Source organism: Chionomys nivalis, chromosome 14, assembly GCF_950005125.1.
Source record: "Chionomys nivalis chromosome 14, mChiNiv1.1, whole genome shotgun sequence".
Classification (NCBI taxonomy): Eukaryota; Metazoa; Chordata; class Mammalia; order Rodentia; family Cricetidae; genus Chionomys; species Chionomys nivalis.
The window spans coordinates 55,963,264-57,116,696 of NC_080099.1; the positions used below are offsets into that span (position 1 = coordinate 55,963,264).

General features: G+C 43.3%; 8 protein-coding genes and 2 pseudogenes across 18 annotated transcripts; 3 read left to right on the forward strand and 7 right to left on the reverse strand.

Moving 5' to 3' along the window:
• Window positions 1-16,721: 16,721 nt before the first annotated feature.
• On the reverse strand, window positions 16,722-282,605 carry Kiaa1328 (KIAA1328 ortholog). Of its 4 annotated transcripts, none has more exons than XM_057788713.1 (11): window positions 282,536-282,605; window positions 272,501-272,536; window positions 271,664-271,800; window positions 267,349-267,443; window positions 232,474-232,589; window positions 185,424-185,551; window positions 120,220-120,896; window positions 112,295-112,402; window positions 68,196-68,377; window positions 57,697-57,805; window positions 16,722-18,321 (listed from the first exon to the last, which is right to left on the reverse strand). In XM_057788713.1, the coding sequence occupies exons 1-11, from the start codon at window positions 282,588-282,590 to the stop codon at window positions 18,117-18,119; spliced, it is 1,848 nt and encodes a 615-aa protein (XP_057644696.1). In that variant the 5' UTR covers window positions 282,591-282,605; the 3' UTR covers window positions 16,722-18,116. The 4 variants fall into 4 exon arrangements, with proteins under 4 accessions (XP_057644696.1, XP_057644694.1, XP_057644695.1 ...); XM_057788711.1 differs by having other exon boundaries at window positions 68,196-68,299; window positions 282,536-282,598; XM_057788712.1 differs by lacking the exon at window positions 112,295-112,402 and having other exon boundaries at window positions 282,536-282,598.
• A 129-nt stretch (window positions 282,606-282,734) lies between these two features.
• On the forward strand, window positions 282,735-342,436 carry Tpgs2 (tubulin polyglutamylase complex subunit 2). The gene is made up of 7 exons (XM_057788714.1): window positions 282,735-283,083; window positions 313,988-314,067; window positions 321,623-321,710; window positions 324,147-324,272; window positions 337,388-337,501; window positions 339,211-339,371; window positions 340,635-342,436. The coding sequence occupies exons 1-7, from the start codon at window positions 282,987-282,989 to the stop codon at window positions 340,869-340,871; spliced, it is 903 nt and encodes a 300-aa protein (XP_057644697.1). The 5' UTR covers window positions 282,735-282,986; the 3' UTR covers window positions 340,872-342,436.
• An 8,810-nt stretch (window positions 342,437-351,246) lies between these two features.
• On the reverse strand, window positions 351,247-760,352 carry Fhod3 (formin homology 2 domain containing 3). Of its 5 annotated transcripts, XM_057788962.1 has the most exons (28): window positions 759,930-760,352; window positions 719,937-720,043; window positions 704,879-704,943; window positions 589,887-589,954; window positions 583,009-583,114; window positions 515,393-515,487; window positions 500,428-500,539; window positions 493,897-493,991; window positions 486,085-486,228; window positions 479,145-479,386; window positions 457,905-458,000; window positions 455,256-455,597; window positions 449,909-450,013; window positions 427,916-428,047; window positions 424,336-424,386; window positions 417,852-418,060; window positions 399,968-400,246; window positions 395,031-395,908; window positions 384,946-385,104; window positions 377,437-377,619; window positions 374,324-374,443; window positions 373,307-373,468; window positions 369,628-369,818; window positions 366,529-366,721; window positions 362,354-362,377; window positions 360,743-360,917; window positions 358,195-358,356; window positions 351,247-351,828 (listed from the first exon to the last, which is right to left on the reverse strand). In XM_057788962.1, the coding sequence occupies exons 1-28, from the start codon at window positions 760,092-760,094 to the stop codon at window positions 351,746-351,748; spliced, it is 4,743 nt and encodes a 1,580-aa protein (XP_057644945.1). In that variant the 5' UTR covers window positions 760,095-760,352; the 3' UTR covers window positions 351,247-351,745. The 5 variants fall into 5 exon arrangements, with proteins under 5 accessions (XP_057644945.1, XP_057644947.1, XP_057644946.1 ...); XM_057788964.1 differs by lacking the exon at window positions 455,256-455,597; XM_057788963.1 differs by lacking the exon at window positions 362,354-362,377.
• Window positions 760,353-772,337: 11,985 nt separating this feature from the next.
• On the reverse strand, window positions 772,338-822,725 carry Mocos (molybdenum cofactor sulfurase). The gene is made up of 15 exons (XM_057788865.1): window positions 822,513-822,725; window positions 814,099-814,188; window positions 811,361-811,427; window positions 808,333-808,974; window positions 804,548-804,624; window positions 801,835-802,034; window positions 799,575-799,691; window positions 796,734-797,159; window positions 793,113-793,275; window positions 790,709-790,787; window positions 787,080-787,204; window positions 782,819-782,924; window positions 779,561-779,699; window positions 773,668-773,772; window positions 772,338-772,508 (listed from the first exon to the last, which is right to left on the reverse strand). Exons 1-15 carry the CDS (start codon window positions 822,646-822,648, stop codon window positions 772,398-772,400), a joined length of 2,583 nt encoding a protein of 860 aa, XP_057644848.1. The 5' UTR covers window positions 822,649-822,725; the 3' UTR covers window positions 772,338-772,397.
• Window positions 822,726-838,188: 15,463 nt separating this feature from the next.
• On the reverse strand, window positions 838,189-873,966 carry Elp2 (elongator acetyltransferase complex subunit 2). The gene is made up of 22 exons (XM_057788664.1): window positions 873,790-873,966; window positions 870,214-870,292; window positions 868,207-868,277; window positions 863,242-863,395; window positions 862,785-862,862; window positions 861,123-861,187; window positions 860,849-860,915; window positions 860,103-860,246; window positions 858,786-858,881; window positions 856,438-856,538; window positions 856,118-856,249; window positions 852,864-853,010; window positions 852,538-852,726; window positions 850,276-850,345; window positions 849,750-849,845; window positions 849,540-849,597; window positions 848,914-848,986; window positions 845,783-845,975; window positions 843,797-843,918; window positions 841,809-841,942; window positions 841,139-841,246; window positions 838,189-839,221 (listed from the first exon to the last, which is right to left on the reverse strand). Exons 1-22 carry the CDS (start codon window positions 873,925-873,927, stop codon window positions 839,047-839,049), a joined length of 2,490 nt encoding a protein of 829 aa, XP_057644647.1. The 5' UTR covers window positions 873,928-873,966; the 3' UTR covers window positions 838,189-839,046.
• Window positions 848,482-848,581, reverse strand: LOC130887112 (small nucleolar RNA SNORA70; annotated as a pseudogene).
• Window positions 873,967-874,130: 164 nt separating the features above from the next.
• On the forward strand, window positions 874,131-898,274 carry Slc39a6 (solute carrier family 39 member 6). The gene is made up of 10 exons (XM_057789328.1): window positions 874,131-874,628; window positions 876,457-877,296; window positions 878,630-878,813; window positions 879,860-880,029; window positions 881,447-881,665; window positions 887,633-887,738; window positions 891,786-892,163; window positions 893,466-893,546; window positions 895,380-895,570; window positions 897,113-898,274. Exons 2-10 carry the CDS (start codon window positions 876,466-876,468, stop codon window positions 897,263-897,265), a joined length of 2,313 nt encoding a protein of 770 aa, XP_057645311.1. The 5' UTR covers window positions 874,131-874,628; window positions 876,457-876,465; the 3' UTR covers window positions 897,266-898,274.
• Window positions 898,275-913,131: 14,857 nt separating this feature from the next.
• On the reverse strand, window positions 913,132-913,222 carry LOC130887116 (small nucleolar RNA SNORA24; annotated as a pseudogene).
• A 16,750-nt stretch (window positions 913,223-929,972) lies between these two features.
• On the forward strand, window positions 929,973-989,230 carry Rprd1a (regulation of nuclear pre-mRNA domain containing 1A). 4 transcript variants are annotated; one of them, XM_057788426.1, is made up of 8 exons: window positions 929,973-930,193; window positions 952,703-952,832; window positions 956,308-956,414; window positions 956,493-956,590; window positions 958,043-958,169; window positions 958,269-958,444; window positions 976,586-976,781; window positions 989,183-989,230. In XM_057788426.1, exons 1-7 carry the CDS (start codon window positions 930,043-930,045, stop codon window positions 976,733-976,735), a joined length of 939 nt encoding a protein of 312 aa, XP_057644409.1. In that variant the 5' UTR covers window positions 929,973-930,042; the 3' UTR covers window positions 976,736-976,781; window positions 989,183-989,230. The 4 variants fall into 4 exon arrangements, with proteins under 4 accessions (XP_057644409.1, XP_057644407.1, XP_057644408.1 ...); XM_057788424.1 differs by lacking the exon at window positions 989,183-989,230 and adding an exon at window positions 977,081-979,991; XM_057788425.1 differs by lacking the exon at window positions 989,183-989,230 and adding an exon at window positions 979,294-979,991.
• Window positions 984,915-992,652, reverse strand: C14H18orf21 (chromosome 14 C18orf21 homolog). The gene is made up of 5 exons (XM_057788427.1): window positions 992,436-992,652; window positions 992,300-992,322; window positions 990,170-990,369; window positions 987,561-987,760; window positions 984,915-985,602 (listed from the first exon to the last, which is right to left on the reverse strand). The coding sequence occupies exons 1-5, from the start codon at window positions 992,510-992,512 to the stop codon at window positions 985,449-985,451; spliced, it is 654 nt and encodes a 217-aa protein (XP_057644410.1). The 5' UTR covers window positions 992,513-992,652; the 3' UTR covers window positions 984,915-985,448.
• Between the last annotated feature and the right edge of the window lie 160,781 nt (window positions 992,653-1,153,433).

The following is a 1,153,433-nucleotide window of genomic DNA, read 5'->3' on the forward strand; positions in this document are numbered from 1 at the left end:
TGGAGAAAAGGGGAGGGTGGATGCCCTTGGAGTCAATGTGCTGGAGAGAGTATAGGGAGAGGAACTGCAGTCCCACTCTGGGAAGCCTCTTTGGAGTGCTGTCTGTCCACACTTAGACGTGGCGTAGATGCCCATGCTGCGAATGTCTTAGATGTCTTGGGAAAAGGTGAATAAATGTTCTAAAGCAGGAGGACAAGAAAAAGGGTTTCCTGAAGTCCAGGAGTGGGACTCCTGAGTGACAGCTTGGACAGAAGAAATCCAGCCACATGTTTTTCCAGGTCCTCCATGAAAGATATTTGCTCAATACTCTCTCTCCTCCCTTTCCTTCTCAGCATTCAACCCTGGAATATCTGGTCTTGGGATGAACAGGATCCAGGAGTTCGTCACGATTCATAGCTAGGGGTAGGAGAGTTGTAAAGTTTAAGGTGTCTACAGGAGGGAAATTCAGCCTTCGGGAGCAAGAGGCCACCCATCATTTTTGGAGTGTGGGGCATCGCTTCACTCCGGCTTGGCTGCTCCAAAGGGGTGGTGAGGGCAGTGATGACAAAAGCTGCAGAGCAATCCCTAGCACGCATGGACCACACTCTTTCCCACTTCTTCTACGGTGCCAAGCATTCATCCCTGAAGTTTCAGCTAGGGCAAAGACTCCTGTGTATCAGCAAACATGGACAGGGCTCCAAAGCTGTGACTCCACTGTGGAATGGTTCCGAGAAAGAGTAGACAATTGCCTCTAAGTTAATTCCCACACCCTGGTCTTCCCAACAGGATCTGAACTCAAGGGGAAGCCAGCCCTGCCCATCCCAGGGAGCTGCATGTCTGAGGTTGTGATACCCTGTGGGGTATCTTCAAAATCATTTTCTGGGCAATGAGAGAGGATTTATTGTTTTTGAGACTTGAACTATGTTAAACTATGGTTTCTGTAGGATATTAAGAGCTGAAATACATCATACCAGCTAGAGAAAGCTAGCTTTCAGTTGCTGGTCATTCTCAGACCTAAGGGTCCTTACCACACCATCTGCTCCTTTGTATTTACCTCCCAATGTCACTCTTGTGTCGGGGACAATAGCCTGCCACAGAGGTACTCTGGTTTAGGGCTGCGGGGACCCTTGGAGCTTGCCCCCAGAGTAGGGCTGGCTGAGAAGCCTGTCAGCCTCTTCTGCTTCAACACATGGCTGATGGAGAGATGCCGTCACCAGAGCGTCATGAATGTGCCAGTTGTATAAAATAAACCCTGGATGGCAAGACTGTACACCAAGCAACTACTATGTGTTTAACTACAACAACATTTGTGTGCATATTGAGCACAAAATGCAATCTGTTAACCTCCTAGGCAAGGTACAGGGTCTTTGGAAGCTTGCTGAATGTTATGCTCCACAAGATATATACCAACATGGCTCACCCATCCTTCCTAACAAAGCACTTTTGGTATACAGGGTCAATATAGCCCAAGTCAAGTCTATACCAACTTCTGGTTTCTTTGTTTGTTTGTTTGTTTTTGTTTTTGTTTTTGTCCTCTCCCCTCCACTACTGATATCCCCCGTACAGTGCAGCATATCACTTTATAAAGCCCCTATTTGCAAGAGACGCTCTATTCATGACTATAAACCTATTTAGAGCATAACCCCAAAGAAAGGTAGTTGCATCAAGCACCTTGCATGCCCACCCCCTAGTTGCCTTACCTATCAGTTTATGAGTCAGTTTGACACAGGTGTCAGGTACAAGGAACTTCATTGCTGCATCCTTCACTTCTCCCTTCACCAAGTTTTACACCGCGCTGGGGTCTAACAGCTGGTGGGAAGCCGGCCCACATGATCTCTGGCCTCCTGCAGGGTGGGTCGGCCTTCAGGTGTGACCCTGGGTCTATCTCCAGCACCTTGTGTCTTTCAGCTATTTCTCTAGCCTTTAAAATCTTAACCTTTTCTGCATTCCCTTCTCAATGCTGCCGTTATGAAAATAACACTGAGACCTTTCGTTGACTTCTTTCCTGTCTCCTTCTGACTGTTCTAAAGAGCTGGCTTTTATCCCGTTCTTCCTTAGCCCTCCCATATTCAGAACATGGGTAAAATGGGACACAGACATGCCAGAGCCTCCCTCTGGCCAGTGCTGTGCTGTTGCCATTTCCTAGCGAGTGCTGTTAGTGTCTGGGGAACTCCTCTACAGATTCCTCTGCTATAGCGGTGGTAGGGCTGGTGTGTGAATCATACTGGATCTACTCTACCTGCCTGCATGCCTGGCATGGTGGATAAAGGAATATGTGGGCACTGAGCTCAGGGACCCGGCTCAGCTTAGCCCAGGGCAACAGCATCAGACTTGACCGTGAATGCCACTTGGCCATTTCCCAAAATAGAATCTCTCCTTAAACACACATTATTAGGTGCCGCTGATGTATCACCTTCAATAGACGGTTAACTTCTGGCAGTTAGATTTGTCATCACTGTGGAGTCGCTCTGCCTGCAAGGGCAAATTATAGATCGCTGGGGCTTGTTCCAAAGAGGTAGATGTTCTGAAATTGTCTCTTCAGTGGTGCTGGTGGCACGTGTGGAGTAAGTTGCATAGCCAAAGCACCCCTCTCATTGGATTGCTGGGCTTCCGTTCTTTGCTATAAACTCCTGTTCATCACCATAAGCCACCTACTCTTCTCCCTTCAAATTCTTGTCACTCTGGCTCCTGCCTCTGGTCCCCAACACTCTCAGCTGCCCCAGGCCTGGCTGGCTAGCTCCTGCTTCCCAGACCCCGGGCCCCTTCAACCCCGCATCCTTTCTCCTGGTAGTCTTTCTATGAATCTCTTCAAGTAATTCTGCGTGTCTTCACTTCTGCTGGTGGTGATGGTGGTCTAACCAGGAGTTGCACCATTAAGAGAAGGTGGAGAGGCCAGTGTCTGAGAGTGGAGAGTGTGAAGGCTGGGGCTGTGTGTGACTCACCAGGACTCCATTCCCAGTTCCCTCCAGTGCCTCTGTGCCACTTTGAAGAGTTAATGTTTGTGAGCCTCACTTTCCTTAAATGGGGATAATACCACCCCCAAATTACTGAGAAGTAAACACTACCCACTCCCCCCCCACACACACACACCCTCTAAAGGACGAATCTTTGACTGAATACATGCCCAGAATGAATGCAGTTTGGGCTTCAGTCATCTCCTCTTTCCTTCATTATATTCCACTGACTGCTGGCATCCCACCCAGAGCTTAAAACTGACACCATGCTATTTAGATCAGTTTTCATAAAGCTCAGGCAGCCCACACAACCCTAGGGTAATCCTTATCAGACTATGTGCACATTCGTCTGGCTCCCATTGCTCTTTCCAGAGTCCCGAGTTAGCTGCCATCTGATGCATCTGCATTCTCTGCTTGTCCCTTACTCCATGAGCATCCCAAAGCTGCTGTGATTGCTTCTGCCTGTTGCCACCTTCCTCCTGACTCAGATGACCTCAAGCTGCAAGCTAATTTGATTGGAGAAGGGCACAGTAAAGTCTTTAAGCCTGACACCTTCCCTTCACCGAGGAAGCCAGCATCACCAGTTTTTCCCGGTCCTATGGGTTTTTAGTCAGATGCCTGGTGTGCTGGTAGCGGTACCACAGCTCACTCTCCTCCCCCCACAGTCTCACCAAGTAGTTCAGGCTGGCCTTGAACTTGTCTCAGTCTTGTGGGATTACAAGCACATGCTGCCACACCATGTCTTGTTTCTAGAAGGGATAGCCCGAACTAGGCAGTGATTGATCTTGGCAGTGGAACATACAGGGATTAGATTAGCAGTCAGTTACTCTTGCTGTGTGGACTCCATTCTCTGAGGCATGAGTGTAACCCATTTATGGGGTGCTTGCTCTGGGCTAGATGTTGTGATAAGAGCTATTTAATCAGATTCTCATTTGTTCTCCACAATAATACTATGACAATAGTGTCATTATGCCCGGGGAAAAAAATGTAGCTAAATGAGGTAAGTCCCTTGATAAGGTTGCCTGGAGCTGAAGGGCTGTGGTTGTACCCCTTGTCTCCCTCTTGCTGTCAATCTCTCTTAGCGTATCCTTGGCACCCCTACACCCTTGCCCCATGTCTCCCATCCCTCCCTTCTCAAAACTCATTTCCTTCAGATCTCCATTCCGCTTAGAAATGACCACGTCTCTATTGAGATGGTAACCACTGTGCTTCTTTCTCATGATGGCTTCATGCAGCAGGGAAAAGAGGTGTGCCCGCACACGGCTAGTATGTGAATAGTGTGTGCATAGCTTTCTGTGGTAGCAACTAAAGGTGGCAGGGCCAGAGGGACAGTGTGGAAGGAAAGAGAAAAACATCCCAAAATCCAAGTTAACTTCCTTTTTTTATTAACAAAAGGAAATTAAAATAAATGTTATATTTACTGTCATTTTCTGCAGCTCCTGGAAATGTGAAAGTCTTTTATGTTATGTCAGCTGTTTCCCAGGATGCCGAGCTTGGGGAAACATTAAAAGGATTCTTAAGACTGAATATAGACAGATTCTCCATCACTAAGCACTACTGAAGACCCTTGCTTCTCCAGCTAAGGCTTGAGGGGCCCCTTGTCTTCAGGATCTTCATTGTGACTCATTTTTGTTGTGACTCTTCCCACCTCTTCCTGGGGCATGGGTTTTGTGGTGACAGGAGGCCTATGGGACCTGGAACAGGCTGTCACCTTAGTTTTCTACTCCCTGCTTTCCTCTTGAAGGTCAGAGAAAGTCCTTCGGAATGAAGTCATTTTTACCAGTGTAGGCAGGTAACATGAGGTTCCACCCGGCAGGCCCCACACTCTTGCCAAACTTCACACTGCTCCAGCCCTGCTCAGGACTTCAGGTCCAATCATTAGGCCATTCTCTTTGGGATAGACTTGATCTCTATAGCTCGACTTTCAGGTGACAATTACAGGGGGACAGCATTTTTTGCTTATGTGTTCAACCATTCAAAGTGCACATAGCACGGGGCTAAGGATTAGGGTGGAGAGGTCAGAGCAGTGGACAAACAGAACCTTCCAGTCCCTTACAGAGGTGCTAGTTTTCATCTGTAATCCTGGAGGTCCTTCTGGAAGGTGATGTCACTTTCCTTGATGGAAACAACCGGAAACCTGGACAAGGTAGGTAACTTGCCCCAAATCATACTGCAAGGAAGCAGTGGAGCCTGGACTCAATCAGCTACCCTTGTTCCTGCATTCCTAGACAACCAGAAGACAACTGCAGGGGCCAGGGAGGTTGAGGAGGGAACGCACGTAGCCTAGACTGGAGAGAAAGCACCACTGGCAGATGAGTGGGTGCTGAGTGGACCCATGGGTGGAAGGCATGGAAGAACAGAGGACGTCTGACCTGAAGAACTACAAAATACCCCGGAGAGGGGGTAGGGAATAGGGCCTTGTTTAGACCAGTACACTTCTCAGTCATGATGACACCACCCTCGTTATTCCCAGCACCCCTAACCTCACAATACAGGTAAGTTTCAGCGGAGTGTAGAGGTCTCAGATTGCATAGCAGAACTGGCGCTGAGCCCAGGGCTCCCAGCAGCAGCAGCAGATCTCTCTTCGTGTTGCCAGCATGCGGGACGGGTTTCCCTGTTCAGAGTGCACACACGACTCGAGGCTCAGGAGCCTCTTGGCTTGGTTATCAGATCTCAAAAGCACACATTCCAAAAGGCCAGAAGAATGGAACCAGGCTTCCCTAGAGAGGCGCAACTTTCTCCATAGCAGTTTCCTCTGAAGAGCAAATGCGTCTCTTGGGTCTCAAGGTTTGTCCCAACTCCAGTGCATCTGAAACTCCCTGCCAAGTGCTAGAAGGGGCAGTGGGCAGGAGCAAGAGCAGAGGCGGAGCACAGTGTGAGTGCTCACAGCCCATCCTTGCATCTGACATGCATTCCCAGAAAGAGAAGCTCATACAGTATTCCTCCCATCCCTTTCTTCTTCCCTCAGCTCTGGGAGAAGCTTGTTTGCTGGGCTGGAGAGAGCCACCCATTTAATGACTAACTACTTGAGCATTGATTGCAGGCCTGGCCCAGAGCAGGTACTCAGTAGCACTGACTGCCTGTGTAAGAAATGACAGGGTTGGAGGAGTCCTTCCATGGCCTCGTGCCCTGCCCTGCACACTCTGTGATGCCTCCCTGCTCCCCTGCCTCCATTCTGAATAGAGATCAGAAGTAGCTCCTGGGGTAATGGCTACTGTGTCAACATCCTACTGGGACCCTTCACGTTGGTTTATGGATACAGATCACCATGCTTTTCCAGATTCAAATTCTTCTTGTCCCTTAATGCAGAGTCTAGGGCCCATTTGCTTCAGAGGGCCTCCTGTTCCCCGCAGAGGAGAATCCCTGGGCTGGACCTGCCTGGCTTATACCCTGTTCTGCATTGCAGGGAGTTTGTAGCTCTCACCCCAGTAAGCACTGAGGACAAGAAACAAACAATCTACTCTCAGTCTCCTGGCACCGGGTGGTGAAAGACAATAAAAACCAAGTGGAAGACAGGTTTTTATTGGGAGGTGAGGAAATTTTGCTGGTTATGGAATCCATTGGTGAAAGGTTGAGCAACAACATGTACGTGGTCTCAAAAGACAGTGCTGAATGACAAAAGAGAAGTTCTTTACAGTGCAGAAACCCGGCCAACATCACCTTACCCAGCTGATCCAGACTCATCTCGTAGATTGTGATGAAGCTGTCAAGAGGCATCCTGAGGGCGTGGTGCCATTTTTTCTTGCAAAAATGCATCATCTGAATCAACTCCCCAGGAAACATCAGATGAGTGTATTAGATGAGTCCAAATTAGGGAACACGCTATTAATTAAATGGCTTATACTCCTCTACAGAAACATGACCACTAACCCCAATTCACGATTCTGGATTAGAACCTTGGCCAGCATGTGCCCAGGGGTTTGTTTTTTGTAAAGAATATTAGTGCAGCAGCTGCCCAGAGTCAAATGAGGTTCATGCATTATATTACATGATGGTGCACTGTCTTCATTTCCTGAATTTGAGCACCATGGTTCTGTAATAAGCTGCCCCTGTGTTTTGGAAGTGCACACAGAACTAACTACTTGTAGGAGACAAAGGTTACTGGACCTTCAGCTTACCCTCAAGCATGTTTGAAAATAATAATGGCATGGTTGTAGGCATGTCTGTGAGAACCAGGGAGTGGCCAAGCAATGAGCAACAAGTGAACTCTGAAACCCGAGGGTGAAAGATGTGCAGGCGTGCTTTGTATCATTTCTAAGACTTTTCTGTATTCTAAGCTTAACACAGAATAGCTGGGTAGCTCCTATTTAATCTTCAAATATTCAGCCCACATTGTACTGCATATAGATAACAGGCCATTAAAAGTAAAGAAAAATGTTGAAAACATAAAAGCCAACAATGACTGTGGCCAATGTGAACAATACTCACTGTCCATTCCCCCTTTCTTTGCTCAAGCAGCCTGACTGATGTCTTAGTTAGGTTTTACTATTGCTGTGAGGAGACACCATGACCACGGCAACTCTTATAAAGACAATATTTAATTGGGGGAGCTTGCTTACAATTCAGAGGTTCAGTCCATCATGGCAGGGAGCATGCTGCACTCAGGAAGTTATGGAGCTGGAGAATTAGCCGAGTGTCCTACATCTTCCAGGCAACAGGAAGCCGACTGACTGTCACACTGAGTGAAGCTTGAGAAAAAGACCTCAAAGTCCGCCCCACAGTGATACACTTTCAAAAGAAGGTGTGCCCTCCAGCCTCAAGGTCTGGATTAAAGGCATGTGTTATCCAGCCTCCTCCAATGAGACCACACTTCCTCCAACAAGGCTACACCTCCTAATAATGCCATTCCCTATGGGCTTATGGGAGCCAGATACATTCAAATTATCACAACTACCCAGGCAGAAAGCAATATCACCACTGAATGCATTGTGTGTGTGTCTCTGTGTGTGCATGCGTGTGTGTGTCTCTGTGTGTGCGTGCATGTGTGTGCCTGTGTGTGTGCACATGCTGCCTCAGGTATTCTGCAGGCACTGTTCACCTGTTAATGAGGTGGTTTCTCTCTCAATGGCCAGAAACTTGCCAAATAGGCTAATCTGAGTGGTTAGTAAACCCTTTGTTTCTGTCTCCCCAGTGCTAGAGTTACAAGTGTGCACCATAACACCTAGATTTTTTGGTCATGGGCTTTGGGGACTGAACTCTGGTCCTCATGGATACAAAGCAAGCAACCTTACTAAGCTACCTCCCCAGCTCTATTTATTCCATTCCGGATAGAGAGGACATCTGTGAAAAAATGGGCAGTGCACATGTGTGTGTGTGTATGTGTGTGTGTGTATGTATAGTGTGAGAAGGGGAGAAGGGAAAGACCCCGAGTCATTAACAGTACCCCAGTATATAAACACCCACACTCAGGCCAAGTTTACCTGAGATGAAGTCCACAAGAAACTGAATCAGGTCAGTCGGAGGGCCCACAGCAAAATTTAAGCTGTGGCAATTTTATGGAGAGCAATAAGACCTTGTATACATTTATCAGAAACAGAATATACAGATTATAGTAGCAATTGCCAGGATCAATACAGTTGTAGTTGCCAAGATACGACAGTTGCAAATTTTACAGGGTATACACGATTATTGTAGCAGCAGGCCGCTTGGCTGCTTCTTTATTTCCTGGCCACCCAGACCCCCCAAAATAATCACAGAAACTGTATTAATTAAATAACTGCTTGGCCCATTAGCTCTAGCTTATTGGCTAACTCTTACATATTAATTTAACCCATTTCTATTAATCTGTGTATTGCCCGTGGCAGTGGCTTACCGGCAAAGTTTTGGCATGTCTGACTCTGGCAGCGGCTCCATAGCATCTCTCTGACTCTGCCCTTCTTTCTCCCAGCATACAGCCTAGCTTTCCCTGCCTAGTTCTGTTCTTTCCTGCCATAGGCTCAAAGCAGTTCTTTATTCATTAACCAATAAAAATAACATATAGACAGAAGGAGCTCCTACACCATGATGTCTAAGACCAATTGTCCTGTCAAGCTTCCATGCTTCCTTGACTTCTGAGGGAACATACAGAGAAACACAAAGTGGCTTGAAAACTTCTCTACCTGAGGGAACACGTTGTGCCCTAGGAGTCATGGACTCTAACCTGAAAAACCTATGACATATTCCTCTCAAGGTAGCTAGGCTGGGCCAACTCCATGATTCCCTGCACAGCTCAGAAGTCCCAACCTTGAACCAGCTCTCAGCTTTGCCTGCTGCTGACATTCATCTAGGTTGAGGTCTGTAAAATCAAGTGTAGCCCTGAGTGGATAATAAAGTCCCAGACTGAAGAGAAAAACAGGGAAGCAGCACTCAAAACTGGGGTGGTAGGTTACTCTGCTGGGCCAGGAAGGAGCTGGAAGCTCTGCCTGAGGCAGGACATGCTGTGGGAGTTGGCAGGTCAGTTCCTGCGGTCAGTCTTCATGTTTCAGAGAAGCCTGCTGCCACCTGCTAACCTCCAGATAAATTGTGACAATACCTGCTGCGCATCCCAGTAGGCACGGGAACAACCTTTCATCGGAGCCCTAATTTGAACAAGGCAAAGGCAGGTGTGAATATGGATGTTGTCTACACTGTGCCGGCTGAAACACTCAGTTTGGGCTGGCATAGGGACTTGGATGTCACACAGATAGGAATCAAGCCTAGGTGCTAGTTGAGCACTAGGGAGACAATACACTGCTCCAGAGGGTTGGAACCTCACAAGTCTTTTCCCATGGGCCTTGCTTAGCACACACTGAGCGCCTAACGGAAGTCTGTAAGCTTGCTCCTGGTCTTAGTGTTTCTTCTGGTGCTGTGATAAAATACTCTTATATAGAGAAGTCAGAAGCTTGCAGCAGCTGCGTAGTAGAGAGATGGGTGTGCACTGTTGCTCAGCTCCCTCTAGACATTCCAGGATCCTTGCCAGGGAATGGTGTGACCCATAGTGAGGGAGTCTTCCTGAGAAAGATAATAGCCCCCACATGGAAGCCTCTCTCCCAGATGACTCATGATCCTCCCACGTTGACAGCACCAAACACCACATTTACCTTATCTCTCCAGTTTCCACATTTTTAAACACACCACTCCTTTGCAGGTGAGGATGGAAGACAAGGGAGAATGTTCTAGAAAGATGGGTGTCCTAATGCTTGAGACAAGAATTTGTCCTTATGAGGGGATGTGGGTTTTATTTCTACTCCAGTTTCACTCTGATGTCTGTCCCTGGACAGAACAAGATGTAAGGCCACTGGCATTCCTGATCCCATTTCTCTGCTCAGTGGGAATCTGGGGGGGGGGCGGTGAAATGCCAGGCAGAGCCACTCTGTGGCTGCTCCTTCCACCCCAGGAAGCAGCCTAATGGGACCAGAGTTCTTTTTGCTGTCACTGCTCCAAGCGGGTCTTTCTCACACTCAGCATCTCTCAACTTCTGCCACCCCTGTCACAGTAAATCTCCTCCTGTTATGGATGTAGTAAGCTGTCATTCTGAGAAGAAACACATAATGGGATATTAAAGGACTCATGGATCTCCTCATTCAAGCTCAAAAAATTATTACAATGTAACAAAGTCTGAATAGCATGAATTTATTACGATGATTTAACATTTCTAGCACGTGAGTTAAAAACGTCCCCTCCATAAATAACCATCCATGGAAAATACAGAAAATTTACACAGTTTACCATTGTCCAATGCTACATAAATCCAACTAGCTACAATCTCAGAGAAGAAGGTTTTGAAAAAGTGAGGGTTCACTTCATCTCACATGGTCTTCCTCATCTCAGCAACCTACTGGCCACCCCAAGACCTAAAGCTGGCAAGGGTGGAAAGAAGAGGAAGAAGGGGCAACACCAGAAAAAGCAAAGAGGAGGCATCCAGGTGGAAGTCCAGTGTGAACAATTGTTTGCGTGGTAGTGTTAGCCTGGGGCCAGCCAATCAGTTGATAGACTACAGAAAAGGGGAGGAATCAGTTCTCAAATGGTGCTAGTCTGGGCAGCCATCACTCATGCTTCTCTAATACCAACACAGCTCCCTGCTTGCAGTCCCTTTGCTTGCTTCATCTTCCAAAGAGACATGTCTCAATGCCCAACTCACGTTCTTGAGAACTTTGAGCTCATTCTGACTTTTCCCCTGGTCTCCATTCTAGGGCTAGGTCAGCAGAACAGGCATAAAACCTGTAGGTGGACTTCTCACCTTCATCTTTACAAGGAATTTCATGAACTTCTAAAGCTCAGAAGGTATCAATAACTCACCTGGATATCTATTTCACAAATGGTGAGGCTAGCTTTTCAAAAATAGCGTATGTTAGTTTGGAACTCTAATGAGATAACAGCATCCAGTAAGATACAGCATGATGAACTGGGCCATCACAACCTATTGATACTGCAACATGGTGATACGACTTATTATATACAGTGCTCATGTTTGAGAACTGCACAATTAAGTTACACGCACAAGTAGCAAAAAATTCAACAAAACTCAAAATGTCTTAGGTAAGTTTATATTTTGCATTGGACCACATTCACAGCTACCCTTGACCACACGTGGCCTATGGGCTATGGTTTGGATATGTCTGTAAGGCTTACTATAGCCAGGAGCACACAACGCCAGCAACATAAGGACAATGTCATCACAAAGTGGTGAGAACTTAGATAATTTCAGGTTATTTACTCAGAAGGACTTGGAAAGAGAAGTGCATCATTTGGTTTTCCCCTAGGTCCATGGTCTTAGGTTACTGGTCACTTGAGCAATATCAGGTATGGATTCCATCTCATAGAGGCCTTAAATTTGGTTACTCCCGTAACTGTTGTGCCACTAGTGTGTCAGCATGTCATATAGGCAGAACACCATTGTAGTTAAAAGGCCTTGAAGGTGAGTTGATATTTATTTTTCCCCTTTTGTATATTACAAAGTATGTTGCAATATTATGAACACTAGCCAATAGGGATAAAGAATCTAGATAGCTTAACTTCTCTGTGTTGGTGAGTTATGTAGGTGTTATCTTTAGCAATATGGCCTTACCATCAGTTTGTGGGGAGCAATCATATGCTTGACAACAGCCTGGTTTGTTTGGCAGTTTTCATGGTGCCCATTTAGCCAACTCAATTAAATATAATGCACTTCTGCCACTGGAGGTTTCATTTGGTGGTGAGAGATACAAAATTGGGGTTTCATCTCGCCCATATTTGGTGATCCCATTTAGATTTTGTGTGTGTGTGTGTGTGTGTGTGTGAAGAACCTTCTACTATAGGTTTGCATATGACCCCTCATATGTGAATTTTCAAATTAAGCACAGATGCAAGTGTGTTGGATGCACAGATATACCCACGAGAGAGTCCTTCCCTCTTCACACAACTAACCAAGGTTACCACAACTTGACACAGTGATTTCCAGTTCTGAGTGTAGAAGTGATGTTGTGGGAGGCCTGTAAAGCTTTCACCTGCTGAAATGTGGGGTGCTCTTTGCTGCTTCCCAAATAACAACAGCTTGTTGATGGAGAGAGAGTCCTTTGTTTGTCCCGGCCGCCCGGCTAGCTTAAACCCAAAATAACCACACAGAAACTGTATTAATTAAATTACTGCTTGACCCATTAGCTCTAGCCTCTTATTGGCTAACTCTCACATCTTGGTTTAACCCATTTCTATTAATCTGTATATCACCACAAGGTCGCGGCTTACCAGGAAAGATTCAGCATGTCTGACCTGGCGGCTCCATGAGGACTCTCTCTCTGCTTTCTTCCTCCCAGAATTTGGTTCTGTCTTCTCCACTTAACTAAATTCTGCCCTATCAGGTCAAGCAGTTTCTTTATTGATTAACCAATGAAAGCAACACATACACAGAAGGACCTCCTACACCAACAACTGTTCGTGGATTACCTTCTGCCTATGTGGATTTCAATGTAATGATGTCATACCATATGTGGTCTCTTATGACCACTTGTTTTCATTCAGCTTCATGTTTTCAAGTTGAATCTGTTTGGTAGTGTGTATTCATTTCCTTTCATTACCAAGTAATATTCTGGTATATGGAGATACCATAATTTGTTTACCTGTTAATTGGACAGTTGAGTTGTTTCTACATCTTTTCATTTCTCTTGGAAATATCCAAGTATGAACTTGCTGGGTCATTTTTGAACTGTTTGACATTTTCAACCTGCCAGGCAATTTTTCTCAAGTGAATGCACATTAATTTACATTCCCATCAGCAATGTATGAGGACTAATAAATACATCTTTGCCTCAGAAGTCCTTTCCTTCACTGTCCTTGACACTAATGGGGCCTACCACCTTGCTCACTCTCCTTGACATCCTTCTATGAGAGAGCTGGCCAGAGCAATTTCTGACCTGTCTCTACTTCTGATCTTTCTCTTGAAGGCCTTGTTATTCATCAGTCAGTGTTACTCCAGTTTCTTTTGGTATACATTCGTCTTCAGGAATTGAAGTCTTTCTATTTAGTCCCTAGCACATGAGTCAGTTGTCCTGTGGATGAGTTGCCACAAGATCCAGACTTAGGAAGACTTATTAGGAAACTTGATGATAGTAGTATATCAAATACTCTCTCTCCAGACTTGTAAGCACTAGAGGGACAAGGTGGCAGTAATGAAGTTCTAGTCTCTCTGTTGCCTGTGACAACATTGTGAAAACTGGTTTGGCAGACAAGAAGAAGTCTCAACAGGATACAGAACACGGATAGGGAATGGATAGCCTCAGTCCCAATTCACCTAGGAGCAGCACGAATTACCGGCTGAAATGCAACCTCCAACATCTCTAAGCAGTTGCTGTGTGGGTTAAGTGAGAACGCTACCTACAGGCCTCACTCAGTATTTAGCGGACACGGGACAGGTGTTATTTTACTTATCTTTCCAGACCTTGTCTCCTCGGAAAGAGAACGCCACTAATGCTAGAGGAATATTTAACAAGTAATCTCAAAGTATCTCAGGTTTTCCATTGAGTGAAGGTTAAAATACATTGTCTGATATTTAGCGTGCCCTTATTTGGGCCACCCTCCAATTCCACCCCAATGCTGGGATTACACCACCATACCTGGTTCTTCACAATAGATCTGTATCACGGTTTCATAGCTCATGCTGTTAACCACTTTCCCAGAGATGCAATAGTGCCTAATGTGTAAAGAGAGTATCTCTCAAGTGCCCAAGAACACTGATGAAGATCTGAGCACCAGTGTTAGGATTGGCAGCTCAGAACAAAGGAGCTGTGCCCCTTGGCAATGTAAGGGATGGATCATTCCTACTGATCTCCAAGGACCAACCAACTGGTTTCCTCCCTCTGCAACTCCTCATTTCCTTTTGGCCACTGTCCTTGAGAAGAAGTCTTTACTAGAGATATTATTTAGAGAAGCCATTCTGGAAATGCATGTTTGTTTCTCCCTAGGCATGTCATTTTGGATAGTTTTAGATAGCCTCCCGTGGCCTCCACTCTGCAGATGAGACGTCCACACAGTAGCATCAGTCCTTGAGGGCTACCAACTGACAATGACCCCAAGGAGGACATATATGGCTCACTCCTAAGAGACAGAAATGGAATGCTCACTTATAGATGGAATTCTTAAAAATGCTTTTCTTGGAAAACCCCACAAAGGCAGATACTGTGCTGTAGAGAGGATATGAACCTGGTAGCCAGATCTTTCACTGCCAGATGTGGGATCTCAGACAAGTTACTTAAAAACAAGCAAGCAAGCAAGCAAGCAAGCAAGCAAGCAAGCAAGCAAACTAACAACACTTTCTTCTGTAAAGCAAAAGGATGGATTAAACAGGCTCCTGGGTCCATCCTGGTCACAGAGGATATAATAATATAAGGGACTTATGGTGGTACAGACAGGAGAGGCTGCAGACTAGTTCTGGACTACATGTTCGGTTTGCATATGTCTACTTCAAAATTCAGGCATTGCTAATGTGACACTGTTAATGGGGGGGGGGTTAGGTGACAGACAACTTGGGCTACTTCGTTGATGGTCATAAGGCCCTTATAAAAGGTTTGCGTCAGCATTAGGGTAATCTACTAGTTAAGTCTTGAGCCATATAAGGACAAAGACACCTGCCCTCTGGATGATGCAGTACAGACAGACAGTACCTGCATCCTAGACCTAGCCTACAGAAATATAGAAACAAATTCCTGGCTTTTATAAATGACCAAGTTTCAGGCATTTTGCTGCAGCAGCATTGATGGGTTAGGAGAAGGAGCTTATCCAGTTCTTAGTGTGTTTGTGGTAAGGATGACAGGGAAGGAAAATATTTACAAAGCTGAAGCCCCACCCCCCACCAAGTGGAGCAGAAATGTCAAGAAGCCACGCAATGGGTCACTAATCTATGAAGCTAGTTCTCTAGCTGTCTGCTTATCTGTCCTCTTAGGATAAGGACCGTTTTACATATGCTCAGCTTTCTCCTCATACTCACAGGTATCTTTTTGACAATTGAGCAAACCGCTTACTTATTTCATTTCTGGTGTGAGAGAGGGCTGATTGATGATTCTGTTCCTCTATCTGAGCCTCTGAGGGGCAGCTGCTCAGAGTTCTTGTTCAGGTGGGGGTGACAGGCTGGTCTGAAGGAAGGGAGCAAGTCAGGGTCTTTGGCTGTTTTGGGAAACACAAGGGTGTGATTTGGAACTATGAATCTGTGCAAACCCTGGCTTGGATTCTTCAAGAACCTAACACCCACCAGGCAGGGCCACAAGTTCTATCTTGCTGAGGTGCTAAGGAGATGGACTCACAAGTGTGCTTAGATTGAACTGTTCGTTCCAGCAGCTACAGAACCTGTTGAGTCCTGATGTCCTGGTGATGGGAATGGGCACTGGGAACACCAGCTGAGATATGGCACACTATTTCCATTTTTTTTTTCAAATGGCCATGCACCCCTCTTGTCCCAACAAGTAACAAGGAAAGAATAGTACTTAGATAATTTGGGGTTCTGCTCTTGCTCTAAAGCTATGGTTATAGCTCTAGATAAGGTGCAAGGGGAGAATTCATTATCAAAACCACAAGAGGAAGATAGCCATATAGACTGTTTATCGACTTACCACAAACATTTGTCAATGTTAAAAATAATATACCTTTAGCCAACTGTAGTGACTTCTTTCAGGCCCTTTTCCTTCCCAGAAATCCTCTAAGATAAACCTTGTGCTGACATAGAGCCAGTAAAAAGTGATTCGACGGGAGGGAGACAGTCAGGTCAGGCCTTCTTTGGGACACCTAAAATGCTCTGGATGAGTCCCCACTGTGGGCCAGGTCTGAAGAGACACATGCGCCTCTTGGAAGGTGGAAGGGAGATGGGTACAAAAGGTATTCCTTGATTAATCTTGACTTTTTAAATCAAGCACTTGAACCTCACTTAGGGAGTCCAGTGGACACACTCCGATTCCATTTTACAACACTGATTAGTTTTCTCTCACAGGGTGGCTGTTTGCAAGGTGGGCAATACCTTAGCTGTGGCATTCACAGTGTGTGTGCAGCCTTGCTTTGAGGAAACACCTAGGAACTGGTCAAGAAGTCCCAGCCAGTCACATTATCAGGAGAGGTCACATGGCTCCTATTTTCTTCCCATTCTTCTGTGGGACAGGCTCAAATACTTTGCAACAACATATACATCTCGAAGTAAATTTAATAGAGATTAAAATGTTAACATATATCATTCAATTAATAACAAAGACACTAGGATATATACATATATATATATATATATATATATATATATATATATATATATTCCCTTCCTACCACCCTCGTACCAATGCCAAAAAAATAAAAAATAAAAAAAAAAAAGCTAGCAGGGAGTGTGAAGTATAGAAACTGTTAATTGATTTTTTTTTCCTTTTACAAACTTCTCATGTTGTTAAGGCACAGAAGCAATTAAATTCCATTCACTGGTATGGCACCCCCCAAAAACCTTTAACTTTTAGGCAAACAAGCTTCTTAAAGAGATCATATTCCATTTCTCATTCTTCTGGAGACACATGAGCAGATCACGGAGCAGCATGAACACCAATGCCCAGACAAGTGACTATGGCTATAGCAAGTCTAAGAAAATAGGTAAGCTGTCTGTGACACACAGGAACGAGAGAAATAGTTCTGGAAACCTACTGCCATTTCTGCCACTCCAAAGACGTATCCTAAAGGTATTTTGAAATAGAACAAGTTTATTTTAGTTACTTTCAGGGTGATTTTGAAAATTTGAATCTGCAGTGAACTGCCAACTTCCAGAAGGAATGACTACAGTAATTAGTCTTGCCCTTGTATTTGCCTCAGATGAAGAGAATGGAATTGAGAGTCTCGAAGGGTAAGGAAATGGGTAGAATCAACAGGACTGAGGAAAGATTTAGATCTAGGCCAATAAGGATGCTCAGCTGAGCTTTCCTAGACTTGGTGCACCCCGGGGCAGTCATCCTTAGGGAGTGAAGCAGGGGCAGAGGAAAACTGCCAACTGCAGCCATTGGGTACCATTCTTTCTGTAGTGCCATCTTCCTCTGACACACCTACGGAGGGAGTACACAAGGATACCCAGAATTGGAGTCAACAAGAAACATCCTCACGGGACACTGGAGGTTGTCTGGACACAGGTAGATTTCCCCAGACAGCCATTCCCACATGAGGTTTAATACCACAGTCTGGTTGGAAACTTCCCTCTAACCATTTAGCTTTTTAGTGTAAGGGGCAGCAATGGCCATGTTGATGACCACTATGACTCACATGTACTGGGTCCCAAGTAGTGGTGATACTAGGGTCACTAACTCCAATTTCAGAATGAACAGTCACTCTCAGTGAGGAGAGAAAGAATGAAGGAAGAACCCTTCTGAAGTGGATACTTTCCTAATGTAAGGACAGAGACAACATTTTGTAGCAGTAAATTGAAAACCCTCTTAAAATGAAACTAGATATCCATGGTATCTGGTATGCAGAAAATAGCCTAAATTTCTAATCTCTGTTTGGCATAGAAAAGATTCTATCCCTAAGCCCACCTCCTGTAGCCTGTTTTATTTATTAGTCAGACAAAAACCACCCTGATTTGTTAGGATGATTTCTGTATTCAACACTTAAGAGGATGCCAGTAAGATAGGTCCCTGTGAAAGGAGAGACTTGGCTGATTTGCAATTAAGTAATTTAACATCCTACATCAGCATATAAAGGAACCCAAATATTTCCTATGGAAATTCTGCAGCATGTTCTTCAGAGTCATATGAAAAATATGTCTTCCAGAATCTGATTCTCCTCCAGGTCTTCAGGGCTCCTGCGCGTCCCCACTTTCTTCCAGATAGATTTCTGAGGGCTAGGTCGGAAAGCACTCCACACTCCTGCTGCTCTGGAGGGATGGGGATGAGATTTGGGAGCAGAATTTGGGCTCAGAGACTGAACCAAATCCAGCAGAGATGCCTCATACCTGTAAGACAGCCCAGACAAAACACGATCAATTAGAACACGAGAAACCAAAAGCTCCTCAGAGGTACCCAGGGCAAGGGTTTGACCACAGATTCAATCATGGGGAAACTTGAGGGAGAAACTCCCCAGGAGGGTTTGAGAACAAGGCCCCTGCTACTGTCTGTAAGACCCCACCAGCCCTTTCTAACTGAGGAAGAGAGACTGCAGAGAGGAGGAGCAGTCTTGAGAACAGGGATGACATTGCTTATGTCAAACTAGGCTGAGGCAGGCAGGGGCTCCGTCACCCACAGTGTGCAAGTTTTTCTGTTGCATGACAGAGAAGCTGAAGAATTCTATATGTTCTTCATGACTTGGAAGTGATAAAGTACTTCTTGTATGGGACAGATTTGATCTCTAAGAGGAGCACTCATAATGTTTAACCACTGAGCAAAGGGGTCTTTGACATATTTGTACTAATTTTCCTATTTATGGGTAAGGAAACTGAGATCCAGAAAGATGAGTCAAGTGATTTGAACCAAGACCTGGTGTAGGAGGTCCTTCTGTCTTTGTGTTGATTTCATTGGTTAATAAAGAAACTGCTTTGGGCCTGTTGATAGGGCAGAACTTAGGTAGGCAGGGAAGACAGAACTGAATGCTGGGAGAAAGAAGGGCAGAGTCAGGGAGACGCCATGGAACTGCTGCCAGAGTGAGACATGCTGAATCTTTCCCAGTAAGCCACTGTCACGTGGCGATATACAGATTAATAGAAATGGGTTAAATCAAGATGTGAGAGTTAACCAATAAGAGGCTAGAGCTAATGGGCCAAGTAGTGATTTAATTAATACAATTTCTGTGTGGTTATTTTGGGGCTAAACCAGCTGGGCGGCCGGGATGAACAAGCGGGCCCTCCTCCTACAAAGGACCCTTTGACTTCCTAGAGTGATGTCTTCAGTTTTGCAATGGAGATCAACAAATACAACAGTGGCAAACATGTGCCTTTATCCTAGCCATGTGGGGCAGAGGCAGGTGAGCTTGAGACCTGGTCTACATAGTGAGATCACATTAAAAATAAATAATAATAATAAGACGGGTGGTAGCAGCCCATGTCTTTAACCCCAGCACTTGGAGGTAGAGGGAGGCAGATCTCTGTGAGTTTGAGGCCAGCCTGGTCTATAGAGCAAGTTCCAGGACGGACTCCAAAGCTACACAGAGAAACCCTTGCTCAGCCTAGATACAGCAGGGAGGAGGACCTTGGTCCTGCTTCTATGTGATGTGGCAGACTTTATTGACTCCTCATGGGAAGCCTTACCCTCTCTGAGGAATGGTTGGAGGCTGAGGTGGGGAAAGGATGGAGGAAGTGGGAGGAGGGAAAGGAGGGGGAAGTGGGATTGGTATGTAAAATAAAAAGATTGTTTTAAATTTTAAAAAAAGTAATTATAGGCCAGATGATGGTGGCATATGTTTTTAAACCCAACACTCCAGGGAGAGTCAAGAATACACAAAGAAACCGTGTACCACCACCACCACCACAATAACAATAAAAATTAATTACAAATAAAAACTCAAAACCAAAAGATGAATAATTAAGCAAAGACAGCAAAAGAGAAAGATTGTTGCCTAACTATATGTTAGTTTGTTGTAACGAGGCTATTAGCTAGCTGAAAGCATGCTATCTTTCCTCCAACAAATTAATCTAATCTAATGGACCAATATTCATCTTTATGGGTCTGCCATTGTTACAGAAATTCCGTTTCACTGAAAGAAACATGAAAACATGGATTGCACTATGGGAGATAAATCAGAAAATTTGGGGTGGGCAGGGAGCAAAGTGCTCCTCACAGCTAATTTCAATTGCACTTTTGCTATTATGAAAGTCCAAATAACCCGGCAAGTCAAAAAACAGCAAATGCCAAAGATCACTTTAAAGAGCAAACTTAAAGAAACACTCAGTTTTAGTCAAGAACTATATATGCCAAAAAGGAAATACAAATGAATTCCTATGTGATGTCATATCAGAAAAGAAGTGTCTTTATCAGCTCACATCATGTGAGCAGTGGTTCACTGTGTTGAAATAACATGATAGACTACAAAGTTATCAACTTGGTCTGTGACTGTTTGGTGTCTGAATAGTAATAGGACATATCAGTTACCCAGATTCACGAAACCATCCCTTGAAACATCTGGTTTGTCCGTGTTTTAGCAACAGACAAGAATTTCATTGCTTCTGAACCTCACAGAGCTATGAATCCCAAATTTCCTAGGTACACAGCTGACTTTAAGAGCTTCATGTGGCAGAGTGATGAGCAAAAAAGCTTGCTTGGTCTGCTCTGCCAGTCGCATGCTTGCCTGTGATGGTGGAGCACTAATTCTATTCCTTTAGAGCAAGACATAGAGCTAGAGTTAGAGCCTACTCCCTGTTTGTTTGCTCCTGAACTAGTAAAGTGCAGGCACAAAACTTGAGAGGTCACAGTCTATGCTGATTTGATTTGGCCCCATACTGCCAATTTAAGAGCCAATCTGACAGGGTGTGCTGGAATAGCCTGAAAACAAATTATTTCTGGGTTCATTTCATTGGCTGCTCTGGATGAGAAGAATCTCTCCATAGGCTACCTCCATGAGAAGCATCTCTCCTTAGATGTCCATGAAAGGGAAGCCCGCTGCCCCATGCTGCCCCAATGAGAAGCCCCTCTTCATTGGTTACCCATGATGAGAAACACTATTCCACAGGATGCCCCTAATGAAAAGCATCTCTCCATTTGCTACCCTAAACAAGAACCTCTCCATTGGCTGTTACAGACGAGACACTTACTATGACAGAGATTCCCTTCCTCTTTCTGATATTTTGTGATTTCATTAGACCACCCTGACTTCCATTCATATCACCAACCCTGCTCTTCTCCTGCCAGCATAGTCCTTAGCTCCCATCTTTCAGGTGATTTTATCATTCTCATGACCTTTGTTAGGATGTATACATCAATGACTACTAAAAACATGTATCAATATTGGCCTTAAGTTCCAGAATCACACAGTCAACTGATATCTGATACTTTTACTTAGATGTGCAATAGGAATTTCAAAATATCCAATAAAGAACTTGGCAGTTTTCTATACTCCTTTCCATCAATCTAGTTGTACAGTCTAAAAAATCTGCTATCCTATCCGTGTCAGAAAGATGGCTCAGCTGTTAAGAGCATACTACTCTTACAGAGGACCCGAGTTCAGTTCCTAGCACCCATGTGGATCAGCTCACAACCACCTGTGACTCCAGCTCCAGGGGAATCCAATGCTCCTGGGCTCTGCAGACACCTGCACTCATTTGCACTTACCCATATGCATACACACATATGCATAATTAAAAGTAGTAGACATGAATCTTTAAAAACCCTGTTATTTTTGATCCCTACCTGAGTCTGCATGTCTACTTAGGAGGTCCTTCTAGATCTTTCTGGCTCTTTCCATCCATGAATAGTTTTATTTACATATCCCCTCCTCAAAGCTGCCTTCCAAAACAACTATCATTTCATAGACACTTTGTTTTATAATACTTTATTTTTCTTAAATTAGTCAATAATATATAATTTACATAAGTTATAATTATCTGTATATGCATACACACATATATTTTTATTGTTTCTCTCCTTTAATAATATGTGATTCATATAGGTTTCGTTGTCATTGGAATAGATCACCACAGGCCAGTCTACATGTACATAACTGCTTTGCCTTATAGTTTTTAGTTAAATTTATTATGCAATATTATCAGATCCGTAGCAAAACTAATCCCCAAACTATTCAATGTTCTACAATAGTTATCAAAGGAGACTCTTCATCTTCAGGAAAAGTTCAGTGTCAGTTCTGAATTTACATAAAAATTACCCAAAAAACTTGAGCGCTGTTAAGCCTCTGAACTACTGTCATAGGCCAGAGTATTTATCCTTTACTTCTGATAAAAAATCATGGAACTGACGGCATTAAAATCTGTGAAAACAAGTGAGTTTTAAAACCAGAACTTTTGACTCAATAACACAAGTTAATTCAAATGCTTTCCCTTAAAGCAGCCACTGTTGAACAACACAATGAAAAGCCATGAACTAAATGCCTCATGTTTTCACATAAATTTGTCTAGGCAAGGTCCTTTCTTTTTCAGACAGTCACTATCAGTTGTAGCTCATCAGACTCTTTAAAAGTTGTACTGAATTAGTGCTATCTCAACTGTTTTCAAAATATTCTTGTCTTGGTTCCACACAAGCCATCCACAGAGGAAAGTATTTAGTCACTGTCACTATCACCAGTGGAACACTCTAACATTGGTCATGCCAACAAGACTAAAAGAAAAGCATCATAAATAATTTGCTTCTCTGATCATTGATGCCCCTCTCTTAACAGCTTTAAAGACTCAAAGGCTACCATAGCCCTTGCTTTAAACACATCACATCACAAAAGCAAACAAAACTCTCTTCTACTCAGCATGCTGCCTTGTGAATATTAGCCAGCTAGGTCTCCTCAGACTTAAGTCAGAGAATTTGGCTCCACTGAGGTCCTGAGCTGTGGTCCTGAAATATAATTGTAGGGTTAGCCTCATTTGTCTTCTGATGTGGGATTCCCCTCTGTATGCTGTGGATACTATTGGTTAATAAAGAACCTGTCTGGGGCCTGTGCAGAGCAGAATAGAGATAGGTGGGGAAAAATAAACTGAATGCTGATAGAAAGAAGGCAGAGTCGTGAGATACCATGTAGCCACCAGAGGGGAAAGATGCAAGCTGTCAGTTGGAATCTTGCCGGTTCTGAGGCCATGAACCTTGTGGTAAAATATAAAATAATGGAAATGGTTAAATTAAGATGTAAGAGCTATCCCACACGAAGCTAGAGCTAATAGGTCAAGCCGTGATTTAATTAATACAGACTCCGTGTGATTATTTTGGGAGTCTGGGTGGCTGGGAAATGAATAAGCAGCTTCCTACAACAAAATGGTGCCAACACGGATAATTACATCAACATAAAACCTGAGAGAGCTTGGGAAGTAATTCTAGACACTAAAGAACAGAGTTAAGCATGGCTTCTTGGTAGCAGCGTTTTCTTGGGTGCGATCTGTTTGCTAGAGGCAAGCATGTCTCCTTCAAGAGAAATTTCCTGACTCAGCTTTAGCTGCAAAAATCTTGCAGCTCTTTTAAGATGCCCCGCCACAAAATACTTAAATGATGTTGATGAATAGCCAGCAACATGATTTTTGGTGGTGGCAGGGACCTTGAAACTCCATAGAGCTGTGACAGTAAACATGGCTCCAGCCAGTACCTCCGCCACAAGGCTAGACTCACAGAAAGCTATGGAGTGGGGTAGATCCAGTGGTCAAAGTCATGGCTTTAATCCTAGCCATAAGACTCATGTGGTCAGAAAAAGAGAGATATACAGTAAAGATAGAGTCAGATTTAAAAAAACCCTCTAAACGGTATATAGTGTGTTTAAAAATGTATGCAGGATTGGGAGAGAAAAGAAAAAGGATAAAGTCCTTAAAAAAAAGAAAGAGAAAGAGAAAAGAGTAGTTGGGTATGGTGGCACACACCTTTAATCGCAACACTTGGGAGGCAGAGGCAGGCAGATCTCTGAGAGTTAAAGGACAGTCTGGTCAAAAATGCACAGAGAAACCCTGTCACAAAAAACAAAAATTAAAAATAAAAATAAAGGAAATAGAGTTTAAAATAAAGCCACGTAAAGATAGAAAATACACAGAGAATTTGGATACTGTATGCTATTGTGTTTTCTTTTAATTGTTTGAGGGTGAGGAAAGAGCAACAGTTGCTAAGAGACATTTGATTATAAATGTTGCTGAATTAATCCAACATATGTAATTTTGAAAATGCTTTGACTTCAAAATTTAAGTCAAAAGATATGTTACTTTGGAGAAGAGATTTTGCTTTTGTTTCCACAGGAAAAGAGAAGCTGTGGATTAATTTTGGGTTAAGAAAAGTCAAGTTTGGTTAAGGAAGACCCTCTGAAAAAAATCTCTGATAGGAGCAGATGGCCCAGATCATCCAAAGTTTCAGGGGATCCCTGTTGGAGTTTCTTCTTAGTTCTATATCCAGAACAGCCTCAAGACTGCTGGCTGATATGATCAAACCTCACAGAATATTCCAGTCAGGACTTGCCCATAATCCTAAATTTTATTTAGGTCCCCATAAGATTATCAGTGTCCTCAATCAGCAGGAAGTATCTAGAAAACTACACCCACATTTCCAAAAAAATGGATTATGGATGTTTTCCTTTGATTGGAATGTTGGTTACAAGTTGTCATGGATAATGGTCAGGAGAAAAAGTAAACAAAGGAGATTCGATTCAGAGTTCTTGTTTGAACAGCAGAAATGTCACCAAGTTATTCCTTCAGTGAGGTTCCCATGGCACACAACACGGGAGGGGAAGAGAAGAGCAGTAGAATGGTGGTCCCACCATGATGCCTAAGGGGAAAGGCAAGGCTTTTATGTAGAAACCAAGTTGAGCTCTTAGAAAAACAAAGGAAGCATGAAGCAAAAAAATAAGTTAAAAAGTTCTTGATTTCTCTTTCCATCAAAGAAATTAGAAAGGCTTTCAGAAACCCCCTTGAAAGAGAAAAGTGGAAAGCAATAACCTTCTGCACATGTTACTGACAATTATAAGCCATAGGTAACCCATTACTCTTTAGACAACTAAACCAGCAGCTTCTGATCTGCACCTTCTTTTCTCTCAGGCTACAGTGGAGAAGTTCTGACCCTTCCCATTGCCTTTGACCCTTGACACCCTAAGGATCCAAGGACTTCTGTCATTTGTCATCATCTCTGTCCTCCCCTCTCAACTGTACCATCACCTTCAGTGTCCACACATGTACTAGTAGCTTCCAGTATTTTAAAAACATTTTTCCATAAGTTTCTTAAATGCAAAGGAAACAATAAAAAAAAAAAAAAACGATCATTCTGTAACCCCAGGTCTAGTCAACAATCAGCAATGACCACTGCAAACAAGTGAAAAATTATAACAGATCAGGATGGCATTATAAGGCCATTGATCCATCTTAAAATCACCAGTGCCAATTTCTTTCCTGATATGTAACAAAAGAAGGTACATAGACAGCATGTCCTATGAAAGATCCTTCCTATGATAAACTTTAACTTAACCAAACCTCCAGACATACCTGTCAACTCACGTGGACTATCTAGTATAAAGAAAGACAAAAAGATGCCTCAAGTATATGATAAACTAAGAAGTAGAGTGTGTAAAATTTTATGACAAATGACTCAGTTGCGTAGACAAATAGAAAGGGAGGAAAGTGTAACAGATGTAAAGTGCTTAAAGGAGCCATCAGCCTCACGCGCTATGTGGTAGTCTGAGTACGAACGGTTCCCTGGGCCCTGTGGCTCACTTGGGCACACAGTAGAGTTGAGAGTTGACTCTGAAGGCAAGAGAGTGGGACAGCTGGTACCACCTTCCTCGTCTGCAGTGGTGATGTGTGCCAGAGAAAGATGCCCTCCCCCCACCCTGCCTCTAGCTGGCAAGGGAGTTGACCCTCCTGTTTACCAGTTGCAGTATTTTGGATGTCTCAAAGCATTTCGAACTTAATTTTCTCTAAAACAAAGTCCGCACATTACCCCACAACTTCCTGTTTACTCATAGCTAAATCTACTTCCATCTCCACTAATTTTTCCATTAAAACAAATGTGTATAAAGGCAAGCAGACAAGCAAACAAACGCATTTTCATCCATTCTACCACCAAAGTCCCAACCCATAGTGCCATCTTTCACACCTCCCTTTAAAGGCCTTGTTGGTTCCACGCCGCAAACACATTGTGGTACTGATTGCTCTTATACTATTTCAACTCTTGGGTCCTAATTATTATGGGCTATCATCTATGACCTACAGCCTCAAGAGTTTCCCATTTTCACTCCTGCTCTTCTCCATAACACAGTTTGCACACAAAACGGATTCTGCCAACTCCCTTCATTGGCATTCCTTTGCACTTGTAGTACAGAACAGCTAACAAGGGCAAGTGGATGGCTAATTTATGCGCCCACCTGGCTGAGAAATGGTGCCCAGTTTACCAAGCTCTGATGTAGTTGCTGTACATATATTATTTGGATATATTTAACATTTACAGTCAGTTGGATTTTAGTAAAGCAATGTTTCTCCATGATCCCAGTAAGTTAGAGACCTCAAGAGGAAAGACATCAGGAAACAAACCAAACCAAACTAGCAATTATCACAACCACCAAACTTTAAGAGAAGTCTACAGGAGGCAGAATGCTGCTTCAGATCACACCACAGCTCTTCCTCAGTCTCCAGCATGTTGACTGCTCTGTGGGCTTCAGACTTTTAGCCACCATGAATTGCTTAAGTTGATTCCTTCAAAATACATTGAATTTTATTTATTGTCTTTGTTTTTCTAAAGCACACTAATGAGTACAGGTGGTAAGACCCTGGCTTCTCCTCCTTTCACTCTTACAATCTATCTTTAGTTTCAGGAATGCCATTGCTTTCCCAATCTCTTCCCCAACTCTTTTTAAAAGAAAAGGACACACACTGTATCTATGTATAAAGTGTAAGAAGAATAGTGTAAGACAAACAGTTGGATTTTAATTATGCTCCCATTCTTCTCTTAGCTATTATTTATCCTGCTAGAGATGAACTAAAACTGTCAGAAAAGCCATCCTTAACTCCACAATCTAAGGTCAGATCACAAAGCTGACTTTTAGTTCATAATCCTCTGCTCTTTTCTTTCACAGCATTGGCCATAAGTTATAGGATTTAATTTGTATGGGTCTGTTTCCTCATCTGATTGGAGACGGTGAGGACAAGAACCAAATGGATTTCTTTGTCTTGCTACTGTATCCTTAATGACAAGCTCTCAGTAAACAATGTGTCAAATTACATTGTTCTGTTTTCTTAAACATTTTAATTGTTCAAACAAATGAGTCAGAACATGATGGCTCAGTCCTCTAATCCCAGCACTTGGGAGGCAGAGGTAGGAGTATTTCATGCCAGTCTAGTCTCTACAGAGTGAGTCTCAAGTCACTCAGGGCTATCACATGGCTACACAGTGAGATTCTGTTTTAAAGGTAAAGAAAGGATATGTTTACATTTATAAAAATTATAAAAAAGATAAAGAGATAAAGGGTAGCAATGTGATGAGGATGTAGGGATCTCTTCTTCACTGTCAGGGGAACTGCAAACTGGGGTAGCCACTATGGATATCGGTGTGGTAAATTCTTAAAAAGCTAAAAAATAGATCTACCATATGACAGCTATACGACTCTTTGGCCCAAAGGACTACGTTCTACAACAGAGATACTAGCTTGGACACCCAGCCATTGTGGTAGTTTGTATAGGAATGACTCCCATAGACTCATGTGCATGAATGTTTGGCCCATAGGGAATGGTACTATTAGTGGTGTGGCCTTGTTGGAGTGGGTGTGGTCTTGTTGGATGAAGTGTGTTACTGTGGAGGTGGGCTTTGAGGACTTATAAGCTCAAGTCTGGTCAATGTGACAGTTTTTCTTTCTGCTGCTTGAGGATCAAGATGTAGGACTCAGCTTCTTCTCCAGCACCATGTCTGTCTGAATGCTGCTATGTCCCAACAGGATGATAATGGACTAAGCCTCTGAACTGTAAGCCAGCCCCAATGAAATATTTTCCTTTACAAGAGTTGCCATGTGGCTAGTGGTGGCACATGCCTTTAATCCCAGTACAGAGGCAGAGGCAGGCGGACATATATGAGTTCAAGGCCAGCCTAGTCTACAGAGCACAGAGCACGTTCCAGGACAGGCTTCAGAGCTACACAGAAAAATCCTGTCTCAAAAACCAAAACATACAAACATATAAAAAACCCCAAACAAACAAACAAAACCCTGAAACAAACAAACAAACAAAAACGAACACACACACACACACAAAACAAGAGTTGCCATGGTCATGCTGTCTCTTTCAACAATAGAAACCTAAGAAAGACCGTCATGCTTATTGTTTCTATAGTCAAAATAGCTAGAAAATGGAAACAGTTTAAAGGTCCATAAATCAATGAATGGATAATAAAACTGTGGTACATGTACACAATGGAATACTATTCAGTTCTAAAGAAAAGTGAAATAATGAAAATTTCAGGTAAATAAATAGAGCTATAAAATATTACACCGAGTAAGGTAACCCAGACCTAGAAAGACAAACACTTAGCCAAGTTATGAATACATAACTTGGAGTAAGTGTGGAAGCTAGGAAAGTAGATTGGGACCACTGGAGGAGGGAGGAAGAAAGAGCTCTATGTGGGTGGATAACAGGACTCAGGAGGGTAAAGAGGTGGGAAGCCACAAATAACATTAAAACATTTGAAAAAGCCATAGGGAAACTATTATTTTACAAGCTTTCTAACACACTCACACACACACACACACACACACACACACACACACACACACACACAGAGAGAGAGAGAGAGAGAGAGAGAGAGAGAGAGAGAGAGAGAGAGCTTTAGTTGGAGTTACAATTCACAGAGGGATAATGATCTCTCCAGGGGCCATAAACTATCCAACAGAAATCATACTGCCAGGCAAGGGCTTTTCTAGTTGTTGGTTAGGGGTTCTAAAGGACCCCCAAAACAATATGGCCATTGCTCTTGGCTGCTTGCCATTACTTGAGGATAGGACCCTATTGCTGAAGACATTACATACTTTTGTCACAGGACTTGGAGAAACCAAGGTAGCACTGGCCTGGTAGCCTCCTCCCTGAGGACTAGCTCTCATGGTGTTATGCAGCTGCTGGAAGATAAAAGGTCCCAGAAAATATTCACACAACCCTGAGAAATGTTGGTGCAAAGTTGCTCTAAACCCCGCAGGAAGCACACCCAACAGAAGTCCTGCTGGGTATTTATTCCTAACAAAGGGGTTCTGTGCCTTATTCTCAGTGGTCAGAGGTTAGCCTTATGTTCTCATGCATGGTCAGCTAACTGAAAAAGGCACATCTATTAAGCAAATGTAACTTTTGAGAGTGGAATCGACCTTGTGCACATACTTTTGCCTTAGAAAACAGTGACTGGGGGAGAGATTTTGCCAGATGGTATCTTCATTAATTTATTTAAAGATGGAAATTTATTTGTTTCATTTAACTCCACGATAGAGAAGATTTTACGTTTTACTTATCTTTCCTACATTCTGGATCTGACAGAAATATTGTACCCCTGAACTAGCAACAATATGGTTGTCTGCACAAGGCCCACAATAAGCCATAATGGTTGATGTGCTAGCATGGATGGGGAAGCTTCACAAGTCCCCACTCCTACTTGAAGAGCCACAGGCAGTCCTACTTAGATAGAATTTGGGTTTTCTCCCCTCATGAAAAGCCCCTTGACAGCTTTCTCATGCCCATATAGTTATCCTTAAATCCATATACAGATGGGCATCACTACCAGAATCAGTAGGTTGCTTGTGTGTATGTGTGTGTGTTTAACAATAATAAATATAGAAGAAGAGGACATGAATTTGAGAGGGGCATATAAAGGACATGGTAGGAGTTAGAGAAATAAGAAGAAAAGGAAGGGGTGAATATGATATAAATACAGTGTACTCATATATGAAATTCTCAAATAATAGAAAAAGTATGTTTACATTACAAAAATTCAAATATATAAAATTATATAAAGAAAAGCCCTTTCAGTATCCAATTTCTCCACTCAAATGGCACTCCTATTCCCTGTATCAAAAGCCAGTGCTAACAGTCTAGTGCTTAAGATTCTATACACACCGACAGTGCTTAGCGCAGTGCCTGGCCTCTAGTTACTGCTCCATAGTAAAGCTATTTCTTTATTTGCTATTATGTTGTTTAATTGTTTTTATGAAGAAGTAGAAATTCAAAGAAAGGATATTTATAGGATCTGAAAAACAAAATGAAACACCCCAAACAACTCCAGTTAATAGAGACATTAAAGGCTACTATAACAAATTATTTCATGAATAAACAGAGAGAAAGGACCAGAGACGAAACACAAGTATACCTACTCAAGATACTGACTAATCATTTGTATGGGAGAATTTTCTGAATAGAAAAATCCTGATAAATACCCAAGTAAAAAGAAAGGCTGGGAAATAATGCAAGATATTACAAAAAATTATTTATAATAATAGATATCACAAAATGGACTACTTTCCTTCAAAGGAAAAAATACTTGCAAGGGAAAATGAAAAATATTAACAACTTGGTGCAAAAATGGGCAAAAGAGCCATTCTTTATAGAAAATAAAATTTCAAATCTGGAGATAAAGCTCAGTTGGCAGAGTGCTTGTGTGGGATGCATGAAGCGCTGACTTTGATTGCCACTGCTACAGCAGAACACATCTCTAATCCCAGCACTCTGGAAATGGAGACAGGATGATCACAAGTTCAAGATCATCACTGGCTATGTAAGAAGATGGAGGGCAGTTTGGGTTATATAACCCTGTTTCTAACTGAAGAATGCATAAGTGAATAAATAAAATAAATGATAATGATAATTACAAGATACTGTATTTGGTTACCTTTTTACTATTAAAACTCCATTCTTACAAATGAACTTACAAATGAAAAACATCATGCAATTAACCAGACTCAAAGTATTTTCATCTCAACCAACTTCTATATAGTTATAATAGCCATTCTAAAATCATGGAGCTTGTCATTGGATGTTACACTTTCACTGTCAAATATACTTTTATGCATTTATCCACCACCAAAAATTAAAACTCTATGACACAGTTAAAGCTAAAAATTCAGTTTCATGTCCTTGTTCATGAATAAAGTATCTATTACCTGCTTTTTAAAGAAATGACAAAATAGACACATTCAAATATTTCAGGTGGACATATACTCACTCTTGAAACAATTTGGTAATGTCTTTGGAATCCAGTGAGATCATCTGCCCTATAATGCCATCTCTAGGACTACCTACGGATATCCTCTCATATACATAAGCAATATGAATAAGAATAATCAATGAGCATTTTATCTAATCACAAGAGTGAAAATAACCCAAGTATCCATTCACTGCTTGACTGTCCAGCTGCATCATGGTTGTTGACTATGCTAGAACATTATAGAGCAATTCAAACAAATGAGACATGTCTACAGTTCATGTGTCTATACACATGCCCTAAAGCACCCACGGAAAATTTCTGAAAGGTCACAGAGGAAGCAGGTGATAGCCACCCCGATCTGTATCCAAAGCTGGCTGAGAGACTGGAGCTGAAGTAAAGAAGCCTCTTAAATAAACATCCTTACACATTTGCTCATCTGATGACAATAACTAAGAACAGTTGAGTTTTCTTCTGTGAACTGTAAGCATTTACTGTATTGGACACAAATGCCTTCAGAGGCTCCTTCTGTAACCCTGACAGCCTATTGAAACTTCTCTATAAGAACACAAAGAAAGAGGTAAAGGAAAGCAGAGATTTTTATGGGATTCTTGGACTGTGAACAGACACAATAAATAAAATGTCTAAGAGTGATTAAATTAGCTCTAATCTTCAGTTTTGAAATCTTAAAAGTACCGAGCACTCAATTTTTTTCACTGTTCAGTAACAACATTGATCCTTTACCCAAATCTGTGTGTCCACAAAAATCTGACTCAGAGGGATATAAAACATGCATTTTAAGAATAATTTGAAATATATCTGGCTCCAAGAGTTTTGAGAGACTAACCCTGGAGCACTATCATTTCTTTGAAAGACTTACATCTTTACTAGTTCACATCACACTAACAGAAAGAACCTTCTAAAAATAATGAAACCTTTGGCTAACTTCCACCAAGATTCACAAGATGCCCACTTGTGTATTTCTGAGTTCTTGTAAAAGAAAAAAAAGCTCACTGTAAATTGGGGTATTGGGGTGCTGCTTAGTGGTACAGTGATTCTGTATCACAACTGAGAAGGGAGGAGGGAATAAATATAGATGAGAATGAACATAGAAGGGAAAAATAAAGTATCATCACTCCCTACACAAAGCACTTGATCTCAGAGGTCTGAGCAAGTCTAATAAGCTGTGGAACATAAAAACTGAATTGATTCTTTTTGCTGTATCACAGAAGGCACTGCACATGGATTTTTAAAGCACATTGTCCCTGTCGTTTATGACTACTTTAAAGCACTAGAGAATGTAATATATCTAGCTTTTTAGCATCTTAATTGCTTTGGGAACTTATAAAATGACCATCCAATATAAAATACTTTCATTGCTATAGAATTATAATTTCCTGCTAATCATGAATTAAGACACAATTTAGAACAGCTGGAAAAGCTACAGAACAATTGAAATGTACAGGTATTTATTTCATTGTAGTGAAAGATTAGTATTGCTGAAACTGAAGCTTGAAACTGAGGAACATTATATGCTAGACTTCCAAAGGCAGAGAAAACTACAGAAGAACACAGTGCAGAAACCAAATCAAGAGAAGAGACTCTTGCCTCATAAACCTTGCTAGATCAAAGTGGAAAGAAATTATCCTGTTCATTAACATGCACTGTAGTACATTTAGGGCACACATAGGGAAGCATTCAAGGACTCCAGGAAATGTGAGAGCAAATGGATAGAACTAGAAAACAAATCATCCTGAGTGAGGTAACCCAGACTGAGAGACAAAATGGTACATACTGTAGTAAGAAGACGGGCAGCGTCCCGCCACCTGGCTAGCTTACACCCGAAATAATTACACAGAAACTGTATTCATTTAAACACTGCCTGGCCCATTAGTTCTAGCCTCTTCTTGGCTAACTCTCACATCTTGAGTCAACCCATTTCTAATAATCTGTGTGTCACCAAGAGGTCGTGGCTTACGGAGAAAGATTCAGCATATCTGACTTGGCAGCTTCATGGTGGGCAGCTCTCTGACTCTGCTCTTCTTCCCAGCATCCAGTTCTTTCTTCCCCGCCTACTTAAGGTTCTGCCCTATCAAAAGGCCAAGGCAGCTTCTTTATTTAACCAATGAAAGCAACACAAATACAGAAGGAACTCCTACACCAACAAACTCACTTATAAGTGGATATTAGCTGTAAAACAAAGAATAACCATGCTACAATCCATGGCCCCAGAAAACTAGATAACAGGAATGACACTGTGGTGAGGGGGACTATCAGGTCTTCCTGGGAAGGGGAAATAGAAGAGATTTGGTGAGTAGAGGGAGGGAGGGTGGTCAATGGAACATGAACAATTAGGTTGTTGGGACACAGAGGGAGAGAGTACTGAAAGAGACTACTGGGAAGGGAGGACATTTCCGGGTCAGGTAAAAAAGCCTGGCACAAGGGACTCTCCCAGGAAGACCTCAGCTTACAATCCTTGCAATAGCAGATGTGTAATATGATCAGATTGGTGCCCAGCCCAACTGTCATCAGAGAGATACCACCCAGCAACTGATGGAAACAGATGCAGACCCACAGTCAAACATTAGGTGAAGTTCAAGGAATCCTACAGGGGAGGGGGCAGGGGAAAAGGACTGTTGGAGCCAGAGGGATCAAGGACATCACAAGAAAACTCACAGAATTAACCAACCTCAGCTCACAGGGGCTCACGAGACTGACCTGACAACCATGGAGCCTGCATGGGACTGATCTAGGCACTTTGCATTTATGCTACAGTTGTGTAGCTTGGTCCTCTTGTGGGACACCTAACAGTGGGGGCAGGGGCTGTCTCCAACTCTTTTACTGGCCTGTGGGACCCTACTCCTCATACTGGGTCACCCTGCCCAGCCTTAATACATGGGGAGGTACTTAGTCTTACTGCAACATATATGACATGTTTTGCTGATACTCATGGGGATGGGACCTGCCCTTTTCTGATCAGAAACAGAGGAGAAAGAATGGATTGAGGTGGAAGAGCGGAAGGGATGAGAGGAGGAAGGGGAAACTGTCGCCAGGATGCAAAATAAATAAATAAATTTATTAAAAAACTTGTTTAGAGAAAAAAAACATTAGGCTGTCAGCAAGACTGTAGGGCATTTTCTTAATTAGTCATTGATTGTGGAAGGCCAAGACCATTGTAGAACCCCTCAAGGGCCTCTGCATCAGCTCCTGCCTTCAGGTTCCTGCCTTGTTTGAGTTCCTATCCTGATTTACTTCGATGATGAATAGTGATGTGGAAGTATAGGTCAAATAAACCCTTCCCTTCCCAAGTTGCTTTGGTTATGGTGTTCCATCACAGCAATAGTAACCCTAGTAAGACACAGGGTGTATGCTGGAGGCAGCACCACGACTCCCATACTAAATGTAAGAGGGAGCACTATGGCAATGCATCTACGGAGGTATGGATGCAGACCACAGGACTGGTCATGAGACAATACTCCCCTTGCAAATAAGCTTGACTCAGAACACCAGGAAAGATTTTCTTTGAGTTTACTGATAGTACTCTCCATTCTAATTGACAATTTGTTGCACCGACAATAGTATTTCAGTGTGCATGTGCCATAGGGAGGTTAAACACACATGCATAGTTCCCTAGGTGAAGGAAGAAAGAAAAGAAGGGAAGGAAGAGGAGGAAAGGAGAAAGGGAGAAATGCAAAAGAAGGGGAGAAAGAAGAAAAATAGTGAAGAAAATGGCATCGGATTTACTGTTAGTCTCCCACCATGAGGTTTTATTGAGTTAGGACAATGAGAAGAACTTGGCAGAAAGGGATGAAAAGAAAGGGGAAAGTACCTGTAGCCAAACAGATTGCTTGACTGTTGTTTGTCAAGGACAGGCTAAAGCAGATTCAGATAGGGGAGAAACCAGCTCTCTGGGGATTACTGTCAGACCTCAGGCCTGTGGGTACACCTTTTTAGCATTCTGGAAGAAAAATTTAAAAAAAAAGAAAAAAAAAAGCAACCCAGAAAGATTCCTTACCTGTTAAAGGTTGAAAGCATTCGAAAAATTGAATGATAAGAAAAAGCCCAATGAATCCATTATTGAAACATAAGAGCTGTCAATAAGAAAAAATTGACTCTGATGAAGATAGATGGAATGCCAGGGACTTCTGGCTCATTAGAGCCAGGACTGGGTCAGCATAGTAACTGAACCGGACAACCCTTGTTTGCGTCAAAATCAGTGATAAATGGGAGAAAAGAGAACAACGAGAAAGTAGATGTACCATGGTGAAAATTCAACATTATTTTGATGTCTTTCAAGAGCCCTGGGGGAAGAGAATAGAATCTTTTCCTAGTTTTGGTTCTGGCATACAGAAGCATGGCACAGTCAATCTTCCAACCCTACTTCAGCTTCTGCAAAAGGACAAAGCAGAACTGCACTGGCAACTGTGATGGGCACACAGGAAACACTGTGGTGCACTACCTGCCTGGAGGAGCCTATTCTACACAATCACCTTTTCTTTCCTTTCCTTTGTTTAAATAGAGAAGTTCACTCTTAAGGACTGTGGATGTAGCTCTGTTGGTAGAGTGCTTGTCTAGTATGAAAAAAGACTCAGTTCCATCTATGGTACCACATGAAGCTAGATGCAGTGTCGCAATCCTGAAATCCCATGTTTTGGGAGACAGGCAGTAGCAGCAGGAGATTAAGGTATTCTCACCTATATAGTGAACTCAAGACCAGTCTGGCCTACAAGAGGCCCTTTCTCAAAAACAAACAAGATGCTTCTAATTGCCTCTGCCTCCCGAGTGCTGGGATTAAAGGTGTGCGCCACCACCGCCTGGCTAATGTTTTTAATTTCTGTAAATGCTAGCTAAATATACTTATTAGTAGTGTTCAAAAGTTAGAGCTCTTGGTACAATTCTAATTCTGTGCTACCTTTGTTCTTAAACCTCTGGCAGGAAAAAACTTTACACACAGACAGTCTTTGTTAAGGTTTCTACTGCTGTGAAGAGACACCATGACCATAGCAACTCTTATAAAGGAAAATATTTAATTGGGGAGGCTAGCTTACAATTCAGAGATTTAGTCCATTATCATCATGGGGGAACATTGTGGCAACATGGTGGGACATGGAGGCATGCAGGCAGATATGGTGATGAAGAAGTAGCTGAGTGCCTTACATCTTACAGGCATCAGGAAGTGGTCTGAGACTGGGGGGTGTCTTGAGCATATATGAGATCTCAGAGCCTGCCTCCATGGAGACACACTTCCTCCTAATAGTGCCACTCCCTTCGGGGGCTATTTTCTTTCAAACCATCACACAGGCTTTGTTTCATTTTTTTTTAATTCACTTAAACAAAATATCCAATATCAATAATGTCTGGCTTTTCTCTACCATGCCTGTTATAGAACTGTCTAGACATTACTTACCTACACCGCTTTCTCTACTACGTTTCTTTCTTTCTTCTTACAATTCTTACAGCTGCAAGAAGATAGATTAAAATTTTCTCTCACATCAGCATTGTTTAGGTAAAAAATTATCTTGGCCACAGTATGAAGTTTTTGATCTTCCAATACTTTAGGAGTCTATGTTTCCCTTAAGAGTTCATGACCACAGTGCAGAGTGAGACAGCACTCACAATGGGAAGAGCTTTCTCCCTCTTGTGATCCTTAGAGCCCTACTCACCTAGATTAGTTGAAAAGAATTATTTTTGTTCTCAAACAATTTCTCTTTTTAGATCTGAAGTTGTCTGGGTACTTCAAATGGATCACCTGTACTTTCTTTTAATCTAAAAGAAATGTGAACCCAGTATATTCTCTGTATGAATAAACAGGAGCAGAGAGAACACATAAATCCATGAAATCTGCAGGCTGTGAAATTAAAATGTTCATATTGATACAAACAATAGCACTAAAGTAATGATGGCATGTTACAATCCTGCCATGAAATCTTGTCTGAGTCAAAGTCAACACCTTGTAGCCTACAGTGTGCATCTCAGTTGCTGTTCACCGAAATACTTTTATACAAGTGGAGAAGGAATGGATGGGGTCTGCTGTGGTACAGTACACAGTGGAGAAGGAATGGATGGGGTCTGCTGTGGTACACAATGGGGAAGGAATGGATGGGGTCTGCTGTGGTACAGCACACAGAGAAGAAGGAATGGATGGGGTCTGCTGTGGTACAGCACACAGTGGAGAAGGAATGGATGGGGTGTGCTGTGGTACAGTACACAGTGGGGAAGGAATAGATGGGGTCTGCTGTGGTACAGCACACAGTGGGGAAGGAATGGATGGGGTCTGCTGTGGTGCAGTACACAGTGGGGAAGGAATAGATGGGGTCTGCTGTGGTACAGCACACAGTGGAGAAGGTCAGTTCTGGGAAAGCTCTCAAGAGGAGCAAGGAAGGAAAACTACAGCCCAGGCTATGAGGTTCATCTCTGAGCATTACAGCAATGCCAGTGTCCCCTATCTCTCCAAAGAGGTTCAAGAGGTTTCAGAGGAGAATGTTAGTATGTGGACTAGAGACTGTCTTTGTGACATTTTGGCAAAGAATGAGTTTGCTTTTTGCCCTTGCTGGGGATGTGTACCTGAGGCTAAGGTGGAAAATACAGAATTAATTCTGTTGGCAGAGAAAAACCTCAAAACAGCCCAGTATAGACTCCGTTGTATGGTTGTTAGTGTTCACTCTTATGAAGATCTTATAATGAAAAATATCAAGTGGAGCTAGGAAAAATACAAAATGTACAGATTGAAGAGAAAAAGGACACCAAGAAGTGGTATAGAGCTAAATCCTGTGTTCAAGGGGATAAACAGATTAAGGAAACCCCTGAAGACAGAAAAATGTCAGTGGTGTCCCTGTATGGAGGCCTAGAGGCCATTGTGTGAAGCTGTGAAGGTGAAGCCTGGATTGCCTTGTAGACAGCAAAATTTAGTTGATGCCAGTCAAGGATACCTGTCAAGGAAAGCTGCTTATGAGAGAGTGGAACCAGCCCAAGAGAAAGAAGTGTGTTGCAGCCAACAAGGGGTTGGAGAGCACTTTGACATCAGACATATAGATGCAGAGTTTGGACTTTACACAGCTGGTTTTCGGTCTTGGTTTGGTCCAGTATTTCCTCACTATTCTCCCTTTCCTTCATTTTGGAACAGTAATATAGATCCTGTTTAATTATATGCTGGAACTAGATGACCTGATTTTTTTAATTTTGATTTTATAAGTGATTAAAGTTAAAATTGCACGAATCTTAGAAGAGACTTTGAACTTTGGGCTTCTAAACAAGTTTGAAACTGTTACTGACTATGGGGACTTTTGAAGCTGGACTGAATGCATTTCTGCATTATTTTATGGCTACGAGCCTATGGGGGTTAGGGAGTGGAATGTGGTGGTTTGAATAGGAATGGCCCTCATAGAATCATGTGATTGAATGCTTGGCCTATAGGGAGTGGCATTATTAGGTGTGGCCTTGTTGGAGGAAATGTGTCACCATGGAGGCTGGCTTTGAGGTTTTATATCCTCAAGCCAGGCCTAGTGTGGCAGTTTGCTTCTGCTGCCTGCAAATCAAGATGCAGAACTCTCAGCTCCTTCTCCAGCACCAGGTCTGCCTGCATGCTGCCATGCTTCCTGCCATAATAATGGACCAAATCTCTGAACTGTAAGCCTGCACTAATAAAATGTTTTCCTTTATGAGAGTTGCCATGGTCATGGTGTCTCTTCACAGCAACAGAAATCCAAACTAAGTCAGTATATCAAATGCAATTAGTACTGAGGTTTATAGTGCTGGTAGTCGTGATCTACAATCTGTGAGCTCTAGAGAAGATATATCTTAGATCATTTAGAAAATACAGCGTTAATATTTGGGCTTATAGTGCTTATATCCATACCCTTTGTGGTGAGGAATGCGGGAGAAGATCTTCAGTAGGTGCTGTGGTTTAAATAAACTTGGTGCTGGCACCTTGACTGTTATCTATGGTTCTGGAGCTACACAGCTTGTTGGAATTATCTCTCAGCTACATGAGGAAAGCTGTGATAGGATTGATACTTGTGGCATTGTAGATTACAATCATATAGTTGAAGGACATGGATACATCCTTTCCCTGCTCTTGGGGCAAGCTAGAGTGATACCAAAGCTTTTTGCACTAACATCTAGTTCCAAAGCCACCACAGAGGAAGGAATGCTGCCTTGATACTTCAGGGTAAATATAGGTGTTGGCAGGGGTTGAGACCTGAGGCAGCTACATTTCTGGAACTGTAGGACTCTTCTGGATGCTTCCAAATATAGGCGAGGGTGAAACAGATTTCACAAGAGTAGCTAGCCTCAAGATCATGCATTGAGGAAGAGACTTTCCCTAATTATTGCAGGGCAAGCATGGGTGGATTCAGCATTGTTGCTAAGGCAGTTGCTTGCCCTCATTGTAAGGATGCTGAGGGAGTTGGCCTATGTCCAATGAGTCAATGCCCAATGACACTGGAGTTTCTAACAGGGCAAGTGCTCAGCTTTGCTAACTAACCCTTGGCTGGCCACTGAGGCAATGGGACACTTAGCAGTGACTACTGTAGTTGTTTAACTTCTTGGGGGCTGGAGCAGTCCAAATGAGTTTCTTCTTGGAATAAGGAATCACTTAGTATAGCCAGTTTCTGGTTTTGGGGAACCTATTCCCTATGCTGGGATGTCTCATCCAGCCTTGATGTAGGGAGAGGAGCTTGGTCTTGTCTCAACTTGATATGCCATGCTTTGTTGACTTCCATGGGAGGCTTTACCCTTTCTGAAAAGTTGATGGGGGGAATAGAAAGGAGGTGAAGGAGGGAACATGAGGAAAGGAGGGAGGAGAAACTGTGATTGGTATGTAAAATAAAAAATAATTAAAAATGAACAAAAGATTATCTTTTTCTTTATGTATGACATGTGCAAGTGCCATGGCACACATGTGTAATCAGAGCACAACCTTGGGTGTTTACACTAGCCTTCTACCTTGCTTGATATAGCTTATTGGCTGTAGGTGTGTTCTCATGTCCTCCTACTTGTATGGGAAGTACTTTTACTAATGGTGACATCTCCCTATAATACCTGAAAAATCCTGCTAAGGCAGGTCATTTAAGATCGTCTTTAAACCACCTTTGCAGTGGTACTATTCATGCCATTTGATAGTAAGGCCAGTATCATGAACACACATTGTTCCAGGCTTCCTGAAAATTCTTGTTCCCCACAGCACAGAACAAAACTAAAATGGATTTTAGCATATTGGATGTGTCCAACATAGCTATCTTTATACTTCTGTTGCAAGGCCAAAATATAAACAAATCATATTTTGGGTATAGGTATTTGCCTGAAATTCTGGCACTTGAGAAGTTAAGGCAAGAAGATCAGAAGTCCTAAGCCAATCTGGGATACACAGGAAGACCCTCTTAGGAAAATCAACCCAAAGCCAAATGACAACAAAACAAAACAAATAAGTCAAATGCTCACCTCAGAGTTGAGCCTAAACATATTCCTAATGTTGTGCTAGGTTAAATCTTGAAATCACATCAGGTTTCTCAGGCTTATGGGCCTTGGGAAGTTCTATAATGGTAGTTACTCTGTGTAGAGCATTTAACATGGAACGGAATAGTGTGAAGTACTTTATATATACTATCTTGCTTAATCATCATGACATGTCTATAAGGGAGCTGTTATTATTCCCATTTTATAAATTAGATAAAATTATTTTTCGAAACTGCAACACTAGCATTGAAGCCCAGGCCTATAAACCCAGGTGTTACAGGGCTCTTAGGTGTCCTATAATTGCCTCTTGGAGGTTTATGTTTTCATGATTCTGAGGTGAATGTAACATATATAAAGCAATTTTCTACAAAGGAATTAAAGTTCCTAGAACAGTTAGAGGTACTCAAAAGAAGTTTCTTAAAAGTTGAAGTTAAGGGAATATGGTAATCTCAAACAGATGAAGAATTCCAAACTGCATTTCTTTCACGAGACTAAAAACTGTGAAATGATAGCAAGAGCTGCGATATGGAAAAGATGCCACTAATTACAGTTTTCAGAGGTGAGTTGACACACCACAGAAAGCACAACCCTCACCTATTTCTGGATTAACAAAGAGATGGAATGCTTATGTCACATAGGCCAAGGTACCCTTAGTTACTCTGCAACCGCTTGGGATTACAGAGTGTAAAATTCTGAAGTGTGCTTGCATCCTACAAATGTGCACCTTCTGCTTTCATTTTAAATATTTTTTTAAAGCTGTACGTGGAGATGCACACTTGAAATCTAAGCACCTGAGAGGCTGATGTAGGAGACTGCAAATCTGAGGCCAGCCTGTACCACAAAGCAAAGGCATGGCAACAAATAAGTAAGGAAACAAACAAAAATTTACAAAACATATTGGCAATGTATGATGGTTATAGAACATTTGGACGGCATAAAACTGTGAGGAATAAAATACTTAAGATCTTGTCTTCACTGTGCAGTCTGGACTTTGTAGCATGTCCTGTCACTAGTAAATATAAGCTGGGCATTATTCCCATGATAACAATGTCCTAATGAGGTTCCTTTAGTATTGATAATCAGCCGATTAGCTTCATTTTCTTACCTTATTCTATAAAGCAAGTATACAAAGAGATATGGGTGATCACAACATTTTATTTTTGAAATGGAGTTTGTGATGGCTAATTTCTCTTGCCAACTTTATTACATAAAGAAACACCTAGGGAATCATCAAGGCACACCTCTGAGTATGTTTATAAGGGTATTTCTAGGGAAATGTAATTGAGGTAGAAGATCCTGAATATGTCTGTCAGCAACATGGGCTGGGTCGCCAAATGAATAAGAAGGGAAAACAACTTCAACTGAGCATGTACACATCTGTCTCCTGACTGCCTCAATGCACACAAGTAGCTTCATGTTCCAGCTGCAACGACACTGAGCAAAAATAACCCACTCCCTCCCTCCTTAAGTTGATTCTTGTCAGGTATTTGCTCAAAATTATGAGAAAAGAAGCAATTTATTGTTCTTGCTATGTATCTCTATCTGGGCTCAAACTTAAAACCCTCCTGCCTCAGGCCATCTGAGTGCTCACATCCCATGTATGCACCACGACACTGAGGTACTAATGGGATTTACAAGTGAGAATTATTGCATCAGCATACCATGATCCAATCAAAACAGGAGCTGTCCATTTGCTGATGACTGCATAATGAAAATCAGATATATTTACCCAATAGCATTTTATTCAACTACTATGAAAAATGAAATCTGAAGGTAAATGAATGGAGCTAGAGACAATTATCCTGAGATAACCCAGACCTAAAGATAAATATCACATTTGCTTTTATATAAGGATGGTAGCTCTTAAGTTTTTGATATGTGTACTTAATTTTGAATAATCATAGAAGTTAGGTATCTATAATAAGGGACAGTTAATCCCAAAGATTCAAGGAGAAAGACCACTGACCCAAATCATCATGGCCAAATTAATTAAAGCAAGCTTTTAAAAAAAATGTGTAGTATGTAGCTGTCTCCCTAAAGGCAGGGTTCAAGAGATTGGCAATGGACAGGGGGAAGATTAGGGATTTTAAAGCTCAAGGCAAGGGGGTTTCAAAATGGGGGATTTGGTGGGAAAATAAGTAGGGCTACAGAAGCAGAATATAACAAGGTGATCATAACAAGGTAGTCATAACAACCTTTTGAAACAAAGGTATGGTTGCCATTCCTGGAACAGGCAGTACAGAACCATTTGTAGTTAAGGTTACAGGTGGGGCATGGCCCAATCCTTGAGAAACAGAGGGTCAACCATAAACAGGAATGAGCCTAGTCTGTCTTTACTATAAGATGGCCTTTAAGCCTAATATGGAGACAGGCTGGTTCATCATGACAAGGGGGATGAGGAAACCCAAAGAAGGGGACATAGAATATAGCGTTACAAAGAGACAAAGAGGAGCCCAGATTAGGAGGATGGGAGGGCAGAGTAGAGAGAAAGAATGGGGTGGGACAACTAACACTAAAACAGTGATTCTCAACCTTCCCAGTGCTGTGACCCTTTAATACAGCTCCTGATGCTGTGCTGACCTCAACCATAAAATGCTTTTGTTATTACTTCAAAACTGCAATTTTACTACTGTTATGAATTATAATGTAAGGATCTGATATGAAGGATATCTGATAATGCAACCCTCAAGGAGGTCATAACCCACAAGTTGAGAACCACTTCAATAAAAATAAAGCCTTTTGAAAAGCCATATGGGACTGGTAGAACTTTCATTTTACATATATATGAAAGGAATTTAGATGGATTTACCATATAACATGGAGACAGCACCCTAACTAGACATCTTATGTCACCAAGTAAAACCCCTAGTGCCAGGAAAGGGTTACATCTTATTGAGCCACTGGCCAAAAGAGTCCCACAGGAGCTGCTCCCCCCCACAAAAAATAGTACAAGACTATTGGTTACTCCACACAACTTGTTGGTAAGGCCCTATTGCTGAAGACACCACTTACTTATGCTATTAAACATGGAGAAATTGAGATGGTGCTGACCCCTACTGATTAATGTTTAAGGTGCTATAAGATACTCTTCTTGCTACCAGAGGAGAAAAGTAACCATCACTATCACCTTGCTACAAACTCTCTCTGGTGGTTTGAATTGGAATGGCCCCCATAGACTCATGTGTTTGAATGCTTAGTCTATAATGGCACTATTATGACGTGTGGCCTTGTTGGAGGAAGTGTGTCACTGTGGGGGCGGGCTTTGAGGTTTTTAATTTGAGGATATTTTACATTTACTCAAGCCATGTCCAGTGTAGGATACACTTCCTGTTGTATGCAGATCGAGATGCAGAACTCTTAGCTACTTCCCCAGTACCATGTCTGCCTGCATGCTGCTATGCTTCCTGCCATGCTGATGAAGGACTAAACCTCTGAACTGCAAACCAGTCCCAATGAAATAGTTTTCTTTGTAAGAGTTGTTGTGGTCATGATGTCTTTTCACAACAATAGAAGCCCAAACTAAGACATTCTCCAACTTACAACAATGCAAGATACCTGCCTGCAAGATACACCGGTACAATAACAGTTCAAACACTATGGGAATAACCAAACACTTTACGACTGGATTTAAGGCCCACTCCATGAGATAGAACCCATACCTGATACTGCTGAAGTGGTCAGGAATTTAAGACTAGACAGGTGACGAGATCTGGGGAAGAACCTACTGTTATTATTTTGCTGAAGGAACACTGATAAAATGACTCTTAATGACATATTGCTACATATAAGGTCAATACATCACTTATCAGAGAAGCTATTAACACACAGATCCACAACTGAACAATGTGTATAGAGTGAGAGACTTTAGAGTACTCAGTCCTAAATGGGGGTGTCAATCAATCCCCTCCCATCAAGGCTCACTGATCTTTGTAGAAGAGGAGGTGGAAAGACTGTAATGGTCAGAAGTGGTGGATGGCTCCAAGGAGAAAGCACCTTTCAGACAAAATTCCAGCACTGAGAGGGGGACACAAAGTCTCACCCCTAACCAAGAAGGTATTTGCACTTGATACCTGCTGGGCAGGGAAAGCCAGTTTTCTCCTATGAAGTGTCACTGGGTAAACCACACTCCAGAGCAGACGTCATGCCCATTAGTAGTTGACCAAGACAAAACTGACTCCATATTTGCTTGTTTGTTTTGATGGGCTTTTTGTTTTAGTATTTTTCATCTTATTGGTTTTTTGTTTGTTTTGATTTTTTTGTTTTTGTAAATGGGTAGGGAGAGGAAGAGCAAGAGGGAGAGAAATGAGAATAAACTTGGAGTGGTTATGGAAGAGAGGAGGATCTGGAAGGAGTTGAAGTTGGGTGGTTATGGAGGAGAGGAGGATCTGGAAGGAGTTGAAGTTGGGTGGTTATGGAGGAGAGGAGGATCTGGAAGGAGTTGAATACAATAAAAATATACAGTATGAAAACTTTAAATTGAAAAACAGTATCTTTTTATCAAACAAATAAAAATTTCCATGCATTTAACTGTTTTTGGGGTAATGCAGCTGCTGGCAGAGAATCCCAGGTACCAACTCAACTAAATGACAACCCCTTTGAATGGACCGACTTTCACCTTCCAGGTTAAACATGGGAAAAATGCACATTTATAACCTCACATTTACTTTATAAAGTCAACACACTCTTTTCATATTAGACCTTTGTACTGTCCTCAATTCATGCACATTCCTCTGATTACTTCTGTTTTCACTACAATGAATAAGACACGATGGAAACAGGGCTAATGCAATGTGACTATGTCACATACAAACTGTTACTCTATAGGCAGATACAATTAAGCTGAGTTCTTGGCCTCATTTTAAGAAAGTGATTTTGAAAAATCTGAAAATATTTCAAAATGTAATATTTTGAAGCTAAGTATCTTTAAAATCTTTATAATAATACATTTTTATAAACACACAAGTTAATATACCTGTATATGCCCACTATAATACTTGATATATATTAGCTATTCAATGAATAATAGGCAGTATAATTATATATCATATCTTCTACAATACAGAGGTAGTGAAGCTTGCCATTCATACTAACACAAGCCCAGGAGTGGTTGAGGATTTTCCATTTACCTCATCCCTGCCTTCCACTGGAAGAGCAGCATCATATCACTTCTGCTAGACTTGAAACAATCTGGTTGAATACTTAGGAATATAGATAATAAATAATGAGGTTCTGAGTAAAAATGCAAGGAAATACTGCAACTTTGAGGCTGTGCATAACTGAACTCTACCATATCTCTATCTTTATATCACTTCCTTCTAAAACAATATAACAGCAAATTTGGGCACTTAAGTTTATATAATTTTTACCCTGAGTTGGAATTTTTTCATTTCTGTTTTATTTATCAATGCCTATATTTTTTTTAACTATGTCTTAGTTTAAGACAGTGTAGAGCCGGGCGGTGGTGGCGCATGCCTTTAATCCAAGCACTCGGGAGGCAGAGGCAGGCGGATCTCTGGGAGTTCGAGGCCAGCCTGGTCTACAAGAGCTAGTTCCGGGACAGGCACCAAAGCTACAGAGAAACCCTGTCTCGAAAAAACTTAAAAAAAACAAAAAACAAAACACTGAAATTTGGGGTAATAGAGTCTGGAGAGTTAAGTCTCTAAGAGTGGTTATTACTGCTTTACAAAGGTTCAGGGTTCAGTTCTTGCACCCACATGATGGCTCATAACCTTTGTAACTCCTGTTCCTGGGTATCCAAAATCCTCTTCTGGCCTCCTGGGGAATTTTCATGCATGTGGTCCACATACAAATTCATGCAGGTACACACACATACACATAAACCAAGTTATAAAAGGTAGATTCAAGTCTTATTTCCTACCTCCTTAGTCTGTAATCCTAGCCAGTTATACTGTTAAATTAATTTCATGTCTTCACTAACAAATAAAAATGTACTATTACTTAACTCATAGGGTGTTGCTATACATTAAATGAAATCATGCAAACTGAAAATATTTTATTAGTTCTAAAATAATGTTAGTGATTCTCAATAATGATAATATTCATTATTATAATCTCTTGACTATTAATATAATTAAAATGTTTCTTGTTAAGGCTTTGAGTCCTCTATTAGCTGCTACTTGAGGATTTTGTTGAGACAAAATAGACTATTTTACAATCAGGAAGGAAACTGACATGATTTTTCCTTCTCCTAAATCTAAACAGTTACTTGCAACATGATACAGGAAATAAAATGGTGCAGAAACTGTCGATGGCCCAAAGCTTTGATGTAGTCCTCTGTGGTGGTTTGAATGAGAATGGTCCCCATAGGCTCATATATTTGAACGATTGTTCCCCAGCTGGTAGAACTGTAAAAGGATTCGGAGATGTTGGCCTTGTTTGAGGAGATGGCAGTGGAGGAGCTCTTTGAGGTTTCAAAAGTCCATGCCACTCCCAGTTATCTCTCTCTCTGGCTCATGCTTGTGGACTGAGACATAAACTCTTAATTCTTGCTCTAGTCCCATGCCTGCTGTTATGCCCCCACCCTTATGGTCATGAACTCTAACGCTCTGAAATTACAACCCTGATGTGGGAGTCCCCTCTGTGTGTTGCTTGTATTGGTTAATGAATAAAGAAACTGCCTTGGCCTAGTTGATAGGGCAGAACTTAGGTAGGCAGGGAAGACAGAACTGAATGCTGGGAGGAAGAGAGGTGGAGTAGGAGAGAGATACCATAGAGCCATCAGAGACAGACATGCTGAATCTTTCCTGGTAAGCCACTGCCACATGGCAGAATACACATGAATAGAAATGGGTTAAATCAAGATGTGAGAGTTAGCCAATAAGAGGCTAGAACTAATGGGTCAAGCAGTGCTTTAATTAATACAGTTTCTGTGTGGTTATTTTGGGGCTAAGCTAGCTGGGCAGCCGGGACGAACAAGCGGGCCCTCCTCCAACAATTGGTGCCCCAACGTGGTCAACTAAGTCCATATAAAACCTGAAAGGCACTTAAGGTCATGCTCAACTTCCTTAGCGATCAGGGAAATGCAAATCAAGACAACCTTAAGATACCATCTTACACCTGTCAGAATGGCTAAAATAAAAAACACCAATGACAGCCTTTGCTGGAGAGGTTGTGGAGTAAGGGGTACACTCATCCATTGCTGGTGGGAATGCAAACTTGTGCAACCACTTTGGAAAGCAGTGTGACAGTTTCTCAGGAAATTCGGGAACAACCTATCTCTGGACCCAACAATACCACTCTTGGGAATATACCCAAGAGATGCCTTACCATACAACAAAAGTATATGCTCAACTATGTTCATAGCAGCATTGTTTGTAATAGCCAGAACCTGGAAACAACCTAGATGCCCTTCAATGGAAGAATGAATGAAGAAAGTATGGAATATATACATATTAGAGTACTACTCAGCAGTAAAAAAACAATGACTTCTTGAATTTTGCATGCAAATGGACGGAAATAGAAAACACTATCCTGAGTGAGGTAAGCCAGAACCAAAAAGAGGAACATGGGATGTACTCACTCATATTTGGTTTCTAGCCATAAATAAAGGACATTGAGCCTATAATTTGTGATCCTAGAGAAGCTAAATAAGAAGGTGAACCCAAAGAAAAACATATAGGCATCCTCCTGAATATTAACCTTCATCAGGCGATGAAAGGAGACAGAGACAGAGACCCACATTGGAGCACCGGACTGAAATCTCAGGGTCCAAATCAGGAGCAGAAGGAGAGAGAGCACGAGCAAGGAACTCAGGACCGCGAGGGGTGCACCCACACACTGAGACAATGGGGATTTTCTATTGGGAACTCACCAAGGCCAGCTGGACTGGGTCTGAAAAAGCATGGGATAAAACCGGACTCGCTGAACATAGTGGACAATGAGGACTGCTGAGAACTCAAGAACAATGGCACTGGGTTTTTGATCCTACTGCACGTACTGGCTTTGTGGGAGCCTAGGCAGTTTTGATGCTCACCTTACTAGACAGGGATGGAGGTGGGTGGTCCTTGGACTTCCCACAGGGCAGGGAACCCTGATTGCTCTTAGGGCTGACAAGGGAGGGGGACTTGATTGGGGGAGGGGGAGGGAAATGGGAGGTGGTGGTGGGGAAGAGGCAGAAATCTTTAATAAATAAATAAATTAATTAATTAAAAAAAACCTGAGAGGTCTTGAAAAAAAAAATCTAGACCCGAAAAAAAAAATACAGTTTAAAGCAGCCTCTTGCTGTTTGCTGGCAGTTTGCCACAGCTCCTTTAAGAGAGATTTTCCTGACTCAGCCACAGCAGGAAAAAAGTGACAGTTTTAAAATGCTGGCTTTCTGGGAGCCAAAGGCGTGAGCTGTGACTCTTTCAGGCAGGAGGCCTGGCTCCCCTTACAACACAACCCCAAATTAATGTTTTCTTTTATATACTGTCCTGGTCATGGTCTTAATCATAGCAACTGAAAAGTAACTCAGACACCTTCCATTTGATCCCTTTCACAGCACAGTCAAGGTCAAACATGCTATCAGTTGTTCTAGCATTCTCAAGACTACATCATCATATCTGGAATCAAAAGTAACTGGATTTCTCCTGTGAAGTTACTTGAGGAAAAATAAAAATACTGTCTAAATAGTGTTTCTCAACCTGTGGGTTGTGACCCCTGGGGTAGAATGACTTTTTCACAGGGGTCATATATCAAATAGCCTTCATATCAGATATTTACATTACAATTCATAACAGTAGCATAGTTAGTTATGAAGTAGCAACAAAAATAATTTTATGGTTGGGGTCTACCATATGAGGAACTGTATTAAAGGATCATAGCACTAGGAAGATTGAGAACCAATGGTCTAAAAGATGGAGGGATTTATTACAGCATGAGCTTGGTGGAATGCGATCCCAGGTTCCCAAGACTTTTAGGCCTTGGCCAGCATCAATGAGAAAATGATCTCCAGGACTAGCTGTGTGCAACTGCTTGTAAGCAAAGCTAAGCAAGAAGTACACCTAAGAGCAAAACATTCAGAACACATTAAACTTGTAGACTTACTGCAAACAACCAAGATTTTAAATAAATAATTAACTAATTGTCTTAGGGTTTCACTACTGTGAAGAGACACCATAACCATGGCAATCTTCTTTTTTTTCTTTCGGAGACAGAGTTTTTCTGTGTAGTTGCCCTGGATGTTCTGGATCTTGCTTTTTAGAGCAGGTTGGCCTCAAACTCACACGGATTCACTTGCTTCTGCCTCTCGAGTAGAAAGAAAAACATTTAATTGGTGTCTGCTTATACTTTTTAGTCATTATCATCATGTGGGGAAACATGTTACCATGAACTTCATTCATATTCTGTACCTCGAAAACAAACAAAATAAAAAATCTTCCATGTTGTGGTTTAAAAAGAAAATCAATGGGCTTCTTATCCCAGCCCACAACTCCAGGCAGAAGACTCCCACTGTACTGGAGGTCAAGCAAGTACTAGGAACCCCAGGAAAGATACTCCCCACTGCCCAATAATACCCCTTCAGTCTGCCCATCAACCCCCAACAATATCCACTTCTCTGGGCTCCATATCCTAGCTCATAACCCCTGGCAGAAGACTCCTGCTCTGGAGGTCACACTGGTATTAGGAAATCCAGAAGACACCCATTCTACTGAAGGCCACTCCAGAAGATGCCTGTTCTATTGGAGGCCATGGTAGTATTAGGAACCCCAGGTACCTGGAACCCAGAGACCACTCTGATATCTAAAACTCCAGAGGTCATGCCAGTTCCCAGAAACCCAGAACCTCAGAAGCAAAGCAAGCACCCAAAACTCCAGAGGCCAAGTAGACTATCAATTTCAGCATAGACACATTACTGGACCTGAAGACTTGTTGGTCACCAGAACCACAGGCCACTCAGGTCAGAAAACCAGAGAGGAAACAGAAAACAAGGGGACAGGAAAACATTCAAGAAGCATCCAACTAACAAAGATAAACTCAGAAATTAGACCTTAAACTGATAATAACCCCAAACCGAGAGGCCACCATAAGAACACAATGAACAATACCCAGGTCAATATGGCATGACCAGAGTCCAGTTATCCTACTACAGTAAGTCCTGGCTAGTCCAACACAGTGGAGCACAAGAAAATGACCTTAAATCAAATCTTATGAAGATGCTAGAGGACCTTAAAGAGGAAATGACAAATCCCTTAAAGAAATCCAGAAAAACACAAACAAACAGCTGAAGAAAATTAATAAAACCATTCAAAACCAGAAAATAGAAATAGAAGCAATTCAAAAAAACACACAAACTGAGGTATTCCTGGAGATGGAAAGTATAGGTAAGCAAACAGGAACTACAGACATTAGTAATCACCAACAGAATACAAGAGATGGAAGATCATCTCAGGCGTAGAAGATATAAGAAATTGATACAGCAGCCAAAGAAAATGTTAAATCTAAAAAGTTCCTGACACAAAACATCCAGAAAACCTGGGACACTATGAAAAGACCAACCTAAGAATAACAGGAAAAGAAGAAAGAACAGAGTCCCAGATCAAAGGTCCAGAAAATCCCCCCACCACATAATAAAGCACTAAGCATATAGGACAAAGAAAAAATATTAAAAGCTGCAAGAGAGCTAAACAGTGGTGGTGCACATCTTTTTTTTGGGGGGGGGGGGTTTACAGGTTTCTCTGTAGCTTTGGACCATAGGACAGAATGGCAGCTTACAGAATGGGCAAAGTTCTTCACTCACCCCATATCTGAAAGAGGGCTAATATCCAAAATATATGAAGAACTCAAACTAGACATCAAAAACCCCAAATAATCCAATTAAAAATGGGGTACAGATCTAAACAGAGAATTCTCAACAGAAGAATCTTAAATGGCTGAGAAACACTTAAGGAAACATTCAACATCCTTAGCCATCATGGAAATACAAATCAAACAACTCTGAGATTTCATCTTATACCTGTCAGAATGGCTAAGATCAAAATCACGAGAGACAGCTCACATTGCAGAGGATGTGGAACAAGGGGAATACTCCTTCATTACTGGTGGGAGTGTTAACTTGTATTCATTAAGGAAATCAATAAGGCAGTTGCTCAGGAAATTGGGAATTGATCCACCTCAAGACCCAGCAATACCACTCTTGGGCATATACCCAAACGATGCTCAATCATACTACAAGGACACTTGCTCAACTATGTTCATAGCAGCATAATTCATAATAGCCAGAATCTGAAAACAACATATATGTCTGTCAACCAAAGAATGGATAAAGGAAATGTGGTACATTTGTACAATGGAGTATTACATTGTAAAAACGACATCATGAAATTTGTAGTCAAGTCGATGAAACTAGAAAAAAATCATCCTGAGTGAGGCAACGCAGATCAAGAAAGACAAACATGGTATGTAATCATTCACAAGTGGGTATTAGCTGTAAAGTATAGGATAACTAACCATGCTACAATCCACAGACCCTAAAAGGCTAGGTAACAAGGAGGGTCCAATGGGAGTGGAATGACACTTAGATTTCTCTGGGAAGGGGAAATACTAGATTTCTTGGACGGAACATGAGGAATCGTGCGGAGGTATAGAGGGTAAGAGTACTGAAAGAGATGGCTGAAAAAGGGGGGCACTGTAGGATGAGGTAGAAACCTGGTACAAGGGGACCTGCCAGGAATCTACAAGGGTGACCCCAGTTAAGACTCCTAGAAATAGGGGACACATAGCCTGAACTGGTCATCTCCTGTGGACAGACAAGACTTCTAGTGGAGGAATGAGACATCAACTCAGTCACACAGCCTTAGACCTACAGTCCGTACTGACTACGGGATATGCTGGGGTAAGAGTGGGGCAGAGATTGTGGAAGTGGCCAACCAACGACTGGTCCAGCCTCAGACCCATGCCATGAGAGTGCCCACCCCTGGTACTGCCTGGCGCACCATGACTAAAAGTCTGGATTGGTCAGAGACCTAGGATAGAACCAAACATGACTGGCAAAAAAAGTCAATGTAATGATGCCTAATGATACTCTGCTATACTCATAGATGGATGCCTAGTCCAATAGTCAAGTCATCAGAGAGGTTTCATCCAGCAACTGATGGAAACAGATAAAAAGACACAGTCAAACATGTGGAGCTTGGGGAATGTTGCTGGAGAGAGGGAGGAGGATTGTAGGGTCCAGAGGGGTCAACGACACCACAAGAAAACTCACAGAATCAACTGACCTGGGCTCATGGGGCTCAGAGACTGGACTGACAGCCAGGGAGCCTGCATGAGACTGACCTAGGCACTCTGCATATGTGTGACCGCTGTAGTTTAGTCTTCTTGTGGAACTGCTAACAGCGGGGGCAGGGCTGTCTCTGACTCTTTGGCTGACTTTTGGGACCCTATTCCTCCTATTGGGTCGCCTTGCCCACCCTTAATTCAAGGGGAGGTGTTTAGTCTTACTATAACTTGATATGCCATATTTTGCTGATATCCTTGGGAGGTCTGCCATTTTCTAAATAGAAAAGGAGGAGGAGTGGATGGGAGAGCAAAAGGGAGGTGTTGGGAGTGGTAGAAGAGGAGGGGGGTAAACTGCAGTAAGAATGTAAAAATATTAATAAATAAAAACTCATAATCTTCCTAAAAACAAATAAAATAAGTCAAAAGATATAAAGACAAACAGTACCTTTTAGAAACAGATAAATCTAACTCTATGTGTACACATTTTCTTGCTGTGCATGATGTACAGGGATTGCTTTGCTCTCTTTGTATGTCACAAGAAAACAGATATGCAAGAGCAAGTGCCCTGATATTTAATGAGTCACGGAGGAGCAGAGAAGAGGCCCAGTGACCTTACACTTCAGAGACCATGGATTAATCCTGCAGCCATGGGTCTGGAGTTAGTCTCTGTTTATCATCAGTGTGTTGTCACAGAACTGAGAAATAAAACTCCATCAGTATTTCAAAAAGTGACATTTCTGCTGCTCTGAAGGAGCACAGAAGGTACTTCCCTCATTTTAGTAGGAAATGCACCATATGACATGAAAGGACATACAGCTACATAATACCTTATTTCCTAGTATGGTTTAAGATAAAAGACTTGAAATTCAAAGCTACATTGCTCCAAGTATCTGCTTAATGGAAGTATACTTTGTGATTAAATTGGCATACATCAAGTATAATCAGAAAGGTTATTTACAGTGAGGAAACACAAAATTCTGCCCTTAATGGAGTGCACACAATTACAGCTGTTGGTTAAGAAATATAACTTCTTTGGTTTTTGTGCTCAGAAACTTATCTTTTCATTTATTGTTGACAGTGGACGTACCCAGTTTGGGAAGGTGCACAAGGACATATTTGTGGCATGTAAAAAGTAATATTTGTGTTCCTAATGATTTGTTTGAGAAGTAAAGGGTAAACTGCCCATCTCTGGCTTCATGATGGATAAAAGAGAATCAAATGATTCAGTTTCAGAGCAACGGGAACATCCCCAGTTTTTCTACAGAGCCATGGTGGCTCACATATCCACAAGAAGCTCACAATGAGAAGAAATGAAGCTCCTCCAGGTGGGTTGGTCTGTGCAGGATCTCTTGTTCTTACTAAGCAGAAGTGAACAGTATCATTTTGTTTGAGACCACAGCCTCTTGGACCAAGATAACCACTGTCCTTGCCATCTCTGAGAGCTTAGGGGTATGCAGCTAGCACTGGAGTCACACGTAAAATGGAGAGAAAGAAGCGCCATGGTTTTCAGCAGGGAAGGCTATAATGCTTTCTACTTGTGCTGTAAATTACATGTTTATTTTGTTAGCATGAGATAGATGAATATTTCTACATACAAACTTGCCCAGCTAAAATCAAGATAAATGATATTAATGTCCTATGGTCAGTATTATTGAACCTCAAAAGCAATAAACTTTATGAGTTGATAAATATTACATTTGCAACATAGTTAACATTCTTTTACTGTCTCAAGCACTTATTACACATTGTAACCGCAAGTCTACAATACATTATTCATATCTGGGGTGTCACCAAGTGATGGATTGCTGTAGGAGAGGCTGTCCTTTAAATAAATCAACAAATAAAAATGCAAATGTTAACATTTTCAGCCACAAACTTTTCCCATCTTAAATGGGGGAATGAAAATTTCACATTATATTGACAGCCAGCAGAAAACAATTAAAAACCTATACCATGAAGGGAAAGATGACTGCCATGACTGTTTTCTTTGCCTGTACATGGAATGATATGGATACTTTAGGTGTTTTCCAAGAACAAAGGAAAAACATCTCTCCCAGCACTGAAACATGCCATCATCTTTTGCAAGCCTTTCATAAACCTTAAACATTCTTGGAATTTAGGGTGTGTAAGGCTTAAAATGTATTCTTTTCAAAGGAAGAGTCAGAATTTGTATAAGGAAAAAGTCTATAAAAATGATTAGTGTACACTTTGAAATGTGAATGATGCAAATACTCTGGATTCTAAGGATGGAGAAGCACAAATGTGCTGTCCTGATACCCGATTTTCACAGGACTGAATCATCTTCAACTCTGCACTTTGTATAATACACTGATGATATGCCATTGTGCACTCCTCTAAAGATAAAATCGGGTGTGCTACATATTCTTTTAGTCAGTCAAGTGCTTATTATTTACAAAGCTCCTAAGAATCTCTATTTAGCTCATCAGCAGTATTAAGGACCAGTAGATGAATAATCCTTTTCTTAACATCTGTAAATATAAGAATTTGCAGCACTCTTAACCAGGGCTTGTAACAATCTACCATGCTGATCTTCAGAAAATTTATGCCGAGGATGTTTTATAAAATCTTCACAGGGAAACATTCTATCCCTACTTTTCATGCTTTCCTCTAAACTGAAATTCAGCCTTTACGCATACATTAAAGTTGTGTTAGAGAACACATCTTAGTGCTGTAGTGTAGCTTAGGGGTGGATTGTTTGCCTACCACGTACACAGTCTCGAGTATGAGGCCTAGTTCCAACTAACCAACCAAAAAAATACCATTTAAATATTAACAGTAAGAGAATTCACTGAGACTGAAAATTTAGACTATTAGCCGTTTCTAACTCAGCTAGGCCAGTCCAAATGGGGGTGGATGGAAAGCTTATGAGTACAAGCTTCCAAGCCCAATGTGAAGTGGTACAGAACAAAGGGAGTTCTCTCCACTCTTCAGAATCATAACTCATTTGTTTACTTAGCAAATCCCACAAATGCCAGCACTAAAAGAAAGAAAGAGGGTCAGCGGAGAAAAATGGGCAAACTAACTAATCACTGTGATTATGTCACCCTGCAGTGGGAGGGGGAGGGGAACTGGTGATGTTGGCCATTACACTACTTAAGTTAATGACTTTGGAGTCTGAAATGCTGGCCCTGTCTTTTATTAGCTAAGGGTCTGTGAAAGGGAGTAGCATCATTAGAAGGCATGCCTGTGTTGGAGGAAGTGTATCACTGTAGGGGTGAGCTTTGAAGTCTCTTTTGCTCAAGCTTCCCTCGGGAGATGTTCAGCTGACTTCCTGTTCCCTACAAGATGTAGCACTCTCAGCTCCAGCATTACATCTGAGTGTATGCCGCCATACTTCCTGTCATGAGGATAATGGTCTGAACCTCTGAAACTGTAAGTGAGCCACCCCAATTAAATATTTTCTTTATAAGAGTTGTCATGGTATCTCTTCACAGCAATGAAAACCCAAAGTAAGGAAGATCTTAGACATTCAATCTCTTTAACTCATGGTTTCCCAATTTTAAAATGGGGATAAATGTAGTCCTATCTCTACAGGGTGTGAAAACTAAATTAGATGACAAGTCAAGGAGCTTGGCACAGTTCTGGGTACACAGTACTCAAGACAGCAACCTAACTTACTATCCTCTGCAGCATTCACTTCCCAGTTGTTTTTTGTTTTTGGTGTTTATCTTTCTGCCTTCAGAAATTCATTGCATGCCAGTAAGAGCCATACTTAGAACAAATACTGCTTTTCAAGAATATGTAGGTTTGTCTTCTGTGTCACTGTACTTATATGAGACTTGGATAAAAGATAGCTCTATAGAGAACAAAGAGTTAAAACTCTTTCCTTTCTAAAACCATAAACCAAAGAATATATTTTAGAGTATACCTTTGAAATCACCAGCCTTGATACTAACAATTTAGGCAATTAAACTACAAATTAAGTCTTAAAATATATATTCATGTGATAATGAGGTATTTAAGTGCCCCAAACTAAACTTATCCCCAAGGAAACATAAACGAAGTCCTTTTGAAACGGATGCACGTGTGTGTATGTATAAAATACTTGTATAATATGTTAATATGTGAGTTGCTATATTGATGTAAGAAGTTTTAAATAATCTATTTCTTTCTCTACAGAAATGGCTGGCCAAATGATTAGCTCTTCTAAAGTCTCTGGTATAAATGAATGTAAATATACCTTTAGCAAATCGCAAATCCACTGTGATTTGCAGAATTTAATCAAAGTTGTTGCTGTGGGAGAATGCACTTGTATACTGTAAAGATTTGTCACTTGGTTTAATAAAATGCTGCTTGGCCAGTAGCCAGGCAAGAAGTACAGGCGGGGCAACCAGATTAGGAGAATTCTGGGAAGAAGAAAAGCAGAGTCAGTCACTAGCCAGCCACCAAGGAAACAAGGCATGTAGAAAATGAGGTAATGCCATGGCCATGTGGCAATACATAGAATGATAGAAATAGTTGAATTTAAGATGTAAGAGATAGCTAGAAATATGCCTGAGCCATTAGCCAAACAGTGTTGTAATTAATAGTTTCTATGTGATTATTTGAGTCTTGATGGCCGAAAGAAAAGCGCATTCTCCGTCTATAAGTTGCAGACCAAATACATTACCTTCCATGATCAGCTGAGAAGGACCTGCTGCTAAGCGGTTTCTGTGGACAGGAAACTTTGGGTTTCTATGGAAATCCTTGCCAACTGTCATGATCATTTCAGAAAGTGCAAATATGGAGAAAAGAACTATGCAATGAATTTGGCAAACCTATAGCTGTATAATGAGTGCCTCTAGAGTAAGAGCACTAAAACTGTCAACTTTTCTTCGGTCTCATAAACACTCTCCCAAGGAGAATACCAGTCAAGGGTCTCCCAGGCTCACCGTGAGGCAGTGTGCTGGGATGATGACGAGGCTGGGGTCATGGGGTCCTTAGGGCTTCTTGTTGCCATAGGAGATGTGGATGCATCTTTTCTAACTGCTGTCACTGTCTCTGTATAAACAATAAAGAAAATAATTTGAGTACTCAATAAAAGAAATAAAAAGTTCACTTCAAGTAACAAAGCAGACCATTTGGAGCACCCCAAAATCTCAACAGATAATTGTTTTTTCCTCCTGAAAAGGAACAGTGACAGATGAAAAATTCCTTGTGTTGTTTATTTTCATATATATCAGTGATTTACATTGCCTCACTTAAAAACAAACAAAACCCACTCATCTGTACAGTAACACAGAAGTTATTTTGTTTTTTGATATATTTGCCCATCATATTTTTCATGATTTAGCTTTACTGTGGAGATGTCTAAGAAGGTAAGCTGTTTTAATCTGTTCCCTTTAACATTATTAACAAAAACGTTATTTTTTTTTGCAAACAAAACAGAAAATTGTAGCACCTTGCATCTCTAGACCTTTCAAGTTGAAGGAGTCTCTTTAAAAGCATGTAAGATTAGACATAAATATCTCATTTCCTTTAAAGAAGTCTGATTTGGACTACAACAAGTATTATGTGAAAGACCTGAGTAACATATCTTCATTTAGGATCCTAGGATATTCCTAAGCAATAATGTATCTTTCTACAGATGGGCTGATCTGGCCTCCGTTCCCTTCTAAGAAGTTCTGATTCATTACTTTTCACTTCCTGATGTTAAATAAAATGATGATAGTACTGAAAGGAGGCATCTTTCATTTTGGTTCTACCTTCTACCTACTCTATCTATCTATCTATCTATCTATCTATCTATCTATCTATCCATCCATCCATCATCTATCTATCTACCTGTTTTATATTTCTGTTCTTAATATGTTCTGGCTGCAGTTTCCCCTCCCTTTATTCCTCCCATTTCTCCTTAACCCACCTCCCCTCTTCAGCAGATCCATTTCTCCTCCATTTCCCTTCATAAAAGCAGGTCTCCCAGGGATATCCAACGAACATGGCATAACAAGATGAGATAAGACTAGGCACAAGCCTCCAGAACAAGGCCACATGAGGCAACTCAGTAGGAGGAAAAGTGTCTCAAAAGCTCATGAAAGAGTCAGAGACACCTCCACTCCCACTGTTAGGGGGTCCCACAAAATATCAAGTTAACAACTATAACATATATGCATAGGACCTAACACAGACCCATGTAGATCCCATGATTGTCGCTTCAGTCTCTGTGGGCCTCTATGAGTCCTACTTAAGTTTTTCTTTTTGGTTTTATTTTATATTTATTACCTTTCAACAACATGAAATATCTTTGTCTTTATTTTGGAGAACTGTGAGAATTCTGTCATATTTTCTGTTGGTTTCTGGGAAACTGCTGCTCAATATTCATTAAAAGCTTATTTAGGGAAGATCTATTCTTTCTTGTAGGAAAGAATGATGTGGTGATTTGAAAGAAAATGGCTCCCAAAGGAAGAGGCACTATTAGGAGGTGTGGCCTTGTTAGTGTAAGTGTGTTACTGTGGGGGCGGGCTTTGAGGTCTCTTTTGCTCAAGCTTCCCACAGTGTGACAGTCAGTTGACTTCCTGCCAACTTCTGGTCAAGATGTAGCACTTTTAGCTCCAGCATTTCTGCCTGCATGTCACCATGCTCCCTTGTCATGATGATAATGGGATGAACCTCTGAACTATAAGGGAGTCACCCTGATTAAATGCTTTCTTTATAAGAGTTGCTGTGGTCATGGTGTCTTATCACAGCAATAAATATTTATTAAAAATGACTAAACCTTGATAATTTTCTAATAAGTATTTTAAGTTATTAGTTGTTTTAAGAGTCTCAGGTTCTTTTCTGTTCCCCATCTTACGGAACTGGAGGTGGAGATCAAGTGCATGCCCAGCACTGCACAGCTATTGAGGGTGACACTGGATTAAATGCACTCAGGTCTGCTAGACAGATATGTAGTCACCCTGTTAGATAGTTTGAAAAAGAAAACTAGCACCAACAACACTGTGCCTAACTGTTCTGGAGAGATGAACCTGGTGGTAGACTCAAGGACAGAAATAATAAAAGCTAGAGAATTTAATATTACAATTTAGGACAGACAGAATGGAGGCAGGGGATGAAGATAGGTAACAAGTAGAGACAACAAGTAGAGACAAAAAGAAGGGGTTTGTGGGTGAGCAGGGAGGGAAGAACACGTTTCTGGTAGGAAAAGATTACAATTATTCTTTAGTCACTATCTTGGAACACGACACTAGTCTTTTTGTTTTGATACTCCTGCTAAAGTCAGTTCTGACAAGTGATATCTAATGAAACTGAAGGAAGGGACTTTCAGAGGATCTAATAGAATGTACATCAGGTATGTATGGATTCCTTGGAAAAGCAGGCATAACAACTTGCATACATATGGGGAGAAGGACCACAGATTCCATCAAATTCTGAAGGGTATGGATCCCAAAAAGGCCAAGAATGTTGCCTCTCAGGTATAGGTCAAGTTTCTTCTTGTTTCTCTTTTAATTCTCAAAGCTTTTTAAAAGTTAAGTTTTCAAAAGCCACATGTTAGTTTTTAACTATATTTGTTCCTTTAATAAATTCTGATTTAATATTAAGTCACCTATAATTTTTGCTTATAAAGATGAATGGGGCCATTTCCTATTTATATGTAGCTGGGTTTATCTGCCTACCCATTAGTCAACTGCTGTGGATATTATTTTAACTAGGCAAAGATGTGTTGCATTTTTTTATCGTGCAGGATATTACTTTAACTGTGTAAAGGTGTGTTATGCTTGTGCTGCATTTGTTTCATGATGTAAGAATGTGTGTTTAATTATGAAAACATGTGCTGTATCTGTTTCAGCTTGCCTGCCTAAAGCACCTGATTTTTCTAATAAAAAGCTGAATGGCCAATAGCTAGGCAGAGAGACTGAGTAGGAGACATTTATGCTTGTGAGGAAGAAGAGAGGAGAGAATGAAGGAAACGCCCAGGGCCAGAAGCCATGCAGCCACAGAGATAGAAAGTAAGAGAAGGTAAAAAGCCCTGAGGCAAAAGGTAGATAAAGAGAAACAGGTTAATTAAAATAAAAAGAATTAGCTAGAAATGTGCCTAAGGTAGGCTGAGCATTCAAAACTAATAAGTGTCTGTTGTGATGTGTGAGCGGGATGGTGGCCCCAAAGAAAAAAAACCTAGTATAGTCAACATTTCTGATAATTTTTCATGGTGTTCAAAGATTAAGAACTTCTGCTTCTGGGCTCTTTGTGAAAAACAGCTGAATTGCATCATATGTTCAATTTAGGTTGAGGAACCCATTTCCCCCCCTCCCCCCCCACAAATGCTGGCATAACCTTTCCCCAGATCCAGTGACAGCACTGGTGGTTAGGACACCTCCTGTTTCTGTCCCCAGCCATGATGTCTTTGTTTCTCAGAGTCAAGCACTATTTTGATTATTGTTTCCTTTCTGTTCTCTACAGCTTTAATATGTATTCGGCTTAAAAATGTTAATTATATTCTGTCAATTATAAAAAAAAATGTTCTTTAGAATTGGTGCTCTTGATTCTTTAAAAACTAAATAAGTTCTTAAAGTTTATTTCTGTTGATTGTGTGTGTGCGGTTTGCTCACTTTGCTGCGTCCTCTTTTGTGCCATGCACTATTGCTGTGGGTAGATACTGAAGTGTTCTGGTTTGGAGTGATTATGAAAAATAGGACTATGGCAGAAGATACCAGTTATTTGCTGAAATGCACTGTTTCTTTCTTCCCAGCAGCAAGTCATACGACATTCCTCAGTTTCTTTATGCTTCAGTATGGTAAGGTTAAAAATACAGTACGTTACATGCACCAATCAGCGTGTCCTATAAAAATATTCCTCGTTTCTGTCCCACAGCCTATTTTACCTCTTTCTTATCTACACTGTGGTGGGGTCAACAAACATCTTAGGTTTTGTGGGCCAGACTACTAGTCACTATGCTCAATTCCACGATGGTAAAGAAAACCAGCCAAGGTAGTATGTAGACAAAAGGCACAGCTGCATTCCAACAAGGGTTAGAGTGCCCTGGAGTTCAAGTCCCTTGCCTTGTTTTCAAAATTGTGTGTGTGTGTGGGTCAATCTTACAGCTGAATATGATACTCTCTGTAGGTTTTATACATAAGTTCTTCTAATTGCTTAGGAAATCTCCCACAAAAAAAAAAAAAACCCTGTGTTAAATGTGTTTTCCCCGTCAACTGAAATGACCATGTGGGTTTGCCTTCATTCTGCTAATGTAGTGCATTACATTGACAGATTTTTCTGAATTGAATCACCGTTGCATTCCTGAGCTAAAGCTAAATCCCACTTGGTCATGATTTATCATCTTCTTAATATGCTGCTACATCCAGCTTGCTATTGTTTTGTTTAGGCTATTTCCATGCATATTTATAATAGATATTGGGCTACAGTTTGCTTTGTGGTTGCCTGGTTTCAGCACTGGGGACTCTTAAAGTAAGTTAAGATGTATACCTTCCTGTTCTATTTTATGGAAGGTGTGAGTAGCATTTGCCTTACTTTTTTTTTTTTTTTTTTTTTTTTTTTTTTTTTTTTTTTGAGGCAGGGTTTCTCTGTGTTACAGCCCTGGCTGTTCTGAAATTTGCTTTGTAGACCAGAATGTCCTCAAACTCACAGAGATCCGCCTACCTCTGCCTCCCGAGTGCTGGGATTAAAGGTGTGCCCATCACCGCCTAGCTTGCACCACCCAGCCATTTGCCTTACTTTTGAAAGATTTGGTGAAATTCTCTTGTGAAGCTATACGGTTCTAGCTTCTTCATGAAAGTTTAAAAAAAATAACAATAATTGCTAGATTCTGGTAATTTGTGTGTTCATCCAGGTCTTGTAGCTTCTTGGAGTTTACTGTGTATTTTTGTCTCATTATTACTTTCTTATCCTAGGAGGCAGCAGCATGTTCATTCGGCTTTCAAAGTTTTCACAGAATAACCTATGAAAGTTGAGCATTAGGAAAAGTACAAAGCAGAACCTGTGTCTTGAGACAAGTCAAAACAGTCTCCTGGCCCCAGGATTCTGCTTTCACAGAGATCAGGGTCTCATCTATGTTTGGGCTGACATCTCAGGACTGATGCCATCCTAGGATAGGGGTCATCAATGCTGAGAATCCACAAAGTTCTCCTATTGTGTTTCTGTAAAGCCTCCCTTTCTTCAGAGTTCTGATGAATTGGATTCTTTTTTGTTGTTGTTGTTTGAGATAGGGTTTCTCTGTAGCTCCAGGCTGGCCTCGAACTCACAGAGATCTGCCTGTCTCTGCCTCCCAAGTGCTGGTATTAAAGGTGTGCACCACCACTGCCCAGCTTGAAGTGGATTACTAATTGTGTGGTCTTCAGTGTTTCTGGGAGAGGGTGATTACCTAGGCTTATCTATACCACTGTTTTCATTGATATGCTATGATAAGCGAATCTGAACAATTATTACAACCACATAGACATTATATCTCAAATACCTCAGTTAGCAAATAATCAAATTAGTGAATGAAAAAAACATGATTATTATGGTTTGGTTAGGAAATGTTCCCCCAAATGCTCATGCATTGAAAGGTTGGTCTCTAGTTAGTGTTGCTACCTTTGGAGGTTCTAGAAACATTAGAAGGTGGGAACCAGCTAGAGAAAGAACATCATGGAGGTGGGAGAGATGCTTTCTACATCTCAAGTAATGAAGCAGTCTCCACAATGCTCCTCTCACCTTGATGTTCTACCCAAGGATGGTAGCCTACCGGGCTCTCTGACACTGTGGGCCAGAATAAAATCCCCCCTCTTTCAAACTGATTTTTTTTTAGGTATTTGGTCATAGTGATGCAATAACTAAAACAATTTTATCTCAACTGATGCAGAAAAAAATAGATTTGACAAAATCAAATACGAATTTATGAGAAAGATTCCCAACTATCTAGGAGGAACTTTTCCAACCTGATAAAAAACAATTACAAAAAGCACCAGTAAAATCATACTTAGTCGGTGCACGACTGTCTTCTCTGAGACCTGAACAGGTAAGCAAACAAATTTTTAACATTTATTTATTGGAATGGAACCCCTAGGTAGTCAACAACAACAAAAATAAAAGCCATAAATTATAGAAAGGAAGAAGTTGGTTATGGACTAGCTATATTCCAGTCCTAATCCCCAGTACTCTTTAAAACTTATTGTACTTGGAGACAAGGCTTTCAAAGAAGTCATCAAGGGCTAACGAAGTCACATGAGTGTTGGTATCTTTGGAAAGAGGAGAGATGCCTGGGAGGCGTATATACAGAAAGGACCATGAGAAGTCACAATGAGAAGAAAGTCCTCATAAGCCCAGGGAAGAGCCTAGGGAGGTAACTGATTAGCAGAGAGTATAGGGTACTTTGGTAATCAGGGAAATGTACTACATATGAACTGGTCATTACATGAGTGTAAAAGAATTGCGAGACTTATCAAGCTACATTTAAGACTTGTGCAACTGCATTATATATAATTAAACCTCAATTAGAATAAAAGGAAATGAAACAATGACCAAGGTTTTCTTGACTTCTCAGGCACTGCTATTTTAAGGTCTCACTATAGTCTTTCTCTTTGACATTAGCAATCAGTCATCATAAGGACTCTGAAGAGGTAAGCATATATTTTGCTTAAATCACTAAATCACTGCAGGTGCTGAGGTCAAAAGGTCTAACTGATTAGGTCCTTATTTTGAGAAAATGAAACAAGGGAAGAAATAGAAAAATCAATATTTAGTGTTATGTTAATTCAGTTGACACATATATAATGAGAACCTACCATATGTTGAGCTATGCTCTAAGATATAGAGGTGTGCATGTTATTGTTTAGTGACAGAAGATCTGAAACATAATAAAGTAGATGATATTTTCAGGAATTCTTTCAATTACAGAGGATGGCAAATGTAGATGCTCTGGTTTAAGTGACAGTATTCCATATTTACAGCAAGATTAACTCTTAAAGATAGGTTCTAAACTTGAATTCCTTTTTTAGGATGATTTACTCTTCTGTCTGGGTTTATTCATAGCACTCTATGCGTGTCTTTCGTGTGCTGTTGATAAAGACATCAGTGTTTACCATATCTTTTATTCACTTCTAGGAATCAGTTTATTTTCTTATGATTAAACATAAGATACAGATGACAGTTATAATAAAGGGAACATAAGTAAATGATCCCTAGAGGCTAGATGGAAACCACTTCCGTACTTTGATTCTTCCAACATACTTATTATTTTGTGTCCTGTGCTTATCCACCATGGGGCATCAAGCATCTTGCATCACTACAAGCACAGATTCACTTATAGCTCGAGGTTATTATTCACTTCAGTTAAGTAGAAAATAATCGTTTCCCAGAAAAAAAATGTGTTTGAGATCCTCTCAGAGAATTTAACTAGTGGTGATTAACCTATGTAAGGTTAGTCTAAAACATCACGATAGAAAAAAATAACAGTGCGTGTCCAACAGTATCAACTAAGCTGAAATTACTCTGGACTGAAGTTCTGCCACAAATATAAAGGGATCCAGGGATCTGTGACAGAGGAATGAGCAAAAGGTATCCCCAAATACAGCAGGGACCTTTGGAATGATGTTCAGGCAGAGTTAAAAAAGGAGAGTGCCAAGCTCCATGGTCTAATTCATTTTAATTCTGAAATTTGTGCATAGTGGATTCAGCCTTAGTTAGTTCATCAGTATTGCAGGGAAAATGCTCTGAGTTGCAAGGGCTTTTGTGACAGAGGATCAGTCATTTTTTCAGGTAGAAGCAGTTCTAGAATGTTTCCTCATGGGGAGAAGGAAGAGGCAGGAAGAGCATGTGTTCCCCCTGAGCATGCCTTCTTTTTTTTAAAAAAATACTTATTTATTTATTATGTATACAATATTCTGTCTGTGTGTATGTCTGCAGGCCAGAAGGGGGCACCAGACCTCATTACAGATGGTTGTGAGCCACCATGTGGTTGCCGGGAATTGAACTCAGGACCTCTGGAAGAGCAGGCAATACTCTTAACCACTGAGCCATTTCTCCAGCCCTGAGCATGCCTTCTAAAAGCACATGACCCAAGTTTAGATTATCTAAAGTAGCATTTCCTCATTCTATATAACTCAATGAAAACCAACTAAAATATAACATTCTAAGTGATGATGGAAGAGAAAACTTAACTATGTAGGCTAATTTGATAATAATGTACCCATTTTTGTTATTATAAGGTTGCTCTTTGAGTTGACTCTGTTTCTTTTATATGTTTAGCATCAATAAAGTTGGCTGAATGTTGAGGAGAACAGGAGAGGTGAAGGAGTGAGAGACTGGCAATAAAGATTAATGGCCCTGCAGTAAATATCCTGTATAACACTCCAGGATTAAATGATAGCAACAAAAGAAACCACAGATATAAAGAAGAAATGTATACCAAAAGATTCTGTCATGCTAACGAGCGGAAAGCAATTAAGGAGGTGCAACCAAGCAGTGTAACTTGGGCAGTTAGTGCTGGGTCACTGGCACTGTAATAATCAGGGCATCCAGACCCATGGTGCACACCTAGGAAAGTTAATTCTCCCATTAGGCTGGGTGCTGCAGCAAAGGCCAAGGCAATAACCCTGCCCCGTCTCTAGTCTGCATGCACCAGCTCTGCAGTGGCAGAGTGGCTCAAGGGGGCAACTTCATGTCTTCAGTGATCAGGCAGACCATAAAAGAAGAGAAGAATACAAGACAGTCTTTTCCATGAGTAGAAAAACTTCATGGTTCTTATATTTTAAAATGTTAAAACATTTCAAACTTTTAAACAGATGAGGTTTTTGATATTATTTTCACTACCATACTACATCCTCCTGCCCTTTAAAGAAAAAGGGAAAAGAGTGATGAGGGGAACTTCTGGAAAATAAAAGGTTGAATGACAGCGCTCCTGAAATCTCTGCAGATGTGTAACAGCTGCCTTCGAGTTAGCTCGATTGTCTAGCAGCACTACTGGGACTCACTGTGCGCAACACGAAGTGCTGCAAGGTCAGCACACAACACAGCACAAGTAATGGGTTCTGAACTGCTGGTAGTCAAAAATGGTTTTGTTTTAAATTAGAAATTGATTTCTTTGGTATAGCAGCCTTTTCCAGGCTTCTGGCTTCTGTAGCTGGGAACAGGGGAGGTTGGTTCCCGCACAGCCAGGCTGCTCTCTGACGTCGCAGCAGTCTCGATCAGATGCACATGCTCTTTATCCCTCTGCTCTTCTGCTATGCTATTTTAGCGCTGGCACACGGCATACATGTGTTGACACGTCAACAGAAGATTACATTAAGCCTTGCAGAGTAACCACTAGACCAGCTCTGACTGGAACCTCTCTCTGCAGCAATGGCGAGAATAAGGGGGAACTAAAGGTTTTCATTGCTGAAAGATGACTGCCAGAGAAAGTAAGAGGCTCGCTCGGATAGTAAGTCTCCTCAGTTTCATCTTTGTCTTGTGAGCAACACCTAAAAGGAAGCTTCAGTGTTGTCTGTCCTCAGTGGCACCCTGTAGAATATTTATTTGCCTTATGCTAAAGAGAAATTGTGGTGTTTCTCTTTTGAAGTTTGGAAAAATTGTCATCTTTCAGTTGCCTGGAAGAGGATAAAGCAATTTATTTTAGATTACTGGCAATTAACCCTCAGAAACAGCAAAGATGGCAGCAGGTGGGGAAAGCAGAGAAGGGTGTGTGTGAAATTTTCTCCCGGAGCACACCCATTCTCAAATAAATAAAGCAAACGTGAGAGTTGATGCAGAGATGATGAACAGTTGGCTGCTTAACATGGCAGGAGAGGAACTATGCTGGTAGAAGGAGGAGTATGAAAAAGATCATGAGCAGGGTGTGAGCAGAGGAGGCTGTTTCCCACTCATCTCTCCACGAGGAGGTTCATTCCCTTTCAAGTTTGTCCTTAAGGCTGTTGGCATAGACTGCACCAGGAGTCACACCAGGAGCTGCTGGGAAGCAAATAACTCTTTCATTCATCATTTCAGAGTTCCTTGTAGTATTATTAGCACTTCAAAGAAGGCAAAGCAATATTTTCTCAGACTTGGGTGATCATGTTTAGTTCCAATGTAAAGTTGCTCATGACCTCCCCACGTTACCAGTCAATTGAGGACTTACCATTATTACGAGACCTTACTTTTCCAGGAGAGATTTAGGTTCAACTCTTTATTCTGTTACTCATTTTGAGAATATCATTTAGAATCTATAACCTTACTGTTCAATTCAGATTTTAAAAAAAGGGGTCAAACTGAACAGAGTGTCTCCTATCAATACTCACAGAGAAATAAATGCAGATGTGATCTGAGCATCCAGTAGCTGTGCCACCCACAGTTTTGTAGGCATATGTTTATCTGAAATGCTACCTCCAGCTCGGCATAGTGGAAATAACCTGCTGTCCACTGGCTTGCAGGCACCATCCACCTTCCACCATCCTTCTCTTTCTGCTACTGCAGACACTACACTCACCTCTCTGGGGGCTGCATGTGTCTTTCTGTTGGCATATCCACTGGACGTCATCCTCCGCATGTGACTGAAACTCCACTGTCTTCTTCTCCCTTCTGTTTTGTCCACTGTTTGGAGAGTTTGAGCACGCATTAACGGATGACGAGGTTCCACGCAGCCACCCATCACATTTTGACTTTAATAAACTGAAAGAGGAAGCATGAATGGATTGTGGTGGGCACAGGGGAAGACACATATCACACGGACATATCTGAAATGGACAAGAGTTTCAATACAGTTCACAGCAATGAGAATCTTTTCCTTATTTTAATTGATAGATGATTTGAATATTTTTCTAGATGTATATTTTGTGTATTGCCACAACTGTTTTGGAGAACAGTTTAATGATGTTAATCCTCAAAATTTACAGAGTTACAGAAATAAGACTCAAGTCCATTAAACTGCAATAAAGGCAAAGAGTATGAGTAAGAATCAGAATGTCTACAGAATGAAAAAAAGCAGATTAAAGTGAGATTGCATATCTAACACGTTTTGTAAGTACTAAAGATGAACTTAAAATTAAATTAAAATGTCAGCATTTAATATCCAGGGATAGTGCAACAACTGGAGGCCAAAGGAGGTTAAGTAAGCTGGCAAGGAGGCATTTACGTTAACTTTATGGTCTGGGATAGTAGTAAAAAGAGAGTGAAGCAATGAGGAATCAAAGACTGGCAGGAAATCAAAAAGAAATGAAGTATTATTTATGTAAGATCAATCAAAAACAAAAGAAGATTAATGTGAAGATCTCTGGTGTGGTGAGGAATGTGAGGCAGCAGGCTGAAGAAAGACAAGCAGGAACACAAAGGCAGGGCACTAAGGCAATGCATTTGGGATGAAACTACAATAGGTGACAAGCTTGGTATATGCCAGTCACTCTAGAAAAGTGGAGAAATGAAGAACAAAATCACCTTGGCTACACCTGGAATGGACCAACCACGTGGCTATGAGAGGTTCACCAAAGGATCGTAGGGAGTGGAAACAGTGATTTTGATTGGCATGTCAATGTTCTACTGAGATAATGATAGAAAACAATTGGAGGATGGAACATAGTGGGGCACACTGAGATTCACATAGAGGCAGGTTTGTCAGAAAAATGCTGGCATGCTTGTCTGTTCTTATCAAACGGTACAGGAGAAAAGGCCTCTGTCACAAGTAGTGTTCTCAGATAAGATGCTGATTTTAGGCACTGGTTCATAGCCCGGTGGTGAGTTTAAATTATCTGGAAAGGTTTTAGTGAGAGGATGTCTGGAGTCTCACCCATTTTACTAAATAGACTGCCTGGGACCAGCCCCGCCCCCTCCATGCCTGTTTCCCTCTTGGTTGCTCTTCTTTTCAAAGGCTCCCAAGGGGCTTCTACAATCATGGCTGTTCCTTGGGAAGATGGCATCTCATTTTGCCCAGTATTCTGAACTCTAAAGAAAAGCCACACCTACTTGATTAAGATGCTAACTACTATCCATCTAGTTTGATGTTAACTGTTGGCTTGTATCAGAATCAATGCAATCCCCATCAAAATCCCAGTACAATTCTTCACAGACCTTGAAATGCTGTGGGACAATGGTCTTGTACCCTGTAAAGATTTGTCACTTATGGGTTAATGTAAGATAAAAAAATTAATAAGAAACCTGAGATAATAGGCCAACCAGTTTATAATTACTGTAGGCCTCTGTGTGTTTGTTTGGGACTGAACAGCTGTGGAATCTGGCAGGACAGAAACCTTTGTCAACACAGAAAAAACATTACTCAATTTCATATGGAAAAACAAAAAACCCAGGATAGCCAAAACAATCCTGTACAATAAAGGGAGTTCCAGAGAGATCACAATCCCTGACTTCAAATTTTACTACAGAGCTATAGTAATGAAAACATCTTGGTACTGGCACAAAAACAGACAGGTGGACCAATGGAATTGAATCAAAGACCCTTATATAAAGCCACATACCTACGAACACTTGATTTTTGACAAAGAAGCTAAAATTATACAACGGGAAAAAAGCCTCTTTAGCAAATGGTGCTGGCATAACTGGATGTCAATATGTAAAAAAGTAGCCAGGCAAGAACAGTTCTTTCCTCTTCCCAGAATTCTCCTATTCTGGTCACCCCACCTATACTTCCTACTTGGCTACTGGCCAATCAGCGTTTTATTAAAATAGTACAAGTGATAAATCTTTACAGGGTACAAGACCATTGTCCCACAGTACTGTAGGGGAGTGGGGAGAGGAGAAGGGGATCAGAGGATTAAGGAGAAGAACATGAAGGATCGGGAAGGTTGAGTTGGGTGACAGACAGAGAGGGAAAGCCAGGAAAGAGATACCTTGAAAGAGGGAGCCATGATGGGCTTAGGGAGAAACCAGGCACTAGGGAAATTCCCAGGAATCTACAAGAATGAACCAAGCTAAGAATCTAAGCAATAGTGGAGAGAGTACCTAAAATGCCCTTCCAATGTAATCAGATTGATGACTACCTTAATTGTCATCATAGAACCTTAACCAGTAACTGATGGAAGCAGATGCAGAGATCCACAGCTAAGCACTGGACCAAACTCCTGGAGTCCAGTCATAGAGAGGGAAGAGTGGTATTACAAGCAAAGATGACAGACCATGAAGGGAATACCCATAGAGACAGCTGACCTGAGGTAGTGGGAGCTCGGGGACTCCTGACTGATGGCTAGGAAATCTGCATAAGACTAAACTGGGCCCTCTGAATGTGGGTGACAGTTGTGTTGTTTGGGAAGTTTGTGGGGCCTAGCAGTGAAACCAGTATTAATCCCTAGTGCATGAACTCGCTTTTTGTAGTGTGTTCCATATGTAGGGATACCTTGCTCAACCTAGATACAGGGGAAAAGAGTCTTGGCCTTGCCTCAAGTGATGTGACAGACCTTGTTGACTGCCCATGGAGGTCTCACTTTCTCTGAGGAGTCGACAGGAGTGGGGTGAGAAGACTGGGGGAGCAGGAGGATGGGAGGGAGATGGAACTGGGATTGGTATGTAAAATGGGATTGTTTAAAGAATAAAAAAAATTTAAATAAAAAGGATGCTAACTGCTAAATAATCTCTTCTTCTCTATTCTTTTCTTCTCACCCCACCCCTCCCTTTGTCTCCTGCCCCCTCCTCTTGTTTTTTCCTTTAGACTAACAAACCCATGTCTATTGAGCTCCAAATTTCATCAGAATATATGATGGTCTTTCTTAGTCTTTTGTTCTATGTATCAAATAATACAAAACATATAAATTGATATGTGGCTTAACTTCCATAGACAGCTGTTGAAAGAACCGCAGGAGGCCCAAATCCACTCTAGTGTGCATCATAGAAACATAGGAGAGAAGATATACTCCCTGGATGAGTCTTCCTGTCCGCTGCATTCTTATCTACACATGAAGCCCCTTTTATATAGTTGAGTTTCTAAGATAATTGTTATGGGGAAATGAGAGCTTCACTTTTTTTAAACAAAGGTTTGGTTGTTGATGTGATTTCTTTTTTATTAACTCTTTTTAAATAATTTTTTTAAATGTTCATGATCAAAAGATCACAAGTCATGGCAGAGATTGGGGACAAAATTCTTGTGAAAAGTTTTTATTTTTCAAGGGGGAAAACTTTTAAAGTCCTGAAGGAAGAGATGGAATATAGAGAGGAATCCCTCTCCAAACATGGTGAACTCCTATATGGAGGAGAATGAAGAGGAAAGAAAAGCAGGGAAGTGTTCTCATGTCCCTTGCTGTTCTACAAAGAAAAGGGTATTTGTCCGTATTCTCTCTATTGTGGAGAATGAAAACTGACTACGGAAGATAACTTCAGACCTACAGAGGAGTCCATTATATATATACACACACACATATTTACTTAGGTAATATTATATCCATCTATGGTCTTTGATGGAGTTGAAGAACTGATAGTTATTGTTATAGTTTTCCTTAGTTACGATAAAAAGTATACATAATTGCTGTAACAGTAATTCTTGCTTGATACCTGTCTTGTTATATGTAATTTTACTATGTTAAAGTTAAAACCTTCCTTTTTTATTTAAACAGAAAAGGGGAAATGGTGTGGGAGGTCCTTCTGTATATGTGTTGCTTTTATTTGTTAATGAATAAAGAAGCTGTTTTGACCTGTGATAGGGCAGAATAGAGCTAGGTGGGGAAAATTAAACTGAATACTGGGAGAAAGAAGGTAGAGTTGCAAGAAGCCATGGAGTCACCGGAGGGGAAAGATGCGAGCTGCCAGCTGGAACCTTGCCAGTAGGCCAAGAGCCTCATGGTAAAATATAAAATAATAGAAATGGGTGGATACTAGATGTAAGAGCTAGCTAGCAATACACTTAAGTGATTGGCCAAGCAGTGATTTAAATAATATAATTTCTGTGTGATTATTTTGGGAGTCTGGGAAGCCAGGAAATGAACAAGCAGCTTCCAACAACAATTTATGTATATCCTCATGTCACTTCCAGTTTGCTTTCTCTGCTGCTTTCTTGTGGTTGAATATTTCATATCTTGGCTTCCTGACCTGGTTGCCTGCTGCCACGTCTCCCTAGTCATTATGGGCTCTCCCTAGGAACATTAAGCCAAAATAAACTAATCCATTTATTAAAAAAAATTTTTTTTAAATATTATATATGTATATAATAAAATAGGATCATATTTACTTTCTACTCCTTTCCCCTCCCTCTAACTCTCTTCATATTTTTCTAATAGTCCCACTTAAATGTATATGAGTATGTAGCCATCCATTGGAGCATAGGAAACCTACCAATGGCTCTATCTTCAATAAAGGATGATTCTCTTTCTCCCAGGAACTATTCACTGCCAATAGATCCTCAGTTTGGAATGGCATCTGGGGATCATCTTCTCATCTATGTTGGGATTCTGGCTGGATTGATCTTGAGTGTACCTTGAACAGGTGACCAGGTATGCTTTGAGTTCATTATTGTGATAGTCATGTCATCTCCAGAAGACACTATTTTTTTTTTTTTTTTTAGTTTTTCGAGACAGGGTTTCTCTGAGGTTTTGGAGCCTGTCCTGGAACTAGCTCTTGTAGACCAGGCTGGTCTTGAACTCATAGAGATCCGCCTGCCTCTGCCTCCCAAGTGCTGGGATTTTGGGATTAAAGGCGTGTGCCACCACCGCCCGGCCGACACTATTTTTTTTTAAACAGCACTCATCCCCATCTTTCAGCTCTTACATTCTTTCTTGCCTCTTATTTCAGAATATTCCCTGAGTGTTGGTGATGGTGGGGTTATCAATAAAGATGTCCCATTTATGGCTTAGCACTCGGCCTCTTAATCTCAGCACTTTGACTAGCTGGATATCTCTTCATTGCACAAAGAGGCTTTTCTGACCAAAGCTGAGAGCAGCCCAGGTCTTTTGGTGGTAGAAGCAGAGCTGAAATAGATTTTTGACTTAAGCTAATTTCAATTTAAGGTTGGTTTATCAGGCAATCAAGGAGTAGTTATATGATGGACATAAAACAAAATCTTAATGAATGAGCAGACAAGCAGCTTCAGGAGAGATATTTAGACTGTAATTAAAACTAGATGGAAATTTTAGAACTGAAAATTACAGTAGTTGATATAAAAATTGGAAAATGAAGATGAAAACATAAATGTTAAGTGAATTTTATAACAGAAGCAACAGAAATGACCTAATTTAAAAAATAGAAAAAAACACTTGAAGAAAAATAAGCAACTCTCCAGGACCTTAGGGGAAACCCAAAGCTATCCAAGAAGGCAAAACTGAACCTTTAAAGGAGAATTCACAAGATTGAGGCAGAAAATAATAAAGAAATGTGTCCTAAATGTAATGTAAGAATATTTTCTAGCCCTGATGAAAGCTAATAGTCCAATGGAGTAAAAGCAGAGATAAAGAGGACCCTTCAACTTGAGAAATGTTAGTGACACACAGAAGAGAGGAAGGCATGACATATGATGCTCTACTAGCATTACAATAGGATGGCCACAACATAAAAGGGATAGCGCCACAATGCTGAAAGTAAACAGACAAGCCTGTCACCTCAGAATGTAATTTCTCATAAAAAATTCCTCAAAAAAAGAAATGATATTTTTAAATTAAAAATGGAAATTTTGTTGCCAGAACACCTGCACTAAAAGAAATAACAGGATGTTTTTCAAATCATAGGAAAATTACACCATATGGAAATTTTGATCTATAAAGAGAAATGAGGAGCATTAGAATAGTACATGGTTAGATAAATATAAAAGGATGTTATTATTATTTTTTTCTTGAAAAGTATAGGAATTCTCAAAGCCAAAATGGTAACACTATGCTATCAGGCTTACATGTATTGAGATGTTATGTGTGTGTGTGTGTGTGTATACATACATATGAGATAGACTTATATATTATATATACAAATATATGTATATGATAACAGTAGCATAACGATCAGGGAAATAAATGTACTGATACAACTGAAAAGATCCCACTGTCTACACAAAGCAGCACAGCATTGCTGCTACACAGTCACACTCTAAGTTAGGGAAGCATTCTGAGCTGGTTACAGAAACTACCAAAAGGCACACCTGGGGAGTTAACAGAAAAAGTATATATTTTTTTCCTTTAAAGGCAAGAGGAAAAAGAAAAAGAAGGGGGCTTGTGGTCACGTCTGTAAAGCCAACACTTGGGAGGGTAAGGAAGGAGGGCTGCCAAGAGTTCTAGTCCAGTCTGTGTCACAGAGTAAGACCATGTCTCCAAACACAAAAGGAATGAGCTGGCCCTTCCTAATCTATATAAGCCTAACTTTAAATGAATTATGTACATTAGTTAGCTTCTGTCATCTGTTGTGTAGAAAGCTGTTTGATTACAAGGCTGGAGACCAAACCCAGAACACTGCACAGGTAGGTGAGCTCTCGACTCCATTACAAACTGTAACCGTTTGCAAAAGAAAGGTTAAATTTTTCCAACAGAGTCTCACTAGGTTTACAAACCACACTTCAGAGTCTCACTAGGTTTACAAACCACACTTAACGGCAGGCCCCATGCCCAGCAGTAGATAGCAACAGAAAATGAAGTTAATGATATTTTTGGAGGTATTTTTCTATCTCATAATGCTTTGTCTGGACATTTTTTTAACCTCATAGGTCTTCTGCTTAACATATTATCGTTTCCAATTTTATTTTTATGGGTTCTTTCTTTGTGTGAATGTAGCTCTGTATCCATGTTTCTAGTGCTTTTGTTTTAGCTCTTTTTTCTATTCATTTTTCTATTCATATATCAGAATATATTGTATGAAAACTATTTTTAATTAAAAATAGAATCTAAACTAAAAAATGTCAGAAGACACAAAAGTCATAGGGCACATGCATTCATCCAAGACAATGCATCAAAACAGATGTAGCAAAGCCTGTTAAGACTGAAGAGTGCATCCTGCATGAGATAATCCAGATTGAGAAGGACAAACGTGTTGTGTACTCACTCATAACTGGATATTGCCTGTAAAATAAAGGAGAACCATGCTACAATCCTGAGACCCAGAGAGCCTAGGTAACAAGGAGGGTTCAAGTGGGTGAATTCCAAGCTCTCCATAAAAGGGGAAATAGAAGAGGTTTTGTGAGCAGAATGTGGGCGGATGGGAATGGGAACATGAGCAATAAGGTGTGTGGGGGAGATGGATGGGAAGAGTACGAAAAGAGACTATTGAAAAAGGGGAGTGGCATTTGGGGATCAGGTAGAAACATGGTACAATGGAACCTCCCAGGAATCTGCAAGGATGACCCCAGTTAAGAATAGCAAAAGAGGATACACAGCCTGAGTTGGCCATCTCCTGTGGCCAGGCAAGACTTCAAGTAGAGTGACTGGGACACCAACCCAGCCATATAGCCTTCAACCTACAGTTTCTGCTGCCTATGGGATGTGCTAGGGTAAGGGTGGCCTAGAGATTGAGGGAATGATCAATCAATGACTGATCTAGCCTAAAACTGTGCCCTAATAAAACATGAATATTATATAGTCATAAATATTAGGAATTAGCAATTATATATCATTACAAAGTCTATAAACAGAAAAGAACATCAAAAGTGTATCACAAACAACTTTAACACCAATATAGCAAAATAAAATTAAATGAAAAATGCATATTTCTTGTTTGTTTTTACAAGAGAAAACCAAACAAGTTTATTAATGCATGCAGTACACATTGTACAGGACAAACCTTGATGTGGGATGCCCTTCTGTATGCTGTGAATATGTCTTGTTACCAAAGCAGCTGATTTGGCCAATAGCCAGGCAGAATATAGCTAGGCGGGAAATCCAAGCAGAGAGACAGAGGAGAGAAGGCAATGTCGGGGGAGATGCCAGCAGCTGCTGGAGAAGCAAGATGTGAAGTAGCAAGCCATAAGCCCCATGGTAAAATATAAAATAGTAGAAATGGGTTAATTAAGGCCTACTTAGTAATTAGCCTAAACTATCAGCCAAACTTTTATAGTTAATATAAGCCTCCGAGTGTTTATTTGGTAACTGGTAGGTGAGAGAGAAACCTCCATTTAAAAATAGCGCCAATGTGGTGCATGTACATCCATACAAAGCCTACAAAAGCTTTAAAAAAAAAAAAAGAGGGCTTCTAGACCCACAGACAGGTGTCAAGTGTGGCACATTTTTCAGATAGGCTCTCTTTGCTGGCAGTGAGCAGATGCACAGCTCCTTTAAGAGACAGCTTCCTGGTTCATGCTGGCAGCACTAACAGCTCTTCTAAGAGGTCCTACTATGAAGCACTTGAGTGGGGTTTGTGGGCAGTGTGCTACAAGCTGCTTCCCAGAATTGGGGCTTACAACGCACTTCCCCGTTACTTAGGTAACATTATATTCTTCTGGAGTATTTGATGAAGTTGAAGACTAAATAGTTATAATTACAGTTTTCCTTAGTTATGATAAAGGATAAATTAAATATGAAACTTTAGACTCAAAAAGGTTAGATGATAGACTATTTTCCTTAATTTTTAGTAATAAGCCTGAGCCATCAGCCATACTTTTATAATTAATATAAGCTTCTGAATGTTTATTTGGTAACTGGTGGGCGGGAGAAAAACCTCCATTTACAAACCCAACTGAAATGAACTCCAAACAGCTGCTTAGAGCCCTGGTCTACACAGTGTCTTCAACAGACAGCAACAGGGTTCTAGAGGTGTGATAACACTGACAGTGGGCTTGGCTTCTGGCATCCACCAGTGGGGAATTACGGAAGTGAATTTATGGGAATAAACTAATGAAGCAAGGCTTGTCAATTCTTCCAGTGCCGGCAAGTCTGAACTGGTAAGAGATGTCTTTAGTGATTAACTTCCATCCTTTGTAGTTATGGGAGTGGAGACACCTTCATACTTTTAGGCCTTGCTTTTAGGCAAATTAAGGGAGGACAGAGAGTTTTTCTGACTCTGCTTATGGTTAACTGTCTTCAAAGTGTTATGCTAAAAAGGCATATTTTATAATGATGCATTTTGGTTTCCTTCATACCATACAAAAATATCACAAAACACTAAAACACTACAGAGGAGCAAGACATAGGAATTCTTTTAGGATATATACACAATAACAAAGAACAACAAACGATTTCACACACTCTTTCTACATTATTATAAACTTCAGCAGTGCAAGTTTCCTCATATTGGCAAGAAGCACTGAGAAAATTGTCGGTCCCCCATGTTTTCTTGAAACTTTGCTAGGCACTCAAGCAATTGGACACTTCCCGTTCCCTTGCTTCATTTAGGCTCACGGAAAACATAAATGGGCTCTCAGGATGCTTAGGGTCAATACTAGAGGATATAAACTACAATTTATTATCATGAACCTTTCTAATAACTAGAGCAAGGCAATCTTTTATGCAAGTTGGCTGACTTCTGCAGCTTTTCATTATCTATGTTAGCAGTGAAAATGGCTTCCTTTCTTCCTAGAAAATTCCTCCTTCAGATGCTGGCTATTGGACATCAGTACTTTCAGCCCAGCTTTTTGCCCTTTACTTCAGCAATCATCTTTATCAGGGCTCTTTTCTTGAATGAGTGTATTTTCCTTACAGACCTGACTTTGATATTCTAGAAACATCTCAACTATCTGTTATTCTTCCTTTAATTTCAAAACCAGCTTTTCTGAAAGTGCTGTACTGGAGTCCTTGTAGGCATCTCTTAGCCACAGCACCCGACTAGGATCATCACTGAAACTGTTTCTGAAATTCTCCTAAATTTATTTATGCTTTTTAGAAGACTGCCAGCTTGTCTTTGCCATTGTGTAAGCTGCTGGGTGGCCTGGAGCTGCTCCCACCTTTGTCAGACCTTTGTTCCATAGCCATGCTGACTTCCTGTAACATGCATACTTCTTGAAAAAAACATCCCGACTGTCAAAAACTAAGAAGAAATAGAAAAATATAGTCTCAGGCCTAGAAAAACGGAACTCAAAAGTCAAAGATAATTTTACAAAAGAAACTGCCAAAATAGCTTCACTGGTAATTTTTATCATGTGTAAGAAATAAGCATTAGCAATCTTATACTAACCCTTTCAGAAACAAAAGAAAATATAGAATATTGTGTGATTATATCACACATGAATCTCATATTCATGTGATAAAAAGGGTATTACTAAGATATAACCCACATGAACATGGGACATAAGAATTCTCAACAAAATATTAGCAAACCAGATTCTAGAATACATACAGCGTAGCCCATAATGACTAAGTGTGTTCTTCTGCAAAAACACAATGTTAGCTGGACATTTCTAAATAAATCCTGATGTTGACCACATGAAAGAATTAAGAAAACAATCACGCAATTTTATCACTAAATACAACAGAATATTTGACAAAATGCTGATGAAAAATCAGCTAACATGGGCATGAGGTGAACATTCAATTTGCCAAGGGCTTGTTGAGGTTTGTTACCCAAGGTCCCTATGTCAGGACTGGTTTCTCCACTTAGTGATACTGGAAAAATTTCCCCCAACATAGTATTTTTATTAATTAGCTTGGAATTTCACACGATGCATCCTGATCAGACTCACTTTCCAGCCCTCCCAGGTCTGCGCTCTTCTTGTGCCCCCCTCCCCTAAAAACCCCACAAGTCTAATTTGTGTTGCCCATATACTCGCTGGAGCATGGCACACTCCCAGTAGCCAGCCCCTTAAAGAAAACTACCCTGGAAATTTTTAAGAGGTGAGAAATGTTTAGTTTGAGATCCTCAAAATGACCGAGTTTGTCCTTGGATGAATGACAGTGCCTCACTTCTTTGGCTTGCAGTGTGATTCTTTTCTCCTACAGGGACTCATATGCTACAGGCCTGGCCAGTCTCAATGCTGTGTTGTGCGGACTTTCAGTCTGTAGAACTGTGAGTTTAAAAAAAAATCTCCTTGTGCAGCATGCACAAGTACTTGTTACAGTAATGAAAAAATGGATTAAGAAAAGGCATCAATGAAAACCTATATTTAATGGACTTACTAGTGACATATTGAATGTCTTTTCCTTAATATTGGGAACAATGTAGGAATTTCTTCTCTAGCCACTTTTACTCCATATTGTATTGGAAGTTTAGACAAAAAAATGAAGCAAGAACAAGCAACAAAAGACATAAAGCTTGTAAAGGTATAAATGAACATTCAAACATAACAACTGTGAACTTGAATATGTTAAGAAATCTACAAAACAGAAAAATTGGCGAGTTATATGCACTAAGAAAATTGTGGTACACAAGTCAGATATTTATAAGCTAGTATTTTCCCCTAAATTCTACCATTAAATTCAATTAAAAATATATGCAAGGTCATTATAATGAAATTTATAAGGCATTACTGAATCAATTTGAAAAGATTTAAATAAATGTAGTAATAACATGATTTCATTGTCAATATTTTGAGTAAGTTAGTTATCCCCAATGGATCACATCAAAATCAAATTCAATTTTCTCAACAGAAATTGATAAACTAAGTGTAAGCAGTAAATACCTAGAATAGCCAAGAAAAATTTCACTAAGAAAAAAAAGGTAGAAGATTTTTTTCTGCTTGATTTACTTATTTACTAAAAAGTTGAAATAATGAACACTCCATATTATTGAATGGGCATAACAACACTGTCCTGTGAATATGCCCTTGGTATTCAGTTGACTTCTGACAACGTATTTCACAGTTTAATGAAAAAAAAATGAATAAATAATGCTTAAATAACTGGGTATCTGCATAAAGAAAGAATGAGAGCTGGGCCGTTGTGGTGCACACCTTTAATTCCAGCACTCAGAAGGCAGAGGCAGGTAGATCTCAGTGAGTGCTAGACCAGCCTGGTCTACAAAGCGAGTTACAGGACAGCCAGAGTCAAACAGTGAAACCCAGTCTTCAAAAACCAAGCCAAAGCAATCAGCCAACCAACCAACCAACCAAGCAACAAAAAAAAAAAAAAGGAAAAAGAATGAGTCTTGAGATTTATCTTGAAATTATCTGAATATCCATATAGGAAGTGAAAAATCAGTAGTAGTACAGACCTATACAGTGAATTGTTAGTATGAAATAAAAAACAATGGACTATTGAAACATACAATAAAGTATTTATATTACTCAAACCTTGTGGTTAATGAAAGACACCAGATATCTACATTTTATATGATTTTATTTATATGAATATTTAGACCATACAAAACAATTTGAAGTGATAACAGTCAGATAGCTGGCTGTTTGGGACAGGGACTATAAATATACTGAAAAATGAAACTAAGTGCTTTTGGGTGTGTGCATGCTTTATTAATTAAGGTGACAGTTACACAACATACATGTTAGTATCTTCTGGACTTGAGCATGAATTCAAGTGTCGGCTGTCTGCTCAAGACCTGCACAAAATCAAGCCGGTCAAAATTCCAGTATGGATGAGGGATGAGTTCATGTAGCCCCACTCTTAACTAAGGAGCAATTAGCATTGCTAGTTACTAGTGAAGGGAGAGTCAGTAGCTACTCATGGTCCAGGGGATGACTCTATATCCTTGCACATGCTGGAAGCACTACTGAACTCAGTGGATTAAAAATAGAGGATATCAAGAAGGAGGGAGACATAGCGAGGAAGTGCTGCTAGGAGGTGGAGGGCAGCAGGGGGTGCATATGAAGAAAACACGTTAAATATATACATGGAATTCTCAAAAAATAAATAAAAAGTACACTTGAAAAGAAATTAAGCAAATGTACAGATAGAAAATATGTCACCAAAGGAGTCTGAGATGTATAAAAGTCCATAACATATTGTTTCCCATAGACTAAACTGCATAAACAGGCACTGAACACATGCTCTGTACCATGAACCATAAAGTCAGCTAAGCAGTATTTCTTACTATTTTTACAGTCTGGATGAACCATGTATAGAATTCACTGAAGAGTTATGATGGACATCCCATATCAGTTAGAGATGGGCTAGAACTATTAGGGACAGTAGTTATTATTTAGCATTTATTGGAGCTAGTCAACTGATGGGAAAATGATCACACAAGATAGAAGATTAAAGCCATGATATTTAGAATTACTATCTTAGTCTCCTTCAAGGTACTAAGATTTTACTAAGTTATTGCTCACGTTTTAATATTACAAAATACTACTAAATGGGTAGCTAAGAAACTCTGTTTTGGAGTAGGCAGAGGTAAACCACTTTACTAAAGCATCCTGAAGTTTTCTTTCTCATTTGCCCATGTCTCATATTGCGATAGTCTGCTCTTGAATGGCAAATTTTAAATGTCATTCAGGACCAATTGAAAACCACTTGTATTTGCATTCCTTAAAAAGCAGAAAAACATTAACCTTTTGTTTTATTGAATTTAAATGCCAGGGAAATGCTGATGCAGTCTTGGGAGACTGAAATACTTTTATAAGGAAGAATAGCTGTCATTTATTAACACAAAGAACAATTACTTGATAGGATGCCTTCTGACAAAAAGCAGATTGGTATTCTCATCATAGAAAAGGCATTATAAAAAAATCTAGCCTAGACCTCTGAGACTTGAATAATTTAAAGCTGCATTTGGTGCAATTTGAATTTTTCTTTAGGGAGACAAAGTTAAATACCTTTAATTTGTTCTAATTATTTCAAATTTGCAAGTTAATTATGGCTGATCATTAAATAACAAAAAGGACTATCGTCTCCATAGAGTTTTACCTCCTACCCTCTGCATTACTTAAGCTAGATTTTAGTATGCATGAATTAACTTTCTAAATAATCACACGGTTTGACTAAATGGCTCAGTAAAATGAGCTCTGATCCTCAGAATAAGCATTAATGGACATTAGAAATGCTACTGGGACTCATGTTACTTACATTATAAGTATTTTTAATGGAGTCTTATTTACTAATCTTTATGTACTGCTCAAGTTAGAATGCAATATAGATACATTATTCTGCTTTACTGGAGGAAAAGTCCAATCTTGGAGACAATAAAAACAAATGTCCATTTAACACCAACTAAATTCATATTGAAATTTATGCAGGGATGTGATGATGGGATTTCACTTGTTCTTGATGTTCATCTCAATAAATCAATCTAGGCCAGACGGGTTGCTTATTCTATAAACAGAGTATTACTGATATATTATATGACTCAAACAGCAAAGGGGGGTTTAGTAACAACTCCAAGTGGAACATTTAAATTCCATCCACTGTTTTCAAAGACTTGGTGATGTTTTCTGCTTTCAGCTTCTGGGCACCATTTCTAAGCATATTGGCAAAAACAAAAACGAAGCCAGATGTCATATAACCATACGACTTAGAAATTTTTACTAAATATTCTAGATAAATCTTCACATCCTTAGAGACAGATTGAACAAAATATTTTGAGACCAAATAACCTTCAGAATAAGATTTAATAAATAAAATGTTCAACATACTCTTCTATTTGTTTTCCCATCTCAGAATCATGGATGGAAGTTTTATTTTCACATATCCAGTACACTGGACCAGAAGAGCCTACTATGTGTTGATTCTATATTTAGGCATGGAAGCACACAAAGGGATAACTGTCTTTGAATACTTATGGGTTAACAAGGAGAAATACATGAGCAAACTATATATATATATATATTAATGTATACACACACACACACACATATATATACACACACACATTATGGTGTGGTGTAACGATGGTAGCATAAGCAAAATATAGGAATGAAAAAACAATAGTAGGAAGCTTTAGAAAGGGGTAAAAGGGAAATGGAGACATGGAGGGAAGAGAAGTCATGTGTTGGAGTGGCACTTTACAATGCAAAGGAATGGAATGGCCCCTGGCTCCATAATGGAGCAATTCTATGAACAATTTGTGTCATGGGTTGGAGCAATAGCTCATCTGTGAGCACTTCCTATTTGCTGCTCTTTCAGAGAATGTAGTTTGATTCCCAGCATCCACATGGTAGATCAGTTCCAGGGTATCTGACATTCTCTTCTGATTTCCACAGGGGCCAGACACACATGTAGTATACAGTATGAAGACAAAACATCCATGCATATAAAAGTTACAAAAGAAAAGAATTTATTCCAGATCCCTTAGTTGTATTAGGTAGTCTGGACAACAGACTCTTTGGAAGTCCTATAGACTAAGCGAAACATGCTTTGTGTAGTGTAGGGAAGAAAGGAGCAAGACTTTAGGAGCACTTAGGGGAGTCTAGTAGTTGAGATGACTTGTTCTGGTGTCAGAGAAAACTGAGTAGATTTCAGCTATTTGTAAGTTCTGGCAGATGTGATTTCTTAACTTGTCTTGTCCTCATAGGCATCTCAACTAAAAAAAAGATTTTTATTATTAACTTCTGTCATCATTATTGTTATATTAGACAACATTTTAAAAGCTTAGAAAAATAGCTAGTTCATAGTAGATGCTCAATACATATTCACAGACTAGCAAAATAGATGAGTATTAATGATAATTGAGATTATAGAGGAAAGGTAAGTCATTTTTTCACGTACAGATTAAATGGATGAGTTATGGAGATGTTGAATTTGAGCGATCTGCAAATGACTCCTGAGAGACTATATTAGTATGCAGTTATAAAGACAGGATTAGACTTCAGGAAGGAAAGAGATGGGACCCAAGACAGAGACTGTGGCATAATTGGGATATAAATATGACCTAAAGTCATGAGAATGAGCTGAGAAGATGGAAGAGGATAGAAGTGTCAAAATAAAGACAGGCAGAGGAAAAGGAAGGAAAAGCCAACAGGGAGATAATCTCCAATGTGTAGATAAGCAAAGAAGGAAAGAATACTGCCAAGGAAACACAGACATAAAAAAGATATTTGGATACCAAATAAACCCACAATACCTGAAATAAATCCTGTTTGGCTATAGTACATAAACCATTCTATATGCTGGGTTTGGTCAATTAAGATTCTATTAAGAATTTTATATCTATAGTCACTAAACATAGAATTTTGTACCTTATTGGTTTATAAAATCAGGTATGCTGTGTTGCTATTGGAAAGTCATGTAAGATTAAACAGCTGGTAAGTGCTTGCTTTGTAATCACAGAGACCTGGGTTCAACCTCCAAAATCAATGTAAAATACAGGCATCATGGGACATATTTACAATGCCAGTATTGGGAGGTCGGGATGGATGGATCCCTGGAGATCACTGGGAACTTACTGCTTAGTGAATCTTAAAAACCACAACAACAACAACAACAAACATAGACAGCACTTGAGGAACTGAGAGGTTAAGATCATCGTCTGGTCTCCACATTCAAGTATGTGTTAGACACACATATGCACCATCAGACACCAACATGAACATGCATACACACACATAGCAAAGTGACTTGGGAGTTGGGAGAATAGTAATGACCATGGTTTCAGCTGAATGATACAGCAGGCTGCAAATGAATGGAGATGAAGAAGAGAAAAATGACCTGAGAGTTGAGTAGTAATGCGATACGAGATGAAATATGCCTCACTGTTGTTTTAAGAATATGGAGCTGCAACACGTAAGAAACATAACAATTACCAGCATGGCAAGATACTGTAAAGGTGCAGTAAGTGGCATTCACAAGTTGGTGGTGACCAACAGCTGTATAACTGGACTTAAGGCCCACTTAACAGGAGGGAAGTCATGCCTGGTACTGAGAACCTAGCCACCTTCCAGGGCTAGTAAAAAGAATCTACCATTGCGGTTTACAGTACCAGCATAATTCCTTACAGCATTCTAAATTTTTAAGAAGCTTCTCATTACAGCAGATGGAGACAATCAAGGAAAAGCATAACTGGATGCAATACAGAGATCAACAAATTGTTGGGAGTTCAGAGCCAACAGATACGTCTACATCACAGCTCCTGCGTCTAAAGCTCATGAAACATCACAGAAGTGGTGGAAAGATTACAAGAGCAAGAATTCTAGGAAGTCCACTATAAAACACTCTCTCTAAGAAGTGGCTGCATTAACCCAGACCCAGAAAGACAAATATAATATGTACTCACTCATAAGTGGCTTTTAGACATAAAGCAAAGAAAAACCAGCCTACAATTCAGAACCCCAGAGAATATAGACAAAAAAGAAGACCCTAAGAGAGACATACATGGATCTAATCTACATGGGAAGCAGAAAAAGACAAGATCTCTTGAGTAAATTAGAAGCGTGGGGATCATGGGAGAGGGTAGAAAGAGAGGAGACAGGAAGGGAGGAGAGCAGAAAAAAATGTAAAGCTCAATAAAAACAATTTTTTTAAAAAATAAGTGCTGCATCAACAAGACTAGAACAAAAATGCTAATGTAGAAGGGGAACTCACCATTGGATTGGGGGCCGACCACTAAGAACTACAAGTAACGAGTGCCTGCTTAGATTGGTTTACTAATTGGTTATGTAATGCAAAATAGTCGGCCTTGAAACCATATACACACAATACACAAAAACAACAACAGATTAAGTGGGTTGTATTAACATACACACATACACACATACACATATGTGTGTATATAACAAATAAAAAAAGAGACTATTAATTGGAGAGTAGGAGGCATGAGATAGATTGGAGGGAAGGCACCTAGGAGGGCCTGGAGGGAGGAAAGTGAAGGGGGAACATGATGGAATTCTATTTAATCAAAAATGTGTAAGAATAAACTTAAAAATTACCAAAAAGAATAAGCATTCTTGTACATGTTTGTAGGTAGATAAGATTCAGAGTACAGAGGAAGAACTGAGAGGCTCTTGTAAGAAGCAGTGATACAGTGAGAGAGTTGGAAAAGAGGAACCGATGTGAATGAGTCACTATAGCAGACACCTTTGGATGTGAGACCTCTGAGATATTCAAGCAGAAATTCCCAATTCAACTTTAAAATGTTCATCCAAAGAGAGGCTAGTGACCTCACATGCTATTACATATTAGGACAGGTCTCATTTTTAGTGAAGATATACTTTACACTTAGAGGTATCTTTAGATTTAAACTGGTTTCATTAATGTGAAATTCATTAATACATTCTTATTTTAAGTCTGTGCAGAAGCAGCAGGAACTAAGTGAGAGGTTTTTTGTTTTTTGCTTTTGCTTTTTAAGTGAATGATAATGATTATGTGCAAAATAAAACATGGATCCAGCAACCACCAAACTGTTAATTCAGAGTTCTCCTGTTCTATTCCAGATTCCATAATTCTATTAGGTTGTCAAGAAACAAAATAGCTCTTAAGTTAATGAATACATGATTTCACAAAGAAGTGATCCTACGTAACTTTTAAAAACATTAAAAACCGGTTAACAGATGTGAGGGTAACATACTTTTCACACAGGACTTGGAGGAGTCAAGCTAGATCTGACCTGGATGTGCGTCCTCTCTGAGGAGTACCTCTCATAGTATCTGAAAGTTCTACACAAGCTGCTAAGGGAAAAAAGAAATTAAAAAAGACCAGTAGAGAGGCCACATACATCAACAGAACTCCCAACCTACCTATAACTTCAGCAGAAGCCCCCTGTTCCCCAAGAGGTAAAGCTTGCTGCCAAAACTCCTGAAGCCACATCAGTTGCCAGAACCCTAGGCCACAATTCATATTGAAGAACACTGCTCCACCAGAGAGCATGTCCACTGCCAAAAGTCTAGTACCCAACTCAGGTGGAAAGCTGCTACTCAATCACAGGCCACCCTTCCCAGAAGACTAGAGAGGAAACAGAAACAAAGAAACGCAACACCCATCCAACAAAGACAAACTCAGAAATCAGCACCTAGACCTATAATCTCTCCAAATCTAAATGCGTAAGAACACAATCGACAACAGCAAAGGCAATATGTCATCCCCAGAAGCCAGATATCCTACTACAGCATGCCCTGAATATTCCAACACAGTCGAAACACAAGAAAACAACCTTAAAACCAACTTTATGAAGATGACTGTGGTCCTTAAGGAGGAAAAGAATAAAACCCTTCAGGAAATGCAGGAAAATAAAAACAATTGGAGGAAATGAATAAATACCTTAAAGGAGTCAAGAAACACAACAAACAGTTGAAGGAAACAAATAAAACTGAACCTTCAGGATCTGAAAATGGAAATAGAAGCAATAAAGAAAACACAAACTGACAGAATTCTGGAAATGGAAAAATCTAGATAAATGAACAGGAACTACAGAAAGAAGCATCACCAATACAATAGAAGAGATGGAAGAAAGACTCTTAGGCATTGAAGCTATAATAGAAGAAATAGATATACCAATTAAAGAAAAAGTTAAATCTAAAAAAATACTGATACAAAGTATATAGGACACTCTGAAAAGACCAAACTAAAAACAATAAGACTGGGGTGGGGGCAGGGCAGCCCAGCTCAAAGACCCAGAAAATATTTTTAACAACATCATAGAAGAAAATTTTACTAACTTAAAAAAAGGACAGGCCTATAAAGGTACAGAAGTTTACAGAACACCAAACAGATTAGATTAGAAAAGAAAACCCCTCACTACATAATCAAAACACTAAACATGTAAAACTACTAAAGAATACTAACAGTCACAAGAGAAAGAGGCCAAGTAACATAGAAAGGCAGACCTATTGCACTTATACCTGACTTCTCAATGAAAGAGGCCAAGTAACATAGAAAGGCAGACCTATTGCACTTATACCTGACTTCTCAATGAAGACTCTAAAAGCCAAAAATGTCTGGACAGATATCTTGCAGACTACAAGAGTTCACAGCTCGGATTATCACACCAAGCAAAATGTTCAATGACTATAGTTGGAGAAAACAAGATATTTCCAGACAGGGTTGAATTTAAACAATATCTACTCACAAATCCATCCCTATATAGGATACTAGAAGGAAAACTCCAACCCAAGGAAGGTAACTACACACAGGAAAACACAGGCAATAAATAATCTCACACCAGCAAAAGCAAGATAAGGGAAACACACACCACCACTACCACCACCACCACCACCACCACCACCACCACCACCACCACCACCACCACCACCACCAAAATAACAGGAATTAACAATCATTGATCATCAATATCTCTCAATATCAATGGACTCAATTCCCTAGTAAAAAAAAGTCACAGACTAATAGAATGGAAGGAAAAACAGGATCCATCCTTCTGTTGCACAGAGGAAACACACCTCAAAGACAGGCATTACCTCAGAGTAAAGGGAGAGAAAAAGATTTTCCAAGCAAATGGACCTAAGAAACAAACTGGTGCAGCTGTTCTAATATCTAATGAAAGACTTCAAATCAAAGTAAGTAAAAAGAAATGGGAAAGGACACTTCATACGCATCAAATGAAAATTCATAAAGATGATGTCTCAATTCTCATCATCTATGCCCAAACACAAGGGCACCCATATTTGTAAAAGAAATACCACTGAAGCTTAAGTCACATCTACCCTCACACATCGACGGTGGAAGACTTCAATACCCCACTTTCACCAATTAAAAGTTCATCCAGATAAAACTAAAAAGAAAAATACTGGAGCTAACAGATTTTATTAATCAAATGAACCTAACAGACTTCTACAGAATATTTCACCCAAAAACAAAAGAATACACCTTTTCAGCACCTCATGAAACCTTCTCTAAAACTTACCATATACTTGGTCACAAAATAAGACTCAACAGATATAAGAAAACTGAAATAACCCTTGCATCCTATCAGACCACCACAGATTAAGGTTGCATATCATCAAAACAGAAATAACAGAAAGCCTACAGAGTCCTGGAAACCAAACAGCTCTCTACTATATCAAGAAAGACATAAAGGAAGAAATTAGATATGTCTTAGGATCTAATGGAAATAAATGCACAACATACCCAAACTTATGGGACTCAATGAAAGTGGTGGTAAGCAGAGATAGTTCATAGCACTAGTTCCCTATATAAAGAAATAGGAAAGATCTAATACTAGCAACTTAATAACATACCTAAAAGCTCTAAAACAAAAAGAAGCAAGCACAGGAAATAATCAAATTGAGTGTTGGAATCAATAAAATAGAAACAAAGTGAACAATACAAAGAATCAATGAAATAAAGAGTTAGTGCTTTGAAAAAGTCAACAAGATAGATGAACCCTTATCAAAACTAACTAAAAGAGGGAGTGAGAGACAATCCAAATTAACAAAATCAGAAATGAAAATGGGGACATAACAAGATGCACCAAGGAAATCTGGAAAATCATTAGGTCACACTTTAAAAACTTGTACTTCAGCACTCGGGAGGCAGAGGCAGGAGATCTGTGTGAGTTTGAGGCCAGCCTGGTCTACCAGAGCTAGTGACAGGACAGTCACCAAAGCTACACAGAAAAAAAAAAAACCTGTCTCAAAAAACTAAAACCAAACCAACCAACCACCCAACCAAACACACACAAAAAAAAACCTCTGTACTTCACAAAATTGGAAAATTTAAAAGGATAAATTTCTTGATAGATACCACTATCAAAGTTAAATCCAGATCAGATAAACAATTTAAATAAATACATAAAATAGATGTTTAACACCCAAGGAAATAGAAGCAGTCAGTAAAGTCTTTTAATCAAAAAAAGCCCAGGGCCAAAGGGTTGCAGAACAGAATCCCATCACACTTTCAAAGAAGAGCAAATGCCAACAGTCCTTAAATTATTTCATAAGAAAGAAAAAGAAGGAACATTCATTTTATGAGAATGTAGTCACTCTGATACTCAAACCACACAAATGCTCAACTAAGAAAGAGAATTACATACCAATGTCTGTAATAAACACTGATGCCAAAATACTCAATAAAATACTCTTAAATCAAATTCAAGAACACATCCAAAGGATCATCCACCATGATCAAGTAGACTTCATTCAAGAGATTCAGGAATAGTTCAACAGATGAAAGTCAGTCAATAAAATCCATCATATAAACAAACAAAGAAAAAACCCTACATGATCATCTCACTAGATGAAGAAAAAGTCTTTGAAAGTTCAAAACTCCTTTGTGATAAAAGTCTTTGAGAAATTAGTGATAAAAAGGGATATACACAAACATAATAAAGGCAATACAGCAAGCTTATAGCCAACATCAAATTAAATTGCTGTGAAAGAAACTTAGAGCAATTCCACTAAAATCAGGAACAAAAACAAGCTATCTACTCTCTCTCTATTCAATATAGTATTTGAAGTTCTAGTTAGAGCAATAAGATAACTGAAGAAGATAAAGGAGATTAAAATTGGAAAGGAAGAAGTCAAAATATTTCTATTTGCAGATGATATAATAGTATACATAAGCAAACCCCCAAAATTCTAGCAGGGAACTCTTACAGCTTATATTCTCCTTTATCAAAGTGGCTGAATACAAGATTTATTTAAAAAAAAATCAGTAGCCCTCCTATATACAAAGGACAAATGGACTGAGAAATCAGGGAAATAATACTTTACAAAAGCCAAAAATAATATAAAAAATATTGAGGTAACTCTAACCAAATCAAGTGAAAGATCTGTATGATTAAAAACTTCAAGTCTTTGAAGAATGAAATTGAAGGAGATATCAGCACATGGAAAGATCTCTCATGCTCATGAATCGCTAGAATTAACATAGTAAAAATGGCCATCTTACCAAAAGCAATCTACAGATTCAATGCAATCCCCATTAAAATCTCAACATAATTCTTTTCAGACCTTAAAAGCAATTTTCAAAGTCATGTGGAAAAAGAAAACCCCACCCCAATAGCTAAAACAATACTGTATAATAAAAGAACTTCTGGAGCTATCACCATCCCTGATTTTAAGTTCTACTACAGAGCTATAGTAATAAAACAAGCATAGTACTGGCATAGAAATAGACAGTTTGATCAATGGAATTGAATAGAAGACATAGACATAAATCCACACACCTATTGACAACCTGATTTTATTTTCATAAAGAAGCCAGAAATACACAATGGGAAAAAGTATATTCAACAAATGGTGCTGGTCTAACCGGATGTCTGGATACAGAAAAACATATCTATTTCCCTGAACAAAACTCAAGTCCAAGTGGATCAAAGACCTCAACATAAAACAAGATACAATGAGTCTAACTGAAGAAAAAAAATGGGGACTAGCCTTGAAAGAATTGGCACAGGAGACAACTTGTTGTTGCCCTGAACTGAGACATTGATAGCATAGGCGCTAAGATCAAAAATCAAAATATAAGATCAATAGGATAAATTGGTAGCTTTTAGAAAAGATTTTCACCAACTTTACTTCTTACAAAAGGTTAATTTCCAAAATATATAAAGAACTCAAGAAACTAGACATCATCAAAACATAATCCAATCAAAAATGGGATGCAGATATAAACACAGGAATCTCAAATGACTGAAGAACATTTAAAGAAATGTTCAACATCCTTAGCCATCAGGGAAATGCAAATCAATATGACTTTGAGATTTCATCTTACACCTGTCAAAATGGCTAAGATCAAAAACACAAGTGACAGCTCATGCTGGTGAGGATGGGGAGGAGCAAAGGCAACACCCATCCATTGCTGGTGGGAGTCCAAACTTGTAGAGCTGCTTTGTAAATCAACATGGTGGTTCCTCAGGTAACTGGGAATTGATCTACCTCAAGAACAGCTATATCACTCTTGTACATATACCTAAAGGACACTCCTCCCTACCACAAGGACATTTGCTCAACTATGTTAATAACAGCTTTATTAATAATGGTCAGATACGGGAAACAATCTAGATGTCCCTCAACTGAAGAAAAGATAAAAATGTGGTGTATTTATACAATGGAATATTACTCAGCTATTAAAAACAATGACATCATGGAATTTTCAGGCAAATGGATGAAAAAAATTATCCTGATTGAGGTGATCCAGACCCAGGGAGACAAACATGGTATATACCCACTTATAACTGCACATTAGATGTTAAGTAAAGGATTATCATGCTACAATTCACAGGCCCAGAAAGGTTAAGTAAAGGGATACATAGATCTCTCTGGGAAGGGGAAATAGAATAGATTATGTGAGTGGACTAGGGGATGGGTAGGGATAGGAACAGGAGGGATTAGGTGCAGGGTGGTGGTTGTGGATGGAGAGTGTACTGGGAGAGACCACTGGAACTGGGGGACATTAGGGGAATGATACGGAAACCCAGTACAGTGGAAACTCCCTGGAATCTTCAAGTGACCCTAGCAAAGAGTCTTAGTAATGAGAGATAAAGAACCTGAACAGGCCATTTTCTATAACCAGGCAAGACCACCTGTCGAGGGACTGTGGCACCAATCCAGCCTCAAACTTCAATTTACAATCTGTTCTACCTCCAAGATGTGCTGGTGTAAAGATGGTGCAAAACTTGAGTGGCCAACCAATGACTGGTTCCAATTGAGGCCCATGTCACAAGAGGGAGCCCATGCCTGACAGTTCCTGGACATCAGAAACCAGAGGATGGAGAGTCCAGAGAACTAGGACAGAACCAAACATGACTTGGAAAAGCAAATTCAATGAAATGATTGCTAATGATAATCTGCTATACTCATAGATTGGTATCTAGCCCAATTGCCATCAGAGGAGCATCATCCAGAAACTGATGGGAACAGATGCAGAAACCCACAGCCAAATACCAAGCAGAGCCAGAGGTGGGAGGGGGTTGCAGTAACCAGAGGAGCCGAGGCCAACATGAGAACACAACCCACAAAATCAACTAAGCATGTCTTATAAGGTAACACAGAGAATGAAGTGGCAATCACAGACCCTGTATGGGTCTGAGTTCGGTCCTCTGCATATACATTATGGTTGTGTATGGATGTTCTTGTGGGACTCTAACAGTGTGAGTGGAGGCTGATGTCTCTGACGTTTTCCCTGATTTTGGGACCCTTTTCCTCTTACTGAGTTGCTTTATCCAGCCTTGATATGAGGGTTTATGACTAGTCTTACTGTAATTTGTTATGCCATGTCTAGTTGACACCCATGGGAGGCCTGCTTTTCTTTTGAAGGAAAAAAGAAGAGGCATAGATCTGGGGGAGAGAGGAGGTTGAGGGGGAGGATCAAGAAGAGTAGAGGGAAGGGAAATCATAGTCATGATGTAATGTATGAGAGAAGATTAAAAGAAAAAAGTCTGGGCCGGGCGGTGGTGGCGCACGCCTTTAATCCCAGCACTCGGGAGGCAGAGGCAGGCGGATCTCTGTGAGTTCGAGACCAGCCTGGTCTACAAGAGCTAGTTCCAGGACAGGCTCCAAAACCACAGAGAAACCCTGTCTCGAAAAAAAAAAAAAAGAAAAAAGTCTGTAAAGCCAATGAACCGTAATAATGATTGGCCTTGTAAGACATTTCCAGTGGTGTAATACTTGTATCTTTATTTTTGGGATAATAAATAGCTGTCTACTTGGATATAAGGCCCAGTTCAATAGGAAGGATCTGATACTGCAAAACTAGCCAACTACCCATGGCTAGAAAGATAATAGAACCTAGAGGAGAAATTACTACTACCACTTTCCTAAACAATATAATTTATAGCTGTACTCTAAATACACAGCCTTATACTTCCAGGTGATTGTAGTTCTCATCCCTTATCTTTTCACAACAGATGGAGATTATTATAGAGATCTACAAATGATCAAAGTACGAAAAATAGAGACCATGGGAATGCCCAGCCCCAACTAATATATTCACAATATCACCTCATAAAAGAGGTGGCAGAAAGATCGTAAGGGCCAGAGGAAGATGATGCCTTCTGTTTGATAGCACCTTCTAGATAACACAGGGAAGCTGTACTGTAGCCATGAAATCTCAACAATACGCTTGTCTAAACAATTTCATAATGATGCACTAGTTGATAAGTCCATGTGGATGTGGAAAACTTCACAAGACTGAAGCCCCAAATGAAGAGCTACAGGCAATCATTAACCGCTGAGTTTTCAGTTTTCTCCAGTGATCTTAACTGGCTGTCTTATCCCAAGTGGTCAGCCCTAAACACATGTATATATGAGCAACACTAAATAGACTCAGTTAGCTGGAGCATGCTCTCTCTCTCTCTCTCTCTCTCTCTCTCTCTCTCTCTCTCTCATGATTAAGTCACGAATTTGAGAGGAAGTTGGGGCATACAGGAAAAGTTGGAGGGATAGAAATAATATAAATTTATTACTCATGAATGAAATTCTAAAAATATATTTAAATAGAAATTAATTCAGCAAAAAGGAAACTTTATGTTTCCCTGCTGCACACTGACTTTCTAAGGCCAGAGGTCACAGCCTACTCTGAATTCTGAGCCCTGCCTCCCAGATGGATGGACAGAGGAGAGGAATGCTGAGTATTTACTGGGCGAACAGATGTACTTCAGACGCCACGCGTGGGACTAGGATGACAGCACTCAGTCTATTGTCACTCTTACTGTGACATGGATATTCACAGTCATCCGGACACTCATAAGCTACATTTTAAGCTGTCCAAGAATATACTTATGAAGCTTCAAAAATATTTTTTTTGGAATTTTCATATTTATTTATTTATTTTTATTATTTAATTAAAAATTTCCACTTCCTCCTCCCATTTCCCTCTCGCTCCCCCCATCCCCCTTCCCCCTCCCTCTCCAGTCCAAAGAGCAGTCAGGGTTCCCTGCCCTGTGGGAAGTCCAAGGTCCTCCCTGCTCCATCCAGGACTAGGAAGGTGAGCATCCAAACAGACTAGGCTCCCACAGTCATTACATGCAACAGGATCAAAACCCAGTGCCATTGTCCTTGGCTTCTCAGTCAGCCCTCCTTGTCAGCCACGTTCAGGGAGTCTGGTTTGATCACAAAAATCTTACACAAAGCTGGGCTGTGGTGGGCACGCCTTTAATCCTAGCACTCAGGGAGGCAGAGGCAAGCAGACGTTTCTGAGTTCGAGGCCAGCCTGGTCTACAAAGAGAGTTCCAGGACAGAGATACACAAAGAAACCTTGTCTCGAAAAACCAAAAGAAAAGGAATCTTACACAAGAAGAGAAGACACACTGACAGTGCACAAAACACCACCACCCTTACAGACTGACCATGAATACAGCACAAAATTCTAGAACCAAAGCAAACCCAATCTATAGTGCCAGAGGCTAGTAAATGTCAAGAAAGAAAGTCTTAATGGTATCAGGTGTGGGCTGTGACTGGCATCTCCTTAAAGAAGGCAAAGATATACTGGGTGAAATAACACAGCCGGTCTCACTGATGATCAAGGTGAGGACAAGCTTGTGTTTCTACTATCTCTAAAGCAGCGAGTAGTTCCTAGGTGTGGCATGAGGATGTGAGACCACTATAAAAGTACTAAAGTGTCATTCTTCTTTTTTACTTTTATTCTCTCCCAAGTGTACCACGAAACTCTTCAAGGCACATGACCTGAGAGAACAATAAACTGAACACAGAGCAGATGGAAAAAGTCAGACATTAGGGGAAATTTGTAAAAAAACAAATAGAAAGCACAACTTTCATAGATATGTATCACTTATGTTAACTTAAAAATGATTATTTTGTTTTAATTTCTATTACAGAAAATATTAATAGATATTACATTAAATAGTTATGACCTATTATCTTAATCTTCTATTGCTGTGTTAACACTATAACCAAGGAAGCTCATAATTGTTTAATTTATGCTTACAAACACTATTCTTTTATTCTCGATTCAAAATTTTGTGAAAGCTTTGAAAGTAAATAAAAAGAAGCTGAGGTAAGAGATTAGTTGAGACCAGGCATTTGAACAGTAAGATATTTTTTGAACTTTTGCTGTTTAGTAGGTCTTATTCATAGAAGCACCATTGGATGAAGGCTGCGAATGTAATAGAAATCTGGTTACAAAAAAAGTAGCATTTTAGAGGGATTCAAAGAAACATGTAAAAGGCCCCATAATCTGAACAGTCAGCTTCCAGCTACAAAGTCAAAGTCACGGTTACTTGCTATTTGTATGGGTCATGCGCTGGCACTCATGATTCAGAGTCATTCAACAGTATGAAAAGCCCCAGATCTAAAAAAGGACATGGTGAAAGCTTTTAATTGCCCTAGTGTGAAGAACCTAAGGGAAACCAATCATGCTTTTAAAAAATGTTTATTAATGTAACTTTTTATTGATTCTTTGTGAATTTCACATCATGCACCCCAATTCCACTCATTTTCCAGTCCCTCTGTATTCGCCCTTCACCCTTGTATGGTCCTGTGCAAAGGGTAAGCTTCAAAGCCTCTGGCTTCTGATACACCACCAATACTGGACCCTCACGGAAGTGCCTCTCTGATATCCTGCAGTTTCCCTGAGTCATGGAGATCCTGTGGCTATGATTTTATAGAACCAGTTCCTTCACAGGCTCTAGCAGGTCATAGACGGGGCAGATGTTGGGGATTGCCCACTCAAAGCCCTGGATGTGTGTCTTGGTGGTAGCTGGGGTGTTCTAATTGGGTCTCAGGAACCAGCCTCCTTAGGTAAGAGGTAGAGCCAGGTCTCCCATGCCCATGGTGAAGGGTGGGGCCAGTTTTCCCAACTGTATAGGGGACTGGGGCTCTATTAGGGGCAGAGTCAGCTTTCCCATGCTGGAGTCATGTCTCTACTGACAGGCGGGGCCAGTTCAGCACAGCCCTCATACTTCAACACATGGTTCACATGGGCCCCTGTGGAACATGGACAATAGACATAACACAGACCCCAGCTGCAGCAGGACTACGAACCCAGACATGACCAGCAACAGCAACTTGGGCTCAGACGTCACAATGGCCCCAGGTAGCAGCGCAGGTCTCTCAAATTAGCATGGGTTGGGCAGCATCGTGGTCTCTGGACTTCAGCATGGCTCCAGGTGGCAGCTCAGACCCTTGTCGGTTGCATGGCATTCAATAATAACAAGAGTCAAGGATCTTAACACGGTCCATGGCTACAGTAGGGTCAAAAACCTAAATATGGCCCCTGGCCACAACTTGGGCCAGATGTCAACATGGCCCCTGGATTGCAGCATGACCCTTGGGCACCAAGATGACCTTAGGTGTTAACCCAGACTCTGGGCATCTGTACTGCCTTGGGTGGTAACTAGAGGCATGTACACTGATACAGACCCTGCCTATGGACCCAGATATGGTCCTTGACAGCAGTTCAGGCCCAGATGACATCATGGCCACAGGTGGCAACACAAGACCACTCAGATTGGCATGGCCCCAGCAGCTGGCCCTGTCCCTTGGATCCAAACATGGCTACAAGTAGTGGCCAAGAAGCTGTGCATCCTTGTGGCCTTTGGTGGCAACAGGTGGCCATGGACATCAATACAGACCCCGGCTGCAGTAGGACCACAGACCTAGACATGGTCCTCAGCAGCACGCTGTCAATCATACTTCTTTAATGTTAGTAGTGACATGTAATTTACAGATAGAGTCATTAATATATTTCTATCACTTATTGTTTGTGATACTGGCTATATTGTACAGTTACCAAATGAACTTTGGTATTCTGGTACTTGAAATTGGGCTCTTGGATTGTGATCTTCCATAAAAAGCCTTCTGTGTGCATGCAGCAAGTGTGATTCATCAAAGTCCTCACTGTTAGGTACAATGCTTCATTGATTACTGCAGAGAAGTGACTAATAGGGGCAGAGCTGCTAAATATAGATACAAATAATCACTTAGTCATGGGAAACTATGACAGTGTATTTTGTGTACTCTTTCATACATCAGGGATATAAGTTCCTCTTACATTGTCCAAAGGTGCTGCAAACAAAATCTGAGGATCCTAGCCAGGTGGTGGTGGTGCATGCCTTTAATCCCGCACTTGGGTGGCAGAGGTAGGTGGATCTCTGTGAGCTTGAGGCCAGCCTGGTCTACAGAGTGAGTTCCAGGACAGGCTTCAGAGCTACACAGAGAAACCCTGTCTCTAAAAACTCTAAGAACAAAACAAACAAACAAACAAACAAACAAACAAGAAAACAAAACAAAACAGAGGATCTTAACTATGGCCCCTGAGGGTGGCTTTGCACATTTCCATCAGCCATATTTCCATGCTAGAAAGCATGTTAGAGTGACTTCAGAGCTACTTTAAATTTCCAATGAAATATGTTAAAGTTATTAGCTAAAAAATACTGACCAAGAATTACAATGAAATGTTACTTGATGTCAGTCACATTACAGTAGGACACCTGTCACACTGATTCACACAAGCACAACCAGTGTAGAGAGGACCCTGGCTAGCGCTTTCCCTACGAGACAGGATCAGAATCAGCCAGGGTTGGTGAGAGACAATTGTCTATATTCTGTCAATTATGTTTTAAATAAATGCTGATTGGCCAGTAGCCAGGCAGGAAGTATAGGCAGGACAACCAGACAGGAAGTAAAGGTGGGTCTAGGAGAACAGGAGAATTCTAGGAAGGAGGAAGCCCATTCCTCCCTAGTCCTGTCCAGACACCGAAGAAGGAAGATGTGATTGCCCCACTGAAAAAGGTACCGAGCCATGTGGCTAACATAGATAAGAATAATGGGTTAATATAAGTTATAAGAGTTAATAAGAAGCCTGAGCTAATGGGCTAATAGTTTATCATTAATATAGAACTCTGTGTGATTTCTTTGGGACCTAATGTTTGCGGGAACCGGGGGGACACAGAAACCTCAGTCAACCCAGGGTGCTTTTTCAACACACATTCCTGGGTCTTGTCCCTCAACACTATGATTTAGTAGGTGACTAAATGTCCTTGCAATCCCCTATAATTTGTTTTAAAACATAGATTTTAGTTTTCATAGCTCATAATTAAAGGGATTAGATTACACAGACTAATTTGAAGATTTGATGTGATGATGAAACACTATTGAAATTATTCGGGTAACTCAAACACTAAACTCTAAAAATATTACAAGTTAATTGTGGCGGCGCAAATGAATGCAGACAGATTATATAGATATATACAGCTTTAATAAGGAAATAAACTTACAGGACCACAGGTTCCCGCGGAGCACTGGAAAAGCGGAGCAAAAGAAAAGGGCTGCTGGGCTCACGCCCGGCAGATTTATCCGTAAACATTAGCCCGAGGCGAACACGCCCCCAATGGGTGGGGCTATGTCCCTACAGTTAATCTTGATTTTATAATGTATCATTTGGTATGTTTCTACTCCGTGTCATAGTATTAAAGTATTCAAATCATATGCATATATTATTTACTTTAAAAATGACTTATTAGAGTTATTAATAGAATCTTAATTCTCTAATTTGCCTTTTTTTCATCTTTACACATTTCATTTTCTTAAAAAAGGAAGATCATTTCAACGATATTTTGAGAAGGACTTCCTATTCTATATAGCCCAGGTCTTAAACTCACAGTCTTCCTACCTCAGTGCATGGGTTGTGGGGGAAATTTATTACCATGCCCTCCTAAGATTAAAGCTTTCACCTTAGAATAACTGCCAACATCTCATCATTTCCAAAGAAAATATAGGTAATTCCCATACCTCTTCAACCAGATTTCCCTAATGTAAACATCATATAAATCTACTGCACCAAGAAAGCAAACAATTAAGAAAACAGATTGGTACATAAATACTGACTATACTCTATAGACAGCTGGATTGCATCAGTCATTGCATGTCTTCTTTTGTGGTCATCTAGTAGATACCATGTTTAGGTATTATATCTCTTTAGTTTCCTCTAGCCTGCTATAGATGCTCAACCTTCCTTCTTCATTCATGATTTATATGACCAGTTTGCAGAAGTGCTTGCCAGACAACTAATGCCTCTCAATTTGTATACTTCTCTTGTTTTCTCACAGTTAGTGTTCTGAGCATTAAAAAATAAATTGAGAAGCAGACATGGTAGTGAATGTCTATAACCCAGCACTTGGGGGCTGAGGCAAACGGATCCCAAGTTTAAGTCCAGCCTAAGAGGTTTAAGGCCACCCTAGACTACACATCAAGATCCTGATACAACACAAAGCCCAAACCAAGAATATAGATGTGAAGTTCTTCATCATGCTAAAGCAGTTACATGATACCAACATGACTGAATTGCTGGTGAGAATAAGCAGAGCAGTTTGATTAGGTTAGTGTCTGCAAGATTTCCTGCTTTCCACATACCTTTCTGCTGTGAGAGTTGTTAACTGCTGCCTATGCTCAAGAGGAGTGAAAATTCACTTTGCTTTCCCCTGGGGATAAGAACTTAAGGACCTAATTAAGAATTTCCAGTGAAAATACATATTTTCTCTTATATTTATATATATTTTGAGTTTTAACTCGATGTCATACTAATAATTTTGCTCTTTAAGGTGATCAAACTTCCTTGCTCTCTGGTGTTACCTGTATCTTCATTATATTTTGTCATCCTGAGCATTAACTTTATTGAAAAAAGAAGTGTCTTTTATTAGAGATTTTAGGAACCAAAATTTGGATCCTAGAGAAATTTATTGCTACGGTATCACTGCTCCTAAGCAGCTTTTATAAATCTAGGCACACACACACACACACACACACACACACACACACACACGTGCACATGCATACAGACTCACAGTTAAGTTTTGGTAAACAGCTAATGTGATATCATATACACATACTATTGACTGAATTGTTTCCCCTTATATGTATAATGTCACCCCCAATCCATACAAGGACACATCGTGAAAGTAAACATGCATGCCAGTTAGAAAGTTCTATCTTCTAAACTTGAGAAAATAATATATAATATTTATGTCAAGGCTTCTAATTTGTCCTCTTAGGACTGGAGGGGGTGGAGGGAGGGAGTGGGGGGGAGTGGGAGGGAAGTGGGAGGAGGGGAGGAAGTGGGAATTTTGATTGGTATTATTTATAAAGTAATAAAAAATAAAAAAGAATTTTGAATAATACTAAAAACGTAACATGTTTTAAAGATGTTTTAGTTGCTTAAAGTGAGTTCAGGTCAGTACAATAGTCATCACAACCTAAGTTACATTATTATACACACCCCAAAGAAACAGGACATCCACGTGCAGCCATTCCACATTTTCCTTTCCCAAGTGGATCATCACTGACTTACAACTTTTATCTATGCAGCTGATTCCTCAGGACATTTTGTTCAACAATAACCATGCTTTACGTGTGTGCATCCGTAACTTGCTCCTCTCTACTGCCAATTATTCCATGGTAGAAAAGGACATTTTATTTACCATTTACTGGCCGTACATTTGCAGTGCCTCCACCATTCAGTGACTATAAGAAAACAGAGCTATGAGCATGCACAAGAAGTTTCCTATGTATATGTTATTTAGTGGGATAGATGGACAATTCAAGTATTCAATGATTAACTGATGATTATACAGCTATCAAAAAGGTACAGAAATTTTGAAAATTGTAATGTAAGACTAGGAAAAAGTACTGCAGAGAAAACAACCTTTAAAATAGCTCAAAACAATTTGAGAGATGAGAACAGGTCTCCAGAGCACTGCCTCCAGCATCTTGTAGCCATCATTCTATTAATAAGTTCTACAAGATCAGCTTTTATGTCACACATATGAATGGGGTCAACCAAGAAGACAGACAGACACCAAAGGAACAGAAGGTTGTACCCACAAATAGCTCCACACATCTATAGATAATTGATTTTTGACAAAAATAAAATAGCATATTGGAGAAAAGACAATCTTATCAATAAATGGTTCTGGGCAAATGGCATCCCAATCACTTACAAGACCTACAAAAATCTACATATAGGACTCATAACAGTGAAAAAGCTGTAGAAACATAGCCCTTAGGACAATGCTCTGTGTACTATTTTTTTTTTGACACATTGTAAGAGTACATGAAATTAAAAAAAAAAAAAAAAGGATGGCCAGGTGGTGGTGGCACACATCTTTAATCCCAGCATTCGGGAAGCAGAGGCAGATCTCTGTGAGTCAGAGGCCAGCCTGGTCTACAAGAGCTAGTTCCAGGAGAGGCTCCAAAGCTACAGAGAAACCCTGTCTCAAAAAACAAAGAAAAAAAGAGATAACTAAAACCTGTATAGCAAAGGAAACAAACATTACGGTGAAGAGTGAAAAACTATTTGTAAACTATGTATCTGAAAAGTATTAATATGCAGAATTATAAAAAACTAAAAAAAAAAAACAGCAAAAAATAAAAAACACAAGTAGCCTGGTATTTAAAATGGGAATTAACCAAGAGACATTTTCAAAATATATTACAAATGGCCAATAGGTAGATGGCAACTAAAAAAAAAAAAATAAGGAAGGAAAAAAGGAGAGAGAGAAGAAAGAAAGATAGGCAGCTGGGCTCAACGATCTCTGTCAACTTGTAACTTCTGACATAAACACCCCCCCTCCCTTTGTCCTTAGGATTCTCACATGTAGGTATTTCCTAAGGTTTCTCTCTCTCCTCTCTCTTTTTCTCTCTCTCTCCCTCCCCCCTCAACCCTTTTTTCAGAGATAAACATCCGTACTTTTAGGTCTAACGCTAACACACATGATTTCCAATTGAAATCCCTAACTTTGGTGTTTTTGAAGATATTTTGATCCATTTCCTAGTCATCTATTGGAGAGCTTAGCCTGAGAATCCTCCCTGCTGAACAGTCCAACTTCCAAGGTTGGGAAAAACTCCTTGTAAGTGTTCAGGGACACAGGGAGATTAGGGGGCACCACAGCATCTCTAAAGCTGCAGCTAATTAATAAATAGCAAACCCCAGCACCCGACTACACCGGTGATCTTCAAAATCAAATCAGTCAGCTCTTCACAAATCTCTTTTTCTGATGTCTTGCCCTCCATATCACTCAGGTTCCAAACTTGGAACCTGACACTTAAAACCTCTTAAATCTAACCTAATCTACCATTTGACTCTTCAGTGGACTTTCCCTTAATCTTCTAGTTGCAGTGAAACATTCCTGCCACTGTCCTCATACACAAGTGTCAACTTCTTACTTTCCCCAGAGTCTCCCACCTCCTTCCCACTGCAGAAGAGGATGTCCCTACTTCTGGACTGTCAAACTACTACCTTACCTTTCAGGACTCTGCTCAAATTGTATGTATAGATACCTTTTATTTCCTATGCTTCTTAAAGACTTAGATATTTGCCTTCTCTTTTTTTGAAAAAAAAATTATTACAAAACTTAATTACAACTAATAATTTAAAAAGTTCTTGTACTTTAAGAAACTATCTTATTAAAAAATTTATTATGAAAATCCTACAAATAAATAAAACTATTATTCACATACCCAAAACAACTCAATGCACTTATGTGCAGTAGGAACAGAAGCTGTGAAGCTTCACATTAAGTCCTACACTTTCAGCTCCGACTATATTTTATCTACCACCCCCTCCCCCAATGACAGAAATAGATCTAGAGAAAACACTTAGCCTTTCTTGTCATTCATGTCTGCACCACACTCAGTTCTTACTCTCCCTAGAACTCCTTAAGGTAATAGCTCCCCTATACTTTTGGCACACTCAGCAAAACTGACGTCTATTTATTTAGCTGCTGGGGATCCGACCCAGAATCTCAGCACACTGGACAAATGGTCTACTGTTGAGCTACATTCCCAGCCCCTACTTATTTTTAAAAAGTAAGTATTTAATAAACTGTTTGGTTGAATAAATGGGTAAGGGTAATAAAGTGTGGTTAATAAAGTGTCTAGCATTATATGAAAGCACAAAAATGGTGAGAAGTTTAGAAGTCTGCTTAATTAAAAAAGTAGCTACTTTATAAAAGTCATCTTTGTTCAGTAAATAAACAAACATCCAAGGAATTAAATAATAAAAAGGGTCTGTAAATAGTCAAAGATTCTGGTGAATTCAGTCAGTTCCATCTTTCTGTGATAATTACTTTCCAAGGGCTTGGCTCAGCTGTGCCCTATGATTTGATCATTTGTCATTAAGGCTTTGCATATTATTTATTTTCACTCTATAGCATTTATGCAGGAAGGCTGCAATGGAAGCTCCCTTGTCTGTGATTCTTCCCACAGATAATAGAAAATAAATTGCAATTAGATTTTGGTAATTGTATATAATTAACTCAAAATGAGCTGTTAATTATAAAAAAATATGTTTTTTAACTTTCTCATTATCTCATTTATTTTACTTCCAAATTCTTAATGCCTCACTTGAGTCAGTTTGATATTTTAAATACACAGAGTACTTTTAATACTCAGATAATTTAAATTTCCAAATAAACAAAATTTAGCTCATAATTAAATTTTATCTAGGGAGTTCTCCTATTAACATCAAAGAGCCTGTGAGGTAGAAAGAAGGTCATTCTTCTAATGGTTTGTGATTAGTCTTCTAAAACAGCAGGCATTCTAGCTGCAACAATGCAGGCTGCTCAAGGCAGTAGAGGACTCTTGACTGATCCACCTCTACCATTTCCGTTACCAACTGAGTCAGCGAGAATTTACTGTCCTTTCCTTTTTAAATTTCATTTTATATTTAAACAATTTAAGAGCTACTGGGTGAGAATTCTTGGCTTCCCAACAACTCTCACACTGTCAAAGCAATGACTAATGCTGCTTCCAATTCTTAGATAACAATATTTCCAAAGTCCATGTTTTCATCGTCACAGGCATACTAGGAAACAGTTTTCTGGAAGCAGTGTGTAATCTTATCATTCTCACAGTTTAAGGTTTAGAGCATACAAAGCATAATGCCTGGAAACCTTGTCAAAGCAGGCCCATCTCTTTACGGGAGCACCAATCTTCACAGTATTCTTCAAACACACCTGACCACCAGCCAGGAAGCTTTCTGAAATCCAAAACAGGAATCGGAACAGCTCCAAACTTCCAGGAGCGAATCAGCATGGCCGTACCAGTTATCTATGGCTATGATTGCAGTATCTGACAGAAACACCTTAAAGGACAAAGGTTTATTCTGCTCAGTCTCAGTTCAGTTCATGGATGCTGAAATGTGCGCAGGAGCTCATTCACATCACGGCAGACGCTACAGGAAGCAGAGGGTGGGTGTATCTTTCAGAGAGCCCCTACTTCTGATATGTGGCCCCATCTCTAAAGCCTACCGAAATAGTGCTGGGAGAACCAGGGTTCAAAGCACAAGTCTTTGGGTGGGGGTTCATTTCAGATTCAAACTGTAACAATCTGTCAAGTATAATTTACCATAATAAACTACTCAAAATATCTCGTAAAAATAACTTCCGGCCCACCAACTTTATTTTGGAGTAGTCTATCTTTTAAAAACATACCAGAATACTGAATTTGGAGACTGCTTTTGGTAAGATGGCATTTTTACTATATTAATTCTACTGATCCATGAGAGATCTTTCCATCTTCTGATATATTCCTCAATTTCTTTCTTCGATGTCTTAAAGTTTCACATCACTCAAGTCTCCCAGTTGCTTAGTTAGAGCTAACCCAAAGATATTTTCTATATATTTGAAGTTATTGTGAAAGGTGTTGTTTCCCTGATTCCTTTCTCGGTCTATTTGTCATTTGTATATAGGAAGGCTGTTGATTTTTGTGTGTTAATTTGTATATACCGACTTTGCTGAATGTGTTTATCAGATGTTGTAGTTTCCTGGTGGAATTTTAGGGTCATTTATGTATACTATTTTATCATCTGCAAAAAAAAAATATTTTGACTTCTTCCTTTCCTTTCTGTGTAACCAATATCTGATTTGATTTAAGGCCCACTCCATGAGATGGATGATACCAGACACCGCTAGGGTAGTCGAGAACCTGAGACTGGGAGGTTAGAGACCTGTGGGAAATATAGATAGTACTGTTCTGTTAAAGCAATGTAGCAACCAAATGATTCCTAATGACACTCTGCTATACCCATAGATGTGTGTCTTGCTCAGCCATCATCAGAGAAACTTCCTCCTCCAGCAGATGGGAACAAATAGGAGACCACAGACAGACAATTTGCAGTGAGTGAGACCTTGGACTACTCAACCCTGTAAGGAATATTTCCATCAACTCCCTCCCTTCAGGACTCAGGGAACTCATGAAAGAGGAGGCAGAAAGAGTTAAAAAGTCAGAAGGAATGAACATCAAGGTATCAAGGCCTTCTAGACACAAGAGAGCTGGCACACACATGAACTCACAGAGGGTGTGCACTGAACCAGGTCCCTAGAGCTGATAGGAAATATGGACACTCTATACATCCTTAACTCAGATGCTATCCCCAATTGATAGCCACTTGCATATGAAAAATTACTTTTCTCCAAGGGAGTGTCACTGGGAAAATAAACCACTCTTAAGGGTAGGCCTATGCCCAACAGTAGATGACCAACACAAAAGCAGCTTTAAAGGTTCTTTGTCTCATTTTATTAACTGAGGGTGTTTTTTCCTCTGTTTTGTTTTGTTTGTTTTTGCTTTCTACCTTACAGGTTCTTTTTTGGCTTCTTACGGCTTCCAGTTTGGGTTTTTATAGGATTCCTGAGTATGTAAACGCGTGTCTCTGCATTTATATTTATTTCTTGTGCTTTTACTTTAGCTGCATTTCTTGTTGGTTGTTTTGTCATATTCTGATTTTTAAATTTATCTTTATTTATTTTTTATTTACAAGAGACAGAAAAGGTATGGATCTGAATGGGAGGGGAGTTGGGAAGGAACTGGGATGAGTAGAGGTAGGGTAAACGATAATCAGAATATATTGTATGAAAACAAATCTATTTGTTTGAAAATTTGTATGAAAAACAAATTACCTGAACACAAGAACATATGTTCCATCATGCTTACTTTATCATTGTGTGCAATACTAAAGAACATGGAATAACTTGAATGCTTGGTGATAGAAACTTACTAGTTAAGCTACCTATATATACTATGGAATGTTATACACTTATAATAAATAATGAATCAGCATTTGCAGTAGTTTTCTATTTATTATTTAAGAACTTACCACAAATTAGTTGCATTAAATAAAATGAACTTATTACTTTATAGTTTTGTGACTCAGAAGTCTGATGGGCTCTCACTTGGATAGTCAGGTGTCAATCAGCAGGCAGTTCCCTTGTTCACTGAAGGTGCTACTTCCTTGCTGGTTAACAGATATCTGTTCTTATTCTTTTACCTGAATTTCTTAGCCTGTGTTCGCCTTCCTCCATCTTTAAAGCCAGGAAAGGATGGTGGAGTTACTTTCATATTTATAATCTCCATTTTCCTTCCCCCCACCCCCATGTCTGGACCAGCACATAAAGATTTTCCACGCTTAAGGGCTCCAGCATTTAGACTGGGCCCATTAAAAGAATCCAAAGTAAATGCCCTATGTCAGTGTTTAATCATACCTGCAAAGTCTCTTTGCCATGTGAAGCAACAGATTCAGGCATTCCACTGATCTTGAGCATGAACCTCTTTGGAGGAGAAGTATTTCTTTATGTTTGTTTATGTATTTATTTAATTAGAAAGAGTGTGCAGGCCACAGTGAGTACACAGAAGCTCAGCAATTGGTGCTATCCTTCCACCATGTAGATTCCCTGGGATAAAATTCAGTTAATTAATCTTGGCAGTGCACAGAGCCGTCTCACCAGCCCCCTATGGGGGAAGATTATTCGATTACTACAACTATCTATCTAAAAACTTGATAATCATTAAGTAGTATGTGGAGTGGGAAGGCTGATGTGTTCAGATTAACCTGAAGTATATACATGTGCTGTGTCTATAAGCATAATGAGAGGTTTAGGAACTTATATCAAGGTACCAACAATTAATTGAGTCAACCAAAATAGGATAGGGAATAAGATACAGAACAAAAGAAGACGGATATTTTTTAGATATGCCTCATTTTATTTTTTACAAGTGACTATCTTACTATTTGTAAGATAAAAGGGTATTCATTTTTAAATTTCAATGAAGGTTAAACTATTTGTAGATTATGATTTGAATGTTTTCTAGATTATGAAATGAATGTATTATTAAAAACATACTGATTTATCAGATGTAAAAATTACATATTACACCTATATGATGAGATTATAGGTGTATTTAATTTTCTTGCTTTGACTTGCTAGCATTTTTAATGTTTTTATGTCATATGTAAGTAAAGATATATTTATATGTACACACATATAAAATGGTATTAATAGAAAAAATATTTTATACTAAAAAGTAGCAAAAAGGCTGGACATGGTGGCTCACACCTTTAACCTCATTACTTAGGAGGCGTAACCAGGGATACTTCTGTGTGTCCAGGTCAGCCACAGTCAGTGAGTTTCAGATCAGCCAAGTCTACACAGTGAGACCCTGTGCCTCCCTCCAAAAAAAGGAATAAAATTTTTACATAGCAACTAAAAATGATAATGTCCCCACAATGAAAACTATCAGGGAATGAAAATTCTACAATGAAGAAATACAAAGTGCTAACAGATGAAAATTCTACAAAGAAGAAATACAAAGTACTAACAGATATATGTTCGTCTTATTTGAATATTGGAAAGCTATTAATTACATAGGATTCTGTTTATTAAATTTCCAAGTGTTGTTTAAATATTAAAATCAACATTAGAAAGCTAATTAACTCGATTGAAAACATAACTCTGTCCCTTTCTAAAGCTTCTCTGAAAGAACAGTAAAAGACTGAGAAGGATAGAAGCCCATCAAGCTGTAGAAATGTGACAATAGGCAAAAAATGTCACAAAGTTCAGCAGTCTGAAAAGCATATATGAGTTGAATTCAATTAGCAAATTAGAAAAACAAAATCAAAAACTGCTATGTGTGGGGAAAGAAAAGAGCTGAACCTTGCCAGAGAAGTCCTCAAAGCCTTAGGGCAGGCTGGAAAGCGGCAAAATCACAAGCAACCAACCCTACCTCCCCAGAAAATCAGCTGGCTCAATGAACCTCAATGCCAAGCTGCCCTTAGCTCTCTGTCTCCATCTAGTGGTGGAGACGGGACTGTGCCTTCAGAAAGGCGGGAAAGTGACTGCTGGTGGGGAGATGGCTCAGTGGGTAAAACGATTGCTGGGTTTGATCTTTAGCACCCAAAGTAAAAAACAAAAAGCATAAACAAACAAAGAAGCAAATAAAATACCCACATAGGTGTCAAACGCTTGTAATTCCAGCACTTGGGAAGCGGAGATAGGTGAGGCTCACTGACCACCCTATTTGTCAAGTTCCAGGCCAGAGAGATGCTTTCTCAAAAATCAAGGGGAATGGGAGATGGATCGGGAAGGTATTAGGGGGAGAAGTGGAGGGTGAATATGATTAAAATGCATTGCATGACATTCTCAAAGTGTTAATAAAAAAATTACATTAACAAGGTAGATGACACCTGAGGCATGATAAGCCCAAGGTGGTCCTCTGGCCTTCGCATGTACTCACATGAACACATGCACATGTATACATAAGAATGACCCTAGACTTGGGAGTCTGAAGCACAGTTAGGGTTAGAAAGACAAATAGTTTAAAGGGCCTCTTCTTCCTTCACAGAGCTCCTCGCATTGCCAGCTGGTATAATCCAGATCTTAAGTGTTCTGGGGGATTTTCTGGTTGCTGGTGGTACATTTAGATGAGCCATGAACACAATACTGTGGATACACTCTTTTTCTTTTCTTCTTAAATTTATTTATTTATTAAACCCCCCATCTTTTCTCATTTTACATACCAATCATGTTTCCCACTCCCTCCACCTCCCCGCCCCATCCCATGCTCACTCAGAGTGGGTAAGGCTGTTAGGAATATTTTTTAATATTAGCTTCCTGACGACACAAAAATTCCCAATCAAGCCAAATCAAAACAAGCCAAATTAAGAAATATCCAGGTTTAATGGGAGATCTGCGCTTTCGGGTGACCCCGAGGGGAAAACTGAGAAGCCACAGGAACGCGACCCCCGGGAGGAAGAAAGGGAGACCACGTGTTCTCTTAAGTACCCTGGGGATCACTTAAGTACCCTGGGGATCACTTAAGTACTCAGGGAGGGGTCAGGACCTGGCCTGCTGGGATTTGAAGTCCAGACCAGGCCTGGGGGCTGGGATAGATGCAAGGGACTGGGACCCAACCTAACAAAGGCTTCCCAGGGGGAGTCAAAAAGTCTAGCACATTGCTTTGAGGCAGGACCAAGACCCTCCCCATTATATCTATGCTGAGCAAGGTATCCCTCCAAAGTGAATGGGTTCCAAAAAGCCAGTACAAGCAGTAAGGATAAATTCTGGTCTCATTGCCAGTGGCCCTACAGTCTGCAAATGTCATACAACTGGGGACATACTCTTGAATGGGATAGGATTGCTGGCTCCTTTTCTGTTTCCTTGCTACCATGAGGTAAACAACGTTGTTCTTCCAAGTGTTCTCTACCGATACTCTGCCTCACCACAGACTCACAAACAATAGGCTAACTCATCACAGACTGAAATCTCTCAAATAAAAACATCTTTTCATCTTTTGAGTTTTTTAAAATGCATTTGTTATAGCAATGAAAACCTGACTAAGAGCAGCCTAGCTCATAAAATGGTCCCATCCAATTTTCCCAGCAAGTCATACAATTTATCCTTAGGAGAACTGACTACCTAAGAGAAAAAAGACTTATGGGCAGAAACAGGTAGAAGTCCTCATGGCTCTAACCTAACCATAGGGAACCCAGGAGTTGACAAACTTTGCTGACACACACCAAAACTTTTCATAGCTCTTTACCTCTTTTGCTTAGAAATAGCAGTGGCTTACTAGACTTCTGTGGACAAAACAAACTTGAACTTGTTAGAAACAGAATAAAGTACCAGGAACAGAAGCAGCTTCAAAACCTACTACAAAACATCTTCAGAGTTATGAGAAATATGACACACATAAAACAAGAATGGGCGAGTATTTTTTAAAGGCACATTTGAAGAACAGTGGTTCTTTGACATTAAAAATTACAGCAATAATAAAATTGAACAGAAACACTGAAAGATAAAATTCAGCAAGATTCTTATGGGCTAGAGGGAAAGATAAAGATGAATAGTAAAAATAGGAGAGGAGAAAAAAGAAGCAAGGAAAGATGCTCTAAGAGATTCATCATCTGAATTTCAATTCAAGTTCCAGGAAGAGACCACACAAGAATAGACTCAATAGACTGCAAAAAGTACATTTCTTTGGACTGAAGCAAGTTTCCCAACTGTAGGAGCACACTGCTCACTTGGTACAAAAATAGGTGTTTAAAAGGCTAACTCATATACAGTAGCACTAATGTTAAAATAATTCACAGAAAGACAAGGTCAAGATACTTTTCATAGAGAATGAATAACAAAAAGATCAGTATTCAAACTGCATCGATTTTAAAATGGCAGTAAATGTAGCACAGGTTGATAAAGAAATATTGAGGCACACAGTAGCTACACAATAAATATCTGCTGAATAAACTAACACAGTTTTACACAGTATTAAATGATTTCAGAAAAGGGCCAGGAAATAAAATTCTGTATAAGCATAATCTTTATTACTCAATATAGAATACAATAATTAGGAATAAAATGGCTTAAAGATTGTTTCTGAGAAGTAGGATTGTGAATGATTTTTATTCTTTTAAAACTTTAAAAAATTTCACAATGAGAATGTATTTATGCAGTTTTATGTGATCAAAAATAGTAATAAAAATCAAGCATGTAGCTCATAAACATGACCCGTACGTCTCAGTAGAGGTAGGAGGATCAAAAGTTCAAGGCCAATCTTGGTCAGATAATGAGTTCAAGACCAGCCTGAGCCGGTTGAGACTGTGCCTCAAAAATACCATAATTATCAACTGTTAAAAAAAAAAAAGAAAAAGAAAACAAGCTAATGATCAAGATAAAAGTAAAAACAATTTTCGGATTATCAAACACATTCTAAATATGTATATCCTTAGTATTTTCAACATCCCCCACCCTCAGGTTTACCTTGGTCCAGAGTCACTACCATTCACATCGAGATCAAGTTCTTGGGGTTTAGTAAACTCTTTATCAGCAACCAGTTCTCGAGACTTAAATAGAGCTTGAGTCCTTAACCTGTAAAAATAAATTTAAGAATGTCTAACCCCAAAGCACCTGACAGACTCAACACACACACACACACACACACACACACCCTAAATACACATTAAGTAGGCCCATTAGTTCACAAGACTTAGATTTTCCATATAGAAGCATGTGGGAAGACTGAGCTGGTGAGAACATGATTTTAAAATTCAAGACTGTAAATGAGTATTTTGCCCGTTGTGTTAGTTACTTTGCTCTTAGTTACTTTTCCAGTTGCTGTGATAAAACGTTAGACCAAAAAATCTAAGGGAGAAAAGGTTTACTTGGTTCCCAGTTTGATGATGCAGTCCATCACAATGGGGAGGACCTGAAAGTAAGAGGCTGAGGCAGCTGGTCACACTGCATTTGTGGTTAGGATGCAGAAGGAGATAAATGCTAGACTTCAGCTAGACTTCCCCTTTTCATGTAATCTAGGACCTGAGCTCAAACAACCATACACCCACAATTAGAGTGAGGTCTTCTTACCTTAACCAACCTAACCAGGATAGGCCTTTACAGGCAAGCCTGGAGGCTTGTTTTATGTGATTCTCGATCCTGTTAACTTAACAATCAACAGAACTATCACAATTTTCATTACTGTTACAAAATACACAAGTAAATAAGTTAATGGGGGAAAGATTTATTGGACTCATGGTTTGTATTTCTATTTCTATTTCTGTGGGTCTGCGGTGAGGCAGAACAGCATAGCAGACAAAAGCTGCTCACCTCTTGTCAACCTGGAAGCAGAGAGGGATGGGAAATACCCATCAAAGGCACATATTGGACAGGCCTGTCTTGTAGATTTTACCAAGTCATAATAATGCCAGAAATTGTGAATTATCAATAGCTTTAACAGAAAAGATCAACTCTTTGATGGGTTAATGGATTATTCCATTGGCTCAATTACTTGATTAGACCAGAGCCCTTATGAGCTAATCATATCCCTTAAGTTCCATCTCTGAACACTGGACTTTATGACTGAGCCTACACCATGTGGGCCTTTTGAGGAAACACTTTAAATAGAAGCCATTTAAGTCATCATGGTCTAAATAAAGACTTTTGTAATTCTCAAGTATTATTGACTCTGTAAAACATAAACTTAGGAGGTACCCAACTTCTCATGGTGACACTTCAAAGAGCTGGGAGATCAGTGACAATATATTTTCTTTAGGACACAGACAAAAATAGTACTAGGTGTCCTGGTTAATTTCATTTGTCAACTTGGCATAAGCTAGAGTCATTTGTGAAAAGGGAACCTATACTGAGAATGGCCCCAACCAGATTGGCCTGTGGGCACTTTCTTCATTAATGATTGATATGAAAAGGTTCAGTTCCCTTCAGTGCTGGTGGTCCTTGGTGCTGTGAGAAGGCTGAGCAAACCACAGGGAGAAAATGAGTTCCTCCATAGCTTCTGCTTTGGTTCCTTCCTTAATTCTTACCCTGACTTCCCTCAGTCATAGACTATTACCTGGAAATTAACTCTTTCCTCTCCAACTCGCATTTTTTCACAGTGTTTTACCACAATAGAAAACCTAAGACAGAATGCAAGGCATCTACTGAGATTAAGACCATACTCACATGTACTGAGAAGGGAAGGCTGTTGAAAATATCCGTACAAACCCTTTCTAGAATTTAGGGATCAATCACTGATAACAAACATGTGATGTTTAACATGCATCCCTTCAGCTTTTTGGAAAATGAGTTCTGATTACATGTACAAGTATATTCTTTAACTATGAAAAAAAATCGAGGAGGAGGTAGTGCACACCTTTAGAACCAGCATGTGGCAGGCATAGGCAAGTGGATCTCTAAGTGTTTGAGGCTAGCCTGGTCTACAAGACAAATTCCATGATAGCCAGAACTGTTACACAGAAAAATCCTATATTGAAAAAACCAAAGCAACCAACCAAACAAACAGAACAAAAAAACAAACAAAAGCTATTAAATAAAACTATGAAATGTTTTGTAAAAGAACCATGAACATGGTATTTTCACCATCACAAGACATTCTTTCAGTTGTACTATACATAGTGATAAACAAGGAATTTACAGTATTATTATTTTGTAGTGACACGCAAATGAACACAAGTGTCAAATGCTAAAATCAGGTAATTATGAGAAAAGAGTAAGAAAAACTGTAATAACAGCAGTCAGTAGCAATCACTTATGGAATATTTCTTACATATATTATTGTGTTCATCCTCATAAATACCCCAGAAGCAATAACTTTATTATATGTATTTACAGAGGAAAGAGGGGCAGGTCTAGGCACAAAATTTACCCAAGGTGGAACACTTTTAAGTGGTAAAGGTGGTACAGTTCTCATAGCTAGGTATACAGTATAAATGAGAAAGACAAAGACAATATTTATGAATAGCTTTGAGTTTATTCACTACAAATGCATTCTTACTCCCAAAGGAGTTTATGGTGGTTCTTGGCACTGCCATCAATTGTATTCTGGATAAATCTTTAACTAGTTTAGAAAGGACTCACAAAGGAAGACTTTCTGAAAGCACTGACTATGTATGTAATCTCAAGGTGGCAGAACCAATTATAAATCAGAATTAAGTAAGTGTTAACTGAAGGGACAAAACCAACTCTATTTTGTACTAGGCCCGAAGGTGGCTGTCAGCAGAACGTGAAGTTCTCTAGTCGGGAGTCCAGCTGCTGAAGGTGCTGTCAGCAGAGCGGGAAGTTCCCTAGACTGGAGCCCAGCTGCTCAAGATTGATATCAGCAGAGTGGAAACCCCCTGGACTGGAGCCAATCAGGGAGTCACCCGTACCCCTTATGCCCAAAACAATAGATTTGTGGGGTTTTTTTTCCCTTTATAAACCCTGCCTAAGAAGAGTGGCATGTGGGATACCTCCTCTGGCTCCCACTGCATTGGTGTGCAAGAAGAGGTCCAAATCACGATTTCCATAATTAAACCTTGCTTTTGCATTTTGATGAGTCTGTCTCTAGTGGTCTTTTTGGGGTCCCAGCGACTTGGGTACTACATTAATGTTTTCCCAAATTCACTTAAATGGGAAAGTCTCATCTCTGAGACTTTAAAGTAGTTCTCTGAACTACTTTAACTACTTTAATTATATGCCACTCATTTAGTATTCAATTATGGATTGTATTTCTATACATTTCCTAAATATCCTAAGCACCATAAATAATGCCATGTACATAGCCTGTATTAATTTATTACTAATTGAAGTGAGTTACCTGACCACTTAAATTACAAATTCAGTAAAGATATATAATTGTTCATATTATATATAAATTAGTATATGAGACTGCATAACACACTGAAAGAGGCCAGGTTTTAATCATCTAGGTATACCTTCCACATAGTTTTGGGCAGAAATAACAAATACTTTGCTAAAACAATGAAAACTGAGCTGAGTTATAGACTACAGTAGATAAAATATATTATGATTCTCCTTTGTATATATCCTAAAACCTAAAGAGCTAGGGACAAAGAAACTAGACCTAAAATTAAGTAAGGCATAGATAATTGGAAAAGGAAAGCAAACATTTAAACCATAGGAGAAAGCATAGCTTGAGAAAGAGCTATGAGTGGTGTATGTAAAGAGCTGCACTAAGACAAATTTTCAGAAAAAGCATTTCTTAGGAAAAATTGAGCAAATGGGTAGACAGGTGACTGCAAATCATAGCAAGTTTTGCAAACTTGAATGATTGGCAGCATCTAATCTAGAACTATTTTTTTAACCAGGTTTTAAAATACAGAATGGTAAAATAAAGGCACTGTTAGGAGGGTTCATTTGCCACAGAAATTTTTGGTTTACGTCACGATTGGGCAGACTTTCAGATAACTCCTAAGTGATAAAATTGCCTGACTCTAAAATGCAGGACAGAGAGTAGGCCAACTTTCAGTCTAGAAATGAGAATTCTGACACTGATTAAACCCAAGTCCTGACTTCTGGCCTAGCCTGGCCCAGCTGACCATGATCGATCAGATGATTTCCATAGCAGAAAAGCAGGAAGAGAGGACCTCCTCTAGTTAAAAGTGTCTGCAGGCAGGTGTGATGAAAACTAATCTTAGCACTTGGGAGGAGGCAGGAGAAAACACATGTTTGGGCTAGCTTGGGCCACAGAGGCAGAATCTGTCTCAGAAAGCTTCTATTCCAGTATCTTAAGTTTATCTGGGAACTTCATTAGAAGCTTCTAACTTCTTGACCTGGGGGAATTTTATTTTATGATCAGAGCTACAAACAACAAATGAAATGGCAGAATTGTGATGGCCAAGACTCACAGAACCACAAAGCCCTTTAAGAGATGCCTAAGGCACCAGAAACCAGCATGATCAGCTCGGAAGATGGACAGTACTGTGACTAGGCATGGTTTCGTGATTTGTATAGATTTACAAGTCCTGATCAACAAGACTGAAAACACCCTAGTGTAAAACACTGAGGACTTTCTAAGACATTTTGGAAGAAAAAATATATAAAGGTGGCAGCTGCTATTAGCCTTTAGAAAAAACACTTTCTGCCTTAGCAGACATCCTGGCATCCACTGTGTACAGAGGTACACTTTTAACAATTGTATCCTGCCTCCCAGCTTCCCAGCTAGGCAGGTACTGCAGACAAAGCTTAGCTTCTAACTATTGCCTCTATGGGATCCTCTGCTTGTATTTCCTTAATTTTTTACTGTTCCCTATGTGACTCTACTCTCTGCATTACATTCTTTCAGGGAGAATGAAAAGCAGCTGTGTCAGCCACAGGCTTTTGCAAACATCATAAGTTAACATCCTAATGTCCTATAACCAAAAGTTGTAAAACTTAAAATGTAATGTGACTTTAAGCTTGACCTCAAGGTTGCAAAAGTTCTTTGACCCACAGCTGGTGCTTGATCTTACTGTAAGAGAAGCCCAAACGAACACTCATCGCCACAATTCCAGAAGCTGATCTCTAGCTGTTGTCACAGCTACGCCGATGAGCTCTGTGTGCCCCATAGTGGTTTTTTTCTTTTTCTGTAATAAAGCTTGATTCTGGTTTAATAGACTTTGGTGGTCTATCTCCCCATCATTGCATAAACCTTGGACCCAATAGTTAGGATAAAAAGAAAATTAGGATAGAGAGAATGAGAGGGAGCGCAAACTATTTTTGTAGAATTTTCCAGAAGACAGAAGTTTTTAGAGTTTAAGAAATGAAAGGTGAGAAGCCATCTTTTGAGTTGTTAGTCAGGGCTGTCTAAAAGACTCCAAAAGCAGAGTCCACTGCTGTTGCCCTTGATTGACCCCTAGAAGCACAAGTTAAGTTCCTAATAGGGCCCAGAGGCCCTTGAGCTGGAGTTGACCTGAATGCCCCTTCCCTGAGAGCATTGATAGTATCAGAAAGTTCCAGCAGGCTTGAAAAGGGAAGAGGCAATCAACAGTACTGCTCAGTTATGATGCCTATGAACCTTGTTGCTGACTTTAAAGCAAACAATGACAGAAAGGTGGACAATTAGTAGGTTGGGTCCCAAGGAAGGATGCACTTTTCAATGACTTTGTTTTTGTCTGTACACTTAGAATACTGGTGGCCTAGAAACTTCAAAAGCATGGAAGGGGGTCAGCCATTTAGTCAAAGAAGTAGAAAGCTTTTAAACAGTAAACCTACTCTGTTCTACTCTAATCAACCCCAGTGGCACATGAGTGGCCTCACTTGCCCTGTTCCTACCAGTAGAAGCCAGACTTTCATTTTCTCTGGGCTTTCATGAGGCAGCCAAGCCCTCTGCCTCACCAATGTTAGAGAAGGGATACTACAGAAGAATATTTAAGCAACACCCAGTGACTAAGGTTACAAACCAAATACCCAGAACAAAGCTGAAAACCAGTTATGACATCAAGAATGAAAAAAAAGATGGCAGAAATACTTAATGAGAATAAAGAGCAAGCATTATAAAAATGCCTCGAAGAACACTTCTGAATATCCTTGAAGGAAACTGAATGACAGAAAATCTCTAAAAAGAAACAGAAGACATAAATAAAAACCAGACAGAAACTGTACTTTGGAAACATGCTCACCTGAGATAAGTAAAAGAATATCATCAGCAAAATGGAAAGAAAACAAACCTCACTAGATTAATGTCGATGATCAACTAAGAGGGCAGAAAGGAGAGCCGGACACTCAACTGAAGCACAAGAGAAACAACACAGTGCAAACAGAAGCAGCAGTAGCTCCCAGGATCAGATCCCAGGGACCTTAGCAACAACAACAAAAATCTAGATTTATGTCTATGAAATTTGAGAGAAGAACATGGGTGGCCTCAAAACATGCTAGCAGAAAATGTTTATCAACTCCGTAAATGCAGCAATCTTTGTAGTGACAAACAGCTCTGGCTTTTTATTGTGGTGGTGATATCAATAAAATGGCAGCAGATAATCATCTATACTGCACCGATGATAACTCACCAGTTTAGTTATGTAACATGTAGTCATTGGAGAAGCTCATATGAAATGTCTCTGTAATATTTTTAAAATGACTCATGAACCTATAATTGTTTCAAAATAAAGTTTAAAAGTAACTACAAATATGTGTAAAAATATCATTAAAAATATACATACAAATTTTCCTCAAAAATCCTATTTCTTAGGTCTTTTTTCTAAGCTAGAATTATAAAGAGATGAGTGCATCTATTAAGAATCTATAGATGGAGATGGCAACAAACAACAAGGCAGGAGACAGAAGCTTTTTCCTTGGAAAATCTGTAATTCATTGGTTTTCAAAGAATATAAATGACACATTTTAGGATTTTAAATAAACACTCTGATTTACTAAAGTAAATAAATACTGTTCTTACTTAATCTCAGCACTCGGGAGGCAGAGGCAGGCAGATCTCTGTGAGTTTGAGGCCAGCCTGGTCTACAAGAGCTAGTTCCAGGACAGGAACCAAAAAGCTATGGAGAAACCCTGTCTTGAAAATCAAAAAAAAAAACCCAAACTTTATGAATCTGAGTATAAAACCACACTGAATAGTAGATAACATCAAAATTGCAATCCAGCTTTTGAAACCATATTCTAAGGAGATAATTATTAAGGGAAGAACAATGGGGGTGAGGATATATCTCAATGGCAGAACACTAGCAAAGCATGAACAAGGTCTCGGGATTGAACCCCAGCTCCAATAAAAATAAATAATAAAAAGGAAGATACAAAGCAAATATGATCAACACACATGTACTTGTATAAATGTCCTTAACACATTACCACATGCTATAAAATATTTTATATGATGGCAGAAAGACATGATGATAACAAATCACACTGCTTTACAACCTGATTCTACACTCTAAAATAATAGGACTTAACTTAGAAATTAACTTTCCATACTGACAAATAGCAAAGCATATAACTTCGGAGATAGTTCAGTGGGTAAATAACTTGCTGTACAAGGAAGAGGACTTGAGTTCACATCCCTAGATAGGCATGATTACATATGCTTGTAACCCTAGCACTGGGGGTGGTTAGGCAGGTGGAGCCCAGAATTCAGTGGCTATCCAGCCTAGCAGAAATGGTGAGCTTCTGATTGAGTAGAGAGAGACTCTGTCTAAAGGAAGTAAGGTAGAGAATGACAGATGAAGACACCTGAAGTCCTCGTCTGGCCTCCACAAGTGTCCTTAAAGGCACAAGCACCATGTACATACTTGTATGCATACACTCTGTATAAAACAGCAATTTACTTGTAGTCATAGTTGGTGTGTACTCCAACAAGCCAAGATAATGAAGAAACCTCTGTGAACTGAGGTTCTTAAAAACCAAGTGTTTGAAACTGTATTCTCCAACCTACATACAGTGCAGAAAGAAGAGGTAGGACTCACCAGTTGTAATCTAGTCGGGACTGGTGCAGCTGCTGCTGTTTGAGGAGAAGCTTTGTCTCTTGTTGAGCCAGAAGATGCTGAAGGCGTTCCTTTTCAATTTCTAGTTCCATTTTCTGAAGCATCAATTGTTGCCTTCGATCTTCTGAGAGTTGCTTTTTTACATCAGTTTCACTGGGCTGCAATGCCACTCTACCATGCATGAGAGATGCCCAGGAAAGCCCACAATGACATGATTCCATATGTGTCTTACAATACTGAGGGGCCATGTTTGCAGGCTGATAGTTCTCATGAACATAGTCTTCACTTTCAGAGCATTTATGACCACAGTACTGACTCAATGGAGTACGTGAAAGGTGTGGATATTCCTTTATCTTCAACTCTTCTGAAGGTAGGACTTTCTCTATTGGGGCTGCATCTACTGGTTTCCTCCCTAGAGATTCAGAATTACCTATTCTGGTTTCTGATGACACCCTCTCTAAACCCTCTTTGTGATGATGAAGTGTTATTGGTTTAAAAGGATTATTTCTCAGTGCTGTAAGGGATTCTGAAACTGAGTCCTGGTTTGCTGACTTAGGCCTTGTCTTGGTCTGACAGTAGGTTTGTGGTTTGGCTACACTCAGGTAGGAACCATCCAGGTCCATCAATGAAGACTGGTGAGCACTTTGCCTGTTGGTTATCTAAAAAGAAACATGGAAAAAACAACTTCTGGTTTTTCTTTTTCAGTGATATATATTCACTAAAACAAAACTTGTATTTCTTTTTCTTAAATATTACGGTATCTACATTGCTAATATTCCACAAAGATACATCAATTTCAAACAACCTTTATTTCAGCAAATCTATAGGAAGATAAGAAAGATCCAGCATTATTCCATGTTGCTTTTGCAAATCTTTGGTGGTTTTAGGAGTTGCAAGTACTTAAGGTTACATAAAATCAACTTTAAGATGTCAACACATTAAACATTAATATCTAAAAATGTCTATCTTTGAATATTGAGCCAAGAAATTCATGCAGTCACCTTAAATATTCTTTGATTAGCCATTATACAGAACAAGATTTGGTATAAAACATTTCACATTATTCTGAATAGCTACTGTTAGATGAATTTTTATAAATATCTTTAGAGAACACAGATAAAACCAACTAATTTCAACATACATAATTCCAATAAAAAGCAATTATTTATATATTTTTAATTTCAGCTACAGACATATGTGATTTTTCAATTCAACCATTCAAGTGATTACAGTCTAACAGAACTCAGGCAGAGAGGGAGCAGTTGTAAATTTAAGCTGCCAGGTGAAGAGCAAGCTTTCCTAACATTTTAGCTGTAAACCTGTTCTAGTGGGAGAGTGAAACTTCATCTATATCAATTATTCTCAAACTTGAGTGGGCATGAGAATTTCCTGAAGGGCTTGTTTCAGCCACAAAGTTTCTAACTCTGTTCAGAGCAGTCAGCTCACCTGCATCTTTAGGAGGGTTTCAGGTGATGCTGAGCGAGCACTAGTTCAGCTCTGAACATCTTTGATTTACTATAAGTAAGTGGGTTTTCCTCTCAGTGCCTTTTAGAAACATGGTATATCCAAATTCTAGCCTGCCCAGATTAAAATAGTTTAGGTTCAAGCAAATGCTGAGTGTAGCAAAGATAAGCTGCTTGTTCGTAAAGTTGGATACTTGGGATTAACAAAATATTAATAAAATTAATGCAGAAGAATCTTAATAAATGAAATCAATAGGGAAGAGTATAATTCTGAAAATGAATCCAACAAAGTCTAGATTCTTCCAAGGACAGATAATCTATAGCCAAAACTTAGATATTAGGCATAACATATGAGAATCACCAAGTCCCAATTACTTAAGTACAAAGATGGGTTCTTCAAAGTGGTATCACTCCTAGCTGTGTAGATTCCTTTTGGGAAGCTAGAGTATAAGTTTTAGCACAAAGGCTGAAAGGCACATATCATCTACCTCTGGAAAAAACACAGTCGCCAACAGACTCCAATGAAAGATAAACCAAGAGAAGGCTAAGCAAATGAGAAAGAGGTTTGAAATATTCTTTATGGCATCCACTCGCACCTTCCTCTTCCCTTTGGCTTTCATTTACAAACTCTTTCTTTTACATAAACTCCTCTACTTTCTTGCCATTTCCTATCTGGATTCAAGAAAGTCCAGAAAGCCATTAATAGTACTGAACAGTACTATTAACCAAACAAGCAAAAGAATCTTAAATCATGTCTAGATTTCATTGTGTCTTGAGCAGCTGCTTTGTTACAAGTTACTCAAGGCTGGGTAAAAATACTGAGACGGAATAACTTGGCACCTTGTTCATAAATAATCGTCATCTGTCTTAACATCATAAAGCATAGACTTATTCATGCTTATTAAAAAATACCACCTTTAAGCTTATTGGACAGAACAAATCAATGAAAGCAGCAGCCTCAAATCTGAACATAGGAGAACTACCTGAGCCCACACCATGGCGCACCAACTTGGCACGTGTCATTGGCCACTGCTTAGGAGATTGCCAGATGATACACTTCCAACTGTGCCTTGACTTGGTTTAGCCTGATCCTACCGTCACTGACATCACCAACTTCAAAGTTGTCAAGTTCCCTCAGCCGAGCACCTGCCTACCTGAAATGGCTCTCTGATTGGTACCAATGTTGCATTTACTACCTGTTAGCTTCTATATACTCATTTTTAACTTTGGCACCTATATGTAATTGATTGAAGTGTGATGTATCATCCTAGTGCCAGATATTATCAGAATGGAATGGAATATTGCCATAGTTATGACTTCAAAGGAATGTATAAGTACTTGGTGAAGGTGACTCTCTTAACACTCAATATATTCTGACATTGTAGAAGGGCACAAAGGTGTCCATATGTTAATGACACAGCTTGCTAATAACATACCCACTAAAGTATTTTTTTTACTTTTCCTGGACAATTATCTGCAAACTAAGATTATTTGCTCAAGGTTGTTGAGAGAAATATCCCTCTTACAATAAATTAATAAACCACAATTACTACATTCATTTCTTATTGCCACTATAGTGAATTACTACAAATGTGGCAGTGTACGACAACACAAATGTCTTCTTCAAAGATTGTGGAGGTCAAAAATTAAAAATCTATCTCACTGGGCTCAAATCAAGGTTTTGGCAGGGCTTGTTCCTTTGGGAAGCCCTGAAGACAGAATCTATTTCCCTTTTGTTTCTTTAAAGCATCTAGTGACCATATATATTCCTTGGTTTGCCGTCTCTCCTCCATCTTCAAAGTGCATCACTCCTGCTTCAGCTTCCAACATCATAGTGTCCTGTGCTCTGACTTCTTTCTTACTCCTTTTGGTCTAGAGGGGACACCTATCCAGGTAATCCAGGATGACTTCTTCACCTTCAAAGCTTTAGTTTAATCACATATGCAAAGTCCTTTTGTTCATAAAGACCACTTAACCATATAAGTTGATATTTATGGTTTGCAGGATTTAGGGCATTGGTGTGTGTGTGTGTGTAGTATACATATCTTTTTAAATGACCTAATTCATGAACAGTTTAGATAGTTATCTAGACAGAATGAATGAGTTCTGAGATCTTTGGCAGCAGAAATAAACATCTCCCCAATTTACACGAGCTGAAAGATGATGGATATTCAACAACTTCTGACAGAAAGGGCTATGTATATATTTATGTATGGAACATTTGTGCTTACACATACTATATTCTCAATAAGCATGCTTTGATTGCATGCTTTGTTATTGGAAAAATTCAAGTTGAGTTATGGGCTAGCTATGAAAAAAAAAAGAATCCTAGGACTTGATGGGAAAAGAAGAACCACAAAGCCAGTCAGGGCTCTGTAGCAGGCTCCAGCCCAACCTGGTCTCCAGAGAGACTCCTCAAATCATATGTTACCAAGAGAAAGTGAGAAAAGACATAGAAAACGAACTTCCTAAATACAAACTTTCTAATATAAACTCAGCTACTTTATTAGCAGAACTGAAGATATCTATTGCCTTTGAGACCCATGCAAATAACAATAGACCCGAATGAAACAGATGTGTTTTTCTTTCTAGAGCTGCTCCATTAACAAACACACATTCACTTAACAAAGGCTTAAACTAACAAAAAGTTCTGAATTGTTTCTGCATTACATATTTCAGTGCATGTACATGCATGCATATAGTTGTGCACCAGCACAAAGCTACCATGATGCTCACAGAGAGATCAGAGGACAACTTGTGGGAGTTTGTCCTTTCCTTCAACCACCCAGGTCCTGAGGATCAAACCAAGGTTTTCAGGCTCAGTGCCAGCACCTTACCCCATGGATCATCTCTCTAGCCTGCATAAGGGTTTAATATGAAAATTTCACAATAACATATAACACAAACTTAGAAATATTTATTTTATTTCTAATAAAATGCACAGCTTAAGGGTATGGTTTAATAAAATTTCACAATTGTTTCCATGGGTGTAACTATCTTCCTGGTCAAGTTACAGAACATCTCTATCACCCATAAGCTTCCTTGTATGCTTTCTGGTCAACACCATTGCTCTATGCTCATCAGTTATACTTTTATTGATTTATACCTACAGTAAATGAACATTTTTTTCATCTCTACATGGTATTTTGTTGTATGACTAAGGCACAGTTATTTTTCTCTTGTTAATGGGGGGGGCAGACATTCAGAACTTCTTATAGAGCTGCTATTGTTCATACATAAGTGTTTTAAAAATATTTTTATTTTTTTTGAAATTTAAATATAATTACATCATTTCTTTCCCATTCCATCCCATTTCTTTCTTCACACACAAACCTTCCTAGCTCATTTAATGTTATCTATATGTGTGTGATTTTAGGCTGACCACTTGGCATTGAATAACCAATCTGGGGACTCTTCCCTGAGGAAGAATGTTTTCCCACTCTCAGCATTTCGTAGTATTATATCTAGGGCTTTATCTTATTTTTTTTCCTTCCATGTTAACATGTCTTTTGGTAACATCTTTGTTCAAGATTTGTTTAGAGCCTGATGGAGGTGGTTCTTGTATTTTATCTGTTGCTTTCACTGGTTAACTAATAAAGAAACTGCCTTAGCCCATTTGATAGGCCAAACCTTAGGTGGGTGGAGTAAACAGAAGAGAATGCTGGGAGAAAGAAGCCGAGTCAGGAGTCGCCATGATTCTCCCACTCCAGACAGACGCAGGTTAAGATCCTCCCTGGTAAGCCAGCTCGTGGGGCTACACAGAATATTAGAAATGGGTTAGATCAATATGTAAGAGCTAACCAATAAGAGACTAGAACTAATGGGCCAGGCCGTGTTCAAAAGAATACAGTTTCCGTGTAATTATTTCGGGGCATAAGCTAAGCCATGCGGGCGGCTGGGTGCCGGGGACGCAACCCCGCCGCTCCTATTACAACAGAGTGGCACCCAACGTGCTAATGAACTCCACGTAAAACCTGAGAGGGCTTAAAAAGGACACAGAGAGAATTTAAGACAGCTTTTTGCTGTTTGTGGATTGCTTGCCGCAAAGAAATTGTCCTGACTCAGCAACAAGAAAAAACTGGCTGTTTTAAAATGCCGGCTTTCTGGGCTGTGCCGCCATCGCGATCTCTGTCTGGCTCCTGCAGGAGACAGAGCTTTTGAATGGAGCATTTGGAATAAAGTGCTACGATTTGTTTGATGGCAACTAGACTCACTGTGTGCCTAAAAGGAAGTCATTTTTTGCTGCTGCTCAGAGGCACAAGCAGCTCCACCATGCTACTGGTACAATGTGCAAGAATCAGAGGCACGAGCGGCTCCGCCATGTTGGACTGGGCGGGGCAAGCAGGCAGTACCTGTTTTTGACCTAGGAATGTCACAGCTTAGATTCTTAAGCGCTTAGCGATTTAAAAGCACAAAACAAAGTGCTCCTGGATACTAAAAAAATTACAGATTCACAATAGAACTGATTCAGACACTGTTGGATGAATGTACGTAGGCTTGAGAGAGAGAAAAAAATATATAGAAAGAATAAAGTTAATGTCTTTAAAAAAAAAGGGTAAAGTCTTTAAAGAGACAGAGTACAGATAGTTATAGATTAAAAGAAATAAAGAAAAATAAGCCACGTAAAAATGGAAAATTCACAGAGAGTCTGGATTCTTTGTATTATTGTGTTTTCTTTAAAATTTTTGACTGTAAAGGAGCTAACTACAGAGAGACATTTCATTATATGGGCTGCCAAGCTAAACCAGAATGGATATAAGGGTATTATGATTTCAGAATATGGGTCTAAGGATATGATGCTTTGGAGAGGGTCTTCTTTTGTTTTCACAGAGGATGAGACCCTGTTAATTGCTTCTATCCCAATATGGTATGATAGACCACGCCCTCCTGAAAGGTTGCTGTGAACACCTTCAGAAAATTACTTCATTCAACTGCCGACTGAGATGACCCTGACACACAGGTTACACCATAAAAGATCTGAATAACAGCGCCCCCATTCAGCAGGAAGCAGTTTGGAGAGAAAAACTGCGCCCATGTTCCCAAATATGGTTTATAAATGTTCTTTTACATTTAAAGGGGGATATGATATAGATATAAATAATTTGCATTGGTGTGGATTTGAAGGTCAATTTTGTTATATGTATATGCATATTTCTAATCTTGATTAAGGTATTGTGATTGTATAGTTCATTTAAAAATGTAATGTATATAGGTTGTTAATGGATAATCATCGATAATTGTCAAGCTTTTAGTCATGTTACTTAGATTTTCTAGATGTGCATAGATATATTTCAGCTAGATAGGCATTCTTCATATCTTTCAAAGACTGCAGAATATGGCATTTAATGTTTTAATAACTTAGGGCTTTTCATGATAATGAGATACGTCTGCTCCTGGCAGCACCAATCTACTTCAAGAGGAAGATGGGCACCGAAGAGGCTCCTTAAGGAGTTTGATAGCCATTTGGGCAAGAAACTGCTCTTGCCTGGACTGTTACATAAACTGGACACAGAGAACCCGCAGAAAGAGAACTGCTGAACTTGCCTAAAGGTGAGATCGCTTTTCGGGGTTCCTGACTCCTAAAAGAGTCTGCGAGACATTCTGCAGGACACAGCAAAAAGTGACTGAACTGTCTTTGGAATTTCCTGCTTCATGAAAATGTGTCTGCTGGATACTATGGGCCTGTAGGCCGAAGATGGATGCCCCAACGGTACAAAAGAACTTTGGGTGACTGTCCAGGCAGCAAAATGTCTCTGTCATTTCTAGAGTTTGAAGTTTCTTATTTCTTGTTTACTTAGGTAATATTGTATCCTTCTGGAGTCTTTGATGGAGTTGAAGAATGGTTAGTTATAGTTATAGTTTTCCTTAGTTATGATAAAGGATAAAATAGATATAAATATTGTAACTGTAATTCTTGCTTGATAACTATTTTGTTATATGTAATCTTACTATGTTAAAGTGAAAGCCATTTTTTGTTTAAACAGAAAAAGGGGAAATGATGGAGGTGGTTCTTGTATTTTATCTGTTGCTTTCACTGGTTAACTAATAAAGAAACTGCCTTAGCCCATTTGATAGGCCAAACCTTAGGTGGGTGGAGTAAACAGAAGAGAATGCTGGGAGAAAGAAGCCGAGTCAGGAGTCGCCATGATTCTCCCACTCCAGACAGACGCAGGTTAAGATCCTCCCTGGTAAGCCAGCTCGTGGGGCTACACAGAATATTAGAAATGGGTTAGATCAATATGTAAGAGCTAACCAATAAGAGACTAGAACTAATGGGCCAGGCAGTGTTCAAAAGAATACAGTTTCCGTGTAATTATTTCGGGGCATAAGCTAAGCCATGCGGGCGGCTGGGTGCCGGGGACGCAACCCCGCCGCTCCTATTACAACAAGAGCCAAGTTGGTGAGATTCCTCTGACATTTCTAGGAGACGGAATCTTACAGAAAACCTCTGTTCTCTGGCTCTTGGAAATAAGTGTATTGTAGATGTATCCACGTGTTTTCTGTGTTTTGATAGGTTGTGGTTTTCTTTAATAGTCTCTGTCTGTAATTTTTTCCTGTAATTGAATAGTAGTCCATAGTGTATATTTACCACATGAAGGACACCGGGTTATTCCCATTTCCTAGTTACTGTGAGTAGTATGGTATATGCCCAAGAAGCAGACTAGCCGGGTCATATGGTAGATTATTCTCAGCTTTTTAAGGGCTCTCCACAGAGAGTCCAGATTGACGCAGCAGTTTCCTCATGACCCTTCAGCATTTGTCTTCAGTCACTCAGCTGATCTTTGCCATTCGGACTGGGGTAAGATGAAATCGTCGTTTTTTGAGGTGTTTCTTTGTCATTATTTCTTCTTTTGATAGCAATCTTTTCAGGTTCCTGGAATATATTTTGAATTGGTTGGGGTTTTTGTTTTGTTTTTAATCTCAGTTTTTGGAGTTCTTTATATATTCTGGATATTAATTCTCTGTCAGACATATAGTTGGCAAAGATTTTCTCCCATCCTATGAACTCCTTCTTTAAGTGCTATTTTAGCTGTGCAGAACTTTTTAGTTTGAATAGGTCTTCTCAATTATTGGCCAGTGGGGTCCTATTCAGAAAACCCTTTCCTACATCTGTATCATTAAGACACTACCTATATCTTTCCTAGCAGTTTCAGTGTCTACGGTTTCACATTTAGGTCTTTGATCCATTTGGAGTTAGTATGGTGCAAGGTGATAGATACCGGTCTAATTTCACTCTTCTGCATATGGACATTTGGTTTTCCCAGCACTGTAGGAAAATGTTTTCTTTTCTGTGGCTTACAATTTTGTCATCATTGTTAAATATTAGATGGCTGTAGTAATTCATACTCATGTTAGGATCTTCACTGTTGTTTCACTGGTCTACATCTGTCTTTTTATACAATTATATTAATTTTATTACTATAGCTCTGTAATATATATATATTGAATTTTGGAGACAGGGTTTCTCTGTATCTTTTGGTTCCTGTCCTGGAACTAGCTCTTGTAGACCAGGCTGGTCTCGAACTCACAGAGATCCGCCTGCCTCTGCCTCCTGAGTGCTGGGATTAAAGGCATACACCACCACCGCCTGACTTCTGTAATATATTTTGAGATTATGAATGATAATCCCTCCAGCATCCTCCCTAGGACTGTTTTGACCATTTAGGATATTTTTTGATTCCATATGAACTTGGACTTTTTCCAATTTCTATGAAGAATGACGTGAGGAATTTGATGGAATTGCTCTGAATCTGTTAAAGGCTTTTGGTAGAATAGTTATTTTCACAATATCAATGTCACCAATCCACATGCATGGGGTGGTTTTCCACTTTTCTAGTCTTTTATCTCTTTCTTTAGAAACTTAAAGTTTTCATTGCAGAGATCTTTCATCCCTTTAGTGAGGCTTAGTCCTAGGTATTTTATTTTCTCTATTAATATCTCTATGGTGGTGTAGGAGGGTCTTCTTTCTATGTGTTGCTTTCATTGGTCAAATAAAGAAACTGCCTAGGCCTTTTGATCGGGCAGAACTTAGGCGGGGAAGACAGGACTGGATGCTGGGAGGAAGAAGGCAGTGTGGCAGATGCCATGGCTCTCCTTTCTGAGACAGACACTGGTTAGACTCATGCCGGTAAGCCACAGTCAAGTGGCGATACATATTAATGGAGATGGGTTAAACAAATATGTAAGAGTTAGCCAATAAGAGGCTAGAACTAATGGGCCAGGCAGCAATTTAATTAATACAGATTTCCGGGTGGTTTATTTTGGGTGTACGCTAGCTGGGTGGGATGGAACAAGGAGCCCGTACCTCAATACAACACTATGGGTTATTGTGAATGTCCATGGTATCTTTTTCTTCAAGCTCATTGTTGGTGCATAAAAAGCTATTGATTTGTTCAGAGTTGATTCTGTATCCTGCCACATTGCTGAAATTGCAGGTAATTTCTAGTCTTTTTGTAAAACTTTTGGGATCTCTTATGTTTGACTTCTTTCCTACTTGTAGCCCTTTAACTTCCTTTGTTCGCCTTATTGTTCTGGGGTTAGTGCTTTGAGCACCATATTGAAAATGAATAGTGATATTGGGACAGCCCCATCTCACTCCTGACTTCAATGGGATTGCTTCATCTATTTCTCCATATGAGGTTACACTGGCTTCCACATGCAGGTTTCTCATAAATAGTTTTTATTATGTTGAGATACATTACTTTTAATTGTAGTCTAAGAATTTTTTTTTTTTTTAATTTTGAGACAGGGTTTCTCTGTAGCTTTGGAGCCTGTCCTGGAACTAGTTCTTGTAGACCAGGATGACCTTGAACTCACAGAGATTCACCTGTCTCTGCCTCCTGAGTGCTGGGATTAAAGGCATGTGCCACCACTGTCCAGCGTATTCTAAGACTTTTATCATGAAAATACATTGGATTTTGTCAAAGGCTTTTACTGTATCACTTGAGATAATCATGTGATATCTGTATTTAAGTTCACTTTTGTGGTTTATTACACTGATTTCCAGATGTTGAAGCATCTTTGTATTTGAGGAATGTTTTCTTCTACTGTGGCTCTCAGTACTCTGTCCTGTATACTTATTGTTTTAACTACAATATACCATGTGGCTATTCTTTTTGAGTCTTGTCTATTTGATGTTCTGTGTGCTGCTTATATTTTTATGATTGTGTCCTTCTTAGTCTGGGGAAGTTTTGTTCTATGACTTTGCTGAATATCTGGTCTATACCACTGACCTGGGATTCTTTCCTTTCATCTATTCCTTTAATTCAAAGGTTTGACATGTTTCATGGTATTCCACATTTCTTACACCTTTTCCCTGTATTTTCTTTAATTTTTCATATTCTTTGCTTATTTCATCTAGATCCTCCACTTTATCTTTGGATAATCCATTGATATTCACTGATAACCCATTCTGTTTTATTCATGCTACTTGTAAAGCTTTTGAGTTTTTTCACTAGGTTATTGGTTTTTTTTTTTTTTTATTACATCTCCATTTCAGCTTGAGTCCTCTTCAATGCTCCTATTTCCTTACTGAATTCCATTTTCAAAGCCTGGTCTTTCTTCACCATTCCCATCAGCCTTACATTTATGCTTTATTGAATATTATTCAGATGCTTATTCTCTTTATAGTCTCATTAAGTTCACTGAGATATTTGTGTGTGCTATCTTTAAAACTCCTTGAATTCTTTTAAACAAGTTTACAATTGTTCTTTTAAAAGCCCTAGAATTCATCTCAGTAATTGTCACTGGAGAACATGTCTACAGAACTGGTGGGTTTGGAGGGGGTGAGGAATGCTGTCTTGATCTCTCATATTCTTTGTATTGTTGCAACAAGATTGCAGCAACTTGAACTACTTTGTTGGTTCTGTGTCTGATATGGAGACATCAGGCTAGGGCTCATGTGAAGGCTGGGTCAGGCCTGAAGACAGGGTATGCTTTAGAAGGAATCAAGTCAGGTGTAGGGAGGGGGTTTGCCTGGCCTTCAGTATGAAGGTTCTGACCCAAACCTGTTGTTTTGGGGGTAGATCGGAGGATGGGAAGGTTTGTGGAGGAGAGGCTTGGGAGGACTTCCCTGATGAAGAATGTGCATGACCTTTATTAGAAACTAACATGGTCATTTTATTTTATATCCCATCAACAAAGTACAAAATCCTCAGTTGTTCCACATTCTCACTAATACTTTTTCTAGTCATTCTATCATGTAGAAAAGTCTCACAATATTTATTTTATGTTTCTATCATGTGAAATGGCACTAAACGAGTTTTTCTTATCAGCTGACCCATCTAGATAATTCTTACAGACATGCATGCCCAGAGACAAACCCAAACTAGATAGTCCTTCATAGGCATGTCAGGAGGCTGTCTCCCAGCTGACTCCAGATCCTGTTAAGTTGATGACCAATATAGTAACTTCTTTCCTTTTTTTTTTATAACAGCCCTGGCTGTCCTGGAACTAGCTCTTGTAGACCTGGCTGGTCTTGAACTCACAGAGATCCGCCTGCCTTTGTCTTCCAAATGCTGGAATTAAAGGCGTGCGCCACCACCACCTGGCAATGATAATTATTTCTAATGGGAAAACTTGGCTGTAAGTGATCATGTTCAGTGACCACTGAATAGTCACATACTCCCCAAACATCTGTCACTTAGGGTGTTATGAAACTTTTTTTGTGTGTGTGTGTGTGTCTGCGTGTGCGTGTACACACTGATGCACATGCATGCAACTGGTATCTGAACCAGTAGTGGTAGGCAAACACACTGCTAATGATCTATATCCTAACCCTCCCCACCCCCAATTCTTAACTCAGAACCTAGAATATACTATGTTAGCTGTCTTATATACATAACTCATAATATTATCTTAGTGTCAGCCCTACAGCACTACAAGACAGCTGTTTACTTTTGGAGACAGGGTTTCTCTATGTAGTACTGGCTGTCCTGGAGATTGTTATGTAGACCAGGCTGGCCTTAAACTCACAGAAATCCTGTCTCTGCCTCCCAAGGGCTGGGAAAGCTATTTTAATTAGCACTTTATGGATAAGAAAATGAGGTTTGATTAAACAATGTAATTTATCAAGTTCACATCAACATTTTGTATGAGACATGCCCTAGCTACCACACACTTTTGTTTTTACAACAGATATTTTAAGATTAATTTTCTTTTATTTATATGGATATTTTGCCTGCACATATATCTGGGTACCAAGTGTGTGGGTACTGAGAATCAAACCCACATCCACTAGAGCTGCCAGTAATCCTAACTTCTTTTCTTTGAACAATCTTATTTTACGTACAATCCCAGTTTCCTCTCCCTCCTATTCTCCCACTGCTCCCTTTCCACCCATCCACTCCTTGGAGCCACTCCACAGAGCCATTTCATGCACTAGGGATAAATAATGGCTCCATTGCTAGTGGTCCCGCCAACTGTCTACGCCACACAACTGTCACCCTCATTCAGAGGGCCTAGTTTGGTCTTATGCTGTTTCCTCAGCTGTCAGTCCAGGGTCAGTGAACTCCCACTAGTTCGAGTCAGCTGTTTCTGTGGGTATCCTCATCTTTGTCTTGATCCCTTTGCTCTTAATGCCATCCCTCCCTTTCTATGACTGAACTTAGGAGTTTGGCCCAGTGCTTAGCTGTGGATCTCTGCATCTGTTTCCATCAGTTACTGGATGAAGGTTCTATGATGACAATTAAGGTAGTCATCAATCTGATTATAGGGGAAGGGCAGTTTAGGCGCCCTCTCCACTACTGGATTCTTAGCTGGAGTCATCCTTGTGGTTTCCTGGAAGTTTCCCATCTCTCTAGCTCTAGCTTTTTCAACAATTCTTTAGAGTACAGTAACAATGGATAAATATACAAACTAATATTACCAGTAAATGATCATGAGAAAAATGCCTGGATGGTCATTGTCTTAAACACTGGAATTTAGATTGACATTTTTTTTCTTAAGTCTAAATGAAGTCATATGATTCATAATCTTCTGTATCTGGATTCCATGGTCTAATATTACATTTGTTAAGTGAACTCCATGGTGTTGCAAATAGCTGTAATTCTTTCATTTTTACACATAGATAGTGGTAATCTACAGGGCTTTTTTATTCTGTAAAAGGTCAGGCATTAAGTATTTTAGATTTTGCTATCTCACATCTACTTTTGTGGCACAAAACAAGAGATAATAATAAATGAATGTGCATAGCTGTGTTCCAGTTAACCTTATTTATGGACACTGAAAATTTAAATTTCATGACTTTTTTTTCTTTTCCCTGAAATATTCCTGTCCTCTTTATAACCATATAATAATATAAAAATATGCTTAGCTTACCAGTTCTATAAAACCATGTAGTTGTCCGTACTTTGCCTGCTGTTGTCAACTAAATTGATGATTACATCTTCCGTATAAAGAATTCTAATAGGGCTGAGGATGGAGCTCAGTTGTAGCGTATTTACACTGCACGTGGAATGCCCTGGGATTAATTTATAGTACTGCAAGAAAAAAAATTCTGGATGCTAAGATAAACACAAAACACAACAAGAAAAGAAAACAATGTAGTTGAGTGTAGTGGCTCAAGACTATAATCCAGCACTGACTCTCAAGAGACTGAGTAGAGATAATCCTGAATTCAAGGTCAGCCTGAGCTATGTAGCAAGCCTCGGTCCCAATAATAAGCAAAGCAAACAAAAATCTCAACCAATCAAAACCCCTAAACCAAGTGCCCTGTAGTGCTCTTCATATGCTTCCTAGGTGATAATAAATGGGATGAGACACTTATCAGAAGCCAGAACGATATTTAGCAGGAAAGCATGCCAACTAATATACATAATGCCAGAAAAAGAACTGCATTAAAAATTAGGAGGAAATGATTATCACTGATAAAAGTAATTGAGCACGTTAGGATTTTTCTTATATAAAGGATGCCACCACCACTGACCATGGGGAGTGGCTTCACCAATAAAATCCTTAGCATAGCATACTACAGCACAAAAAAAATATTGGCACTTCTGGTTTACAACAGAGTTGGAGAATGGTGCTCTTTAACCTTGGTAGACACAAACTAAATGAAAAAATACCATAGAAAAGGAAAAGATTTAAAATCAAGCATATGAGGGCTGGCAGATGGATTGGTGGGTAAAAGACTTGCTGCAGAAATCTGAGAAACTGAGTTTGATCCCCAGAACCTATGGAAAGTTAGGAATAAAGAAACACTACAAAGTTGTCTTCTGACCTCCACACATGAGCCATGGCATACCCAAACTCACATCAAACATACATCATGAACACCCATATTTACACAATAATAAGATAAAAAGGGTGTAAAATACTTAAGTTAGACAATATGAAGAATTTTCTTCAACTAAAATTTAGGAAACTAGTGGAATTGAAAATTTTACTTAAGTTTTAAGATACTTTTTAATATAATACCTTATATATAATATCTACATTATAAACATGTATGATATGGTATCTTATAGACATCTATGCAAGTGCATATATAAACAACACATTCCCTGTTTTTACATATTAAAATACCCTACATTACTACTTTGTATAATTATCCATATATAATTCTATAAATCACCACTATAGAGTTGGATAATCTGCTATAAAAGAACAAGTAGAGCATAAACTAAATAGCAGTAATATTTCCTTTATTAAGACATTTTGAGAACTTCATATTTGAGTACTGTATTTACTTCATTTCTACACCACCCTCTCAAATTCATACCTCTTCTTTATTATTGTTATACAGATGTGTGTGCACACAAACACGCACACTACAATCTGCGGAGTCTACTGAGTGTTGCTCATATGTGTATGTGTTTAGGGCTGATCACTTAGCATGATATAACATATCAGGGTAATGGAGAAGACTGTCTTTCCCTCTCTAAGCAATCACTAATTACCTGAAAGCTCTTCATTCGGGGCATGGACTTGATAAGATTTCCCCTGTCCTCTTTGGGAAAACAACTGGTGCTGCCATCACCACATCTTTGGATACTTAGGAACTGATTGCTTCCAATGTGCTCATGAGTTTTTATCCACAGGAATAGTTAATATTACCAGCAAGTCTTGAGGTATTTATGGGAAATAATTTTCTTACCTTGACAAGTGTTAACAATTCTATTTTTTCTCCTTATCAGTTTATGAAAAGATAATTATCAATTCTGAGCTTCAAAATTCCCTCTCCTTTTTTAAAAGGTCAGTAGCACTGTGTGTGGGGGTGGGGAGTGCAAGTTACTGTTACCTTGCAGGATATTTTGGAATTAATGTGGAAAAAAGCACAGAATGGCATGTTGCATATTAACATTATACGTGGACCAGTTGTCAAACTGACAGAAAATTCGCAATGCAACAGCTGCACTGTGTGGTTTGCCAATGTCTCAGCCCAAATAAATGTTCATTCTCCTCAGTGCAATTAACTCTCCCATACTGGCAGATTTTGCTAGAAGATCATCAAGGTAGATTACCTTCCAGCGTTATGAACTAAATACTTACAGGTGTTATATCATCAGTTATAACTTACAAACTTTTGCATTTAGCAAGACACTCAGGAAAATGAATCATCTAATTTATGAATAATTTATAAGAAATTCACAGCATGCTCCTGGCGTCATCCATGGCCTTTTCCAGGTCATATGACACCAATTAGAGCTGAATTTTAAATTATTCAATAACCTGAACTCTCTTGTCATTTAACATATAGATATCAATGCAGTAAACAAGTTAAATCTAATGGACCCTGGGGGTTTGAGCTCCTTCACAGCTCAGCAGCTGAGGCCTTAGGCTATGAACGGAACGGAAAATGACAGAACACAGCAGCCACACACATCTGCAAGGCTCTAATAACTTATTCTAGTTCCCAAAGGGACTGCAGCACACTTTAGGAATATTGAATCTAAAAGACATTAAAGTCACTAATTATAAGGTTTAAAAGAATGTAAGCAAGGGAAGACACAAAATGACATGTAAATGACAGAACAATGAACTAGATACCAAGTACCATACCAGGTTCTAGGAATACCACCATAGGTCTGCCAGTAAGTTTTTTTGCAGTTACTACCAGATGCAGTAAAGGGTTGAACTTTCTTTTATCGTTACTACACTTCCTGAAAGTCAGAATTTTGAATTGTTATAAAAACAGTTGTAATAACTGATAGTAAATTCAAGCTAAAGTCAAAAGACACTGATTAGAATTCCACTATGGTTACTTTGGCGTTCCGTTGCTTTAGGCATGTTACTTTGGCTCTCTGAAGTAGTTTAGTCATTTGTAAGGAGGGACTTAGACTTGATAATCTTTGTGGTGTTATGGTATCCTTAAGACTGGGGTTTTGTAACCCAGGAAAGGGGAGAAAAGAAAAAGGGCAACGAGTGAGTACTCAGTTACTACTCTCTGAGATTCACACATTAAGGAAAACTCACACATTATTTTATATATTTGCCCAAACAGATGACTGGATGGGATGAATGTATAGTTATGATAACAATTCTAAAAATTCGGATAGAATCTTTTAAAGGGACAATTATTTCATCAAAAGAAATGTAACTACAGTAATGACTCAGCTCATTGAGTCACAATGCGGAAAAAGGGAGCTTTAAATGTTTTAAATAGTTTCTAGAAGAAATAAACACACAGCTAGTTTTAACTACTTAAGATCAGAAAAAGGTTGTTTATTTTTTTTTTTTTTTGTGTGTGTGTGTGTATAAAAGCAGAGAAGGAGATTGACTTATGGTCACATTGGAAAAGGAACAAATAAAAGAGTTCCAGTGACTCACACATCAATCTTCTGGGTCTTAACATGAGATATGGGTTTAAACACAGAGCAAGAAGTATACATGGCTAAGCAATCGTGGTCATGATGAAATCCTGCCCATCACTGCCCATCCCTGTCTCATCTCACATCTGTCTTACAAGGTGATATGATAAATTGCCAGAATTGTGTTAATTATCTTCCCAAGAGACAACCCTCCTCTGGTAGGATGAATAGTCATTTTTATTATATTAATTCCACCAATTCGTTCACATGGGTAAGCTTTCCATCTTCTGATTTTCTCAATTTCTTTCTTTCCGTTTCTTTTAAGATGAAATATTTATTTATTTATTTATTTATTTATTTATTTATTTATTTAAGATTTCTGCTTCCTCCCTGCCACCGCCTCTCATTTCCCTCCCCCAATCAAGTCCCCCTCCCTTGTCAGCCCCAATAGTAGTCAGGGTTCCCTGCCCTGTGGGAAGTCCAAGGACCTCCCACCTCCTTCCAGGTCTAGCAAGGTGAGCATCCAAACTGCCTAGGCTCCCACAAAGCCAGTACGTGCAGTAGGATCAAAACCCAGTGCCATTGTTCTTGACTTCTCAGCAGCCCTCATTGTCCGCTATGTTCAGCGAGTCCAGTTTTATCCCATGCATTTTCAGACCCAGTCCAGCTGGCCTTGGTGAGTTCCCGATAGGACATCCCCATTGTCTCAGTGTGTGGGTGCACCCCTCGCGGTCCCGAGTTCCTTGCTCGTGCTCTCTCTCCTTCTGCTCCTGATTTGGACCTTGGGATTTCAGTCCGGTGCTCCAATGTGGGTCTCTGTCTCTGTCTCCTTTCATCGCCTGATGAAGGTTAATATCCAGGAGGATGTTTATATGTTTTTCTTTGGGTTCACCTTCTTATTTAGCTTCTCTAGGATCACGAATTATAGACTCAATGTCCTTTATTTATGGCTAGAAACCAATTATGAGTGAGTACATCCCATGTTCCTCTTTTTGGGTCTGGCTTACCTCACTCAGGATAGTGTTTTCTATTCAATTTCTTTCTTTAGTGTCCTAAAGTTTTTATTATACAAGTCCTTTACTTGTTCGGTTAGAGTTAGCCCAATAAATTTTAACTTTCTGGGGTAATTATGAAAGGCACGATTTTCTTGATTTCTTTCTCATCCTGTCATTTGTATATAAGATGGCTATTAATTTTGTGTGTTTATGTCCTGCTAATCTACTGAAAGTGTTTATCAGTGGGATATATATACATATATATCTGCAAATAAAGATATCGTGACTTCTTCCTTTCCTATTTCTATCCACTTGATATCCTTTAGTTGTCTTATTGCTCTAGCTCCGACTTCAAGTACTATATTGAATAAGTATGAAGAAGGTGGACATCCTTGTCTGGTTCCTGATTTTAGTGGAAATGCTTCAAGTCCCTTTCTCTTTAGCTTGATGTTTCATGTGGGTTTGCTGCAAATCATCTTTATTATGGTGAGGTATGCCACCTGTATCCCTAGACTCTCAAGGACTTTTATCATGAAAGGATGTTGGATTTTCTCAAAGGCCCTTTTTGCATCTAATAAGCTGATTCCCTCACCTGCCCAATGGCATTGTTCCTTTCTGAGGAACAACGAGCCCGTCATCTTCATGAAAAGTATCATTTAAATGCCTTTTCTCTAAAGTTTCATCCTGGCTGTTCTTTAGCCAAGGCTACTCAAATCACGTCCCAATGTCCAGCTTGTGCTCCATTTCATAATGCCCCCAATGAAGGTGTTAATCCTCAAGGCCTCCGTCCTAACCACCTTTGGCAGATGGATGTTACCCAAGCTGGCAGACTTAAATTTTTACATGTCTCTGTAGATACTTATTCCAAGGTAATTTATGCCTCCCTACATTCAGGGGAAAAGATTAAGGATGTTATTGCCCATTGTCTACAGGCTTTTGCCTATATGGGCATCCCAGACTTTCTCAAAACAGACAACGGACCAGCTTATATCAGCCAACAGTTTGCAAAATTTTGCCAAGAACAACAAATTACACATACCTTTGGAATTCCACATAATCCCACAGGACAGGCCATAGTGGAGCGCATGCATGCTACCGTTAAACAGTTCTTTTGTAAAATAAAGAAGGGGGAGTATATCACCTCCCCAAATACCCAATTATCTACAATTTTATACATTTTAAATTTTCTAACAGTAGCTAAACAAGGTCTATCAGCAATGGAAAGACATTGGCAGAAACCCTCCCAATCTCTGGGCTGGGTTATATGGAAGGATAGTATCACGGGACAATGGCAATCACCTACACCTATGCTGGCTAGGGTGAGGGGAGCCATTTGTGTCTTCCCTCCAGGAACCAAAAAACTCATCTGGGTGCCAGAGCGTAATGTTCGGCCGGTGGAGTCGGGCCTACTGGCCCTGATAATATGGGTTCAAGTGAAGAACATCGAGGGAGGCCTGAGATGGGCACTGGTGAGGAATCCACCCATACTGATGCCAGTAAGTAAAATAAGCTCTGTTTTTCCATCCTTTTACTCCACCAATTATATCTTGGGAGTTCCTGCAGCAAATACAGCATTAGAAAGATCCTCACTGGGTAATTTAACGTTTGATATATCCCATGCCCTCTGTTTCCGGAGGATTAACAATATTTCAGAGATGCCTAGTGTCTCCCTTTCTGGGCCATGTGTGGTCCTTAGTAATTATTCTCTGGGAGATTTTTCTTCTAATTCTTCTGGACATCCCTGTTTTGGATTGAGAGATATCTTTTACCCAATAAATTTTAAAAGAAATGTTTTTGGACTCCCTACCCCTCCGAGACCAGCTCCCTTATGTTGGAAGATGCCACAATCCTTCAAATTATATTTACCATTGCCTTGGGGAAATTGTGCTCCTAAGGAACCATGGAAATTGGAGGGAGATAAATATTTATGGTGGTTTGGTCACCGACCTGCCTTTAAAAACTCCTTGGGAGGGGCCTTTGATTATTCCTATAGAAATCCAAATATGGCAGGAGTTTCACCTACGTTTGCAGGCATGTTTCTCTGTGGCCCTCGTGCATATACAGATATTAGACCTTTAGCCCTTCAAAGGGGCTTGGCCTTCAATGCCACAGCCCGATGAAACACATCGGACATCTTTGAAATCTCCCTCCAGATTAATTATGCAGCGGAAATGAATTTCTCTATTGTCAGCCTAGCTTGTGTTCTACCTCCCTTTATGTTTGTCTCCTTTAATGGGCTGGTCGGGGAGGATGGTGTCCTTAATTGTTCTTCCAGCTCCTGCTTTTTGAGCAACTGCTGGTCCCCGATGGATGAGTCGGTGCTGATGGTGAGAATTCCTGCCCTGGTTCCCCTGGTGGTAGAAGACCCACAAGATGGACGAGAGCTTATCTTGTATAGAGAAAGGAGAGACTTTGGGATCACTGCCGCAGTCATTGCAGCTATTGCCATATCAGCCACAGCCGCCACCATTGCAGGAATCACTGTGTCCCAGAGTGCAGCTACTGCAGAGACTGTTAACACTCATGCTGCCCGTGTTACCCAGGCCTTAGAAACTCAAAATACCATTAACTCACATATTCAATTGGGGATGTTAAATTTAAATCAGCAAACGGCCTTATTACAGGAACAGATTAATGTGTTGTGGATGGTGCAACAAGCCTCTTGTTCTTATTTTTATCATTCTGCCTGTGTGACCCTTATGGAAGTAAAAAATATGTCCTTTGAGGTGCAACGCCTTAATGCTTACCTTAGGGGACCTTGGAATGATTCCTTTGTAAAAATTACCCACTCTTTGGTACATCAAATTATTGCAATTAATGAAACTCGTGTTAAACCTGTATCTGCTGAGGGATGGTGAAATACCATGGCCCAGATTGGGGGTTGGGCACAGCGATGGGGAGGTGCCTTATCCCTGGGGATCTTGGGACTAGTAGGGGTGGCAGTAGGCCTCTCCTCTTAAAACGAGTCTTAAACATCTTCACCCTGACTGAGCTTGCCCACCGTCAGGTGTTACTCAGTTTGGCGCATGACTCTCCAGGAAGTCATGAGGTGTGGCTACAGATGCTGAAAAAATGAGGGCTTCCAAGGATGGGCAACCTGTGGGGAGACCCCCCCACCTAAGACAGGGTATCGGGGGCCCTATGACCGGTAAGGGAAGGTACTTCTCTCACAGGACCTAAGACAGGACCCCTCATTATAAAATAAAGTAGGGGGAATTGTGGGAATTGCAGCCCCGAGTTGATATCCCTGCCCCCATTTGAGGTGCTTATCTGCAAAGGAAGCATAATAAATTCCCTCTGCTCCTGGAGCGGGGAAGGAAGGAATTTTGAGTGCTTGGTGACCGGTCCTTGATCCCTGCCAGGGTCAGGCTACAGTCCCTTCACAGCCCCCTCCTCATTTGGTGCCATGTTATAAAACCAGCCCAGCAGACAATAAAGGAAGCTGTTCCACCTCAACCTCCTGCTCTGTGTATTCATTCAACCTGGACACCCTCCGCCGAGACTCTTGGTTCCAGCCCGCGCTGGCGCGGCATTTCTATTTTATGAAGGAAAGTTTAAATTCTTATACCCCCTTCCCACCAAGTCTGAGACTTACTAGTATCCAATTAACAGTATCTGAAAGTGACCAACTAACTGCTCCTAAGACGGAGACCAGAAGTCACACTGTTATGTATGCCACTGGCTAGGAGAAAATAATTTGCATTAAACTTTAAGACTAACAACTAGACACAAAGTGTTCTGAAAACAAAAGGGGTATTTAAGAAGAACCATTAGGTGTAACCAACAGTAAGAGGTTTGGAAATCTTGAGTGTTATTAGATCAAGATTTGCCAAAGTAAATCACAGTCCTGTAACTAAAGACCAGAATTCTTCCTGAGCCTCTGTGTGAGCAGCTACAACCCAGGGATGCTGGCAAGCTTCCTAGGAAGAAGTAATTCTGAAGCAGAGCAAAGTATAAAACCAGGGAGTGAAGGTGCCTGCTTTTGGAGGATTGGCCCTGCCTTAAGATAAAAAGAACTGTTTGGAACTAAGTTCTTGGCATTGTGTCAACCTTTATTCTAAAAAATCTGGGACACTCTTACTTAGCTTAGGTTTAGGTTATTGTAAAAAGCCAAGAAATTTGGTTTAAAATAACAAAGAATAAATTGATTGAACTTCCTAGTGCCAAATACCCCAACTCACTTTTCTATTCCTAAGAGCCCTGGTTGGTGCCACTTCCTTTCATGTAGTTTTACCATTCCCTCAGCTCAAATGATTGTGCCTTCACAGCACCCCAAAAGCACATTACTCGTTTCTTTATTGCTGAACTTACTTCAACCTGCTCCTATACCGTTAAGTGTTAAAATTTCCTTGTGATGTTATTTATTTACACTTTTAAAAATAGAAACTCAATACTAGGTAAGCTGTGAAACTTCTGGGTGATCTCTTGTCTCTGCATCACACCTGCCTGTAAGAATGCTTGGATTATAGACGCATGCCAATGCATCTAACTTTTTAACATGGATTTTGGAGGTTGAACTCAGGCTTCCATAGCAAATGTTTTTTTACCTATTTACCATCTCACTAGCCCTTAGAGGATTTTTAATATAAGATCTGTGGAACGATATGAAAATTTGGAGTAAAAATTTCAATTGAAAGCAGAGACAATTACATTACTTTTGACAATGTTGTATAAAAAGAGCTTAAAACGAGAAATTGTAATGGAAAAAAACCCTGCAAAATACATGCTATTTCAGACTAAAGTTGGGATAGGCAAGCAAACAGTCTACAGAATACAAAATCTGAATAAAAGGCCACATTGGCTTTGGAGTCAAACTTGGATTAAAGAAATTACTCTATGCCACAAACAAGGACACTACATTTTGAAATACAACACGTTCAAAAGAGGAAGTTTGGAACAAGCAGAGATTCAAAAACATGAAGCAAATTGTGTTTTCTACAAGTAATTTCTAGTGCATGTCTTCCAATATAAAAGAAATTATTACCAAATAAATATGACGCTATAACTATTATAAATATCTGGAACCCAGAGTACCTACTTCCTTCTCCAGGGTCTAGCATGGTGAGTATCCTATAGAACTCAATACTTGTTTTTCCATATTCTTCCAGATCTAGCCTGTCATACATCCAAGTGCCCTGGCCTGTTATGCCCAGTATGGCCTTCCTGCTATTACAGCAGTGGAGCTCTTGGCTTGGGCTAGGATATCCTTTTACACCATTCCCTATGTTTCCACTCAGACCTATCTACCCTCACACTTCTGACTTGAAATAGGAAGCATATCCTGTTTCTAACCCAGTACCTTCTGTCCACCCAAGTCACTTCCAAGTTTTGGACCCCAAATGCCCCCAGATCTTCTCTTCATCCCTACCCTGCACTGTCTATAATGAACTCAGAACAAAGGAAGTCTACATACTGAGATCTCATCACAAGAGCACCAACAATATGAAAAAAAAAATCAATCCAGTATCTTCTCTCCGAAAGCAACAGTTCTGTGAAAATGCTTGCCAATGAGATACTGAAATTAAAACAACAAATATCAACTTCTTAAAAGAATGCAATGAGTAAATAAACAGCTCAATGAAATAAAGGAGAAAAAGACTGAAGAGAATAAATGCCCGAGCGATGCCTCAGAAAACACAAACACTGACAGAAATGATGAAGGCAATCCAATGGATTTCAATCAAAATGAAATTCAATCAGAAGATAGAAACGTTAAAGAGGAATCAAGATAACATGTAATTGGACTTGAAAAACCCAATAGCCCAACTAGAAAACTCAAAGAAAAGTCTTAGGAGTAAAATGAATAAAGCAGAAGATAGAATATTAGGTCTCAAGTATACAATACAGGATCTAGACTGAGTAATCAAAGAACATGAAACACAAAACAAAAAAGGAAAGGAACATATAGGAAATATGGGATACCATGAAAAAGAAGTCCTTCAGATTATAAGCATAGATGAGAAAGAAGAATCCCAATGCAATATCATAGAGCAGATCTTTACCAAGATCACGAAAGAAAACTTCCCCAAACAAATGTCCCTAAGGAAAGACACAGCCATACAAACACAAGAAGCATAAAACAGAATACCAAAAGACAAGGGCAGTAAATCCCCAAGGCTTTTGGTAAAAATAAAAACAAACAAAAAAAAGCCCCCACTTAAGTATACATAACAAAGAAAGTATTAAAAGTATAAGTCACATATAAGGGAAAAGCTATCAGAATAATAGTTGCTTTATTAATAGACACTTTGAAAGCTAGAGGGTCTTGGAGCAATGCATTCCAAGTTCTGCTTATGACAGCCAACCTGAAATAATACAGCCAGCAAAATTATCAATCATGACTGAAAGAAAAAAAATGACTATGACATAAGCAGTCTTAAACATTTTTATATCCAGTAATTTGCCTGCTTGCCCTAACTCTCACTGGCAAGTTCATTCCTTTCCTGGTATTAGAGCTTATGTCATGATTGCAGTGTACACTGAAGACCAGCTGAGACATTGAGTCTTGTAGTTGGAGTATGGATTGGATTATTGGGCTTTCCAGTGGGAGACAGCCATTGTTGGAATAGTCAGAAAACAGACTATAAGCCACTCTAATAAATCCCATATATATTGTAAAAAATTTTATAACCAACAGACCAAACTTAAGCATTAATTTTAGTGAAGACAAGAATGAGCATAGAAAAAAAAAACTGAAAAGAAATACAAAGCTATAATTACTAAAACACAAAATACTACTGAGAACACAATACTACCAAAACTCAACAACATGCTTACCACAACTAACACACACATTTCAACAGTAACTTTAAATGTCAATGACCTCAATTCGTCAATCAAAAGACATAAACAGAATACTGAATGGATCAAGAAAGAAAATCCATCTATAGCTATCTGCTTCCTACAAGAAACAAATCTCAGGGTTTTTTGTTATTCATTTAGTTGTTTATTTATTTAAAAAACTATCTTAAAACAAACAAAGGAAAAAAAACCCCTCTTTCTCATTTTACATACCAATCCCAGTTCCCACTCCTTCCCCTCCTCCCACTTCCTCCACCTTCTCCCCCATAACCCCCCCATTCACTCCAGAGAGGGTAAGGCTTCCCATGGGGAGTCAACAAAGTCTAGCACTGTGCTTTGAGGAAGAACCAAAGTCCTCCCCACTATATTTAGGCTGAGCAAGGTATCCCTCCAAAGACAATGGGTTCCAAAGAGCCAGTACAAGCAATATGGATAAATTCTGGTCTCAGTGCCAGTGGCCTGACATTTTGCCCCAGCCATACAACTGTCACCCACATTTGGTGGCCTACAAATCTCAGTTTTAAAAGAAAGGCACCACCTTAGAGTAAAAGAATGGACAGAAGTACTCGAAACAAATGGAACCGGGAAGCAAGCAGGCATAGCTATCCTAATATATGACAAAATAGATTTCAAACTAAAACTAATCAGAAGAGATAAAGAGGGACATTTTATTCTAATCAAGGAAACAGCTAACTAAAAAAAAAAATTAGTGTCCTAAACATATGTACAGCAAACTCAGAGGTGACTAGTTTCATAAAAAAAAAAAAAAAATCAACTACTGGAATAAATACACAAATTAGCACCAATCCATTAATAGTAGATGACCTCAACATCCTACTTCCTCTAATAGACAGATCATCTGGACAAAACATAAGCAGAAAAAACATCAGAATTCATGAATATCATATACCAAATTGACTGAACAGAAATCTACAGAATCTTCTATTCAAATACCAAAGAATAAACATTTAACTCATCAGCACAGGGAAGCTTTTTAAAAACAGACCACATCCTGAGACACGAAACAAATCTTTACAAATTCAAAAATATTAAATCACCCCTTGTATCCTATCTAATCACAATGCAATAAAACTTAAAACTGACAGAAAAAAAACCCTTTAGCAAATATGCAAACTTGTAGAGATTAACAAATTTATTACTAAATGCTGAATGGGTTAAAGACAGAAGAAAAAAATCCTGGAACTAAATGAAAATGAAAAAAAAAACAACATAACAAAATCTCTGTAACACTCTGAAAATAATCCTATAAGCAAAATGTATACCTCTAAGGGCCTAATTAAAAAAATCAGAAAGAAAACAACATATGACTAAATTATGCAACTCAAAATGTATGAAAAACAAGGAACAAACCAAATCCAAACCCAGTCAATGCTATGGGACAATGGTCTTTTATCCTGTCACTTGTATTATTTTTTAATAAAACACTGACTGGCCAGTAGGCAGGCAGGAAGTATAGGTGGAGTGATGAGAACAGGAAAATGCTGGGAAGAGGAATGGTTAGTCTACAGTCGTCACTCAGACACAGAGGAAGCCAGACACGGAGCAAGCAAGATGAGACTGTCTTGCTGAAAAAGGTACCAAGCTATGTGGCTAACACAGACAAAAATTATGGACCAATATGAGTTATAAAAGTTTATAAGAAGCCTGAGCTAATAGGCCAACAGTTTATAATTAATGTAGACCTCTGTGTGTTTCTATGGAACTGAACAACTGAAGGACTGGGTGGGACAGAAACCTCTGTCAACAAGTCAATGGTAAGAAGTAGTAAAAACTCAGAGCAGAAGTCAATAAAATAGAAGCAAAGAAAACAACACAAAGAATCAACAAATGTAAGCATCATTTCTTTGAGAAGCTAAACTGACAGACCCTTGACTCTACTAATCAGAGAGGACCTAGATAAACAGAATCACAGATGAACATAACATTATAGCAGATACCAAAAACCCTCAAAATATTATAAAGGGATATTTTAAAAAAATGTACTCCATCAAGTTGTAAAATCTAAAAGAAATAGATGATTCTCTAGATGCAGCCAAACCAAAAAAACTTACCCAAGAAGAAATCAACAACTTAAAAGAGGTCCATAACTAATGGGGAGGTTGAAATAGTAATAAAAATATTTCCAGCTTAAAAAACAAAAGTCTAGCCAGGCGGTGGTGGCGCATGCCTTTAATCCCAATCCCAGCACTCGGGAGGCAGAGGTAGGCGGATCTCTGGGAGTTCGAGGCCAGCCTGGTCTATAAGAGCTAGTTCCAGGACAGGCTCCAAAGCTACAGAGAAACCCTGTCTCGAAAAACCAAAAAAAAAAAAAAAAAGTCCAGGGCCAGATGGCATAGCATAATTTTACAGATATTCAAAGATCTACAGCCAGTATTGTTATCATTTTGCTGACCTTCCCTGTCACCTGGGTATCCTGTCCCTTTAAGAGACAAGCTCTGATGGCCCCTAATCACCCTCCCTCCTGCCAAGGCAAGCTGATCTTAACCTTCTCTCTATCCTTTCTTTCTCTGTCAGTCCCTCTGTACCTCTTCTGTAGAGGTAACTACTGCCTCCCCCTCCCATCCCTCTTCTTTCCTCTCTCTCTCCCTCCCTCTCTCTATGTCTGTCTATCTATCTATCTGAAGGTGATGTAAATGAAATTGCCAAATAATGAAAGAGACAGAACTGTAATTGGCCAACTCTTATCACCAAATAAGGTTTTAGTACAGGGATTAGGTTACATCTATTTGAGTTGTTGACCAAAAGGGTCCCAGAGGAAGCCACAAGCAATTCAGGCTGTTGTCAAGACTACAAACTGACGGCAAGGCCCCGTTGCTGAAAGGGGACCTTCATAACAATGACACAACTCATTTTAACACGGAGAAGCTGGGCCCTCCCCACTACCTGCCCAGTGTCTCTGGTATAGGAAGGTACTCCGAACAAAAGAAGAAGAGAAATGTAAACACCACTCTAGCCACAAACTCTTAGATTTACAATGGTGTCTTGCCTGCAAGAAATGCTAGAGCAATGGAGGCACAAAGCTTGCAGGAGTAGCCAACCACTGTGTGACCTGACACTTCATGAGATGGACCCACACCTGATACTACTCGGATGACCAAGAACCTGAGGTGAGACAGTCCAGGGACTTAGGGTAAAACCAATTATTACTGTTCTAAAAATAGAATAAAATGACTCCTAATGACAGTCTGCCCTCAAAAGCAAATATTACACAGAGCTATAAATAAAGTTAGGAAGTGAGCTGCTTGAAATGTCAGCCTATGACTAAAGAAATTACAGCTCTATACTATTAAATTTGATGTTTGACGTCTGATGTCATGGTATCTTTCTATTAACAAAAATTTTTGTTAGCCGGGCGGTGGTGGCGCATGCCTTTAATCCCAGCACTCTGGAGGCAGAGGCAGGCGGATCTCTGTGAGTTCGAGACCAGCCTGGTCTACAAGAGCTAGTTCCAGGACAGGCTCCAAAACCACAGAGAAACCCTGTCTTGAAAAACCGAAAAAAAAAAAAATTTGTTATGTGATACATACCATGGTAACCTTTGGAAACACACATTGCCATAAAGTAGAACTGATTGGTTGGACAAAGCAGCTGACTGACAACTGGCATTTTAACAGGGACACAGGTTTAATGAGATATACTGGTATCCTAAGAGGGATTCCTATATTTTTGTGGTCTGGAAGGCAGTATCCATGTTCAAGGTCATGTGTATACTCAGTAGAGATTAGAGGTGGGCCTACCTTTATATTTGATTGAATGTGATATCTTGCATACAGAGAAGATATGAGAAGGCATGATAGAAAATAAAGGTATTTTTCAACCTTTATTAAGCAAGAGTGAAACAGGTGGAAAACCTATTGTTAATAGCCATTTGCTAATATAGCTTCAAGGTGGTCCTCTATGAAGTATGACCTCAAATGACTAGAGATGCCAGGGGATACCTTGCAAGGTAACAGACTATAACTGCTTTCAAGAAAAGAAATAAGAAGTTGCAAGTACCACACCACAGGAAATGTCTACTTTTCAATAAAAAGTTACAAAGAATACAAATAAATAAGAGAAAGTAAATTATATTTAAAAACATCAATTGAAAAGAATAGAGGCCAAATATTATTAGATACTTTTAAAAGCACTTTAAAAAAATATCTTCAAAGAGCTGGGCAGTGGTGCACACTTTTAATTCCAGCACTCGAGAGGCAGAGGCAGGTGAATCTCTGTGAGTTCGAAGCCAGCCTGGTCTACAAGAGCTAGTTCCAGGACAGGCTCCAATGCTACAGAGAAACCTTGTCTCAAAAAAAAATCAGAAAGAAAAAAAGAAAAAAAAAAGCTTCAAAGTCTTAAACTGTTTAAAGAGTTAATTGCTGTGGGGTGATCATTCTGTATGCTATGGATATGTATTCTCTTAGTGGATAATAATGAAAGCTGTTTGACCAATAGCCAGGCAGGATAGGGTTAGGTGGAACAATCAAATTGAGAACTCAAATGGGGGAGGGGTAGAGCTGAGAGATGCCAGCCAGCTGCCAAACAAGCAGGACATGTAGAGAATGAAGTAACAAGCCATGAGCCATATGGCAAAACATAGATAGAAATATCGGTTAACTTAAATGTAAGAGTTAGCTAGTGATAAGGCTGAGCTATTGGTTGAGCATTAATAATTAATATAAGCCTCTGAGTGATTATTTAGAAGTGGCTGCGGGACTGTGCGGAACAGAGAGACCTCCATTTGCAATGAATGGAAAGTATGATAGTGAAAACAAATAGACAAATTCAATAAAGATGAATTTATGTGATACTAAAATCAAATCAAAACCAAAAAACCCAAAGTCAAAAGAGAAAAGTGGAAATACAAGAATTGAAAGTACAATAATGAAATGAGAAATCTATTAACTAATCTCAATAGGATATGTGAAATATTAGAAATTAGAAATATCAAGAGATTACAGATTATCCAATTTGAAGTGGAAAAAGCAAAAAGAATGATGAAATCCTAAGTCTCAGAAACCTGTGGGACACCTAGCCATCTAGACAGACAACACCCAATGCTGTTTCAATGATAGGCACAGGTAAAATGGCAATCCTATCAGACAACAAGCTGAAAATCTACCACCTAAAAGCCACAGCTGCTGTGACACACTGCTCATGTCTGAGGATGCTTCCTTAAACAACCCAATGTACTGGCAGTACTGGCAGTCATAAGAAAGCAGAAGACAAAGTTATACAGTAACTTAAGACCTGACAAATAGATGACTTGTTACTGTGTATTTGCTGCACTGTAATTTTGTCATTATTGGAGTATAATCTTTCCATTTATAAAATTTTTTCAGGAATATGCAAATTATATAGCAGTTGCATTATTATATATATCCCATTTTTACCATTCTTCTACTTATTTGTTTTTTTATGGCATATGTCATGTATAAGTGAATGTGCATGTATGAGAAGGCCAGAGAACAGTATCATGTGTTTTTTTATATCACTTTAAATCTCCTTTAAAAAATATTTTGATTATTGCTTTGAAAATTTTATAAAATGTGTTTTTTAAAGATTTATTTATTTTATGTGTATGACAGCTCTACTGACTTTATGTCAGAAGAGGATATCAAATATGAGTTTTGATAAAATTTACCCTTCCTCTCGCAACTATTCCAAGATCCACCTCCCTAACACTATCATCTCAATATCCTCCCTCCCCCACCTTAATCAATTAAGGCAAACTTGTGTTGCACAAATATTTTTGGTTATATGGCCATCCACTTAAATATCGTTGATCTACCAGAGGCTATATTCTTAAGAGAAAAAGAACTCCCCCCTCTCCTAGAAGCTAACAACTGCCAATAGCAACTCAACTAGGGGTGGGACTTTGTACCTAACTTCCCATTCCTTGCTACAATTTGGTATAGCTTTGGCTTGTAAAGGTCTTGTGCATGCTGCTACAACTACAAAGAGTTCACATGTGCAGTTGCCCTGCTGTGTCCAGAAGATACTGTTTCTTTGTAGTCATCCATTCCCCCTAGCTCAAACTCTTTCCAACCTCTCTTCTGAAACAATCTCTGAGCCTTGAGGGTTAAAATGGAGTGATCCTACAATGGTACAACAATGCTGCTACTAGACACCATAAGCCAACAAATAAAAAGCTCAGAGCCAGGACTAAGTTTCTTCCTTTAGAGTTGTTGACCAGTGAGTTCAAAAAGATCCTCTCAACATACAGGCTATTGCCACTGCTATTGTTTACCCTCTAAAACTTGGTAATAAGACCCTATTGCCAAAGTCATTGCATTCTTGTGTCAGAGAACATGTAGAAATTAAATTGGTTTGCTTAGTTGATGGGGAAAACCTTGTTAACCAATCATCTTTAAGAGGTGGACCCCAGGTAAGGTGTGGTTTTTCTGGGATGCAAGGAAAAACCTGTATACTGCTCAGGTGCTCTCTCTCTGTGCCATTCCTGCAGGACACTGCTGTGCTTGGATTTCTCGTTTCCTGTTTCGTGAGTTTTCCCCTTATAATAATTAAAAATATAATTGTATCCTTTAGCTAGCCTGGTTATTTTAACACTTGAAGCCCAACATATTTGGACACAGACTTCCCGGCTAAGCTATACAAGTATTAAATATTAGGTCAATAGTTGTTCATGTTTGTTATACATAGTCAGATTAATTAGGTTCTTTAGATACATAGAGATTGTATTCTGTCTAGATAGGTAATCTTTAACCACATCATGGATCTGCAGAACATGGAATTTAAATAACTTAGTGTTCTGTTGACATGAGATATAATTGCTCCTGACAGCACCAATCTATTCCTGAGAGAATGTTGAGCATCAAAGACACTCCACTTGGAGTTTGTTTTCTTCTTGGCACAATTGGCCTTTGGGCAAGGAACTCTGCACCATTCCCATGGGACACTGCTGTGCTTGGATTTCTTGTTTCCTGTTTTGTGAGTTTTCCCATTATAATAAATAAAACTATAATTGTTGTATCCTTTAGCTAGCCTGGATATTTCAATACTTGGTGACCTGGAAATGTCATCCTTACTGGCCACCTTTCATAGAACTCAAAGATACTATCTGTGTTACTGGAGGAGAAAGGTCACAATCAATCTTGCTCAGATGTGAACTCTGTGCGTTACAATGATGACTCACTTGTCAAGACCACTGGTATGACTGTGGCACGAATATCATGGTGACAACAACTTTTTCACTGGATTTATATCCTGCTCCATGAGATGAAAGCCCATACCTGGCACCACTACAAGACTAAGAACTACGGTGAGGTGGGTCACAGGCTCTAAGGGAGAACCTACTACTATCGTTCTGCTAAATGGACATAGTATAAATTGACTAATGAATTAAGATTTTTATGTTTATAAGACACATCTATAAAAATATTTGCCTGCAAATGGCTATCATTATTCATAGTAGTTAAAAACTGCAAAAACTCCAAATGTCTATTGATTGTTGAAGAGAAAAAAATGGTACATCTATAAAACAGAATATTATTTGATAAAAATAGAACAAACTATTGATAAATGGTATAAAGAGAATTCACCTAGAAATGATGCTAATCCAAAATTCAAATGTAAATGACTATTCTGTGATAATATTTACATCACACATTCAGATAATTCATAGATAGAGAAAACCGATTACTGACTGCCGAGATTCAAAGGGAAGAACCAGGAATGAATGCAAATGCAAATGACAAACATTTCTGATGTGAGGTTAGAAAACTGAAATATATCTCCATCCATCGCCAGATGAAGGTTCTATGGTAATATTCAAGATATTCATCAGTATGGCTATAGGATAGAGCCATTTCAGGTTCCCTCTCCTCAGTTGCCCAAGGAACTAACTTGGGACATCTCCCTGGACACCTACAAGTCCCTCTAGAGTCAAGTCTCTTGCCAACCCTAAGATGGCTCCCTTAATTAGGATATATATTTCCCTGCTCCCATATCCACCCTTCCTTTATCCCTACCATCCCATTCCCCCAAGCTCCCCCCATCCTCCCCTACTCACTTTCCTCTCCTCATTTCCCCTTACCCCCATCCCACTCCACCCCCAAGTTCCCAATTTTTGCCCGGCAATCTTGTCTACTTCCTGTATCTAGGAGGATGATTATATGTTTTTCTTTGGGTTCACCTTCTTATTTAGCTTCCCTAGGATTACAAATTATAGGTTCAATGTCCTTTATTTATGGCTAGAAACCAATTATGAGTGAGTACATCCCATGTTCATCTTTTTGGGTTTGGGTTACCTCACTCAGGATAGTGTTTTCTATTTCCATCCATTTGAATGCAAAATTCAAGATGTCATTGTTTTTTTACCGCTGAGTAGTACTCTAATACGTATATATTCCACACTTTCTTCATCCATTCTTCCATTGAAGGGCATCTAGGTTGTTTCCAGGTTCTGGCTATTACAAATAATGCTGCTATGAACATAGTTGAACAAATGCTTTTGTAATATGATAGGGCACCTCTTGGGTATATTCCCAAAAGTGGTATTGCTGGATCCTGGGGCAGGTTGATCCCGAATTTCCTGAGAAATCGCCATGAGTTCCCAAGGTCCCAATGAGGAGCAGAAGGAGGGAGAACATGAGCAAGGAAGTCAGGACCGTGAGCGGTGCACCCACCCACTGAGACAGTGGGGCTGATCTATTGGGAGCTCACCAAGACCAGCTGGACTGGGACTGAATAAGCATGGGACAAAACCGGACTCTCTGAACATGGCGGACAATGAGGGCTGATGAGAATCCAAGGACAATGGCCCTGGGTTTTGATCCTACTGCATGAACTGGTTTTATGGGAGCCTAGCCTGTTTGGATGCTCACCTTCCTGGACTTGGATGGAGGGGGGAGGACTTTGGACTTCCCACAGGGCAGGGAACCCTGTCTGCTCTTTAGATTGGAGAGGGAGGGGGAAAGGAGTTGGGGGAGGGGGAGAGGAGTGGAAGGAGGGGGAGGGAAATGGGAGGCGGGAAGGAGGTGGAAATTTTTTCAATGAAAAAAAAGAAAACTGAAATATACTATGATTACATAGATCTGTAAATTTATCAGAAGATCACCAATTCATATACTTGAAATGACTGAATTTTAAAATAAAACTACTAAAATGGACAATATTCATTAATTTACTTATCTGTCGATGTTTATCTAATGCACAAATGCAGGTACTTTTGAGAATGTGGATCCATCTGTGCAAAGAGTCTGCCTGCTTCTACTGAACTCCATTTTCTAGCTGAAAGAGACAACTAAATTTGATGGTCATACTGGCAGGAGGTAAAATGAGAGGGCTGCCTGACTGAGGGTGAAGTGAATGACAGAGCCTTTCTGAAACCCCTGTCTCGGGATTCTGCTGTCTTTGCAGGATCTCATCTGTTCAAGAAACAAGTCAAGAACATGGGTGGTCCAAGGTTCTCCTAGTTTGTGACAGATAGGCCTTTAATGTGTGTTGGCTGAAAAGCCAGAGATACAGCACTTGCTAGCATGCAAAAGCTCTAGGGTACCATTCTTAGCACTGAAGAAACAGGTTTACTGGATGAAAAGTTATTTGATCTGAGAAGTGACATATTACTGACATCCACATGTGGCAAGTCCATATTATGTATATGGCACTATATAGATAGTGAACAACTGTTTTTAGAAAACAGGTGGAAAGAAGAAAAGTTAATTTTAAGGACAAAAAGTCTTCAAAGACTGGGTTAGATATTGCTAAGAATGAATAATGATAAAAATTCAAATGAAAGATTACTGCTACAGTGTTTATGGCCTGTTTCTTTTTATCTTTGCGTTATTCATTGAGTACAGTCATGACTGACTTTTGCTGGCTTGTAGAATATCATGAACGTTGGTTGAACTTGTTTATTAGCTCTAACAGTCTGGTCTTTTTAAATGCTTAAAGATTTTCTACATACATTATCACGTTGTCTAACATTGTAATACTTACTTCAGAATCTGAATATCTTTCTGCTTGTTTTACCCTTAAACATTTTTAGATAAAAATTATAGTAATATAGTTTGATCATATTCTTTGCCCTCTATCATATAATCCTGCTTCCCACCTCCTTACTCACACAACTTGAGATCTTTATCTCTCTCTCAAAACAAACATCTTTCCCCCACCCCCGCCCCACACGCACACCAAAAGGAGAAAACCTCTTACTCTCTGTACACTGTTCAGTGGTGGGTCTCTGTGCTAATTGTCATTTCCTGCAAGAAGACTATTGTCTGATGAGTGCTGAGTGATGATGCAGTGATCGGGATCCCAGCCCAGTGTCCTAGAAATCATTGTGAAGTATCATATACTGCATAATTCATGGACACATTTTGGCTGAAGTCAAAATTACGGTGATTGTTGAAATTTCCTTATTGTCTGCCACAGACCACAACAAATAGGTCATTTACACTGAATGGAAGCCAGAAATTGGGGGACAACCTGCCCATACAGAGAGCATCAAACCACAGCCCTACTGCAGAGTGTGGATGTGCAACTAAAAGCTGAGCTCTTCTAGCACCTTTCTTGTGTGTGTGTGTGTGTGTGTATATATACATATACATATATATATATACATATATATATATATATATATATATATATATATATATATATATAGAGAGAGAGAGAGAGAGAGAGAGAGAGGACTTGGTCACTTAAATCAGAAAGATAGTCAATACAATAAATCGAAATAAAATAAGCAGGTGGCTATGAGCATAGACTAGGCATGTTGGCAAACAGTCTTCTTATTTTGTATGTATCAATAAGTATTGAGCAATTCAGATTGTATGAAATATATGCAGATGCCAAAAAGTCATTATCTGTTTAGCATAGGCCATCTGTCCTAATGAGCTGTATGTAAAGGGTTTCCACCAATCAGTCTCACCTAAGAAGACTGGCAGAGGTCCAGCAGGGTAGAGAGCATTCGGGGGTATCAGGCTTATTAGCTAAGTCCTAATTACCTAGTGACTCAGGTGACACCACTGCCAGCCTTGCTGTATTACTTGCATGAAACTGTCTCCACCAGTAAAAAGGGTAGGGTAGCGTGCACTTGAGCAGCACTTGCGTCTGAATGTCATAACAATTGGATTTTTCTGTGGTTTCCAGAAATGACTCAGACCATGTGTGGTTAAATGCTTATGCAAGAGAATGACCATTCACCAGGAAAAATGGAAGCAATAACTAAAACCTGCCCAAGGTTTTAAAACCCAAACCTGTTCCTAAACAAATACTCTTCTTTTTCCAAGCCATACTTTGAGATCAAGGCGAGGGAAAAGTTGAGGTGGTGTGGCAAAAGAGTGAGAGAAAAACCAAGAGGAACAGAGGAAAGGGAAGGAATAAGGAAAACTAAAAAAGAAGTTAAGCCAGGAAAAGGAATATTGAAAAACAAAAAGAGTCCCTTTTCAGTTATTGCAAATTAGGCTTAAAAACCATTTTAAACTTAAAAAACCCTGAAAATATCATATTTGATTATATCTCTATATATTAAAAACAGTTTAAACACTCTTATCAACACAGATTGAAATAAGAAATAAGATAAGGAAAGTATGTCACATGAAAATGGATAAAAGGGAGATGGTGAGAGAAAGACTATGAGCCTGGGATAGTTCTCTCTCAGACACTTATTCTTCCTAGCACATTTGTGACTAAATACACCCATTTCTTCTGCTAGAAAACACGTCTAATGAGATTACACTGTGAAGAGATTCACTAGCCATTTAAGAAATGAGATTTCTCTTTCACAGCATAGACATTTACAAACCTCAGTGTCTGTGAGAGTCACCTGAAGTGTCTGAGTTCCACCTCCCCCATTTCCACTTTAGTAGGTGTAGGTGGGCTTGAGAATCAAATTCCTTAGACTAGTGTTCAGCTGATAATGAAGCTGGTCTGGGGACGACATATCCAGGGCCATGCACTAACGAACATCACATGTGGACATCTTGCTATAAAAAGTCAGCATCCAGTTCAAGGCTTCTTATTTCCTGATTGTGCACAATGAACCCCACTTCCTTTCCTGCTCAGACACAGCATCATTCCCTATGCCTAGTGATCCTACTGCACGTACTGGCTTCGTGGGAGCCTAGGCAGTTTGGATGCTCACCTTACTAGACCTGGATGGAGGTGGGTGGTCCTTGGACTTCCCACAGGGCAGGGAACCTGGATTACTCTTAGGGATGATGAGGGAGGGGAACTTGATGGGGGAGGGGGAGGGAAATGGGAGGTGGTGGCAGGGAAAAGGCAGAAATCTTTAATAAATAAATAAATAAAAAATAAAGCTAAACTTCAATCACTGACTAACTTTTTGTGAATTATACTAGAGCACATTTTCTTTATGAAAGAAAGAATCCTGTCTATACGTTACTCATTGTGGAATATTAGTTGAAGATGTGCTATATTCCTTTATGCTGTGGAATATTTGTTTAATGATACAAAGATATGTTGCAGTCTTTTATGTTGCATTTGTTTAACTCTGTGAAGCTGTGTTACTCTACCTGTCGAAAACACATGATTGCTTTAATAAAAGAGCTGATAGTGAGCCACGACAAGGAGGCAGGCAGAAAGAATAAACAGAAGACAAAGAAGGAACAGGAAGTAGGAGTGAGAAAAAGAAGAGAGGAGGATGCCAGGTACCAGCTACAGCCAAACAGCCAGACACAGAATAAGAAAGAAAGAAAAGATATAACAGAAATAGAAAAAGGTAAAGGCCTTGAGGTAAAAGGTAAATGGAATAATTTAAGAAAAGCTGGCTAGAAAAAAGCCAAGCTAAGGTGGGTCATTCATAAGAAAGAATAAGTATCTGAGATTAATTGGGAGCTGGGTGATGGGCCCCTAAAGAGCAAAGAACAAAAACAAACAAACTACATTTTGGAATACCAACATGGGGCTCTCAAATATCCCTAGGGTCTAAGAAAGCTGAAACAAAAACAGATCCATCTCCTTTAAGACATACATAAAGAAACCCTGTCTTGAAAAAAAAAGAAAGAAAGAAAGAAAGAAAGAAAGAAAGAAAGACCGTGCCTTACAGCAGAGCATTTAACAGCCCTTTTCATGCTAAATAGAAACAGAAACATAAAAATGCTTATGTGCAGGGCACCCAACTACAAACCTGGGGGGTTGAATGCAGTTCCCGGCCAAGCACCTCCAACCAGGCTGGTCTTAGGTTATTTGTAGTAGGAGACTGCTCTTTTGTTTCCCAGCTGCCCAGACATGAATAATTACACAGAAACTATATTAATTACAACACTGTTGAGACTATTAGTTCAGGCTTATTATTAACTAACTCTCACAACTTAAATTAACCTATTTCTATTAATCTGTGTATCACCATGAGGCTGTGGCCTACCAGAAGGTTATGGTAGTGGCGTCTTTCTCCTTTGGCAACTACATGGTATTTCCTTGACTCTGCCTACTCTCTCTCTCTGTATCTTTTTCAGCCTGGCTATATTCTGCCTTCCACGCCAAAGCAGCTTTTAACATGATTAACAAATAAAAGCAATACATATACAGAAGGACATCACACAACAGGTTATAGATGTTTGTTAGCATTTAGAGGAATATATGAATGAATAAAAAGACAATGATTAATCTGAGATTAATAGTTTCTTTTTTGCATGGCATGGATTTTAGTATACTGATACAAATTTAAAGTTATTTTTGTTATGCAATATATATGTTTCTATTCTTGTTTGGGGTCTTGAGCTTACGAAGCACATTAAAAATGCAATGTATAATTAAAAAATGAGGTTAGTAGTTAATCAAACTTGTAGTCACATTAGGTATGTTTTGAAGGTTTAAATAGGAATATTTTAGATACACAGATGGTCTTCAAACACGTCAAAGACTATTACATAGATTATGGAATTTAAAGTGTTTTGTTAACATGGGACTTTTCATGATAGTGAGACATGTTTGCTCTTGGCAGCATCAATCTACTTTATAAAAGAATGATGGGCATTGAAAAAAGCAAACTCTTTATGGAGTTTGCTTTCATTGTGGCAAGGTTAGCCATTTGAACAAAAAATTGTGTTTGCCTTGACTGCTTGACAGTATGCTATACAGACAGTGCGGGACACAGGGAAAAGATGAACTTTGCCCAGATAAGGCAAGAAAGTCCTTTGAGATTCCTGCTTCACAGAAGAGGCTGTCATATATATCTGCAGGACACAGAAGAAACGACTGATAAACTTTGCTAATACAAGGTGGGATGGTCCTTCAAATTTTTTGCGTCACTGCAAAGTTTACCAGATATTCTAGGCCTGTAGGCTAAAGATGGATACCCCAACACTGCAGAAAACTTTGGGTGACTATCTAGGCAGCCAGTTGTTACATAATACATCTTTCTGGGGTCTTTGTTGGCATTAAAGACTAAATAGTTAAGAGTTACAGATTTCTTGTTATGATAGAAAGTAAATTAGGTATAAGACTTTGGAATCACCAAAATAAGATAGATAATGAAATGCTTTCTTTGAATTTGCTAAATACAAATGAACTTAATACTGTAAATGTAGTTCTTGATAACAGTTTTTATTTTATGTAGTTTTACTATGTTAAAACCTTTCATTTTTATTTAAACAAAACAGGAAAATATTGTGGAATATTAATTAAAGATGTGTTACATTTGTTAATGTTGTGGAATATTTGTTTAATAATGCAAAGTTGTGTTGCATTCTTTTATGTTGCATTTGTTTAACTCTGTGCATTTGTGTTACCTTGCCTGTCTGAAACACCTGATTGGTCTAATAAAAGGCCAATAGCAAGGCAGGAGAAGGATAGTTATGGCTTCCAGGCAGAGATAATGAATAGAGGGAGAAGAAACAGGACAAGGAATGAGAAAAAGAAGAGAGGAGGATGCCAGGTACCAGATATACAGCCATACAGCCATACACAGAATAAGAAATAACAGAAATAGGAAAAGATAAAGTTCAGAGGCAAAGGGTAGACTGGGTCATTTGTCTTAAGAAGAGATGGCTAGAAAAAAGTTAAGTTAATGTTGGTCATTCATAAGAAAGAATAAGTATCTCTGTGATTATCAGGGTGAAAGGTCCCCAAAGAGCAAAGAGTGGAAAAAGGGAAACAACTATAGTTACTTCTTCCTTCAAGGCCTCTGACTGTAAGTGTGTATTAAGCATGGCATTCCTTTGAATTCTTACTCATCTCACATTTTCTGTCAGAACTTTCATTGTATATCTCAGTCTGCATGGTACAAGGTTTTGTATTGTCTTGATGAACACACTATTCTAGAAATTCTCTCTTTTGTGGATTTCTTAGACTTTACACAAAAAATTACTCAATTGTCTTTCTGTATAGCACTGTATTCTCTCAGATTCTGGCCATCTTAACTCTTTTGGATTCTGATCTCAGTCAGTACAATAGAAAGAATAGATATATTTTATCTGGACTTCCCCATCTGTGCCACAGTCTGGAATTCTGATCTGACCGGGGATCCAGGCCTACAGTGTGGCCTCATTGTCTCCTTCTCCCAGGGTAAGACACTCACATTGCCTGGTGGATAATATTTGAAACCAATTTTTACAAATATTTTTGACAATTTTTCTGTGGTTTATAGTAGGTGAATAACTATATTCTCAGCTCAAAATAACATAAATTTTCAAAGAAACTGTTATTAAAATAAAATAGCTAGATTTAAGGATATAAATTTAGTGGTATTAGGAAAACAGACATTATAGAAAGTATGTATGTATCAAAAGTATAAGTTTGTTGTAAAAAAACTCATAGGGTATATAAAATTGAATGAATCTTTTTATATTTTATAGATATTGGGTATAACATAAAAGAAACTAATCTCATGGCAAAAATATTTAAGGGAAAGAAAGCTACATTTTAATGAGATTTATTGTAACTCATAATAAAAACATTCCAATTTGTTGTGCAAAAGAAAATTTGTCACTCTTTGGAGAGCCCAAAGTCATAAAAAGAGATAAAGATTTCAATGGGAACAATAGAAAGAGAAGAACTTCCCAAAGAAATAAAGGAATTCCCTAAGTCTTCTTGGCCTTTGGGTTGAGAACCATATTCTGCAGTTTTCCATGTAAGTTCAGTACCTAAGAACAAGTGTTGGCTCCATGGCATTTACTTCCTTCTAAAAATTAGATTCAGTCCTTCATGAAAATAACCCAAGTTCACCCGAAGACAAATGTCCTCATCAATTACATCTCCTTTGCCTTCTTTATGAAACGTTACTTAGGGGGAAATCTACTAGCTAACCTAAAGGACAAAAACACAATGGTTCTTAAAGTAATCCTCTGTATCCCACAACAAGCACTTTATCTAAGTGCATTTGGTCTAGACATAAAAGCTAGAGGGAAGTACTGTTTCTGAGTACCTCTGAACCAGCGAAGTGAAGACTTCATCTTAATAAGTAAAAAGGACATATAACTAACACTTTGAATAAAAGACCTCTACCTAACTCTATAGCCCAAGAAGCTCTCCCACACACAGAACAAATAAGCACTCACATATATACTACACAAAAATATATAAATACAAAGACATAATTTACAAAGTTTCAAAAATATAATGAAAGAGAAACAATAGCATCACAATACAAATAAAAGTAGAAATGCAAAATATGTGATATATGAATAGAATGCCACAATAAAAAACATTACATTGTATGCTAACTTTAAAAATTACAAAAGAAAAAGATAGAAATAATACAAATTTTAACAGTGGTGATGGGAGGGAAAAAATAAGCTGCTGAACCAGAATCATAAAAATTCCATTACAAATGGAAAGTGAAGCATATGTTAACAGAAACAAAAATGAAAGTACATCCAGAAAGACTATCATAACCATCAATAAACATCATTAAATATGATTAAAATAATACTAAATGGATCTGAATTTGGATCTAAGAATAGAAGAATGTGGATTGAAAGAAATGGAAACAAGCAATATTTTTATATTTAAAATCTATTCAAAAGAAAATTGACTTTTTAATTTAATGATAACAAAAATCTTTAGAGTTTATAACATACAGAAGTAAATCTACGGTGATAATAGGTTACAATAAAACTCATGGAAAGTGAAATGAAAGCAAGCTATTGCAGAGACATATACTGTATATTGTTTATGAGCTGTTGTTATTTGAATCTGAACTATACCCTCAAAGATATTATGCTGACAATCTTGTCCCTGGCTGGCATCATTACTGGAAAGAAATTCATAGGAGTAGGTTCCTGGTAGAATGTGTGCTTTGAAAGGCATCTTTTCTTAGGGTTCACCTTCATAATTAGCTTGTCTAGGATCACGCATAATAGGCTCAACGTCCCCTATTCATGGCTAGAAACCAAATATGAGTGAGTACGTCCCATGTTCCTCTTTTTGGGAGCACCGGACTGAAATCTCAAGGTCCAAATCAAGAGCAGGAGACAGAGCACGAGCAAGGAACTCAGGACCGCGAGGGGTGCACCCACACACTGAGACAATGGGGATGTTCTATCAGGAACTCACCAAGGCCAGCTGGCCTGGGTCTGAAAAAGCATGGGATAAAACTGGACTCGCAGAACATAGCGGACAATGAGGACTACTGAGAACTCAAGAACAATGGCAATGGGTTTTTGATCCTACTGCACGTACTGGCTTTGTGGGAGCCTAGGCAGTTTGGATGCTCACCTTACTAGACCTGGATGGAGGTGGGTGGTCCTTGGACTTCCCACAGGGCAGGGAACCCGGATTACTCTTAGAGATGATGAGGGAGGGGAACTTGTTGGGGGAGGGGGAGGGAAATGGGAGGTGGTGGCAGGGAGAAGGCAGAAATCTTTAATAAATAAATAAAAAAAAAAGAGAAAGGCATCTTTTCTCCATGCCCCTCTTTTATTGTTCTCTCTATTCTCTATAGTTTCCCTGCCTCAGTGAAGGAAGCAGTTTTGCTACACCATGAGCTCTTTACCATAATGTTCAGTCTAGCTTTATGCCCAGGCAACAGTGGGTTAATCTCTTTGAAACAACAAGCCAGAATAATCTTTTTATGATTCATTATGTATATATAAACTATGTTTAATCTATCAAAAATATTTTATCAAAATAAAAATGACTACAGTGGTAACAGAAATAATAAAATTATGTTTGTTTTGAGTCAGTGTCTCACTATGCTGCCCTGACTAGCCTGGAACACACTGAGAGCCCCCTGCTTCTGCCTCCCAAGTGCTGGGATTAAAAGCATTTACTATCACTGGCCTAAGTGATAAAGTATTTGAAAAAGACTTGTAAAGATGCCATCTGCAGACCCAAGAGCCCAAATGAGATATTATCAAGACTATATAATTAGTCAAAAAACAGTAGGAGAAACTAAAGAGAAAAGTTACTAACAACTAGAAAATAAATTACACGGTAACAGACATAAAACTCCACCATTTTGATAATTACATCAAATATAAATATCCCAATATTTCAGACTGGATACTAAGTCAATCTGACAATGGAGTGTCTATGAGAATCATGCTTCAATTATAGAAGACAAAGAAGCATCAAATTAGAAAAAAAAATGTTCTACAAATGCCAGCTATAAGGAAGCAGGAGTACTGATTTCAAAGAATGAACACTCTTAAATGTAAATGGATTTAATAAAGGAAATTCCAAATATGTGGTGATAACAAACCCATAACTAGACTTCAAAAACTTGAACTTCTGTCTTATTAATGAAAAGAAAAAGTAGATCCAAGTTCAATAAATGAAATGCTGAACAGTGAAATTTTAGATTACATAAACGTGCATATGTAGATTTGTATATATCTGTATATGTTTATAGAGAGTATATGCATACAATAATTAAAGATCAGATTATTTTTGTATGCAGGTAAAATATTTACCAGGATAACCCATAAGATAGGATATAAAAGAAGTCCCAATAATGTCAAGGAATGAAAATATTTAATGAAAATTAAATTAGGAACACATGACCAAAATCTGAGCAATTTGTAAATATTTAAAAACCTTATAGCCAGGCATGTTGGTGCATGCCTGTGACCCCACCATTCAGAAGGCAAAAGGAGGGAAAGTGCCAAAAATTCAAGTTAGCCTGGTTTGCACAGAATCTAGACTAGCTAGGACCACATGACAAGACCCAGTCTCCAGCAAAATAGTCTTATGGTTATGAACAATTTAAAGGGCAATAATTAGAAAATATGTTGAAAAATATTAACAAAAGTACAGGAAAACTTGTGTGATATAGCTACAATAATTTTCAAAGGAAAATCTGCAGTTTAAATGGTAATAGCCACTTACTGTTTAAACACAGAGATGTAGTTTGGTGGTTTTGTTTTTGCATAAATGTCAGAGTATATATACATAGGCTACCATTACTATGATGCCAATAGGCTTTGAGACTGTGGGCCCACTGTGTTTTAGATGTGGTGTGTTGTTCTGAGCCATTAAATGGTGTATTATCATAATAGAAAAGATGCTAAGGTCCACATCAAGGACTTAAATATCTATATCAGCAGCTTGAAAATTTGCAAATTAAATTGTGAAAAAGAGGAATTAAAAATGACCAAGAGAAGAAATAAGTGAAAAACAAAAGATGACAGAAAAAATGATACGAGGAAAAGATAATATAAATGAAAAGAGGGTGCATAAATACAGATATCATAGACATTATTAAGGTATTATAAAGGAAGCTACTTATGATATAAAAGTTTTTCCTTATAGTTTCCTTTTTAATTTTCTGAGATTATAGCATAATTAAATTTCTCCCTTATATATACTTCTCCATGTTCTCCTTCAAATTCACGGCCTCTTTTCTTGCATACATACACATTGCCCTAGTCAGTATTCTATTGCTGTGAACAGCCACCATTACCATGGCAAATTTATAAAATAAAGATTTAGTGGGACTTGCTTACAGTTTCATCAGCGTAGCCCATTGTCATGATGGGAGGAAGCATGGCAGCATGCAGATAGACAAGCTGCTAGAGAAGCAGCTTAGAGTTTTGTTTCTGGTTCATCAGGCAGCAGAAAAAGAGAAACGCCTGGGCCTGACTTGAGCTGAAACTCCAAAGCCCAATCCCAGTGACACACTTCTGTGGTGGAGCAATCTTTGTATGCTGTAAATATGGATTACTCTCATGATTTAACAAAGAGCCCATTGCCCTATAGCTGGACAGGAGGGGTTTGGGCAGGAGAGCCAGACTAGGAGGATGCCAAGAAGAAGGGCAGAGTCTGAGGAGATACAAATAGAGACATAGAGGAAGCAGGGGATGAGCATGCCATACTGAGAAAAGGTACCGCCGTGTGGCAGAGGGTAGCTAAGAAATATGGGCTAATTTAAGTTGGAAGAGTTAGTTAGTGGTCATGGAGAGATGGCTCAGTGATTAAGAGTACTGACTGCTCTTCCAGAGGATGTGGGTTCAATTCCCAGCACCCACATGGCACCTTATAACTGTCTGAAACTTCTGTTTCAGGGTCTCCAATGCCCTCATACAGACATACATAAAGGCAAAACTGTTGTAATAAGAACGGCGGGGCTAAGTCCCCGGCACCCAGCCGCCCGCATGGCTAACTTATGCCCCGAAATAATTACACGGAAACTGTATTCTTTTAAACACTGCCTGGCCCATTAGTTCCAGCCTCTTATTGGCTAGCTCTTACATATTGATCTAACCCATTTCTAATATTCTGTGTAGCACCACGAGCTGTCTTACCAGGAAAGATCTTAACCTGCATCTGTCTGGAGTGGGAGAATCATGGCGACTCACTGACTCGGCTTCTTTCTCCCAGCATTCTGTTCTGTTTACTCCACCCACCTAAGGGCTGGCCTATAAATGGGCCAAGGCAGTTTCTTTATTAAATGAAAGTAACTCCTCCATCACAAAACACCAAAATACATAAAATAAAAATAAACGGTTAGTTAAGAGTTAGTAACAAGCCTAAGTTAGAAAGTCTCTGTGTGGTTATTTGGGAGTCAGTGGTACTGATGAAAAACTCTGCCTAAAAACTTCTTCCAAAAACGCCACACCAAGCATTCAAATCAATGAGCCTATGGGGGCCATTCTTATTCAAACTACCACATATATAAATACATATTGCTAAATATAAATATAAATACATATTGCTAAAAATAGCCTGTTAGGTCTGTATAATGTTACTTGTATGTATGTCTTCAGAGCTGAGAGTTTGGTAATAGACAATATAAACCATTTTTAATGAAAGAGACAAATGTAATGAAAAGCAGAAACTGTCAAGCTGGCTAAAGGTAAATTAGAGAATATTATTAATAGTATTCCCATGTAAATTAAATTATCAAATTAAAAATATTTTAAGAGGAAAGCTGAGTTCCTGATGGCTTCAGTGATACTTATTCCAGTAATTTAAAAAAGTAGAAAATGAAGAAAATATTCCTGATTAATTTAATAAATACAGAATTACTTAAATACACAAGTCAAGCAAAACCATCACAAGAAAACTATAGCCTGATATCCTTTATAAAGACAGATAGTGTTAAAATGGGAATATAGATAATGGGATTGACTTTTTGCCACTCTGCTAAGCAGGGAAGAAAAAAGAGCCTATGGTTAAAAACTTCCAGTTGCTTAGAATGTTACAGTGAAAACAGACACGGCCATTATAAAGGAAGGGTAAAGGTTAAAATGGCAAAGCCTGAACCACTGAGAAAGAAGAGGGCTTGTGATTGTAATAACTGAGCAGATAAGAACAGGACAGGATTCTGAGAAATGATGGTGTACCATTTGGCCACCACCCCAAGTCCATACATTATTTATACATTATTGCTTATAATTCAGCTTATTTAAGAGATAATGAGCTCAGCCTATATCCACTTTCTGTGAAGGAAGACTCCACAAAATTTCCTCTACAAAGAGGTTCAAAGTAGGGGTTTTTTTGTTTATTTTTTATTTTGTTTTGTTTTTTCTCCTCTTTGGGGAGCTACTTTTGAGAGTTTTTCTCACTTTCCCTAATATCTCTTAATAAAGCTTGCTTCCATATTTCTTTCTTTCTTTTTTTTTTTTTTTTTTTTTGGTTTTTCGAGACAGGGTTTTTCTGTGGTTTTGGAGCCTGTCCTGGAACTAGCTCTTGTAGACCAGGCTGGTCTCGAACTCACAGAGATCCGCCTGTCTCTGCCTCCCGAGTGCTGGGATTAAAGGCGTGCGCCACCACCGCCCGGCCCATATTTCTTTATACCCATGAATACCCACGTCCTTATTCTTCAGTCATGAGACAAAGAACTGAGTGTCAGTCTCTGACGTTTGATGGCCATTGAGTGTAGTATTAATAATAAAACCCAGAGATAGATACTGAGGTTCAACCTGAAGATCAGAAAAGCAAAGCAGCCAGTCACTGGCTCATACCTCTACCTCTGACTGAAAATGGGAGATCCTGGCTCCACAAATCTTCAGATTGAGACAGAGAATGAGTCCTGTCTCCTCCCATTTTATATTCCTCTTTAGTGCTGAGATTAAAGGCATGCACCACCATAACGCAGCCTCTATGGCTAACTAGTATGGCTGCTGGGATTAAAGGTGTGTGCCACCACTGCCTCGCCTGTATGACTGACTAGTGTGGTTGCTTTGCACTGATCTTCAGGAAAGCTTTATTTATTAAAATACAAATAATATACCACTATAATCGAGTTTTCAGAATCTTGCGTCCCTAAATCAAGCACAACTGGGCCAAGGAAGGTCCCTCCCATTGCACTCAGAATTCCTGCATCACTGCCTAAAGACTCTACAGTCACAGCTGTAAAGAAAATCAACTTAGCATTTCACAGGTGTTCACTGATACTAATAACACAAAAAATGAATTGTCTTTTAGAAATGTAACTTCTAAAATCTTTGAAGTGGAACTAAGAAAGGCATAAACTAAAAGTTAGAATCAAATTTACTGCTATGCTAAACAATAAATGACACTAAAACTTGAAAGAAAATTTTAAGCAGTCTGCCAGTGGCATGAAAAAAAATGATCATTTGCATTTAAAATACAGAAAGAGCCTGTCTGTTACAAAATGCTAGCAGTGCTTTTCAATGAGCAGGAGCTCACTGTCTCTAATTAGAATTGTACAGCAATTGCTCAAGTTATTTGTCTAGACTATGGAAACTACCATAAGCCAAGAGTGTGTGCAATGGCTTGGACTTTCATAAATATATCTCCATCTTAACATAACCCTTACCTCCCCAAACGCTTAATGATTTAACAAGCACAAAGTCACAGCAATGCTGCATCTGTGTTTCTTACATCCAGCTTAGCAGTCTAAACAGGAGAAAGTAAGAGGATATATCTGGGGTTCTGACAAGCTTCCACATCTCTTAGCACTCCAGGGAACAAGATGACATGTCAAGAAAAGTAGCTTTATTTTTAAAGAGTTTTATTTATGTAATATAACAATCAAAGGTGTTCAATTTCCTGGTTGTGTTATTAGATACCTCCCTTCTTTAAAAGCACTTTCTATCATCACAGCAACAGAGCATCCCACTAGACTTTCTTTTCCAAAAATTATTGAAGACTGATCCTCTAAGGATCAACTACTATCTTGAGTCTTCAACCATTATTTACTTTGAAGTCATAATTCTAAGATATTGACCAGGTGATGGGAGTTTCAGTCAGGTTTCTGATCCCTGTGAATTTTTACACTATCTGAGCTTGGGAGCACTATACTCTATCTTCCTTACCTGAATAATAGTCATGCATAGGACTTCATCCAGTTAAAGGATTTAACCAGGGATTCTATCAGATAATAAGAGAAGTTGGCAATTCTCACACCCTGGAGTATGAACACTGGGTTTGGCTTTGGTCAAACCCTCCCTGATCTGAAATTCAATGAGGCACACATTTGGGTTCCAACCAGGCCAAGTTCCCTCTCAATCTTCAATGAAACAAAAAACCAGTTCAGGAACATTTATGCTTCCACTGCTTGGAGAAATCTTTCAAGAAACTTCCATAAGCATTAAACAAATACAAACATAATCTGCTAAGTATATTTTTAAAATTATAAAGTCCAACTCCAGAGTTAGAACTCAGAAACTGTGCTAAAGGCATTTTCCTTCATAGAAAAAGATTCTTATAGAACAGGGTTCATTACAGAAATGTATTGACTAAAATGATCTTCATTGCCACTAATGTTCTGCTTAATTTTAAAGATATTATAATACTGAACAGAACAATGGATTACATTACTAGCACTTTATTGAAAGAGTAAACTGATTTATTCCATTTATTTGTTCAGATACCATCCAGATCATTTGCCGAAAACCTTCTAGTGTCTAATAGGAGCCTAAGATGCAACTTTATAAAAATAAAAAGTTATCATTGAACATAATGAAAAATCCAATTTGAAAATTAAACTGTGCACAGTCCAGCTTCATGCATTTTTTATGCTCTGAAGTTTGCAATAAAGATGAATGAGCTGCTGTAGTTTACTTAAAATAGCTATTCTGAATTTTTTTTTTTGAGGAAAAACTATAAAAACAATTAAAATAGTTTAGGGAGGTGTGGTCATTAGATTCCAAGGCAATTCACTTGAATGCCAATACTTGTAATCCTTAAAATAAAACAGCTTTTAAATTTTAATTTAAAAATACTTCTAAAATTATTTTATGAGGGTGAGAGAGGCAGTACTTAGTATGACGACTTGTGCTCATCAGCTGAAATTCACCTCTTTGGAACTTCAGTTTGAAATGAACTGCCCTAAACTCATTTCTGTGTGGATGGACAATTACACAGACTGTTTGCAAACTAGTCCTAGCTGGCAGGATCAGGACACAAGACTACTCCTAAAGGAAATGCGAACTGTTGTGCACACAGCTAAGAGTTCAGAATACATTGTTCTAGATAACTACCATGAATTCTAAAGAAACTTTTCCTTACAGCTGATGTCCCCCATGTACAAAGTTCTTACAGACTTTCTTTACCTGTCATCTTGGAAAATTTTGTTTCTTTTTTAAATTTATATTTGACATTTTGAGTATTAAGAAATTTACTTTTTGCCAAAGACATCTGATTTAACTATTTTTAAGAAGTAATAATATCTTCAGCATAAATCTAACGGTGGTATTATAGAAACTACAATGGGAATACTAGCTTTGACACAGACTAGATTTAAGAACTTCACATTTAAAATAATCACTATCAACCTACACTCAATAACGTAATTCTGTGGTTTATGGAACACTCAACACCGGAACGAAAACTTCAGTTTCTGTATAACATACCATAATTTATTTAAACAGTCCCTTATTAATGGAAATTTAGATAGTATGCTGATGATGAAGGCTTGGCTTACTCCATCTTACCCTTCATTTAACTAGACCAAGTGGGATACTACAAATCACACTGCAGAGTCCCTTGCGGCCTGGTCACAGACTCACCAGGTCACAGACTCACCAGGCCCCTCCTAAGACTACGTTAAGCAGGAGCAACTGATAGAGAAGGTATCTTCACTGGAGCTAGTTGAATATTAGGCAGAGAGTTTCAGAAATGCAGTGTTTGTGAGTTGTCATCGATTTATCATCGAGTTACCCATGGTCCAATGGGTAATCTCCCAAAATTCACTAAGGTTGATTAGCAATTTCTTTTCAGGCTATTATTTTGGTAAACTATATGGGGTTGAATAAACTTTGTTAACATTTTCCCAGAAAAAGGTCACAAAACAGGCAACTTGATTATCACAAAATTTTTTCATGCTGGGTTTTCTAGTTTGTTTTCTCCCAGTTGCTGTCAAGTAGTTGTCTATGTTTTAGAACAGAACTCTAGATTTTCTCACAGTTCCTGAAAACTAATTGTGATATATAATTGATCAGTATTACCCAAGTTCGAAGGTGAGTAGCCTTCTTATTGCTCCCAAAATTAGTGAGGGATTTCAAAGCACCAACTTACTATTGTCTCTTACTCTTCCAGGTGTACGTATGACTTACCTTCTCCATTTTCCTTTTAATGGACCCACGACTATTGTTAATGGAGAGCTAAGCTGTCCATTAAGTCCCTGCATAATCTAAAATAACTGCAGATCTAGTGAATGCTTTAGTGACGAAATCTTAGCACCAAAATGGACATATTATTGCAGTTTCAAAATTAATAGTATAAGATATCACAAACAATGTAGAGGAAGAAGAACGCACTAGCTTAAACAAATTGTTCTGCCTTGCTTTAAGGTCCCTAAAAAAAACACAATCTTGGGTTCCTTTAGCCGTTCTCTAGGGTTTTCCACCTCTCAACTAAAATATGGAATCGCCAACCCATAGTGACAAAATGACAGCTTAGCCTCCAAGATGTAGTGTGTAGTCACTGTTCCCTAGAGCAGAGCTTCTGTCTTTTGTCTCCTGGCATTTGGTCAGGTGTGTCCATCCCTACCTGCTTGGTCCTGATGGTATTGAGCAGACCCATAAATTCCTAAACTGTTGTTCTCAATTGTATCCTTGAAAATATTCCTATAATTTTACAAAAGAAATTTTGCCCTCATTTATGTCTTATGAAGACTTTTTTAAGAAGTCACTTTCTGGAGGCTGAGGTTCCCCACCCCGCTTAGGAACTGACTATCCTTTCCTATTTTTTAAAGATACTGTCTTCCTTTGGCCACCAGTGACATAAAGGTTAGACATTTGGTATGCCAGTAGAGACCAAAGTCTCTAACTCATTTGTCTTCGAATGTTAGTTTACTGGGGACATACCCATGAAGAGAAAAGTACAAGTTATCTCAGGTGTTCTCCTTAGCTAACATGAAACTAATACAGATGCTAATCTTACAAATATCCCATGCCTTCTCAGTACGTACTTCGTGTATCTTTGATGACTGCAAACAAAAGATGAAAGAAAGAAGTGATGACTGGCTCAAGAAACTGAATTACGGCTACTATTGGTTAAATCGCCATGTGATTTTCCAGAGGAGACGCAATTTGAGGCCCCACTGTAAAGCAGTCAAGACAAAAAGGTATTTATATTTAAAGCAGATTGCTAGATCATTGCTCTGGAATAGGCATCCTTTCTTGAGGACGTTACAGCATTAGAGATGGAAGGTAATCTGCAGAACTGGAAAAGAGAGTCCCGTGAAGGAAGAGAAAGATGTGAAAATTCCAGCAATAGAGGCTGCTCTCTGGAATGTTTTGCAAATAGACAGCCATTACTAACTCAGCGTTTCTCACTGCTTCTCAGACACTAATCTCATGAATTTCGTCATGATCATATAAGAAAGAGCACAAGCAACAGCTGCTGTTGGTGACTGCTCACCATGAAGAAGGCCTGATATGCCTGAGCAAAGAAGAAAGACAAGTGAGTTTAAACCTTTCTATCTGAATGCCACTAAAATCCAAGACTTGTAAAATGAAGAAAAATTTACAGATTACCCTAAAATTAGAAAAAAATTGAAACTCAGCAAGATAATGTTTATATAATCTACTATTAACCAAGAACCTGTTTAAAATGTGGGGAGTACAGGAAAACTGGAGACATTTCAGAAAGTTTACATTCTTTTTTAATTTTTTTTGTTTGTTTTTTGTTTTTCAAGACAGGGTTTCTCTGTAACTTTGGAGTCTGTACTGGAACTAGCTCTTGTAGACCAGGCTGGCCTCGAACTCACAGAGATCTGCCTGCCTCTGCCTCCCGAGTGCTGGGATTAAAGGGGTGTGCCACCACTGCCTGGCTAGAAAGTTTATAATCTTTGAATACCTTTTATGAAAAAGGAAGTCAGTCAGTAAATACATTTCTAAATTGTAGGTGTTAAAATCATCAAAATACAAATGAATGACTCATAGCAATGTGTCTAAAATCCATTCTGGATGACAATGTGTTTTCTATTCTTTCTTTCGCTATTCTTTCCTAAAAAAAAAAAAAATGGGGATAAACTAATAAAATGCAAAGAGTTTAATACAAGAAAGTAAAGGCACAATGGTAGTACTCCAGAGCGGTTTTCCTGAACTTCAAAGTCTTGTGTTATCAAAAACAGACTGAAAGCAAAAGTTATGTGCATGTCAAGCTAGACACAAGAGTTCCAACAGGACCAAATATTTAACTCACACATAGAAATACTCTGTGAAAAACTTGCCGAAATAATGCCTGCTACCTTTTACCTGGTGATAACAGTGAAAACTAGATGAATATTGCCTTCCAGAACGGCAAAATAAAATGGATGCTTCAGAGAAATTTTTTTCTTTTCTTCATCTGGAGGTGTTCATGTAGGAAGACAAACATGACAATGAAGTTCCCTCTCTCCTCCTTCCCCATACCCTTTTGTTAGCTATTTCTTGTCTAGCAACAGAAACCTAAGCTGTCAGAGGATGTTTAGTGTTTCAATAACATCTCAGAGATTCAAAGAAAAGGAACCCAACCAGTTATTTACTGTTTGTTAAGTTTAAAGCCTTTGCAAAAAACGCAGCAAACAGCTAAGACAAATATAGACATTTTCATCTGCTCCAGTAACAACCTTGAACTCTGTTAGAATCTGGGTCCCACTCATTACAGCTGTAAGTAATTGACTCTGAGCAAGTTATTTTATCGCTTTGACCTCCATAGAAGAGGGTAATAATGGTGCCTATTTTATAAAGTTAAGGTGAGAATTAAACATGTCAATGTACACAAAGAACTTAAAATAGTATTTGATACAGAATAAATGCTGTGTAAGCACAAGCTGTCACTGTTATTGCTGTCATTATGAAAATAAGCAAGAGTCTAAGAAGGTAAAAAGTAGAAAAGAATAGGCTTTAGAATCAGAAGTTTTGAAAAGTATGCATAATATAAATGTATTGGACCAGTTATCTAACCTAACAAAAGCTATTTTACTAAGAAGAGGCAACAAAAGACAGCCATCTACCCCACCCCAATGCACTGTTCCCTATGAGCTCCATGGAGACCAATTCTTGGTGGACATAAGAGACATAAGAGTTGAAGGAAGAGATTGGAAGGCACCAATGCAAGAACTCCTCCAACATCCTAAAAAGAAATATGGTACCACCAGAACTCAGCAGACACACAACAGGAAGACTTGATCACCCTAACCCAGAAGATACAGAAGAAAACGACTTTAAACGTTACTTAATGAAAATGATGGAGACCTTTAAAGAGGAAGTGAAAAACTCCCTTAAAGAAATGGAGAAGAAGACAAACAAAAAGCTGAAAAAGATTAATAAATCCCTCAAAAAAAAAAACCCAGGAAAACCAAGAAAAAGCAATCAAACAGGTGAAGGAAACACTTCAAGATTTGAAGATTGAAATAGAGGTAATAAAGAAAACACAAACCGAGGGAATTCTGGATATCGAAAATCTGGGTGAATGAACAGGAACTTCAGAGACAAGTATAACCAACAGAATACAAGAAACAGAAGAAAGAATCTCAGACGCTGAAGATTCTAGAGTCATTAGTCAAAGAAAACAATAAATCCAACAAATTCTTAACACAAAACATTCAGGAAAATTGGGACACCATGAAAAGACCAAACCTGAGAATAACAGGGGTAGAAGAAGGAGAAGAATTTCAGCTCAAAGGCAAAGAAAATATATTCAACAAAATTATAGACGAAAACTTTCCCAACCTAAAGAAGGATATACCTATGAAGGTACAAGAAGCTTACAGAACACCAAACAGACTAAATAAAAAAAAAAACAAACAACCACCCCTGTAGAGAGCCGTGTGGAGTCACACCTGTTGGCTATGTGTAGAGAGCTGTGTGGAGTCGCACCTAATGGTGCTGGCTCCCGCCCTCCGCGATTCCGAAAGCAAGTGCTCTCTGTGATAATCAACTTCTAATATCAACTAGGTCTGACTTATGCTATTATCACGCAATGATTGTCAGCTGCTTGCATATGCGTGGACCTATGGGCAGTGCCCACCTGGCAATCTGGGGTTGGTTGCCCATGCCTACTTAAGGGCTGGGAGAGGTTTGCCCAGGGAGAGAGGAAAAGAGATAGAGGGAGAGAGTGAGAGTGAGTGAGAGAGGAGAGAGAGAGATTTTACAATTGTCAAAAGGTCCTGAATAAAACTGCAGTGAGAAGAACTCTGGTGGTCGCGTCATCCTTGCTGGACGAGGGGGGCCGCGACACACCCCCTCACCATATAGTAATCAAAACACAAAATATACAGAAAAAGAAAGAATATTAATAGCTGCAAAAGAAAAAGGTCAAGTAACATATAAAGGAAAACCTATCAGAATTACACCTGACTTCTCAATAGAAACCATGAAAGCCAGAAGGTCCTGGATAGATGTGCTGCAGACACAAAGAGGCCATGGATGCAAACCCAGATTACTGTACTCAGCAAAGCTTTAATTCACCATTGATGAAGAAAACAAGATATTTAATGACAAAAACAGATTTAAACAATATGTATCCACAAACCCAGACTTACAGAAAGTAATAGAAGGAAAGCCACAAACCAAGGAAGCTAACTATACCCACAATAACACAGGCATCTGATAACCCCCCACCAGCATAACCCAAAGAAGAAAAACACAGAAACACTACTACTGAAACATAACCAGAGCTAACAACCACTGTGATGTAGGAGGTCCTTCTGTTTATGTGTTGCTTTCATTGGTTGAATAAAGAAACTGCCTTGGCCTTTTGATAGGGAAGAACTTAGGTAGGCAGAGGAAGGCAGAACTGAATTCTGAGAAGAAGGGCAGACAGAGAGACGCCATGGAGCTCCTGCCTGAGACGGACACTGGATAGAATCTTGCTGGTAAGCCACAGTCTTATGGTGATACACATTAAGGGAGATGGGCTAAACTAATATATAAGAACTAGCCAATAATAAGTTAGAGCGAATGGGCCAGGCAGTGTTTAAATTAATACAGTTTCTGTGTGGTTATTTCGGGTGTTAGCTAGCTGGGCTGCCAGAACAAACAAAGGGCCCACTCTCCTTGTAACACCACTGGTCATTATTATCACTTAATATCAATGGTCTCAATTCTCCTATAAAAAGACAGAGGCTAAGAGAATGGATACATAAACAGGATCCAGCATCCTGCTGTTTACAAGAAACACACCTCAACTTCAAAAAAAGATACTACCTCAGAGTAAAGGGTTACTAATCAAATGGAACTAAAAAACAAGCAGGTGTGGCTATTCTAATATCTAACAAAATTGATTTCAAACTAAAATCAGTCAGAAGAGATGGAGAAGGACATTTTATACTTATAACAGGAACAATTCATCAAGATGAAGTCTTAATCCTGACTATCTATGCCTCTAATTCAAGAGCACACACATATATAAAAGAAACATTAATGAAACTTGAATCATACACCAAACCCCACACACTAATAGTAGGAAATTTCAACACTCCTCTCTGGACAATGGACAGGTTAACCAGACAGAAACTTGAGAGAAATAAGAGGACTAATGTATCAAATGGACTTAACAGACATCTACAGAACATTCCACCCAAACAAAAAAGAATATACCTTCTTCTCAGCACCTTATGGAACCTTCTCTAAAAATGATCATATGCTCGCTAGCAAAGCAAACACCCACAGATACAAAAAAATTGAAGTAATCCACTGTGCCTTATCAGATCACCATGAAGTAAAGTTAGAATTCAACAATATTACTCCCAGAAGGCCTACAAACTCATGGAAACTAAACAGTCAACTACTAAACCACTCCTGGATCAAAGAAGAAAGAAAGAAAGAAATTAAAATCTTCCTTGAATTCAATGAAAATTAAGGCACAACATATCCAAACCTATGGGACACTACGAAAGCATTGCTAAGAGGAAAGTTCATAGCATTAAGTGCCCACATAAGGAAAGTGGAAAAAACTCACATCAATGACCTAACAGTATGCCTGAAAGCTATAGAAAAAAAAAGCAGACTCACCCAAAAGAAGACAGGAAATAATCAAATTGAGGGCTGAAATCAACAAAATAGAAACAAAGAAAACCATACAAAGAATCAACAAAACAAAGAAATAGTTCTTTGAGAAAATCAACAAGATTGACAAACCCTTATCCAAACTAATCAAAAGGCAGAGAAAGAACATCCAAATTTACAAAATCAGAAATAAAAAGGGTGATATAACAGACACTTTTTGTCATGGTATTAATGGTTATATCGAGAACTAACTAATTCTAGAAATAGGCTTTAAATACCTTTCTGTAAATGATTTCTGGTTTGAGTCTCTATCAGTTTTCTGCAGTGAACCATGAGCATGCCTAACAGTGACCTATGCAGTCTCCAAAATAAGGATGGGGTCCCACAACGACAAACAAACCAAGTCTATGATAACACAACTAAGCTGAAAAATACCACCTAAAGTTTGGCTTTGGACTACAGACTGCTCAGAACAGTTTTTGAGGTGGTTACCTGAGATGATCCTACCTCACAAACTGCACTTTCCCATTACGCATAGACTGGACAATAAATGAAACAGCTAATTCTTCTAAGACTTGACAATTAACCCAAACTTTCCTTTTCAGGATCCCCTAAAGATCATTGCCCCCAGACAACTGGCAGTAAATTTAAAAACATGACACCCACATTCCCAAGGGTGGGTTGGGTTGTTTTTTCGGTCATTTACTGGATTATAGATATATGTCATTGTTTAAGGGGTTACAAGTTGTTATTGGTAATGGTCAGGAAAAAAGCTATACATAAAGGAGATTAGATTCAGGGTTCTTATTCTGAAAATAAAAAATGGAAATACAGACATTGTAGGATAAAAGGGTAGATTACTGAATATACTCTGAAAAAAAAAAGGGAGGATATACATGTGATAAGATAAAAAGGTAGATTATTGAATCTACTTTTAAAAATGAATACTAGTTTTAAATATTTTATAATGGATTGGACATTTGTATACTGTATACAAATTTTGTATAATGATATAAATTTGAGATTAATTTTGTTAGAATATACTGTACATACATTTCTACCCTTGTTCATGGTATTGCACTCATACATATCATTTAACAATGTAATGCAAATTTCTAGTTCTTGAAAGTTATTATTACCTACTATTTAGGATAATAAGAAAATGCAGGTTAGTAATTAGTAACCTGTTACAACTGATCTTGTAGTCATATTAGGAATGTCTTCAAGGTCAAACAGAGATATAGATTAGATAGGATGTCTTCAAATACTTCAGAGATCTACAGACTATGGCATTTAAGATGTTTTAATAACAGAGTTGTTTGTTTTTTTTTTTTAAATCATAATGAGACATTTTTGTTCCTGGCAGCACCAATATACTTTGGAGAAGATGATGGGCATCAAAGAAACTCCACAGTTTCCTTTTTTGGTGGCAAAAGTAAACAACTAGGAAACAAAGTGCTTTTGCCTCGATTGCTGATGGTATGCTGTCCACATTGGACAAGCGGGATGCAAAGAGAGTGACTACAAAACCTTGCCAAGACAAGGTGGAACAGTCCTTTAAAAACACTGCTTAATAGAAAAGTCTGTCGAATATTTTAAACCTGTAGGATGAAAATGGGTATTGCAGAGGAACCTTGGGTTAATGTCCAGGTAGCCAGCTGTTTTTGTCATTTCCCACATTTTTTGGAAGTTGCTTGGTCATACTTCCTGCTTACTCAGGTAATATTATTTCTTTCGTGGGTCTCTGACAAAGTAAGCGGAACACTCATCCTTTGCTGGTGGGAATGCAAACTTGTGCAACCACTTTGGAAATCAATGTGGTGGTTTCTCAGAAAATTGGGAGTCAACCTACCTCAGGATTCAGCAATATCACTCTTGGGAATATACCCAAAAGATGCCCAATCATACTACAAAAGCATTTGTTCAACTGTGCTCATAGCAGCATTATTTGTAATGGCCAGACCCTGGAAATAACCTAGATGCCCCTCAATGGAAGAATGGATAAAGAAAATGTGACACATCTACACATTAGAGTACTTACTCAGTGGTAAAAACAATGACATCTTGAATTTTGCATGCAAATGGATGGAATTAGAAAACACAATCCTGAGAGAGATAACCCAGATCCAAAAATATGAATATGGTATGTACTCAACCATTAGTGGATTCTAGCCATAAAAAAAAGAACATTGAGCCTATAGTTCATGATCCTAGAGAAGCTAAGCATTAAGGTGAACCCAAAGGAATATATATATATATATATTCCTGGAAATTGGAAGCAAACAAGATCGCCAGGCAAAAGTTGGAAGCATGGAGGTGGGGGGAGGGTAGAGGGAAGGGGAGAGAAGGAGAGAAAGGGGAGAAAAGGAGAGTTGGGGAGAGCTTGGGGGAGTGGAATGGTTGAGATTGAGGAAGGACGGATATGGGAGTAGGGAAGGAGCTATCTTAATTAAGGGAGCCATTTTGGGGTTGGAAAGAGGCTTGGCTCTGGAGGGATTCCCAGGAGTACAAGGGATGTCCCCATTTAGGACCCTGGGCAGTGGAGGAGTGGCCTTGTCCTGTAGTCACACTGATGACTATCTTGAATATCACCATAGAATCTTGGTCTGGTGATGGATGAAAACAGAGACAGAGACCCATACTGGAGTACTGTACTGAACTCCCCAGGTCCAGTTGAAGAGCAGGAGGGAGAATATGAGCAAAGAAGTCAGGACCACGAGGGGTTGGTTCACCCATTGAGACAGTGTGTTTGAGCTAATGGGAGCTCACCAAAGCCAGCTGGACTGGGACTGAATGAGCATGGGATCAAACTGGACCCTCTGAATGTGATTAACAATTGGGGCAGACTGAGGGGCCAATGATAATGGCACTGGGATTTGTCTCTACTGCATGTACTGGCTTTTGTGGATCCTATTCTCTTTGGATGCATACCTTCCTAAGCCTGGATGTAGGGGGGAGGGCCCTGGACTTTCCACATGGCAAAGTGCCTTGCCCTCTCTTAGGACTGACTGGAGGGGGTGGAGAGGAGGGTGTGTGGGGGAGCAGGAGGGAAGTTGGAGGAGGGGAGGAAGTGGGAATTTTGACTGGTATTATTTATAAAGTAATAAAAAAAGAGGAAAAAAAGAATAAAAAAATTCTAGAAGTAGGAAAAAAAACTAGATAGTTACAGTTTTCCTTGTTTACCAGACTCAGAAAGCAAACTCTTTAAAGAGGTGGGAAGTGTTAAAAGGTTGAAATATATCAAAAGAGAGTTTTGGATGATAATGTAAATTAGGATAGAAAATGAATTCGATATAAGATTTTGGACTCAGCAAGATAGAATAGATAGTATTTTCTCCGAATTTGTCAAATGACAATGGACTAGACATTGTTGATGTGTTTATTGCCTGCACATACAGTATATAGCTATTGCACTTGTATATAGTTTTTCTTAAACTAGTTAGAGATTTCTTTTTCATTTTAGAAAAAAGGAGAAACGTAGTGATATTTTGTTTGTGATCTAACAAATAAAGCTTGCATGAAGATCAGAGTGCAGAGCTAAGTCTCTAGTTAGCCATAGGGACCAGGCAGTAGTGGCAGTAGTGGCACAACAGTGATATGACTGGGCAGAGAGAGGATTAAAGCAGGAAACAGGAGGTCAGGATTCATAGAGACAGGATCACTACTTTGGTCTAATCATCGGTAGACGTAAGAACTCTCTAGTGGCTGGCTGCCATGCTTCTCTGATCCTTCAGTTTCACTCCTAATTGCTGACTCCAGGTTTTTATTATTAACAATTAAAATTTGTGTTACACCTTTTTTTGTGTTGTTGAATAAAAAAATCAAAGTCCTTTTGTTAGGGACTATAATTGTACAGTTCTGTAGGATATTGGAGACTACCTATTTCTCAGAAGTATAGGGGGCAAAAATTCTTTTCATACTTTGGGTCATCTCTTTACTTTATTGATAGTTTACTTTGCAGTGGAGAAGCAGCTTTTAAATTTCATAAATTCCACTTCCTAATTCCCGGGGTTAATTCCTGTGTTCCTGGAGTTCTTTAAAGAAAGTCTTGCCTATGTCTGTATCTTGACGTGTTTCTCTTTACTCCATGCCCCATGAGTGTGTGTGTGCAAAATATGGGTTCATTTTCCTAGCACCATTAGTTGAATAGTCTTTTCCAGTGTGTGTTTCTGATATCTCTGCAAGTTTTTAGGTGTGTCCCTTTTCTCTTTCTCTTGTCTGGATGTTCTGGAGAAGACTCGGAACACTCTATGTTGTTTTAGGAAAGAGTCTGAGTGTGCCAGGAGACAGTGAGCACTCCTGTCTACTACCAGATTTAAGATGAAATTGTTTCAGTTTTCTTTCCACTTACTATAATCATTTGGCTTATATGCTTGCTGTATAAAACATTTGCCACACTGTAATATGTTCTTGTATTCCTAGATTCCTCAGACTTTTAATCATAAAAGCATACTGAACTTTTTCAAATGCTTTTTCTCCATCTAACCAGATTATCCTGTGATTTCTGTTCTGATGTATAGCTATAGAACATATTAAATGTACTGATCTCTGTATGTTGAAGTAACTCTGTATCCCTAACATGAAGCCAACTTGGCTGTGATAATCTTTTTATGTGTTCTTAAATTTGATATTCAGAATTTTTGCATCTGTATTCATCAAGGGAATTGATCTAAACTTTTCTGTCTTGGCTGTATCACCAGCATGTTTTGGTATCAGAGAAATAATAGTTTTGTAGAATCAGTTGCAGAGCATTTCTCCCCTTTATGCTTTGTGAAATATTTTGAGAAGTATTGTTAGCAGGTCATTCTTAAAAGTTTGGTAGATCTCAACAGTCAATCTGTCTTACACTTTTCTTTGTGGGGAGATGTTTAATTATCACTTCTAACATAGCTTGTAATTGGATTAAAAAGTTGATATAATCTTCATTTAATTTTATTAGGCTACATATATCTAGGAATTGATTAATTTTGTCTACATTTTCCAATTTATTGGAATATAAGCTTTCCATGTATTCCCTAATGTTCCTCTGGAATTTATTAGGGTCTGCTGTGACAATTTCCATTTTATCTCTAATTTCTTGTTTTGGGTATTTTTTCACCTTTGGTTAGCTTGGCTAGAGGCTTCTCAACCATCTTTATCTTTCAAATTACCAGCTTTTTGAGTCTATATATTGTAATTGTATTCTTTATCTCATTATTTTGCCTTAATATTTATTATTTCTTGACATCTGCTGTATTTTTTTAGCTTTTTCTTCTTTTTTTATTAATTAATTTATTTAATTATTAAAGATTTCTGCCTCTTCCCCGCCACCACCTCCCATTCCCTCCCCCTCCCCCAATCAAGTCTTCCTCCCTCCTCAGCCCAAAGAGCAAGCAGGTTTCTCTGCCCTGTGGGCGGTCCAAGGACCACCCACCTCCATCCAGGTCTATTAAGGTGAGCATCCAAACTCCCTGGGCTCTCACAAAGCCATTACGTGCAATAGGATCAAGAACCCATTGCCATTGTTCTTCAGTTCTCAGTAGTCCTCATTGTTCGTTATGTTCAGCGAGACCGGTTTTGTCCCATGCTTTTTCAGACCCCGGCCAGCTGGCCTTGGTGAGTTCCCGATAGAACATCCCCTTTGCCTCAGTGTGTGGGTGCACTCCTCGCGGTCCTGCTGTATTTTTTTTGTCTTTTTATTTTTCTAGAACCCTGAAGTGGATCATTAGCTTACTTACTTGAGGTCACTCTGATCCTTATACCAGACTCAGAGCATAACACCACCTATGTAACAAGCAGTATGCCTGACTTTAGAACACTGTGCAAAGGAAGTGGATGAATAAACTAATTACAATAATATCACAGTGCTCTGCAAAGATGGGCACAGGCTAGTTGTGAATACATTAAGAGAACACTAGACTTCATGATGAGGAGAGGTGAGAAGAAGTCAGGCCAGTATGGTGCTCTTCCTATGGGAAAGCAGGAAAAGAAAAGAGGGGGCTTCCCAGTGATCAGCTTAGAGAAGCCTGTCACAAGGTATGAATCAGACAACAAAGGAAGTGACCCTTATTCTCCCTTAAAAAAAAGAGACATTTTCCCTTTTTAAGTCAAACAGCGAACCTCGAAGCTGCCTCTAATTCACAACTTCATTTTCACTGTTTATGAGGACATTTAGAACTTGATCATCAAGTACTTGAGGAAAACATAGTTTAACCTGGAGTGGTGGCTCAGGAGTCAGGAGCACTTGCTGCTCTTGCAGAGGACTGAGTGCAGTTCCCAACACCTTTGTGGAATAGCTTCTAAGCACCAGCTCCAGAGATATGACACCTCAGATATGTGCACACACCCACACAAACATATATACATAGACATCATTTAAACATATAGTTCAAAAAGTTCTCTGGATTAAGCAAAAAACAAGTGATACCTCTCTCTCCTCTGTCTCTGTCATGGGATTCCCCTCTGTATGATGTGAATACCATTAGTTAATAAAGGACTGTTTTGGACCTATAGCAGGGCAGAACTTAGTTAGGTGGGAAAGACTAAACTGAATGCTGGGAGAAGGAAGGCGGAGTAAGGAGAAGTCATGTTGCCCTGCCGGAGACAGATGCTGGAACTTTACCCTGTAAGCCACAGCCTCGTGGCAATACACAGATTAATAGACATTGGTTAAATTAATATGTAAGAGTTAGTCAATAAGAAGCTAGAGCTAATGGGTCAAGCAGTGTTTTAAATGATAGAGTTTCTGTGTGATTATTTAGGGGCTGAGCAGTCAGGAACAAACAAGAGGCTCTCTTTACAACATGTCTCTGTCTCTCTCTGAGTTGGAGATGAAACACAGGGCCTTACACATGCTATACAAGTGTTCTATCTACTCCACGTCACGCCCCAAGACTAGGTACCTCCTTTAGAGAGCATACTCTCTCCATATACTTGACCAACATTTTCATTCTAATATCTCTTTTAGTTATACCACCCAAGGTTTAGATTAAGTGTGGCAGTTTAACAATGATTATTCATACTTAGCTTACATAAAAACCAACAACAACTAAGGAAGTTTTATTTGTCCACAATTTCAGGTTGGGTCTCTTCCAGGTATTCTTAGAGTCTCCCTACCAACTATCAACTTTTCTTTTCCTCCATCCTGTTGGTTTTCTTTTTCTTCTTTTCTTTTACTTTAGTGATCATGTCTTGGCTCATAATCTATGCTCCTAAGATTATAAGACTCTAATACTGTTAAATGAAGGCTCTCCTGTCTCCCTGCTGCAGTTCCCTCTTAAATAAGTTGCCTTTGTTTTGTGCTGTCTCATTCAACTAGGTTATGCCAAGGGCATGAGCAGGAATGTGATGAGGAACATGAAACTGACCTTCACAAGCACTCTGGCCTAAAGGCACCTACAGGGCTGTCAACCTCCTTTTAGAGAGTGAAGGCATGCATAGAAATAACATAAGCCGCCACATCCCTCTGTGGTCATTGTACAATCTAGCTTTCTGAAAACGGAGTAAAAATGGTCTATGTTAAACAACTCAGCTAAACCACATAACATGGCATTAATATTGTTGGGATTTTTGTTTTCACCTTCCCATATATGCAAATTGTAGTTTTAAAATTAGGATTCCATTAGCTAAAACTCTTAACCCATGTAAGGTAGATGTCTCCTGTCTGAGCAGCAATGTTCTTAAGAAAGTTTGCAAGAAATCCTCACGTTTGACCTTTGAGTCTTGACACTACTTGGGAAATGGCAGTTAACACATTACCTGCATTTTCATGATATGAATTTTTTATGACACAGTTATTTTTATCTTAATATATAAAGATTATTTTTTGCTATTTGAAGATTTAAACTTATAAAAACAGAAGAAAGGCATCAAATATCAGTGTTAGAAGGCCAGAAATGTGGCTAAAGTATCTGATTTTACATCATAAAAGGCAAGGTTCTCTGAATACTCATCACTTAATGTCATATAGTTATTTATAAACACTTGTATATTTAAATGTACAAATTAACATATACAAGCTTATACAGTTCTAAATATTCATCAGTTGATGTTATGTGGTTACTTATAAATACTCATATTTAAATATTTAATACATGCAAACATACAGAAGCCACCAAATAGTTTTTTATTCAAGAACTAAAAACAGAAAAGGGTTTTCCAAAAGGAAACCAAATATCCACTGCTCTTTATTAAGTAACCATAAATGCATTTTCTTATCCCATCAACTGTCTCTCCAGTAACCCCCTCCTGCTTCAAGTTTCTGTTTCTGATCACTAAACTCCTAAAACAACAGGAGAGAAAAAGAAAAGAAGAGGGCCACAGTCAGGGAAGCCAAGAGATATTTGTATATTTTAAAACAGCATGCATATAATGTGATTTCCAACATAAAAAGAAAAGGAACCTTCTGGGTCAGAAGAGGTCACTTACCTGCTGCTCCTGTGCTCTAGCAGCACCAAGTTCTGAGAGTGACATGGTGAGCTTCTCTTGCTGTTCTGATAGGTACTTCTGGTAGAGACTTAGAAGTTCTTGGCATTCTCTATACTGTAGCTGAAGAGGTGAGATTGCAAATTAAGGAGAAAAAACTGGTTCATATACAGATTGCAATAAAGAAGACAAAAGCAGAAATACAACAACATTTGATCAGAGGCAGTGAGTATGGGGGTCATCAGATAAAAGCAGTTTATGTGTCCAGTCACAAAGCAATAATTTTAATAAATAAAGTAGCACTGAAGCCAGGTGGTGGTGACACATGCCTTTAATCCCAGCACTCAGGAGGTAGAGGATCTCTGTGAATTCTCCAAAATTACACAGGGAAATCCTGTCTCAAAAAACCAAAACCAAACAACAACAACAACAACAAAAAGAAAGTAGCATTGGCCATCCCGTGAAGAGACATTTCTCTTAGTTCTTTGCAGAGCTATGCAAAGGAATGCCTATCACATTGTGTAAACAAGCAAAATGAAGCAGAGCATAGACTGTATGACTGCAATCCCATGTGCCCAAGGATGGACTGGGCAAAAGAGTCAGACATAAAAAGAAAGAAAAGGGAAAAGGAAAAAAGAGGAGAAAGAAAAGGGAAGGTAAGAAAAGGGAAGAGAAGGAAAGGAAAAAGATAAGAAACCAATGATTTAAATTTAAGAGTTAAAATTATAACAGTCTCAGACCTGACACAGCAAACACCACAGGAACAGATATACGGGAAGGAACTGTTGAGCAAGTGAGCCAGAGCCAGAGACCACTGAGGGTCTGGACATGAATCTGGGACCTTCAAGAGAGTAGCCCTTAGCCAGGAACTCTGTGGGTCTGGGTGTGAGTCTAAGACCTCCAATGGAACTAGGCCTGAGCCAGGACCTCTGTCGGTCTGGGCACGAATCTGGGACCTTCAATGGCGTAGGCAAAAACAAGAGATCTCTAAGGGTCCAGGTATGAGTCTGGGAACTCAGAGGGAGTAGGCCTGAGCCAGGACCTCTGTGGGTTCAGGCGTTGGTCTGGGACATCAAAGGGAATAGGCAGGAACCAGAAACCTCTGTGGGTCTAAGCCTGAGTCTGGGACCTCAGAGGGAGTAGGCCTGAGCCAGGATCTCTGTGGGTCCAGGCGTTGGTCTGGGACATCAAAGGGAAAAGGCAAAAACCAGAAACCTCTGTGGGTCTAAGCCTGAGTCTGGGATCTCTGAGAGAGTAAGACTGAGCCAGGTCCTCTGCTGGTCTGGGCATACCCGAGCCTGGGAACTCTGAGTGAGTATAACAGAGTCAAAGACCTTTGCAGGACCAATTCCAAGCCAGGGACCTAGGAAGGAGTGGATCCAGACCAGGATTTACAGAAACAGATTAAAGCCAGTAACCTAGGCCAAAGTAGGGCTGAGGCAACTAACTCCACCTTGGGCTGGAGCAGGCCTGAGGCAACGAATTCCACAGGAGTGAGACTGAACCAGAGACCTAGGCCAGAGTAGACTTGAGAAAGCTAGTTCCATGGGAGCAGGAGTGAATCCAGTCCAGCGACGTTGGCGGACCAGAACTGAGCCAGCAACCTGGGACAGAACAGACCTGAGACAGCAAGCTCCACGGCAAATGCCCACCAAAATCCCAGCAAAATTCTTCACAGACCTTGAAAGAATGGTACTCAACTTCATATGAAAAAGCAAAAAACCCAGGATAGCCAAACCAATCCTGTGCAATAAAAGAACTTCTGGAGACATCACAATCCCTGACTTCAAATTCTACTATAGAGCTACAGTACTGAAAACAGCCTTGTTGTGGGAGCTGTGGGCTGTGTTCCTGCCGCCCCAGCTCCTGGTTGCCTGGCTAGCTTATGCCCCGAAATAACAACACACAAATTGTATTCTTTTAAACACTGCTTGGCCCATTAGCTCTAGCCCTTACTATCCTGATCAACCCATCTCTAATAATCTGTGTAGCACCAGTCTTACCGGGAAAGAGTCAGCATGTCTGACCTGGTGGCTGTCTGCATCGCGTCTGCTCTGGACTGGAGCAGCAGGGCGTCTGCCCGGGAGAGAGGAGCATTGCATCTAAGCTCACTTCCTCTTCCTCCCAGCATTCTGTTCTGATTACTCCACCTCTGAGGTGTTCTAACCTCTGAGGGCCAAGCAGTTTCTTTATTATTTAACCAATGACCTTCCTCCATCACAGCCTGGTATTGGCATAAAAACAGACAGGAGGACCAATGGAACCAAACTGAAGACTCAGATATTAATCCACACACCTTCGAACACCTGATTTTTGACAAAAAAAACAAAAAATATCAAATGGAAAAGAGAAAGCATATTTAACAAATGGTGCTAGCATAACTGGATATCAACATGTAGAAGAAAAAAAATAGGCCCATATCTATCAACATGCACAAAACTCAAGTCCAAATGGATCAAAGACCTCAACATAAAGCCTGCCACACTGAACCTCACAGAAGAGAAAGTGGGAAGTACACTTGAATGCATTGGCACAGGAGACCACTTCCTAAATACTACCCCAGCAGCACAGACACTGAAACAATTAATAAATGGTACCTCCTAAAACTGAAAAGCTTCTTTAAAGCAAAGGACACGGTCAATAAGACAAAACGTCAGCTTACAGAATGGAAAAAGATCTTCAGTAACCCCACATCAGACAGAGGTTTGATCTCCAAAATATACAAAGAACTCAAAAAAAAAAAAAAAACTAGTCATCAAAAGAACACATAATCCAATAAAAAAAAATGGATACAAACCTAAACAGAGAACTCTCAACAGAGGAATCTAAAATGGCTGAAAGACACTTAAGGAAATGTTCAACATCCTTAGTCATCAGAGAAATGCAAATCAAAGCAACTCTGAGATTCCATCTTACACCTGTAAGAATGGCCAACATCAAAAACACTGATGATAACTTATGCTGGAGAGGTTGTGGGGAAAAAGGAACACTTCTGCATTGCTGGTGGGAATGCAAGCTGGTACAGCCCCTTTGGATCAGTATGGTGATTTCTCTGAAATTTAGGAAACAACCTTCCTCAAGAAGACCCAGTAATACCACTTTTGGGTATATATTCAAAGGATGCTCAGTCGTGCCACATGGAAATGAGCTCAGCTATGTTCATAGCAGCATTGTTTGTCATAGCCAGAACCTGGAAACAACCTAAACGCCCCTTGACAAAAGAATGGATAAAGAAAATGTGGTACATTTACACAATGGAGTACTACATAGCAGAAAAAAATAACTACAAATGGATGGAGCTAGAAAACATCATTTTGAGGAAACCCAGACCCAGAAAGACAATTATCACATGTACTCACTTATAAGTGGTTTTTAAACATAAAGAAAACCAGTCCACAAATCACAATCCCAGCATACTTAAACAACAATGAGGACCCTAAGAATGACATACATAGATCTACATGGGAAGTAGAAAAAGACAAGATCTACTTCCCCTGTAGATCTATGTATGTCATTCTTAGCATGGGGACCTTGGAAGAGGGTTGAAGTGGAGGGGAAAGGCAAGGAGGGGAGCAGAGAAAAATCAATAAAAGAAAAAAACTATAACAATCTCAGAAGAAATCATACAAGTACTTCTTTGTGACCTTGAATTAAGTAACTGCAAAAACAAATGCCTCAAAATGAAATATGTTGATATCGTATATATGGTAAAGAGTTAATATTCAAAATATATAAACAGCTCCTATAATTAAACATAAATAATATTAATCTAATTTTAAAAACTATCATAAGCTGAGGCAATCTGCAAAAGGAAATACATAGATAGCCAAGAAGTAAAAGAAGCTAACCACAACTGGCTATCAGGGAGAAAGGTAAATCAAATGCGCTAGGAGAAAGGACTTTACATCCAGTAGGACAGCCTTTTTTTTTTTTTTTTTTTTTTTTTTTTTTTTTTTTTTTTGGTTTTTCGAGACAGGGTTTCTCTGTAGCTTTGGAGCCTGTCTTGGAACTCCCTTTGTAGACCAGGCTGGCCTCGAACTCACAGAGATCCGCCTGCCTCTGCCTCCCAAGTGCTCGGATTAAAGGCGTGCACCACCACCGCCTGGCTGAGTAGGACAGCCTTAATCAAAGACTCATAAAGGCAAGTCTAACAAGGACATGCTCAAGTGGAACCTTCCAGGCTATCTAACAGGCAAGTAAATGTACTGCTACTTTGGAAAAAAATGAGTAGTATTTTTAAGTGTGAATTTACTACATAATCCAATATATCTCATCATCCAAGAAAGAAATGTTAAAAAGCCTAAACAAAAACTCATACATGGCATCTTCAGAGCAGCCCTGCTTATAGTAGTTTCGAAACAACAAGAACCTTAATGTCCATCAATTTATCAACGGAGCACTATCTATAAAATAGAACATCTTTTGATCATAAGTAAATGAGGAATTGTTACATAACACAAACCTTGAAAATATTATGTCATGAAAAAGAGTACTTACACAAAGAGTAGATATCATAAGCATTTATTTTTATGAGAAGTCAAGAATAGGCAATTCAGACAAGGAAGTAGATTGGGGTTGTTAAGACTGGAGGAGAGGAACTTGGGCAATGGGTACAGGTTTGGAACTAGGTTTTGGAGTGAGATGGTGGCAGTGTTGTTCCTCGGGAAAATGTCATTTACTTGTACACTTGGAAATATCAGATTTTTATGTAAACATTATCTTAATGATTACTGCTTATTTTATACATTGAGTTCCTAACTTTATTAGGCATAAAGGGATTATACTTTAAATTTTTGTCTTGTTTTGCATATTAATAATCACATCACTAATACTGTTACCCAGGAATTTTCTGCTGTGCTCCTTTTTTCCCCCACAGCTCCTACCATGTGAAGAATGCTCAATGTAAACACACTAAGTCCAACTTCATAGGTCAGGCACCTCCCAGCTTCTTAATGTTCTCCCTTCTTAATTTTCTCCCTTTTCCTCAGATCATTTCTGAATCTCCCTCTCAGCATTTATTTAGGTATGCTGTTGGCACAAGAATTACTGTCCAATGGGATTACTCTATACATATACTTCTACACCAGATCATCATGATTAAGAACAGGGATAATATTTCTTAAATGTCAAAAATTGTAACTAGTTTCAATATTCCTTAACATTTTCATAACCTAATCATTGCTTCTGGGCAGATTCCTGTTCTAATAACTTTTGCCAATCATAACTGCATAAATAACCAACTGCTTCATTATTCTGGTTATTAACCTTTAACAAAAAGGAGCCCAAGATGGCTTATAGGAGAAGACTGGCTCACAGTGAAAGGCCAGGTCACTAAGCTTATAGAATACATTAATTCCAATAGCTTACTGAATACTTAGCATCTGAAACAATAGCAGAAATAACAGAGCAAGAACAGTGGTCTAAATAAGGTAATAGTTTCTAACGTCAATCTATGTTGGATTCCTGTGGTTTTACATTTCTGGTTTTGAATTTGCGTGTGTGTGTGTATGTGTGTGTGTGTGTGTGTGTGTGTGTGTGTGTGTGTGTAAACTCCAAGAGAGACAAATGATTTGTTTGGTCCCAAGGTGTTTGTGACAGCTATTATGAATACAAAATGTTTTATTCTAGCTGATACCATAGGCAATAATATTTATAATAGATGAATGTCTAGTCACAGAATACAAATTTTATTCTGGGAAAAAAGCAAGCACAATTACACAGACTATGGGTTAACATCAGCATTTGACATGAGATATAGACATTAAACACATGCCATGTGGCAGTGTGGGGTTTTGAATAAAAATGCCCCCACAGGCTTCTAGGGAATGGCACTATTAGGAGGTGTGGCCTTGTTGGAGTAGTGCCTTTGCTGGAAGAAGTGCATCATTAACAGGTGGGTTTTGAGGTCTCAAATGTCCAATCCAGGTCTAGTGTGACATTCACTGCCTGCTGCCTGCCAATTGGGATATAGAATTCTTAGCTCCTTCTGCAGCACCATGTCTACCTGCAGACTGCCATGCTTCCGTCACGTCTGAAATTGTCAGCCAGCCCCACTTGTATTTTGTAAGCAGCAGGATATAAAAATGTATAGTCTTACCTTTAGTTTTTAAATCTCTTTCTTGATTTTACAAGATTTGAGAATGACCCATATTTCCTTCTCCTAGCATAGTGAGACTTTAGCCCTGTACCTGGAGTGAGATCTTAGGAAAATCCAAGTAAAAGTTTTCTTCACTGAAGGGAGGACTTACTTACCTGAATCTTGGTTATGTAACTGAAAAGGATGTACTAGATATAGGAGATGAAACCTGAGAAAAAGGTGTACAACAAACCATGAAACAAACAGGCATGCTGCAGTATGGCTAACCACCATGTAGAAGTGAGAAAAGCAACCAGTTACCACAGTCTGTACTGAAGAAAGAGGTCCTCACAAATGACCTACATCAGTAGCAACTCGTATTGAGTAAGATCCCACTGAAATCTAAACAACCAAGCCCATCAGGTGAAGAGGCTACAGAGAATGATCTCTTCAGGCAGCACAAAGACTTAACATGAAAACAGACCACACAGGAAAGGAAAGTGAGGCCTCTGAGAGAATGAATATGGCGGCACATGAAACCGTAGAAACTCTGAGGTGGGGGCACTACAGACCAGACAGGATGGCCTAGTGGGCTGCCAAAATGAAAAGATATTGTAACTCGAACTCTCTCTTTGGTCCAGAAAAATCCACTGCCATCACCCACCTTAGCATCTACTCTGATGTTGGGAATACCACTTGATCTGGTACTGAGTATCTGCCTTCTGACAGATAAAGTCAAGAGAAAAGATTCATCATTAAAGGAGAAACCAGGCAGATAAAACAATAGCCAAGATTGTTTTATTTCTGCCAGACACCACAGAAAAAGATTGCAACTCCTCCGGGGACTTCAGGGAGCCCACGCACCACCCTCTTTCCCCAGGGGTGGTTCCACAGAAGAGGGAGTGAAGGCCAGGAATTGAATCCCCACTTTTACTCCCTCCTCTGAGCTTATGATCGTCACTGGAAGCTTCATGAGAAGAAAGAAGCTTCACTCCACTTAACATTAATAAGATATCCCTGTTTGCAAGAGTAGGATAGGAAGCTAATCAGAACTGAAGAAGTTTACTGTTCCAGCGGCAGAATGGAAGTCACCAGGAAAGCCTCTGCCTTTATCAGGTGGTAATGGTATCTACAGGTGATTAAGCTTCCATCCCCACACAGCAATAAAGAGGTGCTTATTCCCATGTGCCAAAAGAATGTACAGGAAGGACAATGCAGAACCTCTTCTTTCCCATTGGTATGATATCAGAAAGGTATACTAAAAAAGAGGATTTAAAGAGGACTATAAAACAATATTTCAATAGTTCATAACACAGTTATCATATGCCACACCAAGAGCCAAGAAAATATCAATTCAATGAGAAAAGAAAATCAACCGATATCTATACGGAAATAAGCCAGATGTTAGATAAGAATTTTATTGTTTACTGCAAAGGACTTTAAACTGGCCATCCTGAAATGTTTCAATGTGTATGCTTCAAACAAATGAAAAATTAGAATGCCTCAGAAAAGAAACAGCAAATACAGAAGAATTAAATTGAAAATTAGAAACTGAAAATTATAATAATCAAAATAAAATGCCCTCTGCACGGACTCAATAGAATAAAAGACATGGGAAAACTAATGAAGTTGAAAATACAATACACAATACACCTCCTGAACAGCAGAGAGAAAACAGATGAAAAAAGAAAATAAACATAGCCTACAGGAACTATGGCAACATAACAAAAGATTCACCTGAGTGCCACTCCAATACCAGAAAGAGAGCACAAGGGGATGAAAGAGCATTCAAAGATGTAACAGCTGAAAGTTGAGCAAACCCTGAACAGAATTAACTCCTAAAAATCCATGTCAAGAAACATCATTGTCAAATTCTGAACGCAAAAGACAAAAGTTTGGGGAAAGGATGTGGAGGAGGGGGAAAGAGAAATAATCTTGAGAGCAAGGCGGAAGTCATACCCAATAAAGGGAAAATGATAAATGACAAGGGTCTCATTATGAAACACAGATACTGGAAGACAGCAGCATGTTTTTTTCAGGTACTGAAAGGAAAGAACTGTCTGTCTAGATTTGGATATTCAGAAAATATATCCTTCTGACACGGATAAATCGAGGAATTCTCAAATGAAGGATACCTACAAGAATTCATTGTTATCTAGTATAAAGGACTAAAGAGGGCTCTAAGCAAAAAGGAAATGATAAAGGGCTGAATTTTAAAATATCATGGAGGAATGAAAAACAAAAACAACCCAACTCCAGACAGACAAAACTACTTGCTTTCTTGTCTTGTGTTTTGTAAATTATATGTGACATACAAAACATGTAAAACTTTAACACTGAGAGATGAAAGAAAACAACAAAAAACCTTAACAACCTTGGAGAGAAACAAACAAAAGCAACTTATTTTTAAGTACATCTTATTTTTATTAATAAGGCAGATGGCTTTTATGTACTTGAAGCTTTTTAAATCACATTTTATTCATTTACAACTGGGTGTGCACATGCATGTGTGTGTAAATACGTGTGTGTGCATGTGTGTGGGGGAGTGCCTGGGTGGAGATCAGAGAACAACTTGTAGGAGTGAGCTCACTATTTCCACTTTGTGTATCCTGGGAATTGAACTCAGATCGCCAGGGTTGGTAACAGGTCGCCTAGCCAGCTGAGCCAGCCAGCCAGCCCCAGTATATCTCAACACATTATTACCTCACATTGTGGTATCTGCTCAATGTTAAATAAGTGCATCAACAGGTGACTATCTGCTTATGTTCCTTTCTAGCTCAGGACACTTTCTTTAGATTAGGCCATCTTTCCCCTCCGTAACTTCTGGCTACTGGCCTACACATGCACTCTTAGCACAACCCTTTTCAAATAGTGCTTTCCGTTACATAGTCAATATGCTTCTCCTTTCTATTATCACTAAAATTCTGGAGAGATTAACACACATGCCTAATCTCTATTTCAGCATTTCCAATTGAACATGTGGCCAGCCTCAGTCTACTTAAACCATATCTTGAAAAGTATTCTCTAATTTAAAATGCATCAATTTGATTTCAATTTCTATCTTATTTGCTAATCACTGACTCCTTCTTCAAAGGACCTTTGCCTTCCTTTCTTAGTTGCTGACCATTCCTGCAGCTTCTGCTTACACTGTTCTGTTCTTAAATCTTGTTCATTGGCTTCCTTCCATGCGCACATCATCAAATGCAGAAAATCTCTCCTATAATTTAAACCTATTCAGTTAAATCAGTAAAAATGATCTTTCACTCTCCAGTAGTTTCAGACACAGTATACATGCCAGTGACTCCAAATATTATTTCTTAACTACCCAAGAAAGCAGAATGACAGAGGTGCCATGGTGGTAGGACTATGACCTAGTACTGTTTACAAACATACACGGCAAAATAGATTTTATAAAATGCAGTAAGACAATTCACTATTTGTTTCAACCTTCAATTTCTCTGATCAATTTCAAATTAAAATGTTGATTTTACCTTTAAATTAAAAATGTTGACGTTCAAAACGGTTACATATCCTGTTTAGAGAATCACCATATATTAAATTAACTGACTTCATAAAGACTAATAATAGTTTCATTGGAAAGAAATATAAATTCATTTTAGTGGAGAATGGTATCTCATGGTTAATTCCTGACTTGATTACTCTTTCATATAAACCTAAAATGATGTATGGTATAACACCAACAAGTAAGTTAGAGTATCTATATATAATAAAGAAAAATCATACCTAATAAAATTAAGGATAATATCAAAATTTAATTTTTCTTCTACCAACATAAAGATCAAAGTAATGTCTGCTTTTCTAACACCCAATGCCTAGTTCTCTAGTATAATACCATCGCAAAATTGCTTTAAAATGTCTTAAAAGCAGTAAGAAAATTATAAATGAGTCACTGCACTGATCAAAATAAAGCATATGGCCAATTCCTATGAACATAATAAAGAGTTTCAGCACTACATTATTTCAGTCAACACCACCAAAGATCAAGCAGCTCACCTGAACCTTTCCCATCAGTCTATGCTCTAGGATAGGAAAAACTTGCAGAGTGCTGGGCTAAGTTCTCAAGCTTTGGAACTTCCCACAAAATCGCTAGGTGTCATTGCTGAAGAAGTCACAGCAACAGCTAAGAGAAGCACTCTAATAAAAGCAGTTGTGCGCTTAAACACTGCAGTCACAAAGCAAATAATCTTCTCAACAAGGGCTAGGTGTTAATAACTAATACTCCCTTATAATACACCAGGCCTCAAAAAAATGGATACTGAATATCCTTGTGCTGGCACATGAAACTACATTTCAGTTTCATGGAAGGATGAGGGTGGATGCAGGTGGGGAGTAAGGCATCATTGCTGAGCTACTTCCTAGAGTAAAGAGTGGGAATCTTCTGTCTTCAAAAATTGAGAGAGAAGTTTTAAATGTATATGTTAGTTCAACTGCATGTTAAATCTTCTCTCTATTAAGTAGCAGGAGCCAGTAATAATTTAGGTAAAAACATGTATTTCCTAAAATATAGACAATCCCACAATTGAATGCCCAATGTTGACAATTCATAAGAGATCAACAAAAGAGAAGTGCAAGGCCTATTGTTGGCCTGGCACTAAGTGACAGAAAGGTTACTCTCCCGCTAAGAATTGTTCTGGGTTGTGTTTTCTTATTAAAAAAATATTTAGATTACAAAATTAAACAAATAAAAGCAAGACTGCATAATTTAGCTGTCATTCTCTACCAAATTACTTATAACTGTAGCCATAAAATGATAATAATTTGCCATATGTGCAGCTGCAAAGCTAAGAAAAGCACTGGTCAGTACAACACAAAATGTGAACCTACTACCCCCCCTACTGTCCATGAAACTGAATTGCAATAAAATAAAGTTTTATTTCTCCAATAAGACATGAAAAGAGTTCTGTTGTAAAATTGCTTTAGAATACACAAATTTGTTAAAGTGCATGTGACGAACTTGGGTGGATACATGCATAATGTGATTATCACTGTGACAGACACAAGGTACAGGTGGAAAACTACAACTTAATGCAAAATTGCTAAAATAAAAAACGTGTGTCCTGAGCCTCAAGTCTCACACGTCTGCCAGCTCCCACTGTCCACTTGTGTGTCAACACACACACACACACACACACACACACACACACTACAGCTTTCTACATAGTTTCATTAGCCTCCCTCTACGGTTACCTACATAAGTTTTGTGTAATCCTTTCAGTGTTTTCAAAATAGTGCTCTACAAGTAAAGCACCTTAGTTATTATAGCATTTAACATGACACAGAGGAAGAAAGATGAGAATGCCTCATTGAAGTACCAAGTCATGTGGCTAAACATAGATAAGAATTATGGGTTAATTTAAGTTGTAAGAGCTAGTTAATAATAAGCCTGAGCTAATAGGTCAACCAGTTTATAATTAATATAAGCCTCTGTGTGTTTTGTTGGGACTGAAAAGCTGCAGGTCTCGGCAGAACAGAAACTTCCATCTACAAATATGTGCAAAACTGCACTGCCAATTTTATTAAGCTTATTTTTTCACTTTTAAGAGGTTTTATTAGTAATTTTTGAGAGTTGGGGCCCTAAACTCACTTGCCCAAGTATCTTGTGTTGTCTTATCACACAATTTTGCATTATATAATGATTTTCAGAAATCCCTGTGTGTGCATATATATCTGTGTTTGTGCATGCTTATAGAAGAGCTGACTGTATAACCTGTATAACAATAAAATTTAATTACATCTATCCTATTGACATGTGGGACTAAAGCACTTATAAATATCAAAATCATATAAATTTTTGGATATAGTATCATTATATAGCCTATTTTAACCTTAAATTCTCAATCTTCCACCTTAAGACTCCCAAGTACTGAGATTCAGGTATGACTAGCCCAGTTAGCTTAAAATGTTTTATGTGTCTACTTCTTTTATCACCATTTCCCTATTGTCTCCATTTAAATAGGCTCTTTCCTAAGTTACAGATCTTCACAAGAATTTAGGAGTAAATATTTATCTATGTGCATAAACTACAATAAAACACAGTCAAGTTCCTTTTTTTTAAAAAAAAATGTTGTTTTTCCAATTCACTATTTCCCATTCAATATCCTATTGACTATGGCACAAGTCCTGTTCTAATTTTACTATGAAGACCTCTTCAGATGTGAAGTAAAGGTCTGAAATGAGGAAAAGTTTCTGCTAAATAAAAAATTTGGATCTTTTAAATTAAAATACCTGAAGTAAGTTTCTCTGGTATACCATCTACAATGGTATTAATAACTTCTATAATAGGCAGAGTTGAGGTAATCGGCTAGCATATTATATGGTAAGAGAAGAGATACTGTAGAGACAGGGTGAAATGACATGTATGATCTCACAAAATGAATATGAAGAATGGGCAATGTATTAGAATGAGGAAAGTATGGTTGTAAAGATCCTGAAAAAGGAGAGAGACCTGGGTGCGAATCCAGCTTCTTTTGACAGCTTCCATGTCACTGTGCTCACAATACCAAATCTTCTCAGTAATTTTTCTTAGAACCAAGGATAAAAGACCTGCTCTAGGGATGAGAAAATATAAAGTGGTTCCACTAAACCTATGTCATAAAGGAACTCAAATATTACCTGTGGTGATTTGATTGAAAATGGCTCACACAGACTCATAATTGAATAGTTTTGCACATGATGACTGTTTAGGAAGAATTAGGGGGTGTAGTTTTGGTGGGTGAGTGATGTGGGAAGTCCTTCTGTATGTGTTGCTTTTATTGGATAATGAATAAAGAAGCTTCCTTGGCCTGTGATAGGGCAGAGTAGAGCTGGGTGGGAAAACTAAACTGAATGCTGGGAGAAAGAAGGCAGAGTCAGTGAGAAGCCATGTAGTAGCTGCTGGAGACAGATGCACAGGAACCTTGCCAGTAAACCATAATAATAATAATCCATAAAATAATAGAAATGGGTTAATTTAAGAAATAAGAGCTAGCTAGCAATATTCTTAAGCTATTGGCCAAGCAGTGTTTTAAGTAATATAGTTTCTGTGTGATATTTTGGGAATGAACAAGCAGCTTCTGACAACAAAGGAGGTGTGTCTCAGAGGGTGGGTTTTGAGTTCTCAAAATTCTACACCACGTCTTATTTTTGACACCTTCTCTAACTTGCAGATAAGATGAAATAGCTCAGGTACTACTCCAGTGCCTGACTGCTGCTATGTTCCCCACCATGACAGTCCGTGACCCAGCCTTTAAAATTGTAAATGAGACCCTAATTAAATGCTTCCTTATATAAAAATAAAGAAATTTTCTTTGTCTTGTATATGTCATTCAAAATAAAAGACGAAAATGTATTATTAAAAGAGAAAATGGAGTTTAAAAGAAAATACAATCCAAACATGTTTTCACAAATAAAAAGTACAGTATCTCATAGGCTTTTCATTTTTCCTAAAAAGGAAAAAATTAGCCGGGTGGTGGTGGCGCACGCCTTTAATCCCAGCACTCGGGAGGCAAAGGCAGGCGGATCTCTGTGAGTTCGAGACCAGCCTGGTCTACAAGAGCTAGTTCCAGGACAGGCACCAAAGCTACAGAGAAACCCTGTCTCGAAAAACAAACAAACAAACAAACAAAAAAACAAAAAAAAAACAAAAAAAAAAGGAAAAAATTTCATTGAGGCAAAAGGGAATTCAAGTCAACCTTTCAGATCTGACAATACTTCATTTAGTTAACAGCTTTCTCACATGAATTCCTAACTAGTCAGCTTTCTCAACTGTCCATTTGCCTATCGACATCCACTTCAACATTAGTAATTTGCCTGCACTGGGTGACACTTCCATATTATCAACTTGCTGGAAAAAGAAAAACAAATTATTTTTCAGAAAGCAGAGAATCTAAAAGTGAATGGGTATCACTTAGTATTATGAAATCAAAAGATAGGGTCAGAGTATATTTTGGCAGCTGCTTTGAGAGGTCATTGGTATGTACACTAAGCTGTAGGAAGACTAGTGAGGGGCACCAGTTTAAACCACTATGGAACGCAACTTTATCATTGAATTCATAATTTTTATAGAGAATGAGACTGGAAAGCTTTTTTAAAAAAATTAGTTATATTTGGATAGTAAAGTGTAGTGATATTTTGTGTTTTAACAAAACTTGCATGAAGATCAGAGTACAGAGTTAAGCCATTTAAGGCCAGGCAGTGGTGGCACACACCTTTAATCCCAGGACTCAGAAGACAGAGGCAGAGGGATCTCTGTTAGTTTAAGGCCACCCTGGACTACACAAGATTGAATTTTCTAAAAGAGAAACAGAGCTCACACAAAGGTGATCTCAGTAGTTGGGATCCCATGCCTTTAACCCCAGCACGAGGTAGGTGGAGACAAGAGTTCTATGCCTGGGCAGAGAGAATACAAGGCGAGAGAAGACAAGAGCTCAGTGAAGTCTGGGGTTTGGTGGAGTTTCAGTCTGAACACTGGTGGAGGTGAAAGGTCTCTCTCATGGCTGGGTGCTCTGCTTCTCTGATCCTTCAGCTTTCACCCTCTGACTCCTGGGTTTATTTTTTAAGACCAATTAGAATTTGTGCAACAGTAAAGTATAAAAATGCTCAAATATTTCTTTTTCAAAAGATGTCTGGAGTAAATTAAATGTAGCTACATATTAATTTCTCAAAGAGCAATTTTCTTATGTATGTCTATATACAATAGAAGATAATTTCCACATACACAGGCAGACATTGGCATAGTATAAACCCAGTGATCAAATCAATAAATGCAGGAAAACATTTGATAAAATTCAATGTCTTTACAAACCCTTATCAATCCAGCAAAGAACAAACACACTCCAAGGTCATATATGGAAAGTCTATAGCCAACTCATATTTCACAGCAAAAGGCTGAAGGATTTTCCTCTAAGATCAGGACAAAGCAAGGATGCTTACTCTCAGTACTCTAACTATATAAGTTCTGTATAAGTTCCAGCCAAAGCAATTAGACAAGAAAAAAGGTTTAAAAAGGGAAAGAAGTAAAATTATCTCTGTTAACGGCATGGACTTATAGACATAACCTAAAGGCTCCACCTAACTAACCCATCAAAAGTCCGTTATTCTTGGGGAAAAAACTGCTAAAATTTGCATGGAACTAGAAAAGAACTCAAACAGCAAAAAGGAAACCTGTGCAAAAAATTAACAAAACTGGAGGCATTAATCTATACCACTTCAAAATTATTACCAAATTATAACCAGAACCAATTTAGCACTATCATACAAAGACTCACTGACTCCATCAACTCAAACTGGCTTGGAGATTTAAGTCTAAGACCCGAATCTATAAAACTAGATAAAAGTATCAGGAAATGTTCCATTGTATTGGTCCCAGCTGATTACCTGAACACAATTCCAAAAGCAGTTAGGAAAAGTTAAAATACACAAGTCAGACTGCATCAAATTAAAACCCTTATTCATAGTAAAGAAAACAATGAAGAAACCAAGACGATATCTGTGGACAACAATCTGATAAAAGGCTGATAGGCAAAATTCACAAGAGAGAAGACAAAGAGACGCTTCTCCATGGAGGATTCACAAATGACTAACAGGCATGAAAAAGTGTTTCATCACTGAGCATCAGAGAAATGCTAATTAAAACCACAATGAAGTACCCCCTGATATCTGTTAGAGTGGCTTCTACCCAAAAGAACAGACGAGGCAAGCATTTAATTCCAGCACAAGGGAGGCTGAGGGAGGAGGCCTGGTATTTGAGGACAGTTTGGCAAACACACTCAGTTCAAAGCTTGCCTAGGCTACATGGTGAAACCTTGTCTTAAAAATTAAAAAAAAAAAAAAGAATGAAAGATGTCAAGGACTGATGATGCTGTGTAGAAAAGGTAACCCCAAGAACTGCTCAGCAAACGTAAATTATTAATACAGTTATTAGAGCAAGAAGTATGGAAGTTCTTCAAAAAGCTAAAAAGGGGATTAATGTATTATCCAGAAATCCCATTTCTGTACATATAAAATGTCTTAAATCAGTATCTGTAAGAAATACAGACCTGCACTCTCATATTCAGCACTGAACCATTCACAGTACCTAAGATATGGAAGTCGTTCAATATCTGAAGAAAATGTAGTCTATATTGCGTAAGAGAATTCTAGTTAGCCTTAAGAAGAAAATTCTGATATTTGCATCATGGACAGACCTAGACACTACATAAAATAAGCAAGGTGCGCATATGTGTACACATGCGCACACTCACACACACATACAGTCACCTACCAAACTCACAGTAGAGACTAAAGAGAAGGTTACCATGGACTGGAGCAGAGGTTGTTGATCAGCAAAAGAAGAACTTTAGAGATGTAGCAAGAGAAGTAATACCACACTGTACTTCAGAGTTACTAAGAGATTTCAAATGCTTTAACCACAAAGGACACATACATAAGGAAATAGATTGTTTAATCAATGTGACATCTCATAGTGTAGACACATCAAAATGCTATGCTGTACCCAATATACAGATATACAATTCTTATTTGTCAATTAAAAAATTACAGAACAGAAATCCCAGAAACTCACACTTATGTGATATATTTCACTAGTTATTTAAACATTCAAAAAACCCTGAGAGCTAACATTTTCTTCCTCAATTACATGTAAATGTGCCAAACTCAGACTTTTGGTTATAATAAAGTAAAACACATAGAAAAAAGGTATAATGATGACATCTTCATAAGACTAATCTGAAACGACTATTTATCAAATTTTCTGGAAACAATTATACTTCTCATTAATGCATGCATATTATGATAAAATTTAAAATGCCAAGAACCCACAGTCTGTTGATAAGATGACCCCTGTGACCAAATTATGAGTGACACCGACTACAGACATAAAACATAGCACAGTACTTGAAGCACAAGGATGAATCCACATTCAGTACTTTTCCAGACCCATGAGAAAATGGCATTTGAAACTAGGTTTAGGACCCGGTGATGGTGTCACATGCCTTTAATCCCAGCACTCAGGAGGCAGAGGCAGGCGGATCTCTGTGTGTTCACAACCAGCCTGATCTATAAGACCTAGTTCCAGGCTCCAAAGCTACAGACAAACCATGTCTCAAAAAAAAAAAAAAAAAAAAAAAAAGGAAGGAAGGAAAGAAAGAAAGAAAGAAAGAAAGAAAGAAAGAAAAGAAAGAAAGAAAAACAAACAAACTAGGTTCAGCACTACTTTGTGGTTTTGTTTTTATCCAAGAGCAAATTCCTCAGGGGTACACACCCGCACTACTATTGATTTTTTTCCTTTCATGGTAATTATAGTAATTAGAAAAATACCTAAATAAGACTGTCTTTTCCAATGCAAAGTGAAGGATGGATTATTGGAAATGTTTATGGTCAATGGGTGACTAATGTAGTATGTTCCATAAAGGCAATAAGAATAGTATAAGTTCATTGTTAATAAAAACTTTCTTTCTTTCTTTCTTTTTTTTTTTTTTTTTTTGTGTGTGTGTGTGTGTGTGTGTTTTGAGACAGGGTTTCTCTGTACCTTTGGAGCCTGTCCTGGAACTAAGCTCTTGTAGACCAGGCTGGTCTCGAACTCACAGAGATCCACCTGACTCTGCCTCCCAAGTGCTGGGATTAAAGGCGTGTGTCACCATTGCCCGGCAAAACTTACTTCTTTTATTCACATTTTACATTTTCATTCTGCTCTCTTGAAAATATAAACTAATAAAAAATATGGAAAAGTTAATTTTGTATGGTTTAAACCAGTGGCTCTCAACCTCTGGGTTGTGACCCCTTTGGGGAGGTCACATATTAGATTTTAACATTATGATTCATAAAAGTAGCAAAGTTACAGTTATGACATAGCAAGGAAAAAGTTTTATGGTTTACCATAACATGAGTAACTGTATTAAAGAGTTGCAGCATTAAGGTTGAGAATTACTTGTTTAAACCTTTTATAACTAATTTTATGAAATTATATATTGTATTTTCTATGGACTATATTATGCAAAGTGGGATTCCAAGAGCAAAAATATTCCTTTAAGGAATATGAAAAAGTAAAATAAAACAGTAAATGTTAAAACATAACAACTTTTTAAATTGTTAAGCTTGGTAGTTTACAAAGATTTACACCTCAACATACATTCTTTCTGAAGTCCCAGGTCACTGTAAATTGATATATTACAGGTTACTTTTATTTCTGGTATAAAATAAAAGCCACAGAGAAGATTAATTTACACATATCTAAAGAGAAAAAAATGTCTTCAAATCCTGTAGTAAGTGACCTTAGAGGAAGGCAATCTAGAACCATATGTGTTCTCACTAACACAAAGAAATAAGCAGTCCCAGGACTGTCCACAAATTCAGGTCCTAAGGTGAGATGGAGCTCAGTGGTGGAGGGCTTGTCTAGCCAGTTCCATGTTCCATCATTATCACTATAACGCAATCAATACAAGGCAATTCTAGCCCAAAGACTTCTCTTTTGTTGGTGGTAGCCGCTGCTTATTTGTTTCCTTTTCATTAGACTAGTGTTGGATAAAAGCAGAAGACAGCATCAGGAACAGTTTTCGTGACCACCATGATCTTGGAATGCACACCATCAATGGAGCAACCTGCTAATGGCTCAACAGAAGCTGACAAACATATAGGTTCCTAAGCTTACAAAGATTTTTTTTTTAATTGTTCTAAGGATGGACCCAGTGTTTCATGAATGTTAGGCAGACACTCTACCACTGAGCTACAATTCCAGCCCTTAATATAATCACTGTCTACTGCTATCAAATTGTTATAGCAGCAACAATATGTAATATATTCAGATTTAGTGTGAATGCTATACTCTTCATTTATATTGAACAGAAGATTAATTAAGGCAAAAGATGAGAGGTTATTGCTTGTACCTGACTGATGGGTAGGGTAAAAAAGTAGATCCTGACACTAGATAAATGAGCATGGTGAGAGGCCCACTTTCCTGAACACTACAAAATCAAAGTATTGGTATGCACTCTTTTTAATGCATTTGCACTGCCTATTAAAAAGCATGCTCATATCCACTTATATATTAATATCCTTATTTGAAAAAATATTTTAAAACCCTGTTACTATACTCAAAATTTAAAGGGCAGTTCTGCACATAAAGCATTTCTTCTCTGCCTGACTTGTCTATAAAATACATGTCACTAGAGTGTGGGAGGGTTCACTCTGTGGAAATGTCAGAAGTCTCAGGAGACTGTTCCTTCCTCACCAAACATGACAAAGATCAAGACAATCTACAGTCTATGATTTTAGGGACCAACAGTAAAGCTGAGGTCACAGCTAATGAGCTGAAGTATTTGCAAGCCCTCTCAGGAGAGACTGAACCCAGAAGATTGGCCATAAAAGGAAGGTAAGAAAACAGCTGAAATTTGTAACAACTTTTAAAGCTTATCATGAAAGAGTGATATGTAGGCACTTGTGAGAAGAGCATATACACGCATGCACTAGATCTTCGTCATAATTCTCTAATAGGGGCTCCTACAGCAAGAGACCTGAGGGAGTCCTTCTCGTGGGTACCTACTGGAAGCTGCTAACAGTGTTGGGAAATATATCCTACCATCTGTCTTAGTTCAGACTCCTAAGGAGGGAGAGGCTCATGATCAAGCACTGATTCTGCACAGTTCTGGCGGCTGGATGTCTGAGCACAAAGGTACCTTGGTCAGGATCCTCTTCTGAGCTGAAGATTGTATGTTTACAAGGCAGAAAGAACCACAGTGCTTTGGGAAGTCTGCTTTATAAATTCACTAGTCCCATTCATAAGCACTCTACCTCTAGGCTACATCTCCACTCCTTCTTCTCACCTCTTAGCATTAGGGTTTCAAAATACAAATATTTAGAGGGGGGCATAGACTATCACTCTACAACACTTGCGAGAGACCAGAAACACTAAGAAAACGCTCTTAGTATCGAAGGACCCCTACGTTATGAGAAAGGTGGGTCAATGAGTTTGAATAAAAGTAAAGTATCACATCTTACAGAAAGTGAAAGGAAAAGATACCAGACATTATCTACTGAAGAACCGTATAGAAGTAGACTAACAGCACAGACATAGTCAATAAAGGGAGTGGTAAGAATACACAGAAGAACCTAAGAATTGTGAAAAAGGCTACCTCCCCAACTAAAGTCTTGACCTTGAACAAAAGACTCTCTGTTGTAATTCACTGAAAGTAAAAGCAATTAAGGATCATAAGGGGGAAACACAACTCCACTTTTGCAAGGTTCCATTAACAAGAAGTAGCACAATATGAACTCAAAGTATATTTTTATAATTGAAGAGCAGCTACTGAATATGCAAAGAAGTAAAACTAAAGTTTCAATAGCTACATCAAAAACAACACACTACACATCTGTTACTCCAAGAAGGGAGTAAAAGAGCCTAACAACAACAACAACAAAAAAAAGAAATGACATAAATAAACCAACAGAACAATAGAAGGCCAAAACTTAACTTTGTCAGTAACAGATTAGGAATCCACAATTAAAAGACGACTGGAGACATGGCTTGGTAGTTTAAGAGCACTGACTATTCTTCTATAGGTCCCAGGTTCAGTTCCCAGCACTCACATGGCCACTCACTGCCTCGTCTTAAACCCAACTTCTGATGATCTTAACATTGTCTTCAGGCTTCCACAGGTAATACACCCATGTATGCATACCCACACAGACAAATTAAGCAATATCAAATCTTTGGGAAAAGAAACAAGGGGCTGGAGAGATGATTCAGTGGAGAAGAGCACGAATGCCCTTCCAGAGGTCCTGAGTTCAATTCCCAGCAACCACATGGCCCAAATCATCTATAATATAATCTAATGGCCTCTTCTGACAAGCAGGCATATATGCAGAGAATTAATACATAAAATGTAAATAAATTTACAAAAAAGGAAACAAATAACTACATTTTAAAATAATGTGTTTAAAAGAAATAAAAATATCTTTAAATGCATTGTGATACAGTTTTTGGAACACAGTCAACAGACAACTTGAATAGGTATTTTTAGTTTTAGGTGTTTTTAAGAAATAATGCAAAATTAGGGAAAATGGTCTGCTTGAATCTCCAGGTTTTAGAAACAGAGGACAAACTAATTCCCATATAAGTGAAAGGAAGGAAAGAAATAATCATGAAAATTAATTAAAGCAATCAAAAAGGAAAATTAAGAAGGCCAAAGATGACTTTTTAGAAAAAACTAAAATTAATAAACCACAAAAAATGAAAAGGTACAAGGTGCAAAAGAAAAAATATTACAACGGGTGTAAAACAAAAAAACTCCAACTTCCTGTAATGTGAAGTAGTTTGTATTGAACCAACTCTTGAATAGATGACAACTTTAAGAACTCTGTGTGTGTGTGTCTGTGTGAGAGTATTTAGAAAATAAAGGGAGAAAACACTGAGTAAATTTCCATTTTCTACAGCTTTTTACCTGGAAGTACACCTAACTCTTGAACAAAACAAAGCTCACATAGGTCTTATTTGTTGTTAAAAACAAAAACTAGAAGAATAATAGCAGTGGGAACTGAGGAGGCATACTACAGGGAAGAAAAGGTAGTACACAATCCCACACATGAAATTGTCTAAGTCTTTGGCTGATGTGAATTACACACGCATAGAAAAGTCTCCAGGATGAAATGAATTGATTATAAATTCTAGTTATAGCCCAGTCTAAGAAAACAGATGTTGGTGTCTGGGTTTAGGTGAGAGAAAATAAAATTTAAAATTCTTTAGAGTAACACAATAGAAGGCAAATTGTATACAATGTATCATTCATAATATGGAAGAGAGATGTAAAATTCTAAAAAAAAATGTGGCCCATGGTGGCAATCAATGGAGCCCAACCCTAAAATAACTTTGATGCTGGGGCTGACACAAGAGAGATTTAAAACAGTCATTAAAACAATGTTCAATAATGAAAGAACAAGGAATTGAGCACAGAAGAAAAACTATAAAGTAAAATGTGTTATCAAACTTCATATTTAATTATTTTACTTGGCAAAGTAGTATTGTAAATGGTATTTTAAAATTTCATTTAAAAAAATCTTTTTACGGTATAGCAAACTGAACCCATATATAGCCTGTGTGAACTAGGCAAGCATTCTACCACTGAGATCACATCCCCAGCTCTCGTTCTACTTTTAAATTTTCCCTCTATTTTTATTGATATATATGTAATTTTTTACATAGGACTAGATTTTATAATGTCATTTCCCTATCAGAATATAGTATAATTGGGAGTATACTGTGTTCCATATTAGTTACTATTCTATTGCTAGGATAAAACACCATAATCAAGGCAACTTATAAAAGGAAGCACTTAACTGAGGGCATGCTTAAAATTTTAGAGGGTGTGGTGGTTTGAACAGTATGGCCTCCATAGACTTACGTATTTGAATGCTTGGCCCATAGGAATGGCACTATTAGGTGGCTGGCCTTGTTGGAGTAGGTGCAGCCTTGTTGGAGGAAATGTGTCTTTGTAAGGGCAGGCATTGAGATGTCACATACTCAAGCTACACCAAATGTACACAGTTCCCTTCTGCTGTTTGTGTATCAAGATGTAGAACTCTCGGCTACTTCAGCACTATGTCTACCTGTTTGTCATTGTTTCCCACCATGACAATAATTGACTATATCTTCGAACTGTAAGCCAGCCTCGATGAAATGTTTTCCTTCATAAGAGTTGCTGTGGTCATGGTGTCTCTTCACAAGAATAAAGTCCTAACTAAAACACAAATTGGTATATTGCTGTGATAGGACTGATCATGCTTTTGTTTGGAAGAATGGGGACTTTGAGAGTTTAGATTTAAAAAGCAGCTGAACCCTTCAAATGGAGCAATGGGCCATACTAGTAGGAGCATTGAAAACAGTGGTACAAAGAATGATTTAAACTGTGGGGACATGGCTCAAGAGGTTTCAAAAGAGAAAAAATTTATTATGTTGTCTAGGGATTGTTCTCGTGATATTTTAGCTAAGAATGTGCCAGCTTTTTGCCCTGTCCTAAAAGTCTGCCTGAGGCTTAAGTGAAGGTTTTTGGATTAATTACACTGGAAAAGGAAATCTCAGGGCAAATGACTATGGACTCTCTTGTGGGGTTACTAATATTCACACTTACAAAGATTTACAATGAAAAGAAAGAAGCTTAGCAAGTAAAAATACAAAATGTACACAATGAGAAGAAGAGGTGCACCAGAACATAGAATGAAGCTAAATCCTATGTTCAAGGAGATAAGTAGGATTTAAAGAAGAGCTGGATGTTGTTAAATGGAATAAAGGGAGTGGTGCCATCAAGGCAAGACCCTACCCATGTAAGCTTCTGACTTGTGAAAAGAAAAAGGAGGCACAGTGACTGCACTGAAAGGACCAAGAGATGAGTGACTGATCCTCCAGCTGGACAGCCCAGTCTCTAGGCTTTAGGCCCCCTCCCACCCATTTCAGCCATACTATACCAGTCAGTAGCCAAGGCCCCTGTGGGCAGGCTGCTCCACATCACCACCAGACCCTGTAATTTACAAGTCACACTCCAACCCCAAACTCACCCATCCCCCATGACCTCAGTGCTTCTCTGAGACATACATAGTGACTGCACCAAGAAGACCAAGAGATGAGTGACGAACCATTAGCTGGACAGCCCAGTCTCTAGTCCCTATGCCCTGGAGCAAAATCCTGGGCCCTCCCCCACCCATCTTAGCCACACTAGCAGGTCAGCAGGCAAGGCTCCTACAGGCAGGCTCCTTCCCCCCCTGCACTGGACTCTATAACTGACAAGTCTCACTATGCTCCCAAGCCCACCCATCCCCCAAAACATAAGCAACTCCCTGAGACACAGACAGGAACTTCACAGAACAGACCAAGAGAGGATCCCTGAGACACAGACACTAAATGCAATGATTGGACCAAGAGGCAAAAACTCTGTCTGCACCAACTGGAGGAAGAGATGGGTAGACACCAATGCAAGTATGTATTCAACAGCCTAAAAAGCAATATGGTACCACCAGAATCTAGTGGTCCGACAACAGGAAGACCTGAACATCCCAATGCAAAAGAAGCAGAAAAAAATGACCTTAAAAATAACCTCATGAAGATAATAGAAACACTTAAAGAGAAAATTAAAAATTAATTCCCTTAAAAAAATCAAGGAAAAGACAAAAAATAGAAGAAATAAATAAATCCCTTAAAGAAAGCAAAGAAAAAACAATCAAACAGATGAAGAAAACAGTTTAAGACTTGAAAATTTATAGAGGCAATAAAAAAAACACAACCAGAGGGAATTCTGGAAATTGAAAATCTGGGTAAACAAACAGGAACTATAGATATAAGCATAACCAACAGAATGCAAGAGATGGAAGAAAGAATTTCAGGCATTGAAGATATGATAGAGAAAATAAATATGTCAAAGGAAACATTAAAGCCAACAAATTCATAATTCAAAACATACAGGAAATCTGGGACACCATGTAAATATCAAACCTAAGAATAATAGGATAGGAGGAAAAATACCAGTTCAAATGCACACAAAATATATTCAACAAAATCATAGAAGAAAACTTTTCTAACCTAAAGAAGAAAATGCCTATGAAGATACAAGAAGCTTACAGAACACCAAATACACTGAACACCCCAAAAGAGTTCCTCAACACATAATCAAAACACAGATCATACATAATAAAGAAAGAATATTCAGAGCTGCAAAAAAAGCCAAGTAACATACAAAAGTATAACCATCAGAGTAGCACCCAACTTCTCAATGGAGACTCTGAAAGTCTGAAGGTCCTGAACAGATGTTCTGCAGATACTAAGAGACCAAGGACACCAACCCAGATACTATACCCAGAAAACTTTCAAACACCATATATGGAGAAAACAAGATATTCCATGACAAAACCAGATTTAAGCAATACCTATGCACAAATCTAGCCCTACAGAAAGCACAAGAAGGAAATCTCCAAATCAAGGAAGTTAGCTGTACCCACGAAAGCACATGCAATAAATAATTCCACACCAGCAAATTCTAAAGGGAAAAACAAAGACACAACCACCAAAATATAACAGGAATTAACAATCAATAGTGATTAATATCCCTTAATATCAATAGACTCAAGTCATCTAAAAAAGATACAGGCTAACAGAATGGATACAAAAACAGGACCCATCCTTTTGGTACACACAAGAAACACACTTCAACTTCAAAGACAGATATTACCCCAGAGTAAAGGGTTGGGAAAAGACTTTGTGATCAAATGGACCTAAGAAGCAAGCTATCCAAATATCTAACAAAATAGACTTCAAATTAAAGGTAATCAAAAGAGAGGAAGAACATTTCATATTCATCAAAGGAAAACACCATCAAGATGAAAACTCAATTCTGACCATTTATCCCCCAAATAAAAGAGCACCCATATTTGTAAAAGAAAAATTATTATAGCATAAATTGCACATCAATCCCCACTCACTAACAGTGGGAGACTTCAACACCCCACTTTCACCAATGGACAGGAATGCCAGACAAAATATTAATAAGAGAAATAAGGAAAATAACAGACATTATGACTCAAATGAGCTTAACAGGCATCTATAGAACATTCTACCCAAAGATAAAAAAATATATCTTCTTCTCAGAACCTCATGGAACCTTCTCTAAAACTGAACATATACTCAATGGGTCACAAATCTCCACAGATACAGAAAATTTGAAATAAACCCCTGTATCTCATTTGATCATCATGGCTTAAAGTTAAAATTCAACAACAACGCAAAATCCAGAAAACCTACAAACACATGGAAACTGAATAATAGTCAACTAAATCCACTAAGTCAAGGAAGATATAAAGAGATTAAAGACTTCCTAGAATTCAATGAAAAGGAATGTATTGAACAGTATGAAAGCAGTACTAAGAGGAAAGTTCAGAGCACTAAATGCCTGCATAAAAATGTTGGAGAAATCCCACACAAGCAAATTAGCAGAACACGTGAAAGCTCTAGAACAAAAACATGCAAACTCACCCAGGAGGAGAGGATGCCAGGAAATAATCAAATTAAAGGCTGAAATCGATAAAATAGTAAGAGAACAATAAAAAGAATCAATGCAATAAAGAGTTAGTTGATGGTGGAAGGTCATTGGTTAATAAAAAAACTGCTTGGCCCTCATAGGTTAGAACATAGGTGGGTGGAGTAAACAGAACAGAATGCTGGGAGGAAGAGGAAGTGAGCTCAGATGCAGGGCAGCTCCTCTCAGAGACAGACGCAATGCAGCTCATCGCCAGGGCAGACGTGATGAAGCTCCGACCCAGGATGGACGTAGGCTAGAATCTTCCCGGTAAGCTCACCTTGGGGTGCTACACACATTATTAGAAATGGGCTAGTCCCGATGCGAGAGTTAGCTGAGAAGAGGCTAAATATAATGGGCCAAGCAGTGTTTAAAAGAATACAATTTGTGTGTTGTTATTTCGGGGCATAAGCTAGTCAGGCGACCAGGAGCTGGGATGGCAGGAACACAGCCTGCAGCTCCTACTACAGAATGGCGCCCAATGTGGTAGCAGCAATTTCTTGGATCTGCTCTGCTTGCTAGAGGCAAGCAAGTGCTCTCATCTAAGAGAGGGTTCCTGACTCAGCTTTAGCTGCAAAACCCTGCAGCTCATTAAGAGATCCTGCCACGAAACACTTAAATGGTATTGATAAAAGCTGGCTGCATGCTTGTTTGTTTTCGGCCGTAGCAGGAAAAAAGCTGTGCTGTTTTAAAATTCTGACGTTCTGGTCTGTCCTGCTAGGGCAAACTCTGACACTTTCACGCAAGTGTTTCGTTTGGTTTGCAAGCACACGCTGCTGCAGCTTGCTTGCTGGCAGGGACTTTGAAACGCCATAGACTTGTGGCAATAAACATGGCTCCAGCAGTATCTCCACCATGAGGCTGAAAGCTAAGGAATGGGCTGGATATAGATGGCAAAGCCACGGCTTTAATCCTACCCATATTGCTCAGTAATTTAAAGGCTTGTGTGGTCAGAAAAAGAGAGATAGACAGTAAAGAGAGATTCAAAGACAAAGAAAACCTTTAAATGATTTACAGTGTATTAAAAATATATGCAGACTAAAAGTTAAAGTTTTTAAAGTAAAAAACAAAAAAAAAGGAAAAAAGAGAGTAGTTGGGTGTGGTAGTACACACCTTTAATTCCAATACTTGGGAGGCAGAGGTAGATTGACCTCGGAGTTGACCTCTGTGACTTCAAGGTGTGGTAGCACACACCTTTAATCCCAATGCCTGGGAGGCAGAGACAGAAGCATCTCTGAGAGTTCAAGGACAGCCTGGTCTACAGAGTTATTCCAGGACAAAAATAGACAGAGAACCTGTCTCAAAAAATAAAAGTAAAAATAAATGAAATAGAGGTTAAAATAAAGCCATACAAAGATGGAAAATACACAGAGAATCTTGATACTGTACGCTATTATGCTCTCTTTGAATTGTTTGAATGCTGAGGAAAGAGCAACAGCTGCTAAAAGATATTTGTTATAAATGCTGCTGAACTAATCCAACATAGATATTTTGAAAATACCTTGACTTCAGAATTTGGATCTAAGGATATGATACTTTGGAAAAGAGTCTCTTCTTTTGTTTTCACAGAGGATGAAACCCTGTGGATTGTTTCTATCCCAATATGGTATGATAGACCACGCCCTCCTGAAAGGTTGCTGTGAACACCTTCAAAAAAATTACTTCGCCCAACTGCCGACTGGCCTTCCCCTATAATCAGATTGGTGACTACCCCAACTACTATTATAGAGCCTTTATCTAGTAACTAATGGAACCAGATGGAGGGATCCACAACCAGGTCAAGCTTTGGGAAACCAGTTGAAGAGAGGAAGTGTAGTAGGAGGCCTCTTGTTTGTTCCTGGCTGCCCAGACTCCTGAAATAACCACACAGTAACTGTATTAATTAAATCCCTGCTTGGATTCTTTTTCTTTTTTTTTTTTTTTTTTTTTTTGATTTTTCGAGACAGGGTTTCTCCGTAGCTTTTTGGTTCCTGTCCTGGAACTAGCTCTTGTAGACCAGGCTGGGCTCGAACTCACAGAGATCCGCCTGCCTCTGCCTCCCAAGTGCTGGGATTAAAGGCGTGCGCCACCACCGCCTGGCTAGCTATAGATTCTTATTGGCTAGCTCTTACATCCCACTATTAATCTGTGTATTGCCACACCCGCAAGATTCCTGTGCATCTGTCTCTGGCAGGGCTACATGGCTTCTCCTTAACTCCGCCTTCTTTTTCCCAGCATTCAGATTAGTTTTCCCCACCTAGCTCTACTCTACCCTATTACAGGCCAAGAAAGTTTCTTTATTCACTAACCAATAAAAGCAATATATACACAGAAGAATTTCCCATACAATTTTCCCTTTTCTGTTTAAATAAAAAGGAAGGTTTTAATTTTAGCATAGTAACTACATATAATAAAAGAGGTATCAAGTAAGAATTACTATAATATTTATATCTACTTTATCTTTTATTATAACTAAGAAAAACTATAATTATAACTATCTATTCTTCAACTCCATCAAAAACTCCAGAAGGATATAATATTATCCAAATTAACAGGAAGTGCATTGTAAGCAAATTCCGAAACTCTAGAATTGACAGAGACATCTCGTTGCCTAGACAGTCACTCAAAGTTCTTCTGTATTGTTGGGGCACCCATCTTTTCAGCCTACTGGCCCATAGTATCCAGAAGACTTTTCCATGAAGCAGGAAATTTCAAAGTCAGTTCCACCTATCTTGGCAGTTTGTCAGTCACTTTTATCTGTGTCCTGCAGGATGTCTTGCAGATTCTTTCATGAAGCAGGAACTATGAAGGACAATCTCACCTTTCAGCAGTCATTTCTCTGTGGATCCTGCATGTCCAGTTCATCAAGCAGTCTAGGCAAGAGCAATTTCTTGCCCAAATGGCTAACAAACTCCATAAGGAGCCTCTTCGATGCCCATCATCCACTTGAAGTAGATTGGAGCTGCCAAGAGCAGGTATATCTCATTGTCATGAAAAGCCTTAAGTTATTAAAACATTTTAAATACCATTTTCTGAAGGTCTCTGAAAGATTTGAAGAATACCTATCTAACTAAAATATATCTCTATGTATCTACAAAACCTAACTAACATGACTAGAAGCTTGACTATTAAAGATAACTCTCTATTAACCTATATTTCAATTATACATTTTTAAATGAGCTGCACAAACATAATACCTTAATCAAGAGCAGAAGTATATATATAATAAAATTGACGTTAAATTTGTATCAATAAACCAAATCCATACCAATAAAAATCTCTATACCATTTACCCCTTTAAATATAAACACACATTTATAAACAATATTAGGGAATTTGGGTGTAGTTCTCTCCAAACTGCTTCCTGCTTTTTGTTGGGGAAAGTTATTCTTGGGGGTCTTAGTCCATCAAACCCCATTAGTTTGAAAATTAATCCACAGGTTCTCATCTTCTATTAGTTCTAGTTTTTATTTTTTTATTTTTTGAGGACCCTCTATAGAAATTTTTTATAGTGGCTAGACTTATTTTCATTCTGACAAGCAGTGTATAAGGTTTTTTATTTTTTCCTGCATACTTACCAGCACTATTTGATATGTTTTCTTAATGACTGTCATTCTAACTAGGGTGAAATAGAACTGCATGAGGCTTTAATTTGCATTTTTCTGATAGCTAGAACTTTTTTTCCTACGTTTATTGGCTATTTATATTTCACTTTTTTGTGGATGCATTTCATTAGCCCATTTATTGATCAGAGGTTTTTTTGATACCTTGCTTGTGATTTTGAGTCCTTTCTATATTTTATGTATTAATCCTCTTCCAGATAAGTAGCTAAAGAAGCTTTTTCTCCCACTGTGCAGGCTGAGTCCTCAAATGATTCGTGGTTTACTTTGTTATGAGGCTTATTGTTGTTGTTTTATTTTTTTTGTTTTAAGAAATCCCAGTTTTCAACTTGTTAACATCATTTCTTGAACAATTACAGTCCTTGACAGAAAGTTCTTGCATTTGCCAATATCTTAAAGAGTTTTCCCTACTTTATTTTCTAAAATATGAATGAAAGTGAGGATGGGCCAATTTCATTCATCCAGGTACTACAAATTCTCATAATATTATAATAAGAAAAAGAAAAGAAAGTATAGAGATTGTAGAAAAAAAGAAATCAATTTTTACTTTCAAAAAACATAACTGTCTATTTGAAAAGTGTAAAATTATCTAAAAAATTCAATTATAAGAAAATATTGTTAGAAGGTGGGTTTTGGTAAACATATTTAAGAACAAATCAATGCTTATGAATATACTATATAGAAAGTAAAGCATTAATTTTATCTCAAGATATTGAAGTTACCTTTAAAAACTTTAAAGCCTTTATGCTATTTTTAGTTTAGTTAAAGCTTTATTTATTCACTTCTTAAGGAAAACTTTTATATATATTTTAATATAAACATTGTTATTGTTATTACAAAATTTCAAAAACAATTTTAAAAGCTAACTTTAAAATGACAGCTCAGGAGACTGTATCTAAAACACAGAAAACATACTGCACCTTACATATCTAGGTTATAAACATAGGTAAACTACATTAATGGCTTATTTTCTTAACCAAAATTAAATTGTTAAAGTTCAAGTTATTATACTAGGCATCTTGAGTTTCGTTTTTATTAGAAAAAGCAACTACTTTATATTAGTGTTTATGAGATATCCAAAGTAGAATAAGGCATCTAGAACAGGATAAAGTTTGGCATTTGTGGTAGTTTGAATGAATAAGAATGCCCCTAATAGGCTCATATATTTGATACTTAGTCACTAGGAAGTGGAAGTGTTTGAAAAAATAGAAAGTTAGGAGGTGTGGCCTTGTTGGAGGAATTGTGTAGAAGTGGGTGGGCTTTGCGGTTTCAAAGGTCCAGGCTGAGACTCTCTATTAGCTTGTTGATCAGAATGTAGCTCTCAACCACTTCTCCAGCACTATGCCTGCCTGCCACCACACTCCCACCATGGTAATAATGGACAAAGTCTCTGAAACTGAAAGGAAGCCCTCAATTAAATGCCTTCTTTTGTAAGAGTTGCCTTGGTCAGTGTCTCTTCACAGCAATAGAAAACTGACTAAGACTGCCTTTTTGTCTTAATGACAGTGTCCTTTGCTTTACAGAAGCTTCTCAATTTCAGGAGGTCCCATTTATTCAATGTTGCCCTTAATGTCTGTGCTGCTGGGGTTATACATAGGAAGCGATCTCCTGTGCCCATATGTTGTAGGGTACTTCCCATTTTCTCTTCTATCAGGTTCAGTGTGTTCAGATTGATATTGAGGTCTTTGATCCATTTGGACTTGAGTTTTGTGCATGGTGATAGATATGGGTCTATTTTCATTCTTCTACAGGTTGACAACCAGTTGTGCCAGCACCATTTGTTGAAGATGCTTTCTTTCTTCCATTGTACACTTTTAGCTCCTTTATCGAAAATCAGTTGTTCATAGGTTTGTGGGTTAAAATCCGGGTCTTCTATACGATTCCATTGGTCGACTTCTCTGTTTTTATGCCAGTACCACGCTGTTTTCATTACTGTAGCTCTGTAATATAGTTTGAAGTCAGGGATGGTAATGCCTCCAGAAGTTCCTTTATTGTATAAGATTGTTTTGGCTATCCTGGGTTTTTTGTTTCTCCATATAAAGTTGATTATTGTCCTTTCAAGATCTGTGAAGAATTTTGATGGGATTTTAATGGGGATTGCATTGAATCTATAAATTGCCCTTGGTAGAATTGCCATTTTTACTATGTTGATTCTCCCAATCCAAGAGCAAGGGAGATCCTTCCATTTTCTGGTATCCTCTTCAATTTCTTTCTTCAATGCCTTAAAGTTTTTGTCAAATAGGGGAGGGGGAAGGAACTGAGATTGTTATATAAAATAAGATCGTTTTAAAAATAAAATAATAACATACATAAAAAAAGAAAACTGACTAAGACAGCATTTATGACTTTATATTTTTAAACTAAAACTAGAGATGCATAATTTTAAAAAAAATTTTATTATTATATAATGTATTAAGATATTCTGTAAACTCTAAGACGTCTGTGCAAGCCTTTGAGTAATTTTTAAAGAAAATTAAAAAAATATGTGGGATTTTTTCTTTCATAGGCCTAAGATCTTGCAAAACCTGCTCATTCATTTGTTTATTTTTGAAGACGTATGGTGGTACAAAGATAGATGATTGATAGATAGATAAATAATGTAAAATAAAATTATAATCCTACCAATCTTTTTGAGGGTAACAACAAGCTGATTCTAACTTAATATGAAGAGTAAGAATAGCCAAAACAATTCTGCAAAGGAAGAGGAAAGCTGAAAGATTAGTATTTTAGGATTCCAGTACTTGCCATATAGCCAGTTATCTAGTGGATTGGTGAAGAAATAGATACAAATTAACAGAACACAAAGCCTTAAAAACACATCCACACAAACACAGTAACATAATCCTGAACTGGCCAATGATAATACAATGATTTGCCTATGAGTTGACTATAAGAAATGCACTTTGAATATTAAGATATAACTATTTAGGAAAATATAGGATAGAAAAAGATTTACCATGCTAACACAATTCAAAGAAGCTAAAGTAGGTCAAAAGAATCTTAGAAAGCATAAATTCCAGTGCACGAAATATCACTGGGGATAAATAAGGCTGGTGCATCTCAACTCCTCTGCTCTGGAAGTAAGCATCATAGGCAAATCATCAGAGCAAACGTCATGGTCCTGCAATACTGAATGGGGAGATTAAATTTTTATTTTATTGGTAAGGTTTCCAGAAGGGGAAGTATGTATAGGAGGAATGAAAACAATGCTATGCTTTGGTGACAGGGATGTTTCTTCTCTTCTGTAGCAAACCGCCCTAACCATCAATAACAGTACCAACTTGGTGCTAAAGGGAACTTTGAAAGGAGTGAAAACACTTTCCTAGAAAAATAGTCTGAATTTCCAGACTAAACTTAAACTTCTAAACACTTTATTTGCTATTATTGTGGGGGAGCAGTGGAGTGTGCCACAGGGTGTAGAAGGAGCTCAGAGGGTAAGCTGGTAAAGTCAGTCATCTCTTTTCACCCTTACTGGGCTTCCAGAGAGTAACCTCAGTCAGCCAGGCTTGCAGTCACGTGCTTTTATCATCTCCTATCCTCTCCCGACACTCATATATGCTTGATGTGGCAGCAGATCTTCTGATGAGAAAGACAACTTTTCCCTTTCTGCCTGCCCAACATATTAAGTATAACTCAGATTTTGTAATTGTGAGAGCTACTAATTTCAGACTTATTTTAAGAGATCATATAGAAAATTCACGAAAAAACTGTAGTGAAAATGAGTGGACTGATACACATCTAGTACTTTCTGCACCATTCTTTCTTTATTCACAACTCCCCAAAGAATAGAAATCTTTGCAAAAATTTCAGTTGCCTCTTGACCTGTTAAGCCAAATCACATTCCTATCCAGACAATCCTTGTATGCTGGATCAGTTTTGGGCTAGAGCAATTCTGATTTATTTTTAGCAGGTAATTTGGGGCAAGAACTCTTCTCAAAGCTGCTTCTTGCTCTGTCTTATAAGACTGCCAACCCTGCGTTTTGTACTGTGCAGAGTCAGCTCCAGCACTGCAGGTCCACTAAGTGTCAACAATAGAATGCTGCCCTAGTTGTCAGAATACAGGAAAAGAAGAGGTGAGACCTACTGAAAAAGGTTAGTGGCTTCAATGACCATCCATCTCATGATAAAACCTCAAACAACTCAAAACAACCGTGTAATTGATAACTGCTATTTAAATATTCCAGCCACTCACAAAAGCATCCCCCACTGCAGGAGACACAGAAGCTGACTGTACACACATAACCAATGGGCAAGGAATGTGTCCACAAAGCAGCCTTCTGTATTCTGCTACTTCCCTTGACAGTCTTCCCTACCAAACAACTCACATTCTCACACTCAAGGCTTTGTAAATGCACCAGAGGCTAAGATGTCCAACAGCATTAACATAAAGCTTTCATTAGAAAGTTTACAACTCAGGTTAAGAGATTAAAGTAACAAAACCATAGAGAACACATTAAAAGCTAACACTGTGACCTGCAGTATTCAAAAGAATGGAAAAACCTACATCTCAAGATCAACATTTCAGAAGCAAAATATTATAAATATTCATAAGCCCCAAGATCTTTATTAAGACTTATCTCCTCATGCAAGACAACAGAACTAACCCAGTCAGGTAGATAGCTTTACAATAAAGCATTCTAAAGAAATAATCAGATTAGAACGCTTAACCCTAAAAGTTTTATTTCATAAACGTATTTATATAGAGATGGACTCTGTCAAAAAGTGCAGATTTTGAAAAATCTCTTCTGCAATTTGGGGGGATGGAAAAGCATGCCTGATTTGTATATTAAAGCACAAGCATCTGTCCTACTGATGATATTCTAGGGAAGCACATTAGCATAAAATTTAACGATGTCAAATAAGTGGATGTGAAATAGGGACTGCGTAAAGACACTATTTCCAAGGCTGACAGAAACATCACTGTTTAGAAATGCAAATGAAACCATTATGTTCAATAATTATATGAAAATATGAACAGTTCAGCATGTTTTCCAGCCCTGATGGCGGTTAATGGGATGTACGCTTATGTAAATAACTACTATTAAAGCTAATGCTGAAAAAAACTAATAAATTCATACTAAAGCAACTGATTTAGTATGCTTTTAAACCCCAGCAGTGCTCACTTATTAGAAAAGAGTGCGTTATTCTGTTTAGAACTCATTACTGCTACGAGTCACTGCAGCTCCATCAATTACCATGCATTAATGAAAATGGGACACATACAAAAAAATTATTGCCTCTCAGCAGTTTTCTTTAAAGACAAAATCTAGGGGTATTACCACCATGGGGCCTTCTATGGAACATATCCACATGATCATCTTTATTGCTAAAACAATACTCCTAACACTGTCATTCCAGGGCATTTTGTTGGAGGTGACAGAAGAACCCTTGCACAAAATTCTTAATATTTCACAAGGTTGACCATTTCAACATCAATGGGAGGATTTTAATATTTGAATTACATTTGTAAAACCTTTACTAATATATTTTTAACACATGACTCTGGTCCTTTTTTAAAGGGAGTCTAAGAAATAAGAATATATGTTGGCAATTTTAAGATGTGAACAATAGGTGGCTTCGTTCCAAGACACTGTCTGTTCTAACAGATAAATCCCACTTGGTTCTACATTATGATTCAGTGAATACTGTGCAGCCACAAGATTGGATTTTGAAGAATAAACCACCTTACACTTCATTCTTGCCAACAAGCTGGACTTTCTTAAAATACGTAAAATATTTAGCATAAGATAATAAGGAACTGGGAAATCCCTGGTCTTTAAAATTCTTGTTTAGCTGGAGCCTAACAGCAAGGAAATGCTGACAGAGTGAGATTGAAAACCAGAAATGTCTTTGCTCTCACTCTCCTGTCAACTACTGTACTTTATTATGTTTCTGTAAATATAATTTAACTGACCCTCCATCTTTTTCTAGCAGTTAGAAAAACAAAACCCTTCAGAAACTAATAAATGTAAAATACAGTTGCTAGATCTCAGACACACTGTTGCTATAAAAACTGAGTACGTGTTTACTTAAAAAGTATAGCTCTCACAAGAATTCGATTGTACTTTCAGCTCTTATGCTTATTGATTAGAGAAACTTTTATTGTAATTGATATTTATCAGTAGGTAACAGCAGAATGCTAGATTAGGTAGCCTTTGAGGTAAGATGTAAATTGCCATCAGAAATCATGTGTTCTCTAAGCAAGGAAAACTGTATCAGCAAATTATTCACATAACAGATATTACTAATGCCAGATACAGTCGATGTAGGCAACAGCACACAAGGCACAAACTATGTCTGAGGAAAATAGATAATAAGTATATTGTAGAGTGTTATGAATAATCAACATTGATTCACGGTTTTAAAAACAAATAATAAAACAAAAAACAGCAGATAAGTAATAAGGGAAAACTTTGAGAAACAAAAAGGTGGGTAAAAAGGTTGCTACCATTGACCAATGTCAAACTCAAGGAAGAATATGTATTCCTCGTGTGAAACAGAACAACACAAGGATGTTCTCTCAGATATATCTATTTAACATGTAACTGGAGATACTGCAGAAAGAAAAAGAAGTGGAAGACAGAAAAAATATCTACAATTGCTTTTATTTGCAGACTGACATCATTTTATATATAAAAGTACTAAAAGAACAAAGGATTTAGAAAGGTTAAAAGCTATAAAATTAATATATAAAAATCACTTGTGTTTCTAAATTTAACAATATAAAAAGTTAACTCCAAATTTAGATCAAACTTCAAAATGGGAAGGCTGTGCTACTGTTAGCGACAATGTACTCATGAGGCCTGAACACTAAATGCCAAGACAGAGAAGGTACGGTGGTTCCCTGACTCATGGAGTGATGACTCTAGAAGGCTGGTCCATCGGGGAAATTACTATTCCCAATCTCAGTCTCTCTAGTCCCTCCAACCCCAAATTTATTCATTAAATTCTGGAAATTCATGGACAACAATAGCTAATGACTCCCTACTTTCTGTGACTATTTGACAGAAGCACCCTTTCTTTCCTCGGCTCCACCCTGCACATACCTGAAGAGTCAAGAAAAACAAGGAGTTCAGTATCCAGCATTTCTTTAGGGACTAAAGAGTGCTAAGCCAACTCTGAAGCATTTCAAGCATGGCAGCCCTCTTGGAGAACTCCTTCAGGTTTTAAACTAGCCATGCAGAACTAACTGATGACCTGTGTAAATGGGCTACAATATGGAAATCTCAAAACTCTGAAAACTTTCTGCCTTCAAACACTTCTGATAATATTAATATCAACCAGTATCATAAAAAGATAATAAATGGGAGGAAAGTCATGACAGTTTTACCATTTTATCTGTAATGACACATAGTTCACATATTCTGTTAACCAACAATCACTTCGTAACTATACCATTATGATATTTAGACTTGTGAAAAACTAAAAAAACCTCTTAAATGCTGAATATTTGGTATAAGTTTTAAAAAACAGAAGTTACTGTGAAAGTCTGTAACTAAAGTAAAAGTACTACTGTCTGTATGGAGAAGGCCATTCTAAGGTTAAGAATATAAAGAAAAAGTTATTCTTGATTAAAAACACAGTTATTCATTATACTCTCCAAATTTAAAATCATTACAAACGGATATGACAAATGGACCACTGAAGAGGTATTTCAGAATAGTCCTTTATGGGAGATAAGCAACATGAAAGGCTAAAGAGAATAATGGACGTTATGAACAGTAAGTACTGTAAAACTGATTCACTGAAAGTCTGTTTAATCATGCAGGAATTGTTGGAACTTTCCTAAGTAATTTTATATAATCCTATATATATTTGATAAAACATAATCAGAACTATTATTTAAAAAGTATAGAGATTTTTACAAATATAGAACTATATATACTATAAATATATACTATATAATTACATATATGCGCTATTTATATGTTATATGTTATGTATTATATATATTACTTAATATACACACATGGGAAGTTTTGTTTTAAATTCACTTTACTGCATATGTGAACACTGAAAAGAAATAGCTATCCTAGCCAAGAGTGCCATATAAACTTTACAGCAATAGTACTAATAATAATTACTTGAATTTCAGTTTCTCTCACTGGAAAGCAAAAAAGAAACTGTTCTCTAGAGTCAAGTGCTAAGGACTCATATCTGGAGTTTTTCAAGAAAGCAAAACCAAGTCTATAAAAGGAAACTACTGATTTATTCTAAAATGAGTATGCCACAGATGTGAAAAGATCCCAGTCAATATCCAGAAAAATACCTAAAAAGTGTACCTAGAATAATACTAAGTATTTGTGAGCCCCTCCCCTGAGGATCTCCAACTGCCAGGTTCCACCCATAGAACACTCTAACTACTGAACCATGCCCCCACTCTACAGAGTAAAAAGCTTAATCTCCTGGACTTGAAATCCCACCAATATCCAATACCCTGGAAAGGTCCATCCCCCTCCCCAAGAAACTCTACTGTTTCTCACCAAAGCAGAGGCAGCTACCCTCTTGGGTTTTTCTCTCCAAATAAATCTCTTGTGTGAGATTTGTTGTGTGGTGTGACTCTGTGGTATTCCTTGGCTCCCGACTGCCAGGATACCTGTCCTTTTGAGTTGTAACGCTTACAGTAATAGTAAAAATTGATGTCCACAAATGTATTACTACCTAGTCAAGGGAGTAAAGATACAGACTATGACATAAAATGGCACCTGAAAGCACAATAAAGTTTACAAATACAATTTTTAACAAATGCATCAAATAGTTCTTTTACTTTATACTGAGGAAAAAACACCAGAGAATGGGGTACCTTTTAATACTTTCCTACTTCATTCAGACTTCCATAGCCAAGACTTGAAGATGAAGCATCTTAAGCATCAACTGATTTTCTCACAGTTCTGGATTCGACATTCCAGGATCCTGGTTAGGTTTCATATGTGCTGTCTTATGAGTTGCCTTGCGTCTGTGTCCTGTACATTGGTGGGAAGGCAAGCTGGGATCTCAAGCTCTACATGATCAGGGCACACCTACCACTGTGACCTCATTTAACCTTAAGATCTCCTAGAGACCCTATCCAGCTATGGTCACACCAGGGATTAAAACCTCAATGTACAAATATGGGACAGACACAGTTTGGTCTATACCAAAAGCTACAATAACAAATAATAAATCAACTTGGAACACTCAGAACTAAGGGTAAAAGGGTAAAATTAAAACAACCCAGAAATCACTCCTCCAAATAAATGTTACCCTTTAGCTAAAAACTGTCTCTTTCTTGAAGCCTTCACTTTTTCACTCTTACTCAAGCATAAAACTTGCATCCTTCCTAAAATGCCACTGTAATGCTCAACTGTTCCACGACTTCTTTAAAGTCATACTGGGAAAAAAAAAAAAAAGTCATACTGGTACAAAAAAGGCAAGATTTGACTCCAAATTTTCAATTCCGGGGGGATGGCTTAGGAAATAAAAATAAAAGGTTTGCTACCAAACTTGACCACCTGAGTTCCATCCCTGGGACCACATAATGAAAGGAGAGATCTTATCCTGCCAGTTGTCCTCAGACTTCCATATATGTGCTGTTGTGTACACACAGACAGACAGACACACACACACACATGCACACAAAAAAGTGTCATTTAAAAGATTAGAAAAAAAAATGAAGCAAGAACTATTCCAAGTATCCATAGCTATCTAGAGAATAGGAAGACATATAAATTAAGGCAGATAGTGTGTGTGAATTGCTTCAGATTCAAATACTGTATTTATTTCAATACAACAAATAAGTTATATTCAGACTGCAAATACCACTTATTAAGAATGATGTTTTAAAGACACCAGAATAAAGAAAACTGATAAAAGGACCAATGCTAAAGAAAAGAAAAAACTATAGTAAGTGGGAAAAAGCAAACACTCTTTCCTAGCTATTCTGTAGGAGCCATATAAGGGGTCATCCAAAGGAAGGTCACAAGTCATTTGACACTAGTAATTCACTGACTCGAATGTCAAAATCAGGACCTATTTGAAGCTGGGCCAAATAATCAACAGGCTGAGGCAGGTGGACTGCAAATTCAAAGTATGCCCGATTAGAGGCTGAGTGTAAAGTCTGTCTGGGAAATCTTAGCTAGACACTGTCTTAGAGTTGTTTTGAAAATGAGTCTGGGAATAAGGCTTAGTGGTCCAGTACTTGTCTAGTATATTTGAGGCTCTGGGTTTGATCACCAGTACTGAAGAAAAAAAAACCATTTGATCTTTTAAAGCTATAGAAAGGTATTAAAAGGCAAGTGATGTAATAACACTAGTATTTAAGAAAGTAATGGAACATTCTTAAAAGAACAGTTAGACAGTAGATACAAACACAAGAACACCACAACCATGCATGAATGCAGTGAGGGTCACTGAAAAGGACAATAGGCTCAGAATGTGTCACAGGGAGCACAGGAAAGACTGAAATCGAAACCCAAGAACCTGTACAACATGACCACCCATATGTAGTCTCTTACAAAAACATAGTTTTAAAAGCTTCAGATACAAAACAATATAGATACATATTAGACCTTTTTATAAAGTTATGCTTCAACAGAGGGTTATTAATATTGGACACGTCACCAGTGCTGAAAGAGTTTAGCATAATGGAGAGAGTGGTCAAAGTTCCCTTTTGGCTCTGCACCATGCTGTCCCAGTCACTGCTCCAGAGGCAGAGGTCTGCCTTCCCTTACTCATCAGGCTGTCACAAAGAAGGAAAAGTATGAGGACGTGCTCTGTTCATAACAGGAACTTGCAAACGTAAGATGTGTAGTGACAGAAGTACTAAAGAGAACAGAAGGCAACACACTGTTATGTTGATGCCTAAAATCATGAGACCTGTTACATAATCACTTCCTTTAAAACTAAAGTCTGCACATTTTATCTAGGTGATAAAGTTCAATACTATTGGCCATCTTCAGTTTTTATGTGCTTTTAAAAGTTTTCTTGTCACTGATTTTCTCAATTTCAATATTTTCGCTATAGTTCTATTTGCTACAAAGAATTTTTTGTTTCTAAACTGTGGTGGAATTAAATGTACAGATAGCAAGTGGTGAATTTATTATCCTCAAGAACCCTCTTATAGGGAAAGTATACACATAGGTGAGCAGGACACCCTAGAAGTGCTTTCTCTTATTTTCTCAATTAGTTTCAGAAAACCCGACTGTACAGATAGTCTGCTATCAAAAAGTAACTTAAATATGGGATGAACCAAAATGAAATTAAGCATACAGATAAGTTAATAGAATTATATTATTTTCTACAAATATTTGCTATCAATTCCTTCTACCCTGTAGTTACCATTAGTAGCTAAATACTTTTAAGAGAAAATAATCTTATTTATCTATTTGTGCTGGGAATTAAATCTAGGACCTTGTTTAACCAAGCAAGCACTCTGCCACTGAGCTATATGTCTAGCCCAACAAATAATCTTCCAGACAATGAATGGTTTAGAGGACAACAAAAGTAACCAGTAAAGATCAGTTTTCCCCCTGAAGTGAGATTGTTTCCCTACAACATTCATTAGCAGAAAAAATTACTGTCTGTTAATTTTGACTTACAATGACCTTCCGTGACAGCAAACAATAACATTATGGCCCCAAACCTACCAGATACACACAGCATTATGCAGTAAGCAAAATGGCCTCAAGCAACACTGTGCCTACAGTAATTTACTTTAAAGATTCATTTTGTATGTTTATATTTATATGTGTCTTTGCATGTATGTGTAGGGCCCATGGAGGCCAGAAGAGGGTGTCAAATTCCCTGAACCTGGAGTTACAGGTGGTTGTGAGCCACTTGATGTGGGTGCTCACAGCTGTTCAAATAACTAAAAATAAGTGACAGTGAGTTCTCAGCTACGGATCAACCCCCACACTCAAGATTCAGGGATCATAGTACAAAAGTGGGTGGGGTAAATATAAGACGGAGGGATAAAGAGGAATGCTCTGAAATACTGTTCCTTGGATGGGGCATGACTGCTGTGTAGACGAACACATAAGAGCCATGTGTAGCCTCACACAACCAGCAGAAGTTAGTTAAAAGTCCACCATGGAGAGGAAAGGACCCCACCAGGGAGTGGAGAGGAATCCCCACCCTTGAAGTTATTGATAACTCAAGACTACTGGGGCAGAGGCAGTTTTCTTCAGGGGTTGTCTATGTTTCTGTGGATAACCACACACCCATGTGTACAAAGCAGAACTAAACAGATTCTCTCTCTCTCTCTCTCTCTCTCTCTCTCTCTCTCTCTCTCTCTCTCTCTCACACACACACACACACACACACACAGCATCAAGTTAGAAGATGTATCCTGGGAGAATGGGGGAAATTGAAGGGAAGGAGGGAACATATATGAGCAAAATAAAATATATACACATATGAAATTTTAAGAGAATGAATTTTTAAAAGAGGGAAAAGTGCTTGGTTTCCAACAAAGCAATGCAAAAAGAAGCCCAAATAGACAAACAAACTCTGCCAAAACAAAAACACTAACAACAAAAAATTCTTGGTTTCCTTCAGAGAGTAACAAACAGATACAAGCTAAGTTTTCTTTCACAGAGCTTAGAAGCCACCCAAGAACTTATATAATATACTAAAAACCTTGCAAATACTAGTGAAAAAGGGGCACAGGAATGAAAACCAAAAGGAACAATCATCCCCTGTTCATGCTCACAAGAGAAGTGCCATCTTTTAGTCAGTGCCTACTACAGAACTTGGTAAGATTTTTTACAGATGTGTAAAAAAAACAAAAAGAAATTTTCAAATTCTAATAAGCCTGCCAAGCAGGCATTATAGATAAAAGGGAGTATTAGATGCAAAAGGAATCACTTTTCAGAGTGGAGATATTGCTCAGTAGTACAACATTTGCTGAAGTACTAAATTCAGTCTCCAATCCTATGATCAGTGGGGGTCAGGTGCTGTTCCCCAGCACTAGTTGGGAAAGTATTTAGTGAGCAGGCATCACAACCTGAGTTCAGCCGGGCGGTGGTGGCACACGCCTTTAATCCCAGCACTCGGGAGGCAGAGGCAGGCGGATCTCTGTGAGTTCGAGACCAGCCTGGTCTACAAGAGCTAGTTCTAGGACAGGCTCCAAAACCACAGAGAAATCCTGTCTCAAAAAAACAAACAACAACAAAAAAAAACCAATCTGAGTTCAGATCTCTAACATGCTTGTTAATAGCATGTACTACCATCCCAGTGGTGGGTAGGTGAAGAAAGACAGATTCCTGAGATCACTGGCCAGTTCATCCAGCCCAATCTAGCTCCAGATTCAATGAGAGACTGTTTCAAAAATGAGGTGGATTGTGACTAAGGAAAACACCTGATGTCCACCTATGGTGCCTTCAAATATATGAGCATATCTGCATGAACAAATGCACCAACACACACACACACACACACACACACACACGGGTCGGGAGAATGGTGACAGAAAGCCATTTAGTAGCCTTCTTATGTAGTCAATGAAAACAAGAAATGTTTTTACTCTAACATGCACTGTGTTTCAGACATTTGCCATCATGGTTCAGAACATAGTAATGCTACCAGACATCAGACCTCACTCTCCTTCTACAAGCTTTTACTAACACCATCAATCTGAGTCATTCTCAAGAAATACAAGTTCAAATATTAATTAACTTTACTAATGAATACACCCATTACAACTTAAAATATTCACATGCCTACATGTTTCAGAATTAGAGTTGTTGGTCAAATTTCTCTTTAGGTGTCTCTTAAAGATTCTCTCTTGTTTCACACACACTCAGGTAGGCAAAGTTCCACAAGGCTCAAGAGACCCATGTGGCAGTGAAAATGCCATATTTATTTATACTTCCAAGGTCTTAAAGCATAGTATTCCTTGTTTAAAGACTAAAAATTATAAGAACGTTTATGTTTTAATAATATATATATGCTATCACATGTCATATCCTTATGCAAACATGCAAAATAACTTTCTTTTCCACTAATGAATTAGTCTGTATTGTTAATACATTATTATCCCTTAAAAGAAAAACTAATTTGGTATAACATACCTTAAAAATGCCCCAAACTACAATTCGTTGGTATATTGCCATGGTGCCTCACACAGAAATGAACTTTAAAATGAACTGAGATTATCTGACTTCATGTAGATGAAAGAGTCTGAACCATTCATGTGTGATAGGTAAATGTATGTGTAGTTAAAATTATATTGTTTTAAATTACAAGCTTATTTTATATTTCAGAGTTTTATGGAGTTTTATGTACTGTAAAATCATCTGTATTAACCTCTGACAGGTTTATTCTATTAAGGAGATTTGTACCTGGGCAATATACTTGTAACAAAAATCCTGAGTATCATTGTTAGTATCATTTCTTTCTCCCCTTTTGACAATAAACTTCTATACACATGACCTACCATTTGTGATTTAAAATGCCTCAAGAGGGATTACGTCAACTAATCATTTTAATTGTTGCTAATACCCCAGCATTTACTTCAGTCCTCATTCACAATTCAAAATAAGTGCTGACACCAACTCCCTGCTTACTGTATATGAAACAGCTCTAAGTCTATAAGCTCATGTATATCCTTCCCTTTCTCTGAAGAGAGTTAAACAATGAGTATTTTAGGCTAAGCGAACCCTGGGGTCTTGAACGCAACTACCTGTGGAAGTTAGAGCACAGAAGTAGCCGCAGACATAAGGGACACAGCTAAATTTAATTGCTATCACTCTGGATTTAGGCTACAGAAATAATGTGTTTGTGTTGAGTCTTGAGCTAAGTCCTGGAGGAAACACTAAATATTGTGCCACTCCACTCCACTTGCGCTGTCTCAACACCCCACTTTCCAGAAGAAACCATTCATGGCCTTGATAAGTGTATACAGCTTAAGCACTGAAAACACCATTCTTCACAGAGCACTAATGTCACTGCCCACTGAAATGACATACTACCTTCTTAGAAAGCTATATAAGTATCTTAAGTATTAACACAACAAACAAGGATTTACTCTGGTTGCCCAGCCTTTCAAATATTCTAATACCAATCTCTCTTACTTTCTTTCCTCAACTTAATTCTGACGCCACTGGATGCAATACATCTTGTCCCAAGAAAGTCAAAATATTTCTTTGTTTCCATAGAAAAAGTAAGTTCTATATCCTCTACTTTTGCTAGCAGAGTAGAAGGCAACTTCAGGTTCCTTCTCACTCACTACTTGCGACACTATCCAAATCAGACAACTAACTGTCTGTGCTCAACCTTCTCAGCCTCTTTCATGTCAGAGCAACCCATGTGATATCAGTAATATCATACAGCACTATCACATGAGGGATGCGAGGACTCCCCGATAAAATTCCTTCATTTTCTTTTTACATGGAGAGGACTTACAGTTGCCCTTTCTTCCTGCCCTAATTTAAATGTAGTCCTTTGAACTCGAACAGACATTAGAAGCTACAACTGTAGAGCTGCCAACACTGATAACTTTAAACCCGCAAATCAATACTAGAGGTCATCTCTCTCCAGTTCTTAGGTGAAAACAGACCTTTAAATGGAAATGTCATTGGATTTCTAAACTACTATTTTGTGAAAGTGCTATCCAAAGTGTGTTCTGAATTTTCAGTAAACAGTATTTCTCTAACAAGGAGAAAAAAAAACAAAACAGCAGAACATGGTCTCTGTCCTGAGGGCTGACATTCTTGGAATAATGAAGTCAAAAAAAGCCATAAGAGGCCCAAGATGATGGACCCATGGAGGGATGGAAAGTCAGACAGACAGATAAATAGACAGAGTCAGAGAAAGAGAGACAGAGATAGAGACACAGAGAAAGATAGACAGAGAGATGTCAGAGAGAGAAGTCAGAATGAGACACACACAGAGAAAGAGAATGGGAAAAAACTTACTATCATGGTGTCATTAAACCTTATTAATGATCTACTCTACAAATTAAAAAGTAAAAATTCTAACTGTATTAATTTTCTATCATATGATTCTATTGTGTGAAAACAAGTTCAGAACTCATTTTTATAGTAACAGTTTTGTGATTTTTCAAGCTAGTTAATTTATCTTTATGATTAGATTTCTCTAATATTTTAAATACATTATTATTATCAATATAAGAGATTGTTTGTCGCCGGGCAATGGTGGTGCACACCTTTAATCCCAGCACTCGGGAGGCAGAGGCAGGAAGATCTCTGGGAGTTCGAGGCCAGCCTGGTCTACAAGAGCTAGTTCTGGGACAGGCACCAAAGCTACAGAGAAACCCTGTCTCGAAAAACCAAAAAAAAGATTGTTTGTCACTTGTGGAATCTTTGAAAAAATAACCATCAAGTTAGTAGTGACTCTGCCAATAAGGACAATGACTCTTTCAAGCATTCACACTGCTTTAGCTGAAAGATCCATCATTCTTTGTTTAAGGACAACTGCTTCTCTCTTTGATCTATGACATTATACAATTCTACCCAACCAAGAGAAAGTTCATAAGTATTGTTATTTTAATTCACATATCCCTCTAAGTAGAACTTCTTAATTTAAATATGTTTGTACTGGGGCTAGAGATATGATTCAGAGGTTAAGAATGCTTACTGCTCTTCCAAAGGTACTTAGCCAATACGGGGTGGCTAATAATCAATTGTTACTGCAGCTCCAGGGAATCCTTTCTCTGACCTCCATGGGCACATGCTCTCACAAACACAAAGCCCCCCACACATACAACATAATTTAAACAAAAAGTCAGTCTTAAATAATGTGTTTATTTTTGTACAAACCATGCACTACGTACATGGGTACATATACACACACATGCATTCTCAATACTTCTAAATTTAAATTGCAAAGTTTTCTGCTTCATGACATTGCTTGTTGGTTTTATACTATAGTGTAAGCATTTATCAACTACAACAGCTATATACACTATAAGCTGTTGTTCTGACTTCTAGATTTTTTTTCATTTCATGTTTATAACAGAACAGGATTCCTTTCAACAGTTTAAACTTTACCTAGGAAGAATTCTAAATATGAGGAAGCTAAGCCTCTATTATAGTAGTGGGGGGATTTAATGAAGATGCAACGTTTTGTGGTAAAGCCCAAATTTCTTATTGTCTGTTTTAGTTGATAAATGTGTTCTGCACGAGCAATAACAGCAGCAGAACAGCTGGATGGCCTTATCAAGCACAAAGGAAGCAACAGCACATGCTGCTAAGTGTCTTTCTGATTGCCCAGAAATGGCAGCACATGCAGATTTATAAATTAGAACAATTATTTCTCTGGAGTATACAATTTCTTCATACAAGAGTCAAACTTACTGTACATAAAAATGAAAGAAACTTTCAAAAGGATATCTTCCCTTTCTTTGATGATCAGTTCATTCTGTTCTTCCAACTGCCGGATCTTCTTCTCAAAGGATTCCTGCTCCGTTTTCAGTCGTTCCTCTGTCACTTCCTTTTCTTCACTTACTCTAAAAGAAATAACAAAAAAAAAAAAAAGAGGGAAAAATAAAAAGTTCACCAGAATAAAGACACATGTCTACAGCTTCAGCTCACCCAAACTACATTTCTGATTCAGGATGTAAGTGGAGACTGCTCATTCATTCCCTGGCTGCCCAGACCCGAATAATCACACATAAACTATATTAAGTACAACACTGTTTGGCCTATTAGCTCAGGCTTCTTATTGACTAACTCATACATTTGAAATTAACCCATTTCTACTAATCTATGTACCACCACAGACTATGGTCTACTGATAAGGTTCCAGATTTCTAACATCTTTCCCCTTCAACAGCTACATGGCATCTCCCTGACTCTACCTACTCTATATATCACTGTTTGTATTTCTCACCTGGCTTTATTCTGCCCTTCCATGTGCCAAAGTGGCTTCTTCATTAACCAATAGAAATAAAACATATATATATATATATATATATATATATATATATATATATATATATATATATCATACAGAGGGGAATCCCACATCATCTCCCCTTTCCTGTCTAAATAAAAAGGAATGTTTTTAGCTTTAACACAGTAAAATTACATATAACAAAACAGGTATCAAGCAGTAATTATAGTTACAATATTTCTTTGTGAGTCTGAAGTTTCATATCTAATTTGTCTTTTATCATCACTAAGGAAAACAATAACTATCTGTCTTCAACTCCATCAAGGACCCAAAAAGGATATATATTACCTAAGTACACAGAAAGTGCATTGTAAGCAACTTCCAAAACTCTAGAATTGACAGAGACATTTCACTGCCTAGACAGTCACCCAAATTTCTTCTGTAAAGTTGGGGCATCCATCTTTAGCCTACAGGCCCATAGTATCTGGCAGACTTTTCCATGAAGCAGAAAATGTGAAAGGTTGTATTTCCTATATTGGCAGTTTGTCAGTCACTTTCTTCTCTGTCCTGCAGAATGTCTGGCAGTTTCCTCTGTGAAGCAGGAATCCTGAAGGGCCATCCTGTCTTTTAGAAAGTTTAGAAGTCACTTTTCTGTGGGTCCTGCATGTCCAGTTCTCAAAGCATACCATCAAGCAGTCCAGGCAAGAGCAGTTTCTTGCACAAATGGCTAGCCTTCTCAATTGAAGGCAAATTCCATACCAAATGTCTTTGATGCCCATCAACCTTTTGAAAGTAATTGGTGCTGCCAGAAGCAGATATGTCCCATTGTCAAGAAAAGTCTAAGTTCTTAAAACAGTTTAAATGCCATATTCTGTAGGCTTTGAAGTGTTGAAGAGTGTCTAACTGATACATCTTTATATGTCTAGAAAACCTAACTTATATGACTAAAAATTTGACTATTATAAATAATTATTAATATGTAGTTTTTAATTATTCATTTTTAATGAATGTATAAACATAATGCCTTAAACAAAAGTAGAAAAATACAAATGACAAGATTGTCCTTAAATCTATATCAATAGACCAAGATCCAGACCAATGTAAATATTCATTTCTATATGATATTCCCCATTAAATGAAAACAAAATTTACAATCATTTTGGAAACTTGGGCATTGTTTTCTCTAAACTGCTTCTTGCTGTTTGAGGGGAGAAGTATTTTTAGGGGTTCAAGATCTTTCAGGGGGTCTTGTTCCATCAAACCACATTAGCCTGAAAGGCACCCACAGGTTCTCATCTCCTGTGGAAACAAAAGCAGATTGCTTTTCCAAAGTAATACGTCTTCAGACTCAAATTTTGAAGTCAAAACACCTTTAAAATATACATGTTGGTTTAGTTTAGCAACAACCCCCAGAACAAAATGTCTCTCTGCAGTTAGTTCATTAACAGTCAAAAAATATAAAGAAAACACACAGTATACATAATCCAGACTCTGTGTATTTTCCATCTTTGAGTGGCTTTTTTCTCTCAATTATTTTTTAATATTTACTACCTTTACTCCTTTAATCTATGACTGTCTGTTCTCATATTACTTTTACTGTCTCTTTTAAGACTTTGTTTTATTTTTTAAAAAATTATATTTTATAGTTCTCTATACTCTTTTTCCTCTTTCTCCCAAGCCTATACAAATTTTTTAAAATAATGTATCTCATCTAGAGGTTTTTTTTTTCATTTTTTTTATTCTTTTTTAATTAAAATTTCCAACTGCTCCCCGTTTCCCATTTCCCTCCCCCTCCTCTCACATATTGCCCCCTCCCCCCGCTCCCCTCCCCGTATACCCACTCCTATGTCTGAATTTGTCCTACTGTGTAATCGAAATCCCTTTCTGAAAAGGGATATTTTAAAATAGTAAGCAGTGTGGTCACAGCAACCCTGGATGCTGGCTCCGCCACTCTTGGGCTTTCAATATGGCAGAGGTTCATTTACTACCAGCTCTGCAAGCCAAGTTCACTGCCCCAGATCCAGGGATGCAGCAGGTTTATGTTGCTGCCATTAATCAACTTGCAGCACATTGCACATACACACCACAAAAAAAATGGTTCTTTGAGTAAAATCATTAAGCTTGATCAACCCTTAACAAAACAAAGTAAAAGATGATCTAAATTAATAATGTTAGAGACAAGACAGTCATGATATCAGACACCAAGGAAATCCAGAGAATCACAATGACATACTTTAAAAGTCTATACCCCTTGCATATAGAAAATTTAAAAGAAATGGATAATTTCCTTGATACATATCACTTACCAGAGTTAAATAAAGATCAGATGAGCAATTTAAATAAATCTATAACCCTAGTATAATAGAAGCAGTAATTAAATTAAATATTTCCCAACCAAAAACAGCACAGGGTCAGATGGATTTAGTACAGAATTCTACTCAATTTTCAAAAGAAAAATGAATGTCAGTACTCCTCAAATTATTCCACAAAATAGATCATGACATATTTTTTCTTCTTTTTTTTTTGTTTTTTTTTTTTGTTGTTGTTTTTCGAGACAGGGTTTCTCTGTAGCTTTGGAGCCTGTCCTGGAACTAGCTCTTGTAGACCAGGCTGGCCTCGAACTCCCAGAGATCCGCCTGCCTCTTCTTATGAGCTCACAATTACACAACAAAGGAAGTAAGTTACTGTCTATTTTCCCTTATGAACAGAAATGCAAAAACTCTCAAAATACTTGCAAACTGAATAAAAAATACATCACAAGATTATCTACCATGAGTAAGTAGACTTAATCTTAGAAATGCACAAATGGTTCAACTTACGTAAACTGATAAATGAAATACAACACACTAAACAGAATTGACAAAAACTACGTGGTCATCTCATTATCCAATATCCTTTCATGATAAAAGTCCAGGAGAGATGAAGGATACAGGGGACATACAGCAACATAATGAAAGTGATTTCCAACAAGTCCACAGACAACATCCCCAGCTCACACAATGTATTTTGCCAATTCTCTGTTCATATCAGACTTTGAACAAAGGAGTCCACATGCCCAAATTTCATTGCAAAAATATCAACAATATAAAAAGGATCAAGTCAGTATCTTCCCTTCAAAAATCTACTGGTCTTGAAAAAATAAGACAAACAACCCCCCCAAAAAAGATAGGCCAATAATAATTACAAAAATGAACCCTAGGACACAGAATTTAAAAGAACAATCAAACTTCATCAAGGAATTCAAGGAGTTTAAAGACAAAAAGAAAGAGTTAAGTGAAATTAAGAAGAATAAATTTAAGAAAAACAAATGCCTGGATGATGCCCAAGAAAACACAAACAAGGTTGACATAAATAATGAAGACCATACTGTTTGGTCAAAAGTGAGACCCCAGCCCTCTAACATCCCTAAATCCAAAGAGTCTGGAATGTAATATTGAGTTGAAAGAGTCACCCCAGCCCCTGGCCTGGGAATTGCTCTGGTCTAGACTTCAATTCCAGCCTGCCAAGTGCTTGGACTCAAACTCCCAACCTGCCAAATGCTGAGCCCTCCTTGGGGAGGGTCAGGAGCACTCACACTGGGTATTTAGTCTGGAGCCAGATAAAGGAACATGTGCTTATGTGCTTTCTTTCTGGTTTTGTGTATGCTCTCCCTCTGTCTTCCCCCTGCCATGCTCCCAGCCACCCGAGAGCGTGGCATTCATTAAACGTGGGCATTTTTGATTCAGTCTAATCTGATTTGATTGTAGTTTTCTGTGCCAGCAGAGAGGCTCAGTTACGAAATGTTTCTAACAAATATAAGACTTAATAATGGAATTTAATAAGGAGACAGAAACAAAGAAAAGAACTCAAGCTGAAATAAAGATGTAGTTGCTCTCTTCCGGCACGTAGGTCTACATGCAGGGCACTCATACATATAATTAAATAGTTCATTTTTTTTTTTAAAAAAAAGATGTAGTTGAAAAACACAACAGTCCAACTAAAAAACTCAAAGAAAAGCCTTACAAGTACAATAGATGAGGCAGAAGATAGAATTTCAGGACTTGAAGATAAAGTGAGAGAATCTAGGTCAAATAAAGAGTGTGAAAAAATAAAAAATAAACAAAACACAGAAAATGTGGAATAGTATGGAAAAAAACCATTCCTTTGAATTTAAAGGCATAGAAAACAGAGAAGAATCCTAAGTCAAAGACATAAACCAGATCTCCCACAAGACCATAGAAGTAAATTTCCCCAAACTAAGAGAAACATACAAATAAAAGCACACAGAACACCAAGTAGAATATAAATCCCCACATCTTATCATAGCTAAAACACTAAGTATACATAACATGTATTGAAAGCTGTAAAAGAAAAACAAAAACCACACATAAAGAAAAACCCATCAGAAGTAACAGCTTATTTCTTCATGGAAATTATGAAAGCCAGAGAGTCTACAGCAATAGATTCCAAGTATTAAAAGACCATGACAGCCATCATAGATTAATATGCTCAGTAAACTATTCACATAAGTGGGGAGAAAAGAAAAATTTCCCATGATATAAATAGTATATATATATATATATATACATATATATATATATATATATATCCAACAAACCAAACCTAAAGAAAATAGGAAGCAATGTTTTCAGCTAAAGGGAGAAATGTGCTCTGCAGTGATTCTGTGGAAAGAAAAGTGAAGCAAAAAATAAATAAAAAGTGCCACTGAGAACACAAACATCATCAAAAATCAACAACACAATGACCACAATTCACACACATACTTCAATAATAACTTTAAATATCAATGGCCTCTTTCTCCAAGCAAAAGATACAGACTGACTAATCACCACCAAAACAACAAACCAATGTCAAAGCAACCCTGGCATGACACATTTGGCTGACATATTTTAAGCCCATTCTGGCAAGAACTCTGTCTTTTTAAGGCTCATTTGCCCCACCATGTTGTAATAAGAGGAGGGGCAGGGCTGTATCCCCGGCACCCAGCCGCCCACATGGCTTTACCTAAAATAATTACATGGAAACTGTATTGTTTTAATCACTGCCTGGCCCATTAGTTCCAGCCTCTTATTGGCTAGCTCTTACATATTGATCTAACCCATTTCTAATATTCTGTGTAGTACCACGAGCTGGCTTACCAGGAAAGATCTTAACCTGTGTCTGTCTGGAGTGGGAGAATCATGGCGACTCCTGACTCGGCTTCTTTCTCCCAGCATTCTGTTCTGTCTACTCCACCTACCTAATTTTCTGTCCTATTAAAGGACTAAGGCAGTTTCTTTATTTAACCAATGAAATTACCTCCTCCATCACCACCATCCCCAAGAGCTGGAACTCTCAGATTTGGAAGTGTTCATTTTGAAAACTGTTTCTACTGAAGACTCTTACTTGTGTGTATAAAAGAACACTAGGAAGTGTGAGAGTCAAGGTTGCATTTTAAGTTTAATTACTATGCATAAGAGATCCATGAAATAAAAACACCTATGATCTGCAAGCCTCTTGCCCATGGACAGATAGTTCCTGACATGCTGGAGGCTGTTGTTTATGGGAGATAACAAATCACATGTTCTCACTCCCATAAACAAGTTTGTCTGACACATCTGCACTGGATGTGCTTCATCACATGTGGGCAGGAGGTAAATAAGCAGGAAATATGTCAGGATATATACTTGCCCCTGGTAGGACCTAATAGAAATGCAATGAATTATGGGCTTTCCTTTTTATGTCCTTGCCATACTTGATTCTGGGCCATTTCCCAGGAACCTGGGTATAGATCTGGCCAGGTTCCATCCACCTAGTCAGTATTTGATTAAAGTTTCTTCAAATTTGGCTTTAAACCGTGGTAGTGGCCTTATTCTCAATTGGTGGGATTAATAGGAGACAACCAACCTTACCATCCACAGAATTAGTACACCTCAGTCCTACTTGAGGAAAAAATCCAAGTCCAGTTGATGGCAAGAAATAATAAAAGTCAGAATGGAAATAAGTTAAATAGAAAAAAAAAAAAAAGAACACACATACACACCAATAAACTTAAGAGCTGGTTTTGCGACAGCTCGTGGCCCAAGATTCACAGACCCTTGGCCCAACTAGCCAAAAAAGTGAGAGAGAGAGAAGAGAGAGAGAGAGAGAGAGAGAGAGAGAGAGAGAGAGAGAGAGAGAGAGAACTAAACAAGAAAAATCGGAACAGACACCAAAGAAATTCAGAATATTACATAGAAATGTTTTAAAAATTTTTATTGCATTAAGCTGCTGGCTTAGGGTTTTATTGCTATGAAGAGACTCCATAACATGGCAACTTATTCCTCCAAACGAAAGCGGGGCCTGGGCTATCAGAACAATATTCCAGTCTCTGGTACCAATTTCCGTCTCAGTTAGGGTTTCCATTGTTGTGATGAGACGCCATGACCATAGCAATTTTTACATAGGAAAACATTTAAATGACTTACAGTTCAGAGGTTTAGTCCATTATATTCAGGACCAGAAGCATAGCAGCACATAGGCAGTCTTGATCCTGCAGAGGTAGCTGAAAGTTCTACTTCTGGATTCAAAGGCAGCAGGAAGAAGAGTGACATGTTCAAGTCCACCCTCAGTGACATATTTACTTCAACAAGGCCACACATACTCCAAAAAGGTCACACCTCCTAATAGAGCCACTCCCTATGGACCTATGTGGGCCATTTTCACTCAAAGTGCCACATATGTAAAACCTAAACAAAATGGATGAAATTATAGATTCAGAAAAACCAACAAAATCAAATCATAATGAACTCAATAACCTAAACAGACCCATAACAAAGGAGGACATTAAAATCATAATAAAGCATTCAGCTAAAAATAATAAATAAATAAAGCCCAGGACCAAATGGATTAATAGCATAATTCTACCAGACTTTCAAAGAAGACCCACAGACAATGCTATGTAAACTACTCGAGAAAGAAGAAGTAGAAAAAAGAAACATTATGAGCAGACCAAAATTCCTTCTACAAAAATAGTATCATTCTAGTGTCAAAACCAGATATAGATACAACAACAAAAAACTGCAAGTTGAAATCCCTGATGAACATAGACTCAAAAATATTCACTAAAATGTTTGTAAATAGTACATTGAGATATATCAAAAGATTATCCATCATGATAAAGTTGGTTTTATCCCTTATGTGCAGGAATGGTTCAATATTTGTGAATCAGTAAATGTAATAAAATACATAAATGGACTTAAAAAAATCACAAGATCATTTCGATACAGAAAAGCCCTTTGACCAAATCCAGCATGACTTAATGATAAAGTTCTAAAGAATGTAAAGCAAGAGGAAATATATGTCAACATAAGAGATATGAGAAGTCCGCAGCCAACATAATCCTAAATAGTAAAATCTTGAAGCAATCCCACTAAAGTCAGGAACAAGAGAAGGATATCTACTATCCATGCTGTTGTTGTTAGGCATGAGAGGGATCCTTGCCGTGGATCCCATGGAGGGTGGGTCTAAAGGTAGGTGAGCAATAGACAAATCCACCATAGAAACAGTTTGAGTGTGGAGTTTATTGAGATAAAGGGAATGGAGAAGGGAAGAGAGAACTGAAGAAAGAGACAGAAAGCGAGAGGGGGAGACTGGGGAAGTATTACCTGGAGCAATAAGACAAAAAGAGGAAATCAAATTAATAGAAACAGGGGAAAAATAAGTCAAACTATCTCTATTATAAGATAATATGATACTACATGTTAGAGACCCCAAGAATTCTATCAGAAAACTTTGAGGAAAACAATAAACTAATTCAATAATGTGACAAGAAAGAGTCAATTTGCACAACTTAATAATTTTTTCTATACACTCAACATATAGAGAAGTATTGTGGACACACTCCTATTTAAAATAGCCTAAAAAATACGAAAGAATATGCCTAACCAAGGGAGTAAAGGAACTTAACAATGAAAACTTTAAGCATCTTAAAAAATAAGTACAGAAAGACACTAGAAAATAAAAAGACATCCAGGCTCAATATTGTGGTAATCAACATTTTACTGAAATATGCTTACAGATTCAATGTAATCCCAATCAAAAATTTTCATCTCATTCTTCACAAAAATAAAAACATAAAATGCCACCCTAAAATTCACATGTAACCACAAAAGACCTCAGACAGCTAAAACAATCCTGAACAAAAAACCTGCTAGAGGGATATCCATTCCAGATCTAACACACAATATAGAGCCATACTAAATAAAAACCATTAAGTAGTGGCACAAAGATTGACATCAAGAGCAATGGAATAAAATAGAAGTTAGAAATGAGTACATATAACTTCAGACATATATTTGACAAAGACAACAAAACCATAAGCTGAAGAAAAAGCATCTTCAACAAATGATAATGTGAAAACTGGATGTCCACATTCAGAAGAAAGAGATTAGAACAGTACTATCACCTGGCATAAAAAACAACTTCAAATGGACCAAAGACCTAAATCTGAAGCCTGGAACACCAAAACTGCCAGAAGAAAACACAGGCAGAACTCTATGTGATATAAGTGTTGGAAAGAATTTCCTGAATAATTTCCCCAAGAATTAGGACTAACAATTGAAAAATGGGACTTCATGAAACTTAAAAGGTTCAGCAAAGCTAAAGAAACAATTAGACCCTGTGAAGAGGAAGCCCGCAGAATGGGAGAGAATCTTTGCCAGCTATACATTTGACAGAGTAATAATAATATCTAGGACACAGAAAGAACTAAAAGAAACCAGTCAAATAAACAAATGACCTATCTGAAAAACAGGCATGGGTCTTGAACAGTTCTTAAAATAAAACTTAAAAAAAAAAGGTTGCAAAATCTCACAAGAAAACCCATCATCATTCCTATCAATTAGGAAAATACAAATCAAAACAATTTGAGATTTCATCCTTATCCATGTCAGAATGTCAAAAATCAATGGAACAACTGACAACAAATGTTTGAAGGGAAAAGGGAAACCTCATTCAATTCACAGTTGTTGGGAATATAAACTGGTACTGGTATGGAAATTAATATGGAAAATTCTCAAAGCTGAAAATAAATCTGCAACATGACTATATCACTCCTTGGCATATGCCCAAAGCACTTGATATTATACTCCACAGTACTTGTTAAAGTTAAAACCTTCCTTTTTATTTAGACAGAAAAGGGGAGGTGATATGTGATTCCCCTCCTTATTCTGTGAATATGTTTTATTACCATTGGTTAATAAAAGAAGCTGCTTCAGTCTATAGCAGGGCAGAATATAGTCAGTCTAGAAGAGATATAGAGAGACAGCAGGTGGAGTCAGAGAGAAGACATGTAGCTGCTAAAGGAGAAAGATGCTCACTGGAACCCTGTGGAAATTTCCTGGTAGGCCATGACCTCATGGTGATGCACAGATTAAGAGAGATGGGTTAATTTAAGATGTAAGAGCTAGCTAGAAATATGCATAAGCTAGTAGGCCAAATGCTGTTTTAATTAACACAGTTGTGTGCCTATTTCAGGTCTGGGTGGCTGGGAAATGAATGAGCAGCCTCTGCCTACACTCCACACCTTGCAGTTGTTATATAATTACATCATTTCTCCCTCTGGAGAAAGAACAGTTTCATAGTATACTTCCCAAGAGAAAGGGACACATAGTTTGCAAACAAACACCATCATGGTTAAAAGAAAAATTAATGGATTTCAAAAGTAAAATGAAATGGTTTAATTTCCTCTTGACAACTTTTCAACACTGTGTAGAAATTTAAAATCACTGTCTAAAGGAATACAGTACTTTAGAAATGACAGATGAAGCAATGTTTGCAAAGATTTTAAGAACTACAAATACATATCTATTATGATATAGATTCAAAAATCCTTTTTTTTTTTTTTTTTTTGGTTTTTCGAGACAGGGTTTCTCTGTGGTTTTGGAGCCTGTCCTGGAACTAGCTCTGTAGACCAGGCTGGTCTCGAAAAATCCTTAGCAAGACACTAGCAAGTAGAATCTAGGTATATAAAAAAGTATGTCACGACCAGCTGAGATTTATCTCAGGAATGCAAAGTCGGTACAATATCTAAAACTTAACTCATGCAATGTACCATACATTAATAGAACCACAGACAAAAATATATGACTATCTATAGTAGATATATAAAAACATTTGAAAATAAAAAAATTATAATTTAAAAAATTCGATAAATAGAAAAAACCCACCAGATGATACCAACAAAATGCTAACATGGAAAGGGGAAATGTAATGGGACCCCATTTCTAGATAAACACTGGAGGCAATTAAGGAATGATGAAAGTGGGAGAACTAACCTTCCCAAAGTAAGAGGCCCCCAACTGGGTATCTAGTACAAATGGTTAGCCCTGAAACATATACATAAAAATAACAGTATACAGATTCAGCAGGTGATATTTATATACTAGGGAAAAATATATATGTAAGAAAACATTGAAAGAAAAAGAAGTCATGAACTTAAGAAAGGGAAAGGGCAGTATATGAGGATGGAAAGGGAATGGCAAAGTGATATATTTTTAAGTATATTTTAATTTTAAAAATAAAATCTATTAAAAATATTAAGAAAATTAAAAATGAGAGAAAAAGACCATCTATTATAAACCTATAAAATATATTACTTAATAGTGAAATACTAAAGTAATTCTGCTTATGTTCAGAAACCAGGAATTCAACACGGTATTAGCTTACAGCCAAGGCAATCAATCAATAGAGAGATTGGTATGCAGACTCTAAAGGAAGACTGAACCCATGTTACGTATACTATCATGTAACTTCATATACAAAACTAAGAAATTGTCTGTGACCATATCCCCTACTCTCATTTGATGCTGGACATTACACAGAGATGGGAAAAATTATAAAATTCACAAAAAAGTACTGTAATAAAGATCATACAAAATACAGGCTCCCACAGAAAATTGCAAAAGCCAGCTGTATGTTTATATTGTAGTAGTGAACAACTCAAATATAATTAGGGAAATAACTCCCCTTACATCACGAGAATAAAATGTAATCAGGTAAAATCCACATAAGGAATACAAGCCTTAATACCTGACAAGTGCAAACACTGCCAAGAGAAAGACTAAAACAAATGAAAACATGTGAACTACTGTAACACAATAATAGCTGGGTGGAGACGATTTGAGGATAAAGCCTGCCATTCACAAGCTTATAGGCCTTGAATTGGATCCCATAGCCCATGGATAGGCCTCTCAATTTCCAAACTTACAACTTCACTGAAGAAGAAGGTGTGATAAACCTATAGATTAATCAAACAAAACTGAGAGTTCAGACCATGTCTCATATTTTTTATTTACAATCAAAATTGATTTTTGACTGAAATTTGATTTCAAATGATTGATTTTCAGCACACTGATTTTCAGACACAGTACTAAGAATGAACTCAGACCCATACCCTGCACAAAAATCAACTTTAAATGGACCAAAGACTCCAGTATAAAATTTGAATTGTTGAAATTGTTGAAAGAAAATATAGAAAGTATCTATAAGATATAGGTTCGTAATAGCCAGGACCTGGAAACAACCTAGATGCCCTTCAATGGAAGAATGGATGAAGAAAGTATGGAATATATACATATTAGAGTACTACTCAGCAGTAAAAAACAATGATTCTTGAATTTTGCATGCAAATGGACGGAAATAGAAAACACTATCCTGAGTGAGGTAAGCCAGACCCAAAAAGAGGAACATGGGATGTACTCACTCATATTTGGTTTCTAGCCATTAATAAAGGACATTGAGCCTAGAATTCGTGATCCTAGAGAAGCTAAATAAGAAGGTGAACCCAAAGAAAAATATATAGGCATCCTCCTGAACAGTAACCTTCATCAGGCAATGAAAGGAGACAGATACAAAGACCCACATTGGAGCACCGGACTGAAATCTCAGGGTCCAAATCAGGAGCAGAAGGAGAGACAGCACGAGCAAGGAACTCAGGACCATGAGGGGGGCACCCACACACTGGGACAATGGGGATGTTCTATCGGGAACTCACCAAGGCCAGCTGGCCTGGGTCAGAAAAAGCATGGGATAAAACCGGACTCGCTGAACATAGCAGACAATGAGGACTACTGAGAACTCAAGAACAATGGCAATGGGTTTTTGATCCTACTGCACGTACTGGCTTTGTGGGAGCCTAAGCAGTTTGGATACTCCTCTTAATAGACCAGGATGGAGGTGGATGGTCTTTGGACTTCCCACAGGGAGGGAACCCTGATTGCTCTTAGGGCAGACGAGGGAGGGGGACTTGATTGGGGGAGGGAAATGGGAGGTGGTGGTGGGGAGGAGGCAGAAATCTTTAATAAATAAATAAATAAATAGGAAAAAAATAAATAAAATGTCAGATACTACATTGAATAAAAGCAATGGAAGTGCTGCCTTGTCTGCAAGGTCCTTAGCTGTGGAACAGTTTCCTGCCATTTCACTAAGGCTACCAACCCAGAGCAGTGAGTCCCTGACCAGAGGGCAGGCCTCAAGGTCCCCGCCAGGGAAAGCGGGCCCCTGCTGCTGGGGCTGCAGTCTCTGCTGTGATCTGCTGGACCTGCTCTGCCTGCGCCCTACTTCCCTTAGTCCCTGGCTCATTGGGGCATCCAGGAGTTCCTGTGTAGGTGCCGAGAAGTTTCATCGGGACGGGTGAGTGTGTGCTATCCTGGGGCGGACTGTCCAGGTAGAGAGCACAAACACCCCTCCCCCAGCTCCTGCTGCAGGGCTTGCTCTCCTACACACCCGCCCCCACCCCCACCCCCAAACCTGCCTTGTCTGCAAGGTCCTTAGCTGTGGAACAGTTTCCTGCCATTTCACTAAGGCTACCAACCCAGAGCAGTGAGTCCCTGACCAGAGGGCAGGCCTCAAGGTCCCTGCCAGGGAAAGCGGGCCCTTGCTGCTGGGGCTGCAGTCTCTGCTGTGATCTGCTGGACCTGCTCTGCCTGCGCCCTACTTCCCTTAGTCCCTGGCTCATTGGGGCATCCAGGAGTTCCTGTGTAGGTGCCGAGAAGTTTCATCGGGACGGGAGAGTGTGTGCTATCCTGGGGCAGACTGTCCAGGTAGAGAGCACAAACACCCCTCCCCCAGCTCCTGCTGCAGGGCTTGCTCTCCTACACACCCGCCCCCACCCCCACCCCCAAACCTGCCTTGTCTGCAAGGTCCTTAGCTGTGGAACAGTTTCCTGCCATTTCACTAAGGCTACCAACCCAGAGCAGTGAGTCCCTGACTAGAGGGCAGGCCTCAAGGTCCCCGCCAGGGAAAGCGGGCCCCTGCTGCTGGGGCTGCAGTCTCTGCTGTGATCTGCTGGACCTGCTCTGCCTGCGCCCTACTTCCATTAGTCCCTGGCTCATTGGGGCATCCAGGAGTTCCTGTGTAGGTGCCAAGAAGTTTCATCGGGACGGGTGAGTGTGTACTATCCTGGGGCGGACGGTCCCGGTAGAGAGCACAAACGCCCCTACACTAAGGCTACCCAACCAGAGCAGCGGGCAGGCCTCAGCAACCCCCGAAAGGGAGCGCAGGCACCTCCAGCTTGTACTGCAGTGTCGCCTGTGTTCTACTGGACCCCGCCCGACCCCTTGCATTCGGCCTTCTTTACGCGGGTCATTGGAATACCACGCATCCATGTTTTGGTGTTGAGGAGTTCACCTGGAAGGGAACGGTTCCTGCCCCTACACTGAGGAGATACACCTAGAGAGTTAGTCACAGCAAAGACTGGTCCAAGACATCAGGCCTCTCCTGGCTCCATTTGAAGGAAAAGATGGGCAGGCGCCAATGCAAGAATTCCCCCAACAACTTGAAAGGCAACGTGACATCACCAGGATCCAGGAATCCCGAAATGAGAAGTCTAAACCCTAATACAGAAGAATTAGAAGAATTCGACTCAAAAGTGAATTTTATGAAAATAATAGAGGACCTTAAACAGGAGGTGAAAAACTGCCACAACCAATTAGAGATTACAAACAAAAAGGTAGAGGAAATGAATAAATATCTCAAAGATACCCAAGAAAACCAAGAGAAACAAGAAAAAGTAATCAAACAGGTAAGGGAAACGGTTCAAGACTTGAAGAACGAAGTGGAAGTAATAAAGAAAACACAAACCGAGGGAAGGATGGAGATGGAAAATTTGAATAAACGAACAGGAACTACAGAGACAAGTACCACCAACAGATTACAAGAGATAGAAGAAAGAATCTCAGACACTGAAGATACCATAGAGAAAATAAACACTCTCATCAAAGAAAACAGCATAACCAACAAATTCTCATCACAAAACATTCAGGAAATCTGGGACACAATAAAAAGACCAAACCTAAGAATAATAGGGATAGAAGAAGGAGAAGAAGTACAGCTCAATGGTCCAGAAATTATATTTAATAAAATTATAGAAGAAAACTTTCCCAACCTTAAGAAAGATATTCCTTTGAAGGTCCAAGAAGCATACAGAACACCAAATCGACTGGATCAAAAAAAAACATCTCCTCGTCATATAATAATCAAAACACAAAACATACAGAATAAAGAAAGAATATTAAGAGCTGCAAAGGAAAAAGGTCAAGTTACCTATAAAGGTAAACCTATCAGACTTACACCTGATTTCTCTATGGAAACCATGAAAGCCAGAAGGTCCTGGATAGATATACTGCAGAAACTACGAGACCATGGATGCAAGCCCAGACTACTATACCCAGCCAAGCTTTCGTTCACTATAAATGGAGAAAACAAAGTTTTCCAGGATAAAAACAAATTTAAACAATACGTAGCCACAAATCCAGCCCTTCAGAAAGTAATTGAAGGAAAATCACAAGCCAAGGAGTCCAACAATGCCCACAATAACTCAGACATCTAAAGACCCTTCACCAGCACAACTTGAAGAAGGGAAACACACAAACTCTACTACCAAAGGAAAGAAAGAAAGAAAGGAAAAATGACCGGAGTTAACAACCACTGGTCATTAATATCACTTAATATCAATGGACTCAACTCACCTATAAAGAGGCACAGGCTAAGAGATTGGATACGAAAACAGGATCCAACATTCTGCTGCTTACAAGAAACACACCTCAACCACAAAGACAGACATCTACTCAGAGTAAAGGGCTGGGAAAAGGTTTATCAAGCAAACGGACCTAAGAAACAAGCAGGTGTGGCCATACTAATTTCTAAGAAAGTTGACTTCAAACTAAAATCAATCAAAAGAGATGGAGATGGACATTTTTTACTCATAACAGGAACAATTCACCAGGATGAAATCTCAATCCTGAATATATATGCCCCTAATATAAAAGCACCCACTTATGTAAAAGAAACGTTACTAAAACTCAAGGCAGTCATCAAACCACACACACTAATAGTAGGAGATTTCAACACTCCTCTCTCACCAATGGACAGGTCAATCAAACAGAAACCTAACAGAGAAATAAGAGGATTAAGGGAGGTAATGAATCAAATGGACTTAACAGACATCTATAGAACATTCCACCCAAATAGGAAAGAATATACCTTCTTCTCTGCAGCTCATGGAACCTTCTCGAAAATAGACCACATACTCGGTAACAAAGCAAACTTACACAGTTACAAAAAAATATCGGTAACCACCTGTGTCTTATCAGATCACCATGGATTAAAGTTAGAATTCAACAACAATGCTATCCCCAGAAAGCCTATGAACTCATGGAAACTGGACAGTCAACTACTGAACCACACCTGGATCAAGGAAGAAATAAAGAAAGAAATTAAAGTCTTTCTTGAATTCAATGAAAACGAAGACTCAACATACTCAAACCTATGGGACACTATGAAAGCAGTGCTAAGAGGAAAATTCATAGCATTAAGTGCCCACTTAAAGAAAACGGAGAAAGCACACATTGGAGACTTAATAGCCCACCTGAAAGCTTTAGAAAAAAAAGAAGCAGACTCACCTAGGAGAAGTAGAAGACTGGAAATAATCAAATTGAGGGCTGAAATCAACAAAATAGAAACACAGAAAACAATCCAAAGAATCAATGAAACAAAAAGCTGGTTCATGGAGAAAATCAATAAGATTGATAAACCCCTATCCAAACTAATCAAACGGCGGAGAGAGAATACGCAAATTAACAAAATCAGAAACGAAAAGGGAGACATAACCACAGACTCAGAGGAAATTCAGAGAATCATTAGATCTTACTACAAAAATCTGTATGCCACAAAATTGGAAAATGTTATAGAAATGGACACTTTTTTAGATAAGTACCATATACCAAAGTTAAACCAGGACCAGGTGAACAATCTAAATAGACCTGTTAGTCGCGAAGAATTAGAAGTTGTTATAAAAAACCTCCCCACCAAAAAAAGCCCAGGTCCAGATGGCTTCAATGCAGAATTCTACCAGAACTTCCAAGAAGACCTAATACCTATACTCCTTAATGTATTTCACAATATTGAAACAGAGAAGTCATTGCCAAATTCCTTTTATGAAGCTGAAGTTACTCTGATACCAAAACCACACAAAGACACAACCAAGAAAGAGAACTACAGGCCAATCTCACTCATGAACATCGACGCAAAAATACTCAATAAAATACTGGCAAACCGAATCCAAGAACACATCAGAAAAATTATCCATTATGATCAAGTAGGCTTCATCCCAGAGATGCAGGGCTGGTTCAACATACGAAAATCTATCAATGTAATCCATCATATAAATAAACTGAAAGAAAAAAACCATATGATCATTTCATTAGATGCTGAAAAAGCATTTGACAAAATTCAACATCCCTTTATGATAAAGGTCTTAGAGAGATTAGGAATACAAGGGTCGTTCCTAACTATAATAAAAGCTATTTATAGCAAGCCGTCAGCTAACATCAAATTAAATGGAGAGAAACTCAAAGCTATTCCACTAAAATCAGGAACACGACAAGGTTGTCCACTCTCTCCATACCTCTTTAATATAGTGCTTGAAATTCTAGCAATAGCAATAAGACAACATAAGGGGATCAAAGGGATTCAAATCGGAAAGGAAGAAGTTAAACTTTCATTATTTGCAGACGATATGATAGTGTACATAAGCGACCCCAAAAACTCCAGCAAAGAACTCCTTCAGCTGATAAACACCTTTAGTAGCGTTGCAGGATACAAGATCAATTCCAAAAAATCAGTTGCCCTCCTATACACAAAGGATAAGGAAGCAGAGAGAGAAATAAGAGAATCATCACCTTTCACGATAGCCACAAACAGCATAAAATATCTTGGGGTAACCCTAACCAAGGAAGTAAAGGATCTATTTGACAAGAACTTTAAGTCAATGAAGAAAGAAATTGAGGAGGATACCAGAAAATGGAAGGATCTCCCTTGCTCTTGGATAGGGAGGATCAACATAGTAAAAATGGCAATTCTACCAAGGGCAATTTATAGATTCAATGCAATCCCCATCAAAATCCCATCAAAATTCTTCACAGATCTTGAGAGGACAATAATCAACTTTATATGGAGAAACAAAAAACCCAGGATAGCCAAAACAATCTTATATAATAAAGGATCGTCTGGAGGCATTACCATCCCTGACCTCAAACTCTATTACAGAGCCTCAGTATTGAAAACAGTTTGGTATTGGCATAAAAACAGAGAAGTCGACCAATGGAACCGAGTAGAAGACCCTGATTTTAACCCACAAACTTATGAACACCTAATTTTTGATAAAGGAGCTAAAAGTATTCAATGGAAAAAAGAGAGCATCTTCAACAAATGGTGCTGGCAGAACTGGTTGTCAACGTGTAGAAGAATGAAAATAGATCCATATCTATCACCATGCACAAAACTCAAGTCCAAATGGATTAAAGACCTCAATATTAGCCTGAACACACTGAACCTGATAGAAGAAAAAGTTGGAAGTACTCTACAACATATGGGTACAGGAGATCACTTCTACGTTTATCCCCAGCAGCACAGACATTAAGGGCAACATTGAATAAATGGGACCTCCTGAAACTGAGTAGCTTCTGTAAAGCAAAGGACACTGTCACTAAGACAAAAAGGCAACCCACTGACTGGGAGAAGATCTTCACCAACCCTGCAACAGACAAAGGTCTGATCACCAAAATATATAAAGAACTCAAGAAACTAAACTTTAAAATGCTAATGAACCCAATAAAAAAATGGGGCACTGATCTGAACAGAGAATTCTCAACAGAAGAAATTCAAATGGCCAAAAGACACCTAAGGTCATGCTCAACCTCCTTAGCGATAAGGGAAATGCAAATTAAAACAACTTTGAGATACCATCTTACACCTGTCAGAATGGCTAAAATCAAGAACACCAATGATAGCCTTTGCTGGAGAGGTTGTGGAGAAAGAGGCACACTCATTCATTGCTGGTGGGAATGCAAACTTGTGCAACCACTTTGGAAATCAGTGTGGCGATTTCTCAGGAAATTTGGGATCAACCTACCCCAAGATCCAGTAATACCACTATTGGGAATATACCCAAGAGATGCCACATCAAATGACAAAAGTATCTGTTCAACTATGTTCATAGCAGCATTGTTTGTAATAGCCAAAACCTGGAAACAACCTAGATGCCCTTCAATGGAGGAATGGATGAAGAAAGTGTGGAATATATACATATTAGAGTACTACTCAGCAGTAAAAAACAATGACTTCTCGAATTTTGCGTGCAAATGGATGGAAATAGAAAACACTATCCTGAGTGAGGTATCCCAGACTCAAAAAGAGGAACATGGGATGTACTCACTCATAATCGGTTTCTAGCCATAAAATAAAAGACATTAAGCATATAATGTGTGATCCTATAGAAGCTAAATAAGAAAGTGAACCCAAAGAAAATCATATAGTCATCCGCATGGAGAGGGGGAAGTAGACAAGATTCCAGGGTAAAAACTGGGAACTTGCGGGTGAGGTGGCATGGGGCAAAGGGGAAATGGGATGAGAAATATGAGAAGGGGAGGATGGGAGGAGCTCGGAGGATTGGGATGGTTGGGATATAGGAAGGATGGATACGGGAGCAGCGAAGTATATATCCTATCTAAGGGAGCCATCTTAGGGTTGGCAAGAGACTTGACTCTTGAGGGGTTCGCAGGTGTCCAGGAATATGTCCCCAGCTGGTACCTTGGGCAACTAAGGAGAGGGAACCTGAAATGACCCTATCCTATACTGATGAATATCTTGCATATCACCTTAGAACCTTCATCTGGCGATGGATCGAGGTAGAGACAGAGTCTCAATTTGGAGCAACGGTCTGAGCTCTTAAGGTCCAAATGAGGAGCAGAAGGAGGGAGAACATGAGCAAAAAATCAGGACCACGAGGGATGCACCCACCCACTGTGACAGTGGAACTGATTTATTGGGAGCCCACCAAGGCCAGCTGGTCTGGGACTGAATAAGCATGGGTTGATTCCGGACTCTCTGAGCATGGCGGTCAATGAAGACTGATGAGAAGCCAAGGACAATGGCACTAGGTTTCGATCCTAATACATGAACTGGCTTTGTGGGAGCTTAGCCTGTTTGGACGCTCACCTTTCTGGACGTAGATAGAAGGACCTTGGTCTTCCCGCAGGGCAGGGAATTTGGACTGCTCTTCAGTATCGAGAGGGAGGGGGAATGGAGTGGGGGGAGGAGAAGAGGAGTGGGGATAGGGGGAGGGAAGTGGGGGGAGGGCAATATTTGGGAGGAGGGGAGGGAAATGGGAAATGGGGAGCAGGTGGAAATTTTAATTAAAAAAGAATAAAAATAAATAAATAAGTTAAAAAAAAAAAGCAATGGAAGTATAAAAAAAAAGATATAGGTATAAAAACAACTTTTTGAACAGGACTCAATTTTCCCAGGAATTAAAACCAACAACTGATAAACAGGACCTTACAAAACTAAAGATATTATTTCTATGTAGCAAAGTAATCAAAAAAATGAAAAGGCCCAGAAAGTGTGAAAGAATCTTTGCCAGCTATATATCTGACAGAGTTAATTTCCAGAATATAGAAAGAATGCAAAAAAACAGTCAAGAATACAAACAATCCAACTGAAAACTTGGCAAAGGATCTGAACACAGAGACTATTGATTTCTAAGTTTCCAACATCCAAGCAATTAAATAAATGCAAATTGAAAGTAATTTGAGAATTCATATTATACCAGTCAGAGTTGCTAAGACCAACAAATGCTGGCAAAATGTGGGGAAAGGGAAACTCTCATCCACTATTGGCGGATTGTAAACTGTTACAGCAATGATGAAGATCAGAGAATTCTCAAAATGCCAAAAGTAGATTTACCAAAGGACTTCACATCTTACTCCACAGATACTTGTTCAGCCATGTTTATTGCCACTCCATTCAAAATAGCTAGAAACCAGAAACAACCTCAATGTCCTGCAAATGATGACTAGATAAAGAAACTGTAGTACACATTTACAACAGTATTCAAATGTAAATAAAAATAAAGCCAAGACATTCCCAGTAAATGAAGAGAACTTGAAAATCTTATACTGAATAAGGTAACCCAGACCCAGAATGACAAATGCTGCATGTTCTTGCTTATTTGTGGATCCTAGACATAAATCTTTAGATGGAATAAATACAGAAACCAAGGAAGTATAACAAGGCCGTCCGTAGCAGTGGGAAAAATTGAGCGCTGGAAAGTATAGTAGGACACAGGTGCTTTGTAGGGGAATAATGAAAATAATCGGAGGGCACTTTAACTTGGGGAGGGGAGGAGGGCAATACGGAAATAAGGAAAAAGGATACATGACAATAAGGTTGCTTGAAAAATTCTTAAGGAAATATTAGTTTATGATTGATTACAATTACACATCTACTATATGCACACACACATATTAGTTTAAATTAATTTACACCAATTGGGGTGATAATACTCACCCCAAGAACCACAAACTATATAACAAGAACCCTGGGCCCAAAATTGGAAATCTTTTGAGTTGTTGATCAGGGGCATCCAAGAAATTCTCCAAATAATATAGGCTATCTCTGTTCCACTTGGTTGACTCCCAGACTTAACTGTTGCTGCAGAGATCACACACTTTAGACACAGGACTTGGAGGAATTCAGCTGAAACTGACCTAGAAGCCTCTTCCCAAGGGTTAGCTAGCATGATATAATATGGTGATGTGCAAGCTGCCAAGGGAGAAAAAGCAATCAATAGTCCTACCCAGTTGTAGAGCCTACAAACACAATAATAACCACTATAACAAAGTATCCCCAAAGATGTAGTAGTGGTACTTTATTATTGTGTGTAACCAACACACATTGAACTTAAGACCAGCTCAATGGTAGAGAATTCAGGACCATATGGTAGGTATCTAGGACCATAAATTCAGCAAACAACCTGTGGCTGAAAGGAAGATCATGCACCCTAAAAGAGAATCTACTACCACCACTTTCACCACTGCATTCTAAATATTTATCCTTACACTCACAGATAAAGTATGGTTTTCACCTGTCATTAGAGAAGTTTCTTTCTTAGCAGATGGAGACCATTACAGAAATAGAGAACAATTTACCGTGGGGTGCTCAACTGCAACTGATACTCTACAATACAATCTCTACAAAGAGGACTCAGGGAGGGAGCACTGAGAAAAAGGGAGGGGAAGACTGTGGGAGCCAGAGAACCAGGACAGCTGCAGCAAGATTTTGTCATCTAATATAACAGTGAAGCTGTACCCATGAAATCTCCACAAAATGGCTGCCTAACAAAACCTGAATACCACCACCAGTTGCCATGTCTACATGGATGGGGTAAACCTCACAAGGCCCAGCCCTAGAATGAATAGATACAGGCAATTAGTGGGTGCTGAGAGAGAATTACTCTTCTCCAATGAGGAGTCCCCTAATAGGTTCTCTGATCCTAAGTGGCCAGCCTTAAGCAAATATACATACAATCAACACTAAATGAACCCATATATATGTATGTATATATGTGTATACATATATATGTATGTATGTGTGTGTGTGTAAAACATCAATAAAGTTCAAAAATTTGAGAGAAAATGGGGGACAAAGAAAAAGTTGTAGGGGTGGAAATGATGAAATAACAGTATTCCTATATGAAATTATCAAAAATAGCTGAAAAACCAAAGATACATATTATGAAAAGAAAGTAAAAGTGTATTTATTCATACTTGTCATATTTATGGAGATCCTTTTTAAAAACTACAAATAAAAAGACAAGCCCTGTACAATAATAACAGCTGATAGAGAGATCAGCAGAAATTCTCAGCTATATAGTGACTTTCAGGCCAGTCTGAGCTACATGAGACCATCTATGTAAAAACAAAGATCTGGACAGAAGACTCAGCAGCTAGAAGTGCTTATTGCTCTTTCAGAAGACCCTACTTCAGTTCCTAGCTCACAACTGAAACCTAGATCAGTGGTTCTCAACTTGTGGGACACGATCCCTTTGGATTTCTAATATAAGCTATCCTGCATACCAGATATTGATATTATAGTTCATAACAGTATCAAAATTATAGTTATAATGTAGGAATGAATTAATTTTATGAATGGAAATCAACACCACATGAGGAACTATACCAGAGGGTTGCAGCATGAGGAAATTTGATAATCACTGCTGTAGATTCTGGAGATCCAATGACTCCCATCAGAACTTACACTCAGAAGGCACACATACATAGACACATGTGCAAAAATAAAAGTATAAAAAATTAATCCAGATAAACAAATATGAAATTTTATATGCCCATCTATAAGTATAGAAAAGGCAATTGTTAAAAACAATCTTCCATAATAAAAAAAATCTCATTAATTTGAGTACTAAAAGAACTATTCCTCCAATCTAATAAACATCATCTATGGGAAATTCCTTATAGTTATCAACTTAAAAGGTTGAACAAAAAGAAAAATTTGTTTCTGTCCTTGTACTTCTATAAGAAGGCAAGACTGTCAACTACAACTTTATTAGAAATGTCTGAAAGTCAATGCAAGAAAAGAAAATACATACAGACAAGAAAGAAACAAAGTTTTTATGTACAGGTGACATTGTTCTATAAGAAACATTTAGATAGCTACAGAAAATACATCAAAATAAGGTATTTTAAAAAACAATATTACTGATAAATTCAAAGCTGTAACTATAACCCTCTATCTTGGTATTCATTTCCTGTTGCTAAGGTTAGGGCTAACTCACAAATACCACATCTAAGATCAGGTCACAGAAGACACTGACGTCTGTTATGCTCACTATTGCTAATTCCAATGGAAGTCAAGAGTCAAGTAAATGCTGAAGGTGTTGCCCTGCTTCTTCTTGATGCTTATAGAAACTGGCTGAAGAAAAAGGAAACTGAACAAAGACCATTAAGCTACAATGAGCAAAACCTTAGTGATTTCAAAGATTTTTTACACACAATGCACACATTCTCCCCCTCCTCTCTCGGGGGAGGGGAGCAGGCTGAATTTTTAAAATATGCTTCTCAATGTATTTTAAATCCTGGATAACACCATGTAAAACGTGTCAGAGATAAAGGCAAAGTTGAAACTTTTGTTGAGGCATTAAAAAAATTAAAGTCTGTATCTCAATATAAACAGAAAAGACGTATTAAGAGATTAATGTTTGGGCTCAAAATTTCTTCAAACAGCAAAGCCTCCAAGAAGTTTACCAGTACTTTCAGCTGACATGTTTTCTTGTAATGCACTGGGCACCCATAGAGAACAAAGATTTTAAATGTGCTAATCAATGGCTTTAAATCCTCATCAGCTTGATCAGCAGTATGTGCATCCCAACTGCATCTGTCTCTATTGCTGTCTCTCAGATTTCTCTGCTTTCTCTGTGCCTCATGGTTTACTCATGTCTGAATATCTTGGGAAGCTCAACAAAGAAGATGAGTGTAATTCCATTGCTCAGAACTAAGCAAACCTTCCCATGGCTCATATTCTACTAATCTCGCTATGAATAAACTGCTCTGAGGTTTGCTGGCACTCTTGATCCTCAGTGCACTACAGGCATCATATTCCTCTAAGCAACACTTCCCCTCAGATAGGCCAGATGCTACTACTCAATGTCTTCCCCATCCTCAGCTTTATACTTTCCTAGTCTGGTGAATTTCTATATTTACTATACACGTGGTAGTCTGGACTTTGGTAGTTTACTTTTGGTTGATGTTGCTGTGATTATGCCCATACATATATTATGTCCCGCCTGGGTTTATGAAGTATTCTTGTACTTCTTCTATAATTTGGGGACCAGTATGTAACTCTTGCCTCCATTCAGTTTTGTGCCTCCTTCCCACAATGTTAGGTGGCTTTTTAAGAATCATACACTCTATTCCTGAAAATGTATTTTGTTTTACAGAGGAGGACAGAGAATATAGTAGGAGAGAGCCACTTGTTGGTCCCCAGCAGCTCAGCCCTGAAACAATCACACAGAAACTGTATTAATTAAATCACTATTTGGCCGATTAGCTCTAGCTTCTTATTGGCTAACTCTTACATATTAATTTAATTCATTTCTATTAATCTGTGTATTGCCATGTGGCTGTGGCTTACCAGCTAAAGTTTCAGCATGTCTGTCTCCAGCAGTGGCTCCATGGCTTCTCTCTGACTCTGCCTCCTTTCTCCCAGCATTCAGTTTAGTCTTCCCCGCCTAGCTCTGTTCTACCCTATCAGGCCAAGCCAGTTTCTTTATTCATTAACCAATAAAAGCAACACATAGACAGAAGGACTTCCCACACCAAGAGAACTTTCCTGTCATCCCTGTTTCCAACACCTTCACCAAGAGAAATCAGTTTTCTTGCCAAATACAGCCTATGAACAAACACTGTCAAAACAAGGTTTTTTTTTTTTTTTTTTGGTCCCAATGATGACCTCTCCCATAGACTTTAGCTGAAAATCCCATTTGTTTCCAGGTTGTCCAGGTATGTTAGTACTCACTGCTGCCTTTCCTGAGCAACACAGTTCTCCTTAGAACTTAGGCTAATTTGTTACTCTTCCATCTCAGCTCTATTTTAAAGTCCTGTGTTTTCAGTTTGTTCTACATCTTTATTATTGTAAGATAAGCAATAATATCCTTTAAGCCATTAGACTTAATTATATAATTACATATGTTTACCGACATGTTTTTGCACTTATTTTCCTCACAATTCCTTTTCCATTTCCTAAGCTGGAGCAAGTTTAATAATAAAACATTAATCAGCGTTAGATTACAGCCCACAGAATTACAATATGTACTATTTACAACATGGAAAAACCAAGTTCATAATGCAGAAACATGGAGCAGTAAGTCCCCACCTCACCCAGAGTCAGCAAAAAGCACACCACTTCTTTCCTACTCTTGTTATAAATGCAGTGCTTGAATCTTATTAAGAGAAAACAGACAAATCCATACTAAGGAAAATTCTCCACAACATATGACTACTACTCATTGAAAGTGACGAGGTCAAGAAGGAATAAAACACTGTCACAGACTGAATAATACTAAAAAAAAAAAAATTATAGATGGGACTTTTCTTCAACTTGTTCAATCCCACTGGACCAATTTTTCTCTGCCCATTGGGTCGCTGCAGTCACTTATGGAATAGTCACTCAGAGGCTAATATATATTATATATAATTGTTTGGAAAATGGCTTAGATTTTTTTACTGGCTAGCTATATCTATAAATTAATACCTTTTTACTGATCTGTGTTTTGCCACATGGCTATGGCATTACCTCTGTTCTAGTATATTTCCTCTTAGGTTGCTGCTGGCATCTCTCTTCTTTGGCAGCAACAAGGCGCCTCCTTGACCCTGCCTTTTTTTTTTCTCTCCCTATCTTTGTTTCGATTTCCCACCTAAGTATATTATGTCTGGCCATTGGCTGAAACAGCTTTACTTATCAATCAATAAGAAAAACACATAGTTACACCTTAGGAACGATAAGGATATCCCATATCATCTCCCATTTTCGGTCTAATTAAAAAGGAAGGTTTTAACTTACATTGTAAAATTATATAATAAAACAGTTATCAAGGGAGAACCATATTAAAAATATTTATTCCATTTGTATTTAGCAAAACTTAATAAAATATTCTATTAACTGGTCTATCTTTGTGAGTTCAAGCTATATATCTAATTTATCCTCTATCATAACTAAGGAAAACTATAAGTATCTAGTCTTCAACTACATAAAAGACCCAGAAGGATATAATATTACCTAAGTAAACAGGAGGTGTATTGTAAGCAACTTCCAAAACTCTAGAATTGACAGAGATATCGTGCTGCCTGAACTATCACCTAAAGTTCTTCTGGAACGTTAGAGCATCCATCTTTAGCTTACAGGTCCAGAGCATCTGGCAGACTTTTTAGTGAAGCAGGAAATTTGAAGATCTGTTCTGCCTTGGATTGGCGATGTTCGTCAGCTGTTTTCTTTTGCATCCTTCAGAATGTCTGGCGGTTTCCTCTGTGAAGCGGGAATCCTGAAGAACCATCTCATTTTATCTTGGCGAATTTAGAAGTCACTCTTCTATGGGTCTTGTATATCTAGCTCATACAGCATACCATCAAGCAGTCCAGGCAAGAGCAGTTTCTTGACCAAATGGCTAGCTTTGTTAAATTGAAAGGAAGTACTGACCAGTTTTTGGTATCAACTTGATAGAAGCAAAAGTCATCAGGGAGGAAGAAACCTCAGTTGAGGAAATGCCTCCATGAGATCCAGATGTAAGGCATTTTTTCAATTAGTGATCAATGGTGGAGAGCCCAGTTCATGTGGGTGGTGCCACCCCTGGGCTGGTGATCGTGGGCTCTATAAGAAATCAGGCTGAGTACAAATCACAATCCCAGAGAACCTAGACAACAATGAGGACCCTAAGAGAGACATACATAAATCTAATCTACCTGAGAAGTAGAAAAAGACAAGATCTCCTAAGTAAACTGGAAGCATGGGGACCATGGGAAAGGGTTGAAAGAGATGGGAGAGGCAAGGAGGGGAGCAGAGAAAAATGTTTAGCTCAATAAAATCAATTTTAAAAAAAGGGAATCAGGCTAAGCAAGCCAGGAGAAACAAGCCAGTAAGCAGCTCTCTTCTGCATCAGCTCCCGCCTCCAGGATCCTGACCCATTTGAGTTCAGTGCCTTATTTCATTCAGTGATCAACAGCAATGTAGAGGTGTAAGTCAAATAAATCCTTTCTTCCCCAACTTGCTTCTTGGTCATGGTGTTTCAAAATGAACTATGGCAGAGAATAATCATGGTCCATAAGCACATGGACAAATACATTAAACAGAAAACTGAGAAAAGACCAAATGCTATAAGATAGGGTATATATTGTATCAATGGACCTATAGTGATAGTCCATCAATCTTTCATAACCAAATGTGGGTCAAGCATGAGTCAGAAAAAAATCCACGCAAGTCAGCAAAGGTTGTTCAGACTCATAGGGCTGTGTGCGAATGTCACACAAAAGGGAAAAAGTGCTTCTAACAGAAAAATTAACTTCATATAGGTGGCACATTGTGGTCAGACTAGAAGAAAGACTGTTAAATGAGCATTAATTATTTAAAATATATTCTTTGAGTGACAGATTTCAGAATGGACTATCTAAAATGAAGTTTTGAAAACCAACTCTTCTGCACTATTAATGACTTTCTACCTACAGGAAGCTAAAACTCCATCTTTTCTTACAATTTCTATGTAAGTAATTATAAGGACTATTGTATGTCATCCCCTAACCCCAAATGATTAAAGTTTCAAAAAAGAAAGTAAAAACTCTTAAGTTACTGAAAAATCAAAGTCTAGTATTTCTATTGTAGAGTAATGTACATTTCATTCTTACCTAGAAGATAGAATAAATGTTTTTTTGAAAAAATAAAATAATGATCAACTTACTTAACAATGAGAAACTAACGGTGCATCTGGTTTGTTTGTTTTATTTTGTTTTTTGCATCTCAGAAATGTCAAGTAGAACTAGCAAAATGTCCTTTGGGAAACATCAGAGTATCTGGGCCTAAAAAGAATTTGTCCTCAAATAAGTTACTGCAAAAGCAGTCTCTTGGGAACAATGCATGAACTGACAGTAGAATCAAGACAGGAAACAGAAGGGTTTTTAGATTCCTCTAGAATAGTTCATCCCTATCTAGTTCTGCAACTGTGGCTAGAATTATTTTAAAATGTTGATCCTGAATTTAGTAGAATGGCTTTGAGTTTCTCTCCATTTAATTTGATATTAGCTGTTGGCTTGCTCTATATTTTTTTTATTATATTTAGGTACGATCCTTGTATCCCTAACCTCTCCAAAACCTTTATCATAAAGGGGTGTTGAATTTTGTCAAATGCTTTTTCCGCATCTAAAGAAATGATCATATGTTTTTTTTTCTTTCAGTTTATTTATATGATGGATTACATTGATAGATTTTCGTATGTTGAACCAGCCCTGCATCTCTGGGATGAAGCCTACTTGATTGTAATGGATAATTTTTTTAATGTGTTCTTGGATTCTGTTTGCCAGAATTTTAATGAGAATTTTTGCATTGATATTCATGAGTGAGATTGGTATGTAATTTTCTTTCTTGGTTGGGTCTTTGTGTGGTTTTGGAATCTGGGTGACTGTAGCTTGGTAAAAAGAGTTTGACAATGACTTTTCTGTTTCTATTATGTGAAACTCATTAAGGACGATAGGTATCAGCTCTTCTTGGAAGTTCTGATAAAATTTTGCATTAAAACCATCAGGTCCTGGGCTTTTTTTGGTTGGGAGGTTTTTTTATGACAGCTTCTATTTCCTCACGACTTATAGGTCTATTTAAATTGTTCACCTGGTCTTGATTTAATTTTGGTAAATGGTACTTATCTAAAAACAAGTCCATTTCTTTTACATTTTCCAACTTCGTGGCATATAAGCTTTTGCAGTAAGACCTAACGATTTTCTGAATTTCCTCCGTGTCTGTTGTTATGTCTCCCTTTTCATTTCTGATCTTGTTAATTTGCATGTTCTCTCTCTGCCTTTTGATTAGTTTGGATAAAGGTTTGTCAATCTTGTTGACTTTCTCAAAGAACCAGCTCTTTGTTTCATTGATTCTTTGGATTGTTTTCTGTGTTTCTATTTTGTTGATTTCAGCCCTCAGTTTGATTATTTCCAGTCTTCTACTCCTCCTGGGTGAGTCTGCTTCTTTTTTTTTCTAGAGCTGTCAGCTGTGTTGTTAAGTCTGCAATGTGAGCTTTCTCTGTTTTTTTAATGTGGGCATTAAGAGCTATGAACTTTCCTCTTAGCACCACTTTCATAGTGTCCCATAGGTTTGGGTACGTTGTGTCTTTATTTTTGTTGAATTTAAGGAAGAATTTAATTTCTTTCTTTATTTCTTTCCTGACCCAGGAGTGGTTCCGTAGTTGACTGTTAAGCTTCCATGAATTTGTAGGCTTTCTGGGGGTAGAATTATTGTTAAATTCTAACTTTATTTCATGGTGATCGGGTAAGACACAGGTGGTTACTAATATTTTTTTGTATCTGTGGAAGCTTGCTTTGTTACCGAGTATGTGATTAATTTTCAAAAAGGTTCTGTGAGATGCCGAGAAAAAGGTATATTCTTTCCTATTTGGGTGGAATGTTCTATAGATGTTCGTTAAGTCCATTTGATTCATTACCTCTATTAATTATCTTATTTCTCTGTCCTTTCTCATCACCGAATATCTCTTCCTTTCTTTCTGCTTTCTAACTATATACAAGATCCACAGTTACATTTGCACATATGTACATATTATAGGCTGGAATCTACATATGAGGAGAATATGTAGATTTTCTTTTTCTAAGGTTAGCTGACTTTGTTTACTATTATACATTCTAAGTTAATCCAATTTTCTTGAATATTGAGATTTTTATTTATTTATTTTTTTATTGAAAAAAAATTCCGCCTCCTCCCAGCCTTCCATTTCCCCTCCCCCTCCCCCCACTCCTCTCCCCTTCCCTCTCCAGTCCAAAGAGCTGTCAGGGTTCCCTGCCCTGTGGGAAGTCCAAGGTCCTCCCCCTTCCATCCAGGTCTAGTAAGGTGAGCATCCAAACTGGTTAGGCTCCCACAAAGCCAGTACATGCAGTAGGAGCAAAACCCATTGCAATTGTCCTTGGTTTCTCCTCAGCCCTCATTGTCTGCCATGTTCAGAGAGTCAATGCAATCCCCATCAAGGTTCCATCAAAATTCTTCACAGATCTTGAGAAGACAATAATCAACTTTATATGGAAAAACAAAAACCCAGGATAGCCAAAACAATCTTATACAATAAAGGAACTTCTGAAGGCATTACCATCCCTGACTTCAAACTCTATTACAGAGCTACAGTATTGAAAACAGCTTGGTACTGGCATAAAAACAGAGAAGTCGACTAATGAAATCGAAAAGAAGACCCAGATTTTAACCCTCAATCATATGAACACCTGATTTTCGATAAAGGAGCTAAAAGTATATAATGGAAGAAAGAAAGCATCTTCAACAAATGGTGCTGGCACAATTGGATGTCAACCTGTAGAAGAATGAAAATAGATCCATATCTATCACCATGTACACAACTCAAGTCCAAATGGATCAAAGACCTCAATATCAATCTGAACACACTGAACCTTATAGAAGAGAAAGTGGGAAGTACTCTACAACATATGGGCACAGGAGATCGCTTCCTATGTATAACCCCAGCAGCACAGACATTAAGGGCAACATTGAACAAATGGGACCTCCTGAATATTGAGATTTTATTTTTCTGTGGACCTGAGAGGTGTCTTTCTGAGCCCTTGTTCCATAGCATCAGTACAGATATTAAACAGGAGGTTCACATAAAGAGCCTGTATGAGGGCCTGTCCAAGATACAAATATGTTTTCCAACATCACATTACCAAACTCAAGACCATATTTCAAAAAAGGGAGAGATGCAGGGCTTGGGAATAGTTCTTATAAAGATGCTTTAGCATCAAAAGTAATAATTTTTTTTTTTTTTTTTTTTTTTGGTTTTTCAAGACAGGGTTTCTCTGTGGTTTTGGAGCCTGTCCTGGAACTAGCTCTGTAGACCAGGCTGGTCTTGAACTCACAGAGATCCGCCTGCCTCTGCCTCCCAAGTGCTGGGATTAAAGGCGTGCGCCACCACCGCCCGGCTCAAAAGTAATATTTGAAAAATAAGTAAACATTATGTATTTATATATTAATCTACAACTGAAAAAAGGACAAACAAATGACACTGCTTGTTCTGTAGGCTTGCTGAGAGCTACTGAATGCTAGATCCCTCTGAACACATTCTGCTGAAGGCCAGTGTAGCTGCCAACCAATCTCAGTGATGTGGCTCCTTAAACAATACCAATAGCTCTGCATCCAAGCCGAAGCTTAAGTAGGTGTATTTAAATATGTCACAGAAATATGTCATTTTCTTAATACTTTTGGCACTTTTCTCCATTTGATTTGACCTTATACAAGGTACAAGCAATCTCTTATGGCTATTTTTTTTCTAAAAAGATATGAATTAACATAACTTTTAAAACTACAGCCTAACGATTTCCTATTAAGACTTCAGCATTATTTTCTATTTAATCAAAATTGAGTCTATTCATTTTAAAAATGATATATTAGACATGGCAAGCTAAGCACAAAAGCAGCAGATTTTGTGGTGTAGGAAGATCTTCTTTCTATGTGTTGTTTTCATTGGTTGAATAAAGAAGCTGCCTTGGCCTTTTGATAGGTCAGCCCTTAGGTGGGTGGAGTAGACAGAACAGAATTCTGGGAAGAAGAGCAGAGTCAGGCAGACACCATGGCTCTCCTCTCTAAGACGGACACTGATTAGACTCATGCTAGTAAGCCATAGTCAAGTGGCAATACACATTAATGGAGATGGGTTAAACTAATATGTGAGAGTTAGCCACTAAGAGGTTATAACTAATGGGCCAGGCAGTGTTTAAATGAATATAGTTTCCATGTAATTATTTCAGGTAAAGCTAGCCGGGCGGCGGGAAGCGGTCCACTGCTCCTTTTACAACAATTTTGTATTATTTTATATGATGCGATTTGTAAAGCAAATTTTTCTCATAAATAAGCAACTACATTTAAACATCTTTTTTTAATAAAGAACACAATTTTTCTTTCTCTTCAGAATGAAATTTGAGCTTTCATTTCCTCTCTCTTCATTTTACTTTGTATTTTCTTCTTGAATACTGAGCAGGATTGGGGATAATCAGAATCTGAATATAATGATGACATCTGCACAGAGGAGTTGCTCAGAGCAGGGGACCAGAACCCAGGGATGTGTAAAAGAGTATCTATGCAGAAGTCTATTAGGAGGTAGAGACTCAGGCAGGTAAGAAGAGCATTGTGGGGAGAAAGCCAGTCACATATGCTATAATAGGACCTAAGTAAGGTGAAATGAACTAGGAGATAGTGGTGGTGTAGCATGGAGACTCAGATCCCAAGCATGATGGGAGATCTATGCAGTATTTGGAGGCAGTTGCTGACGAACATAGCCAATGAGGAATCAACACAGTATTGATATCAAATTAATCTTAAACAGGTTATCAAACTGTAAAAAGCTAAGAAGGACAAACACTCAGTGAGCAGCCCTGTATGGGGTATCAAAACCCAGGTAAAAGGAACAAAGTTATCATCCAGAAGGCATAAGGTATTATACAGTGACAGAGTGTGTGGTGAATTAAGAGGATACATACACCGAGGGATGCTCTGGCATGAAGTCAAGGCCCACGCGGAGGAAAGAGAACATTCAAATAGAAAGAAAAGGCCAACTTGAAGAAAACCAGAGGGGAGACAGGAAAACAAAGGCAGAGAGTAGCGGGGACTGATCTGTGAATAAACAGGGAAAAGAAGGTATACAGAGAAGGACTGGTGGGCTGAATAGCTTGTGTCTTAACCAGTTCTAGCAAGCTGAGGCAAGTTTGTCTTCAGTAAAGGAGTAACAACAAAATTTGGATGAAATGTTACATCCAAAAGGACTAACGAAAGACACCAAGAAAACAAAACAAAGAAAAAGAGGTCCTCACTGCAAACTAAAAGAGTTAAAATTACAGGTGTTTTTAAAGCCCTCTTGGACATTCATCAAGAACAACCACCTGTGACTGCAGGTCGAGGGAACCCAACATTCTTTTCCACCTTCCAAGTATACCTACATACACATGCACATAAGCCAAGATTTTTAAGAGCAATTAAAGTGGTACAGCACTTCCCTATGTGTACAAGGCCCTAGTCAATTCCCACCACCTCAAAACTCAAAACAAAACAAAACAATCCTTACAACAGAACTATTTAGAATTTTGACTATAGTGATTGTGGATAAATTTACAATGAAGACTGGTAGTACGTAAGAGACAAATTCTGTGAATGTCAGTTTTCTAGTTGTAATACTGTACTGTGGTTAATCAAAATATTACCATCCCTGGACACTGGGTAAAGGGTGGATAAATTCTCTACATATTTATAACAACTCCAATAAAATCTACAGTCATCTTAAAATAAAAAGTTATTCTTTTTTAAGAAATAAAAAGATCACCTTTCTACTTCATTTATTTCTGTGATTCCTAGAATTCTATATTATAATAAAATTCAAAGTTTATCAAGTCTGATACTAATAAGAAATTAAGTACTGACATAAATAGGGCAAGGAAAAACTCATTCTTCAATAAGAATTCTAATGTGATAATGAAGATAAAACCACTTTGGGAAATATAATGTAGCCATTAGAGTATCATGCAATATAGGATGGAGACACACTCCTTAGATGTACCTTACTGTAGTGGTGATAATTTCGGAGCAAAGGTACATTGAATAATTCCAGTGAATCTCCCCTACAATAACACAATGGTTGTAAGATTCTTTGTCCAAAGTTCCATATGTTAAAGATGTGGTCCCCAACTTACGTTACTAGTAGGAAGTGGCGGTAATTTTATAATGTGAGGCCTTTGTGAGGTGTTAGGTCATTGGGAGTAATCACTTGAAGGTGACTGTCTGGGCAATACAAAATCTTTTTTTTAAAGTCTATTTCCATAAGACAAATGGCAACAATGACACATTGTCTTAGTCAGTGCTCTACTGCTATGAAAAGAACCATGACCACAGGATCTCTTAAAAAGGAAAGCATTTAATTACTGGGGCTTGCTTATAGTTTCAGAGGTATAGTCCATTCTCAGCTGACAACACATGGGCAGACATGGTACTAGAGAAGGACCTGAGAGTTCTACATCCAGATCTGCAGGCAGGAGGAGAAGAGACAGCCTCCAGACCAGCTCCAGTGACACTCTTTCTCCAACAAGGCCACACCTCCTAATCCCTTCAAACAATATCACTCCCTGGTGACCAAGCATTTGAATCTATGATCTTATTCAAAACACCATAGACATCAAATGTATTAGCAATACTCTACTCTTAAAATGAGCTGTCTCATCTATAGATGCATCTAATATAAGGTTTTGTCTCACCTGGCCAGTTCTTTAATTAAGTTGGCAATGCGTCTTTTGTCTTCAAGACATAAATCTTTCAGTGATGCACTCTTCATTCCTTCCTTGCAGAAATTCTAGAATAAAACACTTCTTGTTAATTTTTTTTTTACTAAAAACAATTGTTAAGTACTTTTTGAGAAAGAATGCTCGGGTGACATTAGAAGACACTGAGAATATCTGACACTGTAGTCAAGACTGTTTTAAGACATGAAGGCATTCTAGGAGACAATAGTTGTAGATCTTTAAAAAATCAGAATTCAAAAGGGACAGATCTAAGAAGACTTGGAATTTACCTCTAGTGTTTATCAAATGCTAAGAATGTGATAAGTACTTTTTACCTGTTACTCCATATTATTTTCATAGCAGTGCAATTAGGCAGGCATTGTTTCAGTTCTTTAAGAGTATCCAGATTGGCCAAGGTTATAACAGCTACATAACAGAATGGGGTGCAAAGATGGGCTGCGGTCTTAAACATGATGTGGGAGGTCCTTCTGTCTATATGTTTCTTTTATTGGTTAATGAATTAAAAAATGGCTTGGCCTATAGAATGGGAGGAGGAGGATGGAGTTAGGGAGAAGCCATGGGTCCTCTGCCTGAGACAGATGCTGAAAACTTTAGCAGGTAAGTCACAGCCATTATTACATAATAACAGAAATGGGTTAGTTTAGTATATGATTTTATCCAGAAATATGCTTAAGCTATTGGCCAAACAGTATTGCAAATAATATGGTTTTCTGAATGGTTATTTTGTGGCTGGGCAGCTGGGAACCAACAAGCAATCCTCCATACAACAATGCTACTGTGTTTTTTGTAGTAGAGTGGGTTTTCTCCAGTACTGTAACAACTTCAGAGGGGTCTTTAAACCCATGAAATTCAAGGAGTCACTGGAGAACCCTAGTCAACACAGAATTCTTGGTGCTATACACAGTTACAGGTAGTCGTTATTCACCATGTGGTTACTGAGATTTGAAACTGGGACCTCTGAAATAGCAGCCAATGCTCTGAAACGCTGGCCATCTCTCCAGTTAAGTTTCTTGGTTAAAATGATTGAACAAGTGGTGACATGTTAGTAAAAGAAACTTTACATCAGTAAGAGAAGTTTAAAAGTTCCATATACAGCATCAAGAATTCTCACGAATAGAGTGAAAAGCAAAACACGTAATTCTATAATAGATACTGTATGGGTGTTTATATAAAGTTCCAAACATATAAAACCAAACATTGCTGAAAAATAAAAATACATTGCTTTATGTAGGACAGAGTTCTGAAAACTACACCTGAAAGACAAAATTAGCTTACTATATATGTTTGTAAATGAAAATTTATTTTAAAAACAACATAAAAACACTAAGTAAATCATTTACAGAGTCCTTAAGATTATTTTCATGCCACAGGGGTAAAGTTGCATAATTGAGATGGATTATTTTGGTCTGTAAGTCAAAGAGCCAAGTCAGTAAGTGGTATTCCTCTATAGACTCTGCTTGAAGTTCCTGCTTAACTTCCTGTTCTGTTTTCCCTTTTTTTGGACTATGACCTGGAAGTGTGTGCTAAATAAACCATTTCTTCCCCACGTTGCTTTTGGTCAGAGTGTTTAAACACAGCTACAGAATAAAATAGGAAACTATTCAAATGAAACAATAAGACAGCTGAAAGAAGCGTAACTAGCTAATGGCTTTCATTTATGCCTTTCTGGGTGCGCTGCAGTGCTCATACCAGCATCAACTAACAGCAGAAACACGGCAATGCACCATTTCTATTCCTAAAGCCATCTGAAAAGACGCATTGTTCACCACCAAATCCTGTTCACTGCCAGACAATCATTAGTAATACATACCAAAAATGTTTGCATGACATTAGGAGTTGTAAAACACTTTCTCCAACTAGTCTGACCATAAATGTTTGGGCTATTTTGGGCTTTGGGGGGCAATAGTCACTATAGCTACTCTGTGACTCTACAAAAGCAGTCATAGACAATACCTCAAAACATAAGCCTACCCAGGGGTTAAAAAAAATGTATTTATAGAACAAGCTGTTGTATAGCTGCCTCCTTCAAAATTAAGCCCTATTTTTGAGGGACTGAAGAAGTTTAAGTCTTGCAAGGCTCAGAAAGTGCACCTCACAAAGTCCTACTGCTCCCCAAATTCTAAGAGCAGGACACAGTACCTGAGGAGAGAGTTGCTGCCTACAAGTTGAGGAGAGACCTCCAGGGCATAACTGTTCTGAGTTGTCACCCATAGTGGGGTACATTTTGGTGATGTAGCTGCCTTGGAATTTTGCATGCTCTTGCAAGTCATCCCAGTAAACTCACTGATTCACCAAGCTAGACTGAGTCTGTTGTCCTTGTCTTATCTAGGATAGATAGCAGATTGATCAGTTTCCCCCCAGAAAATGTCACACACCATAAGAAGGAAGATTCTCTCTTTTTTTTTTTTTTTTTTTTTTGGTTTTTTTGAGACAGGGTTTCTCTGTGGCTTTAGAGCCTATCCTGGAACTAGCTCTTGTGTTCCGCCCATGAACCTGAGATTACAAACACTAATGTCAAACTTTGATTGAGGAAAGAAAATTTAACAATAGTTATAGCATTACAATAAAGTGAATTTCATTTGAAATGCAGCAGTTAAAACAAACGGAAAAAGACATATGCCAAAGGAATGTGCAGATACCATTATGAAGACAATGAAAAGGGCAAAACCAGTCAATGGCCTATAAAAAGCCAGAACTGTTGGCAGGGGAAGTAGTTCAGTGGACAAAGAATGTTAGCACTGTAAAAGTCAGGAGCCCCCAAGTCACATAAAACTAGGCAGGCAATGGTGGCCACCTCTATTCCCAGCAGTTGGGAAGCAAAGACAGAGGATCCCCTGAGAAAACTGGCTAGCTAGATTAGCCACATTTGGTTATATCTGGGTTCAACATAACATCCTGCCTCAAAAACAAAGTAGAGAGGAACTGAGGAAGAAACTTGATGTCAAGTTCAGGCCTTCATACACACAAATATGAATACATGGATAGGCACAACACATGTATATGCAAAAAAGATGACAAAAAAATAAAATAATAAAGAAAGATGAGCTGGAGAGATGGGTCAATGGTTAAGAATGCTTGGTGTTCTTGCAGAAGACCCGCCACACACAGGATGACTCACAACCATCTGTAACTCCAGTTCCAATGGATCCCATGTCCTCTTCTGGGCTCCTTTGGCACTAGTCAAACATATGTGCAGGCAAAACACTCACACACATAAAATAAATCTGTGATACATCTGGAGTTTTACTGCGATCCCAGTATTTGGGGGGACAGAGGCAAGGACATAATGAGCGCAAGGTCAGACTCAGTTACACAACAAATTCAAAGCCTAATTCATATATTTGAGACACTGGTTCAAAACAAAACAAAGCAAAAATGTTTAGTTTTGTTATTCTAAAATACAGAACAAAACAAACTCTAAAAAATTTTAATGACATTATTTTCTAAGTCAAAGTCATAAAAATGCAGACTGATTTTCCTAATATAAGCTTCATTCTAATATGAAAGTATCATCCATCAACTAATAAATTTTGAGAAATAAAAACATAAACAATACCTAACCATAAAAATAGTGAATTTGACTTACTCATGAATGCCAGAAAAGAGGAATATGGAAAATTTAAACCTTTTGAGACACAGTAAGACAATACATTTTCTTAGCTAAGACTTAGAGCACATCTATTACACATTTTAGAGCAAAACTCTCAAGAAGTCCAGATATTTTATGATGATACTTAGCACTATCAAGGGCCACAAAAGGTTTGTGTCTTCTACAGGCCATCTTTTAAAGGTCTTTGTGTCTTATTGAGCATTATGTATAAAAACCAACAAGCTCAGGAGACAGCTTAGTCAGTAAAGTGCCTGTATCTCAAGCATGAGCATCTGAGTTCAAATGAGGACAGAGTAGCACTTGCCTGTAACTTTGCAACTAGAGGGGGCTGTAAAGGATGGAGACTGACCAGGGCAAGCTCTGGGTTCAGTAAGAGACCTGTGTTAAAAACAAAGACAAGCCCATCCCACCCCACCTCACCCCACTCCACCCCCAAAAAACCAACAAAGTAGAGTGTTAGAGGGGTAGAGGATGAGGAGGATACCTAACTTTGGTTTCCACACATGCACACACATATGTACACATGTTCACACCCACCACTACCACCCACCCCAACTCATGCACACGTGTACGTACACACACACACACACACAGAGAGAGAGAGAGAGAGAGAGAGAGAGAGAGAGAGAGAGAGAAACAAATATAAAAAAGATTACTGACCTGTTCAGCTACCGAATCTCCAGCACCTTTTAAAGACTCCATGGAAGCATCAGTCACTCTGGAAGCCTTAACTTTAACATCAACTTTTGGATTTATCAACTTGAGTCTTGATCTTGTATTTCCTTCTGTGGATATTCCTAAGAATGTTCATTAAACAAGACTTCAGATTTGATCTTAATCTTTTCAGCTTCCCCACATTCCCCATTAACCCTCTCTTGGTATCATGTACTTTATGGGACCTGATGAGAAAAAATTTATAAATTTCAATTTAAAGCGCACGTGTGTGTGTGCTTGTGTGCACACAATCACAAAAAGGTTACTTATAGAAAATTCGGTAATGCAGTTAGGTACTGGAAGGATTTTTTGATTACATTAAAAGCAATAAGTTACAACATACTGAGATGACACGGGACATCAAGGAACTAGATGGTTTTTACACTGAGTACCTTCAATGATTCTGCTTGTTTACTCATCCAACTGAACAATCAGTAAGCATAAATATTTGTATTTAATCTGGATCAACTTTTCATATTTTCTTTTGAGATATGAGATGTAAATTTTCAAAAAGAATCTCTTTTCTTTAATAAATGACACATTGTATAAACCATAAATGCTGACTTGCCCAGCCAGATCCTAAGAAGAACCAATATTTCAAATCTTAAGAAGTTATAGTCAAATATTCACAAACATTTGTTTTTTAAATTTGTTTTTTAATTATATAGAAATGAATTGTTCCATATCCAATTGTACATACAAGGTTGTTGTCCCAATATTTAATTTTCTCCTAACAATTAAGAAACAAGGGAAGTTTCAAGAACTTTAATGTAGATGTCATACCTGGAACATAAACTACTGATTGTTCTTCATCAGAAACTAGGGAGGAGAACATGAAGGAAAATACTTTAAAACATCATGAAATATCCATGCATATCTGTAATAAATCTTCATCTATTTTGAACTGAGAAGTTATAACTTACTTAAAAAGAAAACTAGAAAAATAACGAGTATTTCGTAAAAGATCAACTTTATATAGTCATAACCGACACTGGAAGCCATGGTTCATGCATCTTTCCTTCACACCTATTCCCAAATAGGATACTTTTGGGATATATGTTTTGCTATTATGTTGTTTTCCTTTTATGAAAAAGGGAGTTAAGCACCATGGAGGAACTGACAGTTATTTTAGGCAGAAAGAATAAATAATTCCAAGACAGGCATTAGCTTTGAAGATCACACAATGTTTCAGGGCAAATCAATCATGCAAACACAAAGGCAGTATTTATTCTTCTGTAATACATTTGGGAAATGTCCCAAGAAGCCCTACTATAGAAGACATGGGAAAAATTTTAGAACAAAAAAAAGAACTATTTTGAATTTCAAAAGGTCTATAGCAAATATATATGTGTATATATACATATATAAACTTTTCTTCTGATAGTCTGTTTTCTGTTGCAAATATGTATATATATTGTATGAGTATATATTTTCATGTGCATGCAAATGTATATGCACATATATTTGCTACAGATGTGTATATACATATATGTATATATGTATATGTTTATAAATATATACATTTGCTAGAGAAAAAGAAACATCACAAAAAAGCTTTCTTTCTAGAGGATCCTATTAGGAACTCTGCCTAAATCCAGATACACCTATATAAACCTACAATTTGATGACATTCCAGGCAAGAAGCATATAAACAATTTTCCATCCAAACTATATAGGAAATTTCAAATTTTTTAGTTTATAAAATGTTTTTAAAGATTTCCAGACACCACAGTTATTAACCACAGTTGTGTGAAAAAATGATATAGCGGGTTCCATAACAAATCTATAAGGTCAACATGAAGGTTAGTTCCAAAGTCAGGTTCATACAGAAGGTCCAGATTAAGCTCTATGGGCTACTAAAAGAACCCAATCTACTGAACAGGGGAAATATATTTTATAGGGAGGAGGAGTTGGGGGCAGGAGAAGTGAGATGGAAATGGGAGAAGCACCAAAATACACGCTGTATATGTATAAAATTATAATTTAATAATAAAGTAAATAGATACATATTTTAGGTCAGCATCAATCCTAGCAAGGGAATCTTTTTCCAGGGAACACTATCAGAATTGCCTAACAATATAATAGGTTTGGTGATGCAAGCCTATAACTCCAGCTACTAGGGAGGCTAAGCAGGTAGAGACCAAGACCTGCCTGGACTACAAAATGAGTTTAAGAACAGTCTGAATTAAGACCCTGTCTCCAAGGAGGAGAGGGTGGGGATGTGAGCTGGGTGAGGACTGGGACTGTAGAAGGCTTACCTGGCATGAGCAAGGCCCTAAGTTCTATCATCCACAGTAACAGAAAAGCAGGAACTCTCAGATGCCACCCACCGCCTGAGCTACTGGGTGGTTTCTTCTGCAGCACAAGTACACGTGCTATCACAACTCTGAGATTTGGGTTGACTGGCTAGGTGGTGATGAAGAAGGCAGAAGATTAAGAGATCAAAGCCAGCCTCCACTATATGAAACCTTGTCTCAAATATAGAAATACCTACAAAAAGATGTTCACTGAATAATAAACACTCATAAATTTTCAATTTCATCAAGCAATGTGGATAGGTCTGACAGTATTAGAGAACTAGAATTACTACTATTCCAAAGAAGCCAACTTTGAACTTTGACTTCACCATAACCAATCTCAAATAGCTCTATGAAATGAAATGGTATGGTCTCCTGAGCAACAGAAATCATCTTTTTTTTTTTTTTTACTTTATATACTCTAAGATTAACACAGACTTTATATACAGTGGGCACTTGATAAATGTGTGATGTTTGAAATGTACTTGACAAAAACAAAAATAGGGGGAAAAATTCAAGACAATGTTACAAAACTTGCTCCATAGAGCAAGATAGATGCAGGGTGTTCTCCAAAGATGTCCTGGAAAACACATTATAATTTCTACATCATTCACAAAAAGCCTGCTCACAACTGGAAGACAAAAACCTGAGTCTAGAATTGGGAGCCTACTCAGTTTCAGAAGCTCAAACAAGCATTCCCCCTCTCTCCTCCTTCAATCCTGACACTTCTACCATTCTTACTCTCAGCTAATAGTGTTCCCTATGTCCTGAAGAGTACAAACTGTAAAGACCTTCCCAATTTTCCCTTCCTGCTACAGAAGAAGTGTTCATGCACTGATCTAAAGGCAATGGAGCCCTTACACACACACACACACACACACACATACACACAATTACTTTTTCCCTTTTCTCCCAAGGATATTGCTGCTGATGTTTTTGATCCTCCTTCTGTTTAAACTACCATATTTTTTTCTATTAAGTATTCCTATTAGTATCTAAAGATGTACTACTCTTTTAATTTTTTAAAAAAAGGAAAATAAACTCCTTAACCCTGCATCCCCTCCAACTACCGCACTGCATGCCCCTTCACAGCCAAACTCCTCAGAAGAGACACCCACAGTCTCCAAGTCCTCCCTCCTAATTAGTCATGAACCTATTCAATCAAGCTTTGATTCTACCAATCCAATAAAGCTAAACTAAAACCCATATTGGTAAACTTATCAATTAATTCATAAGCTTCTTTGGATTTGATCTATCAGTAGCATTTGATATAAATGACTACTCCTTAAAATTTGAATGTGAGACACCACACTCAGAAATTCCTCTGCTTTCCTAACAATTCCTGCTCCTTTCCTTCAACTCCTCCTAGACTAACCATTCCTCATCACTTTGAAGATCCCAGGGCCTCTAATTTAGAGGGCTTTTTCTTCCCTTATTTTACTGATGATCTTGATTCTCCTATCTTTAAGTACTATAAGTAAGTTGATTTCTACCAAATTAATTTTTAAATCAAGCATATCTGCTAAATTTAACACTGACAGATACATAAAAGATACCAGATTCAGTTAAGTCCACTATTGAAACTCTTACTTACATCTCAAAGGCCACCCCATCAGCTTTCCCATACTCCTAGCTGCCCAAAATGTGGAGTTATTCTTGACTTTTATTTCCCATCTCACATTTGGGAAATTCTGTTGTCTTAACCTTTAACATATACCTACAGCCCAACAACTTCTGCAAAACAATGGCACATAAATCTAAATCACCATTTCTCTCACCAGGATTATAGCCATTGCCTCCAAATTGCTCTCTCATTTCCAATCAGAACTCATCAACATTTTACTTTTTTGTTGTTGATGATGTTTTTTTGTGTGTGTTTTGTTTTGCTCTGTTTTGTTTTTTTCAAGACAGGGTTTCTTTGTGAAATAGTCCTACCTGTCCTGGAACTTACTTTGTAGACCACTCTGGCTGACCTTGAACTCACAGAGATCCACCTGCCTCTTCCTCCTGAGTGCTGAGATTAAAGATGTGAGCCAACACTGCCTGGCAACATTCTACTTTTTAAACAGAGGTCAGAATAAACATTTTAAAACTTTGTGTTGTTCCTATTTAGAATAAACATCCAAGTATGTACAAGGTCTACAATGCTCAAGAACTGATCCCTCCACCCTATCTCTCTCCTCATTTCTTGATACACTTACCATTCACTCCTAGCATCCATGAATCTGTTAATGACTACAAAAGCTCCTATGTTAGAGCTGGTGTACGTATGGTTTGACTACACAGCTTTTCCTCCAAGCCTTCATACTTACTCATTATCTTTAGGCCTTTGGCCATATATCACTTTTTGGCTGAGGCCTTCATTGCCTAACCACATAGGGGCTTAAACTGAACAATTCTCTCCAACTGTGATTCCTCTGCTCATCCTTGGCCTTTTCCTACTTATTTTTTTCTGAAGGATCTACTATTAGTAGATCATGCATTTCATTTATTCATAGCCTTATCTCATCTCTTTAAAATGTTAACACCAAAAAGATGATTGTCATGCTGCATATTCAATTTTGTATGCATTTGCAAACAAAAAGAATACCTAGTATTTAGTAAGCCATCTAAAAGGAATAAAATTGATACTTATTTTTGAGGCATGAGTCCAACAACTCTAAATATTAATTTCAACATTTTTAAAAATAGCATTGGAAGTTGTCTCTTCCAATAACATAAAACAACCTATTGTCTCATTAAGAACTCAAATATTTAACTTATATAAACTCTCCCAACAAAGCTATACTGTTTAGAAAGATCAAACAGACAAAGGGTATACCAAATATATATTGAAACTGCATGCCAGATTATTTATATATTTTGTTAGTTAGAAGTAATTAAACAAGAATTTCTTCAAGCTACAAAATATTCTTGATGATGATAACAATCTACCTATATCCCCAGAAGGAAAGTAGTCATTGGAAGCCAAGGCAGAAGTGGTATAGAGGAATAAGTATGTGAAATAAATAAGCTAAGTAGGGCTGGAAAAATGGCTCAGAGGTTAAGAGTACTGGCTGCTCTTCCAGAGGTCCTGAGTTCAATCCCCAGCAACCACATGGTGGCTCACAGCCATCTGTAATGAGATCTGGTGCCCTCTTCTGGCCAGCAAGCATACAGACAGACAGAACACTGTATATATAATAAATACATTTTTAAAAAATAAAATAAATAAGCTAAGTATTGCTTACTGTTCTCTAATGCTTTGAATAATATATCATTTGCCACCAACACAGGTATATGTAATTATTTTTTACTACAAAGGTTTTGAGATCAATTAGGCTTAAGTTAATGTAAAGTCTCAAACTATTTTTATTTGAAAATTCAATGACAGAGATGATAATTACTGCAATGTTTTGGGCCACTCCTTTGTAGTTTACTTTATTTATATTGTTATTAAGTCTGTTAATCCAGCAAGAGCACATTAGTAATTGAATTTAGATACTGAAGAAAGAGTATCCACTTCTAACACTACTATGAACTATGTGGATTACTAGGCGATGTCCTTCTGTGTCTGTATTGCTTTTATTCGCTAACGGATAAAGCTGTTTCAGCCAATGGCTTAGCAGAGTAAAGCCAGGTGGTAAATGTGAACAGAGATATAGAGAGAAAGTGGCAGAGTCAGAGAGATGCCACATAGCTGCTGAAAGAGACAGATGTCAGAATGCCAAAACCATACAGGTAGGTCACAGTCTAGTGGTGATGCACAGATTAATAGAAATGGGTTAATTTAAGAAAAAAAGAGTTAGCCAGGAATATGCAATTGTCCAAACATGTTATAATTAATATAGTTTCTGTGTGATTTTTTGGGTCTGAATGGCCAGGAATGAAAGAGCAGTCTCTGTTTACAAAATGGCACCCACCGCCTGAGGCATGAATCCCAAAAATGGGAATCAATTGCAGCCTCTTGGTAGTTGCAATTTTTTTTCCAGATAGGCTCTGTTTGCTGGTAACAAGCAAAGGCATGGTTCCATTGAAAGAAATCTTCCTAGCTCAGCATTAGCAAAAAAAAAAAAAAAAAAGAAAGAAAGAAGAAAAAAAACTGTGAGGCTCCTTTAAGAGCCGGCTTCCTGGTTTGGGCTGTAAGCCATGGATTGGCTTTCGGGAGGTCCTGCACTTAAATTGGGTTTGTGAGCAGCATGCTACAAATTGCTTAATGGTCACAAAGACCTACTGTGTCCCTGAAGCTGGGGTGATAAGCATGCCTCCATAATGTTGGACTGGGAAGAGCCAACAGACAAGGCCATGGAATTGGTCCTAGCCATGCCCAACAAGCACTTAAAAAAAAAAAAGGAAGGTACTTATGGTCAGAAAATTATTGCAGCTATGCAATAAAGACAGATTCAGACAAAAAAAGAGACTCCTAAATGGGTTACAGTGTAGGTTAATGTACATGGGCTTATGAGAGAGAAGAAAGAGTACAGAAAGTCATAGATTAAAGAAGTAATGATAATTAAATATTAAAAGGTAATAGAGTAAAACAAAATAAGTCATGTAAAGATGGAAAACACACAGAGTCTGGATTATGTATATTTATGTATATTATTGCATTTTATTTACATTTTTGACTGCAGAGAGACATTTGATTCTGGGGGCTGTTAAGTTAAATCAACATAAAGGTATCTTGACTTCAAAATTTGGGTCTAAGGATATGTTGCTTTGGAAAAGAGGTTCTGCTTTTGTTTCCACAGAACATGAGAACCTGTGGATTCCTTCCAGGCTTATGTGGTTTTATAGAACAATACCCCCAAAAGGTCTCTATGAACCATAAAAGCACTTTGCCCAACAAACAGCAGGAAGCAGTTTTGAGAAATCAATGCCCAAATTCACAAAATGATTATTTGTAAATGTTTGTTTTCATTTAAAGGGGGTTTATTATAAATGGCTAAGTACTCACAGTCAATCTCTTTCTTAAAAAAGCAGGGGGGGATACGATATAAAGTTGAATATTTAGCATTGGTATGGATCTTGGTTTATTGACACAGATTTAAGGTCGATTTATTATAGTGTGTGTATTTCTGCTCATTTAAAGTATTGTGTTTGTGAAACTCATTTAAAAATGTATAGTTAAGAAATAAAGATTAATGATGGTGATTTATAATAGTCAAACTTGTAGTCAAGTTAGTTAGGTTTTCTAGATATATAGAGATATATTTAAATTAGATAGGTAATCTTCAACACTTCAAAGACCTACAGAATATGGCATTTAAAATGTTTTAAGAACTTAAGACTTTTCTCAACAGTGAGACATGTCTGCTTCTGGCAGCATCAATTACTTCAAGAGAAAGATGAACATCGAAGAGTTTCCTTATGGACTTTGCTAGACATTTGGGTAAGAAACTGCTCTTGCTGGACTGCTTGATGTTATGCTGTATGAACTGGACATGCAGGACCCACAGAAATGACTGCTGAACTTGCCTAAAGGTATGACAGTCATTTAGGGTTCCTGCTTCATGAAAGAGTCTGCCATTTTGCAGGACAGAGGAGAAAGTGACTGACAAACTACCAATATAGGTGAAACAGTCTTTCAAATTTCCTGCTTCATCGACAAGTTTGCCAGATACTATGGCCTGTAGGCTGAAGATAGATTTCCCAACTTCACAGAACTTTGGGTGACTATCAAGGTATCAAGATGTCTCTGTCATTTCTAGAACTTTGGAAGTTGCTTACAATGAACTTCCTGTTTACTTAGGTAATATTATATCCTTCTGGGGTTTAAGAAGGGTTGAAGACATATAGTTATGGTTATAGTTTTCCTTAGTTATAATAAAAGATAAATTAGATATGAAACTTTAGATTCATAAAGAAATACTGTAACTACAATTGTTGCTTGATAATAGTTTTGCTATATGTAATTTTACTATGTTAAAGTTAAAACCTTCCTTTTAATTAGAAAAGAGAAGATGATGTGGAATGTCCTTCTGTATATGTGCTGCTTTTATTGGCTAATGAATAAAGCTTTTTTGGTCAATGGCTTAGCAGAGTAAAGCCAGATGGGAAATCTGAACAGCAATATAGAAAGAAAGTAGCACCATGTAGCTGCCAAAGGAGACAGATGCCAGAATGCTAAAACCATATAGGTAAGTCACAGCCTGGTGGTGATATACAGATTAATAGACACGGGTTAACTTGATGTAAGAGTTAGCCAGGAATATGCCTAAGTGATTGGCCAAGCAGTGTTGTAATTAATATAGTTTCTGTGTGATTATTTGGGTCTAGACGGCCAGGAACGAAAGAACAGTCTCCATTTACAGTAAAGAAATCCACAATCAGCTGGGTGGTGGTGGCATACTCTTTAATCCCAGTACTTGGGAGGCAGAGACAGGAGGATCTCTGTGAGTTTGAGGACAGCCTGGTGTGCAAGAGTAAAATTCACAACCAAAAAACCTGTGTTTTACCAGAAGATTTAACTCACAACTGCAATGTCACATCCTCACATTAGATGCCAATACCTTGTGTCAAATAGCACCACTGAATCATAATATGCAGTAGATACAAACAACTTTTTTGAAAGTGATGATCAATCACTAATTATCTGCTCTCTCATGATGAAAACTTCCAGGATTGAGAAATCTCTCAATTGCATTTATTTACTCATTTAAGTGAAGCACTGAGAATCTTTTATTCAGTAAAGCACAAAGAATACCAGATCATAGGTGCAAACCATTTGACTTTATCCTAGTGGGATTTTACTCTGGAGGGGTCTGGGGAATAATCATCAATGTGTCAGGAAGAAATCGAGATCCAAAGACCTAATGGTTCATATTTATCATTACATTTTCAGCAAATAGCAACAATGTACATTTAACACAGCTGTAGGCCTTTGGAAATTTAGAATGAAAATATCAGAAGCTGAGTGTTAATTGATTATTAGATGGAATAGGCTAAGGAAAAAAGCAATACCAATAACTCTGCAATTCCTTTCTTATATCTGAATTTCTATAGGACCCAGTTACCATCACACTTTCCCATACAACTTCAATTTCTCATCATTAGTGGATAGATCTGAATGTTTTACATTAACTATTCATCTCATGAGGAAATGTAAAAGGTAGGGAGTATGTTATTACCTCTATAACAAATGATGAGTGTTATGACTGCACAAATGAGTACAAGGCAGCTAACAACAAAAGCAAAGGTTTGGACCACACACTGCTCATTCTAGTCTCAGTGAAACAGACTGTCATCTCCTCTATTGTATATCAGAAAAATAACATTAGCTGTTATAAGGAAATAACTCTTTATGTTTCCTAAGGACAAGCCTGGTCCCAGTTTCCTGAGTTCCTAATTCAGCACAGCGGTCCTGATACACATATTTGCTTTTCAACTCTAATAAATGGAAAAATTGCTTTGAAAGTATACCGGTATGATTTCTTTTACATTACTTGAGGTAATTTTATTTGTTCCTCGCCCACCTATCAGAGACAAGCAGTAATTTTGTTTAGTCAGTGCACAGCACTAAACCCTTGGCAGCTCAGATGGCAAATGCATTCCTGCCTGCGCACGAAACTCTAACCCAAGTAACTCAATAAAGGAAACTGGTAATACAATTTTCTAAGTTTCACTGCGAGCTATGTCGAATAGAATGTTCAGAATGATTCTGCCAATGGTAACAGTAACGCCTAAAACAATGCCATTGCCACACCTAGCAAGCCAACTGGCCTCTTTTCGGGCACTCAGGAACACTGATTACATGATCACCCCACTAATGTCCCTCCAGCAAGGAAGTACATAACCAAGGCAAACGCTTAGGATGCAAGAGCTAATCTAATCCTAGAAATGAACTCCTGGAAATCTCATCAGTCATTGAACCGGGGATTCTAACTACTGGGCGACTAGAAAGCTCCAGTTTCCTGAGCAAAAACAATCCTCAAACTTCAATTTCCAACAAGGAATCTAGTAAGTCAACACTGCTTCCAGGCACTTCTAATGCATTCCCTAACTAGCAGCAGCGATCCAGCCCCGATGAAACCTACACCTCTCTTAAAGACGCAGGAGTAAACACAGCATCACTAAAGGGCCTTTCTTATTCCAAGAATCAAGCAAAATCATCTGATTTGCTCCCAGTGGCGCACACTAAGGCTAATTCCAAATCAAGAGAAAAAGACACCCCGCCCACCCAGCAAAGTGTGTCCACCCCCACTTGCCTTCCCTACCACACAAACTCATTCGCACCCTCCATCAGCCAGTGATTTCCCGGCAAGGGTTGGCAAAGGAGCTTCTCCAGTCCTGCCTGAGGCGTTCCCATTAAAGGCCATCTTTGCGGAACCCACAGCCAAGGAGGACGGATTTCTCACGAGCCAGAATTCCCACCTAGCGACACCTCGTCGCCAGGCAGGCGCGGGGACACCCAGCTCGGAGCGGAAAGGCCCGTCCCTGGCCCGGCGTGCGCGCCGCACTTCTCTGGCCCAGGAAAGCCTCGCGCCCCCACCCTCGCCACCCCGGACGGCGCGGCGCCCCCTAGCAGCGGGGCAAAGGATACAGTCGCGGCTCCAGAACGCCGAGCCCGGCAGGGAGGGGCCCGCCGCACCCGCCATCTTGAAACAACCGCCACTCGAGGCGTCGCGCCGGGGCCGCCACGCCCCAGCCTCCAGGCTCAGTCCCCATTGGCCGCTCGGCGCAGAGGCCCGCCCTCGCTTGCGCCTCCGGCCCTGGCGAGGGGAGAAGCTCCCGGTCGAGGCGAGGCGGGGTCGCGGAGATGTGAGCTGAGGCCCGGGCCAGGGTCGCGGGAACGAGCGCCCGGCGGAACTGCTGCTGCCAGGGTCGCCCGGGCCACCCATCCTCTCCTCGCCGAGCCGTCAGGCGCCGAAAACTACAACTCCCGGCATGCCGTGAGCCCGACGGCCGCAGAGCTGAGGCGGGGTCGGGCACGTCAGCCGGCCGGCCGGCTCTCCGCGGCGGCCCCGGTCACTGTGGCCGGCGCCGCGCGCGGAATGGGGACGCGTGCCATGGAGGAGACGCCGCCCCCACTGCAAGCCGGCAGCAAGCCGCACCTGGAGAAGCTGACCCTGGGCATCACTCGCATCCTAGGTGAGTGGACAAGGACAATGGCTGGGGAAGGACGAGGACGAAGGGCTGGGGCTGGGTGCGCTGCAGGGAGCTGGACCTGATTGCAGGGGTCATCGCTGTCGCGAATTCCGCAGAGGAGGAGGAGAAAAGGGGGTGTGTGACCGGGTCACTAAGTGTGTGCAGAGAGTTCGGGAGGGTAGCCTCACACCTGCAAGGGGGAGCAGAGACAGGGGCACCCGGCCTCTGGGGATGGGGGCTAGGGACAGTTGTCTCCCTGGAGGCTTCCTCAGCCCGGGTCGTAGCCCCGAAATGCAAGCCCTGCTGGTGGTCGCAGGGTGCACTGAGGTCATGGTGCTGCCCGTGTCCCAGAGCAACCGCTGGCCAGCGCTTCCCTGCAGAGCACCGAGCCCTGGAGAGGAGCTGACCACGCTGAAGGAGTTGAGAGTTGTTCTTTCGGTTGGACATTGGTGAACTAACCACCGCAAAGTGAGGGTGTCAGACAAACACACACAGTCACTTCCTAGCCGCCCAGAGCGAATCAGTAATGTTTCCCTGATTAATCGGAGGTAGCAGAGACTGAGAGGTACCTGGCCTTTCTGGGTCGCGGAGAATCGTTTCCCAGAGATGATTCTAGATTTTCTGAGATAAAGGGAGGGGTCAGGGTAAAGCTGCCTAAGCCGGTTGAAAAAAGTGTGCTGGAGATGCTTTCCTCACAACTGGAAAGGAATTGACATTTCTCTCTACGGTGACCCACAAGGCCCCTGTGTGATCTGTTTCCATCTTCTTCACTGCTTTGACCATCGTGGGATCTGCTGTTGAGGCTTTAAAGACACTAAACTTGTTCCTAGTTACCTCCGTTTGCAGTTAGCCCGGCCTTCCGCCTGGAATTGTCTCCCTTTCATCATTAAGATTTCTAATCAAATTAGTATTATTTCTGATAAATTTTACTCTTACTCCCCCCCCTTTTTCATTTTAGCAGCAACTCTTAGCACTGTGTTTAATTATGTGTTTATTTAGCCATTGTTTATAATATAAATCTGAGACCAGGCCTGATTTACCGTAGGAATGTGAGATGTGTTTAACATGTAAAAACTAATGTAATAGAATGTTAGTAGAATAAAGGGCAACACCTACATCTTCATTGACTGCCAAAATGGCACTTGAAAAAATCCAGCACCCTTTGACTGAAAAAAAAAACTTATAAATGGACTATTCCAGTAATATTGACACTCCTTTTCAATCCCGTCGCTGGGAAAGGAGTATAATGTTGATCATAAAGTCAGGCTGTGCTACTAATGAGATTTTTTTTCCCCCTCAAACTAAAACCAAAAAAAAAAAAAAAGAATTAAATAGAGAATTTTATCGTCTTGATAAAGTGCATCTGTGAAAAATCCCATAGCTAACATCATGTTGACAGACTACCTGCTTTACTCTTAAGATCAAGAACAACAACAAAATATGCTCAAAGTTTAGCAAAACTGGTTCAGGTTTGCTAATGCACTAGGCTCAGTTTGTTCCAGCAGAGAGAGATAAAGCAAAATCAACAAAGAAAAAAGTATAGGTATGGAGGATAAGGAACCCCTGTGGAAGTTTTCAAGAGTTCTCTAACTGAAACCACACAGGACATACTTCATTTCCCTAGCAACATGTTTATAACAGTGTGTCTGACATGTGGAGAGCGCTCTTAAACTGTAGAGTCCAAAATTTACTGGCAGTTATTGATTTGGACATCCTTTTTCTAGTATGTACCAAGTTCCAGTCTCCCAAAAAGAAAAGCTTTTATTCAACACACTTTAGCTGCATTAACAATTTGGAGATAGTGAGCCAGGTTCCTTTAACAATGATGGGAACAAATCTCATAGAAATCCAGCTTCTCAGATGCCGTCCAAGAGCCAAGCGTACAAAAAGGCCTTGTAAAGGATTGCAATCTTGGTGTACTATGCTTGATCTTTTCTTTTCTTTCTTTTTTTTTTTTTTTTCGTTTTTCGAGACAGGGTTTCTCTAGCTTTGGAGCCTGTCCTGGAACTCCCTTTGTAGCCCAGGCTGGCCTCGAACTCCCAGAGATCCTCCTGCCTCTGCCTCCCAAGTGCTGGGATTAAAGGCGTGTGCCACCACCGCCTGGCTCTATGCTTGATCTTTTCAATCTTAGCATTTCTACTCAGCATTGTACTGGAGATTTTGGTCAGTAAATAAAAATAAATTTTAAGGGGAGATGTAAAGATAACTCTGTTTGTGAATGATATGCCCTTACGTATTAACCCTAAGGAATTCACACATGTGCACACACACGTAGCAAAAGGCAATACAAAAATGAAGTCAGAAAAGCAGCTGTTTACAATCTTACCAAAGGAATAAACTAGAAAGATGTAAACAAAGAAGTCCATGACTTTTGCACTGAAATAGTAAATAAACAAAATGATTGAGAAGAATTGTCATCGTTATAGAAGACTAGCTTTTCCCCCAGGTCGATCAGCAAATTTAGGAACTGCGGTTGCTATCAAATCTCAACCGCCTCCATTGCAGAAGCAAACAAATTATGCAAAAGTTAATATCTAAATATAAGAGACTAGGAATAACCAAACAGTCTTGGAACAGAAGAACAAAGTTCCTCTTGCACATTATTTTCTCTTTCTCTCTGAAAATTTGCTATATTGATATTGAAGATGACTAAAAGTTTGAGAGATAGTAATACTAATGATTATAAACAATGTGAATAATTATGCTGATGGTGCGGGATAATTGTATTTATTAAAATGTCGGTTTTCTTCCCTCCCCCCTTTTTTTTTAAAGGGGGAAGTGGTGTGGGAGAATTGTCTGTATTCTGTCAATCATGTTATAAATAAACGCTGATTGGCCAGACAGGAAATATAGGCGGAAAAAACAGACAGAAAGTAAAAATGATATAATGAGAACAGGAAAATCCTAAAAAGAAGGAAGTTGATTCCTCCCACTCCTGCCCAGACCACCAAAGCAGCAGGATGTGATCTGCCCCACTGAAAAAAGGTACTGAGCCACATGGCTAACATAGATCAGAAAAATGGGTTTAATCAAGATGTGAGAGTTAGCCAGTGAGAGGCTAGAACTAATGGGCCAATCAGCTTATAATTTATGGAGACCTATGTGTGATTTTCTTTGGGGCTAAACAGTTGTGGGATATCAGGTGGGGGGACAAAAACCCCAACAAGCAGGCTCCCTTCATGTTACATGCTGATCTCTACACTTACATGTGATAAAAGGATAAATTTTATGTAACATATAGTTACTACATTGAAGATAATTTATTACAAAATTATAGTGATAGTTTTTAAAAGGATACTGGCATAAAGAAAAAAATACAGATCAATGGTATTGAAACTCGAAAACTAGCTGTCATGTTTAAGCTTTATTTTTTTTTTTTTTGGTTTTATTTTATTTTACTTTTTTCAAAAACCAAAACAAACTATCTTTTTTCATTTTATATACAATCCCAGTTCCCTTCCTTCCTCCTATTCCTTCCACATCCCCTCCACATTCCCCCTACACCCCCCCCCCACATCCCCCATCTACTCCTCAGAGAGGATAAGGCACATTGCTTTGAGGAAGGACCAAGGCCCTCCCTACTATATCTAGGCTGAGCAAGGTGTCCATTCCAAAGAGAATGGGTTCCAAAAAATAGTACAAGCAGTAGGGATAAATCCAGGCGCCACTGCCAATGACCCCTCAGTCTGCCCCAGCCATACAACTGCCACCCACATTCAGAGGGCCTAGTTTGGTCCTTTGTTGGTTCCTTCCCTGTTCAGCCGGAGTTAGTGAGCTCCCATTAGCTCAGGTAAGCTGTTAGTGGGTGTCCCCATCATGGTCTTCACCTCTTTACTCATATTCTCACCCTCCCACTCTTCTACTGGATTTTGGAAGCTCAGCCCAGTTCTCCCTTGTGGGTCTCTGCCACTGTTTCCATCAGTTGCTTGATGAAGGTTCTATAGTGACATTTAAGATAGTTTTCGATTTGACTCAGGACAAGGACAATTCAGGCACCCTCTTCACTATTGCTTAGGGTGTTAGCTGGAGTCATGCTTGTTTTTTCTCTAGTGCCAGGTTTCTTGCTAGCCCCATAATGGCTCTCTCAATCAAGATATCTCTTTCCTTGCTCTCCTCTGTCCTTCCCCCATCTCAACTATCCCTTTCCATCAAGTTCTCTTCTCCCCTCCCTTTTTCCCCTCCTCTCCTTCCTCTTTAACCCTCCCTTCTCGCCCCACTCCCATGTGAGGAGATCTTCTCTATTTCGCCTTCCCAGGGGGATCTATATATGTTTCTCTTAGGGTTCATCTTGTTACTTAGCTTCTCTAAGGTCATGGACTATGGTTCCTTATCCTTTTCTTTAAAGCTAGTATCCACTTATGAGTGAGTACATACCATGTTCATCTTTCTGGGTCTGGGTTACCTCACTCAGAATTTTTTTTTTCTAGTTCCATTCATTTGCATGCAAATTTCAAGATGTCGTTGTTTTATACTGCTGAGTAGTACTCCATTGTGTAAATGTGCCACGTTTTCTTTATCCATTCTTCAGTTGAGGGGCATCTAGGTTGTTTGAGAGTTCTGGCTATTAAGAATAATATCGCTATGAACATAGTTGAACAAATGTCCTTGTAGTATGATTGAGCATCCTTTGGGTATATGCCCAAGAGTGGTATTGCTGGGTCCTGAGGTAGGTTGATTCCCAGTTTTCTGAGAAACCACCATACTGATTTCCAAAGTGATTATACAAGTTTGCATTCCCACCAGCAATGGCTGAGTATTCCCCTTACTCCACATCCGCGCCAGCATAAGCTATCATTGGTGTTTTTGATCTTAGCCATTCTGATGTAAGGTGGTATCTCAGAGTTGTTTTGATTTGCATTTCCCTGATGGCTAAGGATGTTGAATATTTCCTTAAGTGTCTTTCTGCCACTTGAGATTCTTCTGTTTAGATCTGTACACCATTTTTTAACTGGATTATTCAGAATTTTGATGTCTAATTCCTTGAGTTTTTATATATTTTGGAGATCAGTCCTCTGTCTGATGTGGGATTGATGAGGATCTTTTCCCATTTAGTAGGCTGCTTTTTTTGTCTTATTGACTGTGTCCTTTGCTTTACAGAAACTTCTCAGTTTCAGGAGGTCCCATTTATTTATTTTTGTTCTCAGTGTCTGTGCTACTGGTGTTATATTTAGGAAATGGTTTCCTGTGCCCATGCATTGAAGGCTACTTTCTACTTTCTCTTCTGTCAGGTTCAGTGTGATTTGTATTGAAGTCTTTAATCCATTTGTTTCGTGTATTGGGATAGATATAGATTTATTTTCATTCTTCTGCATGTTGACATCTAGTTATGCCAGCACCATTTGTTGAAAATTCTTTCTTTTTTCCATTGTATAATTTTAGCTTCTTTGTCAAAAATCAGATGTTCATAGGCGTGTGGGTTAATATCTGGGTCTTTGATTCGATTCCATTGTCAACCTGTCTGATTTTATGCCAATACCTAGATGTTTTCATTACTATTGCTCTATAATAGAGCTTGATGTCAGGGATGGTGATGCCTCCAGAAGTTACTTTATTGTACAGGATTGTTTTGGCTATCCTGGGTTTTTTGTTTTTTCATATGAAGTTGATTATACTTCTCTTTATTTATCCATGAGAAAGAAAATCATTTACAACAAATATTTGTTTCCAGAATTGTTCTGAATATTATTGGTAGTAATGTAAATTTAAAACAACTGAAATATCCAGCTAATGAATGGATGTAAAAAATGTATAATCATACATTAGGAAATATTGTTTAATTGGAAATAGATTTTTTTTCTTACGTAATGTGTCCTGATTATAGTTTCTCCTTTCTCCACTCCTCTCAGTTCTTCCCCACCTCCATCTGATACAGATCCACTCCTTTTCTGTCTTTCATTAGAAAACAAACAGGCTTCTAAGGTATAATAACATACAACTAAAATATATAAGATAAAATAAAACTATCACATCATAATTGGACAAGACTAACAAACAGAAGGAAAGAGCCCAAGAGAAGACACAAGAATCAGACACCAATTGTTCACACACTCAAGAGTCCTATAAAAACACTAAACTGGGAGCCACAATATATACACAGAAGACCTGGTGTGAACGTTTGCAGGTTCTGTGCATACTGCCTCAGTCTCTGAGTTCCTGTGAACTTTAATCATAGTAATTTAGAAGGCTTTATTTTCTTGGTATCTTTCATCCCTTCTGGCTCTTATACTCTTTCTTCCTCCTCTTCAGCTGGGTTCTCTGAGCTCTGAGTGGAGGAATTTGATGTGGACATTCCATTTAGGGTTTAGTATTCCGAAGTCTCTCACTCTCTGTATAATGTCTGATTGTGGGTCTCTGTATTTGTTCCCATCTGCTGTAGGAGGAAGCTTCTCTGATGATTGCTAAGCAAGACATTGACTAATGAGTATAGCGGAATGTAATTAGGAGTTATTTTATTGCTAAGGTTTTTGGGTTGTTTTGTTTTGTTTTAGAAATGATTGTCTAAATATATAAAAGTATTTGGTTTTATCCTAGGTCCCCGGACCATCTAGTCTCAGGTTCTTGGTCTGCCAGCTAGTGTCAGGATGGGTTCTATTTTGTGGAACAGGCCTCAGATCAAATCAGATATTTGTTGGTTACTCCTACAAGCTCTGTGCCACCATTACCCTAGCATATCTTGCAGGCTGGACACCATTGTAGATCAAAGGGTTTGTGGATGGGTTGGTGTTTAGGTGTCTCTTCTGGTACCTTCCTGTACCAAATACACAATCACATAGAAGTGAAGGTTCTGTTCAGGCACCAGTTCGATTTCACTGTGTTCAGTGAGTGTTGATGTTGTCTTCAACAATGGAACCTTGACATCAGTTTCTAGAGAGCAGCTTATAGTCTTGGCAACTGCCTAGGTTCCCACGGGACCCCTTTGGCCAAGAACCCAAAGTTGTGATACAAATCTCAGTACTGGAAGCTTCACTGGATGCCAAGAGTTGGATGATTGGGGCTCTATCTCCTCCATTATTTGGCAGTTTAGTTTAGCTCAGCATATATGTGTATATTTTAGGAAGTTTCTACTCTGGGGTAAAAGGGCCAGCCAAAGAAACCCACCCTAACCCTGAAACCAGAGCCAGAAAAACACACACACACACACACACACACACACACACACACACACACCTTGGCCCTGGAACCAGAGCCAGTGAAAGAAACACACACTGGCCCTGAAACCAGAGCCAAATCTGCCCCTGACCAACTGAACACAAAACCAATGAATCCCTGAGCAGGAAAACCAACCAATCCCTGAGCAGAAAACTAACCAATCCCCAAGCAAAGAGTCTAGCCAATCTGATCTTGTCCAAGCTCCAAGGGATCGAAATCTGATCAATTCCCTCCCTGAAAATCTTCTCCCTGGAAAGACTCTACCCCTAAGAAGGCCTATATAAGCCCCTCTGCTGTTCATTTGGCAACTGTCCTTCTCCACCCTGGCAGAAGCAGCCACTCTCCTGGACTCCTCCTTCCCAAATAAATCTCCTGAAAAAAAAGTTTTGGGTAAAAAAATCTTTCACTGGAGCAGAGCAGAGTTTCTGCTGAGAAGCTCCCTTAGGGGAGCAGAGCAGAAGAAGAAATGGATACCTCTTTTAGGGAGCTCTCTTAAGAAAGCAGAACAGTAATAAGTAACCACTTCCACTTGACTCCAGCTTCAGGTATAGCCTGACTTTCTGTCAAGTCAGGATACTTTTCTCCTCACAGCGGTAGGTATCCAGGATACCTCCCGTCACAACTACAGGTATAGCCTGACTTCCCAACAAGTCAGGATACCTTTTCCTCTGGAGACTTAACACTTGTATTTTGGTGCCAAAACCCAGTATAGACTCCCTTGGTACCTGTGCTCTCCCCCTGTAGTCTGAGCCACACTGGACCCTATCCCTTATCTCTAGTCCATCTGCAATGGACTCACCTTCTGGCTCACTGATTGCTCAGCGTTCCATCCAACAGCATCGTTTAAGTGAGTTACCCCTTTGGTCATTGTAAACATTTCCCTGAGTCTGAGGAAGCGACCTTTTGAGTGTTCATCACCCCTCTAGTACTCTTAGACACGGACATACCACCTGTTACAGTATTTAAGGCTACGGCTGGCCGTCTTCACCTAACCACATTCCCCACCCTTGGAACTGTAATCAATCAGGCAGTGTCCTTAGGCCTGACTGGGTTATTGCATCCCTTCCTGTCCTCTCCTGCTGTCTTCCCCTGGAGCTGCCCATAATACCACAGCTCCTCTAGACCCTCATGGCTTTTGTGACTCCTGTCTCCAGCCCTTTCCTGTGGATGAGGCTCTCCCTCTAGAGCTTGGTTTTCTCTCTCTGCTGGTTTAGCCAGGTTAAGCTTGATCCCTGTTGAGTGTGGTGATGACCCTCTGAATGGCTTGGTACTTGTTTGGTCCTCCCTGAGTCCAGGGGATGCCTGCAACTACAGGTTGCAGTGACCTTTTTTTCACAAACCATTTTGACCATGCCTACAGTGTCATCAAGAAGAACATTGGGCTGCTGACTGTTCTCATACCCTTTGTGGCATGAGGAAATCAAGTCTGAATCACTCTCCAGCTAACTTTCTAGGTCTGGTCACGGATGACTGAGGGGCCCCAGGTTCCCTTGGCCTAACTATCGCCATCTCTGATGGGGAGTCTTGGGTAGTCACCACAGTGTCAGGACAATTCTTCTGTTGGGACACTAGACTTTTATGGTCCTGACGGAGTTTTGAGGACCCAGCTCTCTTTATCATTCCTCTGTTGTCAGAGCAGGGGGACAGCCTTACCAGCCTCAGCAAACCCTACCACTTAGCTGTATTTTTAGTGATACTGTCTTCTCTCCTCACCACCATCCCACCTTCTAACATAGAAGGGTCTCTAAACACTACTCCCTCCCTGAGTTCTCTCTCTTCAGGTAGCATTGGTAAAGGATGCCACACTTATCTTTCAGCCACGCCCGTGATTCAATACTTCATACTGACTCAAGTTGGTGATTTGATATCTAAACTTGCACTCTCCTCCTCTAGCCTTGTAGGCATAGAGTGCTCATTCATTTTCCAGTAGCCCAGACCTGAAATAATCACTCAGAAATTATATTATTTGTAACACTGCCTGGCCTATTAGTTTATGCATATTTCTAGCTAACTCTTACATCTTAAATCAACCCATATCTCTATTAATTTTTGCCTCACCTTGAGTTCATGGCCTACTAGCAAGGCTACAACATCTGCCTTCTCCGGCAGCTACATGGTATCTCTCTGACCCTGCCTTGTTTCTCCCAGCATTCAGTTGAGTTTCCCTGTCTAGCTCTATTCTGCCCAAGCAGCTTCTTTATTAGCCAATGATAATAAAACATATTCATAGCAAACAGAAGGGAATTCCACATCTCCACCTGTCAGAGGCAGCACTTACATATGGATGTTTAATGTCCAAGAGATCTCTGTCTCTAAGCAAAAGCCTGTCCTACTAGGGTTGAGAAACTGCTGTATATAAGTCTGTCAACGACTGATTCAGTCCCATACAACTCCATTATCCATCTTTCTTTGATCAGGGCTTACCCCCATGCCTGTTTTCTCTATGAACAAAAGGAAGATTACTGTAAAAGATGGTCAGAAACTTAAAGGAGGTATTGGTCCAGCAAATGTCCCTGGACAAATCTGTACAGTCCTAATTGCGTATCAACAACTAGATAACATTCTGGCCACTTTGAAGAGTGCTAGTTCTGTGTCCATCCCAAGTCAAGCTCATGACCACCATTCATAGTCTCACCCATTGAACTACTAGATTCTCCCCTTGCCTCTCATTAACTGCTCTGAGCCAAATATCACTAGTATTCCTTATCTCTCCATCCTCTCTCTCTGTGTGTTTGTCCCTTTCTCTTTCTCTTTCTCTGTCTCTCTCTACCCCCTCTTTTTTCCCTCCCCCCACTCAGGGATATATTTTATAAGCATACTGAATTTCTCAGACTGTAATAATCCTTTGACTTTGAGCACTGCCACCCAACCCTTATGTCCAAACACTCACAGCATCTTCATCCTCTGTGACATTCAAGTTTACTGCTGCCAACCTGCTAGGTGGTCTGGGACTTGTTCCCTGATGTTCCTTTTTCCAGAATTAGGAATGGTACCTATAGTAAAAAGAGCCACATAATAAACACCTGATTTGGCCCAAAACCAGGGCCATGGAAAAGCAGCCTGACCCTGACTTAACTCCAGGACCTGGACTTGAAATCCCACCAATCCCTGAGCTTGCCCTAGAGTTAGGCTGCAAAGTCCCACTAATCTAAGAACGTGGAATTCCATCAATCCTTGAGATCCCTGAGCACAAAGTCCCACCAGTCCCTGAGCTTGCCCCAGAGTCCAGCTGCAAAAACTCACCAGTTTTTGGGAAAGTTCTGCTTACACACACACACACACACACACACACACACACACACACACTGTATAAGCTTTGTACTCTGTTCAGTTTGCAGCTGCTTCTCACTCTTAGAAATAGCTACCCTCCTGTATTTTTCCTTCCCAGTAAAGTTCTTGAGTGAGGTTTGTTGTGTGGCGTGACACTTTTGCGGGAGCAGAGCCCAGCTCTAACAACTTTCATGGGAGCCAGAGCTGAGCAAAGTTGTTGCACTTCAGGAGAGCTGAGCAAAGCTGTAACACTTGGAAAGAGACAGAGTGGAGCAGAACTGATAACACTTTCTTGGGGAAACGCATGCCAGAGCAGAGTTGTTATACTTAGATTGGAGAAACCTTTCCCTGGAGCAGAGCTGTAAGCTGCTATGTGGTAGTCCTTGGCTCCTGACTGCCATAATACCTTTGCATTCAAGCTGCAATGCTTACAGTACCTGGTAAACAACCTTGCCAGTTCCCATCATGGGGTTTATATGTAGTGGCCTGGCATGACAAATGAGCAGCTCAGATCCACCATTTCTCACAGTCCTGGGTATAACTGCTGACACTGCTGCTGGAGCAGCAGGGCTGACTGCTGCCCTGGCTGTTTACCATCAGTTTTCATCTAAGTTAGTCTGTGATCTCAAATGGGTGGCACAGGCCATTGTTACCTTACTGAGCCAAATAGACTCACCTCAATTGGATTCCACTGATCAACATGATTACTCTGAGTTAATTTTGCATCTAACTACTTTGCTAAAAGTGTTTTTGTCAGATGTAGGAGTTTCCCAGTGGCGTTTTTTAGGATCCCTTGTATATACTATCCTATCATCTGCAAATGAAGATACTTTGATTTCTTCCTTTCCAATTTGTATCCCTTTGATCTTTATCAGTTGTTTTGTTGCTCTAGCTAAAACTTCAAATACTGTATTGAATGGGTGTGGAGAGAGTGGACAGCCTTGTCTTGTTCTTGATTTTAGTAGAATTGTTTTTGAGTTTCTTCCCATTTAAGTAGATTTGACTATAGACTTGCTATAAACTTCCTTTATTATGTTGAGATATGTCCCTTCTGTCTCTTATCTCTCTAGGACTTTTATCATGAAGGAGTGTTGGATTTTGTCAAAGGCCTTTTATGCATCTGTTGAGATAATCATGTGGTTTTTTTCTTTGAGTTTATTTATATGGTAGATTACATTTGTTGGATTTCATATATTGAACTATCCCTCCATCTCTGGGATGAAGTCTACTTGGTCATGGTAGATGATCTTTTTGATGTGTTTATGGATTTATTTTACAAGTACTTTATTGAGTATTTTGCATCTATGCACATGAAGGAAATTGGTCCGTAATCCTCTTTCTTTGTTGGGTGTGTATATGGCTTGGAGATTAGGATAACTGTGACTTCATAAAATGAATTGGGCAATGTTCCTTCTGTTTCTGTTTTGTGGAATTTGAGAAGTATTGGCATTAACTCTTCTTTGAATGTCTATTCGAATTCTGCACTAAAGCCATCTAGCCTTGAGCTTTTTTTTGGTTTGGAGACTTTTAATGATTTCTTCTATTTCACTAGGGGTGATAGTCTATTTAAATTGTTCATATGATCTTGATTTAACTTTGGTAAGGTATATCAAGAAAATTATCCTTTTATTTTAGGTTTTCCACTTTTGTGGATTATAGTCCTTATATTCTCTGAAATTTTTTGGTGTCTATTGTTCTCTCCCCCTTTTCATTTCTGATTTTGTTAATTTGGGAATTTTTCCTTTTAGTAAATTTGACTAAGGGTTTGTTGATCTTTCTGATTAATTTAAAAAAAAAAAACTCTGTTTCATTGATTCTTTTTTTTTTTTTTTGGTTTTTTGAGACAGGGTTTCTCTGTAGCTTTTGGTGCCTGTCCTGGAACAAGCTCTTATAGACCAGGCTGGCCTCGAACTCCCAGAGATCCGCCTGCCTCTGACTCCCGAGTGCTGGGATTAAAGGCGTGCGCCACCACCGCCCGGCTCATTGATTCTTTATACTATTTCTTTGTTTCTATTTTATTGATTTAAACCTGAATTTGACAATTTCTTCCTGTTTACTCTTTTGGGATTTTTTTTTGTTCGAGAACTTTCAGGTGTTGTATTGAGTTGCTAGTATAAAATCTCTTCAGTTTTTTCTTTCCTTTTTTATTTTTTATTTATTTATTTATTTATTATTATTATTATTATTATTATTATTATTATTATTATTATTGGTTTTTTTCAAGACAGGGTTTCTCTGTGGTTTTGGAGCCTGTCATGGAACTAGCTCTTGTAGACCAGGTTGGTCTCGAACTCACAGAGAACCGCCTGCCTCTGCCTCCCAAGTACTGGGATTAAGGCGTGCGCCCGCCCAGCCCTTTCCTTTTTTTTTAATGTGGGCACTTGGTGCTGTGAACTTGCCTCTTAGAAATTCCTTGATTGTGTCCCATAAGCTTGAGCTTGTTGTGTACTCATTTTCACTGAATTCTAGGAAATGTTTAATTTCTATCTTGACTCACTTTTCATTAGCAAGTTGTTCAGTTTCCAAGAGTTTATAAGCTTCCTGATTTGGTTTTGTTTTTTCTGATGTCATTGTTATACAACTTTAATCTGTATTGGTCTGATAGTATTCAGGGAGTTATTTCTATTTTCTCTCTTTTTTTTTTTTTTTTTTTTTTTTGAGGTTTGTTTTGTGTCCTACTTTGTGGTTAAATTTGGAGAAAGTTCATGAGGTGCAGAGAAGGTATAATCTTTTATGTTTGAAGGGAAATGTTCTGTTGTAATGTTGGAGTCCACAAGTATTATACGGTAAATATACAGCTGACAGATCTATTAGGCAAGTCCATGGGAGTGTGGACACTCCATATGGAGAACCCGACTTGCAAAGCTTCGGGAGCATTTACCTTTTGGATAGTCACTGTCAATTCTGTAGAATCTTATGAAATCATGATGTTTCTCTCTTCTATAATATCCCAGTATATAAATCATTCATTGAGATGACTTCTTCCTGTACAGGCAACTCCATACCTTTTTCACACCATGGAGCCCTGCTGTGAGAGCATTCACTAAGCCAAACCTTTGTTCTCATAGTCAAATCTACATAAAACTAGTCTCCCCCATCTACCCTATTAACAAGACTTCCACAAAGAAAGGAACCCTAAGCAGGAGGCACTGAGCAGAGAGACAGTACTTGTGAGTGGCCCTGAATTCTCTAGCAGCAGACTCAGGAAGGTGTAATCTGTTAGCCTTTTGCTCTACCCTAACAGGCTATTAATATTCTGTATTTACCCTTCACCTTGGTTTCAATTAACATAAGACCATAGCCCAAGAAATTAACTGTTTGTGCCTTTACCCCTAGAGATACAGGAAAAGGCTTGAGTCGCTAACCAGTAATATACTACCACTTGGATCTAATTGGCCATTCTTCCTAGGGTATAACTGTTCCTTGCCCCTTCAAATAAATGAGCTGTCCTCTGCCACAGCCTCCTGAGTGTTCTTTCCCATTACAATGGCAACCACTCAGGATCTACTCTGCTTCTTTTCTCTGAGTCAGGCTAGTGCATATTAGTTGATTATATCAGAATGAAGCAGGAAGAAGGATCTAGGTGCTGATATCTGGTCTTGTCTTTGTTTTGTTTTGTTTCTATTATGCCCAGATCACAGAGTCCCACCAAAACAAACTAGGAGACTGAGTCCTGTATGTAAAAGCAAAGAAACTTTTTTTTTTACACAAATTTGTAAACGCGGACTCTCCATGTGTCCAGTGTATTGGAGTGATCATAGAGTCCCACACTCAGTTGGGGTTGGGTATAGTTTCTAAGGTTCAGGACCTCTGATTGGCTGACATTTGTTTATAGGTGTCCTGGTGAAAAGCAATGGGTGTTGTCAGAGGCAGCTCGTTCATTTCCCAGCAGCCCAAAATAATCACTCAGAAACAATATTAATTACAACACTGCTTGACCTATTATCTTATACATATTTCTAGCTCACTCTTATGTCTCGAATTAACCCATTTCTATTATTTTATTTTATATTTTACCATGAGGCTTGTGGCCTACTGGCAGGCTTCCACCTAACACCTTGTGTCTTTCCCCTCTGGCAGCTCTATGGCTTCTCCGACTCTGCCTTCTTTCTCCCAGCATTCAGTTTAGTTTTCCCCACCTAGCTCTATTTGGCCTTATCACAGGCCAAAGCAGTTTCTTTATTCATTAATCAATAAAAGCAACACATATACAGAAGTACTTCCTTCTCACACCATTTTCCCTTTTCTGTCTAAATGGAAAAGAAGGTTTTAACTTTAACATAGTAAAATTACATATAACAAAACAGTTATCAAGCAAGAATTATAGTTACAATATTTGTATCTACTTTATCTTTTATCATTTTTAAGGAAAACTATAACTATTCTTCAACTCCATCAAAGATTCCAGAAGGATATAATATTACCTAAGAAAACAGGAAGTGTATTGTAAAGAACTTCCAAAGGTCTTGAATTGACAGAGACATCTCACTGCCTGGACAGTCAACCAAAGTTCTTCTGTATCACTCCATCTTCAGCCTTCTGGCCCATAGTATCTGGCAGACTTTCCCATGAAGCAAGAAATTTCAAAAACAGTTCCACCAATATTGGCAGTTTGTAATGTAAGAGCCTAAGTTACTCTTGGGAGAGATAAGAATATCTTCTATTTATTAGCAAACAGAAACTTTCTCCAAGCCTCTGGAGAATGAGAGTTTTTGTCTAAATGGTTGACCTTGGTTAAAAGATTTTCTTAGGATATCAGACATTCCATTATTGAATATTGAAGTTTTTTATATATGGCTTAGTTTATCAAAATAGCTAAAACTAGACAAATATTACTATGAACCAGAGTAGTGTTATGCCCAGATGACAGAGTCCCCCAAAGACCACCAAAGAGTCAGCATCTGTATGCAAAAGCAAAAAGCCTTTATTCAAACTTAAGCTTGGACCCTCTGTGTGTCCAATGCAGTGGTAAGAAATCAGAGAGCCTTGAACTCAATTGGGGTGGGGTTTTTATCATAGCAGAGGTTGGGGTTAGGGGGTTTCTAAGGTTCAAATTGATTGGCTGACATTTGTCTTGGGGTGTCTTGGTGAAAGGGGTTGGCTCTGTGCTGGGTTAAGGGACATCTGGCAATCCTATCTTCAATGGTTGAAACTTAGATATTTCCTTCGGAATGTTAGATATTTTCCACTTGGGTGCCAATTGGTCCATTCCTGAGTGGTCTCAGTTTGTGGGCTTTCCTAAAATCAGGTGCTGCTTTAGGGTAAACCGAAACTCAGGCCTACTTTTTGGCTGTTTTCTATTGAGCCTTTTGTGGCAACAGTATAACCAAGCTGCCCTGGGCCCTACAAGTAGACCTGGGGAATTTATAAATCTTGATTATCAAATATACCATATTTATCAAGCATATTTTACTTTCTAAATTTTCTAGAAACCTAGTATTCACTTGTATGGGAGTAGGCAGAGTTAGTTATGCTATATGGTTCCACAGTGGCAGGGATTTTTTCCAAAACATTATTTTGTTTAAACAGGATATCATTGTACATATTTTCATCCTTCCAACCCCACACAAAATTTCCCAGAGGGAAAGGCATAAGAGAACACCCATAACACATAGTTGTAGTGGGAGCTGTGAGCTGGCGTTCCTGCCACCCAGCTCCCAGCTCCCAGCCGCCTGGCTAGCTCATGCCCTAAAATAACGACACACAAACTGTATTCTATTAAACACTACCTGGCCCATTTCTATTCATGTGTGTAGCACCTTGAGGTGCGCTTACCAGGAAGATTCTAGCCTACGTCCATCCTGGGTCGGAGCTTCATTGCGTCTGTCCTGGCGATGAGCTGCATGGCGTCTGTCTCTGAGAGGAGCTGCCCTGCATCTGAGCTCACTTCCTCTTCCTCCCAGCATTCTGTTCTGTTTACTCCACCCACCTATGTTCTAACCTATGAGGGCCAAGCAGTTTTTTTATTAATTAACCAATGACCTTCCTCCATCACATAGTGAGAATTATTAAAAATTAAAATAAAAGGGTACTGGAGAATTGTGATCCCCAAAGTCAAAATGCTGCAACTTCCTCAAGCAGCAGTGGTTGCCATGCAGTCCATGCCAAGTAGGGGATTAGATTTGGAGGAGAAGGACAAATAGGTGAAGATTTGCAGTTAGTCTTCTTCCCTGGTCAGAGTAGCCTCTGGTTTTCCAGGGGTTGATTGCCTACTGGAGTTAGGGTTGGGGATAAAAGTTAGTAGGGGAGATTTGGTTGATCTACTGAAGATGGGGTTGGGGAGTAAGGGAGGATGCAGCAGGTGGTCAGGGATGAGATGGGGGGATTGGATTTGGGGGAGAGGACTGATAGGCAAAGATCTGCAGTTAACCTACTGGCTTCTCTGACTGGGGTCAATAGAAAAAATTTAAGTCATACAAAGCAATAGATAACTGATACATGCTATAATATGAATTCAGCTTGAAAACAAAATGAAAGATGTCAGGTGCAAAGTATTATATCATGGATGATTCTGTTTAATTGATGGATTCTATTTACATGAAGATGCCCAAAACAGGCAAAGCTGTAGAGTCTAAAGTAGATTAAGGGTTGCTAGAGCCTAATGAGAAAGGGTTCAGAGGCGTGACTGCTAATAGATATGATGTTACTTCTCGGTATAATGATGTACACAATTCCATTAAAACACCGGACTTACTAATTTTATGTGATCTAAAGGAGTAAACTTTATGGTATGGGAATTATGTCTTAATAATGCTAATTTTAAAAAGAAGAATTTTAAAAAAATAGCCATTACAAGAATTCTGACTCTGAACACCAATATTATGAAGCCTAGGAAATATAAACCTTTGATGTGTTAAAGGATAAAATGATAAAAGGGACCTTATTCAAGTAAGCTTAATTAAGCCAAAGATGCCCTTTAAAACAGGCTGCTAACAAAAGGGGATGCCAAAGAGATATGAAATATGGGATGGTTTGTAATGTTCTTGTCTGTTTAAAGATGTGCAGAACCACTTGACAGGAAGTAAAGGCCTTCACAGCAGTAACATTAGTCTTAATAGCAATTAAGAATATGGAAACTGTAGCCCTACTACAACTATAAAGAGCTGAGTTTTTTAAAAAACATAAATGAGCCAACAAGATGAGTCCATACTCCAAATAAAAGCATAATAGTTGACAACTGAGCAATCAATGAAACAATTGAGTGTAGAACCCAGTCATACCATGCCAGGCTTCTGGGCTACAGAATTGTGAGCTAATAGAGTGGTATTTAAAGCTGCAGATTCATGCTGATTGCTTACCAATGCAAAACCAATATATTCCCCAAATGTTTTAAGCAACAAACAAGCAAACAAACAAACATGATAGTCTGTAGGGATGGCTCTGCAGTTGATTACTAACTGCTCTTCCAGAGGACTTGGGTCTGCAGCACCCACATAGTGGCTCATAATAACCTATAACTCCAGTATTAGAGCATCCGATGCCCTCTTCTAGGCTCCACTGGCCCTGCATACATGCGGTGCACAGACATATATGCATACATACACCCATATAAATAAAAATGAACAATAAAGGGAGGCTGCATCCAGGATGTAAAATAAATAGATGAATTTAAAAATGAATAATAAAAATTATATGAATATATATGTACATATATATACATACACACATATATATATGGGGATGTGCTTGTGTGTGTGTATGTGTGTGTAGCATAAATGAATATTGACAAAAGACTTAAATCTAGGTCAAAACCCAGTTCAGCTCTTTGTAGTTTCCAAAAGTATACACAAAGCAGGCTGAATCAAAACTAATGAAAGATTTTTACATGTCTACATCAGCCATTGATGGGGACTCAAAGACAGTAGTACTCACACAGTATTTCTTATGTTATTAATCAGTAAAAAGAAAAGACATATCAAGTAGAGTTGAGTCAAGAGGAGTCTTGCACAAGCTTATGAAGTTTTTTCTGCAATGAGTGGTCACACAGAATATATTCCTTCCTTAACTAGTCAGATGCTACAGTATGTGTGTAGTATTTCTATGCAAGGAAGGCTACTTAAAAACCCAAAATTCTTGTCTGGATATGTAGTTTAATAACAAAGCACTAGTTTAGAAAACACAAAATTCTATATCCAGTCTCCAGTGTATGTACAAGTACACACACAGAAAGACAAAATTCCAGTGATGTAATGGGGTCTAGTCCTATAGGAAAAGCAATTGATCACATCTATCAAGATTTCAGATTCCCAAAAGAATAACATGTTAGTGATTCAGTGCCACATATGAGCATAGTAGCTTTATAAATATTGAGAAGTGTGTGTGGCGGGGATGGAGGAGTTCCCATTGACCAGACTCACAATCTGGTCTTCCTGTGATGTTACTAACTTTAGTTTGAGCTTTCTTTGTTAACTAATTTTCTATGTTGTCCAACCACCTCTACACCTGTACTGTCTGTCCCCATCCTCTAATGGGGACATTACTTTGTTCCTGGATTCAGATATACTCTTGCCTAACTCACTTTAGTTTATATAATGAACTGTTGACTTTTTTGATATTCTTGTCTAACTAAAGGTTGTCTTTATCTTCTTCCTCTGGCTCTTACAGACAGTGTTGTCATTTCTTGTATTCCAAAGCCTTCCAGAGTTGTTTGTTTGTTGGCCACAGTTCTTGTCGTTTAAATGACATCTTTCAGACCTGTATGTAGTGATGAGACGAGCAGGCCTGCTTTTCGTCCTGCCTGGCTTCCGCACAGCTAGCTTTACACTCAAAATAACAACATACAAATTGTATTCATTTAAACACTGCCTGGCCCGTTAGCTCTAGCCTCTTACTGGCGAATTCTCACATCTTGGTTAACCCATTTCTAATAATCTGTGTAGCACCACGAGATGGTGGCTTACCTGGAAGATTCTAACCTGCATTCATCTTGGGCCCAAGCTTCATGGCGACTGCCTCATTGCCTTCTTCCCAGCATTCTGTTCTGTCTACTCTGCCTATCTAAGCTGCTGTCCTAACAGAGGCCAAGGCAGTCTCTTTATTTGACCAATGAAAGTAACACATAGACAGAATGTAGCCCACCTACATCACCTGTAAGTATATCTCAGTTCTGAGCAAGTCACCTTTTCTGAGCCCTCAAACTATTAGTACTTTTTAAGATTCTTAATTGCAAATGATAGAATGTAGTGTAGCTAGATTAAAGCTAAAATTACAGTTTATTCAAGGATCAACTAAGGGACATGGACCTATGAAATCTTTAGGAAAAGTAAAGTGAAAAACCTACTGTTTAAAGGAGATATTGAATAGGAAATACCTATAATTAATGTAATGAAGCTGGCAGGAAAGAAATTATGTCACTCTTGCTACTGCTATCACCACTATAGTGACTCCTTGAAATCAAATTATGTTTCCAAGAAAACCAAGTTTTTCTATTTGCCTGCTGTCTCACCTACTAATTACTGTCCAGATTTTATAAGAGTAGGTTTCTATAGAGGAATTGACTTCACCTGGCGGACTTTAGTTTTATTGGATTCTGAAAATTGTAGTCATTAGCTGATCAGTCTCTAAAGCACAAGAATGCAAATTTGGAAGGAACAAAGTAGGCCTCCATTGAACCAAAATGCAAAAATTGCCACCTAATTCCACAAGATCCAGATCAACTGGACATTATTTTTGACATCTTTAATGTATTCAGTCTTCATAGACCTCCTGCCTCTAACTACTATGGTACTCAGGGTCATTTTTACCAAGTTTAACATAATTATGCATTATCTTGAAGCTTTCGTGGTTTTAAACATTTGTGTTGTGTATCTAACTAGCAGTTTTTCTTCAAACAGTGTTTCTTACCTAAATTTTTATTACTTAATAGTAATTTTCCCAAGTTGAGGCCATAGCAGATCCTCATTAAATCTTGAATCATTGACTGTTGAAGTGTATTCCACTTATCTATTGCTGATCTACTCCAAATACACAGTAGTTTGAAGCAAATTAGTGACTGCTCTTCTAGGTCCAGCAGTGACTGAGGTTTAACTGAGATACTTCTCAGTTGGGGTCTCTCAAATGTTTGCAATTAAATAGCAACTCTAATTACCTAATGGCATCTGCATTCACGTGACCGCTGTCCCACAATGTTCTTCATGGCTTCTGTTTCCAGAGACTAGCTTGGGTTTATTGTGTGTTGGCACCAGATTGAAAGAAAGAAAAAGGAAACTTTCTGTTGACTTAAAGTTTAAGTTCAAAACTGGCATGGTGTGTCATAATTGATTTTAATGGTTGAGACAGTTACAAAACAACCACAAATTCAAGGAGGTGGAAATAAGACTACCTTACAGTGGAGAAATGGTATTAGAAGAAAGGAACTAATACCACCCAATTTTAGAATGAGTGACTGCAGGGAGCTGAAACACAGGGTGATTGTATGTGTCCTCTTGTAGCCGTAGACACCAGACTAGCCCATTTCTGAAGTCAGCAAACATCGTTGGTGCAGGAGAATTGTCTGTATTCTGTCAATCATGTTATAAATAAATGCTGATTGGCCAGGCAGGAAATATAGGCAGGAAAACCAGACAGAAAGTAGAAATGATGTAATGAGAACAGGAGAATTCTGGGAAGGAGGAAGTTGATTCCTCCCACTCTTGCCCAGACCACTGAAGCAGCAGGATGTGAGCTGCCAGCTAAAAAAAAAGGTACTGAGCCACATGGCTAACATAGATCAGAAAAATGGGTTAATCAAGATGTGAGAGTCAGCCAGTGAGTGGCTAGAGCTAATGGGCCAATCAGCTTATAACTTATAGAGTTCTCTGTGTGATTTTCTCTGGGACTAAACAGCTGGGGATACCGGGCAGGACAGAAACCCCAACAAACAGGCCTGGCCCTCCATGTTATACATCGTTATCCAGCTCCCACTGAAGGAAGACAGCACCTTCCATCCCTGCATCCTGGGATGGAGAATGACTCACTCATGTTTTCTGTCTTTAGTACCATGCTTTCAGTATCTTAGAACATTGAGTAAAAATAGAAAATTTTATGCTTCTATAGTAAGGTTTCAGAAAGTGATCAAGGAAGACTATAGTCAACTTTGAGCTGCACATTCACATATATACCATACACACATATATGAGCAAATAAAAAACTCATTTTATTACTTTTTTTTTTTAAGAATCAATGTTTTATTTTATTTTTTAATATAAAAATCCATCTTTTGGGACAAACACAACCTTTACAAGAATATTTTTATCTCTTTTTTTTTTCCATTTTTTTTTATTCTTTTTTAATTAAAATTTCCAACTGCTCCCCGTTTCCCATTTCCCTCCCCTCCTCCCACACATTGCTCCCTCCCCCCACTCCCCTCCCCCATCCCCACTCCTCTTCTCCTCCCCCCAGTCCATTCCCCCTCCCTCTCGATACTGAAGAGCAGTCCAAATTCCCTGCCCTACAGGAAGACCAAGGTCCTCCCACTTCCATCCAGGCCCAGGAAGGTGAGCATCCAAACAGGCTAAGCTCCCACAAAGCCAGTTCATGTATTAGGATCGAAACCTAGTGCCATTGTCCTTGGCTTCTCATCAGCCTTCATTGTCCGCCATGTTCAGAGAGTCCAGTTTCAACCCATGCTTATTCAGTCCCAGTCCAGCTGGCCTTGAAGAGCTCCCAGTAGATCAGTTCCACTGTCACAGTGGGTGGGTGCACGCCTCGTGGTCCTGATTTCCTTGCTCATGTTCTCCCTCCTTCTGCTCCTCATTTGGACCTTAAGAGCTCAGACCGTTGCTCCAATTTGGGTCTCTGTCTCTCTCTCGATCTATCGCCAGTTGAAAGTTCCTGTGCCATTCTCCTTGGCCTCTCGTCAGCTCTCATTGTCCGCCACATTCCGAGAGTCCGGTTTTATCCCATGTTTTTTCAGTAGCAGTCCAGCTGACCTTGGTGAGCTCCCAATAGATCGGCCCCACTGTCTCAGTGGTTGGGTGCACCCCTCATGGTCCTGACTTCCTTGTTCATGTTCTCTCTCCTTCTGCTCCTCATTATAACCTTGGGAGCTCAGTCCGGTGCTCCAGTGTGGGTCTCTGGCTCTATCTCCACCCATCGCTAGATGAAGGTTCTATGGCGATATGCAAGATATTCATCAGTATGATTATAGGATAGGTTCATTTCAGGTTCCCTATCCTCAGGTGCCCCAATGAACTAACTGGGGACATTGCCCTGGGCATCTGGTAGCCATTCCAAGTTCAAGTCTCTTGCCACCCCTTAGGTGGCTCCCTTACCTAAGGTATGAGTTTCCCTGCTCCCCTATCCAACCTTCCTTTATCCCCAATCACCCCGATTCCCCCAGTTCCCCTCATCCTCTCCTTCACACTTTTCTCTCCCCATCACCCCTCATCCCCATCCCACCCCACCCCCAAGATTCCAATTTTTTGCCCATCAGTCATGTCTATTTCCCATAGCTGGGAGGATATCTATATGTTTTTCCTTGGGTTTACCCTCTTGTTTAGCTTCTTTAGGATCACAAATTATAGACTCAGTGGCCCTTATCCATGGCTAGAAACCAATTATGAGTGAGTACATCCCATGTTCTTCTTTTTGGGTCTGGGTTACCTCACTAAGGATCGTATTTTCTATTTCCATCCATTTGCATGCAAAATTCGAGAAGTCATTGTTTTTTACCGCAGAGTAGTACTCTAATGTGTATATATTCCACACTTTCTTCATCCATTCTTCCATTGAAGGGCATCTAGGTTGCTTCCAGGTTCTGGCTATTACAAATAATGCTGCTATGAACATAGTTGGACAAATGCTTTTGTCATATGATAGGGCATCTCTTGGGTATATTCCCAAGAGTGGTATTGCTGGGTCCAGGGATAGGTTGATCCCAATTTTTCTGAGAAACCACCACACTGATTTCCAAAGTGGTTGCACAAGTTTGCAGTCCCACCAGCAATGGATGAGGGTACCTCTTTCTCCACAACCTCTCCAGCAAAGGCTATCCTTGGTGTTTTTGATTTTAGCCATTCTGACAGGTGTAAGATGATATCTCAAAGTTGTTTTGATTTGCATTTCTCTGATCGCTAAGGAGGTTGAGCATGACCTTAAGTATCTTTTGGCCATTTTAACTTCTTCTGTTGAGAATTCTCTGTTCAGTTCAGTGCCCCATTTTTTAATTGGGTTAATTATCCTTTTAAAGTCTAGTTTCTTGAGTTCTTTATATATTTTGGAGATCAGACCTTTGTCTGTTGCGGGGTTGGTGAAGATCTTCTCCCAGTCAGTAGGCTGCCTTTTTGTCTTAATGACAGTGTCCTTTGCTTTACAGAAGCTTCTCAGTTTCAGGAGGTCCCATTTATTCAATGTTGCCCTTAATGTCTGTGCTGCTGGGGTTATACATAGGAAGCGATCTCCAGTGCCCATATGTTGTAGGGTACTTCCCATTTTCTCTTCTATCAGGTTCAGTGTGTTCAGATTGATATTGAGGTCTTTGATCCATTTGGACTTGAGTTTTGTGCATGGTGATAGATATGGGTCTATTTTCATTCTTCTACAGGTTGACATCCAATTGTGCCAGCACCATTTGTTGAAGATGCTTTCTTTCTTCCATTGTATACTTTTAGCTCCTTTATCGAAAATCAGTTGTTCATAGGTTTGTGGGTTAAAATCCGGGTCTTCTATACGATTCCATTGGTCGACTTCTCTGTTTTTATGCCAGTACCACGCTGTTTTCATTACTGTAGCTCTGTAATAGAGTTTGAAGTCAGGGATGGTAATGCCTCCAGAAGTTCCTTTATTGTATAAGATTGTTTTGGCTATCCTGGGTTTTTTGTTTCTCCATATAAAGTTGATTATTGTCCTTTCAAGATCTGTGAAGAATTTTGATGGGATTTTAATGGGGATTGCATTGAATCTATAAATTGCCCTTGGTAGAATTGCCATTTTTACTATGTTGATTCTCCCAATCCAAGAGCAAGGGAGATCCTTCCATTTTCTGGTATCCTCTTCAATTTCTTTCTTCAATGCCTTAAAGTTTTTGTCAAATAGATCTTTCACTTCCTTGGTTAGAGTTACCCCAAGATATTTTATGCTGTTTGTGGCTATCGTGAAAGGTGATGATTCTCTTATTTCTCTCTCTGCTTCCAGATCCTTTGTGTATAAGAGGGCGACTGATTTTTTGGAGTTGATCTTGTATCCTGCCACATTACTAAAGGCGTTTATCAGCTGTAGGAGTTCTTTGGAGGAGTTTTTGGGGTCGCTCATGTACACTATCATATCATCTGCAAATAATGCAAGTTTAACTTCTTCCTTTCCAATTTGAATCCCCTTTATCCCCTTATGTTGTCTTATTGCTATTGCTAAAACTTCGAGAACTATATTGAAGAGGTATGGAGAGAGTGGACAGCCTTGGCGTGTTCCTGATTTTAGTGGGATGGCTTTAAGTTTCTCTCCATTTAATTTGATATTAGCTGTCAGCTTGCTGTATATAGCTTTAATTATATTTAGGTATGACCCTTGTATCCCTAATCTCTCCAAGACTTTTATCATAAAGGGATGTTGAATTTTGTCAAATGCTTTTTCAGCATCTAATGAAATGATCATATGGTTTTTTTCTTTCAGTTTATTTATATGATGGATTACATTGATAGATTTGCGTATGTTAAACCAGCCCTGCATCTCTGGTATGAAGCCTACTTGATCATAATGGATAATTTTTCTAATGTGTTCTTGGATTCGGTTTGCCAGAATTTTGTTGAGGATTTTTGCGTCGATGTTCATGAGTGAGATTGGCCTGTAATTCTCTTTCTTGGTTGGGTCTTTGTGTGGTTTTGGTATCAGAGTTACTGTAGCTTCATAAAAGGAATTTGGCAATGACTCTTCTGTTTCTATATTGTGAAATACATTAAGGAGAATAGGTATTAGGTCTTCTTGGAAGTTCTGGTAGAATTCCGCATTGAAACCATCTGGTCCTGGACTTTTTTTGGAAGGGAGGTTTTTGATAACAGCTTCTAATTCTTCACGACTAACAGGTCTATTTAGGTTGTTCACCTGGTCCTGGTTTAACTTTGGTAAATGGTATTTATCTAAAAAAGCGTCCATTTCTTTTACATTTTCCAGTTTTGTGGCATACAGGCTTTTGTAGTAAGATCTAATGATTCTCTGAATTTCCTCTGTGTCTGTGGTTATGTCTCCCTTTTCATTTCTGATCTTATTAATTTGCAAATTCTCTCTCTGCCGTTTGATTAGTTTGGATAGGGGTTTATCAATCTTGTTGATTTTCTCCAGGAACCAGCTTTTTGATTCATTGATTCTTTCAATTGTTTTCTGTGTTTCTATTTTGTTGATTTCAGCCCTCAGTTTGATTATTTCCAGTCTTCTACCCCTTCTAGGTGAGTCTGCTTCTTTTTTTTTCTAGAGCTTTCAGGTGGGCTGTTAAGTCTCCAATGTGTGCTTTCTCTGTTTTCTTTAAGTGGGCAGTTAGTGCTATGAACTTTCCTCTCAGAACTGCTTTCATAGTGTCCCATAGGTTTGAGTATGTTGTTTCTTTATTTTCATTGTCTTCAAGGAAGAGTTTAATTTCTTTCTTTATTTCTTCCTTAATCCAGGTATGGTTCAGTAGTTGACTATTCAGTTTCCATGAGTTTGTAGGCTTTCTGGGGGTAGCATTGTTGCTGAATTCTAGCTTTAATCCATGGTGATCTGATAAGATACAGGTGGTTATTAATATTTTTTTGTAACTGTGGATGTTTGCTTTGTTACCGAGTATGTGGTCGATTTTTGAGAAGGTTCCATGAGCTGCAGAGAAGAAGGTATATTCTTTCCTATTTGGGTGGAATATTCTATAGATGTCTGTTAAGTCCATTTGATTCATTACCTCCATTAATTCTCTTATTTCTCTGTTAGGTTTCTGTCTACTTGACCTGTCCATTGGTGAGAGAGGAGTATTAAAGTCTCCTACTATTAATGTGTGCGGTTTGATGGCTGCCTTGAGTTTTAACAATATTTCTTTTACGTACGTGGGTGCTTTTATATTAGGGGCATAGATATTCAGGATTGAGACTTCATCCTGATGAATTGTTCCTGTTATGAGTAGAAAATGTCCCTCTCCATCTCTCCTGATTGATTTAAGTTTGAAGTCAACTTTGTTAGAAATTAGTATGGCCACCCCTGCTTGTTTCTTAGGTCCATTTACTTGATAAGCCTTATCCCAACCCTTTACTCTGAGTAGGTGCCTGTCTTTGTGGTTGAGGTGTGTTTCTTGTAAGCAGCAGAATGTTGGATCCTGTTTTCGTATCCAATCTCTTAGTCTGTGCCTTTTTATAGGAGAGTTGAGTCCATTGACATTAAGTGATATTAATGACCAGTGGTTGTTAACTCCGGTCATTTTTTAAGTTGTAAATTTTGTGTGTTCCCCTTCTTTGTGTTGTGCTGGTGAAGGGTCTCTAGTTGTCTGAGATATTGTGGTCATTGTTGGACTCCTTGGTTAGTGATTTTCCTTCTATTACTTTCTGTAAGGCTGGATTTGTGGCTACGTATTGTTTAAATTTGTTTTTATCCTGGAAAATTTTGTTTTCTCCATTTATAGTGAACGAAAGCTTGGCTGGGTATAGTAGTCTGGGCTTGCATCCATGGTCTCTTAGTTTCTGCAGTACATCTATCCAGGACCTTCTGGCTTTCATGGTTTCCATAGAGAAGTCAGGTGTAAGTCTGATAGGTTTACCTTTATAAGTAACTTGGCCTTTTTCCTTTGCTGCTCTTAGTATTCTTTCTTTATTCTGTATGCTTTGTGTTTTGATTATTATATGGCGAGAGGATGTTTTTTTTTGATCCAGCCTATTCGGTGTTCTGTATGCTTCTTGAACCTTCATAGGTATATCTTTCTTTAGGTTGGGAAAGTTTTCTTCTATAATTTTATTAAATATATTTTCTGGACCGTTGAGCTGCGCTTCTTCTCCTTCTTCTATTCCTATTATTCTTAGGTTTGGTCTTTTTATTGTGTCCCATATTTCCTGAATGTTTTGTGATGAGAATTTGTTGGCCTTGCTGTTTTCTTTGATCAGCGTGTTTATTTTCTCTATGGTATCTTCAGAATCTGAGATTCTTTCTTCTATCTCTTGTATTCTGTTGGTTATGCTTGCTTCTGTAGTCTCTATTCGTTTACCTAGATTTTCCCTGTCCAGCTGGCCTTCTGTTTGTGTTTTCTTCTTTGCCTCCATTTCAGTTTTTAAGTCTTGAACTGTTTCCATTATCTGTTTGATTGTTTTTCCTTGGTTTCCTAGGGTATCATTCACTGATTTACTCAATTCTTCAAACTTTCTGTTATACTTCTCATCCATTTCTATAAGGGCATTTTTTACATGTTGTTTAAGGGCGTCAATCACTTTCATAAAGTCAATTTTATCTACTTCTTCATGATTAAGGTGTTCATGTCCACCTGTTGGGAGGTCGCTGGGTTCTGGTGGTTTCATATAGTTTTTCAGATTGTTAGGTGAATTCTTGCATTGGCGCCTGCCCATCTCTTTCTCCGAATGCTCCCCTCTGGATCTTCTTTTACCGGATCAGGTCTCCTTGCCTACTGATGTACCTTCCCAGTGATGGCTCTCTGCAGTGCTAGCTCTCCTGGTGTTCTGGTGATGTCTCTCCTTGCTTGTTGCAGGCAGGCCAGTGAAACAAAGGAAGTCTCGCCTGCCTACTTGCCCTGAGGATTTGCCCCCAGCGCCAGACAGACTGAGCTGGATGGTGATATGTGCCCAAAGAGGAAAGGGGACAGAGGGAAGAAGGGTTCTGGATGCAAGCTGGGTGGGACAAGAAGAGAGAGGCAGTATGGGGGGGTAGAGCCCCTGCAGGGAGCCCGGGGAGTATAGGGAGGGGGATGAGGAACTTCAGAGTTCCCTGTCCAGGGCTGCTTCCGCCGCCGCTGGTCACAAACTCACCGCACTGCTGTCTCTCCTGGTGCCGAGATCAGATCTCCGTGCAGGTGGGTAGTTCGTAAACAAAGCGCCTACCTTGGTTGGTGCAGGCAGGCCAGTGAAACAAAGGAGGTCTCGCCTGCCTACTTGCCCTGAGGATTTGCCCCCAGCACCAGACAGACTGAGCTGGATGGTGTTATGTGCCCAAAGAGGAAAGGGGACAGAAGGAAGAAGGGTTCTGGATGCAAGCTGGGTGGGACAAGAAGAGAGAGGCAGTATGGGGGAGTAGAGCCCCTGCAGGGAGCCCGGGGAGTATAGGGAGGGGGATGAGGAACTTCAGAGTTCCCTGTCCAGGGCTGCTTCCGCCGCCGCTGGTCACAAACTCACCGCACTGCTGTCTCTCCTGGTGCCGAGATCAGATCTCCGTGCAGGTTGGGTAGTTCGTAAACAAAGCGCCTACCTTGGTTGGTGCAGGCGGGCCAGTGAGACAAAGGAGGTCTCGCCTGCCTACTTGCCCTGAGGATTTGCCCCCAGCGCCAGACAGACTGAGCTGGATGGTGTTATGTGCCCAAAGAGGAAAGGGGGCAGAAGGAAGAAGGGTTCTGGATGCAAGCTGGGTGGGACAAGAAGAGAGAGGCAGTATGCGGGGTATAGAGCCCCTGCAGGGAGCCCAGGGAGTATCTACATTTTTTGATATGATGCTTAGACTTCATATTAAAAAACATAGCTCAAAATAGTTTATATCTCAAAATATCATATCATTAAATATAAATATGTAGTATTTACCATACATAGTATGGGAAATTATATCAGGAGAATTAGAGATCAGTGCAAACCAGAGTAATCTAAAGTGGTTTTGTGGTGGAGGTAGAACATGAAATATATGTAAACAGAAGCGTGGACACACTTGTATATGTGTATCAGAAAGCAGCTACAACATAATTGAATATGAGTACAGATTTAGTTTGGGGGTGATTAGAGACATAGAGGCAACGAGAAAACTGATACTGGAGTAAAGGATTCGGACTATGAAAGATAAAATCAAACAAAAATATATTAAAACCCATATTTTGACAACCAAACTGTCGAACAAGATTTGTAGCATGCCAAGAAGAGATCAGAACAAGAAGAGGGTTTGTGCGTGTGATTTTTTATCATGGTTTGCAGTAGCCATGACTTAAGGGTGATGGCAGTGAGAATGATCACAGAAAGTAGGTAGACTTTCCATTAGTTACTAGGTCTGCCATAATAAGTACCATAGACTGAGTGGCTTTGAATGGTAGCTGTTTACTCTCTCAGAATTCTAGAAGCCTAGAGCCTGAAATTAAGGATGTTAACAGGGCACTGTGAAACCATTTCTTTTTATCGTCCTGATAGTTGGCTGGTAGTGGTCTTGTTCTTTATTTTATGAACGAGGATTCATATATCCTCTACATATGTGTAGGAGGAGATGCTTGTTTGTCCCAGCCACCCAGAACCGAAATAATCACACAGAAACTATTAATTAAATCACTGCTTGGTCCATTAGCTCTAACTTCTTATTGGCTAAGTCTTAGGTATTAATTTAACCCATCTCCATTAATCTGTGTATCACCACGCGGCTGCGGCTTACGGGCTAAAGTTCCAGCGTCTAACTCTGGAGGCAGCTCCATGGCTTCCATCTCCCTCTCCGCCTTCCTTCTCCCAGCATTCCATCCAGTTTTCCCCACCTAGCTCTGTTCCCCTATAGCTTTACTGTAGGCCCAAAGCAGTTTCTTTATTCATTAACCAATAAAAGCAACACATCATAGACTGAAGGACCTCCCACACCACACAGCTAAACTGCATAGCAGTTTTGCCCATGTGCCATCTCCCCAACCCCAGCTTTGAATTTGTTTGTTTGTTTAGGCATTATTTGCAGCTTGGGCTTACCTGAAACTCACTACTACAGTATAGCCTTGACTTCTGTTAGACCCAGCTCCCTCGTTCTGCCAAGTACTTAAATAAAGTTTAGTACCACCATGCCTAGCCTAGCCTATTCTAGCTTTTAAATTCTGAACTCCATCAAGTAGAATAACATGTCCAGTAGATAAATTTTATTTAGAAGAAAATTAGAAACCAAGTCCTTTTTTTTTAAATCAGGGTTGTCTTGGCTGTCTTGGAACTTGCTATATGTAGACCATATTGGCCTCAATCTCACAGATACCTGTCTGCTTGCCTCTGATTCCTAAGTGCTGGATTAAAGTACTGTATCACTGTGCCTGGATAAATTGTATTTCTTCTAGAAACTTAAAGAGGTGTTATTCCTTATTCCTTTTAACTGTGTATATACCAAGAGATGCAGTGTGAAATCACTGAAAGTTTAGAATCTCTGTATGTCATTCAACTAGATAAATGTAGATGGCAGAGACAATTTAGTTATGGTCTTCCTTTGGGGTATGCTGGGTCCTACAAAGTTATGGTACTGGGGCTCTGAGGGATCAGCCAGTCCTCTACTTTGCTCATAGGGGATGTAAATGCTCATCAGAAGGATTGGACAGTCATAGAGTAGTAATCAACACGTAACCAACCTAAAGTACAGAATGTGTGAGCAGGCCAACTACAACTTTATACCATATTTTTTCTTCTTCCAGAATCTTCCCCAGGTGTGACAGAAGTAAGCATAATAGAAAAGCTACCTGCTGAACGTCATATGATTTCTTCATGGGAACAAGTAAGTTTCTGTGTAGAATCTTCATCTTTCAACAAAGAGAGGTCAATTTAAATGCCCCTGGAAAGGAATGATTAGAGCAAGAAACTTATTATCATGTCAGATCACAACTTCTATTCCATTCCACTTTCCCAGCAAAGTGTTTTCTCAGACCCTGGGAATCTATGAAAGCAATGGATGTTTAGGTTGTATATATACACAACAAAACTACAAGTTCAGCTGTGGAAGAAAAAGGTGCTTATTAGTATGCATCATGCTAGACAGAAAATGGTTAAGTGTTGCAGAAACCACTAACAGATCTGTGGCTGATGCTCCCCAGCTTCCCTCTGGAAGTTTATCAGACCTAAATGCTTTCCATTATCTGGACTTTTCATGGTTTGTATACAATGAAAGAATCTGCCTTCGAATTTTCACAGCATCCCGGGGCCAGGAGAACCACAATATTATTAAGCATCTTGATTTTTCCTGTTTGTTTGTTTGTTTTATTCTTTGACTCTTTTCTCTTTTGGGAACCCGCCACCCAACTCCCTAATAAATCATGTGAAGACTTATTATTGCATATGAATGGCTGCCTTACCTTGGCTTATTTCTAGCCAAATTTCCTTAAATTATCTTGTCTACCTTTTGACCTTTCTCTATTTCTGTATATCTTTTCTTTCCATCTTTTCTAGCTCCTCAATCTCTCCCTATTTATTCTCTCTGCCTGTCAGTTCTGCCTTTCCTTTCTCCTGCCTTGCTATTGGCTGTTCAGCTCTTTATTGGAGCCATCAGTTGTTTTAGACAGGCAAAGAAACACAGCTTCACAGAGTTAGACCAATATAACATAAAAGAATGCAACACATCTTTGCAGCATTAAACAAATGTTACACTTCTTAAAATAATACTCCATAACAGTGTGCTGTTTGGTGAAGTAAGTTTCTAGCAGGCAATACATTATTGGGTTTGGAGTTTATGTCTTAGTTTGTTTGCTCCTCATTCAGCCAGTCTGTATCTTTTAATTCGGGAACTTTAATCCTTTACTTTTAAGGTTATTGCTGATGAAGACAGTACTGCCATTTTGTTATTTTTTTATTTAATCTGTTAATTTTCTAGAGCCTGCATACCTTTTTCCCTCTCCTACTGCCCTTTCTGTTATTCATTTTCTTTCATTCATTCTCTCTCTCTCTCTCGCTCTCTCGCTCTCTCTCTCGTATCTCTGCTCTGCCGTGGTTTTGTTTTCATTTTGTTTTTTTGTAATTTTGCTGTGTTTTCATGAAGGTGGCTATCAACTTTCCTAGTTTCCTACATGTTGACACCTCAGTTTCTATGTCATTTCTTCAGCAGTAATCAAAGTTGGTGATATCTGCAGGTAATTCCCTGATCTCTGCTGCAGTAGTTGCCAAATTCTCACAACACCTGAGATACAGGTCTTTTACATGCAACAGGTTTACTACAGCTCTGGACATGGTGCACCAAGCTAGGTGTGGGGTACCTGTCAGTTTTTATAGGTCACATTGTGTGGGGTACTATCACAGCATGCCCAGCAGTGGAATACACTGTTAGTATGAGAGATTCTTGTTCACTAGAACATCCACTGGGCTCAGACCAAATACTTGCCAGTGTCCAAGAGCTCCAGAGGTATTTTCTGCAGGTTATCTGGTGCCAACTTCTGCAGACAGGCTTCCCAGCTGTTTCCCAGGAACAAGGGTGATGAGCAGGGCGTCGCCTTTATTTTTCAAGGCATCAGCAGGCCAAGCTTCTAAGGTCGAGGTGTTCAGCTGCCTCTTGTCTGTTAAAAAATAACTGTGGTTTTTCCCTGGGCTTCACTGAGCCAAGCCACTCAAAGAATGCTGCTCAATCACTCCCTACCACCAGCCCTGAATTCCCAGATGAGTGGAACCACCTGTCTGCTTCCCAAGGCTTTTGTAGGTTGAACTTCTCAAGGTGGCTGCCAAGCTATTTTGGGAGCTAAGAGTCAACAATTAAAGTCTCCTAAGCTGCTGGGACAGCTTCCTAGCTATTTCCTGGTACCCTTGGTGGGAAAGGTCCCATGGTATTGCTATTCAGCAGGAGCCTAAATGGATGAGAGCAGAGTTTGTGCAGTACTCTTTCTCTGGGTATCGCTGTGATGAGATGGCATATGGTACTCGGGGAACTCTCCAAACTGAGTTTAGGAACTAAACTGTTTTAGCAGCAGATACCTTGGTGTCTGGGGTATGAGTAGGATTTACTGTGAGCCTCTTCTTACTACTCTGTTCTTATCCAATCAGTCAATTTAGGTTGATTTAGAGATGGAATGGTAGATGTGTTCTTAGTTTCCTCCAAGAAGGCCATCACATCCTCCTGAGCTCTTCAGCATCTCTACTCTTCCTCAGACACCCAGTGAGATAGCTGCTATTTCTTTGTTCATTTGTTTGTGTCTCCAGTTAGAAGGTAGTTTTCCAGGCCGATTTGCTACCCATAAATCTTTTGGATGCTATAGCGCCACTATCTTCTGACCTCCCCTCCTCCTCAGGACCCTTTCTGATTTTCTTTGTCCATCAAGGATCCACACATGTTGTTCATTTTTCTCTGTATAAAGCTAGCAATAGCTTAGACAAAGAGTATTGTTTTTATGTAAGAAGTCTTGTTTGAAGTAGTTTGAGTTGCTTCACCAGACAGTACTAAGCCACTGTTTCTGGAATTCTTGTGTTCTTTTCCTTTGTGCTAGCTAGATGACTGCTAGACTCACACCTGTCACCTAGAGCTCACGGCAGGAAGAAAAGCTTCCATATCTGTCACTTTTGACCAGAAAAGTGAAAAATTGCTCAAAAACCTCCTCTTTGAACTGTGTTTACATCAGTCTGCAGCCTGGATTGCAGAAGTCTTAAAAAGCAAGTGTTTAATAGGATACAGTGCTCTTTAGTTAAGAGAGTGTTCTGTCAAGGATGAAGAGGAAGGTGGGTTTGCATTAGCAGTCCATGTATAACCCAGCCTTCTCTTGGCTCATTCACAATTTCTAGTGCCCAACCTATAGTAATGTCATAATAGACACTTATTAAATGATGGATTAATGAATGAATTAGATAAAACAAGTCAGGAGACTATAAGACTATGACATTATAGCCTGGCTGTTTATGCAGAGTCCTAAAATAGAAGGTACCACACCCAAGAGCTCTGAAGCCAGGTTGCTGCCTTTGCAAAGACGTCCCTGACAATCCTGCTTCAGAATCTTAATTGAGTAAGCCTTAATTGGGCATTATTGACTTGAAGGTTATCTTAGCTGAGTTTATCTTAGCTGAGTTTTATCAGAACCTCAGCAATGCAAGTATTGACCCCTAGATAAGACAAATTTTAGGATTGTTTTTAATTGTGTACAGAAGAGTCTTCAGCGCTTTATCTTTGGCTCCAGACTCTTAGACCATACTCACCAAAAGATTTCAATAAACTACCTCCTCTGCCTTTTTATAGGAAGAACTTTGAAGATGCTTTTGAGAATTGTCCTAGGAATTTCATACCATCACGCCACTACCCAGGTTTTCCCTCCACTAGAGAGCGTCCTCTTGAAGAAAACTAAGTAGATAAATTTGTGCTCATTGCTTCAGAGTCCACTATTATTTTCATGTGCCTTCTTGGTGGGCTCCATGAGAAACCCTTTATTTGGCTGTATTTGCAACAGGAACTCAAGATTGTCAGCTTAGCAAAGACAAGTACCTGTTTCAAAATTAATACCCCTCCCTGCCCCTTTGTATCTTTTGTCCAATGCCCTTCCCAGATAAAGTACCTCAATGGTAGAGGGAGCAGTAGCATACAAGATTGTGTAGAAGTAGGCAGGTGAGCAAGAGACAGTGGGCAGCTCCTCCTCTTCCTTGAGGTATAGACAATTCTGATGAAGAGTTTCTAGAAATTCAGTTCCTAAAATGGATTGTGTAATTGTAGAGGTTTCTAGTGGGTTCCATTTTTAGTGTAGTTTAAAGAAATTTGTGGTTAGAGGAGAAAGCATTGAAAGTGGAGAGCTATGTTACAGAACCTTACCTTGTGCTGGAATACGTGATTTCCGTGTTGCTAGTCTGCAGGGTTATTCCTGACTTTCTCTTTAGCTCCTCACTCCAATCTTCATTATTTCCCCTTTTCATTCACGTCCTGTCCATTGTCTTCTTTCTTGTTCCTTCCCATCTTCTGCCACCAAAGGTGGGGAGCAAAAGGAAAGAGTGAGTGTGTATTTGTTGTAGGAAGATGCCCTCTGAAGTAGGTAGGCTGTTCTCCCCACCCCAGGAAAAGCCAACTTTATATTGGCTGAAAGAGAAAATAAAATATCAGCCAGTGAGTCATTGGCCAGGGCAGATAAACCACCTAAATATAGTACCCTGAAAACTTCACTAAATAGAGCTCGCTGTGACAGGAGGCCCTGTCAGGACCGTGGGTGCCTGGGACAGAAAGACCTGTAGCAAAGCTACCTTAAAGGCCAGGCAAGGACCCACTAGTCACTGTTAGAAGAATAGTGAAGACTTAGTGTGTTTCATGAAATTTGGTTTACTTTACAATTTATATGCTCAGGTTAGTACTTGAAATATTTTATTTTGATAGTTTACTCTGATTTGTGAATTTTGAATAATTCTTTAAAAAAATTTAGCTCATTCAGTAAAGTACTAACACAGCATCAGGGCCTATGTTTGATACTAGAACCCATGGGGATCAGGGGAGCCAAGTGTGGTGGATGCACTTGTAACCCTAATTCAGTGAGAGTCCTTGTATCAAAAAGCAAAAAGGTAGATAGCACCTGAAGAATGACACCCAAGGTTGGCTGGCCTCTAGCATCCATGGGCATATAGGTTTATACTATGCGTTCACACACACACACACACACACACACACACACACACACACTGCTTGTATAAAGTAATGTCATTCTTGGTGAGACAAATATATTACATCAGCAAATGAGTAATTAGTACTACTGGAATTCTACCAGCCCTTTCTGTAGGTATCGCATAAACTGTCTATTAAGAATAGCTGGAAGAGCTGAGCATAGTGGTGCACTCTGCAATCCCAGCGATTCTGAAACTATGCTCCTACCATTCTGGTTTTTCTGCTGGTCCAAAATAAAAAAGGCTAGAAGTCTCGAGTTTGTGTTTCTCTGTCAGTAGATGGCACCAGCAGTCAAAATCTGTAAGTAGGTCTTAGCCTCTTAGAACTACAGAAGTAATCTTTTTTTTTTATTGAAAAATTTCTTTTCACACAATAGATTTTGTTCATGTTTTTCTCCTTCCCCAACTCATCCCAGATTCTCCTTACCTATCTACCCACCCAACTTCACATTCTTTTCCTTTTTCTGCCTGTTTCAAAAAACAAAACAAAGTAAGAAGCAGAAACCGTACAGAAATGAAAATCAAAACAATCAAAAGACTGATAAGACAAAAAATGCCAAGGCAAAATGTAATGAAACAAAAAGTCTACAAAGATCCTATTGAGTTTGTTTTGTGTTGGCTAACTGCTCCTGTGCTCAGGGCCTACCCTAAAGATGTACCTCATGAGATTCCACTTGTGAACACTGATTTTCCCTTTGTTAGCCAGTATCAATTACAGATGGCTCCTTGGCTAGAAATGGGACCCTGTGTCTACTTTCCCTTCTGAGTGCCCAGACACTGTCTGGCTTGAATCTGAGCAGGTCTTATGTGTGCTACTACAGTCTCAATGAGTTCTTCAGTCCTATTGTATCTTGAAGACACTATTTCCTTGGAGTAATCCGTCACCTCTGGTTCATACAATTTTTTTGACTCCTATTCTTCATAGTTCTCTGAGCCTTGGATGGGGGTGGGAGGCTGATGAAGATATTCCCTCTAAGATTGAGTGCTGCAAAGTCTCTCATCTCTCCCTCTTTGCACATTGTCCAGTTGTGGTCTCTGATAATTCCCATCTACTGCAAGAGGAAGCTTCTCTGATATGGATTGAGCAAGGCACTAATCTATGGATATAGTTGTGTGCCATTAGGAGTCATATGCATACTATGTTCCTTTAGCAGAGTAAGTAGTGGGAATTCTCTTAGGTCCATAACCTGTCTAGTCTTGGGTTCTTGGTCATCTTAGCAACATGAGATACAGATTCCATCTCATTAAATCAAATCAAAAGGTTACTTCTGTAACATTTGTGCCACTATTATACCAGTATATCTTGCAGACAAGTCACTGTTTTGTAGGTCACAAGGGTTTGTAGCTCTGTGGTATTGATGATAACCTTTTTTTCTTCCAATAGCCTTTTTCTGCTGACTCTCTCAGAAGTTAGAATCTTAACAATTCATAACTGCAGGTGTCCTATTGAAAGTCCCAAGAATGAACAGAAGACACTAAAGTCAAGCCCTGCTCAAGCTAATATGCTAAGTAGGAAATAAAACATTAGAATCTCGTAAGTGTGATTGGGAAGTATTTGGTTTAAAAAATAAACACACACACATAACAAACAAGAAGAAACAAAAAGGAAATTTAGAAACTTAATTCACTTAAATGAAAACTGCTGTCCATTTTTATAACCGACAAATGCTGCTTAAAATCATCTGTAAGCCTAAGTTTTCACATAAAATTCTTGAAGATGTTACCATAACTTCTCAGTCCTCTCTTTTCCTATCAGGTTGTGCCTTCCCCACCTCAAGTGTTCTGTAGATTTCACCTTAGAGTGTATTCTTAAACCTAGATTAGCCATTTAAACGATAGTGCCCAAGGTCACTCAACTAATGGCTGAGATGGAAAATGAACCCAGATTGTCCTGCTGCAGAACACCACACTTAGTATTTAGGATTGACAGTATGACCCAAAGTGAAGGATGTACACAGTGGTCAGTATCATACCTTGTAAGAATCCACAAAGCCAGAAGCTTGAAGTTGCTACTGTATTGTCTTTTTGCCTCCATAACCATGTCAGAAATTACTGGAAAAGATTCCAGAAAGAACCTGAAGAACTTAACCTCTCTCTGCATTTCAGGGATTTGGGTTAAGTAGAGAAGACTAATCAGGCCTGTACATAGGTGTAAGTGAGTTAGATTTTAAGGCTTGCTCCTATTACTGCCTGAAAAAAACACTAAACTGTTCCTTTATTCTCCACACCTCCAGTTTGGGTGACGTTTTTTATCCATATGAAATACTTTTGTATATCCTATTGTAATCTTTGTGTTAAGAACTATCAAAATAGATTCATGTTAGTAATCTTTTAACACTTTTAAGGTGTTTTCCTGTCCAATAATTTGTCTCAAAATACATGTACATGGATCTGCAGTTTATGGCAGTCTGCCCTGATAATGTCACACTTTACTTGGAACATCCTCTTGCTACATCCCCTTGTCCCCTCTTAGCTTTTACTCCCTTTGAGCACCCTCTCAAGCTAACATATCATGGCAGAACAGAGACCTAATCTGCTTTATCCGGACACACACAGAAACACACTGGTAACTGTTTGCTAGGCCCAGTACCTATCTAGTAATTTTATAGGTAATATCCAACTTCCTACATGGAGGATAAAGAAGATGGTTAACATTGTATGCAGAACTCTGAGACATTGCCTTCATCTGCTCTCCAAGCCCTGGCCTAACACCAAGCAATTTCTGGTTCTAGAAAAACAACTGTGTAATGCCTGAAGATGTGAGAAACTTCTATTTGATGACCAATGGTTTTCATATGACATGGAGTGTGAAGCTAGATGGTAAGTCAACCTCCTTGATGTTGGAGAACACTCTCCTGTTTGAGGTTAGATGAGCAGCTCTGAAGGTCCTTAGAATTGTAAGATCTTTTCATCTATACTATTTTTGTGGGTCTCAAGTGTCAAATCCAGAAGCTGTGATCCCCTCCCCATCCAATGCTAACCAATGCTATCAGTGCTTTCCCTACTCTTACAGTATTTGAGCCTGAGTTGTCCTGATCTAGAAGCCCAGTTTAGAGACTTCTTGCTAGAGGAAATAATTAGTCACCACATAGAGAACCCAACCGACTCAAACATAAAGCATCTGAGAACTCTGTAGCTACAGCAGTACTTTCTACTTTCCTTCAAACAGCTGACCAAGCTCCAAATGTCATTCTTACCACTGTGCAACTTTAAGGCTCTAACCCTCAAACCAGGGCTTCTCTTTCTTTTTTTACATCAGTCACCTCAGCCTACATCACCAAACACCTATGTCCAGGCTTTTATCTAAGCCGTGTATCTATACCTAAACATTGGCATTGCAAATGTAGAAGCCCAGCTTGTTACATGCCAGAGATTTCACATAGTATGTAAAATGTGAAAGGTGGTAGACACTACATATGTATATGAAAATTCTTCAAAAGGTTCATAAGTTAGGAAGTCCTGAAGTACCCTTTGGGGCCCAGCACATGCCTGGCACAGTCTTACAGATGTGCCCTCAAAGGAGCCTTCATTTCTTTATACTCTAGCTACATCTCTACATGTTCTTGGGCTTAGGGAAGCACCTATAGCTTCCCACTGCTGTTGTTAAGGAGGAGTGACTTCTGTTACACAGAAAAGCCACACAACTGACTCCCTTCCATATCTTTGCCTCCTGCTAGCACATCTGAGTTGCCTTTTTTGATGATTTCTAAAACTTTTTATTTTGTACCTAGCCAGAGGTACTTTTTATAGATTATTAATGAATATATGATATTAGCTTTTACCAAAATCATTCTATTCAATGGACTAAAAACCTTGTTCATACTTCTAATATCTTCTTCTGTTACTTTATTTCTCAATCACCGTCTTTTTATCCCCATTACTAAATGGCTTAATGTAGTGACAGAAAAGGCAACAGAGCTGAAGAGATGACTGGGTGGTTAAGAGCATTTACTGCTCTTCCAGAGGGTCTGAGTTTGGTTCCTAAGCATCCATGTAACTCATAATCACCTGTAAATCCAGCTCTATGGGACCCAGTGACTCTTCTGGCCTCCATGAGCATCCATACATATGCCAGACACTCACATACACATAAAAGTTAATTAAAGGTAGCAGAGGTGGCCTTTAATATTTACTTTAGTGATCTTTCCTGGTATTCCATAATCTATATTCCTTTGCTCATTCTAGCCTTTTTAGATTTCTGAGTTTTTGTTTGCCACTCTTTATCCATCATCTTATATCAACAGGGTTCTATTATGGCTCAGTGGTTAAGAGCACTGCCTGCTCTTCCAAAAATCCCAAGTTCAATTCCTAGCAACTACATGGTAGCTCACAACCATTTGTCATGAGATCTGGTGCCCTCTTGAGGGAGAGACCTGGTCAGCAGTCCTCATCAATTAGACCATGAAACCCAATATGGACAAGTTCAACAGAACCACCATATATAGGCTGTCCATGTGTGCTTCAGCATTGCCAGGGCATAAATTTCATTTTCATTTCTATATAATAAAAGGCAATATGTAGTATGCTGTTTCTTAATTATACCCTGTTCATAAAAGACCAAACCCAACAAACAAGAAGGGTGCTAAGTTCTCTATATCAAGGGAAAATGACAAACGGAAGGAGAGCTATTTTCCATCATGAAGGTTTATAATTAAAGAAAAAAAAGTGTCTATTACATAAAGCCACGATTCCGTGGGAAACTTTAGTTCTTACCAGGCAATGGTGGCATGTGCTTTAATCCTAGTACTCAGGAGGCAGAAGCAGACGGATCTATGTGAGTTCAAGGCCACCTTGGTCTACAGAGTAAGTTCCAGGACCACCAAGAACATCTAAGGCTATGAAGAAACCCTGTCTCCCACAAAACAAAAACAAACAAACAAACAAAAAGAATAAAAGAAAGTAGTTCTGACTAATACAAGGGAATTAAGTGAGAATATGTTTTAAGTCATTTAGTCTTCAAACAGAGTTACTGAGTAAATTTTCTAGCCCTTGTGAATATCCCATTAAAAACTTTTCAACAGTGCCATAATAAACATGGTTAGAACTGCTCATCATCCTTGGAGCCCAGTTCCTCAGTTTGTTTGCATAAAAAGCTAGTGTTTGGGGCATATATAGTGAATGCTCCTCTTCTGTGACCCTCTCTCAGGCTCCTCAGCCATGGAGCCACTCTCAGTGGGTTTATTGGGTTAGCCAAGCAAAACCACTTATGGTCACCATTGTCTAACCTACCTCTTGTCATTCTTTTTGTTCCCATAGAACACATCATTCCACTGGGAAGCATGGTGATTAATGGTATTTCAAAACTGACTCAGCTCATCCAGTCTTCTCTGTATTCACTTCCTAATGCACCAACTCTGGCAGACCTAGAGGACGATGATGAAGGTACCTGGTTAGAACTTAGCCCTCTTGGCTCACTTTTATGATACAGAGAACTATAGGAACATGCTGTAGAATTGTCTTCCACTAAACTGCAACTCTTTTCATCCATAGCTTCTGGAAATAAGATAGAAACAGAAAAAACAAATATCAACAGACAAAAATTTCATGAAGGAAATTCTAGGGTCGTGTCTTTTATTTTTTTTTTCTTGTACCCATTTTAGTGCCAGTGATGTAGTAGTGGAGGCACTTAATAAGTAGTTACTGCAGGAATCAGTGTTATGGATTAAAATTCACTCAATTCAGATGCCAGCCATGGTAGCACAGCCTTATAATGTCAGTACTTGGGAGACTGTAGCAGGAGAATCATGCATTTGAATTCAGCCAACTACATAGTATGACCATTTCTAAAACAATAGGATTCAAGAAATAGGGAAGTCTAAATACAGCTACTTTTCTCCCCATTCCGAGCTCTAATCACTTTGCCACTTGAGAATGAGATGGCTTACAGACCGAATAACTAGAAGAGACTAAGAGCAGTGGTGGCACGTAAGGAGTCCTTTAGTCAGAACTGTGTTTAACTGCTATGACAGAGTCAGTTACACCGTCTTCTGAAGTAGAAATCCGAGACTAGACAGACCATTGTGGCCTGATTGAGAAATGCGGTCTCCAGGCTTCCTGCAGCACCAGCCTTTTGGGATATTGTGTTGTGTTTTGTTTGTCTTCGTGGTTCAGATATATATAGGCTCTACCTATGGGCTTCAAGTCTCTGCTCCTGGGAAAAGAAGAAAAGACAAGGTAGGGGAAAGGATCTTGGCAAAATCTACCATTTTCCCTTATCAGAACAACCATGTTCTCCAAAGCCATTGACCAGAGCATTGCTAAAGCAGGGGAATCCTGGGGGTATTTTGATTTGTAAAGAATTATTTCTTCCAGTGAATTGGGAATTAAGAAAAGGAAAACAGACAACTTGTTTCTAAGCCTTGAAGGTTTACCAAAGTCCTTGTAAGGGTAATAATGTAAGGCTTCACTCATAACCAGTTGATCAAGAAATAATAGTACCAGAGTGGTCAAGGGACAGACTGGTTAAGTCATGGGTACTGGAAAAAAAGAGACTGTTACTCAGAGAGCTATAGGATCACCAAGGATAGGGAGATTGGTTACATTGGCTTAAGACATGTATGATGTCTTCTCTAAAAGGCAAAGAAGTAGTTAAATAGACAGGCTAGGGTTACACTCTTCTTGAGATTAGAAGACATGAATCAGATTAGAGAAGATATTTTCACAAAAGACTTGAACAAGGAATAGGGAACACAGTATCTATATACCTATGGGTATAAAAAACACTCAGCCTTCTGGTTTCTCCTGGGTGTATGCATTTTACAGTAGTCTAGACTTCGGTATCACTATAGGATGTGAGAAAGAAACATGTTAAGTAAACACTAGTAAAAGAGAATGTTTTGCTGCTAGAGAAATGCCTTGGTGGTAGTTAAGAGTGCTCTTACAGAGAACTGAGGCTCCTAGCACCCACATCATCAGGAAGCTCACAGAAACATCTGTAATTTCAGGGATTCAGATGCTCTCTGCAAGCACATGCATGCAAGGGGTGCACATAAAATTATACAGTCATACACACAAGGGAAGTAAGTTGGTTTGGGGGCTAGGGAGATAGCCCAGCAGGTAAGAGCACTTTTTCTTGTAGGGGCCTGGGTTTGCTTCCCAGCAACCCACATGCTAGGCTCACAACCAACTTTAACTTCAGTTCTCAGGGTCCTAATGTCTTCTTCTGAACTCTGCAGAAACCAGGGCATGTGTATGGTACACAGACACACATTCAGGGAAAAATACTAATAAAAATAAACTAAACTCAATAAATTTGAGTTCTTTTTGATCTTTAGAAGAAAGTATCTACATATTTGAAAGGATTCATCCAAAATGGGGAGGGAGAGAAGGAGGGAGGGAAGGAAGGAAGGAAGAAGAAAAGAAAAGACATCTGTACACTCTGGTTACTGGGGAAGAGGGTGACAAGCTTTTATACTTGTGAAGAAATGATAATCATGTTAACACACTAATCGAGTTTCTTGTGTGTGGTAGTGGAAATTAGAAAATGGTGAGAAGCATTTAGTGGTTACTGGGGGGGAATAATGAAAATTGAAAGTCCTGTATATGCAAAGGAAATGTACCTTTTGGGTTATAAGAAGAAAGTCATAATTTCTAGGACTGTTGTGTATAACTTTTGAAGAAAATACAAGGAACATTTTTAAAACATTTATCCTGTTTTGGTTAAACCTAAAGTTATAAGAGAGGCTAAGTTAAAGTCTTGTAGGTTAATTTGTAGCCTATTCCCTGAAACAATATCAAGTCATAGATCCCAATTCTTCAGCATAACCTCCTTCTCAAGCTGCAGTTTGAATTGGCTAAAATGAGATCTTGCTGGAACAGGGCGAACGCTATAAAAAGAAGAAATTTGGAGACAGGCACATGTAAGAAGAGTGCCATTTAAAGATAAAGGCAAAGTTAGGGGTGATTTTTCTGCAAGCCAAGAGCATGTGTGTGCACACACACACTTGAGCAAGAAATGAAAAGCTAGAAGAGCAGCTGCAACAGATTCTTCCCCACAGCCCTCAGGTGGAGTGACTTCTAGGCACTTGGATTTCAAACTTGTGCCCACCAAGTCTATGAGACAAGAATACCGTTTAGGTCACTGAGTTGGTGGTACTTTATAACCGAAGCCCTCACAAACTAACAGTGGTTTTTGTTCCTCAGAGAGGAGAATGGAGACAAAGCTGGCAAAGCAAAAGGTTTCCTTTATTGTAGGAATGAAGTCTTACACCTTATCAGGGGCAACAGTGCCTTAATGTATCAGTTTTCTATGCCTAACAGATTACCACAAATTTAATGAATTGAAACTACACAAATCCATTGTTGGTTTTGTTTATCAACAGTTTCCATGAGTTAAGAATTCACCTACAAGGTAGCTGAGTTCTCTTCTTAGCTAAACGCCCTGGCACTTTTTGATTAAGGTAGTCATGTGGCTCTAATTATGTGAGAAAAAAATAAGTTAACTTTATTCATCTAAAGTAACAACAGAGAGAGTGACTCTTGAAAAAAAGTTTTCTGGGAATGAATAGAATTCCAGTCTGGCTTGTGGTTATAACAGAGCCACAGGTATGCTCAGAAGAATTCCAAGAAGGAGGGGCTTTGAAAGACAAAATGAAGTTCACATAAGTTGCCTTGAAACAGGTTGAAGGCCATTGCAGACTTGGTGTTAACCATTGATAGAGATAGCCATTGAAATTCTCTATTGAATTTTTGCAGTCTTAAAAAATTTATTTTTAGAAATTAATACAGAAAAATGTAATATACATAAAATGAAGGAAGTGTGCAAATAAAGCATGCATGAGATGCATGTAGATGGTATAAGAAGAACACCTTTGACTTTGAGGAAACCTTTTTAATAGTTTGTACCTCAGACACAAGCATAAGCTTCCCACTTCTTTATGACCTACCAACTCTAATTTGGGGTGGACAGTGACTTAAGTAACTTTGATACAGTAAAGGAATAAAACTCTGTATTGGCATCTCCAGTCTAAAAGGGGAGGAAAAGGAAGAAAACATAAAATGAGAAACATAATGGAATAAAATGAAATAGATCAATCATTGTAATAAGTAATACTAAATTGAATCTCCCTTTTGAAAAAATTCTATTAGACCAAAATAAAAAGCAGAACTTACCTGCATCCTACTTTTTAGGAGCACACTTAAACTGGTGAAGATACTTCCTCGTGAGGTAATGGCAAGTGAGTGATTGAGAACAGCCTTCCTGCTGAAGCTGCAAAGTGGGACAACATTTAAAACTCATCTTCCTAAAAACATCTAAGAGCTACCAACGTGATGAAGAAAAACATCAGAGCAACGTCCGGAAGAAGCTAGAGAATCTAGAGAACACTTACAGTGAAGACTGGCTTTGCCCAGAGTGCACTGTCCTTATTCACAAGAGACAGTATGCAACTGAGAAACTGAACATGTACCCATTACTGAGCCAAAGGAGAAGATGGATTCCAGGCTCTGTGAAAGATGGTCCCCATTAAAAACCACTCTACTCTTTGGGTTGGCACTGCAAAATGCTGTACCCAAGGAGGCAGCATGAGCTAGAAGAAACAGCTCTTCACATGGATTGAAGCTCAAGTGTGAGTCATCTGTATATTGAAGCAGCCAGAGAGTTCACAGAAAATGTTAAACCCCAAAATTATATTAAATTAATTCTAGTTTTTTCATTGAAATTAATGTTCTACTTAATATAATTGTATTTTACAACAGATTTGTAATTTCTAAAAAAAAAGTCACTTAATTCTACAATAAAAATTAACATTTCTGTTATCTAGAGTCATCTCTCTGATCAGGTGTCACATAAACATGATAAATGAGAAATGTGATTGTCAGCAAATGGGCCAACCTTTCTGTAGTTATTTTCTTTTTTGTTAACTTTTTTAATTAAAAATAGATTCTTCTCTCATACAATAATCCCAACTTCAGTTTCCACTCCTCCTGTTTTCCTCCCTTCTCCTTAGATCCATTCACCTTCTTTTTCCTCATCAGAAAGGAGCAGGTCTCCAGGAGATGATGGTGAGACAGGACAAGGTGAAAGCCCTTATACAGAGCTGGACAAGGCAACTCAATAGCAGAAAAAGAGTCCCAGAAGCAAGCAAAATAGTCAGAGATACACCCACCTCCATTGTGAGGTGTCTCACAGTAATACCAAACTAACAGCCATAACATAAACACAAGGGACCTGGTGCAAACCCATGTAGGCCCCGTGCTTGTCATGTTATTTAGTCTTTGTGAGCCCTGCTTAGTTGATTTGGTGAACTATGTTCTCCCAGTGTCCTCCATCCCTGCTGACTCCTCTTCTGCAGGGTTTCCCCATCTCCAAGGGGACAGACCTGATGGAGGCCTCCAATTTAGACACTCTCTGCCTCCTTATACTCTCCCCGCCATGTAATACCTGATGATGGATCTCTGCATGTGCTCCCATCTGCTACTGGAGGAAGCCTCTCTAATGACAACTGGACAAGGCACCAATCCTTGGTTTCTGGGCTATCCAGTCTCTGGTTCCTAGCTATCTAGGCAGTGTAGGGCATGTGTTCCCTCTCGTGGGGTGGGCCTCAAGTTAAAACAAACAATTGTTGGCTGCTCCCACATGTTCTGCGCCACCACCGCACCAGCACATCTTACAGGGAGGAGAGGTAGTAGATGGAGAGGTTTGTGGCTGGGTTGGTATCCAGGTTTCTCTTTGCACAGCCTAGACACTACCTTCTCACGCCAAAGACACTAGAATGTAGGGGTGAAGGCTCCAAGCCTACACCAGCTCCACCTCTCTGTGTTCAGTGAGCTGAGTGGAAGTGTCCTTGCCGATGCCCCCAACCCACTATCAGTTTTAGAGGGTGACTTCTGTCTCCACAGGACCTCCTCAGCCAACAACTCTAACAAATGGAAGCTTTGCCTGGCTATAAAATATGGCCAATTGAAATTCCATATCCTTGATTACTAGGTGTCTTCACTAAGATCAACCTCATAGGTTCCAGGAATTTTTTACTGCACTAGGTATCTCTACCACCCCCACAATGCCCTCAGTTCCAGCTGCCTCTCCCACACTCTCTCTCCCTCCATCCCCCAAACACACACACACACACACACACACACACACACAAGTGATTCCTCCATGCTCCCATTCCCACTCAGAATCTGTTCTATTATCCCTTCCCAGGGAGATTGATGATTTCCATATAGCTCTCCTCTCCAACCTGTTTGGGTCTATGGATTGTAGCTTAGTTATGATTGATTTACTTAACAAATAATATCCACTTATAAGTGGATACATGCCATTTTGTTTCTCTGATTCTGGGTTATCTCACTCAGGATGATCTTTTCTAGTTATATCCATTTGCCTATAAGTCTCATGGTGTCATTTTTTAACAAGTAATGCTCCATTGTGTAAATGTACTACAATCTCTTTATCCATTCTTTCATTAAGGGAAATGTAGGGAAATAATTCTGACTATTATGAATAAAGTTATAGTGAATATAGTTGATCAAGTGTGCTTGTGGTAGGATGGAGCATCTTTTGTATATATGCCCAGGAGTGGTATAGCTAGATCTTGAGGTGGGTTGATTCCCAATTTTCAGAGAAACCTCCACATTGATTTCCACAGTGGCTATACAAGTTTGCACTCCTACCTGCAACAGCATAAACTGTCACTTGGGCTATTGATCTTATCCATTCTAACAGGTGTGAGATGGAATCCTAAAGTAGTTTTGATTTACATTTCACTGATGGCTAAGGATGTTAAACATTCTTTAGATGCTTCTCAGCCATTTGAGATTTCTCTGTTGAGAATTCTCTGTTTAGATCTGTATCCCATTTTTAATTGGATTTTTTTAATATCTAGTTTCTTGAGGGTTTTCTTTTTTTATATTAGACCTCTATCAGATGTGGAACTGGTTAAATCTTTTCCCATTTCGTAGGTGCCTCTTTGTCCAATTGATGGTGTCCTTTGCCCTACATAAATTTTTCAGTATCATGAGGTCCTATTTATTAATTGCTTATCTCAGTGTCTGTGCTATCCGTGTTCTGTTCAGAAACTTGTCTCCTGTTCCAACATGTTCAAGGCTGCTGCTCCCCACATTCTTTTCTATCAGTTTCAGTGTATCTGGTTTTGTGTTGAGGTCTTTGATCCACTTGGACTTGAATTTGTACAGAGTGATAAATATGGACCTATTTGCATCTATCTACGTGCCAACATCCAATTAGACGAGCACCATTTGTTGAAGTTTTTTTTTCCAGTGTGTATTTCTGACTTCTTTATCAAATATCAGGTGTCTGTAGGTATGTGAACTTATTTCTGAGACTTCGATTCAGGCCCATTGATTAACATGTCTGTTTTTATGTCAATACCTTTAGAAAGTGTCCCTGTGTTAGAATGTAGTTTCTTTTATTATACAGAATTGTTTCAGATATCCTAGGTTTTTTGTTTTTCCATAAGAAGTTGAGAATTGTCCTTTCAAAGTCGGTAAAGACTTGGGTTGGAATTTTGATGGAGATTGCATTGAATCTGAAAATTGCTTTTGGTAGGATGGTCATTTTTTTTACTGTTAATCCTAACAATTCATGAGCATGGGAGATCTTTCCATTTTCTGATTTCTCCAATTTCTTTCTTTAGAGACTTGAAGTTTTTATCATATAAGTCTTTTACTTGTTTGGTTAGAGTTACACCAAGATATTTTATATTATTTGAGGCTGTTGTGAAGTGTGTTGTTTCCCTGTTTCTTCCTTAGTTCCTTTTGTTTGTCATTTGCATATAGGGGAGCTACTGATTTTTTTTTCCAGTTAATCTTCTATCTAAGCACTTTACTGAACATGTTTATCACCTATTTTAACAGGAGGGCCTGCTTAGTTGGGGTTTATGTCCTGTCCAGTTCCCACATATGATAAGCCCCCAAAGAAAAATCACACAGAGGTCTCCATAAGTTATAAACTGATTGGCCCATGAGCTCAGGCTTCTCTTTAGCTCTTGTAGCTTATATTAACCCATTATTCTTATCTATGTTAGCAACATGGCTCAGTACCTTTTTCAGAACACAACCTGCTTCTTCGGTGGTCTGGGCAGGACTGGGGGTAATGGGCTTTCTCCTTCCTAGAATTCTCTTGTTCTCATCGCCCTGCCTCTACTTCCTGTCTGGTTGACCCGCCTCTACTTCCTGCCTGGCCAATCAGCATTTATTTAAAACATGATTGACAGAATACAGACAATTCTCCTGCATCAACCTATAGGAGTTCCCTACAGAATTTTTAGGGTAATTTATGTATACTATCATATCATCTTAAAATAAAGGTATTTTGGCTTCTTCTTTTCCAGTTTATATCCCCTTAACATCCTTTAGTTGTCTTACTGCTCTAGATAAAATTTAAGTATAATATTGAATAGATATGGTGTAGACAGCCTTGTCTTGTTCCTGATTTTAGTGGAATTGCTTTAAGTTTCTCTCCATTTAATTTGATGTTGGTTATAGGTTTGCTGTAAATTGCCTTTATTATGTTTGGATATGTCCCTTGTATCCCTAATCTCTCCAAAACTTTATCATGAAGGGGTTTTGGATTTTGTCAAAGGCTTTTTCAGCATCTGATGAAATGATCATGTGGGTTTTTTTTTTCAGGTTATTTATCTGGTGGATTACATTTACTCATTTTCATATGTTGAGCCACCCCTGTGACTCTGTGATGAAGCCTGCTTGATCATGGTGGATGATCTTTTTGACATTTCCTTGGATTCAGTTTAATAAGTGTTTTGTTAAGTATTTTTGCATCTATATTCATAAAAGAAATGTTCTGTAATTCTCTTTGTTGAGTCTTTATGTGGCTTGGGTGTCAGGGTGACAGTGGACTCATAAAGTAAATTCTGTTCCTTCTGTTTCTATTTTGTTGAATAATTTGTATTGGCATTAACTCTTATTTGAAAGTCTGCTAGAATTCTGTTAAAACCAACTGAACCTGGGTTTTTGTTTTTCTTTTAACTTGGGAAACTTTTAATGACTTACTCTGTTTCACTAGGGTTTAGAGGCATGTTGAAGTTGTTTATCTGATTTTAACTTTGGTAAGTGGTACCTATCAAGAAAGTTATTTGTTTCTTTTAGATTTTCCAATTTAGAGAAGTATAGATTTTTTAAGTGTGTCCTTATGATTCTCCAGATTTCCTTAGTGTCTGTTATGTCCCCCTTTTCATTTCTGATTTTATTAATTTGGATATTCCGTCTTTTAGTTAGTTTGGATAAGGGTTTGTCTGTCCTGTGATTTTTCTCAAAAACAAACAAACAAACAAAAAAAAAACAGCTCTTTGTTTCATTGATTCTTTCAGCATTCTTTTTTTATAATTTCTTGACATCTGTTCATCTTGGGTGTGCTTACTTCTTTCTGTTCTAGAGCTTTCTGGTATGCTGTTAGGTTGCTAATATAAGAGCTTGTCAATCTTTTATTATGTAGCCATTTCGTGCCATGAGCTTTTAGTGCCACTTTTATACTCATAAATTTGTGTACGTTGTGTATTTATTTTCATTGAATTATAAGGTTTTTAATTTCTTTATTTCTGTCTTGAGCTATTTTTCATTGAGTGGGAGTTGTTCAGTTTCCATGAATTTGTAAGCTTTCTGTTGTTTCTGTTGTTATTCTTGCTCAGTTTTAATCCTTGGTGATTTTATAGTGATGGAGGAAGGTCATTGGTTAAAAAAAATAAACTGCTTTGCCCTCATAGGTTAGAACATAGGTGGGTGGAGTAAACAGAACAGAATGCTGGGAGGAAGAGGAAGTGAGCTCAGACGCCATGTTCCCCTCTCCTGGGCAGATGCGATGAAGCTCCAACCCAGGATGGACGTAGGTTAGAATCTTCCCGGTAAGCGCACCTTGGGGTGCTACACACATGAATAGAAATGGGCCAAGCAGTGTTTAAAAGAATACAGTTTGTGTGTTGTTATTTCGGGGCATAAGCTAGCCAGGCTACCAGGAGCTGGAGCAGCAGGAACACAGCCCACAGCTCCTACTACATTATAGAATACAGGGAATTATTTCTATATTCTTGTATCTGTTGAAGCTTTCTGGTCAATTTTGGGGAAAGTCCCATGAGATGCTGAGAAGAAGGTGTATTCTTTTGTGTTTGAGTAAAATGTTCTGTAGTTATGTTCATTTGCTTTATACTGTCAGTTAGCTGTAGCATTTTTTTCCATTTAGTTTTTGTCTAGATGACCTGTTCATTGATGAAAATGAAGTATTGCAGTCTCCCACTTTCAGTGTGTGAAGGTTAATATGTATTTAAGCTGTCATAGTTTTTCTTTTATAAAGGGGGGTACCCTTGTGTTTGGTGCATAGATAGTAAGAATTGAAATGTCATCTTGGTGAATTTTTCCTTTGATGAATATGTAGTGTCCTATTCTATCTCTTTTGATTGATTTGGTTTGAAATCCATTTTGTTAGATATTAAGATTGCTACACCAGCTTGCTTCTTAGGTCTGTTTGCTTGGAATAATATCTTTTCCAACCAATATTTTGAGGCATTGTTGATGCTGAGGTGTTTCTTGTATGTAACAAAAGAAAAGGTCCTGTTTTCATATCCATTCAGTTATTCTGTGTCATTTTATTGGGGAATTAAGGCCATTGATATTAAGGGATATCAATGAACAATGACTGTTAATTCCTGTTATTTTGTTGTTGTCTGTGGTGGTGGTCACAGTCTGACTGTCTGTCTGTCTGTCTGTCTGTCTGTCTCTCTCTCTCTCTCTCTGTGTGTGTGAGTGTGTGCATGCCTTCCTTCTTTTGGTTTTACTGATGTGAAATTATTTATTTCTTGCATTTTCATGTGGCAGTTAACCTCATTGGTTTGATTTTTTCCTTCTAGCACTTTGTGTAGGGCTGGGTGTGTAAATAGATATTGTTTAAATTTGACTTTATCATGGAATATCTTGTTTTCTCTATTTATGGTGATTGAACGTTTTCCTGGGTATAGTAACTTGGGTTGGTCTCCTAGAGTCTCCAGTACTATTGAGAAGTCAGGTGTATTTTTCTAATAGATCTGCCTTTATATGTTACTTGGTCTTTTTCACTTGTAGCTTTTAATATTCTTGCTTTGTTCTGAATAGTTAGTGTTTTGATTATTATGGGGTGAAGGTGATGTGGGATTCCCCTCTGTATACTGTGAATACCATTGGTTAATAAAGGAACTGTCCTGGGCCTGTGCAGGGAATAGAGGTGGGCAGGGAAAACTAAGCTGAATACACGGAGTCAGAGAGAAGCCATGTAGCCCCACCAGAGACAGACACTGGAACTTTACCCAGTAAGCCACAGCCTCATGGCTATACACAGATTACTAAAAATGGGTTAAATTAAGATATAAGGGTTAGCCAATAAAAAACTAGACTTAATAGGCCAAGCAGTGATCCAAATAATACAGTTTCTATGTGGTTATTTTGGTTCTGGGCAGCCGGGATGAACAAGTGGCCTCTTTACAACAGTGAGGGGACTTTTTTTCTGGTCCAATCTATCTGGTATTCTGTATGCTGTTTGTACCTTTATAGGCTTCCCCTTCTCTTGGTTAGGAAATTTTTTTTTCCTATGATTTTGTAGAAACTGTTTTCTGGGTCTTTGACTTCTCCTCTATTTCTATTAATTTGTAGGTTTGGTCTTTTCATAGTGTTCCAAATTTCCTGGATGTTTTGTGTCAGGAATTTTCTATTCTATCTTAAATACCTGATATTCTCTCTCTTCCTCCTCCTTTCTCTCTCTCTCTCTCTCTCTCTCTCTCTCTCTCTCTCATTGCAAGCAAGGAGAGGGGGCCCTTTGTCCCATCCACCTGGCTACCTTACACCTGAAATAACCACACAGAAACTGTATTAATTAAAACACTGCTTGGCCATTAACTCTAACTTCTTATTGGCTAACTCTTACATATTAGTTTAACCCATATCCATTAATCTGTGTATCACCACGTGGCAGTGGCTTACCATGGCATCTAGGCATCTGGGTTTTTGGGTGATTGGTTTGTCTCAGTTTGATGAGAATTTTGTTCCTTGTTGTCTGTTTCCTCTCTGGAAACAGTAAAACCGGCTGAGTGTTGCCTGTTTTACTGGCCTGCTCAGCTGGTGTATGCATGGGGGGTGGGAGGTCAGGAGGAGATGGTTTGAGGGATCCACAGGAAGCATCAATGGGGTTGTGGTGGGGGCTACCCCTGGTGTTCTGTTGCAGCTCTAGGGGCAATGCTGAGAATTGGTTCTGGGATAACAGAGAGTGGGGCGGGGGAGGGGATCTGTGTACTGCCTGCTAGGTCTTCTAGCAGGTGTTGCCTATAGCTGGCCACCCGGGTTGAGGGCTGGGACATAACAGTATGACAGGAAGGGAAGGACTGATCCTAGGTTTATGGTCTCAGTATCCTGGCAGATACAAACAAAAATTCACTCCAAAAAAAATGTAAAATTAATTACGATGATTATGGTGTAACTTTGTAAAATATTCTAAAAGCTATAAATTCTATATTTTGTATAAGTGGTATGGTAGATGAATTATAACCTAAATAAGCTTTCATATAAAAAGGAGGTGACATTACCCAATGCCTTGGATTTTTTTTTTATAAGTAAGTTTTCAGAAAGTAAATTTTAATAAAAACTATGTAGATACCTGAAGAAATTCAACCCCATGAACAAGAACCAACCTGAATTATAAATAGCATGATGAACACTGAGGTTTCTCCCCAGTGTTTCTTCAAGGGAGGAACACATGATTGAGAATGTAGACTTGGGACAGCATCCAAACACTAACCTTATGCTTGTGGTAACGGCAGAGGACAGTCTCACTGTTCCTAACTTCTTCATGTTTTCTCTTTTCTGGCAGGGTCTTGAACTTGTAAGTTATATAGCTGAGGTGACCCTGAACTCTTAATTTTCCTGCCTCCACCTCCCAAGTGCTAGTATTACAGGCTAAACCATCAGACCCAGCTTCTGCCTGAGAAATCCTAAAAGTAGGGCCAAAGTATTTGCTTCTAAGTAGTTTATCTGTGTCTAAGAACAAAGCTCAAGAATATTTATAGAAATAGAAAACATCTACCACTCAGTAATTTCTGGCATCTAATCATAGGTTACCAGTCAGGAAACTACAGTATTAATGGGGGAAATAGGTTAATTAGAACAAATCCAGAACTAACGCACATTTTGGAATCAGCACCAGAGGATAAGATGTATACAGATCACTGGAAGGTGGAATAAGTTATGATTCATCCACCCCCGTAGACCATGCATCCCATTCTTAACACAGTAAACCTAGGAAAGGGAAGAGGCTTTCTTCAGCACCCTAACATTCATATTGCTCTGCCTTAATGTGGCTCCATTCAGTGTTCTTTCCCCCAGACTGCCTGTCAGTTTCTATTGTTGATAAGAAGGCCTGATCCATCAGTGAATCTTATGGCATTTAGAGCATAGAATCTTTCACCATTTTTTCATCTTGCACAATTATATATAATGCTGTGTAGTATAGTGCTGTATCTGTGTTGAGTTTGTTTGAATATTACTATTGATTTCTGGGTTTACAGCCAATGAAGACCAGCCAGAGAAGCCTCACTTTGACGGTCGCAGTGCGATATTTGAACTGGATTCGTGCAATGGTAATGGGAAGGTTTGCCTCGTCTACAAACATGGGAAACCTGGTAAAGATCATTTCCAAAGCATGATTCTACAGTATGGGTGTGGTTTTCCCTGAACTTGCCTGTCAGCCATCAGTGAACAAAAAGCTCTCTGAGATGCTTTCATATCTCTTCTTTGTGCCAAGACTCAGCCCCTCTGGTTCCCTCTGAACATCTCCCACTAAGCTAATTTCTCTATTCCATCTCCTTGTGTGTGTCACTTTGAACAGTCCGTGGGACACATGAGAAAAGCTTCAGGAATGACTCATTCTGTTCATATGGTTATGCTTTTGATAAGCATTCAGGAAATGTGGTACCTTTTTTTAATACTTTTACATGTAGGCCAGTTAAGAGCAATAGAAACCTGAATTACTAGACCTCAAGTCCCCACATTGAAAACCAAGAGAAAGCAAGGCTAAATGATAGTTACTGAGAGACTATAAATACCTAAACAGAAACCACTGCCTGCTCCTACAGACTGAATCTAGAACTGATCACATTTAAGCGCTCTTCTTACCTCTTTCTGGTAGTGTGAAGAGGCATAAAGATTAGAAATTACCTCTGGGGAGAAGAGATTGTTTCCAGGTAAAGCTGCTGTAGCGAAAGACTTGGAGATGCATTGTAAACAATCATTGGAATTAGATATTAGGAAGGAGTGAAAGGGATAACAAAGCAGAGGGATGGATGGCTAGAAGGCATTATCATGGAAAAGTTCAACTGATTTGTGGGAATGACAGTTCTCTTTGAATGAGCTTAAGTGATTAGCCTGTGCTCATCTCATTCAAAAGAGATGCAGCCACTTCCTCTCATGCAGAGCTTGGAAGGCTTTCCTCTCTGAGCAAAAAGGTCTGGACAGTCTAGAAGACTAAAGAGTTGTTCAAGGCTGGTTAGGAGAGTGGCAAGGTTCAAATGAAAATGGTCAGGTAGTTTTGGAGAAGGAAGAGAGCAGGTGGGAAACACCTAGGGGAAGATGTTACAGCTTTCTAGAAAGCTAATGAGCCAGAATAGGCTAAAGGTGACAGAAATGGAAGGTCACAGGTGGATATAAGATAGGAGCTGGTATAATAGTGCCTGGGTTAGCTGACCTAGGATAGGATATCATATGAGCGGGATTGCAGGAGTGAGATGGTATAGACCAGTGCTTCTCAATCTGTGGGTCACAACCCCTTTGGTAGTCAAAAGACCTTCCACAGGGATCACCTCAGATAATCAGAAAACATAGATAGTTACATTATGATTCATAACAATAGCAACAAAAATAACTTTATGGCTGGGGCTCACCAACATGAGGAACTGTATTAAAGGGTAACAGCACTGGGAAAGTTGAGAACCACTAGTGTAGACTCTTTTACATTGGATTTTTGTTATTATTTGTTTTCAAAGCACTTTTGATTAGAGACCTCTTTTTTAAAAGATTGATCCTTACAGTTTCTTTCCATCAAAAAAGGAGGGAGTGCTGAGTCCACACAGAACAGAAGCATCTACTGAGATAGCCTTAATGAAATGCCTCATGGTCAAAGCCATTGTGTGATCATTCGGGAATCTATGCGTATCAGATTAATGAAAAAAAAAGCAGCCATGAAAGAGCAGAACTGGGGGGATAGAAGGAGAAAGAGTTTTATTTTGTGCTTTAAAACCTTTCTATTGTGAGTTTCCCTTAACTTTCAATGTATATTGACATTTTAGCTAAAAGGAAAAACATAAAGCTGTCCCTTTCTTCTTACACTGTTTAGGATTGGCTCATGACACTGAGATCTGGTTCCTGGACAGAGCATTATATTGGCATTTTCTCACAGATACCTTTACTGCCTATTACCGCCTGCTTATCACCCACCTGGGCCTGCCCCAGTGGCAATATGCCTTCACCAGCTATGGCATTAGCCCACAGGCCAAGGTAAGGAGAGACTACCACCAGCCCAAAATCTGTTGTGTATCAAGAATTTCCTGTGAGTGTTACATTCCAGAATCCACCTGCAGTAATAGATGAAAGGGTGGAACCCAGATTTTCAATAAGTAGTGATTCCATTGTTGGCTGATAGCTCACATGATTTGCATCTAATTAAGTAATCAGGATCAACTGGAGTGTTATTTTAATTAAATGTCATTGAGGGCTTGGGTCCAGATAACTGTTTTTTGATTGACAATACAAACACTTAGAAGGATTAACAAGTTCTACTTGCCCTCTGCTCCTGGTATACATCTTCACTGGCAGGCACAGTTGTCAGTATGTATGCCCTCCTTAAGAGACTCATTACATGTAAAGCATTAATGCATGGGGGTTTTTGTTGTTGTTGGTTTTGTTTGTTTATTTGTTTGTTTGGGGGGGTTGTATCTTTGTGCTAACACAAATGTGGCAATTCTGCACTTTTATCTTTTCACTTAGCATCCCATATGGGTACATATAGAACTATCTTCTGCATACAGACTGGGCATCATTTCAAACAGGGATGCCAGGCTTATACAGCCTGCCCTGAAAATACCAAGTGGTGGCTAGAATTTTTTAGTGGAATGGAACTGGTCTCGTCTAAAGAAAAATGATAGTGATTTCTTATAGGACTTAATTAGCAAAAAAATAGAGACTGCATTCCTCTGCGACTTGACTAGATACGGGCTCATTCTTCTATTTTCATAAGAACAGCTTCCATGTAATCAGTGCTGTGAAGTGTTTTGGTCAAATAGTGGCAGAAAAGAAAAAGAAAATGTGGCTGTCCTTTTTTCGATGGCTTTCTGAGCAACTCTAGGTATGGAAGTTCTGCACTCACCTCTACCACACCACCTGGAATTTCCATGGTGGGCACCGTCTGCTGTGATGGCTAGTGGAGGACGCTGTCCACTGGTGAGCTCAGTAGTTCTCATACTGCACTGGATATGCTTGACCAAGAGCTGAGGGGTCTTTCATCACTTACTGTTAGTTGTTAAGGCAGTTTTTCATAAAAAACATGTATAAAATGAGCATTACGTCACTGGATGTATAGACCCGAAGTGTATTAGATTTTATCGCTTTTTGAATTTTGAAATAATCACATATACTTTACCAACTGACAGTTAAAAAAAATGTGGGTTAGTGATGGTCAGTCTGTAATGTCTGTCCTATGTGCCCCTGCTCTCGGCCCATTTCCCCTTCAGGCTGTGACTCATTCTCACTTCTGCCTTACAGCAATGGTTCAGTATGTACAAACCCATCACCTACAACAACACAAGCCTGCTCACTGAAGAGACCGACTCCTTTGTGAATAAGCTGGACCCCAGCAAAGTATTCAAGAGCAAGAACAAGATCTTAATCCCCAAAAAGAAAGGGCCTGTGCAGCCTGCCAGTGGCCAGAAAGGACCCGGGCCCTTAGCTCCTCCTTCTGCTAAACCTTCCTCTGGCTCTGGAAACCCTGTCCGAAAATAAACATCCCATCAGCTTCACAGCAGTGATATCAACGCACAGATGCCCTGGGGTGGCCCCATCCGCGGCACTTTGTGACTGCAGGCGTTCTCCTGGGGACCAAAGCCTTAGCCACGAGTTGGGAAGACCACATAAATTCTCCCCAGGAGTCCTTTCCTCCACAGGTTGTGCCAACCCCATCTCCAAAACCAGCTAAGACTTTCAGGTGTGTCTGGAGATGTTTTGTTTTGTTTTTACATTTATACCCGATTCTTAATGTCTTAGCAGTAATTAGGTCCTCCCAAATAAACCCATGGCTCAACTCATCATCATCATCATCAGTAACAACTAGTCATGTGACCATCTCAGTTATGAAAATTTTATACCCTCAGTTTCATTAGCCACATTTCGATTTTGCACGTGATAGTAGATTCCATATGGGATAACACGGAGACGGGAAGCATTTCTGTCCTAGAAATGTTGCATGTGAACATTTTCATACTGTCAATGCATAATGTTAATACCTTAGCTTTATAGGCTGTATGTTTTGAGAAGACACTTTCAAAGACACAGTCTTGTGTTTTTTATGATCTGTACCACAAACACATCTCACTTAAGTCATTTCTTTTTTTTAATTTAATGTAAAAACCCATGTTCCTGATCATTTTCCTGTTTCCAGCTTCGTATGGATATTTCTACGTTTGCCAAAACCAACTTTTTAAGAGATTGACTCGTGTTGTATTTTATCTGTTAAAGCCAGTCTGTTCACAAGAACTTTTAGCTGTTCTGCTTATTCACAGCTGGGAACTGTCTCTCCCATCTACCTCTGTTCTAAGCAATACCCTGCCTGGAACAGTGTGGGTGCCAGGAGGCCTTTGTAAGCATGTCCTGTAATTCAGAAGAAACATGATGGTATTAGACACTGAGCCATCCCACAGGTTTATCTTCTGTTAAATATTAGGCGTATAGCAAAATTTCTATAAAGAAATTACTCTGATTTTCAGTTAAGAATATCTGTCCTTCCTCTGCAGTCCTGGCGTGGGCAACCCCAGTGTTCTTAATGGCTACAATTTTTGTACTGATATTCCAGAGGTAGAAAAATAAAGAGTTCTAAGAAAGGGGAGACTGCACACACCCTTTCCCATTGGCTAGCATATGTTTTCTTGATATTTTCTACCAGTGGTTGTCCATCCAGGCTTTGTGTGCTGCCTCTTCCAACTAGTCACACTAGGCTTCTCTTTTCTGTTGTGATGGGAGCTACAGGTCCCTGTCTCTCTCTCTCTACTAGTCACACTAGGCTTCTCTTTTCTGTTGTGATGGGAGCTACAGGTCCCTGTCTCTCTCTCTCTCTACCTGCACTCCTCTGACATCACTTTAAATATTTATGAACATTTCAAATTCTTGTTTGGGGGGCTGGAAAGATGGTTTAGCAGTTAAGGGCATGCACTGATAATGTAGAGAACCCAAATTCGTCTTTAGCACCCACATGAAGCAGCTCACAGCCACCTGTAACTCCAACTCCAGGGGACCCAAAATGCCCTCTGGCCTCCACAGGAACCTATGCACACACAAAGAATAAAAAGACTTGAAAAACGTATTTTTTGTTGTTGTTGTTCATTATAATGATACTCAGGAAGAGGATGGGGTCTTCAGTCTTTGTCTTACAATCTCTGTTGCTGTGAAGAGACATCATAACCATGGCAACTCTTTTAAGGAAACATTTCATTGAGATGGATCACTTCCACTTGAAGAGGTTCAGTCCATTATCATCATGGCAGGGAGCATGGCGGTGTGTAGGCAGACATGGTGCCGGCTTCCTCTTGATCAGAAGACAACAAAAAGTGGTTTGTGACACTGGGAGTAGCTTGAGCAAAGGAGACCTCAAATCCCACCCCTACAGTCACATACTTCCTCCAACAAGGCCACACCTCCTAATACTGCCACTCCCTATGCGCTTATGGGGCCAGTTACATTCAAACTACCACAGTCTTCCTCCTACCACTTCCATACCGCCAGGAAATCTAAGAATTAGTCATCAAGGACTGGCAGACTGCCTGGCTGCATCCACATTTTTTAATAGTTCAGATACTGAAAGGTAAGTGCTCCAGTGTATTATGGGAGCACACAGAGCTCCATGTTAGCAATGTATTCCAATGTTTTAAAACATGCTGATACATGATCCTAGTTTATGTTTCAAGACACGATCTGTCTCTATAACCTAGGCTGGCCTCAACTTTGCATCTGTCCTGCCTCCATTTTTCCAATGCTGGAATCAGGGCACGTACCACCATACCTGTCCACTTCCAATGGAAAAGTGTTTAAAACGACATCAATCTATCTTCTGAAGCAAAAGCAGCTTCAAAACCAATGGTATAACATTCAGTGTGGCAAAAAAAAAATTCTTTATGTGTAACTTAATGATGATATGACTGTTGTGACTGTGTCAGATTATCCATAACTTAGGAGATAACGTGAACCTTTTTAAATGATTTATTGCATTTGAACATTTAAAAATGTGTAACAGTTGCAAGGAAATCCAACAGTACCAGGCCGTCATTTGTCTGCTTTTGTGTTACAATTAGAAGCAGTCACATTCTCTCCATGCAGTAGGTATCCTTAGCTTGGTATTTGTGGAGCTCTTGAATTTGAAGCGCCAAAGGAGTGGTGAACAACACACGCATCTCTGCTCCTGTGTATTCTTATTTGTCTCAACAAGCTGCCCTTAAAGAACACACGAGGCCAGAATTAAGCAGAGCAGTAAATCAAGTGAAGCCCTGTATAGGTGGCCCAGGGCGAACACATAGGCTACTCACCCAGGGAACTGGCTCTTCGAAGAGAATAATGGGTACTTCTAGCAGAGTCTTAACATGGAAGATGAATGAGTTAAATGGGAGAAAACCCCCATGAGGCTGATGTTTTTAAAAATGCAGTTAAGTGGTGGTGGTGCATGGCTTTAATCCCAATACTTGGGAGACAGAGGCAGGCAGATTGCTCAGAGTACAAGGCCAGTCTGGTCTACAAATTGAGTTCCAGGACAGCCAAGGCTGTTATACAGAGGAACCCTGTCTCAAAAAAAAAAAAAAGAACTTTTTAAAAAGTGCAGGTAAAAGGTTAGTATACGCTATACAAGAAACTTAACTGCCCAGGAAAAAAATCCCTGTTTTAGAGTCACAAAATGAGAACAGAACTGAACACCTCATGCTGTGCTGATGTAACTAGTATCACATACCACACACAAAATGTCACGTCACCCTGCTTGTAGGGAGGCAGCCAGGCCAAAGACAAGGATGAAAGGGTCCAGCTAATATGCACACAATAGCCTCTAGAATCTAATGCTTAAAGCTGTGATCTCTAGACTTACAAATGTGCGCCAAAGGCACTGGTATCACATGGAAAATAAGATCCTTAGATCGCAGTTCAGATCTACAAAATCAGAATTGCCAAGGAAGATTCCAGGTATCACAATTGTCTTTCCTTTTTTTTAAGACAAGACCTCACCATGTATCTCAGACTGGCCTACAGCTATGTAGTCTCCTGCCTTACACATACAGACACCCCCTGCCACTAATGTTTTAATTACAGACGTACACCACTATGCCCACTATGGGATTTTACTCAATTTGACAGTAATACTGAGTCTAAAACATTCTGCTTAAGGTCTGAGATGTTTGGTTTTAATTTCATGAAATAAAAATATTTTTGTAATCCAGTAAAGCATATATAATACCTGAAATAGAGGGGCTGAAGATATGGCTTAAAGGTTAAGAGCTCCGGCTGCTCTTCCAGAGGACCCAGGTTCAGCTCCCAGCACCTACACAGCTCACAACTATCTATAACTCCAGTTTTAGGGGATCTGGTACCCTCACACAGATATGCAGGCAAAACACCAATACACATAAAATAAAAAATAAGTTTGAAAAATTTTTTTAAGAATAATGAATAGATTCAGGCGATGGTGGCACACACCTTTAATCCCAGCACTTGGGAGGCAGAGGCAGGCAGATCTCTGTGAGTTCGAGGCCAGCCTGGTCTACAAGAGCTAGTTCCAGGACAGGCTCCAAAGATATAGAGAAACCCTGTCTTGAAAAATGAAAAAAAAAGAATAATCACAGTTTTTCACTTTTGCATAATGTATTTTCCTAAAGTGTTGTGGAGACCATTAAACATTTACAGATATGAATACAACAGTGCCCATCACAGTTTCAATAGTTACTGTCTCATGGCTAAAGTTTTAGCTATACTCCGATTTCTCCAAATTTTTCTCTTAAATAATTACAACCTATTAGTTTTTAAGCCATATGTCTTTCTTAGGTTTTAGAGGTTGCTCTGGTAGTTATAATGCATGTTCCTTTCTCTGTTTAGAGCGGTAGTTCACACAGGGTCCCTGGTCGCACTATTTGTGCAATGTAATTCTGACCATTACAGCTGAATGGACTACAGGTAGGTAGCAAACCATGGCTGTGCTCTTAAATTTGGAATATGTAGATAGATCCCCTACTTGGCTTCAGTCAATCCCACTTTGTACCATATCCAAAAGCAATTTATAGAAGATAGTATTTTTGCCTTACAGTTCCAAAGGGAGAATCCATAATGGCAGGAGAGGCACTGTTGCAGGCAGCCAGAGCAGGAAACAGAGAGCATATATTCACCTGCAAACATGATGCAGAGAAACCAGGAGCAAGGCTATACTATAACTCTAAAAGCTCACCCACTTTCTCCAGCAAGGCCACACTTCCTAAATACTCTATGGCTTCCCCAAGCACCACCAATCAGGGACCCACTACTCAAATATGTCGACCTATGGAGAATACCAGCCAGGCATTTTCTTATAAACCCACACAGCCTCCATTTTGGAGTTGTGACTGCTAAATGAGTTCAGGCATAGAATCAGTACTCAGAAAAAGTAGTTGCTGCTTTTCCTGTTCTCCCTTTCTAATGTGTTCCCACTGTTTCTAGCTGTTGACTGTCTGCTAGCAGCTGTGCTCTCCTAAGCCATTCACTCTTTGTTCCAAGACACCAGTTTGGTTCTCCCCTGTGCCTGTTTACCTGCCGTTTCCTTCTGCAGCTCAGCTCGAGTGTGCCTCTATCCAGAGCTTGATGAAGCCCCAGCTCTCCTTTAAGGAGATTACCATTCAGTGAATTTTGGACATCTTACCTGACCTCTGTAGATTTTTGTGACCAGGGTTTTTTGTGCTACTTTGGAAAACCATCCTAATCATTATGAAGTCCCATGGACCATTAATATATAAAATTTAAGTTGGTTATACAACATTTTGCATTAAGTCAAATGTATCATATTTTAAAACAACTAAGAATTAATGAGAAAAAGCTATGAAATTACGTAGCTTTTTAAAAACTGAGAAAACAGTAACTGCCTTAGAGTCTGGATACTCTTAGTCTAGCTTACAGACTGTGTTTGTCAGAAAACCCTGTCATAATGAAATACATTACACATGAAGCCACGAGTGCCCCTCGTCTTTTTGCACCATGTATTTTCTACTCAGAAGCCTAGCTGACTGGGTATCCCACGAGCAGCTATCTTGATAAGACTCTTAAAGAACAAAAAAGTAACTTGTGAGACATGCTGGGATGTACCAGATCTTATCCTGTGTCTAGGAAATGTTCTTCAACAGCGTTGATGCTCCATTTCTTCGGATGTAAAATGAAAATTTATGGAAGGGCTGTAAAACTCTATTAAATAATGCAAATCAAGCACATGGAGATGGTTTCAATACGCAACAGCTTTTTAAATAGCATTCAGAAAGTCCATTTTCTCCCCATGAATTACCTAACCAACAGAACCGACTACTCTACCGGATGATATTTTGAGAAAATTGATGATCTATTTTAATACATATCTTCACTGTCTATTTCAAAGTCATTAGCTTTCTTTTAAAATTGAAAAGACATTTCATTTCTTAAGCAATTTGGTACTTTTGTGGTGTAGTTATCTCTCTGATAAAATGATTTCTAATCAAAACTAGAAATAGCTAAAGAATGGTAGATAACTGAAATTAATTCGATGACAGCCTCCCACGGCTTCTTTTATGCCTCCTAAGGAGAGGGATCATGGTTCTCCCTTTCCCAATTGATTGCCCAGCCCTGGCATGCAGTTACCTCCAGACCTGGCTCTCAGTGCAAATTTGTGTGGTTATACTATTTTTTTAAGGACTGCCATAACGAGTTACAACAAACTTGATGGCTTAATAGAACATAAATTTACTCTCATGTACTTCTGGAATCCAAAAGTTCAATATCAGTTTCATAGAGCCAAAATCCAGGTGTCACTAAAACTGTACTTGGGAGGTTGTCCTGGAGAGCCTGTCCTTGCCTCCTCCAGCAGATGTTTGATGGAGGAAGGTCATTGGTTAATTAATAAAGAAACTGCTTGGCCCTGGTAGGTTAGAACATAGGTGGGTGGAGTAAACAGTACAGAATGCTGGGAAGCAGGGAAGTGAGCTGAGACACCATAGCTCTGCTCCCCAGGGCAGACGCGATGAAGCTCCAATCCAGGATGGACATAGGCTAGAATCTTCCCGGTAAGAGCACCTCAAGGTGCTACACACATTAATAGAAATGGGCCAGACAGTGTTTAAAAGAATACAGTTTGTGTGTCGTAATTTTGGGGCATGAGCTAGCCAGGCGGCCGGGAGCTGGGTGGCAAGAACACCAGCCCGCAGCTCCCACAACAGATGTTACTTTGGGGGCACATCGATTCTTGCTGCTTCTGCTTCACCTTCTCTTCTGTGTTTCTCAAGTCTCTTCTGGCTGACCTCCATAAGGACTTGTGATTGGATATGAGGCACACCTGGACACTGCAGGATGCTCTGCCCGCACCTGTAAATGTCTTCTTTAGAAAGGAATGTTAGACTTCAGAGATTAGAACCTGAGGTCCCAGAGGTGCCATGAGTCAATGTGCCACAGTAGTGTTTGCTACTACACCGCTTCAAGGGACCATGAATGATGTAAATTTTTGTTTTGAGAGCCACAGATGATCTAGAAGCAACTTAAGAGCTGAGAAACTAAACTGCTACTTGTGCCCCTGCTCTTCACCCCTGCGTTGTGTTCAACAATGAACTTGGAAGAAGACAAAGACTAGATCTCCAGCCTTCCCAGACTCTATGCACAGTCTCCTTCATCCCCAATTCCCTTTAAGTTACTTTTAAACAGAAAATCCTTAAAGTTCTGGAAAAAAAATCAGTTATCTTCAACAAAATAACATTTACCTTTCACCACATTCCAGCATGTGACAATAGACACAGTAGGACCTATGATAATGACCTGAAAGATTAGCAATGACATCTTACACAGGTAAAGTAACAAGGTCTTATAGAGACATTTAGAATATAAAAATTGCTAATACAGGGTTCAGAGAGATGACTCTGGCTGCTCTTGCAGAAAACCAGAGTTCAGTTACTAGCACCTGTATCAGGCTGCTCACAACCATATAATACTCCTATTCCAAGGGATCTTATGCCTCTTCTGGATTTTACAAATGTATACACACACACACTTTAAAATTGCTAAATGGAGGGGGATAAATTATAAAGTGGCAACAAGGACAGGAAATAAAACCCTCCAGTTTCACTAAAAGATAATGTTACTAAGCTTAAAGGTACAAAATGGTTTTTTTCAAGGCTCTTTTGAGCTTTTTTAATGTATCTGTTTGATCGGTAGACTTGAACAATCCAAAAGCAAAAGAAATGGAAAACAATGTTCTAGAGCTATCCTGAAAGGTAGGCTTGGAAGACTTACTGGTATATTTTAACTACACTTTGACACTTCCCAACAAGGACCTCAGTTTACCTCCTGCAGCATCTCTATACTAATACTCCCTCAACAAGCATCTCTGGGTAAATAAAAGAGAATTCAAGAGCTGACCTCTTGCACCACAATCTTGTTTATTCCACATGACAGGACATGGAAAACTGGTGAGAACCTTGTGTCTTTTTTCTGGCTTTCAGGGCAGGAAAAGCCAAGCATAGTTCACTAGGCACATACTGTGAAGAAGGCTTTGCTCAAACATGTACTATTGATCAGTTCCTTTCTAGTGTGAGAGTTGCCAATACAAAAAAACCTTATTTGTATCTATTCCTAAATAAAATGAATCACAGGATGTACACACTCATGCACGCACATGCACACACGCCACAACTTCAGCTTGCTACCTATGCTACCTAGGTTGCACAAAGCCAACTAGCCCACAGAGATAGTAGGGAGTCATATGAAGACAGCTAGCCAATTGGGCAAGGATATTCACCTGACATTCTCCACTGCTAAGCTGATGTCACCCCCTAGAGTAAGCTCCTGCAATCTACACATTTAATTTGTCTAAAAACTTCCCTTTGCCTAGCCTCCATAGTCACCTAGCAATGTACCATAGTTCACCATAGCACATGCCATGCCCTGGATTGCAACATCCCTGCTAGTCCTGAACAAACAAACTCAGCCCCTTTTCTGCTTTTAGGTTGTCAGTGGTAACGAAAAAGTTCTGTTTGGGAAAATTGCATTTGGTTTTATCTAAGTCTCATATAAAGGAAGAAAAAATACCTTGTGGGACTGGTGCAATGGCTCGGTGAGTAAAATGCTTGCTATACAAACATGATGAGTTTGGATCCCTAGTATCTGCATAAAAGCCAGCCTTAACTGCTTACCAATGTGACCCAGCACTGGGGCAGGTTGGAGACAGGCAGGGTCTGGAGCTTACTGGCCAGCAAGTCTAGGTTCAATGAAAAATCTTCTAGATGATTAATAGTAATAATAATAACAACAACAATAGAGAGCCATGGAGGAAGATGCCTCACATCATCTACTATAGTGCATGTAGGAATATAACACACACACATACATACACACACACACACAAAATAAAATTCCTTGCAACTCAGTAGCTTTCAAAGTCATCTTCACATTAGAAATAGGGGGTAGAAATGAGATGATCTTTTAAATGTTCTCAAGTTCAGTCCACACTCTAAACCATCTCAATCACATCTTGAGGAGGGTAAGAGAGGAAGCTAAAGATACAAGTAGCTCTGAGTACACCGGGTGAGCTCCATCCACAGACTTTGATGGGCATCTCTGGCCTGCTGCACTGTCCCATACTGCAGTGAATATATTCAAATGAAGCTCTAAATAAAAGACTCTCCTTGCCTAGCAGCAGAGGAAGAAACTGGTTAACCTCACTTGCTTCTCAGAAGCATTTGATCCCTAAACTTAATGTTATATTCTCCCAGTCACTCTGATTGTGACCTATGCTAAAACAACAGAATTCAGCAGAACACTAGGGCCTCCCAAAGGGCACCAAAGTATCCATTCCGAGCAGCGTGATAACAACGCAGCTCCTGTGTTTATACATTCCTGTCCTGTGTGATAGACAGCCCATGCCTGAGTTCAGTGCTGGGGCAATAAGCCAGTGCCCTCAAAGCCAGTAAACCACTTGTTAAATGATTGACATACAGAAGGGAAATGACTATAATGTCCTATGTCTCCTTTCCAAGGGGCGATTAAATCAGTTCCCTGGTCTGTAATCTACAAACCCGCTGACACTCCCAGGTTCTCATGCAGTACTCACATCCATCAGGTAGCCTCTTCCAAATGCCTGCTTGAAAGAGTGCTCAACACAGGTTAGGGAGGGCACAGTCAAAGGGGCAGGTGTGAATACGTCATCTTTTTATAGCTAACATCTACTGCACCTTGTCTATAAATCACCGTTCCAGATAGGGGCGCACAAAGGTTTTGAAAGGTGGAATATTCATCCAGCTGCTGAAAGTAGCTCCTGTAAATGGTTTACCTTTTCCTGGTTTGGGAGATAAGCTTTTCATGGGGGAGACCTGGCCAGTCTCTTCCTAGGCACCTGGCAGCCCCAGTGTCACTCTGAAACCCCTAAGACCTCAGCACTAATGCTATTTTGAACACTGTAGGTCTTGATCACTTGTACCTGAGACAAGTGAATGTAAAACCCATAAGGTTTTCTGTAGGCAGCACTTTAAGTTCCACTTCATCAGGTGATCAGTAAAGTTTCTGAGAAAATGAATTTTTATAATAAAAGGCAAAATATGTTGTTTCCAGAATAGTTCAGAATAGTGTGGCAAGCTACCCTGGTCTCTGTTTTAGCTTCACACACATCAAGCGTCATGGAGAAGGGAGAGCATAACAAGGCTAACAACAGCTAACATTTCCTGCAACAAGTGGAGGATGCTAAAATGCTAAAGAATGTAAACTAAAAATAAAAGAATGTTAAAAAGCATGTTTTTGAGGCTACTCAGTCAACAAAACACATCCCAAAAGACCTGAAGAGCATGCCAATCAAGAGTCCTTGCTGATTAGGAAGGATGTGAACCTGCGTAGCTATTTAAGATCCTTCATCTATGAAATAAAAGTTTCTTGTGATGACATTAAACTCTGTTTATTTAGTAGTTGAAACATGGTGTACATGTATGAGCTTATATAAACATTTAGTACATCTAAAATCCACAACTGGTAAACAATCTGTGCTTGCTTTTGTGTACAACATTGGCATTTATATCTGGACGTTTTGTTGTTGAGGAGACCCAGGTTCCGAGTCTAATCACGTTGCCTCGTGTTATCATAACAACTGTGACAGAAGTGATATGTTCCTTACAAGGACTGCTGCTTCCTAGAAAAGGTGTCACACTGGGAACTAATAAACCAGGTATCAAGGAAACAAGAGAAACAGCTGACTTGATAAAGAAAGTACATGCAGGAGATTCCTGGGGATCCACGTCAATGCACCGTGGCAACACAAGCAGTGAACACCCAGAAATGAGCTCTCGGTTCTGAAACATCAGATGTTCGAGTCTCCTGCCCCTGCTGAGAAGGGGGGTGGGTTAGCCAGAGTGGGCACTCTGCTCGGCACACTTCCTGAGGGCCTACACACGTCACAGTTGCAGTTCAGACGTGCCAACCAGGCCCAGGGCTCTGGCTTCTTCTGGAGTCAGGCCACTCTTCAAGGTCCTTCGTACTGCAGTGGTCCCCACAGGTCACAAACAAAGAGACAAGAAGAGAAGGAAGTATTAGCCAGAGACATATGGCACTCAGTGCATCAATACCTACCTATCCAAAAAATCCAGGGTGGCCCAGGACTATTCTGCTCTTTCTGAATGAAGTACCCTGGAGAAACCATGGGAAGACAGGATTGCAAGGAGGAGAGGGATGTCCTCATAGGGTTTATAGAGAATGGTTGCAGACTGCAGAAAGTGTGGGTGGTTGTGGAAAGCTCACTGTCTCCCTAGAGTGGAATGTAGCAGAACTGTAAGAGTCGAAACATGGGAAACCTGCTTTTAATAATACAAGAGAGGGAAACTAAGCAGCACATAGAGAGGGGTCAGCAGTGCCCAGCTGCAAAGCTATGGGAGGAAACACGAACCTGGGAATGTAACCAGGCCCTATGCAACCAAGGGTTAAGCAGAGCCCAGGGCAAGGGCTGATGGTCACGAAGAGACTCTGAGTGACATGGGTCTCAGCCTCAACTTGACCAAGGACCTTTAGGGACAGTGACTAAAATAATCAGTGATTTTTCCTAAATAGACACCAAGGAGCAAACTATCCATCTTCTTAGAGAATTTAGTAGACGCTGCTTTCTATATAGCACACAAGTTTCAAGAAGGCCAATGTCCACACCACCTTCACTGGGGCATTGTTGGTCGCTGGAGGTTGCTCATATTTCACACGGAAAAGGCTCAGGTTTAGCTTGGCAATACATATGTCCTGTTGTTTGTTATCAGCAATCTTGATATGAAAATGAAGATTGCATAAGGGCGAAAGAAGTAGAAATTGTCTGTTTAAGAAACCCTGACATTTGAAAGGTTCATTACATTTCCCTGAAGTTATAAATTATATTTGGCCCACTATGGTTATTTGGAGGTCATAAAATAGGTATATTTATTCTGTTTTTAGAATGTTTAGATCTACCTCCTACCCTAATCACAAATTAACCAATTGTTCAGTTGATTAGAACAGTCTACTAATCATTGTAGAAAAAAAGTAAACTAATCCCTTGAATCTTTCCATTCCACATTCCAATCTACCCAAGTTCCATCAAACCTTCCCCAGAAAGGCAGGGCCCCATTTCAAGGCTCTGTTGGCAGTACCCTTTAATCTATGCCTCTATTCCCCGCCACTGACGCGCCAAAGCTCATTTATTAATATAGCAAAGGATTTGAAAGTTCCAGGCTGTTTTCATCACCATTCTCTCCCCTGGGTCACATGGATGTCTAGCACAAGAACAGCCGTGGTTGAGGAATGAGAAAGCCGGTGTTCTCTTTCTGGGTGCTGGCTTCCCATCTGGGGTGGTGGTAATTTATTAGTGTGAAACAAACAGGGCTATGCAGTGCAGCGGAGTGTTTCAGAGTCTCCCTGTAACCACCTCCCTGACCAAGGCTTCCAGCTGAACCCGGATTTCTTCCCATCATCATAATCTTAGCTTCTGCTGGTCCAGCCTTGCCCACTGAGAGGCAGTGACTGTCCACCTGGGCACACAGCTGAGGTAGGTACCCTCAGCTGTCTTTAGAAGAGAAGTTAGCCCATGAACTCTAAAAGTTCGACCAAAAAATTCTAGTCCTTTTTTTGTAACATCTGTTTTTCCCCCAAGAGCAGGAATTTAAAGCCTTAGGCTTAGTGTTAATTTGTTCTATATAAGAACATATATTTGGCTTAGAATAAGGAAAAATAATTTTTTTCTTAACGAGAGTCATTTAAAAAAACAGTATATTTCAAATACCATCTTGGAAAAGAAAAGCTAAATGAATTGTGTTGTACACTGGTTATGGTTCAGTGCTGTGTCTAATGTGTTGTGAGACAAGTCTACTCTTCTTTTAAAATAGATTGAAGAGTTCCTTTTTTTGTTTTGTTTTGTTTTGTTTTTCCAGACAGGGTTTCTCTGTGGCTTTGGAGCCTGTCCTGGAACTAGCTCTTGTAGACCAGGCTGGTCTCGAACTCACAGAGATCCACCTACCTCTGCCTCCCAAGTGCTGGGATTAAAGGTGTGCGCACCACCGCCCGGCTAGATTGAAGAGTTCTTAAGGTTAGGTAAAAATCATTTCTAGTATCTCACTTATCAGCTACCATAGTTATAATCCTCAGTAAACAACTGCGAAATGTGTCTCACAGTCTTCAAGATGTAGGAGGGAACGGGAATTAGGAAGATAATCAGAGACTGTAATCCTATCCCAGGTATCCTCAGAATCTTCCCAGTGAGCAACCATGACAAACCTTAAGTTGTCAACTGTTGTAGGTCATGCCAAAGTGACAGCATCTTTACAACAACAAGATCCCGACAGCATCTTTACAACAACAAGATCCCGACAGCATCTTTACAACAACAAGATCCCGACAGCATCTTTACAACAACAAGATCCCGACAGCATCTTTACAACAACAAGATCCTATCTTGAAAGGGAACTCAACAGTGAAAGTGTGAAACTCTCTCAATCATGGAAAGACTTGAGACAAGAAAAGGCTGACTATGTGTCCATGGTTTGTGGCTATGTTATCTGATAGGCAGAGTACATGGTATCAGGCATGCGATCACCAAGACAGACCCTTTCAATAAATGGGTTCAAGAGAAGAAAGAGCAAGGAGTGGGGTGATTCTCCCTAGCTGCCACAGCTATCCTGCATCAGTCTGGGTTGGGTCCCTCCAACACCACTGAGCTTCGACATCATCTAAACAAGGCCAACATAACATCTAGAAAGTCTGGCCTTACAATCATTCCTGGGACAATGTATGCAATCCGATATGAAAAAGCAAGAAACCAAAATATAAAAAAACTCAAGTGCCAAGAACACTGTCTCTGGGTCAGACCTGCCAAGCCGACTGTCGAGCCATGCCTAGAATTTGTGGGAGGGCTGGGGTGATACATCACAGGCTGGTAGTCTCTTGATGAGGTGCTAACTAGTAGTGTCAGAAAAGCGACAAAATGTGCTGTGGGAGCTTGTGGGTGTATTAAAAAGGCTTGGCACGTCTGAACTGACTGTAGTGTCTCACACCAGAAGGTAGGTCATGGACAGCGGCCTTGTACAAGCACCATGCGTGGAATCCGTCATTGGCTCTGGGGTCACGCAAGTGATCTTTATAGACAGGTCACAGATTTTTGGATTTTAGGATTCTGTTTTATTTCTCTAGAGGATGGACTTCATCTTTAGTCACGTGAACTATGTGTCCGAGACATCTTTATCATTCATATCTATTCACCTTACCACAATTATTAAGTAATTAAACACAGCACTGTTTCCTACTGAGGTCTATCTAATTCACTGAACTTCACAAAGATTTTTTTTTCCAAGTTGTTTTTTGTTTAGTTTTGTTTTGCCTTTACTCTTAAAAAGCTTGACACTATCTTCTCTTTAAAGTAGGACTCAAAGTCTTCTATCTCCCATCTTCAATTTCTGTTGCTAGCACCACCCAGTAGAGATACACACTGATATGCACAGGGCACTGCACACATTATAGTAACTGTGTCACAGAAAAACTCTGTTTGACTAAAGCAAAACAGAGTGTATGGCTGCTTTGCATAACACTGAAATAACTATACCACAGGAAATTATGACAACCACCAAAATAGGCACTCTCTGGACTGACTGAAGAGGAAAATTCATTGTTACTGTTATTGTTCCCAGTGACACTGTGGGTAGAAAAATCTGAACCATGTGTTGGGTCCAATGCAGACAAGCAACTTGTAGAATAACTTCCACCTCCAAGGAATGGAAAGCTAAGCCAATACCTTATATAGTCTTCCTGTTTTAAGTCCCTGGCTCAACCTTGCCATTCTCTGCCAGGGTACTCCCAGGTCTGACAACCTGTCGCCATCTCTCTCTAAGTGCACCATGATATCTTCTAGCCAAAATACTTGTCTTTTTGTTTGCTTGTTTGTATATTATTTTGTGGGGCAAGGGGTGGGGTTAAATCAGGGCTCTGCACATGCTAGGCAAGTGCTCTACCCCTGAACACACTCCCAAGCTCCCTATACTTCTTACACTGAGGCTGCCCATCCCAGAAAGACCAGCAGTTATCATGTGCAAGATGTCTTCTATTTGGCTACTAATCAGTGATTGACAGAAGGGCAACCAATAGCAACTACTGAAGATAATTTCCTGAAGATGTGAAAAAGGCCTTCAGAAATTTCATTTCAAAAGATCTCTTGTTATTATTTTTAAATATAGCACTCTTAAAAACTGTAAAAAAAAATGCAGAAAAGTTAAATCCAAAAAGAAGAAAGCTCCCTAAGAGGCCCACCCATCTTTCCTAGCACACAGGAAAAAGAAGTCCACAAAGAAGTACTATTGCATGGCCTTCACATAGTGTGACATGGGCCTTAACACTGGGATCTGGCCTATAGTCTTCAGCCAGTGTGGATCAGCATCACCCCTCTGAAGAACAGTTTGTCACCTGTGGCTAGCAATGCCACTCTGGTCATACCACCTACCCACCCACGGCCACCTAGTGCTGCTTCTCCTCGGTATGAATGTGAGTCCCAGCTGGTGTTGTTAAATGAGGGTTCTGAGTTGTTTGCCCCGAGATGGGACCCATGAATCCCCATTTGTAACTAAGCCTAACTCTGAGGAACACGTCTCTGACCAAGTTCTTAGACAGGTGCACCAGGAGACAAGATAAGGAGCCACAACCACATGGGGGAAAGAGCAAACTGCAACCAAACAAAATGTAAAGGGCTTCCCTGGGGCTTGAGAGCCACAAACCTAATGTATTCTGGAAGATGTAAAAATGACAGGACAAGTGACAATAGTCTTTCATTAAAACTTTGAGGGAAGCCAGGAATTATGGTGCATGCCCTTAACACAGCACTTGGGAAGCAGAGGCCAAAGGATATCTGTGAAATCAAAGATAGCTTAATCTACATAGTGAGTTCCAGGCCAGCCATTGCTGTCCCCCAGTGTACCTAATCCTCTAAGGGGCAGGGACTAAGAGGCCCTGAGTCATTGGTCTGGATAAGCAAAGATGCCTAGAATTTTCTTTTTTTTTTTTTTCTTTTTTTTTTGGTTTTTCAAGACAGGGTTTCTCTGTGGTTTTGGAGCCTGTCCTGGAACTAGCTCTTGTAGACCAGGCTGGTCTCGAACTCACAAAGATCCGCCTGCCTCTGCCTCCCAAGTGCTGGGATTAAAGGCGTGTGCCACCACCACCCGGCTAGAATTTTCGATCTTGGTGAAACACTGTAACATAATCCAAGGTAGAGAAACACAAGCTCCAGGGACTTTCTTGATACTCAAAATGAGTACCAAGGGCCAGCAGCAGCAGCAACAGCAGCACTTAGGAGCTTGCCATAAACCAACTCTTAGCCCATCCAACTTCAACAAAATTGCATCATTCACTCTGACCCCAATGTTATTTAGATTCCCAACAGACACTTAAGTAGATCATATGAAAAAGAAAGCAAGGTATGATAGGCTGAAGGAATTTGTTTTTTGCATTTATTATCCTGGAGGGAAAAAAAGCATGGTAGTGAGACATGCAGAACATGGCATCTCATACCTGAGTGACCCCTGTGTCAACCTCATGAACAGGATAAACTGGGGGTATCCTGGTTTTGCATTCCTACTAAGGTCTCTGCCACTGTAGCATGACTTTGCTTTATCCTGGGGACTCCTTTTCCTCTTTGCCATTCCTTATTCTCATAGTCAAAGCTAGTGGACACTCAAGCTGTCCCCTGAATGGCCCAGCAGCAGGCTGAAGCCTGGGAAATGTGCCTAAAACACTGTGGGCCACAGCTAATGCTGACAGATGCCAAGGATCCACAGGGATCCCATTTCTTCACAGAGAGGGTACCTCTAAGAATCAGTGCAGTGCAGAGAGAGGGGTCAAAAGCAGGCAGCAGGTACAGACCAGAAAAACAAAGCAATCACTTTGATTTAACTGAAGGCTGGTTGAAAGGAAAAGGGAGCCAGGAGAACATTAAATCATAAGTATTCTGCTTTTCATCAAATCACTTGCTACCCCTGCTTTTTATTGTTAACCTGCCAGAGACTACGGTAAGCCCTGGAGGAGCCAGCCTTTAGCTCAGCAAGTAGCCCCTGGTGCTGGGTGAAGAGCCTCTAGCAAAGCATTTGAGCCAGTACTTGGTAGTAAGCCTCACCTCCACATACCGGAGGCTTTCAGAGACCTTTGAGACCTTGCTAGTTAATACAGGGTATTAATTGGTACGGGCTAGGGCACATACAGCAAATACTTTTGACAAGTATAGCCGCCAGCCCTTCCTCCTTAATAGCAGACACTGATAGGAACTTCTTTCCTTATTGCTAAGGAACGCAGGTGGGCACTCTAATGGGCGCTTCCTTCTGAGTTCCCGGCTTTCCAGGTCAAACTGAAATGCACTCACGAGATTTGCGGTTTGCCCTGGAACGTTTTCTCTCCCGTGGCACCACTCGCTGACTGGGCACTTGGGTGGCCGATTTGACAATGCGGTCCATGATCTCATCAGCTGCATCATCGGTGACAGCAGGTGACTCATCAGTTCCCATATTCCACGAACTAGTGGATCCTGGAAGATGAGACAACCAGAGAACGCCACGTGCTCAGAGAAAAGACAAACAAAAGTAGCAAAATCTTATCAATTTTCTATGGAGCTGACATCCATTAGAGGTGGATTCCAGAAAAGGCCAGCGATAGCTTCAGAGTTAGTAACATGCATGGGATGCTGGTCTGTCTCTTCCTGTGTCTGCTATCCTGCCAGTGAAGTGGAAACCTGCATTGGGACATTTGTTTTGCATTTACCTACACTATAGCTATGTTTCTGTCTCTTGTATTATCTAGCTCTCTCCCCTTCTCCTGTATGTGCCATTGCTACCTGTAGGTCCTGTGATTATCTGAGGACAAATGACCTAAGCCAGATACTACATAGCACATCAGTGACACCCGTAAGGCACATCCAATAATGCATGGAGAGCCACCAAAGGGTTAATGAATCAGCTCTCCATCAGTAGCTATATGTGCCTAGTCATTGTCACTAATTGAACCCCCTCCTGTTAAAGAGAAACCAAGCAGGTCTGTGATAGATACTTTACATTGGAAACACCTCTAAAGCACTGGAAAGGAACTTCTCTGTTCAGTCCTCAGCAGAGAGTTTAACACAGTTTGTCTTTGAAATACCTGTCTGCTCCTTGACAAGAAAATGTGTTTTTTAAGTAATGACACATCAAGACAGTCCAAGTCTCCCTATAGACGGCTATTGACTATAGACAGGAAGAAAGTACAGGTTTCCAAACAATACAGGCTAGAAACCAATGGTAACTTAACATCTAGGACTATGACCTTTGTGATAGATTAATGCCCTTCTGGAAATTCTGGGAAGATGAGGAGCTTCTTCAAAAGGAAAGATACAGGGGCATCCCAAACTGCAAACTGTTCATCTCTATACCTTAAACTTCATTTTGTAGTAGATGTAAATTTCAAAAGCCTACAGGTTTAAGTTCCTAAATTCATAGCCACTGATAACCCAGCCTAAGTCCTAACTGAAACCAAATTCTGAGGGAAGGAAAGTGATTTTTTAAATTATTTTAAAATGTACATTAATATGTTAATAAATATGTATTCTACCTCTTCTTTCATACTGTTTTATTTAAAATTTTGAGATTCATAAGCATCTAGCTATTAATGATCTAGAATTTGATCAAACTATCTAGGAACAGTGGCTCACTGTTTAGTAAACTATGATAGTTATGGGTGCACACGAGGGAGTATGTTCGTCCATGTGCACGTGTGTGCTTGAAATCCTACTATAAACGTGAAAGAAGCTGAGGACAATGTCTCCAGGTGACAAGGGCTGTTGTAATTGTTGACACAGCTTGTAAAGTGTATTTTGCTTAGCTTTTTAGTGGCATACCTACAGTATCTGCATGTGCACAAAGACTAACTGTGCTTGCTGGTTATAGCTAAGGGGATTTGCTCCCACCAGAAGGCCACCTTTTCTTTCACCAACAAAAACCATCTTAAAAATGGGCGCTTCCCTGCAAATCACCTTTTAGAGTTGTTGCTGAGTTTCCATGTGTTCTCAGGAAGGTCTGGGGGCTGTGGTAGGTGGTAGAGGGCCCCGTGATTGGTCCAGCTCTCAGACTGGACCACATAGTCTCTATGACAATGGCTGTCTTCAGAGTAGAGCCATCAACAGCAAAACTGTCTATCATGTAGCAGGGCCCTGATTCCCTTTCACCTACTGGCTCACAATTAATTCTGTGTCTTATTTTGAACTGAACTGCCTTTCACAAACCTCACACAGCTCCCTCAATTCCATTTGGTCCTGATAGACTTTCAGAGCACTGGGCAGAAATGCAGGAATTTAGAGACCCTCCCCTCTGAGAATTACCAGCATCTCCCATCCACTCCTCCCCAGTGACCTCTTTTTAATGTAGCAGTCATAAGAAACCTAAGGTCACCTCTAGCGATTGGTCCAGCACTACTGGGCTATTCTGTGATGACTGTCATCTGATGACCTTGTTTTGGAATCGATTTCTGCTTTGCATCTTGGTCACTCTCTTTGCTACCTGGTAGAAAGATAAAAGCAACTCCACATGCACACAGTAATATTCCCTATCTTCTCTTCTCTTCTCTTCTCTTCTCTTCTCTTCTCTTCTCTTCTCTCTCTCTCTCTCCCTCTCTCTCTCTCTCTCACACACACACACACTAATAATAATAGTAAATACATTTGAAAAGCCTCAATACTGGAGTCCCTCTCCTGAGATGGTTTCCACTGTACCATTTTTACATGCAACCAGTTCAGCCTTCTGTAGAAGGAGGTATGGCTAAGAGTACTGGGGACTTGATGGCTCTTCACACACATTCTCTGGGCACAGTCACCTACAAATTGCAACGGGGACCATTTTTATGGCATGGCCTACTTGAGAAGACAAACCCCACCCACCAGAAGTTACCTCGGCTTGCCCGGCTGCGAGTGCGCACGCCAAGCACAGGGGTGGCATCCTCCACTGCTGGAGATGACGTTTTTAAAACAGCCTTCATGTTCTCATGTTCAGCTGCATCCTCGGCATAGCTCAGACCCTGTGGCTGGCTTGGTGTTGCTGGAGAACTGCCAGAGAACTTGCCAGACTGCAAAACCAAAGTGATGTTAAGATGTGAAGAACACTTTCCAAAGAGGCCGTCGAGCTTTGCTTTGAGGGAAACATTCTCTCCTCTGGTTTCTATGTTGGTGTGTACTCAGTATATTCTAGAGTTCTGTCAGTCATAGAGAACGCCAACAAACTGCAAATACATACAGGAAGACAAAACACCAGAAAGAGATGCAACAGGCCCCAGAAGGAACTTCACCTATCCATCCTGCACTGGAGTGGACACCATTTAGGGGAGACTGACATTAACTCCCTCCCGCAAGAGCTAAACATCAAATAAAACCCTGACAAGACCTGACATTTGACTTGTCCATCAAATGCCTTGAACTTCATTTTCTAAGCTAATGCTGAGGGTTCTTGTCGATCTAACCTCATCTCACCTTTAGCAGAAAGGAAACTGAAAGTCTCAAAGAATAAGCGGCTTTGCCAGAGGTCCCAGATGTGCTGAGTATCAGGTCACAGAACATGCCAGATAAATCCAAGCTGAAACTGAACTCAGCAATACCACTTCTAGTTTCATCGAAAATGCAGATGCTTGCTGTAACAAGCATTAAAAATGCAGGCTGATTTTCTCAAAAATGCACGCATATGGGTTTTCAGGAGGTGCTCTAGAACTCTATACCGAGTTCTATATGTACACAATGCTTACATCTGAGTGAAGAGCAAGATGATCCACAAGATGTTGAACATGGACCAAGATCAGCTCCAACTTTTCTCAGCCACTGTTACAAACCTGTGACAAATCTGTGCTTAGGTGTCTATGCTTCTCCTTTCTCTGTCCCCAGGGTCAACCCTCACTGCGCTCCTTCCTTCCTGACTGGAGGATGCTCTATATATTTACTTTGGTTTGTTTTTGCTTGTGATGCTGTGAATCAAACCCAGAGCCATGTACATTCACAGCAGGTGCTGTGCCAATGAGCTCCATCCCCAACCTGATTCTACTTTGCTTTGCTCTTTATTCTCTTGTTATGTCACTTAGTCTGGTCTGAAACTAACAATTCTCCTGCCTCAGCCTCTCAAGTGCTGGGGTTACAGCCATGCACCACTGTGCTCACCACATACACGGCTAAGCTAGAATTCCAGTTCTCATGTTTGGGTTGTAAAAAGCACAGAAAGGGGCTGGAAGGGAAAGTCTTTGTCCAGTTTTCCATGGCTGAACCTGCTCTTAGGGACAGGGCAATGATTAGTCCTTGCTCAGGGACACTGGAAAATGCAGTTAGCGCCTCACTCTCTGTCACAAACAGCATGACAAGAACTGATCAGATGGTTAGTGATCACATGAAAGCCAACCAGAAAATGTCCGTGCTTAGTTCCAAGTGCTAAACAGTGCCAACACTCCATGCTGACTACGTTAGGTTACTCTACAGCACACAGAAGGGCAAATACAGAATTCTTCACATTCACGAATTGTCATACCTCAATGTCATCCTCGTCATCAGTCTACCCGAAAGGACAGGACAGGACAAGATGGAAAAGACAGAAGGATTCTTAGAAGGCACAGAAGTCAACAAAGATGAGATAATCTCAACGACAAATCACATTCTAAAACCAGAAAGCAACCACTATCAGGGGGGCACACTGTCTTCAGTCAGAAGGTGCCAGGCTCTCTCCCCTGTTCTTACTGGGTGCTTGTTCTGTGTGGAGACTGAGAGGATGCAGAAAGTACCGGAAGGGCTTCAGGTGGTAGTCTCCCAAGGATACCCATGAAGTCAGTAATTGGCTTCCCTGACCACTACCAATCTACATCCTCCATGCAGCTAGCCGTGTCTGCTTGGGCTCACCACCACCTACTGGCTTCAGTAAGTGAACTAGCCTTCATTTACTTGTCTGTGCCTATCAGTAACATTTTCATTTTATCCTAAGTTCTGGGTTTTTCCCTGCCTAGCCTGCAGGGCCTAGACTACAGTGTACCCTTCTACACACAGGCCACACCGGCCACATGACAGTTCCCAAGCAAAACATACCATACTACCTTCTCCCCAGACACACAAAATTAAGCTCTTTGTAGAATTTTACCAGTCCTCAAGGTAGCCACCAGATGTGACACTGCTCTCACAATTACTTTATTAGTAGATGTGCCTTGAAGCCCCCTTCTCTAAATACAAAGTGAGTGTAAAAAATCATGCCAATGTCTTGCTTTAAATCCAGTACACTTTAAGTACTTCCACAGAGGTCAGAGGCCAGGCCAACAAACCAGGCATGACCTTTTGAGAACGGGTTATATTTTTAGAATGTAAGACAACAAGGTGCTTCACTCAGATGGCAAGAGAGACCACTCCTCTCTAACATCCTTCTTGTTGAGTGGATTATTAGACTGGCATTTTTTTTCACCAGGCATATGCAGATATGCAAGATGCTATGTTTTGACTCTCCAGCCTTCCCAAGCCCTCAAAGTGTCATTGGTTCCTTTCTATAGGAGAGGAAGTCAAGGTTGAAAGGTGAGAAGGGTCTCACACTAGGGTCTCTCTTCCCTCTGCAATTTACTTGACAATCTAAGTTCTCATAAACCATGGGGCTTATAAGGACTGTTGGGAGCACAGCATGAAGAAGCGTGCACTCACAGAGCTCCAGAGAAAGCAGGAATGGTTAAGCACACAGGATTGTCTTTCCAATGGGAAAGATGAAAAACCTGTTCTTCCACCCAGAAGACTGGCAATTGGAAGTGATTAGTAGCCTGGTGATCTGTGTCATCTGTTGGGCCAGGCCATATCAATCTCCTGCAGTCAGGACTAGAGTTGGCTAGTAATCTAAATGCTTCTTACCGCCAGGGGCTTCTCAAGCTCCCACAACCAGGAAGGGAGATACATAACAGTCTATGTATGTATAGACTATGTATGTATAGATAATAGGCCCTTATATTATCTGTATACCCAGAGGCTCCCTCTAGGGTGGCTAATAGCCCAAAAGACCTCTAAACTATCTGTATGCCCAAGACTAGGCCAAAACTTTCCCAAAGCCCTTAAGCTATTACAGGTGGCCTATGTCTAGAACCCATCTTCTTAGAGAAATGAGATGTACTCTGAGTGAGTTGCAATGTGATTATACTTCCCTGTGCACTGGAGATTATATTACACCAGGGAAACGTCTCCAAATTATATCAAGCTTAAATTTGTTGGGAGTAAACCGCCTGAAAGCAGAATCTCTGGAGTCTTGATCCGAGTTGACAAAGTCAATCTAAACTAAGCTTTCATTCTCTTCCTTTGCGGTTTGCTTCCCTGCCTGGACAACTTCAGGGTGCCCCTCCGATGGTCACTACTGATGTAGAACCAGGTTTGGATGGAAAGATCAAGTCCACACTGAGGCATTCACAGAAAGACCCCATGGGTTGTGGGATAGGGGAGCAGTGCAGGCTCAGGAGGCAGAAAGGTGGAGGAAGTTCAGCCTTACAGAGCAGGTAAGTCAGTCTCCAGAGCTCCTCCAGGCTTCTCGCTTGAAGCTGCCATGGCACCCCCTACTTATTTGGTATCTACATTAAAACTGACTGACTACGGAATTCTCTAAAATGTTCAGGGCTCCATGATTCGGTTTCTGCTGTGTGTATGTGACCTTGCCTCTCGCTGTCAGTCCAGGCACCCTAGAACAAGGCGTACAGTTCAATCTCAGAGCATGCTAATCTGAGACTATTTGGCTTTAGTAACAATATTCTAATATTCCAGAAGGTGGCAGGCTTTCCACGCAAATACAAATGACCTCTACTAGTAGGGACTACGTTGAAAGTTAACTTTGAAGTATTTAATAGAAATTTAAATACTTTTGAATCACACTCTAGATACTTCTAACTCTCTGAGAGCCAAATCTTCTCAAGGAAGGACAAATGTAAAACTTAGTAGTCTCTGCTAAAAAAAAAATTCTCAGGAATTTGGCAGGAAATTTTAACGTGTTTTCCTAACTATAAGCATATTGGGCTTGTGTTGTTTGCCTTACAATATGTTTAATTTCCACAAAAATAAGTGATTCCTTTTTTTATGACTTTTAAAAATAACACATTGGAACAAAATGTAGGTCATAGTTTGCCCAAGTGGGTCCAATCTGCTTTCTGAATACTCCAGAAGGCTCTAAGAGAACCAGATTTTAGGAGACAGAAAAGCCTGGCTGATGATACTAACGGTCAGAGCTGTGAAGAGTTGCAGAACAGGCTCCCTCTGGGGGAGAGTGGTCCTCTACCCCTAGGGCCGGGAAAGTCTGTGGGAAGAGGTCTGAGTAGAGGTGGGTGATACGGGGACTGGTTGTCTTTGGCTCTCCCTAGAATTGCCTTTTAAGTGCAAAGTGTCTTGTAGTCAGTGCATCTGGACAGCCACAGGAAGTGGGAGGCCTCAGGCATGCTTACTCTTAGCAGTAACCACATTCCCGGTTTTGCCTGCACCGTGAACACTCCCCTGGCCACAGATGGCAGCCTCCATAATGCCTTAATTGATTTCATTCTTCTGCAAAGACATCTGCCTGACTTGAGTCCAACTGAGGCTTAGAGCCCCAGAGTGATGGCGGTCCTGATGACTTAACCCTTTACTTCTTTCTTCCATCCCACGGATGCCAAGGACTTGCACAGGTGGGAAAAGTTCATGAGCACGAATATAAACAATGAAAAAAAATCACATTGAGATCTTCAATAGGTTCCAAATCTGGTCTAACAGTTCCAACTCCCTGTTCCCTCTGAGCCTATTCAAATACGAATAAGCAGTGAGGAAAGAAAGGAGGATTCCCTGAAAAGGAGAATTCCAAGAAAATGTCTTCATCTTTTTCTCAAATGAAACTTCCAGCTTACTAGTAACAACGTATGAGATACTAATCCTACCTGCATGCTTCACAGAGGCACATCAGAAAGGGACCGTGCCCTGGGCACCTTCGTCAGTCTACAGCAGCTTCCTGCCTCCTTTCTGCTCCACTCATGGAACACGTCACGGCATACAGCATCTGTAGCTAGTCTGTTTCTGTTTCTACTTCAAAATCCTTTCTTGGGCTATGGGATATTCTCCTGAGTCATAGGTAGGCTCAGGCTTGAGGTGGGAAATAGAGCCAGCAATAGGAGAGAAAGGTGTCAAGGACAACCCCAAATGCCATGGAGAAACTTCCGCTGGACTTATTGTCCTCTGGGATATCTTCCAACCCTAACATTGTGTGACTCAAATTATGTGACCATAATATATTATATCTTAGAGCAGTAACATCAGTTTGTCAATTCACATTCTCGAACTGAGTGGTTCAAGTGGCTGATATTGTTACAAGAATGAAATTCCTGAATTTACATCAAATACATATGCCTTCCTATGCTCCTGGCATCATCTGATACATGCCCCCAGCACTTCATCAAATGTGAATTGTCATCAGTTTCAAATAACACCTACAGGGCTACGACACACATTCTCCTCCAGGCACCCAGTCTCCAGGCACAGTGTCCTGCTGCTCCCGTACTACACAGCAGAACTCCACAGACACCGTGGAAGAGCAGTGTGAGAACACTTTGTAAAAGGGGAAACTTTGTCCACAATCGGGAAGAAGAAAATAACACACACCCCCAAATCGTGGACCTACTTATGATTTATCTCGGTTTCAAATGCCACGCGACATGAAGCAAGCGAGTGCGTGAAACTTACGTCGGTGATCATCTTCCCTCTGGTCTTATTCCTCTCTCTGTGATTGGCCCGCTTCTGTTTCTGCTGCAGAACCCTTTCCCTGGTCGTGCGATACTCTAATGCGAATTCGCTGATGATCCTGCAGAACTTGTTGATGTTCACCTCTCGAATTGCATAGGGGGGATGGCCCATAAAGAGCAAAAAGGAGTGAAACCTGCAGGCAAAAACAACAACAGCGATGGCAGTGACTTCACTTTTGAGGAACCAAAATTACTAGTGTAAAAGTTTTCTATAAGAAATCATTGCGCCCAGTGGGAGGGCACTGTTCAGTCCTGGGCCTCTGAAGTCAAGAGTCCTCTCGAGTAAAAACAGAAACAAAAGTCAAGGCCATTTCACTCTCTCTTCTGAATGGTCAGTCTAGGAGGTGAGAGTTTAGATTACTTCATTTGCTTTTACATTTGTACATGGATCTGTCAAGCTTTCCAGAAAAATGATGAAGTTGTGTCTTAAGGAAACAGGCACAATTTCTACATTATGTAATAACTGAGATGAGTTTTGAAATCCCCGAAATGGTTCTTGGAGTAACTGTGAATGTGTAGAGATAAAGTACTTCAAAAACGGGTTCTAAAGAGACGCCTACCAATCTTTCAAAGAATTCTGAAACGTTTTTCTTGTAATATTATATATGTAATCTTAATTTAACTAGGCTATGCCAAATTAGTTGAACAAAAATTTATTTCAGTTACTATGTTTATAAATTAAAAATTATTAAGATGAACATGGTGGCAGCTGCTTTCTCTCACGTGCCTTTCACAGTCACTGCTAACTGGTGAATCCGTAAGAACGGGTGAGTTTGCACATAATCCATGGGGCCAGTCAAGCTGTTAGGGCAGGAGGATAAAACGAAAGGCAAATGTGTGGGTGCCAGCAGCCCAAACAGGATTTTCTGGGAAGGCCAGAGGTTTTGAAAGCCAAGAATTGCTTGAAAGCAAAGTATTGCCTGGAGCAACAGTTGTGAAATTATATACAACTTTCTCATCTGAAACTTTTTATGTAGGTATTGATTACAAGGTAGAAGGCCCTAATTTAAAGTTCTTTTTTTGGTCTACTTCAGAGTACGTGGGTGAAAGATGACCCTAGTAGGTCTGGGCTATGCTTCTGGGCAGTGTTTAAGGATGTGAAGCAAGGCAGGAGGACTCAGTTATAGTCCACCCAGTTTAGCAATAAATTTCTGCTCTAATTCATCTTATAATCCTGGCTCCTACAAGACTTCATTTGAATCCAGAGTTCTAAAGGGTGGATGTTTATGATGCACACTACCTTGTACCCCCTGTCAGTCATGAAATCTTCAGTGCCAACCACAGCTATGATACATTTCTAATCCATCCTGGTCATCCCCAATGGGATGGCCAACAGTGAAGATCTATGAACGTGCGTCAATCAGGAGCAACTAACGTCCACATGACCAGCTTGAAAGGATCAATTCAAGCAAACACATGGTAAGGAATGGCTTTTTTAAACAAGTTTTTAATCTATCTTGGATAAAATGGTTAATAAAAGCGGGGACAACAGCTTTGCAAGATCCTCATGTTTTGCTCTAGTTTTACAAGACTCCAAATGGAAATTGTTTATTTTCATATTTTTTAAAGTTGATAATCACTTGCATAATAAAAAGAATAAACGGTCAAACCAGCCTGTATCCTCTGCTTCCCCTTTTATAACCATATCAAAAGCATAGTATAATTTGAGTGAGAAACTTGATAAAATATTTTATAAAATTCTCTTACACAAAAGCAATATAAGGTAATAGAAATGTAGATGTGATTGGATGAAGTGTAGTTAGGGGGGGTTATAGCTAAACAGCTTAATCCCAAAAGTTCTCATTAATGGCCAGACACCAACTTAAAATAATACTTTTTTCCCAAAATTGCTATCCTGTCCAGTACTTTACATCCCTCTCCCTCACTTTTCCTCACAAGTTACCATCAAGGCCAAAAAAGAGGGGCTGGTGGAGGGATCACTCAGTAGATAAAGAACTTGCTGTGCAACCTTAGGTGAGTTCAGAGTCCCAGAACCCACACAAAATGCTGGGCATGGAAGTGCAGATTGAACTGCCAGCCCTGGGGCAATAGACACAGAAGAATCTTGAGGCTTCCGGGTCAGTTCATCAAGTTCATTCAGTGAGCCCTAGGTTCAATGAGAGACTCAGAAAAAGAACTGAGGAAGACAACTGATGTTGAACTCTGACTTCCATATGAACATATATGCACATATGGACACACACCAACACTATGCATTGATATCACACAAGGCCTGAGAAAGTATGTTCATCAAAGTAGAAAATGGCACAAGAAGGGGTGGGCTATGGGGAGATAAGAGCTTCAGGTTTAGAAAGTCCTATGCGGGCTTAAGAATATTAGAAGAAAATATTGAATAAAGAAAAAAGAGAGGGATGCAGATGTTCCTATATCACTGTGATGAAGACCAAAAAAAGGTCATGGCACATCAAAGAGTGACCCATCCTTGCATGGGAGGTAGGCAGACCAGGACTCTGCCTGGATTAAAAGGAAGTGGCACAGATAGGTACCGAGCCATGCTAGACCCAATAGTATGCACCAGCCTCCTTGGAAATCAAGCATGACTCCTCCTGGATCCCGAGACTCTGAGGAAGGCTGGTGCGGAGGAGAGTCCCTGGGGTAAGGTCCAGACCTCACTCATGTATACATGCTGGAGAGTAGCTGGAGAGCACACTACCAGAGGGTTTTCAGGGGCTGAGTGTAGGTCAGATACAAGAAAGAACTTTCCTGAGAAGGAGAGCAGTCTCACAGAGGAGTAGGCTCTTTGTAGGCGGCATGACTCCAGCAGCTGCAGAGAAGTAGCCAGAGATCTTACAAAAGCATCTACTGGGTCAAGGGGGATTCTTTTCACTCACGTAACCCCAACATTCCTTCTAATTAGGATTAAATGGTACTGTTTTGCATACATAGATATCAAGACTTCAGTATCTTAGGAGTACCTTCTATGTACCTAGAATACACAGTAACATTTTTGTAAATTTAACTTTCTGATCTTTGGGTATAAGTTATTTTCAGTTTTCTGTAAGTTCTTCTGCGCACACACCTGTTAATTATCCTCCGGTGAACGATCTTTAAAATTATAATTCGCTCTGCACAGTCTTTTAGGAACTCTGACATCCGCTGCTTTAAAACTGGTTTCATTTCATGTTTTGCAATTGCCTTGAGGTGATCCCATGAAGCTTTGCATCTTCTCTCCATCTGACATAAATTATCCTGAAGTTGATCAAAGTCAACCTGAAAATCGGGGGGGGGGGGGGGAGAACACGGCAAATGCATGAAACAACTGGACACCAGCGGGAGCCGGGAGCCCAAAGCCCCTGGGAGGGAACACGAATAAAACCAAACTTACATGTTGAAATACAAACATATTTATGGCCTAAAAAATGATTCACATGTGTATTTTTCATTATCTCCACATCAATTTATTTAGTGATAAAACCGTTCTCCAAGTGAACCCAATACAGGAGTCACCTTTTCTTGCCTTGTTTGGGAAGAAGTGTCCTGAGAATTTTTGGGAACTGTAAATTCAAACATGAAATGAAGGAACCTAGTACACGATGAGCTGAGTAGACGTCTCATAAACCTTCTCAGGGTCCTCTTGTTCTCCAGGGCTAATATTTTACTAAAGACTAAGGAACTTCTCCCAGTCACAGAGGCCCTGCTGTGCGCAGCCATGGATGGCTCTGCTGTGCCCAGCCAGCAATGGACAGCTGACTTCTCTTCACCACAATTCACAATTTATACGAAAAATTGATTGGTTTCACCATCATTAATAAATTCATCCAACACTCATGGAATACCTAGTGCACAACACTCCCTATATCAGGTACTAAATGCACAGGGATCCCCATAAGTACACAGAGACAAGTGCAGTATGCAACTGAGTTCCTGTCATCAAGTAACTTTATCCCGTAGACTAAGCTCTGAGGGGTTTACAGTACCTTCAATGCTGTGTGTGTGGAGGTAGAGTGGCTTGAGAGTTAATGCAAGCTACATGCACACACACACACACACACACACACACACTTGAGACGGAGCATGATCAAGTATTCTGGGAAGTGCAAAGAGTCAGAAGGACAATAAGCCCCATCTGAGGCTCTCTGAGGTAATGCAGAGGGTTAGCCAGAAGAAATACACCTGAGCACCAGGTTTGGTAGAATGAGATGAGGAGTGGGCAGGACACTGAAAGGGACAGGAAAAGAACTAGATAAGCAAGTGGAAATGGGCTGTATGTAGGGGCCGAGGTGGACAAGAAGTGAACAGCAGTCGGAGGGGGTGAAAGTGAGACAGACGGTCTGAAAGAGCAGATCAAGGAGATGACCTTGATGGTCAAGACAGGGAGAGCAGTAGGGCTAGAAAGGAAGACCCACACAGGACTGGTAGGAATGACCTTGTACTTCCAGTCCTACCCACAGAAGACAAGGGAAGGGACATGTTGTGGAATATTATCTTAATATTAATACTATTTTAACTGGGCAAAGATGTGTTACATTTGTTTATGCTGCAGAATATTTAACTGTGTAAAAGTGTGTTACATTTGTTTATTCTGCGTTTGTCTAATTATGTAAACATGTATGCATCTGTTTCACCTTGCCTGCCTAAGGCACCTGATTGGGCTGATAAAAAGCTGAGTGGCCAATAGCTAGGCAGACAGAGGATACATGGGGCTGGAAGGGAGAGAGAACAAATAGGAGGAGAAATCTAGACTTAAAAGGAAGAACAAGAGGAGGAGGAAGAGAGAACAAGGGAGACACCTGGGGCCAGAAGCCATGTAGCAGCCAGTCAGTCAGATATGAGAAGCACTGAAAGTAAGATATACAGAAGGAAGAAAAGTAAAAAGACCCAAGACAACTGGTAGCTAAAGAGAAACAGGTAATGTAAGTTAAAAGAACTAGCCAGAAACGAGCTAAGCTTAGGCCGAGCATTCAAAACTAATAAGTCTCCATGTCATGATTGGGAGCTGGCTGATGGCCCAAAAGAAAAAGCCTGGTACAGAATCAAGGCAACAAAGGCAGCCTGAAGGAGGATCTGCCATAGGAGAAAGACTAGGAGGAAGAGGATTCCCGAGGCCAGGAAAGCAAGGCTTAGTGCTCCAAGCTACAAACGCTCCGTGAAGTCTGGGAAAGGGCAGCAGATAGCCACATGGCCTTCTGTTGGAAGACATGGATCTTGAACAGCCATCATCTAGTGTAACTATTGTGGGCAGTTTGGGCCAATGTGGTCAGGATGTAGGCAAGGTATATTATGCAGATACTATTTAAATGACAACGAAATGTCTAGTGGGCATTTGGGAAACGGCTGGTATTGATGTGGGCCCAGGACAGCCACAGATCTGGTCCGGTATCAGTAATTCTGTGTCAGGGTCACTTTGGTTGCTAACCAGCTCCAGCTGGGGAAGACCCTGGGCAGAACCAAATAGAACCCAGGTGTTCTGGGAGGCTCTGAAACAAGGCCAAGAGGAAGGGACGCCAGGCGAACTGGTTTTGGTTTTGAATTGCTATCAAAGCCTTCTGAGGAATGACTTGTGGAGGTGGTACAGTAGCAACTACAGGGCCATCTGAGGGGTTTTCTGGATTGCTTCGGGCACGCCATATGTGTAAAGACCACAGTCTAGTGCCCACTACAGAACAGAGGACTCCATTCTGAGAAGCCTTCTATGAGCTCTGTCAGGACTAAAAAAACCACTGGCTGGGCCTCTTTTTGCCTCAAGACAGGGACACTATGAATCCAACTGAGGGTTCCTGCTGGGTGTATTTGGTAACTGCCAGGCTGTAATTCCTGGGGCAGGTAAAGGAAGCCCTAGTTACCAGGTCACGTGCCAATCCAATGGTTGATGACTAAGAAGGGTGCTCCTTCAAGGAGACCTCTGTAACCCTGACTCTACCTCTTGGCCATGCCACTCTCCAGTCACACCTCATCCTCAAGTGCAGTGGATCCTAATACTTTCTACTCACACTTCCAAGCCTACTATATTTCCAGAAGTTTCCTCTACAGTGGACTGGCTTCCAGCGCTTCTATAGCCTTCAAAATTCTGTTGTGTTTGGGGTTCCCCTGGGTATTGTTCTTTCTCGATGGTCCCCCTATCTTGCAGGCAGCTAAGTGACCACATACTACAATGGTCTCTTCCCTAACCAGCCATGTGCTCAAAGATATTAAGTCTGTACTTTAAGAGCCTGCAGCTGAGGGTCCAAAGCCATATACTGTTTATAGCCCTGTAAAAATGTTCCCTGTGTGTAAGATCATTGGAATGGCCAATCTCTCAGCATTGGGGCCAGGCATACTTGGGTTTCTGGCTCCAGATCTCATGCTGGGTACTATGACATCTCAGGAGGAGTCAGATGGCATCTTTTTGATATATTTGCCTCTGATATGCTTACCTAAAGCAGGCTGAATATTTGCAACATTGGAGAGAATAGTCTGGAAACTAGCACTCTCTCTCTCGCCAGTGGACACTGGAGTGAGGCTTGCATGGCAAGCTTGCCCCGCATACCTCAGTAGGAAAGAATCTGACCAAGAACCAGAGATAGGAAAAAGATCTTAAAAGTTCATTAGAAATGGCATGAAATGAATCATAATTGTGAACTCCAGAGCAGGCAGTACAGGCTGCACCAAATGGCTTGTGAACAGAGGCCCTATGCCTCTGAGATGACGCAGAAGACCCAACAGTGAGGCCCAGGAGGCCAGCGCCTCCAAGGCTAGCGCCTCCAAGGCCAGGGACGTACCTTGGCTGACCTGGTGATGGCTCCGATCTCTGAGTACAGATCCGAGCTGTCTGGAAAGTTTTCCACCACCATGGTGCACACGTGATGGAGAAGTGACTGCTTGTGCACGGTATCTTTGACCTCTGGAACCTTCTCGAGGTAGCTTAACTCAAATGCTTTGGCCTGTTTGGTGACATCGAACAAAGACATGAGAAAAATAAGTATTACACGGGCTCTTTCAACAGGTTAGAATCAATGTCCTACAGTAGCCTGATGTTTAGTTTCTCCAAGACCAATGAGCCACACAATTCTTCCTCTGCTGCTCAAACTGGAACAGCCACACCCAGCACATCCCTGAGTCATCTCCCAGGGCTTTCACAGGTCGCTGACACCTGCGCACCAACAGTTTCTTTCTCCTCTGGCCATTACTGAAAGTCTGCTTTCTGACCAGACTCAGGTCAACAGCAGCAACCAATACATTTGCTTTTTAAAAAGAATATCAGGCCTGAAGAAAAGAATTATAACAGTTAAAGAGGGCATACTGCTTTTGCAGAGGACTGGTTGGATCATAGCACCTACATTGGAGGGTTTGCAACTTCACTGATAACTCTATCTCCAAGGCAGCCAAAGCCTCTAGCTTCCATGAATGTTTACACTCATGGATATGCACATACTCAATTAGAAATAAAATCAATCTTTAAAAGAATATAGGAATGTGGATAAGCTTAAATATTCGAGTGATAAGATTTGAGAAAAAAGAAACTTTCTGGATGAAAATGCCCTGATGTTAATTTTTTAGAGCAGTCATACCCTGTAAGGGCTATGTACTTATTTTTCAAGTTTTCTTATAGAAGGGTTCCTATTCAAATGAATGGGGCCTGATACTTCGAGGACAGAAAGCTTTGAATTTTAAGCAAAAAGACATAAAAGCAGCTTGTTCCACTGTCCTTCAGGGAATCGAAGGTACAGATCCATTGGTAAATGACTGCAAAGACTGTGACAAAGGAGGCCAGAGAGTAAGGGACTGGGGAATCTTACGTTGGTTCCATTTAGAAAGTTCCCAATGGCCAGGAGTGTGGACAGGATGAAGCCCAGAGTCTTATTGTTCTCCAACTGGTCTATTCCTTCCTTCAGGTCCAAAAGTGGTTCAGCCACTTCCTTTCAGATAAAAAGAAAGCAGGAGATGAGAAAGAATACACATCTTGGGTTCCTTTTTTTTTTCCCAGGTTTGTGTGGTCCACAGCAATAAGGCATCCAAGATATGGACAGTCCTGAACGGCAGTAGATAGGAGTCTACATGCAAAAACTACAATGAAGACCCTTGGTCCAATGCAACATCCAAGCTCCAGCAAGACCCTCAGGCCTCTCTCTCCACTCCCCCCCCCCAGCCACGGCTGCCTCCAGAGACCTTCTTCTTTGTGGCAGATGACTGTGCACGCTGTGTCCTCATAGTCTTTACATCACCACAGTCCCCTCCTTTCCTCTCTAGGCACCCCATGCCAGCCACCTCTTAGCCTAAGTTACTCACATAGATATGTCCAATATTTAGACACTGCGGCATGGCATTGTCATCTACAAAGTTGGCAGCTAAGAAGCACATAATTTAGTTACAAAAACCCAGATCCATGTTTTAAATACATTTAAGAATTTGTGTTGAAGGATATTCATAGCTATCCTAGGGTGCATAAAGCCTCTGGGCTTTGGATTGGGCATTCCTGAAAGCCATAGTTGTTGTTACTCTCACCCCTCAGACATTTGACCTGCCCTGCGCCTCAGTGGCCTCAACCTATGAAGTCCCCACATCAGGAGGTTCAAGTTTAGTCTTGCCAGCAGCCTTGCCTTGCCAGTGTAGTACTCAACCACAGCTAGTCACATACCCTTTCCTCCAGCGTCATCTTAGTTCGCTAAAGTCACCTAAGTGTGCCAAATGGTTTCACAATCGAGCTACATCAGTCACCCAGAAGTCCAAGCGGACTCATTCCTACTTGATTCCATGAGTTCGGATGTAGAATGGGTTAAAACCCCTTATTCAAAATCCATGGGACCCAGAAAGCGTTTCCTATTTTGAAATATGTGAATATTCATAAGAAGACACCTCAGAGACAGGATCCAGGTATGAGGATGAAACCTGCTTCTGTCATAACACACCCTTTACTTACAACACAGCCAGAAGGTAATTTCATACGAGATTTGAAAATACTGTGAATGTACTTTTGCTTCATCTATGACCTATCACATAAGGTAAAGTGTGAAATATTCACTGCAGCATCATTTTGACCCCAAAAAAGTTTTGGATTTTTGTTCATTCAGTCTTCATATTTTTGAGCTAGAAATGCTCACCCTGGTATAGCTGCTTTGAATTTCAGTATGGCGATTTCTCAGAAAATTTGGAAACAACCTACCTCAAGACTCAGCAATACTACTTTTGGTTATATACCCAAAGGATGTTCATTGTACCACAAGGACATGTGCTCAACTATGTTCATAGTAGCATTGTTTGTCATAGCCAGAACCTGGAAACAACCTAAATGCCCCTTGACCAAAGAACAGATAAGGAAAATGTGGTGCATTTACACAATGGAGTATTACACAGCAGAAAATATGACATCTTGAAATTTTCAGGCAAATAGATGGATCTAGAAAACACCATATCGAATGAGGTAACCCAGACCCAGAAAGACAAATATCATTTGTATTCACTCATAAGTGGCTTTTAGACATAAAGAAAAAAATACGGCTTACAATTCACAATCCCAGAGAACTAAGGCAACAAAGAGAACCCTAAGATAGGCATCCATGAATCTAATGTACACGGGAAGTAGAAAAAGACAAGATCTCCTGAGTAAACTGGGAGCATGGGGAGCATGGGAGAGGGTAGAAGGGGAGGAGAAAAATACATAGCTCAATAAAAACAATAACAAAATCAAAAAAAAAGAAAGGAGAAAGAAAGAAGGAAGGAAGAAAAGAAAGGAAAAAAGACAAAAGAAGGAAGGAAGGCAGGAAAAAGAAAGAACTTTAAAGTTTTAATTGATTCTAGAATTTTAAACTTATGTAAAATATCAAAGGACTTTTCCTTCAAAATGCCCAAAACCCATAAAAGAAAATCACACTGATATTTGAGAAATTACATTTTGCATTTTGCTGAAAAAAGAAATGCTCACCCTGTACTTTTCCCTCGAACCTCCCAAACTCACTGCTTATGGCTGTTCTCTAGAACAGCAGTGTGTTAACTCCTCTGGGCTCCAGTGTCCATCTTCTCTGGCACTAAGTCCACTGGCCCCTATTCAACTCACAAAAGCATTCCACTGACCTGTTGTTTAATGTCTCCTTCCAAATCAAAATCCCTAAGAGGGACTTAGGAAGTTACTAAAACTTACATGTCTCAGGAAATTCCTTAAACACAAGATTTATAAGGCCCCTCCCCAAGTTACATTAAGTCCTAACGACTTCTGGGGAAAGGGGTACTTTTCCAACTTTCTGTTTGTTAGTATTGGGCAGAGCAACCCAGGAATGCCCATGCAGGAATGGGCTTCATGGTGCTATAGCTTCCTTAGAGTTATCTATGTTCTTATAAGTAACCCTCATGTGAGTGACCCTGATGAACTCCGGTTCACTGAGTTAGTCTTGGGTGGAAGACTTCTTTGGTCTGCTCTTGTTGCTGTCTGGGGTAGACAGACACTTGTACACAGTTCCCTAGGGAAGTCACAAAGCACAGCCAGTGCAGGAAGGACGCTGATGTCTCTTCCACTGCTATTTTAGAAGGGTCTCAGTACCTTTGCCATCTAAGCCCATCCCAACCTGTGTGTGCATGTCTTTGTGTCTGGCACAGTTTAGGTTATTGTCATCAGGTGGAAGGATAATAGGTTTTTTTCCCACATTCTGCTTTTCTCTATTTTCTACAGTGAAAATACAGTCTGGTAACTTTTGATTGCTAAACATCATTTATTTGCCACCCACCATCAGCATCTGAGGCTGCGTCAAGAAGGCACGCATCACCTAGTACAGATGCAATTCACACCCTTCCCCCCCCCCCCCCCGCAGTGTGTGAGCTATGACTCAGTCACCTGAGTCTTGCCTAGGTTAATATTCACCAACTGTGAAAAACCCTGGCCTCCACACGGAGCTAGGGGATGCTCCTGTGGCCTGCCTACCTTTTCTGTGGTCTCATAGTCCATTTTGAATGCCCAGAGGTGGAGCCGAGCTGAAAGCTCACTGATGGAGGAGAGTGTGAGGAGGAACTGCTCGGCGCTGCCCAGGGGCACGTCAGGGTTGGCCAGCTGAGCTTCCTGGATCTTCTGCTTCTCTTCTTCAGTTGGAATCATGGTCAGAATTTTCTAGAAAGATAGGGTGATGTGATGATTCTTTGTTAGTAATGGACTCTGCTCCTGCAACGTTTTCAAATTTCTGTTAGAATTTTCCAAGCAGATAGCTAAAAGCACTCTGTTTTTATTAGTAGGCAGGTGTTATAATATGATAACCTGTAAACTTTGCGTATTCTGCTGCAGGCCTTCTAGGGCACAAAGGGCATCCAGGCAAGAACAGGGAATGATAAATGAGAGAAAAGAAAACAGAATATTGGAGAACATCTTTCTGCTCCTGAGGAGATACAGCAACATGTGTCAAGAATGTGTGCTTTATTGCACAACTCATGAACTATTATTTTAATAGATTACAAAAATGAAACACTCACAAAGAAGTTAGATTGATTTTTCCGTATTAATTATAAATTTTAACTAAAACTCATAGAGAAATAACATGTTAATATCAAACACAAATCTGAGGAAAAACATATATATATATATACATACATACATACATAGATATAAAGCAATACGTTCTCAATGATGAAAACAGTATTATCTAACAGTATTTTTGTTATATTAAAATTTATATATCATTTATTTTAAGAAAGAAAACAATCTTTCTTCATTTTACATACCAATCCCAGTTCCCACTCCCTCCCCTCATCCCTTTCCCTCTACCTAACCCTCCCATCCCAACTCCCATCCACTCCTCAGAGAGGGTAAGGCACATTGCTTTGGGGAAGATCCAATGCCTTCCCTACTGTATCTAGGCTGAGCAAGGTATCCATTCTAAAGAGTATAGATTCCAAAAAAGCCAGTACAAGCGGTAGGGATAAATCCTGGTCCCACTTCAGTGGCCCCACAGTCTGCCCCAGCCATACAACTGTCACCCACATTCTGAGGGACTAGTTTGGACTTAAGCTGTTTCCTTCCCTGACTGACTGGAGTTGCTGAGCTCCTATTAGCTCAGGTAAGCTGTTTCAGTGGGTGTCCCCATCATGGTCTTGACCTCTTTACTCATATACTCATTCCTCCCACTCTTCAACTGGACTTTGTTAGCTCAGTTCCAGTGCTCCGCTGCGGGTCTCTGCCTGTTCCATCAGCTACTGGATGAAGGCTCTATGGTGACATTTAAGACAGTCATCAGTCTGACTACAGGGCAAGGCCAGTCTGGGCACCCTCTCCTCTGTTGTTTAGGGTCTTAGCTGGGGTCATCCTCGTGGATTTCTGGAAATCTTTTTAGTGCCAGGTTTCTTGCTAGCCCCATAATGGCTCCCTCCATCAAGCTATCTCTTCCCTTGCTCTCATCTCTGTCTTTCACCATCTTGACTATCCCGTTCCCTCAAGTTCTCCTCCCCCTTCCCCTTCTTCCCTCACCTTCTCCTTCCACCGCCCCTACTCCCCTCTACCCCTATGCTCCCAATTTTGTCGGGTGATCTTGTCTATTTCCCTTTTTCCAGGTATTATCTTTCTACTTCTATTTGCTTTGGATAAAAGCCAATTGTGAAATACCAAGAGGATACAGGATGTTAGAATCCATTTGATTTTTACAGGTTCAAATGCTTAATTCTCACATTTTTGAAAGAGAAAAAAATTGTTATCCATCCTCATTATTCCTATTTTAGCGCTGTTTGGAAACCCTTTCTTCCCCTCCACAAATACACATGAGAAACATACAGATGAGAGAGACAGGAAAGAAAAAGGTAAAATTATCCATACTCACAGAGGCTATGATAGTCTATGTAAAGAATTATAAGCACCTACAAAAATGTTTCTAAAACACAGAAGTGAGTTTAACAATGTTTCATGATACATGGCTTACACACAAAACCTACTTTATTGTTACATAGTAATGAGTATATTTATGATGAAATATACAAGTGACAAATCTAATAAGTAATTTATAAACTCTACATGTTGGAAATATAAATGCTAATGAAAACAACCGTAGAAGATCTAAGTGATTGGAGTGGGATACTATGCTTATGGACTGAGATTTATAGTCAGGATGCTGTCTCCCCAGACAGATCTATAGGTTTAACTCAGTTCCAGCCAAAAGACCAACATGACTTTGTATAGACACAGACAAGCTGGTTCTAGATGCTATGTAGTAAGGAAAAAGAAATGGAACAATCATGGTGAAAGGTGACCTCAGAAGTATCACTCTGCCCAACTTGAAGAACTATAGAATCATAGTAATTAGGACAAATACTTGTATCAACAGGCAGAACAGCACAGACACGGGGCACAAATACAGTCTGTTAATTCTGACAAAGTGGAAGACTATCCAACAGAGAGAGGACAGAATTTCCCATGAGTGCTGTGGAAATAACTAGATTCCATATTTGAGAAAAATGAACCTCAGCTTAATTCTCTTATATACATAAGGAAACGCAACATGAGTCATGGGTTTAAAAGGAAAATGTAATACCATAAAAATTTTGGAAAGAAACAGGAGAAAATCTTTGTGATCCATGGTAGACAAAAAAAAAAAAAAAAAAAAAAAAAAAAAAAAAAAAATCCCCGATAAGGAGTTGATAAACTGTATCCTAGTTAAATTTTTTCACTGTAAAAAGAATGAAAACATAAGCTTTATTTTGTCAACATAGAGGACCCCATAACCTTGCCATTCTGTTCCTGGGCATGTACTCCAGAAATATGAAAACTGATATTCACAGGAAATTATCAAAATATTGGCAATTGCATTATTCATAACAGCCCAAGGTTGGGTCAAGCAAATTATTTTTAGTGGATAAACAGATAAACAATTGTGGTACATCCCCAAAGAGAATAGTCGTCTGTGGTAACATCAAGATGCTCTTGAGCCTATGATACTTTGATGACTCTCAAAGCTGTCGGTCATGCTGAGTGAAAGAAGATGATCTCTTCAGGTTCTACACGGTAGAGTCCATATGGCAGTCTCCAAAAGACAAAACCACAGTGATGGAAAATGTATCTCTGCCTGCCAGGGGCTGGGACTACAGAAGTGCAGCACGGGAGATGGGAGGGTTTCAAGCCAGATTGCAGGAATCCAGATACATAAACTTTATACTATATCGACTCCAAAATTTTTAAAATCACAACTATAAAATTAACTGCTGCTATTAAATATGCACATGCTAACGCAATGCATCTGGGTATATCTGAGTAGAAGCAACCTTGAGCTTGATGCATCGTAACAGGCAAGGGAGGACTGGCCTCAGCGCATCAGAAGCACAGCTATACTGAAGCTATATTCTAAACTGTAGAGCGAGGCTGCAGAAGGTGGCACCTGGCAAACACTCAGGCACATCTCCTGCCAAGTTGTCCTTCACTGCAGGCTCCAGGATGAGGCTATGTGTGCAGAATTTGAGTATAAGGAGAGATTTAGCCGAACTTCTCTAGGTCACACTGACCACAAATATAGTGTTTAAAAAACACTTATCCAAACAATTCAAACAGACAACACTGTTGGAAAACATCTATGGTTGGACCGTGACTAGTTTTTAAAGTATTTAGTAAAAAAGTGTACTTTAATTTTCATAATGCTTAAATTGTTCTAGGCACGGCAGTAATTTCAAAACAAAAGCTTGCCAACACCTTGTAAAGCCTTCAGGAGACAAGTTCCTGCAAGTTTTCTCCCTTTGTCCCTTTGAAGAAGGAACTGGTGGTGTTTCCTTTGTTTTTTACTTCTCTATTTCAAACCATTTCTTCATCACAGAGGATTCTGAGCTCACCAGATACCTGCTAGTCTATTTTCTCATTCCGTATATCACTGTCAATAAAGAGGCTTCAAGACAGCGAGCTGGTGGTCATTTTCTGCACCAGGATGATATAGATGAACACAAGGCAGGGTTGAAGTCAGACTCTTGCCACGTTCATAGTTTCTTTGATGCTATTCTGAATTATCACTTGGTTATGTAAGGAAAGGAACATCTAACAAAAGCAAAATGTAATAGCCCAAATGTTTGTTTGTTTGTTTACTTCTTTCTAGATCAATGGGTCTCAGCCTTCCTAATGCTGCAACACTTTAACACAGTTATGCTGTGGTAACCGCCCCTCCCCCATAAATCATGAAGATTTTTGTTGTTGTTGTTACCTCATAACTGTAATTTTGATACTGTTAGGAATCATAATGTAAATATTTTCGAATATGCAAGTTTGTCGATGGGGTCACAACCCACAGGTTGAGAATCATTGTTCTGTATTACTACAATAACTACACATGTTTTTATAGCAGAAGGTACCCTCCAAAGAAAAACAATGCAAACATATCCTTTATTGTGGACCTAAATGCTAGGCCATTACATTTACCTGCAAATGAGATTTCACTTGTTTTTGGCAGAATTCTTGCTATGGCAATGAAGAATATACTACAAGGGTTTGGGTGGAGCATCAGGGTCTCGGGAAAGTTTGGCTGGGGTTAGTTTGTTGACAGTCTGCATATTCTGAGAAAATGAGTTCTATCCCTGCACTCACTCTCCGAAAGCAACTTAAAAAGCAGCCCTGATGATATCTCCTTTTGTTCTCGTGAGCACTCTGGGGCAGCACGCTGGGGCAAGAGACTATTGTGCCCAGCAGAGATGGAACGATTCGCTGGAGATTAGGCTGAAGCTCTCCCAGGCAGAGCCAGGGAGCTGCTGGGGCTGCCGTCATGCCCTACAGGAGTTCCATCGTCCAGGGACACTCATCTGCAGGTGCAAACACTATGAACAGCTGGGTCCCATTGCCAACGCGTTCTGGTTCCCTGAGCTAGCTACGTAGCTCATGAGTCTTCACCTACGTCCAGCACCTATGAAGTCAGCTAAAGAAGGGCCTTAGGCCATATAAACTCCTTAGAATAACACTGTGGCCCAAACAGTTAAAGAAAATTTCTGCTGAATCTGACAGCCAAAGTGAGATACGTTAAATGCCATGAGAGACAACTGTATTGTCCTACCTTCTAAGTGGACTACTCCCTAAAACTCAGAAAAGCAGAGGAGGAAAAGAAAAGTAATGAAGCAATGTCTTCCCGCTTTTGTTTGTGATCATTCTCTGCATTTTACTTGAAAAAAAATATTACAGATGCTCTCTAGAGATGACCCTAAAATAACTTCCTACAGTTTAATACTCATCCGAAAGCCACTTCCTTAATGGAGCTAATTACTCAGGTTTGTATGACAAATCCAGATTCATACCATGAGTTGCTAGGCAATGGCCCAGGATGTCATTTAATACATCCTAATTGTGTTTTGGTACACAGAGCTTTCCAGTCGCCCTATGAAGCTGCGATGTCGTGACATAATGTGTGTGTCCAGGAAGCAGACGGTCTGGCTGAAGACCGGAGGGCATTAACTGCAAATCTTATTAGCAAAGGTCTGCAAGTTGACAACTGCTTTCTCTTCCCGGTCTCATTTTAACTCTTGAATGGCAAGAGTCCAGAACAAGCTTTGGGTCCTGCCTCATGCATGAGTGTAGATCTTCTATACCCCTCAGATGGCTGCCATCAGTGGTCATGAACAGGAGAGGACAGAGGCTCCTGCATTTCCCATTCTATAAGAGGCCTTATACCAAGGTCTTTGCAGCTCTGCCTGAGAACAGCTGAGGGATAGGCATAGTCATAGGATACAGAAGCAGCTCCAATGAGGGCTTCTTGGCTGGGATGCTTTCACTCCCCGAGGAGATAAGCAGTGTGTGGAGACATTTCTGGCTATGGGTCAGTGTGAAGGAGGGCAGGTACCACTAGCATCTGCTATACTGGTTGCATGTCCTATTGCTGGCAAAGTAACAGCGTTGTTCAAATCAAGTAGCTTAAAACAATGTAAATTTATTCTCTCATAATGTTCAAAATCAAGGTTATGGGAAGCCCACGGTTTCTCTTTGGAGGCTGGAGAGGAGAACGTTTCCTTGCTTCTTCTGATACTCAACACAACTCTTGGCATCCTTTGGTTTGTAAGCATGTCACTCTAACATCCTTCTCTGTCATCTCATGGACTTCCAGTCTGCGAATCTCCCTGTATGCTCTCTGATGCAAGTGGCGCTCCCACCTGTCTGGATCCACATGTCCCTCCTCTTTTTAAGAATACCAGTCAGAAGACTGGTGGCTCATCCTAATGGAACTGTTTTTCTAAGCAAGTCACCTCCTGGATGGTCATGAGCTTGGCAAGGATATTGTATGTTCAACCAAGTACTTGTTTCAGTGGATAGTTTTTCTTGTTATTATCTCTTCTTCCCTAAGTGGGAAGGTGTGCACGGCCTGCTGGGCTTCAAACCTTGCAGGTACTGTTTGCTCAGGGCCCTCTCCTTTACCCAGGACTGTAGATGAGTCTAACATCGTGGCTCAAGCCTTCCTCTCAGGGGACCTTCCTGCCAAAGGCTTGCACTCCGTCTGGAGTTAGGCTTCACTGGTTCCATCCACGTTGAAGTTTTCCAAACAAGACTGCATGAATAAACCTCAGATGTGAAGGCCTCTTACCAATAGATGGATCACCCGATACTACAAAGCAGTGTCCCCAGACGCCTTATCCGCACCCAGATGTCTCCAGGTTATATCACCCTTTGGCACAAATCTGTAGGGTGTCCAGTAGTTCCTTCCCTTTTCCATCATGAGGATAACAGGTTTCACCTGCTATAATCCGGCACCATCTCACAGAGGCAGGAGAACATAAGCACGTGCAAGGACAGGCATTGTGGCAGGTTAGGTGAAATATGCCCCACTGGGCTTTCTCCACCTTTAACATATCAGCAAGCATGAAGGCCTCAGTAGGCTTGCTCTGTTCTCCAGATGATCCAACAAAACGTGTCTGTTTATTTTTCCTTTTGACACAGGGTTTCACGGAACCCAAGCTGGCCTCAAACTCCCTGTGCAACTGAGGATGACCTTGTACTTTTCTGATCCCTCTGCCTGCACTTACCAAGCACGGAGACCACAGGCAGGTGCCATCACACCCACTCTGTGCAGTGCTAGGGATTAAACTGGGATTTGTATATGGTAAGGGAGCCACCTCCCTAGTCTCAAATCACATCTTTTATTAGATCAAAACAATGTCCTTTATGTGGGCTTCAGCACCACATGAAAGACTGTAATTCCTAACTGTTCCTAGACATATGGACATGACATGGAAGAGACTCAAGCATCCTCATATGGAGGATGTGATGATCTTTTTTCATTCTAAGGTAAGAAATGTTTGGTTAGAGCTGGGGTCCATAAGCGAGCCAAGATCTTTGAACTTCACAGGCAAAGGGGCTTATCTCCCCATCCCAGATAAACATCTAAGAATCATTAACATATTTCAGAGTTCAATTGAGTAAAAAAGATTACAAACCATCCAAAGTAATATTCAATGCATGTGATGCACATTTTGCAGCGCTAATGATGCTTCATAGAACCCGTCTTACCTCGATCCCTTCTTTGTTTAAGGCATACTCATCAAAGTTCAAAATGGCTATCTTGATTGTCCTGGGAGGGGGCAGCACTGTCAGACCGATGTTGATGGCGTTGCTCCTCTTGGAATCCAGAACGATGATCTCCTGCCTTTTACCGTCTGCAGCTGTTTTCTTGGTGATAAAACAAGGAAAGTCAAAAGATTAGTGTATCATCCTGGGTCCTTCCTGGGTTTCATTACTAAAAGCAGACTCACTCCTTATTTAAAAGAGAAAGCAAATGGCCCAGACTCGGCTCAGAGAAGATCTGGCTGCCACCCAGCATAGGAAGAGAATGGGGAAGAGGGAGATCAAGGCTCAGGCACTTAGTTGCCTCCAATGGAACTTTACAAGCCAGATACATTACAAAATAAAATTGATCTTCATTCAATAGGAAAAAAAAAATTGTGCAAGAACAAAACCTGTTTTCCCCCACCATTTTAGAGTTCCTTTCTTGTGTGCTTTGAAGCATTTGGATGCGTCTTGTTGGCTCAGTGTGTGCAGTATGCCCATAACAGTGAATAAACACACAGGCTGAGGGGACAGGGAGGACATCATCCCTATGTGGCTGCTTTGTCAGTTTAGTTCTTGGGTCCCTGGATCTACCCAGGGCCTCCTTTACTACCCAAATGTCCTGCACCCCTCACAGCAGAGTGTGCCCATCTTTCCTGCCCATGTGACCAAAATACAGCTATCCACTGGAGGGTGGAGAAGGAAAGAAAGGGCCTGTGCAGAAAAAGAGGTATGAGTGGTAAGTAGGAACAGGCCAAAGAGGACGACAGAGAAGCAGAGGTGTCCTAGCAGCCTTGTAAAACCCTGTGATAGGGCTTTTCTGATGGCATGGGTGATCCTCAGGGGCAGGAGCTGGGCCTACCTCAAGATGATGGCTAGCATAGGGCTGGAACTCTGTGTGCCTTTCAAACTCAATGTTTATATCCCTTCTCCAAATTCACATGTTGGCCCTGTGATAGCCAAAAAGTTAGAATCTAGTATCAGAGGTCGCAGCCTTGGGAGGGAATTAGGCTTAGGTAAGTGGTAAGAATGGAATCTTGACAATGGGATTGGTGTTCTTATGAGAACACAGCAAGAAGGAAGCCATCTGAAAGTCAGAAAGAAAGCCCTTGGCAGAATTAACCTGGCTTAGCATCTTGATCTTCAACTCCACAGTCTCAGGAACTGCGAGAAAGAAATTTCTGTTGTTTAAACCACTGAGTATATAGTATTTAAAATATTTTTACATTTATTTATTTTATGGGTATGAATGGTATACCTACATGTATGTATGTGTAGTGTGTGGAAGCCTGGTGCCTGTGGAGTTAAAAGGGTGTGATTCCTAGAACTGGAGTTACGATGGTTGTGAGCTACCATGTAGGTAGCTGGGAATTGAACTTGACTTATCTGGAAGAACAACAAAAGGAACCATCTCTCCAGCCTGGCATATGGTATTTTATTATGACTGTCCTGACAGATAATCATAGGCTATGACACAAGCTGTCTCCACTTTCCCCTTCAGCTGTCAGGAAGTCATATGTAGGTGGCATAAAGGGACGTGGGAGGGGACTGGTCCAACGAGCCCCGACAACTGCTCAGGTTCCCTTGGTGCAAAGGCATCTGGGAAGATGGGACCCTCTGAGGGTGGCAAAGATGAAGGTCGGGGGCTTCTCTTAAAGAAAACGCAGCCAGTGGTGGTGGGCGCTGCTCACTAAGCAAGGATTCCAGCGGCAGGGCAGCTGCCATGTCTAGAAAAGGCCAGGTCTACAAGCAGTGGCTCTCCAACTGCACCTTTACCAGTCTCTGGGGTTCTGCCAGGCTCCAGGGAGAAAGCAAGCAGAAAAGATGCCCTTGTGTTCAGGCTGAGAGCTGTCAGTGATGAGGCTAGATGAGACTATGTCCTGAAGGACCTCCCAGGACCTCCCAGGTCAGAGGAACTCTGCCCACACCTGCAGACAAGGGCCCTCTGGACTGCCCCTTTGAAGCTGCCTGAACCCAGGGGCAGATGAGCCACTCAACGGGTGACAACTGCAGAGCTGTGGTCTAAACAGAGAAGCAGATCATGGCTCTACAGACCCTCCCGGCTCCTCAAACTTAATTGCTACTTTAGGTCCTTAAATACGTGTTTGGGAATCAACACATGTAGATTTCCTCATGAAGTAAACAATTGAGACCATCCCAGCCTGGGGAAGAGGCAGTGGGAACATAGGTCATCTTATCAGTTCTGTGCTATTAGAGAACCCTAACTAATACACCCTCTCTCAAAGGAATAATCTATCAAAATTCTAGTAAGATTTGTTTTAAGATTTTAAAAATCCATTCTAAAGTTAATAAAAGCCCATATTCATTTCAAGCTCAACAATATACCTTACAATTCTTTTATATTTATCTGTCTGGCTATTTTGCCTGTGTGTATGCATTTTACCACATGTATACTTGGTGTCAGAGAAGGCACTGGATTCCCTGGAAGTGGAGTTACGGATAGTTGTGAGCTACCAAGTATGTGCTAGGAACTGAACCCAGGTCCTCTGAGAGAGCAGCAAGTGCTCGTAACTGCTGAGCCATCTCTCCAGCCACCAATATTCTTTTGTCAAGCACTAATAATCTCCTTCTGAATGGTCACGGAGCTTTATGCACTACTGAGCCAGTCAGCCGGTGTGCTAAGATAGCAGACTCAAAGAGCTCTGCGGTACAATGGTACGGGAAGGCTCGTACAGCACAGCCCCAATCATCTTCGCCAAGACTGAAATTCCTGAACCAAAACCTAACGTGAAAGAATGGCAGCTAGCCTGTAACCAAAACAAGAAACAAAGTCAGGTCGAACATGGCAAGTGAGCGGCATGACTGTGGAGGATCCACTGAGGTCTTCCTACTGAGGAAAAGGTCAAGGAGAAAGCAGGCACAGAGGCACAGTGAAAAAGATGAGGCCACACCTAAGGAGACCCTGCCTTCCTGCTATATGGCAGATGCCCATCTCTGCTGATGGCTGTCTCAAGACATCAGTGGACAGTGAGACCAATGCTTGAACGCAAACACGAGAGGTTTAGAGACCAGTCTAATTCCCCAACAGTCCGTTTTGTTTGTTCTGATTTAGTTTCACTGATAAGATTTCTCTAGGTAGTCTCAACTCACTCTGTAGCCCAAGCTGTTCTCTAACCCATGGCCCTTTTCTCTCAGTCAACCTCCTGGAATCTGGGATAACAGACTTTGGGCACTAAGAGTCTCTTTTCCAATTGGCTGCTTGCCTTTACAGATTTGCTTATTGTCCCTCTTTGCTATCTTGTTTCCTGAGCAGCTTTTGGGTGTCTAGTTCTCAAATGAGAACTCTTCTTGTCCAAGTGTGAAAAGAGCATTACTCCTCTCCCCAGAGGACCAGGAGGCCTCCAATGCTGCTCTGGGCCACAGGAAAGATGGTTTCAGCCTTGATCCTTCATTAAAGATGGAAGACAGCCAACCTCTACCCTCCTCTTCAGCAAGTGTCAAGAACGGTCAGGGTGGGAGAAATGCTGGAGCAGAAAGTCCCTGTTGCCCAGGCTCCATGCATAGAGGTCTCAACTACAGTGGCTAGATGTGAAAACAGGGCTATCTCTAGGGTGCATCTGCTTTCGCAGCCCTGTGAGGGAAACAGCCGCGGGGCAGTGTTGGAACACGCTACTTTCCCAAATGTGTCCACCAAAGGGTTCAAGGGAGAAGGCAGTTTGTTTATTTCAGAAAGGAGAGACCTTGAAAAGTCTCTAGGCTGTTTTAGCTCCAGAAAGCCTATTAAGGAAAGGTCCTCCCTTGAGAACCTCCATCTCCTCTTACCACCCCGCCCCCAGGACAGTCTCTGGAGACATGCCTCAGGCCTGGATGCCCTGCAAAGCTTGTTGTTCATTTGTTTTGCTCTTGACCAGGAATGCTGCAGGGAAAGGGGGAGATGTCAAACAGTCAAGATGGATGAGAGAGAATCAGAGGGTCCCCTGTATGTCCTGGGGAACAGAGACCTCAGAGAGAAGAGGCAGGAAGGAACACAGGAGGGCAGTACAGCCTTTTCTCTCAAGCTGTCCCAGAGGGGTGAGGGTCCAGTGTACAAGAAGACAGAGCTGAATGTCTTTAGGATGAGGTTTCAATAGACAGCACTCACGTACAAAGGAGTTATAGGACCTCTGGGAAGCAAAGGAGGCAGCCACCTGAGCAGCGAATGATCACTGCTGAGGCTCAGGGCACAGACCATGGGCCACAGGGCCACGGCTGTTCATTGCAGCCCCAAGGGTGGCTGGCTACCTGGGCTAGGGGTCCATCTCCTAGAGCCAGAGGCCTGCACATCTGCTTCCCAGAGAGTAAAAAGTCACATAAGGTAACGTAAATATTGACTGGAGTAGCTAAGCCATGCTAGGCTTAGCCGAAAAGGGCGCTCACTGCAGAGACAGACGGCTGATGCTTCCTGGGCTAGAGATGTAGAATCTGGGCTTAAGAGCAGGTCAGACCGTTATCCCTAAAAACCAATGTTTTGAAGCTGCAGATAACTTGACTCTGAACAGTTATAGGAGGCATGAGGCCACATGCATGTGTGATTGCACCCTAATTTCAGTCAACATTCCAGGGAAAGGAAAAGGCTCTAACTTCCCCCCTGAGTCATTCAGTTTTGGAAAACAGAAGGATGAAGATTCGGGTAGCAGGGAGAAAAGTCAGAAAGACATTTAAACAGTAAACAGCTTTCATTAAGCCTAAAGTTTGTTAACATGCTGACACGACAGGTCACTTCTTTGACTTTTCCCCCCTTGCTGGGGATAGAACCCAGGGCCTTGCATACATTAGGTAAGCACTGTACTACTGAGCTATGTCATGAGCTCACCCTCTTGAATTTTTAAAGAGTCATTTTATTAGGAACAGAGGATCAAAATGTTTAAAAAGTGAACGCTGAACACACTGAACTTGTCACCCCAGAGGTGTGATTGAAAATAGAAACCCGTCTAGGGACATGATGCATTTGGAGAACTCCCTGAGTCTTGAAGAATGTCTCTGGGTCTGAGAGCACTTCCATGAAAGGCAACTGGCCTCTGTGCGAGCAGCTTGGCAGCCCTGCCAGAGACCCCGGGTCTGGGTCTGGTTCAGCATGGCCATTCTAGAAATGGTAAATCATGCCTCCCGACTCCCTGCTCACCCGCCAAGAATGACACCACAACGTATTTTCAAAACTCTCCCTTGAGAAACTGACAGCTACAAGGTTACAAGGTGCAACGATACAGATGTCACAAGGAAGAGAATGCTAGAATTTTCCTAGACTTTCTGCAAGAATCATAAAGAAATACACAGCAAAGCTTTCCAGCAAAAATAAATAAAAATAAAAACAAATAAAAACCTAAGTCTACATTAAGGCAGAAAAAAAAACCCTCTTTAGTTAAGAATAAGATTTTTAGTTGGCATGGTGGTGCATGCCTTTAACCACAGTAGGTAGGAGGCTGAGGCAGGGCAATTGTTTTGAGTTTGAATCCAGTTAGGAATTATAATAAGACTGTCTTTTAAAAAAATGACAGGAGGGTGAAAGAAAAGAATTCTTTCCATTCCAGAACAGGGTTGCCTTATTATTATTATTATTTTGGTTTTTTCGAGACAGGGTTTCTCTGTAGCTTTGGTGCCTGTCCCGGAACTAGCTCTTATAGACCAGGCTGGCCTCAAACTCCCAGAGATCCGCCTGCCTCTGCCTCCCGAGTGCTGGGATTAAAGGAGTGCGCCACCACCGCCCGGCTGCTTGCCTTATTATTAAGGGGAAAATATTATTTTCCCAAACTTTGGAGCCTCCGATGGCTGAGGCCAATGGCTAAACAACAGGATAACCTGTGTTTGCCGAGCACTGAAAGCAGAGCACACAGACTCAGTTACTAACTGTGGTAGCACCACAGGAGTAAAACGTTGTGTTTCTAATCTCTAGGTAGAATTTGGGGTTCCTGTTGTTGACATTAAGAACATAATGAACTTCTTTGTATTCCAAATATGAAGCATGGAGACTTTTTTTTACTTCTTCCCTGGGAAGAGGCCAGATCGGGGCAGGAGGCCATGCTCACATGCCACATTAAAGCAGGGGTTTACAACTATGAGTCTACTCCATAATCTCTGAGGCAATTACAAATCATCCAGCCTAGGCCTGCCAGGTATCAGGACCTGTAATCCCAACATAAGCAGGAAGGTCAACTGCAAAGTTGAAGCCAGCCTGGTCTACACAGTAAATTCCAGGCCTGCCAGGACTACACGTGTGTGTGTGGGGGGGGGGGGACTACAAAACAAGCAGAATCACCCAGGCTGAGGCTTATACCTTGACCAATTAAATCTCTATCTCTCTATTTCTTTAAAAATTCTGATAGTAGTTTCTGATATACTAAGAAACTTCAGAGCAAACAGAGTGCGGTAGTTTCAATGTGAATGACAGGCATTTGAGTACTTGGTTCTGGTAGTGGTACTGCTTGGTTTCGTTTAGGGGGCGTGGCTTTCTAGAGGAGGCGTGTCACTGGGGCTAACCATTTCCAGCTTACTCTCTGCTTTGTGTTTGCAGCTCAAGCCCTCAGCTTTTTGTCCCTGCTTCCTTATCTTTGCTCTGCCATCATGGACTCTGACTCTCTGGAACTGGAAGCCCAAATAAATTCTCTATTCTATGGGTTGTTTTGATCATGGTGTCTTGATAGAAATGTACCTACTACACAGAACCAAGCAAACTTCTCTAGTTCCATCTGGAGAACCTGCCCCAAATAAACCCAAGAAACCATCGTGTCCTCAAAGGCAAAAACGGGTCCTCTCCTTGCCTCACTTTTGCTTTCTCCAAATTTGCCTTGGTATGGTAGTTAGTTGGGGTATGAAGAAGGTGTCCTTTGAGAGTATCCGGGGTCTTCCAGCCCCTGATTGGACAACAGAATTGGTAAGGACATTTCACAGGGTTCCTCATGTCAAGCCCAGACGCTTTGGGGACTCTACCTGACATAGTTCTTTGGAATCATTTGCACATCCATCACCACATCCCAGAGCAGCAGCAAGAATACGGCACGGTAAGGCTTCACCCAGGGCTTGTTGCAACACAACGGACACAACACAACGAGCAGCATGCTATGAAGAGTTCCGTGAACACATTTGCTGCCAAGTCAGCAAAGTGGGCTCTGTTCCACAAACTAGTAAAGAAACCAGGAAGGAAAGGCATCTTTCGCTCTTCTCGTGTTCATTAAGTGGTCCCCCCAGCACTGGCTCTCACGCGTAAATTGGGGGTGGGGGTGACTGGCTAATCACAGCCATGCCCTACTGCTTTGGTCTGGTGTCAGCTTTCCAACAGAAACTAAAACCACTTTCCTTTGTTTCGCGCTGTCTTGTGAAGTCGATTTCATTTTGCTGTAGACCATTGTTTTTAATGAAAAACTTCTCCTGCGCCAGGGTTCGGAAGTGCCTGTTTACAGCTGTGCTGCATGAAAATATCAGTCAGCGATCAAAACCAGACGTGGAATCCGGTTAGATTGGAATTAGCAACATATACAAACAGGACCCACCTCCCCAACGTGATGTCTAATATTAATTTGCTTTCTCATTTCTTGTAACATTTTGCAAATTAGCTCCTGCTCAGATTTCCTCTTCTTTTTAAAGATAATCAAATAAGCACTAACATACAAACACACACCCAAAGGTATATGCTCCTGAGTCTCATTGCAGAACATTCTGGAAGCAATTTAATAAATGTTTCAGTTTAGTTGTCCCTTGGTGTCCCTAAGGGATTCGTTACAGGACCACCAGAGAGTACAATAATTCTCAACTGCCTCACATGAAATGGATTTTTACATATTTTGTATATAACCCTTGAAACCCTCTAGAGTGCTCTAAATCATCTCTGGATTATTAATAGTACCTATCACTATGCAAATGCCACGTACTAGCTGTTGTATTGTTTTAGAAATAATGACGAGGAAACATTCTGTAAATGTTCAGCAAAGTTGCACATTTTTAAAAATGGGCTCCATCTGCAGCTCACGTGATCTTAAGATGTTGGACCCGCCAGTGTGAGTGACTATTTTCCTAGGTCCCCACTTTACCAAACTTAGACACATTTGGCCACTAGCAGGGCCTTTCCGTATTTTCAGAGGTGGTCCCTACTACATGTAAGAACAGACTCAGGGTTAGTGAAAGGACAGAAGCCGGCATCTTTTCACTGACCAGATCAGCCGCAGTGAAACCAAAAGAAGGAGGGAGATGGGTGAAGCAACAGGCTCATTGGAAGTCTTCTCATGGACACTTAATCTCACTGCAAGGGAAGGAAAACATGGCTTCCCTACCAACCTGCTGCCCTTTTCTTTCTCTGTCCTGAGACCACAGGCAGCCTCCGCACAACAACCTCCAGGGTATGAACAACCTTCAGGAAGCCAACAGCAGAGCTAGCCAAACGAGCACAGGAGGAGGAGGCCAGTTGGTTAGTGGATCCGGCACAGTGCATGAGGTGGGTCATAAGAATCCTTGACAACTGCAGGCTGCCAGCTAACTCTCAGCTGGCCTTCTCCACAAGGCCAGGTTGACTGTACGAAGTGGGAGAGGACATGTGGGCACTCAAGTGCTAAGTGACAGCTGCCTGAAGAGGTCAGGACATGGATACATTGAGAGTAGATGTTCAAGATATCATCCCCAAGTGACATGTTCTGGAAAGAACAAGGTCTGGGCCTGCTTAAACCAAAAGAACTGGATTGATGAGCTTACATTAAAGCTTAGGAATTGGCTTTTAAAGTAAAGAAGTTTAATTCTGACTTAAGGAGGCTTCTGAGGCAAGAAATAATTAAAAGTCACACCTTCTCCGAACCTGGGCAGAAACAGACATGGGGATGAACTCCAGTGGCAAAGGGTGGCAAGGAGTTCAAGAATCTCCACATGGATTTAAAAGAAGATTGACCAATGACTGCCCCCTGCTGGTCCCTCAGCATCACTCAACAGCCATGGCATCTCCGTAGAAACACATGCACACGCGCACACGCGCACACACACACACACACACACACACACACGCACGCACACATGCACGAAAACCCTGAGGTTGCTGCCTTGTCTTGTCTTCAGAACTGGTCCCTGACTCTTAAGCCTGAGAGGCCAACTCAGCTCACACTCACATGACGAATGGCTGAACTGACTTGGGACTACAACCGACTCACAGTGACAAGCTCTTTCATATCTTTTCCACTGCAGGTGTCCAACCTGTAGCTCAGAATAGCTATGAATCTGGCTCAGCATAAAATCCAAAATGTTACTTAAAACATTAAAAACTTTTGCGATTGTTCTGGTGACTCAGTTGCACAGTTCTTGGGCATGTGCTTTCTTGATGACACCATACTATGCCTGTCTACATTAGACTTTATAGAGTACTTTCTCATACCCCAAATTCTTAAGAGAAGGTAGCTTCTAGCCTGTTTTAAATGTTCACTATACCCTGACTCACACATTTTGTGGGCTGAGGTACAAAATGGAGGCATTATTGGAGCACTTCCCCATGGGAAATATGATCCATTGTGCAATTTCTATATCAGAATTTGCTGATCATGGTGTTATGTCCAATCATTTTATTATGTTCCCCATGTATAATTGTATATAAAACCTGCATTAACAACACTGCAATAGTGATGCCAGCAGGTTCTCACAAACTCATGGAAAATAAGTTTCAGTATGTCGGCTCGGAGAATTATCCAAAGAGACTAAATTATTGTCTCTAAAAATCACTGAGTGCCTACAGCTAAGTTTAAAGCGCTTCTACGATCCCTAACTTGAGGTGACATTATATGAGTACATTCGGTGCATCCGGTAAGCAAACAGGTTCAGTTCCTCAGGAGAGCATTGATATTGCTCCTGGGCTACAGCGCCATCCATAATTAGCCATTTTGCTTTTTTTTCATGGGTAATCTGGTGTGCTACTGTGCATTTTTGATGTAGCATAGATCTAAGGAATACTATCCAAAAAGATAGACTTCTTATCCCAATGGACTGCCTACCAAACAGCTAAAGCAGCGCAAACTAGCATGCTTCGTCAAGAACCAACCTGTCCAGCTCTTCTCTGCTAATCAAGAACATGCCAGGGCCCAGCCTACCTTGGTGACAGACAGCTCCTTAGACTTGGACTCAAACAGGTGCTCTAGTCTGGAAGTGTCCACCTTGATGGGTTCCAGTTTTGACCACAGGAATTCCCTGCATCGGCGATTGTTCTTATTCGGCCACTCAAAGGGCCGGACTTCATTCCAGAATAGCCGGATAGTCTTCTTTTTCTTGGTGAATGCCGGCTGACCCCTGGGTACCTGGGACCACCCTAAGCCCTGAGGAGTGCTGAACACAGGAGAAGCCAATAAATTACCGGGGACTGGTGGGGGAGGCACAGTGTCCAACAGCGGCGGAGGGGGTGGGGGTGGCAAGCCCAGAAAGGTGGGAGGGGGTGGAGGGGGTGGCCCTGGGGCTTCACGGGGGCCAAGGTCCACATCTAGAACATCGATGTCGTCTTCCTCCCCCAGATCAGTGAAATCCATGTCTTGGATTCTGAGCTCCCTCGGATTGGCCATCAGCTGGTCCCAGATGTAATCAGACTCAGTCTTCAGCTGTGTAGGGGTTGTGTCTGGGACCTTGTCCTGAGACTCTGCCTCAGGAGACATGGACCCTCTCCCCAGGTCCCCACTGTTGAATTTCTCAGCAAAGGCCTTTACACTGCCCCGGTTGTCCAAGCAGCCAATGTCCACTCTCTTGATGCTCTCCTCTGGGGCCTGAGAGTTGGCCTGCAGGGTGGATATCCTGGTGGCGAGACTGGCCACTGCCTCCACCTCCTGCACAGGCCTCCCGGGTTCGCCGTCACCCTTCTCCTCATCATCTGTGGACTTTCTGTTATGGGCATACAGCATGTCCAGCATGAACCTCTTGCTGGTAAGGATGTCGCCACACTGCCCATTCACACCCACATCCTGAAGGCTGGTGGACCATAGACCTGAAAGGACATGGGAAGGAAGAGATGAGAAAGAGGCACGGGGCCTCCGTTCCACAAGAAAACCAGTTATGCATGAAAACAGGTGGACACACAGGAGCAACTCCGAAGAAAACGAGAGAAAAACAAGGTAATCAAAGCAGATGTTCACAGCTGATGACTCACTTCAGGTCTCCAGACTCTTCCAAACGCATGCACTCCTGGTTCCCGCCTGCACTATGTAACTTCCTCCCTTTCTTCTGCTCGTGGGGGGGGGGGGGGGGGGGAGGGCGACACGACGATGGACGGACGGACAGAATCTATCCCACCATAGCTAAGGGACATCCGTCCTATCTAGACGAGGGAAGGCAGGAAGTACCTCCCTGGTCCAAGGCAACTAAGCACTAAAAGGACATCTCTTCCCCGGCTCTACACAAGGCCATCAGTTCAAGTTCACAGTCTCATCTCCAGAGGACTTAATGCTACTTCCTCCAAAATGCTCCCCCCGGCCCCTCTTTCCCTTCACTTGCCTGTACAGCTCATCCTCTGAGTTGTCTTGCTTCTATAATTTACCAGTTTAACAGATGAGGTCCGAAGGGGTCTGCCATTCAACCTCCAGCCTCCTACCTGCATGTGAACTCAGTCACAGCCTTTCTCTTGTGACGATCCACAACTGTCCCTTAGTAGGACTAGTCACTCTACGTGTGTATTAGGACAGCACTGAGGTAACTCTCTGCCCTGCTTCTTTCAGGACCTTCTCATCAGTGTTTCCTGCCCCTCCCACTAGGTCCTTTCTGCCCCTCCCACTAGGTCCTTTCTGCCCCTCCCACTAGGTCCTTTTTGCCCCTCCCACTAGGTCCTTTCTGCCCCTCTCACTAGGTCTTTTCTGCCCCTCCCACTAGGTCTTTTCTGCCCCTCCCACTAGGTCCTTTCTGCCCCTCCCACTAGCTGGTCTTTCCTGCCCCTCCCAATAGGTCCTATCTGCCCCTCCCAGGAGATCCTTTCTACTCCTCCCAGGAGGTCCTTTCTGCCCCTCCCACTAGGTCCTTTCCACCCCTCCCATCCCGTAGCATTTTGGCATTGATATTACTCGTGTATTTTCCCATCTCACAACCTCTCTTGACTCCTCTTACATCTCCACCTCACTCCAAACTTTTGATCCGTTCCTTTAAGATAATGTTGCTTCTAAAAACTGTTTTGCTCACTGCTCCATCTGCTTTGTGATCCTCTCCACGCACTGCATCCAGGTATCCTGCTGATAAACCTTCCTGCCACAGCCAGAAACTAGCCTTGCTCCCCATGCCCCTCTCTTGCTCAATCCCAGCTCAAGCCAGCATGGCTCTCCTTGCAAACAGGGATACTGCTTTGATAGCAGATAAGCCGGTCTTTCCCAAGAGATGGTCACATTCTTTCTCCATTGTTTGGGAAATGCTGGCTTTTCTTATTATGACAACAAGGTGGTTAGTTTTTAAAAAGTTGGTCTTCTTGCTTATTTCTTTACTCATTTAAGTCTTGTGTATATTTGGGGTGTGTGTGTGGGGGGGTGTATATGTGTGTCTTTCTTGTCGGCTTCTTTTTTTGGGGGGGTGAGTCTTTTGTTTGCTTGTTTCTTTTTTTAAAGAGAAAAAATGAGCAGGGAGTTGGTTAATTGAGGAGGTGGAGAAATCTAGGAGGAGTTGGGGGAGAGAAAAGCATGATCAGAGTATATTGTACACAAAATTTGCAATAAAAATGGTTTGTATAGGATGCATACAATAGGTGAATTTCTAAAAATCCACTGCTAATCTTTTAATGTAAACTAATGACTGAAATGTTAGGACTTAAATGTGTTGTTTTGTTTATTTATTCCTTTTTTCTTCCCTTGGTCTCCAGTCGGTTGCTTGAAGTGTTTTTTTTTTTTTAGTTCACCCTGTTTTAAATAGTGTTTTAAAGTAATGACTCTACATATTATTTTTAGTGGTTGTTCCATGTGTTACAATAAACACCCCTAAATTAGTCCAGTCTACTAGTACTAGTTTAACAATATAAGTTACTCCATCCACCTTGTGTGCTTTTAAAGTTTCTGGAGTATTTCATCTACAGAGAACGCTGTCAGATAGCATTGAGACTTTCATTTCGACCCTCAAGCTTCTTTCTCAGTAACCTCTGGGAAGATTGTGTTCTGAGCACACAGCTAGGAAATAAGGGTTCACAGTGAGCAGGACAGATATCCCCAGCTCTCATCCAGCTGATCATCAAGTATCATATAGCAAAATATAATAAATATGTTCGGAGCTGAACACACAAAACAAGAAGAAAGGTGCCTGAAATGAGTTGGATCTCTTCCAAGCTTTACTTTGGGTGACTACAAATTCACTTCTTAGTAACAGATACAATGGTGCTAAAAGTAGGATTTGGGGCATTTTAAATTGTCTCTAATTTTAATTGTCTTGGTGACTTTGAGGAACAGCAAAAGCTGTCATGACAGAGTGGCCTTGACTCGGCTGCTAAGGAGACTGTGAACACTGTGGAATTTCAGGAACAGTAAATTTCCACGGATGAACTAACCGTCTTCCCAACCCTGGAGGGATGCAGAGGAGTCTCCAGGAGCTCCAGTTTCTGCATCTATGCACTTGGATCTCACTTGCTCTTTGTGCAAAATTAATAGTCAGTCCCTGGGAGCTCAGAGGTTCCATTTTTGCAGTTTTCCCTTTTTTGGAAGAATGTTACATGCTCAGATCCAAGAAAGTTCTGTTCCCTGTTTTAGTCTTCCTAATCCAAATTGTTGATGTGTTTTAGGCTGCTGAGCCCAACTATGATGAATAACTCATAACGCTACTCATAATACAAAAAAATCAGTTAGTACTAAAGTGACCCAGAACTTATCTTACCCCCTGAACTGTGACTGTAATTCTGTTAAACTTGAGTAGCACATCTAGTGTTTAGAAATAACTATAATACTATTTTGAGGAAACTAAATAGTACTTCTCAGCACATATGTATTCAAATAAACAAGCTCTTTAGTGCAATACGTTCTAAGATATATACTAATAGTCTTTGAATCTTGTTACAGCGTAGTGATAAATCATTTGTAAAATCAAATTCAGTAGCATGTTCTAACTGGGAAAAACATAGGCAGTAACTAATAGACTAGGTCATTGATGGATCTGTTGGGAAAGAGAATAGTTTCATTCATTCACTAAATCTTCCGGGCTTCAGAGAGTATAGTATCAATTCCTGGCTCATGGCACGGAATGGCAAGGGGAACCTTGGGATTTGAGTGTGGGCTCTGATGTGTGGTTAAATGAAGGCCAGAGCATAGTCCATGCCTTCACTAGTAAGGGATGCTGTACTTTACCACAAGTCATGGATGAGGAAACCAAACCCAGTGCTGTCACTGATAGTACGAATTACCCTCTGAACCAAGTCTCTAAAGACCCAGTGAGGTCCTTCGTGGTCAGATACACAATCTAGCTTTCTACTTGGTCCCTGACTGTGAAGGTCTCAGTCATAAGTGAAAGGAATGGATTTCAGAGGTAACACCAAAAAGACAGAGTAATATAAGGAAAACACATAGGTTACATTAAAGAGTGTGTCTAAGTACAATGTGTAACACTACACCTAAAGCCTGTATGTGCTGGTCCCGTATGTCAAATTCTCCTCCATGCACTGTTAAGCATGCTGTTTGACAAGTACTCAATCAATTTCTTTGCTGTATCTATTTTGGTGGTAGTTTTAAACACTTCCCTCCAACAAGTCTTCTAAGGGAACAGACAACATGACATGTCTAAACCAATCGGGGACTGGAAGGGCCCACATTTGGAATCATCAGCCTTGAGACAGATCAAAGGAAACTAGTGGTTTCTTTTCCACATCTCAGTCCTCTGCACAGTTCTGACATATGGACCCCCTTCAGCACCTGTGGGAGTGAGAGATCCCACAGCACGGGAGGAGGTCGCAGAACCGGAACTCTGACTCGCTGCCACTCTGAGACAGGCAGCAGGTGAGGGAGTGAGCCTTTCCCACCGGTCACCTTGGAGGGTAGCCTGCGGCCAGGCTGTTGTCCAGCAGGACACCTGCACATGGAGAAGGGGTTTCATTTACCTGTCGTCCTGTCCTCAGACAGTTTGCCTTCCTTCTCTTCCCTCTCCAAGGTGCTACTGGAGGACGAGATGCTGGAGGCCGAGCAGTTGTCCCTCTCGTTCACCTCCTCATTCTGCCTCTCTTTTTCACTCAGCGAGGCTCTCTCTTCAGGCTCCAGCTCCAGCGCAGGCTCTTCTTGGCTCTCTGCTCCCTGGTGGGCAGCGGTTATGTCCCGGCTGGCTTCATCAGCACCCTGCCCAGCTTCTGCCTCCAGTTCAAGCTCGTGGTCCTTATCGCTCACTGATGAAGACAAGAGTAGAGATTATATCAACAACAGATTTCTTTGGGGGCCAGGAATCCCACAAGAATTGGGTTCGATTCCACTGGGCAAGGTCTAAGAGTAGCCCCAAGACTCCTGCTTGCGGTTACTGAGCTAATGTCTGCTTCTGTGACCAGGACTGTGCAGGTGGTGTGCAAGTCCACTCAGTGATCCTTAAAATGTGGAGGAGTCAGGGAAGCCAGCTCCAGCGAGGTGAGCCTCTGAAATTGGAGATGCCCAAACAGCAGCACAAAAGTACCAGCAGGCTTAGAAACCTGAGGACCCCACATGTGCCACCGGCATTCCAGATGAAACGGGCCATGTGGTAGGAATACAGGTGGCTTCCAGAAGCTGACAGGACACCCTGGCTGGCAGCCAACAATAAACAGGGACTTGGTCTACAAAGTCACACTGAGCAAGCCTGGAGGATGTCTTCCCAGGTCTCCTGGAGATCAAGGCCCAGCTGACCACAGGACCCCAGCTGAGCTGTATTGGGAAATTGCAAGATAATATGCAGGTACCATTTTCAATCAAACACAGAATGGAATGCACGGTCTTTGGGAGGGAAACAACAAAACCCTCAGTAAGTAACCAGCAGGCTGCAGCCCAAAGCTTTTTTGACAATTAGGTGCAGGGGCATTTCATTTGAATTTTAATAAATAAAACTTGCCTGAGGTTCAGAAAAGTCAAACAGTCACACTGGCCAGCCTTAATACAAGACCAAGCCATAATAACACACACCTTTAATCACGGTAGCCCTACTAGTTTGCCATAAAAACTGGGCAGTGCATGACTTTAATCCCAGAACTAGAGAGGACTATAAAACGGGAGGAGATAACTCTCAGTCACAGTCTTAGTCTGAGATTCTTGGAGACAGGATCACCATTTCAGACTGAGGTAGGTAAAAGCCAATGACAGTCTCTTTTGCTTTTCGGACCTTCAGGTTAATTTTATTTATTAAAATACAAGTGAAATGCCACTACATCTAAGGGTTAGCCCAGCAAGGCCAATCCCCCTTTGCTTACACGCTGCTTGCCCATGGTGTGAAGTTAGCCCTCAATTGCATTCAAGGACTCATTTGGTGTCTCACCCTTGAGAAGCCCATGCCTGCACTCTTGTCTACACAAATGTTCTTCTCATAGGTATCTTTCTTTCTTCTCCCTTCAAGCCTATGCTTAAATAGATTTCCCCTTTCTTAATAAGCTCCAACTCTGCTTATAAAAATACTTTAAGTATTGGGCTGGAAATATGACTTGATGGATAGGCACACTTGTTGCTTTTGTAGAGGACCTGGGTTCAAATTCCAGCACCCACATGGTGGCTCACGCCATCTGTAAACCCAGTTTAAGGAGATCCAAGAGGCATGCATGCGGTGCACAAACATACATGCAGGCTAAATATTCATACACATAAAATAAAATAACTTGTCTTTAAGAAAAGCACTGGGTATGGTGGCTTATGTAATCCTGGTACCACTGAGAATCTGTGGCTAGCAGGGCTACGCAGTGAGTTCCACACCAGCGTGGGCTTCACAGTGAGTCTCTGAAAACACAACAACAAAAACTACAATAAAAGGACCACTCATGGGCAGAGGCCACGTAGATCGATGAAGACTAGAAACGTGGTGCTAGTGCCAACGTAAAATGCCCCTGTTTCCAGCCACGTGCTGCTCCAGGGTGCAGGGAAATGGCTGCCTGCCTCACACCTGGTTTTGCTGAGCAGAGCTCTCAGCTCTGAGCTTTGGACAAGTAATAAAATGACTGAGAATACAAAAACCTCCAGGCAAACGCCATATGGATAGGCCAGATGAGGTCGGGTCCCTCCTGACAGCATCTCCCTTGGGCTGGATGAGGCTATAGTGCTAAAACTGCCAGTGCCTAGGGACACATGCACAGACAAACGGACACACGGACACACAGACACCCCCCCACACACACACACACACCACTCAAATTGATGAAGACCTTCAGGCAAGAACTGAAAGAAACCTCTTCCTCCTTCTCCCCTCCCCCACCCCCTCTTTGGAGCACACTGCTGCCTACAGGGTAGGGGAGAGGTAGCCACAGGGTATTTAGAGTTGGCCTCTCAGCCTGTGGGTGAGCCTAGCTCTGCCTTTACTACAGGAGGGAAAACGGCCTTCACTGGGCAGAGGCCCAACCATCATCAACTTCTTAGCAGGAAGCCATTGTGCCAGGAGTCACTGGGGACAGCACCCCATCCCTGTCTGGTACCTGTGTTCTTCTGGGATGGATCAGGGAGATGGATAGAGACAGGAAGGGCAAGGGAAGAACTGTGGCCTTTTCTTATCATTCTGGACACTTTCCAGCCACCAGAGAAACACCCTGTGTGGACCCCACCGTGGCCTTCAGGCATGAATTTGGGGTGGGATAGTGTGTTTCTTCCCCCTTCTTGACAGATGACCTGCCATGTGTTTATCCCTGGGGTCTCTCTCTTAGCACAGGAGCCTGCTTTGGAGCCCAGAGGCTGTCCCAGACAGCCAACTTTCCAAACAAAGATGCCAGGGCCGCTAGCAGCAGAAGGAAGCCAAAAGGCACAGCTCTTCGAGCTCACACACCTGAGAACAGGCATGCCTTGCACTGTCCTGCAAAGGCAAAAGCCAGGAATATCCTAAGAAAGACTCAGTATGGCCTCCCGAGAAGCCCGTTTGGGGGTGGAAGGATCTCGATGCTAATTCCTTCTTCATTTGGTGATCCAGTCTTTAGCAGAGAGAGACAAACCTCTGTGAGCTTTACAAGCCAGGCCAAAGGGGAGCATGAGCAATGGTGGTGTCATGATGGGGCTGACAGAAAGCACATGTGGACATGCACAGGCGCTTCAGAATACCCACATCAAATGAAAATGTGTCTGCAACAGCCTAGCATGTGGCCTGCACTTGGGCATTCATGGTGAAGCATGTGGGGGACCTGGACAAGGGTGTCTTCCAGTGACTCTGCCCCTGGCAGGGTGAACTAGAACAGCTCCCCAGCCCCTGGAGACCCCACAAAGCAGAGGGAATACGCATGGCTGCTGCTGCCCGACTGTAGCTGGCATGGACCACCTGTGCTGTCTCATCCCGCTTAACCCACAGAACTCAGACAGCAGCTCAGGCCCTGGTTGGCCAAGGGCTTGTCTGGACAGATGTGGTAACAGATGTGCTAGGTCTGGATGAGCCACACAATCCTGGGAAGAAACAACATAATGCTACCCCAGCATGCCAGAACCTAACTGCACGGAGGCTGGGCCGTTGATCTGTGATTCCAAACATTGGGGGGATTTCTTCTCATGAGTTGTAGGAAGGCCATCATCTTCAAAGTCACCTCCTGCCTAGAACACATGCCTCAGTGTCCATAGGGTCTGGCTAGAAAGCTGTGGCATGTGGGACTGTCCTGACTAATTTACGAGCTAATTAAATACTGCTCATACTTGTCCACATGAAACAAAACAAGCAACGAATTAAGACTCAAGTCAGCAAACAAGAATGGAGGTTTGTTCCTAGGAGCATGCAATGGAGCCGCCAGTGATATTCAACCTCGCCGCCCCTCTGCCTTCAAAAGTTTATTACTCAGTGACGACACTGGCTAGAGAGCCTTGTTTGGAGAAGTCAGGCTCGTGCATGTGTAGGAGGTCACTGGGCAAGATGACAGGCAGACCGGGAGGGAGCAGCAGGTCATGGTAGACCCCCCTCCTCTAGCCATCTTAAACCGAGCCACAGCTAGGGCAAAACATTCTTTAAGGACCACATCTTCTCTTCTTTCACCTGAGAAGCCCTATCTGGTGCAGGAACCAGCATTTCCTCACAAAGTTCCTGTCACTCCTGGTCAAGTACCTATGATGACCCCGAGACACAACACTAAATCCCACCGTATTCTTTGTCCTCTTTCTTACTCTCTTTAATCGGGGCTTCTCTTAGCAATGCCTCTCTTCATACACACAGCCATTGTTTTGGGGTTACTCTTCCTCTGAAGGGCCTCTTGCCTTGTGGATAAATAGGAGAAGTATCCTCTATCCCAGGGGCTTCAGGACATAGAGGAAGCATGGAGTCTGTAGTCTGCAGGAAACAAAGGTTTTCATCAATGCCTGGGATGAAAACAAATGTTTCTGCCTCCAGGCTACCCCAAGTTCATGTAGTTAACAAGCATTTCTCCAGTCCAACAGTACTGTTGGTGGTGACATGGACAGTGATGCCCAATCAGCTGCACTGTGACACCAATGATAGCTGCACAGGAAGAGAGAGAAGAGATCCTAAAGTTTTGCACGGCAAGGCACAAAAGTCCTATTGACCCATGAGAATGGCATGATGCCAGCCATTTAGTTCCTACTACACAATATAAAACATCTACCATCATGATGCATGTTCCAATATCAAGAGCACCATGCCCTGGGAAGTTAATGCCCCAGGAAAGGGTAGCAAGGCACTTTCGTGAAGACCAGAAGGGAACTATAAGTCCCCATGCCAAAAAGACATTTTAGCAGTCTCGGAGGATGAGGAGGAGTTAAAGGGGCAAACACTGTGGTGAGAAGGGAGAAGAGCGCACACAGAAGCCTGGAGTGCGTGCTATGTGCAAGCTGCTCAGCTGGCTCAGCTCAGTCAAGAGTTGGCCATCTATCTAGGGCTAGGACTACTGGCCTTGTGTGCTTAGAAAGGCACCTGAGAGTTTGCCCGAGGGGCAGTGACGGCTGCTTTAGGTAGAGAGCAGACATGTGTTGTGCTATCTACAAGCACCCCGTCTATGCCTGTCAGGTCGAGCGTGCTTCCTGTGGGAACAGCTAGTCTTGGACATAAGGGTGAAGCTCCAATCAGAATGGACTAGAGTCAGGTAGCAACCCTGCAAATGATGAGACTGGAAATGAAGACTAGAAAGAAGCAAATGCCAGTCAAAGAACCTCCACAGGGGAAGAATGCTCATAACCCAGAACTACCCGGGACAGGTGAAAAATTGAAGCTCTCCACAGGGGAAGACTTCTGATAACCCAGGACTACCTGGGACAGGTGAGAGACTCCCGATAACCCAGAACTATCCTGGACAGGTGAGAGATGGGCCCTGGACACTGGGATGGTTCCCTTCCAGGTATCAGCTAGAGGAAGGGCTATGCTGAGTTTGAGGGAGCAGGCACTGGCAGCACCCTCTGGGCCACATTTACTGAGTATTTTGTATAAAATGTTTGCTGAGATCTACCTGACCTCTCCACAGGGAACGCTCTGTGATAATCCTCAGAAGGTCAAGGCAAGGGGCTAGGGATGTGCACTTCAGTTGATAGAGTATTTACCTAGAATGCATAAAGGCATGGGTTCCATCCTTGGTACCACATTAAAACTTGATGTCATGATGCATACCTATAATCCTAGCAATCAAGAGGTAGAGGCCGCGAGGGGACGGGGAGGTAAGAAGTGATCCTGAACTACATAGTGAGTCAGAGGCTAGCCTGGACTATGTAAGAAAGACCCTGTTGAAAAGGGGGTGCCTCTGGTGGCTGGCTCAGACAGTAAAGAACATGAGGATCTGAGTTGATATCCTCAGCACCCACGTAAAAAGGCAGGCATAGCATTGCATCTGCAAACCAGCTCTGGGAAGACAGAGACAGGTAGATTTCTATAGCCATCTGCCTAATCAGCCAAGCTCAATCAGTGACCTTCAGGTTCCAGGAGAGGGTATGTCTCAAAAAGTAAGGTAGAAAAAACTGAGGAAGACACTTAGCAGCTGCACACATGCACACGCCACACACACACACACCTGCACACACACATCTTCACACATGCACATGCCACACACACACACACCTGCACACACACACCTTCACACATGCACATGCCACACACACCTACACACACACACACCTGCACACACACACCTGCGCACACGCACATGCACATGCCACACACATCTGCACACACACACACCCTGCACACACACCTCTGCACATACCACACACACCTGCACACATGCACATGCCACACACACACCTGCACACACACCTCTGCAAACACACACCTTCACACATGCACATGCCACACACACACACCTGCACACACGCATATGCCACACACACACCTGCACACACGCACATGCCACACACACACCTGCACACACACACCTGCACACATGCACATGCCACACACAGCCCTGAACACACACCCCTGCACACACGCACATGCCACACACACCTGCACACACACACCTGCACACATGCACATGCCACACACACACTTGCACATACACACCTGCACACACACACACCTGCACACATGCACATGCCACACACACACACACCTGCACACATGCACATGCCACACACACACCTGCACACATGCACATGCCACACACACACACCTGCACACATGCACATGCCACACACACACCTGCACACACACACCTGCACACATGCGCATGCCACACACACAGCCAGAACATCACAGTGGGACATTATGCCAAGGTGGCTGGGCAGAAGGGGCAGGGTGGGGTATGGTACCTCTTTAGCGTGTGTTCATCAGGATTCCACCTCTGCCCATGGGACCACCATGATGAAGCAGGTATCTGGGGTAGGGGCTGCCAGAATGCCATGCACTTGTCTTCACATCCTGGCTAGAAAGGGGACGTGCAGCTCTGCTTGTGTCTCAAGGACTGGCAGGGGGAGGGGACTGCAAGCAGTGCTAGCAGCCTCACTTTCTCCAGCAGGGGCCACTAGGCAGGATTGGAAGGAGAGCATTGCAGGGAGGGGCGGGTGACATTCAAGGGGCCCAGAGCTGAATGTGTGCTGCTGGACTGCAGCCTAGGGGAGCAGACGGCCACAGCTCAGCATCGCCAGGACTCACTTAGGACAGACTAGAAAAATGTGCTTGGCCAGAAGCAATCTGACCTGATTCTGAGGGTGGAAACCAGACTTCAAGGTTGGGAAGAAGGATAAGAGAGGAGGGATAAGAAACCTTAACCCAAGGAAAGGATGTGTCCATGTGTCATTTATGCAAAGAAGAAGAAGTAACGGGACAGGAGGGGTCCTGGACCCGCAAGACCAATGGGCTGCACTCGAAGGAGTGCTCTTTTGAGTTTTGTTTATTAATTGTGTAACATGTGCATGCATGTGAGTAGAGGTCAGAGGACAACTTTGTGGAGTCAGTGCTCTCCTTCCACCTTTAGACCTGGGTCCCGGGGATCAAACTCAGATCGTCCAGCTTGTTCAGCAAGCTTCTCTATCCACTGAGCCCGGTAACGAACCCTCCAAGGATCTCTTCGCACCAGAGAATCAAACATTACAGGAGCAAGAGAGGTTGGGAAGCCATGGAGGGACCCCACAGACATGAGAAGCCAGAGAAGCAAGGGAGCAACTGGCTCTTTATTCTCTGGATACAAAAGGCTACGCTGTCATGTACATCAGAGAACTAGACATCGGACAATAGCAGGAAAGACCTGAGCATGGTCACTAGCTCCTCGTGCATTCCAAAGGCAGCCAAGCAGAGAGTCCTCCCAAAGGCCAATACCACCTCCTCAGTGGCTCTCCAAAACCTCTGCTGGATGTTGGGCCCCACTTGGCCTTGAGTGAAGTGAAGACAGAAGTTACCATGTATTAAGTATCTTTTCCACCCATAGATTGTGTTAGGAAGCATATTAAAATGTTACCCTTTTCAGTTTTCTCATCTACACTGTAAAGACCCTTGTCCCCATGTAAGAAGTGAGGAAGCAGCTTCAGAGGGGGCGATCTACTTGCATCAGCACGGATGAAAACAGGACATTCACCATTGCCAGACTGTCCCCCGTACCTTCTGCAGCCAGCAAGACAGGAGAGACTGGTATGTCTATACCAGAGCACCATGGACCAGGAGCTGTTCAGTCTTGTGGCTTCTTCCCTTGCTTACGGCTCTCTCTGGATGCTGATCACTCACCACAGACCTTCAAGCCTAGCAGTGAGACCATTTCCTCCTTTCCTTAGCTGCTTCCTTAGGGTGCTTGAGCACCCTGACCTCCCCCACACCTCTGCAAGCAGCCTTTCACTAAACATCTTTGGGTCTAGAGCACCTGTCTTCCCACGGGCTCTCATGGTCAAGCAGAGTACATGGGATACTGCTGGACCTGCCTGAATGTCCTGTTAATAACAGATTCCACAGTGTGGAAGGTGATTGAGCCACAAAGGAGGAATATGTAATAGTCCTGAAAACATCCAGCAACAGAATTGTGCTAATAATGGCTGCTTTCTTCAATGTCCCCAAGAGTGGAGCCCGATGTTCACTTACAACATCTAGATTCAATCAATCTCTGGGTGGCTTTAATCAGTTTTAGTCTGTGGTAGTGTCCCAATGGCTCTGCCAGAGCTTGACTTCCAGGCAAGTATTATGAAACCTCAGGCTGGGCCAGGCTGTTCTAGAATAGCTGCTCAAACAGTGCATGTTCCAGGGACCTCCCCAGTTTAGAGCTAATAACCAACACCATCGACTTGAGACTCGAGGTTTAATGCATAAATCTGAGAACGGTCCCAGGAGAAAAGACTCACAGCTCTGAAAATTCTTCAGACTCTGCTTTGTTGTTGGGCCAATGCTTGCTGCGCTGGTCGCTAAGATTTATCTAAAGCAGGCGTTCTCATCCCTAATACTGTAGGCATTTAGGGCCAAACAATTCCTTGACATGGAAAGCAGTCCTGTGTGTTATAGGATTTGTAGCCCTCTGGTTTTTATGCACTAGGAACCCTTAACATTACACCCACAACCTTCCCATTACTGTGACAAACAAAGATGTCCCCAGACACTGTCAAATGTGCCCCCGAAGTGTAAAATCACCCCCAAGCAGAATCTCTGCTCACAGGAATACTTTCATTAGCAGAGTACAAACTCAATTATGCAAGTTTCACAAAAGTAGCATGTTGTGTTGCCAGGGATAGAGCAGCTCAGCAGTGAAGAGCACTGAGCACTCTCTTAGGACCAGGGTTTTGTTCCCAGTACCCACATGGTAGTTCACCAACTTCTGTAACTCTAGTTCCAGGGGACCCAAGTCATTTTCTGACTCCTGTGGACACTGCATGCATGCCATGCATATCAACTAATGTAAGTACACACAGAAACACATAAATATTTTCAATGTAACATGTTTTCACAATCAAAAACGTAATTTTACTGTTAATTTATAGGTCTTCGAAACTAAGGTCCCAGCCTTGCTTCAAAATTTAGAGCTAAATGCTCAAAGAAATTTCTATCTAAGATACACTAAGGTACCTTTAGAAAGTGTCACTTTATAGACCCGTAACTGAACCCCACAGTCCCAACCACCAAGATTTTTCTCATTTAGCAACGTGGAACTCAATATGAAGTTCCAGGCTTGTACTATAGGCTGCGCTATCACCCAACCCAAATTCTGACACTCTCAAATCACATCCAGTTTTACATATTAATCTTAATCCAAAGAGCACATGGGAATAAGGAAGAGGTGAAGAAATGACAATGACGGTCATCAGAGCAGACAGATCTAGGACCTTGATGCCAGGTGTATTCGACTGCTCTGTGCGCTTGGGCTCGAAGTTAGGCAAGATCACAAGTGCTTCAGGGATGGTAGTTTCTAGGCTGGACATGCAGCGGGGTGGTAGAGTACCTGCCTGTCTTGTGTGAGGTCTAGGTTCAAAATAAACAACAGCACATTTTTGCGCATGCTCTCTCTCTCTCTCTCTCTCTCTCACACACACACACACACACACACATACACACATGCATGCATATGCACACACACATGCACACACACACACAGCTGCAGAGATAGTTTAGTCTCTAAAGTACCTGTCATGTAGTCAATCATGAGGATCTGAATTCAGTACACAGAACTTACAGAGAAGCTGGGCCTTTCAGTACACGCTTGTAACCTATCACTAGGAAGGCAGAAACAGGCAGATCTCTGGGGATCTCAGGCCTGCCAGTCTAGCCTAATCTTTAAGCATTAAGCCAAGGGGAACCTATCTTAGCAAATGAGAGGATGGCAAACTGCAGAATGATGACTCATGTTGACATCTGACCTCCACATGCATGCATATGTGTTCCTGCATGCACACACACACGTACACACAATAAATGTTTTTATACACTATGTAACCTATCTTATATTGAAATATATATGTGTACACACATACACACACAATTTCTGTTCCTCTCTTCCTTCTAGGTGACACTTTTGACTTGAATTCAACACTGTAGTGTCAAAAAATAAAACAACAGCAGCCAGTTTCAGGTTCAGTTATTGTGCACCTGATAAAATACTGTAAATATTCTATTTCATATGATAAACAGAAAGTGGGATGCTGTCCCAGGTTCTTACATGGTTTACTGACATAGTTCTGATTTTGGAATCAGGTGATAGGACCATAAACACTAGGTTACAAAGACTTCTGAACTATGTAAATGTCTTTCCTAAAGCCAGACACACATAGGTACTGTTCGGGTTCCAACATGTGGAATGGGATAGGCTCTAGTCCTCACTCATCCTCAGATCAGCCTTTCTTTGAGAGTGGAGACACTCCAAAAATGGCAGAGCTTTCCAGTAGCCTCTCTGGCCCGAGTCAACCCTCAAAGAGAAGCACCAAGGAGCAACACAGCTCCGAGAAACACGAGATGAGGAGGAAACAGTGAGGCAAGGGGAGGACCCAAAAGGCAAACGGCACATTTCTTGCACATATTATCTTGAAGATGTAAAGGGATTCAAAGAGATTGCATCAAAAAAGCTACTAGAACCTTCTAATCAGTGGATCTATCAAACTGAGGCAGCTTTCTCAGAGAAGCTCCAACCTGGAGAGTCATAAAAGAAGCCTGTGTGTCTCAAACACACAAAATGTATTTGCAGGGTCCCTGAGTCCAGGGGAAGTCTTACAGAATCAGGATTTTAGGGCCTGTAAAGACAGCATGTGCTTCTCAGCTACACTGCAGCTTTTAGTTCACTGTGTATATGGGCAGGGAGAGGCGCTCAAGGAAAATAGAAGTCGTGGACATAACATGTGGTTACTAGGGTCCTGAGCCGGAGACAGATGCCAGCAAGGAGCTCAGACTGTCACTGATTGTTGCTTCCAAGGTTTTGGTCATTGGTTGGAAGACCAAAGATCCTCATTGTCCCAGCTCACAGAACTTCCCGACTACACCTGAAAGCATCAGTCGGAGGTTCCTGCCTTCAATGAAAGGCACACATGTCTCTCCTAGCCTCCCGATGTAAGCAGAACCTTGTCCTCCTCACACCCTCTTTATTAAATAGGAACAAGCAAATTCAATGCTATTCAAAGCATGATTTTTTTTTTTTTGCTTAACTTAACATTAGAATATAAAGTTGATGGCAAAGTTTGGTTAAAACCATTGTCCTTTAATGTTGGGTAACAACAGCCTATGGAATTCTTATGTGCCTGCAGCCTTGAGGAGGCACTGAGAGCCCTTCTTCTGGAATAGATCTCTAAGGATATGCATAAAGGCAGAAATGGGGGAGAAAAGAAATATGAACATGACCATGGGTGAGAGTATGCATTTCACTGTCCACCGTTTTGTGTGCCTCTAGGATGAAGGAAAAGCATACCTACACCCCCTAAGCTCAGAGCTCTTCTCTTCAGGTTTCTCCCAGTACATGTCTAGGCAACACTAGCCCATATTCGCATCACCATGGGAACCAGGGCTGGGGAAATGGCACATGTGGAGGTTCTCTGACCACCTCTGTTGCTAGAGGCATACAGTTCTTATCTCTGGCCCTGGAGTTCTATGCTGTCTACCAGCATCTCTAAAGTTCTTACAGCTTCTCAGCTTACATGTAGGGGAAAGTCCCAAGGCTTTCCCAGTTCTTAACACTAGTTTCTTTGAGATCATCACATTGAACAAAAAGTGACAGCTTCACCAGGTTTCTCAAAGTTGTTCAATGCTTTCTCTTCACTTGAGGTTTATACTTGACCTTCTTCAAAAGACTCAAATCTTCAGTATGCCAAAATATGGCATAAAAAGGGCTGGAGAGATAGCTTAGCAGTTAAGAGTATTGACTGCGCTTGTAGAAGACCCAGGTTCAACTGTCAGTACCCACTTGGTGCTTCACAACTGTCTTTAGCTCCAGTCCAGATAATCCACTACCCTCTTCTGACTAGTGTATGTACATGGTGTATATGCACACATTCATACAAAACATTCACAACACATAAAATTAAAATAAATAAACCGTAAAAAGAAAGACACATCACAAGAAAAACATTGCAGGCAACTATCAATCTCTCCACTTGGAACAGTTTCGCCTGTTCAGTGAACTGCTGGTGGGCACAATGACTTTCAGTGAGGATGTACAAGAGAGGAAACAGTGGCCTGGCCTCGGGTGGCGCTCCTGAAGGATTTGGTCAAAGGGACTGAATGGCATCAAGTGGCTTCGGGTGGGTGAGGAATGAGAAGGAGTATATAGCTCTGAGGCCCACCGCCACAGGAATCAGGTTTCTAGCCAATTAATAAAACACTGGACTAAAGATACCCAAAAGTTTCACGCTCACAGACCGGCAAGTATGAGACTGATGACTGACAGTGTTCCACAGCTGCTAGGCCAGGTGGAAACGGCACCAGATGGAAACAGGGCACCTCATGCCACAGAGATTAGGTCAATGAAGACAGTACCTGTAACCCGAAGGAGACTCAAACAGCACACAACAAAGCCGACCAAGACACCCAGTCAGCACTCCCAATGAGGACCACTGTCGAGACAACGGGTGGAGGCCTCTGTGAGAAACGATTATTCATTTAAATGACCTGAATATTCTATGACAGAACTGCATGTCTATTCTATATTTCCAGGTGCCAGGAAGTATACGCTGGAGAACCGTCTTACTTTAAGTTCCTGGATCTGAGAGAGACATAGCAGTAAGCCACCATCAATTGTTCCTGCGAATGCTTCCAGGTGCATATGTGATTGGATTAGCCTCATATCCCCGGCGTCAATGGGTCCTTTGGTAATACCTTAAGGTCCAATTAAAGACAGCAAAAGGAACTCTGCTAGTGAATATATTTTTCTTGATTTAAATTTTATGTAGTAGGCCCAAATTTTCAGATGTACCTCTAAAGTCTTTTCTCAATATGTGCATACAGGGAACAACACAGACAACCTGGCCTGTGTATGTTCCCCAGTAAGGCGTATGGACAAGAGGTGTAGCTTTCCTCCACTGAGAAAAGTAACTCCTCTCCATCTGGCCTCAGAAGGGTCCTGTATGTTTAAGGAAAGGAGCATGGTGGAAGCACAGCTCCCATTCCCCAGAGACATATTAGAGGGGATTTATCTAGCCGGAACACATCGCTGGGACCAGCGAGACAATAGCTGGCTTTCGGGCCGGTGGTTTAATTTACTCTGTTTCCATGAGATGAATCCCCTGGCTACGACTCATTTGGTGATAAGACTTTGTGTGACAGTTACTTGTCCCATTGCTCTGACAAATGTCTGACACAGCATCTTATTTTGGCCCAGATTTCGAGAGTTCAGTCCACTGTGTTAGCAAAGTCAAGGGGTGGGGCCTGAGGCAGCTGCCCACACATTGCATCCACAGTCAGATCACAGAGGGAAAGGAGCAGGTGGGCCCAGTTTCTGTTTCTCTTTTATTGCATTCTGGACCACAGGCTGTGGACGAGTGCCGCCCACAGAGACTGGGTCTTCCCACAGTAACTAAAATTGGTCTAATTCAGACCCCTCACAGCAATGCGGAGAGGCTTGTCCCACGGAAGATTCTAGATGCCATCAAGTTGACAACTGAGTTTAAGCACCACACTTGACTATACTGACTTCTTCTTACTCAAGAAGGAATTATTCCTTTTAATTCTTTGAAAAATTAAAAACAAATCATATCAAAGAATGTCATCTTAACTGGAACCCTTCACTTTGATCCATGAGAATAGCCTTGATGCCAGACTCATCTGTGGGTTTCGGCACAATAGGAATTAAACTTATCATATACTCTGATCCAAGTCCTCAGGTCTCAGTACAATGCCAGCCTACCAAAGCAATGGCTGGCGAGAGATGCTTTGCCATGCCCACTGACCGCTGGGGCTGCTTGCACTACTTACAGAGAGCACAGCGGAAGAAGAGCGCATGCCGATGTCAGCACCTCACTTGGTCTGCTAGCTTGACACAAAAGAAAACATACCCAGACCATGACAACCAAGACTAGGCAGTTAGGGACACACATCTGCTGTGAGCTGCAAAGGGACCAGATGGGAAAACAATTCCAGCACACACTGTCTTGCTGGTGGGGGCCAGTGGCATCACACAAAAGTTACAGCATACTTAGCTGAGACAGATTTGGAGGACTCGCTAGATGGTACACAGTGCCAGCAGTTTAGCCTTTGGGTCCTCCCTTCTCAAGTGGATTTTGTGAGGAGAATGAAAAGGAATTCCAATGTTTTCATATCTCTCTTGCTTTGTGTTTTTGAGACAGGGCCTGCCTTATGTAGCCCTCGGTCATGGTATATTGCCAAGACTCGTTTTGAACTCCTAATATTCCTGCCTCTACCTTTACTTGTGCTTAGAATTACAGGTCTGTGCCACAGAGCCTGGCTCTTATGATTTTAAAAGTCTTCCAGAGTTTGGGTAAATAATTGTAAGCTGGATGTGCCCATTAATGCCACAGATTCTTGAGGTGAACTCGGGAAGATCAGTAATTCAAAGCCATGATCTGCTACGTAGAGAGGCTTGAAGCCTACCACCATCACACGAGACCCTGTTTCAAAACGCTAAAAACAAACATAGCAAAAATCAGCCACAAAGTGACCGATCGTCTTGAGGCATACATAGGTTAAGAACAAATATTAGCTTTTCCTTTTCTGATCAATATGACTCTGCAATGCTGGCTTTGTGCAAACACTGGGGAGAGGGTAGGCAAAGGGATGGCAGGCATAAACTACAACCACAACACACGGCATGTGCCACTGTGACTCCTCAAATGCTAGGATGCAGCTCTACCCACAGATCCTTCTCCCAGCCTTGGCATAGCCCATAACAGTCCCATGAATCTCCCCTTACAGTTATCCTCAGGACACTGCAGATGATGCCATGCTACCCAAACACATGACCAAATATTCAACAGGAGCCTGGGAAGGAAGGGGCAGGGTACAAGAGAAGCATGAAGTGCACTGTGGTCATACGCTCCAGAAATGACCAAGAATGAAAAAGCACGCCAACCCTTGGCACATGGGGAACACAACAGTGTCAGGTGTTTGGTGCAGGACAAACATATGGATGTGTGGTTATATGTGTTATTCTTCCTCCAGATGTTGAACTATTGTAAACATTAGGGGTAAGCAAAAAGTTACTTGGGAAATTTGAAAATGAGACCTGATAGAAAGAAAAGGCTGGTGGTCAGAGGCTGTGGGGGTATTTTAAAGAACAACAACAAAGCAATAACAAAGCAGAAGGGCTAAACCCTGTCACCTCAGCTTTGTAGCTCTGTCAAAAAAAAAAAAATGCCCCAAATCGGCAGGAACTCCCAGCAGTTCTTGATCATCCTCTTCGGGAATTCTTTTTAGATTTATCATTCTTGATTTATCGTGTGTACTCATGTGTAGTGTTTGGGTGTAAATAGGTGTGTGTGGCAGAGGTGCTGGGTGTCTGCTTTGATCACTTTTCCATCTTAATTTCTGAAACAGGATCTCCCACTAAACATGGGGCTTACCATTTGGCTGGGCTGCCTGACTAGCAGGCTCCAAGGACTCCTCTGTCTCTCCTCTCCCCACCCCCTCCCCCACGCTGGAAATGTGGGTGTAACCACCACATCTGACTTATCTGATCCCAACTCACATCCCTTGTATTTGCACAGCAAACACTTTTCTGACAGAGTCGTCTCCCCAGACCCTCATCTCCAATACAAAACTCAACTACACATGAGGACAAGGAAGTAGGAATAGGTGGTGGTCCTGCTCATTCAGACTACAGTTAACGCAGGAGAGCCAGCCACCTGTGTCTTGAAAGACCCCCTGGTCTCCCCAAGGGAATTCAAACGATACCACAGAGGTTGTTTTATTGATGTCCAGGTGTGTAAATCCCAGCTTTGTATCGTGTTTCACATCGAAACCGCACCAGTGTGATTTTTCAGTCAAACATCCTCTCCGTCTCTACTGATCCTTTCACTGGAGACAGCAATGACATTTGCTATTTATCTCTCTGAAAGCTTACTGGAAAAAGTTCATGCTGATTAATATGTATGACTAACATAGCAAATATACATGTGTATAAGTCTAATATATGTGTGTGTTTATTTTATTTTCTGTGCTCTTTTGGGAGCTTAAAATATAGGTTTTTTTCTTAAATGGGATGACCTCAGGCACGACTCTAATTAGACCTAATCCTTGAGGAACTGTCTTCTGCAGCAAACATTGAATGGTTAAAAACTCTGAGGACAAACGAGATTTTAGAGGCACCGCCAATCCCCTCTCTGTTCAGGACTGCCCCCAATTTCACATTTAGACCAACGTTTTTCTCAACAGCTGGAGGTACACTTAGAGTGTAAAATTCCCAGATTCAGCACTGAACCACAGCTCTGCTAGAGGCAAATTTTTATACTGCCTGTGGAAATGCCAAACACAGAGAAGACAATAACCTGAAGGCGGTGTTTGGAAAGCTTACAGTTGCCACAGAACGGCTGCCTTCTCCGACTCAGGCTTGTATTTTCAGACTGAAATTACTCATCTGTGACTGAGCCATCTGCCTCGGACAGTCCTCCATGGGGTCAGGAACCACATACTGCAAAGACTGGAGGACAGTAGCCTGCTTCTGCCCAATGGACCCCAAGCCGGCAGAAAGTTGGATAGGCAATCTTTCCATAGCACCCAGTACTGTTGAGGTCATGGAGTCCTGCCTCGCCTGGAGGAAGCTGTGAGTGATAGCCAACCCTCCCAGAGTCGAAAGCTCTGTGTCTCAGCTGCCTTCAGTTGGCTATGTCTACATCAGGCTCAAAGCCACAGTGCTCGGTGAAGCCCAAAGAGCTGGCGCGGTGCAGTGAATACATTGTGCAAGCGCCTGCGCTGGCAGCTGTGCTTTGTATTATCATGAAAGAGAAAGTCCCCCAGAGCAATGCACAGAGCAAGCAGGAAGGCAGCTGTGGTTCAAGGCTGCAGTGAATGATATTGCTAACAAAATTTCTCCAGGGAAAACCTTCCTGTCTACACACAAGCTTGTGGACACACACACACACACGATACATATCAGCAAATTTCATTATTTTTCTTTTTTAGTATTTATCATCTATTATCACTATGTTCTAATTTTTTTGTTTGCTTTCATTTATTTTATTCCCATCAATTTAAAAAGACGATTCTTAGGATTGGAGGATTGCAAAGTTGTCACCTTGCAGGGCAAAGCTACGTATATCTAAATCAAGAAGTACTGAATGCCTGGTATTTAGGATGGTCAATATTGTATATTTTTATCTTTTAATGACCACAGGTGGGTGACTTCTGTTAATGAATTCGCTGTCATCTAAGTTGCTCTGGCAACCTCTAGTATGCCAGTGGCAGCACAGGCTGCAGCCACCCTGAAACTCACCTGTCCTGTTATCTTCATGTTAGCTTGCATGCTGGACTCCTGAGGGAGCCTGTTTGATGGTGATGGTCACGCTTCCCACTGCTTTCCCAGCACTCACCTTGGGGGTACTGAAGAGTGGGTGGGGAGGTGGGCACCGTGAGAGCCTCTTGTGAGTCAGTAGATGGACTCTGGCTTGATAGGGAGGAAGAGGCAGGGGCTGCTGGCAAGCCCAGGTCCAAGGAGAGGTCAGCTCTGCCCCGGCTCACGCTCCGGCTTCTCAGCTCCTTCTCCTGCGTCTCGGCTGCCAACTGCTCCAAGTATTTGTATCTGAAAGTTAAATTCCAAAGGGTTTCCGTAAAAAGAAAGAGGAGCCCGTGGCTGACGCTTGTTTATGGACGAAACACCTGCAGAGTGAGCTGGTTTCCTGATGCATTGAGCAGAGGGCAGGGCTGACTGGAGGGTCCGTCTGCCAAAAGCACACAGCAAAGCCAAGATGCTAGCGACTAAAAAGCCTGCATCACTCATAAGCAAGGAAGGGAGGACAAGTGGCCACATCACACAAAACCGGATCCTGGTTCACTGCTGCAGAGTCTCCATTCCCCTTTCAGGACACACTGACACAAATAATAACAACAACAATAAACTAGCAAATAATGATCCGCCAAAGGCTCTGGCAGTGACAGCTGAGAACTGAACCCCCGTGGAGTTCACAGCTGTGAAGTGGGAGGGTTTCTTGGTGTGGTAGAGAGAAACAGTGCCCCCAAATACCAAAAGGGGGCTGCTTGGACAGACGCCTCTTGGAATTCCTGAACCTGCTTCAACGCTCACAGCAACGCAAGTGGAATTCACTTTGTTCTCTCAGCATTAGCCCATGGAAACTTTTTTATATTCTAAAATATTTCTGAGCAGGACTCAGACATCCAATAGCTTGGACCTGACGTCACATACAGTTTATGCATCAAAGTCAGTTTAAAAGAACAAAGATACATCTGTTTTGCATTGCAGACAGGCAGAACCCACTAACTGTTTATTAAGAACAGCTACCAATCATCTTCCTCACAGTGCACTTTATAGATCAGACCAAAATAACTTTGCAATGTGTGCTTCTCCAGATGTCCACACAGAAATCATGCGTGAGTTAGGCTGGGGCGGGTTTCCATCTTCCCCAGTGGGCAGCATCACTCCATGCCTATGCCTTAGGGCACCTCACAAACGCCACCTCCAGCATGACAAAGGCAGAGAGCATAGTCTTTAAAGTAATTTAATTAAGAAGCAGGACTGCAGCTTGGGGACAGGATGTGTGTGTGTGTGTGTGTGTGTGTGTGTGTGTGTGTGTGTGTGTGTGTGAAGCTCAGTTGGTCAAATGTGTACCTTGCACGTATAAAGACCTGAGTTTGATCCTGGGATTCACATATAAAAGCCAGATATGGTGCCCTGTTCTTATAATTTTCATTCTGGGAAATGAGAGACAAGGAGATCTCTGAGGCTTACTGACCAATCAACCCAGCATACGGGGGCAGCTCAGGCCACACAGAGGCACTGTCTTCCAAAGCAACACAGACAACACTCAAGGAACATTTGATGTTGACCTCTGACCTGCCCACAAGCACATATGTGCACACACAGGAGTGTGCACTTCTAGTCTCACCCTCCAGGAGCGTGTGGCCTCCTCTGTCACCTTCATCCCTCTGCTCCCCTACAGAGGCAGACTGCCCTTCAGGCTATGCCAGTGTGTACTGCTTCCTCTGCAGAGCCAGCTCGGACCAGCACAGCTGCAAGCAATCTCAGTCTTGCCTCTGAACTCATGTCGGATATGTAGCCCATTCAGCGCGGATGGCATGTTACATTTACTGCCTGGCATAGTTAGTCAGCTCTTCCCATGTGTGCGCCTGTCTTCAACAAGCAGATAATGTGATTTGGGAGGGCAGGGAGCGCAGCCTCCTTGGTTCTTTCTGTCGGTGCCTCCCTGTGTCCACTAATGAGAAGCCAGCAAAACTGCCGAGGAGCCCTGACCTGCAGAGGCCCACCTGCAGTCAGGAGGCCTAGGGTGGCACGTGCCCCACCTCACTGGCCACTGGGTCTGTTTTCCAGGGAGGAGCAGTGACAGGATGCACATGCTAACACCCAAAACTTGGTGCAAAGTGCTGCCTCGGGGGTGGGGTGGGGAGACAGAGCTGTCCTCAGAAACGCTCTACTCTGTCTGCCCTGCTAATAGGGGTAGTCTAGGAGATGTGAACCCCAGAGCAGCAAAGTCAGCGTCCCAGGAATCACATTCTCACACGAAAGGCTTCAAGTCAGGAGGCCAACTCAACCATTAAAAACAAAACGAAACAAAACCAGCGGCTCCCTAGATGGCTACATCTTGTCTCACGCGTGATCCTATCAACCCATTCTGGCCTTTTATCTGGTCTATCCATAGTCTTGGTTCTCCACACCATATTCTGCGGGCAGCCTGGTTGGCAGGCAGGGGCTGCCAGCCAGTGGGTTCAGATCAGTTTCTGACAAGAATCCAAAGGGCTGCTCTTCCGAGAGATTGTTAGACATTCACAAAGACTACTCCTGAGTGTGCATAGGTGCATAAAGGCCATTGCCAAAAAATGTATGGGACAGAGAACGAGCCAAAAGACTTAACTAGAATTGCCCCCACCCCAAGGAACGAGAATATTTATTTATAGGGTAACAGGAGAGCAGGGCTGGGGAGAACAGCGTGGGTCAGCAGGGGTACAGCTTCCATTTACACAATGAGACTTATAGCTGTATAATTGTGAGACTATGCCTCACATTACTGGCCCATACATTTAAATGCCTAAAGCGGTCAAGTATTTGATAGGTGTATGTGGTACACATACACACTCTAACTTTTTTAGGTTTATTTACTTTATGTGTATGAGTGTTTGTCTATAGGTGTATGCGTGTGTCACACGTGTTCCTGGTGTCTGGGGAGGTCAGAAGAGGGAAGTCAGATCCCCTGAAACTGGAGTTACAGATGGTTGTGAGTTGCCGTGTGGATGCTGGAAACCGAACCTGTATCCTCTGTGAAAGCAACAAGCGCTCTAAAGCATTGAGCCGTCTTTGCAGCCCCAGCTCACGCGTCTTTAGTTTAACAGGGCTGCCCCGCTGCCCTGTACCATGCGGATCCAGAGCATTTACTCTCCTGGAAGAGCAGCGGCAGTGTTTGCCTGCAAGGATTGGAGAGATGAGGGTGGCGGGCTGGTCCACATCAAAGTCACAGCGCACAGTGAGGAATGTCATGTGACACACAGGAACTTCCAGCATCCCGGGCAGGAAGCTAGACCTATGGCATGACCTTTGCATCCACAGTGACTCTTAAAGCCATGCACTCAAGGGCTCGAACACATCGTCTTGGGAGTTACTAGATCATGAGGTGACTGTCCACATGTCCCTAACGCCTTGTGAAGCAACACCAACCATACAACTACGATGAAGCTGCAACCAAAAGCACCACCTATGATGTGCAGCTCAGGCCCACGACTCAACCGCTTACCTCTGCTCCTCCATCTACCCCCGCTCTGCTATGCCTGTCTCCTTTGTTTCTGCGATCATTTCTTCATTTGTCTAGTGAACGTTTGTTCAATGTGTCTGTTATGTATTCAGGACTGTAGTAGGTATTAAGGAATTAATAACAAACAAGAAATATATCCCACCCTCCTGCAGCTCACAGTACACTGGGAGAGGTAAATAAACGTTTGGAATGAACTCTGACACCCAGAAGGTACACCAGGGCAGGACCAGATCAGAAATTTTGCTTAGTCTCTTCACTGAGCAAAACGCACACCCTGTATGAGCCAGTCCTACTCACTATGACTTGCCCTACTGTCCTCCTACCCAGGTCTCCCTCCGGCATCTCTGGGCCTCCAGCAGTGCGCAGTGCCCTTTCTCATGGTTCCTGGACCATCATCATCGTCATGCACGTACCCCCCCATCTTCCATCTGCTTTTTTCCTGGGACCCCCTTGTTTCCTCAGATGAGTCAAACCAAAACAAGAAAAGGGGCTGGCTCAGACTGTGGGGATCTGCCTGGCTCTGTTTACTGAACCCTGTGTAAACTGAGAGGTAGGATGTGGGGGAGGGCTACAGTACAGCCATAGAGAGCTGCTCTTGCACCTGCTGAGGCGACCACATGCTGTGTAGAGGGGCATTCTGGGAGAAAAGAAGAGGAGATCAAGGGGGGAGCAGGAGTGGGAGAGGCGAGTGACAAGCTGGTGCAGACTGGGGGCGGGGCCACTAGGATTTATCACTACTGCTTGTACTGGCTGTTAGGGAACCTATTCTTTTTGGATGGATACCTTGCTTAGCCTAGATAGAGTAGGGAGGGCCTTGGACCTTCCTCAAAGCAGTGTGCCTTATACTCTCTGAGGAGTGGATGGGGGGTGGGTGGGGGTTAAGTGGCGGGAATGGGAGGAGGAGAGGGAGTGGGAACTGGGATTGGCATATAAAATGAAAAAAGATAGTTTGTTTTCTTAAATAAATAGCGAATATGCCAGGAATAAGCAAAAGCCTGAACAGGGAATAGTCAGAGAGCTCTGTGAAGTCAGCCCGAGCCCAGTTCTGACCTTGACTCTTGACTACACACTGGACATTCCCTGTAGAAGCCAGGGAACCTTGCTTGTGTGGACATAGATTGACATTCCCAGAAGAAGTCACCAAGCCACCCTTGCCTGTGTGGACATAACCTGACAGTCTATCTGTCAGAAGCTCCAAAGTACAGACTCTCTCCAAGAGAAACTAAACATAAAAACATTCAAAATTCCCTAACCCCAGGCAAAAAGTCAAGAGTCCTTCAGTAAGGGTATGTCTCCTCTTTCTCTGAAGCTCAGCAGACAAAGAGAAGTTCGTTGCTTTGTCTCCAGCACCTTTCTCTCTGGCTTTACTGGCCACCACTGGAGATTAGGATGACAGTAATCTAATAGAATGTAGGAAATAAACCAATGTTTTATTCATGAGGCTGACTTAAGCATCTAATTTTTTAATTGAGCACAGACAGTCTCCGCTGTTGCCTGACTCAGACTGTCTTGATCTATTTAGCTGATGGTGTCTAAAACATTAGCGCAATTCCACATCCCATTGGTACAGGCCAGAAATGGTGAGGCTCCCCCTAGGCTCCAGTACAAAAGGCATAAACTGAGTCTATCCCTCTCCACATACTATATCGCCATCTGGTGACAGAGTTAGTAACTGCAGGCTGTAGGGGGCAAGGGGTAAAAACCGGCCAGTCGACTTCCATGACCAGTGTCCCTTGTTTATCTCAAGTTATCATACACTTAATATGTGAACTTGACCGTTTCAAATGGAGTTAAATTAATGAACTGAGGCTGGGGAGATGATTCAGCCGTGAAGAGCACTGGCTGCTCTTCTAAAAGACCAATATTCTATCCTCAAACCCTATGTGGCAGCTTACAATAGTTTGTAACTATAGTCTCAGGGGATCTGACGTCCTTTTCTAGCCTCCAAGGGTACCAGGAATGCATATGGTGCACAGATATCCATGCAGCCAAAACACTCATACACATAAAAAATAAAATGGACTAAGTCTGCAGCCTGAAGACTTCAAATAAAGCTGCTAGGTTGTTAAGTCATTTGTTTATTTTTAAAACTACATTGTCCTCTCTCTCCCCTCCCCTCCCCCCTCCTTCTCTCCTCTCTCTCTCTCTCTCTCTCTCTCTCTCCCTCATGCATTAAATGCATATGCATATGGGGGAGGGGTCAAAGGAAAACTTGCAGAGTGCAGAAGTTGGTTCCCTCCATCATGTGGGTCCCAGAGATCAAACTCAGTTCGTCAGGCTTGGCAGCGAGTGCCATTACCCTCTGAGCCCTCCTGCAGGGTGTCATTTATTCATACATTCTATACTTTATTCCTCAGTGCCCACTGTGAGTACCAAATACTTCAGGGGCTGTTTGAGAATGGTTCCTTCCATGCAGGACGGAGAGTATTTCAGGAGGAAGGAAAGTGATCAGTTATAAAATTCAAGGGTATTCTGCACACTGGGGACAATATCTGGCATGGCACGTGTGCTCAATTATTGAATGAATATGGACCAAGTGACCTGGAACACATAGCAAGAATGCCTAAGCCATGCTCAGGGGTCTCCAGTGTGATTAATGGAGGCATCATGGTGTTTGGTCAGTTATGGATTACTTATGGAATGAGAGTCCGTGAGCAGTTAGTGCCTCGTTTTGGTGCTGCCATCTTTATTTGCTAGTGCTCACGAAGATATTCAGACAAGGACAAAAGTCATCCAGCCACAGAGTTTTCAGAACACATCTCCATTATTGTGACACATGACTGTAGCGATCATATGTCAAGATGGCGATGGTAATATGCTCATTTTGAGAAGGGTTTTGGAGCAAAAAATTTTGCCAAGATGGCTGTTCTAGGCCTCTTTCCATCTCTGATTTCTGTCAGTTGCCACATGTACCACAAATCCAGCTTTCTCAGCATATAAAGTAAGGAGGACAGGCGTTTGCAAGTACCAGCCGTGCAATGATAAGAGGAGGTTAATGCATCTCAGAGGGCTCTGCATGCTTGGTTAACAGTGCAAAGTCATGTGACACCTCATTACAAAGTGAAGAAAACGTACGCACCTTTCTTCTCTTGCTTGTCTTTGCTCCTCTCTTTTGTCTAGATATTCCCGGCTAGCGGAAATGTTCAGAACAAAGGAAAAGAGGAGAAAAATAGACTTAGATGTTCATAAGATTAAGGAGCAATTACTAAAACGATAATAATTGGATGTTAAAAGTCTAGAGGCTACTTCAAACATGCTAAACACAGTGGAATTTTTTTTTTTCAACAAAATGGCAAAGAAGTCAGAAGAACAGGAAAACATCAGGCTCACTCAGGGACTACCCAGCGTTCTGTTCTCACCCAAGGCTACTGGAAGGCCTGACTTGGTGTTTTTGCCTTTATTTACACCCATGATATGTCCAATAATGTTCAATTTTAATGTTTCATGTTTCTGGTCTTACTGGTGAATCTAAGTTTAGGTCTAGCTGGTCGCTTGCCTTTCAGCGGACTGTTTTCCTGGAGAGTCTGTTCAGCATCGTTGTCTACACTGGACATAAGGACGCAACATCAGGAAGACGAAAGGGGTGTAGAGTGGGGAGAATGCAGCCAGGATCAGATGTGCTGTGCAGAAGCAGCCAAGGTCATTGCCTTCCGAGCTAGAAACCCAGTATCTTCCAACCCAGAACTGTATCACTAAAGGACCTGAAGCCAGAGGGTGACTTTGAGGTGTGCAGAGGTTCCGAGGCACCTGAACACTTCACTCAGCAACTGAGAGGTGGGTGGACTGCCCGAGCAAGCATCAGCCCTGGGGAGCGGAGGCTCTCAGCTTTCTGTGCTTCCCTCTTGACTTCCCTTTCCATTCACAGTCTCAAATGTGGAGTCGTGGTCACTGTAACTGTCAGCCGCGGAGAGGTGACTAGCGTTCTTCGTGGAAAGGGGGTCACTTGACCTGGTTCTCTCTGCACTCTTAAATGACAAGTGATAATCACATGAACACCAAAGCAAAGGGTGACTGGTGGTAAACCATCTCTGAAGACAGGATATCGGGGCCAGTCCCCAGTCTGCATGCATGTAGATGTGTGTAGAACATGGGCTCGAATGTTAGGTGTTCTCAGCCCCTCTTCCTGCTTTACTGGGATCCAGTGACACAAATGTTAGGGATTCGGGTGCCATTCCAAGGGTTTCTAAGACTTCTTTCTCACACTTTGTTTCCAAACTGGCCTTCCTCCCTCATTTCAATTCTGCTGCCTGGCTCATCCAATGAATTCCTTATTTTTCCCATGTTTCAGTTATTTCAGTGTATTTCTAGCTGGCTCTTCTTCGGATCTTCACAAAGCCTTGTCTTTTCAGTTATTTCAAGCATACTTCTCGTACTCTTTTATTTTAAATCTTACTAGTAAAAGGCCTTACTCTATCATTCCACTGTAATATAACGGGAATGAATTCTAATATAGTTTGTCATATAGATCAATTATTTCCAAGGATAGCTTGTGGCAGAGATGTGTCTGCCCTTACTCTTGGAGCACATCCGCAATAGCCTCCTTTAAAATCGGCCTGATAACGATGCCATCCGAGTCCCTTCTGTAGTTATCAGCTTTTTATTCTTTCTTCTTCGTCTAAAATTTCCCTAGCTGTTTGTGACAGACTGTTTTGCATTGCATCTGTACATCTTCAATCTAGAACAAGATTCTGAGGACTAAAAATGATACTCATTTTTGTTTTGTCTTTGCAGCTAATCAAAGAGGTTGGGTTCCCCTGTGAGTTCTGAAGCAGCTTCTGATGTTGGTGCCAGTGTTAGCTCAGGTGTCAGGTGTTACTACTGTGTCCTATCAGGAACTGTGTGCCACCCAGCAGCCATTATGGGACCTCGGTGGTAGTCCTCTCTCTAGCTAGCTCTCGGAGCTGGGCTTGCTATTTATGCTAGGGGCTACACATGTTCAAATCAGAGATGGGTGGGTTGTGGCTCAGGAAGTTCCTTGTTCTTGTATTCCTTGTCTCTGTCTTTCTGTCTCTGTATGTGTCTGTCCCTGTCTCTTTCTCTACTGTGTTTTTGTGTGTATGAAAATCAGAGAGCAACTTTGGGTTCAGAAGTCACTATACACTTTATTTGTGTGTGTGTGTGTGTGTGTGTGTGTGTGTGTGTGAAGGTCAGAGAACAACCTTGGGTTATTCCTTGGAAATCACTCTGCACCTTATTTGGTTTTGTGTGCGTAAGGAATTTTCAATAAGACTTTTGATGTATAACTTAATCCCGGAATTTTCCACATATTTGAGGCAAATTCCCAGTTGCTAATTGGTGGTAAAATATGGGACTTCTCAGAGATCCATAAATCAAGAAGCATTTAACTTGTCCCAGGGGTTTTAAAAATTGGATCTTATAAACAACTTCTGGAACTGCCTCAGAAGAGGTGCAGACAGATTGGTGGAATTCTGGCAGCTCACAGTACACCGTACAAGTGTGCTAGAAAATGATGTTGGTTAACTTCATGCCACCTACTCAACCTCTCTCACCAAAGCCAGGCTCATCCTTCCACTGAGAGACTCTGGGTGTCTCCGCATGAACTAGGAAGCGGCCACGATGTGGCTTTACAATTCTGATCATCTTTGGATCATTTCTACAATGACATGTGTTCTTGGCCTCTGGGGAAAGCCAGAAGTCACTGAATCTGTAAGTTCTCACCGATCATGCCTTATGTCCTTTAATGATGGAACTAGCATCATCAACGGGAGACTTTGCCAAAGAAACTAAACTGATGAGATGGAAGGAGAGATGGGGAGACACAGGAAGAGAGGGGAACGTGTTGATGCTATGGGAGGGATAATGGAGGAGAAGGCGTAAGGTACAGGAGTGTTGTGGGGAAAGGTAGGGAAGGAGGGATGGAAAAACAGACAGAAAGAAGGGCGGGGGGAAATGTAAGGAGGGACTTGGGGTTGTGCACTCTGCACAGTGCAGCATGTGCAGCCCAGGAGGGGAGAGGGGAGAGCTGAGCCCAGAGAACAGCGGAGAGGTGAACCGCTAAAAGGGGGAGCAGAGGGACACTGGCTTCAATGGGAACAGAGAGGCTAAGACATGGAACCTTCAATGGGCCATGCCCAGGGAGACATCCATGGAGGAGCACAGAGAACACGGCATAGGTTGGGAGTAATTGGTACAAAAATTCCTCCCCAGGAAAAAGCAAAACATATTATATAAGATAAATGGTATTATTATTGTATTATATATGTTGTACTTTGTAATTATTGTAATATATTTTATATATAATACATCCACATATACGAATATAGGGAGCAAAGAACAAACCAGAGAGTTGGAAATAAAGATTTTCTTTCTACAGCTAACAGAATATGCATAAAACATGAGGACCTTCAGGGAGAAATGGCAAATTACATTGAGGCGGTTAGGCTCTGTGCCCTGGGTAAAGCCCCTTTAACTGATGGTGACCGAGGCTGCTCAACACTCTAATTGTATTTGGCTGTCTGTGCTTCCTGCCACATGGCTAGAGGAAGCCAGAAACACCACACCCGAGCGGTCTGCTACAGGTGAATCTTTCTCCTCATCAAAATATAGACAGAATTGGGAACACATGTGTCACTTCCCAACCCACTTAGGACACCTGTCAGTCTTACGTCTGAAGCACAGAAGTGTCTGGAGCCCCTTACTTGAATCTGTTTCGCTCTTCCCGCTCTATCCTCTGCAGCCTTTCTTCTCTCTCCTGTCGCCTCCGCTCTCTCTCTGCTGCCAGCGACTCCTGGTGCTGCCTAAAGGAGGATGTGAGAAGACCACTGGACGACCTGAGAACACAGCACATTATGTTTCAGTTGCTTTCCTTGTGGGTGGGATCATGGAGCAGGCCCTTGGGAGACGATTCAGTGGTTTTGTCCCATGGATGTGAGGACCAGAGCTCAAATGCCCAGAACCCATGTAAGTGATGAATTATTAGTTTGGTAGACTGCCTGTAAATTCCAGTCTGGGATGGTAGAGACAGGGGGTCCCCAGAGCAAGCTGGCTAGCAAGTGGGCCATAGCAGAAGCTTTGGCTTTGAGATCCCCTGCCTCAGTGAGTGAAAGGTAGAGGAGCCATAGGGGATGATTCCAACATCAGCTTAGGACTTCTACCAACATGCATGCACATATGTATATGTACTTCCCCAACACACATGATACATGTAGGAAAACAAGCATGTTCATATATGCATACTACACACATGCACGCACAGAGAGAGAGAGAGAGAGAGAGAGAGAGAGAGAGAGAGAGAGAGAGAGAGAGAGAGAGAGAAGGAAAAAAAGCGTAGAAGCAGGAATTAAGCTTCAGCTTGGTTTGAATGGAGGGTCTACCAGCACCCAGGTAGCCTTACACAATCAGTAGGCATCTGAAGCCCTTCAGGTTGAGAAGTCTCGTCTGTAGACAGTGATAAGCAAACTGCTTCCTAAAGTGGTAGGACTGAAGATGGCAATGTACATAAACACCAAGCAACATGCTTGGCCTGTAAGTGATCATCAGTCGTAGTCATGGGAACCAATATAAATATAGAAGTCCAGGCTGGGCCATTACATGTATGTACATATATTTATACAATAGATGGGTACCTTTATATTTAATTTAAATTTATATTAAATTTTAATTCATATTTAAAGTTCTATGTTGGAACTTTGACTACAATCAACTTTCAGCCTAATCCATTTACACATTAGTATACTAACTTCTCTGTACATCTCAAAATAATGGCATCATCTGAAAACCAGGAGCTTAGAAGACAGACAGAAAAAATATGAGAGAGGCTTAAGAAGTGAATCCAATTAAGGAATTTTCTTCAGTTTTAAGAATCATCCAAGGTCACTCTGTATGTCAAAGGCCAGCTCTTATTATTAGCCAGAGTTCATGTAAAAACTAGACCATTCTCAATTGAGTGGAAACCTCTATGGAGGTGGGGCAGCCTAGTATGGGAATCACAGTAATGTCAAGGAGAGAATGGGTGAGAGATGAGAAAACTGGAAACTCAGCAAAAATGTAAAAAGGGGATGAGCTGGGGAGTCAGCTGGGTCTCTGGGGAATAAAATACACCATGAACAGCTATTGCTTCTGCTTGTCAACAAAGTTTTCCAAATATAAGATCAAGCACCTTTGAAATATACTGTCTCTTTATCCAAGGATGCAGAGGGGGCAAAACATATGTAATTTCAGAGGCAATATATTTGCACAGTTGGGGACATGGAGCTCCTTAGTGCTGAGAAAGATGGGATCCCATGTCACACACACCCCAGTCATCTTCACTGGTAAATGTAAGTTACAAAATTGGTGGAGAAACAGAGGATTGCAATTCATTATCTTTATGACAAGTTCTGTACCCCAGGCTCACAGGGAAGGTCTTAATGAGCCCTGGACACATAGGCATAGAATTTATTTAGTTTTTACCCTAGGAAGTCCATACTATGCTGTATAGAGTCTATATTTTCTAAGCTGTTGTAATTTTACAATTTTATTTTTAAAATGCTATATGCAGATAAACCTAATGCACAAACAGTGTAAAGGGATTCCTTTAATCTCTTGCATAATGATTGATATTAAGGATATTAATATAATAATTTATATATAATATTATATAATAAATTTATATAATATATCAATCTGATGCCCCACAATAGAGAAAATATGCTCTTCTTACACACAAAGATTTAAAACCTGTCATTGGATCATAAGAACATGAACAGATAGATGACCAGTTCCCATGTCATATGAGCATGTCATGTGATCACAATGAAGTTAAGTTGAAAACAAACAGTAAGGAGATAAATCTGAAATAAAATCTGCATTAACTGTAAAATGTAACACAATTCTAAATTTTGCCTTCGTACACAAATATGTAAAATGAGGCCAAGAATTTGATTCTCTTAAGCTAATCCATATCTAAATCACCACCTCAAATGGGATTTTTAGGGAACTTTACAAATGAGTCTAAAATCTTTGCAGAGGATCTGAGACTATTGTTATTACTACTATTGTTATTATTAATTTGAATAAAACAAAGCAGAGCATTGTCTCATGAAATGCCAAAACCCATTCACAAACCACAGCGGCCAGGCGTGAATGTGTGATCTTGATTCATAAGTGAAATGGACATTCATGGAAGGAGGTCACTGCCTAGCACACACACACACACACACACACACACTAATAGTTCATACACGCACGTCAACACACATCAGCGGGGGCACTGATAGGCCCTGTACAAATGGTGTCAGTCATAGAATTCAGGGAGCCTTTCCTTATACCAAACTTGGGGAAAAAAATTCCAAACAGTTAAGCCAAAAATGAACCATATATGAAACCGACCTGTGCTATGTAGAGTGCTACAAAACATGCCTCCCTCTGGTAGTAGAAGCTGTGTGACCACACATTCCTCCCAGGGACACAGCATCTGCCGACTCATGCTTTGGTCTTCGCAGGAGTCCTCTGAGCTGAGGTAAATGCTGCCCTCACCATCGAGGCTACTGTCACTCACATTCCTGCTTGTCTGGGTGATGGTGTTTTCCTGAGCTTCACGCTTACTGAAGATCCCTGGAACGTTCCTCCTGGAACTTTGCACTATCACCAGGGACCCAGAAATCTCCCGCATGCTAATTAACAATAAGGAGTATCTTCCTCTGTCCTCTTTCTGATATTTGACCGCAGGGATTTGGTTTTGTTTGTTTGTTTGTTTGTTTGTTTTTGAGAGGAAAGAGAAACTTGAAGGACATTATTTTTCTCATAGGAATTGAACATTTTTTCAGTTACACTAATGTCAGCAATACAGGACTGGTTCCAGAAAGAAATGAAATAATAGACTTGAGAGTAAGAAAGAGTTTCTTTCTTTTTTTTCTTTTTTTTTTTTAGATTTATTTATTTATTATGTACACAGTGTTCAGCTTCCATGTATGCCTGCAGGCCAGAAGAGGGCACCAGATCTCAATACAGATGGTTGTGAGCAACCATGTGGTTGCTAGGAATTGAACTCAGGACCTCCGGAAGAGCAGTCAGTGCTCTTAACCTCTGAGCCATCTCTCCAGCCCCGAGAAAGATTTTCTTAGGTTTGGAAACGAGCAGGTCCTTTAGCTTCATTCACGCTGTGGAATTAGTCAGCCCTTCCTTCTTTTTCTAAGGCGTCCCTTCTTTCCCAGTAGAAAAGCATTCTGCCCAACAAGCTGAGACAACCAGTTCAATCATGACTTGAGTGGTTTGGATGCCTCTTAGCTCCTAGCGAAGAGACTTAGGACTGGGCTGAGTGAACACAACACAGATGATCTGACCTGAAGTGAAGATGGAGGGCTCTCTGTCATCAGTAATCTTTCCCTTTTGATGATGAATTGGCACCTTGTTCATCTAAGAATCTGCAGGCAGACTAAACATGAGATTGGAAGACTTTCTAAAGACAAAGCTGAGGCAAAGGGGAGAGATGAATGCTAGCTTCAGTTTTTAAAACAGTTGAGAATCATTCAAGACATCTCAGTCTGCCAGCTAGCCTGCAACTGCTGGGCCAAGCGATGGCTCTAAGCTCAGAAGCCAGCAGCTCAGTCTTGTTTGTTCGTTGCACAGTGAATTCGAATGGACACACAGCATCTTCTAGAGACAGACCTCAAGTGGTACAGCTTCTCCTCTCATAGCAGTGCTCAGCAGGGCACGCAGCACAGCTGGCAAAGTGACTTCCTTGCAAGTATGAGGACCTAAGTACGAGGACCCAGAACCCACATCAAAAACCAAAAACAAGCCAGGCATGGTGACATATTCTTCAAACGCCAGACCTCAAAAAGAAGAAAGAGGTAAATATACGGGGTTCTCTGGCCAGCCAGCCCACTCAACTTGCCGGCTCTAGGTCAATGAGAGACCCTGTTTCAAAAAGACAAAATGGACAGCTTCTGAGGCATGTCATTCAGGGCCACCTTCTGCTTTCTACACGTACTCTCACACATATGCACCTACACACCCACAGGCTGACAACTGACTCCCCCACCCTTGAATCCAGGATGATCACATGGCTTTTTTTGGTCAATGCAGCAACAGAACTACGACATAGAGGCCAAAGTCTTGGATGCTTCCATGGGCATGCTCACCCCTCTGCTGCCCTTGGAGCCCCCTCAAGCGCCACAGTGCTAGAAGGTCGGAGTGAGGTGGCTCTACCATCAGGCTTCAGCTGTGGTCTTTGCTAGGTTTAGATAACCAGCAAGCCCAATGTGACCAGCTGATCGCCAACACCTGAGTAAGGCAAGTTGGAACTGGATTATCTGTCAGAACGAGCATGGTCAGCATTACTAGGGAAGGAAACCAAGAGGTACCACATGGCTGCTATTTTCAACAATTAACTTTAGATGTCACTTAGATGCCTAGAGCTGACCCAAACAGAATGGGACAAGATAAGATTTTCTCTATTTCTGATCAGAAAATTCTGTCAATTTGTTTTTGTAGCCTCCAATAAAATCTAAATATAGGAACAATAAAATTCACTTCATAATCTTACCTACTCGGTAAACTCATCCATCACCACATCCAACAGTCTCCTGCCAAGCAAGTCATTCAAGACAGAGATTCAAGTGCTAAGAGGCGTCATGGCTCAGTCATGGAAAGATATTGTGCTGAGTACAGCTGGGGCTAACAGAGCTAAAAGTGTAATACACCTCAGAAAGGTGTATTACACAATAAACCCAAGAATAAAGGAATATTGTGTTCCCAAAAAGGCAAGATTTGTGATATACTGATTAAAAATGCCAATGCAGGAAAAGAAAGGACACACACACAAAGTCACCTGAATAGTCCTTGTAACTAAAGCTTATAGACCCAAGGAATCACACATAATAGGTGTAAGAGCCCAGTCAAAAGAGTAAATTGGCATTGCAGAAAACTAATTAGTGAACTTGAACAAACAATGACATCAATAAAAGCAACACACTAAAATCCCAAGGGAAAGAAGAATCCACAGAACACCAATAATGCTTGGAAAACCACCCAACATGTAACTGGAGTAATCATAAGAAATGAGAGATTAAATTTTTTGGGGGGGGAATAGACACTGAAAAGTTTCCCGAATATTGAGAACTATAAACCACTATGCATAGAAATTTCATCAATCCCCACATACAAGAAATATCAAGAAGACCATAGTAATTCATATCAAACTCAACTTGAAAAAAATCAATGACAAAAAGATAATCTTAAAAACAATCAGAGAAAGCAGATGCACTGCACAAAGAGCAACAGTAAACATGGCAAATTATTGTCAAAATTGATGGGAAAAAGATGAAATGCAAAGAAGAAATGTAGAAGAGAAGAGATGAAAAGCAAACAGAGAACTTGATCAATAATTCTTTTGGGGAACATGGAGGACAGTCATACTTTATTTAAACTAGAAAATGTATTTTGTTTAAATTGTACCAAGAATTATCTAGTTTACATGGGTTTGTAGAAGTAGCAAATTCCTTAGACTATGGAAACATGAGTTGAAATAGCTATCTGGAAATACATGCGATACACTAAAAAGAAAACCCCCCTTCCTCAGGAACTCTTTGTCCCAAATGTGCAGTTCTGAATCATCCTGAGGAAGTTACAAGGAGTTTGTAAAGGTCAAACACATTATTCTTTTCATAGCGGAACTCACAGAAGCCAGAGCCGCCACTGCAGTGTCTAACAGCCTGCAGATTTACGCAGTATTTCTGTTATTGTTTATAAAAATGTAAATATTTTGTAATTGACATCTTTTTTTTTTTTTTTTTTTTTTTTTTTTTTTTTTTTTTTTTTTTTTTTTTTTTTTTTGGTTTTTCGAGACAGGGTTTCTCTGTGGCTTTGTGGCTTTGGAGCCTGTCCTGGAACTAGCTCTTGTAGACCAGGCTGGTCTCGAACTCACAGAGATCCGCCTACCTCTGCCTCCCAAGTGCTGGGATTAAAGGCGTGCGCCACCACCGCCCGGCTGTAATTGACATCTTAAGTTGCCCTTTGGACTAATGTATTTTTCCTATACAGAGCTATACAACTATAAAACCAAATGTTTTATTTCTTCCTTTATTAGGCATTTCAGTCATTTTATTATATATTTAGATTGTTGAATATGTTTTTAGACATGGAAATGGCTAGCAATTTTTGGTATTTAATATGCCATGGATTTCTATAAATGCTTCTAAGACAAGATAAGGGGAGATGACATAATATATTTTACTGCCCTTTTAATCAAGCCTCTTGGTTACTAACTCACATTAGTTAAAATTGGAGAGATGTACAGCCAGTATTATCCTAAATGGAGAAAAACTCAAAGCAATCTTATTAAAGTCAGGAATGAGGCAGAGCTGTCCAGTACCTCCACTCCTTTTTTCAAAACAGTTCTGGAAACACTAACTGGAGAAATAAGGCAAGAGAAGGAAATGAAAGAGACAAAAAAAGAATAGACAAAGTCAATTTATCCTTATTTGCAGATGATATTATACAAAAATTTACAGAATATACAGAAAACTTTTAGAAACATTCAACAATTTCAGCAAAGGAGCAGGGTACAAAATCAACTTTAGAAATCAGTAGTCTTCTATACACCAACAAGCACACTAAGAAAGAGATCATGGAAGCACTCCTATTTACAATAGCACCGAAGACAATTAATTGTCTTGAAATAAACCTAACCAAGGATATGAAAGATCTCTATAACAAAAACTTCAAACATTTGAAGAGTGTTGGGGAATAATCTTTTTGTATACCATGAAGATGCGTCTTTGCCAAGGCACCTTCTCATCAGTTTAATTAAAAACTAAACAGTCATTAGTTAGGCAGGCGGTATAGGAGGGACAGTCAGATACAGAGAACTCTGGGAAGAAGAAAGGTGAGATTGCCAGGAGACACAGGGAGAACAAGACAGGTTGGAAGACAGATAAAGTGTTGAGTCATGTGGCAATACATAGATTGATAAAAATGGGTTAAGTTGTAAGAGTGATTTAGTAATAAGCCTAAGCTATGGTTAAGCTTTTACAATTAATAACAAGTCTCTGTGTCATTCATTTGGGAGCTTGCAAGCGGGACAGAAAATTCCACCTACAAAAGAGATAGACACTAGAAAATGGAAAGGCATCCCTGGTTCATGGATTTGTAGAAATAATATTGTGAAAATGACCATTCTACCAAAAGCAATTTATAGAATCGTGACAATGACCAACATGGCAAGACTTGGATAAAGGTACAATAAGTGGCACTCATATCAATCAACAGCTGTCTAATTGGTCTTGAGGCATACTCAACAGGAAGAAAGTCACACCGGATACTAGAAATCTAGCAGCTTCCTATGGAAGGTCAGGGACCTTAAAAAAGAATCTACTATTACCACTCTGCTAGACAAGCATAATCCCATCCTACATCCTAAATCTTCTCCTTATATCTACAGACAATATAAGGATATATAGTTACCTTCTCTTAGCAAAGAAGTCTGACAAATGGAGACCATCACAGAAAACTACAACTGGACACAATGCAGAGAGCAACGGATCTCAGAGAGTCCAGCCCAATTGGGCACCAGTTCCTGCATCTGTGGCTCAGGGAGCATCTCCAAAATGGGGATGGAAATGCTGTATGCACAAGAACACTGGGAAGTCGGCTGTGAACTAGTCTCTCTCAGAAATGGCCACATAAATAAAATGGGAACAATGGCAATATCAATAGTCACATAAACATGGGAAGAGGAAAGCTTGGGGGCCCCACCCCGGACAAAGAACTAGAGGCAGCTAATAACTACTTTCCCAGGGATGACCCCCCCTTACTGGTTGCCAAAGGCAACCAGCCTTGGAACTATATATACAGAAAAAAATGGACCCAGCAGGTTGTATTTATATGTAATTGTACATGCACACATACATATATATGTTACATATATGTATGCAATAATAATCAGAAGAATAAGAGGCTATCAACGTGAGAGCTGAGGAGAAGAATGGAAGAGTGGTTCAAGTGAGGATTGTTGGGAGGGGCTGTAGAGAGGAAGGAAATGGGAAAGTGATAATATTCTATTTCACTTTTTAAAAATTTAAAAATTTTAAGAAAACATAGAAATATTTTTGAGTTTGGTAAAATGTATAAGCCTCTAGCCAGAAAGATAATGAAAAAGGACATAAAACAATAGTACCAAGCACAGAGAGATGACATCACTGTAACACACATTGATATTGAAGGTGACATCACTGTAACACACATAGATATTGAAGATGACATCACTGTAACACACACAGATATTGAAGGAACAAGAGGCAACTATTGACAAGTGTGGGCAATTAACTTGATCAACTAAAAGCCCCTGAAAGACAAAGAAAAAGGAAAGGAGAACCTTAACAGTTCATGGTGGAGGAGCATCTGTTGAAGAAATGAAATGTACGGTTACAAGCTTTCCAAGAAGAAAAGTCCAGTTGTCTTCATGGGCAAAATCTAAAGACTATTTAGGGAAGAGTACTCTAGAGAGCTGAAGAAACCCACTTCACGACACTTGTGAATCTGGAATTACAGCAGTGTACAATCATTTCAGAAATAGTTGAGCGATTTCTTACAAAGCTAGGCATGCCCTACCATTTGGTTCAGTCATTCCACTATTTGTCATTTACCCAAGAGAAACAAAAGCATGCCCAGACCCACTGTCAAAATCACTAACAACCAAATGTCTATCAATGGTTAAGTCAACAGGCCGTGATGAAATACTACACAGCCATGAAAAGGGAAGGTATTAGTCAAATGAATGACTGCCAAGACAATTCTGCTAAATATAAGCAGCCTATCCCCCAGGAGAATATAACATCATGTTAACAGAAACCTCATATAAACATGCAACTGAATCCATGATGGTGGTTGCTTAGGGCATGGGAAAGACACCAGTAACTACAAAGAGGCATGAGAGTAGTACTTTATATTTTTGGTTGTGAGCCCAGTCTTTAACGGCTGAGCCATCTCTCCAGCCCGAGAGTAGTACTGAAGGTGATGGATGTGCCCATGTGCATTACCTTGGTGGTGCGAATGGTTTTGCTGGGACACATATGGCAGAATTCCTAGGGAATTTTTATTTGTCAATTTTACTGTGAAAATGATTGGGAAAAATATCCTCTTTTGGTTCAAGTGAAATAAAATCGTATTGGTAAAAAGAAGCAAATGTTTCCCACATAAAAATATAATCTCTAATTAAATATTAACAAAAAGCCAAGTGAGTCATCACTGCGTCTGATATTTCAAATTATCACTTAATTCACAAGGGGAAAATGCAATTTTTCCACAAAGATTTATATGATCACAAAACAGTAGAATGAGGACAATTACGCTGAACAGCCGGATGGCTCCCCCACCTGACTGTGAAACTGAGTGTCACATGACCTGGGGAATAAAGAAGGAAGTGGTAAGGGCAGTAACTCCTGCACAGGACTGTCCTAGCTCACAGTTGGGGCACTGTGCTCTCCAGCGCCCCAGTTCAGGTGGCAAGCCCAAACTGCTCACTTCACACAGCCAGGAAGAGAGAAGGGAAGGAGCTAGGAGATCCACAATCCTTCTAGAGGACATGTCCCCAATGACCGTAAGGCCTTTCTCTATGCTCCACCTCCTAAGGGCCCAACTCCCTCCCAGGAGCACTAAGCCATTAACACTTGATTCTTTGGTGGACACTCAGCAACCAAACTAGAGTACCCTAGATCAGGAAATGTAAACACCTTTCACATCTGGGCTGCAGCCAGGAAAACGGCTAGGAAACAAGTCCCTGAGCTAACGCCAAGAACATGCTGCTGCCCTCCACTGTCACCACCGCAGTGACCCCGAGGACACCCGCTGTCCAGAAGGCTGCCACTGTAGGCTGCTGCTGCCTCCTGCTCTTCTTCAGTAGGCTACACACTTGGTTTCCGTGCAGTTCCGAACTTCCAGGTCATGGGCAGGAATCAGAGGATTCAGGCAGGGAGCTAGGGAGGTTGGTCCCCCAAGGAGTCTCAGGTTACCTTACTGGCTCATGAGAAGGCACAGGGCCATTCCTTCAGGCTCTGCTGTCCTCAGGCTTCAGCCATCTGCTGGCTGCTGTTGCTGGCCCTGACCTTAGCACTGAGCAAGTCTTGCCTGTTTTCTCCTCCCTTTTGACTTTCCAGCCTTCTGTCCAAGAACCTGAGTTCTCCAGCACAAAAGGAGGCCGGTCCTCTCTTGTCATGGCTCCAGGTCCCCCTTGCACAGCTTCACAACTCCACTATTCTGGCAGCTTCCAGAAGCACTGACTGCCACCAGCTGTCTGGCAGGTTGGCTGACACACTGTCCACCCTGCCCATCCTGTCTCCCACTTGGGGCCAGTGCTGTCTCTGTTCTCTCATCTCTGAACACCAGATTCACTCCATGCCATCCCCAGTCTCACATCCTGTCCAGCTCTTCGAGACCATGGTTTAAAGAAAGGTATAGACTCATCCCATCTCCTCAGGTCCTCTTGACTGTCTGCCCCTTGCCTCCAACCCTCACCAGTAAAGCAATGAAAATTGTAATTTATCTTATGTTGGCAGCTAGCTCAATTTCCCATATTCCTTGAAGGGTATTCCTCTGAAAGAAGGCTATCCCTACTTGCATGGCCTATTCTCCCTCCCCCTCTCTTCCTTTCTCCCATCTCCCCTTTCTTTTTTGCATGTGTGTATATGTGTGTGTGTGTGTGTATAGGTATGCAAGCCCATATAATTTTAAGGTCAATGTTTTCTCTGTCTCTCTCTCTGTCTCTCTCTGTCTCTCTCTGTCTCTCTCTGTCTGTCTCTGTCTCTGTGTGTGTGTGTGTGTGTGTGTGTGTGTGTGTGTGTATTCAAAGCACTGGCAGTGAACCTAGGGCCTCATGCAGGTGAGGACAGCCCTCTACCATTAAGCTACAGCCCCAATCTCAGATGTCCCATCTTTTCCTAGCCCCTCTATGAAGGCTTGTTTTCTTCATAGTAGTTATGACAATGGAAACTACATTTGGTGACTCATTTTTCTGTCCATACATATGTAAGCCATAGGAAGCTAAGGACTGGGTGTGATTCCAGCAAAGCTGGATTAGCATGTCCAAGCACAGAGCACACACACAGCTGCTATATGCAAACCATGGGTCTGTAGGACTAGTGTCCCCTGTACACAGCATGTCCAAAAGCAAGCCAGAAGCACAGGAACCTCTATTACAAGACAACACTTAGTTACTTCTCATTGCTGGGCGTGGAGGGAATGGTGGGGAATGGAAGTGTACAAGTACTAAAGAACTGGGGGTGCACTTTCTCAGTAGGAAACTGTAATCTGTAATCTTTGCATGATGCCAGTGGAAAACAGGGACAACTGAGAATTATTTGTCCCACCACAAGAGCATACCAGACAGGGGTAGTGCACACAAGGCTTACACCAGAGCACTTGGTTGCGTCTCAGCCCTGTGGAGACCCGACTTCATCTGTAATTTCTCTGGTGAGAGATACTTGACCCTTCTAGTTGCCATCTTCACGTAAACTTCCATGTTATGTAAGACATGTTCTCATTTGCAAACAGCATTATAATACGGCTACTTAAGGTTACTGGGCACATCATCTATAGATGAGGGAGGAAAACTATGCACTGTCCACAGGAAGAAAACAGGAAGAGAGGTTACAAGCAGTCCATGTACTTGTTATTTGGCAAAAGTATAGGAAGAGGACAGTGAGCTGGTTGTTTGATGGGAAAGCACAGCGTGTGGGTAACGGTCACCTAGCAGGAAGGACATGAAATGGGCAGAAAGGAGACAGAAGACCAAGAACACTGGGCAGCAAGATACGCTCCCAGCAAGCACACACTAAAATGATCTTGAAAAGTCACATGAACACCAGGTTCTCTGGGCTACAGTCCTGCTTAATATTGTCTCCATGTCTTTAACAGTGAGCATCTTCACTGTATGGTTTTACAGGTCCAACATGCTTAGTCTTAGACCACAGGAGGTAAGTGAGTCCTGGTCTAGAAGACTGGGGATAAATGTGAAACTCTTAAATGCCAAAATCTGGAATAGAGGCAGAAGAGTATATATCCACAATATGTTCAATGTGAATAACTCCGGGGCATTATATGGGACAAATGTAATTTTCTTTGGTCTTGACATATAAGGAGAATCACATAAGGAGAGAGGAGAGAAGATACACTGAGTTTAAAAGAGGAGCCTCAGGACATCCTGGTTTGTTCTTTGGACAATTTCCTTGGGACTGAACTACAGTAAGGATGCACATACAAATAGCAACAAGATTGGAAGATCTGTGCAGAATTCAGATGGGAGAGCTCCCACCTGTAAACTCAATCACACAGCACCTGCCACTAGCCAGCAAGGGGGCAGTCAAGGTTTCCAAGAAGGAAAAGCTACCCACTCAGAGCTGTAGTTCATAAAGGAAAGGACATAGCCTACTGGAGTATCCAATTCCCAGCATGATTTGGTTCTTGAACTTGAGCAGTAATAGTGACGAGTCAGACCCCACACATGTGCAAGAACAAAAACCACTAGCATCAGCTGAAGACTGGCATTCTTGAGTAGTTCAGGGACTGGTGAAGAACCCCAGGACTCTAGAGCACACAGTCACTATGTGATGTCACCAGACCCTACATAAACATACTCCACCAATGGAACCTGCCTTCCTCCTCTTGTGCACTCTAGATGGAATGCAGTGGATTAATTAGGACCACATTTTGCTTTCCAGAGACTCTTATTGCTTGTAATGAGATTGCTATCAAGACCTAGTGGCATGCAGGCAGGAATCCCACAGCACAAAGAGCAGACAGCTTCTATAACTGAAGGGCAGAGCTTCCACTACATGGGTCCATTGACTTCTTTTTGTCAGGGTGACATAAGGTGTCATCATGAAGAAAGCTGATCGATCCTCTTTACACTGCACTCCATGCTACTTGAAGTTTTCCTCAGCAATGTTTAGTTTAGTGGGGGTTTTCTTTATCTAAGTTGATCAAACAATCTAATTTTTTTAAATGCTCCATTGGAGAGTGGAAATCTCAACTCTACTGACACAATTAAAAACAACAACAAAAAATTCTAAGCAGATCAAGTGATAGAACACAGCCAGCAAATATTTGGGTCCCAGACAATCTTAGAGATCACATCTCTTTTAAACGCTGAGACTTGAAACCCCAGGCAAGGAGGACATTGAGACACATGTTGATACTAGCAAGGTCAGCACAAGAAATCACCCTAAAGAAGACGGGGAGGGAAGACACCAGTAATGGGAACCACACAGAACAGATGTCCATCTGGAGAAGCCAGTAGGGTGAGGAAGACACCAGTGCCAGCGAGCTACACAGAGGACAAGACTCACAAGCATGGCTTTCAGGAGTGCACAGGGTGAGCAGCAGCAACTAGCACTGAAGGACGCACATCAAAGTAGAGACGGCCTCGAGGACAGGCGGTCACTGTCCAACTGGAGTGGGTGGGTTTTCAAGGGGGTCAATGGAAGCGAGAGTTCACTAAGGGGCTTGAGCTAGAAGCAGAAGCTACTACTTAGGCCAGCTTCCTGGTCCCCGTATCCCCAGATATTACTGTCCCCTTTATTTCAACGCTGCCAATCACCACTCCAAGCTTTCAAAACAATTCTGTATAGTCGTGTTTCAGTTACAAACACTGGCAGGAAGGGGAACCCCTGACAGCCTAGAGTGACTGCTTCCTGAAGATGGGAGTCATTCCTTAGGAAGGGGTCTGAACACATCAATGCATCAACAAACCTGCCGTCCTTCCTATTGGTTAAGACAAATCTGGTATTGGAACAAGGAGAAAAACATAAGATTCTTCCTCTGCCAGAGTAATTTCCAGGCAGGTAAAGTATTCAGATGTGAAAAATGTAGAGATAGCAATGTTACAAGGAACCACAAGAGAAAATGCTTTCTTCAATAGAAACACAAAGCACAGAAGACAGGAAGAATTGATGTCTATTACATTTACCTGGTAAGATTGAAATGTGTCTACCTGTTCGACTGTCAACTTGACAGAATCTAGAATCCTAGGAGATAAACCTACGGGCATGCCTGTGATGGAGTTTCTATGTTAGATTAATAAACACGAGGAGACCTACCCTAAGTGTGGAAGTAACCATCCCATGGCCTGGAGCCGTAGATTAAAAAAAAAAAAAAAAAAAAAAAAAAAAGGAGAAAATGAGCAGGTTAACTGCATTCACCACTCTCTGCTTCTTGATTACAGAAGCAGCATGGCTAGCTGCCTCTTGCATATGTAGCCAGGCTGCCTTGTAATGATGGACCGTCTTCTCCAATGGGGGAACCATAGTAAATAGTTCCTCCAACTAATACAACATCAACAACTCCATAAATAGAATATAAAGGATCCCACTGTCGCTTATGAAGTGCTTCTGCAACTCAACATGAAAAGAGCATGCTGATATGAGCCAAAAGTAGAAAAAGAAACAGAAAACATTCAATACAATGCAAGTAAGAGAAGTGCAAGTCACAGATTTACTTACATACAACTACACAGTCAGAGGGTTACTACCTCTTGACAAAGATATGGAAAACTAGGCTCTCACCACTATATTGAAAACCAAAATTGATGTGGTCTTTATGGATCATAGTGCCAAAAAAATATCATCAAAATTTAAAAACGATCACTTTTTTTTTGATACAGGATCTCATGTAGCCCAAGATGGCCTACAATTCACCATGTAGCTAAAGATGATCTTTAATTCAAAATCCTCCTGCCTCTACCTCCTGAAGTGCTGTGCATGCAGCACTATTTTGATTTACTAAACCCATTTGGGGGGAGTAGATTAGGATCCTTCAGATAATCGCATATATGACATATTCTAGGAAATACCCTCACTACATCACATGTATCAGCAACAAACTGGGTGTATTACTGTGGATGGGCTGGGATGAAGCAGCACACAGAGAAAAACAGTAAGGCAAGCTGTTAAAAAGAGTGTTTCAGCTCCAAGCACTGCTATGGAAAGAGAACCAAGACAGTATTACCAAGAGAAAAAGGAAGACAAGGGAAAGCTTGGGTTAATATCTGTCTAAACGATCTAGAACGTTGATGTCATTATAATAGATGCACGCTGGTCCCAGAAGTATACACACTGAGTCACTAGGATTGTCCCTTTTCAAAAACAGGAGGAAGTGCCACCACATCCTCCCTCCCTGTATACAACTTAACATTTTATACAGCACACATGTAAAGCCCATAAAACAATCAGTGAATTTAAAATAGCTTCTCCTGTGTTATACTCTCGTAGCTCCACTTCTGAGATCATATATTCAAGAGTTACTTAAAAATATATCTGCATGCCCATGCTCATCAGGGAATTGCAGACGCAGTTAACGTATGAATACAAGTCATATGTTCATCAACAGAGCAGTGGGTGAGGAAGTGCCATATGAAAACTTAATGGAAAAGCATTTAAAAACAAGAAAATATTGCTATCTATAATATACCTAGGTGGAGTTTTACTACGTTTATTAAGTCATCCATATTAAGACAACACACAAAATACCACATGACTCTTTTATCTGTCTGTCTGTCTGTCTGTCTGTCTGTCTGTCTGTCTGTCTATCTGTCATGCAGTACTAGAGATTGAGTCTAGGGCCTCTCACATGGTAGGTAGGCATTTTATTACTGAGCTATGTCCCCAAGCCTGCATAATGCCTCTTGTATGAGACATCTAAGACATCACAGATGTAGATAAAGACTAGAACAGGGGTTACAAGAACGGGGGAAAAGAGGATGAGAAATTACTGCTGAATGGGTGTACAGCGACAGCTATACAGGTAAGTAAGAGACACGCTATAACAGTTAAAATGCTACTACCTGGCAGGGTGGCTCTCACGTGGTCACCACAATGTACCATACCCCATGTACCTTACTACCCTTTCTAACTGCCTAGTGGATGCCATTACTGGTTTATCTTTCCCCAGGAAGAGGGAAAAGCTCGGCAGGGACAACCCTAGAAGCCAGGCCATTCTGAGCAAGGTTTCTGAACACTGTGCTAGAAGGCAGATAGGCAACTCCTGCTTACCGTAAGCAGTCAGCGGTACTTGCTCTAGCAGGAAGACAGAACTAGTGCTAACCGTACACAAGGGGCCTGGGTTCATCTCAGCCATGTCCACAGGAACTCCCTCCTGAAGTCTGGCCCCAAGGATCCTCCAAGCTCCTCCTCCTAGGCAGTTCTGCCCAGGCCTCACTAAAAGTGGACTCTCTAGTCTAAGCACAAGGACTGACCGTCTTAAGTTACCTTTAGCCCCTTGTGTCCACTCACTCAACTGGCTCCGTCTAATCGCTACCCAGCTGCCTTCTACCACCATTTCTGAAGAGGCCCGCAGGATGGAGCCAGCACCGCAGGGAAGGAATGGACGTGTGTTCTGCCTCTCTCCAGGCCGATGGCTCCAAACTTCCCTGTGCTGTAGTTAGCGCTCATTTGTCTCCTTGGAATACTTGAGATGAATGGTTCAAATATTCCTTTAATTTTGTTGTCTTTCAGAAAGAAAATATTTAGACCTTCTCTGCTCAAAAAGCACATTTTCCAAATTGGGGCTTTTTCAAAGCCTGATTTCATTACACACTTGCGTCCTAAAGCCTTGAGGATATTGTAAACAGTTCCAGCTTTCTCGTTTTGTTTTGGCACAATCTAAATTCCAATTTCATGAAAATTAGTGCTGTGCTCTCTGTTTCTAGAAGACTGCTTTAAACGACTTTGTCACTGAATGAGAGATGGAGTTACCTGAATATCCTTGTATTGGTTTGATTGTATAAAGTTTTCGTCAGAATTTCCTTCCTGGGTCAAAATATCTGTGATGGCTAATCTTGGTTGTCAAATTGACTAGATCTGGAACTAAAATATAAGTATGTGTGCACACCTGTGAGGAATTTTTCTAGAGTGGACTGTGAGGTGTGAAGATGCACCCTAAATCCAGACGATTCAAAGTGCTAAAATGCACCCCAAATCCAGATCATGAGATCAGAAGAGTCACTGTAACTCGGCCATACCTGGTGGCAGTCAACATAAAAGGACATGGCAGAAGATTTTTCTTTTGTCTGCTTGCCCTAACTCTTGTTGGCAAGTTCACCTATCCTGTTGCTAAGGCATTACATTACTGGTATTAGCATCTATTTCTTTTAGATTTCAGCACAGACTGGAAACAAGTCTCACGGATAATAACTAGACTCCTAGCCTTCTAGTCAGGAAGCAGCCTTTGTCCCACTAACCAGACCACAGCCTATAACCCATGCCCATAAAGCTCTTTTTAGTATATAAATTTATTCTATCAGTTGTGCTCCTCTAGAACCCTGATTAATACAAAGGAATGCCAAGTTTTATTGACATCCAACACATTAACAAGTCTGAGGAATGGAAAACTAAGTTCATGATGATGCCCATTTTTTCCTAGGACTTTGAAAATTCAATCTCATTTCCAAATCAAGACTATGAGAGTTCTAAAGCTACAGACTTGTGCAGGGTTCAGGCATTACGTTTACTAGTTGGGGTGTGGAGGTGATTGCTAACAAAAGGTACATGTCTCTCCTTGCAAAACCATGCCTATTGTTCATAAGAGTGGAGTGCATTTCCTGAGATGCCTCTTTTCACTGTAAGCATACATGTATATATTTCAGTAATAAATCTTAAAAATTACATTGAGTATGTATCTCAGTAAAAATAGCTATATGTCTCAATAGAGCAAAAAATAGTGATAGATGTTAAATTGCATTATAAATAAATATACAAAGAATTCAGCTTTCAAGCAATAAACTTCATAAAATATCCATTATTGTGAGTGCAATTGATGCAATACACTCTGGAAACAGCAGAAAAATGTGACTTGTGATCTAGGGCTCCAACGCATCCATCTGCCTTCTGTCTGTCTGTCTGTCTAGTTATCTAGCATCTATTTACATTTATCTACCTATTATCTAACTACCTGCCTATCATCCATCCATCCATCCATTCTACATTCCTATTATATATCCACCTACCTGTCATCTACCTATATATCTATTTCTACCTACCTATCTGCCTATCAGTTATCATCTTTTGGTTATTTATATCTATATAACATTCACCTGTCTTTCCATTTATCTATCATTTATTTTCTATAGCTTATGAGTCTATCAATCCATCTGTCATCTATTTCTCCATCATTACAGTCACAAAATAACAAGCTATCAAGGTTAGAACAAGTAGTAATCAGGCTCATGGATTCCTAGCACAATGAAACTGAGCTTTCGTTATTTCAAGGTATCATCACACAATTTTCAAATACTCACAGGAATGATATCCAGAAAGGATATGCAAATATAAAGAAAAGAATAAGCTCTAGAAAACTAGTCTAGACAGTGGACAGTGGCCAAGATGACCAAGTTTCTATGGCAATATTATGCCATGAAAGAGAACAGGAGCCTTGAAAGTGGAATGGGTTAATTTAAGATGCAAGAGTTAGTTAATAAGAAGCCTAAGTTATTGATTAAGGAGTGTTGTAATTGATACAGTTTCTGTGTGATTATTTGGGTCTGTGTCAATGGAATAAATGAGCAGCCAAGGTGACGCACAGGCTTTTACATCTGCATATACAGTACATGTGACCACACCCAAAGTGGGCTAGTATCTTAAGGGTTATTGGCTGAAGGCGTTCCCACAGCAATGAGCCGTGATTCGCTGGATTCTTCAGCCAGTGTTTACCCTGCTTCTATCATGGATAGACCCTGGTACTATGGAGGACATAATGGTAGAACCTGGTTTAGTCCCCAAAGGACTGCTTACCTAGTAGGGTAGTTTGAAAGAAAATGGCCCTCAAAAGGAAATGGCACTGTTAGGAGGTGTGGCCTTGTTGGAATAGGTCTGGCCTTGTTGGAGGAAGTATGTCACCATGGAGGCAGACTTTGAGGTCTCATGTATGCTCAAGCAACACCCAGTGAGATAGACCACTTTCTGTCTCCTGCCAGTCAAAATGTTAGAACCCTCAGCTCCTTCTCCAGTCTGTCTGCCTGCATGCTACCTCGCTTCCCACCATAATAATGGACTAAACCTCTGAAATGTGAGCAAGCCAGTAAGCAGCAACCCTCTATGACCTTTGCATCAGCTCCTGTCTCCAGAATACTGCCCTGTTTGAATTCCTGTCCTGACTTACTTCAGTGATGAACAGTAATGTGGAAGTACAAGCTAATTAAACGCTTTTCTACCCAGCTTGCTTTTTTGGTCATTGTGTTTCATCGTAGCAATAGAAACCCTAAGCTATCTAGCAAACATGAGACTTGTAATGCCAGGCATACTCCAACATTCCTCACTGTGCATCCTAACCCTGTATCTGGTATGACAAGGATCATCTCCATGGGAACAACCCCAAGTGACCTCACCTAATCCCAAGGGGACTGGAACCTATGCTAAAGACAGTATCCTTAACTGACTTCCCTATTACGAAGTCCTGACTTTGCTTAAGAATCTTGAATTCAGGGTCACTGTTGGCTGTGAAATCTGAGAGTTTAACATGGGTTCATTAGTTTTGTGTGCCAGGGGTATCTGATCCTTACTCTATTGGTGGAAGAATACATGCATTTATTTTGCATGACACTGTGATACAAGGTTGTCACCTATAAAATTCATATATAAGAAAAAGAATCAAGTTACAACACACCCACACATGCTCACATATCTCTCTCTGCACACACACACACACACACCACACACACACACACATATACACACACCTCTTAATCTATTAAATAAGTTTACAAATTTGCGTTGGGTTATATTCATGAGGCTTGAGTTGGATACCCCTGATAGGCCAACGTCACTGGACACCTCTTCTCCCTGTAACTATAAGATTGTGTTTGTTCCACACCCCAGTCAAACCTTGTGTGGTGATTTGAAAGAAAATGCCCCCCAAAGGGAATGGCATCATTAGGAGGTGTGGTCTTGCTGGGGAAAGCATGTCACTGTGCAGGCAGACTTTAAGGTCTCTTTTGCTCAAGCTTCCTTCAGGGTAACAGCCAGTGACTTCCTGCTGCCTGCAAGATGCAGAACTCTCAGTTTCAGCACCACGTCTGCCTGCATACCACTTCATGCCACCATGCTCCCTGTCATGAGGATAATGGACTGAACCTCTGAAACTGTAAGTGAGCCACCCCAATTAAATGTTTTCTTTTTTTATAAGAGTTGCCGTGGTCATGGAGTCTCTTCACAGCAATAAGAACCTTAACTAAGACACCTAGCTCCAGAGATGCTTCGTAAAACACTTCCACATATGCAAAAGAGACTAGGAATGTGAAATACTGGTCCTATTTAAAAACAATGGTTGAGGCAAGTGTCACTCATGTTTAGATTCCCAGTGATATGCCCCCATCCTTTCCCTACCCTCTCTGCTGCCTACAGACAATGGCTTCTTGCAGTATTCCTGTGTGGTCAATATTCTTTCCTCACCAAAATCACCCTTTAAGGGAAAGGGTTGGTGCAATCAGCATTTCACCCTCAGGGGGTGAGTAGCATCCTAGAGAGTGAGCTGGAAATCCAAAGGCCTTCTCTTCTCCAACTCCTGCACTCTTGCCATTAAGGGTAACTGTTTTTAATTGCTCTAAAATTACAGGTCTTACCTTTCCCTTGTAAACACATCCTTGCATAATCACTGGCTTCCAGGAGTAATAATCAGCAAGGAGTTCTGGTGGTCTAATGCACTTGCCAAGTTACATTCCTTCCATGCACCCATACAATTCTATTCTCTTTGGGTAGGTCTTAGACTAATTGCATAGCACCTCGGTGGGCCCACTTCCTTCTGATCTACATAGATTTACTCATTCAAAGATAAAACATTGTCTCTCAGACAAATTGCAGAGCTCACGTAATATTCAGAATCATCTTTAAAGGGCAAATCAAGACATCCATACTTAGATACTTTAGAAGAAATGTTTATACTTTTTTGTTTTTATTTTTTATGTGCATGAGTGTTTCGTCTGTGTGGATACATGTGTACCACATGCATGCTTGGTACCCACAGAGGACAGAGGATGGTGTTGGATCCCCTGGGCCTGGTATTACAAACAATTGTGAGTCACCATTTGGATGCTGGGAATCAAACCCAGGTCCTCTGGAAGAGAAGCCAGTGATCTCAATGGCTGAGCCATCTCTCCAGCCCCAGAAGAAATGTTTATAATATCTATGAGAAGTATATGGGAGCTAGCATAATAATAAGAACAAATCATCTTCTCAAATGAAATACTTGCTTAGTAAGTAGTGTGACTGTCAGAAAAACTGATCTTCTAAAGGAAAATTCTTCAGAATATACATTTTACTTACGTTTTTTAGACCTTTCTTTGTTTTCCTTTGTTTTTATATTTTATTCTTTATTCATTTGTTTTGGGGCTTTTGTTTGTTTGTTTTGAGAGAGGGTGGCTTCTCTGTGTAACCCTGGTTATCTTGGAACTTGCTCTATAGAGCAGGCTGGCTGCAAACAGAGATCAGCTGCTTCTGCCTCCAGAGTGCTGGGGTTAAAGGTGTGCATCACCACTCCTGGCTCTTTATTTTGTGATAGGGTTTCACATAGACCAGGCTGTCATCAAATTCACTATATAGCTGAGCATGACTTTGAATTCTGGATTTCTCCTGAACTAACCTACCAAGTGCTAGGATTACAGGCAGACATGAGCACCACTGGCCTCCTCTGACCGCTCAGGGTAACTGATTTTCACCATGCCCCAGACTCACCTGGCCTCCTGTGGGGACGAGAAGGATGATGCAGATGATGGGGACACACTTGGTCCAGATGAGGGGCTAGCGGAGTGGAAAGAGTTGTTGCTGAAGTTGCTGTATCTAAAAGCATAGAGGTTCAAATTGGAGACAAAAAAAAAAAAGAGGCAAAATAAGTGATTTTTTTTCTAAATATAAGATTTAGAAAACCATCTAGCTTTTTGCAAGAAAAATATTTCTGAAGATTCTACTGCAAAACATGATTATTTAAAGGTACAGAGATTTACTAAGTACTGCATTTTGATGAGTCCTCATTAAAAATGTTCCCCATACTCCAAAACCCACCGGGTAGGAGGATTCATAACAAAGGGTTTCAGAAGAACCAGCATGTCTCCTATTACTTTATAAATGCACATTAAAATTAATTGTGGACATAAATCAAGAACCCGAACTGTGTTCATCTGTACTATGGTAATCTTTCTCTCTACTTATGATGACACAATTAGAATAGCATTGAGGACCTGTGGAAACGTTTGCCTGACTAAAGAAACAGCTTATTACTGCACATTCTGCTGCAGGTCGTTTTGAATCTATCGCGTTCCTCTCCTTTCATCCCATGGCCAGTCTGTCGCCAGACCTTCTGGACTAGCCTCCTGCTGAGAGATGAAGGCATCCCATGCTTATCCCTATTGAAACCTGCAGTGGTTACAATAAAATGAACTTTGATCTTCTCCCAGCCATCTCTATTAAACAGACATCAGGAGTTGTAGAATCTGGGAGCTTCAGCAGTTTCTTCTTGTAGGTGTCGTCACTGAGGGTGGCTCCCAGGGAATAGATCACCACCTGAAGCCTCATATAGAGCTGGCATTCACGTAAGGCAGCATCTACCCCTACATGTCACAGGTGAGGCCAACTCATTCCTTAAATTGTTTAGGGACACTGCATTAGGACGTGTCACCATGATGAACATTCATAAAGGTCTTGGACATGAGAAGTACAGGCTGAATTCCTGTCAGTAGAGACTTGTGAGAAGCGACTGGACTTTAGAGATGCCCCATAAGATATTATCACCAGAAAAACCACTTTAGCATTTCTAATGTTTACATGAAAAAATAGCACATAGGAAAATGCTCAATGGTGCATTATTTAGCTCATGGTGATAGCTCAACCAGGTATGAGATAGAACAGCCAAGGAAGCATGGGTTCTTATTTGTTGACGCATCATTGATTCTGCAACCACAAAAGCTGACCAATTTTGTAACTGGCATCATAAGAAATGTTGATAAATGCGCTAGATGGAAACACCAAGACACAGTTTAGTTACATCGTGTAAAAATACTCTAAAACATAAAAATAAATTTTAAAAAAGTATGTTCATGCTCTATCTACTTCTAAAAAGAGGGAAATGGGTACAAAATTTCAAGTTTTAATAATAAATTGTGACAACAGAAAATATTCATATCCCCCCACTCTAATTCTAGGTTCCTAACTCTGGCAGCTTAGCCATTGCTTCATCAATCTGTGTGTTCACATGTCAGATGTGTACTCAGAAATGCACCCTCTCCACCAAGACTCAGACCACAAGGCTGGCCAGGGTCCTTTTCTGCTACTAGGTCGCTTTCATGGTCCTTGGTTCTGAGGACTTGATCCCCTTTCTCCAACCCCTCTCAGGTCACACTGAGATGGAACATGGGGCTTTACGGATGAATACTCTAACACAGAGCTGTATCCTTAGACCGCTTTTCATTTCTTTATGTTGAGACAAGATCTTCATATGTTTCCAAGGCTGACCTTGAACTCGTGTAGAGCCCAAACTGGCCTTGAACCTGTGATTCTCTGGAATAGCTGGGGTTGCAGGATTTTCTTTGTTCTTTAAAAATTATCATTCCATATGTCTAATATGTTAATTCATTCTCCAGATCAGCACTGGATTAATTTTTCAGAGGGAGTCACAAACCACAGGCTATGGAGAAGGCAGAGAAGCAAAGAATGAAGTTAATGATAGGACATTATTCGATGCCCCAGAAAGGGATGCAGAAAAGGATAACGAGAACCGAGTAGAGCCGGGTGCTGCCACAACATAGGCGCCCAGCTTGGCTGTCCTAGCTGCCTGGACACTGGCTTTCTACTCATGCCACTGAAACTCACCCTCAAACTGCTTGTGGACATCCTGCTGAATGTTTTCATGGGATCATGTTGCTGAAATTCTGTTTAAATGATGTTATGGAGATAGACCATGCACAGTGTGTTTTCCCCTCCTTTGGTTTTCCTAATGGCCAAGTAATTAATTCAAGTGCCTCAGAACCTGCCCAATTTTGGCTTCTCAATTTCAACCAAACTTACTGGATCATAATTCACTATTCAGCATTTTTGTGTGTGAGGAGGAGGGTTCATTATAATGACTAATGGGTTGGTCTCTATTACAACCTATTCAATTGCAGGAAGCTACTGAGTAGCCAGATCTGTGGCCGTACAGACCCACAAAAACCACAACAACTGGACATCCATCAGAAAGCCAACCCCCACCAACAATACTGAGAGTCTTCTCAGATGAAGAACCGGCTTCACTTAGTTAAACTATGGCAGTCTTCACTCAGCAGCGTGTGAATGGGTTTCACAACACTCAAACACAGACAGCTGGGTAATTTACAGGTTCTTGTTATTCTCAGTCCCAAGGACTACATGCACTAACGAAGCTTAGAAGAACCAAGGACCCAGAAAAGAGCCTTCAGGTGCTGACATCACTCCCAGGAAGTACAGAATCGCCACAACAGGCTGATCCCTTGCCAGGAAAGCTGAGGTTGCCAGTAATGTCTTCCAGGCCGACCCAGCTAGCTCATAACATGCATACAGATACTCTCTGGGAGGGTGGAAGGCTCATGCTGGACTCACTGGGCTAAAAACTGTGTGCAAGACACAACAATGTCAGGATTTGGGACTTGGGAGAGACCTAAAGGGAGCCCAGCATTCTGAGCAAGATGAACTAGGTCTTAAATGCGGCCTAAGTATGGCTTCTTCTTCAGCAGGCTCCACCTGAGCTGCTCTAAGGGCCCCTTTCTCCAGCAAGCCTCTCCTCCCACCATGGCCTCCCAATCTTAGAAAGGTGAAGAAACACCCTCCAGCAGGCTGAATCCATGTGTGCCTGGCAGTGGTGGTTTGAAAGAAAATGGCCCCCAAAGGGAGTGGCACTATTAGGAGGTGTGGCCTCGTTGGAGGAAGTGTGTCACTGTGGGGGTGGACGCTGAGGTCTCCTATGCTCAAATTATGCCCAATGTCACAGTTTACTTCCTGTTGTCTTTGGATCAAGATAGAAAACTCTCATCTCCGTCTCCAGCGTCATGTCTGCCTGCATGCCACCATGACAAACCATGATGATAATGGACTGAACCTCTGAAATGTAAGCCAGTCCAGTTAAATGTTTTCCTTTATAAGAGTTGCCATGGTCATGGTGCCTCACCACAGCAATAGAAGCCCTACGTAAGACACCGGCAAACCTTAAAGGTGCCAATGAAAGGGACATTTCAAGATTCTTTTAGACTGTATGTAACCCAGAGGGGTTACCAGTCATAAATTAATCCTTCAGTTATCAGATGGGAGGTCTGATTACCCTGGAAGGCTGGCCATTTCATGGTGGGAAGAGCTGCCTCTTTGTTAAGTTTTATAAGGTTCTATTTTGAACGAAGTTAAAATTCTTGCCAGTCCCTACATCTCAAGCTTTGGTAAACATTTCACCATTGTTGACAAGACTGTCTGAAAACTGACATGGGTGTTTCAAGCCCAGGAGAACATGGAGCCACAGGGGGACAACTTAGAGAAGAGAACCTGACTCTGGGACAGGCTTCCTAGTACTGTAACTACCTCTTGCTGCACACAGGTTGACTCAGGCCAAGTTACTAGGTCTCTCTGCCTCAGGTTCCTTACCATAAGCAAAGGCTAGTGACACAGTGATACAACCTCTCTCTCTTTCTTTCTTTCTTTCTTTCTTTCTTTCTTTCTTTCTTTCTTTCTTCCCTTTCTTTCTTTCTTCCCTTCCTTCCTTCCTTCCTTTCTTTCTTTTTTTCTGGTTTTTCAAGACAGGGTTTCTCTGTAGTTTTGGAGTCTGTCCTGGAACTAGCTCTTGAAGACCAGGCTGGCCTCAAACTCCCAGAGATCCACCTGCCTCTTCCTCCCGAGTGCTGGGATTAAAGGCATGTGCCACCAATACCCGGCTTATTACCTGTTTCTTAAGGATCAAGTGATACTTTGAAGTTCCAACTTCCTGGGAAATAGAGAACCTGGCCCTTAAGAAACGCATAGCTAAGTTTGCTTTCTTATTATTGTTCTAATATTCTAACCCAGCCAATGACAATACATACTGCAGAAATACAAGATTTTAGATATATTATGTTAAAAGAAGTATATTATTAGAATGGATTTTACCCATCTAGTTAACCACTTCAAAGGTGAGATGATTCAGTGGGTGAAGGCCCTTGCTGCCAAACCTGATGACCTGAGTCTGTTCTCCAGGACTCACAGGAAGGAGAGAACCGATGTTCACAACCTGCCCTCTGATCTTCCACAAATGCCCCACCCAACAAATAAATGCAATAAAAGAAAATTTAAAAATAACACACAGCCATTAGAAAAATGAAAATATGTACAAGTATCACCCACTCTGCACGTGAGCAGCACACCTGCCTGAAGCAGCAGTAAAGGCAGTGAGGTGTATGGCAGCAAACCACAGTTACACTTCCCCTGTGCAGTCTGGCTCTGCACACCTCCCTTCAACCTGCCACCACGACAGTTTCTTATTCCAATACTGGAGGGTTCATAAGTACATAAGGCGAGCATCTTAAGACTCCAGGAGTGGGTACAATCTACAATTCTATAGCATTAGCAGCCTTAGGAAACACAAACGCATATGCCAGAAAACAAAGCAGGAAGCGACAGGAAAGATAAAGAACAGATAGGGAAAGACCAGAAGTCAGGCTTTGCAGCAGCAGTCAGTGGGAGGGCTTGAGGGACATGTGGGAGACAAGAGCGGCACTCTGGCCATGCTACAGGAAGAGGGTGCAACACTTCCCTCACCTTGCAGGTCAGAAAGTTTGTGCCGAGTGATGGGGTGGACACAAGAGATCCTGACAGAGTGTAGTCTAAAAGCCATTATTAGTAGTCACACTAAAATCAGGTGCTTCTTAGTTCACACAGGTGACTTTCTCTTTTTCATCTCACTGTGCCCGTTAAGTCAGTGATCAGAGAGTTAGTTCAGCCCCAGTGCCTCTGTATCTGAGTGAATCCACACAAGACAAGCATGGGACACAGGCCCTCAGCTGTGTCTTCGTCCCTGGGTTAGTCACACACAGGCCTCAACTGCGGGCCAATCTACCTGTTTTCTGTCTGAGAGTCTCCTCCCTTGTCCTTGGTGAGGAGAGGTGAATCTTCAAAGTCATAGGAGAAGAGATGGAAGGGGCTGTGGGGCACGTAGGGCAGCTTGTCTCTGGGCGGTGACACCTTTAGTGTGCTGGAGGGCCGAGGAGCCAAGCCAGGGCTGGGAGGTGGCAGAAGAGCGAGCTGGCTGGCCTCAGACCCAGAGGCCCCTCCGGACATGGGGGTCCGCACTGCTGCGCTGGCTGAAGGGTGCCTCCCCTGTGAGGTGGTGGGGAGTGCAGAACTCTCTGCATCAGCATCCTTCCCAGGGGAGCTGTGCCTGGAGACAGAGCTGGCCTTGCTGTTGGCCCAGAAAGGCCAGGAGGAGAGAGCAAAAGAGATTGGAAAGAAAGCAAGCAAAGGTTAGGAAAAGGAGAAAGACTGGGGAAAGCTCACTGTGCGGCGGCCGCACGTGTCCAGTCGTGTGTTTCTTGAGACACAGGAAGCGTCCACCAGCAGAAACATTCACATGCCCAGTCACCCCTGAGCACGAGAGTGTGCCTCTGGGCAGACAAAGGCTCTAGCAGGCTCTTCTGTGCGCACTTTCTAATCCCCCCTGTTTCTCTTCCGGGTACACTAGCTGGCACCTGAAATTTCACAATTCAAACTTCATCTCTTGTCTTAGCCACAAAAGACGCATCCTCCTGCTGAGAAGTGTGTGCTTTAGTAGTGGCTTTCAGAGCTCTTTCCAGTCTAGACATAGACGTGAGAAAAAGGGAAGCCAGGAATATGCCACGCTAAAGAGAGGCAACAACATAAGGAAGACTAATCGTGCCCCTTTCTTTTTCCAGGGCCTAACACTAGACCTTCAGTAGCTGGGCTCCTCCAGTCAGGTCTACAGCTACAGTGGCGTGCTGCCATCCCCAAAGAGGACCATCACAGGGAATGGTATACACACTTAGTAACTTGGTTGTGTCGTGGTGCAAGACGTAGATATACAAAATTGTTATGTGGCTGCCTTAAGTATATTTAGTGTTTTTCAATGAAATCAATTTTAAATTTAAAAAATACATCCAGAGGACTGGAGTTAGACATTTGAAAATGTTAACACATTTATAATACGAGAACCTAAGTAAAATTGCACGTTTAAAAACCATAGTCTCTTCTCTCAGACAACCTGATTGGCAGCCATGCAGGTTTGGGAATAGAAGGTAAATTGCTTCCTTTCTGGGGTCAGACTCAGAGTTCTCTGCCTGTTTGCAACAGGGGCATCACCGAAGGGCATCTTTCCCAATGAGATTCCTCCCATCTACTCTGTAGATACCAAACCTTTGGGTTCAAGGTTTCTGGGACAGAGCATGCGCTGTTGAACACGTCCAAAGGCATTCCAGTGTGCTTGCAGAGTCTACATAATTCCCCGTGGCTCATTTTCATGCTAAGGTGGGACTGTCAAACTTATCCCATTCCCAGGTCCCCAACTGACCCATCACTACCCACAAGTCTAGCACATCGTAAGGCAGGGCTGTTTCCTGCTGATCCTCCTCCCTCTCTCATTTCAAAATGTGTGACTATTTCTCCATCATTGACTCTTTGTTTTCTTCTCCATGTGCTGGCTGGCTTCTCTGTAGGCCTTCCCAAAGGGGAAGGAAACCACTGTTTTGTCAATTTCCAAAGGATTCTACAATACTTAGGAACAGGAGGGCAACTTAGTATGAAATCAGGTCTTTTATGTGTATGGAGAACAAGACAGGTGAAGTGTCCTGCTAAGTATGCTGAACTATGAAGCTGGGAAGAGAAACATTTCACTCTAACTTAACAACACATTCCTGAGTAAAAATATCATTTTGTAGTGACAATCAATTAAGTGAAGAAAATTATTCAAGTCCAAAACCATTTTTGAATAGTGGAAGGTGTAGTTACTTGTGGACATTCTCACTTATAAAAAGATGATTTGAGATAAATACCCATAAAATCTAAGGCATCTGGGAGGGGCTTACTGTGCCCTGTGGGCTCTTCTGTGCCCCCTTTCTGCACCCTCCCTGTTTCTCTTCGGGGTACACTGAGCAGTGACAGAATGGGCTTTGCCAGGCGAGTGGATGACGGCAAGCTCTCTGGAAGCCTGTAGGCCTGTTAGGTGTCCTGGTTATAAACATGAACACTGGGTAAGTTTTCTGTACTATATAGAATGAAAACTATTCCCTTCCACTTGTATAAAATGATAATTGAATTAGTATAGCAAAGCAGTTCCCACAGATATTAGCTGTACTAGCAAAATTAGGAAAGGGGAAATGTGGAATTCTTACTGTGGTCCTTCCTGGAAAGATCCTAACCTCCGAAGAGGAAATAAGTCTTCTAATCACCATCAATCTGGTTGAGCAAATGCCTTGGTGATGGAGGGAGGGGTACTAATTGTGTGATTTTGTCCCCGCCCCCCTATAAATAATGGTCATGGTCTTACAGGGAGGATTTGGGTGAAGAGTGCAGGCCTCAGATGAAAGTGTGTTCAGCCATTTCTACAAAATTGCTCATTCTGCGGCTTGTGCGCAGGGATGTGAGCGCTTGCCCTTAGGAGCTCCTAAAGAACAGGAGATCATGAAGCAGCGGCCGCAAAGATCTAGAAGGAAGAACCCTCTGACTTTTGGTATGAGGTAGGTCCAGCCCTCAGTACCTGTCCTTGCCCTGACATTGGGCATCGTCCTCTCTCTCCTCCTCTGAATTGGGCTCCGTGATTGGCTCTTCTTCTTCCTCCTCCTCCTCCTCATCCCTGAGATAAGACCAGGAGAAAAGAAACACACAGAAACAAGATGGAAAAGCAAGATGGATAGCACGAACAAGACACCAAAGCACAGAAACACATTGGTGTGAAAACAGAAGGCCTCACAGTCCATTAGCATAGCCCATGTGGTTCTAAGGGACCTTCACTGTGGGGAGCAGATGATGCAACCCGTAAGAGGACTTTGTTGTCATCACAATTGAATGCCATTACCCTGAACCCTCTGCTACAATCCAGAGAAGCTTCCTGCCTCGGGAGGACCTTCCGTGTGGCTTCTCCCACTTCAGTGAGTTACCTGGTCAACGTTCCTCATGATGCAAGCTCCTGCTACAAACACAGTCGGCTTCACTGAGAGGCTGACCATCTGGTGTGGACTAGCCTCTATGGTGGTGCACCTTTCTAGAAGGATATGACCTCCAGTTCAGTGAGTGCTCTAGACTCATCCCCTATTTCAAAGATGTATTCAACACCACCTCTGGGATTTCTCCTAATCTCTTCAGGAATTGACTCGCTATGGGGATAGTTTGAGTCTGGAGCTGTCTGTAACTTCTGAGTTACAAGGAACAACCAATTGCTGGGCATGGGGGCACATACCTGTTATCCCAGCACTCAAGAGGCAGAGGCAAGTTCAAGGACAAGCTGGTTCATATAGTGAGTTTCCAGTCAGCCAGAGCTATATATTAAGACACTGACTCAAACAAAAGAACCCCATCAAAATGCACACAGAAGAGCTAAGGCAAGGAGAGAAGAAAGCAGTTCTCTGGTGACTTTGACACCTGTACCAAACAGCTCTCGCAGATGGAGAACGCTGTGGTTCTAAAAGGGGCCACACCAGTCCCATTTTGAACTCTTGCTCCCCATTTGATGGTGTATCTAGGGAATCCAGGCTTACTTAGTAGGTAGGTCAGGAGGGGTGGCTCTGGAAGGTGACTGTGGAGCCAAGGCCCTGGTTCCCGCCACCTTTCTATGTCCCCATTTGCAATGGTATGAAAAGCTCTCTTTTATTTTTGAATTTTTCCACACAATTTGGAATTATGATTATAAGTTCCTTTGACACTTATGTCTTGTTAACTCTCTGCTCTGCGTATTGATTTTGAATTTACTTTGTGCGTCTTTTTTTTTTTTTTTTTGAGCAAAATTCTTAGTAAGATCCAGTTCATCTTTGGTGGCTAGTGCTTTTTACATTTTATGTTTATGTTTTTTTTTCTTTTTCTCATAACAAACCTTCATTTTATTAAGTATTTTTCATTCACTTGTTAAGATGACCACATCATTTTCCTTTTTTTTTTTTCTGAAAATATTTAACAAACTACAAAGACTGATGCTTTAAAACCATCAAGCCAACCTTGCATACAATAAACTTGACTCTGTTGCCACGTGTTTGTGACTGGCCAGATATGGCAGGAAGAAAGATTGTGACACAGCCACATCATAGGCTGTGTCTCAGTGCCTGTTAGGTGCCTCTCTCACAAAGACAGAGACCAGCGGACAGTGGGGCAGCAGCCTTCCTGCAGTGCCAAAGGACCAGACAAGCACAGCCAGGGCTCACACTCTGCTGCTCACCACTGGTTCCTTTCTCTTTCCCATGATCCCACAGCACCATGCTCACCATCCACAATCACTAGCTGGAGGCCATCATCTCTCAGCTTGATGGAGAATTTGCCAGAGATGCGACTTCTGGTCTACCCTGAATTCCATCGGTCTCACTGATCTAATGGGCTTCTTCTTTGTAACAACGGAGCCTCCCCTCCAAAATTACCTGAGTCCATGTACACTCAGAGGTAGAGCCAGGGAGGTTCTGAAGCCAGGCTGCCTGCCTTTGCTCTCTCTACCCTGAACACTTCTGAGCAATGCCAACTGTGGGCTTCAATTTCCTTGTTCCTTTATGCAGTGATAGTGACCGCCTCCTAAGAGAGTCGTGTTGCCAATGAAAAATACATTGGAAAGTTTCGAGGACAATAAACAGGCTAGAACTACTTACCGTCATTACCACAGCAACACTGGCCAATCATCACCATCTTCGTCATCATCTCCTCTCCCTTCTCCTCCTCTTGTCCCCTATTCCTCCTGGTCCTCTGAGGAAAACTCTAACCTCCCTACTGATGCAGACTCAGAGCTGTGAGATTTGCAAAGAGAGGAAGCACAACACACTGCTAAGCATTCTCCCCTGTCACCAGCAGCAAGCTCCCGTCTCTGCTGGCTCTGCCCTTTGAGTCTTCTCTCCCCGGCATCTGAAGATGACTTTTCTGATATAAACGCCATGCTGCCTCCTTAAATCCCATTGCACAAGCAACCATCGCACAGCACGAGTGATGTAGCCTTGCATCACAATGGCAGGGCAGGACAAAAGGCAGGTGGCATATTGACACACTGGGAGGCCCTCCTCTATGCGAGAAGCACTGGCCTTGTCCCATGATGCCACAGGGTAGAGAAGGAAACATGTCTCCCATGACCTTAGACTACCTATGCTGATTTGATTTAGTTTCATTAAGTCTGTGATAAAATGGGCAAACCAAATGATTCCCATGCTAATAATGTTACTGCTGAAGAAATGGTCCAGATCACTTAGTTTTTTCCAAGCTGGCTTTTCTCCTAAAGCGTGACTGCTCATGGTTGATCCTATTTTGCTACAGAATTCTGGGTGTTTGGCCTCTAGCTTTCAAATGCTTCTTTTATTGGGTTTTGCTGTAAAACAAGGTGAGTCTTACCCTATATTCCATGATGGTCTTGAACTCATGACAATCATCCACCTTTAGCTTTTCAGGTACTATGTGAGTCTCCACACATAGCTTGATTTTACTTGGTTTCAATTGATGAGGAATTACTCACAGGCACAAGCTTACTATGAATTTGTCTGTATTTTCCTTTATACAAAAAATAACTCCAGATTTGTGTCCACCTCACCCCCACCCATGCTGGAAAAGCCAGAGACCCACAGCCTGTTCAGTTCTGCAGGACATAGTTTCCACCATAGTCAATTTAACTTTCCCAAATCTGCATCTCAGGGTAATGGCATGTCTCTTAGATTCCAAGCACAAACAGAGGATAATGAACGTTGCCAAGCTGTTTCAAAATCACAGTGCAAACTTTCAGAACAAAGGTGGACAAAAACAGACGAACTCACTTAGGAAGATACATACCCGGTGTGCATGTATGAAATGGCATGGTGAACCCTCATATCAGGTGTACATGTATGAAAATGGCATGGTGAACCCTTTTATCAGGTGTGCATGTATGAAAATGGCATGAGGAACCCTCTCGGAAAAGATACAGTAACTATACACCTAAAGGTACAAAGCACCACGATAAAGACGGGCAAGATTATCACCTCTGGTAAACTATAAAATTCTGTTTTAACCCCTAAGTTGGGGAGCTATATCAACATCATACTGAGACACCATTTCATTTGTGCCATGCAGCATTGTCTGACATACTACATGCAGAAGGGAGTATAGGCCACCTCCTTCCTCTGCATTGCTGCAGGAAGGTGAAGGGGTTAAGCACTTTAACACTGTTTCTAGAACTAGCCTATAAACACATTTATGTACTGACCAAGAGGTCACATTGCTGTACCCTCAGGAAGACATTCTGAACCAAGATGGCCCCTGCCAACCCAAAGGAGACTTTGTCCCACCTGTGTGACTGGGGAGATACTGGCATCTAGTGGGCAGAAATAAAGGAGTCCCCAACAAGGAACATTAGGTCCAAGGTGTCCACAATGCCCAAGGACCTCAGGGTCCTCAAATATTTGAACACAAGAAAGAACCCAATTAATATTCGCAGCAGCACTGTGTGTCACAGTCCAAAACTGGAAGTGATCAAAGTGTCCACGAAGAGAAACCCGAATGAATGGGCTATGACAAAGTCCACACATGAAAAGTAAACGAGGAGCAGCTTCCCACGATAACCAGAGCCCATCAGAAGCAGGATGTGCTCAGAGGAAAACAGGCACACAGTATGACATCTATTTTAATCAATTTAAAAAAGCAAATTTGAGTAATACACTGCTTAATTACACGTTTGTCATAATTTGTCCTAATTTAGGAAACAGAACAACCCAAAAGACAATGACAAAGGCTTAGCTAAGCCTGTCACCCCAGGCCTAGGAGTCTAGGGCAACAGGCACGCAGATAGAGGTCAGAGAGGAGTGGCACAGATGCCAGCATCAAGGGAGTCCACACGCAGGCTGAATGCAACCCACGGAGATAGGTACACGGCCCAGCCCACCTGCAGTTGACAATACCATGCCTCAATGTCAGTGGGCACCTCCGTCAGTTTTCCAGGGAGGTCACAGCTTTGCCAATGTTTTTTATGTTAATAAATACTATATAAAGTAAGCCAGACTGGAACCACAGGCCAGTGGTGACAGAGCCCTATGAAACAAGGATGACGACTCTTCTAGTTCCATACGATTAGGGCATCTTATATCACAATTAGATGAAAAACATTTCATTGAAATACTCTGCTGAGCTAAAGACAAAAGTGCCCCCTCGGGCTTGGTTCTCAAGGCTCTGCATTAGCAAATGCTTGACTTAAAGTTTCCACTCCGTCTCCGTGACTCATGCTTCCTGTTAGCATTAAGGTTGTTTCTAGGATACCCAGGGCCCAAGCCTGAAGAGTTCCAATTAGTGTTCTTAATCAGTTACGACAAATATCCGACCAAGTACCGTGGTGATGTCATTTAAAAACAGAGATTTGCCATCTGCCAAATGGAATTAAAGCTCCCTCAAAAGATCTACACCAGCCAAGTGAATGAGAGACAGCTGACAGAGTCCAGCTGCGGCTCCAATGTTTCCATGGTGACAACCCAAAGTTAGACAGGAAAGTATTTATTGTCCCTGCAACTTACACCACTCAGAAAGAGCATGGAGCACAGATCATGAATCCCAAATACATCCCCAGAAGCTGGCTGACTGGCTGGCATCTCAAGGCAAAAACCCTTAATTTTGCTATTTTGATGAGAGTCAAACACTAATGATTCCAGCACGTTCCTGTTGAAAAAATATGGTCTTGTAATAGGCTAAATTCAGTCTGCAGAGGGTAAACATCAACAGGAAGAAACACAATTGGTAGCTGGGGCTGCAGATCTGCTCGGGTGTGAATAGATAAACAGGTGTAAACAGTGAGAGTCACAGGCTAGGAGCTTCTTTCCTTTCTTCTGCACACACTTTATTTCATGCTTGTAAAAGATATTTCTCTTAGCCACAGTAGCTAGCTCATTGTTTCCAATGCTCTTGAAGGGTCTAAGAGACCAACCCAAAGGAGGTAGATTGCGGTTTTCCAAATGCTTCTAGAAGGCAGCAAGCAGAGTCCCAGGCTGCTAGCCTCAGAGGACCTGCCTCAGGTATGGCTTCAATCTATCTAAATCCTTGGTCCACCCAAGGCTCTCTCTTCTATCACACCTGAAAGAACACATCACAGCCAAATGGGAACCTCTATTTCTGGCCAGTGTCACGGAGGAAATGAAACACATGACCACAATGCTATTCTACCAATGACACATCTGACATGTACCTTCTCAGGACAGGCTTGCTTTTAAGCCAATCATAGGTTGAGCATCCCTCCTGAAAGTGAGAACTCTGAAACCCTCAAAACCTGAAACTTTCTGAGTACTGGCAGTTTATTCTAAGTGGAAACTTCAAATCTGATGTCATGTGATAGATTTCAGTCAGAACACAGGCACCAAGACTGTCTTCACATTAGGTGTATGCAGTAGACACAGAACTGAAGTGAGCTTCATGCTCAGACTTGGGTCAGGTGCTAAGGCAGCTCACCGTGTGTTCTCAAAGCATTATGGGTAAGGATAGATAACCACTCTAACGGCATTCTCCTGTGCTTTCTGCTTTCTCAGGTTTTCCACCAATGAGGAGTATAATTCAGGAGGCATGAACTTATCCTGTCTCTTAGATATGAACAAGACAGGATATTGTGTGTTTAGAAGCAGATATCAAGTGTAACTGCCAAGAAGCCCAAAGGTGCTTTGGAGCTTCAGTGTGAAGTAAGATCCGTTCGATGTGTGACCCTGTTTGATTCTACAGCTAATTGCCCTTACACATGCTTTGATTGAACATTCCACAATCAGCTTTTAATATGGTAATCATGTAGATTGGTGTGTAGAGATAAACCCCAAATCCTGCTTGGCAGCCAGGCTTCTTCCCAGCAACCTCATTTCTGTTTTCTGTCCCCAGTCATGCCCACTAAATTGCCAGCGGTAACCACTGGAGTTGTGTGGCTAGCAGTGGCTTTCTCAATTATTCTCCATCTGCTGGCGGAAACAGCCATGAGAAATGAATCGCCTATAAAGGAGGTAACAGCAAGACATCTAAAAAGCAAGAGCCAGAACTATCTACAAAGATTATCACCTATGATCTGAAGTTCCATAGGGGAAGGAGGGGGAGGGAGATGTGGAGAGGCTGAGAGGGCAAGAGGGGGAAGGGAAGGGGAAGGAGGAGGGGAGGAGGGAAGGGACACAGATAAAGAGAGGAGACAAAGAGACAGAAGCTACACCCATGTTAAAGACGGTACAAGGTCAAATGAGTGAACCTCAAGATTATGAAGAGGTAAGGTGTCACAGACCAGAGCAAAATTATCTTTAACTATTTTCAGCCCATTTGAAAGCTACGTACTATCCACCCCTGGGTCCTACCTAACACCCTTGTGGCCATCACAGCTATACAATGTATTCTTAGCAGACCAATAAAGATTTTACCAACCTCAAAGCTAATTTGTCATAAGATAGCATCTGAAACCCATAACAGAGTTTACCCTCTCCACCAATATAGCTAATGAAAGTTTTGAGTTATAACTTCCTAAATACTATAACTAATAAACTCTCCTGTGACTACTTTCATGGATGAACATAATATTTGGGGAGATCTAAAGCTATGTTCCTGGGCCATGATCATTCATATTTGGCTCCGGAATGACATATCATATTCCCTTTGCTATGAGAACTGTTTTTGTGTTGACATACCCAAGGACCACTTGATGCCTAATCTCAATTTTCAGCTTGATTAGAAAGAGAAATGCTTCAGAGACTGGTGAGGCTCACCTCTGGTTGTCTGTGTTGAGAGCCTTTCCTGAGAATTAGCTGGAAGGGAAGACCTATCCTGACCGTGGATGGAACCATTCTATAGGCTAGTGGCTCAGATGGAATAGAAAGTTGGGAAAGAGAAAGCCCACTAGTGAAGAAATTTTCTCTTTGCTTCCTGTTCATGCAGGAGGTGAGCTGCTCTGCTCAGCCATGAAGATCAGACCCTCTGGAACCATGGCCCAAATCTCTCCTTTCTTAAATGGTTTGGCTCAGATGTTTGGTTATAGCAATGAAACGCTAACAAAGAACTCAGTGCACATTGCTGAGTCTCACTGGGTCCCAGGGTTAGGCTCACTGTAGTCCTGAAGTAGCTCCTGGGAGATCAAGTGACAGGGTTATCAACTCTTTCCCCAACATATGCCTTTAAACCCCCAAGACTCTCCAGGAGCAATGGCCACCTCAGACTAGTGATTCACACCGTTGAGAGACGTTTGAAAACACAGAGGCTCAGGTCTTGCTTTTGCAAATCTTATCCAAGGGTTAGGCTTGAACGTGGACTATTAAAGGGTTCAGAAACATTGTCCTGGGTCCAAGATACCACTGTTTTCCAGAAGTTTTGTCTCAATAGCTCTTACCTGGGCCCCCATTGCTACTCTCCCTGACCTCCAACCCAATTCCTATCAGGAAGATGGGCATTGCTTCAAATATGCATGGCCAGCATGGCTGAACTCACATACCAAATAATTACCAGACGTCATGTTATGAATTCCAAGGCCTTGCATGTCTCAACCTGCTTACCACATGAGCTCATCTCCTGCCACTTCTGCCTCCCTCCACATTCTACAGTCTTGCCTTTTCAGCTGCCTAGAGGACACTAGGCACACCAAACCCTCTTCCCCATTTCCTACTGAACATGGTGTTCCCATGGCCAGAAGAGGTCTTCTCGTTCTTACCCATCAAGACTCATTGCTTCTTATCCTTTCTTGGACCACTACTATGCCACTCTTCTCTTTTCTAAAAGAATTTTTACATTAATATTTAATTCTAGGATTTGATAGTCTTTTTGAGAGTGTGTATTATTAGTATCAAAAGGTAAAGTCCTCTTTTATCAAAAATAAATGAATTTAATGAATAAATGTCTGGACTGAAAATATTGACGTTGAGCGTGGTGATGCACACTTGTTGCTCCAGGAGGGAACTGAGAGGCAGATGAAGATAAATCAAGAGTCAAGAATCACAAGGCCACTTTGGACTCCATGAGCCCTAGCTTCAAAGAAATACAAACCAAGGAAGCATAATGTACAAATGTTTGATACCTGATAACTAGCATGTGTGCTGGTCTTTCCAGTGTCAGGCATTTCTTACAGTGGCACCTACACCCATCATGCAACACTCCATGGCACACAGGTAGCGACAACAGTGGTTCTTTGCTGCCACCAATGATATTGCAATGCCTGCCCCTGCGCACTTCTTCAGGTTCTGCCCGAGAGCCCACGCTTGTTTCTGCCTTGCCCTCTTCCACACAGCTCATCGCTCCCCTTCCAAAGCCATGCATGTGTATTTGCTGTCATATTCATCTGCACATTGTCCTATGAAACTGCTTCCTTTGTAAAGGTCACAGCTTCAAATCCTAGACTATGTAGGCAGGAAAAAGTAGGAGTATAGTAATAAGTGCACATGATTTGGGCCTGTTGATAAAAGGCACTAATATTCCTAGCTCACCAAACTCGGTCAATCACGAAAGGCAAAGCTCAGAACGCGTGCTACTACCAAGTGTCCCTGCAAGGCTGCTCAGCCAAAGCAGGCAGTTTGGGCTTCTCTAGTGGAGGCTCCTTGCTCATCTGCTTGGTGACAAAAGCTCTCAGGTTGCAGACAAGTCCTAAAGCACAAACAATACCAGGTCAGGGACAATTGATAATTTTCTTCTTCTGATGTCATGATTCAAATTGTCCCCCCTCAACTGAGAAAGCAGATTTGCAAAAATGGTCCTAAATTTAAGAAGTGTAGGAAAAGAAAATGGCTTCTCAAGTCTCACAAGCATCTGTTTCCCTTTCAGGAGACTTGCCCGTAGCATGCAGCCATGCCACGCTGTCTGCTCCCCAACCTTGCCCTGTCCTGCCCATGGATCTGTGGGGGAGAAGTGCCAGCAAGCAGCAGGCCCGGACTAGCCACTTCCTCCAGAGGGCTCCTCTCTAGTCACCTTTAAATCCCATGTTTATAAAACCAAAACCGCATGGCAGGAGCAAAGAGCTCAGGAATGAATTGCTGTCTCGGGGCAATGTGGATTCTGTCACCAAGCCTTCCCAAAGTTCCTAGAATTGCCTCTGGCGCCTACTGAGACACTATGTCCTTAGGAAGCAGCTTTCTTAGGATAACAAAGTCAGTCACCTTCCAAAAGGTACCAGAGACCCCTGAGCTCTAAAGGCCATGGTCTGGGGTACAGGGGCAGGTCCTCTGCTCTGGGCTTGGTCCTACTGTGTGACCTCTCTGCAGCTGTTTACTGACTCTTCTAATTTAAGCTCTGAACTGGGTGCCTATGTAAGACAGTTCCCATAGTTCACCTCCCTCCCGGTCAGCCTCTGGAACAGGTTCTGTTAGTGCACTGAGAGGCCAAGGACAATCCCAGGGGCCTCTGGCACTAAACTGGGATTAAACCCAGGAGTCCAACCCTAGCATTATGTGCCTAACAGCTATGACATGCTACCTCTGCTTAGGACAAGCAGCTGGAGAAAATGCCTCTTTTCCTCACTAACTGGATGAAGTCACTTAGCCTCCCTGCCTTCTTCTCCCCCTGAATACTAGCTGCTCTTATGCCCGTACTCACATGCATGAGAAGCCCACCAGCTCACCTCTCCTGCCAATCACTTTCTTCCTCCATTCCACTATAATGCCCTGCATCTACCAGGAAGCAAAGACATGCAATGGATATCCGTGACACCATAAGCCACACCTGGACCACAGTTATGGCCCATGTCCATTCTGATATGTCTCTCATAATGATGACCTTATTTTGAAATAAAAAAAAACCTGTTTTTAGCATGAGAATGGTGTTTCTACAACTGATACCATCTTCTTGTGAATATGGAGTGACAGTGTGGCTGCAGGCCAGGTCTGTCCTCTTCAGTCTCCCAAGGGCCCTTGACTACTGTGTTCAGTAGTAACTTATCTTTGCTCTGACATTTGACCTCTTAGACTTTTATCTTCAGGCTCAATCTTCATTTGTCTAGAATTAACTCTAGACTTTCTCCATATAGGTCTTTCTTTGTCTGCCCCCCACCCACTTCCCAGCCCCATATCTCGTATAGTGTCTTGCTATGTAACCCCAGCTGGCTGACCCTAAACTCTCAGAGATCCTCCTGCCTCTGCTTCTCAAGTACTAGAAGAACATGCATGTGGTGTAGGAGGTCCTTCTGTCTGTGTGTTGCTTTTCTTGGTTAATGAATAAAGAAACTGCATTGGCCTGTTGATAGGGCAGAACTTAGGTAGGCTGGGGAATTAGAACTGAATGCTGGGAGAAAGAAGGGCAGAGTCAGGAAGCCACCATGGAGCCACTGCCAGACTAAGACATGTGGAATCTTTGCTGGTAAGCCACTGCCACGTGGCAATATACAGATTAACAGAAATGGGTTAAATTAATATGCAAGAGTTAGCCAATAAGACACTAGAGCTAATGGGCCAAGCAGTGATTTAATGAATATAGTTTCTGTGTGGTTATTTCGGGGCTAAGTTAGCCGGGCAGCCAGGATGAATAAGTGGCCTCCTTGCAACATATGCACCACCATGCCCAGCCTGACCATAGCACATTGGAAGCAAGACTGATAATTGTTCCTTCCATGACTGGATCTAATCAATCAACAACTCTTGGGAAAGTCTGACTCTGCTCCCAAAGACATGTTGAGAACCTCATGTCCCAGTGTCTACATCATCATGGACCACCTCAGAAATCCAAGCTCAGCAGTAAAGGTTGTGAGTGTGTGGATCCTGGAAGGAAAAGTGTGTTTAAAGGAAACATGGGGTCTGTACAGGTCAAAGGGAAGCAAGCTCAGCCCTTCACCAACCAAATCCAAGACTGAATCGGAACATCAGTCAGGCCTTTCCTCTAACTTACTCAAGAATAGCTGGTCTCCTTGTGAAGCCTCACACTATCAGAGCCGACTCACACCTGAAGATGAGCTCTTTAAAGGCTCCCTGACTGGGAAACTGTGACAGTCTCATTGGTAACATTTCAAAAGATGATGATCCAGCGCTTTCTTTGCCGGGGGTGGGGGGATGATTCATCATCATTTCTCCACCTCTTGCTTTATTTTTCCTGGGTTACAGTCCGGGCATCACGAATCAGCTGTACATATTTGGATCCCACAGGTGCCTGTCCAAATGGCTGGGATTTCCATTCATAGGTCCCTCAAACACACCACACCCAGAGTTTACTGAGTGAGCCAGCCCAGGATCCTGCATTACTGGCTGCTCGGGAATCAGCTGACATTGAATGAGACTGGATACAGTATCCTATAAACCATGCTTTCTTGTATCCCATGACATCTTCCCACCTTCCATCCTCCCCATCTTTCCACTTCTAGATACTCTGAGAGCATTTCTAGCTTTTCCCAACCTCCTCACCTGACCCAGCTCTGCCCCAATGCTTCCAGGACCCCCCAACACATACACACACCCGCTTTTCCATTTGAGACTCACTGTTGTCTCTGTATGGTTTTAAAGACCGAAGTCTACCAATTCACCCAGAATCTCTAAATATTCCCAAATATACCCAAGCAAAGACAAGTCCCGAGACATTGGCAATCTAATCATGGAAAGTTTTCCAACAGTCAGGAACTTTACAAGCTCACTTCCTCCTCCACCCCCAGTCTTCCCTCTTTACTGCTACCACCCCCCAAGCTCCTTCTTCCTTGATCCCATCTTTGTTTCTTCCAGCCCACCATTTGCTAGAAAATACTCAGGAAGAGCCTTGGACATCTCCACACTCCTGGCTGCCATCCAATAATACTTACTTCAGGAGGTCACAGGCCCCATCAGGGCTTCTCATTCATAACAAACCACTTTCCATCAGATAAACTTCCCCCAAGTAGCTACTTGCTGCCCGTGGTACCACTGGTTGTTAATCTGGTTGTTATGAAATCCTCTAGCAAGTTTATGCTGGAACATAAAATATTCTCTCCAGTTCGTGTCCATAACAATTACCTTAATTAATAGAACAACCTCTGGGGAGGCGTCAATATAACCCTCACCCGGCTATGCACTCATTTTTTTCTGTCTCTCCTAACTCTTCTCAAGCCAGGATCAAGCCTGAGGGTCGGACCTCTGCTCTTGACCACACATCTGTCCCTTACTGTACCTGGCCAAGCCTAGCTGTAGGAGCCAGCACTTCAACAGGTCACCTAAGCCAGCCACTTTCACAAGTTATCCTTGTATAACGCCTACGTGTCTCATCGTATGCTCTTCCCTTGTAAACAGGTTGCTTATTGCCAGCTCCTTCCCAGAGATAGGTCAGCTTCGTTACTCTGCTGCAGACTCTACGGGTAATCACTGAATGAATCCTGTAACCCTGGCAACAGAGCCCTGTGGGCAAGTCCTGTCCTAAAACTTAAGCAACCAAATATATCTCCTTCTCATCAAAATATAGGAAGCTGAGCTCATCGGTCCAGTGGGTTTCATAATTGGGCTCCCCATTTGCCCACTGCTTCCTGTGGCTGGCAGAGTGATGCCAATGCCCTTGCCCACTTTATAGAAGTACAGTGAACATCCCCCCATCTCTTCCCTGTACTGGCACCCACAGGCTCCCCCGAAGGCTTGGCTCCCCTCGTCCCACCACCCACTGGGTCACTAATTGGTGTGCACTGACTACGAGATGCTAAACTTGAGGATGACTTAGACCCTGCTCCTCCTCAGCACCCAATCATTGCAGCCCAGCTGAGGATTCTTCAGTGGGTGTCTGTTCTCTGCACCTTCCTTTATGATCTCTTCCAGGATGGCCAGTTAGTCACTGTACACTTGCTCCAGAATTATATCTTCAGAAGTCCTTTTCAGAAGCCATGTCAGTGCCCCATTCATGAGAAAAGCAAACTCAATGATAACTTCAATATCAAAGTCAATAAAATATACAACTCTTTTAAGATTATCATGCTCAAGTAATCAATTATTCTGATGACTTCTTTCTCAGGAATCTAATTCACCCCCCAAAGCTAAATCATCATCCTTCTCAAACACATTCAGGCCCATCAGACAGCCTTTCCAGTCCTGTTCAACTGGACATAAATTCTAAGCCATGACTGCCTGGGTTCCAAGCCAGAAGTGTCCCTGATCGGCAGACTGATCTAGGGCAAGCTCCTTGTCTCTCTGTGCTTCAGTTTCCTTGTCTCTTAAATAAACAGGATACTAAACCTTTCTCCACGGAATTCTCAACACATGAAATTTAGCACCACAGCCAGCACACAGTGGGTGCTTCCGAAGCGCTACTTCAGCCAGCACACAGTGAGTGCTTCCTAAGTGCTATCTCAATCAGCACACAGTGGATGCTTCCTAAGTGCTACCTCAGCCAGCACACAGTGGGTGCTCCCTAAGTGCTACCTCAGCCAGCACACAGTGGGTACTTCCTAAGTTTTACCTCAGCCAGCACACAGTGGGTGCTTCCTAAGTGCTTTCTCAGTCAGCACACAGTGGGTGCTCCCTAAGTGCTACTCCTGCTGTTACTTGTCTTAAGGGAAGGAAGAACAGCTCAGAGAGGCTGCAGCTCAGAGAACATACATTCCTGCGCAAGCATGGAATCAAATCCACACAGGAAACCACTCATGTATGGTCATGCTGACAGAGTGTTTTATGTAGAAAGTGAGAAATACCATGTTTTTTTAAAGATATCGGAGAGATGGGGATAAAATGTCCAAAGGCTAATATTTAAAACAAAGCAAGAGCAAGTATACTGTCTTTCCATGCAAACAATAAAGAATACCTATACATCAACACCAACAGACAGGATAAAAGAGTAGAGGATCTAAACAGGGGATGTACAGTCACAACCACAAAACCCCAGGTCATGTGACCTCATGGAATTAAAACAAAACAAAAAAACTCTAAAGAACTCCTAACATCAAGTGCAAGCAAGGAAGTGTGAAAACGCCCAGCTACAGGCTGATGGGAAAGCACAAAGTACAGCCTTTTAGGTGTGATGGTGATGCTGAAAATTTAAGTGTTCTTCACTCCAGAGTCCCACAGAATTGAAATGTACATCCTTTGCATCTAGATTTCCACTTCTAAGCATTTATCCCAGAAGAGTGCAGCTGCAAGCAAATGCACGGGAACGTGTGCACAGATGTTCACTACTGCAAACAGCACCAGGAAAAACCGAAGTAACCAAAGCAAAATGATTGGCAGTATGGCATGTGGTCCATCTACATAGTGGGACACTGGAAAATACTTTCCTGATGTGTGATACGTTGAATGTTTAAGTATGTGTGTAGGCATGCACATGCCACAGCACGTGTTGTGATCAGAAGACAACCTTGGGTGTCGGCACTCAGCACCCGTCTTTGCTGAGAAAGGGACTAACACAGGCATTGCTTCGCGCAGGAGATTAGATCTACAGAATCACAAAAACAAGTGCAGTCAGACAAAACAGTGAGCTCCTCAATCTGAAGCTGGACCCACAAAACTCTAAAACCAATCCCATCATACTAGCTGTCGGTCCTCAGGCAAGGAACTTCAACTCCACCTGCCTCCGCCTCTCCTGCTACCACATGGCAAATAAAAACAGTACTCACCCCAAGGGCAAAGACAAAACATCTCAGGTGTTCGGCAAATTGCCTTGTGGATGGGTATGCGCTCAATAAAGGCTTGTGGCTATTGTAGCTGCCACTACTGCTGCTGAGATGCTATTTGGTCCAATTATAAGGCAACGGCAATATGTTAACTGACATAAGGCTATAATAGTGGTACCAGGCTCTGAACCTTAATCTCCTATGCTCAGATATGTCTATCTGATGCTCAACTCCAAAGTGATTCTGAATGCCACCCAAATGGTGGTAGACTTGGGAAGATCAAGAACTCCTTAGGAGCCATGGTTTTGCTCAGTCAACAAGTCCAGATGGAGCTCCAGACATTAGCATCCCTCAAAAGCCCACAATACCCCCTGTTAAGCTCCTCCCTGCATCTCAGATGGACTAGGCCTCAGCCTTAGGATGACAGAGACAAGACCACATCTTCTCACAGTTGCTTGATACTTCTGGGTTCCTGGCTACAAGGTCAATGCCTATCAGCAACCGACCTCTGTGTAGATCTGTATTAGTGGAATGCTGTCCTTTTGACATGACAGGGTCATTAACTTTGTGATGACAAGCAGAAGACTTGCAGAAAGTTAGGCCCATTAATTTTTTCACTATGGGCAGGGAGGGGCTTACAAGGTTCTATCCCTGTCTGAGGTCCCATAGACAGTTAATAGTTTCTAGGAAGAGGTGCTCATGAAGACCCACCCGTCCCTTAAGGATTTATAAAGCTGATGATTGTAGGGAAAAGGGTTCACAAGGCCCCACCCGCCTAAGGGAGGTAGGAGTATCAGGTAGAGCCTGGATCCACTATTTCAGCTTCATAGCATCTTACACACAGCCACGGCTGCATCATGGGGATCAGAGAGCATCTCAGCGATACTGACAGCTGCAATACTTGGAAAGCTTTATTGAACGCACAACCATCCACCAGGCAGTAATAGGCACCTAATGGTTGCTGGGTGATTTTTTCCTTCAGTGGTGTAACCATCTGTAAGTTTCCCATGCTCCTAAAAGTTACACGAGTTAGACTCCCTGGCACTTTAAGCTATACTTGGGTGGAATTATTTGTTCCTGTCATTGGTGTGCTATCTGGGGCAGGGGGATGTTTGTTTTCATCGCCTCAACAAAAGCTCACACAACAACCTGTGTTTTTATCCTAGTGACTTTGCGATTTATTAGAACAAATACTTCTATTTCAAATGCAGCAGGCACATCCCTACCTTTATGAATCTTCTAACTTATGCTGGGACACAGCAACTCTTCTATTTACTCTTTTGCTTCTGGGTCAATGGTTGAACACATCAGCAGCTGAAGGAGACTTTGCGGAGCTGCCCCTCCATGCTGATCCCCAATTCCACCTGCACATCTCTGATTACATGAGCACACACATGACTGCGCGCACACACGGGATCACGGGCTCTGGCCTCAGATCGCACCACTCTGTTATATAAGTATACTGCTATCTTGCCAGTTTGTTTCACGCAGGTGTCATATTCCATGATGTCAAAGTTTTGGAATGTGATAGACTCAAAGCTGATTAGAACTGGCTGTGTTTCGTTACTGATTGATTCATTAGATTAAGTCAAGCCTGTCCTTAACTAAATTCAGTGCATTTGCTAAGAATTTGAAGACTAAGAATTTGCTAAACAGAGATAAAACCAACACTAGAAAAAGGATTCTGCTATAACCTATGCAGGCCAGAGAGACCGGGTAATAGGTAAAACATTCCATATCTCCATTCTTGCTAAAAAGTGCTGTCTCTGTGATGGTTGTAAAATGTCAATGAAATCTTTATACCAGGAATTTCATGTGCAGACTCTAATTTTAACTGATTCATGATAATTTCTGAATGAAGTTAATTTTGATCCAAAGTTTGGTATATGAACTTGAGGCAGGTACAGAATCCTGTGTTCTTATCAAAGAATTATCTTGTCCGACAGTTGTTCCCAACCCTGGAAGCCTCCCAAGAAGCAGGTGAAAATTCCAGCCAAATACTCAGCCTGCTAAGGTGCTGACCCAGATGCTGCACCAACACACTGCAGAGAAGCTAATTCTTCAGTGACGGGTGCCCTGTGCATGATGGGACAACATTCCTGAATTTGTCCTACCACATGCCCACTGCAACCGAGCACCAGTAGTGACAACCAAAAACATGCATGCCCAGGTGTCCCTTGGGTGGCAATGCCATCCCTGGTTGAGAACTACTTCCTTCTTCCCTAGGGGTTTCTAGAGCTAAGCTTATCTTGCTGTAACCTCCCTAACCTCCCCATTTTCCCTGCATGTGTCATTAGCCCTTTCTTCTTACCAAGCTCTGTCTACCCCCACCTCAACTTTTCATCCACCCATCTCCAGTTTCACCTACATCATAGGAATTTGTGATCAACAAGATCCTCATGATCTCTTCATGGAATTTTCCTCCCAAGATCTCATATATCCCAAGCTGCCCTCAGACTTGCTATGTAGCTGATGATGACCTTGAACTCTCAATCTTCCTGTCTACTATTTGAGTGCCAGAACTATAAGTATCTACCACCACATCTGGACTATAAGAATCTACCACCACATCTGGCTTATGTGATGCCAGGGATCAAGCCCAGGGTCTCTGCCACATCACACCTCCTTTTACTTTCTTGTTGTAGTGCAACTATAAGATCCCCGCAGTCCTCTCACATGGCATGGTGGGTTCCCCCTTCTTCCTCACATAATCCTCATTGGCAATTTCAGCCCATTTCCCCTCCCTTTCTCTAAAAATGTCTGTCTCCTCAGAACAGTAGTTGGTAAAATATAACCAGTGAGCTCAATCTGGCCTAAGATCTGTTTTGGAGAATCTGAACATTTAGTATATATTTTACATTTTTAGCAGTTGAAAAACATCAGGAGATTAGTATTTCATGACTTATGAAATTTACATGACAACCCGCCATTACCGCTCTTTGGTGTACATGGCATAAATCTCTATGTTCCATTCCCCAGCCAGATGTCACTGTGCACAATTCGCCAGCTCACTCTTCCGTGTCCTTCAAATGCACACATGACTGAGAGCTAGATGGTACCATGCAAGCATCAGCTGACTCAGTGAAGCTCAGAATTACCTCTGGAGAGTGGAATGCTGTGTGCAACTCAACGGGATGGAATTCAGAGTTGCACACTAGGTCCTGTGCAGTATTCATACCAGAAACACTGGAAGACAGGACAGATGGAGACTGGTTATGTGTTGAAAGCAAGCAGCTGGTTGAACAGGAGCATGTTTAGGGACGCAAATTAAGGTCAGAGACTTCCCTAACAAGCAGGAAATATGGGGTAGAATGGGATACTCATGAAGGAAAGAACCCCAGCCTGTATGTGAACTTCACTGGGTTCCTGCTTCAGGCTAGACAAACTTCAAGAACATTTTAGCCCTGGGAATGACAGCAATGTGAGTCAGATACACTGCTGGAGTTTGGGGGGGGGTTATTAATTTTTGCTAATTAGATGACCCCAAATAATTTTCTCAATAGTAAATAAAAAGGCTGTAATTTTTCTTCTTATAATCAAGTCTGCAAAAAGTAAGTGCAGAGATGAAATTCTTTATGGTTCACACATCATACAAAATTTTTTCAGGTGACAGATGATCAATAAACTCTACCTTATTTGGCCAAGGGCCAGTGTAGAAGCCATGGCCCAGTAATGTGCACTAACATCACTAAAATGTTAGTAACAATCTGGCAGGCTTACATGTGCAAGGAAGCATACATGTTCGTGGTATGTGACGTGGCGTCCTTTTCAATTCTTGAATATTTATATTTACCTCAGTAAAGATGATGTCCATATAGTATGCCAACCAATTCTCTTTCTTAAAAAGTCTGATGTTTAAGTCTTGTTCAGTGAATATGTTTAAAAGTGGGAAGGTGGGAAGTAATTTTGAGCACTGAGTCAAGATTTGAGCTTAACTCCTGGCTCAGCCCATCCCCTATTCCTGCTATTCACCACAAAGCCCACCCTACCTGCTGTCTGGCATCTATCCTGCCTTCCTGTACAAGAGGGTCTTTTCGAGAACTGAACTCAAATGAAATAAGGAAGGAGTTCCACGCACATTTCCAACACGACTTCCTTTCTGCCCTCTCACATTCTCCCATCTTTGCTAGAAGGTCGGTATGACTTGTATCACAGAAGGATAAAATACAGCCTCCGAGCCCTCCTATGTGGCACCTACAGGAACCTTGCTACAGACGAGCACCAAGTATGTCCAGGGAGTTCACAGGCTTTGCTTCCCAGGCCTCCAAGGAATGGGTCCTAACAGCTGCCTGAGTCTGAAGTATAGTTTAAGTCACAGATGTTGAGCAGGGGACACTGCTAAGCACACAATGACCATCCCCCCTTCTTTGCCATTCTTTCCCCCATTGCAGTCTTGTCTTGAGGAGACCTGCACCATGGTGATGCCACCCAGTCTCTCTCCAACAGGCTTTATGAACAAAATCATTTTAAAGTTACAAGGTTGTTGGATGTCTTCTCTTTTCAGGTTTATATTTTTAATTTACATTCATTTGCTTATTTTTGCAATGCTAAGGATCAAACTCAGGGCCTCACCATGTGTGCTAGGCAAGCACTCCATGCTGAGCTACATCCCAGCTCTCTGTAGTGTTTCCTATCTCTACAAACTTGAAAACACTTTCCCCAAACACTACAAAATTTACATTAAAGCAATAGCTTTGGCACAATGAAAATTGCATAGCGTTTGAAAAGAACAAAGCAAGCATTGTTTAGAGCAGCATCTCTCCATCTTCTCCCCACCCCAGATTGAATTCCTGTTGAGCCCAGAACTTGGAGACAATGAACTGTTCTCAGGACAGTCCCCCGAACTGCCGCCATTTTGCTAGTGTATCAGAAGATGCTGTTACTCAAGCACACAACATAAGGACCTTTTAAAAGCAGAATGAAGAGACCAGAAACAAGCACAACATGAATCAGGCAGTGAAGAACCAGTGGGGCCAACAAGGCTCACTGCACCCCTGCCTTCGGCATTTCCATTGGTTTTTAAACAGTATTCAATTACTGTGTACATTTTCCTTGACCTCCTCTGAGTCAATTCCTCAAGCCGCTAGCAAGGGGCTGTGTATTTTGTGACCCTGGATCTTGAAGAAACTCACCCAGGACTGAACCACAGTGCACCTGAAGCCTTCTCCCAACACAGCCCCTAGCTAGCAGCTTCCTTATTTTAATCTTTTCAGAAGTTAGGGGTTTTCACTAGAGTAGAGCTGGTCACACAAACTCAGAAACAGGACCATGTTTAGGGCCGTGACACAGAAAGGGACCATGCATGCTGCACATGACTCTCAAACCAGGACCCCTCCCGCTTCCTAGTTAACAGGCACATGAGCACCAGACTGCTTGAGCTATGCCTTGATGATGGAGATGGTGGGTTACTCTCTCTGCGATGGGGGCTGGGGAAACCCAAATATTCTTGATGATTGACTTTCTAAAAGTGGCCTGATGTATGCTGAGTTATTTTCTCCTTCACCAGGTAGCTAGGTAAGCTAAATTTGACTCCCAGAAATATTCCCAGGATGAGAGAGAATGGTGGAGCCACTGTTACTGATACTGATGTGAGCATGACTTGCATCCTACCGCACCACCATGAATGGGATGGTCAAGCTCTGTGGTCCATTATCCCAGAAACGAGGCAGCATCCCCCTGGATAGCTGTCTCAGGACTGTGAAGCCCAGCCATCCCTCTGCTGCACCTGTTTTCCCCAATCCTTCCAGGCCACCAGAGATAGAGTCAAACTTCTTATATTTCTTTTTTATCTACCTTATTCTCTTTCCCCAGATGAGATGTGAGGTTCATGAAGATAAAGATCATACTTTTGTTGTGTATGTGTCTTTATACCTTTGCATGGTCCTGACCTATATTGGACACTCAATAAAATGTTTACTGAGTGACTAAATAATCAAATGAGTAGGTGCTGCATAAAAACACATATCTTTAAATTTACATATGTATGTTCACATATCTAAAGCCAATCTGAGTAAGGCTACGTTAACTCAAGAACTCGCATTGCTGTGTGGTATGCCATTTATTTCTAGGCCATGGTTTTGTACTTTGGATTCTTTGCTATTTTATAAAATACGAAATGAGTTTGGCAAGTTCAAGTCTATGCTTGCCATCAAGAGCAGCTTGAGTGGGAAGTTCCCTGAGGGAGGAATGGTTTAGCGGTAGAGGAAAGGAAGGAAGCAAGGCCAGGACACCCTAACCATCTAGTGGGGAGGGAATCACGGTCAGTACATGTGACTCGCAGTCTCTCTTTCCCTCTCCCCAGTGGTATTGCCTCCCCAACACTTGGGTTGAGCTTACTTTTCACAGAGATCTCGAACTTGGCTGGGTTTGAAGGCAGGAACTGACTGGGAGCAAGGGCTGGTGGGAGCTGACAGTGGGCTCTTGATGTTCTGGATTGAGTGTCTACGGCTCCGTCTGCGGTCAAGGCCCTGGTGTTCGCCCACACTGCCACCAGAACACATGCTGGCTCTCCTCCGGTCTCGGTGCCCACTGGGGGGTGGCTCAGCTGTCTCATCACCATCCTCATGCCTGAGTGCCACCTGAAAAAGCAGAGTGTATCAGGCAAGCGAAACTCGAGAGCTTTTTTCCAGTCCGGATTGTGACTATATGTCACCTATAAATGGATTTAAAACTCCTTTTTTGTTGTTGCTGTTTTCCTTGTATTGAAGGCCTCTACTCAATCTCGAAGACCCCTACATGTGTCCAGAAGTCAATTCAATCTGTGATTGCACCGTGCCTGTCACTATGCATTCTATGGATCAAATGGATACAGAGAGACAGCTAAGTAAGAAAAATGTATTAAATTATCTGAAACCTAAATGTTTTAGTCAGATTCTTATCACTGTGACTAAATGCCTGAGAAAGTTGACTTTAACAGGTAAGATTTGTTTTGGCTCACCAAGTAGGATGGTTTGGGTGTGTTTACATCTACGGAAAGACAATGATATCACAGTGGAAGACCGTGGCGGAAGAAAACAGCTAACCCCCTTGTACCCAGGAAGCAAAAACCCACTCCATGGCTTTCAGGAAGCAAAGAACCAAGCTGCTTACTCCATGGTAGCCAGGAAGCAGAGAGCATCACAGAGAAGATGCTCTCTTAAAAGACCACCCTAGTGGCCTCCTCCTTCCACCTAGACACTGCCCTCTAGTTTCTACCTCTGGGCTTGGGTCAGAGGAGAGAGCCACATCCTGAGTACCATCTGCAGAGAAGCTCCCCTCCTTCGATATCCTCACAAATACAGCTATTATCAACAAGGGACCAGAGAGTGTGTGACTGGCTACAGGTCACATCTATCTCATTAGTGGCAGAGCTGACATGCGCACAAAGGTCTCCTTAACACCAGAGGAGGTGCTCTAGCTGTCTAGATTTACAGACAGTGCACATAAAAAACAAACCAGACGATGACAAGAAATGAAGACGAGCAAAGTCCATGGTGGGGAATAGTGACAGAAGCTCTTCTCTTACACAGACCCACTAGGTAGGCAGCCTTCAGGCCAGCTGGACCAGGCTCAACTAAGCTCTGAAGCCCGTCAGACTAAGCAACTATAGAGTCATGTGGTCCCAGGCACCCTTGAGTGTGTATGTTTCCTTGTTTTGAAGATGAGAGAATGGAGAAATAAAGAGAAGACAGAGAGTTGTGCATATTGTATGTTCCCCAGGACAGGAGAGGTGGCTTCCACAGAAGCAATCACCAGACATTTTCACACCTGTGTTCTTCCCCTGACAGGAAGACCAGTCCCCAAGACACACGGCTGATGGACAACAGGTCATCCACCTCCACCCTTCATTCCCTACTTCCTCCAGCCCCAGCACTTAGGTAAGATGGATTTGGTGTGACCTATCTAAGTGACAGATATTTGAAAATCTTTTGGTCATTTTATTCCCCCTAGAATTTATTCTCGAACACAGTGTTAAAGGCTTGAGGTGAGAACTGGCGAGTTCAACAAGGCTCATCTCTGCACAATCTCCCTGGAAATTCCCGTTCTCAAGAGCTCTGGAAGCACAAAGTGAAGTTCAATAATTAGCCAGTCATGGCTGCCATCAAAACTTTAAAACCCTAAGCAGTGCTGTGTGGGCACATTTGGGAATGAGAACACCTTCCTGGTAGCAGCACTTCTGAGACTGTCCAGTCTGTTTTCCCCTCCATTTCTGACAGAAGGCTCTTAGACCATCTGAATTTCCCCTGGCCTGAAGTGTTGACTCTTTCTTATTAAGCACACATTTGCAGTGATATGAGCAGGTCTAAATCACAGTTCAGATACTCCTAGCTCCTTGTCTAACCTCAGCGGTCCAAGGATCGAGTGACGTTCCACTCACAGTGCCTTCCCGAGAAGCAGTGTGCGGGGCGGGGTGGGGGAAAGTCACTTTCACTGCTCCATGTCAAGGAAAGGGGAGACTGGCCAGAAAGTTCTAGTGAAGAAAGGAATCAGAGGCAATGATCTAGGCATCACTGTGATATATAATTCATTTGGGAATATCACAGATTCAGATCCACAACAAAACACTTGCCAATGAGGAAGAGAAAGGGGAGGATGGAAGGGGAGGAGGAGGATGGGGGGGGGAACAGAGGGATTGGAGGATGAAGGAGGGGGAGGAGGGAACTGGAGGGGGAAGAGAAGGGCAGATGGGGAAAAGGGGTGCAGCCAGGTGTGGTGGTACAGCTTATAGTCCCAGCAGCTCAGGAACTGAGGCAGGAGTATTCCGAGGGCAAGGCCAGCCTGGACTGTGTAACAAACCTCTCTTTGTAAAGAAGACAAGAAGAGGAGCAATACCAAATTATGCTGCAATTATTACAAGATGCTGATATCTTTGATTCCTGTGCTTTTTAGTAAATATCCAGAGGTGGATGGTTTCATTATGATTTTTTTCACAGTATTTTAAACCTTTTTTACCGTAGAAATTTCAAACATACACAACAGACAGGGATGAGTAGAGATTGTGTGATGGTACATTACCCACAATCACCCATGGTCACCCACGGTCACCCACGGCCACCACAGGTCACCCACAGTCACCACAGTCACCCACAGTCACCCACAGCCACCCATGGTCACCCACAGTCACCCACGGCCATCCACAGCCACCACAGGTCACCCACAGACACCACAGTCACCCACAGTCACCCACAGCTACCCACAGTTACCCATGGTCACCCACAGTCATCAGTTACCCATAGTCACCCATGGTTAGTCACTCAGAGCCACCCACAGTCACCCACAATCACCCACAATCACCCACAGTCACCCACAGTCACCTACAGTCACCCACGGTCACCCACGGTCACCACAGGTCACCCACAGTCACCACAGTCACCTACAGTCATCCACAGTCACCCACGGCCACCACAGGTCACCCACGGTCATCTCACACTTGTTAGTTCAGAATCAATATTTGCTCATTTATATCTCACATTTTGCCCTCAACCCCAAGGTCAATTTTTCAATGAAATGTCTAAGATTATACCATTATCATCTGTAAATATTTTAACATATGTCCCTAAAAAGATTGCTAAAACCATAAGCACCCTATTATTGTCCTACTTAACATAATAAGATCTTAATATTATCAAATATTAAAATTTGGTGAGAGGCACTAAAGGGGAACTCTGGGCTTTGTGCATGCTAAGCACAAAGTGAGCTACACTGACGACTGTACAGTGTTAGGTCTCCAGGGACTTATACGCCACCCAGTGTCATCCTTGAGTCTAGACTTAGTTGTGTAACTTGCTCTGAACAATTTGAACATTTTTAATGGGGCTCAAAACCACTACCTCTGAATTTTTTCTGAGTTTTTATCATAATATGACTGTGACTCATGATGGACAGCCATCTTAGTAACGGAGGTGACTCTTCTCTACATGGCTGTCTCACACCCACACAGTTCAATTCAGCTCTTAGGTGAGGTGCATGTCAGGGTCACAACCTGTCCACCTGCTGTGTGGTAGCAGGTTGTGGCCACACATAGTGTTATAGACACTCGCACCACCTTGCTTCCTTACTCTGTGCCATCCCCTCCCACACAGAGGTTAGGTGTGACCATGCGATTGGCTTTCTTTGGCCAGTGAACATGGGTAAACACGACACCAAGCCTGGAAGTATTTGTCCTATGCTTTTCATAAATGCTGCCATCCCATGAAGAAGTGGGAGCTAGCTTGCTGATCACGCGTGGCCTCGACAAGAGCCCAAATCAAATTGAAAGTCAGGTGATCAAGGCTAAATGAGACCTTTCAGGCCCAGTAAGGCCACCAGGTAGCTGAACCACCTAAAAGCATCTTAGTTGAGTCAGGACAAAGTCCTGATTCCAAGAACCAAGATCAGTGAGGTTTTTTAGAGCAGTTGTTTATGGTGTGTTGGGGACACGGCAAAAGATAACTGATACACATTTTTAATCACCTATGAGATGGAAAGCTCTCAGGGAAGGGAAACCATTAGTAAACAAGTTCTAAAAGTAACAGTTATTTCTCAGTTGGAAGTCTCCAGCGGCAAGATGTCTTTCCCCATACAGAAAGAACATTTTTAGAACCAAAAGTTAACATATCTGACCTGACAAAAGATTTTTTTTATTTTGGCCATTTATGCATTTGAAAAATCACATGTGGCTAAGAAATTTCAACGAATTTAATTAAACATGGATCAAATCACCTTTCTGAAATGGAATTAAATTTCACAAAACAAGGCCTGTCCCAGAAAGCCCGAGACATATGGCCACCAGACATCCTGCCCCATGAGGAAGCACCCAAGAAGTCTACCCGAGCTTTCTGCAGGCACTTGAGAAGTTCAAAGTCATTTTGAGGAAAGTATTGGCTCTGCGTGTTGATTCTTCTAGCTCTCCTTGTGCATATTTAAAATTGGCTGCCTATGTCAGTAAATGTTTTCTAGAATGCATTAACTTTCAGACTGGAATGAGGATCCAGATTCCGTCTGCTACCTAAAGCATGGGGTTGTCACCCTGAGTTATTACTCGGGCATCAGAATAAACCATGCCTGGAGACACTAGTACCCACATGTGTGATGCTTGCAAGAGGGAGTCATCCAAGCCTTTAATCAACTCTAGGCAGCTGTGCTAGGCCCTGGCATTAGAAAGAGCCAGGGGGCATAGGACTTAGTGTAGCTCAAAGTGACAGGCAGACAGGGTTGTCGTGAGAACTGCTGGACAGAGATGTGGAGACATTCGCTTATGAGCAGTGGGGAATGGGGAGCAAGGCTTCATGGAGATGATACTTAAGGAGTTTGCCAACTGGAGAGTAGGGATAAAGAAACCCACATAAAGTGGAGAAGGTAAAGAAAGCTTCCTCAAATGACCCAATTTCCACATGCAAGAAACAGGGAAGTTGGGTGTAGCTGAACCACCAAAGACATCGGTGGAGACCGGTGCCATGTCAAGCCTAACTTAGGCAGACCGTGAAATGGGAGGCAGCAATACCCACCACTGAGCAACCCCGAGAGCTTTGCTTCCCTGAAGATGGACACAGAGAAGGGAGCTCTCGTGCATCCTTCCCTTCCCTGCTACTTTCCCAGATTAGCTAATCATGTATGACCGATCGATCGCACAGAACAACATGGAGACAGAGAGCTCAGGATTCCTTCCCTACCCATCCTTTAATTACTGACTGACTGGGAAGCTGGGGACAGAGTGCTGATAGGACCCTCACTTGCCCAGACACAAAAGAGAAATGGATGATTCTAATACTGTTTCCTCTGTCCTGGTATGACTAACCATGTTTGCAAACAGTAGCTTCCAAATAGGGGCCAGAAACTTTTGACAACTCTGCCTACAAAACACTGTCATATTTGTGTTTTAAATAATGTCACATGGTACAAAGACAAGCAGTGGAGTTTGATGTTCAATTTTGATTTTTCTTTCCTTGTGACATACTGGAGCAAAGAGAAAAGCACTCCAATAAGGCAAGAGAAAGCCCAGAAGAAAGCACATGCTGGGCAGAGTCATTAAAGCACTGTCTTCTTTTTTTTTTTTTTTTTTCCTGGGGAATGTGATATTTAAATATTAATTTTTTTATTGTTTATTTATTTATTAAAGATTTCTTTTTTTAGTTCTTTTTATTGTTTATTTATTTATTAAAGATTTCTGCCTTCTCCCCGCCACCACCTCCCATTTCCCTCCCCCTCCTCCACCAAGTCCCCCTCCCTCATCATCCCTAAGAGTAATCCGGGTTCCCTGCCCTGTGGGAAGTCCAAGGACCACCCTCCTCCATCCATCCAGGTCTAGTAAGGTGAGCATCCAAACTGCCTAGGCTCCCACAAAGCCAGTACGTGCAGTAGGATCAAAAACCCATTGCCATTGTTCTTGAGTTCTCAGTAGTCCTCATTGTCCATTATGTTCAGCAAGTCCGGTTTTATCCCATGCTTTTTCAGACCCAGGCCAGCTGGCCTTGGTGAGTTCCTGATAGAACATCCCCATTGTCTCAGTGTGTGGGTGCACCCCTCGCGGTCCTGAGTTCCTTGCTCGTGCTCTGTCTCCTGCTCTTGATTTGGACCTTGAGATTTCAGTCCGGTGCTCCAATGTGGGTCTTTGTCTCTGTCTCCTTTCATCGCCTAGATGTTTTTCTTTGGGTTCACCTTCTTAATTAGCTTCTAGGATTTCAGGCGCACGCCCCCATTCCTGGGATAGAAGACAGTGCTTTATGCGTGGTCCTAAAGCACTGTCTTCTGTCCCAGGAATGGGGGCATGTGCCTGCAATCCTAGCACTTGGGAAGTGAAGCCAGCAGGATTTGGTATTAAAGGTCACCCTGGCCCCATGTGGAGTCTGAGGCTAGCCTGGGCTACATGAGACTCTGTCTTTAACATGGGGGATGAGGTTTTTCTAAAAAAAAATACTCCATGAATTTCCACTTTGCACTGTACATTATACAGGGGAATAGCCCTCCCCCTTGCTCTCTCCTTCAGCTCCTCCCTTCCTCCCCTTCCTCCTCCCTGATCCTGCCTCTCCACCTGATTTCTCCTTGAGTAGAGGTCCTGACAACAGAGCACATGTTCTTCAAAACAGAATAGCTCTGAGTTTTCTCTGTGTCGAAGGTTCGTAAGCTTGAACACATACTGGGGTCTCCTGGAAGGCTTGTTGGGGCAAGATTTCTGGTCCCACTCTTGAGTTCCTGATTCAGGAGGACAGGGTAGGATCTGATGCCTTGCATTTCTAGAAAATGGGCCTGGAGGACATGTGACAGCACCCTTTGACCTTTGCTGATGCTGTGGATGACTTAGAAATGGCACATTTGTTACCTCATAGATATTAAACTGCTCCAGCAAGTCCAAGTCTGTCCCTTTCTTGTTCAAGTGTCTCTGGGACACAGCGGCAATGCCCAGCTCCTCCAAGCAGTCTACCACATCATAGAAGGTGTCTTGGTCGGGCAGTCCTGCCAATGTCTGCAAGAGAAGAAAAGGATACAGCCATATCTTAGGCGAATGTCACAAGGCAATAAAGACATGTTCATGTGGTCCAGTGGCCTCAGTTCTAACAACATACAACAGTGGAAGACACGTGACAAATTCATTCCATGAGGAAATCTCCTAGGAGCCAGTAGGGTGAACTTGGGACTCTTGCCCCTAGGGGCAACCTGCGACCTAGTGGGGGCTGGGAACTCCTGTGGATGAGTTGTGACACTCATTAGGCTAGCTAGGAAAAGGGATTTAGCAGGTGTTGTCAAGGTTCCAAATCATATAATCCTCCGTGGTAAGTGGGCAAACCCTTTCAAAGAAGGCGTAGGTCTCCCCTGAGCTCAGGCTGGTTTGGAAGAAAGAGCAAGACACAATGAGCTGAACAGCTGTATGGAAAGGAGCCCAGCAGACAGTCACAAAAGGCTGCCAGAGTCCATCCTGGCCAGATCTTGACTGTAGCCTCGGAAGACCCTGAGCAGACAACGCAGCAAGAACCTGTCTGAACGCCCGCCCCCTGGGAACTGTGAGAGGAGCAGGGTGCATTCATTGCTCCAAGCGACCTAGCATGTGGGATTTGTCACGTGCCAGTAGAAAGTTAGCGTGCTTCTAGGTTTGACGTTTCGGTTATAATCAATGGAACAGTGTGGGTTATAATTTGATGATTCTCTCCCTTTGAAGTTCAGCGGGGCCTCTCTTTGCTCTGTGAAACTTTGGGTAACCTAAGAAATTTCAAAGCAGCAACCAAGAGTCAATAAGACAGAGCAGGGTGGGGAGAAAGTAGCAGACTTTTCTAGGTTCTACCTCTCCTACCAGAGGATAATCTCAGCAGGGTCCTCTCAGAACAGAAGAAGCCTGGAGAGCTAGTGTGAGCCCCGCATCTTACATGCGAGGGAGATGAAGGCTCAGGGAGGGGAGGGATTTTGCAGGTGACCAGAAATTACTGTAGACTGTGGGGAAGCCCCTCTCATGGCCACCAGCCCAGCCTCCACACAGGTTATTCCAGCCTGGAATCCAGGCCCTGCTCTTTAGCCCCTATTTATTTCACTGCCTTTGGATTTCTAAGAAGACCACATGTATTTGAAATTTATTTTCACATGTTAGTTTGCTTCAGAAGACACTGACAGACACTTGCATAGGGATCACCTCATGGCCCCGATTTCTCTGACAACCTCTGTCAATGGTAGAAAGAGTGCCTTTATTTGTACACTAAACAACGGCTTTTAGCTTTTTATGCTGATCAAAGAGGATATATAACTCACAATGGCTGAGGTCAGAGACGTGATCATCTTCATCATTCAAGAGACCCATAAAAGGCACAAAACAGGAAGTCGTGACTTGGAAGCTACAAGAGATACTCATACACGTGGACAAGCACACACCTGTGTCTGCCACAGTGGTGGTCAACTGGACTTTACCTGAGAACGACCAATAACTAGGCCAAGGCCACCACCGCTGCCACCACCACCACCACCCTACGTGGCATGCACTCAGAGACTCTTATCGTCGCCACAAGCTCACCCCCTGGTTTCCAGGAAAACTGTAACATTTACTGAAGGACAAAAGAGGAGGGGTGGCAATGCTAGGCAGGAGCATAGAGGGTAATTGGATCCAACGTAATGACCATAGAGTAGGCAACTCAAGGAAGGCAGGCTAGTTGGCCTCCACTCTATCCCTCCACCCCCCCCACCCCCCCCCCCCACGTTCCATTCCCATATCTGGCATCAACAGGCAGTGGTGTGTGTGTGTGTGTGCGTGCATGTGTGTGTGTGTGCAGGTCAGAGGATATTTTGCCCCATTGTTTTCTTCAATGACTTTTGAACATAATATTTAAGATAGGGAGTCTCACTGAGGTAGAAACTCACTAGTTCAGCAAGGCTAGCTGACCAATGAATGAGCTTCAGGGATTCACCTAGCTCACACATACCAACCTGGGTGCTTGGCATGGATGCTAGGGATCTACACTCAGGTCCTTAAGTCCTCCTGTCCTTAAGGCAGTCACTTTACTGACTGAACCATCTCCCCAGCCCCATAGGTTCTTTTTCACTTAAAAATCCTGGGGACTAAGCTGAAATTCTATACCTAATTCCCTTGTTTAAAGAGCCAGATTTTAAATAATGGGACAGCCAGCTCTCTATAGTAAACAGTCACAGAGACCTTTGCCAAGTAGCAGAAACAGAACTGAAGTTGCAAGCAGCCTTTTTGACCCCACCATGAAAACTGTGAGTTAGAGTTGAACCTGTGGCCCTCCGGTATTCACGCAGGCTGCGATGGGACTGTGGCATTTTCCCCTGTGCAGGAAGGGCCCACATCCTAGACACAAAGTCACCTTTTCCAGGCTGCCACTCTCATTTGCTCAGCTACCCTCACCGCATTCCCACCTGGGCCTTTCCCAGTTCCCCTGCTTGATGACCGTTGGACACCTCCAGCTGGCAAAGACATGACCTTGCCAGAAAGTGCTGGAGGCATGAGTTTCCTGAGGCTGGGAACGCCCCACAGCTGCCTTACATCTGGCATTCCTGACCTCCGTTTCTTTCAGATTTTTGTCTTGCCAGGATCTGTCACTAACAATTCTTTACTGGCATTAATCAGAGACCAAACTCTGTCTTCAAAGAAATTTGTCTCTCCTTGGGTTTCAGAGGATTAAAACCTTCATATGGGATCAAACCAGTGTGGTAAAGCCCATGCTCCACACTCTCCCAGGTATCACCCGTGGAAGTCAAGAACTGTGACCTTCAACCTCTTTCACAAGCAAGTGGGTAAGTTAGAGAATGCTAGTCTCCCTCAAAGACACATGGGTGAATATACTGGTGTGTACCTGTGCAGCACAATCATATATACTCCCCAAAGGGAACGAGTCATTGACATACACAATAATAGACCCCAGTGAGTTTTATACAGACAGAAAAGCCAGCCTCAAAGGGTTACGTACTACAAGATTCCATTTGATCCTGAAATACATGATTGATAATTAGTGGTTGCCAAGGGTTATGGATGGGGGTTAAGAAAGATCCATTTCAATGTATAAAGAAATAAAATTAAATGTTTAAAAAAGTTATATACTTATCCTGAATCCCACATGATTAACTATCCTCAGGTCCTAATGAAGCAATGCCTCTTCTCAGAGCTCTCTGGGGTCCTACCATGACTTCCCCCATCTACCTCATCTTAGCCTATGAAATGACTCCTACATGAGACCCTATCCCAAGCAAGGGCTCTACCAGGAGGGTTTCGGCTATGGTACAGGAGGTTTCTGTCTCTTTTTGACATTTCTTTCCCTCAATTCTTTTCAAGACTTGGGTAGGGATGCAGAAAGGTAGAGGCTCTCTGCTTGATGTCTCTGGTAGACAACAACAACAACAACAAAAAGCCACTCTGACTCTGGTCTCAGAATCCAAGGCAGGCTAGGGTTTACTGCCTTTTTTAAATCATGAAAATGTCAGTTTTTAAATTCATGTTATTATACCATCATTTATTTTGCTAAGATTGATTCTGGTTAGAAACCTCCCAACTTGCAAAGAATTTCCCAGACTTTAGGATCTGGTGCTTTTTATTTTTGTTTTTGTTTATTACATACTTGCATTAACATTCCAGTTTGCTGCTCTGTTTGGTAGCTTGATGCATTTGACTCACTGGAGCCATAAACATGACTGCAATTCATAAAGCAAAATGAACCCTTGAGTGGGCTGTGGGCTTTTCAAGAAAGGGCTGTATCTGTCTGGAATGACCTCTCCAGAACCTTCTCCATGTGTAAGAACAGCCATTGTTCTAGTTGGCTTGTCTGTTGCTCTAATAAAACACTGACCAAAAGCAGCTTAGGGCTGGAAAGGACCCATTTGGTTTACACTTCCAGGTCATAGTCCGTCACTGAGGGAACCTGGGACAGGAATCCAGGTAGGAACTGAAGCAGAAACAGGAATTCTGCCTGGCAGCCTGTTCTCTCTCACACATTTGGCTTTCTTGATTCATAGCTTAAGCCCAATTGCCTGGGAATGGTGCTGCCCATAGCAGGCTGGGCCCTCTCACATCCATCATCAGTAGAAATAATTCCCTTACAGACATGGTCATAGGCCAATTTGATCAAGGAAATTCTTCATTTGAGTTTTTCTCTTTCCAGGTGACTCATATCAAATTGACAGTAAAAACTAATCAGGATGGGCATAGATGAGGCATTTCGACAAGAATTCCTAGGGGGAAAGCTGTGCCTGCATAGACAGGTGGCTTGCTCCAGCTGCAGTGATGTGGAAGGGTAGCTGTGCCTGCATAGACGGGTGGCTTGCTCCAGCTGCAGTGATGTGGAAGGGTAGCTGTGCCTGCATAGACGGGTGGCTTGCTCCAGCTGCAGTAATGTGGAAGGGTGGAAAGGTTGCAGGTCCAGAGGCCCATTACCTTATACTGGCTAGCTTTACTCCCCATAGCTGTCCCTTCCCCACCTCTTTCTCAGAAGTAATAAATAGACTAATAGACAAAAACTGACTAGTAGGCAAAACCCTTTTGAAATCTATTAACTTAACAACCCTCTAACTCCCACCAACTCAAAAGCTAAGGTTGCCATGAACTAGCATCTGCAGCCTGTAGAGAGCTTTCCCCATCCCGCTGGAACCACCTTCTGTGTGCCCACCGATATATTTTAAACTTGCCTTTATTAACGACTTTCTTTGTGTTAAAAACTATGAAGCTACGTCCACCTTGGGACATGGAATCTGAATTAGCCTACGTCTCTGTTTCCAGAGCTGTCACTCAAATCTGCGACTAGAATAAACTCGTATCCCTTCAAGGTGAGAACTGTCCTTTGTGGGCAGACAGCAGAAGGGCCAGAAAAGAAGAAACAAGCAAAGAGTCTCTGGTTTGTGCCACACCGTGTCCAGCAGAGGGTGAGTGTTGTCAGCGGCTGACTACAGAGTGCCCGTGTGATGATGCCATGGTAAGGAAAGTGACACCTTCTCTGTCAATGAGAAAGTTAAAACTACAGCGTACAACACTGAGCAAGGGGGAATGTTCTTTTTCACTGAATTCAGAGTTCTACAGAGCAAGGCCAGTGGCTGTGAATAACAGGAAAGAGAAGCTTCATCCTCAAAAACATGCTTCAAATCACACAGCAAAGAAAACTGATGAACAGACTTGAAAATAAGAGTTCTTACGATTATTCACCCAAAGTGTGGCTGTCTCCTGTCGTGAGAATGTAAGTTAGCTCTGCACTCAGCAGCAAATACTTCATTAATAAGTAAATACAGGGGTTGGGGAGACATCACACCATTAAGATCATTTCTAGAGAACCTGGGTTCAATTCCCGGCACTCATGTGGCCACTCACAAACATCTGTACCTCCAACTCCAGGAGCCAACCTTTCTACTCTCCCTGGGCAGCAGGCACACGCACGCTGCACAGACAGACAGACATGCAAACAAAACTCCCATATACACACAAAAGAAAAAAATCTTAAAATCAAAGAAACAAATGCAGGGGCCTGGAGAGATGGCCTCTGAGGGTACCTGCTCACACAAGGCGCACACCCTTAATCTTACCACTCAGGAAGCTCAGACAGAGGTGTGGTATCAGTATGAGTTCAAGGCCAGCCTGTTCTACACTTTACGTTCTAGCCAGGACTATATAGGGAGAAACTGCTGGAAATTTTTTCTTTTTTTCTTTTTTTTTTTTTAAGAAGCAGCAAGAACTGTGACTGTCATGGTAGAGGTAAGACTATCCTAAACGGGGACACCGTGTCCTTCCCTTTAGCCATCTGACAATGACACCCAAGAAATTTTAAACTCTACGGGAATCTTAAGCTTGAGAAAGAGAAAAGCTGAAGCCCAGGTGCCTTCAGAGACTTCCCATGGCGGTGATAGCTCGCAAGAGCCCTGACCATGATGCATCAGTGACCATACCCTGAGCAGCAATGAAGGGCTCTTACCCATGGTTTAAACCTTAACTTCATGTTACTAGCCCAGAATCGGCACTGACCTCTTCATTGGCTCCTCTTCCCAATGTGACCATATTAACTAACTTTTGCTTCTCTGCTTTTCACAGACTTGATTCTTGAGCTGGTATTTCAAGGACAGGTAGCCAAGCTTCACTTATCAGGGCTACAGGGCCCAGGCCTACCCCTGGTGGCAGTCATGTGGCCTGGGAGAATGTCTTTTTGTTTTACTGTGCATTCATGGTTGACTAAAAAAAGGACTTTCATTCTCCCCCCCCCTTATTTTTACTTTATTAATATATTCAGGATATTGGGGGGGTGGCCAATAGCTTTCTAGTTTGTCATCTGCCTATAGCTTTGAGATTTTAATTTTACAAACAAGACCCTTGATGATTTTATTCAGTAACATATTTAAATAGTTTCTTTGCAATCTTTTCCTGGCGCTATAATCAAAGTAAACTTGAAATAAAACAAAAAGTTGTCAATATCAAAATGGAGTCATTTATGTCCAATCCAAGACAAATGGATGGTCTGGGTCACACTGCAGAGTCACTTATGTAAGTATGCCCAGGTTAAGAATTATCCACAGAACTCCAGAGGGCTGTTTATGACATAACCCTTGTCTAAGGAGAGCTGCCTCCACCAATGAGCTAACACCAACTAAAGTCCCCTTACCAAGGGCCTTTGTTTCAAAGCGGCTTACATGTGGCTTCTTTTCCTCTAAAGGTGTCCCTACCTCAGCCTCTGAAAATGTGCCTTTGGTGTCTTCCCATCACATATCTATCCCACATTGCCACCCCTTGCTACTTCCAACTATTTCCAAATAAATTTGTTTAGGTGAGCCAGTCTCCCCACTGTTTGGATCTAGACCAAACTGTTGCCCAGGCCAGAGTTCCTGCAGCAGCCCCTCCCCTCTCACGGGCACAGACAAGCGCCGTTTGGAGAGCACTGCCTGTGGGTATCTGGCCATCAGATTTCTACAGATGACAGAGAGCCACACACTCTGCTCCCTACCTCTTCCCTGCTGTCTGCTAGTCTCAGAATCTGAATTCCACAGATAAGTCTTGCATCTTCCTGACTTCTTCTAGGTAACAGGGAAATGTCATTACAGGTGAGACTCGGCAGGAAACATCTTACAATTCTTGTTATTGCCTTCCAATAACCAAGCTGTGGCTCACAAGGAACCATTTAACATTTTCACGTGGTATTAGTTTTCTACAGCTGGTACAACTTGCTACCATGAGCTAGGTGTCTTAACATGCCAGAACTTCATGATCTGAAACCAAGGAGTTAGCAGGGCTATGTTCTTTGTAACAGTTCCATGGACTGATCCTTCCTTGACTATTTCTAGGTTGGTTGTCAGTCAACTTTGATACTACTTGGCTCACAGATGCACTGTCATAATCTCTGCCTCTGTCTTCACGTGGCTGTCTTCCCTGTACGTATTCATACTTTCTATTCCTCTCTCTCTCTCTCTCTCTCTCTCTCTCTCTCTCTCTCTCTCTCTCTCTCTGTGTGTGTGTGTGTCTGTCTGTCTGTCTGTCTCTCTCTGTGTGTCCCTGTCTCTCTCTGCCTCTTTCTCTCTCTCTTCTTCCTGTAAGGCCATCAGTCATATTTGGTTAGAGTTGTCCTAATAACTAAGTTATATCTGCAAAGACCCTCTTCATAGGTACTGGGGTTTAAGGCTTTCATACCTATTTTTGAAGGGGTAACAATTCAACCTAGAGCACACATCAACCAACCTTGTTTACCAGAGTCATTGCATAAACCAATAGCTCCGTGTCAACTCCATCTTTTTCTTCCAGGATTTCCATGATATTGGACCAGGGTTTGATGCCTACGAGTAAAGCAAAAAATCATTAGCAGCAGCAATTCAATGACACTCATTATCCAGTCCCACTGAAGTTTCACCAAGGAGTTCTCCTTTGGGGATGGCAATGTCTTTCCATCCCTGCATGTGTAAGGTGGACACTCTTTAAGCTGGACTTGTGCCTATCTTAATAAAATGTATTTCTTAGTAATCAATATACTTTCCTGTCTTATGCTCATTATCAGTATCCATAACTATTTGCTTGAGAAGTCTCCTTTATATTAAATATACAGTTTTTAAGTCTATTCATGTGCACATATTTGGGATGCAGACTAAAACCCTTTCTAAGTCATCACTGAAAATCTATCAGCAGACACTGAGCAAGGCATGAAGACCTTTATTTACTCGCAGTTCCAAGCAGTAACAGTGGCATCACTTTCTAGAAAACATCTAGAGCAAAAAAATGCTACTTCTAATCCAACACGGTACAGATATTGTCAGGGCATCAGCTAGGTACAGAGTCTGGTGGGTAACTTCCCTTGACGGGTTTAGAATCTAGTGACGTAGTTAGACAAAAAGCACAAACATAGATACAAGCACAGAGCCCCCATCTAAGAAGCAGTAGACATATTTAGTTAGGGCTATGATGCTGGCAAGGGAGATGCAGTAAAGATGGATATGGAAGGCTTAGGAAATGAGGTTCCTCTCGAGTGAGCCCCACTTCTGAAGGCACATGAGCTGCTCTCTCCGGCCTCTAGGATAAAGGTAGAAAACACGTCCCATTTTAGACCATCAAGTCAAGTGCAAGGCCATGAAGGAGAAATCAATCTTTTGGCATGGCTCCATGCCCGGGATAAATATTAGAAGTGACAGAAGCATTGGCTTGCCCTTGGGTTGGTGGGCTGGAATGTGACCCTCTTTCCTGTGTGATTCCTCTATAAATTATCTCAAAAGGATATCACTTATCTTTGTTTGATAAAGTAAACTTGTAAATAGCCTGAGCACAGCAGTTTCCAAATGCTGGTCCTTGGATGGTTTGTGACAGAGCTGATCCTGGCCTTGAGATAAATAAACATTTCCCAAAGGCAGAAATGGTATCGCTCTTGTTCATCTCCGCACTTTCAGCACAAGGCCTGCCATAGAGGACAAGGTCAATAAAATATCCGAGAACAGTAATGCTTTCTCAGAGGGCATCTGGTATGTGAAGATGGAACAGCTTTACAAGAATGAGAGGGAAGATACACACAGGAAGAAAAAAGACAGAGGGACTGAAAAGTAGGCACCTTCTAGGAGACATGACGCACACAGATTAATTCCACACACAAATACGTCAGCTCTTCCAGCAAATGAACCTGGTCTCAATCTTTAGCTGAGTTATCCAGCAAGCTAGACCCAAGCAATCTTCTGTATCTATTTTTAATTCTGAATGTGCAGACATGCTCTCCCTCCCAAGACCTACTGAATTGTATCTGGACATTTATTGTCAAACTTCTTTGCAGTTAGCACCAGGGTATAGTTATTCTTCAAGTGTCAACAGAGTGACCATTTCAGCTTTCAAGACAGCCAACCAAGGTAGCCAGTAGACCCTGGGCCTTGCTGTCCCTATGAGTTCAGGAAGCATCTGCTTGTGTTTCTAATGAGGCATCAATCTCAAGGACTAGAGCACTCCCAGCAGATGCTGGGTGAAGTGTCTGGGAGAAACACTGAATCTGTAGTTTCTAATTTTTATGGTGCTTCTGGACTCAGAATTACTTCCTCATTGTTGACTTTGAATCCAAAGTGCCCTGTGGGGGCTGGGGAAGAGAAAGCCAAGAAACAGAGGTAGGTGTCCCAGAGAGAGGGAGCTAGATCCCTGCCTCACTTTTACACACCCAATTTTAAGTTGGGGAATTAAGGCAGGTTGGAGACATATCTATAAGCTGAGAAGCAAGTGTTTGTCTTAAGAGATTACTGCAAAGTGTCCAGGAGACGAAGCATTTCTAGTTCCTTTCTTAGCATTGATGGGGTACATTGGAAGACAAGGTTGTCATTACCATCTATCTCCCTCAAGATCTACCCTAAACACTGCAATATAGGTTTCATAAGAGCCCGGTGCCTCCTGATGTTGGCAAGCACATAGTTGACTCAGACATTTGACTGAAGTGTGTGTGTGCACTGACTGACTGTTGCACCACAGACACCCAAACATCAGTAGGTGCCATTATCAAGGTCGTGGCTAGTGATGACACCAATACTTAAAACGCTCACTTTCCACAAGGCTCCAGACCAGTCCCTTGCCACGAAGGCACGGTGCTTCTTTCTTAACTAGGATTAAAGATATATACACAGAATACATGATTGAGACATTTCCCATTTATTCTCCTGATAGGTTCCTGTATTAAACTTCATCAGACATTTTACATGATGCCTTGTACTAATGGTCAAACACATGTTGGACAATCCTTCCAGCACATTCTGGATCTTTCCAGGTAATAGATCTATATAGTCTCCACAGACACTTTTGACATTGAACAGTCCGTTCAGTTCAAGTGTGTAACCTCTAGCATCCACCATACTTTGGACATCCTTCACCATTCAAGACACCCTCAAGCAGAGTCAGAGACAGGATTGCTTGCAGGGGTGATAGACTCTATCCCATGATCATCATGTATGATATGCATGTACAGAAATTAAGTCATATCTCATTACTTTATATTCAAATGAAAAATATAAGTTCAAAAGCTATGTTGGACCAAATCAATAGATCCCAAGATTTATGACAAAATGAGTAACCTGTCTATTCCCCAAGCTCTCCTTTGTGGGAGAGGCTAACTCCATGTCCAAGGGACTGTCTGTCACTCTATCTAGCTTCAAGATAACCCACCACAGGGCAAATCCTAGGAAAGAACTTGACAAGGTAGAATGACAACCCAACCATCTCCCAAAAGCTTCCATGAATTACCGTCTTTCTTCCCATCTGGCTGCATCCACCCAAAGAAAGTGACATAAAGACATAAGAGAGAGAGAGGGAGAGGGAGAGGGAGAGGGAGAGGGAGAGGGAGAGGGAGAGGGAGAGGGAGAGGGAGAGAGAGAGAGAGAGAGAGAGAGAGAGAGAGAGAGTTGGGGAAATGGTATAAAGTGCTTGATGTCCAGGCACAAGGTCCTGGGTTTGAGTCCCAGGACCCACATAATAAATCTAGACATGGCGGTGTGTGACATCCCTGTGCAAGGGAGTCAGAGACAAGCAGATTCCCGGGCTGCTCTGGCCAGTCGGTCAAATCAGTGATCTCGCTTCAGGTTCAGCCAGAGGCCGTGTGAAAACTAATCCAGAAAGTGATTAAAGAAGACAACCTAGGTCAGCCTCTGACCTACACATGAACGCACATACATTCACACACACGCACACAAACAAAGAGGTGAAGATGATCCAGAGGATCTGAAAAGTCAGTTGTGATTCACGACACATTCAGGGCTAATCAAACTCACTTCTTTATTATAGCCCCAAAGCTAAAGTATAGTGGAGTAGCCCAAATAAAGCATTTAAAATGTTCACATATTCATAAATATTAATTACCACCTACGATGTACCTTTCGGTTTGTTTGTTTTGCGGTAATGAGGACTGAACACAGACCCTCATGCATACCCAACAGGCACTCTTCCACTGAGCTATACTTCCGGGCTCCTTTGACGGACTTTGCTTTCTAGGCTGTCACACTCCTAATTAACTAATAGGTTTCCATGCATGGTGTTTATAAATCCACCAAGGGGATCTATTCTAGAATGACTTCAACTGCCTTAGGTGGTAATGACTTTTTGAGGACTTTTCGTTTATTTTCTTAGTTTTAGTTGCTGATTCCTCAAGTCAGAGTTTTCCTGTCCAATAAAAAAAAAATGGAAAGACAACTGTCCCACTTTCCCATGCCAATCCCTCCAGCCAAGGAATGAGTCTGGAGACTCTACGGAGCAGAATTTATGGACTGTTTGCACATGTGCCCACATGGACACGCTCAGTCCTCCTTCAGTCATCTCCGGCACACTGGGAACTGGAGACTGCTCTAAACCCTGCTGCTGGAAACACCTGGCATTCGTGCTGCTCTCTTCAGAATTCCTGGCACATTGGTATATTTAATTCCATCACAGAATCCCAGGACAATCTTACTAGCAGCAAACCAGGATGATGCTATATGTATGCATTTCAAAATCACAGCCAAGACCACACATGTCCATGAAGAAACGTGCTATTGAGCCACACATGATGAACTTTCTCTGAGATGTTTCATTTTCATTAGTGATGTTCCTTTGTCTGCAGCTCTTCATGTTTAGTGGCAGGCAGATGATAGCAGTTGCCAAAGGTTGAAGAAATTTTATAGGCAAAATCCACCAAGCTGAGAAAACAATCGATGGGTATTTTTTTTTTACTAATTGAAAAAAGATGGTCATCATTCTGTCTTGTTGGAGAGACTTAGGATAGTAGAGGCCTCAGGCTGAGACCGCAGGATGAAGCTTGCATGTGGGAAACAAAGCCCCAGGTTCATCTGAGGGTCATTCCCACTCTACAACATGCCCTTTATGCAGTAGGTACTCCAAAGAAAGATGCTAGGAGTTCCTACTCAGCAAGGCCAAAGGAGAACCTCAAAGCTATGAAAAGGATGTCCCTATATCATGGCCCAATGGCAAGTGTCCTTGATACCCACAACCCCACAATTTAAAAGAGGCTACCAAAACATCCAAGCATCATCCTAAAGGAACTCCAGAGTTGGGCGATGGAACCCACATCCTGCAAGGATGAACCAAGTGAATCGCCATTTTCCCAAATACCCACCTGGCTCTGCGGGAGCCAGACATGGTTTCTGAGCTGTGACTGTCCTTATTCAGGACTGTTAGTGGCACTATAACCTGTTCTTACTATAAGACATCTCCTGTCTGGTACCAGATGACATGTCGTTGTCGAGGGAAGGTGCTGTGGTCTGGGACCTGCCTTCCAGACTCCAGTCTCTGGCCTTTCCTGAGGCTCTGCCATCTTCACATACTCCCTCAGAGAGTTGCTTCTGGGCTAGACTGACCATGACAGAACTGGTATCTGCCTGAGCGTTCAGAGCAAAGATGTAGGTGCCCAGTTCATAGACCTGACTGGTATTGTTAACTCAGGCCTTCAAAGACACGAGGAAGCTGCTGTCTTTCACATTTTCATGTGCAGAAGGTATTCCTGAGCGAGGCTGAGTCAGACATAACTAGTTTGAATAAAGAGGATAACCTAGACTGCTCTTTTCCCCAACAAAGCACTGAGGTTGCTTTGTTTATAAGAGTCCATGACGTGGATGGGAATACATCAATGTGTTAGCACACCTGCCTGTTGATATCGAAAGTGATTTGGAATCATCTGTAGACCGAGTTTTCCATATTTTATAAGTATCACTATTACAATCATAAAGAGAAAAAATTATTCAAATTTTCTTCTTATTTATTTGAGTCTTTGTTGGGGTAGTGATAAGAACAATCAGCTCCTCTCCTAAAGAAAAGGAGCAAGAGATGAAGCAGGCACCCTAGCCTTTCAGCTGCAGGCTTTGCATCACTGTGAACCACAGTGTGGTTCACACCAATCCAGCCACAGCTCCTGCAGGCAACCTAGCCTTTCAGCTAAAGGCTTTACATCACTGTGGATTACAGTGTGGTTCACACCAATCCAGCCACAGCTCCTACTTTCTTCTCTCTTTTCTTTTCAAGTCAGGGTCTGTCTAGGTAGCCTAGGCTAACTTCAAACTTAGGATCCTCCTGCTTCAGCCTCCTCAGTGCTGAAGTTACATGTAGTACATGCCACCCCACTCTTTTCTACCTGTGCGTAGCACCCCTATCTGCTTGGGACAGCTGAGTGCTGGAACAGAGACGGTGCCCATGAGCAGGATGTACTCAGGCCAACAGGCAGGCAGTGATGACCGTATAACAGAGAGAAAGGTAGTTTGGGGGCTTTGGGAGCACAGAAGAAAGGGAGGCGTGTTACAGACCAGGAGGGAGATGGCAGAGCAGGCAGTCCGTTTCTCAGAAATGTTTGGGTGGCTTTTATGCTATAGGCACCAGCTTGGTTAGATGGAGTGATGAAGAATTTTCCAATTGTACTTCAGGGTGGTGGGTGACAAGAGAAAGGCCAGCCCCTGAGTAAGACACAGCATGGGATGAAGGGGATGGGGTAGAAGGCTCAAGGAACATCTATGGGTCAGTGTTACATAGGACAAGGGAGAGAAGGAAGGACCCACGGTGATCTAAACCGGATCAAAAGGACAGGTCCGCTGTCATGTCCTGGCTAAGTCCTCAAGTCCATTTTCTTCACTGTCATGTAACATCCCTACCCAAATCTCCACAGTCACCACCCTGGATCGCTTATGGCGATGTCTACACACAGAATGCTCCCAATAACTCAGCAGAAGACGGGAAGCCTCCCTATATGCAACACTGTGACCTTGATGGCCCCACGGCGGGGCTACTCACCTCTTTTGGTGTCGACAGCAGAAACGGCCTGAATGAGGAGCGGTGCATTGGACTCGGAGTACTCCACAAAGACGAGCAGAAGCTTCAGGGCTGTCTTCACCACCAGGCGGAACTGGAGAGAAGATGAAACCATCACAGAGAAGCAAAGGCAGCCCTGCCCACTTGAAGGCACTCTCCCCTCCCCCTCAGCCAGCACCCAGTGTCAGTCAACCTGGAGGCTCAGAGGTCATCTAGATTCCTTTATTGGTTCCTCACTCACCTCTTATCAGATACCTCAGCAGATAGGTATTAGTCCCCTGCCCCAACTGTGAAGACTGGAAAACTGAGGCAGAGTACGCTGTCCATGATCACACATCTAGTGAGCAATGGAACCAGGAATTCGAACCCAGGACATTTGACCCTGGGATTCATATCCGGCTTCCAACAAGTAAGACATGCATGCTGAACTGGGGACTTCATTTGATCCCAATGACAACAGGCACAGTTCATATTTTTCAGATGAGGAAGCAGGTACAGCAGGTCAAACACTTGGATTAGGGCACAAGTGCAAGCTTGGGTAAACAGGATCCTGAGCCAAGTACCCAGTACTTAAATCAGGCAAAACGGGCTGCCTGGGGACTTGGAACTCACAGACCCTGGATCCGAGGCTCAGCATTTGTGAGGTGCGACAGCCAGCTCAGAACCTTTCTTTCCCACAGAAGAACTTACCCTTGGAGAGACTCAGTCAGTGGAAGTTACCATGGCTTCCTCACTCCAGCTCCTTTTGTCCTGAGGGGTTCTGGGTAAGTTTCCCTACCCTCTCAGTTGCTCCTCCCTCTCTCCCTCAAAGCCTCCCTTCCCTTTATCCCATTTTCTTCCAAGAATCTCATCCTCAGTGACCTTACACACATACCTCCTGAGGATCGCACAAATGATACACCTGAGAACACCACGCCAACCTCGGGTTGTCCATCCATGCTCAAGCTGTTTGTTGCCCCCTTTCAATCCCACAGACCTCTTCTAAATGGAGGGGGGGTTGTTTATATGTTTTCCTCCAAGGCCAAGAACTACACATGACTCAGAGTGGGTTTAGGGGTGTCTTCTAGCTGCCCTGATCTGTCAGTCAATGGCCAGGTCAAACCATCAGTCCCATTTCGCCCATCACATTGTGGAAATCAGTTACAGCTTCTTCATTTGCCTTGCACCTAAAGGAAGACCCAGGGATTCCATGAGGCCTGAGCTCCCATCACAATGACAGGGAAGCAGACTTGACGGGGAAAGTGAGGGAACCTTAAGCAAAGAACCGCACTATACAGCTCAAAGGTGTGATGGTCAATCTTCATTGTCACCTTGACCGATCTGGTTTGGACTCACCTAGGAGCCTAAGGACCGCTGCTGGGCATGGCTGTGAGGGAGTTGCAGGGAGAATTAACTGGTGAGCAAAGGACTTAGCCTGAATGTGGACACCACCACCCCATGGGCTGGGGGCTTGAATGGAAGAAACGGGGGAAGGGAGAAAGCAAGCTGAGTGTGAGCACTTCCTCTCACTACTTCCTGATCCAAAAACCTGTCACCTGCTCCAACTCTTGGCTGCCCAGACCACGAAGGTCCTAGCTGCCATACTTGGATTGTATCCTCTTAAGCCAGGAATGAAAAAAATCAATCCTCCTTCCCCAAATTGCACCTGTTTGGTATTTATCACAGCAAGGAGAAAACACTAGTACAAGAGGGGACAAGCGGGGACAAGAGGGGACCGTTTAAAACAGCGCCTGCTCCAAGTCCTTTCTCCAAGGCCACTCCACAGCTCTGTTCCAGGCTCTTTCTCTACTGTCATACCTACCCAGGTAACTAATTCCCTGTCTTGTCCTTGGTCCCACTCTCTCCACTTGGTGCCTGCTCCTTTCTTCTCCTTGAGACCAAAAATGTTTCCAGAGTTCCTAAGGCCTGTATGGCTTCATTCCCCAGCTTGCCAGGAATCCCCTGTGATCATTAATCCTGATGCTTAACTTGACAGGATTTAGAATCTCTGCTGAAACAAACTGCCGGGCATATCTGTACAGGATTTTCTAGACTGGGTTAAAAGGGATGTGGAAAGTCTCTTAAGTATAGGCAGCACCATTCCATGAGCTGGAATCCCAGACTCAACCAAAAGCAGAAAGAGAGCTGAGCACAGCATTCCGTCTCCCTTTGCTTCCCGGCTGTGGATGCCACGTGACCAGCTGCCTCAGCTCCTGCCACCATCCCTGCCATCATGGACTATATCCTAAAAATACGAGACAAAAATCAACCATTCCTTCCTAAGTTCATTTTACTCAAGTATTTTTGTTCCACCAACTAGAAAAGCGACCAGATGCTCTCCAGCCCAACTTGATGGGAATTTAACTGTGTCTCCACTGCTCAGTTTAGGTATTCAGGTTCATGGTGGCCTGCATGTTGTCAAATCCAGCAGTTACCTCTTCATGGATTTCATTCAGTCTCGTAGCACGTGACACACTCAATTGCTCTCTCTCAGAAGAGGACAGCTAGTCTCCCACCTGATGGCGACTCCCTTGCTGCTGTTTCCAGGGTATTCAGGATGGCTCTGTGAAGACCTAAAGGTTTCTGCCTAAGCGTTCGTTCTTCTCACCACACACTCTCTGACAAGTTTATCCTACCCCTGGGTTTTAAAGCTCATCTAAGATCGAATGTTAAATCTCTGTTGCTTTCCAGGCCTGACCCAATTCCTGGGCTGGGTTGTCTTATAACTTCGATATCTCTCAGGTGCTATCCCGCACCTCAGATTCACTGTGACTAAAACTTGATTTCCATTCATTCTCACCACATGCCAACCGCCACTACCAGCCTGGCCCATGCATGCCACCCGCCACTACCAGCCTGGCCCGTGCATGCCACCCAACACTACCAGCCTGGCCCATGCATGCCACCCAACACTACCAGCCTGACTCATGCATGACACTCTCCACTACCAGCCTGGCCCAATCCACCCCCTACTACACCAGCCTGGCCCATGCATGCCACCCCCACTAGCATCACTACATGTGAAGGTGGCGTATCTTCACTGAGTTTCTCCTTCTAACCCATCACAGTGGCGTGGAACAGGTCACAGCCCCTAACCAAGCTAAGGCCCTTCACAATCAGGTGAAGGTCAAGAAGTCCTGGGTTTCCCCTTCCTTTTGTGTTCCCACCACAAAGGGAACTGTGTACTTGGGGGGGTGGGCTCTAAGCACTTTAGAGGTTTCCTACCCCTAACTCCAGTCCTACCATCTCCTTGCTCCTTCCTGTCTAGGAAGAGGTCAAATTCCACAGTATTTTCTCAACAGGTACAAGGCTTTTGGGGGTGGCAGTCCAGAAGAATAAACTGTGTTTTGTATGTTTAAAGCCAGAGAATTATCTTCAAGTAAACACAAACCCAGCATGCCCAGGCTTGGCAGCTTCCCCGGGAGGTAGAAATTCCTTTTGTGGTTCCTGAAAGGAACCTGGCAGCTGTGCAGTGTGCTCCCGTGAGGTAGGGCCCTTCTGAGTATCTGTGGGGTCACGGGCCTTGACTATCGTGGTGTGGTCCCTAGTACCTAGAATCCCAAGCCATGGCTGCTTCTGCTGGAGAACCTGCTTACCCACGGAAGCCTTTCTTTTCATGTCTTCTTCCCCTTTGCTGGAAAGGTTCTGTCGGGAGTTCTTCGGGCACTGCAATTTTAAAAATTTCTTAAACATGATTCCTATGATCAGGAGTTCTGTGACTTTAGCTTCTACTTAGTTTATGTTTGGTGCTTTCGAAAGCTTTACTACGCCAATGAATAGCAAGCACATTAGATAATTAAAGTGCTTTAGAGGCAAGAACATCGGAACGTTAATTTGGGGCAAATTCCTGGTACTAATTGAAAGCATGTCGCAGCTCATCTTCAGATGCATCCGGGGCTCCTACTCAGAAATTCCACATTAGCAATGTTGTGAAGGTTTGAAAGCAGGGAGAGGACACTGCTTCTAAATACTGCTATAGAATCCTGCACTTCTCTAGTAGTTGCTCTCTTTGATACCCTTCTGTATGGAGAATATAACCACACCCTCCGGAGCGTGAAGCAACCAGCACGGGGACCACACCCCCTCCTCAAAGACCAGCACATTGCCTTTTCCACAGTTCTTGAAAAATCTTTTCTTGGTGCCGAGGACTAGTTGGGCAGTAAAGTGCTTTTGTAGAATGCACAAGGCCCTTGCTTGACTCCCAGATTCATCTTAGGTGTATTTGCACATTTGAATAGGAACTGCTGTTAGGAGTCCTAGCCCATATTCACTGGGAAGAAGCAAACACGGGAAGCAGTGGTAGAGCAGGGGAGGTGGGCTTAAGGTGGCTGCAGGAAGGAGCATCCCCAAAAAAGGAGAGGTGGGAGTAAGCTGCAAAGCAGTCAGGGCATACACCATCACATGGCTTAGACACAGCATGATACTCCTCAGAGTATCATTTCAACCCCAAATGCCCAATTTTCAGCTTTGACCGAAGCCCCTTCCTATCCTAACAAGAACAGTGTCACGACAATGCATCCAACACCTGGCAATCTGTCTAGCCCTGGAAGAGCTGATCCAGTTCCCATGAAGCATGTGACACCATGCGCTGGTTCAGCTTCATGAAGCAGACAGGCTATATGGCAACAGGGAATCAGCCTCAGCGGCTCAAAACCAAGTGGGCTGAAGAGAAAGGCACATCCCCACAGGAGGTAAACACGGGTGGGGTAGACTGGCTGGCTGTGCTCGAGTCCCTTCCAATCCACACATCTTTGCTTCCGCTTCACAGGTACTACAGGCACTGGGCAAGCACTCCGCCAACTGAGCTACGTTCCCAGCCTGAGAAAATAGTGCTTTATGCTTTCCTAAAATATATAGCTAAGCAGGAATCTGCGCTAGTCCCTTTGTATGAAAAGAGTGCAGAGGTCAGGAACATGCCGCCACCATACTTCATGAAGATTTAATGCATTTTCAGGGTGGCTGGACTCTGCTACGCCTACTATTTTGGACTTTATGTTCCGAGTCAGCATAAAATATAGGCTGAAAGACCTTTATGAAGGCCAAAGTACCAGGTAAGTAACCAAGAAAGCAACCAAGGACAGCCTCCACATCCCCCACACTCTGGATCCAATGTCACGTTCATTTCAAAGAGGCTGAGGGTAGGGGAGTAGTATCACCATGGTGCTTGCCTAGGGTTTGGTTTTCCTGGTCATCTTGCAGGAAGCATCTAGGTTTTAGAATGCAGCGACCAGAGGCCTGGGGAAGGAATACAAGGCAGATTCTAAAGACGTTTAAGCTGGAACTTCACACGCAGCTCACTGGATTTAAGGAAGCAGGAGAAATCTAGCGAGTAGGTCAAATATGCTGCTCATAAAGTACAAATTCAAGTATCCAAAGCCTTCCAGTTGCCATTTCCTCTCTCCAAACAGTTCACAGTCTTAGGATTTAAGTTGCAATAGAGAGACACCTGTGATTTTGTTTCATGTCCCACTAAAGGTAGCATAGGCAGGTGCTGACCTTTAAACTAGCGTAGAAACTGTAAGACATCCTGATTTATAGATCTTTACTGTACTATTTATACATTTACCTATACTCTAGAACAAACTAGGTATTGGGGAAAAAAATCAAACCAGGCATGCTGACTCATGACTGTAATGCCAACAGTAGAAGCTGAGCAGGAGGAGGATCTCTGTTGAGTTTGCAGCCAGCCTGACCTATAAAGTCAATTCCAGATCAACCTGCTCCACAGAGTGAGACCCTGTCTCTTCTTCCATGAAAAAATTGCAGTCCCTAGTTATGCATCCTTAAGACTCCCTATTTAACTTTTTATTCTAATGTCATACTCTCAAGTTGTGACTTTCTAAGCCAGCAGTTCAAATTCAGGCTCAAGGGCCTTCATAATTATTAAATGGCTCAACAAAAATCTTAGGCTCCAGAATCTTTCCCTTCTCAACCTCTAACAGACTGTTTGAACATGGTGTGGGCGATTATCAGAAATAAAACAGAGATTCACACAGTGCCTCAAGCACAGAACTCTGGGCCTCGGCCTGCAAGGATTCGCGGGGAATAAAATGAGCAGGGTTGGCACATCAGCCAGGACAGGAAGTCACCTGCACCAATTCCCTGTGCTCTGGCTGAGTGACAGATGCATGCTTCTGACAGTGCAGTTCACAGAAAGGAGACCAATGCTATGAACAGTGAAATAACCTAGGGAAAGCTGGCTAGCCCTGAAGGTACTAACCAGTGAGTAAGACATTTTGTACAGTATAAAACAGAGCAAGCTGTCCAAAGATGATGGAAGATAAAAGAAAAACAAAAAGTTACAAATTATAACTTATTCAACTGGAGTTTAGCTGGAACTTTATTTAAATAGTAGTGTGCAAACATTAGAAAATATTCACATGGCTAAATTTTCCAGAGGATACCCAGGGTCATTGCAAAGAGTCATTTGAGGGCCCGAGAGATGGCTCAGCATGTTAAGGTGCTTGCTACCCAACATGATGACCTGAGTTTGACCCCTGGTACCCCGAGAGAGAGAGAGAACCAACACTTGCAAGTTGTTCTCTGACCTATACACATGTGCCATGATGTGCACACGCCTATGCATTCACAAACATAACAAATAAAATGTAATGTAAAAAAAAATGAAAAGGGTCAATTCGTAAAATGACATTAATTTGCTCCTTTACTATTGAGAAAGGGATAGCAAACCCTTGCACGAACACGCCAGCTAAGGGGCATCTTGTTACTGCTTGCAGAATGCAATATTGGTTGAAGGAAACCAACAAGCTTGGGTGCTTTTACAGGAAGCAGCAAGCCCCTTTGGGGGTACAAACCCCCACATTCTAGGAGGCTAAAATAACTTGCTTCACGGCCAATTTCTAAGTGAAAGCAAAGGAAAACAAGTCAGATTATTGCCCTTAGCCAGTGAAAAGCCCCATCTTTCCTATGTTTTGGCTCAAAATATATGTATTGTGGAAATAGGACAGATAATAGTTTCCAAGGAAAAGAACTTTCTTCTACAAACAACTAGTCCTGGAGGCATGCCAGCAGACAGCAGGTAAGCCTGGCATGGTGAATGTGCTGTCAGGAGAGCTTGGTTGCCAGGAGTCTCCATGAAGTGAGTGCATACGGGTGCCAGGCAGACAGAAACAAAGTCCAGGGGCTGGTGGTGGTGGGTGGAAGAGGGAGTGGGCAGGGGGTGGGGGGAGGCGAAGAGCATTGACAAATAGAAGCCAAGCCTGCAAGGCATCTCTTGAGATGACTCCCAGACCTCCTGCCTCTGTTGTCCTCCCTTCTTCTACTGCCCTAGAAGATGGAAACTATTTTCATTGGAGAAAGGGTATGCTGGCTGCTTGAGGTTTTGCAATCTTCCAGATGTGTTCCCAGGTTCGAATCAGCAGTTCCTACTCTTTTTCCTGCTGACAGAATTAGGCAGCTTTCTCTGGCCACAGGAGCAGAAGCGCCATAGTTCCACTCCCACTTGTATTTCTGGCTTTTATAGGGAAAAACCATTTGTGAGTGATGAAGCAGCAAGGCTTACTTACAGAGAAGCTTCTTGAGAGTGGAGAGGACCCAAATATGCTCCCTGAGGTTACACCACGGACTTAAGGAGAGATACTTCTGCCACGGGGAGCCTCTGCTGGCTATTCCCTTAAGACCTGGCCTCACCCTCAGGTCGCTCACTCCTAAAGCAAGTGCTTGTGAAACCTGATCTTACCTACTCCTCTCCCAGGGGAATGGTTTCCTACTGGGGCATCTAAGAAACCAAACATGATGTGACACTGGGGGACAGGCTCAGGTGGTAAAGTGTTTGCCCTGCAGGTATAAGGACCCGAGTTCAATCTCCAGAACCTATGCTACTAAAAGGAGAAGATGTAGCTTGCTTGTAATCCTAGTGCTGAAGAGGCAAGAGGGTCTCTGGGGCCCCACTGGCCAGCCAATCTAGCCTAGATGGGGAGAGACCCTGCCTGAAAGACACAAGGTGAACAGTGTCTACGTGTGACATCAGGGGCTGAGCTCTGGCCTCCAAACACCAGCACACATGTGAACCCACATGTGCAAAAGAAATGATACACATCGGAATTTGTGCTCTGGGTGTGCGTGCACAGGCAGAGGAGTGGGGTGGGGGTGATCTCTACAGGGGACATTGGCTCTGAAGCCACAGTGTCACCCTGCCAACAGCACATGAACACACTGGGGTAATGCAAGGAGTTTCAGAAATACTACTTAATGGGATGTTGACAAATACAAGTCAAAAGCAACTTCACTCACTAAAAAGGTTTGAATGATAGTAAAATATCTTCAAATATAGCGTCCAACCTGAAGCCACTTGACTGACAACATGAGAAACATGAAATGAACTCCCATGAGTCACAGCAGAGTCATGCAAGAGACTATTATACAGGCATCAAACAATATTTTAAATATTACAGTGACACAGAAAATATTTAGAATATGTTTAGGGCTTACTATATAAGAAAGAAACAAAGGAAAATAGAAAGGTTCCAAAGTTAATCATCATCCTTAATTTTGGCAGCATCTCCAGATAGTATTTTTTTGTTTGATTTTACTTTTTAAAATTTCTAGTTTTATATAAAGAGACCATTTTATTCTTACAATCACTGAAAAGCTTTAAATGTTAGTTTTTACAATGTTACCAAGTTGTTGAGATTATCCATCAGCTTGGGTTTTTTTCTTCAATCTGTTGTCATTAACTTCATTATGAAAATTAATATTAGCCCAACTTCTATTAATGGAACATATATTAATTCAAGTCATTTGAAGTATTAAATACAAGTTCCAAATCTAGTACCAAATATAGTACTGATTTAAGACAACAGCTACCATTTAAGAAATTGAGTAATGTGGTGGTAACTTCTTTGGCTAGGCCATACAGAATTCAATGGCTGAGCAGACTTCATGGTGTTAAATATGTTTACAGTGTGAGTTTAATATATGTATTAAATTTAATATATATAAATATATATTTTTCAGATATTTTCCTACTTAGCTACATAGAGCATCACTCTCACATTGGCAGCAAAAATATCTCCAAACAGAGGGCTGGGGAGGTGGCTCAGCAGGCAAAGTGTTTGCCACAGAAGCATGAAGACCAGACACTGGAGCATCACACCTATGGAGAGGCTGGGTGGGTGTGGTGATTCAGCTGTAATCCCAGACTGCAGGAGGCAGAGATAGGCCATCTTCAAAGAAAGCTGGCTAGCTAGACCAGCATAATTGGTGTGTTCTGTGTTCAAGTGGGATATTGACTCAATAATACAAGGTGGGGAGCAGGCAAGGAAGACATCCAACGCCATCCTCCCATCTCCACACTCATACACGCCCACATATGTGTGCACACCCATGTGCAAAAAAGAAAAAGCTGCATGATCATTAAACTTGCCACTGATATTGATCCTGCCATGGAACTAGGGATGCAGAGGAAAGCAAGAGGCTTGAAATGCAAGGAGAGGGACAATTTTCTTCACACGAGAGGAAAAGGTGTCTGCAATGGTCTAGCCGAGGACAAAGGGGAGGAAGGTGGAGCCACCCTGCCAAGCATCAAGAAATGCTCACGTGTGATGGAAGTCACATGTGGTATACCATCACAGCATGAAATCCCCAGAAACTACAGGCACAAAGGCCAGCTATAAGCTGCTCTCTAGGGACCTGCCTTGCACTCCTCTGGCAAGTAAGGGACAGGGTTAGGATGGACAGAAGCCACCCACAGCATAAAATCAGACAGAAAGCAACTACCAAAAAGGGATGCAAGCAGATGGACTCCCAAAATGACATCCTATAGTTTCCTGAACTTACCACTGATTCCTGAAAAATTAGCCCAGGAAATTTATGCTTAAGGTTGGGGAGAGATGGAGAGACAGGAAGGGGGAGGAAGAGGGACAAAGAGGAAGGGAGAGAGGGAAACACCATGCCCAATGGTCTCAGTTGAGAACATCTCTAAATTAGGATGTTGAGTGTGCTTCTGGGAAGAAGAGCCTTTAACAAATGATACAGGACACAGGGCCAGGAACGAAGAGTGCTCAGTTTACACACTCGTATCTACTCATCTTACAGACTGTCTCCATTTATAGATGTAAAGGCAACCCACGAGAAGGATGCACTGGACTCCAAAGCCCTAGCTTGTGCTGTGAGATGCAGTATGTCCTGATTTCAGAAAGATCTTGAGAAGGCATTGGGGACAATGAAGGAGTGACTTGATGGTCAGCTAGGCAGCTCCCGACTCACTTCACAGTGACCCTAAAACACTTTGGCTAATAAGCGTCATCACGCAGTTTGTCCTGGTTAATCCACACTCTCCCCCCCCCCCTCAGCATTCTGTCTATAATAAAAGGCATAACTTATTAAATTTATGTTATATAAGGCTGGCATTAACAGTTAAGATGATAAATGGCCAAGGCAGAATTCACAATTATCTTGAGGCTGGAACTGTGGTCTGATCAATGAGGAAAATTGCAATGCTTTGCATTTAGATACACAACCATCAGTCATGGACACGCAGAAAGAAGAGCTGGCAGGCATGATGTATGAGGAAAAGCCAGCGAAGTTTAATGGACTGCCAGGCTAGCTTCAGCCAGCACCCGGGGCTGCTGCTTAAAAGACCCACTAAAGAAAAGATGAAATTTGTGGGAGAAAATGTTCCCTCCCAGGAGGCTGCTGTACACCTTCTACCAGTTGCAAAAAGAAGGCGGTGGCCAGGAGAAAACGAAACTGGTTATTAGGTTCCTGTGACAGCTACAGTAAAGGATACATTGTAGCCTGGACAGACTCACAGGAGAGCCATCTTTACATGTGGATGGGTATGTGTGTTTATGTGCGCATGACTACACATGGAATCAAGAGGACAACCTCACATGCCACTGCTTAGGACCTATTCACCTTTATTTTCATCTATTTTGAAATGGGGTCTCTTATTGGCCTAAAACTGAGCAACCAGTCCAGGGTAGCTGTGCAGCCTCCCCAGTCCTGGGATTGTAAGCACACCTCCACACCCAACATGGTTTGTTTGTTTGTTGTTAAATGTGGGTCCCAGGAAGCAACCTAAGGTCCTTGTGCTTACACGCAAGCACTTTAATGACTGGGTTATGTGTGTGCATGTGCATATGTACACACGTATACATAGATATATCTATATATGTATATCCTCAGTCCATGACAGCCACCCTCAAATGCTCAGAGCAGGGCATAGGGAATTCGGCGTGACTGACATATACACAGTGTTTGGTAATGGTCTAGATGAAGGTGCTTCCCCCAGAAGAATGGCTTCCCATCAACTCCCATGTCCCACTAGTGTTGAGCTAGTTGATATTTTTCTAGAAATATCAGGATTGTAACTCATGATAACAAGAGCAACTTTAACATGACTCAGCGTTCGTCACAGCTAGGATTCTATAACTGTAGGTACTAAGGACATTCTTCATGCCTCAGCCTATATGTGGGTCACTTGAGTGTCACTTACCAGAGACACAATAGAGACTACAAAACCAAATGGCTACTCGCTCTCATCTCCTGAGCAACAAGCACAGTTTCCCGACACAGGGAGCACTGGGCACCTGGGATCACCTGCTCGGCTCTATGTGGGGACATTCCCTTCATTTCCAAAATATCCTTCCAAAATTTATATCAGCTTCCCTGCTCCTGCCAGAGGCACTGTCTCACTCTGAGATACAACTCACGTTTTCTAAATCCAGAAAGCTAGGCTTCGGACGCTGCTCCTCAAGATGTCCACACCTTTCTCACCTTGGCTGCTACCCTTCCCAGGCCCTATCGCTTCATAGTAACTGTCCCCGGCCCTCCCATCTTTTCTCCCTCCTCTAATCCTATGTCCTCCATGCCGTGTAGCTCAGATTGTGTTCATTCTACTGCCCTAATGAGGGCTCACAGAGAGAATGTAGAATGTGTGAGGAGAAGGCAGCATGGCCGCGGCTCTTTTCATCCCGCCCTACACTAGTTAGCAGGGTTACGTCAGAGCAGAACAATGTGCCCATCTTCACACAGATGCAGAGGAAGCCCACTGATGTCCGTCAGCTGCCTGACACACAGCTGGAAGAATGAGGTTCCGTGAGGTAGGCAGAAATAGACAGCAGGGTGAGCAAAGGTAGAAAGGAATAGAAAGGGTGGTTTCCATGGCAACATCAAGACCATCCCTGGTCAGGAGATGAGGGTCTTCCTCAGGGCCAGAATGGAAGACAGAGTGGCAGGCCACGCTGTACAAACAGAATCAGCTTACCCCAATTAATTAGAATTACAGGTCCGTGAAGAAAACAACTATACACCCTTAATAAGTCACTGCAGGGGCACCCACCTCTTCCCTCTGGCTGAGGAGTTTCGAGATGGGCCCATGTAAACAGAAAGACCTCAGAGAACACACTCTGCGCTTTCTCTTTTAAAGCCAAATGCATCCTTTTTTTTCTCTGGAGTTTCAAGTAACTGTGAATGTGCATTGCATAATGCCCCTCTGGCAGGCGGCAAATTCACATCTTGTTGCCTTTCATGGGAGGAAAATCAAGCGCTATGAAAACAGAATAACAGGAATTTTTTTCTAACCAGCACTTCCTTTATCAACATTGTGCCTGTATAAGGCAAAGCCAGCAGGCTGTCAAGGCAAACCTTTCAGGTTTAGAAGCCATGGCTCCGCCAACAGACAAGGCTCGAACACAGCTTCCCTGCCTTCTCCACCTGAGCTAGGGAAACCTACAGCAGCTGCATTGGTTAATCTGTGGGCTGAGGACAGAACTGAGGCATCATTTTCTAAACCTAAGGGTCCTGGTTAGGCTCAGGCACCTAGTCTTCTGGAACCTTCACTCCCCAGATGAAAGAGAGGGAAGGGGCGGCAGGTTTTGTAGAGAAGGGGACATCTCAGGAGGACTGTGCTGGAAAAACACTTGCCAATGGCTGCTTGCTTCTTGCATTCAGCTGCTGACCTGAACTGAGTATACCCGGTAGCCTGATTCAAGATCGTGTCTGACATCACAGTAAATGGGACAGCAGCTTCTGGTGTCAGCCTTTTTAGCATCACCATAGGCCCCAAGGTGCAAGCTCACTAAACTCTATTTGCCCAGCCTAACAATGCCTGGAAGTCATCAGGCACTAAAGACCAGCTTTTGGAAAAGTGAAAGGTGGAGACAAAACTCACATGTTCTAGACAGACAGTCTAGTGCTAATGAAGCCAGAGGGTAGGGAAAGAGATAACTGGTCAACCCCGGGCAGAGCCTGAGGAGGGACCCCAGAGCAAGCAAGAGCTCTAAGGGCCAGCAGGGAAGGCATGACTGCTCTGCCAATTTCTTCCTCTGGTTTAATGATTCTCGGTGTACTTCAAAATGCAATGTGGATTCCCCTTGTTCTCCTTTTCAGATACTTTACCCTGAAGAGTGATCCCAAAGCAGGGAGGGGGACGTCATGGGGACAGACACCACAGGCTGCAGCGATGCCACAGGCTAGTGGCTAAGAGATGAATTTGTTACCTCCTGCTCGTTCCGTCTCATTTCCTATTTTTCTTTTTCTTTTGGGGTTTTGAGCCAGGACCTTACACTATAACCTAGGCTGGTCTTGAACCCGCAGTAATCCTCTGCTTCACCCTTCCAAGCATTGAGGTTTTAGATATGAGCTACCATGTCTTTTTATCCCCTCCCCCACAGTTTCCAGTTCTTTGTAACCCTTCCTCGTCTCTGGAACTTTTTCCTATCTTACTCCATTAGTGTCATCACACAACACCTGAGACTACATGATTTATTTTTTAGAGAACAGAACTGCATTTTGCATAGATTGACAGGCAGGGACACACGCAAGATCTTCATAGCACATGCCAGAGAGGGCCAGCCTCCCCATCCAAGATGGGAACTGGTCACTGCAGATACCAGAAGGGACAGAGGCCATGTTCTGACATAAGAGAAAAGCAGAGAACAAGGCCTCTGCTACAACAGCAACAAACCACTACCAAGGGAAGAACCCTCATGGCCTGAGCTCCTCACAAAAGGCCACACCTTCCCACAGGGCTGCATGAGCTCCCAGCACAGGGGTTCAGGGAACATCCTTAGGCCACGGCACTCCCCTTCCCCTGCGCTTATTCGTGTTCTTCCCTGTTCCCATGCCACCACATCAGTCTTGTCAGGACCACAACAGAACTACGAAGATTTCTTAATTCATTTGTAACATGTATTAAAAGTCCCCTTTTTAATTAAAAAAGGCTCGCCCATCTCTCTAGATTTTAAGGTCATGGACATCAATCAGAGAACTGTGGAGGGAACTGCTTCCAGACAGACCAGTCAGCCAGGGAGGCCTCCAAGCAGATGCAAGGAAAACAGAAACCTCCACCACAGGAGAGCAGATACAAATCTCCCTCCAGCCTGGCTAAGTCAACCTGAGAGACCCAGCATTCCACTCCACATCCAAGACCACTCGCATTAGCATCAAAATAGAGTTGCTTCCATTTTCCATAGAAAACAAAGCTAAAAAGATAGAGGGGAAAAACATTTCAGTTGCCCAAGGGAAAATAGTTTATCCATTATGAAATGGGAGAGATTTTTTCACATCACAACACTGGGAAAGGAAATCCAAGGGCCAGTAAGGGCACCGGGGCTCTCTCGTCTGGTATCTATGACCTCACATAGATCCTACCATGGAGGTCACAAAATATAAGGCGTACATAGGTACTTTATCTATGGTATAACATTTTAATTAAGTATTAGAAGCCAAAAGTGCCAAAGGCATTTGATTACAGCTTAGGAGAAGAAAAAAGCAGAAGTGCATTAAAACGTTATAAAGCTATCTGTGATTGGCGTGGGCTTGAAAACCTACAAAGGATTAGTCATCGTTTATACCAAGACAGGACTTGAACAAAGCTGAGAGGACTTCTCTTTGTGAGAACATTTCAGAGAGGATTTAAACAAAAAGGCAATGATTTGCAAAATGAACAAGATGTTAAAAAAAAAAAAAAGAAAGAAAGAAAGAAAAAAAAAACTTGTCTTACCTTTGACCCAACAAGAGTGTAAAGCCACTGGATGGTCTCACTGTGGTTGATGACCCCATTCATCCCATCCACATACAGCATAATCTGCCCCAGTGCTGCAGACAGGGAAAAGAGACAAGGAGATGTTATGGGTTTATATACAAGTGCGATCTTCGATGATCAGGAGGCCAACTGAGGTTTTCATCAAGTTAAGGGCACCATCTATAGAGAACCAGCTCTGAAGGTAAGTGTGAGGATCCGAAATGGACTGAACCTTATTTCAGAACTAAAAGCGGTGTGGGCTAGCCATGACATCTGGAGGGTGTACCCAAGGCATTGGAATCCCTGATTGCTGGGTGTAAGCATCCTGGCATATAAACACATGCTCCCCCATTCTGATGCATATGCTGGACAAGACAGGACAAGGCTGTAAGAGATGGCATCTGAAACCAAGAGGGCACACGAAGCTTCCCAAAGCAACCAGTGCCCCAGGCTGCAGACAGCAGGCCCCATGTCTTTTAAAACCATCCTGCATGAATACAACTCTGTTCCTTTAGAGAAAAGACAACACTGCATTTTTAAGTGTCACTATGAATTTTCTTAAGTTCAAAGCTGATATGATGGAAAACGTCAGACTTGAAAAAATATCTTCTGACCAGTCTAGAGGTGCAGACCTGTGACGCCAGCTACTCTGGGAGCTGATGTAGGCAGAGTAGAAGTTCAAGGCCAGGGTGTCCACCTCAGAGAGACTATCTGAACATTTTGAACACTACAAAGAGGGCTGAGGTTGTAGCTCACCAACAGAGTGCTTCCCTAGTGCGTATGGCCCTGGAAACCCTCCAAATAACCTGCCACGCACCAAGTCTCAGTTTAAGAAAACATAATCACCCTATTATCATTCTCCAAGAAGAAAGTGCAATGTATTATCTTTAAACAGCTCCAGTAATATCAAAATAATTTTCTTCTGTAGACACTGCACAGATAGGTGGTGACTATCCAAATTAAGCAGGTTTCCTTAGCTCATATCTGCTATCCTAACCATTTTTCACTCATAAGTAGTTGGCATGGTATCAATAGTTTATTAAACTTCATTTTTAACAGAACATATCATTTTGAAAATTGGAAATTATAAAAAAGTAAACAAAATGATCCCTAATCCCATAATTTAAGGATAATCATTTTAATGTACTGACAGACTTTCTTTAATACAAAGCTAGCATGTAGGTTTTAGGAAACAATCTGCGTGAAATGGCATTGACTGAAAAAAGAACAACCAAAAATAGGGACATTTCAGGGATCAAGATAGGCAAGTGTGTGTGTGTGTGTGTGTTTTGTCAAAAACTCCAGCATTACCCACCAAACAAAGGACCAAACAGACAAACAAGGAAAGCTGCATCTGAATACTCAAAGCTTTAAAAAAAAAAAGGCATTTTGAGTGTACTCAAAACACAATAAACATTACACGACAGGTTCAGAGTCTAGCTAATATCTAAACACTGAATATACTCTTACTAAAAGCAGGGTTTAAACAGACAGGATGGCTCTCCTTCCGGGTGCCTGTGCTAAGACACTAAGTCCTCTTTACATGTTTCTTCACGTGGCTTGAAGAACCTGTCTTAATGAGGGGCCTCTACATTAAAAAAGAAAACAAAAACAAAAAATTCCCCGCATACATAAGAAAGTAAACATTTCCTCCAAAGTGCCATTTCTATGACAAGTAAAATATAACACCTGTCGCCAGCCAATAGAAGAGTAATTTATTACAAGTGGCATGTGGCTCAGTGGGCAGGGACTTGCTCAGATCTAAACTCTGTGTGGCGCTGCAGAGGGGAGGGAAGAAAGACCTGACGAGGTGCATGTTCTCTTCTCTTTCTCCATCTTCCTACTCTGCACATCACGACACTTTGGCAATAGAAAAGCAAGCAGCAAAGGTCAAAAACAAGGCAAATAAAGTATGTGTCTTGTAAGCTTATGAGCTTTCTACTGTCTGTCCCTTCCTCCTTCAGAAACGCCAGTCCTGATTTCCGCTAAGTCCACCCAAGGCCACAAGAGATGCTGATGGACCCTATAGTCCCCTGAAAAGTCAAGCCTGTAAGTCACCCTCCGCACACAAGACCCAAATTCTGGAATGATGGTTTACACCCAAACTGTTCAGGGGCCTCTGGACAACAGATGCGAGAAGCTGGGCCCTTCTACAAAAAAGGAGAAGCAGATGTAGATTTAAAACCTGGTTGATTCTACCAGCTTCTCACACTGAAGATGGCGCTTACCAGAATGCTCGTGTCTAATGACTTGGCCTAACACCTGAACAATCCAAACCCTACCCTCTAAAAATAGATGTTTAAAATGCTGTAGCTTTCTTCCTGCAATGCCCACTCTAGACACAAGATGGCAGTAACGAGACTCTACTGAGCTGAATCTGCAAAAGGAATCAATTGCAAAGACTCACCAACCAAAAACCTGAGGAAAAGAAATCACACGAGAAAAAAAAAAAAGGTGGATGTCATGGTAACGTACTTGTGTCTGGGTCACAAGAACCAGGTGTTTTTGTTTTGTTTTGTTTGTTTATTAGTGCTTCTTTGTTTGGTGGGTTTTTTTTCTTTGTGTGTGTGTGTGTGTGTGTGTGTGTGTGTGTGTGTGAGAGAGAGAGAGAGAGAGAGAGAGAGAGAGAGAGAGAGAGAGAGAGATCTGTGTTGTCAAGAATAGGCAGAACAGGGTGGTGGGAGACACCCTAGTCACAAAAGGAGGTCCCTTGGACACTTTGTTCCACCACAGCTGAAATGTACTGATTGCTTCCACATATCTAAAAACTGAGACAGTAGCAGCGAGAGGCCCATCTTGCATTGGTAGGCGCTGAGTAAGAATGCTGCCCAGACATCGTTGCCCATAATGTGTTCCGACATCAATCGTGCCCTGAACATCAGCCTCTCGAAGTCTGAACCCCTTACTGCTCACCTCTTCCAGGTGCAGGGGACGGGATTCCAGGGAGCAACTCCTGCCTGACCCAGAGTCTGCAAGTCTTTTTCTCTTAACACAACTGCTATGTTTTAGTTTTTATACTTGGCCATAAGATCCATTTTTGAGATTATACAAAGTTTAAAGTTCTTTTCTCTTCATTTAACCGTCCAATTGGCTTAAGGCCATTTGTTAAGAGACTTTATTATATTTCAATGCTTTTGCAAGGTAGCAAAAATCCATAGATTATGCCTGCGCATGCCGATTCCTCTCCATTGATCTATTTGCCTACATCACATTATCTCAGTTCCAGCTTTCTGTTAAGATTTTACATTTATGTATGCTGTTAATACCTTCTATGTCACTTTTCTCCCTCAGTACTATTTTGACCATTTATGTTCCTTTTCAAGTGAACTTTGTTTAAAATCCGGAAGCAGTTTGTCTATATTACTAAAAAGATTCCTGTGACAGGGCTAAGGAGATGGCTCAGGGGTTAAAGTGCTTGTCACACAACTGAGGACCAGAGTTCAGATCCCCGGATCTCACAGGAGTGCCTGGAGGTCCGCCTGTAATCCCAGCCCATGGACAAGCAAACAGTTAGCTAGACTAGCCATGAAAGCGAGCTCTGCGTTTGACTGAATGACTCTGCCAGAATGAAGATAGAACAATCTAGAAGATACCTGATATTAACGTCCAGCCCACACATATGGGCACAAGCTCTCTCTCTCTCTCTCTCTCTCTCTCTCTCTCTCTCTCTCTCTCACACACACACACACACACACACATACGTGCATGCATGCGTGTGCACAAATATACACATGCAGGTACAACCCACACACATGTGGAAAAGGAAAAGGACACAAACTCTGGAATGTTAAGGTTTATGGATAAATTTTGAGAGAACAGTTTTAGCAGATGACTTTCAATTCATAAATCTACTACATTCATTAATGTGGATTTCCTCTGATCACTTTCAACTATGTTTATCTTTCAGCTATAGATGTGGTATATGTTTTCTGGTTTTGTTTCCTAAATTTATATAAGTAGTCCCTGTCCTTTCAAGTTATTGTAGAAAGTTTTTGTTTGTTATTTTTCCATTCCCCGTTGCTTATTAGGAGACAGGAATAATGGCTTTGGTGTGTTGTTCTTGAATTTTACTTCATTAAATGTATTAATTCTAGGAGGCTTTAGTTTTTTGGTTTTGTTTCCGTAGATTTACTTGCACTGCTTACACAGGCAATAATATTATCTGTGAAAAAAAATGTTTTGGTTTCTTCCTCACCAAACCACACCTGAGCCTTCCTTCCTCTGCTAGTTAGGACTTTGTGTTAATAGTCAACAGGAGTGCAGAAAGTGGATACTTTTCCTGTTCCCAGTATCAAGAGGAAGTCTGTTTAGATCTTCACTGCTAACTGTAATGTCAGAGGCAGGTTTTTGTGAATCCTGGAAGGATCTGTGATCACAAGTGATGATGACTTGCGTTAGGTGCCCTTTTGACATTACCTGACGTGATTGTGGTTTTTCTTCAGACTGCTGACACAACTGGTTCATGCTGCCTGGATCTCAGCATCCGATGAGCCTTGCACCTCATTTGGTCATGGTGCATTAATCTTGTTACTTGCTGCTGGATCTGATTCGCTAACATCTTCTTAAGGAGTTTTGCATCTTTGCTTAGGATACCGACCTGTACCATCCTCTCTGTCTGGTTTTCACATCATGGAGACTGTGGCGTCATGACAAGAGTTGGGAAGTATTTCTCTTCCTTTTTTCTGGATGGGATTTTATAACATCGGTTTTGTTTTGTCTTGAATTGTTTGGTAGAACTTGCCAGGAAGCCATCTGGGCCTAGAGAGTCTTTTTTTCAAAGTTAACTGCAAGCTCTTTTCTTTTGAAGTCATCATTAGCCATAGTTATAAGGTCTCAGCTTATCTGTCTCCATCTAGGGTTTGGTAGTTTGTGGTCAGTAAGGAATGGGTCCATTTTTCTAAGCTGTTCATTTTTAACTTAGAGTTATTAGCAAGACTCTGAGGCTGAGCTTGTACTATGGTCTTATCTTTCTTTCCTAGTGTTGGCAACTCTGTCTTCTCCCATTATTCTTCATCAATTTTATTTTTCTTTTTTAAAAAAGGTTCTTTTCTCTTGATTTTTTCTAATGTTTCAATTTCAATATTTTCCATTACTATTTCCTTCTACCTTTCAGATCATTTTTATTCTTAGTCTTTTATTTTTTAAATTTGGGTATTTACATGGTTTTCTTTTTTTTCTAGTGTAAGTCTGTGGTGTTGCAATTTTCCCTCCTGTGTCATATCCCACAGCTTTTAGTACAGTGTCTGTTTATTTGGTACAAACTATTTTCTAATTTCCTTTGAGAATTTCTCTTTGACACATGGGTGATTCTGAAGCATGTTAATTTCAAGTGGTTGGACATATTCCTATTCTCTTTGTCACTGATTTAGTTTAATTCCATTACAACCAGAAAACACATCATCTGATTCTAATCTGTTAAGATTTGTCATGGTTTGTTTCGGGCTTTAGGATATGACCTATGCTGGTGACTGTTTTGCCTGTATGTTGTAAGGTACATGTTCTCCTGCAGCCAGGTGGAATGCTCTGGAGATGTCCCTTGGGGCCAGTTGGTTGGTGAAGCCATTCTGTTCCTCGATAGCCTTGCTGATTTTTATTCTACCATGTCTGCTGATCATCAAGTGGGAAAGTGAACTCTCCAAATGAAATGGGATTTTCTACTTCTTATTCCAATTTCCTCTTGGGTACCATATATGTTGAACTCTAGTTGTCTGAAGCACCACCCTTGTGTCATGGTGAAGTTCTTTTTAACACTTGCTTCTCTCAACTCTACCCAAGGTGGTGTGGCCACTTTTTTGCTTTATTTTGATTAATATTTACATTTTCTGCATTGTGATTAGATCTTTGCTCTTAAACCATGTATACTAAGATAAGTTTCATGTGACATTTATCTGGGTCTTCTTTTGTTTGTCTGTCTTGATAGGTCCTGCCTTTAAATGCAGTGACTAAGCTAGTCATATATCACACAATTATTGATGTGTTTGAATTTAGGTCTATCTGCTAATGAGACTATCTGCTAAGTTACTAATTCTATTTATTATATGACTCATCACGAAATCTTTCAGTTTACTTCTTTGAATGCACTTTCTCGTTTTCTATTTATCTTCTACCTGAAACACTTTTATAATGCTATTTTTAAGCCTTTCACAAATCCAATGTCTGCATCACCTTGGCACTGGGATGTACTGGTTTTTTCCTTCCCAAGAAGACGAAACTTTCCAAGCTTATTACATGACAAGTAACTTTGGCTTAGATCCTGGATAATTTGAAGGTTATGTCAAGAAACTTTGGCTTTTGTTTAAGGAGCACAGAGAACATTGTTTTATTTAAGCAGGCAGCTCACCTGACTCAGTTTGGGCCCTGAGTTCTAACCTTCCTTTCATTAGACTGTGGCTTCCCAAACCAGCAATTTTTCAAGCCTTTGTTGTGTGTCTGGACTGGCTCTTCAAAAGGATCAAAGGATCATATGGTGGCCAGAATGGGATCCGGGCTGAGGTTATTTTGTTTGGCTCTCTAAGTCTGGTCCTATGTGAGGATCACAGAATGGCCAGTGTGGACGTGGACTCTGTTTAACCTTGTTTAGATTTCTGAATCTCTGGTGAGTTCTTTAGGGCATGAATTCACTCAGATACAGTTTGTGATGAGCCTGGGATTCATATAAATCTGACATATACATGGACGCGCACGCGCGCGCGCGCACACACACACACACACACACACACACACCTTCTTCAGTATCTTGATCTCTCTAGGTCCTCTGAGCCACCCCTTCAGAAGGCTGGGCATACTTAACCTGCTCTGTGACTAGCCATCTGTAATAGTTTCTACACCAGACACCACCAGTCCCACCCTCTTGGGACTGATGTCTTCCTAAACAGACTATTAGGCATCCTCAGGCCCATGCCTTTCCCAAGGGTCCCCACAGCTAGTCTCGCCTAGGGATTACTCAGGGACAGCGGGGTTGGCAACACAGAGAAGAAAGAATACAGGCATGGAGTGTTTGATGAACACACCATCAGTTCAGTGCCCTTTCATGTTCTAGATTTCTTTCCCAGTTTGCTGTTCACATTTATTCTTGGGCCTTCAGATATTTGCCCATGTCTCTCCCCTCAACATAGCGGTTGCTGTGTGTTTGTGCTGTCTCATCGATGACCTGACTAACTCCTGTGCCGCAGCCTCTCCGTGGACAGTGAACCCTTGAGGGGGTCCACTCTGCATCTCGCCTCATCTTTTAAGCCTGTTATCTGCCATCCTTCCTTTCTTCGTCTTTCTCCTCCTTACCTCCTTTCTCTCTCCTTCCTTCCTCTTTTTCTTCCTGCAGCTTGAGACCCTTTCTTCCAAGTAAAAGTTGGTCCAGAGCATAGGTCACCCTAGGGGCTTTGCTGGAAGCAGTGCTGAGAGGCTCCAACTGTCCTCCATCCGACTCTATATCCTCCACAACCTGCCTCCTTCTGGGGTCCTCAGGGGTCCTGTTACAGCGCACAGTCCTCAACCACCCAGGCTCTAGCCGGAGCCCATTCCATACTTACACTTCCAGACAGTACTAATAAGTTGTGAAATCAATTCCATGAGTCTCAACCAACAATGCATTGTTTTTAGTAAATAAAACAGTGGGAAATGGAGCCTTGTGCTTAGGGGGAAAGGGGTTGTCTTTGTTTTCGCTGAATTTATATACATGGTTCTATCCACCGATAATGCTTGGAATTAGTTAACTATGCCAGACTCAATGTCTTTCCACACTCTTCACCTCTAGTGAGTTCCTTGCCTCCTTCCTCCATGCTGCCTCAAACACCCCAGTTCTCAACCTGTGGGCTGTGACCACTTTGGGGCCACATATCAGATATACTTCATATCAGATATTTACATTATAATTCCTAACAGTAACAAAACTACAGTTGTGAGGTATCAAAGGAAGTAATTCTATGGTGGGGGTCACCACAACATGGGGACTTCCTTCTAACACTGCCACGTCTCTTCCATGTTGCTGTCATTGTTACTACAGAAGTATGTCTAACCGCTTAGCACTTCTATAGATGTGGCCATTCTCAAAGTTCACTGTATAACTGAGCTACAAAATTCACACACACACACACACACACAGAGAGACAGAGAGACAGAGACAGAGAGAGATAGACAGACAGACACATATACACACACACACACAGAGAAAGAGAGAGAGAGAGGCAGAGAGAGACAGAGAGACAGAGAGAGACAGAGAGAGACAGACACACACACAGACAGAGAGAGAAAGAGAGACAGAGACAGAGAGAGACAGAGGGAGATAGACAGACAGACAGACAGACAGACACACACACACACACACACACAGAGAGAGAGAGAGAAAGAGCTCATAAGGTTTGAAAGAAGTTTACAGTTTCATGTTGGGCCATACTTGTGACTTGACTATCTGTGACTATTCCAGGTCACATGTGGCTCACAGGTCATGGGTTGGACACACTTTCTTTGTATGAAAGGAATTGCTGGTCTTGGCTAGTCTAACTCTGGCTTGTCACTCCCTTCCCAATACACACTAGATAGTGTGTTAAACATCTTAGTTGAAGCTGAACAAGACTCTGACTCACTGTGGACAAAGTCCAGAGTCTCTGGCTCCACACAGCCTTTATACCCACAACCTACTGTCCTTCCTTGCATCTTGTTCACACTACTTGGATCCCTGTCTCTGAGCCTTGGTCTATCATCTCAGGGTTTCAATTCCAGACCTGCTAATATTCAGCGAGATGAATACCTTATGGTCATGTAAAGTACTTAGAAAATGGACATTTACTCAACAGACTAGCTATAGACCTGATTTTCATTTGTTTTTCTTCACGAATGCATAAGTTCGCCTGCGTACACAGAGGCCAGCGGTCCATATCAAAGCATCTTCAATCACACTGCACCTCATATTATAGGATAGAATCCTTCACTAGACCTGGATCTCAACAATTAGGCTAGACTAACTGACCTGTGTTCCCCAGGAAACTCTCTGCTTCTGCTTCCACACCAAAATTACAGGCTCACATTTAGGTTTTTACTTAGGTTCTGAGGGGAAGTGAATTCAAGTTCTTATGTTTTTTGCAGCAAGCACTCTGCCCTTTGAGCCATTTCCCTAGCTTTAATGTTTCCTCTTTAATGTGTAGATTTTTGCAGTGGGGGCTATTAAAACAAGGGCCTTGCATATGCTAGCAAGCACTCTACCACTCAGCCACATTCTCAGTCCCAATTTGTTCTTTTAAGAAAGAATTTCTTACACATTGAACACACTGAAGGATACAATCCAAAATTAGCTGTTTGCCTGCTTGTTCATGCCCTTTGCTATAGCCAAAGATACCAAAAATGCCATGGCCCAGTGAGGAGGAAATCCCTTCTTGGCAGAGGCACCCAACTTTCTTGACAAATGCTCTTACATTTTCCTGCCTTGGGTCATCTTTTAATCAAGCTCTCTTCCATCCTTTCACTCTTTGGAAAAAAAAGATTTCTTTTTATTTTTTAATTTTCTGTATGTAATGTATGAATATCTGTGCACAGGTGAGTGCAGGCGCCCACGGAATCCAGGCGCCCATGGAATCCAGGAGGTGGCATTAGATTCTCTGGAGCTAAAGGCTGAGGTAGCTGAGAACCATCAGACACAGATGTTGGGGACCAAACTCAGGTTTGTTCTCTTGAGGGCTGAGCCACCTCTCTAGCTCCTCTTCTGTTCTTTATGGCATAGGCAATAACAGTGGTTGCCTCTGTTGCTTCTTAGAAACTTGGAGACAAATTTTGCTGATTTCAAATTGGCCAAAGCCCCTCAGCCTTCACTTGGGTTATGCAAGTGTCCACTGGGTAACTTTTGACATCAAAAGGACAAAGCTCTCCCCTTAAAATACACCAGCACTGGCATTTTTCTGAAGATCTATTCCATGAAAGGACATGAGATCTGCTCGCACACATGCACAGCACTGGCTCCTTTTTGATGCCAGGCATTTCCCAGGCACCAAATCACCCCCTTTTTTTTCCTATATTTAAAACATCTTTAGCCTATCCTAGGGGAGAAGGATTGAAACTTGGGGATCCCTCTTTCTTACATCTGACTACCTTACAAATAAACTCTTTTAATTTCTGGTATAATGTACAAAATGTGGGCCTGGATCAGTAACAGAATGTTCTAGAAAATTCTCCCTAAGACATGTTGTCATTTGACAATGTAGCTTGAACAACTCCTATTTATTTCTACTAAAATTACAAAAGAAAAGCAAAGTCTTTGAAAAAAGTTATTCCCTTACCACAAACATCATTCAGCTGCCAGGTAAGTGTGGGTGGGGACAAGGTGTAACTTGCCCATGGAGACAGGGATGCTGTCATGGGGTAGGACACAGACAGCACTAAAAGGCAGGCAGTATAAGCATGAGGACTGACGATGCTTTCTTCAACTAGAATAGACACCTGCTATGACTTTTCAAATTCAAGTTAGCCTCAGAGAACAATGTGTGTGCAAATGCACACACACACACACACACACATGCACTCATGCACACACATACATACACGCACACGATGACTCAATCCTGACTGACTTTGGGGAAGGTTTTCTAACCTGAAGACGGGATCCCAACCTACTTTAATGTGATCATTGAAACTCACTGTGAAGTCTGAAGTGGATTTGTTCATCTCCAATTTCCATTATTCACCAGCCCCTCCCCCTTAAATATTGGAAAAGGAGGCTGGTAATGTAACCATTTTTGGAACGAAGTGAAGACCTCGCAGTTTGCCTTATTATTATTTTCTTCCACTTAATTGTCTGGCCTAAATAACAGACCCATCCCAGTTCTCCCCAAGGGCAACTGTCAAAGAAATGCTCTTTCAACACCGATTACTCCATGAAAATTAAGTAGAATAAGCTGCCAATTCTGGGCTGGAGACAGGAATTTAATCAACATGAAGAGCGCCAATGAGGTGTCAAAGTTCTGGGCTCCTGGCTTGCACTTGAACAGAATTTCCAATGCAAATTTTCCAAATTTAGAAAAGAGAACTAACCTTTCTCCTCCCTAGAATGTTGTTCCCCCCCAATAAAAAAAGAAAAAAAACAAAACAAAAAAAAACTTCACCAAGATAAAACTGGAGGAAGCAAACAACAGGATGAAGGGCTTCTCTGAACACTCAGAAGCTAATTAGTAAGAATAGGAGGAGTCCTGTAAGGTTTCTCTCACGGGTCTTCCTGGTCGACCTTCCTTTTCTCAGGGTGTCATGGCACCAAGGGCTCAAGCGTTTCTTCCATTTTTAATGCCGCACAGAGGACTGACCTATGTCTGGCTTCTCTGCTCACCCCTCCACCAGTACAAAATATGGGCCTGGAAATCCCACACCCACCCTTACAGCTGGTCTCAAAGGCCCTTATCAGCCATCGGCACAGAAACGGCCTCATTATACAAAGCTGTGATGGTCTCGGTGACATCTATGTACCCCAGCCTCTCTCCATCTTTCCTAGTCCACATTTCCCATACGTTTTAGATAAGGACAACCCCAAAAAGACAAAACATGTAATAGATTAGTAGGTTTTGAGCCTCCAAATCCTTTTGGCAGATTCTTAGATCCTCTATGGAAAAAAAGAGTCATTTTAATTCTCTGTTTTGTAATGATTGCCAAGGACTTACAACCCATGAAATACCAGTGGGCACTCACTACATTGACTCAGTTAGAAAGGAAATAATAGAAAGACAAAGAGCAGAGCACTGGGGTCAGGATGATAGAGGGCCCCCTCCTGCGCCCAAGTTCATTATAGTTTTCCCCACATGGACCTGGGGCAGTGTCAGGAGCCATGTCCCCCCCCCCCAAATTATTATAGGGATCATTGCCCTGAGAAGTTTGCAGAGGGCTCCACTTCCCAATTGTATTGAGAATTGTTTTATTGACAAAGCCTATCCCACACCCAAATTGTCTGTTAATAGAGAGCTATCTGTTAGTGGAACCCGCCTCACACTCTAACTATCTAGAGAACTAGGTGTGTCAACTTGTGACTTCCTGACAAAGGAATCGTGACCTGACTGATCGTAACCTCCTGGTCAACGACCTTGTGACCGGCTTGGACCACATGGCAAGATCCCGTGCCCCAGCCCCCCAAGCTCCTCATCCAGGGGCTATATAAGCTGCAACCATGACTCTAATAAACGGAGGCTTCGACAAATCTGCCTAGCCTCCTTCCATTCACCAGCCCATGTCTTTCAGGTGGTACCTCTCCATGACCCTGGAATAACTGACCAGCCAGGCGGGTTACAGACCCTAGACAGAGTAACTCGCCAAGGCGGTCTACAGGGCAGCACTCTGGGTCAGTGACAAAGGCTTAACCAGTGAGTGACCCTGGGAAATGTGGCTTCTCGTACTGGAGAGAGTCCATGTAGGAAGTATATTTAGGGAAAGGAATGCTGTAGGAAGCCTTCTGTTTTTGTGTCACTTTCATTGGTTAATAAAGAAACTGCTTTGGGCCCTCCATAGGGCAGAACTTAGGTAGGCCGGGAAAACTAAACAGAATGCTGGGAGAAAGAAGAACAGAGTCAGAGAGACGCTATGGAGCCACCAGAGTCAGACATGCTTGAATCTTTCCCGGTAAGCCACTGCCACGTGGCAATATACAGATTATTAGAAATGGGTTAAATCAAGATGTGAGAGTTAGCCAATAAAAGGCTAGAGCTAATGGGCTGAGCAGTGATTTAATTAATTTCTGTGTGGTTATTTCAAAGCTAAGCTAGCCGAGAGGCCAGCACGAACAAGCAGCTCCTCCTTGCAACAAAGGATCAGTCCATGAATGGAATCCTGCCTCCTACTCACTTTCTAAAAGCAAGACACACGAAATACAGAGTATTAAGCCAAAGCAAGCAGGACAGGGGTCATAGTACCCCAGATTGTAGAAGCAAATGGCTATTGTGAGCCTGAGAAACCAGAGAAGGTTAGAGGAAGAGGCTGAGAGACACACCTGCCTGCACCGACACCTGTGGTTTGCAGACAATGGACCAGAGTCCCGGCTGTGATGACCAAAGAAGTATATGAATGTTCCTCTGGCTTCTATGTTCAGGGAAGGGCATCATCAAGGAAAACTCAAAGGACTCAGCCATGCCTTCCCAAAGAACAAGGACAGCATGGATTCCATCATGGAGCGAGGAGCAGTGTTTGAATCCAGCACAGCAGGCTGATGGTCAGGGTGTCTAATTCTCCTGAGGGTTCAAAGCTAACTAATGTCTGAGCTTCAGCTGTATCATCCGAGAGACAAGAGACTTCACCTGAACACCCCCCCAAAGCTTCCCAACTCCAAAATTCCACATTTACCTCCTTACTTTACTCTAGGTGCTTATAGGGCTGTAATGTGAAGTTTTGGGCACTAGGGAGCGCTCCTCTATTAGACATTACCACCTGTAAGTCACAGCTTCCCAAGTGGCACAAATCTGCTTTATTAATAAGCAACCGTATGTAGACAGAGCATCAAAAAAAAATCTGTAACACATTTTTGTGATTTTTTTTAAAACTTACAAAACATATCCCAACATATTTAATCCTGTATTTGTATTTAGAATTTCAACGTTGAAATTTAACTTTCTTGAAACCTTCAACCTAATACATGTATTAACTTATTAAAATTCCACTGATTTCTGTACATCTTCATCCCATGACACACCCTCTGGGGCACTTGCTGTGTATCCTATGAGAAGGCTGCGGGACCTGTGTCCCGTGATTTCCTTACAGCTAGCGTCCCCACCACTGCCATGACACAGCCCAGGCTCTGAGTTCCTAGGCTACTCACAGAGAACAGTCACCATGGTAGAAGTCTTGAGTCACAATGCTCCCACCCCTGGGGAGCCTAGCCTCCACTAGCTGAGTTATCTACACATGGGTGTGAGGCTGGTTTGGGGCTGTGATGCTCCATGCCTCATTCCACTGAAGGCCAGCATTCGGTAAGGACCCTCCTAACCAGGCTTTTCCAACGGGCTCAGTGCTATTCACCTGCTTCTAACCGAAACCAAACTGAAGAGAAGCATGGGGGAGATCAGAGTTCCAACATCCTGAAGACTGTCCTTCACATTCTCCAATGAGACAGACTGAGGACAGGGGCATGGTGGGTGGCACTGTTCCTTGTCCTCCCAGTCTGCAGTTTCTATGCTCCAGGTTGCTAGAACTAGTTTTCCCTGGCCACCAGTGTGTCGCTAGCTATACATAGAAGCACGCTGCACAGACAATTTCAAAAGCTCAATTCAAACATTATGTGACCATCCGCACATCATGCAGCACAGTGAAGGTTGACAACACAGGACAAAACTTTCATTTCCTCTTGGAATATTGACTGCACCGAACACCTCCAGAAGGGGGAACTTTAGAAAAATGCAGATTCAGTCCGGCCATCACTAGCCCAACCCCCGGGTTAAATCTAAACTTTGTGGCGTACATTTGCCTAATGTACTTTAATGATGTTATCTGATGCTCCAGAGCAGTGGTTCTCAACCTCCCTAATTCTGTGACTTTTAATATAGTTCCTCATGTTGTGACGATCCCCAACCATAAAATTACCTTTGTTGCTAGTTCATAATTGTAATTTTGCTACTTTTATGAATTGTAATATAAATATCTGACAGACAGAATATCCAATATGTGATCCTCAAGGAGTAGCACACAGGTTGAGAACCCAGATCTAGAACAATACCAAGACATACCAGAACAGGATGAACAGAAGCCCTCCTCCTGGCCCCATAATCACCTGCTAGACCAAATCTGTTGATGCTCAAAGGAGGAAAATAAAGATAATATTTCTTTTAAAAGATGAAAAATACACAGTGATTTAACCTCTAGTGATTATGTAAATACATTATTATCTGGCTTCCAAAGCTGAAATATATATGCATCAGTAATAGGTACAGATACATTTGCTCTGTGGGTACACTTCATTGTGAAAAATTGCCAGCTATGTGGCATAACATTGACAGACCTCGAAGAAAGACATTTTGATGAATGGAATGAGCCAGACACTAAAGGGCACACATGGAATGCCTGCACTCACATGAATGGCTAGAACAGCTAAGTTCAGAGAGACGGAAAGTGGGGGAGGCTAGAGTTGTGTCTAATGGAGGCAGACGTTGTTTAGGGGGATGCCAATATTAGAAGTAGTGGCAGTGATGACAGCACAGCATAGTGGTGACAAACATCAGTAGATGACACAACCTAAAATGACAAAAATGGGTTTACAATGTATGCATGTTTAAAATGCCATCACCACAGGAATGACAAAATCATCAGGATAACAATCCCATCAACAATCCCATCTACCTGGCTGAAAACCAAGACCTGATAGGAGAAAAATCTCAACAGTGAGAAATATGGTTGTGACCTCAGGTGTCCTGGCTTTCTGACCTGGCAGCGAGACCGTGTGTACTGATACAAATGAACCTTGCAGCCCTTGCATGGCGAGCGAGGCAGCAGACGCATGCGCCCCCACCCATCCTGCCTTCTTGGCCTGTATGGCAGATTCCATCTCTTTAATAGCTATTTCCCGGCAGCTGTAATCACACGCTCATTAGCAGGGGATTGTTTTGCCATCCTAAGAGTCAGGACTGGTTGCCGATGATTAGTATTTTGTTTTCATTTCTATAAATACACAAGCATTTCACATGTCATCACTACCGAAACTGAAGAAATGCTTCAGACCACAAATTCTCTACAGGAATGAGGAGTAAGGAAGTTGGGATGGGGAGCTGAGGTGGCTTACAGACCACAGTACCTTACGATCCTTCACAGGTACAGGGACATCAACAGGTGTCCAGGACATCGGTGACACCCAAACTTCACACAGTGGCGAGTACACAGGTGACTGAGACAAAAATGTACTCAAAGGCTCCTTAGGGGGATGAGCATAAAGGAGTTTACAACCAATGCTTTAAAGTTCTACAGTTAAATATGTCCCTTAATGCCACACACAAACCCCAGCTGTTCACACACACACAACTGTGAGAAGACGCTTCAGGTCAAAGTCCTCGCAGCCTTCTCCTGGGCTTCTCAGTCTGTTCAGCCCAATGGGAGCTGTCTGTGAGGAGAAGGACCCTCCATATTTCCCACACCTTTAGCCTTTCTGAGACTGGCATGCCCACCCGCTCACAAGAGGAGTCCCATGACTTGCTGAATGTCAGGATCCCTGCTAGCCCCCCTGGGCAACACCTCCTTGGCCAGACAGACAGAGCACCAGTTGGACCCCATGCCCCCTCAGAGTCTTAGAAAGGTTCAGCAGGCAGGTGAGGGCAGGATTTCAAGCCAAAGGAGCCATGCCTCTTCCTGAACGAGCACCTAAGCACCGAACACCAATGTCTGTGTGACTTGATCCCTGGTGCCTCAAATTTCTCTTCTGTGAGAAAAACAAACAAACAGAAGTGGTGGTGTTGCCTCAAGAGGGCCACAGTGAAAGCCAAATGAGAGATGGCCACATGTGCTAGTCTCTGGCAAGCTCAAGCATCTGCCAGTGATGCCAAGGGACAGAGAGGTAGAAGGCTCCCTGTCAGGAAGAGGCATCTACTTCCCTGCTCTCCATCAGTGGCCACTACATATGCCCACGCTCAGCAGTCCTGAATCCAGAGCCTGCTCTTAGATCTTCTTGAGCAAGACTTGGCCCCGGAGCAAGCTTTGGGCTTTTACAGGTAGACCAGCCTATAAAACTGGAGCAGCAGCAAGCAGACTGTGAGCGGGGCACAGTGCGAGCAGGCGCATCCTCTGTTTTAAGGCTAATTCATCAGCCAAGATGATGCAATGCACACTCTGGGTGCCCAAGACACGCTGGGATCGGTCGCTTCCCAAAATGTGGACTTGCAAGTTGGTGAAGAAGCTGGCTGTGCAGAGTGTGATTCCAGAGGTCCAGCAAGAACAGACTTTGAAAAGCACGGTTGCCTCTCCTTGCCTGGTATACATGTCATAAGGAGAGGCTGAGGCTCAAATGTGCATGGGCAGGCAATTAATACGCTGCAGTCCAGGCTACGGGACAGCATAATAACAGAGCTAACTCCTCCGAGTCACTCCCTCCTATGAGCCTTTCCCTAGACTCAGGCGGGCAAGGGCCTCAACAGAGTTCCCCTAGTCCTTTAATTTGTCAAAGGAAGGTTAAGCTGTGGTCTCAAGCCCTGCTGCTCTTGTTCTCTCTAGTTAGAGTAAGGCACCGAGGGGAACCACAACAGACGCATTCCCAGGCATACAGGCCACCCTCTGCAGTCACAGGCACACTGAGTTAGACTATGTTCTGAAAGGTGAGGTGCTTACTTCTACAGAAGGTCAAAGGGGAGGTGTAAGGATCAGCAGGGCTGCGAATGAATGGTACCTAATCAATGAACGCTAATCACACACCAGTGGTGGTCTGCTAACCAGAGAGCAGGTGAGGGCAAAGTTAGCTGGGCCAACTTGAGCAGCTTCCTTCTCAGGGAGGAAGGACGGATGTGGCAGGGACACCGCTGCTCCTCTGCGTTTAAGCTGGGAAACTCCATCTCTGGAGGGAAAACGGTGCTGCCGGACTGTAAGCTGGTGGGTGGTCTTGCATGCTGACCCAAGGCTTGAGGAGTTTGAAACCACATGACCCTTATCATTCTTTTTTTTTTAATTTTTTTCCTTTTTATTTATTTATTTATTAAAGATTTCTGCCTCCTCCCCACCACCACCTCCCATTTCCCTCCCCCTCCCCCAATCAAGTCCCCCTCCCTCGTCTGCCCTAAGAGCAATCAGGGTTCCCTGCCCTGTGGGAAGTCCAAAGACCATCCACCTCCATCCCGGTCTATTAAGAGGAGTATCCAAACTGCCTAGGCTCCCACAAAGCCAGTACGTGCAGTAGGATCAAAAACCCATTGCCATTGTTCTTGAGTTCTCAGTAGTCCTCATTGTCTGCTATGTTCAGCGAGTCCGGTTTTTGTGAGGTAAGCCAGACCCAAAAAGAGGAACATGGGATGTACTCACTCATATTTGGTTTCTAGCCATAAATAAAGGACATTGAGCCTGTAATTCGTGATCCTAGAGAAGCTAAATAAGAAGGTGAACCCAAAGAAAAACATATAGGCATCCTCCTGAATAACCTTCATCAGGCGATGAAAGGAGACAGATACAAAGACCCACATTGGAGCACCGGACTGAAATCTCAAGGTCCAAATCAGGAACAGAAGGAGAGCGAGCACGAGCAAGGAACTCAGGACCGCGAGGGGGGCACCCACACACTGAGACAATGGGGATGTTCTATCGGGAACTCACCAAGGCCAGCTGGCCTGGGTCAGAAGAAGCATGGGATAAAACCCTTATCATTCTTGAAAGCATGTACAAACCCCAGAAGAAAAATCTCACTTGAAGAAACCTTCAAGGTGCCGGGCGGTGGTGGCGCACACCTTTAATGCCAGCACTCGGGAGGCAGAGGCAGGCAGATCTCTGTGAGTTCGAGACCAGCCTGGTCTACAAGAGCTAGTTCCAGGACAGGCTCCAAAACCACAGAGAAACCCTGTCTCGAAAAACCAAAAAAAAAAAAAAAAAAAAAAGAAAGAAAGAAAGAAAGAAAGAAAGAAACCTTCAAGGAACAGTTGCCAGAGAGGACTGGCAGTGTCTGGTCAAGTCGGGAGGCAAAAACTGCAGTGCTAACATGGAGAACATGTTAAGGGTGGCTGAGTTGGTGACAGTTGGGTGATGTTGCCCATCCTATGGAAACATGGTGCCACCAGAAGGCAGGCATGGTAGTGAATTCAGCCAAAGGTGGACCCAATGGGCAAATTTCAAGAGTTTCATTAGACAGTGTGATACACAAGGAATCAGGTACAAGGGGGTGCACAGATTGACCTCAAATCCCAGAGAGATGGCCCGAGTACTAGGTAACTACAGCATAGCTATCTAGATAAATCAGGAAGATTCCAGATTATCATTTAAGTGTCAGAGCATCTGAACAACTACGTAGCTCATGGTGCTTTTTACTGATCCTATGGGGAAAATTTGAAAGTGAACCTGAAAGTATTTCCTCTAGAGAACAGTAAAGCCAGGAGTGTCCAACTCTAACTCCATGAAACATACTGGCTGACCCTACCACCTGGGCGTTTTCTCATATATTTTACCTTAGAGAAACACATACAGATGCGTGCAAAAGGAGATGAGCTTATCCTCCCTACAACAGTAAACCATAACGTAGCTCTCTATCAGGAGAGTGGATAATGGTCCTGGGGTACCCAGAAGTGCCACATAAAGAAAAGCCCAAAGGATTCCTGTCCAGTATGATGCTGAGTGATGACACCAAGCCACACAAAGACATACAGAACACTTCCCTAACAGCTGAGAGACAGAGAGGGTAGGACTCTAAATGCAGCTTGTCACCTCTGGAGAAGGAGCTCGGCAACAGCAGAAGGCTACACTGGAACCTTCAACTACATGGCTAACTGACTTCTTAAGGGCAAAGTGCACCCACACGTCTCTCTCTTATTCTCTACGCTTCTCTCCTAAGCTGTAGTGTTTCGTAATAGATGAGCGATTGTGAAAGTAACTCCAAAATGATAGTTTCTAAGGCAATAATGACTAAATATCCTTCAATTTTATTCATTGTGTGTGTGTGTGGCCAAGCACATCCCACAGCACACAGGCAGAGGGGGTCATCAGGTCTCTCTTTCCACCATGTGGTTCCCAGAGACTGAAGTCAGATCATCAGCCTTAGTGTCAAGCATCCTTACCCTGAGCCATCTTGCCAGCCTGATGCGAACATTGTTCGGTGAGTGACGGAAGTATTCAGATCTACTTCCCTGTGGCACTTTACAGTGAGGAGAGAATGCTTGATTTGGCTTCCTTGAGAAGTTACATCACTTGTGGACATTCATCCGTCAGTGTGGGCAGAGATCCATTCTAGGACTTCCTACAGGCATCAAGTCCCTTATGAAAAATGGCACAGCCTTTGAAAGTTACTATAGACACACCCTCCCTTATACTTCAAATCCTCCCCACGACTTATAATAGCTGATAAGTGCAGGTGGCTCCACTCTGTAGCTCAGGAGACAATGGCAAGCTCATATATGCACAGCACAGTGAAAAGTAATTAACATTTTCCCTCTACAGTTGGTTGTATCCATGGTGAGGAACCCATGGATATGGGGTATGAATTGTTTAAGTCTTAGTCCCTAGGAAAGTTTGTTTGTGTGATGCTCTAATTATCATATAATATATAATATGGAAGAGTTAATGTGTCTTTAATATTAAGGTTAATGACCTTGATATTAAATGCTAAGCTTTTTGAATATTGAAAATCTTAGAAAGTATCCTATAAATATGTGATATTTAGCTAGAAATGTAGGTCTTAATTTTAACTACTGTATTTTTGTTAAACAAATTCTTCCTAATTACTAACATAAATAATGCCATTCTGAGAATTTTTCTGCATGTAGCATGTTTTTTTTTTCCCTTTTAGAATTTTTTTTTTAAGATTCACTCTCAGAGGCAGAATTATTTGTTAGTCCAAACAGTTTAATCATCTTTTGTGAGTCACTGAACACTGTCAGTATATTTAAATACAGTGTTTACAAGCCTTCTGCTCTGGACAAGAGAGAACAAAGATCAAGTTTCCCTTTCTGCCAGAGACATTCAAAATCTAGACTAAATATTACAGCTCTTTTGAAGACACTGGGCTTCAAGCAATAGACCATGCTGTTCCAGAAAGCTGAAAATTGAAGAAATGAGCCTTCAAATAGCCCAGACTGCTGCCTTGAGAAGACTCCCATGCCATGATACAGGGCGGACAGAACCTGCCAGGCTCTGCAGACTGCTGGAGTCGAGACCTGGAAGAGCCAAGCAGAGGATTCACCAGACATAATGGAAGAGAGCTACCTCAAGGAAGAACTCAGGAGACTGGAGGGCCCTCCTTTAGAGTATTCGGGAGGACACTCATTGGCATATACGTACCTGAGGCCGGGAAAAGAACCATCCAAATGGAAGGGAAAGAAAATGACCAGGCGTGTAGGGTATCCCTACCACCTGGAGATAAAATGTCAGTTCACCAGGCAGTGGTAGAGGATGCAGGAGGACATTGTTTGGTTGTTGGGGATAACTGGCCCTTGTGATGGTTGCTCTTCATTGGCATCTTGATTAGATTTAGAACCACCTAGGAGACACACCTCTAGGTGTGTCTATGAAGGCATTTCAGAGAGGCTTAAACTGAGGAGGGAAGACCCACTCTAACACGGGACAAGGAGAAAGCCAGCTGAGTACCGACATTCCCTGCTCTTTACTTCCTGGCCTGCCTAGACTGAACAAGCAGCCTTGTGCTCCTGCGGCTACGTTGTCCCTAACATGATGGGCTGTACTCTCAAACTGTGAGCCAAAATAAATGCTGCCCCCATTAAGTTGCTTCCTGCCAGGGACTTAGGTATTTGGTCACAGAGAAAAGTGATTATTGGTAACACCACCCTAGACTAAATGTTTCCCTGGACCCGCCCCAACAACTTAAAAAGCAGCACGCAAAGACCTAAGCCATTTCCAAGTCGCTGTTCCAGAGCAAGCTTTACAACTACCTATAAGAACATGCAAATTCCCATGCAGCAAGGGACACGTTGTATACGGCATATGGTATTAGAGGTTTTTAAAATTATCAGGCATTCAAATAGGCAGGAGAATATGACCCAAATTTAGATGAAAGTAGATCGATTAAAACTGAGAATTATCGGACAAGGATGTAACAGCATTCTATGTATTCAGAATGCTAAGTGGGAATCCAAATGATACCTAAAGTGCCCACACTGAAGCCCCAGAAAAGAAACACAGTAAAGAAAATGACATTTACACTGGAGAAGACTAATGACACATTAGATACAGAAGAAGAAAAGATCTCTGAGACGGAAGACATAGCAAAGGAGATATTTAAATAAACAGATGAGAATTATTTAAAAACAAATGGAACACCAGTCATCTATGGAACTCACTGAGACCCTGAAAGGGTGAAGATGGAGGAGGTAACACAAAAGCACTCAAAGAAATGATGAGTGGATACAAATTTGATAAAAACAGAACCTACAAAGCAATGGATTTAAGATGCTCAACCTACAGCAAGCAGAAAGCATGAAAAGAAGCTGGCACCACAGGGCACAGTCAAAATGGTCAGACTGAGAAGGAGACACGGTGAGGGAGGAAACGGGCATGAGGAGCAAAGACAAGAGCTGACCTGTTGACAACGGCCACGAGAGGAAAACGGAACAGTGTGCTGACTATACCAGGAGAACAGCCTTGGGCTGGCTGGTAGCTCAGCGGATAACACACTTGCTGGTCAAGCCTGAGGACTGATGTTTGGATCGCTTGAAAAATGTAAAAGTTGGCAGGCATGGCAACCACCTGTACTCTTCAGAAGTAGAGACGGGGTCCCGGGGCAGGGCGGCTGTCTACACTAGCTGGAACTGCCAGCTGTGGGTTCAGCAGGAGACCTTACTTCACTAAGTAAAGCAGAGTCAAGAAAGACACCCAAAGTCAGCTTTGGGCCCACACATACAGACAGATGCACACATCTGCACGTGCCAAGGAACAAACAGTCAAGCAACCCGGAATCTTACAATTCTGTTTATACTTATTCTCGTGGGAAGAGGCAATCACGTGTGCCGTGGCATGCGTGGGGAGGTTAGAAGACAATTGTGGAATAGAGGCTTTCCTTCTGTCATGTGAGTCCCAGAGTCAAACCCAGGTCATCAGGCTTAGTGACAATCACCCGTCTCCTGAGCCATCTCGTCAGCCCATCGGCCCTGATTTTTATACCCAGTAGATATACTTGAAAAGAACAAGTGAAATTGGGACATTTTTGTCATACAGGATAAACTAATTCACCAGAGGCAGGCTTCACTGCAAGGGAATCCGTGAAGCCTGAGGAAAAGAGTGGCAGATAGTCAGAAGTCACAGAAAGGAGGAATGGAGACTACAGGAGAGGCAATTATGTGGGCCAGTATATAACGGTTTTTAAAATTAGTATTTAGATATTGTTCAAAAACAACTGGCTCCTTAAACACATACATCACAATGCGTGCAGTCCCAGGTATGTACCAGGCACAGAAGTGGGAGGGGAATGAAGTGCCTGAACGTCTTATAGTGGACAAGAAGTGCTTTAAAAACCACTCACAGTCTGTGGTAGGTTAAATAAAGATTTGCTCTAGAAACCAAAAAGCAACCAGAAGCAAAGCACTGTAGAAAAAAAGAGACAAAACAGAATCTTAAACATTCACGTAACTGACAAAGACAGAAAACGGGGAAATAAAGTACAGATGGGACACAGAGCAGTAAAATGACCGACCTCGGTCTCACTGCATCGTTAGTTACAGAAAACCCAAGATGCTAAGTTAGATTGGATCTAAAATGCAAGAGCCAGTGTAATTCTTACAAAAGCTCATATAAAGAGACAGAGCTAAAATTAAAAAAGAAGAAATTCCTTTCTAAAGCTTAAAAAATTATATGTATGTATACATGTATTATGTATGTATTGTGGAAGCAGGGTTACCGTGGCACACTTGGAAGGCACAGGACAGTTTGTGGGAGTCGCTTCTCTTCTTCTCCTGACAGCTTCCAGGGACTGAATTCATGTTGTCAGGCTTGAGCCTTCTCACCAGCCCTAGTGCTTCAAAAGAGGAACACACACATACACACGCACACACACACACTCACGCACGCACACATACACACACATGCACTAACACACACAAACACATACAGACGTGCACACAAACACACACACACTCATGCACACACACTAGAACTAACAGAGAAATAGCAAACCTTTCAATTATCAACACTTCTTTCACAATAACTATAGGACACATGGACAGAAACCTGGAAAATAGTTACAAGTGTCTGTCACCCTGACTAAATGACATTTTAGACGTTCACACAATAGAACATGCACTCAAAAATAGATCAGATCCTGACCCATCGAAAACACTCTCAGTAAATTTAAAGGATGCACACAGGAAGAATAGTGATGGGATGTTCCTACACTGTAGGCTACAAAAACAACAAAAAATCAAATCCCTGGCTAAAGCTCTCTTTCTAAGAACCTAGCATAGGGCTGGAGAGATGGCTCAATGGTTTAAGAGCACTAACTGCTAGAGGACCCAGGTTTTATTCCCAGCAATTACCTGGCAGCTCGCAACCATCTGTAACTCCAATTTCAGGGGGTGTGATACCTTCTTCTGGGACATGGCATGCATATGGGCAAAAATATACAAATAAGATACAGTCATAAAAATACAAAATGAAAATAAGTTTTAAAAATATCTAGGAAAAGAAAAGCAAGTTAAGTCTAGAGCAGTGGTTCCCAACCTGTTGGACGGGATCCCTTTGGGGGTCAAGCAAACCTTTCATGGGGGTCGCATATCAGATATTTACATTACGATTCATAGCAGTAGCAAAATTACAGTCATGAAGTAGCAATGAAATCATTTTATGGTCGGGTTTAGCACGACATGAGGGACTATATTCAAGGATGACAGCATTAGGGAGGTTAGGGACCACTGGTCTAGAGAACACAGGAAAACAGTGATCAAAAAGGAAAATGATTAAGAAACCCTGGTTATTTGACAGACATCTTTAGTCAGCCCAGGGGGGGGGGGAGCAAGAGGACAGGAAGTGTAGCTTAGGAAAGGGTGGGCAACAGTCAGAGGGGCAGGCGCTAGAAGAGAAGAAATATCTACTCCATGACTGCATACTGAGCCCCTCAGACAAAACCCCACAAACTCCATGGAAAGATGTAAAGTAATAAGACCTCACTGAAGCCTAAGTAGAGAGTCAGGATGGACCAATATTCACTAGAGAAACAAAACATCCAGCCAAGTGTTTTCTAAGAACTGAGTGCAAGGTCTAGGAAGCGGTCTGTACTGGTGAATCCACCAGACATTTGAAGATGAAAAAGATCAATTCTACACATATTTTCTCCTAGTTAATTAAAAGGGAAATATCATATTTCCCTAGTTACCCAACAAGATAAATGACTGCAATGAACCCAGGTGTTAGAGAAAGGAGGAAGCGCAAACTGGTGCCTCTCCTGACCGCAGGTGCAATAAACTTAAGGAAAGGGGGTAGGGACAAACCACGCCCACTGGCAGCTCTTCCCACCTGACGTGGCTTGTCAGGTATTTTGTCATAGCAGTAATAGGAGGAGCAACTCATGCAAGTTCTCAAAACTCAACAAGAACAATAATACAAAACACAAAACAATAAGTCTTGAAAGAAACACACGCTTCATTTTAAAAGTGGCAAAGTATATGAACAAGCATTTTACCCAAAGAAGACAGAGGGATGTCAAACAGAGGCACAAAGGGATGGCTCGAACTCATTTGTCACCAGGTAAATGTAAATGAGAACCCAAGGTTTTCATGGCTTCACTGCTCACCTGGCAGAATGACCAAAATCGGACTAACCACCTTATGTAGCGGAAGGATGCTATGGAGAAGTCACTGCAGAACTAACATACCACAACTACTGTGGAAATAAAAACAGAAAATGAAAATAGGGATGGCAGAGGCACAGCAGGGAAAACAGGGATGGTGAGGCACAGCAGGGCAAATAGGGATGGTGAGGCACAGCAGGGCAAATAGGGATGGGGAGAGGCACAGCAGGGCAAATAGGGATGGGGAGAGGCACAGCAGGGAAAGCAGGGATGGTGAGAGGCACAGCAGGGAAAACAGGGATGGCAGAGGCACAGCAGGGAAGACAGGGATGGCAGAGGCACAGCAGGGAAAACAGGGATGGCAGAGGCACAGCAGGGGAAGCAGGGATGGTGGGAGGCACAGCAGGGGAAGCAGGGATGGCAGAGGCACAGCAGGGGAAGGCAGCAGCTGTACAAGCCTGCTGACCTGGGTTCAATGCCCAGAGCCTGTGTAAATGGAAGGAGAGACCCATTCCACAAAGCTGCCCTGACCTTCGTGTACAGGATGATTCACATCCGCCCACACATGCGAGCCTGAGCACACACACAATAATAAAGATAAATAAACAAATAAATTTTAAAATAATATAGCCCTAATTCATGATTCAACCTTTCCCTCTTAGATATTTCCCACAGAGAAACTTGTCTTCACATAGGTACTTGTTACCAAATGCTCACAATAGCTTTATTCTGAAGAAGACAAAACTAGAAAGATAAAAATTCCATCAACATGTGAGCGGCTTAACCTTGGCATGTCTGCACAATGGGGGACTGCTCTTCTGTTGCTCAGCTTTATGGGACTCAACAAAACATCCGAGAAAGCCAACTTAACAGAAAGATTTGTTTTGTTGCTTACAGTTTTCAGTGTTTGCCTTACTTTGGGCTTGTGGCAACACCACGGACTGTGACACAGAAGTCCTGGTCACCTATGGTCACCAGAGACAGGAAGGGGCCATGATCCCAATATTCCCAGAATTTCCTCCTCCTAGGCCCCAATGTTTCTTCAGGCACTGCAGGCCTTAGTCATGAGTTTGACACATCGGCCTTTAGGAAGACTCCAGATGCAACACAGCAGCAGCATCAAACAATGAATGACTAATAACCCACATTGGTACTGAATTGTTTTTAAAGGTCTTTGAAAAAAAAGTCAGACTATAAAACATATCCTATATGATTGATTTATATTACAATTCTACACATACAAGCTAAGCTGTGGTGACAGAGATTTTCACGGTGTCTAGGGACAGAATGGAACATTGGGGACTAGTGTGACCATGAGGGTACATCATGCAATGTTTAGGGGTGAGCGGTATCTTCATTAATCTTAATTTTAGTGATGGTTTTGCCTGTTTCTGCTCTTATCATTAACGTTAAGTTGGCAAATCATTACCACCAATGCCTCCGAATATCAAGTTGCACATAACAAAAGGATTATGCCACCGAACCACCCACCATAACAAATATCTTCTCCCCAGCGAAGCAGTTCAAGGGCTTTTCCCAGAGGAAGAAGAGTGATTGAGAAATCGATTTAAGTTGAAGCTTGCTGAGTATGTAAACAAACTTGTTTTGTTTTAAACTCTCACCGAAGCAAATTGCACTCCTCCCCTTAATCACCTCCCTGTCCCAGGCCGAGCAGAGACTACAGACTACGGGCTCCAGGAGGGCACCGGCCAGGGACTTCAGCCTTTCCAGCACCAACAGTGACTGCGGTAAAGCCATAGGACACCATGGTTTCCTCCAGCTCTGCTACGCAGCTTCCCAAACTTCCCGAGGATCCCTCCTTCCTTTGTTCTTCCTCCCTTTTCCTCAGCATTTGAGGAAACAGATATCTAAAGTCCTTGCACTTGGTTCAAAATGAGATGTTTTAACTCGGTGATGAATGTGCCTCCCCCAAAGAGAAAGGAAGCCCTTTCTGATTTTGTAAGAGAAATCGCTCAGTCAGAAATGTTGGGAGATTTGAAATAATGGCCTCTAAATCTTAAGAGTGCAAGGGGAGGGGGGGAGCTTCAGGCTTTCTGGGCTCGTAAAGCCTTAGATTTTACCTAGAAACAGTCCAACCTGGCAACTACCCAAGCTTTAGTCTCTCTTCACCCAGGCCCTATGCTATCCTGTGTCTCCACAGAGATGTCACTACCCTCTGTGTTGCCACACAGCATGGGGGTTCAGCTACCAACCTGGCTCCTGCAAGTAAAACAGAGAGAGCCTTTCCATCACTCTCAGCTCAGAGAGGCAGGAAAAGCAGGCATTTTACCCAGAGTCTACACTGCATAAGCAATATCAACATTACAGCCATTTTTCCTTTTGGGTTCTACACCAATTTCCCCAGCAGCATCAAAGACCCAGTGAGAAGCAGAAAGAGCATTCCAGATCAGATGTTCTATGATAATATTTTGGGTCTGCTTATGTCACCTGGTAAATATTGTATCAAAGCACAGCATATGCACACAACGGGAACACCGATAAACAAGCAAACACTCCATCCACCTAAATGGACTTGTGATCCAAAAGTCCAATTTTAAATTAATCGTATTGCCTCATTTTGTAGCAAAAGTACTTGCGTGGCCATTCCACCACGCCATTAGAGTATCACTGCAGAATAGAATGCACTTCCCAGATCATCTTAAGAATGCCATTGTCTGGGGAGAAAACAATAGCCCAACATCTGCAAAACTGCTGTGCTCCTGGGATGCCCCACCTCTGAGAGTTTCTGAGGAGGTGGATGATCTCCACAGCTGTGCTCAAAACTGCTATGAGATGGCCCAGGTCAGTCTTACAAATGAAATATCAAAATTCTAAGTTGCAAATGGCAGAAATTACTGTCATGGACCAGGAAACTAAGAGTAAATCCAGACATAAGGTGATTATAGCCAAAGTCCCATGGAGCGCTGGGGTGGCAGGTGCTTCCCAGTGTGGGGAGCTGCCCCTGATGGTTACCAGTGAAGGTGAGCCGCAGCCTAAGGCTCCCTCACTTACCCCTCCATGAGGAAAGCCTCCCCAACATACTCACAGATTCAGCAGGAATTCCACTCAGTGTCTGAAAGATGCTCTAGGTTTGTGAGGCAGGTCCTCTCCAGCAAAGGGGTTTCCAGGGACACTCTCCATGGCTGCTCACAAGAGGCTAGCCTGACCTAGCTTTCCCTATGCCAGTAGGGACATTCACTTATCTTTAACCAAGTACTTTTAAAGATGAGATGTAAGGTTGTTACTCATTCCCACAAGGCAAAGAGGTAAGGATTCAACAATTCCTTTTCACGAAGACTTAGAGAAGACAGTTCAGACACCTTCTGCACTCTGCCTTCCTTGTCACCTAAACTGGGCAGAGCTGGGCTTCCAGGGGTCATAAGACAGAGAGGATTCAGAAGGGGAAGAGGGCGCTTTCCCAGTACACACATCAGAAACATGTATGTATACACAGGGAGGAAGACAGAATTTCTGGAAGTTAAAAATACTCCCTCAGAAGGGCAATCATTTGTGAGGAGGAAGAAGAGAAGAAAGGGGGGCTGTGGGGGGCTAATGAGGTAGTAAATATAGGCAAAGTATGAAAAATTACAGGTGTGGGGAGTAATTAAAGATAAGCATCTTTGAGCTAATGTGCTCTCAGTCTACAGGCTGCTGAGGGTCAGGAAAGATGTTTCTCCTCACCCCCCAGCCTGTCCAACATTTGGGATGGACCTTCAGCTCCAGCCCCTCCCTTTCTTTAGTAGATGCCATCTCTCAGAGAAACCTTCCTTGTCCACCATACAGAAAACGGCTTTGGCCCATCTCACCCCACCACCCTCCATCCCCACACTCGGCCTTCACGGCAGTCACACAACCTGCCATTATCCATGATATCCTTTATCAGTTCCTTGCCTCTCCTTAGGCCAACACGGAAAGTTCCACAAGGCAGAAGCATACCTGTCCTATTTGTATCTGAATGCCCAAGTTCTCCCGCTGGACACAAAACGAACTTTCGTTGACCAAAAGTTAAAGCCTGGGGGACTGGGGGAAGCAGAGGGAGGCGGCACAAAGAGGAGAGGAGACAGGGTGAGCACACGTAAACTGTGAATGCCGAGGCCTGAAGTCAACACATCAATGCCACAGTCTACTGACTACACAGACTCTGGTGTCACAAGCTATGGGCACCTTCCCATGGAGTCCTCGCCAACCGCCAGGTCTCAGACACGAGAAAGTGGTGTTGGAAGTTTAATGTATCAAAGATTTAATCTAATAAATCTCATTTGTTCACACTTGTACACATCACTTCGAAACCTCTCTATCTAAAAGCATCTGGATGGCGAGAAGCCATTGGTCTGCTCAGGCAAAATACTTGAGAAGGAGGAGGCGGACGGGAGAGATTCCACCAGGAAGGGAGCCCAGCGCATGGCAGCCAAGCCCCAGCTTGCCCACACACACTCACCTGCCTTTCAGGTTTCCATCAAAACACGCTGGCCGGTCTGCCACCCTTCGTGGGTCTCTTGGGCTCTTTCCAGCCTGTGGTCCCCTTCCCAGCTCACCCAAACTCCTGCCGAGTCCACGGGCACCAGGGATCTAGTTGCTGTGTTCTGCAACTGCTGGACTGGCCAGTGACTCAGGGGCCCAGCACCTCACACTGAAAGCCACCTAGAGACGCAGACTGATTCATCAGGTCCAGGGAATGCCGGGGCTTAGGCCCCAATCATAAAGCATTACCCACAGACCGGAGGCAATTAACCAGGACACAAACAAGAAGTAAAAGGAAAAGTTGACAGGCACTGAGCAAGTGGCTGAGCCAGTAGCGTCTGGGCCCCCTTGTTAACAGCGCCGGCCGTGGGCTGAAGGAAGGAGGCTCAGCCAGGGAGGCTCAGCTGTAAGAGGAGCTGGCCCGGACCTCCTAGCTAGCACGGCCTTTCCACCAGCATCCTTACAGTGTGCTCGTTATCCCCATCTTCAGCAACACCTGCACCACCTGTTCCCTAGGCAGAGATGCTGCTGAACAACCCAGGAATCTCATCTTTTGTAGGGCATGTTTAACAAACACCTACTGTGTGCCAGAAGCCTATAAAAGACTGGAAAGCCATTTTATATGTTTCGTTTGAAGACTTAACTTGCTGCGGTAATGTTCCATTTCCCTATCCACCCAACTCTAGGGGAGATTAATCAAGGTTTTAGACACACCGTACCCAACTTACATCACAGGAGAGAGATGCAAAGCATGATGTTTGCCCGTAAACACTTTTAAGATGTGAAGTTATTCCAAATGCTAATTCAAAAATATAGTGGACAAGTTTGGGGTTATGGAGTCCTTCATCACATTTTGTGTTGTGCCCTGGTACTCATAGGGACCTCACTTGAGTCAATATACTGTCTTCTATGACTCCAACACAGTTCCCTGAATAACCCCGGCTAGTAGGCTTCCAAACCTTTGTAGCATCTGACAACTTTAATTTTCTTTATGGAGATTCCTCCATCCTAATCCCCACACCCTCAGCAATAGTAAGTACGGGTTTCTCTTTTCCCACATCCTGGCCAGCATTTGATGTCCTTTGTTTTCCTGATGACCACCATTGTGACTGGTGCAAGGTGGAATCTCAATGCAGTTTTAATTTGCCTGATGGCTAAGAATGTTAGACACTTTAAATATTTAAACTAAAAATAGAAACACTTAATGATCTAGCTATATTACACTTTATTCTAGTTTTTTCCCCTTGAACTATGCAGCCTTGGCTGGCCTAGAACTCACAAAGATCTGTCTACCTCTGCCTCCCAAGAGCTGGGACAAAAGACGTGCAGCCACCATGCTCAGGGGCAGGATCCATGACTTTAAATCCCATCACAGAGACACCTGCACGCCATGTTAACTGTTGCTCTAGTCACAGCCTACAAGTCCATCAACTGATGGACACTAAGAACGAGGTGCCTCAACACAATGGAATTTTATTCTGGAGAATATATTAAGGTAAAAGGCATAGACTAATGTGGTATGCTTTCTCTCAGATTCAGGTCCTAGCTTCTCATTGTTATTTTTGTGGACATGAGTGTGGGCAAATGTCAGGAAATCAGGAAGTAGATCATGAGATGGGGAAAGAAGCTTAAGAAGGATAGAGAGGGTGGAAGAACACATGAAAGACAGAACGGAGAATACTGAGGGGCGGGAGTGGGGTGGGAGGCCAGGAAGGAAGGGGAGCAGAAGCAACCAAAACCAAGTATGTATGAAAATACACAAGAGAATCCTGCTACTTTGTATGGTAATCTAAAAATAAAAATCACACATGCATGCACACACATACACCTAACCTAAAATAGGCTTTTTTGTTCATTTTAGGGAGATTAAGATTTCTTCTTGGCTGTATAGGATCCAGTTAGGTTTGAAGGAAAACACCATTCGATTTAATTTTTTGGTCACAGAGTTCTCCACCAAAGAGCTACTCTAAAAATAAGAGTGTTAGCACTTTCTGAACCAGCAGTGAGGGTATATAAAGTACATATTTACTTGATATAAACTCTGTATAATATATATGTATTCATTAAGGAATTGGCTCATGCAATTATGAAAGCTTACATGTTCACCATCTGAAGGTTGAGCTGATGAGCTGGTGACCCAGGAAAGACTTTTGTGCCAGAGACTCAGAAAAAACTCTAACCTTAGCCGGGCGGTGGTGACGCACGCCTTTAATCCCAGCACTCGGGAGGCAGAGGCAGGCGGATCTCTGGGAGTTCGAGGCCAGCCTGGTCTACAAGAGCTAGTTCCAGGACAGGCACCAAAGCTACAGAGAAACCCTGTCTCGAAACCCCCAGCCCCCCCCCCCAAAAAAAAAAAACCTCTAACCTTCTTTTCCTAAGGGCTGTTCATTGCAAAACTCCTTCTTGCTCTGGAGAAACCAGTCTTGTGTTCGCCCCAGCCTCACCAACGAAGGAAGGCAATCTGTTGGCTGACAGTCCACCCTTGGAAAGTTAGTCTCATCAAGACAGCAGACTCATCTCTTCATGGTAACTCTCAGAAAAATGCTGAACCATGACTCTGAAAACATGGTCCAAACAAGTTGATGTGTAAAATTAACCATCATGTGACATGCACACACTCCTCTCTTACATTTGACTTCCACTTGTACTAATTGTGTTTTAAGTATACTATTGCGAGATGCTTTTTCTTGCGATACTGGTACCCCCTTACAATTCAGAAATCTGTAAAACCAGCTAACTGTTTTTATGGATTTGCTGCGGGTCCTGGAGCAGCTTGCTGCGGGGTCCTGGTGGCAGCAGGTCCACAAACCAAGGTGGCTGCAGCGGGTCCCAGCAGCTTGTTGAGGGATCCTGGCAGCGGCAGACAGTGGGTCATAACACTAACAGTTTACACTTTCATCCCTTGATGTACAGACTCTAAGTTTAGGAATTTATGGTCTAGATCCTGGAGAGATGGCTCATTGGGTCAAGTGTCTGATGCACAAGAATGCTGATGACCTGATTTCAGATCCCCAGCACCCATGTGAAAGCTGGGGATGAGAGCATGCGCCTGCAGCCCAACACTGGGGGCATGGAGACAGGCAGGTCAGCTGGGGATGGGAGCATGCATCTGCAGCCCATCGCTGGGGGCATGGAGACAGGCAGGTCAGCTGGGGATGGGAGCACGCATCTGCAGCCCATCGCTGGGGGCATGGAGACAGGCAGATCCCAGGGGCTCAAGGACCATCTAGAGCAGAAAGCTCCAGGTTTATTAAAACCCAGGTCTCAAAAAGAGAAGTGAAGAATGACAGAAGATGACATCCAACACCGACTCCCAATCTCCATACATGTGCACATGGATGAGTATACCCACACATACATATGTGCACACAATCAGTGGTTTAAATATATGATGGAGGTGGGTCTTGTATCTATCTGTTGCCTTCATTGGTTAATTAATAAAGAAACTGCTTGGCCTTTGATAGGACAAAAAATTAGGTAGGTGGAGTAGACAGAACAGAATGCTGGGAGAAAGAAACCGAGTCAGGCAGTCGCCATGATTCTCCCACTCCAGACAGACGCAGGTTAAGATCTTTCCTGGTAAGCCAGCTCGTGGTGCTACACAGAATATTAGAAATGGGTTAATCAAAGATGTGAGAGCTATAAAGTAAGAGGCTAGAGCTAATGGGCCAAGCAGTGTTTAAAAGAATACAGTTTGTGTGTAATTATTTTGGAGCATAAGCTAGCCGTGCAGGAGCCGGGCCCGCAGCTCCACATGGCAGGGAAGCGGCCTGCTGCTCCTCACTACAAATATACCAATTTCTTTTTTCTTGGAGGATGCAAGTGTCTAACTTTTGAAAGTAGAAACAGTAAAGCTTTCTTCCAACGTGACTCCTTTTTAGCAAGTTGATTCAGAAGCAGCATAAAAAAGTGAGCACCCAGAAAGCACTAAATATGTATATGTATACATATAATGTATACACATAAATAACATGACTGTATATGCAAATTATATATTACACAAAATATCTTGTTATGTATATATATGTGTGTGTGCGTTCATCCATGAAGTAAAAGATTAAAATACATAAAATCTGACGCAGATACCCAGTGAAATGACCTTCCATTTTATTGTATTTTTAGAAACCAATAGCATTCAAAGGCTATCATTTTTCTTGAAAATTACTAGATATAAAGCTAATTTCTTCACTGCTTATAGTGGAAATCTGAGTTTGTCTATGAGAGAGACACCTTTGCCTCTCTCTCCCTGGCATCTGGAAGATGAAGGACACTGAACCACGGAAACCCCTGTGAATTCTACTTCCTGTCTGACTCCAGGTCAGACCCAGCCCATTTCCACAGGACGTTTCTCTGTGAAAGACAAGGACAGTGCTCACTACAAAGAGGCATGGGAAACCCATTAGAGTCACCCTCATTATAAATAGCCTTACCACGGCCTGCTGGCCCTTTAATTCCAGTGTTACCCAATGGAATCCAAATTCCCATCTGCAAATGAGCTTTGATGTGGGGACCGGACTGGCAAGGGTGCATGCTTGCAGGGAGCCTTCAGATGCGGCCACAGCCCTTCTACCTCTCCCTCAGGACAAGACACTAGCAGAGGGCTCTTCCCTGGAGTGGAGCAGTAGCATCAGAAGATCTTGAACTACTTAAAAGAAGGGCATTAATTTTCAGGATTCCAAAGGCAGATAATCCAGAGATTTAGTTCAGTTCAATTCTAGACTTCAATTCCAATTCTGCCCCCACACAATGGCTGTAGGATTTAATTCCAACTTTTAAAAAGGTTAGACCTTAGACCTTAAAAGGCTTTAGGAAATCATTGATCTATAACCCCAACTTTGGAACAACTCCCCATAATCCTGGTGTCCTACAGACACGGCCCACGTTTGCCTGACCACTCATTCACTTCCCAATTCATTAAGGATGAGTAAACATGCATTTCTATTTTATTTCTGATTTTTGTCAGAAGCATTTCAAGTCCCCTCAAAAATGCATAGCAGTGACCCTTCACTCAGAGGAACAGAACGAGAGTGGAACCTAATGTACTTCCTGTTGCTGAGGGGTCGACATGGAGAGGAAGGGAGAGGCCTGCTGGGAATAAATGGATGAGCTTTGCTCTGAGGGCTGGACCAGGCATGTCAGTGGGTCAGCTATGGGCCGCCTCTTTAGCGCACCTTCCTTGGAATGCATCTTGCTTTTCCAGCTCCCCTTTCCCCTCCTGCCCCCTCCAGCCACTGTTGCCTGTGTCCGCTTCAGTCATCTGCACCCCTGAGGAAGGAGAAGACACTGATACCATGAGCAGGCGGAGAAGCAGTGGAATCAAATGACCTCACACATGCTGCCTTCCCTCCTTCAGCAAGTCCCATCCAAGCTGAGTTCCGAGGTGCCTTTCACACCCTGAACCCCTTCTCCCAAGGTACATCTCAATTCTATGAAAACTCCAGGTCCAATACCCCAACTGCAGGCCACAGTGACGCCCAATGTCTAAGCACCTAGCATTTGTCTGTGAGGCATTTATTCTACAAACTAGCCTATGTTCTCAGCTTGTTCGCCAGGCTACCCTGACTCCTGGCAAGTAAGCCGACATGGAAACATCCTGGGAACGGCCCTACAAACCTGCCTAATGCTCCTGCCCACGCCACCCCACGCCCACAGTCCTGACGTGTGTCATCAAGGAATCTGCTTTGATCTGCAGAAAGCGCATTTGCTGGAACAACATAACATAGTAATGAAAGGGGTTGTGATTTAAATGCAGGCAACCTGAAGGCCGAGGTGGCCGGGAAGCCACTGGATCCTCGGGGCCCTCCCAACTGTCCCAGGCCTCTCCTCTAGGGCCACATCAGAGCCTGGTCTCTCCCAGGACTCACCCACCATGCTCCAGCACTGCTTTCCGTTCTGAGAGACTTCACTATAACACCACCCTCAAATCCTCACGACTTACTCAACCCCCTGGACATGGTATTCTATGGTGCAAGTCATCTTGCCCAGTTTAAGTTTCTCTAAATAGCACAGAGGAAAAGGGATGACCCGTTTTGCGGTTTTGGTTAGGTCTGACCTACCTGGTAGTAGGTTTTTTTCATGCTGACCTAACCATCACCTTTGGTGTCTACCCTGGAAAGGTCCACTGGAATCCCCACTTTGGCCACTACAGTTACCCCACAACCCCAGCACCCCAACAGGTATCACCAGTCTCCACTCACTACTGCAGGCCCACATGAATCAGAGATAAATCATGCCTGTTTCCTCTCTGGACAGTGACAGGAATATGGAGTCAGGGTCACGGGTGTTAGTCTGGGTTCTTCCTACCCACCAGCCCTGGCTTTAACCTCTCAGCCTCTGTATAGATTCACTGTGTCATCAGTATCTGTCAACTGTTCGAGCACACTCATGACATTTCCTTATCGGTTTCCTCAGCTGGTTCGTCACCGTCTGGATCCCACTCATCTCTTATAGAACAATGCCAGAGCGCAGAGCTCACCAGAAGCCAACAGATCACTACCTGCCTGCATTTCACCCGGAAGATGTTTAGTGCGGTTCACACTAATAGTGGGGAGCTGATGCGGACCACAGAATAGATAGAACGCTAGGTAGAAGCTTAGTGGTCAGATAGATCTACTGGTTATCGAGACACATAGACAGTGACAAAGCAGTATGGTGAGACTGAGCTGGAGTCATGGCTCATCTGTCAGGAGCACTTGCTGCTGTTCTAGAAGGACCAGAGTTCGATTCCCTACATCCACATGGCAGCTCACAATTGTCTGTAACTCTAATTCTAAGGGGATCTGGTGCCATCTTCTGGCATTCACAGGTACCAGACATGCATGTGGTGCATGGACATACATGCAGATGAAACACCCACACATACAAAATTAATAGAAATGGCAAAAGTTTGACTTCTTCCTTTCCAGTTTGTATCCCCTTGATCTCCTTTTATTGCTTTATTGCTCTAGCCAGAACTTCAAGAACTATGTTGAATAGATATGAAGAGAGTGGACAACCTTGTCTTGTTCCTGATTTTAGTAGAATCATTTTGAGTTTCTCTCCACTTAATTTGATGTTGACTGTTGACTTGCTGAATATTGCTTTTATTATGTTTAGGTATGTTCCTTGTATCCCTGATTTCTCCAAGAACTTTATCATGAATTGATGTTGGATTTTGTCAAATGCTTTATCAGCATCTAATGAGATGATTATATGCTTTTTTCCTTTCAGTTTATTTATATGGTGGTTTACATTGATAGATTTTCGCATGTTGAATCATCTCTGCATCTCTGGGATAAAGCCGACTTGATCATAGTGGATAATTTTTTTTTGATGTGTTCTTAGATTCAGTTTGCCAGCATTTTACTGAGTATTTTTTCAGTTCATGAGTGAGACTGATCTGCAATTCTCTTTCTTGGTTGAGTCTTTGTGTGGTTTTGGTATCAGGGTAACTGTAGCCTCATAGAAAGAGTTTGGCAATGCTCCTTCCGTTTCTCTTCTCTGAACCACTTTGAGGGGTGTAGGTATTAGCTCTTCTTGGAAGTTCTGGTAGAATCCTGCACTAAGCCCAACTGGCCCTGGACTTTTTTTGGTTGGGAGGTTTTGGATGACACTTCTATTTCCTTGCAGATTATAGGTCTAGTTAAATTGTTCACCTGGGAGCATAGAGGTCAAGACCATGATGAGGACACCCACGGAAACAGTTTACCTGAGCTAATGGGAGCTCACTAACTACAGCTGGACAAGGAAGGAACCAGCATAGGTCCAAAAGAGTCCCTCTGAATGTGGGTGACAGTTGTGTGACTGGGGTAGAATAAAGGCCACTGAAAGTGGCACCAGGACTTATCCCTACCGCTTGTACTGGCTTTTGGGGAACCTATTCCCTTTGGATGGATACCTTGATCAACCTAGATATAGTAGGGAGGGCCTTGGACCTTCCCCAAAGCAATGTGTCTTATCCTCTCTGAGGAGTGGATGGGGGATGGGGGGTAGGTAGAAGGAATGGAAGGAGGGAAGTGAAAGGGAACTGAAATTGGTTTGTAAAATGAAAAAAAAAGATAGTTTGTTTTCTTTTAAACAATGAAATAAATTAAATAAAAATAAAATTAATATAAGTGAATAAATAAACTAAAAAGTGGTGCAGTGAGGGTTTGCATACTCTTCCCCACCTGCCCCACAAGGGGACATCTGACAAAGCTGCTGTAAAAAGTCAGACCATGGATTTAATACTGTTACAATATGCAATGCCTGCAGCATAGCATTTTATCATGTGCAGGTTAATGTCTCTGTTCTCCATGGTTAAGCTGGAGAGCCCATGGTTAAGAATATGCATCACTCTTAGAGACAACCAGAGTCAGGTTTCCAGCACTCACACAGACTGGCTCCTTACCACCTGTAACTCGAGTCCACTGAGATTCCATGCCCTCTTCTGGACCCCACAAGCACCTGCACTCCTCTACACAAACCTACACTCACGCACACATATGCACATAATTAAAAATAAAACATGTTATCCAGGTGTAATTGTGCATGCCTTTAATCTCGGTACTTGGGAAACAAACAGGTGGGTCTCTGAGCTTGAGGTCACTCTTGTATAGCAAGTTCCAAGCTAGTAGTCTCAAACAACAAGTGAACAAAACTAAAATATGGAGAATCATGACACATCACACAAAACCCACCTCATGTCACCCTCATCCACCACCTGCATGTATAACACCCGGCTCGCATCTGTACAATACTGTTCTTCCAAGGACATCATACAAATGGTCTCTTACAATGTATGAACTCTAGGCTTGACCTTTTACACCCAGAGAGCATCTGAGAGTCATCCAAGCTACAGATGCCAACAGTTCACTGCTTTTTACTGATGAATAGTAATGCATAGATAGATTTGCCACCATTTGCTTAAACATTCACCTGCTAAGGGACAAAGGGGTTGTTTTATTGAAGTCGTCAGACTTTATGAGTTTTTCATTGTATTGATTTTGCTAGTCATTTGATGTGTAAGGGGTGTATAGGGATAGCCCCTCTTTCCTGTCTGTCATTAGAAAGTCTCTCTTTCTCTGTATAATTCCTACCAGAACCTTTAACTGCTGATTTGGAACAGCCAAATCCCCATTTCACTGATTTTCTTTCTTGCCGTTGTTCTCATCGCCAATGACCCCGATTCTCAGCTTGGTTTTTCCTTCTGTTTATTTTAGATTCAGTTGGCTCATCTTTCTCCAGTTCCTGGACAAGGTAGCTGAGGCTATTCATTTCAAAATTTTCCTATTTTCTAAACGGCTCTCTGTTTCCTCACAGGGTCTGATTTTACTGCATGCCACAAGCTACTGTGGTATATTTTTCTTATATGCCTTTTTCTTTCCGTATTTTTTAACTGCCTCTTGAGAATGTCTTCAATCCATGAATCATATAGAAGAATACTGATTACTTTCCAAATGAACTGAGATGTTTTCCTGTTTCTTCCAGCTATTGGCTTCTTGTTTGAGCCACCGTGGTTGGAGATCATACACTCTGAAGAGTTTTAGTTTGGGGGTTTATTTTTATAGGCACTGTTTCATTATGTAGCCCAGGCTGGCTTGGAACTTACTATATAGTTCAGGCTGGCCTCAAACTCATGATCCTGCTGCCTTACACTTCCAAGTACTGGGATTACAGGCATGCACCAGTGCCGTACTAGTTCTTCTAAGCTCACTGAGTCTGCATTAACTAGTACTCAGTGTGCCTTGGTATGTTTTCTGAGCCTTAGAAGAGGATATGTATTCTGAATTCTTACACACTGCTGCTATGAATGTAAATTAATGCAGTCCATAGGGAAGTGAATATAGCAGAAAAAACAAAACTAAGTTACAAACACCTGGCAAACCAACTACCACATGGTCCAGTTATGTCACCCCTAGGTAGATCTCCTTGGGAATCTAACGGTCTATAACTCAGGTTTGTGTTTTCACGTTCATGGCAAAACAGCTCCCAATAGTCAAGACACAGACAGGCTCAGCTTACATGCATTCAATAGATGAATGGATAAAGAAACTGTGGTCTGTATACATGGACAATGGAGTTTGATTCTTTCATAAAAGAGAACAAAAATAAGTCGCTTGCAGGAAAATGGGCAAAACCATCATGGTGAGTGAAAGAAGCCAGCATCAGGGAGACAAATATCACACTGTCTCTTATATGGGAGATGCAGGGAGACAAATATCACACTGTCTCTCACATGGAAGATGCAGGGTTGAGGACTGTGGGGGCAGAGGGAAGCTAATTCAGGGCAGGGGAAGGTATAAGGGAGGGAAAGGGAAGAAGAGGTGGGGAACGGAGGAGGAGTAAGAACAAAGTATGATATGCAGGAGTGAGAAAGCTGTAATGAAGCCTTCTGTTCCGCACGCTGACTAAGCAGCCATCATAAGGAAGAGACGACTCGGATAAAGAGCATGCAACCTGCTGCTGTTGGGTGGCGTGTCCTACACGCGTGTTGGCTCCTGGATGAGGACATTAGTCACTTAGGTGGTGTTCTGGCCAGCTGTCCTGTCAGTTGTGAAGAGTAGGCTACTGACGCCTCCAGACATAACTGCTAACCTCTCTATCTCTCTCTTTGGTTCCAGCAGTTTGTGTCTGGTGGCTCTGTTGTTTAGTGCATGCGTGCTTACAACTGCTATGGCTTCTGAGTGGTCTATCTCATCATCGTACAGAATTGTCTGTCACCTTATTTCAGCTGTCGATAGTAAATGTTCCAGCAGTTCTCTGGTCTCCTCTGTTGCTATCTCAGCCAGAAGACAGAGATACACCAGGTACAGGTGAAAGGCTAGGTTCCCTGTGTGCTTTCTACTGACTCCTGGGTATACTAGGGGACACTGCGTATACAGTCAGGAATGAGATACTTATTGGAGTTTGTGAGGTCCAAAGTGGGTCTCCCAGATGGCAGTGCTAGGGACAATGCAGCCACCACTCCCCTCATCTTCCTCAGCTACCTCAGACAAGGGCATCGAGTTCCAGGTTAACTCGAATGGCCTGCCTCTTGCTCCAAGACCCCCCACTCTGCTGACTATCGTATAACATCTGCTTGCGTTCCTGCTGAGATGCTGTCCTCCATTCCCACAGGCAGCCTGGCTGCGCACTCATCCACCTAATAAACATCTCTTGCCATCCACGCAGTGGTGCAGTTTTGTGGTTTCCCTGGGCCCTCACTTACATTGGCCAGCATGGAAAACCATTTAGAGGTCGTCAAGTGTGGCAACAGAGAGACCCAGAGCAAGTGACAAGTGAAGGTATCAAAAACCTGGGAAACTTGGGATCCTTTCTCAGCAGCAAATGTCGACAGAGAAGATCCTGACAGCCTCACAGGGACTGAAGGCACAATGGCAGGAGCAGAGGCGTCTCCTCGGGAGTCAAGACGGGAGCCTCTGGAAAGGGCTGTATCCTAGACTATAGCCAAAACCCTAACCGCGCAGTAGCCAGGCAGTAAGCGGAAGCCAGGGTTGCAAACCAAAAGGAGAGAGGTGAGAGGTCTCACCTGGGAGACCACAGCTACCTCAGGTTAACTCAGATCCGGACATTTCCATCAAGCTGTACTCTGGAACTCCAAGTTTGCTTTTTTCCATTTTTGTTTTTCTTTCCTTTTTATTATTATTTCTAGAAAAGGTTCCACTTGAAAAATCATGGTATTTCAGCTGAACGAAGGGGAAAAGGGAATATTTATTGGGCATTTGTACTAGGGCCAATTTGCTGGCATAGTGTGTCCCAACTGCCTGTGCTCCTGCGGAGCAGAACCTGGGGGTCACCCCTCAGGCAATGCTGAAAGTGAAAGAACAGATGGGCCCTTCCTTCAGCCTTCTGTAATCCTAATGAGGACAGCAATCGGGCTTACTCAGGCTCTTAGGCCTCCAACAGAAACTTTCTGACCTCAGGGCAGCACAACAGTGACAAAGGCAGGGCATAGACAGGAAGCCCAAAGCTGGAGACCACAGGGAGAAGCACACAGTGGGACCCGCCAGTACGGTCCTCCACACATGCTTATTGAGAAACCACAGATCATGGCTACTTTGTTTATTTTGCCCATGGCAAGAAAGCATCAAGACGTTCTTCCACAATTACACAAACACACAGAGCAATGTCTTAAAGTCCACTTGCCACCAAGTTCATATGTAAGGGTGGCTACATTCCGATGAAACCCTATTTGCATGGGACCGCTACTAGTAAAAGTGAGAGAGGAACTTTCCTAGCCAAGTCCATATAAACTGGGGGCTGGCAAAGCAGAGTTCAGGTGCCAAACCTGGCTTACCACCTTAGTCTGCAAGCTAAGAGCAGTTTCCACAGATGAAGCACTGCAGGCAGTTTGACGGCAGGAAACAATTAATTCCAAATGAGTAAAATGTTATTGTCTCCAACTCGAATGCATGCATGTCATGACTAGACATGAGCTATGACAACACAGACTCAGGTATCATTTTTATATTTTGAGTTTGGTCAATAAAACCATTTGTGTGGATTCTCTCCTTCACTCTAGAAGTAACTACTCTAATTTCTGATTTGCCCCTTGGAATGTGGTGGCTCAAATGTTTATCTCGGGGCTTTCCACAGGCCAAGTCTGCCACCTTTGGCATAAATCTGCTAAAAAGAAGTGTTTGAAGTAGTAAATTTGCTAAAGCCATCATTCAAATAAAATATGATGATTTTAAATAACTAGTTATTAGAGTACAGTGAAATGACATTCAACTCTTCTTGTGGTAACTTTCTCACTTAAACATGACAGGCAGATTCATTTAAATTATGCTGTAACTTAGACTTCTCACTGTTGAGCAGACAGACACACACACACGTGTGCACAAACACACTCACACGTACACATGCATGCACTCACACACATTGTTTCCATGTTCTACTAAATAAGATAATAAGTAGAGATTGCTTTTTCCTTTCCTGGTTGCCCAGACCCAAATAATCACACAGAAACCATATTGATTAGAACACTGTTTGGCCAATAGCTTAGGCATATTCCTAGCTACCTCTTACATCTTAAATTAATCCATTACTATTAATCTGTGTATCACCATGAGGGTGAGTATGGACAGGCTATAGGCAGAAGGAGACAGGCAGGGGAGAAGCAGGAGGAAGGAGGTAGGGGGTAAAAGGCAGGGGGTAGGAGGCAGGAGACAGGAGACAAAAGGCAGGAGACAGGAGGCAGGAGGCGGACAGGCAATGAGCACACAGCAGGGGAAGAGGACAGAAACGAGTTAACACCGCAAAAAAGCACAGGGCTCAGAGATGGGATGCCGAGGAGTCAGGCTGGGCAGGGTGGCACAAAAGAAGGCTCCAAGAGGAGCTGGCCCTCGGGTAAACTAGACTGCGTGGAGGAAGCCTGATTCAGGACCCTGTCTGCAGATCAGAGGGGCAAGGGCTGCTCCACACTCCAGACATTCCCATTTGGGAGATGTTTCCTGACCTCCTCGTGGTCTGTAACCTGCCAATGCAAGTCCAGTCATTTCTGCATCCATCCCAGGTGCCCTTTGTGACTATCAGCAAGTGCCTCAGAGAGCAATGCAATCACAGCTGCTGGGGTGCCGCATGTGTCCCGGAGAGCAATGCGATCATGGTTGCTGGGGTGCCGCATGTGTCCCGGAGAGCACATCCTGTGGCGCTAGATACAGCCTTTTCAGGCCTGAGGCTACCTCAGTCTTGTTGTATTCTGAAAACACACATATCTGAGACAAACTCCCCTCAAGCCTCTTGTCTCTTTAGTTCCTCAATGAGGAAAAACATGAATTCTCCAACAGACCTTCCTGCTACAGAAATAAGTAACCTAAAGCAGATTACTCCCAAATCTTAATGCTCAGAAGAAGCCTGACTGCCCTACTGCCGTACAGGGCATGCCAACAGCGGGCAAGAAGCACCATGCAAACTCAATGGCAAGATTTTGAACCACCCGATAAGGACATTCTACTTAAACCCATCTATTTCTAGAGCGACCACAAAAGCTTGCAACAATGGACCATTCGCACACTGTTCCGCTCCATGCAGAGAAACAGCATGCAGAATCAGCACACGCATTGCCAATGGCTACCTATAAAACCCAGCAGCAAAAAGAGACCACGTGCTCTCTGGACACCCTTTTTAATGGCAAAAGTTAGTAATGTTCGTCTGAGGTCCCCCAGGGACACTGAGCTTTTAGCCAGCATTTATTCCATCCTGCCTAGCTAGGACCAATTCATCATCAGTGGGGTTGTATAAAGAAGTGAGATAGCCAGAATTCTGCCCAGCACACTGGCAGCAGGCAGGTTGCAGGGATAGGTGTGATAACGGACCCCAGCCAGATGCCTGAGGAGTACAGAAGTTGTAGCATGATGTCAACGTTTTCAGCACTCAAAACCCTCCAAGTATAATCTGATAAAACAGCCAAGTAAGAATTTTAATTGACAGAGAACTCATGGCATTTAATGGTGTGTGTAGGGTGCTGGCTGTGGAGAGCTCCTGAGCAGATGAGATCACTCTTTGCCCAGAGGACCACGCAGGAGGTCTTCCCATGTTATCTGAGGCTGAAAGAGAAGGGGGGAGGTGAGGCAAGACACCAGCCCAGACCCCCCGCAGGTGAGGGATGTGCAGCTCACAGCATGAGGGGTTTAGCCCGTTCCCCACTTGCTCTTTGGGTCTCGCAGCAGCCCTGTGCCCTTTGCACAGGAAAGAGAGTGAGCAGCAGGAAGGCTGACTCTATTCCCCAGATACCTGGGGCCTTATGATCAGGAACACAGAGCACTCTGTTCCTGGCAGTCCATTCCGAATGCCCAGAATCATACAATTATTTCAGTCTCCTGTGTGGCAGCCTGAAAGGGACAAGCCGAGAACACTAAGACACCATGGGCCTCCTCTTCACGTGTACAAACGTGGTGCTGCCTATGGTGTGCTCGTATCACGGGAGTCTGATTTGAAGGCTTCTCTGGCTTCACCTTGTACCAAGGTCTGTCCTCTTAATGACATCCCTGGACCACAGATCCTGGCGGATTCCTTCACTGAGAAGTCCACTGTATGCCGGGAACGAGATGAAGTTCTGCTCAGAATAGGGCATGGAGGGTCTGGACATAAATAAGAAAAGGGTGTGGTCCTCAGAGATGGAATCACCTTGTCGAGGAGACAAACAGTCATGGGGACGGTAGTGGCTAATCTTACCTGTCAGCCTAGCTAAAACCCAAGCAGCTGGGCACACCTATGAAGGATTTTCTTAATGGGATCAACTGAGGGGAGAAGACCCACCCTAAATCTGGATCGTCTGAGGTCAGAAGACACTGCCTAAATCTGTGGCACACCTTCCAGTGGCAGCCTGCCTGAAAGGATAAGGGGAAAGGAAGATTTTGTGTTCAGTCGGATTGCCTCACTCTACCTGGAGTTTATCTGTCCTGTTCTTGAGGCATTCCTTCACGAGTATTAGAACCTATTTCTTCAAGATTTCATGTAGACTGAAGACCAGAATTCCCTGGGACTTCAGCATCACATCAGGATCGTTGGGACATCCAATATCATGAACTTAACACCTACCAAATTTGGGGCCTTTCTGTTGAGGGAAATCCACTGTTGGACTAGCTGGGCCACAGCCTGTAAGCCTCTCTAATAAAATTTCTATATCCATTCTCATCTTCTCTCTCTCTCTCTCTCTCTCTCTCTCTCTCTCTCTCTCTCTCTCTCTGCCTCTCTGTCTCTCTCTGTCTCTCTCTGTCTCTGCCTCTCCCTCCCTCCCTCCCTCCCTCCCTCCCTCCCTCTCTCTCTCCCTTTTCCTTTCCCCCTCTCTCTCTAGCTCTGTTTCTTTTGGAGAACCCCGACAAACACAGATACCCTGTGAAATGGGAACAATCACACAGCACAAGGGCGTTCAGGAAGAGCTCTGCTAAAGAGACGACATAGGAAGGGTGGCACAGAGGGTAGAGAGATATCCTATAGTAAGCTAAGGCAGTGGGAGTCAGCACATAGAGCTAAAGACTGAGCATATGGGAGATCACAGAATGGCCATGCATCTCAGCCTCAGATGCAGCAAACACAGAGCCAGGAGGATGTCCTGCCACGGTGGTGGCATAAGTATCTTCTCGCTTCCACCACCACATGCCTAGTCAATACACATGTCCCACGAAGGCCTGCATGCTATAATTTGTCCTCATAGCAGGACCTTCAGGGGCCACCACTGCACACTAATGTCTCTGACCCAGAGAGGGACAGCACAATGGCTCATGAAGCTCCTCTATGGTCACTCTTGCCAGCAACCGAATAAGAAACACCGAGCCATTTCCCTCTGCAGTGTCCTGCAGCAGTGCAAGGCTGACTCTGGACCACAAAGCTGCAAAGACGAAAGCAAGCAGAGCCCCGGCTGTTTTAGCCAAGAAACCCATTAGGTTACAGGGCAGGTTTCGAGGACACATTCTCAAAGCCTGCTGCACAGTGGGTGATGGCCACAGGCACGGGAGTAGTGTCTTAATTCAATCCCTTGTTATTTAGCCCTTGTGCTAATTTCTCATGCATGACTTATCAGAATCTTAGGTGAATGTTTTAATGCTACCCTGGGAATTGTGGTTCATGTTGATTTTCAACTTGACAGGCTCTAAACTCATTGAAGAGACAGCCTCCGGCATGACTGTCAGGGTTCCATGAGGTGGGAAGACCCATCCTCAATGAGAGCAGCATAATCTGAAGGGTCGGGATTCTAGACGGAAGAAAGACGACGAAGTGTACTGAGTAGCAGCCGTGACTTTCTCCTTCTTGATGGCAAGTGAAATGGGACAGCTGTCTCTTGCTCTACCACCATGCTATCCTGGACTGCATTGCCTAGGACGGTGAACCTAAACAGAGCCTCCCTTCCTTCAGTTCCTTCAAACACTTCCGTCAGGTCACCAGGTGATTAGATATAGAGAACAGGCATACACCAATCATATGCAACAATAATGTCAATAATAATTAAAGAATTAAAAACAAAAAATAACTAAAACAATTCTTTGGTGTACATACTACTTTTGACATTTATTGAAGAATAAAGAAAATTTTAATACCAACGAGAGGGATGTGTTTATTTTTTTATGTAAAGAATTAACTATTGGCTGAATATTTTATTAAAAGAATTTCAGGAGATACAGCCCCTTCAATATTTTTCAGAGTTGATCAATATTTTGATTTTATCACTGTCAGTGCTGAAACACTGCTTCATATAAATGCATAGTACAAGATAGCAGAAGTGTGTTTGGGGTCATTTCAGAAATTGTTGGAGATTCTGTTCTGATTCCAAGACAAAATTAATTTAATGGTTTGAATGTTATGAAACTCAAGGCAGCATCTCAAATAGCAATTATTAAAATCAAATATTGAAACATAATACAATCCAAAGATAATTCATTTGATACTCATAAACTGAGGGATGATGGTGGGAAAATACTTAAAGTCTTTGTTTTCTATAATTAAACAATTGTGTTTCTATAAAAAGAAACAAAGAATAGGCATTTTTCTTTTAATTATATTTACTGTATGTAGGTGTATGGTGTGTGTGTGTGTGTGTGTGTGGTAAGAGAGTAAGTGGACATGAGCAGAGGAGCATGTATGCATGTGTGCTCACATCAGGGTCCATGTAGGTAGGTCAGAGGATAACTTTCGGAGTTGGTCTCTTTCTCCACTGTGGGATCTAGCGGCTAACCTTGGGTCATCACTCAGGCACAACAGTTCAATATCCACTGAACCATCTCCCTAGCCCAAGAGTAGAAACCTTTGAACAGTAAAAGCAGTGTAATTAATAACAAACAACAATCCCAGACTGAGCTGATGTGTTCCAGCATTCATGACACGATGACACATCTGTTCAGAACCAGGACTACAGTGAAATCATGTAATAGCATAGGTGCATCAATCAGAAACACCTCAGAGTAATTACATATTTAATTCTGAATTAACTTTTGGTTAGCACAGCTTCTGAAACCTTTAACTGTTGGCAAAGATCTTTATATGCAATTATGCCACCCCTTATGGGGGTCTGGCCACAGTTTAGGAAGCTAAGTCTTCCCTTTGGTCCACTACATGTCACAGGCCAACACTCACCTCAGCCACATTTCTGCAGAGAATGACCACAGGGGCTGTAGGTTGGAAGGCCTTCCCAGACCTCACCACCAGATACTGGACAAGCGGCCAGTCCGCCACTGTCTGCAGAGTCACGGCATCCAGATTCCAGTACCATATATCTGATTTCCAAGCAGAGTAGGGAGGGTCCGAGTTTCTCCCTAGCTGGGCAAGACTAGCAGCTCAGCCACGATGTACCAAAGGCTCCAAGCACCTTTCCCATAAGTTCATCAACTGATGCAAGTCAACGCTGTAATCTACATGGAACCCAGAAGCCAATTTCCTACCTATCTCCTAGCCCGAGAACCACTAGAAACCCATGTGCTATCGTTTGTCCACACAACAATGATATTTAGCTTGAGTACATTCCACATTTTATGAAATTCCCGAGAAATGTGATACACTAAGCTGATTCCTTTTTTAAGGAAATAAAAAATTAATTATGAAAAGCAAACATCTTAAAAGATCATGCAAAGAATAACAAAAAGTTGCTCTTGTGCCTTTGGAATGGATGGCATAGGGCTGAGCTATTGAAGATTTACTGACTACCTTTGGAAGCATAATAATGCTGATACTGGTGAAATTAAGAAAGGAAAGGAGGTTGTTGGGATTTTCATCCAAAACCTAACTCAATACAGTATTTTTTCGGTCTATCCATCCTTACTAGAAGGCTATCCTAAGCCTCTGCCAAGTTCCTTGTGGTCAAAGCCTCAGCCAGAACCCTCCTGTTTCCATTCCAGCTATATGCATTGGGTTTATATTGGGTGAGTGGAAGAGTTGAATGGGGGACACATGGAAACAAAGGAAGACCATGTCCAGAAGAGAGAGCTCTGAGGCATGTGTGTGCACACACATATGCACACATACATGCACACACTTAGATTCCACATATGAGAATGAACATGCACCATGTTTACCATAACTAGGCTAAGGAATCAACCTAGATGTTCACCAGCAGAAGAACAAATACAGAAAATGGGGTCCACACACACATAGAATTTTACTCAACTATAAAAAACAAAACGCTGCCACTTGCAGGAAAATGGATGGAGGAGTTGGAGATCATTACATTAAACAAGAGCCCTCTATCTGAACAGAGATAGACACGAGCAAAAGTCAAAACCTCCAATGAGCCTCTTGTGGGAGAGGATGCCAAGGCATGTAAGAGAAGGATGCAGGCAGTGCTGGGGACTTCAGCTTCAGTGGTTGGTCTACAGTTGCCCAAAAAGCCCAGGCTGCAAATCAAAGCTGCTGTCCTCATGAAACGGGCCCACTCCCTTTCCCTGAGACTGCTGTCTTTGAGGCTGTGCAGTGTTTTATAGCAATTTCAGCAAGTACAGACAGTTTAGGATCGCAGTCCTTTACACGGGGTGACATTCGCTTCCTAACTCTGCATAACAGATGGCCACAACTTCAGCAGCTTAAAACAACATGCATGTGTCACCTCACAGTTTCCATGAGGCAGGGGTCCATCCTCAGCCTGACCAGGACTCCTTCTCAGGGTCTCACTGGGCTATAATCAAGCCTATGGGGCTGTGGTCTCAGCTGAGGCTTGGGATGCTCGTCCAGATTCATGTGGTTGTTGGCAGATTTCATTTCCGCACAGCTGTGGAGCTCATGGTGGCTTGCTTCTTCAAGGTCAGTAGAGGGACTTTTGGATTTTGCTTTAAGAGTTTTATCTGTCTGGGTTCATCAGACCTAAGGGCATCTTCCGTTTGACTCAGAACCAACGAGTTGAGAAGTTTAACTACATCTGCCAAACCTGTTCCCCTTGACCTGATAATATAACCTCATCATGGATCTAGGACAATCACAGCTCCACCATTCTCATAGGGCTGAGCTGCACTTAAGAGGAGAGGATTGTACAGGCTGTGGATGAGGAGAGGCAACCTTCTGGGTTATCGCAGAGCCCTGTTACAGTTTCCTCCACTAAGCTGGGGGGTGGTGGCGCACGCCTTTAATCCCAGCACTTGGGAGGCAGAGGCAGGCGGATCTCTGTGAGTTCGAGACCAGCCTAGTCTACAAGAGCTAGTTCCAGGACAGGCTCCAAAACCACAGAGAAACCCTGTCTTGAAAAACCAAAAAAAAAAAAAAAAAAAAAAAAACAGTTTCCACTACCGTCTAAGTTCATGACCCTCAGCACCTGGATTAATTACTTTTCCCGTTGTTGTAGCAAGATTATCTGACAAAACTAACGTAGGAAAAGGACTTATTTCGACTTTCTACTTGAGGGTACAGTCCACCGTGGCAGAGGGGGTGTGGTGGGAGGAGCAGGAGGCAGGATCACAATATACCACAGCCAGGAAGCAGAGAAAACTGAATGTTGGCCATTAGCTTGCTTTTTCGTTTTCATTCCATCTGGGACCCCAGCCCATGGGATAGAGCCTGTTGGGACAGGGATGGCCTATGGGACATCCCCCTCAGTTAAACCTTTCGGGCAACACGCACACCTACATGCCCAGAGCTATGCTTTCACGGCGATTCTAATCCAGTGAGGTTGACAATGGGGATTAAACGCCATGGCACCTTATCCTTGGACTTGATGATACATCTTGTTATTTCATAGGGCGCCATGGTCTCTTCTTCCTGTATTCTACTTCAAAGTGACTGCATCTTGCAAAGATATCAAGTAAAACCCACTGGCAAGTGAATAAGTCAGAACATCTTTATCTAATAAGGATTTTAATCATAGAGCAATTGTGGAGAGCACAAATTGAAAAAAGTAATCAATGAATGTAGAATGTAGACGAGGTCAGTGTTATCGAAACCCTCTAGTTAAGATATGGAGGAGCTAAGGAAAGACAGAAAGAAAATCTACAAAGGCAGGTGAGGGTCTGTGCCAGGGCTCGTCTTATATAAATAGTCTTCATGCATAGGGTTGATGAAACATGCCTGTTGAGGATTGACATATGGGATCTAACTAGGAGATGAGGACCCATCCTGAGTGGACACAGCACCCTGCAAAGCATCTGCTGCCCGAATGAAAAGCGAAGGCACGTAAAGACAGCCTGGTAGCTTACAAGTCATTGATGTCCATGTCCCTGTTGCTGCCCATCGGCCTCAGGCTCTAGCTTCTCTGGTCTTTCAACATGAACTCAAACATCCAGCAATTCTCTAGGAAACCTCCAGGCGTTTGTGGGTATGCCTACCGAGGTAGCACACTCATGGGACTGGGCACCTGGATATCTACCTCTCCATTATGAAGGTGCTCACTGGTGGAATACCCGGTTCCCACTGTAAGAACCCCCTCTAATTTATATCTCTACATTTTGCCACTTCAATTGCTGTAAAGAATTCTGCTGGTTAGAGCCATTAAGCATACACTGGACAGAAACTCTTTGGGCAACGTTGGATCGTGGCTGGATACAAGTAAAGATAAGGAAGTTCCCACCTCTAGGATAGTCATGGCTGGATGCTCTCTTCATGGGTACCAACCTTTCTTTAGCCCAGTCTTGACTTAACCAATAAACCCAAGCCCTGGGGTGTTTCTGAGAAACCTCTTTGGTCTCAGCCCTTAGGTTCTGGAAGACAAGATGCCTACATACTGGCTCTCTGCTACTGACCTCACCAAATATGTATGGTTTCCCAAATAGAAACCACACTTACTTGGTCAACCGTTCAAGTTTCTGAATCCTCTAAAGAGATGCTGGACTAGCAACCATTGTGATGACAAAGGACCAAAGGGCGGTAGTCCATCTGCCTTGCCCATGCCTCTACATGTCACAAACACAGCTGGCTTTATTGGGAGCTGAGCTGTTTCTTCCTTTCAGCCTTTTATATTTTACTTAGAACTTTAGAGATCGAAAAGATGAACAAAAGTCAGTCAATGGCAGCCAGTCCTGAGTTTTGTAGACCCGATGGGTCAGCTGAAGCATTGCCAAAGCGAGGTAGTGAGTCTGTGACTAGGAAATTTTAATTGGCACACACCTGTTTGAAATCAACTCAGCAACCCTTCTGAAACTGCTTCCTAGCCTCTAATCTCTAAATTCGCAGCACGGCACTCCTGTGCCCTCCCTACCGGGAGCTGCTGACAGACATCACTAATCAGCCATGGCGCTCTTTCCTGCTGATGCCGGGTGTGGCTTCAGAATCCTCACAGACTGCTCCAGAATGGCACCACAGATAAGTTTGTGTTGGCAGGAGAAGGAAACTAATTTTCCAACTCTTGGAGCTCGTCTGCCGTCAAAAACCCACTTTCCTGTAACTTCTACTTATTGCTTCTAATCCATCTTTAAAAGCAAAAATAAAATAAAATAGTCCTTTCGTCCAAAAACAACCACTTACTTAGCTAACTGCATCTAAACTCATGCCCTGATTAAATCCTGCTAGGCTCAATGCCAGTTCCAAGGATGGGATTACCTGGGGACTAAAGGAGCAGATACATCACTGTAAAAGGGTCAGGGGCCCTAGAAGTGACAGAAGTGTCTCTGCAGCTGAGATGCACCAGAGCCTGTGTGAACTGTTTGCAGAGAGGGTGAGGGTGGCCTTGGTGGAGTCTCATTTTAAGATGATAAGGAGATGGTGTGGGAAGTCCTTCTGTCTGTGTGTTGCTTTTATTGGTTGATAAAGAAGCTGCTTTCGGCCAATGGCTTAGCAGATTAAAGCCAGGCTGAAAGAGATATAGAGAGAATAGGCAGAGATGAGGAGAAGCCATGCAGCCCTGCTGGAGAAAGATGCCGGATGCTGGACAAAACTTTACCCAGTAAGCCACAGCTACATGGCGAAACACAGATTAATGGATATGGGTTAGTAGAGGGTATAAGAGCCAGCTAGCAATACACTTAAGCTATTGACCAAACAGTGTTACAAATAACGTAGTTTCTGTGTGAGTATTTTGGTTCTGGGAAGCTAGGAACAAACGAGTGCAATCCCCCAACAGGGAGAGAAGTAGAGAAAGAAGAAAGCTACAGATAAAACACAGATACAAAAAATAAATAACTGAAATGAAAACCCTGCAAACCCTAAGGTAGCCCTGTAGCATACACCCAGCGTCCCAGTTTTCTACCTTCTGGCTGTGCACATGAAGTTCTTAGTAAAAGGTTTACACTTTGTTATAGTCACTCATGAACACTTGGACAAACCAAGATGGACCTTGAGTGTGGCTCATTCATTCAATGTTTTACCAACTGCCTATCAAACATCTATGTGACCCTTAGGAAGAGGCTAGCACTGGGGCTTCAAAGGCTGCTGCATGTCATTCTGTCACCAAAGAACTTGTCCCATATCAGAAGCAGGAAAATAACTGTCCCTCAAATAAAGCAGACTACAGAGTAAAGCCCATGGCCATGCATCTCACCTAGCAAAATCAGGACATACAAAAAGCAAGCTATGCACCATCCTATACTACTGATCCAGCAAATGTATCAGCAAGGACTTTTAATCATTTGGCACTTTCTGTTAAGGAACAAAAATAAATCAACTTGAACTCTGAGAAATGAGACCTGTAACTGCTGGGCCAACTTTTCATCTTAGGGAATTATGGGTCTCTCCAGCCCCTAATGCCAGTCAGCATCTTCCTCGAGAATAGTGATAGCATCCATCTTTGTCTTCATACAGTCAACTTTCACTGAGCCCTGAAAATGTGTCTCCCAGACAAGGATGGAAGCAGATACATTGTCAAGTCAGGTTCAGGGAATGGAATTAGCCTAGGGTCAGTGGTCCAGCACGTGCTCACTGAGTATTTGCCAGCAAGTGTCAAGATCAGGTTATATGCAGAACACCAAAATACTGAGGTCCAATATGGTGTTCTGGGGATATTTGTAAACCTGGGCCCCACTTGAAGGATGAGAAGAATAAGGTTGCTAATGTAACCCATAAAGAGGATGAACAAACCACTCACAAGGTGAAGCAGAAAACAGAACCCTCCCCAAAACAGCAGACATTCATCCATGATGGCCTAGACAGACTCACAGGGTATCACTCTGGTGGGCTCTTTCTGCATGGAGGAAAAGGGAAATTGAAGATAGGAGTGGGGGTCTGAGCAGAGCAATGATGCAGGAAATTAAGATTTGACACAGGGTGCAAGAGGGACCAAAGATGGATAGGACTGAAAACAGAGATCCATCAAGGAATGGCAGGAGGTGGGAGAATGGATTAGGAAGGAACAAATGGGGGTCTGAAATAAAGATAAGAATGAAGATGCAGGGTGATCTGAAAGGGCAGGAAACACAGACAAGCCTAGATTTGGTGGCTCATTGTTACAGATTAGCAGGAGAGTAGGTTTAGGAAGCCCCTCAGTTGGCTACGGGCTCACTGTTACAGGAGAGCGGGAGAGTAGGTGTAGCAGAGGGCCAACTGGCTATGACAATACCTGGTTCAGGTTTGGATATGGTATTCTGGAATTAGAGACCTGTCCTGAGCTATAGGACAACTACGGTGGGGAAAGACTCCATGTCAAGAACAGAGTAGTGTTGGGAAGCAGGCCTGTCTACTAAGAGCCCTGCAAACTCCAAGATAAAGGACTCTATGAACACACCAACTGCCTTACCAGCAAATCCCAGCCAAGAAAAAGGATGAAGTCTTGCTTCAGACATGCTGCTCAATCATAAGCCTGGGTTTGTGATCTAAGCTGAATAAAAAGAAGACTGCAGGCAAGATCAAGTAATAAACAGTCATGTGGGCAAGGGCAGTGCTTTGAGAGACACCTAGCCATCAGCTGCCGCAGAAAGCCCACTGACTGAGGAAAAGACCAGGTACTGACACATGACTTAAGTTTGTGTAAAAAGAAAAATTTCCTGGTGGATATGCTATAATGAGATTTGTCTGGGAATAATTCCATGCTTTGTATAAGAAGAAGCCAAATATCTATTTTTTCTCTTTCTTCTCATTCACAGTAGATAAAAGGATGAACGCAGAGCCTTCTAGTGGCCGTTCTTCAAGTAAAACGCTTAGGGGCTTGATAACATGGGGTTGTAAAGAATTTTATTTTATTTTTATGTGTTTATTCTTGTCCAAAAGCCAGCTTGAATTTCTGGAGAGATGGGAATGCTATAAACAGCCTACCTGGGAGGGTGAGGTGTAGCTCAAGGGTGGAGCACTAGTTGGGCATGTACCAGGCCTAGGTTTGACCCCCAGCACACACTCAAACAGGAATGTGGTGGACACAGAAAAGAGTTGTCAAATTAACCATAACTACATATTTTAATTACTTCTCTGTTGCGTTGATAAAACACATGCCTAGAAGCAGCTTAAGAAAGAGATAGTTTATTTTGGTTATGGCTCTAGAGGGATGGGTTCATCATGGTGGACCAGAGAGGTGGTGGCAAGTGGAAGGGATGACTTCAGGAGCAGGAAGCTGAGAAGTCACACCTCGACTGCAAGCATGAATCAGGGAGAACGAACTGGAAGGAAGGACAGGCCACTTCATCTCAAAGCCTGCCCCCCAGTGGCTTACATCTTCCCGCAAGGCTGCACCTCCTAAACCTCCCCAAACAGTGCTGCCAGCTGATAATCAAGGGGTCACATACCCACATGTATTCTCATTCAAGCCTGCACACAACAGCACCGAGCTAAGCATATAACTTTACCATTTCTGCAGTTTAAAAAGGGCCCAGAGTTAGCAGGTTCACACGAGTCTGCCTGGTGATGCTGTAAGTTGGAGGTAATGCTTCCAGTCCACCCAGCTGTGTATTTCTCTAGACCCTTAGATATTAGGCATCTGTTACCATTTAATGCTCGCCACTTCTAATGATAATGGTTTTTATTCATAAATTTAAATTTTACACATAGGCATTCTGTAATTATAGGATAAAAGGTACATGGAAAAAGAGGAGGAGGGAAAAGCAGCACTATCAGCAAAGCTGGCAACAAGAACCTGGAGTCCCCAATGAATGGGCACTGCGCACTCACCCGTGACCACCAAGGGACGGATGAGGTGGGGCTGCCCTCCGCAGAATACCCCAGCATGTACTCTGATCTCAGAGCAGAAGGAGCATAAAAAGCATTTTGTCACATCAAAGATAAGGACCTGTCTCTGTCCTTTCTTGCCCCCTCTGGCGGGAGCTCATTCACCCACCCGAGACCCAGCAGCCCTGCACACAGGTCTTTGTGGGACGGTTACGGCACAGACCACAGGCTGTGCTGACTCGAATCTCTCAGAATTTCCAAAAAAACAAAAGCAAACAAACAAAGCCCAGCAGCCTCCAGACCACCTCCTCTTCAGTTCAAACAGATGTCCTAGGACAGCGCAGGTGGGAAGAGCTCTGAAGCCTGTCGCCTGGAGACGACAGCTACCTCCAGCAAGCCCACCCAGACACATCAGGCGCTGCCACTGGCTTCAGAGGACATGGGGCAGCACTTGGCTTCTCGTTCTGGAAACAGACTCCTGCAGAAATTGAAGGAGCAGAGTTGGCTGGGGGCAGAGTGCTGTTAAGTCTGAAGAAGCCAGGAGAAAGATGGAACTGTTCCAACTTGAATCCATATTTTGCCCCTGTTCCCCAGGGAGGAAGGAGGGGCCACAGAGCAAACACTCTGAAGACAGAAAGCATCTGTCACCATGGACACCAAGTAGCCACCAGAGGGACTTCACATCTCTCTGTCCCCAGAAAGGGCAGACTGACTCTCTTGCTGTGACCAAACTTCTCAGCAGGTAGCTGATCACACCAAAAGGCCACATCCCCGACAGGTGCTAAACTGGACACCTGTGCCAATACATCTATTTTTATACAAAATCTGCTGGAAGTCATTTAGGTATTTTCTAAAGCAAAAGTGCCAGGGATGGAGCTGTCAGACACAGGGCATACACCCCTCCATATTGTTTTAGACTGAATAGTTTATTTGAGCCTAATGGTCTCATCAGTCTTTGTCATCCAGGTGATTTGGGTATAATTTTTTTTTTAACCAATGGATTTTAAAGTCATTAAAACTAGTTTTGAAGTTTTGGTTGTCGTGTATAGAATATGCTGGTTGATTTGTAAGGAATTTACATAATTACCTAAAGGTTTAAACTTTTGTCCTAAGATTATATACTGTAAGCATAGAATCTTAATCAGGAGAGAAAAGAACATCACTCCTATGTGTTGAGTTTTGCTAGGAGATAGGACATTTGCTGGCCTCAAAGACAACACTTACCACAGAGCAAACAAGGATTCCCTCAAATCTAGCTTGGTGAACCATTAAGGGGTATTGCTTCATTGCAGAGCAAGGTTCCTTACTTGCAAGCAAAGAGGTTACTTACAAGAGCATGGTTGACCCCCCAAAGCAACTACATCATCTCAAAAGCCTCACACCAGCATGGGTGGTACCTAGAGTGCTAACCAGAACCAGGAAATAAAGGGTTTATTTCATCTTGAGGCTAATAGTTCTTCAAGTTAGGGCAGGAACGCAAGGCAACAACCTCAAGGCAGGAACTGAAGCAGGAACCATGGAGAAACCCCACTTGCTAGTTTGCTCAGCCTGTTATTTCACCCAGGGCCACGTGCCACATCAATCATTGATTAAGAAAATGCCCTACACCTGCAATCTAATGGCGGCATTTTCTCAATTGAGGTTTCCCTTCCTAAATAACTCTAGCTGCTGTCAAATTGATAAAAAAAAAAAAAAAATACTAACCAGGACAGCCACATAGATGTAACCCTCTCTTCAGGTACCTTCCAAACTCTACATATTTTATCACCTCCAAAAACACTGAGACCATACACAGCTGGAACAGAATTACACACAACTGGAAGGAAGATACAGGAAGGAGTGACTGGAGTCTCCCCCACCCTCCTATGATGGAATATAAATAGGCCCTATCTCGAGGTCACTTAGTAGCCATGGCCACCTGATTAAGATTATATGCTTACAGTATAGTATCCCACAGCAGTGCATAAAAATTAGATGGACAACATATGATTGGAAAGTCTCAAGAAACAAAGGTCCACGGGGACAAAAGTTTAAACCTTTAGGTAACGAAGTAAATTCCTTACAAATCAACCAGCATATCCAATACATGACAACCAAAACATCAAAACTTGGTATAAGAGGTTCTTCTGTCTATGTGTTGCTTTCATTGGTTGAATAAAGAAACTGCCTTGTCCTTCTGATAGGGCAGCACTTAGGTAGGTGGAGGAGACAGAACTGAATGCTGAGAAGAAGGGCAGACAGAGAGCCACCATGGAGTTGCCAGGTCAGACATGCTGAATCTTTTTCAATAATCCATGCCAGATTATTAGAAATGGGTTGAATCAAGATGTGGGAGTTAGTGAATAAGAGGCTAGAACTAATGGGCTAGGCAGTGTTTAAATGAATACAGTTTCTGTGTGATTATTTTGGGGGTTAAGCTAGCCAGGTGGCCAAAACAAGGGGCCCTGCTCCCTACTACAGATTGACGCCACAACGTGGTGGACTAACTCCACGTAAAACCTGAGAGGGCTTGAAAAGAAATTCTAGACACACATAAAAAACAGAGTTTAACACAACTTTTTGCTGTTTGCTGGCAGGGTGCCTCAGAGAGAATTTCCTCACTCAGCAGCTGCAACAGTAAAATAGCCACGCAGTTTTAAAATGCCGGCTTTCTGGGCTATGCTCCTATGAGGACCTCCGTGTCTTGTGGGAGACAGAGCGTTTAGATGGGGTCTGTGAGTAAAGTGCAATGGTGTGCCTGGAAGGGGGGTATTGTGCACCCGCGGTTCAGGGGTATTGCGCGCTCGCGGTTCAGAGGCACAAGTGGCTCCACTATGTTGGACTGGGTGAGGTAAGCAGGCAGTACCTGTATTTGACCTGGGATTGTCACAGCTTAGATTCTTAAGAGTTCAGCATTTTAAAATGACTTTAAAATCCATTGGTTAAAAAAAAATTACAGCTAAATGACCTGGATGACAAAGACTGATGAGACCATTAGGCTCAAATAAACTATTCAGTCTAAAACAATATGGAGCGGTGTATGCCCTGTGTCTGACAGCTCCATCCCTGGCACTTTTGCCTTGGAAAATACCTAAATGACTTCCAGCAGATTTTGTGTAAAACCAATGTATTGGCACAGGTGTCCATAACCAATATTACAGCCTGGAAGGTTGAAGCAACAAAATCTCATCTCTTCAGAGTCTTTGCAGGCAGGAAGCCAAGCTCTCATCTGGGTTCAGCTCGCCTGGTATCTTCTGCGCCCTCTTCTCCTGGGCTTTTAGAAGATGCCCTTCCTTCCACACAGGTCTGTGGCCTCAGTTCCTCTTATCATAAGAATCACAGCCATATTGGGTTAATGTCTAATAATCTCATTTGCACTAAGCTACCTCTTCTAAGTCCCAGTTTCTAAGTATAGTCCCACGGTGGGGTGTGAGGTTACAATCTCAGCGTATCTCAGTGGATGCATTCAGCCCAAAACATGATCTCTACGATGACATCACTGATTAGCACTGACAATAAAGGTTAGAGCTGTCACTGGGTCCTTCAGATGAGCTTACTACATGCCCTTTAGTTGGCATAAGACCAGGCACTATCCTTTTCACATGATGGAACTAAAGTTCAAAGAAACAATTGTGCTACGTCTAAGAGATGGCACAATGCCATGACAACTGTCTTTGTGTCTCAGGTCCACTTTTTTAAACCACGCCCTTCCAGGAACAAGGCTGGCAATGAATGTAAAAGCACATCCATTTTTATAAAAGTCAGACATGAAGCAAGCAAGGGTGTGATAGAGCCCCTGCTTGGCTTTATATGATAGCTGTAGTTCAAAATATTCAGTTTCCACAGCTTATTTAGTGAAACAAAAAAGCCATCAAAGTTACTTATGTTTTTAAGAAAAACACATACATCATTCCATATTTTCGTGTCTGTCTTTTGTTTTTATAGGCAGTTTTTAAATTTTTAATATATTATTTAATTTATTCTTTATTTACTCTTAATTTACTATTGTATGTGATAGGGTATTTTTGCCTGCATCTGCGCCTTTGTATCACATATGTTCAGTGCCTATGAAGGCTAGAAGAGGGTATTAGCTTCCATGGAACTAGAGTTACAGACAGTTGTGAGCCATCATGTGGGTGCTGGGTACTGAATCCCTGTCCTCTGGAAGAGTAGCAAATGCTCTTAATGTCTGAACCATCTCTCCAGCCCTGTAGCGATCTTCTTAGATGTGGCTGTCTTGGGACAGCTTTATGTCACGGGCACACTTCTGACACTCTCATCTTAGACAAGACTTGATCAACAAGAAAAAATTGTGCGGGTTGGAGGGCAAAAGATTTAGAATTGAGATGAAAGCTCAGGCAACTCAGGCTCATCCAATATAGCCAGTGTCCAACCAGCACCTCCTGTCAATACACCCCGGTACCTCAAGGGCTCTCTGTCCTCTCTCCCTATTTCCCAAGCTGCACTCTTCTGACTGTAAACTACTGTTCTTTTTGAGTGACAGCCTTCTGCTCTTGCAGATTCATGGCAGGCCTTGGTGGGGAAGAGGCACATCAGAGTGCTGAGAAGGGGGGAAAAAAGCTGCACCCTGCACTTGAGAATCAAGTGCAAGAAGCAGAAATGACATCATAACTCCTGTAATAAAGCTGGGCTCGTCTACTTTAGACTGGAATTCTCACTTCACAGACTATGATGTCATTAGTCCGCGGTCTCAAATGTAAACACATGCGGGGCAAAGAGGCAGCAAAATGGAAGTGGACTAGCTCCAGGAGTGGCAGATCATTCAGAAGCCAGGGCAGAGGAGGCAAAGACACATGCCTGGGTTACAGAGAACAGCCATGTCTTTCTCTAACTGGCCATGCAGCACTGACGGCCCAACACCAACTTGAACTTAGTGTCTCATACCAAATCTAATTTATCAATGTTCACAATTTTTTTTAATTTAAAGATACTAGGCTAAATAGAAATGAGCTGCAGGCTCGACTTGCCCTCACAAACACTCAGTTTGTCTCCCTCCACACCACACCCACTCAGCAAGAAGAATGACATCAAGCAAGGAAGAAATCCATCTTGGACACCAGCCTCAGTTCACATGGGACAGATGGTACCACAGAGCACAAGTGTGCAGTATTATCATCCATACCAGGATGAGGATGCAGCCACTATGATGTCTCTGAAGTCTAGACCAGGTACGGAAATCACCTGCTTAGCAAGAGTAGAACCCAGCCCAGCAGAGTGATCTGGATGACCGCAGGAGAAGAGGAGGAGTCAAGCCCACTAGCCAATGGAAAATCAGAAATCACAACCTCACTGTGGCTCAGAAACTAAGAACCAATACACCCCTACTTCCATGTCTTCACCTGACAGCCACTTTGGTGCCCCTTCTCCCCACTCCTCTGACATCTGAACCCCACTTCCTGTTTGCCTTCTCTGATCTAAGCACTAAGATATAAGCTGAGGTATTCTTCTGGGCTAGAGGATGCTCATGTGGATATCAGTGTCTCTGCATGTAGCCGTCATTCCCATCACTGATCCTCTGTGCTCAGGGATTTCTGCTTCTGCTGCTGTAGATGCTGATAAAAATCCAGCCACATCTAATTCTGCAAGAGAATCCCCTCATGGGAATGCCACTTGGGATTTTTTTTCCTATGCTGGAATGTAGGTAAGGCTAGCTCCAGTTTTAAAAAAAAAAAAAAAAAAAAAAAAGCAAGCATGAACTTGGGTTTTTCTTTTGAATTAAAGTCTTAACACAAAACTTAAAATATTTTAACACAAACTAATGGGTTTCATCATGACATGTTCATGTCTGTCACTTACTTTGCTCATACTTATGACCTCTACTGTCCTCCCAACCCTTCCCCTCCTAAAACTACTTCCCCATCCTCCATCCCCTCCCAATCAGTCTCTTCCTTCCAGCCAAACAGCCCACATTATGCGTTCACATCTACAGTTACATCTGGGTTCTGCACTGAAAGAAGACATGCAGTACATTGTCTTTCTCCCCATTACTCTGTTTCTTTCTCTTACCTCCTCTTAGAACTCTTCCTCTCCCACTGTCTCCCTTCCATTCAATGCCATATACATAAATATATGCATGTTCACATGCACATACACACATGTATCCATATAAATCTAGATGCTATATGTGAGAAAAAGCACATGACATTTATCTGTGTCTTACTTGCATATAACAAAACAATCTTCAACTCCCATCTATTCTACTACAAACGACACCATTTTATTTTTCTTTATGTCTGAATCCATTGCATATATAAACCACATTTTTTAAAATTCAGCCATTGCCAAATCTTTGCATTTGGAAATGCTGACGGTGTGGACAACATTTCTTTAAACATACTCTGAGGGTAAAAATATCTGAATTTTTCATATAGAATGAAAGAACTGAACTACATCAGTCTATAACACAACTCTGATAAGGCCTCTGGTATGTGTGTTAGTGACCAATCAGATTTGCTTTCAGCAGAACAACCACATTACATTTCTTCCTATGAGCCAGGTGTGGGGCGGCATGCCTCTGCATCCGGCACTCAGGAAGCAAAGACAGGTGGAGCTCTGTCAGCGTGGGGTCAACCTCTGTGGAGAGTAAGTTCCAGACTCACCAGAGCTGCTCAGTGAGACCCCGCCTTGGGGGGAAAAAATCCTCTGCATGAAACCTGCCAGTCAAGGCGGATTCTCTTGGGGAGCTGCCAGATCAGACAGCTGGCCTGTGGCTTCACACATCTTCCTCTTTTTCTTCTGAAGGCTACCATGTATGTGAAATCTCTAAACATGGACTACAGTATCTAAAATGTGCTGGGCATCTGCTTTAGGGCAGGGTTCGATCTCGGCTTCATCCTCTCCGCCACGGGGTCTGGTGTGGCATGCGGCCCACGGCAAAGGCTGGGTAATGTTTGTGGAAAGTTGAAGTTCCCAGGAACATACCACTCTAGGTTCTCCTTCCATAAGCATAATTGTGAGGTATAAAATTCCATGGTACATTTATATTAAATACTGGCTATCCTGAAAAACTGTAGATCATTAGCTATAACCATCCAAGAATAACAACTCAGATAAATATTATTTCTCCGTGTTGCGCAGCTAAGACCCTCTTCTTCACAGCCTGCTCACATTTGTGGAGAGCGCTTGGCTGCCTGAATTCCAAACCTGTCTTTACCTCCCAGTCAATAGGCACTCAATGGAACGGAACCAATGTCTGGGCCTCTATGTAAAAACAACTCAGGCATGTGGCTAGAGAGATGGCTCAGCGGCTAAGGGCACTTGTTGTCCTTCTGGAGGACCCGGGCTCAATTCCCAGCACCCACATGGTGACTCACAACCATTTATCACTCCAGTTTCAGAGGCTTCAACACATTCTTCTGGCTTCTGAGGGCACTGGGTAGACATTTGGCACAGACACATGCAGGGAAAACATAAAAAGCTTAAACCGCATGCCCGTGTGTGCACATACATGCACACATGCACGCACACACACAACACCACCATCACCACCACCGGCCAACGGGGCTGAGTAGAAATGATCACCTCAAGTTCCTTCATGGGTAACTAGAGTGTTCTAGAAGCAATCCAGACAAGTGCTGCCTTCACATCTACTCCTTCAGGCCCACAGGGCAGCCAGGGGGGCCTCATCAAGCTGAGGTCTTGAGTGACTCCAGAGGAAACTTCACACAGAATACGCTGGTCTGGAGCCAACCTTACCGTCTGCAGTGTTGTTTCCTAAATGTTGTTAGGCCTGGTTTGGGAGCCTCCTAAAGTTCCCCTTTCTAAATGGCCTATCACCTTCAACCAGTCCTGTAACAGTGTCCCACGGCTGAAGTCACCCTGCACAAGCCCTGGTCATCCATGACAGGCCTCGAAGCCCGCTGGAATAACTGTAACTGTTGATGCCAATCTCACTGCAGCGACGGACACCTGGCAAAAGTGGCTGAGGAAAGAAAGGGTTTACTGTGGCTCACAGTTCGAGAACACAGCCCATTGTAGCAGGGACAGTGTAACACAGCAAGCGTGTCTCTGGTACAACAGCAGGAACGCGAGGCTCCTGGACACACTGCATCCAGTCAAGAAGCAGAAAGAAACACTGATGGGCAGCCTGCTTCCTTCTTCCGTCTAGGACCCCAGCCCGTAGGACAGTGCCATCCAGTCAGAGCGGGGTTTCTCTCCTCGGGGAAAGCTCCAGAGGCATGTTTCCTAGGTGATTCTAAACCCATTCACACTCTCAGTGAAGACTAACCACCACACCTACAGGCTTTCTTCTTTTACTTCATCTGTTCCCGCCCTCAGAACCACAGTGAAGACGCTTGACCACAGCCCCACCCACTGCTGTCAGACCAACCCCTGGTTGCTCTGAGTGCCCCCAGGTGGCCTGCTATGCTCTCACCAGAAAGCAATAACGGAACCACAGAACTCAAGCAGGCTTCTTTCTTTTGATCTCCATCTGCCCCTCTTCCATCCCCAGTCCAGCGTAAATAGGCTAAAACAGGGCTGGGCAAACAGAAGCAACTGGAAGGTTATTCTTGACTGTGAACGTCTGCTGACTGCTGGCAGCAGACTACCATGTCAAAACAAGTGTTCACAAGAACTTTGTTGAAGACACAGAGGAGTGACTCAACACGTGGGTTCGAAAAGCAATAGCTTCCTTGTATAAAAACGAAAAAGTCACACCCCAAGAAATCTGTCATTTCCATGCTCCCAGAAGGTACGGTTCCTGGCACAGGTTCCAGCCAGATGCATCACAGCGTGCTACTGGGTGAATACGGGGCCCTGCTGAGGGCAACTCTCTGAAGCCTCGCTGGACATGGGGCAGTCAAAGAAGACGCCCCCTTCTGTGGAAAACAGGACGCAGGGCAGTGACTTGAGTGTCATGGGAAACTACTCTTTTTCCAGGGAATGCATGGCAAGTCTCTGGTCTCCAATAAATGGACACCACTGGAAAGAAAAGCAGGAAGGACTGACGCTGGCGGTGGGGATGGAGTACTAGACCTCCTCATATCTCACAAGTGCGCCGACCGGAGGAACTTAACTGCTGGCATTTTCTACAAGACGGCGAAGCATCAGGTACCTTCCAGATCTGTCTGGGCCCTGAATGGACATTCTCACACGCTAACATGGGTCATAAGTGGGTATTCTCACATGCTAACATGGGTCATGAGTGGGCACTCTCACATGCTAACATGGGTCATGAGTGGGAATTCTCACACACTAACATGGGTCATGAATGGGCATTCTCTCACGTTAATGTGAATTGGAAGTAGGTATTACCACAGGCTGACATGGGTCATGAGTGAGAATTTTTACACATTAATGTGGGTCTTGAGTGGGCATTCTCACACACTAACATGGGTCATGAGTGGGAATTTTCACATGCTAACATGGGTCAAGAGTGGACATTCTCACACGTTAATGTGGGTCATGAATGGGAATTCTCACATGCTAACATGAGTCATGAGTGGTCATTTTCACACGCTACCATGGGTCATGAGTGGGCATTCTCACACGTTAAGGTGGGTTGAGAGTGGATATTCTCACATGCTAACATTCAGTACATTGCCCATAGCATCTTTCTGGTCCAGATAAGAACAATGTAAAATAGCAAACCACTCAGCGATTCAGGATGAAGTCAGCATGGCAGAGCCTATATGGAGCTCCTGATGTCAACACCATCTACCGTTGCCGGCGGGCAGAATTCGCCATCCTCCACACTGGGGTCCTGTGCTGCTACTGAGCTCCACTTGCTCTCTGTACAAAGATTCTCCGGGCAACCCCAAGGCTAGCTGTGGGGTGACACTCACTGCTGCTTCCTAGAGGGGCTCTTCTCAGTCACACCAAGTTTCCTCTTCCTAATGCCATCCACATGGCCATATCTAGCAGCCTTCAGGCCCAAAGCCAGACTTTCTCTCCAGCTCCTCCTCTGTTAAATCCACTTTCTCTGCCTCCCTTGCAGCAACAGGTGATGATGTGATCCATTTATTAGTGGGGTGTGGGTTTGATAAAATTGTTACCTGTTCTGATAAAGCGGCCTAACTATAGCTGAAAGCCATGTTCCTCACCCAAACTTGGATGACATGGGGATAAATGTTTACACATTAAGAATCACACATATATGCTCCCAGGAGAGGGACAGATGAATAAAAAACATATGAATGGCTATGTTAGTTCCACATAGCTTTCCTTATGCGTTAGGCTCTTTTTATTGTAATGATAAATGATAAATACTCGAAACAATAGCATCCATAGAGTCAGTTTGGACTCGTTATTCATAATGAGACATTTCGGTGTATATTCCCTGTGTCATCCAACTTCTAAGTTCCTAATTTACGAGCGGGGGAAGATAAGCCAGTAGAAGCACACTTGTTCCCACCCCATTTCTCTGCTGCCACCCAGCCTAAGTATGCACAGAGACACAAGAACGAGGACGCAGGCAGGACCTGACCCTTCCGACACACGGCTGCCCCCTTCGGCTACAATGCAGCATGAGTTTGCCATCTGTGTGTCTACACACACCATCACAATCTCCATGTAAATGATTTAATTATATGAAGGACAGAAATCACGCATCTTGACAGTCAGGCATCCTTCCTGACATCTGACTCAAATCTGTTACAAGCCCAAGGAAAGACGGAAGGTGACAGGAGCAACCTGTCCCCCACACAGACATAGTCATCAGCACACCACAGAGCAAAGAGTAAGGCTAAGGAAGGACCCTGTCTTACACACATGGCATTTATCAAGTAAACCCCAATGATGAACACTCAAAGTGTACCCATTGACCCAAGGGAGCTTTCCCTTGTGCCTTTGGTTGTTGCTTTTTTTTGTTTGTTTTTTTTTGTTTTGTTTTGTTTTGTTTTTTTGCACCAGACAAGGGAGGGAAGCTTGACTAGCATGAACTAGATGACAACATGGGACATAGGAGCATTTTCAGGACAAATGGCCCAGCTGCTGCCTCAGTCAGCTCTAACCACGGGCAGCTGATATTATCACACATCTCGTGTGCCTTTCCCTTCATACAAGGGAAAACTGAAAGATGTCTGTGGCTTTTTGTTTTTAATGAATGTCAGCATACAGTGTGCAGGATCACACTTACTCACATGGAAGGGGCAGGAAAACCCAGAACCATGCTGGCCTGGGCCAGTGCCTAGGCAGAGTCTCTGCTCGACCATGCTCAGGGAAAGTAACTTCCTTAAAAACAAGCACTGGGTTCTTTGAGTCTTAATTATTTTCAATTGTACTCAATTTATTTTCAATAAAATAAAACAAAAGCTTTACATTCAATGTCTCCTTGGAAGGTAAATATAATCATTTCTGCCCCACCTACTGGCACAGGTTTAGGAGAAAACAGATGTTTTAGCAGAGGGGCATAAATCACCACCATCATAAGAGACCATTAACTCTGAATAGCCACCCCTAGACCAGTTAGCACACGAAGTGATAGGGTAGTCATTAGAATCATTCCTTACAACGCCGGTTCCCAGGCCACCTGAGGCCTCTTCATCAGCAACAGAAAGGTGTAGCGAGGGATGTACACTGTGACAGAGGACAACTCATGTTTAAAGAAGAAACAAAACAGGAATGATTTCCTCCTAGAAATAAATCAGGTTTTAGTTTTGGGTAGCTTTGAGCTAAAATCAAGAATTCTATCTAAGCCCAAATAGTGTGTGTCCCTTCTTACCAAAGCAAGGGGTTTATTTTAAAAAGTGAATCGCCCATTCTTTTATCTTTAGCAACCTAGAAGATACTAAGTCAGCCCTAACACTAGCCACTCCTAGGAGCTGACAAACTGATGAAAAGGCCATGAGACTTTCCTGCCTTATCCCAGACTTCGTGCAAAGCTCCCTGCCTGTGAGCTCCAGAGGGAGGCCCTGGCCTCTGCACAGCAGGGCACCTATGGCTGCTTAGGACTCACCTCTCAGGATGTAGTTCTGATAGTTCTGGTCCGCCTCGGCTCCCACCTTGATCAAACATGTCAGACCTTCAGCCATGACAAATTCATGCACCAAATCCTTGTCATCCTGGCAGGAAGGAAGGAAAGAAATGAAAAGACCTTTTTTTTTTTTTTTTTTTTTTTATAAAAAAGCATTCAAATAGGAATAGGTCCCTGTCCACCCTATATCTAAGCTGCATTGTTCAAACTTTGGAGGAAATCTTTGAAATAAATGACCCATATGAGGAACTATTGCTCTATTCAAATGGCATATCTAACTCTTTAATTTTTTTATTTAATTTTTTTCAGACAATATATTTTGGTCCATTCACGCTCTCCCCCCCCCCCCCCCGCGACACCCGCCACCGCCGCCACTTTCCCATCTCCTCCCGACCTCTGGATTTCTGCCTGGCTTTGTTTTCAATTTTATTTTTGTAAGGTTTTCTTTCTTTCTTTTGAGAGAGAGAGGTGGGGAGGGAGAAATAGGGAGGGAGAGAGAGTGGGGGAGGGAGAGAAAGAAAGCTTGCACACATGAGTGAGCATCTAACTCTTGCCAAAGGAATTTTACAACTAGTCTTCACACTGGTATTTGCCAAAGACCAATTACTGCCTTCTGGGCAATCTAATAAAGCCACAGCAAATGAATCGCTTGTGTGCCCAGAAGCTTTACAGTGCTCTGCTTTCGTTCTTCGAGATCCCCAGGCCTCGCACGCCCACAGGACCCAGGGTGCTGGCCACAGGAAGCTTCCACGGCTTTTACTACAGGAAGCGTCCTGTGTAACCTGTCAAGAAAAACACACTCTTGTCCCAGCAGATAGCCTAGAGATGGCAGCTTCAACAAGAGGCTTGTGAACGTTCCCTGTCAACCTAAAGAAGACTCTCCTCTCCTCTCTTGCCTGGCATGGCTGGCGGCACAAGGAAGGAGGCAGAGTACAGAAGCAGCCGGTCACCTGCAGCTGCCGGCCATCCTTCCAAAGGGCCGCCTTGGCGAGCAGAGGACATCGAAGCAGATGACTGCTAAGTTAGTGGTGATCACAGAGAGCTGTCCAGACAGACTAGGCAAGGGACCCTTGGAAGTCCATCTGAGAGCCTCACAGGAACTTGCAAGATGAGCAAACTGCCTAGCTGTACCCCTAACTGGGGGAGAGGGAGCTGCAGTGGGCCGAGCTGGGACTGTGAGTATCAAAGTTTGCTTCCTTCCTTCCTTCCTTCCTTCCTTCCTTCCTTCCTTCCTTCCTTCCTTCCTTCCTTCCTCCTACCTGGTAAGATGGAGGTTCTAAGAAGTACCCACCCTCACCTTCACGTTAGGAGCACCTGGGGAGCTCTGGAGGACAAGGAAGCAGGACACTGTGCAGAAGCAGTGAATCTGAATTGCTAAAATGAGACCTAGGTTCTGCTTCAATTCCCAAATGGGCAGGCGGCTCAAGAAACACTATCTCATACAACACATAGTCTGGGACTCAAGAGGGCAGGAAGACAGGGAAACAAAACACACTTGGCCAGGACCACTGGACTATGTCTGGCCAGTCCTCAACCTGGGCGGTTGCTGTGAAACCCAATTCTGGGGAGCCCTGTGAAACAGATGTTTCCATTGCTGCTTTCTTCCACTGAGATGGGGGAGATCCCTAGGTTACCCAATGCCTATTCTCCAATGCAGGTAGGATACAGCTGGACCATCCATCCTTCATTATAACAATGGAGCAGAAACTTCACAAACAAACCCCAGCAATGGGAATACAGAAAAACAGCGCTGTGGTACAGGACGGCGGCAGTAGCAGCAACCGGAGTTTATCAGCAAGAGAGAAAATAGGTGAGTTGGCACGATTCTCCCGTCTCAACATGCAATCAGCCCCTTTCTTTATTATATGACATTTTTCAATTATAGGGATGGGAGTCTTGAGCTAAATGTGGGCAGACACAGTGCAGGTCCCTGGGAAGTGATGCGGTGAGAGGCAGGGTCAGCGCCAGCTAGGGGGCAGGGGGAGCAAGGCTGAACATAATGAAAGACAGCTGTGTGAACGCAGACTTTGAGATAATCATGGCTGGGGAAGAAAGAGAAAATGGGACAGTATCATGAGTCTTTGGAAAATTACTTTACACTGGTAGGTATAAAGGATATAAAAAAAAAGCCTTCTCCCTCCTCCGTCCGCTTTTCCAGCAGCTTATGTGAAAACTGGACATGCAGATGAGCTCATGTCTAGTCAGGAGGGTTTTCCAAGCATGTAACAAATGTTTATTGCTTTAACTAAAACTAGATTCACACATGACTTCATGGTGAAAAAGTGCGAACAAGCTCTCAAGAAACCACTCAAGCTAATCACTAATATTAATATACCAGAGAACCGAGCGTCTGGCAAAAGCACTCGGAAAAAAAAGCACTGGACAGGCGAGACGGCGTTCGTGAGAATAACTCAGACCCTTGGCGAAAACGCACGGACCCGTGCTGATAGAGCACCGAGGAAAAAGATGCTCGTGGGTAATAAATGCGGAGAAAGTCTTCCAAGTTGGCAGTGTCCTCGATTTTAAACACATATCCCGAAATACATAGGCACTAACGCGCGGTTCTTAAAGACACTGGCTTCGGGCTATTATGAAATTAAAATGTCCTCACTAGCTGATAAGAGAGTACTTCCACATTCCAGAATTTTCTATAGAAGCTATTCACTGACTTGTGATTTTTCTTAATTAAAATTTTTTTAACATTTCCTTTGTGTGTGTGTGTGTGTGTGTGTGTGTGTTCAAGTAGAAGCACGTGTTTGGGGGCATATGACACAACATGCAGGTGGAGGTCAGTGGGCAGCGTGCAACTCTCCCTGCTGTCACCTGAGTATTTGGGATCGAATTCAGAGTTTCAAGATTGGCAGCAGGTGCCCTTAAGCGCCCCCACCCCCACCCCCAGGGATCTTATCAGCCCTAGAATTTGGTTTGTCTTGGGTGTTATTGTTGTTATTGCTAACGCTTATTAGTCAAAGAATAATTAATTCAATACAAATAATCAATGTCTCTATTTTTTAAGCTCTTAAAGTCCGAGTTTCTAAAAGAAACTCCACGTTTAGAAAGCGCGAGAGATGATGAAGATGTGGACCCAAAATTATGCAAGGCATCTACCTAAGCCTTACCCAGCATGCTGCCTGTCAGATCCAGTTACCCAGACTTGAAACTCATGCTTGCCAGCACCGTCCTTGTCTCCACAGCACCGAACCATTTGTTCAAAACCATCATGAATCAATAGGAAAACCTCAAGGGATGCACGCCAAGAAATAAATTGGTTCAAAGACTATAGAGCAAGTCTAAAAATGTTTGTTTGGTTTTCTTTCTAACTTTCTAATTTAGGAGAATCCCGCTGTATGTAAACTAGTCTCTCATACACAGGTGTGAATGAACTCACAGCAACCTTGCTTTATCCATCATTCTCTCTTCTCCCGCTACATAACCTGAAACAATTCTCAGACTTCATATCAGCTAATACATTATTTCTGTGTAGCTTCCAACTCCAGAAACTTTAAGAATAGGTATTCGTAAGAAACAATTTTTCTTTTTTTTTTTTTCTTTTCTTTTTTAAGACAAGGTTTTGCTGTAGCTTTGGAGCCTGTCCTGGAACTAGCTCTTGTTGACTAGGCTGGCCTCGAACTCACAGAAATCCACCTGCCTCTGCCTCCCGAGTGCTGAGATTAAAGGTGTGTGCCACCACCACCCGGCATGAAGAAATATTTTAATATTAAAAAGACTATCAGACAAAAAAAAAAGACTATCAGACAACCAGTCAGTGTCCAAAATTACAAGTTTTTTCATCACTATTTATATACGATGTCTTGGTTAGGTATTGTCAGTTTGACACAACTTAGTGTTACCTGGAAAGAGGGAACCTCATTCAAGTAATTACCCAGATCAAACTGACCTGTGGCCATGTCTGTAACAGATGGCCTTGACTGGTGGGTGATATGGGAAGGCCCATTCACTGTGTGCAGCACGATCCCTAGGTAGCTATGTCCCAGTTATATAAGAAAGCTAGATGAACATTAACCAGAGATCAAGCCAGCAAACAGCATTCCTCCATGGTTCCCACCTAGGTTCCTGCCTTAAGTTCCAGCCCTGACTTCCTTCAGTGACCGACTGTGACCTGGAGGTGTAAGCTGAACAAACCCACTCCCTGCATAAGTTACTTCTGGTCAGAGTGTTTTATGACAACCACAGAGCTCAAACCAGGACAAGATCCAAGTAAGAGCCACAGATGGTAATTCATTTATATGAATCTAAAACTCAGAAACCTCTATTAACTAATCAATAAAAGATAATGTCCCTACCGTCATTAACTTACACGCTGAAGAAAGTCGTTCGTCTTTTAGAGTAGCCCACAGTCTGGATTTGGCAGATCGTTTACCTAAATTGATGTTCAATGTGTGCCTATGTCTTCAATTATTTGTTGTTGGATTCATGTCTGAATCCAGGGTTAATTTTTTTTTTTTTTGGCTTGACCACATCATACTTTATATTTCTATCAGGAGGTACCTAATGTCAGATGGTACCTTGTTTCTGTCATGTTAGCAACTTTTATTGTGTTATTAATTCATTAACGGATTCATTGGGGGGCACAAAACAGTGGTATTCTGTTGTTCCTTATTACCTAGAACCTTTCTACAAAGATTCCCTTTTTAAAAGGAGACTTCTCTTGACCTTAAAGTTTAGTATGAAAAGGCAAGAAGAATTTGAGGTTCTAAAAATTTGCCCTTTTTTCTGAGCAGCCAGTCCACCAGCATTCACTACCTATTCGTGTTCTGTCATCGTTAGTGTTTAGTGTTCTTGTGAATGTGTCCATCAGTTCAAACTTCCTCGGTGTGTCTGGATCCATTTCAGTTACCATCCTTGATGATGTGTATTGTCCTGACTCTGGACAACCACTGAGCAACCTTCAACTTACTTCTGAGAGCTCTGGGGAAGAACCTTAGCATTATCTGATAGTTCCCTGCTATCCTTCATGTGATAAGAGGATACAGGTTTATTATAACATGACAGAGAAACCATGCCTTGAACAGCAAACTCAGGCTATGGGAGAAAAGAGGACATGTCTTCAGAAATGCCCCCCAGGAAAGGGATCCCATTCCTGGAAGAAGCGAGAGCAGGATCCCATTCCAGAAAAAAAGCAAGTTTTAAAGAAGGTAAGAATGTGTGAGTGAGTTGGATTTTTTTTGCCCCACCTTTTTACCTAGTCCCTATTAACAAGAGAAACTCACTCTGGCTAAAATTATCTTCTACAAAGAAAATCTTTTAAAGAATAAAACAGGAACTGAAGGGAAGTGAAATCTATACATAAGTCTAAAATTATAAGGGGAAAATAGTGAACCTAGACAGAGACACTCCATACAAAGATGATCTTCACAAACCCACAGCCCTACTCTGCCCACTGCAGTCTCTCTGGGATCTGAAACCTGACCTAGTCCTCACTATGCTTTGATTTTCTCCGAATAGGGATGAAAGGAAGGCTTGGTACAGAGTGATAAGACGAAACCGGTGATGAGAGACTTGCGTGTCCACAAGGGAACATACTCCTAGTAGCAGACTTTACGATACCTAAACTGGAATTAAGGGAACCGTCCACCCAAAGAAGAATGAACCTTAAGTTCACTGTATAAATTACAACCCTAGCCAGATCTACAGTCACTCCTACACCAGTTCACTCTCCATAAATGAACCAAAGTAGGACATATGCAATGTGACAATATAAATATGAAGGTAATACTAAAGACTGCCATACACTGTGGGTACCTACCACTAGGGAGGAAACATGATGCACACAAGGAACATGAAAGGCAACTACTGGTGGAGAGGCGGCCTGGGTGTGAAAGCAGATACTGATTTGGGGGGAACAGAACACAGGTCTTTAATTATACTCAAACGGGTTTTCTTTTTAAAAACTGGAATATAGAAAAAACATTTGATTAAGCTGTCTTTACTTTTTATGCTTGAAATATTTGACATAAATATTCTTCTCTGGAATTCTGATCTAATTTCGTTGTGTGTGATGTGTATATGTATTTCCATGTGTGTAGACACATGTGCAGGCACATGTGGAGGCCAGAGGTTGACAGCAGCGGTCTTCCCCAATGCCTCTCCATCCTCTATATTAGGCAAGGTCTCTCACATGAATCCAGAGCCCACCAGTTCAGCTGGAGAGGTTATCCAGATTCTTCTAGAATCCTGTTTCTGACTGCCATCGTGCCCACCCAGCCTTTACCTGGTGTTGGAGATCCAAAGTGGCCCCAGTTCTTGCCTAACAAGTGCTTTCCCTATTATGGTTTAAGTAAAATGCTGTTGGTCCCCAAGGGGCAGTAGTGGGCAGCGGCCTTGAGACCATGCCGCAGGTCCCTGAGCAGTGGCAGGCAGTGGGCAGCGGGTCCCAAGACCACGGTGGGCCATGAGGTCAGTTGGGTCCCAGGCAGGGAGCCCCCAAGTGCCACGCATGTCATGACCAAGACGGGCAGGTACACCATGCAGAAGAAGTAGGTATTTATTTAGTGGGGTATGGAGGGGTTAAGGAAAAGGGGAGAAAGGGAGATGGGGGAATAGGAGGGGGAGGGGGGAAGTGGGTATAAGGAAGCTAGACAGAAGCTGCCTCTTTGGGAAACAGAGGGAAAAGGGAAGAAGCTCAGGCTGCCTGCCTAGGTATTAGAAGCGGGGGCAGGGTGAGGCCTGTCTTAAAGGGACAGGATAGACCATTACATTCCCTACCCTACCATCTTGTGATGTCATCTAAACAAACTTTCCTATTTGTAACAAACACAGGTGTAAGCTTGTATGTATCTAGCTCCCAAGCAAAGCAATAGCAGGACTGTAGTATTTTGGCTTTTGTTTTCCCTTTTTACCTGAAATATCTGCTTCAGCGAGAAAAGGGCCCTTCTTAGATCTCGGCCACTGGAGTTGTACAGTTTTTCTGAAATAAAGAATAGGACAATTAATTTAGTTGACTCAATGAATGGCATAAGCATAAGGAATTATGAAGGATGACATCTCCTACAAGGAAAATGACTACAATGCAGGCACTCAGGTCACCTCAGCAGTGTGAAAAATGACTCCTATACATGCCTGGTCTGTTACAGGTGCCAGGGAGAGGCTCTCTCACCCCATCTTCCTCCTCAGTACAAGCATGTTCCTAGGGTTTAACAGACTATTTTCTGGCTTGTAGATATTTCGACTCAGTGACCAACCACATTGAGAAAACCAACACAGCCTATACAATAGATTTCAAGTAAATAGTTTATTTAAAAATTTAAAATTGGGAACTTGTATGATAGAGTAGAGCATAAAATAATTTAGAAATTAGGAATCTGTGTGATAGAATAGAGTATAAGGTCACTTAGCACCTAACCCCTTGAACTGTGACTTTCAACCCCTCGTGGGATCAGGTAATGGATAAGCACACACGCACACACGCACACACACAAACCAAAAAAATGTTTCTGAATACACAATAACCAAAAGTTGATTCATAACCAAACAAGTAGTGAATCTCAAGGTGTGTCTGGCATCACTCGCCTCTGCTGCGTCACATGACGTCACTGCAGTCTGGACTCTGAACACATAGCATAAACTGTCTGCACTGTGCATAGTGTCATGTCACATAACACCAAAGGCCTTTCGAAATGCTTCAGCTCAGATTTGAGACAATTGTGTGTTATGAATTGCGGTGTTCTTACTGTAACATGTCTCCTCTTAGAGAAACACAGAGGTGTAATCGGTAACTAGAACTGTGGTCATTAGCGGGATGCACCTGCTATGTATGCTAACTCTGAAGGTGATGTGCCCTGGGAGACACGGAAGCAAGCGGTGTTAAGCTGCAGCATTTGCATCGAAATAGCAACTTAATTTATTCAATTCCTATTATAAAACGCTATACGGTATATAATTTCTTGAGTGAACTCTGGTAATTGATCTCTTTCAAGGACGTATCAGTTCATATAAACTGTTATAGTCTTATGGAAATGGAAATACTTGTAATATTCCTGGTCCCCCTTTTATTGACTTTATCAGTCTCTCTCTCTTGGCTTTGATATTGATCTTTTGTGTCTAATAACCTTTGATTTAACAGTCTGGGTAGAGCCATAGCGATCATGTTAGTCTTTTCCAAAGTCAGCTGTGGGCTCGTTGGTTTCCCCATTCTTTCTGCAGTTTGGCTCATTGATTATTGTCTTCTTTGTGTTTGCTTTCAGTTTCAATTGCTCTCTCTTTTTTCTAGTTTCTACTTTTAAAAATAATTGCTTGGAGTGAGAGCACGAGCAAGGAACTCAGGACCGCGAGGGGTGCACCCACACACTGAGGCGATGGGGATGTTCTATCGGGAACTCACCAAGGCCAGCTGGCCGGGGTCTGAAAAAGCATGGGACAAAACCGGTATCGCTGAACATAACGGACAATGAGGACTACTGAGAACTGAAGAACAATGGCAATGGGTTCTTGATCCTATTGCACGTAATGGCTTTGTGGGAGCCCAGGTAGTTTGGATGCTCACTTTAATAGACCTGGATGGAGGTGGGTGGTCCTTGGACCTCCCACAGGGCAGAGAAACCTGCTTGCTCTTTGGGCTGAGGAGGGAGGAAGACTTGATTGGGGGAGGGGGGGAATGGGAGGTGGTGGCGGGGAAGAGGCAGAAATCTTTAATAATTAAATAAATTAATTAATAAAAAAATAATTGCTTGCTGTAAAATAGGTAACTGGAACTTCTCCCCCTAGGGATTGAGCACAGGGCCTCCAGCATGCTAGACAGGCCCTCCACCACTGAGCTGTGGCCCCAGACCACCATTTTAGTGGGCAGGACATTCACTAACTAGTTTCGTACTTTATTTTGAAAAATCAGCAATGATTCTCCAGTTTCTTCTAAGCAATGCTGTAGCTGTTTCCTATACATTTTGACGTTTGTTTTCATTAAAATTTTATCAATAGTGAATATTTCAAATATTGAATTCAAATGTAAAGGGGTTGAAGAGATGGCTCAGCGGTTCAGAGCACATATTGCTCTTCTATAGGACCCAAGTTCAGTTGCCAGGACCCAAGTCAGGTGGCGCACAACCACCTGTTACTCCAGCCCCAGAGTTTTCTGAGCTACATGGACATCTGCATATACATGTGCACAGACAAACGTGTGCATACATGCATAAATGCAAAAAAACACATTAAAATATAAAATAAATCTTTAAAATCCAAGTAGAAATAACCTATTCCTATAACAGTTTTGACTTGTGGTTTACTAGAACTATATCACTTATTTCTAAATATACAGAATTTTTCAGATAATTATCAATTTCTCAACAGTCAGAAAATATAATTTTATAGCATTAGTGATTTTAGCTATATTAAGGTGTATTTTATGACCCAGAATATCTTGATGAATCATTCATGTATATAAAATGGCATGTATTCTCTCATAATTAGGAGAATTAGTCTATGAATATTCACAGGGTTAAGTTAAATGATAGTATGATAGTGTTCATAAACTCATGTTGTTTATTATATATAAATATATGTAAATACATACATATATATATATGTATGTATGTATGAGAGAGAGAGAGATGAGAAGGACTCACTATGTAGCCTTGGCTGGTCTGAATTCATTATGTAGACCAAGCTGCCTTTAAATTCACACATATCCACCTGCCTCTTGATCCCAAGCGCTAGGATTAAAGCCATGAGTTACCATGCCACTGAATTTAAACAAACTAAAATTCCTCTAGAGGGAACACTTGTCTAGTCCGACATCTTTAATTTCCACCGTCATCTGTTTCAACACTTTCTCTCCTAAATGAAGCAACACAAAACAGCATTCTTCCCTAAGAACGACTTTACTCACGCAAGAGAACTCACTTAGAAGATTCTAATTTTTAAAGATTTGTTTACTTTTATTGTATAGGTGTTTTGCCTCCTTTTTTTTTTTTTTTTTTTTTTGCATACCACATGTGTGCATTGCCCGCAGAGACCAGAAGATGGCATCAGTTCCCCCGGAACTGGAGCTACAGACAGTTGTGAGCTGCCATGTGGGTGCTGAGAATCGAACGCAAGCCCTCTGAGAGAGCAACACATGTTCTTAAGTACTGAGCAATCTCTCCAGGCCAGAGGGTCACAAAATTTTAATATAGTTTTTTTAGTATTAAATATCAAAAGAACAACTAAAATCCAAAATTTTAAATAAATGAATATATATGTGTGTGTGTCTTAAAGTATTTTCTCAGACATTCTGCTTTTTTTAAAAAAATATTTATTTATTTATTTATTTATTTATTATGTATACAATATTCTGTCTGTGTGTATGTCTGCAGGCCAGAAGAGGGCACCAGACCTCATTACAGATGGTTGTGACCCACCATGTGGTTGCTAAGAATTGAACTCAGGACCTTTGGAAGAGCAGGCAATGCTCTTAACCACTGAGCCATCTCTCCAGCCCCGACATTCTGCTTTTTAATTCCATATGCTATAGAGTGTAAGGCAGAATTTACACCAGAAATCCCATATGTAATCTCTGATAGACAGCTTTCTTTATCCTTCAGATATGACTGGTAGCTGTTTTATGTTTGGACACAGGGTCCCCTCTCCTCAAGTTCTCCAAATCTGTAGTCTTGCACAATCACATGTGAACAAATGTCACACACTGGCCCCTTTGTCACGGGAAAGCCAGAGTGGAGCCATCTTCAGTACATAGGAAATAGAAGTCCTATCTGCTAGTTACTGTTTAATGTTGTAAAGAGACACCAAGACCATGGCAACTCTTAAAATAGCCAGAACCTGGAAACAACCTAGATGCCCTTCAATGGAAGAATGGATGAAGAAAGTATGGAATATATACATATTAGAGTACTACTCAGCAGTAAAAAACAATGACTTCTTGAATTTTGCATGCAAATGGACAGAAATAGAAAACACTATCCTGAGTGAGGTGAGCCAGACCCAAAAAGAGGAACAGGGAATGTACTCACTCATATTTGGTTTCTAGTCATAAATAAAGGACATTGAGCCTAGAATTCGTGATCCTAGAGAAGCTAATTAAGAAGGTGAACCCAAAGAAAAACATATAGGCATCCTCCTGAATATTAACCTTCATCAGGCGATGAAAGGAGACAGAGACAGAGACCCACATTGGAGCACCGGACAGAAATCTCAAGGTCCAAATCAGGAACAGAAGGAGAGAGAGCACGAGCAAGGAACTCAGGACCGCGAGGGATGCACCCACACACTGAGACAATGGGGATGATCTATCAGGAACTCACCAAGGCCAGCTGGCCTGGGTCTGAAAAAGCATGGGACAAAACCGGTATCGCTGAACATAACGGACAATGAGGACTACTGAGAACTGAAGAACAATGGCAATGGGTTCTTGATCCTACTGCACGTACTGGCTTTGTGGGAGCCTAGGCAGTTTGGATGCTCACCTTACTAGACCTGGATGGAGGTGGGTGGTCCTTGGAATTCCCACAGGGCAGGGAACCCTGATTGCTCTTTGGGTTGACGAGGGAGGGGGACTTGATCAGGGGAGGGGGAGGGAAATGGGAGGCGGTGGCGGGGAGGAGGCAGAAATCTTTAATTAAAAACAACAACAAAAAAAGCAAACCTTTAATTCCGGTGGCTTGCTTATATTTCAGAGGGTTCAATTCATCATGGAAGGGAGCATGGTGGCGTGCAGGCAGGCATGGTGCTAGAAAAAGAGCCAGTGTTCTACATCCTGCACACAACAGGAAGTCGACTGACTTTCATACCAAGTGACGCTTGAGAAAAAGAAACCTCAAAGCCTATCCCAGAGACAGAGATTTGAGTTCAACCTGAAGGTCAGAAAAGCAAAACAGCCAGCCACTGGCTTTTACCTCTGCTTCCGTCTGAAATGACGATCCTGCCTCCAGGAATCTCAGAATGTATGAGAGCTGTCTCCTCCGTTTTACATTCCTCTCTAAGGCTGGGACTCAAAGTGTACACCACTACTGCCCAGTTTCTCCGGGAAACTAGTGTGGTTACTGGGATTACAGGTGTGTGTCACCACTGCCTGGTCTGTAGGTCTGATCCATGCAACTGTTTTTACTCTCTGAACTTCAGGCAAGGTTTATTTATTAAAATACAAATGAAATGCCACTACATGCCCCCACAGTGACACACTTCCAGAGGAAGCTGTGACAGAGATTGAAGGTGTGCCCTCCAGCCTCAAGGTGCAGATTAAGGGTGTGTGTCATCAGGCCTCTTCCTCCAACAAGGTCACACCTCCTAACAGTGTCACTCGCTATGAGCTTCTGGGGGGCAATTCCACTCAAACCACCACAGGTACTTCCTGGTTGCTGAGACAAAACATGCGACAGACTCAGATTCATTCTGCCCAGGACCCCGGGCCACAAACTGGTGTCACCTGCATTCAGGTTGGGTCTTTCCTCCTAATTTAAACCTCTCTAAAACAGCCCAACAGATACTCCTAAGGGCATTCTCGTAGGTGGCTCTAAATCCCATCAAATCGACAGTCAAAATTAACCATCATACTTGGTATTTCTGTAAATCATTTATCCCAGTATTTTTGTTTTGGTTTGGTCTGGTTTTGTTCGAGACAGGGTTTTCTGTATAACAGCAGTAGCCGTCCGGTACCTGTGCTCACCAGCCCATCAGCCTTCAGATGAAGAGGCTACACAGGAACAAGACCTTTCAACGTTTTAAGGTCTACATTATTATTACTATTATTGCTATTGAGAGAGAATATTAATGCATGTGTGATGGCCAGGGGTGCATGTGCCACATTATGCATATGTGGGTTATAGGATAATTTTGTAGAGTCAGTTTGTTACTTATGACTTCACATGGATCCCAGGGACTAAACTCAAGTCACCGGCTTTCTTACCAGGTGCCTTTTCATTCTCAGTTACCCACCAAGGTTTTTTGACTTGGTGGACTGAAAGATTGCCTGAGAAAACCTCATTCAAATCCAGATCCCCTTGGATCATAGTCCCACCTTACAAGATATTCCTAGAAATGCCTTTAAAACAATCCTTTATTGGTTGTCTACCAAGCAAATGCCATGTGGAGAGACTGAGGCTACCAATGAGCACAAAGACAGTGGTAACCATCAATGTCATATGAGAAAGCAATGACAATGTTTAGGGGCCCCAGAGGAAGGGGTAACAAACCTAGTGGTCCTGGGACTGGGACATAAAGATGATCCTGAATAAAATCAGCTAGTGTAGAGAGCTGTATGTAAGTATGTATGAATGAAAAGGCAGTAGGCATGAAGACAAGCAGAAGCAAAGCCATGTGGTCAAAGAGCACACCCATTTGTACACGGCTGGCACATGGGCAGGTGGGCACCCTGTTATCATCCAAACCAGGGAGAGACATGGGGAGAGCCAGCCCAGGGTGTAGTGATATTTTGTTTGTAATCTAACAAATACAATTTACCTGAAGATCAGAGTGCAGAGCTAAACCACTAGTTAGCCATAGAGGCCAGGCAGTGGTAGTCCACACCTTAATCCCAGCACTTGGGAGGCAGAGGCAGATGGATCTCTGTGAGTTCAAGGCCACCCTGGGCTACATAATATCAATCCAGTCAAAAAGAGGATTAGAGCCAGGCAGTGGTGACTCACACCTTTAATCCCACTATTTGGGAGTCATGTGCCTTTAATCCCAGCACTGGGGAGGTAGAGACAGGAAGGGAAACGGCTGGGTAGAGAGAGGAATAGAAGGTGGGAGGAGATACGAGCTCAGAGATATTCTGAGGATGTGTTCTGAGGATTCAGTCAGAACGTGCAGTTTGAGGACTCACAGAGACAGTCTGAGGATTTGGTAGAGGTAAAAGGTCTCTCTAGTGGCTGGCTGCACTGCTTCTCTGATCTATCAGTTTTCACTCCCTAATATCTGACTCCAAATTTTTACTATTAAGACCAATTAGAATATGGCTACAACAGGGAGAGCCTCATGGGCTGGGCTGAGTGATTTCAGCTATCTTCATAGAGGGCTCAAGAAAGCAAGCAGGGAGAGGATGGGGATCTAAGAGGATGGGACTCCATCAAGTTCACTGCCTGCATGGCTGCCCGGCACAGAAAAACTGAACAGGGGAGTAGCAAGAGCCAGACCAATTAAAAGGCCTTGGGAAAAGGGCACAGGAGGAACAGGGGCCATTGGACCTTCTCTTGAGATAGCGAAAGGCTCTCTGGAAGCCAATCTAGGGTCGGAAGCAGCCTCAGCCCTCAGATTTTATGGTCCAGAATGATTTCACGTTCAGGGAGGATCCATGGATCAGTTTCATAGGTCGATGCACACTGTGAGTGCCCAGAAGTGTGAGCGTGCAAAGAAGAGGGTACCACTTTAGCGCCCCAGGCACTCCCAGGCTCTTCTGTTTATCCCTAGATGGATAATTCTGATGCCTTTCTTTCCTTCAGGCACTAGCCACTTAATTCTATGACAAGAGATGTGCCAAAGGAGTGAAGAGACATGTAGTGATGCCAGGGAGACAGCTCAGTGAGTGAAGTGCTCGCCACACAACCACAAGGACCTGAGTTCAAATACCAAAGCCCATGTAAACCCAACACATCTACAGTCCAACCACCCCTGTGGTGAGATAGGAGGCAGACACAGGAGGACCCCTGGAGGCTCAGGGGCCAGCTAGCTTGGTGTCTACAGTTAAGCTTGAGACAGCAAAGAGACCATTTCAAACAAAGTGGAATGCACTTGTACATTGTGGTACACATGTCTGCACACTCACACACACACACACACACACACACACACACACCAAATACCCAGGGCACAATTCAATTCGCAGGATGATAACCTGTCAGCCAAGAAAATAGCTCAGTATTGCAAATACCAGACCTTAAGGAAATGCCAGAGGCAAGAATTAGTCCTTTGCTGTGAGAGAATGTTCTTGCACACTGTAAAGATTTGTCACTTGTATTTGTTTAATAAAACACCGATTAGTCAATAGCCAGGCAGGAATTATAGGTGGGGCAACTGGACTAGGAAAATTCTGGGAAGAGGAAAGGCAGAGACACAGTCATTAGCCAGAAGTAGAGGAAGCAAGATGAGAATGCCTCACTGAGTAAGGTACCAAGCCACAAGACTAAACATAAATAAGAATTATGAGTTAATTTAAGTTGTAAGAGCTATTTAATAATAAGTCTGAGCTAATAGACCAAACAGTTTATAATTAATATAAGCCTCTGTGTGTTTATTTGGGACTGAATGGCTGTGGGACCAGGCAGGACAGGAACTTCGGTCTACAGTCCTTCTAAGCATTGGAGGTGAATAGCATATAAGAAGCTGTTGGTAGAGGGGATACAGATGATATCCAGTTGTGCAGTGATGTGCATAGCTTATGGTCTGACGTTATTATATGCTGGGCCCAATCCAGGTCTTTACCCTTCAGATGGTTTCCTTGGAAACCACATCTCCATCCTCATCTTCACCAAAGAATGCAGCCCAGGAAAAGTTCTTCATATGTCTAGACTCAATCAGTTTGAGAATATACTTGTCCTTCAGAATGTGAAGAAGTGACTTGACCTTGGGAACCAATGAAATAGTTTCATCTCCGTCTTCAGAAACCATCCATGCTCAGAGGTAAAGGCAGAATCAGATAAGATAGAGTAGACTACTGGACAAGCTGACATGCCTGTCCCAGACATGCCTTTTTCATCCCCAGGATCAAAGAATAGTAGAGAAGAGGGTCTTCAGAGGTCCTTAGTTTTTCTGCCTCTCTTTATAGTCCAAAGAGAACCCTAGATATGTTCCCAAAGTGGCCAGTTGTTCACATTATCCTGAAACAAGCTGCTGGCCCCATGACATCATTTTATGTCATCTTGAGTGGCAGCCTAAGCCCTGAGGGACCCAGTGATGAGATTGAGTTGGGTGGTCTTGGCTTTCGTCTCCCTGTTTCTAGCTATTGCTCTCTTTCTCTTTGTTAACTGTCCTCCTGCTTTCTTCCTTTTTACACTTCATTTTTCTCTTCTCCATTAATTACCATCTGGAGAACTTCAGATACTTGTTTCATCATCGGCTTTCATACTGCCCAAAGACTTTAAAACTGATGTTAGGTGTCTTTCTCTATTAGAACTGTCTTAAAAACTAAACAATGTAGGAGGTCCAGCCCACTGTGGGCAGCACCATTCCTCAGGCAGGTAGTCTTGGGTTATACAAAAAAGCTGGCTAAGCCTGGGCAAGCCAGAAAGTAAACTTCCATAGACTCTGCCCTAGCCCTTGCCTTGAGTTCCTGACCTGACTCTTCCCTCAGGGATAAACTGTGACCTGGAAGTAGAATATTCAATAGATCCTTTTCCTTCTCAAGTTGCTTTTGGTCAGTTTTTGTTTTGTTTTGTTGCTTTTTATCCCAACAACAGGATAAAAATGGGAACATAATATCTTTAGAAATAGACCCAAGGTTCTGTGTACAGTGCGTGGGCGGATGGTCTCTTCCAGGCACAGCACTTGGGTTTGGGGAGTCACCTCTTGCCATCTGTCTGGTTTCCTGTATGCTAAAAAGACTGCCTAAGCTCAGAGCCTTCTGGGCTTTGGGAACCCTTAGCAAGGCACCATCACTGCCTTGGAGACAGAGCCTTTGTTTGCTGGGGTCAATAGATTTTGACAGGGAAAGGCTCTCCTTCCCTGCCCTGGACACTCTGAGAAAAAGGGGTAGCTGTTGGGTCTTGGAGAGAAGATAAGGATCATTAGCTGGGGTCAAAAGGGAACGGTCTGACATCAATCATGTGACCTAGCAGAGATGGTGAAGCTCGGGAGTGCACCTGCCCCACGCCAGGGGGCAGGCCTCTCCCTTTCAGTGTCCTTCAAGAGAGGAGCAGCCATTCATCCAGGGCAAATAGCGTAGCATACAAACAAAACGGAACCAGAGCAGAGACCCAGTTTTGAAAAGCACAGCTCTAAGAAAAGTTTATAAAAGCCAGTGGGGGTGGGAAGAACCAAAGACCCACGGGGAAAGAATATACGGCCATGTTTCTACGATTAAATATAGCAAAGTGAAATGGTGTTTGGTCCTGCAACCAATTCGCACCTAACTGCAGATTTAGACACCTGGAAGAAGGAGCTGCACATGTGTGGAGCCCACGTTCTCGCTACTTCCCTTCTGAGTGTATTTCAAGCGGTAGGGCCTGCATCTCCACCGCAGTGAGCAGAGACAACATGGTGGGCCCAAGCTCTCCTGTTCTGCCTGAACAGCTGCATGAGCCCAGCATGCTTGGAAAGTTCACAGGAGCACAACCTGGACGCAGTTTCAAATTCTGCTGGGCTTCAATTATAGAAAAGACCAAAGAGCGCCTAGAGCTAGGCTCGGCGTGTCCTAGCCTGTCATTAGCCCATACTCCCTGATGACACACAACTTTTACCTAAAGTCAGCTCGACTGAGTACCAGAAGAGCAGTAGGTCCTGTAAAAAGATGTCAGCATGAGACGATGAGCCATGTGCCAGGGTTCCTATAGGAGAAACTTGGCATTCTGTTCTAAGGGTGCCAGAGAGACTCTGGGTTCACCTGGGATACTTTAGTCTCAAGTAAGATAATTCAGCCTGAGAGATAATTCAGCCTGAGAGAGGCAGAAGGACAGCTGTCCCAAGTGTGTCCCAAGTTTAGCAGGAAAGCACCAGCCATGTTCCCAGGGGCGCACCAGCCAAGCTCTTGGGGGTGCACCACCTAAGCTCTCAGGGATGTGCCAATGCTCTCAAGGGTGGGGGTCTTACCACGAGCACAACCTTGACCCTCCTGTTGGCTTTTAGAAAATCTCTAGGTCTCCAGTTTTACATTTGCAAAAGAAAGTATTGGCACATTATACTCCTAGAGTGGCTTATAGTAAAAAAGACAGGCTCTGTCGTGGTATCAAGACCCCAGGGCAAATGGGCTCCATCTTCTGCTTGTGGGACGTGGCATGGAGCAACTGCATTGGAAAGCACGTTGATAGTTTCTTATAAACAGAAATAGACACCTGCCCTTGGGCCAAGCAGTTCCCCTCCTTGGCTGTTCCAAAGGAAAAATGAAAACTTACACACATAAAACTATTTCATGCAGATTTACAGTTGCCTTACTCACAATAGCAAAAGTCTCCCGGAAATAGTCCAATATCTGTCGGCTGGTGAGCAGGTAAACAAGCCGTGGGGCATTCGTACAAGCAGAGCTAATGGGCAATACAAACACTACTGACACATGCCACAACATGGCAGAGTTTCAACATCACACTAAGCGAAAGGAGCCAGACGCCAGGAGTGCGGACTGTACAACTGCATTTATACAAAGTTTTGGAAAAGACAAATCTGATCTTCAGGGACAGAAAGCAGATCAGTGCTTGTCTGGATTGGGGAGGGGGAAGGGTGCAAGAAAGATGCATGAAAGGACTTGAAGGGAAATGGTTTTCGTCTTGCTTGTAATGGTGCATGCAATTGTCAAAACTCATCAAATTGTGAATTTAAAATGTGTCGATCTTCTTGCACGTAAATTATTCCTCAGTAAAGTTAATGAAGAAAGAGAAGGTTGATCCTAGAGTCTATAATTCAGCTCACGTTCCAACTCTTCAGAGACACATTTAAGTAACTGTTTCTAAACCACAGCAGACATAAGGGGTCATGAGTGCCCACAAAGTGTTTGCCACAAAGCATCCATAGATAGAGAGCCGCGCATGCAGTACTACCTTGGGAGCACTCAGGAAAGCACAGAAGATGGCCTAGTGGAGAGGCACGCCTGCACGTGCTCATGCTGGATCTGGGGGAAGGAGATCCATAGCGAGCACCTTCAGCGGGAGCCAGGACTGCTGTCAGCAGCTGCGAGTCGTCATGGGGAAGACGAAGAAAGGAAGGAGTTGTGTTGCTCACTGCCAAGGGTTTGTGAGGAGGATAGTCTAATAAGATAGCCCAGAAAGATACACAAAGGACTCCAGGAAATGCCAACAGAGAGAGGCCTCTTAGTGGGGGCTTCAGAGGCCTACCTTTCCAGGAACCGAAGAGCCCCAGACAGATGTGGAGAAGTGAGCCTGTCCCTGGGGTCGGTGAAGCAGGTGCGGCTCTTCCAGCTGAAGAAAGTGCACACTAAGGAGACAGTCAGCCTGGGGCAGCTGGGCAGCAGTGGTGTCCCGGCACGGAGACGACTCCTGGAAGTCATCAATCATGTGCATGGCAGCTCAGCGAAGTCACATTTATGATGGTCACTCAACCACCGTGATGTCCATTATGTGCCCTGCTCTCGTGAGGCTTCAGGTTCACTGACTGCAGCTGGTGTCCTTTCACAGAGATGTCATTTGTCAGCAGATGAAAGAATTCCCATGGCTCTCTCCCCCTGCTCCTCAGCACACTTCTGGGACTCAGTTATCCAGCACTTCCTTTGCCCACCAGGGTCTCAATCCCAGGAGGACCAGCTCCGTATTGGCATCCAATGAACTCATGCAAGCAGGAATGGAAGGGGAAGCCCCTGGGGGAGCAGCAAGGAGGATTTTCCCGGAGTGGCGGAGAGCAAAGAACAGTTAAGAGACTGTTGAGGCATGTGAGGTCTTAGTGAACCTGGGTTTGGTTCACAGAACCCGTAGAAGGCGGGTGTGATGATACATGTCTGTGACCCCATTGCTGGAGGGGTGGAGGCAGCTTGACCTCTGCGGCTTCCTGGTCAGCCACCCACTTACTAAACTTTAGACAATGACACACATACACACACACACACAAGCACGCACACACACACACACACACACACACACACGCGCGCGCGCACACACACACACACACATGTCTGGCCCTTCGGGAAGCATCCAGGCTCATTTTCTAGCTCTCCACCCCTCCGCTCCTCCTCAGTGGTTTTACCATCAGTTCATGTTGTTATGTGAGGACAGAGACCATCTGAAAGACAGTTGTAACCACAAGCTCCTAACAGAATTAGACAGGCATGAGGACCCATGGTCAACACAATACAGTTCCCAAATCACTGTGAACAGGGGCCAGCTGGTTGAACTATTTCAGGTAAGGAAGCATGTGGGTGGGAAAAGGGAACTTTGAGCACATTTGCAAAAGATGGTATTCTCACTGGCTAGGTCACCCACATACCCCTGATGTCCACCCAGCATCTTCCATTACTCCCAAGGACAGACGGATCACGGGAGTAGAAGGACAGGCATGTGCTAACTAGGTGTGGAACTCCACTCCCTGTAAAGCACCATGCTGGTGGCATCTTGGAAGCAGAACTGGGGGAACGGATGGGGCACACAGTTACAATCCAGGAAATCGAGATGCAGAGAAAGCACGTTTTGCTGCCCCCCCCCCGGGGGGGTTCCCTTCAATTCCCCCCTCCTTTACAGAACGGAGCCACAAGCATGATAAATTCTCTCGGTAATTTTTGTGGTCCGACAGTAGGGCCCCAGACATCACCACACCCCCTAGGGAGCTGTTGCTCGTTCCTGCATCCCCACATGGCCCCAGGAAGAGACATGAATACCCATCATTATGCCACACTTAGAGGCTGCCTCAAACACTAACTGCAGATAAAGGTACCATTAGGCCAAATTCAGGCACCCAAACTGTTGCTAAGTTTGCAAGGGAGCTGAATTCTGTTTTGCTTCTCCTAGTCTGAAAATTACAAAAAACTTAGAATTTCATATTCTTATCAAAATCTAAGATGACTAGATATTTAGCCTCCTTGCATAAGTTAATAGACGTTTCTAGAGGACAGTGAGGCACGATCAGCCAGAAATTCCCTTCCAGGGGCATGAGTTAAAATAGAACTCTCAGGCTAACTCCTCTCATGGTCTGACATGTTGCATGTGACAGTCTCAGGAAGGACAAGTATATCTGACCTCAGATTACCAAAAACACTGTAACAGTTTAACCTCCACATGCCCTACGATGCATATTACAGGAACTAGACACATGGACAATAAATCATGTGAGGAAACCGGCAACAAAGAAGGGAGTTGGGGGTACTGAGAGGCAGGGATGGGAGGCCTCCTAGGAAGAACCCCCATGACTGTGGACAGCCCACAGCTAGGATGGTGACAGGGTACTTACTTACTGGGGAAGGGGTAAGCTACCTTTACTTTTCTCACACTTGAATGTGTGGCGGGAAGTCTTGGGGGGTATGCCAAGCGTAGGTCTGGGTTCAGCAGGCTGCAGAAGGTTTTGCACATCTCTCAGGCTCAGAAGCAGTAGCCCCAGGGATTGTGGGTGCTTCAAGGACACCATTCAGAGAGTCACTGGCCTTGGGATGTTGATGGATGTCTACAGTACTCAGGAGGGACAAACTCACCAGAGGTAGACATCGACACCCTCGTGAGTGCCTTGAATCTTCCTGTCTATATCTGCTCCAAGGGGGTCATCACCCATCATCAGAGGTGAGTAAACAAAGGTGACACACACGGAATGTTAGGATGTGTTATCAGCCAGAAAGACTAGGAGGATGCCACCACACTTAAGCCAAAACTCCATGCAATCTCTTCAACCGACAGTCTGTCCGGCTAAGGATGACACAGAGGTTGTGGGAGTGGCCAGACAATGATAGCGAGCCCACACCTGTCACTGCCTGGAGCACCAGGACCCAGAGGCTGGAGGGCCCAGAGACCTAGGATAGAACCAAACACAACTGGAGGGGCGAAATGTCAATGTAATGAAGCCTAATGGTATTCTGCTATATTCGCAGATTGGTGCCTAGCCCAATAGTCACCAGAGAGGCCTCCTCCAGCAACTGGTGAAAACAGATACAGAGACCAACAGTCAAACATTGGGCCTAGCAGGGAATCCTGCTGAACAGGGCAGGAAGGATTATAGGAGCCAGAAGGGTCAAGGACATCACAAGAAAACCCACAGAATCAACTAATCTGGATTTGTGGGTGCTCAGAGACTGAACTGATAACCAGGGAGCCTGCATGGGACTGACCAAGGCACTCTGTATATGTGTGACCGTTTTGTAACTTGCTCTTCTGGTGGCACTGTCTCTGACTCTTTTACTGGCTTTTGGGCCCCTATTCCTCATACTGGGGTGCCTGGCCCAGTCTTAATACAAGGCGAGGTGCTTAGTCTTACTGCAACTTGATATGCCATGTCTTGCCAATATCCATGGAGGCTGTCCTTTTCTGGATAGAAATGGAGGAGGAGTGGCTGGGGGCAGAGGGGAGGTGGTGGGGATTGACTGGGAGGAAAGGAGGAAAAGGAAACAGCAGTTGAGATGTAAAACAAAAAATTAAAAAAAAAAATACAGGAGTCAGGACACTTTATTGGTGATAAACTTTAGCACCATTCATTCTGACCTTTTCAGGTGGGCGTGAAACCCAGACACATGGTGCACTTAACAAACAGACTGATCTACAGACAACACCAGCGATGGCCGTCTAGAAAGAACAACAGACAGTGTTTTCTTCCCATGCCCACCAGTCTCCTGGAATCAGCCTGGACCACCTGACTGGGCCTGATGGTGTGTGTGAGGTCTGTGCTTCACGCTGTCTTCCGCCCCAACTCTCCATGAGCCACACTGGTTTGCTGGCTCCTCGTGGCTTCAGGACATGCTGTCTGCCTTACGTCATTTTCAGAATCTTTAGAGTAACTTGACTCCCAACACAAGAGTTCCCTTCTGAGTCTTCCTGTGCCACCACACCAAGACATAGCCCTACTGACCCAGAGGGAGGTGGAGGACCCTGGATTTCATGGGAAGAGATACTCCATATTCTTTCTGTGTCTGAGCCCACATATCTGTTTCTAGGCCATGAGTAGGTCTAATTGACTCAGAGAAGATACCATGGAAGCCTCTGGTTATCATTTTTACCTCAGATGAATCATGCATTGGCAACTGAACAGGTATTCTATAATGTTCTATGGATCTCAAGTGCTGATTCTGGAATAGAATCAATTCCATTCAAGCCAACAGACACATATTAAACTCCCTGTGATGGAAAGGCTAGAAAAAGAAATGAGAACAATTGCATAGTGCCATAACCCATAGTTCTAGCGTTTTAGGGACCACAGAAGAAGGACAACAGGGTCTGCATCAGATGTCAGGGCAGAATCATGGCCAGCTCTGTCATCACTCTGTTCTCCATCCCTAGTCCCATTTGCCAAGGTAGCCCACATCTAGTCCTTTCTAGCCACTGCCTGCTCCACACCCCTGTCCTAAGCCCTCATCTCCCACTGGGGTCCTGTGGTCTAAGCCATCATCTCCCACTGGGGTCCTGTGGTCTAAGCCCTCATCTCCCACTGGGGTCCTGTGGTCTAAGCCATCATCTCCCACTGGGGTCCTTGGTCTAAGTCATCATCAACCACTGGGGTCCTGTGGTCTAAGCCATCATCTCCCACTGGGGTCCTGTGGTCTAAGCCATCATCTCCCACTGGGGTCCTGTGGTCTAAGTCATCATCTCCCACTGGGGTCCTGTGGTCTAAGCCATCATCTCCCACTGGGGTCCTTGGTCTAAGTCATCATCAACCATTGGGGTCCCGTGGTCTAAGCCATCATCTCCCATTGGGGTCCTGTGGTCTAAGCCATCATCTCCCATTGGGGTCCTGTGGTCTAAGCCATCATCTCCCATTGGGGTCCTGTGGTCTAAGCCATCATCTCCCATTGGGGTCCTGTGGTCTAAGCCATCATCTCCCATTGGGGTCCTGTGGTCTAAGCCATCATCTCCCATTGGGGTCCTGTGGTCTAAGTCATCATCTCCCACTGGGGTCCTGTGGTCTCCTTCCAGGTCACTCTGCTTCTTCGCTTGCCCCTACATGGCTCAAGTCTCCAGGTCATTACCAAACACCTCTCCCTGAGGGAGACTTCTCTCATAGCTGGATTTAAATTCTTACCTACTCTTGTCTTCCAGAAGCACCTGGTTTCTCTGCTCGTGGTGGTTACCACTCTTCTGCCAGGTACTTTTCCCACTTCTCTGTATTTACTGTCTGCGTCCCTCCCACACACACAGAAATGCATGCTCCACAAGAGTGGGGCTTTTGTCTGCTCAAGGCGCAGCTCTGTCCAGGGGCCTTAACCAGTGACTGACACATAATAGGTATGAATTAGCTGGTGAAGTGAAGGAAAGAATCACCCCATCTCCTCTTCCCCTTATCTTGTGAATAAGGTTTTGAGTCTGCCACCGCCCCTTGCCCCTTCTTTTTTAAATTACTGAGAACTCAGAGTCATTTTCAGGATCTGTAAGGCAGATCAAGTGTCAGACACCCCTTCCTGACTAATTGCAGAAAACTCCAGTCCAGATTCTGACATAGACACTGCTCCCTTACACCACTCTTTGGAATGAAGGGAAAATTGATTGATTCATTCTCACGCCCAACTAAATTAATGTTTAGACTCAAACTGTCTCTAATTGGGTAATTCAGGACTTTTGCTTCAGTGGATAGGAGACAAACACCCTTAAAGATGTCAGTCATCACATAAATACCTTGTTTTTGTTACTTTGCATAAAAATTGTGTTTAACCTATTTACATCATGAATACTGATATTTAATTAGCTGGGGAAGTGAGCACCGATCAAACTCTAATCATGTGCATCCTACATTAATTTTCTGTAAGGTGCTGTTTCCAATAAGCCAGGGAAAGAAATGGCAGCTTGGAATCTGTCCATGGTACCAATGGCACTCCACCACACTCCACACCAATTTTCAGAACCTTATGAAAAAGCTCTGTATTGAATCTTATTCTGGTTGAGAGAGGAATTTAAAAAGAAAGGAGAAAAAAAATGAAAGAAGGTGGGGTATCATTGTAAAGAAAAATAAGAAAAAGCAGAGTTCTCTGGCCCTCAGGGCCTTTCCTCCCACCTTAAGAAAATGGGCCCTTGTGTCTAGAAGGACCCAGGCTAAGACCCTCAATTTCTTTGCAATATCTTCTCCCACCCTGCTGTCCCAGGGAGAGTTTTGGTTCACCTGAAGAGCTGGATCCCAAGGAAGCCTTTCTTCAAGGGAAAGATAATAGCTGACTTGAGAAATTCCTAAGGCCTTCGACTAAGAAAAAGAGGTGCAAAGAACACATAGAAAACAGCCCAGGCTTCCTGCTGCTTCCCTCCAGCATGGCTTTTATCCTCTGTGGAAGTAAAAAAGCTGAGGGAAATTTAGGTTCCTTTCCAACATGAGCTAGAAAATCTTTAAAAGGGGGTTTGTGCTCTACAAACGTACACCAAATGCCCTGCACACCCAGTCTGGCCCATGGCCAGCTGAATGAACTGGCTTTAGGTCTAAAGGACATAAAGGGGTGTGGACAGAAGATAGGATGCAGAGCCGACAAAGGCTGGAAGGCCCACCCGAGACAAACACGGCAGATAAACAGAGACCAGTCTTGATGCGGTGAGGAGCCTTTCATTTAGGTGTAACTGTGTGTTTCTGCTTCCTCATGCCCAATGCTCATATGTGTCACCAGGGGGTCTCTCTGCCCTGCTGTGCTGGTTTGCCACAAGGTAGGCATCAAGAGCCGAATACTCCTTGCCTGCTGCAATCTGGTCACTGGTGGCCAAGATGACTAAAGCTGTCACTTCATGTTTCCAGAGTCTGAAAGAAACTGTAACCCATGAAATTAAGCTGGGAATTGCAATTCAGGACCAGCGAGATGGCCATGTTGGTCAGGACCTAAGTTCGATCCCCGGCATTCACAGAAAAGAACCCGGTGCGGTGGCCTGCATGCCCAAACTTAAAACCTCATTGCTGGGAAGGCTGCTGGGAATTGTTGGCCGAGTAGCCCAGCTGGATCAACGAGAGACTGTGTCAAATAACAAAGCGGAGGCTGCCAGAGGAATGGCTCACGGAGTTGCCACTTGGCCCCCACACACAATACATAGGGGCCTGCACACGTGAGCACACATATGTACCCACACACATGACTGTTCTCACACATCTGCATACACACACAAATAAATTTTAAAAGCTGCAAATAAACGGAAAAGATCTTTTGATGGCCTACAAGACCAAGTGATACAAGTGATAATATCCTTGAAACCATAAAGCAGTGTTTCTCAACCTTCCTAATGCTGTAACCTTTTCATACGTTCCTCGTGTTGTGGTGACCCCCAAACCATAAAATTATTTCATTGCTACTCCATAACTGCAATTTTGCTACTGTTATGAACCATACTGTAAATATTTGTGTTTTCCAATGATCTTAGGCCACCCCACGACCCACAGGTTGAGAACCACTGCCGTAGAGTATCTTGGGCAGCATCTTTAGGCCAGAAGGACTGAAACTGGGCACACTTTCCTTCTTCTAGGCAAGCATTTAAGCTACTCCCCCTTCACGCTTCAGAATCTTGGGCAGACACAAAGCAAGGGCTATCTTCCTATACGTGTATAAATATTCCATTACAGGACTGAATCAAATTTTATTCTAACATGCCAGTGAGCAGCTGCCGAGACACCGTAACTGAGAAGCACTTCCCAGACCACACACAATCAGCACAGGAAGGCCTCGGGGTACTTGAGAGCAGGGCTGGGCTGCAGGAAGCATCGATCTGCTGAACCCCAGAGACAAACTGTCTTTCTCCAGGCCTTTGTGGAGCCCTGAGTGGGTCAAGAAACAGACAGCAGATTTGCTTGAACCCACTCTATAGAATGAAGCCGTCTCTCTTCCCTGCCTATGAGGCCTTGGTAATGAGGATGGACGGGGTGGTTTCATCAGCTCATTTTGTCTAGTTCTGGATGACCAGATTTTAGGAATGGTTCGTCTGCTCCTGGCCCAGCCCGCGGCAGCTGCAGCTGGAGAGAGCTGTGGGGGAAGTGGGGCTCAAGAAGAGGAAGTGGGGCTCAAGAAGAGGAAGTGGGGCTCAAGAAGAGGAAGCCCTGGCTTCAGGAAAACTCAGAGGCTGGAGCTCCAGCACCAGGCTTCCCTGGCAGGAACTTGGAAAAGGCACAGAAGGAGATGGCAGACCATCATTTTAGTATAAGAATACTTTGAAATTATAATATAATTATGTCACTCCCCTCTTCCTTTTCTTCCTTCCTCTTATTGCACTCTCTCAAATTTATGGCTTTGCTTTCTTTAATCATTGTTGTGTGTGTGTGTGTGCACATATATATGTATATAGAGAGGTGTATATATAGGGAGAGGTATATATACATATATGCACATATAAATATGCAGAGGTATATATATACGTATTTATATGTGCGCACATGCAGCCGCTCAGTCCATACAGAATCACTGTATGATCTCAGGGTTGATCATTTGGTGGTGGAAAATTAGTTGGGGATGGGATGCTACAGTCCATTTTACACACTAGGGTGTCTGCTCCTTTGGTAGTAGACATTCCCTCCTGACAGAACCCTTTGACAAGTAAAAAGCTACAGATAACAGACACACTAAACACAGTAAAGCTCTCAGGATTATATATTTGTAATGACTTCTAACTAGTCGATCATTGCATTAGATATAGTTCAGGTATGAGAGTTTACACCTGGAATCTCAATAGTCAGAAGGGGAAGGCAGAACTACTCAAATCTGAACCAGCCTGGGGTATACAGTAAGACCCTGTTTCATAAACATAGATATAAGTGTCAGAAACTGATATTAAATAAATACATTCCAAAAATGATACAGTCCTGAAATGGCTTTTGATGATTTCTGTGCATCCCCTAGAAATCTACCGTAAGTATAAATGCAAACCTACACATGCCCGGAATTTCCAAACCCTGGAAGCTCATGCCAGCACCAACATAAATAGCTACAAACTTCAGAAATAAAGAAGCCAGTCTGATAAGCTGATCTCTGGACAGGGGGGCAGAGTTCCATCACAGCGCAGCTCAGCTGGAGTCTGGGGCTTATGGTGGTGAGGCATGAACAGCTGAGTCATGAGAGCATCCAGGGTGCTCACACAAAACAGCCACAGGGAAGAAATCAACAGTGGCTGTCTGGCTTGGTTAGTGCTCTTGAAAGTGACACTATTTACACAGCTCATTCTCGCCTCTGAAAAATAACCCATGACATTCGTAATATGAAGGCACACAGAAGGACCACCGAAAGGGGTTCTTAGGAAAAGAGGAACGTGGACAAGGGAAGCCACTAGCGGTGGAATGGCACAAAAGAATTCAGGTGCTCATTACTAAGTCTGAACTCGGTATCTGAAGGTGATAAGAAGCGTCTCCTCTGGTCTTGCATATATAGTGCAGCTAAATTTAGAATCCCCTCTTTGCTATTCCAACTTTAGGGAGGGGCAACCAGAACTCCTCTTGAGTGCTCCTCCAGAGAGCCAGAATCACTGAGTCCTCAGAATTCTCGAGAGTGGATGGAGCAGTAGGAAGGGCAGAAGCAAGAATGGAGGTTTCTAGGAACAGTTCAACAGTAGCGACACTGCAAAGAACCTGGCTTCAAGTTCGTTGCTGTTTCCCAATCCTTCCCACCACAGCACCAGTCACCGAGCAAGTTTCTAAGTTAACTGTCTATTTTATTTTTTTTTTAAATATTTATTTATTTATTTATTATGTATACAATATTCTGTCTGTATGTCTGCAGGCCAAAAGAGGGCACCAGACGTCATTACAGATGGTTGTGAGGAGCCACCATGTGGTTGCTGGGAATTGAACTCAGGACCTTTGGAAAAGCAGGCAATGCTCTTAACCTCTGAGCCATCTCTCCAGCCCCCAACTGTCTATTTTAGATCATCACTCTTGCTCAGTTCTCTTTGGAAACTCTGGCTCTCTTTAGATCCGCCCTCTCTTTGTCTTAATTTAAGATACATTATGCCCAACTGGTTAGGCAGAAAGAGAAACAGATTGAAAAGGATAGAGTGAATTTGTGAATTACACTTCAAGATGACTTTGGAAACTAAGGGGGGGGGGATACCCATGCCGTAACCCTTAATATTTTTAATGTAAGCTACAGGAAATTTTAGAGTGAGCAAAAGTGGTTACAGAGCAGACATCCAGACATTTCTGGATCACTTCTTCGTAAAGCTATAACCCAACTTGAGTCTCCCAAAACATCTTTTTAAATCTGCCTGCTAAATAGCCTCTGAAAACCACCTGGATATGTACAGGGCTGGGTGCATTTTTTTCAATGCTTTTGTACCTTAGTTTTAAAACTGGGAGGAAGATGGGGAGGGACAAAAAGCGGGAGGATGGGGTGAAGGGGGAGGGGAGGAAGGAAAAGGGGAGGAATGCAAGCAGTCTTGCAATTTTAAGTAGAGATGTGAGTCCAAAGCCAGTGTACTGTCTCAGAACAACCCCTCTGTCTCCATTCAGCGTGGAGAACCAAGGTACTTGGTAACATTCAAGGGAAAATGAGGAAAAATTAGCAGGACTAAGACAGACGGACAAAGACGGGAACCCTGGAAGCCTTGAGATCCCTTTCAGAAACATCTATCTGCTCCAGTGGAGTGGCCCTGGCCCTACACACTGGCTTTCACTGGAGCAAAACATGGATTCTATCTCCTGGAATCTCCCAGAGTCCTCTGCTCTTTCAGTCTATGTGTCAGGCTCCAAGAAGTCAGCACAAGGAGCCAAAGCGTCTTAAAGATCCTTTGGCTCGCAGTCACTGTCGTCTCCTACCGGGCCATAGGCCCAAGGACTCTACCGTATGTGCTCTCACTTCCTGAGTTGAGACCCATCATCTGCCACATGAGTGGCATCTCGGAACAGCACTTATTGTGTAAGCACAAAGACCTGAGTTCAAATCCCCAGTATCCACGTAAAAACTGTGCATGGCCACACACACACACACACACACACACAAGGACGTGCGCGCGCACACACACACACACACACACACACACACGGACGCGCGCGCACACACATACACCTATAATACTAGGTGTATTCAAGGCACAGCGCCAGGCTGAGATGGGAAGCATGAAGGCACCATGTTCACCATGTTGCTACCTCTTATTAGGACTGCAAACAGAAGTGCTTTTAGCCGCAGGCTATCTCCCCAGTCCAGGCTACTCCTACCTTACAATTTGTCAGCACCTCTAATTCCTGACTACCAAGTTCACATGCCTATGTCCAGCGTTAAGGACCCACGTACATGGAAGCCCTCCACCCAGCCCCCTGCACCCATCTCCACCCAGCCCCCTGCACCCATCCCCACCCCTTCTGAGCCCCTCACACATATCCCACACTTCATTACCCTTCCTCCCCTCTTCCTGGAGTGCTAGCTCTCCCCCTCAGCTTCCCAGATCGCCCACCACTTAAGACCCTCTCCAAGGTCCAAGCTTACAGGCTCCTCCCACTACGGCAGCTCTTTCTCCTCCCCCGGATCTCACAGCCAATCAAATCATCTCCCCCAGTTCACCATACAATCATGACACATACAACAGTCTTACTGTGTGCATACGCTTGTAAGTATGCAGGTACCTGGGTCCTGGGGAACAAACTCAGAAGCACTTTACCCCACCGGAGTACCCTCCCCCACCGCACAGATCCCTCTGTGTGCAATTCTTCCTCAATTTATAGTTGGTATTTTTATGACGAAACCCCCATCACACTCTGCCAGAACACTGCATGAGGAAGGAAGTGATCAAGGGGGGTTCTGGTTAGCACACCTCCCGCCCCCGCCCCCGCCCCCACCCTGAGCTGACCACATCACTTGGATCTTCACACTAAGGAACAGATCTTGGAAGGAAAAAAGGTCAAGAGATTGTCTGCCTTTGATGTATAATTCAATTTGTTTCCTGATTCCTAATTTTCCCCACAGCATGCTTTGAAGTGGCTAATTGACATGAAATTACCGCCTTTGATCCTGAGCTGAGTGACTCAGTCTGGGTGAGAGTTCACTTGAGCGTAATGAGTGCCACGTATCTACAGCTCCTGCCCCAGAGACGTGGGGGGGGGGGGCAGAGACAAAGAACTTGGCGCACACCACTTACAGGGATGTGAGAGGAGATTCATTCGGGGTGATGACCCTAGCCTCCCACCTCACAAGATGGTCTGCCATCAGCAGATTCAGCTAGGAAGGGAGAATCTGCTCTGGAGCAGCAGTCCTGGCCTTTGTGGCCAACAGGATCGTTGGTGACTAGAGATGGAGATCCCAAACTGCTCTTTGTCCCAGAGGTGTGCCAGGCGATGCCTCTCAAGGCCCCCTTGACAGCCCAGGAGGCAGTTCCCCAAGAGTCCCCAGTGGGACTGACCTGTGGCAGTAATACTGAGTGAGCTCCTTGGGAGACGAGGCTCCACAGTCAGGGGACATGTTGGGTACTGTGACCGCCAGGTAAAGACCACAACAGTCCAAGACTAATGGGCTGATGCTAGGAAGAAATGAGTCATTAAATGAACGAATGAACAGCCTCATAAACTGAAACTCCCAGTAGCAGTGAATCGCTGGTGCTGCACTCCAATGGAGAAGGAACTTCATAGACACGTGGAGCCATCCCCAGCACTGAGTAAGCTAAGTACGGTGATACACGCCTATAATCTCAGCACTGGGGAGGGGAGGCAGCAAGATCAGTGGTTTGCAGTCATTCTCAGTGAGATGGCAAATCTGCTGTCAGCCTGAGCTACGCTAGACTATCTTTAAAAAAAAAAAAGTAGTAAAATGCTTTAAAAGTATTCTCCTGACCAAATTTTGGATTACATTTTCTCCAACATATTTAGTATTTAGTGACTGGCACATTCTAGAAAGACTCCCCCCCCCCCGCCAGTACCTAGGGGTTTTGAAATTACTTATTATTTAAATTAATCATAATTACATATTTCTTTAGGACACTTTCATGCATGTGCATCACTATGGACACCTTCATGCATGTGCATCACTATGGACACCTTCACGCATTACATCACCATGGACACTTTCATGCATGTGCATCACTATGGACACCTTCATGCATGTGCATCACTATGAACACCCTCATGCGTGTGCATCACTATGGACACCTTCATGCGTGTGCATCACTATGGACACTTTCATGCATGTGCATCACTATGGACACCTGCATGCATGTGCACCACTGTGCTTTGCTCATGCCCTGCCCCTTAAAACTTATTCCACATTCCCTAGGATACAGTTATTTTCTTAATATATACTTGTTCTAACTATAAAACTAATACTCCCCATTGAAACCATATGCAACAGCTTCCATTTAAAATTGCAACATCCCACAGTTATGTATCTCAGCATGAAGAAGCCCCTGTGGTCCTCACCCAGCAGAGCGTGATGGGCCCCCAACTTGCTCAATGGAGAGAACGGTCTCACAAAGACATCTGTACTACGAGCATGGACAAAAGCTGTGTCTAGTGGCTACACAGGACACTCTCCAAAGTTGCCTGGCTGGTCTTCCCTTTGATAGCAGAACCTTCTCATGAGAATTCTCAATTCTGGGTCCCTCCACTCCTCTCTGAGCTCCAGGCTACCTTGTCTACCTGGGCACAAAAGCCTCTTTAGCTATCATGAGAAGTAACAGCCAAGTCTCTCAACTTCCTATAGCTGGGGACTATTTAAGGACCACTGAGTGGCTGAGAATGCTAGCCACCTAAGTATTCAGTCCTGAAGGACACCATCCCTGGGTGTAACTCAGACCTAGGGAGACCACCAAGCTGAGAAAGACCCCAGGACACATGCGCTTGGATGTACATCAGAGCAAGCAAGGGCTACAGCAAAATCCGGGCTGAGCCTCTGCAGAAGGGGTGGGGTGGGCACTAGAGTGAAAGGCACCAACTCCACCCCCACACCCCCTCCGCCACACCTTTGCAAACCAGATCACTCTCTGCATTAAACAAGTAAATAAAGAATTTATGTAAAGAGGCACAAACTTTGGGAGAATTGTGTTCGTTCTAATGAGATATATTTCATATACCATAAAATTTATACTTTAAACTCTTTATTTTCTTTTTGTATATTCAGAAAGTCGGGAAACCTCTCCCTCTGACAGTGAACATTTTTATCATCCCACACCCCACACCAGTCTCCCAACCCAGCCCTCCTCTCAGGCCCCACTCACCTGCTTTCTATCTTAAGCATGTGTCCACTCCCGATAATTCATCTAAGAATGTAAAGGTGACCTTTTATGTTTGGTTTCCTTTACTTAATATACTGTTTTCATTGGTAGACCATGCAGTTCCGTGGTTTTTCAAGGCTATTGCTCTTCTGTGTGGATATCCCACACCATGTTTAACCGTTCAGTAGCTGATGGGCATTGGAGCTGGTGTGAACCATGTGGCTGTTCACACACAAGTCTTTGTGTGGGTGCATGTCTTCAGTTCTCTTTCAGTAGGACGAGCACCGAGTTTGAATAACCCTTGTTCATTGGGACTTCTCTTTCTCTGGGATGTATCCCAGGCTATTGCTCATCATATATATTTCTCATTGTGAGTGTCTGAGAACATTGAGACTCTAGCACTTCCAGAAACAGAAAGGACCTGAGATGCCCAGAGTCCCAGCCCCGTGAATAATCTGCTGCCAACGAGACCTTGGGACCCATCAGAAAACCAACCTCTTCCAAAGACCCTGAATACAGACTTGAACTCCCAACTACCTAGAAAATGGTCTGATCCCCAGACTGCCAGTGAAAACTACCACACTCTCCAAGTCCAGAGGGGCAACCCTGCAGGCAGGCCCACACCCAGGAAGGCAATCAAGGTCAAAGTTAAAAGTCAAAAAGGCCTCCTAGTGCTAAGTCCTTCCTGCCCCAGAGGCCTGCACTGAAGCCATGCTCAAGGCAGTAGTCCAGAGGGTGGGCATCCTGAGGTAGCTGAGCCAAACCCCACCAGCCAGAGCTCTGCCTGGGGCTACCTCACTCTGCCCTACTCTCCAGACACTGTTTCTGGACCTTTGCCTGCCTGCCTCTAAGTCTCTTGCAGTGAATCAGGGCCTTTGCCCTCTGATGGCAGCTGCTTCCTCCTCTAAAAACTCAAGCTCCTATGAAGAGCACAGCCCCCCAAACCAGGCCAGGCCACCCTGTCCTCTGCCATTACACAGTCCACCACAATTAGCATCTTTATTCCGTGGGGACATGTTCCTGTGAACATGGTAGAGATGACAGAGAGGTGATAAACAAGGCTTTGGGACAATAATTAGTCCTGTTTTACAAGACTGTCCCAAACTAAGATGGCTTTTGGGATCTCTAAGGTATTTTGCAAGGTATTTTTTTCATTATTCTATGATGTCTAGATATCAGAAGAAATAGCGTTTTCTAAATCGCAACTTTGCTACTGAGGGTCAATGAGTAGGAATGAGCAGAAGCCAGAGAAACAAATGGTTAGGGGATGTGGAGTCCACAGACTTGCGACCACGCCACGGAAGAAGGAGAGACTTGAGGGGAGCAAACTGGACTCACACACGTTTCCCAGAATGGACTCCAAGGATTACTAACACCCCAGAATACTAAAGGCTGTTTTGTGGAGCCAGTGAGATGGATCAGTGGAAAAAGAACTTCCCACGCAAAACCAGACAACCTGAGTTTAATATCACGAACCCATGTAAATAAATGTGGAAGGAGAGGGCCAACCCCACAAAGTGGTCCTCTGACCTTCACACACAACAACAACAACAATAACAAAATTTAAAGCTGCGTCTTATAGCAGAAAATTCTGTTATGGCATGTGAGAATGTAGTGTTTTGTGAGTGTGTGTGTGTGTGTGGTATTGCATGTGTGATGTTTACATGTATGTACAAATATGTGTGTCATATGTACTAATGGAAGCCAGAAGGGAATGTCAGGCGACCTTTTCTATCACAGGCCACCTCATTCCCGTGAGACAGTGCCTCTCCCTGAGCCTGGTGGCCAGCAAGCTTCAGTCATCCTCCTGTCTCTGGTCCCCACAGCAGTGAACTTAAAGGTGTATGTGGTCATGGCAGGTGTTTACATGGGTACATGTAAACACAGGATTTGAACTCGGGGACTCATACTTGCAAACCTCCTTTCACACTGAGCTGTGTCCTTAGCTTGAAGAACTTTTTACTAAGCACTTAGTGCTATAAAAAGAATTAAGAAAAAAGATTAGCCAGGTTGCAGTGGTGCACACCTTTAATCTCAGCACTCGGGAGGCAGAGGCAGGCAGATATCTTTGAGTTTGAGACCAGCCTGGTCTACAAATTGAACTGCAGGACAGCCAAGGCTACACAGAAAAACCCTGTCTCAAGAAAAAACAAACAAACAAAAAAAGAGTTCTGGGTAAATTTATCTCAATAAAGCTGGTTTTAAAAGTTCTTGTTTGGAAGAGAGAGAAATGGAGAGATGGCTCAGTGGGTAACAGCATTTGCTATGGCATGTAAGGACCAGAAACTACAACACCCACAAAAAACGCAGAGTGTGGGTGGATGTACCTGTAACCCCAGCATTATCAGTGGGGTGGACACAGGAAGATCACTGGAGCTTGCTAACTGCCGCCCAAGACCTAAATTCAATGAGAGACTCTGCCTCGCGAGAATAAGGTGTAGAGCCATAGAAGAGGAGACCCAACACACTCCTCTGGTAGCTACACACATATACGCATCCAAATAATAATAGTAATAATTGCTCCTTCACATGCTAAATATGTACTCTTTTAAAGTTATTAATATTCTTTCCTCACTCATAAGTAGTAGCTGATGTCACAGTAACCTGCCAGAGACTGTTGAAGACTGGCTGGCCTGGAAGCAACTCCAGAGGTACTGAGTTTCCTCTCAGTAAGCCTACAGAATCATTAGTAGGAAACACCAGCCCATCCTTGATGGCTGTTCAGAGCGCATCTCAGGAAAATCCCACACAGATCTGGACAAAGCTCGAGGGAAGCTAATACTCGACGTTAAACCAGAGACTTCCACTTTTCCAATGCTTCATCGAGTAAAGGATTTTTCTCTCTCACCCAGAATCGGTTCGCCTTTCAGGCACCTTGGGCCCTAAGATGGCTGGGGAAGACATCTGGTTCTCTACCTGTGCCTCTATCATCCTGTCTATATAAAAGACCCCAGGAGGAAAACAAAACTGCCCCCCACCCTGAAATAAACCTTCTCATGAGCCGCAAAGAAAACATCAATTACTCTGCGGCTAGGCAGTGGGTACCTCTGGAGAGTGGAAGCCGCCGACCTTTAACCAGGGTCACTTCACCACAGAGAAGTGCTCTTTGCTGCCTTTGCTTTGATGGGTCTAATTTTCTGCACCAAAACCTCAAGAAGAATGTTCCCAAAGTCAGGTCTGAACAAAAGGAGTCTTTTCTCATAGAAGGGCTAACCAGATCCGTGGTTTAAAACCTAACTGCACAGATGATCTTTGTTCTCCGTGAGCCAGGACCTCGGGAGAAGTTCAGGGGCCACTGGGGAAGGGCGGAGCTTGCTGTCAGCTCCTCACTGCGGACACAGTGTGGTCAACGAGAACAGAAGAAGTGGTTTCCACTCACAACCACTTGGAAGCCTTGGGGAAGCATGGTAGCCACAGGAAACCTCTAGGAAGACACAAGGCTGCTCAGGTGAGCTGAGTGGGGGAGAGCTGGGCTGTGGCACTTGGGGATGAAGGAAGAGGGAACCTGACTATGAGCAGCTTGTGATGCTTCAAACAGCATCCAAACAGCACGTGCGTGTGCTCCTGTGCTGCAGCCAAGTGCCAGGAGCAGCGCTTCCTCTTCCCAAATCCACTCTCTTGGAAAGCCTTCTCTTCTGCTCGTTTATTAATGCAGAAATGCTTAGCATTGTCTCTGCGTACTGCAGGGTCAGACCCCTACCACATGCTCCTGGGCATTGTAAGCCAGGGCCGAAAGCCCTCGGGTATCTGCTCTCAAGAGATCAAGCAGACTATCCACACAGATGTCATCACCTTCCCTGGTCACCAAAGGGCAAGGTGCCATCATGTGCTCTACCCTCCATCATGTACAGACTGCCCATTACTTCATTCCTAACCCCATGACCTTAGTCTCCTTATCCCTTACTGTATTAAGGACATCAGTGTCCAGGGACCATTCAGACCCTGCTTGGCTGGAACTCATCAGGAATCAAGGCCAAGCTCTGACTGACTCAGCTTTGTGTCTTCATAGACAAAGTGGCTAATCTTTTACATATCAAGGAACACCCAGTCACTGAGTGGACTATCTGTACATAGCACCAAGAACCACACTCCTTAAGACTAAGAAAAACGGTCTCCAAGAAACTGTGTGATCCAGATTTGAGCCATCATGGGACTTGAAGAAGTACCACTGGGCACATTCTACCCTGGTTGTGCAGCTCATCCCACGACGAATTTGTGTGCCAGAAACCTCTCCACAAAGCTCTTAACAGAGCGACAACTACAGTCCTTTCCCACCTGCATGATGACCTTTGCTCGTTACTATGATCAAATACTTGACAGGAGGTAGCGGAGGAATGGGGTTTTGGCTCACAGTTTGAGAGCACAGTCCTTCATTGCAGAGGTGTGGTGGCAGGGGGCTGAGATGCCTGCTCACATCTGAGTGGATTGGGAAAGCAGAGTGAGGGGAAGGCTAGGGCTCAGCTGTTTTTTCCTCAGTCAGGGACCAGCACTTCCTTCCGTTGGTAATCTCTGGAAATGCCCTCAAACACCCACCCAAAGGAGTTATCACTAACACCCTCAGCCAGAGATTCTCAGCCTCCCTACTGCTGTGACCCTTTAATCTAGTTCTTCATACTATGGTGATCCCAGACCTTAAATTATTTTCGTTGAATCTTCATAACTGTAATTCGGCTACTGTTATGAATCATAATATAAATATCTGTGTTTTCCAATCATCTTAGGGCACCCTTGTGAAAGGGTCATTAGACACCTCCAAAGGGGTCATGACCCACAGGTTGAGAAACCCTGCCCTAAGGTCTTCTTAATCCAATCAAGTTGATAGTCAAGATTAACCACCACCATACCACTTTGATGCTAATCCCATTCTTTCCCAAACACATGAGGAAATGAGACCAAGAGGCCAAGGGACTGCCAATTAGGATGGGGGATATAGAGAGTTATCGTCTATGGAGCAGGTACCCTGTTAGCTTTGAAGGGACAAGGTGAACAAAAAGAGGTGTCTTTCCCACTGGGTAACAGGAGAAGCCCAGCTGGGTCTCCTAACTTTCAAAGCACGCTCACCTCCCAGAGAGACTCCTGACTTTCTGGTCATCACCTGACTTTCCACAACCTGCAGAGCACAAAGTAGAACAGGCCAGCCCCGGGCGTCCACCCTCTCCCAGCAGCAGGAATCCCTGCCGGCCCTCCATGGTAATCTCCTCACAAGCCAGTTACCTAAACATGTCAGCCCCTGGACAAAGAGGAGGAATGACTTTTCCAAAGGCTCTTTCCCACGCATACGCATTCCACAATTACACAGATCAGGACACAGGGGGAAATATGCATGAAAATGGCTTGATTTGTGGAAATAATCACGCTTATCGTGGCTTGGCCACAGAGCACTGGAACGCTCCCACAAACCCACTGCCACCCCCTTAACCCTCTAACAGCTTCCCTCGGGGCTGGCTGAAGCCACAACTCTGGAACAACTTGAATGCCCCCAAGTCCTACTCCCAGCTCCAACTGGTTTCATATAAGATCCAACCACAGAAAATGAGGTTTTGAGACCCCTGTCAAGTCTGACACGCTGACAGTTTCTTTCAGGGCTGGCCTCAGCTGCCTCTTGACTGAGCGATGGTTGGGTTCACAGGGCTGCCTCTGTGGCCCTTGCAAAGCAGTCTTGGGCTCCTGTCCTAAGCATGCCATCCTGGAACTTTCACTATTTAAGGACAAGCTGGCAGATCCCAGAAGGAAGCTTAGCCAGCCTGCTCTGTGCAGGAGCAAGCAGGGGACAATATTCCCCAGACCCTGTTCTGCCTCCAATCACAGCCCCCGGGCAACACAGCTGTTCATCTCTCCCCTCAGCATGCCGACGGAGGCTGTGAACTAGATCCAGAGATTTCTAAATGTGGTTTTCATCTGACCTTCTATCTGCACCGCCATCTGTAGAGCCTAGCCCTGGGTGAGGAGCTGGAGAATCTCCTCACGTTCCACAGGAAGGAAGGAAAACAGTCAACGCCAGCCCCGAGGGGCTCCATACACCTTAAATGTGAAGTTCTGTGCCCAGTGAGCAACTAGGGCTTCAAGCTGGGGATGGCATGAAAGCCATGGGTATCCCAGGTAGAAAATCTGCCCTCAAGCCTCTGCAAGCCCCAGAGTAATCACATTACAGAGAATGACCTCGCATAGCAAGTCCAAAGTCCTAAGGCACGAACAGGCTGGAGCCCAGACTATTCAGTTCCTTTCTAGTCCTTGCCATGAAGTCATTCTAACCTGAGTGTCTGTCTGTCTCCTAGCTGTCCCTTTCGACATCCAGAAAGGCACAAGCCTATAGAAGATTCTAGTCTGTAGACCTGCCTGCCGTACAGAGGGTTCACTGCATGGCAGAATAGTGGTGTGGTATTCTTGCCGATGCTCATACCAGAGGGGCTATGCACTCCCAGAAGTGGAGCAGAGGACCACAGTACTGCCATTTCAGGGCCTGGGACAAGAGCAGTAGGAAGCCTGTGGGAGAAGTCAGACAAATGGGGTCAGGCTAAACTGCTACCAAGCTCCAAGTGGTCCCTTGGTATGTCTGAACCACGGATTTCTGTTCCTACAAAGTACTGGGAATAAGTGACACGTGTAAGATATTCTTAGTTGCATTGCAGGGCAAAGCCAGGAGAAGCGCTCCCAGGGCCGTTGCCAGAGTCCCAGCCATGCATTCCTGGGCTGTACATTCCTGTGTCATGGTCTTATCTTATCACTCTGTAGTGTCTCTATCACCTCCACCTTCCCTGTCCCCAGCTGACATCCGTGACCATCTGGACCCTTATCGCTGTGCATTGTGGGTTATTCTTACTGCAACATTCTTCCCTAACAGCCATGGCCTCCTCAGTCCCCATCTGGCCTTCCTTTTAGATGACCCAGACCAGGAAAAGGTATCCACTATCCGTGCAGTTTCAGATCAAGCTGGTGCATCCCTAAGTCATTAAGTCAACAGAGATCTCAGTGGACTAAGGAGATAAGAGCCCTGGCAAGGAAGAGCCTGGCTGCTGACGAATCAGCATTCAGAAGCCAAGTTCTGGGCTGTTCCTAATGCAGCTTCCTTCCTACATCCAGAAGCTTCTCTCAGGAACACCTGGCTTCCTATTCCTGCAGGGCGGGAGTGAGAATTATTGAGAGTCAAGGTGTCCACCACCTGTCCTACTGTGGGACAGACCTTCCCCTGCCATCGGGCTATGAATCGCCCAGACTCCCGTGGCATTTGCATCCGTTGAACAAATCTCCCACTTCCCTGAGTCTGCTGCACAGGAACCTGCCGCAGGGATGCTTCTAGCAGGATGCCTGCAGTCCATCTGCCCTTTGCACCAAAGAATCGGATCAGAGTGCCACACAACTCAGAGGACACAGTGGGGCTTCCTGCATGCCACAAAGGCCAAGGCCAGTGAGAAGGCTCAGAAGGGAAACACAGTTGCTGAAAGCCTGGAAACCCGGGTTCTGTACCAGGAAGCCACACAGAGGTGGAGGGAGAGAAGGGACTCCACAGAGGTGTCTGCCCTCCAACTTTCACCTGAGTGCCATGGTGCATACACAGATACACACATGTGCACATGCACACACAAGTGCATGCACATGCCTGCAAGCTAGAAATTAAGGATCTGGGATTTGCATCCAGGCTCAGCACCCTTGCCTTTGACCTGCTCACACAATTGTACTCCTTCCAGAAGTGATGCTGGGTCAGGCTGAACCAGCCTGTGTCTCTTCCCCCAGACGGGAAGGCAAGAGAGGTATCCCTTGCTGGAGAGCTGCTAAGCAGTCACAGGTTGCAATGATAGCTCCTTGACCTGTTCTTGCTGGATGACAGGGTCCACGGGAAAGGACAATTCTTGCTTTATGTGTTGACAGCACACTGCGTACGCTCTCAACGAACCCAGCGGCAAAAGTTGCAGCAGACACTGAACTTCTGCAGAATCATTGAGAGATCGCTGCAAAAGCAAAAGAGCATGCCTGGGAGTCCTGCAGCATAAACAGAAGGTGAGCTTCTTCGCCCAGGGTCATGCCAGCACCACCACTGCCACCCAAGGAGTGCAATGTCGCATCTACCTACTTCAAAGATCTACAGCCTTGCTGGTCAGTAGGAGGAGTCACCTCCAGGGAAACCATCCCAGGCGCCCATCTCCAGACAAGAACCCATGCCATACTTGAAGGTAAACCATGGTCCTGTAGGCAGTCGGAGCTGTTTGTTCCCTCTGCCTGGAGAAATGAAGGCAGAGGGATCCACCTGGTCATCAAGAGTGTGGGCTGCTCTCTGGGGAAGTCGTAATTATCTCAAGTTCCTTTCTTTAGCAATGTCAAAATTGCCTAGGATTTGAGTGTGTTGTGGTTAGGGAGGAAGTGAGTTTGAGAAAGGGCAAACAAATGGGCAAGGAAGCGAGGCCCGAGTCAAATACTGGCACTGCCTACCTAGAGGACTTACCCTAGCTTATGATTTAGAACTGAGATCAGATCCAAACTCAGAAGTAGCCTAAGAAGTAAATGAAATTACATGTATAAGACAAGAATAAAATCCCAGTGTCAATGTGACTTTGGCCTTTGACCAGAGAAGGAAAACGCTACCTCTCTCTCAATGGGCAACAGCAGATTCTACTAGCTGTGCCCCTCTAGGACTCTAGTGTTAGTCGAGAGGTGTTAGCCTTTAAGATAAAAGTGACTGTGGCCTGTGGTTTAAAGCAGTGTGTAGACACACGATGAGTCTACAAGCGTCAGGAGGTCCTCAGCCAAGCCTTCTCCCACTACGTGAATCCCCTAGGAGAGGGGATCAGGGACCGTGCTAGAAGGTTCTCCATAGTGGTCTGAGGTGGTCCTGGAGCTTCTCTATCAGCTCCTGGCTCTCACTTGACTCTCTATAGAGGCAAGGCTAGGCCAGGGCATCATCCCTAGTTATCTCAGACCTTGGGCCACTTCTAGGTCACAGGAAGGCAGCCACAGCTAAAGTTTACAGCATCTGTGAGAGCTGGCTTCTGTGAGAGACAGACAGAAAGGTGGCATTTGGGGGCTTGTGGGACAGAAGAAAGGAAGGGAAGAAACACAGGAAGAATAAAGCAGAGGAATGGGAGATTGGCTCTTGCTCATGTTCATGTGTATGTGTGTGTGCTATGTATCGTTGTGTGAACACTTACATATGTGCATGCAGATACTTAGGCTTATCTATGTATGGAAGCCAGAGGTTGACAATAACTATCTTCCTGATTCACTCTCTCCCAAGAGAGGCTTTCACTGAATCTGTCCTTCCCTGGTCAGGCCTCTGTCTCCGGCCATGACCACTCCCGACACCATGATTACAATCACACACTAGCCCAGAGAAATTGCTACGTGGATGCTTGCGACCCAAATACGGGTCCTTGTGCTCTCATTGCAGGCTCTCTGCTGACGGAGCGTCTCCCAAGCTTTGTCCTTGGCTGTAGTCAAGGCACTGCCTCCACTGTTAACGCTGACTCTGATTTCTCCCCTCCCCCACCCCTCCCGGGCCTCCTCCCGCTGCAACTCTGCCACTCCTGGGGACTCATCCAGGTTCCACCCCCTGCTCTGTGTCCCTGGCTCCCCTGCTCTCTCCACTTATCACACTGGCAGCCACCAGGGGAAAAGAAGAGCAATGTCTCCAGAGTGTTCCCTGATGGAACTTTTATCTCTTTGACCCAAGTTTCCCCTCTGGACCCCACTCACTCTGGGGGAGCGGAGTGGTCCCGGACCCAGCCTTCTAAGGGCTGAGGTCCAGGCCACACTACCACATCTTCCAGCACAGCACACAAGCTTCCAGAAGTACTGGAAGGTACTTCCAGAGGTCAGTGGGCCTCACTGTACATTTCAAATGGCCGTTAGCACTCCCTGGAAGCCTCTAAAGGGTGGAATGTCCTTCGGAAGCAATGGACCGTTATTAATGGAAGGAATGTTTACCGCTCTTACCGACTTGGCCTCTGCTAATCCTTCCCCCGATAGCTTTTATCAGAAAGGCTCACAATTCTTTTCGTCAACACGTCAATATTGACACAATTATCCAAAATCTCAAGTACAGCAGCATGTTTTCCAAGAGAATTATCATCTTGGCCATGGGCACAGACCAAGTAGAGTGCCATTTATTGGAAGCATGAAGCTTTCCTGAGTAAATACAATTTAAACATGTTGTTTTCTCACACTTAATCTACACAAACCCACCCCTGTCCTAGAGAAAGAACATTCCTACCAAGGCTGTGGATTTCCTCACAGCTTAAGAACACATTTTCTGAGTGAATAACGTGTCTCTGAGCATATCAGTAAACAGACACCCCAAGGAGAAAAACATTATTATTATTATTATTATTATTATTATTATTATTATTATTATTATTATGGTTTGAGACCGAGTTTCTCTGTAGCTTTGGAGCCTGTCCTGGCCCCAAACTCACAGAGATCTGCCTGCCTCTGCTTGCCAAGAGCTGGGATTAAAGGAGAAAAACATTATTTTAAGAGCAAAGATTATGTTGTTAATCTATCCATCTACTAAGCACTTTCAAGAAACTTTGGATTTCACTTTCGCCGGCTTCCAGGTGAAGTAAAGACACCCAAGCCTTATGGCATCAACTAAACTGATAACATTTATGTTTTCAGCAAACAAATTAGACTTTGGCCCACATGCTTGCCACAGCCTATGAGGCTCTCGAAAGGAATTCCTACATGTTCAATTCTCCTCCCACCCCCACACCTCTTTGAAACAAGGAAGTCATGTATTCCAGGCTAGCCTGGAGCTCTCTATGTAGCCAAAGATGGCCCTAAACCCTTACTCCTCTTCCCTTCACTTCCTGTGCTGAGATTACAGGCATTAGGCATTTGTCATCATGCCTGATTTGTGCAGAGCTAAGGGCTGAGCCCAGACCTTCGTACACGCCAGGCAAGCACCCTACTGAGTTCCATCCCAGTAACTTAAATGTTCATTCTGACTATAAGAAACCATAGACATACAAGGCAACAGCTACTCACGTGAATTTACTAAACATTTATTTAACTCTCATACTTAATCTCTGAAAATAAAAGTCCCCATGAGCAAAGTTATCAGAATGGTTCTTTTTAATTCAGAAGACACATGAATCAGGGTTATACTGGGCAGCATGGTACTGTCTTTAAACTACTGGTTTAGCGATCTGAGGGAATCTAATCTAAATTATGTGTAGTCTTCTAATAAGTCAGTAACTGGGAAGTAAAGAAGGGGAGAGCTCAGTACTTGCCTGCACCCACGTGTGATTTACCGGAGCCTTGGGGAGCTGTGTCCTGATTCCTTCAGAGCACAGGCCAGAGAAAAGAACACTGGACATGTAAGGTAGGGCATGGGAGAAGCAGAGATGGCCAAGGGTGTTGGGGGGAGGGAGAATATATGAGCGAGACTTTAGTAAAACCAGCTTTTGTGCAGGCTGTGTGTGGCGGCACACGCTTTTGATCCCAGCGCTCAGGAGGCAGAGGCAGAGGCAGACAGATCTCTGAGTTTCAGGCCAGCCAGAGCTACACAGTGAAGCTCTATCTTTAAAACAAACAAAGGTTTTGCACAAAAATCATCCCCCCAAAGTATTCAAAAACTGCTACTTTCGCAATCTTATATTCGTGGATCATAACTTCTGGAAAAGATATTCAAGAACGTCTTGTCCAACTTGATTTTACTGAAAAACAAATAAAATCACCCGAAACTACGAAGTTTTTTTTATTTATTTATTAAAGATTTCTGCCTTCTCCCCGCCACCACCTCCCATTTCCCTCCCCCTCCCCCATCAAGTACCCCTCCCTCATCATCCCTAAGAGTAATCCGGGTTCCCTGCCATGTGGGAATTCCAAGGACCACCCACCTCCATCCAGGTCTAGTAAGGTGAGCATCCAAACTGCCTAGGCTCCCACAAAGCCAGTATGTGCAGTAGGATCAAAAACCCATTGCCATTGTTCTTGAGTTCTCAGTAGTCCTCATTGTCCATTATGTTCAGCAAGTCCGGTTTTATCCCATGCTTTTTCAGACCCAGGCCAGCTGGCCTTGGTGAGTTCCTGATAGAACATCCCCATTGTCTCAGTGTGTGGGTGCACCCCTCCCGGTCCTGAGTTCCTTGCTCGTGCTCTGTCTCCTGCTCTTGATTTGGACCTTGAGATTTCAGTCCGGTGCTCCAATGTGGGTCTTTGTCTCTGTCTCCTTTCATCGACTAATTAAGAAGATGAACCCAAAGAAAAACAATTAGTCGCCGAAACTACGAAGTTTTAAAGGGACTAGTTAAAGATCACAGTATTCATGACAGATCTCTGACCAAGACTGAGGTCTCCCAACTCCTGCTGTGATTCTGTCTACACAACCTCTTCTTCAGCAGTTCCCATGGCACCTTACAAAATACACAGGCAGGGCCAAAGATCCACAGGGCAGCCTCCTGTAGTCCAGCATCAGTACAGACATTTCCCCATTCGAAGAGTTTCCTGTGTTGGGTGAGTTCCCGGGAGAGCCCACAGGGGGACTCTGGATACTATGAGAAGCAGCAGACACAGGTATTCGAAGCAGAAGCAGGTTCTTTCTAGATTCCCTAGTTCTTCAGATACCTCCAGTTGATGGTCAGTGCTGGGCAAGATGCTCCTGAACAAAGTGACTGTAAAACCAGCAGGGCAAATGCCTGGGAAGGATTCAAGCCTGCCTGGCTTCATGTCACACAACCTTTGCAAATAGCGGTGGTGATGCCCTCAGCACAAATCTAACGGCAGAAGAGGGGCAGGGAATGAGAGAAGCGCCTTCTCACTTTAGTGAAAGGAAAACGATGGGAAGGAACTCTCTCAAAGAGGGAGGGACATGCTCTCGCTCGGGGCAGAGGCTGGTGGCAACAGTAGAGCGAGGGGAAAGCTGCACCTAGAACAGGGTGGCGTCAGACTGCAGAAAATCACCTGCCCAACTTCCCGCTTTTACTCTGCAGGGAGCCCCAAAAACTTATACTTGGGTCCCTGCCTTTCAACCCCTGGGCACAACCCACACTTACCATTTTCAGTTACTTTATTTGCTAAGATGTAAGAGGTCCCCAGTGACCCCCAGCGAAGCTTGCTCAGCAGGTAAGCATGGGGTGGGAGCAGGCATTTCCCAGATTCCTCTTTATTCATTTCTCATAACAACCTGCTAATGCCAGCCTTAGGGTTTAGATTTGACCAACTAGAAAGTGATGCTCATAGAAGTAAAGTGACTTGTTCAAGGTTATTGTCTTAGTTAGGGTTTCTATTGCAGTGACATACTTTCTCCAACAAAGGCCATACCTATTCCAATAAAGTCACACCTCCTAATAGTGCCACTTCCCATGAGATTATGGAGGCCAATTACATTCAAACCACCACATTCCACTCCCTGGCCCCCAAAGGCTTATAGGCATATCATAATTCAAAATGCATTTAGTACAACTTCAAAAGTCCCCATAGTCTATCACAGTTTCAACAAAGTTTTGAAGTACAAAGTTCAAAGACTCCTCTGAGTTTCATGCAAACTCTTAACTGTAATCCCCTATAAAATCAAACTTTTTTAAAAAAATCACATACTTCCAATATATACATTACCATTCCAAAATGTTGGGAAGGGAGCATCGTGAGGAAATACTGGACCAAAGCAAGACTGAAAACCAGCTGGGCAAACTCCGATCTCTGCATCTCCATGTCTGATGTCAAAACGCTCTTCACATCTCCAACTCCTTTCATCTTTGTTGACTGCAGCACACTTCTTTCTCTTTGACTGGTTCCCCTCCCTGTTAGCAGCTTTCCTCGGCAGGTACCCCACAGCTCTGGCATCTCCAACATCTTGGAGTCTCCAAGGAAATCTACGCTTCAACTTGACAACTTCACACAATGGCCTCTTTAGGCCTCCATTTAAGGACACATGCCAGGCACATGCCTGGCCTCCTTAGTCATGGGGACAGATTCCATAACCCCTTTCTTCTAGCCTTAAAGCCAGAACCATGTGGCAGAAGCCTCCAAGTTCTCCTGCTTGCTGGGGCTGGAACATGGTCCCCTCATTCAATTACATCTTCACCAGCTTTCTGTTTTTGATAATTGCCTTTACCGCCTATGCTTGGCTGTTCTGGAACTTGCTCTGTAGATCAGGCTTGCCTCAGCCTCAGAGACCTGTTAGCTTCTGCTCCCCATGTGCTGGGATTAAAGATGTGCACAACGCTGGGCTCTCGGCTTTCCTTTAATTACTTTTCAAAAGTGGAAACTTAGCTGAGTGGGATCTTGCCCTGAGATCACCACTCATTTTATTCCATTTTCAATCTCCTTGCACGTGAGATCTAGCTCCATTGCATTTCCTGATATCCCTTTTCTCTATATATGTTTTGTAATTTTATTTGCTCAGCTTGCTCCTTTTCATTATAAATCTTCATCAGAATTAACACTAATAACCACATGAAAAAAGTTGATACTGTTTTGAGATTTACTCGGCAAACAAAATCAATACAAAACTCTTCACTTTAGCCACAGGCAGACTTTTTGGATAAGGGCAAAAGGCAGCCACATTGCTCACCAAAATATCACAAGACCAGTCTCTAGAGCACATCCTAGTGTTCTTCTCCTCTGAAACCTCTAGAGCCGACCCCATAGAGTTCATCAGATCACACTCGGCACCACTGTCTTCTGTGCTCCTACTAGTATGGTCCATACGAATAGTATTTAAAGCATTCTACTGCTTTCCTAACCCTAAGCACCAAAGTACAAATTCCTCCAAATAAAAATATGGTCAGGCCTTTCACATCAGTACCCCAGTCCCTAGTACCAACTTCTTTCTTAGGGTTTCTATTGCTGTGAAGAGACACCATGACCATGGCAACTCTTATAAAGGAAAAACATTTACTTGTTGTGATTCACTTACAGTTCAGAGGTTCAGTCCATTATTATCATAGCAGCATACAGACAGACATGGTGCTGGAGAAAAAGCTGCTACATGCTGATATGCAGGCAACAGGAAGTAGACTGAGGCACTGGACATGGCTTGGGCATATATGAGACCTCAAAGCCCACCCCCACAGTGACATACTTCCTCCAGCAAAGCCACACCTCCTAACAGTGCCACTCCCTATGATCTTATGGGTGCCAATTACATTCAAACTACCATAGTTACATAATAATCAACAGGAGACTCAGGGCTACAATCACAGACGTGGGATGCATGCCCCAGTCTGTCAGCTGGAACTTTGAATGCACGTTCCCATAAACCACCACACACATTAAAGTTAGAAGCTTCTAGATTTCAGTACCTACATGGTGTATGGTGCCTCACAGCTTACTGACACTGAAGTAAAGAGCTTACAGCCTGACCTCCAGGGACCAGACAACATTTTTTAAGGTAGGGTCTCACTATGTAGCCTTGCCTGGCCTGGAACTCATTGTGTAGACAAGGCTGACCTTGTACAGAAATCTATCTGCCTCTGCCTCCAGGGTGCTGGAATGAAAGGCATGTGCCATCATGCCTAACCTGTCCTGACATGATTGCAGTACCATGAGCTGGCACCTATTGCTGTGCCCACTCCCTAACACATACACCAAGGCACCTTACTACAAAGGCAGTTCTTCCACAGAAGCCACTGACCCAGTTCTAAGCACTGGAAGTGACCAAGTTTTTTCTAAACAATTTCTCTTGACATACTCTTGGCAGAGTCTGTTCATACCATTATAGGAAGGCAGCACACAGTCACCTGCCATGTAAAGACATCTGCTCATTGTAATTACATTATTAGAAAATCTGTTGTATGAACAAGGAGGTGCTACGCAACCCTCAATGGTATAGAATAGTCACTGGGCGTGGCCTCCTGATGCAACTAAGAGTTTCAGGAAACATCAGATGGATGACGCTTCCTCAAGTATAGCACAGAAGTTTGTATTACATTAAATTTTGCCTTTATAACTAGAGGTACACTCTAAATAGGGTGTGGTGGCACAGGCCTTGTAATCTCAGATACTGAGGAGGCTGAAGAGAGACAGTTCCAAATTCTAGACCAAAAAGAAGGCTAGGAAGATGATTGGGAGGTTAAAGGTCTTGCTGAGCAAGTGTGAAGATCAGAAGAGCTCAGATCTCCAGAAACCCAGCTAAATGTTAGGTGGGAGTGGCAGCCCTGGTAATTCCAACCTCAGGGGCAAACAGAGTATCCCCAGAGCAAGCTAGCTAGAAAGATTAGCCATGTTGTCCAGCTCTGGGTTTGACTGAGACATCCTTATACAGGGCTTGGTCTCTCCCTCTCTTCCTCTAAGACATTCTGCCTGGGTTGACTGCTCAGTCGACCTGCCGCTATGTAAACACGTGGATGTAAGCTTCCTTTTGTTGATAGTGATACCTTTTGTCTAAGGGAGGATCTTGTTCCTAGAGGAGGGAGAGGTGGAGAGAGTGTAAAAATGCTGGCCAACAGACAAGGCCAGGAAGAACAGGCTGGAAAGAAGGTGGATTAGAATTCTGTGAAGCTCTCGGGAAGCGGAAGCTTTAAACAGCTGGGAGGGTAGGTTCCAGCTGCCTCAAGGGGCACTGCCATGGAAGCCATCACAGGGCAGAGCTCTGATCTAGGAGAGAGGAAGTATGATCAGGAAAATCTCCAAGCATCAGAAGATGCTGAGGCAAGACAGCTATGACAGTGTGGCTCAAAAGCAGCTCAAGTTCCTCAGAGAGACTGATTTTGCTTCTAGGTGGAAAGTATTAAAATAAACCAGAAAAAAAATTAAAGGAAGGGGCAGGAAAGATTCATAAAGTCTCATTTGGCCAAGTGCCCTGGCGCCTCAACTGAGCCATTTGGTCATTTCAGGGGGATAGTATACAAAAACATGCCCAGAAAGTTAGTGTGTTTTTCTGAAACCCGTGAGCCTGCCCTAGATTAAGAGGGCAATGGATCAATGGACAGGCAAGAAAGAGATCTTCAGCAGAAGCAAGTGCTCACTTCTATCTGGAGATGATACCATCCCTTTCTGATTTCTTCTCACCTCCACAGCAGCCAGGCTGTGCCCCCACATCAAGGCCAGCAGTCTGTGGTGCCAAAAACCATGTGCAATAATGTTCTCTCTCTCTCTCTCTCTCTCTCTCTCTCTCTCTCTCTCTCTCTCTCTCTCTCTCAAACGCACACACACACACACACACACACACACATCAAGGCCAGAAAGTCCGTGGTACCAAAGCCATGTGTAATACTGTTCAAATCAATTTTATTTTACCTAAGTTGTAAGGGTATAAAAGAGCCTCAGAAAATGCAAGCAGAGGAATCTGCAGCCTATGCTCTTCAACCCTACTGCTCAACTTTGGTAAATTTCCATGCCCACCCTTCTTCCTCACTCCACAACTCATGTTTGCTAGCTCATTTTCTTTGAGCTTCCAGATACTACTATAGGGGACTTCAGTGAGCCATGATACCATATCGTATGGTGTCAAACTAGTCTCATGGTCTTAATCTAGAAGCCATTGGATTAAGTCTACAGGAAGGGATGGGCCAGAAAGTGGACAGAGCAACCTACTCCTACATCTCCAGCCTGCCTTCAATCCTGTATTGGCTCCTCTTTCTCTGCATGAATTGTCAGATGTTCCTCTTGCACCTGGAGACTCTACAACTTGCCCCTCTGTATAGCTCAAGGGCTCTCTACATCATCTGATTCATTGTGATATTAATTAAGTAGTGCATGTATTACGAGGCTACAATTTACCCATGTCTATCTTTGCCTGTGACACAGCACATGATAAAGCAGAAGGAAGTCCTCCCTACATGATTTCTGGGTGGTGATGTTCTGAGTGAAGCTAGCTTTTATAAGCTTTGGGGATCCCCCCAGAAAGATGGAGGAAGAGCAGGTGGTGGCTCAGAGAGGAACTGCAAGTCCAGACACATGACTCTCCATCCCCTCCAGGACTGCAGCAGCTTCTCCGCTCTCATGCTCTCGGGCAAGGCTGTCAAACTCTTGTGGGCTTTTTGATCTAGCAATAATAGAAAACAATAAAAGCTGCCTCCTTGCTTTCTGAACACCCTGACTTTTTATTGCTGGAATCAGAACCTTTCATGTTTAGATTCAAGCCAAAATTCTTGCAAAAACTAAATATTCTTTACCAGCGCTTGTGTTTACTACACAGCTTTTTACCACATCTGAAGATGCTCTCCCCAGCCGACAACCTAGCAAAGCTAATATCTGCAACTGTCAGTGAAAGTCACATGACAACCCATTAGAAGATGCTCTCAATCTCCTCGAGTCATCTGCACAGCCCTGTCTGGGGTATCAGATTCCCAAGAAAAGCAAGTCCAACATCAAGTTACTCCTCAATGACATTTCAGAACCACACTGAAGTTCCCTGAGTAGCATCACACACAGCTAAGTTCTCTAATGCTTTCTTCTCTTGTCTTGCCCACAGACAACAGCTTAAAGCCTCCCTACTCACAGAACACTCTAGTCCTTCCATGTCTTTTCCCACTCCCCTACCTGCTGGAGCTCAACTTAAACCTATTCTCCATCACATCTACCTCCATCTTCTTGTTATTCTCATCCCTGTCCCCAACACCAAAAGTGTATGTGTGTGTGTGTGTGTGTGTGTATATATATATATATATATATATATATATATATATATATATATATATATATATATTAGGGAAAATATAGGCTATCCCTTTCCAGGTGAATGCTTACACACCAATGGTTTTCCTGTTGACTCATATGGAACACTCTAAAGAGCACTGTTGTCAGTCAACTCATGACAGAGGGAAGGTGTTAGTGCTAGTTTTGTGATTCTGTTACACATGGCTGGGGAAGAGTTGGGATAAGCAGGGGTTTCTCATGAACATCAGTGTAGAAAGGAAATGGAAGTGGGATTCTCTTTGACCTCATCACTGATACTGTCGCTTGTGGGGAACCCATAGGCTAAAGGCCCTTTCCCTACCCTTCCAGAAAGAACCTTGATAAATTTTGACATTCACAAGCTGGTTGATTTCTATAGCCCTGCCTTTCTAGTCGACTCTTACCCATAACATAGGAGTTCATGTTGTTTTATACATACTCACATAAAATAAGCATTTCTTTTCTAAATACTTTCCTGTGTGTTTGTGTGTTGTATGTGCATGGATATATGTAATAGTGCATGTGGAGACCAGCGATTGGTACTGAGTGCCTTCCCCAATCACTACCCAACCTATTTTCAAGGCAGGGTCTCCCACTGAACCTAGAGCTCATTGGTTGAGGCTGGAAGCTTCAGAAATCTCTCTGCATCCAGCCAGTGCTAGGGTTACAGATGTGTGTCTACCACGCCCCGCTTTTCACGGGTGCTTCAATCCAAACTCAGATCTTAGTGTTTATAGGACAGGCTGTTACAGACTGAGCCATCTCCTCAGCTCCTCTTTCTAAATACCTTCTATTACATTACATTCAATGGGGCTTTGCCCCTTGACCTCTCAAGGAGAGAGGACAAGCCAACGGCAGAGCCAGCCTGTAACCCTGAGTTAACACAGCACAGCTCCCTGTTCCCCGAGTTCTGCATTTGTCGGAGTCAACTGTAAGAGGCTGATTTGTCACAGACTATCCAAGGTCACGCAAAGAGGGAAAACTTTGCATAGCTAAGGGATTTACTTGAGCCTCACAGTTAATTATAATTGACTAGGAGCTACAGCCAGGCTCACCTGCCACTGTTCACTGCTCAGGACAAAAGCAGTTCAACAGGAACCAAGCCTTCACTTACTCCACAGGGGGCCTGGAAAACACTGGAAAAGTACAGGTGCCAGAGTGGCAGATGTGAATGTGCAAGCACATGCAGGGTGCACCCTGGAACTGTGCATGGTCTCTCCTGTCTGTATTCACACAGAGAGATTCTGCAGTCTGTGCAGGGCCCAGTGTACTCACTCCCACCTGCCTGGTGGCCCCAGTCAGTCAGATGGCACCTCATGGGAGGGGGGAACGGGAGATCCAAACTCCATATGGAAACCGTCACACTTGCTGCTCTCCTGAAGCTCATAGCCCCGTCTGTTTGTCTCACCATTCCAGACAGATGCTGCAGCCAGAACCAAGGTGCATGCAGTAAAGTCTTAAATCCAGGCTGGAGAAACTGCTGGTTCATCCCAGAGCCTGAGACGGCAAGGCATGGACTGGGGTTTGTTGTGGCTGTTGCTGCTTTGTTTTCTGGGCACAGGGTCTTACTGTGTAGCCCAGTGTCTCCGTGTTTTATCGTTGTGAAGAGACACCATGACAACGGAAACTTTTATAAAGGCGATCATTCACTTGGGGCTGGCTTACAGTTTAGAGATTTACTCTAGTATCATCAAGGCAGGAACCATGGTGGTACACAGGCAGACATGATACTGAAGAAGGAGCTGAGAGTCCTAGGTCCAGATCAGTAGGCAGGGAAGAGAATGCCACACTAGATCTGGCTTGAGCATCTGAGACCTCAAAGCTACCCCCAGTGACATTTCCTCCAACAACACCACACCTACTCCAACAAGAACACACGTCCCAGTAGTGCCAGTCCCCATGGACCTATGGGACCATTGCATTCAAACCATCATACCCAGGCTGGAACCTTCCTGCTTCAGCTTCCTGAGGGCTGGAAAAAAGTTTGTGCCGCAATGCCTGGCTTATTTCTAATTATTTCTTTTAAATTCTTTTCTCTCTAAATGTAGACATATTTATTAGCCTATGGCATTGAAATAGTTTGTTTTTTAATGGACGCTTAGGGACTAAGGATATGGCTCAGTGGATGAGATACTTGGCTATGCAGACCCCCAGAATACAGTGAAAAGCTGGGTGTTGCGATTTACCCTGCGTTCTCAGCATTGGAAGGCAGGGGCACATAGAACCCCTGAGCCAGGCAGGCTAGACAATATTCCAGGTTTATGAGATACAAAAGAAGAAAGAAAAAAGATTCTCTTCAGAAGTCTGATGAAAAGTGATAGAGAAGACACTCAGCGCCAGTCTCTGGCCTCTATACACGTGTGCTCACACACCCATGTAGGAACACACACAAATCAAATACAAATGGTGTAGCCAATGTTGTTAGAGCCGTGTGAGCAGAAGGCAAGTCTTTCTCAGTAAAACAGCATTAAGAAGTATTTCCTACTAAAAGAACTGTGCTAATTAGTTCTACCATCCTACAGACATGAGCAAAGCAGAAAAGGAAAAGCAGTGGAGGCTTCCTCTTCATTCCTTTCATTCCATCCCAGAATATTTCCCTAACAAGTTTCTTCTTCAACACCAAGTACTCCACGCTGGTACTGTTCCTAAGACCAGGAAGGATAAGGCAGCCAGCGGTACCAGCACCTCAGGCGGCAGGAGAGCAGGGCACACGGGTTGGGCATTCTGCCGAAGGGAAGGGCTGTAATGAGGAGCAAGGTCTTTGCTGGGGAACAGATAACAAACAGAAGTGACTTTGAGCTGGAGAGGGCAGAATGACTACATGCACCCCAGCTTTAGCAACGTTTCCAACACCCCTGCTCTGTTGTCATTTCCTCTCCTGCCTTGTTTCATATTGTGAGCTTATGCTTGCTTCTGTTCATTCTATAAAAAGTGACCATCATATCAGCAGGTGGAAGAGCCAGCAGAGATAACCAACCATGTGCTCTGTGACCTAAATAGAAGCCAACTGAAGCAGGTTAGTTCGCAATGTGCCTCTGCCTCAAAGACACAAGGGAAGTGAGATCTCGCTGGAAGCTGGAGGTAGGGTAGGTCTGTAGATGGCTGAAAGTTTCCAGGCAGGGACTGGATCATTCTCTCCCAAATACGAGTTTGAAATGATAGAAGTTCTGCCACATCCAAACAGACTGAGAAGATATTTTTAAGGCACTGTCAAAGTTCAGAGGCAAACAGGTACCCAGAAATATGACACAGAAAAACAAACATCCTAGTGCAAAATAAGGCAATTATGAATTTTTAGAAGACAGATTCCAACAAGAAAGGAAGTCACAGTTGGGCACAACACTGACAGAACCCTAACAACGAAAACATCATGGTGTATCTCAGTTCCTTTGAGCTCTGTGTGAGCATCTGTGTGTAGTATAGGTATGGACCACCATCTTCCAGGCATAATGTGGTCACCGTACTCTATTTGGGCGGGGGGGGCAGGGTTTTGAGACAGGGTTTCCCTGTAACTTTCTGGAGGCTGACCTGGGACTTGCTCTGTAGACCAGGTTGGTCTCAGACTCACAGATCCCCACCTGTCTCTGCCTCCTGAGTGTTGGGATGAAAGGTGTGTGCCACCATCACTCGGCACCACTGAACTCTTAAATCCTCAGTATCTGTGATGATTCAAAGGAGATCTGCCCAAGATTGCAGTCACTCACAGGAAATGACACTCTGAACAGGACATTGATAGCACAGACACTAAGGCAGCATTAGTACATGGAACCTCATGAAAACTAAAAGGCTTCTGTATGGCAAGGGACACCGTCATTTAGGGAAAAGGGCAACACACAGGATGGGAAAAAATCTGAACACACACACACAAAAAAAAAAAAACCCACAACTTTAAAATGAAGCACGGAACTATGAAGAGTTCTCAAAATATAAAGTTCTCAAGTGACTTAGGAATACAAATATGTTCAATACTTCTAGCTAACAGGGAAATGCAAACCCACTGACTGGGAGAAGATCTTCACCAACCCTGCAACTGACAAAGGTCTGATCTCCAAAATATATAAAGAACTCAAGAAACTAGACCGTAAAAGGCTAATCAACCCAATTATAAAATGGGGCACTGAACTTAACAGAGAATTCTCAACAGAAGAAGTTCAAATGGCCAAAAGACACTTAAGGTCATGCTCAACTTCCTTAGCGATCAGGGAAATGCAAATCAAGACAACTTTAAGATACAATCTTACACCTGTCAGAATGGCTAAAATAAAAAACACCAATGATAGCCTTTGCTGGAGAGGTTGTGGAGAAAGGGGTACATTCATCCATTGCTGGTGGGAATGCAAACTTGTGCAACCACTTTGGAAAGCAGTGCGGCGGTTTCTCAGGAAATTCGGGATCAACCTACCCCTGGACCCAGCAATACCACTCTTGGGAATATACCCAAGAGATGCCCTATCATACAACAAAAGTATATGCTCAACTATGTTCATAGCAGCATTGTTTGTAATAGCCAGAACCTGGAAACAACCTAGATGCCCTTCAATGGAAGAATGGATGAAGAAAGTATGGAATATACACATATTAGAGTACTACTCAGCAGTAAAAAACAATGACTTCTTGAATTTTGCATGCAAATGGACAGAAATAGAAAACACTATCCTGAGTGAGGTAAGCCAGACCCAAAAAGAGGAACATGGGATGTACTCACTCATATTTGGTTTCTAGCCATAAATAAAGGACATTGAGCCTATAATTCGTGATCCTAGAGAAGCTAAATAAGAAGGTGAACCCAAAGAAAAACATATAGGCATCCTCCTGAATATTAACCTTCATCAGGCGATGAAAGGAGACAGAAACAAAGACCCACATTGGAGCACCGGACTGAAATCTCAAGGTCCAAATCAAGAGCAGGAGACAGAGCACGAGCAAGGAACTCAGGACCGCGAGGAGTGTATCCACACACTGAGACAATGGGGATGTTCTATCAGGAACTCACCAAGGCCAGCTGGCCTGGGTCTGAAAAAGCATGGGATAAAACCGGACTTGCTGAACATAATGGACAATGAGGACTACTGAGAACTCAAGAACAATGGCAATGGGTTTTTGATCCTACTGCACGTACTGGCTTTGTGGGAGCCCAGGCAGTTTGGATGCCTACCTTACTAGACCTGGATGGAGGTGGGTGGTCCTTGTACTTCCCACAGGGCAGGGAACCCTGATTGCTCTTAGGGCTGACGAGGGAGGGGGACTTGATTGGGGGAGGGGGGAAATGGGACGCGGTGGCGGGGAGGAAGCAGAAATCTTTAATAAATAAATTAATTAATTTTAAAAAAATAAATGACAGGGCAAGCCCTTGGAGCCAAGAAACCAAGCTGGCGTAAATTCAGCAGGAAGGGAGAACAAGAACTGAGAAGGAAGAAAGAAAGTGAGGTTTCACCTCGGGCAGTCAGCACAGAGGCAGGAACTGAACAAAGTCACCAAGAATGAAAAGGAGGGATCATCAAGAGGAAAAGGGAGAAGCGAGTGCTTCAAAGCTACAGGGCATGGCCATGTTTGAGGAACAAAGACTGTGGAGACTTCTCCTTCAGCAAGGCTTTCCTCAGAGGGTAGAACTGAGGCCTTGAGATCATCAGGGTGTTTTTCCTTTTCAAGTTGTTCTTGCTACCTCCAGTCCAAAACATTAACAACCTAGCAGATTTAGACTCTCAAGATGTTAGAAGGTTCTAGAACATCCTTAAAGACAACTTCTTTTGGTCCTGTCACATCTGAGTGTTACTAAAAGTCAATATGTAGATTGACTTGCCTGGATCGCTGAGCTAAATGGAAGATTCTGTCAGCACTTTGTTGTCATATGTTTGTGATTTGTGATGAAAGGTCTTATGATAAAGAATCAGTATTTTGTTTGCATTTAAAGTAAAAAAAAAAAACCAGGGAAATGCAAATCCACAATACTTTGGGATTCATATCACCTAAGTGAGAATGGTCACGATCAATAAAACAAATGACAGCACATGCTGGTGAGGATGTGAGGGACATAATTCATTGATGGTGGGAGTGCAAACTTATACAGCAACTATGGGAATCACCTGGGAATGGAGCTCTCTCAAGATCCAGCTAGCCCACTCTTGGGTAGATAACCAAAAGCCTCTATATCCTACTACAGAGCTGTGTGCTCATCCATGTTCATTGTCTCTCTACTCACAATAGCCAGAAATTGAAAACGACCTATATGTCTATCAACCGATGAATGGATAATGAAAACAGGACACATTTCCACAATGGAATATTATTCAACTAGTAAAAAAATGGAATTTGAAGAGAAATGGATGGAGCTAGAAGCAATCATCATAGGTGAGGTAATCCAGACCTAAAGATAAATAGCATGTGTTTTGTCTTATCAATGGATGTTAGCAGTTAAGCGTTTGATAGATATGCTACAATCCAAATAACCAGAGGTTAGGTACATAATAAGGGACCAGAGGAGATCTCCCGATGAAGGAGAAATAGAATGTAGTGTTTTTCTTTGGAGAAATAAAAGGGAAACTAGAATAAGAGCTTAAATAGGGAAGAAGATAAAAGAGGAAACAAGAAGAGGAAACACTAAAACATTTGAAAAGCTATATAGAAACTTGTTATTGTAATAGTAACAATACATTTCCTAAAATATATACATATATGAAAGGAATCTAAAAGGAAAGACTATATAATAGGGAAGACAATGTCTCAATTAGATAGCTTATGCTACCAAGTAAAACTCCCAGTGCCAGAAATAGGTTATAAATATTTTGTTGAGTCATTGGTCAAAGGGGTCCCATAGAACCCCCATCATCAAAAGTAATTGCCAAAGCTATGGGTTGCTCTTTACAACCTGATTGTAAGGCCCTATTGCTGAAAACAATACTTGTCAAACAAAACATGTTATCAAACATGAAAAAGTCAAGCTGATGCCTAAGTAGAAATATCACATGTATTGACTAGTGTTCACTGTGTTAGAAAGTACTCTATACACTACCATAGGAAAATGGTAATAATCAATATCACCCAAATACAAACCCTGTGACCTTCAATGGTGATCTGCCCACAAGATACACTGGTACATTAGTGGCACAGATATGGGAGTAACCAACCACTTTTTCTTTTATTGGATTTAAGGCCTACTCCTAAGATGAAACCCACACCTGGTACTGCTAAAGTGGCCAAGAACTTAGGATTAGATATGCCATGGGCCAGGGGGACCTAATACTGATAATTCTGTTAAAGAAACATAGCAATAAAAGGACTCCTAATGACATTTTACTATATCCATATCTCAATGCCTTGCTCAGTCCACATCAGATAAGCTTGTCTTACAGAAGATAAAAATTAAAGCAGAAATGCACAGCTCGACAATGTGCAGAGAATGAGAGACTTTTGGAGAAATCAGTCGTTAATGGGATCGCTTCACCAAACCCCTCCTCAAGGTTCAGGGATCTGTGAGGAATAGGATGTGGAATGATTATATGAGCCACGGGTGATGGAGGACTCTGAAGAAATGGAGTCTACCAGACACAACAGGACTGATGCACATATGAATTCACAGACTGTGGCAGCACACCTCAGACCTTTACAGACAGGTTCAAGCCAGATGGAGTCTCAGAACTGAGAGGGGTAAGTGGACACAGGGTCCCATTCCTAAGCAAATGGGCACCAGTTGATACTTAATGACAAAGGGCAAATTAATTTTTCCAAAAGTTTCACAGAGTGTATCAACCACACTTCAGGGCAGGCCCCACGTGCATGAGTAGTTGAACAACACAGAGCAAACTCCATAGGTTTCCTGTGTGTACGTGTGGGTGCATGTGTGTGTGTACGTGTGTGTGTGCATGTGTGTGTGTGCATGTGTGTGGGTGTGGGTGGGTGTGGGTGCATGTGGGGGGTGTGGGTGCATGTGGGCGTGGGTGCATATGTGTGGGTGTGGGTGCATGTGTGTGTGTGTACGTGTGTGTGTGCATGTGTGGGTGTGCATGTGTGTGGGTGTGCATTGTGTGGGTGTGGGTGGGTGTGGTGCATGTGGGGGGTGTCAGTGCATGTGTGTGTGTGTGCATGTATGTGTGGGGGTGGGTGGGGGTGCATGTGTGTGTGTGTGTGTGTTGTCTTAGCATTTTTTTTATCCTACTTGCATTTTGTTTATTTGTTTGATTTTTTGGTTTTTTTTGCTGTTGCTGTTTTCTTTCTTTGAAAGGGAGAAAGAACATAAAGTTGGGTAGGTAGGGAGTTGGGAAGTTCTGGGAGGAGCTGAGGGAGAGAGGAAAACATCATCAAAATATACTGTATGGATAAACTTTCTAAATAAAAAAGATTGAGCCCATTAACATTCTTTCATGGAGGGGGCAGTCTCATGAAACCCTACCCCTCTCTGAGGATATACGAGCAGTCACCCACTGAGGAAGAAAGGGCATTTTCTTCGGTAGAGGGACCACTTAAAAGTTCCCATGTTCTTGTGAGTAACTCTAATTAAACCCATGGATTCACCAAGCTACACATGAGTGAAAACATTCATTTGTCTGTCACTGATATCCTACCTTCAGGAAATACATGTTTGTCTCCCCAGGAAGAGTCCCATAGTAGGTGAGAATGAAAAGGCACCTGGTAAGAAAGCCGGTGACTTGAGTTTAGTCCCTGGGATCCATGTGAAGTCATAAGTAACAAACTGACTCTACAAAATTATCCTATAACCCACATATGCATAATGTGGCACATGCACCCCTGGCCATCACACATGCATTAATATTCTCTCTCAATAGCAATAATAGTAATAATAATGTAGACCTTAAAACGTTGAAAGACCTTGTTCCTGTGTAGCCTCTTTATCTGAAGGCTGATGGGCTGGTGGGCACAGGTACCGGACGGCTACTGCTGTTATACAGAAAACCCTGTCTCGAACAAAACCAGACCAAACCAAAACAAAAATACTGGGATAAATGATTTACAGAAATCATAGAATAAAGTCAGAAACCCCAGTCTGGCTTGGCCTTTTCGTTCTGTTCTTCGGATGTACTACTACTTAAACATTCAACGTGTCATTGTAACCTGACCGAGGTCCTTCCTAGCTCTACTAGTGAAACAATTGCACAGTCCTACCAACAGCCATCTTGTCCCTCAGGGTAGCCACTGCCTCTACAGTGTGAGAGCCATGTGGCGCTTGACAGGAATGCCTGTGATTAGGAGGCACTGAGGTAATTGCACAGCATGGCTTCTCTGTGACGCCTCCCCTGTAACATGTGCTTTCCCGATATATCATCTCTATAATGAGCTTAAAATGAGGATGCAGGAGCCCACTGCCAAACACGAGGCTGAGCAGAATCCTGCCAACAAGGGCTCAGCCCACTGCAGCAGCTATGCAGATGGCAGGAGTTTGAAGGAGGCCGTTCTGGACCCAACACAAGCCTCCTATCTCCAAGCACCCCAACTTCAGTCTGATCCCACAGAAGCCTGCCATTCTAAGTTTTCTGTTATTTGCCAAAATGAAGTAAAAGTGGCCATTTCCTTTCCCATTCTGAGAGCCATGGACTGCCTCAAGGCAAGAGCTATGCCCACAGCAGTGTTTGTACTTCCCCAGCGTCTGAAACAATGCCTGGGCCACACAGGTTCTCACCACGTGTTGGCGGTGCTGCGCAGACAATCTTAGTCCACATCCATCTAGTTCAGCAACCATGTCAGCATCCACCATCATCCACACGTGGTGGTACTGCATCCACACTGAGCTACAGCATCCTCTAAGCAGCCACACCGTCTAGACACAGTGCAGGTTATCTGCGCATCTAGACTATTTCCCTGACCTTCCTGCAGGCCAGAAGGTCGTAAACACAGAAAGGTGAGACCACACACCTGGAAGTGAGAGTCTATGAAAGAGATTGGCTTTAGATTCAGAACCGTGGAAAGGATTGTGCAATTACAGTCGGGAAGAACACTGTGGGAAGGAAAAATAAAATAAGTCCGGCAGGTTCTGTGACCATGTCCCTGGGTGACCTGCCAGTTTTCATGGGTGGCAGGCACAGGGGATAATTTTAGCAGATAATCATAGAATCCCACCTAAAATCCAAAAGGAAAAACCTGGAGAAGCGCCCAGCACCCAGTCTCAGAGGAAAGCCCCCGACGCGTGGACATGCTCGGCAACATGAGAAAAATGTGACTACTGAGCCATTTAAAAATGACGGGAATGTGAACTATGCGGTAAGTGGGATGGTATTAACAGGACTTGCAACAACACATTGGGTTTCTTCCATTAGGTGCTCAGGTTCCTCAACAAAAATCTAAAAGTTCAGCCCCAACCACTCCACCCTCAAGATAATCTTCAGAGTGGGTTGGGCAGCACTGAATGGTGGCCCTTGGGTGCTGATGGTGAGAAGTGGTACAGATGTGGGCTGTGGGGGGGCCACCGTGGAGCCAATGGAGCCCAGCCATCCAGTGGCCGCAGATTCAGAGCAAGTGGGTCAGAGTACCCCAGTGTACCTAACCTCTCTCAGCCTGACACAGGGCTCTGCCAAGGATGGCAAAGAGGAACCCAGACAAACAGCCCACCTTCTTCAGGGAAGAAGACTCCGTCAGACACTTGAGAAAAAGCCTCATAGAATACCCCACACCTCCTTCTACTAAACTACATGACAACTTGGCCAAGCCAACAGGGATAGCTCACCGCACCTGAGCAGGTTTTAAATGCCTCTCTCTCTCTCTCTCTCTCTCTCTCTCTCTGTGTGTGTGTGTGTGTGTGTGTGTGTGTGTGTGTGTGTGAGTTTGCGTGTATGCACACATATGGAAGTCAGGGCATGATGTTGGCTGTCATTTTTCAGGAATAATATCCACGGTCTTTTGAGACAGGCTCCTCGGTCGTTTGTAACTTGCCAATCTGACTAGGCTATCTAACTAGGGAGCTCCCGGCATCTGACTATCTCTTCCGTCTAAATTCTGAGATTACAAGCATGGGCCACCACTCCAGCTACTTCTTCATGTGGGTTATGGAAACCGAAAAAGATCCTTGGGTTTATGAGGTAGGTGCCTAACCAGCTGAGCCATCTCCCTAATGCCCCTTGCTATTTTTGTTGTTGTGTTTTCAGGAAGAGTCTTGATGTGTAGACCATGCTGGTTTTGAACTCACAGAGATCTGCCTGCCTCTGCCTCTAAGCACTGGGGTTAAAGGCTTGGGCCACCAAGCCACTCTAGGCTGTTCACTATGTTTTGATTAGCGGCTTAATTCTTAGCAATTCAAAGCATGGTTCCAGATACCATGGTGTCTGCTTCCTCCAGGAGCCTTTATCACCTTGGCCCACTGAGACCTACCACATCTTAACAAGATCCCCAGGAATGAATTCCAGGTGTCAACTTGATTGCTGGAGGATGCCCACATCTCTGTCTCAGAATTATTTGATGGTACATCAGTGAGACTGTTTCTATAAAAGCTTACATTTGGATCAGTAGACCCAGTACCCCTGGAAGTTGTACCCACCAGTCTATGGAGGGTAGGGGTGAGGCTAGAACAGAAGGAAAACAGATACTTTCTCTTTGGATCCAGGACATCCACACTTTCAGTTCTGAGATGCTACCACTCCAGGGTGTTGGGCCTTCAGACCTTCCAGCTTCCAGGCTTTGGTCTGACACTGAGTATCATACTATCAACTCTCCTCATCCATGACCTTCCTGTCTGGGTGGAATTACACCCCTGGCTTCTCTTCCAGGGTCTCTGGGTTGCAGGCGATAGAAGTCTTCCAAAACCATACAATTTCTACCATAACGTCTCCTTTACTTATGTGTGTGTGCCCCATTATCCATTTCTCTGGAGAACTCTAACAAGTACAGCCACATGCAGGAAGGATTTGAAAGCTCTTAGTCTCAAAGGCATCATTCATTCATGATCCAAATTGCTCGTCTCCCCTCTCCATCCTGAGCAGATAGAAAGATCTATAGTCCTTGATGATGAAGCCAGGGAACAAGGGCACAGCCTCACTTCTCCAGCCCCAGGGAGAGGCAATCTGCAGCAGGAAAGCTTGGGACCTTTCGGGAAAAGAGTCTGACATCCAAGGCTGTGATGGACCCAGGAAAGTCTTTGTAAGAACTGTTCATCCATCATAATGAACGAACAGGCCCGACAGTCTACGGGATTGTCCACAGCATCCTCTGGACGCTGGGCTGTGTAGTCTTCACTCAGGTCTACCACACATTGCCTTCACGGGATGCAGTGGTTTAGTTTAGATTTGTCGCAGATAGTCCAGAGCCACATGGCCTAACAGCATCTGCCTACGCTCAGTGCAACTCTAAGTCCGGGTTAACATTAGAGTTTGAAACATGAGCCCAGACAGCACTCAGACCGGGAAGCTATGGAAAGGTCAGTTCAGGACCAGATCTGATTTGTTTGTTTGTTTGTTTGTTTTCTTTTTTCAGATCTGATTCTTTTAAAAGACTTTTGCATAAATGCCCTATGTCAAGATGGTAATCGTATGGCAAATACAATCAAAGAACAATGGTGTGTATGTACAAAAATAATCATAGTGAAGCCCATTATACTCAAAAACCAAAAATAAATAACAGACAAACAAACGGCAGTGTATGAGTTAGGGGACTTGGCCTGGACATAGGATGAAGCCCAGTATCACATGGTGCTAGAGGAGAGAAAGGGAGCTCCCAAGGCAGCACAGGTGCTGGGCAGTGTGCATCAAGACAGGTCTCCAGAACAATTGAAACCAGCATCCAGCCTGAGTCAGGAAACCACCACTGGTCTTGACATCATCAGAGAAGCTGCTAGAACACGAAAGCAGGGGCAGCCAGAGTGCAGGCTGCAGGGGACGGGCTCGGATCTGAGCAGAACAGAAGCTCAAGCCCTGGCTAGTGAGGTAAACAGAGAGCGAGGCCAGAGCACACAGAAGAGGCAGAAACGAGACCCAAGCAGCTGCAAAGGGACAGGAGCAAAACAAGGAGGGCACTGTCAGAGAAGCCAGAGAGGGAGGAGAGGTGACAAATGACAAAAGGAGAAAGGTCCCTGCATTTGACCACAAAGAACTTGCTGTGGTCTGCAAACATATCCTGAGGCAGAGGGAGTCAGAGAGATACCAGAGGGGCTTGGGGGAGGGGGGGCTCAGAGAGGCCAGAGAACTCTCCTGGAAAAGAACCGCCACACTGCTTACCTTAGCACACCTAAGATAAATAATCCTGGGGGCAGTGCTCTTGATTGTCCAATCTTCTCTGTAATGCAACTATTATAGGTCGTGTGTGTGTGTGTGTGTGTGTGTGAGCATGCGCGTGCGTGCGTGTGTGTGTGCGCGCGCGCGTGTGTGCATGTGTGTGTGTATGAATGCAGAAATACATGCCCACGTATGTGTCCACATATGAACATAGAGGCCAGAGGAATGTCTCGGGTGTCATTTCTCAGGAATGCTCTTGTTTTGAGACAGACTCTCACGGACCTGTAATCCACAAGTAGGCTAGACTGGCTGCTAAGATCCAGGAGGCCACCTGTCTCTGCCTGGCCAGCACTGTGATTACAAGCATGTGCTATTTTATCTGTCTTTACATAGGTTCTAGGGACAAAACTCAATTCCTCACGCTTACAAGGAAGCGCTTCACCCACTGAGCCCTCTCCTCAGTGCCAACTAGAGGTCTTCATGGAACTATCTAGAACAGACCCAGGCAGGGGTGTCTTCTGCCAGCAATCACTGAAAAAGTCAGGGGCCAGTATGGGTTGGGGGTTATCCCCAAAAGTAAGTGCACCTAAGGAAACACTCTCAGGCTGGCTCAGTGCTTCACAAACTGTCCAGGACATTTCGAATCCACCGTGGCCAGTCATTCTGTAAATTATAAAAAACAGGAGTAGTAAAGGAAATCTACCAAGGACACATAAACCCGTGCCAAACACTTTTATCACCAGACCTGAGACACAAAATTCCATGTTAATAAATATAATCTGAGAAGGGAAGGAATTCAAGAGGTGGTATTTAATACAGAAATTGCCACTGCTCCTGTGTTTTGTTGCAGGACAAACAGAAAACTCCAAGTGGACTAGGGAACCCATATAAAACCTGCTTTGCAGGCTCTGAGGAGAGGCAGCACTGAGCCAGATTCACTTTTCAGCAGGGTCGACCATCCTGTTTCTGTCTGTTAACTCACCTGCCTATACTTTGCCAACCAATCTAACTTCAGAGACAAATGCGCATTTAAACGTCTCTTTACTGTGGTTTGGCAATGCTTGGAGAACCCAGTCTCACCAAAATACATTGATGAAAATAGGGAAAGCTTTTAGTATAATTTTGACATTAATTTTTTAACTCTCTTCTAAAATGGATGCAAGAACATTTTCAAAATGCATCCTCAATTCTTCAACGGCAGGTTCACGATCAATCCACGGCAGTTTAATGGGGTTTAAATTCCCTTTAGATGAAATAAGTAGTTACTAGCACTACATACTTATTATTTTTACTTATGTTTTATCTTTTACGAGAAGACTCACTATCCTGCCCAGACTGGTCTCGAACTCATGATCCTCCTGCCTCAGTTTTCTAAGTACAATGATACATATGGATTATACTCAGAAAGTCGTAAGTGTGGATCTGTATGATAAAAATAAAATTCGTAATGCTTAGCTAAACTCATGAGCCATCAAGACAGCATCCTCTCACTATGAAATACTGGTTATCTACTTCACAGGCACCTGCAGTTAAATCACTGAGGAGATAATACAGCAACCTCATCTGATAGATTTGTATTTTTGATTCCTGTGGACATATTCTTACTCTGTATCTCAGGCTTCCATCAAGCTCTCAAACTGACAGTAATCCTCCTGCCTCTACCCCCAGGATACTGGGATTACAGGCAATTCATACCAGTCCTTCTGCTCTCTGCCTTCTGCGTGTTGGGTTCACGGGGTGTGAGCCACCTTGGCCAGCTTTTCTCTTTCTTATCTGTCATTAGCAAACAAGACTCATCCCACCTTCCCTCACTGTGTTGAGGAGCACAGAGAAAGTTCAAAATGACCCTGACTGTGGACTTGAATGTAAACACATCCCGAGCCCACAGCTGCACTTGGCTACACACCCTAGCCTACAGCTATACTTGGCTACACACCCTAGCCTACAGCTATACTTGGCTACACACCCTAGCCTACAGCTATACTTGGCTACACACCCTAGCCTACAGCTATACTTGGCTACACACCCTAGCCTACAGCTGCACTTGGCTACTCCCACAGTGTGAAATGATCACAAATGCTCTCCTGGATACTCTCATTCTCACTTTCTGTATTTATCTCCAGGTGAATAGCAACAGGCCTCAACTCAGCACTGATTTATCTACCACACTTTGAATAGTACATTCGATACATAGCTTTCAATCAGTAATTCAAATATGTAATTCACATATCTAATAACATCCTAATGTATTGAAACATTGAGCAAGTCTGCTAATCTTTCTGGGAGTAGGACTAAGCTTGTCCCCATCCTAAGCTCCAGGACATTCATACTAAAGTAGTAACCTGAGATGGAAAGGAATTTAAGCTGTATAAAAGACATTACTTACTAATCCTGCGTCATTCTGCCAGGCTTAAGTAAGCCAGTGTTGAAAGGATTGTAATCGGCGGAGCCATCAAAGCCCCCATGATTTCTTCTCAGCTGCACATAGCATAATCCCCTCCCCAGAGCACAACTAAGACCCATGACTATGATGGGTAAGTGTGGAGACATAATTAAGGCCCTAAATCAAAAGACAGGTTAAGCCAGACATGACTTTCCTAAGCAGACTTTCCTAAGCAGAAGTGAGAACCAATGGCAGCCCAGAGGTGATCCAGGTGAGCCAGAAGGAGAGACTGGCATGTTAACAACCAGTGGCCTAAAAAGACTGAGAGTTCTGGTCTAATAACGGGGGAACTGAATTCTGCCCAATAATCTGGTGGAATTTGAACCTCAGATGAGGACACAGCAGTCAAGTCTTTTCCTCCAGCCTGGTGATGATGAGGCAGAAGGCCATCTCTACAGCACCAGTATTCCCCACCGATGTAAACTGCAGAAGAGCAAATTCAAGGGTTTGTGTCTCAAGCCACTATTGATGGTCCTTTACTGAGCAATTGGAAATCAATAAAAGTGATGGCTCTGCAGTTAAGAGCACATACTGCTCTTCCAGAGGACCTGTATTCAAGTCCCAGCACCTATATTGGGAGGCTCTCAACCACTTACAATTCCAGTTCCAAGGGAACCCAACACCTCTGTCCTCTGTGGTCCCCTGCACTCACAGCATAGTCACACACACTCATGCACATGACAATAAAAGCAACCTTTAAAAAGTGCCCCAGACACACGTTAATTTTATTTACAAACTACCTTCAACAAGTTTATCCTAAGGATATAGACGTACACAAAGACACCATCACACGGCAGACAAGCAGATCTCTGGCTGGGCATGAGTGGCTGGTAACAGAGGGCCGCGGTAACTGTGGGGAAAGTCCAGACCTAGCTGTACCCTCAACTAACAGAAATAACCTGATTTTTCTACATTGCATTTTCCTCTTCTATAAAACAGAGAAATAAAATGCTGACTCCATTACGCTTCTGGGAAGGCCAGTGAGGAGGGAACTGTCAGCAATAAAAGATGGGGAAAGTATGGAAGGCCTACTGTGCCTCACCCATTCCCAAGCAGAGTGGAATTCCTCAGGCTTTGGGGAGGGCTGGAAGCAGAGTAGCCCTGAGTACTTTGGGACCAAGTGCTATACAAGATCATCCCAGGGACCCCTATTGTTGGCTTTGTCCTTGTCCTCTCAATATCAGGACTCTAAGAATAACTGTCCTAGTAGGACCCAGAACCAGGGAGGCTTGGTGCACCTGATAGACAAGAATACATCATAACTTTCCCAAGACATCACTCCCAGGAAAGGGCAGTCTCCCTAAAGAGAAGCAAATGCTGCTACTGGGAGGTGGAAGAGGGACAGACGGATGAAAACTGCAGGGGGTAACTCTCTCCTTATAGAAGGGAAGACTTCCAGACGGGACTTACACAGGACAAAGATTGAGAAGCACAACAGCCACTAGTATGTTGTCGTGGCTCATAACATATTCGGGGAACAAAGTTCTTCTACATATGAAAGTTATGTGCTACTAGAAAACACGGAGAGCTTTCCAAATTAGCAGGTGTCTTACTTGAGACAGCATAACCACAGCAACACTAAAAAAGGAACATCGTTTAATTGGGTGGTTACAGCTCAGAGGTTTAGTTTATTATCGTCATGGTATGACATGGTGGTGTGCAGGCAGACACCATCCTAGAAAAGTAGCTGGAAGTCCTACATCTTGATTCAAAGCAACAGGAAATAGTCTGTCTCACTGAGCATGGCTTGAGCATATATGAGACCTCAAAGCCCACCCCCACAATAACATACTTCCTCCAACAAGGCCACACCTCCTAATTGTGCCACTCCCTTTGGGGGCCATTTTCTTTCAAAGCACCACACAGGGTTCTTCTCTGTTCTTCTAAAACTCCCATGAGATACCATGTAAGAGGTACTCAGGTCTGAACTACTACTTTCTTCTATGGATCTTATAATACAGAATTTTCCTTCGGCTTTGTTAGTCTCATGCTTAGCCTTTCTGCTGGGCCATTGCATGAACAGCTCTACTTCAGCTGCTTCATTTTTCTCCACATTTGTCTTTTGATTTTATAGCATTTCCTTTTTATTTCTATAGTTTAAATCCCTTCTTTGGCCTGCAGTAGTCTTAATCAGATTTAGCTTCTCTTCTCCATCCAGCAATGCTATCTACTAACCCCACTGTTGACCATGCATGCTGACACTCAGCAAGAACCAGGAAAGTAATCTAACAGTTGACAAAGGTCAGAGGTTGTGAGAAAGAGAAAGGAAAGTCTGCACTGATGGAGGAAGGTCATTGGTTAAAAAATAAAGAAACTACTTGGCCCTCATAGGTTAGAACATAGGTGGGTGGAGTAAACAGAACAGGATGCTGGGAGGAAGAGGAAGTGAGCTCAGACTCGATAGCTCTCCTCTCTGGGGCAGAAGCGATGAAGCTCCAACCCAGGATGGACGTAGGCTATAATCTTCCCGGTAAACGCACCTCAGGGTGCTACACAGATTATTAGAAATGGGCTAAATTAATACGTGTGAATTAGCCAAGAAGAGGCTAGATATAATGGGCCAAGCAGTGTTTAAATGAATACAATTTGTGTGTTGTTATTTCGGGGCATAAGCTAGCCAGGCAACCAGGAGCTGGGGCGGCAGGAACACAGCCCGCAGCTCCCACTACACTGTACATTTAAAGGGCAGAGAACCCTAAAATCCAAAAAAACAGACATCACCCAGTCTACAAAATACTGTCCAAAAGTACAACAAAGCACACTGATTACAGACAGCCCTCATTATATCTGAGTCACAAGCAGGTGCCACTTACTGTCCTCTGCAATTGACAGTGACCCAGCACACTCGTGGTCCCGCCCTCCTGCTTCCCTCCCTCCTGCACATGACCCTGAAGGGGCACAAAATAGGAAAGTCACTCAGGGTTTTCTGCGATTGCAACCTCCTGGGCTGTCACTGGAAGATGGTTTTAGAAAAGTGTGGGTCCTCCCCCTTCCTCCATAAAGATGGGGTGCCTGAGGGTTCCACATCTCATGTCAAGGTTTAAGAAAAAAAGAGTCATTAATATAAATTTCAAATTGATGACTTCATTTTCAATGTCTTGATGCACTGAAGTCTCAGAAACAGAAAAATACATCTCAACAACTTCTACCAGCAAGACAGGCATCAATGTCCTAACTAAAAAGCAGATGGCTCAACCAGTAACGTGTCTGTCTTGCAAGAGTGGGACCTGAGCATGATGCCCTGAAACTCATACAACTCACGATCTTAAAATAAACATTCTAGGTGTAGTGGCAGTCACTTGTCATATCAGTGCACACTGGGGAGGGAAGACAGTCAGACTCCAGGAGCTCAAAAGTGAGTCAGCCACACCCACATGATGAGCTTCAAGCTAGTGAGAGACCTTGTGTAAAAAACAAAGTAGAGGGTACCTGAGGAAAACCTTTAGGAGTCCATCTGGCACGAGAGAGAGAGAGAGAGAGAGAGAGAGAGAGAGAGAGAGAGAGAGAGAGAGAGAGAGAGAGAGAGAGAGAGAGAGAGAGAGAATATAAAAATAAAGGGGAGAGAGGCACGAAAGAAAGCTTTAATCTTAAGCATCCAGCAGACTCAGTAGATTCTTTGTCTAATGGATTTTAAGCTACAGATTGCAGTAAAACATGGGCAAAATTAAAAAGCAGCCAAGGCCTCTTTCAGAAGACAATCTGCAGTATGGCCAAAGTCCTGACGGGTCCTTGGCCTCCCTGCTCCTGTTCCAGCTGTAATAACCACTCTGTAAAACACTGGACCCACAGAGGCAGAACTTTTGGGGTCAGACAAAGCTGTGATTACTGGAAAGCGGAAACACTCAAAAACAAATCGCCAAAAGGAAGGACGTTTTTGTTTTTAGTTCTTGTTTCCACCCCCAGACAACGATGGTTGCATGCAAAACACTGCATTGCTGTTAAGTACAAAATATATTCTTGAGCATAATATCCTAAGCACATCAAGTTTCCTTCCCAATCTCATTTGTTACAGAATATTTCCAAGAATTAGACTCTGTGTGTGTGTGTGTGTGTGTGTCATCACAATTACATGCAACAGAACTCCCCTCCTGCAAAACCATCGTGGTTTTTCTTGCTTCTCTGTAAACTTTTCTGAGCTTTCCCACTTAAAGGGCCGTTTCCTTTTATAGTATTACATAACCCCAATTATAATGATGAGTCCATCTCCAAACCATATGTTAGCAGCTCTAAAATTACAACAAAGCATGGATTGTCCAGTCCTGCAGAATTTGAGATTGGGGAGGAACTTCAGAGGTCACTAAATTTGGCTGTTCACCCACTGAAGACACTGCCCAAGCTTGCTCAAGCATAAATCCAAGCTTCTGTCAGCAACCTTCACCCACAGAGAGGTAGCCCTGGCGTGGACCACAGTGAACCCACGGCTTCCTCAGGACAAGCATGGTTGCTAGAAACAATGTCACAGACCCCTTCTGGAGCCCTTTGGCCATCCCCAACTCTCCTGCATCGTATCAGAACATCTTTCTGGTGCTCAGGGTCCCTGTGGCCATCCCTGCTCACCTATATCCTATCAGGAAATCCTCCTGGTGCTCAGGGGCCCTGTGGCCATCCCCGGCTTCATCCTATCAGGACATCCTCTTGGTGTTCAGAACCTCTTGATCTACAGCTGAGTAGCAAACCATGGACATGCAATGCTAACAAAGCACAAGGCTGGTCAAACCAACCAGCTCACTCTGAAAAGCCTTATGTTCTGGCAATGTGGTCAGCTAAGACAGAGATCTTGCACAGGAGTGCTGCGATTCCAGGTCATGTTGTTATATGCCTCTCTCAACAACTGCAACCAGTGTCTCATCTCTTTGGACAATCTCTTGGAGTCTCCAATTTGCTCTATAACAAAGCAGGTGTCCCTGTCAGCTTTGTTAGTATTGTTCTCAGATAAGGACAGTGGCATGCATATATATATATATATATATATATATATATATATATATATATATATATATATATATATATATATATAGGTCACTACATGCGCATAGGAAGATGAGAGCCAAGAATTGAGGCAGGAGTCATTGTGCAATTTGTCAAGACAAACTCCCAACATGACAGCCCCATCAGTGTTCACTATGACTAGTATATAGACAATCTTACTGCTTAAAATAGACTGGAAGAAGATACTAGGAACTGTTTTATATGTTCCCCGCCTTCTGAGAATCATCAGGTTGGAGAGTCAAGAGTGACCTCAGATCAAATTCACCGACACTATGAGGCATGATACATGCTGCTCTGGTTGGTTTTGCTTGCTTGTTTGCTTGTCAACTTGACACAAGCTCGAGTTATCTGGGAAAAGGAGCCTCCACTGAGAAAATACTCCATTACATTGCCTTAGGCAAGTCTGTAGGGTGCTTTCTTGTTAGTGATTGATGCAGAAAGGCCTAGCCTCCTGGGACAGGTACCCCCCAAGGCAGGTGATCCTGAGTGATATAAAAGAGCTAATTAAGTAATCCTTGGGAAACAAGCAAATAATCAGCCCTTCTCCATGGGTTCTGCTTCAGTTCCTGCCTCCAGGTTCCTGCTTGAATTGTTGCCCTGTGATGTGGAAGCCAAATAAACCTTTTCCTTCCCAAGTAGCTTTAGGGCAAGGTGTTCATCACAGCAACAGAAAGCAAATAATACAAGACCTCCAGGTTGACCTCTGGAATTACTGAAAGCCACAAGGCAGAGAGGAAGGACACTGGTCAATGTGGAAGAACAAATTGGGGAGCTGGAGTTCTTCAGAGAGGTCTAAAAGGTTGCCTAGAATCTGGAAAGGCAGGCCCACAAATGCTCACAATAATGTTCCTGGGTGTGATCCAGGTTGGAAAAAAAATATCTACAACATGCCTTGTCTGAAACCTATTATAAGCCTAAGAATTATTTTGAGAAATGACAAACTAGCGATTACATGAATTATGACAAGCAATTCGTGCAGGAACAGCGCCTGTTTCTAACTGGGTGAGAGGCGAAGTGTGTGCCATGGTTTTATGAGACCATTCAAACGTGTTGTATCCACCCACCAACTTGCTTCACAAACACAGGCTGAACGCGGCTGGGGCCAAGACAGGCTAAGGAGCATGGATATAAAATATGAAGCCCACCACACTCTTGGTCTCCAGAAAACTCTCAAGCCATGTGCAAAGTCAGTCATATGAGCAAGTGGTTACAACTTAGTGTGGCAAAACCAACAAAGGTTCAAACAAGAGATACAGCTAAGAATTTCCTCAGGGCATCAAACTAAACTAGAATTTTCAAAAAAAAAAAAAAAAACTAGAATGATGCTTTGGGGTGGGGGGAGGGTGCAGAGGATGCCACTGAGAAAACAGGGAAAAGCTGGGTCAGGAAAGAAACCCCAGTGGTGACAGAAGCTGACTGTAGCCAGGACAGCTTATGATTCCCAGGGCATGGCAGTGGACGCAGGTTTTGGTCAGCAGAGAGGCAGGTCTGCTGGGTTTGCACAAACTACACCATGGGTAATATGATCATTCACATCACCAAGTTATCATGCTTAAAGCATGTATATCCCACGCTCTGTGACGGACTGCTACACAACTTGCTGATTGGTTTTTCTATAAACACAAGATCACCACTGTTATTTTAATTACACCTTTACTTTTATGAAGACTTGCAAGAAATTATAGCTCTCATTTTTTTTCCTAGAAACACACCTCAAAGCAGATAAGGGAAAGACTGAACACAGCCCTGAGTTCATATTCTAACTATGCCATTTCTTCACTGTGGTTTCTTCACTTCATTGCTACAAATGAGTCCTGCCTCACTGGCTGGTGGATAGTGACGAAATATTGACAGTTATTAACTATGTGGCTCTGGGCACATTCTTTGGGTTTTATGGAAAATGAAGGAAAAAACCCAACCCCGGGAATGTTATAAAGATGAAATAAAACAGACTAAAAAGACTCTTCACCGAGTCCAGAGCTGAAATCCTCTATACAGAATACAATTAATAGCTCTGTGCTTAGGGAAGGCAAGAATTCAAAGATGCCAGCACCTTCTTTCTCATTCATATACTTTCTCCTTCTTTGGGAAAGTCTGACTTCTGGTCTGCTCCTTGGAGAGAAAGCCATCCACACAGAACACTCAGGTACCCACCCTCTCCAGCTCTTACACCCTCACACTCTGCTGACTTCCATTTATATCCCTATCCTTTTGTCCTGATGGCAAATGACAGTCTTTTGGTATCAGGATCTGCCCTAAGGCTCTCAGCACATGGAGACATGCACGGGCTTTGCATTCAAAATCTCAGATGTTCTACCCACCAAAGACATTGTTGTCTCAGAAGCAGGAAGCTTCTCTGCCTTCCACCTCCATTTCTTCATTTGAAAGATGTGAAAAACAGCAGCTCCTATGCATGGAAGACTGCCATGAAGATGAACAGAAACAATGCATGGTTGCAATTTTCCACAGCTGTTGTTATATGCACATGCTCTTTGTTTGTTTTCATTTTTATCTTGTTTTGTTCTTTTTTATTGATTATATTGAGCTCTACATTTTTCTCTGCTCCCCTCCCTGCCTCTCCCCATCCCTTCAACCCTCTCCTATCATCCCCATGCTCCCAGTTTACTCAGGACATCTTGTTTTTTTCTACTTCCCATGTAGATTAGATCCAAGTATGTCTTTCTTAGGGTCCTCATTGTTGTCTAGGTTCTTTGGGATTGTAATTTGTAGGCTGGTTTTCTTTGCTTTATGTTTAAAAACCACTTATGAGTGAATATATATGATAATTGTCTTTTTGTGTCTAGGTTACCTCACTCAATATGATGTTTTCTAGCTTCATCCATTTGCCTGCAAAATTCAAGATGTCATTATTTTTTCTGCTGTATAGTACTCCATTGTGTAAATGTACCACATTTTCCTTATCCATTCTTCAGTCAAAGGGCATTTAGGTTGTGTCCAGGTTCTGGCTATGACAAACAATGCTATGAACGTAGTTGAGCACATGTCCTTGTGGCACTATTGAGCATCCTTTGGTCTATACCCAAAAGTGGTATTACTGGAGGAAGGTTGTTTCCTAATTTTCTGAGAAATCACCATACTGATATCCAAAGGGGCTGTACCAGCTTGCACTCCCACCAGCAATGCAGGAGTGTTCCCTTTATCCCACAACATCTCCAACATAAATTGTCATCAGTGTTTTTGATCTTGGCCACTCTTACTGGTATAAGATGAAATCTCAGAGTTGTTTTGATTCGCATTTCTCTGATGACTAAGGATTCTGAACCTTTCCTTAAGTGTCTTTCAGCCAATTTAGATTTCTCTGTTGAGAGTTCTCTGTTTAGGTCTGCACTCCACTTTTTTATTGGATTATTTGTTCTTTTGATGACCAATTTCTTAAGTTCTTTGTATGGGCGGTGGTGGCACACGCCTTTAATCCCAGCACTTGGGAGGCAGAGGCAGGCGGATCTCTATGAGTTTGAGACCAGCCTGGTCTACAAGAGCTAGTTCCAGGACAGGCTCCAAAACCACAGAGAAACCCTATCTCAAAACAAAACAAAACAAACAAACAAAAAAAGTTCTTTGTATATTTTGGAGATCAGACCTTTGTCTGATGTGGGGTTGGTGAAGATCTTTCCCATTCTGCAGGTCATCGTTTTGCCTTGTTGACCATGTCCTTTGCTTTATAGAAGCTTTTCAGTTTCAGGAGGTCCCATTTATTAATTATTTCTGTGTTCCTGGAGTTATATTTAGGAAGTGGTCTCCTGTGCCAATATGCACGTGTTCTTATGCTTTGGACGAGCTTTCCCAAATCATGCCTTGGAGAATATTCAACAGACAACAGAATTGGGGCTTATAAGGTTCTCCTGTGAGACCCACCATGGTGTGTGACTGACATATAGACCCTTACCAGGTTCAAGCATCTCAACCTCAGACTTCCCAGGCCCTAGCACTGTAAGGAATAAACCTCTTTTCTTTATAAGTTACCTAGTCTACAGTAGCTCTGGCTGACCTCACACTATACAGACAAAGATAACCTTGAACTTCTGATCACCTGTCTTTTAAGTGCTGAGATTACACGAGTGCCCCACCTCCATTGACACAGTGCTGGGGATTTAACCCAGGACCTGTGTGTGCTAGGCAAGCACTCTACAAGTTGAGCTAGACCCTCTTCCCTGTTCTTAACCTACATCAGACTATAAAGCTCTCCTTGCATTCAGATTCCAGAAGTCTGTGAGAATCCTATCCCCACCCATTTCCTTCCCTGCCTCCTCTTGAGAGCTGGAGATGGTCCATGGGACCATACACACCTGGCAAAGTCATTCTTTTGTAAAAATAGCTCCATTTATTTATAACAGACTATGGCTAGAGTGTTGTTTGGGTAGAAACTCAGATGACTATCATGCATCAGATAAATGTGTGAACTTCTGCTGTGCAGCAGACACTGACAGGCTCTGGGCACAATGCAGTAAGGGAATGATTTGGAGCCTCTTCTCTGATAAACATCAGGGTTAGGGGAGACAAGGAACAAAAAAATGTAAGAAGTCAGTCACACCCAGCTGATAAGTTCATTTATAACACACAACCCTAAAAATCACTATACTATGCAAAAAAAAAAAATCTCCTCATAAAACCAGACAGTACATGGGGAAATCAGAGCACCCTAATATAACTACAGATAAACTTGAACATAGCAAAGATGGCATCATATTTCTACTTAAGTTGGTATGGGATTGATTTTAGGGTCCCACCCCTGTGAACCTCAAAATACATGGATAGAGATTAGAGAGACTGATCTCAGCTGATAGGCAAGTCACAGACCAGAGTTCAAGCTCAGAACCCTGTAAAAGTCAGACGTGATGGCGTGTGCTTGTAATCCCCCCTACACAGGACGAATGCTCAGGTTCCTGATGGCAAACCGACAACTTATGTGCATAAAACCTGCCTACCCTCCCATGGACTTTAAATCATCTCCCATTGACTTCCTAAGGGTTCTATTATTTTGTGTGTTTGAGTGTTTTGTCCACATGGATGTCTATGCAGCACTGTGTATGCCTGGTACCTTCGGAGTCAGAAAAGAGCATAAGATCCCCTGGAACTGGGGTTATAGACACTTGTGAGCCACCATGTACGTGGTGGGAATCAACCCAGATCCTCTTGAAGAGCAATCAGTGTTCTTGACTGTCGAACCATCTGTCCAGCCCCTTCCAGATGACTTTTAATATCTAACAGAGCATAAGTAATTGTTACACTGTGTTATTTAAGGAATAAGAGCAAGAGAAAAGCCTAAGAGAGATACATTTTTTTCAATTTTGAGAATTTTCCATCTAGAGTTGACTAGGCCCAGGGAATCAGTGGACTGGGGCAATATTCACAGAACTGCCTCACTGTGGTCTTGTTTACCATGCCAAGAGAGGACAACAAATCAAGTATTCCTCAATAAGGCCTAGAGCAAAGAAGGATTCCTATGAACACAGTGAAATACTATACACTACTAAATAACAGATAAGGAACTCACCGTTCACTAATACAGGAAGAGCACCAAGAGGTGTTAAGAGACACAGTGTGTTTGGTAGTTTACCTTTTTATTTTATTTTTTGTTGCATGCATTAGAGATGTGCAATTGTGATGCATAAATGTCCGTGTGTGTTTACTTGTGTGGGGGATGTTGATGTGCATGAACCATTACATACCTGTGGAGGTCAGAGGACAACCTTTAGGCATTGGTCCTCACCCTTCCAACTTGTTTAAGACAGCATTTTAAAGTGTTTAAAGGCAGACTAGCAGGCCGATGAGCTTCCGGAGATTCTCTCATCTCTCTTATCTCTCCTATTCCCATCTCCCTGTATGAACATGCTGGGATTACCAAAGAATGAGCTTTGTGGGGTCCAGGGACCCCAACTCAGACCATCAGGCTTGCTAGGGAAATACTTTTATTCACTGAGCCAGCACCCTTTCTATCTTATCTTTTGGATGATGGCTTTTTCCCACCCTCCCAGACTTCCCAACAACTATCAAATGTGTAATCATTGCTATACCTTCCACATGGATTTATCCTTTAAGGGAAAAACAATAAAAGGGGATAGTTTAGCCTGTAAATCACTTCCTGCATATGCATGAGGAGACAGACCTACATTCAATCCTCAGAACCCACATGAAAAAGTGGGGTGCAGTGGCTCATGCTTGTAAGTGGAGACAGGGAGACGCATGCTCCACCCAAACAAGCCTAGAGTGATGAGAAAGGTCCAGATCCCATGAAAGACCCTCTCCAAAAGTCAAAAGAATACCTGAGCCTAACCTAACACACACGTGGGGAAGGGAATAATTAATTAATATAAAACTTTCAGTTTTTGACAAATAGCCAGGAGTCTTTGTTAGCTTATTTCTAAATTAAAGTAACTAGAATATTTTCAACCATAAGGTTATTGGGAATTGTTGAAGGGCCTGAGGGCCAGTTTAGCAAGATTCATGACACTGTATGCCCTGGTGGCTACTACTCGATGTTGGCTGGGCATCTGGGTGAGTCATGACCATTTTTAACCTCAACATTTGTCTCCTGGGAAGAAAAAAGTCGGCGGGTGCTGAAAGAGACAGTGGTAAACACTGAGAATCCAGTCCCGCTGAAGTGGACAGCTGAAGGAAAGGACCAGCAAGCACTATTGTTGCTATTTTCACTCCTGAGACCCATGACCTCTGCTTAGTGCTGTGCACTGTCCTCTGACGGACACACCCTGCTGTTCACAAAGCTGCAGGACCAGATGGGGAGTTAGAAAGCCGAGAAGCTAACTGTAGCCAGGCAGGAAGCTCGCATCTCACCCTTTCCCATAGCTGGCTATTGCTTGGGGGTCAGTGTGCTTTTATAAAAAATCCTGTGTCGTTGAGTAAGACATATTTAATATCTAATTTGCAGCTGGTGCCATCTAAGGGCTTCTTATAACACCAGCTATTCTGAGCGGACAAGGGCTAACCACAAGCTGGACTGACTGACAGGCTCCCAGTGTATCCTGGGATCCCACACGGCTCCCACCCTGGGGCAGTGCACACACTGGCACCTCACCCTGCACGCACAGACTCTAACTTCACCTAGAAGGTCTTTACGCACATGAGGGGTACTGGCTGTCAGTGGAAAGCAAGAGATGCCATCCATGATTGGCTCTCATCCTGGGGCTCATTTCTTAATTGTTCACAGCTCCTTCGTGATCTCAGGCGACCTGACACCAGCTGTACCTGCTAAGTACCAGCCATCTCCTCCAAATCATCTCATGTATACACAAGTGCACACCATCAGTTAAGTGACACTGGCTGTCCCTGGCGCTGTCCTAGAGGGCTGGGAGTATGGATACGACACTATAAATTTACTATAATCTAAAGAGTGTCCTTCAGGACCCCACAGTCAAAAGCAAGTAACTTCCCAAGATACTTGAGGTGGGCAGCTACAGAAGACTTCAGTCAAGGAACTCAGCATGAGGTCAACTGGGAACCCCTGGTGCCTCCAGAACAGAATGGACCCGACAGTGGGTCTGATTTTAGGTTTTCCACTCAGCAGATTCATTCCGTGACTCGAGTGTCAGCTCTGTTTTAGTTTTTTAAAGATTTATTTCATGTAGAAGTGCTTTGCCTGACTGAGTGTATGACACGCCCTTTGTGGAGTGTCCACAGAAGTCAAAAGAGGGCATCAGAGTCCCTGAAACAGGAATTACAACCAGCGGGCAGCAACCGTGTGGTTGCTGGGATCTGAACCCAGGTCCTCTGGAAGGGCAACAAGTGATCGTAACCATTGGGCCATCTCTCCAGCCCCTGCTCATCTCAGTATGGAAAGAAAGGAGCACACACTTTCTCTTCAGCCTCCTTGTGGCTCTCTAGCCTCAATGTGTACCCACGGGGGACAACACCGGCCAGAGGAAACGCACCCAATTCTGGGGTCATTAGAGACACAATTTCCTATGTATAGAGTCCACACAGCCTGCATAGCTTCCGGTGCAGCATTAACAGGGATGCAAGCTTGCTTTCTGCATCTGCTTACTGAAACTTAAAAACCATAGAAGTCGACAGACCTCCTATTGAGTATCAGCATTCTTTCCTTCCATGGTTTATGTTGATTCACGGAAACATGTGTGAGGCATCTGCCCTTTTATTCGAACAGAACGCCAAAGCTCTGGTGGCTGAGCTATGGCATTTTGTGCTCAAATCTAACAGCTAAATTGGGAGCTCCTTTTCTGGGCGGGGCACACTAGAGGTGGGTCACTCAGCTGCCCTGACCATCAGCTGTCCAGGAGGCCTCCACATGAACCCAAAGGGAGGCAGCCAGCCACACAGCAGGGCCCAGGAGTCAAGGGAGAAGCCGAGGTCCTCGGGGCTGTACAGCTGGAAAGACGGATTCCCATGCAGCCTTTGACAGTGGAGAAGACAGCAAGTTGTAATTATTTTTGAATTCCTTTACTGCATCCAATGCTATTTCACAATATTTTCCTTGAATTTGATGCCGGGGAAGAATTTAACATGTTTATAGCCAGGCTCATAAAAAAAAATCAGCCTGAGTTTCAGCACAAAAAATGATTTCTCAGGCACCCATGCTTTGGCTTTCAACTATGCATGTGTGCACACACATATGCATGCATTCATGCACACATGTCACGGCACATGTGTGAAGTTCAGAGGACAACTTACAAGAGTCAGCTCCTTTTCCACCATGGGGTTCTTGGGATCAAAATCCGATTATCAAGTTTGGCAATAAGTTCCTTTAACTACTGAGCCATCTTATTGCCACCTCTGTCGCCACCATGATCCCCACACCTCCCACCTCACCCTGTGCTAACCCACAGAGAATTCCCTCCTCAGCCACCATTTGAGTTCTGCTCATTAATGTGGAATTCCCTCTTGTCCAGAGAACCTGGGCTCTTATAAAAGACCAACCTGCGTCCTGTGGTTAAAAGCAGAATCAAACAAGCAAACAATACAAGCGTCAAAAAATAAACCCTGAGTCACATCCCTTCTCTACCCATGTTGATTATCATGTCACATCCCTGCCACCTCCATTTCATGGTGCTACTTCACTACTTTTTGGCCTTCAGCGGTCCAGCTCTTGACAGGTGACAAACCACTGTCACTAAGCAACATCTGTGCTGTCTACACAGCTATGACATGGGAACCATTTTGTTCAAACTTTCTGCTGCCAGAGTCTTCCCTTAAATGAGATGACCAACCTAACACCATTTTTTATTTATTTTTATTGTTTTTATTGAGCTATATATTTTTCTCCACTCCCCTCCCTTCCACTCCCCTCCCCTTCTATCCTCTACCATGGTCCCTATGCTCCAAATTTGCTCAGGAGATCTTGTCTTTTTCTATTTCCCATGTATATTAGCTCCATGCCTCTCTTAGGTTCCTCATTCCTAACACCAATCTTTATGGAACTCCTAGACAACAGGAAGTTGTGAGGCCCATTTATACACCCATGGATCATTACCTGGGCAGAGTCAGAAACAGGTATTTTGGTCTGGATTGATTAAAGTTACAGCATCTCCAAATGTCAAATAAGAATGTTAATCAAGAGCTTGAAGTGGCTCAGCAGTTAAGATCACTGGCTGCTCTTGCCGAGGACCTGGGTTTGATTTCCAACACCCACATGACAATTTAGAAACATCTATATTCCAGGTACTGGGATCTGACATCCTCTTCTGGCCTCTGCAGGCACCAGACATGTAACATGGTACATAAACACACATGTGGGCAGACTCCCTGTATGTATTTTTTTAAATGCCGATTAACTTCCAAGGACAAACCTTAAGTGCTGGGGCTGAAAAGACGGCTTAGTAAAGGCTTGACATGTAAGCATGAAGACCTGAGCTCGGAGCCCCAGAAGCCATGTGTGTGTGACCACATGCACCTGTCATCGTAGGGCTGGGGAAACAGACACAGGGAGATCCCTGGAGCTTGCTGGCCCACCTGTCTAGCAGAATTGGAGATGAGACGCCTTGTTTCAAAAAACAGGCTGAAGAGCAACAGAGCAAGACATTGGCCTCTGATCTGTATACACATGTGCATGAGCACACACACACACCCATCAGCACACATACATACATAGGTACACACAACACTAACAAGCACGCACCTAGGTGGCTGCACACTACGATATGTATAACTACACTGTATGCATTCACAACCGTGAGACCTTTCCTTCTCCTGAGAGTTAATGCTTTTTTCAACCTAAATTTCTTGAACTAGTGCTAACTATCTTTTAAGAAAAACAAGGCTAACATAAAAAAAAAAAATCAAAGGCAGTTAATAGTAGCAAGTGACAAGTCTTTCTAGGAAATAAATGGTTAGAAGAAGAAATGAAGAATGGCATTTAGTGCTCTCCAAGGTAGACCCTGTGCTGGTGGGGACACATGGGGAAGATGTCCCAGCTCAAGTCTCCATCTTCAGGTGTTGGAGAGGCAGCTGGGGGTCAAGGGCACTTTCTGCTCTTGTAGAAGGCTCAGGTTAGTCCCTAGCCAGGCAGCTACAACCGCCTGTAACTCCAGTTCCAAGAGATCCCAGCTGCCTTTTTTGACCTCCATAGGTATGCATGCACGCGCGTGCACACACGGTAGACACTCACATAGGCACAGATACATACATAAAAATGAAACTGCAAACAAGCTCTATTTGTCCTCTTTCTCAGACCCTCACGCTGGTGAACGTTCAGATTAGTGAGAGAGAGGCAAGTGTGTGATCAACAGGAGTGCTTTCTGAGGCCTGAAGTCACCCTCCAGTGCCTCTCGGCCCAGGTGAGTGGGACACAGAGACAGAGTGAGGAAGGGGACTTCCCTCAGCTCTCAGCTGTTTCCTCTTAGAAACCAAACCTCAAGAGACAACAGGGAGCACGGAGCCTCTACAGGCTGAGAGAAGAGCATCAGGCGACAGGGAGGTCCGGCAGGCAGAAGCAGGGCATGCCCACCATCCAGGTACACACGGGGGCCCGAACTCCAGTGGGCAGAATGGAGGCTGAGCTCTGAAACCATCTTTTGGGTGTTTTGTTCTCCGTACTGGGGACCGACCCAGGGCTTCATGCCTGCTAGGCAAGAGCTCTACCAACGAGCTGCAGCCCTGACCTTCTTTCTCTAGGAGGCAGATCCCGCTAAATTCCCCCAGGCAACGGGAATTCTAGGCTCACTGAGTAAAGTTATTTGCCATCAAGCCTCATGACCTCAGTTTGATCTTCAGAATCCACATAGCGGAAGGAGAGAACTAACTCCCGCAAGCTGTCCTCTGAACTCCACAAATGCGCATAACACTCACACACAATGCATTAAAATTTTAAATATAGAACCAAAGACATGCAGGTGCTTGGCCTCTCTTTTAGGATTTAAGAAAACATCCCAGTCATTTTACTCCTGCGGGAGATGGCTTACAGTATTACTTGGTTTTTTTTTCTAAATATAGATTTACTGCAGCCTGCTAAACTTTAGAACCATCAAGCAATTAAATATTGATTGCCTGAATAAAACCGTCCAAACGAAGCAAAGCTGCGAAGAGGCTGTTTGTCCCTCAGGACCAACCAAATGGCATCCTGCAGATTTGACTGATGGCAGCATCCATCCTCGCACTAGCAAGCGTTCCCGGAGCCACTAACTGTTCTGTTCCCCTTCTCTTGTGGCACAGTAGAGTCTCAGAGACCCCAGCTCCTCGCTGCAGCCACTGCCTCTCACAGCAGTCCTCAATGGACTTTGCCAGTTTCCTGTGAGCTAAGGGAGGGAGCAGAAAACCTTGCGAAGGAAGGAGGCTGCTGCCCCGGGGGGGAAGTGAGCAGGCCTTCTGGGGGCCCTTCTGTGGGAAGGAGCAGCACACACCAAGCCAGACTCTACCTCTCCTCTCTCCTTACCCCAGCCCCACCACAGTATCTGTGGCTCCCTGCAGAGGTCTTGCTCCCCCGCCACACTACAGATGTTCTTGGCCAGAGGACCCAGCTGTGAAAACACCTGGCCCCCCTCCCCAAGAGCCCTCCCTTCATGGCAAGGTCCTTGCCTAGTTGACTAGAAAGTGGTTTTTTGTTTTGTTGTTTTTTTTCCTTACCCCTGACAGGTTAGACTAGAAGTCAGCTAGGATCCATGGCTGTCTCTTGATCCCACACTACTGCCATCAGCAAAGTGTCCTCCTTGCTGTCATTGTCCCTCTGGGGGCCATCTCTTCATCATATACTCACAGCCACACGGTACAGTACAAAGGTTAAAGATCCAGAAAGACTCACTCAAGGCTTAGAAGCCTCCTTCTAAGAATGGGCCCAATAAACAATGTGTATCAGGAGGGGGTATCTTCACAAAAGGACAGCAAGCACCACCAGCTCAGGCCCCAAAATTTAGCCTAGAGCTGGCACTAAGAAACAAGCATGTATGGATGAGCTCACAGTGGCCTCGGGTGCGGCAGTGGCTACTCTGGCACTGTGGGTAGAGACCACTTTGATACCCCTGTCATCTTTGGTTTGGAATTCACGTGGCTAAATACAATGTTGGGTAGAAATGAACAGTGCCCCCCACTCCAGCCCTTTGCAAGTTCTGTATGACTCACTTAGAAGAACTAAGTGGGAAGAAATGGACATTTTGAAGTCTGAATGGCTTGATTTCTCCGTCTCTTCCAAGAGAGGGACCTGTGGGTCACTGCTGACCTTTGCCTTACACAGGGGTGACCTGCTCACATGGGCTGCCACACATGAAGGTAAGGGGGCCAGACATCCCTGCAGCTACTCCTGGGCTTAGCTCTCCGAGTCCTCCAAGCCTTGCCTTCCATCCTCAGCACAGGGCTCTAAGCAACTCCACGATGCACAAGAGAAGACAGACATTCACCCCGACAACCACAAGATCTTGAGCACTCCTTGAAGACTCTTTGCTGAGGCCGACTGCAAATCATTTTTAAATGAAATTATAAAGTGATGTAGACAAATTTGCTCAAGTAAAAGGTGGGTGTTGTGGAATATTATTTTAAGATGTGTTTCGTTTGTTTATGCTGTGGAATGTTGTTTTAATGATACAAAGATGTATTGCATTCTTTCATGTTACCATGTACTTTGAATTGTTCAAAATTTCTTAAAGAGCCGGGCGGTGGTGGCGCACGCCTTTAATCCCAGCACTCGGGAGGCAGAGGCAGGCGGATCTCTGGGAGTTCGAGGCCAGCCTGGTCTACAAGAGCTAGTTCCAGGACAGGAACCAAAAACTGCGGAGAAACCCTGTCTCGAAAAATTCAAAAAAAAAAAAAAAATTTCTTAAAGAGCAAATTCATCTTTTTTACCCCAGGTCCCCCTTTAGGGCAGAAGCGGCACATCTAGGCAGCTCTTCCCCAGAATCACGTCCACACTCACACAGAGGAAAGGGAACCACACCAGACTGCTTCCCCAGGTGCTCAGATGTGTGTCCTCCTGACCTCCTGTGCATTTCAGCTACGGATTCATTTTGACTTAAGAATGCCAATGCCTTTTTCTCTGAGAGTTAACCATATTTCTACAAACTTTAATATCTTACTTAAGCCTCTATTGCTGTGATGAACAACATGACCAAAAGCAACTTGGAGAATAGGTTTGTCTCAACTTGTAGTTATAATTCAGCATGAAGGGAAGCAGGGGCGGAAACTCAAAGCAAGAACTAATAAGACAGGAACTGATGCACGGAGGGGTGCTGCTTACTGGCTAGCTCCTCACGGTTTGCTCAGGCTGCTTTTTTATACAAGCCAGGGCTACCAGCCCAGGAGTGACACCATCCACAATAGGCTGGGTACTCCCACATCAAGTATTGATCAAGATAACATTACACAGGCTTGTCTTCAGGTCAATCTGAATACAGGCATTTTCTCAGTTGACATTCCTCTTCCCAAATAATGTAAGCTTGTGTCAAACTGACAAAAAGGTAACCAGGACATTTGGTTTAATTTTAAGTACCAGAATTGAAATCCTGGTACTGGTAATTGATGTGGCTTTTTCTCCAATTTATCCTCAAACACATAGGTGAATACGACCACTGACAGGGCGTGTTGCCTGGGCAGGTATCCCAATGCCCTTGTTCTGAAAGTGCTAATCACAGTGTTAGATTTGACCAGTTCTTCTGTTCCCCAGTTCTTTCCTAAAACTAGTTTTGAGTGCTACACACACATACAACACAGACACACACACAGACAGATATGCACACACAGAGACACACAGAGACGCATACTCACACACTCACACACACACCACACATACAGACCACACACACACTCACCACAAATACACTCACACACACACACACACCACACGCACACTCACACACCATACACACACACCACACACACTCTCTCACCAACACACACACCACATACCACACATACAGACCACACACACACTCACACCACACACACTCACACACCACACACACACCGCACATACATTCACACACACCACACACACACTCTCTCACCCACACACACACCACACTCACACACACCACACACACTCTCTCTCACACACACCACACATACAGACCACACACACACTCACCACAAATACACTCACACACACACACACCACACGCACACTCACACACCATACACACACACCACACACACTCTCTCACCAACACACACACCACATACCACACATACAGACCACACACACACTCACACCACACACACTCACACACCACACACACACCGCACATACATTCACACACACCACACACACACTCTCTCACCCACACACACACCACACTCACACACACCACACACACTCTCTCTCACACACACCACACACACTCTCTCTCTCATACACACACACCACACACACACTCACACACACCAAACACACACACACACTCTCTCTCTCACACACACACACCACACTCACACACCACACACACACACACCATACACACACCCCACACACACTCTCACACACACACACCACACAGACTCACACACCATACATACACACATACCACACACACTCTCACACACACACCACACATACACTCACACGCCACACACACACACATGCACACACACACACACACACACACACCTACAATCCTCTGATGCCAACATTGGGCCTAGGGATCAGGAGAAACAGAGCAGTCTAGGTTATAATTAGCAGACACACTTTAAACAAGGGTCTTCCATTCTCCTCCCACCTCAGCGGTCCATTTGTCACCCTGCAGATGGCCCACAGGGAGAAGTCTATTTTCGGAGCATCTGGGTAGGGGGTAAAAGAAGCCACAGGAGCAACCACTGCCTGGGGCAGGGCTTAAGCAAAGGGAGAAGGGCAGATCTCTCCATGGCCAAATGGTGTTCCTACTCTAAAGATCAGAGGCAGGACAGTGTGAACGGCACTGGAATGAGCCAGGGTGCTTTCCTTAAAGGAGCAGGAACCGGAATCCAGGGTCCCCATGCTCTGTGAAGGCTGATGGCTACAGTGTCCCCATGAGCTGCTCCAACCGTGTGGACAAGAGAAGGAAAGGGAGCCGCCACTGCGCCCTGCCTCACACGTTTTAAATGAGGGCACTGTACCTGATACTGATGAAGAGCAAGGCTGTGAAAGCCAATAAATACAGTATGGACACTAAAAGGCAAGCCCTGGAAGCTAAGAACAAATGGGAATCCAGACACCAGACTTCTGGGGCCTTCAGGGACTAAAATTCCATGATTAAACGTCCTTCTAAGAATGCAGGTCTCTAATAACAGACAGAACCATGAGGTCACTGACTCCTCCTCCTGGACCACATGGCGTCCTTTGGAGAATTATAGGTATGCCAAAGAAAACTACCAACGCACTTAGGGGTTCAAATGTGGAAGTTACAATGCGTTCATTAACTCACGGGAAATGTACGAACACAGCTTGTTCAGCCTGTGGTGCTAAACAGCTACATAACCGAGGCAAGAACATTCAACTGCACCTCTGTCTCATGCTATGTGCAAAAATGACACACACTGACACACACAACAATGGGTTGAAGCCCTTGATGTAAAAGCCAGTGGGGTCAATCTTCAAAGGAAACGTCAAGAGTCAAGTTTCATGGCAATCAAATTAGGTGATTTCTTACAACCTTAAGATAGTAAAAGAGACATCATTAAATTTTTTCTGCTTTAAAGGAGAAGAAGAAGATGGACAAGCGGTCCACAGAACGGGAGAAACTGCTTACAGCTTTTGTGGGGATGGCGTCTAGAACATGAAGCACACTTATGTCGCAACGATGCACAGCAACATGATTGCGTTCACTGAGTGTTGTAGGGACATGCAGGTTGCAGTGTGTCTCAGCACTGCATTCCACTCTGTGGCTACCATTCTGTGGTGTGAGAGCATCATGATTTTATCAGTTTGTCACCTGATGAGTGTTTGAGATGCTTTCCAATTTTTGGCAGTGATGATTAATGTCAACATGAACATCAAGTACACGTTTCTGTGCAAATATTCCATTTCCTTTCTCATATACATATGCATGTATGCATATGAGAATATATATATATTCATTCCACGACTGTTAGGCTGCACAGTAGCAGTTTTAAAAACACCTATGCCATACTGTTTCCTATGAAATGGTATGATTCTATTTCTAAGGAAGTACCTAGAACGCACAAATCTGTAGAGACTTGAGTTATTGACACGGGTTAGGGAGGCTGGGAAAACACAAATTACTAATGAATGAGTTTCCGTGAATGGGAAACAACAGCTCCAACATTGTGATGATAACTTCACAGTTCTGCGACTATACTAAAAACAAGCATTTAGACACTTTCAAGCAGTGAATCACGCAGTGTGTGTTGACTCACACAGTATTGGCTATTTGTTGGGAGAGATGGAGAGAGCCATCAATGGGTATCAGTTCAGCTTGGAGGTTGCCAGGCAAGGGCCAAGGGTAGACATACTGAGATCTGGTCAGGGAGAGACAGTGTCTACCATGGGGAAAACAAGGGCTATCCATAGCCCCAGGAGCCAAGCTCAGAGTAAATAGCAGATCATTTCCACAGAGGGTCAGGGCTTCATGGTTCTGACATGAAAGGGCAAAGCTGACAGACCGTAAATGAGAAGTCTGTAGGGATGACTGTGGATACAGTCACAGTGGCAACAGAATAGATGTGCAGAACAATTATTGTTCCTACAAGGGGGACCACGGGTTGTTAAGGTTCAGACTTTAAAGGAAAACAAAGGTAACCCTTGGAGGAGGGAGATCAGAAGTGAACAGAGATGGAGGAGCAAAGATGGTGGATATGGTTTATCAGGGATCCAGTAATCCAGGGATTACAGACGCTGTAATCCACAGCATCCCAAAGCTCTGCATGCAGCACTGTGTTCACACAGAACCTCACTCCACACCTGAACAGAAGCATGCGCACCTAGCCAATGTTCCCTGATGGTGACAGGTGGGAGAGTCGGTAGGCAGGTGAGTAACATGACAGGCCAGAATAAGAACCCACCTGTAGTCTGATTATGCCACCCAAGATCCCAATGTCACACGCTACTAACATGTGGCCTTGTGCCAACAGCCTTTCCTCTTACCAGCCACTAAAGTAGCTTACAGGCTGTTCTGAAAATGAGATGCTAGTCACAGTGTGCAATCCCATTCCAAAAGTGTCCAATAGCACTGGAAACCTAAAACTGGCCTGTCCCTGTGTGTGGCTGATCCCAGGAAGAAAGAAAGATAATTCGAGCAAATTCGTTCATCCCCCAGGCTAGAATGGGCAGACATTCAAAGTGAAGAAGACTGGTAAAAACAAATGCACCCCCTTTCCACCTCGCCTGTAGCTGGAATTCGAACCCTCTCCCCACCCGCTCCATCTCCACCCTGCCGCAGAAGATCCCCACACAAACACATCACCTGTTGTGCATGCAGGCCCGAGGCTGTGTTTTAGGTAGGCAGAAAGTGTTCTCAATAGGAAACTCTTACAAAAACGTAAAATGCAACTTAAAAACTTGAGAATCAGATGAGGGGAGACGTGAGGCCCAATCTGCAGCAGCAGGTCTGCGGGTTGCAGCAATGCCTACTTAATTCTACATGCAGGTAACAAGAGTCAGTACCAGCATGGCAACCAGCATCTGCAAGAGCACCCATTTGCTTTCAAACAGACAGGGCAACAGTATGAACTCAGGGCAGACTCGAGTCCACCTACGTCTGCACTCAGGAAATACATTGGTCTTCTATCCATTATCCAAAACCTACTGTGTGTATCTCTCTGCAGGCACAAACTGATGAGCCGTCAACTCAGTCCATGGAACCCCAGCCAACCCACACAACCATGTTTCCAATAGAAAATGAGCTTCGCTCTGTTTAACCAACAATGAGTGGAGGAAAGGAAAACAATTATTGTGTAATAATTCCCAGCAGACACGAGCCTTACAGCCACCAGCGAGACCCGTTCTCCCATGTGGACAAGAGGTACATCTGTTCCACATCTTGACATGTTCACAGCCACATAAAAATGTCCTCACAGCTGGCTCCTCCAGACCTTAAAAAGCATAGACTCTGTCCATCCTGAGTCTCTAAATGCTCGTCCTTAACCTTACTCCCACTTCTGTTTTGATGGCTTTGTTTCCACCTGCTTTACACTTTCCAGACTCCGACACTGAGATTATCTGTCACAGCTCACATAATGTACTAATGTACACAAATTACATGAACCCTTAATGCTTAATTGACTCCTGCAAACATTCATGTCCATTAGTTTGTCTCACAGCATGGAGCCAAGAAAGCAGACGGGACAAAGAGAAAGAGCATCTCCACAGCTTTCAAGCCCTTGTTCACCAGGTACGGCTCGCAGACATGCTTCTCTGACGCTGAAGGAGTCAAGGCAAGCCTGAGCTACATAGTAAATGATTTGAAGTTATTTGGAAGCTAGGTACAGTGGTTCTTGCCTACAATTCCAGCACCAAGTAGGCTAAAGCAGATAGAATTTGAATTCAAGTCCACTCTAGGCTACATAGCAAGCTTTAGGCCAGCCTGACCAAAAGACTGAGACCTTATCTCAAAAACAAAACAAAACAAAGCAAAGACAAGGTAGCATGTGTCTGTGTGTCTTTTACACCAGCACTCGTGAGGCAAAGGAACCTTTGTGAGTCAGAGATCCTGGTCTACATAGTTGAGTTCTAGTCCAGCCAAGGGTAAATAGTAGGACTCTATCTCAAAGGAAAAAAGAAGTAAAAAGCAAAACCATAAAAGTAGCCATATGTGTGTGTGTGTATGTGTACATAGATCTTTGGAAAGTATGGGAATATATATAAATTTGTGAGTGTGTGTATCTTTGTACTAAACCCTTCTGAAAAGTGAACCCTAAATCTCAGAATGTACATAAATAAAGCAACAGATTCTGCTTCCTTATCTCTGTACACAGCCCTGTTCTGAGGGCACTGCTGGGCCCATTTCACAGAGGAGCAAATGGAGGAAGAGAGAAGTCAGGGAATCTGCTGCTAAGCCATAGAACCAGGAACAGCTGAACTTCAAACCCCTAAATCCATTTCTCTCTTTGTGCTTAGTGGGGGCTGATGTTTCATAAAGATAAAGTGAGCACTGGCGATTTCATAAAGAACGACAGGGGAGAGAGACATACATGGATCTAATCTACATGGGAAGTAGAAAAGACAAGATCTCCTGAGTAAAATGAGAGCATGAGCACCTTGGGAGAGAGTTGAAGAGGAGGGGAGAAGCAGAAATGGGAGCAGAGAAAAATGTAGAGCTCAATAAAAATCAAAAAGAAAAAGAAAAAAATAACAACGGGGGAAAAGAGAAATAGATATGCTATCATTTAAAAATCAAAGTATGGATGTGGGAATAACTTAGTCTTCCAGCCATGCTGGCTGGAGGCCTACAAAACTTCTGGGTGAAAGGTACAAGTGTTCACAGCCACACCACAAGCATGGCAGGAACAGTGGCCATTATACCGGGACTAGAGAGACAATCCTGGGAGCATCCAACAACCCCAGCTCATTGGGCAGCTTTGCCCTTGGCACCCGCTAGCCATTAACCTGGGTGCAAATGTACTTAGAGCTGAGGACTCAGCACTTAGCACCTGCAAGGAGCTTATAAGAAATGCAGGATCTCAGGCCCCACCCAGGACCCCTAAAGCTACAACCTTAGGGGGTGAGGTTGAATGGGGATATCTAAAAAGTTACCATGTAGGAGTCCAGAACCTGGTATGATGTCAGGCTGTAGGTGCTCGTTACTGTACCACAGCACCAACCTGTAGCGCGATCCTACTTAGTCTTATTAAATAAAAACCTAGATTCAGATATTAGGGGTGAAAGCTGAAAGATCACAGAAGCAGAGCAGCCTTCAGAGAGTTCTTAACCTCTCCGAATGCCCAGACTGGATAGGCAGATCCTGTCTCTATGAATCCTCAGACTGAATGCCCTGAGCTCCTGTCTCCAGCCACCTCTCTCAGTCCAGCCATATCCCTTCCTGTCTCCACGTCCCTAGTGATAGAATTAAAGGCGTGTGATCCCAAGTGCTGGCATGACCTTTGTGTGGGCTCTGTTTCTCTTTTAGACATATTCAGCCTCATGTAGCAGAGGGTGGTCTTGAACTCTAAGAGATCCATCTGCCTCTGTCTCCTGGCCTCTGTGGCTAGCTAGTATGGCTAGCTCCGCACTCTGGTCTTAGGCAAGCTTTACTTGTTACAGTGCAAGCAAATCTCCCCACAGAAAAGCACCTGGGAAAGCATGAAGGATTCGAGCCAAGCTCTGCCTCTGGGTTGCACTGCCGGCTGGCAATCGCTAGCAAAACTTCAGAGCAGTTTGCAAAGCGAACTGTTATAATAAACCCTATGATTTTTCTGCTAACCTTTCCTTACAGCCTTTCATTTTGTGCAGTTTTTGCGACTCTTACATCTCTCTGCCATGGCATATTTTTGACTACAAAGATGAGTGGAGAGACCTCTGAATGATCTGCTCTGCCGTAAGAGCACAAACAGATAAAGCATCTCATATTTGAAATGTGCAGGCCTGCCTGCAGCGTTTCCGAGTTCAGAAGTCTTTCAGATTTGGGGATACCGGCATCTAGGTAATGAGACATCTTGGGGCTCGGTCCCAAGGATAACTACATGCACGCACTAACATAGCATCCAGAGATCCTTAAAGAGTATTTTGCATAATTTTGTGCCTGAAACAATGCTACGTGGGGTGGAATTTTCTATCTGTGGTATATTTCAGCATGCAAAAAGTTAGGATTTGAGGCAGTCAAGATTTCAGATTTGGGAATTATGGATCTATACATAAATTATCCCAGGTGTCCAGTTAGGGTTCTAACGTCTCAGTCTTGGTTAGCAGCACAAACAGGGCACTCAGCAGCAGTCTGAGAGATGAGGTCCTCAAGGTGGGAAGGGGACTGTGGGAGTTCATAACAGAGCCACTATTCTTTCTACTCAACATTGGGTACAGTGTCAAGTCACCTGAGGCAACACATCCTCTCTGCTGGCATTCTAAAGGACCTTGGGGAAAGGCCACAGGTGACAGGCATACCTCACAGCAGCATCCTGGGAGAACAGGGAAAGGACGATCCAGGAGACACTCCAGCACCACACACACACACCACACACACACACACACACACACACACACACACACACACACCACACACACACACACTTGCCCAGGGCTATTCTGGCTGCTCCAGAGCTGACTTGCTCCAACTCTGGTTTTGGAGGACGTTCACCGGGAACTTCATAGGAGCCCGGGATCCTGCACCCTGTAACCCTACGGCCCCTTCCCAACCAGAGCGTCCTGGCAGCTTTTCACATCATTGTCATGGCTTAGTGAAGCCTAGGCAGGGAGAGCATTCCGGCAGCCTTGCCAGCTGGAGTTCCGAGCATACGTCACTGTTGGCCACAGCTCGGGCCGGGCGAACCCTGCTTTCTGCAGAGGTGAAACAAAAGATGCTGTTCTGGGTAAACGTTTGGTGTTCTGCAGCAAATGGAAAGTCATTGTGGTTCTAATTCAGACTCGCTGAACCCTGGAACATGTTTGTGACTAAGGTCTTAAAACCCAAAAACATATGGCACTCTATCCCACACTAAACGATTTCCATTTGGGCACAAAGGAAGAGAATGACTTGAAGGGACAGGCGGTGTCACATTAGCTGAGAAGCTATGGGTGTCAGGAAAGAAAACCAGACCAGTCATAGAAAAGGCGACTCTACTCCGGCCAGCTCTGTGACCTCGGAGTCTCCAGCGTATCTTACTGTTCATACACATACATAAAATGGCTGATACACTAGTGCCAAGACATTTTGTAGTCATGCCTCCCATATTTATTAATATGTTACTAATGATTTTAGATAGCTTGTGTTTCTCATATTTTTTACATATATGCAGACTAGCCCAGAGAGGTATCTGTGCATAAGGGATACAGGCCACAGTGAGTAGAGGGGACAGGCAGTCAATGGGGCTTCTAATCTGCATTGGGGGGCCTTTGTTACGGCCTCCTGACTGCCATGATGAAAGCCACAGGAAGGAGCGAGCTGGTCCTCGCTGCAGCTCCAACATACCTCTTGCTTTTAAAAATAAAAAGGGCAAACCCAGTAGGCACACACTTTCTTGTCCTGTGCCTGCCACAGAAGCTCCCAGCCCCATGGGCTTCTCCTCTTCTCAGTGATACCCAAGAAATGTCCATTTCAAGAGCACCATGTTTAAAATATATTCTGGTCTAAAGAAACCAATTTTTAAATAACGATTTACAGAAGGCATATGTAGCGTGGGTGGGATGGCTCCGCGGGTGAAGCCCTCAGTGTGGGAGGCAAGCATGAGGACCGAGCTCAGATTCCGAGCTCCCATACAAACGCCAGGTGGGCACTGTTGCCCATCTTACTTCCAGCAGTTAGAGGTGGAGAAAGGGAATCTCCGGCGTGAACCTGTGCCCTCTTCCTCCCCAGTCTTGGAGAGCATCCTCACATTTTTCCTGCACCCAGGTGATTGAAAGGACTTTATGGACCAGAAGGAGCAGAGTTCAATCCTGCTTAAACTCTCAAGCAAGAGCCTGACCTATAGGTCTGTAGCGCTATCTGCTGCTCCATGACTCCAAACCCCGCAGGACCCCTAAAGCCATCTGTGTGTCATCTGGCTTTGTACTGGGGTAAAGCCTGGAAACCGGCCCTGGTGGTGGCTATAGGAAGAACCCAATTGTTTCCCAGCAACAGTTCTCTACTAGGTCCTGAGACCAGATATGCCTCCTAAGTATGAAAATCATAGCTGGAAAAAAGGGGGGAAATGGGGCCAGCAAGATGTCTCAGTGGGGTAAAGACACCTGGCGCCCAACCCTGACAGCAGGAGTTCAGTCCCCCACCCACATAAAAGTGGAAAGAGAGCCAAGTCCACAAAGCTGCCCTCTGTCCCCTGTATGAACATCACGGCCAGGGTGGTTTGAAAATGTCCCCCATAGTCTCAGGCATTTGAAAATTTGGTCCATGCTTGGTAGCACTGTCTTGGCAGTTTAGGAGGTGTGGCCCTGCTGGAGGAAGTTTGTCACTGGGGGGAGGTCTTTAAGTTTCCATGTTTGCATTCTCTGCTTTATGCTTGCAATTGGAGATGTGAGCAGCCAGTTCTTGAATTCCGTCCCAGGCAATAAATCTGCCACCTGTTGCCATGCTGTTCCCACCACGATGAACCCTAACTTTCTGGGCCCATAAGCCCAAACAGACCCTTCCTTCTATATGCTGCTTTGGTCATGACGCTTTATCACAGCAATGGAAAAGTAATTAATGCAGTATCATTCACCCATTCACACACACATAGACAATAATAATAACAATAAATAATAAAAGGGGAAAGGGAGTAAAATGAGCAAAGGGACTAGACGTGTCCAGAGCATAGGGCTGATGCAGCTAGCCAGGGCACACACTGAGATCCTATGGTAGCCCAGGCAGGGGTAGAGATATAGTCTCCTTAGCGTTGCAGCCAAGAAGGAACTTTAGGGTTGGCAGAGCCCAGAGACTGGCTATGGCAAGAGTCTACATGTCTGCTGGGACAGTGAGACACTTTAATATGGTTCTTTCATTAAACAAGCAGCCTAAGGAAACCTCTAGGTGATTCAACAGAAGATGAACACACAGCATGTGTGCAGAGACATGACATTAATCTATATCAGAAAACCCAAGTATGTGTCCAGAATACCCAAGGGTGAGCTCAGAGCTCATCTCAACCACAGGCAGACCAAAGGGGAGAGGCCAGTCTTCCCACGAGCTCACGGGGACTTCCTCCAGGCACCATCCATCCCTGCCCTTACCTGCCTCCTCCTCACACAGTCTAATGCGTTCAAGCAACTTATTTAAAAGAGGACACAAAGACCTTAGGCTTGTATCATTCTCTGGATAGTGGGAAATGCTCAGGCGAAAGAGAACACATAACATGTGTCAACTGAGACACATAGGATACTAGCTTCTAGTACTGCCCAAGCGTGCGCAGGACGTCGCTTGCTGTGGGTACCCCTGTATATGCCTGACCATCATAACATAACCAGTCACTAAGACAGCATGCTAACGCCACTCCCCACAGGCTTCCATTAAAGTGAAATCCAAATCCACATCACATGGTTGCACCCGTGCTTCCCCCTCTCTCCACCAAGCAGTAGTTGTTAAATTTTTAAATTATAGTTACTTTATGTCGCTGTGATGAAATACCCTGAGATAAGCAACTTACGAGAGAAATGTTTTGGTTAGAGCTGATCACACAGCAGGAGCCTGAGGAAGCTGTTGGCATCACACCCACAGTCGTGAGACAGAAAGTGATGATTGCTCCTGCTCAGTTCTCTTTCTCCACTTACACAGTCCCGGATCCAAGTCCAGAGAACGGTCCACTCACAGTGAGCCGATCTTCTCATCTCTACTAACCCAATCAAGATACTGCCCATGAGCAAGCCTGTATCTCAGATAATGCTAAATCTCACCTAGTTAGCAATTGAGATTCACCACACATGCATGCACGCATGCATGCACAAACACACACACGCTTGTACATGCACACAAACGAGAAGCAGCAGTTCCACGCCTGCGTGTATAGCCAAAAGAAGTGAAATAAGTCTCTCAGAGAAATATGTATGTACCTATATTCACAGCAGCGTGATTCACAAGACCTATGGACAGAGAAATGTCTGAGCCTACAAAGGGATATTGCTAGTCGGCACTTAAAAGGGGAATTCTGATACCTGCCATTACATGGGAGGTGGGGAGTCATGGAGAGGTGAGGAGCCTTAAGAACAGTATGCCAAATGAAATAATGTAGTCATGAAAAGGCAATTGCTATATAATTCTAGTTACGTGCGTGAAATGCCTAGACTGGCCGGATTTGTGAAGGTGCAAATGAGAATGGGTCTCTTCGTGAGCTGCTGACAGGGAGCACAGAGAGCCACTTGATAGGCATGGAGGATTGCCTGGCAGTGTGAGATCTGGAAACGGGAGGTACATGGTTATACACCAAGAATGTGCTTAATACCAGTTCATTGAATCCTAAAATAAGAACGTAAATTTTATCTTATAAGTATTTTGCCACATTTTTTTAAGTGGCTAAATGGAGAAATGGCAGATAACCTGGAAAACAAGCAAGACTGAAACATCAGGAGTGTTTTAGGATGCTGATGACAGACAAGAAGGGCGGAGGGCAGGGAAAAGGGCCAAAGAGGGACACTAAGAGCAAGGCCACTTGTTTGAAATGTAGGCGGTCTCCGTAGGAAGGCACAATCCATCTCTGCCTAATGGCTGCGGGTACTTATCACAATGGGCTTTGTATCTCCTCCATTGGGAAGTCTAGCAAATAGTCCCCAAAATGGCCACAGGACATTCGATACATCACACCTTTCTTTAGGAGAGACTGTGGCCATTCAACGCTTGGCATCTCTGCCAATAAATACTTTTATTTTCAACTTTTTGGAAAACAGCAAATCATTTCGAAGCCAACTATGAGGAGACCTTTTCAAAAGGAACAAAAGAAGATCCTCCTCATTCCCAAACTAAGACGATTTATGCTAACATCTCTTCCAGTAGGCTTGACTTTTGCATTTCCACAGCACACAGTTCAACCCAGGAAGGCCAGCTTCAGGGAAAGCATGGGGCTGGGCTCTCTAAGAATCAGAGAGGAGCTTGGTGAAGGCAGATTTCCACACCTGGACCCCAAAACTGCAACTTTACTATCCACTTATCCCATAGAGGGTACTTTTGGGTCCTTCCATTTTAGGACAACAAGGCAAGGATTCAAAAGCATAATGGTAGAAATTCAAATAAAAATCACAATGACATCTTCTAGAACCGCTACCCAAAAACAGTGAAGTGCTGGTGAGAATGTGGAGAATTGGAGGGAAACAAAATGACTGTAGAAGAACAATGCTGGCACCCCAAAAACTATCAATAGAATTGTTAGTAACTGGCCACAGTACTTCTGTGTGCATACCCGAAACAATTCAAGGCAGAGCATCAAAGACACACTGAAGACTACAGTAGCATTAGTGACAATGATCACAGCATAGAAGCAACCCCAACATCAGTGGCAGAAAGACAATAAAGAAAACACGCTTTCTGTCTACTTAGAGTGGAATCATCCAGATTTTGAAACCAAAGAAGTTCTTCCCTTCCAAAACATGAATGGGAGTGAAGGAGACTACATAGGCAAATGGGGTCAGGGCAAACGCTTGCTTTGCAGCATGAAGCCCTGTGTTTGATCTTCAGCACCACGACAGGGAAAACAAACATGGTGTCTGTTTCTAGATGGTTTCACCCATCTAAGGTATCCAAACTACTCTAGCACATGGAGACGGACAGCAGGATGGTGTTGTCAGGCCTGAAAAAGGGGGGAGCGGGGCCCTGATGCTCAGTGAGGATGGAGCTTCAGCTCTGCCAGATGGAAAGGCTCCAAAGACTGGCCACACAGGGTGGGCACACTTGCTAAGACACTCATTTAAAGTGCCAATTTTATTTTTGCATAGCTTTTGAGATACATCTTATTTACGTGTGAATGTATAGATGTGCACAGGGGAGTGCCATGTCTATGCATGTACATAGAGACCAGAAGAGGGCACAGATCCCTCAGAGCTATAGTTACAGTCATTTAAGAGATGACTGGCTTATTACATAGGCACTGAGATGTAGCATGAATTCTAATTGGTCTTAAGAATAAAAAATCAGAGTCAGCTATCAGGGGTGAAAGCTGAAGGATCAGAGAAGCCAGTCTCTAGAGAGTTCTTGCCTCTACCAATGCTCAGACCAAAGGGGCGATTCTGTCCTCAGACTGTGTTCTCAGACTGACTGCACTGAGCTCCTGTCTCTCCAGCCTTATTCCTCTCTCCCCCAACCTATCCCTTCTTGTCTCCACCTCCTTAGTGCTGGGATTAAATGCATATGGCTTCCAAACGCTGGGATTAAAGATGTGAGCCTCTACCTCTTAACTCTGTTTCTCTTTTAGACTGGATCAATTCTGTGTAACCCACGGTGGTTTTGAACTAACAGGGATCTGTCTGCCTCTGTCTCCCAAGGGTTGGTATTAAAAGTATATGCCACCACTGCCTGGCCTCTATGACTAACTAGTGTGGCTCGTTGTGCACTCTGATCTTCAGGCAAGCTTCATTTGTTAGATCACAAACACAATATCAACACACCGAGATCTGAACTCTAATCCTCAAGGTTGTATACCAAGCACTCTTAACCCCTAGGCCATCTCTCCAGCTCCTGTTCATGTAAATCTTAATCACAAACACCACACATGCTCAGGCCTATCTGCCACACATGTAATAATTCCACAGAGAGGTGTTCCTTCCCATTACTTGTCACCACAGGCCATCCACAGCTGCTCACACTTTACACAGAGCATGACCAATAGCAATTTTTCTGCCTCGGACCCAGGTTCTGCAAATTCTTGAACTCTAGCAAATCAGGGAATTGCAAAGGCTTCTGTGAAGACATCCCAGCTCTAGCAGAAAGAAGAAAGGGAGCCAGCACTGCCCCAGTTCTTCACCTTGTCTATGTCTAAAGGCTTCAGGGACGATATCTAACTCTCTAGACAATATTCAGAAGCTGGTGAGCCCTTCAAATCCACACTGATGGCTGAGGACATAACTCCATCAAAAGTGAATGTTTGTGGTACAAGTATGGCGAATTGAGTTCCAGTCCCAGGATCCAAGTGGGAAACACAGCAGCAAAGGTTTGTGGTCCCACCACCCCTGAGGTAGACATGAGAGAATCATCAGGGATCCCTGGCCGGATTACACAGCTCCATCAGTGTGCTCCAGGCCAGTGAGACGCCCTACTGCAAAGACGGTAAATGGAATTTCTGAGGATGACACCTGAGATTGTACTCTGGTGTTCACCTGCATGTGCACACATGTGTGTGCATTTATACACATGCATGCACCTGTGCACGTATTAACAGGCACTCACATATGCATGGACATACACAAATACACAGTCCAGACAGGGATGCTCGAGGGGGTTCAGAGTCATTGTCATCCTTGAAAGACATGACCATAGATGTCCTGCTAGAAAGAAGAGCACCCGCCCTCCCTCCCACCACCTCTCCCTTCAGGAGATTGGAAGTCCCGAGGCATTTTCAGAGTTCAGTTCCTGCCACTGGGATGATTTCATTTGCAGCACAGCAAGATTAACCTGAAAAATATGTTAAGATTAAAATAGACTTTTAATTTCCTGCATGTTTATTCATTTTCTGTAGCTAGTGTCCAAGCACACAGAAGGAAGGACCCGCTCACTTCAAGGTCTGCACTGCTCACTTTCCCTTCTCCTAGGGGAACTAGAACCCCAGTCTCACTTTAGGTAGCCGTGCAGTCTTTTTCAGAACTCCTTAGCAGCGACCTGAAGCTCCATGACTAAACTGTGGTCAATCAGACAGAGGCAAGAGTGTTATGAGGAAACTTGCAGAACGTCTCTGGGGAAGACGGGACAAACTTTTCTTCAGCCTTCCCTCCATGAGCTCTGGCCGCCATCCTACTCAGAAAGGATTTGCTAAAAGTGATAGGCAGCAAGAGAGAAGGAAGCACAGCCCTTGTGTCCCGAGCAACTCTAGCCTAGTCCTGGAGCAAAGACACAGACTGACCATTTGATATCACAAGAAAGGGAACCCTGCCTCAAATTCTTGGGGGAGGGATATCTAAAGGGAAATTAAATTCTACATAATGACTGTTAAATTCTTTTAAAGACCACCGAGAAGGAGAGAATTCTACAAATGGAAGCAGTGGTAACAACATATTTTTTCCTGATCTCTCCAAAACATGGGGCTGGAGATATAGCTCAGGTGGTAAGTGCTTGCTGTACAAATGTGAGTTTGAACTCCCAGAACCCCTTAAAGGCTGGGCTCAATAGCACACATCTGTAATTCCAGAGCTCTTGGGGCAAGATGAGAAACAGGAAAAGGAGACTATCTAGAAGGCTTCTGTAGAGCTAGCCTGGTAAAATGCGGCATCAAACAAAGTAGAGACCCTGCCCCAAACAAGGTAGAAATGAGTACTGACACCCCCAAAGTTGTTCTCCAACCTCCACACAGATGCAGTGGCACACATGTGAACACACACACACACAATGAACAGGACCCTATTTAAAACAGCAACACCAACACCCACCAAGCTGACAGGCAACAGGCAGGAGGACCTCGGGACTGCTTCTTACAACCACCTCATGTGAGTCTAAAATAGTTTTTAAATTGCCAAAATCCACTTTTAACAAAGCAACCAGGCAGCAAAACAAATGCTCTTTAAAAAACATCTAAAGGAAAATAACAAACGTGAAAATACAGTGGGTGAGAACCCACTCCACACACACTGAAATTTAGTGGGTGAGGACAAACCACCAATGGCCATAAGATACACATGAATTATCATCTGTCCAGTGAGACTAAAGGGAAGCAAGGAGGCATCTGGTCGACCTGAGACCACCATAACCCAAAAAAGGCCAACTGGGGAACCACAGCTGAAACTGAGAAGGGGCAATGACCAACCACTAACCAGCTAGCCCTAGGCTCATGGATCAGACTGGAGGCTCCAGACAGTCTCACCTCCCCACGGCTTACTTTTAGAACAGAAGAAACTATTGGGAGTTGAGAAAGCTAAGAAAGATAATATGAGTGAGGGAAGGACCGGCAGGAATCTGAGAAGGCAGTCAGCCATGTGTCTGAACTTGTGTTTAGTGACAAGGATGGACAAACAGCTCAATGAGAAACTAGGATCTCTGAGCTAAGCATCCTTCTGAAAGGTCAGAGGAACTGGCTTTGTGTAAAAGTGAGCAACACAGGGCAAGCATGAGGAACACGCCTATAGTCCCAGCACTGCAGAGGCTAAGGCAGGAGGATTGCTTTGAGTTGGGGGCCAGCTTGGATATATAGTGAGTTCAAGTGAGTTCCATAAACTAGGCTATGGAATGGGACCCTGTCTTCTCCTCATACATACCCCAAAAGAGAGCAACATAGAAGGCTTGAAGACAAATCACAAGCAGAGTCCTCGCTGTAGGGAAAGGGAAAATAAAGAGGTAAGTAGTACAGACCCCACAGTCAATAAATGCACACTCAGAAGGCACATCTAAGTCAGCAGTCTGTTCCTAGTGCCATAAGGATGAAGAGGAGTCTTACCCAAAAAAGCAACGTAAATTAGAATTAGAAAAACAGAGACATTAAATCGTGAACCATTTGAATATAAAATAAAATAAATGATGAAATGAGAAGGAACACAAGAGTACATGGACAGATGACACTTTAAAGATACAGAAAGCCAAAGGGGGAGCTTCTCCGGATCAAACACAGTTAACAGTGCCAGGGGCCAGAGAAGATCAGGGGAGATGGAGGAGAAAACTGGGGAAGGGGACAGATAAGAACAAAGCATAATGACATATCTGTATGAAAAGGGCCATAATGACACCCACAACTTTGGAGGCTGACTAAAGACCCTCAATTTTAAAGGAAGGAAGGAAGGAAGGAGGGAGGGAGGGAGGGAGGGAGGGAGGGAGGGAGGGAGGGAGGGAGGGAGGGAGGGAGGGAGGGAAAGATGAAAGGAAGGGAAGGAGGAAGAGAGGAAGGAAGGAATGAACGAATGAAGGAATGAAGAAAAAAATGAAGGGTGGGAAGGAATGAGAGAAGGAGGGAGGGAAAATGGAAGGGAAGAAGAAAGGAAGGAAGAAAGGGAGGGAGAAAGAGAGGGAGGAAGAAAGAAAATAAATGACAAAGCTGACCTTTCCCACTGAGCCATCTGACCAGCCCCACAAACTGCCCTTTACTTTACATTATGAATTAGCATGGCAGGGTGCATGTTGCTCAGAGATGACCAAGGTCAAATCAAGGTAAGTACATGAGAGTCACAGTGCAGACTGCAGAAGCAAGACTAGCCTGGGGAGTGAGTTCTGTGCTGGAAGACATCCACATAAAATAATAAGTGCAATTAGCTCAAATGCATAAGGCATATTTAGACTCCAAAGTTCACAATGAAATAAAAAAAATAACTCAAAAATAAAGGGGAAGAAAAAAATCAAGGCTTTATTATACTTAAGTTTTTTCACCATGTAAAGAACAAAAGCACTGCTTCTTATGTCCTTGTGTGCACGTGCATGCGTGCGTATGTGCTTGCATGTGTGTGTGCATGCGTGTGTGTGTGTGTGTGTGAGAGAGAGAGAGAGAGAGAGAGAGAGAGAGAGAGAGAGAGAGAGAGAGAGAGATCAGCTTCTTCAAAAGCCACCCACCTTGTTCTGTTGTCACTGCTTGAGACAGGGTCTCTCACTGGCCTGGAACTCAACAAGCACGCTAGGCTGGCTGACCAGTGAGCCCCAGGGATCACCTGCTCTACATCTCCAGTGCTGGGATTACAACTGATACAACTCATTAGGTGCTTTTAAGTGGTTCTAAGGATTGAGCTTGGGTCCTCATGCTTGTATGACAAGCACCTTTCTGGCAGAGCTTCCTCTCCAGTACTAGATAACATCTCTTTATCAATTCATTATAAGTCATCAGTTTTAAAACAGGTTAGGTTACCTTTTCAGCTTTCCTAACACTAATACATCTATGACTCTCATTGTGTGGGGGTCAGGAGAATCTGCCAGATATTAGGTAACTGCAAGGGGGAAAAAAACAGTGCTTGTGAAGCCTACCCAAGAGGGCTCATCGTCTCTAGAATCAGTGACCAATTTGAAAAAAAAAAAATGGACCTTCTGCAGGAGGAATGTTCCAGATTCATCAAAAGACGCAGTAAGAGTATTATTGTTGTTGGTTTTTTGTTTTTTGTTTTTTTTTTACTTAAGGAAGGCAGCCTGATGAACAAGATTTATTTTTTAAAGTATCTTGTTTTATTTTTAATCTTCAGACTAGCTAACAAGATGGATCAGTGGATAAAGGCACTTGCTGCCACTGAGGACCTGAGTTTGAGCCCAAGGATTCACACAATGGAAGGACAGAGTCAAGTTGTCCTCTGTGATGAATGCATACACGAGAGAGAGAGAGAGAGAGAGAGAGAGAGAGAGAGAGAGAGAGAGAGAGAGAGAGAACAAGATAGAGAAAGAGACTTGTGTGCACATATACACACAAAAACATAAGTAAATAGGAATTTTCTCTTTAAGAAATCATGCACATCCCTTGCACTCATTTCTCTTCCCATTCTGATCCTCCTGTATTTGTCCCCAGAGCGCTCTCCTGTCCCCTCCCTGCCAGCATCTGCCTGGACGCGCACCCACCTTTCGCAGTACCATGAGTATCCCCACACTCATCCCCAACTCTCCCCTCCCAAAAGCCTTCGATAGATCTTACCATCAACATGCCTTATCCATATTCAACACGCCCCAAACTGAACTCAGCCAGCTCCCCTAAGTTAGCTGCCTGACCAGACCCCCAGCTTCTAAAAGATTTATAGTTAGTCCGTACCATGCTGGTTGAAAACCCTGAGGTTTCCTCTGCCTGGCTTTCTTCCTGTGCCAGCATAAATACTCTATAGAAAACTATCTTAGCTGCCTCCAGGCATCCATTCAGTTTGTGGAGCCTCTAAATCATCAGTCCACTACCACTGGATGGATTCGAGAGGAAATGGCTCGAGGAATTCACTGCGTTATCACTGGGAACACCCTGCGATTATTTGTGCGTATGTATATAGCTGCCCCTTCCTGCACAGACCAACTTCAGAAACCAGTGACAGCAGGCAGCAGGCAGCCAGGCCAGAGACAGGTGGCAGACTCTTGTGACTTGGCCCTTTCAGTTTTTGTCTTCAAAGCATTGTCTTAAAAGAATTTGTTTCAAAATAACAAAATTAGTTTAATTGCAAATTCGAATCAATGTGAATTCTCCTATATACACACAGTGTGTTATTCTGGAAAACATCAAGTTACATAAATAAAAATATACAGCAGTAAACAGGAAGACACCCTTGAAAGGGAACAGATAATCGAGTTCTCTGACCTCCACACTCACATCCTGTATGTATGTGTCCACACTTATACATGAACACATGTGTGTGTGACACACACAGAAACAAGGGGGAAGAGGAGAAAAAAGTGATGGAAACATTACAACACCCATCGCTAGTTCCAAACCCATCACAAACGGTTTCAATACCATATTCAATTATTTAACTCTAAAATTAAGTGGCACAGCCTTCCACCCCACAGCCGTCCCAGAAGCATGTGGCAGGCATGGCAGACGCTGCGGAACGACACATCACAAGCTTGGCTGCAGCATCTCTGCCTACTAATTTTAATCTCTTCCTCAAAGGTCATGAATATTTTCAGACCTCTTAGCCCAAGCACATTGTGGGCAGACTTGGGACATGTCACTTCCAGTTGGCCAAAGTACTTCATCCACCAGTGCTCCACACTGACTTACAGGCTTAATGTTGTCCATGTCACTTTCCAGGAGACGTTTTGAATCCATTATCCTAATTGGCAAATGATATGTAAGCACCAGAAGGCTGTGTGTCAGCAATTATATTTACAATGAAAGCTTAATCTCCACAGGAAAACAGTAATTCATTAAAAACCGCCCTTCCCATCTGCCATCGCGGGAGCCAGAGGAGAAAGAATCTGCTGGATGGCGAGGCCTGAATCAGCTGTGAGCAGAAACCCAGACAAGCACAGAAAGTGCCATGAAAGGAGACACAGGCGCCCTGCCTGCTCTGCCCTCACACCACCTTGCTGGGTCCCTGTGGGACTAATAAGTAAAGAAAACAACAATGTAAGGGTCAGAGCCACGAGGGCAGAGCCTGCCTTTCCTCCGTCTGCTTGGGGAGTCTACTCGCGGAGGCTAGTTTGAGTAGACAATGTTCACCTTTGGCCATTACATCTTATCAGCGCTTCGGGGAAAGCTGAGAGGATTTCAGGAAGAAAGGGAAGAAAGATGACTCCTTCTGTGTTCTCGTGTTTCAGCTCGGCTCTCGCTCTAATCGCAAACTCTGCTGCTCGCATTATTCATGCGGATATATTAAAAGCCGCCGTGTGCAGAAGATTGTGCCAAGGAGCCAAGAATAGCAGCTGCAAACCCAGTGTTTATTGAACATCAGGTGCCATTGTAACTACCTGATATGGATCCGTTCCTTTAACCCCTGTGATGGTCGATAGTGTCAGTTTGACAAGTTCTAGACTCGTCGAGAAGACAAACCTCTGGGCATTTCAGTCAGGAGTTCCTTGATTGAGTTAAATAAGATGGGAAGACTCAATCTAAATCAGAATGCCATCCTTCCATGGGTTGGGATCTTAGATAAATAAAGAGGAGAAGGGTAGTTGACCACCAGCACTCATCCCCTCCTGCTTCCTGGATGTGGACGCTTCTAGTCCATAAGGGACTAGACCTTCAGACTGCAATGCCAAATAAGTCAGTCCATCCTTACATAGCTTTTTATCAGATATTTAGTCATATCAGTGAAAAATAAATACTGAAACACCCCCCAAATAACCCTGATTATATCATTTTATAGGTAAGGAAGTAGAGGCAGAGAGAAGTAGCTTGCTCAAGGCCACATAGCCTGAGTAACAGATCCAAGACAGAAATCAGACAGAACATCTCCAATCCTCCAGAGTTCACCCTTCTGTAAAGGGGGCCAGTGCCATATGGCAGGACAGCCAGGACGCCTATGCAATGAGCCACACACACACATGTATGCACACATGCATACACGCAGCACACACACACGCACACGCAACACACACACACACACCTGTGACAAGCACATTGCATGTGCCATCTCATCGGGGAAGAAATGACAAGTGAGGCCTGAAAAGCTGAGTCAATGAAAAGATATCACACATACCAGCCCCAGATCCATGTGGCCTATGAGACACAACAGGGGTGAGGGGACAAGCATGCGCCCTCATGTCCTCCGAGCTTCAGAGCATATCCTGTAAGGCACACGGGACAAATCATCACCCACTTTGCAAAGGAGCTGCTGGAGGAGATACACTGACCTGCTGAGAAGTAAAAACCAAGGCTTAATGTGGTTGTATATGGTTGCAAAGCTCTGGCTTCCAAAGACCTTTTCTGAGATGTCACCCACTGTAGCTGAGGACTTTCAACTGGCCTAGTCTCTGAGAGCTGAGCCTGTCTGCTATTGTCCACAGTATCCCCTATAGGATGCTCCTAAAAACTATGAAAGATGTTTCTATGGACAAAGATGACGTGATATGGACAGGGGTCACACATGGATTTTAGGTACCCACAGGCATCCTTAAAGATATAGGAACCTGGCATTTGTCTAGAAATAGGCAAACTGTATCTAGTCTGTGACTATTACCCAAAGTGAGAACACTTTGGATTCAAGCATTGGGTACCCCTGCTGTCTTTCCACACGGTGCCTCTCACCCTCAGGATATGGTGGGTCTGCACCTGCTGGCCACAAGTATCCCTCTAGGTGATACCAGCATCCTATGAAACTTGTGCTTATGCTCAAGGGAGGACACACAACAGAACTATGTTGAGTACAATGTGAGTTCCCAACTCTCTGACCTTCAGCTCCTAACTTCCCATCACATACCTCCTGGTTAGCATTCATGGTCTATTTCTGGGTGAAGGGCAAAGAAGCCAAGGCAGTGTCCTGACCAGACGAATGGACTCCTTCTCTTCCCAAGATGGTTTCATTTGTGAGTTACCCATTACTGATTCACATATTATTGTCCCCCGAAGTTTGTCACACATTTTTCTACCTGTCTTACTTTGTAATTTCTCTAGGTCCCAGAGTTGGACAATAAACTAACTCATACTTCCCTCTCCAAATATGGGCAATCCAGCAGCACACCATGGTGTGCTATCAATAAAATGTCCCTCTATAGGCTCATGTGTTTGGACACTTGGGTCCCAGTCGATGGCACTATTTTAAGAGGTTGGGTCTGTCTAGGAGAAAAAAATGAGTCATCAGGGCTAAGCCTCATGGTGTGGGAGGTCCTTCTGTCTGTGTATTGCTTTTATTGGTTAATGAATACAGAAACTGCTTTGGGCCTATAGCAGAGCTATAGGGGAACAGAGCTAGGTGGGATAAACTAAGCTGAATGCTGGGAGAAAAGAAGGGCCAGCAGTTTGATGCTCCTGGTGCAGCAGCTGTGAACCACCCTGACTCCACCCTCTCGGGTCGCAAGCCAGAACAACCCTTCTCTCAATGTACTCTTTTCAGACATTTTATCACGGCGACAGCACTGACACAGTGTGATAAGCACGGGCTGCCGCCAGCCGTTGAGGCAGGAAGCAGTCTGCTTGGCCTCTGAGATCAGCCGTCAGCAGGATCAGGTAGGACACTCTTCTAAAGCAGGCTAGCTGCAACAGGCTCGTCTCAGAACAGTCTCTCCTCCCATAGCTTGTTACTGCAGTAGCTTTCCTTACATCATTCAAAAAGCATTTGCTGGAAAAAATCGAGGTAAAGAATAGGTTTGGGGGCTGGAGAGATGGCTCAGAGGTTAAGAGCATTGCCTGCTCTTCCAAAGGTCCTGAGTTCAATTCCCAGCAACCACATGGTGGCTCACAACCATCTGTAATGGGGTCTGCTGCCCTCTTCTGGCCTGCAGGCATACATACATACAGAATATTGTATACATAATAAATAAAAAAATATTTAAAAAAAAAAAAAAAAAAGAATAGGTTTGCAAGACTAAGTTGTGCTTCCAGGTGGGAGCAGGAAGTGTAACCTAGCACGAGCACACGCTGTCTTCTCCAGAACAGCAAATGGCAAGCTGGTGTTGGACTATACACACGGATGACATCACATTTTATTTCAAACTCACTCCCTCTCTCTGACCTTGAATATTCTGGCCTTGAAAAGAACAAAACTCAGGGTACCTCCAGTTTTAGCTCAACTAGATGAAGCAATACCTCTTCAATCAGAGTCACTGAGAGGGGAGGGGACCAGGAACAGCTGACTGCCCTGTTCTCACACACACACACATACAGTGAGAGAGAGAGAGAGAGAGAGAGAGAGAGCGCGCTCATCCTTCCTTCCATCTGACAGGCCAGGCAGCCTCAGACCCCCTGGAGCAGCTGGTACTAAAATACCACATTCCCAGGTCCTATACCAGTCTACCGGTACCAGAGAACCTCTGCATGGAGCCCTGGAAGCACAGGTAACATTGCTCTTCTTCCTCACGAGGTCTGAACCACATGGGAAACCAGAGAGGCAGGTGGGGCCTTGTTTGAATTTCATCAAGAGGGCTTCCAAGAAGCATCGCTGGCTCTACCACGGGAGCAGGTCACCAGCCCATGGCAAAGCAGACCTCGAGCGTCCTTGGAGTAGGGCAGTCACTAAAGAAGTGCCCTGCCTTCTCGCATGTTCACCGTCTTTCATTAGGCAAGAGTAAAGAGAGGGGTGCTGTGAGGCTCTTCCTACTGTCCTGAGAAGCTGGGGGAAGATCCTACTCTTGTCTTCCCACAAGGACAGAGCTTATGATTCCAAAGAGATGAGCCCACAGCAAAAGACCTTGAAACCCTATGCCACATCATCTACGGAGAGAGCGCATGTCTAAAACGCAGAACTCCAGGAATGCACAGCAATCATGGTCGTACTCACTGGGCATTTAATGACTGTGCAGTTATCCTGTCAGAAATCTAGGAACAGTAGCACAAACGACAATGATGGTTTGGGCTCCATATGGGAATGGAACTCAAGATTCCGTTAATGAAAATCCTTCGGGATTCAGAGAGGCCAGAGTTCTTCACCTGGTTCTTACATGGCCTTCCCTCTTGACTCCTCAGTCCCCAGTTTCTGGAGCCACCCGGAGTGAATGCTGGGGTCCTCTGCAAGAACAGCACCTACCTTACCCCTGAGCCAACACCTCAGCGCTCAAGTGCTCATGTTTGTCCACCACTGCCTCCCTTTGCCACCTTTGCTGCTGATCCCTTCTCCCTAAAACAGCTCCCTCTTCTGATTCCGTGCCAAGTGGCTCTCTCTATCACCCCTCTTCTCTCTCTCTAGACCTCTTCAAAACTGTTTTAAGTATTTAATCTTGGATTCTGGAACAACTCCACCTGGGGTGGCATCAAAAGCACTTACTTCCCCACAAGGCCTGTCTCAGTGTCTCTTGCCTGGCTTCCTAACGTGCTGATCTGGGGACCCTCTGTTCCCTACCCATCCTATGCCTGACACCACAGCCTGGAGCCCCTACGAGTCCTGACAAGGGCCGGGGCTTGTCAAGCCTTGAAAAGACTGACTTCCAAATCTTGGAGTCGAGCCAAGGAGAGGAAGAGCCGCACCTACCACCCCAGCTCAGGCTGCACTCAGTACCAGTCCCAGGCTGGTGCACCTAGCAGCGTGACCTGCAGAAGCCTGGTGTGAACAGCCGTGGGCATGCTCAGGCCATCTCATCTGACAAACCCGCCATGATTCCCTGTCTTCAAAATTCCTCTGATATACACAGCACATGCATACTGAACACACACACACACACACAACCTTGGAACTCCTCAATAGGGAAGCTCTATGGAGCTTCTTTCCCAAGCCCTAATGGTCTTCTTGAAGTACAAAGCACCACATGGCCCTTTCTGCTGCTTCTGAGCAGCGTCTGAGCCCAAGGCTCAGCAAAAGAAGTGCCCACTCAGCTCATCCCCCACAACCCTGCACCCACACTATACCCAGGGTACCAGGCAACTCTACTCTGTGCAAACATAAGTTTTCAATTGACCTTTATCAACCCATAGTCAAGGTAAGTTGATGAAGAAGAGAGAGTGTGAAGATGACCTCTACCACAGCAATGGGAAACACAGTGGCATGCCCCAGCTTCACATTTCCTATAATTCTGAAGAGGGAGATGGGGTCCCTCAAGCATTAGAGGCTATCTCAGCATCTCGTGAACACTGGTTCTGCCTCGTGAACATCGGTTCTGCCTCTGGGAAGAGACCAGATCCTCCGGCCATGAGAGCTGCTGCATCACTGCCATTCGACCTTACTCTAGCAATTGGTTGGTGGATTTTGAGATTGTGTAGCTCAGGCTGCCTTTTAGCTTGCTATGTATACCAGGCTGCCCTCGAACTCATGGCACATCCTCCTGTCTGTCTCCCAGGTGCTAGCATTACAGGCATGGATCACTATATTTTTCTAACAATGTGTAAAGCCACAGACCACAAGACTGCTTTGTGAGGTTGATGAACCTTTCTTGCCACACGTGCCCAGTGCTTGGTGTATGACAGAAAGCAGTGCTTAGAGTGTGCACACACTCTCTATGCTTGCAGCAGGAAGAGCCAGGTCCCTTGGTCCTTACTGCTAAGGATAAGCAGATAGATCTGCCAGGGGTGAGAGAGACACACAGAGGCCTGGCACCTAAACTCTGCTCTGTCTCTTCTGACCACTCTCTGAACCTACAAATCAGTATTCAAGGTGAGTGCTTTCATGGTTCTGCTGTCCATTAAATATTTATCTAATCCTCACAATTCTGAAACGAAATATCATTCCCTTTGACAAGCAAGGCCACCTGTCCAAGGTCACGCAGTTTCTCAGGGGCAAGTCTGACATCAGAGCCTGTACTCTCCCATTCGCCCAGAGCTGGGCCAGTCAAGGCTCAGAGGTCGGAAACATGGATAGATAGCTCTTGGTCAAGGATGTGAGGAAGCAAGGCACAGAGGCCAATAGAGCAGCACCATGCAGTCAGCAGACCCGGGCCCAGCTCTGCCCGAGAGCTCTTGGCTGGGTACCAGGACCAGTGAATGCCTAACTTCCTCATCCACTAAGTGGGAACTGGAATTCCGTATTAAATGAGATGACATTTGCTGAGTGTGTTTTGCTCAGTGCCCATCAGGAAGCAGAAGCGTTAAGTGCTTGGTGGAAATTTATCTTTCTACTTCTGAGAAAAAGACAACCTGTTAAAAAGTAGATTGCCTCTACCGAAACCAGGCTTTTCCCATCAGCAGCTAGACAGACAGATGTGGACTTGAAAAATATCCTCTGTCTCACTGCAGGTCCCTAAGAGAGCAACCAAACCTCCTCGAATCCCTCTCCTTCTGTAAGGCGAGGATGTTGTGTTAGAAAAATAGAATAAACCTATACATAGCCCCTGCCCAGTGATAGTAGCTCTGTCTTGATTTTGATCTTGAGAAATGTTCTGGCCTTGGCCTTCCCAGCAAGGAGGGTATCAGGGCTCACCAAGATGCTAACTCTACTTTGATACAAGAACCCCAGACCTGTCTCCATGTTCATTCACATCATCTTCCCATGTGACATCACAGTACATAACTGATCTTCTCATGTGAAATCACAGGACAGACTTGATCTTCCTTCATATCACACAGGACAGAGTTGATCTTCCCACGTGACATCACAGGACAGACTTGCCCACTCAGGGGGGGAGTTTATACTTTCACCCACTCGTCCGCATGTGACATCTCGGGCCACACAGCACACTGAGGCATGTGGAAGCTTGTCAAAGAACCCACGGGGACAGGAGAGTGGAAAGAGTCTCCAGCACACATGGGTCACCTGCACAGCTCGTCCACAAGGCCCTGGGTCAGCATTCCTACCACAATCTCTCTACTACAACTAGGGAGAATGGAGAAATCCACAGACGAGCCTCAAGGGAACACAGGCCTGCCTTTTCACTTCATTTATAAGCACAAACAATAATTTATTTATAGGTCCTTCTCCAATTACAGTAATATGACAATTGATAAACCCTTCACACTTCCTCCCTGGCTCTCCTGTCACTGGGACTCTAGTTCTTGAACTTGAGGTGATGGATAACAAATGTCCCAGTGTTGATTGTCTTTTTCCACCCTTATATTAAATCCTGAATCATTTCCCTATTACACCTAGCTTTATCTGGTTTTTGCTTGGTTGCGGGGGGGGGGCGCAGTTTAAATACTACCCATTACATACTTCTAATACAGAAAAATGGGTACTCTGCTCTTCCAAAAACCCCTTTTCCTAAGTCTATGACCAAGACACAAATAATACACAAATAATCCTGAGAAGGCTACCTTTGAAAAGCAAAGTACAGTGGAACATCCACCACCATCACCCCCTTCTATATTCCCACATCCTCTGGATATCAAATGTCTCGAAAGGGACAAAGCACTCTATTTCCCAACACCAATTCTTATTGTCCATGACAGAAATGACTCCATCCCTTCATGGAAACAGTCATGGGCACAGAAAACTGGAACCCAGAGACATGTGATGGGAAAGTTCTAAGGCAACAGGAATCACTCCAGAGCACAGGGGTTACTTCCTGGGCATCAGTGAAGGTTTTGTTGGCTGGCAGTGTTCTGCAGTCTAATTGCTAGCCCATGGTATATACTATCAGCCAACCCCTTGTAATTCTAGCCACAGGTATCCCTACCAAATTACTCAAGTCAGATTTTTTTTTCCAAATTGTATGTTCCTTTTTAAGTGGCTAAGTTAGACATAGTCTCTCAACCAAGACAAAGCAAGTAAACTGGTAACGGTTCCAACATGAAGCTCCATCTCCAATATCCATCATCTTAAGATCTTTAGTAATAAGATGAAACTAAGTCCTAGGGATGTGGTAGATAGTTTAAATAAATAGAGGAGCTGAGCACAACTTGAAACAAAACTGCCTAAGAGATCTTAATTCATGTGTGTTCACATCTGTATTTTCTTTCCTGGGGCCTCTAATCCCACAGCTAACACAGCTATACTAGAAGGGTCTCCGGGTCCACCCCTCTTGTCTTAATTGCACCCTGTGTTCTGCAGAGGTGAGAGCCACGCTTCAAGTGAACTGAACTGCTGTTTTTATTTTTGTTGAGAACTCACTCATGATCTACGCATCACGCAACGTCATCATCCGTGGATAGATGGGCAATAGCCTGGTCTGAGCCTGGTGGCAGGTGTGTATTACAGTCTCCCTGGGTCTCTTCACTCTTCCCTTTCAGAGAAGCGGGAATTATGGGTAACTGGGCACATCTAGCCATCAGAGCCTGACTCAGACACCTTAGAGAGGTGGCGACACTGCAGAGTGGGGAGACAGTGAGCCCCGAGAAACCCCTCCCCCACACGGACATTCTGTGGGGTCTGCCACCTAGGACCCGTGACAGACTGACAGAAAACAGATGGTGTGAGATACTTATCTGATTAACCCAGAGAGAGCTTGTTTTAACATAGAAAGCAGAATCGCAGGCAAAACTAGGTCACAGGCTTGAAGGGGAATAAGAGGGAGGAGATTTCAAACAAAAGTCACTTACTGCAGTGGTGACTCTGAATTCCAAACCCAGCCCCCACTTTGTGCTGAAGCTGTGACTAGCAGGCAGATAAACACCAATGGGGAAATCAAAGGTTGAAGGATCAGAGTTTTCGGGATAGCCTGGAATCCTGGCACCAGGCAGAAAGAGGGAGTGTAGTCCTGTGTACCTGACCCCACTAGAGATGCACACGGTTGGTCACTGTTGTGTCCAGGAAGGAAGCCTAGAAGGAGATACGCTCCCAAACCCAGAAGTTCGGTGCAGAAGTACCTCTATGCTTAGGCACAACATGGTTAGCTACGAGTCGAAGGCCCAGAGACAGAGAAAGCAATAGCAGTCAGAGAGTCAAAACGACCAAATGGCTCAGGGCATGGCGGACCTACTGGCCTGGGAACAGCCCGGCTTGACTTTCTTTCTCAGTCACATGTCAGGGACCAGCAGGACTTGCATGGGTTTGCTAGCACCCAAGGTGCCAGATGGCCGAGCTAACTTGCCCAGGCCTAGTATCTTGGCGCTCATGGCTGCACCTCATCCTCCTTAAGGAACACAGAAACGTCACCAAGGAGTCGGTTTTTCTGTTTTCTGATGAGAACCCCTAATTTGAAGGGAAATTTCAAACCACACATAGAGTCAAGGAGTACAGGTTACCTGTTTCAACTAGCGTTCCAAAGCCCAGTGTCCCTGTCACCCACCAGAGGCAGTGCTGGGAAAGGAAGCTGGGAGGGGAGCTGTCCCACAGGGCTGGTGGGGCTCTGTTGAAAATCAGCAGGGATTGCAGAGGGAAAGATGGGAGAGGTGAGGGAGCTGTGCCAGCCTAGTTAGAAGAACAGTGTGGTTCAAGAAATGCTAACAGAGTAGTGGGGCCCACACCTTTCCTCCCAGCATGCAGGAGGCAGAGTTAAGTGGAACTTGAAGCCAGCCTAGTCTATAAAGTGAACAGCCAGGCCTATCCAGAGAAATGCTGTCTCAAAACAAAACAAAAAAAGATTTAAATTTTAAAAAAAGACAGAAAAGAAAGGTGACCATGATTGTGAGCTAAGGCTGCAGACAGAGGGCCTATTGGTCAAGCCTTACAGCTCTGCCCTGCCCTCTAAGTCCAGGAACCCAAGGTCCTGTATACCACAGTTGCTACAGAGGTTTCAGTACTGGACAAAGCCTGTGCCTTGCCTGAGTCCTGCTGCCCCTCTGCATTGCACACTCACGCCTCCTTTCAACAATGGCTGCTAGTGCTGGTCTAGGCTCCCTTCCCATTGAGAGTACCTGGGGGCTGTGGGATAGCTCTACTGCTAAGTGCTTGCCTTGTATGTGTGTGTGTGTGTGTGTGTGAGAGCATTTTGTCTATGTGCATGCATGTATAACATATACATGCCTGGTACCCACAGAGACTAGAAGAGGGTGCTAGATCCTCTGGAATTGGAGTGACAGATGGTTGGGAATTACCATGTCGGTGTTGGGGGTCAAACCCTGGTCATCTGTAAGACCAACAAGTGCTCTTAGCCACAAGGCCATCTCTCCAGCCCTCCCAAAACTCATTTTTCAAAAGTGCTAGACCTGGTAGCACACACTTACCATCTTAACTCTGGGAGAGGCAGGCCCCTGGGACTCACCAGCCAGCCAGCCTAGTCCAGTTGGTAAATTCCAGGTCAGTGGAAACACACCCATCTCAAATTGAACCAAAAAATAGCAGATAACACCTGAGGAACACAGAAGCGTGTTCTCTGACCTCTACACAAACCTAAATGGACACAGACACATTCACACATGCATGCACACACACATGTGCACACGTACACACGTCCCTTTAGCTCACTACTGACACAGTGCTAACACTTGATGCACATAGCTGCATGGCTCAACCTGAAAGGGGAAATTCTTCTCACTCTGTACACAGACAATGCCTCAACTGCAGGAAACCAACTGCTTCTCTCTACACATGGGTGGAACGCCCTTCTCCTGAGTTCTTTTCTTTAAATGCTTTCTCTGATGTGGGATTTCCCCTCTGTATGCTCTTTATGCTGTGAATATGATTTATTGCCATTGGTTAATAAAAAAGCTGCTTTTGGCCAATGGTTTAACAGAATAAAGCCAGGCGGAAAATTCAGAGATATAGAGAGAGAATAGGCGGAGTCAAAGAGACGCCATGTAGCTGCCAGAGGAGACAGATACCCTGGAAATTTTACCAGTAGGCCACAGCCTCGTGGTGATTGACAGATGAATAGAAATGGGTTAATTTAAGGTGTAAGAGTTACCTAGTTAGAAATATGCATAAGCTATTGGCCAAATACTATTGTAATTAAAACAGTTTCTGTGTGATCATTCACATCCGGGAGGCCGGGAAACGAATGAGCAGTCTCTGCCTACATTTCCCTATGCCTCTGACTTGGCCTTCTGAGCAGTGTGACAAACCTCATGCAGATACTGCTTACTTCAGCCAGCTTCTGCCCATCTCTCCATCTCCATGCCCCCCCTCACTGTCACAAAGACTGGGAAAATGGCACTGACAACCTGGTGCCAAGCTGCTCTGCTGCAGCTATAAGCCCCGACAGTCTTTAGCGTCTTCAGTTCAATGCCACCTTTTAGTTACGTGCTGGACACTTGTAAGCACAGGACTTCTGGGCACCCCAGGACCAATCAACTGGACTGACTTCTCTTAAAGGAAAGACAAGACCAACTTCAGAAGAGTGAGAGGAAAAAAAAAAGACTTAAAGCCAAGCAAAAAATGGCAGCCAGTAGAAAACCCAGCCACGTCAACTTCAGGGTCTGTATCAGTTGTTGTTGTCAGTGCTGTGACCAAATAAGAGGCAACTTAAAAGAGAAAAGTTTACTCAGCTCGTGGTTTGACAGAAACCAGTCCATCATGGTGTGGCTGCAGGTAGCTCTGCCAATGCCAGAATGGAGTGGAGCAGCTGCTTGTTCACAGCTCAGTTGGGTAGGGAGCAGGAAGGGGAATCCTGGCACTCAGCTGCCTTCTCACTCTGCTTTTATTCTATCCCTCCAAAGGGCCGTGGGATGGTAAGCACCCAGGTTTAAGGCGGTCTTTCCTCTTTAGTTAATGTTCTCTGGAAACATTCTTACAGACATGCTGGGTACATCTTCTAGGTGATTCTAAATTCAACCACATTGGTGAATAAGATCAACCATCACAGGGTCTCACAATTTCCACATGGTTTCTTGTTGGTTTTCGGAGACACGGTCTTAGTATATAGCCATGGCTGCTCTGGAATTCACTATGTTGACCAGGCTGGCCTTGAACTCACAGAGATCTACCGGCCTCTGCCTCTGCCTCCCAAGTGCTGGAATTAAAGGCATATACCATTGTGGCCAGCCACTCTTTTTTCTCTTCCATCCTGGACTCCATCCTGACCCTGCACTTCCTTGGCTTCTTTCTGTTCCTCCTGTAGCTCTCTCATCAGAGCCAGTCCCTTGGAACACTTTTCTGGGCTTGAAATAGGATCCTTGGCAGAATCAAAAAAAAAAAAAAAATTCTGCTAACTTCATAAAATGCAGACTTCTGCTGATCAGAGATTTCTTTTTTTAATTTAGATCTATAGGTTCACACCTAAGATGGAAACAATGTTTTTATCTCTTTAGGGACCAAAGCTGAATTAAAAGGGCAATATATGCATTGCTTTTCTGTAGTACATTATTACATCAGGCATTCATACTAGAAATATACAAAAGAAAAGTCATAGCAAGGAGGATCATAAAGGTACAAAAGCCTGGGGCTTCTCTATAGCAAATTCTTATTCCAGTTTCCTGCCAAACATGTCGCAACTCCTACACCATCAGATTAGCTAGGACCATCAAAGCAGAGCCCTGTGGCCTTCGGTTCTTGTCAGGGTTGCAGAGCTGCTAACATTAGAGGCTGTGCTCCACACTTATCCCTGTGGGCACAGGCCTCCAAAATTAGTGCTGGACAATTCCAAACCCTCGTCACCTCTAATTCATCAGTGCTCGCCCTGGACTGGAAGCGTTCCCCCACTCCAGACAGGCAGGAGTGAAGGGTAAGTGGGGTGAGGTGAGGAAAGCACTGGCTTGCTGGTGTTGTAGACCCACGGGACAAAAGCTGATCGTGGGTCCTTTCCATACTACAATGGGTGCAAAGCAAGGTTTTCGGGGGGCTGTGTATCACGTTGAACCTCTGGCGGCAGCTGCAGCCAGCACCTTCAGAGATGAGTCTTGTTTCTCACGTAGCCATGAGTAGAAATGATCTTGAGAAGAAACCAGGACTTCACTGATATGAAAGGGTTTGCACCCTTGTCTTGTTTTCCTTTGTCATTTCAACTGGAGGCTGCTCCAGCTTTTGTTCATTGTTTTGCTTTGTTTCGTGTTGTGCTGTCTTGTTACATGAAGAAATGGCATCAAATGTGGCCCCTTGGAAAGGGAAAGGTTATGTCCCAATGGGAAGGACACTTCAAGAGGAGATGCGTTCATTTCACTTTCCATACAAAACCAAACGGTATCACTCAAATGGTGTCTGATGGAACTACTGCAGATCTCACCAAAGGAAGAAATGGACCCAACAGGACGGTTTTCAAGGCAGAGGAAACCTATTGTCTCGGCCATCAGTTTATTCATCCTGTGGCAACTAATGATGGAGACTGACAAAAAGAGAGAACCCGTTCAAAGCTGTGCCTGTGCACCTTGAGACCTTGTCTTCACTTGCACTCCAGAGGCTGAATACCATTTCTTACCTTTGCAGAGACACAGACATAGGTGTTCCACAAACTAGAATTTCCCATGAGCCTCCTGGCATGAAACATTCTGGCAGCATGGTCTATGGCTGCCCAATTCAGTTCCCTTGAACTGAAGTAAGAGCTGAAACCGTTTGTGAATACTGGAATCCAACTAAGCATTTCCAAGGCCCTTCACCTTTCATAGACGGCCGCACTCACACCTGACTTAAATGTTTTTGTAATGACTAATTTTGATTCTTTTCCAAAACAGTCAGTGAATTTTTAAAGCCATAACTTTTTATATCCACAATCAGTTGATCAAACATTTAGGTACTATTTCATCAAATTATATGCTTGCAATAACCGGGGCAAATTGGCATAAGGAAGGTTGAGAGAGTGCACGCGCACGCGCACACACACACACACACACACATCAGTAACTGATTAACCCCTCCAGGTTTTATAGTGGAGATAGCTAGTTACACCACATGGGTTGAACTGGCTACTGGGGGTCAACACACTGTGGAAGAAAGCATGTGATCTCCATCAATTATAGAAGGCTGAACAAGAAGTAGCCAACAACACAAAAGATGTTTAGAAAAGTTTTGTGGTTAAAATATTTCTGTATTCATATTGGTTTGATTGTATTTATATTATATATGTATAACATATATTGCATGATATGTTATACCATTTTGGTATGATATTTATATGGAAGATGAGTGTATTGGTTTGTTTATAGGCAAAATCTTGTGTATCCCATGCTGGCCTTGGACTTTCTAAGCTTCCAAAAACAACACTGAACTTCTGATGCCCCTGCCTCTACCTCCCAAGTGCTGGGAATAAAGGTGAGCATCACCCTATTTAGTTTATATGCTAGTAGAGAGCAAACCAAAGGCTCTTTGGGTGCTAGACAGGCACATGACCAGCTGAGCTGTATCCCTTGTCCACAACACATTTTCTAAAAAGGATTTAGCACCTTCAAATTTGGAGCCAGACCACTGTAATAAAAGTCAATTTTCCATTGCCTTCCTGTCCCCAGGAAAATCCATCCACACTTATGTCCCAAGTCTCTGGGAGCAGGGGAGGGGTTGGCTACTTTTCCATGTTGGGCTTCACTGTTATTTCACACCTGGAATGAGCTTAAGCTTGTTCTTGATTTGGGGTGAAAGCTGGGAGAAATGTCTACAAAGTGATGGGTCAGAGGATTTATCTTTAGACACACTTCATGCATATGAAACAACTGATTGATACAATATAGTTAGCATTCATGTGTGCGCCATACTCTCTTACAGCAGTTGCAGGTGGTCAATGATGCATGTCCCACAGACCTTTCCAGGTTTCCAAAAACATTACAACCCACTCTACAATAGCCTTCAGCCCCAGAGGGTTTGAGTCAGCTACACAATCATTTCTGCTTTGGAGCAATACAAAGGTTGACACTTGCCACCACTCCTAGAATTTCACACCAAAGCAAAATGACATAAATTCCCCTTAGTGTCCATCTGCCCTCTCATCCATCAGGGATGAGAAGGGACCAGAAAGTGTTCCTTCAATTCCTTTTGTGAATCCTTTATTTCTGGTACAGGCCAGCATCAGCAGCATGACTGACATTCCCCTGATTGATGGAAGCCTGCAGACCACAGCAAACATCAAATAAAAGCAAACTTAAGCACATATGAGATCGTTAATGCATACAGTAAACTTTGTTTTCTTTCTTTTTATGATTTTTAAATTCTTGCTTCCCCTGGTTTAGTACTAGAAGGAATCTACCATTCCTGTGAGGTCATCCTCTTGGCATATACAATCCATTTCTTCCTAGTGAACCCATGACTGCGGTGGGGAAACAAGTGAGTGCAGGAATGACCCAGTGGTCCTCCAATGACCACAGGAAAGCCCTGTGGAACCACAAGTACCTTGCTTACTTAGCTCTGTGACAGCTAATCTTAAGTTGACTAGTGAAATGTAAATCTGGGTATGTGTGCTCATGAAGCTGTTCCCAGGAAGACTTAACTCAAGGGGGAAGACCCACCCTGAGTAGATGACATGATCCTGAGGGCTGGGGTCCAGGACTCAACACAAAGGAGAAAGCCAGTGGGTACCAGCACTCATCCCTCTGCGTCCTGACTGCAAGCGCAGTGTGACAGCTGCCTCACACTCTTGCTCTTATGCCTTCCCTGCCATAAAGAACTGTAGTCCCTCAAACTGTAAGCCAAAAACAAACAAAACGAAAACAAAAGCCTTTGTACCCCGCAGTTGCTTCCTGCTGGGTATTTGATTACAGCAGCACGAGAAGTAATGACATGCCACTGCACTCTGCACCCCACTCTCCACTGACCCAAGATTTCCTTCCAGTCACCTGACCACACCTGGAGTCTCAGGCTCCATTTCCCCAAAAGCAAGCTTCAAGGAGCCATATGAAGGATTGCTTCAGCTGGGTAGAGGTTCTCACTGGTGACAAACCAGGAGGAACCTCATGACTTCTAGAATGATCTCCATCAGTGACCTCAGGCTGTCTCGTTTCCAGTCATAATCAAAACAGCAAAGGAAGCCAGGAATAAACCGGGCTTCAAAACTCATTGCTAGAAGTGGCTTTCCCAAAATTCCAGAAACCCATGAGGACTAGCCCAAGCAGATAAGATGACAATTACAGTTTCTGTGTCATTTCCCTTCACACATGATTACTGAAAGCAGACAGCATGCATGCCTGCCACAGATGCCACTCACCAATGCAGGCGTGGACCCTCACAGATAGCTGTGTCCTCAGAATAATGCTGTTCTTCTTGCCCCGCCTAAGAGAGACAGGAAAGAAAACACAGGTGTCAGCAGAGGCGGCAGCACCCAACAACCTGAACAGTGAGCACTGTCAGCACACCCCCCTAAAACATGCCCAATGGGCAGGGACCTACTCTACACAAGAATGTGACCTGAAATAACACATCACAAAAAATGAGAAACTTTGGCTTCTCTAAATTCGTATACGTGTTTTATCACCAAGCCCAGTTCCCCAGAGTCTATGGAGCCTGCTTGACCACGTTGGGAAGATTTTTAAATCTGAGCATATGAACTAAAATCCCTGGATAAGCAGGTGTCCCCTCTTTCATTCTCTTACTGCAGAGCTGGTGACAGAGACTGACTAGAGCACGTACCACTGCCTGCTGCACTAAGGGAGCAGCGTGGAATTCCCACGGGCAGCCACAAGCAGCTGGCCTGGTCTGCTGCCTTTCCACTCGGTTCTCCAGTGTCAGTCCTTACCTGAATGGCCAGCCCTCTGACCCACCTACCAATCTGAGGCCTGTCACAATGTCTTACAAAACAAGCCTCTCCGCTGGCAAGAGCGCAAGCAAGGGAAGCCTCACTGGGTGCTGGTGGAAATTTGAGTGCAGCCACTGTAAAAGCTCAGAAAGCCACAAGTAGAATGCCCATACATCCAGCAGCAGTGCTTCCGGGAATGTGCCCCAAAGAATCCAAGTCAGCGTATCACAGAGAGACCTACACACCCATGTTCGTAGCTGTGTTGTTCGCAGTAGCTAAGATACCGAAGCAGTCTAGCTATGCGGGGTAGGAGAGACCATGAAACTGCAGGCTGGGGATGTGGAATGGGAAGGAAGAGGCGCTATATAGGAGAGTAACAGAGGGGATAAATACAATCAAAGTGCAGTGAATGCATGTGTGGAAATATTATGAAGAAGTACCAACTCTATACTATCTACGAATGCAAATAAAGCTAGCATGGAGCAGCGGGTAGCTTATAAAAGAGAAATAAAAGAGACGAGATTCAATAGTTGTGCTTCTCTGAAGCACCTTAGCGCAAACTTCAGCATGTAACCTTATAGGCCTTCCATATTCCAAGATTCAAATCAATGGAAGGTTGGCACAGCCCCCCAGGAGTTCATGATGGTTCCTTGCTCCCTGCCACCCACATGTTGGAACACTGCCCAGCTGCCACACCTGTGGAACACTGCCCAAATGCTGAGTCAGATGGGTATAAACAAGTACGAGAACCTGAGACCCAGGGGGCAAAGACAGTGTGTGAGGCCTGTGGCTCCAGAAGCAATGGGCTTCCTCTCTTATCAGTGCGGCCCATGTCAAGGACCATCACCAGCTTCTGAATTCCAGTGTTCCCATCTGCAGGCCACACCAAGGCCATCCCTTTTCTAGTGACAACAGGGAACCATCCGGAATAGACACAGGAATCAAAAAGGCTCTATCAAGGCCCAAATGCCAGGGATGTGAAGATCAGAGCCCTAAGCTTCCAGCAAGTTCCTGGCCTCTCAGAAAACACTTGTAATACTTATCCCTTGGGGAAAGAACTCTCATTTGGGTCATTGAAACTCTCAAAAACCTGTGTTTACATTCCCAGCTCTCAAGAGAACATCTTCACAAGAAAAAAAAAAAAAAAACAGAAAGGCCTTGCCATGGCTTACCAAGTCCCTCTTAATCAGGGACTTTCTTTGCCTAACTATGAAAGGCCGGAGCCAGCCTTCAGTAGTTTTCAGCCAACAGTAGAAACGACACCCACATTGGCTTCCAGGCATTTAAGAAAATATAAACTATTTCAGTTGAGGGTCGAAGGAGGTATGTAAACATTCTGTAGAAGCACGAGCAGGCCCCTCTGGAGGTCTTCAGGGAGAACAGCCCCTAACAAGCTTCCAACACTATAAGACCCACTGGGCACCCTGGCTCAGAGACCGAAGGGGAATTTGAATGAGTTGTCTGCTGGCCATAGGATAAAGCTACCTAAGTCTGAGTTGTTCAGAAGCTCAAAGCTCAAGTCAGAGATCCAACTATCACTGCGTTCACATCCAGACAGACACTGTGTCCCCTAGGAGAGTGGGAAGCTAGAAGAAGGATGCTAAACCCGGCTGGATGAGCTCCAAAGGTGCCTTAACCTTCCTGAGCCCAGCTTCCTCGTATGGAAAATGGGCCACTAACTAGTCAATTTTCTGCTAAGGGTGTGAAGATTGTTGGTGATGGTTGGATCTCAGGTCCTGTGCAGAGGTCATGCCTGGCATGTGACAAAGGCTTGCTGATGGGAGGTGGCATTCTTGTCATCAACAGTCACCATGTTGGTCTTTCCTCTTCCTCTTCTCTAACGCCTGCCTGTCCCCTCTGTGTAGTCTGTTCCGTTCTCCTCTGCCTTTCCTCATTCCTCCCACGTCCCGTCTTTCCTCTCTTCCTCTCTTCCATCTCCCACGTTACTGACTTCCTAAGAATCCACCACGACAGTGTGTCATTAACACACTCTTAGATTCAATTAAAGTTCAAAGGATTTAACACGGACAGTGATATGTACATCTTCTGTGTGTGGCCCTGAGTGTCCTGGGCTCTGACGATGGATGGGTCATCCGCTTTACTGCATGGCATGAGGAGTCCCCAGATAAAAAGACTTATCGGTAGATGCTCCATAGTACATGTCTGTGACCAAAACACCAAGCCTATGTGCTCGAACAGAAAAGACTGCCACCTTCGGAACCCTGAACACTGCTCAGGGAAACCTCGAGCAGCCCCTTCACCTCTCTTCACTCCCCTCTCACTGCAAAAGCTGTGCCTTCTCCCTGAACCCAGTGACCAGTGCAGTGTTTCTTCTATGGTCCTGCATTAACATATTTTTAAGCTTTAATGAAGTACACATCAGGAATCATAAAATCTACCTATTGCAAGCACATAATTAAAAAACATGGTGTCTGAATATACAGGGGTCTCCTCACCACCACAGCCTAGCTTTTTAACTGTCACTGCTCCCCACATACCTCAAGAGAAACCCCATGCCTATCTGTGGCCATTCCTCACTCCCATGTCCAATTCCAGGTATTGCAAATGAACCCCCTTTGTGCCTGCTAGTTTACTGTCAACTTGACATCAGCTAGAGTTATCTGAAAGGAGGGAACCTCAATTGAGAAAATGCCTCCATAAGATCCAGCTGTGAGAGCACTTCTTTTTTTTTTTATGGAGACAAGGTTTCTTTTTAAGAATTTCTTAATACAATCTTTTATCTTTCTACATAGTTATCCCTGTTCCCACTCCCTTCCAACCCTTCCCTCCACCCCACTCCCCATCCACTCCTCTGATGTGGATAAAGAAGCTGCTTTGGGCCTATTGTAGTGCAGAATAGGGCAAGGTGGGTTCCAAACAGAGGGAAAGAGTAGGTGAAGTTGAGGGGAAGCCATGTAGTGACTGCAAGAGACAGACGCCAGACACTGAATGCTGGACAGAACCTTACCAGTAGGCCACAACCAAGCAGCAATACACAGATTAATAGAAATAGATATAAGAGCTAGCTAGGAACACACTTAAGCTATTGACCAAAGAATACTGCAAATAATATAGTTTCTGTGTGATTATTTTAGGTCTGGGAGGCCAGGAATGAATGAGCAGCCTCTGCCTACACTCCTCGAAAGGGTAAGGCTTCCATGGGGAATCAACAAAGTCAAACTTCACTTAAAGGCAAAACCAAGGCCCTCCCCACCTATATCTAGTCTGCGCAAGGTATCCCTCCAAAGAGAATGTGCTCCAAGACACCAGTTCAAGCAATAGGAATAAATCCTGGCCCCACTGTCAGTGAACCCATAGACTGCCTAACCTCACAACTGTCCCCCACATTCAGAAGGCCTAGTTTGGACCTATGCAGGTTCCCCCACTCTCAGTTCAGAATCAGTGAGCTTTCACTAGCTCAAGTCAGCTGTTTCTGTGGGTATCACCATCATGGTCTTGACCCCTTTGCTCATATTATTGCTTCTGCCTCTCTTGGACCAGTCTCCGGTAGCTCAGCTCAGTGCTAGCTGTGGATCTCTGCATCTGCTTCCATCAGTTACTGGATGAAGGCTATTCAATGACAGTTAAGGCAGTCATCAATCTGATTACAGGGGAAGGCCAATTTAGACATTCTCTCTACGGTTGCTTAGCGTCTTAGCTGGGGCCATCATTGTGGGTTCCTGGGAATTTCCCTAGTATCGTGTTTCTCGCTAAAATAAAAAACACCAATGATAGTCTTTGCTGGAGAGGTTGTAGAGAAAGGGGTACACTCATCCATTGCTGGTGGGAATGCAAACTTGTGCAACCACTTTGGAAAGCAATATGGCGGTTTCTCAGGAAATTTGGGATCTACCTACCCCTGGACCCAGCAATACCACTCTTGGGAATATACCCAAGAGATGCCCTATCAAACAACAAAAACAACAAAAGTATATGCTCAACTATGTTCATAGCAGCATTGTTTGTAATAGCCAAAACCTGGAAACAACCTAGATGCCCTTCTGATGGAGGTAGGTCATCTTTCTATCTGTTGCTTTCATTGGTTAATTAATAAAGAAACTGCTTGGCCTCTGATAGGGTAGAATTAAGATAGGCGGAATAAACAGAACAGATTCATTTAAAAATGTAACGTATATAGGTTGTTAATGGATAATCATCAATAATAGTCAAGCTTGTAGTCATGTTATTTAGATTTTCTAGATGTGCATAGATATATTTTAGATAGGCATTCTTTATATCTTTCAAAGACTGCAGAATATGGCATTTAAAATATTTTAATAACTTAGGGCTTTTCATGACAATGAGACATGTCTGCTCCTGGCAGCACCAATCTACTTCAAGAGGAAGATGGGCATCGAAGAGGCTCCTTATGGAGTTTGATAGCCATTTGGGCAAGAAACTGCTCTTGCCTGGACTGATACATAAAATGGACACAAAGAACCCGCAGAGAGGACTGCTGAACTTGCCTAAAGGTGAGATGATCTTTCGGGGTTCCTGACTCATGAAAGAGTCTGCGAGACATTCTGCAGGACACAGCAGAAAGTGACTGAACTGCTTTGGAATTTCCTTATTCATGGAAATGTCTGCTGGATACTATGGGCCTGAAGGTCAAAGATGGAAGCCCCAACGGTACAGAAGAACTTTGGGTGACTGTACAGGCAGCGAGATGGCTCTGTCATTTCTAGAGTTTCTTAGTTCTTGTTTACTTAGGTAATATTATATCCTTCTGGAGTCTTTGATGGAGTTGAAGAATGGTTAGTTATAGTTATAGTTTTCCTTAATTATGATAAAAGATAAAATAGATATAAATATTGTAACTGTAATTCTTGCTTGATAACTGTTTTGCTATATGTAATCTTACTATGTTAAAGTGAAAGCCTTTCTTTTTTGTTTAAACAGAAAAAGGGGAAATGATGGAGGTAGGTCATCTTTCTATCTGTTGCTTTCATTGGTTAATTAATAAAGAAACTGCTTGGCCTCTGATAGGGTAGAATTAAGATAGGCGGAGTAAACAGAACAGAATGCTGGGAGAAAGAAGCCGAGTCACGAGTCGCCATGATTCTCCCACTCCAGACAGACGCAGGTTAAGATCTTTCCTGGTAAGCCAGCTCGTGGTACTACACAGAATATTAGAAATGGGTTAGATCAATATGTAAGAGCTAGCCAATAAGAGGCTAGAGCTAATGGGCCAGGCAGTGATTAAAAGAATACAGTTTCCGTGTAATTATTTTCGGGTAAAGCTAGCCGGGTGGTGGGACACAGCCCCGCCTCCGCTCCTATTACTACACCCTTCAATGGAAGAATGGATGAAGAAAGTATGGAATATATACATATTAGAGTACTACTCAGCAGTAAAAAACAATGACTTCTTGAATTTTGCATACAAATGGACGGAAATAGAAAACACTATCCTGAGTGAGGTAAGCCAGACCCAAAAAGAGGAACATGGGATGTACTCACTCATATTTGGTTTCTAGCCATAAATAAAGGACATTGAGCTTATAATTCGTGATCCTAGAGTAGCTAAATAAAAAGGTGAAGCCAAAGAAAAATATATAAGCATCCTTCTGAATATTAACCTTCATCATGCGACGAAAGGAGACAGAGACAGAGACCCACATTGGAGCACCGGACTGAAATCTCAAGGTCCAGATCAGGAGCAGAAGGAGAGAGAACATGAGCAAGGAACTCAGGACCGTGAGGGGTGCACCAACACACAGAGACAATGGGGATGTTCTATCGGGAACTCACCAAGGCCAGCTGGCCCGGGTATGAAAAAGCATGGGATATAACCAGACTCGCAGAACATAGTGGACAATGAGGACTACTGAGAACTCAAGAACAATGGCAATGGGTTCTTGATCCTACTGCACGTACTGGCTTTGTGAGAGCCTAGGCAGTTTGGATGCTCACCTTACTAGACCTGGATGGAGGTGGGTGGTCCTTGGTCTTCGCACAGGGCAAGGAACCCCATTTTTTATTAGGTTATTTGGTAATTTGATGTCTAGTTTCTTTATACATTTTTGAGATCAGTCCTCTGTCCAATTGTCTGTAGCTTTGAAGCCTGTCCTGGAACTCGCTTTGTAGACCAGGCTGGCCTCGAACTCACACAGATCCACCTACCTCTGCCACCTGAGTGCTGAGATTAAAGGTGTTCACCACCACCACGTGGCTTTGTAGAGCACTTTCTTAATTAATGATTGATGTGGAAGGGCCCAGCCCATTATGTGGGGCCATCTGTGGGCTGGTGGTCCTGGGTTCTATAAGAAAGCAGGCTGAGCAAGCCTGTAATCAGCACCCTTCCATGGCCTCTGCGTCAGCTCCTGCCTCTAGGTTCCTGCCCTGTTTGAGTTCCTTTCCTGCTTCTTTCAATGATAGACTACAAATGTGGAAGTATAAACCAAATAAACCCTCTCCTCCCCAATGCTTTTGACCATGTTTCATCACAGCAATAGAAACTCTAACAAAGACCCTCTCTCTATAGACCTGCTTTTCTGACATTTCATATAGATGGAACAGTGCAATATGTCACCTGTGCGTCTAATTTCTTTCACTCAGTCACATGTTCTTGATGCTCCTCTAGAAAGGGACATGTAGTGTTACTTTCCTCATTGCTGTGACCAAATGCCTGGCAAGACTTAGAACAAGGACCAGTCCTGGCAATTTGCAGCAGGACAAACTTACTTGTGCTCAAGACTTGATGACACATAAGCAAGATGGTGGGAGCAGCTGGTGATAGTGGCAGCAGGAATGGGAGGTTGCCAGCTCACAGTATTACAAACCGGGAAACAGAGAAGGAAGACTGTGGTGTAAGTCCACAAGAATCCATTCCACAGTTAGGCACCCCCCAAGGCTCCATGGCTGCCAAAAACAGAGCCACTAACTGGGAAGCCAGTGTTCACACACAGGAGCCTGTGGGGGACATTGCACACCCACACTGACATCAAACCTCTTTCTTCTCATGCTGGTGCTGTCCCATCACATGCACTGACCACTTGCTTTGCAAATTCTTCAGCTAATGTGCATTGGGGATCCTTCTACTTTGGGGCTATTATAAATAGTAGCTCAGAAAGCATCTGTGTACAGACCTTTGCATGGACAAATGCTTCATCTCTCGGGGATATATCTAGAAGTAGAATTGCTGAGCTGTGTGGTCACTTATGTTTAACATTTTAAGAAACCATCAGGCTGTTGCTCAAAGAGTCTGCACCACTTTACATTCCCACAGCAGTGCACTGGGTGTCCAGTTTCACCACGTCCCCCTAGCACATGCCACCATCTGTTACTATGATTCTAGCCATGCCAGTAGGTGTACAGTAGGACCTCAGTGTGGTGTGGGCTTGAATTTCCCCAGTGACTTACAATGTTGAGCAGCTTTTCACATCCTTCTTGGCCATTTGTGCATCTTCTTGGCCATTTACGTATCTTATTGGCCATTTATGTATCTTGTTGGAATAAATGCCTATTCAAACTTTCCCCCTGCCGGGCGGTGGTGGCGCACACCTTTAATCCCAGCACTTGGGAGGCAGAGGCAGGCGGATCTCTGTGAGTTCGAGACCAGCCTGGTCTACAAGAGCTAGTTCCAGGACAGGCTCCAAAACCACAGAGAAACCCTGTCTCGAAAAACCAAAAAAAAAAAAAAAAAAAAAGACAAACTTTCCCCCTTTTATAATTAACACTTTGTTATTGAGTTGTAAGAGCTCTTTACATATTCTGATATATGACTTACAGATACATGATTTGCAAATTTTCTTATTCCACGCCATCCATTAAATATATTTTTAATGGAAAAATTGTTTTTAATTTAGATAAATCCAATTTGTTTTGTCACTTGTCTTCAATCATCTCTAACAGATGTTGGTTACCTCACAGGGGTCATGGAGACTGTTGGTTACCTCACAGGGGTCATGGAGACTGTTGATTACCTCACAGGGGTCTCTGAGACTCTTGGTTACGTCACAGGAGTAACAGAAATTGTTGGTTACCTCACAGGGGTCTCTGTGGCTTCATTCCTCTCATCTGTCTCCAGGCCCATCCATCTCAGCCTTGCCTCCTCTTGCCTCACCTCAGACTACCGTGGGCAAGCACCTCTCCCTCTGTCAAGTCAGTCACCCACACACCACAATTTCACCCTTCTCAGCACAGCCACCCTCTTGGTACACTGTCCCCTACTGTCACAGGTCATCTGCATAATTCTGTTCACCTCTACGCAACCATGAGTCCATCCACGTATGAGTCATGGCTTCCCACTCTCCTTCCACTGGTCCAGGCCCCAGTCCTCTGTTACCAGGTTTGGGTCACTCATCCTCATCTCCATGGTGATTCTCATCTCACTGGCATCTACTCCATATTCTTCCCAGGGCCTGCCTTGCCTTCCATCCACCCCAACCCCAAGCCTTCATAATCAGGCTTCTGAGAAGGCTCCTTCCACATAGGTCATTTGTTAGGAGCTGAACCTATCACACAGTCTACACCAGGGGTTCTCAGCATGTGGGTCACAACCCCTCACAGGGGAAGCCTAAAACCATCAGAAAACACAGATATTTATAGTATGGTTCATAACAGTAGCAAAACTACAATTATAAAGTAGCAACGAAAATAATTTTTCAGTTGGAGGTCACCACAATATGAGAAACTGTATTAAAGGGTTGCAGTGTTAGGAAGGTTGAGAACCACTGATCTACGTTACAGTTCGCCCAACTGGGGCTGCACATTGGACTCAGTTAAAGATAAAAATCACACTGCCTGGGCCCAGGCCCAAACTCTCCCTTCACAGGCCTGAGGTGGGATATGCAAAGAGTACTGTTGAGGCACTGCAGGTGGTGACGTCATCTCTGAGAGACTGAGAGTCTAGCCAGAGGGTCCCTAACCAAACGTCCAATCACTGGAACAGCTCCTTCCAAAAAACACGATTCCAGATTGTCCTGCAGAGCTCTGAAGCTGGGATGAGAACATGTGTGAGAAGCTCCCAGAGCTGGTGAGCAGGATTCTGGGCCACTTAAGCCCTTACTAAACTCACCCCAGCCGTCCTTTTATTTGCGAGGCCACTTTCTACCCTGTGCAGGCAGGCAGGTGATGATGGTCCACACAATTCTGCAGTCGTCATATAATTCTAGCATTGTTAAAGATACACTGACATGCAGCACAGGCAAGCAGTGCCAGAAACATCTTGAACTCATGGTACATTTTGATTTTTAAGCAATTTTTATCACATTTAGAAACGTTTGCTGCTACCAAAATTTTCAAGACCTCCACATGCCATATATGTCTATATGGGGTCACAACCCACAGTTTAAGAGCTGTTCTGAGCAGCCCTACACGGCCATAGCTTCTGAGCCACTCATATCAGTGTACCATGACTCCAAATTCTGGCTATAGTTGCCCATAACTGTGAGCTCTAAGTATGGATAGAGATAAATGTACTAGCTTACTGTTTTATATACAACATCATATTTCACCTAGAAACAATACAAGGTCATGATTGTACTATCCATATTTATAAGGTTCATAAGAGGTTCAGAGAGGTAAAGTTAGATACTATGATTACACAGCGATGACATTAACCATAAAATCATCTGTAAGAGGAGACTGTACTTACGTTCCCAGCTGCCTCAACCCGAATAATCACACAGAAACTATATTACTACAACACTGTTTAGCCAATAGCTTAGGCATATTCCTAGCTAGCTCTTAAAACTTCAATTAACCCATTTCTAATAATCTGTGTATCACCATGAGGCTGCAGCCTACCAGTAAGGTCCCAGTGTCTGTCTTCTTTGGCAGCTACATAGCATCTCTCTAACTCCACATACTCTCTCTATGTGTGTGTGTGTGTGTGTGTGTGTGTGTGTGTGTGTGTGTGTTCAGATTTCCCACCTGCCTTGATTCTGCCCTGCCACAGGCCAAAGCAGCATCTTTATTAAACAATGGCAATAAAACATATTCACCGCATACAGAGGGGCATCCCTCAGCCGTCGTTACTATACAGAATGGCTGAGATGGCTCTCACCGCCCAGCCAGATGACCTGAGCCCCATACCTGGGATGCACATGGTGAGATACAAGGACCAACACCCTAACCACTTGTCTTAGTCTACTCAGTCTGTTAACTAGGGAAGGAATGGGTTTAGTTCAACTTACTCTTCCAGGTAACAGCCCATCATCCAGGGAAGTCGGCACAGGATCTGAAGCAGACCCCACGGAGAAGCACTGATTCCTGGGTTGCTTCTTCCAGGTTTCTCAGCTGCTTCTCCACATAGCCCAGGCCCACCTGTAAGGGAATACCACCACCCACCATGGGCTGGGCCCTCCTGTGTCAATTAACAACTGGTCTGCCCTCACAGACCAATCTGATGGAGCCAGTTCCTCAACTGAGGGTCCCTCTTCCCAGATGACTGTAACTTGTGTCCAACTGGCAAGAAGCAACCAACACAGCGACTACCCAATGCTGTGTTCCTGGGGTTACAGAAAACCCAGCAGAGCGCCTGGTAATCAAGGAGGAAAGTAGTATCAGATACCTTTACTCTGTAAGTACATTTTATAAATATCTTCATTTTGTGAACCTCTATCAGAAGAATGTTTGCCCAAGGTCACCCAATAGCAGAGTCAGGAACAATCTAGAGGCTCCCGGCCTGTTTCCACTGCACTGTGCCATGCTTTTGATTTCCCTGTCCTTGGGAGGCCTGCTCGCTTTTGTTCATATAATAATTGCTTTGTCCTTCTGCTGTTGAAGGTCTTTCTCTTCTTCTCTGGTTAGCTAGGGTCAAGTGGTAATTCCCAACAAGTGAGTTAATTTTTAGTCTGGTGTAAAGGACCAAAAGCAGTGGACAAGAACAAAGAGATGATTCCTCTAGCAAAGGAGCTCGCTCCAAACACACCACAGAAAATTGCCACAATTTCATACACTTTAATTTTTAGACCCATCTTCCTATAATTTATGCAAAAATAGTACTTCTGTGGCCATGTTCACACCTTGAAAGGTCAGGTCTTAACTAGGAAGCGTTATATTATAGCTCTTGATCATGGGACATATGAATCTCCAGTCACATAAACTTTGTCAGATGCCACACACCCGATGGAGGAGGGTCATCTTTCTATCTGTTGTTTCATTGGTTAATTAATAAAGAAAACTGCTTGGCCTTTGATAGGACAGAAAATTAGGTAGGCGGAGAAAACAGAACAGAATTCTGGGAGAAAGAAAGCAGAGTCAGTCAATTGCCATGATTCTCCCACTCCAGACAGACGCAGGTTAAGAACTTTCCTGGTAAGCCAGCTCGTGGTGCTACACAGAATATTAGAAATGGGTTAGATCAATAGGTAAGAACTAGCCAATAAGAGGTTAAAACTAATGGGCCAAGCAGTGTTTAAAAGAATACAGTTTCTGTGTAATTATTTCGGGGCTTAAGGTAGCCAGGCGGCCAGGAGCTGGGGCAGTAGGGAAGCGAACACACACCTAAGGGAGAACCTGGGAGAGGCTCAAGTGCAGGTGACAGGACGAAATAACACAGATATCTGCTACCTGCATAAGGGAGCATCTCTGCCAGAATCTGCCTGCTGCTCAGCAACTAGGGATTGGCCAGCACCTCAAGGCTCAGTGACAGCAATTATCCTGTTGGGGAACAGTGTGGCCCAGACGTCCCAGGTCACTATTCTGCTGGGCCTTCTGCTGCCCAGACCCAGGACAAACAAGTCCCCTACTAAGAGATCAGATGTGTTGTTATTCTTTTTAACACTCCATCTTGGGTATATTACAAAAGACAAGGGATAGTCACTAGGAAGGCAGACCATTTCAAAGACATCCCAAGCCTATGGGGTGAATTTGGGACACATCTGTCAAGTGTGTTCCCACCCCCATCACCTTTGGGGCTATCTGCTTCAGTCTGAAGTTTCCATGTCTTGAGCCCCTTTCTTGTTACACTATCGCCCATTCTCCCAGCATCCCTTGCTGTAAGGGAACAGAAATGGGATCCCATCTTATGTTGGTCAGAAGTCATCACTGTGACACCCGAGAAAACAGAATTAAGAGAAGAAGATGTATACTGGCCCATGATTGCAGGATTTGTATTACATCGTGGTTGAGAGAACATGGTCAAGCAAAGCAGATCCAATCATGGAGGACAAGGAGCAGAGAGACAGGATGTCTGTGCTAGAAGTATTTCTCTTCCTTCCCCTTTTATTTCATCTGACTCCCAGCCTACACTCATTAGGGTCTTCGCCTTTAGTCTCTCTGTAAATTCACTCACAGACACAGCAAGATGTATGCCTTACTAATCTTCTAGGCAGTCCTCAGTCCAAACAGCTTAATACATTAGCCCTTTTTTTCTTGCACTGTAAAATCATTAAGTTTTTATTTAAATAATAGTCAGGCAGGACATGGTCTTTAAGCATCAGTCTGGTACCCAGATGCAGTATGGCTGAGCTCTTCCCACTGAGGGAGGTGGTGTAGACCAGTGTGTCACTGCATGGACCAACCTCATGTCAGCACAGCTGCAGATGCCATGCTGTGTAGGACCTGACGTACCTTTGCCATAAGATCCTGGGGTAGCAGAGCGGTTCTGACTCTGAACTTAGTCCCACCGTATATATACCTGGAACACCACCTCCTCCTGGCTCTACTACCTGAGATGTGTGACCTAACTTCTGACCCTCAGTTGTCTCTGATGAAAAATGGAGACAACCAAATTCCAACAACTACTAGATCCTCCAACTAACTATTCAGAAGATCCTGTAAACAAGGATCTCCGTGTGTTCTTTTCCCCTGACCTTTATTCTAGTATTGTCACCTAATACATTAGCACGTTTTTCTTGTGCTGCCAAATCATTCAAGTTTTTGTTTAAAAAAAAAAAATAGTCAGGCAGGACATGGACTTTAAGCATTACTCCACTAGAGACATTTTTCAAGTCAACAATGATCTACTCATAACTCTGCTGGGGTCTGTTTGATCAATGAGCCATGAAGGCATTTGATGAGACTGTCGTTCTAGCCAGTATTCTGAGGTCTACAATGGGATGTCACTGTCAGAAATAGGCAAAAATTATTGCAATGGAATTTTCCCTGAATATACTGGTCCCATAATCCTTTAATATCCATTTCTAAAATACGGGTGAAGGCTGGCAATGTGGCTCAGTTGGTGGAGTGCTTGTCTGATATGCACAAAGCCCTAGGTTCAGACTCCAGTGCCTGAGAGGTGAAGGCAGGAGCATGGAAGTTCAAGGTCATTCTCTGTTATATTGCAAGTTTGAGGTCCAGCCTGGGCTACAGAAAAGCCAATGAGCGGTTGTGTCGCTGGAGTGGAATGTGAGGCACCTGGAGAGTTTGGCCATACGCTATTTGTGTGGCCCGTGTGCCACTCTGATGACAAAAGGATATCTTCAGAGAAGTTTGCTTGATCCTACAGAGTACGTTGACCTTTTTGATGAACCAGTCATGTCACATAGGAATTCATTCTGAGACTTTGTCATTCGCCATCCTCCAGTGTTTAAAAATGGCTACGGAGTACTGAGAAATGTCAGGTGCCAGGCATTTGTTTAGACAGGCGAGTTCTGAAGTCATGGAGTTTAACCAGAAGCAAAGAGGGACAAGCAGAGGAATATTTATCTTTAACTATGAAGGCTACAAATGTGGCAGAAGCCCAGGAAGTCATCATGGCACACTGGAGCCAGGGACCTACCTGAAAATCACACAAGAAAGGCTCCAATGAGTCCCCATTATTCAAACTCTCATGAAAAATCAATACTCTCAGCTGGTATTCCCCTGGCTACATTCTTAGCTTGGCTAAGAGAGTGTCAGATAGCTTTGGGGTCTCTGAACACCGGATCATATCAGCTGAGAATGACCTGGGAAGCATCAGAAACTCTGTGAAGGTCAGGAGGAGGAAGGTGATACAAACAGAGCTGTGTGGTGTGGCCATGGTTCAAGGTGGACAAGGGACAGAAAGAGAGGCAGCCCCATCAGATGGCTCTATCAGCATCTCAGTGGACACAGGAAGGATGGTTATCTGCATGTGTAGTCCAACAGAGGCTTCACTTTCTAGATACATCTCCAATTTCTCATGACTATTACCCTATCTTTCAGTATCGCAATCCTAAGTATTGTGCAATCCAGATGTAGGCTAAGAAATAACTTATGCTAATTAAGCTAGTTAATAATTATTTTGCCCGCTGTAATGGGTAGAAAAAAATTTTATACCATAAAACTACCAGGATGCCTGCCAAGAAAATTATCAACTAAATTATTGGAAACAGTATTTAAAACAGCTGTTGATCCACCAAAAATCTAGAGAATGTTGATTTGTTTTACTTTGGTTAAAAATCCCTTAAAAGAGAATGTTGTGTGCTCAATTAACTCATCCCAGAAACTTCTCTTAAGCCGAACTGACCCACAAACAAAGATCTACAGTCACCAACGAGGACTTGCAGGACTTTAAGTGAAGGTCAAGGCCAGGGTGATTTCTCCAAAGCATTTTAAGACTTTAGCGTACCAATGCTGACAGTAAGGGGGACCAGCGTGCAGGGACAATGGTTGTGCTTACCCTGTGTCATCCTGGAAGCCTTCCAACTCATCGCGCTGTTCCGCCAGCGTGGCCTCCAGATCCAGGTAGGCACCATTGTGGGACAGCTGCAAGGTACAGTCGTCAAGCTAGGAGAGAAGGAAAAGGTTAGTCCCAGTCATCTCCTCGAGTGGGGACCAGGTACCATTGAGGCACCTTAAGCTGCCCTTGGGGGCTTTTAAAAAACCAAGCATTACTCTGAACTGTGATGCCTAGCTGAAGGAGGCTTAAGTGGAAGCGTAGTGGAAGCATACTGCAGCGAAGTTGGTGCAAGTAGACAGACGCATCTGTCAGACGGCTGGCAGTGGCCCATGTTGTTAAGATTCTGAAGTGGCAATTACCAGCATTTTGTTATATTTAGAATGATTACCTATACTTAAAAATTATTTTGACAAAGATTCAGATTAATATTGTGAGAAAACCAAGTAAACCATGTCATGTTTGACTCCTTGAGTGGTCGGGTTGGCTCTTATGGTTCATTAGTTGGTGAGTCAAGACTCTAACTGAAAACTGCAGACAAGCATGGCGGCTCCTGGCTGAAATCACAGTACAGTGGGGCGGAGGCCGGAGAAGAGGAAGGAGCAGTGAACTGACGGTCACAACTGTAGTCCTGGCCACTGGGACTCATCAGCTCCATTTGGAATGTCCAGCTTTATTCCCAGAAGTCTCAGTGAACACTGAACCTTCTTTCGTGGTCACCAAGGCCTTCCAGGGATCTGCCTCAGCGTGCTCTGTGTCAAGCCCCAAACAACGACAGGAAACCCCACAATTTTCCCAGCCTATGGCAACAGATCCTCAGCCCTCAGCCTAACTGCCTGACCCCGCCGCCCCCCTCCTCACATTCCAGCCACCACAAACTGCCACCATTTCAAAACTACCATCTTAACAAAATTATATATCTGACACAGGCAGGGCACCAAGGAACACAGAACGGCTTCCTTCCCTCAGAGATACAGTGTCATTGAATGAGTGAGACGACAAACAGACAGTGGATTAGAGTAAGACACAGATAGACCAACTGCCAGGCAGTGGATGCTCTTCCTTAGCTTATTCGCCAGTGACTGCTTCAGCAGAGATGCCAAAACCCTCCACAATATTGCCCAAGTCCCCACCCAGAAGAAGACTATCATTGTTTCCTAGCCAAATGTCACCAACTTGATCCCCTAACTAAGGGGTAAGCAAGCCCCTATGCATGTGTGCCAGTGAATCTCTCAACTGATAAAGAAGAGGTGAGCATGGGCCTTTAGTCCTCTGAGAGGAACATGTGGGGGATGTGCAGAACAACCAGGGGATGAGAAGCAAACAGGGATACTGACTACCCTGGGAGAGATTGCCTTGGGGGCGTGGTGTGTGTAGCGGCTAAGATGCCAAGGGAGCCAACATACTGCCAAAGCGATGCCATGATGCACACCAGCCTCCCCATTACACCCAAGACGCAAGATTAATATTTAAACTATCATCATGCGAGCCAAGGAGCATGGATAAAATGCATTGGGGCTAGAATGACGTAGATTTCTCCCAGACAGTTCGGAGATCGGAGGTCAGCTTTGGGTCTCACTTTCACAAACTGGTAGAAGCCTGTATTAGTTACTTTGCTCACTGCTGTGACAAAAATACTCAGGGAAAGGTTTGTTTTGTCTGGTGGTTTATGAGGGAACACTCCATTAGGTCTGGGGAGGTGTGGACGAAGGAACAAGAAGCAGCCAATCACTGCGTTCAGCGAGGAAGCAGAGGGGTGAATGTACAAGCTCAACACACTTTCTCCTCCTTTTCGTTTGGTCCCAAGCCCCCGGGAAAGGACTGCACCCATTCAAGATGGGGCTCCCTTCCTCAGGTAAACCTTCCTGGAAACATCCTAGAGAACAAACTCAGAGGTGTGTCTCCCTGGTGATTCTAAATGAAGTTGCCCACAAAGATTAGCCATTTCACACTCGGCAACGACTACTAAGTCACAGTTACAAACTTGTAAAGCAAACACCCAAAGCCAAGGTGTAGAGGCAACAGGGAAAGAAAGGCAAATTTCAAACTGGTTGTTCTAAATATGCCGGCAGAATATCCAAGCTTTCCTTACCGAAATACTCAGACATTTCCCTGCCAGACCAAGTCCCTGGCCTCCATTATGGCTTAGGGGGAGCAACCTGATCTCTTGCCTTGGCCTCTCATGTCAAATGTCCTCCCAGATGACTTAAGGGTCCTGGAATTTCCTGACTCTGACAGTTTTCATGTCAACCCTGATCCCCTGGCAGCATGTCCCCTGCACTCCTTTCTTGGCTGAAAGTTTGGTGGCCAGGACACTGTCGGGCACTTCAGGACATAAGACAAAGCAGGGAGCCATGTGGGAAGATAACGTTACAGCGCTATTATAGAAGGGTGGCGATTAGGGAATTTAGGGGCAGTGACAGTGGCGTGGCTGAGAGACTTCAGATCAGGTTGCCTGCTGTCAACCTGTGGCCAGGGTTCTGGCAGGGATCAAGCTGCTCAGAGGGAGTCGATCCCAGACCCACAATAAAGGTCCTTCGATGACATCTCCTGAATGTGCCACCCCCCCTGCTGCCCCAGTCAAAACACGCCATTTAAACAAGCAGCCTGGTGACACAGAAAACTCCCTCTGCTCCTTATTACGGATGCCTCACCAAGTGACTCTGGGGTTCTTTTGACTGTTCCTAACAAAGACAATGCACTCCGAAAGGGCAAGCTCACCATTCCGGAAAAACCTCAACCATCTGAAGGAAGGCTGACGTCACGTCTCGATTTATATACTCTTTCCCTCTCCCCAAGCCAGCGAAGTGGTGTGTTGCTGGGGTGGTTTAATGATTATCTGGGTTCTGGCAGCAAATCTTGAGTCTAGTCTAGGCCATAAAATTTCTGTGTAACCCTGAAATAGATTTGAACAGAACCCTTCTATAAATATGCACAAGGCTACCATTTACACCAATTCTGTAGCTGCATAGAAATAAGAAAATATGTAGTTTAACAATAGACTTCACCATTTAAAGAAAATCTCAAGTGAGCCTCACTCACTCGTGTCATGTGGCGGGACCGTCTCGTGCTCACTTCCCCACCCTCCCCGTGTGATCTGTACAACAACCTGGAACCCAGGCTGGCCTGTGTCTTGCTTCTCATGGGTGACACCTGATGTAGCCTAGCTGACAACTGCAGGCACTCACTCCCAGGAGCTGGCCTCCCTTCGGGTTATTGGAATCCCGCCACTGAGCGAGGCCAATCTAGACTGTCAAGCTCCAGATGATCCAACAGCTGATGACAGACACATGAGACAGCCCAACAGAAATAGGGAAACAACCTAAGCCAGCACTTCCCGGTAGATCGTGCGGCTTCAGGGTAACTTCATGGTTGTCAGTCTCCTATCTCCATGATCTGTGAACACAGACCACCTACAGCTGACAGGTAGGGCAAATCTGACCATCAGAGTTCCCAGAGTCTAGATGGGGGGTGGCGACGGGGGAGCGTGCTAAATGTACTGTGGTATGACAAGCTCAAACAGGGCCGTCCTGAGATGGTACACAGAGCACACAAATCTAACTTTGACCCTTCCTGAGCTAAAACTCCTGCTGGGGACAAAGGACAGCAGCAGGTACTGAGTACAAGGGACCTGGAGCACTAAGAAATTAGGGAGCAGTGATTCCAAAGCCCCTCCCAGAGAAGTGAATGAAAGCAGGCACGCCAACTCCCTAAGCCCCAGAGCTCACTCTACTGTTCCGCCTTACTCCTCTTGCAAACTTCAGAGTAAAAGATGACAATATTGTGGTCTGAATGCGAATCTTTAACAGGCTCTCATGATTAAACACTTGGTCTCCAGCTGGTAGCATTTTGGGGGGGAGGTTGTGGATCCCTTAAGAGGTGGGGCATACAACACCAGATATGAGAAGCCCTCTTTTTAGTTACTGATCATGGTTTTCAAGAGACTCCTAAAACACACAGGCTGTGGCTATCACCCTTGGTTGCCAGGCCCACCCCTAGAGATGGAAGTCAAGGCTCTATTGTTGAAATGTCATGCACTTCAGACACAGGGCTGGGAGACCCCTGAGCTGGAACTGACCTGAATGCCTCCTCCCTGAGCACCCACTTGCATGTGCCAATGCAAGCTTCCAGAGCAGGGAAACAACCAAGAGAACTACCTACCTCTGAAGCTTATGAACCACAATAATGATCAGTAGGGCATAATAGCACAAGAGGCGCAGTAGCGGCATGCACACCTGAGTGGTAACCAACAGGTCTCTAATTGGATTTAAGACCCACGGAATAGGGAGAAATCACGCCTGGTTCAGGAAACCCAGCCAGCCACCAGGGCTAGTGAAGTCACGGCTCTTGGAGGAGAACCTACAACCACCACTTTACTAAACCAGCATAATCCCTAAGTACATTCTAAATATTTGTCCTTACACCCACAGATAAGTGTAGTCCTCACCCCACATCAAGGAAACTTCTCTTTGCAACAGGCAGAGACTATTACGAAAACCACAACCAATCAGAATACAGGGTTATGAAGCCCAGTCCCAGTGAATACATCCACAAAGTAGTCTGGCACCTAGGGGAACATTGTAGAAGAAGGGTGAAAAGATTATGTTATGAATGTACTTTCTTTGAAAGTGGCTTGATTTTCCTTCCTCAGAAGCCTAGGTAAGCTGTTTGTGATCACTAAGCCAAGGACGCATGCCCTGTCCTGAGGCTGACTCAAGGAGCTTCCAAATCAAGTCTAAGATGAGCACACGACCCACCCAGCAACAGCAAGAACCTCGACCAGATTCCTTGAGAAGACAAAGGAGTGAATTTTAGGAAATGGTAACACATAGACAGGAAAGTAAATGACTCTTTATCTTTAAATAGCTGGAAGTATTGTAGTAGGGAGGTCGCTTGTTTGTTCCCAGCTGTTTAGCCCCCAAAAAATCACACAGAAACCATATTATTTAAATCACTGTTTGACTCACTAGCTCTAGCTTCTTATTGGTTAACTCTTATATCTTAATTTAGCCCATTTTTATTAATCTGTGCATCACCACATGGCTGTGGCTTACCACCAAGGTTCAGCGTCTGTCTCTGGCAATGGCTCCATGGCTTCTCTCCCACTCCTCCTTCCTTCTCCCAGCATTCAGTTTAGTTTTCCCCCGCCTAGCTCTACTCTGCCCTATCACACAGGCCAAGCCAGCTTCTTTACTCATTAACCAATAAAAGCAACACATAGACAGAAGGACCTGCCACACCAAAGTATATTAGACTTTTTCATTCAGAAAGCTAGAATGCATTGGCTTACATAGGTACGATGTCCTGTGGTCTACATTATTTTATTAAAATTGAAAAACAATTCTATCACTACTTCAGGAGAAAAGGGGAAGGAGGGTAATGATATGAGGGTTAAGGTAGGGAGTGAGGGAGACCAAGTAACTGATCCAATATGGAAGTGTTCAACACAGAAGCAAAATCTTGAATTTCTTACCTAAGCAAACTAATAAGTAGACATACTCACCATATGAAAAACACCAAGTAAGCAGTATGTGGGACTGGGGTAGAGCTGGGATTTCTCTTTCTGACATATTTTATCTATTATGTCTACACAAATGGAGGCATTTGGGGTTATTTAAGAGAGACATACATAAATTTTATTCATCTTTTCAAAGAACCAAATTTTAATTATACTATTTCTCTGTTGTAAGTTTTCTCTCTTCTTCACTCACTTTGTGTGTGTGTGTGTGTGCACGAGTGTGTGCACATATGGTATCTGAAGGAGTTGTTTTTAAGATTTATTTATTTCTATTTTATATGTATGTTTATCTGCATATGTTTATGCGTACCACATGTCTGCAGTGCCCACAGAGTCCAGATGAGGACATCAGAACCCCTATGACTGTAGTTTCAGATGGCTGTAAGCCACCATGTGGGTGCTTAAGTCAGCACACCCCATCTTTCCTTTCTCATTTACATCCCCCAGCAAGCAGCTTCATGGTGGCGTGCTGATGGCCCTGATACAGGACTGTTTCACGCTGAGGCCTTTCCCAGCTGACATGATGAAGAACAGGACTAGGGAAGGTTGTCACCAAGCACTGTCCCCTGTAATCTCTGCCTAGGCTACATAATAAAGATCCCATGAGAAGAGGAAATGGAGGGAGAAAAGCAATGAGAGACTTATGTGCATCTGGTAAAGGACTTGTGTTAGATCATTTAAGAGACTGTTACAACCGAACAGCAAAAGAGCAAATAACCCCATTTAAAAGTAGGCAAAGGATTTGAATAGTCACAGACTACCATTTACCACAGCCTGTGGACTCTAGGCTGTGAGCCAGGGACAGCCACTGCTGGGGAGCTCCTCTGATTCCCTTACATGCCCTCATAATAAGGTTTGTAGAATATAGCCCAGAACCCCAAGACTCTTTAACCTGGGGTGTCTACCATCTATTGTCAGTGGTTCTCAAACTCCAGCACATACAATAGCCTGCTGGAACACTGAATCACATCCGAATATTCAAATTACGTGAGTCGGGGCGACTGGATCCTAGGAATCTATATAATTCAGTTCCCACCAATACTTGGTGAATAGATCCAGAAACTTTGGGCTCTACTCTGAGAAAACAGATAGAGATAATACTGTTAGATTCCTTGAGGAAAGAAGTAAGCCAAGAGCAAATGTTGAAGCCCTAATTGCTTTGGAACTTGTTCCTCTTCTCCCAGTCTTTGGCTCTCTTTCCACTGCCACCATGTAGCCTCACAGGTTCTTTCTAATGAGCAAGGGCATCCCCAGGGTCCATCTGTGGGTATGGGGCTAACACCCAGCAAAGATGCACGGGGATCCTTGGAAACAGGCCAAGCTTCCAGCTCCACCTGGTACCCGTGACCCAGGAACAGAAGCCACACCTCACGGAAAGTCCAGCTGGCTGCCACTGTGAACTTCTAGGAAATGCTTTCAATAATTCTAGAGGGTGAGCTGCCTGCTAGTCAAGAAACCTGAACGCACAAGCTTGTCAGAGCATCCTCAGAAGAAAAGGAAACCAGTCCAGTACTCATTACCACAGCTGCAAAACCACAGAGACGGGCAGATGCCACAATGCTGGTGTGGCCACCTTGACCTTTTACAATAGGTATGATTAGTTGCCAATAGGTAAAAGTAAAGAGAACATACACTGAACTCCAGGTTAGGCATTCCCTGGAAGAACAGAGCAATGGAGAGCCCCTCAGATTCCTCACCACCACACTTCCTTTGGGGTGCACACTATCCGAGTCTCCAGGCCACCTGCCATAAGTCTGGACCACGACTCAAGAGATGCAATAACTCCCTATCCTCAGATACTGACTGCATGTCAAGTCTCTTCATTTCTTTTGAGCTGTCTGTGACACCATATGCTATGTACACTCAGCCCCACACCTTCTCAAAAAAAAACGAGTAAGTTCCAAATCAGCAGCCAGAAGTCAGCCATGTCCTTACTCTATTCCCGTGGTAACTCATTAACTATATGACCAGACAGCCCCAGCTCAGTGATGAGTGAAAATCCCGCCAGAAAACAGCTCTGCAGAGCTCTGCAGAGGTTCCTGCATGTGTGCTGTCATGAGATCCTTGGAGCCCCGGGAGCTTAGGTCAGCAAGCACCACCTGTCCTCTCTCATCCACATCTCCATGGCCAGCAGCTTCATGGCAGCAGGCTGATCACTCTGTTCACAGGACCCTGCCTTCCCCAGCAGATATCATGAACTAAAGGACTAGGGATGGTTTTCCTCAAACCCTGCCCCCTGAAATCTCTGCCATAACTTTTTCTATAGGCTTGAAGTACCTATAGGCATCGTGTACCTATAAATGGCAAACTGTACATGCTTAACCGGGAGACAATAAAGGAGAGGGAAGAGAAGGGAAAGAGAGTGAAAAGGGGAGGGATGGGAGGAAGGAAGAGGGAGAAGAAGGAAGGGGCAGGAAGAGAGCAAACACTGTCTGCTTAAGAACAGAATGCGCATCTCTGAAAAAGAGAATTCTCCTCCAGCCCTCCATCCAAACAGGTACACAGAAGGAACAGCTAAAGTCCTCACAAAGCCTCTCCACTCAATGCCATAATGCTCCCAAGTTAGTTACCTAATAAAAGAAAAACCCAAACACATAGTCGTCTCTAAGCAGCGTCTCAGACAGGCTGGGGAGAAAATGTGGGCTCTCCTGGTGGGAGATTCGTGCTGTGTGGCAGCTGTGAGCAGGGTTATGCCCACAGCCACACTCACTAACCACTGTGCATGCTTCTGTAGCTGAGGCAAAAGCTATTGGTCCGTGACTCTAGACATGTCCCAAGTAAGAGCACTGCTGTCTGAGGAGTCTCACCACTGACGCAAAATAAAACAATTGGACCTAAGACTGCTGAGAATTAAGTCTTGAGAATTAATGAAATTTTGTAACTTTGTTTGTTTATTGTTATTATTATGTATCATGTGAGTATATGACGTGGGCAGGAAGTCTGTGCAGGTCAGAGGACGGCTATGTGGAGGCTGTTCTCTCTTTCCACCTTTATGTGGGCTCCATGAATGAACCAAGGTAGATAGGTTTTTGGTTTATATGGTATTTCCTTTACCCACTGAACTACCTCACCCACTGATAATCAAAGTTTTAAGCACAGTGCATGTTTTACTGTGAAATGTGAACTTGTAGATTATCCTCTGTGAGATTTAGACTAACCCTCAGTCACCTTACCACCCAGAGACACTTGGCAGCTCAAACACATGCTACAGTGTCGGCTGCCTGCCTGCCTGGCTGCCTGGTGAGTTGGGTTTCATGTTTTTTGGTTTTGGTTTTTGTGTTTTATGAGACAGCTAGCTATGTAGACCAGGCTGGCCTGGAAATCACTGAAATCCTCCTCCCTCTGCCTTCCAGTGCTGACTTCCGAAAAGCCAGAGTCAAGGCTGAGAGTGAAGCTTAGGATTTCAGCCCTTGCCCGGCACAGGCGGGGCTCATGGTCGGACACCATTGCCCCCCGCCCAGCACTGCTAAATCATTTTCTTTTAATAATAGTAAAGGAGCTGAGAGAAGAGATTTCAAAACCAGACACCTTTTTCTTTCCGCAAGGATGGTGGCTTGCACCTGCACTCTCAGCCTTCAGGAGGCTGAGGCAGACGACTTGGGGACTTGAGGCCAGCCTGGACTACATGGTGAGGTTTAGTGACTTGTTGCTGTGACAGAGTATCTACAAAACAACTTAAGGAAAGAAGGGTTCGACTTTGGCTCACCCGTTAAAGACGCATATTATGATAGTGGGGAGGTGGTGGCAGGAACGCAGGGCAGCTGGTCACATTGCAGCCGCACTCTGGAAGCAGAGGGAAGTGACTGCTGGTGCTCAGCTGACTTCCTCCTTTTCAAGCAGTGAGAACCCCTGACCCAGGGAATGGTGCTACCCACGTGGAGGGTAAGAGTCAGCGGACCAGTCTAGATACTCCCTAAAGGCACATCCACAGGTGCTGTCTAGGTGACTCTAGAGCTTGCCAAGTTGACAATATCAACTATCACAAACCTCATCTACACAAATTGTTCAAAGCCTAAATCAGAATGTTCCTGAGATCCCTCCCAGAAGCAGTTCAAATGGCTTTAGTCTCAGTCAGTGGGAGATTTGTGACAAGATAGGACTTGGTCTCTTTCTGATTCAAAACGAAGACAAAGGAAGCTGGCTGTGGAAAGCCCTTCAGACCTACCGTCTCCAGGGAGGGCCGTCTCCACAGAGGGCCACGCACAAGCCAGCTGCCTGTTTGTCACCCTCCTTCACCCAAGTGCGTTTCTTAAATCTGCCCTACCACTGTGTTTTAGGCAGAGTGTAATCATTCCCAGATGTGAAAGAAAAATGCTCTGACCAAGCAGGCATTGCAGCTCCAGATGTATGTGGTTGGTGGACATGTCCTGTGTCCTGTAAGGTTGCCACAATACTCAGGCTGTGCTTCCAGAGAGAAGCCTGAAGCAGCACCGTTTGACCACTCCACCCTCAGACAAGGCAATGCTCTGTTGGATGGGAGCTGTGCACCCACTAGGTCCCCATTCTACCTAAAGCCATCCTGATGTGGTAACCCCAGGCTGCCAGAAAAACAGACACACCCGAGTCCCTACAGCCCTGAAACTGGGAGCAGTGAGGTGATGACAAGATCCAGATGAGGTAAAGCTGGACAGGTCTCTCCAAGGAGCTGTTCCTGTCTCTTACCGATGGGGAAACCCTCTAGATGAGATATGCTGGACAGGTGTGAAACTCCAGCTTATGATGCCCCAAGATCAAAGCTGGTTTCCACCAGGCAAGTTCCATGAGAATTGAGAGCCAGGTTTGGACCTTGCAGGATCAGGAAACATGAGGACAGGTGTCAGGGAAACCTTTGGAAAGCCAGATGCAGGGAGCCAGGGTGCTGAGCTGTAGGTGGACGTGGAAGATTTCAGAACGCCTTGCATGCGTTGCTGGGCACAATGGCCACCAGAAGCCTGTTCACTGTTCACTTATGGCTCAGACACTGCTGCCTCTGCTCAACTCGGAAACTTTTCTTTCCAGGGCTCTTCTACACACACAGTCCAGTGTTGGAGGAGGCCGCTGGTTAGCTCCTGGCAGCTTAACCCCGAAAAAATCACACAGAAACTGCATTACTTAAATCACTGCTTGATCCATTAGCTCTGGTTTCTTATTGGCTAACTCTTACATCTTAATTTAACCAATCTCCATTAATCTGTGCATCACCATGAAGTCGTGGCATACCAGCAAAGTTTCAGCTCGTCTGTCTCCTGCAACAGCTCCATAGCTTTTCCCTCACTCCGCCTCCTTTCTCCCAGCATTCAGTTTAGTTTTTCCCACCTAGATCTGTTCCCCTATAGCTCTGCTATAGGCCCAAAGCAGTTCCTTTATTAACCAATAGTATTCATAGCATACAGAGGGGAATCCCACATCAGTCCAGTGAATAAATATTACTAAAAATGTGGTCGGGAGCAGGAAAGAGGGCTTGGTGAGGAAAAGTGGTTACCACCCAATCCTGGAAACCTGAGTCCAATGGCCAGAACCCATGTGAACATGAAACCAACCTCACAAAGTTGCCTTCTGAATTCAGGGAGGGAGGGAGGGAGAGAGGGAGGAAGGGAGGGAGGGGGAGGGGGGAGAGAGAGAGAGAGACAGAGAATGTGCATGCACAAATGCACGTGTACATAAGTAAACATATATAAACATTGTAAACAACCAATTTTAATAAAAACAGAGGGGTTTGACCTTTACAAGGGGCAGGAATCACATTCAAGCCCTGTGCAATGTTCACTCTGATCCAGCAGCAGGACAGGGTCAACACATTGGATTTGGGGAGTGTTGTTATCATTATTTATTATTATTATTATTATTATTATTATTATTATTATTATTTTGTTTATTATACTTTTGAGGTAGAGTCTTGCCTGGTCTAGAACTTACTAAGTAGCTCAGGCTTTCTGCACCAGCCACCTCCTCCCCAGCATAGCCATACCCCAACTTGAGTTCCATAGGTAAACCTTACACAGACTCTGGAATTCGCTTCTGATTTGTCCAATGATCACAGACCAACCAACATAGCAAGCTTTTCTGTCAAGTGGAGCTCTCAAGTACATCACCTTCTGGAACAAGGTCTGGGCTCTTTCCAGCCCTAGAATCCTTGGGTTCCCTCAACCCTAGGGGACCGTAATGCATTTTCTTTGATCCCTCCTGGGTTCTATCAGGTACAATCTCTCTATAGACATCAAGGTGACGAGGATGTCAGGGCCTTGTATAATGAAGAAAGTCACACTGTTAACATATTTTAAGGTAATTGGTCCACAAACCATGAATAGAGGCTCAAATCCTGCTCTGGAATATTCTGGGCTGGCTTTTATTTATATTTGTGAGAAAGGACCTCACTCTACAGCCCATGCTGGGCCTGGGAATTAATGTGTAGACCAGACTGACCTCAAATTTATTATCCTCCTGCTTCAGCCTGATGAGCTAGGAGCACAGGCAAATCACGCTGTGTCCCCTTTGAAGGTTCTCCAGTCTTTAACAGTTGCCAACAATGACTATTTCATCATCTGCCTCTATAAAATACCAATATGGAAAATTATACATTATTTTTATAATGACTTATTTATTCTCTGAAAATAAAGGGAAATATTTGGATGCCTATCTCGAGGAGGAACTTAGAAGCAAAAGAGATTGGCATACAGAGGAACTGATGTCGGATATAACAGGGGATAACTTAGACGGGGAAGTGGAATGTGTGCTCTTAAACACAGGGCCAGCCAGCTCCAGAATGTGTGCTCAGTTTCCAGCCTGCAGGGGCCCTGGCTGCTCAGCCCACACCTCCTCCCTCACTCATTTTCTAGCTGGGTCCTGAACATCCAGGAGATAGACAGACAGCAAGTAAAAGAGATACTCACTCTGATGCTTTCTCATCAAGACCTTCCTGACCTTGATACAATCCCAAGAGCCTGACGGGAGGGATACGGGCCATAAGGGCTCAACAGGTAATCATTTCCCTGTACTGTGGGCTGGCCTTCCCCCATGAAGTCAATCCAAATATGTTAAGCCTGTAGAGGAGGCAACAGTCAACCTATCAGAGGTTGGATTCCTGCTGGACAAACAATAGATGCTCCACAGAGCAGGCCATATCGCCTTCCTCCAGCCAGGCCCTCCTACAAGGACTCATCTGGTTCAGTCAAAGGCATGTCAGAGTTTCCCATAGTGCTCCACCTTAATTGCAGGGAAAACAATACGGCCAATGTGTTCTGTAATTGTGAGCCTATGGTTGGGTTGGTTTTCCTCAAGGAAAGCACAAAAATAAGTCCTTACATTTCAACAGCACTCAAAATACCTTTACAAATACCGTTCCTTTGACAGGGGAAAGTTCTTGCTACTTTTGAAATTTTATTCCTCTCTAATGTTTTATTCTGACTTCTCTAGAAGCTTCCTTTCCACGTGATATGAAACATGAAAATGACATTACCAGGCATCACCTCCAAAAATCTAAGGAAAAAATTGTGATTTTTGTTTTATTCCATTTTTCAAAAACTAATCAATTATGTACTAATCTGTAGTCCAGCTGATTAATTTTAAGTCAACTCTAACTTGGTAGGTGTGTGGTTCACATGGCCTAATTCCCTGCTGGGATGTGAGAGACACCAAGCTCTCCTGAACCTGGCAGGGACAGCTCTCAGACAGCTGGATACACCCTACTAGACAAAAATGAAGCCAGCGCCTCTGGTCGACAGGACTAATCAATCAGCTTTCCTCCTCCCTGGAACATAGGCAGACAGGACTAATCAATCACCTTTCCTCCTCTCTGGAACGTAGGCATTATCAGTTGATCTGATTTGGCATGGGCAAGTGAAGGCTATGATTCCTTCTTACCTCCCAAGCTGAGAGAGGCGGCAGAGCGGGATCTCTTTCCAGCTGTGCATTGGCAGAGGCTTCAGAGATCTTCCCTGGGATTCTCTGCTGGGGGAGGGGTTCCTTAGGGGTACACAAAACCTCCCAAGACATCCAGAGCACTACTGGGAACCTGCTCTCCTCTAGGCAGCACCACGGTGCTGGCTTCATCCCTTCGTCCATGCAGATAATTGCACACATTCATTTTTTCTTTCTGCATCCCCCAGTGTCTCTCCATCACGTATTATCTCCATGGGAGCTTAGTCACCAGATAGTGTTACCATTTTAGGAGGTGGGGTTTCTGGGCAAGAGTTGATTACTAGCAATAAGACCCTGAAAGTCATAGCACAGCCCCTGGTTCAGCTCCACCTCTGCTTCCCGATCCACCACTGGGAAACTATTCTGCTGAGGTGGCCTAAAATCCCCTGAAACATAGATGAAAATAAACATTTTGTTCTGGGTTCCATTCTCACTGCGCTAAAAATACTCTTGACAAAAAGCATCTTAGGAGAGGGAAGGGTTGAGCTGGCTCACACTTCCAGGTGGCCGTCCATCACTGAGAGAATTCAGAGCCAAAACTCCAAGAACCTAAAGTAGAAACCATGGAGGAACACTGTTGGCTAGTTTTCATGTTCACCAGGCTTATGCTAAGCTAGCTTTCTTAGACAGCCCAGGGCCATCTGCCTGGGGAATTGTCAGTTAATAAGACACACACATACACACACACAAACACACACACACACACAAATCACACTGCACACAAATACAACACACACCACAGGGGGGAGGGAGAGAGAAAGGGATGGAGGGGGAGAGAGAGAGAGATGCACAAAGGGAGGGAGGGACAAAGGGAGGGGGGAGAGGAAGAGAGAAAGACTTGCCCACAGACCAATTCTAGGCTGGGTCAAGTTGATAGTTAAAGTGAGGATGGCTCTCCTCCCTTTGACTGTTTCCTGTCAGGCGTTCTGCTCACAGAAATGCAAATCCACTAACACAACAACCCAACCAACACAGCAGCCACCACTCAGTGAAGGCCACAGCAGAACTCCAATTATACAACTGACATTTCAGCATGAGGGAACATTGTAGAAAGAGAGTAAGCCCAACAGTGATTGTACAACTCTAGAATCCTTCCAGGTCTTTAATACATTGGTGACGTGTTACTCTATAACACTGAGAAAGCTACAAAGTGGGTAGCACCATGGAGATGGGGGCACAGGCAGGGAAGGCAGCCGTGGTGAACTGTGAGCCATGAGACTGGGTGGCAGGTCAGGCACAGAACCAAAGCATAGGGCAAAGATGGCAGCACACTTCTGTAGGTGGTGTACACACAAGGGGTGTCAGAGGCACTGGTTCCCAGGACTGCCTGGTAGTCCCATGGATAACGGTGGGAGAAAAAGAACATAGAAATAGCTCTAGGTAAGATTCTTGAAACCTGAAAGGCATCGGTGGCAAAGACCCATCACCTCCAGACTGTTTTCATTCTTCCCGGTCACTCTCAGGGCAACTCCAGCCTGCCTCCTGGTAAAGATCATCTAATCTATGGCTTGCCAGTTCCCCACCAAATGGCACTAATTGAACTCCTAACTTGACAGTTCATTGTCGATTTGACATCTGGAGATGGAGATCCAACCAACAACCCCAATTTAAACATCCAAATGAAGCTGCTCCTCTTCCTTCAAACCTGCCCTCCAGTTATCTCGGCCCTCGGTACTCTGTCTTAGCTCTATGTTCCTACAACACCCCACTGTGATCCTCTGGGGGAAATGTCACATTTGGAAATGAAATGTCCTCCCAGGCTCATTTGCTTGAACACTTGCTATTTTAAAAGATTGTACGACCTTTAGGAGGTAGAAGAAATGGGTCACTAGGACAGGGGGTGTCCTGGACTAAGATTATAGCTTAGTCCAAGCTCTCTCTGGTTCCTGGCCCATGCCATATAACAGGCAGTTGCCACACACTCCAACCACTATGAACCAAGTCAACCCATCTATCAGACCATTCCTGACATGGTGTACCCTACAAACAATCAACCAACATAAGCCCTTCCTCCTTTAGCTACATTGACAAGAAAAATGACTTTACCAATATGGAAAACATGTAGCTCTGACTTTTTAGATATTTAAAAACTCGGACTTCTCTGCCAGCACCTTACTCTCGAAGCTCTGGATTCTCACCTCGCTAACATTCAAATTTCTCTGCCCAGCAGCCTGAGATCCTTCCATGTGCTTCTCTCTTGCCTGAAATTCTCTTCACCCGGACAGCTAAGGGTTTGCTCCTTCCTTTCCTCTAATTTAGAGTCCTTCCTGCACATCCTCATGTAAAATAGCCCCACCCCTTTCCATCCATCCCCTTCCCTATTCCTCCTACTCCTCACCATGACCTGACGTATGCCTGCTTGTCTCCCACCAGAATGCCAGCTCCATGAAATCAAGAAGTTCATTCTAGTCATGATGCTACACCCAGGACCCAGCACATGAATGGAATGTGGCTCTGATGGTGACTTCTCAGAGAGAGCAGAAAGCTTCCAAGAAGGTAGTGGGGCTTTAAGCCCAGAGAGGATGGAGTCTGGCAAGAAGGCAGCACAGGCTAATACTAATACAGTAACTAGTGCAGCAGCAAACGCAGACTGAGAGCCAAAACTCTATAAATAAAGTTTTATTGGCACATAAATGCACAGTTATTTATGCATTGTCTATGGAGCTTTCAAATCACAACAGCAGAGTGAATGAATCATTGCCACAGAGACTGTTTGGTCTACAAGGGCTAATAAATTTCCATCTACCCTTTACAGGAAATGTTTGTTAACTTCCAATGGAAGATAAATTTTTCTCAAATTGTAAACTCATAGACCAAACCCTCATTTTTGCCACCATGATGTCCACAGACTTTCCAGGAAGCAAGGACCCCAGTTTGAGGAAAGCACTATGGAAATAAGATGAGGAGTGGGGAGAAGGGGGAGCAGAAAGAGAAGGTGGTGGTGGTGATGGTGGTGGTACATAGCTTCAATCCCCAGCTCTGCCACACAGAAGCAGTGTGACCTTACACAAATCACTCAGCTTCTAAGACTTTTTCCTCATCAGAGAAATGAGACTACCTACCAGACAAACCTTTTCTGTGTTTCTGAGAATTCATGGAGCTTCAAATGATTCTTTCAAAGAATATTTGAAATTATCAAGTGTGTCCATTCAGTGGCCCTGAAACCGCATGCAACAAAGGACATCTATGAACAGTCACATTGTCGTTCTGTTTGGCTGTGATAAGATACCACAACCAAAAGCAACTGAGAGGAGATGGGCTTATTTTAGCTCACAGTTCCAGGTGGTGCACAGCCCACCACAGTGAGGAAAGTACATCAGCAGGGGCATGAGGCCAGCCTGGCAATCAGGAAGCAGAGAGACCACATTTGATTCTCACACAGGAAGCAGAGAGACCACATCTGTTCCACACACAGGAAGCAGAAACCACATTTGATCCTCACACAGGAAGCAGAGACCACATCTGCTCCACAAACAGGAAGCAGAGAGACCACATTTGATCCTCACACAGGAAGCAGAGAGACCACATCTGATCCACACACAGGAAGCAGAAACCACATTTGATCCTCACACAGGAAGCAGAGACCACATTTGATCCACACACAGGAAGCAAAAACCACATCTGATCCACACACAGGAAGCAGAGACCACATATGATCCTCACACAGGAAGCACAAACCACATTTGATCCTCACACAGGAAGCAGAGAGACCACACTTGATCCTCACACAGGAAGCAGAAACCACATCTGATCCACACACAGGAAGCAGAGACCACATCTGATCCACACACAGGAAGCAGGGAGACCACACTTGATCCTCACACAGGAAGCAGATAGAAATAACAGGAAGAAGGGTCAGGATATACTACCTCAAAGCCCACTCCCAATGATGTATCTCCTCCTGATAGGTGTCCCCTTGTAGAGGGTCCATAATCTTCCCAAAAGTGCCACCAACTGAGCCTTTGGTGCAGGTTTCACATTCAGATCACCACAGCAGCCCAACACAAAATATATAAACTTACCAAAAACATTAGAAAATTGATCTTAATAACATGCAGTTCTCCCATTGTGAACTTTGTAGATGACAAGGACATGTCACAAGATCAAATAACTGAACACACGTGGGGGCTACTAACACACTAACTCATCCAATCGTCAGAAAAGCGCTACTGCTCCAGGGCTGTGCCAGCACTCAGTGCCTTTGATAAATATGATTTGTTAGGGCTACTAACACACTAACTCATCCAATCGTCAGAAAAGCGCTACTGCGCGAGGGCTGTGCCAGCACTCAGTGCCTTTGATAAATACGATTTGTTAATCAAAATACACGGAATAAAGTTGATAATCTCCGCACTGCTAGGGGAAAGACTGACTCCCAAGGAGACAGAGCAGTATCGCAGCTACTTGGAGCCTCCCGCACTGCTTTCCAACTTGGCAGAAAGCATTCCCAAGTCAGACAGACCTCGTGACACACTCTGAACTGATAACATGCAAAGGACTGATTCTGTGCCTATTTTTGGCTGGTTGGAAGATAAACGGCTCCTCCAAGGGCAAAACCCTTGAATCTCCTAACGATGCAGGAGTCGTTGTCCAGAAACTGCGCATGCACAAGCAAGGCTCCCTTAGGTCTCTAGTTTCTCAGCTGTATGAGTTCTGAGGATCTCCAAGAACCAAGCCGACCAATCAACGAAGACACTTAGCATTCAAAGTACATTATTAATGAGAAAAAAGTGGGGGAATCAGCGTGTGATCTGTTAAATCAACGACTAGAATACTCACCTCGTCTTTATGCATGAGCAGCAGCAGTTCTTAGAAACTAAGTGCAAACTCTTGAGCTACTGATGAGGTTTTTCACCCTGGGCATGGTTAATCAACTCTGTAATCCCAACACTTGGGAAGCTAAGGCCAGAGGTCTGTATGAGTTCAATACCAGTTCAAGGTTACATATGTAGAAATTGTCTCAAAAAAAGTGTTGTAAACAAATGTTTAAACTTACCTACATAGAACAATAGTTTATTCATGCTATTAGCGGACATTTCTGGGCTTTTCTCTTCCGATACAATCAAACACTTCTCACTTTCTTTCCTTAACTTTTCTATTACCAAAAGAGAGAATATCCTACCACTTGCAAAAGTCTTGTTTATTTGCTTTATGTTGTTGTTTTGTTGAGACAGGGTCTGAAATACAGCCCATGCTGACCTGAAATTTCCTATATCACTAAGGCTGAACTTAAACTCCTTACCTCCTACCGCTGTCTCCCAAGGGCTGGGATTACAGGTGTGCACCACCACACTTGAGCCAAAAAGACATCTGTTACTTTGGCCTGACATCCATACTCACAAAAGATGGACTGCTGAACAGTCCCAGTCAATACTGCTATATAGATGAACCCCTCCAGGAGTGGCTTATCATGAAATAATCAAGCGGTGAAACCTTTATTTTTGCATCAGGTTATTATTTTTTAATTTCCATGTGTGTGGAGGCACACATGTGTGCAGGTACGTGTGTGTGTGTGTGTGTGTGTGTGTGTGTGTGTGTGTGTGTGCACAAGAGCGCACTGAAACCTGGGGTTGATGTCAGGAGCCATCCTTGATCGATCTTCCACCTTATTCATTGAGACAAGTTCTCTCAGTCAAATCCAGATCTCATCAATATGGCTACTATTGCTAGCCTGCTTGCTCTGGGGAATCCTTTCACTGCTTTCTCAGTCTTGAATTACAGGCAGGCTGCCCCACCCACTTGGCATTTACATGGATTCTGAGGGATCCAAACTCGGGTCCTGATGGTTGCATGGCAAGCACTTAACCACTGAGCCATCTGTCCAACCCCTGAATCAAGTTATTGAAACATCTTTCATTCAGCTTCTGAAAGAGTGGACGTCTTGCCTGCCAACACCACCTTCTGTGCTGCCCACTGCGTCTGGGTTCTCCAGCTCAGCAAGAGGCTCTGTCCATAAAATGCTAATTTGCATCTGTCCTTTCAAAAGAGGCATTTTCTTTTTTGCTCTGTGGGTGTAAGCTCCCTCACAAGAATTCTGACCCTTTGCAGCAGGGTAGAAAAGCTGAGTGGAGAGCAAGGGGTGGGGGACAGAATCGTTGCTTTTGTTCCTTGAGTCTGTGGTGCTCTGCACACCACCAGGACCTTCTCTTGGGGTTGAGGTTCCTTCCGAGGACACAACAGAAATAGTTCTCTCATGACTTCCTGAACTACTGCCATCTGGGATGAGGACAAATCAGTCACTATGTAATTCAGAAGTACCTGAAAAGCCTCTTGGATTTTGTTGTCATCTTCTTCTTTCTTAAATTTCTAGTTCCCAACTGGGAAAATACAAGAGGCCCCATGTAATACATAAGCACAACACAAAAGTGCCGGTAAATGGGATTTTCAGTGAACACATCCCTGTCACCAGCGTTCAGACAAAAGAATAGAAAAAGGGGCTGGAGAGATGGCTCAGCACTTAAGAGCACTGACTGCTCTTCCAAAGAGCTCATGCTTGATCCAAGCACCCACATGGCAGCTCACAAATGTCTGTAACTCCAGTTCCAGGGGATCCTACACCCTCATGCAGAGAAATATGCAGATAAAAGCCAACCCAAAAAATAATAATAATAAAAATGATGATGATAATAATAATGATGATGAAAAAGAATAGAAAAAGTCACTGGTGGTCCAGAGATCTTCACCAGTCCCTACTCACTAACACTCCCTTCTCCCACAGATAGAGCTCCAAGACTCTGAACCAGCGCTCCTGCCTTAAACTTGATATAAATGGATAACTTCCTGCACTCGATCATATGACTGAGTTTCGTCTATTGTGTTACATGAATGTAATAGTACCTCCATTTCAGCACTACACGTTTTTGTGTGAATACACATAATTAACCATTATTGATGAAAACATGAACACTTTTATGTCTTTGGGGCATATATGCTGCATACATGCCGCTTAGGTCTACATCAGTCACAGAATCACGAGGTAAGTCCTAGGACATGCATCTGTGCCTGTTTCAAAACTGTCAAGAATTTTGAAAATTCAACATATGACTCTCCCCTTTGTTCCCTTTTGCCAAGCCTTGGTATTAGCACACTTTTCGACTTTAACTGTTCTGACGGTGCATGGAGTAACACTATAGTTGTGATCTGTCTTTCTATGGCACAGCAGCTGTGGCTGAGCAAAAAATATCGACAGTCTGGTCCTGTATGAAAAAAGTTGGCTAACCTCTGCTCAAGAATAAGCAAGAGCAATGTGTGACACACAGCTATGAATCCAAGTGTTCTTATAAAGAATCGGTACAGCCGCTTGAAACAATGTGATCCCGTGCATCTGCACCTCCCTTCACTGTGGATACAGCTTTAGACAACAGACTGAGTGGGATGTAACATCCAAGCATCAGCCTCCCTGTTTACTGTTCTGGAGTGATGTGGGATTCCCCTCTGTATGCTGTGAATGCCATTGGTTAATAAAGAAACTTGGTTGGCCTGATAGCGTAGAACAGAGCTAGGTGTGGGGGGGGGGGACTAAACTGAATACTGGGAGAAAGGAGGCAGAGTCAGGGAGAAGCCATGGAGCCTCCACCAGAGACAGATGTGCTGAAACTTTGCTGGTAGGCCACAACCTCGTGGTGCTGCACAGATTAATGGAGATGGGTTAAATTAAGATGTAAGAGTTAGCCAATAAGAAGCTAGACCCAATGGGTCAAGCAGTGATTTAATTAATACAGTTTCTGTGTGGTTATTTCCAGAGTCTGGGCAGCCAGGAACAAACAAGAGGCCTCCTACTACACTGGAGAAATGTAGACTTAAAGCAAAGACATGGGAGAGGGATATTTGGTGGGGGTCTCAGCATTTGGGGAAGAGATGGGGGAGAAGCCTGGAAGATCAGGCAGAACAATATGAAGAACAATGCTTAAGGTGGACCTGACTTTCAAAGAATTAGTATTTGGGACACTTTCTAAGCATATACCAGAAACTCAGAACCAAGATGAAAAACCCTGGGCTGGGATTACATATTTTTTGTTACAGCAGCACCAGACAGACCAGGAGCCAGAGCAAAGCTCTTCTCGCCAGACCACCTTTCTGTGCCAACTCAGCCCAGCACAGATCTCCCCAGCACACAGCCTGCCCCAGCCACAGGGGAGCTGGTGACAGAAAACAAAGATGATTGGAAGGAAACTGAAACATCAAGGCCAGAAGTAGGGACACTTGGCCAAGTTTGTCTTCCTTAAAAAACTGGGTGAGCGCGTGTGATTAAAGACTACAGATTTGCAGGGGGCATCAAATTGTGTGCTTTCATCACCAAATACAGTCATGTTTGTGAGGTGCTGTAGCCCTGCCTGGAATTGGGGACACAGTCTAGAGCACACCAGGACGACCGTACCATCCTTTCTATATTGTAGGATCTCATATGCATGCAAATGAAGCATGATTTCGGCAATAAATGCCTACCCTCTCCCAAGCCCTGCTTCATGGCCTCACTGTGAAGGCCACCCCTATCCCAGCCTGGTTGTTCTTTTGATGTCAAAGCCCAAGCTACCAAGTTCTACTATCCTTCAAGCCTGACCTCAGGACCTTGGCACCTACTCACAATCTCCCCTCCATCAAATCCCCATCGCCACTCTAGAAGACCCCATCCTCTACCACAATAGCCTAATGCCCAGGCTGTCAGTAACATAGGGAGCTGGAGGAACCTACACACACTGGGTTCCATCCACAAAACATGAACTCGCATACAGAAAGCTAACAAACTCATTCTCAAATGCCATCAAGAGACAGTGTCCCAGGGGCAAGTGGCTCTGCCACTGGCTTTGTTGTCATCTCCTGGGCACTCTAGTAGCGGAAAGTGGTGAGAGCTCACACATGCCCTATGGATGCACATCCAGCCAGTGGCAGAGTCCATGATAGGTAAGGCACAGCCTCTCTCCTCTGTGCTTGGATAGCTGCTCCTCATACCCATACCCTGGCTCTCTGACCGCTGCATCCCTCTAGACCAGAAGCTCCCTAAGGTCAGGATCCCTGCCTATTCTGTTCACTGCTGTTTCTGCAGAGCTCTGACAAGTTAGGAGCATGGCATGTGGTCCATGGGAGATACACCACCAGCCACCAATCTCCAAAGAGACCAGGACCCAGTCAAAAAAAAAAAAAAAAAAACAACAACAACAACAAAGCACAGACCCTAAAACAAAGAGGTCCACGGAATAACAAGATCCCAAGATGGATTGCTGGGCTTGGCCTTGTTGGTTTCAGCTCCAAGTCACTAATTACTCTAAGCTCTAATCAGAGACTCCAAACACTGAAGACACATGTGACCAACCATGCTTCCAGATGTATGCATACAACTTCATGACCCCCATGCCGTCAGAGGGACTTTTGATGTTAGTGACTCAGTTGCAAAGGAGCCTCAATTGTACCTTCTACCCTGGACCCATTCTAGAGTTCAACTGTGGCTCTCAGCACCTTGTGAGTCCAGTCACAACCCCTCAGATCCTCCAGCTTTGGCAAACTCTGGTCCCCAGATAAACACTGTGCTGAATAATGAAATTTAAACTGTTCAGACTTTACAGAGCTGTATCTGTTCACTTAATGAGACCAGAACACTCTTCTGCAGGGACCAGGCAGGCTGAGGAAGTTGGTTTGTTGTTTTGTTTTGTTTATTTAATGAGAGAAATGACCCTCTGAGAGTGTGAAGGAACCAAATAGGCTTAAAGTCACCAGAGCACTGAGACACAAAGAAACCTAAGGCTTGGGGTCAGCCCCTCCCTCCCCTTTGTAATAAGCCTGAAGGATTAGCTGATGCCTTACTCTGGCTGGCTGGGCCTATAGGATGCATGCAGAAGCAGCAATGGTGGGAAAACAGCTGCCACTTCAGGGCTCCTCCCCTCCTCCCATCACTTATGGGAGGAGGATGGAGCAGGAGGTTCCCAAGGTGATGCAGGAACACTCAGGACTCCCAAGCCCAGTTTCTAAAGTCTGGGCTATCATGGTGTGACTTAAGTTATCCAGATTGAGCAGAAAGCATTCCTGGGACCTGCTGGGACACAAATGTGGGGAAGGAGCAGGCATTTGCACGTGTTCCCAGGCCACCAGAAGGACGCATGAGACGGGCTGGGCATTTGAGCAGAGAGGTTCTGGGTTTTATCTAAGTCCTCCCCCGTGGCTGCTGAGATGTGTGCAGTCTTTAACTAAAGGGCTGCGCACAAACTCTAACGTCCCAAGCAAAGTTCAGGCAAGCCAGACTCTCGGGATTCGCCGTCGCCCCAAATCTCCTCTGCTAAAGTCCCTCGCTTCCACTCAAAAAAAAAAAAAAAAAAAGTGCACGTGTCTACACAGTGTGCAAACAAGACAGCCAAAAGGCATAGGATGAGGGTGACCCGGGAGGGTAAAGTCTGGTCCCGAATGGCAGGTTCAGAACTCTTGGGTGGCCAAGGAAGGAGGCCAAGAGCCACATCCAGCAAGGCACACGCCCCCACTAACTTCTCATTTCATCTTGATGCACAATCTAATAATCTCCAGCGTTCTGGATGCTTTAGTTAATGCTAGCTCCATCCCTTGGTGTCTGTAGCAGCTGGCTCCAGGATCCCCACAACAGACACCAGAGTCTCTGACATAGGCAGCATAGCGTTTGCATCCTTTCGTACACTGGAAGCCGTCTCTATCATGCATACACTGCCTAACACAGCACAAATGGTCACAAATACTCATTCTGCTGCACTGTTGAGGGGATGCCCACGAATCAGCAACTGCTCAGTAGAGCGCAGAGGCAAGTCTTTTTCTAACGTTCTGGATCCACACTTGGTTGAATCCTCACACACAACACCTGCAATACAGAGGACTGACTGTATTTTGATGAGTGATGAAATTCTGGGGAATCTATGTACTCTGGGATTTGAGAAATGGTACTCACCAAAGCGCAGTCGTGACTATTGTCCCTCTGAAGAGCTGCAGGGTGAGTAGACACAGCAAGGGCTGGGTAATGCCATAGCTCAAGGGGACAAAGCTGCCACAGACATCAGAACCTTATCTCATGACTCATCCACACTGGGGCCTCAGAAGATTTAATAAAAAGAAGACTCAAGCAGCTATGAGCAATGATTTCTAGGCAGAGTTTCAAAAGGTCCTTAAGACACAGAAGTCCAAAGACACAGTTGACAATTTCTCCTAACGGTATCTGCTAACAAAAGGAAAAAAAAAAAAAACCAGGCAATGCCAAAGCATAGGAAAACAATAAAAACTTGTGTTCACACAAATATTCTTCAATGAGCAAATTGATAAACAGACTATGGTAGGCCCATACATGGACTTGGTGATAAAAGGAATGGATTGTTAATGCAGCCAACAACTGACAAGGATCTTAAGTACATTATAGAGAGTAAAGACATCAGTTTCAAAAGATCACATACCTCTCAGGAGAGATCCGCGCCCACCAGGGATATGATGGTAGAAGAAGAGAGTATGACCACAAATGAACACCCCTTCCGGAAATGTCTCATATCTTGTCCGTTACAGAGGCCTCTGATATGTACAGAGCTATACACCAAAATACAACTGAACTTCACAGTGCTTACAGGGTTTAAGTTCACTTCAGCATCCTGCCTGTGAAGCAAAGAGGTCCTGTTCTCTGCCCTGGAGTGAGAGTCAGCCTCAGTGATGTGCGTCTAACGAGTGGTACTGAGAAAAAGGCAGCACAGCGTCAGGCACTCCTCTGGCTCTGGGTGTCTTTGAAACCTCAAACTGCTGTATAAGTCCAGCTCCTAGAAGCGAGGAAGACCCAGTAGAGAGACCATGGAGACAGGGACTGCCAACTACTCACATCTTCTCAGGCACGGCCTCGGGGCAATGGATAAAACACCCTCTGAGAGGAACCCAGGCCAGGTACCACCTGGATGCAAACCCCTGAGAGACCCTTCGTCAGATCACCAGTGAGCCCCTCCCAGATCCCTAACCCAAGGAAAGAGGGTGAGAAAACAGAAACAGTTGTCTGGAGGGAGGACTTTTTCCACTGATTTGTATCCACAGCAGAACAAACACAGGTGCCCACATGGTTTGAGCCATCCCCCATGATTTAATCTTTCTCAAATAGTATCTCATCTTTAGTCACCTAATAAACACTGAGCTTTTTCTCCACAGGCACAACCCCACATAGAATGGAGAGAAGGATCCCAAGACACAGCAGGAGCAACAGAGCGTGAGGACGGGTAGAGACTCTTGGACTGGACAACTTCCTGATGCTCTTCACGGAGGCAGCACATGTCTACAGGAGAGGAAGTTCTGATTTGGACACGCTGGATCATCAGCATCTGCAGTATGTCCGAGAGGAATCGCTACGTATTGGTTTTCGGGCCCAGAAAGAGAAATGGACCAGAGATATGAACTCCATGGTCATCAGAGCCCTTGAAGCCTCCTAGAAAGGAGAGAACTGTGCAGAGAAGGGGTGTCCTGCCAGGCAGCATTCAGAGGGCATGAGGAGCAGAAAGATAAAGAAGAAATAAATGGCACTGACCAAAACGGGCAAGTGTTGCTAAGACACTAGGTCAAGACAGGAAACTATCCATTGGGCTGAAAGGCAACTACATTAGGAAGAGGAAATACACTACAAGGAGTACAGAAGCTGGGATGGGACCAGAAGGGTCATGAGAGAAGACAGCAGAGCTTAAATAAGGAAGGCCTAAGATAGAAGAAAGATGGAAACCTAGGCCTAGGGGCCAAGGAGAAGGACCCGTCTGAATGAAGGTGGCTGTAGGCCATATAAATGCCAGAGAAAGGATCTCAGAGCGGAGTGGAGAGTAAGGACAGCAGAGAGTGGCTAGGTTCTCCATGCGAAGAGAAGCAGGAAAAAGCCTGGGAGGACAAACCAACAGGTATATGGGGTGGGGCTGCATCTGAAAAGCCAGCTTCATCCCTGCATTCTCAGTCAGGACTTGCACTGGCAGTAGGAACACTATGGGGGAGCAGGGGTGGGTAGGGGAGAATAGATGCGCTGGGATAGTTGTGGACACAGGATAACACTCAGGGAAATGGGCACAGCCTGCGGGGCCCATGCAGCTGGGATTGGAAGCCATACAAACATGTGATAGGCAATGAAGGGGAGAGCCTGTTTGGATTCTTCTGCTCAACGGCCTTCCAAGGGAGATTACCCTCCTAAAACTTTGAACAGCATTAACAAAGAGGAGCAGGGCTGCTGCTCAATGGTAGAGCACTGGCCTAAACACGTCTGAGGCCCTAGGTTCAATCCCCAGTGGAGTGAGTAGGCGTGGACATGGGGCATGCAGGCCTATCAAATATAGAGAAGTAGCCATCCTTTTACTGCCCTGCCATGTTGCTCTTTGCTGCTCTCCGGAGACTCTGACACCAGGCCAACACCTGTGAACACCTTTGAGAAGGAAAATGGAAGGAAGCCCTCAGATGAGGGTCCTCACTAGCTAGTAACTGAATAATCAGCTTACCAGGGAACAGAAGAGTCCCAACCCACAGGCAGCAAGATCCCTGCCTTCCCTGCACACGTCTGAGGCGTGAGCCTGTGTCTTTCCCTCCTCTCATGTTGTCTTGGCATGTGGTCTTTCAGTGGCTGTCTCTCCATACACCGTCCCCCTTCAGTCTCCTTCGCTTGTCCTTCGAGTAATTCTCTTCCTGTCTTACTGTCTTCTCCTCCCTTCCATTTCTCACGTGTCTATTGGATAGGACGGAAGTAACATCGTCCATTTCCCGCTGTGTCCATTGGACAGGATGGAAGTAACATCCGGGAACTGATTTGTGCTGACACGGCGTATAACGTCAGTAAACTCAGCTTAAAGGGACACCCGCTGTCTTCCCTCTGCATGCTTCTCTGGGTGTCAATTTCCTTCACCCTTATCTCTGACAGATTACCATGAGGTTCTCTCACCAGAGAGACACAAAGGAAAGAACACTCCAAGTTCAAACTTCACTGCCTCGTGGGGGCTCATTTCCTACAGCGATTGCTTCTTTAGAGAAACTGTTCCTCATAATGGGCCATTTCCGTGAGGGACTTTTCCTGTGAGAAGCTGTTTCCTGTGAGGGGTCATTTCCTGTGAGAAACTGTTTCCTGTGAAAGGCTGTTTCCTGTGAAAGGCTATTTCCTGTGAGGGGCTGTTTCCTGTGAGGGGCTGTTTGCGTGCATCTGTTGCAAATGTTGCTGACCTGTAGCTCTCTTATCTCTGTAATGCGGGACTTTGTGTCACATTGCCCCTTTCAATGGCTGCACAGAGACCAGCCAGGGCAATCCATGCCCCAGTGCCTTTTGCAGACATGCCATGGTTCTATTACTGGCATACTCCGTGGTGAATCACTGTCCACAAAAATGCACCCAGTTCTGGGAACAAAAAAAAGAAAAAAAGAAAGAAAGAAAGAAAGAAAGAAAGAAAGAAAGAAAGAAAGAAAGAAAGACAAAGAAAGCCACTCGCATCTCTATTGTTCTGGAGAGTTCTGCCCAGCGGCTCTCCTCTCCCACTCCTTGACACATCTGTGGATGACTTGGAGGATGTACAGGAAGACGGGCCACGCTATTCAAACTACAGGCCCTGGCTGCCCACAGAGCACACACCCGGGTATCGCTGCATTCTGGGAGGTTTACAGGAGCTGCTCTCAGAAGTCAGCCTGAGCATGTCTGCAGCTTGCTGCTAAGATCTCACAAAGAAAGAAATCCCCCCAAAGATCACCCCCCCCCCAATGACTGCTACCGCTGGTAACAAAATCCTAACTGGCACTTCCGAGGTTGACAAAGTCAGAGTATCCAATGTGATAACTGGGTACGGGGCACATGCCTATAATCCCAGCACTTATGAAGTAGAGGCAGGGAGACCAGAGAATTTAAAGCCATCTTTGGCTACATAGTGAGTTCAAGGTCAGCCTTAGCCACAAGCGACCCCATCTTAACAAGCAAACAAAATAAAGAAAGAAATAAAACATTGAAATATACAGATAATGAAAGAATAGTTAGGCTCCATGGCCACAACCCTTGCCTCCCCAAACCCGCTAATCATGGCTGCTACAGCCACAATGGCCTTAGGGGTCCCTTATCCCTTACATAAGCACACCGCAGCTCTCTCCCTCCTTAGCACTCAGCATAGGCAGCAATATGACTCAGTGTTCGGTACTGAAGAAGCGATGCTGCCAGCCCACAGAATCCACTAAGCTGGGCTGATGGAGGCTCACAGAAGTGAAGCGATGCTAGCTGAGCCAGCACAGATCTCTACTAGGTCCTTTGTATCATGCTACGGCTGTTGGCTTGCTGTTTTGGGGGGACTCCTGGCAGTAGGGGTATCTCTGACTCTTTGGCCTGCTTTTGGGATACTTTTGCTCCCACTGGGTCGCCTCACCCAGCCTTAATGTGAGGGTTTGTGCCTGGTCTTATTGTGTCTTGTACCATGTTCAGTTGATGTCCCTAAGAGACCTGTTCTTCTCTGGGGGGAGACAGGGGAGAGGGAGAGAGTCGATCTGGGGGAGAGGGGATGTGTATGAACTGGGAGGAACAGAGTGAGGGGACGCTGTGGTCAGGATGTATTGTATGAGAGAAGAATAAAAAAAATAAAAAGTAAAGAAGTGGTGCTTCTCCATTTTGGACAGTGGGCTTCAAGTCTAGCCTGATGTCCTCCCCCATCATAGGACTCCTGACCCAGGCCATCTCCCAAGTATCCCCCACACAAAGTCATCTGCACATGTGTCGGAGAGAAAGAGGAGAGCCATTGGGCAGTTCCATCGTCATGATGCACGTATGGATTATCATGCTATCACTAAAAATGACACACCCAAGAATGTCTGATGACTGAGATTCTGTCATTTTATATTCATGGGCAGTGGAGTTCTGGTGAGACACACAGAGTTGAACGGTTCTCTATGGTGGTGAGAACACCAACCCAAATGCAACAGAAAATGGCACCCATGGGATCGTGTGGCCCTACCCTGTCAACCTGACCCTTCTGTATAAGTTAGACTTTCTCATCTGAGGACTTGGCATAGGTCCAGTGTGGAGAGGGGCACAAAGCATAGAGCGGTTGGTCCTGCCACACTCACCTTCGGCTTGAGAAGGTAGAACCTTCTCAACATAATCCTGTTGGTAGATTAGAGATGGGATGAAGGTCTGAAAACATAAGCTCTTGAAGATCACACATCTACCGTAGGTTCATTTGGCATATATAATTGTTCCTACTTAATATCATTCTTTCAAATATTAAAAATATTTACTACAGTCAGTTACATATCAGGTCCTAGGCACTCTAAACAGAGGGAGTTCAGGTGTGTGTCATTCTCCTGGGCTTTGAACCTTACTGGGAGACACAGACACTAAACACAGTAAGAACTAGTCTCCTTGACAGAGAGTGTTCAGTACACAGATGAGAAGACCACCTGGCACATGGTGCCCTTTGAGCAGTGGGGAGCAAGTGGGGTACACACACATCACTTATTCAGGCTTCTGTCAGTGATCTCTGTGTCACTCTCAGTGGGAACACAACAACAGAAAGCAAAGAAAGCCGTCTAGCCCTGTGCTCCGGGGCTTGCCCGTCTCTCTAACACCTCTACCCTAACTTAGATACCACTTTTTCAACCACCTCCATCATCCATAACACAGAAATGTCTTCCCTCAAAGAGGAGATCTTGACCTTTCAACTCAGCAGTTAAACATCTAGGAATTTAATTAAGGAATTAAGCAGGTTTGGGCACAAAGACTTGTTTTTTTTTTTTCCATAACTAAATGTATTATAGAATTACCTGTTATTTCTTTATTGTCAACTACCTAAATATCCAATGGTTCATTCATGCATGCATGAGTTTGGGGCAAGTTAAACATTACAGGAGTGCTTTCCCTCACGGACTGGAAGCAATGGAAACACGGATCGTGGTCCAGGAACAGACTGGATTGCCATGCTGTCATTAAAGACTGTGTACCTGGAAAATATCTGGTGACTTAGAACATGCTCAGATATATTCTTGTGCTTTGTGTTCTAGTTATGGTGAGATGTGGACGTGTTAGGACCAGTACCTTCCGGTGATAACAACAGTGGTTGGCATGTGTTCGGTGGAGTTTGCTACTGTCCCAAACCCAGACAATGCTCCATTCCTGTCTTATTTATCGCATAAGGGATGAATCCTCCCTTGGTTCTTCTCTCAAGAACTGAACTTGACCAGTTAGCCTCTCTCCAAAAGCACCACCCTAAGTTCACAAACACAGTTCAGATTCACAGCTACAGGGAGAGCTGGCTGTACATTCACCTTCTGCAGGAGAAATGTTCCCAGATTCTTCATCAGACACAGTAAGAGTTTTGTTGTTGTTTATTTAGGGAGAGAGGCCTGGTGAACTGAGACTTATTTTTAAAGTTCTGTTATAGCTGTGAACATGAACTGTTTAGCTTGTCCCACGCTTGTGCAAGGGAAAAGGAAGGAGTTTACTTGTGTCTATCATAGTAGGAACAGCAGGGCAGCAGGATCGCGCACCATCAGCGGCAGCAGGAGTCTAAGACTGCTGGTCCTCATCTTGGCAGGCCAGGAAACAGAGACCTGGATGCTGCTTCTCCTCTGGATTTCTCTGTCTAGTCTGCCTAGTCTAAGACCCCCGCCATGGGGTGCTGCTCCCCACATCCCCTGACAGTTAATTCTCTCTGGAAATGCCCTCACCAGTATGAGTCACTAGTCCCTCAGGTGTTTCATAATCCAATCAACTGGACAATCTAAGTTAACCATCACACCCCTCAGACTGTTTCCCTACCCTTCAAACTGCCATGCAGCAATGACTCCCTCCAAGGAGTCCGTCACCGTTCACAGGGAACGAAAGCTAGACTGTTCTGGGTGTAGGACTGTTAGTTATATGAAATTTTGCTTCCATTTAAGAATAGTGAAGTAATAGGAGAGAAGGAAAATGGGTCAGTTGTCTCAAAGCCAATGCCGCTGAGTGCTCTTGCGTATGAGTCATGGGTTGTTCCCACTGTCACTGGGCTCACCCTTGTAAGAAACTCGGGACTGGAAAAGATGACCTCGAGTCCCGGCTGGAGCAAGTGCACAGGTGACTACAGGGCAGCAGGGATAAACTCTCTCACTCAAAACCACGGCTAGTGAGAAGCTGCGGGGCTGTGTACGACCCTAGTTGGGTCAGAAGGACCATCCTGCTCATTCTGTCCTCCAAGAACACACCTCTCAGGGGGTCCCACCTGCTTTAACCTTGTCAGCTCTAGCCAGAGCATCTGGCCACTGTGCTGTGAAGATAGAAAGCTAACTTGATTGAATTAAGAATGTCTAGGGCACTGGCACAGAGCACCTCGGGAGTGTGGGCATCCCCTAGATTAACTAAGAAAGACTCACCCTGGATGTGGGCAGCAGCTTTCCATGGGTAGAAGAATCCTGGACCACATGAAAAGAAGAGAAACCAGAAAAAGCCGACTGAGCACCCATGTTCCCCTCTCTGAGCATCCTTTCACCAACCACAGACAGAGGCTGCCTCTGTTACCACACCTTTACCATGATAAACAGTAAAGTCTGGACCATAAGCCAAAACAGCCTCTTCCTCCTATAAGTTGCCCCCCCCCTTTTTTTTATTTAGTCACAGCGGCAATAAAAGTATCGAATACATCCATCAATCATTTGCTATAAAACCCTTTGCATCTGTTCAACCGATGGAAGATGCCTCGGTGGCGCCAGAGACATAGCTCAGTGGTTGGGAGTGCTTGCCCATCCTGAGTTCAGTTCCCAGCACCTACATGGAGTGACTCACAACCACCTAGAACGCCAGCTCTAAGAGATCAGACACCATCTTCTGGCCTCCACACATATCCACATACATGCACACACACATACACACACACACGCACACAATTTTTTAATTAAACAAGTTGTTTAAAAACACCTTGGGCTTATCCTAGAACATCCTTTTTTTTTTACCCCACCCTTTCATTACCGTCTTCAGAATATATCAGAGTGTGGCGAAGCAGAGTAACCCTATGAACTCTAGGGAAGCCTCCTTTTTGGTTATCTCTGTATCAAGAAGGCAAAAAAAAAAAGTATTTGATGAGGCATTTGAGAAACTAATTTGCTTCCTTCCTGACAAACCTAGGGAAACTGTTCTTTATTGAGCCCTCAATGTCCTCTTTCTTTTTTTTCTCTTCTATTTGTTCAAAAAGTTTAAAATGTTTTCCTAACATTAGTCCTTAAACATTACCCCTTGGAATCTAGCAGTTTAATTTCTGAGTTACAAAACTAACTGGTGAAAAGGCGTTGTGGATGCCTTGCTTGCGGGCACATATGCAGCCCCAGCACTGAGATAGGAGTGAGAGTCCGGCCCACCAGGGTTAAGCCAGAGGAAGTGAGGAGCCCCACTTTGTGAACAGATACAATGTAGATCCCGTTTGTTACAGTCTCTAAAATCCTGAAACTTCTGAGAATGTGTTCTTTCTGGTTCGCAATCAGTTGGGATTGTTTTTCCTTCCCAAAGATTCATCTTATCCCCTCTTTGATAGCCCACAAATGTTTCAGTCTGCCCATAAAAAGTTGAAGGTAATAGTAGAAATGCCAACATACACAAACTTCCATTTTCACTTGTTAAAATGCCCCTGCCATTTGTTACAGCCCAAGGTGCTCTTTGGAGCTGAAATGCAGTGGCAGGGTTGGTTCCCTGGAAATCAAGCCCCACTGTGGCCAGGAGGCACGCCACAGGCTTCAACAGAAGTAGGAAACTGGCTGCCTTTACATAAGGTGTCATTTATTTCAGCTGTAACCACATCTTAGTGGTTAAAGTGCAGGTGCCTATACTAGAGTCAGGTGCAGCCCTCCCCAAGCTTTTCCTTCACCAGGCCAGCAGGAGATGGGACAGGTACCCGTGGTATCAGTCAACATGGTGATCAGCTGAGCCTGGGGAGATACTCTGAACACAAACAAACAAAAACGATGCCTTTCTAAAATCCTAAGGTGACTACAACCGAGTGGGAAGAGAAAATATCACCAGAGGCTAAGCATGATGGCCCAGGCCAGAAATCTCAGCATCAGCAGAAGAGGTGAAGACGATGTGTTTAAGGCCAGCTAGGGCTACACAGTGAGACAGACATAACTGTGGCAAAACACTTCACTTGGCCATAGCGACCATGCTCGGGGAACTGTAAGGCTCAATGACAAGCTCTGATCCCAGAGGGATCCTTTCTTTACAAAAAGAAGGAAGAGGAGGAGGAAGAAGAGGAAGAGGAGGAGGAGGAAAATCCCAGTATGCAAAAGTATAAGAAACACTATCAGCCCCTTCTCCACATCCCCAGTTTAACTACGATCTACCTAAGCTATCTGGACACTGACCCACCTGCCTACCTCTCTTAGATCACCCTAAAGCAAGTTCCAGTCATCTACACCCTGGACTAAATATTTCATTACATATCTCTGAACAACCCAAATTCTTATTTCAAAACAGCAGCATAGTTTATCTCACTTTAAAACCAGTCATGCGGGGCTGGAAAAGATGCTACTGACGAGTCTGCCAGCCTGAGTTCAGTTTAGGGACCCGTGTGGCTGAAGGAGAGAACAACTCTCGAAAGCTGACCTCTGACCTCCACACATACATGCCGTGTCACACGCACGCACACAGGTATTCACCACACAAAATAAGTTAATAAATATGTAATTTTAAAAGTTGATCATGTACACTACCAACTAGTCAGTCCCATTTGATTTTCCCCACCAATCTCAAATATTTATTTACAATGTGTTTGACTCGGCCTTCAACTTGAGCCTCATGCTGGGTTAGTACATCTCTAAAGCTTCTTTTCATTTTTGTAGCGCGCCACGGCACTCTGCACGCCACGGCGCTGTCAGCTGTCATGTTCTCAGGGTCTGGCACTAAGCCCGTTACCGCCATTTGCTAGTTGTCCCTAGTAGTAAACAACTTCTGCGCATGCTCGCCACCGGCCCAAGAGTGGTTTGAATTCCACCTATCAATTGCTCACACGTCTTGCTCACGCGATTGCATCAGTGTGGGCCGAGCCAATCAAGCAATGACACATAGGCATCATAGGCGGACCAGGCGCTGTATATCGCCTCCATCTTATCTTCAGTCTTCTGCGCTCCAAAAAAGTACGTCCCAAGAAGAATCCTGTTGTGGTCGTCTTCTCTGCTGGCAGAGTTGCGCGCCGCACATTTTGTTTCTTCTAGTCTTCTCTTTTTCTTCACAATTTGTTTGGTAGCGAAACTGCAACGTCCTCCAATCCGGCTCTTGCTGGTGCCATCCCCATGGGGAGGCTTAACGTTTTGTTGTGACTTACTATTCCTCTCCCACTTCACTCTCAAACCCAACACTGCAAACGGAGCAAGAAGAGATTGTTTGCAGACAGGGCATTCCGAAGCCAGCCACAAAAGTCAGAGGAACAGCGGATGAAGTGTGGAGGCCACCAGGAGCAGTAGCTGCCTCTGACCGAAGGAAGCAAAGTCCCACAGGGGTGGGAAAGTTTCACCACTAGCGAGAACCCGAGGGAAAGAAAAGCGGGTGGGGGAAGGGCGTTCCTGAGTTGACCTGGCGTGGTAATGAGTTTGAAGCTGCACCAGCAAGAACTAACATTTCACGGTACCACGGGGGAGGGTGAAGACAGGCCAGTTGTTTTGCTGAGGGACCCAGGTTGGACTCCAAGGACAAAAGGCACAGGCCCACAGAGCATCCACCATGGGAGGACGCACCAGAGCAGAGCGATGTAAGTCACAGCCCCGCGGCAGGCAGCCGTGCCCCGCCCTCATGGGGAGCAGCAGCCCGTGCTCTGCTGGTTTTCTAATAATGGGACACAGTTGGCTACAGGCTTCAGAGTAAAAAAAGACTTGACCTTCAATCCCAGCTCCTTCAGTTAAAGCAGCATAGCCTTTGGCCTTTAGCAACCTGCTTAGCGTACCTATGACTCAGTTTCCTTCTGTGTTCGCTGGTATTTCCTTGTCTGTCGACCTGCCACAGTTGCTGGGGACAGCGAGAAATGAAATTTGACATTTCTATATCAAATGAAATGTGGAGGTCGATAGGACAGTCTCCAACACGAGCTCGTTCCAGAGAAGCCCTGCCCCACCGCACACCCAAGTCCGCTGTCATGCTGTCCCAACTCAGATACTTGCAAGGAGCCATGGGAGCACCTGCTGGATGTCTGGCTGGGTTACTGACATGGTCTGTAGCCATGCATGAAGCAAAGCCAGCTGACCCATAAAGGGTTCAATCCCATGATCCCGATCTCAATAGCAAGGTTCCAACCAAGTGAGCTAATTACAGTGGGGCTAGATTCAACCCTGCTTAGACTCGTAGCCATTCATAGAACATTCTTAAACAGCGTTGTCCTAAGATACTGAGGCATAGCCCACTTGCCAAGTTTACTAATGATCTCATCTTTGAAAAATCTCAATGTAATGTAACAAACAGATGTGTTCCTTAAGAGGATTAAGGTGGAAATTCATTAGGGCAATAATACGGGTGGATTTGTGTTCTAAAACTAACACCTGTCAGTCAACATGGTGCAAGCCCTGTCTTAGCACTACTTAGCTTCTAGGTACAACTTAGAGAAAGGGGCCACCAGGGCGTCACCTTCAGGAAGTTGTCTAAAGAGAGAGAAGATAATAAGAACCCCACATACTAACAGCCTGATATACTTCACCTGTAACCCGTGCACTCGGGCAGTAATTGGGACTGAAATTACCCAAGCACAGTGGTAAGACACATGTTCTGAATCAGTAGATCAGGGGAGGTCTGAGTGTTCAGTTCAAGTAGAAGCCCAGATGATGTCCACCTTGTGCCTGTAGCAATGATCTAACTCTTGGTGCAACTGGCTGCTTTATGGATAGGATAGCCTCAGCCCTGCAGTAGCCACAAAGACAAAGGTGGTGAGAAAGAATTAAACAGGGGACACTCGAAGTGAGCCCTGGAAGATGGGTTCTGAGAATGGACAGACTTCCTGGAAGGAGAACATGCCAGACACTAACGTGGAGCCATTGAGCTCCACTGAGCCAGATCAGTGTCAGAAGCTAACGCTGGGACTTAAACCCGCGTGACCAGGGGACTCCCATAGTTAGTCTCTCTTTCTATGACTCGCGATTACGTCAGTCCTTGGCCTGAGCAGTCATGTGCTTGGTGAGCTGGTATAGGTCTGATGAGACAGGTACCTGGAACAGAGCGACTATCCCAGCTCTAGTCTCTCTAGCACTTAGTACATGGCGAAAATGATCCCAAATCAAACTACCTACATCACTAAAAATTACAGATGTGGGGCCGGAGAGATGGCTCGGTGGTTAAGAGCACTTCTTGTTCTTGCAGAGGACCTGGGTTTGATTCCTAGCACTCATACAGCAGCTCACAGTTCTAGAATGTGCATAATGTACAGACATATGTGCAAGCAAACCACTCATACCTATAAAATAAGTATTTTTGAAAGTTTAATAGCAAAGTCATAATTGCTATTTTGACACACAGGTTAGTCATGACTCCTTTTTATACACACACTCTGCAGTTCCTGTTTTGTCTACCAAATGAGGAAAACTGCCCTTAGATTGCTGCTGCTGTTGTTGCTGTGTGTGTTTGTATGGGGACAGGGAGGTTCATGTGTGTATGTAGAGGCCAGAGACTGATACCAGGTGTCTTCATCAATCATTCCCCATTTTATTTTTGGAGACAGAGTCTCTCATATTGAACCTGGAACTTACTGATTCAACTACACTGATTGACCAACAAGCCCCGGGATCTTTTTGTCCCCACCATCCCACACTCCTCCCCTTACCCCATCCCCATACACAGTGCCGGGTTTACAGGCTTGCAAAACCACAACTAACTTTTTTTTTTTTTTTTTGAGGTTTCGGGTGTATTGAGCTCAGGTTGTCACACTTACGTGGCAAGCAGTTTAGCTGAGCCATTTCCCCAGTACAAGACTGAGGACATCTGGAGTGTGTATATGGGAGTCTACCCAAGTGCTTCCCCCTTTCTACCTCCAGAGTCCTCCCCCCGCCCCACCCCCAGGAGAAGTGTTCCCTAAGCCCTGGGAAGACTCACTGGTGGCCTGGAACATCCAGCCGCTAACTATATGTTCTTACCTCTAAGAACTCTAGCAGGCCAGGAATTCTTTAAGCTCTTTTGCTTGTAACATCACCTGCCTCCAGGCCAAAAGGTGCTTGGCACACAAAAGTGGTTGTGTTAGGTGAACTTGCCAAGGTAACGGATGAGAGGACCCAGGAAGTATAGGCTCTGTCTTCACCCACACAGCTAGCTGCTCAGGGGGCTGCATTGAGGTGTCCAGTCACTCAGACCTATTTGGGCTCTCAGCTCCCTCCTCCCGGCAGAGAAATCGGGTTACTTAATTGCTCCTCTGTTTCTTTGTCTCTAAAACAGGAATAATATAAGCACTATATCATGGAGCTATGTGGTGTTAAGTGAGATCATGCATGCACTAGTGCTCCCGGGGAGCACAGGCTACAGGCTGAGTGCTCCCAGCTGACTCACTTTCTGTCATAGGTGGATTATCCGCTGGAGGGGCTGGAGATCACGGTTCAGGTGGTCGAGCGCACACCTAGTACACACAAAGCCCCACACTGCACAATGTGTTTGTGGTGGTACAAGGCTATGAGGTGCGGTCAGGAGGATCAAACTTCAAGGGTAACCTCAGGATCATAGCAAGTTCAAGGTTAGCTTGGGACATGGAAGACTGCTCCAGTTTTTTTTAATTGCTGGAAACTAACATCTTAAAGATATGAATGTGTGTACTTAAACACACGAATGCCATGAATTCTGCTTGAAGGAACTCTGGTTACCAGTCAGCTGTCTGTGCTGTCCCTAAGTGCAAACACTTACGTACAGTGTATAAAAGCAAGTGAAAATACTGCTGGGGTCCTTGGCCAAAAAGTCTAAGATTAGTCTTGGGTGGTTAAAGGTTTTCTCTAAATCCTTTTCTTGTGTTTGCTTCACAAAGGATACCTTAGAAAGTTCTGGGAGACAGTGTGCCTGTTGTACTGTGGCTTCTGGTGGGGGCCCAGGAGAGGGAAGGGGGAGCATCAGGATTTCCTGCCCCACCAGGAATACTGGATTAAGACTATGGAAACCTAAAAACATACTTGAGTTCGGAGCCTGAAAGGTCAACCCATGTATATAGGGTTTGAGATCCAAGGATACCACTTCAAGGTCACAAGGCCACAATTATGAGGCTTCTGTGGCTTCAACAAAAGATCACTGTAATCTGAGACCATGATGAATGGAAGAACCATGAAGTGGGAGACACTGAGAAAACTTATACTGAATCTGCTGCTGGAGAAGGGGTGAGAACTTACTAAAGTGACTCCCAAGGTAAGGCGCTCTGTGGTCAGAAAGAATGCAAGTACCGTGACTATATAACCACCCAGAGCCAGTACAGAAGGAATGAGAGGATCTGCCCACTCTCCGTTTAAAAAAAGAAAAGAAAAAGAAAAAAAAAGTGGTTACTAGGTAGTCCATCCTCAGGTCTGGAGGGAGCGCTGAGGAACTCAGAGCAGGGGGAGAGGATTTCCAAACCCCTCAGGTACAAGCACAGCCTCCTCTTTTACTTTCAAAACCAGTGGGCATCTAACAGAAAGCCGAAGGATTTTTCGAAATCACTTTTGCGCTTGGAATTAAGGGTTCTCTTTCCCAAATGTTTGTCCATGTTGATCCTCACAAAATTAATTATCTCTAAACTTTGATGTGAACCTAAGCAGAAAATACAGCAAGGAAGTAAACCCTTCAAGGTGCAGTCCATCTGTGTAAGTGGGAGGAAGGCTTTCCCAGAGAGCTAAATGATTAGCTTTCAATGCCCGGCTCTTTACAATCACTTTGCAAGACGCCTGGCCTCCTTCAAAGGGTTAAAAAAAAAAAAGAAAGAAAGAAAGAAAAGACATGAAAAGAAAAGAAAACTCTAACGGGTGGACTGAGACGCCATTCTTCCCAGGGGACACTCATTTGGGGCTCCTGGGCCAAGGCTTTGTGAACCTCTTGCCCGCGCCCCCGCCCTTCCTCCCACAGGGGCTGCTCCTCCGAGGTTCCTGAGGCCACCTGCTCCTCAGAAGAAAAACGGGATAGTGTGAACACTATCGCAGTGCGCGCCCCTTGCCAGAGGGAGGAGGGGGAGGTGTTTCCGGAAAGCGTGCTTTGTCGCGAGGGTCGCCCAGCCGCCCGCAGTGCCAGGGAGGCCCTACAGAGCTTCTGTCCCCGGCATCACTCAGGGCTCTCTTCCAGGAAACCGAGTCCCGCGGCTCCTGGAGCTCTCTCCGTGCCCGGCTCAGGGCCAAGCGGGGTACCCGAGCCGATAGCCCCGGCGTCTGAGCTGCACCCCGCCCACCAGGCCGAGCTAACGGAGAGGCCACGGAGATTCCAACACATCCCGCCTCCAAGAGCCGGTGTGGCACCTGCTGGGCCCCGCTCGTCCAAAGACCTGGACTAGGACGTGGAGCTGTCCTTCCCGCCAGCCAGAGAGTCATGCGCCAGCCTCTGGGTGCTCGGGGCCCCTCTGCCTAACCCTCAGTGGTATCTGCCCTTGGGCGCGTGTCCCCGGGGCCTCTGCCAGTCCAGTCCGTCTGCAGCGCCCCCACCCTGACAGGCACGGCTGCAGGGATTGCGTCCCCAGCTCGCCACCCACCCCGCCGGATCTTACCTTGTGCGGCGCCCGCAGCAGCCGATGGACCCCGGCCAGCTGAGTGCCCAGCGCCAGGTCCTCGCGGAATGTGAACAGCGGTGGCCGGCTGGGCTCTGGGAAGTTGGTACTGTTAAAAGGATCGGTGTCGTCCAAGAATTGCACGCGACAAGCCAGCGTGGCCATGATGCATCCCTGCCCCGTGGGGCGCGAGCCCCAGGGTCAGCGGGCCGGGAGGGTTGAGACGCCTGTTCTGCGAGAAGGGAAGCCGCCGCGGCCGCCGCTAGCAGGCTCGCGGGCTGGCAGGCTACGGCGCGCCGGGCTGAAGCCCGGACTCTGGCCACGGGGGGCGGGGCGGGGGCGGGGCTGCGCCCCCTCCCACCCCTCCCGCTCGGGCTCCTCCCCCCCACTCGGTTTCCCCGGCACCAGGACGGGCTTCCCCGACCTACGCGACCGCTGCAGGGACAAGGAATGCGAGAGCCACTAGCGCAGCGTCCGCAACCCTGAGCCTAGCAGGGATCAGCGTGCAGGAACGCCCCTACGCAGAGCCGGCTGCACGTGCACCCGCCGCCCAGGTCCCTGCTGCACCAGCCTCGGAGCGCGGGCACTGGATTGGGGACAAGACTGTTCTCTGACTACGTTTCCCCTGGGACAGAACACAGCACAACCCTTTGCAGATGAAGACTTTAGTACCGGCCTTTCTGCTAGGCACACAGAGGCAAGGAACCAGCTCTCTGCAACCCTGTCGTTAGGAGACCGCAATCCTGAGCCCGGGTGAGGTGTACTCCAGGGAGGTTTGCGTCAGAAGAGAAAAGGAGCTGAGGAGAAGGAGCCTAGAAATCCCAGCAGCTTTTCTTGAGCCCAAGGGCGCCCGGAATGAGAGCTGATAGGCTTCAAGGCGAGGCTCCACGACCCCAAAGCCGGGCCCCAAGAGCACCCTAAGAATTATGGTTGAACCTGTCCATCATCACCACCCCTCTCCTCGGTTAGGTCTCCGGAAGTTCTAACTGGACCATCTGCAGCAGAGGAGGAGGGGTGCTTCTGGACAGATCTCAGAACGAAGAAAACGCGGGAAAGAATCGGAGGGTTCCACTCGAAACCTCGGGAAATTGAGTGAAGCTTGACAGTCCCCCTGCTTCTTCCAGCCTGGAGCCGCAATACTCCACGCAGCATATCCCAGCTCTCTTTGCTGCTCACAGGCGACCCCTAACGTTTCCAAAAAGAACTGACCTCCTTTTCCATTCCCGGGCTGCATTGCTGATTCCTAATCCCTGTCTCCCTAAAAGCAGCATCTGTCGTTCTTCACAACCAAGAGGGCTCCTAATTCGTCCCACTCCCTTCTCTCTAGTTTCAAGAGAATAGAAACCCTTATCCATCAGTTAGCAGCTTCACTCGCATCTTTCGCGGTGCCGTTACTCTGGACTCTTCACAAGCATGTGCAACCTCCTGGAGATTTCTCTGGCCTCTCTTTTACACAGCCTCTGATTCCTTCATCAGTTGTCCTAGTCTGTTTTGATTGGCAGGGAGACTAGTTTTTGAGACAAAATTTGAGCTGGGCGTGGTGGTGTATGCCTTTTGATCCCAGCATTCAGGAGGCAGAGGCACGCAGATCTGTGAGTTCAAGGCCATCCTGTTCTACAGCACTAGTTCCAGGAAAACCAAGTCTACGTAATTGAGACCCAATCTCAAAAGCGGGGGGGAGGCGTTGATGAAGCCCACATTGACTCAAACTCACGATCCTCCTGCCTCAGCCTCTCCAATGACATGATGCACCCTATTTGACTCATTTCTGCCTTCTCGGATTTTTGATGGTTAGTCTTTATCCGCAACTTGACTGCATTTAGACTCACCATGAAAACATGCCTCTTAAGGGTGTCTTTAATGATGTTTCCAAAAAAGTTTGAATGAGGACTAGAAGACTCACCCCGACTAGTGGAGGAACCATCCCATGGGCTAGCACTAAAGGAGAAAGCTGAGCGGCACAGCCACCTCTCTGTGTGTGACTGTGACACAGCATAGCCACCTCACACTCCAGCTACGTGCCTTCCCAGACATGGAGAGTCTTAGAATCTGCGTCAGCCTGCAGAGTTCAGGGGATGAATACTGATCCAGCCTTCCATGAGAAAGCACATGGAATAGAGATGAGCCATCTCACAGAGGTCCTCACATCAGCCATCTGACAGCCAGCAGACACCCCTCATCCATATCCCCCAAATTTCACCACACCCCTCATATTTCCATTTGTCCAAAAACCCTTATTTCTCCAAATTTCCCTCATATTCATCATCCCCCACCATCTCCCCATGCCCCTCATGTTCTCCCATTTCCTCTCTCCCTTCATATTTTCATAACTTGGTCACTTCTCCCATTAACAGGTGAACCCTGTTTCTCCATTCTTTGATTTTTTTTGACAATCTTACCAGGCAGTCCTGACTGTCCTGGAACTCAGAGTGATCAGCCTGCCTCTGCCTTCTGAGCGCTGGAATCAAAGGCGTGCACCACCATACCTGCTCCCCATTTTTTAATCGGGGTGGCTTCGTTACTTGCTCTCATGAAAAGAGTGTGTAGAAGTAACAGTGTGTGGCTTCTGAGAACGGATCTGAAGAGACTCTGCAGTGCCTCCTCTCACCCACCCTCAAGGAGCTCTGGCCTGTGGCTACAGATCTCGTCTTGGGAAAATGCTTCCAAAGACTTCTGAAGATTAGAAAAATGGTTTCTATGCAATAGAACAATGAAACATTGGGCAAGATGATTGCCTACAATCATCTGGAATGAATAAAGCATATGGCCTGAAGCTAAGGAGTTATCTAGGGAGATCTCTAAAATTGTTCAAAGTACCTGTTGGGTGCTTCCAGCTGCACATAATAATGAATTTTATTTGCAAGAAGGGAAGAAATCTGGAATCCTTAAACTTAGAATTGCAAAATAAAGCAGTTTCTCATCCCCAGACTTCCAGACAGCAAAAGATTTTTTAATATATATTTTTAATTTGTATGCGTATAGGTATTTTGCCTATGCACCATATGCATGCAATGCCTGTGGAGGCCAGAAGAGGGTGTTCAATCCCCTAAGCCTTCTGGCCTAAGATGAACTGAGTAAAATACATTTTAGAATGTGATTGTTGGAGGCCCAAGAGATGGATCAGCAGTGTAGAGCAGTTGCTTTTGCAGAGGGCCAGGGTTTGGAAAAATGGAGGCTGCACCAGAACTTGGAGCTAAGAGCCATAGAGAAGGGTGAATGTAACCATACCTAAGGGCAAACCTGAGGATGTAGAAAGCAGCCACACGTGCGGGGCTGGCATGACAGACGGTCACGTGTGTCTCCAGCTCGCTCCATAAGTGGAAGTGTGTGCTGATGGGATTCTGCCTCAGGCTCAGCACTGACTGGGTATGTAATGGTCATGTAACCTGCCATTTTATTATTGGTTTTTCGAGACAGGGTTTCTCTGTAGCTTTGGAGCCTGTCCTGGAGCTAGGTCTTGTAGACCAGGTTGGCCTCAAACTCAAGAGATCCATCTGCCTCTGCCTCCCAAGTGCTGGGATTAAAGGCGTGTGCCGCCACCACCACCCAGCATAACCTGCCTTTTTTAAGTCACAGGTTCTGGATGTGCTTCGCCTGGAAGGTCTCCTCGCCTGCGTGCACCCTCAGTCAGTGGCTTCTTGGCCACTTTCCCGGCCTCAGGGTGCTGCCTGCTTCTCAAATCTGTGTCACTCAGTGTATGGTGACTTTGTTGCTACAGTGAAACACCATGACCAAAAGTGACTTCAGGAAAGACAAGTTTATTTTGACGCATGATTCCAGAAGGAGCGTGAGCAAGAGAGCCATGGCAACAGTCAGCAGGAAGCTAAGTGATCACCTTTAATTTTATAAGAACCATGGTCCATGGTTTTCCACACTATAGAAAATTCCTATGAATTTCCATGCACAGGAAAAATGAGGGAAATAGAGTGGGGCTATAAACTCTCAAAGCCCACTCTTGGCACCGTGCATCCTGTAGCAAGGCTCCACCTGCTAAGGGCTGTAGAACCCCTTCAAACAGCACCAACAGGGGCCAAGCACTCAAATACATGAACCTTGAGGCAACAGTTCTCATTCAAGCACCATGCTTAGCTTGGCTTTTGATTGTGGCAGTCCTGGACTTCCAAGATACAAATGTTTTAAGTTGAAAGGTGTCAAGTAATAAACCCTTGGTTCTATAGGTCATCATTTCAGCTGGGCTCAGCGGTGTCCCTCCTGCTGTGGTTGTCATCTGAGAGCATCGCTGAAATGAAGAAATTAAAATCATCTCCCACCACGTCTAGGGGTGTCTGCCGGCTGTCAGCCGATTGATGTGGAGGACTTCTGTGAACAGTGCACCTCTATTCCATGTGGTTTGCCATGGAAGGCTAGATCAGTGTTCCTCGCATGAACTCCAAGACTGAGGCAGATGCTAAGAACCAAGAGCAGACGCTGTTCAGTCTCTTGATCCCTGGGCTCAGATTTTGAGCTGCAGCTAACGATATAGCTCAGCAGGTAAAGTTGCTCGCCAAGCCTTACCACCTAAGTTCTTTCCCTATAACCCACACGGTGTCAGAAGAGAATCAACTCCCTAAAGTTGTTCTGAGTTCCACATACTCAGGCACACACCAAAATAAATGAATGCATGTAACAACAACAACAACAATCAATGTCCTTTTGACAGCTTTTGAAGGGGTTGAACACAAAGTCAGGACCACCCTGACTCAGAAACTGGGTACTAGATTCTGCCCCTGCAGAGGTAAAAGCGAAGCCATAAATTTGCAGAGAGCCCTGAGCACCCCAAGATGAGGAACTACTGCAGTCATCGCTTCAACAGTCAAATATATGACATACAATCCTGGACGCACACAGCTCTCTGTATAGACACATGTTTGAGCACATGTATGGAGGTACACATGCATACACAGAAAGGGAAGCAGTAGAGAGGAGCAAGCTATACAAAACAAAGCTACATCCTTGAAGGAAAAACAAAGTACAAATCTAAGACAAATAGACCTCAAAAGAATGGTTTGTGCTAAGCAGACTGAGAAGGTGCTGAAGTAGTCAGTCAGGACATCCCTTCTGAAGGATCCAGTGATACAGTCAGGATGTCCCTTCTGAAGGACCCACCACCAGATGCAGTCAGTCAGGTGTCCCTTCTGAAGGACCCAGTGATACAGTCAGGTGTCCCTTCTGAAGGACCCAGTGATACAGTCAGGACGTCCCTTCTGAAGGACCCACCACCAGAGATGGCAGTCAGGCGTCCCTTCTGAAGGACTCTACCACCAGAGATGGCAGTCAGGCATCCCTTCTGAAGGACCCACCACCAGAGATGGCAGTCAGGCGTCCCTTCTGAAGGACCCACCACCAGAGATGGCAGTCAGGCGTCCCTTCTGAAGGACCCACCACCAGTGGTACAGTTTTCCTCAGGATCCAAAAACCCTCACCGGCACTCAGCTGTTGAGAAATGCTGACCCGATTTCAACTAGTGCTCAGAATCCTGAAAGAAAAAAACTCTGCTTACCTAATACTGCCACCGGGTGGTAGGCATGGCTTAACTTAGGCATTTTAAGACCCTGTCCTGGACCACAGTAAGAACTGTGGTTTTCCTCAGTTTTCAGGTGAGATTTAGAGATCTTCTGTCACTTATTCAGAGAGAGTATTATTTGCCACAATTTTTTTAAATTTATTTATTTATTAATTTATTTATTTAATTATTAAAGATTTCTGCCTCTTCCCCGCCACCACCTCCCATTTCCCCCCTCCCCCAATCAAGTCTTCCTCCCTCCTCAGCCTAAAGAGCAATCAGGTTTCCCTGCCCTGTGGGAGGTCCAAGGACCACCCACCTCCATCCAGGTCTATTAAGGTGAGCATCCAAACTACCTAGGCTCCCACAAAGCCATTACGTGCAATAGGATCAAAAACCCATTGCCATTGTTCTTCAGTTCTCAGTAGTCCTCATTGTCCGCTATGTTTAGTGAGTCCGGTTTTGTCCCATGCTTTTTCAGACCCCGGCCAGCTGGCCTTGGTGAGTTCCCGATAGAACATCCCCATTGTCTCAGTGTGTGGGTGCACCCCTCGGGGTCCTGAGTTCCTTGCTCGTGCTCTCTCCTTCTGCTCCTCCTTTGGATCGTGAGACTTCAGTCCAGTGCTCCAATGTTGGTCTCTGTCTCTGTCTTCTTTCATCGCCTGATGAAGGTTAATATTCAGGAGGATGCTTATGTTTTTCTTTGGGTTCACCTTCTTATTTGCCACAATTTTAATTTAGGGATTTGTAAAGGGAAATACGTAGATGTTAATTCTGCTAGCACAAAAGAGGATAAAAAGGCTGTGAGAGGCTGCGGGTGGACCTAGCTTCCCCTTCAGTTTCCACGCACTCCCTGAACTGGCCCTGTAATGGGAGAGGCCCGGTCTTTCTCAGAAGTCCCAGGTGCTTGAAACAATACATGCCAAAGGAGGTTTGGGTTGCTGCTAGGTCCCTGAAGGTCCTCAAGACCCAACCAAGATTTCAATCCGCACAATGGGTCACTGATGGAGGAAGGTCATTGGTTAAAAAATAAAACTGCTTGGCCCTCATAGGTTAGAACATAGGTGGGTGGAATAAACAGAACAGAATGCTGGGAGGAAGAGGAAGTGAGCTCAGACACCATGCTCCCCTCTCCCGGGCAGATGCAGGGCAGCTCCTCTCAGAGGCAGACACGATGAAGCAAGCCGCCAGGTCAGACATGCTGAATCTTTCCCGGTAAGACTGGTGCTACACAGATTATTAGAGATGGGTTGATCGGGATATGAGAATTAGCCAGTAAGGGCTAGAGCTAATGGGCCAAGCAGTGTTTAAAAGAATACAGTTTGTGTGTTGTTATTTTGGAGCATAAGCTAGCCAGGCTACCAGGAGCTGGGGCGGCAGGAACACAGCCCGCAGCTCCCCCCAACAGGTCACCAGGTCCTCTAGATGCCTAAAGCCTATACTTTCTCTTCCTGGTGACCCCCCCACACCTCTCCTTTAGCTACTTGTAGGTAGAATTTTTCATCGGAGACCACAAAAACACTCTTGATTGACTGACAGGAACCCACTCCCAAATAACCACATGGAGACTCTTTATTATGAAAGGTTGGCCGATAGCTTAGGCTTGTTTTTAGTTGGCTCTTATAACTTAACCACTTTCTAGTAACCCATGTGCTGCCCCAAGGCTCACCTCATCTAAGTACTGTCCATCCTACTTCTTCTGAGTCTGCCTGGCCACCCTCAGATCCACCCTTCATCTTCCCAGCATTCTCTCTGCCCCCAAAATCCTGCCTCGCTACTGGCTGTTTAGCTTTTTTTATTAAACTAATCAGAGTGGTATGTACTTACACAGTGTAAAAGAATATTCCACAGGTACTTGTCTTGTTGCTGAGACAAAATACATGACAAAGGCAACCGAAGAGCATTTCTTCCGAACGTGGCGGCAGGAGTGTGAAGCAGCTGATCACAGTGCATCCAATCAGGCAGAGATAAATGTTGGCGCTCAGTTCACTCTCTCCTTTTTGTTTAGTCCAGGACTCCAGCCTCTAGGGTGGTGCTGCCCATATTTGAGATGGATATACACACATTAACCTCGACCATTTCTCACAGATGTGTCCCGAGTTGTCTCCAAGGCGATCCTAGGTCCTGTCAAGTGGACAACTTAAACCATAACCACTTCCCCATGAATAAAGGAAAGGAGGGGAAAGAGGGCAAAATTGGTCCTGATAGCATCATCTAATCAAGGCACTGTCAACTCCAAACAGCAAATGCCACTTTGGGACATGCTTGAATACCACGCACGCGCCCCCGTTTCTGCGTTCGGTGCGCTTTTACCCAGTTCGCGAGCTTCGGGCAAGGGGGCTGGAGGTTAAAATACACAGACACACACAGACAGCGACATGGGTCATCCTTGAATTCCCCCAAGAATGTCCCCTTTATTGTATTCGGGAGCAGATTATATAGAGATAGCCACGCCCCAGCCAAACCCACCAGAAACCACTCTCCTGCCATCAGGAACTCCTGAAGGTCTCGTGCTCAGAGCAGCTGTAGGCACTCAGATCAGGGGATTACAAGAAATCCACGATCTGGGGTCTCACTGCTCCCAACATCTCCCCCCTAAATTTTTTTATAAAACAGAAGACCCTCCTGACCACACAGCCTTTTGGTCACTTTGATTGAACCTATAATCAGGAGAGAGTGACAGCATCTCAGGAGAATACTGGCTTTTAGGGAACACAAGAGAGCAACTTAAGCCTATAAGACAGGTAGATTCAAGTATCCCAGAGACTGTTGGTTCCTCATACTATTTCCCACACACCCTCTTCCCCTCAAATGAACAGAGGTGTGTGACCATATCAGACTCCGGACTTTTAGGAGTGGCTTTGCCATGACCCCAGGAGCAGTCAAGAAACCATTGCTCCTTCAGCAGTCCCCTAGCATACCCCAGCTGCCATCCCCCGTGGCACATTCATTCTTGTCAGCTGAGTACATGGAAGACACCTTCTCGCTCATGTACCTCTTTGGCTTCCCTAGCAGCCCAGCTGATCCTGCTTCTGCTAAGTGACCAAATGCTGCATTCTCATGGGTTGTCTGATCTTACACAGGATTTAAAGATGAATGCCCATGGCAACAGGCATTAAGATTGCCAGCAGTAGGGTCCCCAGTCACCACTGGACCCAACCTCCCATTTGACCTATGGTATTCAAACCATCCCTTTGGCTAAACAGTTACAATCTGGTGTGCTCATTGTCACATTTCAAGGGCTATTCAAGTAACCATTGAGTTGTTTCACCATATAAGAGGCATTAGCAATATTAACAGATGTCATACAAATGGAATGATGAACAACACATTTGTTGTACTAGCCATAAGTCCACCTGCTCCTACAATAGGGCAGTCTCTTGATTTAAATTCGCTCTGGTGCAGACTCTTCCGCGTGCAGAGCCTAGAACTGCCACTGCCTTCTTGTCCTTGCCCTGCTGCGTTCTCAGGCAGCCCAGTGAGGTCTGTGCTCCAGCTTGCCTCAGCTCCAGCACTTGTTGCGTTTGCTGATACTTCTGGCACTGCTGTGGCATCCGCCAGGCTAGGCACCGACTGGGCTGGGGCAATGTGCCTTCCACCACAGCCACCTAGCAAAGCTCTGCTCCAGCTGCCTCCTAGCCCCAGCAGCATTGGCATTTGTTCTGGGTCCAAACTGGTGCATGAAGTGGAGCGAAACTCAGGGCAGCAGGCTTGCTGCTCTGCAACCACTGAAGGGGCCCCACTTAGGGAATTTGGGCGTTGTCAATCTGTCTGGCTACTTCCTGCTGAGTGGGGGATGCTGCATTCTTGGGGGTATTTACTGCAATTTTCTGCCATTTTCCAGCTACGCTCAGACGCAGGTCACAGCCATGGGAAAGAGGTGGATCCGCGAGAGCGTGGCGCGGACCCACCCCGCAGGGCAGTTGCGGCCATGATGGTGGCCACCACCGCTTACACTCCACTGCAACATTTCTGGAGGTCTCGGTGAATCAAACCACATGCTAGCCTCACATTTCATTTAAATCTCGAATAAATCCTCAGGTTCTCATCCTCTGTGGAGACAAAAGCAGAACCTCTTTTCCGAAACATCAAATCCTTAAGCCCATATTTTAAAGTCAAAATACCTTTCTTAGCAGTTCCTAGAATCAAATGGCTTTCTCCAGTCCAGAACACAAAAGACAACACAATCAACATCATACATCTGTACACATTTATCTTTTTAAGCTATATACATTCTTTTTTCAGCGCCTCAGTGAAGACAGGATTTCTCTGTGAAACATTCCTGGCTTGACCATGAATTCATTTTGGAGACCAGGACAGCCTTGAAATCACAGCAGTCCACCTACCTGGAACTTCCAAGTTATGTTAATAAAGGTGTGCTTTTACCCAGTTCGCGAGCTTCGGGCAAGGGGGCTGGAGGTTAAAATACACAGACACACACAAGCAGAGAGACAGCGACATGGGCCATCCTTGAATTCCCCCAAGAATGCCCCCTTTATTGTGTTCAGGGGCAGATTATATAGAGATAGCCACGCCCCAGCCAAACCCACCAGAAACCACTCTCCTGCCATCAGGAACTCCTGAAGGTCTCGTGCTCAGAGCAGCTGTAGGCACTCAGATCAGGGGATTACAAGAAATCCAGGATATGGGGTCTCACTGCTCCCAACACCTGAAGGCCCTTGAGACCAGAGGCAGTTGTAGGTAAAAGAGGGCAGGTGATGGCACTGTCCTGTCCATCTCCACGGGACTTCCCTTGGCTTCCCCCAGACTAATCTCACATCTCCTCGAGGTACCCCTGTCTTTGGACTGCTAATCAAAGCAGTATCGTTGTTGTGATTGGCTGACACAAACCACCAGACCCTCTGAGCTTGTTCTGTTAACGCAATGAGAGGTGCAACTGGGGAGAAAACCACACTTGGGTATTTGTTCTTATCATGCTTCCTGTACCTCTGAAGCAAAGCCCCTTGCTAGTAAATAACAGTGATCAGAACGATCAGAGAGTAAACTCTAGACCTCAGCCCCTCAGGCCTCAGCTCCTCAGGCCTCAGCCCCTCAGGCCTCAGTCCCTCAGATCTCAGCCCCTCAGATCTCAGGTCTATCACTTACCAGTTGGAAAACCTAGATCAAGCAACTGACCTTGGCCTCAGTTTCTTCATCTATAAAGATGAGACTAGTAAACTCCTCATAATGATCTTCAAGAGGATCACACTGTTCTCTCCACCTGAAGTGCTCAGAACGTTGCCCACAATCATGAGTCAGCAGTTCAGGACCCAGCTCCAGTTTAATCTCTGCTAGGTTCTACTCCCATCTTCACTGGGTTATTTCGCCTCTCTGCTTATCTCCATGGGGTGTTTGGGATGTGTGAGGCGTGCAGCAGAGTGCTTGCTCATGCTATTCTTTCACAAACATTAGCAAGTGTGACGAAGTGGAGAAGAGAGCTTGGGATGTGCAGAGGCACACTCTCTAGCTGGGCAGGCTTGGGTAACATATAAACCTATTTCATTTTATAAAATTAAAACACCATTGTGCACCTGAAATAAATCCAACACAGCCGTGATATATAATCTTTTGAGAAATTGCTACACTAAGTTTGATACTCTTTCAGGAATTTCAAGATTTATATTTATTCATGAGAGGAGGCTCATAATTCTCATAAATAGCTGAGAAATATCAGCATGACATATTAGACAGCTGAAAAATATACTCGGGACAAAAAAAATAATATAAATAAAAAGATTCAGTCCATCAGAAAGATGTAGAAGTCAGGTACATAATCCCAGTATGCGAAAAGCAGAGGCAGTCAGATCCCCATGAGTTCAGAACCAGGTAAGTTCTAGGCCAGCCAGACATACACAGTGAAACCCTATCTAAAAATAAAATTTTTTTAAACTAAGAAAAAACAGAAATCTTAAGTGTGAACACACATACATAAGTAAATAAATAGATAGATAACTAAATACCTTCAAAATATATAAATCAAAGCTGGGCGGTCGTGGCGCACGCCTTTAATCCCAGCACTTGGGAGGCAGAGGCAGGTGGATCTCTGTGAGTTCGAGACCAGCCTAGTATACAAGAGCTAGTTCCAGGACAGGCTCCAAAACACAGAGAAACCCTGTCTCGAAAAACCAAATATATATATAAATCAAGCTGAATATGATATGGTGGTTCAGTCTCTTGGGAGATGAGGACAGGAAAATCAAGTCAACCTGAGAGATGGAAGCCCTGTCTCAACCCCTGCTTCCAGAAATATATAGAATGAAAGCCAGGCAGATGCTCTAGTTGTTGCCCGCCTGATGACCTTTTGCAGTGTTGAAATGTACCCAATAAACTTTGTGGTTTGGGGTTTTCGAAACGGGGTTCCTCTGTGTAGCCCTGACTGGCCTGGAACTTGCTCTGTAGACCAGGCTGACCTCAAACTCACAGAGATCCACCTGCCTCTGCCTCCCGAGTGCTGGGATTAAAGGCGTGCGCCACCATCATCTGGCCCAATAAAACTATTTTTAAAAAATGGGGCCACGAAAATACCTCAGCCGATAAAGGCACTTGCCACCAAGCCTGACACCTGAGTTTGATCTCCAGAACCCACAAGGTAGAGAGAACCAACTCCCACACAAATAAAAAACAAAAACAAACAAAGAAACAAAAACTTCATCTCCTGAGTATCATGAAAAAATTTCATTGTCTACGACTGCTCATTGTTTGGGTGTGAGATGTGAGGGCACCTTTTTAGGTGTGGGCAGCCCTGATAAGCCTAGTCAGTGCCCATGAGCAGAGGTCAGGGGGCACGGGTTAAGAGTGGGTTGGGTCTCCAAAGACAATGAGCGGTACTCATTCTAAGACTAAGTTCTACTGAATCAAGTCACAGGTCTCAATAACATAGACAGCGATGTGAAGAGAAACTTTAATGCTCTCTGGGGAAGAAATGTTAGACAATAACACCCGGGTATTTCTGGGAAACAGGTGAGTCAGGACACTCCACGCTCTTTCAACACGGGCAGCACCTCAGATCCCACCGACAGGAAACAGGGAGAGGATAAATCCAAGGACGCGTGCATCAGGTACACACCAAAGTTCACCTGTGAGAGAGGCGATAGTCACAAGACAAGCCATATTATTTTGAAAGTTGTTAAAAATCATTTGCAGCTTGCTTTTAATCCCAGCGTTCCAGAATGCAGAGGCATGTTCATGTGTGTACAGGTGCACATGTGTGCATATGGAGACCAGAGGACAACCCTGGATGCTGTTTCTCAGATGCTATCCATGTTGATTATTGAGACGGGGTCTCTCATAGGTCTGTTGCTCACCAGGTACGGCAGGCTGGCTGAAGAGCCCCTGGAGTTTCTACCTTCCCAGTCTGGGATTACAAGCATGTGTCAAAGTGTCCAGTTCAGCTCGTGTGTGTGTGTGTGTGTGTGTGTGTGTGTGTATGAGAGAGAGAGACAGAGCTCTTCAGCTTGCAAGGCATGCACTCTACAGTTTGAGCTATCTCCCCAGCCTATAAATTTATTATTTATTTGAGACAGGGACTCACTGTAATCTAGGGCAACTACAAACTCTCTATGTAACCATGGATGTCCTTGAGCTCCTTTGGGGATCTAGGAGTTATCACCATACCCTGCTTCAAGAATGCTTTAATGACTGGAACTCTTCACAAAGTCCTAACAGAAGATACAAAGCTAAACATAAATGCTTCTAGTGAATCAATATATCAAACACTCAGCTTTTATAATCAAGACTCTACAACAGCAACCCTGAGTCTTTTACCCCCAAGAAGATGAACTTCACTGAGCCCTCTCAGGACATCCTCTACCCATGGAGTCATTTGACCTTTTAATGAGATCTCTGTGGTGAACAAAATAGTGACCAGGAGTGTAGGATTAGTGTTTTCATGTGGTGGTAGGGATGGAAGCCAGACCCCGGTGCGTGCTAGGTGAGTGAGCTCTCTACCACTGAGCCACATCTCCAGCCTTGTTGTTTTTATATTCCTTCTATTATTCAATAAGATCTGAGAACATGAAGATGCTTATAATAAAACAATAACACTGGAAGAGACATTGGATGGCAAGGAAAACAATAGGGAACCATGGGCAAGCTAGGGATGTTGACTAGAGCATTGGGCAGTACAACAAACCCTCTACTGCTGAAAACTACTCAGCACTCCTGTCAGAATAGTTATGTGCCAACGGCATGCCAAGATCTTAAAATGGGGCTTCCAAGTTGGGCATGCATACCTACCTTTCTCCCCCGACTCTCAGAAAGCTTCTGGAAAACATCTTGGTTCCGCTGCCCTGTTTGCTGGTCAATACATATCATCTGACACCTGTGACAAGGCCCCAGGACCTGGCAGGGGAAAAGGGAAATGCAATGAGGCCATCACGCTTTGCATGGTAGAATCACAAGCATACGACCAACCTCTGAGCACAAACGCAGTCCCTCTTTGCAGCATTTCCTGGGAATGGACCATCTGGGGTTGCGGGCTAAAAGGCAGCTGCATAAGAACAGCAGAAAGAAAGAAAGGAGCAGAAGACGATCTTGATGGTTCCTAGAGGCGGGAGGAATCTGAAGATGGAAAACACTCAGAACTGCAAAGACAAACAGAAACCACCACTGAGCCAGGCTCAGGGCACCAACTATCCACACAGAGATCTAACCTACAAAGTAAGTGGAAGTATAAACACAGAACCACAAGCAGGGATCCGTCTGCATAGTACTGACAGTGTGGAAAACTTGTATCTTAGACATCACATGGTACTGAAGATAACACATCTATGTGATGCTTACCACAAGAATTAAAATTAATCTACAAGAAGCTGGGGGCGTAGCTCTGTGAGTTAGGTGCTTGCCCGCATGCATGAAGCCCTGGGTTCTACACTTGTAATCCCAGCATTCAGAAGGTGGAGACAGAAGATCAGAAATTCAAGTTCATCTTCAGCATCACAACGCTTGCCTGAGCTACATAAGACTTTAAAAAAAAAAAAATCAAAGGCCTTGAAATAGAACGGGGGTGGGGGGGTACTCGTATTCTGTAATTGAAGAAGCAAGCAAAGTCTATGTGTATTTTCTATGTGTCTACAGATGTAGGGACATAGCCCCACCCATTGGGGGCGTGTTCGCCTCGGGCTAATGTTTACGGATAAAGCTGCCGGGCGTGAGCCCAGCAGCCCTTTTTCTTTTGCTCCGCGGGAACCTGTGGTCCTGTAAGTCTATTTCCTTATTAAAGCTGTATATATCTATATAATCTGTCTGCATTCATTTGCTCCGCCACATTATGGCGCCCAACGTGGGGCTCGAACCCACGACCCTGGGATTAAGAGTCCCATGCTCTGGGTTAGATCAATATGTAAGAACTAGCCAATAAGAGGCTGGAACTAATGGGCCAGGCAGTGATTAAAAGAATACAGTTTCCGTGTAATTATTTTGGGGCATAAGCCATGCGGACGGCCGGGTGCCTGGGGACGCAGCCCTGCCGCTCCATATTACAACATACAGATACACACGCCTACATACCCAATACAAAAATAAATAAAATTCCCTCCAGCTGCTTGGCATAGGTCATATGGTATGAGAGGGCTCAGCAGTATTGACCAGAGCCTTTACCACTTTCGTAACAAGAGGGGAAAGACATCAATATTAACAGCAAGTTTACATCTTGGCAGTGATGAGATTGCTCTTTTACTACACATCCAAGATGCAAAAGGGCTTTTTTTTCAAAAGACAGAATCTCAGTACATGAACTGAACTCAAGAGATCCTCTTGCTTTAGCTACCTGAACAGCTAGGATCACTGTGTCAGTGACTGGGTTTCCCGATGGCTGCTTGTGCCTCTGCTTATTCGTGGGTCAGCACGGTTCGCTGAGGTTAGAAGCACTCACTGATGCAGCTGAGCCCTGGCCTGTGCTATAGTCTGCACTCTAGCTGATGGGCATCCATCTTCTGGGAAATGGTGTCTGTGTGGTTTGGAGCTCCACGTTCCCAGGCCCTGTGAGTGGCAGAGGGTGCTGGAAAGAACGGCAGATGCTTACAACACCAATTAAGATACATTTCCTCATCCAGCAGCTTATCTGGATATGTCCAGGAGTCCAAACACTACTAGAGGGACGCCAAGCCCAGGCATCCCTTCATGCTCAAGTGGAAACACCCACTGCTGGGGATGAGGATCCTGCGACAGGGGCCAGTTCAGCTCATATGGAGACACTCTCAGCTACCCTGGAAAACAGTGTCTCCCACGAGCTGGCAGAAGGGATGCCAGGGACCAACAGCAGCCACCAGACCCAGGTTCAGACAGCTTCTCCTCACAGACAACACTTTGCATCAAAATCTCATCATTTTGTTGAAAAGATCCTCAGAAAAGTTTCTCAGGTGGCAGGAGGGACATTTGCCAGATATTCTTTTATAAATACATATGCATTCATACACGGTTCCTTTTTAAGCCTTCCTTAGTTTTCTTTTAATATGTATCTTTAAAAAGCATTTGTTGTCATAAATGCCTGTTGAGAAACAAGCCAAATACAAGCCTGTACAGAGTCAAAAGGGGAAAGTCACAGTCAGCATTTCCCCTGGGGTAAACAGACAGCAGCTTGGGGAGATCTAGGCTCCTCTCGGAGACTCTCCTGCAGACTCGTCTATGAGGGACTCTCTAGATTGGGCTAGTGGGTGTGTGCTGACCCACCCTAAATGTAGTCACCACCATACCATGAGCTGTGGTCCCAGACTGAATAAAAGCCACAGCTGATCTCCATCATCCATGCTCTTCACTTCCCACTTGTGGACTCGGCGTGACCAGCCACCTCACTCCTGTTGCCGTCTTTCTCACCATGACAGACGACACCCTCAAGCTGTGAGCTGAAATTAAATCTTCCTCCCTTGAGTTGCTTTTTCAGTGACCACAGCAATCAGAAAAGGAACCCATCCAACCTCCCCATTCTCAGAGACAAGGGCTGCTACATGGCTGACGATCACCCCAAACTAAGTTCTACACCCAACCCTGCCTCTGCAACTTTGTGGGAAGCACACTGACATCTGAGAGGCCACCTGGGTCCCCTTCCATGTCAGTACAGGAAGAGCTTTCTCTTCCTCCTCCTCCTCACACTTCTCAGTTCTCAGGGTGAAAGTTTGGTCTGTCTGAGTTGATGTTCTTAGCTCTTTGAAGCCATGAAACAGTTCCTAACGACTCAGCTTCTGTTGTGCTATGAATGTAAAATCCCCCACCTGGGGTGCTATTTTGGCACATTGAGGTCCCTTTACAATGTAGAGCTGCTCTCAGGAAGTGGTCACTTGGGGGCGGGGCCTAGAGCTGGCCCTAGCTTTTTGTTCACTGTTTCTTGATTGGCCCAGATATGAACAAGCAGCCTTGCTGTTGCCACCACATCTGAGAGCCATTCCCAACCCCCCACCCCGCGCCTTCCCTCCATGGAGGACTGTATCTACCCTGAAGCTTTGAGCCCAAATAAACCTTTCCTCCCTCAAGCTGCTTCTTATCAGGTATTCAGTCACAAGAAAAACAGCCAGTATTTTTAGTGCATATGAGTGGCCTACTTGGATTTATTCATTTTTTTTAAGATGGGAACCAAACCTGAGCCATCTGTGAGGGCAGTCAGTGCTCTTAACTACTTAAGTGGTGTAGGAGGTCCTTCTGTTTGTGTGTTGCTTTCTTTGGTTAATGAATAAAAAAACGGCCTTGGTCTAGTTGATAGGGCGGAACGTAGGTAGGTAGGTAGGGAAGACAGAACTGAATGCTGGGAGGAAGAAGGCAGAATAGGGAAGAGCCACCATGGAGCCGCCAGAGTCAGACATGTGAATCTTTGTCAGTAAGCCACTGTCGCGTAGTGATATACAGATTAATAGAAATGGGTTGAATTAATATGTAAGAGTTAGCCAGTAAGAAGTTAGAGCTAATGGGCCAAGCAGTGATTTAATTAATACAGTCTCTGTGTGGTTATTTCGGGGCTAAGTTAGTGGGCAGCCAGGATGAACAAGCGGCCCTCACTGCAACACTTAAGCTATCACTCCAGTCCCTACTTGGAATTTTTAAGGATCAGTTTCTCCCAGTGAGGTTGAGCTAACGCATATAAAGTAGTGATGGCTTAGTGGCATCCAGTTAAAAGCTGCTTCCTCAAAGAGATGCTCCAGTCCCTTAGCAACTGCCGTAGCGCCCACTGCCATCCACAGACGTGTCTTAAGTGTTTATTTTTGAAAGGCACAGAATTAACTGTATCTTGTAAATTTTCTGTTTACTGACTACATTGTACAGATGTGGCATAATTTATTTAACCTTGTTAATAGCTCTGTACAAGCATAGACAGGATGTTACCTAATTTTTTTACGATATAATCATACTTTAGTAAGTAACCTGACCACACCTCTTTGCACACTTGCCTCAGAGTTGCTGTTAACAGTGGTGGTTTTGCTTTACTGGGGACTGAACCTAGGGTTTTGCTCACACTAGGCTAGTGCTCTACCTCTGAGCTACCTCCCCAGCCAGTGCACGAGCATTTCTATGCAATAGCTTTCTTCAGAATGAAATTACTGGGCCAAAGAGCATGCATAGTTTAATTTCAGTTTGTTTTCATACATTAGAAATGTTGACTATAGAAGGCAAAGCATGCTGAGATGTCACTCAGGAAGGTTCTTCATGTCTTTTCTATGTGTGGCCCCGAGCCCCTGGGGAGACACGGGTGCTGCTCTTGTCACGTGGGCTTCTGATAGTAAGCCTGGCACAGTTTACTTTTCCCTCCCTCATTCCTCCTTCTTCCCTTTGGTCCTCTCTCCCTCTCTCCAAATATCTCACGAGGTATATTTAGCGCCTACCTTGGTGCCCAGCAGACTGAGTCAGAGCAGATGTTTCTAAAACAGCAGAGATTCAGTGATAGAGAAAAGGAATGGAAGAGGAGGCCAGCAGACAGGACAATGACAGGAGAGACACTGCGAGAGCCAGGCTTACAGGAAAGAAAAGTTGATAACTGCTCAGTAGGAACTTCCAGAGTTCACGCGTAAGAAGGGTCACCAGGCCTTTTGTGTATCCCCCGCCCCAGGCCTGAGGTCCACTGATGGTGATGTGGATCTTTTTACTGTTTTTCTGGGTGTTGGACTGGTGTTGCACTGAAGCACAAGCCTGGGCACACGAGGTAGTCGTGTGACAGTCCGGTTATACCCCCTGCAATTAGTAGGATCAGTTCATACCCACTGAAGAGCTGAGCGCATTGCCACCAGTGAGCCATCCTCTGCAGCCTCCAGCTAGCCCCTATTGTTCCTGTCTGACTTCCCAACAATGGCTCACTGAGCGCTGACTCCACCTGGATGCTCTAGGTCTCAGAGCAAGCTGGGAAAAAGGCAGACAGGATCTACACCCTGGTCGCTCAGATGTTGCAGGCAGCATGCTGAAGAGAATCATATTGCTGAGGTGACCTCTAAGCCAATGATCAGTTGCAATACAACAAGTAGGAGGGGCAACAGGGCAAAGGCCTGAGGCAGCAGACTGGAGGGAAGGCCAAGCTCAGAGGCAGAGCTCATGAGTTTGTCAGTCATGTGAGGAATGAAGATGCAGGACACGGTTTCCCTTCCATCTCTCATGCACTTAAGACTCCTGCAGAGGCTTGGGGGGCTGAGAGCAGATGACAATGGGTCTGCCTCTAACTATAATCTCTTCCCCAGCTGCCATTAAGGGCAGAAGCCAGAAGGGAAAAGAAAGGGGAGGAAGTGGGGGTGAGGAGGGAGAGGAGGGGGAGAGGAAGGAAGAGAGAAGGGGAGCATAGAAAGAAAGGGGAAGGAAAAGAGGAGGAAGGAGAAGGAAGGAGAGGGGAGGAAAAGTAGACAAAGAGGGGAAAGAAGAGTGATGAGGAGAGAGAGGAGGGAAAGGATAACAGAGGGAAGAAGGGAAGGGAGCGGTAACAGCAACAGAAAACATTAAGGGGTCACTAGGCTTCTGGGTCCCCCCTACAAACTCTACTGCACTGGGAAGTCCAGCATCTTTAAAGAGGACACAAGAATTCCCAAAAAACAGACTTAAGCCCAAACACAATACACAGAAGATGGTAAATGGAGAAAGGGGTACCTGCCACCATCCAGCTCTGGAGTTGAGATCAACAGTCACTGCAGCCTTTAAGGAAGGAGAACCACCTCCTAAAACTTACCTGGAAACTCAAGGAGCCAATGGAAACCTCATCCCATTCCTCTTCTTCAAAGGCCCTCGCTCCCTTGGTGATGATGTTGGCACGGAAGCGGGAGACGAGATCTTTCACTGAGAATGGCTCCTCTTTTCTATGCTCGTCACTGTTAAAACAGACCAAGAAGGGTAAGCAGAGGGAGATACCGGGTGTCCACACTGTTGTAACAGTTCTACACACTCTAGCTCTGACTATGCCTGAGGCCTGAGTGGTCAGAAAAAACTTCTCTCATGAGTGTAAAAGCAAGACACACCCATCTGTTTTAGGCACATCCACATCCCTTCCCTAGGATAGGGTCCCACCTCCAGGGAGAAGCCCACAGGAAGCAAATGGTAGACAAGTTTAGCTGAAGAAACCGATGAACAGAATAAAAGTTAGTAAGCCTCCAGAAAACACCAGTTCTATAACATGGGACAAGACATAGACAGACAAAGATCTTCTTAGCATAGAGACCACACTCTCTAACACAGGCCAGAACATAAGAAAAAAATATAAAAGATCATTGAGGAAAATATCCTTTGTTTAATGAGACAGGATCTCCCTCTGTTACCCAGGTTGGCCTCCAATATGCCTTGGCACCCCAAGTACCATGATTATAGCCTGTGCCACCAGGCCAAGTCATATCATTCCTGATTGAAAGTTTTGTTTATTGCCATGAGCATCTACAAAATGACCTTCTGGGTTCCCATACACCCAGTCCATTCAGAGGAATACACCGTTCTTAGGACTTCTCCAACACAGGAGCACACACTGTGTTAAATCAAAGGATGAGCAAGACTGTCTACAGTGAAAGAAATCTAAATAAGGGTGGCTTCAGTCGGGTTGGCTCATATATGGGGTGTGGTCCCTACCTGATCTGGGGTCACTCGGGTGCACATATCTGTAAACTTCTCTGTGCTGTGGGCTTGGGGTTTTTTGCACTTTGTATACTTCAACAAATTCCTAGAATTTCTAAATTGTAATATGCTGGGACGTGGCGGGAGACAGTCACTGAGCATGGTAGAATGGCTGTGGGGTTGGCGTGGAAGGATTATGACATCCTTCTGAATGGCGGGGGGGTCACATATGGAGCCTGGGACGGGGAGATCTAAGCCTAGCTTCACTGCAAGTTGTGAGTAGCTCCAGCACCGGAGAGGACTACTGCACAGTCCTTCAGTTTGAATTTACTTTCCAAGTTGGTACAAACTCCTTTGGGTTTTGTGGAAGGGGAGGTTTCTTATCTGAAAGCTATTGTGTTACCATGCAAATGGCAGATCAATCTGTGTACAGACACTGAGAAACACCAAGGCCTGGCTCAGTCTCTGACCTATGACATCCTTCGGGGCCAGCCAGCCTTGCTCTAATCCAGCTGGTGGGAAACATATGTCCTGGTTCTGAGAAAATTCAGAACACCAGAAACTCCAAAGCTAAGTCACAATTCTGCACCTGAGGAAGATAAACTTGGTCCATGGCCAAGGAACCCTATTGTGTATTCTCTCAAAAGACTAGAAATTCCTATTGCCAATCTTGAGGGAAGGTCAAGGAGAGTCCCGTGGCCCCTTTCAGCTGTATGTGTAGATGTTCAAGGTGTGAACATGTGTGCACAAGACCACATGTTCCATGATGTGCCAGGAGTACACACCTACCTCCCTGGCCTGAGGACTACGAATGAGAAGCCTGTGTCCACCAAGACCTGACAGACAGCTGGATGGCTTTCCCTAATTAATCACCTGGCTATCAGGCCTGCGTTTCCTCTAAGGAAGAATCCCAAGCGTTGGGATGGTATCCTGAAAGTATCTGAGCCCCCCAGAGAACACTGTGGGGAGTGAGCAACCAGGGACACTGTGTCTGAAGGTGTATCTTACAAACAAAACCTGCTTGTGGCCACACTCAAAATGCTTTTATAATCTCTCCTGTGTGAAGTAGGGCGGGAATCCTAGGAGACAGGGGCATGAGGAGGATGGGCGATGAAATCAGGTCGAGTTGGTAACAAATTAAAACAAAATGTAGAAATAGAATAATTAAAACCAGAGCTGGGGGTCCTCCATGTTTCATGAGAGTATCAAGAGAGAGGCCACGCAGATGCTATAGTCTTGACCTTAAATATCTTCCAAAGCCCACAGTGGAAGCTGGATCCCCATCATTGTCCCACCAGAAATGGTGAAAGCTTTAAGAGACCCAAACTGGGAGGTGTTTGGGTCACTGGAGACGTGTCCTCAAAGGGAACTGTGAGTGTTCCCAGCTCTTCTCCATTCTCTCATCATGTCCTCCTGCTGAGATGTGCCACAATAGGGCCCAAGGCACAGGGCCACCAATATGACTGACACCCCAGAAGACACACATTCTCTTGACAAGTTGATTGTCCCAAACCTTTGCTACGGCCGGGCGGTGGTGGCGCACTCCTTTAATCCCAGCACTCGGGAGGCAGAGGCAGGCGGATCTCCGTGAGTTCGAGACCAGCCTGGTCTACAAGAGCTAGTTCCAGGACAGACTCCAAAACCACAGAGAAACCCTGTCTCGAAAAACCAAAAAAAAAAAAAAAAAAAAAAAAAAAAAAAAAAAAAAAACAAACCTTTGCTACGGCAATGGTAGGCTGATTGGCATGGGCAGTAAATGAGAGCTCTCAGAATTATTAACAGGGACTGGAGCTGAGAAAATGGCTTAGCTGGTCAAATGCTGTGCATCTGAGTTGATGCCCAGCACACACACACATGTAGAAAGTCTTGCTTGGCGGTCCCCACTTGTAATCCCAGTGCTGGAGAGGAGGAGACAGGGGGATCCCTGGGACTTGGTAGTTGGCTGGCCTGGCCTAATCAATCTGTGTGCATGGTGGAGAGTGACTGAGAAAGAAACCTAAGAGTGATCTCCACCCTCCACACCCAACTCAATACATGTATACCCTCGTACTAATATGCACGCATGTGTGTACACACACACACACACTCAATTTAGAAAGGTAGGGATGGATGGATGGACAGAGGAAGGGATGGAAGAAGGAAGAAGAAGGAAGGAAAGGAGGGAGGGAGGAAGGGAGAGAGGGAGGGAGGAAGGAGGGAGGAAGGAAGGAAGGCAGACAAACAAGAATTTCCCCAAGTGTTCACTGACTTCACTGGGCCTCATTTCTCACCTGTAACTGGAGGGTCTGGACTCACCAACTCCCAGATCTTTCTTTCCCAGGTGGGTACCAGGCCCCACAAGGGCAAATAGTTATACCTGTCTCTCCTGTCCCCAAGGAAAGGGTCTAACCTGGCATTTAGCTGTTGCTGAAGCTCCAGAACACTCGATGTGTTCACCAGCAGATACTGTGCCTCGTTCACCAGGGACAGGGTGGCGGCAGTGCCAGGAGACTGCCCTGAAAAGGAAGCAGGCAGGGAAAGAAACGTTGCTTTCCAGGCAATGCTGGTACCTTGCATCCCCAAGGCCTGTGGTTTATAAAGGCAGATGCCTTCCACAAGGGAAAACATCAGCACTGGGGAAAGCGAGACTTTTCTAAGCATGGCTCAAACCTCTCAAAGACAAAACAAAGAAAAATCATGCGGTTCATGCATGAGGACATAAGTCGATGCCCAGCACTCATGTAAAAAGCCTCTCTCAGTGTCACCTGCTTGTAATCCCAGGGCTAGCAATCCCAGAATGTGCTAGCTCTCTGCTTCAAATGATCCAGAGAAGATAATAATAAAATGTTGAAGTGAATTTATTCTGACCAAGAGTTTTGTTTTTGCAGCAGGGTTTTGTTACACAGTCAGGCTGACCCCAAGTTCCCAATCCTTCTGCCTCTATCTCCCCAGGTTACAGGCATGTGCCACCACACTCAGATTCAGAGACAAATATTGGAAGCTAAACAGTGTAGAGCTGGAGTGAGCCCTGCCTGCACTGGTTAAAACAGAGAGGCTTACAATGTATACAGGCTTACAACTTCCATCAGTTATATTCATGTATGCGTGTGTGTGTGTGTGTGTCTGTGTGTGTATGTATGTATGTATGTATGTGGGGTGTGTATATATGGTGTATGTGTGTATATGTGGTGTGTGTGTGTATGTGGGGTGTGTATGTGTGTATGTGGTGTGTGTGTATATATGTGGTGTGTGTGTGTGTGTGTGTGTGTGTATTAATCCATATGGGTATTTACCTACACATTCATGGAGGCCAGAGGAAGACATTGGATCACCTTAGACTGGAGTAGCAGATGTTTGTGAGTCACCGTGTGAGTGCTAGAAATCAAACCTGAGTCCTCTGGAAGAGCAGCCAGTTTTTTTTTTTAATTCTTCTATTATATATTTCATATCAACCGCAGTCCCCACCTCAATCCACTCCTCTTCTCTTTCCCTTCAAAAAAAAGGAGGCCTCCCAGGGATATCAACCAAACATGGCAAATCAAGTTGCAATAAGACCAGACACCTCCCCTCATATTAAGGCTGAGCAAGGTAACCCAGTAGGAGGAAAAGGGTCCCAAAAGCAGGCAAACGAGTCAGAGACAGCACCCCCATTCCCACTGTTCAGAGTCTCACAAGAAGACCAACCTACACACCCATAACATACATGCCGAGGGCCTAGGTCAAACCATGTAGGCTCCTTGGTTGCCAGTTTTTTGTTTTTTTTTTTTTTTTTTTTTTTTTGGTTTTTCGAGACAGGGTTTCTCTGTGGCTTTGGAGCCTGTCCTGGAACTAGCTCTGTAGACCAGGCTGGTCTCGAACTCACAGAGATCCACCTGCCTCTGCCTCCCGAGTGCTGGGATTAAAGGCGTGCGCCACCACCGCCCGGCCTTGGTTGCCAGTTTTGTCTCTATGAGCCCAAGTTAGTTGATTCTGTGGATTTTCTTGTGGTGTCCTTGACCCCTCTACAGCCAGTACATCTAACTGCTGAGTCATCTCTCCAACCCTACAAAGGTCTTAATGAGAGAGAGAGAGAGAGAAAGAGAGAGAGAGAGAGAGAAAGAGAGAGAGAGAGAGAGAGAGAGAGAGAGAACAGACTGTCTTTGGCAATAAATAGAAGCAGATACTCAGCAACCAGCAGGTTTGCATATTGTACTTATGGAGAAATAACCAGAAGATTCGAAGCTACTGAAAAGGAAGAAAAACTATTGAAAGAAACTAAAATTCTTCTACTTTTATCCAAGTTGGTGATAAAAGGGCTAACTAGGTCTTCAAGCAGGGACTGTGGTCTCCGGAGTATGTGGTCCACTCCCTCTGTCCTCTTTGGTCTGCCTAAGAAGGAAGGTACCATGTCATCGTCTACAAAGGGCCGGCTCCCCTGTCACAGAGGAAAGGCACACTGCCCCGGGGATGACCATCTCCTGCATGACAAACAAAAGTCCCATTCAAACCCTGGAGCCGCGGCTGAAGGCTCCACAGCCTGGGCAAAAGATCCTCCCAGAGGTCAGGCATAGTCCAGTCCTTTACTGGCTATGGAACTGGCAGGGCCTAATTGAGCTGTCGAGTGACAGACATGAAAGGCATTTCATGTTAGAGCCCTGTGCTCCGGTCACCGACCTCAGAAGAAAGGCCCGAGTGGCAGTGTGCTAACCAGCTAACCAAGATCCAGCTCTTTTTGCTTGATGAGATTTCCCAGAAGTGGGTGGTGCTGAGCACCCCCAGGTATGTCTGTAAATGACAGCCACTCCCAAATGTGGGAACCAAAAGAGACCAGCTATCTAGTAACAGTGTTCCAAGATTTGTTCTCTATGTTCAATAATTATTTTTCAAAATATACTATAGATTTATGATATTTTGATTGACTAGACACTGTTAGAATTATAAGAACTTAATCTAGAAATTTCCTAACCCTTAGACCCACATGGTCTAAGCAAACTTCAAAGTCTTTGCATATGTTTCTATTAATATTTCTTTTTTAGTTTTATAGAGATGTGAGGTGGCCAATAAGAGATTTCTACGTATAAACTAACTCTAAGACAAGATTCCACTGAAGAAGAAGAAATGAAATCCAAGTCTGAAAAGGAAAAAATTAAAATGCCAGGCACCTTTAATCCCAGTATCCAGGGGACAGAAGCAGGCAAATCCCTGAGTTCAAGCCTAGCCTGATCTACAGAGCTAGTCCTAGGCTAGTCAGGGCTACACAAAGATAAACTCTTTCTTGAAAACAAAACAAAACAAAAGCTGGGTGTGGTGGTGCACACTTTGAATCCCAGCACTCAGGAAGGCAGAGGCAGGTGGATCTCTGTGAGTTCGAAGCCAGCCTGGTCTCTGGAGCTAGTTCCAGGACAGCCAGAGCTACACAGAGAAACCCTGTCTCTGGGGAGATGACTCAGTGAATAAAGTGCTTGCCATGCAAGCATGAAAGCAGAAGTTCAGATTGTCAGGACCCATGCAATGCTAGATGCAGTGGTATGCATTTGTGATGCCTACACACCTAAGGTGAGATGGGAGGCAAGACCAGAAGAATTCCTAGGAGCTTGAAGTCCATCGCGCAGCAGTGAGCCAGAGACTCTGCCTCAAGCAAGGTACATTTGCACGCACACGTGCGCACACACACACACACCATACATACACACATACTATTTACAACACACCATACATATATTCATGCACACACACCATATATACACACACACACGTGCACACACACCATATACACATTAAAAAGACATATATATGAGCTACATACATACATATACATACATATAGACACATACAGCTATGTTCACATACTCACATATTTTAAGGAAAACTCATGACATTTAAATAGCTATGGCATTAAGAAGATTATCACAGTACTGAATTAGCTATGGCCGTGGTGGGAAAACTCCTGTACAAGTTTCAGCTCAAAATAACACTAAGTAAGATGTGTGGCAGGACTGGAGAGATGGCTCAGTTGTTCTTCCAGAGAGCCCAGGGGCAGGTCCCAAAACTCACACAGTGGCTAACAACTGTCTTCAATTCCATTTTCAGGGCATCTGATTCCCACTTCTGGCCTCTAAGGGCACTGCACACACATGATACACAGACATACATGCAAGCACATAAAACAAAAAAATAAATGAAATACTCTACAGATACCATCTTTTGAAGCTGTTTAAACTACCTTCACAACTTTAGGTGAAAATGTAAGAATACTCTGGGGAATAATGAAACTTAACTATTTTTCCAAATTCTCCAAACACAAAACTGGTGGAAGGCCAGCTAGACCCAGGGAGCTTTACACCAGGAATGGCATCCTGGAAGCAGGCATAAGTGCCACGACCCGGCTCGGGCTCCACATTGTGCAGGCCTCTCCTCTCCTCTGTGCCCACCACCGTTGATGCACCCAGGCCTGCTTCTTCTCCAAGTGCCAGCTGTGGTTCTATGCTCCCGTGTCTCTGGCTGCACTGAAGCTGTGCTCCAAGCCTCAAGGGAGGTCATAAAACTCCCAGCTTAGAACTCTGCAGTGTGTCTTGCAGGCACAAGATGATGTCAGGAGCCCATTGCCCAGTGAATCCACTTTCTGGGCTGAGCGTGACCCATGCAGAATAACTGGGGCTCCAGCCCTTTAATACCCCATCCCAATGGGATACCTATTCCAGGTGTCTTCTTTGCATTTCGCTGGAAGTCAGGACTTTGCTTGATTAAATGACATGGACGGCCAAAAAACTTTGACAGCCATCTTGAAACATTTTCTCCACAGTCATAAGTATTTACCCTGGCAAAAAAAAAAAAAAAAGACAGTAAATTTTTGTCGCAATTCTTTGAATGATTATTCAAATAGAAAACAGTCAAATTAAAATAAGAACACAAAATAAAACATTTCAAAGTCCCTACTAGCAGACAGCTGGAAGCAGCAAACATCTTAGAAAGCTACCCGGATATCTGCCAGGCCCAAGACGACTGTGAGGTAGGACTCATGGGAGGCTTTTGGAGTTGTTCAAAGCTTTGCAGGCACTCCCGAAGATGATCTTTGTGCTAAATATGGACCCTGGGAGCACAAAGCTCAGGGGTTGAGATTTCCGGAGTGATATTTTGCCATAATAAGGTCTTCCGCCCTGCATCATGTTCTGGTTTTTACAGCAGGCCTGATGGAACAGTTTCTCTGACACTCAGATCACATGGGCTGATGTGTTTCATTCACAGCCTTCAATGCTGTGCACACAAGGTACTGATGTGTAAACAAACGTGCTGATGTGTGTTTTAAATTGTGGAATCTGGAGCTGAAGAAGCAGCTTGATTGTTAGGTGCACTTGCTGCTCTTCCAGAGAATTCAAGTTCAGCTCCCAGAGCTCACAAGACACTCAGTACTGTCTATAGCTTCGGTTCAGGAGCTCTGGTGCCCTCTTCTGTTTCCAAGGGCACCAGGAATGCACACTGTACACATGGAGACCACTCATGCCCATGAAATAAAACAAAACTCTAGACTACTCCAGAGTCATTAAAAATGTATATCACAAGATTTAAGGCCACATCTTACCTTGGGATCACAGTATCTTAGGGTTACAAAGCAGATACTGTTAAAAACTTAAATTTCACGGGAGAAAATAGTTAGTTCCTTTTCCAGGAAGACCAAGGACCAAGAAACCAGTTTGTAGCCTTTGTCCTCCCTCCCCCCAACCCTGTGCTTTCAGAGACCACACCAAGATCACAGTCATCACGATGGCTCTCTGAGCTGAAGTGTCTCCAACCTCCAGATGTCTGAAAAGCATTATTAACCAAAACACGGTGTTCATCTCAGCTGCAGCCAAGTGAAATTGATGACCTAGTTAAAAAAAAAAAAAAACTGCACATATTCTAGACAGGCAAGACTGCTTGGTGGGCTAAAGCACTCACTGCCAATCCTGATGACCTGAGTGGATCCCCAGAATCTACATGGTAGAGGAAGAGAAAAACAACTCCCACAAGTTTTCCTCTGGCCCCATGCCATGGCACATTCATACACACACACACACACACACACACACACAAACAAATAATGAAAATAATTGCACATATCCCATGTAAATGTAGTTCTTCCTGTCAGAAGGTTGGTGTGTAGCAGTTGTGGGGGAAAATGTCTGCCTGAGATTCATTGTCCTGACGAATGTACTGGGATGAATACTTAAATTGTCAAAACTGCTTAAACAGTACGAACACTACCAGCAAGGAGACGTAGCCTGTGCTCAACACTTCAGCTGCCAAGACGAGAGACATGCAATTGGCCATCAACACCACGTTAGCGCCTTTCTCTTCTTCCACAGTGGTATAGTACTCCCAGTCCTAGAGGGAGCCCTGCCTGTCACTCACTGTGGCTAAAGCTGGCTGGCATATTGATTGGGATAAAAAACGCTGGGACCTTAGTGAGTCGCCGCGTTAGCCATGCCTGTGAGGGCGTTTCCATGAGGAAGCTCCCACAGCGATCAACTGAGGGAAGGAAGACACACCCTGAGTGTGTCAACCCAGGGGCTGGTGTCCCTACCTGTAACAGGCAGAAAGGAGAAAACCACCGCAATAGCTACACTCTCTCTTCTTCACTTTCCACCTGTCAAGTTCTGACTGAGCACCCTTGAACTCTGGCTGCCACTGCCGGCAGACATTTCTGACACGATTCCTTCCCAATCAGAAGGGACCGAACCTTCAAACCAAAAGCCAAAATAAACCCTGCTCCACTCTGTGACTCTTCCCAATAATTTGGTCACAGCCCTGGAAAAGTGACTGACACAGTTACCTGAGCTCACTTTGGATGGACCTTTAGCAAATCCCATCATGACTTGGGGGACTGAATTCACAGCCGTTGCAGAGGAAACAAGTTTGCTATCTGTATTTCTTTCCATCAGAAAGTTTGCAATAATTAATAGATAATTCATAGTCTAGACGTTATGGGGTGGGGGATGGGTGGGTAGGTATGCATGCTTGCCTCTGGGGGTGCACATATGTGTGCAAGTACATGAGCATATGTGTGTCTGTGTGGAAGCCAGAGGTCAAACTTGGGTACTTTCCTCAGGAGCCATCCACCTTTATTTCCTTAAAAACTTCAACTTGTTAACTATATGTCTCTTTTTAAGATTTATTTATTTTCAGGCAGTGATAGCACATGCCTTTAATTCCAGCACTTGGGAAAAAGAAACAGGTGAGTCTCTGTGAGTTCGAGGCCAGCCTGGTCTACAGAGGGAGTTCCCAGACAAGCTACAGAGAAACCTTGCCTTGAAAAACCAAAAAAAAAAAATTATTTACTTTTATTTTATGAACCTGAGCCTGTGTGCATGTATGTACACCACCTATATGCCTTGTGTCTGCTGAACTCAGAAGAGGATGTCAGACCCCTGGGACTGGAGGTACAGATGGTTGTAAACTATCATGTGGGTGCTGGGAGCCAAAGCCAGGTCCTCTGAAGAGCAGCACATATTCTTAACCACTGAGCCCTCCTCCAGCCCACAGTTTTTGTAAGAGTCTCTCCTGGAACCTGGAGAGTTTGGCTGAGTGGGCTGGCCAGCATATGCCAGGGTCACCTGTCTCCTCCTCCCCTGTTGGGGTTACAAGGGTTCCATTACACCTAGCTTGATCCTCATGATAGAGTGGCTAGCACTTTACTGACCTAGCTGTCTCCCCAGCTCTGCCTATTACAATAAGTCTCTAGTGAACTGCCTATTGTTGCATATTTTATTGATGGAGGTTGGTTGGTATTAACTTAGACATGTTTTTCTGTGTCTTTCTTTCTTTTTTTAAGATTTTTTGAGACAGGGTTTCTCTGTGTAGCCCTAGCCGTCCTGGAACTCACTCTGTAGACCAGTTTGGTCTCGAACTCACAGAGATCTGCCTGCCTCTGCCTCCCAAGTGCTGGGATTAAAGATGTGCACCACCACCGCCCAGCTTCTAATAGGATTTTCATGACTGGAAAGTTTGTTATTCCATGTTCTTAGGTGTAGGTCATACTTAGATCACAAGGGATGCAGACACTCTAGAACCCAAACTTTCTTGCTGAAAGTGAGACTGGTGGGGCAGGAAATTCTCCTTAGGAGTCACAAGTAGGGAAGAGCATGACAGGCAGAGAGCAGCAAATACAGAATGAAATGGAGCCTTCTGGTTAGGTGTAAAATATATAAAGAAGCAGTGTGGTTGGGGTGGAGTGAAGCAGACAAAATGGGAGATCGTCATTGTCGTGTCGGATAAGACAAAGCTCTGTGCTCCCTCTGGCCACTGTGTCCACAGAGCCATGCCAGTTACCTGCTCCAGAGCTCACCTGTCTGCACACACTCTGCTCTGGCAAATCTGTGCCCGTTTGCTGTCTTCCTCAAGTGGCACCTCTATAGGCTCCATCCCTAATGAACAGAAGGTAGAAGCAAATTCAGCACCTCACCTAATGAATGGTTGTGCAAATAAACGCTTATTGTTAGGAGATACATTACTTTTAATAGCACGGGGCTTTGGTTAGATGAGGAAACACATCCATGACTCTGGGCTTTGGTTAGATGAGGAACGTGTCTGGCTCTTAAAAATGAATAGCACAAGCCGGGCGGTGGTGGCGCACGCCTTTAATCCCAGCACTTGGGAGGCAGAGGCAGGTGGATCTCTGTGAGTTCGAGACCAGCCTGGTCTACAGAGCTAGTTCCAGGACAGGCTCCAAAGCCACAGAGAAACCCTGTCTCGAAAAACCAAAAAAAAAAAAAAAAAATGAATAGCACAGATTTTCTTCCTCACTACCAGCACCATAGTGTATGCTTCAAGAACTTCCGTGGTGGAACATCAACACTGGACCCTCACACCCACAGTCTCCAGGACATCTACAAACTGCTCTGATAGATTTCTCTGCTCTGAGAGTCTCCACCTTCTGAGGTCATTGTTCTCTAAGCTACCCTAAGTCATTTGGAAACACACAGCCAATATATGGCCACAGTGCCCCCAAATGCATCTGCTCTCATCTGGTCTCAGAACTGATTTAACAGCGCCCCCATTCAGCATGAAGCAGTTTGGAGAGAAATAACTATGTCCATATTCCCAAATATTGTTTATAAATGTTCTTTTACTAAAGGGGGAAATGATATAGATATGAATAATTTACATTGGTATAAATTTTACTCTATTGATATAAATTTAAGGTCAATTTTGTTATATGTATATGTATTTCTGCTCTTGATTGAGGCATTGTGATTGTGTAGTTCATTTAAAATGTAATGTAGAATTAGGAAATATAGGTTGTTAATAGATAATCATCAATAATAGTCAAGCTTGTAATCATGTTAGTTAGATTTTCAGGTTATATATAGAGATATATTTCAGTTAGATAGGCATACTTCATATCTTTCAAAGACTACAGAATATGGCATTTAATGTTTTAATAATTTAGGGCTTTTCATGGCAATGAGACATGTCTGCTCCTGGCAGCACCAGCTACTTCAAGAGGAAGATGGGCATCGAAGAGGATCCTTATGGAGTTGGTTAGCCATTTGGGCAAGAAACTGTTCTTGCCTGGACTGATGCATAAACTGGACACAGAGAACCCAAAGAGAGAGGACTGCTGAACTTGCCTAAAGGTGAGATGGTCCTTCGGGGTTCCTGACTCATGAACGAGTCTGCAAGACATTCTGCAGGACACATCAGAAAGTGACTGAACTGTCTTTGAAATTTCCTGATTCATGAAAATGTCTGCTGGATACTATGGGCCTGTAGGCCGAAGATGGATGCCCCAATGGTACAAAAGAACTTTGGGTGACTGGCCAGGCAGCGAGATGTCTCTGTCATTTCTAGAGTTTGGAAGTTGCTTATTTCTTGTTTACTTAGGTAATATTATATCCTTCTGGAGTCTTTGATGGAGTTGAAGAATGGTTAGTTATAGTTATAGTTTTCCTTAGTTATGATAAAAGATAAAATAGATATAAATATTGTAGCTGTAATTCTTGCTTGATAACTGTTTTGTTATATGTAATTTTACTATGTTAAAGTAAAAGCCTTTCTTTTTGTTTAAACAGAAAATGGGGAAATGATGTAGGAGTGTCTTCTTTCTATGTGTTGCTTTCATTGGTTAATTAATAAAGAAACTGCTTGTCCTGATAGGTCAGAACATAGGTGGGTGGAGTACACATAACAGAATGCTGGGAGGAAGGCAATGAGACAGACACTATAGCTCTCCTCTCCAAGATGGATGCAGGTTAGGATCTCTCCCGGTAAGCCACCACCTCATGGTGCTACACAGATTACTAAATATGGGTTAAAGCAAGATGTGAGAATTAGCCAATAAGAGGCTGAAACTAATGGGCCAGGCAGTGTTTAAATGAATATAATTTATGTGTTTTTATTTCAGGGCATAAGCTAGCCAGGCAGCTGGGAGCTGGGCAGCAAGAACGCAGCCTGATGCTCCTTCTACAACCAAAGCGTAAAATACAAAGCCTGATAGGTTAAAAAAAAAAAATGCAAGTGTTGAGAGCCCTAAGATCCCAGGTTTATATCCCCTTACCTCTGACAAACTTCTCAAAATAAGAAGAGCATAGCTTTTCGTTGTCTTTCCTGGACATCATTTCATTTACTAGAAAATGATGCTAACATTTGGTAGAAGAGAGACATCGAGCCTTTTGGTTTGGTTTGAGTTTTAACTACTGGATGAAATCTGTCCCTAGAGGTGACCCTGTGGAGATGAACCCTTTTCATACCTTTGGCTTTGATGACCATGATCTTCTGCTGCAGGTTGATGGCAGGCTGGATCAGGCAGAGCCGTGGCTCCTGCTTCTGACTCAGGCAAATGCCATTGTGATTCACAACCATCCAGTTCCGGTCATACAGCAGCCCTTTGCTCCCCACAGGCCACTTGGTCACCTACACAGAAATGGGGGATTTAGGCCAGGGCTCCTCAAAGTCATTCACATTATTACACAAACACAGATGACCTTCGTGAATTCAGCACACACTCTCAGAGGATGAAAGGAGGAAAATGCACAACAGAGAGAGTTTGGCAAAGGAGATGCTGTGGACCTTCCTGTCTGTCTCCAGAACCAGTGTCCATCCTTCTCCACTGACCAGGTAAGGCATGCGGAGTGCAGGGTCTGCAGTAGCAATTCTCTTCTAACCCCAAGGCTAGCTAGCATCACTCCCCATAGGTGTCTGCAGATCCCACTTTCTGTATAGTCTTCCACTGCAGACATGTGACTATACCAAAAAGGTCACTGAACTGGCTCACTTCAAATGTGTGAGTTTTCTTCCTATCCTAGTTTCAATTGCTGTGACAAACACCCTAGCCAAAAGCAACTTTAGGGAGGAAAGGGTTTATTTGGCTTACAATTCCATGTCACAGCTCATCATTGCCGGGACATCCCAGAGGCAATGGTGATGACATTGAGGAGGTTATGTCACATCCAGTCAGAGCAGAGAGAAACAAATGCACCCATGCCACCTGTTTGTCTTCTGATTATGCTCAGATAGCTTTCCTCTTACATAGTTCAGGGCCCAGCCAATATTCAGAGTGGATTTTCCCACCTCAATTAACAATCAAGGAAACACTCCACATCTAGATAAATCCTCACTGATATTTCCTCTCCCCAGGTAAATCTGGTTCACATCAAGCTGGTAATAAAAATAAACCATCAAACCTGCATTGTTCATATTCGTACAGAATTTAAACACAAAGCACATCCATATACCCAGGTCTTATATCCCAACACCAATTATAACATAAAGGATTGAGACTCCTTCAAAAATGGACTGAAGGAAAAAAATCAACCCTTATTGAGCCCCAGAATCCTGGTGTATCCCTCCTGTGCTTGACCTGTGGACACACCCATCTGTAAAGGCAAAAGGGAAAGCAGGAAGCAAGTTAAAGGAGAAACAGTTTGTCTGGGCTCAGGCTTTGTGGGCATAACCCATCATGGTGGGGACAGCTTGAGGCTATGGAGCACAAGTCTGAGACTGATTGCTCACATCTCCACAGACCAGGAGGCCATGGAGGGACAGAAGCGAGTTAGGCTGTGGATCTCAAGAACCATTTCCTCCAGCTTGAATCCACCTCCTAAAGATCTTAGAGCATCCTAAAATAGCACCACCATTGGGGACGAAGTGCTCAGACACATGAACCTCTGAGAGACACTTTCTTTTTTTTTTTTTTTTGGATTTTTCGAGACAGGGTTTCTCCGTAGCTTTTGGTTCCTGTCCTGGAACTAGCTCTTGTAGCCCAGACTGGCCTCGAACTCACAGAGATCCGCCTGCCTCTGCCTCCCGAGTGCTGGGATTAAAGGCGTGCGCCACCATGAGAGACACTTTCTATATCCAGTCTCCCATAGAACCACAAGGAGACTGTGCCCTCCCTGAGACTGTGCTGTCCTTGAGACTGTGCTGTCCTTGAGACAGTGCCATCCCAGAGACTGTGCCCTCCATGAGACTGTGCCCTCCCAGAGTGTGCCATCCCTGAGACTGTGACATCCCAGAGACTGTGCCGTCCATGAGACTGTGCCATCCCTGAGACTGTGCTGTCCAGAGACTGTGACATCCCTGAGACAGTGCCATCCCAGAGACTGTGTCATCCCTGAGACTGCAGTGTCCAGAGACTGTGACATCCCAGAGACAGTGCCGTCCCTGAGACTGTGCTGTCCAGAGACTGTGCCATCCCAGAGACTGTGACATCCCAAGATTGTGCCATCCCAGAGACTGTGCTGTCACAGGGTGAGATCAGGAGTCTTGGCCACAATAAAGAAGATCATCTTTTAGGTAACTAAGGTTGGCTGCCAGCCAAGGCATGCCAGCTGTCCCCAATGCAAGGATCACCACAACAACATGTTTGTGGGGGTGTGAAGTAATTCAGTATCTGCAAAAGATTACTTCCAGGATCCCCTAAAAATACCCTGGTCTATGGGGGTCAAATCATTCCTCTTAAACCATAATGTTTGCATATAACCTGTGCGTATCTCCCTGAAAAATGCTCCATCTCTAAGATACCTACATTATCTGACATGATGCAAGTGCTCCGTGAATAGCTGTCAGGTTGCTTAGAGAGTAGCGTTACAACTGCAGTTTTTCCTAATATTTGGGGGTCATCATTGGTTGACTCCATCGATACAAAACTCGTGGGTCACAATGACCCACAGCAGTTTATTTCCATGGGGTGGGCAGAGGAACCACGGGAGAGTATGAGCCTGGATCAGCAGACCCAAATACCAATTCTTGTAGGTGGTCTAGACACGGTGTTTAGCCTTGGTCCTCTTGGGCTCCATGATGATGACCTAGGGATATTGTTACTATGCCTCTCATGTAACTGTTTTATGGGTCAAATGAAACAAGGCACGTCACCTGCTTCAGCAAAGAGCCCGAATATCTACCCAGCTACAGTCACAGGCAGTTAGGCCTCGGCTGGAGAGGCAGCTCGGCTGGTGAAGATTTGCTATGCAAGCAAACTGAGTCAGGTCCGCAGGAAAACATTGGGTAAGAACTTAGATGGGGTGGCATGTACTTGTCACCCCAGCACTGGGAAGGTGGGGACAGGAAAATGACCGAGTCCAGCTGATCACATACTAAGCCTACAAAGAGAGGTCCAAGCCAGGGAGAGGCTTGGTCTCCAAAATCAAGGTGAGGGTGGGGTGGTGTAGGAGTTCCTTCTGTTTGTGTATTGCTTTCATTGGTTAATGAATAAAGAAACTACCTTGGCATAGAGAGGCCGGAACTTAGGTAGATGGAGAAGACAGAACTGAATTCTGGGAGGAAGAAAGCAGAGTCAGGGAGAAGCCACCATGGAGCCACCAGAGTCAAACATGCTGAATCTTTCCCGGTAAGCCACTACCAAGTGGCGATATACAGATTAATAGAAATGGGTTAAATCAAGATGTGAGAGTTAGCCAATAAGAGGCTAGAGATAGTGATTTAATTAATACAATTTCTGCGGGGTTATTTCGGAGATAAGCTAGCCGGGCAGCTGGGCCCTCACCATGCAACATGAGGGCACCCAAGAAATGGCAGCTAATATCGTCCTCTGGCTTCTACATGCATGAATACACATGTACACACACTCCCATACACATATGAACCCATATGCACACAAATTCAGGGTCCTCTGGAGGTCCCTGTAAGCACTGTCAGATTTAAAAACTCAACCCTATCAAGACACTCAGGAGGAAAATGTCTCTTCCAAGGACAACCTTCTGTCTTGAGTTTTGCCTGCTTGTCTTCACTTGCTCTTTCACTTCTTGTTAAAAGGGGGGGGGATGCTGTACACAGCCTCCCAAAAGTGGAGGCAGTGGGGGAAACAGTGCTCAGAGAAAGGAACAAGGCAGCCATTTCTGTGAAGCCCTTACCTCAAATGCAGCGCAGGATTTGATGGGGTAGAGGTAAATGTTGGTGACAATGTGGGCCCCAAGGTCCCCATTCAGGATACCTGCAGCTTCCTCTGGAAGGGTCTGCTGGATGCTGCTGGCTTTGCTCAGAGAGAGGTCCAGGCCCACGGTATTTGCAGCAGGACAGGAGTCATTGCAAACTGTAGCGTCTATGCAGGCATCTTCCGGAGGTGAGTGACAGTCACTCTCTGAGGATAAGACTCCAGCATCACTGGTGCTAGCTTGAGGAACAGACTGGTCACCAGGGGAGCGAAGGCACATGGCTCTGATGAACCTGAGAAAGGCCTGGGCGTCTTCTAGTGTGGACATGTATCCAAAGGAAACCCTCACCGAGCCCGTGGGCCGTCCGTCTATGATGTCAACATCATCTCCACAGACATGGCCAGCCTGGAATTAGCCAGATAAGTCAGTCAGCCAGGGAAACTCGTGCTTCATGGATAAATTGAAAAAGTAGTACAAAAATAAATTTTATTTATTTAAAAATAAACCCAGGAAGGCAGAATTGTTGGGTGTCTGAGAAACCGTTCCTACTCTTTAGACACAGGGACGCACTGCCTGGGCCACGCCTGCATCAGCTATGAACTGGAGCTGATGCCAATGTGAAGAAACTTGAAAGAGATTAGCAGCAGGGCTTCATGGAGAACATCCTCCCCAAGGGCTCAACAGACTGAAGTTTCAGAAGCACCAAGGACTCTACTTCACAGTCTTCCCAGGCCAAGGCCGAATACCGCTGGCCACTCCCAGACAGCCTCTCTAAGTGGGAGGCTGGCATCCCTGGTAGCAGGCTCTTGGAGGAGAAAGAGAAAGGCTACAATACCAGCCCACAGCCCCTTGAAGGCCCAGGTCAGCTTAGCTGCTCCTGCCAGAACGGGGAAAGTGGAACGCTCCGTGCCCACCCAGCCGTCTGGTGCTGGTCATGAGAAGTATTTACATTGGATGCCCAGGACACCTCCCTAGTACAGGCCAGTCACTCACAAAGATGTGACGCAGCCTTCCACCCCCATCCGGAGCCATAACCAGAGATGTACGCAGCTCTGCCTTCTCTCTCTCTCTCTCCTTTTTTCCATCTCCCGGCTCTCCCTCCATCTCTTTCTCTCCCCCCTCCCTCTATCTTTTTTTCTCAGATGGAGATCAGCTTTTTCCTCATATTAATTCTTTGAGAATTTCATGCAATATATGTTGAAAATAATCACACCCCTCCCCCAACTCCTCTCAGACCTCCCCCTCCCCTAGCCAACCATGTGTCCCCCTTGTGTTAAACCCTTAACAAGAACAGTTTGTGCATGCCCACATGTGACTTCTGCTGGAGCAGGTTCGACCTAACAAGAATCACACCCTTTTGTTGACCCATTCCCTCTTTTTTTTTTTTTTTAAATAAAATCTAATTCAGAGGCTAGAGAGACAGTTTGGTGATTAAGGAGGCTTGCTGCACAACCCTGGTGACTTGAGTTTGAGCCCTGGGATCTATGCAAAGATGGAAGGAAAGAACTAACTCTACAGTGCTGTTCTCAAGCCTCCATGTGTGTAATGTGCCATCTGTGTATACACATATGTCATGCATACACAAATAATAATAATAATAATAATAAAATAGTTAACTGGGACCACCAGCACATGCATAGTCTGTGGCAAGAAAAAGAAACTCAAATTAGCAACTAATGCAAGACGCATAAGACTCTTTGCCACTTGCTATGGTATAAAACTGTAATGCCCCCCCCCCCCGCATAAACTCATATTTGAGACTTGGTTCCCAGATGGCAGCACGATTTTGGGAACTTGTGGAATCACTGAGAAGTGGGCCCAGCTGGAGGAAGCAGGTCACTGCAGCAAGAGCTTTGATCCTTTCTTGTTAGATGATTTCTGCCGCCCAGTCGGTTCCCAAGTGGGCTTCTCTCCTCCGTCGCACTCCACCGCCATGATGCTCGGCCCAAGCATGGGGCCAGGTGACTGCTGACTGAACCCCTGAGATCATGAGCAAAGCAAGTACCTCCTCCCAGATGAGCCAACGCCGCTGGATGTTTTATCACAATAATGAGAAACTATTCTTGTAAAATGGTTCAAAATAGGCTATACGCTCCCAGAGTGAAAAACCTCCACTGCAGGACAAACAGACAGGACCCCTGGAGCCGTGGACAAGTTCCACCCATGCCCAGCCTGGAGGGAGGCTAACTTCAGTTAGGAAGCTGTACCCAAGAAGGAGTAAAGAAGGAAGGCAAGGGTGTGAAGCTGAGTGCCCCCCACTAACAGCCCTCTTCAGCTACATTTCTAACCTCTGGCCAGTGAGACAATTCATTGGGTAAAGGTACTTGGCACCAAGCCTGAAAACCTAGTTTTGATCTCCAAGAGCCACATGGTGGAAAAGAGATAATCAGCTTCAACAAGTTGTCTTCTAACCGGTACACACATGCTACAGCACATGTGCATACACACACACACACAAACACACACACACTCACACACACACTCACACGCACGCACACACAGAAACACACACACACAAACACACATACACACACACACTCACACAAACACACACACACTCACACACACACACTCACACACACAAATAGAGCAATTTTATAAATTACTCTCGATGTGAAAAATTCATCAGAAAGTACTGCCACGGAGCTAATAAATTCAAGTGCTTTCTATTTTATCAGCCCCTCTTCTCTTTGGCCGCCCACAGAATGGGCCTGGCTGGCAAGATGAGCCTGAAGCAGCCGCCTCCACCGGCCCCAATGACCAGCCACCACACAGCCTTGCCGACTGCACTCTGTGTGCGCTACGGGGTCTTGAACTGACCTGAAAATGTTTCTTAACCATCTCGTCACTTAGCCCCAGGTGCCTCTGGCAGGCGCCCAAGTTACAGAAGCAGCCAGTCCTCAGGTGGATGTTGTACAGGCTGGCCATTTTGTCTACCTGGGGATAAAGGGAACACGGGATCAATGTCAGAAGTGTCTAGTTCTGCTGGGATTGTCTGGAACAGAATTCTGGAACAGCATTGAACCTCTCTTTCTTTTTTTTTTTTTTTTGGCTCCCCGTCAGGGAAGAACCTCTCTTTCTTAACAAAAGATGGTAGGCGATCTGAGTCTGGGCCTCACCCTAAAATTCATGGTTGTTATGTTGCAGATGTAAAAATACCCCCAGGGCCTCACATGCTTAAACACTTGATCACCAGATGTTGATGGTGTTTTGGGAAGTTGTGGGACCCTGGGTCGGTGGGGTCTTACTGGAAGAAGTAAGCTGCTAATTTGTGGGTCTTTGGAGTTATAATTTAGCCCTTCCTTCCTCCACTGAGCAGTAAGGAGGGGAGGTGCCCAGTTACATACATCCCCCTGCCACCGTGGAGCTGCCAGCCACCACACACTTGACCCAGCGATGGACCATGTCACTTCATCTGTGAGGGAAAATCACCTCTTCCCTGAAATGACTTTAGCCAGGTTTCTATCACCATGGCAAAGAGGAAGCAACCGATGTCAGGATCTACAGGTTTATTCAATGTTCTATTAAATTGAATTACAGAAGTGTGCTTGAGAAAATGTCAAATCCAGACCAAATCTAAGTGAGGAGCCTGTGTATTCCCAGGGGAGCCTCAGAGGAATCACAGTGAGTGGGGCTGGGGCCATTGCCAGCTCCTTCACATAGGCCACCGCAGGGTCTGACCACAGAGCAGGCCCCAGGGAGGCCTGGGCAGCACCAGCTCGGCTCACAGCCTTTGTCACAAGTATCATGTGGATGCTTTATGATATCTATGTCCATTTTCTAATTTCTCCAACTTTAGGTTCAGTCAGGCTTGCTGCTCAATCCAGGAGTCATAACACTCTCTGCTGCCCCCCTGGAGGCTATGGGGTGTGTGCTGACTGGTCCTAAACCTGGCTCAAACAATTCTCCGGCCTCACCCTCCAGAGTAGCATCGTGCCACAATGCATAGCTAGGAAATAGAATCTGTTTGTAGTGTAACAAAGCTGCATGTGTTCTAGGGCATTCGGGAAGAATGAGCAGCATCTTCCAGCTTTAACTGATTGCTGAGTCTGTTCCGACTCCAGCCCTTCTCAACCTGTAAAGCAGTTTCCCTTTCTCCATTGGGAAAAAAAATCACGCAAATGGTACAACACAGAAACTGCTCTTAACCAGTTCTCAGAGCCTTTGAAGTCATTGCGTGTATAGACTAAGGCAGAAATTAGGGCTTTTTCGAAGCTGGGTGGGTTACCGGTGATGCTTATTTTTAGATAGATAGATAGATAGATAGATAGATAGATAGATAGATAGATAGATAGACAGATAGAGATAGATAGACAGATAGACAGATAGATAGACAGACAGACAGATAGATAGAGATAGATAGACAGACAGACAGACAGACAGACAGACAGACAGACAGATAGAAAAGGGATTCTGGGCTTCCCCTCATGGCAACAATGATGCTGTGGTGTGGTCTGATGTATTGCTGGGCTACATGTAGTGACCTCGGCTATGGCATTCTGCCCACACTGCTTTTCTATCTGTTTCAGGTGCCTTCCCATTCAGACAAGTTGTCATCTGCTCCCTGCCCTTTCTCTCTACCCAAGCAAAGGAGGCTAAAGACATACACAGCCAAGCTTGAGTAGAATCGCGTATTGAGGAGAGCAGTAAAGCCTCTGAGCTGAGTATGATGGGCGCATCTAATGTCCACACTCAGGACACGGAGGCAGGAAGATCAAGAGTTCAAGGTCATCCATGGCTATCTAGTGAGTTCTCCACCAACCCTGCCTATGTGAGATTCTGTGTATAAATAAACAGAGGAACAAATAAGTGTGTTTGAGTGAGGTTCTTCCTCAGAGCTTGGGCTTCCCCACAGCTCCTTCTGGGGACTTTTAAGGAAAAGTCAAGAGTAAGAAAGTTTAGACAAGAACATTCCTGGTATAAGAGGATGAGTATGAAGAATATAGGAAGAGCTGGACCTCATGACTTGAGTCAGCACTTGGGAGGTAGATGCAGGAGGATTGTTGTGAGCGCAAGGTCAGCCTGGGCTGGAGTGAGACCCTCCCTCAAAAGAAAAAAAAAGAATGACTCAAAATCCCACCTGCGAGTAGCCAATGATGCTCCCACTGTCATCCAACACATTAAAATTGATGATTGGACCCTGCACGTCAGGGCTGCTGAAGTCGGAATCACTGTAAATTCGCACCACAGGAGCTCCATTGGGATAGGAGAGAGAAGACAGGGCAGAGTGGGTGTACTGTGCCAGAGCGAAGGTGTGCCTCTGGATGTTCTCCATGCCACCTAGGGACAAAAGCAGAGACACGTACTTCACACGCAAGTCACCCACTCCTGGCTAAGACATGCTTATTACAGCTGGTCAACCCAGACCCCAGTTAATGGTTTTAACTATAGCTGTCTTTATGACAAAGTTGATGTATTTTTTTATTTTGTTTTGCCTGTGTGGTATTGTGTAGTACCTGCTGGATCCAGAAGAGGGAGTTTGATTCCCTGGAACTGGAGTTATAGACAGTTTTAAGTCATGGGATTGAACCGTGGTCCTCTGAAAGAGAACCCAGTCTCTTAACTACTGGGCCATTTATTCAGCCCCAAAGTTGACAATGGATAAGTTTGTCTTTGTTGTTCTTATGGAATATTTCCAGATGAATTTTTGCTGCATTCTCTTAAATATTTAATTATATACATTGTATACATACAAGCATATAGATATATTCATATACATATATATTTGTAGTGACATACATATAGTTAAACAACATTCCATTATTTAGTTAGACCTTTGTTAGCCAGTGGCAAAAAGTATGCAAAATTTTTATCATTTTTGCCCCAATGATTAAGTTCATTTTTTGTTCTTAATGGTTAAATTGTTTTAACATAATGCATAGCAATTAAGTCTACCTGCTGCCAAATGGATGAACACATGCTAAGTGTTTAAAGTGAGTAATATTGTATTATTGTGCCTTTTATATCTAAAACAGTGTCTGAAACAGGCAACTCATATAGACAGAAAGTAGATTGGGGGTGGGGAGAAAGGAGATACTGTTTATGACAAGAGCTTCAGTTGAGATGATAAAAAATGTTTTGGATGTGACCTGTGGTGACCACAGTACAGACTGGGAGGAGAATCAGGATGGCCCAATGGGCGAAAGCTCTTGCTGAGCACACACGAGCTTGCTGGTCTGAATTTGATGCCTGGAAACCAGGTAAAAAGTCATGAATGTTGCAAAAAGTGGCACAAATCTGTAATCCCAGCACTGCTGCAGTGAGATGGGAGGCGGAGACTGGGGACCCTGCAGAAGGTTGCAGGCTAGCCCCAGCACTGCTGCAGTGCGATGGGAGGCGGAGACTGGGGACCCTGCAGAAGGTTGCAGGCTAGCCCCAGCACTGCTGCAGCGCAACGGGAGGCGGAGATGGGAGACCCTGCAGAAGGTTGCAGTGTGACAGGACATGGAGACGGGGGACCCTGCAGAAGGTTGCAGGCTAACTAACCTGAAATGGCTCAGCACAGCAGCAGAAAGGACACAAGAAATGCTGCCTCAGACCAGGGAGAGAGGGAGAACACACCTAAAACTTGCTGGCTCTCTCTCTCTCTCTCTCTCTCTCTCTCTCTCTCTCTCTCACACACACACACACACACACACACACACACACACACAAAATGAATGGTAACAGTCATGCCACATGGTTCTAAAAGTTCTGGAAAGAATTCCCAGGAGCATAGCACACCAGGTGATGCCCAACTCACTGGATGTAATCTACTCCAGTCATATGCTTTCATGACCATCCCTGTAGGAAGAGGAGTGGCATCTGCCTGTGTCTTGGCCTCTATGGCTTTTGTCAGGAAAGAGCATGCATCATACAAAAGCTGGTGGAAGAGTGTCCAGGAGCTTGAGGTCAGGCATTACTAACAAGTCCTGGGTTTAAATCCTAGCCCGCTCGGGTACCCGCGTGCCAGACTGAGAAGGCATTCAATATTTCTGTGATGGCTATTCTTAGTTGTCAACTCGACTCTATCTGGAATTACCTAAAAATGGAGGGCATGCCAGTGAGGGATTTCTGCTTAATTTGAAGTAGAACAATCCATTTCTAACCCAGATCTTGAGGTTCTGCTGGAACCCATGTAAGGACACGGAAGAAGGAAGCTCTTGCTCTTTGTCTGTTTCCAGTCCATTCCTTCACTAGCATGAGAGCCTACTTCTCTGGAATCCCAGCCATCTACTGAAGACTAGCTGAGACATCCAGCCTCGTGGACTGAGCGACTACTGGATTCTCGGACTTTCCATTCACAGCCAGCCATTGTTGGATTAGCTGGAGCACAGCCTAAAACTCATCCTAATAAATCCCTTTCTATACATAGAGAGCGATTCGTCCTGTAGGTTCTGTTATTCTAGAGAACCCTGACGAATACACTTGCTGAGCGTCCTCTCCATTTAGGGGCAGCATGGGTTTGCCAGCAGCTCCCCTGTGGGGGCTGTAGAGAAAAATTCAGGCAGGCAAGAGCTAATAAGACCTCACCCGGCCCAGGGACCCAGGACCATGCCCCCATCACGCACAGCTATTAATCTTTAGCTCTGGACGTGACCTCTGTTAAAATGTGGTTGTGCTTGGAAAAGAAAAAAAAAATCAACCCTCTCAAGTACCCTGAAGACATTTAGAATCCGGCTTCACTGCACGGAGACTCTAGCTACTTAGTGCACACCACTCACTTCTACAGACCTTGTCTCCTCCACACCTAGACCTGCAATCTCTTAAGGATACGGCAACAAAGCTAAGCCCACGTGGGTATGTCCACTGACCTGTGAGGCGCTCCAGAGCATCAAATCCATGTTTCAGCGCTATTATATCAAGGAATGATATGGTGCCATCTTCAAACCTGTAGGAAACAAGCTGTCAATCCACATGCATTTTATGTTAGGTGAGGCCATTTGGGCGTGTTAATAGCTCCCTTCTGTGGCTTATAAAACTGGCTTTCCCCACCATGGGAGGAGTTTTGCATGCCAAAGCCCACCTGGCTGCCTCTGGCCCTAACTAGCTCTGCAGCCTTTACAAGTCCTTCAGACTTCCTATGGTGGGCTGCGAGTGACAGAGGACACTAAAATACAGTCACTACCTTGGCGCACGCCTTTAATCCCAGCACCCGGGAGGCAGAGGCAGGCGGATCTCTGTGAGTTCGAGGCCAGCCTGGTCTACAAGAGCTAGTTCCAGGACAGGAATCAAAAAGCTACGGAGAAACCCTGTCTCGAAAAGAAAAAAAAATCCAGTCACTACCTTGAAAGACAAATGAGATGCACTTTGCGAGTCTCAGGAGGAACTTGAACAAAATCAGCCACAAACTCTTGAAATACTCAACTATGACCACAAGAGGGCACCATTGACAGACATCAAGTCAAGCGGACCCCTACTGAGTCCCTGTGAGGCACTTGACAAAGAAGTCTCTAGTTCCAAAATGTATGGAAGCGCATGTTTGGGTTAAATAAGAAGGTCTCATTAATACCAATGATTGTAACCTTCTTTATTGACAAAGCGTTTGTTATGTTTGCACTTCATAATCATTAACTTCAACACTTTCATTAACTCATCTCTGACAGGTCACTGTGCCCCAGGCATTGTTCCGGGTGCTAAGCACACAGCAGTGAACTGATAAGCAGGCCCCTTTCCCACAGCATCACGGACTATTAAACAGGGAACAAGACTCAGCAAACAGAGGCAGAGAAAACAAGCCGTAGTCACAAGGCAGGTTAAGCGCAAACACAGAGACAGCGTGGGCAAGCTGAATACTCGCTAATGAAGGTGTAAGTGGAGGCTAAGTAGAAGTCAGAAGGAGTCTAACTTCAGAAGATGTCAGCCTGAGAGTTTCCACGGGAAAAGGCCTTCTACAGAGAAAGGGAACCTGCACGGTCCTTCACAGAAGCCCGGTGCAGTACCAGGAGGGTCAGGACAGCAGCAGGACAATTGCAGGAGATGTCAGAGGAGAGATGCTGGACGGCTCTAACGGAACTTTAGCAAAATCTGCATGACCAGGGTGGGGTCAAGAGGATAAGGACTTCAAGGCCACCCTCAGTTGCTGAGTAATGTGGACACTAATCTGGGTTTTGTGATCCAGCTGAGAGAGAGAGAGAGAGAGAGAGAGAGAGAGAGAGAGAGAGAGTGTGTTGACCACTGAAGGACAGTCTACAGGGTGATGAGGGAAGGCTTTCACAAACATCCAGATGAAGGAAAGCAGGCAACAGCAGCCATCCACTGAACTGGAAGGTCTAGAAGGCATAAACATGGTCTGTTCACCCCTTGATACACCTGTGTATTGAGCTTTTCATTTCCAGCTCACTCTAGGGTGTGCAGAGATGGGTTTAAAAAGGCAAGCAATACTGTCTGTTCTCTGTACATCTAAGTGTGCACTGGCTAAAAGAGCTCCATCTAAGCAAAGGAGCATGGTCTGATGCAGCCCAGCCCTCCCATATCCACCCCCATTTCTCCAGGCCTTCAGGTCCCCTAGTTAGCCAGCTGTGTGATGTGAATAAAAATGACCCTGGATAAGGAGTAGCACTACTAGGAGGTATGGCCTTGTTGGACTAGGTATGGCTTTCTTGGAGGAGGTGTGTCACTAGAAGGTGGGCTTTGAGTTCTCAGAAGCCCAAACCTGGCCAGTGTGTCACTGACACTTCCTCTACCTATGGATCAGGATGTAGAACTCTTAACTCCTTCCCCAGCACCATGCTGGCCTGCATGCGGCCATGCTTCCCACCATGACTGCAATGGACTAAACCTCCAAACTGTAAGGCAGCCCCAGTTAAATGTTTTCCTTTATAAGAGTCACCATGGTCATGGTGTCTCTTCACAGCAATAAAACCCTAAGATACCAGATTAAATCATAGTGAATCTTCATCCTGTTTTTAATTTACATTGAGTGAGAATGGTCCCCCTAGGCACCCATGTTTGACTGCTTGGTCCCCAGTTGGTGGAGCTGTTTGGAAAAGACTAGGAGGTGTGGTCTCATTGGAGAAGGTGTGTCACTAGGGGTGGGCTCTGAGGTTTCAAAAGCCAGGCCCAGTCTCATTTTCTTTCTGCTGAGTACTTGAAGCTAAGATGTCAGCTGTCAGCTGCTGTTTCTGTGCTGTGCCTGCCACCATGACAGTCATGAACTGACCCCCAGAAACTGGAAGCAAACCGCAACTAAATGCCTTCTTCTGTAAGCTGCCTTGGTCATGGTGTCCCTTCACACCAATAGAACAATAACTAACTAAGACACACTGTATCACAAATGCTATTTTTTTCTCACTTTGTTATTCTAAATAATAAACTGCTACACTTGGGTTCAAAAGGTTTTATATTAGTATTTCTAGTTTAGCAGTAGGGGTGTTGTTAGCTTCCTTGCTTGTTTTTAGGAGGTGGTTATATTTTGTTTTTCATTGTTATTGTTGCTTTTCTTTTGAAACAGGGCTCCTATAGCCATGGCTGGCCTCAAATTCCCTGTGTAGCTAAGGATGACCTGGAGCTGAAAATCTTCTTGCCTCCACCTCCCAAGGGCTAGGATGACAAAAGTCACCTGTGTTTGTCACCACACGGGTTCACAATTCTGTACTAGAATATTCACTCTGGAGAAGTCCTAAATGGAAGATATTTCCAACAGCCTCCTAATATGTTCTGATGTTTTGTTTACATAAAAGAGTACAAGTTTCTGAGCGGTCAAGCCTTATGCAGACACAGTAGCTGAGTTGGGAATGATTCTATATCTCTATAGCCTATTAACACACCGTATATCTAACTCTGACTCTACTAGCAGAGTGCGACCCTGAATCTGCACCTGGACGCTGGGCATGGGATGGGAATCTAAGCCATCTTCCCCTCAGGCCGTTCTCAGGCACCAAGTGGGTAGCTAGTTCCCTACCACAACCCCCGTGGTGTCCCCTGGGTCAGTCGCCATATTGGCCTCAGACACGGTCCCACCATCCACCTTTGGGAAGGTGCCCAGCAAGAGCCATACAGCCTGTCCTGCAGCCTGGGGAGAAGGCCTCAGACCTGGAAGGCAAATGGCAGCCTGCCTTCGGTGTTTTTGGTAACTTCTCAGCCTGGCTCACAGAGGTTGCCACCAACACTTCTTCCCAGGTTTGGGCTTTGGGTTTAGTTAATTCTTGCAGAGGAGCGGAGCAGAGTTCACTCTAGCCTCTGGGAAACTGAGTTCGCTGTGAACTGTTTGCGCATGCGTTCAGAGCCGCATCTTTTACGAACCCTGTTTCTCCCTGTCATCTCTCACCAGTGCCAAGGCCAAAGCCCGGCACCCATGGCTCTTACTTCCCTGCAAGTTTTTCACTCCTTCCTCTTGCAGCTCTTGTCTGCAGATCCACCCCTCCACCCTGGTGAAGAAGCTACCCACAGTGCAGAGTTCACCCAGCCACCCATGGCACACTCCAGCTGGTCTCTGCCTCCCAAATCTGAGCCCCGCCCCCGACTGTCCTACGGTGACATTGTGACATCGAACTCCCTTGACCTGTGTTCCAAACCTGGGCTCGGCTTGCACAATCTTAACGGTCATTCATGCCAGCTTAGTTTGTTAAGGACACAGAACACTCCATAGCAAAGTTACCTTTCTGCCACCGATGACCTGGGGATGTAAAAGTCCTCTCCTGCCAGATAGGCGGCTGCGGTTCCTCCTCCGAAGTAGCCTTTCCTCAGCAGGGGAGCCACGCGCTTACTGACTAGCAGAGCGCCCAGGCCTGTGGGAAGCCCAAAGATCTTGTAGAAGGAGACTGGGACAAAGTCAGGCTGGTGAGCTGACAGGTCCAAGGGGGAGGTGCTGACGTAGGAGGCTGCATCCAGCAGCACAAACCACCTCCCAGGCACACTCACGGGGCTCCTCCGCCCAGACTTGACATCTTCTATCCAGGACAGTGGGTATCTGGTGCCTGAGAAGTTGCTCTGAGCTGGGTAACAGAAGAGGTGTGGGAGCTGACAGTCAGGATCGCAGGCTCCGGCACTCCTTTCCTCCAGTGACCACATGGCCTCTGGCTTGACTGGGGTGGATGTGACATTCATGGCTGAAGCCACCTTCCTCATTCCCACCACAGAGGTATGGTTGTCGGTAAGGTAACAGAAGTGGCTGCCACTGTTCTCTGGGGTCCGGGACACCCATGGAAATGCCTCTGCCACTAGCCTGAGAGCGGCTGTGCTCCCGGCTGTGAAGATCACGGTGTAGTCCTCCGGGGTGGTGTGGAAGTGAGACAGGATCCTGGGAAGAACCACAGTGTCACAGCGGGGCCTCTGCTCCAAGCCGAGTATTTCCAAGTTGTTTTGGGTCTACTCTACAGGGCATCTCTACCTCCAGGATGCTTAGCCACAGTGTGTAGTTAAGGCAGGGCAGAGAAAGTCACACCCTAGAGGCTGGCCTTGAACTTTCTATTTAGCTAAGGATAACCTTGCTTTTCTTACAAAGACCAAATTTAAACCTCTTGCCTCTGGAGTCCCATCTCAGCTTGGACACAGCAGAATTTACAACACAGGGTTGAAGCTGAAGCTTGCCTAAAACCCAAGAGTTCTGGGTTCACTCCCAAGTATTTCATAAACCCACGGTGGTACTGTATCCTGCCAATACCAAAATGCAGGAGGTAGAGGCAGGAAGATGATAAATTCAAGGACATCTTCAGCAACCTAGTTAGTTCAGAGCTAGTCCAAGATACATGAGATCCTGTCTCAAAAAAACAAAACAAAAACAAAAACAAAACAACAACAACAAAATCTCCAGAGCAGACTCAGGTACAAGATCAGACCTTCTTAATAAATGAATTCCAATTTTTTTTTAAATCTGTAAGGGGACTGGAAAGATGACTCAGCATTTAAAAGCATTTCTTGTTTCTGCAAAACACCCGGGTTTATTCCCAGCATCCACCTGGTAGCTTACAACCATATATAACCCCAATCTCAAGGGTCCTAACACCCTCTTCTGACCTGTGCATGAGGCATGGGCATAGTGCACATACATATACATGTGGTGATATTTTGTTTGTGCTCTAACAAATAAAAACTTGCCTGAAGATCAGAGGGCAGAGATAGCCACCAGTTAGCCACAGAGGCCAGACACTGGTAGCACACACCTTTAATTCCAGCTCTTGGGAAGTGGAAGCAGGAAGATCAGGAGTTCAAGACCACCCTGGGCTACAAGAGATTTAACCAGTCTAAAAGAAAAACAGAGCTCACACCTTTGATCCCAGCATTAGAGAGGTGGAGACAGGAGATAATACAGCTGGGCAGGGAGGGGAATATAAGGAAGGAGGAGACAGAAGTTCAGCCCCTTTGAGGATTTGATAGAGGTAACAGCTCTAGTGGCTGGCGGCTCTGCTTCTCTGTTCTTTCTGCTTTTACCCCCTAACAGCTGACCCTGGGTTTTTATTACTAAGAGCAATTAGAATTCATGCTACATGTGTATATAGGCAAAACACTCATACACATCAAATAAAATAAATAATTCTAGCCGGGCGATGGTGGCGCACGCCTTTAATCCCAGCACTCGGGAGGCAGAGGCAGGCGGATCTCTGTGAGTTCGAGACCAGCCTGGTCTACAGAGCTAGTTCCAGGACAGGTTCCAAAGCCACAGAGAAACCCTGTCTCGAAAAAAAAAAAATAAATAAAAATAAATAAATAAATAAATAAATAAATAATTCTAAACAAAGTTTTATATCCACAATAACCTGAATATGTTGTACTTCATCTTCATCTTTGTACTTCTGCCTACTCTATCACCATGAATTTTTAAAATATACTTATTCATTACTTTCTTATGTGTGGGTCTTAATATATGTATTGCACCATGCGTGTGCAGGAGCCCATGGAACACAGAAGAATAAGATTCCCCAAGAATTCATGATGGGCAGTTATGAGCATCTTGTGGGTGCTGGGAACAAAACCTGGGTCCTCTGCAAGAGTAGTAAGCACTCTAACCTCTGAGCTGCCTCTCCAGCCTCTAACACAATGAACTTTAGTTCAGCAGTCTGTTTTACATTGCTTTTACTACTGCTGCCCTGATCCAAAACTAGCATCACTTTCAAATTTATAATAATTTGAATTCTGTTGATTTAAGTAACATACCTTGTAGATATTATTTACCAGTAACCAGTTATTATGTGTGGGGAACAATCAAAGAGCTCTCTAGATGCAAAACCTAGTGAAATAATGGGGTAGTTGGGCATAGCGGTGCTCGCCTGCAGTTCCAGCGCTTGGAAATCGGAGGCAGGAGGACCAGGAGTTCATGGCCAGCATTGCTACAAAGGAGCTAGAGGCAAGCTACCAGATAGCCTGTCTCAAAATGATAATGGGAATATGAAGACATAAACCTGACTTATAAAACAGAAAGAGAAGGGAAAACCAGAAAATGGTGCTTCTTCCTGAAAACACAGCTGGAGCCTGGGCCATCCTGTCACTCCAGCCCCTACTCAGAGCCGCCATCCCTGTTGTACTTACTGGCATCCTCTCTCTTCTGGACTCCTGGCTATTGCCATTCATATGTTGCTTGTTAGCTGAATCCTTTCTGAACCCCCTCAGAAGGTCTGTGGGATACAGGCCTCTGCTAGAAGGCCCGTCCACCTAGGTAGCCATCTTAGGCAGACATCCCTGGGGCTCACCTGTAGCGGACCTGCTCCACGGTGTCATGGGTGAGTTTGCTGGTGATGTTCTGGCTGTGAGGATTGCCTGGCAGGTTACAGAGACAAAGCTTTAATTATCTTTAATTGAAAGTCATAATGAGATGGTCTCTCCCCGTATTCCTTCAGAGCCCTCTCCCTCCACTTCTCAAGAACTTAAACCGTAAAAGTCACATATGGTCCAACAATTCCACTCCTGGTCCATACTCAAAAGGAAGAAATGCTTATATCCATATAGACTACACAAGTGTTCATATCGGCTCTATTCATAAAGCCAAATTCTGGAAGGAGAAGAAATGGCCAGTGATTGTGAACAGATAGACAAAGTACAACAATCCCCACACAGTGGGCAACTATTTGACAACAAAAGAAAAAGAAAAAAACTACTGACTATGGCAGGAATGAACATCAAAAATATACTAAGCTTTTTTTATAGTACAGAAGGTACTGTGCTGGCTGCTGGGAGAAAAATTATGCCCGCCACTACAATAGTGGTATAACTACAATGAAGGCAGCCAGCTGCTTTCTGATCAAGGCTGTGGGATCACATCTGGAACCGTAGATCTGACCAAAAGCCTGTGGCTAGGGATGCCATAGGCCCTGGTAGGGCACCTATGGTTGTTACTCTAATAAATAGACACCATGTGCCTGTCAAGCTGCCTTCTAAATATTAGAATTCATGCCCATTCTTTCTCCCCAGCTAGCAGCCTGAGGGACTTGGCAGACCTTCCCATCGCTTTTTTCCTCAGGTTGATTTTTTTTTGGTTTTTTGAGACAGGGTTTCTCCGTAGCTTTTGGTTCCTGTCCTGAAACTAGCTCTTGTAGACCAGGCTGGCCTCAAACTCACAGAGATCCACCTGCCTCTGCCTCCCGAGTGCTGGGATTAAAGGCGTGTGCCACCATCGCTCAGCTCTCAGGTCGATTTTTAATCCTGTGTCTTTAGGACCACCTAGACCACCTGGATCTTCAAAGCTGCCACCTCTCAGGCTAACCACTCTCCCACAGTTATGGCTTTTGTCAAGGTTGCAGGATAATTTCAGGTCTCTTTGCAAATCATAGATGAAAATCAAGATAAAATTCCTCGGTGGCCCCCTCTCTGGGGACTTCCTTAGATTTAAAGATCTCCTGACTGTCCAGAGTGAAGACTCAAACCCTTGTGTGTATCTGTAGCATAACAGGACCATCGTGAACAAGGACATCATGGGGTGGGAAAACCAGGACTTAGGCCCTGGAGCCTAATCCCCTAAAGATAAATAGCTCCTGTGGCCCTATTCCCTCAACTCCAGAACTTTGAGAATGTGTAGCATTAGGTTAGTTACTTGCCCTTTCTGGGGCTCCATTTGCTCGCATGTAAATCAAGATATTGGGAGACTATTCCTGGGGAGACATCAAACATCAGAGGCAGCATTGAGGCGAAAGAAAAAATCCACCCAAGACCAGCTTGGAGAGCCAGTGAGTTTCCTGAGGTCACTCACAAAAGTGTGGGTCACTGAACAATAGATGCACATCCCCTGGGCAAGTTACAGGCAACTTTACCAGCTACAGAATGGTCCCAACACAGTCAGTTGTTTTTGTTTGTATAAACGTGGGGATGGTGGCATCCTTGGGGATCTTGCTACTGAATCCTGTGAGCCCTTCCATTAGCCTTCCCCAAGGGACCATCAAATGGGTCCCATTCTGTGAGGGACTCATACAGGTGACCAGAGGTCCTCTGATTCAAGATGGAGGCCATGTCCTACCTGGAGGAAATAGCTAACAGTTATGCAACATAAACTTAATAGCACAACCCATGGCTCTTGGAGTGTCATACGGATGCATGACAATAATACATGCCACATAGTTAGGCAGCACCTGATATGACAAGTGCTCAGTGAACGGCGTATTGATCAACTGATATCAGCATCATTTCTCTTTCAGTTAATCTTCTGAGCATGCTATGCTGATGCTTCCTAGAATAATGGCCAGCATAGCATCACCTACAGAGGCCTGAGTGGCCCTACCCCATCAGCCTATCCATTCAGACTTTCATTCTCCTCCCCTCTGTGGTCCTAGATCCTGGCTTTTGCTGCTACAGCTTCCTGCATGGTGTCTCCTCCTGTTGTCACAGTGAATTCTGGCTCATCATCCAACATCAGCTCCCCTCCCAACCCCCTAACATGCACACTGCCAACCCTATTGTCTTTCTGCAAACTCAGGTGACCATGATACCACCTCCTTTGTGCATTGCCTTTTGAACAGTTGCTAAACACATGTAGGAGAGATCGTTTGATGAAGGTCTTGTCCTCCAGGTCTGGACCAAAGTCTCCACCAAGAAAGGAACTATGTTTCCTTCTGATTTCATAGCACAAACCACACACCGTAGTGACTCAAGGAATGCATAGCGTGAGTGAATGAACGTTCTCCATGCTCCCCTACCCTCTGCACCAGACGGCGTTTAACTACCCACCCCTAACATGGCACTTTCAAACTAAGATTCTCTTCCTGACACCAACCCATTCTGGAAGTGGTCTGTGTGTCCCTGGGCTGGAACTTTCTACCTCAAGCACATGTATATGATGCACAGTAACCCAGGGTGCTGGCCTGACCCTTTATCTGACATGGGTCTGATTTGCTTCATGTACCCCCATGTACTCCATGAATCCAACATGACTAAACACAAATTAATAGATTGATTAATCAGCTCTGTGCATTAATCTGTGTGTATGTGTGATATTCCTTACCATAGACATTTTCCATGAGATCCTTAGTAAAGTTTGTGAGCTGGCTCTGGGGAAACAAGGTGGCCCCTGCATGGTCAAGGTAGACAGTTCCTAAAAAAAAAAAATCAATCACAAATAAAGCTGCAGGTGCTTCTCCACACTTTATGTAAATCTGACCCATGTGAATACACTGGTACCCATTCTTTTATTTCATTTTGTCTCCATTTGTTTCTTCATTTGTTTTTGAGACAGGATTTCACATATCTCATGCTGGCCTCAAATTCTCTATGTGGTCAACGAAAGCCATTGAATAATTGATCCTCCTGCCTCCACCTCCCCAGAGCTGGGACTCCAGATGTGCAGCACCACAGCCAGCTTTCAACACAGCTGGTATCCCTGAACTTCTTGATGTGTGTTTCTTAATATACACACGCAGCCCTGAGGAGCCTACCTGATAAACAGCCTTCTCACAGCCAGGAGTGCCCAGCAGACCTTGGTGATCAATGACGACACAAGTTTCATGCTCATTCTGGAAGCTGAGTGTTTCTAGGGAAAGGAGAGCTCTGACCTTTCATTCCCATACTGTTCCACTGTCATCAAGCCTGGATTCACTAGTAGAGCTTTTGAGCAGAGGATAGAAGCCTCCCTTGCAGCCTCCCCCACCCCAACCCAAGACAAACTCAGACAAGCTGGAGATACTATGCTACGGTAATCAGATTGGCAGAAATCTGAAGATTAGCGCCTCACTGTAGGGTAAGGGTAGGGCAGCAAGCCAATGGCACATGGCTGACAAGGGGTAAAATTAGCACAACTTCATAGAATAGCACTTGGGCAACATCAGTCAATTTGCCCCAACAATTCTTTCTGCAGGTGTATCTCATGAAGTCTAGAATTTTGCAAAATGACCTGTGGTGAAGATATCCAATGCAGCATTATAAAATCACAAGACTGCAAAGGGAATGGCCATTAGCATGTACTCCGATAAATAGACAGGTGGTCTACACCAGTCTGCTGTTTCTAAAGCACCGATATGAGATGGAACCGACAGGAGATTGGGCCAGAACTCAGATGACAAGGCACTTGCCGTGAAGGCTTGGGAATGCAACTTTGATCTCCAGAATCCCTGCTTGTGACCCTACCAGTGGACGGCAGAAGCGGGGGACCCTTGGGGCGCTCTGACCAGCCATCCTGCCTGAGCCACAAGTGCCAGGATGATGAGAAACCCCGTCTCAAATAAATAAGGCGAATGGTGCCTAAAGAACCACAGGTTGGCTTGTGCTCTTAACAAATGCTCACACACACTTGTGAGTCTGCATACGCTCATGTGAGAGCATGCGCACGCACACATGTACACACACACATACTCAGATGAAGCGAATTCTGAGATACCATTTCAAATGCATAAAATAGGAATAAATCTATTTGTTTTTTAATTCACTTAACAGTTTTTTTGGGGGGATCATGCAGGGTCCATTTTTGTTTGCAACCACTTCATCAAGATATAACATACCATACCACACACACACACAAAAAAAAAGAATCCATCCTCTGTAAGCGGACAGCTTAGTGGCTGTAGCGTGCTTACATTACCTAACTCTTGAACATTTTTATTCACTGCCCCCCAAAATCACCATTATTAGTCATATCTCCACACCCTCAAGTAAGTAGTGTCTGAAAATGAGAATGTTATGGTTCCCCTTCATAGGAAGAGGGGACACATATGTATTAACACAGACAACTGCTGGACACGGGTGACAGCCACTGGCCCTGAGGTGGCGCTGCAATGGTAGTGGAGCCCAACGGCAGTGCCTTGGCCGTTCTTCTATCTCATTTGTCATCTTTTGAATCTGATGCCACTAAAATGCATCATCTAATCTCCCCAATGTATTTAAAGTGCTTTCTTGGACAACCATGTTCCAGATGGTCCCACACCTACAAGTATGTTGTGGTCAACACAAATTGAATTTAGTGGATATTGATGATGATGATGATGATGATGATGATGATGATGATAGAGGACACAGAGTTTGGAGGATGTTAAAAGGTAGAAATTAAGTCTGGGAGGAGCTGGGGGAGAAGTGGAGGATGAATATAATCAAAATACATTATATAGAATTCTCAAAGAATTAAAAGCATCTTTTTAAAAATAATTCTTTTATTATTCACTGAAGATTGTGAAATACAAATTCATCAGACTGAAAGAAAAGCTTTGGACATCCAATAGTCAATGTACTAAGAAGATGTTCACGTGAGAGCATTGGCTCTTCTTCAATTCCCAGCACCCACACAGTGGCTCACAATTCCAGTCTGAGGGAATCTGATGCCCTCTTCTGGCCTCCGTCAGCACCAGCCAGGCATGTAATATACAGAGATGTATGTCAGACAAAGTGCCCATCCACGCAAATATATCCTTAAATTTTAACTATAACCTTTAAAAAAATCTTCAGATGAAGATCAAGGTGAGCCCCCGACTCTGAGGAGAACTGTTCATCTTGCTCAGAATCTTCCAAGAAACTAGGAAGTCATTCAGGAAGATCCTGCTTTGTTTGGCTGGGGTTCAACGGTTAATCTTGCAAAAGAAGGCAACTGAGTTAGGTGAACCAGAGATCTGATCTTAGGAGACCAACAGGGCAAATCCAAGTTAACCAGAAAGAGAGAATCTTGGCTCACCCACCGGCCTTTCTGGACCCCTGTCTGACATCTGCAAGAGATGTGATGGTGGTTTAGTAGGTAGTTGACAGTACCCGGCTGGATGCCTGGAACACAGTAAACACAGTTTTCAGAGTGAAGAAAAGCAGGCAACTGATCCGAAAGTCAACTAGCTTTAGGTCTGGTAGAAAGAGAAGTCAAACAACTTTTAGTTTCTTTGATATACTTGCCTGTTTCATTAGCTCTGAATTAATATTCAGAGATAGATAGAGAAGAGGTGGAGGGAAAGGGGGAAAGAGGGAAAGGGAAGGAACTGGGAGAGGGGGGAAGAAGGAGAGAGAGAGGCCAGGATTTCTTCTGGGCCGTGCACCTTTAATCACCAGTCAGCACCTGACGCTGGAAGACCTGCTCCAGCCACAGCTGGATACTCAGTACACCCCCTTCATTGGGGCCAGGAAACCCCTAGCCAACTAGTCAAGCAAAACCTTTCGGCTCCTGCAGTGTACACATTTAATTGCTCACAGTCACCAATTAAGCAGGTACATTTTCAACCCCGCAGAAAATCTTCAGGGCGGGGAAAGAAGGCGTGGGGGCTAGACCATTCTAGTTCGTTGAGTTGGTTGTTACTCCCCTGACCTCTCTCCAGCTTATTTCTACAGAGAAAAAGGTGAATAAGTGCCAGTGTTTTCAGAGGTAGGAAAAACACCTGTTTAGTTCCCAGACTTCTACTTCAGGGATGGAAAGGTTTCTCAGTGGGCAGAGCAAGCACAGCTCAAGCCTGAGGTCAGAGTTCCATCCCTGAGATGGGAAGAAGAAAGCTGGGCGTGGCAGTGCACACCTGCAGGGAGGTGGAGGCGGGGCTCACTGGCCAGCCAGCCTAGACCACCTGCAGGGAGGTGGAGGCGGGGCTCACTGGCCAGCCAGCCTAGACCACCTGCAGGGAGGTGGAGGGGGGGCTCACTGGCCAGCCAGCCTAGACCACCTGCAGGGAGGTGGGGGGGGCTCACTGGCCAGCCAGCAGAGACAGTCAGCAGACTCCATACCAGTGAGACCCTAGGTAGTGGTTTATTATTTGTATTTTGATAAATAAGTCTTGCCTGAAGACCAGAGGCAAAGATAAAGCCACTAGAGGTCAGGCAATGGTGACACACATCTTTAATCCCAGGATTTGGGAGACAGAAGCAGGTGGATCTCTGTGAGTTCAAGGCCACCATGGGCTACACAAGAACAATGCAGAAATAAATCCAGGTCGTGGTGGCCTACACCTTTAATCCCAGTCCTAAGGAGTCATTTGCCTTAATCCCAGCACTAGAGGGAATATACAATGGGAGGAGAGAGAAGCTGTTTTAGTTTGCAGCCGCCCAGCCTTAGTAAGGGAAGATTTCTCTAGTGGCTTGACTGCTTTGCTTTTCTGGTTTTTGGGTTGAACCCCAATTTCTGTCTCTGGGTTTTTATTAATCATGCTAAACCCTGCCTCAAGAAATAAGGTAGAGTGACAGAGGAAGACACTTGCCACGTTCTCTTGTCTCCATACACACAAGTACACACACACAAAGTGTATTTCAAGTCAAGCATGGTGGTGCACATCTTAAATCCCAACAAGAGACAGAAGCAGATGATCTCTGTGAGTAAAGGCTAGCCTCGTCTACATAGACATTTCCAGGCCAGCACAATAAACAGATCTCTGTCTCTATCTTCCTTCCCACCCCCTCTCTCGGTGGGGGGGGGCATGTCTACCTCAACCACAATGCATTCAGGGAATTCTCTAATAAATAAAGGAGCCATCTGGGTATAGTGACTCTCACCGGCAATCCTACCACTTGAGAGGCTGAGGCAGGAAAATTGTCACAAGATTGAGGCCAGCCTGGGCTACAAAGTGAGTTCCAGGACTGAGTGCAGAGTGAGACAGAAGAAGAAGAAGAAGAAGAAGAAGAAGAAGAAGAAGAAGAAGAAGAAGAAGAAGAAGAAGAAGAAGAAGAAGAAGAAGAAGAAGAGAGTTAAAGAACCTATAGATGTTAAAAGGCTTCAAATGCCAACCTGGAGGAGTGGCTACTACCAGCTAATGTCAAGTTTGGGTGCAGCTCGCTGAGGGAAAGGAGCCAGAGGGACGTGAACATACCTTTTTGAAGCGTGGAGGATGTGAGAGATCAGGGTCAGAGAGGATTTGAGAAGATTAGGGATCCGTGTCACCAAAATAATTACTCCCTGGGATCTGGGATTTGCTTCAGAAAAAGAGGTGCCTGCTGCCCTCTGCACCTGCAGGTATTCATATCAGACTACTTCTGATTGGTAGGCAATTTCCCTAGTAAGGGCAGGGGAGGGAGGGAGGGAGGGAAAGACGGAGGTAGCAAAGAAGCTAAGCCTGTCTCCAGGCATGACGAAGCACGGGAAGAAGGGGGAGAAATAAATTGGAAGTCTCCTGCTACAGAGTAGAGAGGAGGTCTCAGCTCCCCTACACCCCCAAAGAATAGTTACTTGTAGCCGCCTCGACGGGTTACTCTGTCTAGGGTTTGTAACCCGCCTGGCTGGCCAGTTATTCCAGGGTCACGGAGAGGCACCACCTAAAAGACACAGGCTGATGAGAGAAAGGAGGCTATGCTTATGTTGTCAAAGCCTCTGTTTATTAGGGTCATGGTTACAGCTTATATAGCCCCTGGATGGGGAGCTTGGGGGGCTGGGGCATGGGGTCTTGCCACGTGGTCCACGCTCATCACGGAGTCTGAGAGGTTACGATGGGTCGGGTCACGATTCCTTGGTCGGGAAGTCACAAGGTGACACACCTAGTTGCCTAGATAGTTTGGAATGTAAGGCAGGTTCCCTTAACAGAGGCTCTCTATTGACAGTTAATTTGGGTGTGAGATAGGGTGTGAGATAGGCTTGCTCAATAAGACTATTCTCAATACAATTGGAAAGTGAAGCCCTCTGCAAAAGCTCCTCGCAGCGGTGCTTCCTGTAAATTTTGGGGGGACACGGCTCCTGACATATCCCCCTTCCTTTTATAAAAGCAGGCATCTATCAAGTGGAGGGCACCAGGTCAGAGTCTAACCCCGGTGTCAGGTCTAAATGAGAAGGGACTGGGACAAGGAGGGACCCTTCTCCCGGATTGGTCGAGCAATTTACCTCTCCTGGGAACAGAGGGGTGCCTTATGAGTCTTAGGTCGAGTGGGGACCAGGTCTTTTTCCCCCTTACCCGTCCTCGGGTTCCCAGGACCCTGTCTTAGGTTGGGGGATGTCCTGCCATAAGTTGCCCGTCCCTGGAGCTCCTCAAATAAAAGGTATCTAGCAAGACCTAAAGTAAGCAGATCTTTGACCACAGGGCAACCCTGTCTTAGGCCATGTGGAGGGCAATCCTCGTGCCTGGCACCATGCCATGTTGAGCCGGTTTCTACAACCTCTGTATGGTGTGCTGTTCAGGCGAGGGTCCACACTAACTCCCGTCATTGGGCCCCTGCATTTGTCATTAATGAAAAGTCTACGAGGAGCTCCTCAAATAAAAGATATAATGATATACTTTTGGCACCAATAGCTCCATCCTCCAGACCAGAAGAAAGGGCGTTTTCCAAACCCAGTATTCACCTTTTAGTCTGGCCTAAGGTATATCCTCCTTCCTAAATGCCTACTCCACAATAAGATTATGAGTACTGCCTGCCAACAATTAGGGCAGTGTAAAGGGATCAAAATCTAAAATTTTTAACATATGCATTAAACCCAAACATTTTACAGCATGTGTCAAACCTTTTCCAACATCTATAAGCAGTTACAAATATCATTAGGTCAATTCCAGTAAGAGTACATACATACAATGACAGACATTTTGTTATCAAATACCACCAGCTCCAGTCTCTGAGCAACAGTCAAAACCCCAATCTCTGTAGGCCGCCTCGGCGGGTTACTCTGTCTAGGGTTTGTAACCCGCCTGGCTGGCCAGTTATTCCAGGGTCACGGAGAGGCACCACCTGAAAGACACAGGCTGATGAGAGAAAGGAGGCTATGCTTATGTTGTCAAAGCCTCTGTTTATTAGGGTCATGGTTACAGCTTATATAGCCCCTGGATGGGGAGCTTGGGGGGCTGGGGCATGGGGTCTTGCCACGTGGTCCACGCTCATCACGGAGTCTGAGAGGTTACGATGGGTCGGGTCACGATTCCTTGGTCGGGAAGTCACAAGGTGACACACCTAGTTGCCTAGATAGTTTGGAATGTAAGGCAGGTTCCCTTAACAGAGGCTCTCTATTGACAGTTAATTTGGGTGTGAGATAGGGTGTGAGATAGGCTTGCTCAATAAGACTATTCTCAATACAATTGGAAAGTGAAGCCCTCTGCAAAAGCTCCTCGCAGCGGTGCTTCCTGTAAATTTTGGGGGGACACGGCTCCTGACAGTTACTATTCCAAAACTAGTACAAGGCTGTTGTGCCACACACAGCAGGGACAGGTACCCCGAGGGATCAAACAAACCGGTGTACCCTGGCCATTGACCTTCCTGCTCCACCGTAGGTTCTGAAGTTTGCTGAAGCATCCCCTTCCCAGTCAAGTTCCAGGACTAGTGGTGAGTTCTCAGTCTGCAGCAGTAGGCCGGGCTACACCTGCAGTTAATCTGAGCTTAATTCCCGACTCAGTCAACAGGTTCCACCTGTGATCCTAAGTGTGCGACCCGGTCCAACCCACGGGCTCACGGGCTTGTCCTGTGAAAGCTCAAATTACATGCTTCTCTAATTCTTCCAGTTTCCCAGCAAGCCAGAGCTCATGTAGAGCATTGTTCTGGCAACAGAAGAGAGAAAAATGAGGCTTGGTGCCAGGCGAGCTTGGGGCACGCCTAAAGTCCAGAGCATCAGGAGCAGAGGAAAGAGGATCAAAAGTTCAAGGCAAACCTCGACTACCTAACGAATTCAAGGCCAACCTGGACTACGTGACTACACAGAACCCTGTTTTTTCTTCCTTCCTTCCTTCCTTCCTTCCTTCCTTCCTTCCTTCCTTCTTTTCTTTCTTTCTTTTTTCTTCTTCTTTTTATTTTATTATTATTATTATTATTATTATTATTATTATTATTATTATTATTATTATTATCATTTGGTTTCTCTGTAGCTTTTGGAGCCCGTCCTGAAACTAGCTCTTGTAGACCAGGCTGGCCTTGAACTCACAGAGATCCTCCTGCCTCTGCCTCCCGAGTGCTGGGATTAAGGGTGTGCGCCACCACCGCTCAGCAGAACCCAGCCTAAAATATCAACAGTAATAGTAATGATGTTTCAAAAAGAATACAGAGAAGACATCCCTATAGAGAGAGGGTTGTGGCCTTGAGAGACCTGTCTGCTGATCGCTGTCTCCGGCGATCGCTGGTCACCACCACAGAATCACTTTTCCAAACTGCGTATAGTGGCCTCCCGCGCACCCCTGGCGTGTATGGGGCATCCGAGAAACACCTCTGCTCAATATTATGAATTGTGTGACCTTGGCTGAGATGAGGTCTTTAGAATGGGGTATTCTCCCAGCAACAGAGGCAGGCAAAGGCTCTATTTGAAGTGTGTGGCGAGACCTAATGAAAGGCCAGGCTAGTCTTGCACCGCAGAGCAGTTGTACAATTGTAGCAAGAAGTTTGCTACTACTGAACTGACAGCGCGGAGCCTACTACACCCACACAATCTCTCCCAGACTTTCGGTTCCAGAGGAGTCCATCTCTTCTGGGCCTTTTAGCTAAGATCAAGTGCAAAGGGCGCCCCCAAATGAGACAGCGCGCCTCGCACGCTGGTTCCAGCCCCGCATGCCCCCGCGTGTTCCCGCCCCCACCCCTCACCTGCTAAGCGGCCGAACTCCAGGTCCCGCAACTCTCTGCGCAGCCCGTAGCCGTGGGCCAGGCGCGGTGCTATGGCTTCTGGATGGCGCCGGAAGGCCGGGGGCTCAGGTCCCCTCTCTGCAGCTCCGCAGGCCATGGTCCGCGCCTGCCGTCTGAAGGGTCCAGGCCACCCAGCCCGGGAAGTGAGCGAGGCCGGCGACTCAATCCCGGCCGGCAGAGAGTGACTGGGGTCCCCACCCAGGGGCGGCGCCTCGAGGGCCAGCCTCCTCTCTGCGCGCTGACTCACCGAGCGCTTTCATTTCTAAGCGGCCTTTGACCGCCTGGGACAGGACCCAGCTACGCTCTTCGCGGTCTCGCTACTCAGGTGACGTCCAAGACACCTGGTCGAGAGTCCTGGGATGTCCCCGCGCCACTGAGGCAAGTGGAAGGAACAACAGAGTGCATGCCTTCTCGCTAGGCATACGCGACCCCGGTTCTCCTAGCCCAGAACCGGGGACCCTCGCCCCTTGAGCTCCAGACTCGCAAGGGAAGGACACTTGGACTGGTGTGGTCGCCAGCGCTCCGCGTTTCAGAGCAAAACCACTGGGCTGCTTGATAAACTCCCAGTGATTGTGCAACCTCGGAGCCCGGAAGCTCTAGTGTGACCCAGTCCAGCGCTGCTAGTGGGATGGGCTCTCCCTCCTGCACCCCGACGGCTCAGAGCACAGAGACTGTGTGCCAGGGCACTGCTGAGAGACTCAGGCAAACCAACCAGGGCAGAGTAGGGGGCAAGGACAAGGAGGCGATAGGTGCGCCAAGTGCCACCAAGATCTGAAAACGACTGGGATGGGCAGGTGATTAGTTGTGCAATCCCTGGTGGCACGGGAAGTGTGCTCAGACGAGGCGTGGTGAGGAACTAAATTAGGAGGGCATCACTAGGACACGGTTCTCAGAACTTCCATGTACTGAGGAATTAGGAAAAAGGCTCACATCCCTGCACAATGGAGAACCCAAACTGTGGCCAGAAGTCTACAGCTGGGAGATCAGAGGGGGAGCCACCACGCCCAAGTTTGAAGCCTGGGTCAAGGTCAACCACTCCCAATCCAACGTCCTGGGATAGGACCGAAAAATACAGTGGGGTGGGTGATGGTGGCAGAGAAGCCCAGTGTTAAGTGTGCCTTCTTGCTTGGTGCTGCTCGACATTTGGGCAGTAGTGTCCTGGCAGGAAGAGTGAGGTTATGAGGTCCAGAGAGTGCAAAAGAAATGGAATTCAGGGACAGAGAGGTCCTGAATACTGGCTCAGGGATTGGAAGACCATGAGCTCAGGCACAGAGAAACAAAGTGGGGCTCTATCCAGGCCATTTAAGTGGAGATTGTCAGTCAGTACTAAAAATGATAATGTCAGGCTGGAGAAACAAGACACACGGAAGGCTTGTGTGGGCTCCTCAGGAACCCAGAAAAGAGGTCAGAGTGGTGACAGTGGCACAGAGAAAATACAGGGAGGAGAACCAGAGGACAGGTCATAGCGGCCCGTGAGGGTTAGCATAACGTAGCTGCTTTACTGTGACCTAGTGAGGCCAGTTCTGTCAGAGCTGCCTTGCAAGGGCCAGCTCAGATGGAGAAGCAGCTCACTCAAGGGCGATCCCCAGAAGACCTTCGCCTATTGGTCTTGGAGGAATTGGGGGTGGGGGGCATCCAGGCCTACCATCATGAATCAAATCTCCAAACAAGTGAGTATGTTTCCTAAAAAGCAAATTTGGTTTAGATCGTGCATATAATTCTGTACATCCACCTAAGTAGCATGGGCCTCCCTAAAAGAGAAGCTGCAGGCCTAGCTATTGGGGCAGTTTGGAAATCAGAAGAGGGCCAGTTGAGCAATGGTGTAGCCTTCTTTCCAAAGCACTGCAGTTTAGTGCAGTAGAACGAAGTAGACAGCAATGGAAAGAAAAACACAGGAAGCTCCCTCCCCAGAGGGACTGGAGAGACCTTTTCTGTGGGTAGAAGCTAGAAAGGCAGCTTGGAATCATGAAGAGATTGGGAACAAGGGTCCATTATATTTATATTCATAATGTAATGTTCAAAACAAAACCCAAGAATACTAGCGGAGCATAGCTCTCAGAGTGGGCACACCCAAGTGGGCTCCTCCTAGAGCTGTTTTCCTGGAGTTTGATTTCTCCTGCATGCACTCAGAAGCCACCCCTCCTCTCTTCCTTCTGTGCTGGGACACCTCACCTCCCTCCGACTCTTTGCCTCTCAACTCTATACAGAGGAAAGGATATTAGTCATTCTACATAGCAAATGACAGGTAACAGATTTGAGGATGCTTCCTGCGGGCTTATTTGCCTTAGAAAATCAATGATACACTCCCTAATTCTGTAACTGGGTGACAATGCGCCCTGCTAGGTGTTGTGAACAAAAGAGAGCCATTCTGGGGCTAGGGGTGTGGCTCTGTGGTAGTGTTTTCTGGCATGGGAAACCCTGGATTAGAACTTCAAAGCGGCAAGTGGGGAGGGAAAGAGGAGGGAGAATGGAGGGAGAGGGAAGGAAGGAAGCCGAGACACGGTGGAAACTGTGACTCCAAGCCCAAAGGGTCTTAGGGCGGGGGGATTCATTTTCCAGCTTCTCATTATACTGAATATAGGCACAATCCTAAATTCCGGCCAAGGATATTGGACAGAACTGTGTGGGACTTCAAGAAACTTCCTTAGTTAGGGAGAGGTCTTTCTCCTTTCTTAGCTGGAATGCAGAGATCATGGCAGGGGGCCAAGCAGCTGGCAGGTGGAGGAGGACTGGGGCCAATTAAAAGCCTGGGAGTCTGATGTTGTTAATTCCCTATCCATTCTGGGCTGCCTAATTTGACTCATTATTTGAGAAATAGTGTATCTTGTATAAAGGAGAAAGGTAATTTTGCATTTTCTTTCATACACAGTTGAAGTGGAAACCAAATTAATACTTTAATATTCTTTTCCACTCACAGAGACGAAGGGAAAGTTTGCCCACGGTGAGAGCCAGGGAGAGCCCAGATGCAAAGCTTCATCCACAGATCCCTCAAGTGGAGGTTCTGAGCGGCACATGGTGGCCTTCAGGAATATACAGAACTCAGTCAAGCCAATCAGTTGGACGATCAGTGGTCACTGGCTGCAGGGAGCCCTTGAGAGGGCTGGCAGAGCAAACATCAGATGACAGGAGGGTGCCTTCCTACTTGGTTCCATAATAATAGGTCCACCTATAAGTTCCAGAGAGGTCTGACTGGGTCCAGGGTTCTTGAGACCTTCCAAAGCAGGACCATCCATTCTTTCTCTCCCTTCCCTCCAACCTTATGGTCCCTGCCATCTAGGTTTCTTGCTTGTGATGTCAGGGGCCTCTGACTAAGCCACCTGCTATTTGTTAGAAGGGGAAGGAGTAGCTGGGCGGTGGTGGCGCACGCCTTTAATTCCACCACTTGGGAGGCAGAGGCAGGCAGATCTCTGTGAGTTCGAGGCCAGCTCTGGTCTACATAGAGCTAGTTCCAGAACAGGCTTCAAAGCCACAGAGAAACCTTGTCTCAGGCTGGAGAGATGGCTCAGAGGTTAAGAGCACTGACTGTTCTTCCAGAGGTCCTGAGTTCAATTCCAAGCAACCACATGGTGGCTCACAGCCATCTGTAATGAGATCTGGTGCCCTCTCCTGGCCTGCAAGCATACAGACAGACAGAACACTGCATAGATAATAAATAAATAAATAAATCTTTAAATAAACCTTTTCTTGAAAACCCACATACATACATACATACAGACAGACAGACAGACAGAAGGGGAAGGAGTAACAAAACATATCCTTTGGTGTTCTGTCTACAGATTTGTCTGTTCATACCTTTTCCCATTTAGAGAGCATACAGGAAATTTTGAAACATATAAAAAGAGAGTACAATGATCCCAATGCCAAGAGTGAAGACATCTCCTTGTTTAGCTTAGTGTCCAAATATACTTTACTTAGGGAGTTTTAAGGCATACCAATTAACACCCAAGGAAAGGGTGTGTCTATGAACACTTTTTAAAACTGTGGTTAAATATAACACCTGTCTTTGTAAGCACCAACTATATATCTCTGCGTGCTCGCTGTATAATCTCCAGAACCGGCACACAACCATCCTTTCCTCCTCACTCAGGTTCTGGTCAGAATCACTCTACTGTCTTCCTGCATGCTTTCTCTGGAGAGCTAGGCTAAGCGAGTCACAGAGTATCTGCCTTTGTAGCTGGTTAATTGCACTTATCATGAATCCTCAGCTTTATTCATTGTCTTAGTCACGGTTTCTATTTCTCTGTGTATAGCACTGGCTGTCCTGGAACTCGATGTGTAGACCAGGCTGGCCTCAGACTCACAGAGATCTGCCTGCCTCTGCCTCCCAAGTGCTGGGATTAAAGGCGTGTGCCACCCCTGCCCAGCAATAACTCTCTAATTTAACAATCTCAGTTCCCTCAATAAAAAGACACAAACAAACTATATTTTAAAAATAGGATCCATTTTTCTGTTGTATCCAAGAAGCACACCTTATTACGAAGGATAGATATCATCTCAGGTAGGATAAAAATATGGAAAAAGATATTTTAGGCAAATGGACCCAAAAAGCAAGCAGATGTAGTCATTTTAATCCCCGAAAAAATAGACTTTAAACCAAAACTAATCAGAAGAGATAGGGAAGGACACTACATACTCATAAAAGGAAAAATATACTGAGAGTATCTTACAATTCTAAACATTTATGCACCAAACACAAGGATACCAAACTCATAAACAAAACACTAATACATTTAAAATTACATATTGGACCTCACACAGTGACAATGGGTGACTTCAATACTCCACTCATGCCAATAGACAGGTCTTCCAGACAAAAACTAAACAGAGAAGTTAAATAACATCATAAATCAAATGGACCTAGCAAATATTTACAGAGGATTTCACCCAAACACAAAAGATTATACCTTCTTATCAGCAACTCATGGAACTTTATCCAAAGTTGACCATATACTTGAACACAAAGCAAGTCCCAATAGATACAAGAAAATTGAAATAACACCCTTCATCCTATCTGACCACCACAGATTAGAGCTGGATATCAGGAACAGACAGTAAACAAACTCATGGAAACTGAAAAACTCATTATTGAATAAAAATTGGGTCAAGACAAGTTAAAAATGAAATTAAAAACATTTTAGAACTGAATGAAAACCAAAATAAAACGTATCTTAAACCTTTGACACAGTGAAGTTAGTTCTAAAATGTTCATAAAACACAGTGCCTACATAAAAACAAATGGAGAGATCTCATATTAGTAACTCAACAGCACACTGAGAGCACTAAAATAAGAAGTCGTACCACCCCAAATGAGCTGATGGCAGGAAATAATCAAAGAGAGCTGAAATCAATAAAAAATAGAAAAACAATATAAAGAATTAATTAAGTGAAGAGTTGGTGCCTTGAGAAAATCATTAAGACTGATAAATTCTTAGCCAAACTAACTGAAAGATGGAGAGGAGACTCAATGAAATCAGAGGTGAAAGGAGTTAACACCACAAGAGACACTGAGGAACTCCAGAGAATCTTAGGTACATACTCCACCAAACTGAAAACCTAAAAGAAATGGATACATTTCTTGATATATACCACCTACCAAAGTTAAGTCAAGATCAGATAATCAACTTAAATAGACCCAAAGCCCCCAGTTAAGTAGAAGCAGTCATTAAAAGTCTAACCCGCCACCCACAAAAAAGCCCAGGGCCAGATGGCTTCAGTGCAGAATTCTACCAGACCTTCAGTGAAAAATTAACACTAATACTCTTAAATTTTCTTCAAAATAGAAACTTTAGGAACACTACCTAATTATTTTTACAAGGGGGCAATTATTGATACCTGAACCACACAAAGACCTAACAAAGAAAATTACAGACAAATATCCCTTCTGAACAAAGGCAAAAATTCTCAATAAAATACTTACAAACCAAATCCAAGAACACATTTAAAAAAGTTTAAAAATTATCAAATAGGATTCATTCAGAGATAAAGTGATAGTTCAATATTGGTAAATGAATAAACATAATCCACTACATAAACAAAATGAAAGACAAAAACTGCATGATCATTTCATTAGATGTAGAAAAAGCTTTGAAAAAAATCCACCATCCCTTCATGATAAAAGTCCTGGAGATGCAGGCATGGTGGTGCATGACTTTAATCCCAACACTCAGGAGGCAAAGGCAGGTGGATCTCTGTGAGTTTGAGGCCAGCTTGGTTTACAGAGCTAGGTCCAGGCACAGGCTCTAAAGCTATACAGATAAACTCTGTCTTGAAAAAACAAAAATAAAAAATGAAGGAAAGGAGAGAGACAGAGAGATAGAGATGGGGGACAGAGAAAGAGAAAGAAAGATAGTTGCTGTGGTCATGGTGTCTCTTCACAGCAATAGAACACTGACTAGGATACCAAGGAAAAAGTCTTCCAGACACAACTGTGATGTGGGAGTCCCCTCTGTGTGTTGCTTGTATTAGTTAAAGAATAAAGAAACTGTGTTGGCCTGATAGGGCAAAACTTAGGTAGGTGGAGAAGACAGAACTGAATTTAGGGAGGAAGAAAGCAGAGTGAGAGACACCATGGATCCTCTGCCTGAAACGGACGTCGGTTAGAATCTTTGCCTGTAAACCACTGCCATGTGGCGATACACAGATTAATAGAAATGGGTTAAATTAATATATAAAAGTTAGCCAATAAGAAGTTAGAGCTAATGGGCTAAGCAGTGATTTAATTAACAAAAGTCCTGTGTGGTCATTTCAGGTGTAAGCTAGCCAGGCGGCTGGGAACTGGGCAGCAGGAAGAACAAAATGGCCTCCTCCCTATACAATTGGACTGACGCACATACAGACTCACAGACTATGGCAGCATGCGCAGGGCCTGTAGAGGTTCCAGCCAGTTGGGGTTTCATTGCTGAAAGGGGAAGTGGACACTAGTTCCCATCTCTAATCAATAAGCTGTTAATCTCCAATTGGCCTCCTCTACTTGCAATGGAAAAATTAGCTTTCTCCAATGAAACCTCACTGGATATTAAACAGAGTTGAGAGTAGGCCCATGCCCAGCATGAGATGGCCAACACAAATGAACTTAATGGTATGTATTTGCAGACATTTTGTCTCATATTGCTTTGTTTTGTTGGGGGAGTTTTTTGTTTTTGTTTTTTGTTGTTTTTGTTTTTTCGAGATAAGGTTTCTTTGTAGCTTTGGTGTCTGTCCTGGAACAAGGTCTTGTAGACCAGGCTGGTCTCGAACTCACAAAGATCTGCCCACCTCAACCTCCCGAGTGCTGGGATTAAAGTCATGTGCCAACACTGCCTGGCCTTGTTGGTTGTTTGTTAATGATCTTTTGTTTATATATTATAATTTACAATTTTGTGTCTCTGGATTTTATTTTTGTGTGTATTTCTTTTTTATTTTTTGTGTGCCTTTTTAAATTTTTAAAAAATTTCTGATGTTTGTTTTCTAAAGAGAAAGTGTAGAGTTCAGTAGAAGGGAAGGTTGGGAGGACCTGAGAAAGGAACAATGATCAGAATATATTACAAGGAAAATAAAACATTTTTTTTAAGAAAAAAAAGACAGTTTATTTGAACAATTCAAATATGAAAAGGGGTCAAGAGATGAGACTTTCTAAGTGTAGCAAGCTGGGTAATGGAACAATTTATAAAAGAGGTTCAATTGCTTCCTACAGAGGTGAAACTGTTCATGGTAGCTGTAACCCTGAGTCAGAGACTGGCTAAATATAATTTCTGTTCGAAGAGAAGGAAGTGTCTCTCTGAATGGTATGAAAAGACTGTTATTTAAAAAAGGAGTATATGTTGTAGGTGGATGGCGCCAACAGTTATCTGAAGCCAGAAGCGAATAAAAGCATTATAAGGAAGTCTTTAAAGAGCTGTGTTTTACAGATAATCTCTCAAAAGTCTACATCCACTTGCATGTTTATTGCTTTTACTAAACTCTCTCGTACCTGACAAGATCACTGAGCTATCCTTAGCCACATGATTAACAGAGGTTTTCTAAGATAGGTAGACTCTATATTGGGAACGTAGCCAAATCAGATAGGAAAAGTCATAGGCCGCAGAAAAATTGTTAAGTTTTAGCTGGCACTACAGTCTTATTCTTTTTTTTTTTTTAAGCATGTGTTGAAACTGGACTCTCTGAGCACAGCGGACAATGAAGGCTGATGAGAAGCCAAGGACAATGGCACTAGGTTTCGATCCTACTACATGAACTGGCTTTGTGGGAGCTTAGCCTGTTTAGACGCTCACCTTCCTGGACGTAGATAGAATGACCTTCGTCTTCCCGCAGGGCAGGGAATTTGGACTGCTCTTCAGTATCGAGAGGGAGGGGGAATGGTGTGGGGGGAGGAGGAGTGGGGATAGGGGGAGGGGAGTGGGGGGAGGGGGCAATATTTGGGAGGAGGGGAGGGAAATGGGAAACGGGGAGCAGGTGGAAATTTTAATTAAAAAAGAATAAAAATAAAAATTAAAAAAAATAAAACATTTTTAAGAGAGAGAGAGAGAATTGAGAATTGGCTGTTTTTGCAGAGGACCTGGGCTCTATTCCCAATTATCCACATGGTGCTTAACAGCCATATGTAACCCCAGTTCCAACATCCTCTTCCAGCCTTTCTGGACACCAGGCACGCAAATGGTGGGTACACAGATATGCATGCAAGCAAAACATAAACACACATACCATTCAAGAAATCTTTTTTATTAATATCTATTGAGCTCTACATTTTTCTCTGCTCCCCTCCCTGCCTCTTTCCTCCCCGCTTCAATCCTCCCCCAAGGTCCCCATGCTCCCAATTTACTCAGGAGATCTTCTCTTTTTATACTTTCTACTTCCTATGTAGATTATATCTATGTAAGTCTCTCTTAGTGTCTGCATTGTTGTCTAAGTTCTCTGAGATTGTGGTTTGTAGGCTGGCTTTCTTTGCTTTATGTTTAAAAACCACCTATGAGTGAGTACATATGATAATTGTCTTTCTGGATCTGGGTTATCTCACTCAAAATAATGTTTTCTAGTTCTATCCATTTGCCTGCAAAATTCAAGCTGTCATTATTTTTCTCTGCTGTGTAGTACTCCATTGTGTAAATGTACCACATTTTTCTTATTCATTCTTTGATAGAGGGGCATTTAGGTTGTTTCCAGGTTCTGACTATGACAAACAAAACTGCTATGAACATAGTTGAGCACATGTTCTTGTGGCACGATTGAGCATCCTTTGGATATATACCCAAAAGTGGTATTACTGGGTCTTGAGGAAGGTTGTTTCCTAATTTTCTAAGAAATTGCCACACTGACATCCAAAGGGGTTGTACCAGCATGCATTTCCACCAGCAACGCAAAAGTGTTCCCTTTTCCCCACAACTTCTACAGCATAAGTTGTCATCAGTGTTTTTGATCTTGGCCATTCTTACAGGTGTAAGATTGAATCTCAGAGTTATTTTGATTTGCATTTCTCTGATGACTAAGGATGTTGAGCATTTCCTTAAGTGTCTTTCAGCCATTTTAGATTCCTCTATTGAGATTTCTCTGTTTAGGTCTGTACTCCATTTTTTTTAATTGAATTATGTGATCTTTTGGTATCTAATTTCTTGAGTTCTTTGCATATTTTGGAGATCAGACCTCTGTCTGATGTGGGGTTGGTGAAGATCTTTTCCCATTCTGTAGGCTGTCGTTTTGTCTTGCTGACTGTGTCCTTTGCTTTACAGAAGCCTTTCAGTTTCAGGAGGTCCCATTTATTAATTGTTTCTCTCAGTGTCTGTGCTGCTGGGGTTATATTTAGGAAGTTGTCTCCTGTGCCAATGCGTTTAAGTGTACTTCCCACTTTCTCTTCTGTAAGGTTCAGTGTGGCAGGCTTTATGTTGAGGTCTTTGATCCATTTGGACTTGAGTTTTGTGCATGGTGATAGATATGGGTCTATTTTCATTCTTCTACATCTTAATATCCAGTTATGCCGGCACCACTTGTTAAATATGCTTTCTTTTTTTCATTTGATATTTTTTGCTTCTTTATCAAAGATCAGGTGTTTGAAGATGTGTGGATTGATATCTGGGACTTCTATTCAGTTCCATTGGTCCTCCTGTCTGTTCTTATGCCAGTACCAGGCTGTTTTCAGTACTGTAGCTCTGTAGTAGAGTTTGAAGTCAGGGATTATGATGTCTCAAGAAGTTCTTTTATTGCCCAGGATTGTTTTGGCTATCCTGGGTTTTTTGTTTTTCCATATGAAGTTGAGTACCGTTCTTTCAAGGTCTTTGAAGAATTTTGCTGGGATTTTGATGGGCATTGCGTTGAATCTGTAGATTTCTTTCGGTAAGATTGCCATTTTTACTATATTATTTCTGCCTACCCAAGAGCATGGGAGGTCTTTCTACTTTCTGGTTCTTCTTCAATTTCTTTCTTCAAAGATTTTAAGTTCTTGTCATACAGGTCTTCCATTTGTTTGGTTAGAGTTACTCCAAGATATTTTATGCTATTTGTAGCTATAGCAAAGGGTAATGTTTCTCTTAGTTCTTTCTCAGCCCATTTATCATCTGTGTAAAGAAGGGCTATTGATTTTTTTTAGTTGATCTTGTATCCTGCTACATTACTAAGAGTGTTATGAGTTGTAGAAGTTCCTTGGTAGAATTTTTGGGATCGCTGGCGTAAACTATCATATCATCAGCAAATAGTGAGAGTTTGACTTCTTTTCTGATTTGTATCCCTTTGATCTCCTTTTGTTGTCTTATTGCTCTAGCTAGGACCTCAAGAACTATATTGAATAGATATGGAGAAAGTGGACAACCTTGTCTTGTTCCTGATTTCAGTTGGATTGCTGTGAGTTTCTCTCCATTTAGTTTGATGTTGGCTGTTGGCTTGCTGTAGATTGCCTTTATTATGTTTAGATATGTTTCTTGAATTCCTGCTCTCTCCAAGACCTGTATCATGAAGGGATGTTGTATTTTGTCAAAAGCTTTTCAGCATCTAATGAGATGATCATGTGGTTTTTACTTTTCAGTTTATTTATACGGTGGATTACGTTGACAGATTTTCATTTGTTGAACTATCCAAGCATCTCTGGGATGAAGCCTATTTGATCATGGTAGATGATGGTTCTGATGTGTTCTTGGATTCAATTTGCCAATGTTTTATTTAGTATTTTTGCATCAATGTTCCTGAGTGAGATTGGTCTGTAATTCTCTTTCTTAGTAATGTCTTTCTGTGGTTTGGGTATCAGGGTAATTGTAGCCTCATAAAGAGTTTGGCAATGTTCTCTCTGTTTCTATTATGTGGAATAATTTGAGGAGTATTGGTATTAGTTCCTCTTTTAAAGTTTTGTAGAATTCTGAACTGAAACCATCTGGTCCTGGGTTTTTTTTGGTTGGGAGACTTTTGATGACTGTTTCTATTTCTTCAGCAGTTATACGTCTGTTTAATTTGCTTATCTGGTCTTGATTTAATTTTGGTAAGTGATATTTATCCAGAAAGTTGTCCATTTCCTTTAAGTTTTCCAATTTTGTGGAGTACAGGTTTTCAAAATATGACCTGATGATCCTCTGTATTTCCTCCGTGTCTGTTGTTATGTCCCCCTTTTCATTTCTGATTTTGTTAATTTGGATATTCTCTCTCTGCCTGTTGGTTAGTTTGGATAAAGGTTTGTCTATTTTGTTGATTTTCTCGAAGAACCAACTTTTTGTCTCATTGATTCTTTGTATTGTTTTCTTTGTTTCTATTTTGTTGATTTCAGCTCTCAATTTGATTATTTCCTGCTGTCTAGTTCTCTTAGGTAAGTTTGCTTCTTTTTGTTCTAAAGTTTTCAAATGTTCTGTTAACTCACTGGTGTGGGATTTTCCAGCTTCTTTATGTAGGCATTTAGTGCTATGAACTTTCCTCTTAACACTGCTTTCATTGTTTCCCATAAATTTGGGTATGTTGTATGGTCATTTTCATTGAATTTTAGGAAGTCTTTAATTTCCCCCTTTATTTCTTCCTTGACCCGTTGATGATTCAGATGAGCATTGCTTAATTTCCATGTGTTTGTGGGTTTTCTGGAATTGGTATTGCTGTTGAGTTCTAGTTTTAAAGCATGGTGATCTGATAAGGTACATTAGGTTATTCCAATTTTTTTGTATTTGTTGAGGTCTGTTACCAAGTTATGTGGTCAATTTTTGAGAAGGTTCCATGAAGTACTGAGAAGAAGGTATATTCTTTTCTGTTTGGATGGAATATTCTATAGATGTCTGTTAAGTCCATTTGAGTCATAACATCTGTTAGTTCCCTTATTTCTCTGTTCATTTTTTTGTCTGATTAACCTGTCCAGTGGTGAGAGGGGAGTGTTGAAGTCTCCCACTATTAGTGTGTGAGGTTTAATATATGATTTAAGCTTTAAAGGTGTTTCTTTGACATATGAGGGTGCCCTTGTATTTGGGGCATAGATGTTCAGTATTGAAATTTCCTCTTGATGGATTTTTCCTGTGACTAATATGAAATGTCCTTCTTTGTCTCTTTTGACTGATTTTAGCTTGAAGTCTATTTTGTTAGATATTAGGAAGCTACACCCGCTTGTTTCTTAGGTCTATTTGATTGGTGTATTTTTTCCCAACCTTTTACTCTGAGCCGATGTCTGTCTTTGAGGTTGAGATGCGTTCATTCAAGAAATCTTAAAGGTGCCAGTTGTGGTGGCAAACACCGGTAGGATTTGCCAAAGGAAGCAGAAGCAGGAGGATCACGAGTTCGAGGCCAGCCTGAGCTACCTATTTTTTAAAAATAATCTTAAAGGTGCTGGGTGGTGATGGGGCACACCTTTAATCCCAGCACTTGGGAGGCAGAGGTAGGCAGACCTCTGCATTTGAGGCCAGTCTGGTCTACAAGAGCTAGTTCCAGGACAGGCTCCAAAGCTACAGAGAAACCCTGTCTTGAAGAGAAAAAAAAAAAAAGAAAAAAGAAATCTTAAAGGCACATGTAGGGAGTATGTTCACTACAGAAAACCTTTTCTAGGGGGACATAAGAGAGTGCAGTTTAGTTAGGTCTCTTGGTTTTCACCCAATTTCATTGCTTGGCATAACCAGAACTATATAATATTTTTACTTCTGTACTTCTGTCCAAAGCAAGACCATACCTCTCTGCCATCTGATGGCTGGGGTCTTAGCAAGCCTCTACTACTCTTCTGTAAGCATGATCATCAACTCTCCATGATACCCATTTGGCTTCTGCTAGTTTTGTCTCTGTTCTTTTGGGGTTTTTTGAGAGAGTCTGTGTAACCCTGACTGGCCTGGAACTCAGTATGTAAACCAGACTCACCTTGAACTCAAAAAGATCCATCTGCCTCTGCCTCAGAAGTGCTCGGATTAAAGGATTCAATACCACCACCGGCTTAATCTCTGCTCTTTATCCTGATTTTAGTGCTGAGTTTGCCTCTTGCAGCTCCTGGGACTAGCTGCCCCAGTGACAGCAGCAGATGACCTGGAAGCTGACCCCACAGCAGCAAGGATCCTATCAGAAAGTCAGTACATGACTTGAAGAGTCTGACTTTATAGATGTGGTCCTGAGTGTAGCACATTAGTCCACATTCAATGTGTTTCATCATTATGAAGATGGGCTAGATTCAATGAACCAGAAAACCTGTACGATTAATAAGACCCCCCCCCCGCCATGTGATCAGGACACTGCCAGCAACAGACCAACTCCTTGCGCCAACCACTGTGTACATGAGTTCTTTTACTACGTGGACTTTAAGGTCAGTTATAAGTGCAGGACTGAAAAGCTGGGATTATAGTTGTGGATCACCATGCCCGCTCTTATGTGTGCTTTTGGGGTCACACTACCTATTCCATGGGCTTTTCAAAATGACACTGAAAAATCAAAAACTGAACTCTCATCGTTGTGCATGAGGCCAGCCCAGAAAGACACTTCCGAGTTTAGACTCCAGGAAGGCATCAATACGAAACACGTCATTGATAGTATTGCAGCTGTGTGCTCAAGCAAACGTTCAGCTGTGCCACAGGGCTTCTGAAGCTTGAGGGAGTTTCGGTCACCTGGAGATGGCTGGAGCAGATTCCACCTCTGGGCCTAACATCCCTGAAACTGAGACCAGTGGCTGTGGATGTATGGTGCAGAGGTGGGGGTGGGAGAGCTGAGAGTTGAGGTTACAATGTGACAGGTGTGCCATCAAGACTGAGACTTGTGTTCCTTAGAGTTTGTTTCAAATATAGTCTCGGCTTCCAGCTTCACACGAATGCAAAACTCCAGGGTCGGGGCCAGTTAGCAACCAGTTCATAAGCGGCTGGAGAGGTGATGCTGACACACACTAAAGAGAAGAACTGCCCAGAGCAGTGTCTTGTCTTGCCCCTCTTGCTCAGCAGGGGCTGAGAACAGCTCAACAGCAGCCCACCCAGGACTTCCCAACGCTGCCAGGGAGACTTAGTGCCCCCTGTGCAAAGTCTTCAGTTCTCACTCTCTCCCTTTGGAATGAATAGCAGGTCCACTTTCCTCTGCAGAGACCAAAGAGACACCGGGGACAGGTATGACTCCTGGTGTTCAAGGCAAATATGTACTTGGAAGAATCCTATCGTCTCTCCTCTGCTTAGGAAAAGCGTCAAGACAGAAACCATCCATTTCCTTCACTGGGCTGTCTGAAATTCCGTGCTGTGAGCTGACTGGTTAAGATAAGGGGAAGGATAACCTCACCTTGACAATGGCATCTGCTTCCACTACAGAAACGCTCATTTTCCTTCCTTCTACACACTCAATTTGCCAGATGACCATTTTCCAGGAGGGCTGTTGAGTCCCAGCCTTGCAGCAGCCCAAACCTCTCCCAAGCTCCATTACTGGCCTTCCTCATCGCAATGTCTCCAGCCCACGCCCACATCCTTCACTCGTACGACATCAGCTGTCATCTAAACTCAGATCGCTCACTGTCCAGCCCCTAATTTATAGCTTTATATCTGGAAATGATACTTGAAGCTTTATAAAGAATCTCAAAGTCTTTCTTTAAATCAAGGGAGAATAGCTACAGCTCAAGCTTAATAGCGCCTGCCAAGTTCCAGAATACTTGGTAGCCAGTAGGAAGAGGTCAAGACAGCACACAGTGTGATGTGCTGATTTAGAGGGAGTGGAAAAGTAAAACTTGAACACGCTGGGCTCCTCTGTTACTTCCTCTCTCCAGTAAGAGAGCATCCCAAAGAAGGTTCTTTGGATGTGGTGTGAGTGTAGATTTCTGCACTCCGCACGCTGGAAGCATACTGTCTAGTGTGGTGGCACTGACAGGTAGGGGAACCTGGAAGAGGCAGGTCTAGTGTCTGGTGATCCAGCATTCTTGTGAGAAGGTTTTAAGCAGATGTGGTACCTCCCGCAATCTCTTTTATTTTCTGTCCTGTAGTGGCATTATACAAATAAAGCTTGCCTGAAGATCAGAGTAAAACAGTCCCACTGGTCAGTCTTACTATCAGCCAGTGGTAACACACACCTTTAATCCCAGTAGCCAAACTAGTTGATATAGAAACCAGGTGGTGCATGCCTTTAATCCCAGAACTAGAGAGGATTATAAAACAGGAGGAGACAGTTCTCAGACACTGTCTGATTCTGAGATTCCTGAAGGCAGGATCACCATTTTGGACTGAGGAAGAGGTAAGACCCAGTGACTGGTTGCTTTGCTTTCTGCATCTTCAAGTTGAACCATTTCTCTGAGTTTTTATTAATTGTGCTTCATTTGTAAACTGAGTGCTTATGTTTTCTGGCTGCCCAGACCTGAATAACCACACAGAAACTATATTAATCACAACACTGTTTGGCCTATTAGCTCAGGCTTCTAATTAACTAACTCTTACATCTTAAATTAACCCATTTCTAATAATCTGCATATTGCCACAAGTCTGTGGCTTATAGGTAAGGTTCTGGCGTCTTTCTTCTTCAGCAGCTACATGGTGTCTACTTGACTCCATCTTGTATTCATTCAGTTTAGTTTTTCCATCTCTATCTTCTGCCCTGCCACAGGCCAAAGCAGCTTCTTTATTAACCAATGGTCATAAAACATATTCACAGCATACAGAGAGGAATTCCACATCACTGTCCCATCATGTGATCTCCCTAATCCAGACACATTTCTCATTATTGTCATCCCTCCCACAAGGCTCTCTCCAGAACCAAGCGGATTTCAGGGCCAGGCTCTTAAACCCCAGAACTCTTAGCTACACAAACCTTTTTCTTTACCGAGTACCCATGCTCTAGCATTTGTCATAACACAAAACAGACAGAGCACTAAAGACTCCACATAATGCAAAATCAGACAAATTTGGCCACGAAGAACAAATGTTCTTAATTTGGACCGCACAAAGGTAGATCCAACCATCTCTGACAGCACAGAGAAGGTTCTGGATGGGTGTGTGTGTGTACTACATAACAAGGGAAAGCGTCCACGGCCTTCATTGGAGAGTGGAAGGACTAAGGCCCAGATAGGGAAACTCATTCAATCACGAAGGTAAAGAAAGGGGACCTATTTACATAACACACATTTTAAGACATATCAGGACTAACAGGGTGTGATCAAGTCAATCAGTGCATATCTGTTAACCCTGTAAATCTTCACGGTGTGATCTTCGCCACAGCTTGCAAAGTGCAGCCAGTCAGCGTCTGCTTCGTTCCGCCTCGCGTTTCTACTGCAGTTCTTCCAGGATAACCTTCTGATACCAAGCGTGTGACCTTCGCTGCAAGAAGACAAAAATCATAAGGTCAAAACAAGCAATGCCTGCAAAATTCCCCACTGGAAACTCACCTGCAGGGTTGTAACCAGGGCACCCTTACAGCCCTTACTTGTTTACAGAAAATGATGTGGGATTTTTTATATGTTTCATTTCTTCCTTAAATCTAACATGTTAACATAACACACATTTTTAAAAGATATGGAGGGACCTGGAGAAATGGCTCGGTATGCAAACGGGATTACATGAATTTAAATCCCTAGGACCCATGTAAAAAGCCAGACTAGCTACATACTCCTGTAACCTCAGGGCTGTGTGCAGAGTAGACAGGAAGACTGCTGGTCACCAGCCTAGCTCCAGTTTGACAAGAGAGTCTATCACAAGTGAAATATAACAGCAGACCTGAGAACCTCTTCAGGCCTCTGTACACGAACAAGGAGACCAGCATAGACTAATAAAACACAGACAGACAGACAAAGAGACAGACAGACAGACACACACACACTCTCATAGTCACAGAAATGTATGACGTCGAGGGCAGGAAAGTATTCATCTCAACAATTGGGAATTAGAGGCAGGAAGATTGCTGCGAGTTAAAGTCCAGGATGGGCTATACATCAAGTTCTAGGCCAAGCAGACATATACAGTAAGACTCTCATAAAAAAGACAAAAAGACAGACAGACAGACAGACAGACAGACTGACCGACCACATGAAGAACAGGGGGAGGAGGGAAGCAAAGAGGGAAGAAGAAAGATATCTGGGGGGAGGGGCTGGGGTGCAGCTCAGTGGTAGAGTATTTTTCTAATATGTTTAAGGCTCTAGTTGAATCCCTAGCAACACAAAATTCACCAGTTAATTATAAGACATGGCCCTTAGGAAGCCAATCTGAAAGTCCTGCTTGTATTTCTGGAAATGCATTACCAGCAAAAAGTTAAAATTTAGTAATCAGAATAGCAGCTATCCAAATAACACAATGTACTGAATCCAGAACTACTTTCAAGTCACAAACCCTATCATTACAATAACAAAGAAAGAAACTGCCAAACGAAAACCCTGAGTTCTGCACATCTTCCCATGCTAACTGGCTTCCCACACCGGGGCCACAGTAGCAGTCTGAGTACCAATCCAGGGGCAGAAGGAAGTAAAGGAAAGGGGAGGGTAAGAGCAAAAATGTCAGAGGGAAGATGGACTGTCACGGCTGCCCCTTTTGTAGCAAGCTGAACACTAACAAGGCAGACATGCACTGACAGAGACGAGCTCCTCTAGAGGACATGGCTGAGTGAGACCTGCTCTCTCTAACCTCTCACCCTCACCATGACACTGTCACTTTAAAAAGTATTTGAAACTATGTGTAAACAGTACAGACTGGAAAGACTGAAAAGTTCAGAAAATGAGACAGAAAGCTATCAATGACTTACTGAAAGCTTAGGCACTGATTAAAAACAATTAACACTGGCAACTAACATGTACTAAAAGGCAGACAAAAATAACCTCTGCTAGGATTGGGGATATAATTTAGCTGGCAGAAAGCTTGCCTCACATGTATGAAGCCCTAGACTCCATCCCAGCACATTAAAAAATGGGTGTGACGGTGCAGACCTGTGATCCTAGAATGTAGGAGATGGAAGAGGACCAGGCCCAAAAGATCACGTCTTAGACAGCAAAGAAGAGGAGAGAAGGGAGGTAAGGTGAGGCAGCCATTGGATAAAGTCTGTAAAAGCAATATGACAAAACCCAGCAACCTACTGAGCAAACTAAACGCTGAGTCCAGGACAGTAGCAAACATCATGTTAGGAGGTACTATTTGGCTCTAAGTAGAGACAGAGTTCTGTCGCTCTCCATGAAAATGACCACAAAACATGCCACCAAAGACTGCCCCGTTTCTATTTAATCAGATGGAAGCAGAGTAGGAAGAAAATACCTTGGATTTGTTTCTATAAACCGGGTCCAGTCATTGACTTCTTGGTTGGTCTTTTTCCAGGAGAATAAACAAATCTTCCCGTTCTCTAATCCGATTGCAACCACGTATCTGAAAGGAGGGAGATGACAGGCTGGTTCAGCATGAATTTCTCTCATCTCTACCTGCCTGAGTCCTTCTTCGGTGTCATCCACCTACACTGCTTCTGCTGTATCCCCAGCCTCCCCTCGGCAGAGGATGCATGAAGGTCCTGTCCTTAGCTTCCAGAGTCCCCACGCTAGAGTTTTCCCAGTGGCTGCACCGACGCCTGCTCTCCTAGGCTGCTTGTGAGAAGGAAAGGCGGTCACATGTGAAACAAGAACCTTCATTCCTGTTCCCATCACAAAATTCTAAGATTCAGAAAAAAATCTTTTTAGTTTTTCGAGACAGGGTTTCTCTGTGTAGTCCTGGCTAGCCTGGAACTTGCTTTGTAGACCAGGCTGACCTCAAACTCACAGAGATCTGCCTGCCTCTGCCTCCCAAGTGCTGGAATTAAAGATGTGTACCACCTCCCGGCTGCTTATGCTTATCAGAAGCATAAGCACTTTGAAAGCAGCAGCAACGCTGCAGGGAGGTCCACAAACCAAAACAAAAACTGAGATACTACTGAACAACCAAATCTGAAGAAACTGACCTGTGGGGTAGGCTCAGCACAGGACAGACACTGACAGCTGTCACAGAACTGCCCACATCCAGGACAGAAGAGCAGGGGCCAATGTTGTGCTCCGTGCGGTCACTGTTGGAATTACACTCGCCCCAGACGACCACCTAGAACAGATTACATTGTGAAGCTTTCTCTAGTGGTGCATTTAAACCCCAATAGATGATGAAAACTATCTGCTCTAGTTTTTTATGTATCACAGAGAAGTCACACTGTGGCAGACACAGGTTCAGACCTCAGCTACAGAAGTGTACCCTGAGAGCAGAGTGTTATCTGGTATGTTCTATAATACACAACATGGTTCCAATGCAGTGAAATCCTGGCCATCATGTCCTGGCTACAGATGCCACCCTCAGAACTTGCAACACGTTTATTGGAGAGGAAACCAGTCTCCTATACTATCTAAAGCTCAGGCAGTCAATTTGGCTATTAGGAGGACAGAACTTTGACAATACTCTGCATAAAAATGAGACTTGCCCGAGAGCCCAGGGCTCAAGGGTATCTGGCCACGAAGAAATGGAAAAAGAAGCAAAAGGACAAGATGCAAATGCAGAACTAAAGCAAGATTCTGAGCACAGGCCTTGAGACACACACATTTCTGAAACTGCAGCAAGTATAACTGGTCTGTTTCAGTCACTCAATCCCTGAGAGCTAGGCAGACAGCACCTGCTTCCCTGCACCCAGCAAGAGGAAGTGAACAGTCTGGGAGAACGACCGCGCAGGCCCACACTGACTTTTAACCTGGGTGTCGCTAGGCCTTTCAGTTACCACTAGAAAGAGAAGGGTGACGAAAAGAAACACTACACATTCTACCTGTTCTGGACTAGGAAACTCAGAAAAGACAGTCTTTTATTTTGAAAGATCTATTTATTTATCAGGTACACAGTGCTCTGTCTGCATGTGTGCCTGCAGGCCAGAAGAGGGCGCCAGACCTCATCACAGATGGCTGTGAGCCACCATGTGGTTGCCAGGAATTGAACTCAGGAACTCAGGATCTCTGGAAGAACAGCCAGTGCTCTTAACTGCTGAGCCATCTCTCCAGCCCCTAAGACAATATTTTAAAGCACAAAACTAGAGGGACAAGCAGGAGCTAAGGGCAGTTGTCAGACAAGGAGAAGGGTGGATCCAAACACAGAGGGCTACCTAACTTATCCTGAGTTTTCCAAGCTTCGGCCATATTCTGCCCCTCTTCTGTTATAACCTTTACTACTGGAAAATGGGAGCTGGGGAGACAGCTCAGTCTTTGAAGGCTTGCCACACAGATATGAGAACCCATGCTTGATTCCCAGTGCCTGTACTAAAAATAAAATCCAAACAAAAAGGCGCTGTATCTGAACCCAGCACCGATGAGGTAGAGAGCATTGCTGGAGCTGTCTCAACAGCCACGAAAAAAGCTCATTCTCATAAGAGTATTGATCAGAAAATGAGAAATGGTGTCTTCAGCAAATGTCTCCCCACCCCATTCTCTTGGTTCCCACTCTTAACCAAGAGCTGATCCATCCCTTCTTTTGTGCTGGGGCTGATGAAACAAACTGACCGAAAGGTCTTCTCTTTACGTTTCAGAGAAATATATTTGTAGAGTTTAGCAAGGAAAACCCTTTCAATGTACATATATAATGGAGAAGCCATGAACTAATCTGTAAACATCATATCGGAAAGGCAGAATAATGTGCTTTTAAGCATAACTGTAGATCACAGAGATCCACCTGCCTCTTCCTCCCAAGTGCTAGGATTAAAGGCGTGAAGCACCAGCGCCTAGCTTGGGGGTGAGGGTGGGGATGAAAGGGGAGAAGGGAGAAAGAAAGGGGAGTGTGAAAAAACATACAGCTCAAACATACACACACACACACACACACACACACACACACACACACACACACACATTAGTCAATGCCAAAAAAACCCCTGCAAAAACATTTAAAAAGTATTATTTTATCTTTTAGTGAAAAAAAAAAAAATACCTTTTTATCTCGACTTCCAGTGAAGAAATACTTGCTATCAGGACTCCAATCACAAGACCAGATGATTCTACTATGCACAGAAGTGATTTTGTTGGTGAATGCAAAGAGACTGAAAAATGGGTCTGAAAAAGAGAAAAAACCCACATACATTACACCCAAGGAGGACATGCAGCTCCTCTTCTAACCTGAGGCAACGTCTGTCTGGGTGCCAATACCAACTCCACCAATATCAACTCCGGAGTCATTTCACCCACACTGCACTCACCCACAATGTACTTCACCCACACTGCACTCACCCACAATGCACTTCACCCAAGCTGCACTCAGTGTTCAGCAGAGGCCAGGAACCCACCCCTAACCAAAGGCTATGTGCACAAGGCTCATGTCTCCTCCCTCTTTGGTGACTGACAACAAAAATCTTTCAGGCATTCAACTGAAGGCTAATTTATGATTCTAAAAAGAAGTCTGGGGTGATTTAACTGTACACATGAAGTAGCCAGATTTTCATATTAAGGGGAAAATACTGTAAAGAGAGGAGGGAAGACATTTTTTTCATTACTATTTAAGCAAAAGGCCTAATGGCAACCTTTATTGGTGTAGGAGGTCCTTCTTTCTATGTGTTACTTGTATTGGTTAATGAATAAAGAAACTGCCTTGGCCTGATAGGTCAGAACTTAGGTAGGTGGAAAAGACAGAACTGAATTCTGGGAGGAAGAAAGCAGAGTGAGGGAGAAGCCATGGATCCTCCACCTGAGAAGGTCACTGGTTAGACTCTTTTCTGGTAAACCACTGCCATGTGGCGATATACAGATTAATAAAAATGGGTTAAATCAAGATGTGAGAGCTAGCCAATAAGAGGCTAGAGCTAATGGGCCAAGCAGTAATTTAATTAATACAGTTTCTATGTGGTTATTTCAAGCTGGGCGGCTGGGACAAACACGCGGCCCCTCCATACAACACTTTATATGGAATATGTAACTGCTTATGAAGAGAATAAATTTATCAATTCATAATCCAAGACGATATAACAAATTAACACCTGCATCACCTACAGCACTTGAACATTTTTTCTTTTGGTTTTTCGAGACAGGGTTTCTCTGTGGCTTTGGAGTCTGACCTGGAACTAGCTCTTGTAGACCAGGCTGGTCTCGAACTCACAGAGATCTGCCTGCCTCTGCCTCCCGAGTGCTGGGATTAAAGGCGTGCGCCACCACCGCCCGACAGCACTTGAACATTTTTTGTGCTTCTTTTTAACATTTGTTATTTACTTAGTGGGTGTGTATGGTCACGTGTGTACAAGCATACACGAGTGCATGTCAGGGCTTGTAGGGCCCGGCTCTCCACATGTTCATTCCAGTGACTGAACTTGGTCCTCAGGCTTGGTGCCAAGTGCCTTTACCTGCTGAGCCATCTCAGTAGTTCAGCAGTTCAACTTTTAAAATGAAGTGCTGCAAGTTAGGAAATCACTAGTGATGTCAAAGAAAAACAAATGCGCTGGACTTACAGTGGCTTTGCACCCTGACAATCCATCATGAATAAAAATACTGTTAAGTCAAAAATGCATCTAATACATTAGTCCACTGCACATCACAGCTCACACAAGGCGGCTGTGGAGTAGTGGCTTTCATCATGACAGCTGTGGGTCCACACTACATCACATGCTCAGAAGATCTAGATTCAAAATCTGCAGTACGTCTGTACCTTGGACCTATCACTTTCACATTCTCATGAGGAACGGTCTGTCTGCCCCCCACCTCACACACACACAAATAAATTATAAAGAAATAAATCTTAAAAGGGAAAAAAGGTTTAAATAGAATCTGACAAGGAAAGCCAAGTGCTCCCCAGTCGTCCAAGAGCATTGAGCCCTCCCAGTTAGGAGACTGTCTCCGCCCTGTTACCTTTCTGTTGATCTCACAACTGTTAAATGTGGACAAAATGGACATGACAGTCTACTGATAACCCTTGCCACACAGGCTGCTTTACCGAACTCAGGTGAAGCCACATCCTGCCTCTTCCACAATGACCAGGTCCGATCTCTGGAAACAGCCAGTAAGAACTTGTCATCAGGTGAGAAGGCCATCTGCGTGACCGTCAGCGTGTGGTAAGCAAGACTCTGCACTTGTTTCCAAGACGCTGTGCTCCAAAGAATGATAACTGCATGTTCCTTCTGAGCTGCCTGCAGGACAGAGATTAGACAGTAACAACATGGAAGCCGAAACAAACCCAAACAACACATCAAGAACAGTGTGGTGTCTCTGTGGCTCTATTTTAATGTATTATCTATGTATCTCCACAAAAGCCTCCAAGGACCCTGCGTAATGAGAATGTTAGAACTTGTAATAACAACAAGCCACATGTATACTACGTGCGTGGTTAACAATTTAGAAGTCTCCCTGCAGTCTGGTGAACAAGGAGTCAGTATTACTGGAAAGAGGGTCACTCCACAATAAAAAGTAAGACTAACGAAGAGGAAGTCATTGTTAACTAGTTACAAACAAATCAATCAATGGGGTTTCAAAACACAAAGTATGAACTGAAAGAAAAAGGAAAATACCCTAAGTATAGTCAGAGACCTCCAATCCTACTTAAGAAAGCTGAGAGCATGAAGATCACAACACCGTCCTCAATTAGCCAGTAACTAAGAGTCACCGAGATGCTATCAACACACCACTCTTTTCAACTGAAATGAGAGTTTACCCAGATCAGATTTCAAAGGATTCAAGTCATAGTGTGAAATTACAGAGAAACGAAAGTAACAATCAGCAACAGAAAAAATACCTAGAAAATACTTTGTTTATGGAAACTTTAGAATACATTTAAAAACAGCCAAAAGGTCAAAGGTTGCAAAGTTTCTTGGTTTGGGTTTTTTTTTTTTAAATATTTATTTATTTATTGTGTATACAATGTTCTGTCTGTGTGTATGCCTGCAGGCCAGAAGAGGGTACCAGACCTCATTACAGATGGTTGTGAGCCACCATGTGGTTGCTGGGAATTGAACTCAGGACCTTTGAAAGAGCAGGCAATGCTCTTAACCGCTAAGCCATCTCTCCAATCCCCGGTTTGGGTTTTTTTTATTTTTTATTTTATTTATTTTATTTTGAGACAGTGTCACTCTGTATAGACCTGGCTGTCCTGGAATTCGCTCTGTAGACCAGGCTGGCCTTGACCTCAGAGATCCGCCTGCCTCTGCCTCCCAAGTGTCGGAATTAAAGGCGTGTGCCTTTTTAACTGAATTTTTTAAATGAATAAAAATAGAAGATATAAAATCTGAATGAATGCCTTATTTTGGAAATCTAGTTTCTAGGTTATGAGGACTGGCCACAGTGCTGTGAGACAGAAGAAAGATGCAGACAAATCTAGGTGCACTTTGTTGTACTTCGAGAAGTTACACACAGACACAGATACAAAGGGGTTGGGGAAGGAAAGGTATTGCCAGTAGAAAGAATAAAAAGATGGCATGGTGGTTTGCATGAGATGCCCCTCATAGTCTGGACATTTGACTACTTGGTCTTCAGTGACTAAGGAGGCAAAGAGGTTCTGAAGTTTCAAAAGACTCTCCCCATTTCTCTGCTTCCGACTCATGGTCTGATATGTGAACTCTCAGCTCTTAGCTGTTTGACTACCATGCCTACCTGCTGACACACTTACCCACTATGATAGTGATGGACTCACCCTCTGGAACTGTAAGCTTACACAAACCCTTCCTTCTAGAATTGCCTTGGTCATGGTTTTTATCACAGCAATAGAAAAAACAGTATCACTGGTGATTCTGCGCTACTGAAATGATCCCAAGGGATAACTGTGTAACTTAAACAGCCTTACTTAGCACCCATTAAAGGATTCACACAGAGTGTGCTGGTCTGAATGAGAATGACCCCCATAGGTGCACAAATTTGAATGGGTCACCAGAAAATGGCACTATCTGAAAGAAATTAGGAGGTGAGGCCTTGTCAGGGAACAGTATTACTGGGCTGAGCTTTGAGGTTTCAGGGACCCACGCCAGTCCCAGTGCCTTTTTTTTCTACTACTTATGGATCCGGATGCAGAACTCCAAGCTTCTCCACCAGCAGCAAGTCTGTCTACATGCCGCCAAGCTCCTTGCTAGGATGAAAACGGCCTGACTGACCAAACTGTAAGCTAGTTACTATCTTACTGATGGACCCTGTCCCCATCCTACAGAGTAAAAAGCCCAATTTCTGGACATAAAATCCCACCAAACTCCACCCTGGAAAGCTCTACCCTGAAAAGTTCCACCCACTTCCCAAGAAATTCTGTATAAGTTCTGTATCCTGTTCAGTTTGCTGCTGTTTCTCACCCAAATTGAGGCAGCCACCCTCCTGTTTTTTCCCAATAAATCTCTTGTGTGACATTTGTTGTGTCGTATGACTGTGTGATATTCCTTTGCTCCCGGCTGCCAGGATGCCTTTCCATTCAAGCTGTAATGATCACAAAGATCATCTGCACTAAACTTGGGGAAGCCTCAGTTCTTTGGAACCTGAACTGGCCCTGCACAGGGCCTCAATCACATGTTCTTTATTCTACAGCTTGATGTAGACATGATGCCCTGGCCAATATGACCCCTGACTACTGTTCTGGAAGTTCTCCAAGGCACCCTTCATACACTGCCAGGAGCCCAGATTGAGGACAGCATGAGATCTGAAACATGCAAACACACACTAGAAAACTGTCTCCAAAGTTCCTTATGATGACACAAGGAGCATGCTGTTGCAGTCACTGCATGCTCCTGTGAGGAAAAGACCTGGCCTGCTTAACTGGCTGCAGAGGACATTTTCTTCAGTGGTTAATCACTGGTCAGGTCATATGCATTTTTTTTAGTGTGAGCATAGGGATCAGCACCCAAGACCCAAACTGTTCAAAGATCAACTCTAAGAATAAATGAGTAGCTAAAATAGATTTAAAATCTATTTAATCACATGTTTTTAAAGAGAGATGAGGAAAAGAGAACATAAGAAAAAAGGTTCAGGCAATGGCACCTGGAAGGCTCATTTCATGTGGACTATTGCCTATATCTGCCATATTTCCAAAAAGTTCAATGACCCCAAATACCCATGACCAAGTAAAACTAAAACATACAGACACCATAAATGTCCTACCTTACAAGCAGAGGCAAGCAGAGTCTTAGAATTGTTACAAGTAACACAAACTATCTCAAAGCCGTGTCCATACCTGTAATTTAAGGAGAAAACATGCCTTCTGAATTAGCAATGTATTTATTCTTACATTGCAAAAAATTTCAAAGTGAAAAAGACCATTCCCTTGACCTAACATACAACTCCTTAAAGAACATCACGTTTTACCTAGGCAACTATTCAGGGGAAAAGTAAGAAACCAAAGAAAAACCTTAGCTTCCAAAGGTAATGTAACTCATCAAAATGATCAGATTAACACACAGGTTTTCATGTCTAATGCCCGCCAGTCCAACAAACAACCATGAAAAGACGCTGATGGGAACCAACAAAGAAAAAACCAACTGGTTGAATAACAAACAAAAGCACATAGTATATTACACTTCTCTACCTGGGAAATTAACACCAACCAACTAACAAACATAATAAACACCAACATAAAGAAAAACAAATCCGTGTGAGATTTGATTCTCACCCCTATGAAACTCTATTGGGAAGGAGGTAAATGTAGGTAGGAGGAAGGGGAAGGAGAAAGTCAAGTCCTAAAGGAACCCTCAAGCTATGACTGACTCTAAAACCACAGCTTCACTTACAGTTTCTGAACTTCAGGCCACAAGGTGTTCTGCAGAAGGTGATCCTCAGTGGGAGGCTCTGCAATACAATTTTAATTCTACAATAAATTTTTAATACAATTGTCTTTTTCCAATTTTAGCCAAATAGAAAATAAAAGCACAAGAAAATAAAATAGGTGCACAGCGACAGAGTACAGACTGTGCGTAGCTTGTCTGCTTGTCATGTCTTACCAGAAAGGATAGCAGGCTGAAAAATCACTTCGGGATACCCAAAGGCAGGGCTAGTTAAGAGCTCCTCCTCATCAGAATTCTGAGTGACCAGGTCTCCTAGTTTAGAGAAACACGGACATATGAATGGAGTTGCCATGACAATGTCTCAAAGCCACATATCAGAGAGGAGCTACCCTTCCAAATAGTGTATTTCAGAGCTCTGTCCATGAGACTACAAAGGCTTTTCTACTTCAGTATTTTCCTAACTAGCTCTTAAAGCAGGAATGAATTCCATAAGGATTCTGTCCATTTGCTTTTACCTAGGTATTTACAAGTTTTCTGGCATATATAACTGACCCTTCAAATTGCTTACAATCTTGGAGTGCTCTGTGAAATCCTGGTGAAAACTGCAACTGTGCCAGTGGGCCACATGTGAACAGAGCAGATACTACAAAATGTTAGAACAGGCCTAAAGAAGCAATGGGTGCATGGAAATCTGTAACTAAATTTTAAGTAAATTCAATAATTTTCGAGACTAAATCCTTACCCTCAAAGACAGCTTTGTTTGACAGCCCCAAAGCAGGAACAGTGGCTCCTTCTGGAAGTTCATTGTTTTCCTAGAATTAAAAGCACAATATATACATTATAGACACTAAAAGTTACTGATACCTCAAGTACCACAAAAAAAGTGATGTTCATAAATGCTGAGAATGTTTCGAGCCTGATTTGTGTGGCTGTCTGCCATCTTTCCAACTCCTGAACTGACAGGTGCCACTTCCAACAACCCCTCTCCAACAGACAGGCTCTACCCACCATCCCACTTCCACCAGGCACTCTTTCCTAGGTAAGCCACCCAGTCACCTGGCTGAAATGCAAGGTCAAACTCCACCCACCAAGAAAGTCTCAAGGGATGTCCCTGAAACAAGGATGTTGCTCAAAAAAGCATGGTCATGTCATTTTTATTAGACATATGTACATAACTTAAAGCTACTTTATAACTTCGTGAAGTATGATCTGAAGAAACAATACTCTGCCTAGATTCTGCACTCACATGTGAGCCATACTCTAACCATCAAAAATGGTATTCAACCATATGCTGAGTGCTTACCAATTCAACTTTAACACACAGGCTGGAACTAGACTCATGAGTGATAGGAATTTAAAATAGCAAATGTCTGAGAATGGCTACCTGGGTGTGAAGTGCTGCATGATACTCTACACTGTAGAGAAGGGCAGTGAGAAGCAAGCCTGATGCTTACCCAACAACAGTCAATATCAAATACCAAGTAGTCAAAATCAGTGAGAACCACTTGAAGCCACAGGACACCTGTGCTCTAGCACACAGGATCAAATGTGTCTGGAGCTAAACTTTTCCTGGAATCTCAGAAAACCCCACTTCGTTCCTTTCCTAGAGCTGGTCAGATCCTGGACCTGCTCTAGTCTGAGCTCCCTCTGGGTCTCGTTCCAACTGCTCAGCAATAGCAGGAGCAAGCAGAAGAGAAGCAACTGCCTTCAACGACTGAGAAAGCTGAGGCATGAGGTGCTGCCAAGTGAAGCTGAACTTCATTTCCCGCCACTCTGCTCTCTCCTGCCCTTCCCACACTGCTCCTGGCTTCCCCTCTTAATCTCTGGGCTCCCACACAATACTCTTGGTTACAAAATGCTTTTCATCACATTCTTTCAACAGCACAATATGAACTGTACCTGCCACCTAAAGCCCTGCACACTTGCCTTCAACTCTCATTCCCTCTTCACTCGAGCCCCAACAGCTCTGGCCTTCCCTTGGTTGCTGGTTCTCCTTCTCTTCTACCTTTTACCTGTGACCCAACTCTTAGTAATAAAGTATACACAGACACTATGTGCAAGAGAACCATTCTCTATAGCCAACTGTCTTCCCACTTCATTTCCAGTACTTTATTATTTATTACTCAATATTTATTTGGATTATTAAGACAGTTATGCAGCCTTGGCTGATCTAGAACTCACTATAAAGACCAGGCTAGCCTTGAACTCATACACACTGCCAGCCTCTGACTTCCAAGTGCTGAGATTAAAGGCATACATCACCTACTTTATCATCTTATAATCCATGCTATTTGTTTTCTTCAATGCTAGAACCATGGGCCATATACATGCTAAGAAATAAAATCTGTATTCTAGAACAAAATTCACATATATTTGCAAGTAGCCCAAATCTTATGCAAAAAGCAGGTATAAATAAACAAAAATAAAAATGTACTTATAATATAAATGAAGTCCTATCAAAACATTTACATTAAGGCTAGATGGTGTGGGAAGTCCTTCTGTCTATGTGTTGCTTTTATTGGTTAATGAATAAATCTGTTTTGGCCAGTGGCTTAGCAGAATAGAGCTAGGAGGGAAAACTAAACTGAATGTTGGGAGAAAAAAGGCGGAGTCAGTGAGAAGCCATGTAGCCCCTACCGGAGACAAACACTGGATGGAACTTAACCCTCCCCCGTAAGCCACAGCCACGTGACAATACACAGGTTAATAGAAATGGGTTAATTTAAGATATGAGTAAGCCAGGAATATGCTTAAGCTATTGTGGGTGCTGAAAACCAAACTCAGGTCCTCTGCAAGAACAGCAAATGCTCTTAACTGCTGAGCCATCTTTCTAGCCTGTATTTAATATTTACATCATTACATGTGACAATTCATGTAAGTCTATCAAACCAGACACATGTGATATGACTTCTTTCCTACCTGTATGCTACATCTACAGCCTGAAGCAAACTTTTTTAAATTTGAAAGAAAAAGATGGAAATAAAAGATTTAGAGGAATACTCACATCGCAAAGCATATAATTCAGTGACTGCCCTGAAATGGTACAAAAATTTTCCACAAAATTCCGAGGAGCAGAAAAAACACGAAGAACTTTTTCATCTGCTCCAGACACAAACTGAAACCGATCAATCATCGCTAAACATTTCAGGTCATAACCATGTATCTGAGGCCTTGCAATCTCATGCCAAGTCTCCTGAAGTTAAAACACAACAGATAAAATAAAAATGAGTCCATGGTTCAAAATCAGTCCTTTTCAAGAGCTGAGGAGACTGCTCCATAGGAGATTTCAAATGGAAAGAAGGTCTTGAGTTAAGCAGGAAGGTATCTTACCTGATAGCCTCTTCTCTTCCATGGAGCAAAAAGGCGAGTTGTTTGATCAGTACTAGTGGTGATAATGAATTCTCCCTCTGGATCCCATATTAGGTCTTGGACACCACCAAAGTGTCCAGAAATGACAATGCCTGGAACCCACTGTCTCTGCAATAAAAATGATAACATATACCAAGATAAACAAGGACCATCAAGAGGAAAGCTGTAAAACTAAATATTCAAGACAAGATCATAAAATAAAAAGAGCTGATTGTTTCCCAATCAACCATATCCTTTGAAATAGTTTAGCCAGGCGATGGTGGCACATGCCTTTAATCTCAGCACTCGGGAGGCAGAGGCAGGCGGATCTCTGTGAGTTCGAGACCAGCCTGGTCTACAGAGCTAGTTCCAGGACAAGCTCCAAAGCCACAGAGAAACCCTGTCTCGAAAAACAAACAAACAAAAAAAGAAAAGAAACAGTGTTTATGGGAAATTTCCCAGCAGTCCAGACAGCCTGATACTATCTGTCTATCAACTCTCCCAAAAAACAGGTAAATAAAAGTGACCACCACACAAATGCATTAGAATTGAATTTATACTCATGAAGTATGCAGTGATAGCATATACTACATGATTGCTGAGTATTTATTAAACTCCATAATGAAGAAAGAATATTGAGTAAAATGAGACTAAATTTGAGTGTGGACCTAAAGGGTTTCTATATTAACTTAAAAAACTGAGTCAGGTGTGGTACCAAACACCCTAAAACCAGCACTAGGGAAGCAAAGGCAGTCAGAGCTCTGCGACACCAGCCTAGTCTGTGTGTGAGCTCCAGGACAGCCAGAGCTACAGAGAGACCCTGTCTCAAAACAAAACAAATGTTAAAGGATTTATGGATATAAAGGACAGAAAAATGAACGACATCAAATTGGTCCACCTATTCAGCTCACAACAGCAACCATGTATACAGGTAATAATAGGGTGTGCCATGTACCTGTCCCCAGAGCGTTTTTTAATAAACTCAACAGGGAATAAAACTAAGAGAGGAAATGAAATTGATTACGCAACTAGCAGGTCGTTTAAAGCCAAGCCCAATAATACAGTCAATAATACTTTTTCTTCTGTTATATTGAAACAGGGTCCCAAACTCTGCTCTGCACACCAGAGGCTGGCAAGGATTTCTTGATGTTTTTATATCTGTCTCCAAGTGCTGGAATTATAGGCATGAACTACCATACTTGTTCTATAAATAATTAAACTAAGTCATACAGGTTCTAAAGCTAAGCTCTAAGGAGTGATTACAACAAGCTGCAGTTCACAGACAGCACTTTGGGATTACTAGAACAGTCTCCCGTAGCAACTCCCTACTTGCTCATAAAAAAAACAGCCCTGAGCCGGGCGGTGGTGGCGCACGCCTTTAATCCCAGCACTCGGGAGGCAGAGGCAGGCGGTTCTCTGGGAGTTCGAGACCAGCCTGGTCTACAGAGCTAGTTCCAGGATAGGCTCCAAAACCACAGAGAAACCCTGTCTCGAAAAAACAAAAAACAAAAAAAAAACAGCCCTGGGCTGGAGAGACAGCTCGGTGGTTAAGAGTGCTTGCTGAAGAATCATGAAGACTAGAGTTCAGATCTCAGCACCCATGGAGCAAGCCAAGCATCCTGCAAATGCCTACAACTCAACTCTGACCCTCTCCTGGCTTCTGTGCACAGGCAAGTGTGAGCACTTGCACATACACTGAGCATATGTTCATTCACACATACAAAATAAATCTTTGAAAAATAAATAAAAATCAATCTTGAAGGGTTAGGAAGACGGCTCGGTGGTTAGGAGTGTGTACTGCTCTTCCAGACTACCCAAATTCAGTTCCCAGCCCACGCCAGTCAATTCACATCTGCCTACAGCTCCAGTTCCAAGGAATCTAGCACCCTCTTCTGGCCTCTATTCTGGGCACCTGTATTCACATGCACATACCCACACACAAACACCTAAAAATAAGTCTTTAAATAATTAATCCTGATTATAAATAAATGGAGCACTCTGGTGTGGGCTGCTGATAGTCAGTGAAGACCATGAGCACTGGGTCTGGGGTATGCAGGCACTCTGCTTCAGGCTCAGTTTGTGGTCAATCTACCACTGTTCTAAAAAAAAAAAAAAGTCCACTTAAAAAAATCAACTCTCTACCCCACACATGGTAAATACTGTGCATAAGCACAGTGAAACTGTTTTCAGATTTGGGGGCCTTCTCCCTCATCTAATGTTTTCCTTCTGCAAACACCCTCAAAGAGTCTGAGTTAAGGAAACAGAATTCACCTTAAAAAAAATAGTTCTAAACTAACATTGTCATAGATTTATTGGTTGTTTTAACTATGGAAATAATCTTAAAGGCTAAGTTCAAATGAAAGCTGTAAGACTAAGTCTTCAATAAAACAAGAAGTTAAAACCTCAGAGGTGATTATTTCAAAGGCCATAAACTAAAAGTGATGCAAATCCATGAATATGTACTTTAGAAAGGAAGCTACTAGGTTAGTGAGATGACTCAACAAATAGGGACACTGGTCACAAAGCCTGATGACCTAAACTTCATCCCCAGGACCCACATGGTATAAGGAGAAAGTTGTGTCTATGTTGTCTTCTAACCTTTACACTTATACACCAACACATACACAAAATAAAAATATGTAAAATAGGCCGGGCGGGGGTGGCGCACGCCTTTAATCCCAGCACTTGGGAGGCAGAGGCAGACGGATCTCTGTGAGTTCGAGACCAGCCTGGTCTACAAGAGCTAGTTCCAGGACAGGCTCCAAAACCACAGAGAAACCCTGTCTCGAAAAACCCAAAAAAAGGAAGTTATCTGATACACACTCAAAATATCCAAGTCACATTTCAGTCAATACTCTTATTTAATTTATTTATTAAACTTAAAACTCAGCTAGCATCCAGACTGACTTTCATCTGTACATGATGGAAGGTCAGGGCAGACAACCCAGGGTCTCACATAAACTAGACTAATGCCACAGAGCCACATTTCAGCCCCACATGAGTAACATTTAGGTCAGGGCAGACAACCCAGGGTCTCACATAAACTAGACTAATGCCACAGAGCCACATTTCAGCCCCACATGAGTAACATTTGGGCATCATTCAGTACTGTCACACTGCTGGACAACTCTGCATTTTCCTTCTTAGAAAAGCCCAAACTTCTAACTTGGTTTAAATACCACAACCTATCTTTAAAAAGGAAAGCACAAGTCAGCAAGGAGTCCATATGCTCGTACTGGGTTTACTGTGCTCTGCTTCCAAAGGTGCAGTGCTCCATGGAATGCATGCGCGATGATCATGGTCCCATTTTCTCCAAACTGGCAATCATAAAACCCCAGGGTATTTCCACCTACTTCACCTACTCGAACCTACACAAGAACAGAAAAACAGTTATCAATCAACAGGTCTGATTCTCACACTAGAGAAGCAGTCCAGAGACGAAGTCATTTAATGTATACAAAGAGAGAAAATTTACAGCTCTAGGAATATAGATTTGGGGTAGATATACTGACTTTAAAAAGCTCCATTTTGTATTGCTTAAATATCCACACCTTACCTGTTCTAGCCAAATCCCTGACTCTTCATCTGGAGCCCAGAGAATCATGGTCTTGTCCATGGAGGCAGACAGCAGTCTCACTGGCTGCTGCAGAACACCATCTAAAGAGTAAAAACCGATATTTTTAAACCATCAACAAGCGGAGTCTGAGTCTGATAGAACAAAACAGAAGGGCGCATAGCACTGACGGCAACAGCAAAAGGTGTGCAAAGTCAGATGTGAGAACCCACACCTATAACCTCGGCACTTAAAGCACAACGGCTTTAAGGTCAAGACCAGCCCAGAAAACCAGTCTCCAAAACCGTACAAACAGCCATAAGATCTACCTTTAACATACACAAGTTGTGATTGATTCAGACAATGGAGTATTATAGAGTAATAAGCTAGCAACATGAACCAACATAGCTATATGTCTAAATATGTACATGTGTAATGAAAAATGGTGAGCACATATTAGTACCAAGTTTTGTCAATGACAACAATGCTGTCCATCACTACATAAACATGAAATTCAAGTTCAATAAACATGCGTAGGACTGACAGGCATTGAACTTAGCACTGTGTCTCTACAGAAGAATGGAGGAAAGCTTTAAAGTTCCTGAACTACAGAAAAGCTGGAGGTTTTCTCTCTAATACAAAAATTTTAAGTAATATGTATTTTTAAACATAAATTTGTTTTACTATTTTGAATTATGTATGTATTTACATCTCTATGTGAGTATGTACAGTGGTGTCTGATCCCTCTATAGTTGAAAGTTAACAGATTATAGTGAACTGACATGGGTGCTGGGGACTGTCTGGGTCCTCTGCAAAAGCCATCTCTCCAGGCCCTTTCTGAACATTTTAACTATGTATTACAGATGTATGTGTGAGGGCATCTGCTCACCTGTATTGGCAGATTTATGCTGTGCATGCAGAGGTCATTAAAGAGCATTAGATTCCCCGGAATTACAAGTCTTTATGAACCGCCTGACATGGGTCCTGGGAACCAGCTCGGGTCTCTGTAAGAGCAGGGGGTACTCTAAGAACTGATCCATCCCTCCAGCCTCTGATACTGACTCCCACCTCTTTCTTTGAAGGCCAAACAAAGAGCTTCATTCGAGCTTGGAAATGTGAAATTAGTGATTCCATTTTGACTTTCTATATCTTTGACTTGGTCTTGGTGTAAGTGCTCAGTCAAAAAAACAGCTTCCTCTTCTTTATTTACTTAAAGATTTTTAATTATGTTTCTATGTGTGTAAGTGCAAGCACCCTTAAAATCCAAAGAAGGTGTCAAATAGCTCTCTCAAGTCCCTCTTCTTATTTTTACTGGTAGAAACACAGCTTCAAATTAGCAAAAATGAGTGTATAGTCTTTCTTCCTTTTTATTTTGTGTATACATGTGAGTGTTTGAAATAAGGTATTGTTATTCAAGATGGATTAGCCTTGATCTTGTAATCCTCCTATCTCAGACTCCTGACTGCTAAATTACCAGTATATATTACCATGCTCACCTCTTTCTTTTCTACTGGAATGGGACTTTACTATGTAGTTCAGCCTGGCTACAAACTCACAATTCTCTTTCCCCAGTTTCTCTAGTGGTGAGATTACATGTGTGCACCATCATACTCACCAATATTTTTTTTAGTTTAGAACTAAACTTGAGCTGCTAGAAAGTAAATCGTACAGCTTGTTTGCCCTCAGCTACAGAGCTGGAGAAACAATGACCTGGCAGGAAGCAGGTACAGGCATCTGTTAATGGACAACTGAGCACATGGATCAGGAGACGGAGAGGGGATGGGTTGGAAAGAGAGAAATCACTAGACAAGGCTACATGGCATACATTGGAGCTGGCTACAAAAGATAAAATGATGAAGACACTGTGGCAAATGTGTTCAACCCAAGAGCTGAGCGGTGGTCGGTGGTCATCTGTGCATCAATGACTGCTGTTCCTAAGGACAAGAACTAGCCGTATACTAGCAGCAGTCTGAGGGTAACCCTGCCCCTCCAGAGACAGAGGTTAAATGCAAAAGAAACAAGGGAAAGGTGTTTCTCACAAATACTATCTCCCATTATCACCACTTCCACACTTCCAAGAGTGAGGGTCCAGTATGGTTGGATGACTCAATTTTTCTTAAGCTCCCGAATCACACAGGAACTTTAAAGAAACATAACCGGTCAGCCTGCCTGAGCACAGTGTCAGTGGAGCAGCTGTCAGCACGGGAATTACACAGGCCAGCTTACAAACGCCTCACGTTATGAACTTCAGGTACGCCCAAAGCAATCCTCCAGTCAGCTGTAATACTGTTTATATGTAAAACACGGTTACATTTAATCCTGGACGCAAGAGCTCTCTACTTCCCTCCTACCTTTGTAAAATGGAGGCTGCCAATGAACTGCATTTACCCAGTTCTCATGTCCAGCCAGCAGGGTCTCCAGGGCCATCGCACACGTGATGCTAGTATCTGCAACAGAAGCGACAGACACCCTTTCCTCACAGCTCTTTTAAAAGGAACACTGGCAGAATCAAGTCTGTTGTGTAATTATGGCAAGAAATTAGAACAAAACATAATAATCCAGATTCAGCAAAAAGAACAAGAATTCTAAACTTCATTAACCTCACCCACTAAAAAAAGAGCTAAAAATGAATTTTCCCCTACATTTTTCTCTATGTGGGCATGAGTAAATATTAAAGAATATATTTTACTATTTGAAATATTTCTGAAAAGGCTGTTACATAGTGATTAAAAAGCAAAACCACACATTTACATTTTGAAATATCACACATGCAATTTATATCAGCTCAAAAATCAGGCCTGTGAGTGTAGTTCAGTCACTATTGCCTAGCACACGCAAACCCTGAGTTAATTTCCAGCACAACTGAAAATACATACACCCCTCGCCCCCACAAAAAAAAAGTAGTATTAAAGCAAAACCAAGGGCTGGGGCTTTAACTCAGTCGAGAGAATGAGTGTGTCCAGCACAGCCAGTTTGACATTAACAGGACAATGTGGTGCAGTTCTCCAATACAACAACATCTAGAAGGTATAAGGAGGAGGAGGTTCAAGAGTCAAGGAGGCCAACCTGGAATACATGATACCCTGTGTTAAGTAAACAGAAAAACAAAAAACCAAACAAATAAGTAACACAAGCAGGAAAGTCAGCCTCCTTGTTTATTTACTTGATAACTATCAACTTTTTTAAAAATTTAGCATAAATGAATAAGAGAAGCTAAATTCATATTACAGGCCTTAAAAACAAAGAAATGAAAACTTTCATATTTTGGCCTAGCTATATCTCCAATAGGATCTATGAGTGACAAGCCAGTCTATTACAACATTATAAGAAAATCTGGATTACATATGCCACTCAAATGTAAAGAAAGAATTTAGCTTGTCTCTTATGAACGTACTCCACAGGACCAGAATCCACATTGGCCTTTTAGGTCTTCCGAGGCTATGCTTGCAACATCTCACAGATTAAGTCACTGGTAAACAGTAGGCATAACGTTCAACAGTTAAAAAAGACCTGACTAACACAGTTTATAAAAGGGTTTCAAACATGAAAAATAATAGATCTCACATAAAAATAAAAGACTAACCTTCACACAGATGTGTGGAGACCCAGACAAATAAAACAGCTAGCAGAGCTGAGTATGTCACAACAAAGACGTCACTGTCACCCACCTCCATGTCGTACAGTGAAAGTACTTTCCTTCATTCTTACGGTTCTTAAGTTCCCTTCATCTTTCAAAAGCGGTGGTTTCCTATACAGTCTCCATATTCTTATCATGCAATCCTGTGAACAGCTCGCTAGGAAAAGGTCGCTACCTATTTAGAAAATACATGTTACATTACTTTTTAGAACCGTGTTATGGAGTAAATTTAGGTATAAGACTTTTTCATCTATGATGTGTATATTTCTAGATCCAAAAATATTAGACTTTGCTTCCTTATCCTTCATTTATTTGGCTGGAATTCATTTTTAATGGCATTGGCAAAAATATATACACAATGTTAATAAATACGTATATAACAACAGGTGGTTCTCTATAGCTAGGCCACAAAGTTCTAGGAAGAATTCTTCAAGAACATCTACATACAAATAAGACAAGTACTGTCATCTTGTAAGCATCAGTTTATTCCTTTCTTCACCACCCAATCAACAGCTAACAAGAGTTAAGAATCCCCTTTTCTGAGCCAGAGAGATGATGGCTCAGCGGGCAATGATACCTGCCACCAAGCCTCAGTGAGTGTGATCTTGGGCCTTGAAAGGAAACCCTGTTCCTGCTCCCCAGTGCTGTCTTCTAATCTCCAGATGCATGCTTAACAACTTCTCAAGTCTCTTTTCTGACTGGGACAGTAGACAATGTAACACAAAGAAAACAAACCTGTCCCTGCCATGCACACTTCTAATAAAATCTCATACTGACCAAAGGTTGCCCACTCTGCTCCTCTTATCCAGTCATCATGTCCGATGAGAGAAAGCACTTTCTGAAACTAGGAAGAAGAGGGTCAGTGAGGTATGTGATACCTCAGTGACTAGTTGGCCTAGTCACTATCTTCAAGCAGTTTAAACGTTCACAAGATAGAACAGCACTGAAAACACTGAACAGCTGGAATTTTGCAACTATTTTAAAATTTCTACGTTAAGATGCATTGCTAAGCAAAACACAATTCTAGTTTCTTAACAAAAACATTAGTTACCTGGCCATCCCGTTGAACAGCGATGTGAACTCTGCAGTCATCAGCACCGCACGACAGCACCGGGACTGGGAGGAAAACAGCATGGTTGTGAGTACCGCAGCTATGATCACTGCGTGAAGAAACCAACTTCTGCTCCCCACACCATCACACAGATCAGCCGAAAGGGTCCGACCTGTCCCCAGGAATAAAGGGACACTCTACACAGTTCTAATCGGAGGTTATGGCAAGTACTGAGACAGTGCGCCCAATCTGAGCACTATGACAGAAGGAGAGTGAAAGACAGTGCAAGTGAAGAGCAAGGAGGAGACTGGGGAGAAGGCTTCAATCCCTAGGACCCACATAAAAAAAGCCAGATGTGGTGCTGTGCATCTGTAATCCCAGCACTTCCTCGGCAAGATGAGAGGCAGACAGAAGTACTGGCAGAAAGTTGCAGGCCACCTACCCTAGAATACCTGAAGTATATAAACAAGAGAGCCCTTGCCTTAGAGTGCACAGACAGAAGCACTCCCAAAAGTTGTCCCCTAACCAAAATAAATTTCAAGAAAAAACAAGTACGGTGCATTTCTACAATACTAGCCAGTGGACCAAGGGGAAAAAACCATTAGCCTAGCTGAATACTGAAGACCCTCTGAGCCCAGCATCAGCTGCTACCTAAATATCTTTACATGTGTTTTCTGACTTCAAGGATTTTACATTTGGCTTAAGAATGAATTAAATGTTAAAACAAAAGAGCACATAATCAAATATAGGAACTCTGAGAGGACTGAAAGGTATGTGTTGCAAAACTAACCTCACTTCCCAGCCACCTTTGCATAACATGGAACCAGAGCTCCAGCTCTTGCCATAGAGGACAGAGAGCAGGAGAGGCTAGAGTTTCCTGGCCATGCCTCTAGCAGCAGGGCCTGTCCTCCAGGGAAAGGAGGGAAGCCAAACTAAACTCACCATGAAGGACATGAAGAGTTCTCATCTTGAGAAGCTCACACAGTTAAGTACCTTTCAATTTAGCCCAATCTTCACCCTCAAAGAACTACTTTTTCCAAATTGTATTTATATACATGCATGAAAAATTCAATGAGTAGCAATAGCAATTTGGCAAAAAATCTCAGCTACCAAAATTTCTAATAGTTGCCCTAATTTTATGAGCTAGACTTGGTTTTCTTTCTTTTTTTTTTTTTGGTTTTTCGAGACAGGGTTTCTCTGTGGCTTTGGAGCCTGTCCTGGAACTAGCTCTGTAGACCAGGCTGGTCTCGAACTCACAGAGATCCGCCTGCCTCTGCCTCCCGAGTGCTGGGATTAAAGGCGTGCGCCACCATCGCCCGGCTAGACTTGGTTTTCGAATACTGTAATAAATGTTACATTATCAACACCTCAGTTTATCTGCTGTAGTTCTGTCTCTGAAACACAGTCTCATGTAGTCCAGGCTAGCCTCGAACTCCTGATCCTTCTGTCTTTATCTCCCTTTATCTCAATGCCCAGTTTGCTTACTTCGTAAGAGCATTTAGATACAGGGCTTGTGAGTACAATTCGTTGGTAGAGGGATGTTGAGCACGTGTGAGGTCATCCGCTGGATCACCAATACAAGAGAGACAAATGTAACAGATGCAAAATCAAGGTCCCAAACATTTCTTATGCTGTTCTTTTAATAAATGGGAGGACACTCACCAGTAGTTCCAGGCAAAAGAGAAAGGCAGACAGTCAGAATAGTTGCATCCCCGAAGGTCAAGGTCTGAAGGTATTTTACTAAAAAACAAAAACTCACCATGAACAATCGCCCCTGAGCTTATCGACCTAAAGAAGCTGCGTGGCATCACTAGTCTAGGGTGTCAGCAAAGAGATGGAGAAGTCAACCCCAGGTCTCGGTGACTTTGAGTAATTAAATGTTGAATTTCAACAAGATCAGAGAAAAAAAAAATAGCTCATTTAAAAAGACTTAGTTGGAATTTACTTAAGCAAATAGTTTTGTTAAGGGATATTTTTGAAAAATCAGAAAAGAAACATTCATATTAGAGTAACACTTCAAAGTTGCTTGAAATGTTGGCACTCACAGGTGCTCTTGTAAGCTGTTAGTCTTTCACAGCTTCTACTTCTTTTACCTAGATTACAAAGCCTCCAAACCTACCTTCTGCGCCCTTTTTAGACCACAGTCGAACTGTGGAATCTGCAGCTGCAGAAGCTATCAGAGAATGCACCACATCAGGTGGCTCACTCAGGTAAACAGCGTGCACGGAATAAACAGGTCCTTCATGGCCTTGGAGACGGAATGCTTTTAAAACCTGAATCAGGAAGAATGACACACGTGTTACAAGAACAGAAGAATTATACAGCTGGGCATGGCAGCTCATGCCTGTAATCCTGGAACGCAGGAGCTGATCCAGAGGACCACTGTGAGTGTGAGAACAGCCTGGACTATCAATGAGACTGTCTCGAAGAAGGAAGGTGAGGCTGTAGATAGAACATGATGGCTGTATATCTGTAATCCCAGCACTTGGGAGGCGGAGACAAGAGGGCATTCTCAGCTACACCATCTTAGAGGCTCTTTCTTTGGTCAGCAGTCCAGGTGCACTGCACGCAGAAACACAAGGATGGGTACCCAATCCCTAAGATGCTCAGCCTTTCCTCCTGAATCCCCATTCCTTTCATCCTTCTTTCATACCCCGCCTCAGTCTGGCCTCATTCTCCCCTCAGTTTGACTGTCCTGCTACTAAGAACTTAGGGAGGCACTGAGAAAGAATCTGGCAAGTTTCTCACGTCAGGTCTCAAAAATAAGAGCTTGCTGACTGGGGTTTCTGTCCCACCTGGTCCCACAGTCATTCAGTCCCCCCAAAACACACAGAAGTCTACATTAACTATAAACTGATTAGCTTATTAGCTCAGGCTTCTTATTAACTCTTATATCTTACATCTGAACCCATGATTCTAGTCTGTGTTAGCTATGTGGCTTGGTACCTTTTTGGTGAGGAAGTCACAGGTTGCTTCCTCTGTGTCTAGGTGATGACTGCAGTCTGAAACTTTACTCTTCCCAGAATTCTCCTGTTCTCCTTGCCCCACCTATACTTCCTGCCTGGCTACTGGCCAATCAGTATTTTATTAAAATACAACTGACAGGGTACAGAACATTGTCCCACAGCACTTGCCCCCCCCCCTTTGTTTTCAAAACAAGAACTCTAAATCAAATCTCCCTTGTTTAGCATTCTTCCTGACCATTATCAGTAACAACTTGTAACCAACATTCTAAACAAAGGCAAACATTCATAATCTATCTTTTGGGAATGTGGGCGTAGTTTTCTAGGCTACTTCCTGCTGATTGGGGATGCTGATAATCTTATAGGGTCCTAAAGAAAATTTTGAATTATGGTCAAGTCCTGAATAAAATATTTTGTGAGGCTTGATCATCTCAGCCAGCAGTCTTGAAACTGTTCTGGATGCAGAACTCAAAGAAAACTCCCAACAGAGGTCCTCTGAAAAGCTGGATCATCTGGGCCTTCTGTTCCCATTGGAGATTTCTCAGGGGGTCTTCCTTGATCAAACCTGATTTTTCTTACCCCAGAATGAATCCCTAGCCTTTCATTTCCTGTGAAAACAAAAGCAAAACCTCTTCTCCAAAATAACATACCTTTTGACTTAAATTTTGAAGTCAAGTCATTTTCAAAATACTTATGGTGGATTAATCCAGCAGCATTTATAATCAAATGTCTTTTAGTAGCTTTTACTCCTTCCTCAGCCATCAAAAAATTTAAAGACAACACAATAACATACAGTATCCAGACTCTCTGTGTATTTTTCATCTTTTATGTGGCTTTATTTTAAACTCTATTTCTTTTATTTTTATTTTTAATTTTTGTCTTTTTAAGACAGGGTTTCTCTGTGTATCTTTGGATGTCCAAGAACTCACTCTGTAGACCAGGCTGTCCTTTAACTCAGAGATCTTCCTGCCTCTGCCTCCCAAGGGCTGGGATTAAAGGTGTGTGCTACCACACTTTGAACTCACAGAGCTCTGTCTGCCTCTGCCTCCCAACTGTTGGGATTAAAGGTATGCGCCACTACACCCAAGCACTCTCGCTTTTTCTTTTTTAAGGACTTTATCCTTTTTCTTTTCTCTCCCAAACTTACATATTTTTAAACACACTGTAAACCACTTAGAGGTTTTCTTCATCTGAATTATCTTTACTATACATCTCTCTTTTTCTGACCACATGAGTCTTTAATTTGCTAAGCAATATGGCTAGGATTAAAGCCATGACTTTGACGGCTGGATCCAACCCATTTTTTAGCTTTCTGAGAGTCTAGCTTCATGGGAGAGGTACCGGTTGAAGCTATGTTTATTTCCACACTTCTACAGTGTGTCAAGGTCCATGCCGCCACCAAGAAGAATGTTGTAGGCTATTCATAAACATCATTTAAGTGTTTTGTGGCAGAAACTCTTAAAAGGGCTGTGAAGTTTTTGCAGCTAAAGTTGAGTCAGGAAGCTTCTCTTAAATGAGACACACTTGCCTCTAGCAAACAGAGCCCACCTGAGAAAATGCTGCTATCAATAAGCCGTGTTTAACTCTATTTTTTTCTGTCTAGAATTACTTCCCAAGCTCTCAGGCTTTATGTGGATGCAGCTGTCCACGTGGGTGCCATTTGTTGACTGATGTTTCTGTTCCACCAAGTCACACATCCTGAGCTCACTTAGCCTCCCTGGAATCTTCTGCTAAGACTGGGCCCAGTGGGGGTGTCATTCTGTTCATTCAAATGCAGGTGGTTCCAAAATCCTTCTCCACATGGCCCTCTAATTCCTGTAGCAGCCAGTAGTTCACACGACATGGTTCCATATCTTACCCATTTTTTTTTTCTGCAGAAGCACCTTTCTCCCAGGGCCCTAAGAAAGAACCCAATTTTCACTTACTCCTTTCCCTGTCCATTGTATCCCCAATCTATTTTAACTAACCTATCAATGCCAAAAGCATTTTTTACACACACTCTCCTTTTCTTCCTGTTTTCCCTATGCTGAGTTAGCAGTGCTATCAAATTGCTCTTGACATACTGCTTTCCTTAGCCAACCGACTTTCAAATGTTTGGTGAATAAGAACCCCTCCCGTGAAAGCTAAGGGCCTCATCCACACTAGGCAGGTGCTCTGCCACCGATCTGTATCCCAGCCCAACCACAACAACAAAAACTTTGAGATAGTGTTTTGCTGTATAACTGGAAGTTGACATGCAGAAGAATGCAAATAGATCCATATATATCACCATACACAAAACTCAAGTCCAAATGGATCAAAGACCTCAACATAAATATATCCACACTAAACCTCATAGAAAAGAAAGTGGGATGTACATTGAATGCATTCTCACAGGAGACCATTTCCTAAATATAACCCAAGTGGCAAAGACACTGAGAACAACAATTAATAAATGGGACCTCCTGAAACTAACAAGTTTTTTGTAAAGAACACAGTCAACAAGACAAAACAGCTGCCTTCAGAACCCCACATCTGTCAGAGAGCTGATCTCCAAAATATACAAAGAACACAAGAAACTAGACATCAAACTATCAAGTAATCAAATTCTAAAATGGAGTACAGATCTAAACAGAGAATACTCAACAGAAGACTCTCAAATGGCCAAAAGACATTTAGTCATCAGAGAAATGCAAATCAAAACAACTCTGAGATACCATCTTACACCAATCAGAACAGTAAAGATAAAAAACAAAACAACAATGACAGTTTATGCTGGAGAGGATGTCGGGTAAGGGGAACACTCCTCCATTGCTGGTGGGAGTACAACTATACAGCCATTGTGGAAATCAGTATGGCGATTTCTCAGAAAATTAGAAATCAATCTACCTTAAGACCCAGCAATACCATAACTTTTGGGTTTACACCCAAAAGGAGCACAATCACACCCCAAGAGCATTTGCTCAACTATGTTCTTAGCAGCATTATTCGTAATAGCCAGAACCTGGAAACAACCTAGATGCCCCTCAACTGAAGAACGGATAAAGAAAACATGGTACATTTACACAATGGAGTACTACTCAGCAGTTAAAAAAAAAAAAAGACATCTTTAAATTTGCAGGCAAATGGATGGAACCAGAGACAAATATAGCACATATTCACTCATAAGTGGATACCAGACATAAAATAAAGGATAACCAGCTTACAGTCCACAACCCCCAAAAAGCTAGAATTCTCTTCCAGAAACAGATGAAAGCAGATGGAGAAATCCACAACTAACACCTGGGCCAAGCTCCAGGTGAAGAAAGGGACGAACGATAATATGAACAAAGAAAGGAGTCAAGACTACCAGCATCAGCTGACCCAAACTAGCAGAAGATCGCTAACTTCAGACTGACAACTGGGGAACCTGCATAGGTCCAAACTAGGACCCCTGAATACAGGAAACAATGGAGTGATTTGGACAGTACATGGGGCCATTGGCAGTGGAACCAGGATCTAATGTTAATGCCTGAACCAACTTTGTGGAACCCATTCTCTATGGAGATACCTTGCTCAGCCTGGCGGGGGTTGGGGGCTCGGTTCTGTCTCAAGGAGGCGATGGAACAGACTTAGTTAAATTCCCAGGAGAGGCCTTAACCTTTCTGAGGAGCAAATGAGAAGTGGGGTGGGGGGAAGGGGGAAGTGAAAGGAGAGGAGGGGGGGGAACTAGGATTAGTATGTAAAAACTAACTAAAGCCAAAATGAAGAAAAAAAAAAAAAACCCAACAACAAAACAAAAATACAAAAACATGGAACCAGTTTTGTGTTGGCCAGCTACTTCTGGACATGGGGCTTGACCTAGTTTATGTTTGATACATCCAGTGAGTGACACTCAATGGCAGAAAATATATTTTTTCTTTCCCAGTAGGTATAAAATGCAAACACCTGCTTGGCTGGGGACTTTGTGTCCACCTTCTTCTCAGTGCTGGGGTTTCTTCTTCAGATTTTACAGAACAATAAATTATATAGGTTACAGATAAGCAAATAAAGTAAGTTCATAGATGAGAAAAAAACGAGGCACTCATAAATCAGAAAACAAAAAGAGCTAAAACTTGAAAAGTAAATATAGTAATTTCTTAGAGTTAGAAACAGCTACTGACCTTATTATTCTCTAATTCCCAGTGAATCACTCGATTGTCGGATCCTCCAGACACCAATTCAGAGGAAGAGGCTGAAAAAGTTGTTTTGGTAAATATTTGCATCCATCTCATTCCTTCCCCTAGTTATTTTCTCAGCACCTTCTCAGGGAATCTAAATCACATGGTGACAGACCTTACTAGAGGGGCACTAATTACAGTGATAACACATGTAATTCATTTCATGTGACCTTACTTTTAAATAAAGCAAAATTCATGCTTCACAACAAAGTCCTATGGTGTGATTCCTGTGGTCTCTGATGTCAAGGGGTGGCAAGCAATATATTTACAACTAACTGTGTTTCTGCACATACATGAAGAGCCATTCTTTATATTATATAATGGCTTTTACTGATACACAACTTACTCTGATCTACTACTTGAGATAAGTGATGTACTTTTTTTTTTAATATTACAGACAAAACCACAGGAGAGTCTCACTAGCGCAAGAACATTCTGCACTTGCACCTAGATTATAATGCAGAATGAAAAGAAACTTAACTCAGAGTGTTAGACAACAGCACAGCCGGCACAGGACAATTAAGAGAACTCCACTGGAGTGAAAGTTGCAGCAACCAACAGGTCCACTAGGAACTCTGGAGTCAGAGTCTCACAATGGAGAGAAATAATTCACTGCATTCCAGTGATTTTTCAAAATTTTTGTCCCACTTCACATTCTTTAAGAATTTGAAGAACCAGCCGGGCGATAGTGACAGCACATGCCTTTAATCCCAGCACTTGGGAGGCAGAGGCACATGGATCTCTGTGAGTTCAAGACCAGCCTGGTCTACAAGAGCCAGTTCCAGGATAGGCTCTAGAACTGCAGTGAAACCCTATCTCAAAAAAGCCAAAAAAAAAAAACCAAAAAAAAAAAAAACAGATTTCGAAGAAACCCTAAGAAGCTTTTAATGTGGGCTATATATATCAGTATTAAAATTTAAAACTAAAAAGTATTTTTTTAATAGTTTATTTAAGAACTACAATGATGTTGGGCATGGAAACACATGCCTTTAGCCCCAGCACTCCAGAGGAAGAGGCAGGGGCACCTCTGTGGATTTGAGGCCAGTCTGGTCTACATAGTGAGTTCTAGGCCAGCCAGGACACAGTGAGACCCAGTCTTAAAAAAGCAAACAAGCAAAGAAACAGTTAAGATGGTTCATTACCTCTTAGGCACCTGCTGTACAAACCCAGAGACCTGAGTTTGATTCTCAAACCCACAAAAAGGTAGGTGGAAAAATCAACTCTACACATGGACTGTGGTGTGTACCCAACCCCACCAACAAACACTGGCAAGAGTAATTTAATTATAATGATATACAAAATATGTTAATACAAATTTTCATGGAAGCTGAAGAATTCTAATATTAGAACCACAAAAACTTAAAAAGAACAGAAGCACAATTTTATATGTCTACAAGGCTCTTTAATGTCTGACTGTATTAGAAAACAGTTGACGTTTCCTATTTGCTTCTCTATTTAGTCTATTACAGCGTCACACATCATGTGGCTGATAGAAACCCACACAGCACACTCATGGCAGCTGTGAATGAATACACTTCCTATTATGAAAACATCATGGACCTCCCACATCTTGAGATCACCAAGGGTCCTCTGATCCAGTACCACCCCTTACTTTCCAGACTATACTATCAAGTGCAACAGGCATACACGGTCTTAACTAAGCAACAGTCCATCTTCAGCTGAAACAGACTGAGTCGACTGTCAGTCTCCACCTATGCCCTGCTCACAGGTTTTCCAACCAAAGGTTATGGGGCATAGTTGTATCCATGCTTCAACTGCTATCAAGTAAAAACACTAGTCAGCTACCTAGTCACTGGATAGACCAGTTACCATTTTTTCCCACACATACATCAATCAAGGAAATGATAAATTAAGAGAAAACAATGAAAAAAATTACTAACTGTAATTTTTCAAAAAGCATGAGATCAGCCTTCTTGGCTTTCTACTTACAGCCATCCCGTCTACGTATCCACTCCAGGCAATTGACTCGGGCGGTGTGACCATTCAGATTGTTGACAACTACCCTTCTCTTTAGAGGAAAAAAATATCAATTAGTACATTAGAATGTAGTACACAAAGGGAATTGGTAAATAAGTAAAAATCAGCTGTATTTTGATGCAATAAAAAAGAACAGAATTCCAGCTGTAGAGCAGTGACACATACCTTTAATCCCAGTACTCAGGAGGCAGAGGCAGGTGGATCTCTGAGTACAAGGCCAGCCTGGTCTATAAGAGCTAGTTCTAGGACAGCTAGGACTGTTACACTGAGAAACCCTGCCTCAAAAAACCAAAAAGAAAAAAAGAACAGAATTCCATCAACAGAGTTGCCTTTCAAGCAATCAACCTCTAACTGTGGCTTGAGTTAACCATTTGAGGGTCATAGTCCTCAGGAAAATACTACCAAGCTGCATTAAGAGAGGGTTTAATTTTTTTCCCATGTGCATTGGTGTTTTGTCTGTATGTGCGTCTGGGTGTTGGATCCCCTGGAACTGGAATTACAGACAGCTGTGAGCTGCCACTGTGAGGGTCAAATTTGAACTAAACTAAGACCACTTCTCTTATGCCCTCTCCATGACCCCAAGTTCCCGAAACGAGTTGAACTCCACCCTGGGTATAACTGATAAGGATATGATTGATGACAGACACTAACCACATGGCTAATGACAGCTACTAACTACATGCTTCGACCATGCCTCATGTATTTTTAACTGCTTTACTCTTCAGTTCTGTACTTCCCCTCACCATAACGAATCAGGTTAAATGTCAGCTACCCCAAGACCCTCTGACCAGGCTGTGACGCACTTGTGGTTTTCCCTTATATAAACCCTAACCTGTAAATATCCAAGACCACTCTCCTCCACCTACTGCACCGGAGTGATGGACAGTGCTCCAAGCTTAGGGTTGTAATCAATTAAACCCCTTTGTGTTTGCATTGAATACTGGCTCTGTGGTGGTCTTGCCACACGGGCATAACACCATGTGGGTGCTGAGAACTGAACCTGGGTCCTCTGGAAGAGCAGCCAATGCTCCTAACCACTGCGCCATCTCTCCAGCCCGAGTTGATGGTTAAAAAGAAAAAAAAAATCTGTAGTTAATATACATAAATTCATGGTTAATCAAATGGTAGGTTCTTTAGCCCCAGTGACAGTGGCACAGGTCATGAGGCCACAACTGCTAAAGACCTTCTAAATCAGATCCCTGCAAGTTCTATAGTCAGATCCTCTGCTACCTGGGCAGCATGACTTCACACACAGCTAAAGATCTGCTCATAGGACGTCTCATTACAGCCCTTTCTAAGTTTGTTACCAGTAGCACTGACTTGATGCCTGCTTGTATGCCAAACAGAATTTCTCACGGCTGGGAAAAAGGAACAGGTAAATGTGCATAAACAAATGTATTTAACAAATGAGTTCTCTGAGGTTGGAAAGCACTTAAATGCATTTCCTTGTCTTCCCACTAGAATGAAAAGTAATTACTCATTATCTTTGTAGCGTCACAACGCCTATAGCAAGCCTAGACCGGTATCTCAAAAAATGCCAAGAGAACATCATCCTCAAAACTGTACTGTAGCAATGTGTGTGTGTGTGTGTGTGTGTGTGTGTGAAGGCCATAAGCTGATATCAGAATGTCTTTCTCAATCAATTCTCCACCTTTTCTGAACCCGAGATTACTGTTTTGCTAGACCAGGTAGCCAGTGAGCTCTGGAGTGAGCTCTGGAGTGAGGTGCACACAGACACGCCTGGCTTTGACATGGGTGCTGGGGGATCTGAATTTAGGTCCTCATGCTGGCTTGGGAAGCACTTTACCCACTAGGAGCCATCTCTTCAGACCCGTATTTCAAGTGTTCCTATTCCTTAAATTAAGTACCCAACCAGAAAATATTTGACAAAGTATTGACAAAGTATTTTGGGTGTTCAACATATGGTATGTTAAAAATCTTCTAACATGCCGGGTGGTGTTGGCATGCACCTTTAAGCCCAGCACTCAGGATGCAGAAGCAGGTGGATCTTTGTGAGTTCAAGGCCAGCCTGGTCTACAGAGCTAGTTCCAGGATAGCCAGGGTTACACATAGAAACCCTGTCTCAAAAAAACCAAAAAAAAAAAAAAAAAAAAATCTTGGTACTATCAGGTTATCATTAAAAAAATGTGACAGAGGTGGAAATGGAGGCTCAGGTCTGTGGTCTCAGCCTGGGAGGCTAAGGCAAGAGCATGGTGAACTTGAAGGCAACCTCAACTAAGTGGCTTCAGAGGCAAAGCAGCCTAGGCTACAAAGTGAAACAAACAGCAACAAAAAGTCATGGGAACAAATCCACTGCCTTTGCCCGAAGACGGGCTTCTACTGGCCTAGTTCGCCACTGGCTGATGGGCAGTGTAAAGTTCACCTTGGGTTTGATATGCTTCTTATTGCCAATCAAGAATGTATAATAAAGGGATAACGGTGAGAAAAGCTAAGAGCATGCTAAAGGGAAGAGGAAGCAATTAAAATTTTTTTCATATAGAATCTTGTATCTGCAAAAGTTGAGGGATATGGAATTCCAAATCAAATGTTAACAATGCAGCACTGTAGGAAACAGAGACAGGCATCTGCGCTGCATTTTGGTTTCCAGCCTTTCAACTGTGACGCAGGACCCATGCAACTCTAACTTTTACCACCCTAGAGTAAACGGTGACGAGGCTTCATAACTCCGGTAGAATACATTAATTACTCACTTGAGAAGCTGAATAGGAAAACTGACAAAAAATAAACAATTAGCTGATCTTCAAGAAATGGGTTAAGTTCTGCCGTATAACCAGGGCTTAGGACTCCCATCCTCTATTTTTCCCATAGTTCTTTAAAAGCTGCATTCACATTCACAACCGGGCGGCGGTGGCGCACGCCTTTAATTCCAGCACTTGGGAGGCAGAGGCAGGCAGATCTCTGTGAGTTCGAGGCCAGTCTGGTGTACAAGAACTAGTTCCAGAACACAGGAACCCAAAGCTACAAAGAAATCCCCCCTCGAAAAACACAAATAAATAAATAAATAAATAAATAAATGCTGCATTCACGTATCTAAAATATCCGTAAATAAATAAATAAATAAATAAATGCTGCATTCACGTATCTAAAATATCCGTAACATTTCTTTGCAATTCAGGACAGGCTCCAAAGCTACAGAGAAACCCTGCCTCGAAAAACCGAAATAAATAAATAATAAATAAATAAATTTTGCATTCACGTATCTAAAATATCCGTAACATTTGTTTGCAATTCAGCGTAAGCTCGTTTACAGTATAGTGGGGAAACAAAGAACTCAGATGCCGCGTGTGGCTTTAACCGACGCCTAAATTTCAATTTTTCTAAGGGTTCTGAGAAAGATGCCGTCATTGGGGTTTCAGTTCGGGGGTCACGGGACACGGTCACCCTAGGCAGAGGCAGCGCCACGCAGGAGAGGACAGAGTCCAGGCCCCTCGGGAGGCTCTCCTAGACCCCTTGACTGTAGTCGGCCTGCAAGCTAGGCCCGTAGTGCGCGCGCCTAATCCCTCGTACCTGAGGGTCGTAGAGAACCACGGAGCAGGACGTGCCGAAGGCCAGGAGTCCTCCATGCCCGCAATTCCAACTCAAAGTTCCTCGAACCCCGTTCGGGCAGCAAAACGCGTGAGCCACCTCCAGCAAAGGAGGCACCATGATGCCAGCTGGTCAGTGGCCGAGACACTCCCGCGCACTTCCGCCCCAGAGCGGAACTACTCTTCAAGCAGCGGCTTCTCCCGCGGACGCCAGCCGGTCCGCATTTCCGAGGGGCCGGGGCGGGGCTAAGACGGCCCAGCCCGCAGGCCACGCCTCCCGGCCACGCCCCCGTCTGCTGGCGTGGTTCTACCCCGTAGCCTCTGCTCGCCTCGCGCATCTTTCCGACCGCTTCTCCGTGCGCGAGCCAGGCCTGAGCGCTGGACTCTGGGCGCTCTCGGAGGAGCTCGTGGTCGGGGGCGGTTCCATCCAACTCAGCTGTCCACAGCGGACCCGGCTGGGCCGCGGTCCTGGCTGTGGAGAGGAAGGGCTCGAGGAAAGGACCCGCGCCCGCCCCTCCATCGCGGCGAGCCCGTGGCGTCTGAGAACACGCGGAAAAGCGGATCGGTCTTTGCAGACCGGCTCCGGAGTTGCACTGCGCGTGCGCCACGGTGCTAGCAGCGGGCGGCGGCGGTAATTACCGATTGTCCTGCTTGGAGGAGGCGCGGCAACCTGGGGCCGAGGGGTGGACGGGCTCATGATTCCGCCGCTGCTCCGTGCCCTGTAAAGGCTTCTCGGAGACCGGAGCCGAGCCGGTTTCCAGCCCCCTCGGACAGCCCTCGGGGAACCTGCGCACGGGACCCGGCGGCGGGACACCGGGAGAGGTGAGTTCCTCACGACTGCAGCGGGACGGCAGGAAGGAGCCCCGCAGGCCCGGGTCCGCAGAGAAGGGCTGCTGGGACCAAGCGGGGCAACGGAGAGTGGATGCTGCGAGGGCCCCACCTCGAACCCCATTCTCCCTGCATAGCTGCCCCTCCCAACTTGGGGTCCCCATGTGGGCTTGGGGACCCAAAACTAGGGACTTTCTGTGTTAACTTTTCTCTCGCATTCAAAGAAGCTACTAACGTGTTTCCTTACAGGAGCCCTCCCAAGCAAGCTTTGTGCGCTTTTCCTTTTTCTCCACTGTCCCTTTTTTCAAGGCCTCTTGTGGCTTGTTTCTTACACACACACACACATACACACAGACTTGGCCTAAAAGGAGATCCGGGGACCGGTCTGCGGGCCCTCAGCATCTTCCTCTGGCTCAACGCCAGATCTGCCCCACCCATCTAGTGACGTGCCTCTCCCCTTGGGAATGATTTCTTCTCGGGTCTTCTTTGCCTATCACGGGAGTTCTCAAAATGTGAGACCCCGACGATTGTTTGCTGGAGTCTGGTTCTATCTGCTTGTATGTGCCTCCATTTACCTGGGTGTCTAGTATGATAATCAGCACTTGGGCAACAGGGGAGTTTAACAAGCACTTCCACTGTGTGTTCTTTCTTGCACATAGATATTACCGGCTTTTCAGATGAGGTCATGAGAACCTGCCAAGGAACAGGCTGAAAAATGGTTGTCTGTTGCCCTCTATAGCTCAAAATCCCTCAGAATCGTTTGCTAGAGACATAGGTAGAACATCCCTCCAAAGATCTGACTCTACTATACTGCTTCTGCTTAACTGAACTCTGCTTTTCAAGCTCCACTTCCATTTGGAAAGGAATGGGGATTCCTCCTTCAGGCAGAGGCCTTGAATCCCAACATTATGTGATAAAACATTCTCTAGCTAATGTGTAGCAACTGAAGGACAATGTAGTGTGTTTTCACTAAGCATAAGTCACTTTTTCAAAAAACTATTATTATGCAGTCGTTCAGAAGACTTGGGAAATCTCAGTGCACTGACGTGAAATTAGGTCTGATTCATTGCTGAGTTGGGGTGCGGAGATCGCTTTGTGTGTGTGTGCGCGTGTGTGTGTGTGCTCCAATCTGAAGATGGATAGAAAATAACTCGATTGACACAACAACTTGGTAAATCATGTAGGGTGGAAATAAAGGGCATGAATGTGTGTCCAAAGAAAATGAAACCATTTTTAAAAATTCCCAAGTGTCAGTTGAGGCTGTTGGCTCTACTTTTTCCGACTCTTTGCCTTTTCTATTTATGATGGTAGAAGCCCTTAGGTTTGGTTCTGAGCTGTAGTCCTCAGCTCAGTGAGAAGCGGAGGCATGTCTGTGAGCACGTGGATCTTTTCCTCCTGCTGCTGCTTTTGCAGAACTAATTGTCTCTTTTCATATGACTGTCCTGCCTTTGCTCCAGATGTGTGGGCCTGCGGGGGGAGACTCAGGCTCCTGGTTCTCTGTGTCTCCACACGACCTCATCCTTTCCTGGTCAAAACAAACAGTGCTGTGTGAATGTTGACGGTGTAATTCGGCATCAGTTTTTAGCATGAAGTTTCTTAAATTGTTTTAGAAGTGTGGTAAAGAATTTTTCCCCTTAGCCAGGCGATGGTGGCGCACGCCTTTAATCCCAGCACTCGGGAGGCAGAGGCAGGCGGATCTCTGTGAGTTCGAGACCAGCCTAATCTACAGAGCTAGTTCCAGGACAGGCTCCAAAGCCACAGAGAAACCCTGTCTCGAAAAACCAAAAAAAAAAAAAAAAAAATTTCCCCTTATCTTTTCTAGGAAGGTGCAATGGCCAGGAATTTATCTGTAATCATGGTTCTGACCTTCGCCCTTTGGGTCACGAATCCCCTTCATGAACTACAATCAACAGTTGCTCTCTCTCAGACCACTGAGAAAATTAATTTAAATTGGGAGTCTGGCATTAATGTGGACCTGGCAGTTACCATGCAGCGACATTATCTGCAACAACTTTTCTACCGCTATGGAGAGAATGACTCCTTGTCAGTTGAAGGGTTCAGAAAATTGCTTCAGAATATAGGCATAGATAAGATTAAAAGAGTCCACATACACCATGACCATGAGCACCACACTGACCATGAGCACCACACCAACCATGAGCACCACGCCGACCACGAGCATCACGCTGACCATGAACACCACGCCGACCATGAGCATCACACTGACCACGAGCATCACATCGACCATGAGCGCCATTCCCGCCGCAGTCATGCTGCTGGTGGTAAAAACAATCGGAAAGCCTTTTGCCCAGATCATGACTCTGATAGTTCAGGTAAAACTAGAACCAGCCAGGGGAAAGGCTCTCACCCACCAGAACGCGTGAATGGTAGAAGGAACGCCAAAGAGGGTGTGAGCACAAGCGAAGTAACCTCAGCCGTGTACAACTCTGTCTCTGAAGGAACTCACTTCCTAGAGACTGTAGAGACGCCGAAACGTGGCAAACGCCCCAAAGATGTAAACCCTTCTACCCCACCCAGCATCACAGAGAAGAGCCGAGTGGGCCGACTGAGCCGGCTAGCTAGTAGGAAAAGCAACGAGTCTGAGAGTGACCCCAGAAAGAGCTTTATGTATTCACGGAACACAAATGACAATATTCAGGAGGTAAGATAAATGCTGTGCAATATTTAATGCACCTGTTTGTCCCCTCCAGGGATGAGTGTGAAATAAAATAAAACAGTTATGAACGGGGGAGCTTTGCTTCCTTCTCAGCTGGGCTCACACTGTGCAGAATGTTGTGAACATGCTTGAGGACTGGCTATCCAGGAGAATGAGTTTATTATAACTATAAAAAGATGCCAAGGTTAGTTGTGGAGAAAATTAATATTAATATATAGACAGCGGGGGATCTGAAGAAGCAGGACTTAGACTCCATGTTTTAGAGAAAGGCTAGGTTACAGTGCTGCAAAAGCAAGAGCACCTGTGTGTCTCTCAACAGTGGATTGTGGAGGGATTGAAGGTAGAGCAAGTTGACGGGGGGGATGTCAGGTAGTGCAGTTCCCAGGTTATGTGACTTTTCTAGAATAAACTTTTCCAGTGCTACATAATTTACTTTGACTAAATGAATATGGGGGGGGGGGGCATTAGTTGTTAGTCTCTAATGACCGGAATGTAGGTGCTTCATTCAAGCCAGTGCATGACCGAAGTTTGGGGTAACCATAGGAATGGGCCATAGCAGCACTGGTAATGAAGTTGTTCTGAGTAGTGTTGGTGAAGAGTTGCTTGTGAGTCTGAAATATCTTTGTGGAAGATGAGAAACAGATACCATAACCAGATAAGCTTTTTTTGGGGGGGGGGTGTGGAGTGGGGGTGCTAAATTGCATACAGGAGTTTCTCTTCAAACTAAGCTCGTCATCCAATTAAACTGTTGAATGCATCTGCCTGCTGGGACAGGTTTGCTTTATTAACCAGCATTGCCCTCTGCAAGAGTCATCTGTATAATTTAAAAATCTCTCATTGCGGAGAATCACTCTGCCAGGCATGTACACAGAATTGAGCTGAGTTTTTGCAAGGGGTGTCATAGCAGGAGGAGCAACATGTCTTGGGCATGTTTGGGCCAAGCTGAGGAGCGGAGAGCATTAGTCCCTGAACCTATTTCTCAATCTGTAATGAACCCCATTTCGAAATTAAAGCTTGTTTCCTTAATAGCTGTATACAATGAGTTAACAGGCTTGTGAATCTCCACTCATCCCCAAGCTCTTCCACAGGAGGTTTGCTCCCTTGGTGACTTGTGATGTGGTCATAATTGTGACATAGTATCTTCTTCAGGCTACTGGAGGCAAATTCCAAAGTGCTGAAAGCAAAGCGGATTTTAACTTGCATTAATTTTATCAACAAAGTAGCTTTGGTAGAGCTTCAGGGTGATGAGTCAGACTACATTTTGGAGTCTCCTAGTGGGAATTACTTTCTGTGACTTTTTTACTGTCTTGTCCTTCAGTGCTTCAATGCAACAAAGCTGCTGACATCCCATGGCATGAACATCCATGTTATGTTGAATGCAACAGAGTTTAACTATCTCTGCCCGGCCATCATCACCCAAATTGATGCTCGGTCCTGTTTGATTCATACAGCAAGTGAGAAGAAGGCGGAAATCCCTCAAAAGTCCTATTCTTTACAAATAGGTAAATCTACCGTTGTAACATAAGAACAGTTTTTAGTAGATCTACTTACTTTGTACTTCTCTTTATATTCAAGACTATTTTTCACTGTAGCTCTAGATACAAAATCTTAGTTGTTCTCTGCCCTGAATGTTCTGAATATAAATTTTGAAAGTACATTTGACTCCTTTAAAAAGACACGGTGGTGGGGATGGCTCAGTGGTTAAGAGCACGGACTTCTCTTGCAGAGGACCTGGTTCAGTTCCTAGTACCCACCTGGTGACTCACACCCATCTGTAACTCCAGTTCCAGGGAATCCAGTGCCCTCTTCAGACTTGTGAAGGCTCCTGCATGCGTGTGGTACACAGACATATGTAAAGCATACACACATACAGACATATGTAAAGCCCACACAAATTCACAAAATAAAAGTGTTTTTAAACGAATAAAGCCTCGTATGCCAAGAGCTGTAATCTCAGCATTGAAGAAGCTGAGAAAGGGGGATCATGGGTTCAAAGCCACCATGGTCTACATAGAGACTACAAAGTAAGGAAGGGACGGGAACGGGAGGAAGAGTATTATACTGAGGAAGAAACGAATGTTTTGTTTGCTGAGGAAATTTAGTGAGTTCCCAGTCTGCCCCCCTCTCCTGTTTCATAGCTTGGCTGTTCTAGCAGTGGGTCCCAAGTGAGGCAGCGTTCATCCTGGTAACTTTTTCTCTTCCTTTAATTCCCATTTTAAGGTTTTTTCACTAAAGCCAAGCATGGTAGGACACACTTGTAATCCCAGCACTCTGGAGGCAGAGGCAGGTGGATCTCTATGAATTCCAGGCCAGCCAAGGCCACATAGTAAGATCCTGTTTCAAAAAAAAACTTTTCCACTAGGTTTACCTTCCTTATCTTGAAGTCTCTTTATTTGTGTATAAGGTTCTCTGTCAGGGCCTGCAGCAAGATTACAGTGAGGATGCCTGAATGATGCTGCTTTGTGCTCACCTGCTGTTTAACGCCCTGGTAGGAAACCTCTCAGTTTACAAATCACATGACTTCTTTCTGCTCTGATTGGTTTGCCAGCCTGGCTTGGTGGCTTCATAGCCATTTCCATCATCAGTTTCCTGTCTCTGCTGGGGGTCATCTTGGTGCCACTCATGAACCGGGTGTTTTTCAAGTTCCTGCTGAGCTTCCTCGTGGCGCTGGCGGTCGGGACTCTGAGTGGAGACGCTCTGTTGCATCTTCTCCCACACGTAAGTTCTGTGAAATGTCTGTCCCCTGCCGCCTTTTAGCTTCACACATTAAAAGTACAAGCGTTGGGTTTGCACTCGGACTCGCTGTGTTGGCATTTTCAGAAGTTAGAATTTTTGTTTTGAAAAGTTGGTCTTAAAGTGTATTTGATAACTTATGCAAGATTTTAGTACATGGTGGTGAGACTTTTGGTTGGTTGGTTTTGTTTCTGTCTGTTAGAGACTGCCAAGTCAGGCTAAGCTTTTTGAACTCACTAATTAAAGAGAGAAATCCTGCTTGGATCTGAAGCACTGGGACTCCTGCCACAGGGGGAGCCGCTTGCTTCCTGTTGTTGCCACAGATTAAAGTGTGTGCCCGTTCTCGAGGCCACAAAACCGAGAGGTTTTCCTCAGGGTAGGATTTCTGTGTTTAAAGATTGATACTCCTTGACCTGAATGAATTTGGGGGGCGGGGAGTGGTCCAGACAGGGTTTATCTCTGTGTATCCCTGAATGTACTGGAACTCAATCACTAGACAAGGCTGACCTCGATCTCAGAGATCCAAGTACAGGGATTAAAGACATGTACCACTACCACCTGGCATGAATTTTTTAATATACAGGCCTGATAAAGTGATTTACCTTTTATTAAGTATTTGGGATAATTCATAAGCAGGAAATAGGTGGAGGTCACTTTTTTCATTTATCGTAGTGGTAGAGCACTTGCCTGAAATAAAGTAAGCCCTGGCTTCAATCACAGCCCTGAAAAAAGAAAAGTTGACATAGAGATTTTCAGTTTGGTAGAAAGGGAAAATTACTCCTTCAAAGAACAGTGGCAGCCTCATATTGGATTCAAAATGAAAGCTGTTCTGAGTGGCTGTCTCTCTGACTACCAAGTGGCAGGTGTTTAGGCATACCGACTCTGGAAGTGCACAGCAGAGGCCCCATGGCCCTGATTAGGATGCTGCACACCCAGTTGGTTTCCTATCATAAGTAGCATCAGCTAGTTACTGCTCTACTCTGCCACAGGCGGCAGATGCATTGCCCAGGTTCTCAGATACCTGCAGGGCTCACCCCTCCGTCCTGACTAGGCTTCTCACAGGGATGATCTGATGAACCTGTGTGAACCTCTAAGTGGTACCTGTAAGTAATAGATACTGTGTGATATGAAGTCTGTCTTAATTGGGCCATGGTAACACATCAGACATTGAGAAAGTTCTAAGTTATGATGGTCACTATGGAATGTATCTGCCTTTATTCCACACAGACCCACTCTGTTAAGTGCGTAGCAAGTAGCGTCCACGAAGCTCTGAGTAGCTAGCGCTCTTCATCCTCTTTATTTTTTCAGTGTCTCCTCAACTCTAAAGTATTCCATTAATTGCTTAATGATTTCCTATTTGGCAGTTCTTCTGACCTACGAAACTGTGTTATTTCACTTTCAGTCTCATGCGAGTCACCACCACAGTCATAGCCACGAAGAACCAGCGATGGAAATGAAAAGAGGCCCACTGTTCAGTCACCTCTCGGCTGAGAACATAGAAGAAAGCACCTATTTTGATTCCACGTGGAAAGGTCTGACCGCTCTAGGAGGCTTGTATTTCATGTTTCTTGTGGAGCACGTCCTCACACTGATCAAGCAGTTTAAAGATAAGAAAAAGAAGGTAAGGCTGCAGGTACTGAAGGCTCGCTGTACATCAGGCACGCGCTTAGAGTGGCATCCTGGCTGTCGTTAGCCTGGCTTGCCCAGAATCTGTGATCTTTGTGTGAGAGGCATTCAGTACCCTTAAGGATGCTTTTGTTCACACAGGTGTTCATATAGAAGCTCTGTGTCTTGATAACCTGGAGGGAGCAGCTGGCCTGCCTGCCTTCTGGGCACGTGTGTTAGAATAGCAGCCAGAGGTTAACATCAGTGTCTTCCTCAGTCTCTCTCCACCTTATTATTTGAGACAGGTCTCTGCTGAGCCTGGAGCTTGCCGACTAGGCTAGGAAGCCAGGAGCCTCGTATCTCTGTCTCTTCAGCATTAGGATAACAGGCACACATCATCACATGCAGTTTTGGGGTTCTGGTTATCTAAACTCAGGTCCTCGTGGTTGCGTAGCAGTCAGTTTACCGACTGAGCCATATCCTAACCCAACCCTGAGTTTCTGTTCTTCTTTATTCCTTGTATTTCTTGGGGAATAAGAAGAAAAAGGCTAAAGGTTTGTATGTATGTGACCGAACCCAAAGCAGAGGCCTGGAGTTATGGATATATCATCAGTATGTGGGATGCTATGATTAAATGGTCATTGGTTTTAAATTAATTGCACTCTAGCTGTGGTTCTGTTGTGTTTCAAAGGATACATGACTTACAAGTGTAGCCTTTGCAAACTGGATCATAAATTATTCCAAAGCCAAGTAGAGGTTGTTTGTTTCTGATAATGATACTTTCAGTCATAAGGTGTTCTGCCCCTAATCTGATGTGATCAGGTAGCCCAGTCAGAAGACTGGCAGAGGAGCTCTCACAGTGATGAGTACAGCAAGCCTGGTGCTGACTGTGATCCCAGCAGACCAGACGTGCTCCTCGTGGCGCTGACTGTGATCCCAGCAGACCAGACGTGCTCCTCATGGCGCTGACTGTGATCCCAGCAGACCAGATGAGTGCTTGTCAACTGAGTCAGAACTTCCTTAGGTCCCCTGAGTCCTGTGTCTTTTTTAGGTGGGTCACGTGAGTCCCATGTCTTTTTTATTTATACCTGTGCCGTAGGTCATCTACAATTTCCAACTTCGTTTTCTCTAAAATTGAACAAGAGGTTATATACTTAAAGAGCTATTCTGAACATGCATGTTAGATTTTGAAAGTATTGTATTTTAAACCATGGACACTTTACATTAATTAGACTCTTTATGGGAACTTACCTTTGAATCTTTTTAAAATGCATTCAGCTTCTGCTTTCACAGAAGTTCCTATTCTCGCTGTCATTTCAGAGTTTGAGCAACATGTAATTAAGTTGTGCAATTATACAGCCAGCAGAGCTGGCATGGAAAAGTCTGAAAATTAAGTGTAGCTGGCCCTGACTGATCATCAGGCCCACTGTGGGAAACTCGTGCTCTGTGAACAGAAGTGCTGCTGCCTCCATCCTGTTTACCCTTAGGGATCTTACACTCAAAACCTTCCTATGCTGAGCTGGGCAGGGCAACACGCACATCTGTGATCCACATGCTCAGATGTTGGAGGGTGGAGGGTCTTGAGTTTAATGCCAACCTGAACTACATAATTGAATTTCAGGACATTCTGGACTATATAGTGAGACTCTTGCTTTAAAAAGATATTTTCAGCTGGTGATACACTCCTTTAATCCCAGCACTCAGGAGTCAGAGGCAGGCAGGTCTCTGTGAGTTCAAGGCCACCCTGGTCTACAGAGCTAGTTCCAGGACAGCTAGGGCCCTTACACAGAGAAACCCTGTTTCAGGGAATACAAAAGTAACAAAAATAGCAGATTTTTTAAAAATCATATATTACAAATATGAACCCTCTGTTTAATGGACTGACGTTTGCAGGAAGAAGTAAACAGAAATAGCTTCTTCTGAGCTGGGCATAGTGTCACATGCTCATAATCACAGCACCTGCAAGGTGGGGGCAGAAGGATTAAAATCTCAGGGTCATCCTCATCTATATATCAAGTTTGAGGCCAGCCTGGGCTATGTGACACCCTGTCTCAAAAGACAGCACAAATGAAAGAATAGTTTCGTCATTCTTTTCTTTTTTATTGAATTTTAAAAAGATTTTATTATTTTGTAAGCATGAATACTTACTTTGTCTGCATGTATGTATGTGTGCCATATGTGTTGTTGGTGCCTGTAGAAATCAGAAGAGGCATCAGATTCCCTGGGACTGGAGCTACAGGTGGTTGTGAGCCACTGTGTGGGTGTTGGGAGTTGAACCAGGTCCTCTGCAAAGGTAACACATGCTTTTAACCTCCGAGCCAATTTTCCAGCTCAACCACTTCATTTTAATGACTGAAATTATGTTCCCTGTGGCTGTTTCCATTGCTGCACTTAGACTGGTTGAAAGACATGCTCTGTTTCTTTATATCCTTTTGAATTATTCTTAGCTTTAAAAATATGATCATGGGGCCAGGCAGTGGTGGTGCATGCCTTTAATCCTACCACTTGGGAAGTGGAGGCAGGTAGATCTCTGAGTTCAAGGACAGCCAGGGATGGGATACACAGAGAAACTGTCTGGAAAGACCAATATATGTGTATATATATGAGATCATGGAGCTAGAGAGCACATTAAGAGTGTATACTGTCTTAGGGAAAACCCAAGTTTGTTGTCCAGCGTCCATGTAGGGTAGCTTCCAGCCATCTGTAGCTCCAGCTCCAGGGAATCCAATGTCATCTTTTGGCCTCCGCAGGCACCTGCACTCATGTGCACATGACCCCCTTCACACACACATAATTAGAAATAGTAAAAGTAAAAATACTACTTAGAATTTGGCTTATGGGATTTTGGTTAATTTTTATTATTTTATTTATTTTTTCATTTATTTATCTATTTATTGAGACAGGATTTCTCTGTGTAGTCCTTGGCTGTCTACTCCCTCTGTAAACCAATCTGACCTTGAACTCAAAGATCTGCCTGCCTCTGCTCTCCAGAGGCTGGCTTTAAAGGTGTGTGCCACCATCTTTGGCTATGAATTTCTTTTTCAAAATACCCTAATTTGTTTATATCTTTATTCGATTTAGTTTCAGTGTTTTAAATTACATTTATGTGGGGGAGGGCATGTGCATGCCATAACACACATGTGGAGGCAAGAGGATGACTTACAATAGCCTTACACCATGTAGGTCCCAGGGGTAGAGCGCAGGTCATCAAGCTCGGCAGCAGGTGCCTCTTAACCACTGTGCTAGCTCATCAGCCCTAGTTTCCAATTTGTACCTAAATGTTACCTAACTGCCCTTTATCCTGGCACTCTATAGCAAGATTCTAAAGGATAGGGTACTATGTAAAGTACATCTGTTTCTTTCCCAACTGGAGCAGGTCACTAGTGAGCTACGTATGAACCATGTGCTGTGCCAGTATCTTTAAGTGCAACAGCAATGTGATGTTCAGATTGCTGAGGATCTCTGCTACAGGGAGGTTGAGTTATCTCTGTTTTAAGACATCCAGTAAAATAAAAGCATGAAGATCTGGGATGCCTGTGTCCTGTGCGCTTCTCTCTGCCCACCTTGAGTCTGGCTTGTGGTTGGTGATGACGAATGCTTGTGGAACAGGAAACAACAGAAGGTACTCCAGATAGTCCTCCTGTCCTGATCCCATCGTAGAAAATGTTGGGTATAGTTTTTAAAGATCATTCAGGTCTTAGTATTACTTAATTTATTTTCCCCCCCTCATAAGGATAAATAAAATAAAAAAATACTTGACTGTGTGCTGAGTGTCAGAAGCAAAAGTGTGTTTTCCCTGAGGAGTCCAAGCTGTGTCCTGGAGTCAGATGTAGTCAGTGACCTGGCATCATGTCTGTGGGAAATCTGCATTTCATCGAGACTTGCTGCCGATGCTCACTCTGTATAGTTAGACCTTTACAGCAGTTCGACCTCACGCGTCCTTGCGGCTGGTGAAAGCTCTGAGAAGCCCAGCATTGTAGCACCCACCATCCCCATCCAGACCCAGCTTTATTCAATATGTCCGCAGTCTTTCTCTTTCCCCAGCTGTTTTTGCTGTCCTTCTTGTCGAGGCCTAAGTTGTCTCCCCTTCCCACCCAGCCTGCCCACAGTTTCCATTTCTCCCACCTGCTCTGTTTACACAGAACAGGCTGTGCTGTACACCTCTGCTTAGAATCCTCCAGGGACTTCCCATTGCCCTGTAGACAGAGGCCACTCCCAGCATGCTCTGTGCTACCTGGCCTCCTGCAGTTACTGAAGCTTGCACTCTAAACCAGCCACCTTCCAGAGAGAGTCCTCTCGTGTTATCATGAATTTCATTTAGTTCCAGGAAAGAGCCAGATTGTTGCTGTTTGGGGGCCCTCCCTCTGTTTCAAAAACTACCTAGAACACTGCCTCACCGTCCTTCACTCCAAAGTCCTGCTTGCCCTTACATTTTGGTTGAACTGCTGCATTTTTGAAGAGCCCATCCTGAAACCTTTCAGGTCTTGTTGTTATGCATTCTGATAGCACCCTGTGGTTTTCAAATGTATCAGTGTTTATCAAATGTATCAATGATTATAAGCGAAGAATTGCATATTCGTCATCTGCCTTAAAGCTCCTGTGCTTTGGGGAGCAGCTGCAGGACAGTAGTGACTAGGTCTGCAGTAATGTAATGCAAATAATAAATATTATTCATTTGATAATTTCTGTAATTAAGAATACTGTCTTGCCGGGCGATGGTGGCGCACGCCTTTAATCCCAGCACTCGGGAGGCAGAGGCAGGCGGATCTCTGTGAGTTCGAGACCAGCCTGGTCTACAGAGCTAGTTCCAGGACAGGCTCCAAAGCCACAGAGGAACCCTGTCTCGAAAAACCAAAAAAAAAAAAAAAAAAAAAAGAATACTGTCTTCAACATAAATAAATAGCTAATGCACAGGCTTGATTGTTCAGTGAGACCTCTGCAAAATAAACGTTGCTCAGACTCACACAGGGAGCCTAGCGCAGGAGTGGTTACAAAGCTCAGTAGTAGCCAGCTCCTGTGGACCACACCCAATCTGAGTGCCAGCCTTAGCTCAGATGGAAACCTATCCGAGAGAGAGAGAGAGAGAACTCTGATGGAGTAGCTCAGAAGTAGTACTTGCCTAGCTCTAGCATGCATGAGGACCTGGGTTCCACCCCCATTACCACACAAAATGTACAAGAAAGGATCGAGGTTTTTGAAAAAGCCCACTGATAATTTCAAGGCTAAACCATAAATACTTGAGACAACACCGAGACTAGGGACGTGGCCCAGTGGTTAGAGCACTTGCTCTTGTAGATGGCTGGAGTTTGGGTCTCAGACCCCACCTCTAGCTCCAGTGCCCTTACCTGACTTCTCTCCACACATGCACACAGACATATAAATGAAAACTAAATTTTTAATGTTAAAGGTGTTTTATTAAGGAAAAGTACTTCAATCTGCATAACAAAATATGAAAAATGTAGGTTTCAATGTCCAAGGAGTGGCCCAGAGATTACCACTCCAGAAGGAAGTGGTTGTAACTATTCCTAAATGCATAACACAGGTCGAGTTTGTTGGTTTAACATATGGATGAATCATCAGGATCTGGTTAGCATTAACATCCACATTGTGCCCCAAGAGGGTGCGTTCTAACACTGACTGTGTGAGCCCACACTGCAGTGGCTGGTGCAGGCCACACAGGAAGATTAACGGTGGTTTTTCTCTCTACTCAGACTTTTTTGCCTTTTTAAAAGTTTTTACAGCCAGAAGTTCATACTGGGTGCTAAACAAGCAAGTCCACGGCCCTGTTCTTGGAAGGCTTTTGTTTCCTGGAGGTGTGCCAGTGCTCTTGTCTTCTCTGCCTTTTGCTTCCCTGGCTCTTGGTTGGTGGGAGCCAGGGTCCCACCTGTGTTAGGCAAGTTCTCTAGCGCTGAGCCCCAGCTGTATTGAGAGCTGTCCACATATGCAGAGCAGATGTTTCAGAACATTGCTCTTCCTGTTTCAGAACCAAAAGAAACCTGAAAGCGATGAAGATGTGGAGATTAAGAAGCAGCTGTCGAAATACGAGTCTCAGCTCTCCACAAATGAGGAGAAGGTGGACGCAGGTGAACGTAAGTCTTCCGGCACTCGGGCCGGGTGGCCTCTGCTGCGTGTGTCATTTCCTCCTCACCCCTCTTCACTGCTGCAGCAAGTTCACAGGGCCCTCTCCACCACACACCGTACTCAAGACCCCAGGTGTAGCCCGGGCCGTGAGTGCTCTTCAGGACGAAGCAGGGTAGTCTCCTGAGGACAGCTCAGGTGACCTCAGACTAGCAGAAACCCTGGTTATTTGCTCTGAGATACAGAACTGAGCTCAGGTGAGCAGTGTGTCGAAGGCCTTCCTCCACGCTTCTCCTTGAGTCCTATGGAACTGCCATAGGGCAGTCACTGCTGGGGGGCCATGTGTGAAGGTCTGTTTTATGAATTCTTTCCCTGGGGAAATAGAAACAAATGCCGAAGACGGTGCCAATGACAAACCCAAGTTTGGGTTTACCAGAGCCTAACTTGGGGAATTAATGGGCGTATTTGACTTATGGGAACATGGGTGGCCCCAAAGCAGCCAAGCCCCCTAACAATCTCACCCAGTGTGGCTGACAGTTCCCATGGCTGCATAGATGGAGTCTCCCTTCAGTTAACACTCCACTCTCCATATACTCTACCCCTTCCAGAGATCCTAAGGCGATGTGCAGACATTCCATACAGCTGGCCAGAATCTCAGGCAAGAGGCCAACACCCCTCCAATGCCTCCTGCTGTGAGGGACCATCAGCCTTGGGGGTCTTGGTTCCAAGCCTCATTTGTGTGCCCCCCACACTATGCCTCCAGGAGCTTAGTGTGAACACGGTGACACCACACGGTGCTGGCGCCCTCTCCCTTCCCTCTGAAGTGAGAACTGAACTGAAATGGGGCCGTATGAGACTGTGGTGAGGGCTGCTTAGCGTCACGTTGAGTTCCAGGATATCTTAATGGGTCATGAGTCTTTGGGAAGGGAAGTACCCTTCTTACAGACAGACAAGTGAACTTCCTCTTGGTTGATGAAAGAGACTTCTAGTCTTTACTTTCTACTCATTTAAAATGAGTCACAGTTTTAAATATAGTTTTAGGGATTTTCACAAATGTATACTTGTATCACTAGAGTCAACTAACTTCTTAAAGGCAGATGTGTGCTAATGTTTCCCTGTATCCCCATAAGGCCACCAGAACAGCTGGAATGGCAATAATCCCAACATTTAGGTGTTTGAGACAGGAGGATTAGGAGTGTGGGACCAGCCTGGGCTACATAGCAAAACTCACAGGATAGGAGCTCAACAGATAGCCACTGACTAAGAGGAAAGAAAACGCTGATCTTGCGGGTAAGCTTTTTAGTTCACCCTGCATTTTCCAGCTTGCTATTTTTCGCGAAAGAGCAGCTGCAACACATTGGCTCCTCTCTGGAACTGGTCCGTCTTCAGTATTCTGAATGGAATCCAGTGACATTTGTAATCATAGGATCAGAGAGAAGGTCAGGGATGCTCCCCACAAATTGGTAACAGTGTACAGGAGGAAGAGTAGCCTTACTGTTGGTTTCCTTTCCTTTGTCCAAGCGGATAATCATTGTGGACTGAGGGTAAGAGCCACCAAGCCCAGCCAATAAATGTTTCTTGGTGATGATGATAAAGTTATTAAGGTTATTTTGTTGTTTTCCTTGAATTTTGTCACGTAATAAATAGGAAGTCAGCTGATAGGTCAATACTTTCTTTTGTTTGTTGTTAATTTTGGTTTTTTCAAGACAGGCTTTCTATGTGTAACAGCCCTGACTGTGTTAGGACGTGATCCTTAAACCAGGCTGGCCTTGAACTCACAGAAATCCACCTACCTCTGCCTCCCAGCTGCTGGGATTAGAGGCGTGTACCACCACCTTCCAGCAGCATATGATTTTTTTTTTTAATGAAAAGAAAAACTCATCTTTTCAAATACAAGGAAGCGGAAGATATTAAGGGATAATCAGGAGGGCAGTGTGGAGTACTGATGTTTGAAGCCTTTTACTCGGGGGGGGGGGGGAGGGAGGGGAGGGGAGGATGTAGCTACATTGGTAGTTCTTGCCTAGCAGTCATGAAGCCCTGGGTTCCATTCCCAGCACCACGTACAGCCCGGTGGTGGTGGCGGCTGTGGCAGTGCACTCAAGGCCATCTTGGTCAACAGAGAGAGTTCCAGGACAACCAGGGCTACTCAGAGAAACCCAGTCTCCAAAAACAACAACAACAACAACAAAAGAATTTATGCAAGCCTGTAATCCCAGCACTTTAGAAGTGTTGACAGGCGTCAGGAGTGCAAGGTCGTCCTCAACTATGAAATAATTCAAGGCTACCCTGGGCCACACGGAGCCTTGTCTCAAACAACCAAAGAAAAAAAAATAACTTCTGTGCCTGGCTGTTGGTGAAACTGGACCCTTCTCTTCCAAAGCCTTGACCACTCTCCCATGAATCCTCTGCCCTAGATAGCTAGGAAGGGGACCTTTCCTTCTGCGAGAGCTGAGAGCTGCGCCTGCCCCATGACTGGTGGTCTGCAGAGTGACTTTGTTGGGACTGGAAACTTTAATATTCCCAGCTTCAAAATCATATAGGAGCTGCAAGAGGGAGTTTAAAAATGTGTTGGAGAGGGTTGGCTGGAGCAATGGCTCAGCAGTTAAGTGGTTCAGCTCAGTGTCTGCTCTTCTAGAGGACCCGGGTTCAACTCCCAGCACCTACATGGCAGATCACAACTGTCTGTAACTCCAGTTCCAGGGGACCTGAAGCCCAGTGCCAAAACACTAATGCACATTTAAAAAAAAAAAAAAAAAACAAAAACTGGGTGGCGCACACCTTTAATCCCAACACTCGGGAGGCAGAGGCAGGTGGATTTCTATGAGTTCAAAGCCATGTCTCAAAAAAAAAAAAAAAAAAAAACCAGAATGGAATGAAAATGTCCACCATACATATCCCTTTCTCTTACCCAGAGGGCTGTATTCAGTCACTGTCACGGATCACAGGAAGGCCACTCAGGCACTGCAGATAATTTTAGAAGCTGAAATTCTGTGTTTTATGTCTTGACTTTAGAGCTTGGATGAGTTGAGATGAGATCCCCTTCTCTCTTGCCTTTCAGTTTATGACAGTTGCAAATCCTGACTCACTGACACAAAGGAAGAGCAGAGCCCATCTGAAGTGGACTGAGTTTCAGATGGGCTGTGGATAATTTGACAGAGAGTTTCTAATTTGTTATAGTATCATCCATTCTCTTTAGTCGTAATCGTAACAGATACATAGTTGGACAGAAAAGTCAGAGAAAGTGAATAAATGGACCAAAAAAAAGCAGTAGCTTTTTACCATTTTGAGAACAAGCATACTCTAACCAGTTGTAAATCAACATGCATTTACAGTTTTGAAATTTTACCTGTAATTAAAAATAAGCATTAAGCCAGGTAGTGGTGGCGCACGCCCATTAATCCCAGTACTCGGAAGGCAGAGACAGTCAGATATCTGTGAATTTGAGGTCAGCCTGATCTACAAAGCCAGTTTCAGGACAGCCAAATCTGTTACACAGAGAAACCCTCTCTGGAAAAACAAAACAAAACAAAAAAGTCACTAATATACTAATTGGAAAAATGAGATAGAAAGAGGAACCAAGAGGAAGTAGGGTCAGTGAGATGGACAGCTTAGCTGACAAGGTGCTGGCGTCAAGTGTGGTCATCCGATTCAGTCCTCAGTCTGTGACACACTCGATGAAAGGCAAGACAACTCCAGACAGTTGTCTTCCGACCTCCATGTACATGCCATGGCCATGTGCCAACCGCCATGCAAGCTAAAATAAAGAAATAAGCGTAATTAAAAATTAAACTTAACAATAAACCCTTTTATGAGATAGGATCTCACTCTCGCTGTGAGAGTAGCCCCCGCAGATGCTTTCTTGCTAGAACTATGCACTGAAACCCCTTCTTAACATGTGATATGTTACCTTTGAAGAATTCCGTCGAGCCTGTTGGCGTTCCTCATCAACAGAGCTCTGCTGCATTATCCTGCAGGTCTGAGGGCTACCGGGCCCTGAGATGATCAGCCATCCGTGGGACAGCAACAAAGCCCCCAACGTTCTTTGTGTTTATCCCTAGGACCTGAAAGCTATCTACAAGCGGACTCCCAGGAGCCCTCCCCCTTTGATTCCCAGCAGCCAACAATGTTGGAAGAAGAAGAGGTTATGATAGCCCACGCACACCCACAAGAAGTCTACAATGAATACGTGCCCAGGGGCTGCAAGAACAAGTGCCATTCACACTTCCATGATACCCTGGGCCAGTCAGATGACCTCATTCACCACCATCATGACTACCATCATATTCTACACCACCACCACCACCAGAACCACCATCCCCACAGCCACAGCCAGCGCTACTCGCGAGAGGAGCTGAAGGATGCCGGCATTGCCACATTGGCCTGGATGGTGATCATGGGCGACGGGCTGCACAATTTCAGTGACGGCCTTGCAATTGGTATGCTGCTGCATTGCTGGTCCTTGCTGGTTGGCCTGGAAATAGCTCATTAAATGTTCATTCAAGTTTAAAATAGGTTAGTTTAGGTGACGATGTTGACTTCCAGAATTATCAAAAAGTTTGCTTACTCTTTGACAACAAAGTTATTTAGTAAAGTGTGCTACAAGACAGTCTCGGATCTGTACCGCACCTATGGCCTAAGTTGTCCTTACCAATGGTTGCTCTTAGCTGGGGCTCTAGCTCAGTGGTGGAGGAGCAGTTACACAGTGTACATGAACCCTGGTCCCAGCCCTTGCATCACAAACAGAAAACAGTGTTTTATCCGTGAAGTCATAAGCTCATGGTTTAAATATGAAGTGCGTGGGAGGCATCCTGTGTCTATGCATGTCCCCTCTGAGCTCGGGTCTTTCTGTGATGAAGGAATTTACTTGGACAAAGGAAAGGCCAAAGTTAAATCCTTGTACCATAATTGAGAGTTCTACTGGGAATTAGGCCATGCACAGCTGGTAGGTAATCGGTCAGCAGGAGGAATTAGATTTTTAAAGGGGAGGGGCTGTGTCTTGGGTCTCCTTGTGGAAGAGAAAAAGGATGCATACGCACAAATCTGGTGACCGCATGAACTCCTCTGAGGCTGGTGAAGAGCTTATGCACTCTGGCTGAAGAGGGCTTTCCTCTAATTTAGTTTATATTCTCAGACCAGTGTTTTCTATGAGAGCACTCCCTTCTCCAGTTTGTAGATACCTGCTCATTGCTGGACAATTGAACTTCTGCTTCCCCATCACATATGCTGTGCTTCCCAGGGAAATCTAGGCCCAGTGAGATGTGCTGTGAGATTCTTAGAAGATAGAGGTTGGGGCCAGTGAGATGGCACAGAAATAAAAGCATTTGCCACCAAACCTGCCACCTGAGTGCCATCCCCAGCATCCGCGTGAGGAAAGGAGAACCCCTTTCCCACAAGTTGTCCTCAGACCTCACAAGCGCCATAGTTGCACACAAAATAAATACATGTTTATATATGCAGGGTCTCTCTTAGCTCTGGCTGACTTGGAGTTCCCAATGTAGACCAGGCTGGCCTCGAACTCACAGAGATCCTCATGCCTCTTCCTCCGAGTACTACAATTAAAGATATGTGCCACCACGCTCAGCTTGTAGCTATTTTATTTTAGTAAGAATATAGAGGTTGAGCTAGGAAGATGGTGTTTATGCACAGCCAAAATTTAACGCCATTGTTTTTCCATTATTTTTGTGTACTGCAAGATTCCAAAATGCCCGGCCCATCTATTCTTGACTTTATTTACACAGGTGCTGCTTTCACTGAGGGCCTGTCCAGCGGGCTAAGCACCTCTGTTGCTGTGTTCTGTCATGAACTGCCTCATGAACTAGGTAAGAGAAGCCTGAGGACTGCCTTTGCTGTGAGAATGAGCTGTGCTATCTCAGTGCTTGGCTGTAGCGCACTGGAGCTGACATCTCCTGCTCTCAGTGCTCAGGTGCAGAGCGCTGTAGCTGACATCTCCTGCTCTCAATGGCTCGGCTGTAGTGCACTGTAGCTGACATCTCCTGCTCTCAATGGCTCGGCTGTAGTGCACTGTAGCTGACGTCTTCCTACCCTGAGCCTTCCCGCTGTTTGCTCATCTGACTGCCTTTCTTTCTCACTGGACACACATTTCTTTCCAGCCGGATTTTGGACCCTACAAGTACACCATGCCTGCGAGGGTTTGTTCAGTGGTACCTGGGCCCCTTCTTCCTTTACCAAGTCTCTTTCTGTGCTGGCACACTGGGGACATGAGTGGGTGTGGTTCTTCATCCCAGCACTGGGGAGGTAAAGGTAGGAGGGTCAGGAGTTCGAGGTCATCCTCAGCCATATGGTTTGAGCCAGCCTGGGCTACATGACCCTGTCTCCCACCACCAGCACCATTACCCCCAAAAGAGAACTACAGCACATAGAGGAACATTTCTTAAGCTAAGAGAGTTAGCTTGTGTGGTAGGTAACTCTCGGTAGAGCTCTTACCTAGAATGCGTGACAGCCTAGATTTAGTCCTAATACCTAAAAACAGGCTCTTGATTGATGGGTCGGTGGGCAAGAGCACTGGCTGTGCAAGCATGACGACCTGAGCTCAGACCCAGCACGCGGGTGTGTTTCTGTAACCTAGTGGAGCATGGAGACAGGAGGCTTACTGGGGCTCGCTGACCGCCAACTTGGCTCAAGGTTCAGTGAGAGACTGCCTCCACGGAATAAAGTAGAAACTGATAGAGACAGGAAAGCTGACCCTCTCTTCTGACCTAGAGTCCCTATGCAGGTGCTTGTGCACACAGGCGCACACACACACACAGATGATGCGGTCTTAGAGCTGAAGGAGAGGAGTTGATAAGTTGTACTTGAGTTGTACTACAATTTGAGAACTTCCTCCCTTGTGTGGATTCCAGTTCGTGTCCGGGTATGTCTCATGGGCGGGCATATGTCACTCACAAACACTGACACTATTTTCACTTTTGTTCCTGCCATGTCTCCAGCCGTTCAGAAAGCCTCCCATTGCTGGCATGTGCTTACGTAAGCCTGTCTGCCCTTCATTCCCCTCTCTCAGTCCTTCCTGCCCTGTGAAGTTTCTTAGCCATATCTGTCTCCACGACTCAGGCACTCTTAGTTAGGTGTTTCCTTTATCAGTTACCGACCGTGTGAGTTCTACACAGCCCTCCTCTCTATTGCCAGTTGTTTTCTTATTGTTGTTTGTTTTAGTGTTTTTGAGATTGGGTCTCATGTAGCCCAGGTTAGCCTTAAGCTGGGGATAACTGGATAAGCTGCTCCTGCCTGCACCTCCAGGATCAGCCCCCTTGAAGACAGTACAAGAATTCAGCAGTAGACTTGCTCGTCATCCCTGGCATAGAAGAAGCCTTCAGAAGATGTGGGATATTTATTCCCCTGGAGAAAAATCAATTTTTTTTTTTTGTAATCTGAGAAATCTCAGATGTGTGTTAAAATGATTTTCAAGCCGGGCGGTGGTGGCGCACGCCTTTAATCCCAGCACTCGGGAGGCAGAGGCAGGCGGATCTCTGTGAGTTCGAGGCCAGCCTGGTCTACAAGAGCTAGTTCCAGGACAGGAACCAAAAGCTACGGAGAAACCCTGTCTCAATAAATAAATAAATAAATAAATAAATAAATAAATAAATAAATAAAATGATTTTCAATGACTTTGCCCTCATTTTTGTTTTCTGGTACAGGTGACTTTGCTGTTTTGCTCAAGGCTGGCATGACCGTCAAACAGGCCGTGCTCTATAACGCCCTGTCGGCAATGCTGGCGTATCTTGGGATGGCAACAGGGATATTCATCGGGCACTATGCGGAAAATGTTTCCATGTGGGTATTTGCGCTCACCGCTGGCTTGTTCATGTACGTCGCTCTGGTTGACATGGTGAGTTCCCAGAAGTCAGAAGGCACTGACTAAGTTAAACGGGATTGTCTTCTGTAAAAATTATTGCAGGGTCTGGAGGGATGGCTGAGCTGCTAAGAGTACATACTATTCTTCCCAGAGGACTGGGGTTGGGTACCCACATCCTACAAGTCAGCTCCAGGGGATCTGACCCCTCTTTCTGGCCTCTACAGGCAATATACAAGCACAAACCCACATATACATAAATAAAAATAAATCTTTTTTTTTTAATTAAAAAAATTCATTGCAAAAATAGTGTTAGATTCCAGTGGTACAGAGGGATCCTGGATCCCCAAACACACGAAAACTCATTCCCTTGTTTTACCTTTTTTTTTTTTTTTTTGTTTTTCGCAACAGTGTTTTTCTGTAGTTTTGGAGCCTGTCCTGGAGTTAGGTCTTGTAGACCAGGCTGGCCTCAAACTCACAGAGATCCGCCTGCCTTTGCCTCCCAAGTACTGAGATTAAAGATGTGCGCCACCACCACCCAGCTTTGTTTTACCTTTTTAAAATAGAATTGGGGGGGGGGGCTTGAGAGATGGCTCAGTGGTTAAGAGCATTGGCAGCTCTTCCAGAGGACCTGAGTTCAATTCCCAGCAAGTACATTGTGTCTCACAACCATCTATGGTAGGATCTGCTACCCTCTTCTGGCATAAAGGTGTACATGCAAATAGCACCATAAACATAAAATAAATACATCTTTAAAAAAGGGGGGGTGGAGAGATGGCTCAGAGGTTAAGAGCACTGACTGCTCTTCCAAAAGTACTTAGTTCAATTCCCAGCAACCACATTGTGGCTCACAACCATCTGTAATGAGATCTGGTGCCCTCTTCTGGCATGCGAGTATACGTGAAAGGAATGTTGTATGCATGATAAATTAATAAATCTTTAAAAAAAATAGAATTAGGCTCTGAATTGTCTATAAATTTGAAGTAAACCCAGCCTAAACAAATGTTGTCCACAGGCTGTACATAACATTCCCTTATTGGCAAAATAAAATTCTTTTGTCACCAAGTTTGCATAAGAAGAAATTTTGTTGCTAAACTTGTATTTCAAGTAGTGCAAGAGCTCCCCTCTCTGCATTAGCCTTAAACCTTAAGTCAGTGATAACACATGCCTTTAATACCAGCACTTGGGAGGCAGAGGCAGGTGGATTTCTGAGTTCGAGGCCAACCTGGTCTACAGAGTGAATTCCAGGACAGCCAGGGCTACACAAAGAAACTGTCTTGGGGAAAAACAAACAAAAACATCCTAGACTTGAACCTTAGCCGTGCAGCAGTACCTGAAGCGGGGAAGTCAGCATCACTTTTCATTTAACAGTGGGGTGAATGTTTACCCGCTCGGAATTCCACAGTAGTCACTGAACTAACTAGTCAGCTACTAGGACGAGAGACTCGGTGTGCATGGAACAGTTGAGTTCTAGGGGCGACCCCTACTTCACCCAGCTCCAAGCAACACCACCCTACAGATTCTTCTAGAATTTATCTGTACTTCGGAAAGCTGAACTGTTGTGTTTGCCTCTTTCAGGTGCCTGAGATGCTGCACAATGATGCTAGCGATCACGGATGCAGCCGTTGGGGGTATTTCTTCCTGCAGAATGCTGGGATCCTTCTGGGTTTCGGGATTATGTTACTCATTTCCATATTTGAACATAAAATTGTGTTTCGTATCAATTTCTAATTAGGTTCTGAACCCTCGAGTAGCTTGAAGAAGCATTGCTGTCTGTAGCTGGAGTAGATGATAGAGATGTTCACATGCTGTGATACACAGCATTTAAAACTAGTGGATTTTGTGATTTTTTTTTGTATCAAATTTTGCCATTTGTTATGCTTATAAAGTCAGTTACATTGGGTAACATAAAGGTACGTTTTAATATTTAAGTTATTCTGTTTTGGAAGTATAAATTCTATGTGCGATCCACCAGTATTACCAGTTTATTGTATGTTTTGGCATGACATGTTCTGTATATCTTAGAAAGTGTCTTTAATACTCTTTTGTACAACTTTAGTATTAGTTACCTGCTGGAGTTAGGCCCCTGCAGACCTGCCAGTGGTGCGACAGGATGGGCACAGAGCCACTGAGTATAGCCAGGAAAAAGGAAAGCAGAGAACTGAAGGGCTGGGGAGGTGTCCATTGCTTAGAAAAGTCACAACAGTGACTATACTGTAGAGGGGGGGATTTTAGATGTGTAAAGGGACATTATTTAGTGCAGAGTACACTCTGAACAACTGTCAGATTGTTAATGTTCCTGTAAAAAACAGTGAGCACTTTGATAGACTTAATTTGGTTGTGTATTTGTTTGTATAATAGAGAAGTCTATTTCTTAATCCAAGCAATGTGTCAGTTGACAGAAACTAGGATTTTAAATCTGTGTATGGAGGCAGGCTAAATGAGTTAACTAGTGTGTGTCACCAGAAGACTTGGTTTTCACTGAGGGATGACACACTCACAGTTACGTGATTGGGTGTTCTGGTTGTCTAGGTTCCCAAACAGCAAGTATTAAAACCTTAATCCATGTGAGGACGTTACAACCCACTCTGAATTTATTTTGACCTCTTGGATTCAGAAAGCACATCGCTCTCTTCCAGTGCTTTAAAATGTCACTGTGAGCATCCGTCCTTTTATGTATGGTACTGTACATTCATTAGGGCTGTCTATAGCACTGTCTAGATGTTTCTTAAGAAAATAAAAGTGCCAGCTCAATGTCAGGCATCGTGCTTTCTTTCGTCTTACCGTCTTACTCAGCGTGGAGTACTGAGTCTGTTCACACTGTCTTCAGAACTTGTTCATCTCACTAACTTAAAACTAAGCCCATTAAAAACTTCCAGCCAGCATAGTGGCACAGGCCATTAATCTCAGCACTTGGGAGGCAGAGGCAGGTGGATTCTATAAACACAAGGCTAACCAGGAGTACATAGTAAGACCCGGTCTCAAAACAAAACTCCCCTTCGTTTCCTTAAAGTTAAGATGTCTGAGGGCGGGCTGGAGAGATGGCTCAGAGGGTAAGAGCACTGACTGCTCTTCCAGAGGTCCCGAGTTCGATTCCCAGCAACCACATGGTGGCTCACAACCATCTGTAATGAGACATGGTGCCTTCCTTGCCAGCAGTACATTGTGTGCTTAATAAATAAATCTTTAAAAAAAAAAAAAAAAAAAAAGATGTCTGAGGGCTGGAGACTTGGATCTGTGGGTAGGAGCCCTTACTACACAGCAGGAGGAACTGAGTCCCCAGCCCTAGCACACATATGAAAAGCTAGACATGGCAGTGTACTGTCGTGTACCCCCAGTGGTGGAAGGGCCAGAGACAGCAAGGTTACGGGGTTCTGCTGGCCACCAGTCTAGCCAAAACACAAGTTCTGTAAGAGAGACTCTTGTCTCAAAGTAACAGTGCAGTGTTAAGAGATCAGGACACCTAGTGCTCTGGCCTCCATGTGCACATGGGTGTGCATGCTCATGCACGTGTGTATGTGTGAGTTAGAATGTGTAGTAGTTGCAGTTTGAATGGGAAATGTCCCCTGTGCACTCATGCTTGAACATATGGTCCCCAACTGGTGGTACTTTGGTAGGAGGTACAACCCTGCTGGAGAAATGAACCCTACTTCCTGTTTGCTTACTGCTTCCCCAATGCAGATGCAGTGTGACCACCCAGCCCCCAGCTTCTGTCATGACACCCCCGCCTCCTTCCATGTCCCCCATTCCAGTCCCCATGATAGACGCCATCCCTCTGGAGCTAAGCCAAAATAAGTCCTTCCTCCCTCCATTAGGCTTTTTTTAAAAGGTTATTTATTTTGCACCTTTAATCCCAGCACTTGGGAGGCAGAGGCAGGTAGATCTCTGTGAGCTCAAGGCCAGCCTGGTCTACAGAGGGAGTTCCAGGACAGTCAGGACTAAACCTGTCTTAAAAAAAAAAAAAAAAAAAAAAAAAAAAAAAAAAAAGGTTGTTTATTTTATCACAGCAGCAGAAAAGACGTTCCTTTATGCTATAATCTAGATTAAAATATGCCAGCCAATTAATTCATTTGCATATTACTCATTTCTGAACTCTTGATTTCAAAGGATATTTTTTAAAAAAAATATTTATTACATATACAGTGTTCTTCCTGAATATTTGCTTGCAGGCCGGAAGAGGGTACCAAATCTCATTATGGATGGTTGTTAGCTACCACCATGTGGTTGCTGGGAATTGAACTCAGGACCTCTGGAAGAGCAGCCGTGCTCTTAATCTCTCAGTCATCTCTCCAGCCCCCTTCAAAGGACATTTTATTTTATTTGTTTATTTTATTTTTTTTTTTTGGATTTTTCGAGACAGGGTTTCTCCGTAGCTTTTTGGTTCCTGTCCTGGAACTAGCTCTTGTAGACCAGGCTGGCCTCGAACTCACAGAGATCCGCCTGCCTCTGCCTCCAGAGTGCTGGGATTAAAGGCGTGCGCCACCACCGCCCGGCCCTCAAAGGACATTTTAAAGAATAATGCTCTATAGTTTGATCCCAGTTCTAACTTTGGAGGGTGTACCTGTGCATGTGGTTACACGTGCATGTGCATATATATGTGGGGACCAAGAGGTCCACCAAGGTGGCCTCCACAATCTCTCTCCACCTTGTTTTTGAAACAGGTTCTCTGAGTCTGAGACTCCTGGATTCAGCTAGGGGTCTGCTGGACTCCAGGCATCTGCTTCTGTGCCCTGTTAGCACTAGGATTACAGGTGAGGATCGCCATGTCCGGCTTCTCACGTGGTTGCTGAACTTCCCAACTCGGGTCCTCATGTACTTTACCTACTGAGCCATGCCCAGCCCAGCTGTCCCTAAATTTAAAATAAACAAACAAAAAGGAACAGTGCCTAAAGATGGAGGAGTGTTCAAAGTATTATCAGCTACATTCTACATAGAACCAGAAACAAGTGAGTAATAGCCCACCTCCTACTTAGGGCCTGTGGGAGACTTTGGAACCATCATTTCTTTTCCCTAATGCAAAGGGTTATGTGTAACAGCGCCTGCCAGGATGAGAAAATCATCCTCCTTGGGGCTAAGTGACCTCTCTGATCCAGCAAGCCATACTTGTGCTGCGCTGCTCCCACTGCAGCTGAGCTATGCTGCTCCCACTGCAGCCGTGCTGCTCCTACTGCAGCCGTGCTGCTCCTACTGCAGCTGTGCTGTGCTGTTCTTACTGCAGCCGTGCTGCTCCTACTGTAGCCGTGCTGCTCCTACTGCAGCCGTGCTGTGCTGCTCCTACTGCAGCCGTGCTGCTCCTACTGTAGCCGTGCTGTGCTGCTCCTACTGCAGCCGTGCTGCTCCTACTGCAGTTGAGCTATGCTGCTCCCACTGCAGCTGCGCTGCTCCTACTGCAGCTGTGCTATGCTGCTCCTACTGCAGCCATGCTGCTCCTACTGCAGCCGTGCTGTGCTGCTCCTACTGCAGCCGTGCTGCTCCTACTGCAGCCGTGCTGCTCCTACTGCAGCCGTGCTGCTCCTACTGCAGCTGTGCTGTGCTGCTCCTACTGCAGCTGTGCTGTGCTGCTCCTACTGCAGCTGCGCTGCTCCTACTGCAGTTGAGCTATGCTGCTCCTACTGCAGCCATGCTGCTCCTACTGCAGCTGTGCTGTGCTGCTCCCACTGCAGCCGTGCTGCTCCTACTGCAGCCGTGCTGCTCCCACTGTAGCCGTGTGGTGCTGCTCCCACTGCAGCTGCACTGCTCCCACTGCAGCCGTGCTGCTCCTACTGCAGCTGTGCTGTGCTGCTCCCACTGCAGCCGTGCAAGGTGGGGAGGGTCTTATATTAACTGGAAAAGTCCCTCAAGGAGTTTGGGGAATACAGAAGCTTGTCCCTTGTCTATTATAAGACTGGAGATGGGAGCATGCTAGTTTGGTCAAAGGAAACAATAGGACCCTTTTGCAGTTCCCATTCCAGTCTGAACGTGTGTGTGTGTGTAATACTGAAGCAATTAGTTCCTGTGATTCTGTGTAAAACAAAGGAAAACCCAGGAACTGAGGAACTGTAGAACAGGCCAAAGTCAATGTCCAGTTGACTGAATAATCTACCAGTCACTAGACCACTGAAGGAAATGACTCCCTCCGATACAATTTAATAGTATGGTTTCCTCCTCTGTTGTGACCCCACATTGGGGTGATATCTGTCAGGGCCCACATTGGGGCAACATCTGTTGGGGTCCAGCCTTTATGGGGTTTGCACATTCCATGGTAGGGGTATATGGATCAGAAATATTAGGTAGGAGAAACAGATACTAAAGAAAAAGGAATGGAGACACAGAGCAGAACCAGGAGGGTAATCCAGTGAATGCTGAATTTGCTCACGTTCTTTCATGTTTATATATCCCAATCCAAAAGGAGGGGAAGGAGGCAAAAGACTGCTTTAATGTATCACAAAGAACAAACAACACTTACCTGTTTCAATACCTGACACATCAAGCAACCATATCCTGAGTTAAGTATTCTGTTGCTTAGGCAAGACATGCAACAACAACCACACCTTAGACCATCCTGTAGATGGCTACTCCCTGGGTCAAATCTCCTGTCATATCCATGAAGAAGCAGATGTAGGCTTGAATTCTCTGATCTTTGATCAACGTGGAATAGACCTACTTCTGTGGCCCTGCACATATACCTCTATTTTTAATTAATTTAATAAAGCCTGTGCTTCTGCTACAGGACAGATGACTGTGCATGGCTTAGGCCATTTTCCACTTTCCAGACTTACCTGTTATCGGTAAATACTTTCCATCATGTACGTTCTGACTTGGGTTTCCTGGAGGAAAAAAGATCTTACCCATCATTGACTATCTGCCCCTGTTAGTAAAGGGTTAAGGGAGGGTGTGCAGCTAGGTTCTGTGTACCTGAGCCAACTTTCCATCCAGAGAGTTCACAGACAACTAGATAATCATATGCAAGCAGATAACGCTTTGCAATATACATGCTCCTGTGACCACAATATCTCCTAATAAAGGAGTGAAAGATGACCATGATGGGGTGGCCTTTTTAAATTGGTCCAGGATGTCTTTAACAGTTTTTTGCTGAATCAAAATTCAAATTTGTCTTATTAAACATCAAATCTAAGGACTCATTAGCATCATGTCAAATTTTTCTCAGACAAGCTCTAACCTTTTTCTAATCAGTAACATCTTCATAGTGAACTAAAGTAGGTACAATCATTAACAGGTCAATACCATAATTCTAGTATGGAAATTAACAATAAACACACAATTTGTCAAATCACATTTCTCTTAAATTATTTGAAACAACAACAACAAAAAAAGACGTTCCTGTGATGGGTGAGCTATGAATCTTTTTCCTCTCCTATAGTTCAATTGCATTGCTGCTTCTAACTTTCAAAGATAAGTTCGAACTGTCCCAGTCTCTGAGTAGCAGCAAAAACTTCTGTGTCATTCCTCTTCATTCTTTGCCTGAATAATAGTGCTCCACTGTCTTTGCAAGTCTTTTTCCCACAGAGGGGAAATCTCTAGGGCACCTATTTTCCAGGCTTTCCATTTCAGCAGCAGACAAATAGTGTACTTGCAAAAATGAGTTCTGTGCCCCCAAATATAGTATCGATAAACTGCCATTCAGTCAGCATTCTTGGGCTAGTTCCAAAGTAAATAAAACTTACTAAGATCTGGAAGTTTGAAGCTGGGAATCACCAACCATCACCACGATCTTCCTTCCTTTCTCAGACTTCAGCATGATGACATAAAAGAATCAGGAACAGAGGTTCATCAGTCTCACTCCAACTCTTTTGTGGGGACACCAGAGTGTATGATGTCATCAGGGCTGGCATCCTTCTTTACACACCAGACCAGACATTCCAGAATCCATTGAGCCTCATTCCCCTCCTGTGAAAAAAACACAGACATGCCCTCAACCACATATTAAAACAGGGTCGGGTCCTTTCCTTAATCCAATGCAAGGGTCTTTCCATTTTGCTTTAGCAAAGGTTGCTCTGGTGCCATCATGCCAGAATCTATCCATGGCTCATGGGTATCCACGTTCAAGAAATTCAGAGTAAAAAGGTCATGATTTAAGGCATTATGTGGCAATGGAGAATATAATTCCCTCATTTTTTTTATCTTTTGAAGTTGTGTTTTCAAGGAGCCATGGGCATGCTCCCCAATTCCTTGTCCTTGAGGACTATAAGGAATGCCTATTTCATCATGATCAATATTTCATTGAGAACTAAATTGTTGAAATGTTTCACTAACATATCTGGACCCATTTTCTGTATTTATAATTCTAGGAATTTCCATATATGAAAAACATTTTAAGCAATGAGTTATCACATCTTTGTTTGGGTGGAAACATCACCCCAGCCACTGGCATGCATATACCCAAAGAGTCTGTAATGTTCTGGAAAGTTCCATCCCAAGCTCCCGCCCCGGGAGTTGCCTCAGTCTAGACTCCAACCCCAAGAAAGCACGCCAAATGATGACCCCTCCCCAGAGAGGCTCAAGACCATTCCCACGGAGTATTTAAACTGCCCCTCAAAGAACAAACACGTGGTTTTCCAGTCTTCCTTCCCCATCTTCTCTCTGGGGAGCTGGAAAGTCATCCAGGAGCATTGGTATCCATTAAACCTGGGCTTTTTCTAATTTGTTTGATTTGGTCTGATTTGGATTATTGCATCGGTAGAGATTTTTATCGAGGTTCAGAAAGTTTTCAACATTTAGTGACTTCTTCAGTCTGTGCAGACATTAAGAAACATGAATATGTATCGACTGTCACATGCACACATCTTAATTTGCCAAATTCTGCAGTATGAGTAACATCCATTTTCTGTAAATGATTAGGAAGCAGGCCTCGAAGACTTACTCCCAGATGAGGTACAGGTAAATATTGTGGGAATATATGATATTGCTTAACAATCTGATGAGCAATTTCTCTTAATCCAAATTGTTTTCTTAAACTTTTACTATTTTAATGATGTGATCACCGAGCAAGCGTGTAGTGGGAGCTGCAGGCTGGCGTTCCTGCCACCCAGCTCCCAGCCGCCTGGCTAGCTCATGCCCCAAAATAACAACACACAAACTGTATTCTTTTAAACATTATATCTAGCCTCTTCTTGGCTAATTCTCACATATTAATTAGGCCATTTCTAATATTCTGTATAGCACCCCAAGGTGCGCTTACCAGGAAGATTCTAGCCTACGTCCATCCTGGGTTGGAGCTTCATCGCGTCTGCCCCAGAGAGCAGAGCTAAGGCATATGAGCTCCTCTTACTCCCAGCATTTTGTTCTGTTTACTCCACCCACCTAAAGGCTGGCCAATCAAATGGGCCAAGATAGTTTCTTTATTAGCCAATGACCTTCCTCCATCATTTCCCCTTTTTCTATTTAAACAAAAAAAAGGAAGGCTTTAACTTTAACAGCAAAATTACATATAACAAAACAGTTATCAAGCAAGAATTACAGTTACAATATTTACATCTATTTTATCTTTTATTATAACAAAGGAAAACAACTATAACTATCTATCTATTCTTCAACTCCATCAAAGACTCCAGAAGGGCCGGGTAGTGGTGGCGCACACCTTTAATCCCAGCACTCGGGAGGCAGAGGCAGGCGGTTCTCTGTGAGATCAAGCGCAACTTGAGATGAGGTGATCAATTGAGTAAGTTTATCAGCTAAAGCATTACCTTCAGCCGATGGACCAGGGAGATTTGAATGTGCTCTAATATAACCCACAAAGCATGGCAATTTTCTTGGATGAATGCCATCTTGAATTTGCAGAAACAGCATTTTTACTCGATTATTACCAGTCCTAATACATGGAACTGTTTCTACCTGAAGAGCTTTAAAAATGTAGTGACTGTCAATATTGCCCAAGTATCATTATTTTGAAATAACCAATCAATCTATTCCTTAGTATAAGGAACATTAATCACATTAGGTTTCCCTACCAAAATATCACCTAGGATCCATCTGACTTCTCTATACTGAACAAGCTACTGTTTCAAAGTAAGAATTTAATTAATACCTTGACTGGCAAAACATGAAGGTATGGCCATAAAAGAGGACCGTTTTGCCATAATACTGCTGTGGGAGTAAGTTTTGTAGGTAATATACATGCTTGCTAAGGTTGATCATAAGTAATATAGTGTACCCACTGTTTCTGTATTGTGCATTCCACCTGCTCCAGTACCTGTCCAGCAGTATCTGTAAGGTGTCTGTGGAATTTGGGTCACTGCTCCTCTTAAGAATTTCACTTAATGGCTCAAGATCTCCCATACGAAATCATTAAAAAAAAAAAAGATCTCCGTCACTGAATAGCTCCTAACAATCTCTGAAAATCATTCAGAGTCTGTAAGCTATCCTTCCTAATTTCCAATTTCTGATGTTTAATTTCTTTAGGATATAACATATGACCTAAATACTAGAAAGGGAGTACCTTTATCTAGGTCGATAGCTAACCCTGCACGGGTAAGACTCTGTTGAATTTGTCCATATGTCTCAAACAAAACTCCTTTTTTATTTATTGATTTTTATTGAGCTCTACATTTTTCTCTGCTCCCCTCCCTGCCTCTCCCCTCCCCTTCAACCCTCTCCCATCATCCCCATGCTCCCAATTTACTCAGGAGATCTTGTATTTTTCTACTTCCCATGTAGATTAGATCCATGTATGTCCCTCTTACGGTACTCATTGTTGTCTAGGTTCTCTGGGATTGTGATTTGTAGGCTGGTTTTCTTTGCTTTATGTTTAAAAACCACTTATGAGTGAATACATATGATAATCGTCTTTCTGGATCTGGGTTACCTCACTCAAAATGATGTTTTCTAGCTCCATCCATTTGCCTGCTAATTTCAAGATGTCGTTATTTTTCTCTGCTGTATAATACTCCATTGTGTAAATGTACCACATTTTCCTTATCCATTCTTCAGTCAAGGGGCATTTAGGTTGTTTCTGGGTTCTGGCTATGACAAACTATGCTGCTATGAACATAGTTGATCACATGTCCTTGTGGCACGGTTGAGCATCCTTTAGATATATACCCAAAAGTGGTATTGCTGGGTCTTGAGGAAGGTTGTTTCCTAATTTTCTGAGAAATCGCCATACTGACATCTAAAGGGGCTGTACCAGCTTGGATTCCCATCAGCAATGCAGTAGTGTTCCCTTTACCCCACAACCTCTCCAGCATAAGTTGTCATCAGTGTTTTTGATCTTGGCCGTTCTTACAGGTGTAAGATGGAGTCTCAGAGTTGTTTTGATTTGCATTTCTCTGATGGCTAAGGATGTTGAGCATTTCCTTAAGTGTCTTTCAGCCATTTTAGATTCCTCTGTTGAAAACTCCTTTAGTTTTATGAGCAAGCAAGATATCCATATAATTGACAATATAAACTTGTGGAAATTGATCTCTAACATTTTGTATAACCTGAGCCACAAATTTCTGGCACAATGTAGCACTGTTTGCCATACCCTGAGACAAGATGCTGCAATGATATCTTCTCACTGGCTCTTTGAAATTAACCGATGGAATACTAAATACAAATCTTTGACAATATCGTAGTGCCAAAGGACTGGTATAAAAACAATCCTTTAAATCTAAAATAATCTTATAGGTGTCTTTTGGTATAGCTGTAGGAGAAGGCAACCCAGGCTGTAAAGCTCCCATTGGTTGCATGATCTCATTAACTTCTTTTAAATATTGTATCAACCTCCATTTTCCTGATTTCTTTTTAATCACAAAATTAGAGAATTCCAGGGGGAATTGGAGGGCATAATGTGACCATTATCCAGCTGTTCCTACAATAACTGCTGGTCAGCTTATAATTTTCCTTCTGTTAGAGGCTGCTGATTTACTCATACAGGCTCTTCGCTTTTCCAAATAATTAGGTCTGCATGAAGTGCAGGCTTTTAAGTGACCTCTTCTAAAAATGCCCTAATCCTGCCCTGGGAAGCCTTTTACTAGGTATCATAGGATCAACCCTTCCCTTATTCTCCTTGCCCAGCCCTTGATTGGACAACAACCCTTGCTTGGAAGATTTGATTTCCTTTGGCTCGTGTTTTCCAGAGTGTTCCATCTGTGAGTGCTTGCTCAGTGAAATAGATAGCATCCTGGCAGCAGGAGAGTGAGGCAGAGGGCAGCTGTGCACCTCAGGGCTGACTGGGAATCAGAAAGAAAGAGAGGAATGCTGGCTTTAGCTGTTTGCTCCTTCTGCTGTGTCATGCCCATGGGGATGGCACAGCTTGCATTCAGGGTAAGTCTCACTCCATAATTCATCAGGAAATGCCCTCACAGACACATAGACAACCTCCTAGGAATTCCACACCTGTCTGTTACCCAGGCTGACACACACACACAAATTATCAGATGTACACTATCTGACAAGAGGCAGTTGGAAGCTGAAATTTAAAATAAAGTTTGAGGGGCTGGAGCGATGGCTCAGAGGTTAAGAACATTGCCTGCTCTTCCAAAGGTTCTGAGTTCAATTCCCAGCAACCACATGGTGACTCACAACCATCTGTAATGAGAACTGGTGCCCTCTTCTGGTGTATAGGCACACACTGTATACATAATAAATAAATATATATTAAAATAAAATAAAGTTTGACTTGCAACAGATCCTACCAAAATGTCATTCCCGAGAATAACCCCAACAAAATATGTATAAGACAGTCATACTGAAAATTAAAAACTAAATTTTATGCTTTCAAGCAAAATTAAATATATGTTATTCATTGACTGGAAAACTCTATAAACATATCCTTTTTAATCAAAATCCTAGCAAGAATTTCTTAGCTAGAGACTTAGCAAGGGTGTGGATCAACTGAACTTCTCAGCCGGCGTCTGGGAATGCCCATGGTTTAGCTGGGATGAAAAGCAATTTGGCACATTCTAGCAACAAACAGTTACTGATATGATAACCCAGCAATTCCTCTCCTGTGTATTTACCTGGAGTAATTAAAATTTACATTTATACAAAGGCTGTTCTGCTCATAACCACCATAAACTGGAAAGAACCTGTATGTCAACTGTTTTGAGTAAACCGTACTGTGTTCATGTAGCACAGTGCAATGCTCTGTGAAAAAATAAGTTGGACATAAACTCACATAGATGCATATATACACAAAATGATTTTAAAATATTTTTTTAAAAAAAGGATTTGGCTGGGCAGGAAGGAAAGGCAGACCTTTGAGTTTGAAGCCAGCTTGTTTCTACAGGACAGCCAGGCTACATAGAGAAACCCTGTTTCAAAAATTAAAAACAAAACAAAAATTTTAAAGGATGTGGTACCAAGGCGCGATGGTTCACAGTCAGGAGGAGGAGGCAAGCAGATGTCCGTGAGTCTGAGGCCAGCCTGGATTAAATAGTGAAACCCTGTCTCAGAAAACAAAACAAAATGATGGGGCATATTTGTCTCTTTTGACTTAATTATATTATTTATAACAGTAATTTATGCATGGATCTAAGTGTGGTCCTATAGAGATTTTGAAGAGATGTTTTAATTAAACTTTAAATTTTATAAATTTACAAGATGACTAATTAAAAAATGATGCATATAGTTCAATTATTAGCCTTTTTTTTAAGTGATAACTAATTTGGATTTTGTAACCCCTTCCCTCACCCATGCTGGGATTCTGGCTGCCTTAATCTTGTAGGGGTCTTGTGGATATAGTAACAGCCTCCTCTATGATCTCATGTGTGTAACAGCTTTGTCAATCAGTAAACAGTGTTTTGATTCAGTCATCCACTACCTCTGGCTCTTAGTTGTCTGCCCTCTCTTACTTCAGTGACTTCAGTGGCTTTTGGAAGAAAAAAAAAGGTCACATGAAATTGAGAGGGAATAATGGAGCAGGTGAGGACGTGTGTGTGTGTAGGAGAATGAAAGGTAAATCTGAAAATTTTAAAATTATTGAATAAAAATTTTTAAAAATGAACCTGGGTGGTGGTGGTGCACACCTTTAATCCCAGCACTTGGGAGGCAGAGACAGGTAGATCTCTGTGAGTTCGAGGCCAGCCTGGTCTACAAAGGGAGTTCCAGGACAGGCTCCAAAGCTACAGAGAAACCCTGCCTCAAAAAACCTGAGAGAGAGAGAGAGAGAGAGAGAGAGAGAGAGAGAGAGAGAGAGAGAGAGGACATAAATTTAATTACTGAAAAGAAGAAGAATTAACTTGGGGTTGAGGCTCCAGCGCTGTGGTGGAGTGCTTGCCTAGCATGCACAGGCCCAGGATTCAACTCCCTGTACCCCCTCACACACACAATATAACTGGTTTCATTTAACATAGCTATGCAAGAGCTGTGTGAAAAGAATTTCAGTGCTGCTGTAGACATAAATATTTGCATGAATATAAAGGTATTCCCTCTGTAGATAGAAGAAAGAGACAGAAGACATGATCTGGGAGCTAGTGGGGAAAGGATAAGTCTTCACTGGATAGAATGCTTTGTATCACAGGATTTCAGTCTTTCTCATAAGACTTTAAAGGGGAAAAAATAAATACAATTCAACATGAGCCAGGTGGCTAACTTTCATATTGACTAAAGATGCTACCCAGTCTGCTGGGGGGGAAAACCATCACCAGTTTTCCTGAGCTGTGAGCCATGCAAGTTATGATGTTAAATTACCAGGCAAGATGTGTTCACTAGTTCAACAGTGGCACAGCTGTTATGGGGGTAGCCAGCTCTGCTTTCCGTGTTTGAGGCCCGAGGCAAAGGATGGAATTCACACCTGATACTGTAAACGGAAGGTTTTGCTTAAATGGCCTTCTTAATGTTTATGCCCACAGCTTAGTCCTGCTTGACCTTCAGAGGAACTTCTTCTCTTTGCAATGAATGGTGGCTAATGTAGAGGCTCACACTTGGCCAGCCGAAGTGCTGAGAATAAGTGAGTGTTGTGTGTTCAACCCCAAGCGATACATCTATAACACGCCCCGCAAGGGCCAGGGAAGGTCGTGAAGAAGGGTGGAGACTTGAGTGAAGGGCGAGGAGGATGCTCTGAAATGTCATATCTGGACATGGCGTGGCTGCTGTGCTCATGAACTCACAGCGGTGGCCATAGGAAGACTGTCAATTACTTTTCTTTTTTTTATTTATTTATTTATTTTTGGTTTTTCAAGACAGGGTTTCTCTGTAGCTTTGGAGCCTGTCCTGGAACTCCCTTTGTAGACCAGACTGGCCTTGAACTCACAGAGATCCCCCTGCCTCTGCCTCCCGAGTGCTGGGATTAAAGCCACCGCCCCACTGCTTTAATATTTATTTATTTATTATGTATACAATATTCTTTCTGCATGTATGCCTGAAGGTCAGAAGAGGGCACCAGACCTCATTACAGATGGTTGTGAGCCACCATGTAGTTGCTGGGAATTGAACTCAGGACCTTTGGAAAAGCAGGCAATGCTCTTAACCGCTGAGCCATCTCTCCAGCCCCTATCAATTACTTTTCTATCGCTGCCATAAGACACCATAGCCAAGACACAATTGCTCCTGGCAGCACCAATCTAGTCCCAAGAGAATACTGAGCACTGAAGACACTTCACTTGGAGCTTGTTTACTTCTTGGAAAAACTGACCTTTGGGCAAGGAACTGCCCAGGCATCAACCACTGACAAAATGCATAATGTCCAGACAGGACAAGCAGGATACAAGAAAAAAGACTGTCAATCTTGCCAAGACAGGGTAAGACAGTTTTGAAAATTTTCCTGTTTCTGAAAATGGTCAGTTACTCTAGGCCTTAGCCAAAGTTGGTTGCTCCAATGTTGCAAATGAGACTTTTTGGTGACTTCCCAGGTAGTCAGTTGTCTCTGGCATTTGTTGCACATTTTGGAAGTTGCTTCATTGCACTTCCTGTTTACTCAAGTAATATTTACCTTCTCAGGTCTTTGATGGGGTTGAAGACAAGATAGTTGTAGTTAAATTCCTCTCATGACTTAGATAAGCTATTTCTAATATAAGACTTAAACTCCTTAGGCTAGGATAATTATTATAACATTTATCATATGTTTCTTGCTTGATATTGTTTATGCTGGTTGTAATTCTAATTTCTATATTTGATATATGTTCTTATTGTATATAATTTTGTATTAGACTTAGAACTCTTACTTAAACAAAAGGGGGAGGTGCTGTAGGAACTCCTTTAATTACCAGCCCACTTGGGTGTGGCCTCTTATACTATAAATGCCCATGTAAAGCACACCCTTGCTCTCTTTCCTCCAGCTGCTGGATTCGGTTCCTCTTCCCTGTTTGTGCAGAGGACTGTGATCTGTGAGCTATCCCTAAATAAATAACCCTTTATTATACTCAATTCTAAGATAGTGTGAGTTTTCTTTTTAGCATCCATTTTCATTCTGGGGATGGCAAGAGCCCTTCGGAACCTCAAAGCCCACCCCCAATGACATACTTCCTCAAACAAGGCCACACCTACTACACACAATAACTACCCAAAGTTATGGGTAGCTATTGGCTTCTGGGGAAAAGGGAGCCATGCTCTTCAGTGGAATCCCCCATACTCATGCTCATGGGAGCAACCCTAATTACACTTGATGTCACACACACACACACATACACACACACACACACACACACAAAGATAAAACAAGTCCCTAGGAGAAAGGATTTGTTAGGGCAATTGGGGTTCAGTGGAAGGTTAAGATATACATATACATATATATATGAAATTTTAAATGATTTTTTGGCGAGAACAGAAAATATCTTGCAGGAGTCTGCACTCTCCTTATACCTTGTGGATACTAATATTCAGGTTGTCACACTTGGCAGTAGCAACTTTACACTGACCCTCATTTATTTTCTTAACAAAAACAAATGAAAGAGGCAAATTGGATGTAGGATAGGATCATGAAGTGAAAAAGGAACATATGTGACATATATGTATGTATACACAAATAATTTATGAAAGTCTACTGCAGTCCTCTATGTAATTCCTCAGCTCTCCAAACAGCCAACAATGTTGACCTTACTGTTCTATATTGCACTTGAATGAAGCTTTCTGAGTCGAGTCACTTTCACGAAATTCCCAGAGTTTATTAAAGCCACAAATGGGGCTCAAATTCCTGCCTACCGATCTCCCAGGCTGAAAACTTTGGGAATTTAGATCAGGCATCTTTATCTTAAGTGAGACTTCCTACTTCGAAGCCTGATTACCTTCAACTTTATTTCTTTTGAGGGGTGAGATCCCCTACTGGAGTCGAGTGTACATCCTGAGCTGTGAGGGTCCAGCTGATCAGAGGTTTTGTTTTCTTTTCAGTTCCCAGGAAGCTGTGTAGTTCTGGCATGGTGTGGTTACAAGGTGTACCTGTCAAACAGGCTGGACTTGCTGGATTGCACCATAAAATGCCAGGTTTTGAGCAGAGAGGAGCCTGCCTAGTATCCCAGGACTTAACTGAGTGCACAACCTGACCATATTAGATCATTTAGGAACACTGTCATAAGAATGGACTACCATTGCAATGAATTTGCAAAATGAATCCTTCTTGAGCTCCTACTAGGACCAGAAGCCTTGTATGTTGGTGGTGTTTTGTTTTGTTTTGTAGAAACATTTAATAACAGTTTAGAAAAGTGTGCCAATAACCCAGCAACCCACGGGTTTTTAATGATGAAGAATGTTGTTTGTGCCAAATCAGAATCTGAAAACAGTTAAATGATGACAGTGTCACAAATAAACAAGAGCACTCTCTTCCCTGGTGGGGATGTTGTTCCAATATGTTACCCAGGGTAGCCTTGAGCTATGGAGTCCAGGCTGGCCTCAAACTTGCAACAACCTTCCTGCTTCGGCCTTCCAAGTGCTAGGATTATAGGCATCTCTTTGGACTTACTGTTGTGTTAATTAGCGAAACAGACCCAAATCTCTGCCCTCATGAAGCTTTAATTTAACGTAATAGCAGGTAGACAAGAGAAAAGATAAATGGGTAAGTTATACAACATGCTAGATAGTGGTACTTTATTTTTAAAAATTGTTAAAGAAAGGCTGGAGAGATGACTCTCTCCAGGGGTACAGTGGTCAAGAACACTTGCTGCTCTTGCAGAGGACCCAAGTTTGATTCCCAGTACCTCCGCTGGGCAGCTCACAACTGCCTGTTACTCCATCCCAGGGCATCTAGCACCCTCTTCAAGCCCCCCAAGACTCCCAGATGCATATGCACACACACACACACACACAACAATTAGAATAATGCTAAGAAATCAGGTATTTCTCCTGAAAAGGCCCAGACAGGGCGCTGATAATTGTAATAGTGGAGTCTCAGACCTCATCTTACCATCTCCCAACAGAACTCAACAGCTGACTATTTCTGTCTTCCAAAGCATTTCCCCAGGTTCCAAGATTTCATACTGCTGTTTCCCCTGATGCTGGTGGTTATTATTTTGAATATTTGTAGTTTATCTCTTCTCCCTTTCCTAACCTCTGAACATTTGGGGCATTAGCCTAAATTCATCTGTGGACCTCCATCTATCTGCACGTCCTTCTTGGTGACCTCATCCAGTCTCAATTGTAGAGCCAAATGTCTATACCTGTGAACCCCAAATTACAGCTGTAGCGCAGACTGCTCTGAATTTGCCTACCCAACATTGCCACTTACTGCTTCAAATTTTATTTGAATTCCTGTTGGATTTTTCCCCTCAAATTGTGGCTTCCTATTGTCTTCTCTGTCTCGGCTAATGGTAACTCCAGTCTTCTGGTTTTAGCTCAGCTGAAAACCTTAACATCTTTGACCTGTCTCTCATCTCCATCCCTGTCTGTCAGCCTGGTCTGTTCTACCTTCCCAACTCACCCAGAGCCTGCCTGCTCCTCTCTTCTTATGCTAGCAGTAATTGGTCTCTGGAGATCTGGCGCCCCACCTCTTCTGGGTTCTTTGTGTCAGAGCAGACAAGAGTGCTTTTGTTTTTTAATTAAAATGCCAGACCGTGCTGTTCTCCTGTTCAAATGCCTTCCAACAACTTGCTATGTCTCTCAGAGTAAAAGCCAAAGCCCTTGCAGGCCCCCCGTGAACTGTTTTCTTCCTCATGTTCTTTTCCTCTCTGGTCACCGTGCTAGGCCCCAAGCCTTTCTTGTGCTTGCACATCCTTTATTAAGTATGAGGCTCCTGCTTTCCTCCTTCACATTTTGAAATGTCATCTCAGCAAGGCTTTTCCTCCTAAATCAGTTGGAAAATTTCAGAACCCAAACACCCATTTCCTGCCTCAATTTGCCTTAAACCACTAGGCATAAACTGATGCCGTGTTTTACACTTGACACTAAACGGCTCGTTCTTCACTTCCACGTAAGGTCTGAGAAATTTTTGTCTTCTTTAACCACTGTTATACTCCCAGTGCCTGGCCCATATTAATTGTTGAGAAGGCCCTTGTTCTCTGACAAGGACTGCCAGGTACAAACACATCCCTGCAGCTAAGTGGGTTTTGACTTTCTTCAGTGAGAAAGCATGTACAGCAGGGGGCGCCATAGAGAAGCGACTATAAAGGGCACGCATGGTGCATGGATACTCTGTAGACAGGATTCCTGTGGGGCATTCTAGGACGCCGGCCTTTGTTATTTACATACTGACCCATCCTGCATGTGTTTTTACTTAGGTGAGACCTAATCAAATTACCATCTTAGAAATATTTATTTACGGGCTGAAGGGATGGCTCAGCAATCAAGGTATTTGTTGCTGTTGCAGAGGATCCCATTCAGTTTCCCAGCATTCACATGGTGGCTCACAGCTGTCTTGAGCTCCAGTTCCAGGGGGCCTGATGCCTTCTTCTGGCCTCCAGGGGCGCTGTACTAATGTAAAACCCATATATTCAGGCAAAACACTCATATGCATAAAGTAAATAATTTATGTATGTGTTTTGCCTGCATGTACATCGGTATATCACGTGTGTGCCTGGTGCCGGGAATTGAGCAACAAGTGTTCTTTGCAGCTGAGCCATCTCTGAAGGCCTTATAATTCGTTTTTGTATCACTTTTTGAAGATCACGTCAGGTCTTACCTGATGCAGATATTGTATGTTTTCATCAGAATACCTGGTCCCTCTGAGCACAAGGCCAGCCTCTCCTACAGCGGATATGGAGCCCTTACTCTTTCAACCCTGTGAGCAAACCCCTGTCAAGCTCCTTAAGAGAGGAGAAATTTCATTCTGACTCACAGTTGGGAGGGATGCAGTCCATTGTGGTGGAAAATGCCAGCCAGGGCACCACAGTCTGTGGGGGCCAAGCAGAAGGGATGCCAGGGGCCCAACAGCTTTCTCTTTTTTAGTCTAGCTTTTCCTTTGTAGTGACAAGTCATAGATTCTTTGAGACAGAATCTCCTGTAGCCCAGGCCATCCTTAAACTCACTCTGTAGCCAAGGATAGCCTTGGACCCCTAAACTTCCTGCCATGTCCCAAGCGCTGAGATTACAGGAATGTGCTGCCATACGTTTTTCTTCCTTCTTCCCTTCCTTTTTTTTCATTTTTCATTCATGTTAGGATTCCAGCCATTGAAATGGTGCTGTCTGTATTCAAGGCAAGTCTTCCCATCTCGGTTAAACACTTCAGGAACATCCAGAGGAGTGATCCTTCCCAGTCAACAGTGAAAATTAACCCTCACAGAAGGCGAGCTGACAGGGCCAGGGAAGTTCCATATCAGAAGTTGCTTTCAAGCTCTTTTTCACACATAGGTTTTGGTAAATGATTGTATGACTGGTTATAATGTGGTTTTCACATATCCACTGAGGTGTCATGCAGAAGTCAAGATGGGCTCGTTTTGTACGTGCTGGAGCAATGCATGAATAAGCAAGCTTCTCGCCTGCATCAGAACTGTAACAAAATGAACCCCCGTGGGGAGATGAATCTCAATGACTTGCTCATTCGAGAAAATGATGGCTGGGCTTCTGTAGAAATGACTAACACATTTCAGGAAGACTGGACTATAGGGCCTTAGCTTTCTGCGGAGTTCTGGAAAGATCTGCCAAAGCTTATCTGACCTTCCAAAAGCTTCCTGGGGAGGTCCCAGTAAGAATTAACCACTGGCTACAATAAAATGAAGCCATCCCAGTCCTTAAATATTATATGTTCTACTTGGCAGTGGTGGTGTATACCTAATCCCAGCACCCTGAATCTCTGGGTTCAAGGCCAGCCTGGTGTACAGAGCAAGTTCCAGTACAGCCAAGGCTACACAGAAACCTTGTCTTCAACAACAACAACAAAAATTAAACACTCATATCCCAGAGTGGTGGTGAGCCCTTTAATCCCAGTACTTGGGAAGCAAAGGTAGGTGGATTTCTGTGAGTTCAAAGTCAGCCTGATCTACAAATCAAGTCCAGGACAGCCAGGGATATTATATAGAGATACCCTGTCTTGGGGCAGGGAGAAAGGAAAAAGAAAAAAAAAAGAATTATATACTCATGAAGCAAAGGGGGATCTAGGAGCAATTCAGTGTAGTTCATCAGGGCAGCTTTGAAGGAGTCCTCACCGGAGGTGGTACCCTGTGGCATGCCAGCCAGAGCACCTCAGACTGTGGTGGCCATCTCACGATGTCACAAGGTCAAGAGCTGTACTTTGTGGTTCACATCAGCCACCATGCTGCTAATCCACAGTACCACTTCTGACTTTGTTTGCTTCTGTTGTGGTAACAAAACTCCTGAGGTTGGGTAATTTATATCTAAACAAGTAATTTATTGGCTCCAGACTCAAGATCATGGTGATGGTGTCCACTTAGCCTATTAAGGGCCTTATTGCTGCATTCTAACATGGGAGGGAGCGCCAAACGGCAAAACAAAACCGGCATGGAAGCTGAGTTTTGACTTTCTCTTCTCGGAAAGTAACCAACGGTGTCATAGGGGAACACACCCTCATGACCTCGCCTCCTAGTAATCATTTCCAAAGTCTGCACCTCTGAACACCATTAACATTTGGGTATGACATCTCCAGCTCGCATAGGAACACCGGGCATAGGGATCAGGAGTTCAAGGCCAGTCTCAGCTATATAGTGAGTTTAAACCCTGCCTGGACTGACTGCATGAGACCATGTTTCAAACAACTACAGTCAAGTTTGTACCAATGAGCTTTGGAAGGACACATTTAAACTGTAGCAGACACTGAAGGATATCTCAAAGTATCAACCCTGCCAGTGTTTGAGATATGATGTATCAGAGTCAGGCAGTCATAGACACACTGAAGAAGAGATGTGCTGTGCTCGCTCCGGCACAATGAGGAAAAATCTGACAGAAGGTGTTTGGGGGTTTTGTTGTTGCTGTTTGACAGCTTCTTTGGTTACTCTTAGACTCATTCTTAGGCAAGGATGACCTTGTGAAAACAGAGGCTTTCCTGTCCCGCCTGGCCAAGCAGCCGCTTTTAAAATAATCACTCAGAGGCATAATAGTAATTATAAATTGTTTGGCCTATTGCTCAGCCTTATTGCTAACTAGTTATTACATTTAAATTAACCCATTTCTATTAATCTATATATTGCCAAGTGGCCCATGACTTACCAGTTCTCTGACATCTTGTTCCTCCGGTGGCTGGCTGGTATCTCCCTTGTATCTCCCTGACTCTGACCTTTTTTGCCCTTGGATTTCCTGCCTGGCTCTATCTGCCTTGCTATAAGCCAAAGCAGCTTCTTTATTGATCAATGGTATTACAACATATTCACAGCAAACAAAAGGGTTGTCCCACAGCAATGTGAACTTCTGATTCAATTGCTTCCACCTCCTGAGTGCTGGGATTGCAGGTGTGTGCTTGTGTGGTCTAAAGAACAGAACCGAGAGAGCTTTGTCTATATATTCTACTAACCACAACCTGAGTTGTTGTTGTTGTTGTTTTTTATCTGCATGTATGTCTGAGAAGTTGTCAGAGCCCTGGAACTAGAGTTACAGGTAGTTGTGAGCTGCCATGTGGGTGTTAGGAATTGAACCTGGGTTCCCTAGAAGAACAGTCAGTGCTCTTAACTGCTGAGCCATCTCCTCCAGCCACCCACTCCCACCCAGAGCCAGACCTCAGTTCTTAATGAGATATACAAATTTACTGGTAAGGAAACCGTTTATTGTGGAGAAGCATTTTGAAATAAAGACATATGCAGCAATGGAAAGTGTGAGGCTTGCAGTTGTGTGGTCCAGGATGGGCTTAATGTGTAAAGGATTAGCAAGAAATTGATAATTACTTGATCTTTGGCATACTGAGATTAAGGGTCTATGCCACTACATCCAGCAGGTTCATTATGCTTTTAATTTTGTATATTCTTGGAGTTTTTCATAATAAAAATTCAACCTAGATTTTTCTTTTGCATTTCGGTAAATTATGGCTAACATAACATTTGCCATTTAGTCCTTTTGAATATGGAACTCTGGCAGTAACTACACTTCAGTGTGGCACAGCCGCCAGCACTGTTTACGGGGGAGCTCTTTTGTCATCCCAAACAGAACACTGCACCTGTTAATAGTAAGTCCTCCCTTCCCTCCCATGCTTTCTGTCTCTGTTACATGATACCCGGCTTATTTCCCTCCGAGTAATGTTTTCAAGGTTCACCCGTGCTGTAACATCAAACAGTTTTCTTTTGTGTGTATGTTCTTCATTTAGTTTATCTTCTCATGTGCTGGCCCCAACCAATAGGGCTTCTTTAATTACATTTCTTTTATTATTTAGTGTGGGTGTGCATGAATGGCACAGTTTGTTGGATAGTCAATCCTCTGCTTCCACCATGTAGAGCAGAGATTGAACTCAGGACCTCAGGCTTGGCATCAGGAGCCTTTCCCACTGATCCATCTCACCCACCCCGAATAAATATTTAAAAAGAAATTTTCTTGGGATGGAAGAGGTGGCTCAGTGGGTAAATTCCACTGTGAAAATGTAAGGATCTGAGTTCAGATCTCCAAACCTGTGTAAACTGAGACACAGTAGAGAACCTCTGTAATCACATCACTGCTGTGGTGAGAGAAGAGAGGAGACCGGAGAGTCTCTGGAAACTGGAGGGCAAGGTGAACTGGAATACGCCCAGCAAACGAGACCCATCTCACGGTGGAAGATGAGGAGCGGCACTTGAGGATGTCCCCTGAGCTCCACATGTATGCCACAGTTCCGGTGCATACACAGAGAAGCACACTTATACATAAACACACACACACACAACTATTCTAAAAAGGAAACTCTGAGTATGTGTGCTATATCAACATTCTTAGAATAATCGTGTTAGTCTTTACATGTTCTTCGTTCCTTTGTTTTGATAATGGTACTAATATAATAAATCAGGGAAAGCAATTTAGTGTGGCCAAGGTAGATATGAACTACCGCTGTACTTTTGAGTCACCTAGTTAGGTTCACCAGATCTCAGCCTTGGAACTTTTAAGGTCTAGAGATAAGAGAAGGGTCTTCATATATGTTGTTTGGATATTTTATGGATGGAAGAAGTGGAAAATGGATTTGGGAAATGGAACAATTTGTCACTGCTAGAGGCTCAGGGATGGCTTAAGGGGCTGTGGGCTGCAGAGCTGTGAGAATTAAGCTACCATGTTTTTAGGGACAACAGCATCAGATCTTCAGAAGCAGGGGCAGGTCACTGGGGAGAGAACTGGTCACTTTTGTGCACAAAGCTAGAAAGTAAAAGTTGGCGTAAGGATGTCCAGGTAAAGGAGCTGTAGCTATCCCTACTCACTTTGGGATGATGTTAGTGGCTTCCTTTTTGAGTTCAGGATAGTTGCAGAACAAACTTGCCTGCTGTTTATATCCCTTGAGGATACATTTTGTTAGGGTACTCCAGCCTAGGCGGGGCAACCAATGCTATCTTTGTACTCCCTCGGTCCAACCATCAGAAGGTTGTGTAGAAAATGTGTTTCTCAACTAAAGTCAGCGTGTCATGGTGCTTCTGTCGGAAGATGGACTGTCAGTCACCTGGTGTCACCCGGGGTGTGCCACAGCATTTGTGTGAACAGGGCATTTATTCAAAGCACCTCATTTCCAGTTCCTGTTTCCTGGGACTGACTTAGTAATACTGAAGATTCTGGAGACGTGAGGATGAAAGCACAACAGATTGCTTCCTTTCTTTTCTTTTTTTTTTTGGGGGGGGGGTGGTTTTTTGTTTGTTTTGTTTTTCGAGATGGGGTTTCTTTTTATAGCCCTGGCTGTCCTTGAACATGCTCTGTAGACCAGGCTGGCCTTGAACTCAGAGATCCATCAGCCTCTGCTTCCTGAGTACTGGTGTTAAAGGTGTGTGCCACCAATGCCCGGCCAGATTTCTTTTTTTAAGATGGTATGTGTTTTATCTTTTTTTAAAAGAAGATTTATTTTTAATTTTTACTAGTTCTAAGTATGTGTATGGATATATGATACATGTGTGTGATGTATATACAAGGTGCCTGAGAAGGCCTGAAGAGGGCATCAGATCTCCAGGAGCTAAAAATAAAAGTTGATTGTGAGCTTGCTGTTGTGGGTGCTGGAAAGTCTTCTGCAGGAACAGTAAGCACTCTCAACTCACCAGTCATTTCTCCAGCCTCACACACAAATTCCACCTGCAGACACCAATATTTTGTCAGCACCCTGGGGTCTTCTGTCATGTGAGTGTTTAACAGCACTTGCTGAAGTCCTTTCCCCTCTAGACCTAGAGGCTCCTGGTTCAGGGTCCTGATGAACCTGCTTACCTGACTGGTGAGAACCGTGACAGTTCGCGTCTGCTGACGCCCAGGCTAAACTGCTCTTTCCAACTTATTGTATCAGCACATTATCAAAACAGAGGAGAGCCAGAGACTTAACTAAAGACCAATTTATTCTAAAAATACTGCTATATTGTGGATAGCAAGATTATTTTTTCTCGTTCCAAGTGTTTTACTTTAGTTCATAAAAGATACAGCATATGATATCAGTCGAGAAGGATATTTAAACCTGGAAACCTGTAATTTTATCTTCTGTGTGTTTTACTTGCAGTGTTTGTAAATGAGCATTTGTGTGAATCTTTAACTCTGGAAGTACAGAAACATTTGTTGTTGATTTTAATGAAAAGAGACATTTACTGTGTGAAGGAGTGTGTGAGTGTAAGTGTAGCATGTGTGTGAGAGAGGGAGAGAGACAGAAAGAGAGAAAGGGAAATGAGGGCACATGCAAAGATCAGAAGATCCTGGTGCTGGGATTACAAGCATGCACCACAATGCCCAGTGTATATGGGGCTGGGGATTGAACCCGGGGCTTCCTGCATGCCAGACAAACTTCCTTGTGGTGATTTGAATGAAAATGATCTTCATGGGATCATAGGGAATGGCATATTAGAAGATGTGGCCTTGTTGGAGGAGTGTGTCTGGGTTTTGAAGTTTTAGAATCACAAGCCAGGCCCAGACGTAGAACTTTTTTTTTTTTTAATATTTATTTACTTATTATGTATACAATATTCTGTCTGTGTGTATGCCTGCTGGCCAGAAGAGGGCACCAGACCCCATTATAGATGGTTGTGAGCCACCATGTGGTTGCTGGTAGAGCAGGCAATGCTCTTAACCTCTGAGCCATCTCTCCAGCCCCCAGACGTAGAACTTGTGACTCCTTCTCCAGCACCATGTCTTCCTGTGTTCTGTCATGCTTACTGCCATATCAGTAATAGACTAAACCTCTAAACTGTAAGCCAGCCCTGATTAATGTTTTCTTTTATTTTTTAAAATTATTATTATTTGATTTTTCGAGACAGGGTTTCTCTGTGTAGCCCTGGCTGTCCTGGAACTCACTTTGTAGACCAGGCTGGCCTCGAACTCACAGAGATCCACCTGCCTCTGCCTCCTGAGTACTGGGGATAAAAGGTGTGCACCACCACTGCCCAGCTGTTTTCTTTTATAACAGTTGTCATGGCCATGGTGTCTCTTCACAGCAGTAGAAACCCTAAGATATACCTCTTTTCTTAAACCCAAGATCTCGTATAATAAATTTTGGTTAATTGAAATTTGAGGAATGTGGCTGGAGATGTAGCTCAGTGGTCTATCCTTAGCATGCATGAAGCCCTGGGTTCAATACCCAGCGCCCAATAAATAAACAAGTATAATTGATAAAATTGGAAATAAACTTACTTTTCCTATTACCTTCTTCCTCCTTTTTGTATGGAGGCAAAATTCACATAATGTGGAACTAATCATTTTACTTTAATTTTTAATTTGCTAATTAACTGCCTTTAAGCATACAAGCCACTGCTGTTTAGTACATCAATACTTCAATGCAGTCATCAACGCTATCTAGTTTTAGAATATTTTCATCACTCCAAAAGGAAACTTTCACTGAATAGTCACCCATCTCCCCAATCCCTATGGCAACCTCTTTCTATTTCTGGACTAGCTTATTATGAATATTTCATATAAATGGAATCACAAAATATATAGTCTTTTGTATCTGCCTTCTTTTATTTAGAATTATGTTTCTTGTTTTGTTTTGAATCGAGATCTCACTGTATATCCCTGCTGGCCTTGAACTTGTAGAGATCCACTTGCCTTTGCCTTCCAAGTGCTGGGATTAAAGGTATGTGCCAATACTCCCTGCTTATGTTTTTGTTTTGTTTTTATTTTTTTCTGAGACAGTGTCTTACTTTGTAGTCTAGCTTGACCTACAGTTTATTATGTAGCCCAGACTGTTCTTAAATTTATGGTTATCTCACCCCAGCAACCCAAATACTTGGAATACAGTCCTGTCCCACGGTAACAGGCCCTCAGGTCTTAGCATAACTGAATCTATGATGGAAGTGCCATTTGGGCCATAAACTCAGCACATAGACAGCATCATCTGCCAAAATGAAAACAAACACCTAATCCATCAAAGTCCACGGTTCTGGGAGAGTCTCTAAATGTACTAAGCTTGTTTATTTGGCTTTTGTAGTTCTGCTTCTGGCTAACTGCTCTTGTTAACTGAAGTATGTCAACCCAGGATATAGGTTTTATGTTTAAAATCTTTCCCTGAGCTGGGCGGTGGTGGCACATGCCTTTAATCCCAGTACTCAGGAGGCAGAGGCAGGTGGATTTCTGTGAGTTCGAGGCCAGCCTGGTCTACAGTAGCTAGTTCCAGGACAGACTCCAAAGCTACACAGAGAAACTCTGTCTTGGAAAAACAAAAAACAAAAAGCAAAGCACTCACCCTGAAAAACATTTGACCGGGGTTATACTGGGAGCCTGAACACCCAGTGTAGCAGCTGGCCAGCTAAAAAAGATTTTCAATTGGCTCGAAACTGCGTCTGAGGGGCTGGAGAGGTGGCTCAGAGGTTAAGAGCATTGCCTGCTCTTCCAAAGGTCCTGAATTCAATTCCCAGCAACCATGTGGTGGCTCACAATCATCTGTAATGGGGTCTGGTGCCCTCTTCTGGCCTGCAGGCATACATACAGACAGAATATTGTAGTATACATAATAAATAAATAAATTTTTTTAAAAAACTGCGTCTGAGTAGTCTTTGCTAGTGGATACCCCACAATACCTTCATACTCAGCAAGGTTTCTAGGAGGAGAGATCATTTTACCTCTTCCGTTCTAATTGTGGTTAAAAGGCAAAAACATTGCACACTCCTTTAATGTCAACATTCATAGAGCAGAGGCAGGTTGATCTCTATGAGTCCAAGGCCAGCCTGATCTACACAGCGAGTTCCAGGACAGACAGACAGAGAGACCTTGGAGAGAAAGAGAGACAGAGAGAGAGAGAGAGAAATAAGTCATAAATATGGGATTATTATTATATCAGATACTGTGAAAACAGCAGTGAGTAGCAGGCACACGTGTACAGAATATACTGGGTGTTTAGGGCAGTCACAGATGAGTCGGACTGAGGACCAAGAGAAACAGAAGGTTCACTGACAGCAAACTCCAGCTGACAAGAAAGCATGCATACTAAATTATGAGCAAATAATAGCACCAGTATTGAACAAGGCACACAAGTCACTGGACAACATAGGTAGGAAAGAAATTGTACATGTTAGATTGGGAGGGAAGAGAAGAAGGCTGGAATAAGATGGTTCGCAAAACTGAGGAAGGAAGGACTGCAGTAAGAAAAGAGGGAGATAGAGCCCCCAGTGAACACAGGAATTGAGAGATGGAAAGAGAGAATAGCATTAAAGATACATGTGAGCCAGGGGGTGGTGGTGCATGCCTTTAATCCCAGCACTTGGGAGGCAGAGGCAGGTGGCTTTCCATGGGTTTGAGGCCAGCCTGGTCTACAAGAGCTAGTTCCAGGACAGCTAGGATTGTTACACAGAGAAACCCTGTCTCAAAAAACCACACACACACAATGATACATGTGTATCTCTGAAGAGGTGTAGGTTTCAATTCAGACTATGTTAAGGACTAAAAACTAGGTCAAAGGAACTGGAAAAACAGAAGGGCACGCCAGGAAGAGAATGGAGACTATGGATATAGGAGAGGACACTGCAGACCAGGTGGAAAGGGAGTCCCTCTTAAACTCCCTCTGAGCTTCAAGGTGTCATACAATGAAAAATGGAACAAACTCTGCTTACAACTAGTCAGATTTAAAACACTCATGTTGTTCTTCTTGACACAGAGTCTTACTCTAAATCCCAGGCCAGCCTTGAACTCTCCACGTTGCTCATGCTGACCTTGAACTTTCAGCAGTCCACGCCTGAGCCCACCAAGTGCCCAGATAGCAACCACACACACCACACTTGGCTACCAAACAGATCGATAACCATTTGATGCCTGCTGCGTCCACGGTTCTTTGTTGTTGGTTTGTTTGAGACAGGAACTCTTGGGGTCCAGGCTGGCCTCCATCCAACCTTATCTATTCAGCCACAATGGCTTTGAACTCTGATCCTCCTGATTTCATTCCCCAAGTGTGAGCAACTACATCTAGCTTTGCTAGAGTTCTTAAGCCGCTGTGATTCTCAAAGGATGCTTTAGAAATGCCTGTGTTCTTATGTATCTTTCTGGACACTGGCTTTGAGCTCATACAGATCTGTCTGCCTCAGCATCTCAAGCACTAAGATTACAGACCAGCACCAATATGGTTGGTCATGAAAATTCCCCCCCCCCTTTACTTTTTCCTTTTTTGAGACAGGATTTCTCTGTGTAACAGCTCTGGAACTCACTCTGGAGACTGGGTTGGTCTCGAAACTTTCAGAGATCCGCCTGCCTCTACATCCCGAGTGCTGGGATTAAAGGCTCACACTAAAAGGCACCCAGCTGAAAGTTTCTTATATTAATATTTAGAACATGGCAATGTCCTCTTTTGCATGCTAGGGTATTAAATGTGCTGGACTGATTCTGAGATCACTAAAGTTAACTGAGAAAAATTGAAGCTCTGGAGATTGAACTCAGAGTCTAGTTCATTACAAAGTGTACCTGGGGCTGGGGATGTAGTTTAGCTGGTAGAGTGTTTGCCTAGTTTTCACAAAGCCCTTGGATTCAACCCCAAGCAATAGATCCACAAGTCTGAGCCCAACCTAAGAGACGAGAGACTCTGTGTCTTAACTAGGGTTTCTATTGCTGTGAAGAGACACCCTGACCACAGCAACTCTTATAAAGGAAAACATTGAATTGGGGCGGCTGACTTACAGTTCAGAGGTTTAGTCCATTATCATCATCATAGAAAGGAAGGCAGCATGCAGGGAGACATGATGTTTGTGGTGATATTTTGTTCATGATTTAACAAATAAAGCTTGCTTGAAGATCAGAGTGCAGAGCTAAGCAACTAGAGGCCAAGCAGTGGTGGCTCACACCTTTAACTTCAGTACTAGGAAGGTGGAGACAGGAGTGATACGGCTGGGTGGAGAGAGGAATATAAGGCGGGAGGAGACAGGAGCTCAGATGCAGTCTGAGCATGCAGTCTGAGTTGCAGTTTGCAGTCTGAGGTTTAGTGGACACAGATGCAGTCTGAGGATACAGTCTGAGGAGGCATCCTATCTTTGTTCTGATCGTTGGAAGAGGTAAAAGGTCTCTCTAGTGGCTGGCCGCTCTGCTTCTCTGATCTTTCAGCTTTCACCCCCTGATAGCTGACTCTGGGTTTTTATTTATTAAGAACAATTAGAATTCATGCTACAGGTGCTGGAGCTGAGAGTCCTTACATCTTGATTCAAAGGCAACAGGAAGAGAATTGTCTCACTGGGTGTAGCTTGAGTGTAGGAGACCTCAAAGCACATTCCCACAGTGACGCATCCAACCAGGCCACACCTACTCCAACAAGGTCACAACTCCTGTTAGAGCCACTCTCTTTGGGGGCCATTTGCTCTCAAACCACCACATTCTGTCTCTAGAAGCAACAGCAGTAGCAACAAACCACCAGTCCGGTGAGATGGCTCAGCAAATAAGGACAACCAAGTTTAATCTCTGGAGCTCGCATAAAGATGGTAGGAGAAAACTAACACTACAGGTTGTTTTCTGACCACCACCTGTGTGCATTCCCCACACCATACAGACAGTAGTGATAATACAAACCCACACATTTTACTGAGCCACATCTATATATCAAAATAAAGTTTATGCCCTGGCAATGCTAAAGCATGCATGGGATGCCCGTATATGTTGGGTTCTGTTGAACTTGTCCGGTTTCATGGTCTAAGTTGATGAGGACGACTGACCAGGTCTCTTCCTCACATCTATATATAGACTCACTTAAACCAATAATACCATATAAGTAACGCATAAACCTATTACTGCCGTAAGCATGAAAATATAAAAGCAGCTTAAGGATCCAATTTGGATCCTTTCCAAATTCGACTGTAGAATATGCTGTGTTTTCTTCCAGATCATCTGTCATACTTAAGTGCTTCTCGATTCATATAAAATACCTACTTAAAAAAAAATTTGGCTGTGGTGGTTTTTGTTTGTTTGTTTGTTTTGTTTTGTCAGCCTAGCAACCACACCTGAATCTACTAATATTTTAACTACCATCTGTGTCTTGTGGTCTGAAGTTAGCATCACGCTGGCACTGGCTTGGTTGCCAAATGTAGATTTTAACTAAGTCTTTATCATTGTGATTACCAATAAAGAATCGGGTCAGATGTTGGGGTGAAAACCTGCTAGATCAGAGAAGCCAAGAAGCAACCAACTGGCCTTTCTTTCTGGCCAGAGATCCAGCAAGAGAAGAGTCTCTCCACTTGTCCCAAGACTTCAAATCCCCACTCCTTCCTGTATGACTCTCTAGCCGCATTCCTGGCCCCTCTGTCCTCTCTATGGCCTATTCCTGCCAGTTAGTCTCTGCTCTGCCTCCTGACCCAAGGTTAATTTTATTAACACAGTTTTGGAGTTTCATGGTGCAATCAAATATCCCAAAGCAGTGGTGTACACCTTTGATCCGGCACTCAGAAGGCAGAGACAGATGGGTTTCTATGTGTTGAAAGCTAGTCTGGTCTAGGTAGCGTGTTTCAGGACAGCCAGGGATACATAGTGAGGCCCGAGATAAAAAAATAAAAAATAAAAAAAGTGTTAAACTGTAATTTTGTTCCATAACTTAAAACAAACAGATCCACTATCTCTGTCTTTCCAACTGCTATGTACATGTTGTGATGTGTGTGCTTCAGAGGTCAGCTGTTTACCTGCAGTGCCAAAGTCCCGCACGGCTTGAACCTCAGCTCCTGGTCCCGCTTACTGTTGCTCTGTTCTGCTGTCACTGAAGCACCCAGATGTATTTTTTCTATAGACGTCACATTTTCAGTAAATTGTGCTTCTTTTTAAAATAGAATTCTTGATCTTGAATCTGATATAAAACAGCTGACAATAAACTTTGCTGTTGAAGAAGATGCTGCACAGAAATACTGGCCAGCTTTCTGAGGGTGAGAAAAGTGCCTGGAGGGAGCCAGCACCCATTTCTTCCTCAGAGAGTTTTGCAGAAGCATGGATCCCATCTTCATGTGTGTGACCAAGCTACATACAACCCCATTCTGCATACAACACACACATGTACAACATACACAAAGCACACACACACACATGCCAGGCAGAGGCAGCCACAAGACTTTAATCCCAGCATTTGGGAGGCAGAGGCAAGCAGATCTCTGTGAGTTCCAGGCTAGCCTGGTCTACAAAGTGAATTCCAGGACAGCCTGGGCTGTTATACAGAGAATCCCTTTCTCACACCTCCCTCTGCTCCCCCAAACACTTGGTGAATAACTTGGTGTCTGTAGGTCATGTGGTCTAAGCCTTCAGGGTCTGAAGAAGTACAACAAAGAGGTCACATTGGTGGCACATTGTGGCCTCTTTCTGCATACTCCTCCCTGGGAACAGGGATAACTTATAGGAGATGGGCATTAGCATTGAGGACACGAAGCACCTCTCAGTTCCTGGGTTTCTGGAATTCAAGCCATATCTGAAGTAGCAGGAAAAGCAAGCGCTGAGGCTAAGGCTTGGCCAGGGAAGCCACAGAGCGAGGATGACTGCAGCACGTAGTCTGGTCCAGCAGCAATCTTACTCACTCGGCAATAGCTGAGTCGGGAAAGAAAAGCAGCCAAACCTTGTTGATCCCTTGGGTGAGTTATAATAGTTTTTGTTTTGATTTTTTTTTTAAAAAAAAGTCTTTATTTTATTTTTTGTGTTGTTTATGTATGCACACATACAGGTGCCTAGGCAGCCAGAAAAGGGGGTTGGATTCCCCAAAGTTGGAGTTGCAAGTGGCTGTGACCCACTCTATGTGGGTGCTGGGAATTGAAATCAGGTGCTCTGCAAGAGCAATAATTACTACTAATAATTAGTAATAATAATTACAAAGCCATTTCTCTGGTCCCCCACCCACTTTTTTGAGACAGGGTTTCATTATCCTTAAACTGGTCTCAAATTTGCCATGTAGCTGAGGCAGAGCTTCTGATTCTTCTGCCCCCATTTTCCAAGTGCTGGGATTGCAGCAGCAGGCCAGGATTTTTAGTGCTGTGCTGGGGAAAGTGAGTAGAACTTGCTGCATGCTAGGCTGCCTGGCAAAAATTCTGCCAACTGAGCTACAGCCCACATTTGTATGTTCGCTTATTTAATCAGTGAACTGAGATTTGAGCCCAAGGCTTCATGCATGCTAGGCAAGCAGTGTACACCCCGAGCCCTGTTTCTTTTTAGACAGGGTCATACTTTGAACCTACGCGGACCCCCCACCAACCATCAAGTTGTCACCATCAGGATTATGCAGTATTTAATCTAAACGATCAAGCAAATTGTCCTCTAAAGTGGCTGCACCAATATATACCAATGTACAGCCTACTCAGATATCTGTCATTTCTGTTAATGTAGCGGAGCAGTTTTCCCTAGAAACAAGGACTCAGAAAGCCCAGTGCCTCTCCCAGGCCTGGCCACGCCCCAGAGGCCCGCCCCGCCCTCCCCGCCCAGTCCCGCCCCCTTGCCCCGCCCTCGCACAGTACCTGCCTTTTCCGCTCGTTCCTCCCTTTCACTCCCGCCTCCGGGCGTCGCCTCCTTTCCCAGGGTGAGCAGCGCGAGGGGCGGGGCCCGGCGCATGACGTCACTGCCGGCCGGGCGCCATCTTGCTAGGTTGCGGCCGGCCTCGGACTCCGGGGGTGGCGGTGGTGAGGGCGTGGGGAAGGGTGGGGTGTGGGAGCGAGGCGGCGACGAGGGCGGCGACACTCTCCTCCACTCGGCTCCACGGCGTGGGACGGCGCGGACGTGGTTTCGGAGGGATGTCCGCCTTCTCTGAGGCGGCGCTGGAGAAGAAGCTGTCCGAGTTGAGCAACTCGCAGCAGAGCGTACAGACCCTGTCCCTGTGGCTCATCCACCATCGCAAACACTCGCGGCCCATCGTCACAGTGTGGGAGCGGGAGCTTCGCAAAGGTGAGCGGCCGGACGCGTCCGACCCTGGCTGCCGGCTTCCTGGATCCGGGGTCCTGCTCCCGGCTCCCAGTCTTTCCCCAGGATCCTCGCTTCCCACCCCGAACTCCCCGCGCCGGCTTCCCGAGTTCCTCCTGGGCTCTCTAGTTTTTCCCAGGTTCCTGCCAATTCGGTCCGTGCTCCCTGGCTTTCCTCGCCGCCCCCCTACACCCTCCCCCAGGTTCCCGGTGATCCGGTCCGGGGTGCCGTGTTCCCGCGCCCTGCCCCAGGCTGCCCTCCTTTCACTCCTGGATCCTAGCATCTCACGCCGCACCCCAGCTTCCTGGGTCCCGCGTCCTTTCTCGGGTCCTGGCACTCGGCAAACCACTCCGACCCCTTGGTATTCTTGTTTTTAGCCCTGTCTCTGCGCGTCCCACCCGTTCCCCCCGGGCTCGTGAGTACTTTCCCGGGGTCTTCGGGCGTGGGGATTACTAGTGTATCCCGATCTCATTCACCATGCCTCCTGCAGAACCGGTGCTTGGTCCGCAGTGACAAACTAAAAGTGTAAATAATCAAGAAGTCCACAACCAAACACTAACTAGTATCGAGAGATTTGGGCCCAGCACCAGTTTAGAGCCCGAAACTCATACAGTCGGCGTTTTTCTCATCCTGTAGTTTTTCATGGAAGATAGGAGAAGGGAAAAAAAAAATCACAAAGTTGAAAGGAAAAAAGAAGTAGGGTTGGGAGTTGTGCTTTTTCTATGATAGATCAAATTTGCTCATGTATAACTAATACACGTATGTCAGTTTTTGAACCGGTTTAAAGACACGTGATGCGGAGTAAAGATCCCTTGCTTGGTAGGAAAGAGGATCTCGGCTGGTGAATTCCTTTTAGCTTTTGAATTGTAGATGCCTTACCTGAAAATGACAGTAATAACCTAAGGACTCTTTAGTTCAGCGTCTTCATTTTACAAAATATTTAATAGTGATACCCAAAGTCGGGAACTTTTTTCAACAAATGTCTTTCGCTCACCGACACGCAAAAATTCAGTTCATTCCTGCTGAGTAACTTTATCTATAAAGAGCTAGTTTGTGCTAGATCTGCAGAAAATAAAATAGGTATTGGAGGACCGGTGTAGTGGCACACACCTTTAAACTTAGCACATGGGCGACAGGGGCTCTTGAGTTGGAGATCACCCTGGCTGGCCTATGTGAGTTCCAGGTTAGCCAGGGCTACATTGTACATTGTGAGATCCTGTCTTTTTTTATTGGCTTAAACTGAATTTTATGTTACTTCTTAGATCATCGAACAGAGTAGCACTGTTCTTTATTGTTTCGTATACATCTGCATAGCTTTCATATAAAGTGTCTGTGCTTAACTTTTGTGTGTGTTTCCAGACAGGGTTTCTCCGTGTGTCTTAGGCTGTCCTGGAACTAACTCTACACCAGGCTGGCCTCAAACTTAAGAGATCTGCCTGCCTCTGCCTCTCAGGTGCTGGGATTAAAGGTGTGTACCACCACCTCCAGGCAACTTTATTACATTAGTAAAATTAGTTCCAAGTGTATGATTGTTTGCCTTAATTATGTATGTTCTCCTTTTGCTGTGCCTGGTGTCCACGAATGCCAAAAGAGGATGTTGGGTTTCCTGGAACTATAGTTACAGGTATATGTGGTTAGACTTGATGTGGGTGTTGGGAACTGAACCCAGGTCCTCTGCAAGAGCAGCAAGTGCTTTTAACTTAGCCATCTCTCCAGCCCCCTTATTGCACTTACTGTAGGGGGAACCCCAACAGAGCTGCAGTTGGTTTGATTCTGGAATGTTGGCACCTAGCCTTAACCCGCCCTTTGTCTTCAACACCTTCTGTTTGAAATATGTAAATCGTGTCTGAGTTTCCCAAAGGTGCAAAGCCTATACAAAACTTGGTTGGAAAAAATCCAGCAAACTGTGATATTCCTTGATTGACAATTTGTATTTGGCATTGTCCCTTTGAGAGACTTAGATGAGATGTTTTGGGATATGGAAATGAACTTGCTAAAGGTGTAGATTGGATAACAATAAAAAGCCCTAGGCAAAGGTTCATACCTGGAGATTGAAGTTGAAAGTGTGTGTGTGTGTGTGTGTGTGTGTGTATGTATATGCCTGTTGATGTCAGTGTTCTTTTGCTAGGAATATATCCAGTAATAGAGCACAGAATTCTGTATTGCATTATAAAAATGGAAATTTAACTTAGTTTTTTCCTTTTTTTTTTTAAGATTTATTTATATATTTTGTATATTGTGTTCTGCTTGCATGTATGTCTGCACACCAGAAGAGGGCACCAGATCTCATTACAGATAGTTGTGAGCCACCATGTGGTTGCTGGGAATTAAACTCAGGACCTCTGGAAGAACAGCCAATGCTTTTAACCTCTGAGCCATCTCTCCAACCTCAAATAACTTTTTTTGGGGGGTATGTGGTACTAGGGATTGAACCTAAGGCCTTGTACACTGTAATACTGTTTTCTTAAAAGCACATAGCCCCATCTTACGATACCATGTACAGTGATAGTTTCCTAGTTCACAATAGTTAAATGATTGCCATTGGCTCTATGCTGTAAGAAATTAGATGTTGAAGTTGATAAACAAAACTGTAGGAATGTGAAGAGGACACATGGTCTGGGTCCTGAAAAAAGACCATTGAGTTACATTTCCAGTCCTTACAAAGTGGAAACAGACATTCTGATAGGAGAAAATGACCTTTATGTTGTGATATTAACACAAATTAGTAATGCTTAATAGTTTTGTTGTTGTTTTTTTAATTAGTGAACTAGATGCAGGTAAGTGCATTCTGCAGCTGGAGGGCTCCTTGCAGCCAATATAAATGTGCCCAACATAGAGTTATGAACATGACAGTATGATTTTTTTAACGTGCGATTTTGTTGTTCTTTGGTCATTCTGTTGCACAGAAAATGTTTTAAATTTTATTTATGTGTATAGGTGTGTATGTTGTGCACCATTTGTGTGCCAGAGGAAACCCGAAGAGGGTGTTGAAACCTCTGAAACTGGAGTTATAGATGATTATGAGCCACCATGTGAGTGCTGGGAATTGAACCCATGTCTTCTGCAAAGGCAGGAAGTGCTCTAGACCACTGAGCCATCTCTCTATCCCTATTGCATAGTTTTTTAAAAACTATTAATTTTATGTGTGTGAATGTTTCACTTGCATTTATATATGTGCACCAGTGCCTAAGGATGCCATAGGAGATCTTCTGGTTGTGAGCCACCTTGTGGGTGCCCAGAGCTGAACTCCAGTCCTCTAAGAACAATTGTCTTACCCCCTGAGACATCTTTGCAGCCCCCTTTGCACAGTTCTTGAGTGTGAGTTTTATAGATGACAGTGTGTTGTAGTGTCAGAATGCTGGGCATTCCTTATAGAGCTGTGTGGAACAGCATAACTAAATTAAGGAACAACCAAATCTTGAGTAAAACAGTCAGGGTACAGACCAGTTTGCCATTTAGAAAAGTTAGAAAACTCTCAAAATCTAGTGTTTACATAATGTGCAGTTGCAACGAATGCATGTATAGCTCTGGTCTTGGTGATGCCTACCTGTAATTCCAATTTGGAGGCTGAGGCAGGCAAATTAAAGTTCAGCTTTAGTCTAGGCTGCATAGAGAGACTGCCTCAAACAACCACCTCAACAAAACAAGAGCTATGTGGAAGGTAGTGGTTGAGCACTATACCAAGATAATGATTACAAAGGCAGGAAAGGAAGGACTGAGATGTGTGCTAGGTGATTCGAATATATTAAAAAGATAGTGGTGCAAGTAAGTGTGCAGGCAGACGGTAAAATGCTATGAGCCTGACTGGGGACACCCTTATGTGATGAAATGCTTTATACTTAGGAAGAAAATGACAGGTAAATAGATGTCCTGAATGACAGTGCAGACAGTACTGGTGGTGGTGAGCTTGCTTCTGCACAGAACTCACAGTGGTCTGGATTAGTCTGCCCCAAAATTCCTTTCCTCCTCAGGGGTGATTTGTAGGGCCTCATCGGAGTCCCCTTCCACTTCTTCAGCTTTAGGATGATATTTATTCCCTCAGTACCATGATTGTGTACTAGGAAACTATCTCTCTGTTGTGTTGTAAGTGGGTTGTGGTGGTGTGGTATGTATGAAGCAAATAGTGGACTCTTGGGTTTTCTTATTTCAGTTTTTAGTCGTTCTAGCTCAACTGATTGAAGTACTTGTTGAATTTGTATTCACTGATAATGCTTTAGATCAGTAAGAGGTGACATTAATAAAATAAAGACTGTATATTACCTGCTCTAATTTGTTTTAAAAACAGCACTGTGTGTGTATTCTTGAAGACGTTCTGTTTTTAAATGACAGTTTTCTATGTTGTGTGATACTGTTACTTATTTTTATTTTGTAGTTAGAACTAAATAAGTTTGCACTGAAGTTTTCATAGTTAAAAAGAATTGATGGAAGCACCGGATGGTGTTGCATATACTTTTAATCCTAGCACTGAGGAGGTAGAGGCAGGTAGATCTCTGAGTTTGAGGACAGCCATGGCTACACAGAGAAACTCTGTCTGAAACAAAGCAAAACAACAATAAAATAATTGATGTTCTCAAACCAATGTAGACTGTATGTTTGAAGATAATTGTTGAATTGTAGCTGCATAACTTTTCCCTCATTTTCTTTTCTTTTTCTTTTTAAAGGATTTTTTATTATGTATACAGTGTTCTGTCTTGCATATATGCCTACTCTCCAGAAGAGGGCACCAGATCTCATTACAGATGGTTGTGAGTCACCTTGTGGTTGCTGGGGATTGAACTCAGGACCTCAGAAAGAACAGTCAGTGCTCTTACCCTCTGAGCCATCTCTCCAGCCCCTTTTCCCTCATTTTCATAGATTTTTTTTTTCACATCCCTTTCCAGGAATAAGATCTGTAGTATAAAGTTATTTTTGTATTATTTTTTGGATGGAATAAATATTTAAATTATCAGTTGATAGGCCAATCAAAAAAACCAAATTGCTGGGCTGTGGTGGCGCACACCTTTAATCCCAGCACTCGGGAGGCAGAGGCAGGCGGATCTCTGTGAGTTTGAAGCCAGCCTGGTCTACGAGAGCTAGTTCCAGGACAGGTTCCAAAGCTACAGAGAAACCCTGTCTTTAAAAAAACAAAACAAAAAAGAAAAGAAAAAGAAAGAAAACAGAAAAATCATGAAACATGTCAAATAAATATAAACATCATGTAGTTGTCTCCTAGCTTCAGCAGATAATCTTTACTAACACCTAAAACATGTTAGCTTTTTTCTTTCTTCATCTTTTTTTAAAAGTAGATACAAATTTGCATTTACTGAATTGATTTCATACAACATAAAATGTTTTGGTGAAAGTTTGTTTCCTAATAGAATATTAGGAAGCGTATGACTATTTCTGCGTTGTTGTCTGTGGTGCTGTGGGTGGAGTCCAGGACCTCTTGATGCTAAGTGAGCTACCTCAGCCCCTGCAGATCTTTTAAATGCCTTAGAGGGGAATGAATTCTCATGTTTGTTTCTGCATTCCATCACACATCTCATGACTGCTGAAGAGCAGCACTGAGTGTGTAAGAGAGAGGAGGAAAAGACACAGGATAGTTGAGCATGTTGTAGATATAGTTCTGATTACATGGACCCCAGGAGATGGTTTTGAGGATCCCAGGGGCCCCACAGACTAGTTTTTAAGGAATAGTTCTCTTTCCTGTAAATGGTTAGTTAGATATGGAACAGAAGGTGCATTGCTGTGCCATAAGCATGCTTCTTTTAAAATATGAATTCCTCTGAATTGAAATTTTAGGTTTTCTTCTCTGTGATGTACATTTTTTTAAAGAGTGGCAATTGTTCCTAGTTAAGCAAGTTTCCTTTAGTTTCTAATAAAGATAAACATGTGCTCTTACTTTGAACAAACGTAGTTTTATAGGGCAAAAAATGAGGGGAGAGGTCCTGTAAGAGCTCAGTGTAAAGATGTGTGCTGCTAAGCCTGGTGATTTGAGTTCTATTCCCGCTACCTGCATGGTGGAAAGAGTTGTCCTCTGACCTTCCCATGCATTCTGAAGAATGAACACACAAGCCATGTACAATACACACATAATATATGTAAAAATATAAAAGAAATTTCTCATGTGTTTGTATGCATGGGTGTGATTGCCACCTTGTATACGTTCATGTCAATGCCAGAGGTTGCAGATGATCTCTTTTTTCAGAAACCACTTACCTAGTTTTTTGAAATAGAATCCCTCATCCAGTGATTACTGATGAGGCTAAACTGGCTAGCCAATGTGCCCCAGGGATCTGCCTGACTGCCTCCTCATTCCTAGGATGTATTGCCTGACTTTTATGGATTCTGGGCATTGAATTCAGGTTATGCGTCAGCCATAAGCCATTTCCCAGCCCAAGGTGTTTTTGTTTGTTTTTAATAAAGTAAATATTCATTTGAAATGTACAAGTAGATCTTTTGCTTTATTCAGGAAAAGGTTTTTGTATTCCTCTTAATGGACTAAGATAATTTAGCAGATAAAATGCCACAACTTTCTTTTCAGGGAGCTTTCATAGCAGCCAGGGAAGTGGATTCTGCTACTGAGTAATTGCACAGGGGACCTAGCTTAGTTTAGGGAATTGGGAAGACTTAAAGATTATTAGTGAGTATAATTTGCTACAAATTGTACTAACAATACAGATTTTTACAGTAGCTTTAATAATTTGTTTTCTTATATTGCTGGAAGTCAAACCCAGGGTCTTGCACATACTAGGCAATGCCTTCAGCTGTTCTGATCGTTAGAATGTGGGTATTTGCCACGACATTGCCACTGAACATTTATTTCTAATTCTACATTTCTGTTTTGGAGGCAGGAAGGGAAGTAACTTCTTAGATAACCTTTGGTAGCTTCTCACTGTTCCACCCTGCTGGTTGTGTTCTCAGGTCCTGCTGCCACACAGCTGTTCTTCTTCAGAATTTTCTTGTTTTTCTGTATTAACTGTTGAATTATCTTATTAGCTGCAAGAAAAATACATTTAGGTTTTTGAGAGGGCATCATTTCAAATTATTACTGTCTTAAAGACAGTTAACATCTTTACAATGGCAATGTTTTTAGTTGGAAAACTGTAGTCTTAATCTGCATGTGTGGTTATTATAAGTGGTCCTCAAACTTGTTCACTATCCTCCCTCTGTCTTCCTTGTGAAAAAAGACTTAAACTGAAAAAAAGTTAGCTGTGCTTTTTGTAAATTAAGAAAATGGTCTGTATTGTTGAATGTTTGTCCTGTGACATGTTGGTCCAGTTTAGGAAGCATATTTCTGCTTCAGAAACAGTTTAAGTAAAGCTCAGCATTTCACCCAGCGTGTTTCCTTCAGCTTTAGTATTTGCAAATATCGTAAGTAATACTAGCATTTGTTCCTAGGTTGTGATTTTAATTTTACTCAACTTCTTATTTACTCATAGGCAGGGTCTTATGTAACTCAGGCTGGCCTTGGCTTATTTGCTATGTAGCTAAGAATGTAGCTAAGGATTACTTTGACTTCTTGATCTTCTCGTCTCTACCTCTCAAGAGCAATTTTATAGATTATTCTTCAAAACAATTTTAGTTGAAGTGGTCCAGGATTGTATTTCAGCCAAACTACCAGATCATCTATTTCTCTTCTTCCTTTTTTTCTTCTTGTTTTTCAAGACAGAGTTTCTCTGTGTAACAGCCTTAGCTGTCCTGGAACTAGCTCTTGTAGACCAGGTTGGGCTCAAATTTACAGAGATCTGCCTGCCTCCGCCTCCCTAGTGCTGGGATTAAAAGCGTGCACCACCACCGCCTGACTTTCTTAACAGTTTATTATAAAATGTTTTTTCTTATTTGGTTGACTTTTTTTGAGTTAAGAGCCTTGCTGAAATGTGGCCCTATCTTCTTGGTACTTGTATAGCTCCTGCTGGTAGCTGGCTTTTGATTTTTTGCCAGTCCTCATCCTGTAGTCTTTCAAGTGCCTGATATAAAGTAGTAGCTTTTTCTTTTTTTCTGGGGGAGGCAAGGTCTCCCTGCAGTTTTTAAAAAGTTTTGTTTGTATGTTAGTGTTTATGCATATGTCTGTGTATCACATGGTGCTTGGAGCTCATGAAGGTCAAGAAGGTGTTTGATCCCCTGGAACTGGAGTTAGAAATGGTTGTGAAGCCACCATGTGGGTCCTGGGAACTGAGCCCCAGTCCTGCACGAGCATTTGATCTTACTCACTGAGACATGCTTCAAGCCCCCACGCAGTACTTTTCCCCAAATACTTTTCACCTTTAACAGAAATATTTGCTGCTCAACTTGAGTCTCCATCTACAGCCTTCAGAACACTGTTGGCACTCCTGATTCTCATGGGTTCAACTAGAGCTACACTATTGGCTTTGCTTAATTTCTAGTTTGTCAGCTTTGGATCTGTCTGCTTAACAGCCTCCCTAATCCCATGAGCTGATCTCTCATAACAAATATCTATGTCTTTCTCTGAGCACATACTATGTATAGGGTCTGTATTCTTTAGTATTACTCTAACCCAGAGTTGCCTGGACATTTCACATTTATGAACATTGTGTCAGCTGGTATGTTTATAGCTGATGGTTTGGATGGCATTAGTTATGCTGTTTACCTCAGCACACTCATGACTAGGTGAATTGTTTAGATTAAAAACCTTTTTAAAGATTTATGTATTTTATGTATGAGTAGTCTATCTGAACATATACCTTTATGCCAGAAGAGGGCAGCAGATCTCACTAGAGATGGTTGTGAGCCTCCACGTGGTTACTGGGAATTGAACTCAGGGCCTCTGGAATAGCAGCCAGTGCTCTTAACCACTGAGTCATCTCTCCAGCCTGAATTTTTAGATTTTTAAAAAAATTTTATTGATTTTTATTGAGCTCTACATTTTTCTCTGCTCCCCTCCCTGCCTCTTCCTTCTCTTCAACCCTCTCCCATCATCCCCATGTTCCCAATTTACTCAGGAGATCTTGTCTGTTTCTACTTCCCATGTAGATGAGATCCATGCATGTCTCTCTTAGGGTCCTTATTGTTGTCTAGGTTCTCTGGGATTGTGATTTGTAGGCTGTGTGTGTGTGTGTTTTTTTCTTTATGTTTAAAAACCACTTATGAGTGAGTACATGTGATAATTGTCTTTCTGGGTCTGGGTTACCTCACTCAAAATGATGTTTTCTAGCTCCATCCATTTGCCTGCAAAATTCAAGATGTTGGTTTTTTCTGCTGTGTAGTACTCCATTGTGTAAATGTACCACATTTTCCTTATCCATTCTTCGGTCGAGGGGGATTTAGGTTGTTTCTAGGTTCTAGCTATGACAAACAATGCTGTTATAAACATAATTGAGCATCCTTTGGATGTATACTCAAAAGTGGTATTACTAGTTTTGAGGAAGTCATAATTTTCTGAGAAATTACCACACACATAAAAAATTTATGAGTGGGGCGGTAATGGCTCATGCCTTTAATCCCAGCCCTCTGGAGGCAGAAGCAGGTGGCTCTCTTAGTTCAAGGCCAGACAGCCTGGTCTACAGACTGAGTTCTAGGACCACCAGAGCTACATAGAGAAACCCTGTCTCACAAAGACAAGCAAACAAATTATGTGTGTATGTCTTGGGGGTTGGGAGGTTGAGGTGATATATTCCTGTGAGTGCAGATTTCTTTGGAGGCTTGGAAAGGGCATCTGATCCCCTGGTGTTGGAATTTCAGGCAGTTGTAAGCTTCCCAGTGCTGGTTCTGAGAACTGAATTTGGTCCACTGCAAGAGCAGCAAGTACTGTTAATTTCTGAGCCTCTAACCCCAAACTCAGTGATTTTCTTAATCATGGACCTGAATTCCCACCACCAGATGACTAGATAAATGTGATATATCCATATACTGGAGTAACATTCAACCATAAAAAGGAAGGAAGTGCTGACATATATAGCAGTGTGGACAAACCTTATAAACATCATGGAAAGCAAAAAGAAGCCTCATATAGAAGGTCGCATACTGTACAATTCTGTTTCTTTGAAATATATGTTAGAGAAAATCATAGAATAGAAAGTGGTAGTTGAGATGTGAGGGGGAGGGAAATAGGGAATGAATGCTTAATGGATATGATGGGTCTTTGGAGGAACTGAAAATATATTGGAACTACATAAAGGCAATGGTTACATAATCCTATAAATGTGCTAAGCGCTCCTGAATAATTAATTGTCTGCCTTAATAGGGTTTCATCTTAACAACAAGAATGCACTTTTTGTGTGTACTTGTATGTTTTCTCTCCTGTTTCTTCCGTATTTCTTAGCTTCCGTTCTCTGTCGACAGCTCCTCGCTGCAGTTTTAGTTTCTCCTTTGTACAACCAACTTTGTTCTGGTACCAGTTTTCTTCAGTAGCATCCAAAAATAAATCTGTTCTTGTTCAACCGTCCTCCCTTTTATGTAGTTGTCTTCACAATTTACATTTTTTGTGTTGGACACTGTCTTAGGGTTTCTATTGCTATGAAGAGACACCATGACCGTGGCAACTCCTATAAAGGAACACACTTACTTGGGGTATCTTACAGTTCAGAGGCTCAGTCCATTATCATTATGGTGGGACAGGGCAGCATGCCCACAGACAAAGTGCTGGAGAAGGAGCTTAGAATTTTACATATTTATGTGAAGGCAGCAAGAAGTGAGTTGAGACACTGGGCATGGTTTGAACAGATATAAGACCTCAAAGCTCGCCTCCATAGTGACACACTTCCTCCAGCATGGCCATACCTACTCCAACAAAGCTATACTTCCTGATAGTGCCTCTCTCTCCCTATGAGCTTATGGGGACCAATTATTCAAACTATCATAGGTACTAATGAATAAAGGTATACTTTTTTGCATTTTGATTGTTTTCAAAGTATGATATTGGACATCTGTAATCAAAGCTCTCTGAAAGGAGAGACACAAATTCAAGGTTAATGAGCCGGACTCTAACTTATCAATCAAATAAAATACCCTTGGCAACATGGTGCCTGGTCCCGAGTGTAAGTTCCAAGATAATCAAGACTACACAAAGAAACCTATCTCAAGGGCTGGATAGATGGATCAGAGGTTAAGAACACTGACTCCTCTTCCAGAGGTCATGATTTCAATTCCCAGCAACCATACGGTGGCTCCCAACCATCTGTAATGAGATCTGGTGCCGCCTTCTGGTGTCCAAGCATACATGCAGGCAGAATACTATACATAATAAAGATTTTTTAAAAAAAGAAACCTACCTCAAATAAACAAAATGAAAAAGCAACAACAAAAGCCCATGATTTCAGAGGTCTCAGTCTCATCTGTCATCAGTAGCTCCATTGCTTTTGGACCCAACATAAAGCAGAATATCAGGGCAAGGAGCATGTATGTAGTAAAGCAAAGTTTGGTTTGTGGTGGCCAAGAAACAGAAAGAGCACATAAGTGGCTAAGGACAAGGTATACTCTCCAAGTCACATCTGGTTCATCCAATTAGGCCTCATGTGCTTGAACTTCACTACCTCCCCAACCTTCCAAGTGCAAATCAGTGAGTGCACTGTGGTTCCCTGTGAGCTGGGCTCAGAAAGGCAAGAGATGTAGTGATGTGATCACACCAGAAGGCGAAAAGCAGCCAGGAAAGAGGAAGGCAGGCCAGGCTTGAGGGCTCCACAGCAGTCATCCAGGTACTGTCCCTTACTATAGACTTACTCCGAAGTTCTTCCGTGCGGGCCTTCCTTAGTGCCAGTGTCTGTTCCATAGAGGGTGGTGTCCTTCCTTCGTCTTAAAGACATAGTAAGGTCGATACCTCAGGAGGTAACGGCACTTGCCAATCCTGACAGCCTTAGTTTGAGCCCCTGAACCCACATGATGCAAGGAGAAAACTGACTCCTGCAAATTGTCCTGACCCCCAAACCTGTGCCTCTCTTTGTCCTGCTCCTCCCCAAGTAAGTAACTGGGAGCCAAGGTACTGGAGGGAAGAAGGGTTGGAGAGAGATTATAGGAAAGGATTGGATGAATTTAGAAATAAAATTAAGTTAGCTGAACTGTGTAATGGTTACAAACTTAAAATACAATAATACTGGCTTTTGTGTTTGCTTTTATAGAAATAAAATTAAGTTAGCTGAACTGTGTAACGGTTACAAACTTAAAATACAATAATACTGGCTTTTGTGTTTGCTTTTATAGTTACCCTTACTGTTGAATATTATTTCTTAGGACTTTTCAATTAGTATCTAGTGTTTTTCAGATCAGCCTTAAAGAGTTCTTTTAGTATGTCCTGTTCGTTAGGTCTATTAGTATTGTTATTAGGTAAGTTAACTTACCTTAGCTTTGGTATCTTGAAAGGTCTTATGTAGGTGGATTTTTCTTTGGGCCACCAGTTCACCAAAATAAAACAACAACAACAAAAAAACATGGAGACTTTTATTAATTATGAAAGCTTGGCCCAACAGCTCTTATAACTTAAATTAACTCATAAATTTTAATCAATTTTTTTTTTTTTACGTGGCTCAGTTACCTTTACTCTGTACTGACTATCCTGCTTCCTCTCTGGCTGACCACTCGGCCTTTCTTCTTCCCCGAGACCTCTCTGTCCTCATGCCTAACATGCCTAGCTATGGGCCATTCAACTCTTTATTAAACCAGTTACAGAGACACATCTTCACACAGTGTGAAGGAATTCTCCTCAGCAGTCTTAGTCTTTGTTCCACCTTTAAGGGCAGTCTTTTGGGTGCTGGGGAAAAGGCACAGTACTCAAGAGCACTGTTATTCTTTTGGAGGACCCAGGTTCAATTCTTAGCACCAAGCACCCATAGAGCAGCTCACAACTGTTTGTATTTCCAGTTTCAGGGGATCTTCTGGCCTCTAGGCACCAAGCACCCAAGTGGTGCAGACATACATGCGTGTAAAATACCCATAGAGGCAAAAAAATAAGATCTATTTTTAATGGTTGTTTTATAACTCAGGCTATGCCTGAACTCATGGTAATCCCACCACAGACTCCTATGTGCTGGGATTACAGGCAGGAACAGCTGTGCCCACCTGAGTTTTAAGTTGCATTGATCTTTTCCAAGAGTGGGCTTTATTTTCATCAATCCCTTCTTCCTCTTTAATTTAGTTGATCTTGTCACTATTTCTTCCTTTCTGCTTGCTCAGGTTTATTTTGTGGTAGCACCATACCTTCTAGATTTTGGAGATCTGAGCTTGCTCTGAGACATCCTTGCTGCAGTGTGTATTTATGGTGTTCACTTTCCTCTCTTGGCACTACTTCGCTTGTGTCCCATAGATTTGAAATGTATTTTAAAGCATATTTTCATGCATTTTTATGATGGCTGCTTTAAGACTTTGTCATGATTCTCATATCTCCTTAGTGTTGGCATGTATTGATTATTGATTTTTCATTCTGTTTGAGAGCTTCTTGTCTCTAGTTGTAGCATGTAAAAGCTGACTCAATGCTAGGTATAACCAACACTTGGGAAACAAAAACACTACTCCAAGTTCCAATAATAGTGAGAACCAGTCTCAGAAAACAACAGATAAGAAACAAACTCCCCAAAAAGTTGATTCATATTTTGTTTGTTTTGAGACCCATTTTCACTGTGTATCCCTGACTGTCCTAGAACTTACTGTATAGACAAGGCTAGCCCCAAGCTCTCAGAGATCTTCCTTGCCTCTGACCCCTGCCAAATTGGGTTTGATAGTAAGTGCTACTACATCTGGCTTTGATTCATAGATTTACTGCACGATGTCATGAAATTCTCACTCTTGTTCAGTCCTGTTTTAGTTGGATTTAAGACACAGCACATCATAGGAGGGAGGTATGACTCGGGTCTTCAGTGACATCACAGGGAGGGTGGGAATGGGTGTAGCCTGTTATTGGTGGGCTTTTGTGAGAATGGCGCCCAGGACACTTTCTCCCAGGAAGTGCTGGTTAATAGAATCCATTTGTAAAGAGGTCAGTATATTTACAAATTAAATTGTAAATCCAGAGAAGTCTTTAAGGGTGTTTTTTGTTTGTTTGTTTTTAAAGCACAGACTGGCCTTGAATTTCGAATTGTGATTTTGTTGCCTTGGCTTCCTGGTACTGGGATTGTGGGATGCACCACCTGCTGCATGTTGTGTTGTGTGCATGCACGTGGAAATCTGTTTTCTTTGCCATAGAAGTTCTGTAATTGGTTGTCAAATTCAGTGATCAGCACTCTTACATGTACACTGATCCATCTTGCTGATCTCAGAATGTTTTTTTTAACAAGAAATTTAGAACTAATTCTAAAGATTAGATTATTGGGAAAAGCAGATTTGGAAGACAGAGCCTATATCATTTTGAAGGGAAGCCAAGAGTGGAGGTAGTGTCCATAGTAAGTTTCCAGGCAGACTATAAACTCATTTTACTCCAAAACGATGTTGGCACAGGAGTTAGAAGTCTATTAATGCAACAGAACAGAACAGTGGTTGAGGATGATATGTTACACGAAAAGCCTTTGTCATTTTAGACACTCAGATCCACGAGAATAATTGGAGTACCAACAAGTAGTTCTTATCCTACCCAGTGCCACAGAGAAAGTTAATTTCACCTGAATGAATGAAAAGCAGTTATGCAAACTGAAAATGTGCATTTACCACTACTTCTTGATGCATCAGGTAGTTTTTCTAAATATGCTATCAGCCGAGATTCATGTAGGCAATAGATTTAGCTGCATAAATTTCCTAAAGTTTATGAGTGTAGAAAATACTAAATTTCTGGAGCAATAGCTCCAGAGAAGATACTTACAGCATGAAAAGACTAATTTATTCATAAATATAAATTAATAAGGAAAGCAAATATCTCAGCTGAAACAAGGCAACATGATACGAATGGGAAGTAACCAAAAAAGGGAAAATAAACATATTCAACCTCTAGGGGAGGTAGTGTTACATACCTTTAGTCCCAGCAGAGGCAGATGGATCTCTAAAAATCTCTGTGAGTTTGAGGCCAGCCTGGTCTACATAGCAAGTTCTAGGACTGCCAGGATTAATACATAGAGAAATTGGTCTCAAAAATCTAAAAGAGAAAAAAAAAATACACAAAAGTCAGAAGTGGCTTGATACTTCATGAACACCATTCAGTTTCAGCATCATTGTTTTTGAGAGAGGCTCTTATGTACTCAGGGCTGGCCTTCACCTCATTGTATAGTTCAAGCATAACCCTGAACATATGATTCTCCTGCCTCCACCTCCCAAGTGCTGGATTACAAGTGTGTACTACTACTTCCTGGTTTATGCAGTACTGGGGATTGAACCTAAAGTTTGTGCCTGGTAGGCAAGTACTGTCCAGCTAGCAGTAGCTTCAGCCCAGCTGTGTAGAGCCCAGCCCCGGTCTCATCAGGTTTCAGCATTAGTGACATTGTGTCTTCTCTGTTTCATGCCTATGGCTTCTCCATTTTGCTGTTTGCTTCTTTCCCCTGGTTATTTAAAGCACATATCAGATATGGAGCCGTTTTATCATAAAGGATATGTTTACAATACTTTAAGACCTATATTATTAAACTTTGATACAACTATAAGGGGGAAATCATACCCAACGAAAATTAACCATGATTCTTTTTAGATTTATGTATGTGCTCATGTTTGCTCCACTGAGCCATCATCATAATTATGAGCCTCATAACTGATAATTTTCAACCTAGTATCTATGTATAGTATCCCAGATTCCCTTAGAAATGTCTTGAATAATTAATATATAAAGTAGAATCCAAGCTGGGCTGGGCGGTGGTGGCACACACCTTTAATCCCAGCACTCTGGAGGCAGAGGCAGGTGGATCTCTGTGAGTTCGGGGCCAACCTGATCTATAAGAGCTAGTTCCAGGTCAGACTGCAAAGCTTTTTCTTACTTTATCCTCCCCATTTAATTTTGAGACAGGATTTCACTGTGTAGCCCTGGCTGATCTAGAAATTGCGACGTACATCAGGCTGACTTCAAACTCAAAAGATTTGTCTGCTTCTTCATCTTCAGTGCTGGGTTTAAAGGCATGTAACTACCATGCTGACATCCTTTTTCTGTTTGTTTGTTTTAGATTCCATGCAGTTTATTTGCTGAAAGATTGTATTCTGTGAACTATAGAGTTTCTCTCATGTCTGTCTTCAGCTGGGCATGTTGGTGTGTACTTGTAATTTCAGCACTTTGGAGACAGGCGGTAAAGTCAGCATGTGATCTAGGCATACCCCACATAAGGGTTTTGTCTAAGCTAGCTACAGCTACATGGTGACACCTTGCCTTCAAAGAAAGTTATAGGTCTCAGACTGCTAGCATCAGTATCATCTGAGAACTGTGGAAATGGATAATTTTGAGATTTACCCCATACAGAAGCTAGGTAGGACCAACAGTTTGTCTTTAGTTGACTTTGGTGACTCATGTTTGGATACCTAATCTGCAAAGAACTTACTCTTCATCAACCATTGGTTCTCTGAAATATAATTTATATAGGGGGAAAAAGCACAACAGGGACTGGAGAGATGACTCAGTGGTGCTCTTCCAGAGGACCCAGGTTCAATTCCCAACACCCACATGGCAGCTTTACAACTGTAACTCCAGTTCCAGGGAACCTGAAACCTTTGGGCAGACATACATGCAGACAAACCACCAGTGCATATGAAATAAAAGTAAATCATAAAATGAAAACCAAATAATGAATTAAAAAACGGAATAGTCTTCTGGCAACCTCCCTCCCCCCAGTATTGGGGCTCAATCTGTATTAGTTGTCTTTCTTATCACTATTACAGAATCCCTTACATTAACAATATCTCAGGAAAGTTTTTGGCTCATGGCTTCATAGGTTTTTGTCCATGGTCCCTTGTCCCATTGTTCTGGCCCTCAGATGAGGCAGAGTATCATGGCAATGAAGAGAAGACCTTTTCTATGTAAACACCCCTCTGAAAGCAAAGGAATGGATACAGGTCGTTAAGGTGAGCAAGGAGAGCAAAAGACAGAAACCCAAGTTCCAGTTTGAAATATCCTCTTCTTTTCTGACCCTTTGCTGTATTCTCAGTGTCCAGTTGTAACCTGCAACTACTATGGCATGATACTTTAGCAGGTCAACTTAAAAGGAAGAAAGACACACCTGACAAGTGGAGGCATACCTTGTCTCATCAACACCCACAAACCAAAAACTGGAGGAGAGATTTTCTCTTACTCATGGTTCAGTTTATGGTTGGTTGGCTCCTTTGGTTTTGGAACTGTGGAGAAGCAATATTGTGGTGAATGTGGGGTAGCAAACCTGTTCATCTGCCTCATGGCTATCAGGAAGCAGGGAGGGGGAGAGGTACATGCCTCCAGTGACCTCGCATTGAGACTTCACCTTCTGAGGTCTCTGACACCTCCCAAAAGTTCCACTGTTTCTACACCCGAGCCTTTGAGTAGCATACCAGATGCAATGATAATACCAGTCCTTCCTGTTTGAGCTTTTCTAATATACCAGAAGGTATATCTGTGTGTCCTGCACACCACCCATTTGTAGAACTTCTGTGCGCCATTTTCTGAACAGTGAAGCTTAAACTTTCTTAGTCTTTTTAGAATGTTGCCACATTTTTATTTAATTATTTTGTGTGCATGTGTGTATGTGGTCTTGTGCATGTCTGACTGAAAGTCGTCTTTTATTCCTAGTGCCCAATACAATGCCTGTGAATATAGTAAATACTAAATAATTTACCCGAGTTAATGAAATGGCATGAGATCTTTGCCATTTATAATTAACCCTTTGGTAAAATTCACTCAGAAACTTAATTAAATTGCACTTAAAATTAGAAGACTTAACTGGGAGTGGTGGTATGTGCCTTGATTCCCAGCAGAGGCATTTCAGATCTCTGAGTGCTAGTTCCGGGTCAACCAGAGCTACACAGTGAGACCCGTCTCAAAAAACAAACAAAATTAAGATTTAATGTATACTTACTGTAATCTTATTGTCCATAACAGTTCAGTTTGTCAGGGAGGAAAATGTTGTCAGGGAGGAAAATGTTGGCGATTAAGCCCAGGGCCTCCGCATGCGCTAGACAAATATTATCTATATGAGCGCTACCTCATATTATAGAACTTTGAAAAAAAAACACTATGTTTATTTACTGAGCCTACCTGTAGAGGCCCACGGACAACTGAGAGATGTCAAGAGACGTCAACTCTTTTACCTCAAGGGTCCTGGGGATCAAACTTAGGTAGTCAGGCTTGTCAACAATTGTCTTTACCTGTTTACCTGTCCTAGTATAGGTTTTTGTTTTTTTTTTTAGATGAAGTCCCATAACACACTCCACACTGACCGCAAACTTGTGGTCCTATTGCCTTAAGCCTTCTGAATGTGGGATTATGAAGCATTGCTATGCCAAACCTTTCTTTATAATAGATTTTTGTTACATGATAATGACTTTTCTCCTGATCTTCTGTAAGACCTAAGTGTGCAGTTTTGTGTGTGTGTGTGTGTGTTGATATACATGCTCTAGGAAGATCTGTACCTCTACACCTAGTGCATCTTAAGATTTATCTCAGGGAAGTAAGTGAGATGTACAGTGTAGTACTTCATTTATAATTATTATTAATGATTATTAATTATTCTAATTATTAAATGACACTTGGCTTATGCTTTGATAGAAATATAGCAGAATACATAAATACAGTGGAATGTAATGTTTATAATTGCTTTCATGTTGATGTGATTGTATTTATGTAGAGAAGAAATAAAGGAATAAAGAACTTGCATTTTATTGTTGGGTTTATAATCTGCCAGTGTGTGTGTACCTTGCAAAAATTCCCAACCAGTGAATAGAGCAGAAAAGGTAATTTTTGTTTTTGTGCCAGTCATGGTTCCTGGCACACAGCAAACACTAAATAAAAATTGTTTAAATTGAATGGAAGATGTAGAAACTGGGTTTCTTCAGGGAATCTTGTGACCAGCAGAAGCTTAGGAACTGACGAGGTCACACTCGTGACCTAACCTGCCTCTCTGCTGCCCAGAGGTGTTTCTTTAGGGAATTAGGGATTTGAGACTGAAACCCAGGTATTAATGGATGCTAGGAAAGTGGTCTACTACTGAGCCACATCCCAGCCTCTTTGTTTTGTTTCTATTGTTTTAGATTTTGAGACTGGAGCTTACTTTACTTATTAGGCTGGCCTTAAACTGTTTGCAGTGGCCTCCCAGGTTTTGCTATTACAGACCTGTGTGAAAGCGTTAATGGCTGTTATTTTTAAAACTGTCTGAATTTGTTTATAAATCACTTTTGCAATTTTTCTCCCGGAATTGTTGTGATTGTTTTCTTTCTGTTTTTCTTTTCTTTTTCTTCCCCTTCACCCCATCTCTGAGATAGGGTTTCTCTGTGATAGCCCTAACTGTCCTGGAACTTGATTCATAGACCAGGCCAGCCTTGAACTCACAAAGATCTGCCTGCCTCTGCCTCCCGAGTGCTGGGGTTAAAGACGTGTGCCACTACCACCTGGCAGAATTTCTCTTTTTTTTTTTTTTTTTTTTTTTTTTTTTTTTTTTTTTTTTGGTTTTTCGAGACAGGGTTTCTCTGTGGTTCTGGAGCCTGTCCTGGAACTAGCTCTTGGAGACCAGGCTGGTCTCGAACTCACAGAGATCCGCCTGCCTCTGCCTCCCGAGTGCTGGGATTAAAGGCGTGCGCCACCACCGCCCGGCTAGAATTTCTCATATTTTAACCTTGGTTCCAAAAGAGGAAAAATTGAAATTGGTGTTAGGACCCCAACCATTCCGAGCTTCTGGTATGCAGTGTGTGTGTGTGTGTGTGTGTGTGTGTGTGTGTGTGTGTGTGTGTAAGCCAGGGCAAAAACCTCTGATTAATTCTTCTGCGGGTATCTACCACCTTTTTTTTTTTTTTTTTTTCAAAGACAGATCCTAGGGAGGGGGAGGGGAGGGAAGTGGGAGGCGGGGAGGAGGTGGAAATTTTCAATAAATAAATAAATAAAAGCAAAAAAAAAAAAAAGAAAAAGGCAGGTCCTCTCACTGACACCTTTGGGGCTTGCTGACCAGGCTAGACTGTCTGGCTGGCAAGCCCCAGGGTTCTATTTGTGTCTACCTCCTCAGCACTACTTTTTTCTTGTCTGTTTTTTGAGATGGGATCTCACTGTATAGAAAAGGATGCCCTGGAACTTACAGAGATCTGCTTGCCTCTCCCTCCTGCTTGTGGAGATGAAAGGCTTGTGCCACCATGCCTGGCCTAATTTCATGAACGTTTATAGTAACAGAATGAAGAAAGCTATGAAGTCAAGATACTTTTCAAATACCTTGAGTACATCTGGTAAGCAAATTCTAGCAAGATGAGAATTCTGCTATAGGACTTTGCTACCCCATTCTTCCTTGGCTTGTTTTGTTTGTTTTTCTGAGACAGAGTTTTTCTGTGTAGTCCTGGCTGTCCTGGAACTCACTCTATAGACCAGGCTGGCCTCGAACTCAGTAGATCTGTCTGCCTTTGCTGTCCAGGTGCTGGGATAAAAGGTGTGTGCACCATCATGGACTCTTCTTTCTTAGCTCTTTAATTGTTGGAAATTGGTCTGTGTATACCTTCCAAAGGAATTTTAGCTGTTAATCACAGGATATTAGGTCTGGAACAGAGGTGGGCACTGAGTGGCTGTTTAGGAAATTAAAGATAACTAAAGAGAAATTTTCATTGGGCTCTGGGCCTGCGATATTCCAACCTCTTTGGAGTCTCCTTTGTAGACACAGCTTCTTTCCAGGAATTCTTTGTCACAGTTATCCAACCAGTTTATATTCTGTCTTTCTGTCTTTGTCTCTCTTTTCTTCCTTTCTATAAGATGAGGGGCCTGCTTGTTGGGTTGGGGTTTCTGTTCCGCCCGGTACCCCACAGCCAGCAAGCCCCAAAGAAAATCACACAGAGATCTCCTCTCCATAAATTATAAACTGATTGGCCCATTAGCTCAGGCTACTTATTAGCTCTTGTAGCTTTTATTAATCCATTGTTCTTATCTATGTTAGCCACATGGCTCAGTACCTTTCTCAGAGGGGCAGGTCACATCCTGCTTCTTAGGTGGTCTGGGCAGGAGTGGGGAAAAGCTTCTTTCTTCCCAGAAAACTCCTGTTCTCATCACCCTGCCTCTACTTCCTATCTGGTTGACCCGCCTATACTTCCCGCCTGGCCCATCAGCGTTTATTTAAAATATGATTGACAGAATATAGACAATTCTCCCACACCACCTTTCCCTCTTTTTCTCTCCCTCTGCTTTTCTCTCTCTACCTGTCTCCAAGGCCTCATGCATACCAAGGGAGTGTTCTTCCATGAAACTGTATTCCCAGTCTTTGGAACTCTTCAGCTTGTGAACCTGGAATATCTTACTGTAAATGAAACAAATCCCCTGCTTCTGAACCTTAGCAACCTTGCCCTTCTGTGTCTGGCTCTGTGGTTTGACTTTGGGTACTGTGCCTAAGGAGAAGAAGAATAGTGCTTATCTTTTTGTGACTGGATTCTTCCACTTGGCATGATGTCCACAGAGTTCATCTATATTGTAGACTGTCAGAATTTTCTTTCTTTGTCAGGCTGAATAGCATTTGGAAGGGGTGACCAGCACATTTTATCTATTAGTGAACATGTAGGATGTTAGATCTTGGCTGATCATGCCCCCTATTTCATTGTGGGTAAACAGCCTTTTTGATATTTCTTTGCTTAGTTACTAAATAACAATTTCTTACATTATTTGGATTAAATCAGATAATACATACATTGCTTAGAGTGGTATGTAGCATATAATAAAAGTTAAAAAATGTTGTCATAACTAAGAAAGGACCCCATTTATTAGCTCAAGCACCCATTCAAAAGTACTGCAGTCAGTCTGTCATTTAGATAAGAAAAAATAGTTTTAAAAATCATTTGATATAATGGGGGGACTGGGAGGAGAGGGGTGAGGGAAAGCTGCAATGGGGCTGTAAAAATAAATAAATAAATAAATAATTTGATAGAGGCTGGACATGGTAGTGCATGTTTTTAATCCCAATACTTGGGAAGGAGAGGCAGGAGAATGTCTGAGTTTGCAGTCAACCTGGTCTATGTAGCAAAACACAGGACTGCCAGGTTTACATAGAGAGACACTGTCAAATTGGACTGGAGAGGTGGCTCAGTGTTTAAAAACACTGACTGTTCTCCCAGAGGACCTGAGTTCACATGGGGCCACTCAAAACCACCTGTAACTCCAACCTCAGGGTCTGACTTTGCATGCATGCATACACATCACATACCCTCAGACAGCTAACATGCATATACACATAAATAAAACAAAGTCTTACAAAATATAGTTAATGGGAGAGAAAGTAAAAATTTGGTAACTCTCAGCTTTTCCCTGGGTGAAAGATGGACCTCTGTGTACCTCTTTGATTCTCCCCCCCCCCCCCACATCTGACCTTCAGAAGAGGTAGAGTGGCTGCCCTGGTAATGTCAGTAGCAGTAGTGGATGAGTTCATAGGAGAAGCTGGGGCCATTCCAGTGAGAAGAAAGTTTGCCTGCATTCAGTGAGGATATTTTACATGTCTTATTTTTTTTTCCTTTTCTCATTTTTTTTAGCCAAACCCAACAGGAAGCTTACTTTTCTCTACCTGGCCAATGATGTCATTCAGAATAGCAAACGGAAAGGACCAGAGTTCACGAAAGACTTTGCGCCAGTCATAGTGGAAGCGTTCAAGCATGTTTCAAGGTAGGGTCCTTTCTGTACATGAGGTAAGAATATATGGAATGTATTTGTTAGAAGCTTTCTTTAATTTGTAATTTGATGGTTTTTGCTTTCTGTGAGGATTTGAGCTGCTGCTGAGGGCATTTGGAATACTTGAATCATGGCTTTCCTGTAAGAGACCAGAATGCCTGCTTTCTTGGGATGAATGTCACTGAGAGTAAAGGAACTGAACTGTAAATGCATGCTTGTAGAACTCCATCTTATGTTTGACATTTCTGAACTTACTTAATACCACAATATTTTTATGGTTTTCTCGTGGGTGTGTATTTCCTTACATTTTCAAGTACTTTAGAAATGAAGAATATGGGGGCTGGAGAGATGGCTCAGTGGTTAAGAGCATTGCCTGCTCTTCCAAAGGTCCTGAGTTCAATTCCCAGCAACCACATGGTGGCTCACAACCATCTGTAGTGAGGTCTGGTGCCCTCTTCTGGCCTGTAGGCGTACACACAGATAGAATATTGTATACATAATAAACAAATAAATATTAAAAAAAAAAAAAAGAAATGAAGAATATGGGACTGGATGGCTCAGCAGTTAAGAGTACTGGCTGCTCTTCCAGAGGTCCTGAGTTCAATTCCCAGCACCCACACAGTGGCTCACACTGTCTGTAATTCAAGTTCCAGTGGATATGACATCTTCATACAGATATACATGTAGACAAAACACCGGTTCACATAAATAAAAAAATTTTAAAAATGAGTGAATATTTAATCATAAACTTTTCAAACATTTTCTTCAGGTAACTTTGTGTGTGGAAATCCTAGTTTATGCACTCTAAATATTTATATTTCATTTGTTTGTGTTTGTGTACATATGCCACAGTTGGAGATTAGAGTTGGACTCAAGTGTGAGACAAATACCTTTTATCTACTGAACCATCTGGCTCTGTCTTACATACTTATTTTCAAATATTATATGCTGGAATGTAATAGATCTCCTGGGCAACAGTGCTGAATAAGATAGTAAATCAGGCTGAGTTTCAGCATACGATGGTACATGGCGATTACATCCATTAGTGCTCTAGGGTGAGAATGCCACGTCAGGTGTTGCTGTTACTGCTTTCTTAATATCATGTGACCTGCAGCTTCCACATTGCCTTCTACCCTGCAGAGCTAAGTGCTGCACCTTCCTCCCTCCCTCCCTGCTTCCCTCCCTCCGTCCCTCCCTCCCTCCCTCCGTCCCTCCCTCCCTCCCTCCCTCTCTCTCTGTCTCTCTCTCTCTCTCTCTCTCTGCCTCTCTCTTTCTCTTTCTCTTTGAGACAGAATGTGATTATGTAGCTCTGGCTGGCCTGGTACTCATTGTGTAGACTGGCTAGCCTTGAACTCTTCATCTCTGCCTCTCCCTCCCAAGAATAAAGGTCCAAGTCTGGCTCAGTTGAGACTTTTTTCTTCATTCCTGAGCTGTATGCCCTGTTACTTGTTGATGTTTCTACTCAGGTGTCTCACACTTACTGTCTAACTATGAACTGTGTCCTTGTTCCTGCCAAATTTGCTCTTTCTCTAGGTCTCATTATCTCAGTGAATGACAGCTTCATTTGTCCTGATAGCATGATGGGTGTCATCTATGCTTCCTTCTCCTTCACTGCATGCTCCATGGAGCACACAGCCTGCCGGGTGCCATTTTCCTGACTAGTTACCGTCATCTTTTCTTGGTGGTACAAGTAGCCACTCCCCTAGTATGGCTTGGTCCTCTGGGAAAACTGTAGGCAGAGTAGCAGAGTACTCCTAATACTCCCTTCTCTTTGAGCAAGACTGAAGGTGCTCCATTGTGGAGCTCGTCTGCCTCTCTGTACTCATGTGCGCTGTGCTTCTCCCACCTGTAGTCTGCATTTTAAACTAACAGACCCTTTTCTAAGTTCCTTGTACCTTCAGCTACTTTTTTGTTTGTTTTCAAGACCATTTCTTTGTATGTGCTTGACTGTCCTAGAACTAGCTCTGTAGACCAAGCTGGCCTTGAACTCACAGAAATCTGCCTGCTTCAGCCTCCCGAGCACTGGGATTAAAGGCCTATGCAACCGCCACCCCGCAAAATAAATATTTTTGTTTATTAAGACAGGGTTTCTCTGTGTAGTCTCAGTTGTCCTAAAATTCCCACTCTGGATACTTTTATTTTTGAGATAGGATCTCATATATCCCAAGCTGACCCTGAACTTGGTATGTAGCCAAAAAATGACTGAATTTCTTTTTTGTCTTTATTTTTATTTTTGATTGTGAATTTCTTACCCTTCTACTTGTCCCTCTCAAATGCTGCAGGGATTACAGACATGTACCAACATGCATGGTTTATGTGGTGCTGGAGATCAAGCCCAAAGTTTCATGTATGCTTGGCAAGTACTCTACCAATTGAGCTATATGCCCAGCCCCTATCTTATGCTTTTATATATGTTCCTCTCTAGAAAAATTCACCTACAGAAAAGATTTTAGGTAGGAAGAGTGAACCGTAGTATTCTGGGCAAGTTTGAAGATCATTAAGGAATGTGGAGAGTTTGCCAGAAGCAGAGGCTGTGGGACTGTAGTTCAGGCTGAGGATTTGGGTTTCAGAGACGGTTGAGAAATTGTTCTGATTTGACATAGAGTGTATATTTTTTAAAGTGGAGAAGTTGAGGCTGGAGATGAGTGAATGATGGTGGTATAAAACCCAGGCAAGGCACTCAAGCATGGCTCAGCAGTAATGCACAGCTCTTGCAGAGGCCCAGGCTAGTTTGTCAACTCCCACATGGAAGCTCACAATTGCCTGTAACTCCAATTCCAGGTTATCTTACACATGCGCGCACGTGCACACACACACACACACACACACACACACACACACACACACACACACTGCAAAACCCAGGTGAGATGGTGCTGAAGGAAGTGACAAATGGTTGAAAGTCACCCGTGTCCCATTTTCCCGTAGATCCAGTCTTCAGTTTTGCCTTTATTCCTCAGATAGTACCCCTGTTCTCTGACTGGTCTGGATCTGTCAGGGTGCTGTCTGTAGTACCACGTCCTCATTCATAGTGCTTATGGACAACAGCTGCTGGGAAGTTCCCCTTGATTTCTGTGCCTAAGACAGTGGTGGGTTCAGCAAACTTAAACATGCACTGTTCTTTAGCTCCTTTCACTTGCGAGCACCATCACTGTAAGCCCCTAGTGTCTGCTTCTGAAAATTTGACAATTAAAACCATTTGATTTGCTTTGTTCTCTTACTGAGTTTTTTGTTCTTTTAGGTTTTTGTTTGAGACAGGGTTTCTTTGTATAGATGTTACTGAGTTCTTAAGGGAAGCAAGGATGGTGTTTACATCACACCTTGACTGAACTGCTGCTGACGGTGCTCAGCACACCTGAGTAGTTCTTGCTGGGAGCCAGCATTTTGTCCCATTTTAGATCAACATTACTTTGTGGTAGTGTTCACTATACATTTTTACTGTCAGTATTTTTTTTTTTTTTTAATTTAGTGAAACTGATGAAAGCTGTAAGAAGCACCTCGGCAGAGTGCTGTCTATTTGGGAAGAGCGATCCGTCTATGAGGATGATGTGTTAGACCAACTTAAGCACGCACTCTGTAAGTATAGGGTCTTGATCTCTTTTCTCTGGCTCTCAGGAAAACACATCTTTCATAGACTTCATGTTTTTAAATCAGATGGAGATAAGAAGGCCAGGAAGCGGACTTATGACCAAATAAAGGTGGATGAGAATGAAAATTGTTCCTCTCTGGGGTCCCCAAGTGAACCACCACAGGTAAAAATACAAGACAGCTGCAGGGGTTTTACTCCATGTGACCTCTGGGCTTTGATCATTTCAGTGTTCTGGGTGCAAGAAAGGCAATCTCTCATATTTCTGGTTAACAAATTGCTTTTCTTTGACGTAGTATGATGTGTATGTGTGTGTGAAGATTTTGTTATTTTAGTTATATATGTGTCTGTCCATGGGTACGTGTGCAGGTGAACATCCAAAGAGTTAGGAGGTGTCTGTTTCCCTGGGCTGGAGTTCCAGTAATTATAGGCTACCTACCTGTCATGGTCCTAAAAACTGAACTCTTCTGCAAGAGCAGTTCATGCTCTTAACCACTGTAATACCTTAAGTGCTGTATTGTTTGCTTTATATAGGGAATGCATTTCCAATAGCTAAATATGAATAAATGTAGTGAAACATCCACTATTAACACTAAAGATTTTATTTTTACTGGGTGTGGTGATGTACTCCTTTAATCCCAGCACTTGGGAGGCTGAAGCAGGCGGATCTTTGTGAGTTCAAGGCCATCCTGGTCTACAGAGTAAGTTTCAGGACAGCCTAAGATACACAGGGAAACCCTGTCTTAAAAACCAAAACAAACATACAAACAAACAAACCCCCCCCCAAAAAAAACCCTAAAAATCGTTTTTTTTTTTTTAATAAAATACAACCAAAGCATTTGTTATATGGCTTAAACTAAAATTCTATGCTTAGATGAACATTGCTTCCTTTAAATATTTTTTGTTTTTAAACATATAAAATAATTGCTAGAGTGATAACAATAGGTGGTAGTAATGCAATATATTATGTGTAAAACTTTTCAGGAAAATAAAAATTTTCTAGATTAATACTGTCTAGGTCAGAGTTAATAGCTGCCTTCTTTTTCCTCTCAGGTATCTACCATATGAACCAGTCACTTACCTCAGTTTGCTAATTAGAAAAGTTTTTGCACTCTTTGCTTTCATAAACACTAGGGTGTGAACACCTCAAGGTCTAAAGTGGTGCCTCACGCTCAACACTTAAAATAACATAGTTTTTTTTTCACTTAACATATAAAAGAAGGATTGGGGACAGAAGAGATGGCTCATCGGTTAAGATCACCACTACTCTTTCTCAGTTAAGCTCTTAACCTGAGAACCCAGCTTTGATTTTGTCCCAGCACACATTAGACAGCTTACCACTATCTGTAACTCCAGTTCCAGGGCATCTGGGTCCCTTTTCTGACCTCTGAGGTACCAGGTGTGATCATGTTGTACAGGCAGACATAAATGGAGGCAAAACACATGAAAAAAGTAGTCTAATGTGTATTTTTTAAAAATGTGTCTTAAGAATGGTATATGTTGCAGACTTTTTGCTAGTGAGTGTTTCATAAGGATTAGGCATATGAAAGAGGTGTCAAGTCCTCTATATTTGTTAGAGCTTTATTTCTTTTGGTTCTGAAGTTGTGTAATTTTTTAGACTCTCGACCTTGTTAGAGCATTACAAGATTTAGAAAATGCAGCCTCGGGTGATGCAGCAGTTCATCAAAGGATAGCTTCTTTGCCTGTCGAAGTTCAAGAAGTGTCCCTGCTTGAGAAGATAACAGGTAAGAGTGAGGTCCACAGGGTTATCTTGGAGGTGGGTGTGGGAGCGGCTTGTCGTTGTTTTGTTGTGCATTAATTGTATTACCTTGTACTTTTCTTAGATAAAGAATCTGGAGAAAGGCTTTCTAAAATGGTAGAGGATGCTTGTATGTTGCTGGCAGATTATAATGGCAGACTGGCGGCAGAAATAGATGATAGAAAACAGCTCACTCGAATGTTAGCAGATTTTCTTCGTTGTCAAAAGGAAGCCCTTGCAGAGAAAGAACATAAATTGGAAGTGCGTAACCTTTTCCTTCTTTAGTGCATTTTTATTTAATTTTCTGTACCTTAATTTATCTGTGCATCTTAGAGTTCTTGCATCATGGACTATTTTAGGCAGTGACCCAGGTAAGCTGCTTCTTGCTATCAGTTTTTCCCTATAGACTGCTTAAGTAAATCTAAAATTTTGGTCTTAGCAGAATTTGTCACATTTGAAATCATCTCTGTGAAATTTCATGTAATAGTAGAAATTTAAACCCTCTAAGCACAAACATAATAAGAAAAAGTCAAGTCTAGTAAGTCTTGTGTTAGTGGTAATTCACTAAGGTTGTTCAGCTTATTGAATTCCTATTCTTAGCACATACTGTCTTTTAGGTCCATCATTAAGTATTCACATTACCCCCTCCACATCTGATTGTCACACTTCCCATATTCCCCCGCAGCCATACTCTCTGGGTTTACACAGTGCTGTTCCGGAAAAGGTTGTTCATGGATTAGGTATGGTTGTTACTGTTGGTGGAGTAGCCATTGTCAGCATATGAGAACTGGGCTTAGCTTTATTTAAAAGACCATTCAGTTAACGGGTTCTTGCTTGAGTTGTTTTGAATTTCAGCGCCTTGTGAAAATGTCTTGAATTCAGTCCCTGTATTATAGACATCTCACTCTAAATATGTAGGTCTATCATGGTGTTGCCTCATAAATTTATTTATTATTTAATTCTTGGCTCAGCAGTTTCTCACTAATCCCCCAGGTGGTGCTTAGACTGGCTTGCTATTGCAGTTCTGAGAGAATTCCTTGATTATTCCACACACCAATGCTCCACTCTTAATTTTATGCTGTCCTTGAAGAGATAGATTGCCTGCTTGCAATGGAATAGATAAGTGGAGTTTCCTAGAACATGAATTTGGTAGTTCACTTAACCTGTTTGTGATGATGTAGTGGCCTTCAGTGTTAATGTATCCTTACTTGTTTCCCATTTGCAGCGTTATGGGTGAGTATGTCAACAGTTTTTGTCTTTAGCCTTTTGGTACAGTTTCTTTAACTTTTGTTGAGCTTCTATTGCAGGTATTGGACACGGCATATCTTCTTACGATGTCATCACCATTAGCATATTTCCGGCTAAAAATAAACATTAAACTCCAAAGCCTGTATTGTCTCATGTTTTTGAAAATTGAAGAACGAAGATTTTTTTATTCTATTTAAAACTGCTTTCTCACTTTTGGTGTTGACTATCATTGGTTTCAAAAATAGAATTTATATTTGACATGTAACTGTAGAAAATAGATCACCGTCCCTGCCCCATTTGCTGGTACTTTCTAGCCAGATTTTCTAGTTAATAGTCATACATAGAGCTGATGATGTTAGTGCTACCATTTACCATGTCTCTGGGGTACTGTTCAAGGCTCTTCACATAATCCTATACAACAGGACACATTATTATCCACACTGTATCTTCATGGAAGCAAGGCATGGGAAAATAAAGTAGATAAGCGCTACTGGATTGTTGAGAACCCCAACAATGCCTCCAGCATTGGTGCGTTCACTCCAAAGTCATGTTGACTTTCTGTTCTTATAGAAAGTAGTATATCCCTTTTGAAAAATCAGAAGTCCTATTTCTCCAATGCTTTCTAATCTACCTTTTCCAACTCATCACAGGCTTGAAATCAAGGAAGTTTGATTGTTCAGCATGAATGAATTTTAAATTGAAGAAGCCACCTCAATTATGATTAGGGTTTTTTGTTTTGTTTTTGTATTTTTAAGTCTTTCTAGTTTTTCAAGACAGGGTTTTTCTTTGTACTACTGGCTATCCTGGAACTCACTATTTGTAAACCAGGCTGGCCTTGAACTCAGATATGTCTGTCTCTGCCTGTTGAGTTCCAGAATTAAAGGTGTGTGCCATTATGCCCCAGCTCATGATCATATTTTTAAAGATGCCATTTTCATAAACTAGGAAGTTATTTAGCAAGAACCATTGTAAATTGTCATTGAGAAGCCAAGGTTTTTTTTTGTTTTGGTTTGGTTTTGGTTTTGGTTTTTTTGGTCATATGATGTGACAATGACTTTAGACATACTTTGTATTCATAGGTGGCATCACCCTGAAGTAGAGACTGAGGACTGAATGTTTAAGGTTTTGTATCAGTTGCACTGTCTCTTAAACTGGTTTAAGTTATCGAGGTCAGTAATCACCATTGTTAGAAAGTGAAATAAAAGTATCAGTTTAAGAAGTGGTCTTGACTTGAGGAAGTTAAGAAGTGGTTCATGTCTTGAGAAAGCCACTATTAAAACCTTTGAAATGATGAAAATATGAAGTGCTTCTAACTTTTGATAATTTTGGATTAACTTTGATAAGTGAACAGATAATAGACTTTTAATCTAGGCTGTTGCACTTGCCCATAATCTTAGTATTAGTGAGACTGAGGCAAAGAAATCCTGAGATTAAGGCCAGTTTAGGCTATATAGCAATCTGACGGGGGTGGGGGTTGGATGGATGGATGGATGGATGGATGGATGGATGGATGGATGCTGGAGATATGGCTCATTGGTTAAGAGCACTAGCTGCTCTTTCAGAGCACCTGGGTTCAATTCCCAGAACCTACATGACAGCTTACAACTGTTTGTAACTCCAATTCCTGGGAATCTGATACCTTCACACAGACAAAACACCAGTGCACATAAGATGGGGGGAAAAGATTTATTTGATCTGCAACCTTGAACCTCTTGCCTCAACCTTATTGCTGGGATTGTGTCTACCACCATAGGATAACTTAAAGTGACTCTTTGATGTGATGTTTTTTGGAGAGGATACAATGTACAGATGAGAAGTTCTTCCATATCAATGAGATTCCTGATTGCTTAGTTTGTAGAAGTTAGTGGAAGAAAACATGCTTTTATAAAATCAGTGCTTGCCACCTTTAGTCCCAGCTTTCAGGAGGCAGAAGCGGGTGGAGCTCTTAAGTTCAAGGCCAGTCTGGTTTACAGAGTGAGCTCCAGTACAGCGAGGAGGCTACAGAGAAACTCTAGAAAAGAAGCAAAATAAACACATGGATGAGCACACATAATGATAGTGCTTGCTAATCTTTGTAAACTGTGCACTTCCAAGTCTAGGAATAGATTATGAAGAAGGAATCCATAATTCCACACACTAGAAGTCATAATGAGAAAGCATATAGAGAGGATAAGTGTTTATTTGATATGTGAATATTGATGATTAAAGCTTGTTCTGGGGTAGGAAGATGACTCAATGAGTAAAGTTATATCTGGGCAAGCATGAGAGCTGTTAGGATCCATAACCCTCTGCAAATGATGAGCACGGCAGCATGCACTTGTGATCCCAGCACTGGGAGGCAGACAGAACCTTTAGCTGAATCTGAGTTCCAGGTTTGGAGAGAGAAGACCCTTTCTCAAAGTGGAGAGCAGTGGAGGAAGACACCCAGCTGTTGACCTCTGTCCTTCACGTGCATTTGTGTTCAAGCACAGAAAGCTCCTTTCCCTTGAGTTGTCATGGTGCCTCTGTTAAACTGTATTCAATGTATGAATTTGCTTAATATGGATAGAACTGTAGTACAGGCTTGAGCATTGTAAGGTGTTGAGGATTGGTTTGCAGTAGGGACGAGTGCTGGGGTTCATCTAGAAGGTCTCAGTCGTGCTAGGTATGTGCTCTCCCACGGTTATATTCCAAGCCAGGCTGTCAGAGCCTGCAGCATAAGGCCATCTTTTTGTGTATGATTTCACCCATACTGAGTATTGCATATTTGGAAGTGTTTATTTTTCTTTCAGTTTCTTTTATCTTTTGACCAGTCTTGAGTTCTGATTTTATGACTTATCTTTGCCTGTGTAGATATAGATATATATTTAAAATAGCCTTCTCTATCTATAACCATAAAGGCCTTGTAATGTTTTGTAGTATTTCTCAATAATTTTATTGAAATTTGTTTTGCATATAATGCAGAGATGTAGCACATTGAAAGTAATAATTGATTGCCCTTTTATTGATTTGGTAGTAGGACAGGTTTAGTTACTCAGGTCTTAATCTTAGTACACTGTGGACTGAAACAGAAGCATGTGTTTGAGGCCAGCTTGGCCTTTGTATGATCTGTGTTACATAGTGAGATTCTGCATCAACCTTCTCCCCTAAAACCCAAAATTAATGATTTCTTTACTAGTGTTGTGAAGTGCTATTTCTGCCAAGCTTAATTCTTACATGTGCATACTGACCTGTAAGTTTTACATTTAATTGTGCAAATTGTGATTTTGATTGCTTTCTAATGCCATTCATATTTGCCATTTCAACTAATCATGGTTATTGTATGTATGCAATTTTATTTTTTCTCATTTTCAACTTTGTATTTTAATTGAGAGTGCTCATTCCTTTATCATGTCATGGGTCATTTTCCCCCCTGCTATTCATACCTAAGATAAAGTTTAACAAGTTAGATATAATTAGTAACAGTTTAATAAGCATATGAAATGTGGTTTCTCTCCCTCTCATATCTTGGTTTGCTGTAATAAAATTGGTGGATCCTGGTGACTGAGGATGACTGACACTGTGAAGGAGAAAAGACAGGAGGACTGCTTACTAGAAAGACCGCATGAAGCTCAATGTATACAGTGACTAAAGTCTGGCTCAGCCATTTGAACAGAGAAAATGGCCATTTTTTTACCTTGTGAAAGTGTACCTGTTTTGTTCCTCCCATTAGTAAGAGAGCAGCACCTGAGTAATCTATGACTACAGGGATCGAGTGAGCAGTGCTGAGGCTGAAAGGGAACAGTGCCAAGTGGGCTGGAATTCCCCTCTGTCCCTTACTGCTGGGGTGAAGAGTGGTGGTCTGAGCTGCCCAGGTAGTAGCAATGAAGTGTTAGATGGATTCTTTCTTGGCTCTGAAACCCAGACTGGCCTCTTTGTTGCCTGTGTGAGGTGAAGTTTCGTTAATACTGTAAAGGTAATGTGTGTTCACCATAGTTTTGCACCCATTGCTAAAAGCATAGATCCTACCTACAATTCTATTATTCCTTAACTTTTAACATAAGATATGAAGGATGAGATTGTTGTATCCATGTCTGTTTTTGTATCCTGTCTTTTGCACTTTTACTGTAAACATTTCCATATAATCATCACCCCCCCCCCTTCCCTTTTATTTTTTGGGATGGCCCAAGCTTTGCCCATGCCAACCAAGTTCTCCTCCATCTACTCTTATCTTGATTATCAGTCTGACTTTAATAGCCAAGTTATAGCCTGTTATGTAATATTTAACCATTTTATTTTTTTTTGTTTTGTTTTTTGAGACAAAGTTTTTTTGTGTAGCGTTGGTTGTCATTGAACTAACTCTGTAGATAAGGCTAGCTTTCGGTTCTCTCTGCCTCCCGAGTGCTAGAGTTAAAGGCGGTGTACCACCACTGTCTGACTTCTTTCTGTTTCTTCATGTTGAAACTATTGGCTGAAATGACATTTAGCAATTAATAAACATTTTGGCAGATCTATTATATTTAACTTATTGATGGTGGAAAATACTGCTCTGAATCTATTTCAGGTTAAATCTTTGCTTGTTTGTGATAGTATTGAATTCTTCTGAGGAAAAAAAAGTTAGGGCAGCAGAAGATACATGGGTTTTTTTTTTTTTTTTTTTTTTCTTTTGGATTTTTCAAGACAGGGTTTCTCCGTAGTTTTTGGTTCCTGTCCTGGAACTAGCTCTTGTAGACCAGGCTGGCCTCGAACTCACAGAGATCCGCCTGCCTCTGCCTCCCGCGTACTGGGATTAAAGGCGTGTGCCACCACCGCCCGGCTAAGATACATGGTTTTTATGTGTGCACAGGTCACAGGACAAAATCAGCTATTGTTTTCCAGGCACTAGACCTGTTGTTCTTGAGACAGCATCTCTTACTAGCTTTGTACTTGCCAAGTAAGCTAGGCTGGTTGACTAATGAGCATCCGAGGTCTCCCTGTCTCTAATTCGTCAGTGCTGGGATCACAGGTGTGCCTCAACACACTCGTCTTATGTTTCATGGGCTCTGGGAACCAGATCCAGTCTTCATGCTTGCAAGGCCTCCCATCGTTACAACCTTTTCGGTAGTGTTGAAGTTCATTCTGCTGTCGTATGTCCTGCTTCTGGAACTCTTTATTTTACAAAATTTATGCTCTTCACCAGGAAACAAGTTTTCCATGCTTTCCTTTTACTTAGCTACCAGTACCATGGTCTGTGATCTTGACTACTAGAATATTGAAATGTTTATCTAATTTGCATTACAGCTTCTAGGTCTGTCCTTGCTATAGCATCTATCAAAAACAATTTTATTCTTTGGGATTCATTGATTGGCTAGGTCTCTGAGTTCAAGGCCAGCCTGGCCTATGTAAGAAAAGGGGTTGGGGGAGAAGGAGGAGGAGATAAAAGAAAGAAAAGTTATTCCTGTCAACTCTTGTCAAAATTCTTTTCAGTAGAGAGTAGCTTTGTTGACAACCTTTTCTGCCTCTGCATTAGAGGCTGGAGTTTTATTGTCACAAACCAGGATTTGACGGTTTTGAAGTCTTGTTCTTTTTTGCAGGGAGACCTTAGTTGAATTTTAGCTTTTCTTCTTTATTACTTAGAACTTTTCATTGTACTCTTACCATGCATTAAGTATTCTGAGTTGTTGCTGCTTCATCTTGCTCATCCTTTCTCCTGGTTTAACCATTTCTAGAATGTTTTTCCTCTTGTGTTTGTTTTGTTCTTCTAGAATGGAATCTTTATTGTCTAGTGTTAGTGGTTGTGGCTGTGTCCTCATCATTTTGTTGTTGTTCACTGAGATAAGATCTCCCGCTGTAGTACAGGCTGGCCTAAACGTGAGCATTTCCTGTCTCAGTCTTCCAAGTGCTGGAATCACAGGCACGCCCAGATTAATATTGAGTAGAGTTGGTTTTGTCATATTGTTTAAGTCTTTGTTGAAGAAAGGGATTTACTATCACAGGTGCTTAACTAGTTTGCAAACTGTTAAGTAGGATGAATGGAGAGGGAACCAGAAGACAGGAGATCCATTTCAAGACTGGATTTCTGGACTTATCTAGACCTGACTAGAAGTGGATTTTCCCACTGTGTGTTGACTATTGTATAGTATGCCTGCTGTTGTTACGGTCTGTGGGTTTTCTAACTTCGATTTGGGGAGCTGTAGGAAACGTAGGATTCCTTTTAAAAATGACTTGAAATAAGTTAGCAAGGATTATAAATGTCTACAATGACTCTAAAATATTCATGCCTTCAGAGCTTAGCAGAGACCACGGCAGTGTCAGACTTGTTCAGCATGAATGTAAAATACTGTTTAATTAGCTCCTGTGTCTTTTCTACAGATGTGAATGCGTGCTTCTTGCTTAGTTGGTTAATTCCTTAGACTTTTGATTGCTACCAGCGCTTCCCGACCCTTCTCTGTCTACCCCTCTCCTTCTTGATTTTCCTGGAACTCATTATGTAGACCAGACTGGGCTTGAATTTACAGAGGTCCCTCTGCCTCTGTCTCATTAGTACCACTTTTACTTTCCTAACCCATGGATTGAAGAATTAGGGAATTCAATGGTTTTGTTTGTTTGTTTTTCAAGACAGGGTTTCTTTGTATAGCCCTGGCTGTCTTGGAACTAGCTCTGTAGACCAGGCTGGCATCGAACTCAAAGAAATGCATCTGCCTCTGCTCCCAAGTGCTAGGATTAAAGGCATGCACCACCACTACCCAGCTGAATTCAACCTATTAAAGTATATGGTTGATAGACAAGTTATATCCTTTGAGAAGAAAAAAAATCTAAGGATAATTTAAGTAAGCAAAGTAAATTACAAAATATATAATGATCCTTCATTTCTATTCTTTAGAGAATATTCAAACAAATTCCAATAAATCATCCTTTTATGACATAAATTTATGGCAATTTTTTTCTTCTAGGCACTGACAATTTTTTTAGGTTTATTAGAGTTTTATTTCATATATTTATACAATTATTTTGATCTTACTTATCCCTATTACTCTCTTATCCCTTTTCACACTGAAGAATATGTCTCCCCTGGCAACAATTAACTGGGTCCTGGGTTGTTTTTAGCTCAGTGTTAGAGTACTTGTCTAGCATGCAAGAGGTGCTGGGATTGGTCTATTGCTATCTCAGCACTGTACCAGTGGATAAAATATGGGTGTGCCTGGGGGTGTGTTGGGGGGGGAATAGAGTAACTCTCTCTCTCTAAATCAAAGGAGAACTGAGGGAATCTAGACAAGGCAAGAAAGAATATAAAGCAAAAGCATCAAAGTCATAATGGCTATAACCTTAGTGAGTTACTTTGTAGTTTGAATTTAATGTGTTATGGTGACACTTTACCTGTGAACAGGATATAGTTATAAAAATGTTTAAAAAGCTGTCCAGATAGCTTAGTTGATAAGGTGCTTGCTGCCAAGCCTGATGACCTGAGTTCAATTCCTGGGACCCACGTGATGGAAGAGAGAACTGACTTCTACAAGTTGTTTCTAATCTCCTCAAGTGTATGCACAATACATTAAAAAAAAAAACGTACTAAAAATGTGTATAAAACAAAGTATTGAGAGACCGGTGAGATAACTCAAGAGGTGAAGGCACTTGCTCCCAATCCCTACCTGAGTTTGGTCCCCAGAACCCATGTGGAGGAAGCAAGAGCTGGCTCCTTCAAGTTATCCTATTACCTCTATACTTGGGCACTGGTAATGCACCCCTTCTGGGTGGATGGGTGGGTGGGTGAATGTATGATTAGGCTGGGGGTGTAGCTTAGTTGGTAAAGTGTTTGCCTAGCATGCATGAAGACTTGAGTTTGATCCCCAACACCACAGCACTAGGGAGGTGGGGGCAGGGAGATCAGAAGCTCCAGATTGTGCTTAGCTACATAGTGAGTTGGAGGCCAGCCTGAGCTATAGGAGACTGCTTCTAAAAATGCAGTTACCAACATTTATGGTACACGGGGCTGGATGGGGGGGTTAATTACAAATTTCTTTATATTTTGGCATATAAGTCCTTCAGTATTCAAGGTATAAAATTGGTATGCTCATAAGAAGTTAATTACAAAATACAGAGAGTATAGTTTAAATGTTTCCCCTTGGAGCAAAAGAAGAGTAAAATTTAACAGGAAGGTCATGTTTGGAAAGATTTTGTTTTTAGTAGATTAAATGTTTTTGGGATTTTGATGGGCATGCCAATCCTTGAGTCTGTCAGAAAAAACATTTAGAAATCATTTCTTGATTCTATTTGAATCCATGAAATCTTGCATTTGTATCACTGGGAATCTCATCCAGTTCAGCTGTATAACATCTTTATTGTCCTGTGGTGTGGCATGCATTGTCAGCTGAATATCCCTGTGAAAGGACCAACATTTGCCACTCCTGGTGTCTGCTGGTTTTCACAGTGTCACCGCTTGAATCACTGCATAGGCAATCAAGACTGATGACAGTAGCTTGTGTTTGAAGGATTTCTCTGACCAATAACTCATGGGGAGGTATTCCAGGACTGGCAGAGATAAATCGTGAACCTCTTAATGATTAGATATTTAAGGCGAGCCTAATGATGTTGAGAGTAATGTGATTTCATAGGTAGAATTTGACTGGCCTGTAGTCAGTCTTTGTAGAACAGCCCAAATCTCATGTTTTAGGTCATGATGAGGAACCCCTAACTGCTGTGGGTCAAAGTCTGTTCCATTCATGATGCTTCTGTGAGTCTTGTTCCAACATAAGGTAATATGCTTGGGAGTTTATAGAAATAATCAGAATTTCCATGTCACAATGCAGAACTAAGAAACTGGTTGCGATAGGAATTCAGTGTTTATTAAGCCACAGTGTTTTAATTCCAAAGACTTTTAGTTAGTGTACTGTTGAGAAAATAACAAGTGTGTTTAGGTTTTTTTTTTTTTTTTTTTGGATTAAAAAACTGTACCACCAAAAAAAAAAAAAAAGCCGGGCGGTGGTGGCGCACGCTTTTAATCCCAGCACTCGGGAGGCAGAGGCAGGCGGATCTCTGTGAGTTCGAGACCAGCCTGGTCTCCAAGAGCTAGTTCCAGGACAGGCTCCAAAACCACAGAGAAACCCTGACTCGAAAAACCAAAAAATAAATAAATAAATAAATAAAAATAAAATAAAATAAAAAATAAAAAACTGTACCTAAGCAACATCAGAAGCATATTAACAAATAATTAAGAAGAGGAGATAGGTACTTTTTTTAGAGATTTATTATGTTTATAGCATTGTACTTGCATGTACGCCTGCAGGCCAGAAGAGGGCACCAGATCTTATTACTGCTGGTTGTGAGCCACCATGTGGTTGCGGGGAATTGAACTCAGAACCTCTGGAAGAATAGTCAGTGCTCTCAACCTCTGAGCCATCTCTCCAGCCCCCGAGATAGGTAGTATTTTGTTGCCAATTGTTTTGAGAAATATATGTATGCGCATGCATATTTACTCTCACAGTTAAGTTGCTTAGAGCTACTTCTGAAAACTCACCCAAGATTAACTTGACCCATGGTTAAGATTTGCTATTTACTATGTCAATTAGGGAAAAGCACTGGCTAAATGTAGCTGTTATCCAGGTGATGTAACTAGGATGGTATTGAGCTGAACTAGTAAATATGGGATACTACATAAGCAACGTGAATGAACTGTCCACAGTATAACTAGAGTCAGGAGTCCTGGCCAGGGTCCCAGAGGAAGTGCAGTGCCTTAGAGTAGAGCACTAGGAGAGAGGCATGTGTGTCTTCAGGTGCTTGCAGGCTATGGAAAGGGAAAGTTTGGTTTGCTTCCATGGGCAGAACCAGGAGCAGTACTATTAGTGTTGGGTCTTTGATCTGACATCTAATTCAACCTTAAATAGTCTAATTCCCATGAGATTGACATAGTGCTTCACACCCAAGCGTGTTTGCTTCAGTATTGCCTGGTACATTATTTCAACGTCAGTTAAAACAAAACAAAACACACTGATCACTAAAAGGCAGCCAAAGGAGACAAAGCAAGTATCAGAACCAGACCTAACATGGGACTTTTAAAAATAATTGGGCCAGGAGTTTAACAAATGATTAATATGCTTAGGGTTCTAATGGGTAAAGCAGACACCATGCCAAATTGAGCAGATAATGTAAGAGAGGTAAAAGTGGCCCAAATAAAAACAAGATAAAAGAAAAGTTCCCCAATTTTTATTGACAGATGACTAATTCAGTAGAGGACAGCCATGGGTAATTGGTGAGCTTGTGAGAGGCCAATGAGGATTCTTAAATGCGGAGTAGAAAATAAATGGGAAGACACAAAATGAAACCCAAATAATAAATACATCAAAGAATGGAGACATTCTTGTTTCTTGCCTGGAATACCAGAAGGGAAAAGTAGAAGTAATGTGAAGCCACAATGACTTAACGATTTCCAGAATGACTGGTAGAACCTAACCCCTGATCTAGGAAAACTAGAATGTCCCGCAAGCTTAAGAGAACAAAATGCAGTTTAAACCTAGGCAGATCCTGCTTATATTGCAGCACCAGCAAGAAAAACCTGGAAAGAAACCAGAGGAGGAAATACATGCAACAAAGAAAGGCAGTGGACTTTGCAGAGTTGTTCAGGCAAGATGTGAAGGGAATCCAGTAATGATGCCTAGTATTCAGGAAAGCTACGGTAAAAAATGTTGAAATACCCACTGACCTGGGGTTTTCTGTCAAAACCTTTTGCGCAAAGGAAGTAGTGAGTTTGCTGTTAGAGGTGATGGGGTATGAGATGAAGTAACAGGACATGGAAAAATTGAATCCAGTGTTGATGTGAGTGAGATCTGTATGACCAACTCCGAGGGCAGCTTTATGCAGAAATTCCCTCTCGGTGCTTAGCTCATGGTATCGGTATGTGGAGGATACAGCAGAAGTGTGGTGTAGATCATTATACAAAGTTTATTCCAACATGAACCCAGACTCATCTTTCTGGCATCTTTGTTAAAAGCTGTGAAACAAGATTCTGTGGTGCATCCTGTTTAGATGTCATACTGTACGACATTTGAAAATCCCAAGGTAATATGTTATAATAGCAACAATATAGTGTATGTTATAGAAAATGCACTAAGGGAGAGACTAAAAGAGACACAAAAATATTTCAAGTTAACAAATGATGTCAACTCCGTTTAGTCATCACTATGTATAGAAGCAGGTCATTTCTGTAAGTTGCATCTTGCTTTTGAAGTCGTCAGTGTTGTACGCTGCCTGTCAACCCTGGCCATCCTTTTTATTCTTTTTTTGGTAAAACTTAATGTCTATGTAGGAGACAGTGGTGACTGTGCTACTGAAAATAAAAAAGCCACGGGTGTTTAATGACAGACCTGTTGGTCCAAATCACAGTTTCTCCTTGGCTCTTGAGTTGGGAGTCAGGACTTCAGTGGGCAGTCCTGTAGGTGATTTAGGACTTTTCGCTTGGAGAATATTCAGAATATCCATAAAATTAATTCCAGGTCTCGAGAAACAGATTGGCATAGTGGGCAAACATGAGGATTGAACCAATCTGTATAGATTTGTGTTTCCTTTTCTTCAGTTGTCAGTTTTTTTTTAAATAAGCAATCCATTTTTATTTATTTTTGATGACTCTTCTAAGGGAAATTTTATTTTCAATCCCAGTTTTAATTCTGAAAGTGGGAAGGCATAAATAAGGTTACATTATCATGGTGTGAGTTTGTCTAGCACAGATATAATTAATCTCCATTGTAGTTTGTTTCTTCCTTTTTTTCTCTCACCATAGTTCTCTTTCTCCTTTCCTTTCCTCTCATCTCCTCTAGCCCCTCCCCTCTTCTGTCCTGTCCTATCCTCCCCTTTCCTCTCCTCCTCTCCCCTCCTCTCCTCTCCTCTCCTCTCCTCTCCTCTCCTCTCCTCTCCTCTCTCCTTTTCTTAGCTTTCCTCATTTTCTACTTTAATGTGGGTGCTTGGGGAAAATTTTACTCGGTCAGAGTCGGGCAAGACAGCTGTACTAAATGCTAGTTAGTCCCCAAACTGCCAGTTGTTGGTTTTGAGTGAAGATTCTTACTGGTTGTGACTTAGTTTCATCATCTGTAACATGTAGTCTCCACCTTAGAGATTAAATGGAGTGTTTAGAATAATGACTGGTGTTTTTGGTTTGGGCTAGAGTGTGCTCAGTGCTGAGTCCATAACAGAATTTAAGTGATCAGATATCAGTTTAATGATACATGCACAGAAAAGTACAGAGATGAACTGCCTGGATATTTATATATCTGACCCTTCTGAAATTCTATGGAAATAATATTCCATTTTCTCCATCTTTAAGAAATTTTGTGGACAAAGTCTTTGACGATTGTGCTAGGGTGTTACTGTTCTGAAAGAGTGGAGAGGCTTGTGTTGGTTATTGCCGATCTCGTCGTGTTACTCTTAAATACAGTGGAGATTGCAGTTGCAAAGGGAGGAACGGACTGTGTAAGCCAGTGTTCATAGCGTTCTGAAATCTGCTTAAGTTGCTTCCAACAGGTCACAAAACCAGCTCACGGGAATCAGCTTTGGGGTTCCTGCTTTGGTGTAGTACTCTTTATAACACAGCAGAAGTGTCCCAAGAAGTGGGTGGGGTTTTAATAGGCAGGTCCTTCTCACTGCTGAGCCTTCTTGGCATCTGGGGGATTCAGTGGAAATTCTCCACTTTTTGTTTTTAGGGTTTTTTTTTTTCTAAGAAAAATGTATTTTATTTAGTTACGTCTGAAAACCAGATATTACTAGTTCAGGCCAGCCTCATTTCTGCCTTACTCTTCCTAAGTCCCGAAAGCACACACATGTGCTACCACATCTAGTTCTCTTGTGGGTTTTTGTTTGTTCTTGTCACAATTGTGTATGAAGAGGGAGGGCAGAAGTAGGAACATCTTTAAGAAAAGGTGATTACATGTACAAGTCGAAAAACATTTAAGCCAACCAGGCACTGTTGATACATGCCTTTAATCCTACTACTCGGGAGTCAGAGGCAAGCAGAGTTTGAGACCAGCCTGGTCTACAGAGCAAAAGTCTCAGGACAACCAAGGCTACACAGATAAACCCTGTCTGGGAAAACAAGAACAAGAAATGCTTTAAATCAGTAAGAGTTTCAGAACTATGAGACCTAAAATAACATTTTTTTCCACCTCTTAAAATAAGGTGTCCAGAACTCTATAGCCCAGGCTGGCCTGGTACTCACCACACCCAGCCTGGGAAGTTTATTCCTCTAGCTCAGTGCTTCTCAGCCTGGGGGTCACCCAAGACCATTGGAAAGCATATTTACATTAAAATTCATAACAATAGCAAAAGTATAGTAATGAGGTAGCAATGAGAATATTTTTTTATGGTTGGGAATCACCACAGCAAGAGGAACTGTATTAAAGTGTCCAGCGTTAGGGAGACAGAACTACTGGGAATCTAACTGTTTTGAGCTAATTCAGATGCTACCGCAGAATGTTAATCACACAGCACTTTATGATCTGAAAGTTCAAGGCTCTTTAAGCATCGTGGATCTGTAAAACATGCCCTTATTTTCTAAAGAGAACATGGGGACTTGGATGATCAGGTAGAAGATTAGGGTGGCAATGGTTTATCTCAAGTCTCCTGGCTTCATGACTCATTGCTCTGCTTGTTACCATAAGAAAAGTTGACTTGGGAAAACTGTCCTCTCCAGTACAGATGTGGAGCTTGGAAACAATCCAGTACTATTTAGAGTTAGAACAAATGAGCTTTGAAAAGTGAGCACATAGGAAATCCGCTGAGGCTGGCGTAGGCAGTGTTAGCTGCTGCATTTGGTCAAGATAGAGTTTATGAGGTCATCTGGAATATTCAGTATAAAGTAGGCATCGACTGCAGAGATCTAGTTAAGGCTGATCACGTCATCTAAGGGACGGGTTTGAGCCCAGGCCTTCAGCATAATAGGATCTTGTAAATCTGAACTTTTAACTCAGTGGTAAAGCATGGCAAGATGAAGGCTCCTGCTGTCAAAGATGACAGGCTTACCTTAGTGCATAGGTGGAAGGATGGTCAGACACCGAAATAGCTCTATAACATTGAGTTAGTTTCCCCACTGTGTGGGCCTAGCCTGGAACAACAGAGCCATCTTCCAGCCTTAACCCGTTGTTTGAGATGGGATCTCTGTAGCTGTGCCAATTCTGGAACTCTGCATAGACCAGGCTGGCCTCATTTTCAGAGGTCCTGCTGCCTCTGCCTCTTTGCTGGGATTAAAGGTATGTACCATACCTGGCTTATGGGTACAATTTTTAAGGATGGAGGACATGGATTGAACCAGTGGTAGTGAGCTTTGTATGACGCTGGGGACTGAAAAGACTGCAAACTTAAAGGTTGTGGGATGAGACTGGCAAGTGAGGCAGAGATGTGGGCCTTTGTGAGTGAGCAGACGGCGGGACATCGGAGACCAAGCTTCGGGGTATAGGCTGCATGAGGAGTCAGTTCTGTTCGTCTTACTGTGGGGATGAAACTCAGGCCGGTACACGATTGCTTAGGTTTTCTCTAGTGGAGATTTTTTAGGGAGTTAGCTTAGATATATGAAGTAAATAGTGGTATATGCTCTTTTTGATAAAGATATAAAGGATGATAAAGCCAAAGTTTGACAGATAGTGATTTAAAATTAGGAAAAAAATGTTATGAGGAAGGAGGGTTCTGAGAAAGCCCATAGTTTTTCAAAACTAAATGTCTTCTGTGTGTGCACATGTTTGTGTGTGTGCCATATTGCATGTGTGGAGGTCGGAGAACAGTGTGGGACTAAAGTTGTAGAGTAATTTAATGGTACATGAAAAAAAAAGCTGATTATACTAGTAGGTAGAGGATTTTCAGTTTTGATTAAAGACTTAAATATACAGGGTTACAAAACCCCCAGAATGTCAAATACAAAAATGTCAGCATTGCCGTCCATGTTTAGTTCTTACCTTTGTTTTCACACACACATCCTATTGAAGCATATGCGCTAGTGTAGTGTCAGGTGTTACACTTTTAAAGTTTTATTTATTTATTTAGGACTGTGTTCTTTGTCACTCTGGCTGGCCTAGAACTCACTGTGTACATTAGGTTGGTCTTGAATTCACAGAGGTCACTTGCTACCTCCTCCTGGGTGCAGGGACTAAAGATTCCACTATACTTGAGTGTACTTCAAAATTTAAAACCGGCTATCCAGGGCTGGAGAGATGGCTCAGTGGTTAAGAGCACTGCCTGCTCTTCCAAAGGTCCTGAGTTCAATTCCCAGCAACCACATGGTGGTTCACAACCACCTGAAATGAGATCTGGTGCTCTCTTAATGGCCTGCAGGCATACATGCAGACAGACCACTGTATACTTAATAAATAAATCGTAAAAAACAAAAAAACAACAACTATCCAATCAGTAAAATAAGAGTAGAATTTGTAGAGAAAAGGATTCAAGTTGTTTTTCTTTGGTTAAGGTCACACTGGGGGTTGGAGCCTAGGCTACACAGTGAAATTATCTCAGAAACAAGATGTTCTGGTAGTTCATTGTGCCTTTCCCTCTTTCAAATACAGTGTTTTACCTGTTACTGACGAGTGAACCCAGGGCTTTGCATGCTAGGCAAGCACCCTACCACTGAGGTACACCCATTAACCCCCTCCAAAATTGATGTTTAGAAGTATATAGTTAGAAAACTATTCCCCTGCTTCTGTTTTGTGTATACCACTCAGCTGCCATGGTGATATGCACCTTTGGTATTCTAAGACTGTGTCCTTGGCAAGTAAAGAGTTAGCCCTTGGACTGTAGGGCCCTTGAAATGTCTGTTAGTGCAGCTTGGCATCATAATTGGTTGGAAAGGCAAGGATGTTGTTACCTCTGATGTTCGTGGCTATCTGGTGCTTTGCAGCTAATGTGCCCAGTTCTCTTAGACACTCCCCCACCGCATTTCCTAAGTGCTATGGGTCATTGTAATCTGACAAACCCTCTGCCCTGCCAGGTAAATTCTACTTCTACAGAAGAGACTGCTCCCTGGTTGATAATATTTTTGGCATCAGAAATGTAGGCAAGTGGCTCACAATTTTGACTGCTAGCATCATTTGGGAGGCTTTTTACAAAATTCATATGATCTAGACCCCTTTTCAGATATTCTGAGATACTGATGTGTAGTGGGGCCAATAGCTTTCTTTTACAAGTCAGGTGGGTTCTTAGAAATCCCAAGGAGAATGGGGTGTGCTGCCAGCACTGAGATACACTGAGGAGGGGTTCTGCGTGCTTACTCTTGTTTTCACTGCAGGCCTCTGTTGACTAAAAGAATGTGGGCATTTCCACATGCTATCCTGGGGAACCTAACTGAGGATGTCAAACCTTCAAACCTGCCACAGATAGTGATCTCTTCTGCTAAACCAGATTATCTTGATTGACCTCTAGTCTCTCATTCCTTGGGGTACTGGTTGCCAGCCTTTTTAAATCTCTTTTTTTGGTGCCCAGTTTGGTGAACTGTATAACCCATTTGAAGTTAAATGTTTTAAAATACATAGAAGAAAATGTATACCGTTACTTCAAGTTGCATTCAAGTGCGGCTATCAGAATTTCAGAGTGTATAATAATGTATCACTTATTAGTAACAGTGGGGGTGTAGTCATGACCTTAATTTTAAAGCAGTAATAAATGGAGATAGTAAGAAAAGACGCTGGCACTGGGATTGTAGCTCCATTGGTAGAGTGCTTGCCTAGTGTACACAGAGCCTGAGTTCTCCATCCACATAACCTGGATGTGCTGGTGCATGCTGTCATCCCCGCACTCAGGAGGTGGAGACAGCAGGCTCAGACGTGGGTCATCCTCCGCTACAGACTGGACCATGGTCAACTGTGGTTACATGGAACCATCTCAAGTCTACCATCACCAACAGAACTATAATGTATTATGAAGCAGCTGGTTTGTGTTGGAGACAGAGTCCCAGTTTACTGATAATGCTGCAATGGTTTATTGCCAGCAGTCACAGAAAAGGATTTGAAGTTTCAATTTAAGGAAACATATTTTGATACAAAGTAGTGTTGTTTCATTATGTTGTTTTCATGCATGGATTAAATACACTTTTATTCAACCCCTCTATTGCCTCTGTAGCCTTTTTGACTAAAACTCACAGTGGAATGTTCTTTTATTTGGCATTAACTGAATAATACACTTTCTGCAGAGATCAGTAGAACAGTAGATTGCTTTTTCATCATGAAAGCTAACAAGAATGGTTTGTCTTTGCAGGAATATAAGCGCAAGTTAGCCAGAGTTTCCCTGGTTCGCAAAGAACTCAGAGCCCGGATCCAGAGCCTGCCAGACTTATCTCGATTGCCCAATGTCACTGGCAGCCATGTGCACCTGCCCTTTGCTGGGGACATCTACAGTGAAGATTGATGGCCAGTCTCTTCCAAAGCCAGGACTTTGCCAGACGTGGAGACAGGTTAGGTGAATAGTCCTGCAGAGTTATTTTTGTACGTTTTCAGAGAATGGTACAAGAAATGACAAGGAATTATAAAATGGTTTAAATGTTGGTTTGTTTACTCTTTTATTAGTGAGTTAACATGACTTAGTTAAAACCAAGTGATTTCTGTGTATTAATGAGCCTAAAATAGTGCTTATTTTCAAAAGATCTTTTTTGTAAGTTTTGTTTTTTGATGTTTTTGAGGCCTTGTGAGAAATTCCATGTTTCTGTTTCTTCATGTATTTTCAATTGTTTTTCTTTATTTTTTTTTTTTTCAGTATCTAATCACTGTACACTATCTAATTCCTAAGAGAAGAACTGATCAAGAGCTGATGTGAGACTGTATTATGGTATTGTTAGGACTTGATTATAGAAGAGACTAAATGTTTCCACCTCACCTTTACCCTTCTTACCACCCAAATATTGCTTCTCTGTGTCCTCATGCCTTTGAATTTTTTATTTCCTGGAGGTCAGTAACTTAACCCTAGGCATGGGTGTCACATGAAGGGTCAGATTACAGCCTATGGAGCGTTTTTCCATAGCACTGCAGTAACTCCACCCCGAAGGCCAGCCCAGGATAAAGGCCTGCTCAGTAGACTTCCTTGATTACACTGTAGAGCTAAGTGCATTCAGTGCTTTGAGGACAATGTAAGTTTTGACGTCCTACCAAGAGTACAGCTGACTGCTTCAGTCAGGTCAGTCATCATGTGTCATTGGTCCCTTTAACAAAACACCAGCCGTGGGGAGTAAAGGAAACGTCAGAAAGTGACATGCTTATTCCCCGTCCATATAATGTAAAATAGCACTTAGCTTAAGTAGCTCAAGAACTCAGTATCCATAATACTCAGTTAAGCAGCTTGAAACATTTTATTTCCTTAAAGTTTTTGAATAACTATATATTTGGGAATTAAGCAATGCTACAACAGGGTAGATCTGGTGAGTTTTATACTTGTGTGTTTACAGATGTACATAAAAAGCAAATGTACCTTTACTCGGTCCTGGTGTGTTAGAGAGGTGCATGCTCTCCAGCTTTCTTTTAAGTTACATTGTGAACCTGCAGGTTTGTATTTGGTAATGACAGGGGACTATTTTTCTCCTTCATTGCTTTGCATTTCTCGTTGTAATCAGAGTCAAACTAGTTAGTTAATAGAACACCTTTTAAGTTTCACGGGCCAATTATATCTTGCTACTCTGAATGGCTTCATTGTTTCTTTCTCAGTATTAAGAGATTATAGTTGAAATGAATTACATGTGAAGGATGACAGGTAATTTATCTTCAATAGTCAGTAGGTTGGGAAACAGTGCTTTTAACAATCTGACCTCTCTCCGAGTAGTTCTGTGTATAGCATCATCCATCCCCTGCCTGTCCTACCTTCCAGTGCTTTAGACAGCTTTGGGGAGTTAGGACACATTTCCTTATAGAAGCTATAGCAGGGTCCCTGTGCACACCACAGACGTACTTAACCTGTACTGTGGCTGAGGAGTGGCTCATGGCACATCCTGAGCAGCATTTGTCTGTCACAGGAAGGGGTTTGTGTGTGGCAGCCAGCCTCTCCCCTGACAGTAGGGTGTCTGCCAGTGCTGCTGTCTTTTCCCTAGGTGTAGGGATGGAAGAAAAGATTCAGCAAAGGAGGGTGGACAGACGCACATTTCACACCCTGGTTATGCCTGTTTTGAAAGTATACCAAGTAAGTTAGTTTTTGTTGTTCTTGATGTTTTTGGAAGCAGAAGTTTTGTGTGTTAACTTATTTTCAGTATCTTGAACTTATTTATGATTTGCTGACATGGTGATTTATCCATCTAAAGTAGATACTTTTTTCCATTTAAAACTAATTTATAAACGGTGTACTCTTGGAAAGATACAAAATCTTTTAGAAGTTTGCTGAAATATTTTCACCATGAAGACAGACTTAGATACTCTTTTGATGCCAGTATCTGATCTAAATATTTATGATAAAATGTATTATTTTTTTAAAGAGTTTGATGAGATCTGTGATAAATGCTAGTACTTAAAACCTGGGTCCCATAAACCACAGTTGTTAGCTCACTAACTGAACACAAACTGTACAGTATGTTCTAGAAGTAAGTTTTCCAGCCTTAACAGTAGTTAACATGGTAAGCCTTAGGAGATAGTCTAAGCTGGGTGTGGTGGTGCACGCCTTTAATCTCAGTACTTGCGAGGTAGAAGTAGGATCTCTGTGAGTTTAAGGCCAGCCTGTTTGTTCTACAGAGCTCTATGTAGTGAGATTCGTGCCATTAGTTTCATGGTGAGACCCTGCCTTAAAAGAAAAAGGAAGGAAGGAAGACAGACAGACAGACAAACAGGTTTAGGTGAGGGTATAAAATACCGAACTCTAAATCATGCACATTTTCTCTACCATGCATCTGAGGTGTGAGAGCAACCTGGCCTGGCCCTCAGGGCAAAGTGAGTCACATTTGCAGCAAGGCCCTATGCTGTGAATGGACACCCTCCTCTTTTCTCCACAAACAGTGCAGAGAGCTGTCTGCAGTGGCAGTTTGAACAGATTCCTGGTGCCTCTCTGCTCCTGCAACACTACAGTAAGTAAAAGAACCACAGGGGGAGCTGGGAGCCTGGAAAGGAGCTGTGCTCTGCGCCAGCCTTCCCTGAGGAAAGCTACCCTGCAGGTGTGTGATAGCGCTCCACAGCATTCTGAATCAGGGCTTCTCTTTAAGAAATCCCTTAGAATCAACAAAAGCTAGGATGATCCAGCCATCATGATTTTCAGAGTTCAAAGAATGTGGTTGGTCCGCTGTCACTGTCACGTGAGCAGTGTCGCGGTGTGTTCATGGACTGGTCTGAGAAGTCTGGAGAGGACAAGAACAGTGACTGGGAGGCAGGAGGCCTTCCTGAATTCCCACTCTGATGGACAGGATGTGAAGTAACACAAACCCCTACTTTACCAACTGCTAGGAGTTACTCCTAAAGATGAGCCGTGCTTCCCAGGTGTGCTCTACAAAGTTGCTAAGGGTGTGGACTCGGCTCTTCTGTACAGAAAGGGAACATGTGTCACTTAATGGATTTGGTTACACAGAGCTTTTGTTGCCATCTACAGTCAGCCTGAGGTGACAGGAGCACATGGGAAAAGGATTCTCCCTGTCTTTTACAAACCCTTTAACTGTATCTGATGACAGTATAAGATATTAATAAAGTTTTATGTTCTTTTTGAAGAGTTTTTGTGCGTGTGATTTCTTTTCTTTTTCTTTTCCTTTTTTTGGTGAATCCAGTTGATTGCATAAAGGACAGAAAGGCATGGGGCTAAAAGGAGGGAGTTGGCAAAGTCCTGGAAGTGTCAGTGAAGCAGAGACTACAAAAAGGGGTCTCTGTACTTGGTCAGTAGTCCAGACTTGTAGGACTATCAGTATTACTATGTCATTTGTTAAATTGCAGATGGCTGAGCGTCAAATTCTTATCTCAAATATTTAAGCAGGGGCTGGGGAAATAGCTCAGTGGGTAAGAGCCCTTGCAGTAAGTAAACATGAGGACCTAAGTTTGGTTTCCCAGCACCTGAATAAAAAGCTGGGCATGGTTACAAGTGCCAGTCCTGGGAGTGGAGACAGGCAGATTCCAGGAGCTCCCTGGCCAGCTAGGATAGCTAGAATAGCTTCAGGTTTAGTGAGAGACCCTATCTGAAGGTACAGAGAGCAGCAGAGAAAGAAACCCAATGTCCTGTTCTAGCCTCAGCTTGGGCACATGTACCATGCATACACACACACGAATTATGGGTAATGATGAAGTACAGGTTTACAGTTCATCACATAGTTGGCTCCTTGGAGGCAGAGAAGAGCCACCTGTTACATGCCAGCACTAGTACAGTGCTTTCAAGTGGACAGCCAGTCAATACCTGAAGCTTCCTGGAGTATAGGCTTCCTGTGACATCCTGAATTAATTTTTGTGGTGCTAGGGATCACAATCAGGGCCCCTGTGTGCTAGGTGTGTGCTGTAGTGGTAGCTAAACCACTCGTTTTCATGCTTTGGATTTAATGTAAAATTGGAAATACTAGAAATCTGTTTGGGCAAGAGTTTTGATAAGCCTCAGCTGTGACTGGGAAAGTGGTTCAATTGTAGAAGGCTTGTAAATAAGACTACGGCCCTGATTAGATCTCTGACATAACACACACACAACTTAGTTGAAGTTACTAGAAAAGGTCAAACTGTCCTGATTTTTGCACTCTGGGAAATTTGGGAAATACGGTCCTCTGGCTAGTGCCTTTCCCCCCATTCTTACAAGGCACTTGGCCACTTCATCTGAATTCATGTGCTTCCTGTTTGCATTACTCTAGTAGAATGTAGGTTTTATAAGCCACAGAATCCATAGCCACATGTTCTGCCTCAGAAACCCATGCCAGAGGCTGCAAAGAGACAGGCCCGGTGTGCATGTGAGGGACCCCCAAGGGTCTGCATGACAACTCTGCACCTTCCCAGTTCTCCTTCACATTTTATTATTATTATTGTTGTTGTTGATAATAATAATAATAATAATCTCTAACCTGCAGTTCACTGAACCAGCTCTGCCTTGTCTTGTCCTTTTTCCCTTTGGTTTGGTTTTGTTGGTTTGCTAGGCTTTCTCACAGACACCTAAGCTGGCCTGGGGGTGGGGTCTCGCTGCCTCAGCCTGCTCAGTGCTCACATTGATTTGGACTGCCCTTGATTGCACTTCTTAACCTGCTCATTCTGTTTCCAGCGGAGCTGTCTTGTCTCTTCCCTTCATTGTTCCCTTCGTCTATTCGCTGTTCCTTCTTCCGGCTTTTCTGTTTAATATTAATTGCTGGACTTGCTCTGTTTATTTCCCATCAATCCCCACCTTTAAATCTTAGATTCCATGAGACTGTCCACGTTCCTTTACTCCCTCCCAGGTTAGAAAAGCTGAAAATCACCTTTAGAAATTTATTTGCCAGGTGCAGGTGGCACATACCTTAATCCCAGCACTTGGGAGGCAGAAGTAGGCAGATCTCTGTGAGTTTGAGGCCAGCCTGGTCTACAAGAGCTAGTTCCAGGACAGCTAAGACTGTTACACAGAAAAAACTCTATCTCGAAAAACCAAAATATGAATGAATGATTAAAAATTTATCATCTATGTCTGTCCGTCCGTCCGTCCGTCCGTCCGTCCGTCCGTCCGTCCGTCCATCCATCCATCCATCCATCCATCCATCCATCTATCTATCTATCTATCTATCTATCTATCTATCTATCTATCTATCTATCTAGTGGGATTATAGGTGTGTACCAGCACAGCAGTTAGAGTGAACTGCTGATAGAGATGATTTCAAGTGATGTTTGATGGAGTGTTTTTGAGGCACACAGATTACTACTCAGCTGCTCATGTGTCTTCAAATCTAAGCTAGGGGCATATTAGATCAGAACCATTAGCCTTGGCCAAGAACTTGTTCTTAGTGCAAATTATTGGGCCCAGTTTTACAGAATCACAATATCCAAGGTTAGGTATATGTACCTCTTAAATGAAAAAAAAAAAACCCATTTTTTAAAGAACATTTTGTTCTTTTATCTCGTGTGTGTGCGCGTACAGATATGTACATGTACCTGCAGGTCAGGGGTTTTGGATACCCCTAGAGCTGGAGTTATAGGCAGTGTGAATTGTCTGAAGTTGGTGTTTGGAACACAACTCAGGTCCTCTGCAAGACCAGTAAACCTCTTAATTGTTGAGCCATCTCTCCAGCCCCTGAACATCCTATCTTAAGCATCCACCAGTGCTCCTAATCTCTTGCTAAAGTGGGATATGTAACAAACTTTAGAATTAGCACAGATGAGTTGTGCTTCCTGGAGAAACACAAAATTTGAACTTTTTTTTTTAATGGTTTTTCGAGATAGGGTTTCTCTGTAGCTTTGGTGCCTGTCCCAGAACTAGCTCTTGTAGACCAGGCTGGCCTCGAACTTCCAGAGATCCTCCTGCCTCTGCCTCCCGAGTGCTGGGATTAAAGGCGTGCGCCACCACCGCCCGGCTAAAATTTAAACTTTGAATTAATTCAAATAATTGTGATTCAGAACCATTAGCTAATCCAGATATATCTAGAAATACTGCTCTATTCAGTTAATTCTGTCTTCCTGTGTGTGTGCTATTGAGAATGGAACCCAGTACCTTGCCCATGGTAGTCACTCACTCTGCCACCAAGCAATATGTTTCTTTGTTCACCAAATAAAACTTCACCTTACTTACAGAAGTACAAGTTGAAGGAGGAATTTAAAAGTCATATATTAATATATGGCTTTCCCCAAATAATAATGTCTCTTTTTACTATTGCTTGTTGAAGGCGCAAGTCATAAACAATCCCACACCAGTTTGGAATTGTGATTAATAGGGTGGTATTTATTTAAAGGGGAATAAACTTACAGATCACCGTCCCAGACAACAGCCCTCTGCGCAATTAGGAAGAAGCCTAGTCTTAGGAAGAAGCCTAGTCGCCGGAACCGGAGCAGGAAGTAAAGAGAGCGAGAAGGGAAGTAGCTGCTTTTTTAAAGGGAAAGAGACCACGCCCCCAATGGGCTGGTATCTCAGCGGCTATTGGCTGGAGGAGCGGAAGGACCTCCCGCAACAGCTTGTTGTCAGAGAGTCTCACTATATGGTTCAGGCTGTCCTTGAACTCACAGTCTTCCAGAGTTCTGGGATTATAGGCAGCAAATTCTTCCTGAGACCAAGCTGTTAAATCACTTCCGGTGCTATTGTGTAATCTCATTGTATTCACTATACTGCCATAAGTAGGGGAGTGGGGTTTGGTTGTGGTTTTCAGATCTGAGCTGCAGTTAACACTTTTCATCTGGTTTTGAGCTAGTATGTGAGTGTTGTAGGGCCTCAGGTGAGCTTCCCGGCCAGTTCATCATGTACCTGTTTATTGGCATAGACGCCCAAGATAGCAACACATGTTTAGCATTCTCACTGTTTGAGGAGCTAAATGTCTTTAGTAGCATTAAGGGAGACAGACAACAGTTGTCAGCCCGTCTCTTTGCTTCCTTTTATGCCCATTAATGGAATAGAACAGTAAAATTTTAAATCAGTAACATAAAACAAGGTCCTTTCCAGTCATCTAATTCCCCACTGTGAACTTATAGAAAGCTAACTTCCAGGGACAGCTTATTGATTCTTAACATGGTTTTTCTCTTCAGCAGCACTTCTAGTGATATGGTGCAGTGCCAGAGTTAAGGAGCAGTTTTTAAGTAGTACACACTTTAAAGCATACCACTTAATAACAGTATTTAGAGGAATGTCTTACAATTTAGGAAAGAATTTTCATTATGGATTTTTTTTAGATATATTTACATCTTAGTGTTTGCCTGCTTATATGTCCGTGTACTAAGTGCATGCCTAATGCCCAGGGGGATCAAAAGAGGGCATCTGATCTCCTGGAACTGGAGTTCTGGATGGATGTGAGGCACCATATAGTGCTGTCAAATCTGGGCCCTCTGCAAGAGCAGTAAATGCTCTTAATCACTGCACTGTCTCCAGTCCTCGTGCGGTTATACACATAGCACTTGTAGGGGTCGGCCCTCCCCTTCCACCATGTGGGTCCTAGGGATTACCCAGGCCGTTGTCTGGCGGTAACTGCTTTTGCTTACTGGTCATCCTTTCAGCCCTCTTGGAATATTTTTAACATCTTTAATAGTCAGTGAAATAATCACTTTTTCAAATAAACCAGTGCTGTAGGCATGCAATTTTAGTTTTAGATGTTACATTTATGAGGTCTGTTTTTGGCAGTTAATGACCTCTGAGTATTCCAGTGCTTGTTATCTGTCATTTCAGAGACTTTAGTTTCTTATAAAGCTGTAGACATTTAGCAGACATCATTTGTTTAAAATATTGTTTTTTCTTGCTTTGATTTGTCTTTGTCACACTGGTGCACCATGTGGATCTAGACCATATTTATGGTACCATACTACATTACACTAAAAGTTTTTTTTTTTTTTTTTTTTGGCTTTTCAAGACAGGGTTTCTCTGTAGCTTTGGAGCCTGTCCTGGAACTAGCTCTTGTAGACCAGGCGACTGGCCTCAAACTCACAGATATCAGCCTGCCTCTGCTTCCTGAGTGCTGGGATTAAAGGCGTGTGCCACCACCGGTGGCCTGACCTAAATTTTGAAAATATTTTTTAAAATACGGGCTTTTTTTTTTGTATGCTGCTGAAAGAAGTCGTCATTTGTATTTTATGTTGAAGACCTTTGTTTCCTTTGGAAATAAATGACAATAAAAACTGTTAAAAATGAAATAAATGCTACCATTCAAAATCCACTATACCTTTATTGTAAGAACTGTCATAGTTTCTTAAACCCTCAACCCTTTATTACATTGACTCTTTGTATACGGGGGGCACTCATGTGCATGTCAGAAACAACTGGTAGCGTGGGTTTTCTCTGCCTTGTGTGTCAGGCATGGCCCCGGTGCCTTTATCCTTGAGCCATCTCTCTGGTCTGCTCTTTTGTATTTCATCTTCACATTTACCAGGGGAGTCCCAGTCACTTGATTTAATGAGGCATTTTCTGCATATGCACCAAAGGATGCCAAGAGCTTGTTTTTGGACCAAGTCTCCATGTGCTCAAAAATCCAAGTGAAGACAAAAGCTGTTAACGAACTCAAGTCTGAGAACCTGCACTAGGCAGTCCTTTTCAAAGGCCGTTCTCTTCACAGAGAAGATAAGAAGTGCCTGAAGTCCAGCTTTGGGTTCTTCTCAGACGCACCCTGACTAAGCAGCGCTTTTAGTTGAGAGAAGTGTTTCTTTCTTTTGCTCCCACTCCTTGAGGAGCAGACGGGTGTTGACTGTCCAGATGCAGGTGTTCTGAAACGAGAGAATGACTACCGTTCACACATTGCCAAAGGACAAACATTCTTCTGTAGAGAACTCCTCCCAGCATCTTCTACTCAGCAAGCCACATGAATTTCAGCTTCAGGTCTCTATGGGCACTGGCTGTCCTCATCATAGTAATTCTCATTAACAACAACGAAAACCTCTTGGAATATCAGGTTCTGACACCATTTAGGAGGCGCACTGGATGGTTCTAGAAGTACCTATGATACCCGAAAGATAAACCGGGAGGTAATGTTATCAGGCTGAGTTCTCTTTCCACCTGACTGCAGGATTCATGACAATTCTAAGTGAGAACTTTAAGAACATTCCATCCTTACAACTGAAGATCACGTCATTCCTCAACAGTGAAAGGCTCGGGAGGCACCATTCCATCATGTCTACCCCATTAGAATGGCAGTGCCACAGACAGGTACCACCCTAGCAGGTCTACATTCTGGTACTTTTAGGTGGTGCCAGGTGCATATGGCACACTCCACAGACGAAGCCGTTCACCATCTAGTATGAGTGTTCCTGTAGGTTCTGGGGATCTGAGCTCAGGTCTCTGTGCTTACCGACTACCAACTGAACTCTGTCCCCAGTACCCCAGATCCAACTAAATTGTTTTAAATATGCCACATTTTCTTTTATCCATATTTATACAAAAAGTGACATTTTCTGTTGAATTCTTATACAAATACTGACTAAAATCAATAAAATACATAAAAGTAGACTTGACATTTTAACTCAGTATCATAAACTTTGAACTCAATAGAAATTTCAAACATTGAACAGAAATAACTCAGTCCTTGCTAGATTTGGTTGTTTATGCTCAAGATATTTCAGTTTCTTTTGTAAGAAAATACTCTAAATTCTTCCCACAGTATCTATGAAGTTGCATTTAAGTCTATGACTGCACAGTGGCAGTGCCAGGACTCCTAGCATGAGAACCGCCATCTCTGGCAAATCTCCATTCAGTTAGATTCCAAGGAGCATTTGTGACAAAGCAAAGCGGTACAGTTTGGAGACATGGCGTGAGGGCTTCAGGTTTGGTGGCACAGAGTAAGCCAAGGACACAAGGGGCAGGCAGGAGCAGGGCTGGGAAGCCATGATCATGTATTTGACCTATGCCACAGAGTCAGGGTTAAATGCTACTGACAGAGCTGCATGTTAGCCAGGTCTTCATCAGGAGATCACTGCCATAGTCCTCACAAAAAGTCACCGAGGACAGCAGCAACAGGAAAGAACAGGTAGAAACTGGTAATAAAGACTAAGGTTAAACCAAAAAAAAAAAAAAAAAAAAAAAAAGAGCCAGGCAGTGTTGGTGCACACCTTTAATCCCAGCACTTGGGAGGCAGAGGCAGGTGGGTCTCTGTGACTTCCAGGCCAGCCTCGTCTACACTAGTTCCAGGACAGGCTCCAAAGCCACAGAGAAACCCTGTCTTGAAAAACCAAAAAAAAAAAAAAAAAAAAAAAAAAAACCACTAAGGTGTAGACGCTAGCGATCCTCCTGCCATTTTAATGAGTTTGTATAAAAGGGCATTTTGTCCAGAGTTAAAAAGGAGGGAGGAAAGCCTTGGTAAAGTTGGCTGTGGGTGTATGTCAGGTGCTAAGAGAGACGGCATAGAAGTCACATGCACCGACTTAAGAGTTGAGGATTAGAAACCAAAGGCTCCTGAAGAAAATGTGCCAAGAAGCTGGGCGGTGGTGGCACACGCCTTTAATCCTAGCACTCAGGAGGCAGAGGTAGGTGGATCTCTGTGAGTTTGAGGCCGGCCTGGCCTACAAAATGAATTCCAGGACAGGTTCCAAATCAACAGAGAAACCCTGTCTCAAAAAACAAACAACAACAACAAAAAAGAAAATGTGCCAAGGCCTGTAACACACGAAATACTCAAGAGTGCATATTAAGTGATATTTTACACTTCATAACAGCTAACAAATTAAGGTACCTGAAAGTCAAAGAGGGGCTTTTGCCTTTGGAATCAGACATCCTATGACTTGGGTGCGTGGAGCCTGGGGTATTTCTCTTTGGTGTTTTCAGGTTGGCTTTGTTTGTAGCAGTGGCTGCGTTGCTCTTCAGTGCTGACAGGAAGCTTCTACTCTTGCCGTGGTGTTTCACTGTTCTGTTGCATGTTCTACAGGTAACCAGCTACCACAAAAAGAAGTTGGTGCCATGAGTTCTCTGGTAATGTAACTCAGTAAACCACGGGTATCCTCAGGTTCTATGTCAGTATGACAGAAGCAAGTTAGCACAGAGGCTACCCCCCAGTCTACCAGGAGGAATCTGACAAGACAAAAACAACAGAATTGCTAATAAGAGGGTATAGGCTAAATAGTTATATTTAAAATGCTATACAAAGGGGCTAGAGAGATGGCTCAGTGGTTAAGAGCACCGCCTGCTCTTCCAAAGGTCCTGAGTTCAATTCCCAGCAACACACATAGTGGCTCACAACCATCTGTAAAGAGATCTGGTGCCCTCTTCTGGCCTGCAGGCAGAGTACTGAGACTACCGTATACATAATAAATAAATAAATCTTTAAAAAAAATAAAATAAAATGTTATACAAAGAACTATAGGCAACTAAGAAATGTGGAAAGCAGGAGGAATAGTCTTCCCCAGGGAAGAGTGCATCACCTGGCTATCTAATACTAAATGCCCAGTCTTGAAAATGTACATACACATAGCAGGTTATCTTTAGGAATATATATGTACGTATATAAATGCATGTAACAAACAAAAAAAGAGTCCATGAATTTGAAAGAGCAATGGGTACATGGGAGGTACGGAAGGAAGAAAGGGAAGGGGGAAATGGTTTATCTCAAAATAAAATAATTTTAAAAAATATAATCTGTATTTCTTCAACATGAAACTGGTTTGTGTGGGAACTGGGTTTTGGAGACTAGACATTAACATTTGGCTAGTCTTTGTAACAGCAGTAAAGATTGACTATTTTCTTTATGGTATATTTTAGATTTATTTTCCCAATAAAACATGGCAGATCGCTGACATTTTAAGTAGTGCCTTAAGATCATAGTGATTCTGTAAATGTTGGTATGAATGTAAAAACCTTTCAGTTTTCATCATTGCTTCTAGAAGTTAACTCTCTTATAGGGTTCAGATTTAATATTTGTTTTATATATATGGATGTTTGCCCATACAAATATATGTATATGACTGGTCCCATAAAGAGGCCAAAAAATGGTACAAAAGGTTGTGTTGGAATGGCTGCTGGGAACTAATAAGCAGCACATGCTTTTAGCTGCTGAGCCATCTCTCCAGCCCCAGTAGGGTGTATTGTTAAGACATGGTCTACTTGCCTTTTCTATATAGCTCATGTCTCAGTAGAATGTAAATCTGAGGTACTCAGATTTCAAACACAGACAAAGATGCAAATGAAGATCTGTGTGGTGGTTTGAGTGAGAACAGCCCCATAGGCTCACGTGCTTGAAATCCAGTTGGTGTAACTGTTTGGGAAGGATTAGGATGTTAGCCTTGCTGGAGGAAGTGTTACTGGGGGTGGGCTTTGAAGTTTCAAAAGACGGTGACTCCCAGTGTCTCTCTCTGCCTCAAGGTTGTGAATCAAGATGTGAGCCCTCAGCTGTTCCTTCATTCAGCCACTATGGAGTCTAGTCCTGGAACCGTAAGCCTAATTAAACACTTTCTTTTATAAATTGCCTTGGTCATGGTGTTTTATCACAGCAGTAGAATTGTGACTATAGCAATTTGCATAAAGGCCTGCTGCCTCATAGTTTTTGGGAAAAGATTGCATACAGATTAAGATAAATTAGCTAAACATCCCGAGCCTTTCTAGTGATCACTAACTAAAACTTCAGCAAAGTAAAACGTCAGAAGACTTATCTTCCTATAGGAACATTTTCCAAATATGTTGCAGTGATGTTTTCTAACAATTTCCTGTGGCAGGAAGCTCATAGGTTGAGATCAGCCTAGGCCACACAGTGGGTTTAAGGCCAGTTTTGGCTGCATAGTTTAGGCCAGACCTAAGCTATAGTAATATCCAGTGCCTACATGTACTTGAGTAGGCTGATAATGTTCACACAGAGCATGCAAGATATAAAACATATCTGATGGTGGGCTTCATCTTGTAAGCCCTAGGGAATTTCTGTTGTATTCCTGATACTAAACACTTTGCTGGGTGGACAAGTACTACACGCTGACATTGGACTGTACACATGGGTAGTGTCACCAAAGGATTAAGTGGTAACCGATCCTGTGAGTTACACTGGAAAACAGTGACGTGAGCACAGGTAAACTCGTCCATTACTTGTTTTCAGGCAGTTATCAAAAATAAAACTAGCTGGTGTAGTGGCACACACCTTTAATCCCAGCACTCAGGAGGCAGAGGCAGACGGATCTTTGAGTTTGAGGCCAGTGAGTTCTACAACGGCCTAAATAAGTAAACTGAGCCCTTGGTGAACTGCTGATACAGAAACACTGTGTGCGCCCTTAACAGTCCAGATGCTGGCAGGCTGATTTCTGACCTAAGGGACGGAAGACAAAAATAAAACCACATTTCTATGTCCTAGAGCTTCAACCTTACCAGAACACTTGTGGAGTCTTTGTACTTTCTCAACAGCTTTGCTTCTTTAAAACTGAGTGTATGATTTCTTGCTTCTCGATTAAGGAGTTTCTGTATCTTGGGTGTCAGTTTGGCCTTGGGTTTGAGGCGCACTCTAGAGTTATCCAGAACCAACAACTGGAAGCAGTGTGGACATGTTTCTTCAAAAGTGCTGTTTTCCTCTACAATTACATAAACCAAATTCACAAGTGAGCATGTTTGTTACCTCAAACAAATGGCATCATAAATGGGAAAAAGATAAATATACCCATGATATCAGCAGATACCGTCTATTGAAGCAAACTGGCAATGATGTACTTTACAAAATTCTCTAGTTCCCTCCATCTACTCCTCAGCAACGCACAGGCAGGCCGCTGGCCTTCACTACTTTGCTCATTTGTTGCTTAGTTATCAATACATTTACCACACTTAAACTGTACAGGGGTTTTTCCTCCCTCCCTATTAGTACAACCAGTATTTTTTTGGGTACTGTGAACAGCTGGCCTTCACTACTTTGCTCATTTGTTGCTTAGTTATCAATACATTTACCACACTTAAACTGCACAGGGGTTTTTCCTCCCTCCCTTTCATATTAGTACAACCAGTATTTTTTTGGGTACTGTGAACAATGGACAACCAGATGACAAACAACATCAAAGTGCTGGGCCAGGGGGTGGGGCTAAGGGAGGGGATCAGCGGTTGGTCCTGTTATTGTAATTAAAGAAGGGGCTAGGAAGGCTTCATCAAATGACATTTGCAGAGAGAAATGACAGCAGGCAGTAAGTAGAGAGTTCTAGGCATGCTAAGGCATTCGGAGAAGCCCTGGAATACAACAGCAAGCAGGTCTGGTGTGGCTGGAGTCAAGTGAACAGACGAAGTATGTCAGAAAGGTTATTTGGCATGCTGCAGGAATGCAGTTAGCAGCAATTCAGGAGAGGAACACTAATTGTTTGGACCAGGTTGGAAGCAATGGATGTAAAAATGGGGAGATATTTTAAAGCCAGTATGATTTGCTGACACAAGAAGGACCAAGGATAGATGTTAGGGAGTAAAGAATGGCTTCAAAGTAAGGACAGAATCAGTTTACTCCGGTGGGAAGAACTAGTCATTTAAAAAAAAAAAAAAAACTAGGAAGGCAGTGAGATCATGAGTCTAGAATCTGGAGGAGATATCTAGGCTGGAATCAGGAATGTCTCAGTATACTGTACCCAACCCTAAGACTGAATGAGAAACTGTCATCTAAGAACTGAGTTCTGGGGACACAATATTTGGATCTTGGAAGATTAGGAGAACCAACAAAGTATACTCAGGTACAGGAGCAAGAAGTGAATGCCTGGAAGACAAGTGGGAACTCCTGAAACACTCATCAGTGTGATGCTGAGATGGGTCTGTGGGTCACGGCACAGAGTTCCATCTCCAGGAACCCATCTAGTAGGACAGAGTGTGTATTCCCAAAGCTCTCTGACTTCTGAACGTTCGTGCTTTTAGAAACACAAATACACAATGTGTGGGCTAGAGAGATGGCTCTGCCAAAGAACGCAGGTTCGATTCCCAGCACCCACTTTGCACAGCTCACACTTGCCAGTAACTCCAGTTCAGGGGATTCACCCTCCTCTTCTGGTCACCAGGCTCCCAAGTGGTACAGACATAAGGGCAAAATTTACACACTTAATAGAATAAAATTTTAAAATAAAAACTGATCATGGGACTGGAGCGTTAGGAGTATTTGCCGTTCTAGCAGAAGACTCTGGTTTAATTCCCAGCACCCACGGAGAAGCTCACAACCAGCTGTAACTTCCAGTGGATCCGACGCCCTCTTCTGGTTCCTGCCACACCAGGCACGCACGTGGTGCCGATATACACGCAGGCAAAGCACAAAAACACATTAAAAAAAAAAAAAAAAAAAAAAAGACTGACCAATGTGTCAAATGGTAAGGATTAAGACATATTAAAGAATTTGGAACTTAGGTTTTTCGTGCAACTAAGAAACCTAGGACTTTGTTTTTTCTATGAGACAAGTCGATCGGCCTTCTCTTTTAGATCACTGGAATGTCGGAATGGCGCAGAACTGGGGGACACGGGCCGAAGCCACCGCAGCCGGCGTTCTCCTACCGTGTGTCGAATTGTAGGCCCAGCTGCAAAAGAGAGCAAGGAGTGAGGCCGGGACACCGTGGCCGCCCGCCCGCCCGCCCTCCGTCCCTCCGTCCCTCCGTCCCTCCGTCCCTCCGTCCCTCCGTCCTTCTCCTACAGGAGGTAGCGAGCCTGGCCAGGGCAGTTTTCCACCAGGCCGCGAGCCGCCGCTTCAAGGTAGTACTTCTGCCGCATAGCTAGCGCGCCCGGCCGCCGAGACGCCGCGAAAGACCATGCCGGAAGTCAACTTTCGTGTGTAGCCATCGTGGGCCTCCGTACTCAAACTCCCTCCGGAAACACGCACTTGCGATTTAGAAGTTCCGATCTTCTTGGTTTCACGCTGGGAGTTCTCCCGTCATCTGGTTTTGATGTGGTCCCCTGTAACATCCAAAGTGAAGTTCTTGTGCACGGAATGGAACAGGCTCCCGAGCCCAAGGCTCCACCAACCTCACTCACTTCATTCTTGTTTTGCTTCTTCTAACCATCAGGTCAAGATCTGGGTAACTTAACAACGTTAATCAGTTAACTGCCATCTAGGCGGTTTTCTTTTCTAGTTTGTGCTCCCTCCCTCCCTCCTTCCCTCCCTCCCTTCTTCTCTCCTTCCTTCCTCATTTATGTATTATGTGTATGAGTATTTGCCTGCGTGTATGTATTTGCATCTCTTGCGTGCTGTACCTGGGGAAGTCAGAAGGTATCCCGTCCTTTGGAACTGGAGCTAGAGCTGCCACGTGGTTGCTGGGAAAGAAACCCCGGTACCCTGCAAGAACAATCAGTGCTCTTAAATGCGAATCCACCAAATGCCCTTAATGGCCAAGCCATTTCTCCAGTCCTAGTTTGATTTATTTCACGCACAATTTTTTTATGAGTTCACTTTACTAATTTATTTTGTTTGAGACAGTCTTTCTTCATAGCTCTGGGTGTCCTGGAACTCACTATGTAGACCAGGCTGGCCTCCAACTCACATACTTGCTTGCCTCCTGAGTTCTGGGATTAAAGGCAAGCACCACCATGCTAGCCTGGCACGCATATTCTTTAGCTGATATTAAGTGTGATTTTTTTCCTTAAGTGTAAAGTAAAACATCTGATTTTTTTTCAAGATGAACAGCAAGTTAGCAAGTTATGTTAAGGCCTTTCTTCATAGACCCTGGCCTTTTCTCATTTGAAATGTAATGGAGAACCGTTTGTAATGAGCATGACTGCTAGGCGCTTTTCTTAACACACTAACATGTATTGTTAACTTATTAATCTTCATAACAAACCCAGAGCATAAATGCAATGCCACTTCATCTTAAAGAAATAGTTTTTTCCTTTCTTGAGGTAGAGACATACCTTGTAGTCCAGGGTGTCCTCAGACTCACTCAGTAGTCCAGGCTGTTCTTTATCTTACCCTACTTTTTGCCTCAGCCTACTGAGTCCCAAGATAACAAGTGTGAGCCTCCCTGAGACCACTCTCCTGTATTCAAATGCCTGTGCCTCTTTCCTCTCTGAGACCACTCTCCTGTATTCAAATGCCTGTGCCTCTTTCCTCTCTGAGACCACTCTCCTGTATTCAAATGCCTGTGCCTCTTTCCTCTCTGAGACCACTCTCCTGTATTCAAATACCTACTCAGCAGCTCTGCTTGACTTCTCACCTGTTTTCTCAGTGGCAGAGTCCCTAAAATAACTGTCCTGATTGTCCACACAGACCTGCCCGGATGTCCAGCATACTTCCCCCCCTCGGATCCTGACCCCCAGCCCCTGATTCCTCTTTCCCCCACTTCCCACGGCTCTGTTCTTGGGTCAAGAGCTCCCTCCAGGAGCCACAAACCATGACTTTGCAGTACCAGGTCCAGCATTTCCTGAGAGGGTCATCTCACACACTATGAGATAAACCCAAATATCAAAATATGGCTTCTCCAGAAATGTCCTTGGTTCTCTGGCCATAAATGCCAGAAGGGAACTCTAGTTTTTCTTCTTCTTTTGTTGTTTTTCATTTTGTTTTGTTTTGTTTATTTTTCGAGACAGGGTTTCTCTGTGTAGCCCCGAATGTCCTGGAACTCGCTTTGTAGACCAGCAGCTCACAACCACCTGTAACTCCTGATTCAGGAGATCCGTTGACCTCTTCTGGACTCCTTGGTCACCAGGCATGCTTGTAGTGCACAGACAAACATGTAGGCAAAACACCCCTACATATACAACAAAATAAATAAATATTTAAAATAAGGTGGAGAAATGACTCTAAAAATGAATTGCATTTTCTTAATGTGGCATATAGAACAAAACACAGTACAACAGAATAATCCGCTTACAAGTAGTGCTCATTTCCAAAGCCTGTAGTGGATGGAAGACCCCCAAGGTGAGCCGCCAGCAGGGAAGCAAACCTTTCTGCATTTCTTCGCTCGCTTGCAGTTCCCGACAGTCACCAGCAGAGGGAAAAATAGTTTAGTTTCGCGTGAACCCCCGCGAGGCGCAAATTCTCTTACTGAGGAGAAGCAACCAAGAGCACCAGGGAGACCCCGGTCTGTGGGCGGGTAAGCTGGCTTGGAGGAGTCACTCGGACCGCTCAGCCTCCGCTAGGTCGGTGCACAGAGTCTCGGAAGCTCCCCTCAAAAGAGATACGAGGGATAACTTGGTTGGGACTCACTGCTGACCGCCCAGCCCCTCACACTGCTGCCTAGCAAAGCATTCTCTGGAGCCGGCGGACCCTGAAGGCGAGTCCGAGTGTAATCCTGAGGGACGGAGCCCAGGTACTACTGGGATCCCAGTATCCGGGCCGAGTGCGAACCAGGTAGGTAATCATTCTCTGGGGTCCGAGCGCGATCCCGGCGAGAATCCTCCGTGGTTTCAGCGCGGTCCCGGCGATCCCGGCGATCCCGGGCCAGCTTCACCGCGCATCCCCGGAGCCCAGTCCATTCGCCCCAAGTCGTGGCCAGGCCCGGGCGGAGGACGCGGGCAGTCCTAGTGCTGAAGGATCCGGGCTGCAGCCCTGGGCATAGATCGCGGAAAGGACCCTTCTGCCAAGGAGATGCGGTATAAACGGTAAAAACAGTCACGCTAGGACGCGGGTCAGTGAGGGGGCTGGAGAACCGCTATTTATTAGAACGGGTGTGAAGAATTACGTCGAGGACCTCGGCTTGGACTGTGCTGAGCAGTGCAGAGCCTGGATCAGTGAGCTATGGAAAGGGAGACACGGACCTGCTCCGGGGACATTTCCAGACCCCGTAGATGGAAGCAGAAACAGACGGAGAGATTGCACGGGAAGAGAACGTGCAGCGGGGTGGGAGGTTAGCTAGCCCGGGGAACAGCCCGACAGCAGCCGGCTAGACCAGCAGCTCCGCCGGCGCGGGCCGGGAGAGCGGGAGTCCGCGCAGGTCCGAGTCCACCTGTTACCACCGACGCTGTAAGCCGGTCACCCGGCCCGGGGAGCAGGAGGCCCGCACGCAGGCAACAGGTTTGCTCGGGGCGGAACCGCAAGGGAAGACGCGAAGCTCTACAGGGATGTGGAGGCCAGCTGCCAGGTGCTGTGTTTTTCTGTGCCCCGGGATATTTCTGAAAAGCCATTAGTGTTAAAAATTAGACTGCAGGACCCCAAGATCTTGTCAACCCGCACGGTGAATAATTTGTTTACACGCTGTCTCATAATACTGTGTGCGGCAGCCGTGCCTCTCTAATTGTATTTAAATATATTCAGAAAGGGATCGTTTGTTTTTAGATAGCTAACCGCTCTTTGAAAATAGATGGGGGCAATAAACTATTTCAATAACTTGAAATATATGCAAAAGTTTTGCCAACCTCTATCCGAAAACGAGTGAAATGATAGCGGAGGCAAGTTCAGCCACCTTCCCCGGTGTCGCTGGGCAGCCATCCTTCCCCGGTGTCGCTGCTGGAGGCTAGAGGGTCATGGCAGACCCCTCCTGTGTGCTCCACTCTCATCTGCAATCCCCAGCTTGCTTCCCTTGCTAGACTTGGCGGCTGTGGGGTCCCCTGGGCACACCTGTTCTTGCTTCAGATATTTGCCGGTTGTGTGAATTCGGAAGAAGTGAAGTTTCTCAGATGGTGGCAGTAGAGATCAGCGATGAGAGGGGGTGGTTGACAGCGAGGCAGCCGTGGGAGGCGGGAGTGTGGGTTTGATTACCCGGGTTGAACTTTCCCTGCTGTTTCCCCCTAAGTGCCATGCCGGGAACCGGCTCGAAGCTCCCTCCGCCGTGGTAGAAAGCCTGTAAAGGAGTCTCTCCTCCAGCAGCGCGTATATGAAAGAATAGGACCGGCCTAGCATCTTCTCCTACAACCCCAGTGTTCCCCAAACCTCACCACCAAACCTTTGGCTTGAATAAAAATTCACAGTTACTCAGGATTAGAGCGAATGTATTTTATAAACATCACTCACGTGGTCCAGGTTAGCATTGTACTTGCTCTGAGCCCGAGGATGACCTTGTACTTAGGAGTGTGTTGTGCCTGTGTGTACATCTGTACGGGTTCATCCGCCTGCACATCTGGAGGCCAGAGGCTGAGATCGGAATGTCTTGCCCAATCGCTTCTATACCTTATTTTACTGTAAAAAAAAATATTTTTTATGTGTATGGGTGTTTTGCGGACATGTTTGTCTGTGCACTACATCATGCCTGGTGCCCAGGGAGTACAAAAGAGGACATCGGGTCCCCTGGACCCGGAGTTACAGACAGTTGTGAGCTGCTGTGTGGTGCTGGAGGGTCACATCTGGGTCCTCTGGAAGAGCAGCGGAGGCCTCTAAACCATGCGGCACGGTCACTTTAGTTTTGAATTTCTTAATGTTTTATCTTAGCTAGGTGGCCAGTAAGTCGGGGACCCACCTGTCCTGTCCCCAGGCCACACACTCAGCATTTTTTTGGTACAAACTGCAACAGTCGGTTTTTGCCGGTGCCGGGATCCAAACTCAGATCCTTTTTTGCGCACCAGTCACTCCTGGCTAAGCCGTCTCTCCAGCTCATCTGCTTTTGGAAACAGGGTCTCTTGTAGCTCAGGCTAGACCTCACATTCCATATGCTGCTGAGGAGGGTGGTTTGATGGTCCTGATTCTCCCGCCTCTACCTCCTGAGGGCACCGCGCCCAGTTTTATATGGTGCTAGGGGTCAAGACTGGGGCTAGGCAAGCACTGCACCACCTGGTCGGCCTCTGTACCTAGGGACAGATTTTTAGACTAGGAAATGCTGCGTCTGTGATTCCTTCCCTTAACTGTCCACATGCAGCTGAGCACACTGTGTTTTGTATAATGGAGAAACCAAATAAGCTTTATGCATGTCAGATAGCTCTGGAAGGAGCTGTGCCTGGTGTGACTGACAGATCCTCTGGGGGAAACCTTCCTCCTTCTCTCCTTTCCTCAGTGGGCAGCTCTCATACCCCAGGTTGCCTCATGGACACAAGAGGACTGCTGAAGTTCCAGTCACCACACCTACATTGCAGGCAGGGATAAGGAGAAATAAAGGCAGATAAGTCTGCACAACTGGTCTGCTTGTATCTTTTGTGGCAGATTGATTGTCTGCAAAAACAGCTGCCAATAACCCCTGTAGGCACATGTCACTTTTCCTATCAAGAAGTAGAATCTACTTTTCATTTCTTTAAGTCAGAACTGGTTCTATGATCCGCTTTTTTGTTGTTTGTTTTGTTTTGTATTTTGAGACAGGGTCTTTCTACATAGCCCTGGATGTCCTGGACCTCACTATGTAGCCCACTTTGACCAACAGAATGTTTTGAAAGGCCCAGCAAGGGCTGCTGTTTCTGTGTCCCCTTCTTGGCTTTAGCTGTCGAGTAGAGCAGCTTAGTCCTTGTCACTGGGTGAGGGACAGCATGGTAACAGAGGCCCGACTTTCTCTAGCTCCTGCAGTCATTCTTGTCAAGGCATCAGTCTAGGAGCGAAACATCGTGGGTGCGCAAGCCCCAGACCTGGTAGCTCCCACATAGAATGCGAGACCCAGCCTGAGCCAACTCAGAACTGTCAGAGAGGGAAGTCATTTCTGAACTGTGTAGACATATAAACGGCCACACCCCCAAACGCCAGGTCCTCCAACTGTGAGGTTTGTGCAGTGACCCCTTTGCATCGTGGCCCCCGGCTGTAAGTCTGTCAATCACAGAGGAAGGGTGGCTATCTTCTCCACATGGGCAAGAGAGGTAGCAGAGGGGCTGGAGAGATGGCTCAGAGGTTAAGAGCATCGCCTGCTCTACCAAAGGTCCTGAGTTCAATTCCCAGCAACCACATGGCTCACAACCATCTGTAATGGGGTCTGGTGCCCTCTTCTGGCCTGCAGGCATAGACACAGACAGAATATTGTATACATAATAAATAAATAAATATTTTTTAAAAAAAGAGAGAGAGAGGTAGCAGAGACCTCGGCTGCCAGGCACCAGGTAGCAGGTCAGGACAGAAGTCCCACTGAGACCTCAGGACCATCTTCTTTGATGGTCACCCTGCTTTGGCATCAGTGTGCCATCTTCTGGGTTGTGCCCCAACTCTGCTCCTGGTTTCTGTGCCCACCAGGCTCAGGCCTACCCTAAGCATATGGCATGCTCGCAACTCTGGCCACAGTGTCTGGCCACCTGGCTCCTGATCCCGGCGGGATCCGCTCTGTGTCAGTAAGTGCTGGCCCTACTGCCACGCCTGCCGTGTCTGCTCAGTCTTCTGCAGTCAGGTGTGGCAGGAGGTGGCACAGCTTTGTGGGTGTGCCAATAACAGGACTGTGAGGTCAGATAGAGGCCCTTCGAGGAGCGTGGCCAATGTGGGTACCAGGGTGTCCTGTGCATGCCTGAGCAGAAACAACGCCTCTTTGGTGTGGTGGTTTTGGCCTTGAGCTTTAAGAGAACTGGCTAGGCTTCTTCCTGCCTGTGACCTTGAGTGTGTGTTGTTGCAATGCTCAGTTTCCACATTTATAAAAAGAGGCTTCCAGTCTCCATTTCAAAGGATTATTGTGATATTAAAGAATTATTGTGAGATTGTGTGTAGTATGTGCTCAGTAAATGGTGGCTGTTCCCTTGCTGTTTTGTTTCACTTAGTGACTTGTGACTTATCAACTGAGTGACTTGGTTGAGGATCGATGTTTCTTGAACCCTTAGCTGTTCCTCTTCCCCCAGAGCCACTGGAAGTTAATGGCTGCTGGGGGAAGGGAGTAGTTTTTCACCAGCGGCGTAAACGTCCCCGTGCTGCTCATGTCCTTATAAATAGCCCCACCGTGCTCATGCAAGCAACCCTAGTTAGACTCACTGGTTGCCACTCTTCTTCCTGTATCAACAATAAACAGAGACATGAAGACGACAGCTGCATGTGGTGGTTGGTGCCGATTATCAGTGCGACAACCCAGAATCACTTGTAGATGAGCCTTCAGGAGTGGGTTCTCTTTCCACGCTGTTGGACTCAGGGGTCTGATTTAGGCTGTCAGGCTCGACGGCAAGTTCCCTTATCTGCTGAGGCCATCTCACTTTCCCAGGACCCGTCTTTGTTGTGAGTAGGGCCTGTCCCTGGCAGCATCCTGGATGGTGTAACCGGAGAAAGGAAGGTGAGCAGCAGTGAGCATTCATCGCCCTCTGATTCCTGGTTGTGAATACGCTTGGACCAGGACCGGCTGCTCCAGGCGCTTGCTGCTTTGTCTTCATATGTTTCTTGATCTGTGAACCGGATCAACCTTTCTGAAGGACCCCCTTTTCCCTTAAGTTGCTTCTGTCAGGGTGTCTTATCACTGCGACAGAAAAGGAACAAACAGGGGCTTGCTGAGCAGAATGAGGGATTCAGCCAGTGTGAGAGGGGAAAAGAGGATCACGGGTGAAAATGATCAAGATGTACTGTATGCATTTATGAAATCGTCAAAGGCCAGATTAAAACAATTTAAGGAATTATGACTGTGACTGTGTTGTGTGTGGGTATGTGCCCTTGAGCACAGATGCCTGCAGGGACCAGAAGAAAGCATCAGACCCTCTGGGGCTGGAGATACAGGTGCCGTGAACTCCTTAATGTGCCAACATAGGTGTTGGGAACTGGACTCGGGTCCTGTGGAAGAGCAGTCTGTGCTCTTAACCACTGAGGCATCTCTCCAGGCCCTAAAAGTACTTGTTAAAGTGTTACCTGTCAATCAAAAAAGGCAGTTTTCCATAGATGTTCACATATAAAATTGAGAGTTCTTTCCTACTGAGAATGTTACTGCCAATATTGTTACTACATTTAATGACTTAATTTATTGTAAATATTATTATTTTAATTACTTTTAAAGAGCTGGGTGTGGTGGCGCATGCGCTTAATCCCAGCACTTGAGACGCAGAGGCAGGTGGATCTCTGAATTCAAGGCCAGACTCTACAGAATGAGTGTCAGGACAGCCAGGGCTACACAGAGAAACTCTGTATCTAAAAACAAAGAAAAAAAATCATAAATTCAGGAGAAAATTATCTAATCATATCTCCTCTCATTCTGTGTCCCTCGTTTTCACTGTCTGGGAGGGGGTTGGAAGTTGGGAGCAGGCGTGAGGAAGCCCTTTTATTGAATAGGTCATGTGGCTACTCCATGCCTGTCTTGGAACATGGAGACTGCTCCCTTGGGGCCAGAGGAGCCTGAGAGGATAATCTGTGAGACTGGAGGCTTTGAACAACACATTTTCAATTCAGTCTGACTTGGACTTAGTCCTAGGTGCAGTAACACCCCTGTGTGTGTGTGTGTTACACACAGGTGTGCCCAGAGTGAAATATCATGGTGCACACATGCAGGCTGATGGACAACTTGCTGGAGTTGGTTCTCTCCTTCCACCACATGGATTCTGAAGGTCTTCAGACTCGGCGGCAAGTTCCTTTGCTCACTGAGCCATCTTGTCGTCCCGCCCCCCTTGCTTATTTAATAGCTTCTGGAGCTTATAACATTAGAGCATGAAAATGGAAACAATAGAGTCATTTTTTTTTCTGCCTAAAAGAAGAGACTTTGTCTCCGCTGGCTGGAAAACTAGAAGCAACTCTTCTCAGACCCATGGACTCACTGACCTCCCCCAACACCCTGTGAGTGAAAGAACGCTTTGAAACACATTTTTTTTCTGAGACCTCCACGGGTTGTCTAACAAGCCCAGGGTGTGGTGACTTCTGTCACAGGTCACTATGGAGTGCACCTTTGTCCTTCAGAAATTGTGTAGCTTGGCAGACGGAGTCCGTGGAAATCTTTGACCTTTGGTGGATCTGGAGATATTCCTTCTATACCCTGCTCCTCTGCGGCTTCTCTCTCCTTGGCAGATTTCAGCAGCAAAGGTCTGAACCCTAATACCGTGTTTGCTTTGGGGTGTGCTTCAGTGATGATGCCTTCTCTTAGTTTATGTCTTAGTCACTGTTCTGTTGCTGTGAAGAGACGCCATCACCACGGCAGCTCTTATGAAGGAAAGCATTTCCTTAGGGTTTGCTTATAGTTTCAGAGGTTTAGCCCATCACTATCGTGGCAGGAAGCATGGCAGCATATAGGCAGACATGGTATTAGGAAAGCATCTAAGAGTTCTACATCTAGATCTGCAGACAGCAGGAAGAGAGACCCACTGGGCCTGGCTTAGGCCTCTAAAACCTTAAAGGCCACCCCCTGGTGGCAATAGTTCCTCCAGGAAGGTCATACGTCCTCATCCTCATGAGTAGTGGCACTCTCTGGTGACTAACTCAAATATATAAACCTATAGGGGTGTTCTTATTCAAGCCATCACAGTTTATGTTTCTACCAGAGGTTCTACTGCGCATGGTCTATGTGGAGAGAGAGAACGAGTTGGAGAAGGAGCCGCCTGTGTCGGTTGGGCTGTGTGCAGGAACCAGGGCTGCAGGGCTCCCAGAACCCTCTGCAGAAGGCCCGAAAGCTTCAGGTTTCTCATTAGCTTGTGGTGCCCATAGGCTGCAGCTCCCTGGGGCCGGCTCATTATTTTGCACCTCTGGAGCACTGTAGAGGGAGCATGTGGTGATGTGGGAAGGCTCAGCACAAGCCCCGGGGGGTGGAACTGCTAGCCCAGCTCACAGGGAACTGCCTCCTAGAAGTGTAGACAGGATGGATGTGGCCACGGGCCTGAGCAGGGGGCTTTTGGACCAGTCCCCTAGTTATGAGGCTGATAGCCAATCAGCACTGTCCTCATCAATGTAATAGGGGTAAAAATAGCATCACAGTTATCTTGTGGTGAAACTAGGCATGGTTATGCAAGGTCTTCCTGTTAGCAGTTACGTGCCCTGGTTCTCCTAAGGGAACCACAGCTACTCTACTGCTCCGTGGTTCTCGGGTGTTGGGGGGGAGCATGGTGACCCCTGGCAGCTTGTATCCCTGAAGACTGCTTTCCCTCTTCCACTGCACTGTCCTGCCAAGAGCACCTCCCACACCATCCCCTCCCATTCATCCCCCTGCTTCCCTGCCTCTTTGCCTTGTCTGCAGAGGGACCACACAGGCCAGAGCCTCAGTGCACCCTCTACTGCTGCTGGCATTCTGTGCTTCCTTTGAAAACTCACTGCTGCCCGCTGCGCGCTCTTACAAGTGCTGATGTGAACGTTTCTCTGCCAGGATCGGTGACATTCGCACACTGCCAGCACTTAGATTAATGTTGACATTTTTGGTGTTGCTTGAAATACAGATAAGCTGAAGTGTGGTTCTGCTAATGTCAGCATTCAGGGCCTAAGCTTTCCAAGCTGGCTACCGGGGAAAAGCAGCCTTTCTTCTTCAGATAGTAAGATCATAATTTTTTCCTTAGCTGGCAGGATGTGCCCAGCTAACCTGTGAGTATAGCAACTAACCCTCATTGGGGTTTCATGATGCACTGGTCTTTTTCCTAGATAGTTGTCTTAATTACCATTCTATTGCTGTAAAGAGACACCATGTCCAAGGTGACTCTTATGAAAGAAAGCATTTAATTGGGGCTTGCTTACAGTTTCAGAGAATAAGTCCATTATCATCATGGAGAGTCAGATAGGCATGGCACTGGAGCAGTGGCTGAGAGCTTTGCATCCTCATCTGTAGGAAGAGAGAGAGAGAGAGAGAGAGAGAGAGAGAGAGAGAGAGAGAGACTGGGCCTGGTAAGGACTTTTGAAACCTCAAAGCCCACCCCCAGTGGCACACTTTCTTCAAGGCCATACCTCCTTCAGCAAGGTCACACCTAATTCTTCTCAAACAGTTCAACTAACTGGGAACTAGTGTTCAAATATATGAGCCTATGGGTGCCATTCTCATCCAAACCACCACAATAACTAGTTATTGTTTTAATTCTCCCCAAATATAAGCCAGTTTCTGTAAATGGATTCAAATCCTCTGAGGTGCAAGCAGTGTATGGGTGGAAAATAATGCCTGAATGATCTGAGGGTCAATCAAGGCTCCAGCATAGCCTGGGTTGGTTACTGGGTCAATCTTGAGACTAATGCTTCTCAAAGCCATGGTTTCCAGAGCTTATCACCTGAGATGGTGTGTGTGTCTATGTTTGTGTATGTGTATACATGTGTGTTCATGTGTGTGTACATGTGTTCACGTGTGTTGACATGTTTGTGCGTCTGTGCATGTGTGTGTGCATGCACGCGTGCAGAGGCATCAAGTGTCTTTCTCAACTGCTCATCTTAGTTTTTGAGGCAGGGTCTCTCTGAACTTGGAGCTCACTGGTTTAATTAGACTGATTGACTAGCACGCCTCTGCTCCCTCCTGTCTCCGCCTTCCACACTGGGGTGACAGGTGTATGCCACTGCACCCAGCTTTTTCTGTGGGTATCGGGGATTCAGACTCAGGCCCCCATGCTTGTGTAGCAAACACTTTATAGACAACCATCTCCCCAGCCTGCTTCTGCCTAATGGTTGCTTAACAATTCAGAGGACGTGTGGCATCTCGGTTGGGATGTTTCTGGTTTTCATTATGGGAAACACACTCCAGTATTCAGCCTTGAGCTCAGACCCAGGTTTTGGGGCACAGCTGTTTGCTGTGCTCTAGGTATGGCCGCATTGGGTTCTTGTTTTCTCTTTACTTCCCTGGTTCTGTTCTGTGCTAGCTTCCCTTCAGGCCCTCAGAGGGGAGAGCTGCTAGCCACCCCTGATAATGACCCTGAGTGTTCTGCCTGGGCCATTCTCTCTGCAGGAATGTATCCCTGGAGCAAACACCTTAGCAAAGGGAACAGAGATGCCTCAACTGAACTAGACTGGTCAGGCCCACATGCAGCTGGGAGACTACAGTGGTCACCCCACAGAAAGTCCAGTGCCACCCAGTTGGGTGGGTAGCGTGGGAGACAGGGAGGAGGTCTGTCATGCCCCTGCTCCAACATGCTGGTAAGGAGAGAACAAGAGGATTGTTCTCAGCCTTGCTCCTCCAAGACTGTGTGTGCTGTCAGCTGGGATTCTCTCTGGATTGTCAGGAAGCTCTCGTTCTGCCAGGACTCCAGAAAGAATGAGTCTCAAGATTCCTCCAGAGTGGGGCAGGTGGAAAGTTTCCTGCAAACATTCTTGTATATGTCCCTCCTAGAGCCATGCAGTTCTAAGGGCCATCAACCACTGGTACTCCCTTGAGATCTGCACAAGGGCATTCAGAGGTAGGGGTGAGCTGGCCATGGAGGCTCACACCCTGAATCCCCATATTTGGAAGGTGGAGGAAGGAGGCCAGCTCAGTCTTCGCTATGGGAAACCTGTCTCACAACAGGCCTCGTATTTGGAAGGCGGTGGAGGAAGGGGGCCAGCTCAGTCTTAGCTATGGGAAACCTGTCTCACAACAGGTGCTGGGGATGTAGCTGAGTTGGTAGGTGTCTGCTTAGCGTACCTGGGGCTTGCCTTTCTCCTGCAGCACATAAACCAAGGTGTCACACAGGCCTGAGACCTCTGTCGCTATGGAGATGTGAGCAGGAGGACCAGCAGGAACTAAAGGTTGTCTCGGAGGACCAGCAGGAACTAAAGGTTGTCCCTGTTCACTCCTGGCCCAGCTGGGCTCTAGGATACCTTGTCTCTACACAACCTCAGAAGAGTTGGAGCTGGGCTTCTTCTCAGGCTGCCAAGATGCCTTGATGGGTGAAATGCTTACTTTCAAGCCTGATAACTTGTGTTCGATCCCCTCTCACCTCCACAGTGTGCGTGAACATGTCCACCAACCCCCTCCCCCTCACCTCATACAGTCTGTAAAGAGCTGTGGAAGGGGTCTGGATTAACCAATGAATATGCCAATTTGTTTTAGAAAATAACCTTTTTTTTTCTCACCACCACCAGTATTGTCTTACATCCAGTTACAGTCTATGCCTACAATCAATGGCTAGTAGGGACCAATGGGCTTCATGGGAAAGAGAACCCTGGAAATACATATTTGACACACACACTCAGCACCCCTCAACCCCACCTCAGGACTCAGAAACTGTTCAGGTCAAAACCTCATTTTGGATCTTGGGGATTGCAGCTGGGGCAGCAGGCCTCACTGGAAGTGCTCTGAGGAAGAAGGGCTGGGCCTGAGGGCATTGTGAGGTTGAACAGGGTCAGGCCCTTCCTCAGGTATGGCTGGGGAAACAGGACGGAGACATGGGTGGAGAAAGAGTCCAAACCGTCTTCATCGGTGTCAGGAGCCCCTGGACAAGCTGCAGCTACACCATGGCTCTGATGGCAGCCGGAGGGTAGAAGGTGGCTGCAGCTTGCACTCCAGGCTGTACTCTACCTACGTTCTGCTTCCCAAGCCCTCAGCTTCCGTTTGGAAAAGTCTTTGCCTTTTATTTTCACCGCGCATGCGTCCCTTCACACCTCAGGACTCCTTCCTTTGCCTCCCCTGCCCTTTCTCCGCTGGACAGAGGGGGTCGCCTCAAAGGGCCCTGACCTTGCGCAGCACCATGTCTGCAGACTTTGCTTTCTCAGTGCCCATTGCAGACCAGAGGCTTAGCCATGTGTTCCGATACCCAAGTGCACGAGGGAGAAAACAGTCCAGGAAGAAACAATGGCCAGTAAGGGGACTCCCCAGGAGCCTGCCCGCTGCTATGAGGCTGCAGTGCCTCCATCGCCCCAGAATTGAGAACTTGGAGACTCTGTCCTAATAAGGGAAACCAGGCCAAGGTGGCCTTGGCGGTTTCTATACCGGGGAGGGTGATGGGAGCATCAGGAGGTATAGCACCTTCTCAGGAATTACTGCTGACTGATTAGCAAGTCTTCCTCTTAGCACCCCTGCTGCGTCTGTAGGACCCAGTGTGCTTTTGGTGAGGGCACAAGGTAAGTGAGGTCACTAAGATTGTGTCCTGTCTTCAGACAGTGCTGCACGTCTGTGCCAGTGAGTGTGAACCATCTGTCTGGGCTCGGGGCGGGAAGGGAGGGGGTGATGAGCTCAGTGGAGGTGTACTCTGGGGAGGACAAGGGACAAGGCGACAAAGGGCAGGGCAGGACTGCGGAAGCTGCTCAGACAGAGGGATGACCCTCAGAGGGTGCTGGCCTCTGAGGATTGTCTTATCACCAGTGGCAAGGACACAGCCCAGCAGTGCTGCAGCCACAGCCAGAGGATCCCACCGACAGGTAAAGCTCCACACGTGACTATACCGGAAAAAAGGTTCAGAATGAGCTAGGGTGATCAAAGTTAGTAAGTTTATTAAGTAGAGAAAAAAAATACACTTCAGGTTAATACAGAGTAGAGAAGAGAAAGAGGGAGGGGGAGAGAGGGAGGAGAGAAATAGCAGGGAGAGAGGGAGAGAGCAGATTCAAGGAAGAGAAAGAAAGAGTTAAGAAAAGGATAGTATGCATCTAGGAAAATGGCTGGGAAGCCATGTTACTCAAAGTATATGATTTGTTAAAATGTTGAAAGATTAAGCAAAGCTTGAAATTTAAGTATAGTAAAAAAAAAAAAAAGCAAATGTGTGTGTGGTGGCATACTGACCTCTTTAAGAATTTCCTTTTGTAAAGCTGTTCTTTGCATCACTTGGGTTTAGAGAGAAGGGAGCAGTGACGTAACTCAGGGTCTTAACATCCTGGCCTTAAGCTAGTGTTGTTCTTTGTTGCTTTGAACATCTATGCTTAAAATTATCTTGGGAAAGGGGACGCTGTCTCTAGAGACCTGCTGGGCTTTGTCAGCTGTGGTCAGGTGCTGGGGCAAGGAGTTTCTTTCCCTTCCTATGTTGCTACCGTAGTCTTTCTACCCTGATTGACCGGGAAACCCTGGATTCATGTGCCTGGGACATAGACAGAAACTGGGTTGAAGCTTCAGTTCTTAGGTCCTGCCTGTTGGTCAGGGCTTGAGGCAGAAGCTCTGACTTGTGAGCAGTGTACATGGTGGGGGTTCCAGACTCAATTTAGGCATGCAGGCTGCTATTCTAAGTCCCTGGTTTCAGGCCGTTGTTTGCCAATGAAGAGAGGCCAGGGCTGCAAACTCAGGCAACGCAGAAACCATGAGGGCAGCTGCACACGGGTATATAGTTCCTGCCTTGCACAAAAGCCCAGGGGGAGCAAGTGGGGCGACTCTTCAGTCAATGTTCTTCACCCAAGTTGCATCCCTCAATACAGGTCTGGGTCCATGCAAGAGAGAGCTCTTTATAATTCATGTATACAGGCGGCATGGGTTAGTGGCAGCCCTGGAGACAGTCACCCAGGAGCTCCTACAGGGCATGGACTACTCTTCTATCCCTGGAGCCCAGCACAGTGCTGGACTCAGGTCTCCCAGGCTTGGTGAGTGCAGTATGAGCCATTTATTTCTTGGGTACCACCCTCTCTTCTGCCAGGCATAGAAGCATCATTCTTAAAAATTATTTTATTTTTTATGTGTGAGTGTTTTGTTTGCATGAATGTTTGTGTATCACGCGTGTGCCTAATGCCTTTATTTATTTATTTATTTGGTTTTTCAAGACAGGGTTTCTCTGTGGTTTTGGAGCCTGTCCTGGAACTAGCTCTTGTAGACTAGGCTGGTCTCAAACTCACAGAGATCCGCCTGCCTCTGCCTCCCAAGTTCTGGGATTAAAGGCGTGCGCCACCACCGCCCGGCTTCGCCTAATGCCTTTGAAGGCCAGGAGAGCACTGGATCCCCTGGAGCTGGAGTTAGAGATGGTTGTGAGCCATTGCGTGAGTCTCGGAACTGAACTCAGGGCCTCTGCAAGGACAGCCAGTGCTCTTACTGTTGAGTCATCTCTCCAGCCCAAGCACCTTACTGTTTTAAATGAAGAGGCTTTAGTGCGTGTTTCAGTATATCATAGTTAGCCCTGACTTGATTTTTTTTTATTGCTTTCCAAATTATGTATGCCATTTTCTGCGTGAAATTCTAAGTGGCTTTATTGGGAGTATAACTTATATACCATATATTTCACCCACTTAAAATATTCAAATCAATAGTTCTTAGGTATTGGAGCTACCACTACTTTAGAGTAATTTGCCTGTCCTAAATGAAGCCATCTACCCATTATAATCAATCACTATACTACCTTCTACCCTTGTCCTTGCTTAAGCAATCATTGACATTTCTGTGGCTATGAACTGTCCCTTTTCAGGACATTTTCTATAAATGTATTCATAGAATATATGGCCTTTGTTGACTAATCAACTGATGTAGCTTGATGAAAATGCTGATTGGTCATTTTTTTAAAATATTTATTTATTTATTTAGTGTACAATATTCTTTCTGCGTGTATGCCTGCAGGTCAGAAGAGGGCACCAGACCTTATTACAGATGGTTGTGACCCACCATGTGGTTGCCGGGAATTGAACTCAGGACCTTTGGAAGAGCAGGCAATGCTCTTAACCACTGAGCCATCTCTCCAGCCCCTGATTGGTCATTTTGAATGAGGTAACCCAGATATAGAAAGACAATTATCACATGTACTCACTTATAAGTGGTTTTTAAGCATAAAACAAAAAAAACCAGCCCACAAATCACAATCCCAGAGAACCTAGACAACAATGAGGACCCTAAGAGAGACTTACATAGATCTAATCTACATGGGAAGTAGAAAGTAGAAAAAGACAAGATCTCCTGCATAAGAGGATTGAAGGGGAGGGGAGAGGTTGGGAGGGGAGCAAAGAAAAATGTAGAGCCCAATAAAAATAAAAAAAAGAAAATGCTGATTGGTGCTCTGGTTGGTGTCCAGTTCCTGTTCTATTGTTGGGAAGAGACACCATGACCAAAGCAACGTATAGAAGAAAACATTGAATTGGAGATTTTCTTACACTTTCAGAGGGTTACTCCACTATCATCACCGTGGGGAGCATGGCTGCAGGCAGGCAGGCAGGCAGGCATGGTATTGGAGAAGTAGCTGAGAGCTACATCCTGATATTCAGGCAGCAGGCAGAGACAGACACTGAGCCTGGGAGGGTTTTGGAAACTACAGAGCCACCCCCAGTGCCACCCCTTCTCCAAAGAGGACACACCCCCTAATCATTCTGGAACAGTTCTGCTGAGGACTAAGTGTGCAAACATATGCACCTAAGGGGGCATTCTTCTTCAGACCACCCCAACTGGCATCTCGTTACACTTGCACACCAGTTAGATGAGAACTGACATTTTTGTGGTGAAGAATTTCTTACCTAAGAGCAGACGCTCCGCACCGGTGTCTCAGGCTCCCTTCCTGTTACTGGGAACTTTGATGAGTTCTTATTCAGGTTTAGACATTTCTAACCACCTGGTCCTACACAATTCACTTCGCTTCTTACTGCTGTCTGTGGGTGGGATTTGCTCTTGCCTTGTGTCTTTTGACATATAAAAGCTTTTGCCTCAAAAGCTTCACACTAATCTTCTTTTAGCTATGACAGTTGTTTGGGGAGCTAGTCACACTGACTCTCCAGGCTTCTGCAGGTGTGAGCCCGTGTCACCCACAGACAGACATAAGCCGACGCCCTCTTCTGCTCTTCTCTAAGCCAGGCTCTATATGCTTTCTCTAATCTAAATGTGTTGGCTACTGCCTGCAACACAGCACTGAGCAACCGGCTGGAGGACTGTTCCTTATTGTGCTAGAAATGCCAGTAACAAGGAGCAAGCCGTGGTCACACACAGCCTACATGGTTTATTCTTGTTTGCTCAGTGAATGAATAAATATTTACTCCTCACATTTTGGATTAATAACCTAAAATCTTCTTCATGAATCAGCAGATCTCTTCACTGCACAGTGCTCCGTGATGTTAGATTGCAGGGAGCTGTTCCAACCTGTATACCAGAGCACCAGATCCACCACAACTTCTTCAACGTGCATCATTGCACTTTAGAATAATTTTCCTTAACTGAATGGATAAAATGTTACAGTTTTGGCACAATTACTCGTAAATTTTATAGCAACATCTAATGAAGAAATGCAATATGATATAGATATCTTGTAATGTGCACATATCCCAAGATAAATATATATGTGTGTGTATACATCCCAAATATATATATATATATATATATATATATATATATATATGCACACAACACCCAAAACGTATGTTAGAATGGTAATAAAAGCTTTGTTCATAGTAGCTGAAAAACAAAATTTGGGATACAATGGGATATATTCCAACAGCGAAGCCTTCGCTCTGCGTACAGCGTTGATACTGAATGGTCAAGGCCTACTTGTCACCGTATAGCTGACTCTCACAAGCACGAGTAAAAGAAGCCACAAACAAAGCCGGGTGGTGGTGGCGCACGCCTTTAATCCCAGCACTCAGGAGGCAGAGGCAGGCAGATCTCTGGGAGTTCGAGGCCAGCCTGGTCTACAAGAGCTAGTTCCGGGACAGGCACCAAAAGCTACAGAAAAACCCTGTCTCAAAAAGCCAAAAAAAAGAAAAAAAAAAAAAAAGAAGCCACAAACACTACTTAGTGTAGTGACCGGCGGTAGAAGGGACAGGGTGGGAGGGCAGCGAATGACATCACCCTTTAGGACAGAGGTCATTGACTAACCTACAGGAAGACAGCTGGCTGGGCGGTGATCTTACCTGTGACCTAGGTTAATGGGCTGCAGGGAGGGGAATGAGAAGGGTGTCTCCATTTCTGTTCAATTTCCTGATGCAATTTGTGCCATGTGAAGGGAGATGTTCTAGAAAGTTAGTGTGAGCCTCTGCATTTCCGGGTCTGCATCTATGCCAATCAAATAAAAGCCATAGAAATGTCCTGGTTGATCAATGCTCAGCCTCAGTCAGCGAGTCTCAGGGTGGGGGGCAGACAAAGCTCAGCCTCAGTCAGCAAGTCTCAGGGCAAGACTCTGTGGAATCAGGAGATAGTGGTCCCACCTAGCAGCTGGAGATTTCTGAGCCAAGCTTCTAAAAGTCTGTAACGGGGACCATTTTCTGGTCTTGGATTACTGGCCTTTCCCTCAGCGCTCACTGTGTGTGTTCATTAGCCAGTGACCCCGTTAGTCAAAGGTGTCAGTGTTGGGGAAGAGTGCCTGGGAAGAGGCATACGGGAACCACTGGGGACAGGCCGTGCTCTGAAAGGGACGGGACTGTGGATGCCCTGACTCTTTTTTCATATGATTTCTGAACTTTCCTGCGTGTAGATCGCACTGCAACAAACCTTATCGCTGTGCGTGTGCTTGTCCGCAACACATGTGAACACGGATGTGCGTTTCTACGGTGGCACCAGTCTACCAAATACCGACTTTCTGGGGCAGCTGTGACTGAGGTAGACATAGGAACTCTCAGGTCACACGTCACAAGTCACACACTGGTTATGTCTCCATACGTATATATGTAGATTACAGAACTCTGAAGGCCTAAGAGGCCACGGCAGAGTTCAGGAGGGTCCAGAGGCCCGAGAGGCAGGAAGGAGGGTAGATGAGAGGAAACGGCATCTCTGTCAAAGCCTCTGGAGAGGCTGCTGCTGTGGGTAGCCGACCTCAAGGTTAGATGGGTGAACAAGAGGACAGGGGATGTCAGTTGGTCACATCAACAGTGGAGACCAAAAATGGAAGTTCTCTGCCTGTCTGTCCTTGACACTGAGTGGTCAGTGGGGTTGTCACTGTCATAATGCTAGGTGTCCACCTCTCTGTGGTATCAGATGTGTCTGGCAGGTTCTTAGGCGTGGGTTTTCTGATATGATCTTAATACACCTACATGCTCCTACAGTCTCAGCTCACCCCAATAAATTTGTGGCGTGTTCCCAGGAATAAGACATTTATCAGCCTATGGTGCCTGACAGTATCATTCAGACGTCCACCCCGGTGCGGAGTCACCTTCCAGACTCAAAATGGAGTCGAAAGCTGCTTGCAAAATGAAGTCTTCCGGGGCAACACACAGCCTGAAAAACCTGTGCTTTGTACAATGTGGAGTAGCTTAGAGAGGGCACAGCCTGATTCCAGTGTGGGTTCGTGTGTGTGTGTGTGTGTGTGTGTGCGCACGCACGCATATGTGTGTATTGAGAAAGCCTCACTGTGTAGTACTGGCTGCCTGGTACAAACTCACTTTGCAGGTTGGCTAGCCTTTAACTTGTAGAAATCTTTCTGCCTCCACATCTCAAGTGTTGAGATTACAGGTGTAAACCATCATGCCCAGTTTAAAGTCCAAGTTTTGTTTGTTCGTTTGTTTGTTTTGGTTTTCCAGTTCAGGGTTTCTCTGCTTAGCCCTGGCTATCCTGGAACTTTCTCTGTAGACCAGGCCGGCCTCGAACTCACAGAGATCTGCAAAAGTACAGGTTTCCCGCCCAGTATCACATGTCTGAGAATAAGGAGGTCTTACAGCCGGCAGCTGTGCTTCAGGAGGGAGAGCAATTTCAGACTCGCCGGGTCTGGTCCTTGCTGCAGGCGTGGACGACTCCTCCAAGGCTGCTGCATGGGCACACACCTCAGCTCCACCCAGCAAGGCGCATGGTGGGAACCTGCGCCCCACACTCCTGCACCCGTGACTTGTGACCAGCCTCCTAATCTCAGACCCAAGATCTGAGTACCAGGCTGATGCTGAGGAGAGCGAGTACTGAGAGGCACAGTGGCTGCTTCACAGGCCCAGGAAGGCAAAACATGACCTAGTTGTGGAAGAGGAAAGGGACGCTTCTCAGCATGCGACTTTAGTCTTCAGAACATGGAGGACCAGGTAAGTGTTTCCTTGAAGTGCTTGGGGGCCTTAAAGACATATGTGCGTGTTCAGATGTGTGTCAGGCCCCCTGGTGTCCATATTACTGTTGTTTTAAGACAAGGTTTGAGATTGTCCCCCTGCCTCAGCATCCTGTGTGCAGGGATTACAGGAGTAAGCCTAGCAAAGCATGCTTATATTGACAAATGCCTGAATCCATTGCATCTGTATGTCTGTGCATGCATGCGTGTATGCGTGTGTGTGTGTGTGTGCGTGTGTGTGCGTGTGCGCATGAAAGAGAGAGAGAGAGAGAGAGAGAGAGAGAGAAAGACAAAGAACAACCCAGGTGTCATTCCTCAGTTGTTGTCCACTGAAAGAAAGAAAGAAAGAAAGAAAGAAAGAAAGAAAGAAAGAGAAAGAAAGAAAGAAAGAAAGAAAGAAAGAAAGAAAGAAAGAAAGAAAGAAGAAAGAAAGAGAAAACAAAGTCTCGCCCTGGACTCTGGGTCCCATCCATAGGGTCTTGAAATATTTTTTACGATGTGTGTGTGTGACGTCAAAGGACAGTACTATGGAGTCGCTTCTCTCATTCCGCTTCTGTGTAGTTTCTGGGAAACACACTCCCACAACCAGGCACGTGCTGCGAGTGCTTTTACCCAGTGGGCTGTCTTTCTGGTCCTGCTTTTTATTTTTGAGACAAGATTTCTGTCTGGCCTGGAGCTCACCAAATGGCCTAGGCAGGCTGGCCAGCAAGCCTCAAGGGATCTGCTTCCCCAGTCCTGAGACTGCCAGTGCACACTACCACATCTAGCCTTCCCCATGGATTCTGGGGCTTGAACTCAGGTCCCCAAGTTTGAGAGGCACTCATTCTGCCAACCGAGCTACTCCACCCCCAACCCTCCTGGCTCCATTTTTAACCTCTATCTTTGCTTCGTTTCTGTTATGTTGCTGCATCTGGCATCTGCTTCAAGTTGGCTTTCCACAATCTGCAGGACCTTTGTTAACTCTGGGAGCTCCTCTCACACCATCCATGGCTTGAAATCATTGTGGTGGAAGCGATTATCTCAAGCATATGAAAAACACTACAAATTAGACCTTCAGATTTTTCTCCCAGGGATCTAGTCTCCCCGTATAGTAGTGTTCATATCTGTTCTGGGAAAAGTGGAATCTAGCTAAATGTGATTATTTTAAAAGGATATTGTTATTATTATTATTATTAATTTGCTTTTTGTGATACAAGGTTTCTCTCCATAGCCTTTGCGTCCTGGAACTCACTCTGTAAACCAGGCTGGCCTTGAACTCAGAGATCCACTTGCCTCTGCCTCCCAAGTGTTGTAACTGAAGGTGTGCACCACCACCGCTTGCCTGGCTTTTTAAAAAAATATTATAAATTATCTACTTCCTTAAATGTCGTATATTGTTTAAAGTCTTACCTTTATTCTTTTCAAAATTTCAATTTGAATCATTTTAAACTGATGCGTTAAGCGTGAACATCCGTGTTAGTGGTGTTCTGTGATAGTCGCTTTAGCTCACCTACACCGTTTAAACCAGGTTCGGCAACCTGTCTCTCCAAACACGTCTCTTTGGGATAAGCAATATTTTATTACCTACAGTCACCCTGTTGTTCAATACTCACCTGAACCTCTAACTTCTGTGCAGCGGCTCACTGGTCAACCTCACCCCAAATCTTCCTTCCTGCTGCTCCCCAGCCTCCAGTGACTATCCTTCTCCTCCCAGTTCTTCAGAGATCGGTGTTTTTTATAACGTACAAATGATTGAGACCATGTGGTATTTGTCTTTCAGTGTCTGCCTTTAATGCTTTCTGGTTCCATCAAAGGTTGTCTCAAATGTCAGGATTCTAGTCCGTGGATTCCGACCGAATAGTGTTCTGTTGTGTGTATGACATTTCACTATCTGTTTCTCAGCAGATGGACACTTGAGTTGTCCCCTCCCTTTTCTTTCTTTTCCTTCGTCCTCATCTTGTCTTTCTGTCTCTGTTTCCCTCTGCGTCTCTCTCTCCGTGTCTTTATCTCTGTCTCTCTCTTTCTCTGCCCCATTGGCCTCCAACTATGTAACCAAGGCTCACCCTGTGCTTCTGATCCTCTTACCTCCACCTGCTGAGAGCTGGGCTGCAGCCATGTGCCCCCTCCCCTCCCTTTAAGTAGTGCTGATCTCAACCCAAGGGCTTTATGCATGCTAGGCAAGCACTCTACCAAGGGGGCTGCCTCCCCAGTCCGTTTGTGTCCATTTTATAGTAATCTCATTTACTTTTCATATACACCAGTGGTGGGGTTCCTAGCTCACAGGGTAGTTCTGTGGTTTTTTTGCTTGTTTGTTTGTTTTTGTTTTGTTTTCGACAGAGTCTCACTATGTATCCCTGGCTGGCCTGGAACTTGCTATGTAGACCAGGGTTGCCTCAGGCTCACATAGTTCCTCGTGCCTCTGCCTCCTGAGTTGTAAGGCTAAAAGTGCTCATCATTACCCCAGATGTTGGTTCTGTTTAGTATTTTGGAAAGAATCTTCATACTGTCACTCACAGTAGCTATCCTAATTCACAGTCCCACTAACATAAAAAGCTTTCCCTTTCTCCAATTCTCCCCAGTGCTTGCTGTTGTATTTACTTATATAATAACCAATTTATTGGCAAGTGGAATGGCCTTACTGTGGCTTTGATCTCCATCTTCCTGGTTATCAGACACACTGGACATTTTCATGCCCGTATTGCTTATTTGCCTGGATGTCTCCCACTGCAAGCCCTTTCTACCAGAGAAGTAGCTCTGTCTTGGGTCTAATAGTGTTTCAAGGGTAGTAAACTGTTGAGATTGGTTTTTCTTCCTTTAATGGCCGAGGAACAGCGTGCTCCACCCCAGATGCGCTTTCTGAGCAGCTTGGTTCCGTGCAGTTATTCGGCAGAGGGCATGTGTATAGCCGGATGCGGTGGAAACTGTTCGCAGCTCTGTTTATTGCATGTTAAATTGTACTCTGGAAGAGCTACAATTCTGGTGAATCTAGCACGATTAGAAGCAAGTTGGTATCCAAAGCAGTGTCTGATGGTTGCTAAGAGGCCATTCAATGCAAATTAGAAGCAATAATAGCTAGGTCTAAAAGGGCAAAGAATTAGGACTGGAGATGGAAATGAGTCCCAACAGGGGCCAAGGGTTTTGGAGACGCACTTGCTACTTCTAGGATGGGGCTGGGGAGGTGAGAGAGAACCAAGCAGGGCTAGGGATGAACAGGAACAAGGATATACTAATAGGAATTAAAGCCACTATGCCATCAGAGAAACTGGAGCGGGCTACAAATAAGTAGTAGAAAAGAAGTTTGTTATTCGGAGTCAGTCGCCCATCCATTTTGGACTTGGAGGTGTGGGAGAGAAGAGAGCGAGGTTTCTGGCAATAAAACAGCATCCCTGAGTCACAAGCAACAAGATTGAAGGCAGCTGGCAAGGGCCGAGACCTGCAGGTTCCCAAAGGCGTTGCAGAGGCTGGCACGGCTCATTGGCCACAGGAAGAGCGCGCTACAAATGTGCTAATAAACACCTCACTCTGCATTAGCCATTTAATCTCACAGCAGAGGAAGACACCCAGCATGGTTCCCCAAGGTGCCCAGAGAATAGGAGTGATCTGAACTTCTGCACCCAGCTGCTGAGATCAGACAGGAAAGATTTGTGTGGATGAGGAGGGGCGAGGTGCCAATGAAGAAAGGATGGGCAGATTGGCGAAGAACGAATGGCTGTGTGCGCAGGAGCACAGGAGCGAGCAGACAAGGGAGGGCTGCAGAAAGGCAGCCTTGAGCGAGAGGGAGGCAACCCTCCTGCCCCGGAAACACACATATTTCAGTCGCCTAGGAGGCTTGCTGCTGTTAGAGACAACCACAGTGCTGGGATCACAGAGGTGGAGGCAGCTAGTAAAATGTCCAGCCAAGGCTTCCTTAGTTCTTTCCTGGGTAGTTCCGAGGACTCAGTAGCTTCCGGAGGGGACCTATGCCAACTCAGGGCAGTTTTCACAGGGGACCATTCTGAACTGTGTGTCACGCGCATGGCCCTGTAAGCTAAGAGATGGATCCTCCTGAGATGAAGAGACCCCCGAGACAGTCAAGAGCAAAGCCCAGCAGGCACAGAGCTAGACTTATCTGAGAAAATGGGAGATTAGATATGTCAGAGTGAACAAGGAAAATTTGGCACTATGGTTTGGGGATGGCAAGAGTGTGTCTATGGGGCTCATATGTTAAAAGCTTCACCCTGATATGGTAATGATACCCTTAAGAGGTGGGGCCTATTGGGAGTTTAGTAGGTCACTAGGACCCTGGCTGTAGCAATCCTTGGCTAATCCTCTTAAGGATGGCTGACCTGTCCCATTCCTCCCTGACTTCCTATGTGACTTCCCCCTCTTCCACCTACCATAGGGACATCACTGGAGATACTACATGCTGGTACCATGCCCTTGATCTCTAAAACTGAACTAAATGACCCTCTTTTCTGTATATATTACCCAACTTCAGGTATTTTGTTTTAACAGTAGAAAACGGATAACTACGGTGAACAAGCCCTGGTTCTTCCTGGGGGTTCCATCTGTCCTTCTCTGAGGGCTGCTGTGGCTGAGAAACAGAGCCTGATGCTGAGTTCTTCACAGAGTGGTAAATGTATTTGTAAGCTGCTGCTTGTGTCACTGCAGACTGACTAGCTAAACAGACATCCCCAGGACTAGCCTTTGTTACACCCAGGGAACTCTTGGTTGCCACAGGATAGAGCCCCGATTTCTACAGGTGGCTTTGGAGTTTTTCAGTCAAGCAGCAGGGAAGACAAACTGTGACTTCTGAGCAATGAGCATCCTAGAGATAGAGGTGGGTGACTCCTTCCCAGAGGACCCATATCTTCTATAATCAATGTTCTCCTTTTACAAGGTTATCCAGATAGAACTTTTTATATACATCACAGTATTTACCTGTATGAAGCATACAGCTTGGTGGATTTAAATGTATCCTTAGAGTTGTAAGTATAGTACATGGACTGGTTTCAGAAGTGTCCATCACTTCAAGATTGGTTTTCTGGCATTTTTTGCATGCGCATCCTGCATCCACATCAGGCCTGGGTGAGCATGGATGTGCTATCCCTGAGGAGATGGGATGTGATTTTCAGGCACAGCTGTGCTGCGCCTGGAGTGGCATGAAACAGCCGAGTCACTATCTTTGCATAAGATAAAGTTTAGTCTGAAAATTAAAGGATTGACCATCTGAGTGTGCTAAACCATGCAGCTCCTTGCTCATTGTTCCCCAGGACTCCCTGCAGGGAAGATCTGCTCAGTCATTGGCTGACTTGAAGATCCCAGTGCTCACTTTTGCTTAGCCTTTTATTCGCCTCTCAAGTTCTGTGTGGTTGGTTTAACTTTGCCCTTGGGTACTCCTCAGAGTATGGGCTGCTCTTCCAAAGTATGAGGAAGTGGAAATGTTTGAATTTCCCAGATGGCTTTCATCTCACTTGCTTTCTGCAGTGTTAGGTAGTCGAGTGTGACATTTCTTCCCCTCTGTCCCAGCTCTCTGCTCGGGCATTCTTCCCTCCTCTCCTGTGTGGCTGAGTTGTCTCTTTCTTCTAGAACATTAACAATAGCCGCCACTCACTGCAATTTACAAAACTCTTCTCTTTGACTTAACTCCCCCTTCACATACTGCTTATTATCTCTCATTTCCTTTCGACACAGTTCTGTGGTTAGAACTGCCTGTGGGCTGTCCCATGCTGCTCCACTGATTTCCTCAGGAACACACCTAGGCAGAGGTTTGCACCAGCATAGCCCAGAATTTAGCTGCTAAGGTCCTTGTGGTCCATCCAATAGCTAATCCTCAGACTCCCTTATCAGTTGCCTGTCATCCTTTGAGTTGGCTTCCTTCTTGTCCCTCAGGTTCTTTGTAGCTGTGCTGGTTGCCCATCAATGCAGTCAAGGCCTGTGGGGACTTGCCCCTCTGGGGGTGGGGAGGCCTTGGTTCTTTAACCTCCTCATCTGCCTGGGACACTCTTAGGTCGGTTCATGCAGACAGGCGGTTTCTTGAAAGACATTCCATGCTGACTTCCATGTTTGTATCTCCAGCTGTGTTAGTCATCCTTTCTCTCTGGGACATTGAGCATGATAATGTGAGGAAGGAAAGATTTATTTTGGCTCCTGGCTTTGAAGGTTTCTGTTGTTACGTGGGGAGGGCGTGGTAGAGCAGATTACATCCCTGGAGTGGCCAAGAAGTCACTGGTGAGATTTCTTCCTTCTCCTGTTTATTGAATTCAGACCCCCAGCATGTAGATTGTGCAGCCCACACTCATGGCCAGTCTTCCCTCTGTTGGTTTGAATGTGGACTATCCCTGCACGCTTTGGTTTCAAGCTCTTTGCGGGGAGGTTTTGGGGTCTGGCCAGTGGGAGAGATCATGGAGGTCAGGTTGGGAATCACAGCCCTGGCCTTACTTCAGGTCCCACCTCTTGCATCCTGGTCCATTAGATTGTGAACAAAATGCTAAGCTCTCTCTGCCATTGACCGAGTCCCTGCAGCCACCATACTTCCCACCATGGTGGACTATACCGCCAGAAACTGTGCCCTTAAATATCTCTCTGTTGTCTTTCTTAGGGTTATTTATTTTATTGTATATGTATTTTGCCTGTATATGTGTATGTATGTGAACCTTACACATGCCTGGTGCTTTTGATGGTCAGGGGAATCCCCTGGAACTGGCGTTATATGTGGTTGTGAGCTGCCATGTAGGTGCTGGGAATCACACCTGGGTTCTCTGCAAGAGCAGCAAGAGTTCTTGACCACAGAGCCATCTCTCGAGCCCCAAACCTCTCCTCTCTTAAGTTCTCTCAGGTATTCTGTCAGCAAGGAGAAAAGCAGCTAACGTGAGATGTGCCTTAAACTCCTAGACCCTTCTCGTCTCGGTCAAGTTGACATTAGCCTTCACTCCAGCTCTGCTCAAGCCTGGGACAGGAGTACAGAGGGCTGGCTGTTTGTGGAGAGGCATTAGGCCATCTCTCTTGGGCTGCTGTTTCCAACACATTCCCTCGTCCAGTCTCGTGACTTTTTTTTTTTTAAATAAGGTTAACTATTTCTTTCTGCCCCTTAAAAAATAAAACAAACATGGCTTCTGCCTCTGGTGTTACATCTGAGCTCGGGTTGCCTAGATGGTCTCCTGTATTTTCCACAAACCCTGTCTGTGGTTTTATGATTTGCGTCTCTGCTCATGGCCTGTGGTGAAGCCACTTTTTAGGAGGAGCCCAGGGCAGTCTGTGTCCATTTCATTTTATTCCTACCAGCATCTGATTGGCCCAGTGCAGCTTGTTGGAAAGACCTTTCTGTCTCTGCTTCACTGTATCAGCTCCTTGGTCAGAGACCAGTTGGTTGTTTTGTATGGGTCTATTTGTTTTGTATGGGTTTTTATTTTTCCAAGTCACGACTTTAAATCACTTAGGTGCTGATGATTCTCAATTTATACATGGAACCTGGACTTCTCTCCCGGAGAGGAACATGCCTGCTGCCTCCGTGATGTCTCCTCTCAGGTGCCTAGAAGACAGGAAACTGAGCACAAACTAATGCAGCTCCATCATCTGCTTCAGGTCTCCTCTGCCTCACTTAGTGACAGCTCTGCCTTTTGTGCTACGCAGGCCTCAAATCACGATCTCCATCATCTCTCAAGTCCTTATCAAATCTGGCAGGAAACGTTGACCCTTCCCTAGAACAGACCAGGAACTTAGTCGCTTCTCACCAGGAACTTAGCCACGTCTCACCAGGAATTTAACCGCTTTCACCAGGAACTTAAGCATTTCTCCTTGCTGGTTTTGGCCTCTGTCACTCTGCCCAAAAGAGTCGGGCCTCCCAACTGGTCCCCGTACTTCTGTTCTTGCTTCCTGCTGTCCGTTTGTCCACTGAGCAGCTAGAACCCTGCCGCATCGTGCCGTTCTGCCTCCCAGGTCCTCCCAATATCTCCCTCTTGGATTCAGAAGGAATTTCAGAGATGTTATATGGGTAGAGCCACAGGGGCCTCCAGTGTCCCTCTGTGAGGTGTGAGGACGCGGGAAGACTTAATCTGATGCTTAGAAGTGGACTTACAGAGAGGGAATTGTACTAAGTAAGGTTCTCAGGATGTAGTGTCCATGACTGGATCCTGGTGGCTTTATACGATGACACACACACACACACACACACACACACACACACACACAGTATCTCTTGCCCTGTGATGCTCCAGGCCACCTTGAAATTCTGCCAACAACAAGACCATCACCAGATGAGGCCCCTGGACCTTATGAGCCCAGCAACTGCCTTTTCTTTGTAAAATAACCTGCCTCCGGTTATTTCATCATAGTAACAAAACCAAATTACTGTAGTAGCCTATACAACCTTTTGCTGTTGGCTCCACCCACTCACCCCTCTAAACCCACCTCCCCATACTCCTCTTGTTCTTCTTTCTGCCCCAGTCACCCCCCCCCCCCTCCTGGTTCTTAGTTTCCTCTTAATCTCCCCCTTCCTGGTCCCACTTTGCTCAGTCCCATTTCTTCCCTGTTAGCATATAAATTACTCGAGGGAAAGTTCCACTGGGTAGTGTTCATGGCGTTATATCCCCAATGCCTTCAGTGGTGCCTGTCCACCAGTCCCTCCCAAGGGGTTGTTGAGTGAATTTTGGAGCCACTCTCTGGCCTAGCATTGGCACCTCCAGCACTCACTCTGGGCAGAGGACCAAGAGCCTCTGAGTGGTTCAGGGAGATCAGAGGACTGTCTCTGGTGGGGCAGCCCCAGGCCTTCCCTTTGTTATGGTTGAGATAGTGGTGGTTCCTGGGCCTGCTGGGTGGTTGGCTGAGCTGGGAAGTGGGGCAGAGGAGCTGCTGGAGGCCGAATCCAGGGTGTGACTGGAAGAGGCAGAGCGGGGTGGTTCTTCTGCGTTCCTTGATGGTGGACAACACAGAGGTCGGGAATCAAGGAGCTCAAGCAGTTTCAAGAAGGGGGACCCAGGGAATTTAGGAAAACCTCAGCAACTGATGATGTTTGGCCTAGCATAATCTCCTCCAGGGGCGGTGGGGGAACATTCACAGATCAGCGTCTTTCACAGGCAAACTTCTTCGCTAAGACTGCACAGAGCCAGACCCTCTGCCGACCACAGCTTGCGCCTGTGGGTTTTAGATGCACATAACCTGTGTGTTCATTTCAGATCCCTTCCATTTGAACACTCCTGTGGCTGAGTGACTGGAATCTTGCACGAGCATCTGTCCTTCCCTGTCATCATGGTGGGATTTAGAATCTCCCAGGAGACACACCTCTGGATGCACCTTTGAGGGAGTTCAGAGAGTGGTCTGACCAAGGAGAGGAGGTCCATCCGGCATGGGAGAAAGCGAGCTGAACACCAGTTGTACCAAACAGCAGTGTTCTCTAGTCGAGACAAGACATTTGCTGAGGGCAGTCAAATGTCAGACGGTAAAGATTCTGTAGGGTGGAATGGAGGAAAATTCTCGCGGCTTCCCAGTACTGACTCTTATTGTAGAGCTACTTCAGCGTGCAGAAATTCATTGACTGCTGTAAAGCCAGCATGCATTCCTAAATGAGATGTCATAAAAGCTACAAACCCGATACACTTCAGATTAGCGGCTTTCACTTTATTTGATGAATGTTGGTGTACTGAAATTAAATCGCCACACATGGAGTGGACACAGCTCTCCTACCACCCTCACTCTGAGCCAAGTCTCTTGACATACCGCTTGAACGTGCCTGGATTCTGGCGTGGTGGCACCTCAGCCATGACTAGAGGATTGAAATGGACTTAGCCGAGCCCAGACCACAGAGCAAGCGACACCAGCTTCTCCAGAATAAATGGACTGGGGCAGCCGCTGTCTGTGTTAGCCGCATCCATCATGCCTGGGCACGATCGGTCAAGCTGCTCAGCTTCCTGGCATTTGTACCTGTATCTGTTGGGGGCTTGGGGCTGTTCTGCAGTCTGTCCCCTCATAACAACAGAGTCAGAGCAAGACTGAAAAGTAACAGACACAGAAACGGAGTGTTTCAGCAGCCAAGGAGAAAAGGCACAGAGCTGCTGGGGAAGTCACAGAGGCACGATGCCATGAGTAATGCTCATGACGGTGACCCTGAGTGAAGGGGAATGGCTGGGTGATGCCAGCAATCTCATGCTTAGGAAAGCGAGACGGTCCCATGTGGACACTTACACAATGCAGCTATCTCCGTGTGTGTGTGACAGGGAGAAGGGTGTGTGTGCGTGTGTGCGTGCGTGTGTACGTGTGCTGTAGGAGAGGACATGGAATTCTATGACATTCAGAATCACTGGTCTCAGATGATTAGTGGTGGCCCTCCCCACCCCGGCACTTAAGGCTGCTGCTAATTGCCCCTGTCTCAGGATTCTGCACTGACAGACCAGACCCACAGAGCTTTCATCTTCATACCTCTTCATGCCTCTTGTGACAGATAATTATGGTTGAGTGGGAGCATCAACAGGAAAGCAGACCTCTTATCTCTGTGCTGGGTACTTAAATGAGCATTTTAAGGCAAATTATTAATAACTGTGCTTGAGAAAATGATTTCAGCTAAAGCTTTTGAGATACTGGATTGTGTTATATCTGCCAGAAAAAAAGAAAAGGCCTTTTCAGCGATAAAATGGGGGAGGGTTATAAAGTAATTTAATTTATCTAACAAATATTTATCACATACCCTTAATATTTCATATTCTTTATTAGACACCTTGGGAGATAGGATTCAGTTCCTGGCAGGACAGAATTTTCCAACCCAGACCTTCTGTGTTTACTGTCTCAAAAGATGTGTAATATAAAGAACTCCCAGAAGCTCAACACAGTCTAAACACGTGCGGGCCCTGGAAACAGAGGCAGGAAGGGGCTGCCACGTGGATCGTGGTGGAGGCAAAGGCAAAAGGGCAGGGGAGACAGGAGCAAACCGGTTCCTCTGGATGGGAAGTGCCTCTGGGGAGAGCTGCTCGCTACCAGAGGACAAGGAAATGTGGGTTAAAGCCTTGAGCTACGCCCTAGAAAAGGCAGAGACTGGCAGGTGACAGGCAGGGGGCAATCAGAAGGGAAGGCAGATTAGGGCAGTTGGGAAGGAAGTCGGATGGGGAGGGGATGATCTGTGCTATGTGTATGTTGGGTGTGGGCACAGTGAGGAACTTGGGGAATGGCTCAGGGAGTTGAGCCTCGCTTAGTGTAAGGGGTAGCAGACTGGAGGTTGAGGAGGAATATAATGGCTGACTCCTCCCATTTCCCCCTGGCTTCCTGTCTCACCAGGCGATCTCTCCCTCTTCCACGGACAGTCACAGTAGGGGTTAGGGTTTGAACAGGTGAGCAGGACACATTTGGTACAGGACACAGCTACATATGACAACACAAACGTTGAGCTCTGGGATCTCCCTCTTCTCCGGGTGCACAAGCGCTTCTCACAGGCAGTACACCGTAGCCTGCTTGCTGCCTTTCTCTCTGTGACGTCATCACCCTCCCATTTTTCAGATGTAGAGACTTATTTTTAGGGTCTTCCAGTCACAAAGCTCAGTGGCTGTATTTGAACTCAGAGCAAGCTGACTCCAAAGGTTAGGTCCCTAACTCCCACACTGCTCCGTTGCGGTTGGCTGTGGGCAGGAGACTCTGACCGCAACTCAAGCAGGCAAGGGGGTTGCTGCCTTTTCAGTGTGTCGGGTAGACCTGGTATGCAAAGAGGCTCAACATATATGTGATGAATGAATTCAGAGTCAATCATTTTCCTCTAAGCATTTATTTATCTGGGCTCACGGAGAAGATCCATTCTGTACTGTCTGTAAACACAGCTGTACAGAGGGCAGATCAAGGTTTTTGTCTTTGTGTGTGTGTGTGTGCTCATGTGTGTCCGGGTGCAGAGGTGCATGTGTGTCCGGGTGCAGAGGTGCATGTGTGCCCATGCGTGTACACACCAGAGGTCAATCCCAGGCATCTTCCCCAGTCAGCCTCCATCTTGTTTCTTTTGAGACAGGGTCTCTCAGGCAATAGTCAGAGCCCTCTCCTTGTCCTGTCCTGATGCCCTGCTTTCCTTGATGTCCCCTCTGAAAGGAGGAGCGATGTGCTTTAAGGTCTGTTCTTGGCTTCTCTCTGGTTTTCATTCTCTCTTCCTCTACCTCTCCTTGGCACGTGGAACCAGACAGCCCCCTCAGTCTGGGCAAGGTGATGTGGTTGGATCTCTCCAGTACATGGGAGGTGGAGCTGGAGGTGGCTGGCCCCTGGCAGCCAGCAGGGACAGGAGGCTGCCTTCTCCTTGGCTTGTTTCACACCCCACTTGCCTCTGTTCCAGCCCAGGAGTTTCCCTGCTGTCTGGGGCTTGCTCCTCCACTGTTCCAGTTCTGTGTATAGTCTGGGAAGAGGACCCAACCTATGGTACCTGGGAGGACACGCCACGAGGCAGGTGCAGAGGCTCACACAGGCTCACACAACTCTGTTCCTGCTGGCCCACACTTCAGTTGTGCCTGGTTCCTGGGGATGTGGGAACTCATCTTGACTTCCAAGTGTTGTGGGATTTTTCCTAGGGAGATGAACAAACATTGTTCATTCCGGATGGGGTACTAATGACAAATATTACCCGAGTCTACCATGGAGAGTCAATGACTTTATTGGGGTTACTTACAGTAGCATAGGTGTCTTAATGGTAGTTGCGTCATACGAAGTCCTTCCCAGCACAGTGATGAGTCACAAAACCTGCATCTCTGGACACCTTATAGGCAGTTCCACAGAAGAGTCTTTTCTCTCGGTAATTGTTAGATAATCCCTGGGAGGGGCTTGCAGACCTTAGACATTTCCTGAGTGTTGTATGAGGCTCCTGCCTCCCTCTAGAGGTAAGGAGATTTCAATCGCTGGTCACCCGACTGTGGTCACCAGCTCTGCTAGAGAAGAAGAATGCAGGGGGAGGGTGTAATGATTGTTCTGTCTCTTTAAGAGACAAGCCACGCCCACTCCCTCCCCCTTCCGCTGAGGCAGGCTGATCTTCAGCTTCCGGCCTGAGCTCTTTCTCTTTTTCGTCTTCCCTTCGGAAAGGTAGGTTCGCTTCTGCCTCTCTCCCCGCTTTTGTCTCTCTCTTTCTCATTCTCTCCTCCTCCTCTTCCCTACCACCCCCCCCCCCCGCTTCTCCCCTTTTCCTTCCCCTCCATAACCCCCTGAATATCCAACCTCACGCTGCATGTCGTGCCTATCATGTCTCTGTCTCTTGCCCGCCCGCCACGTGTCTCCCTGCCTGGGCCCAGCCACCGCTCCGGGATGGGCAGCCGTCTCTGCCCGGGACTGACTGCTCTCAGGGCCGGCTGCCTGCCGCCACATGGCCCGCTACCACCACTTGGGGACCTACAGCATTTCTGCTGCCTACCGCTGGGGATCCTGCAGCATTTTTTAATTTTTCCATTACAGAGGGGATGGCTGCCAGAGAGGCCTGGCTGCCAGAGAGGCCTAGCTGCCCGCCATCCAGCCTCTGTCCTCTTCCGCCATGTCCTACAGGCCTGGGAGAGGATGGCTCAGCGGGTACAACAGGTTATTCCACACTAACTGCAAAGAGGCTCAGATTCCTTATAGATACTCTGAGCAAGAGAAGGGATTTTTACTTACCCTCTAAATTGTTTAATTTTAAATCCGGGTACAAAGGTGAACATGCTATGATGTCGTTCTGTATCCTGCTTTGCAAGTCTTGAGAATCTTGTCTTCTTTCATTGGTAGAAAACCGTGTGACCCTTCGGTTCTGCGCTGAAGCTCGATGTCTACTCTGGCCCCATCCTGCCTTCTGTCGGAACCAACGGACTTGTCTGCTTTACTGAAAACAGAAGCCAGGTGAGAGCTGGACCCAGGTGTGAACCTTGGTCTCATTTACTCAAGAGGCTGATTGCTTGGGCCGGGGGTGGGGAGCTAGAGACTAGCCAGGGAAACACGGTAGGCTGAAAGAGAACGAGGAAACGGGGACAGGCGAGGGAGGAAAAGAGAAAGAAGGGAGGGAGGAGGAGAGAAGAAGGAAGGAAAGGAAGAAAGAGGGAGAAAGGGAGGAGATACAGCATTTCATGCCTCAATCCTGAAGCCATGGGCTTTTTTGCAAAGTTTACCCAACAGTGAATCTGGAGAAAAAGTATCCGCATGTCCCTTTGGGAGAGCTGACATAGGACACTGTCTTGATTCTAGACCTACTCCGTTTGATTTTTTTTTTTTTTATAAGAAAGCACCAAAATCACACACCAAAAAGAACCCCCACAAAAATGATATACAAGAGTTTTTGAATAAAAATAAGCCATAAATAAACAATAAATTCTCCATAGGCCCAGTGCAAGTGGGTAGCAATAATACTGAGTTGGCTGCCGCTTTCCCAGTGAAGATATTTATAATCCAGGGCAAGTCATTGAATCATCCCAGCATTTATAAAGTCCTTATCATGGTATTAGGGTAAGAGCTGCTTTCTAGGAAGGATTATTGTAATAAACTATAATTATTGACTTGTAGACAGCCATAATTCGTTGTTTAGAGGAAGAGGGACGCGGTCGTGAATGTGTGTGTGCATCACCACCAGGCTGGTGACCCAGGCAGGGTCCTGCGCCAGACAGTCAGCCTATGCACTGGGTTTTCCCCTGATGGTTGGTAGCTGAGTGCCACGCCCCACTACCCATGCTGCCTTCTGTTCTTTTACAGCTTCCTCGCTGGGCGCACGCTCAGCACATGGGCCTCCGCGAGCAGAAACCTGGGACTCCTGGGACTCTCTGCGTGTCCTCAGGCTACAACACAGGACTCGGGCGCTGCTCTGACCCCTCGTGTCTTGTGTTGCAGCCGGAGGGACGCAGCTGTGCTGCAGAGCCTGCCCAGTAGCCCCCGAGGGACTTGGCATTGGCAGAGGGGACAAGTTAGGGCAGAAGGGCAGTGGGCCGTACCACAGGTCTTGAACCTAAAATATTCAGAAACTCAATGTTCTGAAAGCAAATGGAGACAGAGAGGGCTGTTAAGATCTCTGAGTAGGATTGTAGATGTTACTTCTGTTCTCTCAGTTAAATTTTTGTTAGGTTTATTTTATTCTATATGTATGAGTGTTTTCCTGCATGTATGTGTTTGGTGGTTGTGTAGTTCAAAAGATGGCGTCAGATCCCTGGAATTGGAGTTACCTATGGCTGTGAGCCACCATTAGTATGTATGACATGTCATGGGGGTATATGGATACGCTCTGGAGGTCAAAGGGCGACTCTGGAGTTCTTTCCCATCAGGCCTACAAGGCAAGTGCTTGTGGGTTTTTTGTTTGCTTTTTGTCTAACTTTTTTTTTTTTTTAAATTTATTTATTTATTTATTATGTATACAATATTCTGTCTGTGTGTATGTCTGCGGGCCAGAAGAGGGCACCAAATCTTTTTACAGATGGTTGTGAGCCACCATGTGGTTGCTGGGAATTGAACTCAGGACCTTTGGAAGAGCAGGCAATGCTCTTAACTGCTGAGCCATCTCTCCAGCCCCTTTGTCTTTCTTTTTATTTATTCTTTGTGTTTTTCACATCATGCATCTCGATCCCATTCACTTCCCAGTTCTTTTGTTCCTGTCCTTCCAACCTCCCCAATAGAATAAAATTTAAGAGAAAAAAAGGAAAAATCAATCTCGTCATGGAAGCTGTAGTGTGACACAGTGAGTCACACAGTAACCCCTCTATTCATACATCTTTACCTGCAAGTGTCCATTGCGAAGAGTCATTGGTCTGGTTTCTACTGCATTATCGAAGCTGGCCCCTCACTGAGACTCCTCTTGTTGCCCTGTGACGCCGAGATCCTGCAGCTTTGGGTCTGCAGGGCTGGCCCCTTCATGTGATCCTGCAGATCATAGATTGGGGTGGATATTCCAGGGGGTCAACTTGTAACCCTGGCTCTGGGCCTGACTGATTGCAGGGTTGCTCAGCCTGCCAGCTCTTGCCCATCCTCACCACCAAGGCGAGCTCTGCAGCATTGCCCTGGGTACTGTACTCCTTGCTGCAGTGAGCAAGGGCGGGGCCAGTTCTCCTGCTTTCATGCCCTCAGGGTCAGCTCTCCTGTGTCTCTACGGGGACCACTCCCCTGAGTGCTGAAGTTGGTGAGGGGCAGGGACAGCTCTTCCACTCTTAGGACCTCAGGGGTCATCTCTCCCACCTGCCACAGGTAGTGAGGGGTGGGGGAAAAGGGCAGATGAAGGGCAGGGCTCTTCTGAGCTCGTGTTCTCAGGGCTGGTTCACCCAAACCCCTGCCATAGGGTCAGCGAGATGCAGGGCCTGCTCTCCCAAGGGCTGCAGCTGGGGGGTTGGGGCAGCTCCTTCACCCACCACAGATGGCAGGGGCATGGGGCGGAGAGCAGCACCTTCCTTTCACCCTCAGCACTACAATGGCAGACGAGGGAGAGTGGCCAGTTAGCCCAGTCTCACCCTCAGGGCCAGCTCAGTGGTGTCCCTGCCACAGGGTTAGCTCTGCTGTGCTGCCCAGGGAAGCAGGGCTCTCTTTCCTGAGTGCTGCAGCTGGTAAAGGAGAGGGTGGACTCCCCATTGTAGGTGGTGATGGGAAAGGGGACACCTCTTTCCTGCCCATGGTGCCTCATGACAGATGAGGACAGTTCTCCCATGCTCACAGCTTTGGGGCTAGCTCCCCCACTCAACCTCTGCCAAGAGGGTTGGCTCTACTGTGCTGCCCAGGCGAGGTGCAGTCTGCTGTCCCGAATGCTGCATCTGGTGAGGGTCAGGGCCAGCTCTCCTGCCTTTATGTCCTCAGGGCCAGCCCTCCCACTTACCTCAGGCATAGGGGGTTTGGGGGGAGAGCATCTCTTCCCTGTTCATAGCAGTTGGTAGAGGGAAGGTCATCTTCCTTGCCATCTGGAGATGGTAGGGGTGAAGGCATCTTTCCCTTGCTTCCACCGCCAAACTGCAGACAAGGGAAGGGGATACAAGCTGTGCTACTCTCAAGTCCTCAGGGGCTGGCTCACCTGTGCCTCTGTCTAGAGAATCAACACTACTGTGTTGCCCAGGCAAGAGCAGGACCTGTTCTCCTGAATGCTGCAGCTAGTGAGGGGTTGGGTCGACCCCCACCTGCTGCAGGGGGCGAGGGTCGAGGAAAGGAGGGCATCTTTCTTTTGCCTATGCTACCACATGGCGTACGAGAGGGGTGTGACCTGCTTTCCCACCTCCATGGCCCAGCTCACCCATGCCCCTGAGAATAGGGTCAGCTACACTGTGCTGCCCAGGTGGGATATAGGACCCTCTCTCCTGAGTACTTCAGCTGGTGAGAGGCAGGGCCAGTTCTCCATAGTGTTGTAGCCAGTGGGGGGCGGGGCCATTTCTATACAGCCCTATCTTCTCAGTCTTTAGTGGTATCAGGAGCCACCGACCTCAACAGAGACTGTAGGTGCATCAGAGCCATGAACCCAGACATGGGCCCCAGCAGCAGCCCAGGCATCACTATGGCCCTAGGTGGCGATCAAGCCACCCACCTCAGCTGGCTTCTCACTTCTTTCGCCCCTTCAGATGTGCCTCTGTCCACAGGATGTGAACTATTGTCTCTGTCTCCCGTACCACACCATGCATTTACTCAACACAGTAGAGCCTGGGTGCCTGGCACCTGGTGGGCCTGTGTCTTCTCTCCAGAACCTGGGGTGGACCACCCCAGGCCTGCGTGTGGGTCTCCTTGTCTCGCTTAGTCTGTCACTACACTGGGCAGAACCATGCATCCTCATCACAAAGAGATCATAACAGTGCCCAACCAAGGCTCTGGGCGGGCTCCTGATTGGTGTGGAGGTGTTGGAGTCCTCTTACGGGTTGGGGATGCTTGTTTTGTCGAGCCATCTTGCCATTCTCCTCACCCCCACCCCCATCATTTTTACGGCATTCCTTTGTTTATGGTACCAGATGTTCTGTACTGGGGAATCGAACCTGGGTCCTCCGCAAGAGCTCTTAACCACTGAGCCATCTATCCAACCCTCAGGGTTTTTGTTTTGTTTGTTTGGTTGGTTGGTTTTTTTGAGACAGGGTCTCTCTATGTCTGTTCTGGAATTTAGTGAGCACACCAGACTGCCCTGGAACTCACAGAGGGCTGGGACCATGCCTGGCTTCAGCCCTCAGTTTTTGCTTCACGAGCTGTACATGATGGAAGATTGGTCCATGAGTATGTTTATGGTTACTGTGTCCTGTTAAGGTGATCGTTTCACTATGACTTATTATCACTACTACTACTATTATTATTAATTTTGATTCAGTGTCCCATGTATCCAGACTGTTATGAAGTTCACTGTGTTGCCTAGGATGACCTTGAACTGTATCTCTCAGGTGCTGGGCATGCAGACATATATCATCATATTTGGTTAATGCCAAGCTGGAACACAGCCTCAAGCATGCCGGGCAAGCACTGCCCACTCAGATACATCTCCAGCCCTCATTTGCCATTCCCCCCTTCACTGACCATCCTTCTAATCTCAAAGCCCTTCTTTCTAACAACAGAGTTGTACTAACATTCTTAGGACTAGTGTTTGGATCCTTTGAACCTTTTACTTGCCATGTAGTGTGTACCTTCTGGAAGTAGCAGGTTCTTGAGTTTAAAACGCACAAATGATCATACATACCTTTTTACTGCTTGATTTAGCCCATTTGGAGTTACCAGGTCTCTTGGCATTTTGCTCTTTCTGTTTACCCCATATGTCCTGGCTTCCTCGTGGATTCGTCTTGAATTTTGCAGTATTCTATTTTATGCCGTGTTTGCTTTCTCTACACCCATCAGAATTCTGACCCTCCTGTCTATCTTTCTATCACTTACTGGTCTGAGGAGAGAAGTAATTGCTGTGTAAAGAGTCAGTACACACTCTTTAATGACTACAGCTGCCCTTGAATTAATATTACTGTAGTTCACAGTCGGAGACACAACAATATTCCATGCTGTTTCCTGCTCTGGCTTGTTTTGTTGTATATTTTGCCTTCTCTATGTGTTATAAACACCTTAAACCCCTATTGCCTTTGGCAATGAATAGTCCTTCAAAGTCTTTTCACTTAATTTTTTTTATAGATTCACATGAAGAAAGTAACGTGGAAATCCTGACTGTCTATTCCTCACCAAGCAGCAGCCTGTTACTTGAGTACAACCACCACAGAGCCAGGAAGCTGGTATTGGTACAGTATTGCAGACAGTTTCTTCCCCACATGCTTCCGGTTTTCCCAGATGAGTGCATACGTATGCCTTTATGCAGTTTGCTCTTGTGTGGTTTATACAGATTCTCATCAAGATAGAGCACTGCCCATCACAGCATAATAATGACCTCGCACCATTTTACCATCGCTGCTCTTGTCCCTCTGATCTCTGTTCCCCTGGCACCTTTAATCTTGTCTTCCAGCTCTACAATTCTGTTGACTTGAGATTGCTGTAGAATTTGACTCTGTATATATGTAATCTTAAGATAGGCATAGTCACTCTACAACCATGCCCTAAAATCCAGTCAACTGTGTGTCTGATCAATAGTGTGCCTTTATGTTGCCACATAGTGTTCCATTATAGAAATATATCAGTTTGCTTATCTATTTCCCTGCCTCTTTAATTAGACACTGTGATCAAGGAAACTTATAGAAGAGAGGGTTTATGGGGCTCAGTTTCAGAGGACAAGTCTATGACCGTCATGGCAAGGAGCCGGGCAGCAGCCCGTAGGCATGGTGCTGAAGCTGTAACTGAAAAGTAAACCTGACCCACAAGCAGGAGACAGAGAAACAACATGCTAGTGCAACTGGGGGTGGTTTGGGCTTTTGAAACCTCCAAACCCACCCTCAGTGACAAGACCGTGTTTCCTAATTCTTCCCAGATAATTCCACCACCTGGAGTTCGAGTATTCAAACATATGGGCTTTAGGGTGGCATTCCCTTTCAAACTACCACATGTTAAGGACGTTTGGACATTTCTATATTTTGGCAATTACGAATAAGTCTCCTAGAAACATTCATGCACAAGGCTTTATGTGAAACAATAGTTTTCATTCCTCTGGGATAAATTCCCAAGATTGCAGGTTCTGGGAGGTAGAAGCTAAGCACCCAGTGTTTCCCAAAGTGGTGTCCGCTGCACCCCCCATCATCTGTGTGTGAGACCCCTCTCTCCCGGTCTAAGCAGCCCTGCCTTACTGATTCATCCCATTAGGTTTGTAACACTACTTCAGTGTGGTCTCAATTTTCATCTCCCTAGTGGCCTTTTCTCATGGTTATCTGCCACCTGCCTGTCTGTCCTGGTGAAAAATCAATTGCTGTCTTTGTCCCATCTTCTGTTTCGGTTTTTTGAGACATAGTTGTGACATGGTAGCCAAGTCTGGGCTTGAACAAAAGTGAGAGAGAATGTGCAGATTTTTCTTTCTGAGTTTGGGTTACCTCATCTAATATACTTCCCAAACCCATCCATTTTTCTGCAAATTTCACTATTTTAGAATTCTGATTATTTTTAAGAGTTCCTTTTCCCGTGCTCACTCATTTTGCATTTTTCTCTTAAAATTATTTAACAGATCTATAACAATTATTTTTAGAAGTTTTTGTCTGGTAATTCTAGTATCTTAGTCCTACATGGATCTTGTTAATTTGTTGTGTCCTGTTGATTACAGACTCCATTTTCTGATCTTTTCTTTCCTGACTGTTAGACATTATCATTGGTATGTGGTGTAGACTCTAGGCTCTGTTGCCTTTGTCTAAGATTGGTTAGTTTTGTTCTGCACACAGCTAGATTATTATTAGTGCTTGCTTTTACATCATTTGGACTGTGGGCCAGGTCTTTACAGCTGAAAACTTTTGACAAATGGATCACAATAAATCTCAGCAAAAAGTCTTGCATACTTTCAGACTTAGAATAAATAACAGCCTGTAATTTTTTTTAAAGTTTTATTTATTTATTATATATACAGCATATGCCTGTATGTATCCTTGCAGGCCAGAAGAGGGCACCAGATCTCATCATAGATGGTTGTGAGCCACTTTGTGGTTGCTGGGAATTGAACTCAGGACCTCCGGAAGAACAGTCAGTGCTCTTAACCTCTGAGCCATCTCTCAGCCCCAACAGCCTGTAATGTTGATACACTGGAAATAATGGAGATTCAGACTTCCATTAAGGTAAATGAGGATTTCTTCAGATTCTAGACAAATTTCAATCATTTTGAAGATCAGAAGTCCTTCTGGAGGGAGTCCAGAAACTTTACCTGCTGTGACACACCTCATTTGTCACTTCAAGTGATTTCATCATCATTTTTAAATCTTCATATTACAGTCCTTAAATTTTTTTATTCCATTCCTTCATTTGTGTGGGGGCTCACACATGATGGGACATTCTTGTAGAGGACAGCTTACAGGAATTCTCCCTTTCCATCTTGTGAGTCCCAGGGATCAAACTTAGGTGATCAGGCTTGGCTGCAAGTCCCTTAACTTGCTGAGCCCACTTGATGATTCAGTATTACAATCCTTGTTATACAGTAATTGCATTACAGTTATATCACAGATAGTTAGAAAAGCTCACAAAGAGATTATCTTTGATGGTGTTTACTGAAGCATTGTTTAAAATACAAAGAGAGGAAAGCGGTTACGTGTCTTTGTAGATAAGCAAACGTACCTGAAACTATACATTCTATGCAATGGAACGTCATACAAATATCATCTCTGTGGGCTGGAGAGATGGCTCAGCGGTTAAGAGCATTGCCTGCTCTTCCAAAGGTCCTGAGTTCAATTCCCAGCAACCACATGGTGGCTCACAACCATCTGTAATGAGGTCTGGTGCCCTCTTCTGGCCTGCAGGCATACACAAAGACAGAACATTGTATGCATATAAATATTTAAAAAAAAACAAATATCATTTCTGTAATTAGGGCAAAGGAAAGTATATCCATTGTGTATTAACCTAGGAAAGCTTCTTATCTTTTTTTTTTTTTTTTTTTGGTTTCTTGTAGACCAGGCTGGTCTCAAATTCACAGAGATCCGCCTGCCTCTGCCTCCCGAGTGCTGGGATTAAAGGCGTGCGCCACCACGGCCCAGCTCCTAGGAAAGCTTCTTAAACAGAATGATCTGTTTCCCTTTTACAAAAAAACAAAAACCCTTGAGTATGTGTGTGATTTCCATGTGTTTAACTTGTCTTTAAGAGATGTACAATGGATAGTTTTGCTTGCACTGGGGGTCCCCAAGACAATCCTTGTTTCTGATGACTTACTGGAAGACTCAGGATCCCCCAAATATGATCCAGTTTACTTATTATAGCAAAGCCCTAGAGATTAACATCAGGGGTAGGGAAAGGGGCATAGGCTGGGGCACAGGAAAATCTAAGGAGCCTTTAACTGTCACCACCTGAAGAATCATGCTCGGATCCTCCCAGCTGGGATGTGACAGGACACAGGAACCGCGGCCACACAGGGACACTTGGAGCTTTGGAGGAAATCGTGCACACGATGCCTGTGTCACCAGTCTCAGCTCCTTGTCCCAGCTGGAGTGACGATTTGAGCGAAAACAGCCCTGATAGGCACATATGTTTGAATGCGTGGTTCCCATTTAGTTGCACGGTTTGAGGAGGATTAGGAGGTGTGGCCTTGTTGGAGTAGGTGTGACCTTATTGGAGGACTTTCACCGAGGGTAGACTTTGAGGTTTCAAAAGCCCCCCACCAGGCCCAGCTTCCCCTCTTTCTGCCTGCAGCCTGCAGTTCAGGGTGTAAAGCTCTCAGCTATGGCTGCAGCACCATGCCTATCTGCTTCCTCTGATGATAATGGACTTGCCCTCTGAAACTGTAAGCAAGCTTTCTGTTCAATGCTATCTTTTCTAGGAGTTCCCTTGCTTGTGGTATCTCTCCACAATAATGGAACAGTAACTAAGACACCCAGTGTTTCAGAGGTCAGAGCAGTGCATGGCAACCCCAAATCTTGACACATGGCATTGTTAACCATAAATTTCATTGTTGGCATAAACTATCTGATGCCAAGGCCTTAGGTATACAGACACTATAAGCAGGATACTCCCAAGAGCTGGGCCAGTCTTGGTGGGGGAGCATGCAGGGTTTGAGCAACCCAAGGCTGGCGAGTTTATTCTTCATTATGCAATGACATTTCTTATTTGTAGTAGTTTGACAATAACCATGTTGCTTTTACCACCACAAACAACAGTTAAACTACTTTCTTTCCTTTTCTCTTTTCTGGGGGTGAAGTTGGGAGTTAGGGTCTCATATCTAACAGCCTGGCCTCAAAGTCACCAAGAACAGTCTTGAATGTTTTAATCTCCTGCCTCTACCTCCCTAGTGTGTACCACCCCCAGTTCGTGCAGTGTTGAGATTGAACCTGGGGCCCCTGTGCACAGCAGGCAAACATTCTATCAACTGAGTGCCCTTCTAGCACAATTAAACTGTTAATACCTCTAATCTGCAAAAAAGGGCAATGCTTCAAACATATCTGTATGGTGTCCTTTTAATATTGTGTCACGAAGCTAACTCTCTGTGTACTGACTTTCTGAACTACCTGAGTGACATTTCAATAACTGTAGGCGGCATGGTACCCTATGAAGCATGAATATTGGTAGGCATTCCCAACGCCTGGGAAATACCCTCATGAATTCATACCACACGAGGCCAGGAACAAAACTCTTCATTCTCAAGACAGAAACAGTCCAGGCTGCTAAAGGACCTTAAAGTTATAACAACAGGATAAGAAGGTGCCCCAATGAAGATGTATTTGTCACCCAACCACTTGGTTCTGGTGACTGTGTCTGAATTAAGCATTGAGAGTTGTCTAGAAGCCTGACCTGCATGGAGGAGAAAGGGCTGCTGTTCATTTGCAGGCAGGCCTGGTTGGTCCCGGCTCAGCACAAGCCCAGAGACCCACTCTCTCATCCACTTTAGCCACCGCCACCGTCACCCTATTGGCTGGCCCAGAGTGAAAGTCAGAATTGCTTGCTGCCAAGCCCTTCGCCAAATGCTCAGATGAAGCTCCACACACAGCTCTGTTATCATCCACATTTTACAGATAGGGAGACAGAGCCAGGGCAGACCACAGGAGACAACGCCTCTTCATTTCTGTGCTTGATGAAGCGTGACAGTGGAGAAGGACATTTCCAATCCGCACAACCCATCACTTGAAAGCTGTGCGTGATGCCCGGGAGCCATGCATCTCAATCTCCCAGAAAAGGCATAAATATGTTAACATTTTAGGATAAAAATCTTTCCCTCTCAGCTATATAAAATAGCAGGCATCACCAAAACAAAATCAAAGCAAAAAAAAAAAAATTGCTAGGAAATATATGCAGCCCACGGTGATGATTCCTTAGCATTTGGAGTTTAGATCTGATTAGGAGTTAAATTTCAAGTGGTAACAAATTCCGAACAAGTAAACTGAAACTAAATAAACAGTTGCTGCGCCTATCTCCGGCAGCTAATTATAGTGAGGACTCTGCTTCTTGGGAAGTATTGTTATAATAAATTATAATTAGTGGTTTGAAGCAGGGATACTTAAAAAAAAAAAGTGCTGAAGAGCCTTGTAGGAGCTAAACCATTTGTGCTAAAGCTTCCCCTAAGAAGCTCAGTATTCTTTGGCAGCACAAAGCAGAAAAATCTGTCAATCAAAAGGCTAGTCAAGAGCCCTGGACATCACTCAAACAGGCAACCACAGCGAGCCCTGTAAAATGTTTCAGGCCTCGAGAGCCTCAGAAAATCTGCTTTGCTAAATGCGAGTGCTAATTGATGGAGCTCTGCTGATTGCTGCTGCTTTCAAACTGCATTTCCATCAGGACTTAGCTCTGCCTTGGAAGATGTGACAATTTAAAACGTGCTTTAATATGCCGAGAAAGGGCCCAGGAGCAGCATGAGAGCCTGCCCGCGAGGACACCTAAGATAATGACAGATATGGGGCTGTGAGCGCTCCAGGTGAGTGCTCCTGTGAGGGCCCCAAAGATAACGACAGATGTGGGGCCTAGAGTGCTCCAGGTGAGTAAACAACTCCAATTTTTAACCAAAAGCTTGGAATTCAGCCCTGTGATTTGTGCGAGCACAGAGCTGTCTCCCTGCCTCCACGGACAGGGACATGGCTTCCTCACTGTGCCTTCTCCTCTTGGGGCTTCCTTTCCCTGCCATCTGAATCCTGGGCGAATGAAAGTTTGTGTGGTTGCCATCCTTGCAAATGTATCACCAAATCCAGGTATTGCTACAATCACTCGGAAATGAGCAGGCAGTGGTTGAATATTTCTACTAGTCCCAGTCTTCCCCACCGCCTCCAAAGACTGACTTCTATGCATGGTGGCAGCTGGGCAGAGCATGTCAGAGAGCAGGATCAGCTGCTGCCCACCAAGCACCCCACCTCACCCAGTACACAGCTCCCATGGGTTCTGTAGCAGGCCCTACCCCTTTCCCCCTACAACCTGAATGTTGTAACAAGATCGCTCTAAGTCCCTGGGGAGCCTCCTTGCTCTCTGGGGTCCCTCAGTCCTTAGCTACCTATCTGTAAACAATTCCCTCCTTAAACATTCCTCATTGGTCCTTTGGAGCAGGCGTCTGTTACCTGATAGGACCCCAGCTGATGCCTGCAGCCACAGAGGTCCTCTCTGCATGGTGACTAAGGTGAGGGTCACATCACAGGCAAGCAGGAGAGCCATTTGTCACCCGTGCAGCCAAAGGATTTCCCTCTTTTGCAGTGCTCAGTTTTTAGTGAATGTGTCTCATCTGGGAGCATCCCCTGGCTTTGGCGAAATGCACTGTGGGGCGTAGCTCTTACAAGACCCTCAATCGTCCTGTTCCCTCTGTCTTTCCTTTGACCCTGAGAGTGTGAGTGTTGCTCGCTAAGCCTTGGTTTTCTGTCCTCAGCTCTGCCATTTTACTGCCATCTCTGGGTTTGCTCCTATAGTCACCAGGTTCTAGATCACACAACCCAGGTAAAGTTATCTCCCGAAAGCTGGTCTCTGTGTTTGTACGTGTACATGTGTTCATGTGGAGGCCACAGGTCAGCCTTAGGGTTTTTCCTCAGGAACCATCCAACTTGTTTTTATGAGACAAAGAATCTCACTGGGGCCTGGAACCTTCCAATTCAGCTAAGCGGGCTGGCCAGTGAGCCCCAAGAATCCTGCTTTCTCCACCTCCCCAGAGCCTGGCTTCTATGCACACGGTACCAAGTCCAGCCTTGTCATTGGGTACTAGGGGTCAAACTCAAGTTCTTGTTCTTAAATGGTGAACACTTTGCCACTTTGCCCCCGAACTACCTTGCCAGTTCCTGAATCCAGACTTACTCTCTCTGTGCACCCTGAGTTTGTGACCTGCCATGTGTGTACTTACTTAACTATGTGAGCATGTGTGTACATGAGTGTGTATGTGTGTGTGCGTCATGAGTGTGTGTGTATGTGTGAGTGCATGTTGGGGAATTTTATAGGTAGAGATAGGCTCATGCTGGTGTATCTTCCATAGATCTATGGTCTTTCCATTCAAACTTGATTAATTTGGGGGCACAATAAGGCCTTATCATAGTTACTACCTGTAGTCATATGTAAAAGTTAGCTGAACTCTGTGTAAGATTAATGGTCCCCTAATGATGTGTGTGCTTATCCCAGAGACTGACCCATAAATGTGTCATATCAAACGGCAAAGAACAGTTAGGTTGCTAATGAGTTGAGCTTAAGACAGAAAGAGGAAGCCAAGTGGTGGTGGTGCACACCTTTAATCCCAGCACTCGGGAGGCAGAGGCAAGTGGATCTCTGAGTTTGAGGCCAGCCTGGTCTAGAGAATGAATTGTAAGACAGCCAGGGCTACACAGAGAAACCCTGTCTCAAAAACCCAAAACCAACCAACCAAAGAAGACAGAAAGAGGAGGCCAGCTTTCTGCGTGGGTCCTGTGTAACCACCTGGTATCTTAAGAAAGGATGAAGAGGCAGCAGAGAAGGCCAGAGCGTGAGTGGAAGACTCAGCTGGGCCTTGCTTTGAGGATGGAGGAAGGAGCCATGAGCAAATAGCTCCTAGAAGCTGAAAAGGCCAGGGAGGGATTGTGTCCAGCCCCTGCAGAGGGCTGCAGCTCTGATGCTTGTTTGACATCAGCTCAGTGGGATATGCATGGGACAGGACATAATTGTTACATCTGCCATCATTTGCTACGGCAGTGACAGAGTTAATCAAATGCTGTGTGAGCTAGAGTCATGGAGGGTGGTGGGACTCGGCTTCCTCAAGGATCCCAGCTGGGACGAGGGTAGACTGGCTGGGGGCCCTTAGACACTCACAGGGCAGAGGCTTATGGTTCACTCTGAGGGAACACCATGGTGAGTAGAATATGGCTCGTGAGGGTGAGTTGATGGAGGAAGGTCATTGGTTAAATAAAGAAACTGCCTTGGCCCTGATAAGACAGAAAATTAGGTAGGCAGAGTAAACAGAACAGAATGCTGGGAAGAAGGGAAGTGAGCTGAGATGCCAGGCCGCTGCTCCCCAGGGCAGATGCGATGAAGCTCCGACCCAGGATGGACGTAGGCTAGAATCTTCCTGGTAAGCACACCTCGTGGTGCTACACACATTAATAGAAATGGGCCAAGCAGTGTTTATATGAATACAGTTTGTGTGTCGTTATTTTGGGTATAAAGCTAGTCGGTGGGTGGCCGGGAGCTGGGAGGCGGGAAGTGGCCCACAGCTCCCTCAACAGAATGGCACCCAGACGTGGATAACTTAGTCCACAGAAAGCCTGAGAAAGCTTGGGAAAGAATAGAGTAAAGCATGTTTTCTTGGTAGTAGCAATTTCTTGGGTCTGCTCTGCTTGCTAGAGGCAAGCAAGCACTCTCATCTAAGAGAGGCTTCCTGACTCAGCTTTAGCTGCAAAGCTTGCAACTCTTTTAAGAGGTCCTGCCACGTAACAATTAAACGGTGTTGATGAAAAGCTGAACGCATGCTTATTGGTTTTTGGCTGTAGCAGAAAAAAAAAGTTGTGCCGTTTCAAAATGCCGGCTTTCTGGGCCATCCTGCCAGGGCAAACTCTGACTCTTTCATGCAGGCGGTTCTTGTGGTTTGCAAACACACGCTGCTGAAGCTTGCTTGCTGGCAGGGACCTTGAAATGCCATAGAGTTGTGGCAATAAACATAGCTACAGCCGGTACCTCAACCATGAGGCTGGAAAGCTTAGGAATGGGCTGGATCTAGCCGGCAAGCCATGGCTTTAATCCTACCCATATAGCTCAGTAATTTAAAGGCTCGTGTGGTCAGAAAAAGAGAGATATACAGTAAAGAGAGATTCAAAGACAAAAAAAAACCTTTAAATGATTTACAGTGTGTTAAAAATATATGCACGCTAAAACTTAAAGTTCTTAAAGTTAAAATAAAAGGAAGAAAGAGAGTAGTTGGGTGTGGTAGTACACACCTTTAATCCCAACCTTTGGGAGGCAGAGGGAGATTGACCTCTGTGACTGAGAGTTCAAGGACAGCTTGGTCTACAGAGTTATTCCAGGTCAAAGATATACAGAGAACCTGTCTCAGAAAGCAAAAAAACAAAAGTAAAAATAAATAAAATGGAGGTTAAAATCACACAAAGATGGAAAATACACAGAGAATTTTGATACTGTATGCTATTATGCTCTCTTTGAATTGTTTGAATGCTGAGGAAAGAGCAACAGATGCTAAAAGATATTTGTTTATAAATGATGCTGAACTAATCCAACATAGATATTTTGAAGATACCTTGACTTTAAAATTTGGATCTAAAGACATGATGCTTTGGAAAGGAGTTTCAGCTTTTGTTTTCACAGATGATGAGACCCTGTGGATTGCTTCCATCCCAATATGGTATGATGGACCACACCCTCCTGAAAGGTTGCTGTGAATACCTTCAAAAAATCACTTCACTCAACTGCCGACTGAGACTGAGATGAATCTAGCACACAGGTTATACCATGAAAGACCTAAATAACAGCGCCCCCATACAGCAGGAAGCAGTTTGGAGAGAAATAACTGCGCCCATATTCCCAAATATTGTTTATAAATGTTCTTTTACATTTAAAGGGAGATATAATATAGATATGGATAATTTCCATTGGTATAAGCTTTGCTTTGTTGATAGAAATTTAAGGTCAATTTTGTTATATGTATATGCATTTCTAATCTTGATTAAGGTATTGTGATTGTGTAGTTCATGTAAAAATGTAATGTATATAGGTTGTTAATGGATAATCATTAATAACAATCAAGCTTGTAATCATGTTAGATTTCCTAGATGTGCATAGATATATTTTAGATAGACATTCTTCATATCTTTCAAAGACTACAGAATATGACATTTAATGTTTTAATAACTTAGGGTTTTTCATGACAATGAGACACGTCTGCTCCTGTCAGCACCAATCTACTTCAAGAAGAAGATGGGCATCGAAGAGGCACCTTATGGAGTTTGATAGCCATTTGGGCAAGAAACTGCTCTTGCCTGGACTGTTGCATAAATTGGACACAGAGAACCCACAGAGAGAGAACTACTGAACTTGCCTAAAGGTGAGATGGTCTTTCGGGGTTCCTGATTCATCAAAGAGTCTGCGAGACATTCTGCAGGACACAGCAGAAAGTGACTGAACTGCCTTTGAAATTTTCTGCTTCATTGAAATGTCTGCTGGAAACTATGGGCCTGTAGGCCAAAGATGGATGCGCCAATGGTACAGAGGAACTTTGGGTGGCTGTCCAGGCAGCGAGATGTCTCTGTGATTTCTAGAGTTTTGTTAAGTTGCTTACTTCTCATTTACTTAAGTAATATTATATCCTTCTGGAGTCTTTGATGGAGTTGAAGAATAGATAGATAGTTATAGTTATAGTTTTCCATTGTTATGATAAAAGATAAAATTGATGTAAATATTGTAACTGTAATTCTTGCTTGATAACTGTTTTGTTATATGTAATTTTGCTATGTTAAAGTTAAAGCCTTCCTTCCTTTTTTTTTTTTTTTTTTTTGGTTTTTCGAGACAGGGTTTCTCTGTGGCTTTGGAGCCTGTCCTGGAACTAGCTCTGTAGACCAGGCTGGTCTCGAACTCACAGAGATCCGCCTGCCTCTGCCTCCTGAGTGCTGGGATTAAAGGTGTGCGCCACCATCGCTCGGCTTCCTTCCTTTTTGTTTAAACAGAAAAAGGGGAAATGATGGAGGAAGGTCATTGGTTAAATAAACTGCCTTGGCCCTGATAGGACAGAAAATTAGGTAGGCAGAGTAAACAGAACAGAATGCTGGGAAGAAGGGAAGTGAGCTGAGATGCCAGGCCGCTGCTCCCCAGGGCAGACGCGATGAAGCTCCGACCCAGGATGGACGTAGGCTAGAATCTTCCTGGTAAGCACAACTCGTGGTGCTACACACATTAGTAGAAATGGGCCAAGCAGTGTTTATATGAATACAGTTTGTGTGTCGTTATTTTGGGTATAAAGCTAGTCGGTGGGTGGCCGGGAGCTGGGAGGCGGGAAGTGGCCCACAGCTCCCTCAATAGTGAGTGGATGTGTGAAACCCGAAGGACCACTCCCCAGAGCGATTGCTATATGCCTGTGTCTTCTCCCATTTTCCTAACCATCTATTCTGTTACTTGTTCTTAAGAATCAGCCTTCACAAAAGACACTTAAGGTCATGCTCAACTTCCTTAGTGATCAGGGAAATGCAAATCAAGACAACTTTAAGATACCATCTTACACCTGTCAGAATGGCTAAAATAAAAAACACCAATGATAGCCTTTGCTGGAGGGGTTGTGGAGAAAGGTAGGAATGCAAACTTATGCAACCACTTTGGAAAGCAGTGTGGCAGTTTCTCAGGAAATTCGGGATCAACCTACCCCTGGACCCAACAATACCACTCTTGGGAATATACCCAAGAGATGCCCTATCATACAACAAAAGTATATGCTCAACTATGTTCATAGCAGCATTGTTTGTAATAGCCAGAACCTGGAAACAACTTAGATGCCCTTCAATGGAAGAATGGATGAAGTAAGTATGGAATATATACATATTAGAGTAAAAAACAATGACTTCTTGAATTTTGCATGCAAATGGACGGAAATAGAAAACACTATCCTGAGTGAGGTAAGCCAGACCCAAAAAGAGGAACATGGGATGTACTCACTCATATTTGGTTTCTAGCCATAAATAAAGGACATTGAGCCTATAATTCGTGATCCTAGAGAAGCTAAATAAGAAGGTGAACCCAAAGAAAAACATATAGGCATCCTCCTGAATATTAACCTTCATCAGGTGATGAAAGGAGACAGAGACCCACATTGGAGCACCGGACTGCAATCTCAAGGTCCAAATCAGGAGCAGAAGGGGAGAGAGCATGCGCAAGGAACTCAGGACCATGAGGGGTGCACCCACACACTGAGACAATGGGGATGTTCTGTCGGGAACTCACCAAGGCCAGCTGGCCTGGGTCTGAAAGAGCATGGGATAAAACCGGACTCATTGAACATAGCAGACAATGAGGACTACTGAGAACTCAAGAACAATGGCAATGGGTTTTTGATCTTACTACACGTACTGGCTTTGTGGGAGCCTAGGCAATTTGGATGCTCACCTTACTAGACCTGGAAGGAGGTGGGTGGTCCTTGGACTTCCCACAGGGCAGGGAACCCTGATTGCTCTTAGGGCTGATGAGGGAGGGGGACTTGGTTGGGGGAGGGGGAGGGAAATAGGAGGCGGTGGCGGGGAGGAGGCAGAAATCTTAAATAAATAAATTAATTAAAAAAAAAGAACCAGCCTTCACGTGGGTATGCATATCACTATTCCCTATTACTTACATTTTTGTGCTTATTTCTTCTTTCTTTTGCTTTTACTTCCTTTGGTATATATTTTCTAGGTGTTTTTAAACAGATTTACTTTCATTATATACGCTATGTTTTCTCTCTTTCTGTGTGTGTGTGTGTGTGTGTGTGTGTGTGTACGTACTATGTGTGTGTGTGTGTACGTACTATGTGCATACAGTACCTGCAGAGGCCAGAAGAGGGCCACAGATCCCTGCACTGGAGTTATGGTTGTGAGCCGCCCTGTGGGTGCTGGGAACATTACCTATTTCTTCTGCAAGAGCAGTCAGTGTTTTTAACTTCTGAGCCATCTCTTCAAGCCCCTCTAGGTGTTTTAAGCAGAATTTTATATTTATTTTTAAATTTTTTACTTGTATGAATATGTAAAACTATGCAGCCTTCTCTGATGAACTTTTAAAATATATCCCATACCTTCTGAAATATAGTGCCATTATCATTAATTTTCAAAAGTTCTGAAAAGCATTTTTCAATGATTTATTGGTTAGTTTCATTTATGAATAAGTGTGTGTGTGTGCCTGAGTTTATACATACCATGTGGAACTGCCTGATATGGGTGCTAGGAATCCAACTAAGATTCTCTGGAAGAGCCGGGCGGTGGTGGTGCACACCTTTAATCCCAGCACTTGGGAGGCAGAGGCAGGTGGATCTCTGTGAGTTCGAGACCAGCCTGGTCTCCAGAGCTAGTTCCAGGACAGGCTCCAAAGCCACAGAGAAACCCTGTCTCGAAAAACCCAAAAAAAAAAAAAAAAAAAAAAAAAAGATTCTCTGGAAGAGTAGCAAGCATTATTAACCACTGAGCCATCTCTTCTGCCCCTGAAAAGCATTTTAATAACATATTTAATTTTTTTCCACATGAAGTAAAAAAAAATCAATTTTTCCAATTTGTCATTAATTTCTGGTTTTATTCCATCATTATTAGAAAGTGCTTATAATATTCCCATGTTAGAGAGCAGCCGATGCTTTGTTCAGATATACTAATATAATTTTTGTGGCTGTCCATGAGTAGACAGTTGTTTCTCTTTATCAGGATCAAGTGTATCCTCCTCTGTCAATGTTTCATACACTTCAGTAAGACCTGCCTTGCTGATTGTTTGTGGGATACAAACTGACAACCCCAATACTGAGAAGTAAGGGGCAGGAGGACTCACAGTCAACCTTGGCTATGAACTGAGCTCCAGGCTGACCTAGGATATGTAGCAAAACCCTATCGCACATACAACTCTCCAAGACAGATTCAGCCTACTGATTGGACAGGATGACTCTCCTATGCCCATGTTTGTTTTTGTCTTTCTAGGATATAAGCAAATCTTTTCTCATTAGTCTATTTCTCCTTGTGCCTCCTTTTGTTTTTGTCTTATAGAGGTGGTGGCTATATTACTTGGTACATAGATGGTCAAGATAGTTTTTTTTGTTATTGTTGTTGTTTTGAGACAGGGTTTCTCTGTGTAGCCCAAACTGTCCTTGAACTCACTCTGTAGACCAGGCTGGCCTCAAACTCAGAGATCCTCCTGCCTCTGTCTCCCAAGTGTTGGAATAAAGGCATATGCCACCACCCAGCCTAGAGGGCTATATCATCTTAAGGTGCACTTTTATCACTTAAGCATGTCTCTCTTTGCCAAGTCAACAGTGTCAACCCTGCCTCCTCATTTGTGATTGTTTATTATTCCTTTCTTCACAGTCTCCTTTTGAACATCTTGCACACCTTTTGTATGACACACAGAGCTGGGTCTTGCTTTATGAGACAGATGAAAAATTATTTAATTGTTGAATGAAGTCCTTTGTGCATATTTTTTAAAATTTATTTATTTATTTATTTATTTATTTATTTATTTATTATGCATAGCATTCTGATTTCATGCCAGAAGAGGGTACCTGATCTCATTACAGATGGTTGTGAGCCACCATGTGGCTGCTGGGAATTGAACTCAAGACTTTTGGAAGAGTGGCCAGTGCTCTTATCCTCTGAGCTGTTTCTCCAGTCTTGCCCTTGTGCATCTTAATATAACTGCTGTGCTTCATCTCAGCTCCATAATACTTTGTTAAAATCACTATGTGTGTTGAACTGTATTTTATAGTTTTCCTGACTAATCTCTTTTCTTTGTCTTCTTTAAAATTTTTCTTTTGGTGTTGAGGAAGACTTGAATTTTTATGCTACTGATTTTATCTGTAGTTGTTTGTTTGATTTCATGGCTTCTACTTAATTTTCATCCACAGGCTCTTCTGTTTAGCATCCTCCTCTGACTCCTACTTCCTGGCTGTGTGGTGCATCACATCCCCTTCAGACATGTTAGTGACATCAGAGGAAGCCATGTCGTGGTTGCCTACGACAAGCTACGGGACAGAACAAGATATTCTAGAATAACTGCAAATTGCTGTTGTTACTGTTAATAGTTTTCTTATTAGATCTGAAAATCTTGGTAATTGTGACCTGAGATGAAGCAGGAGTAAATAAAAGCAAAAGAGAAGCTTGTTAAAGTGATGCGAATGAACAGAAGTACTTAAACGTGTGCATCTAATTGGATGCCACATGCAGAAGAATGGAGCCAGGCCCTTGTTTCTCACCTTGCACAAAAATAGACTCTAAATTGTTCAAAAGTCTTCATTTAAGAGCTGAAATCTTATAGAAAAAACACTTCAAGACTCAGACATAGGTAAGGATTCTGGTTGCTCATGAAATGAAGCCAACTACTGATAAATAGGATCTCACGAAATTACAAAACTGAACCACATACAGACTGGGAGAAAAATCTTTGCTGGCCACATGTTTGCATAGGATTAATATATATAAATATATTAATATTTATATATATAAATAATATATATAAATAAAACCCACAAAACCCTAAAAATTAAACAAGATATCAAACAACCCAATAAATGAATGCACTAATGTGCTCTGGGGCAATGGTCTGTACCCTGTCACTTGAATTCTAATAAAATGGTGATTGGCCAGTTACCAGGCCAGAAGTATGGGGGGGGGGGGCAACCAGGCAGGAAGTAGAGGCAGGGCGACGAGAACAGGAGAATTCTGGGAAGAGGAAAGGTGCAGTCTTCAGTCCTCACCCAGAAAGAGAGGAAGCAAGATGAGAATCCCTCGCTGACAAAGGTACCAACTTATGTGGCTAACACAGACAAGAATAATGGGTTAATGTAAGATGTAAGAATTAGTTAATAAGAAGCCTGAGCTAATAGACCAACTAGTTTATAATTAATGTAGACCTCCGCTCTGGGCGGGACTGGGCGGGACAGAAACTACTCTCAACACTAATGAATCGAGGAGACAATTTTCAAGTGATGAAATTTAGCTGGGCATGGTGGTATCCCCGCTCAATGGGTCAAAAACAACAAAATAACAGCAAAAAGAGATGAAAATCAATGGCCAATATACATACAAAAAGAATGTCCAACCTCAACAGCTATCAGAGAAATGCACATCAAAACTACATCGAGATTCCATCTTACTCCAACCATAGTGACAGTCATTATGGAAGTCAGAATGAAGGTTTCCAAAAAAACAAAACAAAACAAAACAAAAACAAAAACAAAACAACAACAACAACAAAACAACTAAAAGTGAATCTACCACACAAACCAGCTGTATGATTCCTGGGCATCTGTCTGGAAGACTCCGGTCAGCACATGCTGAAGACACTCACAGGATGTTTACTGTGATACTGGTCACAGTGGCCATTGTGGAGCCAACCAAGGTGTCCATCAACAGAGGAATGGTGGCACACACCTTTAATCCTAGCACTCGGGAGGCAGAAGCAGGCAGATCTCTGTGAGTTCCAGGACAGCCAGAACTGTAACACAGAAAAAAACCTGTCTTGAAAAGCGAAAGAAAGAAAGAAAGAAAGAAAGAAAGAAAGAAAGGAAGGAAGGAAGGAAGGAAGGAAGGAAGGAAGGAAGAAAGGAAGGAAGGAAGGAAGAAAATGTGGTGTGTATATACACAATGGAACAATATGGAAATTTTTTTTTAGCCATAAAGAAGATTAAAGTCAGGAAAATGGTTGCACCTGGGAGGTGATCGTATTAAGTAAAATAAGCCAGTTTTCTCTCACTGTAGAGTCTAGATGTTATGCTGATCTATGAAACGTGTGTATATGGCAGAGGTAAAGTTGTCTAGGGGGACACAGAAGACCAGCACGAAGAGTGGGGGTTGAAAAGCAGGGAGGGTGCTCACCATGTCTATTTATGTGAAGTTTTTAAAAAACATAAATATTTCTTAATCTTTAAAGGAAACACTAAAAAACAGAGTAAAGAAAATTAAAAATCAGACTCACAAAACTGAGGAAGTAAAAATGTTACAAAGAAACTTAGTAAATTTGAAGATACAGTAAGATCTGCCTGTAGTGGAAATGAATATAACCTGTCTGGTGTGGAAATTAAGAGCAGCTACAGAAAATAAACAAGCAAAGCAGCTTCAAACTGGGCATGACTCTCTCTAAAACAAAACAACTTATGACAATATATGCCAGGAAAATATTCACAAAGCTAAAAATACAAAATCAGAATGGAGTTTAAGGCAGAAAACATACTGTGAGAGAACGGGTTTATCCTGTTATTGATAAGAGCTAGATTCCAGTAAAAAGATATATTATGTACCAAAAGCATATTTCAATTCAAAAAAGCCGATAGACTGAAAATACAAATCAAAACCACAATGAAATATGGCTGTTGTCACCATTTCGGTGTCTACGTCCCCACAGGTTTGAACTCTGGATCCCCTGCTGTTTTAGAAGGTGTGGAACTTTGGGAGGCGGGACCTAACTGAATCCTGTCAGTCACCGGGATGCTCACGCCCACAGGCCACCTCCTGGATGACGCTGACACAGCTGCCACGCCTCCCCCACCACACTGTGAGCCAGGTTCACCTCACTTCCCTAAGCTGTGTCTATGTTTGTCAGAGCGATAAGAAAGGCAAAGAGTAGAGCTACGGTCAAAACACAGAGAAACTGGGGTCTTCACACAGTGTCAGGATACAAATGGTCAACCACTTCGGAAAGCAGTTTGGTACTTCCTCAAAAAGTTTTGAAATAGAAAAGTACTTAGCAGTTGTTAGATGAGTGTATGCACATGACCAAGGAAGACATGTCATTATAGAAAGCGTGTGTACAAATGCTCATGTTACCCATCTTAGCCAAAAAATAGAAATGACTCAAATGTTCCCAAATGGTCCATTCAACACAATATTATTTAGTAACGAAGGGGACTGAAGTAACTTTACTGACTTGAAATATTATGCTGAGTGAAAGACGCCAATCACAGAAACCACAGCTGGCATGACTGCAGTCACTATAGCGCCCAGAACCGACAAACCCAGAGAGACAGAAATAGATTGAAACTTCCTAGGGCTGAAGACCCTGCGGGGAAGTGAAGAGCGCAGCCATGGGCATGCGGACCAGGATGCGGACTGTGTGTTGTGCTTCTGGTCCCACACTCTCAGCCTTCTAAAAACTACAGAAGTGGCTGGAGAGATGACTTGGTGGTTAAGAGAACTTGCTGTTCTTCCAGAGGACCCAAGTCCAGTTCCCAGCACCCACATGGCAGCTCACTGTCCTCTCCAGTGCCAGGGCATCTGATGCCTCTGGTCAGTTTGGGCCACATGCAGACACACACACATCTCTACATAATTAAAAGTAATAAAATAAAAATTTTAAAATCTACTGAGATGTGTACTTTGAGTTAGTGAACTTTTTTTTTAATTGTTATTTGTTTGTTTTCTTTTGGAGACAGGACTTTTCTGTGTAGGCCTGGCTTTGTAGACCAGGCTGGTCTCAAACTCTGCTTCCTGAGTACTGGGATTTAAAGTGTGTGCCGCCACAGCTGAAATGTTTGTATGTATGTATGTATGTGAATTGTATGGCATGTGAATTGTATCTTAGACGTGTTTTGTTATAAAAACAAACTTAAAGCCATGTATAATGGCGCACACATTTAGTTCCAGCACTCAGGAAGCAAAGGCAGGCAAATTTCTGTGAGTTCAAGGGCAATCCGGTCTACAGAGCAAGTTCCAGACCAATCAGGGCTACACAGTGAAACTATGTCTCAAAATAAAAACCAAAACGAACATAAAAGCAGACAGAAATAAAAAATAATAACTAGCAGAAGACAGCACAGGTGGGAAGGACCACGCCCTTCTGAATGTAGGCGGCTGTGGTTTCCTGGACAAGCTCAAGCTGACCAACACTCCAGCAGGGTTGGGGAGGGGTGTGTGGGCCCCACCCCTAACTGAGGACCCATTGGCAAGTGATGGCTGCTGGGGGGCCTGGGAGGAAGGCCATGCTCACTGGAAGGCCTCACACTGGTGTGTTTATAGGCAGCAATAATTTCCCTCACTGGGTTATAAAAAAATCAAACCAAAAAGATAGACATGAAGTTAAGACGGGGATGTGGGGTGACCTAGGAGGAGTTAGGGTGGGGGAGAGAATATCGGGAGTGTATTGTGTGCATGTGTGAGACTCTCAAAAAAGAAATAAAAATACGATTTTAAAAACATAATAGAGACAAAAAGGGCCATTATAGTGCAATTATTTCCCTCTGTGGGCACAGGGAATTAGCTCTGCAGAGCAGAGCTGTGCTCACCCTTGCCACCTGTGCTCACCCTTGCCAGCGGGGGTAGGAGGGATAGGGCCTCTTAGTTGATAGAACGGGCACTGCCGTGGAGTGGAGGCCATGCTTCTATTCCCAGAGTCTCACAGCAAACTTCCTCTGGGAGAGTTGCTCTACCCCCTGGGCCCCAATTTCCTCATGTGTAAAATTAGAAGGAAGTAGAGTGTGTAATCACTAAGAGCTTGCAGCACTTACATCCTCTGAAGACCTTGCTACGCTGTTCCTAGAGGGACCCTAGCGCTGCCGTGGGTCCTGGTACGTACCCCTGGTCAGCAGTTGCAGCCCTGCTCAGTCGCTCAGCCTCTAGATGGTAACCATGCCAAGAGAAAGGGCAGAAGGGGTGCTATTCCACCCCCACCCCGCCACCCAGGCCTGTGCCAGTCCGGTTTTGTGTTAACTCAAGGTAGATGTGTGTGAACGTGCGTGTACACGACAGCATGTAGCTGTTAGAGGACAACCGTGGTGACCGTCCTCAGGCACGGTCCCCACTTCTAAGACAGGGCCTCCTGCAGGCCTGGACCATTGCCAGACAGATCCGTCTAGCCAGTCCATGGACTACCAGAGATCAGTCTGTTCCCACCTCCCGTCTTGCCTCCACTAGATTCCAGGGACATGCCCCCAGGTTTTGTTTTTAAACTTGGATTCTGGGATCTGAACCTGGATCCTTTCGCAAACTGATTTTACCGACTGTTCTGTTTTTGTTTCTGTTTGCCGTGTGTGGCAGGGGTTATGCACGAGCCATGATGTGAGTGTGGAGGTCAGAGGACAGCTGCTTTTCTCCTTTTCCCTATGTGGGTCCTGAGGATAAACTCAGGTCCTTGAACTTGGTGGCAGAAACGTTTACCTGCAGAGCTGTCTTGCCAGCCCTTAATTTAGTTTTCAAGAACCACATTTTGTCTTCTGCTTAAAATATTTTCTTTTTTGTCTCGAAAAAAAAAATATTTTCTTTGAAAAAAAAATTCATTTATATATCATTAAGAATAAGATTGATAGCCGGGCGGTAGTGGTGCACGCCTTTAATCCCAGCACTTGGGAGGCAGAGGCAGGCGGATCTCTGTGAGTTCGAGACCAGCCTGGTCTACAAGAGCTAGTTCCAGGACAGGAACCAAAGCCACAGAGAAACCCTGTCTCGAAAAAGCAAAAAAAAAAAAAAAAAAAAAAAAGAATAAGATTGATAAGACTATGATAAGACTATTTCTTTATTAGCATTTCCCTTCCGGCAGCTCTAAGAGTTTTTTCAAAAAAGTCAGAGCACCTCTATCCAGCCATACATAAGAGAGATGATGTGTTACGCTAGACTTAATTGTGCCCGGTCAGGTGGAAAGAGAGAGATGGAGAGATGAGTCAAAGTGACGGAAACGAAGGGACCTGTGAACTGGCAGGCTCGTGTCGGTCGGCATCAGGAGATGACCGGACGGCTTACAGGAAGCACCACCTTTGAATCTTCGCTCATCAGTGAATAGATACACGACAGCCTTCTGTTAAGTTACCGTTCTGAGCATTGGTTTTTCCTACCCATAAATGAAGACAATCTGCTTTGTTTTGTAGAAGTTGCATGATTTAGAGACTATTTAACACTGGCTGTTGCAATTTCTAATTATCCACGGAAAGAGCTGTTGCATTCAATGCAAAGAATATTGCCATTTTTCAGCCGCTTGCTCTGCCTCAGTGGTGCTGAGCGCTGTGGACCAGCATCACCTGAGACCGCAATAGATTTCTTCTTCCCCTGAGGCATGACATACACCCCAGCAGAGCAGAGCAGCTGCCACCCACTGCCCAGCTTTATGACAGACTTTAGGTACCCATGGCTAATTTCCCCTCATTGCCTCAAAATTTCCCAAGGACAAAGCATCCAGATGCATGGCCACTCCAGATGTCAGCATGGTGGCGGCCATTGGGCTTTGTAGGTCGGAGCTATGGTCCAAAAGTGATCTGGTCAGCCCAGAAAACTGAGGCTGTTTCTTCCCTAGATTCTCCTGTGCGACTAGAATGTCACTATCTTCTTTAGCTGTCACATCTTAGTTTCTCTTGGATTTTTATTTCTCTAAAATGAAAACCACCACTATTTTCTTTATCTTCTTAATCCCTAAGCCCTCACCAATATTTTCAAGTAAACTTTGCTTTTTTCAGAGTCAGGCCCATGGTGTTCATCCTATATATGTATATTTGTGTGTGTGTGTGTGCGTATGTGTGAGTGTGTGCCTGTGTGTGTGTATGTGTGAGTGTGTGCTTGTGTGTGCCATATTGATATCTATACTTATATATATTTTTCTAAACATATTTATTTGTAACTACACTCATATGTTAGATTTCTGAAACTGTGACAAAGATTCTTGAGATAATCATCATAGAAGGAAAAAGATTTCTTTTGGCTCATGGTTTCATACACTTCGTCCCATGGTAATCCGGTCTGTTACCTTTGAACCTGTGGTAAGTAAGGCAGCGCACCATGGTAGCAGCACACAGCAGAGAAAACTACTCACTTCATGGCAGCAGGAAAACAGAGTAGAAAGGGCCTGGGACCCAGGAGCCACGCTCAGACCACATATTCAGTAACCCTTCTTCTTAGGAGGAAACCCTGCCTCCTAAGTGCTCCATCGCCTCTCCGTACCAGCACAGGCTGGAGACAGTTTGTTTCAGTGAAGAGTTCCCCCAACACTAAGCCTGGGTTACATACCTAGCATCTTTGGATAGGATGCTGTAAGTGTGCACTGACTTTGCCTTCCACCATTCACACTGCTCCTACCAGAGCTGGGTGAGCAGGGAACTATAGGCGGCCCTTGGGTCACTATTTCCCCGGGTCCCAGTGACGATGCCTGTCCAGGGGCTGGTTGGCCTAGACCATACCATGTGTTTTTCCCAGCCCTAAGATTTTTGCCTAAATCTGCCAAGACTAAACTGCTTTGCTTTTCTGGGGGTCATGCTTACCCTTCAATTCGCTCCCAGGACCTTACTTTCATCCCCACTTCATGCCCAGAGATTAGCATTCTGCATCTGGCACCCCCACTGTCACTGCAATACTTAGACTCCCTGGGCCTTGTCAAGTCACGGGTCACACACTGTAGTCCACACTGGCCTGTAGATCCTTAGTCACTGGAATATACCAGAGCACTGCTGTCTCCAAATCCATTTTAAAGGTGGGTTCTCAAATGCCACACACGACCCTGAAGCAAGTCTTTAATCACCCTGGCTGTCTGTAGCCGGCAGGGTCAGCCATAAAAGGGACTGTGATGGTTAGTTTTAATTTTCAACTTGGCACAATCTAGAATCTCCTTGGAAGGGGGTTCTCAAGGAGGGATCACCTACATCCAAATGGCCTGTGAAGGATTTTTCTTAGTTGAGTTAATCAAGTTGGGAAGACCCTCCTTGAATGTGGACAACACCATCATGGCCTGGACCCTGAGAACTGTATGCCTTTTTGTGTTGTGTTTTTAGAGGAACTGAAGCACAAGTGTATGAGTCTGAACGTGTGTTTATCCCCTCTGCTCTCGGCAGAGGATGTGGAGTGACTGACTGCTTGGCGCTCCCGTCTTGACTGCCCTGCAATGACAGTGTAACCTGGAATCGTAAGCCAAATAAACACTCTTTCCTCTAAGTTGATTTTGGGGCACAGCGTGGCAGGAGAGCAGTGTGTTTTAATCACAGAAACAGACATAGAACTAAAGTAGGGACCTTGAGAGCATCTGAGCAGGATAGAATGGGACACACTGAACAACTCACCCGCACCTCACTTCCTGTTTTGTCTCCTGCAAGTTCAACCTCATGGCAGCCCCTTTCTTTGTTAAACTTCTCAATGTAGTGAAACTAATGTGTAATTGTTGTTTGTTATTTTTTAAAGACAGGGTCCTGCCCAGGCTAATCTTAAATCCCTGATCGTCTTGCCTCAGTTTCCTGAGTGCTGGGATTAAAGGTATGTGCCACCATGCCTGGCTATAAAAGTTTGTCTTTTCTTAACACATGTACACCATGTTTCCAAAAAAAAATAATAATAATTCTATTCATGACAAGGGATTCCCTCCGAGATTGTGCCCTAGTCTCCAGAATATAAAGAGAGAACAAGTTGGAGTAAGCCCAGTACTATCTGGGCAAAAGCTCCTTGCTGGCATTGGAGGATTTTTCTTCTCTTTGTAGCAGATGGGATGAGTGGAATAATTGCCTCTTTTTCCTAAGTGTGAGGCACACTTGACTGAGAGTACCCTTTCCAGATAGTGCCATATATCTACAACAAGAAAAATATGCAAGTTAAAATTCCAAAAGATTTCCCCTTTTCGTTCAGACATTATGCTTTCTTGTTGAAAAATATTTCTAGTCAAGACTAGAGGGAAATTTGTCTTTCTGTTCTCCAAGAAGTAAACACATTGTGATTAGATAACGACTTTACACCTGGAGTTCTACCCGAAGGAAGAGTTACCAAGTCCCAAGCCCACTGTGGAAATATATATCCATAAAGCTTGCACTCAGGAGCTGAGGTAGGAGGATTTCTAGTTTAAGGCCAGGCTGGGTTATAGAGAAAGTTCTAGAGGCCACCTCAAAAAAAAAAGGGGGTGGGGAAGGCCAGGCGTAATGTCACACTTCTGTTACCCCAGGACTGGGGAGACTGGCACAGGAGGATGCTGTGAGTTTCAGCAGACCTAGGTTCAGTTCCCAGCAGGCATGGTGACTCACAACCATCCATAATTTCAGTTCTGGAGATTCAATGTCCTTTTCCGACCTCCCAGGTCCCAGGCACTCACATGATACACATACATACATGCAAGAAAAACATACACGTAATACATACACAAATCATATACATAAATATACATACACATAAATCATACATATCATAAACATAAATAAATATAAGTCTGGTGTAGCATCCCAGTCTGTGGCAGTGGAAAGAATGGCAAGATACAGATAGTTTTATAGGACTTCTGAATCAGTTACTTTTCTTGTTGCCATGACATAATACCTGACCAAAGATACAGATAGTTTTATAGGACTTCTGAATCAGTTACTTTTCTTGTTGCCATGACATAATACCTGACCAAAGATACAGATAGTTTTATAGGACTTCTGAATCAGTTACTTTTCTTGTTGCCATGACATAATACCTGACCAAAAAACAAAACAAAACAAAAAAACAATCCAAAGAAAGAGGAGTTTGTTTAGGTTCAAAGTTTGAGAGTTTAGTCCACTGTGGTAGGAAAAGGCACCTCGCAGGAGTGGGAGGCCTGGTCACATTGTATCTACAATCAAGGAGAGAAAGATGAATTACCTTACTTTGTTCTTTTTATTCAGTCTGGGACCACAGCCCATGGAATAATGCTACCAATATTTAAAGTGGCTCTTCCCACCTCAGATAAGCCAGTCTAGAAACTTCCTCACATATGCAGAGGTGTGTCTCCTAAGTGATTCTAGATTCTGTCTAGTGACCAGTTTTAATTGTCACAACTATTCATAAGGAGTGGGAGGATGAAACCCCTCCCTAGATATCTGTTTCTTAGAATCCTTGGCTTTAGGTCATGTTGTAATAAAAAGAATGAAAGTACAACTGGCCTAGATAGGACAGCATCCCTAAATTTGTCAGGTCCTAAAATAACAGTGAGAATTTAAGAGTCATTTGACACCAAGTCTCTTGACTCTAAACCTAAAGTTCTGGTACACTAGCCTTGGATGCCAATGGGGATACCAGGACCCTTTTGAGACTCATTGAGGGAAAGCTATTTCCACCTGGTGGAGAGATCAAAATCTACCTCTGGCCCTGGAGGGAGATGGGGCATTTTCTCTGCTCCAAAGATTGGAGCATTACATACCATTATCGCTTCCCTCAAGAGTAAATCCAGCTGGGCCTGTCAATCACTTGATCAATAAGTGACCCACCAAAAAGGATGCTTCTCATAAGGCCATGCTGAGGAGATGGGAGGAATAATTATCCCTTCTCTCAGAGCATATGCTTGCACAACTTCCCTCATGGAAGATTGCTTTCTTTTTCTTCTTTCTGTCTCTTTCCCAAAGGCTAAGCTTTCTTTCTCTATTGCACTGGGCTGTCTCAGCTCCCTTCTCCCTCCCCTTTCTGTTGTGGCTTCTATAAACAACATGGCTTTCTCCTTTTCTCTCTTCCCGGTTTGGCAGCTTACCTGTTCTGTTGTTTTTCTCTTAAACTGTAATGTAACTGTCCTTGATCTTATTTCCAGGTCCCTTTCTTATTTTATTAATGAGACTAATAACCAAAGGGGAAAAAAAAGTTCTCCAGTAATATATGGCACCCAACATGGGCCTCCCCCAAATTCTTGGTAAAAGTTCCATTTACTTCATCTCAGGGCTGATTTTCTCTCAGGTGAGATGAAGACAGAAGCCACAGGCAGGACTTCCAGTAGGGCTTTCATTGAGCTCACAAATTTTCTCTTGCTTTGGAGTCCAGCTTCCAAGGTCTGGAGGAAAGAAGAGTGGAGGCTTTCTTTGTCTGTCAGAAAAGTCAATAATGGCCCTGTTGTGAGTGGTGCGGTTTCTTGCTTCAGAGAGAACAGAGTTCTTTTAGTCTAATCTGTTCCCTAGGACCAGTGACTACTGAGAGCACTTATTTCACCTAATATTTTGACAGGTCAAAAAATGATACCCCAAGCGCATGCTGAGTGCTATGAATAGAGGTTGTATAACTCCCTAAGCAGCCACATAACTCATCTTTCTTTGACCTTCTTCCACCCTCTTGTCTCCCACCCTCATTCTCCCCCACCCCCCAGTCAAAGCATCCTCTTTGCTAATTCCAGGTCAGAGAACTGGAATCCTTATCCCCAAAGCAAGACACAAAGTCTTGAAGTATTCTAGCAGTTCCCACCTTCCTTTTGTTCTGACTGAGACAGGAAAGTAAGGACAAGCACAAGAGGGTTGACCCTGGGATGCTGAATCCAAAAGAGATCATCTCTTTAACTGCCCTGGACCACCTCAAGGATCAAGAAACTAAAGAAACCAATCATGTATGACTGATGCTATCACTAGACCTCCTTCAGCCCTCTCCCCAGACTATAAAACAGTGAAGACAGCTGACAAGCCAAGACGCAAAGAAGACTCAAAGACCAAAGCAGCTGTCTGGCAGTAGCAGAAACCAGACAAGCTGCGTGGAAGATGTTTAGACCAACGCAGCACCTGAAAGGACACGCTCCAACCTGCTGAGCTGCCTGCAGGCTGTGCAGTGTGCTCCAGGTTCCCAGCTGTTGTGAGATGCCACCCATGCTGGTGTGGGCTTTGGTGATGCAGCTGACTTTGAGTCATTTCTCTTCCTGTAAGTGACCCTTCACCCAAATTTCTGTAAGTAATCCTAATAAATAACGTCATTGGTTCTTCAAGTTGGACTTTGGTGTCTGATCCATACTTTGGCCTATCATGGGCTCCCAATGTGGGGTGAGTAGGGTGTGTGTATGTGTGTGTGTGTGTGTGTGTTACATCTCCCCAGGAACAGTCTGTCACAAAACGGGGACACAAAACACAGGAGAATTCCCAGATGTGTCTAGTAACATAACCACAAAGGAATTACTGGGGCTGGAGAGATGGCTCAGCAGTTAACAGCACTTCTTGAGAAGATCAGGGTTCAGTTTCCAGCACCCAAATGGTGACTCACAACCACCCACAGCTCCAGTTCTAGGGGACCTGATGCCCTCTTCTGACCACTGTAGGCACCAGGCATACATGTGATACACATACATACATGCAGACAAAGCATTCATACATATAAAGTACTTCTTTTTAAAGGAAAGAACTCCTCTAACCTATCCTTGTCTGAATAAAGCTTGTTGGAAGTGTCAACCCAGCCCCTGGCATCCATATATCCAAAGAGTCTGGAATGTTTGGGTGGAAGTTCATCCCAAGCCCCCTCCCCTGGGAATTGCCTCAGTTTAGACTCCCCCAAGAAAGCCCGCCAAATGACCCCTCTCCAGAGATGCTGAAGACCACTCCCACAGGGTATTTAAACTGCCGCCCCCCACCCCCCCAGAGAACAAACACGTGGTTTTCCGGTCTTCCTTCCCTGACTCCTCTCTGGGAGGGGGCGGGTCTGGAGGGCCACCAAATAGTGCTGGTATCCATTAAACCTGGCCTTTTTCTAATTCGGTTTAATTTGGCCTGATTCGGATTATTGCGTTGGCGGAGAGGTTTATTGGGGTGCAAAAAAACTTTTCAAAAGCCACGAACTCATTCCTTCAGGTCCTACCCTATTCTCAGGGAGAAATGCTACACTGGAAGGACTAGAAGAATCTAGTCAGGCAGGAGGCTGGGTTCCCCAATGGAACAGGCAAACGTTCTCTGCTTTTGTCTAGCTAACCCGTTTTCTGCGATGTGCCCCTTCTGGGGAGGGAATCTTATGCTCCCCCTTGTCCCATGGTGCCGCTCAGAGCAGTCTAGGGTGAAGTTCCAAACAGTCCCTATTCCAACTCGGGGATCTGTGGTGATGCAGAATACCCTGACTTCCTGGTTCTCCTTGGACCATGTATTCCGTTGATCTTTCACGGCTGGGTTACAGCTTAGGACCCGGGGTCTTTTCACCAGGCCAGCAGACGATACCCACAGGGTTCATGGTTGCCTCATGGTTGCCGGTCCCGATCCCTGAGGATCAGATATCTTGTCGTTCCTGACTCTGTACGTAAGCATCCATATCAAATGTGCTAGCAGCCCCCTGAAGACTTCACCTTCCCAGTAGTAATGTGGTCAAAGACTTGGGCTCCCCCGAGTGCCATGGGGGTGGAATGGGAGGCATTTCTAAACAGGCTACCATTTGTGTTCAAGATTGCGGTATTCCTTCCAAGAACGTGTGTGTGTGTGACAAACAGAACCCCGGTGACAGGCTGAATGCACTAGCAGACAATGGCAACACCACACAGAAAAAAATGTAATTCTGACCCACAAAAATCCATAGCAACCGGTCTGGGTAGCCAAGCCGCAAGGACTGCAGCAATCAGCCAAAGGGTCAGTATTTGGCAGCGTCCCCGCTTTTTATCCGGGCCCCTCCTCCATTGAGAACCACAGAGAGAAAGCCAATCCTCCTGCAGTCATTTAAAATGTCCCCTCTTCTGATCGGCCTGTCTCAAGCTTTCCCCGCCACCAGCCGCCAGCCAGGGCAGCCAGGGCACAACTGGAGCCGTCGCTTTTCCTCTGCGAAGCTTCCCACCCCGCTGCCTGCCCTGAGATTCTGCCAGCACCGAGTGGTGACTGTGGCTGGCGCCCTTGCTGGAGCCCAGAGCCTCTGCCTCTTCTATACGAGTGTTCTGTTTATTTCCACACTAAGTCAGCAGCCTCCTGCCCACTTACTACTTCAGCTGCTCAAAGAGAAATGTCCCCAGTAGAGGGTGGGGAGCGGGGTGGTTTGACAATGAGTCAGTAGAGATGGTTCTGTTGCCTTTAAAAGACACAGCAAAGACACAGCAGAGGGACAGAAATGACCCCCCCCCACACACACTTTCTTAGTGTTTGCTACTGTCCCTGCATTACCCACACAGATAGCATAAATGCAGGTATCCTGAGGACAAGGTTCCGCCGCGAATGGAAAATTCAAGAAGTTCCATAGGGAACCAAGCTTTGGGGATTCCAAAGTCCCCTGAAATCAGTGCCGTTTTCCTACTAATGGTTGAAGCCAATTCCCAACTCTCTCTCTCTCTCTCTCTCTCTCTCTCTCTCTCTCTCTCTCTCTCTCTCTCTCTCTCTCTCTCACTGCTCCCTTTTTTGGACACCTTTCCTCTGCACGGGATTCAAGATTTGCACCCACAGACAGCTCTTTGCTCCCCATAGAACCTCTGTGCAGCAGTAATTAAGAAAAGGTCTTCCAGCGGAATGACACTTTTTGAAATGCTAATTGATGCAACACGGAGCCGTCAGGCTGTCGTTCACACCTACTCAGTCCCTGCCTCGGGCTTTTCTGCATATTTGAATCAGTAAGTTGGAATCCAAACACTGCTAGTGAGAGTTATGCAAATCAACTACTCCCACACCCTCCACTGAGATCCGTACCTGTGGGGTCCCAGAAAATCCCCTCCCTGCCTGCTCAGGTTGACAGTTTTAACTCTTCCGGGGAGACGCTCACTCAGCCCGAGAGCCACCGTTGCAGGAATTTTACATGAGGATTTGCATAAACTAATAGAAAGCCTCACTCAAGCCCTTTGCTCAGGCAATGGCACGGTTTGAAAAGACGCGGTACTATCCTTGATTCAGAACTCAGGGAAGCGCTTCTGAATTAGCTACCGAACTAATTTGCATCCACGGGGAAAGAAAGCCACGCCTACTGGACAGTTGGGAATTGTAGATCCACGCCTAACATTACAGTAGTCCACCGTAGCCTACAGTAGCCAGGTATGTGCCAAGCAAGGTCAGGCTTTCTGGAGAAAGGCCTGGCCCCGTGGATGTTTCAAGCCAAGCTTCAGAACGGGTTTCAAACAGTTTTCTTCTGCTTCGGGGAGTCATTCACGTTTACAACGCTGTCCGCCCGGCCCCAGGGCTTCATGGCTTCCACAGAGTGTTTTCACCCTGGTCCGTACTTAGTGCAGTGTTCTCAACCTTCCTAATGCCGCGACCCTTTTACCTACGGTTCCTCACGCTGTGCTGACCTCAACGGTGAAGTCATTTCATTACTACTTCATAACTGTATTTTTGCTACCATCATAATGTAAATATCTGTGTTTCCAATGATCTTAGGTGACCTCTGTGAAAGGGTTGTTCGACCCCCAAAGTGATCGCGACCCACAGGTTGAGATGTGCTGACCCAGGTGCTTCTATTAGCTCTTGATTACAACAGTAATCTCTGGGGTTCCTCACCATTAAGTTCCTTTTAGTTATTTTTTTTTTTCTTGCTAAGACTCTTACCAAGATGGAGCTTCAGGGTCCTTTAAGCTGTTCTCTTTCCTGGGCCTCAGCTTGGCCTTCTCTATGTGTTCTGTCTCAGACAGCCCTGCAGAAGCCAGGCAAAATCCTGCTGAAACCAGGGAAAATCTCAAATAAGCCTGTTAACGCTGAGCTATACTCCATTCCAAAGCCTCCCCTCCCCCCCCCCCCCCCAGGAAGAGACCAGAGTGCGGGCTAAGCAGGCTTTCCAGGAAGCGGAAGAACTGCAGAAGCCTACCTTCCTTCCAGAAAAAGCAGTCGCTCCAGAAAAAACAGTTGCCAGTGTATGATGTTCTTTGAAACTTTAATTGAAGATTAAGATGGAGTCAGGATGATGGGACATTCTGAGCACAAAAAGCTACTCTGCTTTTTCCTGACCTGCTGCTAACGTGCACTGGTGTGGGGAAAGTCGCCGGAAGGGTGAGTTGATCTCTGCGCTGAGGAAGGTTAAGATAAGCAAGTTTGCCCGTATTTAGTGCTGCTTGTGGACCGTCCCACATGTTAGGTCACAGACCCGTAGCTCCTCTGGGATTTTGTGGCATCTGATATCCTCTTTGTTCTCCAGGTTCTGGGGGATTTGAAAACGTTCTTCCAGGCCCCTCACCATGCTGTATGCAGTGGCTAGCTCCCTTATTGAAGGGAAGACTCCTAAGGAGCCCCTGGTGTGGTGTGGTAACGGCTCTGCTTCCGCACTTAAAGGTGGATCATGCCCCTGCTCCACTCCCCGTAGTCTGGAGATTCTTCTCTCCTTCAAAAGCTCATTCTGAAGTGTAATTTTGTGTCAGATCTTTTCTTTAATCTAAATTCTTTCTAACAGCATGGAAGTAATTTACATTTCGTGGGGCAACAAGGCTCCCACATGGCCTAAGAGCTGGAAGTAGGCACTGCTCACAGAGGCAACCAACTACACGATATTGGTGTACATTTATTTTTAACTTTGTGGTCAATGATAAAAACCCGGGTTCGACCAATGACTCAATACAATGAACACTACAAGTAAAGATGTGTGAACTCAAGGGCACACTGTTGGCTCATTGTGTCACATTGCAATGTGACAATGAGACCGTCTTGGTTTTGTTTGCTTGGTTTTGCTTTTGCCTTTTGTTTTGACCTTAACATTTATTTGACTTGAGGGAGAAGGTTGCAAGGGCAGAGGGCGGATGTGAAGGGGTGGGGAAATGAATGGATGTGGGGTGCAGGATGTGATAGTCGCAATAATCAATAAAAGGTGTTTAATAAAAAGATACCAGGAATTTTTTGTTACTTACTCAATGGAAGGCCCAATGCTTGAACAGCTGACCTCTCTACCCACAATTCCCCAATTTCCTGCCTCCTTGCATACATTGTGTGATCTGTGTGTGCACTAAGAATGTGCAGTTAGCATATTGCTGTTTTATTAACTGTATTTCTCTTAGTATGATAAAATTTTATAACCAATTAGGGACATTTCCCATTCAAACCATCACAGAGGGTGAGTTTATGTGGAAAACACAACGCAAGATCAGGCAGAGCCAGGCTGCTTCAAAATGACAGGGCCACGGTTGCCTTCCAGTTTCGTTGCTGTCTTGCGGTAATACATCTCCATAGTAGATTTTCCCCTAACCAGTGCCAGGACAGCTTGTAATTTCCACGACAAGCCCCACAACTAACCAGCTATCGTCACAAAGGATAGAGGGCAGGATTCTTTGAGACAGAGTAATCCACCTAAGAAAGCATCAGCCTCCCTTTCATTACCTGATTCCAGGTTTGTGTAAGTGTGTGTGTGTGCGTGTGTGCATGTGTGTGTGCTTGTAAGAGACGTGATCTAAACGTTTGACTCTGGATCTGACTTCCTGTCTGCTGAATGAAGTCCTACCTCTTGAATCTCTGACTTGGTTATTGGCTTCCATCTGGAAGGTCAAAGAACCAAGGTTTGGCTCAGCAAAACCTGAGCAGAAAGACCACACTAATGCAGCCATTTTCTGAACTTGTACCCAGCTCAAAGGTTAGTGAGAAGGAAAGACAGGCACGTAACGAGTGACTGGCTGACTGTGCAGTTATGTACTTGAGGAAAAACCTGCAGAGAGGGTCTCTGTAAGAATCAGGCCTTGACGCTTACTTGTAAGCTGGGGTAGAAGAGGGGTGATATGGGGAAGGAGGTTTACAGTGTCCTTTTGGGGCCCACAGTTGACAAATGCTAGGGGCAGCCAGAGAGTCATCAGCAAAAGAGCATTAATCACTAAACATCTTTCCTGCTGGGCAGGAGGTCAGGGAAGAATCTAGAGAAACAAGTCACTTTAGTCCCATGACCCTGTGCTTACAGAAATTGTCATAGCTCATCCATAACGGCTGCACACAATGACATGTCCTGGAGAACAAGCGAAGAGTCCAGAAGTTTCAGGACACATTCACTTGATATTTTGTCTTCCCCTGCCTTCAGTCACCATTCACGACCTCAGATCACCTTGACTCTTCTCCATGCATAACCCTAAGCCCTACTGCAAGGAGACACATTCCATGCTGGAGGCTGCAGCCTTCTCATGTTGGCAATCATAACCCAGCTTTGCCTTCACCTTGGGCTTGAAAGCCATCTTACAATAAAGACAAAATAGGCTCATTTCTGCTTATGATTGAACCTCTATTCTCAAGGACTGGGCTATGCCCTTCCTGTAACTTTAACTTCAACTTCAAATGATTCTGTACTGCCTGTTCCAGGAAATGACAACCTTGCCTTTGTTTTGGGAGGTTATGACCAACTTGCTATGCTTATGTTTTGTTCCTGTAACTCTGCTTGTTTGCCTGCCAAACAACCCATTTGGAAACCCCAACTCCTAAACTATAAAAATCCTATCCTCACTATGTCCAGGGCTGATTTCTGGAACCCTGGCTTGGGGTGGACAGCCCATGTACACATATAAAGCTGGTTTTAATTAATTTGGGCATTCTTAGGAAAAGCCCACATTCTAGAACCAGGTTTCTCTTCCCTTCAATGACTCAGCAAGAATGCCATGTCATCGCTAGAGGCCAATGTGACACGTCATCACTAGAGGCCAATGTGACACGTCATCCCTAATGAGATGCATGTCCACCTCCTGTGTGCACATGCTTCATACCCCCATAAAGTCAACACTATCTTATCCCTGCTCAGAGACAGCCTCTCGTGTCCCCCTCCCCCAAAGAATCTCTTGCACTGAATGAAAAAAGAAGTAGCTTTGGTAGAGGAGAAAGTTTATTGTAAATATGTAGAAGAGCATAGCCAGAGTCAGAGACATCCGGTAGAGTCCAGAGAGGACATAACTAGACTGAGCTGGGCCATGTGGGGAGAGGGGGAAAAGAAGGGAGAGGGAGAGGGGAGAGAAGGTAACAGAGGTGTAGAAGCCAGGAGGCCGAAGGTACAAAAGGGGTGGATAGCCAAAATGTCTGGATTATATAGGGAGGAGCTTCTGGGGGAAGGACAGGTCAGCCCCTGGACTGGAGAGTTCACGGTAGAGGGCAGAGTATGCCAGCCACACCCTGACACCCTGTAACAAGGAGGGGCTGAGGGATGCTGGGAGAACATAGTGGTCAGGTCTAGCTCTGATATGCTAAATAGGCACTTCAGTAATTTGTCTGGGGTTTGAAAAGTAACAAGCTTGAGGTCTGTTGCATGGTGTCTGATTGCCAAAAAACCCTTATGGCCATGATTTTGGTTGATTGTCTTTCTCCTCGCCATCTGTGGGATTAACAGGCAAAATTCATAACTTCAGTGACTGACATACTGGACAGTGGATGAAGCATGCCTCATTTGGGAATGCCTTGCTATTTGATCAACTTCCTCATCCTTGACTGGCTATTTATCTTTTGGATTGGTATTTAGTTAGAATCTACTTAGTGTTTTTTTTTTATAACCCCCCCATCCTGTTCCATGGCTATGCAGAGGAAGAAAAATAATTTTTCTTTATTCTCTCTCTCTCTCTCTCTCTCTCTCTCTCTTGTAAACAGAAGTTTTTGTCATGCCCGGTCCCACAGCTGTTCAGTCCCAACAAAACACACAGAGGCTTATATTAATTATAAACTGTTTGGCCTATTAGCTCAGGCTTATTACTAACTAGCTCTTACAACTTAAATTAACCCATAATTCTTATCTGTGTTTAGCCACATGGCTTGGTACCTTACTCAGTGAGGCATTCTCATCTGTTTTCTCTGCGTCTGGCTGGTGTATCCAGACTGAGCCTTTCCTTTTCCCAGAATTCTCCTAGTCTGGTCACCCCCCCACCCCATACTTCCTGCCTGGCTGCTGGCCAATCAGCATTTTATTAAATCAACATGAGTGACAAATCTGTACAGGATACAAGAGCATTATCCCACAGCACTCTCTCTCTCTCTCTCTCTCTCTCTCTCTCTCTCCCTTTCTCTCTCTCTCTTTTAACTTCTCAGGTGAGGACCCCATTAACAGGACAAAAGATAAAGCTTTTATCAACTGTAAACCTCCTGTACACATAGAACATACCCAGAGAAATGAGTATGTTTCCAAGAAGTGACTTTGATAGCACCATCTGGCTTAAATATCATCATTTGCGGGGAAACAAAGAAAGAAAGAAAGGCTATGGAAATTGAGCAGAAACAGCTCATGAGCAAGGTTAAGGTTTGTCATGCAGATTTAAGTGGGTGCTGTCTCCATCTAGAAATTTAATCATCTTTATTCTCGGAACAGAGAAGAAGACGCCCTTACACATGGAGATTTCCTTTACAGATGTAAATTTCCCTCACAAAAGCGGAACTCCCACTCTGTTTTCAAAGCGTTTCCCACGTCTGCAGTTTCTCAAAATAATAAGCTCAAAATGATGTTTATGCCAAAAGGCGCATCTCTGGCGGCACCTTCAGGCCTGCACAGCTCTGACTCTCGGCTATTTCTGTTGTATTCAAAGTTGGGTCTGACCTCCTCTCTCAATCTCTCTCTCTCTTTCTCTCTCTCTGAAATATCTTTATTGTAATCATTTCTTACCATCTTAACAAGAACAAAGATTTTTTTTCTATCACTTCTACAGGGTACGGCTCTGTCTACCGGGACCTGGTATTGCTTGAGAATTGGCACTTACCTAGGGGACGGTAGGGACATGGGTTGGTTGTTTCGATCTTGGCCACCACAATTTCCCTTTTATTCCTTTTTCACTGGTAGCCTGTTCTGGCTTCCTAGAAGGTGAGCATAGGATGCAGGCCTTAGCCATTGCTTGAACACTGGCCGGTCTATGTTCTCTGGGCCTGATACACAGACTGCGCCAGAAATAAGTATTCTTCTGTTGAGGTCTCTGCACTGGTAGTGTGTTCTATCAGGCTTAGCCCCGCAACCTGACTGGGGAATCTTTCTGCAGTTGGCCAAAATGAAGCTAAAATGCAGAGAACAAGAGGAAGTGGTCCCAAAGACTTCTCTTGGAGATTCAAGTCAAACTTTGGCTCTTCCAAAGCTAGGGTGGCCCCTCTGGCCTGAGTCAGTCTGGTCTGAGGCACCTGCTCTAGCAGCTGAGAGTCCTGTGCACATGGCCTCGTTCTGTTGCTGTCTTACTCATTCCCTGACCAACACTTCCAACTGCACCCTCCCTGGTCTTTCTCCTCTGCCAGTACCCAGTCTCTCTAGGATGGAGCAATTAAAAGGTGTCTGGGCCAAGGCCTGGCTTCTCCGCTCCTCACTTCTGCTGCTGTTAGATCCAGAGTGGGTCATCAAAATTGGTTGCGCTGGTGACAATATCCTAAACAAAAGAATTGTAGAGTGGGTAAACAGAAAGACCGTCACTGGAAGCCTGATCTCAGCACTTCTCAGGATTCTCATAAAGCCAGTTTCTGTTTACTAGGAAAACCACTGCCTCCCTTGTCTGCCCCTAAGGTTAACTACCTAGGGCAAGGACGTCCAGTTCATCTAAACAGCCTGCACCCCAACCCTGTTATCGTACAAAAGCTGCTTGCTCTCTCACCAAGTTGCTGTTCTTAGCCTTGGCGTTTGACCCCCAATACGTCTTTCTTGGGCAACTTCACCCTTGCTTACAGTATCCAAATCTGAACCTCTCCATGTTGTAGTTTAGCAACGGTGAGAACAAATCACAACATACAACAAACCCACATTGGAAGTTTATTGATAGAGTGTGAAAAAAGAGGGGTTTGTGGAGGAAAGGAAAGCGGTAGAGAGAGAGGAATCGGTAGAGCCTGCTTTTAAAGGGGCTTAGCCTGTGTACAGACTTAGGCAACCACACAGTGCATGTGCATAGATTATGCTGTGCCGTACGGCTGTCGGACCCTGGGACTGGCTAGGTAATGCCGGAAATGCTAACATTCTTCCCTTTTGTTTATTACAAAAAGTGAGTTAGGGATAGCAAGTGGGGGTGGGAAATGAGGGGCCAGGTTCCTGCCTCCTGCTGACGTGGGAGGCATCAGTCATCTTTGGGGAACTTGAGAAAGCTGGGGTGCTGGCCACGTCCTGGGGTAGCTGGTTGTTTCACTGCTGTCCAGGCTCTGTGGAACCATCTGGCACTGTTGGAATCTGGCAAGATGCTGTCAGGGCAGAAGATAAAGTCAGGGGGAAAAATTTTTCCTTAGGTCCTGGTAATTGAGGGAGGGAGGTCCCAAGACCAGGGAAAGATGGGATGGTACTGATCTGGAGTGAATCTGACTTGTTTGGGTGGATCCAAGCCAACTAACTCCCTGAAGCTTACGAGAATTTCTAAGTTTTTAAAAAGAGATAAGTTTTAGACACATTAAAAAAAAAACCACTGAAGGGAATTTAAAATTCTGAGCTGTGGCTATGGTGATATAGTGGTGGAGTATAGTGGGAAGTCCTTCGCCAGAGCTAGATTAACAGTTTATCAGAATTCTATTGGCTAGTGGTTAAGTTATAAATAGTAACATAGCGAGAAAGAGGAATCTGGAAGATATTTCCTCCTTTTATACGTCTCAAATCACTTTCTCTTTATCACCAGTTAAGTTTTCCTACCTCCACATAAATAAACCTTAAAGCCCCCTTCCCTTCCCTTTCCCATCATCGTGGCCTCACTTACCACTCAGGACTCAGGCAGTTGACTGCTGAGGGCAGTCAGTAGTAAAGAGTTACACTGAAATCTGCTGTGAGTCTCCTTCTTGAGTTTGGGGTATGGATATCTCTGGGGTGTTGTTTCTTACCACCTGGGCACGTTTTATAGTCTTTACGCCTCTAACTTTGTGGCTAACGGTTGCTAGTCCTGCAACAACATCCAATTAGTTTAATTAGAAATTTCAGATATGTCATCGGAGATGCATAGGAAGAAAATTGATGAGGCAGGATGTGATTAGTAGAGACAGGAGCTCGCAGAAAGTAGTCAGGAAGAAAAGCATATGGGGTTCCCAATGAGTACGGTTGTGGGGTGAAGTCTCATACTCCTGGGATTGGAGACGAGGCAGTTGACCTTGGTGTCCTCTGAAACGTAAGGGACCAGGGCCCTGTTAGGGTTGCTGTGTATGAAGAAAGATTATCTTGAGGTGGGGGAGGGGTAAAGGGTTTGAGGTGGGATAAGTGAATCCAGTGAAGGAGGCCCTCAAGCTTAGCAGTTAACCCCTGTGGGGGTTACAACAGTTACTTTGAAGGGGGCCCTGCCATTTAGGGGAAAGGGGTGAGGGGCACTAGTTTGGAGGAGAGAAGGACGTGATCCTCCATGTTGACTGGGGATGGTTAGGGGTTGGTGCATGGTCGGAGCAGGGGGTTGTCAGTAAAGTTCCATAGGAGGGAACAAAGATGATAGAGTAGGGGTGAGCAGGTGACCAGGGAGAGGTGATGGTTTGGATGGGAGGCCAGGGGGTTAGAAATGGCCTCCCATACATGAGTTCAAATGGCATGATTGAAAGGAGTTGCTTAGGGAGAGCCAGAGTCTGAAAAGAGCCCTAGGCAAGAGCTTTACCCAGTCAAGGTGAAGTTCCTGTGACATTTTAACAAGAATGTTTTTTAAGGAGCAGTTAGTTCATTTTAGGCTTCCTGAGTCCTGAGGATGATGTGGGATATGAAAATGCCAAGGGATACTGAGAGCTTTGGGAGATCTTGGAGGTGAATTCAGAACCATTGTCTGACTGGAGAGAGGTGAGGATTCTAAATCACGGAATAATCTCAGAGAAGGAAGTCAGAGAATGTCAGAGCCCTTTTGTTGGTACTGGAGAATGCTTCTGCCCAGCCTGAGAACATGTCTACTAAAAACAGGAGGTACTTAACTCATCTGACTGTGGGCATGTGGGTAAAGTCAAGTTGCCAGCCAGTCATCGGGAGGGATCCCCTAGGTTGGTGGGTAGAAAAGGGGGAGATTGTGAAGTCTGGAATTAAGGTCTGACATTTGACAGATTTTACAAGAGGCAGTAAAAGTTCTTAAGAAATGCAAGTCCTCAGGGGTGGGCTGCAGGTGGGCCTTGATAAAATGAGACAAAGCCTGTTTATTAGGATGAAAGAACTGGTGTGGATAGAAGAGAATTTGTCAAGTGTCAGGGGACCATGAGGACGTGACTTTCTGCAGTGGATGAGGTGAGTCTGGGCCTGAAGGGCTGCTGCTCTAGCTGCCCCGTCAGCTCGGTTATTTTCCTTAGAGAGGCTGGAGCTGTCAGTAACATTTCCTATTTAGTAGAGGAGACTGCAAAGATCTGGATTAGATGTTTTCTATCCAAAGTAATGACTTTATGGGTTGGGGTGATGGTTAATCCCAAGTACGTGACCTGAGGAGTGGACAGTTAGACCTTAGAAGGTGAGGCTCTATAGCCCCAGCTGGACAAGAAATTTAGAAGAGTAGAGGTGTTAGTAGTTTGGTTAATTTGTAAGGAAGGGTTGCAGAGCAGGGGGTCATTTATATACTGTATGAGTTTAGATTTGGAGAGAGACAAAGGGAGTAGTCAGAAGCTAGGGTCTGGCCAAGTAGGTGTGAGCTGTCCTGAAACCCCTGGGGTAAGACGGTCCAAGTGAGCTCTGTGGAGAGGTGAGGGTCAGGGTTAGTTCAGGCGAAAACAAAAATGTTTCGAGTCTGAGTGCTGAGATGGACAGAGAAGAAAGTGCTCTTAAGATCCAGAACTAAGAAACTGGAGATTCCTGAAGGGTAGTGGAAAGAAGTTTGTAAGGCTTAGGCACCACGGGGTAGAAGAGACCACTGCACAATTAATGAGCTGGAGGACCAGGTATTAGTTCCTCTTAGGTTTCTTAACTGCAAGTATAGGGGTGTTAAAAGGAGAAGAGGTAGGATGAAGCAGTTATTTTCTTAGACAGCCAGAGATGATAGGTTTAAGTCCCCAAAGGCTCTGGGGTGAGAGTGGGTCCTGGGCTTGGGGAATGTACCGGGTAGGGTCCTGTAATTGGATGACGATGGGGAAGTGGTGTCTAGCAACAGAGGGATTTTGGGTTTCCCAGACTTGGGGGTCCTCCATACATTAAGGCAATTTTTTCAGATTTGGACAAAGTGAGTCTCCTTTAAACGATACACAAATAGCAGGTGCTTCTTTTGTATTTTTGTACTAAGTGTAAACATATTTTTATGATTACACAAAAACAAAGTAAGTTTTCAACTATAAAACCAACAAATCTCCAATTAAAGACAATAGTTAAATGTCAGATTATGGGATTGTGCTTTGCTGATGTCACATTGCTGACACTAAAAACAGAATAATATTAATGTATTAAAATTATGTGGAACAATAGTAGAATGTCTGTTCTCAAGAAACATTAAAAATATGTAAAAGCAGAAACCTGTGGTCCTGGTAAGGGAGGGTACAACCTGGGATTCCTCAACTTCGGTTTCTCTACCCCTAGAACACAACCCTTAGACTCTGGTCTTCTTCTCCCTGCTCCATTCTCTCTGACCTATAATTCATTGCCCCTAAAACATATCTGTAATCAAGAATATCTATGACAATTGAAATGAAACCTTACAAAAACTTCTTGTGACCATAAAGCCTGTTTCAATTTCTTTGATGGGTAATGCTCATAGGTAACATTTTAAAGGACAATTCTTGTTTGTTTTATTTGTTTTGAGATAGGGCCTCACTATGTAGTCCTGACTGTCCTGGAATTTACTATGTAGACCAGGCTGAGCTTGAATTCACAAAGGTCTGCTCACGTCTGCCTCCAGAGTGCTGGCATTGAGGGTGTGTGTTACCATACCTGGGTAAAAAAGTGTATGCTGTGGAAGAATTCTTTTGTATACTGTGAAGATTTGTCACTGTGATTGGTTTAATAAGGAAGCTCACTGGCCAATAGCAGAACAGGATAAGGTTAGGCAGGAGAGCAAAACTGGGAATGCTGGGAGGAAGACGGGTAGAGCTGAGAGTCTTGAACAGATGCAGGAAGAAGCAAGATAGGCCATACTGAGAAAAGATACCAAGCCATGTACCAAAACATAGATAAGAAATATGGGTTAATTTAAAATACAGGAGTTACCTAGTAACATGCCTGAGCATTTACAGTTAATACTAAGTGTCTGAGTGATGATTTGGGAGTGGCTGCAGGCATAGGAAAACAGCCTACAAGTCTAATTCCTAATTCTCCTTTGTTTAATAATTACTTATTGAAATGTAGAATACAACCACATAGGATGGTGTATTATTTCAATTTCAGTGTTGCAGAGACTGAGAATGCAAGACTGAGTTACTTAGCAGCAGCCTTGGCTGTACAGTGAGATTCTTCCTCAAAAATAAATCAATAAATACACGAAACTATATGTAATCTTGGTAAGCACTGTATATGATTAATATATTAACTTTCAACTTCACAGGACTTACAGTCACTAGAGATGGGCTTCTGGTTGCATTGCTGTAAGACTGCCTATCAGACTGTATCTTGCTTTCATTAATTGGGATGGGTAGAGCCTCCTAATCTTTGGTGGGACATGAGCTGCATAAGTGAAAAAAGCAAGCCAGGCATCAGTGTGAGTCTGTTCAGCCCTTGCTCTCTCCTGACTGTGATTGTGATGTGAGCAGGTGTTTCAAGCTCCTGCGGCCTTGACTTCTTCACTGGGATGGGCTATACCTTGAGTTGGGGCCTCTAAAAACTCTTAACACTGATCTGCTACAGTGTTGTAACACCAAATCAGGAAAAGAAACTGAGAGAAACACATACTACTTACTAATAACCATTCTTAAATCAATCAGAAGAAATATTTTAACATTTGGGGTATTATTATCACAGGAAATGTTTTAGAACTTTAAGATTCAATCACTTTGTATGTATGTATTTGTGATATGTGGCATGAAATTGAAAGGAGCACAAAGAATGGAATGAATGATAGCAAATCTCATTCTCATCTATTATTTATGTGAATGATGATATTCGATTTTGACATAAAAAGATGAAAAACAGAAAGAAACTTTTTGTTGAGCTCCGTCTCATTCTAATAACAAGCAGTATTCATGCATGGACATATGAGCTAATTTGTAAAAAGCCAGCATAGATGGAAGGCTAGCAACTGCTGCTGGTGTGAGCACAGCAGGCAGGTAAGAGCATATTCTCTGAAGAGCCTGGCCGCTGGGAAGGGTGTGCTTCCCAGAAGACAGTTACCAGGAGACACAGAGACCCCGTGTGGTCTGTGGAACATGGTGAGGGAGTTCTCTAGACCAGGACAGGCAGACCTAAGTCTGTGGGCCAGGAGAGGCAGTCACAGGAAAGGACACCTGAAGATAGAGGAAGGCTGACATATGTGCACATTCATTAAACCCTCTTCATGTTCCAGTAGCAATGGCAACCAGTCAGGGGGTTTTGTGGTCACAACCATAGTGTGCTCAGTACATTCCCTGCCCCACCTCTAGGAAGAGCAAGTGCTCTCTTCAGGGATATCTTGGTTATTCTGGTTCCTTTGTTTTTCAAATTGGCTTGGTAGATCCCACAAAGAAACCTATAGGTGGAGCTGAGAAGATGATCCCAGGACAGTATTTGCCATGTAAACATCAAGAACCTGTGTTTGCTCCCCAACACCCATGGAAACGAAGAGCATGGCAGAGTATACTTGTGATCGCGCACTGGGCTGGCAAAGACGGTGGATCCCTGAGGCTCTGGTCAGCCAGCCTAGCCAGTGAACTCCAGGTCCCAGCCAGAGACTGTCTCACAATGCAAGATGGACAGCTCCTGAGGAATCAGACCTGAAGTTGATCCCTGGCCTCTGTACACAGAGAGATGCAGTTGAACAAAGAAACACACCAATCCATCCTCTAACGCACTTTGTAAAATCCTGGTGGAGATCCAATTACCATTACACTAAATCTGACTTGTTGGGGTGTTGAAATGACTCTTCCTCCATGGGTACTCTACTCTCTCTCTTTTACATTATTATAGTCTTTAGTGAAGTCTACACTTCCCCAAGGAGTCTGGACATGTTTTCTTAGCTTTGCTCCTAAGTAGTTTATAGTTTTTCCTGTCATTTAAAATGCTATGTATATTTTAAATACTATACACACAAAGAGAACATTCATTAATATACATATACAGATTATTGTTTATATGTAGCAAGTTTGTGTTGGTCTTGGATTTGACAAAACTGCCGAATTCTCTTATTGCTTTTTATAGTTTGTTGACTCCCATGGGGTTCCTGCAGATAATTATTTTTTACGAGAACAATGATGATCTCGGTCCCTCTGTGACTTCTCCTGATCTTCCCATTCTTCTTGTGTTGACTACAATGGCTAGTACAATGTTGTTTCTAGCTGTTAATAGTGGGTTCTCACCGCTCTAGAGCCAGTGGGACCTGGGAGAATAGAGTCTATGAATGAGGCAGACCAAAGTCTCATGCTGAAGTCGACTTTGTTTAGATCAGACAGTTTATATTTTGGTGGCCAAAGGTCATATGAGCCATGTTCACATGAGTTCAAGGAGCTGAATAGCATAGCAAAAGGCAATGGGTAAGCTGACGCAAACCCACTCCTATTTATTACACCTGGGAGGGGCACTGAAGCGGGCTCCAAGAACAATCATGTACTTTGGAGGGCTGAGCTCATAAGACTCTTATCCTGTTTTCTTGGAGTTTTCTCACAAAGAGGCAGCATTCTCCTCACAGGGCTTCATTCAAGGGCCATGTTCAGACAGTAGGTGTGCTTATTTTCTTCCCAGGACTTGGAGACATCAACGGTTACTGCACTGGAAATGTGCTCCCTGATGTCTAGCTGTCGTAGCGCTACAGTATGTTAGGTAGGTTGTGGGGAGAAGAAAGCCACCCACAGCCTGACCCATCTACTGTAAAGACAGCTCACCAGGCAAGATATGCCCATCGGTGCAATTGTGGCACAGATGTCTTGAAGGACAACTAACAGCTAGCTGTCTGATTAGATTTAGAGGAAAGAGCTATAAACTTAACTAAGAACTGTGCCTAGAGAGGTCATAGACCCTAGAAGAGAACCTACAGCTATCACTTTGCTGAATAGGTAGAGTATCCACCTGCCATCTGAATACTTACCTTTATAGCTGGAGACTAATACCACCGTCACCTCTCAGCAGAGAAGCTTCCTTTTTCATTGATCAGAGAGTAACACATTGAACCCCAAATGACCAAAGCACAGAGGGTAGGTGACTGTGGAGTGCTCATCCCCAATGGGACACCTCCATCACATTTCCCACAAGGCTCAGGGAGTACTGCTGAGAACCGTATCTTCTGGACACGGTAGGCAACTACACTCATGGACTCTCAACAACTGTGGCTGCTGACACAAGACCTACACAAGATAAACCTGCTCAATATCTCAGCAATGGGAGGGGACTCACAAGGCTCCACCCCTATCTGAGAAGCTAAAGACAGTTGATAGCAATAGCTTCTTCCATCTCCTTATGTAGGCTTCCAGAAGAGGGTGTGGCCCAGATTAGAGGTGGGGTTTGTGGCTCTGCTTCTTCCTCCAGATCATTGGTCCATGAGTGTGGAGGGAGCACAGTAGGGAACACGGTTCAGATGGCTGTGAATAAGATGGAGACAGCCCTCCTGGAAATGACTTGGGTGAAGCAGCTCAGCTTTAGTCCAGTATGGCGCTCCTATCACAAGGCTTTGTATGCAGCTGCAGAGTCCTATAGCAAAGCCTAGTGCAAGTCCTAGTTACCATATGTGCAGAAGGGGACTTCTAACAAAATCAGGCCAAGGATCACGCTAAAGATAAACCAGGATCCAGGTTTAGAGACAACTTGCAGATAAGGCCAGTCCTCTGGACCCAGGGGCATTCTCCAGATAAGGTAGAGAGCAGGAACTCTCAGTGGGAGGTTGGGGGTCCCCATGTCACTGAGCTTTGGAAAAAGTTGCCAGGCCATGATAGACTACAACCTCTGACCGGCAAGGCCTTCCGGTGGGTTTTCCTAGCTCAAATGATCCGGAATAAAGGTGTATCTTCCCACACCAAGATCTGGATTAAAGGTGTGACTTTTCCCTACTCAAAAGATCTGGATTAAAGGTGTGACTTTTCCCTACTCAAAAGATCTGGATTAAAGGTGTGACTTTTCCCTACTCAAAAGATCTGGATTAAAGGTGTGACTTTTCCCTACTCAAAAGATCTGGATTAAAGGTGTGACTTTTCCCTACTCAAAAGATCTGGATTAAAGGTGCCTTCTTACCTCAGATACCCAGATTAGAAGTGAATCCTCCTACTTCAAATGAAGCAAAAAGCCCTCACGGTGTGCCCTGGTTTTTTGAGTGTTAATTCCAGGTGTTGTCAAGTTGACAATCAAGCACAGTCAACAAAATGATTAAGAACGCTGGCTACTCTTTGCAGAAGTCCGGGGTTTGTTTTCCAGTACCCACACGGTGGCTCACAACTGACTGTCGCCCTAGTTCTAGAGGATGTGACAGCCTTCTCTGGACTCTGAGCACAGCCTCATTCACACGTGCATGCACCACCCTATGTATACACTGAGTTAAACACAACAAAACACGGCTTTAAAAACGAAAAGATGTTAGGTTGTTATCATACACCAGTAGGGAACTCTTCTAATTCTGATTTTAATTAGAGTATTTATTGTGAATGAGTATTGAATATTATCAAGTACTTTTTTTTTACAATTTATTGAAATGATATTGCACTTATTTTTCTCTCTTATCTGTTAATGTGATAAATTATAACAGTAGACGTTCTAATTTCAAACCATCACAAACTGTCCTCATTAGCACTGCTGTGACTAAACTTATTTGATGATAGTGTAAATGTGTGTACATGGTGGCAGGCAGGCCTTGGTTTCCAAAGGTACCCCAATCCCGGGGACCTGTGAAAATGTTACCTTACAGGAAAGCAGGAAGGTTTCCCCTGGAAATAACACTAAAGACCTGAGGATGGGATGGGTTCCGTGTAATGAAGAGCCCTTGAAATCAGAGGAGGAAGGCAGAATTGAGGGTCAAAGACTAAGATTCTATCAAGATTTTATCTTGTATGAACAAGATAGAATCTGAGGTTGCTGGCTTTGAAAGTGGAAGAACGCCTTCAGTTGGGGAATGTTGGTGGCAGTAACCCTCAGCTGACACAGATTCCACCCTCCAGGTGTAAGGGACTGACCTCCTCAAACTACCTAAGGGAACCGGAGAGGGATTTCCCCTAGACCAGAGTCCTACAGCAAAGCATTAGGACAAACAGACATGTGTGTGCCCCGACAGTCGTGTGGAGGAAGCATGCTAGCCTTGAGACCTACAGAAATGTAGGAGGACGAGCGTCTAAGCCTCTGTTTTCGCTGATATGTTACAGCATCCGAAGAAAACAAATGTGCATGATCAACATTTCACGCTCATTGTCCATACTTTATTCAGTTCCGTGCATGTTTGCTCAGGGGCGGGTTTGTTGTGTGCGCTCTCTCCCTCTGCTCCTGTGCGCTTACCGACACACAGAGCAAACAGAGGGGAGCCCTTGTCTGTTCACGCCAGAACTGTTTGCCTAGTTCTTGGGTATCTGCCATAACTCACTTGTTAAAAATCACTTGGCTTTGCTATATTTTTAAGTTTATCTTCATTTTTATCACAGTATAATATATGTGCATATTTAAAAATCAGATGGTACCATTTGTAATAAACCCCCACTCGAACCAGTTCTTACCCACCCTCTTCTAGAGTCATCTCAGCCCAGTGCTTGAGCCGCTGCGTTGATTGCACATCTCCATTCAGACTTCTGAGAGCTGTGCCGCACTAGCTTTCTGTCGCAACAAAACACCACAGACACGGTGTCTTAAAGAAACACACACTCATTTGCCTATTCCTCTGCTGGAGATGAAATCGGAGTCTCAAGGGACCGTGGACAAAATGCTGGCGGAGCTGTTCTTCCTAAGGCCCCAGGGACAGCGCTTCCCGCATGTCTTCTGAGCGGAGAGACTGCTTTGCAGTCTGTTCTATCGTTGTCTCTGCTTTGGAGATATTTGCAGTCGTCTTCATCAAAGCCAGATTGCTGTTTGCTTCCACCCACAAGCACACGCAAGGTAATGGGGTTCATCCGGGGACATTTGTGGAGTCCACAGTTCTGGATCCATTCCATCTTGACTAAGGGCCAGAAAGTTCAAACCTATTCTTGCTCCTCCACGATGAATGACAGGATGTTTGATTTAGGGCGTGGTTACCAGGTGTTTTGAGAAGTAAGCAGGTAATTGTGCTTGCTTGTTCTCTAATCATGCAAGTCCTGTGCCCTCCCTTTTGACTGGGGAATAAAAGGGCTGTGAGGGATAAGTTCGGGGTTTTTGTTACAGTCTCCACTGGAAGCCTCCTGACTCTGCCGCTGTCTATGTCTGTCCTCAATCCACACTCCCCTTCTCAGGACCAGGTGGACAAGTCGACCAGTCACAGCAGACATTTAGGGATAATCCAAGAAAATCTCCCCATTTTAAGGGTTTGAATTTACTTAGACGTCTCTTTGGCCATTTTACTAGTATACACAGGCTCCAAAGGAGAACACCTGGACATCTGAGGGGGTCGGAACTCAGCTAACACACCTGCTTTTTCTGAAGGTTTTTGGCTTGTCCGTGTGGGTTTCACTAGATGATTTCCTACTCTGCAGGCCTGCCCCTCCCAGCATGCACACCTACACATTTCTCTTCCTCTGTCTTCTAAGCACAGTTATACCGCCAGCTTTACGTTAACGCAATACTCGGTATTTTATTATTACAACTGATAAATATTATCCTAGGTGAAGCTGAAGTGGACTATGCTTTGCTTTTCTCTTCTTGATCAATAATTTATTAAAATACATATGTCTTAGTTTTCTATTTGGGCATTACCAATTCAACCTTACACTCCAGCATCCTGTGTATTGTTAGTTTTAATGTTTGCCTTAGGACCTCCTTCCATTCTCCCTGACTTCACCCCCTACATCTACCACACACTGTCCTCCAAGTTCTTGTCCCCACATCATCCTAGGCAACCTCCTGGTCTCCCTCATGGTCTGGCCTTTGCTCTGCCCATTATTTCAGTGGGATACATCTTTATCGGCTTCTGAGAAAGGGTGCTAAGGGAAGTCCTGATTCTCCGCTAGATCAAACACTGCACCAGCGTATAGGAAATTGAGCAGAATGAGACTATCCACACAGAGAAATGCTAGCCAGTCAGATAATCTAGGACAGAGGAACATGGTGGGTCACACAACCTTCTTTCTTCATCAAATACATTTGAAGGGGAAAAAGCACTCCCAAGAGCATAATTTGTAATGAGAATGGTAGGGAGATGAGTCTAGAATAAAAGACCTCAGAAAGCCAACAATGTATGGGCCTTATACGGACCCCGATTCAAATAAAGCATTTTTTAAAATCTGTGACATTAATGAGATAACTGGAATACTAGATTCTGATGGCATTGTTTAAAAATTTAAAAACTCTGTATGTGTGTGTTGTGTGTATATAGGTGTGTATGTAAAGGTAGGCATATGTGTGTATGTGTTGTGTGTATATATAGGTGCGTGTATATGTACGCATGTATGTGTAGGTATGTGTGTACATGTAGGTATGCATGTGTAGGCATGTGTGTATAGGCATGTGTGTTGTGTATATATAGGTGTGTGTATATGTACGCATGTATGTGTAGGTATGTGTGTACATGTAGGTATGCATGTGTAGGCATGTGTTTATAGGCATGTGTGTGTTGTGTGTATATATAGGTGTGTGTATATGTATGCATGTATGTGTAGGTATATGTGTGTACATGTAGGTATGCATGTGTAGGCATATGTGTGTGTATATGTAGGCATGTGTGTGCAGGTATATATTTGTAGGTATATGTGTGTGTAGGGGTGTGTGTGTGTGTGTGTAGGCATGTGTGTGTAGGCTGCACATACAAGCCATGGCATGTATGTGCAGATCAATTAACAACTTGTAGGAGCCAATTCTTCCTTCACTATGTGAGTTATGAGATCTGAACTCAGGCTGTTAGGTTTGACAGCGAGCCCCTTACCTACTGGGCTATCCTGCTGGCTTGATACTGTCTAATTTTAGTTAGGTAGAGTAAGGTATTATAGTGTATTTTTTAGGCCCTTATCTTTGGGAGAGCCACATCGACAGGACAGGAAGCATGAGCTTAGCATGTAGATGTGTTGAGAAGTACCACAATTTGATCATCATCGAGGCTGGGGGTTAGGAACATGAGAGTTAAACAGACATCTAAACTTTTGTTATTTTTTTTTTATTTTGTTTTTGTTTTTTGAGATAAGGTTTCACTGTGTAGCCCTGGCTGTCGTGGAACTTGCTCTGTAGACCAGGCAGGTTTCAAACGCAGAGATCTGCCTGCCTCTGCCTCCTGAGTGCTGGGATTTAAGGCGTGTGCCACCACCTCCCAGCTTGTTGTCTGAGGTTTTCTGTCCTGCCCAGTTCCCACAGTCGTTAAGTCCCAAAGAAATCACACAGAGGTATACATTAATTATAAACTGATTGGTCTAGTAGCTCAGACTTCTTATTAACTCTTATAACTTATATTAACCCATTATTCTTGTCTATGCTAGCCACATGGCTCGGTACCTTATTCAGTGAGACAGTCACATCTTGCTTCTTCACAGAATTCTCCTGTTCTCATTGACCCATCTCTACTTCCTGTCTGGTTGTCCTGCCTATACTTCCTGCCTGGCTACTGACCAATCAGCATTTATTTAAAATATGATTGACATAATATAGACCATTGTCCCACACCACCAGCTGACATCTCTACCTTTCAAGTATTTGAGTTTTTCCTCCACTAAATCAGATTTTAAATTTAATCTCATTTTAAATTTAAATGAGAAGGAAAAAAAAAACACCAACTACCACCACTATCATTACCAGCAAATGCAGCCAGCCACAGCTGGGTGTGAACCATCAGATAGAAGTGTTTTTCCTCAGATGTTTAAAGATATTCCCATCACTGTCCTAACTCAGAGAATTCATTCTGAGAATATTTCAGGGCTTTTCTGTGTGTGGATCTGGGTAGTTCACAGCCTTCCTTCCTGCCCCCTTTAGGAGAACTCTTCTGTTAATTTTCTTCTACATTCCTTACTTGTATCCCTGGGCAGGGCAGCCATCTCTCTTTCTTCATTCACTGTGCTGAACTGAATAGCTTTAATCTTGAATGTTTTGCTTGAGAAATGGCATTATTTCTTTGACCAAGTTTTTCATCTCATTTTCTCGTTTTTTAGTTTTGAAATTCCCATTGTTGGGATGTTGAATTGATGCTATTTGCACTGGGATCCCATTATGTTTGACGGTAAAATTAGAGCAAATTGGTCCCTTTTTAGAGTGGATTTTCCTATCTTGGACAAGCTGTGTCTCCACTTACGTTAAGCCCTTTCAGTTTTATCAACTGGAGTGTAAATTTTCCCTTCATTCTCCACACCTTAACAGTCCTGGGTCTAGCAGTTTTGTTTTCTCTTTGCGTCATTTTAAAGTGGAGGGTTTTGTTCCATTCTGTTTGCTAGCTGGTTATTGTTACATGTAGGAAAGCTATTACGTTTGTTATTTTAAAAGTCCTTTTGCTAGCATTCCCTTCTCCCTAAAAGTTTCACTTGGTTCTTTCTTTCTTTTTTTTTTCTTCCAGGTAAATATCTACAGAATACCCACCCCCCACCGATGAGTTTTGCCTTTCCTCTTAAGATGTTTAACTTTATTTCTTAATAAAGTTCTTAATAAGGTGTTGGGGGTTGAGAACGTAGCTCAGTTTGTAAAGAACTTGCCTTGCAAGTATGAGGCCCTAAGTTCGAGTACAAGACCCACATTTAAAACAATTTAGGCATGAGGGCACACATTTATAATCCCAGCGCGGGGAAAGCAGAGACAGAAGATTCCCTGGAACCTGTGGACTTGCCTAGTCTGCTTGGTGTGCTCCAGGCCAGTGAGATACTGTGCCTAACAAGAAGGTGAATTGTGCCAGAGGACCAAGACTTGAGTTGATTTCTGGCCACAAACCTGCATAAAATAGGTGGTTGTGCATGCCTTTAATCCCACAATTTGGGAAACAGAGGCAGGCAGATCTCTTGAGTTTGGTGCCAGCCTGAACTACATAGTGAATTTCAGGGCAACCAGCGATATATAGTGAGATCCTGTTTCAAAAAGCCCCAAAACAGAACAACCTGCATATGCACCACACACATACACATTAAAAACAAAACAATACAACAACAAAAAACCAGGTAAACAATAATAACAGAAAACACATGTACAAAAAAATTTCCAAACCAAACAAACAAAAACTCCATGTGTTGTATCCTTTCTGTCTAAGGCTCTCTCTCCCACCTCAAGCCTGGGTCACAGCCTGGGGGCCTTTGGGTTCTAATGAACCTCATGTAAGGGACTGTGTAATTATTCAGCCACTCATAAGGCTGTACTTCTGGGTCCTAAAGGCAGGCACATGTGGGCAGACCCTTGGGAACAAAGGGCGCACGACCTATGTGCGCACATGCGTGGTTACCTCCACTTGTGACTCAACTAACCCCCTGTGTGCACATGCGTGGGTCGCCTACCATCTGCATCATCAGCGTCTGATGTACTCACACAAAACCCCTGTGCGCATGTGCAAGGTGTAGGGTCTGACATAGGCAGTCTTCCCCCTCCCCCCTTTAAAAGCTGGACGTGCCATCTTTGCGCTCTCTCCTCTCACACGGTTTCCTTGGGCCCATGAGCACATCCCTCTTCTTTAAAAAACTCCTAAATGGGTTTGTTTGTGTCTCGTATCTTTTTCTCACTCGTGTCAGACATTTCAAATTGTGCCTGTTTTCTGTCTGAGTGACCGCTGCTGCTCATCTTACAGAGGGCAGCTGGGGAGGGGAATGAATGAGGACACTTTCTTATATATAAGACACATACGTCGGAAAATACCATAAAGAATCTCATTGCTTTATACACTAATCAATAATGCAGTTTCTCATTCTTCCAATTAGTTAATAACTAGGTCTGAAAAACATGTGGTGTCAGGAGCCATTTTCCCAAAGATTATAGCAGGGACCAATGTCCTGGGGATGTTTGCGGAGAGCCCCACACCCCAACTGTATTGAGAACTGTTTGTTGACAGAACCCACCCCACACCCAACTATCTTGAGAGCTATCTGTTAGCGGAACCCGCCCCACATCCCAACTATCTAGAGAATTGTTTGTGGTTGGAATCACAAAAGGAACGATTCCGCTTGCATAGAGAACTCTAGGTGTGTCGACTGGTGACCATTGCTGCAAGATCCCTTCCTGCCCTTGCCATGCCCCTGCCCCCATCCCAACCCAAATTCCTCATCCAAGGGCTATATAAGCTGCTGCCATTACGCTAATAAACGAAGGCTTTGACAAGAGAATTTTGCTTGGCCTCGTTCCTCTTTCCCGCCCATGTCTTTTTCAGATAGCGCCTCTTCGGGATCCTGTAATAACTGATCTGCTAGGCGGGTTACATGTGGGCTCTTGCTTTGTTCTGTGACCTACAATCCATTCTGACCAAGAAAGGAAGGGCAGTCTCGGTCTCCTAAGAACTGGGGGATGACTGGTCTGACACCCTTAGCCAGGTCTCAGCCTTGTCAGGACCTGGGTCATGGAGTCTTCTGTGAGACTTACATGGTATCACAGAACACCAGCAGCTGACAGGTCACTGCAAGATCGGGGAGCTTGAGATAAAATTAGGTCACATCATAATTATATTTAAACACAAAACCAAGATGGGTCTACAAATCCCAAGTACAGCTGCCTTGGCAGTAAAGAATTCACGTTGCTTTTCTCCCATGGCTTAGCCAGGCTCTATTTCTAGAGGCAGATTATAGTGACATAAGAATAGGACCCTCACTCTGAGTCCGGTTGAAGCCTCACTAGTTAGTTAACTAAGAAACAAGAATTTCAGAACAATTAACATTTGCTGAGAGCCTTCTCCTCCAAGTGTGCACCTGCAGTTTTCTAGGGATCTCATCAGAAACCCCACTTATGATAAATGATAAACCTTTGCCCTGCTACCCCATCCTGTGCAACCTTACTGGCTCCTGGTTTCCCTTATTAAGTTACAATCCTATCCAGGGCACCTCAGAGCCACCCTATAGCCTCAGTGATCAAAAATGGGAGCAGAAATAGAGAAGGGGAGAGTCCTTCAGGAAACCGCTGCACGTGGGGCTGCAGAGGTGGCTTAGTGGCTGGAGGGCTTGCTGCTTAACCAGAGGGCTTGAGTTTGGTTCCCAGCACCGAGCCGGGCAGCTCCTAACTACCTATAACTCCAACTGTAGGGAAGCCAGTGCCTTCTTCTGAATGGATCCTCTGAGGGGCTTGTGCTCACAAGTCACATATATACACAGGAGTAAAATAAAAAATAATTGTTTTTAAACAGGAGGGGTGACCAGTGAAATTCCAAAAGCTTCCAGACTCCTCCATACGGCCACGACTAGGGCACCTCTCTTAGAGACACCAGCAACCGTGCTTTCCGGTGAGCTTTATTCTTCTCCTGAGCCATTCCTTTCTGTTTTGGTAAACTCCAACTGCCTTCGCACTGGCCTGTCCTGAGATGCTTGTCTTGGTTGAAGCCACAAATCCTGGTATCTCATGCATGTTTCTCACTGTTACTAGGAACCCAGCAGAGAAGAGCTCTCAGACACAGTTTCTAGCTGGTTGAAGGTATTTATTCCAGCCAACTGAGATTACACTCAGGTATTTGGGACCCAAGGCTTTTGGAAGCAAAAGCCGTATCCTGTTATTTTGCTCAGTAGCTGGAGGGGGAGGTTTTGCTAAAGCAAGCAGGTAAACAGAAGCTAAGATCAGCAGTTAGTGGCAGGGAGAGGTTCGATGGCAGGTGGTTTAACAGAAGCCAAGATAAGTTAGCCTAGGGAATCTTGACCTCAGGTTCCTAGAATAGAGTTGGGTAATTTTCCATGGAGGTCAAATCCATCAAGGAGGTCAAATTCTAGTCAAACCTAAAATGGCCTCAGCAAGAACATGGGATGGAGGAGCCTCTGCACTGTCCTGCCTGTTACATTATCCCTGCCCTATCATGAGTCACTTTTCTCAGCGATCCTGGAGACTAAAGCCAGACTCTGAGAATGAGTACAGACCACTAGAAAGAGTGTGTACTCAGTGGGTTCAAAACTCTGGGGGCTACCAACGGCATCTCAGAAAGCAAAATCTGGGTGCTAGGTGCTCTCCAGAGCTACAGAAAATGTGAGCACACATTTGTGTACATGTTAATATTTCTCTCCCTCCCTCCCTCCCTCCCTCCCTCCCTCCCTCCCTCCCTCCCTCCCTCCCTCCTTCCCATCCTTCCTCCCTCCCTCCCCCCTTTCTCTCTCTCTCTCTCTCTCTCTCTCTCTCTCTCTCTCTCTCTCTCTCTCTCTCTCTCTCTCTCTCTCTGCACTCACAGCTCCCAATTCCTCCCAGCTCCCCAGGCTAGCACGACTTTTCTCTTTCCTAATCCTTAATTCTCCTTTCTGTCAGTAAGAAACGTTCTTAGCATAGGCACTCATTTGACTAATCCTCAGCCCTGCTTCCTCCAGAGCAGAGGCCTCAACTGCCAAGATTCTAAAACCCCAAGCCTTGGTGCAGCTTCATCTGGATGTTTCTCTCACCCTGCTTCGCTAAATGCTCCAAACATTCAAATTATGCCTTGTTCTTTTTGAAAGTCTGTGTTTCTGTTTATATATTACTTCAATTCATTTTTAGCATTTGTACAACACAGAATGTATTCTCAGAGTCAGAGCCCAGTCTGGAGCCGTGTATCGGTGGAGACACGTTTGCCTTCCGTGGTAGGTCTTTGTAGGGGCAGATGCAAATGTTCTCACGTTTGTAAAGGCGGTATTGTGTGGGGGGGTCTCCATCAGATCCACCTTGGCTCCACTCTTCCCTCTCCAGACCCCACCCCTTCAGAAGGACTGCCAAAAGTCCAGGATCCTCCCCACACAGCTCAAGGCCATGCCTACAGGGTATTTAAGACCCTGCCTCTAGATCGGCCATGGATGATTTCTCCTGCCCCTTTCCTTGCCTCACCGCTAGGAGGCTGGAAAGTCACCCAAGAGTGCTTGGCCCAATAAACCTGGTCTTTAATTCGGCTTGATTTGGCTTACTGTGTCAGCAGAGAAACCCAATATGGGGTACGAAAGCTATCTGGAGGGGCAGAGGTGAGGAGACCGGTAGTTTTCATAGAGTCAGGCTTCACCCCTCTCTGGGTCCTACTATACTAAGCCACAAGACAAGATTCTCTACGCTGCTGCGGCAGAGAGAATGCCTGAGAAGCGCCAGTCAATTGTTGGGTTTGTCAAATGAAGCTATTCCCTGAGGCCCTCAGATTCAATAAGGTTAATTGCTGAAGAAGCATGAACTAGCTTAGTTCGCCAACAACTTTAACTCTGTACCTTGCAGCTGATGAAAGAGGCTTGAAAGGCACGCTGACCTGACACGCTAGAACCACTAATTCTCCAGAGCGCCCTTCATGGTCCTACCTCTGCCCTTCAGTGAGGCTGTACGCCTCCCACAAAAGCACTCAGCCCTAGCTCTTCCCATTATCCTCCTCAGAACCTCACCCGAGCGAGCCCCTCCTGAAGTAAGATGCCCCCCCCCCACACAGACTTACCCTCTTCCTCCCATCCCATCCGCTGAACTGAGTAGTTAGGGGTCAGACTGGTGAATCTCTGAATGACCCCAGACCCATGGCATTTGGAGGTTCCACCAAGATCTGGGTGTGCAGCCAGAGCCACCAGCCCTTTTTTATCTGACCTGCCTTGGGACTCTCAGAGGCTACCCAAGAGAGACTGGGAGCTGATGGAACCTGGAAAAGCCTGGCCCTTGAGTGGCCACTGGCAGGGTTTCAGGACTTCACAAAAGAGCCTTGAGACCCTGAGGACATCTGGCAACACTGGGAGCTAAGAGACTGGGAAGACCCAGTACTTGGGAAGCCTCTGGCCCATTCTCAATCCCTGGATCGGGCAAAAGGGACTTCTGAAAACCCCCAGAGGTGTAGGCAGGGTCCTGTCTGTGTGGAGTGCGTCTCTGTGAGACTCACAGGAGAACTGGCTGCAGCATCATTAATTCCTGAGTCAGGGGGACAACCGGGACACCGCTGGCCCTTTCTGGTTTGTGGTGGTGGCCACTGATCTGTGCCCTGTGGTTGCTGGCTTCATTTTTTGTTGTTGTCTCTGTCCCTTGTATGTTCTGCTCCTACATTCATCATTTCCAGTTATAGGAGACATAGGAAACTGAACCTTATAGATGTTCTTGGCCATACTTAGCTTAGGTGTCACCTCTCTCTCTCTCTCTCTCTCTCTCTCTCTCTCCCCCCCCCCCCCCGGGTAACCAGAGACTCTTGTGGATGAGACTGCTTCATTCTCTGTTTGCCCTGATCTCTGCTTCCAGTCACTGGGCTGTTTCCTAGGGATCCGGGGGTCTTTTGGGTGTACATACTATTTAAAAATATTGTTTTATGCTGTTCTAGAGTTAGGTTGTGGTTCTCCCTTCTCTGGGCCCAAGCCTGCTGATTTAAAAGTTTTCTCTCTGTCCTGTGCCACTAGGATCCATGGATTCTGTGACATGGAAAAGAGAATAAAGCAAAACAGAAGGGGAAAAGAAGACTATTGGTTTCGTTTAACTGCCTGAAACTTTTGCTAAGATATAAACCTTATCTCAAGATTTGTAAGGCTACTATGTCAACTTTCTGTACCTTAAGATTTCTAAGTTTATTGGATATGGTTAAATTTTGTAAAATCTTTAAAAAAAAAGTTAACTTAAAATTCTTATCACAGGAGCTGGAGAGATGGCTCAGCGGTTAAGAGCATTGCCTGCTCTTCCAAAGGTCCTGAGTTCAATTCCCAGCAACCACATGGTGGCTCACAACCATCTGTAATGAGATCTGGTGCCCTCTTCTGGCATGCGAGCATACATGCAGACAGAACATTGTATACATAATAAATAAATATTAAAAAAAACTCTTAACGCAGAAGTTGATAGTTAAAAATCTATACATGGGTAATCTTAAAGGAACCATGCGGTATGGTACCATCTTGGTTTGTTAGCGACACGTGACTTGCCACCACTGTCTTAGCTGATGAACCCATCAGGATAGAGGCAAACATGCAACTGGCAGCCATCTTTGCTAAGTTTCTGGAGGGTAATGCCATGTCAATTAAGGGTGAGCCTATGGTATAAACCAATCAAGGAGGCAGCAACAGGTTTTCAAGGTATTTTGAATTAGGATGGATAATCCTTGTCCTGAAAACAAAATCATAAAAACAAGGTTTATGAAAGGCAGGGTTTAATATGGTGTTTGCTATACCTCCACTGCTTATATCCGAGAATGTACCTCATGCTGGCAGCCAGACTTGTCAATGGAAGGGTCACTAAGGTGATATTGGTTTTAAAGGGTCACGGAGAGCAGCTGAGACTTGGCACTATATAGCAGGGCTAGAGTTCCTAAAGAAAGCCCAGTTGCAATGGGGGACCCAGCAGTTTTGGGGATTCCAGTGTCATGAAATGGAGCTAGCTGGAGCCTAGAAGACAGGCTGTGTGTGCTTCAGAGAGCAGAGCCAGAAAGGTGACCTGAGCCCACTGGGGAAGTTGTCTGTCTTAGTCAGGATCTCTGTTGCTGTGAAGAGATATCATGACCACGGCAACTCCTACAAAGGCTGGCTCAGTTTCAGAGATTTAGTCCATTATCATCATGGTGGGAAGCATGGCAGCAGGCAGACGTAGTCCTGGAAAAGGAGCTGAGAGTTCCGCAGACAGCAGAAGGAGATTGTGTCACTAGGCCTAGTTTGAGCATATGAGATCTCAAAGTCCACCCCCACAGTGACATACTTCCCCCAGCAAGGCCACACCTACTCCAACAAGGCCACACCTACTCCAACAAGGCCACACCTACTCCAACAAGGCCACACCTACTCCAACAAGGCCACACCTACTCCAACAAGGCCACACCTACTCTAACAAGACCACACCTACTCCAACAAGGCCACACCTACTCTAACAAGGCCACACCTCCTAATAGGGTCACTCCCTGTGGACCAAGTTTTCAAACACGTGAGTCTGTGGAGCCATTGCCATTCAAGCTACCACAGAAGCCCAGGGGATCATGAGTGAACCCAGGCGTTGAGCACTGAGTTGTTCACACTGTTAGAAGTTTAGTCTTGCCTTGGCCAGACTGTGAGTATGCTGTTTCTTCCCTCTTGAAGCAAAAAAAGTAATTTATTGATTGATTGATTGATTGATATTACAGGAACCCACAGTTGAGAGATTTTAAACTTTTTTTTAAAGAAAATTTTGGAGTTTTACAGAAATTTTATATAACAAAAACAACAAAAACACCTGGATTTTTTTTTAAAAAAAGAAACATCTTTTAAAACATTTACATTTATAAGGTTATAGGGCTTTTAAAGTTTATAAGACTTTTGTATGTGTCTTCAATAATGTTATCTTTTTCAAAAAAGAGAAAATAAAAAGCTAAAGAGTTAGAGTCACAGTCTGAGCCCCAAACACTAAACATCAGAAATTGGGCTATTCCTGCCTGATAATGTAACAAGACAATGACCTAAGTAGTATGGCAAAGAGCCTATAGGATGTCTCTCCTTACCTAAGGTCTATTCAGGCCAAGAGACTGATTCTAACCTCCTTGTTTTTGCTAAAATTGTTAAGTTTTAGCTATGTTGATAAATTGAGTCACACAAGTAACTGTAATATCCTGTAAAGATACACTATGAAAAGACCAGGAAGGTAGAGTTGCCACTCTCCCTAAGGACTGTATTGCTGTGGAACAATCTTTTGGTACACCGTCAAGATGTGTCACTCATTTTGGTTAATAAAGACCTGAATGGCCAATAGCTAGGCAGGATTTCTAGGCACAGAGGATGCTGGGAATAAGGGTGGAGTTGTGAGGAGATGCCAGGGATGCAAACAAGCACCAATGGTTTTACAAAGTAAAGGTAATAGAGTCACATAAAAGAACATAGATTAACATGGGTTAATTTAAGTTATAAGAACAATTAGAAACAAGCCAAAGCTATTGGCCAAGTTCTCACAATAAGAAATCTCTGGGTGGTTATTTGGGAGCTGGCTGGTGGGACAGAAATATCTTCCTACAAATGGTATCCAAACATCTGGCCATGTTTATCCCCATAAAATCTGAGAAAACTTTTTTAAAAGGTTCTAAACACATAAAAACAGAGCCAAATGTGGCTTCCTAGTCTGGTGTTGCTCATGCTGGTAGCTGCCTGAGAGCTTAAGTCCCCAGTGTATCATGAACTAAGTGGCTTTAAGGTTTTTCTTATACAGACAGAAAAGGTTACAGATATACAGTAAAGCAGGTTCATACAGAAAAAAAAAAGCCTCTATGCGGGTTACAGTAAGCTTAACTCTGTGAGTAGACTTAAGGAAAAAAATGGGTATAGATAGTCAGACAAAAGTTAAAAAAAAATAAAGTCTTTAAAGAGAGAGTAAAGTAATAAAAAATAAGCCACATAAGTATGGAAAATACAAAGGAAGTTTGGATCCTATTGGTTGTCTTGTTAATTTTGAATTTTTAAATGCTAATATACAGAAAACAATAGCTGCTGAGAGGCTTTAGATTATGGAAATTGCTAAATTAAACCAACCTATATATTTTAAAATGTTTTAGAAGTTATAAAATGTGTTGCATTGGGGAGAGGTTATGCTTTTGTTTTCACTAGAAATGAAAGGCTGTGGATTCATTCAAGGTTGACAGAGATCAGATTTGACCAGGAGAGACCTCCTGAGTGTTGTGGCCACATATATGAGGGAGGAAGCCAAAAAAGATTACAGGACAGGTGATGTAAGCTAATTCCTTGACATGGGAACAGATTTGAGATGAGGTATGATAAATCTTGTTGGCTACAGAGTCCTCATGACTTATTATTATATAACATCCTTTCATATGGCATATATAAAGATTTATATTGCTGTTTGATTATACAGTCCACATGGACTTACAAAGTTGACAGATGCCTTTTACCTGCTCAAACAAAAAACAAAAAAAAATCATCTTTAACCGACTTGTGCATACCACATTCCATACTTGTGTTTTGCAGGTATGTATGCTATCTTTGAAACTTTATGTGTTTACAGGACAAGGGAACCAGACACCAATGAAAATGGGTGGTCCAGGTGATTCATCTTCCCAGAGTGCCTCTCTTACAGTTTTCTCAGAGTTCTGTATCCAGAACAGCTTCAAGGCTACTGGCTGAGATGGTCCAGCCTCACAGACTACTCCAACCAGGACTTCAGATAAGCCTTGCACTTTTCCCATGACAGAGACTGGACAACAAGTAAAACAGGAAGGAGAAAACATTGTAGAACAATCCTTTTGTACACTGCAAAGATGTGTCACTCATTTTGGTTTAATAAAGAGCTTAATGGCCAATAGCTAGGCAAGAATTTCAGGTACAGAGGATGACAGAAAGAAGAAGGGTGGAGTCATGAGGAGATGCCAGGGACATGAGCAAGCACCATGAGCTTTATAAAGTAAAGGTAACTGAGAAACATTACAGAATATAGATTAAGAAATATGGGTTAACTTAAGTTAAAAGAGCTAGTTAGAAAAAAACCCAAGCTATCAGCCAAGCTTTTACAGAAAATAAGAAGTTATTTGGGAGCTGGCAGGTGGGATGGAAAAGTCCACCTACACTGTATTTGTGATTTAAAGTTTTATTTTGATACTAAAAGAGCTTCAATTAAAAAATTCTTAATTTTTAAGGCTAAACTTAGCAGGGATAAACATGTAAATCCTAATCTTATAAAATCTACCTTATTATAAACTGTTAGAGACAATTAAGACACACGTTAATAATTACCTTATTAATGATCAGATTCTTTAATGTGTTCTCATGCTATGTACTAATGTAATTTATTTACAGAAATAAGCTTTATTTAGCCTCCTGTATATGTTTTCAAGGTTAAGCCTAAAGCAAATAACTAAAAACAAGTGTTTACTTAAAATCAGGTATATTTTATAGATGACCTTCAAAACTTTTCAAAGGGCTGCTGAATATGCACTTAAATTTTTAATGGAAAAAGCTTCTTGAGGTAGACAAAACTGCCAGCTTCTAGTGGTGACACTAAGGTCTCCAAAGAAAACGTGATACCGATGATTCCACCTGGATTGTGGTGATACTAACCCCTGGACAAAAATCTTCCCATGCCTTGCCCACTGCCAGGGCCCAGTCAAAACTGTGAACACAGTTGGGTTGGCTGCTCTACTTTGCCTAAATTAGTGGGCCAATTTCCCCATGTTTCTCATCCACTTGAAAATCTCTCAGACCTCCTTGGTTTAGCAGGCAGAGGCCTAGACTGCCCTATGCAGCAATTAAAAAGATAATGCTGTTCTGTGTGATAAACAAATGACCTCTCTCAGCTGTGGACTCCCAACTGCTCCAAATGTCTCTGAGCCCTGGGTTTCCTGAAAGCTGGTGTGGACCAGTCCGGTCAGTGTGATTGGCCCCTGTCTCTTCAGTTAGGTCAGCAAAGATACTTTTGATGAATGCCCATTGCCTGAATCCCCTCCTGGCCTATGACTAGCATTTCAGCCTTCCCAGGACCTGGCAATGATGTCTTCTTTTCAGCAGGAAGTAGTTATAGAAGAGAGTATATCACCCCTTCCCCTCAACAAAGTTGGAGTGTTAGGTCCAAAGGAAACTCCCTGGCAAAGGTGACAAAATGGCTACCTCCAGTGCCTACTGGAATACCAGGAAAGGTGCCTTATAAAACCAAATGAACCAGTGCTACCAACAGGTAGATTCATTGATTGGAATAATGCTACAATATGATAGGGCACTCAACCTGCTCTATGTAAAACAAGGGGGTTATTATGTGGCTTTACGAAACATTCTTGTTGATGCTCAGGCTAGCAGCCTTTAAGGAACTGATGAGGAGCCCCTGAGGAATTGTGGGGTGGTACCTGTGGAATCCGCAATATCCACTTTCTCATTGAAGAATTACATGATGCCTGTGATTCTTTTTTTTTTTTTTTAAAGATTTATTTATTTATTTATTTATTATCTATGCAGTGTTCTGTCTGTCTGTATGCTTGCAGGCCAGGAGAGGGCACCAGATCTCATTACAGATGGCTGTGAGCCACCATGTGGTTGCTTGGAATTGAACTCAGGACCTCTGGAAGAACAGTCAGTGCTCTTAACCTCTGAGCCATCTCTCCAGCCTGAGATGCCTGTGATTCTTACTGAGACTTTTCACAAATGTTTTCATCATCTTCAGGGAAAGTCCAAGGGTCCTGCAACTTCTGTGGAACTCTAAAACACAGTTTGGTACAATACAGAGAGGACCAAGAGGTGAGTGACCAGCTACCCAGCAGGACACCCCACTCTCTAGGACCTCCATAGTGGGGCAAAACCCTGGTCCCCTCCTCCAATTGCCTTAGCTTCTCGAGCCAGCCAGCAGGAGAGTTTCCTGCAGGTAGGCTGTCCCAATACCCACCCTTATCCACCTGACCCCCACAAGTTACAAACCCCATTCTGCCCCCAAACTCACCTATCCTCCTGCAACCTTGGTGGAACTCTGAAACACAGCTTGATAAAATACTGAGAGAACCAAGAGGTGAGTGACAAGCCACATGGCAGGACACCCTACTCTCTAGGCCTTCCATCATGGGGCAAAACTCCAGGCCCCTCCCCAACTGCCTCAGGTTATTTAGCCAGCCAGCAGGGGAGTTTCCTACTGAGAGGACCAAGAGAGGAACTCTAAAGCACAAGCTGTGACTGCATAGAGAGCACCAAGAGAGCTAACCAGAAGAGAAGACCAAGAGAGCAGGCTAAGAGAGACCTCAGTGGCCTCCTGAGACACAGGTAGAAGAGCAGACCAAGAGCAATCCCCAAAGATATAGACAACCACTGCAAGGATTGGACCAAGACGCAAAGACACTGTGGGCATCAATTGAAGGAAGAAATAGGTAGGTGCCAATGCAAAAATTCATCCAACAACCTAAAAAGAAACATGGTAACACCAGAACCCAGTGGTCACACAATAGGAAGACTTGATCATCCTAACCCAGAGGAAGCAGAAGAAAACAATTTTAAACGTAACTTTATAAAAATGAGGATCAACATAATAAAAATGACAATCCTACCAAAAGCAATCTATGGATTCAATAAAATCCCCACCAAAATACCAACACAATTCTTCACAGACCTTGATAGAACAATAATCAACTTCACACAGAAAAACAAAAACCCAGGATATTCAAAACAATCCTGTACAATAAAGGGACTTCCAGAGGCATTACCATCCCTGACATCAAGCTCTATTACAGAGCAAAAGTAATGAAAACAGCTTGGTATTGGCATAAAAACAGAGAGGTTGACCAATGGAATCAAATGAAAGATCCAGATATTAATCCACACACCTATGAACACTTGATTTTTGACAAAGAAGCTAAAATTATACAATGGAAAAAAGAATTTTCAACAATGGTGCTGCCATAACTGGATGTCAACATGTAGAAGAATGAAAAGTCCAAATGGATTAAAGACCTCAACAGAAGAATCTCAAATGGCTGAAAGACACTTAAGGAAATGTTCAACTTCCCTTAGCCATCAGAGAAATGCAAACCAAAGCAACTTTGAGATGCCATCTTACAGCTTTCAGAATGGCTAAGATCAAAAACACCAATGATAACTTATGCTGGAGGGGATGTGGAGTAAGGGGAACACTCATCCATTGCCAGTGGGAATGCAAACTTTGGAAATTGGTATGGAGGTTTCTAAGAAAATTGGGACTCAACCTACCTCAGGCCCCAGCAATACCACTCTTAGTCATATATCCAAAAGATGTTCAGTCATACTACAAAGACATTTGTTCAACTATGTTCATAACAGCATTATTTGTAATAGCCAGGACCTGGAAACAACCTAGATGCCCCTCAACCAAAGAATGGATAAAGAAAATGTGGCACATTTACACATTAGAGTACAACTCAGTGGTAAAAAAAAATGAAATCTTAAATTTTGCATGCAAATGGATTAACTAGAAAACACCATCCTGGGTGGGGTAACCCAGACCCAAAAAGATGAATATGGTATGTACTCACTCATAAGTGGATACTAGCTATAAACAAAGGACATTGCGCCTATATTTTATGATCCTAGAAAAGTGAAGTAACAAGGAGAGCCCTAAGAAAAGCATATATAGATCCACCTGGAAAGTTGAAATAGATAAGATCACCTGACATAATTGGGAACATAGCGGGTGGGGGAAGAAGGGAGGGTAGAAGGGGAAGAGGAAGGGTAAGGGAAGAAGTGAGGAGAACTTGAGGAAATGGGATAATCGAGATGGAGGAAGGACAGAGATGAGAGCAAGGAAAGAGATATCTTGATTAAGGAAGCCATTATGGAGTTAACAAAAAAACTGGCTCTAGAGAAATTCCCAGGAATCCACAAGGATGACCCCAGCTAAGACCCTAAGCAACAGAAGAGAGGGGGCATGATTTTGACTTGCCCTGTAGTCAGACTGATGAATATTTTAAATAGCACCATAGAACCTTCATCCAGCAGCTGATGGGAACAGAGGCAGAGACTCGCATCGGAGCACTGGATTGAGCTCCTTAAGTCCGGTTGAAGAGTGGGAGGAATGAGAATATGAGCAAACAGGTCAAGACCATGATGGGTTCACCCACTGAAATAGTCTACCTAAGCTAATGGGAGCTCACCAACACCAGTTGAACTGGGAAAGACCAAACTAGTCCCTCTGAATGTGGTTGACAGGTTTATGACTGGGGCAGACTGAGAGGCCACTGGCAGTGGCACCAGGATTTATTCCTACTGCTTGTACTGGACTTTTGGGAACCTATTCTCTTTGGATGGTTACCTTGTTCAGCCTAGATATAGTAGGGAGGGTCTTGGACCCTCCCCAAAACAATGTGCCTTACCCTCTCTGAGGAGTGAATGGGAGGTAGGGTGAGGGGGTGAGTGGAGGGAATGGGAGGAGGAGAGGGAGTGGGAACTTGGATTGGTATGTATAATGAAAAAAGATAATTTGTTTTCTTCTTAAAATAAATAAATAAAATTTAAAAAGAGAAAAAAATATTCTTGTTTCTATGCAAGCCACTAGAAAACTATTAGAGATAATTTGGTTGCAGTGAAAAAAATTGCAAAAAGGGGCCTAAGATGAAATAAATGGCTGGTTTCCATTCTCATTTTTGGGTTCCTTCTGGATAGTAACTCTGATACCAGCCTTCAGTCCTTTCTTTCTGTTAATTATTGTTGACCTTTGTATTATAACTGCCTTAGCTAGATGCATAAAGTCCCATCTAGATGCTATTGCACTGGTTGCTATTAGATTCTGTTTTAATTAGGGTTTGTATTGCTGTAACAGAACACCACGACCAAAAAGCAAGTTGGGGAGGAAAGGGTTTATTTGGTTTACTCTTCTACATTGCTGTTCATCACTGAAGGAAGTCAGGATAGGAACTCACACAGGACAGAATCCTGGAGGCAGCAGCTGATGCAGAGGATATGGAAGGTGCTGCTTAACCTGGCTTGTGCTGCCTGCTTTCTTATAGAACCTAGGGCCACCAGCCCAGGGATGGCCCCACCCACCATGGAGTGGGCCCTCCCCTATTGATCACTAATTGAGAAAATGCCTTACAGGTGGGTCTTATGAAGGCATTTTCTCAACTGAGGCTCCTTCCTCCCTGATGGCTCCCGCTTGTGTCAAGCTGGCACATGACACCACTGAGTACAGATCCCAATATGAGCTGGTCACAGGATTTGACTCAGGATACAACTTAAGTGTAGGGGCGTGTCTGGTGACTAATGTTATGTTTTAACTATGTGCTTAAGAAATCTATAGGATAAAAATACTCTAACCTGGAAGCCCCACTTGCTCCAAAACAGAAAGGTTACTGGAACTCTGGGGGCTGTTGTTTATGTAAGATAACAAACCGTGTGTTTTTATTTCTCTAAACAAGCATGGTTGTCCTACAGGATGTGTGCCTGATCACATATAGGCAGGAGGTATGTAGGCAGGAAATACGTCAGGGTGTGTGCTTGCCCTTGATTGGACAAAGGCAGAAGTGTGCAGCATTGTGGATTTTATCCTATAAGTCCATGACTAATGTAATTCATGGCCATACTTAGAGCATGAATCTTGGGTTTGGGCCTGGCCAATATCCATGGTCCTGACCAGTATTTATTAACAGTTATTCACGGTCAGACTGGTGAATCTCTGAATGACCCCAGACCCATAACACTTTCAGATGCTGGCCAGAATCTGAGTATACATTTTTATAGATTTATTTGTTTTATTGTATAAATATGACTGTTTTGCCTGTGTATATGTACACATGCCTGGTGCCCATGGAGACCAGAAAACGGTGCGAGATCCCTGGAACTGAAGCCACGATGTGGGAAATGAGCCCAGGTCCTCTGCAAGAGCAACAAGTGCTCTAACCTCTGAGCTAAGGACGCTTTCCTGATCCTTTGGACTTCGTCACATGGTTGCCTGCCAACATGTGCTTGACCTCCATGCTGCCTAGCATAGGCAGCAAGGCTCCTTTCTTCTCTCACCCATTTTCCTTCTCTAGGCCATTGCTGACATTTGCAGCAGGCCTGGCCTCCATTTTGCTGTTTGTTGTTAAACTCTAATAACATTGCCATTGAGATTCCTTTGGGTCCATTCTTCAACTACTCTATTTATTTTTATGTTTTGAAATTAAATATTATTGTACCACTTTCCCCCTTCCCTTTCCTCCTTCCAACCCCTCCCAGGTCCCCACCCCACTTTCTCAAACTGGCATAAGACAATTTACTTCAGAATGGCCTAAGGCAAATCTTAGCCTCCTTTTTAAAAATTGTTCATGCACAAACACCCCCCACACCCTCTATGTCAGGAGCCATTTCCCCCCAAAATTACTGCAGGGACCATTGCTTTGGGGAATTTGCAGAGAGCTCCACACCCTAACAGTATTTAGAACTGTTTTATTGGCAGAGCCTATCCCACACCCAATTATCTGTTAACGGAGAGCTACCTGTTAGCGGAACCGGCACCACATTCCAACTATCTAGAGAATTAGGTGCGTCAACTCGTGACTTCCTGACTGAGGAATCGTGACCTGACCGATCATAACCTCCTGGCCAACGACCTCGTGACCAGCTTGGACCATCGCGGCAAGATCCCTTCCCGCCTCTGCCCCCATCCCAACCCAAATTCCTCATCCAGGGGCTATATAAGCCACAACCATGACGCTAATAAACAGAGGCTTTGACAAGAACTCTGCTTGGCCTCCTTCCTGTCTCCCGCCCATGTCTTTCAGGTAACGCCAGGCGGGTTACAACCCCTAGACTAACTGACCCGCCAAGGCAGGCTACACCTCTACACACACACACACACACACACACACACACACACACATATACTTCCTACATACATGAATACAGCCTGCTCAGCTTGCATCCTATAACTTCTGTGTATGTTCTCAGGGCTGATCAGCTGTGTTGGACAGTCCACTGGGGAGCTTTTCCCTTTGGGAAGATTATTTCTCTCACCATTAGCATTCATTAGTTGCCTGTAGTTCCTTGTCTACAAGACAAACTTGGGGCTCTGTGAAATTTCTCCCTTCCATGCTAGCATTGTTTGGGATTTGTTTAGGCAGCCATGTTGTTACAGCCATGTTATACTTCCTGCATGTAAGTTCTCTGACATTACTAAAGGACGGACTCCCACTCCCACTTCTGCTTCCTCTCCTGAAATGTTCGCAGTGGTAGCACACATATCTTGGTAGTAATCAACAGCTCTCTAGTTGGACTCAGGGCCTGCCCAACAGGAAACCTAGTCTATGGCCCAGTTATGATCTAGTGAAGCCTTGGATCTGGGAGGAGCCACCTACACCTTCCACTTTACTAAACTGGAGTAATTCCTAACTTCATGATAAATTCTGTCATTAACGAGACTAAGAATCCCAAGAGGAGACCTCGATTTCCTCACTGTCATTTTCAGTGTTTGATTCGTCTCCAGCTCTTGATCCTGGGCTCCAGCTTCCTCTCCCCCATGGTCCTCCTGTCCCAGCATCCTGTGGGACACTATGCTGTCCCCATGCCCTACACACTACAATCAACAGACTCCCTCAGCTGCCTCTGCCTGTCACTGACACTTCAACTTAAGCAGGTCCTTCCAGTTCCTGCTGCTCACGCAGGCCATAGAGGGGACCCATGATGGTTAGAGACACCCACCCTTTTCTGCAGGCCCCTAGATGACTCTCTCAGCTCTTCTTGCACCCCACACCTTCAGGCATCTGGGTTCCTAGGCAACCTTTCTGACAGTGGGGAAAGCACAGTATGTATCCTTATCCCCCGAGGGTCTTTCTGTTCCCACCATGGTAACTGAGCAGAATACACACGGCACAGTACTTTCGAATTCTCATAGGCAGCTCTGAAGGCTGTCAGTTTTCCCTCTGATCTCCTTTTGCTTCTGGGCTGCCTTGACATGTTGTGATTTGTGGGACTTTTCTTGGGATATATCCCATAATCTGGAAAAGCGATTTGCCACCTTGGATCTGCATGTGCTCTGGGCTCCTTTCTTGTCCAACTGTAGAAAGAGGTGAGAGGAAGCCATCTGCCCACTGCGTGGCCTCATTGACTTAGCGTGGGAAGGAAGTACCTGAGGGCCCTTGGATGGGTGGTCCTGCTCCACGTCACGAGAGGACTCTCGTGTAAGTCCATCATATTAGTTGAGCACTTTGGGGGAGCCAGGCTGATAACCAGGTGCTTCATCGTCTCATGTGCTCCCCATCGCAACTCTGAGACAGAAGAAAGAAGAGAACTGTCACTGGCTAGGATAGGAATGTGGCCTTGGACTTCTAGCCCAGACCTGGATAAACTCATAACAGTTAGGCTGTCTCAGCTAACAAGGGTACACTTACCTACTCAGTCTTATGCTATGCAATGACAATTCTATTCTAGTACAAAGCATTAACAGTTCAAAAGCGTGTAATTTGTCTAACACAAGCATGTCACATGGCTTTAAAACACCTTTGTAAAATAGGAGGTCTCAGTCTAATTTCTCTCCTTCTCTTTATCACAGGCCACGTCTAGCCCAGGTTTCCTGATGGAGTGTGAGGATTCCAATGTCTACAACTCTATCTCTCGGCATTCAGCCTTCACTGGGAGCCACCCTGAGCCGACCTCCTTCTCAGCTCTCAGCGTTCCAGATGTTTCCTGGGGTCTTTTTTTCATCTCCACAGCTGATCACATTCTTGACCCTATGTGGTAGCTGGAATGTAATCGGTCCCCATAAGCCCATAGGGAGTGGCACTATTAGGAGGTGTGGCTTTGCTGGAGTGGGTTTGGCCTTGTTAGAGGAAGTGTGTCACTGCGGGGGTGGGCTTTGAGGTTTCCTATGCTCAGGATACTGCCTAATGTCTCAGCCAACTTGCTGTTGCCAGCAAGATGCAGGACTCTCAGCTACTTCTCCAGCACCATGTGTGCCTGTACACTGCCATGTTCCCCAATGTGATGATAATGGACTGAACCTCTGCAACTGTAAGTGAGCCACCCCAATTAAATGTTCCCTTTATAAGAGTTGCCATGGTCGTGGTGTCTCTTCACAGCAATAGAAACCCTACCTAAGACCCGGTTTCCAGGGGCAAGAGAGCTAAGATAGGCGATGGGTAGGCCTGTGACTTCTTGGGCCTAGTCTTTCTGAATGCAGACGAAGGCAATAGCAAAGTTTGACCGGAAGTGTGTGTCTCCAAGCTATTCCATCCCTTCTGGGAACTCTTTTGGCCACAGGTTCTTTTTCATGATATTTCTAGTGGGCATGGCTAATGGGAACCTGGCCGAAAACTGGAGGAGAATGGAAATGCCCAGTATCCACTCCTTCTGGCTCTACCTCTTGAGTCTCAGCTGGGGCTGTTTCTGTCACAGCTCTGCCCTTCCGCTAGGCTTCCAGCTCTCCACCAGAAAGCCCAATTGTTTCAGTATCCGTGATGTAGGTTCCTAGCTGTACCCTCTGCTCCTCTTGTCTCACAGACCTTGGCATAGTAGCTCCTTGCTTCATCAAATGTCTGCCTTTTCCCTTGAATCTTCTTTAGATCCTCCTTTTTCCCACCACCAAGTCATCCCATCGACCCCCTGCATTGAACTCCCCCATCAAAGATTGCCTCTTACCCCAGTACTTGACCAAGAAAGTCGCCTGGAGAAAGGAGAAGGAATCCTGTCTGCTCCTCCATGGGTGCCTCAGAAACAAGGAACCCACAGTTCCCTTCTTTAGCATTAATTATCTCTATGTGTTCTGATTTCAGAAATCACCTGTTAGGAAGTTATTAGTAACAGCAGCGAGGACACTAATCATTTAGATGGTAGGGAGTGTCTCCTGCCCCAGATGGGGAACCCAGCACAAGGGGTAAGAGGGACACAGGGGCTAAGGGAATTCTCATGCCCAGATGACTGCTACCATGTGCTGGGAGTCAAGCTACAAGTCCTGCCTGCTGGTCGGTAAGGACAAGTTGGATTCTAGAAACACACAGCTGCCCCAAACCAGTCTTGACAGGTGGATGCTATGGAAACTAGCAAGCCCTGGGATTCCTGGGAGAGCACACCACAGTATGGGGCAGTTAGGAAAAGAACAGCCCCTGATGATGAGGAAGACCAGCCCTGTCACCCCAGAGTCCCGTGTGTTCAGGACATCGAGCAAACCCTGAAGCCTTTCATGTGTGTTCCTCTACCTGCTATTGTTTGACACCATAGTTATTATACTTTGTCAAAAAGTAATAACAGAAATATTACATTTGAAGTAGAAAACTCAGCCAGGTTTCTGGGGATGAGGGAACAGAGAGTCGCTGGCAGAAGAAAATCTGCACACGGGAAGTGGCAGGTGCCATGGAGGTGGCGGCCTCCGTGCTACCGCGGGGGGCTTTCTCATGCTCTGAAGGAGGAATTGAGATATTCTAGTTCTTTCATTCCTTTTGTCAGAGGAGTGGGAGCTAATTATAAAACACCTTCAATATCGTCTCTGGTGAGGATGACAGCCACTGTGGATTTTTTTTCTCTCTGGCTCAAAATGCAGAAGCGACTTAAGTTTCATTACCTGGCCCCAGCATTCTCACGGACTACATTCTGGATGATTCTATTGTTTCTTATAATAACTTCCTTTTGATAAAGCTTTCTCAAATAATAAATGGTACATCCTTTGCTCTAAAAAAGAAAAGTGACATGCAACAGAAAAAAGAAAGAAACGAGAGTCTGCTTTCTACACTCCACCTCTGAAAACAAAGCCCCAGGGACTAGCGCTTCCTTGGGTCCTCATGGAGAAGTGGGGGGAGGGTGTCACCTTCCTAGAACTCCAGTTTGGCCCAAGGGAAATAACTCTGCCTTCAAAGCCTTGGCCCAGGTAGTGGCTCTCAGCGGTTTGATAAGGCATGCTCGGAGGATGAGCAAAGAGCTCAGCCAGTGCTCGATACAGTGATGAACGCGGTCATGCCAAGTCTCTCTCCCCGGACAATCTGTCCCTGAGATGGACACTGAGGGCTGAAGGGAAGCAGCGCAGGGGCTCCACACCTGCCATAGTGACGCTGTAAGCAGAGGGCAGTCCCAGAATCCTGAGCTGTGGTCAACTGTGGAGAAGGAGATCATGGATTGATGAGAGCCACAGAGCGAGGCACCAGTCATGTGCCTGGAGCGAGGCCCAGATGAGATCAACACTGCTTCTGCCCAGGCCGTCCTATGGCGGCAGATGCACCAAGGGCTCAATGAAGAATTGTTCTCTATACATCCATGGGTCATGATAGCTAGAGCAGGCATTTTCCCAAGAGAAACACTGGAAAGGTTTGAGGACAGCCCTTAAACTTCCACCTCCTGAGTGTCTATGCCCAGTTTTGGAACTACCAGGGGTGGAACCCAGGGCTTTGTGCCTGGGTTTGTGTGGTTATGCCTGGTTACAGTTTTCTCACTTGGGTTGGCTCTCTGCTTTCTTAAGAACAGAAAGGAAAGAAGGGCCCATTGAAATTTGAAAGGCCCCCGAGGCTGGTAAACATAAAATATAAATTCAACAGAAAATATAACTCAAATAAAATATAAACTCAAAGAAAGCACATGTTCTTCAGTGTGGGGCAGGGAGAGAGCCCAGCTTGCCCACCGGAATCGCTGGCTTCTCTTGAAGCCGGTAGGGATGCTTTCCACTCATCTTGCCCTTTCTGCCCCTGATTGGCAGGCTCTGATAAAAGCTGTCCTCGGCTCTGACAGTGAGGCAGTCTTGTAGACAAAACTTGGTCAACTTGTGCTAGTTCCAGGACAGGAACCAAAGAGCTACGGAGAAACCCTGTCTCGGAAAAAAAAAAAACAAAAAAACAAAAAAACAAAAAAAACTGCCAAAAGGAGACCACCACGTAGCATTCGTAAGAAGAGAATGAGATGTGCTCCCCACATTTCTTCTCCAGCGTCACTGGAAGTTTTGGGTAGGGAAGTAGCTGGAGAAACCTGCCCACCCTCAGCAGTGACTCAGGGCTGGCTGACAGTGATTTAAGCTAAAAGCACCTGGCCAGAAAGCAGGAGCTGACTCCTGATTTACGGACCCTTCAAGGGGTGAAGTAATGACCAGGAGTTATTACTGTCTGTTAGGACTCTCTGAAGCATGTCAGCTCTGCCTTCTCCCCAGATCCTCAGCAACAGTAACAGGATGCACTGACATGAATCAAAGCCCCGCTGCAGCAGGGCCAGGGACCCAGACATGGCCCTCGGCAGCAGTCCAGACCCCAGTGTCACCAAGGTCCTGGGTGGCAGCACAGGCCTCTGAGATCAGTGTGGCACCCGTGGGGGATTATCCCTCAGACAGGTGGTGCCAGACTCCAGGCCTCCGCAGGGCCCTCTATGGTAACAGGATCCATGGACATTAACACAGACCACCGCAGCTGCATCAGGGTCACAGACCAGGACGTGGCCCTTGGCAACAGCCCTGGCCGCAGGAGGCAAGGTCACCCACATCAGCCAGTTCCTCGCCACCCTCACCTCTTCAGATCCACCTCTCTCCCCAGCACATAGACCATTCTGCCTCCTTCTCCCATGTCCTCACCATGAACACACTCATCACACAATAGTGCCCAGGGGTTGATTTCTCCTGGCCAGGCCACATGGCCAGGGGCAGAGCCGTGGCTGTCTTCCTTGTGCCTGCCTGGGCCTAAAAGCACTGGGCAGCTCATGGTTGGTTTCTGCTGACCCAGATCAAGTACTTTATTTTTATTTATGTTTTCTAATTTTTTATTTGAGTGAGTGTGTGTGTGTGTGTGTGTGTGTGGTGTGTACTTGCACGCCACATGTGTGTAGAGGTCAGAGAACAAGTTGCTGAACTTGGTTCTCTCTCCTTTTACTATGTGGGTCCCAGGGGTTGAAATCTGAAGCCAGGACTGTGGTCTTCTTTGTTCATCCAGGATAGTTCTGCCCTGTAGAATGCTCTTGTCTTAGTTACTTTCTGCCGCTGTGATGAAATAAATGCTTTAACACAGAAAATCAGTTATTGTGACTTATGGTTCCAGAGGGTCGTATCTGCCACAGCAGAGAAGACATGGCAGGGAAACATGAGGACTGGGGCAGGAAACATCACATATCTACACACAGGAAGCAAAACAGGAAGTAGGGCGAGCCCATAAACTTGCAGAATCTAGCCCTAGTGATGTACCCCTCCAGCAAAGTTTTACCTGGTAAAAGTTCCTTAACCCCCCCAAAGGTACCATCAACTAGGGACCGAGTTTGGGACATTTCTCATTCAAACCACCAAAATGCTCAGTAGTTTTTTTATTTGATTTATTGTGACTAGGGAGATGGTTCAGCTGGTGAAGTGTTAGGCACACAGGCTTGAGGGTCTGGGTTCTGACAGTAGGGCAGCCATATGAAAAGCTAGGCACTGGGGGTGGTGCTTGCCTATAGCCTTAGCACTGGGTGGCAGAGACAGGAGGATACCTAGGGCTTGCTGGCCAGCTAGCCTTGCTAAATAAGTGAGCTCCAAGTTCAGTGAGAGACCCTGCCTCCAAAAGTAAGGTGAGGAGTGAGAGAGGAAGGCAGCTAACATTGACCTCTGGCTACACACGCACATGCACACACACACACACACGCACACACACGCGCACACACACATGCACGTGCACACAAACACACATACACGCACACACACGCACACGTGCACACAGGAACACACACGCGCGCGCACACACACACACGCACGCGCACACAAACACGCACGCACACACACGCACACGTGCACACAGGAACACACACGCACACACGCACACGCACGCACACACGCACACGTGCACATAGGAACACACACAAACACACACACGCACACATACACACACGCACACACACGTACACATACACGCACGCGCACGCACACACGCGCACACACACACACGTGCACACAGGAACACACACACAAACACACACACGCATGCACACACACACACGCACACACACACGCACACACACGTGCACACAGGAACACATACAGCACTCACACACATTTGGCCTGTGATATGTATTTGAGTTGACTCCCCCATACCAGCGAAATCTCTGGCAAACAGTCCATAGTGCTGTGTAAGTTTGCTTGGACATATTAATATGAAATACTAAGAGAAAGAACTGGCAAGCCTATGACAGAGAAAGCATTAGCATGGAATGAAAGCAATGGTAATAAAGTTGTAGCAAATGACTTCTTCAGAAGGTCTTGGGTTAATAAACACTCTTCCCATAATTTTTTATTCTGGAGATTTACAGCCACAGCAGCTGATTTACTCCACGCTGCTTCGAACCAAATCCAGCTCAGCCTGTGATCACAAAATATAATTCAACACAAGGTAGAAAATAAGAGTTCATTTTTGTGCACCAAATGTCAGCCAGGCATTTAGAAAAATGTTAAAATACTGCTCATGCATGATTTTTTTCCTCCAGTAAATTTTAATCGCACTAAATAGGCAATAAACCAAATGCAGTTATTTCCTCTATAATTAAATTGACCGAATTCGCAAGTTCACCACATTAATTAAAATAGCACTCAGCCAGTTGTAAAATTATAAATACATGCCATTCTCTTCGGTTTCAGAATGTGATTTTTATTAGTTCGAGTACTGAAACTTATAGAGGCTGTCACTTGTCCAGAACTGTTTCGGATTTGTTAATTTTTCAACAGATCGTTTGATGGAGGAAAATGAAAATCAACAGCCTGACCTTTAACCTGTACCCAGTGCAGAAATTGTCTCTCAAATGCCAGTTATGTCCTTAGAAATGAAGTTATTCATCCTTAGAAATGAAGTTACCAGCTTCAGGTCCGACAACCTTGAATTTTCAGAGGGGAAAAAATATATTTATTTGGATTCATTACAGTGTGGTTATAAATGAATTCAGCCCCGTCAGGCCCCAGTGTCCCCAAGACCTGACTCTGACTCTGGAGCCTTAATGATAGCAGAGTAACCAAAAGGCAGTGTGGGCTGAGCCTCTGATCTACAGTGCCGGCAGGCGGACACAGAAAAGAACTGGGATTGCTTTTGTCTTTTTTTAATGGGATTTTTAAAACATAAGTCAGGGTTTAAATGTTTTGCCCTAGCAGCCCTTATCTCTGTCTGAAGTCCCATATGGAGCTACCTTTTCCTACTCAGATTTGGGGACTCTTGCGTCTAATTTCGAAGCTTGGTGCTGAAAGCCCCTTTGTGCAGCCTCCAAGGGTCCCCTCACTCTGAGGAGGTGATGGCTACAGCAGCTCCCTCCTGTTGTTAGAGGCTGAGCCCCTGAGCCTGCCCCTCAATCTTCAGTTCACGTTTTGCTTTTCTCAAGCCTGGAAATGACCCAAAATATGCAAGACTGATCATAGCATACATTTCCAAACGTTTCTACACTCCAGGTACCGTATTATCAGATCCTGGGCTAACTTAAACTTGTCCTCCACACCGCTGTGTGACGTGTATACATGCTGCCTGCTAGAATCGGTACTGGAAACAGATAATGAAGGGTCAACAAAATAGCTCGGTGCATAAAGATACTAGCCACCAGGCCGGCTGACCTGGTCCTTGTGGTGAAAGGAAAGAATTTACTACGGCTTGTCCTCTGATCTCCACATGCACATTATGGTGCAGGCACACACACGCACACACACACACACAAACACACACAAATAGATCATTTATAAAAGTAGAAAACAATATCCCTGTCTTCTAAACGGCGATAGAACATTCCCTCCATACCGCTCTTTCTGCCCCATCACAGTCTCTCCCTAGCAACTGTGTTCAACCTGTGGTCCATTGGGCACCTGTGTCCCAGGGTAGCTTGGATGTGGTCCAACACATGTGCAGATGACAGCATCACCTTGCAGTGTCAGAAGCTGGACACCGTGCAGGTGAGTATGGGGGTTGGCTGTTACTGTGGTCGTCCTACCTCCGTATGGCCATCTGGTCATGTTGTACTACATCCTCACCCGTTTGTGACGACTCCTTCTTTGTTCTAGTCTGATGCTAGGCAGCCTTGAATGACCTTTTCTCCAAGGTGCTGATTGCTACAGCTGCTCCTCATATTCTTGGAGCCTTGACCCCTGAGCTTGTCACTCAACCATCCAACTGTGCTCTCTACAGCTGCTCCTCGTATTCTTGGAGCCTTGACCTCTGAACTTGTCAATCAACCATCCAACTGTGCTCTCTACAGCTGCTCATATTCTTGGAGCCTTGACCCCTGAGCTTGTCACTCAACCACCCAACTGTGCTCTGCTCTTCTCAACACAGAACTGACTGTGACCCCACACAATGTGGAAGCTTCTAGTAGGCCAGTTAGCCGTTTTTGCCTCACATGTCTACTCTGAAAGCAGACCCTCCTTTCACACCTGTTGCCTTCTCTGCCTTTCTCTGTGTGAGCAAAGTCTTGTTTAATTTTCCCAGTGAGTTAGAATAACAGCAAACTTTATGAATCTAGAGCACTGAATTAAATTTAATGGTAATACTTTATCTTTGATGTGCTATTATTGTTTACAAATGAATTCCTATCTGAACCCCTAACGAGGGGGAAGAAGAGGACACATGAGATATGGTCATGCTTAGGACACTGTGCCTGTATCATTTCAGCACAGAACTCAGCCTACAGATATTAAGATTTGCGAGTTAGACCTGGTGTAAAAGCATAAGAGGCCTGGGGATATGGAGGAGTGGGAGAGAGCTTGCCTAGCACACACAAGCCCTCGGTCCAATCCTCAGAACAAAAAAAAGTCTTAAAAAGATAGCAAAAGCAACCATGGAGCTTTGGAAGTGGGACGTCCAGGGTGGTGAGGTGGAAGGTGGAGAAAGGAGAGAGCCTTGACCAGACAGCGAGAAGACTGGAGGGAGACGGTCTCTGAGGGACAGGAGGTTGGAGGGATATATCTAAGGAAGGGTAAGTCTTCAGCGTTGGTGGAAATACTTAAGAAAGGATGGAGAGAAAGAAAGCAATTAGTAGAGGGCTGTGTGCTCTGACATGGGGAGTAACGGGCCTTCACTAAGGCCTGGATCTTAGGGCTACAAAAATGGTCCTAGCACACAAGGCAATGGTGGTCATGGGGAAGAGGAAGACGTGAGACACTGAAGCCAGTGAGATGAAACAGAACATCTGGACATGGTGGTCCATGGTTGCCCAGTGCAGCCCAGACTTCTTGTTCTGAAAGGATTAGTGCAGACGGGAGGGGACTCGTCATGTCATCTGTCACATCACACCTTTGATTGGCGTTGAGCCTGACATTGGCTGAGACGGCCATTATTTCCACAAGAATCCTTTCAGGCCTAAGTCCCACTCACGGTTTATAAGTGGTATTGGGTCTGACCTGTACAGATTCACCTCTTTCATTGTAACTGGACATTTCTGACCCCCAGGAGACTCTAAATCTTGATTAAGCTGTCTACCACTTTTTCTATTTTTCCCTGATTTGTTTTATTGGAAAATAGAATAATCATTAGTTTCTGTAAAAAAACAATACAAAACAAAACAAAATAAATTATGACAAGGTCAAACACAGGGTCCTAGAGCCCTAATTGGGAGCCTCATTAACAGCATTAAAGCCCCATTAATTGCATTGGCCAACCGCTGGCAGGCAGATTGCTTCCCTGGAAGCAAATCTACCCATCAGCTTCATCCTGCCCTCAGTGTTGATTCCATTCCTTAACAACCTCACAGTGATGTCTGGCTGCATTCTCTGACCTCCAGGGTGATGGAGAAGTTCCCACGACATCACTGTTTGCTGCTTCTGCAAAGGCCCCGTCTCTTCTTTTTGTTGGAAGGGTACCTCCACTTTTCTTGTGCAAATAAGAAGCCACCATAACTCTCCAAAAGTGTTAATAAGTGGCATCCATTGCAATAAAAACACTATTGATTCAATTACGCTAAGACATCTGGTGACATCTGCTTATGTGACTGTTCGTGCCAATATTCAGCCAACAGATTTGAACCTATTAACACCGCATCAGGGCAGACAGGAAGTTCCATTCCCAGGGAACGCATTCTGTCTGTGCCTTCCCATAGGTTCATGGTGACAGAAACTTATTATCTAGCCTACAAGGCAACCCACTTGAAGTCACAGTATCCTTTGACAATATGGTACAATAACATGTGAGTGCATTAACAGGACGTGGTACAGATGGACAGTGAGTTTCATTTAACTATAAAGTGGCTGCGATCAGAGGTTATATTGTTAAAACCAGAAAAGAAGGCCGGGTGGTGGTGGTGCACGCCTTTAATCCCAGCACTCAGGAGGCAGAGGCAGGTGGATCTTTGTGAGTTCGAGACCAGCCTGGTCTACATAGAGCTAGTTCCAGGACAGGCTCCAAAGCTTCAGAGAAACCCTGTCTTGAAAAGCAAAATAAATAAATAAATAAGAAAAAAAAGAAAAGAAATACATTTCTCTCTCCTGATTAAACACACACATGCATACACACACAGAGGCACATACACACACACACAGGTATACATCATACATACACAGTTTTATTGCTGTGATAAACACCAAGACTAAAACCAACTTGGGGAGGAAAGCGTTTACTTCCCCTTGTGAATTCTAGTCCATTGTTAAGACAAGTCAGGATAAGAACTCAAGGCAGGAACCTGGAGCAGAGATAATGGAGGAATGATCCTTACTGGCTGTGGTAGCTGGAAGGAAAAATGGTCTCCAAAGAGAGTGGCACTATTAGGGTGTGACTTTGTGGAGGAAGTGTGTCACTGTGGGGTGGGGGTAGACTCTTTGTTCAAGTTTCCATCAGTGTGGCTTTCAGTTGACTTCCTGTCCCCTGCAAGATGCAGAACTCGCAGCTCCAGTACCACATCTGCCTGCACACCGCCATGCTTCCCACCACGATGATCACGGACTGAACCCCTGGGACTCTAAGAGAGCCAACCCGATTGAATTTTTTCTTATAAGAGTTGCCACGGTCATGGTGTCTCATCACAGCTATAGAAACCCTCGGTAAGACATTTGCTCATCCTGCTTTCTTTAGCATCCAGGGCCACTTGCCCAGGGGTGGCATCACCCTCAGTGAGCTAGGGCCTCTCATGTCAATCATCAATCAGGAAAATGCCTATCTGGTGGGGTCATTTTCTCCATAAAGGTTCCCTCTTCCTCAGTACTATAGTGTGTGCCAAGTTGACAAACACTAACTGGGACAATATATATGACATAAAGTTAAAGGAGGATTGTGGGGAAAGTGGATCTAAAGAGAGACAAGGAAGAAAACGATGAGGGTAATCGAGAAAGATCACCATCACTGTCCCTCCTACATTCAGAGTCTATACCTTGTGTACTGTGAAGACAGAAAGATAAGGGGTGCGATTTGGAGACAGAGGAGGTGAGAAGTCATGTCAGGGAGGCAGTGTGGCTTGGGAGTGAACGGTCACACTTCCCTCATGTGTTCAAACACTTGGTCCTCATGGCGGGAGGAATTTTGGAGGCTATGGAACCATGAGGAGTGGGGTCTGGCTGGAAGACATGGGTCCCTGTGGGAGGCAGGGTTGTGACATTTACAGCCAGGCCCTGTTCCTTGTCCTTGTCCAGTTTCTTAGTTTGCTGCACTGTGTGATAGTTGTGACGGCACAGCCCTGTTGCCATGGAGCTGACAACTACCATGTACGTCACAATCCTTAGCCATGAGTCCAATAAGCCCTTCCTCCTTATAAAGAAATTATTTATTTTGATTTTAAGTATGTGGTTGTTTTGTCTGCATACATGTCTGTGCTCCATGTGCATGTATTATCCATGGAAGCCAGGAGAAGGCATCAGATCCCCTGGAACTGGAGTTGCAGATGGTTCTGAACTGCTATGTGGGTACTGGGATTTGAACCCAGGTCCTCTGGAAGGGCAGCCAGTGCTCTTAACCACTAAGTCATTTCACCATCTCCCAATAATCCCTCCTTGTCAGGTATTTGCTCACAAAACAAGACAATCAGCTGACATAAGAGGACAATGGGAGACAGTGGATAGGAGTGAATGGTAATAATACATATGCATGAAAATAAAAATAGCAATCAAAAATCTGATCCATCACCACCATGTATGACTGAATATTGCCGGACAGTGGCAGACACAGGCACCTCTTGGGTCCTGGTCAGACTCCTTCTGGATCAATATGGTGCCTTCCCCTGATAGGGGAGCTCAGCACAAGGGAGGAGTTCACTGCCTGAGCTGTAGTGGGCAAGGAAGAGACAGCAATGGCAGGGAGACCATGGCAGCAACTAGCAAGCAGAGTTTAAGCTTTCAGCATTTGAGGGTAGAGCCAAATAGACTGCCTCAGATGTAAAAACAGAATTCCTAGGAGGCTAGAGCTGGCCTTGCACAACCTTTCTCAGCCAGTCACAAAGGAATGCTTGCTGAGACAGCCTGTCTCCCAGGGGAGTCTGACCTGCCTGAGCAAATAATTCCAGAAGAGACCGCAGACCTGCACACAGCCCCTGAAGCTAACCAACTCCCTCACTCCCAAGCCCCTCACCCAGCTCTTTAAAAAAATCCCAGACATCTCTCTCCCCACATCTTTGTCTCCCACCATCGTGTCGTGGAAGAGCAGCCATCTTTCTCTGATTGAAGTGGACAGGCTGATCGTCTTGAGGTTAAACTGTGCTCTCCTTCTGCCTTCTGTCGCTTTCCTCTTCATCCCTGAATTTAATAGGACCCTTCTTCCTGTTAACTAAACAAGACAATGCGAGCTGAGACAGGGATCAAGAGCACGGTCAGATGCTGAAGCCGACTGTTGGAAATATTCTGTGTAAGGGGTGGGTGGCTCTTGAATTTCAAAGTGACTTTTTTGGGCTAGTCTTTGGCCCAGCCTCTTACTCAATTTTGAGCATCATTGAAAGTCTGGACATTCCCAAAACTATGGAAATGAATCATTATTAAAACATACAGCATTTTAAAATGCTGAAGATTGTAGCAGGCTTTCTTGGACTGCAAGCCCCCAAATCATGACACAGAGACTAATTATTAATTATGAATGCTTGGTCTTAGCTTAGGCTTGTTTCCAGCTAGTTTCTTTTATATTTAATTTCATCCATTTCTGTTAACCTATGTGCTGCCCTAAGGCTCATTTACTTCATCTACATACTGTCCATCCTGTTTCCCCACTTCCTCAAAGTCTGTCTGGCCCCTATTGCCTGCCTGCCAGTTAGCTCCTCCCACCCCTCAGTTGGCTGGCCTCCCTTTTCTCTCTGACACCCCCCTTGCTTATCCCTTCTCTGCCTAGCTATTGGTCATTCAGCTTTTTATTAGACCAATCAGGTGCCTTAGGCAGGCAAAATAAAACAGCAACACATCTTTACATAGTTAAATAATTGCACCATAAACAAAACAACACATCTTTACATTGTTAAAAAATTATTCTACATGAATCAAAAACCTCAACATAAAACCAACTACACTGAACCTCACAGAAGAGAAAGTGGGAAGTACACTTGAACGCATTGGCACAGGAGACCACTTCCTAAATATAACCCCACTAGCACAGACACTGAGAGAAACAATTAACAAATGGGACCTCCCGAAACTGAAAAGCTTCTGTAAAGCAAAGAACATAACCAACAAGACAAAATGGCAGCCTACAGAATGGAAAAAGATCTTCACCAATCCCACATCAGACAGAGGGCTTATCTCTAAAATATGCAAAAAAAACTCAAGAAATTGGTCATTAAAAGAACAAATAATCCAATAAAGGCAATGGTGTACAGACCTAAACAAAGAACTCTCAACAGAAGAAATCTAAAATGGCTGAAAGACACTTAAGGAAATGTTCAACGTCTTAGTTATCAGAGAAATGCAAATCAAAACAACTCTGAGATTCCATCTTACACCTATAAGAATGGCCAAGATCAAAAACACTGATAACAACTTATGCTGGAGAGGTTGTGGGGAAAAGGGAACATTCCTGCATTGCTGGTGGGAGTGCAAGCTGGTACAGCCCTTTTGGATATCAGTATGGCAATTTCTCAGAAAATTAGGAAACAACCTTCCTCAAGACCCAGTAATACCACTTTTGGGTATATATCCAAAGGATGCTCAATCGTGTCACAAGGACATGTGCCCAACTATGTTCATAGCAGCATTGTTTGTCATAGCCAGAACCTGGAAACAACCTAAATGCCCTTTGACCAAAGAATGGATAAGGAAAATGTGGTACATTTACACAATGGAAAATGACATCCTGAAATTTGCAGGCAAATGGATAAATCTAGAAAACATAATATTGAGTGAGGTAACCCAGACCCAGAAAGACAATATAATATGTGCTCACTTATAAGTGGCTTTTTATACATAAAGCAAAGGAAAACCAGCCTACAATTCATAATCCTAGAGATCCTAGACAACAAAGAGGACCCTAAGAGAGACATACTTGTATCTAATCTACAAGGGAAGTAGAAAAAGACAAGATCTCCTGAGGAAATTGGGAGCATGGGGATTATGGGAGAGGGTAGTAGAGGAGGGGAGAAAAAGGTAGGGGAGCATAGAAAAATATATAGCTCAATAAGAACAATTTAAAAAGGAATTCAAATAAAAATAAAAAATTATTCTGCAACACAAATGCAACTCATCTTTACATAGCTAAACAAATATTCTATTCCACAAGAGAAGATAGCAGCAGCAATCAATCCAAAACACTAAGCAGTCCAAGAACACTGTAGCATCTAGCACAATTAGGTCTCTCTCAGCTGAATAATAATGAGCCCCCAATTGAAAACTCCACATCATCTTTCATCTTCAGAAGTCCTTCTTACAACTTGAAAGACTGTGTGGTGAGGGAAGGAGGTCACCATGGCCACGATGAGGGTCTTCTGTGTGCCGAGTGTCTCAATAGAGTGGGTTGTATAGTAGATGTGCTGGGTCATTTCCAGCCCTGGAGTGGGCTACCCTGAGCAAGGACTGCACTGTGGGGCTGGGTTTCTTAGCCAGTGCTGTACCTCTAGGAACCCAGGAGAAAGCTCCTATCACACCATAGCAAAGCCAAATTGAAGATGCGGAAAACCCATAATTCCTACAGGATTAGAATGCAATAGATGTACATATATCAGTGTTGATCATGGCTGTGGACAGGAGGCGGCAAAGGTCCTTTTTCATGTTTGTGTATTATGTGTGTGTGTATATTAGAATGCCATAGATGGATATATGTCAGTATCAGTCATGGCTGTGGACAGGAGGTAAAGGTCGCTCCTTTTCTACTCTTTCCCCTATTTTCCTATTTTTGTGGTATGTATGTGTGTATACGTGTTTGCATGTGTGTGGGTGTGGGCATGCATGTGGAGGTCCAAGGTTGGTGTCCGAATCATCCTTGATGGGGCTCTTCTACCCTGTTCTCTGAGTCGGGCTCTCTTTCTAACCCAGAGCTCACTGATGTGGCTTCCTCTGGGAATCATCTCTCTCTCTCTACCCCGGGGCTAGAAATCACAGCGGACTGTGACAGCTGCTCAGCAGTTTGTGTGGACTCTGAGGACTCCAGTCCTCATGACAGTTTACGTGGACTCTGAGGGCCCACTCCAGTCCTCATGACAGTTTACGTGGACTCTGAGGACCCACTCCAGTCCTTATGATTACATGACAGTTTACGTGGACTCTGAGGACCCACTCCAGTCCTCATGTTTACACGACAGTTTATGTGGACTCTGAGGACCCACTCCAGTCCTTATGATTACATGATGGTCACTTTGGTTGCAGAGCCATCTCCCAGCTCCGCTAGTTCCCTTCAAAAAATCATCTACTCAGAAATTTGATTGGATTCTAAAACACACTCTCAGAATATACCATAACCAAGTAGAGTGATCTCAGGAATTCAAGGCTGGTTCAACATCTGTGACTGAAAGACATCCCCTCTTATGTTCAAGCTCTACCCACCTGATGTGACTGGAAATGTGACTCTCGGAGATAATTAAGGTTAAATGAGTCACTACGTGTGCTTCCAGACTGAGGAGGCTGTCTGGCGGCTCCTCAGAAGAGGGGCTGTCAAATGGAGTAGTCTGTCTCCAATCTCAGCTGATAAGGAGGCTGGAGCTGTCGGGTATTCTGGGCCTAGAGGATTTAGGCTAACTTGGGTGAGCTAGTGAGATTCTGTCTGAGAAAGAAAAGAAAAACAGAGGAAGAGAGGAGTGTCTTTCACCGTCACAAGAGAACACGGAAAATGACTATCTGCAAGCCAGGAAGAAAGTTCACCAGAACCCACCATGTCAATGAAGAGACTCCCAGCATGCACTCTGTTTTCTTCTCCTGACCCTCATGATGCAGGCACGTTATAAAGTAGGAGGATGTGGGTCAGCAGGAGCTGGGCCTCAGGGATGAATTTTTCCAAGTTGCTGAGCAGGTTTAGAAACGCATTCTTCCCAAGCTGGTTCTCCAGGTGTGCATGCAGCTCAGCTGACTCTTCACAGCTGCCTCGGGAGCGCCTGCGCAGAAGACAGGAAATGTCTGCATGCCTCGCTCTTGGGAGCCAGGAGAGAACCCGTGAGTGCTGTGTTAAGCTGCTAGCATTGTGGTGATTTGTCACAGGCTGAGAGATATGTGGTCACACAAAGCTAGAGCGAAGAGTGAAACGCCGTTTTCAAACTGTGGCCCGTGGATTGATGACACCCACAGACGTTTGTGAATGGGGAGATTGTACACAGAAACTGAGAGAAGGCTGAGAAATTTCCATAGCAGACGACCTTGTCACAGCTTCCACAGGCGTGTCAGCAGAGGTCACTTTCCACTGGCTGAGCTCCCGTGACAGTGTATAATATAAAAATCTGAGAAACAAAAGTATCTATTTTTATAACCTATTTTTAATTTTTGTTAGCCTAAATCTTATTTTGTTGCTGTTGTTGAGACAGGGTCTCAGGTAACCCAGGTTGTCCTTAGTCAAGCTATGTAGCTGAGGATGGCTTCAAATTTCTGATCCTCTTGCTACTACCTTATGAGTCCTGAGATAAAGGTATGAGCTACCTACCATAGCCAGTTTATGTGGTGCTGAGGTCTGAAGCGCTAGGCAAGCGCTCCACCAGCAGAACCACATCTCAGCCATCATATTTGTTTTTAATTTAGCAAATTATTAGTCAAATTTGGGTGGTAACAACCAGACTACTTCTATCCCTGTGTTATTTTAATCCAAGATTTTTTTTATTATATTTTATTTGTTCATTTTACATACCAACCACAGTCTTTCCTCCTTCCCCTCCTCCCCTTCCCCCCACCTCTCCCCATCCCAGCCTCATCACTTCTCAAAAAAGGGTAGTCAACAAAGCCTGGCACATTCAGTTAAGACAGGACCAAGCTCCCCCCGCCGCCCACCTCCCGCATCAAGGCTGAGCAAGGTAGCCCATTCTATGGAATGGCCTTCAAAAAACCAGCTCATGCACTAGGGATAGATCCTGGTCCCACTGCCAGGGGTCCCACAAAGAGACCAGGCTATGAAAACTGTTGCCCACATGCAGAGGGCCTGGTTTGGTTCCATGCAGGATCCCCAACTGTTTGTCTACAATTCACGAGCTCCTGTAAGTTTGGGTCAACTGTCTTTGTGGGTTTCCCCGTCATGATCTTGCCCCCCCTCCTTGCTCATATAATCTCTCCTTCCTTTCTTCTACTGGGCTCCCATAGCTCGGTCTGGTGCTTGGATGTGGATCTCTGCATCTGCTTTCATCAGTTACTAAATGAAGGTTCTATGATGACAGTTACTCATAATAGCCAGAACCTGGAAACAACCTAGATGCCCCTCCACCAAAGAATGAATAAAGAAAATGTGGTACATTTACACAATGGAGTACTACCCAGTGTTAAAAAAAATTGACATCTTGAAATTTGCAGGCAAATGAATGGAATTAGGGGAAAAAAATCATTCTGAATGAGGTAACCCAGACCCGGGAGACAAACGAATCATATACTTATTCATAAGTGGACACTAGATGTAAAGCCAAGGATAACCAGATAATCCACAGCTCCAGAGAAGCTGGGTAACAAAGAGGATCCTAAGAGGGACACATGGCTCACCCTGGGAAGGGGAAATAGTTGAGATTTCCTGGGTAAACTGGGGGCCACGGGGCAGTAAAGGGGAGGGGATGGGGGATGAGAACATGAGAGAACAGCATGGTTTGGGGAGGAATGCGGTGGGAGAGCAAGGAAAGAGATATCTTGATAGAGGGAGCCCTTACAGGAGCTAGGGAGAAACCTGATGCTAGAGAAAGTCCCAGGAATCTACAAGGATGACCCCAGCTACGATTCCTAGCAATAGCGGAGAGGGAGCCTGAACTGGCCTTCTCCATAATCAGGATAATCCAAGATTTCAATGACTAACCTTATGTGCTCAGGAACCACCCAGAGAGACAGGAAAACAACCCAAAGAACAAAGACATCCAGTGAAAAGTTTTTATTGCAACCTAAAGAATGTTCAGCTTTGCAAATGCAGTGATCACAGATTGCATGCAGTTCAGCTCTGCAAATGCAGTGATCAGAATGCATGCAGCTTGAAGCATGGCAATATGCATATTTTTTTAGCATTATTTCCAATTAGCACAACTAGCAAGGAACTGTATGAAACTGTGGTGGCTACACTGGTAACGAATGCGGCTTGGAGCATAAGTTGTGTGGAAAAGGAACAATGATGTGTGAACTCCCTTCAAGAGGCACTGGATTTACGACAGGATGTAGACCAGTGCTTCTCAACTCTCCTAACCCTTTAATACAGTTCCTCATGTTGTGGTGACCCCCCAACCATAAAATTACTTCATTGCTACTTCATTACTGTGATTTTGCTACTGTTGTAAATCATAATGTGAATATCTGATATGCAGGATATCTGATATGCGATCCCCAAAGAGGCTGAGACCCACAGGCTGGGAATCACTGATGTAGACTGAGTCTGGTGTCCTTTGTTGGGGAAGTCTTGTTGCTAAAGGAAAAACAGTCACGTAAGCTAGCTGTGCACTCGGTGATGGAGTAAGACCTTGTGAATTACATAGACGCAAATGCATTAAAGGAGAATATTCTCCCTTTATGTATAATGTGGAAATGGAGCGTACTAATGCCTCATTGCATGCTGAGGTCCAACAGCTGCTGGGGAAGCAGTTCTGTCTTCATGTTTCTGTAAGATAAGAAATCAGTTTGATCCAATGTTTAAAGATGTGAAATTAGCATCCATTCTTGTTGATTTGCCAGTTACCTTAGGAAAATATGCTTGTGTGTGTGTGACTGTGCATGTGTTTGTGCATGGGAGTGTGTATACGTTTGTGGAAGTGTGTGCACATGCATGAAGGGCCAGAAGACAGCCTCTAGACACTCCCCCCCCCCCTTTTATTTGAGAAAATGTCTCTGACTGCCCTGGAGCTCAGTATGTAGGCTAGGATGACTGACAAGTCCCAGAGATCTGCCTGCCTCTGCCTACCCAATACTGGGGCTACAAGAACACATTATTAAGCCTATAGCCTTTTTTGTTTGTTTGCTTTCTTGCTTGCTTGAAACAGGGTCTCGTGGTATAGTTCTGGCTGGCCTGAAATTCACTAGTAGACCAGGCTGGCCTTGAACTCACAGACTCACAGAGACCCATCCACCTGCTCTGCTTCCTCAACACTGCTGGAATTAAAGGCATGCACTACCACAGCCTGGCTTATTTTGGTTTGGTTTGCTTTTGTCTTGTCCTGGGGAACTCAGGTTCTCACTTCAGGTACAGACAGAGCTGCCGTACCTCCTCAGCCCCAGGCATTAAAACTATAAAAGGAGGAATAAAACAAAAATCAAAAGATAAACCCAAAAGTTTTCAGCTCTGCAGATTTTATGATACATCTCAATAACTACCAAAATGTAGGTGATGGCATGCTATAGGCAGACACACATGAAGATCTATGGATTTCTATTTTATTTTTCAGCAAGAGGTTAGTGCATGAACTTAAGGATAACTCAGCAGGTCAAGGAACCACCAGCCAAGCCTGATGACCTGAGTGTGATGTTTAGAACCCACATGGTAAGAGCAAACTGACTCCTGAAAACTGTCTTACAGCCTACTCACACACACACACACACACAGACACACACACACATACACACACACACTACACACTAAGTACATGTAATAAATTTTTTGAAAGTTAAAAAGGTAGCCAGACGTGGTGACACAGACCTTTAATCTCAGCACTCAGGAGGTAGAGGCAGGCAGATCTCTGTGGGTCCAAGACCATCCTGGTCTACATAGCAATTCCAGGCCAGTCAAAGCTGCATAGTGAGACCCTGTTCAATAAACAGATAAAAGGTAATGTATGCACAAGAAATCTATGGCTCTGAAATCGAATATTTCCCCCATTGAAAAACAGATATAATTTAGGTGCAACTTACAGGCTACATCTTAGAACTAGTGATTTTCAATCAAGCGCTGAAGATAAATTTTGAAATAAAAGGCATATTTATTTCATGTTGGTAGATGTTAAAAGTGAACATTCTGTGTTTGTTGTAAGTACTCTGAGGTCTCAGCTCCCCTCCATCATACCTCTGGGAGGCTGGTCTCTGCCTACGAGAGTCCTGGAGCAGGAGAGTGTGGTGCAGGGCTCTTCCGCCAGCGGCGTTTTTACTCTAACTGGGTCAGATAATTTTGTAAGCAGAAGCTCATGGGTCACACTGAAGACCTTAAATGTTGATAGGCATGTTTATTGTTGAGACTGTGGAGAGACGTGTAGTATGGGACTCACTGCCTAACTCAGCCTCCCCAGTGGTTGTGGAATACAGGGTAGCGTCTGAAACCGTGGCCCTCACGCCCACTCTAATGTCAATGAAAACCACGGGCTTTGCGATTTCTTTTGCTTCCCCTATGGTATGTTTGTTCTGATTCTGCTTATTGAGATAGCTGTATAGCAGGGACTGAAGGTGGAGGCTTGCAGTTCCAGCTACACAAGAGGCAGAAACAGGACGGCAAGTTCAAGGCCTGACTGAGTTACAGGGTGAATTCAAAAATGCTTAGGCGACTCGATGTGACCCTATCTCAGAATAAAAATAAGAGGCTGAAATGCAGCCTCTTATTAATGTGGGATCTGGGGATGGAACTCTGGTATTCATTTTACAAAAAATCACTTTACTGTCCAAACAATCCCCCAGGCCTGAGACTCTACCCTTCAACATTCTTTCAGATATTCTCTCTCTTATATTTTTTGGGTGAGTCTTTTAAAGCAAATCCCAAACATCTTGTAATTTTACATTCAAAGAATCTCATGCATAACTCTAAACACAGTTATTGAAAAGTAAAACTTCAATACTATCACATTCAACAAAATACATGCTTCTTAACTCTACCTAACACGTGTGTGTTCATTCTTCTTTGATTATCTCAAATGGGTACTTTTGCAATCATTCAAATTGATTTGTTTAAGATGGATACCACACGAATAGCTGATCTGCTCCGGGTCTCTTTCAATGGAGCAGCTCCTGCTGCTCTAGCTTTGCTTTCTTGCTGTTGTTTCTGATGATCATGGACAAGTTCTCATGTAGACACTGATCCCTAGAACTCACTCTACAGCCAAGGCTGCCTTGAACTCGGTGTCCTCCTGCCTCAGTCTCCTGACTGTTGGGATTATGTACTACCACACCTGGCTTCCCTCTTCTCTTTTGTGTGTGTGTGTGCGCGCGCATGTGTGAGTATGGCGTATGTGTTTGTGGCATGTGTGCACGTGTGTGGGGGTGAATAGCCTGTTTCTGTGCAGAGGGCAGAGGAGGGCATTGGGTGCCGTCCTCCTTCACTCTCAGCCTTATTCTTCTGAGGCAAGGCTTCTCCCTGGCCCTGGAGCCTGTGTATTTTGGCTAGGCTGCCAACCAGGAAGCCTCAGTGCTAGGATCACGCCCTGCTGAACGTAGGTGCTGGGTCCAAACCGGTCCTCCTGCCTGAGCAGCAAATGCTCTCAACCATCTCTCAAGTACCCATCTCTCTTGGGTTTCAAAGTCATGTAGGTAAACAAGTGGACTCACTTGTCCTGCAAAAGCATTAACATCTCCAAATTTGGACTGCTGCTTCCTGGGACTAAGTTGTTGAGCTATTCTTCTGTCTCAGGTAGTTCCTATCTCCCTGGATAGTTAGTGAGAAACTTTGTAAGACTCAGATGTGCAGTATATGAGTATGTGTGTGTGCATGTGTATGAACGTGTGTGTATGTTTGTGTGTATGTCTATCTCCACTGTGCATGTGTGTTTGAGTGTGTATGTGTGTATCCAGTGCATGTGTATATGTGCACACGTGCATATGTGTATGTATCTATGTGCATATATGTGTGCATGCGTGTATGTACACTGTGTTATATGTTTAGGTGTATTTGTTTTTATACGTGTATGTGTGTGTATGTTTACACGTGTGTTTGTGTGCACATGCATGTGTGTATATTGTGCATGTGTATGCGTGTGTACACATGTGTATTGTGCGCATGTGTATATGTGTTTGTGTATGTTTGTACATGTGTATTCCTAGGTGTGCCTGTGTTCACACATGCAGAATACTTCCCAGGTGATTCTCTGGTCTTGCACTGCATCAACCCAAGTGACATGACCCAGTTGCTCACTTCTATTGGTACTAATGCTGGCTCGTGGGAGATTCACTCCAGTGGACTCATTATAGTATCTTCCATTGACTTTTACATATTGGTTAGCAACCATTAATTACTGCCACTCAGAACCTTTATCTCCATTGGATTTTTAAAATGATGATTTCTCCTGTTGCTTCTTCATGTGTTAGCTTGAGTGGTTTTCTGTAGAGGAGTGTTTTCTCTTGGTTGGGTATCCTGACACAGTCTATAAAGAAAAGCAGGACAAACACATGATTCTTTCCTTCCTTTTTATCAATTTCCAGAATAATAACTTTGTGTCCTAGCAAGCTCCCAAGGTGACCAATTAAATTTTGTTTTGTTTTGGATTCTTTAAAGAATCAATATGAGCTCACAGATTCTAATGCATTTGATGTGTTTCAAAACAGCCATCATTATTCAGATGGCCCCATGGCTGGTGTTGGGAGCCTCTTCCAGCTTGCTCCTGGTGGCTTTCTTCTGTTGCGGCTGGCAGTGCTTGGGTGTGCCTTGTTCTCAGCCTGATGAGGTGTCTCAGGCTCATCCTGTGCACTTTAACCCTGACAGAAAACCGGACATTCCTACAAGGATTTCTGATTCACTTTCGGCAGAAATTGACTTTATGGGCCACAATGCTATGTTTTCCAGGCCTGATTTCTTTAAGCCCCTTTCTCCTAGTTTGGAAGAGGTCACTGGAAACAGAATACACTAATATTTGGGGCAAAATCCTTGCTTTGAGTGTCTACCCATCATCCTCAGCGAGTTCTTGAGGTAAACCTGATCTCTTGATCTAACACCCAAAATTACCACTTGCACCATCACTGAAACTTTATTTGACTTCATTCGTTCATTTATTCATTGTTCTTTGGATAAATACTTCAGGCAAGCCTATCACAGCTGTTGTCTAAGGCCTGGCTATATGGCAACGGTACCAACAGATCTGGTCCCTGCTGGCACGGCGCCCAGGGATCAAGTCTGGAGTTCTGCTTTTCTCTAGGGTGTAGAGACAAAAAGGAAGTGAGGAGGAGGACGCTAGGCAGAAGGCTCATGGGAAAACTCTGGGCAGAGGGAACCACCCAGTCAAGGGCGCGAGCTCAGTGTGATTCCTAACACCAGGGTGGCTGACAAATTCGCCGCAATCCAAGGTTTCAACCCGTCCTAAAATTGTAAAATATTTTCTCACAGTGAAATTTCACAGGTTTCCAGCTGGTCTTTCACTGGTGACGTTTCCTGTGCTGACTTTTGTCATTGTGGTTTCTTGCAAGATGTTCCATCTTCCGTCTCTCTCCTTTTGACTTCATAGTCCTAAGATCTGCTTTTCTAATTCCAGTCATCATGGGAGACAGCAGACCTTTCAGACAATAGCGGGAGGTGGGAGATGGAGGGAGGGAGGGAGGGAGGGAGGGAGGGAGGGAGGGAGGGAGGGAGGGATGAGAGAGAATTAAGACAGAGCAGACTCCATCTCTTACCCTCCCCTAGTGATGGGACACTCTGTGTCCCCGTGCTCTTTCCAGCAGTGACATTGAGATGTGGGTTCGAACCCCACCTTCCCACTTCCAGGCACGGCTTCTGTGTTGCAGAGATCTCTAGATCCACCTGCTCCTTATCTCTTTGTCAGGGCGGGGTGTCCGGGCTCTTGCTGAGCCATGACACACCTGTAGGCCGAAGCACTACTTGGAACCCAGAGAGCAGTCCCAGTGTGTCTTGTGTTCCTCCTCCTTGCAAAGCAACACACCACAAGGCCTGCCAACTGCACACTGCCAACATTCCTGCCTCTGCTCAGACAGAAGTGGCAAGAGCCTGACCCTGTAGTGCGGGTGGGGCAGCAAATCAAGAAATATACCAAAGGTAACTGTAGAGACACAATTAAATCTATTATTCTTTTTAAAAGATTTCTTTACTTTTAAAATATTATTTGTGTATTTTTTTGTGTGTATTGAGTGTTTTGCCTGTGTGTACAGCTGTGTACCATATGCCTGTTGGTGCCCATGGAAGTCAGGGAAGGGCACTGCTTCCCTGGAATTGGAGTCAGAGACCAATATGAGCTGTTGTGTGGGTGCTGAGGTCAAGCCTAAGACCTCTGGAAGAACAGGCCATTGTTCTTAGCTGCAGAGCCATCTCTCCACTCCTTTAAGATTTGCTTTTATTATTTTTAGATTATATGCACACGAGGTGGCATGTATGTGCGTGCAAATGCAGGTGTCCGTGGAGGCCAGAAGAAGGTGATGAATCATTGGAGTTGGTGTTACAGGTGGTTGGTTGTGAGCCTGTGGATGTGGATGCTGAAGACCAAACTCAGGTCCTCTGGATAAGCAGCGGATGCTTTAACTGCTGAGCTGTCTGTCTCTCCAGCCCCTAATCAATTCCTAAATGGAGAGAGTCTGTTTGAGAGTTCAGGGTGTTTTCATTTACTGAGTTTTCTCTTATCATCAGCAGTCACTTGGTGCCACCACAGGAAACGTGTTAATTTGGTGAGTTTTGTCTCTACTCATCTGAACACTTATATATGACATCCTTCACACATTTAGAGATGTGTGGAAATAAACAAAGGCCCCTTGGGGGTGACAAGGAAGAGGCCATGTGCTTAGAGGTTCAGCAAGATGGTCATCCACAGCCATAATGGCATGGTAACAGGAACCCAATTACAGGCAGGGAAGCAGGCACACTGTAGAGGGAGGAAAAAGCTTCAGAAATGCTGACTGGAAGCTGTTGGCATGACCTGGCTTTGGGTGCGTTTGAGGAATTTATCCAGAGGCTGCTTGGAGCTGGGGCAGCAAGCCAAGGAATCGATGAAAAATATGTCTTATTCTTGTGACCTGCAAAGTCCCACAGCAAGCCCCTGGGTGGGCTGCAAAGGTCACAGTGGTTCACATGGCAGTCAGAGAAAGCTCCTGGGGCAGGAGACCTTGTTGTGTGGCAATTTCTTCTAACACAAATATGCCATCCTGGAGAGAGGCAAGTTTATACTGAGGACATCAACAACTTATAAGTCTCAGCGAGTTCCTGAAACTTAGGAGATTCACAAAGCCTCTTGGACCTAAATAATGCTGGGAAGAAGCGACTCTCTGATCTGTGGAGGTGTCTGCAAACCATGCAGGGAGGCTTGGAATGCAGCTTTCCTGAGATGTCGCCCATGCCAGGGTGGGTTTTTTCCATTACGCAGCTATCTTTGAGTCATGCCATGCGTGACCCCTCACCTATACTCCTGTAAGAAATCACAGTAAACTCAAGAGTTCACCATGCTCTACTTCACTGCGGTGGTTTCGTTGCTCTGGCATTGGTGCTGGATCTGTGGGTGTTTATCAAGTGTCCTAAGAAAAGTCACACAATAGATCCTGAGCTGAGTCATCACAGAGGTGTCAGCATTCCCTGAGTTCGTGACACATCATCAGCCGGTCCCACCTTTCCCAGAAGTTTAAGTGGGTGTGAGTGTTGGGAAGCAAAATGTGACCTATCTCTGGCACGTCAGCTGCCCTTTAGGCCTTGGAAGTCATGTGCTTGTGTGATTAGTGAGTGAGAATTGTTGCCCAGAACCTCTTGCTCAAAGGCTACATTTACTTCCAGAATCAAATCCCAGCCTACCTGCAAACACAGCAGCTCAAAAAATATGACACTATACAAAGGAGCATAATGTCTGTCTGTCTGTCTGTCTGTCTGACGACTCACTGTTTAGTCTGACCTGGCAGAGAATTCACTGGCACAGACTGGACTCATCTCAACCATCCTCAACCTTCTAAGCACTTCTGAGATTGCAGCCTTGTGCACTATGCCTGGTAGAATAAGGCTATGTGTATGTGCGGTGTGTGTGTGTGATGTGTATTGTGTTGTGTGTATGATGCGTATGTGTGACGTATATGTGATGTTTGTGTGGCGTGTGTGTGATGTGTATATGTGGCATGGGTGTGATGTGTATGTGTGGTGTGTGTGTGATGTACATGTGTGGGGTGTGTGATGGGTATGTGGGGGTGTGTGATACGTATGTGTGGTGTGTGTGATGTGTCTGCAGTGTGTGTGAGGTGTATGTGGCATGAATGTGATGTGTATGCATTGTGTGTGTGATGTGTATGCAGTGTTATGTGATGTGTATGTGTGGTATATGTGTGATGTGTATGTGATGTGTATGTGGTGTGTGTGTGATGTGTATGTGTAGTGTGTATGTGGTGTGTGTGTGATGTGTATGTGTAGTGTGTATGTGGTGTGTGTGTGATATGTGTGTGATATGTATGTGTAGTGTGTATGTGGTGTGTGATGTGTATGTGTAGTGTGTATGTGATGTGTATGTGGTGTGTGTTTTGAAGATCTACATGTAGAGCCGCACACTTGCGCAGTAGCTGCTCTTACTCAGTACACCATCTCCCCAGCCCCAGGTCTTCCTTCCTTCCTTCCTTCCTTCCTTCCTTCCTTCCTTCCTTCCTTCCTTCCTTCCTTCCTTCCCGCCTGCCCACCCACCCTCACTCCCTTTGTCCTTCCTTCCTTTCCTTTTCTTTCGTTTTTTTGAGACAGGGTTTCTCTGTGTAGCCCTGGCTGTCCTGGAATTCATTTTGTAGATGAGGCCAGCCTCAAACTCACAGAGATCCACCTGCCTCTGCCTCCCGGGTGCTGGGATTAAAGGTGTGTGCCATCACTGCCTGGCCCAGACTTATCTTTTACCAGGCACCTGAGGATGTTTACCAACAGGGAACATGTGATGACTTCCAAACTGAAGCATAGGTTAGCTCAGGAGTCAACAATTAGCAGGGTTTTTTGGTGATGCTCTTTGGTTCTTGGAACAACGATTGTCTTTTATTTTCCGGACCCTAACATGAACTTTGGAGTCTGTGTTCTTACTGCACATGTGTATCTCTGTGAAACAGAGGACAGACTGGATCACCTCATACAAGCACTGAAGCAAGACATGGTGAAGTACTTCCCAAAGAAACTCCTCTTGCTAAGGGTTGGAATTGTTCAGTCCATTACAGAGGGAAGGGTGGGACAGGGGATCATATCGAGGCAGAACGGAAACAGAACACATGGTGAAAGCAAGACAGGATTTTTTAAAGGTATCGTGGATGGATTTTGTGCCTCTCCAGCGCCTGTCTCTGTCTCCTTCATATTGGTCAGCCACAACCCTGATTAAATGTGAATGTATACATGTGTGTGAGTATGCATGAGAGTACATGTGAGTGTTTATGTGTGTGTGTGTGCATGACTGTATTGTGCATGTCGTGAGCATGTATGTGTGCATGAATGTGTGTCTATGTGTGTTCGCACATAAGTATGTTTATGTGTGTGAGTGTGCATGTGTGTGTGCTTCTCTGTGTGTAGGTGTGTTTCTATGTGTGTAAATATGCATATTGTGTGCCTGTGTGTGAGAGTGTAGACCCAGAACTAGACTTTCCAATCTCAGTGGCATCTTCCTGAGGGTCCAGGAAGTGCTGTTTTCTTCATGTTATCAGGGATGTGGTGGGGTAGCCTGGGCTCCCCAGGATAGCGTCCTAATGACGATTCCTCTACAATCTTGTCATTATTTCTCCTCAGAGTACAACCGAGTGAAGCCAGTTGCTGAGACAGACAGCGTAGGCTCATCATTACATGAAACGGATGTCTCCTCCCTGTGGCCATTAATAATGCATACGTTAAAAGAGACGGGGAGCTGTTTGGTAGGCTAATTAAAAACGCCAAGCCCCACAGATGAGAAGCGTGGTTCTCATTCAACTGCCCATTTGCTACCTGGACAGTCTGCGGGAAGCAAATGTGTCTCCTGAGCCAGACAGAAAGGGACAGTCTTTTAGCCACGGGAAATCTGTCTAGGAAAGCAAACGGGTCCGTGTGATTCCGCCAGGACGCCACAGCCTCAGCGGCCAGCCTAATGAGAAAGCAGAATGCCTTCAGAACAATGCAGTTCTTATGAAATGCAGCAGCTGGAGCCTTCGTCAGGCTGTACCAGCCCGTGGTCCACACAGCCTCTCATTTCATCAGGGAAGGGATGTGCTGAACACGAGCTCAGGCGTCCCTTCCCGAGGACAGGAGGGCCTCACGGAGGAGCAGTTGTCTGAGAAGTCGGCAGAGCTGGGAGCCAGAGGAGACCTCAGCAAAGCGTGTTGTGCACTGCGGCCACCCACCCTGAAGTCCTCCAGGACAAAAACTGGAAGAGGAAGGAAGGGAAGCGGGGTAGAGGGATGGGGACTGGGAGAAGGTGCAACAAAGAAACAGAAGTTCTGAAGATGGGCTCTGGAAGCAGCTCAGTTAGTGTGCTTGCCACTCAAACCCAGGGACCTGTTTGATCCCTAACACCCTGGTAAAAGTCAGGGTGTGGTGTTAAACCTTGTGATCCCAGAGGTGGGGAGGAGACTGGAGGGTTCTCTTGTGGACAGAACAAACAACTGAGGTTAACCTCTGGCCTTCACAAGCATGTTCAACATGTGCACACACACCCCCATATGTGCACCTGCAATCTCATGAACACCCAACACACACACATATGCACACACACACACCATACACACATGCGCAAACACATACACACACCATACACCACACACAGACCACATACATGCATGCATAACACACCACAGACACGTGCACACACCACAAACACACATACACACCACATCTGTGTGGTCACTAACCGGCTCTGACTGAAGGCTGCCAAGCAGGAGAGCTGATTGGCCAGCCCTGAGAATCGACAGCTTGAGGGGCCCCGTGCCAAGCTGTGAGCTGGAAGTGTTATTAGGACCTGACAGGAAATTGTAGCCTGAAGTGAGGAGCTGGCTGGACACCCACAGTCATCCTCAGCAGTCTCCTGAGGAATAATAATTTCACAGGCTCCCTCCATCAGACAAGGCCACTCTGCACCCATGGCTGACGAAGTTAAAAATAGGTCCACAGCTGAGGACCGGCACAGACAAGAACACTGTTCAAACCTGAAGTGCAGCCTCTCTTCTGCTAATGCAAGCGGTGTGGCTCTTCACTGGGGACAGATTTGGCTCTGCTTCTGTCCTCACAGTGTTAGTCCCCACCTTCCAGCTCCCTCTGAGAGAATTCAGAGGCAGGTCTCAGCCTTGCCTGACACTAGCTAAGCCACCCCTAAGTCCCTGCGATGTTGATCTTCCTTGGTGTTCTTGGCGGCCTTCAGCTAATGAACATCGACAGCTTCCAGAACAACAGGCGCCCACCACCACTGGCCCAGTTCAGGTAATCAGGGGTGTGAGGTACAACCATGGTTTACAGACAGAGCCTCAGAGTTCATGTGTGGGCAACAAACAGAACCCCTAAATGTACATGTTGTCTGCATCTGGAGTTTAGATTTTGGAAAAGGTAATTAGGGTTTTAAAAGGTCACAAGGATGGGTCACATAATGGGATTGCTAATTTCATAAGAGGGTGATAAAAAAAAAAAACCCAGCAGGATTGTATTTTAGGGGAAGATGACCTGTTTAGCATGTGAGAGGCCCCAAGTTCAATTCCCAGCACAGAAGGTAAAAAGGATGTGGGAGCTAAATTAAAACAAATGATCTCACTTCCTCTGCAAAGTCTGTTAATCCCAAAGATTCAAGGAGAAAGACCACCCCACTGTCCCAAATCATATGGCAAAATTGGTTAAAGCAAGCCATTGATTAAAGCAAGCTTTTTTTATTCATGTACCGGGGCTGCAGGATTCAAGAGGTCAGCCTTGGATGTGAGGAAGACTAGGTTTTTGTAGCTCAGAGGCAGGGGGTTTCCAAATGGAGGACTTGGGGAACAAAATAAGCAGGGTTACAGGAACAGAACACAAGCATAACAAGTTAGTCATAACGGCCTCCTGAAACAGAGACATCATTGCAATGTAGTCATGAAGTAGGCATAAACATAAAGTAGACATAACAACAGGTGGTCACAACAACCTTCTGAAACGAAGGTAGGCTTGCTAGATGGCTCTAACAACTTTTTGAAACAAAGACATGATTGCCATTCCCTGCTATTCCTGGAACAGGCGGTAGAACTGAAAGACCCAGATAAATCCAGACCCCTCTAGCAGGAAGAGTAGAGCCAAAAATCTAGATTAGCTGGTTCAGTGACTCTGTTCCAGGAACTAGCTGACCACAAAGATAGATTATAATCTTGAAAACAACCTTGAGAAACGGGGAGTTACCCCTTGTGATTATCACTGGTATTTTCAGAATTTTCCAATGACGCCCTCCCTGCCCACTTTGGGTTATGGTTTCTTCCCTTAAATACCCTTTCTCCCAGCTGCTCGGGGTCCAACTCTTCTACCCCTGCCTGGGAAATGAGTTTCGGCCCCAGCACACTGGTTCCTGTCAATAAACCTCGTGTGATTGCAGCAAGGATGTTCTCCTCAGGGTCCCACTTCCTCCCTGTGAATCCCACTTCCTCCTCAGGGTCCCACTTCCTCCCTGTGAATCCCACTTCCTCCCCAGAGTCCACTTCCTCCTCAGGGTCCCACTTCCTCCTCAGGGCCTCACTTCCTCCTCAGGGTCCCACTTCCTCCTCAGGGTCCCATTTCCTCCTCAGGGTCCCACTTCCTCCTCAGGGCCTCACTTCCTCCTCAGGGCCTCACTTCCTCCTCAGGGTCCCACTTCCTCCTCAGGGTCCCACTTCCTCCCCAGAGTCCCACTTCCTCCTCAGGGTCCCACTTCCTCCTCAGGGCCTCACTTCCTCCTCAGGGTCCCACTTCCTCCTCAGGGTCCCATTTCCTCCTCAGGATCCCACTTCCCCCTCAGGGTCCCACTTCCCCCTCAGGGTCCCACTTCCTCCTCAGGGTTCCACTTCCTTCCAGTGTCCTACTTTTCCCCATGGTCTAGTCCTCCCAGGGCCCTGCTTCCTCACTGTGACTCTCACTTCTTCCCCAGGATTTCACCCCGTTATTTTCAACTCCCTGCAAGGTCCTACTTCTTCACTGTGGCTCTCACTTCCTCATTGTGGAATCACCTCTTCCCCATCCGTGTACCCCACAAGGTCCTGCATCCTCCCTGTGGATCCCACTTCTTCCTCACTGTGGAGTGCTGATCTCTGACACAAAGAGCAGCCACTCTCCAGGTGGAGCGCTCTGACTCTGGACATCCCAGTCTCTGGAACTGTGAGAAACAAATTCTCTTTGAGCGTGACCCTGTCTTGGGAATTCTGTCAGGAGACAAATGTCCTGAGAAAGAGGTCTAGGGAGCAGCAAGCCCTTCCAAGGAAGGGATGGATGCCTTCTCTAAAGCAAGGAGATTAAATGGATGGGGCATGACAAGAAGCTCCCAGATACTTCCCCACCTGGTTTGGAGAAAGCACAGAAGCCAGAGATATATACCATAGCTGACAGCACAGCTATTTTCCCAGGAGGAATCTGATCTCATACCTTCCTCCCTACAACACTCTTGTGCTCTCCCTCCTCCCCTTCTGTCCTCACTCCCTCTTCAAACCCTCCTCCCCTCCTGTCCTACCCGCCTCAAGCCCTCCTTCCTGCCTGACCAGCTATAGGAAAACCCAGCAACCCCGGAGCTCACCTGCAAATGCTTCTTCAATGCCAGCTAGAGGCAGCCAAGTCCCAGCTGACTTTTGAGAGGACAGAGGCAAAGTTGGATAAAAATTGGATTAGCAGAAAAGGCAGTCAGGGGCAAGAAACAGGAAAATATCTAAAGTGGATTAATTCTCCAACAAGGAAAACAAGGAATCCGGAAGCGTTCGCATACAGAGCTAGAAGCTTAGAGAAGCTGCTCTTACCTGGAGCCTCATTCAAACAAGCCAAGCCTGGCCACAGGCCACAGGCAGGGAAAGGAGGCTACTGAACACACTTGACCACTGGAGGGGATTGTCAGAAGATTTCAGATGCACCCAGTGCTTCACGGTTGCGCTTGCTTGAAAGATCTCTGAGGTTGTTAATAGATGAAATACTCTGAACTCCAGAGTTTGTTTCAAAATGCTCCTGTGCAGGGCAGTAGAGATGAGCTGAATCAGCACAGTGTAGCTGCCAAAGCCAGACAGGGCTCAGACAGCTTTCTCCTTCTGCCAGATCTTATGAAAATAAAAATCAAGCAGTATGCACACGGCCTACACAGGTCCAAGCCTGACAGAGCCCCAGAGCACCAAGCAATCTCCAATTGGCATCTGCTTGCAAAGGAAAATTTAGTTTTCTCTAATGGAGTCCCACTGGGTACCCAGGCCACACTTACAGATAGGCCCCAGGCCCAGCAGTAGATGGCCGATACTAAACAAACTCGATGGTGCTTTTGTAGACTCGTTTCTTGTATTGTTTCATTTGGGCTTTTTTTTTTTTTAGATGACTAGTCTCTTATTTGTATATTATGTTTTCTGATTTTGTGTTTTTATAAAGGGTGTGTGTATTTGTGTGTGTGCATGTTTCTTGGGCTTTTTCTTTTCTTTATTCTGGTTTGTTTGTTTTTGTTTGCCTATTTGCTTAAGAGAAAGAAAAGGCATGGGGTTGGGTGGATGGGGAGGTGGGGAGGATCTGGGAGGAGCTAGTTATAGGGAAACCGTGATCAGAATATATATGTGTATGTATATATATATATATGTATACATATATAATTTTTTCAATAAAAATTATTCTTAACTAATAAGAATAAATTTAAAATGTTTGGGCTGGAGAGGTGGCTTAGTGGGTAAGAGCACTGGCTGCTCTCCTGGAGGGCTGGTGTTCGCAGCACCCACATAGTGGCTCACAACCATCTGTAACTCCTGTTCTGGGGTCTAGCACCCTCTTCTGGCCTCCGTCTGACCTCTCAGTGCACAGACTTACATGCAGCCAAACACCCATACACATAAAAGTAAAATAAAATCATACATAGAAAATATAAATAAATAAAATCTCAAAAAACTAGGCATTTCTGTAGTAGAAAGTGACCGAAACCAAAACTGAAACATAACCTCCTCTATTTTCTTTGTTAATAAACATAACCTCCTCTATTTTCTTTGTTAATAAACATAACCTCCTCTATTTTCTTTGTTAACATCATCGGTGCGCGACTTTGTTACCACTCTACCGCTGTGAAGAGACACCACCACCAAGGCAACTTATAGATGAAAACATGTAATTGGGGGCTTGCGGACAGTTTCAGAAGGTGGGGACCATCACGGTGGGGAGTGTGGCAGCATCAGGCAGGCAGGCAGGCACGGCACTGGAGCAGAAGCTGAGAGCTACATCCTGACCTGAGCAGGCAGTGCTAAGCCTGTTTTAGACACCCTAGGAACACATCTCCTCCAACAAGCCACACATCCTAAACCTTCTCAAGCAGTCCCACTAACTGGGACCAAACACTGAAATATATGACCCTGTGGGGCCATTCTTGTTCAAATCCACATTGTTCACGTGTGTTTGTGTGTGTGGTTATGTGTACACATATGTGTGTCTGTGCAGGGATGCATATGCCATGGAGCATGTGAGGTCAGAGGGAAACTTTTGGGAGTCGGTTCTCTCCTTCTACCACGAGTTCAAGTTGTCAGCCTTAGACACAAGCTTCTTCCCCCTTTGCACTACCTCACTGGCACTTTTTAACCCTGATGACTATGCAAGAAAACCTGCTAGGTTTGTTCTATTCTGAAGCTTGGAGGAGATGAAGGATGATGTCCAATGCCCAAGTCTGCTAACAAGAAAGAGAGCCTCAGAAATCCTTGAGATGTCACAAACTTCACCAGGAAAGCAGCAGCAAACAGACAAGAGGGCTGTGGCTGCCCCCATCCTTGCCTTCTGCCATACTGGACTTTCTGCCCTTGGGGCTGGACTTCCTGCCAAGGGGCTGGACTTCCTATCAATGGAGTAGAACTTACTGCCGATGGGGCTGGACTTCCTGCCAAAAGGGCTGTTTCAGTGCTTAGCCAGCACTCTGCTGGGCAGCTTGTTTGGGGAGCCTGAGAAACAAAATATGGGCAAGGCCCGTGGGCTCAGCACTGACCCTTGGATAGGGAACGAGGAGGTTCAGTTTGGTTCAGAGTAGACTCCAGGCTTCTCCATGTCTCCCTCTCTCCATCATGTATTTTGTATTAGTGTGCACAAAAAGGGCAGGATAGACAGATGGATCCACAAAAGGAATAGCTCCATAAAGTAAGGGCACTGAAAGGCAATGAGCTCTTGAGGTGTATGTGGGGTGATGGCCTCTGTCTTTGTGAAAAATTCCTGGGTGAAGCCTGGGCTACCTGAGGAGCAGGCCAGCATCACTGGCCACTGGGGGTGCAGGGTAGAGCTGGGGCTGGCCTTGGATTTGAAGGGATAGGAAGAATGCTGTAACTAGGGTGCAGGGTGGCTGACCTGAATCGAGTGTGGAGGTGGGGAAGATTTCAGGCCAAATCCGGGCATATCCTCAGGGATACAGTTTACAGACTGTGGCTTCTGAAACTTCCTCTGCAATGGTAATTTTGGAGGCAGAAGCCCTTTATCTTAGACTGAGCTTTGAGATTCAGAGGCAGCCTGAAGCTGAGACTTCTTTTTCTCAAGCAGAAAATTTCCAAGCCCCCCCTTCTCCTTGGAGCAGAGCCCCTGCATTTCATGTTTTTATAAGGCTTGTTTCTTTCAGCCTTTTTGAAGTACAGAGAGGAAATATTTTTCTGTCTCCATCTTAGAAAGCTTTAGAGACAAGAACTTTCTCTGAGCACACGGACCTAGCGACTCAGTGATGGCAAGATGGACGCTTGTGGCCAATGAAGAGCCACTTTCTAAAAATACACAGCCATCAATGTTTGGTTCCATTGAAACAGCACTCAAGGGGAAAAAAGAGTCATGTCTCCTGATCTCTCTAAAGCAATGGGCTCCTTCGGGAAGCTAATGGTGAGGACAGGGAGCCATGCTGGACAGATGGTTCAGCAGTTAAGAATATGTACCTTGCGGGGCAGTGGTGGTGCAACCTTTAATCCAGTACTAGGGAGGCAGAGGCAGGTGGATCTCTGTGAGTTTGAGACCAGCCTGGTCTATAGAGAAAATTCCAGGACAGTTAGGGCTACACAGAGAAACCCTGTCTCAGAACAAAAAAGAATATGTACCTGAGTTCAGAGCCAAGCACCCACATGGAGCAGCTCAGGGGATCTGTTGCCCTCTCTCTTCTGGCCTCCTCAGGAATCTACAAGTCCATGGTGCACACACATGTGCACGCACACACACAACATCTTAAGAAAGGGAAGAACATAATAGGTGCAGGGGTGATGCTTGATGGTTAGGGCACTTCCCACCAAGCCTGGCTATCTTGAGTTTGATCCCAAAAACTTACCTGAGAGAAAGTTGTCCTCTGATCTCCATGAGGAAGTGTTCCCTCACCCCTCCTACTTCCCTGGAGCACTTTCCCGTTGTGTCTGTCTGTCTGTCTCCGTCCCTCCATCCCTCCGTCCCTCCGTCCCTCCCTCCGTCCCTCCCTCCCTCCCTCCTTCCCTCTTTGGTCATCTTTAAGGTGCTGGGGTTTCTTTCTATCACGTTTTCTTTGGCTTCTGTCTTCATCCATTTGCTGGAGCCTCAGAGAACTAACTCTCCTGGGTGCTAGAGACACAGTAGGAGCCACACAAACTCCCAAGACCCCCAGGACCAGAATCCAGAATCCATCCTTCTCTGCAAACCTGCAGCCTGGCGCAGGGAAGGTGCGGCAAATATTTGCTTAAGAATTTGTTGTTTGTGTGGAGAGCTGTGTACAGGGAATGTATTTGAACTGATTTAAAACAGCGTCTGGGCTGTAAGGCTCACAGAAATAGAATTTTGCGAATCAAATAAACAAACCAGAATTCAACAGAAGGCATTTTGGCCCCCACAGCAATCCTACTTAGAGCAGAGTCCTTTTGTAATGGAAATGATCTGTCCCTTTGCCTGCTTGCTGTTCTTGAGTTCACAGCTCTCTGAAGGTCTGTCTATACAAAATGTGTGTAAATAGATTTTTCGGGACTGTTTAAAGCACTCATATCATCCATTAGACTCTTTTCTTAACACTACTTTGTGTGTATGCTTGCATGTATGTGAGCATGTGTTTGCATGTGTGTGGAGGGCAGGGATCCAAATCATGTCCTTGGGAGCATGTGCTTTTACCCACTGAACTATCCCACTCTTCCCCACTGGGTTTTTATAAAATAGATTTATTTTTATTTATGAATGTTTGTGAGTGTCTGCTGCATGCGCCCATGTGTGTGTCTGTGTGTGTTTGCGTGCGTGCGCATGTGCGCGTACCACGTATGTATGAATGACATTTAATTTTTAAACAGACAAGAGACTGGAGGGAATGATGGCCTTCGTGGGAGTCCTAACAAAAGCAGGCTTTGGGAAAGGTGAAGGTCAGAGTGTCACCACCCAGCAGGGATGTAGATGTTCTAGAGACACTGGTACCCCTTGCTCTGGCTGTCAGTCTACTGAAACAAAGGACCCCAAGAAAGTGGGATCTCCCCCCAGGAATCTCATGCCAGAGAGAAAGCTTGGAGCCTGCACTAGCCAGAAGGAGGTTTCTCTCCTGGGAAGAGATTGGCCGGTTAGCCCACCTTATTGGGAGACAGTGATGGGTACCATACCTTGTCCTAGACTGCTTAACTGTGCTTGATGCTGGCCCTTTACTAGATCTTGACCTCATGTCTGGACCCTGTAGATGAACATACGGGGCTGTGCTGGATAGTTTCAGTCAACTTGACACAAGTTGAAGACACCTAAGAGGAGAAAACCATAATTGAGAAAATGCCTCCAAACACTGGGCTGTAAGCAAGTCTATAGGGCATTTTCTTAATCAGTGGTTGATGGCAGGGGCTCAGCCAATTGTGGGTGGCTTTAGCCCTAGACTGGTGGTTTTGGGTTCTATAAGAAAGCAGGCTGAGCAAACCATGAGGAGCAAGCCAGTAAGTAGCATTCCTTCATGGCCTCTGCATCAAATTCGTGCCTCCAGGTTCCTGCTCTGCTTGGATTCCTGCCCTGACTTCCTTTGACGATTCACTGTGATGTGGAAGTGTTGCTTGAATAAGCCCTTTCCTCCCTGGCTTGCTTTGGTCGTGGTGTCTCATCATGGAAACAGCAACTCTAACTAGAACAGAGTGTCACTGGATCTCTTTCTCTCTCCGTGAAGCCACATTGAATAATCTCTTTTCCTGCACCCTTTCACTATATTTTGGTTGTTTTAGTGGACTTAGTGAGGACAGGTAGCCCAAACTGGCTTGCTACACGCAGCCTGTGACCCGTTTGATGGTGTTGATATAAACATAGTGAAGTCCTTTGGAATTAATAGCCTACCTTGAGGGTGGAGCAGTCCCCTTGGAGGAGGAGCTTATCAGAAGGGTTTGAATATGTCATCTCCAAATATGTCACTTCAATATACTGATTATTTTGAGGAGAAATAAATGTAGAACTATCCAGAGCAGGAAAGGCTTCTATTCTCCTTATCATTCTATAGTGAAATATGAAAATCCCTTTTGGTAAAGAAAATTTCCACTAGAGGAAAAACAAAAATGAGAATGCTACTAGAGGATATTTTTTATGGCCTGAGAGATTATTATTTGCATAATAAGACAATATTGGTCATATGGACATTTCCATAATATCTCTTCATTGCCTTCTAGAAGCCCACAAGCTCTGCTCTTCTCTACAGCAGAGGATGGTTTATAAGCCTCGCTCACCAGCCCTTTTCTGAGTTGTATACACAGGAGGGAGAGAGAGAGAGAGAGAGAGAGAGAGAGAGAGAGAGACTACATTTATCAATTTAGTGTGAAGTGATTGTGTGTATACACATGTGCCATCAAGTGAAATCTCATCATATAGAGATGCTGGCACTGTGATCTTGGACCCACAGAACTGGGAGCTAAGGAAACCTCATTTCTCTATAAGGCACCCAGACTCAGGTATTTTGTTGTGGCAACAGAAAATGAACCAGCCAATGAACATAGAGGGGGAGACGAAACAGTCTTGTGTGCCTTGTGGTAGCCCATCTGGAGCTGACAGATATTCTGTACGTAGGACTGTGAGGAGCGAGAAATGGGGCTCACAAAGCTGTGGGACAAGTGGGAACGCGCCAGCTTCTTTGTGGAGAAGGACCGGCAGTTTCTCTGTTTTGCTTGTTATTAAAGGTGTGTGTTTGGTGGTAAACAGTGAATAATCAGCCTTAGGAATTAGAAAAGGAGGCTAGAGTCTTGTAAATTCTGTAACTTGCTCGAAACCCGCAGCTTAAGCTCACTGAATACCATCCACACCCTTCTATGGTCCTCAGATCAGAGACACATTAGTGTGAATGACCTCACGGGTGTATATGGTAGGATAATGACAATAATGAGCTCTGAGCACTCATTTGAATGAAACTGGCTTACTCACAGGCTTACATAATTTACTCTTTAGGAAGTATCTCTGGAAAAGCCCTTGAGGAGAGGCATGAACCAATCCCAGTGGCCACTGGCTGGGTCCAGTACAGACTCTGGCCTGCTGGCAGCCTGACCCACAGAATCATCCCAGGAGACAGAGGCCTGTTCCCACGGAGAGATGCTCAGAGGTAGGGTAGGAAGGACAGCAGGCCCAGAGCTGCATTAAGTTTTAACCAGAAAGAACAACAAAAAGAGCTAATTTAAGCCTTGCATTTGCAAATGTCACCTGCACTAGGATGGCCAGACTGAGGCAGCAATCGGTGCCATCAGTGCAGAGCCAAAGCGAGAACTGAGCAGTGCCACCCAGTTAGTCCACACTTTGAAGGCAGTGCTATTGTGAGGCTCGGAAAAAGAGATCAAGAGGCTATTTAAATGCAAATGTGTCATAGAACCTACTGAAAGTGACACATCTCCAAAATGCTCCCAGCCTGCCTCCCAGCAGCCTCTGCTCATAATGGGTGTTGTTATTTTTTCAATCTCTGAAAAGCCCTGTGTTACTGGAGAGCAGCTGGTGTGATTTACCTGGGGTAGGAGCAGTTCCGAGGGAGGTTTCAGGCTCCTGTAGGGCAGAGGGTCCTGTGCTTGCAATTAGCACCCACCAGGCTGTGTTGGGAACTCCCAGAGGCTTCTCTGCCCCCACGTTACTTGCCTGACCACAAATTTACCCAGGTACTCGCACCAGTTGGAGGCTCAGGTTCCCTGACCTGACTGAGTGGGCCGTCCACACAGCCTCTGAGTCTGAGGTGCAGGGTCTTTCAGCCACAGAGGACTAAGCCTGCTCCTGGAGTCCATGCCCGGGATTAAGAAAGCACTTCCAGGTCCCAAGAATGCACAGAAAACTCAAAGAAACACCAGACTGATTCAGAGGAGGTTGTGTCCGTGGATGAGCAAGTCACGTAGCGCAGTTCACCCACAAAGATGGAGTCACGGGCCCAAGCAAGCATGGTGGTTTGAGATTTTAGGATCTGTTCCATGTGTGCTCTAGTGTGGACTGAAATGTTCCCCCAAAGGACTGGGTGTGAAAGCCTTGGTCCTAGCTTGGCGTTGATGGCTGGGGATGGGTTTGTTGGGACAAGAGGTTTATGGGAGATTTCAAACCTATGGGAGCATGGAGCATGTGTTCCTGCAGGGATGATAGAACCCCAGTTCCAGTCTCTTCTACTTTTTTCCCTCCTGTCCTGGGGTGAGCAGCTTGCTCCATCCTGTATCCCTTGCCATGTGCATCGCCTCACCACAGAACCAAGAACAGAGGGCCAGCAGAGCATGCGTGAGCCATCCTTCAATGCTGTGAAGTGGAATCTCCACGTCTTCTCTCTGTAAGCTAGTTATCTCGGATATTTATTTCAGCAATGGAGATGAAACAAAGCAGTATGCGATCATACTGTAGAGCTTCCAAACAGCAGAAACGTTCATATACACCTAGCATTGGCATGACTGTAAGAAAGCCCCAGTGAAATGCTTTTGTTACTAGGAGTCGCCTTGGTCATGGTGTCTCTTCACAGCAATAGAACAGTGATTAAGAAAACCCACATAAAAGCCAGGCGTGATGGTGCTCATCTTAAACCTCAGCAATGGGGTGGTGGAGAAAGGTAGTCCCCCAGAGCCCATAGGCTGGCCAGCCTAGACAGATCTGTGAGCTCCAGGCTTGGAAATCCCGTCTCACAAAATAATAAGGTAGAACATTGTGAAGGAAGATACCCAATGCTGACCTCTGACTTTTACGTGCATGCATGTATACATATGCACCTATATATACACACATGTATACACACGCACACATTCACATAAATATACCCATACATATGTACAGAAAGAAAAAAATACTCAATAACTCTGGTGATATGATCAAATTATGTTATATTTATATGTAAAAATGTCATGATGAAATCCATACAATTAACCCATGCTAACAAAAAGCAGAACAGGGAGAACATACTCAAGAACTCACTAAACATTATAAAAACTTCTAAGTGAACAACAAGGTTACAATACCAGGTCAATACACAAAAGCAGTTGCACCCCTATATGCCTGCAATCAAGAATTCAAAAGTAAAAGGAAGAAAACAACTACACTTATATGGTTAGAGGGAGCTCTTTGGAAGCTCCATAATTGATTCTAGGAAGTCATGGTGCCAGGGACTGGAGAGCTCTTGTGACAGACCCGAAAATGCTGCCGGTTGGAAGAATGCAGACTTTGGGTTAGGAGAGTGGCTGAGTGTTGTAAGCAGGGCCTAATGGGCCATCTTAGCCGGTGCCTGGAAGACAGTAATGCTAAGAGCAATGTGGACAATGGATGCCCAGCTCAAGAGGTTTCAGAGGGGAAGAATATTAGCAACTGGCCTCCAGAATGTTCTGATGATATTTTGGCAAAGAATGTGGCTGTTTTTTGCCTTTGTTCTAAGAATCTGCTGGAGGCTAAATTGAAGTGGTTTGGACTAATGTCGCTGGCAGAGGAGAATTCAAGACAGCCAAGTATTGACTGTGTCTGTGGTTATTATCATTCTTGTGCAGGTCTACTGTTTAAAAAGCAAGGGAAGCAAGAAAGAAATACAAAAGAGCACCGTGAGATCTAACGGTGGAGCAGTGAAGCGCCGCTTTGCATGGAAGGAGACAAGGAAAAATGAAAAGAAGGGATCAGTGCCTGCGGGGATGCCCAGTTGAGGGAAGCCATGTGTGTGGCAGGAAAGTCCCTTCATGAAGTCCCGGAGAGGCCATGGTGTGAAGCTTTGAGAGTGACGCCTGGATTGCCTTGAAGACTTGAAGATGTCAGAGATGCTGGAGCCATGGGATGTCTGCTGAGAAGAGCTACATACAGGGGCAGGGACAGCCTAAGAGAGAAGAGCGTTTTTCAGTCAGCAAAGTTGCAAGGACAGAGCCATGTAAGCCCTTTGCCATTTGACATCAGACAAAGAGATACAGGATTTGGAATTTGACATGTTTTTGTTTTGTTTTGTTTTTGCTTTGGTTCATTTCTCCATTAAGCCCTCTTTTCTATCTTCTGGAATGATAATGTATATTTTGTGCCATTCTGTGCTGTGCTGGAAGGATATAATTTGCTTTTTTATTTTTACAGGGGATGACAGTTAAGAGATTACACTGAATCTCAAAAGAGACTCTGGACTTTGAAACAGTGTTGAGACTGTGAAGAACTATGGAGACTTTCGAAGTTGGACTTTCTTGCGTCTAATATGGCTACAAGTCTATATGGGCCAGGAAGTGGAATGTGGAGTTGAATGAGAATGGGCCACATAGGCTCACAGACTCTAATGCTTGGTGAGTAGTTGGTGAAATTGTTTGGAAAGGATTAGGAGGTGTGGTTTTGTTGGAGGAGGTATGTCACTGGTGGGCTTTGAGGTTTCAAAAGTCCATGCCAACACCTGTCTCTCTCATTCTGCCTCTAACTTGACAATAAGATGTAAGCTCTCAGCTCCTGCTCCATCACCAGGCCTGCCTACTGCCATGCTCCCCACCATGATGATAATGGGCTCACCCTCAAACTGTAAGCAGCCTCCATTAAATGCTTTCTTTTATCAGTGGCCTTGGTCATAGTGTCTCTTCAGAGCAACAGAAAAGGAGCTACAACAGAAGTAAATTTATAGTTGATAGTCTGAGAGGGAAACGTGCACAAATTCATTATCTGCAAGAGGGACCATGTGAGAGAAAAATTAGTTTTCCCAAAGTCCACTGAGACCAAGAGTTACACAGTGGCTTTATGTGGGAGAGTGAAGCAGGATACGGATGACATGGGAGTAGCTTGTGCAGGGGAAGCCTTCCTCATGGCTGCAGGAAGGACAGGCGGTAGTAGGGTTGTGTAGATGTGGTTCAAACTACATCCACACGCAATTCATCTTTCCCGAGTGATGAGATTCCTAGCAGGCGACTGGTGGCAACCGTGTTCACCTTTGGAGGCTCTACCTTCAAGCATTGAGGAAACCATGGAGGGAGCGCCTGTCTGCACTTAAGGGAGACGTGAGGAAAAGGCATGAAGGTTGGGGGTGCTGTGGGCACTCCTTCAGACAACAGCCTTTAAGATACCGGCCCACTTTGGGCACGGTCTCATGTACTGTAAGTGCAGATGAAAAGCATGCATGGCCTCCTTTTCTGTTGGATTCGGTTCCAGTTCCCAGCGGACGCAGAGGACTGCAGATCGCTACCCTTACTGTGAGTTTATCCCCAAATAAATAAACTTTTATTACTCCATTTCGGGCTATTGTGGAACTCTTTGGTACTACTACAGGGGGATGTCAAGATGAGCCTGTTTCTGACATGCAGTACTCACTGTGATATTGGGGCACTGTTTTCTTAGCTCCCCAATAGCAAAAACTAGGAATAGGTTTAACTAAAGAAATATAAGACTTAAGTACTAAAAATTACAAACCTTGTTGGAAGGAATTAAAGACTGAAAAAGTGTACAGAGCCCGTGATCATGGGTTGGAAGACCATACTTCTTCAGGGAGGGGAGAACCACTTTAGACGAGTTTCAGATGGCTCTGTCCAGACCAGCAGGAAGGGGGCAGAGTCCTCTCCCAGGCTGGCAGATACGCAGCAGAGTCGGCAGAGGTAGGAGCTAGACTAATGCTCTCTGGAGAGCTGTCTTAGTGACCTATTTCTGTTAGCCTGGCCCCATCTCCTGTGGGTTCCACAGCCTCCTGAAACCACCAGCCGCTGGGGAATACGTGCTGACAACTTGAGCCCCTGAGTGATGTTTCAGGTTCAAGACATAGCATTCCCAGACACCAAAGGCTTGTGACAATCTCACAATGCAAAATGATTTAGTTCAACTTCAAGACTCCCCAGACGCTCAATGCTGCTCAAAATCGCCACACTCCTCTGAGACCAAAGGCAAATTCTTAACCATGAGCCCTTGTAAACTACTAAAGCAAGTTTTCACACTTCCAACACACAGGGACACAACAGCAGGGCAGGAATGGACCACAACACAACCAAAACCAGGAAGAAGAGCATCGTACTACAGCTCCAGAGCTGGCATCATTTGAGCTCCAGGGGGCTTGGTGAGGCCCCTTTGCACGTGGTGTCTTGGACTGGCTCTACTCCATGCCTGTAGTTTTCCTGACTTGTGCTTCAACATCCTGTGGTCGCCACTGCGATGAAGGCTTCACTTTAGCTTTGCAGACAGCCCACTCAGCTGCAGGAGTCTCCCAAGTTTGTCGTGGCTTGGCTGTCTCATGCTTCTTTCTTTCTTTCTTTCTTTCTTTCTTTCTTTCTTTCTTTCTTCTTTCTTTCTTCTTTCTTTCTCTCTCTCTCTCTCTCTCTCTTTCTTTCTTTCTTTCTTTCCCAAAGATTTATTTATTTTATTTCATATGTACAAGTGTTTCACCTGCCTGCCTGCACGTACACCATATGTGTGCCTGTGCCTTCAGAGGTCAGAAGAGAGTGTTATATTTCTCAGAACTGGAGTTATATAGATGGTTGTATGCCACCATGTGGGTGCTTGGAATTGAATTCAGATTCTCTGTAAGGGTAGTCAGTGCTCCTAACCATGGAGCCATCTCTCCAGCGCCCTCTGGATAGGCCTCTTTCATCCTCCAACCCCAAGATGTTGTCTATGGTTGTTTTCCCTTTTCCAGAATCACAGAATATTAACTCGATAATATTTTAATATTAAAGATATTACCAGAGCTTTAATATATGCAGTAGCCACACAACAGTACAGAGGAACGCCGAAAGTGCCATGCTTAGGGGAGAAAGCTTACAAACTCTATATGCACTGGGATTCCATTCACGTTGTGGTGGTTTGGCAGAAAATGGCCCCCAGAGGGAGTTGCACTATTAGGAAGTGTGGCTTCGTTGGAGTAGGTATGACCTTGTTAGAGGAAGTGTGTCACTGTGGAGGTGGGCTTTGAGGTCTCATATATGGTCAAGATACTGCCCAGTGTCTTAGACCACTTCCTGTTGCCTACAAGATGTAGGACACCCGCTGCTTCTCCAGTACCATGTCTGTCTGTACTCTACCATGCTCCCCACCATGATGAAAATGGACTAAATCTCTGAAGCTGTAAGCCGCCACCCCAATTAAATGTTTTCCTTTATAAAAGTTGCTGTGGTCATAGTGTCTCTTCACAGCAATAGAAACCATAACATGCCTAAAATAGTCCAGTTCATAAAGAGTGTTTCGATCATGTAGGGTAGAAATTTGAAGGGAAATGGAGAATGAGCGATATTAAATACCAAGTATCTTTCTGGGGATAATAAAGCATACTAAAATTCATCATAGAGACAATTGTATGACTCTTAGTACATGGAAAGCTATGAAGTATGTTCATGGGCAGTCTGGGAAACACATAGCATGTGAGCTGTCCCACAATAACACTGTTAGACCAAAACATGGTGATTGTATTGGGGTTTGAGGATTTTTAAAATACAGTTTATATCACAAATCCAATGCTTAAAATAATCATAGGACTATGAGTGAGCTCTGTATTATTATAGGTGAGTTTTGATGGTGTGCAGTTTCTGAGGATTGAGTCACATTCATTTCCATGGGTGTTTTATTACTGTCCCACCATCTGGGTGGTCTCTTGTTGTTCAATTCCTTTTTTTTTGTCCCGGATTTGGCAATTTATCCCTTTAAAGTGTTTGTCAGTCTACCCAGAGTTACATCAATTTTATTAATCTGTTGTTCCACTAATTTTAAACATTTTTGTTTCTAATTTCATTGAAGTAACAGCTCTGCTCTTTTAAAGACTTTCTAACTTTGTGTGTGTCTGTATGTGTGTGTGCACATGTATGTGCAAGTGTGGACAGAGGCCAGAGGTCGACCCCAGCTCTTCCTCAGCTACTCTTTACCTGACTTTTTGAGACCGGGCTTTTGCTGAACCTGAAAATGATCTGCCTGTCTCCACCTCCCCAAGTTGCTGGCTTCTACCAGCATGGTCAACTTCTACATGGGTTCTGGGGATCAAACCCAGGTCCTTATGTGGTGCCTCAGGCATTTCCCCTTCCAAGCCATCCTCCCAGTAATCCCTCTCCTCTCTCTCTCTCTCTCTCTCTCTCTCTCTCTCTCTCTCTCTCTCTCTCGTTTTTTTGTTTTGTTTTGTTTTGTTTTGTTTTGTTTTTGTGTGTGTGTGTGTGTTGTTTGAGACATTTTTTTCACTGTGTAGCCCTGGCTGACCTGGAATTCACTACATAGATCAGGCTGACTTCAAACTCGTGTAGATCCAGAGATCCACCTGCCTCAGCCTTCGAGGGTTGGTGTGCACCACTTCCATATCACTTATGCGAGACATTTTCTGGAATGTGTTATCACTTTGCCTGTAACAGCTGCCCAGGAAGAAGGGCCTGTCCGCCATCGCAGACGCTTGCTATTTCATGCACTCTGCATTCCCACACCTCTCCAAGCTCCCTGGACAACCCCAAAGGGTCCAGTGAAGACAATATGGAGCCACAGGACAAGAAAGTTGCTTCTAAAGACCTAATGGCTGCTGCGTATCTCAGAGGCTATTTCCTTGGGTATCTACGCCACCTGCTGGAAAAAGTTACCAAACACTTTAAAATGCTTAATGTTAAGGATTCTATTACCATTTTTTCTCCATTTCTGAGAAAATGTTATTATTGGTCTTTTGGATAAAATGTATTTGCTAGGAAGAACAATCCCTGCACACTTCAGGGCATGGCGTCCTCTTTGCTGTTCCTGAGTACGGCCCCTGGGCAGCCTGTCCTGTGCTTCTCGTCTGTGGTGTTGAAACCGCACCTACCCAGGATGTCACAGATGTCCGGCCATAGGTGCTAATCTTCAGGTCATAGTCTCATGGCCCGATCAACGTGTTCTTGATTTCCAAAACCAAAATTTCCCATATCCGAGAAGTTATTTTTCCATAGCTCATACTCCTGCCCCTTCAAGCTTTTCTCCAGGATTCCTTCTGCTTGGCTCCACGGACTGCGTGGCAAACAGCAATCTGTTCATTTCTCCTGATGCCAAAGGACATGACAATGTATCTAGGTTTGGGAAACACAGGTGTCTGGCTTGTGAGTTGTTCCAGCACCTTGGCTGCCTCGGTCAGTCTAGCTCTACCCTCCCCCACACAGGTATGGGGCGGGCAGAGCTATCTGCTCAGCGGGCAGAGCATGCCATGGTCCTAATGCCCTAGAGAGCTGGACTCGCCCGATGAAACTCCTTTTATAGTTAGTATTCATTAACTCTTTTTTTTTTTTTTGAGATTTTACTTTTATTTTCTATGTGTGGGTATTTTGCCTACATACATGTCTGTGCACCACACGCATGCACTGCCTGAGAAAGCCAGAAAAGAGCATTGGATCCCCTGGAACTGGAGTTCCAGAGACAGTTTTGAGTTGCAATGGAGGTGCTGGGAGCCAAACTTGGGTCTTCTGGGAGAGCAGTCGGTGATCTTGACCCCTGAACCATCTCTCCAGCCGTAGTACTCACTAATTTTTGGCTGTCACCAGGCCTGGCCATCCGCTCACTGCTCAGGAGACTCAGGCCGGATGACCATGCGCGGTCCCCATGAGACTGACTGCTGACGTGTTCACAGGCATTCACCCTGCATCCCCATGCAAGTTTGCGGGTGCATTACGGAGAGTGGTGGCACCCTTGTTGTATACTGGGGATCAGCAAGTTCTACCCTGGGACCCTTTGAGGCTACAGTAAGCCAGGCTGCCCAGAAGCACCCTTTTGACAATCCAGACACAGCATCTGGTTGTAGGAGGAAGCAGACTGGACTCCCCACGGAGCCAGGCCAGAACAGGATGGAAAATCCCTGTTTCCAGTGCTCTTAGCTGAAGCCCGGATTTAGCCAGTTTGTGACTGGCGCAGGGCTACAAATTTAGGGGAAGAGCAGGATTGTAGCGGGCCTGTCTGCTTTAAAGTCCTGACTGAGGGGATGTTACGGATGGAGACCCCCACCTCAGATAGCTCCTGTATCAACCTCATTCTGGCACGCTTGAATCTGCTGACATTGTGGCCGTGGAGGACGTGGCCTATGACGAATGTGTAGGTTCTGTGGTCTGCTAATCTGCCATGCCTGGGCAGCTTGCTGTGGCCAGGCCAGCACTGTAGAGGGAGTCAATGGGACCCTGGCTCCCCCTAGTGGTTCCTCTTGAGAAAGATCCCTGGGTCTTTGATGGAGAGACCCACAGGCTGGGCAGGCAGGCACGCCTTTGTGTATGTCTCCCAAGGACCACTGCTCTTAAAGCTCAGTGCAGCCCAAACAAGTCTCTTCAGAATCTCCCTGGGAAAACGGTCCTTGCTCTGGACCGGGCCTACTTAAACTTTTCCACTGTGACTCCTCTCCTCTCGGGAAAAAAATTAAATTCTACTGGAGCACTTATTTTTAATTTTATTTTATCTTGGTTTTGTTTTTGTAGCCCTGCTGTTCTGGAGCTTGCTACGTAGACCAGCCTGGCCTTGAACTCACAGAGATCCTCCTGCCCCTACCTCCTGAGTCCTGGGGCAGAACACTATTTTTTAATTTTACTTAATTTATTTTTCATTTTACATACCAACCCCAGTTCCCCTCCTTCTTCTTCTCTTGTTCCCCCCCACACACACCTTCCCCACATCCTACTGCCCATCCATTCCTGCCGCATGGCTCCCTGGCTGGGACCAGCTGCCTTCAGAGACCTGCAGCATGGTCTCATGGCCCCCTGCCTGCCACCACTTGGGGATCTGCAGCGTTTCTGCCACTGTGTCCCTCGGGGATCCGTAGCATTTTATTTAAACCATTACAGGTTCTATGATGACAATTAGAGTAGCCGCTAATCTGATGACAGGAGAAGGCCAGTTCAGGCGCCCTCTCCACTATTGCTAACAGTCTTAGCTGGGGTCATCCTTGCAGAGAGCATATTCTTAATTTAACTTGCTTTATGTGTGTCTGTGTACCATGTGCATGCCTTGTGTCCCCTGTCCCCCGAGACTGGAGCTACAAATGATTCTGAGCCACCATGTGCATGCATCTTGGGAACCGAACCTGGGTCCTCTGCATGAGTAGCAAGTGCTCTTAACCACTGAGTCACCCCAACCCTAATGATTTTTAAAAATACTTATTTTATTTAGGCGTGTGTGTGTGTGTGTGTGCACGCGCGCATGCACACAGGGGCCTATAGATATCAAAGAGAGTGTCAGATCCCCTGGAGTTTCCTGGGTTCTGGGAACCAGACTCTGGCCCTCTACATGAGCAAATGTGGACTCTTAACCATTGAGCCATCTCTCTATCCCATTAATAATGACTTTTAAAAAAATAAAATGTAAGACAGCAACTCAAACAGAATCTAAACAACACTTTTTAAAACCAAATATTCTGCAGCTGGACACAGTGGCTCACACCTTTAATCCCACACTCAAGAGGCAGAGTCAGGTGGATCTCTATGAGTTCAAGGCCAGTCTGGTCTACAGAGTGAGGTCCAGGATAGTCAACGCTACATAGCGAGACTCTGCTTAAATAAATAAACAAGTAAGCAAATAAAACCAAACATTCTAAAACAATAAATCCAAAGATTTGCTAATTTGCTACTTGCACACTGAGGAATGGGAGTAGAAAAATGTTGAAAGATTCTGTTTTCTATAGTTAAGCATTTCAATTTGCAAGAGCATGAAGTATAATTCACCAATGAGAAATTTCTCCAGCCCCCTGAGTTGACTTTAGGTTGTTGCCGATTCAGAAACCATTTAGTGTGGCCAAATTTCCTGACATCCCACCTCCCCCCACACATTCAATTACAGGACATGGAATTGCAACCCATTATAAGGAGGCTGTGATCTAAAGGCAGCTGGGGTACATCCATAGGTATTTCCTCCAGAGGGCGCTCTGCTCACAGAAGTCTGGCTCCCTCAGCTTGCATGGGAGGCTTTCATCTTGAGCCTAGACGGCTTCCACTGCTGGGGAAGGGTGATGGAGCAGGAACCCTCTAGTAACCAACTCTTGTTGGGGCTTTTCAGCTGCGGATTCTTTTCTTTTTGTGTGTTCAGTCTTTATATTTTGCTTTTTAAAAAATGCCATACATGTATACAGTATACAATATCCTGGTCAAACCGCCTGTCACCCTGCTCCCAATTTCCCAACTTCATGTTCTCCTTTTATAACTATTTATTATCTATTTTTAACTCACTAAGTCCAGTTAGTGCAGCTGATGTATCCGTGGTCCTAGGGTCATTCACTGTGGCATTTTGAACCAAATTTCCACTCTGGCCCAGGTTGGCCTGGAACTCTCTGTAGCCCAGGCTGGTCTGAAAGTCACAATGATTCTTCTTCCTCAGACTCCTGGGTGCCTAGAATATAGGCACGATGCAGAAGACATGATGCAGAAGCGTGTGCTTAAATAGAAACTGTAACTCAACGGAGCCCTTGCTTTGGTAAACACTGGCTCACCTCAAAGTGCAAAGTTGATATGAATGCGCAAGATGTGAGCAAGAGAAGAAAGGAAGGTGGGTTCTCCTTGCAGCACCTGAGGACCCTGGAGATAATTTGTTGTGGGAATTCATTCAGCCAATTAGCTTTTAGAATACTGGCCCTTTGGGCGTGGTCTGAGGGGCTACTGGTTAAGCAAGGTAACATGTAAGAAGAAAGGTACTTGCTCTCTTGCTTAGCGTGAGGGAAGATCCAGGAGAGACAGCATGGGATCCGCGGGATCAGCGGAGGCTTCAGCCCTTTCTCCGTACTTGTGAGTTGGCCCCTTTCCATTGCAACCCCTTAATAAATCGGTTATTATTTACCTTTGTGTAATTACTCAATAATAATCCTCCAAACATCTCTGAGAACAGGAAAAGCCAGGTTGTCTCCCCTCTTTTAAAATCAGGGAAACATTCACACAGGCAAACCCCAGCATCACACGCGAAAGTGGGCACACTTCTGAACATGCTCAGCTTAGCGATGTCTGTTACTTGTCTGGGAATACAACTGGGTGGGTCATTTAGATGACAGGTCCCTGCTGTTACCTTCGGCAGCCTGGGACTGTTCCCTTAATCTTTTAGGGACCACAACTCAGGTCAAATGATGAATTCATAGCCTGGCCCTTTGGAAACAGAGTTGGAAATTTTATTAAAGATGGTTTAATATAGAGAAAGAGCGGTGCTCAGAAAGAAAGTAAAACACACCTGAGCTTCAATCATTAATAGTGTTACACACCTTCAGAGAAAAAAAATCAACCCAACAACTAGGTTTCCCTCTACAGCCTCAAGGTGTGTCTTTTTCAGCATTGTCTGGGTATGGCCTCTCCAGGGAAAAGGCACAGTTTCAGTATTACTCATATAAGACATTTTGGTGATTCCGTTTACAGTGTCAAAGGTTGCTAAGAAACTTGGTTGGTTTTGTTTGTTTGTTTTGTTTGTCCTTTTCTCTAGATAAGTGACGTTATTATAGTGTGGCTCTGGAGATGCCGTAGATGGAATGATAACCTGATAATGTAAGCCAGGAGTCTCTAGGGGTGAGCCCTTGAGAACTTACCCCTCCTGTAAACAGGGCTCTAGGTGGGATTCTGAGACCTGCGGGGTGTGTTGTGGCCAGGAGAGAAGGGTATTGAGTAGTTCTGAGTTCTGCTGGGATTTTTGCTTCTCAGCTGAAGAGTCTTCAGCCAGAATCCAGGGTGAGAGGCTCTTTCTCCTCACCTTCCCTCAGCCTTCCTGGTCTGTCTTTCCCAGACCCAGAGTGAAAACCTGAGCTATTTATCCTGTGGAGTTTCAGGGTAGCAACAGAAAAAGCTCTTAGCTTTGGACACCACCTTTGCTGGAGAGGTGGCTGTGTTCCATGTGGAAAAGATAGTTGGGGAGCCATTTGTAAATCTATTTCAATCTTGCTGGAGCGACAAGGCATGTGATATATATATATATATATATATATATATATATATATATATATCCCAGATGTGAGTCTGTACCACCTTGAATGAAGGTCAGAGAGTTTGAGCTTATTTTTGCTCTTTCAAAGTTGGTAACAACAGTGTGGCTACAAACAAGAGATCCTGGCTTAGGGGGTGATTAATTAGTATTTTGAGTATAGAGGTGAATCCGCTCCACCTGGACCAAAGGTCGGAGAATTCAACTCTATTCCTTATATCATGCTAATGAAGTCTGTTGGCTCCCCGCAGCGGCTCAGTATTCACTCAGCGTCCCTTCCGGTGCTGTTCTGTGTTTCTGTCTCTTATTTCTCTCATATCTCTGTGCTTTTCGGTGAATAATTCTAATCTTCACGCTCCTACTCTGGACCGTGTAAATTCCGCTGAGGCTGGACCCCGGCACATCCGATTCCTCTTTCCGCTGACCTGACGCATCCTTTGGGCTCGTCTTTGATGAAATGCACGTGAAATGCTGAGCTTGTTCCCTTCCCATCCTGACGCGTCACAGTAGAACTTCTTCTGACACCCCAACTCTGGGGCGGGGCCCTGAGAGTGAGGTGTCTAGTAAGCCTGTGGCTCACACTCTGAGAAGTCTGCACAGCCTGAGTCTCCCTGAGTGTTCAGGGCTCTGTCATGAGGGAAAATTCTCCTGAACTAATGGAAAGTCACATCTCCAGGACCCACAGGGCGCCTCCCAGACACCATCTCCCAGATTCCCACAGAGATTATTCTTAGTAACTCCACGTGGCCCAGCTGGGGAAGCAGACTAGCAGGGCTGTTGAGTCTGGGCACACACACACAGCCTCAAAATACAACCCTCGGAGGCCAGAATGTGCCACTCAAAATATAGTGCTGTGGTGTATTTTGAGTGGGTTATTCTGAGAGCTGCAGAAACACAGTAGCTCTGAAAAGCTGTTCTTTCCTCAAAAGGCTTTTCCGTGTGTGAAGGACGGCTAGTTCAGGAAAGCAGGTGTGTCAGAAGAGGGCCAAGACCTGTCTGCACAAGGAAGCAACACTTTCTCCCTTTTCCCATAATTCAACTGGTGCCCTCTGCAGGATCCCATATCCAGTCCTGTTCTCAGGAAACCTCTATCACCTGGACCCTCTTTTGACTCTGCTTTTTTGGGACTTCCTCTGCTTAAGTATGTAATAACACACCAGGAATTTTTGTTCGTATGTTTTAAGTCAGTTTAATTTGTAGCAGACAAAGAACCTGAAGGTAGAGTTGAAGTCACTTCCCCACCACCAAAACAACACGCCCTCCCCAACACTCACAACGTGCAAGCTGACCTGGACTGTGAGCTTTCAACTCAACTACCGCTTGTACCCTTAAAACTGGCACTCCCCCTTGGTGACTGAACATTTAACAATGTAAAAACCTCAGGTGGGCTGAGGAATTCTGGTCAGGGGAGTCGCTTTCACTGACAACACCTGTGGGCTCTGAGGATCCAGGAGCTTCTGCTAAGATGAGGTTGAACGAGCCTCCCTAGCTGTACACGTTGAGACTTCCGTCGAAGACATCTTCCGTACCAGAAGTTCCCTTTCCAGCCTTCTCAGGCCGCCCCTTGCATCCTGCAGCCGTCTCCACTGCCTGCAGTCGCTCTGATTAAAGACTGGCTTTGCTTCTGAAAAAGGCCAGTCTTTCTTCATAACATGTGGCCTGGATCAATCCTGATCTCACAGTGGTAACCAACACCTGTCTAATTGAACTAAAGACATATGTGGTGGCGCACGCC

Coding starts and splice junctions, on each gene's coding strand:
- Kiaa1328 (XM_057788713.1), bottom strand. CDS start 282,590: ATGGCGGGTGCGGCGGGCCCCTCCCTGCCGGGCTCGGCGTTCTGGAGC. Junction 185,552..232,473: donor GATCATCAAAGAAAGGGAAG/ATATCCTTTTGA, acceptor TTGCAATCTCAC/CTCTTCAGCTACAGTATAGA. Junction 68,378..112,294: donor GGTAGTGACTCTGGACCAAG/GTAAACCTGAGG, acceptor TTCCTCTTTCAG/TTTATTAAAGTCAAAATGTG.
- Tpgs2 (XM_057788714.1), top strand. CDS start 282,987: ATGGGGACGCGTGCCATGGAGGAGACGCCGCCCCCACTGCAAGCCGGC. Junction 321,711..324,146: donor ATGGAGTGTGAAGCTAGATG/GTAAGTCAACCT, acceptor TTGTTCCCATAG/AACACATCATTCCACTGGGA. Junction 337,502..339,210: donor CTACAAACATGGGAAACCTG/GTAAAGATCATT, acceptor TACACTGTTTAG/GATTGGCTCATGACACTGAG.
- Fhod3 (XM_057788962.1), bottom strand. CDS start 760,094: ATGGCCACGCTGGCTTGTCGCGTGCAATTCTTGGACGACACCGATCCT. Junction 450,014..455,255: donor GACTCTCAGACAGAAAACAG/GTAGATTGGCCC, acceptor CTATGCTTTTAG/ATACAGCAACTTCAGCAACA. Junction 424,387..427,915: donor GAAGAGCGAAACAGATTCAA/GTAAGGGGCTCC, acceptor CATTTCCGCTAG/CCGGGAATATCTAGACAAAA.
- Mocos (XM_057788865.1), bottom strand. CDS start 822,648: ATGGCCTGCGGAGCTGCAGAGAGGGGACCTGAGCCCCCGGCCTTCCGG. Junction 811,428..814,098: donor TCTCATGGAAAATGTCTATG/GTAAGGAATATC, acceptor GTAACCTGCCAG/GCAATCCTCACAGCCAGAAC. Junction 802,035..804,547: donor TGCTCTGGAGCGCCTCACAG/GTCAGTGGACAT, acceptor TTTTGTCCCTAG/GTGGCATGGAGAACATCCAG.
- Elp2 (XM_057788664.1), bottom strand. CDS start 873,927: ATGGTGCCTCCTTTGCTGGAGGTGGCTCACGCGTTTTGCTGCCCGAAC. Junction 870,293..873,789: donor TGGTTCTCTACGACCCTCAG/GTACGAGGGATT, acceptor TTTCCTCTAAAG/AGAAGGGTAGTTGTCAACAA. Junction 852,727..852,863: donor GGAAGAGAAGAGGCTATCAG/GTAAGATACCTT, acceptor TTTTAACTTCAG/GAGACTTGGCATGAGATTGC.
- Slc39a6 (XM_057789328.1), top strand. CDS start 876,466: ATGGCCAGGAATTTATCTGTAATCATGGTTCTGACCTTCGCCCTTTGG. Junction 878,814..879,859: donor GTCCTATTCTTTACAAATAG/GTAAATCTACCG, acceptor TTGGTTTGCCAG/CCTGGCTTGGTGGCTTCATA. Junction 893,547..895,379: donor TGAACTGCCTCATGAACTAG/GTAAGAGAAGCC, acceptor TTTCTGGTACAG/GTGACTTTGCTGTTTTGCTC.
- Rprd1a (XM_057788426.1), top strand. CDS start 930,043: ATGTCCGCCTTCTCTGAGGCGGCGCTGGAGAAGAAGCTGTCCGAGTTG. Junction 956,415..956,492: donor CCAACTTAAGCACGCACTCT/GTAAGTATAGGG, acceptor TTTTTAAATCAG/ATGGAGATAAGAAGGCCAGG. Junction 958,170..958,268: donor CCTGCTTGAGAAGATAACAG/GTAAGAGTGAGG, acceptor TACTTTTCTTAG/ATAAAGAATCTGGAGAAAGG.
- C14H18orf21 (XM_057788427.1), bottom strand. CDS start 992,512: ATGCGGCAGAAGTACTACCTTGAAGCGGCGGCTCGCGGCCTGGTGGAA. Junction 992,323..992,435: donor GGCCAGGCTCGCTACCTCCT/GTAGGAGAAGGA, acceptor TCTCTTTTGCAG/CTGGGCCTACAATTCGACAC. Junction 990,370..992,299: donor GGCCTACAATTCGACACACG/GTAGGAGAACGC, acceptor ATGTAATTGTAG/AGGAAAACAGCACTTTTGAA.